This window comes from Schistocerca americana, chromosome 1, assembly GCF_021461395.2.
Source record: "Schistocerca americana isolate TAMUIC-IGC-003095 chromosome 1, iqSchAmer2.1, whole genome shotgun sequence".
NCBI classification, from domain to species: domain Eukaryota; kingdom Metazoa; phylum Arthropoda; class Insecta; order Orthoptera; family Acrididae; genus Schistocerca; species Schistocerca americana.
This window is the reverse complement of record NC_060119.1, coordinates 530,084,285-531,237,717: the sequence shown is the minus strand read 5'-3', so window position 1 is coordinate 531,237,717 and position 1,153,433 is coordinate 530,084,285. Positions and strand designations below refer to the sequence as shown.

The 1,153,433-nt window shown below is 42.6% G+C and overlaps 4 protein-coding genes, 1 long non-coding RNA gene and 1 pseudogene across 6 annotated transcripts; 5 read left to right on the top strand and 1 right to left on the bottom strand.

Annotated features, from left to right (window-relative positions):
• The first annotated feature begins 122,525 nt into the window (after positions 1-122,525).
• LOC124605414 (myrosinase 1-like) lies at positions 122,526-306,631 on the top strand. Its single transcript, XM_047137070.1, has 12 exons — positions 122,526-122,588; positions 179,188-179,385; positions 188,353-188,486; positions 205,749-205,883; positions 205,989-206,111; positions 223,639-223,825; positions 236,201-236,295; positions 236,374-236,521; positions 247,219-247,361; positions 285,364-285,504; positions 302,793-302,896; positions 305,527-306,631. Exons 2-12 carry the CDS (start codon positions 179,259-179,261, stop codon positions 305,654-305,656), a joined length of 1,467 nt encoding a protein of 488 aa, XP_046993026.1. The 5' UTR covers positions 122,526-122,588; positions 179,188-179,258; the 3' UTR covers positions 305,657-306,631.
• A 54,194-nt stretch (positions 306,632-360,825) lies between these two features.
• Positions 360,826-979,992, top strand: LOC124605405 (ankyrin repeat domain-containing protein 29-like). The gene is made up of 8 exons (XM_047137058.1): positions 360,826-360,998; positions 534,199-534,309; positions 835,460-835,558; positions 955,543-955,641; positions 955,976-956,074; positions 967,800-967,997; positions 968,252-968,347; positions 977,281-979,992. The coding sequence occupies exons 1-8, from the start codon at positions 360,987-360,989 to the stop codon at positions 977,488-977,490; spliced, it is 924 nt and encodes a 307-aa protein (XP_046993014.1). The 5' UTR covers positions 360,826-360,986; the 3' UTR covers positions 977,491-979,992.
• LOC124556337 lies at positions 377,842-377,959 on the top strand (annotated as a pseudogene).
• A 1,333-nt stretch (positions 979,993-981,325) lies between the features above and the next one.
• LOC124624605 (syntaxin-like) lies at positions 981,326-1,051,764 on the top strand. The gene is made up of 9 exons (XM_047149117.1): positions 981,326-981,384; positions 1,018,283-1,018,363; positions 1,024,172-1,024,271; positions 1,024,352-1,024,426; positions 1,032,795-1,032,986; positions 1,033,308-1,033,381; positions 1,033,466-1,033,603; positions 1,050,258-1,050,380; positions 1,051,175-1,051,764. The coding sequence occupies exons 1-9, from the start codon at positions 981,352-981,354 to the stop codon at positions 1,051,226-1,051,228; spliced, it is 870 nt and encodes a 289-aa protein (XP_047005073.1). The 5' UTR covers positions 981,326-981,351; the 3' UTR covers positions 1,051,229-1,051,764.
• An 830-nt stretch (positions 1,051,765-1,052,594) lies between these two features.
• On the bottom strand, positions 1,052,595-1,077,757 carry LOC124605401. The gene is made up of 2 exons (XR_006978640.1): positions 1,077,532-1,077,757; positions 1,052,595-1,053,308 (listed from the first exon to the last, which is right to left on the bottom strand). It is a non-coding gene; the product is annotated as an uncharacterized LOC124605401 (long non-coding RNA).
• Positions 1,077,758-1,101,607: 23,850 nt separating this feature from the next.
• On the top strand, positions 1,101,608-1,152,901 carry LOC124605387 (phosphoenolpyruvate phosphomutase-like). 2 transcript variants are annotated; one of them, XM_047137030.1, is made up of 8 exons: positions 1,101,608-1,101,701; positions 1,103,729-1,103,791; positions 1,105,641-1,105,790; positions 1,105,874-1,106,086; positions 1,119,695-1,119,795; positions 1,133,000-1,133,197; positions 1,141,242-1,141,418; positions 1,152,754-1,152,901. In XM_047137030.1, the coding sequence occupies exons 2-8, from the start codon at positions 1,103,743-1,103,745 to the stop codon at positions 1,152,835-1,152,837; spliced, it is 972 nt and encodes a 323-aa protein (XP_046992986.1). In that variant the 5' UTR covers positions 1,101,608-1,101,701; positions 1,103,729-1,103,742; the 3' UTR covers positions 1,152,838-1,152,901. The 2 variants fall into 2 exon arrangements, with proteins under 2 accessions (XP_046992986.1, XP_046992995.1); XM_047137039.1 differs by having other exon boundaries at positions 1,101,641-1,101,694.
• The last annotated feature ends 532 nt before the right edge of the window (positions 1,152,902-1,153,433 follow it).

Sequence of the window (1,153,433 nt, the reverse complement as noted above, 5' to 3'; positions counted from 1 at the left end):
CTCCCTGGTGCACGCCTGTCGGTGGCACAAGCATTTGCATTGAGACTGGTGATTTATTTTCTTGGCACAACACTGTGTCCGGGCCCTCTGGCGATATCTCTGCTTTCCCTTCTTGTGTCTGCTGCTCCGCGGCGTCTGTACTGCCCACTAATTCTGTGTCAGATGTCTCGGCTCGCGGCTACGACGCCGTGGTATCCGCACCATTATCTACACTTTCCTCCATGTTGTGTGATGGCTTGTATCTTGCATCGCACACGTTGCTAATGGTGGGATAATGTATCTGACACTTGGTTATGTTTCCCTTCCTTGTATTTGATTTGGTAGTCAAATTCTTCCAATTTTAAATGAAATTTCATTAAGCGTGAAGATGGCTCTGATGTACTTTCTAGTTTCTCGTGAGCCACCATTTTGAACTTTCTGACGAATAAATATTGCCTGAAGTACCTCACTGCCCATACGATCGTGAGAAACTCTCCCTCCGCCATACTATAATTCTGCTCAGCCTTATTAAGCGTCCGCGATATAAACAGATACACACAGAGCCTGATGTTGCTTATCGCTCATATACCTTTTCTAGTTGAGCGTTGTGCTCCTCTAACGATACATTTGCCACAACCACATCATCTGGATATATAAAGACTCGGTTATCCTGTACTTCACTAATTACTGTATTCATCAACTGTTGAGAAGACGAAGGCGCGTCTTTTAGTACCATTTTGAGGAAACTGTCATTGAGCTTTCGATAATCGGCCACTAACATCCCTCGGCCTCAGCCCGCAGAGCCTCATTTCGTGCTTGAAATATTTGGCACATTCTTTGGTTTATAATTGAACCGTGTATTTACGTTCAAAATCTTTTCTTAATGAATATACTTTATTTACTAGCGATTCATCAAGAACATTAATACATTTAATGTGAGCGTGGAAGTAGTTGCCAGGGGGTAACTGAAGAAAACAAATTTCTTTCAACAAATGGAAATTTTATTCCTAAAAACCCTTTCTTTAAAAAAAAATACACTGGTGCAAATCTGCAACACACCAGATTACTTTAAACTAAAAATTTTGACAACTCACACAATCACATAAACTATGCACCCTGTAGGAGGGATGGAAATGGTACAAAACACTCACATTAAAAAAAAATTACTTTCCACCGAAAGTGCAACTTGTTTTTAAAAGAAAACTCTTACGGCGGAAGGGTGGCAACTTTATATACTAAAATGACCATTTAGGTAAAAACCCATGAAATGCAGTCGTACATAAAATACACAAACATGCTCTACACTACACGTATACCGCCTCTCAAGATGATAGGCAAGATAAAAACATATTTCAGGAATTCGGCCTTTACACCTTCAGCAATAAATTCGTTAACGCCGAATCCGACAAACATGACAGAGGCAGCTATTAACGTACGGCAGACCAACATACAGACAGACAGACACTAACTGCCTAACAAATGCGGACGAGAGACAGACGAGCAATCTGGGGACGAGAGACTGACCAAGAACACAAGTAGAATTTAACAAGTAAATGAAACAACATATCACGAATCACTTAACTTTTAATAAACTGCGACGTCTGGCGAAGACCTGGCGCAGCACGCCCAAAACGCTCTCCCGAACCGTCCGCTGCCAGCCGCTTCAAAGGACGCAGAAAGACGCGCCGATCTCCCGCCTCACGGCGTCGCAGCTCGCGCCGGCCAGACCGACGTCGTGGGTTGACTCCTGTTGCTCTCGTGTCGGCCGCGAAGCCACTACCCCTCGCTATACGGCGCGGGCCACTGGACTGACGTGGCGACCTCACATGCGCCGACGCTCCAGGCGGACAAGTCATCTTTTGGCCCAGTGCGCGACCGACCAACCGATCGATCTAACCGCCGATGACCATTGCCTGAACAAACTCGAGCAAACTGGCGGCCTAACACATACTAGCACTCCGGACGACAGACAGACACTGACTGCCCCACACTGACCCGGCTGACCAACTCACCCCAGCGAGCTTATAGCGCCCCTTAAATCCACGTGAACAGGCAACCTTTCCCCTTTCCCACCAGAGGGAGACACCAAAGCTGCGATTGCCACAGTGGCGCCACCGCCAGAAACGGAGGGCGACTGCTTCACACTACGCGCTGTGGTGCGCTCTTCAAAACAGCAATTTTTACCACGGCTCAATAATCATACCCTCCACCTCTGGCATCAGAGGTATATTGCGTTTTACCAATGTGGTATATGTTAATACATCCCCAGATAAATGAAATACGTCATTCTATGCAGTGCATTTAGATGTATCTGCATATTTTATTTTAGCAGACTGACTCTTGACTTTGTCATGACCTTCTGTTCGGTTGTTACTTGCTGGACTTTGTAACTACTGGGGGGAGGGGGTGGGTGGGAGCGAGATTGCTTCTGCAAATACTTCAGGAGCTTCTGAACCAATATCTTCGTGTCCAGTGTTAAGTACGCTATTGATACATGCTCCTCCTTGAACGGTTACTAGTGCTTCTGGGATGTACATACCAGGCCTAATTTCTTGCTTTGGGATTGGAACTTCTGCCCCTTGTACCTGTGCTACATGCACTTTCTCAAGTCATTCCTCCCTGGAACCGATTACAATTTCCTTTCTATGCTCAACTGCTGGTATTTGCTGCTGGCTAGACTTGCTTCCATTGGGATTCCTCTTTGTTACTCTTGACAGGCGGCATCATTCCTATCAGACTTTCCCTCTGTTATCTGACAGGGGCTGTGAGTGACAGCACGTGTGAGGGCTGACCTCGTCACGGGTATGACTCTCACATAACTATAGTGGCAACTTCTATCACCGAATATAACAGCAACACCAAATGTAGTGGGAAGGAGTGGAAGGCACCGTATTAAGACTCGTCCAAGCTTCCCAAGTGATTTATTATTTCCAACTACAGTGCCACCGAGACTGCGTCAGCAGGTCTCGCAATGCTGAGGACACCACTCCACTGTCTGCGAAACAGATTGTCGCGGAATGGCTGCCTCAGCGGCCTGTGCAATGCCCCACTGTGTGTCGGCGTTGTATGGCCGTGGAGTCGTGTCGACGTCAGGATGCGCTGGTTGATGATTCAGTGGCCTTTGCCTCTGCCGCCTCAGCGTCGCCCACTGCAAGGCGTCCCACAGCAGGCTCCCTCGCTGGCGTACCTAAGAACACGGCGACAATGCGCGCCCGCGATCCAGCAGCTGAATCTGTGGCCCTCACCCTAGATGTGTCCATTGCATGTTGGGAGACAAGACAACTGTCCGTGGAAGCGAGCAGTGGAGTGGCCCGTCGCTGGCTGGCTACAGACCCCACATAAGCATCAGAGGCTCGAACCAGCGACCTGCCGTGGACTGGAATCCTGGCGCCCCATAGCTGCTGTGTGTAGCCAGTGGTGTGACATGCCCCGCTGTCCAGGAGAGCTGCCACACTTGAATGTCCCACGTTGGCCTCAAAGGATCGAACCAGCGACTCACCGTGGACTGGAATGCTGGCGCCCCATCTGCTGCTGCGTGTAGCCAGTGGTCTGACATGCCCCACTGTCCAGGAGAGCTGTCACACTTGAATGCTTTGTTAGTGAACCGGCACTTATTTATATTCGTCTGTGCGCCTCTGTTTTGCTAAACACGCCGCTCCATGTCACGAACTCATAACACTTAGATTGGCCAGTGGGCCCCTTCTGCCTGTGACTTGCACCATGAAAACCGGTGCGTGTACTTTTTCCAGTGGTTCTACGCCCCTGTGGCCTCTATTTTACTTCGCAACTGCTGGCGAGCGTAACAGGCCTACACCTGGCTGTAACTTGCGCATTCAGAAAGAGTGCACCAAAACTGACTTTTCGTATCCTAAATGGTAGTGCCGCTACATTATTCCTCCCTTGGGAAAGACCCAGTCTCCGGGTCGACCTTTAACTAACACTTAACTTGTTTGGGTCAGCACCTATGACATATTTCCTTACTTTTAGAAAACTTAAATGTAGGCTAGTACTTCTAAAAACACACGACATGAAACAAAACGTAAAAATTCCTTACTGGACGACCACTGCTCGATCAACCCCTTACCTGCTCGTCTCATTCCCTCGGTATCCAATTCACTGGGGCTTGACTACCCTTGGTTCCCTCTTGGAATTGAGTCTCCTCATGATCAGAATGAAAACAACACATAACAAAGTTAAGGCTGTGAAGAGACTTGGCACAGAGGTGCTCAAAATGATCGTTATTTGCCATTGCCTTTCCCTATACTGAGGGACATGTTGCACAAGCTGTTCAGCTGATATGCCCCCCTCTTGCTCTAAAATGAACTGGTTTGCGGAGCTCAACAGACCTGGCTCCAGAGTTTGATTTAGCAAAGTCAGAATGTGCCTTGGCAAAAGCTCTAAAGTGGCTTCTGGCCAGTACAGCTCTGGCTGTGTAACATTCAATTGCATGACTCCTGAAATTGATGCTGGCAGATGAAAGGTTGGTCCTATTATGTTATATGCAGTTCTATTGATTAAAAGTCCGTTCCCCTCGAGCTCTATACGTTTCGCTTCGGCAAATACTCCCTGCTCAAAACAACTTGCTACTACTATTAATTTTCGTAGGTGGAGAAGATCCAATGAATCCCTACCCATTGCAAGCTCAATTTTGGCTCCATGACGTCCCTTGGACAGCCTTTTTCTCTCCTCTTGCCTAAAAATAACTGCACCGTGCACGTGTCCTGATTGGTGCTTATCACCTTGGCTGGACATATCGTTACCTTCCCTCGATGGCGGCTTCGTAATTTCTCCCTTGTCATCTCAGCGTACGAGCTGTTAACTGCCAAGGTCAGCAATACCTCCTCAATTTTTTTACTTCTACCAACTTGCTCAACGATCTCCTTGCTAGTGACCTGGGGACAGGGATCACCATCACCCTTCCTCCCTCTTCAAAAAGACTGCTGTCCGTAGCAGGCTATACTCGAAAATACATATACAAAAATACAATGCCTAATTAATCTACGCAAATCCAATGACACATAACAAGAAAACAGAAGAACTACAAATACTCCACTACTTTACGGATCGCAAAGCGTACGGTACTTCATGCTGAACTCTATCTTCTGGTTTTCTCTGCACTTAGCACCTCTCTTAACTCTCTCTTTCTTCCTTTTTCCTTCCTGTGACAACCTACAATCGTTGTTTGTGTCCTGTAATTCTTGCCATACCGCTAGGTCATAACCTATGACTTCTATTTTTGCCACCTTCCTACTTAGTGCATCCACATTACAGTGCTTCTTCCCAGCCTTGTGCACCACCTTGTAGTCGAATTTACTAAGCCTCACTACCCGTCTACCGATTGTAGTGGACGGATTCTTCAGCCCCAACAACCTCTTCAACGCAGAATGATCTTTCACTATCCAAAATCTTCTCCCATATAAATAACATTTAAAATATGTAATTCCTTAGATTACGCTAAGCATCTCCCTCTCTGTTGTTGAGTAATTCCTCTCTTTTGCATTCAACTGCCTAGACGCTTAGGCTACAGGATGTTCTATCCCTTTAATTTCCTGACTCAGAACACACCCTAACGCTTGATTCAATGCATCGCAAGTTAGTATAAACTCCTTTTCAAAATCGGGAAACACAAGAACTGGACTTGATGTTAACACTTCTTTCAGTTTGTCAAACGCTTTCTGACACTCTTCTGTCCATTCAAATTTCACACCCTTAAATAACAATCGCGTCAACAGCTGTGCTGAATCTGCAAAAACCTTCAGGAACTTTCGATAGAAATTGTAAATTCCGATGAATGACTGCACTTCCTTAACTGTTTTCGGCTCCCGAAAATCCCTTACAGCCTGTACCAACCTTGAATCTGTTCGCACTCCGTCCTTACTGATAATATGACTCAAATATTTTACTTCTTCTAACGCAAAATTACACTTCTCCAGGCTCAACGTCAAACGAGCTGCTCTTAACCTCATAAAGACTTCCCTTAACCGCTGTCTATGTTGCTTCATACTACTTGAAAACACTATTACGTCATCCAAATAGACAAGACACTGCCGTGATTTCAAACCCCTTAAACCACTGTCTAGCAACCTCGTTGCTGGAGCGTTCTTCAAACCTAATGGCATTCTGATATACTGGTAATGGCCTCCAGGAGTAGAGAAAGCAGTTTTTGGACGATCCTCTGGAGCCACCTCTAACTGATGATAACCTCTTGTCGAATCCATAGTAGAAAATACTGGCACTGTCTCCGATATGTTGGGAATCGGGTATTCGTCCGTTACTGTCTTATTATTGAGGTATCGGTAGTCACAACAGAACCTGTATTTCTTAGTTCCATCCATAGATTTTTTAGGCACAACGACAATGCCGACTCCCCAGCAACTATTACTACGCAAGCTGCTGATCAATGAAATCCTTCACAATCGGCTGCAAATACCTCGGTAATCTGTATGGTTTATGGTAAACAAATGCTTCATTCCCTGTTGGTATCCGATGTTGAACTAATGGAGTTGCTGGCAACGACCCTTGCGGAAAGAACAAATCCTTAAATTCCCACAATAATTCTTCCATATGCCCTCTTTTTCCTCCTTTCAAATGCTTAATTTTGTCAGGCAATGCAGTTCTATCAACAGTTAGTGGTTGATCGCTTAACCTACCTCTCGAACACCAGTCTTCGTCATCTGGCACATCCAAATTTGCAACTAAAACTCCTTTTCTCAAATTCGCGCTTACAGCGCTAAAATTATCCACGTTCACGGGAACTACTCACCCGTCGTTCCCCTCCTGTGCGCGTAAAATACTGCGTTTCACAAAACAATCCAATGGACCCAAAACTTCATTATCTTCCAATGGTTCAATAACACATAATGTACCAGCAGGTAGATTCGACTCCACACTTACCCAAAGAGACTTCCCAGTGCCACTAGACAAACACTCAAGCGAATTAAGCCTTATTGCTAATGTACACAGTTCAATTGGTTTGTTCATTACGTTGAACGCCCCTCGCAACAGCTCTGCATCGGCAACAGTTTCCCCTAGCTGAAATAACATTCCACCAAGTTTCACAATTCGTTGTCCAAGGTCAATTTTGGCATGATGTTGATGCAAGAAATCTACTCGTAGGATCATGTCGTAGCCTTCGCTTACCCATGGTACTACCTCCATGCATGCATTAAATCGGACTTTCTCTATTCGAAAGTCAACTGTCACCGACTCCGAAGGTGTGGCTTCCTTATCCCCCACTCCATGCAACCCATAACGTGGTGGGTCTAACTTCCTTCGTCCCATTAAACTCTTGGTAGCTACTGACACTTGCGCCCCTGTGTCCAACAAAATCTTAAACGTTTTAGCTACTATGGATCCTACCACTGAACATTCCACCCCTGCATACGTATTTGTAGCATTGAAATTAAATGGGAGCTCCCTTAGGTGGGTCTTGGGCCCCCTCTGCCGTTTAACAATTGTCTATTATAATTATCCGGGCTGTTATGCCGTGGTCGGTTGATGAATTGTGTCTCAATTCCCAACGTTTCGTCCCCGACTGCGGGAGACATCTTCAAGGGGGTCCGTAGGTCGATGGAAGGTCCAACACACTCACCGGCTCGTTACTGACTGCCGCTAAATTCCGTGTCCGAGCGCTCCCGCGCCGCGGTGTGACGTCACGTGTTTTGAAAACGTCAGTGCAATTGGCCGCTGTCCGTCGCCGTCGATCGCCGTTGCCATCACCCAGTAGTGGACAGGTGGTACACATCTTCTTTAACACCGGCATCCATATACCGTTTAATTTCACGCCCGCCTCCTTTCGGTTGAAATTATTTCGGTGTTTAGCGATTTCGATTGCCTCCCTGTAGAGCCTTTCGTAGTATCCGCTTGTGGCCGCTAGTACTTGCGTCTCCTCGAAACGAATATTGTGGTTCCCTGGCTGAAAAGCATGCTCCACAACAACTGATCGTTCCGTTTCTCCTCTTCTACAATTTCCCTTGTGCTCTTCCAAACGTTTAGAAACAGTTCTTTTAGTAGTACCCACATAAACACCACCACAGCTGCATGGGATCCTATACACTCCAGCTGTTCATCCAACCAACCATTCATCACAGCTGAAGTTTCCAAGTCCTCCACAAACAAATGCACATCCTCAGATGCCCTGCCAAAAAACGAAATAATCAAACTTGCAGCAGCTGGATCAGTCTCCAACAAAATCCGTACCGCTTCTGGTTCTGACACACCTTGTGTTCCTGACTCTGCCATTGTGTTGCTTTTGTTCCCTGTTAATCCCGAAAAAAAAACAGTTAAGTACAAAAACAACCCAACTCCCTAAACCTCAGTATCATCATACTCAGTAACATCATACTCAAACCAATACAAAAGCAATTAAACGCCATGAACAAAATAATAAATCTTACTGCCCCAAATACACTAACACTTACTCTGACAACAAAAAAATACTATGCCCACGCAAAACATCTACAATGGCCTGCCATGAACCATACTAAAAACACAAAAAACAAAGGAAACGTCCAACACTCAAAAGAAAACTGGTCAAAATGCACCAAATCTTATGACTGTAATGCAGGCAGTGGGCTCGAACATCATACTGTGCAGACGACGTCTGCTATTCTGACTCCAGATGTAGTGGCAAGTTCTGCCACCAAATGTAACAGCAACACCAAATGTAGTGGGAAGGGGTGGAAGGCACCGTATTAAGACTAGTCCAAGCTTCCCAAGTGATTTATTGTTTCCAGCTACAGTGCCGCATTCCCCTCGGACTGTGTCACCGGGTCCCACAATGCTGAGGACACCACTGCACTGTCTGCAAAACAGCTTAGCGCGGAATGACTGCCTCAGTGACCCATGCATCGGCCCACTGTGTGTCGGCCTTGTATGGCAGCGGAGTTGCATCGACATCAGAATGCACTGGTAACCGACTCAGCGGCCTTCGCCTCTCCCACTTCACCGCCACCCAAAGCAAGGCGACCCAGGGCCTGTTCCCTTGTCAGTGTGGCTAAGAATGCGGCGACAACGTACGCCTGATATCTGGCAGCTGAACTTGCGTCCCTCGTCCTGGATGTCTCCGGTGTGTGTTGAGAGTCAAGACGACTGTCCACAGTAGCGAGCCGTGGAGTGGCCTGTCGCCGGCTGGCTATGGACCCTGCGTCAGCCTCAGAGAGTCAAAATAGTGACCCACCGTGGACTGGAACACTGGCGCCCCATCTGGTGCTGCGTGTAGCCGGTGGTGTGACACGCCCCGCCATACAGGAGAGCTGTCACACTTGAATGCTTTGTTAGTGAACTGACACCTATTTGTGTGCAACTGTGCACCCCTGTTTAGCTAAAGACGCCACTCCACGTCACGTACTCATAACACTTAGGTTGGCCAGTGGGCCCCTTCTGCCTGTGACTTGCGCCATGCAAACTGCTTCGTGTACTTTTTCCTGTGATTCTACGCCCCTGTGGCCTCTATTTTACTTCTCAACTGCTGGTGAGCGTAACTCACTGTAAACTGGCCCACACCTGGCTGTAACTTCCACGCTCGGAAATAGTTAACCAAAAGTGACTTTTCCTATCCCAAACGGTAGTGCCGCTACATAACTTTCAATTTCGTTGGCCATGTACACTTGCGGTATTGTGGCCATGTTGTGGGCTGTTTGGCTTCCCTGCCACTTAACACCTTTATCTATTTGCTCCAAATTTCTCATGTGCCCAATGTTTAATGCGTAACTGGCCCACTCCATATCAGTAGTCATATTTACTGCCTTCACCAGTTTAGATAACTTAGTTTACCCAGTGGCTTTCCATAGCTCTACGCACTCTCTTTGAATTTCAATTTCTGTGTGTACATAGTCAAGCACCACTGTGTCTTTCTAAGAAATCTCGTCCTAGTAAGCGATCAAACTATAGAGCCATGTTCTGACACTCCACTCCTTTTCACATTCGCCAGACTCAGCAAAAACACTCTTTGAGTGATTTAGCGTCACTAGACTAAATCAGTGGGGAAGGGGTGGACCCTTATTCTTCGACAGAGCACATCGGTGTTTACCTGTAAAAAATTGCTTCATTTACTGCGTAATTGTCAATGAAGCACAATGTGAATGAATTCGCGAGCACTAGAAACGTCGTGCATAAGTTGCTTTCACTCAAAAAACACAAAGAATTTTCTTTACTCGTTAATACAACCGTTTGTTGTGTCCCGAGAGGGAGTGAGATTGACACGAATTGGATTCAGGGGTCTTACCTCTCAATCCATCTTCTTGAAGAGTAGAAGTAGGCGCGGGCAGCTTCTGCAACTCCGACAGCTAGAAGGAGCAAGCTAATGCAAAGGTGCACTGTACGGAACTCGGTGAGAAATGATTACTGCTGCAGGGTAGCATTCATAAGAGCCCTTATAGTTTGATAACTGAGAATCCCTACTGGCACTATCTTGCACTACTTACTGTCAGTTGAATCTCTTACTCTGGAATCTATCTCCCTGGCTGTTGGGAGCTGAGGCTAGCGAATCGTACTAAGTTCCCACTTCTGCGGTAGAATGACTCGGTGCATGCGTCGTTACACTCAGCATATCTCGACTGCCTATAGGGTCCTCTTGACCCCCTATTTATACTACCTTCGTGCGTCACGGAAAGCTTCGAGAATGTTCTATACCTCATCCCTGGAGGCTGACCACGTACTTGGTACATTTCCATCATCATGTGATGTGAGAAACCTACTGTGATCCCTGTTATGCCTTCAGCTACAGCGTCCAGCTAGTCACGTAACGTTATTTGATGCCTGGCGCCGCTCGTCGGCGCTGGCCCGTACCATCGACAAATATTGTCACAATGCTTCCGTACCGGAGTGTACGCCTAGCTGCCTCTCCTGCTGAATAAGGCCTAATACATTTAATTTGTACTCATCGCTGATTGAGATTCGTAACACCTCCCTGCCCCAGGGGAAATTTCATAAGCTCTGTCCTCAGAGGTTATAAAATTTCTGAAGCCTTGCTTTTAGTTCAAAATGGTTCTGAGCACTATGGGACTTAACATCTGAGGTCATCAGTCCCCTAGAACTTAGAACTACTTAAACCTAACTAACCTAAGGACTTCACACACATCCATACCCGAGGCAGGATTAGAACATGCGACCGTAGCAGTTGCGCAGTTCCAGACTGAAGCGCCTAGAACCGCTCGGCCACTGCGGCCGGCTGTTGTATCACAGACACAGTCCCTTTGACTGTTCACAGACGTTACTAAACCCGCCACAAGATGTAAACAACCATGCATGAGCAGCGCCTATTAGATAGAGAGGGTCCGTTAGCCAATCAGTACCAGTCATTCCACTAGGAAGGAGGTACACGGCTCGTGTTGTCTGTAGTTCAACCATGCCTAGACGCAGTTCGATGGCGACCGCATTGTTACTTTGTGCCAGGAAGGGCTCTCAACGAGGGAAGTGTCCAGGCGTCTCGGAGTGAACCAAAGCGTTGTTGTTTGGACATGGAGCAGATATAGAGAGCCAGGAACTGTCGATGACTTGCTTCGCTCAGGCCGCCCAAGGGCTACTACTGCAGTGGATGACCGATACCTATGGATTATGGCTCGGAGGAACCCTGACAGCGACGCCACCATGTTGAATAATGCCTTCGGTGCAGCCACAGGACGTCGTGCTACGACTCAAACTGTGTGCAATAGGCTCCATGCTGCGGAACGTCACTCCCGACGTCCATGGCGAGGTCGAACTTTGCAATCACGACACCATGCAGCGCGGTACAGATGGGCCCAGAAGTGTGCCGAATGGACCGCTCAGGATTGGCATCACGTTTTCTTCACCAAAGAGTGTCGCATATGCCTTCAACCAGACAATCATTGCAGACATGTTTGGAGGCAACCCAGTCAGGCTGAACGCCTTAGACACACTGTCCAGCGAGTGCAGCAACGTGGAGGTTCCCTGATGTTTTGGGGTGGCATTATGTGGGGCCGACGTACGCCGCTGGTTGTCATGGAAGACGCCGTAACTTGCTGTACGATACGTGAATGCTATCCACCGACCGATGATGCAGTCATATCGGCAGCATATAGGCGAGGCATTCGTCTTCATGGACGACAATTCGCGCCCCCATCGTGCACGTCCTGTGAATGACTTTCTTCAGGGTAACGACATCACACGACTAGAATGGTCAGCAAGTCACCAGACATGAACTCTTTCGAACATGCATGGAATAAGTTGAAAAAGATTGTTTATGGACGACGTGACCCACCAACCATTCTGAAGAATCTGCGCCGAATCGCCGTTGACGAGTGGGATAATCTCGACCAACGGTACCCTGAAATTAAGCGTTTCCGGACACATGTCCACATAACATCTTTTCTTTATTTGTGTGTGAGGAATGTTTCCTGAAAGTTTGGCCGTACCTTTTTGCAACACCCTATATATACAGGGTGTCCCAGCTATCTTGTCCACCCAAAATATCTCTGGAACAATAACAGCTATTGGAAAACGACTTTCACCCGCATCAATGTAGGACTGGGGCCCATGAACGTACATATTTGGAAACATTCTAAAACGAAAGCATATGTGTTTTTTAACTCAAACTTATGTTTTTTTAAATGGACCTTCTATATTTTTTCTTCAGCAATCCACAGCATGACAAAGCACATACACAATGGCTTGATTGCATCGCAATATTCCCATTACATCCCGAGATATTGAGACGCGAAGTTGACGCTTGAAACACCCGACATGCGCTGCTAGCGCACGTCCTGAGGCTCAGTCGTGAACCCCATGCTGCCCGTAATCGCGATGTGATTGACATGTGTAATCACACCTCCATACTTACCAAGAGGTCCGAAACGAATAATACGATCTGCTGCCATCAACTCTCATAAGTACATAATGGTTTCCCTCCTGCACGTTTTACATATCTACGTACACAATATGAATCAGTACCTGCACCTGCTCATTCACTCTTCAAGTTCTATGCCAACTCACCCTTTCACTGGGCATGTATGCCACTTATATACTCGCTTTTAAGGCCTGCCCTGGTCGGACACAGTACTTCTCATCCGATTTCCCCTAGCGTATTTCTACTTCTTCAGAATATTCCATCGGTTTGGGCCTACTTGGTTTCCCCTGAGGTGTAAGCGTCCAAGACGAAATATTCCTACTCTCCCTCCAAGGTCCGGGACCTTCTCCATTGGTGGCCTCCCCGGTTTTTATCTGTTCAGTCTGTTTACTAATCCACTAAATTTCTGACATGCAGCCGCGCAAATAAAATTTCCTCTACTGATGTTTCGGCCGCGTATCGTCCGGCCATCTTCAGAGCGAGTCACAAGACAGTCTTGTGACTCGCTCTGAAGATGGTCGGACGATACGCAGCCGAAATATCAGTAGAGGAAATTTTATTTGCGCGGCTGCATGACCGAAATTTAGTGGATTATTCATTACGCCACGAGAAGTTGAAAATGCACAGTCTGTTTACTGTTTGTTACACTTTCCGTGTGTGTGGGGTGGTGAGTACAGGATGTGACTTGAATCTATGGTGCCATTAAACAGATAACCCATATGTGGATTATTTCCGCAAACTCGTCTATAAATACGTGTGAATGTCCAATAACAGAACCCTACTAAGCTCCTTCCCTGAATCTTACTCTTCAAACTCTGAGAATAGAGTCTATATCTTGTATTTAATTAACTTTTTATACCACTCACTAAGCGGAATACGCTTTATCTCACCTACGTGCCTCATAATGTATGAGTATAGAATATCACCATTATTGCCTGTGATGGCAAAGTTGCCACATCATGGTGCAATATCAGGATTAGGGATTTTAGAGAATTGGGGAAAACTCCGATTCCCAAACAGATCGACATGTGTTAAGAAACAGCGTTGTATCTTGATATCTCGCTGAATTCTTCATGTGGGCATGTAGAATCCTTTCTCCAAGGGCACATCAAATCACTGTAAATGGTAGTTCTGTGGCATTTCATACTTAGTACATCTGTTCGACTAGTGATGAGGAGCTGTTGCTGATGGATAAAGGTGTGTTACAGTCACAATCTCCTCTGGAGGAGTTGGATGATAATTCTGAAGGTAGTGACAGTCCAGGTACAGGCTCTTGTATAAGTTCAAGAGCTTGCAATGGGCTGGGGCTAGGTCTGGGTCTGAGCTCTGAAGCCCACAATGCGGCAGGTTCAGGCACAAGTTTCAGACTCCATACCAGTAACTTTTCACCTAGTATTTCTGAAAAACCAAAAAACATTTCGTAAGCAAATCACGCACACACATATATGTATATAGTAACGATAAGTCCTTGTATACTATGTAACGCATTGCTGGTGGTGGGTGCAAAGAGTCTGTCAGTTGGTTTGGTGGTGAGGTACAAGGCAGTCAAGCAACAGTTGGCTATGTAGAGTGTAAGTAAATAGCACAACACTTATTTTTAAAAGTTATTTATTCGTCAACCACATTCATAACAGTTTTTCATTGTTAGTGGCACATGTACAGTTCTTCATCTTCAGAAAGATATCCATACTCTTCCAAGTATCATATTGAGGTGTTTTAGTGCATGGTTTGCAAATCCAAGTTGCTTTCTGGAACCTTCCACACACACAATAATATCATTATGATCATAGTTCCTGGGTGTTTCCATAATATCTGCGTAGGTTATTCCTGGAACATTTCAGTGTATTCTGTGGTAATTTTGTGTTAACTGTAATACAGTTTTCAATGTATTGTCACTTTGTGTATCTTTAATTTCAGTGGTATGCCATTTGTGTTGAAGGAGATAATAACATGTCCATCATTTTCAAAGACAATGAACGCCATGTTTTTAAACATGAAATGTCCATATTCATTGTGTAATGAAGAGGTATCAATAACAATGTTTGGACTTTGAGATACAATTGTGAAACACGTTGATGGTGTTGCTATATCAACACATTTATAAAAGTCTTTCTGAAATTTTTGTGAGCAGTGTGTAATTTACCACACAGTCATGTTATGTGCTTGAGGGAAATTTTCTACAGATTCAGTTTTGTGTGTACATCAATAGGACCTGATTTTCCAGATAAATTCTCTGCTGAACGTTCTACTTTGGTATGGATGCAAACGTTTTACATTCCCATAGACTGAGCAGGCACCTGAATTCTCCATACTGTTAATCAAAATGTGATAAGAAAAACCATATCAGACAGCAAGCTGTAAATGTTACTACCCCAATTTTGTCGCAAATTGTCTTAGCGATAGGTATTAAAATTAGGGTATTATTTGTTATTAGTTCAGAATGGTTGAATTCACTCAAATCTTGTTGTCGCTTCGCCTTTTTATCAGTCTGCAGTGCTAGTACGATGAATCGAGGTGGTCTGTATTTGAACTGCTGCTTTAATAGTCCATGTTTGCTGGGTGATGACTGGTAGTAAAGGGTATTCAAACAGTTCCCAGGAATGGAAGCTTAGACACACCTTTACCCAATACCTCTAATAGCTCTATCTACTCCACAAGCAGTACCTCGGGCTGTGGCTTATGCTCAGCAGTAGGGAAGTAGGGACATCAGTGTAAGAACACTCTGGGTCAGAAGTTCAGTCGTTAATAACATCGCTGAATGAAGTGAGCCTAGGAGACGATGTGACCTCTGAAATTAAATATTACCTGTTGATATTCTTTAACCTTTACCTTCAATTCTGTGACAAGTTTCTTACTTGTTGCACTGTGCTGCAACCATTCGTCTTTTGTGACAACTGCGATCAATTTTTTGTACAGCTATTTGGTTCCTCATTAGTGTATCACTGTAACACCGGTAATAGTTTCTCACTCGAAGAAAGGCAACTCCTAAAAATACTACAGTCATGGAGCAATACAAAAGAACAAATATATCATCAAAAGTAATACATGCACCACAGATAAACTCATGACAAGCCACTAATGAAGTCTTAGGCTCCTTAGATTAACTTTTTTGTATGATTTGACTTTATATTCTCAATGCAAATTTGTTTACTTGAACTTCTCCACTGTTAAGCATGATTATATGTAATTGAAAATTAAATCCGTACACCGTGCAGCAAGTAAGAAACTTGTCACAAAACTTGAAGGAAACGTTAAAGAATATCAGCAGGTAATTCTGAATTTCAGATCTCACATCATTAAAATGAAATTTCTACAGCAATGTCTATTGATGTTTAGACTGTGTTTAAGTAACTCTCGTGTTATTTGAGACTAGGAAACTACCAGTGACAGAAATAGCATCTAGAAGGGGTAGTTCCTCTCAACCAACATTGAGTATATCTGTCCTACGCTTACACATTTCTTCTTTGATAAATAACATATGAAAATTTTGAATACTATAATGTTGAATATAATGTATATGCAAATTGGTTTATTAATTGTTAACATGACGTCTGGAATAGTTAATTGATCAAGAAAAAACTGGTATTTCGAAGTAAATGCAATCAGGATCCACTTAATTTTGATGAATCATATTTCTTGCTATTGAAATTGTCTGGGAAGCCACATATCTGACACTGTTAGCTGTTCTCATTAGCCTACTTACTCTTGGAAGGCATGTGGAAGAAATCACCACAATTGAATCATTTGTTAAGAACATCCGTCAATAAGCACCTCCATCCGCAATTAATCAAATAAAGTTGAAAATTCTGAAGTACAATGGTTGAAACAATATTGCTAACAGGCATTGAGTACTTTCAGCTAATGCTCCCTGATCCTGTGAAAAGTGTTGTCATTATGAAGTACTCATGTCTATTTGTTGTGAATACAGTTTTTGTCAAATTTACCCACACATTTAATAAAGCTGCTACCAATTCTACCTTCTAGACATGGTTTCGGGCTGTCCAGCGAAATGACTTTCCAAACTTAAGCGTAAGAAGATGCAATAGCAACATCTTTATGCAATGTAAACTCCCAATTGTTGTGGTCTACAGTATCGTAAAATGTATTCGTCATTTTAAAATAGCAGTATTTTGATTATGAAAAAGAGAACATAAACTCTGATCTTTTAATACAGTTCAAAACATTTTGGGGGATTCAGCCTACAAATGAATTATTTCTACCTCATATGTACTTTAATTGATTGAAACAAATCTGTGTAATGATCTTTGTTAATTGTATGTCTGTATAACACTACAATAAATAAATTCATACAAAAATTGTACTCTGTACTTGAATTTTTAATCAAATAAAAAAGAAAATAAACAAGGGTATTATTTATGTTCAGTGTATGTTAAGTAAAAAAAGGAAAACACGTTATAGATTTTTGTCAAATCGATCGCCAGGAACCATTGGGAACAGTTTGTAGTTTGTCAGTATTACGAAACGCAGGACTTTGTTAAAATTATTAGTGTGTTCCTTGGACCAGTTTTTGATGTCTCGTATTGATGCTAAACATGCCAACTGATTGAGAACTACGATAAATTTTTTCAGTGTGGACAGTCACATGACCAGGTAAGTGATCAAGGATTTTATGACGGTGAGCGTCAGTCCATTCTGCACTACACTAAGGCTGACTGATAAGCAGTGTCGCTCGTGTCTACAGATAATGAATGGGACATTATCAGTCAGCTTTGTCTTGCAGATGTTCGCTAGGCAACGAAACACACGAGGCACCCTGAAATTTATATCTGCTGTTCTGCAAAGGCCTTAGCTGTCGGCCAACACAACCAGATATTTCTTCTGAAACTGCAGTGGATTTCATATCTATAGTCTAAAAATTATGCGGATAGTAGAGGACCCTCAAATGAGTAATTTGAGATCAGAAATTATTGCTCACTAATAAATAATTCAGACAATTACAGTTCTATTCCCAAATCTATTAGCAGCCACCTTTAACACGTATGTTAATTGTCGAAACAAACCACAAAAAGCATGCAGAAATGCTATTATTATTGAAAATTCTATATTTTACGTCCTGCTGAAAGAGACACATTGTCACGTTTTCAGTTTGTGACTCTATGACACTAAGTGGGAACATTAAATCTGACAGAAAATGCTTCGCTTCAAGAACTACATATGTAATATTACATTTCTCTTTAGAGTGAGACATTCTTGTCTTCCATGTTTTAATAGCAGTTTATATTTAGGGAGTAACTGTTCATCACCATTAATAACGTGTGTGAGCAGATTATGTCAGATTTGTTCAGTAGAAGACTGCATTGTTTACAACCTGTGATTTTACGAACTACACGTATTCAAAGGTTTTGCCAATAGGAGGGCTATTCATCAAGTAACTTCCACTTTTTTTATGTAAATGACGTTACTGTAAAGAATTTGTTTTAGAACACTGTGAAAGAACACCCTCGTGGTTTTCAGTCACAATGAGCCTGTTCTCGTACCATTTGGCAAGTTTTGAAATTCCGCAATTGTAGAGTTCTGCCTGCTGCATCTGAAGCCAATCTAAGATGCTGGTTTTCGACTCGTCATCATCGCCAAAGGGCTTTGAATCTAGCCACTTCTTCATCTGCGTGATCGCTGGGCGCAGAATCACGGCTGTAGGGATAGTGATCCAATTCTTACCTTTTTAACTGTACGTCGTGCTGTCTGTCTATAATCACGTCAGAACTCAACATGCTACGATGTTTGTTTCGAATGGCCCTTCTCGAGTTTGTTAGCATGTTTCGGTAACGTTATCTGTGGCATCTCTCACCATTAACTCTATCAGAAAAATTCCTTTTCTGTCCCAGAAGACAGTTGCCATGAGTTTCCAGCTGGGAAGTGTTTGACATTTTGTGAGTTCTTTTGGCGACCCAGCATAGAGCTACTACATTGACTGACATTTGTTTCTGCATTCACGTACCGCCTCCACGCATCTTCTCCTGTAACAATCTGGTAGAGAAAAGCTTGCCTTCTCTTTCGTAACACACAAGAAAAGACAGTGCGGCGTAACAATCTGGTAGAGAAAAGCTTGCCTTCTCTTTCGTAACACACAAAAAAAGACAGGGCGGCAGTTAGCCTTTTGCCCTTCAGAAAAGAGTCTTGGCACCTATCTGGCATTAAATTTCCAGTAGTGCAAATCGTCGATAATCACTTTGCACAGAAGAGCACAATTACTCTGCGAAAAATGAGCACAAATTTCCGAGATGATGAACCTGCGATTTTCTCTAATCTTTTCTTTATCCTAACGAACTGGATCTGCAGTCAAGGTAATCGATCGACCACTTTTCTCTTCATCCTGGATACTGGTTCGCCCGTTTTTGAACATATGACAGCAGTCTTGCTCCACGTTCACGCATTTATTTGACCCATAAATTTCATAAAATTCGCTATGAATTTCACTAGCTTCACAGGTTTTGCAACAAGAAACCTTATTACAGAGCGGCCCTCACAATTGTCGGACTTGTGACTTTCTCCTAATCTACTGAAACACATGCTTCAGTAAAGTGCTCTAGAAGTAATTACGATAATTATCGTTGTGGGTGAGTGGCAGTCACCAAAACAGGCAGCTCAAGTTGACACCCGCTGCTTGGCGTCTTCAGGCACGAAGCGTTGTGATTTGTTCGCTTGACAGCTTTGTTCCCACATACGCGCTTTAGCAGTGAAAGAGTTAGCACGTTCCCGTGCAGTACCGAGTTTTCACATCTCTTCCGTGGAACGGTCGCAGGTTAGAATCCTGCCTAGGGAATGGATGTGTCTGATGTTCTTAGGTTAGTTAGGTTTAAGTAGTTCTACGTTCTAGGGGACTCATGACCTCAGAAGTTTAGTCCCATATTGCTCAGAGCCATCTGAACCATTTTTTCTTCCGTGGAAAGGTGCAAAGATTGGTGCTCTGTAGTAAGTGTAATGAAGGAACAATAGCCTATCTTTGGTGCTACACAGGTCGATGTGGGTGACGGACGACAACACGTTCTAAAGCAAACTAAACTCGTGTCGAACGCACCGAGGATAGTTCACTGCTTTAGCCAACAGTGAAGAAACGAGGAAAAATATAAATTTTGAGGAAAATCATAAACTGACAACGAAAGCTTGCGGTATTGCGGAGCTGCAGTGTGCCGTATTATGTGCTATAACATCGGCAGACTCTCCAGATGCGAGCTTGTGTTTTGATTCTCCAAGAAAGGGATATAAATGAAAATGTAAATCTACAAAATCTTTTCGCTACGACAGAGGGGAGAATCCGACGGCTAAAAAAATACGCGTGAAAAAATAATTATTCTGACTCAGAGACCTCCTTCTCTCGTCTTCTGCCTTAGTTTTCGATTCAGAAAGTGAATTATGCACGAAACATTTTGAATGAAGCAGCTAGAGCAGAATTTTTTGCGTACAACGTACTTATTGTGTAAGGCCATTAGGCATGTTGTACATTTAGATAAAACTGTGATTTCACAAAACCATACGAACCGCATTTCAATGAAAATAGTGCGTGAAAGCACCTACGGTTAATCTTGTACAGCGTATATCGAAGTTTTGGGTGATGGTTGTAGTGATGAAGGGTCTGTAGCAGGTGCAAAAAAAAAAAAAAAAAAAATCGGAAGGCAGGGAATATTCTCGGTCCTATTAAGGCGAACCGTCGGAACAGATATCGTGGCGGCGACCTCAAAGCACAAGCGCTCCGCCACGGATGAAGTCTCTCATAGAGTAACGTCTGTCTGAGATATTACTCAAATTAATTTTTAAGTTTTCTTAATTACTTTCTCGCTGAAAGTTTCTACGTGGTACAACGTAGCACAGATTCGTCAGCGCCGACATTTTTCATTACTCAGCAGAAACAGTTTCACACCTTTTAAAGGTATTTTATCTCCGATAACATACACGTTTTCACGATAAAATATGTGTGATTTGCATCTATAAACTCTGAGAATGCTCATATATTTTTTTCGGAAGAAATATGTTAGTGCTTCTGATTTACTTTCACAGGCTCGAGTAAAAAAATACTTTTCTCGAAAATCTTTCGTAACAGCTGCCAAGAACTTTTTCGGAAGGTTCTCAATCATATTCTAAATATTGACGTCCAATTTATTTTTCGCAATTTTACTACCGTTTGAAATTAACACTTCATTCCAACGCTGGGAGAAGGTGGGATAACCTTGACCCGTCTAATTCCGTGACGGTTTGCTGTAGTTCTAAATTGTTGTTAATTTACTGTCGCTGGTTGTTAATGTGTAGTATGACTTTATCACATCCCTGAAGGCTCTTCTTCACACTATTATTTAGGGAATGCGTGTGAATGAATGAACAAATGAATGAATCAACAAATTAATTAATGTTTCGTAAGCTAGTTGTGGGACTATACTTGACACTACAGTGAGATACTTAAGGTGAGTCCTGGTGCATGTTGATGTGCCACATTCTGTAGTAAATACCGACCGAAGTGGCACAGTGATTCGCATACTGGACTCGGATTCGGGAGGACGTGGGTTCAAATCCCCACCCTGCCATAAAGATTCAGATTTTCCGCGCTTTTCCTAAATCGCTTTAGGCAAATACCGGGAATGTTCCTTCGAAAGGGTACGTCCGATTTCCTTCCCCATCCTTCCCTAATCCGAGCTTATGCTCCGTCTCTAATGACCTCACTGTAAATGAGACGCTACACTCTAATCTTCCTTCTTTCCTTCCTTCCTGTAGTAAACCTACAGCGAACTTCTCGACATCAGCACAACCCTTTCCATTATTTCTTGTAATGAGTTCAAAAGATATAAGTTCTTCGTACGAAGAAGTGTCCCTTAGGCAATGCCCATTACTGAAATTTTCTATCATCTTCCCTTCCACTCGGTTCATTACCTTACGTATTCATGCAGTATGGTGTGTTAGCGTACATTTTAAAAGCAACTGTGCTCATTATGAGCATAAGTAATCTTCCAGTAAATATTCATATTACGTCCTCCAGAAATTCAAAGTCATATAATATATAAAAACATATTTCGTATATGAATATTGTTCTTAAAATAATGGGGAAAAAAGAAGGAGATACGCTAGAGAGTAATGTCCCATTGGCATCTTGATTGTTGTGGATGGAGAAAAGATGAGAGTATCAAAGAAAAAACCCACAGATCCTGCTGTATATCCAACGAATTGGTACACTTATCACAAAACGAATGTTGTTGCTAATTAAATTGTGAACTTCCTGCCTATAAATGACAAGTCCGCAGTAGAAAAGCCAAGACAATTGCATGATAGTTGCACAAAGAAAAAGTTTGGTGTTTATAGCAGGATTACTAATTAATAAGGCAAGCACATGGCAAAGCACATGGCACACATGCAAAAGGTTGTTCCAGATGATGAATATTACCACAGTACAGGAATAAATACGGTCAGTTTACTATATAGTGTGACCCAAGTTATAATGTAAGTAAAATTACTCACTACATCTACATTGAGCGAAATATGATGCCAGTGCAAGTGGTAAAACTGAAGTGAACGCAATGCAAATGATGTTTCTAAGAATGAAACCCCCACAAATTATTTGCTAAGTTGTTTGTTCCTAAATAAACTGTGCACTGACAGCCCCTGTTAAAACACTCTAATGACACTAATATTATAAATGTAGAAGTAACTACGTCTGTCCCATTTTCAAAACTACACCGCCGAACTGATTTTGATGAAATTTAGTATGGAGACAGCTTGAAAACTGACGAACAATATAAGCTGCTTTAGACAGTTAAAAACAATCGTCATTTTTACATCAGTGAACATAATTCATCTAAAAATCATTAAATTTGTTGTATAATGTACACGTTGTACAGGGTGAGTCAAAAAGGACTTTACAAATTTGAAATGATTTGAAATAACATACACAGTCGGTAGATGTGTCATTTTGTAGCGAACAAACTCAAGTTTCACATAAGAGTGTCAAGTTTCAGATTCGTTCGATCTGACTACCATTTGTGATGCTGCCAAAATTCCACCAGTAATCAATTTCTGGCGTAACTTGTGCAACGGTAGCGTAGATGCAGTTTTTCAGGTTGGGCACATTGTTTGCTATGGGAGCAACATACACGTTCTTTAATGGAACCCCAGAGAAAGAAATCGAGTGGTGTCAAGTCTGGGGAAGGAGGTGACCATGCAACTGCCTTCACGGATGCTGTGGGTTAATAGTGGCACCGTGTAACAGAAAGTCAGCGAGCAGCGGGCCCTTGCAATCAATGCGAAAGGTCATGTTTTTAGCGGAGCTGGAATACAATGTTCAGGATTTAATTGGTGGAGTGAATCCACAGGCTCTAACACTTCCTCTCTGCCTCAAAATGAGACAATGTTTCATCTACCGCAACAACACAGGACAGGAAGTTATATCCTCACTGTGATACTGTTCTAAGTGCTGCACTGATGTCAACATTCAGTTAAACTTCCGCTCCTCCGTTATGTCTTGGGAAATCCAGAGTTGAAAGTCTTCCACAGTCCACTGTCAATCATTTCTGACATCAGGGTTAATGACGCGATGAACCTGTCCTGGCCGATTCGTGTCTTTCAGAGACACCAGCGTTCTCCGAAATGTTTATTCCATGCAAACTCATGCACACGTGTTCATCACACTCAGCAGACACTAGGGCATGAATTTCACTTCCTAGCACTCCTACAGTCAAAAACCGCGCTACACCTTGCTGTTCCTCTTTCCCGACCTCCACAAGGAAGTCGGGCACACACACGACTCACTGACCTGGTGTCAAGCTCGTCTTACAGATTAATGGCAAAGCCATCAATGCTTTCAGTATTCCTTCCTGGTTCCCAATAGAAGACACCTCTATAGACACACCTATCTTCATTACCAACATCCGCACCACGCTCGTTGTATAACCCGTCTTGTTTTCATTTGACTGCACCTTATATTAATAGTTGTGTTGCTAACCTACGGTGTCGGTAACCTACGCCACCAGTTCCCCTAACAGCTGGAACCAAGGAAAGACATTCTGTATCATGCAGCCTGAAAAGCATCTTACTTGAGCCTACGTACACGCATGAATCAAGCAGCGAAATCTTAAACTAATAAAGCTTAGTCAACAAGATTTGAGTGATCAGGAAGAGACGCGATACCAACAATAATGGGAAGCACTCTGATTTACTGGCCGGCCGGAGTGGCCGAGCGGTTCTAGGCGCTGCAGTCTGGAACCGCGCGACCGCTACGGTCGCAGGTTCGAATCCTGCCTCGGGCATGGATGTGTGTGATGTACTTAGATTAGTTAGGTTTAAGAAGTTATAAGTTCTAGAGGACTAATGAGAGCCATTTGAACCATTCAGATTTACTCAGTAATGGATTTTGTAAGCTTTCACTACAAGATTTCCACCAACGTGACACCAGTCAGACGAAATGACAAATGAACTCCAAGAGGACTGCTTCAAAAACCTGATGGCCAGCATTCTGACTTATCCTCATAAAACTACAGCTGCCCTGGTTCTGATAACCGTAACACTGACACAACGTTAAACACTGATATTTCGTTTTGTCTAGTAAGAACATGAATTTTTCTACGACACACAGCAGATATTTTATGCAGAGCAGGCTCCTTACAGTGTTATCTCCATAATAAAATAAATAAAATAGAAGAAATGTATGTAATTGCGATAAAACTATAGTTTGAGAAAGTGTTTGTTCAAGTAAGCGGTATATTAGTTTTATTTAATTTTACGTTACAAGAATTGCATCAAACGAAGTATTTGGTAGAAGGAGATGCACGACCAAGAGAGCGGGAGGAGAAGACAGAGACAGTGAGGAAGAAGATGATATGGACAGAGACAGGAAGCGGAGGAGGTGGACTGATGGAGGTAGGAAGACATGTGCAATCAAGAGGAGAAGTATACAGAAAGATGAGAGGGGGAGTGACCTCAGAGAGTGGGAAGGAGGAAACTGGCAGACTGAGTGAGACAGAGATGTAAAGGAAGGGGTAGGAGGAGACAGGGGAGAAGGAGTTGGGCAGTGAGATGGGTGGGTAAGGGGAAATAAGAGGCGCATAGAGAGAAGAAGGAGGAGGATATGTGTGCAATATATGTGTCAAATGCATATGTAAGATAAATGATTTTGAAAAGGCAACTATATATATATATATATATATATATATATATATATATATGGATGCGAGTATATGTCTGCATATATTTGCATATATTGCATATATTGTGCATTTATTGAAATTTTGTTACTTAAATAAACACCACATAAACAGATGCAAATAACTGTGACTCTGGTAATTACGAAAATAAATAAACTGTATTTTTGGACCCCATAAAATGCAGAAGACAATTTAATTTACAGGACATACTTTTTTAATTGTCAGGTGCAATGCATTGTATATACTTTCATGACGAGCTACAGCACACATGAACATTTTAAATGTATTTTGTATGGTTACTAGTTTCTAACCACAGCTTTGTCAGTTTATGTGTATGACACATATACTGCAGATGCTTCGTCGTTTCTTTCCTCTGTAGCTAAATCCTCCACCCGACCCTCTTTCTAACTACATCCACCTTCTGCCTCTCTGTCCACCTCCTCCCCCCTGCCCTGACCATCTCCTCCTCCCCCCTCCTCCTGTCCATCTATTTCTCCCACTCACTCTTCACACGTCTTCCTCCTCCCCTGACTCTGTCCATCATGTCTGCATCCTGTCTCTGTCCATCTCCTCCTTCCATTTCTCTGTCGCTCACCTCCTCCTCCATCACCTCCTCCCTCTCTCGGTCCATCTCCTGCTTCCCTCTCTGTCCATCTCGTTCTCCTCCCCCTTGTTCTGTAGATCTCCTCCTTCTCCCCCCTCTCTCTGTCTGTTCTCCTGTTCCTGTCCAATTCCTTCTCCTCCTGTATCCATCTCCCTCTCCCTACTCTCTGTCTATCTCCTCCTTCACCCCTTCTCCTCCCTCTCTCTCTGTTCACGTTGTCCTCCTCTCTGTTCATTTCCTCCACCCCTATCTCTCCGATCATTTCTTCCTCCCCTCTCACTGTCAATTCTTTTCTTCCCCAGTCTCTATCCGTCCCCTTCTGCCCTCTCTCCCTGCCCACTTCCCCACCTCCTCACTCTGTCAATCTCATCCGCACATCTCTACCTGTCCATCTGTTGCTCCACCTTTCTGTCTGTACATCTCCTGTTTTCCTTTCTCTCTGACCATCTCTCACTTCCACCTCTATTTCTCCATATCCTCCTGCCCCTCTCTCAGTCCACCTCACACTCTCAGACTGCCCATCTCCTCCTCTCCCCTTTCTCTTTGTCCATCCCTTCTTCTCAGCCTGTCTCATGTTCCCACCTGTATCTGATCACCTCCTCCTCCTCCCTTTCACTGCGCATCTCCTCTTCTCCCCTCTCACTAACCATCTCCTCCTCCCTCTCTCTCTGCTCAGCCATTCCCATCTGCACATATACGCACTCTCTGTCCATCTTACACCTCCCTCTGTCCATCTTCCAATACCACCCACCCAAAATATCAGTCATGCAGGGCATTCTACACTGAAGAGCCAAAGAAACTGGTAAACCAGCCTAATACCATGTAGCGCTCCCGTGAGCGCGCAGAAGTGCCGCAACACGACGTGGCACGGACGCGACTAATGTCTGGAGCAGTACTGGAGGTAACTGACCCCATAAATCCTTGCAATAAGAACAAAATTTCTAGTGAACATGGGCTCTAAAATACGTACCTTAAGAAATATGGGTACTTGTTTGCTAAAAGAGATGTGTTTCACAGTAGCAAAAATTAGCAGGTGCTCATAGCTCTTCAGGTAAGCCCATATTTACGAAACATATATATTTTTTTGTTTTGGTCGATACTACCACCCTTGAAAATTGATTACCCTGCAGCCTTAGCAACAACAGTTCTGGTACATGTTGTCAGAGGTATCAGAACGATTTTAGCTTATAGCTTTTGACTCCATCATTTCCAGACCAGGGTCTCTTGCATGAAATCGATACATTCATCCCTCTCCACCATCCCTGAAAGATTGTAACATCACGGATTCACCCTGTATACCTGATATGCTTATATGGTTACGTTTCTCACTCGAAAATAAAGGCGGCTTGTCTGGAGGCGATACTGGCACACCGTTGGGAAACGCATTGTACGCTAAACCGTCAAACATAATAACAATTTTTGCAGTAATTGACAATTAGGCAGAAGTAAAGTTTTTGCAAGTACAAACATTTGAGCGTACTCATATTGTTTCAGAGTCTCTTACGGAATGAGGTAATATTTGAGCTTTGTGTTCTTCTTCTTTTACAACTGTATCCCATGACTAGTCATTTACCACAAATGTACCACACGTACTATACGCATGCATTTAAAAACACGCGTCTTATCCGTAAATTACATGCATTAACGCATTAATTACTTCTTCCATTCAATAGAATACAACTACATATTTACATTCCATAGTTCAGTCGATACACAAGACGAAGTACTTATTGAGTTCACACATGTTTCAGTACAATGCAGTACAATGGATTACAACTTACGTAAAACAGTTCTCCCGTGGCTATGTCAATCACAATTACTGAGAGCTCAAGTATATTAGCCATATAAAACAATACGTAGCATATTGCTTAGCCACAAATGCTCCTATCGTTTTGCGTGCACTAAAAGTAATTTAACGCTATTATGGAATAGGTTAGTGACCATAACATCAAAAATGTTTCAGAGAAACAGTAACTTTCGTAGCAATTTTTCCTATTGTAATGGATATGTCTGTTGGTCTCTTCGCTTCTAAATGGCTACTGGTAACTCTTGTAGCATATCAGACACACAAATTATAACAGAATTAACAAGATTAGTTTAAAGTTATTTGTTTACTGTTTTGTACAATATTGCACCAGCCACAGTGCAGCCCCATTGTGGATGCTGTTCTCGGGCACGGGATAAGTCAGTTGCAGTTTGTAAGCAGCTGTAAATCGCCCTGATTACTGTCAAGCGATTTGAAGCGACTGCGGATCTCCTTTAGTGAAATGGGGGCAAAAGATGGGAGAGAACATCTTGCGCATTCAGTGTGTGTGTCTGTGGGCATCATTCAACATGTATGGGTTATTTCGGCAGCCACTGAGAACAAAGTTTGCAGTCAACTGCAGTTTGTGGCGCATGTCGGAACAAATTATACCTCCCGTCTGTACTACGAGGTCACACTTGGATCATTCCAGCCACTAGTAAGAAGGTTAAGAATTTCAGCCTTCATCATGGAATTGCAATTAATCTCACAATTTGCTCCATTGTCCTCAGAACAGATTATAACCTCCTGGCTCTGTTGTTCTGAGACGAAAGGAAGGCTTGAACCAGACACTGCGAAGTTTCAGTGACAAGCTAGTCTGTGACTTTCTCGACTTGCGCCATACAGTTAAGAACTGCAGAGTCCCCCAAAATGGATGAGGTGTGCACTATACATCAATGACTTCTACCCAGGTGCGTCTGGGGTGCACACAAGGATTATTTTTAGGTAAGACTTCCGGCTCAAGAAGTCACCCTCATTCTGCCAACGTCCTTGTCAAAGAAGGCGAAGAAGCGGACAGAGGTTCAGGGCATTACCCTGTCCTTGGGGTGGAAAACTGCCCCTAAAGGCGAAAGAAACAGCAATGATCAACGGCATGAGGATACAGAAGGCAAGGGAAACCACTGCATTAAACACACATAATGTGCATCCACAGGACATGTGGCCTGTCATTGAAAAAGTGTCCTGATGATCTCTTCATCGGCAACAGATTCCAGATTCCATTCGGGTCTCCGGGAGGGGACTGCTAAGGGGGAGGTGACCATGAGAAAAGGGTTGAATAACCGGCGAAAGAATAACGTTCTACGAGTCGGAGTGTGGAATGTCAGAAGCTTGAATGCCGTTGGGAATCTAGAAAATCTGAAAAGGGAAATGCAACCGCTCAATCTAGATAAAGTAGGAGTCAGTGAAGTGAAATGGAAACAAGACAAGGATGAATGGTCAGATGACTATAGGGTAAAATCAACAGCAGCAGAAAATGGTATAACGGGAATAGGATTCGTTATGAATAGGAAGGTAGGGCAGGGAGCGTGTTACTGTGAACAGTTTAGTGACAGGGTTGTTCTTATCAGAATTGATAGAAAACCCACTACTATAGTTCAGAAACACATGCCGACGTCGCAAGTTGAAGATGAAGAGATACAGATGAGGATACTGAAAGGGTAATACCGTATGTAAAGGGAGATGGAAATCTAATAGTCATGGAGCGACTGGAATGCAGTTGTAGCGGAAGAAGTGGAAGAAACGATAACAGGAAAATATAGGTTTGGGTCAGGAAATGAGAGAGGAGAAAGACTAATTGAGTTCTGTAACAAATTTCAACTAGTAGTGGCGAGTACTCTGTGTAACAATGACAAGAGCAGGAGGTATACTTGCAAAAGGCCGGCTGATATGGGCAGCATTCTGTTAGATTATATCACGATCAGACACAAATTCCGAATTCAGATACGGGGCTGTATGGCGTACCCAGGAGCAGATATAGATCAGGTTACAATATACACTCCTGGAAATTGAAATAAGAACACCGTGAATTCATTGTCCCAGGAAGGGGAAACTTTATTGACACATTCCTGGGGTCAGATACATCACATGATCACACTGACAGAACCACAGGCACATAGACACAGGCAACAGAGCATGCACAATGTCGGCACTAGTACAGTGTATATCCACCTTTCGCAGCATTGCAGGCTGCTATTCTCCCATGGAGACGATCGTAAAGATGCTGGATGTAGTCCTGTGGAACGGCTTGCCATGCCATTTCCACCTGGCGCCTCAGTTGGACCAGCGTTCGTGCTGGACGTGCAGACCGCGTGAGACGACGCTTCATCCAGTCCCAAACATGCTCAATGGGGGACAGATCCGGAGATCTTGTTGGCCAGGGTAGTTGACTTACACCTTCTAGAGCACGTTGGGTGGCACGGGATACATGCGGACGTGCATTGTCCTGTTGGAACAGCAAGTTCCCTTGCCGGTCTAGGAATGGTAGAACGATGGGTTCGATGACGGTTTGGATGTACCGTGCACTATTCAGTGTCCCCTCGACGATCACCAGTGGTGTACGGCCCGTGTAGGAGATCGCTCCCCACACCATGATGCCGGGTGTTGGCCCTGTGTGCCTCGGTCGTATGCAGTCCTGATTGTGGCGCTCACCTGCACGGCGCCAAACACGTATACGACCATCATTGGCACCAAAGCAGATGCGACTCTCATCGCTGAAGACGACACGTCTCCATTCGTCCCTCCATTCACGCCTGTCGCGACACCAATGGAGGCGGGCTGCACGATGTTGGGGCGTGAGCGGAAGACGGCCTAACGGTGTGCGGGACCGTAGCCCAGCTTCATGGAGACGGTTGCGAATGGTCCTCGCCGATACCCCAGGAGCAACAGTGTCCCTAATTTGCTGGGAAGTGGCGGTGCGGTCCCCTACGGCACTGCGTAGGATCCTACGGTCTTGGCGTGCATCCGTGCGTCGCTGCGGTCCGGTCCCAGGTCGACGGGCACGTGCACCTTCCGCCGACCACTGGCGACAACATCGATGTACTGTGGAGACCTCACGCCCCACGTGTTGAGCAATTCGGCGGTACGTCCACCCGGCCTCCCGCATGCCCACTATACGCCCTCGCTCAAAGTCCGTCAACTGCACATACGGTTCACGTCCACGCTGTCGCGGCATGCTACCAGTGTTAAAGACTGCGATGGAGTTCCGTATGCCACGGCAAACTGACTGACACTGACGGCGGCGGTGCACAAATGCTGCGCAGCTAGCGCCATTCGACGGCCAACACCGCGGTTCCTGGTGTGTCCGCTGTGCCGTGCGTGTGATCACTGCTTGTACATCCCTCTCGCAGTGTCCGGAGCAAGTATGGTGGGTCTGACACACCGGTGTCAATGTGTTCTTTTTTCCATTTCCAGGAGTGTAGTAGTGATAAAGAGAAGGCTGAAGTTTAAGATACTAGTCAGAAAGAAGTGAGATACGGAAGTACTAACGAATGACGAGATACTCTTGAAGTTCTCTGAGGGTATAGATACAGGACTAAGGAAAGCTCAATTTGCAGTACAGTTGAAGAGGAATGGACAACTCTAAAAAGGGTAATCGCAGAAGTTGGTAAGAAAAACATAGGTGCAAAGAATGTAACTGCGACGAAACCGTGATTAAGAGAAGAAATACTTCAGTTGATAGATGAAAGAAGGAAGTACAGCAATGTACAGGGAAATTCAGCAATACAGAAATACAAGTCGCTGATTAATGAAATATACAGAAAGTGCAGGAATGCTAAGATGAAATGGCTGCATGATAAAATGTAAAGAAATCGAAAAAGAAATTATTGTCGGAAGGACTGGCTCAGCTTATATGCTTTCCTATAGAAAATCAAAACAACATTCCGTGAAATTAAAAGCAAGGGTTGTAACATTAAGAGCAGAATGGGAACCCCACTGTTACATGCAGAGGAGAGAGCGGATAGGAGGTAAGAGTATGACCAAGGTTTCTATGGGAGAGAAGATGTATCTCATGTGACAGAAGAAGAAACAGGAGTCTATTTAGAAGAGATGGGGAATCCAGTATTAAACTCAGAATTTAAGGGTGCTTTGGAGAACTTAAGATCAAATAAGACAGAAGCGGTGGATGAAATTCCATAAGAATTTCTAAAATCGTTCGGGGAAGTGACAACAAAATGACTATTCACATTCGTGTGCAGAATGTATGAGTATGTCGATATACCATCTGACTTTCGGAAATATATCATCCACACAATTCCGAAGACTGAAATATTTGATAGGTACGATAATTATCAAACAATCAGCTTAACAGCTCATGCATCCTTAATGCTGACAAGAATAATACGCAGAAGAATGGAGAAGAAAATTGAGGATATGTTAGATGACTATCATTTTGGCTATAGGAAAGGTAAAAGCACCAGAGATGCAATGCTGAAGCTGCGATTGATAATGGAGCAAAAACTAAAGAAAAATCAAGACACGTTCATTGCAATGAGAAGTAGCAGAAATGAGAACAGAGAGAAAGTTAATATCAGGACTGATGGTCACGAAGTAGATGACATTAAGGAATTCTTCTACCTAGGCAGCAAAATAACCAATGACGGACGGAGCAAGGAGAATATCAAAAGCAGACTGGCACTGGCAAAAAGGGCATTCCTGGCCAAAAGAAGTCTACTAGTATCGAACATGGATTTTAATTTGAGGAAGAAATTCCTGACAACGTACGCTTGGAGCACAGTACGGTATGATAGTGAAACATGGACTGTGGGAAAACCGGAACAGGAGAGAATCGAAGCAATTGAGATGTGGTCCTACAGACGAATGTTGAAAATTAGATGGACTGATACACTATGTGATTAAAGTATCCGGATACCTGGCTTAAAATGACTTATAAGTCCGTGGGACGCTCCATCCGTAATGCTGGAATTCAGTATGGTGTTGGTCCACCCTTAGCTTTGATGACAACTTCCACATCTCGCAGGCATACGTTCAATCAGGTGGTGGAAGGTTTTTTGGGGAATGGCAGCTCATTCTTCACGGAGTTCTGCACTGAGGGGAGGTATCGATGTCGGTCGGTGAGGCCTGGCACTAAGTCAGCGTTCCAAAAGATCCTAGAGGTGTTCTACAGGATTCAGGCCAGGGCTCTGTGCAGATAAATCCATTACAGGGATGTTATTGTCGTGTAACCACTCCGCCACAGGCCGTGCCTTATGAACAGGTGTTCCATCGTGTTGAAAGATGCAATCGCCATCCCCGAATTGCTCCTCAGTGGGAACCAAGAAGGTGCTTAAAACATTAATGTAGGCCTGTGCTGTGATAGTGCCACGCAAAACAACAAGGGGTGCAAGCCTCTCCATGAAAAACACGACCCCACCATAACACCACCACCTCCGAATTTTCGTGCACGTGATTCTTCACTCCACACAACGTTTTTCCCCTGTTAAATCGTCCAATGTTTATGCTCCGTGCACCAAGCAAGGCGTCATTTGGCATTTACCTGCGTGATGTGCGGTTTATGAGCAGCTGCTCGACCATGAAATCCAAGTTTTCTCACCTCCCGCCTAACTGTCATTGTACTTGCAGGGATCGTGATGCAGTTTGGAATTCCTGTGTAATTACGACCCTCTTCAACTGTCGGCGGTCTCTGTAAGTCAACAGACGAGGTCGGCATGTATTTTTTTGTGCTGTACGTGTCCCTTCACGCTTCCATTTCACTATCACATCGGAAACAGTGGACCTGTGGATGTTTAGGAGTGCGGAAATCTCGTGTACAGACGTATGACACAAGTGACACCCAATGACCTGAATACGTTCGAAGTCCATGAGTTCTGCAGAGCGCCCCATTCTGCTCTCTCGTGATGTCTAATGACTACTGTGGTCGCTGATATGGCGCACCTGGCAGTAGGTGGCAGCACAATGCACCTAATATGGAAAACGTATGTTTTTGGAGGTGTCCGGATAATTTTGATCACATAGTGTAAGGTAAGGAATGGTTCCACGCATATTCGGGGAGGAAAGGAACATATGGGAAACACTGAAAAGGAGAAGGGACAAGATGATATGACATCTTTTAAAACATCAGGGAACGATTTCCATGGCACTACAGGGAGTTGTAGAGGACAAAAAACTGTTGAGAAAGACAGAGATTGGAATGCACCCAGCAACTAATTGAGGACGTTGGTTGCAAGTGCTACGCTGAGGTGAAGAGGTTGGCGCTGGAGTGGAATTCGTTACCACACGTGACGGTATTAAAATCCTAGTGGTGAACTGTTGAAGCATTCGCAACAAAGTGTCAGCGTTCGAATCGTTCGTACACAACGACTTCTGAAATAAAGTCACACACTTCGTCCCACGCTAAGACCACTGCGCAACAGGAGTTACGATTTGTCACAAGAGATCAGATATTCTGGGTTTCCTGCAGACGCAGCTCTGCTGCGGTATGGAAAATAGGTGCATCACTGTGCATCATGAAAATGGCATTAAATTACACACGGACTCACCGAGGAGTTCTGACGGTGTACAACGAAATATAATGTCGCGTCCAGCTATAGTGAAATGGTGCCAATAATTTGACAGAGGCCACGCTGGATCTTCCACCATATGATTTCTATCTTTCTGGCAAGCTGAAAGAACATGTAGGGTAAAGAGGTATTTGCATAGGTGAGGAGATCCACACAGCAGTTCTCGAATGACTTCATGACCAAGGAACGGATTTCTATCGCAGATGAAGTGAACGACTGGTCGAACTTTCCGACTGTTACTTACAGAGGCTTTGCGACTAAGAAAAATAGCATTATGTATCTCTATCACTTTGAAGTGTAGTGCAGCATTCAACAAATATTTCTTGCGCTGTCATAACAAAATTTCAAGTCACTTCGCAAAAAGCAGTGAATCTCACATAAGACTAGGCAAAGACAGCTAGATAAAATCCGAAATTCACAGCAGTGGAATTTTTGTGGAAAATTTAGGCGTATATCGAAAGGATAGGCTAATGGTAAACAAAGATGGTGTATTTGTTGCAGTAGGCATAAAACTCCTATTCACCAAAATAGAAATTGAAGCTGCATCCGAGGTTTATCAATAAAGGAAATAAATTTCATATATGAGTCCGCCACCATTGTGGATATTTTGTGAATAAATCGATCTAGACGGTACTATCAACAAAATGTGACGTTATCTGGGCAAGAAAATCAGAGGTGGACTAAAATTGTAACTGAGCCATTCCGTCGACCACAGGACTCACCTAATGATGTAACAGAAAACTTAAGAGAAAACTCCTATTGTTGCTCACAAGTTTCCTAATCATACTGTAAACATTGGAGGAGACTTGAATCATCCAGAAATCAATTGGGATAATTATAATTTCGTTAGTGGTTTGGTTGACAAGACACCTTGTGAAATATTACTAAATGCCTCCTCTACAAAGTGTCTTGATCAGATAGTTCTGAATCCTTATCATGATGAAATAATGTTGGATCTAATGGCAATAAATAAACACGCTCTCTTTGAGGAAGTTATCACTGAAATTGGAGTCAGCGACCATGAGGGAGTTGCAGCAACAATGATTATCAAAGTACAAAATGCAACAAACTAGTAGAAAGATAAAATTCAGTAAACTGTATAAAGAAGCAGTAGCGTTACTTCTCATGAGGAACTTGAAACTATCAGGAGCATACACAGGAAATACAGATCAAGTTTAAAAAAAGTAATTGACCATGTACTGGACAGAAATGCATCCAGTAGAACATTTCATGATGGATGGGACACTCGGTGGTATAAAGTCACTGTAAAGAAACTTTTAAACGGAGAGACTATGCATGATAGGTGTAAAACGAAGTATGGAAGTATTGATAGATGCTGAATGCGTTTCCGAGCGAAGAGGGCAGTGCTTTTAGTCTTCAATGACAATCGTTGCAAAATATTATCGAAAAATGTTTCAAAGCCCGAAAAAATTCTGGTCGTGTGTGAAGACTGTTAGTGGCATCAAGATTGGTATCCAGGTACTCATGGACGAAACGAACTGAAACTGAGGGTAACAAAGCAAAAGTAGGAATGCTTAACTCTGTTTCCAAATGTTCTTTTACAAAGGAAACTCCACCATAATGCCCCCAGTTTGATTCTTGCACCTCTACGAAGATGAATGAGATAGCTTTTAGCGTCAGTGGCATTGAGAAACAACTGCAATCGTTAAAACTGAAAGATATTCGAGACCTTATGGAATACGTTCTAGATTCTACACCGATACTGCGAGCGACGTATCCCCTCTTTTAACCACAATATACTGAAGATCCTACGAAGAAGAATGTCTCTAGTAGTTGGAAGAGCGCACTGTTCAAAAAAATGGCTCTGAGCACTACTGGACTTAACATCTGTGGTCATCAGTCCCCTAGAACTTAGAACTACTTAAACCTAACTAACCTAAGGACATCACACACATCCATGCCCGAGGCAGGATTCGAACCTGCGACCGCAGCGGTCAAGCGGTTCCAGAATGAAGCGCCTAGAACCGCACGGCCACACCGACCGGCCGTACTGTTCACAGACATTTACAAGAAGGGCAGCAGAAGAGGACCACAACTCTTCCATTCAGTATACCTGAAATAATTCCGTACATCTTAGAACATACCTTGAAATCAAATGTAACGAAGTACCACGAACGGACTGACCTCCATGCCAACAATCATGGTTTCGAAAAATATCGATTATGTGAAGCCCATACTGAAAGTTATGGATAAAGGCGGTCAAATAGACGTAGTGTCTTCTGATAAGCTCTTGGCTCAGTACTACACATGCAGTTATTATCCAAAGTACAAATATACGGGCTATAAAGCGTCATTGGTGACTGGATTGAGGCTTTCTTGGTGGTGTTAACACAGCATGTTGTCTTGGATGGAGATTCATAGACAGATGTAGAAATAACTTCACATGTTCCCTAGGTAAGTGTATTGGAACCCTTGCTGTTCATGTTGTATATTAATGATTTTGCAGACAAACTAGTAGTAACCTCAGACTTTTCGCAGATGATGCAGTTATCTTTGATGAAGTACTCTCTAAAAACAGCTACACAAATATTCAATCAGATCTTGATTAGATTTCTGTGTCGTACAAAGATTTACAACTCGCTTCAAATGTTCAGAAAAGTAAAATTGTACATTTCACAAAACGCAGTATCCCATGTCTACAATATTAATGACTGAGAGTTGGTCAACTCATACTAATACAGGATGAACTATATGTAGGGATATGGAATGGCTAAAACCAAAAGCAGACTAGCACTGGCAAAAAAGGCATTCCTGACGAACATAAGTCTAGTAGTATCAAACATATGCCTTAATTTGAGGAAGAAATTTCTTTGTATTTACGTTTGGGGCACACCATCTGGAAACAGAAGATAATCGAAGCATTTCAGATGTCGTCCTACAGACGAATGTTGACAATCAGGTGGATTGCTAATGTAAGGAAGGGGAGGTTCTACGCAGAATCGGAAAGGAAAGGAATATGTGAAAAACACTGACAAGGAGAAGGGACAGGAGGAGGGGACATATGTTAAGATATCAGGGGATGACTTCTATGGCACTAGAAGGAGCTGTAGAGGGCAAAAACTGTAGAAGAAGACAGAGATTGGAACGCATTCAATAAATAATCGAGGACGTAGATTGCAGGTGCTACTCTGAGATGAAGAGGTTGGCACAGGAGAGGAATTCGTGGCGGGCCGCAGCAAACAGCACAGAAGACTGATGACCAAAAAATAAATAAAAAAAGAAATGGAACGCTGAGATAGGCTCAGTCGTATAAAAACACATGACAGATTGCAGTTAATTGGCTGAATACGAGGCAAATGCAATCCATCTATAAAGGAGATTGCCTACAGAGCACTCATGCGATCCTCCTTGAATACCGCTCAATCGTGTGCAACCTGTACCCAATAGCACTAGCAAGACATATCGAACGGATATAAAGAAGTGCAGCAGGAGTAGTCGTAGGTTTCTGTGTCTTATGAGAAAAAGTCACGAAATCAGACTAATTACAGCAACCACAGAGCCGAGAATACCTAATTTCAGACGTTACCTCTCACCAAGGACAAGGGGTACATCTTCATAGATGCAGTTGCCAATTTCTCTCTCCTCAAGAAACGTCACTAAATAGTTAAATCATCGGTCACACCCTCTCAGCCCAGAATTTTTAACTAAAGTAAGCACCATTGTGTAAGCCTACATTGTATTATTATCATTGCTGTCGCATACATGCCATTAAGGGGAAAGCGGGATAGTCAATACTACTTAGTGAAGATACCGGTTTCAAAATAATTTGGCACTACGTTTTCACAAGAGCACGTAGGCCTACTGCATCAGTTGAAGCATGTATTGTAAAGGCAAAAGAAACTCTTCAGCCTGTTCGTCTATCGCTGGAAAACTGCAGCGGTGTGATGCGTTGAATGATAAACAAAGAGCATAAGACACAAAAGAATTCATTCCTCAAAAAAAGTAATTTTCTGTTTGTTTTGCATCCTTATTTGTTCTAGTCCTATCAACTACAAACTTCTTCACTTACAGTGTGCAGCTTTTGTTTAATTCCCTTACTGTTCCAGTATGACTTCAGTATTTTTAGCAAATTAACGAACAAGAAAAGTGCGTCTTGCAATAAACGTGTGTTCTCGTGTTCGTCTCCAGGGAGCTCCATGTTTAGATAATATACAGGGTGGTTATACACTCATAAAAAAGTTTTGCATCACCTCCGTTCCGAGAGTTCCGGATCCTGTACAGAAAATTTCAATAGCGATCAACAAAAACATCATTTCATGAAAACCACACATCGCATGTTGTACCACCACATAGAGAGACCATCAGAGGTGGTGGTCCACATTACTGTACACACCGGTATCTCTAATACCCAGTAGCACATCCTCTTGCATTGATGCGTGCCTGTATTCTTCGTATCCACAAGTTCATCAGGGTACCGTTGGTCGAGATTATCCCACTCGTCAACGGCGATTCGGCGCAGATCAGATTCTTCAGAATGGTTGGTGGGTCACGTCGTCCGCAAACAATCCTTTTCAACTTATTCCAGGCATGTTCGAAAGAGTTCATGTCTGGTGAACATGCTGACCATTCTAGTCGAGTGATGTCGTTATCCTGAAGGAAGTCATTCACAGGACGTGCACGATGGAGGCGCGAATTGTCGTCCATGAAGACGAATGCCTCGCCTATATGCTGCCGATATGACTGCATCATCGGTCGGTGGATGGCATTCACGTATCGTACAGCAAGTTACGGCGTCTTCCATGACAACCAGCGGCGTACGTCGGCCCCACATAATGCCACCCCAAAACATCAGGGAACCTCCACGTTGCTGCACTCGGCAGGCGTTCAGCCTGACTGGGTTGCCTCCAAACATGTCTGCAATGATTGTCTGGTTCAAGGCATATGCGACACTCTTTGGTGAAGAAAACGTGATGCCAATCCTGCGCGGTACATTCGGCACATTTCTGGGCCCATCTGTACCGCGCTGCATGGTGTCGTGATCGCAAAGTTCGACCTCGCAATGGACGTCGGGAGTGAAGTTCCGCAGCATGGAGCCTATTGCACACAGTTTGAGTCGTAGCACGACGTCCTGTGGCTGCACCGAAGGCATTATTCAACATGGTGGCGTCGCTGTCAGGGTTCCTCCGAGCCATAATCCATAGGTATCGGTCATCCACTGCAGTAGTAGCCCTTGGGCGGCCTGAGCGAGGCAAGTCATCGACAGTTCCTGGCTCTCTATATCTCCTCCATGTCCGAACAACATCGCTTTGGTTCACTCCGAGACGCCTGGACACTTCCCTCGTTGAGAGCCCTTCCTGGCACAAAGTAACAATGCGGTCGCCATCGAACCGCGGTATTGACCGTCTAGCCATGGTTGAACTACAGACAACACGAGACGTGTACCTCCTTCCTAGTGGAATGACTGGAACTGATTGGTTCAAAATGGTTCAAATGGCTCTGAGCACTATGGGACTCAACTGCTGTAGTCATAAGTCCCCTAGAACTTAAAACTACTTAAACCTAACTAACCTAAGGACATCACACACATCCATGCCCGAGCCAGGATTCGAACCTGCGACCGTAGCGGTCGTGCGGTTCCAGACTGTAGCGCCTTTAGCAGCTCGGCCACTTCGGCCGGCGAACTGATTGGCTAACGGTCCCTCTCCATCTAATAGGCGCTGCTCATGCATGGTTGTTTACATCTATTGGCGGGTTTAGTAACATCTGTGAACTGTCAAAGGGACTGTGTCTGTGATACAACAGCCGGCCGCAGTGGCCGAGCGGTTCTAGGCGCTTCAGTCTGGAACCGCGCAACTGCTACGGTCGCATGTTCTAATCCTGCCTCGGGCATGGATGTGTGTGAAGTCCTTAGGTTAGTTAGGTTTATGTAGTTCTAAGTTCTAGGGGACTGATAACCTCAGATGTTAAGTCCCATAGTGCTCAGAGCCATTTCAACCATTTTTTGTGACACAACAAGATCCACAGTCAACGTCTATCTTCAGGAGTTCTGGGAACTGGGATGATGCAAAATTTTTTTTGATGAGTGTAGTTCAACTTTCCGTACTGGAGCCAGTGTCGACGGAAAATTATTTACCGTTGGATACGCAACTTCATAGGAATGAATGTTCAGACAGTGCGCTGCAGGATTTGCGTTATTTGTTGTGGTAGTGTCATGATTTGCCATGAGAGACCGATACTGTTGCAGCGACGTAAGATTGAAATACAAGCATCGGTGTGCATTACAGCTGCAGATGAAGAACAAGGGTCTGGGCAAGATGAGCACGGTTTTACTCGTTAAGCTGTTGTATGAAGACAACTGAAACAGTGCTGTTGCTCTTCTTAAGTATCGACATATTAAAGGAATATGGAGAGATTCTCTTCGCGCAGCGGGGCTGAAGAACGTCACTCGGCAGTTCAAATTAACTGATGATTTTGGAATTTCTCCTAGGAGAGGCCGACTGCCAATTGCCTCACAGATTGTTGAATATGTTGTTGTTTTCATGGCTGAGAATGCTGGGCGCAGAGTGAGTTCTTCAAGCAGTGCACGAACCGTCACAACAGCTGGACACTCCATGATCCAACGTCGTAAAAGTGTTGGGAACAACTGTGAAATGGAATCACTAGTGCTGTTCCAGTCTGTCGTGGGTGCAGATGACCGTCACACTGAGCAACGTTTGTAAAATTTAATAAACATGATAGGGAGTTAACAAACGAAAATGAAATGAAATAATCGCGTGGCATTGATGGCTGGGAGGCACCGTCCAGGGAAGTTCGGCTGCCGAGTTGGAAGTCTTATTTCAGGCGACGACACATTGGGCGACTTGCGTGTCGGTGGTGATGAGATGATGATGAGGACAACACAACACCTAGTCCACGAGCGGAGAAAATCCCAAACTCGGCCGGAAATCGAACCCGGGCCCGCTACATGCTAGGCAAGCACGTTATCACTCAGCTAAACAGGCGGACAATTAAGAAATGTTACCCTCGCAGCGAAAAATGAAATGTTTTTGTTCCACTGGTTTGTTTGTTATTTCTCTTCCTTACGGCCTTACAAATGTTTTCACAAAGTTTCGTTTTCCGGTGATCGATCATTTTTATTGGGGGTGCTCTCTCAAGCAGCGGAAGTTTAGTTATGACCACCTTGTATATAAGATCTGCTAACCTCGTGTGCTCGTAGCTAGTGAAATCGGACCCCCCGCAGTGAAAGGCGCGCTACAGGAAGAGATAGTGGAGCACTGTGGTCTGGAAGGAGGATGGCTGCGACTTCCGTCTTCAGGAAAACAGATGCGGCTAGGCTCGAGCAGGTGACTGCTGAGCATGTAAACAATGCCTTTCTGTGGTAATGACAAATCGTTCAAATAGCTCTGAGCGCTATGGGACTTAATAGCTGAGGTCACCAGTTCCCTATAACTTAGAACTACTTAAACCTAACTAACCTCAGGACATCACACACATAGATGCCCGAGGCAGGATTCGAACCTGCGACCGTAGCAGTCGCGCGGTTCTGGACAGAAGCGCCTAGAACCGCTCGGCCACAGCGGCCGGCTGGTAATGCCATTCTTAACAGTTGTATGATTAAATTCCTTTAATAAGGAACTTTTGGATGCTGGTTATGGGGATACACTTTCATATAAAAGACATTTTTAGGATTCTGTACCTCAGCCGGTATTTTAAGGATCCCTTACAGGATCACTATTTGTTATCCGTCTGTCTGACTGACTGTCTGTCGGACTTTCCAGTACGGGTGGACGTAGCAAGCTGAAATTTGTGACATACTAGGGTCTACAGTTCCGAGCCGATGTAAAAAAATAAAACTTCTAAGCCTTTGCAATGAAAAGAAACGGCCATTTATGTCATATTTCGATACACGCAAAATCACCCATCAAAACCTACAGCGTACTTCCCCTTGACGTAGATTCATGAAATTTGGCAATGAGAAACGTTTCACAATACAATTACAGGCAACATCAGAAAATTGTTAATTTGTATTTATATCACGCGAAAAAGTATTTCTTTTGTCATTTGTTATCCGACTTCAGACTTGAAATGAAAATATTCTGCGTAGTCTTCGAATCCCTGACACCGATATTTTGTCAGTATCAATGTCGATAACAGGCAAAAGTAGTCGAGATCCTCGATTCCCGCAATGGATGAAATGTCTGTACACGCAATTAAGTTTGTACGGAACCCTCGTGTGCACGAGTCCTACTCGGATCTGGCTAGTTTTTTTAAATATGCCAAGATAACGTTGCTACTAATTCCATTTTGCTGAAATTTTCTCGACTATTTGTCATCGCCTGGATGATTTTAAAATGCTACACACCATATGTCCGTAACTTTTAAGTTTATGAAATATGTGGCTAAGCTATAGAAGCGAGGTAGCGTGGTGTACGACACGATAACGTCGAGCACCCAAACAAAACTATTGTTGTTGTTGTTGTGGTCTTCAGTCCTGAGACTGGTTTGATGCAGCTCTCCATGCTACTCTATCCTGTGCAAGCTTATTCGTCTCCCAGTACCTACTGCAACCTACATCCTTCTGAATCTGCTTAGTGTATTCATCTCTTGGTCTCCCTCTATGATTTTTACCCTCCACGCTGCCCTCCAATACTAAATTGGTGATCCCTTGATGTCTCAGAACATGTCCTACCAACCGATCCCTTCTTCTGGTCAAGTTGTACCACAAACTTCTCTTCTCCCCAATCCTATTCAATACGTCCTCATTAGTTATGTGATCTACCCATCTAATCTTCAGCATTCTTCTGTAGCACCACATTTCGAAAGCTTCTATTCTCTTCTTGTCCAAACTATTTATCGTCCATGTTTCACTTCCATACATGGCTACACTCCATACGAATACTTTCAGAAATGACTTCCTGACACTTAAATCAATACTGGATGTTAACAAATTTCTCTTCTTCAGAAACGCTTTCTTTGCCATTGCCAGCCTACATTTTATATCCTCTCTACTTCGACCATCATCAGTTATTTTGCGCCCCAAATAGCAAAACTCCTTTACTACTTTAAGTGCCTCATTTCCTAATCTAATTCCCTCAGCATCACCCGACTTAATTAGACTACATTCCATTATCCTTGTTTTGCTTTTGTTGATGTTCATCTTATATCCTCCTTTCAAGACACTGTCCATTCCATTCGACTGCTCTTCCAAGTCCTTTGCTGTCTCTGACAGAATTACAATGTCATCGGCGAACCTCAAAGTTTTTATTTCTTCTCCATGAATTTTAATACCTACTCCGAATTTTTCTTTTGTTTCCTTTACTGCTTGCTCAATATACAGATTGAACAACATCGGGGAGAGGTTACAACCCTGTCTTACTCCCTTTCCAACCACTGCTTCCCTTTCATGTCCCTCGACTCTTATAACTGCCATCTGGTTTCTGTACAAATTGTAAATAGCCTTTCGCTCCCTGTATTTTACCCCTGCCACCTTTAGAATTTGAAACAGAGTATTCCAGTCAACATTGTCAAAAGCTTTCTCTAAGTCTACAAATGCTAGAAACGTAGGTTTGCCTTTCCTTAATCTTTCTTCTAAGATAAGTCGTAAGGTCAGTATTGCCTCACGTGTTCCAGTGTTTCTATAGTTCACATAAATAACTAGTCAAAACGTACGTCGTAAAAATGGAAGAAGCAAGCACTGAATGCTTGCGTCTTCCGTTTCACGAGGTATTTTTTATGTAATTCGACCGATGCTTTTTATTGGCACACTTTCGGTATTACTCTTGAGGAGCCTTTGACAATGGTGTAGAGCCGAAACGCGTAAGACAGTACAAAATTAGTAACTAGAGAGGTCAAGAATAATATCAGTTTTTGAATCCATTAAAAATAGCCACAACGCTTCACAAAACATTTATGCATTTTGCTGCCCCTTACTGTCTTCTAGGCTTTGCTACAGCATAGAAGACAGTAAATTGCTATGTTGTAACTTACCGTATTGAGCCCTCGTATGTCAAGAGCTGTGTATGCGATGATACACTAAGTAACAAATAACTTTTTATGTGGGTAAAGGGCATTAATGGAATATCTAACAGATATGTCACTTTCTTCGATGTCAGGATTAACAGCTCACTAGCGTTAAATTGGTTACAAAGTTCTATTTACTTTCCACAAAGCCACTTCCTGTGATACAATCATAACCGGTTTCGGCTCACAACGGCCGTCTTCTGATGTTACAGCGGGAAAAATAAAAAAAGCTGATATTAAGATCTTGAAACAAGTGAAAATATTTTTGCTACGTCTACTTGCCAGTTAAGTAATGTGCAATATACATGTGGATCATACCAGTGAGCAGCATTTGCTAAACAAATGTTCATGCGTTGGCAGAAAAAAATGGCTCTGAGCGCTATGGGACTTAACATCTGTGGTCATCAGTCCCCTAGAACTTAGAACTACTTAAACCTAACTAACCTAAGGACATCACACACATCCATGCCCGAGGCAGGATTCGAACCTGCGACCGTAGCAGTCGCGCGGTTCCGGACTGCGCGCCTAGAACCCCTAGACCACCGCGGCCGGCGTTGGCAGAGTGAACGCAATACCAAAAATCAAGAAATTATATATATATACAATGTAATGTACGTTTTCTTTCTCTACGCTTTGTGCTAGGTCTACATGTTCTCTATAAGACGAATCTTTTTGTAAAACATATAGTGTGCGTATGTTACAGTAGAAGTTCAACCAGTTATTCGTAGACTTAGTTTGTAAAGTAGCAAGCTTTAATCCAGTTTACCAACTTGAAGGACTCGACAACAGTTTTGGTTTCAAAGTGTTTGATATCACTTCAGTTTTTTAAGATACGCTAGTTGTCTTGCAGTGCTTGTTCTGTCCCAACACGTTGATATCAGCACAACACTATTTTATCTACTGTGTCACAGTACAGCTGAGACATTGGCGCATCTCATGTCAGCATCAGCACTTCCTTACTTTCAACCCCACTCCAGGAATCATCACATCGGCATCAGCACATCCGGCCACTTGTCAAGGCCATGGAGTGGGAGGCGAGGTGAGGTTCCCCGCACCCCTGCTCGACAGCCAGTGATATGCGATATGCAGTTCGCATATGTGTGTTGTCGGCATGAATCCGCCTCCTTCCCCCCCCCCCCCCCCCCCCTCCCGGCCGCTCTCAGAACACCACTGCTCTGCAGCCAATAGTGTGCAATTTGCATGCTTGTTGTCAGCGTGAAGTGCAGGAGCCTAAGGCAGTAGACAGTAGGAATGTTGTTCAGCAAATAAGGGCTCTGAATTACGCGACTGGCTCCACCAATCCACAGCGCTGCATATGTTACAATTTTTTAAGAAGCGTAAGCACTTACAATCAGTTTTCATATATCTGTAAAGATTATGTTTGGTATACGTTATACAGGGTTATTACAAATGATTGAAGCGATTTCACAGCTCTACAATAACTTTATTATTTGAGATATTTTCACAATGCTTTGCACATACATACAAAAACTCAAAAAGTTTTTTTAGGCATTCACAAATGTTCGATATGTGCCCCTTTAGTGATTCGGCAGACATCAAGCCGATAATCAAGTTCCTCCCACACTCGGCGCAGCATGTCCCCATCAATGAGTTCGAAAGCATCGTTGATGCGAGCTCGCAGTTCTGGCACGTTTCTTGATAGAGGAGGTTTAAACACTGAATCTTTCACATAACCCCACAGAAAGAAATCGCATGGGGTTAAGTCGGGAGAGCGTGGAGGCCATGACATGAATTGCTGATCATGATCTCCACCACGACCGATCCATCGGTTTTCCAATCTCCTGTTTAAGAAATGCCGAACATCATGATGGAAGTGCGGTGGAGCACCATCCTGTTGAAAGATGAAGTCGGTGCTGTCGGTCTCCAGTTGTGGCATGAGCCAATTTTCCAGCATGTCCAGATACACGTGTCCTGTAACGTTTTTTTCGCAGAAGAAAAAGGGGCCGTAAACTTTAAACCGTGACATTGCACAAAACACGTTAACTTTTGGTGAATTGCGAATTTGCTGCACGAATGCGTGAGGATTCTCTACCGCCCAGATTCGCACATTGTGTCTGTTCACTTCACCATTAAGAAAAAATGTTGCTTCATCACTGAAAACAAGTTTCGCACTGAACGCATCCTCTTCCATGAGCTGTTGCAACCGCGCCGAAAATTCAAAGCGTTTGGCTTTGTCATCGGGTGTCAGGGCTTGTAGCAATTGTAAACACTAAGGCTTCTGCTTTAGCCTTTTACGTAAGATTTTCCAAACCGTCGGCTGTGGTACGTTTAGCTCCCTGCTTGCTTTATTCGTCGACTTCCGCGGGCTACGCGTGAAACTTGCCCGCACGCGTTCAACCGTTTCTTCGCTCACTGCAGGCCGACCCGTCGATTTCCCCTTACAGAGGCATCCAGAAGCTTTAAACTGCGCATACCATCGCCGAATGGAGTTATCAGTTGGTGGATCTTTGTTGAACTTCGTCCTGGAGTGTCGTTGCACTGTTATGACTGACTGATGTGAGTGCATTTCAAGCACGACATACGCTTTCTCGGCTCCTGTCGCCATTTTGTCTCACTGCGCTCTCGAGCGCTCTGGAGGCAGAAACCTGAAGTGCGGCTTCAGCCGAACAAAACTTTATGAGTTTTTCCACGTATCTGTAGTGTGTCGTGACCATATGTCAATGAATGGAGCTACAGTGAATTTATGAAATCGCTTCAATCATTTGTAATAGCCCTGTACTTATGGGTTTCTTGTTCGTAATACAGCGCTAGTGGACGGACATGTTCATAGCAGTAGCAGGTCATAGGTTTTAAATATCCATGCACAGCACTCTGTCGCTGCATTTGTGTCTCGACAGTGACGATGACTGTTGAAGACGTCAGCTGTAAGGATTAAAAAAAAGATCCGCCATTCTCACATTAAAGTGCTAAGTATTCACTTATCTGTATTTACTTATTTACTTACTTATTCCACAGCAAGACGAGGAGGGAGTCCTGACGATGATGAGACTGGCTCTGAGCACTATGGGACTTAACAGCTATGGTCATCAGTCCCCTAGAACTTTGAACTACTTAAACCTAACTAACCTAAGGACATCACACAACACCCAGTCATCACGAGGCAGAGAAAATCCCTGACCCTGCCTGGAATCGAACCCGGGAACCCGGGCGTGGGAAGCGAGAACGCTACCGCACGGCCACGAGCTGCGGACGACGATGATGTGGCTGGAGTTTCGTGCTGTAGTTGCGGAATTCTGGAAATTGTAATCAGGATATAATCGGCAGGTATGTAGTAAATCATTATAACTTCATTAACAGTTAGGAGTCCCGTGGTTTAGAGACAGCCGGCACGGTAGCTCAGAGTGTTAGGTCAAAGGGCTAGCTGGTCTCTGTAATAAACTGAGTGAAGGGATCCACAACGATCTTATACGGGTGTCATGTCACGTCCGCTACGACCAAATACAACGGACAACAACGAACAAAATGCAAAAAACTGTAATCAAAACGTCCTCGGTCCTGCGTTAGAAAACCCGTCAGTGCTTAAATGTTGATCAATAATCAGCATGGGCGGCCGAAGACTTCCGGCATAAAAAGTCACCCTCATTCTGCCAACGGCCCTGTCAAAGTGGGCGGAGTAGACAGAGGTTCAGGGCACTCTCTTGTCCTTGGGGTGGGAAACTGCCGCTAAAGGCGGAAGAACCAGCAATCATCAACGGCATGAGGATGCAGAAAGCAATGAAAACCACTGCATTAAAGACACATTACCTGTATCCACAGGCTACGTGGCTGTAACTCGAAAAGTCATGAAGATCTCTCCATTGGCAAAAGATTCCGAAACAGTCCCACACTCGGATCTCCGGGAGGGGCCTGCCAAAGGGGAGGTGACCATGAGAAAAAAAGAAGTGAATAACCAACGAAAGAATAACGTTCTAAGAGTTGAAGCGTGAAATGTCAGAAGCGTGAACGTGGTAGGAAAGCTAGAAAATCTGAAAAGGGAAGACTCAATCTAGATATATTAGTCGTCAATGAAGTGAAGTGGAAAGAAGAGAAGTATTTCTGCTCAGATAAGTATAGGGTAATATCAACAGCAGCAGAAAATGGTATTACAGGAGGAGGATTCGTTATGAACAGGAAGATAGGACAGGCAGTGTGTTGCTGTGAACAGATATAGACTCAGATCACAATGAGTTAGTTATGAAGAGTAGGCTGAAATTTAAGGGAGAGTCAGTAGGCAAAGAAGTGGGGCACAGAAGTACTAAGGAATGATGAGATACACTTCAAGTTCTCTAAGGCTATTGATATAGCACTAAGGAATATCTCTATAGGAAGTATAGTTGAAGAGGAATGGACAACTCTAAAAAGGGATAAAAGTATATGTTGGGAAGGAAAACATAGATACAAAGAAGATAACTGTGAAGAAACTATAGGTAAGAGAAGAAATACTTCAGTTGATCGATGAAAGAAGGAAGTACAAAAATGACAAGGGAAATTCAGGAATACAGAAATGCAAGTCGCTGATGAATGAGATATACAGGGTGAGTCACCTAACGTTACCGCTGGATATATTTCGTAAACCACATCAAATACTAACGAACCGATTCCACAGACCGAACGTGAGGAGAGGGGCTAGTGTAATTGTTTAATACAAACCATACAAAAATGAACGGAAGTATGTTTTTTAACACAAACCTATGTTTTTTAAATGGAACCCCGTTAGTTTTGTTAGCACATCTGAACATATAAACAAATACGTAATCAGTGCCGTTTGTTGCATGGTAAAATGTTAATTACATCCGGAGATATTGTAACCTAAAGTTGACGCTTGAAACCTCCGACGTTCAGTTGCGTGTTGTAACAAACACGGGCCACGGTCGACGAGCAGCATCTGCAGGGACTTTTTTACGATGACGACCGTGCTTACGAGTGCGGCTGTAGTGCACTGTTGTGGTTTGGTCTAGCTGTCGCAGTGTCCGCATGTAGCGCTTGCTGCTATTGTTATTCTGCATTCGTCTCCGCACGCAGACCAACTGTAGTACACCGTGTTACCAGACGTCTGTGATAGTGTAGTGTTGTAGGAACTGTGACCATGGTGTATTCGAACTCTGAAAAGGCGGAGATGATACTCATCTATGGCGAGTGTCGACGAAATGCAGCTGAAGCCTGCAGGGTGTATGCAGAACGGTACCCGGACAGAGAGCATCCAACGTGCCGCACATTGCAAAACATCTACCGCCAACTGTATGCAACAGGTATGGTCGTAGCACGCAAACGGGTCCGTAACAGGCCCGTCACAGGAGAAGCGGGTGCAGTTGGTGTGTTAGCTGCTGTTGCCATGAACCCACACATGAGTACACGGGACATTGCGAGAGCCGGTGGACTGAGTCAAAGTAGTGTCATGCGCATACTGCATCGTCACCGCTTTCACCCGTTTCATGTGTCGCTACATCAGCAATTACATGGTGATGACTTTAATCATCGACTGCAATTCTGTCAATGGGCATTAACAGAGAATGCGTTGCAGTTCTACCTGTTTACCGATGAAGCGGGTTTCACAAACCACGGGGCAGTGAATCTACGGAACATGCATTACTGGTCCGTGGACAATCCTCGCTGGCTCAGACAGGTAGAGCGACAGCGACCGTGGACTGTAAATGCATGATGCGGAATCATTGGCGACCACCTCATTGCAGGGGCCCAAACAGCTGCAACATACATCGCGTTTCTACAGAATGATCTGCCAACGTTGCTCGAAAATGTCCCACTGGAAACGCGTCGACGTATGTGGTATCAGCATGATGGTGCACCTGCACATTCCGCAATTAACACTAGGCTGACCCTTGACAGGATGTACGAAGAGCGTTTCATAGGACGTGGAGGACGCATAAATTGGCCAGCCCGTTCTCCTGATCTTACACCTCTGGACTTCTTTCTGTTGGGTACGTTAAAGGAGAACGTGTACCGTGATGTGCCCACAACCCCAGAGGATATGAAACCACGTATTGTGGCAGCCTGCGGCGACATTACACCAGATGTACTGCGGCGTGTACGACATTCATTACGCCAGAGATTGCAATTGTGTACAGCAAATGATGGCCACCACATTGAACATCTATTGGCCTGACATGTCGGGACACACTCTATTCCATTCCGTAATTGAAAACGGAAACCACGTGTGTACGTGTACCTCACCCCTCATGGTAATGTACATGTGCGTCAGTGAAAAAGACCAATAAAAAGGTGTTAGCATGTGGACGTAATGTGCTGTTCCAGTCTCTTCTGTACCTAAGGTACATCACCGTTCCCTTTGGATCCCTACGTAATTCGGTGCTCACCGATACACACGATCGAACAGCGGAGGAGTGGTACTCAAGCGTCAACTTTAGGTTACAATATCTCTGGATGTAATTAACGTTTTACAATGCAACAAATGGCACTGATTACGTATTTGTTTATATGTTCAGATGTGCTAACAAAACTAACGGGGTTCCATTTAAAAAAACGTAGGTTTGTGTTAAAAAACATACTTTCGTGCATTTTTTTATGGTTTGTATTAACCAATTACACTAGCCCCTCTTCTCACGTTCGGTCTGTGGAATCGATTCGTCAGTATTTGATGTGGTTTACGAAATATATCCAGCGGTAATGTTAGGTGACTCACCCTGTATAGAAAGTGCAGGGACGTTAAGACGAAATGGCTACCACGATAAAATGTGAAGAAATTGAAAAAGAAATGACTGTCGGAAGGACTGACTCAGTATATAGGAAAGTCAAAAACCTTCCCTGAAATTAAAAACAAGGGTGGTAACAAGGGGAGTACTGCAGGAAATGGAATTTTTTATTCAGAGGAGAGGGCGGATAGGTGGAAAGAGTACACTGAAGGTCTCTATGAGGGGGAGGATGTATCTGACGTGATATAACAAGAAACTGGAGTCGATTTAGAAGAGATAGGGGATTCAGTGTTAGAATCAGAATTTAACAGAGCTTTGGAAGACTTCAGGTCAAATGAGGCAGAAGTGATCGATAAAACTCCATCAGAACTACTAAAATCAATCGGTAAAGAGGCAAAAAAATGACTATTCACGTTGGTGTGTAGAACGTATGAGCCTGGCGACATACCATTTGACCTTGGGAATAAAAATCATCCACACATTTCGAAGACTGCAAGAGCTGACAAGCGTGAGAATTATCGCACAATCAGCTTAAGAGTTGATGCCCATAAGTCGCTGACAGAATAATATACAGAAGAATGTAAAAGAAAATTGAGGATGTGTTAGATGACGATCAGTTTGGCTTTAGGAAAGGTAAAGTCACCAGAGAGGCAATTCCGACCATTCGGGTGACAGTTGAGGCAAGAGTAAAGAAAACTCAAGAGACGTTCGTAGTATTTGTCGACCTGGAATAAGCGTCCGACAAATGTATAATGGTGCAAGATGTTCGAAATTCTGAGAAAAATAGGGGTTGCTGTAGAGACGGTTGGATAACACACAATCTCCACAAAAGCCAAGAGGGAATAATAAGCGTGGACAACTAGGACCGACGTGCACGGATTAAAACGTGTTTAAGCCAGGGCTGTAGTCTTTCGCCCCTACAATTCAATCCTTACATCGAAGAAGCAATGACGGAAATAAAAGGAACGATCAGGGATGGATTTAAAATTCAAAGTGAAAGGATATCAATGATACGATTCGCAAATGACATTGCTATCCTGAGTGAAGGTGAAGAACAATTACATAACCCGCTGAATGGAATGAACTGTCTAATGAGTACATAATATGGACCGAAAGTAAACTGAAAAGAAAGACGAAAGTAATGTGGAGCAGAAGAAATGAGAACAGCGACAAACTTAACATTAGGATTCATGGTCACGAGCCGGCCGGAGTGGCCGAGCGGTTAAAGGCGCTACAGTCTGGAACCGCACGACCGCTACGGTCACAGGTTTAATTCTGCCTCGGGCATGGATGTGTGTGATGTCCTTAGGTTAGTTAGGTTTAAGTACTTCTAAGTTCTAGGGGATTTATGACCACAGCAGTTGAGTCCCATAGTGCTCAGAGCCATTTGAACCATGGTCACGAAGTAGATGAAGCTAAGGAATTCTACTACCTAGGCAGCAAAATTACCAATGACGGACGGAGCAAGGAGGACATCAAAGGCAGACTAGCACTGGCAAAAAGAGAATTCTTTCACAAGAGAAGTCTATTAGTATCAAACATAAATATTAATTTGAGGAAGAAATTTCTGGGAATGTACGTCTGGAGTGCAGAATTGTATGATAGTGATACATGGACTGAGGGAAAACTGGAATAGAAGAGAATCGAAGCATTTGAGGTGTGCTGCTACAGACGAATGTTGAAAATTAGGTGGACTGGTAAGGTAAGGAGTGAAGAGGTTCTGCGCAGAATCGGAGAGGGCCGGCCGAAGTGGCCGTGCGGTTAAAGGCGCTGCAGTCTGGAACCGCAAGACCGCTACGGTCGCAGGTTCGAATCCTGCCTCGGGCATGGATGTTTGTGATGTCCTTAGGTTAGTTAGGTTTAAGTAGTTCTAAGTTCTAGAGGACTAATGACCTCAGCAGTTGAGTCCCATAGTGCTCAGAGCCAGCCAGAATCGGAGAGGAAAAGAACATGTGGAAAACACTGACAAGACGAAGGGACAGGACATCTGTTAAGATATGAGGGAATGACTTCCATTGTACTAGAAGGAACTGTAGAGGGCAAAAACTGTGGAGGAAGACAGAGATTGGAATACATCCAGCAAATAATTGACGACCTAGGCTGCAAGTGCTACTCTGAGATGAAGAGGTTGGCAGAGAAGAGGAGTTCGTGGTTTGCCGCATCAAACTAGTCAGAAGATGATGACGAACAAAAAAAAAGAATTACGAAGTTTGTAGAAGCGTGTATAAAGTCGTGGAAAGTACCGGAGATCACAGAAATCAGAAAGATTGTTATAGAGGTCATCATCATATGAGAAATTCAGGACTGAAGTAGAAGGTGATTTCATTGCTGAAAATCAGTCATAATACCAAATGTTACAGAACGACGTTTTAAAAATTTGGAAGATTGAAGAGGAAGAAATTTTCAATGTTTTGATGTAAGCAGTCATTAGCCGGAAATCTGAAATGAAGCAACGACGGACCATGTTAAGATGCCGCGCTCCCCTCTGATGGCATCAGGCAGTGTCAAGTTGCGCTTAGTGAACTCAGGAATTGTTCCTATAGTCGCCGAGTACACAAGAGACTTTCAAGGCCCCAGAGGAATAAATCGACATGGGCGAGGTCAGGGCAGTGCGCATCCAATAGTTGGGCATCCATCCAGTTACTCACTGCCTGAAGTTTCCTGTCACCGTGGCCGGACGACCGAAGTGTGCTGGAGTACCATCGTTCTGAAACCACAAACTAGTACAAGGGAACGTCCTCTAAAAGCTCAGGCAAGGCAATCTCAAGAAAGTTCAAATACCATGAACCACTCAAACGATCCGGTAAAATGTGTGATCTCCAAGAATTCCAGCCCAAATGCTCGTTGGAAACCCGCCTGGTGGCTTGCGTGAATTTTCAGTAGCCCAGTGGTGTTTGTAGAAGCTTCATTTCTAATTTCCGTCTGAAGGTTCCTGATATCAAAAAGTTCAAATTTCATCCTCTACAGTATCCCAGTGGTGGATGTAGAAGCTTTAATTCTCATTTCCGGCTGAAGATTCATGATATCAAAACGTTCAAAATTTGATCCCCTACAACCTCGTACACCCTGTATAATAAAGAAACTTAAAAATAGTAGTTAAAAATTTGCATTGCATTCATAGTAACAGAGAATGAGCTCTTCCTATTTAGAGCAGTTGAAGACAACGATATTGAACTCGTAAACAGGAGAGTTGAAGTAGCGTGGAGTATGCCCACTACTGATAAACTAAATAGAATTTTCAGAATAAAGTTTGCCGGCTGATGTGACCGAGCGGTTCTAGGCACTTCAGTCCGGAATCACGCTGCTGCTACGGTCGCAGGTTCGAATCCTGACTCGGGCATGGATGTGCGTGATGTCCTTAGGTTAGTTAGGTTTAAGTAGTTCTCAGATGTTAAGTCCCATCGTGTTCAGAGCCATTTGAACCATTTTTGAAGAATAAAGTTTCTGATGTATCTCAGAAGACTCTACATCTACACCGATACTCCGCAGTCCACCTTACGGCGCGTCGTGGAGGATACCGTGTACCACTATCAGTCATTTCCTTTCCTGTTCCACTCGCAAACAGAACGATGGAAAAACGAATGTCTATATGCCTCGTATCTTATCCTCGTAGTCCTTACGCGCAATGTATGTTGGAGGCAACAGAACCGTTCTGCAGCAACTTCAAATGCTGCTTCTGTAAATTTCCTAAATAGTGCTCCACGAAAAGTACTTCGCCGTCCCTCCAGGGAGTCCCATTTGAGTTCCCGAAGCATCTGCGTAACACTTGCGGGTTGTTCGAACCTAACAGTAACAAATCTAGCAGCCCGACTCTGAACTACTTCGATGTCTTCCTTTAACCTGACGTAGTACGGATCCCAAACACGCGAGCAGTACTCAAGAATAGGTCGCATTAGCGTCCTAATATGCGGTCTCCTTTGCAGATGAGCCACACATTCCTAGATGTCCTACAGTCAGTGTTAATCACCACTTTTATTTTATGGGAGTCAGGGCTGCTCAGCGACGAATGGGAAGATGAGTGTTCGGAATTGCTAGGAAAGACAAGAAAACAAACAAATGCTTCGTGGAAAAAATTCGAGGAGAAGATGTAATTACGAGTGAAAACGAGTGTTTTAAGTGCGGGTACCTGTAGCCACGGTAGTGGACGGTTATATGGTCCAAGAAAGTTCTCTGCTGTATTCCAAGCGGCTGGAACAGGTCGAGACGGCAACATAACGGAAAGTAGGAGGATGATACAAAACATGCTGGATCAACAACGGGCAGCCTAGATGGAAACTGTGATACAATGAGAAGTAGAGAGCAGCGAATATCGGACGGCTGATATCGACTGTCGACCAGTTGACAGGACCGGCCAGTGCACCATTCACTTTTATTCATTCTTTAATACAGACTTCGGCCAATAACGCTAACGTAAGATGTTCCCGAAGTATAGCTTGGTTGTTCATGTGAAATATAAGGGATGATGTAATTTAATGTATGACACTTTACTCAGTTTGCGTGCGTTTTGGCTTGTGCTGGAGAACGAGAAGAACAAGAGCCGAATACAGACGGGCTGGGGACTTCCATGTCTAGCAACCAGTAAGTGGACTACCGAACAAAATATCGTGCACTTCCTTACATTTCTTTCTCTGAGGATATTTATGCCAGGAAAATTCATTTGATTACGTATACACGTGACATTGCTTTCGGCTACTGATGGGACAGCTGCAGAAGTCTAAGTAGGTAATACTGCGAGTGTCAGAGTAAGAACATGAAGATATTAGGATCTAATCTTCTCTGTATAGTATATCCTATGAGGAATGGTCAACAATCAGGAACATGAAAAGAATAATCATTTGGAACAAAAAAAATTACATTGACATGTGTCCTGTTCTGAATGGCTTCTGAGATGTAACACATTTAGTGTTCATTTATTTTCTGTTTTATTCTGTATACTTACACATTCACAACAGTTAGCGGACATTACAACATGCGCTTTCCAAATTACCAATTCAAAAATACGTATTTGTAACACATTCACCTGTAACCATTATCGTGCAAGTCATATTACACAAAACAGCCAAAGTAACTGGTACACCTAGCTAATACAGTGTAGGGCCCCCACAAGCAAGCAGAGGTGCCGCAGCACGACATGGCATGGGCCCGACTAATGTCTGAAATACTGCTGGAGGAAGTTGAAACCATGAATACTGCAGGGATATCATAAACCTATAATAGTAAGACGTTTTGGAGATCTCTTCTGAACAGCACATTGTAAAGCATCCCAAACATGCTGAATAATGTTCATATCTGGGGAATTTCGTGGCCAGCGTAAGTGTAAAAACTCAGAACAGTGTTCCTGGAGCCACTCTGTAGCAATGGGGTGTTGCGTTGTCCTGTTCGAATTGCGGAAGACCGTCGCAATGCACAATGGGCATGAATGAATGCAGGTGATCAGACAGCATGCTTACGTACGTGTCACCTGGCAGAGTCGTATCTACTCGTACCAGGGGCCCCATATTACTCCAACAGCACACGCCCCACACCATTACATAGTCTCTACCTGCTGACATGCAGGTTCCGCGGATTCATGAGGTTGTCTCCATACCCGTACACGCCCATCGGCGCGATATAATTTGAAACGAGACTCGTCTGAACCAGGCAACACGTTTCCAGTCATCAATAGTTCAGTGTCGGTTTTGATGGGCCCAGGCGAGGCGTAAAGCTTTGCGTCGTGCAGTCATCAAGGGTATATGAGTGGGCCTTCGGGTACGTAAGCCCATATCGGTGATGTTTCGTTGAATGGTTCGCACGCTGACACTTGTTGATGCCCCAGCATTGAAACTTTAGCGATTTGCGGAAGGGTTGCACTTCTGTCACGTTGGACGATTCTCTTCAGTCGTCATTGGTCCCGTTCTTGCAGGATCTTTTTCCGGTCGCAGCTATGTCGGAGATTTGATGTTTTACCGGATTCCTGATATTCACGGTACACTCGTGAAATGGTCGTACGGGAAAATCCCCACTTCACCGCTACCTCGGAGATGCTGTGTCTCATCGCTCGAGCGACGACTAAACACGACCTTCAGACCCACTTAAATCGTGATAACCTGCCGCAATAAGTGATCTAACAACTGTGCCAGACACTTCTTGTCTTATATAGGCGTTGCCCACCGCAGCGCCGCATTCTGATTCTTTACATATCTTGATAATTGAATATGCATGCCTATACCAGTTTCTTCGGCGCTTCAGCGTACGAAAGTTGTACAGATCAGAATAAATGTTCGAATATCCCACCGTCAACTCCAGTACAATTGTGTTCTCTTGTGAGAACATGTTGTGTTCGCCGGCCGCGGTGGTCGTGCGGTTCTAGGCGCTTCAGTCCGGAACCGCGGGACTGCTACGGTCGCAGGTTCGAATCCTGCCTCGGGCATGGATGTGTGTGATGCCCTTAGGTTAGTTAGGTTTAAGTAGTTCTAAGTTCTAGGGGACTGATGACCTCAGATGTTAAGTCCCATCGTGCTCAGAGCCATTTGAGCCATGTTGTGTTCCTTACCTGAGTGCCTCTGCACGTTCCTTAAAGCAATTTAAGTATTTCACTTCCCTGTATTCCGTAGATAACCAGCTTGTCAGCTGTTGTCATTGTAGTCTAGCTTGTCTGGCTGTGTATAGTTGTGTCGGATAGCAGTCACAGTGCGGCCGATATGACTTAACCTTGACCGAGATAACGCAACTTCAATCAGCAGGACAGTAACACAAAAGGTTTGTGGTTTTTATGGAGCAGCTCTTGACGTCAGTATACTAGCAAACTTTCCTATTACATGCTTCCCTCTTGGTGCACGAAGACCAGCGGAAACCTGAATTTTAACCTTGCATTACGTGAGTTTCTGACACGGTGCAGGCAGTGTGCCGCAAGTAGTGTGTGTTTGGATGTGACTGCCTGCCGACGTGCCCAGCGGCCGTGTGAGCCGGAGCATTTGTTTATGTTCGACTGTTACCTGTAGTCAACTGGCGACACTGCGGAACTGTAAGTAAATGCCGTTCTTGGTGCGAATAAACTCGAAGCTTGGGAAGAAAAACGAAAAGGACGTTTTCGCTATCTATTAGTAAATGGTTAATACGTGTTGTACCGGTCTAGTATAGCAACAGAAGATAGCAAATGACAATCTTAAGTTTTATATTTCGCTTTTAGTAATAATTCACAGAGGAGGATCGTACAAGCATACTGTCGTTGGCTGCCGCACAGACTCCCGTATGGAGCACATAGTAATAGACGTCCATGGTGTAGAGAAACCATTTAAAGAGTTCAAAACAAATAAGTCGCCCAGCCCTGATTAAAGCCCATTTACGTTTCACAGAGAGTGCTCTACGCTGTGGTATTTGCTCTTACTCATCTTTGATTTACCGCGAGTGTCTCGCACAAGTTAAAACCCCGAGCGACTGGAAAAGTCGCAGGTGATTCCTGCATGTAAGAAGGACTAGATAACGCACCTGCCAGTTTGTAGACAAATCCTCATATCACCGAATTGCTGCAGAATTCTTGCACATATTGTAAATTCGAATATAATAAATTTCCATGAGAACAGAAAAGCTTCTGTCCACTGATCAGCACTGTTCCAAGAAGAATCATTCGTGCGAAACATAACTTGCACTATTCTCACATGGTATCATGCGAACCTTCGATTAAGGGCAACAGGTAGATTCCATAATCCTAGTTTTCCGGAAAGCGTTTGCCACGGTGACCCACTGCATACTTTTACAAAAGATCCGAGCGTACTGAATATTTTCCCGGATATGTGAATGGCTCGAAGACTTCTTTAATAATAGAATCCTCCAGTACGTTGTGCTAAACAACGAGTGCCTATCAGAGACAAGGATATCGTCAGGAGTGCCCCAGGGAAATTGGCAGGACCGATTTTGTTACGAATGATCTAACAGACAGGGTGAGCAGCAATCTAGAACTGTTTGCTCATGCGGCTAGAAGAATATCATCGTTGTGCAACGGTAGAATGATATAGGATTTCTATTTGGTATTATGTAAGGCAGTTTGCTCAAAATTTAGAAAAATGTAGATTAATGCAGACGAGGAGGAAAAACAATCCCGTAATGTCAGAATACAGCATTAGTAGAATGAGATTTTCACTCTGTAGCGGAGTGTGCGCTGATATGAAACTTCCTGGCAGATTAAAATTGTATGCCGGACCGAGACTCGAACTCGGGACCTTTGCCTTTCGCGGGCAAGTGCTCTACTAACATTTTTTTTTTGTGACCAAACTGAGAGTACATATATATATACACAAAGCAACAGTTCTTCAAGGTACCAGTTAAACATATACAAATGAGTGTTAGGTAAACAAATTATTAGAATAACATTAAATATAACAAAATATAACATATCCTGTTTTCTTCCTTTTTTAAAATTTTTTTTAGTAATCTTTATTGAACAACCTAAAAGTACATATACATCCACTATGCAAGAGTTCTCCAAGGTACCATTTAAACATGTACAAATGACTGTCAGTTAAACAAAAAAATATTAAAGAAACATTAAATACAACAAAAAACAATATATACTTGTTTTTTTTTTTTTTTTTTTTTTTTTTTTTTTTTTTTTTTTTTTTTTTTTTTTTGGTCGATGCATGAGAACGTGGATAAGGGTGTTGCATCATGTGACAGGTAGGCACGGCACACCCCAACTTTGAGGGGGGTCAAGGAAGACGCTGCGGAGATAACCGGCAAAAGTTTGTCGGTAAGATGGTTTTCGGGTGAGGGTGCTATGCGCGGTCACAACTTTGTACCAGAAGTCAAGGAGTGTATGCGGACCACTCTGAAACAGGTATTCTAAAGCCTGTCCTCGAAACCAGATTAGGGTATGGTGCTTAGCAAGAGCGTAGTGAAATGTCTGGGGCAACAACAGGAAATCCGGGGTTACCGTCGTTGGCGGAGCACGGAGGTAAAAGCCCACGATTCGTTGGATGAGGAGACATACGTTTTGTTTCAGGGGGCACGTAAGACGGTGCTCGTTGTTGTCTTCGATATGACAGTCAGGGCAGAGTGGGGAGGTGGCCAGTCCTATGCGATAAAGTCGACCATTAGTCGGGAATATTCCGTAGACTAAAACATACCAGAGTGCAGGCACAGACGACGGTAAAAAGGGTGCATGCACACACCCCCAAACCTTCCGCCAGTTAATGTCAGGATGCTGTAGCACCATGGGGTCGCAATGGTTGGACAGCATAAACAAACAGGAAGGACGGGTGACTGGAAGATCGGACCGAACGTAGCTGAGTTCTATGAAACAATTGGCGACATGGTACAATAATGAAGAAATAGGTGCCACATTGATCGGTGGATCGAGAGAAGCTGGTCGGAGGATATCTAAGAGACTGCGTGTTAAGGACGGGACCGGCCCCTGCCAGTGCCGCAACAGAGTGTGGACAAAGATCGTGCCCGCACGTTGACGAGTCCGAGGCCACCTTTTACAGGAGGCAGTGTTAGAGCGTTGTAGCGGACTTTGAAAAGTGCCCCTGCTGACACGAAATATCCAAAGACTGATTGGATGCGGCGGCCAAGGAGTAACGGCATTGGGACGGTGGGTGGAGCTCGTAAATTCGATACCCAAGTAACGAAGGGTGGTACTGACTGGGAGTGGGTTCGGCACCATAGCCGGAGGTCGCGCCCAATGTGCATTATAGTCGATTTACGGACATTAAGAATGCTACCAGAAAGACGTCCATACTGGTGGATCCATTGGACGGCGTTCCGTGGAGGAGCAGGTGATAAAGAGGAGGTCGTCCGCATAAGCCCTGCAGCGAAAGGTGTAGTCACGCAAAGTGAGACCCTGCAGTCTAGAGGTAAGACCAGTGATGAGGGGCTCAAGTGCAATGGCATATAGTAAAGTAGACATAGGGCATCCTTGACGCACAGAGCGGCGTATAGGAATCGGTCCTACAAACCTCCCATTGACTTGTACCATCGAGACCGCGGGAAGTAGTAACCGGCGAATGGCATCGACAAAAAGTAATGGGAACCCCATACGTGTCGCCACCATAAGGAGGAATGGGTGTCGAACGCGATCAAAGGCACTCGTGAAATCGACGGATACCAGTGCTGCACGAAGGCGACAAACCGACGCCAGTGCGATGAGGTCACGGCATTCTTCTAGGGCTGTTTGTAAGGTGGCCCCACAACCACGTGCAGTCTGCTCCGGTGAATGGACCGTAGGTAAGACGGTGCGTATGCGCGCTGCTAAGAGGCGTACATAGATCTTATAGTCTGCATTCAGTAGTGTAAGGGGGCGATATGCAGAGACATGAGACCCTCCCTTCGGCTTAGGCACAGGTAGAAGAATGCCAGTGACGAATTCAGATGGAATTGGGAAGGACGGAGTAAAGAGTTCCTGAATCATTTCCGTCCAGCGAGGAAGCATTAACGTGGTGAACGCCCGGTAAAACTCCACTGGGAGACCATCTGGTCCTGGTGATTTGTTCTTGGCCCCCTTGTTGATCGCATCTACCACTCTTCTGCGGTGATTTCAGACATCATGGATGTTGACTCCGCTACGGTGAGGGTCAGATCAGGGAAGGACGCAGATCATCATAAAATTGGTGATAACGTTCAGCAAAGGCAGACACCACTGCCACCTGTGTTGTGTGGTGAACACCATCGGAGGTCGTGATGTTGGGGACGAAAAGTCGACGTCGACGACTATGGTCGGATGCGACGTGGATTGTGGATGGGGTTTGGTCGTGGAGGAGGTCTTGTCGTCGGGAAGGCACCAACACACCATGCAGTCGTGCACGTTGGAGAGAGAGGAGATGAGCTTTAGTACGCTGTCGTTCCCTATGGGTATCAGGTGATGGAGGGAGCGCATCGAGCTCACGGAGGACGGCGTAGTGAAAATTTGTGGTGTCTCGATGACATGCTGCTGCTTCCTTGCCACATTGCATGAAGATCTTTCTGATCGCAGGTTTTGCACATTTGAGCCACCAGTGGAACGTGGATGTGTACTGCGGGAGGCGTCTTTCGCAAGACGCCCATGTAGTGGCAATACATTGTCGGCAGTGTGGATCATTAAGGAGGGAGGTATTAAGCTTCCAGTAACCTCTGCTGCGCCACACTGACTGAGGTGGCAGAGCCAGGGAGCAAATGACGGCGCAGTGGTCCGAAAATGCAAGGGGCCATCATTCAGCTTGGGCGACTTCATTGCCAAGGTGGGCAGAGACATAAAACCGGTCCAGTCTGCTCGCAGAATGTGCTGTATAATGTGTAGAACCGGGGGTATTGCCATGAATTTTCTCCCAAACGTCCACTAGATGAAAATACTCGATTAAGGTGAGCAGCACCGGGCATGGCGAATAACCAGGCATTTGGTCCTGCGGATGGAAGACGCAGTTGAAATCGCCTCCCATGATAAGGCGATCATAGCGTCCAGAAAACAGGGTCGCCACGTCATGTCCGTATAAAGTGGACCGCTGCCGATGGTTCGTAGAGCCAGACGGAGCGTAGATATTGATGACGCGCGTGTCGAAGATGGTAACAGCCATGCCCCTTCCACAGGGAAGGATTGTCGTGTCCTTGAGTGGGATTCCTTCGCGTATGTAGAAAGCCACTCCACGCTCTGATTGATCACATGTGGACGTTTATGAGTTATAGCCGTAGACTGGTGGTAGTGTGGCAACGCGTACTTCCTGAAGAAGGGCGACGTCGACGTCAGAGGCCCGAAGCATGTCACATAGGAGTTGCAGCTTGGGTGCAGTGCCGATCATGTTGATGTTCAGTGTGGCGAACCGGTACGTTTGTTTCAGTGGTGGTGGACGCGCATCTACCATCACCAAGGGAAGTATGAGGAGGGAACCGACAGGAAGTCCCGTCCCATCAGCTGCAATGCCTCGCTTTTGATGTGAACAGGCAGCTTTGTCCGACGGAGGCAATTCATCCGGAGGAGGGGGTGTATCTTCCTCAATGTCGTCGGCCCATGCTCATGTGCCGTGGGGCTGTCCAATGTCCATGGGAATTGCGTCGTGGTGAGAGAGATCTGGAGTTATCGGCGGGGAGACAGGCGTCTCAACCTGCGCACCGATCGTTACATTGTGCGTGGCTACCTCCATGGTGGTCCCGACCTGCGAAACGTCTTGTTCATCGTGGAAGTTGTCCGCCGACCTCTGCGTGGAAATGTCGGCTGGTTGGGTGTCGTCTTCGTCGTCGCGGGTGGCGACGCTCTGAGAGCCCGTAGGTGAACGGCGACGGCGTTTGCGCCTACGTGGCGAGCGTTGTTTGCGCACGTGTCCCTCAGTGTCGGACGACAGCAAGGAGGAGCGTCGACCTGGTTCGGAGGCGTCGGTGGGTACAATGTAATTGTCAAACGGGTGTTGTGAAGAAGTACTGTTCTCCTCAGCGTCTGGTGCGGGAGCCTGTTCGGCAGCAAGGTTGTCAGGTGGGACGTCCGCACCGTCCGTAGGTGACTGGGACGGTGGGACGTGCCGATCGGAAGGACCGGGCGACGGACTGGACAAAACTGTAGACGTGGCAAGAGCCGCTGCGTAAGTGACCGGTAGGGCGGTCATCATGGGTGTGACGGACGCTTCAGACAACGGGAGCTGCGCGACACGTCGTTGAATGCATTCAGACCGTAGGTGACCTTCTTTCCCGCAACCGGAACAGGTACGAGGTTGGCCGTCGTACATTATAATGGCACGGCAGCCTCCGATACGTAGATAAGTAGGTACGTGTTTCTGCAACTCGATGCGGACCTGTCTAACACCGTTTAAAACGGGATTGGTTTGAAATTGTACCCATCGTTCGGCAACATGCTCCAGAACGTTGCCATAGGGACGGAGCGCCTCGATGACGACGTCTGCAGGTAGTTCGAACGGCAGTTCGAAGATCTTTATCATTCGCGTGCCGAGACCTGCGTGATCGACGGTAACAGGTCCGACGTTGCCGTCGGAATGACAGAAATGCAGTCCACGTTTTGCCTCTTGAAGCACCTTGTCGCACGCCGCATCGTTGATCATGTTGACGTAGAGGGTACTGCTAACTATGGACAAGTGAATACCAATTAGATCCGTTGGTGGTATTTTAACTTCATCGCGAATAAATCGTTCTACCTCCAGGGCCTTGGGTCGGGCGAAGTCGGAACAAAAGTTGAAACGTAATGTCTTCTTCCGATAGTTGTGCGCCATGGTGGTCTAGAAGGGAAAAACGGCACTTACAGCGGCCGAAGTAAACACAAACACACCGTGCGCGCCTCGCCCGCAGCGCTCTGGCGCGTGACCGCCTCGCAGCACTGCCGGCGGCAGATTGCCCAACTGAGCTACCCAAGCACGACTCACGCCCTGTCCTCACAGCCTTACTTCTGCCAGTACCTCATCTCCTACTTTCCAAACTTTACAGAAGCTCTCCTGCGAACCTTGCAGAACTAGCACTCCTGAAAGAAAGGATATTGCGGAGACATGGCTTAGCCACACCCTAAGGGATGTTTCCAGAATGAGATTTTCACTCTGCAGTGGAGTGTGCGCTGATATGAAACTTCCTGGCAGATTAATACGGTGTGTCGGACCCAGACTCGAACTCGGGACCTTTGCCTTTCGCGGGCAAGTGCTCTACCGTTAGTTGCTTGCTATTTGACGCAATCACTTCGATTGAACGTCTAGGCGTAACGTTACAAGGCGACCTGAAATGGAACGAGTGCTTAAGGACGGTAGTAAGGAGGGCGAATACTTGACTTAGGTTTACCGGGAGAATGTTGGGGAAGTTTTCCTCATCTATAAAGGTGACGATGTACAGAATGTTAGCTTGACGAATTACAGAGAACAGCTCGAGTGTTTGGAATCCTCACCAGAACGGAATAAAGGAAGACATCGAAGCAGTTCAGGGTCGTTCTGTTAGATTTGTTAGTAGTTTCGATCATTACGCGAGTATTATGTAGGTGCTTCGCAAACACAAATGGGACACCCTAGAGGAACAACGAATTTCTTTTCGCAAAAAATTACAAGAAAATTTAGAGAATCGGCATATGTAGTTGATTGCAGAACGATTCTACTTCCGCCAACATTCATTTTAAGCAAAGACCGTGGAAACGAGATACGATAAACTAGAGCTCGTACGGAGGCTTACAGACGGTCGTTTTTCCATCGCTCCATTTGCGATCAGAACAGAGAAGCAGGAAAGGAAACGACATCAGTCGTACAACGTTACCTACGCCAGGTACCATACAGTGGCTTGCAGAATATTTATGTAGACGTAAATGTAAGATTTTCAAGGGAGGTGTAATAGGTATTCAGATTAATAATGTCCACTGCGTGTAGGTAAAATTTATAAGTAATAATATTTGTAAGATATGTCACGAAAAGTACTGATAGAACAAAATTCGTGATTAGGCCTAATGGTCCATGGTTCCGATTACATATGCTTGTGGACAGAAAGAATCTGTAATTTACCTATTAGAGACTATGTGTAAACAATAAAACGTCCGTAAACAGTATGGAATAATTTACAATATTAGAAAGTATAGTAATGTTCAGAAAAGATAGATTGAATACAGTTGCTGGTGGCGTGTTTATTGCTGTTAGAAGTAATGTGTCGTATAGCGAAACTGAAGTGGATACAATCTATTAAGTAAGGCCGTGGTCAGGTTAATCAGTGGAAAAATGTATTTTACAATAAACTAAAACATATACATACACCATATATGAACAAAAGAAAAATGCAGTTACGATTAATGGCACGTCCAGTCACCTGCAGCGTCGATAATCGCTTGGCATCAGGGAGGTGTCCTTCAAACGTAATTTTCCGTGTATTTACTTAAAAGAGACCTCCTGATGCTTAGAATTCGCGTTAACAAGTGTTTCAAAGAGAAGAACGTTTTTTCGTTGCAACTTCTTTTGTTATAACAGCAAACATTTTCAATAGGATTAGTGTCAGGCGATTGTGAGGACCAATCCACTACCTGCACTCCTTCCTTCTTTTCCAGTCGCAGTAAAGCCCGCTGCGGTGCTTCGGATCCTTGTCCTTCCACAGCATCCTAACTTCATTTTTGTCAATGAACTAGCGTTTGGCGGCCGGCATCAAATATCTTTGATAAAAAAAATGGTTCAAATGGCTCTGAGCACTATGGGACTTAACTACTGAGGTCATCAGTCCCTAGAACTTAGAACTACTTAAGCCTAACTAACCTAAGGACATCACACACATCCATGCCCGAGGCAGGATTCGAACCTGCGACCGTAGCGGTCACGCGGTTCCAAACTGACGCGCTTAGAACAGCACGGCCACACCGGCCGGCTATCTTTGATAAACGCGACGCTTAAGCTGTACTCACGTCTCTTCTTGTGTATGTCAGTCAAGAATTCAAAGTAAACTAATGTTTTACGGACATTGCATAAAGGATAAAGGTTCCCCCTGTTGGGTTGTGGACGAACTAAGGCGATATCTTTTACCATCTGCGTGTAATGCTGACCGCGCTCGTACTTGACAGACTGTACTTCCTGTGAGTTAGTGTGGGTAGAGTTTAAATTTGACAAACTGGAATGGATTAATAACTGGTTATTTTTTGCCAACCCCTCACAATCTCTCACCCTCCACCCCCCTCCCCTCCACCCTCCCAGCGACTCAGATAATTCAGTTGCTGAAGAGTGTGAGATATCATATATAGCCCACTCATAAAACAATTACAGTTTGTGGTGACCTCAATCGACCATCGCTACGTTGACGAAAATACTTGTTTAAAGCTGGTGGTAGGGTTAAAACATCGTACGAAAACGTAGTAGGCATAAATGGTTTCGCCGAAAATTATTTTCAGCAATGAATTAAGAATCCCAATCCAAATGGAAATGTTTGCGAGAAAATATTTGACCTCTTAGCAACAGATAATCTTAAGCAAATAGGGACATCATGGCGGACGTGGGGATTATTGACCACAAAACAGTCTTAGCGAGACTGGGAACTGTAACATGCAAATCCACAAAAAAAGGCCATATATATATATATTTGCTTGATGACTTCCTAAGAGTCAGTGTCTACTCCTTCCAAACTAACTATGTAAGTGTAGACCAGATGTGGCTCGGACTGAGAGAAATAGTATCACCAGCAATTGAGAGATTTATTCCAAATAAATTAAAGAAAGATAATACTGATCTCCCATGACACATACAGGGTTATTACAAATGATTGAAGCGATTTCACAGCTCTACAATAACTTTATTATTTGAGATATTTTCACAATGCTTTGCACACACATACAAAAACTCAAAAAGTTTTTTTAGGCACTCACAAATGTTCGATATGTGCCCCTTTAGTGATTCGGCAGACATCAAGCCGATAATCAAGTTCCTCCCACACTCGGCGCAGCATGTCCCCATCAATGAGTTCGAAACGGTAAGGCTTCTGCTTTAGCCTTTTCCGTAAGATTTTCCAAACCGTCGGCTGTGGTACGTTCAGCTCCCTGATTGCTTTATTCGTCGACTTCCGTGGGCTACGCGTGAAGCTTGCCCGCACGCGTTCAACCGTTTCTTCGCTCACTGCAGGCCGACCCGTTGATTTCCCCTTACAGAGGCATCCAGAAGCTTTAAACTGAGCATACCATCGCCGAATGGAGTTAGCAGTTGGTGGATCTTTGTTGAACTTCGTCCTGAAGTGTCGTTGCACTGTTATGACTGACTGATGTGAGTGCATTTCAAGCACGACATACGCTTTCTCGGCTCCTGTCGCCATTTTGTCTCACTGCGCTCTCGAGCGCTCTGGCGGCAGAAACCTGAAGTGCGGCTTCAGCCGAACAAAACTTTATGAGTTTTTCCACGTATCTGTAGTGTGTCGTGACCATATGTCAATGAATGGAGCTACAGTGAATTTATGAAATCGCTTCAATCATTTGTAATAGCCCTGTATAACAGGTCAGAACGCTGTTGCAGAAGAAACGAAAAAAGTATGATAAATTTAAAAGAAAGTAAAATTTCCAAGATTGGCGATGTTTCGCTGGAGTTTGAAAGTTCATGTGGACTTGAGTGCGAAATTCTTTTAGGGCTTTGAGAGGTAACGGGTGAGTTGTGGCACCCTGAAAATACTCTAAGTTCTGAGTTGGTGTGGCCGCGCGGGCTGCTCGGCAAGCTGGGGCTCGTCAGCAACCGCGTGGTACCGGACATACGCCGGAGCAAGAGGGGTAGCCCCAGCGGGTGGTCCAGGCCAACTGCGTGGCTGGGAATTCCATGTTAACGCTGTGTTGAGGACTGTGCTTTGTGTCAATGAAGGTGATTTGTATGCCGGGAGTGCCAAAGATGGCAGACCTTGTGAAACCATAATGGCAGACATTTCACAGTTCATGTAGAAACTAATAATAGCCAGAGGAATCATGATACCTTAAAAAGAAACATGTGCATTACCATTATTTGTACGACGGTTCTGATGGTGTAATCAGATTTTCAATATCTTTATTAGTTTAAAGTTTAATGTCTGACTGTAAATTATACAAGTTACACCCAGCAACGAATTTCCAAAATCTAAATGGTGCATCCGATTTTGTCAATCGACATGTCTTTAGAAAGCTATTAGTGTAAACCTAAATTGGTATGAATTACAGGCATGTAACCTGAATAGTACTTGAATTATTGGAGGTCAAAGTGGCCAATTTCTATTGATCGTGTTAGGCCATAAGTGCTCCACAGTTACATGCAAGAACGGTAGCAGCATGCTTATAAATATATTTATTCGTCTTTGTTTATATCCGATATATATTATTCACGAAGAAATTGGTGAAATATTTACTGTGTTTTAGAAAGCACAGAGGCCTACTTTCCATTCCTTTGATATATGTTTATTTAATCTGTTTATGTATTTAATAATGTGTGTTAGAGCGTGTTAATGGTCCAGCCATAGGAATATTTATTTAATTTCAAGATATTTAAATGTAAATCCAGTATTTTGTATGTGTTTAAATATGTTTGTGAGTGTGCATTGGCTTGGAGACATGGCGGGAGCGCTCTAGCCAGTCACAGCGCTCGTTACTACGGTAGGCGACTACCGAAAACAATGGAGACACTGTATGGAGGTGGGGGAGGAGCATCGGGTCGCACAGGACATGGGGCCGGCCGGAGTGGCCGAGCGGTTCTAGGCGCTACAGTCTGGAACCGCGCGACCGCTACGGTCGCAGGTTCGAATCCTGCTTCGGCCATGGATGTGTGTGATGTCCTTAGGTTAGTTAGGTTTAAGTAGTTCTAAGTTCTAGGGGACTGATGACCACAGCAGTTAAGTCCCATAGTGCTCGGAGCCATTTGAAACATTTTGAACCACAGGACATGGAGGAGTGCTGGATGGGAAGGCGCAATGAATGGTCGCAGGAAATACTTGGAGAGTGTTGGGCAGTTTGTACACGGTCGCGGTAGATAGAAATATTTCGTAGTGCCGACTTTTGCACTTGTGAGATTTCCGTGGCTTCTGCAGGTGAAGTAGGAATCTATTGGTTCCCTGTTATTCAACTTATATTTTATTTAACTGCTGGATCATCGACACCAATACGTGTTTTTCAGTAATAAACAGCATTCTTAAAATGGTTCAAATGGCTCTGAGCACTATGGGACTTAACTTCTGAGGTCATCAGTCCTCTAGACCTTAGAACTACTTAAACCTAACCAACCTAAGGACATCTCACACATCCATGCCCGAGGCAGGATTCGAACCTGCGACCGTAGCAGTAGCGCGGTTCCAGACTGTAGCACCTAGAACCGCTCGGCCACTTTGGCCGGCCATCATTCTTAAAAGTACTTCAGCTATCGTACTCATAATTTAAAATCGTTAAAAATAGTACCTGCAGATTTTATTTAATTGCAATCTTTCATTTATAAATTTATATGTTACATTCAAAATTCGCTATTGCCGACTGGTAGGAACCTTCGATTCATGTCTGTATTCATGTTGTGTACTGTAGACTCAGCAGTGTTTTGCTTGTAATGCGGCAACTACGTATCCCAGGCCCTAGACAACGAAACCAGACAAAACTTTTAATATTTCATCACTGAGTCTGAGGGTGCGTAGTTGAGGGCCACTATTAGTATTTTTTTTTTTTTAAAGCCCGCAGTTTCCACATTGAAAATGTCTCAAAATCTGGCAGAAAATCCAAAGAGAGTCTGGTCATGTGCTAAGTACACAAGCTGTAACACACATTAAATATATAATGAAATAATGAGCAACTACTTGCTTATTATTTCATTATATAGGACTACAGCTGCTGAGGATGGATAAAATACTAAACATTAAATACACTCATTGTGCGATACCAACCGTTATATCACCGATGACAGAGTCACTAGAGCGGAGTTATTAAACACATTTTTCCGAAATTCCTTGCCGGCCGCGGTGGTCTAGCGGTTCTAGGCGCTCAGTCCGGAACCGCGCGACTGCTACGGTCGCAGGTTCGAATCCTGCCGCGGGCATGGATGTTTGTGATGTCCTTAGGTTAGTTAGGTTTAAGTAGTTCTAAGTTCTAGGGGACTGATGACCACGGATGTTAAGTCCCATAGTGCTCAGAGCCATTTGAACCATTTTGAACCGAAATTCCTTCACCAAAGAAGACAAAGTAAATATTCCAAAATTCGAACCAAGAACTGATGCCAGCATGAGTAGCTTAGGAAATATCCTCCTTGTAATGAACCACCCTAAATCAACAAAGGTAAGACCTTCAGTCCAGATTGTATACCTGTTGTCAGACTCATATCACTGACATCGATTTGCAGTAGTGTTCTGGAACAATGCGGGTTTCGAACTTCATAAATTACCTCGGAGAAAATGGTCTATTGAGACATAGAACGAATTCAGAAAACATCGTTTTTGTGAAACACAACTAGCGCTTTATTCGCTAGAAATAATGAGTGCTACCGACAAGTAAACTCAAATTGATTCCGTATTTCTAGATTTGCAGAAGATTTTTGACAACGTTCCTCAAAAGAGACTTCAATCGAATAGCGTGGCTACTGAGTATCATCTTAGTGGTGCGAATGGTTTCGTGATTTACTGCCAGGAAGGTCACAGTTCATAGTAAATAACGGAAAGTCATCGAGTAAAACAGAAGTAATATCTGGCGTTCCCCAAGGAAGCGTTGTAGGTCTTCCGCTGCTCCTAATCTATACAAACGATTTAGAAGACAATATCAGCAAACCTCTTAGACTGTTTGCAGATGGTGCCATTATTTACCGTCTCGTAAGGTCATCAGAAGATCAGAGCCAATTGTAAAATAACTTAGACACGATATCTGCATGGTGCGAAAAGTTGCAATCGACTCTAAGTAATGAGGTCATCCACACGAGCGCTGAAAGGAATTCTTCAAATTTCGGTTACACGATAAATCACACAAATTTAAAGGCTGTCAGTTCAACTAAACACTTAGGGACAATAAGAACAACTTAAATTGAAACGATTATGTGCATAATGATATGGAAACGACGGACCAAAGACTGCGTTTAATTGGCAGAATACTTAGAAGATGGAACAAATCCATTAAAGAAACCACCTACACTATGTTTGCCAGTCCTCGGTATTGCCGTGAGATAAAGAATCCTTACCAGATAGGATTAGTGAAGGGCATCGAGAATGTGCAAAGAAGGGCAGTTTGTTTTGTGTGATCGAAAGTAGGGAGAGAGTGCCACGGATATGTTAATACATTTCTCCCACTGTGAGACAAAACGATCAGTGCCTTCGTGGAAAAATGTTTGCCGTTGCCTACGGTACCGTAAGTGTTCCCAGGTGCAGTCCTCCTCATTCGAAGCAATCCGACGCCATGAATTGGCTCCAAAATTATTGAAACCGCATGAGGAGGGATCGGGACTGTATGGAGGATGTATAAGGGCTACGCAGAGAAACGTTTTTCCGTGAAAGCATGGACCGTCTTATTTCAGAGTGGGATAAACGTATTAACAGTTATAGTGATTACTTTTTAAATAATAAACCGTTCACTTACTTTTTTGCATATATCTCATTTTCATTTGACTTGCCCTTGTAACCTCAGGTAAGGCAGATGACAGACAGATCCATCGGGAAAATCTTCATAAGTACAGTAGCTTAGCCTATAAAAACCTCGTTGTATCAGTACTAGTATATTATTCATCAGTCTGGGATCTGTGCCAGTTAGAATCCATAGAACAAATAGAGAAGATATAAAGAAGATCAGCACATTCTCCACGAGTTCATTTAAAATGTGAGTACGAAAGCGGCACAGTGACACTCGCCCATCTCCAGTGGTAGATGATAAACTAGATGAGTTGTGCATCAGTGTGATCGAGCATACATTCCTGAAAGAGTCAACCAACACACTTACAGAATAAAAAACACAGCACCAAGAAGGAGTTGTGCGAAAGATTTTGGGCAAGTTTCTACATGTGAAAGATGACGTCTATTCAGATTTCACGACAGTTGCATAACAGTGGAACTAATAGCGCCCCTATGAGGATACAAATTACATTTGCTTTAAATACACGCTGTAGCGGTAGTTAGCGTTCGCTACCTTTGAGACTGGACGTGGTGAGTCGATGTTAGTCAAGGATGCCTTTAAGACTACTAAGAGGACATTTCCAACACCTCACTGGGTTCGAACGGCATCATGTAGTAGGGCTACGAGAAGCTATATGTTCTTTGTGCTGTATTACAGAAAGGCCACATGGCACTACCGATAGGGAAGACCATCCATCGTGTTTGGCTTATGGCTCGGCACATTCCACCTCGATGTCAGTGGTGGCCGTATGTTGGTTAGAAGCAGGCCAGTTGAGGGCCTACAACCAACCTGTCTGCTTGCTACGCACACCTGGAGTTACGGTCTTGTGTGCGATTTCGTATGAAAGTATGAGCACTCTAGTGGCCATCCCATGCACCCTGAATGCAAATTCGTACGTCAGTCTGGTGATTCGACCTATGTTGCCATTCACTAACAGTATTCCAGGGAAAGTTTTCCAACAGGGTAACGCTCGCCCACTTACGGCTTTTGCAATCCACCATTCTTTACAGAGTGTCGACATGTTGCCTTGGTCTACTCGGACACCAGATCCGTCTCTGCTCGAGCACATATGGGACATCATAAGACGACAACTCCAGCGTCATCCGCAAACAGCATTAACCGTCCCTTATTGACCGATCAAATACAGCAGGTACGGAATTCCATCCCACAAACTGAGATCCAGCACCTGTACAGCGCAATGAGTGCGCTTTGCATGCTTGCATTAAAAATTCAAATTAATATACAAGCATTTCACATTTGCAATGGCTTACCTCGCGCTTGCATCAACTTGTGATCTTGACATGTTAATCAATGAAGTATGTTACCTAATAAAACGTATTCCGAAATTTCATTACTCGTTAATTACTTTCTGATGTTACCATTTTTTCCCAGTGTACATTTCCTCCTCTTACGCATACCTCGCGGAAATACCATGAAGGTAAAATTACAGCTTCTGGCTCTCACAGAGTCTTACCAACAATCATTATTCCTATGAATCATCCGCACTCGATCCAGAAGGAGGAGAAGTTGCAGTGCCACACACAGTGACCTCTCTCACAAATATTCAGCTACTTTTCGGAATGTACAATGAAGAGCCAAAGAAAGTGGTACACCTGCCTAATATCGTGTAGGGCCACCGCGAACACGGAGAACTGCAGCAACACGACGTGACATGGACTAGACTAATGTCTGAAACGGTGCTGGAGGGAGTTGACACAATAAATCCTGCAGGGCTGTCCATAAATCCGTAAGAGTACGAGAGGGTGGAGATCTCTTCTGAACAGCAAGTTGCAAGGCATCCCAGATATGCTCAATAACGTTCATGTCTGGGGAGTTTGGTGGCCAGTGGAAGTGTTTAAACTCAGAAGAATATTTCTGGAGCCACTCTGTAGCAATTCCGGACATGTGGGGTGTCGCATTTTCCTCCTCGAATTGCCCAAGTCCGTCGGAACCCACAATGAACCTAAATGGATGCTGGTGGTCAGACAGGATGCTTAAGTACGTGTCACCTGTCGGAGTCGTATCTACACGTATCAGGGATCCCATATCACTCCAACTGCACATGCCCCACACCGTTACAGAGCCTCCACCAGCTTGAACAGTCCCCTGAGGACATATAGGGTCCAAGGATTAATGAGGTTGTCTCCATACCCGTACACGCCCATCCGCTCGATGTAATTTGAAACGAGACTAGTCCGACCAGGCAACATGTTTCCAGTCATCAACAGTCCAATGTCGATTTTGAAGGCCCCAGGCGAGGCGTAAAGCTTTGTGTCGTGCAGTCATCAAGGGTACAAGAGTGGGCCTTCGGCTCTGAGCCCATACCGACGATGTTTCGTTGACACTTGCTCATGGCCCAGCATTGAAATTACAGCAATTTGCGGAAGGGATATACTTCTGTCACGCTGAACAATTCTCTTCAGTCGTCATTGGTCCCGTTCTTGCAGGATCTTTTCCCGGCCGCAGCGATGTCAGAGATTCCTGGTATCCGCTGTACACTCGTGAAATGGTCGTACGGCATGCCCGAGGCAGGATTCGAATCTGCGACCGTAGCGGTCTCGCGGTTCCAGACTGTAGCGCCTAGAACCGCACGGCGCCTGTTTACACAGCTCTGTATTTGAATACACATGGCCATACGAGTTTCTTTCGCACTTCAGTGTAGATGTAGACGTAAATTATGTAGTTCATCAATTCCACTTTACTTTTAAAATTTCTCTTAGCACATGGAGAAATACAACTCAATAATGTATATTAATTTCATACATAAGGTATGGAGGGAGTCACTGCTTGTCTGTGGCCTCATGGCATGCAGAGCTGGAATTGGAACTCTGCATTTGAGTGAAGTAATGTTAGATGACATGGCGTATTGATACACTAAAGTTAAATGTTCGCGGTTTCGAATAGTCTGTGCTTGGATTGGAAATACGAAGTACCCTTCGCTAGTCACCATACACTTCATATAAAAGCTATCTAATGAAGCCGCTCTCATACAGGTGGGAAAAAATAACGGCAGAACCAATTAATAAATGCTCCTTAAGAGTAACTGTGTAGAAAAACCAAACATATTTACTATAGCAATAGTAGTGGAACCAAGTTCGTTCTGAGACAGCCTGCATTGTTTCCAGATTACCCACCCTCCCTATCCTCCCTCCTCCCACACTGACCTCTAGGCCAATGGCCTTTCAAATAGAATGGAGGGCAGTTCTCCTATTGGCTGGGGTAGTAGGACGACCTGCACGGTTATGAGATTTTTGGGGCCCTAATCACTGTAATTTATTACCTCCTTATCTTATTTATAATAATTTATGTTTGTCAGTGGTTTTTTAAGATACTTGTACTTACCATTTTAATTTGTTATCCATATTGCTGATGATTATTACCCAATTCGCATAATTTATGCCACAAGACGGCTGCGACTATGACGTCGCTCTCAAACATGCCTTCCTCCGTGAATTTTTAGACGAATCCACCCCTCTGATGTTAAAGTGGGTATAGCCCAGTGTAAAATAGTAGAAAATTTAAAAAGTTTCAAGTTCTCTATGTCTTTGTGGGATGCTGCCTTCACCTATGGATGCAAAAACAATGCAGTGCAGGGTGCAGGTTGGAGGTCGGGAGATAAGATAGGTTTGGTGTTGACGTTATCTGGGAGTTGCACATGCGTGGCAGCCAAAGCACTGATGAGGACAACATGCTACAGCAGGGGGTTGGCGACACTAGAGAGCCAGGACCAGTGCCGGGTAGCTCCCACGTCCACCGATGCAGGAGCTGGAATTGGCACTGCACAATTGCATAACAAAAGCATCATCGGAAAATTTTTCCCATAACCCAAATTAAACAGAAGTCTAAAAGTAAACCATGGATTGCACAAGGAAAAAACGCATCATGCGGGACAAAAAGGAAACTGTATCTGCTATCTAGGAACAGCTCTGATGTTAATATTGCAATGCATTTCAAAGAATACAGAAAAATATTGAAGCAAGTAATTCAGAAATCTAAATAGTTTTATTGTGGGAAAAGATAATTACATCAGGCAACAAAATAAAAACCATACAGGATATAATGAAGACAGAGAGTGGTTGGGCCAGAAATGAGAGTAGCACAAAGCTCTAAAAATAAATGAGACATTGGTAACAAGTGAATGTAATGTTGCAGACCTCCTAAATAAGTATTTTGTTTCTGTTACTGACAGCTTGAGGTTATCAGATTCAGTAAACAGTGCAATGGAATATCTGAGAACAGTCTCTACAAGTAACTTCTGTAAAATGGAAATGACACTCACTTCTCCCAGAGAAGTAGCGTCCATCATAAAATCGTTAAAATCAAAGTATTCTAGACGTTATGATAAAATACCCATGAAGTTAACCAAAGAGTGTTCATGTGAATTGAGTTCTATCTTAATTTATCTGTGCATTGAATCTTGTGTCAGCAGAACATTTCCAGACTGGTTAAAATATGCTGAAGTTAAACCTCGTTACCAGAAGGGGGAGAGAGAGATATATAATTATACTAACGACCAATTTCACTTTTGCAAATTTTTCGAAGCTATTTGAAAAGGAAATGTTCACGGGTCTTCTTAAGCATCTGATTGCAAAGAATATATAATCCAAGTCACATTTTTGGTTCCTTAAGGGATCCGATATAGAGGAGGCCATATACACATACAGTGAGAAAGTACTTGATTCATTAGATAACAAATTATTGCCAATTTCTGCTTCCTGTCAAAACCCTTTGACTGTGTGAATCACAACATTCTCTCAAGTAAATTAGAATATTACGACGTCACTGGTACTCTGCAAAATAGTTTAAGTCTTACCTGACTAATAGGAAACAAAGGATGTCATTGCGAATTGTCTGTGTAGTAAGCAATCAGTCTTCATGTGTTTGGGAATTAATTACATGTGGTGTTTCTCAAGGTTCCATCTTGGGTCCATTGCTTTTTCCTCTGTAGATTTTTGATCTCTTGTGTGTTACATTGCCAGTTGCTAAGTTTGTTTTGTTTGCAAATGACAAAAACGCTGCAATAAACATAAAGTCAAGTACAGATTTAGAAATGGCTGCTAATCAAATTTTCACTTACATTAATGAATGGCTTAAAGCTAATTCACTACCATTAAACTTTGAAAAAACCTACTACATGTAGTACAGAACCTATAAGACATTTCCTTCCACCAGGTGTATGACATATGAAGACATGCAGATAGAAGAGGTTGACAGTATTAAATTTCTGGGATTACAGCTCGATAATAAATTCAGTTGGGAAGGACACATCACGGAATTGCTGAAGCGAATAAACAAATCTGTATTTGCAATGCAAATGATGACAGATACAGGAGATACAAACGTAAAAAACGTGCATGCTTTGCTTATTTTCATTATATTATATCATATAAGATCATGTTCTGGGGTAACTCTTCAAACCGAACGAAAGTTTTTAGAGAGCAAAGAAAGAGCTATCTACATAAACACCTAAAATCACTTGCTTTGGTCCAAATAGAGGCCCAATATTCAGATACACACATTTTCAATAAATTAGCAGCAACCATTAAAAACATGGTTTCAGATAAAGCACAGTTTAAACAGAGATTGAAAGACTTTTTGGTAGGCAACTCCTTCTATTCTGTAGATGAATATCTTAACAGAGACTGTTGAACCAGCTTAAGTAAAAATGTTTGATAGATTCCAGTTCTGACAGCACTTGTTCACAACAATCAAGATAAGATACTTGTATGTGATAAATTCATTAATTATGTTTCATTCTGACAGAATATAAATTCTGTAAATGTTAGCAGTTTCCATTTACTGTAATGTATTCTTCTATCTTGGAAATCTCCTAACAAATGATCGGGGAAGTGAGTAATACATTCGGATGTTCTATGTGTTTTATGTCACACTTTCTGACGTGTTCCACTCCCACGAGAATCATATCATTTTTGGCTCTACGTAACGAAAACTGATTCTAATCAAATCTAATCTAAACATGGAACCTAGGTTCACCTGTGTACCTTTCTTTAAACATGAACATCAATACATCCACAGCGCAAATGCTATGTAGTAGGTGTGTACTTTGTTTAAAATGGGTGGCTACACACATCTATAAAAGGTGTGATGTGTTACATTGCACCAAATCGTTTCAAAACGTTTTATGTAAATAGATCATTCAACATACAACTGTTAAACAAGCTATCTCGTCTTTTTCTTTTAATTTTATACTTAACACGGCACTAACTATTTTTGTGTGTGGCCAGTGGTGTTTTTGTAACGTAATGTCGCTATGTACATGTCTGGAGGGACCCAGAAAAGTTCCTAAATAAACAGACTATGCAATATGCAGCCTCTCTTACTTGGACTTGTTCTTAATTTTCGTCCATTTTACAATGGGCTATGTCTATTATAACGACCTACAAGTGGATTCGTGCAACAGTTCATGAAGGTAACCATGGTTGATACTGACATTATAGTGTCAGCTATCTGGTGTAAAAATTATACTAAATATGTAGTAAATATTGGTCATAATGATAACAAATTACATTGGTAAGGAAAAGAGTCTTGGAAAATATCTAGAAAACATAAATTATTCTAATGAGAGTAATAAATTATAGCGATAAGGCTCCCAGCTATCTGGCATCCCTGCAGACTATCCTACCACCCCAGCCAAAAGGATAATAGCCCATTATTTTATACATATGGCAATTGGCCCAAAAGGGACGCCTTGTATCATCAAAACCCTAAGCGGGTTGAAGGGCCCTGTCCTTAATACTGCATATATTCTCAATTGGGGAGAGATCCTGCGACCTTGCTGGTCAAAGTAGGGTTTGGCAAGCTTGAACACAAGCAGTAGAAAATATCTCCTTGTGCGGGCGATTGCATAAATGTAAGCCCAGGATGACTTGGTCCTGCTGTGAAACGAAGTGGTACCCCAGACCATCAGGCCTAGTTGTCGAGCTGTATGGCGGGCGACAGACAGGCTGGTGGTATTCCATTGTTGTCTGAGGCGTCTCCAGACACGTCTTCGATCTGGAATCCCATTCACTGGAGTAGAATTGTTTTCCTTTGGAGTCCCGCTTCGAACTGAGGTCCAATGACCAGCAAGGATGTTCTGGAGACGTCCGAGACATCGGTAGGCTACCAGCCTGACTGTCACCCACCGTGTGGTCTGACAACCAGGAGTCTGTCGTGCAGTCTCATTTCATAGCAGGACAGCTGAGGACGTTTGCAGCAGTATAGGCAGTGCCCTCAAACCAGGTCGCGATTTTGACGATCTAACGCACCAATTGGACAGAATCTGGTATGGTATCCCTCAGCAAGACATCCAACAACTCTGTCAATTAATGTCAAGCCAAATAACTGATTGTATAAGGGTCAGAGTGGGGCAACGCGTTAAAGACTTGCACATTAAGTGAAGCTCTTTCCCTAGAATAAGAAACTGAAATAATTTTGTTTATCTGTACATGTACGTCACACCTACCAATTTCCGTACAGTTCGGATAATTGCTTCGTGGTGCGTCGTTTTTTGTTTGTTGCAGCGTATATTCAATCGGCGTAGCACAATACTTGTTGTATGTGTAAAATAGACAATTTCTTAAAGTTTTGCCTTATTTGACACATTGTTTCAGTTTAATTGTTATGTAAAAATGTTTTTTACAGTTTCAGTTGCAAATCGTCACAAATGTTTACTAGTTTTGATCAGGTAATGACCTCTTCCAGTTGCAGTAACTGGATAAAATATATTACTGGTCATTAAAATTGCTACACCACGAAGATGACGTGTTACAGACGCGAAATTTAACCGACAGGAAGAAGATACTGTGATATGCAAATGATTAGCTTTTCAGAGCATTCACACAAGGTTGGCGCCGGGGGCGACACCTACAACGTGCTGACATGAGGAAAGTTTCCAACCGATTTCTCATACACAAACAGCAGTTGACCGGCGTTGCCTGGTGAAACGTTGTTGTGATGCCTGGTGTAAGGGGGACAAATGCGTACCATCACGTTTCCGACTTTGATAAAGATCGGATTGTAGCCTATCGCGATTGCGGTTTATCGTATCGCGACATTGCTGCTCGCGGTTGTCGTGATCCAATTACTGTTAGCAGAATATGGAATCGGGGGGTTCAGGAGGGTAATACGGAACGCCGTGCTGGATCCCAACGGCCTCGTATCACTAGCAGTCGAGATGACAGGCATATTATCCGCATGGCTGTAACGGATCGTGCAGCCACGTCTCGATCCCTGAGTCAACAGATGGGTACGTTTGCAAGACAACAACCATCTGCACGAACAGTTCGACGACATTTGCAGCAGTATGGACTATCAGTTCGGAGACTATGGCTGCAGTTACCCTTGACGCTGCATCACAGACACAAGCACCTGTGCTGGTGTACTTAACGACGAACCTGGGTGCACGAATGGCTAAACGTCATTTTTTCGGATGAATCCAGGTTCTGTTTACATCATCATGTTGGTCGCATCCGTGTTTGGCGATATCGCGGTGAACGCACATTGGAAGCGTGTATTCGTCATCGCCATACTGGCGTATCACCCGGCGTGGTCTCGGTCAACTCTTGTTCGCATTGACGACACTTTGAACAGTGGACGTTACATTTCTGATGTGTTACGACCCGTGGCTCTACCCTTCACTCGATCTCTGCGAAACACTACATTTCAGCAGGATAAAGCACGACCGCATGTTGCAGGTCCTGTAGGGGCGTTTCTGGACACAGGAAATGTTCGACTGCTGCCCTGGCCAGCACATTCTCCAGATCTCTCACCAATTGAAAACATCTGGTCAATGGTGGCCGAGCAACTGGCTCGCTACAATACGCCAGTCACTGCTCACTGTGGTATTGTGTTGAAGCTGCATGGGCAGCTGTACCTGCACACGCCATCCAAGCTCTGTCTGACTCAATGCCCAGGCGTATCAAGGCGTCATTACGGCCAGAGGTGGTTGTCCTGGTTACTGATTTCTCAGGATCTATGCACCCAAATTGCGTGAAAATGTAATCACATGTCGACTGTTGACCTCAGAAGTTAAGTCCCATAGTGCTCAGAGCCATTTGTAATCACATGTCAGTTTTAGTATAATATATTTGTCCAATGAATACCCGTTTATCATCTGCATTTCTTCTTGGTGTAGCAATTTTAATGGCCCTTATATATATATATATATATATATACTCGCAACAAGTTGCCTAAGCAATGTGAAGCTCAGATTGGCAGAAATGTTGAGATCCGTTTTGAAGAACACACTTCAGTATTAAGTGAAAAACAGCATCTGGAGGCCATCTAACTGAATATAAACGGGATCAATTGAGACACGTCTTGAAATTTTGCATGTGGCGCGTAAGTGATTTTTTTAACATTCTAGAAGAACTTGAAGTCTATGGGTATCATTTGCAAGAACCAACCAAAATACTGAATCTCCAGTGAGATTTCAATAATTCTATGTGCTCAAGAACTTGACGACGTACTGCGACGGCCTCATCAGCAGCAACTTTTCGTGTTTGCTACAGCTCCACTCCCCCTCCCATCTCTCAATCTCCCCCCCCCCCCCCCTCCCCGTCCACAGCTGTCCGTGATCCCTGAAATCCGTAGGACACAGAGTGGGATTAGTAATATGCTATTATTTTTATTTTACACCTTATGACTGACTTCTTTTACAAAATATTTGTGCCTTTCCATTATTTGATATTAATCAGGTATAGTTATAAAATTTTTAAATATTTTCTGTCTATGTCATCTACTCAAACAGGTACTTGCTACAGATTTATGTTCATTTAAAGATCTGAAGAGATCACTAAATGATCTAAACTAGTGACCATTTATGATAATTTACTAATGAGAGTATTAACAAAAATGCTGGGTATGACAATTTGTGGTTTATTACCTCAATTACTTTGCGTACTTCACATTTAAAGTAAATACTACAGCAACTAAAGTCTTTACGTGTAGTCTGCGCAGGGTGGAGGTGGGGCCAACGGCAGTGCTCGGAGAACGGGCACGCAGTGCGGGTCGGTAAGACGTCTTCTCCTGGTCGACGTTCATTCTTCTTCACTAGGTCTAGGTAGAAGACAGTAGGTCTCGTTCGACTCTGCCGTGCATGTCTGGTTCTTCAGCTCTGTGCACCGATTTCCCACTCCGCAAGCTGTTTGAGCAGATGTTCGTGTTTATATTTATTGAGTCGTCATACACGCCTGGGTTCTTTCGCTCTGTCATTCTAGGGCAAACTTACTTTTAGTGTCATTCTTAGTCATTTGTGTGCTAACAGATGATCAGTCCTTAATGCAACCAGCAACGAATTTCCAAAATCTAAATGGTGCATCCGATTTTGTCAATCGACATGTCTTTAGAAAGCTATTAGTGTAAACCTAAATTGGTATGAATTACAGGCATGTAACCTGAATAGTACTTGAATTATTGGAGGTCAAAGTGGCCAATTTCTATTGATCGTGTTAGGCCATAAGTGCTCCACAGTTACATGCAAGAACGGTAGCAGCATGCTTATAAATATATTTATTCGTCTTTGTTTATATCCGATATATATTATTCACGAAGAAATTGGTGAAATATTTACTGTGTTTTAGAAAGCACAGAGGCCTTAGTGGCTACTGGCCTACTTTCCATTCCTTTGATATATGTTTATTTAATCTGTTTATGTATTTAATAATGTGTGTTAGAGCGTGTTAATGGTCCAGCCATAGGAATATTTATTTAATTTCAAGATATTTAAATGTAAATCCAGTATTTTGTATGTGTTTAAATATGTTTGTGAGTGTGCATTGGCTTGGAGACATGGCGGGAGCGCTCTAGCCAGTCACAGCGCTCGTTACTACGGTAGGCGACTACCGAAAACAATGGAGACACTGTATGGAGGTGGGGGAGGAGCATCGGGTCGCACAGGACATGGGGCCGGCCGGAGTGGCCGAGCGGTTCTAGGCGCTACAGTCTGGAACCGCGCGACCGCTACGGTCGCAGGTTCGAATCCTGCTTCGGCCATGGATGTGTGTGATGTCCTTAGGTTAGTTAGGTTTAAGTAGTTCTAAGTTCTAGGGGACTGATGACCACAGCAGTTAAGTCCCATAGTGCTCGGAGCCATTTGAAACATTTTGAACCACAGGACATGGAGGAGTGCTGGATGGGAAGGCGCAATGAATGGTCGCAGGAAATACTTGGAGAGTGTTGGGCAGTTTGTACACGGTCGCGGTAGATAGAAATATTTCGTAGTGCCGACTTTTGCACTTGTGAGATTTCCGTGGCTTCTGCAGGTGAAGTAGGAATCTATTGGTTCCCTGTTATTCAACTTATATTTTATTTAACTGCTGGATCATCGACACCAATACGTGTTTTTCAGTAATAAACAGCATTCTTAAAATGGTTCAAATGGCTCTGAGCACTATGGGACTTAACTTCTGAGGTCATCAGTCCTCTAGACCTTAGAACTACTTAAACCTAACCAACCTAAGGACATCTCACACATCCATGCCCGAGGCAGGATTCGAACCTGCGACCGTAGCAGTAGCGCGGTTCCAGACTGTAGCACCTAGAACCGCTCGGCCACTTTGGCCGGCCATCATTCTTAAAAGTACTTCAGCTATCGTACTCATAATTTAAAATCGTTAAAAATAGTACCTGCAGATTTTATTTAATTGCAATCTTTCATTTATAAATTTATATGTTACATTCAAAATTCGCTATTGCCGACTGGTAGGAACCTTCGATTCATGTCTGTATTCATGTTGTGTACTGTAGACTCAGCAGTGTTTTGCTTGTAATGCGGCAACTACGTATCCCAGGCCCTAGACAACGAAACCAGACAAAACTTTTAATATTTCATCACTGAGTCTGAGGGTGCGTAGTTGAGGGCCACTATTAGTATTTTTTTTTTTTAAAGCCCGCAGTTTCCACATTGAAAATGTCTCAAAATCTGGCAGAAAATCCAAAGAGAGTCTGGTCATGTGCTAAGTACACAAGCTGTAACACACATTAAATATATAATGAAATAATGAGCAACTACTTGCTTATTATTTCATTATATAGGACTACAGCTGCTGAGGATGGATAAAATACTAAACATTAAATACACTCATTGTGCGATACCAACCGTTATATCACCGATGACAGAGTCACTAGAGCGGAGTTATTAAACACATTTTTCCGAAATTCCTTGCCGGCCGCGGTGGTCTAGCGGTTCTAGGCGCTCAGTCCGGAACCGCGCGACTGCTACGGTCGCAGGTTCGAATCCTGCCGCGGGCATGGATGTTTGTGATGTCCTTAGGTTAGTTAGGTTTAAGTAGTTCTAAGTTCTAGGGGACTGATGACCACGGATGTTAAGTCCCATAGTGCTCAGAGCCATTTGAACCATTTTGAACCGAAATTCCTTCACCAAAGAAGACAAAGTAAATATTCCAAAATTCGAACCAAGAACTGATGCCAGCATGAGTAGCTTAGGAAATATCCTCCTTGTAATGAACCACCCTAAATCAATAAAGGTAAGACCTTCAGTCCAGATTGTATACCTGTTGTCAGACTCATATCACTGACATCGATTTGCAGTAGTGTTCTGGAACAATGCGGGTTTCGAACTTCATAAATTACCTCGGAGAAAATGGTCTATTGAGACATAGAACGAATTCAGAAAACATCGTTTTTGTGAAACACAACTAGCGCTTTATTCGCTAGAAATAATGAGTGCTACCGACAAGTAAACTCAAATTGATTCCGTATTTCTAGATTTGCAGAAGATTTTTGACAACGTTCCTCAAAAGAGACTTCAATCGAATAGCGTGGCTACTGAGTATCATCTTAGTGGTGCGAATGGTTTCGTGATTTACTGCCAGGAAGGTCACAGTTCATAGTAAATAACGGAAAGTCATCGAGTAAAACAGAAGTAATATCTGGCGTTCCCCAAGGAAGCGTTGTAGGTCTTCCGCTGCTCCTAATCTATACAAACGATTTAGAAGACAATATCAGCAAACCTCTTAGACTGTTTGCAGATGGTGCCATTATTTACCGTCTCGTAAGGTCATCAGAAGATCAGAGCCAATTGTAAAATAACTTAGACACGATATCTGCATGGTGCGAAAAGTTGCAATCGACTCTAAGTAATGAGGTCATCCACACGAGCGCTGAAAGGAATTCTTCAAATTTCGGTTACACGATAAATCACACAAATTTAAAGGCTGTCAGTTCAACTAAACACTTAGGGACAATAAGAACAACTTAAATTGAAACGATTATGTGCATAATGATATGGAAACGACGGACCAAAGACTGCGTTTAATTGGCAGAATACTTAGAAGATGGAACAAATCCATTAAAGAAACCACCTACACTATGTTTGCCAGTCCTCGGTATTGCCGTGAGATAAAGAATCCTTACCAGATAGGATTAGTGAAGGGCATCGAGAATGTGCAAAGAAGGGCAGTTTGTTTTGTGTGATCGAAAGTAGGGAGAGAGTGCCACGGATATGTTAATACATTTCTCCCACTGTGAGACAAAACGATCAGTGCCTTCGTGGAAAAATGTTTGCCGTTGCCTACGGTACCGTAAGTGTTCCCAGGTGCAGTCCTCCTCATTCGAAGCAATCCGACGCCATGAATTGGCTCCAAAATTATTGAAACCGCATGAGGAGGGATCGGGACTGTATGGAGGATGTATAAGGGCTACGCAGAGAAACGTTTTTCCGTGAAAGCATGGACCGTCTTATTTCAGAGTGGGATAAACGTATTAACAGTTATAGTGATTACTTTTTAAATAATAAACCGTTCACTTACTTTTTTGCATATATCTCATTTTCATTTGACTTGCCCTTGTAACCTCAGGTAAGGCAGATGACAGACAGATCCATCGGGAAAATCTTCATAAGTACAGTAGCTTAGCCTATAAAAACCTCGTTGTATCAGTACTAGTATATTATTCATCAGTCTGGGATCTGTGCCAGTTAGAATCCATAGAACAAATAGAGAAGATATAAAGAAGATCAGCACATTCTCCACGAGTTCATTTAAAATGTGAGTACGAAAGCGGCACAGTGACACTCGCCCATCTCCAGTGGTAGATGATAAACTAGATGAGTTGTGCATCAGTGTGATCGAGCATACATTCCTGAAAGAGTCAACCAACACACTTACAGAATAAAAAACACAGCACCAAGAAGGAGTTGTGCGAAAGATTTTGGGCAAGTTTCTACATGTGAAAGATGACGTCTATTCAGATTTCACGACAGTTGCATAACAGTGGAACTAATAGCGCCCCTATGAGGATACAAATTACATTTGCTTTAAATACACGCTGTAGCGGTAGTTAGCGTTCGCTACCTTTGAGACTGGACGTGGTGAGTCGATGTTAGTCAAGGATGCCTTTAAGACTACTAAGAGGACATTTCCAACACCTCACTGGGTTCGAACGGCATCATGTAGTAGGGCTACGAGAAGCTATATGTTCTTTGTGCTGTATTACAGAAAGGCCACATGGCACTACCGATAGGGAAGACCATCCATCGTGTTTGGCTTATGGCTCGGCACATTCCACCTCGATGTCAGTGGTGGCCGTATGTTGGTTAGAAGCAGGCCAGTTGAGGGCCTACAACCAACCTGTCTGCTTGCTACGCACACCTGGAGTTACGGTCTTGTGTGCGATTTCGTATGAAAGTATGAGCACTCTAGTGGCCATCCCATGCACCCTGAATGCAAATTCGTACGTCAGTCTGGTGATTCGACCTATGTTGCCATTCACTAACAGTATTCCAGGGAAAGTTTTCCAACAGGGTAACGCTCGCCCACTTACGGCTTTTGCAATCCACCATTCTTTACAGAGTGTCGACATGTTGCCTTGGTCTACTCGGACACCAGATCCGTCTCTGCTCGAGCACATATGGGACATCATAAGACGACAACTCCAGCGTCATCCGCAAACAGCATTAACCGTCCCTTATTGACCGATCAAATACAGCAGGTACGGAATTCCATCCCACAAACTGAGATCCAGCACCTGTACAGCGCAATGAGTGCGCTTTGCATGCTTGCATTAAAAATTCAAATTAATATACAAGCATTTCACATTTGCAATGGCTTACCTCGCGCTTGCATCAACTTGTGATCTTGACATGTTAATCAATGAAGTATGTTACCTAATAAAACGTATTCCGAAATTTCATTACTCGTTAATTACTTTCTGATGTTACCATTTTTTCCCAGTGTACATTTCCTCCTCTTACGCATACCTCGCGGAAATACCATGAAGGTAAAATTACAGCTTCTGGCTCTCACAGAGTCTTACCAACAATCATTATTCCTATGAATCATCCGCACTCGATCCAGAAGGAGGAGAAGTTGCAGTGCCACACACAGTGACCTCTCTCACAAATATTCAGCTACTTTTCGGAATGTACAATGAAGAGCCAAAGAAAGTGGTACACCTGCCTAATATCGTGTAGGGCCACCGCGAACACGGAGAACTGCAGCAACACGACGTGACATGGACTAGACTAATGTCTGAAACGGTGCTGGAGGGAGTTGACACAATAAATCCTGCAGGGCTGTCCATAAATCCGTAAGAGTACGAGAGGGTGGAGATCTCTTCTGAACAGCAAGTTGCAAGGCATCCCAGATATGCTCAATAACGTTCATGTCTGGGGAGTTTGGTGGCCAGTGGAAGTGTTTAAACTCAGAAGAATATTTCTGGAGCCACTCTGTAGCAATTCCGGACATGTGGGGTGTCGCATTTTCCTCCTCGAATTGCCCAAGTCCGTCGGAACCCACAATGAACCTAAATGGATGCTGGTGGTCAGACAGGATGCTTAAGTACGTGTCACCTGTCGGAGTCGTATCTACACGTATCAGGGATCCCATATCACTCCAACTGCACATGCCCCACACCGTTACAGAGCCTCCACCAGCTTGAACAGTCCCCTGAGGACATATAGGGTCCAAGGATTAATGAGGTTGTCTCCATACCCGTACACGCCCATCCGCTCGATGTAATTTGAAACGAGACTAGTCCGACCAGGCAACATGTTTCCAGTCATCAACAGTCCAATGTCGATTTTGAAGGCCCCAGGCGAGGCGTAAAGCTTTGTGTCGTGCAGTCATCAAGGGTACAAGAGTGGGCCTTCGGCTCTGAGCCCATACCGACGATGTTTCGTTGACACTTGCTCATGGCCCAGCATTGAAATTACAGCAATTTGCGGAAGGGATATACTTCTGTCACGCTGAACAATTCTCTTCAGTCGTCATTGGTCCCGTTCTTGCAGGATCTTTTCCCGGCCGCAGCGATGTCAGAGATTCCTGGTATCCGCTGTACACTCGTGAAATGGTCGTACGGCATGCCCGAGGCAGGATTCGAATCTGCGACCGTAGCGGTCTCGCGGTTCCAGACTGTAGCGCCTAGAACCGCACGGCGCCTGTTTACACAGCTCTGTATTTGAATACACATGGCCATACGAGTTTCTTTCGCACTTCAGTGTAGATGTAGACGTAAATTATGTAGTTCATCAATTCCACTTTACTTTTAAAATTTCTCTTAGCACATGGAGAAATACAACTCAATAATGTATATTAATTTCATACATAAGGTATGGAGGGAGTCACTGCTTGTCTGTGGCCTCATGGCATGCAGAGCTGGAATTGGAACTCTGCATTTGAGTGAAGTAATGTTAGATGACATGGCGTATTGATACACTAAAGTTAAATGTTCGCGGTTTCGAATAGTCTGTGCTTGGATTGGAAATACGAAGTACCCTTCGCTAGTCACCATACACTTCATATAAAAGCTATCTAATGAAGCCGCTCTCATACAGGTGGGAAAAAATAACGGCAGAACCAATTAATAAATGCTCCTTAAGAGTAACTGTGTAGAAAAACCAAACATATTTACTATAGCAATAGTAGTGGAACCAAGTTCGTTCTGAGACAGCCTGCATTGTTTCCAGATTACCCACCCTCCCTATCCTCCCTCCTCCCACACTGACCTCTAGGCCAATGGCCTTTCAAATAGAATGGAGGGCAGTTCTCCTATTGGCTGGGGTAGTAGGACGACCTGCACGGTTATGAGATTTTTGGGGCCCTAATCACTGTAATTTATTACCTCCTTATCTTATTTATAATAATTTATGTTTGTCAGTGGTTTTTTAAGATACTTGTACTTACCATTTTAATTTGTTATCCATATTGCTGATGATTATTACCCAATTCGCATAATTTATGCCACAAGACGGCTGCGACTATGACGTCGCTCTCAAACATGCCTTCCTCCGTGAATTTTTAGACGAATCCACCCCTCTGATGTTAAAGTGGGTATAGCCCAGTGTAAAATAGTAGAAAATTTAAAAAGTTTCAAGTTCTCTATGTCTTTGTGGGATGCTGCCTTCACCTATGGATGCAAAAACAATGCAGTGCAGGGTGCAGGTTGGAGGTCGGGAGATAAGATAGGTTTGGTGTTGACGTTATCTGGGAGTTGCACATGCGTGGCAGCCAAAGCACTGATGAGGACAACATGCTACAGCAGGGGGTTGGCGACACTAGAGAGCCAGGACCAGTGCCGGGTAGCTCCCACGTCCACCGATGCAGGAGCTGGAATTGGCACTGCACAATTGCATAACAAAAGCATCATCGGAAAATTTTTCCCATAACCCAAATTAAACAGAAGTCTAAAAGTAAACCATGGATTGCACAAGGAAAAAACGCATCATGCGGGACAAAAAGGAAACTGTATCTGCTATCTAGGAACAGCTCTGATGTTAATATTGCAATGCATTTCAAAGAATACAGAAAAATATTGAAGCAAGTAATTCAGAAATCTAAATAGTTTTATTGTGGGAAAAGATAATTACATCAGGCAACAAAATAAAAACCATACAGGATATAATGAAGACAGAGAGTGGTTGGGCCAGAAATGAGAGTAGCACAAAGCTCTAAAAATAAATGAGACATTGGTAACAAGTGAATGTAATGTTGCAGACCTCCTAAATAAGTATTTTGTTTCTGTTACTGACAGCTTGAGGTTATCAGATTCAGTAAACAGTGCAATGGAATATCTGAGAACAGTCTCTACAAGTAACTTCTGTAAAATGGAAATGACACTCACTTCTCCCAGAGAAGTAGCGTCCATCATAAAATCGTTAAAATCAAAGTATTCTAGACGTTATGATAAAATACCCATGAAGTTAACCAAAGAGTGTTCATGTGAATTGAGTTCTATCTTAATTTATCTGTGCATTGAATCTTGTGTCAGCAGAACATTTCCAGACTGGTTAAAATATGCTGAAGTTAAACCTCGTTACCAGAAGGGGGAGAGAGAGATATATAATTATACTAACGACCAATTTCACTTTTGCAAATTTTTCGAAGCTATTTGAAAAGGAAATGTTCACGGGTCTTCTTAAGCATCTGATTGCAAAGAATATATAATCCAAGTCACATTTTTGGTTCCTTAAGGGATCCGATATAGAGGAGGCCATATACACATACAGTGAGAAAGTACTTGATTCATTAGATAACAAATTATTGCCAATTTCTGCTTCCTGTCAAAACCCTTTGACTGTGTGAATCACAACATTCTCTCAAGTAAATTAGAATATTACGACGTCACTGGTACTCTGCAAAATAGTTTAAGTCTTACCTGACTAATAGGAAACAAAGGATGTCATTGCGAATTGTCTGTGTAGTAAGCAATCAGTCTTCATGTGTTTGGGAATTAATTACATGTGGTGTTTCTCAAGGTTCCATCTTGGGTCCATTGCTTTTTCCTCTGTAGATTTTTGATCTCTTGTGTGTTACATTGCCAGTTGCTAAGTTTGTTTTGTTTGCAAATGACAAAAACGCTGCAATAAACATAAAGTCAAGTACAGATTTAGAAATGGCTGCTAATCAAATTTTCACTTACATTAATGAATGGCTTAAAGCTAATTCACTACCATTAAACTTTGAAAAAACCTACTACATGTAGTACAGAACCTATAAGACATTTCCTTCCACCAGGTGTATGACATATGAAGACATGCAGATAGAAGAGGTTGACAGTATTAAATTTCTGGGATTACAGCTCGATAATAAATTCAGTTGGGAAGGACACATCACGGAATTGCTGAAGCGAATAAACAAATCTGTATTTGCAATGCAAATGATGACAGATACAGGAGATACAAACGTAAAAAACGTGCATGCTTTGCTTATTTTCATTATATTATATCATATAAGATCATGTTCTGGGGTAACTCTTCAAACCGAACGAAAGTTTTTAGAGAGCAAAGAAAGAGCTATCTACATAAACACCTAAAATCACTTGCTTTGGTCCAAATAGAGGCCCAATATTCAGATACACACATTTTCAATAAATTAGCAGCAACCATTAAAAACATGGTTTCAGATAAAGCACAGTTTAAACAGAGATTGAAAGACTTTTTGGTAGGCAACTCCTTCTATTCTGTAGATGAATATCTTAACAGAGACTGTTGAACCAGCTTAAGTAAAAATGTTTGATAGATTCCAGTTCTGACAGCACTTGTTCACAACAATCAAGATAAGATACTTGTATGTGATAAATTCATTAATTATGTTTCATTCTGACAGAATATAAATTCTGTAAATGTTAGCAGTTTCCATTTACTGTAATGTATTCTTCTATCTTGGAAATCTCCTAACAAATGATCGGGGAAGTGAGTAATACATTCGGATGTTCTATGTGTTTTATGTCACACTTTCTGACGTGTTCCACTCCCACGAGAATCATATCATTTTTGGCTCTACGTAACGAAAACTGATTCTAATCAAATCTAATCTAAACATGGAACCTAGGTTCACCTGTGTACCTTTCTTTAAACATGAACATCAATACATCCACAGCGCAAATGCTATGTAGTAGGTGTGTACTTTGTTTAAAATGGGTGGCTACACACATCTATAAAAGGTGTGATGTGTTACATTGCACCAAATCGTTTCAAAACGTTTTATGTAAATAGATCATTCAACATACAACTGTTAAACAAGCTATCTCGTCTTTTTCTTTTAATTTTATACTTAACACGGCACTAACTATTTTTGTGTGTGGCCAGTGGTGTTTTTGTAACGTAATGTCGCTATGTACATGTCTGGAGGGACCCAGAAAAGTTCCTAAATAAACAGACTATGCAATATGCAGCCTCTCTTACTTGGACTTGTTCTTAATTTTCGTCCATTTTACAATGGGCTATGTCTATTATAACGACCTACAAGTGGATTCGTGCAACAGTTCATGAAGGTAACCATGGTTGATACTGACATTATAGTGTCAGCTATCTGGTGTAAAAATTATACTAAATATGTAGTAAATATTGGTCATAATGATAACAAATTACATTGGTAAGGAAAAGAGTCTTGGAAAATATCTAGAAAACATAAATTATTCTAATGAGAGTAATAAATTATAGCGATAAGGCTCCCAGCTATCTGGCATCCCTGCAGACTATCCTACCACCCCAGCCAAAAGGATAATAGCCCATTATTTTATACATATGGCAATTGGCCCAAAAGGGACGCCTTGTATCATCAAAACCCTAAGCGGGTTGAAGGGCCCTGTCCTTAATACTGCATATATTCTCAATTGGGGAGAGATCCTGCGACCTTGCTGGTCAAAGTAGGGTTTGGCAAGCTTGAACACAAGCAGTAGAAAATATCTCCTTGTGCGGGCGATTGCATAAATGTAAGCCCAGGATGACTTGGTCCTGCTGTGAAACGAAGTGGTACCCCAGACCATCAGGCCTAGTTGTCGAGCTGTATGGCGGGCGACAGACAGGCTGGTGGTATTCCATTGTTGTCTGAGGCGTCTCCAGACACGTCTTCGATCTGGAATCCCATTCACTGGAGTAGAATTGTTTTCCTTTGGAGTCCCGCTTCGAACTGAGGTCCAATGACCAGCAAGGATGTTCTGGAGACGTCCGAGACATCGGTAGGCTACCAGCCTGACTGTCACCCACCGTGTGGTCTGACAACCAGGAGTCTGTCGTGCAGTCTCATTTCATAGCAGGACAGCTGAGGACGTTTGCAGCAGTATAGGCAGTGCCCTCAAACCAGGTCGCGATTTTGACGATCTAACGCACCAATTGGACAGAATCTGGTATGGTATCCCTCAGCAAGACATCCAACAACTCTGTCAATTAATGTCAAGCCAAATAACTGATTGTATAAGGGTCAGAGTGGGGCAACGCGTTAAAGACTTGCACATTAAGTGAAGCTCTTTCCCTAGAATAAGAAACTGAAATAATTTTGTTTATCTGTACATGTACGTCACACCTACCAATTTCCGTACAGTTCGGATAATTGCTTCGTGGTGCGTCGTTTTTTGTTTGTTGCAGCGTATATTCAATCGGCGTAGCACAATACTTGTTGTATGTGTAAAATAGACAATTTCTTAAAGTTTTGCCTTATTTGACACATTGTTTCAGTTTAATTGTTATGTAAAAATGTTTTTTACAGTTTCAGTTGCAAATCGTCACAAATGTTTACTAGTTTTGATCAGGTAATGACCTCTTCCAGTTGCAGTAACTGGATAAAATATATTACTGGTCATTAAAATTGCTACACCACGAAGATGACGTGTTACAGACGCGAAATTTAACCGACAGGAAGAAGATACTGTGATATGCAAATGATTAGCTTTTCAGAGCATTCACACAAGGTTGGCGCCGGGGGCGACACCTACAACGTGCTGACATGAGGAAAGTTTCCAACCGATTTCTCATACACAAACAGCAGTTGACCGGCGTTGCCTGGTGAAACGTTGTTGTGATGCCTGGTGTAAGGGGGACAAATGCGTACCATCACGTTTCCGACTTTGATAAAGATCGGATTGTAGCCTATCGCGATTGCGGTTTATCGTATCGCGACATTGCTGCTCGCGGTTGTCGTGATCCAATTACTGTTAGCAGAATATGGAATCGGGGGGTTCAGGAGGGTAATACGGAACGCCGTGCTGGATCCCAACGGCCTCGTATCACTAGCAGTCGAGATGACAGGCATATTATCCGCATGGCTGTAACGGATCGTGCAGCCACGTCTCGATCCCTGAGTCAACAGATGGGTACGTTTGCAAGACAACAACCATCTGCACGAACAGTTCGACGACATTTGCAGCAGTATGGACTATCAGTTCGGAGACTATGGCTGCAGTTACCCTTGACGCTGCATCACAGACACAAGCACCTGTGCTGGTGTACTTAACGACGAACCTGGGTGCACGAATGGCTAAACGTCATTTTTTCGGATGAATCCAGGTTCTGTTTACATCATCATGTTGGTCGCATCCGTGTTTGGCGATATCGCGGTGAACGCACATTGGAAGCGTGTATTCGTCATCGCCATACTGGCGTATCACCCGGCGTGGTCTCGGTCAACTCTTGTTCGCATTGACGACACTTTGAACAGTGGACGTTACATTTCTGATGTGTTACGACCCGTGGCTCTACCCTTCACTCGATCTCTGCGAAACACTACATTTCAGCAGGATAAAGCACGACCGCATGTTGCAGGTCCTGTAGGGGCGTTTCTGGACACAGGAAATGTTCGACTGCTGCCCTGGCCAGCACATTCTCCAGATCTCTCACCAATTGAAAACATCTGGTCAATGGTGGCCGAGCAACTGGCTCGCTACAATACGCCAGTCACTGCTCACTGTGGTATTGTGTTGAAGCTGCATGGGCAGCTGTACCTGCACACGCCATCCAAGCTCTGTCTGACTCAATGCCCAGGCGTATCAAGGCGTCATTACGGCCAGAGGTGGTTGTCCTGGTTACTGATTTCTCAGGATCTATGCACCCAAATTGCGTGAAAATGTAATCACATGTCGACTGTTGACCTCAGAAGTTAAGTCCCATAGTGCTCAGAGCCATTTGTAATCACATGTCAGTTTTAGTATAATATATTTGTCCAATGAATACCCGTTTATCATCTGCATTTCTTCTTGGTGTAGCAATTTTAATGGCCCTTATATATATATATATATATATATACTCGCAACAAGTTGCCTAAGCAATGTGAAGCTCAGATTGGCAGAAATGTTGAGATCCGTTTTGAAGAACACACTTCAGTATTAAGTGAAAAACAGCATCTGGAGGCCATCTAACTGAATATAAACGGGATCAATTGAGACACGTCTTGAAATTTTGCATGTGGCGCGTAAGTGATTTTTTTAACATTCTAGAAGAACTTGAAGTCTATGGGTATCATTTGCAAGAACCAACCAAAATACTGAATCTCCAGTGAGATTTCAATAATTCTATGTGCTCAAGAACTTGACGACGTACTGCGACGGCCTCATCAGCAGCAACTTTTCGTGTTTGCTACAGCTCCACTCCCCCTCCCATCTCTCAATCTCCCCCCCCCCCCCCTCCCCGTCCACAGCTGTCCGTGATCCCTGAAATCCGTAGGACACAGAGTGGGATTAGTAATATGCTATTATTTTTATTTTACACCTTATGACTGACTTCTTTTACAAAATATTTGTGCCTTTCCATTATTTGATATTAATCAGGTATAGTTATAAAATTTTTAAATATTTTCTGTCTATGTCATCTACTCAAACAGGTACTTGCTACAGATTTATGTTCATTTAAAGATCTGAAGAGATCACTAAATGATCTAAACTAGTGACCATTTATGATAATTTACTAATGAGAGTATTAACAAAAATGCTGGGTATGACAATTTGTGGTTTATTACCTCAATTACTTTGCGTACTTCACATTTAAAGTAAATACTACAGCAACTAAAGTCTTTACGTGTAGTCTGCGCAGGGTGGAGGTGGGGCCAACGGCAGTGCTCGGAGAACGGGCACGCAGTGCGGGTCGGTAAGACGTCTTCTCCTGGTCGACGTTCATTCTTCTTCACTAGGTCTAGGTAGAAGACAGTAGGTCTCGTTCGACTCTGCCGTGCATGTCTGGTTCTTCAGCTCTGTGCACCGATTTCCCACTCCGCAAGCTGTTTGAGCAGATGTTCGTGTTTATATTTATTGAGTCGTCATACACGCCTGGGTTCTTTCGCTCTGTCATTCTAGGGCAAACTTACTTTTAGTGTCATTCTTAGTCATTTGTGTGCTAACAGATGATCAGTCCTTAATGCAACCGCCTTGTAGGCATTTTTTTGCCCCGCCGGCAGCCAGCAAGCGGTAATGCTGGTGGGGAGTACATTTGTGTATTAGCTGTTCCCCGCGGAATGCCCTCGGGTATCGTTAGTTTTGTTGTGACGAGTGATGGTGAGGAAGTGTGCTACTGATTTATAAATATCTGGGTATACAGCGGTGTTCAAAAATGGTTCAAATGGCTCTGAGCACTATGAGACTTAACTTCTGAGGTCATCAGTCCCCTAGAACTTAGAACTACTTAAACCTAACTAACCTAAGGACATCACACACATCCATGCCCGAGGCAGGATTCGAACCTGCGACCGTAGCGGTTGCGCAGTTCCAGACTGAAGCGCCTAGAACCGCTCTTCCACAACTGCCGGCTTGTTTTTCAAGATGGGAAACAATCGATCATACGGCCTGCAGAACACTGTTTGTGTACAATGGTCTGTTGAATACCTTGTAGGAATAGCTAGCTGATCTCTGACATCATATAAGTAGGCGTCTTAGAAACTATAACAGACGCGAGACGCCGAGCGGCTAAAATGCGACGGGCTGCTCACAGTTATTGCCATGGAAGTAGTAGCGGCTCGTGAGTGTACATTCAGGGTGTTCACAAATTTTTAGATTCAGATAAATTTGGGAGTGTGAAATTAATAGTATCTGCTATATAGTAGTTGTGTGTATCAACAAGTTTATATAACAACAGCCACTGCCAATAATAGCAGTAATAATAATAATAATAATGTGCATAATTATGAGACAAATGGAAGAATTTTTTTGTGGAACTTTGTTTCGTAGATAATTAAGTACAATTTAGAGAAATAACGAGATAATGTGTAAGCTTTCGCAACTCTACATTTCATATTTGTGTGTCAGTGGAAGTTTTCGTGCTTTTCCATTTATTCGGACAAATGCATGAGATGTGTTCACGAATTTACTTCCGGGCTGAAAATCCAATGTCCTTACGCTACACCTACACAACTTGTGTTAACTGTACACTTCCTAGTTAAATGTTCGCTTGCAGTCACGTTCATTTGATTTCGTCACTCCCTCAAAGGATCTGTTCTCGGAGGCCCTGGTTCCTTTGCGGCTAACTTTTCCTGGTAATTTACTTTTCTTTTCGGAGAATGTGATTTTCAATCTGCAGCGGAGTGTGCAATGATATGAAACTCCCAGGGAGATCAAATTGTCTGCCGGACTGAGACTCGAACTCGTGGCCTTTGCCTTTCGCGGGCAAGGGCTCTACTGACCGAGCTACCCAAGCACGACTCACGAGCCGTCTTCACAGCTCTACTTTTATGTTAGCATTTCTAGTAGATTCAACACTGCACACAGAAGCCGACTCCCACACAGTAAACAACCAACTCCAAACACAAAGTGGCATTTGTGGAAATGACTAACCTCAAGTAGTAATGGTTACCAACATGGTCGCTTGACTACAATACAAATGAGATGCTGAGGTCCATAAGGGCCTAAAGCATACCGTCGTCGATCACACATTTAAGTGAATATCATAGAAACAAATGATACTGCTTTTCGTGAATTTTCATATATAGAACGTGGACTTACAACACGGATAAATCTGACTCACCATATGATCAACGGATTTCAGAAACATGAATAGATGCTACAGTCTCACATTCGATGGTGATGTGCTTTAGGCCCTTACGATTCTCAGCGCCTCAAATGCATTACTGCAGGATAAAATTCATTACTTAAGATACTTTCTCATTCAGCAACCCACAAAATAGGTTTACTGTCAGTACAACTTTTAGATATAAGGACGTCCGATCCACTTTGACTGCAGTAAATGGTGAGAGCACATCTGAGGAGTGTATCATCTAGCAGGATTTATGCCGAGTGAACAGGAATAAAAGTCTGGTGCAGTGTGCTACCACCTGGTGGCACCGACGTAAACTTCTAGCTGAGTGACAGGGGCTAGTTGTGCACATCGTGGACCGTGCATGTTGGAAAATTTGGGAACTTGTGGTAAGATCTTACGGGACCAAACTGCTGAGGTCATCGGTCCCTAAGCTTACACACTATTTAATCTGACTTAAACTAACTTACGCTAAGGGCAACACACACTTATGCCCGAGGGAGGACTCGGATCGCCGACGGAGGGATCCGCGCGGACCGTGACAGGACGCCCTAGACCGCGCGGCATGGTCGAGTCCAGGTACAAAAGGCGAGCAGAATCGCCAAAAATGAGTAAATCCGAAAGCTGGAAATTTAGACGGCTGATGCTCGCATGGCCTTTGTGCAGGAGAGGCACCACAAATGGTAGAGTGTCAGAGAATCGTCAAGATGGCTAAGTTACAGCTGTGTGAGATTCAGCAGAAACACACAATCAAATATTAATGCAAATCTGAATACATTTACAATCTCAGAAAAGTGAAGCCCATCCAATGACACAACAATATGTTCAATATCTTTAAAACTACGCCGTCCGGTATGGCCGTGCGGTTCTAGGCGCTTCAGTCTGGAACCGCGTGACCGTTACGGTCGCAGGTTCGAATCCTGCCTCGGGCATGGATGTGTGTGATGTCCTTAGGTTAGTTAGGTTTAAGTAGTTCTAAGTTCTAGGGGACTGATGACCACAGATGTTAAGTCCCATAGTGCTCAGAGCCATTTGAACCATTTTAAAACTACCGAAGTTAATATTTCACAGTGACCAAACATTTTCGCAACGAAACATTGGAACAACGACTTTTAAATGCTTCATGAGATTTCAACAAACAATATCTCAGATGATAGGATTGCATTATAGCTATCATCCCAGAAAACCGTTCATCTGCATCTATTTCATTTACTGACTTATGACTTTTACATTTTTTTATCATACAAATGTTTGTAGAACATTATATTCACCACAATTACACAGCAAACGAACATAGCTTGAATACCTCACATATTGACATACTTGTGTAGACATTTAATGAACAGTTTACTATTTTGCCTGCTATTTACATAAATGTTATTAAAAACTGCGCTAATTTAAAGTGGTCAGCCGCATTTGTTAGTGGACACCATGACTGAAAAGAGAACCAAAAGACGATTCTATGAAGAAGGCACAAATAATTGCTTAAGCAATATTTAATGACAATTCGCTGTCATTTAACGTGAACACACTTGCGCAAGAGTACTAGCTTATCTACTTATGAACAAACCTGTATTCGTAATTATTGTGAGTGATCTGAGTGTGACCGAATATTTATAATATTTGTTTCTTTGAACATTGTAATATATTAGTTTAGTCTGGGAAAGAAAAGATGGCTGCCCTGTGTAAAACTTAATACATGACTGAATTGCTTCCGAAATGAACCTTTCACTCTATTTTGGAATAGAACTGATATTTACAAACTGCATGAAGAGGAGCCTTCGAATATCAACCTAACAAACAGTTTTAACCCATCAAAAGGCTCCACATTGTTTGCTTGAGTATGCTCTCGAGACAGTGCTTTTTCTGTGGCTCTGTCGCATTCAACCACTGTGAATCAAGTAACATCCTCTCTATGCTTTTCCACGTTTAAATAGTTCATAGTAGCAATTCATCTCCATGTTGGGTCACCTCCCTCCTTCGCGCGCTAACAGCCTGTGCTGCACTCTACAGCAAAGGAGCCGCTGTCGGCAGTCAGAGCACCAGATTCAAAACGTATAAATTAAATTGCACTTTGCAGAACGATTATCCTTACTCCATGTTCTCAAAAGAATGAACTACCGGCTACTAACTTTTTATGGGTTAAGATAAAGTTAATCTTTAAGATGTAGTGAAAGTCATCATGACGTTATTATATACAAAAGTTCTTTTCTGGAGCTGCAGATAATCAGTAGATCTATACTTCTATACAAAGACATACAGCCAAATCATTTTTTTATGTTATTACCAATAATCTCGAAAAGTACTTCAGCGATTTACTTCAAATTTTTACACAATATTCTCATAAATTCAAAAAAGTGCCAAATACTTTGAGAGGTGATAGTACTCATCGAAACAAGAAAAATAAGTTCAATAAACATGGGTCAGCAAACGCATACTTTCTGCAATAAACACGTGTTTACAAGAGGGGTTCAGCATGGTGTCCATTCATGACAGTGCACCCTTCTGCCCTCCGCCGAAAGGAAGGACGCACCCTTTGAAGCAAAACCTGTTGCTGTCGCACGTGCTGGGACGCGTTGAAGACGTGACCGTGTAGTGTCCGCATATCGCTGATTGACGTGGCGTAGACCAGTTCCTTCAAGTGTGCCCATAACCAAGAGTCTAGGGGATTGAAGTCTGGGGAACGAGCAGGCCACGATGTGGGCCACCCCGACCAACCCAGCGGTTCTGAAATGACTGCGTCAGATGTTCGCGCACATTATGACGAAATTGTGCTGGTGCGCCATCATGCATGAACCACATTTGTACTCGTTGCTGCAGTGGCACAGCCTCCAGCAAGGTAGGCAATATATTAATAAGAAAGTCCAGATAATGCTCCTAATGCTCCCCAGTTAAACTGTATGGTAGCACATATGGCCCTAATAATCTATCGCCAGTTACGCCTGTCCATATGTTGATTGAGAATCGGTGTTACCCTCTTTCCTGAATTGCCTGGGGATTTAAATCTTCCCAGACATCTGGTTATGGAATTCACAACACCATCTCTTGTGAACCGTGCCTCATCGATAAATAAAATCTTGGCTGTGAGCAGTGGATCTGCGGTACGCTTCTGCAACAGCCATTGACAGAACAGCCATCTGCCTAGATGATCCTGTGGCCTTAGGCCCTGAACGCGCTGTGGATGACAAGGGTACAGCAATTGTTCATGCTTCATAAGAGAGTGAGACACGCCTTGTGCTGCTAACCGTCGCACACTGGTCCTTGCGGCACACGCTCCTCCAAGTCAGACATACAGACTGTGCGGGGCCTTCGTCAGTCTTCCGAGGAGCAAGGTACCTGTGCCCTCAGACGCCGGAGAAATCGGCCGAACAGCTTGTCAGAGGACACACTGCGCTGTGGATGTTTTTCATTCTAGAGGGCACGGGGTCGCAGTGTCGCGTCTGTAGATTCCTGCGAGCTGATCAGGATGGGAGCTAGACGCTAAATCCAGCAATGAGGTGGCTCGTCCAACTCGAAGTCCTGGTGCTGGAAAACAAGCTGGAAATTCTTTGCAGGTAAGGGCACTCGGTGGGATAAAGGACGTATACTTCTGATGAAATAACTGAGACGAAACACGAAGTAGGATAAGACCACTGTCGAACCCTAAGAGGCACAAACACATTTAATGTAAGTTGTGCAATCCTGTTTGTACCCCGTGCAGCTAAGTGCCACGAGAAACTAAGTCCCGTCTCGAGGGCAGAGTAACACAGGTCCAGCCTCTGAGGCAACTGTCGAAGGAATCTCACAGCAACACCAGCGGCCCCGCTTATATAGGCTCGTCTGATGCAACCCCCGCGATCATGCGCGTCTCCCGTGTCCTGTCGTTCTTCCAGAACATTCTGTCTTAGCTGGTCACGTAGCTCCAGCGTCCCTTACCACAAAAACGCAAGCTCTCCTGCTTCCCAGCGCCCTGGCTGACGTTAGGTTGCTTTCCTACAGGTTCATCTTATGCAATCTCACATCCGCGACCCATTCGCGACAGCAGGCTATATCCAGTTGCTAAACCATAGGAACATCATATCCATTTCACTTGTCCAGTAGTAGGCTTCCATTGCTAACAAGTGATGGAAGAGAGGCTCTGAGCACTATGGGACTCAACTGCTGTGGTCATAAGTCCCCTAGAACTTAGAACTACTTAAACCTAACTAACCTAAGGACATCACACACATCCATGGCCGAGGCAGGATTCGAACCTGCGACCGTAGCGGTCGTGCGGTTCCAGACGGAAGCGCCTTTAACCGCGCGGCCACTCCGGCTGGCGATGGAAGAGAGAAAATGTAAATTTGCTACACCATTTCATCGTACAAACGGTGCAGTATCAGTAAACACTTAAGTGAATCCGCGTTTGGAAGAAAGTAAAACATCATGATACGTAGCCAGGGTTGACAGTACTGTATAGTAATACATACAAACACGACGAAAATTAACGTAGCTTACAACACGACTCGACCCACACAACTAATTGCCGTCCATCTAATGGTAGGTAGAGTACTTTGAGTAAAACTCATAATATCCTGCGTGAGACAACTGACAGAGCGCCAATGCAATCATTGTGCTTATACCCGCTACCAAGCATCGCGCAGCCCTTCCTATAAACACGTGATTCAGCTTTATCACAGAAAGTATGCATTTCCGGATCTATGTACCTATGTTTATTCGACTTATTTTTCTTGTTGCGATGACTACTACCACCTCCCAAAATATTAAACACTTTTTTGAACACACATAGCGAACGTTTCGCAAAGCTCTTGACCGATTTAGCTCAAATTTCTACACGATACTGTAATAAAGATTCAGATGGACACACATACAAATGGGCATATGCTATATACAAGTTGTATAGGTTAAATGACGTCCATTGCAGCTGTAACGAAAGTCTTATTAAGACCAAACGCGTTTCGCTTTATTCTAAAACATTTTCAGTGATCGTTGAAACAATATGGTTTTTTTCTCTTATAATTTTGTTTCATAGGGTCATGAACATTTCGCATGTTTTAACCTATTACTATAAACAGTGTTAATTATGGCTGCTAACGGTTATTGTTGCTTACGTTATTCTTCCTGTTCTCCCATACATATGTGCTAGATTTTAGTACACAGTGGTTTCACTAACACTAAATATATTCACATTTTTGTGTTCTAGACGCGTCAATTCACAGTAAAATCTCGAGCTTCCGACGATTTTCTCCATCGTCTTCGTCAGGGGCAACTGACTGTCAAAACGCTGCTGTGGTAGCAATTTTGACAGTCAGTTGCTCCTGAGGAAGACGATGGAAGAAATCGTCGAAAACTTGACTTTTTGCCCTGAACTGACTTGGCAATTAGTCCGAGAATGTTTTATATAACAGTGCCGTCGCGAAAGACTTCTTCTACATCCCTTAACCTTACAAGAGAACTTCCAAATTCAAAATACAGTAATAGGGAAGAAACACGCAACAAATTTCCAGACAAATATCAGCAACCAGACATTGTTTAAACTAATAAAACATTCGGCACACACACACACACACACACACACACACACACAAACTGGCGCGCGCGCGCGTACAGAGCAGTAGTGGATGCTCACATAACTATCGAAGCAACCAAATGACGAACGTATCCCGTAATAGCAGAACAAAGCACACGAAATGGCGAGATGATAGTGGTTCCTCAGAGCACAAAGATTTTAATGTATTTAGTGTTACTGGAAGCACTGTGAGCTAAAATCAAACACATACATTGGAAGGACAGGAAGAATGACATAAGCGCAAAACTGATTAACGATAAGAATTAATATTGTTTATAGTAGTAAGTAAAAGCACGCGAACTTTTCATGATCCTAGGTTTGTAGTGGTAAGTTATGGCTTACGAACTGTTGATGATACTAGCAAAAACAAATTGTTAGAGAAAAAAAACCATATTGTTAAAGAGATCACTGAATACGCATTATAATAAAGCGAAACCCGTGTTTGGTGTTAATAAGACTTTCATTACAGTTCCAAAAAACGATTTTTACACAGCCTGTAGATCTGCGATTGCCGAAAACAGATGACAAAAAACGTAAAGGACAACATGTATAGGCTACATATTTTTTAAACAATAATGTTAAGGTTTTCTGTCAGAAGCCTGCGAGAAAGAAAAGGCTATGCTAGCTTTATCTACCCATAAATATATCGATGGTATGTAAAATGGAAAATCTCAAATATCATCCTTTTACTAACAAATACGAACGTTGAAAAAATGACAAAGAGAAAATGAGAAAAAGAACAGACAAATTAAATGAGAACTTCGAAATAAGTATACATGGGAGTTGAATCAAAATTTAATGTGATTTTTGAGGCTCCATATGACTGGTTATTTGCGGAATGATTCTGTTGTGGGGATTGGCAGAAAGCACTCAAATGTTCATCCGTAAGACGAATACAATATTTATTTTTCCTGCAATTGAGAAGTGAGAAACTTTGCTCACATAAGTAAGTGCTGGCAAATATTGCAATTATTTCCTAAACAAACCTTTTCAGTTCTTCAAAATTAGCTGCTAAACTATCATAAGAATAAACAGTATCATTGATTTCATAGAACGCGTTGTTTTGTGTCATCAGACTGAAGATCAATCACATTCTTTTGTAAATTACTTGACACATCCGCAGTATCACCTGGAAAAGGGATTACCAGAACTGATTTTGTGGTGTCACCGCCAGACACCACACTTGCTAGGTGGTAGCCTTTAAATCGGCCGCGGTCCGTTAGTATACGTCGGACCCGCGTGTCGCCACTATCAGTGATTGCAGACCGAGCGCCGCCACACGGCAGGTCTAGAGAGACTTCCTAGCACTCGCCCCAGTTGTACAGCCGACTTTGCTACCGATGGTTCACTGACAAATTACGCTCTCATTTGCCGAGACGATAGTTAGCATAGCTTTCAGATACGTCATTTGCTACGACCTAGCAAGGCGCCATTATCATTTGCTATTTATCTTGTGATGCATGCACCGTCAGACCGATGTTCACCAATTATGGATTAAAGTTAAGTATTCCAGAAGCTAAGTACTTTATTTGCTAGTCTCCATTACTTGACCTGTTCCAGACCTTCACGCCAGCCTGCGTGAGCTTAACGCGTGTCTTTCGGCTTCCTCATAGTGGCTTGGCTGTCTTGCCAAGCCACAACAGATTTTGTAGCTGCATTTAAATGCATTTCATTTTATCATTTTCCCAATGAAAATTCATTCCAACTTCCTCGACAGCTTGTTTACAATTTGTGAAATGGTCCAACTTTTTATCGTCAATATGTTTTATGAAGACCTTGTTTTTCATTTGGAATGCTATTACTTCTGTGTGCACATTACCTATTAATTTGTTTTCTACTCCTTCAGCATATTTCATTCATTAGTGAAATCTATCAAAAATCCAAGCTCTATTATCCATTGAGGATCTGTAAGTCCTGGAAGACATTTGCCTTTTTCTACTATAAATGTGTTGATTTCTCTTCTGAGATCAAAAAATCTTTTCAGTGCTGCAGCTCTCCTTAACTTTCTCACTTCAGAGTAATGCTGGCCTTTTCTGTGATCTGCTTCCATATCTGACAGGAACTGTTGAAACTAGCGATGTGTTAACCTATTTTTTTCTCATGAGGTTTACAGTGGTTATCGCGATGTTCGTTACTTCTTTCCATGCAAGAACTTTGCAGCATAACGGTGAACAATAAAATGGAAAAATGATGGGATATCGCAACCGATCTCTGACAGTTTAGTTTTAATTCAACCCACCAGACCTTTTTCTTGACCGCTCGTAACTCCGCCTCCATCGTTGTATCGCTTACCAACTTCACCCAATGGCAACTGCATTGCTACTAACGCTTCTATGTGGCGAAATAAATCGTCAACTGTAGTCATTCCTTTCAAACTATTCAAAAAATAGCACCCTCTCCTGACGTTCCCCCCGTAAATAATTGTCCAAATCCTTTTTTTTTATTTATTGATTTCCGGAACGTACCATGCAGCCATCTCCCATCTCACACTCGGAAAGGTATACCATAGTTCGTTGTGACACCTCAGAGGAGACGTTAGTTTTAAGTCGTGCCCTGGTACGAAGTTACATAGGCTTAACTAAGCACTGATTAAGACATCGAACAAGTCTTCCTACCACAGTACGCTGGAACGAGTAAACAAGACGCAAAAGTAACACAGGATACACGGAGGTAGCATGCTATAAAAATCCTACTGATAACACAATAAGAAATGATAAATCGACGTTGGTTAACATTTGAGATATTCCCAATACAATCCATGTTAATGACGATGTACCTAAATTAACAATAAAACGTTCTTCTACATGGTCAGTAAGAATTGTTTCAAAAGCTTCCCATGGAGAATTGAATACTTGTGCAGGAAATATCATCTAGACAGAACAAGAGAATCAAATTTGGCTATTACAGCCACACGTATAGGTACACCAGCATTCAGACACATACATATAGGAGATACATAGTGACCTACATTTAGAGGCTGATCGTTCCATATTACGCTGAGTAGCACGTGGGCACAGAGTCAATTAATTGAGCGTTGGTTGTCCCTTGGCATTCTAATTATTAAGAGTTATAGTGCAGCAGAGCAGGCAGTTATATCTTGAGGTTGCTACTGTTGAAGTCGTGCCGTAGTTTATATATCTCTATGTCGCTGGGTGCTAACAAGGTTTGGAGACTGCTTGGGAAATGATGACCGATGACCCGAAGATTACTTGCAAGGACGCTTATGTGATTTTCGTTCCGCAGACGTTGGATTTTCTTCCTTCCCGCAGACACACAGAGGGATGGTTCTGAGGCTGAGCCGACAGAAGTGTTTGTTGAACGTCCAATAATTAAATGTCAGCTGTGCTGTAACGGTTGTGAAGCTCCTAGGTGTTTGTGTCTTATTATACAGTGGTACTCTCGGAACTGATTTTAGATATCCGCGACCAATCATCTTGCCAATCTGATAACAACCATATTCAGAGCATGCATAGCTTATGCGTGAGAGGGAGTTTATCGCATTTAATAGCTCCATGCTGAGGTGCTTCCTTTGCTAGGATATTTACTTGTTCATTTCATCCATGCGATCATTATGTTGCAATAGTTCCGCTGCAGCCGAAACAAACGTCGACAATTGCTGCAACTGGTGGAGTTATTACAACTATTATGATGGTGTGTAGTCACTTGCAGGGCTGACAAATTATCAGAAACTATTGTGGACATAGTGGTCATCTGTGCGAATAGAAGAGCTTCCAAAACGGCAATCAGCTCGGCTGTCTTAATTGTGTTTGTCTCTAGTTTGTATTGGCCATATTGTTTGCTTCAGCATACCCAACGGGCACTAACAGGGGCGTCACTATACTTGGACCCACGCATCGTGTTAGTGAGACAAGAACTCCATTGCTGCCGTGTTATCTGGGTCCTGGTTCTGAAACGTTAAACTGGTCCTGGCATCAGTCTACAGGCTCGACGTTTCGTGTAGCCTGTTACTAAGCTTGGACTTTTCCACACCTTGTGCCTTAATGCTTACGTCTTCACATATTATTCAGACACTACAGGCGGGAATTGCTTTTTTATCCAATATCGTCACACAGTAGGATGACAATTCCCAGACATTTTAGTCCAGGGCCCCATATTCGACGAGAAAGAGCCGCAGGAGGAATTTTTTGCCGAGGAATGCTTGTCGCAGCTTTAACGGTGGTTCATTCGCTTCAGCCGTTAATGTGCTGGTTGAGGTTGACATGAACGCCACAGTAACTATACGTAAGGCTTTGTACTGTATAGTGTCAGGTCTTTGGAGTGTGCTGTCTGACGATAATCTGTAGCACCTATGCCCATAATCAATGTGTGTCCTTAGCAGGGATCGATATAAAGTCAACACCTTCCGCCCATCAGAACCCCATCATATTCCAGTTGTAGCTCTGATGAGATTGTATGCTTTTTCATATCTAGTAATGATACGTCGGTTATGATGAACCAATTTCAGTTTATCATCGTTAATCATCCCAAGATATTGTGCTGATTCCGCTACCAGAAAATTATATTGTCCCATTTGCATTGTTTGGTAAAGTGAAATTCTGTGGCGATTAGAGATAATGATATTGGACATGCTAGCATATGTTTCAAGGCCACTTTCTGTACACCATTTGTGCAGACGTATGAGAGCAGTGTACATTTTCAGATGCAAAGCACTGTCTTCGGAATAGATGCATACGTCGCCTGGGTATTGTAATATCTGGATGGCACGAGGTCTTCTGTGTAGAGACTGAATAATAAGGACGCCAAGACTGATCCCTACAGGAGACCTCTGCCAATTTCTCTAGTTCCCAGTGTAGTTTAGTGCTGCAAAATTATTGTCTTGCTATTGCTCAGGTAGATTACAATGTTACGGAGGAGAGAGATTTTGGAATCTGATTCTCCTATTTTTTCCCAAACACTCACAAAACGACACTGTCGCATGCTTAGCCAAGTCTATGGACACGAATATCATAATTTTCGCGAGACAAATTTCACCGGATGTCAGTAACTAACCATAGAAGGATTTCCGCTGCTTCTTTTCCTTTGCGGAAACCAAGTTGTTTTTCCGGTTCGCATCGCCATTCTATGCGCCGCTTAATAACACCTTTCCACTACCTTTGCCGAACATGGTAGTAAGATGATAGGCCGCCTCGTGTTTATCACATATTTTTCTTAATTTGTGGATGGGGACAACACGACAGATTTTCAGCGAGTCGATTTTGGTCTTTGGTGTCCATATGCTTCGAAATTTTGAGTAGTATCAGTTTTCCTTTGTGTAGGAGGTGTCGTAGCGTTGTGTAATCAATACAGTCCGGGCCATGTGCAGAGCCGGCCGTTGTGACCGAGCGGTTCTAGGCGCTTCAGTTCGGATCCGCGCTGCTGCTACGGTCGCAGGTTCATATTCTGCCTCGGGGATGGATGTGTGTGATGTCCTTAGGTTAGTTAGGTTTAAGTAGTTCTAAGTCTAGGGAACTGATGACCTCAGATGTTAAATCCGATAGTGCTCAGAGCCATTTAGCCACGTGCAGTTCCCTTCCCTTGTGAAAGCGCTACCTTGAGTTCTTCCAGCGATACCATGGTCAAATAGTCTCTTTCGGGATCCTCAGTTTGGATGATCGAATCCCAGTTTTCCTTCCAACAGTGATTCTTATAGATTCCAACTGGCTTTATTTGTGTTCCGCTTCCGGCTGATTCCGCGTTTGACAGTCTCCGCAGGTTTTGCGTTTATTGTCATTTGAATCGGCAAGTGATCTGACTTCAAAGTATCCGTATCACATCCCACGTTGTTCTGGTAGACAGTGCTAATCTCAAGTCTACTTCCATCGGAACTTTGTTGGCTGGCTCTGAGCACTATGGGACTCAACTGCTGAGGTCATTAGTCCCCTAGAACTTAGAACTAGGTAAACCTAACTAACCTAAGGACATCACAAACATCCATGCCCGAGGCAGGATTCGAACCTGCGACCGTAGCGGTCTTGCGGTTCCAGACTGCAGCGCCTTTAACCGCACGGCCACTTCGGCCGGCGGAACTTTGTTTCATCGGACTATTCGTGTTGGCGAGCCATCATTTAATGCTATAAGGTTTATCAAATCTTGTAAATCTATTAGCAATTTTCCCATTGCTTTGGTATTTCTGCACACTCGCATTGAATGCTGGCCATTAAAGTCACCTAATAGCAGAAGGGGTTTCTCTACAGAGTCAGTGGTTGTTGTTAACTGTTGTTTGGAAAGACTGTCGTTAGGCGCTTTGTGTGCTGAGACCAAATTCCGATGTAGGACCTTGTAGTGTATTGTGCTGAGTGCCAATCTTAAAGTGTGTACTTTGTTTGACAATAATGCTGCACCGCCGTAGCCATTGTAACTAACCTGGCTAAAATGGCTCTGAGCACTATGGGACTCAACATCTTAGGTCATAAGTCCCCTAGAACTTAGAACTACTTAAACCTAACTAACCTAAGGACATCACACACATCCATGCCCGAGGCAGGATTCGAACCTGCGACCGTAGCGGTCGCGCGGTTCCAGACTGTAGCGCCTAGAACCGCTCGGCCACCCTGGCCGGCACACCCGCGTGCCCACGTGGTTTGCGGAGACGCAATTTCTAGGTATCGTGGCCAAGTTGCAACAATATCACAGTACGTAATCATGAACAGTTAGCATTCTCTAAAACAAACATGAGATCGGACAGTTAGTGATGACGGTAGCCCAACAAACTCTAATGGTCAACCACGTGGTTGGCTCCCCACGTGCGAAAGATACATAAAGCAAGGAAAATTTACGAGAAGGCAAAGCTATTACTATTTAGAAAAATGAAAGCTTATACAGGCACAGCCGAAGGCAAACAGACATTCATACAGGAGCGAGTGCTCACTTCTTATCGACACCTTTGTGTGGCGTTCTTCCGGCGGATCCAAGTCTGCTATAGAAATTTACTAAAAGAAAAATCTACCAAAGTTTTGCATTCCTTGCTGCGACAAGGCAAAGCAATCTTTCAGAGTTGAAAAGCGAGACCAAAAGCTAACAGGTGTCCTCTCGCCAAGTAACAACGCCCCACGCGGTCGGTCTAACTCACCCTTCTTCGACTGGAGCACAGCTGTGGACGCTTCCCTTATCGGCGACAGACTGCCTCCCTTTTTCTTCTCCAGCCTCTTCCACGCTCCGCGTGGCCGGAAAACCCAAAGATTCCATTTCCGCCACCAACCTAACGCAGGTGGATTTCTCACAAGTAGCGCAAACCTCTTTGCCTACTTGACCACTACGAGAGTTGGCTATTCTGTACAACTGCTGCTGAATCTGTATGACTATCGCAGACTTTCTGCAGCAGACTACGCCACCATCTAGCAACGTGACACACAACCACATTCATTCAATCGCACCACTATGAGAATTATGAGAAAGAGAAACAAGGAAAAGAAAGAGAAATGCTAGTGAAAATGGGCTACCAGACTAATGAAAGGTGGCTACAGAACCCTTTCACCATCATCTCTATCTTCTCTAATGTTAGAATAGCCCAGAAGTTAACCATGTTCCTGTAATGGCACAAAAGTACATTGGTTTCGAGCAGAAAAAGTTTTTATTTTCTTTGAGGAATCTTGAGTTTCACTGGATGATTTTACAGGTCATTTTGGTGGGTAAGGAGTAAGCTGACATATTTTGGATTGACATCCGGATCCGGCACTGGAGTGGCCTCATAAATATCCAGATAGCACGATAAATCATTCATCATAGCCATAATTATACTTCAAATATTGCTAATGAGCCAGTTCCCAACATCACTCCGTCGCTTCACTCTATGAAATTGTTGTAGGTAGTGGGTGGGACCTGACGGGCAAGAGGAAAGCAGAATTTTGGTTGATGCAATTGGTCTCGTGGGACGGCCCTGCGGTGTGATCGTCTATGTATTCTCTAGGATTTATGCATTGCTGGTTGTGTAGGTGGGCATGCTGTACGAGATGGGGGTGGTGGTATAGGCGGTGAATCCACTGGAGCCACAGTCCTTGATGTCTGAGGCATTGTTGTCATGATATAGGCTGGTTGTTGCGAAACGTAAGTGGCAGTGCTGATATTTGTATTGAGCTGTTGTTCTATCAGGAGGAGCGGGAATTTTGTACTCTGTCTCTAAATGTTTTGGGGAGAAGTAACTGCATTCGCACAACCCCCGTTTTCAAGCACAGATACTGCTTTTCTGATGGTAATGTTAGAAGACATAATTTTGTTAATTTCCTTATGTTTAAGATACATAGGGCTGATTCGAGATAGGACAGTGTGACCAGTGGTCCAAATGCATGTTGGCTGATTGGTCCTCCCACAGGTGTCACTTCTGCGTGGACCAGCAGAGTACTCACTTCTTGTGTTACTTCTGCACTGCTTGTTGCCATGTCAAAATCAGATACAATTATGGCACTGTAAGACGGAGGTTACATACTCCATGAACTGTGGGAGCCGCTGTCATCTAAACAACACAACACAAATTGGTGACGGCTTTGTTTCCATTTCCCCGTTTTTCCATTTCCCCGTTTTTCCATTTCCCCGTTCAGGTCCGTAATTTTACTAAATCACCTGATGGCAGTAACACCGCAACAACTCTTAATTTACGTTAAGCAATTCGTCCTCCGTAAGGGAGGTTTCAATATTATTGATGATCCCTGAAGGACTTCGAAATCCAAATTTGCTTCGTCTGAGAAAGAGTGTTGAACCAAGACATTTGCAGTTAAGCCTGACTTGTTCCTTGCCGCCGCGATATTGATTATGTGCCGGAATATGACCCACAGTCTCTTCTAATTAGTTTGCCTAGCGCCATGGGGTGGAGCCTGCCTATGTTTCTGAGTATACTTTCAACCAACAAGATAAAAGGCTCTTTGTCGGTACGGAGCGAGGTGGTGGAATCGTTAGCACACTGGACTCGCATTCGGGACGACGACAGTTCAGACCAGCGTCTGGCCATCCACATTCAGTTTTCCCGTGATTTCCCTAAATCGCTTCAGGCAAATGCCGGGCTCGTTCCTTTGAAAGAACTCGGCCGACTTCCTTCTCCATCCTCCCTAATCCGATGGGACAGATGGCCTCGCTGTTTGTTCCCCTCCCACAAATTCAACCAACCAGTCCTTGTCGATAGCTGAGTAGAAGTCAGCTGTGCAGCTTACACATTGGTGGGTGATGGTTCATTCTTAGGATGCATTGGCACACGATACGTTCTCCACTTTTTCTCGTTGGTAGTCGTGTCCTTCCCCCTTCATGCGGTCTCGCTCACGTTTCTGCGACGGTTGCAGGTCTCTTGTTGTAGGCGTACCGACAGGTGGAACATGTTGGTATGTGCCTGCGTTGTGGGACGCGATGATTGCGTTGCTAATCACTTCACTGATGGGTGCATGCAGTGCATCAGTATCCATTGTGACATTTGGCGGCTGGTTTTTGGGAAGTTTGTGTTGCAGAGGGGCTGCAATCGTCACCATCCATGGTTGTGATCATAGCGTAGCAAATGTTTTGATGACTTCGCAGAGCGTACGGAAGTTTATCGTTGGCTAAATCATCAGTGGACGGGCTGAGTGTTCTCGTAGATAGACAAATATATTCATTTTTTTTTCTCATGTGGACACACCTCCTCAGCCGTAAATAAAGCAAATTGTTTTACTACGTTCGCTGTTTACTAAATGGTCAGCTCCTAAACTCTTAAATCCGCTTGTACACTCGACTCGTTTATTTGAACTTAAAACCGTTTTGTTAGTTCTTTGCTAACGATTTGAGTGCGTTAACATTATTTTTCCGTAAATCACCCACAAGACACTGGAATTTCGTTAATGCTCGCTGTTGTAGTAGGGTTTGAGATTATATTCTTCTTGAACAGCGATAGGACATTGGACATTTGTGGTTAGGTGTTTTGGGACCAAACTGCTGAGATCATCGGTCCCTAAGCTTACACACTACTTAATCTAACTTTAACTTACGCTAAGGACAACACACACACATCCATGCCCGAGGGAGGAGTCGTACCTCCGACGGGGGAGCCGCGCGGGCCGTGACAAGAGACAGCGATAGCTTTTACGTATTAAGCGTAGGGGTTAACCTTGACAATCAATAAAAAATTATAAATTTGTCCAAGCAGTGTTAAACACTCTATTGTAGTCGAATAACTTCCTTTTTTTAAACCATCAGTGAAAGTTATTAAGCCCACGACGCAGAGTAGATGCAGCAACATCAGAAATATTAGTACGTTGTATAGAACGAAAAAAATATTTATTTCTCAAAAGTCAGTTGCCAACCTTACAGCTGTTCTGAACTGTGGTCATAATTTTTTTGCGAAACTGTACAGAACTCTTCGAATTTTCTACATTGAACTCTAGAATTATAGCATTTCTATAAAGAAATACGAAAAAATTGCATGCATCTCGAAAGTCAGGTTCCAACTTCACAGCAATTCAGCCATTCAAAAGCATGATCTTAATTTTTTTAGCGAAGTTCTACAAAACTATTCAAATTTTCCACAGAGGACTCCACATCTGCAGCATATGCATCGAGAACCATATTAAAAATGTAGGCCTCTCGAAAGTCGGGTATCAACTTCACCAACAGTGAAAACGGGTTCCTCATTATTGCAATAACCTCATGAACTACTATTTGCAAAAAATAGTCATTGAGTTTTCTGTAGAGCTCTTGGCAAGCTATTCAGAACTGTGATCATATTTTTCTCGCTAATTTGCCAATTAATTACTTTTACAAGATTAAGATGTTGTCGAAAAGCCCTAATATTCTTTTTTCACGAAATTCTGCGAAACTTGGTTTTGTATAGAGCACTTTAGAACTATAGGATATCTATGAAGAACTATGAAAAAATATATGTTTCTCGGAAGTCGGGTGCCAACTTCACCAGACTGTGGCGCGCAGACGGCAGTTGTCCTCCTGGTCGCCGTTTCGTTCGGTCTTCATAGTTACTCTGATTGCAGTTGTAGCGCTAAATTAAAATAATTCCAAATAATAAGACCATTATTCACGAACAGTCACGGGCGCAGCTTGCCGATCGCTGTGTTAAGCAAAAGAGAGCTGTCTGAGTGCTTTTGCAAGCCAGCTAAGAATGTATTCTGACGAGGAAGAGCTGCTTTTCGTTTTGTTATAGAAAAGAAAATACAGGTGTCAACGAAAGTATTGCGTTTTCGAAGCCCGGAATTTTTTTTTTTTACACATTTCCTCCCGGCTTTAAGTTTTTCGATCTTATTACTGAAATCTTTATTTCATGAAACCCAAATTGCGGGGCGACGTATTACGGGGGTTGTTCAATAAGTAATGCAACGCATTTATTTCTGAAAGAAGGTTTTTCAATTCAGGATTCCAATGCACCATATTGTTCTCCGCTCTTTTGGTTACAAAACCCTACTTTCCAACATAATCTCTGTTGAGTGCGATGGCTTTATTATACCTTCCTGGGAGGTCGTGTATGCCGACATGGTACCACTCTACTGGTCGACTCAGAACCAAGGTGTTGCTGCATCAGTAACTTCCAGATCATCCAAGCACTGGTCCTCGTGCAGTGTATCCTTCGTTGGGCGAAACAGATGGAAGGCGGAAGGTTTGAGATTCCGGCTGTAGTGTGGATGAAGAAAAAATGTTCAAATGTGTGTGAAATCTTATGGGACTTAACTGCTAAGGTCATCAGCCCCTAAGCTTACACACTACTTAACCTAAATTAACCTAAGGACAAACACACACACCCATGCCCGAGGGAGGACTCGAACCTCCGCCGGGACCAGCCGCACAGTCCATGACTGAAGCGCCTTAGACCGCTCGGTTAATCCCGCGCGGCTGTGGATGAAGAACAATCCAATGAATCTTTGTGACCTCCTCTCAGGTGTGCAGACTTTTGTGAGATCTTGCATTGTCATGGAGAGGGACAAGTTCGGTTTTTAGTGACGATGTAGGCGCTGAAGTCGTTTCTTCCATTTTCTTCAGTTGTGTGTGGCCAGCCGGCACATGGGAAATCTGACAGGTTTATGTCACATTGTGCGATTATGGGAGATACCTCGCCCAAAGACTGACTCACAATGCTTCTATTCACTGTCAGGTCTCTGTGATCATTCTGAAAGCGTCTACGAATATCTGCAATACTTTGACTTACCGCTAAAAGAAACTCAATGATAGCTCTCTGCTTCGAATGCACCTTTGTTACACAGACGCCATTTTGAAGGCTACGTATAGCACCGCCACCTATGGAAACTACATAAAACTATAGGGGCTGAAGTGGGAATATTCCACGAATTCCTACATCAAATTTTGCATTTTTTTTTTCAACTGATAATTTTTGTATCAAGAAAGTGACAAAAATCTTTAAAGCAACACATGAAACACTCGTGTTTCGACTTCTGCAAGCGAAACAAACAAGAAACGCAACACTACTTGGCGAGTCGAGGATGTAACTGTTTACCCCCTCCGTCTGTACCTGCACTGCTATTTTTTGTAGGCTGGCTAGTGTGAAAAAAGGGTCAAACACGGCTGAATCTCCGCATCAGTCGCTGGAAGCGGCGGTAGTTGTGCAGCGTGTCATGCGGTTAAATCGCCTGTGCGTAAGGCCGTGACACATCGTCCTACAAAGCGACCTTGTGCGAACGCGGCAATGGGCGACCGATACAACGCGAAGCGATGCGATGCGGTTCGTCACCCTACTTGCGCAGCCGAGCCGCGCGGCGTATAATACCAATAAGTGAGAAAAATAGATTTTCCGATTTTCTTGCTTCAAAAAAGTACTGCGTGTTAAAGAAGCAAATCCACATCATCTCTGGAGCTACTTTTAGTCAGAGATTCTCCTTTTTCTTTATACAATGAAAAAGCACATATATCGGTTTTGCGCTATTTCTTAACTATACAGGGTGTTACAAAATAAAGAAAAGATGTTATGTGGACATGTGTCCGGAAACGCTTAATTTCCATGTTAAAGCTCATTTTAGTTTCGTCAGTATGTACTGTACTCCCTCGATTCACGCCAGTTGGCCCAATTGACTTCGGTGCTTGTGTTGACATGCGACTCATTGCTCTACAGTACTAGCATCAAGCACGTCAGTACGTAGCATCAACAGGTTAGTGTTCATCACGAACGTGGTTTTGCAGTCAGTGCAATGTTTACAAATACGGAGTTGGCAGATGCCCATTTGATGTATGGGTTAGCACGGGGCAATAGCCGTGGCGCGGTACGTTTGTATCGAGACAGATTTCCAGAACGAAGGTATCCCGACAGGAAGACGTTCGAAGCAATTGATCGGCGTCTTAACGACGAGGACACCTGCAATGGACGAGGCAATTCTTCGTGCAGTTGGCGATAACCCTAATGTCAGCGTCAGAGAAGTTGCTGATGTACAAGGTAACGTTGACCACGTCACTGTATGGAGAGTGCTACGGGAGAACCAGTTGTTTCCGTACCACGTACAGCGTGTGCAGGCACTATCAGCAGCTGATTGGCCTGCACGTGTACATTTCTGCGAATGGTTCATCCAACAATGTGTCAATCTTCATTTCAGTGCAGATGTTCTCTTTACGGATGAGGCTTCATTCCAACGTGATCAAATTGTAAATTTTCACAATCAACGTGTGTGGGCTGACGAGAATCCACACGCAATTGTGCAATCACGTCATCAACACAGATTTTCTGTGAACGTTTGGGCAGGCATTGTTGGTGACAGCCTCTTCATCTCAGAGAAGCACTTTCAACCAAGTCCTCAATTTTCCTCTACAGTTTTCGTCCTCTACAGCTCTCTCTAGTACCATGGTAGTTATTCCCTCATGTGTTAACAGATTTCCTATCATCCTGTCCCTTCTCCTCATCAGTGTTTTCTACATATTCGTTTCCTCTCCGATTTCGCGCAGATCCTCCTCATTCCTCATCTTACCAGTCCACCTAATTTTCAACATTCGTCTGTGACACCACAGCTCATATACTTCGATTCTCTTCTGTTCCGCTTTTCCCAAAGACCATGTTTCACTACCGTACAATGCTGTACACCAGACGTACATTCTCAGAAATTTTTTCCTCAAATTAAGGCTGATATTTGATATTAGTAGACTTCTCTTGGTCAGGAATGCCCTTTCTACCATTGGTAGTTTGCTTTTGATGTTCTCCTTGCTCCGTCCGTCATTGATTATTTTACCGCCTAGGTAGCAGAATTCCTTAACTCCATCTGCTTCGTGACCATCAATCTTGATGTTACGTTTCTCGCTGTTCTCATTTCTGCTACTTCTCATCATTTTCTTCTTTGATTTACATTCAATCCATATTCTGTACTCATTAGATTGTTCATTCCATTCAGCAGATCATATACTCCTTCTTCACTTTCACTCAGGATAGCAATGTCACCAGCGAATCGTATCATTGATATCCTTTCACCTTGAATTTTAATACCACTCCTAAACCTTTTTTTGCGATGTACAGATTGAACAGTAGGGACGAAAGACTGTATCCCTGTCTTTCATCCTTTTTAATTCGAGCGCTTCGTTCTTGGTCGTCCACTCTTATTATTCCCTCTTGGCTCTTGTACATATTGTATATTACCCGTCTCTCCCTATGGCTTACCCCCGATTTTCTCAGAATTTCGAACATCTTGCACAATTTTACATTGTCGAACTCTTTTTCGGGGTTGACAAATCCTATGAACGTGTCTTGCTTCCACCATTAACCCCATCGTCAGAATTGCCTCTCTCATGCCTTTCCCTACTAAATGCATATCTTGAGGGTGATGAGCACTCACATAGTAGAAAAGATGAGTTCTAACGCAGCAAATATCACAAGTCCTCACAGCTCTTAAAGTATGGATTTTAGAGCCAATGTTTACTATACTTTATTGCTTCAAATGATCGTCCCTGTCATATTCGACAATAATGGCATTCCTCCTGCAATAACCGGCATAATTTTCAGATAACAATCGTAGATACAATATATAAAATGTGATGCTTTGTTTTCTTCTTCGCGGTTGCTTTTAGCTACCATAGCACGGCATTTAAACAGTTAGATAAATTTTTCTCGTGTTTCAGTTATATTATGCCTTTTGACGAACTGGCAGAGCAGAAAACCTTTCATACTCTTACCACACAGCATCCAAAATACTAAAATTTTTATAAATTGTGTAGTTTTGTAATTGTTCTGTGTGCAAAGAGAAACACTTAAAAACATTAAAAACGAAAAAGGAAAAAAAGGATATCTTCCATTCATATTCTACATATTTATTTTAATTTCGAATTCCATTCCTTTAATGTGAGCGAAGTCGCAACGAGAAACCGAAATTTGCGTTTTGACTCAATTCACAGGGGTACCCCTGATTCGGACATATGTCCAGTCCCAAAACACATTTCGCAACTGCAAAGCTTTGCCGGGTTCGTCCGTAAAATATAGTACGCAGTGTTTTACTCTTCATTTCATATTAATCGACAAGAGTTGATTAGGTTCACGTAGCCGCTTCGCACTGGTCATTATCAAATGGAGGAACGAGAAAATTGTGATCCACCACACGTCACAATTTTAAAAATTCCATGATCTGTATACATGTTCCCATTACGTCTATATGTTGAGTGTTTAAAGTTGTTTCATATTTTACGTAAATGAGGTGAAACCACGACATATGTGTGCTGTATACGCTGCAAAAGCTTCAGTTTCAATTAATATATTGTACATATGTGGTGATTTCACGTCATTGACGTAGAAGATGATAACGACGTTAAATACTTAACATAGGGACTTAATGAAGACATATATATATGTTATGAATTTTTAAACTTTCGCCGCGCGCTGACTCACAATGCATTGCGGTGACTGGTGATATGTAAATACACAGATGGAAGTGGTATCACGTGAACAAGGTATAAACGGGCAATACACTGGAGAATCAGTCATTTGTACTCAAGTGATTCATGTGAAAATGTTTCCGACGTGATTATGGCCGGAAATTTTTTTGGAAATTTGTGGTAAGGAGTGTGGGACCAAACTACTTAGGTCATCGGTCCCTAGGCTTACGCCCTACTTAATCTAACTTAAACTAATTTATCCTAAGGACAACACACACACACCCATGCCCGAGGGAGAACTCGAACCTCCGACGGGGGGAGCCGCGCGAGCCGTGACAAGACGCCCAAGACCGCGCGGCTACCCCGCGCGGCGATTATGGCCGTACGACGGGAATTTTTTCAACGAGGAATGGTAGTAGGCGCTGGACGCATGGGACATTCCATTTCGGAAATCGGCAGGAAATTCAATACTCAGAGAGCCACAGTGTCAAGAGCGTACTAAGAATACCAAACATAAGGCATTACATCTCAGCACGGACAACGCAGTGGCCGACGGCCTCCATTTAACGATCGAGATCAGATGTGCTTGCGTAGAGTTGTCAGTGCTAACAGACAAGCAACACTGCGTGAAGTAACCGCAGAAATCAATTTGGGACGTACGATGAAAGTATCCGTTAGGACAGTGCGGCGAAATTTGGCGTTAACACGACATCGCCTACAGCGCCTCTACTGGCCTCGTGGCCATATCGGTTGGAATCCAGACGGCTGGAAAACCGTGGTCTGGTGAGATGAGTCCCGATTTCATTAGGTAAGAGCTGATAGTAGAGTTAAAGTACACTCCTGGAAATTGAAATAAGAACACCGTGAATTCATTGTCCCAGGAAGGGGAAACTTTATTGACACATTCCTGGGGTCAGATACATCACATGATCACACTGACAGAACCACAGGCACATAGACACAGGCAACAGAGCATGCACAATGTCGGCACTAGTACAGTGTATATCCACCTTTCGCAGCAATGCAGGCTGCTATTCTCCCATGGAGACGATCGTAGAGATGCTGGATGTAGTGCTGTGGAACGGCTTGCCATGCCATTTCCACCTGGCGCCTCAGTTGGACCAGCGTTCGTGCTGGACGTGCAGACCGCGTGAGACGACGCTTCATCCAGTCCCAAACATGCTCAATGGGGGACAGATCCGGAGATCTTGCTGGCCAGGGTAGTTGACTTACACCTTCTAGAGCACGTTGGGTGGCACGGGATACATGCGGACGTGCATTGTCCTGTTGGAACAGCAAGTTCCCTTGCCGGTCTAGGAATCTTAGAACGATGGGTTCGATGACGGTTTGGATGTACCGTGCACTGTTCAGTGTCCCCTCGACGATCACCAGTGGTGTACGGCCAGTGTAGGAGATCGCTCCCCACACCACGATGCCGGGTGTTGGCCCTGTGTGCCTCGGTCGTATGCAGTCCTGATTGTGGCGCTCACCTGCACGGCGCCAAACACGCATACGACCATCATTGGCACCAAGGCAGAAGCGACTCTCATCGCTGAAGACGACACGTCTCCATTCGTCCCTCCATTCACGCCTGTCGCGACACCACTGGAGGCGGGCTGCACGATGTTGGGGCGTGAGCGGAAGACGGCCTAACGGTGTGCGGGACCGTAGCCCAGCTTCATGGAGACGGTTGCGAATGGTCCTCGCCGATACCCCAGGAGCAACAGTGTCCCTAATTTGCTGGGAAGTGGCGGTGCGGTCCCCTACGGCACTGCGTAGGATCCTACGGTCTTGGCGTGCATCCGTGCGTCGCTGCGGTCCGGTCCCAGGTCGACGGGCACGTGCACCTTCCGCCGACCACTGGCGACAACATCGATGTACTGTGGAGACCTCACGCCCCACGTGTTGAGCAATTCGGCGGTACGTCCACCCGGCCTCCCGCATGCCCACTATACGCCCTCGCTCAAAGTCCGTCAACTGCACATACGGTTCACGTCCACGCTGTCGCGGCATGCTACCAGTGTTAAAGACTGCGATGGAGCTCCTTATGCCACGGCAGACTGGCTGACACTGACGGGGGCGGTGCACAAATGCTGCACAGCTAGCGCCATTCGACGGCCAACACCGCGGTTCCTGGTGTGTCCGCTGTGCCGTGCGTGTGATCATTGCTTGTACAGCCCTCTCGCAGTGTCCGGAGCAAGTATGGTGGGTCTGACACACCGGTGTCAATGTGTTCTTTTCTCCATTTCCAGGAGTGTATTTCGCAGACCCCAAGACGAACATTTATGGGACGTAACCGACAGGTCGATTTGTGCACAAAAATCCTGCATCGGCAACACTTTAGCGTTTATGTGCTGTTATAGAGACAGCTTGGCTGAGTATTTCTGCCAGGTACTTCCAATGACTTACCGAATCCACGCCACGACGAGTTGCTGCACTACGCCGAGAAAAAGGAGTTCCGACACGATATAGGGAGGTATCCCACGCCGGCCGACCGGTTCTAGATGCTTCACTCCGGAACCGCGCTGCTGCTACGGTCGCAAGTTCGAATCCTGCCTAGGGCTTGGATGTGTGTGATGTTCTTAGGTAAGTTAGATTTAAGTACTTCTAAGTCTATGGGACTGATGACCTCCGATGTTAAGTCCCATAGTGCTTAGATCTATTTGAACCATTTGAGGTATCCCGCGACTTCTTGTGCTGCTCCTTACAAATCAACTTAATAGCATCGCTAAAGGGCTGTGGGATTCCTACAAATCCTACTTTATTTGGACCCTTACGAATCTGAATGTAACCTAAAACCTTCCGCTCCAATAAAGTTAGAAAAGCAACACTAATTAAAACACCTCAATGTGTATGCAGTTCTTCACTTGATAATGCACACGCGGTCGACATAACAATAATAGATCTTACGATAAATAGTCGTCGAAGGCGACTATGATATACTTCAAAAATCCGAAAATATGTTTAGGTTTTCACGCCATGGACAACGTATTGAAGAAAACTGCAGAAAATCTTTTCTAATGGTCCGATGGCAATTTGAAACCCAACTTCCAGGAATACGAATTCACTGTGTTTACCAATCCGCCGGATCGCTTGGTTTTGAGGTTACCGCGCTGATAAGTACTGAGATTTCTTACTAAATATCGATTTACCACCATGGAAGTAGATACAACCGGTGCGAACATTAACGTGTGGTGTAACTAGGCTGCTTAGGCTTTTATATTGGTAACGCCACGTAGCGCTCTGTATGAAAATCACTGGCTGTGCTGTGTGCAGTCTATGGCTGTTTGGCATTGTTGTAATATTCGCTATTGTAATGTTGGGCAGTTGGATGTGAACAGCGCGTAGCGTTGCGCAGTTGGAGGTGAGCCGCCAGCAGTGGTGGATGTGGGGAGAGAGATGGCGGAGTTTCGAGAGCGGATGACCTGGACGTGTGTCCATCAGAGACAGTAAATTTTTAAGACTGGATGTCATGAACTGATATATATATATTATTACTTTTGAACACTATTAATGTAAATACATTGTTTGTTCTCTATCAAAATCTTTCATTTGCCAACTATGCCTATCAGTAGTTAGCGCCTTCAGTAGTTAGAATCTTTTATTCAGCTGGTAGTATTGGCGCACGCTGTGTTGCATTAGTTTGATTAACGAAGATTTTTGTGAGGTAAGTGATTCATGAAAGGTATAGGTTATTGTTAGTCAGGGCCATTCTTTTGTAGGGATTTTTGAAAGTCAGATTGCGTTGCGCTAAAAATATTGTGTGTCAGTTTAGTGTTGATCAGAATAAGTAAAGAGAGTAATGTCTGAGTACGTTCAGTTTTGCTCAGCTGCTTGAACAGCAAATAGCGTAAGAGGTTCATCAGAACAGTCATTCATAAATTTTTCTAAGGGGACGTTTCAGCGGTCGATAACAAGTTACATGTTAGCTTGATACGTACATGGCGAGTTAAGCGACTCTAGGTGTTTGGATAGACCGCTGTTACTTGACCTAGATCTTCGCTGAGCTTTAAGGTGTCCGGTCACGTGACAACTTGCGCCTGAGGACACCCGGACTGCCTCTGTTATCTGCTAACGCGGACTCGGGAGGAAACAGTTGTGTCAGAACTGGCCTCACAGCTGCACCGCGCGGAACGCCTTCCCTGCGGAAAGTAAGTCGACGTTCACCGTCAGTTTTGTTATGGAACTCCTTCCACTGCCTATAGTAGTAAGATTTTCTTAGAAATTGTTATGAACATAGATTATCGGAATCAGAGGATTACAGTCATCGTACAAGACGAATAGAGTGACCCACCCTTTTTTTTTTTTTTTTTTTTTTTTTACCTCCGTACCTCTCTAGCGGCGACCCCACAACACCACCATTATCTACTCTTCCATGTACGTTCCGCTGCGATGTGACGTGATAGGATCAGGGACAAGTGTTCGGTAAAATACTTTTTCCCAGGTTTCTTCAGCGCATCGCAAAGCAAAATTAGTCTTTCGCAGAGTAAGATTGTTGCAGATGGTTTACATCTTTTTTGTTCTCAATCTACACAGGACCTCTTTTGTACTCTCTCACAGGGAGGAAGAAATGATAAAAGATTTGATTTTAAAGGCCATTCAGTACAGAAGTAATTACACAGGCAGCACAAAGCTAGGAAGGAAAAAAGAAACGAAAGAAAGATTAGAATTTAACATTCCGTCGGCGTCGGCCATTAGAGATGGAGCACAAGCTCAGATTGGAGGTTTCGGCCGCGCTGTTTCAAAGGAACCACTCCGGAATTTGTCTTAAACGATTTAGGGAAATCGTAGATAATCTAAATTTGGATGACCGGACGGGGACTTGAACGGAAATCCTCCCGAATGCGAGTCCAGTGTCTCAGCAATGCACCAACTCAGCACTTGGAGGTCAGCTGCAATTCTCCCGATAACTAAGCCGGTGACAGAACAAATACCCAATTTCGTGACTATCGAATTCACTCATATATGAACATTTCAAATACGCTTCATGCTAAGAACATAGTTCAAGCAGAATGAGTTACTTCGTTCAGCTCGTAAAAAAAGAAATTCTTAATATCAGAATTAGTAGAGAGCGGTCAGAAACAGTCTGAAAAGCTTGGAGGGTACTTCAGGGTAGGCTATGCTGAGAAATAATTGTTAAGACGAAAATTCGATGTGTTGAGGCGTTTCCGAGTTAATTAGTATTGAAGTTAGCCAATCAGGCCGTTGCGCGAGCGCATTCAAACGGCCCGCCAGATACGATTAGTATCAGTTGTTCTCAGAGCGTTGCTGACAGCGCACGAGACTGCTCAGCTTTTGGCTCGGGCTCGATGCTTACTGACGTCCCATGTTCAATTTTTGAATCACCCTCCTTTTCAGTTTTAGGAAACCAAATGAAGAACATTTTTGGAGTCACCGTCTATGGATGTCCGGTTGAATTTGCAAACTCATCGCCCTGACTGGCTAAATTCAATGCTAATTAACTCGGAAACGGCGCAACGCATCGAATTTCTTTCTTAACAGTTATTTCTCAACATATTCTACACTGAAAGGCCCTTGCTGGGTTTTCAGACCGTTTCCGACCATCTTGTATACATCTGGTAATCCAGCTGAACAAGAAATACTTAAATAATGATAACTGAAACCAACAGCTGTATTGAAACCCAAAGTCGTTTATTCAAAACAAGCCACCGGTTTCAAAGCAAAAAGCGTCATCTTCTTGCCCCTGTGTATGGAAAAATAAGAATGTACAGACAATAAAAAATCATAGTTTGGTACTAAATAGTGGATAAATCACGTCATAAAATTACATAATAAAAATATACTATCGTTATCTATACAAAACGAAATTCGGCATCCAACTACATTGCTTAATCTTTTTCCTTCTCTCTTTTTTCAATATATTTTTATCTTTTACTCCAATAATTAAATTCTTTAATTAGGTAATGTACGCGACGGGTTCCAAGAGTACAACGACTTTCACCAGCAAAATAATCGATATCAGATATATCCCTAACCGGAACCTCTATAATTATGGAGTACAAAACCAACAACAACTAAACAAACTAATAACATAATACCAAACAGCTGGAGTAAACACTGCATCAAAAACTATGAACAAACGTTCAACACAATCGGTGTTGAAGTCACAAAAAACTAGAAACACATGCTCCATTGTTATTTCTATACACAGTCACATCCCTGTAGTCCACCACCACACTAGCATGGCGAATGTGTCCTTAAATGCGCCGGCCGAAGTGGCCGTGCGGTTAAAGGCGCTGCAGTCTGGAACCGCGAGACCGCTACGGTCGCAGGTTCGAATCCTGCCTCGGGCATGGATGTTTGTGATGTCCTTAGGTTAGTTAGGTTTAACTAGTTCTAAGTTCTAGGGGACTAATGACCTCAGCAGTTGAGTCCCATAGTGCTCAGAGCCATTTGAACCATTTGTCCTTAAATGCAATATCTCCAAAGTAACAAAGAAAAAGTTATCAACGTTTCTTATAATTCCAGGAAATTTACTGGACGTAAAACAGGGTTGCAAACGTTAGTATCATCTATTGTCAGTATGTATCCACAGGATTAAAACTAGCATACACGATACACGCGGACGAACAACTGCCGATGAACATCTCGCGTGGCAAATTCTTTCTTTATATGTAACAATAGCCTATAAACTAAACCAGTAGATGTCAACCGGTAACACCATTAGCCACATATATGTAACACACGCATACAGGACCATGAAATTAGGAACGTCCATATAGAATCCAGCGGAATAAAACCAACAAAACGTACGTATTAACATACAAAAGGAAGATAATGAACTCCGAAGAATCCATAAGAAGCGGAGGGAACCCAGAAAATAACTTAACACAAACACGTTTTCAGAAAATGATGCCAGATAGCCTTCGCAGAGTTTCTTAATAACATACTTGGAAATATTGGACGCAGAACAAATGGCTCAAATGGCTCTAAGCACAATGAGACTTAATATCTGAGGTCATCAGCCCCCTAGACGTAGAACTACTTAAACCTAACTAACGTAAGGACATCACACACATGCATGCTCGAGGCAGGATTCGAACCTGCGACCGTAGCATCAGGGCGGTTACGGACTGAAGCACGTAGAACCGCTCGGTCACAGCCACCGGCGAAGCAGAACAAGTAATATCTTTCCATCACTCTCTAATGTAAGGAAGAAAACAACATTTTGCCTGTTCTGTTAATGGCTATCTCAGGGTCACTTTCTCGAGTTTTAGTTGTTGCCTTGAAACAAACAGAATCTTGACAGAAGGAAGTTGGGCGCTTACGTGTTTGTTATTAAAAGGTGGTGCGTGGTAGGTGCTTTGGTAAGAGGTGACTCCTGAGCATATTTGCGCGAAGGCTGTATGCAGGTCAGCATGGACTTCAGATGTCGTTCAGAAATGAAATGACTCTGCATGACCAATATTGCTTACTCTAACAACCGAAGTCTTGAGCGACCTTCCAGCAGAACCTGAAGTGCCTCACACCAGACATAACATCAGTGTCCTACCACAGTAAGTATATGTGTCTCCGTCTTTTTTCTCTATGCTGTAAACTTCATCCTGGGCAAATCCTTATGTTTAACTGATCGTCTTGGATTCTCAATGTTCCCAATTGAATCATTTATTAGAATCCTTCATTTCCCTTGAGCTAACAGATCTGTCGTTCTAGTAAAACAAATTCCCTTCAGATCACCGAAGTTAAAGACTATCGGGGTTGGCTAACACTTGGCTGGTTGTCCGTCTGGGTCCACTGAGCGCCGTTGGTAAGTTGGGTGCACTCAGCCCTTGTGAGGCAAATTGACGAGCTACCTAGTTGAGAATCAGTGATTCCTGTCTCGTAAACTGACAATGACAGGGAGTGTGGTGTTAGACCGTATGTCCCTCCATAAACGCTTCCGGTGACGCCTATGCGCTGAGGATGATGCGACAGTCGGTCGATACTGTTCTCTTTCGAGATCTGTTCAGACCGAATTTAGTTCGTTAGACTAACCCCATCTTTCCCCATTCTAAAGAAAAGTCAACTTGCCAGAAAGTGTTAATTCTATCAGAATTCCTAATTAATGTTTAGTTTACTATTAACTGTACTAGAACCTGCAAATTCCGTGTCCTGCAGGTTTGTAAATTCATCTGGTACCTGGACTAACTATTTTATCACCGACCTACAGTCCAAACAACACTTGGAGTTCCTCCCAGCAATTACAGAAACGCCCGCCCGGTTGGCCGGGCGGCCTAACGCACGGCTTTCCGGAGCGGGAAGGAGCGCCTGGTCCCCGGCACGAATCCGCCCGGAGGACTTGTGTCGCGGTCCGGTGGGCCGGCCAGTCTGTGGATAGTATTTAGGCGGTTTTCCATCTGCCTCGGCAAATGCGAGCTGGTTCCCCTTATTCCGCCTCAGCTACGCTATGACGACGATTGCTGCGCAAACAAGTTCTCCACGTACGCGTACACCACCATTAGTCTACCACGCAAACATAGGGGTTACACTCGTCTCGTGTGAGACGTTCCCTGGGGGGGTTCCTGGGGGGTTCCACCGGGGGTCGAACCGCACAATAACTCTGGGCTCGGCGTGGGGCGGCGGAGGTGTGAAGTGGACTGCGGTAGTCGTCGTGGAGTTGTGGACCACTGCGGCTGCGGCAGGGACGGAGCCTCTCCGTCGTGTCTAGGTCCCCAGTTAACATACAATATTCAAATACAGACACACTCTGGCCGTCGTTGGTTGGAGACTTTCTTTCTTTCCTGTGCATTCAGACTCCTCTTGAGTAGATATACAGGCTCTTTATAATGAAAGTACAGCTACTCACGGAGGTCGTGTCTGCTAAAATGGCTATACAGCAGCAAAACATGCTAATGTATTAATGCAGAAGTGATTTACGGCGGAGAAAAGAAGTTCAAATTTTGGCCACCAGGAGCATACCTGGCGGTGTACAGCATCTCGTCGACGTTTCCGATGCTGATTTTGAACAAAGTCTGTACGCGGCGGTCAGTAATAAAATCAACATTATTCCTCTCTCACTTGTTGGACATTTTCTGCCCACGACCAGTTCTTAGTCCATTACATACAGAAACATTTCTATACGTCTTTCTTGCATTCACAGCGCCAGATTTGCACCTGGTGACCGTTTCAACTAATTTTTCCCAGCGTAAATCGGTTCCGCACTTACGTGTTGAAATATCGACCACACTTCGTTGCCATACGATAATTAAGGCCCACAATGGACCTAAGTCAGGAGCTGAGCTTTAGTTACAACCGCACGAAATTATAGGTTCTCACTGGCTGCCTCGAGTGCTACCACACTCACATGTGCCCGGGATATTTAAAAGCCGCAAATCCAAAACATTTTTTATTCCCTCTGGTTTTCTTTGTTACTGTTTCATTATTCACCTTTATCTAATGGCAGGGTAGTTTACGCTTTCTACTAGCTTTTCACGTTCCTAAATCACATTGGAAGTTTCAAGCATTGTAGGTTGTTATTTCTACTCATATTTACGGCAGGAAACAGAATTTTTAAGATCGCCCTATAACAAAAAGTCAATGTATGCTTGGACTCAACAAATCCATTATATCTGAAGTCTAGTTTCGTGGAGAAGTCAGGTTCAAAGACTCCTTCAGCCATTTTGATTTAACTTCTCCGTAGTTTCCCGTCCTATACACTAAAGTGTCAACAAACAGTGTTAGACTGCGGCCCAACCTGTTTGACAGGTAGTTTAATACGCGAAGAACAGGAATGGTCCTATCACATTCGCGTGAACATTGCTGACGATATCTACGTTGACAAATACCGAGCGCCCGGCACAACGTACTGTATTCTACGAGGGGCGTTCAGTAAGTATAGCAACACAGCATTTTTCTCGGCCAGTTTCGGTTGAAAAAAGGCGTAACTTGTTTTGAGACATCGTGAAATATAACCGCTTCAGCTACTACAGTTCCATGAAGTTCCGATTGGTGGCGGTGCTATATGTAGCCTTCAAAATGCCATCTGTAACAGAGGTACTCAAGCATTAAGTTTCTTTTGGCAGAAAACCAGCGCATCGCCGATATTCATACACGTTTGTAGAGTGTCGATAGAGACCTGACAGTGAACAAAAGCACGATGAGTCATTGGCCATGGCGTCTGTCTCCATCGCAACAAGTTCGCGCTAATCTGTCCGATCTCCCGGCCAGCCGCACAGACTGTAATGTTGAAACGTATGAACACTCTCATTTGAGGTGATACAAGGAACACAATCAAATACCTCGCTGCTCAACTGGACCTCTCGTTTGCTAGTGCTAAAACACACGTCCATCAGTTACGGTACTCAAAGGTGTGTGACTGCTGGTCTCCTTGCCGCCTAAGAGCAGACCACAAAGAGCAACAGAGGACCATCCGTGACGAATTACTTGCGCGTTGCGAGTCTGATCGTGACAATTTTTTGTCGAACATCTTATGAAACATAGGTTCATCACTTCTAACCGGAGAGAAAACAGCAATCCATGCAGTGGCGCCACATCACCTCTCCTCCGAAGAAAAAATTTCAAAGCCACTCCCTCAAATGGTAAAGTCAGGACGACGGCCTTCAGTGAATCTGAAGAGATTATTCCGTTTGGTGTCCTCCTTCATGGTGCAATGATCAACTCCGAAGTATACTCTTAGGAAACTGACCAAACGACTTCGGCGTGTTCGTCACCACAAAAACGCAAACGAACTTCTCCGTGACATTGCAAGGCCTCGCATAAGTTTGCGCACCCGAAATGAGCTCACAAAACTTCTTTGGACTGTTCTTTCTTGTCCATTCTGCAGCCCGGACCTCGTACCTTCCGTCTTCCATCTGTTTGGGGCCCAATGAAGGATGCACTCTGCAGGAGAGGTTATTGATACAACAAGACGTTGGCTTCGATGTCGACCAGTAGAGCAGTACCATGCGGGCATAACACCCCCCCCCCCCCCCCCTCGTTAAGTGCCGTGATGCCGTTGAACGGGGGTTATGTTGAAAAAAGGGTTTCGTAGCCGAAAGAGTGGGGTGTAATATGGGGTATTGGAATGCTGAATAAAGCCAACCCGCTTTCAGAAAAAGATGTGTTGCGTTACACATTGAACGCCCTTGCTATTATTCAAAAAGCCTGTATTATTCAAAAAGCGTTCCAGTCAGTGACACAATATCTTGAACCCATTCCGTATTATCGGACCTATGTTAAGTGCCTATAACGTGGTGCTGTGTTGAAAGCTTTCCGGAAATCCGGGAAAACAGGATCTGCTTGTTGACCTTGCTCCATCCATGCTAATAAATGATTAAAAATTTTCGTCTCTCTAGGAAACCCGATATATTCCAGCTCAAAACAAGCTCCACAGTACTCCAGCAGACCGATGTTACGGCAATCAGTCTATGATTTGCTCATCCGTTCTTTTGCCCTTTTCACATACAAAGTAGTATTTGTTTTTTCCAGTAGCTATTTGGCAGTGTTCCTTGGTAAATAAGGATTGTGTGAAGCAAAATACTGTTTAGCTACTAGGAAGACATCAGCCAGCATGATTTTGTTTTTTGAAACTGTGTTCGTTTCGAACATGTGGACAGCAGTACGTCTTTTCTTTTATTCGATAATCGACTTCATCTCCTCAACACCTGGTGCAAAATATAGCACGGTGTACCACTCGACGTAAACATGACCTTATTAAAAACAAACACAAAACTGTCTTTCACTTACTCGTATTAGCACACAGCACAGGTATCCGTATAACGTGACTCGTCCAATTGGGGTTGGCAACAAACAAATGGAAATAGAAGAAAAACGCACACCGTTCATTCAGTCAACTGCCTTCAGTTGTAATTTTGTGCGAGTACAACTGACGCCAACGAAGAAAAAGTAGATATGTTACTAATCTAAAGAGACTATAAGTTATCGAAAAGATATTTACAATAACATTTTCTTATTTACAATCTGGGTACGCGTAATAAAGTACTCAACGGGTTCTTGCCTCGTTGAATACACCGGTTTTCATCACATCACCGAAGATGAGCAATGTCGCGCGTGGGCCGAACGTGGATGGGAAACCGCCCGGGTGCGTCACTCGCTGTTGGCTTCTTTCCGTTTGCCTTTGCGACAAAGTGGAGGAGGGATGTTGACTTAGAGGTCCTGATCACCAGACTTCTCGCCAGTGTCTTGAATTAAATTCCAAAGCTCTCTGCAGTGTCTCTTGCAGTGTAGGATATGACAGTATTAATGGAGGCTGCGCGGGATTAGCCGAGCTGTCTTGAGGCGCTGCAGTCATGGACTGTGCGGCTGATCCCGGCGAAGGTTCGAGTCCTCCCTCGGGCATGGGTGTGTGTGTTTGTGTGTTTGTCCTTGGGATAATTTAGGTTAAGTAGTGTGTAAGTTTAGGGACTGATGACCTTAGCAGTTAAGTCCCATAAGATTTCACACACGTTATTAATGGAGACCCGACCGTCCGAGGGGGACGTTAAGTTCGGCGGCCCCCTTGGCTGCTATTCGAGAAGAGTAGGCTGCATATCGGCACGCGACTTTACCGCCTCCTTTCCCTCATCACACAACGCGAGTGGACGACTTACGTTAGCACGGCGACCTGGGATGTATGCCAGCACAGGACAGTGCCACGTACTGTAATACGTTCTGAACAGATATGGAGGCGAAGAAGTGAATTACCGAGTAAAACGTGTAGGATGCTACTTAAGAAAGACGTGCTATTACTACACCTTCGTAACGAACAAAAATACGAGAAAGTCAATCATGCTGGTAAATGTCCCTCTGTTAGTTAAACAATATCTTCTTGATATATATTCCAGTCCACTGAGACGCGGTGGTACACCAATCTCACTTTGTGATTAATATTAAAAGATAGTCCCAAGTTTGCAAAATACCCTTTACTAATTCAAAAACCACGCATTTCACCTGGGTAGGACAACGTAATGTCTTCTAGAAGAAAAATAAAAAATGTATATAATAAATAACAACATCTCTTCGTGCTGTTTATGAATCTTTTCTATTTAAATATTGTACTTTCACATACTTGACATTCCATACCTCTGGTATTCGACAGGATTCTGTAATAATGTTTATACAGTTTGTTTCCTATTCGACGTGTTTGTAGCTCGTATATGACAATTTTTCTCTCTGCTATAATGATTTTTCATTGATGGCTTTGTACGAGGGTTGAATGAAAAGTAATGCCTCCACAATCGTTAATTGGGTTTGGAAGGGAATGGTTCAAATGGCTCTGAGCACTATAGGACTTAACATCTGAGGTCATCAGTCCTTTAGAACTTAGAACTACTTAAACCTAACTAACCTAAGCACATCACACACATCCATGCCCGAGGCAGGATTCGAACCTGCGACCGTAGCGGTCGCGCGGTTCCAGACTGAAGCGCCTATAACCGCTCGGTCACAAGGCCGGCTGCAAGGGAATATTTTAATAAATCAAACGCATAAATAATTCTTAGAATGTGATCTTTAATTACCTATATTCACTTTTCCACATAATCAACATCCCATTGGATACATTTCTGCCATCGATGAACAACTTTTCTGAAGCCGTCACGGAAGAAGTCGACACTTTATTTCCGCAACCGCAGTCTCACAGTTCTCCCAATGGCTTCATCAGAAGCATAGTGAAGTCCCCGCAAATCGTCCTTCATTACTGGGAACAGATGGAAGTCAGACGGTGCTAAATCTGGACTGTATGGAGGATGCCGTACGGTGGTGAGAATCACTCTGAAGTTCTGCTATGCTGGCACGTGAAGTGTGTGGTTTGGCATTGTCATGCTGCAGGAAAACATCTCCATTTTCCTTTCGGACTCTCATTAGCTGTCTTTTAAAGAGTTCGCAGCGTTGTGGTGTAACATTCTGAATTTATTGTTGTTCTACGATCAAGGAAATCAACACGGATAACACCATCTGCGTTCCAGAACACTGTGTCCATGATTTTTCCAGCTGAGGGCAGCGTTTTTAGTTTCTTTTCCTGGGGCGAGTCTTTGCGTCGATATTCCATAGACTGACGTTTCGTCTCTGGGTCGTAATGGTGTAACCACATGTCGTCTCCTGTCACAATTGGATGGAGAAAGGCGTCACCTTCACTCTCGTAACGCGAGAGGAGTTCCTGGCAAACTTCAAGTCTGTGCGCTTTCACTTCAGGAGTCAGCTCCGGGGTACCCATCGTGCACAGATCCTCCGATAGTCAAGGAAAGCAATAATGTGTGCCACACATTCTTGTGAAATTCTGATTATACGCTTGCAATTTCTCTCTGAGTGATACGACGATCGTCCTGAATCAGTCTGACAATATTTTGCTTGTGAAACTCGGTGGTTGCTGTCACAGGACGTCGTCCAACTCTTTGTTTTTCACGTGGGTCAGATGTTCCCGCCACAACATCTTTAAATTTACTCGCCCAACGACGCACAGAACTTACATCAACACAATCACCATAAATTGCTTTCATTCTCTGATGAATTTCCTTTGGGGTGACATCTTCTGCTGTCAAGAATTCAATGACTGCACGTTGCATAAATCTTATTGACCTACCGTCTGCGCAGGGTTACATACTTTACACTGCAACAATACAACCGTACAAGCAACAACCTGCCGCATACCAATGCTGCCAACTGCTGAAGAGCTACGAAGGTGAGGCATTACTTTTCAGTCAACCCTCGTACTATCATCTTGCTCCACCTAATCCCGGTTGTCTTCAATAGCGCATCAGTCCCTTCTGATTCTGTCAGTACTTTGTATACACAGTGTGATCGCGAATCAGCTACCGGCACTTTGTATGGGTGCCATATCCACAGTTGATGCGCGTGGTCATACTGCTATGACTGATGACCAAAAAATTACGTACATTGAAGGTGGAGGGGGAAGAGGAATGAAAGGAAAGGGAAGGGAAGGAAAGGAACTGATGGTATCAGCTACATCGAGACTCATGCGGAATCAGCGGCGATGAGTGAAAGTGTGTTCCAGATCAGGACTGGAATCCGGGATCTCCTCCTTACTAGGGAGCTGCGTTAACTAATGTGCCACCCGGGCGCAGTATTAATCGCAAATGCGGGAACTGTCTCGACACCATCCTCAGCCAACACACGTTCGCACCTAGCGGCACTACTTACCCACAGTCTCCATCCGTGTCCTCTGTGCTCCCTAATTTTAGATTCCCGTTGGAGGTCAAACGTAAAAGCGAATCTGCGCTGACTGTTGTGGATGCATAGCCAATCGAGGTGTGGTAATTATATGAGTGCGTGGTGTCTGTTCTTTCAGACATGCGCCGGCCGAAGTGGCCGTGCGGTTAAAGGCGCTGCAGTCTGGAACCGCAAGACCGCTACGGTCGCAGGTTCGAATCCTGCCTCGGGCATGGATGTTTGTGATGTCCTTAGGTTAGTTAGGTTTCACTAGTTCTAAGTTCTAGGGGACTAATGACCTCAGCAGTTGAGTCCCATAGTGCTCAGAGCCATTTGAACCATTTTTTTCAGACACGCCCGAAAAATGGTTGTGGATTTACAGGCCATTGAGGCACATCAATTACATGGATTACGTTCGATCTTCAGTGTGAATCTAAAATAACGTTGCACGGAGGCTATGTATGGGGACAGTGGATAAGTGGTGGTGTTAGGTGGGTATGTGGGTCAGTCGAGGAGCACATTTGAGATTGAGACTGTGTCTGTGTGGTGCATTGGTGAATGCAAATGCCTAGTAAGCAGGAGATCCCGGGTTTGAATCCCAGTCTGACACTCATTTTCACTCAACAACTGTGATTCTGCACTAAGTTCCAATGCAGCTGATATCATTAGTTTCTTCTCTTTCCTTTCATTTCACTGCCCCCCCCCCCCTTGCAACCCACCCCTCCACCTTTAATTTACATAATATTTATTACAGTTGCAGATTCCACATGGCCTCTGTTCTTTTGGACATGTCTGAAAGAGCAGACGCCATGCATTCGTATAACTAATACGCCTTGAGGACTATGAATCCACAAATGTCAGCGCAGATCTACATTTACGTTGGACCTCCAGCGGGAATCTAAAATTAGCGAGCACGGAGGACATGGACGGGACTGCAGATACGCGGTGGCGCCAGGTGCGAGGAGCACGCTGAGATGATCCCTGCATGTTTGTGCAGTTGGCGCAGTGCTTAACGCAGTTGCCTATTAAGCAGGAGGTACCAGGTTTTAGTCCTGGTCTGGCACACGTTTTCACTCATCGCCACTGGTTCCAATGCAGGTGATATCGTCACTTTCTTCCCTTACCTTTCCTCCACTTTCAGTTTACATATTATGTATCACAGCTGCAGATTCTGCGGGGTATCTATTCTTTTGGCGATATCTGAAAGAATAGACATCAAAAGCAATATCTAGTGCTGTGACGCGTGACACACTCCAGCTGGGTTGGAGCACAGACCATTCGGCGCAATATAATTGATATGCCTCGATGGGCTATGAATCTGCAACAATCAGTGGAGATGTACATTTAGCTTTTACGTCATGTGGGATTCTTCTATAGGTTTATTCTCGATGGTTTTTATACCATCTCCTACGGTGTTCACGTTCGTTTACCAGATTTAGGCGTTTTTGACGAATGCTTTTTGGCAGTAATTTTTACGTTTTATTTATGACCTTTTGCTATTCCTTACGTCTTACATATTTACATTTTTGTTATTCACTATTGAGTATAGTAGCTAAGATAGGGCCACGCACCGTTATTTGATATGTCATTTTTTTTTTGTAGTTCCAGATAACCTGATGATGCCCTGCCCAGATGACACGCATCGTTTTTTAGCCACAAGAACATTGTGCCACATAGGACTGTCTTTAATAATAATTATCTCGATATTTTCCTAAAGGACAAAAAGTTATTTGGTATGGTCAAGATTAGCGGGACATCGTGTATGGCGGCAAACTTTCAGAGGTGTTAGTATAGATCAAAACTGGAAAAAAGTGTGTAGTAAACATGGAGTCTAAAATGCGTACCTGAAGAGCTACTTGCATTTCGCCATCTTCGCTCCTGTGAGACACATTTCTTCCACTGAAAGTTCTTTGCTTTCCTTATTTTGAGAGGTGGTAGTATGGACCAAGACGAGAAAAATATGTCCAGTAAACATAGGCTCAAAAATACTTGCCTTAAGACCTTTGAGGACATGTTCGTCTTCGCCACTGTGAAACATGTCTCTTCTCCTGAGTAATACTCTTAGCTCTTAGGGTGTGCAGTTTAGAACCCATGTTCGCTGGACTTTTTTTGTCTTGTTGTGGTCTTTACTATTTCCAAAATATGGAAAGCATAGAACTTGTAATATAAGAGAGATGATTCACAGTATCGAAGAGGAACAAGTGCTTATAGCTCTTAGATCTGAATTTTAGATTCCAAGTTAACTACGCATTTTTTTCTTATTTTGGGTCATACGACCACCACTGAAACTTTGCCGGTGGAGTTCGGCTTGAGACCCGTTCTCGTTCAATAAGAACGTTCGGAAAATGTTGAGGAAACAGGGATTGTTAGTGTTTCACTCTTGCTTCTGAAAAGGACGCTTCAGAAGTAGTGGTCAATGACTTACACACGGAAAGTACAGCCAAAAGTAGATAAAAATCTCCAATAAACATGGGTCCACAAATTAACTGTTGTCGAGATACAACTCATTTTCTGTAGCGGTTCATCAGTGTTTAGGAACACATGGCGTCTCTAAACGTTAAAGTTGGTATACGAAATATTGTCCACGCATCTGAAAGCAGCACTGAACTAGTCACTGAAAAGAGTTGCGAATCCTCTCAGTCAGTCCTGGGAAATTCTGCAAATGCTGGAAGGCTGTTTCAATCCGCAAGCGTCATCACTCAAGAGAGTTGATTCGGTAGCGTAGATCAGGCTTTTGACATGACCACACACACAGAAATCCACGGGATTTAAACCCAGAAAACTTGGTCATTACACAGGCCCTCCTTTACCTATCCACTGTTGACCATACGTCAGAGTTAGAAGCCGGCGCACTCTTAAATGAAAACGTGTTGGAGCACCGTCATGCACGAAGCATACGTTCAGCCATTGATTCAGTGGAACATCATCATGTACATCTGGAAGTACAGTCTGCAAAAACCGCATATACTGCTGCCCGGTTAAACTCTGTGGGTGGAAGTGTGATCCAATTATGCGGTTGCCGAGCAGTCCTGCCCAGACGTACAACGAATTCAGTTCGTGATACGTGTGTTCCATTACAACTGACATCGGCCCAGATGTGACACTTATTGTAGTTAAAAATTCCGTGACGGGTAAATCCAGCCTCATCCGTGTCCACAATACTGCTTACAGGTAGGGGATTCTGGGTACACTCTTGTTGCACCCATTGACAGAAATTCTGTCTAGAAGACAACCATTGTTGAGGGCTTGCACTCGCTGTAGATGATAAAGATAGAGCACTTGTCGATGTAAAATTCGCAGACACTGCTATGATTCAGAAAACACTCTCGGGTAGCAATCCTCCTTGTTAAAGTACTCGGACGTTCTCGTACAAAGCGCAATCCCCTTTCCTCAACGTCGGGTGTTACGGATCTGGCTTGACCTTCTAGTTCATTGTGTGAGAAATACCTGGTTTCTTTAAGGCGCTGTTGTAACCGGTTAAATGTACCCCAGTCGGGCTGCCTGAGGAGAGAGAAAGTTTCTTCATACAATCGCGAGGCCCATAAGGCACTGCTATTCGCTTTGCCATGTATGAAGTGTATTACAGTGTACTCTTCATTGGTGTGACCACTGTCCATGGTTGATTCACGATCGCAACTGATTGTAAGGTCGGTATGGCACAGTGCATGAAGAGCGGTCTGATGGTTCTTGTTACTCTTGACTGATATTATCTTTAAAAATGTGGAATTATTTCTCCGAAGAGGTTATTTTTCACTCATCCTATTTAAACGATCAGTCTTTTGTGGATCAACTCTTTCTCTAAGCAACAATTCAATGAGACAACTATACTGAGATGACAGGTCATGGGGAACATCCTAATAACGTGGAGGACCTCCTTTTCCGGTGTAGTGCAGCAACTCGACGTGACGTGGACTCAACAAGTCTGCCTCTATAGCTGTCCATAATTGCGAAAGTGTCGCCGGTGTAGGATGTCGTGCTCGAACTGACCTCTCGATTATGTCCCATAAACGTTCGATGGAATTCATATTGGACAGTCTGGGTGGCCAAATCATTGACTCGAATCGTCCAGAATCTTTTCCAACCAACCGCGAACAGTTGTGGTCCAGTGACATGGCACAAAGTCAACCATAAAGATTCCATCGTTGTTTGGGAACGTGAAGTCCATGAATGGTGCAAATGGTCAATGATCAGCTGTTTTGGATCACAGGATGCAGTGTATTCCACGCAAACGCAGCCCACACCATCGTGAAGCCACCACCACTTGCACATTGCCATGTTGACAACTTTGGTCCATGGCTTCGTGGGGTCTGAGACACACTCGAACCCTACCATGAGCTCTTACCAAGTGAAACCGAGACTGGTGTGACCAGGCCACGATTTTCCAGTTATCTAGAGTGCAAGCTATATGTCCTGAGCCCAGGAGAGGAGCTCGAGGCGCTGTCGTGCTGTTAACAAATGGCTCTGAGCACTATGGGACTCAACATCTTAGGTCATCAGTCCCCTAGAACTTAGAACTAGTTAAACCTAACTAACCTAAGGACATCACACACATCCATACCCGAAGCAGGAGTCGAACCTGCGACCGTAGCGGTCACGCGGTTCCGGACTGAATTGCCTAGAACCGCACGGCCACCGCGGCCGGCTGCTGTTAAGAAAGACACTCTCCTCGGTCGTTTGCTGCCATAGTCCATTAACACCAAATTTTGCCGCACTCTCGTAATGGGTATGTTCGTCGTACGTCCCACACTGATTTCTGCAGTTATTGCACGTACTGTTGCTTGTCTGTTAGCACTGACAACTCTAAGCAAGCGCTGCCCATCTCGGTCGTTAAGTGAAGGCCGTCATCCACTGTGTTGACTGTGGTGAGGGGTAATGGCTGAAATTTTGTATTCTCGGCACACTGTTGACACCGTGGGTCTCGGAATGTAGAATTCTCTAACGATTTCCGAAATGGAATGACCGATGCGACTAGTTCCAACTACCATTCCGCATTCAAGATCTGTTAATTCCCATTGTGCGGCCGTAATCACGTTGGAGTCCTTTGCACATGAATCATCTGAGTACAATGACAGCTCTGCCAATTCACTGCCCTTTTTATACCTTGCATACGGTATACTATCGCTATATGTTTATGTACATGTCGCTATCCCACGACTTTTGTCAGCTCGGTGTATAGCAAGTACTAACTCCAGGAATATGTCACTGTAAAAGAACGGCAAAAGCCATCGGCGGACTGCTGTTACTCTTCAAACTCCGCTGTCTGTAATAATTTCGATAATTATCCATTATGCCTCTCACTGGGCCATAATGACGTTTTGAATAACTGCTACATAATTTTCTTAACTGCAGTCTGTTGTTGTTGTTCTGGTCTTCAGTTCTGAGACTGGTTTGATGCAGCTCTCCATGCTACTCTATCCTGTGCAAGCTTTTTCATCTCCCAGTACCTACTGCAACCTACATCCTTCTGAATCTGCTTAGTGTATTCATCTCTTGGTCTCCCTCTACGATTTTTACCCTCCACGCTGCCCTCCAATACTAAATTGGTGATACCTTGATGCCTCAGAGCATGTCCTACCAACCGATCCCTTCTTCTGGTCAAGTTGTGCCACAAATTTCTCTTCTCCCCAATCCTATTCAATACTTCCTCATTAGTTATGTGATCTACCCATCTAATCTTCAGCATTCTTCTGTAGCACCACATTTCGAAAGCTTCTATTCTCTTCTTGTCCAAACTATTTATCGTCCATGTTTCACTTCCATACATGGCTACACTCCATACGAACACTTTCAGAAATGACTTCCTGACACTTAAATCAATACTGGATGTTAACAAATTTCTCTTCTTCAGAAACGCTTTCCTTGCCATTGCCAGCCTACATTTTATATCCTCTCTACTTCGACAATCATCAGTTATTTTGCTCCCCAAATAGCAAAACTCCTTTACTACTTTAAGTGCCTCATTTCCTATTCTAATTCCCTCAGCATCACCCGACTTAATTCGACTACATTCCATTATCCTTGTTTTGCTTTTGTTGATGTTCATCTTATATCCTCCTTTCAACACACTGTCCATTCCATTCAACTGCTCTTCCAAGTCCTTTGCTGTCTCTGACAGAATTACAATGTCATCGGCGAACCTCAAAATTTTTATCTCTTCTCCATGAATTTTAATACCTACTCCGAATTTTTCTTTTGTTTCCTTCACTGCTTGCTCAATATACAGATTGAACAACATCGGGGAGAGGCTACAACCCTGTCTTACTCCCTTCCCAACCACTGCTTCCCTTTCATGTCCCTCGACTCTTATAACTGCCATCTGGTTTCTGTACAAATTGTAAATAGCCTTTCTCTCCCTGTATTTTACCCCTGCCACCTTTAGAATTTGAAAGAGAGTATTCCAGTCAACATTGTCAAAAGCTTTCTCTAAGTCTACAAATGCTAGAAACGTAGGTTTGCCTTTCCTTAATCTTTCTTCTAAGATAAGTCGTAAGGTCAGTATTGCCTCACATGTTCCAGTGTTTCTGCGGAATCCAAACTGATCTTCCCCGAGGTTGGCTTCTACTAGTTTTTCCATTCGTCTGTAAAGAATTCGTGTTAGTATTTTGCAGCTGTGACTTATTAAACTGATAGTTCGGTAATTTTCATATCTGTCAACACCTGCTTTCTTTGGGATTGGAATTATTATATTCTTCTTGAAGTCTGAGGGTATTTCGCCTGTTTCATACATCTTGCTCACCAGATGGTAGAGTTTTGTCAGGACTGGCTCTCCCAAGGCCGTCAGTAGTTCCAATGGAATGTTGTCTACTCCTGGGGCCTTGTTTCGACTCAGATCTTTCAGTGTTCTGTCAAACTCTTCACGCAGTATCGTATCTCCCATTTCATCTTCATCTACATCCTCTTCCATTTCCATAATATTGTCCTCAAGCACATCGACCTTGTATAGACCCTCTATATACTCCTTCCACCTTTCTGCTTTCCCTTCTTAGCTTAGAACTGGGTTTCCATCTGAGCTTTTGATATTCAGACAAGTCGTTCTCTTATCTCCAAAGGTCTCTTTAATTTTCCTGTAGGCAGTATCTATCTTACCCCTAGTGAGATAGGCCTCTACATCCTTACATTTGTCCTCTAGCCATCCCTGCTTAGCCATTTTGCACTTCCTGTCGATCTCATTTTCGAGACGTTTGTATTCCTTTTTGCCTCCTTCATTTACTGCATCTTTATATTTTCTCCTTTCATCAATTAAATTCAATATTTCTTCTGTTACCCAAGGATTTCTACTAGCCCTCGTCTTTTTACCTACTTGATCCTCTGCTGTCTTCACTACTTCATCCCTCAGAGCTACCCATTCTCCTTCTACTGTATTTCTTTCCCCCATTCCTGTCAATTGTTCCCTTATGCTCTCCCTGAAACTCTGTACAACCTCTGGTTCTTTCAGTTTATCCAGGTCCAATCTCCTTAAATTCCCACCTTTTTGCAGTTTCTTCAGTTTTAATCTACAGGTCATAACCAATAGATTGTGGTCAGAGTCCACATCTGCCTCTGGAAATGTCTTACAATTTAAAACCTGGTTCCTAAATCTCTGTCTTACCATTATATAATCTATCTGATACCTTTTAGTATCTCCAGGGTTCTTCCATGTATACAACCTTCTTTCATGATTCTTAAACCAAGTGTTAGTTATGATTATGTTGTGCTCTGTGCGAAATTCTACCAGGCGGCTTCCTCTTTCATTTCTTAGCCCCAATCCATATTCACCTACTATGTTTCCTTCTCTCCCTTTTCCTACACTCGAATTCCAGTCACCCATGACTATTAAATTTTCGTCTCCCTTCACAATCTGAATAATTTCTTTTATTTCATCATACATTTCTTCAATTTCTTCGTCATCTGCAGAGCTAGTTGGCATATAAACTTGTACTACTGTAGTAGGTGTGGGCTTCGTATCTATCTTGGCCACAATAATGCGTTCACTATGCTGTTTGTAGTAGCTTACCCGCATTCCTATTTTCCTATTCATTATTAAACCTACTCCTGCATTACCCCTATTTGATTTTGTGTTTATAGCCCTGTAGTCACCTGACCAGAAGTCTTGTTCCTCCTGCCACCGAACTTCACTAATTCCCACTATATCTAACTTCAACCTATCCACTTCCCTTTTTAAATTTTCTAACCTACCTGCCCGATTAAGGGATCTGACATTCCACGCTCCGATCCGTAGAACGCCAGTTTTCTTTCTCCTGATACCGACATCCTCTTGAGTAGTCCCCGCCCGGAGATCCAAATGGGGGACTATTTTACCTCCGGAATATTTTACCCAAGAGGACGCCATCTTCATTTAATCATACAGTAAAGCTGCATGCCCTCGGGAAAAATTACGGCTGTAGTTTCCCCTTGCTTTCAGCCGTTCGCAGTACCAGCACAGCAAGGCCGTTTTGGTTATTGTTACAAGGCCAGATCAGTCAATCATCCAGACTGATTGTTGCCCCTGCAACTACTGAAAAGGCTGCTGCCCCTCTTCAGGAACCACACGTTTGTCTGGCCTCTCAACAGATACCCCTCCGTTGTGGTTGCACCTACGGTACGGCTATCTGTATCGCTGAGCCACGCAAGCCTCCCCACCAACGGCAAGGTCCATGGTTCATGGGGGGGAAATGCAGTCTAACACGGCTTTTTTGCGATGTGAAGATCACTAGTAATTTGCCAAAGCATAATAAATCCCACTGCTGTTATAAACGCACCTATCCAAATGTTTGTCCACTTACACGATTTTCTCTCTTGTGCATAGTTTACAGAGGGATAAACTAGGCTACAGCAATTATGTAAATCTGTAGATTTAAAGGACATTCGGGATTTTCCAGCAATTAGTGAACGTCTTTTGTGTGCCATCATGACGATTAGCATATTCACAGATTATTGTTATCTCTTGGGTACTTAATTGCCACACGTGTCTGGAAAGTTTCAATCTAACCCAGTCGACTGACGCCTGCCACCGGAAGATTCTGAGCGTTCTCACTGCTGCCACTTTACTAACAAGGGAACCTCCCCATCGCAACCCCCTCAGATTTAGTTATAAGTTGGCACAGTGGATAGGCCTTGAAAAACTGAACACAGATCAATCGAGGGAACAGGAAGAAGTTGTGTGGAACTATGAAAAAATAAGCAAAATATACAAACTGAGTAGTCCATGTGCAAGATAAGCAACATCAAGGATAGTGTGAGCTCAGGAGCGCAGTGGTCCCGTGGTTAGCGTGAGCAACTGCGGAACGAGAAGTCATTGGTTCCAGTCTTCCCTCGAGCGAAAAGTTTACTTTCTTTATTATCGCAAAGTTATGATCTGTCCGTTCGTTCATTGACGTCTCTGTTCACTGTAATAAGTTTAGTGTCTGTGTTTTGCGACCGCACCACAAAACGGTGCGATTAGTAGACGAAAGGACGTGCCTCTCCAATGGGAACCGAAAACATTTGATAGCAAGGTCATAGGTCAACCGATTCCTCCACAGGAAAACACGTCTGTTATATTCTATACGACACTGGTGACGGCATGTGCGTCACATTTCAGGAATATGTTGTCGACCCACCTAACTTGTACACTTGGCGAATGGGTAAAAAGATTCTTCTACCTTGCCTGACTTAGGTTTTCTTGTGGATGTGATAATCACTCACAAAAAAGTGATGAAAACATAAGAGTTTGTCACATAAACTACAACAAATGAATGCAAGTTTCACAGTAGCATAGTTTTCCCTGTGCTCTGTCAAAACATATGTTTTTAACGTTTTCAAATTTTTCCGTGTGTAGACTGTCAAATCCTAAATATGTCCAAGCAAATCTAAACATGTGCTGAAAATAAAAAATTGTTCACTCGAGGGCAGACTTAAACCTACGACCTCTCGTTCAGCAGCTACTCACGCTAACCTCGGGACCACGGCGCTCCTGAGCCAACTCCGTCCTTGATGTCGACCATCTTGCACATGGACTACTCAGTTTGTATATTTTGCTTATTTTTTCATAGTTCCACACAACTTCTTCCTGTTTTCTCGATTGATCTGTGTTCAGTTTTTCAAGGCCTATCCACTGTGCCAACTTATAGCTAAATCTGAGGGGGGTGCGATGGGGAGGTTCCCTTGTAAGTATCGTGGAACCGCAGTTGCAAGGCAAGGTCTTCATGTGATTACATGCAGCACCAATAAATTTATGGCTGAACAGCCAAGCAAAAAAGCAAAATCCTCATTACAAACTGTGCTTGAGAGAGTTGCCAGAGCTGCTACTTATTCCAGTGGTAAGGCAAAGAAATAAAGAAGCAGTGGAATATATAGCTACTCGGCTTCATTGCTTCAGAAAGACGTGGAAGATGAAGGAGGATAATTTTATTTTTCGGTAATACTGAGGAACAGATTATCAGGAGACTGGCGCATAATTTCCATGCATCACATTATGTTTGGTCATACTGGCATAACCTGTTGAAACGATCATTTGAAAAGTTGCAAACTGTGGCTTATAAGTAATGCGAGATACATATTCGTGTACATGTGAATTTTAAAATTTTCCCGGCGAATTGACTGTTCAAACAAATTTCGGGCTTGCAGCCGGTCGTCGTTCAATACTTCGCACGATATTTCAACTGGGCACCTGCCAGAGATAATATCACAGCAACGCAGAGGGCGACTGAGTTCCGCTATTCCACCAGCGAGGACGCTGCCGGCGGGCAGTGTGGTTCAACTATCAAGTTTTCGACGCATGCGCAGAATAGTTACAGTACGCTATATATTGCGGAACGGACGACGTTTTCGTTAATTGTGTGTGTACTATGTTACTTGTCTGATTCCTGTGTCTTTTATTAACGTTGCCAACCCCTTTTGCTTTCTGTTTTAACTTTCCGCATTTTTCCGCCATTTTACACTTGACGTCACCGTTTTATCGCCTGTTTTTCTTGTTTCTTTTCTTCTTCCATTTTTAAAATAAAAGTCTGTAGGCTGTAGAGCAGCGTACTAAGCTGCTGCCAGCCCGCCCCCTTCGGAGGGAATTGAAAATCAATAACGGAAAAAAAAAAAAAGTTTTCGCCAGTCTGCGACGGCTCACCTGAAGATGACTGGCAGGTGCCCAGTTGAAACATCGTGCGAAGTATTGAACGACGACCGGCTGCAAGCCCGAAATTTGTTTGAATATTCGTGTACAGTCTTCAGCTGCCGATCTGCAGCTCTCTGTCATATAGTGGCGGTTCGCTGCGGAGCCCTCACCACCAGCGTTGTCGCCCGCTGTGCCGTCTACGCGGCTATGAAACAAGTTTCTTTGGCGGGCTGTCAACTGGCGAATTTTAAACTGAATGAAACGAAAGGTACGTCAGATGAAAAAAATAGGTTTCTAGTTGCACAGATAATATCACAGTAAATAAATTAAGTCCGACTATTGATTCCATGACCACACAAATGAAGAGTTGAACCGGTAATATTCCAGAATTATATGCACGGTGAAAAGATGTGACGATTTAATATATTTACATCACTCAAACCTCATAAAGTTAGTCGCGTTACAACACTGATGTAACTTCAATCATAAATATACTTTTAGAATGGTGCATACCATTCTGGTCTAGAGCACCTCACAGTCCACACCCAACTCACACCTGCATTCCAGCTGCGCACAGTCTTCTCAGCAGTGGAAAACATACATCTCTGAAGCCATCGGCACACGGACAATGCCTTCGAACGTTGAGTGTTCAGAGCGCCGAGTTTCTGACGTCATAGCTTGGAAAAAGCACCTTGACGGGTCTTTCCGAACGTGGAGGCCAAATCTAGCATGTCAGATATTCTGAACGTGCGTTTGAACGTAAACCAGCGAAAAGCCACCTACGTCACATGACACCAAATCTAGCATGTCAGATATTCTGAACGTGTATTTGAACGTAAACCAGCGAAAAGCCACCTACGTCACATGACACCAAACCTAGCATGTCAGATATTTTGAACGTGCGTTTGAACGTAAACCAGCGAAAAGCCACCTATGTCACAAGACACCATCTCTCTTCAGTACAGAGCAGCGAAACGCTTCATTGGTTTTGAATTGGAGCCCATATGTATATACGCGGTTTCTAAGCACCAGAAAATTGCTTATCTGTCGAAAACCCGTCGATAATTCTACGATCTGTTGTAATGAAATGACGGGAAACGTCATATTGCTGGTTAAGAATATTGTAACTTCTGTATTTTGGAAGTATGGCATTTCAAGGCAACGGAATAATTGGGATCCATCAAAAACATATCTATAATTGAAACTTTCAGGAGGTGGTAAGGTGTGAGGTACTGTAGTACATCATTTAATGTCGGTGTAGCGTTATGAGTAGAGATCCTGATATTTAATATACACATGATGTGTTGCTGGTTGGTGTCCCACTTGATCGAGATATTTCTTTACTAACCATGCGTTCCGGTACTTTCTTGTTAATTAATAGAAGAATTTTCTATAATATTCGTTGTTATGTAAATATCTCTTTCTGGGTAGTGAGTTTGTTAGATCGGTTTTATTTACAACGCAGCTTGTACTCTTGAAGTAAGTCATTTTGTACTTTCTTCTTTAATGTTTTGTACTTCACATTTTGTAAAGATTCTGCTACTGAATAGGAACATTGATCAAATGAGAATGCTGAAACAGTTTTCATCTTATGCGGAGAATTGTAAATTGGCATCGCACCATCCGTAAGGAAGCTTTTATAAGCCAATGTCCTTATTGACTGGACACGGTACTCTTCTTTTTACCCTATCACATGTTCACGGATATTGTACTTTTGATTTACACTATGTGATCAAAAGTATCCGCACACCCACAAAAACATAGGTTTATCATATTAAGTGCATTATGCTGCCACCTACTGCCAGGCACTTCATATCAGCGACCTCAGCAGTCATTAGACATCGTGAGAGAGCAGAACGGGGCGCTCCGCGGAACTCAAGACTTGGAACGTGGGCAGGTGATTCGGTGTCACTGGTGTCATACATCTGTACGCTAGATTTCCACATCCCTAGGTCCACTGTTTCCGATGGGGTAGTGAAGTGGAAACGTCAAGGGACACGCACACCACAAAAGCGTACAGGCCGACCTCATCTGTTGACTGACAGAGACCGCGAACAGTTGAGGAGGGTTGTAATGTGTAATTGGCAGACATCGAAACAGACCATCACACAGGAATTTCAAACTGCATCAGGATCCACTGCAAGTACTATGACAGTTACGGGGGAGGTGAGAAAAATGGATTTCATGCTCGAGCAGCTGCTCATATGCCACATATCACGCCGGAAAAATGCCAAACGACGCCTCGCTTGGTGTAATGAGTGTAAACATCGGGCGACTGAACAGTGGAAAAAGTTGTGTGGAGTGGCGAATCACGGTTTACAATGTGACGATCCGATAGGTACGGCGAATGTCCGGTGAACATCTGCCAGCGTGTGTAGTGTCAAAAGTAAAATTCGGGGGCGGTGGTGTTATGGTGTGGTAGTGTTTATCATGGAGGGAGCTTGCACTCCTTGTTGTTTTCCGTGGCACTATCACAGCACAGGCCTACGTTGATTTTTAAGCACCTTCTTGCTTCCCACTGTTGAAGACCAATTCAGGGATAGCGATTGCATCTTTCAACACGGTCGAGCTCCTGCTCTAAATGCACGGCCTGTGGCGGACTGGTTACACGACAATAACATCCCTGTAATGGACTGGCCTGCACAGAGTCCTGACCTAAATCCTAAGGAACACGTTTGGGATGTTTTGGAACGCCGACTTCGTGCCAGGCCTCACTGATCGTCATCGATACCTCTCCTCAGTGCAGCACTGCGTGAAGGAAGAATGGGCTGCAATTCCCCAAGAAACCTTCCACCACCTGATTGAACGTATGCCTCCGAGAGCGGAAGCTATCATGAAGGCTAAGGGTGGGCCAACACGATGTTGAATTCCAGCATTACCTATGGAGGGCACCACGAACTTGTAAGTCATTTTCAGCCTGATACTTTTGAATACATAGTGTATGTATACTACAGATGGAACAACATGACTGACATATGGGCAAGCGAGTCAGTGTCAGTGGAAGTAAGGTAGGAATTTTACGCCCATCTGTGTGATTTCCGAGCCGACAACTGCCGCTGGAACACACAGCGATTGCGCATACCATGTTGAGGCACACGTACTATACCCACAGGTTGCATCATCTCTAAGCGTTGGCACATTCAAGTAAGGAAGCTGCAGTGTTCGTCAAAGCTGCTGCTTCAAAAGCACCCAGCACGTACTGCCCTGCCTTATCACGGCCGCAAAAGACGCAGAGCAGGTCTCGACAGAGTCGTGTAGCTTGTTTACTGCCTCAGCTGTCCCAAGAGAGAGCCGACTGCGCAGTTCACTCTAATTGTCTGGGCCTCATTTTTCGGAGGCGTAAAAGGAAATACATAGTTAAAACAGCATGTGGCCCTCACGTGAACAGTGCATGATGCATATGAATGCTAGTAAAGGCCTGGGAATCTTCTAGAACACTCTCTCATTAGCGGAACAGTCTGAAAATTTCGAGGGGAGGGAGCCTGCACCCATTACGTCATTTATTTAAGGAGATGGAGATAGCGGATAGGACGACCGAAAGTAATGTTGTGAGGGTGGGAGAAATAATTCCTGTACGTAACAGTTTGGTTGGCAGACTCCAGTTTTGAAGGGAGGAAATGCTCTTCACAGAGAAGGGAGAGGCAGCAAGATATATATGCAGTTTGCAGATAACAGAGGGTTCGCTCTCTCCACAATGTTGCATTGATACATGGAGTGCTTAACGCTGCCTGGGGCATGGAGAGAGATTTATTCTGTGACCACTTTGACCACAATGGACTCTAAATATATTAGTCTAAATAAGCTGAGAATCTCGTATACACTCCAAGTGGAAATATCGAGAAGAGTCGTGTTAGTTAATACATTCTTTTGAGAACAGTGAGGGCATCATTGTGCAAGTCGCCCCGCCAACCAGACGAGTGTACACAACCATTGTAGACAGACAAGGGACAGTCTTCTGCTTCACAGAAGAACTCGGTAAGACTATATGACTGACACTTCAGTCTAGAGCAAGCAGGTTAACGGGTTGACGGGTAGCGCAGAGCAGATGCAGCCGTCTGACGTTCCGATCGACGAGTGGTGACACACCGTGCAGCAAAACGTAAATGACGCATTGCAGTCGTGCAGGGAGTACGTTACGCTATCAATTGTCACAACCGTCCTCTTCGTCCATTTCGGTGTTTTGTTTAGAGTACTATATATACCCTCCTTCACGTTACGTTCAGTCAAGCAAGATCGTAATGCTGAACATCAGTTAGGAATGGTAGTTCAACTGCAATAACACTGTTCGACATGGGTTCTATTTCTGATATTAAAGTATGTGCTTCTAGACCATTTTACCGTGGGAAATTCAAATATGTAAACAAAATATCGTTGTCAGGGATACTTTTTATGTAATATATACATCCACAATTCATGGCAAACACAGAGACGTTATAGAGAAATACGGGTATGTTGCCGCATCCAGTAGTGATGCAACAGCAGGTGGGAAGAATCAGACATCATTAGGTTATCCCCCGCCACACCTATGTCATTAAGACCACCTGAAACATCTCATTAACTCGAACGGCGACAGCCGGTCGCTGCCTCGGCAGTAAAGCTTCACGCCTCCTCGGGGCAGGTGCATCGAGTTTACAACAGTGGTGTTGGCCGCAATTTGTGTCAGTCTTAACGAGTGGGTGTTTTGGTTGACAAATTACTGTCTGTCATATTTCCGAGCACGGTTGAATTTTGTAGTTCCTGTGTGTAAACTGATTGAGCCTGGTGTTGAAGGTAAAACGACTGCTTGTTTTTACACATCAACGTTCCTCTAGTTCCCTACTATTAATTTAATACAGGTGTAGTACCAAAGTGGTATTTTTAAATTTGCAGAAATGCCGCGTCATCGTGCATGTCAATATAAGCCGGACAACTTCTGCTACATCTGTGGGAAGTTCACTTTTGCCAGAAATAGGAAGAAAATTTCTTCAGTCATAAAGAAAGCATAGAAACATTTTTTTGGAGTAGAGGTAGGAGACCAAGATAAAGAATGGGCACCACATTTCTGCTGTGCTACATGTTACTGCAAACTAATTCGGTGGTGGAAAGGTAAAGAGAATGTGGCGTTGTTTGCTGTTCCCATGGTGTGGAGGGAGCCTAAGGACCATGTTACTGATTGTTATTTCTGTCTAACAAAAATTCAGGGTTTTACAAACAAAAAGTTGAGGAGGCACATTGTTTACCCAGATCTGCCTTCATCGAGAATGGAAAGTATGCGCAGATTTCAAGGTAATTGCTATGGTACTGGGAATGCAACAAGACTACACAAATTATGCCTGTTTTCTTTGCGAGTGGGATAGTCGAGACCGAAATTCTCACTACGTGAAAAAGAAATGGCCTAGGCGAAGATGGAAAGTTGGCGAAAAGAATGTACAACGTGAAAGTCTGGTAGCTCCTGAATATATACTACTTCCACCGCTTCACATCAAACTTGGCGTTATGAAACAATTCGTGAAGGCCATGGATCCAACAGGCTGTGGGTTTGCATATTTAGCTACAAAATTCCCCCGTCTTTCAGCTGCAAAAATAAAGGAAGGTATATTTGTGGGCCCACAAATCAGGGAGCTGCAGAAAGACGCAAATTTTGAAGCATGTTTAACTGATAAAGAAAAAACCGCATGGGACTGTTTCAAGATGGTGTCGGAAAACTTCCTCGAAAGAAGTAGAGCTACTAACTACAAAGCGATGGTGAAGGATATGATCAAAGCATATCAGGATTTGAGGTGCAATATGTCTTTGAAGGTACATATGATGGACTCTCATCTGGACTACTTCACAGAGAGTTGTAGTGACGTATCGGATGAACATGGGGAAAGATTCCATAAAGACATTTCTACCATAGAAAGGCGCTATGAAGGGAAGTGGGTACCTTCTATGTTAGCAGATTATTGCTGGAATATCATTCGAGAGAAGAAAGATTTACAACACAAGAGAAAAAAGTTATGTGCATTACAAGGCAGTGGCTCATTGTTTGTCAATTTTCTGTAATTTCTCATGTCAAATAAATGCTTCAAATTGTATACACAAAGGTTACTGTGTTATATGTTGGATCCCACCCTCCATTAATGTGATGAACTTATAACATCATAAAGATGTGCATTTGTTTGTCGAATTTCACCTCACGTTTGCTGCACTATATCAGAAACTGAAAAGAGAAATAAAATTGCGATTACTCATAAACTATACCTGACAGAAAAAAAGCAAAAACAGTTTTCAATTCAGCACTCAAAATACAACTTAGGATTCCGGTGTCATTAACGTCTGATTTCAACCAACTTTCTGTTCCTAATACTATCTGTGCGTTATAACGTTCAGTAATCGATATTAATTCTGCGACCTTTCCTTAGATGCTCCTGCGGGTTACTAAAATCATATTAACCTTTTCTATCTCCGATCTGCGACGACGAACGTTCTCTGAAGACATTGTGGCTAATTTATCAGGCAAAACGTCTTTGTTCCCAAGGGAGGGTTTCTTTAACTTAATCATCAACATATATTTTGTGAAACATAATGTCTTGTCTACATGGGCTGTTGTTATTGAATAATTTTTGCTCAGGTTGTTTAATGAATATCTCAGCTGTGGTCTCCGATATGCTGGAGCCCATTACTAGGCCATTCAATTGTTTATATACTTTATTGTTGAAAGTAAAATAGTTGTAATTAAGCACCACTTCAAGAAAATCAAGGAATTCAACTATTTCAGCCACTGATAATCATGAGATTGTGTTTAATAACTTCCACTGCTTCATCTATGGGGATGTTTCTTCATGTATTGATCACATCTTGCTAGTATTAAAGTTGACAAAGAATGCTTGCAATGTGGAATCATACCGAATTATACTAAAATTACTACTTGTGAGAACTCTGAAACCGCCTCCCTAATACGATAAATTGCCCAGGAAATGTTGCTACATATAGGGATCAAATATTTATACAAGAGAAAAGAACTGTATAATAGGTAGTTGTTCCGTATGCATCTGTTTATTGCAAATAAGAGGCACAAATTCACTTCTAACACGGTGTGGTATAGTATTACTAATTATATTTCCAGAGAGTACACAGAGATCAGTAATAGACATAAATCCAAGCTCTGTAAACTAAAAGACCTTCAGTAGCCACCCTCATAATTTCAAAATAGCAACGAATCTACTCACTTTATTCCACAGTAATAAACACAGCTGAGATTGTATTTGATAAAAAAGAGTTATGTTTACTGCAGAATTATGTTTACTGCAGAACGGTCTGAAATACAACTTAGAAAAGCCACTTAGCAACACACACATCAAGGACATAATAGTAGCCACAAAGAATGGAGCAGGTAGTGGCAACGCTGACAATTGCAATATCACACGATAAACATTATGTTGGAACGAGAACTCAGTGGCACAAAACGCATTTTTTTTAATCGAACAAGGACAGTAAAACACTTAGAACCATAAACAAGAAACTAACAGAACATAAAGCAAAAGCAGCAAAAGCAAACAATGGCTACACACAGTTGATTATAAGTGAACAAACTTACATTGAGAAAACATTAGAATTACTTAACAAAAATTTTTGAAGAGGTAAGGAACGCCCAACAGACAGATTTAAGGCTTAGATCAAGGCACTCTTAAAGAAAACTGACTTCTTACTTAATGAGAAGGAGAAATACAGATGCATTTCCATGAACCCAAAAGCACCACAGTCAGAGGTTCACAAGGAGGACTGTCCTGGGAAACCCACTGACAACTCTAGGAGCAGCCCAAGCATTAAGTTGACACTTAAACTAAATGAGATTCTGATCAATAACTACATATTTGAAACAAACAACTCTGTCGGAAACAGTTACACATTAGTGCATGAGCTACCGAACATTCCTGCTATTGACAAATGACATTCCAGATGATATCAGCAATTTATACACAAACATCCCCATACATGATGCAGTGAAAATTATTAAACACAATCTCGTAAAACACAGACGACTATCAGTGGCTGAAGTAGTTATTATACACTCCTGGAAATGGAAAAAAGAACACATTGACACCGGTGTGTCAGACCCACCATACTTGCTCCGGACACTGCGAGAGGGCTGTACAAGCAATGATCACACGCACGGCACAGCGGACACACCAGGAACCGCGGTGTTGGCCGTCGAATGGCGCTAGCTGCGCAGTATTTGTGCTCCGCCGCCGTCAGTGTCAGCCAGTTTGCCGTGGCATACGGAGCTCCATTGCAGTCTTTAACACTGGTAGCATGCCGCGACAGCGTGGACGTGAACCGTATGTGCAGTTGACGGACTTTGAGCGAGGGCGTATAGTGGGCATGCGGGAGGCCGGGTGGACGTACCGCCGAATTGCTCAACACGTGGGGCGTGAGGTCTCCACAGTACATCGATGTCGTCGCCAGTGGTTGGCGGAAGGTGCACGTGCCCGTCGACCTGGGACCGGACCGCAGCGACGCACGGATGCACGCCAAGACCGTAGGATCCTACGCAGTGCCGTAGGGGACCGCACCGCCACTTCCCAGCAAATTAGGGACACTGTTGCTCCTGGGGTATCGGCGAGGACCATTCGCAACCGTCTCCATGAAGCTGGGCTACGGTCCCACACACCGTTAGGCCGTCTTCCGCTCACGCCCCACCATCGTGCAGCCCGCCTCCAGTGGTGTCGCGACAGGCGTGAATGGAGGGACGAATGGAGACGTGTCGTCTTCAGCGATGAGAGTCGCTTCTGCCTTGGTGCCAATGATGGTCGTATGCGTGTTTGGCGCCGTGCAGGTGAGCGCCACAATCAGGACTGCATACGACCGAGGCACACAGGGCCAACACCCGGCATCATGGTGTGGGGAGCGATCCCCTACACTGGCCGTACACCACTGGTGATCGTCGAGGGGACACTGAATAGTGCACGGTACATCCAAACCGTCATAGAACCCATCGTTCTACCATTCCTAGACCGGCAAGGGAACTTGCTGTTCCAACAGGACAATGCACGTCCGCATGTATCCCGTGCCACCCAACGTGCTCTAGAAGGTGTAAGTCAACTACTCTGGCCAGCAAGATCTCCGGATCTGTCCCCCATTGAGCATGTTTGGGACTGGATGAAGCGTCGTCTCACGCGGTCTGCACGTCCAGCACGAACGCTGGTCCAACTGAGGCGCCAGGTGGAAATGGCATGGCAAGCCGTTCCACAGGACTACATCCAGCATCTCTACGATCGTCTCCATGGGAGAATAGCAGCCTGCATTGCTGCGAAAGGTGGATATACACTGTACTAGTGCCGACATTGTGCATGCTCTGTTGCCTGTGTCTATGTGCCTGTGGTTCTGTCAGTGTGATCATGTGATGTATCTGACCCCAGGAACGTGTCAATAAAGTTTCCCCTTCCTGGGACAATGAATTCACGGTGTTCTTATTTCAATTTCCAGGAGTGTATATAAGACGTTAAGTTTTACAAAAGATGTGTTGATGACACATTAATAATAACCGAGGCAGGAAGCTAAGAAAATGTTGAGGCAGTAATTCAGACATTCAACGCCGTACACAAAAACATTCAGTTCACTTGTGAATAAGAAAGTCTGAACTCAATATATTTTTTGGACCTCACCATCACTAGAAAAAGCAGTTAACACATGCTTAGTATTTACAGAAAACCGGAAACTACTGGTGTATATGTCCGTACTTCTTGATGCCACCCCCTCCCCCACACACACACATTAGCAGCCTATAGAACCACGTTGAACAGAGCACACAGAAAGTCATTAAGTCATCAAGTAAGGAACAGCTCTAAAATAAAATCGATGGCAGCCGGAAATGGTTTTCAACCTACACTCATAGAGAAAATATATAAGAAAGCTAAGAAAGGAACAGATAGAAACATAAATAAGATAACGAACAGACAGACACCAGGAAAATACGCTTTCCCTACTGTGGTACCGTTTCACAAAAAATTGCTAATGTATTGAGACCAAACAACGTAGAGTTGCTTTCTCCACAAACAATAATTAGGTAACAGACCGTTACATAGTACAAAAACTAATAAAGATAAATTCTCCAACTCAGATGCATACAAGATAAAATCCAATCAATGTTCTGTACAATACGTAGATCAGACCGGACGAAGTTTTCGAACCAGATTCAAATAACATATTAATGCAGTGAAATACAACACACCCAATAAATCTACCGTATCTACACAAATTCGGGACACAGGACATTCCTCTGATGAACAACTTGTTGTAAAGAAAGAAATAATTTTATAATGGCTATATGTATCTCTGACCAGCAGGGAAAACTAGTTATAAATGATCTCTGAGGCAAAGTACTCTATATTTACAGCGCTACAATCTTTGGTATTTTTATATCAGTGGTACGTGTTTCTCTGTGAAAAATCAAGTCAAAAATGTTCGTTTATGACGAACTGCTGTGTTCTGTACACTGGAACAGATTGTAAGTATCTCCATAACCGTTTCAAATGCATACTCTTGGTGCCACATGACGATAACAAGTGTCTGTTATACTTTCTTACAGCAAAATGAAACGAAAACAAACAACTAGCTGCATGCAGCTGGTACACATGTAATAAGACATCGCTGTTTTCCACCTGAAGGTGAGAGTATAAACTCTCGAAAGCGTCCCGGGAGAGAATAAAGTGACTGACGCAGATAAATAGTTTTATTTAAACTTGCACTGATGTTAGTTGATCTTGATACAGCTCTCTTGGTACCTCTAATTTTCGGGGTTCCTTTCACCTGCATTTTCTCTTCAAATTCCAATTGCTTGGAGCTGGAAACAGATTCTTTACTGAAAGATGGGATAAGTTTATTTATCTCATCTACAAATTTTCGGGTCGATTCCGCAATTTACTGTGCATCGTCAAGTTGATGCTTTATTTTTAATTTCGTTTCCTTACGTCTTCCAAATCTATAGCATTGTTTGAAGTTATGCAACCATCCACTGATTCCCTTGAAGTCACTGTAATGTATGTCACACGCAATTTTATGTGCATACGTACTAGGTCACTGTCACTCACATCCTGTAAATTGCATCGAGCATCCTTGAAATGCGCAAACACTAGTTCTTGTAACAAGTGCGCCTTGTCCTCCCTTGAATATCTGTAGTTTACCCTATGCACTACACTGTCATTATGCTGAGGACTTATTCGAAATCTATTCATAATTGTTTTTATAATAAGCTGTGAATGATCTTCAGTGTACATAATTATAGTTACCACTTGCTCCTTGGACAACGAATTCCCAGAGCGGGGTGGCGCAGTGGTTAGACACTGGACTCGCATTCGGGAGGACGACGGTTCAATCCCGCGTCCGGCCATCCTGATTTAGGTTTTCCGTGATTTCCCTAAATCACTCCAGGCAAATGCCGGGATGGTTCCTCTGAAAGGGCACGGCCGACTTCCTTCCTAATCCGATGAGACCGATGACCACGCTGTCTGGTCTCCTTCCCCAAACCAACCAACCAACAACGAATTCCCATTACTACGTTTTACTGGAGACGGGGTTTCTGGCTCCGTGTCCGGCAAGAATCGTGAACTACGTGACTCGACACCTGTTGCAATATCTCTTTCGCTTGATAAGCATGCATCTTCATCTTTGTGCTCCTCTTGTTCATTTTCCGTACAGTCGAGCGTATACAACAACAGACACTACACTGACTCACGTTGCACAAATGCTAATATTTCGTCTACCACTTCTTTCTCACTCTACGAAATTCCCTGGGTTCATTCCTGACGAAATGTCAACATCGGCAACTGTTGTTGTAGATGTAGTGCAACGTTTGCTTCGTTTATCTTGCCACTGGTCTGCTTTGTATCAACACCACTAGCACTATAGCACTATTTTGAGTTATTTGTCGACTAAGCAGTTCGACTACGTTTCGTAGCCTCTTGCTGTACTCACCACTGGATACCTCCAGTCCCGCCATTAGAAGCCAATATTGTGGTTGCAAATAGACAATACATGGGGCGGCGAATGACGTAAATATCATTGGCTTTTGTGACATCGCATCAAGGGTTTCCTTGTATGCAGTATTTATAAATTTCCCCCCTGCAGGGGATGGTGACACAGTCTCTGTTCTCCCTTCGCACTGTCGAGCATTGCGTCGAATTAAGCTCCGCGTAGTAAGCTGTATTATACCGCCAAAAAAATAGGGTTTGTAAATATTTTTTGGCCAGATAATCTTGTGTTTTTTTTCTACAACACGTGTTAGACATGCCACCAACCATCCCTTGCACACTGGGTATTCCATTAGCCAACCTGTATGAACGTCACACAGTGCAGCAACATTCCACAACAGGTAGCAAAATCTAATTATAAAAAGCATTTCCCACACCATGAACTGCAGAATGGCACCAATGAAACGAACTGTACCATCTACCTCTTCCTTTTTTGAGTCATCAGTCTTCTGACTGGTTTGACGCGGCCTGCCATAAATTCCTCTCCTGTGCCAACCTCTTTATCTCAGGGTAGCACTTGCAGCCTATATCCTCAGTTATTTTCTAGATGTATTCCAGTCTCTGTCTTCCTCTACAGTTTCGGCTTTCTGCAGCTCCCCAACTCCCTCTAGTACCATGGAAGTCATCCTGTCTCCCCTTCTTGTCAATATTTTCCACATATTCCTTTCCTCTCCGATTCTGTGCAGAATTTTCTCATTCCTTATCTTATCAGTCCACCATATCTCAAATGCTTCGATTCTCTTCTGTTCCGGTTTTCCCACAATCCATCTTTCTGCTGTGATCCAAAGGTACATTCTCAGAAATTTCTTCCTCAGATTAAGGCCTATGTCCCGGCGGAGGTTCGAGTCCTCCCTCGGCCATGGGTGTGTGTGTTCGTCCTTAGGATAATTTAGATTAAGTAGTGTGTAAGCTTAGGGACTGATGACCTTAGCAGTTAAGTCCCATAAGATTTCACACACATTTGAACATTAAGGCCTATGCTTGAAACTAGTAGACTTCTCTTGGCCAGGAATGCCTTTTTGCCAGTACTAGTCTGCTTTTGATGTCCTCCTTGCTCGGACCGTCGTTGGTATTTTGCTGCCAAGATAGTAGAATTCCTTAACTTCATCTACTTCGTGGCCATCAATCCTGATGTTAAATTTCTAGCTGTTCACATTTCTGCTACTTCTCATTACTTTCGCCTTTCTCCGATTTATTCTCAATCCACATTCTGTAATCATTACACTGTTCATTCCAGTCAAGAGATCATGTAATTCATGTAATTCTTCTTCACTTTTACTCAGGATAGCCTTGTCATCAGCAAAGCGTATCGTTGATATCCTTTCACCTTGAATCTTAATTCCACTCCTGAACCTTCCTTTTATTTCCATCATTGCTTCTTCGATGCACAGATTGAATAGTAGGGACGAAAGACCACATCACTGTAGTAAACCCTTTTTACTCCGAGAACATCCTTCTTGGTCGTCCACTCTTCTTATTCCCTCTTCACCCTTGTACATATTATATATACCCGTATATCCCTACAGCTTACACCCATTTTTCTCAGAATTCTAACATCTTGCACCGTTTTACACTGTCGAACGCTTTTCCAGGTCGACAAATCCTATGAACATGTCTTCTTCCATTATCATCCGCACCGTCAGAATTGCCTCTCCCGTGCCTTTACCTTTCTTAAAGCCAAACTGACCGTCATCTAACAAACCCTCTATTTTATTTTCCGTTCTTCTGTATATTATTGTTGTCAGCAACTTGGATGCATGAGCTGTTCAGGTGATTGTGAGGTGTTCAGCTGATTGTGCGATAATTCTCGTACTTGTCAGCTCTTGCAAAATGGTTCAAATGGCTCTGAGCACTATGGGACTCAACTGCTGAGGTCATTAGTCCCCTAGAACTTAGAACTAGTTAAACTCAACTAACCTAAGGACATCACAAACATCCATGCCCGAGGCAGGATTCGAACCTGCGACCGTAGCGGTCTTGCGGTTCCAGACTGCAGCGCCTTTAACCGCACGGCCACTTCGGCCGGCTCAGCTCTTGCAGTCTTCGGAATTGTGTGGATGATATTTTTCCGATAGTCAGATGGTATGTCGCCAGACTCATACATTCTACACATCAACGTGAAGAGTCATTTTGTTGCCACTTCCTTCAGTGATTTTAGAAATTCTCACTAACGATTTTATATTCCGGGCAGCCACAGATGTTGAAAGGCATGATGTTATGAAGAATTGCGCTCACAACTGGTAAAATTGTTGTTTATTAAAACACGACCGGTTCGCGGTTTAAGCCACATCATCAGGTGAACCTACACGGTAAAAAGCAAAGTACAGTGTCACCACTTTTTATGGACATTAAAATTAGTAAATCAATGTCTAAAATATAGTCACAATGTTAAAAGATCATAGGCATACCCATCGCTCCTAGTCAAAAGTTACTATTCAGAGAATGTCGTCAATGCTATGACGTACGAAAGGTAAAGCAGACGTGCCCCAGCGACCCAACGCTCATAGTCGTAAGTATATGACGTCACAGTATCCACATGGATAGTTTCCGTTCCGCCAGTCAGCTCTTTCTCGTTCGTGCGGGCCGCTTTTGCCTTACCCTGCTGTCATACTGCTAATACACTGCCACCTGTTCCATTCCACATTGTCATTTGCGGCCGGCCGCGGTGGTTAAGCGGTTCTAGGTACTTCAATCCGGAACCGGGCGACTGCTACGGTCGCAGGTTCTAACCCTGCCTCGGGTATGGATGTGTGTAATGTCCTTAGGTTAGTTAGGTTTAAGTAGTTCTGAGTTCTAGGGGACTGATGACCTCAGATGTTATGTCCCATAGTGCTCAGAACCATTTGTCGTTTGCGTGTGCCGCAGCTAAACATGTTAGCAGTGACAATTCTTTAATGCCAATGCGGCCTCTTTTAAAAAAAAATTATCATCCGCTTGTTATAAAATATATTTTCTCTTTTTAGATGGAGGCAAATTTTGAAGGATGGGGCACTTCTCCTTTACCTTTCGCTCGCAATAACACTGACGACATTCTCTGAATAGTAACTTTTGACTAGGAGCTTTACTAATTTTAATATTCGTAAAAATTGGTGACACTGTACTTTGCTTTTTACCACGTAGGTTCACCTGGTGATGCGGCTTAGGGCCGCGAAATCGGCCGTATTTTAATAAACAACAATTTACCAGCTGGGTCCCCTATCTGTTCTAAATCAACTCCTGCATCTTCTTCTATCACATCAGACAGATCTTCTGTCTCATATAGGTCTTCCATGAACTCTGTCCATCTGTCTTCTCTCTCCCCTGCATTCAACAGTGGAATCCCCGTGCACTCCTAATGTTACCACCCTTGCTTTTAATTTCATTGAACGTTGTTTTGACTTTTCAAACGCTGAGTCAGTACTTCTGACAATCATTTCTTTTTCGATTTCTTAACATTTTTCATGAAGACACATCGTAATAGTTTCCCTGCACTTCCTGTTTATTTCATTCCTTACAAGGGAACCTCCCCATCGCACCCCCCTCAGATTCAGTTATAAGTTGGCACAGTGGATAGGTCTTGAAAAACTGAACACAGATAAATCGAGAAAACAGGAAGAAGTTGTGTGGAACTATGAAAAAATAAGCAAAATATACAAACTGAGTAGTCCATGTGCAAGATGGGCAACATCAAGGACAGAGTTGGCTCAGGAGCGCCGTGGTCCCGTGGTTAGCGTGAGCAACTATGGTACTGGAGGTCCTTGGATCAAGTCTTCCCTAGAGTGAAAAGTTTAGTTTTTTATGTTCAGTTTATGTGACAAACTCTTATGTTTTCATCACTTTTTTGGGAGTGATTATCACATCCACAAGAAAACCTAAATCGGGCACGGAAGAAGAATCTTTTTACCCATTTGCCAAGTGTACAAGTTAGGTGGGTCGACAACATATTCCTGTCATGTGACTCACATGCCGTCACCAGTGTCGTATAGAATATATCAGACGTGTTTTCCTGTGGAGGAATCGGTTGACCCATGACCTTGCGATCAAATGATTTCGGTTCCCATTGGAGAGGCACGTCCCTTCGTCTACTAATCGCACGGTTTTGCGGTGCGGTCGCAAAACACAGCCACTAAACTCATTACAGTGAACAGAGACGTCAATGAACGAACAGACAGATCATAACTTTGCGGGAATAAAAAGGAAGTAAACTTTTCACTCGAGGGAAGACTGGAACCAATGACTTCTCGTTCCGCAGTTGCTCACGCTAAGCACGGGACCACTGCGCTTCTGAGCTCACACTCTCCTTGATGTTGCTTATCTTGCACATGGACTACTCAGTTTGTATATTTTGCTTATTTTTTCATAGTTCCACACAACTTCTTCCTGTTTTCTCGGTTGATCGATGTTCAGTTTTTCAAGGCCTATCCACTGTGCCAACTTATAACTAAATCTGACGGGGGTGCGATGGGGAGGTTCCCTTGTTAGTGCGTTGTATTTCTGTATTCCTGAATTTCTCTGGACATTTTTGTACTTCCTTCTTTCATCGGTCAATTGAAGTGTTTCTTGTGTTATCCACCATATATTCGCAGTTACCTTCTTTGCACCTATGTTTTTCTTTCCAAGTTCTGTGATGGGTGTTTTTAAAGACGTCCATTCCTCTTCAACTGTACTGCCTACTGAGCTATTTCTTATTGCTTTATCTAAAGCCTTAGAAAACTTCAGGCGTATCACGTCATTCCGTAGTACTTCCGTATCCCACTTCTTTGCATATTGATTCTTCCTGACTAATGTCTTGAACTTCAGCCTGTTCTTCATCACTACTACGTTGTGACCTGAGTTTATATCTGCTCCTGGGTATCCAGTATCTGTTTTCGGAATCTCTGTCTGACCATGATGTAATCTAACTAAAATCTTCCCGTATCACTCGGCCTTTCCTAAGTATACCTCGTCAACCTCCTCCTCAGTTGAGATAAATTTCTCCACATTCAGGGCATTATTTCTCTCAGATTTTTGTTTCGTTTCGGCTATACGCCAATACAGTACACAAGCCTCGCGGGCCCTAGGGCCCAGTTACAGAAATGTGAGCCTTAAACAAAAGGAGGAAGCATGAGCCACGATGCCCGTACGGCTTGCAGTTTTGTATTCACTTGATAGTAGCACTCGGCGGTAATGCGCGGACTCCGCCACTCTACCGGATAAAAGCACAAAGCTGTGTGCAAGCAGACAAGTAGGCCGGCCTGCTCCTGACCGGATTAGGGGGAGGCGCGACGCAAAGGCGCGCTAGGCCCGCTGTTCACACTCGCCCACTGTTCCGTCTCCTCGGTAGCTGTAATCTAATGGTAAGCCTTAAAGCAAAGTTTTTGATGCTTCTAAGAAACTCTTTGTATAACAACAGAATGTCCTTGAGAGATAAGGAATAAAGGCAAATAGATCGCGAATCGTAGTACTATCTGCATGCGTAAAGCACATTCAGCAGTTTTTAACAGGTCTCAGTTAGGTGTGTTTCCTCTAGGAAGGGAGTGGGAGTGGGAGGGGGGGGGGGCCCGCAAACCGTGCCTCCGCCCAGGGCACCGGGGCTTTTGGGACGGAAGAATTTTTAATATGGTTAGGACGAATCAAACAATACCGTGAAAGTTTGTGTAAATGAAGAACTGTGAGCACAAGTCAGAAATGCGAATAATTCAAAAAGTTCAATGTTTCACTGGAAGTTGCTTACACTGTTGTGAAACAGATGCGAAGGAAGCGCCAGAGTTGATCACCTTGGTGCATCTTTCAAAATAACAGAGATTGCTACTGGTAGTGTTGGCAAATTCATTTCTGCTATGCTCCTACACAACACTTGAAATGTCCCTCCGTCAGCTTCAAGGCCCGTGCAGAAACGAAGAGCTTTGTAAAAGATAAATGTCAGCATAAAATGATTGATGGCCTCACAAATCCTTAAACGCCTGTAGGAGTAGCTCTAGGAAAAAGTCTTAGTAATAAGATAGAATATGTAAAATAGGCACTGCCCAGCACATGCCATAGTCTTTTGAATCCAGACGTTGTGATCAAGGGGCGCTTACAAGTAGTACGGAGTATGGCATCCTCCCCTAGCTACTCTCTCTCCTTTGGATCACATTGCTCTTCTTGTCGCGGACCTCTAAATTATTTTTTTTCTGCTGTGTCTATAAGTTATTTTAAGTTTTCCGTTATTTCTGTTTTCTTCTCGGTGTTGAAGTCATAATCAATAGGTATTAATATTTAAGATATTACGGAACAAACCTATTAAACCTTATTTTGGAGTCGGCCGGTGTGGCCGAGCGGTTCTAGGCGCTTCAGTCTGGTACCGCGCGACCGCTACGGTCGCAGGTTCGAATCCTGCCTCGGGCATGGATGTGTGTGATGTCCTTAGGTTAGTTAGGTTTAAGTAGTTCTAAGTTCTAGGGAACTGATGACCTCAGATGTTAAGTTCCATAGTGCTCAGAGCCATTTGTTATTTTGGAGTTGAAGCAACTAAGATGCATACCACGATTCGTTTATCCAACTTCGTCGTATTTTACAGTTAGCGCCCAATCAACTTTATTTAGCATTTAGCTGTTACTTTTGGCTACAGTAAATGACCGTGCTCTCAAAACTCCTTGTTTTGAGCCATTAACCAAGGCCGTGGCAAGTCGGAAAATATGCAAAAAAAAATGTTCAAATGGTTCTGAGCACTATGGGACTTAACATCTATGGTCATCAGTCCCCTAGAACTTAGAACTACTTAAACCTAACTAACCTAAGGACAGCACACAACACCCAGCCATCACGAGGCAGAGAAAATCCCTGACCCCGCCGGGAATCGAACCCGGGAACCCGGGCGTGGGAAGCGAGAACGCTACCGTACGACCACGAGATGCGGGCTCGGAAAACATGCCTTCTCGATATTGGACCATAGCTGTTTTTCCTTTATGTCCTACAGGCACACTAAATAGCCTCTGGCGATTTATATACTTTTTTAAAACAAATAAAGCACTTATATGTCAGTGACTTGCTGTCCTATGACCTTCCACTCTGTAAAGCAGAAGTGACGGCGATACCGTCGACAGTGTAGCACTCAGCTTCGCTGACCACTGGCTGCTACAAGTCTCGCACTGCGCGCTCCCTTCTGCTCAGGAACGAGAAAAAACGAACAGATTTTAGATATACACTCTGCGAGATAATTTTGGTGCTATAACTCAAAATATGTTACACTGTAAACATTTCACTTCTGTTTCGTTGACTAGTGCTCCATATCTGGTTCTGGTCTTAAAGACGTATTCACGACAAAAAGAGGTATGAGTAAGTACGATATCTGAAAAATAAGACGCCATGATCAAATAGCTTTCTGAAAAGTGTTGGCTACGTCTGAAATTGTGATTAGGGTTAGGGACGGCGCTTGGAAATTCCGGCCGACCGCGGTGGTCTCGCGGTTCTAGGCGCGCAGTCCGGAACTGCGCGACTGCTACGGTCGCAGGTTCGAATCCTGCCTCGGGCATGGATGTGTGTGATGTCCTTAGGTTACTTAGGTTTATGTAGTTCTAAGTTCTAGGGGACTGATGACCACAGCTGTTAAGTCCCATAGTGCTCAGAGCCATTTGAACCATTTGGAAATTCCGCACGGTGCGGCAAAATCATTGAGGCGGGCAGTGTATAACACAGATGCTATTTCTTCATTCTTGGAAGAGCAGTTAAACGGAATGGACAGTGTCTTGAAAGGAGGGTATAAGATGAAAATCAACAAAAGCAAAACGAGGATAATGGAATGTAGTCGAATTAAGTCGGGTGATGCTGAGGGAATTAGATTAGGAAATGAGACACTTACAGTAGTAAAGGAGTTTTGCTATTTGGGGAGCAAAATAACTGATGATGGTCGAAGTAGAGAGGATATAAAATGTAGACTGGCAATGGCAAGGAAAGTCTTTCTGAAGAAGAGAAATTTGTTAACATTGAGTATAAAGTTTCAGGAAGTCGTTTCTGAAAGTATTTGTATGGAGTGTAGCCATGTATGGAAGTGAAACATGGGCGATAAATAGTTTGGACAAGACGAGAATAGAAGCTTTCGAAATGTGGTGCTACAGAAGAATCCTGAAGATTAGATGGGTAGAGCACATAACTAATGAGGAGGTATTGAATAGAATTGGGGAGGAGTTTGTGGCACAACTTGACTAGAAGAAGGGATCGGTTGGTAGGACATGTTTTGAGGCATCAAGGGATCACCAATTTAGTACTGGAGGGCAGCATGGAGAGTAAAAATCGTAGAGGGAGACCAAGAGATGAATACACTAAGCAGATTCAGAAGGATGTAGGCTGCAGTAGGTACTGGGAGATGAAGAGGCTTGCACAGGATAGAGTAGCATGGAGAGATGCATCAAACCAGTCTCAGGACTGAAGACCACAACAACAACATCGTCTACAAAGAAGAGTATTGAATTTCCCCCTTCTGTACTTGTTAATGCATATCAGTGGACGAAAGAAAGAAGTAAACATACGACTGGGAGCCCCTTGTCTATTTAACGGTCTAGTAGGAAATAATTTTCTTTTTCCACGCACGTGACTGTAATGGGAGGCTGTATTGCATGTTGTCGTTTTCGTTAAGATGTGAGAAGAGACCTGACGCTAGCATACAGATTACTCCTCTCGAATAGAACCAACGAGGCCTTCGAGCTTAATGTGCTCACCCTAAGGACCGATCACTCTTAAAAGAGACACATGCTGTCACTCTATAAGGCACTGCAGACAAAGACATGGCCGCAAAGTCTAGTGATCAGAATTCACGCCACCACCTCCACCTACTGGCCAAATATTGGCGCTGAAAATTTCTTCCACCACCAAAATTCGAATATGCTATCACGGAATCGAGCGCCACCACATGGGCCTGCGTTAGCAACAAAAAATGGTTCAAAGGGCTCTGAGCACTATGGTCATCAGTCTCCTAGAACTTAGAACTACTTTAACCTAACTAACCTAAGGATATCACACAACACTCAGTCGTCACGAGGCAGAGAAAATCCATGACCCGCCGGGAATCGAACCCGGGAACCCGCGCGTGGGAAGCAAGAACGCTACCGCACGACCACGAGCTACGGACCGTTAGCAACATTGGCTATAGCAACGTTACCTGCAGAGGTCCCCGATGGACGCTGTATAGCATCATCACATAGACATCACGAGGCCCTGAAACCGTTGAAGAACCTTGCTAACTGATGATCGCTCAATCGCTGCCAACATCTCGGATATTGGTCGGATCTCGATGGGGTCCCGGGCGTGCTCGATAGGATTGAGATGAGGTGATCCGGCGAAGGGAGATGGTTGTCAGAGGGGTGGAGGGGGTAATTTTTTTTTGGCGGGGGGGGGGGGGGGGAGGCAGCCTAGGCGAAAATACGCACATGATCAGATAGTAGGTTTTCCATTCGTTCACAGCTGGGTGACAATAAGTTGCATACGCAACAGGAACTCGTATTTCATTCACTTTAAACATTCCTCAAAAGAGAATACTTCCAACACGTGACTGAACAGTATAGGGTTACCGATAAGCAGGCATCGTCTTATCTCGTTGTCGACGAGCCTGCATCCTGCCATCGGCGGGTACCAGCGTGTCCGTGCTAGCGTTTCCCATGTTTCGAGTATGCTAGTCTCTGTGGCCTGTGCTCTGCAGTGTTCAAATGTGTGTGAATTCCTAAGGGACCAAACTGCTGAGATCATCGGTCCCTAGGTTTACCCACTACTTAAACCAACTTATGCTAAGGACAACACACACACCCATGCCTGAGGGAGCAATCGAATCTCCGGCAGGAGGGGCCGCGCAATCCGTGACGTGGCGCCTCAAACCACGCGGCCACTGCGCGCGGGGATCTGCAGTGATCAGGGGCGCAGGAATGGGGGGGGAGGGGGGGGAGGGGGGGGGAAGCCTCTGTTAGTTAATGGCATGGTAGCACTGAAATACGGGGTGTTTCCGTAATAACGTTCAAAAATGTAACAGGGCATAGAGAATGCTCCACTAAGCAATTTGAGGCAGGGAACCTGGTGTCGGTAGAAGTAAACTTGTCTGCGGCTTTGTCTAGCATTACTGTTTTCCAGCTTATTTACAACGAACACGCGTACAAATTTACGCGTACTGTGCTGTTTATTTACATGTACATTCTTTATTTTCTGCAAGGAAACAAGGAGGAGAGCCTGAGCACTGGGAAGTCATGATGCAAGTTGTGTTTACTTTATTTGTCCGTAAAGTGGTTTTGTTGTATCGTATTTACATTATCTACTTGGCTGTTCGTGAGACGATGTGGATACAACATGACGGTACAGCGCTTCACTTCAGTGTGGATATCCGCAATCGTCTCCTGATCACTGGATTGGAAGGGGAGGTGATACTCCATGGCCTGCAAAGTCACCTGAACTGAAGCCCCTTGATTATTTCCTATGGGGATATCTAAAGTCACTTGTGTATGAGACCCCAGTGGATACGGAGAAGGAATTAGCTGCCAGAATTGTAGCTGCCTGTGATGTGAGTCGAAGCACACCAGGGACGTTTATCAGGGTGCGTCAGAATCTTGTTCGCCGATGTCATATATGCACTGAGGTTGACGACCGTCAGTTTCAGCACATTTTATAAGATACAGTACAAATGGTACGTTCATTTTGTCAATGATAGTATGTGCAGTTAACTATAATTAATGTAAATAAAAAGTATACAGTAATGTGATTTTATTCCTATTATCTGGCTTCTCCCAGCCCAGGTTCCCTGTCTCAAATTGTTCACTAGAGCATCTTATATGCCCTGTTAAATTTTTGCACGCTCTTGCGTGAACACACTGTATACGACTGTTCACCAGTCGTTCATATCCATCACTGGACTGGCGTGTCATTAGCTGCACTGCAGCCGGTCTGTCCATTGCCACCGAGCGAGGTAGCGCAGTGGTTAGACACTGGACTCGCATTCGGCAGGACGACGGTTCAATCCCGCGTCCGGCCATCCTCATTTAGGTTTCCCGTGATTTCCCTAAAACTCTTCAGGTAAATGCCGGGATGGTTCCTTTGAAAGGGCACGGCCGACTTCCTTTCCCATCCTTCCCTAATCCGATGAGACCGATGACCTCGCTGTCTAGTCTCCTTCACCAAACAACCCCCCTGTCCATTGCCTGTCCACCGTACTCGTCGGCTACGCTGCCACGGTGTTGCCCGTGGTATAGTAGGTACTAGGCGGCTGAGAGGAATGCTTGCGAGAGCTGCAGTGGTTAGCGGGAAAACAGCCCTTATCCTAGCTCCCGTGTACTCAGTAGCTGCCATGGACCATGTTATTGTCCATCCGAAATATATTGCTTACCAACAGACGTCATTGTCGGCCTTGATGGGTTCCGTTTCCAGTCATTTTGGCCTATCAGTTTCCTCTAATTTTTACGCACAGTACCAGTGAGAAATAGGAAAGCTCTAGTGGAATGTGCAGGCAGACACCTCATCCTCATTGTAATCAAAAAACCCTAATACTGGCGATGTTTTTATTCAAGAAATCAAAATGTGTATCGTGAAAAAATTGTATTAAAGTAGTTGCATTAGCAGTATTGAAACATTATTCCTACATCATCCACTGATATCATGTCCGCAACGAAAGCATTTCACACTGACTGATTTATTCACAAACAGAAGCACATTCACAGCACAATAGCAGATACAGGTTGTAACCCGTCCGTGCTATGTGATAGTACACGAGAGCACAAAACAACATAAGACAGCATAAGCAGAAAGCCCAGGAATTCAAAGCCAAGTCATAGTAAGGAAATAACAAAACCTTCCAGAACAGCAGACTGGAAAAATCTAAATCCATTGGCCATGGCAGGTTTCACAATCGCTCAAAGTGATGTCACAGTCTGGTGGACAATTCGAAGTGAAGTGACAAAGCTGATGGTGGTCCTTGAACACTGGCCACTGCACATGCTGCACACGCCTGATTAAATTGGCCACGGCGTCATGTGAGCACTTCCTAACACTGGCTCCGGCATCTATCTTGCTTGTGAGGTCTAGTGTTAGCCACGGTCTATGACACCGATTGTGCAGTTTGCACAGCGACATCTCAGTTGGAGCCTAAGTCGCCGTTAGGCCGACATACAAGACACACAAATGGAAAATTTGAGCGACGTTATCAGTGCACTGAAGAGCTAAAACGATTTAATTTATTTTCGTCATTCAAACTCTTCAATTCAGTTACAGTTGCAATATTACCTTACGTGCACGGATAATATGTTCTAAGGAAAAAACCGACGCACCGCGAAGGAATTATCCGAATGGGACGGAAACAGGTAGATGTGATGTACATGTACAGACAAACAAAAGTTAAAAATTTCAGAAAAATTGGATTATTAATTCATGAGAAAGAGCTTTACAGATTCAGGAAGTCAATAACGTGCTGGACCACCTATGGCCCTTATGCAAGAAATTTTCCGGCTTCGCACTGACAGAGTTGTTGGATGTCCTCCTGAGGGATATCGTGCTAAATTCTGTCCGATTGACGCGTTGGATAGCCAAAATCACGAGATTGCGGGCCGTACTGCCCATAGTAGTCCAAACTCTCTCAATTAGCGAGAGATCCGGCGACCTTACTGGTCAATGTAGGTTTTGCCAAGCACGAAGACAAACAGTATAAGCTCTCACCGTGTGCGCGGCACCATTATTTGAAATGTAAGCCCAGGATAGCTTGCCACGAAGGACAACAAAAAGGGGCGCGGTATAACGTCGACGAAACGCAGTACTATAAGGGTGCAGCGGGTAACAACCAAAGGAGGCCTGCTATGAGCAGAAATGGCACCCCTTCCAGTTGTCGGGCCTCAAGGCTGGTGAGAGTCAGGTTGGTGTCCCACAGCTGTTCGAGGCGTTTGCAGTCACGCCGCTGCTGGTCGTAGGGACACAGTTCGAAGTGGGACTCACTGAAGACAATTCTACTCCAGTTAATGGGATTCCAGGTCGAAGATGTGTCTGCAGACTCCCCAGACAGCGGTGGGATACCAACCTAAATGGCACCCGCCATTCGACCCGACGACTTGGGGTGATGGTCTGGAGTGCCATTTCATTTTATAGCAGAACCCTTTGGTTGTCATGTGAAGTCCCATAGTGCTCAGAGCCATTTTGAACCTTTGGTTGTCAGCCGCGGCACCCCTACAGCACAGCGGTACGTCGACGATATTCTAAGCTCAGTTTTGTTGCCGTTAATGGCAACCCGCTGGAGTCTTACATTTCAGCAGGATTATCCCCAGCAGCAGCAGCACCCCGTCTTCAGGCCACAAGTGGCCCATCGGGACCATCCGACCGCCGTGTCATCCTCAGTTGAGGATGCGAATAGGAGGGGCATGTGGTCAGCACACCGCTCTCCCGTTCGTTATGACTGTTTCATTTGACCGGAGCCGCTACTATTCGGTCGAGAAACTCCTCAATTGGCATCACGAGGCTGAGTGCACCCCGAAAAAAAGTGCATGGTGGCCCAGACGGTCACTCATGCAAGTGCCGGCCACACCCGATAGCGCTTAACTTCGGTGATCCGACGGGAACCGGTGTATCCACTGCGGCATGGCAGTTGCCAAGAGTATCCCCGCTCACATACAACTAGAGTTTCTACCCTACTTTGGACAACAATATCGTCAGATCTCATCCCAGCTGAGAAGTGTGGAATATTACAGGCAGATCATTCGAACTATATTGGGATTTTGTCTGTCTAACGCGTCAATTGGACAGAAGTTGGCATGATACCCCTCAGGAGAACGTCCAAAAACTGTCAATCAATGCGTAGTAGAATAACTGCTTGCGTAGTGGCCAGAAGCGGACCTTGAATCAAAGTGTAATTGACTTTCTCAATTTGTGAAACCCCTCCTCCTGAAAAAGTCATCAAATTTTTCTGAAATTGTAATCATTTGTTTCCAGAATCTGCCAGGAAGTATCATTTGTTTGTCTGTACATTTATATCACATCTGCTGATTTCCGTTCATTCGGATAACTGCTTCATGGATCGTCTTTTTTTCCATCTTGGAGTGTATTTTTAAAACAGTGCGAACTCTTCAGCCTAGCGCAAGTCACAATGAACACCCCACTCGCTACCAGACTAATGTCGCACCCACTTTTCTCAGCTGTGGGCAGTAGTTGATTCTCGCGACAGTGTTTATCCCTGGATTGAAGTTCTCGTTGGACATCGTTCATACAGCAGCAAGTAAAAAGCTCATTGACTTGACAATTTAGGAGAACAGCTACACACCGCTAGTATACAGTGCGACAGCGTCCCAGTTGCTGTATCTCCATTGTAGGTTCTGATTCTTTCTGCTGTCAACTGCGATGTTACTAAGCGCACATATCGTCAATCATCTTCCTCTAGTAAGCCTCTAGGCTCCTTTGGCTTATATTCATACTGCTCCTTTTCAGACTGTAAATTTCCAGTACCTAATGTTGTGTATATCGTGAAGGTGACTTTCATCAACAGGATAAGAATGTACGACAATTCATATTTCATGTCTTTCTTCTTAATAAACGTTCTCATATTTCTGCATGCCATAACATATAAATAAACTGCTGGTCACAACAGCCCTGTGTCTACCTTGGACCGTGAACATGTAAGCATTCTTCTCAATCATGAAATTAATTCTCATTCCCATAAATGCAAGAAAGATTCCGTCCGTACTGATATTCTAAAGCCGGCCGAAGTGGCCGTGCGGTTAAAGGCGCTGCAGTCTGGACCCGCAAGACCGCTACGGGCGCAGGTTCGAATCCTGCCTCGGGCATGGATGTTTGTGATGTCCTTAGGTTAGTTAGGTTTAACTAGTTCTAAGTTCTAGCGGACTAATAACCTCAGCAGTTGAGTCCCATAGTGCTCAGAGCCATTTGAACCATTTGATATTCTAACGCCCGCCCACGACAGCTGCTGAAAGCTTTCGTGCTCGCATGGGCTCAAACACTATGCACATAAACTTCATTGTCGAGTTCGAAAAGGCAATTTTACTTGTTCTCGCAACTCGCTGAGCTGTTGTCCGAAGAGCCTCGTATACGTACATGAATAGATGAACGAGTTGCGACGTCCGTAAATTCACAATCTCGTAGTGGATGCGCCGCACATTGTGAGCAAGTAAACGGCTCATTTTTTATCATATAATTCTCCTGAATTCCCCACTTTTTTCATAAACCTAAGATCGTTTGCGAGCACTCGATCTATTCCTAAACTACTGCTGCAGAAGGAAGGCTCTTTGTTTATTATAACCTAAATTTTGTGTAGTAAAATTACATTCTGATGAAACAGAACAGGCACTTTCGGTTACTACGTAAAACTGCTTGAAATCATCCTGTTCTTTCAATATTGTTTCATTTACTTTTATTTACTGTTCAGTATCATCTTTTTTTCGTGTTATCCATGTCTTCTTACTTGGTTTGTTTTTTAGAAATTATCCCAAGCGCTGCTAACATTTATTGTATTGCAGAACCATTCTTATCCGCTACCACATAGTAGGTTTTGTGGAGGATAGATTTTATGGGCTAAACGTGCAAAGCCTGGTATGAGTGCACTGCTCGGCCTACTTTTCGACGCTTTGTCCGGAAAACGTGCTGACGTAATTGAAGTTATCACAGTCCATGTACAAGCCTGAAATATGTCAATATAGGTAATTTTTATCATCCAGAAGAAAATGTTTAAATTTAAATTAATTAACTAATTAAAACTGTGATGAAAATCCAAGCAGAAATTGGTAATCTACGATCGAAAGTTAAAAGTGTCGTGACTAGATTAACAAAAAGTAGAGAAAAGTTAAGATGGTGTTTTCAATGCTGTAAGTGCTACACATAGCTTCCCTTGCTTTAGGACAACGCCCAGAACGTTCATATAACTGCACAGTCATGTCAAACTGTCAGAAAAGTCCTTCGCTGGGATGTTGTGCAGCTCGCGCCTCACTTTGGCTTGAATGTCGGTTATGTCGTCAAAGCGTTTACGCCACCTGCGAATTTCTCCACTATGTAACTATTTGGTAGGTTGGTATTTATAACGTCATCTCGTCGTCCGTGATGATTTTTCAGGAAATAATTTTTTTTCAGTCACATGGCTGCAGTAGCCCACGCTTCGTATTTTTTGTTCGGGCATCAAGGCGTCCGGGTCAAACTTTGCGCAAGCTTTTCCATTGTTCGAAACATTTTGGAGCGTATCTTGAACAGCTGATTTAGAGACGTCGCTCTCTTGTGATTTGTGACACAACAACGTTGACACGCTACGACCGCACGTCCACCTCTTAACGCTGCCTGCTGTTCGCCCCCGGTAGCTGAGTGGTCAGCGCGACAGACTGTCAATCCAAAGGGCCCGGGTTCAATTCCCGGCTGGGTCGGAGATTTTCTCCGCTCAGGGACTGGGTGTTGTGTTGTCCTAATCATCATCATTTCATCCCCATCGACGCGCAAGTCGCCGAAGTGGCGTCAAATCGAAAGACTTGCACCAGGCGAACGGTCTACCCGACGGGAGGCCCTCGTCACACGATGACGACGACGACCCTGCCTGCTCACAACTGACTGGCGGAACACTCACGACTGTTTACACTTGTTGCTTCAAGCTGCCACCGCTCGTACTGCGCTGACGTCGCTTGTGCGCTTGTATGCCAGAACAAAATATTAGTCTCGGTACTTTTAGGACGGGTGGTGTGTATATTATTTTGGTCTTGTAGTGATTTTCATTTTTGTACTTATTTTTCACTTTTTTAATGCTGTGTCTACCTGGGTCACTTTCTATTTTAAAAATGATGTGCTTGTAAACATAGGGGCCAATCTCCGAGGATCCCTGAATAGTGTTTTGATCCATTAAGTCATACTGAATTTTCGTCTTCAGCGTCATTCATATTTACGAAAATGATCATTTGATTCATAAGACACATCATAATTCACACGCAGGGTATGGTACATGCCATTAGAATGCTGTCGCAAGCCGCCATATTTAAATGAAGGCACCTCAGCTGAAGGTGAGCTGTTGTGGGCAGTTCAAAAATGGTTCAAATGGCTCTGAGCACTATGGGACTCAACTGCTGAGGTCATTAGTCCCCTAGAACTTAGAACTAGTTAAACCTAACTAACCTAAGGACATCGCAAACATCCATGCCCGAGGCAGAATTCGAACCTGCGACCGTAGCGGTCTTGCGATTCCAGACTGCAGCGCCTTTAACCGCACGGCCACTTCGGCCGGCGTGGGCAGTTCAGAACAGTTTTCAGCGAGTTAGGACATTTTCTAGCACAGTTATGGGAGCAACATTTTCACATGATTCAAATCTAAAAAATAGTGAGATGACAACACTGAGGACACCATATTGAAGCCGGCCGGAGTGGCTGAGCGGTTCTAGGCGCTACAGTCTGGAACCGCGCGACCGCTACGGTCGCAGGTTCGAATCCTGCCTCGGGCATGGATGTGTGTGTTGTCCTTAGGTTAGTTAGGTTTAAGTAGTTCTAAGTTCTAGGGGACTGATGGCCTCAGCAGTTAAGTCCCATAGTGCTCAGAGCCATTTGAACCATTTTGAACCATATTGAAAGTCAGGAATATTTTTTTCATATTTTATGTACAGTCCTAAAACATCTACTGCACACAGACGAGCACACCGCATCGAAACGGCATCAAGAAGGCGTTGGCCCACGCGCCACTGGAAAGAGCGGGCAGCGCCACACCTCCAGCAAGAGAGACGTCAGCGCCCCCTGTCGATGCTAATTTAACCAGACACCCATTGCTGATCGGCGCAGTTCGGTTGCAGATTTCGAGAGCACCAGTACTGAGTAACAGGAAGACGCTACTTTGTTTGCGTTTTGCGAGTATTAATAGAAAAAATTGTTCAAATGGCTCTGAGCACTATGGGACTTAACATCTTAGGTCATCAGTCACCTACAACTTAGAACTGCTTAAACGTAACTAATCTAAGGACATCACACACATCCATGCCCGAGGCAGGATTCGAACCTGCGACCGTATCAGTCCCGCGGTTCCCGACTGCAGCGCCTAGAACCGCACGGCCACCGCGGCCGGCGTAGTAATAGAGAGTAAAGTACAGGGCTATTACAAATGATTGAAGCGATTTCATAAATTCACTGTAACTCCATTCACTGACATATGGTCACGACACACTACAGGTACGTAGAAAAACTCATAAAGTTTTGTTCGGCTGAAGCCGCACTTCAGGTTTCTGCCGCCAGAGCGCTCGAGAGTGCAGTGAGACAAAATGACGACAGCAGCCGAGAAAGCGTATGTCGTGCTTGAAATGCACTCACATCAGTCAGTCATAACAGTGCAACGACACTTCAGGACGAAGTTCAACAAAGATCCACCAACTGCTAACTCCATTCGGCGATGGCAGCGCAGTTTAAAGCTTCTGGATGCCTCTGTAAGGGGAAATCAACGGGTCGACCTGCAGTGAGCGAAGAAACGGTTGAACGCGTGCGGGCAAGTTTCACGCGTAGCCAGCGGAAGTCGACGAATAAAGCAAGCAGGGAGCTAAACGTACCACAGCTGACGGTTTGGAAAATCTTACGAAAAAGGCTAAAGCAGAAACATTTCTTAAACAGGAGATTGAAAAACCGATGGATCGGTCGTGGTGGAGATCATGATCAGCAATTCATGTCATGGCCTCCATGCTCTCCCGACTTAACCCCATGCGATTTCTTTCTGTGGGGTTATGTGAAAGATTCAGTGTTTAAACCTCCTCTACCAAGAAACGTGCCAGAACTGCGAGCTCGCAACAACGATGCTTTCGAACTCATTGATGGGGACATGTTGCGCCGAGTGTGGGAGGAACTTGATTGTCGGCTTGATGTCTGCCGAATCACTAAAGGGGCACATATCGAACATTTGTGAATGCCTAAAAAAACTTTTTGTGTTTTTGTATGTGTGTGCAAAGCATTGTGAAAATATCTTAAATAATGAAGTTGTTGTAGAGCTGTGAAATCGCTTCAGTCATTTGTAATAACCCTGTACTTGTATGTAGGAAGCACAGGAACCACAAGAAGTTAAATTTCTTTTACTTTGAGAAATAAAGTTTTCAATCAATTAGAAAGTGTTTTGTGTGGATGATTTTGGATCCCTGGCACTGGCCATCGCAACTTCTCTCCTTCCTTGTTTCTGTCGCTGCTGACTCCTACAGTAGCCAACAGAACATTTTGTGCTGAATGATGATAAACAAACACCATCCAAAAAAATTTGTTTATTATTCTATAAATTTAAAATTGTCGATAGTGTAATATTAAGCTGTTGAGGCGTAAACTAGGATAACCATCGAGGTAAGTACACTGAGGAGACAAAATTCATGGGACAGCCATCTTCATAAATCCAGAAGGCGGCAGTATCGCGTACACGAGGTATAAAAGGGCAGCGCTTTGGTGGAGCTGTCATTTGTACTCAGGTGCTGTATGTGAAAAGGTGTCCGACATTATTATGGCCACACGACGGGAATTCTTTGAACGTGTAATGGTAGTTGGAGCTGGACGTATGGAACATTCCACGTAGGAAATGGTTAGGGAATTCAGTATTCCAAGATCGACTGTGTCAAGAGTGTGGCGAGAACACCGGATTTAATGGGCATTACCTCTCACCACGGACAACGCAGTCGCGGACGGCCTTTACTTAACGATCGAGAGCAGCTGTGTTTGCGTAGAGTTGTCAATGATGACAGACAAGCAACACTGCGTGAAGTAACCGCAGAAATCAATGTGGGACGTATGACGAACGTATCAGCTAAGACAGCGCTGCGAAATTTGGCGTTATCGGGTTATGGAAGTAGATGACCGACGCAAGTACCACTGTTAACAGCACGACATCGTCTGCACCGCCTTTTCTCAGCGCGTGGCCATATCGATTGGACCATAGACAACTGGAAAAGCGTGCTTTGGCCAGATCAGTACCGATTTCACTTGGTAAGAGCCCACGAAGCCATGGGCCAAAGTTGTCAACAGGGCACTGTGCAAGCTGGTGGTGGCTCCATAATGGTGTGGCCTGTGTTTACATGGAATGGACTGGTTCCTCTGGTCCAACGGAACCATTCTTTGATTGGAAATGGTTATGTTCTGCTACTTGGAGACAATTTGCAGCCATTCGCAGACTTCATGTTATCAAACAACTATTGAATGATTATGGATGACAATGCGCCATATCAACGGGCTACAATTGTTTGCGACTGATTTGAAGGACATTCTGGACAATTTGAGCGAATGATTTCGCCACCCAGATCGCCCGACATGAATCCCATGCAACATATATGAGACATAATCGGGAGGTCAGTTCGTGTACAGAATCCTGCGCCGACAACACTTTCTCAATTATGGACGGCTGCAGAGGAAGCAGGACTTCCCACAACTTTTTGAGTCCATGCTACGACGAGGTGTTGCACTACGCAGGGAAAAAGAATTTCAGACACGATATTAGGAGGTATCTCACGTCTTTTTTCACCTCAGTGTGTATCCACAGGAGTTGCGTATTTGAGAATCTACTCGTGGGGGTTCATCTTTTATGAACAGAACAACGATATACACTCCTGGAAATGGAAAAAAGAACACATTGACACCGGTGTGTCAGACCCACCATACTTGCTCTGGACATTGCGAGAGGGCTGTACAAGCAATGATCACACGCACGGCACAGCGGACACACCAGGAACCGCGGTGTTGGCCGTCGAATGGCGCTAGCTGCGCAGCATTTGTGCACCGCCGCCGTCAGTGTCAGCCAGTTTGCCGTGGCATACGGAGCTCCATCGCAGTCTTTAACACTGGTAGCATGCCGCGACAGCGTGGACGTGAACCGTATGTGCAGTTGACGGACTTTGAGCGAGGGTGTATAGTGGGCATGCGGGAGGCCGGGTGGACGTACCGCCGAATTGCTCAACACGTGGGGCGTGAGGTCTCCACTGTACATCGATGTTGTCGCCAGTGGTCGGCGGAAGGTGCACGTGCCCGTCGACCTGGGACCGGACCGCAGCGACGCACGGATGCACGCCAAGATCGTAGGATCCTACGCAGTGCCGTAGGGGACCGCACCGCCACTTCCCAGCAAATTAGGGACACTGTTGCTCCTGGGGTATCGGCGAGGACCATTCGCAACCGTCTCCATGAAGCTGGGCTACGGTCCCGCACACCGTTAGGCCGTCTTCCGCTCACGCCCCAACATCGTGCAGCCCGCCTCCAGTGGTGTCGCGACAGGCGCGAATGGAGACGTGTCGTCTTCAGCGATGAGAGTCGCTTCTGCCTTGGTGCCAATGATGGTCGTATGCGTGTTTGGCGCCGTGCAGGTGAGCGCCACAATCAGGACTGCATACGACCGAGGCACACAGGGCCAACACCCGGCATCATGGTGTGGGGAGCGATCTCCTACACTGGCCGTACACCACTGTTGATCGTCGAGGGGACACTGAATAGTGCACGGTACATCCAAACCGTCATCGAACCCATCGTTCTACCATTCCTAGACCGGCAAGGGAACTTGCTGTTCCAACAGGACAATGCACGTCCGCATGTATCCCGTGCCACCCAACGTGCTCTAGAAGGTGTAAGTCAACTACCCTGGCCAGCAAGATCTCCGGATCTGTCCCCCATTGAGCATGTTTGGGACTGGATGAAGCGTCGTCTCACGCGGTCTGCACGTCCAGCACGAACGCTGGTCCAACTGAGGCGCCAGGTGGAAATGGCATGGCAAGCCGTTCCACAGGACTACATCCAGCATCTCTACGATCGTCTCCATGGGAGAATAGCAGCCTGCATTGCTGCGAAAGGTGGATATACACTGTACTAGTGCCGACATTGTGCATGCTCTGTTGCCTGTGTCTATGTGCCTGTGGTTCTGTCAGTGTGATCATGTGATGTATCTGACCCCAGGAATGTGTCAATAAAGTTTCCCCTTCCTGGGACAATGAATTCACGGTGTTCTTATTTCAATTTCCAGGAGTGTATATAGGTGAACTTCGTGTTGGTGCAGATTTTTCAAAGTTATCAAAATATGCTAGTCGAGGGTTGCACTGATGCGCCGTCATTCATCGGCGACGACCTCGTGAAGCAGTTTACTATTAGAGAACTCAGGAGCCATTCACACAGGGACTGTGATGTACCATTCAAATCAAGAGACGCAGCATTCTCAGTGCTCGTGCCACGCTGATCAACAACCAGCATCCAAATACTTGTATGCGTTTGCTCTGGGAGGGTGACATGTGGCTATTCGTCTTGTACCACTAATCATGTTCCCAAGAACTTTCACGTATCCTTACTTCTAAAGAAATCACTGTACCATCAACATCTTTGTAAATACACGATATTGCAGACGGCTTTCATACACTTGTCTCGTTACCTACCATTAGGGACGCAGGAATACAAAAGTTAATCTTACGACACAACAAGTGGCTCAGTGTCGTTGTTGAATAAACTGAAGAGCAGCCTGCAGTTGCTGCATGTACAGCAATAAATTTTATCAGGCCACTGTGTTTGCTTTTTGTTTCCGGTTCTGCGGCAGCTTGCTTTTCTGGTAATCTTAGTGTTACGATTCTTCACTTTCATTTCAAAAGTGAGAGTCGTACTACTCCATGTCTTCTGCTATACCAAGCACATTCAGCAGTTTGCGTCTTCCGTATTGGTTACATGACAGTTTTTCGTTTTTTGATCTTGCAGGACACGTCCGTCGACTAGTTAGTTTGGCGTGTGGAGACAGCAGGACTGCTGCATTGTTGTGACGTGAGAATATGGCTACGAAGAAAGCTCCACCGGCAGCGACTTCATCAGTCGCGGCAGAGCGCTGCTTCCCTCCGGGCTTCATGTTTGGAGCCGCCACTGCCGCCTACCAGGTAGAAGGCGGCTGGAATGCAGACGGTGAGTTGTCCGGACCCTGACCCAGAGGAGATCATTCTCCTAAAGCTTTTGTAAAAGTCCTGCCAGTGTCACACTTTTCAATTTTGCCTTAGAAGCGTACTTCACCAAGTGCAACGTAATGGGTTTTTGATCTACATTTCTGTTATCCTGCTCCGTTCAATGAAAATAGTTATTAAGAAACAAATCACTAATGACTTTTCTTTCTTACAATATGTCTCTCATTTAGATCTAACATTTAATCTCTTGATTAAAAATCTACGGCCTTGAAAAAAAAACTGAACGAATCTTCCTTCGTTCCATCTACGCGAGATTTACAGAACTAAGAATCACACTGAACGACTATTTCTCACGTGAAAAATGATAAAACTTCATTAAAATATTCGAAGTGTGTTGCCTCATTCTTAAAAAGTCAAAGGCTGTGAAAACAGAAACAAGAGGAAATAATGAATATGGACGCATGAAAAAGTTCGAGGTAGCTTCATTCAGTCCGTGAGTAACTGGGTACACCACTGCTCCATCGCCTTGACCACTCTCAGCCATGTTGGGTAAGCCATTTTCTAAATATGTCTTACCCTCTGGGAAAGAGGCGGGTGGACAATGAGTAAACCAGAAAATACATTTTCCTTACCTATTCCCGTCACACTGTATTTCATAACCTGGCTAACACCAAACCTACACATGTGGTATACGCCCAAAAGATCGTCCAGTACGTTCCTAACTCTGCTCCAATAATCCCTTTTCCCCAGACATCCACCCTTTAATTTGACTGGTATGGTGTAATGTCCAAGACCAAGTGGCACCCAGAGTTAATTAACTGTCCGGCATCCTATGTTGAATCCTCATACCGATCCTTGGTAGATCGAGTGATTTCTTGTCCAGCGACTGCAATTTTAATCACAGCGTTCTGTCATAGAAAAGATTCAAGTGCGGATGCATCGTAAGTGACGCTACATCCATAGCATACTCTGCAAGCCACCTAATGGTATGTGTCGGAGGGTTCATCTGGCAACACTAACTGATCACCCCTGTCCTGTTCCATTCGCAAATGTCGCACGGAAAGAATGATTCTCGGTAAGCATCTGTATTAGCTCAGATGTCTCGAATTTTCTAATCTCGGTCATTATGCAAGAGATATATGGGAGGCAGTAATATGTTGTCTGATTCTTCCCGGAAAGTGCTCTCTCCGTGATGCATAACGCCTCTCTGGTAACGTCTGCTAATAGGGTTTCTTTAGGCATTTCGGTAACGCTCTAGCGACGACTAAACGATCCCTGACGAAAGGTACCGCTCTTCGTTGGATCTTCTCTATATCGTCTATCAGTCCTACATGGCAAGAATCGCATATTTATGAATAACACTCAAGAATCGGTCGCACAGGCGCCTTATAAGTCACTTCCTTCGTGGATGAGATACACTTCCTTAAGATTCTTCCTATGAACCTCTGTCTGGCATCTGCTTTTCCTGTTATTTGTTTTATGCGGGCATTCCACTTAAGGTCGTTCTGGATAGTACCTACTTGATATTCTACGGCAGATACTGTTTCCGGCAGTTTGTCATCAATAATGTAGCTGTACAGTAGTGGATTTCTTTTCCTATGTATGCGCCATATGTAACATTTATTTATGTTCAGGGCCAACTGCCAGAGCGAGCACCATTCATCAATCCTCTGCAGGTTATTCTGCAAATCGATACTGTTTTTTGGCGTTGCTACTTTGTTATAGACAACCGCACAATCTGCGAACAGTCGTAAAGAGCATCCGACGCTTTCTACTAGATGATTTATACACATTGTGGACAGCAACGGTACTGTCGTACTTCCTTGGGCTACTCCGGAAATTAACATTTCATCTGTCGGTCTTCAATGGATTACAAATAAAACCCAACCAGTTGTAAATTACAGGTTTATTAAACATTTATCATGGTTCCGACGGTTTTAAAATCGTTTTCTTCAGAACATGTTGTACCGAGAATCATTATTTATAACCAATGCTGGAGTCGTTCACTCTGTCTAGTACATGTCATCCACCATTTAAAACACATTATACAAAAGTGGTAGCCGTCTACTGCAGGGCTTTGTCTTAAAGCTTTTATAAAATGTCACGTATTCTTATGTAATGTATTTTAAAATGTGATTACGTTGATGACATGTACTAGACAGAGTCAAGGACTCCCACATTGGTGTAAATAATGTGATTCTACGTAAATATCTTCTGAAGAAGACTGTTTTAAAACTATAGAAACCATGATCAAGGTTCAATAAATCTGTATTTTGTAACTGTTTGGCTGTTATTTCTAATGCAGTGAAGCTCTTGCAGGCACAGTTGCTGAAGCACAGCCATGTTCATAATCTGTCGATTTTCTTTCTTTGAGACCAACATAGATATATCTAGGCAGCAGGATGATACAGTTCTGTGAAAATGATCATGGGATTATATGCAGTAGTTCAGTATTTTTAATAGTATCCCCAAAAGGGAATTTGTTTTAGCATGGTGCTGAGTCAAAGAAAATAGGTACAAGGAATGGAGAATCTAAAAGCGGAAGAAAAAATAACTATATTTTTTCATAACAGAAGAACACTGAAAGTTGTATGTGATTCCATTGTTCTTCAGTCAAATCTTCCGACAGTACTTAAATGATCAGCTATCTCGTATTTTGATTCCGCAAATTGACGTCGAAAGAGGCATAGCACCGTACAACCTGCAGAATAACTCCTATTTTAAATGCATTATGATTCCGTATTGTCTTACCAGATATACAACGTTGGTTACAGAAGTTTTCACACTAGTAATATTCCACTTAAATAAGAAAGTTGGTTGTCGGATCTACAACATCCGGTCCGCGACAGACAAGTTTTAAAACCGTGTTACGTGGACATTTATCTACAGTAACATTAATCTCAAGCATTTTTTCTGGTACTGGAGGACTGTTTTTTAAGTGGTTCGTCCTTTACAGCAATAAGGCTCGCAGAGGAGTCACTCAAATAATGTGCGTTCCCTTGATAAAGCGTAGTGCGTCATCCCAGTTCATATAGTTACTAAATACAGCTTTCTTGCGTAGTTATGTTGACTGGCGGAAATGTTAATCACTCAAGGAACATCGCGGAAATATCATGAAAGCATTGTAGCAGGACGTTACGGTGTTAAAACTATTCTATATTGGTGGCGAACAGATGATGGAATCGTCGCAACAGACATGCTTCTCTTCCGCCGTCAGTGGGTTGCGACAACGACTCATAACGGACACAGGTGCCGATACGATCCGGAAGGAAGGCACAGTGTCCGCTCTTGGGACACGTCGCTCTCGGATGTTGCAATTGAGTGCGGAGGTCGCGAAGATACCTCACGTCGGAATCAAGATCTGAGCTTATTCTACTGCGGACAGCTTGGGGTATCTTACCGACCACAGGAGTACGCGAGTACACGTATAATGCTGTCGCACAGACACACAGGCGTAATCTGTGGACCACTGAATGAGGATACCGTTTCATGACGGTCAAAAGTAAGGACAGACCCTTGCGATAACCTATCGCTGCAGTACTGGAAAGGAAGACGAGCGAGATTATCACGCCGTCAACGACGTTGACATCAGAGGCGCAGCACAATCTCGGAGAAATCGATCGTCTTTCCTCGACATCCCAGTGTTTGTGTTAAGATATTTAGAGAAACTTACGAATACTTAAAGCTACACTGTTTTTATTTTATTTACTTATCTTTGATCTTGCTATTAGTTTCGAGGTCATGGCACCATACTGAAGCAATCATCCAATCTTGGATGATGGCAGAAATGTCCCCTTGAAAGTGGATCTACGACCCTCAGACTAACAATAGGGAAAAGTGTATTCCCACAGCAAATACGGAATGGTCATAATTAAACTTTCGGTACTTGAGCCATTGTATACGGAAAACTGTTTACCGTTGAGTATCCAGTTTTATAGGAATGATGTTCGGAGTACTCGCTGCAAGTTTGCGGGTGGGCGCCGGTGCTGGTACGGCTAAGTAAGGCCGAAACAAAGGCATCAGTGAGCATTTTGCAGACAGTCGAAATGGATCTCGACAAGGTGAGCAGTGCTTCACTCGTAAATCTGTTTTATCAAAACTGCAGCAATAGTGTATTTAGCTGTTGGATGCTTTAAAGGAATACGGATAGGTCCTCCTTTCCCATCGGGGTTGAATAACATGATTCGTAAGTTCGTAATAACTGGCGATTTGGGAACTGCTGCTGGGAGAGGCCGACGGCCAGTTGCGCCGCGAATATTGTTGAAGAAGTTGCTGTTACCATGGCTGAGAATACTGGACGCATGGTGCGCTCTTCAAGCATTGCACAGTCTGTGTCATGACATCTGAAAATTTCATGGTCCACCGTTCCAAAAGTACCGCAAACCATATTTTGAAATGTTATCCAGGCTGCCGTGAAGGCAAATGAACCTCACATTGAGCAACAATTGTAACCTGAAATGTAAAAAGGGTATGCAATTTACAAAGGGTACTCACTCATTTCGAAATTACACCGTGTTTCTTTCAGTGGTTTATTCATTATTTCTCTTCCGCATGTCCTTACAGATGTTTCCACGAAGTTTGAGCATTCATGAGCACCGCTGTGTTACTCCAGAACATTGCTAGGACCGCCATCTCTATTGCCACGTAGTTCGTATTCACTTACTGTAAGACGTATACGGAAATTAATTACACCGTTTAGTAATAACTGAAACACTGCAGAATGGAGCATAATAGACAATCGATCCACTGTTGGAGCAATACCAACGGGCTTCCAGGAGAGGGCCAGCATTGCTTTCGTTTCTGAAACTCAGGAATAGAAAATTCGTGGTGACTTGCGCCGATTTCAGGAAGGCGTACAGCTTAAATGATCTACCTCCCCTATTTCAAATTCTTGAAGAGTTTTGATTAGATAACAAGACAAAAACGACTACCCAGCAAAGAGAGTTCAGAGGAGAGACGACTTACGCCTTTGAACCCAAGACAGGTGTGAGACAAACAGATAGGCCATCGCCCCTGCTCTTCAACTGTGCTTTAGATAAGGTCATCCGAGAAAGGTGGAAAGAAATGAACAGAAATGAGCTAAGGCTAGGCTACAAGTACATGAATCTTACATTCGACAGTCAGCCTTTCCGAAAGATCCAGTGGTCTTTTACACTCCATAGATACAAAAGACAGCTAAAGGAAGGTATCGATTGATAGTACACATTCTGAAACATCAAGGAATCATCAGTTTAGTATTGCAGCGAAATGTGTGTGGTAAAAATTGCAAAGTGGGACAAAGAGATGAATACACTAAACAGGTTCAGATGGATGTAAGTTGCAGTGGTTACGCAGATAGAGACTTGCATAGAGTAGAAAGAAGAAGACCACAACAACAATAACATGTCTCGTGAAGTCTTCGCTAATTTCGATGAAGTATCTGTACTGAGTCACATTAAAAGTGGAAGCAACACCAAATACTAATTTGAGTAAAGAAATAAAATTTCGGGAACTATTTGTCTAGGTAACATATTTAAGTGATTAACACTGCCAGATCACAGCTTAATGTAAGCACGACATAAGCAATTGCAAATGTGAAATACTGGTACATTAATAACGGGTGTAGGGGCCGGACTGTTGATTACAAGCATGCAGAAATGCATGCATTGTGTTGTGAAAGGGCTTGGATGTCATTTTGTGAGATGAAGTTCCATGCCTGTTGTACTTGGTCAGTCAGTACAGGGACGGTTAATGCTGTTTGTGGATGACGCTGGAGCTGTCGTCCAATGACGTTCCATATGTGCTCGACTGGAGACAGATCTGATTGTCGAGCACACCAAGGCAACATGTCGACACTCTGAACGTCCTGTTGGGTTACGACAGCCGCATGTAGGCGGGCGTTATCCCCTTGGAAAACATACCCTGGAATGCTCTTCATGAGCCGGCCGGGGTGACCGAGCGGTTCTAGGCGCTACACTCTGGAACGCGACCGCTACGGTCGCAGGTTACAATCCTGCCTCGGGCATGGATGTGTGTGATGTCCTTAGGTTAGTTAGGTTTAAGTTCTAGGTGACTGATGATCTCAGAAGTTAAGTCCCATAGTGCTGCTCAGAGCCATTTGAACCATTTTTTTGCTCTTCATGAATGGCAGCACGACAGGTCGAATCACCAGACTGGCGTACAAACTTGCTGTCAGTGTGCTTGGGATAGCCACGAAAATGCTCCAGCAGTATACGAAATCGCACCCCAGACCATAACTCAGAAGTATGTAAAGGGGGACTAGCATGCAGACAGATTGGTTGCAGGCCCTCAACTGGTCTCCTGACCAACACACAGCCGTCACTGGCAAAGAGGCAGCATCAGCTTTTATCAGAAAACAAAATATACCTCCACCCTGCCCTCCAATGAGATCTCGCGTGACTCCACTAAAGTCGCAGATGGCAGTGGTTTGGGATCAGTGGAATGCACGTTAAAGGCATCTGCCTCGGAGTTGTCCTTGTAATTGATTTGTAACATCGTTGTGTAACTGTGGTGCCAACTGCTGCTCAAATTGCTGCTGCAGATGCAGTACGATGCGTCAGAGCCACACGCTGAACTCTACTCTCTCGGTAGTGCAACGTGGTGGCCCAGAGTCCGGTCTCCTTGCGACCATCCATCGGGACCACCGCTGCCTGCAATCATGCACAATGGCCATATTCCTGCTAAGTCTTTCTGCAATATAGCAGAAGAAACATCCAGCTTTTCGCAGTCCTATTACACAACCTCGTTTAAACTCGGAGAGGTGCTGATAATGGTGTCTTTGTCGCCTTAAATGGCATTCTTAACTAACATCAGTTCACCATGTTCAATCTCAAAGGTAATTAATGCTCACGACCGTTACAGCGTGTATTTAAAGAACCTGACTGGAATCCTGATAGTGGCGCTACTAGGCCACTACATCTTTCAGATGTAGAAACACGACTTTCCTTTACATAGCACAACTCCTTATTGGTTTTGCGATTTTTTTTCTGTCAGTGCACTGTGAATGTAAGAGCTGTAATAAGCTACCAGTTCTAACATGAAAAACTGTTTTCATTAACTCTCAATCAGTCTAAATGGAAATCATAGTTAAAACGTTTTGTAAACGTGTAAGGCAGCAAAATAAATGGTCAGATTCGCATCTTACATGAGACCTTTACAAATCGCAATGAGAAGGTGAAGATGACACTTCACGTAAAACGGCAGTTATGAAAACATTTGCCTATCAATATGTAATGCAAAAAGGGATGACAGTCAATCGACACTAATTAACACACCATTCCTATACAACGTATGTCTTTGAGTGGTAGGTAGAACAGGGAACGCGAGTAGAGTCGCTTTTAGTTTAGAAAAGCCAGCTCCACAATGACGTAGCGAAGCCGTGATGTGGGAATTAAGCCAGAAACCACTTAAAGGGGTGGCAGGAAGGAGGACAGCGACCCCAGACCAGGTGACTCAAGCTGGAGGACCACCTGTAGCGAGGTATCTGCTCAAGGGCAGAGAAGAAGCTTTGGAAAACTGCGTTTCGAAATTCCAATGGGATACGAACAAAACCAAGTGACGCATTTTCGGCCAGCGAGTGTGACACACGGAAAGGTCAATGTACTTTAGGCTTCTAGAATGGACACAAAACATCCGATTGGCGGAATCGCACTGGGAAGAAGAAAAATACTGAAGTTTTAACGCAGTTTGATAGAAGGGATATTGTGATTCATAGAGTGTGTTTCTACAAAATAAGAGGAACGCTCCTATTGGTCGAAAAAAGCCATGATGTGAAAAAGGAACCCAAGTGGAGGGAGGCATTTCTGCCATGAGTAGGACAAGAGAGAAATTTCAGAAGGGGACACTTCTCTGCACTGACGTCAAGTGCAGAATAAAGCACTTAACGCTCCGTACGACGCAGAGAAGAAATTTGTGTGGACACTCCGTTCATAGCGACTGCACTCCAGCTAAAGAATTAGCTGTAGCAATGTTTAGCTCCAACTGTGGAGAAACGAACCAGCCAAATTAGTTAATTGTTCTAGCGCGAACTGAGACGGCACTATAATATGCACGCTGCTCCAACGATGCACATGTATATCGCCACATAATAAGACTAAGGCTGCGTACATGTTTTCTCGCATAACGAGAAACAAGGGAAAGTTTCTGCAGGAAAGTTCAGCAAAGACCAGTTTAGTTTTGTAGGAATTTCAGTGGGAGGGAGCGGCCTTGCAGACAGCAGTACGTCACAGCTTAAGGTAAATACTGCGTGCAGAGGCATAAAATTTGTTGGTTCACTAGCTTGTGTCCACTGTAAACTGGAGCGGTCTTGGGTAATCTTGCGCTCAAATTTATCACTTGACTAACCATCCACCGTAGACTTCATTGTCATCCTAAAAAGTACCGAACTTTGTACCAGAATCGGACGATTTTCGTAGTACTGACCAACATCATAACTTATGTGTAGGAACAATTTTGTAAAGAAACGTCCAACTAAACTTTCATATTATTGTGCTTAGGATTAATGCAAAGAAACTTCCATAATATTGTGTTTAGGATTAACGTGCTTTCAGAGAGTTAATACTTAACATTGTCGTGTACAAACCTATTTCACTTTTTGATGTTGGCCAGATGCATTATCCATTGCGCTGTTTTCATGTTGAAGTATTGAAAACTGTGTGAAAAGCTGTAATTTGGTGAGAAATATTGCGACATTAAACTTATTGTTTCACCTCACACAGTTGTTCTCAATTCTCGAATAAGCAAAAAAAAACTTTACGAATAAAACACAAACTAGGAGAAACGATAAAAAATTTTCTGTATGGAAACATTCATGTTTTTTGGATGTTGTGCGAAGTTATTATCACTAATGTGCAAGACGGAGCTAACGTTTTTGACCTGACTCGATAAGATATTTAGAATAATAAATTTAATACTGTGTCGTCAGATTGAAGTTAGCGTTACAGCCACACAGTAAATTATCTGTAAATTGCAGGGAAAGGTGAGAACAGCTGGGACCGAATAACGCACACCCATCCAGAGCTGGTCACAGATGGTAGCAATGGTGACATCGCGTGTGATTCATACCACCGGTACAAAGAAGACGTGAAGGCCATCAAAGAGATGGGGGTTCGTATTTAACTTTACTTCTCCAATCACTTCAGAATGATGTACTGTATGTCATGTCTAAGAAAGTACGTGGGCTATTTGGAAAGTAATGTCCGATCGGGAGGAAAATGGAAACCACAGAGAAAATCCGATGAAGCTTTGCACAGATGTATTGGGCAGTGTCTTTAGTATGCCAGTCGATGGCGTCATATTTCTCTTTTCAGTTCTGAGAGCGCAGTGAGCACGCAAAGATGCCCAGAAAATAGTGTCTTCCACCAAGTATGAAGGCTAGGTGAGAGATTCGCCTGATGTCATGCGGCCCACATAAGATAACTGCTATCCGTGTCCTTCATGACAATTCTTGATGGCACTCAGCATGGGCAATGAAGATGCTCCTGCAGTGTTTTCGATGGGAAGTTTTTGATTATTCACAGTACAGCCTGTAGTTGTGGCAATGGCCTTACCGCAGTGCATACACCGGTTCCCGTGAGATCACCGAAGTTAAGAGCTGTTGGGCGTGGCCGGCACTTGGATGGGTGACCATCCAGCTGCCATGCGCTGTTGCCATTTTTCGGGGTGCACTCAGTCTCGTGATGCCAATTGAGGAGCTACACGACAGATTAGTAGCGGCTTCGATCAAAGAAAACCATCATAACGACCAGGAGAGCGGTGTGCTGACTACACGCTCCTCCTATCTGCATCCTGAACTGAGGATGACACGGCGGTCGGATGGTCCCGATGGTCCACTTGTGGCCTGAAGACGGAGTGAACAGCCTGTAGGTAGCTCCCCTGAGTTTGACGCCTGCTCATGTGAACCGCTGTCTATGGAGACAGCATTTTGGCACAGACAATGAGCTGTAGACCAACGTAGAGAATTGGCGGAAAGCACAGGCGGCTGCCTTCTATGACGAGGGTATTAGAATGTTGATACAACGTTACGACAAATGTCTAAGTCGGAGCGGCGACTGTGTAGGGAAGTAGCAGGAAGGTGTAGCTAACTGTTGCAAACAAAACGTTTTGCGTGGCATCTGTTCTTACGGACTGTCCGAGAGAACAGACATCACGCATTCATATTAAACATTTTTTATTTTCACAGTGGTTTCCATTTCGTGACTGATCGGATCTTACCTTCGGAACAGCCTTCGTACATCATCGTCGTATTATTATTACTATTATTATTATTATTATTATCATCATTATTATTATTGTTAATCTTATAATTGTCAGCCATTCTACGTCCATTGCTGGAACGATGCCTCCTTCAGACTTGTGCATACATTAAGTCATATGCAGGTGGTATAAAAAATGTTTTGACCGGTTTATTTGTTTGGTTTCGTACCTAAGCGTTAAAAATCTTTAATAAAATAAATAATAAATTGTGTAATTTTTCGTAAGAGAGCTGCTGGACGAGGATTGCGTATTCCTTAGCTTGCTACACTGACAACAATAAAAATGCATGATAAACAGGGATTTCGGTAAAAGATCCATTCGTTCTGTTACTATCCGCAACTTGGTTCCTTGTTAGAAGAATGTTTGAGTGTATGATGGAGCTTCTCTGAAATTGTGGGTAATCTTTGCTTTGAGTCTTTTCTCTGAGAGTACTCCGTGAATTTCTAAATGACCAGTTCTACAGAACTGCTTCATTTGTGATTAAGATGAGAGAGACATCACTGCTATTTTTTAAGTGTTGAACTGCGTGATGTACGTGTTGCCGAGCCGCGAGAAACGATCTCTGATGGCGTACTAATATGTAAGGCTGAAGAAAATGTGTTCGAGACGAGAATTTGAGCTTCTCTTCCAGTCTAGTTTTAGGTCCGTACAATGACCACAGTTGCATTCTACCTTTGTAACTGTTTTGTTTTAACACAATGCCCTTATCTTGATATGGCACACCTAACATGCTTGCCAATACTTTGTAATGTATGTCATTAGTGACTTATCGAAGCCTCACAGCCATAAAACTGCTCTGCAACTACAACTGGTATCGTATTCACTTTTATATTTATGATATGTGTGTTTCAGATTAGTTACGCAAGATCGTAGTTAGCATGTCTTTTATTTTATTTGTTTCAAGAGATCGGAAGGTTAATCATTATTAAAACAAATGTGACAAACTACCGAAATAAAAATATAGTAGAACAATAATCAGTTGTCGCGTATATACAGCATGTCTCCATTGACATCATGTCGAGCTTTCACAAACTGCGTAAACATTATTGCATGAATATCTGCATGTTTGCATTGAAGTGCTCTTACAGACCCAACTCACAGAGACAAATAAACAACATTACTTATATTTACATTCCAGTCAAACCTAAACACCAGCCGCAAAAGAGAACACTAGCGGTTGCAGTCGGCACGAGACATACACATTTGTAATTGTTTTCTTTCTACGTCACCTGATACAAGTATACGTTTCATTGACTTCTCCTGCTTTATGGCGGCTGTAGTGAATGTCTTGGAATCGCAGCTGAATCCCTGACAGGTGCGCTGTTTGGTTGCGTGCCAACGTGTCGCAGTCAACTCCACTTCATTTTCATTCGTCGTTATTCTGTCTTCCACAGCAGCCTGTTTCATAACCCATTTTTGTTTATTTTCTTGTCTGTCGTAGTTAATCAAACATGAACTTTTTCATTTCTCGCTGAACAAACCTAAGTCTTGAATGGTTTTTTTCATTAGAAGTCCGTGTCCTACTGCCGTATGTCAAAACCGGTAATACATATTTCTCATATATATTACCGGCCAAACCCGATTTTGTCTAGGTCAAACTCGTTCATCCTGTTACCGATAGGATAAAACAGTTTAGCCTAGGTCAAATCCGGTTATCCTAGTTAGAATTTACGTGCTTTACGATAAACTGGTACGTCCTAGTCTGGACTAATTTTGCCTAGTACGAACGGGGAATCCCCGTATCATCTTTGGCTCTCCCCTCGCGGCTATCAATCGCTCTTCAAAAAAATGGTTCAAATGGCTCTGAGCACTATGGGACTTAACATCTGAGGTCATCAGTCCCCTAGACCTTTGAACTACTTAAACCTAACTAACCTAAGAACATCACACACATCCATGCCCGTGGCAGGATTCGAACCTGCGACCGTAGCAGTCGCGCGGTTCCGGACTGAAGCGCCTAGAACCGCTTGGCCACCGCGGCCGGCAATCGCTCTTCGCTCGCACTGTTCTTTGTTTTGAACGGTATTTTGCATCGACGAGTGCGCTTGTTCAGTTGCTGGTTGCGCTTAAGAGATTTTATTATAATCCTAGTGTAATTATTGTGAGGCGTTTCATCATGGATGAGCCTTCGTGTAGTAGACAAGCCAATCAAAAGCTGTGGAGAGAAAAGTTTCTGGAGGAAATTTTGCAGAGTGAAAACAAAAAGCCTTGTCATTATAATGTGATATCAGTAGACGAATACGCGGATTTGGTTAAACAAGTAGAAGACGCGGAAAAGTTAGAAAAAAGAACATCATCACAAAAAAGCAGACTAAAACTATTTGCTGTTTTGAAAATTGGTGATGTGAAAAAACTCATAGCACGGTGTGAAGGGAATATAAAATACATTGTTCCAGCTGACCAACTTTATGATGTGATTGACACAGCTCATGTAGCTGTGGGTCATGGTGGTCGCGATAGGCTGTTAGCCGAGGCAACAAAAAAAATATGCCAATATCACAAAGAAAATGATATGCCTCTATTTATCAATGTGTGATGTTTGTCAACAAAAGAAGACATAAAAGGAAAGAGGGCTAGTTTCAAAGCCAATTCTCCATTCGGAAATGAATAGCAGATGCCAAGTCGATTTGATTGATTTCGAAACACAACCAGACGGCAATTTAAAATTCATTCTAGTTTACCAAGACCATCTCACAAAATTTGTTCCCCTTCGTGCGTTAACATCAAAGAGGGCTGAAGAAGAGGCTTATCATTTGAATGACATATTCCTAATTGTAGGGGTGCCGTGCATTCCTCAATCTGATAATGACAGAGAATTTGTCAATATTGTTATAAGAAATCGAGCTTACCACTCTGGCATAAAACAATCACCTTACAAAGCATTATTCGGAATCGAACCTAGAGCAGGACTTTCCACTTCCTCGTTGCCTCAAGAAATCATAAGTGATACTCAGGATGAATATGACCTAAAGAAGGCAATCGAAGATGACAGCAATACTGAACAGTACGAAGACAGTGATGATGATAACATTGTGAAAACTGAAACAAACGACATTCAAAATTCTAGAAAAATTGCGACAGAAAATTTAAAAAAACAGGCTAAAAGAATGAAAGCTTCCTCTGACAAATCCCATCCACCAGCTGACATTGGAGACAACGTAACCATACCTATTTCAGATGTAGATGAAGGCAGAGGTGACCTTCGAAACGTAATTGGAGTAATACTTCAAAAGACTGATGAGGGCCTCTAGAAAGTTGGCACCAAACATGGCGTACTTCAAAAACATTATTGCAGGTATGATTTTACTAAAATTTTCCATAATTTTTTGTAATAAAATTTTAAAAATATTTGTTTTAAATTCTTTCTTATTTTTTTAGAACTGATTTCGTCGTCTGTAATCAGAAGTTTTTATATGTGGGAGATATTAACCAGGAAATTGTAATATCTTTAAGGACTGCAGCCACAAAACATTCTGTTGGATCAGGGCAAGGCTGCGTGAAATGTAGTTGCATGAAAAACTGCACAACAAACAAATGCAACTATAAGAAAAACAAAGTTCTCTGTAATTCTATGTGTCACCAAAGTAAACCTTGGAAAAATAAGTAACTAAGCAAATTGCAGATAAGTGATTTCTGTGGATGAATATGTGTAAGTTGATCTAGTGATGGATGTGAATTTACTGATTAGTTAATAAATAACTTTAATGAATCATATTTACTATTTTATTTCTATTCCTTTATTAAGTTTACTTTGAAAAGCTTATAGAAGATACAAACTGGGTGAAATTAGTTTAGACTAGGCCGTGCTAGTTTATCCTAAAGCATGTAAATTCTAACTAGGATAAACCGATTCGACCTAGACTAAACTGTTTTATCCTATTGGTAACAGGATGAACGAGTTTGACCTAGGCGAAATCGGGTTTGACAGGTAACATATACATTACACATCTCAGAATACACTCTAAGACAAAAAACGACGCACCAGGAAGTATTACCCGAATGGGACGCAAATAGGTAGATGGAATGTAGATGTGCACTCAAACAAATGATTACAGAATTGGATGATTCATTCAAGAGAAATAGCTTCACAAATTCAGAAATCAGTATCACTTTGGAGCACCTCTGGCTCTTATGAAAGCGGTTATTCAGCTTGTAATTACTTGTCAGAGGTTTTGGAAGTTTTCCTGAAGGTTATTGTACGAAATTCCGTCCAACTGGCACCTTAGATATCGTCAAAATCCCGAGCTGGTCGGAAAGCCGTGCCCTCAATGCTCCAAAAGCTCTCAACTGAAGAGAGATCCGGCGACCTTGATGGCCGAGCTAAGGTTTGGCAAGCACGAAGACAAGCAGTAGAAACGATCGCCGTGTGCGGGTGGGCGTTACCTTACTGAAGTGCAAGCCCAGGATGGCTTGCCACTAAGGGCAACAAGACGAGGGCGTAGAATATCGTCGACGTACCGCGGGGCTGTACGGCTGCGGCGGATGGCAGCCAAAGGAGTTCTGGTATGAAAAGAAATAGCACCTAAGACCATCCCTCGTGGTTGTTAGGATACATGGCGGGCGACATTCAGGCTGCTATCCCACACATGTCAGGGGCGTCTTCAGCCACGTCTTCGCTGCTAATCGGGGTTCAGTTCGAAACAGCACTCGTCACTGACGTCTAGTCCAGTGTGCCCGACGCCACTGCAAGCGAGCTTGTTGGTGTACTGGGGTCATTGGTAGTCGGCGCAAGGAGAGCCCTGAGCTCAGCCCTGTTTCTGTGAGCCACCTGTTAATATTCCCTTGGTCACCGAACCACCACTTGCACGTTGGATCGATGATAATGACGAATCCGGGGCTCTGAGCGCCTTTCTGACGATAGCTCGGTCCTCTCGTTGCGTCGTCGCTGTAATCGATCGCTTCCTTCTTGAGACGCTGTGCTCGACCATCGTTCACCCATTGCTGCCAGCGTCGTCGAATAGCGAGCAATGGCATCCCTCCTATTCAAATGTCGATCATTTGGCCAATTACTCCAACTGGCCTTCTTTGAGCCCAACTGTATGTCCTCTCTCAAATGCTGACGCTAGTATACATTGTTCACCCTCCTGTCTGCGAGGCACAGTTGCCGTCAAACTGAGTATACGGAACGAAATTCACAAGGACTTTAGGCTGTGCCATCGAGATGTCCCCTGTTTACTATCCTTGACAGCTTCACGATAAAATTGTGCTTCATAGGCCACCAAAGTTTACAGTTTTGTTTTTACCGTCGATACCTATGTCATAATCAATTTCTGACCAATTTGCGTAACTTCTTCATGGTGGGTCGGTTATACTTACCCTTTTTGTCTTAGGGTACTGTTTTTACTTGTTTATTTGAATTTTTCCTCTGCTCATTCACTCCTTGTCTTCATCTGACTTAAATGCAAAACCTCACTTACTGGTTAACTCCACTGTTAAATAAATCCTTCATGGGTTCTTTGTTGTTTCTGTTGTCGTTGTTGTTCTGACCTTCTGTACGAAGACTGGATTGATGGAACTCTTCACTGTAGTCTATCCTGTGCGAGTCTCTTCATCTCCGCTTAACTACCTTTTTGTCAAGTTGTGCCACAACTTTCTTTTTTCCCTAATTCGATTCAGTACTCCCTCGTTAGCTATTTCGTCCACCCATCTAATTTTTAACACTGTTCTATTATTTTCTAATCTGAACTGCTGATCGTCCTCGTTTCACTTCCGTTCAAGGTTACATTCCAAATACCTCCAAAAAAGACTTCTTAACACTTAAGTATTTATTAGATGTTAAGAAATTCCTCTTTCTCAGAAAAGTTTTCTTGTTGTAGCCGGCCTGCATTTTATATCATCTGGGTTTCAGCCATCATCAGCTATTTTGCTGCCCAAATAATCAAGTTTTTTAAAACTCTTAGTGTCTCACTTTCTAATCTAAGTGTATCAGCATCACTTGCTTTAATTCAATTACATTCCATTACGCTTGTTTCACTTTTGTTGATATTCTCCTTAGAACGTCTTTTCAAGATACTATCAGTGCTATTCAGGTGCTCTACCATGTCCTTTGCCATCTCTGACAGAACTACAATGTCATCGGCAAACCACAAAGCTCATACTTCTTCTCGCTAACTTCAATTCCTTTTCCAAATTTCTCCTTGGTTTTATTGCGGTCCGGAAGAGATGTTGCTGTTGTGGTGTTCAGACCTGAGACTGGTTTAATGCAGCTCCCCATGCTACTCTATCCTGTGCAAGCTTCTTCATCTCCCAGTACCTACTGCAGCCTACATCCTTCTGAATCTGCTTAGTGTATTCATCTCTTGGTCTCCCTCTACGATTTTTACCCTCCAAGCTGCCCTCCAATACTAAATTGGTGAACCCCTGATTCCTCAGAACATGTCCTACCAACAGATCCTTTCTTCTTGTCAAGTTGTGCCACAAACTAGTCTTCTCCCCAATTGTATTCAATACCTCCTCATTAGTTATATGATCTTCCCATCTAATCTTCACCATTCTTCTGTAGCACCACATTTCGAAAGCTTCTATTCTCTTCTTGTACAAACTAGTTATCGTCCATGTTTCACTTCCATACATGGCTACACTCCATACAAATACTTTCAGAAACGACTTCCTGACACTTAAATCTATACTCTATGTTAACAAATTTCTCTTCTTCAGAACCGCTTTCCTTGCCATTGCCAGTCTACATTTTATATCCTCTCTACATCGACCATCATCAGTTATTTTGCTCCCCAAATAGCAAAACTCCTTTACTACATTAAGTGTCTCATTTCCCAATCTAATTCCCTCAGCATCATCCGACTTAATTCGACTGCATTCTACTATCCTCGTTTTGCTTTTGTTGATGTTCATCTTATATCCTCCTTTCAAGACACTGTCCATTCCTTTCAACTGCTCTTCCAAGTCCTTTGCTGTCTCTGACAGAATTACAATGTCATAGGCGAACGTTAAAGTTGATATTTCTTCTCCATGGATTTTAATACCTACTCCGAATTTTTCTCTTGTTTCCTTTACTGCTTGCTCAATATACAGATTGAATAACATCGGGAAGAGGCTACAACCCTGTGTCACTCGCTTCCCAACCACTGCTTCCCTTTCATGCCCCTCGACTCTTTATAACTGCCATCTGGTTTCTGTACAAATAGTAAACAGACTTTCTCTCCCTGTATTTTAACCCTGCCACCTTCAGAATTTGGAAGAGAGTATTCCAGTCAACATTGTCAAAAGCTTTCTCCAAGTCTACAAATGCTAGGAACGTAGTTCTGCCTTTCCTTAATCTTTCTTCTAAGATAAGTCGTAAGGTCAGTATTGCCTCACGTGTTCCAATATTTCTACGGAATCCAAACTGGTCTTCCCGGGGAAGTCGGCTTCTACCAATTTTTCCATTCGCCCGTAAAGGATTCGCGTTAGTATTTTGCAGCTGTGGCTAATTAAACTGATAATTCGGTAATTTCGCATCTGTCAACACCTGTTTTCTTTGTGATTGGAATTATTATATTCTTCTTGAAGTCTGAGGGTGGGGGGCGGGGAAAGGAGAGCTGGGAGGGGAGGGAGATGGACTATCGCTCTCCCCCCCCCCCCCCCTCTCAATCTTGACTACAGAGTTATTTCAAAAATGGTTATGGGACTTAACATTTGAGGTCATCAGTCCCCTAGAACTTAGAACTACTTAAACCTAACTAACCTAAGGACATCACACACACCCATGCCCGAGGCAGGATTCGAACCTGCGACCGTAGCGGTCGCGCAGCTCTAGACGGAAGCGCGTAGAACCACTCGGCCACCAGCGGCCGGCCAGAGTTATTTATCAGATACGAGGGCGTGTTGAAAAGTAGTGTCTTCTAATTTTTAATGTGTAAACTCTTAAAGCATTTTAAACGAAACAGGCTGTATTAACATTCTACAATTTTTTATTCTTCGTGTCTACATATTTATTTCTCAACATAGTCACTCTGGGGACAAACAGAGACCAGTCTGTTAATACTTTCAGCACAGTATGTTTGACTCTGTTGGCAAAGCCACAACCTAACCTGTGCTTGCACCGACCCATCACTGTCAAAGTGAAGTCCTCAAAGGTGTCCTTTAAGTTTTGGAAACCTATGAAAATCGGGTGGGGCCAGGTGGGGCAGTGAACCTGAAGCGTGGGATTGTTGCAAATGCGGTGCTCGCGTGTGGCCTGCTGAAGGAGCATGTGCTCCATTTATGGACTAACTTTCGAATTCGTGCTTTCTGTGTTCTGCAGTTAGAAACTGAAATCTGTTTCTCACACACCGCCATCCTATATGCTTCAGTCCATAGCACTCTATCGGCAGCGGAACGGGGACGTCGACCGAGTGTGACGCATGACATGTAACACATCAATTGATACTGAGAACAGAACAAAAAATTCGGAGGCATTATTTTTCAGCACTTCTCGTACCATAACAAATACTGAGTGCACAACCATCGATTCTCTGAACTATAATATTTTTTCGTGTACTTACAAATGTTAAGTTCTCGTGGGATGACACAGCTCGAAACTAACCTCCTCAATTTTATCAAATTTTGCGATATTTGAAATCACCTCCCCCCCCCCCCCCCCCCCTCCGCGGTAACTTATACATTTCTGTGGAGGCCCACGCTTGGCTTCCTTTACTGCTTGCTAAATGTACCGATTATATAACATCGGGGATAGGCTACAACCCGGTTTTACTTCCTGTCAGCTGTTCCTTCTCATCCATGTTTATCGGCTGTTACAACTGCAACATGATTTCTGTACAAGTTGAACATCTGTCTTCGTACTCTGGATTTTATACCTGCTACATTTAGAATTTAAAAGTATGTTCCAGTAAACAATGCGAAAAGTTTCCACTTTAGGTTTCCCTGCCTTCAACTTTCTTCAGAGATAAGTTGTCGAGTCAGAACGGCCTTGTGTATTCCTACATGTCTCCAAGACCCAAAATTATCTTCCCCGAGGCCGGCTTATAAACGTTTTTCCATTTTTCAGTGTTTAATTTGAGTCGATATTTTGCTTCCATGACTTACTAAACTAATCGTACATTATTTTCAGACCTATTTAGAAATTTTCTCAGTTAAGTTCCTCCATTAGTCGTTGAAGTTTCTCTTCACTGCAAGTAAACAGTGCAGTTACAAAAGCAACATGTGTTTCTTCTCTTTCCTCCTAGTTACGGGGTCTAGAAACATCATCTGCGGCTACAGAGAGAAGTTTTAGTGTTACGATGTCTCTTTACCTGAGACCTCTTCCAATTCTGAGTTACCTTCTATCCTGATGTAATGCGATTGAAGCTGTAGCATCACTTATATACAATAGTTGATCAAAATTCTCCAGACACACAGTGGTTGAGTCTGGTTCCGCATTCGAATCCTGATGGGCCAGTTGGGTCCGACTGACCGCCGCATCATCCTCTGTCAGTGGCGTCATCGGATGCGGTATGGAACGGCATGTGGTCAGCAGACCGCTCTCCCGGTCGTTGTCGGGTTTCTTGACCTGGACATACTGTAGTGGACATTAATATGGATGCATGAAATGTTTTCAAAATTGTGAATATGGATACCCATCAGCTGTAGAGTACAATGATGACAATGAAAATTTGTGCCAGACCGGGACTCGAACACAAATTTCCCACTTTCGTGAGCGATCGTCTTAACATTTGGCTATCCGTGCACAGCCCACGGTCAGACCCAAACTTCCATATGTTGCCAAGCACGCGTCTACAAAAAGAAAGTTCAAATGTGTGTGAGGTCTTATGGGACTTAACTGCGAAGGTCATCAGGACAAACACACACGCCCATGCCCGAAGGAGAACTCGAACCTCCGCCGGGACCAGCCGTACAGTCCAAGACTGCAGCGCCCCAGACCGCTCGGCTAATCCCGCGCGGCACACGCACGCGTCTACAACCTGTATACGTAGATCCATTGCGTTTATTGACGTATGGGTGAGACTTCTGCTCGAAAGTCCTTGCTCACTGTCAGCTGATAAGTAAGTTATTGCAGTGCCTGTGTTTTTTCTGACTTATGGCGTAAAGTTCCTTTGGACTTGAATGCATTCAATTCGGAATAACACGGGTACTGCAATATCTTATTAATATGGGTGTGTTTGCCTTTCGCCTTTTGGGGGCTTGAACTTCATTGGGGGCACTTGCCCAAGGGAGAACGGCAGCCCATTCTCCCTCAAAAGCAGAGGGCAGGGATGGCTGTGACCTTGAACGCTAGAGTGAAGCCGACGTGCCGGTCGGGGTGACCAAGCGGTTCTAGGCGCTACAGTCTGGAACCGCGCGACCGCTACGTTCGTAGGCTCGAATCCTGCCTCGGGCATGGATGTGTGTGATGTCCTTAGGTTAGTTAGGTCTAAGTAGTTCTAAGTTCTAGGGGACTGATGACGTCAGCAGTTAAGTGCCATAGTGCTCAGAGCCATTTGAACCATTTTGAAGCCGACGTTCTCACTCATCCAAAGGTATTCCATTGGGATCAGGTCGGGACTCCTGGCAGGCCAATCCATTCCAGGAATGTTACTGTCCTCAAACTATTACCTCACAGATACTGCTTTTATGACAGGGTACAATGTCATTCTGATGGAAATAATCGTCGTATCTGAGCTGTTCCTGTATAGCACGCAGTACACAATGCTGCGTGTGTTCATATCTTTCCGCACTTACCGTTTTGTTAAACACAATCAAGGAACTACATCCTAACCACGGAAAACACCCCTGTGGCGTAACATTATCTCCTGTGTACTTCACTGCTGACACTACACTTGGTGGTAAGTAACGTTGTCCAGGCATTCGCCAAACCCAAATCCCTTCTTCGGATTGTCACAGAGCATAGTGTGATTCGTCACTCCAAATCCACTTCTACAGTCTCTCTTCACACCAGCTCAAGCGTTGCTTAACACTGATTGCAGAAATGAGTGGTTTATGGGGAGCTGTTCGGCTATCATACCCCATTCTTTTTATCTCCCTACATACAGTCATTGTGCTAGCTGGCCTGCTTGTAGCATTTTTGAACTCTCGGAGGATACCTTCCCCTTATCTCATGTGATTTTTTTACAGCCACCAGCCGTAATACTCGACGATCCCTATCCGACAGCAGATGAAATCTACGTGGTCTTGGCTTACCCGTGGTTCTTTCTTCATGACTCCACTTCAGTCACATCACCAACAGTCGACTTCGATAGGCCGGAACAGAATCAGAGCCTGCTGTCTGAAGGATTCATAGAACAGACTTTGTTAGACCCGAATAAAAACTTTCTCGCAAATCAAGAAAAAAACTGAATTCATACTCATTGCTCCCTTCAGCAATTATAACGACAATTTGCAGGTGATCCATTGTGCTACATCCACTTCTAGAGACACGTTTCGTTGCTTCATAAAAATTAGATTAATGACGGGTGTCACAACAGGAGCATAAGATTTGAATTTTAAAAGAAACATCGTCTTCTGTAGCAAAGCATTGAATTATTTACTGATTTGTAATGTAGACATTTGGGAATCATGTATGGAACAACACATACGGTAAATAATCGCCACAGTTTCGGTGGGACATGCGTATACTTCTGGCGCAATTTTCAGTAACGGTTTTGCATAAATGTGATGGTATTTCGTTGATACAGCAATCAGTTTCAGTCTTTAATGCAGGAGTGTTTGTGGGTTTGCTCGCGTAAACCTGAGACTCCAGAAGTACTCACATAAGAATGCGCAAAGATGTTAAAGTGCAAGATCATGGTGGCCAATTCCCGTCACCAAAAAGGAAGATGACGTGACCAAGATAAGACTCGTGCAAGACCGTCTGTGTTTAATGGGTGGCATGGCAAGCAGCACCGTCCTGCAGGAACCACATGTCATCAAACTGCATGTCATCAATGACCATGTCTTCTTATAGAGACACACAGAACTGGGTTACCATGTTACGACAACGTTCGCCATTTACCGTTAACGCATTACCTATCTTCACTTCAAAGTGAAATGGTCACATATTTCCTCCATACCACGACACACATCAAGAGATTTCTCGTTTGACGCCTTTTTACTCGTCAGCCATTCGTAGTTTTTCTGCGCCCCATGTACCTCAATTAACGTGATCATACGGTGAAAATTAGACACGTCTCTGAAGGTTGTTTTGTCTGCAAAATCAGCGTTCACCTACTGTTGTTTCATGACTGGACTGGTGAACTCACTTACCGGGCAACGTGTGCCATGTTTACTAGCTACTGTCTGTCTCGTATCGTTCTGTCACATTATTGGCCTATCAAACCACGACATCCAAAATGACACGCAATTTAAGTTTTCTGCCCTTACTGTAAAATCCTCCATAACATATAAAAATTAAAACTCACTCCATTAGTGGGCTGAGTCAATGGTGAAATTTCCTCATAGACAAAGTAGTCTTGATGGGATCAAACTGGCGCTACACTATGTAATCGTACTACTTCTGTAGTCATAGATGTCCCTGGAGCATAGAGATATGTCGCGATGGGCATTCTTGTTCGCGTTGTGGTCCCGTCATCTTAAGAAATTAAGAACATATTTCTATGAACTATTACGTTGTTTCTATCTCCTGCACTTTTTTTCTGAATTACTTTATAGAAAAATTAGCATTAACGAGGAACTAAGCTTGTAACTAAGCAACAAACCACGATAATATTTTTAAAACATTTATTTGCAAATATGGAAATTCTTTCGGGACAATAATCATAGTTCCACAAAGAGTAGATTTTCCCGACGGACACTGGCGAGTGTGTTCCATATCTTGTCATAAAATAGTACGAATAAATTCAGATGCACAGCAACACGCAATTCCTTGGAACCTAATTATTCTCGTGAAACGCTTCTGATTAATATGGGATCTCAAAACTACGAAAGAAAGCAGCAAATATTTCTTTATGAAAGTCTCATTCAGTTATCACATTAACGCCGTATAGCCTTCCAACTGGAACGTATCTTCTACCAAGAACCAGTGATAAAAATAAGTTCGCTCTAATTGCGTCAGCTGAATAACTTTAATTCTGGGGTCGGTGAAACGTTCGATTAAACGCTATCAGTTACTTTTTACGCATATTTTAGTTCATTACTATACATTGAAGTGTATGTTCAGTGACTGTTTAACTCTGTTGCTTGATTACTGCTGTTCTTGATTGCATGTTTATATAAGCTACATTAAGTGATCGCTTTCATTTTGTTAAACAATCGCCAAGAACGATAAACATACTAGGAAGTAATGCATTAAAGTAAAACTGGAGAAACAAGAATACGTCAAAAGTAGATGCTTCTCCACTGCATATCTTCCAAAACAAAAGTCGTAATAAATGTTATCAAATCTGCACATACCTGTTGCGAATCTGCAGGGTGAACCACCTAAGACTTGCACCGCAGATACTGCAGAAGTGGAAAATGCTGTTACGTGCGGTTTCCACAGAATGTATTGGTAGTCAGGGGCTCGTATTGTTAGCCAGTAAACAGATTGTAATAATACTTAGAATATATATTTTTTTGCAAATACACACTTTTTAAATGTAACAACGCGCATTGACATTAACAGACTAAAAGCTGGGTAAATTAGAATGCCAGTAGTGTTTGTAGCACGATTCTAGTGCGAGTCGTTCAAGAGATACCTTATTTTGGAAAGCGTCAACACCAACACTTGTACAATAACTGCGGGAGCACACAGTAAAGAACAGCACAATTACATACACCAGTTATGTGGATTCTGACGAGCAACGAGGCACTGACCATCACTGGTTCTGTTCAAAATTACCACCAGCAGCGCCAATACGCGTTTCCAGTCTGGTATGGGACGACTATTGCCTCGCTCTATGGCCTTTGTCTCTCTGGGAATTTCAGCGGAGACATCCGAACAGGATGCAGTAATACGTCATTGCACATCATTGGGTGTGCCTGGTATGCTCTTGTAGACAGTGTCTTTCAGTTTTCACCACAAAAAAGTCTACATGGATCATATACGGGAACAAGCCGGCCAAGGTACAAGTCCTCTGCGTCCAATATAAGGATTTGGAAACAGTTCTTGAAGATTCACCATTCAGGGAGAACGACTGTTAAAAATAAGATTTCGAAAACAGCCACAACTCGCACTTTGTATTTTTTACTGACCGGTTGCGCTCTTCAAATGACCAAGAGCATCATCAGAATATACAGTTTAAATTGGCTGACAACTCTAAAGATTAATCTGACTGTACTACAGTACTTCAACTTACGTTTAAAGTACAGTAGTAAATGATGACATTCACACTGACAGCGCCAAAGTGGAAATTAATAATAATTAATGAAACTTAATTCGTGAAGACATGCTGTAGTTCTTCGTGCACTATGGGCTGGACAGCTTTCATGTTGATACCAAAGGTTCCTCCTAGTCAGCATAGGAGCGTCTTATAGCGTCCCTGGAAGATGATCAGTTAGGAGGCTGCGATGCTTGTGCTCTTTCAGTGTTCCGTCTATGAAAAATGTGCCTATGAGCTGATGATTCACTATCGCACGCCACACGTTTGCACTCCATGGATGCTGAGCTTTCAGCCGGCCGCTGAGGCCGAGCGGTTCTAGGCGTTTCAGTCCGGAACCGCGCGACTGCTACGGTCGCAAGTTCGAATCCTGCCTCGAGCATGGATGTTTGTGATGTCCTTAGGTTAGTTAGGTTTAAGTAGTTCTAAGTCTAAGGGACTGATGACCTCAGATGTTAAGTCCCATAGTGCTTAGAGCCATTTCAACCATTTCGATGCTAATGTTCCACTTGACGAAGGCAACGGAGATCGTCAACAAACCAATAGTGCATTTTTCGGCTGTTTACCTGGTCATGATTGGGAAATGTGGCTTAATCACTAAACAAGATACATGATACATCTAGAATATCCTGTCGTATGCCCATGTACACAAGTTAACACGATTCCCATAATCGTTTCCATGCAGCCCTTGGTGGAGAGAGATATGAAAGGGATGGAACCAACGTCGATAGAGAATGCGGGGGGGACTTGCCTGACACCTGTGACATCGTCGTGCAACTGCGCGGGAGCTAACGAGCGGGTCAACTGCAACAGCAGCTATAACGTTAATGTCCCTGTCTTCTGTTGTTACTCGTTTCCTTCTGATACCTTGTCTATGTGTTACACCAGCACTTTGACGTAACTAGCTGAAGAGGTTGATAACTAATCGCCGAGATGGTTGACGTCTGTTGGAATACCTTTCAACATACACCGTACAAGAATGTTCTGCAATCTTCCTACACTTTCCGTACACAATGAGCATGTCGGCTTTCTCTGCGTTGGTAAATCCCATCGTCCACTCAGGACCTACTGCTTGGATTGTCACACGCTAACTGACCACCAAGTCGCATTGCACCCAAGTAACACCCAAGTACACGTAAGCAAACGTAACAACATCGTACATAGCAACTACGCATGCTGAATGGCACAAACAAGTGTCGATGCGGAAACGTTTCAAAACACGATATCTCCTCGTAAACGACTCTCACTAGAATCCTACAACAAACACCACTGACGTCCTAATTTTCACTACTTTTAGTTTCCTAATGTTAATAAGCATTCTTCCATTTAAAAAGGTCTATATTTCCAAAAAAATACTATTTCTAAGTATTATTACAATTTGTTTATTGGCGAGGAATACGAGCCCCTGACTACCAATCTATTCTGTGCAAAACCGCGCATCAATACCTCTTTCCATTTCCACAATATTTGTGGTGCAAGTTTTAGGTGATTCGCCCTGTATCTTCAGTGACTGAAGTTAAATTTTCTGATAGTTTTGAGTGGCCTTAGGTTTACTGTCATAATTGATCAAAATTATTGATAAAATTAAATGTTAATGGTATCAGCATTGTTTAAATTATTACAAAATTAGGCTTAACTCTCATCCTATAAAATGTATAATAGTATATTGTTTAGTGTAAATGAAATAGCTGATTACAAGACTCAGAGCGTAAATTGGGATTTAGAAATTTACCGTGTTCCTTTACAATTTCCTAATCGCAATGCAGTCATCGTTAGTTGATTTTGCTGAGTCCAGTAGTTCGTCGTTACCTCAATTCTTTTAACCTGTAGTTGTCAAGGTGTCTTGATGAGTGTGTTCAAAAATAAGTTCCTGAAACTCTTTCAGATGGATTTCTATCGTTTCTCCATAAGCTGGGCACGTATTTTACCTGATGGAACCGCCAGTAACGTGAACGAGAAAGGAATTGATTACTACAGGACGATGATGACAGAACTCTTAGATAATGGGATTCAGCCTATGGTAAGTCAGAGTAATTATACATACTGCATAATCGTATAAAACCGTGAAAATTACGTTTTGTGACTTTTGATTGATTTATGCGCTATTGACGTTGCTAACCAACAGGTAACAATGTTTCACTGGGATCTTCCGCAACCACTGCAAGAGATGGGAGGTTGGATGAACCCTCTTATGGCAGACTTCTTTGAGGACTATGCAAGAGTACTTTTTTCACAGTTCGGAGACCTGGTGAGAATAATCCTCAGGTTTCTAAACAAATCAATGAAACTTTGTAAGAAAAGGTGAGAAACAGCCAAATCAGTTGCAATATTTTGACCTAGTTTTCGACGTTCAAGCGATTTTAATAAACTGTTTTACTATTGCGACTTATTTGGTTGTTTTTCATCTTTTCCTCACGAAGATTACGTTCTACACTTGCTGCTTCTAGTCATGTTCTAGATTTTAGATAAGAACATTGGGAAAAATGTTTAATAGTAATCGTTTTACTAAGAGCAGTATTGTTTGTTGGACACAAAATTCTTTCAGTGACCAAATAAGAACTTGTTCTCCATTGAGAAGATGCAATAAATGTCCTGCAACAGAAAACAAGGGGAAAAAAACAAAAAAATATAATCTATAATTTACTTTAAAAGAGGCAATACTGGAAACAATAAAACTTCAGACCACTCAAAGGAAATAAAAAGTCTTCCAAACAGCTCAAAAAATTAATTTGGGGAATAAGAACTGTTTTTTTCTTCGTTAACGCTTGATAACTGAAAACATTTGGTTGTGCAATGTATAGTGAACAGAAGTTGAGGTCAAGTTTAAAATTTACGGGGAAAACTGAAAATCTCATCACTCATGAAACGTCATGAGTCCATTTCCATCTAGTGTCAGGAAATGTTTTATTTGATATACGGTCAACTGAAATAAACAGTTATGATAAGCTTCACGTAACTGCAAACAAACCCCAGTGAACACACATATAATTTCGAGATAAACTCAACACGTCGTAATTTAACGTCGGCCACATTTGAATCATAAAAATTATGCGAAAGAAATAAAACTCGTAACGCCATTTAAAGAAGTATTTTCTCTCCGCCTTGAGCTTCCACCTTTGCCAAGTGAAATTTCCGTTAGCTAGGAAATCGAGTATTCCTCGGCCGTTGCCGATTTTGAACGGATTTTGTTATTGTCGTTTATTCTCATTTTGAGACAGCCTGTCAGTAGGTAAGCACAGTTTTGACATATAATGAAGTTGAAAATTAAAACATAAGCAGTTGATAAAACTTGAGCTTTCTTTTATTAAAAGTGGTAGTGATGAGAAAATGAATGCCTGTGGGAGTGAAGAAGTTGGTTTTGCTACACCTCAGAGGCTGACGACATTGTAATTCATTGGTCCTAAAGGAAGTGTTCTATCGCGTTTTATGACCAGACCCGTAAAAACAGCAGAATTACGTTGGATTGTGTGAAGGAAAATGGAAACCGGATGTTATTGAGAACTTGGTGATGAGGTGGCAGTTGGATAAGGGTTTTGTCTGGTGAGTGCAGTGAATAGTAAGATAATAGGAAAGATTCTGGCTGTGTTTGATTCATCGACTGAGTGTGTTAGAATCAAAGGAGAGGTAAGTTCGGTCTAAGGGTAGCAGCTTGGCAATCAAAACTCTAGGGTTCTCGGTTAGACGTTAGCCACAACCTAGATTTAGAATAAATGTCATCAGCTATGGCAATCGAAGACTTCTCATGTAAGGAGTCATCACCATTATGTCAACGCTCTTGCCAAAGCAGGAAGAGGAGTAGCCAGGGATTCCAGGCATCCACTAGACCTTAGCGTGGTAAACTGTACCTAGAGGAGAAAGAATCAGCGATGAAGTTGAATAAAGCAATGGAAACTACTGTATTAAAGACACTCATAGTATAGCCACAGTATATGCTGTTTTGTAATATAATATCACGTTGATCACTTCTTCCGCAAAGAATTCTGGAGGGAAAACAGTACCTGTTCGGAGGTACAGGTGGAGACTGCCTAGTAGGAAGACGCATAAAGTAGACTTTCTACGAATCGGAATGTGCGATGTTGGAAATCTGAACGTTGTAAACAAACCTGAGTATCTGAAAACAGGGACGAGCGAGCTTGGCAGTGGAATACCCCCACTTCCCAAACGATTAAATTACAAGGACCGTGTCTTCCTAAGCCTAGGGTTGATCAGTTGGGAAATAAACTAATCGATTCCGAAAGAGAGCCGAAAAGAGATATGAAGTGGTCATCTACAGCCGAGATTGACAGCATGTAGTGCGCCCCAGGTGCCTCGTCTCTTAACATTGTAAGCCGACTGTTAATGTAACATGAAGAAGAGCTGTGTCTGGTACATTTTTACTATTGACGACGTAGTTTATCAGCTATACTTTTCATAAGGCAGTGTGAGACAAAGCGGCCATTGGGCGTACTTAGAACTCTGAGATGTCTTGGCCACAAATTTATTATTCCAATAAGCCTTATGCGTTTCGACGTTACGTCATTCTCAAAGGTAAATGGTTAAAGTCATTACTATGCTTAGAAACTTGTCCAAGTGGCCAACTGCACTTGCTTGTTATGAAGGAGTGTTGAACTGATACTATGTATGCATTTCGACAACTTCCTACTGACTCATAGTAATGAGTTTAAGGGTTTTCCTTCGGAAATGACCTAATATCGAGACGCGTAAGGCGTAGTGGAATAACAAAATTATGGCAAAGACATGTCAGTGTTTAAAAGATGTAAATTCATACTACTATTTGACAACACTGACGAGTCATGGACTTTATATTATTTCACGCTACTAATTTTACGTTACCTTGTAAACAGTAGCAAATATTTCATGATACATGGTGATCTTCTATGAACCGAAACCGGATGTACAGCAAAGTTTTATCAGCAGCTCTTGGCGGCTAATCATGTCGTTTCTCAAATCAGAGAGTAACTGACTACTGATGTATGTACTGAAAAACAAATCACAGCAAAGAGATACGTAGTGCTGCGTTCATGCACCCAGCGTTGAAAGTTACTAACATAGGAGTATGTTACGTTACGTGAACCTTGTTCATATAGCATACGGGAGTGAAGCCGAGTGACGTCTTTACAACCGCCGATCAGTCGAGGGGTGAACACCCTGTTATTTTTAAGGCACAAAAGACACGACATCGTGCAAACGACAGCATGCAGAGCGTATGCGGAAACATAGCACACACAGTGAGGCTGAGTTAACGCTACCTCTCCCGGTGGTTATTAATAACATGAAGGTATAGTAACGGGAGGTGACGGCACAGAATTACGTTGTACATTACTTTGAAGCCGGCGCAGCCATTTTAGTAAACTCTAAACATTAGCAGTTGTTTCTTGTTCACAGTTTCTGTCGTGTCCACGCAACAGCTCTTTTAAATTGCAAATATTACACAGCTTTAGTGAATGACACAATGTCAGGAGGAATTTTTAGATGTTTTTCTGGTCCTAAACGCATATTCGATCGAGTAATACGACGCATTTTACCTTGTTAACGTAAGTTTTTCTTTTTTACTCGTTCGAATAACCAGGAAAGTACTTTTGTAATCCAGCATTTTCTTTAATACAGAATAACGGCACTGATGTTCCGTCTGCGCCCTCTTCCCAAAAATATTGAGAACATGTTTTGCTATGTCTGGACGGTTTGCAAGACTTCATTCTCACAGTGTTCAACCAGAGCGCTTTGTGTTGTATTGATAGGAAATCTAAAGCAAAATTACAAAAGAAATTAGTTAAAATTTATGTATAATCTAAGAGACAAAAAAGACGCACCACGAAGGAATTACCCAATGGGATATAAATCGTTAGATGTGACACTGAAGAGCTAAAGAAACTGGTACACCTGCCCAATATCTTGTAGTGCCTCGCGAGCACGCAGAAGTGCTGCAACTCGACGTAGTATGGACTCGACTAATCTCGGAAGAAGTGCTGGAGGGAACTGACACCATGAATCCTGCAGGGCTGTCGATAAACCTGTAACAGTACGAGGGGGGGCGATATCTCTTCTGAACAGGACGTTGTTAGGCATCCCAGATATGCTCAATAATGTTCATGTCTGGGGAGTTCGGTGGCCAGCGGAAGTGTTTAAACTCAGGAGAGTGTTCCTGAAGCCACTCGATAGCAATTCTGGACGTGTGGGGTGTCGCACTGTCCTGCTGAAATTGCCCGCGTCCGTCAGAATGCACAATGGACATGAATAGATACAGGTGATCAGACGTGTTACCTGTCAGAGTCGTAACTAGACGTATCAGGGGTTCCACATCACTCCAACTGCACACGCCCCACACCATTACAGAGCCTCCACCAGTTTGAACAGTCCCCTGCTGATATGCAGGGTCGATGGATTTATGAGGTTGGCTCGATACTCGTCCATCCGCTCGATACAATTTGAAATGAGACTCGTCCGACCAGGCAACAAGTTTCCAACCATCAACAGTCCAATGTCGGTGTTGACGGGCCCAGGCGAGGTGTAAAGCTTTGTGTCGTGCAGTCATCAAGGGTACATGAGTGGGCCATGGGCTCCGAAAGCCCATATCGATTATGTTTCATTGAATGGTTCGCACGCTGACAGTTGTTGATGGCCCAACACTGAAATGCGCAGCAATTTGCGGAAGGATTGAACTTCTGTCACGTTGAACGATTCTCTTCAGTCGTCGTTGGTCCTGTTCTTACAGGATCTTTTTCTGGCCGCAGCGATGTCGGAGATTTGATGTTTTACCGGATTCCTGATATTCACGGTACGCTCATGAAATGGTCGTAAGGGAAAATCCCCACTTCATCGCTGCCTCGGAGATGCAGTGTCCCATCGCTCGTGCACCGACTATAACAGCACGCTCAGATTCACTTAAATCTTGATAACCTGCCACTGTAGCAGCAGTAACCGATCTAACAACTGCGCCAGACACTTGTCTTTTATAGGCCTTGCCGACCGCAGCGCCGTATTCCTTCTGTTTACGTATCTCTGTATTTGAATGCGCATACCTATACCAGTTTTTGGGCACTTCAGTGTATAAAGTCAAGCAAACGATTACAATTACAGAAAAACCGGATGATTCATTCAAGAAAAAGAGCTTCACAAATTGACCATGTCAGTCAAGTGTTGGTCCGCCTCTGGTCCTTATGCAAGGAGTTATACGGGTTGGCAATGACTGACAGAGCTGTTAAATATCCACCCGAGGGGTACCCTGCCAAATTCTCTCCAATTGACGCGTTTGATCGTCAAAATCCTAGTTGGTTGCAGGGTCCTGCCCACAATGCTCCAACTGTTCTCAATTGGAGAGAGATCCGGCGACCTTGCTGGCCAAGGCAGGGTTTGGCAAGCACCAAAACCCCCAGTAAAAACCTTCACCGTGTGTATTATCTTAGTGAAATGCAGATCCAGGATGGCTTGCCGTGAAAAACAACAAACTGGGCGCAGAATATCGTCGACGTACCGCTGTGCTGTAAGGGTCCTGCGAATGACAATCAAAGGGGTCCTGCTATGAAAAGATATGGCACCCAAGACCATTACAGTTCTCAGGTTGTATGGAGGGCAACAGACAGGTTGATATCCCACCATTGTTGGGGCGACTCCAGACGCGTCTTCGGCCTGGAATCTCATTGACGGCAGTAAAATTGTGTTCAGTGATGTGCCCCGCTTCCAACTGAGCCCCGATGGCCAGCGAGACGTGTCTGGAGGCACGCCAGACAGCGGGTGATATGAACCTGAATTTCGTCCACCCTACGACTCAACAACCAGGAGTGTTGGTCTGGGTTGTCACTCCATTTCACAACATAACCTCTTTGGTTGTCATCCACGGCATCCTTACAGCGTAGTGGAACGTCGAGTATATTCCACGCCGCGTTTTATGGCCTTTCATGGCAGTCTATCCTGGGTTTACATTGTAGCAAGATAATGCCCCTCTGCACACGGCAAGGTCGCCGATCTCTCCTCTGTTGACAATGCACGGAGCATTATCTGCAGAGCCCTCCAACCATCTCGGAATTTTAACGATCTAACGCCCTAAACTGGCAGAACTTCGCACAATACCTTGCAGAGGACATCCAACAACTGTATCAGTCAGTTCCAAGCCAGATAACTGTTTTCATAAGGACCAGAGTCGGACCAACGTGTTATTAACTTGCTTGATTTGCAAAGCTCTTTCTCTGGAGTGAATCATCCAATTTTTTCTGAAGCTGTAACCATTTGTTTATCTGTAGATGTACATTACCACGTCTACCGATTTCCGTCCCATCCCAATCGGATAATTCCTTCGTGGCGCATTTTTCTTTTCTTTTTTTTTCTTATAATGCACATGTATAAGAAAATATCGCATGAACGAATCCACTTGTGAATAAAATATAATTTCTTTACACTAAAATTAAAACGACTAGTACACCTGTAAATGATGCAGGCTGACGTTTTTTACGAAAATACGTCCAACAAATGCTAATATCCGACCATACTAAAATGGCGGTCGTCGGCTTCAAGCTTGTAACCTCATGACAACTCTGCTTATAATACTTAATATAGCTTGAAAATGACACGGTCTGCACTTGTCGAAATATCAGCGATTATGAAAGACATTGTCTGGCCGCATCCCCATAAGTTATTTGAATACGTTATATAAGCATTTGCATTTATAGGAGTTGATGGGGTGGAACTGCTTGTTGGTGTTACGTAGAGGAGGGGACTTTAAGAAGGAAAATGATAACTTCAATTATCACGTCGATGAATGACTTACGTGATTAAATTTTTGTCTGTTTGCTGGTAGGTGTCTACAGTCCGATGGCACAGTGATGCAGTACGCCGCTAAAGATGCTAAACAAGATGGCTCACCTCATTTCCTTTTTATCACTTAAGGTCATGATAGGGGGTTATGGCTTGGGGATTTCAGTGTGTTCCAAAATTGCAGACATGTTTCTCAAACAAAACAAAAAATACTTAGGTAACTTCGTTTTTTCAAGGTGATAGTTAAAACTTTACGCCTACTCATTGTAAGATGAGACATTGTTTATGAAATAGATTCGCTTTGCAGAATGGGAGTACTTTTAAGGTATTAAATGAGATGTCCATATAGGTTCACGCTACGGAGTGATTCAGCGCGGGGTTGAGAGTGTTCAGTGCTGGTCTAAAGTGGTAAACGGCGGCAGTATTAGTAATGAGGTGACTGATGTGTAAAGGGGATTCTAAAACCATGAGAGAAGGAATGTGGAACCAGTGCCAATGCGAATACAGAGTGCGGATCTGGAAATCAGAGTTGCACCCGCTCAGTATCGTCTCATGAGATCTCTCTATCAAGTTCTTGGATCAAAGCAGTGAGGGTCGGCAGGCACCACGGATGCTGATCCCAGCGAGTTGGGGTAGTGCTGAGGCAATGACTGGCTCAGCAGCTCAGGCCCAATCCAGCCATTAAGATTTAGGTATTCAGGGGTTTTCCTAAATCGTTTAACGCAAATCCCGAGAATTTTTCTTTGAAAAGAAACCACAGTTTGAGCTTGCTCTCTAATTCCGTCATCGAATGAATGTACTGGAGAAACCCATTTCGTTCCCATTTGCAAAGGACATCTTCAGGGGTGTAGTAGTTTCTATGGAGGGTTGATTCACACTCTGGTTCGCTACAGCTGAGTAGCGAGCATGGGTTTAAATCTGACCTGAAGATGTCCTTCACAGACTGGGACAAAATGTAGGGTTTCTCCAAGAAGTTCATAACGAGCACGGTGTAGCAGCCTGGTGTATTTTCATTAATGTGAATCTATTAATGGTGATGCCTCCCTCCAAACATGTACGTCATCTGCGAACAGCCGCATAGAATTATTGGTTTTATATGCCAAGTCATTTACGTATTGCTAAGAGCAGAGATTCTATCACACTGCCTATATTGAGTGTTGAGTGTATGCACTACACAAATACAATCGGTCCAACCAACACAGGCCTATTAGTCATTACATCACCCCTTAATAGACGTAAGTATTAGGTCGAAAGTAAAGATTCCAAATAGAATTTTCTTTTGATCACTATATAGAAATCAAATATTACTGGACTTACATTACTGTGTAAAATATAATCCAGTAACAGCCCACTACATCCACTACATCTCTGCCCCATGGTCTAGGCGTAGCGTCGTTGAATAGTAATCAGAACGTCCTCGACCCCGCCTTCTAAACCCACCAACACTTAAATTTTGATTAAGACTCAGCACTGGCGGCGGAAGACTTCCGGCATAAGAAGTCACCCCTCCTTCTGCCAACGGCCGTGTTAAAGAGAGCGGAGGAGCGGACAGAGGTTCAGGCCACTCTCTTGTCCTAGGGGTGGGAGACTGCCTCTAAAGGCGGAGGAATCAGCAATGATCAACTGCGTGAGGATGACGAAGGCAATCGAAACGACTGCATTAAAGACACATAACATGCATCCACAGGACATGTGGCCTTTAATTGAAAAAGGGTCATGGTGATCTCCATCGGAAAAAGATTCCGGAATACTCCCCTATTCGGATCTCAGGGAGGGGATTGCCGACGAGGAGGTGACCATGAGAAAAAACTGAATATTCAACGAAAAAATAACGTTCTACGAGTCGGGCCGTGAAATGTCAGATGTCTGAATGTGTTAGGGACGCTAGAAAATCTGAAAAGTGAACTGCAAAAGCTCAATCTAGATATATTAGGGGTCAATGAAGGGAAGTGGAAATAAGACAAAGATTTCTGGGCGGATGAGGACAGGGTAATAGTAACAGAAGCAGAAAATGGTACAACAGGTGTAGGATTCGTTATGAATAGGAAGGCAGGAAGGAGCACAGTTCAGTGACAGGGTTGTTCTAATCAGAACCGACAGCAAACCAACACCGCCAACGACAGTTCAGATATACATGTCGACGTCGCAAGCTGAAGACATAGAGAAAGTATATGAGGACATTGAAAGTGTAATTCGGTACGTAAAGGGATATGAAAATCGAATGGTCATGGAAGACTGGAATGCAGTTGTAGGGGAAGGAGCAGAAGAAAAGGTCACAGGAGAATATGAGCTTAGGACAAGGAACGATAGACGAGAAAGACTAATTGAGTTTTATAATAAATTTCAGCTAGTAATAGCAAATACTCTGTCTAATAATCATAAGAGGAGGAGGTGTACCTGGAAAAGACGGGATAAACGAGAAGATTTCAATTAGTTAACTTTATGGTCAGACAGAGATTCCGAAATCAGATTACCCTAGAGGTAAGGCGTGCCAAGGAGCAGATATACACTCCTGGAAATGGAAAAAAGAACACATTGACACCGGTGTGTCCGACCCACCATACTTGCTCCGGACACTGCGAGAGGGCTGTACAAGCAATGATCACACGCACGGCACAGCGGACACACCAGGAACCGCGGTGTTGACCGTCGAATGGCGCTAGCTGCGCAGCATTTATGCACCGCCGCCGTCAGTGTCAGCCAGTTTGCCGTGGCATACGGAGCTCCATCGCAGTCTTTAACACTGGTAGCATGCCGCGACAGCGTGGGCGTGAACCATATGTGCAGTTGACGGACTTTGAGCGAGGGCGTATAGTGGGCATGCGGGAGGCCGGGTGGACGTACCGCCGAATTGTTCAACACGTGGGGCGTGAGGTCTCCACAGTACATCGATGTTGTCGCCAGTGGTCGGTGGAAGGTGCACGTGCCCGTCGACCTGGGACCGGACCGCAGCGACGCACGGATGCACGCCAAGACCGTAGGATCCTACGCAGTGCCGTAGGGGACCGCACCGCCACTTCCCAGCAAATTAGGGACACTGTTGCTCCTGGGGTATCGGCGAGGACCATTCGCAACCGTCTCCATGAAGCTGGGCTACGGTCCCGCACACCGTTAGGCCGTCTTCCGCTCACGCCCCAACATTGTGCAGCCCGCCTCCAGTGGTGTCGCGACAGGCGTGAATGGAGGGACGAATGGAGACGTGTCGTCTTCAGCGATGAGAGTCGCTTCTGCCTTGGTGCCAATGATTGTCGTATGCGTGTTTGGCGCCGTGCAGGTGAGCGCCACAATCAGGACTGCATACGACCGAGGCACACAGGGCCAACACCCGGCATCTCCTACACTGGCCGTACACCACTGGTGATCGTCGAGGGGACACTGAATAGTGCACGGTACATCCAAACCGTCATCGAACCCATCGTTCTACCATTCCTAGACCGGCAAGGGAACTTGCTGTTCCAACAGGACAATGCACGTCCGCATGTATCCCGTGCCACCCAACGTGCTCTAGAAGGTGTAAGTCAACTACTCTGGCCAGCAAGATCTCCGGATCTGTCCCCCATTGAGCATGTTTGGGACTGGATGAAGCGTCGTCTCACGCGGTCTTCACGTCCAGCACGAACGCTGGTCCAACTGAGGCGCCAGGAGGAAATGGCATGGCAAGCCGTTCCACAGGACTACATCCAGCATCTCTACGATCGTCTCCATGGGAGAATAGCAGCCTGCATTGCTACGAAAGGTGGATATACACTGTACTAGTGCCGACATTGTGCATGCTCTGTTGCCTGTGTCTATGTGCCTGTGGTTCTGTCAGTGTGATCATGTGATGTATCTGACCCCAGGAATGTGTCAATAAAGTTTCCCCTTCCTGGGACAATGAATTCACGGTGTTCTTATTTCAATTTCCAGGAGTGTAGAAGCAGATCACATTGTACTAGTGATGAAGAGTAGGCTGAATTTTAAAACGTTAGTCAGAAGGAATCAATACACGAAGAAGTGAGGTACGGAAGTACTAAGGAATGACGAGATACGGTTGAAGTTCTCTGAGGCTATAGATACAGCAATAATGAATAGCTCAGTATGCAGTACAGTTGAAGAGTAATGGACATCTGAAAAACGGCAATCACAAAAATTGGAAAGAAAAACATAGTTACAAAACAAAGAAGATATCTGCGAAGAAACCAAGGGTAACAGAAGATATACATCAGTTGATCGATGAAAGGAGAAAATACAAAAATGTTCAGGGAAATTCAGAAATACAGAAGAACAAGTCGCTGAGGAATGAAATAAATGGGAAGTGCAGGGAAGCTAAGACAAAATGGCTGCATGAAAAATGTGAAGAAATCGAAAAAGAAATGATTGTCAGAAGGACAGACTCAGAACATAGGAAAGTCAAAACAACCTTTGGTGACATTAAAAGCAAGGGTAGTAAAGAGAATGCAACGGGAATTCCACTGTTAAATGCACAGGAGAGAGCAGATACGTGGAAAGAATACACTGAAAGGCTCTATGAGGGGAAAGCTTTGTCTGAGGTCATAGAAGAAGAAACAGGAGTCGATTTAGAAGAGATATGCCATCCAGTTTTAGAATCAGAATTTAAAAGAGCTTTGGGGGACTTACGATCAAATAAGGCAGAAGAATTTCTAAAATCGTAGGGGAAATGGAACGTTGGTGTGTAGAATGTATGAGTTTGGCTACATACCATCTGACTTTCGGAAAAATATCATCCACACAATTACGAAGACTGCAGGAGCTGAGAAGTACGAGAATTGTCGCACAATCAGCTTCACAGCTCTTGCATCCTAGCTTCTGACAAGAATAACGTATAGAATAATGGAAAAGAAAATTGAGGATATGCTAAATGACGATCAGTTTGGCTTTAGAAAATATAAAGGCACCGGGAGAGGCAATTCTGACGTTGCGGTTGATAATGGAAGCAAGAGTAAAGAAAAAGCAAGACACGGTCATAGGATCTGTCGATCTGGAAAAAACATTCAACAATATAAAATGGTGCAAGATGTTTGAAATTCTGAGAAAAATAGGAGTAAGCCGCAGGGAGATACAGGTAATATACAATATGTACAAGAGCCAAGAGAGAATAAGAAGAGTGGACGACCAAGAACGAAGTGCTCCGATTAAAAAAGGTGTAAGACACGGATGTAGTATTTCGCCCCTACTGTTCAATCTGTACACCGAAGAAGCAATGATGGAAATAAAAGAAAGGTTCAGGAGAGGAATTACAATTCAAGGTGAAACGATATCAACGATACGATTCTCTGATTACACTGCTATCCTGAGCGAAAGTGAAGAAGAATTACGTGATCTGCTGAAGGGAATGAACAATCTAACGAGTACAGAATACGGATTAAGAGTAAATCGAAGAAAGACGAAAGTATTGAGAAGTAACAGAAATGAGAACAGCAAGAAACTTAATATCAGGATTGATGGTCACGAAGTAGATGAAGTTAAGGAACTCTGCTACCTAGGCAGCAAAATTAGCAATGATGGACGGAGCAAGGAGCACATAAAAAGCAGACTAGCACTGGCAAAGAGGCATTCCTGGCCAAGAGAAGTCTGCTAGTATCAAACATAGGCCTTAATTTGCGGAAGAAATTTCTGAGAATGCATGTCTGAAGTACAGCATTGTATGGTAGTGAAACATGGACTGTGGGGAAAACCGGAACATCATAGAATCGAAGCATTTGTGATGTGGTGTTACATACGAATGTTGAAAATTAGGTGGACTGATAAGGTAAGGGATGATGAGGTCTTGCGCAGAATCTGAGAGGAAAAGAATATGTGGAAAACATTGATAAGTAGAAGGGACACAATGATAGGACATCTGTTAAGACATCGGGGATGACTTCCATGGTACTAGAGGGAGCTGTAGAGGCAAAAACTGTAGTGGAAAACTGAGATTGGATAATATCCAGCAAATAATTGAGGACGTAGGTTGCAAGTGCTACTCTGAGATGAAGAGGTTGGCACAGGAGAGGAATTCGTGGCGGGCCACATCAAATCAGTCAGAAGACTCATGACCTAAAAAAAAACTCTACAAGTGTGCATCAGGAATCATGTAACACCTCATGCATTTTTTTTTTCTGTAACAGTTTATTCAATCCAGTACAAACACATATGTGTATTTACAAAATTAGGCAACTCTCTGACATAATCATTTCAGGTGCTTTGGTTTTATGCCAAAGGAACTCAAAATAGAGTGGATACATTACCCCCCCCCCCCCTCCCCCCAAACATACACACTCAAATAAACGCATTTTGCTTTTCAAATCACAGTAGCCCAGTATTTTACCGGCCATTAAAAACGGAACGGGCAAATAATATGTACCCATGAGAGATGGACACCTTATTTTCTGAACCCCCATGTGGCACCCAAACAAGACTGTAGTTCTGTCATTGCACCCACTCTGGTGCAAGGCACTATCGACCCTCAAATTACTGCCACAATGTTATGTCCATATCTCATATTGTTACTCATATTTTCTGAGACATATTTGAGGAAAATAATTACAGTCAGCAGGTAAAAGGCTTGCTGTACCGCTACGGGTCTCATGAGTAGTAATGACTTTGGACAACGTTCTCTAAACAGGAAAGTTCGATCTGTGACCACAGATTAATATTTAATCTCTGCATCAAAAGTAAGTAGCACTTTAAACAGACCGAAATTTATCTACATTATTTAGAAAAATATGTAATGGTTTGTTCCATACCCGTACAAAATAGATATGGTTCACGTTATTTTAATACTGGTGTAATGTGCAGGTTGAGGGACACTTGGAAATAACTGTGGTTCGATCTTTGTAACGTGCTTGGTGCAAGGAACAATGGCCCCTCAAATTAAGTGTCACACTGTAATTTTCACCTCTAAATTGTCTGTATTATCGTTCTATAAAAGTACAAAACTGGTTGACTAGTGAACAAGTAAATCTTCCACACAAACAAGGCCAGTTATAAATTATATTCTGTCTGCCTATAGTTTTACTTATTTACCTGTAAAATATGTATAAATTGTTAACACAGTCTCCTCCCTTTCTCTCTTTCCATCTTCTCCATCCCCTCGTCCGTTTCCACCTGCCCACGACCCCTCATATCTTGAAACTGCTTCTTGCACCTCTCCCTCCTGTCCTCTCTCTCTCTCTCTCTCTCTCTCTCTCTCTCTCTCTCTCTCTCTCTCTCTGTCCATCACATTCTTCCACTCTAAGACCACACCTTCCTCCCCATCTCTCAGTAGATCTCCTCCCCCTCTATCTGTATTTCTCCTTCCCCTCTTATTCTGTTTCCCCTCCTGCTCCCCTGTCTCTCCATCAATCCTCTCCTGCTCCCTTTCTCGATGTCCATTCCCTCCTGCCACGCTGTCTCCTATCCATCCCCGTCTCTGTCCATCTAAACCTCACCCCCCCCTCCCTCTGCATTAACGTGTTGATAAATAAGTTCGATACTACTACCACACAGGACTGTTGTGATGTGCAGATACACACACACACACACACACACACACCACAGTTCCTCTCGCATACGAAAATACCAATACCATGTATATTACACATCTCCTTCTCCCCCCCCCCCCCCCTCAGTGCACACCTCTCCCACAATCTCTCTCTCAGTACACCTCATCCTCTCCTGTCTCTTAGTCCATTTCATTTCCCCAACTCTGTCTGTGTCTCTATCAGACACCCTCTCCTTGCACATCTCCTCTGCCACTGTCTCTGACAGTATCTTACTCTCTCTCCCTCTCTCCATTTCGTCCTCTTGCTCTATCTATCCATCTCCTCCTCCCACTCTTCCTTTTCCATCTTCCCACAACTACACCTTCCACTTCCCTCCTGCAACTCCCTCTCCTCATCCTCTCTCTGCCCATTTCCTCCTCCACGTCTCTCTGACCATATCCTCCTACCCCCTTTGTCCACCTCCTCATCTCCCTCTCTGTCCATCCCCTCCTCTTGCCACACTCTGTTCATCCCCTCCTCTCCCCTCTCTCTCAACCTCTTCCTGCCCTATCTACCTACGCATTTCCTTCTGCCCGCTCCCCTATCCATTTCCATGTCTCCACCTCTTACTGCTCATCTCCTCCTGTCCTTTTTCCCTATCCATCTCCTCCTGCTCGTCTCTCCCTATCTATATCGTTCTCCTCGTCTCCCTATCAACCTCTTCATCTCTCTCGGCCCAGCCCCCCCCATTGCTGCTCTCTCTCTCCCCCATACCCTTCTGCCCATCTGTCCCTATCCATCCCCTCTCGCCCCTCTCTCTGTTCATCCCCCCTCTATCCATCATGGCTTTCGCTGAAAAAATATCTTTTTGTCTGTATTTTGCCTCCTATTGTAGCTCAGAAGAGAGTGCTAATACTCATGGCTGTATGTATGTCAGATTTGCATGAAATCGACCCAGGGGTTACGAGAGGATGCCGGATATATAGACACATATACACTATAAGACAAAAGAAAGGACATGCCATGAAGGAATTACCCAAATGGCATGGAAATATGTAGATGCGACGTACATGTACAGACAAACAAATGATTACAATTTCAGAAAAGAATTAGATGATTTATTCAAGAGAAATAGCTACACAAATGAAAGAAATCAATAACAATTTAGTCACCTCTGGTCGTTTTTTAAGCAGTTGTTCAGTTTGGCTTTGAATAATGCAGTTGTTGGATACCATGCCAAATTCTGTCTACTTGGTACGTTAGATCGTCAAAATTTAGATGTTGTTGAGATGCCAGGCTCAAGACTTGCCTGGAGACGCCCAGGACAGCGAAGGGATACCATTATGATGGTCGCCTGCCATAAGGCCCGACAACCAGGAGTCTGGGGTGCCATTTCTTTCCTAGAAGGACCCCTTGGGTATCATTCGCAGCGTCCTTACATCACAGCGGTACGTCAACGATATATTGTTGAACTTCATGGAGAACCATCCTGGCCTTATATTTCAACAAGATAATGCCCACCAGCACATGTCAAGTGTTACTATTGCTTGTCTTTGTGTTTTCCAGACTCTACCTTAATCAGCAAGATCGCCGGATGCAGAACACAGAGATGGACCAACACGTTACTGACTTTCTCAATGTGTGATGCTCTTTCACTTGAATAAATCATCCGGTTTTTTACTGAAATTGTAATCATTTATTTGTCCATGTACATCACATCTATCGATATCCGTCCCACCCGGAAAATTTCTTCGTGGTGCGTCGTTTCTTTGTCTTAGACAATCGAGACAGACAGACCGCCATTTTGTCCTGTGCCAGTGGCAACACTGGGGAAGTGGAGTGAGGTGGGGGGGGGGGGGGGGGGGGGGGGGAGGGAATCAGCTTACCGCTCTCCTGGCCGTTGTTCGTTTAGCAGTCCTGGTAACACTCTCCAGCTGGCATCACGAGGCTGAGTACATCCCATTCCCGTCCTCACGTCAAGGAAAAATCTCTGGCAGTACTGGGAATCGAAATGGGACTCCTGCATGGCAGTCAAAAAAGCGCTCACCACACAGTGTAGCCCAGTGGCATATCGAAACATGTAGCAGATGAATAATAAGGTGTTAGCAAGGGTGATAAATTTCTAGTGCCTATAATATTTTATTTTATTTTCTTAATGTCCTCATTTCTAGGCAACACATCACCGAATAGCTTGGGGGATATATGCAGTAGCTTAGACAAGAATTTTTTCTACATATTTTATAAACAGTCTTGAATGATACGGTGTACACACATAAGGATTTTCCTGAACAACTTGGAATAAGCAGGCACCACTTACGATAATAAGCTATGTATACAACCAGACTAAAAATTTATAAGAGGATCTATATGCATGGGAAATTATCTTATAAGTAATTCATACGGCAGGTGCGAATAGTTAGTTGAATAATTTGATAAAATCCTTTAATGTTAGTGATTGCTTACTTCAAACAATGCACATGTTTTCAGAATGAATCTCACTACAGGGAATTGCTGTAACCACATTGCAGATTATAACTGTTTACCCGACTTGGCAAAAAAATAAGTGTAAGTGCGCAACTCAGTTTCAATAAACCCTATTGGGCGTTAAGCTGAATTATTTTGAAACGGAAAAGAGCTCGTAAAACCGACGTTTTAAGCAATTGCAAAGATGAACCAAACGTCTATTTTAAGAGTTATTTTTAGTTTCAATATTACGCGTCCCAGGGCTGTATTGAGCTCTATTCGAAACATGGTCTAATTTTCACTCACAACTGATATCACGGAACATGTTATATTTTCAGATTCAAATAAAATAAGCAACCACTAAAGATGTGCTGAAATAAATTTTGGTCCAGAACAAATGTAACAATAATTTGGGTTTTGCAAATGGAGGCAGAACCCATTCTTGTAACATATCGCTTTTGCCGGCCAGAGTGGCCGAGCTGTTCTAGGCGCTTCAGTCCGGAACCGCGCGACCGCTACGGTCGCAGGTTCGAATCCTGCCTCGGGCATGGAAGTGTGTGACGTCCTTAGGTTAGTTAGGTTTAAGTAGTTCTAAGTTCTAGGGGACTGATGACCTCCGCTGTTAAGGCCCATAGTGCTCAGAGCCATTTGAACCATATCGCTTTTCCTGGGCGCATAAACGATACGCAACACTTAACTTTCTTTTTATTATTATTATTAGTAGTAGTTGTATTTATTGTTAGTATTAGTAGTTATTAACATTATTATTATTGCTATAATATGTAACATATATACGCATTTAGATAACTTATTTGAAACCAGTTCATTGTTCTTCCTTCATCAGTATGGTATGTATTTGATGTTCAGAAACATTCCAAGATTTGTAGAACTCACGTGCCTTTTTGGGGTCTATTAGAGGCTACAAAGCTACTGTTATACTGAGTCAAAATATGATATGATATGAACAGAAGTAGACGTGTTGCACACATTCTTAATACAGGCTTGGCTACCACAGAGATAGCACATCTTCATCTGCTAGATTAAAGTTTTTTTAAAGGAAATTCATTTAATTTTATTATTGCTCTGAACTGTATCTTAATACGATTATTACTTTTTTCGCAGGTGAAATGGTGGATTACCTTCAACGAGCCGGGCCACACAGCCAGATCATATACCACTAACTTCATTGTTCTGCCATTCTATGAATTACGCAAGCAAGGAGCCAATTACATGGCTATAGACACAATTCTAAAGGCACACGCCAGGGTTTATCACATGTATGACAAGGAATTCCGCCCACGCCAAGGAGGTAAGTCAAGCAAACTTTGTGGCCTTTAACACATGTTATGTTTGATCCTACAGCTCACAGCTGCACATTGTGCGCTAATTTCTTCATGTCATCATGAGTTCTTTCTAAAATTGTCGTATGTCGTCACCGTTTCATCCTATGCTCCTGTAGAATCTTATTACTCCTTAGTGCTTTACTTTTGGAAACAATTTTATTGCATATTCACATCACGTTTGGGTATATGGACATCGAATTATATATTTCTGTTACTTCCAGTACGCGAAAACCTTGAAAGCTGATACATAAGTAAATGTTGAAGCGAAAAAGTTATTGTTGTGACATTCTGTAGAACTTTCATTGGAATAAAACACAAGATCGACCCCACTCAATTGTGGTGAAAATTCGTAAATTTCGTCTGATTCATCTCCACATGGTGAGGACATCGATCGTGCGGTACTTGAGACGATGAGCAAGGAAATACGCAGTGCACCATGGTATCTGACGTACTCCATAGTGAATGAAAATAGACCGGCAACAAAAAGAGATTGACTAAATCACCTGCCGATATTTCTTTCATAATTCAACATGACTCCCTCGTACCTCTTGTGTTGTGCACTAACAGAACTCCGTTTCTTTCATCTGTGTGCCAACGCAGACAAACAAAACTTGCAGTTCTGGGAGTGGGCAAGCCTTACGAATATGAAATTCACTGCGAAGCTGCTGCAGGACTACATTGATGCCCACACATCATGGCAGTCGTGGACAACTTTGGGACCTGCAAGCCGCCTCATCACGTGACGCAATAGCAGCGTTCCTAGCGCTTAAAGGCAAACCTACAGCGTCTTTGACATTAATGTTTAAAAGGTAATGCCACCCCTTTCTCAACACGTCACGCCACGCCAATAAATTATGCCTCAAAACAAGCGTTTTTGTGAGTACATTCCTTTTATGTTCTGTCATAAAACAGTAAAACTGATACTACTGAGCAGAACGTCAAAATCTTTGAATTACGACGACATTTTATCATTCTAGCAAGGGCGGCGCTATGAACTTGGCGAAGAGACAATAGGAGTGACCTGCTAGAGTACCCCTACCGAGCGATTTGTGGTTGGATAATATATTTTAACTTAGCGCCTTGTTTCCTGACAGATCATCAAAATAATTCATGCGACAAAATTCATCTTTTCAAGAACAAGTGAATATTATCTCGCATAGAAACTCATGTGTGAAACAAGGCGACTTTGTCTAAATCCAATACACTATACACACAAATTCTGCATCATTCATTAGGGAAGCAGGAAAGTCACTACAAAAACGCAGATAAATACCTTTAAAGCGGTTTATTCATTTAAAAAATAAGCAGCAGGTTAATGTTAGCTCCTATATTGAATTTTAACACCAAATTATCTGTATATGGATTTACATCCGACTGACATAGAGGCTTAACGTATTTTGCAAATTGTCATCTATTAACCTTGAATGTAAAATGCATTTATTTATCTACGTCAGAAAAGGAAATTGTTCGTACTTATATTTGCTTCTGATAAGACTAATTTGTATTCTTGCAAATTATCTCAGATGAAGTTCTTTTTCTTCAGCCAAATATGTTTTCTTAAGATTGACCAGATCTACTTCTTTACATTTGGATTTTCAAGAAATCTTATCCCTAAGTTCAGTAATTTCAATTTGAAGATTTTCTATGGCCTTTTCTACGTCACCGGTTTTGGAGTTAGCAGATATAGCAGAAGTGCTGTGTGCATTCCTGAAATGACGAAATCTTGTAGCAAATTCCACTTATAATTATTTCAGCCTATAAAAATAAATAATATGAAGAACATTTTCTGGAGCTGACACTGTGGGTAAATGGTAACAGTTTCCATCTCTTATTTGCATTTCCCACAAGCGCATCTTGGTCTGAAATACTTTCAGAGGTTGTAAAATTAGAGAACTAACTGGCCTTGATTCTGGAGTTTGTAATTTAACTCATTTCAATGACCTATGATCTCAACCAGGACTGCTAAATCACGAACCACAGTCTGCTTGCAGAAAAACGTGGTGGCTCTCCTTCAAAAATTGGGCATAACTCATTTAAATGACCTATGATCTCACCCAGGACTGCCAAATCACTAACCACAGTCTGCTTGCAGAAAAACGTGGTGGCTCTCCTTCAAAAATTGAGCATAACTCATTTAAATGACCTATGATCTCAACCAGGACTGCCAAATCACTGACCACAGTCTGCTTGCAGAATAACGTGGTGGCTCTCCTTCAAAAATTGGAGCATATTCAATGCCTCCTTCAACTTATGAAATTCATCTTCTTGTTTATCCCATATCCAGGGTGTGTTTTTCCTGTCAGTGCACACGGTCTAGGTGCTGCAATTGTGTCTATCCATATAAATTCTTTGTAAAAATCTATCAACCCCAAGAATCCCCTTAGACTTCTCTTGTTGTAGGGAGTAGGTGGTGGTGGTTAGTGTTTAACGTCCCGTCGACAACGAGGTCATTAGAGACGGAGCGCAAGCTCGGGTTAAGGATTCGTAAGGAAATCGGCCGTGCCCTTTCAAAGGAACCATCCCGGCATTTGCCTGAAACGATTTAGGGAAATCACGGAAAACCTAAATCAGGATGGCTGGAGACGGGATTGAACCGTCGTCCTCCCGAATGCGAGTCCAGTGTGCTAACCACTGCGCCACCTCGCTCGGTGTAGGGAGTAGGAATATTACGAATAGCGTCTATCTTCTCGTCTGGCGTTATACCTTATACAGACAGATATGTTATGTCCTATAAATTTAATTTCTGATTTTCCAAAATGCGATTTAGTAATGTTGACGGTGACCCCATGTTTTTTCATAATTTGTATGAAATTATCCACTATATAATTATGTTCTGCCCGAGTTGCCTCCGCCACAAGAACGTCGTCCACATAGCAAGTAATTTTAGCCAAAAAATTGAACGCAAATCGATGGATGAAAAAATCTGTACTGCATGAAACTTCTGAATCAACTCTTCCAATTTCTCTGGCCTATCTGTTTCCGAAATTATAATTGTATTTATTTGTCTTGAATCGAGTACCAAACGTATGCTCCCATCCTTCTAACTTACAACGTGTAAGGGTGAATTATATGGTGACTTGGCGGGTTCATTTATGCCATCACCCAACATTTTTTCTGATTTCAAGAAATACTTGCTCTCGATAACTATATGGTATGGAATAAGGTGGAACACAAAAGGGTTTATGATCTTTGACCTCAAATTTGTATTGAAAATCTTTAATGCTACCTGTCTTTGGTGCAAATACCTCCGCATGTGATCTCAATATGCCTTCTAATTTTTTTTATCGTGGAGCGAAATATCATCTATTTCCTCTATCTTCTTACTAATCTCTTGATGAATTTCTTCTATTATTTCTGGTGGGAGTGGGTCAAGGCTTTCCTCAAGCTTATATCTAGGGTGTCTCTCCTCCTCTATTTCATTCCCTTCTTGACTCAAATGCAATTGCTTTATTTTTCCCTGTTCTTTTTCATCGTTCAAAGTTTGAATAAAATATAGTATTACATCATCTATTGTTACGAAGCCGTGTTAACTCCGTGAGCAAAACCGTTTGCGACCTATCTACGTCTTTTCTTCTGTTTTCGAACTTCTGTCTCTCCTTTTCCTTCGTTTCCAAACATTCCCGAATGTACTCTCTCTCTCTCTCTGTCTCCTCATAGTCACCCATGTTGTATACATTATACGTCTTTTGTGTTCGCGCCGGCCGCGGTGGCCTTGCGGTTCTAGGCGCTTCAGTCCGGAACCGCGTGACTGCTACGGTTGCAGGTTCGAATCCTGCCTCGGGCATGGATGTGTGTGATGTGCTTAGGTTAGTTAGGTTTAAGTAGTTCTAAGTTCTAGGGGACCGATGACCTCAGATGTTAAGTCCCATAGTGCTCAGAGCCATTTGAACCATTTTTTGTGTTCGCGGCGTCTGTGTTTTGTTTTTATCTAGGATACTCTGCTCTGTTTTATCGCGATCATTTACTTGCTTCTCGTCAAATATATTGCAAAGTCCGGTTGACAATTCTTCATCGCTTAATTCTTTAATACACGGAAGTGGTGGCAGTTCATCCTCACTTTCAGAATTTTCCCAGCCTAATTTCTACTTCTGGTTTCCCTTTGCTGTGTTGTTCTTGTCTCGGTGGACCATAACTTTCTCTGTAATTATTCGCGCCCTGGTCTCGCCAGTTGCTGTTTCTAACATCGTGACCTCTTTCAAAGTACTCTTGACCGTTGGCATTTTGATTCCTAAACCCATATCCGCCACTGTATGAGTGTCCATTACCGTTCCTATTTCGGTACGAATTATTCCGATTATCGTTTCTATGCCAATTGTCTCCATTGTGCCACTGTCCTTGTCTGTTAAATTGCCTGCAATTATTGGTGTTAGGATTACGATTATTACTATTGGAATATTCGTTCCTAGTCCTATCCTTTTGCTGTTCCCTTTCCCGTCTTTTTTTCTTTCGCCTCGTCTTCTTTAAACATAAATTCAAGCTCCCTTAAAACCTCTTTGAATTCTGCGGTATTTTCATTCTTTCCTACTGTCGCCTGTTGATATTTTACCGGTAATTTCATTCTACATAGACGTATCAGCTCTCCGTTACTTCATGATTTGTCTAGGCATTGATTCTTTTTGTCCATTGTATCGAAGAATTTTACCACGCCTTTCTCTCCTGAGTTTTCATATGGTGTCATCTGAAGTAACTCGTATTTAATTTTGTTTTGCGCCTGCTTAGACCAATATCTTTCGAGAAATGCAGTCCTGAACTGTAGATAAGACGTACAGGTAGCCGCGATCTTTTGCATCACCTCTGCTACTGTCCCTGACATGTGTGCACAAATGAAGTCAAGTTTGTGAGCTACGCTCCAGTGGTTTGGTAAGCCTATTTGAAACTGATCGATGAATGTGCGTGCATGCAAGTCACCGCCTTCCTTCTTGAAATGTTGAAATTTTCTAACTGTAAGGAAGTGGTCTGTGTCATTGTTGTTGTTGTTGTGGTCTTCAGTCCTGAGACTGGTTTGATGCAGCTCTCCATGCTATTCTATCCTGCGCAAGCTTTTTCATCTCCCAGTACCTACTGCAACCTACATCCTTCTGAATCTGCTTAGTGTATTCATCTCTTGGTCTCCCTCTACGATTTTTACCCTCCACGCTGCCCTCCAATACTAAATTGGTGATCCCTTGATGCCTCAGAACATGTCCTACCAACCGATCCCTTCTTCTGGTCAAGTTGTACCATAAACTTCTCTTCTCCCCAATCCTATTCAATACTTCCTCATTAGTTATGTGGTCTACCCATCTGTGTCATATCTACTCATAAATCCGGTTTGTGGCTGATTCATGGACTCAAATAATCTGCCACTGCTTGTGTCGTGTCTGCAGCTCGTGGTCGTGCGGTAGCGTTCTCGCTTCCCACGCCCGGGTTCCCGGGTTCGATTCCCGGCGGGGTCAGGGATTTTCTCTGCCTCGTGATGACTGGGTGTTGTGTGCTGTCCTTAGGTTAGTTAGGTTTAAGTAGTTCTAAGTTCTAGGGGACTGATGACCATAGATGTTAAGTCCCATAGTGCTCAGAGCCCAGCTTGTGTCGTCGTGTTTTTTCTCTGGTAATCTACTGCCTGTCTGCCTATTCTCAATTTCCTGACTCATATCCGCGTCATATCGTATCATTGGCGAACAAAAGTGTTGTTCGTGTGTTTCTACTCTCGTCGTTCACGGTATAGTACCTGTGCTGCTATTATGTTGTGTCATTGGATTTACGGGTTCAGTTGCCTGTCTTTCGATTGGTATTGGCTGAATGTATGTGTTCCGTTTTTCTAGATACTGTGCCAGGTCCTGTAGCATGTCATGTGTTATTTGAATCGGGGTTTTCTGTTTCGATTTCTGCGCGAGTGTTACGTCTAGGCTTGGATCTACTTGAACTTTCTTAGACGGCGCGTGTGCGTGTACTGAATTAATGCTTGACGTGTCAGTTGTTTCGCTACAGGTGTAATCGGTCTCGATCTTTTCTTCGATAGTTTGTATCAACTCTGTTCGAAGCTTTTCAAACTGATCTTTGTTTTTAAGTTCTATTTTATTGATCCGCTGATCATATTTTTTCAGTGCAACCTTTGCGAATATGCTTCGAATTGCTTGTTCTTCCGAAATTTGTATTGCTGTTCGAATGGCTTTTTCGATAAAACGTTCCACCTTTTTGTCAACGTTTACGATGTCCAATTGGACCTTGTCCACGTCAGTGCGTAATTGCTGCTGACCTTGTGATAGTACCTGAATTCTTTCTCTAGACTTTCGCGTCTTTGTTTAACTGAGTGATCTGACTATCAATCCTGGCGATCCCTTCTTGCATCTGGATTTTAACCTGTTGGATCCGTGTCTTAATCTCTTGTCTCAAGTTCTGATACTGTTTTGTCATTTGTGTATTAATATCCTGATTCTGTTTCGTCATACTAGCGTTCATTTTTTGTAACATTTCCATGATCGCGTCCTGTCCTGTAACAGTACCTTCTGCTGAACTATGTACTCTCGATCTATTGTTTTCCACTCGGTCAGTTACGTCGTTCACTGGCCCATGACCGGCCGCGGTGGCCGTGCGGTTCTAGGCGCTCCAGTCCGGAGCCGCGCTGCTGCTACGGTCGCAGGTTCGAATCCTGCCTCAGGCATGGGTGTGTGTGATGTCCTTAGGTTAGTTAGGTTTAAGTAGTTCTAAGTTCTAGGGGACTTATGACCACAGCAGTTGAGTCCCATAGTGCTCAGAGCCATTTGAACCATTTGAACTGGCCCATGCTGTGGCGTTTCTAAGTTTGATAACTGCAATAACCCGTGCTGTCTGTGTTGAGGACTAGTTGCGTTTGTCATTGAACCAATACGTGGCGCAAACAACTCCGCATTCTGCCCTCTCTGTTGTGTATGTCTTGTGGTTGCACGTACAGTGCGTCCATTACGGAACCTTTTCGTGGCGCTTGTAACTCCGCAAAATTCTGTGCCTGCTATTGGGGCATATTTAGAATGTGTACGATAGGTTCGACGTATTCTAAATGTTCCCCCTCTTCCTCACTGTCTACTTCTCTTTGAACATTAGCTAACTGCCGGTTCATTTACTGTATTCTGTCCCTGAATATGCGGCCAACAAACGCGTTTCCTGCGCTCGTTTCGCTTCCAATCTTTGCCGTTTCCTACGTGGGCTGCCTATTTCTGGCTCAGAATGTGCCCTACCTGGAATTTCATATTCTGGAAATCCGATGTTCTCGTCCCCTCGATTCCCATCTGGCTGATCTGTCTCAATTTCATCCCAGTCTAACTGAGCCTGCTGATTCTGCAGCTCCCCGACTGTCCTATTCTCTGATTCATCGTCTGTCCTATTCTCCGGTTCACCTTCTGTCCTATTCTCAATAAGCTCGTTTACTTGCTGTCTATCTGTTTGATTCTCCCCATCTTGTCTACTTGCTGCCTCTCACGTAACCTTTTGGCTTGTGCTCTCGTTAACATCGAAATTCTTTCAACACACGACAACCCTATCTACAAGACTGTACGACCACTTACCAGTTGGCCGGCCGGTGTGGCCGAGCGGTTCTAGGCGCTTCAGTCTGGAATCGCGCGACCGCTACGGTCGCAGGTTCGAATCCTGCCTCGGGCATGGATGTGTGTGATGTCCTTAGGTTAGTTAGGTTTAAGTAGTTCTAAGTTCTAGGGAACTGATGACCTCAGATGTTAAGTCCCATAGCGCTCAGAGTAATTTTTTGAACTTACCAGTTGATTGAACCAACAACAACAAAAACGTCGTGACTTCTCGGCTAATGTTCTGTCTGCTCTGCTACAGTCCCCAATCTCCACCTGTGCGCTTGCAAAGAGAGAAAAATGTTATTTCTTAATTCTATGATGCTGCGTCACACTGTGTCTCCTCATCACTCTGCGTCTGTGCATATCACCTGAAAATCCTATGCCCTAACAGCTACATAAAAATCGTTAAAAAATGCTAAATTTTCCAACACAATAACACACGCCCTTTTCCCTACAATTCTGCTTTCTTCACTCCCTGTATCCATTCTGATCCCAATCTTTGCAAATAGCTATTTTATACATGAAAGAAAGTTCTTCAAAGTGCTACTGCTGCGACCTGCCATACCTAACTATCCTGACACTTTCCTATCCTGGTAGCTTACCTACTTTACCTATCCTGGCAGGGTCGCCATTTTCTGTGAGCGTGTGGGTGCTATTCTGTCGTTCTGTGCAACGGATTAATCTGAGATGTACCCTTTACCCTGTGGCTCCTGCAAGATGAAATTTCCACCCCCACACTACTACAGAAGTCAGACAGACGCTCCTACCATTCTAAAGAGAAATGCCTGAAAAACGTTCAGCAATAAATATCTTCTGGAGTCGTCCGCTGTAAGGAAATGACACAAAAATTCACAAAATTTCTTACGTAACTAGTGAGATACTTGGGTACTGGAGTAGTGCTATTTAGTGTAAGAAAAACATGAAACTAACGAAAATTATTATTTATTTTGCAAAAATTCTGAGAAATCACAATGGCACTTCTAGTTATGAACTGAACACGTTATTTCTGGGTTCTTTTCGGAATGTGAAGTTACCTCTTAAGGATAGGATTCGCTAATGAAATTTCTGTACAAAGTTTAAGATTGTTATTGACTTGGCAGAATGGCTGAGAGCTGCGCCTACTCAACTTGAATAATCATCCGCTAGAATGTTGCTAGGTATGGTCGAGGCTGTCGCGTGTGAAATGCAGTGAAGTGTACTGTTGTGGAGGAAATATGGGGCTCACAAGAACTGTAACGCACGATACCGTAAGCTGCGATGACTGCTGTCTGCGCCGCTCGCTGCTGACAAATAAGTTAACTCTCGTTCTATCTGGCTTGACCTTCGCCAATCAAACTCTCCCTACGCCCTGATGAAGTCAAGGACTCCTATTCACCCCTAGTCTAACTATTGGCGTGGTACACCGGTCAGTCCACCGTGATGCCACTCAAAAATTCACTCGCAGGCGTTTAACTACACTCCTGGAAATTGAAATAAGAACACCGTGAATTCATTGTCCCAGGAAGGGGAAACTTTATTGACACATTCCTGGGGTCAGATACATCACATGATCACACTGACAGAACCACAGGCACATAGACACAGGCAACAGAGCATGCACAATGTCGGCACTAGTACAGTGTATATCCACCTTTCGCAGCAATGCAGGCTGCTATTCTCCCATGGAGACGATCGTAGAGACGCTGGATGTAGTCCTGTGGAACGGCTTGCCATGCCATTTCCACCTGGCGCCTCAGTTGGACCAGCGTTCGTGCTGGACGTGCAGACCGCGTGAGACGACGCTTCATCCAGTCCCAAACATGCTCAATGGGGGACAGATCCGGAGATCTTGCTGGCCAGGGTAGTTGACTTACACCTTCTAGAGCACGTTGGGTGGCACGGGATACATGCGGACGTGCATTGTCCTGTTGGAACAGCAAGTTCCCTTGCCGGTCTAGGAATGGTAGAACGATGGGTTCGATGACGGTTTGGATGTACCGTGCACTATTCAGTGTCCCCTCGACGATCACCAGTGGTGTACGGCCAGTGTAGGAGATCGCTCCCCACACCATGATGCCAGGTGTTGGCCCTGTGTGCCTCGGTCGTATGCAGTCCTGATTGTGGCGCTCACCTGCACGGCGCCAAACACGCATACGACCATCATTGGCACCAAGGCAGAAGCGACTCTCATCGCTGAAGACGACACGTCTCCATTCGTCCCTCCATTCACGCCTGTCGCGACACCACTGGAGGCGGGCTGCACGATGTTGGGGCGTGAGCGGAAGACGACCTAACGGTGTGCGGGACCGTAGCCCAGCTTCATGGAGACGGTTGCGAATGGTCCTCGCCGATACCCCAGGAGCAACAGTGTCCCTAATTTGCTGGGAAGTGGCGGTGCGGTCCCCTACGGCACTGCGTAGGATCCTACGGTCTTCGCGTGCATCCGTGCATCGCTGCGGTCCGGTCCCAGGTCGACGGGCACGTGCACCTTCCGCCGACCACTGGCGACAACATCGATGTACTGTGGAGACCTCACGCCCCACGTGTTGAGCAATTCGGCGGTACGTCCACCCGGCCTCCCGCATGCCCACTATACGCCCTCGCTCAAAGTCCGTCAACTGCACATAAGGTTCACGTCCACGCTGTCGCGACATGCTACCAGTGTTAAAGACTGCGATGGAGCTCCGTATGCCACGGCAAACTGGCTGACACTGACGGCGGCGGTGCACAAATGCTGCGCAGCTATCGCCATTCGACGGCCAACACCGCGGTTCCTGGTGTGTCCGCTGTGCCGTGCGTGTGATCACTGCTTGTACAGCCCTCTCGCAGTGTCCGGAGCAAGTATGGTGGGTCTGACACGCCGGTGTCAATGTGTTCTTTTTTCCATTTCCAGGAGTGTATAACTCTGTCCGTTCACACCACACAATAAGTGTGCCAGCCAACACAGTGAACAACGCTTAATCGCAGGGACTCAATATAAGTCACACTCCAATTCGCTCTCGACAGAGGTGCTATCCCAGAGAAGTACTGAGGAGAGACTTGTTCCTCGCTCTTTGGGGAGTACACGTACTAGCGCACACGCTCTCGTTACGTGTTCTTGCTCCAAGAGCGACAACGGAACGGCCCCTCTCCACGCCAGACTTGAAAGGGTATATCTTTCGGTCTCTTCCATTACTCCTTCAGCTCAAGGCATCAGAAATATCGTCTGCCAATCAGCATTGCTCTTCTAAAACGGGAGAATGACGTTTCGTTTAAGGCAACCAATCCGGAAATCTGTAGCATCGGCGTTTGGCGTTTGTTGTCTCCCTGTAAAAATCTCTGAAACTGCGTGCTCTGTTTATAAAGAATGCATAGGCTGGGCGCTCCCACACAATGTAGCGGAATTTGCTTTTAAACCGAACACAGGATCGTTCCCCCTTTGACTCGGGCACACGCTGTCCACTCCACGGGCGGTCACCGGCCGACGTAGATAGGTTGGGACCGGCCTCCTGGCGTGTGGCTGCTCTCCCGAACTAAAAGCTCCTGTGACCATCGTGTCTGGAATGTATGTGTGCACGCCAGCCTCGAGTATTTCAACCACGGTGCGCTTACATGTTATTTGCATATCCTTTACATGAATTCATACAACACTGACTTTATCTTATCGAGTTTGGGTTCGAATGAAGCGTCTTGATGTGCGGAATATGATTGTGAGGGCGGAATATGTAAGCAATGAAGGTCAGGAGAACACGACGTCTAAACACTGATCTTCCTCTTGCCCCTTTTTTTTAAATGGCACTCGCTTAAAAACAGACAGCACTATCCTGCGAATGCCTGTGTACGCGGTTCAATCCCGCGTCCGGCCATCCTGATTTAGGTTTTCCGTGATTTCCCTAAATCGCTCGAGGCAAATTCCGGGATGGTTCCTTTGAAAGGGCACAGCCAACTTCCTTCCCCATCCTTCCCTAATCCGATGAGACCGATGACCTCGCTGTCTGGTCTCCTTCCCCAAATAACCCAACCTGTTTACAGAATTTTGGAACCTTTATTGATTGAGAAATGCCGGAATACACATCGCCTCCGTAGGGACTGCCATCCCAAGATTAGATACAGAACACACAGACACATTTAAACAGCCATTCTGCCCGCTTCCAGTTTGCGACTGGAACGTGAAGGATTGCTAAAATGTGTTTTGTTGAGAAGTACCCTCTTCCATACATCTCACAGAGATTTGCCAAGTATGGATGTAGTTGTAAATTCGTGTTGTTGATCAGGAACTTACTAGGGCTCTTGCTACTGCGAAGAGTGACACCGTGAATATGGTTTCGTGGATCTTGAGGATGCTTGAGTAGTTGGATATCCATTTGTATGGTGCTTCACAGCGGAATCTGGGGAATAAAGTCTGAAATTTCCCGAAAGAACGGTGACCTCTGTTCGATATTGTGAAATGCTACAGAATTTTCTGGTTCTTAAATTGGATCATCTGGAAGAAAACAGGGTCACAGTCCGTACCTCGTATTCATATATTTTGAGGTAAAAGTTCGCCTGTCATCAGACATGTTGCACCAGTGTGAGAAGTCGATATGATAAAAACTTGTCTCCATTCCGCCAATTATAAGACACTGAAAACAGTATGTCCCCTATGAAAGCAACCACTTGGGTAATGTTATACTTAAAATATATTTAAAAAATTGCACTTGTTTATATAATTGCAAATAAAATATTTGTATGGTATTTAACTTTTGATTTTCATTGCACTAAAAATCTGTGAAGCTATTCCTTTTGCATCCTATTATTGTATTTTCGTGCTTTTATGTTAATAAAGGCTCCTCATTCTTTTTTCAGGTAAGGTGGGAATAACAATGCACACCTTTTGGTACGAGCCACCAAATGATACAGAGGAGGCCCGTGAAGCCTGTTCAGTAGCGATTCAACTTGACGTATGTATTCAGTACCAAGCTGCTGTAGACCGAGATGCACTTAAAACATACACTAAATAGATATTATATTTGTTTCAGCTTGGTATCTTTACCCATCCAATATTCAGCAAAACTGGAGACTACCCTGAAGTAGTGAAACGAAAGGTGGCTGCAGCAAGCCTGGCAGATGGATGGCGCAAGTCAAGACTTCCCGAGCTCTCGCAGGAGTGGATTCGGAAGATTAAGAGTAAGTTGCAGATATCTCGTAGAAGCTATTCAGAATAAGCTGTCGATAACTGCTTCTACAAGGCGACCGCCGCTTTTCTTCTCCAACAGACAGCCGCCATTCCTACTGCGTTTTTTGTCAGGTTTCGTCGTTGGACAGCTGGAAAGATGGAAAAGAAGGGCGCGAGGATCGAAATCTGAGGAACTCGACAGCAGTTTCATTTGGTTTAGAAAAACAAACGTATTGCCAGATGCACAGCTACAAATCGTGACATGATAATTAATCATAAGTGTATAAGGTAGTTGCGTCTAAAAAGGTAATACAAAGAACGTGCATAAAGAAACGGCTAAAATCACCTGACTCCATATGGCCTACTGCGACTTATTCTAAGCGGAAGAATGTCACTAAACTACGCTAATACGTCAATAATTCGTGTTTCCCGCCTTAGGTATCTTTGCATACGGTATGTAACAATCTAACTTGGAGAGCTTGAAAAAGTTCAGCCAATCAGTTGCAATTAACGGTTTATTGGAACCTTTGACCTAGGCTGCGACAATTTAAAACTGTCTTCTTCAGAAGATGTGCTGGGCCTCGTCACATCACATGGTAATTATATACACTGAATAAGCCAAAAGGATACGTCATATGCGACATCCATCTTAATATATTTAACAATGTCCATTGCACCAATGATAAAGTTGTCGGAACCTATGTCAAGAATTCGAACCTTTATTTGCAACTGATTGGCTAATTTTTTTCAACCTCACTAAAATTACAGTCATACAGTTGCTGAAGTTACAGCCATGTTTAAAATTTTACCATCTAATTTACTTTTTTATGTCCCGTGACCAGAAGCGAAGAACACTCTTTAATTGACATTCCAACGGTATTGATGAACTACGCTTTTATTATCTCACTGAATATTGAACCTGAAGTGGAAACCTGTCCACACAAGAAGATAAGTCACTGATGGACACAACAGAAAAATGGTTACTGCTTAGTAGTAAGGTTAACACTGCATCCCACCAATAGAAAGTTCTTGCAGAGACTAAGCTTCTCACAGTGTCTACAAACGCCGAGACACCTCGTGAAGGCTACGCGGCTCGAAGAACGTATGGCAGGCAGCATCCAGCGAGGCCACGGTGGGGGGAAACGGTATCTGCATAAAGCGATAGTAGCGGCTTGTGAAGCACACAGAGAAGCTAAATCCAACTAGGCTGTGGTCGGTGGCAAACGGCAACCGTACGAGGCGGCAGTTCTGAGAGATTGTTGTCGGCGGTGCTGCAGCTGCACCCAGTGATGGCTTGACTGCTCACAGAGACGGCTAATGTCCAGGACTGGAGCTTGGCTGGAACACACCAGCCATTCATAAAGCTGCTGCTCTCATACTCACCCAGCGGAAGCCGCCTACTCGATCAGTTTTCAGGCAGCGTGTGACTAGTGCAAGAAAATAGTTCTGCGATGGTGGCGCCTCGGTGTTGTGCGGAGCTTCGTGTAGCCTGCCGGTAAATTTGCTTAGATTTACCGGAACTGGACAGAGAGTTCTTCCACTGGCAGCCGAGTTGTCGTAAGATGGTAGTTCAAAATGGTTCAAATGGCTCTGAGCACTATGGGACTTAACATCTGAGGTCATCAGTCCCCTAGAACTTAGAACTACTTAAACCTAACTAATCTAAGGACATCACACACATCCATGCCTAAGGCAGGATTCGAATCTGCGACCGTAGCGCTCTCGCGGTTCCAGACTGAAGCGCCTAGAAGCGCTCGCCACACGGCCGGCGGTAAGATGGTAGCCGGCAATCTGACAATACTGCGGTACAGCCGAGATTCCAATGGATACTGCATGCAGATAAAATAATCTCTAATTGATTTCTGGAGTTTTTTTAAGACGTCGGGATCTCTTGCGCTCGTTTTTATGTTCCAGGTATCTTCAATTGTGCCCCAAGAAAGCGTGTAGGGACGCATATTGTTGGCACTGTATATTATTTATACCGCTAGAAGGAGTGGTAGGACTGGGTTGAGATGTGGGTAGTTGTAGGCCGTCGCTAACTTATTTTTGTTTCCTTTAAATAAGCTCTCGTGATTTACTTGCTCGTATATACAGTACAATTTTAAGCATATTTTAAGGTAGATTCATCTCCCAGAACAACTAATAAAACATGAAATAACGAGTCAGCTCCGTAGCACGTGAATGGATAAATTTTACAAAAACAATGATATGCCAAAGAAATATTGTAAAAACCACTTACATTAGAAAATAACGTACATGAAACAGCAGCACAGCTTCGCAATTAAAATCTATTCAAACTACGACACTCTAAGAAATTAATTCATTTCACCAAATAGCTCATTAAATTGCGCACAAACTGTCAGTAATCATTATCAGACACTAAAACCACTATGCAAAGGAGCAAATTCTACTTCTGATCTTAAAGGGAAATACCCGTTAAATAAGAAGCGGGTGGTTACTAAAGAACAAATGAAGCTCAAATGACGTCAAAGTGAAAGTGACCAACCAAACAGCCATCTGACAACTAAAACTATATAAGGAATTTAGAGACGCGAACCCAACTCACACAGCGGGTACTGATAATATAATGTGTGCTGATCAGGCATAATTACACACAGTACATAAAGCAGTCCACAATAACTTACAGCATCTGCAGACATCCAACCAGCAGAGAACAGCCCTGTCTTACAACACACTCACACGGGAAAACTCGCTGTCTCCGTGTTCTGCTTCAGAAACAACCGGCTAGCTGGCACTAAAGCACACTGCGCTCAGCCTCGCCATATCGTAAATGACCGGCTAGCGCAATCTTCATTGTTGGCGCTGTCCCGCCACGGCAGCCACAGCTTGCTGTCAAACGCAACGGCCGTTTCCTCTATTGGTACGTGCCCGCTGTTTGTTGCTCGCTCGCTCTCCAATGCTTCCACTCCCGCCTCTTCCTCTCCAGAAGGTCCTCGCTGTGGCGCCTGCGTCGCGACGGACGTGACACAGCGCCGCCACTTAATTGCCCGACCATCCATGCTGCGTGGCGTCTTGTGACGGCACATTAATGATCAAGCAAACAATATCGAGAGCAATCTCAGACTTTTCACAGGTGGCTCAGTTGTCTACAGTGAAATACCGCCTGAAAAAAACTTTACAAATATTCAATTTATACAAAAAAGAGCAACACAAATATATGCAGGTTTCTTTGACTCGAGGGAGACAATCACACAGATGCTGAAGAACCTGAACTGACAGAATTTTGATGATAGACCACGAAAGGATGCTTCCAAAGTTTCAGGAATCAGCTTTGATAAATATAGGAATATATTAGTACTACAACCCCTTCCATATTGTTCCCGTAGTGACTGTTAAGACAAGATTAGACTACTTACAGCGTGCACAGAGACATTCACGCAATTATTCCTCTTCCATTCCGTACTAGAACGGCACGGGAAAAAGATCTAATAAATGGTACAATGGGACGCATCCTCTGCCACGCACTTCACAGTAATCTGCAGAGTGGAAGTGTAGATCAACATATACTGTTGTTATTGCACATGGCTATGCAGAAAATTATGTCTTGAAAAAAAGAAATTGTTTGAAATCAGTTGGAAGATATGCTTTGTTATGACGTTATATTTTTCGTGCGTATTCTGTTTTTATTTGCTTTTTTTTTGTGAATGTTTTCTTGGTACGAGATCTAGATAATTCTGCATTGTCAAAGGTAGCTAATCTTTGTTGTGGATGATGATTCACGAAACGAGTTTGGTGGCAGTGTGGTAGACTCATGATGCGGATACAAACAAGCTCTTGTAGTTGCCCGAGGATACCTACGCCACCATTTCCTACCACATACAGGATCAGAAACTATGAAACACTTGCACAAGGACATAATTGACAGCAAACCATCGGCACGATGGCTACATGGGCAAACACAAACTGTGAACGAATGTTTCAGTAACTTGATATACACGGGCTGGAGCACATAAAAGTGGCCCAGACGAGTGGGTACAACTGGACGTGAATGTATGCATATAACCACAGCCCCTGACGCGCACACCACGTGTACGCCCGCCACGTGATACACACCGGTTCGGAGCTTAGTGCAGGCTGTGTCATTGTGACTGGAGCAGTGCATAGGGACGACGGTGCTCACAGAGAAGCAACAAGTGTTCGTTGTGGAACTTCATGACAGAACAAAGTCGTGGAAACGGTATTGTTTGCTGATAAGTTTAATGGTGTCAAAGTGCCAGTAAAGAGTGCCATGCAACGCTTAGTCCGAAAATAGCGTCACACAGGATCTGTTTAGAACATGTCAAAAAACATTCCGAAACGTGCCCACATAACAGAAAATGTGACTGCAGTTCACCAGAAAATACTTCAGAGTCCTACCTAATCAACCTGGTGCCTGTCGCAAGAAACCGACATATCATGTTGATCATGCGAGCGAATACTCCAATTGGATCTATAAATGCATCCCTACCGAGCGTTTGTTGTTCATGCATTAAAACCAGCATACGATCCTCACCGCCTCCAGTTTGGTGAGGGGCTGTTCACTAAGACAACAATGGATGACTTAGACATGGATCTGTTCTTTATGTCTAATGAAGCAGGGTTTCACCTGAATGGTTATGTCAACTCACAGAACCACAGGTTCTGGGCAGTGGAGAATACGCTTAACTTGCACGAAACGCCAGTACGTGACCGGAAGGTTGGGGTTGGGTGTGCAGCGTCTGCACGCCGCATTATTGGAGGAGGAGGAGATTACTGTTTAACGTCCCGTCGACAACGAGGTTATTAGAGACGGAGCACAAGCTCGGATTAGGGAAGGATGGGTAGGGAAATCGGCCGTGCCCTTTCTAAGGAACCAACCCGGCATTTGCCTGAAGCGATTTAGGGAAACCACGGAAAACCTAAATCAGGATGGCCGGACGCGGGATTGAACCGTCGTCCTCCCGAATGCGAGTCGAGTGTGTCGCCGCATTATCGGTCCCATCTTCCTTCATCAGTTGTTGACATTAACGAATTACATTGTCAACATTTTGAAACCATCTGTGGCAGCATTAACGGAGGAGGAAAACACCTGTAGTTAGTTCCAACAGAATTGAGCAAGTGCCCATTCAACCGGCCGAACCTTGGAGCACATTTCCACAATTTTCACGCCTGACAGAGTTGTTAGCAGAGGTCAGTCTGGTGGCAGCTCCAGCTGGCCTGCCAGGTCACCTGATCTGTCAGCATGCGATTACTTTGTGTAGGGAGCCCTCAAGCCTACGGTGTATCGTAACAACCATCATAGACTTCAAGAACAACAGCAGAATATTTCGGATGAGACTGCAGCAATTCCAGCAATCCAGCTTCGATCCGCCTTCAACAACTTGCTAGCCAGGGCCCAAAAGTGCCAAGAGATGAATGGTGGTCACTTTGAACGCCTACTACAGTGGCCTGTGTTACTTTGTACTGTTGAACTCTGTTCTTTATACCATTTTTATTTGCTCCACCCTATAAAAGTCTGTCCAAAACATGGTTCGTTGGTTTCAACACCATCACACTACAATCTGAGCCGGTGAGAGAAAAGCCCTGACAGATGCAGTGGGCTAGACATAGCTCTACGTCTGTACTCCAACCATTCATGTAACTGCTTTTGTATATGTTTCTGCGACAATGCTACAGTGTTGTCTCAGCTCTACAAGAGACTTCTGTTGTCGCCTGCAGTCTTTCTTGCTTTGCAGCTGAAATCTGGCAATAGTGCAGCAGGCTATCAAGGATCTTCTTTCATCGGCTTTGGTACAGGTATGTTAGAGGTTATAATTTGTTTTAATGGTGCGGCAGAAAGAAGCAGAGGCGTAGCCTCAGCGCTATTAGGAATACCTCTTCTGTAACATGGCATTATTGGTGAGAAAACTTACAAAACAAAAGCTGCAGCAAAAGAGGCCAAAAAAATGAGGAGAAATGAGAAAGGAAAGAGAGAAGATCACGAACATGAAATCCAAGTACTGGATAGATAAAAATATAATTTAGTTGCAGAAGAAATATTAAATTTGAACTGATATCCCCAACAAACGGATGGCTAGAGGATAAATGTAAGGATGTAGAGGCTTATCTCACTAGGCGTAAGATAGATACTGCCTACAGGAAAATTAGAAAGACCTTTGGAGAAAAGAGAACCACTTGTATGAATATCAAGAGCTCAGATGGAAACCCTGTTCTAAGCAAAGAATGGGAAAGCAGAAAGGTGGAAGGAGTATATAGAGGGTCTATACAAGGGCAATGTACTTGAGGACAATATTATGGAAATGGAAGAGGATGTAGATGAAGATGAAATGGGAGATATGATACTGCGTGAAGAGTTTGACGGAGCACTGAAAGACCAGAGTCGAAACAAAGCCTCGGGAGTAGACAACATTCCATTAGAACTACTGACGGCCTCAGGAGAGCCAGTCCTGACAAAACTCTACCATCTGGTGAGCAAGATGTGTGAGACAGGCGAAATACCCTCAGACTTCAAGAAGAATATAATCATTCCAATCCCAAAGAAAGCAGGTGTTGGCAGATGTGAAAATTACCGAACTATCAGTTTAATAAGTCCCGGCTGCAGAACACTAACGCGAATTCTTTACAGACGAATGGAAAAACTAGTAGAAGCCGACCTCGAGGAAGATCAGTTTGGATTCCGTAGAAATATTGGAACACGTGAGGCAATACTGACCCTACAGCTTATCTTAGAAGCTAGATTAAGGAAACGCAAACCTACGTTTCTAGCATTTGTAGACTTAGAGAAAGCTTTTGACAATGTTGACTGGAATACTCTCTTTCAAATTCTAAAGGTGGCAGGGGTAAAATATAGGGAGCGAAAGGCTATTTACAATTTGTATAGAAACCAAATGGCAGTTATAAGAGTTGAGGGGCACGAAAGGGAAGCAGTGGTTGGGAAGGGAGTGAGACAGGGTTGTATCCTCTCCCCGATGTTATTCAATCTGTATATTGAGCAAGCAGTGAAGGAAACAAAAGAAAAATTCGGAGTAGGTATTAAAATCCATGGAGAAGAAATAAAAACTTTGAGGTTCGCCGATGACATTGTAATTCAGTCAGAGACAGCAAAGGACTTGGAAGAGCAGTTGAACGGAATGGACAGTGTCTTCAAAGGAGGGTATAAGATGAACATCAACAAAAACAAAACGAGGATAATGGAATGTAGTCGAATTAAGTCGGGTGATGCTGAGGGAATTAGATTAGGAAATGAGACACTTAAAGTAGTAAAGGAGTTTTGCTATTTGGGGAGCAAAATAACTGACGATGGTCGCAGTAGAGAGGATATAAAATGTAGACTGGCAATGGCAAGGAAAGCGTTTCTGAAGAAGAGAAATTTGTTAACATCGAGTATAGATTTAAGTGTGAGGAAGTCGTTACTGAAGGTATTTATATGGAGTGTAGCCATGTGTGGAAGTGAAACATGGACGATAAATAGTTTGGACAAGAAGAGAATAGAAGCTTTCGAAATGTGGTGCTACAGAAGAATGCTGAAGATTAGATGGGTAGATCACATAACGGATGAGGATTTGTTGAATAGGATTGGGGAGAAGAGAAGTTTGTGGCACAACTTGACTAGAAGAAGGGATCGGTTGGTAGGACATGTTCTGAGGCATCAAGGGATCACCAATTTAGTACTGGAGGGCAGCGTGGAGGGTAAAAATCGTAGAGGGAGACCAAGAGATGAATACACCAAGCAGATTCAGAAGGATGTAGGGTGCAGTAGGTACTTGGAGATGAAGAAGCTTGCGCAGGATAGAGTAGCATGGAGAGCTGCATCAAACCGGTCTCAGGACGGAAGACCACAACAACAACAACATCCCCAACAATTACATTTTGTGACTACTTTCTATAACACAGAAGAAATATTTGGGCTATGGAGCTGACAATTTTCCGAATGTTCCACTATTTTGTTTGGAGCAATGTATGGTCCATTTCTGAATGAACATCTTGTCTTGAACACCACGAAATGGACAGTATTAGCGTTTCCACTTCGGTACTTTTGTTAATAGTAGTTGTGAGGTCCTCAGCCGGATTATCAGAAGAATAACTAATGATGCCCCAGATTCATGAAAATTGTGGAATATTCTACCCTCTAGGAAAACTTAAAGAAGAAGAATTCTCGTCTTTAATAATTTACAAAAACAAATGTGAACTAGTAAATATGGGTGTAAGAAAAAATGGCATTAAAATATCGATAAAAACACACGTTTAACACCCCATAATTGTTACTTTGCTAGGCGTCAGATTTCCAGTTGATGATGCGTAAAATTTGGCAAAGTTGATAATCTTTACTACACATTCCCGAGTAAATAACCTCGGCATGCACGTCTTCTGTCGAATGTGTTCTGGAATTCGCTCTCTACGACGTTGTTAGCTTTGTTTGACACACAACACTCGTCTTCGGAAGAACAGCGGTACAGATCGCTATCGATTTATCCAGAATTAGGTTTTCCGTTGTTTCTCCACTGTTTAAGGTAAATGCTGGGTTTTCCTTTTAACCCTTTGACTAGCTGTTTTTTTTTTTTCAGAGTGAAAGACGTTAATGTATGGCTATTTGAATTAATGTTGTAATCACTGCTTGGTTTCTACAATTTTAGGTGCCAGTACGCCACTCTTCAACCGCACAATCTCTTAACTTAATAATCGTCACATTAGGTAGTTCAAAAACTTCCAGTCTTTAAGAATGTTCACAAAACGCGTTAAATGTTCAAAACCGAATACAATTACACTTTTTTGGTACCGACCGGAAAAGTTAAGCTTCTGTTTCAAGTATTATCACATCACATTCCGGCGCCGACTTGCCGCACTTTTGCTCCATGAGAATCTGACCGAGAACTAACTGAGAACTGCACCAGCTCGGACCTTATATAGACGAGTGCTTGAATATTTGACCATTTCTGTTAATATATTATAGTTTATAATTTACCAGGGTTAAAATGATCCTTTCTAATTGGTTTTGAAGTTTATTACTTAAACAACATGAGTGAGCTGTATCAATTTAAATACGCAGAACTGCATCCGCAGTGGGAATTACGACTTATAACTATGGCAGCCCTCTTGAACAATAATTTTTATTTATTCAAATTTACTTAATTCTTAATTAATGCACTTACAAAGTTGAGACTGGAGTCATTTTACGTAGAAAAATATAGGTAGGAAAAGTATCAAAACAGATCTCGGAATTATTGAGTAGTTTGATCACAATTGGCACTGAAAGTCATACAGACTACAAATTTCAAGTCTTAATAACTATTTAACTAATAGACTTCAGTTTAATTTAAACACTTTGCTGGAATCAGTAAAATTTAGGCTTTCTTTTGGATGCAGACTTATAGCTAAATTCGATCTATTAGCTCACTCGAATTTTATTTAATATGTATTGCCCAATATACGTCATTGTTCACAACTTTTAATAGGATGCATTTCCAATAAAACTAATTGGCTCATTACTTTCAGAAGAGACATTAGAATGTACTGAAATAATAGATTTTACTAGGGGAATTTTATTTAAACTATTTCTGAATTCTGTGCTATGAGGCTGAAGGCCACAGAGTCTGTAGTCGAAATCTGAGTAGTGAAAACGAAAAAAAATAAAAGTTCATTGCTTAACTAAGTTACTGAAGGAGTGTAAAACCAAAACAGGATAGCAGTGGGCAACCCTGCTTCCTTACAGTGTGATCTGCGCCACACTCGAACCCAACCATTCGCTCTTACTGATTGAAATCGGGACTCATCTGACCAGACCACGGTTTTACAGTCGTCTAGGATCCGACTGATATGGTCACGAGCCCAGGAGAGGCGCTGCAGGCGATATCGTGCTGTTAGCAAAGGCACTCGCGTCGGTCGTCTGCTGCCACAGCCCATTAACGCCAAATTTCGCCGCACGTTCGTTGTACCTCCCACATTGATTCTGCGGTTTTCTCACATAATGTTGTCTGCCTGTTACCTCTGGTGAGGAATGAGGAATGGAATGCCATTCCTCCACAGAAATTCAGATATCTCTTTCCAAGTATCGCCAACAGATTTCAACCTATCATGATGGGGAAGGGTGAGTGGACCCCATATTAATGTCCACTGATAGGTGCCCGGAAACTTTTGAGAAGACAATATATATATACTACAAGTATCTAAATAAAAGATTCAATCACATAGTAGAAGTTTCCAAAAAGTAAACTTTCGAACTTTTCTCTCGGCCAGTGCGCCATTGATAATGCTCTCCTTTTTTAGTCATAATAAACTTCAATGAAGATAATCATAATGCTCTCCTTTTTTAGTCATAATAAACTTCAATGAAGATAATCATTCTCTTCTAGTATTATTACAGTAATATCAGATTTTTATCTGTAGTTTCTAATTGCCTTCAGCCAGAGCACTTGACGATTCCAATATAATGTATTGAAGTGTGCATTACTTTCCTTAATTGTTTAGCTTGTGAACATTGTAATTCACCACATTAAATCTTAGATATTTTGTCACTAGATATCCTTTTTTGCAGAACCAAGGGAAGTAGATGAGAAAGTAGAAGAGAAATAGCATCATTGGCAAGGTCATTAGATACGGAACACATGATCAGATTGCACAAAAATGAACAGTGTGCCATTTTTAAAGAACCAAGCCGACATTCGGCTTAAATTATTTACAAAAACGTTTCCGTAGAATTCACTGATTTCACTCTTTGCTTTTTATGTCACAGATACGGCAGACTTCTTTGGCTTGAACCACTACACAACATATTATGCTGAGCTGTCAGAAAATTCTCACTGGTGGCTTCATGATTCCGGTGTTCATTTGTCACAGGATCCCAAATGGCCTGCTGCTGCATCTTCATGGCTGAGGGTACGTACTTTCGTTAGTTCTGTAAGTGATGATCATTGAAAAGTTGACTGAAAATATAATTACTGTTATGCACTATATTGCCGAATATGTGTAGAAGTCACATTCTATATCAAAAATAAATTAATAAATCGCTGCTTCTACCGACGTCCTGACTCAGATGATGAAGTAAAGGAAACATGTAAGTAATTCTTGATTCTGATTTTGAATAGATACTCTTTTCGCACAATTGTACATGGTTGCGATTTCACTTACGCTCTGTATGTTGACATAAGTTCATGTTTAGGCCTACTGTGAGTGGTGGACATAAAACCTTGTCCGGAATTGCGCAAAATTCTCTGAATATTATGTATCAGCAGTTAGTTCCAGTGCACACACGTACTTCAAAGATTTGATGACGTATCATACCTCTTACTATTAGCTACAAACTATAAGGAGAAAATAGAGACCATCATAATGGATATAGGAATTAGTATCTGCATACGTATTTAAACAGATAAAAATCTGCATGACGCTTTTCTAAGAAGCAATTCCTTTTCCTTTTGTGAAAACTGCGTGACTCAAATACAAAGAAATAGTGATGATGGAAATTAAGCGTTTTATACCAACTAAATTAATAAGAGGCAAAATAGCACTCCCAAGATAAAATATTTTACAACACTTTTGCTGTAGCTGAAGAAAAAGTAGCCCAAAAGAGCACAAAATCTCCAAGATTTGCATAATCTTGAAATTTAGTGGAGACTTCAATGCGACATCCTTTCAACAATTTCCAGAACAAAATCATTTCTCGAAACCTAGCAGAAAAACCAAATAAGTTCTGCGCTGTGGCTGCCGTCAGAATGTGCTATTTGCATGCTAAAGTTATTGTCTCGGTTTATCACGATGGTTATACCATTACAGAGTGATAGAAGCGAATCAAAGTCACCACACTTATTACAAGTACAGTAAATATATCTCTAACTCTTATGAAGAGTATCAACGTAAAACACACAAACCCACTAATGGCCTCTTGGTCACAAAGTCCTAACCAAAGTACTTTACTCGTCGCATATTCTAAATCTATTCGAGGGGCGCTGACTTGCTGGGTGTCATAAAAGAAGTAGACACTCATAGACCGCTGTAGAGCTCTTGGTGACACTTGCATATGACTCGTTAACAACACGCTGATAATTTCACTACTTATACTTTATTATGTGTACTAAACTAGGGCACGGCCGCAGCGCAGCCAACACTCAAGTCACAAGCGGCAGGAAGACTCACAGAGACTTAAAACATAAAAATACACAACATTTTTTTACGATTAACCTACAGTATACCAAAAACGCGGTGATAGATTTGCAAGTGCAAAGAATTCCGTATGACAAATTAAATTTTTGTAAGGTGCTTACGCCGCCAGGTAGCACTGTCGAATAATTTCCAGTTCGTGACAGCATACATAGTCGTCAAGCGCCCATTAAACAGAGAAAGCGCGTCGTATAGTTTTATTGGTGAAAAAATGGTATTGAAAACATAGTTTGGTGACCTCAAAAACCTTACGATGATTTCAGAACCCGTGGCACATGTTCACTATGTCAGTTAAAACTACATTTACGCCTCAGACAGGATATTTCGAGCGCATTCTACGTGCACTACGTACGGTAACTTTGAACCTTTGGATCTGGGCAAAGAATAATGATACCGAAAAATGTTTCAAGCTTCCCAAAAGTATCATCTTAAGAACAGATTTAAAAAGTTTCTGCGATTTGCCCTGAACTGAAATTACAGTCTCACAGCTGGTAACTTTGGTACCCAAAAATCATTTTTTTTTCGGATGTATCTTAATAACAGATAAAGGTTTTCGAAAACGGGAAAATTGTGCTTCTAGGTAAATGTCTAAATAATGTATAATTGTAATTAGAGACGTTTTCTATGGTTAGTTATTTACATAATTGCGCCGCACGGAGCAGAAAAGGCTTAAAACCTATTTGTGCGGTTTTCTGCATCAGAGCGGTAACTTTGACCTCTGGGTCTCGGTAACGGATAATTATAACAAAAAAAAACTTTGAAGTTCCCCGAAAACATCATTGTAAGAACGAATGGTAAAAAATTCTATGATTTCCCATCAATAGACATTGTAGGAGTGTCCATCCCCTACTTTTGTAACTTTTGGTACGGTACTCAAAAAATCTCGGTTTTTCGGGCAGTTCTCAGGAACTGCCCATGACAAGTGGTGTTTTGTAAGCCGCCTAAGGCCCACACTAAACCACACCTGATGCAAATGAACCAACCGACTTGCTCAATTTGTCTGGGCTGGAGGAAGTGTGAAATGGGTAGCTACAGTATGCCCGTCCTCCCTATAGCTATACAAACGGTCGCTAGGCCATGGGCTCCCACTTATCATTGTCGTCAATAACACGTGGGCGCAAACCGGTGAGAGAAATACAGCACATCGTTGAAGACGCGGCGCCATCCTCTGTGTAATGCTATTTCAAGCACTGAAGTGGAGAGCAAAGGCTTTTGGCCATTACAGAAAAGAATCTATGCCCATAAACACAGTTGCGAAACTTTTTGAGACGAAAACTATGGCTGACGCTTCCTTATCGATTTGGCGATAGTCTCTCTGCGCAGAAGTAAAGTTTATTGATTGGCGACTCCATAGTGTCCTGTGCACTACGACCAGATAATGGGTATACTTGGAAGGAGAGACAGCCTTGGTCGTATATTTTTGTTTATTATCGCAAAATCGATTTTCGGTCACTTACACATAGAGTCTATGTGATCGCCGTAAGCTTATTGACACCAGTGCTTACTAATTTAAGTTATATATTACAGCACTGAAGATGGTCACTAAGTGACCGAAAATCGATTTTGCGATAATAAACAAAAATATACGACCAAGGGTGTCTCTCCTTCCAAGAAGTAAAGTTGTTGGATGCAAAACCCGTTGATTGCATTTTCTGTGAAATGATGGCTCTCAGCCCATAATCTGAAGCATCAGCAGTCACGATAAACGTCTTGTTTGGATCGTAGTTCATTAAGCAAGTGTATTTAGTGAAATATTTGCTGACCTCTGGAAGACCACTTTTTCATAACATGGAAGGAAAGGTTCTGAAATGGCCGCAGCATGCAGAGTAAATTTCCTGCACCGCATTTTACAGACTATAAGACTCACTTCTTTCTTCGAAAAATTGCGTCCAAAATTCAGGTCACTCTTGTACTCGAAATTAATGCAAAAATGTCCAGTGTTTGATTTCAAATTCCAGCCAGTCTTAAAAATGGTCATATATTCGATCCCGCGGGAAACCTATCTCTTCCTGGCAATATTGGATTCAACTGGCAGCAGCAGTGCACCGATGCTACAAACATGAGTTTCGGGGATTCACAAGCTCCCTCCCGCCCCGCCATCACACACACAAAAAAAAGGTTCACATGGCTCTAAGCAATATGGGACTTAACATCTGAGGTCGTCAGTTCCCTAGACTTACCAATATAGGACTTAACATCTGAGGTCGTCAGTTCCCTAGACTTAGAACTACTTAAACCTAACTAACCTAAGGACATCACACACATCCATGCCCGAGGCAGGATTCGAACCTGCGACCGTAGCAGCAGCGCGGTTCCGGACTGAAGCGCCTAGAACTGCTCGACCACAGCGGCCGGCCCATCTCGCACACAAAACACTCTCTAGCTTATGAGGCGTCATTGAAGGCTGCGGTGCCAGTGAACTTGAATTAATTCAGTTGTGATTTGTGTTATCGGTAACAGTACAAAATTCGTTCAATTGTGTTATCAGTAACAGGTAAATTTTTTGTTGGTTGTAGTTTCGTAATGGAAGAAATAAAAGGTATTCTTATGATGCTGGCTATAGATTGAAAGCAATTTCGTATGCAGAAAAACATGGAAAAACAGTGCAGCCGAGCGGCATTCCGGCCCTCACCCAAAAGAAAAAAATCATTTGCGATTAGCGGGCTACTAAAGAAGAACTGAAAAAAATGAGGAAGACTAAATGTGCAAATAAAAGACTGAATGCAAAATGGCCGTAACTAGAAGATGACATATTGAAGTGGACTAAAGGACACCGTCAAAATGGCACTGGAATTAACACAAAAATGATTCAAAATACACGCTCTTAAGCTAGCGCTACAGTGGAACTTAAACGACGTTCAGGGTGGAGTTGGTTAGTGCTACAGGTTTATGAAGCGTCATGGACTCAGCATGCGAACCAGAACCAAAATATCTCGGAAAACGCTGCAAGTGTATGAAGAGAAAGTATTATCTTTCCATCGCTTTATTATTCATCATCGAAAGAAAACGCAGTTTGAAACTAAGCCAAATAGCGAATACGGACGAAACACCTCTGATGTTTGTTGTGCTGATTAAAAGAACTTTTACCGTGAAAGATGTTAAGTCTGTAATTATAAAAACAAAAGGACACGAAAAAATGCACTACACTGTTGTCCTTTCATGTATCTTAACACAATTATCGTTTTCAAGCGCAAAACTGTGCCAAAACCTTCCGAAATACCGCCAGGTGTTTTTCACGTACATGGCAAGGGTTGGATGGACGAGGCTCGTATTGATTAGCACAGTGTGAGAGAGAAGGAAAAGTGCTTTGTTGAAGAGGAATTCTCTTCTTGTGCTAGATCAGTTCGGTAGTCATTTGAAAAACTCTGTGAAAGAGAAATTGAGACAGGGAGTTAACAGAGCTTGCTGTTACTTCGGGAGGACTTGCCCTACAACTGTAACATCTTGATGTCTTGATAAAAAAATCATTTAAAGTTTAAATGAGAGAGGAATGGAACAAATTGATGGCGTATGAAACCCAACATGAATTCGCGCCGAAGGGAGCTTTAAAACGACCTACAATCAAACAAGTGTGTCAATGGATAAAAAAGTTGTCGCCTAGATTGAGAGAAGACATTATTGTTAAGCCTTTCATGAAGTGCGGCATAAGCAACGCTCTCGATGGCAGTGAAGACCCCCTTATTACAGGATGCGGCAGAACCGACTAAGCAGTTTCTTTCGATCACCGCTGGGGCTGTGGTGGGGATAGGAAGTTGCACTTGGTCTGCCCTTGTTCAGTCGTTGACCCCATTTCTGTAGCCAACATGGTCTGGACCGGTGCACATCGTAGTTTTTCTTTTCGCGCTTATTATGAAGACAACGCATCTGTGATGGCTACACAACGAGCTTTTCGGCGACAGTTCATCATTCTGCGCAACAGTGCTGTTCCTGATGCAAACACGATTCCGTCCTGGGTTCGGCAGTTGGAGGAAACTGGTAGCACACTAAGAATAGTTACACATGACAGACGCAGATTCATCAGAACGCCAGAAAATGTGCAGCGGGTGAGAACAGCAGTTCAACAATCGCCGCAACTTTCTGCTCGACGACATGCTGTTCATTGGGGATTTCAGACCGCAGTTTGAGAAGGATTCTGCAATGCGATTTGGAGTTCCATCCTTTCAAATAATGATTGCTCAAGAATTACGCCCAGCAGATTACGCCAACCGTCAAAATCTGTGTGAGCAAATGCTTGCTCAGATCCCTCCGAATGCAGCTTTCTTCAGCAGTGACGAAGCACATTTTCATCTTAGTGGGCGCATGAATAAGCAAAGCTTTCGCTACTGAGCTGAAAATAATCCCCGAATTATTCATGAAAGACCGCAACATTCTCCTAAAGTGACAGTGTGTTGTGCAATATTACAATTTGACGTGGTAGGCCCTCACTTTTTTGAGGAAGGAGTGACAGTGGAATCCACACGTTATGTTTCAATGTTGCAAAACTTTCTGCAACCCAGAATGGACGAGATTGTTGAAGAACACGGACTAGGGGACTTGTGGTTCCAACAGGATGGAGCTACTGCTCACACAGCTCGAATTTCACTTGATGTTTTGAGAGAAATGTTCCCGGGACAGCTCGTCTCTTTGAGGGGTGATGTCGGGTGGCCTGCGTGGTCACCAGATTTCAGCACTTGTGACTACTTTCTTTGGGGATATCTGAAGGAAAAGGTTTCCAAAATCCGCCCTCACACCCTACCAGAGTTAAAAAGAGCAGATTATTGACGAAGTGAATGCCATACCCCGCGATATGTGTGCAAGAGCTGCTCAAAGCTTCAGAGATCGTCTACAACAATGTATTGATGCTAACGGCCGCCATCTTGAGGACATTATTTTCAAAACTAAATGATTGTAAAATGGTATATAGTACTAACTTAGAAAATAAAAACATTTTTTTCTCTATACATCCAGATTTACTTTTTATTGCTGCTTAAAACTGCTCAGTCGGTTCTGCCGCACCCTGTATATGGACAGGGCAAGGAGACAACGAAGAATGGAAAGGAGAAAGTTCAGATGACAATTTTCAGAGATTTTAAAAGTCAGTTCGGTTTTGTAAACTAATATTTCTTTTGCCCAGCTTTGCAATCCAATAATAAACACTGGAAAAATATTATTTTTATAAAAAAATTGCGTAAAAATTAAGGCGCGTCTTACAATTTGAAAAATACGGTAAGAGTTGAACTGACACCGAATGGACTTACCTGCATCACATTAGTGGGAGGCAGTAGCTTCGGAACAGCTTCTGTTCGTTTAGGTGTGAGTGTTATGCCATCAATGTTGAATATTTATCCCAAGTGCTCTGTTTGTCTAAAAAAGAAAATACACTTTTCTTTGCTGCACTTTAAATTAGGTCGTTCTAAATCTTGAAACAATGATTCCAAATTTCATTAAGGGTCACTCGAGTCTCTCCCTATGACTATGATATCATCAAGAGTATCTGTGGTGCCTAGAGCGGCATAGTTCACTGTCTAAGAGACATATTATTGGAAAATAGCTGGAGTGCTAGAGACACCAAATGGCAACCTTTTACGTCGAAATACGGCAAAAGAAGTGTTATGAATGAAAACTCACTTAACACTGGTGTAATATTCCACAATATTTATTATTTATTTCTCAAACCGATTTTCGGTTGTTACACCACCATCAGGTACAAAAATAGCGTAACAGCCTGAAACACTCCCGTTTAATTCCTTTACTGGATGTTGTGTAATTTATCGAAGCCGCCAAATAGTTAATTATTATGATTATATGACCATGTGTTTAATGGAAGAAAGGCTATCGGTTTTTCTGCTGGTTTCGGGGGTATTTCAACCGAGTGGGGATGTTCTGAGATTGAATAGTGGCAATGATAGAAAGTTTGTCTGTTATTAAGGACCACGAAGGTTGCGATCTACAAACTGATATATATATATATTTCCTACTAACACACAAATGCTGAGGCAGTTGCTACCTTCGCCTTACACGTCTAATCCATCTTTTTATTGGTTGTTGATTTTCAGTACTTCGTCACACGCAATGCTGATGGTTAACATTCACAACAATCCTCACTGCAATCCATGGTTGTTGCTGGCCGACGCGGTTGACGCGAAACACGTAATTCGGCACTTGTCACTTCCTGTTTCATATCACTCGCGAATCGGTATTAGTGAGAGTCAACCCCACGACGATCAGGGGGACGTGCTCATTCGTCATACTCCGGTGAATTTTACTCGACCACCATTCTTGCCCGTCTTTCCCGCACTACTTCTTACTCGTCACTCTCCCACACTACTCCGCACTCGACACTAGTCTCACTGCCTCCTGCAGCACTCGACAATCGACTCCTGTCTGCTATCGACCTGAGTGTCAGATACTAGCATCTATGTTCATGGGATCATGGATCCCTTACATCCCCGCCCTAAAAACCTTCTTTGTACCCACAGGCGAAAAAGAATAATAGGAAAAATTATCACATAGCATATAAATGAAAATGAGGAATATAAGTTCTGGTTCAAATACAGAAAATTACATCGTATCACAAATAATACCGTATTGACTCCGGTAGCATACTGCCCCTACAGAAACATTATACAACATCAATATATCTTAATTAACACAGGATGGTAAATATTTTTATAAAACTTTGTCTTACATTCAATTACCAAAAATCTTCACTTTCAAAGGTTTGTATGAGCCATTAACTACACATTTGTTATTGCTTGCTACAGCAAAGATAAAAAAACAAATTACTTGAATGCCAGCTACCCCTTTGGTATGCCGTCCTTTCAGTGGGGTTCGTGCTGTCCATACTACTATCACTCTAACTTATAACTCACTTGGCCAATGCACATTAATATTAAGGAAGAAATTCACAACTTATTCATTTGAGCATTTAACACAAGCAAAATTGAACATCAAAACAAAATATAACATTTACACCTTGACTTATGCAATTATTTTACAATCCCCCATACCTCTACAGATTAATTCAATAATATTAAATGCTCCATTATTGCACTAAGTATGTCTTATGTAACTATTTGCGTACTATAACTAATGTGGTCATCCAATGAAAAATTTTAAATTACTGATCATTTCATTTACTGCCATATGTGAGTTGTTACCACTAAAGCTTATATGAGAGGTACAGTATTCCCTGTTATATTCACATTAATTCAAATCCACCATACGGATATTTATTATTTATTACACAGTGCCAGAATCCTGCTTCTAAAGCCTGATCTAAGTATAACCATAACTGACTCTGATAGCTAATTGGATACATGAATTATTCATGACTCATGACTTACCCTTTCTGTTTTATCAGCATACTCCAGATCAACAAGTATACCTACAAATAACTTGCAAAAAGATGTTGCTCATGTGCTAAATGACATACTTCAATACATCAAACATCTCATACTCAATACACTTCTTTACACATAACTCCCTCAATTTAACAGCATCTTCAACTGCAAATAAATTTATATATATCTTCAACCTACACCAATCCTCCATACACTTCAATACTTCAAACATCTCATACTCAATACATTTCATTACATGTAACTCCCTCAACTTAACAGCAACTTCAGCTGCAAATAAATACATATCTTCAACTTACATCACTCCTCCATATTCGCTGCAATAACTACATAAATTTACTACACCAGGCTCCTTGGCCTCTCCATTCATCATATTTCACATCATTTATTCAAACAACTACCTCGTCATGCATTTGTTTCCTTATATGCCATCCTAATTACAAGCTGATACATTACTTCAACTTTCTAACAACAGTTTGATCTTTTCATGCCCCACAAAACAACTCTATAAGATTACACAAACTCTTGTTTTACCAATTAGCTTCCCACCACATTTTATAAACATTAAATTTCTGATCTGGTTCTCCCTTTATTACTTCTGGCACTATTTATTTTGTAATGTACTGACACTAAACTGATTTTTAACTTATTGATTCTTTGACCTCTCACATTCTACATCAGCAGTAACTACTTATCCTTATTTTAAGTCAATTATAAATTTGCTACATGGTTCCTGACTGAATTATTTGGACGACCACTACCTATTCAAACTACTATACACTAACTTTCTTAACCTAAGGATAGAGAAAGATGGTAGAGGAGTGAAACTTGAAATAAGAAATAAAGTCTCACCCAGCTGGGAGTGTACCAGTCGCCACGTGGTATACCAGCAAAAGAGTTGCTGGCTCCCTACACCTAACTTTCCTCAATTCGTACCTCATGATCCCTTCGTCTATCTTCCCCCCTTTCATAATTCCTCTCATTATCATCATCATCTCTCCCACGATTGTGGTGAAACTGTCGACCATTGACATGGTTCCTATGTCCATTACCCCCACCTCTACCTCTGTAATTTGGTGGGCCATTAAACTGACTTTGATGGTAATTATTTCCACCTTGGTTCTGATCATGCATCTGGTTGTTTTCCTGTGCACGAATAGTATCTAATTGCTCCAATACTTCCATTAAAATATCTTAACCTTTAATCAGGCTTCCAGATAAGTTTTCTTGCATCCTACGACTTAATCTCCTTTTAATTGCTGATATCATTATGTCGTCATTCACTGGCTGCTGCAATGTTTCATTCAACTCCCATAGATGTATGTCGTCATTCACTGGCTGCTCCAATGTTTCATTCAACTCCCATAGATGCTCGGCAAATTCTCTCAAGGTACCTCTCCAAATATTAAGGGACTTGCGATGCAGTAAATCTTCAAGTGTTGCACACTGGTGACTTTTGGACCAGTATTTCTTGAACAACTCTTCCTCAAATTGACTGTAGCTGGTAACTTCTTCTTTCTTCCTAACTCCCCAGGTGAAAGCTTCACCTTCCATTCTGTCTATTACGAACTGAATTTTATCTGCATCTCGTAATGTGGGGTGGCGGGTGGAATTATTTACTGTTGTATTTATGTTTGAATGTCGAAACACTTCCCGGCTGATGCACCATTTGTGGGGCGGCGGGTGGAATTAAATCAATTTTATGTTGTTTATATAAATGTTTGGTTTGTAGAATGTAAAACCAGTTCCTATTATTTATGCTGTTGTTTGCCGTTCTCAACACTGGCTCTCTAACTACAATATTGGCAACCAGAAAGTGATTAACAAAACGTGAAGCCTGTAATTAGAATTCTAGTGCCCACTTCATCTGAGAAATACACTAATAGCTACAGCTTATAGCTCTGAGGAATTAGGAGATTGTCTGGGATTTATAATCAAAAACGATCGTGAAAAAAAAAGCTTTCTCTATATTCTGAAAGTCACAGATGAAAAAAAAAAAAAGAATCCACACAGTCTAACTAACAGAGCAGTTCAGAGTCTAATGCGATGATGCCACTATAACTGTCCAAATTAAATATTTAAATGAATGCTCGCCATAATTTGATGATAATGTTCATCAAACGCCACGCTAAATAATGGTAGAATGTCTGTCCCGTGGCGGCACGTGAAAATACGACATACGCAAACTGAAGATCGATAATTAAAGTCATCCCAGAATTAACACTTCACTCGAAAATGATTTCATGGTTACGCGTATCTCGAGTAACTTAATACGGCATCCGAGGCTGTTTATAGCAATGATACCGACGCGACACGACTCCCGACACAGATGGTGTGCTATTCAGCGTCTGGAGAGAACTGGGGCCTTGCTTCCTCGCGCAGCGTTCTTATATATAAAGCCGCAGTGCAGACGGCGAAGGGAACGCCTGATCAAATCGGCTCTCCCGACTAGCCGCTGGGCTAGTAATGCACCACATTAAGTTACCGAATAAATCATAGCTTCTTTTGCTGATGGCCGATGAAGCTCTCAATTTAAATGTGCATTCAGCACACAGGTAAGTAATCATAATAAATGTCTGACGTGGCTAAGTAAAATATTTTGGGCGAGAGAATTAATTTAATTACACTATACGCAGTAGACGAGCTCTGAACCTGCCCTTTGGAGATACGCTATCGCTATAGTTTTATAGTTATTCAAATGAAACTTCTCACATCTTTATGGTTATAGCGGATCTCCATTCTACTTAAATATAAACATCCTAGCCTTATTTATTAACCTACTTAATCTATCTTGCTTCCTCAATTTTTAAGACAAAAACCAGAAAATCACGAATTTCCACTAAAATTTTAATTTGTGAAATCCAAAGTACTGTTTCTATTAAATAATTATGAAAAAGGAATCTAAATATAAATTTATAAGTCTCTAGCTCTTTTCTGTTGCGCCAATGATTTTTACAGAAAAACGTCCAAATTTCGAAAATGGTTAAAGTTATCGAACTGATATTCAACACATATTAATTTAGTATTACTCCTGACATGCTAGAAACATTTTAGGTTATTTACTTGATTTTTTAAAGTATTGTGCAACATTTATGACGTCAGAGCTAGTTACAGCGGAGTGGGTGGCACACAATGGAAAGACTGATGTGAATTTATTACGGCGTGAGTAGGCTGCTTCCCTACATCACCCTCTACTTAAAAATTTTTTTCTAATGTGAATGAACGAAAAAAAATTTAATTACAAAAGGGGAAGTAAGAGTACAGCTTAACTCCCTATGAAAAATTAAAATTGAATTGTAAACATATATAAATATTAAAAGAGAACTGATTACCTACTTTAATTATTTAAATTACTGGCATGTTCACTGCCTCTTAAACAATATTATCGCTCACAATTTAAGCAAAATCAATGAAACACTTTGGCATACATATTGCCTTAGACAAACAAACACATAAAAATATGTAAAATTATGAGAATCTTAAATCCATTAAATACATTTTTGCATACACAAATTCAAAGAAAATAACAGTTATTCAAGATACATAACAGATGATTATATCTTAGCAGTCTTTTCTAAACCTAAAAGAAAATTTCACAAATGATTTTTACACATGTGGTTGTAGCCGCTTTGGCTGGCGTTCTACACTTCCATTCACAAAGTTAGAGGAGGGGAAGTTGCTATGGTGTGCGTCCTTCACGTTCACTCTAATTTACATGGGGAAAGGGGAGGGGTCACTGTGAGTTGTGTCCAAGTCACTCCACGTTTTCACGCAGCTACCAGGCTGCCATTATCTGGTTTGTCCTGTAGAACAAAAAAAAAAGAATGCCTCAGACTCTATCCACTTAATATCTATGGGTGGGTCACAATGAAATGGGGATATATATTTTATCTTCCAATATGTTACTGGAACAAAGTTAACAGAATCTACTCTCATGGTTACTTAATAGTCATAAAATCGATAAACAAATGGCTCAAAACGCCATTAGTCACGTACTAGAGAAAATTTATGCTCAAGGCATACAATCATGAATCCTATTTAATTTCAATGTATTATTTCTGGGCCAGAACACTGAACCAATGCTCGGTACATTCCTGATACATCTGTATTTTATTCACTTAGCTGACTCATCTTTGATTACCTTATTCTTAGAGATAGTATGAGTATATTTGATTAGTGGTTGTTTTCTCAGCTTCTTTGTACATGAGAGTAACTTTTGGTAATAGTACAATTCTGAGTGTTCAAAACACACTACGTTTAGTTGACTACTAAATCCATTTATTGGTCCTCTGCTGCTGTGTCAGTTGCAATTATGTACTTACTTCATCAAAGTGTATTTATGCTGAGCTATAAATAATGTTTTACGTCTGCCATTAGGTTACTCAAATATGTTGCTAGTGTATGTACTTATTTAACACTCACTGTATTAACATTTAAAGCATAGGACAGCACATTTATTTCATATCTATAGTGTATTGCAGCTGATTAGTTTGCTCACGTGGCAATCCATTTCCACTCGATCGGACGCTGAAACCACAGGTAGTCTCTCTCGACCTACCACTAAAGTGCATTAAGTAATTATGGACAAGCGTAATGCTAAATTCCTTAAACCTGTAGGACACCATGAGCTGCTCTGTCTCATCTAACATAAGGGTTCCTATGGTCACATTCACGCCTTCAACTCATAACCTCAATACATGTAGGTGTGTCCTGTCACACACTACACCAAATAACGGCCAGCTCCAACCTTATAAATACTTCAGGGACGTGTCCTTCACGTCTCAACCACAAACACTACTCAATTCTATTATACTGCCATTCCTTGCTACACAAGGTGACTTTATTCTTACAACTTATCTGCATATTTTTCATAACACTAAGCAATCTCTTTTAACTTACAACTTATCTGCATATTTTTCATAACACTTAGCAATCTCTTTTACTATTAATTAGTTAGCTCTAATGCATACACTAGTTTCACTGCAACTTCAGATCCTGCTTGTACACGAACTTGTATATCTTTTTTAAATTACTGTTGGTGGACCATTTCCAATAAAACAACAACTTTCTACTTATAATATTACCAGGGTTCTATACATACTTGTTACTCAAATACATTTGTATCTTAATTACATCATACTCCTCTGTTGTTTACGTCATAGTTAGATTTGTCACATTACGTATTTTCTTCACTAATCGGTGGATAAAATGGTTACAGAACTCATGGCTTGATAACCACAATGGAAAATTTTTGTGTTCGAAAGAAGGAGTCGCAATTTTAGGTGGATAGGAAAGATGAAGAATGAGTGAGACCTGAAATGGAAAGAAGATTTCACACAGCTGGGACTGCACAGCTGCCACACTGTGTAGAGGTTACAGAACAACCACCTCCCTACAGAATTCATTGGTTTCAGAAAATTTTATATTGGAAAGAAGGGGTCAAAATTTTTGTGGATAGGAAAGATGAAGAGTGAGTGAGACCTGAAAAGGAAAGAAGATCTCACACAGCTGGGACTGCACAGCTGCCACACTGTGTAGAGGTTACAGAACAACCTCCTCCCTACAGCATTCATTCACCACCTATGAACTTCTTTAGGTCGATCACGTTCCTGAGACCTAATAGCTTTTTACTCTTAGGGTACTCTAGCCTATATGCATTGGCATGTGGTTTTCCTATGATCCTGAAAGGTCCTTGGTATACGAACATGAATTTCTCTGTTTCTGCATTTATTTTCTTTGATTTTTCCTTGGTTTTGACAAAGACTAACTGACCTATTTCAAAACTGGTGGGTACAGCTTTTGCATCATGACGCTTCTTCCTTTCCAATGCTCTTTTTCTTATATTTGCCCTAGCCTTTAACTTCTTCTCGTCTGTGGATATTTGCATTAGAATAGGGAATTCTATCATATCTGCAATCACATTGTGCGGTTCTTGGCCAAACATCAATTCGCAAGGCGCAAAACCAGTTGCATCATGCCTTAAGTTGTTAATTACATTCTCAAAATACTTAATGTGCTCTGCCCAACTTGAGTGTCTCCGAGCACAATAAGTTCTGCAAAGCCTATTCAATTCTCTCATAATACGTTCACTCATATTTCCTTGGGGGAAATACGCAGATATTTTCAGATGTTTCACGCCGGCCTTATCTAGACATTCCTTAAATCTATCAGAAGTAAATTGAGGCCCATTGTCTGACAGCAAATTTTTCGGAACGCCAACGTTCACGAAGAAATCTTTTTAATTGGGTATAGCTTAACATATTTACTGAATCCATCCACAACAACAAAAACATGGGTGCAACCACCTCTCTCAATAGCCTCTAACACTTCCTCTAATAAAGCTATGTGTTCTTCCCAGGCAGGAGTTGCTATTAACAGATCATCTACGACGACTGTTATTTTATTACTTAAGGCTGGTCCTAAAACATGGCACATCACACGTACGAAGGCACAAACAGAGATATTAAGTCCGAAAGGTACTACACGGTATTGGTAACAAACTCCTTCGTACAAGAAAGCTGTGTACTTCCTTGAACTTTCCGCCAGTGGCAAATTCCAATATCCACACGTGATGTCCATAGAAGTTAAGAATTTTACTCCCTGGAACTTTTGCAATAACTCGTCCATGTTCTGCGATTTATCACTTTCCCTCACCACTATTTCACTCAACCAACGAGCGTCCAAGACCAATCTGAAACTCCCGTCTCTTTTTGGTACAACAACAAGAGGATTATTGTACTCACTGACCGCTTTTTCAATCACACCCCACTCTAGCATTCTCTGTATCTCCTTTCGAACTGCCTCCTTCCTAGCTACATGTATTTGGTATGGCTTCCTGAAAAACACTTGGCCAGGTTTCAGCTTTAATTGACATTCATAACCTTTGACCACGCCAGGTCGATCTGAAAATACCTTATGATGCCTTTTTAAAACCTGTCTCAGTTCTTCCTTCTGATTAGCTGAAATTTTATCGACTTCCTGCAATTTAGCTTCTATTTTGTCCAAAATAATTGCTTCTTCTTCTTCTGTGTTTAGCTTACTTTTACTAAGATTAACACCTTCGTCCCAATATCTCCCATTTTTAAGAACTCGTATAGGCAGCTCCCAAGTTTCATCATTAGTTACTACATGTTTATCACTGAAAGGTACTGTAATTACTCCGGTTATCGGCAAGACCATTTTTAACTGGCTTCTTTCAAAGTCAACAACACTCTGATATTTTGACAAGAAATCTATGCCAATTAAAACCTCAATACTGAGATTGTTTACAATTAAGCATGGATGATCAATTAAATTACCATTAATGTTAAAGGGCAGCAAAGCTTCTTGCTTCACCGTTTTTGACACCTTGCCAGTAGCACCAATTATTCTTAGTCCTGATACCCTCATTACTGTAAGCTTGTCTTTACCAGGTAATGCATCAAAGAAGGACTGAGATATCGCACTCACCTCACTTCCACTGTCTAAGAGACAACGTACATTGATGACCAACATATTAACTATTATTATAGGGTGACTTATTCTAGGTTGTACAGGTGGTTCCTCAAATTCATCCAATAGTTCCTTTTCGATTTGTCTCCAACTAAAGTGATCGACATCTGTCTTCATTACATTTAGGTCAAAGTGTGTAGGAATTTCCTGAACTACATTTTTAGCTGCCTTTTCCAGTCGGTCTATTAATTTTAAATCGAAACACCGCACGACTTCATTACATTTAGTTTGCTGAACATGACCCAAATTACTGTAGTCTGAGCGATTCTGCGCCTCCAGACTGGGCATAATACTAGTTACAGCTAAACCACTTTCATTATTATTGCTGGCTTCCTTCTCAAATGACAACTGGTCACAGCTACTGGGTTCATCGACCGCCAACAGGCTACCCTCTACATTCTCACTTACCTCCTGTTCTAAATCTATTAGTACAGTATCAACATCCTGCACAGGCACTTTAGATAAGAGCACAACATCCTCATCGTAAATATAAGCATGAATTTCTTCTGCTTCTTCACCTGTCAATTCAGTATTTTGTAGCTCTTCCCTACCGTTACACTGCTGCGCCTTCTGTTTCTCTTCCCACTTAGAAAGCGTCTCTAACACGGTATCTATCAAATACTGTGAGTGATCTAATATTTCTGATGTATCCTTAGATGCTACCGACCCTTCATCCACATGTTCAGTTTGAGTATTCTGATCTGTTTTACCAATTATTGTAATTACTGGCTTAGGAAAAGTAACCGCCTGGTGAGCGCCAGTGTCCTCATAGACGGGAACTAGTCTTCCTGCCTCGGCCTACTATTGTTTCCTTTATTTCCATTATAATTAACTGGCACAGCATTGCTTTCCGTACTGTTGTTTACCTGCATAATTTTGTTTGGAACAAAATTACTGTCATTTGGATGCCATTGTTGGTTCTGATAATTATTTCTCCAATCCCTACCTCTCTTAGAATGGTGAACACCTACTGTTCTGATGTTTACATTGCCAGTCTGCTCGTTCTTAAAATTACTACTAGTGTTATTAGCATTTCTGTTATTACATGCTTGTTCCTCATTGGCAGCCACACACTCTGCACGATCCAAATATTCAATGAAACAATCCAGATTGTCTCTAGGGGCAGATATAATTCTAGTTTGCCAATACCATGGCAGTTTGGCTTCAAGACCTAGTATTATCATTTCAGGTTATAGCTTTTCGTCCAAATGTGACAAACGTGAGATCCATGACCTGGCAAACTCTTTAATAGATTCCTTGCCTGCATTGAAGCGTTTTCCACTCCAAAATTCTCTCAACACTTCATTTTGCTTATTGCTAGACCAATACTCATTAATGAAAGCTGTTTTAAACTCCGCTAATGTTTTACGCTTCAACATAAAATCAGCTGACCAACGCATGGCGTCACCTGCTAAATGGCTTCTAATAAATGAGATTTTCTCTCGTTCAGACCAAGCTGGTGGAATCACATCTACAAAATCGGTCCAGAAATCTAGCGGGTGGATATTTTTATCTGGGTCGAACCGCAAGAACTGCCGACACCTGATAAAAGCGGCGTTTGCAGCTACAACTTGTTGTATACTACCATTACCAGAAGTTACTGAAGCTACTTCATTCTCAATGATAGCAATGTTAGTACTAATATTTTCTACTCTCATTTCAACATTATCTACTCTTTGCACAATATGAGTAGGATCAGTTTTGATTGCGTCTACTTCTCCTTGACATATTTTTACTTTTATATTAACATCTTTAAACCTATCTGAGAACAGTTCAGATTCCGCCTCAATCTTTTCTGTTAACTTGTGCTCCAGCTTCGCATCTTCCATTTGGAAGTCTTTGCGGACCTCAGCAACTTCGGATTTTACTGTTTTATACATCTCGGAAAACTGTTGAGCAACCTTTATCTTAATATCCTCATGGTTGTAATCAATTTTATAATTCAAACTGTCCAGATCCTGTTTCAACTTATTGCAACCAGCCTTGAAAGTATCGTCCATTACCTCCAATCGTTTATTAAAATTAGTTTGGCTGGCCACAATCTCATATTTTAATTCAGCATTATTGGTTTCTAATTTATTGTCCATTACCTCAAACCGTTTATTAAAATTGGTTTGACTGGCCACAATCCTGTTATTTACCTCAGTTATATTAGATTTTAATTCAGCATTGCTGGTAGCTATTGCTTGTAATATAACACTTAAATCAATAGCCCCAGTATCTTTGGGTTGCTCACTACCTTGCTTTTTATAACACTCAGGTGACGAAAAACTAGCTCCAACACCAGAATCATCAAAACTAAATGAAACTTCTGATTGATCAGTCATACCTAACTTCTCCTGTTTAAACTCTACCATCTCTGATGACTGTTTCGTTTTTAACTCATCAGATAAACTATCATCCAATAAAATAACAATTTCTGCTTTCTGCTTTACTACAGGGGTCTCTATTATTGAATCATTGCCCCTTCCCACACTACTGTCAGAAGACAATACTTCGTACTTCACTTTAACATTACTATTTTCATGCATATTTACACTTGAACCGTTGTCTGGATTTACAGTTCCTTCAACAGACATAGGTTCTGATTTAAGTTTAACCTCGGTTTCTTCTGGCAGTTCCATTTCCGACAGTCTTTTAGTGCAGGTTAGTAAAATTTTTAACAGCTTTTCACTTAACTTAGTTCCTTCTGCACGACGTATGGTGTTGCCTGTGCGGCATACCAGGATTAGTTATGCGACGCAGCGCACTGAATTGCAGACGGTACTCCGACGGCTGTTGTGTGTTTGCGTGGCCCGCAACTGCAGGCGCGGCTCCGGCTGCTCCAGCAGGCGACTGCGATGAGGCGAAACTGGGTTCTTGTGATGCCGGCAGCGCCGCTAGACTCAGTGCCAGCTCCGTCAATCCAGATGCGTTGTTAATCCAATTGCGTCATCCACATGCACACGTAACACTTTCACTGTTCTATTACTCAGTTGCGTGTCGCATTTCACTCGCGAATCTGAATATTTAAAATCACTTTCACATTTACTCAGTTTCTTTCGTCCCCGGCCGATGCACCAATTGTGGGGCGGTTGGTTGGAATTTTAAATGTTGTTATTTAATAAAGTAGAATGTAGAAACACTTTCCGGCCGATGCACCATTTGTGGGGCGGCGGGTGGAATTAAATCAGTTTTATGTTGTTTATATAAATGTTTGGTTTGTAGAATGTAAAACCAGTTCCTATTATTTATGCTGTTGTTTGCCGTTCTCAACACTGGCTTTCTAACTACAATATTGGCAACCAGAAAGTGATTAACAAAACGTGAAGCCTGTAATTAGAATTCCTAGTGCCCACTTCATCTGAGAAATACGCTTATAGCTACAGCTTATAGCTCTGAGGAATTAGGAGATTGTCTGGGATTTATAATCAAAAACGATCGTGAAAAAAAAAAAGCTTTCTCTATATTCTGAAAGTCACAGATGAAAAAAAAAAAAAGAATCCACACAATCTAACTAACAGAGCAGTTCAGAGTCTAATGTGATGATGCCACTATAACTGTCCAAATTAAATATTTAAATGAATGCTCGCCATAATTTGATGATAATGTTCATCAAATGCCACGCTAAATAATGGTTGAATGTCTGTCCCGTGGCGGCACGTGAAAATACGACATACACAAACTGAAGATCGATAATTAAAGTCATCCCAGAATTAACACTTCACTCGAAAATGATTTCATGGTTACGCGTATCTCGAGTAACTTAATACGGCATCCGAGGCTGTTTATAGCAATGATACCGACGCGACACGACTCCCGACACAGATGGTGTGCTATTCAGCGTCTGGAGAGAACTGGGGCCTTGCTTCCTCGCGCAGCGTTCTTATATATAAAGCCGCGGTGCGGACGGCGAAGGGAACGCCTGACCAAATCGGCTCTACCGACTAGCCGCTGGGCTAGTAATGCACCACATTAAGTTACCGAATAAATCATAGCTTCTTTTGCTGATGGCCGATGAAGCTCTCAATTTAAATGTGCATTCAGCACACAGGTAAGTAATCATAATAAATGTCTGACGTGGCGAAGTAAAATATTTTGGGCGAGAGAATTAATTTAATTACACTATACGCAGTAGACGAGCTCTGAACCTGCCCTTTGGAGATACGCTTTTGCTATAGTTTTATAGTTATTCAAATGAAACTTCTCACATCATTATGGTTATAGCGGATCTCCATTCTACTTAAATATAAACATCCTAGCCTTATTTATTAACCTACTTAATCTATCTTGCTTCCTTAATTTTTAAGACAAAAACCAGAAAATCATGAATTTCCACTAAAATTTTAATTTGTGAAATCCAAAGTACTGTTTCTATTAAATAATTATGAAAAAGGAATCTAAATATAAATTTTTAAGTCTCTAGCTCTTTTCTGTTGCGCCAATGATTTTTACAGAAAAACGTCCAAATTTCGAAAATGGTTAAAGTTATCGAACTGATATTCAACACATATTAATTTAGTATTACTCCTGACATCCTAGAAACATTTTAGGTTATTTGCTTGATTTTTAAAGCATTGCGCAACATTTATGACGTCAGAGCTAGTTACAGCGGAGTGGCTGGCACACAATGGAAAGACTGATGTGAATTTATTACGGCGTGAGTAGGCTGCTTCCCTACAGTAAGTGCGCTGGGAAAACTCCTCGTAACCACTTAGTATATATCATTGGATGCAATGCCCCTTTGGGTTTATATTTTTGCCACATGTGGGCCTGGGTATACCTATTATTAGCATTTACTAGTGTAACGAAGTTTCCCTCCCCTACTGTTAAGGTGGCACTACTTATCTTCCTATCAATCTCTTTGGTTTTAGTTTCTAGCTGTTGCACTCCCTCCTGTAGCTGTTTGATCTCATTTGTGACTATATGTTCCACAGCCTCCTCCAATTTCACTTGCCTGTTTCCCAATTTACTAATATTCACTTGGCACTGCTGTTGAATTTGTACCACATCTTTAATCTGTTTGTGTTGGTGTATTTCAAATTTTTGTATTCTCTCTTCCAATTCAGTTTTCACGTCCTTCACATGTCCCTCAGCTTTTCCAATTATCTCTACTCTCATATCGTTCATCTCTTCTCGGAGTCGATCTACCTTCACTTTAAGCTTGACATCTCTCTCCTGAAGAGTTATTCTCATTTGTTCCTGGAATTCCTGCAGTCCTTTCCTTAAGCTTTCTTGGTTTTCTTGGAACATCTCTGCTATACTTTTCTTGATTTCCTTGTTCTCTTTCTTGATTTCTTCATTTCCTTTGGACATTTCTTCTGTACGTTTGTTGGTTTCTTCACTCCTTTGGACATCCCTTCTATTCGCTTGTTGATTTCTTTGAGCATCTCTCCCATATGCTTGTCGATTCCTTGGAGCATCTTAAGTATTACTGACTGCGATTCTCCATCCTCAAGACTCAGTTCCTTTCTAATTGGTTTTACCAGTGTCTCAGGGTAACCGGTTGAATGACCCAATGGGCTGTCCATTGACATTCCACTACTACCAATTCCTGACTCATCCTTGTCCTCCTGCCCTATCTCCATTTTTCTAACTACCTCCTCCTCAACCTTCTCTTTCAATTCAGGATTCATTCTCAACTATTCACTATGCACAGATAAGAAAAAAATAAAATAAAAATGACCTCCTAGTAACCCAAACACTCACTAATTAGCTAATAACGAAATAATCCTTCACTGTATTCGGTTAACCCAAACTGGCAAAATAGACCTCTCCGTTGAACACCATAAATTACATAAGCCTATCCACATCAAACATCAATTACGGCATTTATACACAAAATCTCGAAGTAACATACACACAACTTAGAAGACATATAAACATGTAGTTTACAATAAATAATGCAAATGAGACACTATTCTGTGCTGTACAGCATGAAAACACATGCATATTAGCATACCATGCTTCAGAGAAAACTCGCAAAAAAAATGTTAAAAAACACTATTCCTATATTTTCTGCAATTGACAAATTTAATTTGAAGTTCCTTCCGCGCTCTGAAGATAGTGCAATATTAATTAGTCTCGCGCCAGCAACTCGTCCTCACTCACCCCTCGACGCTCGTCGAAGTCGCGATGTTTTGACGTTTGAAGTCGCGCTACTAGTCGTGTTGGCGTTGGCTCCACCAGCGCGGCAGCTGTCAGGAGAAGCGTCGTTGTAGCTGGTGTGGTGCCGTGTGCACTGTTTACGACCGCGGTGAATCGCGCTGACGCAGTCTCGTAGTTCGGTGGTTGGCGACGGGATGGAGCTGCCGTCACGTATTTCGTTGATCGGCGGGTAGATGGCACAGACGTCGTATACTTCGGGGGTTCACCACTATATGTCGAACTCCGCGTCGTCGTTGTGTCTACTTCAACCACTTGGATCCACTGTAGTCACCAGTCAGTGTGGTACATCTCCGCTATCCAAGCCCTTGCTGTCGCGGCGAGTGGAACTTCTTCACTACTTCAGATTCTTTGGCTAGCCGCTCGCAGTCTGGGTGACGTCATTCAACAATTACGCCACAGTCAACATTTGCAAATGCAGTAACAGTTTATGGGTCCACATCAAATTGAGCGATTTACACCGTTCAAAAGATAATTTCGGACACAAAGTCACTTGAAAACATTCTCCTGATATTTTCGTAACGGAATTTTATCTGGTTCACTCGCGATTATGCACAAACGCGCCTTTTCTCAGAATATGAATTTTACAGCAATTCACGCAGGTGCTCGTGTCCATACTTCAATATATTGTTCATTAACACTGCTCTTGTCATTTAAACTCGTAAAAATAAATTATTTACTGTTTCTCAGCCACTTTTGCACTGTATTGCCTGAATAATGAGCTTCGTTCCCTCGATTTCTAATTTCACCATAAATGTTATATTACACTGTTTCTAGTTGAAATACTCTAATTTTAATCACGGTAACGACAATATCGGATTACTCTTGCATTAAAATTGTCCGATAATTGCAAATGTCATTCCACTGAAACCAAAAACGGTGCTTAATAAACCATTGTTCGGATCCAAAGATTGCAACTGTCCTTTTCACGGGAGCCAAGATGAAACACCCCCGTTTAAATTCCTTTACTGGATTTTGTGTAATTTATAGAAGCCCCCAACAGTGAATTATTATGATTATATGACCGCGTGCTTAATGGAAAAAAGGCTATCGGTTTTTCTGCTGGTTTCGGGGGTATTTCAACCGAGTGGGGATGTTCTGAGATTGAATAGTGGAAATGATAGAAAGTTTGTCTGTTATTAAGGACCACGAAGGTTGCGATCTACAAACTGATATATATATTTCCTACTAACACACAAATGCTGAGGCAGTTGCTACCTTCGCCTTACACGTCTAATCCATCTTTTTATTGGTTGTTGATTTTCAGTACTTCGTCACACGCAATGCTGGTGGTTAACATTCACAACAATCCTCACTGCAATCCATGGTTGTTGCTGGCCGACGCGGTTGACGCGAAACACGTAATTCGGCACTTGTCACTTCCTGTTTCATATCACTCGCGAATCGGTATTAGTGAGGGTCAACCCCACGACGATCAGGGGGACGTGCTCACTCGTCATACTCCGTTGAATTTTACTCGACCACCGTTCTTGCCCGTCTTTCCCGCACTACTTCTCACTCGTCACTCTCCCACACTACTCCGCACTCGACACTAGTCTCACTGCCTCCTGCAGCACTCGACAATCGACTCCTGTCTGCTATCAACCTGAGTGTCAAACACTAGCATCTATGTTCGTGGGATCAATATTATATACAATATATGTATAATATATATAATAAATATTGTAGAATATTACAGCAGTGTTGTGCGTGTTTTCATTCATAATGTATAAAGTGTTCTACCAAGCACCGATGGAACAATTAATGCAAAAGGAGTATTAATAACCAAAACATTTTGTGACTATCCACCATAGGGAAATTAAAGTAATACCTTCTTTAGGTAGATTTTAGCAAAAATTTTACTTCCAGCTAACTTAGCCATAATATCCTCCACTTGGGAAAACGGATACATCTCCACACTCGTTTGTATGTTAATTGTGGCTTTTAAGTCGCCACAGATTCAAAGAGATCCATCTGTTTTCTTAATGAGCACTATCAGTGTAACCTATTAGCTATTCGTGGTTGGGTCGATGGCTCCTTCTTCTTGTAGTTGTTCCAATTTCAAATAAAATTTATCTCTCAAAGTAAAAAGTAAGTTATGGCCATTGCACAACTTAAGTATCGCTGTAGACTTCAGCTTCATATGTTGTTGTTGTGGTCTTCAGTCCTGAGACTGGTTTGATGCAGCTCTCCATGCTATTCTATCCTGTTCAAGCTTCTTCATCTCCCCATACCTACTGCAACCTACAGCCGTCTGAATCGGTTTAGTGTATTCATCTCTTGGTCTCCCTCTACGGTTTTTACCCTCCACGCTGCCCTCCAATACTAAATTGGTTATCTCTTATGCCTCAGAACATGTCCTACCAACTGATCCCTTCTTCTAGTCAAGTTGTGCCACAAACTTCTCTTCTCCCCAATCCTATTCAATACCTTCTCATTAATTATATGATCTTCCCATCTAATCTTCACCATTCCTCTGTAGCACCACATTTCGAAAGCTTCTATTCTCTTCTTGTCCAAACTAGTTATCGTCCATGTTTCACTTCCATACATAGCTACACTCCATACAAATACTTTCAGAAACGACTTCCTGACACTTAAATATATACTCGATGTTAACAAATTTCTCTTCTTCAGAAACGCTTTCCTTGCTATTGCAGTCTACATTTTATATCCTCTCTACTTCGACCATCATCAGTTATTTTGCTCCCCAAATAGCAAAACTCCTTTACTACTTTAAGTGTGTCATTTCTTAATCTAGTTCCCTCAGCATCACCCGACTTAATTCGACTACATTCCATTACCCTTGTTTTGCTTTTGTTGATGTTCATCTTATGTCCTCCTTTCAAGACACTATCCATTCCGTTCAACTGCTCTTCTATGTCCTTTGCTGTCTCTGACAGAATTACAATGTCTCGGCGAACCTCAAAGTTTTTTTTTTTTTTTTTTTTTTCTCCATGGATTTTAATACCTACTCCGAATTTTTCTTTCGTTTCCTTCACTGCTTTCTCAATATACAGATTGAATAACATCGGGGAGAGGCTACAACCCTGTCTCACTCCGTTCCCAACCACTGCTTCCCTTTCATGCCCCTCGACTCTTATAACTGCCATCTGGTTTCTCTACAAATTGTAAATAGCCTTTCGTTATTTCTTCTTCATGCATTTTAATACCTACTCCGAATTATTCTTTTGTTTCCTTCACCGCTTGCTCAATATAAAGATTGAATAACTTCACAGAGAGGCTACAACCCTATCTCACTCCCTTCCCAACCACTGCTTCCCTTTCATGCCCCTCGACTCTTATACCTGACATCTGGTTTCTGTACAAACTGTAAATAGCCTTTCGTTCCCTGTGTTTTACCCCTGCCACCTTCAGAATTTGAAAGAGAGTATTCCAGCTAACATTGTCAAAAGCTTTCTCTAAGTCTACAAATGCTAGAAACGTAGGTTTGCCTTTCCTTAATCTAGCTTCTAAGATAAGTCGTAGGGTCAGTATTGCCTCGTGTGTTCCAATATTTCTACGGAATCCAAACTGATCTTCCCCGAGGTCGGCTTCTACTAGTTTTTCCATTTGTCTGTAGAGAACTCGCGTTAGTATTTTGCAGCTGTGACTTATTAAACTGATAGTTCTGTAATTTTCACATCTGTCAGCACCTGCTTTCTTTGGGATTGGAATTATTATATTCTTCTTGAAGTCTGAGGGTATTTCGGCTGTCTCATACATCTTGCTCACCAGATGGTAGAGTTTTGTCAGGACTGGCTCTCCCAAGGCCGTCAGTAGTTCTAATGAAATGATGTCTACTTCCAGGGCCTTGTTTCGACTCAGGTCTTTCAGTGCTCTGTCAAACTCTTCACGCAGTATCATATCTCCCATTTCATCTTCACCTACCTCGTCTTCCATTTCCATAATATTGTCCTCAAGTACATCGCCCTTGTATAGACCCTCTATATACTCCTTCCACCTTTCTGCTTTCCCTTCTTTGTTTAGAACTAGGTTTCCATCTGAGCTCTTGATATTCATACAAGTGGTTCTCTTTTCGCCAAAGGTCTCTTTAATTTTCCTGTAGGCAGTATCTATCTTACCCCTCGTGAGACAAGCCTCTACATACTTACATTTGTCCTCTAGCCATCCCTGCTTAGCCGTTTTGCACTTCCTGTCTCACTTGTGAGACGTTTGTATTCCTTTTTGACTGCTTCATTTACTGCATTTTTATATTTTCTCCTTTCATCAATTAAATTCAATATTTCTTCTGTTACCCAAGGATTTCTACTAGTCCTCGTCTTTTTACCTACTAGACCCTCTGCTGCCTTGACTACTTCATCTCTCAAAGGTACCCATACTTCTTCCACTGTATTTCTTTCCCCTATTGCTGTCAATTGTTTCCTTATGCTCTCCCTGAAACTGTGTACAACCTCTGGTTTAGTCAGTTTATCCAGGTCCCATCTCCTTAAATTCCCACCTTTTTTGCAGTTTCTTCAGTTTTAATCTACAGTTCATAACCAATAGATTGTGGTCAGAGTCCACATCTGCCCCTGGAAATGTCTTACAATTTAAAACCTGGTTCCTAAATCTCTGTCTCACCATTATATAATCCATCTGAAACCTGTCAGTATCTCCATTCTTCTTCCATGTGTACAACCTTCTTTTACGATTCTTGAACCAAGTGTTAGCTATGATTAAGTTGTGCTCTGTGCAAAATTCTATCAGGCGGCTTCTTCTTTCATTTCTTACCCCCAATCCATATGCACCTACTACGTTTCCTTCTCTCCCTTTTCCTACTACCGAATTCCAGTCACCCATGACTATTCAACTTTCGTCTCCCTTCACTATCTGAATAATTTCTTTTATTTCATCATACGTTTCTTCAATTTCTTCGTCATCTGCAGAGCTAGTAGGCATATAAACTTGTACTACTGTAGTAGGCGTGGGCTTTGTGTCTATCTTGGCCACAATAATGCGTTCACTACGCTGTTTGTAGTAGATTACCTGTACTCCTATTTTTTTATTCATTATTAAACCAACTCCTGCATTACCCCTATTTGACATTGTATTTATAACCCTGTATTCGCCTGAACAAAAGAATTGTTCCTCCTGCCAGCGAACTCCACTAATTCCTACTATATCTAACTTTAACCTATCCATTTCCCTTTTTAAATTTTCTAACCTACCTGCTCGATTAAGGGATCTGACATTCGACGCTCCGATCTGTAGAACGCCAATTTTCTTTCTCCTGATAACGACGTCCTCCTGACTAGTCCCCGCCCGGAGATCCGAATGGGGGACTATTTTACCTCCGGAATATTTTACCCAAGAGGATGCCATCATCATTTTACCATACAGTAAAGCTGCATGCCCTCGGGAAAAATTACGGCTTTAGTTTCCCCTTGCTTTCAGCCATTCACAGTACCAGCACAGCAAGGCCATTTTGGTTAGTGTTACAAGGCCAGATCAGTCAATCATCCAGACTGTTGCCCCTGCAACTACTGAAAAGGCTGCTGCCCCTCTTCAGGAACCACACGTTTGTCTGGCCTCTCAACAGGTACCCCTCCGTTGTGGTTGCACCTACGGTACGGCTATCTGTATCGCTGAGGCACTCAAGCCTCCCCACCAACGGCAAGGTCCATGATTCTTTGGGGGGGGGGGGGGGGGCAGCTTGAATTGTTAAATACAGCTTGATATGTGTTTAACAATTTCTGACACCTGCAGTTTAGCGATCAAAAATCACCTTGTACTTGCTTAATAATTCCATAACACCAATGTGTGCCACCATAGCCCCACTTGACTAGCATGGTAGTGTGCCTCAACGCCCAGCTTAAGGAAACAGATCCAGACCTAGTAATATCATTAGCTGAGACTTCCTGGCAGACTCGAACTCGGGACCTTTGCCTTTCGCGGGCAAGTGCTCTACCGTCTGACCTATCCAAGCACGACTCACACCCCATCCTCAAAGCTTTACTTTTGCCAGTACCTCATCTCCCACCTTCCAAACTTTACAGAAGCTCTCCTGCAAACCCCGCAGAATTAGCTTCCTGCACCGTGACAACAACATTCCATACTGAGACCACAGTATCTTTACACTGCATATTAGCAGAGAACTGGTCGCATATTGTAATGCTACCATTACTAAAACTAGTTTATGTACTGTTAAATGGCCATAACTGAGATGAGCCTACTGCCAATACGTTTGCAAATTGGAAAGTGTGGAAGATGAGCCTGATTCAATTTGAAATGAAACAGGAGTTCCATTGATTTCACTTGTAAATCTAAAGATTTTGTGCTACATGGCAAGATCGCACTGACTTGAAAATGTTCGTAAAAATGAGCACTATAAGTCTTGAGCACTACCCAAACTTGTGTTAAGACATGTGCCATTCTATTTAAGTCTATGTGTAAAATTAAACCCTTTGGTGTTATAACACTTATTATAACAATATATATGTATATAATATGTGTAATATGCCAGTTCTGAGTACAAGTTTGGCAATTTCATCAACAAAAGCTCCTGCATTATTAATTTGAATGTTATGCATCAGTTGTCAAACATCTGATATATTTACCACAATATGTTCTGTGCCTGTGTTATATTATTATCAAGTGCTATAAAACAAAGAAACAAATCAGTACTTCACAATACTACAGAAACTGACAACTACGTATATATTTAAACCATCCCATAGTACATCACAGCCTAAAGCTAATATGCCATTTAGCACCATCTGAAGTAAATAGTCAGTACCAAACATGTACAATTGAACATAAACACTCTTCTTTAAACATCTGGTGTTAGCACATCATGCTCTCACAATGGTCATTAGTAAACTAAAGGCAGCTGCCTTTACTTACCAAAGAGGGCACTATCCTATAAGACATATATCACAGCCCCAAATGATGCTACTGTCTACTGTAAAATCTTTGGAGATTATATGTCAAATCCAGCAAATTATAAAAACCAACACTGCATCTACACTGATACGTGTGCAGCCATATAAAATGACCAACAAAACATATCAAACGTAATACCACTAATTAGAATAAGTTGGTGGTTGCTTCTCAACAACAAAGGCATTAAAACTGCATTCAGGACGGGAGCACAGGCTGAAGCATAAGACTGGCATAGGGAGAAAGTGGACGGGGAAAGAGGGAGTTTATGAAATAAAGTGTGGTGATAGTGAAATAAGTACACAGGGCAAACTGGAATAAATTTTAAAGTAAGGTTTTAACAGTTTAATAATAAAGAGAATGGCTCATTGGTGATGACAAGCATCCACTGGATAACATCACAGAGAGCTCCAGGCTATTTCATCTTATAGATAAAGGGTGATTGCTGTCAAATTTAGAGAGAGCTAACATTTTTCACTCTTTAAAAGAGAAATGCATTAGCATATTAATAAGAAAACTTAAGTGTCCAAAGGGCATTTCTGGGCTCACCTTAGTGATATCCCATTTGAGAAGCAACCAGAGCCGCAAAGTCTGAGGCATCTTGTCACAGTCCGGGTGGCTCCCCCCGTCGGAGGTTCGAGTCCTCTCTTAGGCATGGGTGTGTGTGTGTGTGTGTTGTACATAGCGTAAGTTATTTTAAGTTATATTAAGTAGTGCGTAAGCTTAGGGACCGATGACCTCAGTAGTTTGGTCCCATAAGACCTTACCACAAATTTCCAATTTCCAAGCAACCAGGAACATATTCTAATTAGCAGCATTATGTTTAATACATTCTGTTCTTCATTCTATATGGTTGCATACATTGTAACATAAGAGTACACATTGTAACATAAGTGTAGTAATGGTTTTTAGAATTTGCTGAACTTGAAATACCGGTATAATGTTCAAAGATTTTACAATAGACAGTAGAGTTGTTGGGGGCTTTGATACATGTGTCATAGGACAGTAGGCTACTATCTTAGGTATGTAAAAGCAGTTGCCTTTAGTTTATAACTGACCCATGTGAGAGTATGATGTGCCAGTATGAGATATTCAAGGAATAGTTTTCATGTTGACAATGCATGTTTACTGCTGGCTTTTCACTTTCAGTAACACCCAATGCCACAGTAGCTTTAAGGTATGTTATACTACACAGTGATATAAATATATACATAGTTGTCGGGACACATAGTACTGCAATGCATTGATTTGTATCCTTACAGCATTTGATAATGGGATAATACAGTCCTAAAATATGTTGTGGTAAATATATCACACATTTGCCAACTGGTACATAGCATTCTCAATACCGGGGCATGAGACAGTTGTACGATGGCTTTATAAAAATAAAAAGCCACTGCATCTTCTGCATATTTTGTAACAACTTTTTCCCTTGCATTGAAACGTCTATCAATGAAGTTTCCATACTGAAATGTACAAGTGCCATTTTCCACCCTGCAGTCCGTCTCTTTAGCTGAATGGTCAGTGTGTCCGATGATTGTGTGGATGACCCAGATTTTATTCCTGGTTGGAGGACTTATATGGGGTGCACTGAATCTTGTGAGGAAAACTGAGGAACTGCTCAACTGATTACTAACAGATCGAAAGTTGAAAAAACCCTTCAAGAGTAGTATGTTCACCACATATCCCTCCTCTGATGCCACCATTGGCAGAGAATAATAAGGCAGTCAGTTGACTTGATTAGCTCACGTAGGGCCACAATGCATAACTTTACTTTTTCTTCACCTTTGCAAGCAAAAGCTGTTGTCTCAGTTTATCAACGTAACTACACAACTGCGAACTGGCAGTTTCATCATATTTATTACAAGTACAGTAAATACAGCTCTAAAGCTCATGTGAAGTATCAACATAAACATATAAGTCCAATAGAGATTACTTGGTCAAAAAGACCCAGATTTTAAGTCCATCCAAGTGGCACGGGCAGGCAGGGTGTCATCCAGCAAATAGGTGCTCTCAGACCACAGTAGAGCTCTCAGTGACATTCGTATACTAAATGTTGACAACTCATTGGTAACTCAAAGACAACTCATTGTCATTTGGTTCATACACTCTCTCCCCCCTTTCCAATACACAACAAGTGATAGCCCACTGTCACACTCCAGTTCAGTGCATGTGATGCCTTTTGAAAGGTAGTGTGGTAATGCTGGTTTCCTCTGGCTGTGTTGGCGCCGTCTGTGACCCTTACCTGAACTATGTGGTGGTTATGCTGTTCATGTCTGCCAAGCAGGCAACCCTGCAGATATGACTGTATCCTGGGAGGTCACAATGCTCTGTACCACTGGGATATGTGGACTGTAGTCCGGGTGAATAAGGAACAGAATGAAAACTTCAGACCAATTCAAATGGTTATAAGCACTATGGGACTTAACATCTGAGATCATCAGTCCCCTAGACTTAGAACTACTTAAACCTAATTAACCTAAGGACATCACACACATCCATACCCGAAGCAGGATTCAAACCTGCGACCATAGCAGCAGCGCGGTTCCAGAATGAAGTGCCTAAAACCACTCAGCCACACCGGCCAGCAAAACTTCAGACATTTATTAATTATAAACATGGAGTTGATAAATGAAATAATCTTTCAAAATGAGGTTTATCTTACCACAAAGCCATCCACAATTTTACAATTAAGAAAGCATAGAATTAGTTACCAAAGTGATTTTAAGAAACCAGGCAAATCAGTGCAAAGAAAGTAGTATGAAATTTGTACAAACATCATACTACAACAAACTGTGCTGGGAGCTTCTTAGATGGAATTCTCAGAATACAAGATTCAATGCATAATTTCTGTATGGGCCATTAAAACAGATTAGATAAGGCATTAACTTTGGCCATCTGAAAAATAACAAATATTAGCGTTCACTGAATAATGATTACTTGCCAATGAGACAGTTTTTCCATCACTACTAAAAATAAAGTTTGCAGAGTGGAGTTTCTATGTAGTATAAAAGTTGACTTTAACTGTTTTTTCGGCAGTTATTATAAGACTGTTGGATCTGAAACGGTGTGTTAAATTTTGTATTATAACTCCAGCTGTTTCTTGTATGATGACCTTATATCATGCCCCATGAAATGATGTAGCATATACATAAATGATTGATGCTGCACATCTCATGGATAGCAGGCAAGAGAGACAAATAGTTTACAAATTATGAATCAGCATGTTTCAACAGAATCTCATTGGGATATCTGTGTCATTTGCAGAAAGGATAGTCGTCCCATTAGTTATTTTTTCTACTAAGTCATTTACATAAAGAATGAAGACAATGGCCCCGAGTACGACAATTGAGGACTTTCAGATCTGAGTCTTTGTGCATTACCATAAAAATGGAGTTTTTTGTTCCTTTGCATCCTTTAATTTTATTTAAGTGGTTCATTAATGATCATGGAGATAAGAATGGATCCACCTGATGCTAGGTCTTAAATTCCATAATTATTTAGTTTCTGCAACAGAATATCACATTAGTTACAGAAAAAGCTTTAATAAGATCAAGGACTATCCCAGAAACATGTTTTTTATTGCCTACTGTACTTAGTATTTCAAATAGGAAGGCAAAACTAGCTTACTGGTTTGGAGTGCAGCAAGCTGGCTGACTACTGCTGGACCAAAAGCATGAATGCCAAATGTTCCACATAAATGGAAGTCAATAGCCAAGAAATTCAAACTAAACACACCAGTAGACACTCCACGTAGTAAAGACTTATGTAGCAAAACTACTGGCTATATATCATTTCCCATGACATGATGTAGCATATACATAAATGATTGATGCTGCACATCTCACGGATAGCAGGTAAGAGAGACAATTAAGCTTTGGGACATGCACCAAAGGATGACATCACCGTGTGGTACTAAATCACTTAAATCATTCCATTTTATAGCACTCACTGCCATACTCACAAAATATTTCTCTCAAAACCCAATTAATACACCAGAAAAACAGCAAACAAGTCAATGGTCTCAATTTTGTCTCTCTTCTCGCCTCTCATTGGTAAAGTATGGCTTCTGGCTACATGAAAAGTGTGCAAAAGTGAACCTAAAATTCATAAATGATAATTTCTTGTGGTGCTGCCAGGATTGTTTAAGGACCTGTTTAAGTGAAGAAAAGGCTGAACTCCAAAGTGAAGTAACTGCAAAAGAAACTGTTATTCAAATGCTGCAGAAAGAAATTGAATCCCTCAAGGATGACTTAGCTTTAGTAAATGAAAACAGCGAACTTAACGCCAAAAAGATTGTGTCTGCGGGGACTACATTAGCAGAAACGATGAAAATCTGTGGATGCAGGGTCCCATCAGCTCAGTAACTATTTCAAAAATATTACAAATTCAAGACAAAACATCGAAAAAGAAGAGAACAAAAATTACAAAGCCATTTTAATCCATGTTGGAACAAACTCCCTCCGAGGATACAGCAAAGAGGAAATTATTAACGAATGAAAAAATATAATCCGATCAGCCAGAAAAATTTACCCTGCTTCCAGGATAGTGATCAGCAGAATCATAAACAAGAGGTTGGTGAGTGACAGCTATATAAATCGAATTAATGAGTGTTGCAGAATTAATGAGTGTTGTGACAGAGTAAGTGCAATATTTATAAACTCAAGTAAGTTTTTGGGCAAGGAATGTCTAGCCAAGGATGGACTGCATCTAAACAAACTAGGATCGATGACCTTCAGCAAAATGTTTATGGATGTTTGTAAAACCATGAAAACTAAGGGAAACTAATATTCACTGGAGGGGATGTAAAATAAAAATGCCTGTTAGCTGAAAAGAAATCTGGTAAAGAGTGTTTAAGAAAGTGTACGCTTAATACCATTAAAACAAGCAAAAGTTCTTATTTCATGCACTGGAATATAAATGGCTTAAGTTCTAAATCTTCCAGCAGCCTAAGCCACAAACTCCATGAGTTACAAATTCTTCTCTCAGAATGTAAAAACATAAAAATTATTTGTTTAAATGGACACTGGCTTAGTTCTAATACAATAAATATTATAAATAAAATTGAAAACTTCGATGTTGCAACCAGCTATTGCAGGGAGAAAAAATCTCACATAGGTTGCTGCGTACTCCTGGACTCTTCTATAAGCTATGAAGTGAAAACAGATTTTCATTGTTTATATGAAGATTGCATATTCGAAAGTTGTTGCATAGAGCTTAAAGACCTTAATATTTTGATCATTTCAATTTATAGAATTCCAGAAAGGGCTTTAGTCACGCCATTCCTCTCTAAATTCCAGTGTTTGCTAGATAAACTAAAGAAGGAAAAGAAGAAAGAAATTTTAATAGCAGAAGATTTTAATATAAACACTGCAAATGACAATAAAGAATCAACAACATTTATTGATTCAATTAAAAAGTCTGGTTTTAAGCTAAATTTTTTGGAGTTCACCAGAGAAAATATTCACTCAGCAACGTGCATCAACAACATTGTAACAAATTACTACTTTGGTAATGTACATAAATTCTGTCTAGACTTAGGACTTTCTGATCACTCAGCCTTATTTGTGTCACTGCCAAAAACTGATAAACATAATATAAGAAAAACATATATCAAAAGAAGTTTCAGTAAAGCAAATACTGAAATATTCTACGCAAAACTAAGTAAAGTGGTGTTTTGGGGATGGTGTTTCAACAAGTGATAACTTTAGTACATTCTTAAACAGTTCTCTTGAAGTGTTTATTGAAACTTTCCCACCAAGGTCATATTGCAACAAAACATTGAGCAAGATAAGATGGATCACACCAGGAACAAAAATATCAAGTGAGAGGAAAAGGAAGCTACGCAATCAACTGAAGTACAACAAAGATCCTGGTTTTGTAAAGTGTTAGAAACTATAAAACTATTTTTCAAAAGTTGTGGAAGCTTCAAAACAAATGGCAAATAACAAATTCATTCTAGGTCAGAAAAATAAAACAAGAGCTGTATGGTCTGTAATTAAGTCTGAATTAGGTGTCCAAAATCATAAACAAGACATTTTAGAAATCAAACTTAAAGAAAAATCGGTTGTAAATCCATCTCAAATATCTGAGTGCTTCAATGAGTACTTCATAAATGTAGCAAAATCTGTTTCAGACATGGCAAATTATGGGCAGAAAGTAAATGGTTTTGGGTTAAAAGGCAATACCAGTTAATGTCTCAAAAATTCAACACAGTCTCAGCAAAATTTGTTGAAAATGTCATACTCTCCTTAAAAGACAAAAACTCTGCTGGCTGGGATGGGATACCCACCAAAATAATAAAAAAAGGTTACAGCATAATAGCTCATCCTCTCTCTCTCATAATAAACAAATCCTCTGAAGAAGATTACTTCCCTGATCTCTTGAAATAAGCAGAAGTAAAACCATTGTTTAAAAAAAGGTTCAAAAGATGATATGGGAAATTATAGCCCCATCTCTATACTCCCTGTCATATCAAAAATATTTGAAAAAACTGCTGCTTTACAGATACAAAACTTCATCACACAGAATGATACCATTTCACACAACCAATTTGGCTTCCAACAAGGCAAAAACACAGTAGATGCGATAAATGAATTTATCAAAAAAATTACTTAATCACTAGATAGGAAAGCTAAGGTCACCTGTATATTCGGTGATCTTACAAAAGCACTTGACTCTGTAAAACATGCCCTGATGCTTTTCAAACTCAACAGGCATGGAATAAGGGATGTTGCTTTGGAATGGTTTGAATCATATCTCTTGGAGAGGAAACAAAGGGTAGTAATCACATCAAATGTAGCACATCACTTCTCCAAGTGGAAAACTGTGTCACAAGGTGTTCCTCAAGGCTTAATGCTTGGACCTATTTTATTCCTGTCCTATGTAAATGACTTGCCTCTCAATATAAATACGCATTTAACTTTGTTTGCAGATGATTCTTCTGCCCTAGTTGAAAATGAAAATTCTGGCAATATACCACAGAGTGTCATGAATACATTAAGTAAGCTGGAAACATGATTCAGTCAAAATGGCTTAAGGCTAAACATTTCAAAAAACCCACATGATGGGTTTTAAAACCAAACATTCAAAAACTGAAGAAACCGTGTCATTCACAACAATTAAAAAATAGAAGAACTTGACTCAGTCTGGTTCCTGGGAATAAACTTAGACAGAACTTCGAGTTGGAATTCTCATATAGAATATCTAGCAAATAAATTAAGCAGTCTTGCATTTGAAATGGAAATTTTAGCCTGAGCCTCTGATATGGCCACCAGGAAAATAGCACATTATAGCTACTTTGAATCGGTTATTCAATATGGAATAATTCATTGGGGAAACTTGGGAAATGTTACGCGAATTTTAAAGTTGCAAAAAAGAATCATTCGCAACATATGCTCTGCACAGCCGAGGGCATCATGTCGACCATTATTTAAAAACCTAAAAATATTAACTGTCCCCTCTTTATACATCTTTGAGGTGGTTTTTTTTCCTATGCCCCAGAGCTGATCTATTAAAAAAAAATCATTTTGAGCACTCATATGACACAAGACATAAAGAGAACTTTATGCTCACCTCTCATCACTTAAAACTGCATGCTCAGACTCCTTAGTATATAGCCATGAAAATTCACAACACAATAGAAGTGTGTGACATAATGAATATGAAGATAAATATTTTAAAAAGCAAGTTGCATGATTTTCTAATTGAAAAATGCTACTACTCTGTGGAAGATTATATGAAAGTGAAGTGATACTTTGAGCTGGACCGCTAAAATGGAATAAAAATTTATGATAGTTATAGTAGATGTAAATACTGTAAGTTTGACAAATTGCAAGTAAGTAAACGCTCCACAAAGTATTATTGTAAATGTGACAAAATTTTGAATAGGAAAATTGTAACCTTGACATGTCTCCTGTACATCTGACATATGTTCTGAAATTGTGTATGTTATGAGATGAATAAAACACATTTCACATTTCAAAGATCATCCCATTGGCTATGCAAACTGACATGTTGCTGACCTATGAGCAGTAGATAAGCACTGCCATGATGGCCAGTGGCCCTATTCTAGCTAGACTTATTTTAAAAATGTTGTACTCTTTTAAACAAAATTCTTTCACATAAAGCTGACAAGCATTTCCTATTGAACTGAACAAGCGAGTGCTTCTTCATTCCTTGTCAATGAACATCTCATGGCAGGAAAGGCAGCCCCATAACAGCTAGAGAATAAAAGAAGTGACTATTTGACATCCTGAGCTGAAGCTAAGATGATGTATTACTGCGAGAATGTGCAAAATAAACCAACCCAAAAAGTCTCTAAAGGAAACTGACTTTCTGCCCCTGAAGTAGACAGATTTGTGTATTGTGTGTAACATCAATTTTTTGAAAAAAATATTGCAGACATAAACAGTTTCTAAAATATAACATCATCATTACATATGATTTTGTGAGTTATGCAAAATATTATAGTACAATTTGCCACCACCCTGTCAACTAATCAGAAAATAATACATTGAAGAAGATGGAAAAGTTGGCTAATGTTAATCCAGATGGCAGAATCACAATAGTAACACTGTCCATAACTACAAGTATTTTGCATGTTTATTTTATGCCATTATAACTATTATTAAGTATAATTTTACTTCACTTAATTTCTTCCATTTTCCATTTTGAATCCTATTTGTGAGTATGACCTGTAGTTTCAACTCTCATTCCCTAGTAATTCTTTCTGATTTGGTGTACATTCCTTTTAAAGAAAACAATGTTTTCTATTAAACATTAAAAATGTTTGTCAGCTTCCCTTAACATTTGCAGTATTTCTACGGGTGAAAACAGTAACATATTTTTATTTATATATGAAGATAGTGCCCTGGGGTCTCAACAAATTGCTGAACTGGATCAAGAATGAATATGACAATCCACCTGTGATGATAACTGAGAATGGCTTTTCTACAACTGGAGAAGAAGGGCTGCATGACACACAAAGGATCAACTATTTCATTGTATGTATAAAATTTCACTCTCTCAGCAGTTTACTATTCTCTGTAGTTGCTTGTATTTATTACAAACCAACACAAAATTTCACTTTGTATCAAATAATAATAATCTGTGTGACAGTATTTTTGTTCACAATAGCCATCACTGCAAGCTTCTGTTATTTTTGTTTACATGTACTAATGACAAACAACTGTGCTGGGTTGCATGCACTGTACTTACAGCCTGAAGCAACATATAATTGTATTGGAAACACCTGATTTAAGCCATGACACAGAAACAGGAAAAAAGTAAAAATCTAGCTTCTATAACTACAATTTTAATGTAGCAGGCACTTCAGACTCTGACAGGAATGTAATATTATGAAGTTTGGGAATTAAGATGCCGGACACTTGCTATAACTCTTTATTGAAAAAACTTACACAAGTGAAATATTGTCCTCTTCAATGTAGTCCCCTCACTGATCCCTGCAGTGCGCCATGTGAATTTTCCACTTTTGGAAGCTGTACTGTAAGCCTCTCCCCGATGTTATTCAATCTGTATATTGAGCAAGCAGTAAAGGAAACAAAAGAAAAATTTGGAGTAGGTATTAAAATCCATGGAGAAGAAATAAAAACTTTGAGGTTCGCCGATGACATTGTAATTCTGGCAGAGACAGCAAAGGACTTGGAAGAGCAGTTGAATGGAATGGATGGTGTCTTGAAGGGAGGATATAAGGTGAACATCAACAAAAGCAAAACGAGGATAATGGAATGTAGTCGAGTTAAGTCGGGTGATGCTGAGGGTATTAGATTAGGAAATGAGACACTTAAAGTAGTAAAGGAGTTTTGCTATTTGGGGAGCAAAATAACTGATGATGGACGAAGTAGAGAGGATATAAAATGTAGACTGGCAATGGCAAGGAAAGCGTTTCTGAAGAAGAGAAATTTGTTAACATCGAGTATAGATTTAAGTGTCAGGAAGTTATTTCTGAAAGTATTTGTATGGAGTGTAGCCATGTATGGAAGTGAAACATGGATGGTAAATAATTTGGACAAGAAGAGAATAGAAGCTTTTGAAATGTGGTGCTACAGAAGAATGCTGAAGATTAGATGGGTAGCTCACATAACTAATGAGGAAGTATTGAATAGGATTGGGGAGAAGAGAAGTTTGTGGCACAACTTGACCAGAAGAAGGGATCGGTTGGTAGGACATGTTCTGAGGCATCAAGGGATCACCAATTTAGTATTGGAGGGCAGCGTGGAGGGTAAAAATCATAGGGGGAGACCAAGAGATGAATACACTAACCAGATTCATAAGGATGTAGGTTGCAGTAGGTACTGGGAGATGAAGAAGCTTGCACAGGATAGAGTAGCATGGAGAGCTGCATCAAACCAGTCTCAGGACTGAAGACCACAACAACAACAACACTGTAAGTCTTTCCCTGCTATGCTGTTGAGGATAAAATGCCAACCTTAAATGTGAGAGGAGGGAAGCATTTTAATTACCACTGATGCTGAGTGGGAAAAAATATACAGTTTCTCCAGTCCTGACTATAGTTGGACAGTGGTAGTAGTGAATTCTCAATCTACCATGAATTCTCAATCTACCATTGGAGGATCAACTTAATAGTTTGGGCATCCACCATTCACAAGTACAAAAACGAAGGAAAACTAGAAAATTTCCATCACAGATAATGAAAAGTCACATAGTAACTTACTTGCTCCATATGATATCCTTGGAAGCTGTTGCTTCAGAAAGTCCTCAAATTCTATGTTGCTATTGTAATAATCTTTAGATAAAACACGGAGTATAACACTTTTGCATCAAATTTTAAACTTGTCTGGCTGTGAGCCTTCTTAGAATCAGGTCATGTGCCTAGCTCTGTTGGAATTATTCTACACTCTAAAGTGGAACAATGTATTAACAAATTCCTCACAAAACTTTGAAAATTCACCATAGAAGCTTATGAGATCTTGAAACAATTTTATGGTGATCAAGTCTATCTCATACACAAGTTTTCAAGTGGGTTAAGAGGTTCAATGATGGTAGGGGAGATGTTGAACATGATCCAAAACTGGGCCATCCTTCCATTTCGAAATCTAAAGAGAATCTGGAGGTCACTAGAATTGTTCGGGCTGCCCGACCATTCAAGAAATTTTAGAACTTGCCCATATCAATAAGAAAATTGTCAACAAATTTTGCTCAATGATCTGGGCATGATAGAGGTTTGTGCTCAAGTGGTGCCAAGAATCCTCAAAAATGAGAAAAAGCAACATCGAGAGGATTGTTGTGCTGACATTCTTGAAAATACTGAAAATGATTCTGATTATCTCAGTGAAGTAATTACATGTCATGAAACATGGATATTCCAAACTGATTCAGAGACTACATGACAATTCGTGCATTGGAAGAGCCCTCAGTCACATAGGAAGATGAAAGCATCATGACCAAATCAAAATTCAAAGCATTGATGATTGTTTTCTTCAATATGTGAGGTGTTATCCGTATTGATTGGGTGCCTGAAGGTCAGACTGTCAATCAAGCTTGTTATGTAACTATTCTGAAGACCGTTCATGAATGTGTGTGATGAAGGAGACCAGATCTGTGGAAGAATTGCTCATGGAATCTTCACCAGGACAATGCACTGGCGCATAATACAAGTTCTCTGAAGAGGTTTTTGGCAAGCAACAATATATCAGCGACTTGCCTTGCCTAGCAGCATGCGATTTCTTCCTCACCCAAAACTGAAGTCTGCGCTCAAATGAACCAGGTTCGAGTCTGTCGATGCAGTAAAGGAAAGAGTGATGAGTCTGTTTGAAATGGGACTACCTCCCCATTCCTGTCTGAAATTCATTCCTTATTCAACATTCTCTGAAGAGGTCATTTTAGCTCAAATTTTTAACTTTGTGGACTTAATACTGTTATATCTATACCCAGTTTCAGTAGTAAACTGCTCTTTAAAATAATTACTACTAATGAGTTTACTGTCTCACATTAAATTTCACATTAATATACTACCTGACTTATATTAGCAATTAATGGGAATAAGCCATTTGTTAATAATGCAACTTTGAAATTTTGTAATATATTGCACCACATATTCTTGAAAATTTATCACTCCCCCGTTTCTGAAAAGCTACAATGTTTATTCATTATGATTATTTTAAATGTCCACTCCTGGTAGCTGACTGGTCGGCATGACAGATTGTCATACCTGTTGGCCTGGGTTCGATTCCTGGCTGGTTCAGAGATTTTCTCCACTCAGGTACTGGCTGTTGTGTTGTCCATATCATCTTCATTTCATCCCCATCAACATGCAAGTCTCCGAAGTAGCATTAACTGGAAATACTTGCATCAGGGAAACGGTCTAGCCGAATGGAGGCCCTAGCCACACAGCATTTCCATTTCCATTATTTAAAATAAGAGCTCTACGTGAGAGCAAATTAAAAAAGTGTTAATAACATCTCATTCAAAGTAATTTGTTTATAATTAACTAAAACGTAATTTAAATTGTTGTACTGCAAAATTCATTGAAATTTATATGTTGCAGCTGTAATGTAGCAGTCTTGGATTGTGTATAGGAGTATGCAATACACATTTTTTAGTGTATTGCTTGATACACTGTATAAAATGTTGTGTTATTGTATGATTTAATTTGACATCAATTACTCATTATTTAAAATTATTTGGAACAATAGAGGATTATATGTGGACTGGTGCTAAACAAATCATATCATTAACAAAACAATTATTAACAGTGATGGAAGTAAAGTATTTATCAGTTTATATTCATTTAGCACAAAATTTTCAAATTTAAAAGTATAGTAACTCAATTATTTAACAGTCATTTTTGTATTAAATTTACTTTTTGAAAATTCAGAAAGTCAGCATAAATAGCCAAACTGTTTAGTAATGTATAACATAATGTAATTAGTCATTTGGAGCATAAAAATGTGACTTTATTCCTGGCATGCATATAAATGTAAGTAGTTGAAATAATCAAGTAATTTAGCTGAAATTTACATATTTTACAACTGACTGTCTACAGTTAAAATTTTATTAGAAAAGCAAGTTATTAAATGACACAAACCGCATAAACAACTTTCCACCTTATTGGAAACCGAACTGTTAATTTTCTGTGAAAATGTATTTTTTCTATACAGTTTTATAAGATGTATGAGTGCCTATAAGATAATATTATGAATTGATATTTTACTGTATAAGGAGCATTGTAGGGCCAAAGCAGTTGTTAGTTATGGATTGTGTCATAGGAGTTTTTAATGAGAGTGCAAGTTTTGGTTAGTTGGAAAGAATAAATGAAGAAAATGTGTCAGTGTATTAGTGTTGGATCATTTTATTTTTAAAAGTTAACCTACAGGCATTGTTAAAAAATTCAGTATTATCCAAAAATGCAATGACCTAGTACATCTGCCAACCAAAGGTGAACAACACAAACATCTCTGAACTCTTTAAGATAAGTAATGTTTACCGCTCAAAAACATCAATGATTAGTAAACTCCTCAATTAATTGTTGAGGAAAATGCAGTCTGTAAATAGAAATTGGCACCAAATCCTTATGTTCTATTGGAGAGAAGGGACATTTCATGGTGCACTCACAGACATTTAAGCAACCATTTTTCCCACACTCCATACGCAAATGGAATAGGAAGAGTCATTAATACGTGTTCCAATGGGAGGTACCCTCTACCATAATTCCACAGTGTTTTACAGATGTTTATCTATTTTATAGATGTAGAAGTACAAATATGTTTTGCTATGAAATCAATGGAAAAATGAGCTGTTTGAAGACAAAGCATAGCAATTTTGTGATTACATCAAGAGAAAAATTCATTACAGGAAAACTAAGAAATTATGAGTCAGAACTGCTAGCCAGTAACTATCTTCAGGAAGAAAGTATTGTGAGAAAAAAAAGTGTTGACTCTGACCTAGTTTCCTCTTTACTCTTCCCCAACTTGCCCTCTCTCCTTCCTGAGGAAGGAGCAAATAGTTCTGAAAGATAGGGTAGTGTTGTTATTTTTTCTTTTTATGCATGTATTCTGGCAGTACTAAATATCTTGTGAACCCACTGCTGTGCAGAAGAAAAGCTGCTCCTCCCCATTTGTATTAATAGCCACTTCTACCTTCTATTGGAAGCTTCGCTCCTGGAAATGATATACGTACAGCCATGACAATAGTCGTGTGTGTTTAAAGGCACTGCTGCTTGGCAAGCAGGTAATGGGAAATTGCTATACTTGAATTGTGGATTCGACATTTCTGCATGTTAAATGGAAGTTTGATGATTATCTTTGCATCAGAGTATATAATTCCACTTGGAACATTACCCAAGGGAGCAAAGTCTACATGAAAATTATTTTTATGTCTTATATTGTGACTGTGCAAAGTCAGCATTAGAATTCCAAGATTCGTAAAGAAATCTGTGCAAGGGATACAACAATGTACTTTACACAGTATTTTTACTGCTCCCTTCTGCTGAATAAATAGTTTATTTACTTTAGGTGCACTGCCTCAGAAGAGAATTTCATAATACAGCAGGAAGATCAACTTAATATGTTAACTCTCTTCTCTTTAGGTCACCACAAGAAAAGAAACTTCCAAAAGAAAAATACACTGAATGGAGCCTCTTAATTGGTTTATCTATGTGTCAACTCCATTTTAACTTTTTTTTCAGATGGATCCCAAGAAGTTTTAACACAGTGTTTCATTTAGTATCTAACCATTAACGTCCATTTCTAGTGCTAACTTGTATTTTTTGCTTATATGAAACTGGATATTATGAATCTTCAAGAACTGTTTTCTGTACTATTTATTTATTCATCCATCTTTAAGCATTTGCATATAATGTATGGTGTTATTAGTAATTTAAAATGGCTTTTATACACTAGGCTTGACAACTTGATGAACTTGTTGATATTGTATGGTACAGGCACAACAAATTATCAATTAAAATATGCATGATCAAGTGATGAAATGATATACAAAGGCGTATTGGTAATGCATTAATAATCACAAACATGTGGAACAATACATCATTCATATTCAGTAAATCAGACTACTTTTTAATACTTTTCAGATACCTTAGATATGCAAAAAACTTGTCACAGAACTTTTTGTGAGGCACACATGAAGGTAATGTATTATACAGGTTTATACATACCAGGTATCCCTGCTAAGTGTCACCAGGTGTGTTTTATCTGATGTTTCAGCAGAGACTTGCAATCTCATTTTTGCATTGTGTAGCTGGAATCACCCAAAAAAAGCAAAAAAAAAAAAAAAAAAAAAAACTGATAATCATGTCTTTCATACAATTCTCATTGCCAATGGAAAGCATTGATTTGATTGTTATTACAGACTAAACTATTTTTAAAGTGAAATTTTACATGCTCATTTGATGCAGCAGCCCCAGTTAGATATTTGTTTCATTAATATGCGTTAAAAAGGACAGTAAAATGAGAAGAATATCCACTACTCGGGCAATGACTGAGCAGCACTGCTGCACAGTGGGAGTAGTCACTGTGAGCCTTGGCACTCCAATCACTCCTAGAGTACTGATTATTCTTCATGTTTTATTGTCCCTGTTAATAAATATCTATAGAACAAATATCACACTCTAAACTGCTCTATCATATGGGCAAGTAAAACTCCATTTTAAAAAACATTTTGCTTGTAACGGGCATTCAAATTAAAACCAGTCACTAGTGTCAAGTAACGGTAACAATTTTACTAACTCAAAAATGTAGTTATACACGGTACACATACTCAAAAACAGTCACCAAAACTGTTGGCACATTTATTCCATCGCAACATTAGCTGGTCGATTCCATCCTTGAAGAAGCTAGTAGGCTGCTGTCGGATCCAGGCCAGGACCCAGTAACACACTTTGTTGTCCATTGCAAATCAATGTCCATGATAATTTTTTTAGAAGTCCAAACACATGAAAGACACTTGGTGAAAGGTCAGAACTGTACAGTAGATGTTCCAGCATTTCCCCCCAAAACTGCTGCAATGTCATCTTCACTGCATTGACCGTGTGTGGGTGGGCATTATCATGCTGGAGGATAATGCCATAGGACAACATGCCTCGGAGTTTCAACTTGATGGCTCATCTAAGGTTCTGTAAAGTGGCTTGATAAAACTGGGCATTGATGGTGGTTCCCCATTCCAGGAACTTGACAAGCAGTGGGCGCTTGTGGTAAGAAAGGGAGGACACCATGACCTTACCAGAACTGGAGTGCATGGCCTTTGATTTCTTTGGAGAGGGTGAAGTCGCATGTTTCCACTCCTTGCTCTGACCGTTGCTTTCCGGTTCAAAATGGTGACACCATGTTTTGTCATCTGCAACAATACGCAACAGAAAGCTGTACTCCTCCTCATGATAATGTTTCAGATGACGCAAAGACAGCACCATTCGAGTATTGCACTCTTCAGCAGTCAGTTGGTGCGAAACCCACTGTCACACAGATTTATCGAACATTCAAGTGTTGACGCATTATGGCGTGAGCAGTGCCAATGCTAACATCCAGTAACCAATGGATCTCATCCACAGTGATTCTGCAGTTGTCCAAGACTAAAGCATTCACTTTTGCAACCATTTCCAGCATGATGACACAATGAGCCTGGCCAGCAGAAGCATTGTCTGTCAGTGACTCGCGTACTTCAAGGAATCGTTTGCGCCATTCCACAACACTTGAGCAACTCAGATTGTACTCATCATACACAGCCTTCATCTATTGATAAATTTCATGGCCACCAACTCCCTCCACCTCCAAAAATTGAATCACTACTCGTTGTTCCCACTTACTCGCCTGCATGTTCGATAGTGGACAATAACTTGTGTGACCACCTTCTCTTTGATGTGAAACGACACTGGTGCTATGCAACATCAAATGGTGCACACACGTCAGTCTCTCTACCAATTGATGGCGCCACCATACATGCAGTTACATGGTGCCACTTTACGTGTAAGGCAAAGGTAGGCTCACTGGCCATGTTTCATTTAATTGAACCTCATAATTCAACAGTTGTATCTTCAATGCTTGATGAGTATTTTATTGATGTGCTGACTGCCTTAGGCTATACATATGAAAGTTTACTTTATATATAAAAGACAACTGCATGCACAGAGAGAGGGGGCTGTTGGTATATATAACTCTCCAAAACAGGAACCACATATATTTTAGTTCCTGAAATTCCAGACATGCAAAATAAATTATTTCTAGGATAATTCTGTCACAAAATAATGTCACATCTTAGATGGTAATGACAGAAAGTATAATAAGAACTAAAGAAACGTTCTTCAGATACCAGTACACATGTCTTAAAGATGCACTCAGTGTGAACACTGGATAAAATGAAAATTATGTTTAGCATCTTTAATAAGTAATGATTAATAGATAGTACATTAGTTGCAAACTAAGTATTCAATTACTAAAGGTATTCTTTGGTACTTAGCTTCAGTTTGATCATATCGTTCTTGTAATTTATGCAACCTCTGTCATATGCATAATGGACAGATTTACATGGCATGTTACAAGGCAGGTCATTTACAAATATAAGGAAATATCAACTGTGCAAGCACTAATCCTTGAGGAATATCTGAAGAGTAGCACTCAGAAACTGTCACTGTTGACTGTTGCAGCATATAATTTGTTTTTGGTTTCTGAGGAAGGAGTTCGTATAGGAGAGTTTCAAGTTCTTAATATCATCACATCATAGTTTCGCGAGTGATATTTTATGGTTTACGGAATCAACTATCATGGCTTCAACATGCCATTTTGAGTCAAAATATGCTCCCAAAAAAGAAATAGTATTTTCTATAACCTTGACCCTTGACAGTTTGCAACTGAAACCATATTGACACTTAATAAGGGTGGTATTATTTGACAAGCACGTGTCTTCATGGGCAAGTGCTCTACCAACTGAGCTACCCAAGCACGACTCACGCCCCATCCTCACAGCTTTACTTCCGCCAGTACCTCGCCTCCTACCTTCCAAACTTTACAGAAGCTCTTCTGCTAACCTTGCAGAACTAGCGCTCCTGAAAGAAAGGATACTGCGGAGACATGGCTTAGTCACAGCCTGGGGGATGTTTCCAGAATGAGATTTTCACTCTGCAGCGGAGAGCACTTGCTCGCGAAAGGCAAAGGTCCGAAGTTTGAGTCTTGGTCTGGCACACAGTTTTAATCTGCCAGGAAGTTTCATATCAGTGCACACTCCGCTGCAGAGTGAAAATCTCATTCTGGAAACATCCCCCAGGCTGTGGCTAAGCCATGTCTCCACAGTATCCTTTCTTTCAGGAGTGCTGGTTCTGCAAGGTTAGCAGGAGAGCTTCTGTAAAGTTTGGAAGGTAGGAGGCGAGGTACTGGTGGAAGTAAAGCTGTGAGGACGGGGCGTGAGTCGTGCTTGGGTTGCTCAATTGGTAGAGCACTTGCCCACGAAAGGTAAAGGTCTGAAGTTCGAGTCTCGGTCCAGCACACAGTTTTAAGCTGCCAGGAAGTTTCAAGAGTGTTTTTTGCCCACCAAAAAAATTGAGGAATCTTGACCTTAGGAAATGTGCTCCATAAAAGATTCCACGCAAATGTGGGCTGTATTATATAGGGCACACATGTTGAACAGTGTAGGAATATTGTGTTGAACACTGTCATCATACATGCCTAGGCCACCCTAATAAATCAGTCTAGTGGAGCATTGCCTGAACTTGGAGCATCAAATGTTTTAAGACTTAAGTTTCATCCCCATTGTTGTAATTATGGGACTGTGTTTTTAAGGCAGCCATACATATCATACAGCAGACAATCTTACCAATAGGGATGCAGGTTTCAGTTAAGTGCCATCTAGAATCCAGCACTGGCTGTCATTAAACTAAAACAAGAGAAACAATATCTTCTGATTTATGACCCAGTGCACCACACTGCAGATATTTAATTCAGCTTTTAACCACAGGAGCATCCAGCAGCACAGTCGTTGCCCACATCACAAGCACAGAAAGCCTTTCTGTGGCTTCTGGACAGGGGCACTATGAGTGCTGTTTTCATCCAGCTGTGAGCACCTTTTCATACATGCATACTTCCTGCTCCTAACCTGATAAAGTTTGATGCCACCAGATAATTATCATCAGTCGCATGTTGCAGCAGTGACAACAGCAACTATCACTGCCTGAAGCTGTTGAATAGTTGCCTCAGTGAAATATTGCACAAGGCTATCTGGTGGAAAACCCAAGGAGTGTATTCGCAAGATATTTAGTACTGCCAGAAGACATGTATAAAAAAATAACAACACTATCTTATCTATCTTATCTTTCAAAATTATTAGCTGCTTCCTCAGGAAGGAGAAGAAACTAAGACAGAGTCACCACTTTTTTCTCTCACAATCCTTTCCTCCTGTAGATAGTTATTGGCTAGCAGTTCTGACTCTTTATGTATTACTTTTCCCATTGTGAATTTTTCTCTTCATGTAATCACAAAATTGCTATGCTTTGTCTTCAAACAGCTCATTTTTCCATTGATTTCATAGCAAAACATATTTGTACTTCTACTTCTACAAAATGGATAAATATCTGTAAAACACTGTGGAATTATGGTAGAGGGTACGTCCCATTGGAGGGTACTTGCCATTGGAACCCATATTAATGTTTCTTCCCAATCCATTTGTGTGTGGAGTGTGGGAAGAATGGTTGCTTAAATGTCTGTGAGTGCACCATGAAATGTCCCTACTCTCCAATAGAACATAAGGATTTGGTGCCAATTTCTATTTACAGACTACATTTTCCTCAACAATTAATTGAGGAGTTTACTAATCATTGTAATCATTGATGTTTTTGAGCGGTAAACATTACTTATCTTAAAGAGTTCAGAGGTGATTGAATTGTTCACTTTTGGTTGGCAGATGTACTAGGACATTGCATTTTTGGATAATGCTGAATTTTTTAACAATGCCTGTAGGTTAACTTTTAAAAATAAAATGATCCAACACTAATACACTGACACATTTTCTTCATTTATTCTTTCCAACTAACCGAAACTTGCACTCTCATTAAAAACTCCTATGACACAATCCATAACTAACAACTGCTTTGGCCCTACAATGCTCCTTATACAGTAAAATATCAATTCATAATATTATCTTATAGGTACTCATACATTGTATAAAACTGTATAGAAAAAATACATTTTCACAGAAAATTAACAGTTCGGTTTCCAATAAGGTGGGAAGTTGTTTATGCGATTTGTGTCATTTAATAACTTGCTTTTCTAATAAAATTTTAACTGTAGACAGTCAGTTGTAAAATATGTAAATTTCAACTAAATTACTTGATTATTTCAACTACTTACATTTATATGCATGCCAGGAATAAAGTCACATTTTTATGCTCCAAATGACTATTTACATTATGTTATACATTACTAAACAGTTTGGATTTTTGTGCTGACTTTCTGAATTTTCAAAAAGTAAATTTAATACAAAAATGACTGTTAAATAATTGAGTTACTATACTTTTAAATTTGAAAATTTTGTGCTAAATGAATATAAACTGAAAAATACTTTACTTCCATCACTGTTAATAATTGTTTTGTTAATGATATGATGTGTTTAGCACCAGTCCATATATAATCCTCCAATGTTCCAAATAATTTTAAATAATAATGTCAAATTAAATCATACAATAACACAACATTTTATACAGTGTATCAAGTAATACACTAAAAACTGTGTATTGCGTACTCGTATACACAATTCAAGGCTGTTACATTACAGCTGTAACAAGTCTAATCTTATTGTCATGGTCCCCATGGCATTAAAATATGGAGTTGAAATATATTTTTGGATTCTTCATTAATTCTGGATCTTGAAATTTTGTAAGTACGTTTTTCCATGATAGTTAGCATCTATCTTCAAGCATCCACTAGTTCAGTTATTTCAGCACCTCCATGACCTCCTCCCATAGTTCAAACAAACCTGTGACCACACCACATCTCTTCCTGTTAATGTGACTTGCTGTTGTTACGTAGTGAACCTACCCATCATCACTAGCAAAAAAGTGTTTAAATCACCTGGAGAAAATCTGCAATGTATTTCTGAAACCTTCCACTTGCAGATTCGCATAATTTGCAGTCAACACTGCCCTGGATTGTAGGGGCAATCATGGCCACACCAGTAGTTACTCATGGATATTCGATTACTGCTCACATGTATGTAGTTATTAGTAGATTGTACTTATGGTTGTTTTGTCCACAAAGCACTGACAGAGGAAAAAATGAAACCAAAATTTTAATTTGCTTTGCTGTGGAGTACTATGGAGACACACATATATTAAAACAACAGAGATTCATTGGTCGTTGAACATTTATCATCCACTTAGGAATATAACTATTAAATATTTTACTGATCCTTAAATAAATAAACCTTGGATACAAATTCCTTTGTGCATAATATTACAAGATACTTTTAATTTATAACAGTGAGGTTCTCCTTTTCTTTTTAATCAAAAATCTTTATGTATCTATACTACTACATAGAGACAAGATGTCTTAAAACAGTTACAAAAAATATCTAAAAGTTCTTCACTGATTTACTTCAAATATTTACTCGATGCTCCATTTAACCTTTCAAATGGACAAAGGCTGTATGTATTTTTTTATATATATAATAAACTAGTGAAACTGGCAGATGTTGCCCTGCTTATGTCTATCTATTTACCTTGAACAGATTAAAAATGACCTTTAAGTCATCCACTTTTACACTGTTGATTGCAGATTTGAAATCATAGGCCAAACAGTTGTGCTCTTGTAATCCAGCAATAATTTTCTGATGTGTTGCTGCAATAAATGTGCATCATTCACCAATCTCTTCCTCCACATTTTCCATGAGATGAATTTGCAAAAACTGTGGATCTTATCCAGATACTGGAAGAAGTGTACCAATCTGATGGCACAGTTATCCTTGAACTTTGAGCACGGACAGAAATTACCATACTTCACAATATTTGTCATTCCAAACAATGTCATTCAAAAGCATGAGTTGTATTTCTGAATATGCTATAGAAAGTGTTTGGCCTCCCGAGTAGCTCCAGTCACACAAATTAAAGCGGTTCTTGGGGCTCAGCCAGTGGTGGTAAAAATTGAGTTGCTATTGGAGCAACATATGCCACCCATTTCTTTTTGAAACTTCGAAGTGCAACAGTTAAAACACAAAATAGTCATTGAATCAATGTCAGCACTGTAATGCATTCTGTAACTGTAATCTTTATCATAACTGAACATTGCTTTCCTGAGTGTGATTTTTGCTCCGGATTGACTCTGCCATGCACATTCAGCTTCACATCCTGCATTCACAGGCTTTCAACTCATTCATCTTGCTCTTCAAATGTTTAGATGTTTTAGCAGCTCTATTGGCTGACTGTTGCCGTGCATGTCTGGTTTGTCTGACAATATTTCATTTTTTGGGTGGCATTTCAAATGTGCTCTATCGCCATATAATGACGAGTTACAGCAACGGGGAGAGCATAAAAACATTCTCCAAGAAAAAATACAGATATGTGTCAACTTTCTTGGTAATCAGAAAATAGTGTCGAAGTTATTAATCTGAAACGAATATACCAACATCCATTTTTATACATAAAGATAAATGAAGATGTAATACATAAAAGGGAAACTTTAGTAAAACTATCAAAAAGTCCTTGACCAATTTATTTCAGATTTTACACAACATGCTGATAACCATTTGGACATACATAGCCTTTTTTTCCGAACAACAGTGTATAGGTTTACCTGTTAAAACGTACTGCAAGAAAAATAATGTTGTACTGACATGAGCTGTGAAAATGTGCCATTTCATTTTTTTTCTTACAGCCAGTTTTAGCTACATTATCAGGGCATTTAAAGCATTAGACAAATTGTTTCTCCCATTTGTGTTCTTTCTTTTCATATATAATTTCAGACAAAAATTGTATATTCAACAATGTGCTGATTTTATTTTTCTTCCTCATGGTCCATTTTAATGGTAAACAGGAAAGCTGTATTTATAGCTTATCAGCTTAAGGATTAGAATATTGCCACAGAGTCTGAATCATCCAAAACTTAACCATCCAACCCACTCACAGTCTAACACTATGTGAAATACTGCCATTTAAGCTACTGTTTCCTCACAGATCCATCAGCTGGAGAGGTTTCTCTCTTATCTCATATACCAAATATCCCAGCAATTTACTCACTCATTTTATGCAAATTCCATTTCCAGTCACGATTTCATTTGCAGTAACAATAAACAAGATTTGAAGTCAGAGAGGGGGGTGGGGGGGGGGGGGGGGGGGGTTTAAGGAAGTGGAGATAGATAGGAAGAAAGAAGAGACAATCAGACAGAGAGGTTGGTGGGGGGAGGGGGGGGAGGTTGAAGAGATTACAACATTCATCCAATTCCCAAACAAACTTATTTAGCAACTGTGAAATATTGCCAGATCCACTAGTTTTATATTATACTTTTTACCATGCTTGCAAACAGTCTTTTGGTTTGCTTTCCTTTATTTTTGTTCCATTTTCCAAGTAAATTATCTTTGGGTTCACTGCTGTGCTGTATTGGCAACTTCTGTAACTCTATTTTATAGGATCATTCAAAGGGCAAAACTTCTTCCTCTGTTAAAAGCAGCTCCTGATAGTGCACTCTCAGGCTGTTACAGATTTAAAGAAAAAATTTAGAATCTTGTTTATACATCAGATACAGAGATGCTGAGTTGCAGATAGGCAGAACGAAATGTGGGGAGGGGGAGGAATAGCAGGGATCCAAACAGTACAGTGCCGTTTCTGGAAGCATACAGGAACGAGATGGAGAGAGAGTAGGATAGCTAGGAGCAGTCAGAAGGCTCGATGGAGGGCATGGGGGTTAGCAGAAAAGGAGAGAAGTAAAAAGATGGTGGGTGTCTTCGTGGAATAGAGGGCTGTGTAGTGCTAGGATGGGAACAGGGAAGGAGTTAGATGGGTGGGGTGAGGACAATGACTAACAATGGCTGAGGACAGGAGGGTTATGGGAATGTAGGATATATTGCAGGGAGAGGTCCCACTTGTGCAGGTCAACAAAGATGGTGTTGGTTGGAAGGATCCAGATGGCACAAGCTGTAAAGCAGTCACTGAAATGAAGAATGTCATCTTGGGCAGGGTACTCAGCAACAGGTTTGTGCAGCTGTTTCTTGGCCACAGTTTGTCGATGACCATTCATGTGGACTGACAGCTTGTTTGTTATCATACCCATGTAGAATAAAGCACAGTGGTTGCAACTTAGCTTGGAGATAACATGATTGGTTTCACAGTTAGCCCTGCGTTTGATGGGATAGGTGATGCTTGTGACCGGACTGGAGTAGGTGGTAGTGGGAGGATGTATGGGACAAGTGTTGCATCTAGCTCTATTATACGGATATGAGCCAAGAGGCAACGTGTTGGGAGCAGGGTTTGTGTAGGGATTGACGACAATATTTTGTAGGTTTGCTGGGTGGCACAATACCTCTGTGGGAAGGGTAGGAAGGACAGTGGATAGGACATTCCTCATTTCAGGGCATGATGACTGGTAGTCAAAACCCTGGCATCCAATGTGATTCAAATGGTCCAGTCCTGGATCGTACTGAGTCATGAGGGCAATACTCCTCTGAGGCTGGATGGTGGGACTTTGCAAAGTGGGTGACAGGAGATATAAGGCATGGGAGGTTTGTTTCTGTACAAGGTTGGAGGGCAATTATGGTCTGTGAAGACCTCAGTGGACCCTCGGTATATTTTGATAGGGATCGCTCATCACTGCAGATGTGACAGACATTGGGGGGATTCTAGGCTGTACGGAAGGGACTTCTTAGCATGGAATGGTTGGCAGGGCATGATGACTGGTAGTCAAAACCCTGGCATCCAATGTGATTCAAATGGTCCAGTCCTGGATCGTACTGAGTCATGAGGGCAATACTCCTCTGAGGCTGGATGGTGGGACTTTGCAAAGTGGGTGACAGGAGATATAAGGCATGGGAGGTTTGTTTCTGTACAAGGTTGGAGGGCAATTATGGTCTGTGAAGACCTCAGTGGACCCTCGGTATATTTTGATAGGGATCGCTCATCACTGCAGATGTGACAGACATTGGGGGGATTCTAGGCTGTACGGAAGGGACTTCTTAGCATGGAATGGTTGGCAGGGCATGATGACTGGTAGTCAAAACCCTGGCATCCAATGTGATTCAAATGGTCCAGTCCTGGATCGTACTGAGTCATGAGGGCAATACTCCTCTGAGGCTGGATGGTGGGACTTTGCAAAGTGGGTGACAGGAGATATAAGGCATGGGAGGTTTGTTTCTGTACAAGGTTGGAGGGCAATTATGGTCTGTGAAGACCTCAGTGGACCCTCGGTATATTTTGATAGGGATCGCTCATCACTGCAGATGTGACAGACATTGGGGGGATTCTAGGCTGTACGGAAGGGACTTCTTAGCATGGAATGGTTGGCAGCTGTCGAAGTGAAGGTATTGCTGGTGGTTGATAAGATTTGATATGGACAGAGGTACTGATGTAGCCACCTTTGAGGTGGAGATCAACATCAAGGATGGTGGCTTGTTGGTTTGAACCGAATAGGGAAGAAAGTGTAGAGATTCTGGAAAAATGTGGATAGGGTGTGATTTGCAGAGTATCCATGCAGATGTAGTGTTGAAATTGCATAATTGTTTGCACTTATGGAACCAGACAAATAAAATGAGCAAAATATTTCAGTTCTGTAAGGCAATCAGTGCAAACCAAGAAAACTTGGAATAAAAGACTGAGTACAGCCTCTATAACTCAAAAATTATTTCTTACAAGATTTCCAATGAAAGACAGATCAAGAAGTATGAAATTCTTTTGCCCATATTAAAAAGAGAATTAACTTGAGAAATCTGTATTGTTGCAAGGAGACAAGGAGGCTCACCTTCAGTAGGTGAAATTCCATCATTGCTGACACACATATCAAAGTACAAATAATTATTTGTAGTTTTTGCAGGTGTAAAAGAGGTGTAGGCTAGGAAAGGTTGGGAAAGAGAGGCAGGACTCTCAGATTTATATTATGCCTAGTTTCATATACAATTACCTATAAGAGGCAGTGTTGTCACAGAAATGGTATGTCCTTACTGGTTTTAAAAACTCAGACTAGTTGTTCATAAAATTAGTAGAAAACAGGAATATAATGATGACCCAGAACTTTTTTTAATTTTGTGAAGCAACCATGATACAATTATTCTGTGACTTTGCAGTAAGCGAGATGGAACCACCTGAAATTGTTCTCTTATATATATTATTCCTTACAGAAATATCTGAATGCAGTACTTGACTCAGTTGATAATGGATGCAACATCCTTGGCTACACAGTGTGGAGTGTTCTTGACAACTTTGAATGGGCCAGGGGCTACAGGTAATATGCGAACTTTTATACAACATGTATCCTTATTATAAAGCATTTATGCACAGACTGGAAGGCTTAGAAGATTAACAAGTAAGTTTGAGTATTCACTGGTCAAGTATATCACTCCCAAATTGCAGTACAAGGGTAAATTGGCTTCATTCTTAGAACAGTTGGACACTTTTTACTTTCACACTTTTTACTTTCAGACAAATTGTACTGAAGATGACAGTAGTTCTTTTCTGCAAAACTGTGATAGTCAAAGTACTAGCATGCATAACCATTGCATCTGACTAACATATTACAGTTCACATGACGTTGCTCCTTGTTGAATTTTTTAACACTTGAAACTTGACATCTGACATTGTTAGTAGCAGAAATGGTCAGCAACACCATTTGAGTAATCATAATTCCTTTGATTAGATTCTAAGCACAAACATTCATCATTAGGTGGGTTATACTGACATTGTAGACATGGAACTATAAAAATATTATTCATGGTAAGTACCACATCACTTGCGCCTTCTAAAAAATTATAAATATAGCAGTTGGTTAGTTAGTTTCATGCTCCATGGATCATTCACATGATAAATCGGTATGAGTCATTCTATATTCACATCACAAATTACTATTTTGAAAACTGATAGGAAGTGTAACAACAAAGACAGTCTTACAACTCATCTGGATCCCTTCCTTGACACAATTGCTTCAGAATTATGGAAGAAAAACTTATTCTGCAACATGTCATTCACAACCTTTAATTTGTGTAGTTTCTTTCCCTTCTGCTGCTCCATCATAATTTGCATTGTTCTTTTGTCTCATTCTCTATATGGATTCTGCATACTCCCTTTCTCTGTTGGTTGGGTCTATCTTTTTTTCTTTATTCCTCACTCCCACTTTTCTTCCCTTTGTCTCACTTTATTTTTTTATGCTTGTAGGCCTTCTACATTTTTCATTCGATTTCCACCAATTAACATGTAATTTCTTTCCAATCATTTTTAAACATCAATTTTTTGACTGCTCATTGTTACCATTCATCAATTCTTTTTTATCGTCCATCCTGCGTCTTAGAATAACTAACTTCCTTCCATTATACCTCATATCTTTGTTTGAAATGAGAGAAAAAACTCAAGAAGGGTTATAGCATAAATGTTGACACTAAGTTTTATCCGTACTGTTCTCCCGTCAACAGATAGAATGTGATATTACACTATACTCACATTCGTCACAATTACCTGCACTAAACAGTAACCCTTATGATACCTACCTGGAAGCTACTCAATATCAGTCATCTAGGAAGGCTTTCACCAGCCTTGAAGTTGCATGAGTAAACAAATAAAATAATTTTTAATTCTAGCAAGATGACTACATTTTTCATCTCTATGTCTGCAGACCTTACTTCAGTTATTCTTATTTATCTGGTAAGTAGATTACCATTTTTTGCTTCAACTATTGTTAGCACTCATTCATTAATCTTCAGCCATCCATGTTATTCACAGTCATCTACTTTGATCATGATTCACTGACTTCAGATACTTATTTTATGGAAGAAACAAGTGCATAAGGTGTATAAAAATTACAGAGTCCACTATGCATTTGATTAATACATATTTTTCAACAAATAATTATAAATTAACTGGTTACTACAACAGTGATTGAGATGAGGTTAAGGTGTGTTTGTCACATCAGTATCATAAGATTTGGACTAAAGGTAGTAGTGGCAAAACAGTTATTTCAATTAAAACTTCTAGGCTGAGGTATCCATGGTCAATGTACAAAACTATTCACTGAAGTTTCATCCCAGTCCACCAGATATCCTCAGAGATAAATTAGTAGTGACTAGTAACTGATCTAAATATCGATTGTTGTTTACTACAAAAATTACTCTTGTTGTTCCTGGAATGCCATCTACTATCACTTTCTGGTACTTAACTATTCTGAACTTACATATCCTAATGCTTTTACAAATGCAGATGCTGTAAAATTAATTTTCTAGTTAGCGACTACTACTATAGGTAGTAGCTTCTTATCAAAAAAATAATAAGATTTAGCAATGCTTCAAAATCTCAATTATCTTTACTTTAGCAGTACTGCCAACACACATTCAAAAAGATGTAGTTATTGAAGACTATGTGACTGAAACTGCCAGTGTTCATGGTGCCTTTTCTAATGCACTGCTGCAATATCACCTTACATAAATGTGTACTTTCATCCATCTGCAAATCAGTGGTAGTCATAAATATTCTAGGACCAATATATTGTCCTATTGTCAGATACATCTTTTAATACTTAACTGATTCTTGGATATTTTTACTGGCTATAGATAACATTACAGCAGACATTAGAAATGCCACCTTTTCCACTAATGACTTTAATTCATTGGTTCTAAAGAGTTGTTATGTTCTGTACAATAAGAGAACAGTTATTACTAATTTTTCACACATTCTTTATAAGCAAACAGTTAATTATATTTAATAATAATTTATTTCCATTCTTGGCTTAATTTCTATAGGTACATCTACTTACTTTGAAAGCAGGGAAAGAATATATATACAGTCTTATTATTTTTGAGTTACTTTTCACTATATGTTCATCAGACAAATAGAGCATTTACTATTAACCATATATGTGTCTATCAACAGTGAGAAATTTGGTCTGTATCAAGTTGACTTCAGTCATCCACACAGAACGCGGACACCAAGAGACTCAGCAAAACTGATTAAGGATATATGTCATTCAAGAAAAATAGTTGCAATTTCATCCAAGCAATGACTCAGTTCTTCTTCAGTGAGTGTATTGTCCAGAGGGACTTGCAAGCTGTGCTGTTATTTCCACTATATAATGATCTCTGTAAGGATGTGTAGGTAATTTTGCATTTTTTTCTTTAGTACATAGTGGAAGAACTGAGTATATAGTAGGTATTATTGGAAATGTCTTCTTATTAAAAAAGAACAACTACATTTGTGCTTTTTCTCATAAAGATTCAGAATTGCTTTTTTTTACATGGTAAACCCAACAGTATTTTCTCACCTTATCCAGTTTAGGCAGGCTTAAAGCAAATTCACATGTATGTTTATTTTTTAAAGACAACTACTCTCCAACAGATGAATGGGCACATAAAAGCAAATAACAAGTCAAAAAACTGTGTTAATTCTTGAGCTGTATTAATGAGCATGTTCACATTGTGGTAGGTTTATTTCACCAGTCACCTCAGTAGCAGCATCACTGTCTTCAACAACTGTTTCAGTATCTGTATGTCCATACCCTAACCCTCTTCTGACCCCTACCCCAGCAACTACTGTTTTTTAACTAAGGAGTTCGGAAACAGTCCCTCCAGTATAACCTTCAGATTCACAAATTTTCTAGCTTAAACTTCTGTCTGCTAGTCCCATCTATGGCCACGGCCTTCCCAGTCTGTACTACCCTTCCTACTCCCTTAACCTCCCTTTACCCCTACTGTAAACTCTTGCATAAGGTAGATTTTCCAGCATGAGTCCCAAACGCTATACTTACCAGCATACGAAACTGGCTGACATGTGGTGTAAGTAGTATGTCCTCACAGAGTGGACACAAAGAAAATGTTGTACATAGCTATATGTCAGCTGGTACAAGATTGTCACTGCATAACTACTGCATTTCCAAATCTGCCAGGAAGTATCCCTTGAGTCACTAAAACATTAAGAAAATAGTTCAAAGTTTGTCCTATCAATTCAACACAAGAGTTTAATCCTGTAAGAGTATATATATATATATACTCCTGTAAGAGTGTATATATATATATATATATATATATATATATATATATATATATATATATATATATATATATATATATATATATACCACTATAAACAACTGGGATGACCACATATAATTGTTTTTCTCCTGATTCACTGTTAAAAATTTTACCATCCCATACCTCACTGCAGACTTCAAAATATATAGTAAACTGAGCAGATTTATTCATTGCTATTCCCAGATGGTAGCCTGTATATTTACATATTTCATTGTTATGCTGTAAAAAGTCTTTTGTCATGTGAAGGGTTATTACTCTACTAGAAATACTGTCACAACCAGATGAATTGGCACTCTTTAACAATATATTGGCTTTTCTTATGGCAAATAGGATCACAAAAATAATGACATGTTGAAGGGAGTCATATTTAAAAGAATTATAAACATTCTCAATAAGTGCAACCTAATGTTTGAAAATCGAAATGGTTTCTTAAAATGTAAATCAACTATCACATCAGCTGCTCCATTAACTGAAGCAGTAATATTTGACATCAAGAACAAGTAAAATGTTGCAGGTACATACTCAACCTTGAGACACCTTTTGACTGTGTGAATGCTACTATCCTATTAGCTAAGCTATGGAACATTGACATCAGAGGCACTGCTCATGACTTAACAAAGTCTTACTTGAGCAACAAAACCAGTTTGTACTACTTAAAATTGAAAGTCATGTCCACAAATCCAAACTCGCTAATATAAAATATGGAGTGCCCCAGGGCTTTGTATAGGGTCCTGTTCTGTTTTTGATTTATGTAAATAACAAAACATTTCACTCAATGTTCCAAAGTAGTTTCGCATGCAGATAATATGCCTATTGTGTGTAAAAAGAAATCATTTAACAAACTACACACCCATTGTAATAATGCGACAAATGAAACTTTTCAATACTTTAATAAAGCCACACAAATGCAAGCACCAGGAAAACATGGTTCATGGAGTTCAGTAACAATAGTTCCAATGATGAAATTAAACTATACACAGGCAAGAGTTGAGTGTAAAATTCATTGGCTTAACAATTCAAAGCAACCTACATGGGGACACATGTGTTGACACTCTGTCATTTAAATTATTTAAGAATATATTTGCAGTTAATATGATTAGCAAGTTCTGCAAAGAGACTGTTGTCCTAAAGACTTGATATCACGATTTCTTTTCCTCTCACCAGAATTATGGAATAGAAATTTGGGGAGCAACAACCAAAGCAAATCTAAATAAGTTATTGCTACTTCAAAACAGGGTTGTAAGAAACATGTGCACAGTGAAATATAAGGGATTATGCCATGGTTTGTTTCAAAAAACTGTTGTGTTAACTGTAGTAAACAAGTACATTCTAAAAGCCACATTACTTGTTAAAAGACAGCAGCCCAACATTTGTTCTTATTTCCATGAGTAAAATTGCAGAAATAAAGAAAAATTTTCATAAGCAGCCACAGAACAGAACTCTATGAAAAGGATCCACAATATGCAGGTTTAGAATTAGCAAATGCACTGCCCAGTACAGTAATGACCCTTCCCACAATGAAGCTTAAATTTCAGCTGAAGAAACTCCTTTTACAAGTTCCCTTTTACCACATCAGAAGAATATCATCCTTTCATGCAAAATAAGAAATGCTTTGAAAAAATATATAAATAGTTTTAAGCAAACCATTTTATTTTTTGTAATCTAATCATTTTGTTAATCAATTACATATTTAGAAGAATGTATTATTGTATTATGCGTCAAGAATTCTAACCTGTATTAGTACATAACCAATGAATCATATGATGTTAAATAAAGTATTATTATTATTATTATTATTATTATTATTATTACTGAACTTAAAAAGGATCCCATAGCACATTATATTCTAAACTATGAAAACAGTTGAAGTAAAAACTCATAACTAATGAGCTCAAAGAGGATTCCAAAATCCATGGTACACTGCCACCCCACAGTGTAAGATCGCTAAGTTGACCAGTGAGATGATGCCAGGAGAACTTCATGATGAGACAGTAACAGGTCAGGAAGCCTGATACTTGGAAGGATGATGATGATGATGATCTCTGCATGATTTTCACAGTTACAAAAAATTATCTGCTGTGTAAACAGTCCCTCTGTGTGTAAATCTACTGTATCCATCTATGAGAGTTAATTAGAAAGTACTGAAGAGGAATTAATCATTGGTTTTATCTTTATTTACTTCAGTGTATCATCAGTAGTTCCACTGTTAACACATGTGAACTAAAATTCCTTTTCATGAATGTTACATCTGTCTTGTTTAACAATATTCTAATGTGGACTGTTTTTATTACCACTGTATAGTACACGTCTTGCTTGTTTTGTAAGACAGACGCTGGTAATGAAAATGCAATCCTTGGCTACAGTCTGTCATCAGAATTAGATAGTCTCTCTTCCTTGTAAATGTTCACTTTATTCACTTGTCTATACTTCTGTTTATTTTTACATTTACATATTTAGCAGAAAAGTCATATATTTAAGAAAGATTTTTTTAGATATACAGAAACTGCTTTGTTAATCTCTTTCCACCGTTCCTCCCATAAGTTCTCTCCAAACAATCATAGTCTTTTCTTTTGATGCTTTTGTAGAGCATTTTACTCCTACAATCCTAATTTAATTAGTTTACTGGTTTTATTGGTAATATTTCATTTGTAAACAATTTTCTATAATGATTTCTTACAAATTAATTAAGGCATTTAGTTCTAACAACAACTGTTGTTGCATGCTTGCTGATCATCTGTCCTCATTAGGAATTTTAATATGGTTGATAATCCAGAATTTCATATTAATAGCTCTGTGATTGATCTGTGCCATCTGTCCACAAATTGATAACAGAGTGTCGCAGAAGGAATGGTTAATATTTAGGGATACAGGAACGATCATTTGAAGCAAAAAATTGCAGTAAACATTGGCTCCAAAGTGCATACCTTAAGAACTATCGCTTCTTCATCTTTGTTACTGTGAAACAAATCTTTTCTACTGCAAGCTCTTTGTTTTCCATATTTTGAGAAGTGGTAGTGTGGATCAAAACGAGAACAAAATGTTTAATAAACATAGGCTCTAAAGTGCATACCTTAAGAGCTATGAACACTTGCTCATCTTTGTACTTTGAAATATATCTCTTCTACTGAACAAGTGCTCTATCTCTTAAGCTTGCATTTCAGGATCTATGTTTCCTAGACAATTTTTTCTTGTTTTGGCCCATACTACCTCCTCCCCAAATATGAAAAGCAAAGAGATTACAATAGAAGTTTTGCAGTACTGAATATGAAGACGTGCTCATATCTGTCGAGGTATACAATTTAGAGCCCATGTTTACATAACTTTTCTGCTTAAAATGATCATTTCTGTTGACCATTCCTCCTGGGACATGCTGTATAGTTAGTAGAAATAATTAGGTTATTTAAATCACCTGAAGTTACAAAACGTTTCACAATTATTTCATGAAATTTACTGTAAGTGTCAGGGGGTGTATCATTGACAAGCATGTATGAATACCACACTCTCCTGAGGAAGCTTATCATCATGGGCTCAGTCAGGTCTGCCAGTGTACAGTACAGCTTGTAAAAAATGCATAACTGCTCCCTTACAGGAATTGGTCAATATTTCCATCACCATCATCATGACAGAGTGTAATGTGATGCACCATCAACTCTCATATGTAAGCAAGAATTCCAAGAGTTGAGTTTACTATTTCTCTGGCTGTGATAGTCCTAGCAACCAGGTCCATGTGAGTTTAACCATAGTCTTACAATTTAGGCTCTTCATATACACACAAAAGAAGTAGCCCATTGGTGTCAAGTCTGGTGACCAACCTTACCATGGAAAGGAACCATTCCAAGGAATTCCTTGTCATCCAGAGTGTACTTAAATGTGGTTCCTAACATCAACTGCAGAGTGTGCTGGCAATCCATCGAGTTGAAACCACATACACTAACAAATTACAAGCAGGACATCTCCTAGGACCTGTAGGTGGACATGCTGAAGTAATGTTTTGTACATGGCTCCATTCAATGTATCAGGAAGTAGGTAAGTTCCAATCACAGAATCATAGACAACACTAGGCCATACATTCCCAGCAAAAACCTGTTGATAGTGTAACCTCCCCCTCACTTATCGACCTTAATGACAGTGAAAAATTAAACCGCATGTACCTAATGGAAATTTGGGAAAAGCAATCGTCACCAAAGTTAATCTGTCAGTAAAGAGGGAGGAAAGGGTTACATCTAAATGAAAGGAAAAATGCAAATGAAACTGGTGGAAATTAATTTTGAAAAGGGATAAGGTTAATAAAGAAAGTGCGGCTGTTATGTTAACAATTAACTACTGATAATTAGATATTCGAGATTTGGGGAAAATTACGGTCGCCAGTCCTATGAACAACTACTATAATAACTGAAAAAGAAAGGTTATTGCACATATGATTAGCATTAAAAGCGTGGCAACTGAAGGTTGACACGTGTAGTGTGAAAACTGAAAGTTTGTCAGAAGTAATAAATTTTGCTACACTCTGACTTACTTTAGCAAAAGAATTAATAAAACCGGAAAATTGAAAGTTAATTTAGTGACTGAAATTAATGGTGAGCCTTGTTTCTGAAGCACATCGAAATTCAGTAAAATACGGTTAGTCTTGGGCTACCTCAACAACCATTTCAAAAGCTACTTGAATCTACGCAATTTAGAAATAAGAGATTTAACTTTGAACTTGAATTTAATGATTCTGAACAATTAACAATAGTAAAATTTAGTACATACCAAGCTGAGCTGTAGTCACAGGTAAGCTAAAATATGGTAACAAAACTTGCACTCATAATTTGTGGTTGTGTAGTCTAAATATTGTAGCCAGCTATGAATACTTTAACTGAACTTTGAAATTAAAGCAGTGAAATGGAATAATATTACTTTAATGCTGGCGTTTGAATTTCAACGACACTCAGGTTCATTCCGGAAAAGGAAGGGACCCTGCTTGGTAATGCAATTGGGACAATGAGCAACAAAGGTTCATGCTAAGTTGCTGTAATTTTGTGATGCAACAATTTTAAAAGCTGAGGCCTGCCATACAGTTCTAAAACTTTACGTGCTTCCAGTCTTCCTTGTTGGTTGATTGAAGGTTTGCAGTCATCGGTCGAGCAGGTGACGACAGTCACTCATTGTCGGCCGTCGCTGTTGCAGAAGCTGGATGTTGGCGCGCCTTCTTCTCGACACGGTCACCAGGCGAAACGGGCTCTTGATGTGCGCCAGCTAATGCTTCCTGTCCATGACACCGTGTCAAAAACTATCATAGCAATTCGAGCGCAATTACATACTGCGAAACCCTGAAAGCGCGGCAACTCGCAGGAGCGTCAACAACACACCAGCTCCACTGCACTACTCCAGCCAGACTCCCTCTCTGCTCTGCCTGCACTCCACGCGGCAGAGTTAACACTACCAAAGATCCTAAACACTTTGGTTCTCCACACGACCTATCGATGAATTCGTTCAATAGCATAGTTTTCCCTAGGCAAGACCCAGCGTAAAATACAAATAATATTTACAAAACAAACCAATTATACATCGACATAGATGCATATATATATACAATTACAGTATATAAAGGCACAGAAATGTCATATATTCAGGTAACAAAATAAGGAAAAAATTTATAGTGCAATAGATGGAAATAGGAGGATATGCATTTCTCGCAAACGATCTTTTATCGTACCAATACTAATGTCAATCCATGGAGGGAATTTGATTATCTCTTCCACTAAACTTTTACTTCTGTCATCCAACAGGATTTCCTCTGGAGAAAATCCCGTAGATTCATGTCTCAAGGTGTTCATAATTCTCTCAAATACTGCTACATATTTGCCCCATGCCCTATGGTTGTGATGGCAACAGGTATGGCAAAGTAGGCCAAGCTCGCGCAGGCTTCGTCTTTGTTCGTGTGTTACGTTTGACACACTGTCTACAATACTTTCCAATTCACTTTCTACACTATTGTCAATGCGGAGATTCCTCAGGTTACAGTAGTTCAAATTTATACCTATGTCAATAGCATGCGGCCAGTTAACAATGTGTATAGGCTGGTACTGCCTATGCACCATCTCCTGCCTCGACAAAACTAACTACTATTGTTTTATCTTGTGACGTACATGTCAAAGTTTTGCTTTCACAATTAATCACTGCATGGTACTTTAATAGACAATCTAACCTGATAATTATTTCCGTAGTTAAGTCAGGCACGACGACAAACTCTTGTCCAAATCGTGCCCCACATATCTCGAAGTTGACAAAAATCTCTGTTTTGTGACCGGTTTACTGGCCTTCCCAGTAGTACCGATAATTTTCACTCCTGTTACTGGCATAACTACAATACCAGGTCTGTCTTTCAGTAACTCAAATATTTTCCCAGATACAGCACTCAATTCTGCACCAGTGTCAATCAACACGTTTAGTTGTAGGTCGTGCATATTAACAGACACATCAGTGTGTGTCAGTTTTCGTCATCACACACATGGTAGTTTATACTGTTGAACATGCCCTCTCTTGTAAACATGGCCTCATCTGTAAGAAACACAAAGCGCGGAAAATTGTATTTCCTTGTAGATTTCTGTAGGGACCAAATTGCAAATGCCACTTGAAATGGAAAGACTGCTTGCTGCAGTGATTGCACCCTCTGTGGATGACAATTTTTGTTCCTGTAAGACTCACAAAAAAACTGATCGGGTTGTTTTCATAGCCTGTGCAACATGCTGACTACTAGAGGCAGGATTGTCACCAACTGTGAGTAACATATTCTCTTTCATATTGGGTGATCTTGAATACCTCACACAACCAGTATCTTCCATTCTTATGCAGAAGGATCTAGTTTCTCATAGGCGGATATGTACAGATGCAAAGGGTGTGTGATGTTGCTGAGGTCAGTACAGAAACAGCTCAGCATAAAGTCATTTTGCCGCTCTGGCACTGCAGTCAGTGAACCCATACACAAAGGGCATACTGCCCAACACTTCAGCGCAAACCTATCCATAGTACTGTTACATATCACTGTTAACGCATAACTAACACTGATGGAAAATAAAACCCTGGACAGAACCGAACAGTACAGAATGCAAAATTGAAGTCCACAAGGTAACAAGGGCATTATTGTTGCCAACAGCAGGTACTATGTGATGGAAGCAAGACACCCAGCACATGCTGTTGACATCTGCCTGTTGTGTACTATTTTCAGTGCAGTATAGACACAAGGGTAACTGGACCAAGAAACTACATGAAATGCAATAACTCTGTAACATGCTGCTGAAGGCCATGGGTTCCTTATAGCAAAATATTCAAAAGGTACCCCAAAACATAGTTCTTACTTTTACACTAACTGATTTTTGTTATTACCAACAGCCTTGCCACAGTGGTAACACCGGTCCCTGTCAGTTCACCGAAGTTAAGCGCTGTCTGACTGGGCAAGCACTTGGATAGGTGACCATCTGTCTGCTGAGCGCTGTTGGCAAGCGGGGCACATTCAGCCCTTATGAGGCAAACTGAAGAGCTACCTTGACCGAGAAGTAGCGACTACGGTCTCATAAACTGACTGAATGACTGGGAGAGTAGTGTGCTGATCACATGCCCCTCCATGTCCACATCCAGTGATGCCTGTGGGCTGATGATATCATATCCAGTTGGTATCATTGGGCCTTCGTTGCCTGTTCGGATGGTGGTTAGTTTTTAGATTGCTATTATTGTGTTAGCCACATGGATTGTGCTCACATAGTGTCTGGAACAATGGGCAGAGATGTATATTTGGTTTTGGACTGCTGGAAAACATATTTCAGTATGTTATGACTTATGTTGTAGAGTGGGCTTTAACATCCACAATGCTTGACAATGACAAATGTTGAAGGTGCAATCACAACAAATATTTTTAACAGCAATATGTAGAATCCTTCAATTGAAATATAAAACTGCTGGTGTAACAGACTCAAATGAGAGTGATGTTCCATTCTCATCATTGTTTTCAAAAGCAGTACCGTCATAATAGCAAATGTACCAAAATATAATAAAATTCATGACATATTGGAATACACCATGACTTTTTCTATTCGATAGATACGCTCCTACATCAGTAACACTATTTAAATTATCCTGGATATGGATAAACTGCTCCAGCTGTATTTAGTCCTTCACTTTTAGATCACTACTGCTTTCATGGCACTATGAGCCACATCTTCAGGTGAACATAAAACTGAAACATTAGAGCTGAAAAAGCTTGGAACTTTGTACCCAACATTCATTGTCTGTCAGAACAGAATACTGCTAAAAAGCTGTATGTCATTGAATAAAAACAGCCAGATTCCAACCCAATATGATGGACAAGTCCTGGAGCAGACCTGTTAAGTAAATAGCTACTGACAGAAAAATAGAACCTGAAGATCACACTCATTGCTTCTCTGGTCAATACGCAATCGCAAACAGGAGTGGGGCAGCATACTGTGTCTTACTGATGGCAAGAAGGTAGACAGCTTGCCTACAGGTGATATGCACATACACTAACACTGCATGGGCTCTACCGAATGACAAGTAGTTTTTTTTGGGGGGACACCCAAGGTGATTACTCATAGCTGTTCTTGCCCTAACTACAAAGTTGCCTGCACTTTTAAATTGTTGATGAATATATGACATTGTTTCTCCCCATAGCTAGACAGGACACAGTTATCGTGGATGTAGTTGTACCACACTTTAAGTTTACAATGTGCCAAGTCCAGCAACTGTCTTTCAAAATTTTTGATGAACAAATTGGCAGCCCAGACTGTGTAGACTACCAATGGTGATGCCTTCTAGCTTTTCACAGATCTCTACATGTGTAGTCCAGTTGTTTCACTGGTTGCAGTTTCTTCATGGAGTATTTGGAGACAGATGCTGCACCTGACATCTTGCAAAGCTAAGGAGTGCCTACAGGTACATCAATGACATCTGGAGCCGAGGTCAGAAACAACTCAGTGACTTCCTGAGACATCTAAATAATATCTGTGCCAACATTAAATTTATTCTGGAGGTTCTAATGTTCAGGTTAAAATACTGCTCGTCATGTGATACTCATTGTGATGTAAGAGTGACGTACTTTTTGCAGTGGAATACTTAGCTCTGAACCATCAAATCTCCTTCATCAATAAAGTCCATTAGGGGGTGTATATTGCAGATTTGCCTGGATTTTGGACGTGATGAAAACTTGGATGTTAAAATAATATTTTCCAACACACTGATGGCTCCTACTAACAGCAGGTGAATTTTCCCATAAGAATTTGCAAAGACGTTCACAGTTCACAAGTAAACTGTTTTCTACCAACACTACTGACAGAACAGCAGCTGTTCCAGGCTTTGCATCATTACATTGGACAAACTGCGACTGACTGTAAGTGCTTTGCACTGCTCAATATACACTCCTGGAAATTGAAATAAGAACACCGTGAATTCATTGTCCCAGGAAGGGGAAACTTTATTGACACATTCCTGGGGTCAGATACATCACATGATCACACTGACAGAACCACAGGCACATAGACACAGGCAACAGAGCATGCACAATGTCGGCACTAGTACAGTGTATATCCACCTTTCTCAGCAATGCAGGCTGCTATTCTCCCATGGAGACGATCGTAGAGACGCTGGATGTAGTCCTGTGGAACGGCTTGCCATGCCATTTCCACCTGGCGCCTCAGTTGGACCAGCGTTCGTGCTGGACGTGCAGACCGCGTGAGACGACACTTCATCCAGTCCCAAACATGCTCAATGGGGGACAGATCCGGAGATCTTGCTGGCCAGGGTAGTTGACTTACACCTTCTAGAGCACGTTGGGTGGCACGGGATACATGCGGACGTGCATTGTCCTGTTGGAACAGCAAGTTCCCTTGCCGGTCTAGGAATGGTAGAACGATGGGTTCGATGACGGTTTGGATGTACCATGCACTATTCAGTGTCCCCTCGACGATCACCAGTGGTGTACGGCCAGTGTAGGAGATCGCTCCCCACACCATGATGCCGGGTGTTGGCCCTGTGTGCCTCGGTCGTATGCAGTCCTGATTGTGGCGCTCACCTGCACGGCGCCAAACATGCATACGACCATCATTGGCACCAAGGCAGAAGCGACTCTCATCGCTGAAGACGACACGTCTCCATTCGTCCCTCCATTCACGCATGTCGCGACACCACTGGAGGCGGGCTGCACGATGTTGGGGCGTGAGCGGAAGACGGCCTAACGGTGTGCGGGACTGTAGCCCAGCTTCATGGAGACGGTTGCGAATGGTCCTCGCCGATACCCCAGGAGCAACAGTGTCCCTGATTTGCTGGGAAGTGGCGGTGCGGTCCCCTACGGCACTGCGTAGGATCCTACGGTCTTGGCGTGCATCCGTGCGTCGCTGCGGTCCGGTCCCAGGTCGACGGGCACGTGCACCTTCCGCCGACCACTGGCGACAACATCGATGTACTGTGGAGACCTCACGCCCCACGTGTTGAGCAATTCGGCGGTACGTCTACCCGGCCTCCCGCATGCCCACTATACGCCCTCGCTCAAAGTCCGTCAACTGCACATACGGTTCACGTCCACGCTGTCGCGGCATGCTACCAGTGTTAAAGACTGCGATGGAGCTCCGTATGCCACGGCAAACTGGCTGACACTGACGGCGGCGGTGCACAAATGCTGCGCAGCTAGCGCCATTCGACGGCCAACACCGCGGTTCCTAGTGTGTCCGCTGTGCCGTGCGTGTGATCATTGCTTGTACAGCCCTCTCGCAGTGTCCGGAGCAAGTATGGTGGGTCTGACACACCGGTGTCAATGTGTTCTTTTTTCCATTTCCAGGAGTGTATATCCTATCTTAATAATGTAAGTTTTTTGGTCTGTTGTCAAAAACACATTTACTAATTTATAATGAAAAGTTAATGATTTACAACAAACTGTTATTAGAGTTTTAAAGGCAATAAATTATTATTCATTCTAAATACATTCCTAAATACTGATTTTTTGACTTTTGTGGAAATTTGTTTATGGGCTTGGCTGTACAATCTCCAGTTACCAGATGGTTAAGCTCTATTCCCAGAATAGCACAAGAACCATATTTTACAAACATGGAATAATGTATATCCAGAGAATAAACTCAGGATACCTTAACAGGCGATTTTTGGCCAGTTAGTGAGCTTAACCAGGGAATAAGTTTTCAAGGCAGCAGGAACAGTGACAGATGCAGTTGCAGACAGCAATGACAAAGTTTTGTCTGATCTGTTCATAAGAAAAAGGAAGGAGAAAATAGTAAAACAATGCCAGTTCCAAATTTATATCCAGATTTTGCTTATCAGAGGCAGCCATACTTCATCTTCTCAATTTTGTACATGAGCAACTAGAGCATATGACAGAAAGGTGAGACTATTTCTTTGCCTTCTGAAATAATACTGTTTATTTGTAGTAGTATGCATTTGATTTCAGTAGTTTGTGAATTCTGTCATGTTATTTATGTAAATCAGGCAATTAAAATGGCGATTCATGCCAAAATACTCTTATTTATGTGGCATGTGTTACAGCTCCTGCAGTAGTGGAAAGGACTGTTTCGTTTTATTTAGCAGTGCCTTGATAGACTTAACCAAATTGAAGAACCACACCAGTTATGAGCACTATTTTTATTAACAGCTGTTCCAGTTTTAGACACAAACATTGATTTTTCATACAACAAAATGTTTTGATAAAACGGTAATGTTTCAATTTCATTCAGCCACATCACTTCAATAGCAGAAAATGTTGTTTTGTTCCACTCTGTTTTCCACTAGGAATGACCCTTTTTGTAAACATCACGGTAGTATCAGAGCAACTTTCGCATTTTAGTGAAAATATTAGGCTTACAAGCCCATTAATGCTTGAGAACAATAAGATTGTCTCCCACCTACCATTATTCACTGAAGCCTGTGAACTACCTGTGCTCACTCAAGCTAAGTTTAATACAGAAAAATAAAAGGAAAGTCAGTTGTTTTAAGAAAGCTGTGGGATATAGCTGTTATGTTTCTCAGTTATTAGTATTAGCCACATAATCACATCTGTGTTTTATCATAAAATAATAGCTACATATGTATGCTATAAGAGCAGAACAATAATCTAGTTAGTTAATCTATGTAGTTGCAGCATGTAGAAGGGTGACTGGAACGATCTGTTTTATCTTTCCTTATATATCAAGTTATTTTCAGTGTTCTCTTTTACTTCAGATTGTAGCTATCTCAAGGTAACTTAAACTGAAATATCTTATATTGCACTTCAGTGAAGTACAATTTTTCAGAAATTGATGGCGTATTATGACTTTTTAATGAAACAAAAAGTTTGATAGTATACTAATGTCCAGAGTCCACTCAGCCACATCTATAACAGAAAACATTGTTCACTGTTGTCTCTCACTGGGACAACACCTGGTGACAAAGATGAAGTAATAAACAATTGTCCCATTACATTAACATTCTGTTTCTCAAAAGTAATAGAAAAAATTATGTGTAGTAAGTTGTTAAAGTTTATAAACAAAAATAGTGAGCTATCTAATACTCAACATGGCTTTAGAAGCAAGAAATCAACGGAGACAGCAATCTATGAATTCTTCTTCTTCTTCTTCTTCTTCTTCTCCCGTGTCCGGATGCACCAATTATATCTTCCCTTCCCAGAAATTAGCAACGTAGATTGCTTTGTCATTGACTTTCAAAATATCATCTTTAGTGCATGTCATAGACATATCTGGGCAGATCAGTAGGTGGTCCAAGTCCTGTATTGCTCCGCATTCACACCTGTCGCCATCACTGTAACCCCATTTAAATAGGTTTGATTTGCACCCAGTTACTCCAGTGCGCAGCCGGTTTAATGACCTCCAAGTTGTAAAAGGTAGTTGAAATCCTGCAGATCCCTCCTCAAGTAGATCCATTGTGGAGTGTGGCACCATTTCTTCCCAAAGAGATAGCCGCCTTGCGGCGGGTTTGGTGACGAGCTCTTCAGTAGTTTCAATGACACTCCTGCGGGATTTCAGCCGGACACGTTGTTTTCGGTGCATATGCATATGCAACGGGTGTCGAGGATCATTCTTTTGTTTTGATCTTTCGATCTCGGCGGCTACTTGTCTGCGGATAGTGGGTGGTGCTATGCCTATGATGGGGTAAATGATGTCTGTGGGAGTTGGTTTGAGGCATCCTGTGGCAATTCGTACAGTTTCGTTTACGGCGACGTCAACTTGCTTAGTGTGAGCAGAGTTCCTCCAAACTGGCGCCGCATATTCCGCTGCTGAGATACTCAGCACCAGACCCGTGGTGCGCAAAACATGTGGTTGAGCTCCCCACGATGAACCTGTTAGCTTCCGCAGTATGTTGTTCCTGGCACAGACCTTTTTTTTAGTGTTGTGACAGTGCTGCTTAAAAGTAAGTGCTCTGTCCAATGTTACTCCCAGGTATTTTGGGCTGTTTGTATGTTTCAGCTCTTCCCCTTGCCACATGACTCGGAGTTTCCGTTTGGCTTGTTTGTTCCTAAGATGGAAGGCGGATACTTGAGATTTACTAGGGTTTGGTTTGAGATTATTGCCGTCGTAATAGGTAGCAAGTTCTGTTAAGGCTCCTGTGAGATTCTCCTCCACTTGTTCAAAGGTTTTATCCTGTATGAATGCATACCTACTGTATTAATTACAATAGATGAAAAACAACAAACAACAGGTATATTTTTGGATCCAACCAAAGCCTTTGATATGGTAAACCACAAAACCGTATTGAAGAAGCTAGAGCACTATGGAATTAGGGGGTTGGCAAATGATTGGATTCATTCATTTCTCAGCAACCGTAAATAAAAAGTATCCACCAGACATATAGATGATAAAGCACAGATAATCACGGAATATGTATCATCAGAAAGCCCAATCACTTACGGGGTACTGCAAGGGTCGGTAATGGGACCCCTACTTTTCTTGTTATATATCAATGATTTGGATATACATATTGATTCCCACAAAGTAATACTGTTTGCTGATGACACAACAATACTGGTAAAAGCAGCAAAAAATGAAGATATACAAGAAGAAGTAAACACAGTTACAAAACATCTAAGTAACTGGACAGCATAAAATCAGTTGATAATAAACTACAACAAAACAGTAGCCTTAAATTTCCATAACCACCAAAACACCACATTGAAAATATCCAGAAGTAAAAATCAATCAACACCCTATTGCAAATGATGAGGCTACAAAATTTCTCGGCATCTGGATACAAAGAGACTTACAATGGGACAAACACATAGAATAAATTAATGCCAAGCTGAGCACGGGCTGTTATCTTCTTAGGGCTCTCAAATGATGCATAAATGAACAGGCACTATTGTATGCCTATTATGCGTACTTCAATGCCCATCTCAAGTATGGACACATATTCTGGGGAAATTTCCCAGCAGCTCAAGGGACTTTCAGAATACAAAAAAGAGCCATTAGGATTTTGACAGGGAGTGGTGCTCAACAGTTCTGCAAACCAATATTTAAAGCACTGAATATACTACCTCTACCGCGTATGTCTTTTGTTGACACACTAATGCACGTAAAAAAGTATATGATTGGAAATGATGATAATACTTTAAAAAACAAAGATATACATGATTATAATACTCGAATAAAATATAACTTGCATGTACCCCCAGCCAGTACCAGTTTGTATCAGAAAGGCACATGCTATCTATAATAGACTATCAAATAGTATAAAATGCTTACAAAGTATTAGTGCTTTTAAAAGATCTGTCAGAGAATTCTACAGTACCACTGTTTCTACTCAGTAAAGGAATACTTGGACCAGAATAACTGTTAAGAACTAAAGCTACTGTAATTTGTAACATTGTATCATTGTAAGAACTACAACTATTGAAATTGGTAGCATGTTGAAAAACGATTATTTAAATATGTATCATTTTGAACTTAGTAATAAGTCCAATATCATACTGTACACTGTACTACATATGATCAAAGGACTCAATAAATAAATTAATTAATTAATCTTTTAGTGAATACGTCAGAGCAAAAAGATTATACATCACCTACAACTATTCCTACAAAGAATGAATTATTTGTGCTTACTCAAGCTACATTTAACACAGTAAAATTAACAGGAAAGTCAGTCTTTTTAAGAAAACTATAGGATAAGGCTGATGTGTCTGTCGATTATTCACTGAATGAGACTGCAGAAGTTTTTGTGTTTCTGCTATTCTCTTGAACTCGTCAACAGTGTCTACCAGCCTCAAAATATCCTCAAACGAACAATTTTGTGACCTGGAATGCTTCTCCCTCACGTTAGACATGTATATTTCTGCAAATGACAAATAAAAGAAATATGAAATGACATGCGCAAAAATACTCAGTGTGCTCATAAATTGTAGCCAACTGAACTGGATAGGAACATATTCCAGGAATAACTAACCAGTGAATAAAATGGTGTCGTACCATGCCCACTCCAGGTTAAGTTGAGAATAGGCTATTCCTCAGTTATTTATCCCTGAATTTAACCAAAGATTGTACAACTGGCCCTATGAAGTTACAATAACAATACCTGTAATAAAATCATTAATTACATCTTGGTTTCACATTGGATTTTAATCCTCACATTATCTGAGGTACAATAAAAAATGCAAAAATCGAATTTCAGGTTAAAGTTCTGTATCACAATATTGTGGTATCAAAATGACTGAAAATCATTACTGTTTACATCAGAATGTTTGAGAATCATTAACAAAAAAGTTAATTACAACTGCCAAATTGGTTTTTTGTTAATGACATGATACATAAAGTTTGTAAGTCACATTAAGTACATCAGACGACTGATAAATGTTCCAAAAGTCTGTTTTCATGTAAACTGAAATTAAGAATTTTGCTATTTAATTATTGGTTTAATTATGACCTTGATATTTCTCCTAATATTTCAATAGGAATGTAATAATGCATTCATGAGAATGAAATTATAAATTTTGCTGAAATTTATGACAGTATGTTAACTCACATCATCAGGTTTTCTAACTAATTATAACTTTCTGTTAATTACAGTTAAATGATCTGAAGAATAGAATAGGCCATTAAGGCAATAGATAAAGTCATAAATATAATACAATATAATTCATGTTGCAATGGAACAATAGGTTTGTCATTACAGTGTAATATTACAATTGATGAAATCCTACACAGTCATACAACACAATATAATTCCTGTTGCAAATGAGTGTTAATGGCATTGATTCGGTCTATATGTGAACCGTTAGTTTAATTTGCTGACGGGAATAAAGGGAAACTATATTTATTTTTGTCCATTACATATTGTGAACCAGGTAATATACAGAATGAGATTTTCACTCTGCAGCGTAGTGTGCGCTGATACGAAACTTCCTGGCAGATTAAAACTGTGTGCCGGACCGAGACTCGAACTCAGGACCTTTGCCTTTCGCGGGCAAGTGCTCTACCATTGAGCTACCCAAGCACGACTCACGCCCCGTCCTCACAGCTTTACTTCTGCCAGTACCTCGTCTCCTACCCTCCAAACTTTACAGAAGCTCTCCTGCGACCCTAGCAGTACTAGCACTCCCGAAAGAACGGATATTGCGGAGACATGGCTTAGCCACATCTTGGGGGATGTTTCCAGAATGAGATTTTCACTCTGCAGCGGAGTGTGCACTGATTTGAAACTTCCTGGCAGATTAAAACTGTGTGCCGGACTGAGACTCGAACTCAGGACCTTTGCCTTTCGCGGGCCGAGCACTTGCCCGCTAAAGGCAAAGGTCCTGAGTTCGAGTCTCGGTCCAGCACACAGTTTTAATCGGCCAGGTAATATACAATCTGCTAAACTGTTAGTAGTATCAAAGCATTCATTAACTATCCTATAACTAGTCTTATTACAATTTAGACAAGGAAGAGCAGCTACCCTTTCTAGATGTGCTGGTTACGGAGGGTGGTGAGAGCCTGGTCATAGTGTGCATTGAAAATTCACACTTGTGGATCGATATTTGTACAATCTTTCAAATCATCATCCAAACAAAAATACAGAAATGGTTAACACATTCTGAACATGCGCAAGGCAAATGTGTGAGCCACAGCATCTCTGACGTGAGATGCAACATGGTCTGAGGAACTATGGCTACACCATCATTATAAAAGAAACAGGTTGGGTACTTGCATTGTTTAATTCATAAATTTCAGGCGAATTATAGTATTTGAGAGTTGTAGCATCGCGCTTTAGTACCTGAATAGTGTAAATTCGCGTAGTCAACTGTCTTCTGTTTTTGTTTTCAACGGCCAGTGTCGGTTGGTCACAGCCAGTGTGCTCCCTGCCGCCGTTGGACGAGCAGCTGCAGCAGCAAGTCATATACCCCTGGCTTACTTATTTGTTACATAGTTTAATTCTTAACTTCTTTGCGTGTTTTTGGGTACTTCCATTGTTTAATTCATAAATTTCGGGCGTATTATAGTATTTGAGAGATGTAGCGTCGCGCTTTAGTGTTTACTTCGTAGATTCTTACTTGAACTGCGTGTGAGTTTCGTATAGTAGGTGTAATTTCGAGATTTAGTTACTGTAATCGTAAATCCAGGCAGATTGTAGCGCAGGCGTTAGGCATTTGTACAGTTTAGTTCATACATTCTTTGCGTGTTTCCCTTGCGTTATCTAGGCACTGACTCGTGTTTCAGAAACTGTTGTTCAACATAGATTAGAATGGACAGGGACTGTGATTGATGTGTTTGGATGAGGGCTGAGTTGGCATCCCTTCGCTCACAGCTGCAGGTGGCGCTGACTTTGGTCACACAGCTTGAGGCTGTTGCCAATGGGCACCACTGTGGGGAGCCGGACTTGGGTATCACGGGGATGCCAACCTCGTCCCGTCTGTCCCCAGATCGGTCTGCCGCTGTAGTTGCCCCGGTTGCTGCCCGCAGTGGGGCTGAGCCCTCGCCTGTGGTTGATTGGGAGGTCGTTCCAAGGCGTGGCAGGCAGTGAAAGACGTCCCCGGAGGCTGATCAAAAAGCCTCCCCGGTGCGTCTGACAAACAGGTTTCAGGTACTGTCTTTGGCTGAGCCAGATGCAGCTGCCTGCCCTGTTTTAGAGGATGATTCTCAGCCTTCAAGGTCCGGGCAATCGCAGAGGGTGGGCGTACTGGTAGTTGGGAGCTCCAATGTTAGGCGCGTAATGGGGCCCCTTAGGGATATGGCGGCTAAGGGGGGGAAGAAATCCAGTGTGCACTCCGTGTGCATTCCGGGTGGAGTCATTCCTGATGTGGAAAGGGTCCTTCCGGATGCCATGAAGAGCACAGGGTGCAGCCATCTGCAGGTGGTGGCACATGTCGGCACTAATGACGTGTGTCGCTTTGGATCTGAGGAAATTCTCTCTGGATTCCAGTGGCTATCTGATTTGGTGAAGGCTGCCGGTCTTGCTTACGAGATAAAGGCAGAGCTCACCATCTGCAGCATCGTTGACAGAACCGACTGTGGACCTTTGGTGCAGAGCCAGGTGGAGGGTCTGAATCAGAGGCTCAGGCGGTTTTGCGACCGTGTTGGCTGCAGATTCCTTGACTTGCGCCATGGGGTGGTGGGGTTTCGGGTTCCGCTGAATAGGTCAGGAGTTCACTACAATCAGCTGGCGGCTACACGGGTAGCGGAGGCTGTGTGGCGTGGACTGGGCGGTTTTTTAGGTTAGAAGGCCTCGGGAAAGTATGGGGTGGAGTGCAATCTCAAAGGGTGCATGGCAAATACAGGACGTGCTTGGATCAAGGAACAGTCGGAATTGTAGTTGTAAATTGTTGTAGTTGTGCTGGGAAAGTCCCTGAGCTTCAAGCGCTAATAGAAAGTACAGAAGCTTAAATCGTTATAGGTACAGAAAGCTGGCTAAAGCCTGAAATAAGTTCTGCAGAAATGTTTACGAAGTCTCAGACGGTGTTCAGGAAAGATAGATTAGGCAGAATTGGTGGTGGAGTGTTTGTGTCTGTCAGTAGTGGTTTATCTTGTAGTGAACTCGAAGTAGATACTCCGTGCGAATTGGTATGGGTGGAGGTTTTACTTAACAGCCGAACTAAGTTAATAATTGGCTCCTTCTACCTATCCCCAGACTCCGATGATATAGTTGCTGAACAGTTCAGATAAAATTTGAGTCTCGTAACAAATAAATACTCCACTCAAACGGTTATAGTTGGTGGGGACTTCAACCTTCTCTCGATATGTTGGCAAAAATACTTGTTCAAAACCGGTGGTAGGCAGAAAACATCTTCCGAGATTGTCCTAAATGCTTTCTCCGAAAATTATTTCGAGCAGTTAGTCCACGAACCCACGCGAATTGTAAATGGTTGCGAAAACACACTTGACCTCTTAGCCACAAACAATCCAGAGCTGACAGAGAGCATCATGACTGATATAGGGATTAGTGATCACAAGGTCGTTGTAGCTAGGCTCAATACCGTTTCTTCCAAATCCACCAGAAACAAACGCAAAATAATTTTATTTAAAAAAGTGGATAAAGTGTCACTAGAAGCCTTCCTAAGAGACAATCTCCATTCCTTCCGAACTGACTATGCAAATGTAGACGAGATGTGGCTCAAATTCAAAGATATAGTAACAACAGCAATTGAGAGATTCATACCTCATAAATTGGTAAGAGATGGAACTGATCCCCCGTGGTACACAAAACAGGTACGAAAGCTGTTGCAGAGGCAACGGAAAAAGCATGCGAAGTTCAGAAGAACGCGAAATCCCGAAGATTGGCTAAAATTTACAGACGCGCGAAATATGGCACGGACTTTAATGCGAGATGCCTTTAATAGGTTCCACAACGAAACATTGTCTCGAAATTTGGTAGAAAATCCGAAGAAATTCTGGTCGTATGTAAAGTACACAAGCGGCAAGACGCAGTCAATACCTTCGCTGCGCAGTGCCGATGGTACTGTTACCGACGACTGTGCCGCTAAAGCGGAGTTATTGAACGCAGTGTTCCGAAATTCCTTCACCAGGGAAGACGAATGGAATATTCCAGAATTTGAAACACGAACAGCTGCTAGCATGAGCTTCTTAGAAGTAGATACCTTAGGGGTTGCGAAGCATCTCAAATCGCTTGATACGAGCAAGTCTTCAGGTCCAGATTGTATACCGATTACGTTCCTTTCAGATTACGCTGATACAATAGCTCCCTACTTAGCAATCATATACAACCGCTCGCTCACCGATAGATCTGTACCTACAGATTGGAAAATTGCGCAGGTCGCACCAGTGTTTAAGAAGGGTAGTAGGAGTAATCCATCGAACTACAGACCTATATCATTGACGTCGGTTTGCAGTAGAGTTTTAAAGCACACACTGTATTCAAACATTATGAATCACCTCGAAGGGAACGATCTATTGATACGTAATCAGCATGGTTTCAGAAAACATTGTTCTTGTGCAACGCAGCTAGCTCTTTATTCGCACGAAGTAATGGCCGCTATCGACAGGGGATCTCAAGTTGATTCCGTATTTCTAGATTTCCGGAACCCTTTTGACACCGTTCCTCACAAGCGACTTCTAATCAAGCTGCGGGCCTATGGGGTATCGTCTCAGTTGTGCGACTGGATTCGTGATTTCCTGTCAGGAAGGTCGCAGTTCGTAGTAATAGACGGCAAATCATCGAGTAAAACTGAAGTGATATCAGGTGTTCCCCAGGGAAGCGCCCTGGGACCTCTGCTGTTCCTGGTCTATATAAATGACCTGGGTGACAATCTGAGCAGTTCTCTTAGGTTGTTCGCAGATGATGCTGTAATTTGCCGTCTAGTAAGGTCATCCGAAGACCAGTATCAGTTGCAAAGCGATTTAGAAAAGATTGCTGTATGGTGTAGTAGGTGGCAGTTGAAGCTAAATAACGAAAAGTGTGAGGTGATCCACATATGAGTTCCAAAAGAAATCGGTTGGAATTCGATTAATCGATAAATAGTACAATTCTCAAGGCTGTCAATTCAACTAAGTGCCTGGGTCCAGAAAGTTTGGAAGGCAGGAGACGAGGTACTGGCAGAAGTAAAGCTGTGAGTACCGGGCGTGAGTCGTGCTTCGGTAACTCAGTTGGTAGAGCACTTGCCCGCGAAAGGCAAAGGTCCCGAGTTCGAGTCTCGGTCGGGCACACAGTTTTGATCTGCCAGGAAGTTTAAGTACCTGGGTGTTAAAATTACGAACAACTTCAGTTGGAAACACCACATAGATAATATTGTGAGGAAGGCGAGCCAAAGGTTGCGTTTCATTGGCAGGACACTTAGAAGATGCAACAAGTCCACTAAAGAGACAGCTTACACTACACTCGTCCGTCGTCTGCTAGAATATTGCTGCGCGGTGTGGGATCCTTACCAGGTGGGATTGACAGAGGACATCGAAAGGGTGCAAAAAAGGGAAGCTCGTTTTGTATTATCACGTAATAGGGGAGAGAGTGTGGCAGATATGATACGCGAATTGGGATGTAAGTCATTAAAGCAAAGACGTTTTTCGTCGCGGCGAGATCTATTTACGAAATTTCAGTCACCAACTTTGTCTTCCGAATGCGAAAATATTTTGTTGAGCTCAACCTACATAGGTGGGAACGATCATCAAAATAAAATAAGAGAAATCAGAGCTCGAACAGAAAGGTTTAGGTGTTCGTTTTTCCCGCGCGTTATTCGGGAGTGGAATGGTAGAGAGATAGTATGATTGTGGTTCGATGAACCCTCTGCCAAGCACTTAAATGTGAATTGCAGAGCAGTCATGTAGATGTAGATGTAGATGTAGATCACAGAGCATAGCTTTGGCAGTGTCACATCAGATGAAAAAATGTCGGGTATGACATATCTGCCTTACACCCATTAAGCTGACGCTCAGATTTGGCCGTGTACTCTGCAAACACAGCGTAAAGATAATACAGAAACTGATCAAAAAGATTGGAGAACGTTTCGGATCGGCAAAGGACACATGGGAACCACTCACAATGTTTGCAGTACACGGCGTATACGTGGAAAAGTCCCTGCAGAAATGCTCGAGGGATCCATCGATCTCAGGTTCATTGACAGGTGAAGGAATCGTCTGCGACAGAGCACACGCTATGGGAGGGGGAACAACTGAAACTCATAAAAATGGCAAGTGTTTTAAGAAGACAGAAGAAAGCCTCAAAATAACGTATCCTGGGTTCCCGTGCTGCAATAAACTACTGTCGCACGCAGCAACGGAAGAGCTCCGACAGTGGAGGATTTAAAAATTTTGCGCCCCTAGGCACATCATATTATATGCGGCTTCCCCCCCCCCCCCCGCCCCCCCCCCCCCCAAAAAAAGAAAAAAAAACATGTTTTAAATAATAACTGTTACCCGATCACTTCACAATTGCCGTTTTGGGTGGGAGCGCTGTGAGCTGTTTCCGTACTCCGCTATTCGTTGTTCTGAAGAACGCGTCAGCGGTCTAGTCACGCTCAATCAAAATGTAATATGGTTCCTGAACTGTGTACTTGGTATACGGCAGCGGATAAAACAAACTTAAAACTGCATTGTGTTAACACATTCTTCTGTCGAAAGACAACAGAAACGAACATAAAGAAAATAAATTCAGCAGAGCGTTTAGAGACAACGGATTTTTGTTATACATTCAATTTTAATATGTTCTTTTACACGAAACCGTTGAAAATGAAAACAAAAAAGTTGTGTTACGATCTAAAAATTGAAGCGAACGTGTCATACATTAGAAATTAATACATACTTTTATAGAGACGCGTTCAAAATTAAAATTAAACTGTCGTTTTAAGATCTAATAACTTGAATGTGTATCAGATTTTTTAAAAAAACACATTCGCTATTAATACGTGAATCTATAGGAAAGCGTAAGAAATGAAAATGAAATAGAGATTTCGGTGCTCGAACTAATAGCTAAATACAGACGAACAAACACAGAACTGGATTTGCTATTATATAATTTTACAGACTAGTACGGAAAAATCAAATTTGTTTTATAATCAAATAGTTAACGTGAAAAGCATTAGGGTTTGTGTAGTTAGATGCTGCATAATAAGTGTACACAATACCTTTAATCCATGTAAGGGGTGAACAGTTTTGCACTGCAGCTACTGCTCCCACCATAGCTCTTTCTAACGGTATTAGCAAACCTTTTACGTATTTATCGACAGAACTGAAATGCGTTATTTATTACCACTTTTTCATCTGAGCATACTCTCCGATAACGGATATTTCCGCGATAACTATACATTTCAGCAGACGCAAGAATGCGCACCAGATGTAATGTATTACAATATCAGAATGACTTGACTTACAGCGCCGAGTGGCCTGGGTCATTCGGGTATTGTTTAGTATTGTCGGGCGCCTTCGGTCACGTCTGCAAGTGAATGTAAATCCAATGAATGTCCTCTAAGCTATAATAAAAATCACATTATAATTTTAAATTTTTAAAACGAATATGAATAAATAAACAAACTCACCAGTCAGCAAAGTTTGCGCCTGGCTTTGACGGCAGGAACCTCGTTGATCATATCTTCATAGTTCAGACGGTTATCAATTAGGAGGTCGGCTTCGATGTGAAGAATGGACAAGGCGTTCAGTCTCTCCTCAGACAACGTAGAACGCAGGTACGATTTCAGGTTTTTAAGAGCAATTTAAGAACAATTTGTAAGTGCCATACATAGAAATATTCTAAGAGCAATGTCAACATTGGGAAACACGAACTGCAACCTCTCTTTTCGTAAAAATTTACTCATTTCGACTGGTATATCACTAATCTGAGAAGATTTCAAAAGTTCCGCGAAATGTAAACATTCACTAGGAAAGGAAGGTTCTAAATCTGTGTCATATGACACTTGAAGTTTCGCTGCACGATCAGCAATATCGTCAGGAGAACTGTTCTTAAGGTTACTGAAAACTGAAGGAGTCCACCAGTGTTCTGTAGAAGGTTACTGAAAACTGTGAAGGAATCCAACAGTGTTCTGTAGCTTTCCTTCCTCCTCATTAGTTCGGCGTACAAGTTGTCGAGTACTGGGAGAAATGTTTCGACTCTAAATTTTTCCCTTCTAGTCAGAAAAACTGCTTCAGGTCCTCTTCTCGGTCATCATGAAGTTTGCGTTTTCATGATCTCTTATAGGTGCATTCATAGTCTATATCAGTCACAAATCTCCATGGATTTATTTTCATAATAGACGAACATGCCACGAATAGATGCAATAAATCCTACAAGTGATTCATATAATTCCTGCACTGTTTTAGTATCAATATTTACACTTTGCAATTTCAGATTTACACTATTAAATCTCTGGAGTTCTGCCTACCAAACTGTCATCATGAATACTGTGTCTAGTGTGCTGAGTTGATTCAATAAAGCTGAAGCCTCATTTCCCAAAAGTGGTTTTACGAACGTATTATTGGCAATATGTGCGAGGCCACTGATAACGTCCTCCCAGTTTTCATGCACACTTCTTCTCTTGCTGATCAACATGTTTTTGATAATTTTTTACCGTTTTGCTTCCTGATTTCACGAAGAAAAGAAGTTTATCCCAGCGCTATGTAGAAGCAGAGAAAAAAATTATAAAGGTTTTGCACTACATTGAAAGATGAGCATGCTTGCCGAAAACAGGTTGCAGCACTAGTGCAAAATTCAAAGAATGTGCTGCACAAGGCACATAATGCGCTTTCGGATTTCGTTCTTTAATGCGTGCCTGCAAAGCAGTGTAGGTTCCTCACATATTGCTTGCGTTGCCATATGACTGGCCTCTACAGTCAGTAATATCAATGGAATTTGTAGACAAGACTTTTAGCTCGGCCTCAGCTTAGTTTTCGGACTTGTGTCCCGTGTTTGGTAAAAACAGAAGGAAACGCTCAACAGGTTCACCATTCTCGTTCACATACCATAGTATGAAAGATAATTGATCAATATGTGAATGTCCGCAGTAGAGTCTACTATTATAGAGAAATATTTGGCCTGTTTTATTTCACTTATGATAATTCTTTTTATTCGTTCAGAAAGAAGCGCTGTTATTTCATCACAGATTGTTGAAGAATGATAACTTGCATGTCCCTGCCCTGGATTTCCAACTAGGCTATAAAAGTTCAAGAGACATCATAAATTGACCATTATGTAATGAATGGAATCTTTCAACGTGTCCACGTAGGGGAAGTCCACAACTTGTTAGCTTCTACACTACTACAAACACCCCTTTCAACACACTCCGCCAATGCATTTTTTCCGTCTCAACATATTACTCGAAATTGTTATCTATTGTTCCAAGTGACTTTTTTCTTGTTAAGAGTAATAACTCAGAATTTTTGTGTTCAAGTGAATTCTCATGATGAGATAAAATATTAGAAATGTTTTTCCAATCTGCAATACCATTAGTAGCAATCGCGGCCTTACTTCCGAACAATTTGCATGGTGCACAAAAAATAGCACCAGTGCTGCAGGAATATACTAGAAAATCACACAAAGTTGATTCACCGTCTAAAAGTTTGCGGTAAAATACATTTTTGTTCCAATATCTGGTTTTATCGCCTATTGATCTTCTTGAATTAGAAAAATCACCGTTACAATTTTGATTAATGCCACGTTGTAAGAGAGTGTCGATTGTTAATTCATTGTCACAACATTCTGCAGGATCATCACTAACGAAGTTATTTCCTTTTGTAATGTCTGACTCGACACTCAGTTTTTCGCGAAGCTCGAAATCAGGAACAATTTGCTTTTCTTCATTTTTAACTTTTGTTTCGTCTGTATTTACTTGTTTTACAACAGCTGCAGTACCAGAAATATCATCCGTACTACTTGAACTCGAAGTCAAACCAGCAACATTTCTCACGAAAAATTTATCTACTCTGCCAAGCGTTTTTAGAACATTGGCTTCTAGTTCTTGCCTTTTCTTGGATAATTTCCGAAATGCCGTCCTACTTAATTTTGCATGTTTTCTTTTTTCACTGTTATTCATGTTAAGGCACTTAAAAATTGTCAAATAAAAATCAAAACAAAAGAAAAAATTGTAAAAGGAAAGAAAGAAAGCCTGTATCCAGTTCCAATCCTACTACACCGCACATGAGCACAAAGCTTTTTACTTTAAACGCGGCACACGAGCGCAAAGATTTTTCCTTTAAACACGGAGCGATCAATTGACCAACTCGGATTACTCGACGTAACCGTGCTATGAAAGAACGACAGTGCAGACTAATTTAATTTCATTGTTGTCTGTTTCTCTGTTGTCAGTGAATAGTAGAAGCACACCTGCCAGCTGGAATTCGTATCGTAAAGAAAACGGGACAGTTCCTTTTTGGCTTCTGTCTCCCGCGTCTCCGGAATTTTACCTGGGACGCAAATATGTTCTGAATATCCTTGACACTGTCTTTCTAATTTAAAAAGCAAATATTTTTTGCAATTTCTTGCAGTGAAGTGTGCTGGATCGATTCCTCTCCCACTTATTCTCATAACATTTTAGCGGTTTCTGTGGGCAGAGAAGGCAAGACTACAAAGTTTAAGTAGTCTTGTTGGCAGTTGTGGTGTGTTGTCATTTGTGTGAACACTGCTGCTATGTCTACACACAAATGCACTTTTTGTTCCAACATAAAATGAAAATAACCTTTCCTCGAAGAAAAAATGCTTAGTTAAGAAGTTTAATTTGCAATGCCACGTACTATTCGACTGCATAGAATGAGAACTTTGATACTGTTTAGGCTTTAGCGCAATAAATGAGACAAACGATAGTTGGTTTCTTCTCCTTTTTTCGCTAAAAAAAGGAACTAAATAAATAAATAAAATTTTTAAACTGTTGTGAAGTGTTTTTCACACCTTGTTAGATTTTCTGCTTATGTTCTTTCGTATAAACATGTGTTTAAAAATGTAAAACATTCCCAGTATCAACATGTTTTGTTAAACGAGTGTCATTAAATCAAAGCTCAGATATTGAAGACCACAGAGCTTCCACATTAATTACAGTAATGGAGGGTTGACTTGATACTTCCCCGTAACTTGTACAAGAAATTTAAGTAGAGTCGGATTTTACATACTGAGGTCCACAAATGTTACAGTATTTAAGAAACTGCTGATTAGTTTATCACAGCTATTCAGGGGTCACGGTATTTTCACGAGGAAAATACGGTAGAGTTAAGTAGAAGCCGACAACATTCTCGGAATAATAACGTTTCAAACATTGTATCGTAGATTGCCGTCCTGACAGCTTACTTCAAAATATTTTGAACGATCATGAAGAGGATACCAGACAGGAACCCAAAAATTTCCATTCACTCACCAAGTGAACTATGTATATTTCCAAGTTGTATTGTCGGATTTCGCTCTTCAGGCTTATTTAAACTAGTAAGTTGTTTAACAACATTGAAATTTTTGTCTTTTGTTGTTGTTGTTGTGGTCTTCAGTCCTGAGACTGGTTTGATGCAGCTCTCCATGCTACTCTATCCTGTGCAAGCTGCTTCATCTCCCAGTACCTGCTGCAACCTACATCCTTCTGAATCTACTTCGTGTATTCATCTCTTGGTCTCCCTCTACGATTTTTACCCTCCACGCTGCCCTACAATGCTAAATTGGTGATCCCTTGATGCCTCAGAACATGTCCTACCAATCGGTCCCTTCTTCTAGTCAAGTTGTGCCACAAACTTCCCCTCTTCCCAATCCTATTCAATACCTCCTCATTAGTTACGTGATCTACCCATCTAATCTTCAGCATTCTTCTGTAGCACCACATTTCGAAAGCTTCTATTCTCTTCCTTTCCAAACTATTTATCGTCCATGTTTCACTTCCATACATGGCTACACTCCATACAAATACTTTCAGAAATGACTTCCTGACATTTAAATCTATACTCGATGTTAACAGATTTCTCTTCTTCAGAAACGCTTTCCTTGCCGTTGCCAGTCAACATTTTATATCTACATCTACATCTACATTTATACTCCGCAAGCCATCCAACGGTGTGTGGCGGAGGGCACTTTACGTGCCACTGTCATTACCTCCCTTTCCTGTTCCAGTCGCGTATGGTTCGCGGGAAGAACGACTGTCTGAAAGCCTCCGTGCGCGCTCTAATCTCTCTAATTTTACATTCGTGATCTCCTCGGGAGGTATAAGTAGGGGGAAGCAATATATTCGATACCTCATCCAGAAACGCACCCTCTCGAAACCTGGCGAGCAAGCTACACCGCGATGCAGAGCGCCTCTCTTGCAGAGTCTGCCACTTGAGTTTATTAAACATCTCCGTAACGCTATCACAGTTACCAAATAACCCTGTGACGAAACGCGCCGCTCTTCTTTGGATCTTCTCTATCTCCTCCGTCAGACCGATCTGGTACGGATCCCACACTGATGAGCAATACTCAAGTATAGGTCGAACGAGTGTTTTGTAAGCCACCTCCTTTGTTGATGGACTACATTTTCTAAGCACTCTCCCAATGAATCTCAACCTGGTACCCGCCTTACCAACAATTAATTTTATATGATCATTCCACTTCAAATCATTCCGCACGCATACTCCCAGATATTTTACAGAAGTAACTGCTACCAGTGTTTGTTCCGCTATCATATAATCAAACAATAAAGGATCCTTCTTTCTATGTATTCGCAATACATTACATTTGTCTATGTTAAGGGTCAGTTGCCACTCCCTGCACCAAGTGCCTATCCGCTGCAGATCTTCCTGCATTTCGCTACAATTTTCTAATGCTGCAACTTCTCTGTATACTACAGCATCATCCGCGAAAAGCCGCATGGAACTTCCGACACTATCTACTAGGTCATTTATATATATTGTGAAAAGCAATGATCCCATAACACTCCCCTGTGGCGTCAGAGATATAGGTCTATAGTTTTGCGCATCTGCTCGACGACCCTTCTTGAAGACTGGAACTATCTGTGCTCTTTTCCAATCATTTGGAACCCTCCGTTCCTCTAGAGACTTGCGGTACACGGCTGTTAGAAGGGGGGCAAGTTCTTTCGCGTACTCTGTGTAGAATCGAATTGGTATCCCGTCAGGTCCAGTGGACTTTCCTCTATTGAGTGATTCCAGTTGCTTTTCTATTCCTTGGACACTTATTTCGATGTCAGCCATTTTTTCGTTTGTGCGAGGATTTAGAGAAGGAACTGCAGTGCGGTCTTCCTCTGTGAAACAGCTTTGGAAAAAGGTGTTTAGTATTTCAGCTTTACGCGTGTCATCCTCTGTTTCAATGCCATCATCATCCCGTAGTGTCTGGATATGCTGTTTCGAGCCACTTACTGATTTAACGTAAGACCAGAGCTTCCTAGGATTTTCTGTCAAGTCGGTACATAGAATTTTACTTTCGAATTCACTGAACGCTTCAAGCATAGCCCTCCTTACGCTAACTTTGACATCTTTTAGCTTCTGTTTGTCTGAGAGGTTTTGGCTGCGTTTAAACTTAGAGTGAAGCTCTCTTTGCTTTCGCAGTAGTTTCCTAACTTTGCTGTTGTACCACGGTGGGTTTTTCCCGTCCCTCACAGTTTTACTCGGCACGTACCTGTCTAAAACGCATTTTACGATTGCCTTGAACTTTTTCTATAAACACTCAACATTGTCAGTGTCGGAACAGAAATTTTCGTTTTGATCTGCTAGGTAGTCTGAAATCTGCCTTCTATTACTCTTGCTAAACAGATAAACCTTCCTCCCTTTTTTATATTCCTATTAACTTCCATATTCAGGGATGCTGCAACGGCCTTATGATCACTGATTCCCTGTTCTGTACATACAGAGTCGAAAAGTTCGGGTCTGTTTGTTATCAGTAGGTCCAAGATGTTATCTCCACGAGTCGGTTCTCTGTTTAATTGCTCGAGGTAATTTTCGGATAGTGCATTCAGTATAATGTCACTCGATGCTCTGTCCCTACCACCCGTCCTAAACATCTGAGTGTCCCAGTCTATATCTGGTAAATTGAAATCTCCACCTAAGACTATAACATGCTGAGAAAATTTATGTGAAATGTATTCCACATTTTCTCTCAGTTGTTCTGCCACTAATGCTGCTGAGTCGGGAGGTCGGTAAAAGGAGCCAATGATTAACCTAGTTCGGTTGTTGAGTGTAACCTCCACACATAATAATTCACAGGAACTATCCACTTCTATTTCACTACAGGATAAACTACTACTAGCAGCGACGAACACTCCACCACCGGTTGCATGCAATCTATCCTTTCTAAACACCGTCTGTACCTTTGTAAAAATTTCGGCAGAATTTATCTCTGGCTTAAGCCAGCTTTCTGTACCTATAACGATTTCAGCTTCGGTGCTTTCTATCAGCGCTTGAAGTTCTGGTACTTTACCAACGCAGCTTCGACAGTTGACAATTACAATACCGATTGCTGCTTGGTCCCCGCATGTCCTGACTTTGCCCCGCACCCGTTGAGGCTGTTGCCCTTTCTGTACTTGCCCAAGGCCATCTAACCTAAAAAACCGCCCAGCCCACGCCACACAACCCCTGCTACCCGTGTAGCCGCTTGTTGCGTGTAGTGGACTCCTGACCTATCCAGCGGAACGCGAAACCCCACCACCCTATGGCGCAAATCGAGGAATCTGCAGCCCACACGGTCGCAGAACCGTCTCAGCCTCTGATTCAGACCCTCCACGCGGCTCTGTACCAAAGGTCCGCAGTCAGTCCTGTCGACGATGCTGCAGATGGTGAGCTCTGCTTTCATCCCGCTAGCGAGACTGGCAGTCTTCACCAAATCAGATAGCCGCCGGAAGCCAGAGAGGATTTCCTCCGATCCATTGCGACACACATCATTGGTGCCGACATGAGCGACCACCTGCAGATGGGTGCACCCTGTACCCTTCATGGCATCCGGAAGGACCCTTTCCACATCTGGAATGACTCCCCCCGGTATGCACACGGAGTGCACATTGGTTTTCTTCCCCTCTCTTGCTGCCATTCCCCTAAGGGGCCCCATTACGCGCCTGACGTTGGAGCTCCCAACTACCAGTAAGCCCACCCTCTGCGACTGCCCGGATCTTGCAGACTGAGGGGCAACCTCTCTACTTCAACCATCATCAGTTATTTTGCTCCCCAAATAGCAAAACTCCTTTACTATTTTAAGTGTCTCATTTCCTAGTCTAATACCCTCAGCATCTCCCGACTTAATTCGACTGCATTCCTTTATCCTCGTTTTGCTTTTGTTGATGTTCATCTTATATCCTCCTTTCAAGACGCTATCCATTCCGTTCAACTGCTCTTCCAAGTCCTTTGCTGTCTCTGACAGAATTAGAATGTCATCGGCGAACCTCAAAGTTTTTATTTCTTCTCCATGGATTTTAATACTTACTCCGAATTTTCTTTTGTTTCCTTTACTGCTTGCTCAATATACAGATTGAATAACACCGGGGAGAGGCTACAACCCTATCTCACTCCCCTCCCAACCACTGCTTCCCTTTCATGCCCCTCGACTCTTATAACTGCCATTTGGTTTCTGTACAAATTGTAAATAGCCTTTCGTTCCCTGTATTTTACCCCTGCCACCTTCAGAATCTGAAAGAGAGTATTCCAGTCAACATTGTCAAAAGCTTTCTCTAAGTCTACAAATGCTAGAAACGTAGGTTTGCCTTTCCTTAATCTAGCTTATAAGATAAGTCGTAGGGTCAGTATTGCCTCACGTGTTCCAATATTTCTACGGAATCCAAACTGATCTTCCCCGAGGTCGGCTTCTACTAGTTTTTCCATTCGTCTGTAAAGAATTCGCGTTAGTATTTTGCAGCCGTGACTTATTAAACTGATAGTTCTGTAATTTTCACGTCTGTCAACACCTGCTTTCTTTGGGATTGGAATTATTATATTCTTCTTGAAGTCTGAGGGTATTTCGCCTGTCTCATACATCTTGTTCACCAGATGGTAGAGTTTTGTCAGGACTGGCTCTCCCAAGGCTGTCAGTAGTTCTAATGGAATGTTATCTACTCCCGGGGCCTTGTTTCGACTCAGGTCTTTCAGTTCTCTGTCAAACTCTTCACGCAGTATCATATCTCCCATTTCATCTTCCTCTACATCCTCTTCCATTTCCATAATATTGTCCTCAAATACATCGCCCTTGTATAGACCCTCTATATACTCCTTCCACCTTTCTGCTTTCCCTTCTTTGCTTAGAACTGGGTTTCCATCTGAGCTCTTGATATTCATACAAGTGGTTCTCTTTTCTCCAAAGGTCTCCTTAATTTTCCTGTAGGCAGTATCTATCTTACCCCTAGTGAGATAAGCCTCTACATCCTTACATCTGTCCTCTAGCCATCCCTGCTTAGCCATTTTGCATTTCCTGTCGATCTCATTTTTGAGACGTTTGTATTCCTTTTTGACTGCTTCATTTACTGCATTTTTATATTTTCTCCTTTCATCAATTAAATTCAATATTTCTTCTGTTACCCAAGGATTTCTACTAGTCCTCGTCTTTTTACCTACTAGATCCTCTGCTTCCTTCACTACTTCATCCCTCAAAGCTACCCATTCTTCTTCTACTGTATTTCTTTCCCCCATTCCTGTCAATTGTTCCCTTATGCTCTCCCTGAAACTCTGTACAACCTCTGGTTTAGTCAGTTTATCCAGATCCCATCTCCTTAAATTCCCACCCTTTTGCAGTTTCTTCAGTTCTAATCTACAGCTCATAACCAATAGATTGTGGTCACAGTCCACATCTGCCGCTGGAAGAGTCTTACAATTTTAAACCTGGTTCCTAAATCTCTGTCTTACCATTATATAATCTATCTGATACCTTTTAGTATCTCCAGGGTTCTTCCACGATTCTTGAACCAAGTGTTAGCTATGATTAAGTTATGCTCTGCACAAAATTCTACCAGGCGGCTTCCTCTTTCATTTCTTAACCCCAATCCATATTCACCTACTCTGTTTCCTTCTCTCCCTTTTCCTACTACCGAATTCCAGTCACCCATGACTATTAAATTTTCGTCTCCCCTCACTATCTGAATAATGTCTTTTATTTCATCATACATTTCTTCAATTTCTTCGTCATCTGCAGAGCTAGTAGGCATATAAACTTGTACTACTGTAGTAGGCGTGGGCTTCGTGTCTATCTTGGCCACAATAATGCGTTCACTATGCTGTTTGTAGTAGCTTACCCGCAATCCTACATTTTTATTCATTATTAAACCTACTCCTGCATTACCCCTATTTGAGTCTGTATTTATAACCCTGTATTCGCCTGACCAAAAGTCTTGTTCCTCCACCCACCGAACTTCACTAATTCCCACTATATCTAACTTTAACCTATCCATTTCCCTTTTTAAATTTTCTAACCTACCTGCCCGATTAAGGGATCTGACATTCCACGCTCCGGTCCGTAGAACGCCAGTTTCCTTTCTCCTGATAACGACGTCCTCTTGAGTAGTCCCCGCCCGGAGATCCGAATGGGGGACTATTTTACCTCCGCAATATTTTACCCAAGAGGACGCCATCATCATTAACCACACAGTAGAGCTGCATGCCCTCGGGAAAAACTACGGCTGTAGTTTCCCCTTGCTTTCAACCGTCTTTTGGTAGCGCAGTTATTTTAAAACGTAGAAGGTAAAGATGATTACAGAGCAAAAAATGCCACCTCCTTAAGGTGCCACCCCTAGGCCCGTGCCTAGTGGGCCTTTATGTAAATCTGCCACTGTGCTCCGATAACGACCAGGGATATGCGCCCTGCTGACTTGAGTACATAGAGCACTACACTGACAAACAAAATCGCAACTGCAAAAAATAATTAATGTAGAGTAATGAAAGTACAGGCACACAAATGTCTAGGTAGTGCATTTAAGTTTACCATCGCAATATCCCAGGTTAATGTAAGCGCAACGTAAGCCATTGCAAATGTGAAATGCAGGTACACTAATTACCGATGTAATCGCCAGAGTGTTGAATACCAGGCATGCAAACGCGCATGAATTGTGTTGTACAGGTGCAGGATGTCAGTCTGTGGGATGGAGTTCCAAGCCCGTTGCACCTGGTCGATCAATACAGGGACAGTTAATGCTATTAGTGGATTACGCTGGAGTTTTCGTCTGATGATTGGAGACAGATCTAGTGATAGAACAGGCCAAGGCAATATATCAACTGTCTGTAAAGTATGTTGGGTTACAACAGCGGTATGTAGGCAAGCGTTATTGTGTTGGTAAACGCCCCCAGAATGTTATTCACGAATGGCAGCACAACAGGTCGAATCACCAGACTGATGTACAAATTTGCAGTCAAGCTGCATGGCATAACCATGAGAGCACTCCTGCTGTCATACGAAATCGCGCCCAGTACCATATCTCCACGTGTAGATCCAGTGTGTCTAGCACGCAGACAGGTTGGATGCCAGCCCTCAACAGACTTCCTCCTAACTAACACATGGTCATCACTGGTACCGAGATAGATCCAGTTTTCATCACAAAACTCAACAGACCTCCACCCTGCCCTCCAATGAGCTCTCGCTTGACACCACTGAAGTCGCAAATGGTGGTGATGTGGGGTCAGGCTACAGGGAGTCTCGCTCGGAGCTGTCTTTGGAGTAACTTATTTATAAAAGCTCGTTGTGTCACTGTGGTGCCAACCGCTGCTCAAATTGGTGCCACAGATGCAGTACGATGTGCCAGAGCCATACGCCGAACGCGATGGCTTCCCTCTCACAAGGGAACCTCCCCATCGCACCCCCCTCAGATTTAGTTATAAGTTGGCACAGTGGATAGGGCTTGAAAGACTGAACACAGAGCAATCGAGAAAACAGGAAGAAGTTGTGAAGAGCTATGAAAAAAAAAAGCAAAATATACAAACTGAGTAGTCCATGCGCAAGATAGGTAACATCAGGGATAGAATGAGCTCAGGAACGCCGTGATCCCGTGGTTAGCGTGAGCAGCTGCGGAACGAGAGGTCCTTGGTTCAAGTCTTCCCTCGAATTAAAAATTTAATTTTTTATTTTCAGACAATTATCAAAGTTCGGACACTCACACAAATCAACTGCGCTCTCCAAAATTCCAGGACATGTTCAGATTTGCTTGGACACAAGCAGGATTTGACGGTCTACACACGGAAAAATTTGAAAACGTTAAAAACATATGTTTTGACAGAGCACAGGGTGCGGTCGCAAAACAGATACTAAACTTATTACAGTGAACAGAGACGTCAATGAACGAACAGACAGATCAAAACTTTGCGAAAATTAAAGAAAGTAAACTTTTCACTCGAGGGAAGACTTGAACCAAGGACCCCTCGTTCCGCAGCTGCTCACGCGAATCACGGGATCACGGCGCTCCTGAACTTACACTATCCTTGATGTTGCCTATCTTGCGCATGGACTACCCAGTTTGTATATTTTGCTTAATTTTTTCATAGTTCCACACGACTTCTTCCTGTTTTCTCGATTGATCTGTGTTTAGTTTTTCAAGGCCTATCCACTGTGGCAACTTATAACTAAATCTGAGGGGGGTGCGATGGGGAGGTTCCCTTGTCAGTAGCACCTGATAATCACTGCTACAAATTACTTATCGCCAAAGTGAAACACAACTTTAAACAATTACGACTATAATGTAAGTCACATTGCACACAGTGTCATTTGATCGCCGAAGTTGGGAGCAGTAGCAGTTTCTCTACCGAAGAAACTGTCAGCACACAGTACTGGGATGTAAGATACCAACTGCACTGGCAGAAAGACTAAAGTTGATCCATCTTATTTAATTATTTGTAAGCCGAAACAATTTCAAATGGTTCAAATGGCTCAGAGCACTATGGGACTTAACATCTGAGTTCATCAGTACCGTAGAACTTAGAACTACTTTAATTTAATTTAGGACATCACACACATCCATACCCGAGGCAGGAGTCGAACCTGCGACCGTAGCAGTCGCGCGGTTCCAGACTGAAGCGCCTAGAACTGCTCCGTCACAGCGGCCGGCAATCCCATTTCATTCGTATGAGTTAAATGAAAAATTAGTTTTCTAACAAAATTCAATTTGATGTTTGGATTCATATTTATTCGTTAGAAGTTCTTATAAAATGAGTTATATTTTATTATATTTTCATGGAAAACGTGTGTTTCAAGACGCAGGTGACACTCTGGACTTGTCGAACAATGTGTATACCAACGAATACAGAGATCACACTTCTCAAGGAAACTTCGCAGGAGAATATATAATTTGTAGTATTCTGAGTTTCCTGCAGTTACAGCATTTATATAATTTTCTCGTGTCCAACACGTGGTAAGGCGACCAGATTTTGCCACCATACATTAAATATTGTTGTAGATTTATATTTATATCAGATCACTGTTTACGATGCACAATCGGATTATTAATTACTTCATCGACTGATAGTGGCTGGCGCACATACTAACAATTACTGGCTTATTGCATATCTGTGAGTAAGACTTCCCTCTGAGAAATGATCGCGAGTACTTCCCGGGAGCGATCGAAGACAGTTCCCTCCGTGGATCGAGCTAGCGACTTTTCTGGCGTGAGCCACAGTGGAGAATTTGGTGGCTGAATTGTGAGAAGTGTTGCTTCCAGCACAGGGAGCGTGTGAAGTCGTTTCTCCATGACAAGGTTGTTATTATGGTTACTCGAGTGACGATTCCTTAGATCTCTGTGGAGTCTGATAGACACTGAAGTTCTTTACGGTCGAGAATACTTGAGTCGAATTTCTATTCCTGGTTAGCGAACAAACAGAAATCTTGACACGTGTTCTGTCTTATACCGAGGTAATTTCAGGCCTAAGGGTTTGCGGACAGCATACTTCGTCCACTGTGAAGGCAGGGAACTGCAGGTGGGCCACGTACGCCATTTGCACAGCGGGCAATGCCTCAGTGCGTACATCATCGGCGCAGTACAGCTGCTGTTCGCACTATAGGTGATATGCGCACTCCGGTTCGGAGGATACTGAAACACTCAAAGTAAATGTGCTGAGTTCCATTTGCTTGTCCACTGAGCGTTTCCTGAAAGTGCCAGACAGAGTGAAGGTCTTCTGTATCAGCCAACTTTGTGTCTGTCTAATATTGGAATGATTTTGCCAATTCCGAAATTACATGTAGGTAGAATCATATATTTTGTACTTCGTATTCATGCAATTTTTGCGCTCTACACGCTTTTTGAGAATAAATAGTTTATGGTATCCACGTTGTATTTCATTCTTGTGGGGTCCCGATAGCAGTGATTGTTTCGAAGTGCTAAACTGAAGAGAAGTAAAACCACAACACAAGGCTTTGTTTTACGGAAATGCTTAGTTGTAGACTATCTATGGTAGGGTCAACTTAATCATTTGTAAGAGTAAGGCGTGAGAATTTGGTAATTTCCAAGAACGCCTTCAAGCGATGAATATCGCTGTATTGTATTGTAGTAAATGTCGAAAAACAACAAGGGCAAGGAAAAACACATGGTTTGATAATTCTAATACAATACAGCAGAGTATCATCTTAGTTTCCTGCTGGATGAAAGATTACATACTGGAAAACACAGGACTGACTATTATGGTTTCTGTCTAAAAGTGTGTTATGTAATTGTAACTAATGACGGTGGTCCAGTGGGTAGTGTCAATAAGATTGTGGAAATGGATGACTCACATGTTAACTCGAAAATACGGGAAAGAAGGACTTTTCAAGAACGAAACTGAACAGATTTGGGTATTCGGAGACATAGAAAGAGACTCAAAAACTGTTATAATGTGAAATTATATTCCAGGACTAAACAAAGTGTAGTGCCTCTCAGGAAGAACTTCGTCTTGCCGGCGCCAAAGTCATCACAGATTTATGGAGTCCGTACAACACTTTGAAGGATGAGGGATTTCACCACGAGTTTGTAAACCATTCTGTCGAATTCGTTTCCTCTGATGATCCGGCTGTGCACACACAGATCGTCGAGCGCTTGTGGAAATCCCTAGAATCATCCATGAAAAGAAAAGGACGACCAGGAGACTCAGATGAACTTAAAAGTTTTCAATACATCTACTTCCACAGTTTACACTTACATGGTATAAAACTTCACTGTGAGACTTCGCCAATTTTCTTAAGAGACATTGCTAGAGTGTATCCCGGCTATGGAAAAAAAGGGCTTCTACCGAAGATATCGATGGCTAGTAACGTAAGTGAAATTACATTTAATGCCGTCATTGGACAATTCTTATGTACTGTTTTTGCCGTTGCTAACGCTATAACCGAAAATCAACATCGTTCATCTTTTGTCGTAGTACTTCCGATCGCTGTAAACGAAGTCTCTATCTTGATCCCGATATTACCGAGAAGTCCATTGCGGAGATGACATTATACAACCATACATAAATACGCCACATGTCACAAACGTCATAGAGGTTTACAAGATACTAACCCAGACAAACCTCTATAAACAGTCTGGATGATTGGTTTGCAAAATCAAATTACCCTGAATATAACTGCAGTGTCAAACATATCTACATACATTAAATATACTTGCTTGCGATCATTTAGTTTAAGCGTCTACAGAAAAGTGCGGTCGTTTTAAGCCACGAATTGGTGGAACTCATATGCTTGTTGATGACCTACCTTCTGGCTGTTACCTTCACTCGCTTTCTTACCCCATTTTACGGTTGTCCTAAGATTTTGCTGGGTGAGGATGGATGCATTCGTGTCATCTACCAGTCGCCACGTCCCAAACTGATGCTAAGCAACAATGTGGTCCGCTGCGGAGACAAATTTATTGCTGGGAACTGAATCATGTCACGACATGTCTCCTGTCAGACGAATGTGTAAAACAATGATCTCACAATTAAGGAATCTACCCAGCGATAGTAACTGGTGCATAACTACGTAGTAGTGTAATTAAAGTGCAGCCACTCACGGAGATCCATTGTAGGCTGTTATTATGGTACGTCAACAAAATATTGTAGATATGCTAATGCGTTAGTGCAGAATCGATTTAGCTGGAAAAAAATAGTTTCAGTTTTGGCCACCAGGTGTAATCTGCCGCTGTAAAGCATCTCGCCAGCGTCTCTGATGCTCATACTGAACGAACTGTGGAAGTGACAGTTAACAATATCATCAACATTATGCCTTTCTCACTTGTTTGACCTTTTCTGTCCACATCCCATTCCTAATCCTGTACATATGGAAACATTTCAATAGTATTTCTTGCAGTCACAAAGTCAGATATGCACCTGATGGCCAAAATTGGATTAATTTTTTCCAACATAAATCGGTCAGCATTAGAATAACTGACAAATTTCGCTGCCATACGATAATTATAGCCCACATTGGACCGCTGTGAGCAGTTGTGCTTTAATTATAATCACCCAGTAGGATGGAGCGCCTGGGAGAATTCGTCCGAGGATGAAGTGCGTCTGGAAATAAAAAAGTAGAACTAAGGAAAAATTAAAATAATCGGAAAAATGGAAAAATTGATGTAATTAGTCAAGAAAAGTCTTTCACTATGTTAAAACAATCAAAAGTTGTTTTGGTAGTCATTCAGACATAAAGATATGCGAATCATTTACCTCCTTTACCCAAGTCAAAGATCTGACTCCATTAGGACTTGAACATCAGTATATGAATGAATCTATAGAGCGAAAGGTATTATCTGTGAGCAAGTGTTCTGGCCAAGGCTATGATGGACATAGCCCTTCAGAAACGTTGACATTATGAACATAAACAGTATTAGTCGCAGATCTCATACTGGTCATTGACTACATGTAAATAAAGTGGCAAAAGTCTGATGGCCAACATTGTGACCAAAAAGCAATGTAAATCATCTGCATCATCAGGTAATCTTGTGATTGAGGATAAATCGACAAACATACTAAAAAATTACTCCAAGATTTCAGAAGATATCGTCACCAGGAAAAAAAAGAAACAAGTACAGGTAGAGAAGCTGCTGGGCAAGTGAATGCCTTACAAGAAACTGAAGGTCGAATGGGTGACTCACCAAAATGTGCAGAACAAGTCGATGCCCCACCAAATGCTACAGAACAAATGGATGCCTTGCGAAATGTGGAGCAGTCAACATTGGAAAATGCATCAAATGGCCGTGTACTTAGAAAGAGGAAAGCAGTAATTCTATCCCACTTCAGTTATTTTTTCTGGAGAACTACAGGAAAACCACAGTAAGATAAGTACAAGTGTAATGTTTTTACGTATTAATGTGCAGTCTCTTAAGAATAAACTTAATGAACTTCAGTACTGACTGGAAAACTTAAACTGCAATGGGATTTCAATAAGTGAACACTGGATTACCACTGAAGAACTAAAATTAAATGTGCCATTTGGATATGAGTTGACATCCAGCTACTGTAGAGGAAGTGTTAAACATGATGGTGTATGTGTATATGTTAAAAATAGTTTAAACCTACTCTACGAAGTTATATATGTAAGTGGACTGTAGATAGAAGCAAAATTTGTAGCTGCAGCCGTAATGTTGTCGAAACAGGAAATTATAGTAGCTTCAGTATACCACCCTCGAAAACACAATGAAAACCTGTTTGTGGAGCTTCTGGAGAAATTAATAGTCTTGCTACTCAAGTATAAAGATTACGGAATACTAATATTTGGTGATGTTAACATAGACATTAGGCATAACAATAGAAATGTTGATCACTTGCTAAATACATTAAGACCCCTTAACTTCTGTTACATAAATTACAAACCCACAAGCAGGAAGCATGTCTAGATAATACAGGATGTACATTAAGTTCGGGAACACTTTCAATTATTTATTGCACAAGAACCATACATTACGCAGATATCATACATACGTCATTTTGAAGAGAAACCCTGAAAGATTTTTTTTTTTTTTCATGTATACCGCCACAGCGTAGTTTGGTAATTTGCCGATAGTCAGCGCTACTCGCAAAGATGGCCTCTCTCATTGAACAGTATTCAGAACTCCATTGTGCATTGATACTTTGAACGTCGGCATAACCTTTCAGTACGACAACGTGTAATCTTAGTACAATCTGACAGTGGACAATCGCGTGTGATCAGTTCAACAGTGTTACAAAAGGATGTGTTAGAAATGCTTCACCAAGGTCATTTGGGAACTGTTCGCACTAAACAGTTGGCGCGCCGGAACTGTACTTGGCAGGGCATGGACGCCCACATTTAACACGTGACGGCACAGTCTCGCGCGGACAACCAATGAGCTCCGCCACAGACATTCGCCGCTTGGTCTAAGATTCAATCCCTATGGCAACGAGTGCACATACACTTTCCAGGGCCGTTTTGGAACACTCATTGGGTCGTAGTGGTAGACTTTGTTAGCAAGTTTCCATTTGTAGTGCCTATGAACTCCACGATGCCGCATAGCACCATTCAAGCTTTATCTTCCATATTTTGCATCGAAGGTTTGTCTGAAGTCGTTGTTACGGACAACGGACATCAGTTCGCGTCACATTACTTTGAACAGTTTCGCGAACGAAATGGCATTCATCTAACACGCGCTCTGTTTCACCTCCAGTTCAACAGATAAGCAGAACGCTTCTTACGCACTTTTAAGCAAAGGATGACCAAGTTTCACAACACCCACATACGAGAACAGGCGCTGAAACTCTTTCTCGCCTCCTATCGCACACACCGGCGAGACGGACCATCGCCGGCGGAACTTCTGCATGGCCGCCGCCGTCCGACGCTGCTACACTTGCTACACCCACCGCAGCATGCGGTGCCGCCAGTGGTCCACAAATATCGCTTTGCGCCACTCGATCTTGTTGTTTCCAGGGTTTATGGCAAACGTGGGCGCTGGGAAAGGGGCGTGATCCAGGAATGCATTGACTCTTTTATGTACTTGCGCCGCCACCAGAGCTTAAATTAGTGCGTGTCGTTTGCCCCGTGATTCCGCTGCTTTTCTTCCTCCAGATTCACGGCCCCACGGGACCACTCGGCATTCGCAGTCGCCCGCTGGTTCCAGGAGAAGCGGATGGACGATGCGTCCTCGCCCCCGCTGTCCCCGCTCGCCGACCCAATGGACGTGGACCCGTCGTCGCCGTCGCCGTCATCGGCCCAGGACACGCCCTAAGACCTGGACGTGTGCCCAGACAGCAGTTTTCTAGAGGATGTTCATGTTGCCACGCAAGCCAGATGGCGGGGTATGGTCGGGAGAATACCGTCCTCCACAGTCACGGCTCCCGGCTCATCTCTATATCCAGTCGCCCGCTGGTTCCAGGAGAAGCGGATGGACGATGCGTCCTCGCCCCCGCTGTCCCCGCTCGCCGACCCAATGGACGTGGACCCGCCGTCGCCGTCGCCGTCATCGGCCCAGGACACGCCCTAAGACCTGGACGTGTGCCCAGACAGCAGTTTTCTAGAGGATGTTCATGTTGCCACGCAAGCCAGATGGCGGGGTATGGTCGGGAGAATACCGTCCTCCACAGTCACGGCTCCCGGCTCATCTCTATATCCAGCGTCCTGCCTCCCCATCCCCATCCACCCCATTGTCGTTTGCAACCTCGCTATACGGCAATGGTGCGGCATTTCGGTGGGGGAGGGGGGGGGGGGAGGAATGTGTTGGCATAAGCTGTCGCCAGCAATACCGGTCAGCAAAGATGAAGTGCGAAGATCGGTTAGTAGGCGCTGGTTCCAGCACTCCCATCATGAGAGAGGCCAGAGACACACCTACAAGCAACACGCCGCCAACGCCCTCTCGACAACACGTATTTCGGCCGCCGACACTGACGGAAGGGTCTCACTCAATCATCCAGATTGGCATCTGTCAGTTTACTCGCAGAGCGGGTTTATTTCGTCACAGGCTATGACTGTACACAGCGACCAGATTAGCGACTATAGCGGGACTAGTTTACTTCAACCAGAATTTTACTTTATTAACAGTGAGATACTAAAGTTGTAATAGCAAGAGTGCCGATATTGACATTACATCAGTCTGCAAGAGGACTATTACTGATGAGCTTGTAGCACAAAACATGGACTCTATTCAAGTTAAATAAATGTTTCCATATCATGTAAATAAAGAGTCATATTAAATCCACGTGTGTTTTTGTGCTGCAGAAAGAGGATACCATCTACCTGTAACAACAGTACAAGACTCTACAGATTCTGTTTCAGTTTTAAAGAAAATAGTTATTTTTCTTACTATCTCCACCCACACAAAGCTACTCGCTAACAGACCTCTATTAATAACACCTAATGTTGTTGTCAAAATGTTATTAAACAACGTTAATCGTGTTCACTTCGAGTTCAGTTAAAATAAGTTTTTCAGTTGGAGTGATGCATATCCTTAATTAATGCTGACGAGACATGTCGTTTCTTATGCCTTCAAGAATGTGGTCAAACGTCTCTATAGCCGTACGGTAGTAATTATTGATTTTATCTGGATGATTTCGTAATGGTTGGCAGGTTTCAAAAAACTCTCCTGAAAATCTACCTTCATGAAACTGGTGCACTCACACCGTTTTGCAAAGTCTTTCCCTCAAGCAGAAGTCAACATAAAAAATCATCCTCGGTCACTCATGGTACCCCCATAGCACAACTGCAACAAATTCCCTATCGGCCGGTAATTGGGGTCAGTGTAGGCACTGACGATGAATGACATCGGTGGACGTAATCGCTCTAAATCGGTTCGGTAGAAATATGGGTCCAATGTACCTGTAACCTCAGCTACAGCAGAGTGCAGGAGACAACAGCCTGATGTGTCTTTCTGAGAAATGATCTGAACTGTGATGACGATGACCAGCTTACTGAGGCGAGAGTCATTTGTAAGGGTTGTCATATAAATTTGTTGACAGTTCTGGCGTATTCAAGGAATATTTAGTACCACATTTAGATTTTCTGATGGTATGCAATATACATTGTTTGACAGTTGATAGTGAACAGTAATACTGTATAGTATCTGTGTGAAGTTCACGATGGATGGCAATGCAACCAGACTATAGTAAAACGATAGCTTTCGGAGCCGATGCTCAATTACTGGCGTTAATCTACTGGAGTCAGTCTTATAGTACGGCAACTCTCGGAGACAATCGAAGGCGGAAGCAGTAGGATGTTCTGCCATACTTTTCTGTACAGTGAGTCATCCTACCCAAGAAGAAATGGGTTGTCACTGATTGACAATGTTCTCAGAATAATAGAGAACACCACTCTCTGAAATTCCGTGTGAAATAACTTCACAGTGCAGTAGCTTGCAGCAAGATGAACTAAGGCTTGATATATACAGTTTCAGAACATTTGTTCTCAAACTAGATACCCTTCCAAAGAGTTTTACCACAATGTCCGCACAATACAGTCGAAAAATAGTGGGTGGATTCACCTAAAGAAGACCCCATATGTTGGAGTACCGGTCAGATGCTGCACGTGTAGATTAGGCTTCTTGCATTGGTTGTCCCCGGCATGCCTATGGGTTTTGATTCACACTTTGATGTAACCCTCGGGGTTCCAGAAATATATCGGAGGCCTCACAATTGAAACAAACATTCAGAATGATACATGACAAAAACAGAAAGCGAATTCCGCAGTTCTATCGCAACTAAGTTCATTGTGCTGAAGCCTCTTTCACAGTCCGATGTGCTCACAGTGAGTGTATGAACACAAACAAAAACTAGTTTCAGGTTTCCAGGAGTATTCTCTCCACTGTTGGCTGTATAATCTCTGGAACCTTCTCTCACATTTGGATACGAAAGAAGAAAACGGTCACAAGTTTTTCTTAGATTTTCTTTCCCTTCTAGCCATGGGCTCAGAATGCCATAGGGCCATTTTTTACCGTCAAAAGTATCGATATCTTTCATGAAGGATTTGAATTCTTCACTGCCATTCGAAATTAGCCTTTGCCTCAAACAGGCGCTAAGGCTCTGACAGAACTGTTTCCTACTAATCTGGGTAGTCATTCTCTTCTGGGAACCAGTGGAACGTTTTCGAATCAGCCTTCAGAAATAGCTTTCTCTTCTTCCTTCAAGCAAGCACCTGGCATTTCCATCAGTTGATCAATGGCTTTTATTGACCACTTAAGTGTCCTACATGATGAGGGAATATTAACACCGTCCTTTTGGAGGTTCTGCGAGAGGATACTAATCTCTTCAAGAACATCAGAAAACAGTGCACTGTTTCTGAAGAAAGACGCTGATTACTTCGCAAAAAACTGCTAAGAAAATTTTAGAACTGGATCTTCATCAGGAAATCATGGAATAGCCCCCATGTCCAAACTTATTACTAAACAGAGATTGTACCACTAAATTAGGCTAATTACTATTAATAGACTCTGTCTATAATAAAATGGAAATAAAGCTAGAGAATAAAATAAAAAGTACTGTGTACAGTGCACGTAATGGTGATTAGTAGACCTTGGAAGTTGATAAAAACAGGTCACCCATTGATAGTTACGGCAGTGGCGTTTCTGCATCATTGCATAATTGATACTGTTATAACATATGTGTTAGATACAAATACGTACTTCAGCCTGCATCAAGGAGCATCTTTATCGAAAAGTCTCGTCATTCTGACTTCGATTCTCTAATGAAGTGTTCGCTCGGTCTACCCTGTGCATACTGATCAATTTTAGCTGGTGATGACTATGCCTGAAGTAAGGGTTGCCTTCAGTTTACATGAACTGTTCTTCAAGTTACACCTGATCTAATCTTCTTCAAAATTTACCACATCTAGATCAAGTATGTAAATTAGAGGTCGAACTCCAGCTCTCTATGCGTTCTGACGAAAGGTTATCATGCTTCATATCTTGCACAATAACAATATGGCTACCACACAGCGACACTATAATGTGAAAGAAAATACTTTCCGATTCTGTGCTCACATGAGCCTATTATATGGCATGGTCCTGATTTCTGTAAAACAAAAAGACAGACTGTTTCAAGACTAAAGCAAAAACTGTGATGATTCTGTTGTATCACTTAAAAAATCTCATGTTAACCAGACATTCATAGGAGGGTCATAAAACTGATTCTGATTTATTTTACTTATGTTTAACTCATATATCTCTTTGTAGAGCAAGCCACAATATTAGCCAAACCTCGAAATACATGTAATTCGCAAAACCGAGTGTTGTGAACATAGTTGACATCATTTACTCAGACATGCCAATACTAGCAAATATTATGTATGAACATACAATGTACTTATTAAATATAAACTAATGTTAAAATGGGGAACTACATTTACCTCTCAGACTAAAACGAATACAGTTTTACAAACTTTATATCTGAAGTGATGCACTGCCTATTTGCACTTACATTACCACTAAATGACATAGGGACATATACTCTAAATACAACATTTTCCTTCAGCGGGGCTTAAATATCGAGATTTTAGGAAAACTATCTGCATATGTGGGTGACAACAGAGATGCATATACAAAGTGACAGATTTCGGGAATGGTATTGTAAATGCTTGTCAGTTTCCTGCAGATAATACACAATGAACATACAAAGCACACGAAATACTTATAGGGCAGTAAATTTTCTGTTACTATTGCAGAAACGAAACCACTGGATATATCGTAATATTTTATGTATACGTCAAGGAAGCAGTTGCTGTGGTTATGTAGGCCTCTTCTAATGAAGTACTGTAATATCCTGCTAATGTGACAATTCTCTGCGTCAGTCACTGTTATAGTGACATAAAGCTTATAATCCGAAACTGAAGATATTCCTCAATGACGGATAGACCAATCGAAATCTTCTGCCCAACTACAAGACGGCGGATGATCCAAAGCACAGGAGTCAATAAGGACGTAGAAGTTCTGTTGTCAGAAACCATTGCAGTACATCCAGGTAGTACAGGGATCACACAATTCTTAGGAAAACCAAAAAGTTTACATGCCTCATTTGCTGTAAAGTATCTTTGGTTTCTGAGCTGACACAGTACGATAATAACGATAATAAGCTACTGTCTGATCAAACGAGAATGGATACAATATATCTGTCTTTGTGGGTAACAACATTGACATGGAAGAATGAAAAATGACATAAGTTTAATTTCCACACAGTGACACTTCTGTTCTTTCCAGTTCATTTGAGATTTCGTATCCTCTAAAAAACAATTGAATTACTTTCCATTGTTTGTAAATGTAATTTTATAATATTTTATGTATTACTTATATCTATTCATATGAAGAATATTTATTATTTCCCAATGAATTCAAAAAATGGTTCTGAGCACTATGGGACTTAACATCTGTGGTCATCAGTCCCCTAGAACTTAGAACTACTTAAACCTAACGAAGGACATCACACTCATCCATGCCCGAGGCAGGATTCGAACCTGCGACCGTAGCAGTCGCGCGGTTCCGGACTGAGCGCCTTAACCGCGAGACCACCGCGGCCGGCCCCAATGAATTTATGTACTATACATTTCCACTATATGATCACAATTTTGAGTTTCATTCTATGACAACAGTCTCTGGGAAAGTAAAGGAAAAAAGTTCCATACTTACAGCAATGCTAACTACATTCCCTCCATCTCTGTACTAGAATTTATAGCTGTCATCGTATCTGCACACAAATTGTAAACATAATTATTACCACAATTTATTGTTACTCAAATGTGTCACACATAGTAAAGTTAATGCCCTAATGTGAGAAACTTAAGGACGAACTTAACTTAAGGACATGACTGTCTAGTAACAAAGCTCTATGAAACTTGAATCATACACAGAAAGAACAAATCAAGCGCAGTATAGAAGGTAACTGAAAGAAACACGCAATGAGACGAGCAGGTATGACACTTTTACTCAAAGAAAATAATTTCACTGAAGTGACAGATTTATGGTGATCCACCTTACATTACAAAAGGCGAGACATAGTTCTTAATACGCTGTGTGATCACCACGGATGTCAACGTATGATCTGGAACAAAATTACGTGCTGATTTTGTGGTAGGGCGTTCCATTCCTCCATCAGCACGGTTGACAGTTGCTGGATGGTCTTTGGAGCATGCGAACGTCTCCCCACAACACCCCACACTTGTTCAATGGAATATAAGTCGGCTAGTCCATCGGCGAATATCCGCTCGTTCCAAGAGGTTCTCCACCTGCGCTGTTCGAAGCGGTCGCACATTGTCATCCAAAAAAAATGAAGTCAGCGCCGAATGCGCTACTGAAAAGATGAACATGAGGCAGGAGTACACTGTCACAATAACATTGCCCGGTCAGTGTACAAAGTTCTGGTAGTCAGCGCAACTATGGAACATTATGCCTCCCAGGACCATAACACCTTGGCCACCAGGACGATAATGTTCGATAATGTTCCTGGGTGCTTTTCGCGTTCCCACCTCTCGCCGAGGGAATCAGTACTCACAAGGGGAAGGCCTCAGGCACGGCCAACCGATTCGGCTCACATTTGGCAGGTCGCTTGTGTACAACCTAAAACGAAGGAATCTAAGGTATTTTGGGTCAAAACCCCCGCGTTTTTGAGAAAATCACCCCTAAAGGTTGTGACGAGCAATCGACTCAGAATTGGTGGGATCGATAGATAATTGTAAACGGAGCATTTTTCATCATCAGGTATGGGGTCCGATAACGCATACTTTTCCAGAAATCGAGGTAAGAAACTTTTACAACTGCCGCTTCTGTTCCCACATGGTAAACGCTTTTCGCCGATAGCACCGACAGCGTATAGCCGGTACGCTAGCTCAACGTGTAGCCGGCACGGTAGCTCAGCGTGTTCGGTCAGATGGTTAGCTATCCTCTGTAATAAAAAACTGGGTTAATGGGTCACTGATGAACTTGAATAATCCTCATGGGTCGTCCGCCCCGAACAAACAGAACGAACAGTACCGAACAAAATGAGATTTAAAAAAAGCGTGTTCGGTCAGAGGGCTGCTCGCCCTCTGTAATAAAAAAACTGAGTAAAGGAATCAACGTTCAACTTGAACGGATGTCTTTTGACGTCCGCCCAGACCAAACGTAACGAACAATACCGAAAAAAAGGAAAAAAGGAAAAAAAATAGCGCAACGGCCAAGGTAACTGGCTGGGAATCGGAGAACCTCGGTTCGAATCTCGAAGTAACTAAGCGGAGTTCTTCTTTTCGTTTGTATTTTTCCATATCTCAATTGATGGGGATAGGAGGGTTAATAAGGTAAGTAAATCAATAAGGAATGATAATAATAAGGTAGGAAAATAAATTTCTCAAACCTCTTGAGGTAGCAAACTACTAAAATGTTACTCCAGGTCACTTTACAATGGGTAATCCAGTCACTGTTACGTGTCCTCACTTTTCTTCCAACAACTAGATGGATGGTACTTGTCATATTACCATTCGAAACAAATATACTCACGGCACCAAGAACATTTAATGAATGCAATCTTTCGACAGCTACACTGTTCCTTCCGAAGAGTTGGCTTACATTTAAAAATATGTCTTTTTCGGGAATTAATTTTGATGCGTACCAACCACGAACATTTAATGAATGCAATCTTTCGACAGCTACACTGTTCCTTCCGAAGAGTCGGCGGAAAACAAACTTGGTTTACATTTAAAAATATGTCTTTTTCGGGAATTAATTTTGGTGCGTACCACGCAAACGATATCACTGCCTGAAAAATCGGTGCCTTCCGAAGAGTCGGCGGAAAACAAACTTGGTTTACATTTAAAAATATGTCTTTTTCGGGAATTAATTTTGATGCGTACCACGCAAACGATATCACTGCCTGAAAAATCGGTGCTGAAAGTTGGTTATGAATAATGATGTGAATCGTTATTGCATCCGTGCGGTTGTGCAATTCCCGCTGGGTTCCCAGAAGCACGCTGCAACTCTGAGGCCTGGAAATAAAGTTTTTAAACTGGCGATAGAAATAAACATCACATGGCTGGCACACAGGTGTGTAGTTTGGCGGTATTACTTTTACTGTGCACGTCGGCTGCCCTCACCATCTATAAACATTGTGTCATATATTGTAGTATTAATTTTTTCACTCCAGGAATCCAGTATTAGACAAAACTTGTTATCAGAAACGTACGGTTTTAAAACATCCTCAAGAAATGTTCTGTAAATCACATTCGTCAGTTTCCCGTATTTGGAGTAGGTAATGTACACATTTTTTAACGAGTCGGTTAAACGATTGACCTCTTCTATAACCCGAGGACCAGATGTAACATTCGTTTCTTGTAAACACAGGAAAATCTTAGGCAACACTTTTCCAGAGGCTGTGATGGTGTATTGCGCCGTGTACGAATGTGTTAGTTTGTCTTTACTATCAACTGCGACAAGGGTTCGTTTTTCTCCCTTACGCGATAACGTGCGTCGAATGTTTTCCCGATACTCGCATCCTGTTTGATCGGTGTTGATCGCGTAATCACGATTAAAACCGGTCATCAGTGACGCCGTTTGCGTGCTGAAAAGAGCCGCCACTTTCTGTATATCTTCTATATTTTGTACCACCTTATGAGAGACGTATTTAGTGACGTTCCGTTGACGAATTTTATACTCCGATTTGAAATTTCTTGCCCAAGATAATGATGCAGCAAACGTAAAATCCTTGTTGGTCATATATGGAAGCGCTGCACTCGCAGCCCACTCCTGAAGAATTCTTGTTACATTCTCGTTACGACAACGATATTCGACAAATTGGTCGTATGTCCACTTATTTATCGCCTGGTATTTATCGTATCTTGTCCCTCCTTTAACGATATCAGTTTCCCACAATCTCAAGTCCTTCTTCCTTTTCAGGGCTGTTGTTGCTCCACTCTTTTGCAGTGTTTTTAAGTTCCAATTTAGATGAATCCGGGCTAGCGCTACCGCCTTTGCTTTTACTTCAAGGGATATAGCGCCGTAGTTCAATGGTTTAGTAACCGGTGAGTAATACTCGTCGGGAACAGACGAAGCACATATTCACAGTGACGTGGAGATTTCCAAAGTGTTATGACCATTTTGCGATTCACTAGTCGGGATATCTTTCACTGAATCACCTTCTGCTTCGTCTTCATGGTATAGTACTTCAGTATCAACAAAAGTCATTTCGTTCGTTAGCTCCAAAAATCGCTCGACAGTAGTCGCTCCTATCAATATGGAACGCCGAGAAACAGAACTGCCTGCTTCCGGTAGTGCATTGATAATGCATCTGCCTTGCAACATTTTTACAAACCAAAACACATCGTCGGTAACTTCCCGCTTGCCATCGTCTGTGACAGGCTCCCAACTATATATTACAGCGCTAGTCGAAGGGTGTACATCCTCCATTATTCAGATTATGCACCTGAAAGATATGACACAACAAACAATAACTAGTTACTACGGCACAAACAGACGAGATAATTACTACAAACTACATACAGTACTCGTCATATGTTACTTTCGGAAGAACACTGTATTCATTCACAAAACGTATTTCATTCGGCCCATTAACGATAGAAAAATCACTACATGTATCCGCGCGGTTCGCGGCAGCCTAATGACGGAAAACAACTCTTTCCGATTGACTTCTGTAAGGCTCGTTTTGGACACCTTCACTTTTCCAGGTTCACTACTATGATATGACGAAGAGGCAACCAGGACAATATAACTCTCCTCGCGTGCATTCTGTCCCGTGCCTCGCTGTAAACAAGCGTAGCGCCGTTGGCTATATGTGATTCTGTGATCCCTCGTGAGGAATTCGTAGCACTATTACTCGGAGTTGTTTTCATGTGACAAGGCTAAAAAGTTTACTACTATACTAACTCACGGCGTTTGGGAGATTAGTTTTCTTATCTTATTATTATCATTCATTATTGATTTACTTACCTTATTAACCCTCCTATCCCTATCAATTGAGATATGGAAAAATACATACGAAAAGATGAACATCTGCTAGGTTTCTTCGAGACTCGAACCCGGGTTTTCCGATTCCCAGCCAGCTACCTTGGCCGTTGCGTTTTTTTTTTTTTTTTTTTTTCTTTAACTAATTTTGTTCACTTTCGTTCGTTGCATCCGCTCGAGGCGGACGTCGCAATACACCCGCTGAAGTTCGTCGTTGGTCGATTAACTAAGTTCCTTTTTTTACTGAAGACAGCTAAGCTTCTGACCGAACACGCTGAGCTACCGTGCCGGCATGCTATCGGCCCTGTCGGCGAAAAGCGTTTACCATATGGGTACAGAAGCGGCAGTTGTAAAAGTTTCTTTCCTCGATTTCTGGAAAAGTTTGCGATTGCGGACCCCATACCTGATGACAAAAAATGCTCTGTTTACAATTAGCCATCGATCCCTCCAATTTTGAGTCGATTGCTCGACTTTCTCAAAAACACGGGGGTGTTGACCCAAAATATCTTAGATTCCATCGTTTTAGGTTTTCTCACAAGCGACCTGCCAAATTTGAGCCGAATCGGTTGGCCATGTCTGAGGCCATCCACTTGTCAGACTTAATCTGCTCTCATCCAGTAAGAGCACGTGATCCCACTCCTCGTTGGTCCAGTACCTGTACTCTAGGCACCACTGCAAACGGTACCGCCGACGTGGAGGTGTCTACGGAACACGTCGGGCAAAGAAATAACGCCTATGCAGTAGTCGTACCACTGTGGAGCCTGATGTTGCGTGCCTTGCAGTCCTATAAATGTGATTGCAGTTGTACCCGTTATTTGACGTGGATCCCTTCTTGCCTACTGCACAATGTAGGGGTCATCTGCTGCTGTAGTTGAGCGTGATCGACCACCTTCTCTCCTTCCGACAGCAGAGCCTGTGGTTCGGAACGCTCCATGTGCACTTGATACAAAGCTACGTGCAATACGGAAGGACTTGTCCCGTTTCGTCCTTCTTCCAGTTCCCGAAGAAAGTTTCCCGTGTGTGGTCATACAAATGTTGTCTCCGGATCGCTTTATAATGAAGAACACATCACAAGTCATTGTAACAGCTCGCTGATTGACACAACTGCATTTTCCCGTTCCTTCGACTGCCTCTTATTGCGAGACCAGCCCCATCTTGCTCTATAGTCACGCTGACCTCACGCCATGTGACAGCTAGCTATCTGTGTACGACTGGGAGACCTCTGGTGACATGCTCATGCACTTTCATTAATTTCTAGCTACCACGTCGAGTATTTAATATGTCATGTTGTCTTATGCAGCTCTCCCTTAAGTTTTGCAGATTAGTGTATTAGAATGTAGCACTGCAGTTAACTAATTGGAAACGGAAGTAACACTGCATTGTCCCATGCGACCTTGAAGTTGACTTCCAATCTTCATGCAGAACCACATCAAATGGTTCAAATGGCTCTGAGCACTATGGGACTTAACATCTTAGATCATCAGTCCCCTAGAACTTAGAACTACTTAAGCCTCACTAACCTAAGGACATCACACACATCCATGCCCGAGGCAGTATTAGAACCTGCGACCGTAGCGGTCGCGCGGTTCCAGACTGAAGCGTCTAGAACCCCTCGGCCACTTCGGCTGGCCAGAAGCACATCCAATGTAGCTGTACGCTAATACATGGTAAGAGATTTATGCTTAGAACAGTCAGTCAGTAGGCAAAGAATTTGCAAATAATTATTCATTAGAAGGTAATTGGGTATGAGTCATAAATTAATAATTTTGCTGTTCTAGACATCGGTTCCAATTATAGAGAGGGCCTTTGGGCTGGCTCTAGGGTCGCCTATGCAATGAGACCTGAAGGAAACTAGGACCCATTGTAAGCACTGAGCAGTTATGTAGATGTAGATTATGACAACTACTTATAAATGAGAAACAATAAGAAGTTTTTTGCAGTACGTATATAGCTATCTGAATATGTACCGGTATTTTTTTATATATGTGAAACATTCTTCTAGATGTAGATTATGATAACTACTTACAAATGAGAAACAATAAGAAGTTTTTTGCAATACGTATATAGCTATCTGAATATGTACCAGTATTTTTTATATGTATGTGAAACATTCTTCTAGACCTACGGGTTGCGCAATACTATGTTGATACGTGTCTGGAAACAAGTGACAGGCTTTCATATATTCTGGCCATGAGCCTAACCAGCAACAACGTAAACGTACTATCTCATTTAATGGCATTTTTCTACATTTCCACTTGAAATTTAGCGCCTAGGCCATGTCTTCAGGTAGGCTGAGCTAATACTCTAAAATTTATGAATATGGATCATCTTTTTGAAGTGCGTCACGCGGCAAACGTAGATACGAAACAGCTTCCAGTACCGGTCTGTAGATGGCAGTGCCAGCAAAAGAATGTGACTTCGCTGGTTAGTTCGACGTTATCCTAAGAGATGGCAGATGCGGTGCCTGGTACTCGGAACGCTTTTGGATCGGCAGTTGGCGTTCTAGTAGCCATGGAGTGCGAGTACTCGACGGCAAGTGGGGGGAGTGTTTCCTAGCAGTCAGTCTGTCGCTTCGATCTGTAGCGCGCGGGAAACTCACGTGTACTTATGTAACAGGTGAGAACGGGCCGGGTATGCGGTGTGACATGCGACTTGCTTCCGTACAAGTGCCAACATATTTGCGAAGATAACAACACGCCGAAAACATCATGTCAATGAAGGTAAGACCTCGCTGTACCGGCAACCTGCAATTGTGAAGGGGAGATCCCGCCGTTTGCGAACAGCTGATTGTGACAGAACGTTGACATCGCTGACAATATGATATTTATTCAGCTTATAAATTTCCCAGATCGTGTTTGTCAGCTCTTTATTTTGTCGACTTTCTGTATAGTTCTTGGGAATATGTTTATTTATTGCTTTTTCCATATAGAATGTTGAATCAAGAGCCTAGAGCGACGTTCATTAATTGTTGCTGCCTCTCTCAGTGCATGTGACGTTGGTGAATGTTGCTGCTACTATATGTAATGCCGCAAATGGAGTTTGTCGACAGTTAATCATGTTTAGTTTCAGCGTTTTTATATTTGTGCCACGTAGTTTATTTTGGAAAAGTACACATTTATTCGTAGAGCCGCACGAATACGTTAGAACAAGTCTTCTTGTCTAACTTCAATAACATTCGGTACGACAATACCTTGCTGTGTAGAAGGTACGTTTTACGAAAAGAACATCTACGTATTTCTATAAGCAATACATATATTTCCCCATCTCGAATAGTATGTCTTGTTAATTAACTATTTTAAAGCCGGTTGTCGTTTTGTGTGCATGGTTTCATGAACGAAGATTGGCGCCAGCATTAAACAATACGGTAATATCTTTGATTACCTTTAAGAGTAGCATTTCGCTGAGCAACAGTTGAGCCTATGACCACGCTAAAGCATTGTTTCTGCAGTGCTCTGTTGGTTTATCATCGTTATTTTGATGGATTTGTGAACCAGTGGGCATTGATAAAATCACTTATTTCGCTTGCAACGATTTTTTGTTGTTATAGTTGGCCTGCGACAATCGTGCTGAAGGAAAGCACAACGTACAAAACCAGCGAGATACTTACATGGATGCCGGTTGCTATTGTCGCATGAATTTACATGCATTGTGAAAAATAACACTTCGTGCGATTGCGGTTTCTTGTCAAATACTACTATTGTACGGAAGTCAGATATTTCAGGTAAATGTGCATAAGACAGGGTGTTTTTACTATTTAGAGAAACAGAATCATCGTAAAATTTGTTTAGAGCTTCAGTTGTTTGATGATAACTAGAAGTACGTTATGCATCGTACTCGCAGAAACAAAAACGCTGCAAAATATAATACTGAATAAACAAAGCCAACCCAAAATTTGCTGTATCATTGTACTTATGTTTTCGTAGAAACACATGATATGACTGTGGAATAGCAAAACATATAACGCAATGCAACGTCGTGTGAAATAATACTGGATGTAACGCTGTTTATCGCTAAGTTCTTAGGACGAAGGAAAAAAATACTCAATACGAGACTGCTGATCAAATGTGCACAAATCGCTTAAACAGTCTAACGATATAATCAATGTATAACTGGTAATAAATAGCCGATATAACAAGAATAACATACAAATAATCTCCGTTATTTACTGTCGTATTACGTTCAGTACTTCACACAGTCTTTATTCTTAACACTAAGCGTTAACCAGATGAAAGTTACTTACGTGTTCTGAACAGTAAGCTCTTCAAGTACTCAGAGACATAAAAAATGGACTGAATAACAAATTAGAATCGGAAGTGTGTAGTTATATGGGTCTAAATTATTCGCTCCTTAGGTGTTGGTGCAAAGCAACTGCCAAATAAGAGGAAATATTTTTATTCTTCAAACAAAATTTTCTTGTCATCGGCTTTCGCTACTTTTGCGAAGAATCTTACAGTTATAGACAATGAATCTGCTGGAAACTTCGGGAGGATGGAAAATTTTCGTTTCAGGAATTATTTCACTAATTTTTTTGAGTGATTTCACAATTCCGAAAGCCAGTGCCTTCGGCGGTCTCCGAACTTAGCCATAGCCCATCAAGTTACGCCCCCACTGGGCCGCACGTGCTTCATTCATCCTAGGTGTGTGCGTTTTGCTATTTCAGCTGCAACTGTTCATGCAAATTGCTCTTCAGTCCGGAACCGCGGGTTCGAATCCTGCCTCGGGCATGGACGTGTGCGATGTCCTTAGGTTAGTTAGATTTAAGTAGTTCTAAGTCCAGGGGACTGATGACCTCAGATGTTAAGTCCTACAGTGCTTAGAGCCATTTTTGCAAATTGCTGTTATAACTCGTTGTATAACACACTCTTAAAACATAAAAAAGACACACTAAGAAGGAATTATCCGAATGCGACGGAAATCGGTAGAAGTGATGTTCGCGTACAGACAAGCAAATGATTACAATTCCAATAAAACTGGATAATTTATTGAAGGGAAAGAGCTTCACGCATTGAAATGGAAATGATTGTATGGCGTCAAAAATGTTCAAATGTGTGTGAAATCTTATGGGACTTAAATGCTAAGGTCATTAGTCCCTAAGCTTACACACTACTTAACCTAAATTATCCTAAGGACAACCATACACACCCATGCCCGTGGGAGGACTCGAACCTCCGCCGGGACCAGCCGCACAGTCCATTACTGCAGCGCCTTAGATGACACCCGTTCAGGTTGTTCGTTGAGCCGTTCACTCAGTAGCTAACCCTCTGACCGAACACGCTGAGCTACCGTGCCGGCATTAAAATGGTTCAAATGGCTCTGAGCACTATGGGACTTAACTTCCGCTCGGCCAATCCTGCGCGGCGATCGTATGGCGTCAGTGGCCGGGAGTTCCCAGGCGGGAAGTTCTCACAAACTGAGCAAGTCAATAACGCGTTGGACCATCTCTGGCCTTGTGCAAGCAGCTATTCAGCGTGGCATTGATTGACACAGTTGTTGGATGTCCCCTTGAGGGATATTGTGCCAAATTCTGCATAGCTGGTGCGTTAGATCGTCAACATCTCTAGCTGGTCAGAGGGCACTGCCCATAATACTTCTCAGTAGGGTAGAGATCCGGCGACCTTGCTGGCCAAGATAGGGTTTGTCAAGCACAAAGACAAAAGGTAGAAAGTCTCAAGTGTGCGGGCGAGCATTATCTAGCTGAAATGTAATCCCAGGATGGCTTGCTGTGAAGGGCGACAAAACGGGCCGTCGAATAACGTAGACATACCTCTGTGCTGTAAGGGGGCCGCGGGTGACAATCAAAGATGTGCTGCTGTAAAAAGACCCGTCACCCCTGGTTGTCGGGTCGTATGGCGGGCGACAGTTTGGTATCCCATAGCTGTCCGGGACGTCTTCAGACACGTCTTCGCCGGACATAGGGGGTCAGTTCGAAGCGCACTAATAGGTTGAAGACAATTCAACTCCAGTAAGTGAGGTTGCAGGTCGAAGCGTGTCTGGAGTCATCCCGGACAGCAGTGGGACACCAACCCGACAATCGCCCGTCATACGGCCCGAGAACCAGGAGTGATGAACTGGGGTGCCGTTTCTTTTCATAGTAAGACCCCTTTGTCAACCGCTGTACCCTTAACAGCACAGCGATACGTCGACGATATTCTACGCCCCATTTTATTGCCCTTCATGGCGAGCTATTCGGGGCTTACATTCCAGCAAGATAACGTCCTCCAGCCAGCTCGGGATGTTGGCGATCAACGCACCAGTGTACAGAATTTGGCACGATATCCCCAAGGAGGACATCCAGCAACTGTATTAATCAATGGCTAGCGGAGTATCTGCTTTGACCGCGGTCAGAGGAGGACCGACGCGTTATTGACTTGCTCAGTTTGTGAAGCTCTTTCTCTAGAATATATCATAGAGTTTTTTGAAAATGTATCCATTTGTTTGTCTGTACATGTAGTATATGCACAAACAATATTTGACACTCGGCGCGGTAGCTGATGGGATCGATTTACAGTAGCTCCCACCAGCCACCGCGGCGAGAGTCAAATTTGCGCGAATATTACATCACTTCTACCGATTTCCGCCCAACTGGTATAACTCCTTCTTGGTGCGTCGTTTTTTAGTGTATATATCTGACACTTCAGTACGTCGGCCTCGTCATTTCAGTTAATCGTACAAAAAATTTCTTTTGTGTCGGTGCCTCTCTTAATGCCAATTTTGCTATTTGTAGAGTGTTCTCGAAAAGTGATCAGGGAACTAAATTTTGTTACGTAGCTTCTCTTTTTCCTTAAGTTTTATTGCTAATCATAAATGTTTTTGCATATTGTCACCTTTCCTTAATATTTTGTTAGACCAAATTGGCACGGGCCTCACACCGACGAACACCACTCAAGTACCGATCGGACGAGAAGATTCCTCCCTGTATGAAGTTTAAGTGAGTGTTAACGGCCGAAATATTCTACATATTGTACCGTTGTACTCCATAGGCCCCGCGGGCGAAGGGCACGTAATTTATCGGCCCCTTTCCTATTTCAGATGTAGATATGGCGCTGTGAGAACTTGTTTGCCGTTAATCGCTACGTGAGATGGAGGCACGACGAAGTTATACGTTGTGTAGTTGAAATCGGCGAAAATTATGTTTTATAAGTAATAAAACAAAAAAAACGCATCTGTAGTTGTGCCTCTCCACCTAGACACACACACACATCTTAATTTGCGAGTGACTGTAAAGCATTTTAAAATACAGAAAATTTATTGTGAAGATATAGGGTTAAAAATTAAACATGGTGAAATTTTTAACTGAAAGTCTTTTGAACATTATCATTTGCTCTTAAGGCTGTCAACAAGTTATTTGCTGCAAGTGCTTCTTGTTATTATCTAGCGTACATAGCGAAAGCTACAGCAAACACTGATAATGCTGTAACTGACCTACAATGTACGAATTCCAACCTAATGGTGGCCCAGGTAGCTTACTTACTGCATTACCAGTGGGTGCTGTACCTCCCGTTGTGTGTGCTTTGTAGTGCCAATTAGTCGAAATCGCAGTTTCAACCAACACCATTTGTCGACAGCCTCAAGCATAAATGATCTTCATCTGAAGTTGTATCAAGATTCTTGTGAAGATAAAGGGTTAAAAATTAATCATGCTGAAATGTTCAACTGATTAAACCCGAAACACACGGGTAGGTTCTTGTTATCCTGACTTTTAACTGGTCTCTCTCTTCTGCGTGCTCTCACCCCCCTACAGTTCAGATATCTCAAGTAAATTCTCATTACCTTCCTGAAGAAGAAATCTTTGGTTCTGAGTAATAGAATAGCTGCTGTTTCCTATCGGTAATAATGAGAGCTGCGCCTGAATTTCCTTCGTCATCTCACCACCTAAAAAGATTGGTAAGCCTCATTTAAAAGTATAACGCAATATTGGTGTAGAAGGGTTTCACCAAAAGCCGTAAGTAAGAAGTACACAGCAGATGAATCGTCGCGCTGGAGTAGTACCTTTATGGTGTGTCACTGGTGCGCAGACATATATGTTGCAGCAGCTTCGTCTCTTCTTCGCGGCCAGATCATTTTCTTGTGGGCCTTTTGCCACATACACCGAACTGCGTTTTCGCGCTTGACTCAGCAGCGTGTTGGGGAACGTCATGTTGGTCTCTGGTTGGCTCCCTGCATTGCCCTTCGCCACTTAAAACAGTTACTTCGTTTCTTGGATTCCCACCTTGCCAGGCACCCGCGAATGCTAACACCTTTCGTCAATATTTTGTTAGTCCAAATCGGCACGGGCCTCGCACCGACGAACACCACTCAAGTATCTATTGGACGAGAAGATTCCTCCCTAGGTGAACCACACTTCCGCGTGATTCCTACGAAGCCTTATTCTTAGTCTTCTGACTGCCTTCTTTGCAAACACTAGGGGGGCTTGCTGAAAAGTAATTCCCCAGAATTGTTTATCCTCTTCTCTTCGGTTGAAGTATTACATGTTATTCGTATTACTTGGTCTACTTTCCCGCTTTCCAGACAAATTACATCCCTCTGCCGCTAGACAGCTCCGAATTGCAGCGTATAACATTGCAGTCTGAAACTTAATAGTGTCGGGCGTGAGGAACCTTCAGAAAACTGAAAGCACGAATACGAAGTGTTCGTCCACACATGGAGCGCCCTCTCATTCAGCACGCCAGTGCCAGACCACACACTACTGCTGCGACATCTGAAAAAAATCTATGCTTCGGACGTCATCGATTATGCTCTATACAGTCCCGATCTAGCGCCATCCGAGTTTCGGTACTCTCCCATTGTGGCGATTAACCTTTCAAGATAAACGGAAGATTGCTTCTTTGCAGTATATCTGTTTGGAGACGAAATGTTCATCGTCAAGTCCTTCCTGCATTGTGATGCAAAACTGAAGGCACCGGCCGTAATCTTCCACTTTTCATTGTTGCACTAGCTGCAGACGGTACGATCTGAAATGTAACCGCCATCGCAAATCTTTCACTCTGTTTGCTGCTGTATTCGATGTTCGTGGCTTCGCAGGCCTTTAATTTTCTTGGACTACGTACGAAAATTTCCCGACCCTCTCTAATGCTGCATTTGGCTCACATGTTCGACAGGTGCTTTTTTGTTTACACAGCCACCCAGTGTCACTAAATTATCGATACCGATGCACAATGCTCTGTTTACATGGCCGTTCTCTCGCATAATTTCTTCTGAACGCACACTGCGCTGCTGTAACAGATAAACATCTCGCATGTTCCAGCACATGAGAACTTTTACCTTACTTTGTCGTCATTTTGTCAAGGCACTGCTCTCATGGCACCAACTGGTGTGCACAGTGCAAACTCTGTGTGTTTGCGGTTCTATTCATGCTTCAATAATATTTCCATGTAATCGTTTGGAAAGATGAAAAGCATGGTAGTCCTTAATCGTTTCTGGAGTACCGATGCTACCGCGGTATCTCTGATTTACGTATCTGCAGTACTGTCTTTTTTACCCCGCTCCTCATCTTACTGTTTGAGGTTTAGTTTTAGTATGACATGACGATTAATATCGGAATTTTTTCATCACGCTGTCGTCTAATAATGGTGTGACGCCTACTCTGTTTGAAAGGCAGCCCATCAGGCTGTTGCTCGGTACCATGTTGCCGCCGTCCGCCCGTGCAGCAGTGATTTCTGTTTTGTCTGTACAGCATACATCGTCAAACTGTGTTTACGTAAACTCGGAAAAAAGATTGTGCCGAACTGTACGATGGCTTTACGCACACCTTCCCAACGACAGTACACCGCTCTGATATCGGTCTACGAGTATTGAGTTTCTAGCAGTGAATCCAAAATCTCAGCCGGCCATTGTGACCGAGCGGTTCTAGGCGCTTCCGTCCGGAACCGCGCTGCTGCTACGGTCGCAGTTTCGAATCCTGCATCGGGCATGGATGTGTGTGATGTCCTTAGGTTAGTTAGATTTAAGTAGTTCTAAGTCTATGGGACTGATGACCTCAGATCTTAAGTCCCATAGTGCTTAGAGCCAATTGAACCAAAATCTCGAGCCATCTGAACCAAAATCTCAACGAATACACGAAGCCGTCCAAAACGTAGATTCTCATTGTGCTTTGCTGTTAAAAATACTATTTCACAGACTACTTATGACCTTGTACCTTTAATGTTCCAATTGTATTCCGTATAAAATAATCCATCCACTTACCTTCCGTTTTACTACGCGAATTGCTACCGTTAGCGAGGTAGCTGATCTATCATTGCGACTGCCACCGATGAGTTATCGGTAAATGCTGCGGCATATTTCGAGACGCTACTCAGAAACCAGTTCATTATGCAGGACTTTTTTCCTTTTTTATATATACTTACATTGCGCTTTTTCAGCCCGCCATTATGGTTTATGCATTCAACGTTGAAACGTTCTGGAAAAAAAATTAGTTCAAATTCCCGTCTGGCCAGCCAGATTTAGAGTCTACGCGGTAATTAACACGATCGAAAGATGCCGGCCCTCAGTCTGCAACTACCTGCAGTTGAAAATGCAACAGCCTACGGGCCTTATAAATACTGTGATCAAATCGTCTTATTCTTTTGTATAGATTACACTGAAAGTGGCTATTCGCTGAGGTGTGCGAAAGAATTATTAGCAAATAATGTAGATGGTGGACAATAAAATACACTCCTGGAAATGGAAAAAAGAACACATTGACACCGGTGTGTCAGACCCACCATACTTGCTCCGGACACTGCGAGAGGGCTGTACAAGCAATGATCACACGCACGGCACAGCGGACACACCAGGAACCGCGGTGTTGGCCGTCGAATGGCGCTAGCTGCGCAGCATTTGTGCACCGCCGCCGTCAGTGTCAGCCAGTTTGCCGTGGCATACGGAGCTCCATCGCAGTCTTTAACACTGGTAGCATGCCGCGACAGCGTGGACGTGAACCGTATGTGCAGTTGACGGACTTTGAGCGAGGGCGTATAGTGGGCATGCGGGAGGCCGGGTGGACGTACCGCCGAATTGCTCAACACGTGGGGCGTGAGGTCTCCACAGTACATCGATGTTGTCGCCAGCGGTCGGCGGAAGGTGCACGTGCCCGTCGACCTGGGACCGGACCGCAGCGACGCACGGATGCACGCCAAGACCGTAGGATCCTACGCAGTGCCGTAGGGGACCGCACCGCCACTTCCCAGCAAATTAGGGACACTGTTGCTCCTGGGGTATCGGCGAGGACCATTCGCAACCGTCTCCATGAAGCTGGGCTACGGTCCCGCATACCGTTAGGCCGTCTTCCGCTCACGCCCCAACATCGTGCAGCCCGCCTCCAGTGGTGTCGCGACAGGCGTGAATGGAGGGACGAATGGAGACGTGTCGTCTTCAGCGATGAGAGTCGCTTGTGCCTTGGTGCCAATGATGGTCGTATGCATGTTTGGCGCCGTGCAGGTGAGCGCCACAATCAGGACTGCATACGACCGAGGCACACAGGGCCAACACCCGGCATCATGGTGTGGGGAGCGATCTCCTACACTGGCCGTACACCACTGGTGATCGTCGAGGGGACACTGAATAGTGCACAGTACATCCAAACCGTCATCGAACCCATCGTTCTACCATTCCTAGACCGGCAAGGTAACTTGCTGTTCCAACAGGACAATGCACGTCCGCATGTATCCCGTGCCACCCAACGTGCTCTAGAAGGTGTAGGTCAACTACCCTGGCCAGCAAGATCTCCGGACCTGTCCCCCATTGAGCATGTTTGGGACTGGATGAAGCGTCGTCTCACGCGGTCTGCACGTCCAGCACGAACGCTGGTCCAACTGAGGTGGCATGGCAAGCCGTTCCACAGGACTACATCCAGCATCTCTACGATCGTCTCCATGGGAAAATAGCAGCCTGCATTGCTGCGAAAGGTGGATATACGCTGTACTAGTGCCGACATTGTGCATGCTCTGTTGCCTGTGTCTATGTGCCTGTAGTTCTGTCAATGTGATCATGTGATGTATCTGACCCCAGGAATGTGTCAATAAAGTTTCCCCTTCCTGGGACAATGAATTCACGGTGTTCTTATTTCAATTTCCAGGAGTGTATGTAGGCAGAGTCGCAGTTGCATTTTTTCTACAGTTAACTGGTACATTACCATTTGACAGTACACGTCAAAAATCACATAGGTAGAGGATGACCCTCTGAGATACGAACCCGTTTGTACACATGGGTTGAATCAACAAAGTGTAAAATCTTGGGTCCACTTTGGGCGTTCGTAGTTTGCGACGTACGGCCACCACGACTTTCGGAACGGTTTATACTTTCGTACCTTCATGAATCACCAATATACATGCATCAACTCAGTTTTCTTTTAATTTATACTATAGTACTGTATTGCAACAGAATAGCATATCTGTACGAGACAAATTGTTTTGTAAATCTCACAAGACACTAGAGTGAAATACATTAATTGTAGGCACTTTTATGTTGCTATTTCGACCGTCTGAAAGGCCCGCCATGGAAGATTTACTTCCTCCACGTTGAGGACGGAGTAACTATCAAGTATCGCATGCCTCGTCGACGCTAGTTACCGTAGAACAGGAGATCCCAATCTGCGAGCCGCATCCGGCCCAAGAAACGAGAATCTATAACACTACCGGAAAAAATAAATAATTAAATAAGTTAGTCAATAAAATTCCGTTCATGGAAAGTTACGACAAATTGAATGTTTTCAATTTGAAAGCTTCGCTAAACGATACTATTCTCTCTGATCCATCTCATCCCCCCCCCCCCCCCCCTCCTCTCTCTCTCTCTCTCTCTCTCTCTCTCTCTCTCTCTCTCAGCGGTTATTGTTAGTAGCGTCAAGTATATTATGTGTGGCCCAAAACTACTCACCTTCTTCTAGTGTGGCCCAGAAAAACTGAAGGGTTGTGCACCCCTGCTGTAGAGAGTAGCGTAAACTTTCGGGCGACACGGCGAGCAGCCCAAATAACAGCAAAAGATCGGCAAATACACCGTAATTTTACTCCAGAATATCTTAAAAGACCTACAAAAGAGTTGTATTACTAAGAGTGCCCCTTACAGATCTGTTATTCTGACATAATAATATCACATTTGCATTACAAAGTCCACTCCTGTTCGTAGGTGATTAATGAATTTGTGAAAACGCTTTGATTCATGAACCCCTGGTGAAGAGATTTCATATATCTTTAACGAATCAAAGATGAACAGTGGTGAAAAAAAGTAGACGCCTGGCCCTGTATATCTAAATTTCTAGTGTACATCATGTGAATTATACCAGATATAACGACTTGAGACGTCACATCTGTGAGACATCCTGAAGGAAGAAAGACGAGGGCTTAACGCCCCGTCAACAGAGTGTCCATCAGAGACAGAGTACACGGTCGTCTCGGGGAACGAAATCGCCCATACATCTTAACAAATGTAAGGAATGTATGTCTTACGTACCACAGTCTTATTCAACAGATAATTGATTTCGGTCTGTGATTAACATCGTAGACCGAAATTAATTACCTCTGTACATTCCATAACTGGAATAAAGACAGAAACGCTTTCCTGGATTGCTGTGAATATTGCTGCGTTTCATGAGATGTAAAAAAGTCACGGGAAATGTAAATCTGAATGGCCGGACAGGGATGTTAATCAACCCCACCTAGAGACAAGACCAGGCAACCGTATTGTGACGTCATAGCCAATCGACGAACGAAATATAAAGCAACCAGCACCAAAAGAATTTTGGTTCGTAATGTTAGCGACCTTTGAGTTGATACTTGAATTAAGTTAGTTAACATTGAAAACATGTATAGACGTTTATGTGAAAGAAGAGGCAAAAAAATATTAAGAGCGCATAATTTCGTCCACAGCATGTACAACGCGACTAGCACATATGTAAACAAAGCTGCTGATGTCTTTGGAAAAATGAGTAGTTTTCGAGCGCATGAACTGTTGGGAAGATGTAGGGAGTTTTTAAATGCACAGTAATTATTTAGTAAATCTTTCACGCATTTCCAAACATTTTTGTACAAAAACACTGAGGTACAGACATCACAGTCGGTTGTATTCCCAGTTTTCTGTTACCAGTGCCACTTCAAGAGCAAGTTAAGCGACTAAAATTTTGTTTAATGTAAGTTCTTTTTGATTACATCACCCCTTTTAAATGATTACCAATCACAATACACACTAAGTAATGGGATTGCACAATAAGATCGATACACACAAAAATATGCAATCTTCGTTCACTATTTTCACCCAATTCTTCTGTAAGGATAATACGTATATTTATCTTTCAGTTCCTGAAGGGTGTTATATGAAATTATTTTTAAATATTCGTTATGGCTGGCTATACAAATATTGATGCTTTCCTGCAATACTGCCGCCTCCAACGTGCTTTATTTTTCTTATGGTACCTCTCTGGATGAACCTGCAACTGAAGATATGTAAGCTGGACAGATCGGACAAATGTCTGGCAAGGCATTTGAATGAAGCAATTATGATTTTTGCGTCTGTGGCAGTTACTTCCCTGATAATGTCTCTAACTTTGAAATGCCTGTGATACACCTGAAAAATTAACAGTGAATTACATTAATCGTAACATATTCAATTCCGTTGAAAGGCGAACAATAAGATACCTTAATCTAAAGCATGCTTTACTAAATTACATTCAGAACAAAACTTAGCACTGAGTAATGCCTTTGAATTGATTGGAGCTTTTTATGCCTCATTGCATCGTCTTTAAGGAATTTGAACACATGAACCTTGTTTCCTGCTGTGTAATTTCCGTTACATTTCGATACGCAACACTTCATGACCGAAGATGAAACTGCATGAATATGTATCATTCTGCGTCAAAGTCACACAAACACTACTTAGTAACACAATATGAGTTCTGGGTAGTTAAATAACAATCTCGAAGCGATTATACAGAAAAAAGAGTTTTTTTTATGCCCAAAATGTTGTTGATACAAGACAATTGTTGACTTTCGCTGTTTGTCGCAGACGTCACAGCTTCAAATTCTCGCAAGTTGTTAGGTCTTTCCATTTAGGTGGTGGTGTTTGAACCTCCATCCTTCCGAATACGCGTCCAGTCTTGTGACTGCCCCACCTCGCTCGCTGGTGCTCATAACGATATGATCTGAAAGCGTACTGGAGCTCGAAATCAAGTAGATATATTCTGAATGGGGCGTACTTGATGTTGCCAAACAAAAGTGCATTACATGTTTACAGCAGTGGAAAATTCGTCGTTTTAGGGTATGGGAGGTTAACGGCGAATTGAATCGAAGACACAAGCCAGGAGTGTGGAAAAATAATAGCGGAGGAAGGCTGTGAAGTGGAAAGGAAAGATGAAAATTCGATGAAACGCTGTCTTGTTTGTCTTCAACTAGTCTGCAAGCCACTGCTTTCATCTTGTTTTCTGGTTGGATCTATTTTTCCTCTCTTCTCTCTCTCTCTCTCTCTCTCTCTCTCTCTCTCTCTCTCTCTCTCTCTCTCCCCTCTCCCTCTCAGCCTTTTCATTACAAGTTATTGGAGGAGGTCACGTAAAGGGTAGCGGCACGCGCAATTAGAGCACAAATTAAAACCACCCCACTCGCAGCGTTTGAACTGTCTGGCGTCTGCAGTAGGAGAGGTTTGCGACCCTGACCTTCCGCGGACCGTATTTCAGTGGTCTCGCGAGTTAGACGAGGCATCGTTCTGTGCCGTGCAGCTGTGTGTGTGTGGGGAAGGGGGGGAGGAGTCCTACGCGGGAGCCATTAGCAGATTGGTGCGCAAATCTGCAACAGCGGCGGCAGTGGCTAGCGTGGGGTGTGGAGCAAGGCACAGCCACAGCACCCCACAGTTCGTGACCAGCCGCCGTCTCAGGGCCCCATTTTGCTACGGGAACTCTAAGTGAGCTCTCTCCCCTGTGTGTGTGTGTGTGTGTGTGTGTTCCACCAAACTGTGGCTTAAGAAAAATACCAGAAAAAGACACCCATAGGATACATAACGCGAATATCGTGAAACGCGGCCGTAAGCTGATAATAGCATCAATACGGCTAAGAAGTGTAGCCACAAGTGTATTCAGGTATTTATTTATCTGCCGTTTAATACAAAATTTCAAGTGTATTAGTGTAACTCACCAGTATTGTTCCAAAGGCTTTGCCGCAGTGTTAACGCCGGTTTCCGTCACATCACCAATGTAAAGCGCTATCGCTCTTGGCTACGACTTGGATGGGCGATCGTGCGGGTCTGCCCGGCGCTGTTCGCAAGCGGGTTGCTCTCAGTCCTCGTGAAGGCAAGTTGAGGTGCTACTTGACTGAGAAGGAGCGGCTCCGGTCACGAAAGCTGACAATAGCTGGGAAAACTGAGTATTGGCCACATGCCCCTCCGCATTCGGGAGGACGACGGTTCAATCCCGCGTCCGGCCATCCTGATTTAGGTTTTCCGTGATGTCCCTAAATCGCTCCAGGCAAATGCCGGGATGGATCCTTTCAAAGGGCACGGCCGACTTCTTTCTCCTTCCTTCCCTAATCCGATGAGACCGATGACCTCGCTGTCTGGTCTCCTTCCCCAAACAACCCAACCACATGCCCCTCCTTACCCGTATCCAGTAACCCCTATCGGCTGTTGATGACCACGTCGATCGGTACCGTTGGGCTTTCCAAGGCCCGTTCGCGTAGAGTTCAAGATTCCACTTTATTGTGTTTAAGAGAAAAAGATCGGTATCTACATTACAAAAATCTTGATGCAAGTCTCTGCAAATCTGGTGCATATGCTCATCCTGAATCGAGAAGACATACGCTGCTGCCTTGCTATGCTATACCCCATTACTACATAAAGGTTTTGTCATTTATAATATTGTCAACTACGCTATACTACGCAACACTGGACTATACTACACAGCAAAAGAAAAAAATTGCACTAATGTGCTTGACATCTCAAGCAAAAGTTTATTTTCTCTTTTTGTCTGGATGGTCAACCCCTGCTATGTAGACTAGAGACATAAGTCAGAATTCACAGGGGGTGGGTTGCCAAATGAGTGGAGATTGTGAAATGTCTGTCAGGATCTCAGGAGGTCCTTCCTGGTCTTCCCGAGGCTAATGTCGCTGCTTCCAAAAGGTCGTTGTAGTTGGGTGTTCTGCGATGGTGTGTCTTATGATGTGTGGCCTCTTGTTAGTTGCCTTTCGGCCGTGACCTTCCAGTCTGTAAGCTGATATCTCGGCTGTCGGCTTTTGCCACAGCTCCTCATTCCTTATTGTGCTATAAACTGCTGTATTAGCAATTATTTATTTGAGATGTCTGTTGGCATACTCCCAGATGATGTGATTCGGTGTGCTATTACTCAGCATTCGCATTTGCCTGCTGTGGGATAGTGTACCTCGGTAAGTAGCTGGGATATGGACCATATCTCAAGATGTAGTGTGTTGCTCCCTTGATCGGGTTGAAGTACGGCATTCTTAATGTTTCTTTTATTTTAATAAGGAACTGGTAGGTTCATTTCTTGCCGTTCTCTCTCAGTGCATGCTTTAATTTCCTTTTTCGATGTGGCCGTTGTGCCCACTGTCTCCGTTACCTTATCATATTCGCTCTTTTGAGTGCAGGAGAAAACTCCACTGTGCTCGCCGGAAATTATGTACTGTCTTTATCTTTCTGGCCCTATGACGCCCTGTCGTCTGTCAGTAGCTCACAATAGAGATTGAGAATGCGTTGTGGTGCGTTTTTATTGCAGTCGCAGGCAGCTAATAACTTCTTTGACCAGATGTAGCTTTCTGTTCTAGATTTTAATGCTTCTCTGACAAATGATTTCCACGTGTGCGTTGAAGTTTTGATTTTCGTAGAAGTTATACAAAGGTAGTCCTTTTTTCCTTTTTTCTGTTCACAAGTTGGTCATTTATTCTGATAGTGGACTTTCTCGATCTTGACGATGTTCCTTTAGCGTAACATGCTGTATAAACTGATTTGTGTGCTGCTATCGTTAATTTATTTTCTGCACACATTTTCTGCATACAAACTGCTAAGTGTTTCAGGAATTTCCCTACTATTTTCCTCTAAAATAGCCCTTTTGTTGGCAGATACTATAAATAGATCATTCGAGTAAACTGAGATCGGCCTGTCTCGGCACTACTCGTTACGTCTCGGCTATGCTCGATCCTTCTCGTAAATACTCGGTACAGTCCGACCCTTTTCTTCCGGCATTCGGTGCAGCATTTTTCGGTCGGCATGACTGTCTTCATTTCGGCAGAAATGTTGTGGTATAAATGACGTTCAGAGATCCTATGTCAGTTTACGCAGAAAGAGGCTGTCTAGCAGTCCATTGTCACAAGCCTTGAAAATTCATAATGACTATTATGCAGTTCTATACTCGATGAATACTGCGGGTTTGCAACAAAATGGCATTTAAACACCATGCACAAATAATTTAAAGACTTAGTTGACGATGAAAGAGGAAAAAATACATTTATCAACAATGATTTGTGCGGTATTCACTGCTTAGTAATCAAGAAGCTTTTTGAGCTAAATTAGCAGGTATGGAGTACGTGATCAAATGTTCTTAAGCCACACACATTATTACACCGATAATTTCGACAATTTTTGCTGGAATCGAAGGAAGAGTATGGAGACGTTATACACCGTGGTACGTTATTCCTTAATCGTACCACACTTACACACCACATCTTAAATATCATAAGAGAGGAAGCGGGATGGAATCATGGTTCGTAGTCACAATTTATAATTAAGACAGTTTATTGATATTACCCCTTTAAAACAAAATTGACAATTAAAAATTGTGGACGAGCCATTAGATAAAACTTTGCAAATACAATTAGAAACCCAACGTACTCAGTACTCTAACAAACAATTCCATATTAAGAAAAGGGGGTCACTGGCAAACTTGAGAACTTCAAACTCCCATATAGGACTTCCCTCAAAATAGGTACAATGCAACGATTACAGGTAAAGGGTGACTTAATAACACTTGAACACTAGTGCCAAACTAAGATGCCCTTACATAACATGATAGAATCACTTAATTTAAAAAAACTACAAGAGAGACACTGGTCTTGAAGAAATAAATGTTTACATACTGAGACATGTTAATAAAAGATTGCTAGAAAAAGCTGCGCGAGGAACTCAGTAGGTGCTAGTTTAAGGTTTAGCCAGTTCGTAATATTTAAGAAAACAAGTTCATATACAAACACGTTACATACAAAATATATATCTACCAGCCTAACCCGCCTTGACGGAAGGAAGATAAATACTAAACTTTGGAAAGGGATATTTGACCAACTCCGGCAGTGGCCAGGTTCTTTGCCAGGCCTAGACCTCGGATGACATTTTACTCCCCGCCAAGGCGCTGGCACAGTTAAAAGTTTCTGCCCGAGTCACAAAGACATTCCAATAACTCTGAAACATAGAAACACTGGGAAGAACCTTTGACTCACTTATACATGGACAATTGTATTAATAGAGTGCAGGCTTTAAAAACAGCAACATAAAATCATTTGATTGCAAGAGACACGAAAAACTTATTAGAAAATTTTCAAATATCGGCCGCCATTTAACTAGGCCAAGAAAGTCTCCCATAATAATAATAATAAAGTATGAAATCTCTGGGGCAACGGCCTTGCTGCAGTGGCTACACCGGTTCCCGTCAGATTACCGAAGTTAAGCGCTGTCGGGTGTGGCCGGCACTTGGATGGGTGACCATCCGGGCCGCCATGCGCTGTTGCCATTTTTCGGGGTGCACTCAGCCTCATGACGTCAATTGAGGAGCTACTCGACCGAATAGTAGCGGCCCCGGTCACAGAAAACCATCATAACGACTGGGAGAGCGGTGTGCTGACCACACGCCCCTCCTATACGCATCCTCAGCTGAGGATGACACGGCGGTCGGATGGTCCCGATGGGCCACTTGTGGCCTGATGACGGAGTGTTTTAAAATCTATGAGTGCGTCAGTGAACAAACAATTACGACGACTTACTCCATATCAGTTACATAATACGAGGGAGCGGGTTCCACAGCTTCACTGCTTTCCAGCGAAGTCACAGAACTAGTATCTCCAAGCTGTCCATGTCGGCAAAACGCCCAACTAATTTCACAGCACAGCGTGTAACGGTCATCACACTCGTTCGGCAGCTGTTGACAGTAGTCTCTCCCACGAATGACACGAGATCTCGAGGGTTACCCGTCGAAGGCTAACAACCAACTCGCTTCACCTGCGAAGATAAGACACGCGAAAAGCAAAGATAGTTTACCTCAACCACCATCGATCTCAACGATACATGAACGAAATAAGACTGGCGCCAGCTCGCCACAGCTCACAGCGTCCAGGCACATTAATGTGGCCGTTTGTCAGAAGCCTAAATAACCACCTTTTGCAGCGCGGACCAGTGCTAGATGTGCAGGATGAGAGTCAGTGAGGCACTGGAAGGTACCGACTAGGATGTGGCCAGCTGCGGAAGGTGTTCTCGGTGGAAGATCCACGACGTGAACAGCACGTCGAGGTGGTACCACAGATTCGCGATTGGGTTTATATCCGGGGAGTTTGGTGACCAGGGGGATACAGTAAACTCACCCTGGTGCCTTTCGAACCACACAGGTACACCGTGAGTTGCTTGACATGTTGCATTGTCCTGTTGGGTGATGTTACGGTGCCGAGGAAAAACAAGCTGCATGTAGGGGTGGACGTGGCCACCAAGTTGCATGCTTGTCTTAATCCACTGTGCCTTCCAGAATGATGAGATCACTGAGAGAATAACTCAAAAACATTCTTCAAAATTTTAAACATGGCTGCAACAGCAACTGTTGAACTTCTTCACGATAAAAACGTCAAAAACATTCTCCAGACCATAAAGCATGTAGGAAACTTGTTTTCAGACATTTCACGCCGTACACGTCCGACAGTATATGATGGTGCAAGATGCTCGAAATTCTGAGAAAAACAGGGGTAAGCTATAGGGAGAGACGGGTAACATACGATATGTACAAGAGCCAAGACGGAATAATAACAATGGGCGACCAAGAACGAAGTGCTCGGATTAAGAAGGGTGTAAGACAAGGATCCCCCCATGAACCATGGACCTTGCCGTTGGTGGGGAGGCTTGCGTGCCTCAGCAATACAGATAGCCGTACCGTAGGTGCAACCACAACGGAGGGGTATCTGTTGAGAGGCCAGACAAACGTGTGGTTCCTGAAGAGGGGCAGCAGCCTTTTCAGTAGTTGCAAGGGCAACAGTCTGGATGATTGACTGATCTGGCCTTGTAACAATAACCAAAACGGTCTTGCTGTGCTGGTACTGCGAACGGCTGAAAGCAAGGGGATACTACGGCCGTAATTTTTCCCGAGGGCATGCAGCTTTACTGTATGATTAAATGATGATGGCGTCCTCTTGGGTAAAATATTCCGGAGGTAAAATAGTCCCCCATTCGGATCTCCGGGCGGGGACTACTCAAGAGGATGTCGTTATCAGGAGAAAGAAAACTGGCGTTCTACGGATCGGAGCGTGGAATGCCAGATCCCTTAATCGGGCAGGTAGGTTAGAAAAGTTAAAAAGGGAAATGGATAGGTTAGAGTTAGATATTGTGGGAATTAGTGAAGTTCGGTGGCAGGAGGAACAAGACGTCTGGTCAGGTGACTACAGGGTTATAAACACAAAGTCAAATAGGGGTAATGCAGGAGTAGGTTTAATAATGAATAGGAAAATAGGAATTCGGGTAAGCTACTACAAACAGCATAGTGAACGCATTATTGTGGCCAAGATAGATACGAAGCCCACACCTACTACAGTAGTACAAGTTTATATGCCAACTAGCTCTGCAGATGACGAAGAAATTGAAGAAATGTATGATGAAATAAAAGAAATTATTCAGATAGTGAAGGGAGACGAAAATTTAATAGTCATGAGTGACTGGAATTCGAGTGTAGGAAAAGGGAGAAAAGGAAAAGTAGTAGGTGAATATGGATTGGGGCTAAGAAATGAAAGAGGAAGCCGCCTGATAGAATTTTGCACAGAGCACAACTTAATCATAGCTAACACTTGGTTTAAGAATCATGATAGAAGGTTGTATACATGGAAGAACCCTGGAGATACTAAAAGGTATCAGATAGATTATATAATGGTAAGACAGTGATTTAGGAACCAGGTTTTAAATTGTAAGACATTTCCAGGGGCAGATGTGGACTCTGACCACAATCTATTGGTTATGACCTGTAGATTAAAACTGAAGAAACTGCAAAAAGGTGGGAATTTAAGGAGATGGGACCTGGATAAACAAAGAACCAGAGGTTGTACAGAGTTTCAGGGACAGCATAAGGGAACAATTGAAAGGAATGGGGGAAAGAAATACAGTAGAAGAAGAATGGGTAGCTCTGAGGGATGAAGTAGTGAAGGCAGCAGACGATCAAGCAGGTAAAAAGAAGAGGGTTAGTAGAAATCCTTGGGTAACAGAAGAAATATTGAATTTAATTGATGAAAGGAGAAAATATAAAAATGCAGTAAATGAAGCAGGCAAAAAGGAATACAAACGTCTCAAAAATGAGATCGACAGGAAGTGCAAAATGGCTAAGCAGGGATGGCTAGAGGACAAATGTAAGGATGTAGAGGCTTATCTCACTAGGGGTAAGATAGATACTGCCTACAGGAAAATTAAAGAGACCTTTGGAGATAAGAGAACCACATGTATGAACATCAAGAGCTCAGATGGAAACCCAGTTCTAAGCAAAGAAGGGAAAGCAGAAAGGTGGAAGGAGTATATAGAGGGTCTATACAAGGGCGATGCACTTGAGGACAATATTATGGAAATGGAAGAGGATGTAGATGAAGATGAAATGGGAGATACGATACTGCGTGAAGAGTTTGACAGAGCACTGAAGGACCTGAGTCGAAACAAGGCCCCCGGAGTAGACAAAATTCATTGGAACTGCTGACGGCCTTGGGAGAGCCAGTCCTGACAAAACTCTACCATCTGGTGAGCAAGATGTATGAAACAGGCGAAATACCCTCAGACTTCAAGAAGAATATAATAATTCCAATCCCAAAGAAAGCAGGTGTTGACAGATGTGAAAATTACCGAACAATCAGTTTAATAAGCCACAGCTGCAAAGTACTAACATGAATTCTTTACAGACGAATGGAAAAACTAGTAGAAGCTGACCTCGGGGAAGATCAGTTTGGATTCCGTAGAAATACTGGAACACGTGAGGCAATACTGACCTTACGACTTATCTTAGAAGAAAGATTAAAGAAAGGCAAACCTACGTTTCTAGCATTTGCAGACTTAGAGAAAGCTTTTGACAATGTTGACTGGAATACTCTCTTTCAAATTCTAAAGGTGGCAGGGGTAAAATACAGGGAGCGAAAGGCTATTTACAACTTGTACAGAAACCAGATGGCAGTTATAAGAGTTGAGGGACATGAAAGGGAAGCAGTGGTTGGGAAGGGAGTAAGACAGGGTTTTGGCTCTCCCCGATGTTATTCAATCTGTATATTGAGCAAGCAGTAAAGGAAACAAAAGAAAAATTTGGAGTAGGTATTAAAATCCATGGAGAAGAAATAAAAACTTTGAGGTTCGCCGATGACATTGTAATTCTGTCAGAGAGCAAAGGACTTGGAAAAGCAGTTGAACGGAATGGATGGTGTCTTGAAGGGAGGATATAAGGTGAACATCAACAAAAGCAAAACGAGGATAATGGAATGTAGTCGAGTTAAGTCGGGTGATTCTGAGGGTATTAGATTAGGAAATGAGACACTTAAAGTAGTAAAGGAGTTTTGCTATTTGGGGAGCAAAATAACTGATGATGGACGAAGTAGAGAGGATATAAAATGTAGACTGGCAATGGCAAGGAAAGCGTTTCTGAAGAAGAGAAATTTGTTAACATCGAGTATAGATTTAAGTGTCAGGAAGTCATTTCTGAAAGTATTTGTATGGAGTGTAGCCATGTATGGAAGTGAAACATGGACGGTAAATAGTTTGGACAAGAAGAGAATAGAAGCTTTCGAAATGTGGTGCTACAGAAGAATGCTGAAGATTAGATGGGTAGATCACATAACTAATGAGGAAGTATTGAATAGGATTGGGGAGAAGAGAAGTTTGTGGCACAACTTGACCAGAAGAAGGGATCGGTTGGTAGGACATGTTCTGAGGCATCAAGGGATCACCAATTTAGTATTTGAGGGCAGCGTGGAGGGTAAAAATCATAGGGGGATACCAAGAGATGAATACACTAAGCAGATTCAGAAGGATGTAGGTTGCAGTAGGTACTGGGAGATGAAGAAGCTTGCACAGGATAGAGCAGCATGGAGAGCTGCATCAAACCAGTCTCAGGACTGAAGACCACAACAACAACAACAAGACAAGGATGTAGTCTTTCGCCTGTATTGTTCATTCTGTACACCGAAGAAAATAAAGGCGCAAATAAAAGAAAGGTTCAGAAGTGGAATTAAAATTCAAGGTGAAAGGATATCAGAGATATGATTCGCTGATGACATTGCTATCCAGAGTGAAAGTGAAGAAGAATTACATGATTGCTGAATCTATCCGTTTGGCTTTAGAGAAGGTAAGGGCACCAGAGGCAATTCTGAGATTGCAGTTGATAATGAAAGCAGGACTAGTCAAGACAAGTCCGTAGGATTTGTCGACCTGGGAAAAGCGTTCGACAGTGTATGATGGTGCAATATATTCGAATTTCTGAGTAAGATAGAGGTAAGCTATAGGGAACTACGGGTAACGTACAACTTGTACAAGAGCCAAGTCGTAATAAGAGTGGAATAACAAGATCGAAGTGCTCGGATTAAAAAGGATGTAAGACAGGGACGTAGTACGTCGCCCCCACTGTTCAATCTGCGCATCGAAGAAGCAATTTTGGAAATAAAAGAAAGGATTTGTGGAATTAAAACTCAAGGTTATAGGATATCAGTGACAAGATTTGGTGATGATTGCTATACTCAGTGAAAGGGAAGAAGAATTACAGGTCCTATTGAATAGAATCAAATCTAAGGAGTACAGAGTATGGACTGAGAGTGAATCGAAGAAAGACTGAAGTAATGAGAAGTATCAGAAATGGGGACAGCGAGAAACTTATCATCAGGATTGATGGTCACGAAGTAGATGAAGTTAAGGAATTCTACTACCTAGGCAGCAAAATAAGCAATGATGGACGGAGCAAGGAGGACATCAAAAATAGACTAGCACTGACAAAAAGGGTTTCTCTTGAAGTCTAACAGTATCAAACACGGGCCTTAATGTGAGGAAGAAATTTCTGAGAATGTACGTTTGGAGCACAGCATTGTATGGTAGTGAAACATGGACTATGGGAAAACCGGAATATAAGATAATCGAAGCATTTGAGGTGTGCTGCTACAGACGAATGTTGAAAATTAGGTTGACTGATAAGGTAATGAATGAGGAGGTTCTGCGAAGAATCGGAGAGGAAAGGAATATGTGGAAAATACTGACAAGGAGAAAGGACAGGATGATAGGACATCTCTTAAGACATCAGGGAACGACTTGCATGGTGCTAGAGGGAGCTGTAAAGGGCAAAAACTGTAGAGAAAGAAGGAGATTGGAATACATCCAGCAAATAATTGAGGGCGTAGGTTGCAAGTGCTACTCTGAGATAGATGAAGAGATTGGCACAGGAGAAGAATTTCTGGTGGGCCGCATCAAACCACTCAGGAGACTGATGAAACAAAAAAAAAATCGAAGGCATCAGTCTGAAGGAGCATAAAACGTGATTCACCTGAAAAGGCCACCTTTTGCCATTCATTGAACGTCCAGTTGCGGTATTAGCGTGAAAATTGCAACCTTCGTCGCCGTTGAACAGCAGTTAGCGTGGGTACGTCAACTAGGCCCTTCCTGTGGAGGTCCATACATACCAACAACGTTCGCTGAACCGCCGTTGAGGACAGTCGGAGCCCGTAGGTTCACCTGGACAATCAAGTGCTCAACATCTGCACGTCTATTCGCCCGTACACATCTCAGCAGCCGTCGTTCACCCCTGCCATCTGTGGACCGTAGTGCATCTCAGTTGCCTCGGCGCCATTTTGCCATACACGGTATACGTTAAACACAAGCCTAGCCATTTCGGAAATGCTTCAAGCCTTGGTCCGAAAGCCAATGATCAGGCCCCTTAGGACGTCAAATAAATCGCTCCGTTTCTGCATTCGACTGCACTTTTTTCCGCTCCCCTCCCCCGACGCGCTCTATATACCCTCCACTGCTAGTGCTGCCACCGTCTGCTTGTGAGTGGTTGTCGCACGTTGATGTCAAACATTGGTAGTGGTCACGTTAATTTGACTGGACGGTGTGTGTTTCTGTGAAGTACGTTGATTAACTCGAGGAACATGTCTGGAACTGCTTGTCTATTTATGATCCCTGTTGTTGAATTTCAGAAGAAAACGGAAAGCAGGAACCAAAATTGGCCCATAATCGATTGCAGATGTCGCGTATTGTTCCTATTGCTTACCAATCAAAGAGTAAAATTGTAACGGGTGAATACTGCACAGTTATTCCGAATCAGTAGATTAGTTACAAAAAGTCTTATTTATCGAGAGAATTTGTACCTGTGTGCCCGCGACGAGCGTCAACGCCGAGGAAATCTTAATTTCGCAGTTCCTCAAGGAAGTCGCTGCCGCCAGGTAGTGTGGCCAGGATGTGAACACGATTTTGGCGCGTGCTCGGAATACTCGCAGCGCGCAAAACGTGGTGGCAGAAAGTCAGAAAAGCATGTAAGAGTGTTGCAGGGGAGTCTGTTATGAGAAATAATTGTTCAGAAAAAAAATAGATACATTGCGCCGTTTCCGAGCTATTTAGCATTGAAGTTAGCCAGTCAGGTCGTTGCGCACGCAAATCCAAGCACTTGCGCGCACCAAGATGTGATATTGCGCAATCATCTGTGGGGCCATGAATTATGACTTGTTCATATGCTCATTACCAGTTAAAACGTGCATATTAGGAATCGATAAATTTAAGCCAGGCGAACAAAAGCTACGTTCGTTCGTTTCGAAGAAACCAAATGAAGAAAATGTGTGGCACCAGTCTCTGGCTGGCTGCTTGAATTTGTGCGCGACTACCTGATTGGCTAACTTCAATGCTTCATAACTCGGAAACGGCGCAGCGTATCGAATTTTTTTCGAAACAATTATTTATCAGGACACCCTCCCCTGCAACACCTTTACAAGCTTTTCAGACTGTTTCTGACCACATTACATGTTACGAAAAGGAGGACGTCATTGTCACTTCGATGGCTGTCCTGCGGATGACTGACAGGTGCCCAGTCGAAATATTGCGGACTGTTGTTGACGACGACCGGCTGCAAGTCTGAAGTTTTTTCGAGAATTTGTACCTGACCATCAACATGTTTTGGCAGTCGTAAATTTGGGTGCTTTCAATTACGAATTGTTTGAAAAGGCCTCGTGTTGAGTACTTATAGAAGTCTCATGACTTCCATTTAGTCCAATATCAAGAAAAATTTCTGGTTTGAAAATCTGTAGATGCCAATGAGAAGGTTATAGGATCCTTAAATTGGCATTTTTCAGACCCTGAGACTTAAACGTAGTGTATTTATCTAAAAATAGACAGCGCCGAAAACTTTTGTCATAAGAAATTGTATTTCAGAGCCAGACAGAAATATTTTCATGTTCCCCTCGTAAATTGTGTATATCCATTACAACCGAAGGCAAATGCAGAAAAAAGTCATTAAATCGACATTGTGTGGCACCGATGTAAGGGCAGTGACTGTGACACATGAGTAGCATTACTCGTGCTGATATTTACGTAGGGGCTGTCAGCAAGACTCGTCGATATGGATACATGTGGAGTAGTTTCAAAGAGTCGCCTAATATAGAAAATTTATCTGAATATTGAGATAATATGGTGTATTTTGGATAAAAGTCGTGAAGAAAAGTTTTTCCATCACTGGAGATAGGTCTGTAGCCGCCTGGCTGTCAAGTAATGAAAAGGAGACATAAAAAGTAATGAAATATATCAACGAAGCAAATTAGGTCCCAGGATTTAGAAGGCTGTGTCCATATACGAGGAAAAGGAGCGAGAGAATGCTAGACATTAAACTCTACAATGTACGCCCATGGGTATGCGCAGTACGGGTCCTCAGCTAGCAGTTTTCATGTCGCTTGTTCTCGGAGCAACAGGTGTCTGGCTGTTGTGTAGACCGTTAAGGCAGAAACCCCTGTGCCAATAGACAGCTAACTGCTGTTCCGGCTAACTCTAAGTGCGCAACACATATTCAGAGACTGCAGCTCAGATTCCTTTCATCCGATTCTCATTGACACATAACAGCATTTTAATCTTACATTTTGTTAAAAAGCTTGTACATTACGAAAGTAAGTTCAGTTACGTAATATAGATGGGCGTTAACGACTGAAACTCCTCGGGTTAGCGGACAGTGCCATGCAATAAAAGCCGACCTTGACAGCCTAATGATGAGTTAAATTTCCGTTCGAAAGCCGCATTAGCCCGTTGCTTAAATGTTGGTGCTTATATACCCGCATTGAACTGCGGTTGTGTTGCTTGTACGTGGAAGCATCGTCCCTCAAACGGAAACTTTTGATCGCCTCTTATACACAAATCACGACTCACTTGGACAGATCTGTATTTTCTAACTCAGTGAAATCACTAAGAGCTGTTCCCGTATTTTTGACGGAAAAGAGAAGGCTATTCGTTTATAAAAATCTGGTTCTTACGCGGGCAACCACTTACACCAACAACAAAAATGAAAATGCGTTTGATGTGGAAAACATTTCTGTCACTTCTCCGTTTACCTTTACCCTTCGTGTCCATTCTAAAATGTACATCATGCGGTATTCATAATTTGGATGTGGGTCCACGCTGCAGGATTCCATATGCAGAGTATCGGATTTACCTTGCAGTTGGCATCAAACAAGTAGCGTACATAGACAGTGTACACTTTTTTATTGTTGTGAGCGCTTGATTTTAGTCGGTAGGATTTTCTCTTGATATGCATGTTTTTATGTAATTGAATCCAGTTTTATTGTGAAGACCCTGCAACTACTTTCGCGGCCAGGTTACGCGAATCACCAGTGTTTGGGACCGGAGAGTGTGTACAATCAAACATTGTGAGAATCAGTCGTTTGAGGAGCGTGCTAGTACTGAATTTACTGAGGCTATTAGCCAAAGTTAACATTTCATGCTTGGCACAGCAACGTTAGCGACTCCGTAAGCAGAGGCAGAACATACTGTAAACTGTGCGAATCCTGCGGTAATGACGGTTCTCACAAGTGCAGGAAGAAGAGTGACAGCTGGCCTTCATCCATTGTGATATCGCCATCGTGTTTGACTTAACATGTCAGAGGACGATGTTCACTTCTTTTAGAAATAGCCTGAAAGTTGAGCCATCGTACATGAACACGATCGGAGACATGGAAACACCGCGAGGAACGTATGCTTGAACATAAAAGCAGATCTAGCCAAACTTGCAGGTTGTGCTGGTATATTTGATTACCAACAGCACCTGTACAGATTCCTCAATAAACTGCAAGTGTCAGTCAGTCATAACAGCGTACAGTGTAGTTGTGAGTGCGTCAAGTCGGACGTCAACGAATTTGAACGTGGGCAAATTGTTGGTACTGGAGTGGTGGGTGCTTCAGTAACTAATGCAGCCAAAGTCTCTGATATCTCAAAAGCCATCGTATCGGAGATTTAGACCGCGTGCGGTGAAAGCGGGAAAACATCATCCGTTAAGTCACGACGCGGACAAAAGTGTGTTGAGTGAAGTGGGGGACGCTCATTGAAGAGTATTTTGACGAAAAATAAGAGGACGACAGTTGCTGAAGTCACTGCAGACTTGAATATCGCAGTTCTGATTCCTGTCATCACCAAGAAAACACTAAGGGAGCTCCATAATCACAGGATTGCAGGGCGACCTGGAATTCGAAGACCACTCATCAGTGACGTAAAAGACCGTAACAGGAGAACGTGATGCCGAAGCCATAACACCTGCACTGTGGAGAAATGGAAGAAAGTAATTTGGTCGGATGCGTCTTGGTGCATTCTCTTTCCAACTTCTGGCTGCGTGTATGTTCCAAAGAGCGAAACATGGCGGGGTTTGGGTGATGATTTGGACAGCGATACCGTGGTATTCCACGGGTGCTCTGTATGATCGCATTCCTGTCAAGGTTTAGATAATTTTTGATGTCAAGTCCGTGACCGTGGTACAGTCTTTGTTCCACAGCAGTGATGCTGTGTTCGAAGACGACGGGGCCCCAGTTCACACGGCCCGCAGGACTGGTTTTGCGAGCACGAGGGTGAAGTGTCGCTTCTCCCCTGGCCACCTGAAGCACCAAATCTCAATACTGTTGAGCCTTTGTGGTCTACCTTGGTGTAGGATGCGTGGCTGCTATCCACCTCCATCACCGTTACCTAAACTTGCAAGGAGAATGATGCAGATTGAAAACCATCCAGAATCTGTATTTATCCATCCCGAGACGTATTGCTCCTAGAACACTTCTGACTACCAGTGATTCGCACACTGATGAAATTATACACTACTGGCCATTAAAACTGCTACACCAAGAATAAACGGGTATTCATTGGACAAATATATTATACTAAAAACGACATGTGATTACATTTTCACGCAGTTTGGGTGCATAGATCCTGAGAAATGAGTACCCAGAACAACCACCTCTTGCCGTAATAACGGCCATGATACGCCTGGGCATTGAATCAAACAGAGCTTGGATGGCGTGTACAGGTACAGCTGCCCATGCAGCTTCAACACGAAACCACAGTTCATCAAGTGTAGTGACTGGCGTATTGTGACGAGCCAGTTGCTCGGCCAGCATTGACCACACGTTTTCAATTGGTGAGAGATCTGGAGAATTTGCTGGCCAGACCAGCAGTCGAACATTTTCTGTATCCAGAAAGGCCCGTACAGGACCTGCAATATGCAGTCGTGCATTATCTTGCTGAAATTTAGGGTTTCGCAGGGATCGAATGAAGGGTAGATCCACGGCTCGTAACACATCTCAAATGTAACGTCCACTGTTCAAAGTGCCGTCAACGCGAACAAGAGGTGACCGAGACATGTAATCAATGGCACCCCATACCATCACGCCGGGTGATACGCCGGTATGGCGATGACAAATACACGCTTCCAATATGCGTTCACCGCAATGTCGCCAAACACGGATGCGACCATCATGATTCTGTAAACAGAACCTGGATTCATCCGAAAAAATGACGTTTTGCCATTCTTGCGCCGAGGTTCGTCGTTGCGTACACCATCGCAGGTGCTCCTGTCTGTGATGCAGCGTCAAGGGTAACAGCAGCCATGGTCTCCGAGCTGATAGTCCATGCTGCTGCAAAAGTCGTCGAACTGTTGGTGCAGATGGTTGTTGTCTTGCAAACGTCCCCATCTGTTGATTCAGGGATCGAGAGGTGGCTGCACGATCCGTTACAGCCATGCGGATAAGATGCCTGTCATCTCGACTGCTAGTAATATGAGGCCCTTGGGATCCAGCACGGCGTTCCGCATTACCCTCCTGAACCCACCGATTTCATATTCTGCTAACAGTCATTGGATCTCGACCAACGCGAGCAGCAATGTCGCGATACGATAAACCGCAATCGCGATGGGCTACAATCCGATCTTTATTAAAGTCGGAAATGTGATGGTACGCATTTCTCCTCCTTACACGAGGCATGACAACAACGTTTCACCAGGCAACGCCGGTCAACTGCTGTTTGTGTATGAGAAATCGGTTGGAAACTTTCCTCATGCCAGCACGTTGTAGGAGTCGCCACCGGCGCCAACCTTGTTAGAATCCTCTGAAAAGCTAATCATTTGCATATCACAGCGTTCTCTTTCTGTCGGTTAAATTTCGCGTCTGTAGCACGTCATTTTCGTGGTGTAGCAATTTTAATGGCCAGTAATGTACATTTACATACTAATTTAGCCGGCCAGTGCGTCCGAGCGGTTCTAGCCGCTACAATCCGGAACTGCGCGACCGCTACGGTCCCAGGTTCGAATCATGCATCGGGCATGGACGTGTGTGATGTCCTTAGGTTAGTCACGTTTAAGTAGTTCTGAGTTCTAGGGGACTGATGAGCTCAGATGTTAAGTCCCATTGTGCTCAGAGCCATTTGAACCATTTTGAAGGTTCCGATTTATAAGTGTCAATGAATTATTCAATGTTGTTGTTCAGTTTCAAGCAGAGAGCTGACGTCGAGTTTCTTTTGGAGGAAAACCGGAGACCGCAGCTATTCATAGAATATGCAGAATGTCTACAAAGAATAGCAGTGAACTAAACCACGGCCAGTTGTTGGGCGAGGTGCCTTCACTCATCGCAGTAAGGCCATCTGGCCGATCTCCCGCATATCAGCAAGCCGTACACAGCTATGACTCCTGCAATGCCGGAGCGTGCAGATACTGTTCGAGATCGCAAACAAACACCTTGCTGCTCAGCTGGACGTCTCTGTTGGTAGTACTGACATTCTCGTCCACCAGGTGGGGAACAAGGTGTGTGCCCGCCGGGTCCCTCGCCCCCTAACGGAAGACCATCAAAAATGTTCAAATGTGTGTAAAATCTTATGGGAATCATCTGCTAAGGTCATCAGTCCCTAAGCTTACACGCTACTTAACCTAAATTATCCTAAGGACAAACACACACACCCATGCCCGAGGGAGGACTCGAACCTCCGCCGGGACCAGCCGCACAGTCCACGACTGCAGCCGCCAAGACCGCTCGGCCAATCCCGCGCGGAAGACCATCAAGACCAACTAAGGACCACGTCTGTAGAGTTGCTCGCGCATTACAGAAACAATCGTAATAATTTTTGTGGAACATTGTCACAGTCGATAAAATATTTGTTCATCACTTCGAACCGGAAACAAAACTGCAGTCCATGGAGTGGCACCATACCACTTCTACTCCGAAGGAAAAGTTCGAAGCCGCTACCTCAGCCGGTAATGTCGTGGCGACGGTCTTCTGGGACTCTGAAGGAGTTTACTGTTTGGTGCCCTCCCTCATGGTGCTACAGTCAGTTCTGAAGTCTGTTGTGCTATCGTCAGAATATTGAAGAAACGACTCCGGCGTCTTCATTGCCACAAAAATGCAAACCAACTTCTCCATCACAGCGCAGGGCCTCTCACAAGTCTGCGCACCCGGGAGGAGCTCACAAGACTTCTTGGACTGTTCTTCCTCATCCACCCTACAACCTGGATCTCGCACCTCTCTGCTTCCATCTGTTTGGCCCAGTGAAGGATTCACTCCACGGAAAGCAATATGTGGATGAAGGGGAGGTTATTGATGCAGAAAGACGTTGGCTCCCACATCGACCAGTCGAGTGCTACGATGTGGGCATACAGGCCCTCCCAGTAAGGTGGCGTAAAGCCATCGCATTGAACGAGTGTTATGTCGAAAAACAGGGTTTTGTAGCGAAAAGAGTGGGGAATAATTTGGTGTATTGGGATCCTGAATAAAACCAATCCGCTTTCAGAGAAAACGTGTTGCATTACTTGTTGAACGCCCCTCTTACTTCATATGAATCTGTCTGGCATCGGCTTTTCCAACTACTTGCTTTATATGAAGGGCTTATTTCAATAGTGGTACAAGTCCATTTTTGTTCTTTCTGAGATAAAGAGTCCTAAAGTTAAATGAGCGCTGAACTTTCAAGTATATATACACTCCTGGAAATGGAAAAAAGAACACATTGACACCGGTGTGTCAGACCCACCATACTTGCTCCGGACACTGCGAGAGGGCTGTACAAGCAATGATCACACGCACGGCACAGCGGACACACCAGGAACCGCGGTGTTGGCCGTCGAATGGCGCTAGCTGCGCAGCATTTGTGCACCGCCGCCGTCAGTGTCAGCCAGTTTGCCGTGGCATACCGAGCTCCATCGCAGTCTTTAACACTGGTAGCATGCCGCGACAGCGTGGACGTGAACCGTATGTGCAGTTGACGGACTTTGAGCGAGGGCGTATAGTCGGCATGCGGGAGGCCGGGTGGACGTACCGCCGAATTGCTCAACACGTGGGGCGTGAGGTCTCCACAGTACATCGATGTTGTCGCCAGTGGTCGGCGGAAGGTGCACGTGCCCGTCGACCTGGGACCGGACCGCAGCGACGCACGGATGCACGCCAAGACCGTAGGATCCTACCCAGTGCCGTAGGGGACCGCACCGCCACTTCCCAGCAAATTAGGGACACTGTTGCTCCTGGGGTATCGGCGAGGACCATTCGCAACCGTCTCCATGAAGCTGGGCTACGGTCCCGCGCACCGTTAGGCCGTCTTCCGCTCACGCCCCAACATCGTGCAGCCCGCCTCCAGTGGTGTCGCGACAGGCGTGAATGGAGGGACGAATGGAGACGTGTCGTCTTCAGCGATGAGAGTCGCTTCTGCCTTGGTGCCAATGATGGTCGTATGCGTGTTTGGCGCCGTGCAGGTGAGCGCCACAATCAGGACTGCATACGACCGAGGCACACAGGGCCAACACCCGGCATCATGGTGTGGGGAGCGATCTCCTACACTGGCCGTACACCACTGGTGATCGTCGAGGGGACACTGAATAGTGCACGGTACATCCAAACCGTCATCGAACCCATCGTTCTACAATTCCTAGACCGGCAAGGGAACTTGCTGTTCCAACAGGACAATGCACGTCCGCATGTATCCCGTGCCACCCAACGTGCTCTAGAAGGTGTAAGTCAACTACCCTGGCCAGCAGGATCTCCGGATCTGTCCCCCATTGAGCATGTTTGGGACTGGATGAAGCGTCGTCTCACGCGGTCTGCACGTCCAGCACGAACGCTGGTCCAACTGAGGCGCCAGGTGGAAATGGCATGGCAAGCCGTCCCACAGGACTACATCCAGCATCTCTACGATCGTCTCCATGGGAGAATAGCAGCCTGGATTGCTGCGAAAGGTGGATATACACTGTACTAGTGCCGACATTGTGCATGCTCTGTTGCCTGTGTCTATGTGCCTGTGGTTCTGTCAGTGTGATCATGTGATGTATCTGACCCCAGGAATGTGTCAATAAAGTTTCCCCTTCCTGGGACAATGAATTCACGGTGTTCTTATTTCAATTTCCAGGAGTGTACTTCAATATTTGTGGTATCTTCAGCGCTCATTTAACTTTAGGACTCTGTGTCTCAGAATGAACAAAAATGGACTTGTACCACTATTGAAATAAGCCCGTCATATGGTCATTCCACTTAAGATAGTTTCGGATGCTTACTCTCAGGTATTTTACGGTTGTTACAATAGTGTAACTGTAGAGTAGCGGATTTCTCGTCCTGGGTAGTCGCATTATGTTGCATTTTTTTTACGTTCATCGTCAACTACCACTCCTTGGACCATTCGTAAAGCCTCTGCAGGTCTTCCTGCAATTCGCTTACTTCGCTACCTTCTTATAGACAACAGCTTTCTGTTCTGAATGTGGTCTCCACATTCAACGCTCCACCAAGTCCTCAGAGACGTCTTACGTTTATGCATACTGCTGACACTTTTACACACAAAAATAAATAAATAAAACTCAAAAAATGTTTGTCTAAAAGTCCACGAGTGTGGAGTGTAGTGCCAGTTCAGTGTCCAACGGGCACAATATTTCGACGATCTGACGTCAGCGTACCTGATGATGGCGCCAAGTCTGATCGCCGAAATAGTGTTCCTGTTGGACACTGTGAACCGGCAGTACATCCCTGGACTGTTCGATCAACAAATACGTCGGAAGAAACTGTAGGATGGCATCTGAAATGTTAACTTAAACACAAACACTGGTGCTGTTGTAAAAACATTTTTGCTATACTTAATATTTACGTTTAGAATAAAATTTCATTGAATTATCGATCGACTGAAAATTTCTGTGTGCGCCGTGCGGGTCCGCGCCGTAGGTTTTTCTCGAAAACGTAAGGGTAAAATTAATCAATATGTATTATCAATATGTATTAATCAATATGTAATTTCAATACCAATCTCTTTACTGCAATAGACAGTGCAGAGTAGTATAATGGCTACAGAGTAAAATCAAAAGTTTATCGCATTTAGCGTCGGTTGACAAAACGACGATATTTGGTGTTCGCAGCGCATAACTCTTATGGCGCTGTCACCTTGCTCAATGTCTATATTATCAGTTATGATGCGTGCATATAATCCGTTGGCGTTTGGACTGTCGGTGCCCGCTGTTATGTCCGATGGGCCCGCCACGTATTCCTTTGTGCCGGTTTTTTTGTCCGAGGCTGTCATAATTCTCGTATTCGCTCGGCGTGGGACTTTTTAGGCATTTTGGATTCCTTTCGACGCGATCTTTCATCTGACTTGTGTTTTCTGTAATTCCTAGCTTCTTTACGAGTTATATAAGACGGAATCTGTAGTTATAGTTTCCAATTTAATATCGATTTGCACTCATATTCTGGCGAATATTTTTAGCGTCTCACTTTGTCTCCTCCGCTTCATAAACTCTTCATAATGACACCTGAATCAATTTCGTAGCTAAACACGTTTCCACGCTAAAGCAATTTATAACTTTACGCAAAGCTAATTGTTAACAATCATGCGCATGCGCGTGCACTAGTACGGTGACGTCGGAAGCAAAACAAATACCGCGCGACAAACAGGTACAGAAATGATCTATCCGTTGTGGGCTCATCTGTTGTTCACGCATTATTGGTCTCCTAGTTACTAGCGATTCAAATCTGATGGTATTTTGTCATACAAGTGAGTTTAACAGACTACCACTGTAAGGACCGTATAGTTTTCACGTCAGAAACGTGTTGTGTACCACGTAGTTTTGCTAAGACAGATGCAAGATACTGGGGCGGTAATTGGCGTACTCTGTGTAGCGGTAGTGTGGAGGGTCCTACGCAGTGCTTGCGGGGCATACTGTGCGCGGGCGGGCGCTGGCCAACTCATTTGCAAGTTTGGCGCAGGGAACGTGTCGTGAGTCCTCCGTAAATAAGTCAACACACACACACACACACACACACACACACACACAGGAGGGTGCGCCCGCACGAGGAGCAGGGTCAATGGCACGCTCCAATTTACCTGCCGCGGCGGGGTGACGACGGCAGAAATGTAGGCTTCTGGTTTTGTGGTAACCTTGGGCTTTTGGGAGGATATAAAATGTAGACTGGCAATGGCACGGAAAGCGTTTCTGAAGAAGAAAAATTTGTTAACATCGAGTATAGATTTAAATGTCAGGAAGTCGTTTCTTAAAGTATTTGTATAGAGTGTAGCCTTGTATGGAAGTGAAACGTGGACGATAAATAGTAGACAAGAAGAGAATAGAAGCTTTCGAAATGTGGTGCTACAGAAGAATGATGAAGATTAGATGGGTAGATCACATAACTAACGAGGAGGTATTGAATAGAATTGGGGAGAAGAGGAGCTTGTGGCACAACTTGACTAGAAAAAGGGATCGGTTGGTAGGACATGTTCTGAGGCATCGAGTGATCACCAATTTAGTATTGGAGGGCAGCGTGGAGGGTAAAAATCATAGAGGGAGACCAAGAGATGAATACACTAAGCAGATTCAGAAGGATGTAGGCTGCAGTAGGTACTGGGAGATGAAGAAGCTTGCACAGGATAGAGTAGCATCAAACCAGTCTCGGGACTGAAGACCACAACAACAACATGGGCTTTTGGTACGTCGGCACGCTGTGGGCGGAAACGTTGCGACACTCTGTCTAGCGTGAACCAGTGCCACTGGTTTGTCTTTCCTTTCTGCTTTGCTTCCGGTTCGTTTCTGGAGGCTACAGGGTCTCTCAGCTGCAGAAACTGCTTAACAGTGCAATTTCGTTATGAGGACGAATTGGAACCCTAGGTCATCCGCATTATCGGAAATCTGAATTATGGGGAAATTCATTAAAAAAAGGAGAGTGACGTGTATTGTCATAAGCGGAAACGTTAAGCTGTTTCGCGCAAACATACAAACTACACATTATTTTCTCACAAATTTTGACAGTATATTAAAAAATAGTGTTTTTATACGCTGAAATAATCAGTAAGTTGCTTTTGAATCAGATTCGGTTGTCGTCAACCTTTAACCACCCAGGTATAATTTCACTCACGTTACTACCCAAAATAGTCAGGGATACCTTAAAAAAGTATTTATTACAGAAAAAGTAAATAATTGCCATGGAACGTTTAAACATTAGTTATTAATACCTTCAAATACATACAACATGAATTACAACGATGAAACTTCCAAAACAAATTAACTGAATAACTGAAAATATTAATGACCATAAATGACAAAAACTAAGAAGTTGTTTCCTAACCATGTAAAAAACCAAATCGTTATGGTTTTAACCCTGGTTTTTTATTTGTTATTCATAGAAACTATTAGTTTAAGAACATATTTGTATAATTCAGATAAGAATTTGAGAACACATACATTTATTCAATAAAACTGCAAACAACTGGTATTAAGGATTTAAATTAGATTAGCACTTTTTAAAAGAGTGAACTCCATTTGACTGTATTTTGTAGTTATCTTCTGTACTATCCAGATTTAGGCTTTTATGTCATTATCAAGTACAATGCTAAAGTTGGTAGACCAGTATTAATAATAACTCTTTTAAAAGTACTGCATGACTATAGCTCAGCACTATTGAAAACTTTTCAGTTAGTGCTGTTTATTCTATACTCCCTTTACACATGATTACAAATCTTTTTTGCATTTGGTTGTCGCACATACACAAACAAAGACTATCTTCATATTGTATATTCCAGAAATAAAGAGCGGCACATGCCTTCAGTTTTTCTTCTTTTACCGGAAGGACATTATAGCACACTTCACGCTTCTGGAGTTTCTCATCAATCCATGGTAGTTACCTTGAATATCCTAAGCTCTCCTAAAGCAGGTTCGCGTTTCGATAGAGAGCTTTTGTTAATTATTCAAGTTTCCGTGGTCTAACGAGCTCCATTGTATGCACTTTCACGAAATATATTCTGGAAAGTGGCAGATTTTTGTAAGAGCCTTACATCACATAGGAATTTACTGCAGTTATGTCAAGGACTCCGTAGAAAATGGTCACAGAACATTCGAGAGTTCGAAAACCACTTCTAGACTTAGGACATTTTCATCTTCATTGTGTTCTCTCTCGTCATCGCTCGACTCTGGGTAGAGACGTCAATTTATGATCAGTGCTTAGTAAAAATTCTTCATCGCAGTCATCGCCACAGTCACATACTTCTTCCTTTAGCCACTGCAATACTGTGCTATCAAAATCGGATTCATTCACCTTAATCCCTCGGGAAGGACTGGCCGCCGATGACATAGCTAATAGCCAGATGTGGCCTCTCAGAACACGCAGAAAAAAACGCAAGCGAGAAAGTTGTACTTAATGGGAAGAATGCATCCAAACAAACATACAAGACCTAGCCGATGACAATAAGGGACTGTGTGTCAGCACGGATGTGTAACTCGACTAGTTTAAAAGAAACAAACAGAACTACCAAACGCAGAGGTGCGACAGACCACACCAGGGTGATTAAGGATTAATGTGAGACACGATCACGAAGGCGTTTCACAACATTAAGTTCGACAGAAGTCGTTCCAGATAAACCATTTTGTCCAGCAGCGTGTTGCCTTTGTTTGTGTCGTGACGGAGACAGCTTTTTCAGATAATCCATCATCGTCTCTGCCGGTGAGTAAACGTCATGAATCATCATTTCGAAACAAAGTCTACATCTTCCTTCCCGTTATTCCTACTTTTGGACCTGCTGAAGTTCGAACACGAAATTCAGTAAAAATTTTGTATCAGTTTTCTGCAGTGCATCTAACTCTTACGCCATGGACACTGACCTCTTTCTCTCTGCTCTCAACAAACGGGAAAATACGGCATTGTACACTACTCAACGCAGTGTTGGCTTGTTCACGAACAGTGTGCCAAGATCGATGTTGTGTTGTCAGTGTTTTCCATATCTTTTCCTCGCCAGTTCCTTCTCAATCCTTATGTTATCAGTCAACTTAATTTTCAACATTCTTCTGTCGCACCTCATCACAAATGCTTAGATTCTCTTCTGTTCCAGTTTTTGTACAGTCCATGTCTCACTACCATACATGCTGAGCAACAAACGTAGTCTCAGCAATTTGTTCCTCGGATTAAGGACGATGTTTGATACTAGGAGATTTCTTTTGGCTAAGAATGCCCTTTTTGCCTGCGCTGGTCTGCTTCCTATATCCTCCTTGCTCCAGCCATCACGGTTATTTTGCTGCCCAGGTAGCAGAATTCCTTAACTGCGTCTATTGTAATCATCAATTATGAAGCTAAGTTTCTCGCCGTTCTCAGTTCTAATGCTTCTTATTATTTTATTATTTCTTCGTTGTATTCTCAATTCATATTTCGTACACGTAAGATTATTCGTTCCCTTCAACAGAACCTATAATTCTTTACTTTAACTGAAGATAGTAATGTCATCAGTGAATCTTATCATTGATATGCTTTCACTTCGCATTTTAATCCCACCCTTTAACTTTTCTTTTCTTTCAGTCATTGCTTTTTCGATGTATAGATTGAACAGTCTTACTCCCTTTTTAATCCGAGCACTTCGTTCTTGGTCTCCCACTCTTATTGTTCCCTCATGGTTCTTGTACATATTGTATATTACCCGTCTTTACCTATAGCTTACCCCTATTTTTCAAGAATTTGAAACGTCGTTCATCATTTTAGATTGTCCAACGCTTTTTCCAGGTCGACAAATCCTATGAACGTTTGCCGGCCGAAGTGGCCTTGCGGTTCTAGGCGCTACAGTCTGGAGCCGAGCGACCGCTACGGTCGCAGGTTCGAATCCTGCCTTGGGCATGGCTGTGTGTGATGTCCTTAGGTTAGTTAGGTTTAATTAGTTCTAAGTTCTAGGCGACTGATGACCTCAGAAGTTAAGTCGCATAGTGCTCAGAGCCATTTGAACCATTTTTTATGAACGTTTCTTGATTTTTCTTGCGTGGCTTCCGTTATTAACCGCGTCAGAACTGTCTCTTTGTTGGCTTTACCTTTCCGAATGCCAAACTGATCGTCATCTAACAGACCCTGTTTTCTTTTCCATTCTTCTGTTTATTATTCTTGTCAGCAACTTTGATGCATGAGCTGCCAAGTTGATTGTGCTATAATTCTCCCACTTGTTGACTCTTGCAATTTTGGGAATTGTGTGGATAACGTTTTCCCGCAAGTCTGATGGTGTATCACCATTCGCATGAATTTCACACACCAACATGATGCGTTTTGTGTATATATCTACGACCAAAGGTCCACTCTTTCACTGCGGATGCACACCAAGCCGTATCTCTTGCGGGAATCAGACATGGCGAATGAGGGTGTTCGCGGGTAGTTGACGCAACAATAGTAGCGGGCAACGGACTGGGAATTTGGGTCGGATGGGAAGTGTTCTGAGATGGCAGAGGCGATTAAAGTGTCCGCTCACAATAAGCAGGAGATCCGGATTCGACTCCCGGTCCGGCACAAATTTTCACCTGTCACCACTGATTCGTTTCAGTGTCCAAATTTAGCTAATGTCATTGTAAACCTTTGAAAGCTTATCATCAGATTCTGTTTATCTACCTGTTTCTGTTTTAGAAGCGTGGTTGCACCCCTATGGTACACACTTGTGTATCCATAATGTATCCAATGATTGTGTCAGTTCACAGCTGGAGACACCCAGATGTTGCAAATAACCCTTGGAGTAATTCTGGGGTGAAGTAGAACATAGAGTTTTAGGTTAAGCACATCGCAGACTTCGATATATTAGTAGGATCCTCGGAAGCTGCATTTCATTTCAAAAGAAATTGCTTGTAACATAACAGAACACAGCTCAGTTGTGTTGAATGCCTGTTAGGTTGGAGTGACAGGCGCTATCCAGCGTATACAAAGGAGGGCAGTGGGAATCGCCCCAGGCTGGCAAAAGCTGTAACATCTGAAGAATACAATCCGAATAAAAAGAGACGTAAGCTCATTCTTCCCGTACCTCGTTCGTGAATGGAACAGGAAGTACTCTGGTATTTTAATGAAAGACAATGTAGTCTTGAACTCTTTACTTCGGTTCACGAAGTATAGATATAGATATTTGTGGACTATACAACAGTTATGTAGTTGTTTCACACCCGCTGATTCGGCTATTTGCTTGTTAAATGTTGGAGATTCTACTTCTGAAGGGCAATTATCTGTGTGTAGATTATAGCTAGGGGTACCGACTGATGTTACCTATTTTGTGATATTTGAGACACGAGAACACTGTCCGCCTGCGCACAAAACAGTGGACAGGTCTCGTGTCAGAGCCATATAGTATAAATATCTATGGAGTGAGCAATCGCGTGCGCGGAACGAGAATTCTGTCCGCAGTATCTCCTGTAGCTCAAATCACGTGATCTTGAAACGACGAATTTTAGCCCGTATAGCGCTTAGCGTATTTTAATGTTATTATTTTGCTGCTGCAGACAGATCGCCTTCAAAAGTACCGTGAAACTTCGTATACGCGTTTGACAGATATCTTAATAGTTTGATACCAAGAGCTGAAGTTGCCGCTTGATGTGAAGAGCAGTAGTATTGTACTTTTCCGCCACAGTATCATAGCTGAGATTCCACTTCATTTATTTTTATTCGGTAACGGGATAAGAAGTGACAGGCAACAATATTTTTTTACGTTTTCTATGGCACTTATATTGTCAAATCTCTGGTCGAACTAATTACGTTACAATGATACTACAGACGGAACCAAAGTGTCATGAAAAAACAAAGCATTTGAGAGTGAGAAATATTTGCAGTAAATACGGTAAGGGATTTGCACCACCTGCTTGTCCATTACTATTTTCAATTTTTCCTTATTTACCCCTCTGCTTGACAAGTACAATATCTATAACTTTTTTCGCCATCTCATCAGAAAAGTAAAATCACACATTACGCACAAAAAATAAATTAAATAAAATCAATTCTCAAATTTTGGAGTAATAAAGGAAAGCCAACAATTTTTCAGGTTTTCTATTGCACTGATTCATATTGTCGAGTCTGTTCCAATTAATTACGTTACTATGTCTCAGGAAACTGTCTCATGCCGAAGTACTTAGATACAGGCAAGAGACTGAATACAACCTGCATAAACTGGAGAAAATTAATCAATCATGTCTAAATTTTATCAGCATGTGAACGCAGCGCCAATATGTAAACAGTGACTGGCAGTTTACTCAAACACGCATGGAAATTTATCTTCCGGCCGGGGTGGCCGAGCGGTTCTAGGCGCTACAGTCTGGGACCGCTGTGGTCGCAGGTTCGAATCCTGCCTCGGGCATGGAAGTGTGTGATGTCCTTAGGTTAGTTAGGTTTAAGTAGTTCTAAGTTCTAGGGGACTGGTGACCTTAGAAGTTAAGTCCCATAGTGCTCAGAGCCATTTGAACAATTTTTTGCAAATTTAGCTAGTACTTGTCTCGTAAACACGTGGCCACAAAATCGCAGAAATTATCTCTACAGTATAAGACTTTGTAATGCTACGCCTCGATATTTTTCAACACGTAAAATGCCTCATCTCAATATGACATTACAATTATACGTTTGTTGGACACATCTATGAAAAGTAACTGGTTCTCCTTTCGCTCACTTCTCTTTACATCCGTGGCAACGATAGTACTGCTGCACCTTAGCTGTTACTAAAACTGAAACGTGCAGAAACAAAACAAGGCGAATACGTGTAATATTAAAGTTTCGCTGTTACCACAAATTGTAGGCAAGCTGCTTTCCCCCGAAATCACATGACTCGTCCGGTCTGATGTTGAGAATATGCGCAGTAGGCCATGCTCACTCCGTAGATGAACATACTACTCGTATGTGGTCGGAGCAGATATGGCTACAGGAAGTGGGCAGACAAAGTTCATTTAATGAGGTTACAGGCCGCACAGCACGGGAAGCGTCCCCTGGCGTGCAGCAAATCGCAGAGTCGTGCGGCCGCCCGTTGGACCCATCGATCGCTATCGACGGCTGGCCGTCACGGCGGGCGTGCTGTCGGCGACGGAGCGGGCTCGTGTCCGCAGCCGCTGCACGTGCGCGCCGGGTCCCGCTCGTTACGTCGCCGTCCTGTCCGATCCTAGGACAATGCGCTCCCGACGGAGGCTGCGCCGAACAATAGGCATCCACGCGGCGGCGAGCCAACGTGCCGCTGCGTCCGTGTCCCCCAGCCGGTGTGCGTGTTCTCCGCGGCGCGACCGTGTCGCTCGCCTGCATCGAATTACTTCGCCGGGTTCGGTGCGTGTCCGAGTTTCCGGACAGACAAACAGTGGAATTTTTGTACGAGAAATGTCGTTAGCCGGCCGGAGTGGCCGAGAGGTTCTAGGCGCTACAGTCTGGAACCGACCGACCGCTACGGTCGCAGGTTCGAATCCTGCCTCGGGCATGGATGTGTGTATCGTCATTAGGTTACTTAGGTTTAAGTAGCTGTAAGTTATAGAGGACTGATGACCTCAGCAGTTAAGTCCCGTAGTGCTCAGAACCATCTGAACCACTTTTTGAAATGTCGTTAAGTAACGGGAACTCTGAACTACAATGCGTGACAAAAAACTAAAGCATCTAGAATGGAGAAGGAAACGAAATGAAACTGAAAACGTTAGCAAGTGAGGAGGTGGGAGTGTCAACGTGTCAGGCCGCAAAAAACGTAGCACGTCACTCAGAGAAAATAAACCGATTTATTTTGCACGTTGTACAAGCTGTTGCTATAATTTTTACACGTGAAATTTGACAAACGCAAATACATGCAATTATCTATGACAATCCAAGAAAATCAGCAATAAACATTTAGTATTTCATATTTGGTCAACATTCGTTTGAGATTTAAAATCGGGGTATTGCGGAAAGATTCACGTCTCTCAGGTGGTTCTGCCTCAAAATTGGTTCTATAAATGAATGTAGGTACTACAAGAACAGACGTAACAAATGGTTGAAATGGCTCTGAGCACTATCGGACTTAACATCTGAGGTCATCAGTCCCCTAGAACTTACAACTACTTAAACATAACTAACCTAAGGACATCACACACATCCATGCCCGAGGCAGGATTCGAATCTGCGACCGTAGCTGTCGCGCGGTTCCAGACTGAAACGCCTAGAACCGCTCGGCCACAACAGCCGGCAACAGACGTAACAACTTTTCACTTAACAAATGTTCCAGAATAACACATCACGCATCAAAAAACAGTTAACACATTAGTTAACAATCGTAAGCACGCCAAATCACAACAGGCAATGACTAGTTACAAAAACAATGTGACATAACGTTTACATGAATCAAATGAACATTATTCGAACTCTCAAATAGGTGGCGGTTCTTTTGTAAAAGAGACTGAGGTCGGGAACAAATAGCCAAACATGGAATCATGTAGAATGCAGTTCTTCAATTTCTCCAGGCGTATTTTATGACGAAATAAATCTCGGGTGAAAAGCCTGGTATGAGTGTGCTCAGGACACAATATTTCGGCAATCGACCACGTTGCCATCATCACCTGATATTGTCTCCTATGCACACTCATACCAGGCTGCTCACCCGAGATTTTTATCATATAGAATGCAACTCTCAGCCGAGATACCAATGTATGTAGATTAATTTTGACTTGTTATAACTCGAGCTGGTTCTACAAAATAACTTATAACTAAACCTAAAACAACGACGCACACTATTTACGCAGATAGTAAAATTGAACTTATATCAATCCTGAGTACCAAATAAATTACATGTAACCAGCACATATATGTCAAGGTGACAAAAGTCAGGGGATACTTCCTAATATCGTGTCGGACCTCTTTTTCCCTGCATAGTATAGCAACTCGACGTGCTATGGACTCAACAAGTCGATGGAAGTAGCCTGCAGAAATATTGACCCACGCTGCCTCTACAGCCGTCCATAAATGCAAAAGAGTTGCCAGTGCAGGATGTTGTGCACGAACTGACCTCTCGATTATGTTCCATAAATGTTCAATGAGCTTCATGTCGGGCGATCTGAGTGACCACATCTTTCTCTCGAATTGTCCAGAACCAAACTCGAACAATTGATGCCCGGTGACATGACATAATTGTTTAGGAACAACTTGATCGCTGCAAGGGCTCCCCAGGTTGCCGAACATTACCATTTCCAATCAATGATCGGTTCAGTTGAACTAGGGGACCCAGTCCATTCCAAGTAAACACAGCCCACATCATTATGGAGCCACCATCATCTTGCACGGTGGCCTTGTTGATAACTTCGGTCCATGGGTTCGTGAGGTCTGCGCCAGACAAACTCTTAGCAACTGAAACTGGTACGCACCTGACGGTTTTCTATCCCTTTGGGGTCCAACTACACTCCTGGAAATGGAAAAAAGAACACATTGACACCGGTGTGCCAGACCCACCATACTTGCTCCGGACACTGCGAGAGGGCTGTACAAGCAATGATCACACGCACGGCACAGCGGACACACCAGGAACCGCGGTGTTGGCCGTCGAATGGCGCTAGCTGCGCAGCATTTGTGCACCGCCGTCGTCAGTGTCAGCCAGTTTGCCGTGGCATACAGAGCTCCATCGCAGTCTTTAACACTGGTAGCATGCCGCGACAGCGTGGACGTGAACCGTATGTGCAGTTGACGGACATTGAGCGAGGGCGTATAGTGGGCATGCGGGAGGCCGGGTGGACGTACCGCCGAATTGCTCAACACGTGGGGCGTGAGGTCTCCACAGTACATCGATGTTGTCGCCAGTGGTCGGCGGAAGGTGCACGTGCCCGTCGACGTGGGACCGGACCGCAGCGACGCACGGATGCATGCCAAGACCGTAGGATCCTACGCAGTGCCGTAGGGGACCGCACCGCCACTTCCCAGCAAATTAGGGACACTGTTGCTCCTGGGGTATCGGCGAGGACCATTCGCAACCGTCTCCATGAAGCTGGGCTACGGTCCCGCACACCGTTAGGCCGTCTTCCGCTCACGCCCCAACATCGTGCAGCCCGCCTCCAGTGGTGTCGCGACAGGCGTGAATGGAGGGACGAATGGAGACGTGTCGTCTTCAGCGATGAGAGTCGCTTCTGCCTTGGTGCCAATGATGGTCGTATGCGTGTTTGGCGCCGTGCAGGTGAGCGCCACAATCAGGACTGCATACGACCGAGGCACACAGGGCCAACATCCGGCATCATGGTGTGGGGAGCGATCTCCTACACTGGCCGTACACCACTGGTGATCGTCGAGGGGACACTGAATAGTGCACGGTACATCCAAACCGTCATCGAACCCATCGTTCTACCATTCCTAGACCGGCAAGGGAACTTGCTGTTCCAACAGGACAATGCACGTCCGCATGTATCCCGTGCCACCCAACGTGCTCTAGAAGGTGTAAGTCAACTACCCTGGCCAGCAAGATCTCCGGATCTGTCCCCCATTGAGCATGTTTGGGACTGGATGAAGCGTCGTCTCACGCGGTCTGCACGTCCAGCACGAACGCTGGTCCAACTGAGGCGCCAGGTGGAAATGGCATGGCAAGCCGTTCCACAGGACTACATCCAGCATCTCTACGATCGTCTCCATGGGAGAATAGCAGCCTGCATTGCTGCGAAAGGTGGATATACACTGTACTAGTGCCGACATTGTGCATGCTCTGTTGCCTGTGTCTATGTGCCTGTGGTTCTGTCAGTGTGATCATGTGATGTATCTGACCCCAGGAATGTGTCAATAAAGTTTCCCCTTCCTGGGACAATGAATTCACGGTGTTCTTATTTCAATTTCCAGGAGTGTAATATGACCACGAGCCCAGGAGAGGCGGTGCAGGCGATGTCGTGCTCATAGCAAAGGCACTCCGTCGGTCTTCCGTTGCCATAACACATTAACGTCAAATTTCGGCGCACTGTTCTAACCGGTACGCTCGCCGTAAGTCCCACATTGATTTTTGTGGTTACTTCACGCAGTGTTGCTTGTCTGTTGGCACTGACTACTTTGCGCAAACGCCGCTGCTCTCGGCTGTTAAGCGAAGGCCATCGGCCACTGTATTGTCCATAGCGAGACGTAATCCATGAGAGTTGGTATTATCGGCACACTTTTGACACTGTGGATCTCGGCATATTTAATTCCTAACTATTTCCGAAATGGAATGTCCCGTGCGTCTACTTCCAACTAAGATTCCGTGTTCAAAGACTGTTAATTCCCGTATACTACCGCCATCTGTATGTGTGCTTATCGCTGTCTGATTACTTTTTCACCTGTGTATGCAGGGCTCAAACCCAACAGACAGGAAATACGCAACCCGCGCCGCATAACTGTGGCATGAAAAATTTTAGCAACGAAGTTCCCAAGCCGTCTTCCACGAAGACCGAGCGATGTGTTTCTTAGGCGTGTAAGTTGGTAGAATAGAGAATGTCACAAACGTTCAAAGTCTCTTTCTGGTTCGGCAAACGTTCAGAGATCGATATACCCCATGACTGACAGCACTTGCCCTAGAATGATGAGTCCGGTTGCTTACCTGCACAGACAAAGGGATTATACCGCGATCTCTATTTCAAATCGAAGCATTTCACGGATCACTGGTTTAGAGGACATGTGATGTAGTTGCAGTGATTCCAAAATCAAGTCAAATGCACAACGATCTTGGCAGTATGAGCCCACTTAGCAGTGTGACGCTGTCCCTCCTCTAGCCTGGACGTATGCACTGGTTCGGTTGAAAAAGATGTCATAAAGCTGTTGCATCCTTTTCTGAGGCAACCTGTTCCACAATTTTTGCAACTGATCCTTGATATTCTGGGTATTGGCACTGGGGCGGAGTTGTCGTCCAAACTGGTGCTACACATGTTCTATCGGGCACTGATCCCGGGATTTTGCTGTCCACTGGAATACCCCAACGTCACGCAGACAGTTCGCAGAGGCATGTGCCACGTATGGACGAGTATTGTTCTCTTGAAAAATGTCACAACGATATTGTCGCATGACAGGTAAGACACGAAGACGCAGAGTCTACCATTGTACTGTCAGAGCTCCTTCAGCCACTACCAGCTCTGCCTTGAAGTCATACCTGACTGCTCCCAACACTGTGACGCCAGGAGTTACAATGTTGTTAGCGCACAATTGGAAGATCCTCCCTCACGGTGGTCAGAGGTAGTCGACAGGAACGTTAACGAGGAGTATTCCTGCCCTCACGTTCCCATGCAGTCCAGCACTGGACCGCAGTAACTTCCTACTGCCCCACAAATCTGCAATATTGCACGATTCGACCAGCCAGCCAAGTGGAGAACCACTGTGAGGCTCAACTGCTAACAATCTCATACGATTTCGCTGCATCTACATGTCCTTCACAGTGAGCATTCAACAGCTGACACGGTTCCCTCATATGCCACACCAGGGCTGATAACAACAGTAAGCACTAACTAACAAACTATCCACTCTGCTGCTGTTCTACCTAACACAGAGAACTGAAGCTGTAATCATTTACATACCCGCCGATAATGTGTACGCATACGAAATGACATTGATATCGGACCATGTCTTCTGGGTGTTTCACCTTTTTTGGCAAGCCGTGTACATTGATTTTGTGCTAAACAGTATACGATTCAGAGTCAGTAATCATGACTTGCAGCAGACCATGCATTTTACTAATCATAAAATTGTCCGCCTCCGTAGCAGCCGGTACGTTAGCTCAGCGTGTTCGGTCAGAGGGTTAGCTGCCCTCCGTAATAAAAAAACTGAGTCAACGGCTCGTCACTGAACTTGAAGGGGTGCCATGGGACATCCGCAGCAAACAAATGCAACGAACAAAATCTAAGAAAATGAGAACAATTTTTTAAAAAATAGGGCAGCGGTAGCGTTACCGCCTACCGCGCAAGTGGACCCGGGTTCGATTCCCTGCAGGGGGCAGGATGTTGTGTGTCCATCATCATCATTTTCATCATCATTGGCAAGCAAGTCGCCGAAGTGGGGTCAACTAAAAAGACTTGCAATACGGCGACCGAACCCTGAAGGGGATATCCCGGCCAATTGATGCTATACGATCACTTCATTCTTTTTATCATGAAATTGTAATTACCACCTCAAATATATCCTGCTGCGACTATTGATTTACATAATATGCTAAGTAACTGTATATTCGACTATCAGTGCAACACATTTTCCCCAGCGCTTAATGACTTCTCGGAGATCTTGATTGTAGACTTGTGAAAACGTTCCAAATATAAAATCACCAGGGGGGGGCATTCTGAAAATGCCTGGAATGGTTTCTCCATCCGTGGAAAGAGGAAGCGGTCACTGGATGCCATTAGATGCCACGTCAAGAGATTACGAGGGGCGAGGAAAAAATTTGATACTCCAAAGAAGCAGCGAATGTGTGTCATTTGCAGAATGAGCAGAGGCGTTGTCATGGAGCATTAACATCCTATTAGGCAGCATCGCATGAAGCACCGACATAGGTAGCATACGTAATATTTTCGTAATCAAATGGGGAAACAAGTAGTACATTAGTCCTCTGGATTTCCGCAACTTTAAGGACTCAGTAATTCTAGGCAAATATGCCTCTAATCAGTATTTGTCTATCGCCGCAGGTCCTGGTCCGTGCCCTCCTTGGAGCTGGCCGATGGTACCATCGCAAGCCTTTCAAATTGAAGAATACTCACCCGTTTCGTTGCTTGGTGTTTTTTTCAGCTAGTTTGCTCAACGGAAGTCTACTCATTTCGAAGGAGAAAAAAAAACATAACTGATCCTTTGACCTGGTCAACAGTTTTCAGTATTGCGTGTTGCGCGATAAGATTTAAAGAATGTGTAAAGCATGAGACACGGGGAGGATTCAAAAGAATGGCTCCTTAGTGTGGCAGTGATTTTAAATTTGATATATTTGGTGATAACAGCCTTTACCCAGTTTGAAATATTTTCTGCAGTGTGTCTTTCCTCAGGTTGGAAGCAATCTAGAAGGTACGACTCTGAGCCTTCTCATTTAAAAATGTGGCATGAGTGGATAAAAAAAAAGTTATTTGTGGGCTCCCACCCATCGATGCCTTTGCAGCGGTGAGATCAAATAACTTTTAATTTTATGAAGTAAATGGTCATTAGAGAGTTTGATAACGATTTTAGAATTTGGAAATTATAATATTGGCCAAGAATGTTTAGGTTTTATTGAACTGTTGTGTGTATCCAATACCATAACTTTATTTTATGTGATCGACTTTAATTGACTTTTAGGTTGTTGCAAAGTAAAATAGTTCGAGGGTGAGTTCATCAGAAACGAAACCAAATCGTGATCTGGTCGGGAACCAAATGACAATGGCTGCGTGGATACAGATTAAGACTCAACGCCAACGTCTTGAATAAAATAACTGGTATCTATAGTGAAATTTCACCTAATAGTCTGCCTGGGGCTCAATATCTGAGTCACGTTCAGTAGCTGCCCATTTCAACCAACAGTGCCTGATGATGATCCGACACCTCACGTATCACTGCACAGAGAGACTACTTGGAGTGAAGACGACAGATCAATATAATTTACACAATTCTGGCATCTTCTCTGACGCCGTAAGACCGAACTGCGACACCGACACAGGTCTAGATACGAGTGAGACCAGTGTAGCGGGCACAGTGGTAAAGTTTGTAGGAGAAGTATTTTTATAAGTTACCATCGTATGTTATTCGTAGAAGTTATGACAGTTCCGCAATTCTTTCCTTCTAAATTCGAGAAGTGAACGTCGTCTATAAGCAAATAAATTAATGAGAGGGAGGAAATGCGTTCAAGAAGAGGCGGTGTAGCTATCGGAACGTAGCTTACGATTTCTTTTCTTAGTCTTCCGTAATTCCTTTAAATTGCGTTTGATCCGTTAGATCTAAAAATGTAATTTCAGTTAATTATTTAAGGAAGGTGTGGTGGTAGTTAGTCAAATAACGCTCTTCCTGCATGGCCTGTTTTCGTACTGCAGTGAAGTGAATTACAGCCACCTGTGACCGGATCAGGATGACGACTCATGACGTATACTTAATGTCAAAGAAAGAAATGTCGGTTGGAGTGTAAACTTGTTCACTCCACAGCTGCTTCCTGTTGACCGCTTACGGCCGCTCGTACCGTTGCATTCGTCGTTCATGTTTGCGCGTGAATTATCTAGAAGACGGCACTTCAGGTGACATCACCGTAGGAGAAACAGCAACGGTTTGCCTTAATGGTGTTGGTTTTCAAGCACATATTTGGCTACGTTACTCGTTCCTGTCTGAGTGGAAGAGGTCCTTTTAAATACAAGATGTGTCTGCGAGTACTAAGAAAGCGCAAACAGAGGTGGGAAATATCTCCACAAGATAACTCAGAAATTGGCTATTACTTCAGAGATTGGCAATCGTGAATACTGGTTTTGCACCTCTGACGCCGGATTCGTTTGCCTTTAATAGAAGGCAGTTGCAATCCGTTGCCTATCCTCATAGCGGTCATAGACTGTAACATCTATCAAATCTTTCCGTGTTGTCTCACAACCTGAATATTTCAGCTTGATTTATTGTCAAACTGCCAGTGTAACGTCACAAACAGCAGGGTGGAAACAAGTTTTTCCTTGGAGATGTAGCGTGGGTGTCGCCAGAGTATCCCAAACGCACCACAATTGTACTGAATATAGGTAAGGTGGAAGGAAGTATTAAATGTTGAAGTTTAAAGTCGATTCGAAACTTACGGTGGACGGAGGAAAATTAATTTACCCGTTACCTGAAAATTTACGTACCAGCTTTTCACCAAGGAACTTCATGTTTCTTCCAGCAGTTTGCCTCTAAATACATCTCATAAGTCGCATATGCCGAATGAACTGGATTTGGTACCAGTTTCGCGAATCTATATTATAGTTTTAAATCTGACGAGCTCGTCGTACATGCCACGGTAGTTAATCGAGCATTAGTATGAACCCTTCTGCTGATTGAACAAATCCTCTTTACCTTATCCACAAAATGTTGTGCTGGGTGGTTACAAGTAAAGTGAAGCTGCTCGCAGAGGACCGGTGTGGGCCATAATTAGAGTATGGCAGCGAAAGTTGGTAGATATGCTAATGCGTTAATGCGGAACCGATTTGCGTTGGAAAAAATTAATTTCAATTTTGGCCACCTGTGCAAACGCTTTACAGCTTCTGTCGATATTTTCGATGTTCATATTGAACAAACTGTGTAAGTGGCGGTTAATAATAAAATCAACATTGCGCCTTTCTCACTTGTTTGACATTTCCCACCCCCGCCCCCGTCCCGTTCCTAATACGAGCACATTTCACATGAAAACATTTCTATATGCCTCTCTTGCATTCACAGCGCTACATTTGCGCCCTGTGCTCAAAACTGGAACTAATTTTCTTCCAGCTTAAATGTCGCTAAGTGTTCGTATGGAAGTGTTATGACGAACGTGTGATTCAGTGTTATCGTGTTGAAAGATCACGTCACAAAGATCTCGACGATAGGACACAACCACCCGCCGCATCGTCAGAGATATTCAAATTATCGGCTATGGCTACCAGAGGTGATAACGTTTTGTACTCGATGGCTCCCTATACTATCGCACCAGCTTGCACCGTGCCGCGCCCGAATGGCAATGAAGAATGTGTCCATAGTGAAGCAGCACGTCCGGAAAGGGACGATGTGTCACCTCTGTGTCCAGTGTAGTCGCTGGCCGGATCAGCAGCGTGAAGGTAAGATGTTAAACGTACAGTACGCATCTGGTCCAAACGAAAGTGACTCAGTGCCACAGACGCAATATTTATTTTGCCATATTTAGTTGTTTTGTATTATAACTTGCAGTATGCCGTTTCGTAATGGTGCACTGAACATATAGCACAACCCGTCGTCACGATTATTATTAAATGTCAGTTAACGACGCATCAACGATATAATCATCCAAGAGACGTTATGATATCAAAGACGAAAGACAGAAATCATATGACTACGCTGGAGCTTAATGGATTAGGGCTACGTCGTAGAGTGCAGTGGCGAAGGAAGTAGATTCCCATGTTCGCGTCCCAGTGTATGCTTTTTCCGCATGTCAGCGTTGTTAACACATTGGGGAACTTTCTTATGAACGTAATACAAGTATGTTCTGCAGTATTCGATGTTATTTAAATTTCCATCTGAATATAAAACGAAGAATGAAATAAATATTTCGCTCTTTATTTTCGAATCTGTCACTATATCCGGAGGCGTCGTTAGGCAGGAACCCACGAGGACAGTTCAAGTTGCTGCTACTGAAAGGAGCAGAAATAACATATGAGGATATAATCTTCGTTGTCACAGATATTTAGCTTATGCAGAGAATTAGTAGAAATTATGCTGCATGATATTTTAGTTTTGTATATAAACTTATTTCGGACTTATTTCCTTTATCAGTTCATCTGCAAACAATAGTATTTAATTATATTTTACAATAATATATAATTTATAATGATTTTATCATCGGCTATTGTACTCAAGTCCTGTAAACGGACATACGTCAACTTTCGGTAAAATATTGCAGCTGTTCATAGTTGTTGGATGTAACATTTTTTCAGTAACGTTTTAACGTACACTATGTGATCAAAAGTACCTGGCCACCTACTGCCACGTACTCCATATCAACGACCTTAGTGGTCATTAGACATCGTGACGGAGCAGAATGGGGCGCTCCACGGAACTCACGGACTTCGAACATGATCAGGTGATTTGATGTCACTTGTGCCATACGTCTGTATGTGAGATTTCCATACTCCTAAACATTCCTAGGTCCACTGTTTCCAATGTGATGCTGAAGTGGAAGCGTGTAGGGACACGTATAGCACAAAAGTGTACAGGCCGACCTCGTCTGTTGACTGTCAGAGACCGGCGACAGTTGAAGAGGGTCGGAATGTATAATAGGCGGACATGTATCCAGACCATCACACAGGAATTCCAAACTGCATCACCATCCACTGCAAGTACTATGACAGTTAGGCAGGAGGTGAGAAAACTTGGATTTCACGAACGAGAGGCTGCTCATGAGCCACACATCAAGCCGGTAAATGCCAAACGACGCCTCGTGGTGTAAGGAGCGTGAACATTGGACGATTGAACAGTGGAAAAACGTTGTGTGGAGTGACGAATCACGGTACACAATGTGGCGATCCGATGGCATAGTGTGGGTATGGCGAATGTCTGGTTAACGTCATCTGGTAGAGTGTGTTGTGCCAACAGTAAAATTCGTAGGCGCCGGTGTTACGGTGTGGTCGTGTTTTTCATGGAGAGGGCTAGCACCCCTTGTTTTGCGTGGCACTGTCACAACGTAGGCCTACATTGATGTTTTAAGCACCTTCTTGCTTCCCACTTTGAAGAGCAGTTCGGAGATGGCGATTGCTTATTTCAACACGATCGAGCACCTGTTCATAATGCACGGTTTGTGGCGGAGTGGTTACACGACAATAACATCCCTGTAATGGAATGGCCTGCACAGCCCTGACCTGAATCCTGTAGAACACCTTTGGGATGTTTTGGAACGCCGACTTCGTGCCAGGCCTCACCGACGGGCATCGATACCTGTCCTCAGCGCTGCACTCCGTGAAGAATGGGCTGCCATTCCCCAAGAAACCTTCCAGCACCTGACTGAACGTATGCGTGCGAGAGTGGAAGCTGCCACCGAGGCTAAGGGTGGGCAAACATCATACAGAATTCCAGCATTACCGATGGATGGCGCCACGAACTTTTAAGTCATTTTCAGCCAGGTGTCAAAAAAATGGCTCTGAGCACTATGGGACTCAACTGCTGAGGTCATTAGTCCCCTAGAACTTAGAACTACTTAAACCTAACTAACCTAAGGACATTACAAACATCCATGCCCGAGGCAGGATTCGAACCTGCGACCGTAGCGGTCTTGCGGTTCCAGACTGCAGCGCCTTTAACCGCACGGCCACTTCGGCCGGCTCAGCCAGGTGTCCGGATACTTTTGATCACATAGTGTAGTTCGAAGACTTGATATTGCACTTGTAATACCTTTCTTAATATTTTTACAGTTGTAGAAATTAAAGTTTGACAACTAGTTGTTTAATAAATGATTTTATGTTGTGTTATCACTATCACCCCGTTTACACGGGGCTCCCAAAACCGGATTTCGTAAACCGATTTCCCAATTCCGCTTCTGGTTGGTCATACAAACACTTAAAAATCTATCCTGGAAATCCACTTCTGGTTGCCGGTTTTCCAATTTCCTAATCGATTTTCGCTCCCATGTAAACGCAATCGGTTTTGAAACGTGCTTGGGTTGTCAGTTTTCGTCTTGTTTTTAAACTCTTTCGGCTAATATAGACGGAGTGACTTGTACAGTGAAGGATAAGTAGAATTATTAGACTGAAGCTGTTGACACTTCGTCTGATTGAAGAGAAGTAGCGATCGCGTTGACTAAATCGTGAACTTTATCAGCCGTTTAACTGGACTAGCAAACCAGCTTCAGACCTTAAACATGTGAACACGACAGCGAATAACGGTTTCTGAAATTCGGTTTTTGTCATCTGGAAGATGTTTCACAAGTAAACGTAGTCTGTGTAAAATTTGGATAATTTTTTTTGCCAACTCTGTGCGCTTGAAATCGTAGTATGTATGTGTATTTCAAATTCCTCGAAAATATTCATGACTTGACCTTTTCGGATGTTGTGCAGGATTTGTAGTGCTTTTTCATTATTGTCAACTTCGTGTTTCTCATTTTTAATGTATGGAAAGAAGGTAAATTAAGTGCCATTTGTTTTTTCGTGTGTTCTCTGAATCTGGAATTTACAAAATTAACTGCAATAAATGCACAAGATTTTATGTAGGACAGACGAGAAGAAGTTTCATCGGTAATGAAAAACTATTACATCCAACAACAGCGTACAACTGAGTACTTTACTTAAAGTTGACGGAGTACAATATCCCATGTAAAAAAATCTTTCTAAATTATGTATTGTGTAAAATATAAAGAAATGCGATTGTTTGCAGGTGTAACTGACAAAGGCAATTAAGCTAAAATAAGGCTATATACAAAAATAAAATATCAAGTCGCATACTGTCTGCTGATTTTCTGCGTAATGTCCTGTTGTGACTTAATACAAACTGCAGGTCCCATAATAAAGAAGTATCCCGACCAACGCCAGAAGCAATATCGCGGAATGACAAGCTGAGTTCTCGATAGCCAACAATCCTGCCGTTGTTGAACTCCGACACGTACTAGGAGACGTTTCTCCTTACACGAGCTACACTACTGGCCATTAAAATTGCTACACCACGAAGATGACGTGCTACAGACGCGAAATTTAACCGACAGGAAGAAGATGCTGAGATATGCAAATGATTAGCTTTTCAGAGCATTCACACAAGGTTGGAGCCGGTGGCGACACCTACAACGTGCTGACATAAGGAAAGTTTCCAACCGATTTCTCACACATAAACAGCAGTTGACCGGCGTTGCCTGGTGAAGCGTTGTTGTGATGCCTCGTGTAAGGAGGAGAAACGCGTACCATCACGTTTCCTACTTTGATAAAGGTCGGATTGTGGCCTATCGCGATTGCCGTTTATCGTATCGCGACATTGCTGCTCGCGTTGGTCGAGATCGAATGACTGTTAGCAGAATATGGAATCGATGGGTTCAGGAGGGTAATACGGAACGCCGTGCTGGATCCCAACGGCCTCGTATCCCTAGCAGTCGAGATGACAGGTATCTTATCCGCATGGCTGTAACGAATCGTGCAGCCACGTCTCGATCCCTGAGTCAACAGAAGGGGACGTTTGCAAGACAACAACCATCTGCACGAACAGTTCGACGACTTTTGCAGCAGCATGGACTATCAGCTCGGAGACCATGGCTGCGATTACCCTTGACGCTGCATCACAGACAGGAGCGCCTATGGTGGTGTACTCAACGACGAACCTGGGTGCGCGAATGGCAAAACGTCATTTTTTCGGATGAATCCAGGTTCTGTTTACAGCATCATGATGGTCGCATCCGTGTTTGGCGTCATCGCGGTGAACGCACATTGGAAGCGTGTATTCGCCATCGCCATACTGGCGTATCACCTGGCGTGATGGTATGGGGTGCCATTGGTTACACGTCTCGGACACCTCTTATTCGCATTGACGGCACTTTGAACAGTGGACGTTACATTTCAGATGTGTTACGACCCGCGACCTACCCTTCATTCGATCCCATCGAAACCCTACATTTCAGCAGGATAATGCACGACCGCATGTTGCAGGTCCTGTACAGGCCTTTCTGGATACAGAAAATGTTCGACTGCTGCCCTGGCCATCACATTCTCCAGATCTCTCACCAATTGAAAACGTCTGGTCAATGGTGGCCGAGCAACTGGCTCGCCACAATACGCCAGTCACTACTCTTGATGAACTGTGGTATCGTGTTGAAGCTGCATGGGCAGCTGTACCTCTACACGCCATCCAAGCTCTGTTTGACTCAATGCTGAGGCGTATCAAGGCCGTTATTACGGCCAGAGGTGGTTGATCTGGGTACTGATTTCTCAGGATCTATGCACCCAAATTGCGTGAAAATGTACTAACATGTCAGTTCTAGCATAATATATTTGTCCAATGAATACCCGTTCATCATCTTCATTTCTTCTTGGTGTAGCAATTTTAATCTCCAGTAGTGTGTAACACGATATCCTCATAAACAACCAACATCCGTTGCGATTTGTGAATGACAAACGCGGTGCATAATTTTTATTTATATGCAGAATGTAGATGACGTTAACCCATTGCACTTCGTGCCTTTGCCCTAAAAGTTAATCTCTTGCATGTTTCACGTTTGTTGCATGCCGATATTATTGCCTTGCAATTTTAATGGCAATCTCAAACTTGCATACGGGTAATGTTCAAGAGAGACTAACCGAAAATGCACGCAAATGTCGAACATAAAAATGCGTTCCTTTCAACACAAGTTATTGAGGATATAGTGAGCTTATTAACAGACTGGTCGGATTGACTTGAATTGGTAATATACACTCCTGGAAATGGAAAAAAGAACACATTGACACCGGTGTGTCAGACCCACCATACTTGCTCCGGACACTGCGAGAGGGCTGTACAAGCAATGATCACACGCACGGCACAGCGGACACACCAGGAACCGCGGTGTTGGCCGTCGAATGGCGCTAGCTGCGCAGCTTTTGTGCACCGCCGCCGTCAGTGTCAGCCAGTTTGCCGTGGCATACGGTGCTCCATCGCAGTCTTTAACACTGGTAGCATGCCGCGACAGCGTGGACGTGAACCGTATGTGCAGTTGACGGACTTTGAGCGAGGGCGTATAGTGGGCATGCGGGAGGCCGGGTGGACGTACTGCCGAATTGCTCAACACGTGGGGCGTGAGGTCTCCACAGTACATCGATGTTGTCGCCAGTGGTCGGCGGAAGGTGCACGTGCCCGTCGACCTGGGACCGGACCGCAGCGACCCACGGATGCACGCCAAGACCGTAGGATCCTACGCAGTGCCGTAGGGGACCGCACCGCCACTTCCCAGCAAATTAGGGACACTGTTGCTCCTGGGGTTTCGGCGAGGACCATTCGCAACCGTCTCCATGAAGCTGGGCTACGGTCCCGCACACCGTTAGGCCGTCTTCCGCTCACGCCCCAACATCGTGCAGCCCGCCTCCAGTGGTGTCGCGACAGGCGTGAATGGAGGGACGAATGGAGACGTGTCGTCTTCAGCGATGAGAGTCGCTTCTGCCTTGGTGCCAATGATGGTCGTATGCGTGTTTGGCGCCGTGCAGGTGAGCGCCACAATCAGGACTGCATACGACCGAGGCACACAGGGCCAACATCCGGCATCATGGTGTGGGGAGCGATCTCCTACACTGGCCGTACACCACTGGTGATCGTCGAGGGGACACTGAATAGTGCACGGTACATCCAAACCGTCATCGAACCCATCGTTCTACCATTCCTAGACCGGCAAGGGAACTTGCTGTTCCAACAGGACAATGCACGTCCGCATGTATCCCGTGCCACCCAACGTGCTCTAGAAGGTGTAAGTCAACTACCCTGGCCAGCAAGATCTCCGGATCTGTCCCCCATTGAGCATGTTTGGGACTGGATGAAGCGTCGTCTCACGCGGTCTGCACGTCCAGCACGAACGCTGGTCCAACTGAGGCGCCAGGTGGAAATGGCATGGCAAGCCGTTCCACAGGACTACATCCAGCATCTCTACGATCGTCTCCATGGGAGAATAGCAGCCTGCATTGCTGCGAAAGGTGGATATACACTGTACTAGTGCCGACATTGTGCATGCTCTGTTGCCTGTGTCTATGTGCCTGTGGTTCTGTCAGTGTGATCATGTGATGTATCTGACCCCAGGAATGTGTCAATAAAGTTTCCCCTTCCTGGGACAATGAATTCACGGTGTTCTTATTTCAATTTCCAGGAGTGTAGTTCTCTCTCCTCCTTTTTCCCGAGCTTATCCTGTGCCTTAACAGGGTGACGCGTTAATCTGCTTTTCACAATGTTAGATACGCTTCCCGTCGCCGCTCTCTCTCTCCCAGGACGACAATTTGAATCTGTTTCTTCCCCAGGATGACATTTTGTATCCAATCTGTCTGCGTCTAATGTGGAAGTCTGACAACGTGTTCGAAATGTTTATGGATCGTGTAACTGAGACGGGATATGGGTTCCAGCCCGGTATTCATCTTGTCGGATGTAGAAAACCACCGATAAACCACATCGAGGTCGAGAGCATACAGGTCCCCGTTGACAATCCGACGGGCGGATTCACTTCGGAGTCAGCACGATTCTTCGAATCCCGGAAGCGCCGTGTTGGTAGGCGATCTATACCGGGCAGGTCAGTATTGTTCTGTATATAACGTAATACATTTTCATTGCTGGGTGCAAATTACACTTTTTGGACTATATACTTTGAAACACGTTGAAGGAATTGACCTGTTCATAACACAACTTTTGAAAGGCTACGACTCAGGACAAAATTGGGCCAAGGATGACGGTTATCGCTGAAACAATTGGTTTTCGATTATATCGGTATTATTCCAAGCCAATTTATGAATGTCCATCTTATTGCGTGGACGATGAGATTGCGTTGGTGACAACAGATTTCGAGTATAGAATAGTGATGAAAGCTAGCCCACGTGTGCTACTAAGAAGGATCCCACAGTAAATGCGCCAAAGAAATCAAATACTCTTTTGGCAGTGGTGGGGCCTGAAGATAGCGGTAATGCCAGCCGAAACTAGTCGCGTGATAGAATAAAGACGTTCTCAAGATACAGCTGTGGTGGTACTTTTCCTCATACATACCTAGCCAGATTAACCTGCCTATTAGGACTGCTCAAAATAACCGGTTTCTGAAATAACTGATTTTCAGTTTTTATTTTCAATAATAAACGTAGAAATCGAACAAATATTGAACAATTTTAACTTTCTCAGGTCCAAGATTAATAGAATCAAAATATTAAATAAATAAGCAAATAATAGAAAACTTAGTCACATTTTTCTAAATGTGAAAAGCGGCTGAATATTAGAAAAATCTTCTATCACCTGTTGACTGTAATTTTGTGAAACTCTGCTCAAAACTCATGTTGTAGTCAGGGATCATGCCACTATTTGCTCATTACGAATAGTCGGTGTTAAAGGGTGAAAATTGGGGCTGAAGAACTCTGTTCTTCGTGTTAATTTGTCCGTTTTCAAGGGCTGCAAGCACATAAAGGCATACTATCAATAAACAGACAGCTGATCAGCTACTTTCTATTGTTATTGTTTATTCCCAATGAGTTGTTCCTAAGTTTTTATTTTTTACTTTTACCATAACTTCCTTCTTCTTTTACAGTTTCATAGAAATGGCAGACAAATCTTTAATCCTTTAATGCAAATGAAGCAATGATGCACATTGCTACGTCACGTCATAAAAACATTTCAGGACTTGAGTTGGTGTCATTCTGCAATACAACAGATGTCCGGCGATAGCAGCGAGAAACTACCGTATAGACCAGGTGGGGGCAAATCTTGTACACTGCAAGTACACGCGTACCTTACTCCATGACGCACGACAACAGGGACATTATTGTCCCAGCAATTTTGTACCAATGCTCACGCCTTGTGTTTGTTGCTCGTTTCTGTCGGCAGTGTTATTCGAATAACACTCATCACTTTTTCCGCTTTCGATAATGACGCCATATTTCAAATCAATGCAAATTTCACGAATTTCCCGTCCTTTTTGAAAAATGTTATTTTCAATAGCACTAGACTAATTGATATTTCGGTTTTTTACTCGGTTATTAGTAAGAAACTAAAAACACCCGTTACGTCCAAGACCAAACACATACAGAAAAATACCGATTGATCAGATCTGAATTATCTGTATCGGTTTTTTCCATCCGTAAGTTGGGCGTGCTCCGCTCTATATCAGCGCTGTGGCTGGTGTTGTCCAAGGAAGCGCTACGCCGGCCGGATCGCCTGCCGCCGGTTAACCGGCAGCTCCGAGCGATCGTCCGCGACTACCGGGGCAGCTCGTTAAGACGGCGGTAATGAGTCCGCGTGGGTAGCGAGCTGCTTGATGGGCTGGCGATAAGCAAACTCGCTCACCGCTGCTTTCCTGCTTACCAGCACTCCGAATTTCCTCCTCCTCCTCCCCCCCCCCCCCCCCCCCCCCCTCGTCCTGCTCCTGTTCTGCGACTCTCCAGACTAGACTGCGCGTTTCCACCTTACTCTCTCGCGGAAAGCGAATAATCAGAGCGGGAAAGAAAAGACGCGAAAGCTAGTAGCCCCTTAGCTGCCAGCAGTGCATGTTTACGAGCTCGAGCGCGTGTAGAGAGAAAAAAAGTATAATTAACTGAGTCGTCTAGGTTTTTATTTTTTTTTTTTTTTTAAGGCGAAACTTAAAAATGATAACCAACGTTTTAGGCGAGATCAGGAAGATCCCTTCAAATAATGGTCAGGTGGAGAGCAATTATGATTTATTGCCCCGTCGTGGCCTAAAAATAAACAGAGGCGGAACATGAAAATCTCAGTGGCCGAATAGGGCTCCATTCCAATAATTACTAGTGTCAGTAGAATATACAGGTAATAAAACGTCCGCACATCGTGGTCTAGTGGCTAGCTTTGCTATCTCTGGATCACGGGATACCGGGTTCGTGGGTTCGATTCCCGGCCGGGTTGGGGTTTTTCTCTACGCGGAGGCTGTATGTTTGTGTTGTCATCATCATTCATGAAAGTGGCTAGATTGGACTGTGTACAGGTTTGGAATGCTTACGGGCGCAGATGACAGCGCAGTTGAGCGCCCGACAAACCAAACACGAGGCGCATTGTCTCGGTTCGCGTGGCTCCACCCGTCGGACCACAAATTAAAAAAAAATTCAAATGCTTAAAGTCTTTTCTATTGCGGTTTTCCCACCGTTCATGATTCACTAACATACAACGTTGTGCTCCAAACGTACGTTCTCAGAAATTTCTTCCACAAATTAAGTTGGGTGTTTGATACTAGTAACCCTCTCTTGGCCAGGGATATTCTCTTTGCCTGTACTAATTGTTTTTTACGCCCCTTGCTGTGCCCCTTATTGATGCCAAGATAGCAGAATTCCTTTACTTCCGTGTGCTTCGAAGTCCCTACTTTTGGTCGCTAATCTCATTTCTGCTACTGCTCATTACTTCAGTCTCTTCGATTTACTCTCAGTCCATATTCTGTACTCAGTAGACTGTTCGTTCCATTCGACATGTTCTGTAATTCTTTCTCGATTTCACTGAAGTTAGCGTTGTGATCAAGCGGCCCTTTCTATTAATGTTCTTTTACCTTGACTCTTAATTCTACTCTTGAATCTTTCTTTTATTTCGGTCATTGCTTCTTCGACGTATAGATTGCACTGTGGGGGCGAAATACTGCGTGCCTGTCTTACGTAATTTTTAAATTCAAACACTTAGTTCTTAGTCTCCTACTCATTTTTTCCCCTCTTGGATCCTGTACATACTGTATATTACCCGCCTTCCCTTATAGCTTACTTCTATTTTCCTGATAATTTAGAACAACTTGCACCATTTTATATAGTCGAATGCTTTTTCTTGGTCGACAAATTCTATGAATCTTTGTTAATTTTTCCCAACTCTTGCTTTCGTTACCACGCACGAAGTCATAACGGTTTCTGTGATACCTTTACCTTTCCTAAGCGAAACTGATCGTCATCTAATAGATCCTCGAATACCTTTTTCAATGTTCTGTATATTATCCATGCTAAAACTTAGTTCCAACATTATTGCTCCACTTGGAAATGGTTTTAGATTAATGGGATTACAACAGCCGTCACCACATTGCAGCACTGTGCGGTATCTACTTACAGAGTGACAATTATTAAACTGTATGAAATAAAATCGTCGTAATTTATGAACGGTTAGCGTTAGGACTTCAAACTGCTCGATTAGCCGCGAGGCATGATGGGAATTAGTATGGCATGCGCACGCGCCTTGTTGTCATCGACCATTTATTTGCACATGAAAATGACATTGTGCCTGAGCGTATAGCGCCTGCAAAGTCCTAACGCGCGAGCAATAACAGCCCAACTGCAGCTCAAAGAAAGTTTGCGATCGAGTTCAAGCTGAAGAAAATGGCTCTGAGCACTATGGGACTCAACTGCTGTGGTCATCAGTCCCCTAGAACTTAGAACTACTTAAACCTAACTAACCTAAGGACATCACACACACCCATGCCCGAGGCAGGATGCGAACCTGCGACCGTAGCAGCAGCGCGGCTCCGGACTGGAGCGCCTAGAACCGCACGGCCACCGCGGCCGGCCAAGCTGAAGACAACCGGGCCAAGTGCGCTAACAATCAAGAATTTGATTTGCAAGTTTGAGAGATGACAGTGTTGGCAATGTTGGTCGTCCAATAAGGGTGTAACCCAAACGCCTGAAAACATCGAGAAGACACGCGCTGTGTTTCAAACCAGCCGCAGGAAATCGATCAGACGAGCTGCACAACAGGTGGGAATCAACCGGGAGCCACTGCGACAATTTGCTGAAGACCTACATCTCTTCCCATACAAAATTTAAACCCATCTGCCATTAAGCCCCAGGGACATTGAACAGCGGTTGTGTTTCGCCAACACTATTGTCCACAGAATTCACTAATATGACTTTGATGTGAATATGGTTTGGTTTAGCGACGAAGCCGACTTTCACTGAGACAGGTTCGTCATTAAGCAAAACTGGCGCTTTTGGGGGACTGAGAATCCACATTTCGCGATCGAGAACTCTCTTCACCCTCAGTGGGTGACTGTGGTGTGCAATGTTCCGTCACGGAATAATCGATGCGGTATTCCTTAAAGACACGGTGACTACCGAACGGCACGTGAAGGTTTTAGAATGTGATTTCATTCCCATTATCCAACGTGATCCTTATTTCGACAAGATGCGGTTCAAGCAAGACGGAGCTTGATCCCGTCGAAGCAGGAGAGTGTTTAATGTCGTGCAGGAGCACTTCAGGGACCGTATTCTGATCGATGCGGTATTCCTTGAAGGCACGGTGACTACCGAACGGTCCATTTTAACACGGGTAATGTATCACGAAGCAAATACCGTCCGCACTGGCGGAATGTTTCGTGATACCACATACTTATACGTTTGTGACTATTACATTGCCATCTATCACAAAGCGAAAAAAGTGGTCCAACTAAAACATTCATATTTCTTTACGTACTACACGAATATGTTATAAAAATGGGGGTTCCTATTTAAAGAAACGCAGTTGATATCCGTTTGACCTATGGCAGCGCCATCTAACGGGCCAACCATAGCGCCATAAGTTTCTCCCTTCAAGCTAGACGAGTTTCGTTTTTTGTAGTTTTTTCGTTTGATGCTTATTTTGTGAGATATTTGGCCCGGTCACTATCAATGGACCACCCTGTATATATTAGAAATTGAAGTCCCCCGCCTTGTTTTTCCGTTGGTATTTGAAGACTAATAATCTCTGGAAGTTCTGTAGGGGATTTGCTACGGTTCTGCTAATAGACAGATTGATTCACGAGGAAGGTTTCTATATTATTTATTGGCGCTACTGTAGACAGTCCTCCGCCCGTAGGCTCGTGCGAAGCTAGTCAGTTACACAGCGCAGATGTTGCCGACACGCATCAGTAGCGCCGATTCAGAGCAAAGATTGCGCGCAACTCAGCCACGCAGCGCGCACGGCACAGTTACTAGAGCGCAGTGGGAACAGCGAAAGCAGTCCTGGAGTGCATTTCCCTGTAAACGGCCTTTCACCTGCTCTCCTGCTTCGTTCCGCACAGTCTGTGAATGCTCAGCTGTTTTGCTGCTGCCACGTAATTATGTTGTCAGCCAGACACGCTGTTATATTTTTAAACTAGCTTAGTGCTCGCTGCTTTGTTCGGGTAGTCTGTACGGTCTGTACTGGGACTATTGATATTGTTAAAAATATTCGGGAATCCCGATATATCTATATTTAGAAAAAATACCATTAACGGCCGTCGATATTTCTAAAAATTTATCGATATACCGACGGAAAAAACTGACGTACCGGCCAAAAAATTTCCGCTGTACATTGTAAATATACTGCCAGTTTTAGAGCTGTACATTAAGTATTGATTTATTATTAGATATTATGTACAGCAACAAGCTAGCTGTCTGCCTATCACACTTAGAGCAAGAATTGAAAGGAAAATGAGACATGTTCACGCTTGGCGATAATCACTTTGCTAACAATGGTAATTGTAGGTAAGTGGCACAGTAAAAGGTGTCCGATGGGTCCGTCGTTCGGTTTCGTCACATATCGGATTTGTCTGCAACACTTCATGTCGACTTCCCTGTTTTTTTTTTAATATATATTTTTTAATAGTTATTTTATTTCTGCAAACGCCGGTGTCCTAACAGTTATAGTGTCAAACTTCCGTATCTCTGCCCAACGAAGACCAGTCTTTTCACTTAGATTTTTGTTCATCGGTTACAGGGACTGCTCAAAGGAACGCCGATGTGAAGAAATAGCACACTAGTTTGCTGGTTCTTCACATCGGATTTCTTGTTATTACGTCTGGAACCGCACGACTGCTACGGTCGCAGGTTCGAATCCTGCCTCGGGCATGGATGTGTGTGATGTCCTTAGGTTAGTTAGGTTTAAGTAGTTCTAAGTTCTAGGGGACTTATGACCACAGCAGTTGAGTCCCATAGTGCTCAGAGCCATTTGAACCATTTTTGATATTACATTCACCCCCCCCCCCCCTTCTTTTTGTGTCATTTATACTTGATTCACACATTCAAAGAGAAAGACTAGACCTGATGAAAGCTCTAAAAGTAGTAGGACTCCTTCACACGGTGAAAGTAATGTTCTACTACACTTTCAAAGAACAATTTCATGTATTTATCGAAAATTGCGGGAAAAAATTATATAAAATATCGTCCTAAGTATTGCCATTCGATATTTTATCAACAGCCCTAGTCTGCCCAGATTTTCTTTTAAATTGAATATTTATGTTGTTCACAAATTGCAAGAGCTTCTAAATTTTTCACGCTAATTAAGGCCAGAGAAGTGTGGGCTTTTGCGAATGTATTTCTCACCATGAAGCGGTTCTGATAGCAGGAGTCCTGCCTTTTGAATTCTTGTGGTGATATTTCCATAGAAACTTTCATCCCCCAACGCAAATTTCTGTAGAAGTCAAATACCAATTCTTGTAGTTTTAGCTTTTAAACGTGTTTTAATACAGCGAAATATTCTTCATAAAAATTTTGATCTCTTATTTCTCTCCCTTAGGGATTGATTTTCAAAAAACACAGAAAAACCTCTGTTTTGTTTCTAACTGAGAAGTTAAATACCAATGTTAGAAGTTAAATAGCAGTGTTCTTGAATATATTTTTAAAAATGCTTCAGTAACACGATGTATTTATTTTCAAAATAAACTTCAGAGATTAAATTAAAAAAAATGCTGATGCATGTATTCTTTTCCATTTCTGACAGAGAAACGAAATACTAATTTTCGTAGTTCTAGCTTCAAGATTGGCTTAATAGCGACATATTTTCAAGAGTCCCTTCAGCCCCTACTTCACTCCTTAGGGATGGAATTTGCTACAATCCTTTACTAAACGAAGCTTATAGTATAAGATCAATACTCTCTCCAGATTTCAAGTTTAAATGTTCAAAAAAAATGGTTCAAATGGCTCTGAGCACTATGGGACTCAACTGCTGAGGTCATTAGTCCCCTAGAACTTAGAACTAGTTAAACCTAACTAACCTAAGGACATCACAAACATCCATGCCCGAGGCAGGATTCGAACCGGCGACCGTAGCTGTCTTGCGCTTCCAGACTGCAGCGCCTTTAACCGCACGGCCACTTCGGCCGGCTTTAAATGTTCAATGGTTCGCGTGAGTGATGAGGGAGTCAGTCAGTGAGCACATTTATGTATAGAGATGTATAATTTTGAAACTGTTGAAGATTGTCCTAGAATATTAATGATATTTTGCTTTCTGTTTTTCAGGTATGTGGAAACCTCGAAGCCGTACTCCCTGTTTTCCCTCCGCCGTACGCTTCCCGATATGTAAGTCCCATGAACGGTGTCCACTAAACTTCCCTTTTAACGCAGAACGTCGATGTCCTTTAATATGGCCGCGTAAACGTTAAATCAGATAAAGTGACCTGAGTAATATCATCGACGACTTTCTGGCAAATAGGGCACGGATTGTTAATTTCCAAGGGGAGATGTAGAAATAGGTATGGACTTACTCGAAGGAAGTTTTTGTGCCATTACTGCAAGCGTTACTTATGAATGTGGATAATATCTGAAGCAGCATGAGCTGCTTGTGTATAATGCTGTTGCACGTATAGTGCTCGCAATGTCAGAAAGATATCGAAAAAAAGACGGAAAGAAAAGCCGAATATCAACGTTTGTGGGTGGAAATCGGCAGCTGACATTCCCAAAAAAAAAAAAAAAAAAAAAAAAAGCTGCATATTGTGCGTAAGTAGGTGGAAAGACTCATTAATTTTTGGCTGCACAATTAGCGATAAATCACTGGAAACAATTGCACCATTAATTTATCTAAGGAAGGGATTCAAAGCAATGCCAGGGGGAACGACCACTAGTCACTATTGGCAGGAAAAGTAAATGTCAGACTGAAAAATTGGATAAATTCCTAACAAATTTAATTCAGCCAAGAACGTGGTACATTGTAAAAACCAACTTTGTAGGTTCTGAGCACTATGGGACTTAACATCTTTGGTCATCAGTCCCCTAGAACATAGAACTACTTAAACCTAACTAATCTAAGGACATCACACACATCCATGCCCGAGACAGGTTTCGAACCTGCGACCATAGCAGTCTCGCGGTTCCGGACTGAAGCGCCTAGAACCGCACGGCCACCGCGGCCCCCAAAAACCAACATTTTTCAGGTGATTCTTGAGTACTGCGCTTCAGTGATGCCTCTACTACATCGATTTAATAGAGCAGATCTAGAAGATTCAGTTAAGTTGCGTCATGGGTTATTGTAGTCAACGCAGTAGCGTCATGGGTTTTCTCAACAAACTACAGTGGCAGAATCCGTGTGGCATACCGTTTCCTAGCCGCGTTTGCGTGTTCGTCTTGTGGCTAGCTGAATGCCACAACCTATTTCCGTTGAAGGAGGCTTTCTCCAGGCTGGAGGTGGTGAGCTAATCCTCCTAAATGGGTTTAGGAGACCTAAGGGCCCCTATACACATGTGGACCAGTCCGCGGACTTGTCTGCCGAGCGGGCCTGCCCCGATCCATTCACTTTTGTGTTGGCGAAGGGCTCTCATGGTGTCCGTGGTCCGGGTCCGTTGATTCGACCGGCGAACCTCTACCTGCTAGCGCAGCCACTACCTGGAAGCCGAAACTTCATCAATGCAGGCAAGTGGGGTCCACCAAGCAGTCGCTGCTGTCCACCAACAGTCGGACGGATCGGTGAGCGAGTCAGTGCAGCTGTCCGGCTGTGAATGGGCACCTTGAGAGGTTGTGGTTATCCCAGGTTGGCAGGTAATTCCCAGCACCTGTCGGAAATAAACTTTTGGAAAGCTCTGATAGGAAGCAGCAGTTCGCTGGGGTTATCAGCGCTATCCGGAAGTGACCACTGAAATTGCTAGCATCGGGCTACTTTCTCTGATTGACTGAAAGACAAGGATGTTAAAACACGATAAAGGATGACAGCCCAAACTGTTGCAGGTTAAAAATTTATTAAAATTCTTGACCAAGGTTTCGGTATATATAAATATACCTTCATCAGAAGTAAAAAATCTAAAATTACATCATGCAATGGAGATTAATAAAAAAAGTTGTGCCAACGCCTTTGACACAATTGTTTTATTAATCTCCATTGCATGATGTAATTTTAGATTTTTTACTTCTGATGAAGGTATATTTATATATACCGAAACCTTGGTCAAGAATTTTTATAAATTTTTGTCCTGCAACTGTTTTGGCTGTCATCCTTTATCGTGAAGATTTTCAACAGTTGCTGTTGCAGCCATGTTTAAAATCTTGAGGTGTTAAAACAATTTCCTGGAGAAGTTTGGAGTTGGAGCTGAAAGTAGCGGAGTCGGCCGGCAGCCCTCTTGGGGTTGAGGTGACCAAGTCTTGGGCCTTCTAACGTGGAGTTCAAGCAGCTTTTAACAGAAGTTGGGATTTAGTGATCCTTACTGATCAATAAAGTTAACTTTTAAAACACGGAAAGACTACAAGAATCAGAAGGGCGTCCCGGTGCAAAAGCATGGAATTTTGTTAGGTCAAAATGTTCAAATGTTGTGTGTGAAATCTTATGGGACGTAACTGCTAAGGCCATCAGTCCCTAAGCTTACACACTACTTAACCTAAATTATCCTAAGGACAAACACACACACCCAGCCCGTGGAGGACTCGAACCTCCGCCGGGATCAGCTGTACAGTCCATGACTTTTGTTTAGTCCTTTTCCGGTTTTTCTATGCGAGAGTTTCGTTAAATAGAATAGGAAGGGACATTAGCGTTCACTAAAGGAATCGCAATTGGTGAGGTTTGTATGAAACAAATAAATTCGATGTGTTCACTTGGAAATTTGAGTGGAGAATTTTTGCATCTCCTCTGACCTACTGACTTAGACTTGTACCCTTGTTTTGTTGTAGAGATTACCATGGTGGCCTAAAGTGGTACAGAGGCTTACAGTTCTTCACAATTAATCATAAAACAAATAAGCATACGACAGAGGAAACAGATCTTAAGTTCAGTTCTGTTCATCGATTGGATAAGCTACAATGAAATGAAATAATGGATGTAAAGTTGCACTAAATGTTAATACAATTTGTAGTTTCTTCTGTTTGAGAGATGACTCGAAAATAATACCACCAATCGCTCCCATTTTGTGAGTGGAAAAGGAGGGGAATGATAATGGCACACGATAAACCCCTGTCACAAACTGTAAAGTGGCTTGTGGAGTACAGATATAGACTGATGTTAACGACTAAAAAAATAAATGTCGTGTGACTGGGGCCTCCAGTCGGGTAGACCATTCGCCGGGTGCAAGTCTTTCGATTTGACGCCACTTCGGCGACTTGCGCGTCGATGGGGATGAAATGATGATAATTAGGACAACACAACACCCAGGCCCTGAGCGGAGAAAAATCTCCGACTTAGCCGGCAATCGAACCCGGGCCCTTAGGATTGATATTCTGTCGCGCTGACCACTCAGTTACCGGGGGCGGACGAGTAAACGACTAAGACTTCAGTATTAGCGAAAATGTTGACGAATTCGCACTGCATTCGGGAGGACGACGTTTTAAACCCGCGTCCGGCCAGTCTGATTTTCCGTTATTTCCCTAAATCGCGTCAGGCAAATGCCGGGATGGTTCCTTCGAAAGAGCACTGCTGATTTATTTCCCCATCCTTTTTTAATCTGAGCTTGTAGCCCTTCTCTATGACCTCGGTGTCGACAGGACGTTAAACACTAATTTACTCCTCCTCCTGCTCCTCATCGTCCTTGAGTTTCTTTACTAGGTTTTTTAGTTTCGCTCTCTACTATTCGCGCTGTGTCAAAAGTCTTACACGGCAACGTATTCTTAAGAGAGCCCCATCGATATTGTCCACTCGCCCGGAGAATTTATCGGGAAACACGACAGTATAAGGTAGCTAGTTGGTCCTGTCACGGTCACCAAGTTGAAAGACTATAGCTGCCGACCTGCCGTTACGCAAAGCGCGTTGTAACGCGATGCAGATCTGTTGGGTCTAAGTCACATCAGTTGTAGTGGGCACTTATTTTGGACGTCCTGGGACATTCGTCTGCATAAGTCTGGTAAAACCGAATTGGGATAACATGATATATAGCATTCCTCACGCCTCCTATACGATGATAAAATTTATCACACCCTGTATAACTTGCTGCGTTATCTTGGGAACGTATCAGCCTTTGACTGTACGTTGCAGTGCGCTCTCGCGAATCCGTGCAATTGACATCATTCGCTACGACGATTAACTGTGTTTAACTCGTTGATATTCCTGTTAGTCATTGATGGCAGAGGGAATGGACACGAATATAGATATTGTTTTATCGAACACTTGGCTATGTAGAATAAAAATATACGAATTTGCTTCGTTTTCATAATCCTAATTGTTGTGAAAATCGAGAGCCTGCAAGATAAACGTACGACGAAGAAAACAGAACTTTAGTCGAAGTCAGTTCACACCATGGATAGCCACAAAGAAATGAAGTAACAGGTGTGAAGTTGACCGTGTGATTTAAAAAAAAAATTAAATTAAATTTTTTTTTGTCGCCGTATACTTGTGACCTTGTTACCTGCCGGCGGACAGTTCGGCAGCGTACCTTCCTCTGAACTTGTTTCTTCTACAGGCTATTACTAGTTTATGCATTTGAACCACCCAGTAAAAGTTCCCTCCACCTACTATTGGGCACAAAGTAATAAAAATAATAACAGAACTAAAATAAAAAATCGAGGGACAAGAAGCAAAGCAAAAATGGGAAGGAAAGAGAGAGATCAAAAAATTGTTGACTTTTCAGAGTTCATGATTAATCTGATTTGATGACGGTCATTAAGAGATCGAAACCAGTAGTGATTTGTGGCAATTTGCAGCTGAGACTATTGAAATGCTAGTAAATATATTTTTAAATAGGTTTGCTTTTTTTTACACACAAATACGACAAGTGCTTTACAACTATTTTTTAAATAATAATGTTAGGTAGAGGGCGGCGCAGATAAAAGTAGCCCGTATCAGTATACAGGAAATGCAGTGAAATAACAGAAACAGAGCTGAAATGGACTTACCATTTATCTACAGTGAAAAATACATTTGTAGAAGATGCTGAAAAATGACCGCCGACAACATCAGTACACAGCTGAGCACGTGTAAGCATATTCTGACACAGGTGGCGTTAAGTTCGGATATCTAGGCGGTAACTTTACGGCTGACGTTGTCTTTCAGTTCCCGTGTTGTGTGTGGAATTTTTGATAGACCCTGCTCTTCAAGTGTCTCCACAGGAAAAAATGACATATTAGATCCAGCGGATACAGTGGCCATAAATATCTGCTGACATTTCCTTCCTCAGTGAGGACATCATGCACTCGTTCCAGGGACGCCTTAGACGTGTGGCACGTTGCCCCATCTTGCTGGAAGAAACAATGTTGCCTTCCATATTCAATGAACTGAGCACAAAATGTATCAAAAATTTTCATATGTGCAACCGTGTTGAGGGTAGTGTCAAAAAGTAACGGTCCAGTTATGCGCCTCGTTTCACCGCACCAAACGTCGATTTGTTCATCGTGGAGTGGCTGCTGACAGACGGTGTTAGGGCGCTCCGTTGCTCAGTACCTCGTGTGCTGCGAATTCACATGACCGGTAAGATAAAAAACCATGCTTCGTCTCTCATGAGCTAATGGAAAGGGTCTAACAAACCATCGTTGAAGTTATCGTCATACAAATTAAGACTTTTCAGTATCCGCCAGCAACTTCTATTTACTGGCCTGTTGAGCCAATTTACGTGTAGACTTCTTTGGGCTCGGAATAATTCTTCCGCGAATGTCTGCATTAACTTCTGACGTGCGAACTGGAGGAATTCTTCGTCGTTTTACATTTTGGCAGATCCATACGTGCGCCAGTTTTTGCTGGTAGTCGTCTATCCGGATACTTGAGCCTGAAAATTTGGCGAGTTTGCTTGATCGAGCCTGTTTCCACATACGATTCCACAATTTCAATTCTTTCATCCATCGTGAAGGTAACTTTGCAGACGTTCACTGGTGAAACTGAAATGCTCACAGGAGAATACTAACAATCGGTTAGTGGATAAAACTGTCCATTGTATGTTTATTTCTCAAGTCGAAATATTGCCTTCGTATTCCAAGGGGGAAGAGGGGAGGGGGGGGGCGTGTTACTTGTAACTGCGTTACTCTGAAGTTCCAGAATCTAGGATACTCTACGTCCAGCTTCCGTATGTTGGGCTTAAGAGTTTCGTGGATGTAAAAGATAGTCTGCGGTGTAGAGGAGTATTTCCTTTAGTACCACCGGTATGGTAGGTGAGGTACTGAAGACCCAGGCTCCCTTTCAGACTCGACATCGGATCCGACGGCAACTCGGCTTCGGAAACGAAGACAAGTTGACGGCGACTAAAGCTGCTACCCTCCATTATCATCGTGGTATTTAGCTGTGAGGGCACGGGGTCGGCCCGCCGCTTCCTACGAGGGAGCAGAGGAGAGTGGGTCTGGTGCAGCGCGGCCGGCACGTGGGACCGCCGGAGGCGCGGTACAGTTAGGGCGGCCAGCCGGCAGCCGCCACCGCGCAACGGGACCGGGCACCGCCCACGCCGCGCCGCGCCACAGCCCGCGGGCCACGGCGGCACTCCGCACCAGCCGCCGCACTCGCGCCTCCTCCGTCCGCCCGGGGTCGGGGAGCCTCGTCTGAAGAGTCGCGGCGCTAAAGGTCTCAGGAAGCGTAGGCACACACAGGGAACAGCTCACTTACCCGGTACCACCTCTAGCCCTGACCTTGTAGAGCTGCCAGGCTGCGAGTGTGTTGATCGCTATTTTTCCTCTGCTGATCCAGGTAGGCCCAGGGGATTAAGATCGCACGGCTGATAATAAATTAAAGGTGTCATGAGCTTGTGAATAAGTTAACCAAAAGCTTAGTTCTGCTGGCTTTGCGCTGGGGAATGCCTCCGCTGTGTTGGCCTGCTAACACTCAATTCATAATCACCTACTGTATTGGAGCTAAGATGAAAGAAGTGTTCATTAACAGCGTCGTGTGGAGACGACAACCGAACGCTTTGCAGAAACCTCTTCAGGGACCAAGAGATTCTTCACTTACATACCAATACACTATTGGTATTTTTGGTTAATAGCAACACTGAATTTAGTATGAACTCAGCTACTCTCAGACATAATACTAGAAGCACAAATAATTTCCATAGAAAATACTCATCTGTCTCTACGATTCAGAATGGTGTTTTAAATTTTACTGCAGGTACAATTTCCGTATGAAGTACGTATCCCCCTCTACGGTTCAAAATGGTGTTTTAATTTTTGATGTAAAAGTGCGTAACAGGTTGCCAGTGGATATCAGACAGGAAATCGAAAATCTCCAAATATTTAAACAGAAAGTAAAAAAAAAAAAAAAAAAAAGCCCCATTAGCCTTTATTCCTACAATATATCCAGATAGTTCGCTGACTTAAGTAAATTCCGTATATATCTAATATTTTATCAGATAGATCCTGATTTTGCCAGTGTATAGGCAGCTAATACTGACCTCTGTAAAGTTAAAATGCAATGTCCGAAGTGTTAGATATTCAACTTTCTGAGTAACACAGGATCAGCAGTGGTTTTCTTCAAAGTAACTGATTTACTACTAACATTTATACATAAAGTAATCTACAAGTAAGAAATGTTAACTCTACGGCGCTCAACCCGTGAGCTGGCTTCTGACCTGACAGCTGGTTGAGTGCAGCCTTGCGTTCGCCCTTAGTTCGCCATGGCGGCGGAGGGAGACGCCGCGGGCCCAGGTTGCCGTTAGCGGCGTAATTATACGAGCCGGAAGTACCAGTAATTGTTTGTAATATGCGAAGTATCTTCTCTCTATGATCTTTGCGTAGGTATGCTAAGCATCGCCCATTTCACTTGCACCAAGCTGTCCCTTTAGCTTCCTGGCTAAACGCACACTCGGAAATCGCCATACATTCGGAAATAAGGAATCAGATATTTTATTTCATCCTTCGCTTTCCATTGTTACAGACGTCATATAAAAAAAACCCTCATTCCTCAGAGAATGGGCATTAATATTACAGAACATACTTGTATTGCATTCGTAAGAAATATCCACATGTTTTAAAAATGGTTAGGTGAAAACAAAAATTTCATTTAGCTTTAAGGCTTATATCGTTGATGTATCATTAACTTTAATTATAGGGCCGACGTGTTTATGATAAGTCTTGAATGCGCCGTTGTCTTGAAACGGTGTACTGCAAGTTATAATACAAAAAAACACGTGCGGTGGGTCGTCGTGCACATATTTCTTCACCGTCTCCGTCAGTCGACCTTACCACGTAATTCAACAACACGTTTCCAACTATATTTGTAACTCTGATGCTATTCGTTGACCTGTTGGGTCTTAGCAACGTACTAGTCTTCACATTAGCTAATAATCGTATCTAGCTAAGGCCCTAACTTTAAGAGAATGTTGTGAACTGTTCCACTAGTAGTGATTCGGTCCGTATACCGTCGCCTCTTCCGAAGAAATATTTTATCGGACCTTCTTCTTTAATGTGACTAGCGGGCATTAATTGCGTAACTTAGACAACCAGCGATTTTAGGAAATGCAATTAATCAGTCATGAGCGCAACGATGTAACTCGTATCTCTGAGCTAACGTTACGTCATTGTCAAATATTATGGCACCTTTTCACTTTTGAAAACTCTAGATCACTTAAAGAGCATGTAATAGCCTTTCAAAATTGATCTTTTGGATGTTAATACTGCCTACAACCCCCAAAGTCACTTCACCGAAAATCATCAGTCTCGAAGATAGTTTACTTCCCTTTTCAGTGATTTATCTTCTTGCAATAACATGATCTGGATAAGATGTAATACGGTGATCATCAAGCACAAACACACTTGCAACAAGTAACTTCTCTACGCAGGTTTTAAGTTTCAAGGTGAGGTACTGGCAGACATAAAGCTGTGAGGACGGATTGCGAAAAGTAAGTGCCCGACTGCCAGTATCGGTCCGGCACACAGTTTTAATCTGCCAGGAAGTTTCATACCGGCGCACATTCCGCTGCAGAGTGAAAATCTAATTCTGAATAACATTTTCTGTTCAGTTTTCATACGTTATTCGTAATACAATTGTATCATTAATGTAATAACACAGACTCTGTTTAACCACGGATATGAGTGTGACTTAATAGAGTGAAAACAACCAGGCAACAACTGGTATACGAATTAAGATCATACGAAGCCTATCATCATTTTTTCTTTATACAATACAATACGATATAATTTTTTTTATACTAACCAAAGTCCACTGTCCCAACGACGACGTCTTTCAGCTTGGCACGGCCGTCGGCTTCGCGTGTATAATGACCAGCTTTCAGCGCGTATGGTGACCAGCTTTCAACGACGCCCTACGTTGTTGCAGCACGTCCGCCGCCGTTGTCTCAGCGTCCTCGAAAGCATATTAACAGAAGGAAACAACAAATCGTAGTCTAAGGCGCTGCAGTATGGACTGTGCGACTAGACCCCGGGGGAGGTTCAAGTCCTCTCTCGGGCATGGGTGTGTGTTTTTGTCCTTAGGATAATTTAGGTCAAGTAGTGTGTAAGCTTAAGGTCTGATGACCTTAGCAGTTAAGTCCCATAAGATTTCACACACATTTAAACATTTTTTTTCACACACAATCGAACGTTTTGAACAACAACGCGCACTACATGCTATTTCAAACACAAAACTACACATGTCACAGGTATTTTCATATTTTATATTATGATCCGATACAGCTTAATTACGTTTCCCTTACTATGAATATTAAATACTTTGTATGTCACAAACCATGCTTTGAACCGCGTCACTGAAGGAAGGCAATGCTAGTCAAGGATTTGCTACATTCCCTCATGAATATAAGCACATACGCCAAAATCGATATTGCCTATGCCGCACCTAATGATGTCATTTTGACATCACCTCAGAGTGCGTAATTATTTCAGGCCCTAAACGGAAGTGGTATAGCTCTGCCGTTAATGTATATTGCGAGTACGCCGGCTTTTACTCCCAAGAAAGATCCATGTTACTGAATGTGATAGCAGGCTGAGAAATTATGGTGCCATCCTGTACTGAAACTAGGAAACATCTCAACTTCTTCCCCCCCCCCCCCCCCCCCTCTCCATGGCTAGAGTCTGATGTTCTACCACGGCCGCAGTCTAGACGTATTAATTACAATAATTATCAGTTCAAGTAGATTAGTGCTAGTCATAATTTGTCGTTAGTACACTTTACTGAAGTAGTCAGCAGCGCTTTCTTCGGCATATTAATGTGGATCATGATTCGCTCCACTTGACGGCACACGATGTGTGAGTGAACCAGCGGTCATTTATAGGGCCAGTTGAGGTGTGGTAGATTGTCTGTATGTTAAACACACCATAAGCGCACCATCACTGACAATATTAAAATGCACACTAGCTCATGTTCACGGTAAACTGAATGACTGGGCCCGATTCAGTCACCCCAAAAACATCACAGAACACGTCCGACATGAAGTACACCCTACGTATATTCGGTGCACTCGAGGCCTTGCTTCACTCGAAATCGTGACTTTTCGGACTATTCTACACGCCACTTACTCTGTGGTTTGGTCCACAGCAGACGTGCAGCTCTTGTATACTGCTATGAGCAACGGCCTTTTGCTAGAAAACTGACTTGAAATGCCCATTGCAAGGAGTTCCCTTCTCAATGTTCGATCGAAAACTGGTCGAGTAGGACACGGAATGTCTTTGGCAGTGCGTGAGCCTCGACTCCGGTATCTGTCAATTAGGATATTTTTACAACCACTTGTCTTACGCCATGTTACGTGGAAACGAGAGGTTCAACATGCCTTCTCCAGAGGTTGAACAGACCTCTTTTTTACACTAAAAAGTTGTACACTGACCAGAACGAGTGTCACGCCTTGTCAGTGACATTGCGAAGGAAATTGCATGCAGTGGACATTTGGACTCAGATATTTCGTAAAAGGCCATTGTTCACAGCGCCACATACAATTCCACGCCTTCAGTAAGGTAGACAATACAGAAACAGGAAAAACTGAAAAATGTTGTCCGGCGAGTCGATAACAATGCGATATGTAATGCAGTTCATTGTTCACTTCGTACCGGACTTCCTCATAAAGCCTGTCATGAACAGTGTATACCCCTGTCTTTCAATAAATATTAATGTAATTCGACTTTTACACCAGACAGAGAATAGAATGAGTATAGTGCATTGAATCAGAGACGGTCAATGAATGTATTTAATGTGTCTGGTATCAAACTTTATAAAATTAAGCGCTAAATTGTGGCGTTGTCATAAATGTATGTTAACGCACAATCGAACCTGAGAGCTTAAAATTCTCTTAAGGAGGGTGGATGTGAACAACATAAAAGCGTGACGCGCTTTCAGTCAGTGAAATAGTACTCAGAAATTTGGAACTTAACCCAGGACACTGGGGCACAGTCTGATGTTCCGAAATAGTACGCAGTCCCCTCCACATCTCTTGCGGCAAGATAGAGGTGTGAAGGAAATTTCTTCGAAAGTCGGAATTTTTAAGCGAGCGCCTTCGGTTCGAGACTGTTAGCAAACCAGGCGACAAAGGATGTGCGCTTAGTGATAAGCCGGCCATTAGGAACACTGTCGCGTCCCTCGCAGACTCAAGGCCGACAGCTCTTAGCCGCAGCTCCTCCGCCCACTATGTGCGACGTGCGCTGCCGATGGAAGCGCGATGAATGCGGTACGATGGTCGCGCGAAAACTTCCAGCAGCCATCCCCTGTACCGTTAAGACTCTGCTCTACTTTCTGCTGCTCGGATTGACTGCAAGTGTTAAGTGAATCCAAAGATGAGAACGTGGTTTGTTTCGAGGTATCTAAGCAACATCTATGGTCTCGATGTATCTTTATTGCTTCGTGTTATCATTCGACTCCGCCACATGTAGTGTCGCGAATTTTAAGTCTGCTGATACAATATACGTCTAAAAAAACTTGTATGTTGTAGAATTAGACAGTTTTAAGTAATCGGGCCTCTCTAGTCATTTTGAGCGGTAGCTGCTGGGTCACCGCGACAGTTTGCCAACCGAAGGGGCTAGAGTTCGATTCCCGACCGTTCGCGGAGATTTTTCGCCGCCCGGAGACTGCGTGTTTTGTTGTCCTTATCTTTGTATCGTCATAACTGACACGAAAATTTTCTGTATATCGTCACATGCCAAGTCATGAGAATATATCCTGGTACATCCCGAAACCGAATTTCTTTCTTTGGCCTTTGTCTCTTGTCAATGCGAGGTCGGCCTTGTTATTATGGATTTGGCAGTGTTAGTTGCAGAGGGTGGCCGGGTGCCGTTCCTGCTGCCAACACAAACCCCCTGGGACGTAAGTAGTGTACCCCAGCTGTCTCCGTCTAGTGTAAGCCATGAAATAGTGCGAACGTTTTCAGATGTCTGTGATTCGGAACATGAGGACCAGCCCGGTATTCACCTAGCGGGATGTGGAAAACCGCCAAAAAACCACATCCAGGCCGGCTGGCATATCGGCCCTCGTCGTTAATGCGCCGGTCGGATTCGATCCGAGGCCGGAGCGCCTACCCGAGTCTAGGAAGCAGCGCATTAGCGTTCTCGGCTATCCTGACCAGTACATCCCGAAACCTAATAAACAATAGTCGTTTTGAGAGTGATGCTACTCGGGCGGGGAATTAGCCAATATATACAGGGTTATTACAAATGATTGAAGCGATTTCACAGCTCTACAATAACTTTATTATTTGAGATATTTTCACAATGCTTTGCACACACATACAAAAACTCAAAAAGTTTTTTTAGGCATTCACAAATGTTCGATATGTGCCCCTTCAGTGATTCGGCACACATCAAGCCGATAATCAAGTTCCTCCCACACTTGGCGCAGCATGTCCCCATCAATGAGTTCGAAAGCATCGTTTATGCGAGCTCGCAGTTCTGGCACGTTTCTTGGTAGAGGAGGTTTAAACACTGAATCTTTCACATAACCCCACAGAAAGAAATCACATGGGGTTAAGTCGGGAGAGCGTGGAGGCCATGACATGAATTGTTGATCATGATCTCCACCACGACCGATCCATCGGTTTTCCAATCTCCTGTTTAAGAAATGCTTCTGCTTTAGCCTTTTCCGTAAGATTTTCCAAACCGTCGGCTGTGGCACGTTTAGCTCCCTGCTTGCTTTATTCGTCGACTTCCGCGGCTACGCGTGAAACTTGCCCTCACGCGTTCAACCGTTTCTTCGCTCACTGCAGGCCGACCCGTTGATTTCCCCTTACAGAGGCATCCAGAAGCTTTAAACTGCGCATACCATCGCCGAATGGAGTTAGCAGTTGGTGGATCTTTGTTGAACTTCGTCCTGAAGTGTCGTTGCACTGTTGTGACTGACTGATGTGAGTGCATTTCAAGCACGACATACGCTTTCTCGGCTCCTGTCGCCATTTTGTCTCACTGCGCTCTCGAGCGCTCTGGCGGCAGAAACCTGAAGTGCGGCTTCAGCCGAACAAAACTTTATGAGTTTTTCTACGTATCTGTAGTGTGTCGTGACCATATGTCAATGAATGGACCTACAGTGAATTTATGAAATCGCTTCAATCATTTGTAATAGCCCTGTAGTTTACAGAATGCTGATACGGAAATTTATAAATAAAAAATTAATAATTTACGAAAAAGCAGAGTAGGCGAATAAATAACACATTTTGGAGGAAACTATTGCGGGGAATTCCTGTACAGCATAGAAGTAGCATTCTACAAGGAAACTTTTAACTTGATTTTGAGGTTTATCACTTGAGTTCTTCTCTCTTTCTTTTTTTTTTTTTTTTTTTTTTTTTTTTTTTTTTTTTTTTTTTTTTTTTTCAGAGTCCGCGAACTGACGCTACAGATCAACCTGACTGCCTGTTTCTGGGCCTTGAATACGAGTAGTCTTGATGAGTGCACAGAATTGCCCCAAAGACATAATGCCGTACGACACATTTGAGGGAAAGTAAGCCAAGTCTAGTGATAGCGTCTTTGACTAGTTACCAAAATGTCCTTGACCCCGGCTTAAATTTTGTATAAAAATCAACAGCAGTGATGACCGAAGACTTCGGCGTAAGATGTCACCCTCGTTCTGCCAACGGCTTCGTCAAAGAGGGTGCACGAGCGGACAGAAATTGAGAGTACTCTCTTGCCCTTGGGGTAGGAAACTACATCGAAAAGACGGGAGAATCCACAATGATCAACGGTATGAGGATACACAAAGCAATGGAAACCACTGAATTAAAGACATATAACATGTATCCACAGGATATATGGCCTGTGATAGAAAAAGTGTCGTCGTGATCTCTCCATTGCTAAAAGATGCCGGACTAGCCCCCCTTTCGGATGTCCTTGAGGGGACTGCCAAGAGGGAGGTTATTGTTGTTGTGGTCTTCAGTCCTGAGACTGGTTTGATGCAGCTCTCCATGCTACTCTATCCTGTGCAAGCTTCTTCATCTCCCAGTACCTGCTGCAACCTACATCCTTCTGAATCTGTTTAGTGCATTCATCTCTTGGTAACCCTCTAGGATTTTTACCCTCCGCGCTGCCCTCCAATGCTAAATTTGTGATCCCTTGATGCCTCAGAACATGTCCTACCAACCGGTCCCTTCTTCTTGTCAAGTTGTGCCACAAACTCCTCTTCTCCCCAATCCTATTCAATACTTCCTCATTAGTTATGTGATCTACGCACCTAATCTTCAGCATTCTTCTGTAGCACCACATTTCGAAAGCTTCTATTCTCTTCTTGTCCAAACTATTTATCGTCCACGTTTCACTTCCATACATGGCTATACTCCATACAAATACTTTCAGAAACGACTTCCTGACACTTAAATCTATACTCGATGTTAATAAATTTCTCTTCTTCAGAAACGCTTTCCTTGCCATTGCCAGTCTACATTTTATATCCTCTCTACTTCGACAACCACCAGTTATTTTGCTCCCCAAATAGCAAAACTGCTTTACAACTTTAAGTGTCTCATTTCCTAATCTAATTCCCTCAGCATCACCCGACTTAATTTGACCACATTCCATTATCCTCGTTTTGCTTTTGTTGATATTCATCTTATATCCTCCATTCAAGACACTGCCCATTCCGTTCAACTGCTCTTCCAAGTCCTTTGCTGTCTCTGACAGAATTACAATGTCATCGGCGAATCTCAAAGTTTTTATTTCTTCTCCATGGATTTTAATACCTACTCCGAATTTTTCTATTGTTTCCTTTACTGTTTGCTCAATATATAGATTGAATAACATCGGGGACAGGCTACAACCCTGTCTCACTCCCTTTCCAACCGCTGCTTCCCTTTCATGCCCCTCGACTCTTATAACTGCCACCTGGTTTCTGTACCAATTGTAAATAGCCTTTCGCTCCCTGTACTTTACCCCTGCCACCTTCAGAATTTGAGAGTATTCCAATCAACATTGTCAAAAGCTTTCTCTAAGTCTACAAGTGCTAGAAACGTAGGTTTGCCTTTCCTTAATCTCTCTTCTAAGATAAGTCGTAGGGTCAGTATTGCCTCACGTGTTCCAACATTTCTACGGAATACATACTGATCTTCCCCGAGGTCGGCTTCTATCAGTTTTTCCATTCGTCTGTAAAGAATTCGCGTTAGTATTTTGCAGCTGTGACTTATTAAACTGGCAGTTCGGTAACTTTCACATCTACCAACACCTGCTTTCTTTGGGATTGGAATTATTATATTCTTCTTGAAGTCTGAGGGTATTTCGCCTGTCTCATACATCTTGCTCACCAGACTGGCTCTCCCAAGGCCGTCAGTAGTTCCAGTGTCTACTCCCGGGGCCTTGTTTCGATTCAGGTCTTTCAGTGCTCTGTCAAACTCTTCACGCAATATCGTATCTCCCATTTCATTTTCATCTACATCCTGTTCCATTCCCGTAATATTGTCCTCAAGTACATCGCCCTTGTATAAGCCCTCTATATACTTCTTTCCCTTTCTGCTTTCCCTTCTTTGCTTAGAACTGGTTTCCATCTGAGCTCTTGATATTCATACAAGTGGCTCTCTTTTCTCCAAAGGTCTCTTTAATTTTCCTGTAGGCAGTATCTATCTTGCCCCTAGTGAGATAAGCCTCTACATCCTTACATTTGTACTCTAGCCATCCCTGCTTAGCCATTTTGCACTTCCTGTCGATCTCATTTTTGAGCCGTTTGTATTCCTTTGTGCCTGCTTCATTTACTGCTTTTTATATTTTCTCCTTTCATCAATTAAATTCAATATTTCTTCTGTTACTCAAGGATTTCTACTAGCCCTCGTCTTTTTACCTACTTGATCCTCTGCTGCCTTCACTACTTCATCCCTCAGAGCTACCCATTCTTCTTCTACTGTATTTCTTTCCCCCATTCCTGCCATTCGTGCCCTTACGCTCTCCCTGAAACTCTGTACAACCTCTGGTTTAGTCAGTTTATCCAGATCCCTTCTCCTTAACTTCCCACCTATTTGCAGTTTCTTCAGTTTTAATCTACAGTTAATAACCAATAGATTGTGGTCAGAGTCCACATCTGCCCCTGGAAATGTCTTACAACTTAAAACCGGGTTCCTAAACCTTTGCCTTACCATTATATAATCTATCTGATACCTTCTAGTATCTCCAGGATTCTTCCAAGTATACAACCTTCTTTTATGTTTCTTGAATCAAGTGTTAGCTATGATTAAGTTATGCTCTGTGCAAAATTATACCAGACGGCTTCCTCCTTCATTTCTCTCCCCCGATCCATATTCACCCACTATGTTTCCCTCTCTCCCTTTTCCTACTCTCGAATTCCAGTCACCCACGACTATTAAATTTTCGTCTCCCTTCACTACCTGAATAATTTCTTTTATCTCATCATACATTTCTTCATCATCTGCAGAGCTAGTTGGCATATAAACTTGTACTACTGTGGTAGGCATGGGCTTCGTATCTGTCTTGGCCACAATAATGCGATCACTATGCTGTTTGTAGTAGCTTGCCCGCATTCCTGTTTTCCTATTCATTATTAAACCTACTCCTGTGTTACCCCTACTTGATTTTGTATTTATAACCCTGTATTCACCTGACCAAAAGTCTTGTTCCTCCTGCCACCGAACTTCACTAATTCCCACTATATCTAGCTTTAACCTATCCATTTCCCTTCTTAAATTTTCTAACCTACCTGCCCGATTAAGGGATCTGACATTCCGCGCTCCGATCCGTAGAACGCCAGTTTTCTTTCTCCTGATAACGACGTCCTCTTGAGTAGTCCCCGCCCGGAGATCCGAATAATGGGACTATTTTACCTCTTTAATATTTCACCCAAGAGGACGCCATCATCATTTAACCATACAATAAAGCTGCATGCCCTCGGGGAGGTTACCATGAGATAAAGATTGAATAACCAATGAAAGAATAACGTTCTATGAGTCGGGGCGTGGAATGTAAGGAGTTTGAACATGGTACGGAAGCCGGAAAATATGAAAATGGAAATGCTAAGGTTTAGTGTAGATATTGCGTGGTTCAGCGTAGTGAAATGGAAAAAAAGACAAGGAGTTCTCGTCAGACGATGTAGGGTAGTATCAACAGCAGCAGAAAATGGTACAACGAGAGAAGGATTCGTTACGATTAGTAAGGCAGGTCAGAGAGTAACTTACTGTGAATAATTCACTGATAGGGTCGTTCTCATTATAATCAACAGTAAACCAAGACCGACAACAACAGTTTAGTTATACACGCCGATTTCGCAAGCAGAAGATGAAGAGATAAAGTATATGAGGAGTTTCAACGAGTAGTTCAGTATGTAAAGGGAGAGGAAAATCTAATAGTTGTTGGGGATTGGAATGCGGTTGTAGGGTAAGGAGTAGAAGAAATGGTTACGGGAGAATATGGTCTTGCTAGTAGGAATGGGAGAGGAGAAAGAGTGGTTGAGTTCTGCAGTAAATCTCAGTTGGTTATAGGGAGTAATCTGTTTAAGAATCACAATGGGAGGCAGAGTACTTGGAAAAGGCTGAGAGATGCGGGAAGATTTCGGTTAGATTACATCATGGTCAGGCAGAGATTCAGAAATCAGGTGCTAAAGTGTAAGGCGTACCCAGGAGCGGATATAGACTGAGATCACAATTTAGTAATGATGGAGAATAGACTGAAGTTTAAGAGACTAATCAGGAAGAAGCAATGCACAAAGAATTTGGATACGGAAGTATTAAGGAATGAAGAGATACACTTGAAGTTCTCTGAAGTTCTAGATACTCCGATGAGGATAGTTCAGTTAAAGATGGAAGGCCATCTCAAAAAGGGCCATCACAGAAGTTGGAAAGGAAAACATAAGTACTAAGTACGTACCCACGAAGAAACCATGGATAACAAAAGAATTACTTCAGTTGAATGACGAAAGAAGGAAAGTGCAAAAATGTTCAGGGAAATTCAGGAATACATAAATAAAAGTCACTTAGGAATGAAATAAGTAGGAAGTATAAGGCAGGTAGCTAAGGTGAAATGGCTGCACGACAAATGTGAAGAAATCGAAAAAGAACTTATTCTCGGATGGACTGACTCGGCATATAAAAATGTCAAAACAGCATTCCGTGAAATTAAAAGCTAGGATGATAACATTAAGAGTGCAATGCCAATTCCACTGAGAAATACAGAGGAGAGAGCGAATAGGTGGAAGGAGTCCATTGAAGGCCCCTATGGGGAGGAGGACTTGTCTGATCACGTGACAGAAGAAGAAACTGGACTCGATAGGGAAGAGATAGGGGATCCAGTACTGGAATCAGAATTTAAAAGAGCTTTGGAAGGTATAGATCAAAGAAGGCAGAAGGGATCGATAACATTCCATCGGAATTTAAAAAATCGTTGGGGAAGTGGCAACAAAACGACAATAAACATCGTTGTATAGCATACTGGCGTTATACTATCTGGCTTTCGGAAAAACATCATCTACACAGGGCCGAAGAGAACCGAGAAGTGCGAGAATTATCGCACAATCAGCTTAACAGCTTGTCTATCCGAGTCGCTCACAAGAAAAACTGAAAAGAAAACTGAGGATCTGGTTGATGGCGATCAGTTTGATTTTAGGAAGGATAAAGGCAGTAGAGAGGTAGTTTCTACATTGAGGTTGATAATGGAAGGAAGACACTTTAATGTGATTTGTCGCCCTAGAAAGAGCGTTCGACAATTTCAAATGGTGCAACGTGCTCGAAACCCTGAGAAGAATGGTGGTAAGATATAGGGAAAGACGGGTAATGTACAAAACGTATAAGAACCAAAATGGAAAAATTAGACTGGAAGACGAAGAGTGTAGTCTTTCGCCCCTGCTGTTCAGAATACACCGAAGAAGCAATGACGGAAATAAAAGAAAGGTTGAAGAATGGGATTAAAGTTAAAGATAAAAGGATATGAACGATAAAATTTGCAAGTTTTGCTGACGGCATTGCCATCCTCAGTGAAAGTGAAGAATAATTAAAGTATGTGTTGAATGATATCAGCAGTCCAATGAGTACAGAACATGGACAGAGAGTAAGTGAAGCCAGACAAAAGTAATGAGAAGTAGCAGAAATGAGAACAGCGAGAAACTTAAAATCAAAATAGGTGATCACGAAGTAGATGAAGTTAAGGAATTCTGCTATCTAGGCAGAAAAATAACCCATGACGAACGGAGCAAGGAGGATATCAAAAGCAGACTAGCACAGGCAGAGAGGGCATTCCTGGCGACGAGAAATATAGTAGTATCAAACATAGGCCTTAATTTGAGGAAGAAATTTCTGAGAATGTGCGTTTGGAGCACAGCGCCGGCCGTTGTGGCCGAGCGGTTCTAGGCGCTTCACTCTGGAACCGCGCGACCGGTACGGTCGCAGGTTCGAATCCTGCCTCGGGCATGGATGTGTGTGATGTCCTTAGGTTAGTTGGCTTTAAGTAGTTCTAAGTTCTAGGGGACTGATGACCTCAGCTGTTAAGTTCCATAGTCCTCAGAGCCATTTTTTGGAGCACAGCGTTGTATGGTAGTGAACCATGGACCGTGGGAAAACCGGGGAGGAAGAGAATCGAAGCATTTGAGATGTGGTGCTAAAGAAGAATGTTGAAAATTAAATGAACTGATAAAGTACTGATTGGGGAAGTACTTCGTAGAATCGGCGAGGAAGCGAATATATGGAAAACACTGACAAGAAAATGGGATGGGATGGTAAGACATCGGTTAGATTATCACAGACTAATTTCAATGAGGCTAGACACAGCTATGTGGAGGAAGACAGACATTGGAATACATCAAGCAAATAATTGGGAGGGTAGGTTGCAAGTGCTACTCTGAAACGAATAGTTAGGTACAGGGGGGAAATTCGTGGCGGGTCACATCAGACCAGTAAGAAGAATGTCAAAGCCTCGATGTATCATTGTCAGAGACAGTAGAGATCGTTCTTACAGTGAAAACAGCAGCATTCAGTTTCTGCACAAATATTGAACGTGATTCTTCCAAGAAACCCTTTCATCTGCCCTCAGTCTTAAGGACTTAAAACGGTCGCATCCACTGACTGTCTGATCATATTGAGGCAATAAAATTTCCGTTCACAAGAATTTCTTACGAGAAACTGTATGCATGGTGTTTTGCTACAGTTCCTCTGAACACTGACTAGCCTATTAGCTACATCATACACGGGATGAAATGGTACAAATGCAGATATTTCTATTAGTGACTGAAAACGATGTAGTGAACAACATTTCAACCCTATTTACGTCATTTGCAGACTAATAATTACAACCGTTACAAGTCATGCGCTTTTCCATTGGTAGTCCGCCCCCGATTGCTGAGTGGTCAGCGCTACAGAATGTCAATCCTAAGGGCCCGGGTTCGATTCCCGGCTGTGTCGCAGATTTTCTCCGCTCAGGGACTGGGTGTTGTGTTGTCCTAATCATCATCATCTCATCCCCATCGACGCACACGTCGCCGAAGTGGCGTCAAATCGATAGACTTGCACCCGACGGGAGGCCCTAGTCACACGACCTTTACCTTACCTCCCAGTACATGTGGCAAGATCAAGCCTTTAATGCTTATTTTCCCCTGGGCAGCTGGTTAACTGTAATTGTGGACGCATGGTGATTAATCTATAGTGCCAGGCGTAGTCCACTTAGTGGTGTAGTACGACCGTGCAGATTACATCAGTTCGTAAAGTTTGAGACGTATTTGTGGGACGTCTGCTCAACACAGAGTGAAAAAAGTCCACGTCTTTCACCATAAAACTTGTATCTGCACAGAGAGCAGTTTTGTGCCATCTGTTATGTTTAGTGGTAGATCATTGATATATTTATAGCAAGAAAAGCAGTGGATCCAAAACAGAACGCTTTGGCACCCCCACTTTCCATGATCCTGTCTGTGGACACTGCAGGACAACCTTTTGCTGTTTGTCTCGCATATTTTTCGTATTTGCAGAAGACACTGGGTTTATGGTGTAGAAAGTGCATGGGCATGGAGATTGTAGTAGGGAACCAGTGTATGTACACATTTTTATTTGATGATGATCAGGTCATTGCAGCCAATGATGAGCATATTATATAACGAGGGTTGATTGAAAAGTAATGCCTCCACCTTCGTTAATTGGGTTTGGATGGAAATATTTTTTATTAAATCAGACGCAGAAACAGTCCTTAGAATGTGATCTTTAATTACCAATATTCACTTTTCTACATAATCACCAATCAATTGGATACATTTCTGCCAACGATAAAAAAGTTTTCTGAAGCCGTCACGGAAGAAGTCGACACTCTGTTTCCGCAACCACAGTCTCACAGTTCTCTCAACGTCTTCATCAGAAGCAGTATGATGTCCCCGCAGATCGTCTTTCATTATCGGGAACAGATGGAAGTCAGACGGTGCTAAATCTGGACTGTATGGAGGGTACCGTACGTTGGTGAGATTCAGTCTCTGAAGTTCTGCTGTTGTGCACAGATCTTCCGATAGCCAAGCAAAGCAATAATGTGACCCACACGTTCTTGTGAAATGCCGATTGTGCTTGCACTTTCTCTCTGAGGAATACGACGATCGTCCTGAATCAATCTGTCAACACTTTGCGTGGTTGCAGTCACAGGACGTCCAACTCCTTGTCACGCAGATCAGATGGTCCCGGCTCAACATCTTTACACTTACTCGCCCAACGACGCACAGTGCTCACATCAACACAATCACCATAAATTGCTTTCATTCTCTGATGAATCTCCTTTCGGGTGACACCTTTTTCTATCAAGAATTCAATGACTCCACATTGCATAAATCACATTGACCGACCGTCTGCGCAGGGTTCCATACTTTACACTGTAACAACACAAAGGTTCAATGGTAAGGCTTCCCGCCAACTGGAGCTGTAGAGAAGCGGCTACGAAACAAACCAGTACCAGCCGCATACCAATGCTGCCAACTGTTGAAGAGTTACAAAGGTGGAGGCATTACTTTTCTGCCAACCCTCGTATATACTAGGAAGTTGGTGGAAGAGTATAAAAAGTAGGATTTGAAAATTAATTGTGAGAATGCTGCGGAGACGAGGCAAATAATCTGGACACTGACGGACATCTTATTAAAGTGTCTAAAGAGGTTAAGTACCTAGGTAGTATCTTATCACGTGATGGAAGATGTGACAGAGGTATCAAACAACGGATGAGACAGAAAAGGGCGGTTATCTGAAAGATGTCCTGTAGTTTTGGTCCTCAAAAATGAGATTAAAAGTTAACATTCATTGATACAAATTCATCGTGGAAGTAATAACAGGCTGTGGGAGTCAGTGCTGGAACTCACATAAATAAATAAAAAGAAACATAGAGCTTTATGAATGGACCGCTGGAGAAGAGTATCTAGAACTTCCCAACTTGACCACTATAAGGAAATAAGAGAAAGATCAGAGATTCATTATAGTATTGCTGACAGAACAGAGACAGACAGCTTGGATGGTATGGTCATGTCAAAAGAATTGTTGAGGAGAGATGGCCCAAGAGAGTAATTTCACGCGCAATTTCCTGAAAGGGGAAGAAAAGGAAGAGCACGAAGAGTGTTGCTAAGTGGTATCCAGAAGCGGTGGAGAGAAGAGGAATAGAAGGGATGAGGAAGAACGGTGAGATTGTGGCGTTTAGCGACAAAGATTCGGGATGCGGCGACAGCTGCAGCACCTCCGCGGCGAGATAAAGACAAGATCACTTGCTACTACACCATACATACTTATACCTACCAATAATCATGCCGGGGACAATAGATCTACAGTGAAACATGGAACCCGGATCTCGTGTCGTTCCTAGCGAATACATCATTGAGAGGGGAATGCTAGACGTAAGATGGAACTGTTGTGGTCTGGTCGGGATTCGATGCCGCGACCTTTGGGTTTCCAGGCAAGTACTTTATCGCTAGACGATCAGTCTATACGATACAGCAGTGAAGACGATTAAACATACAACAAAATCACGTTCCTTCTGCGTAGTGTCATTTGCTGAAAACCACGTTTCGATACCTTGAACCGCCCTCGAAATAAGTGGTATTAGTGCCATATGCGACCCGCCCCGTGTGTGTGTGTGTGTGTGTGTGTGTGTGTGTGTGTGTGTGTGTGTAGGGGACAGTAGAGTAACCAAAAACTAAATGTCAACGTCCATAAAGCATGAAAGATCATAATTTGTCGGCACTCCTGAGAGGCCACGCTCTCCTTTCGTGGCGGCCCATTTCTCGATTACGAGAGAGAGAGGTGACGTATACTCGTAGTTGCCGTACGTGCAGGCCGATCACTGGCGAGCCTGCGCTTTATAGGCGGAGGCGGGCCGGCGGTAATTGCCGAGCCGCGCTGACCTTTGAGCACAAGGCTGGTCGCCGCAGCCCAGCTGGCATTTGCTGGAAGCCGCGATCCCGGGGCGGTCGGGCCGAATCCGGAGCCCTCGGATTAATGCCAGGCTGGGGCTGCCTTGTAAGGCGCTCCGCCGAGGACGACTGGCCGCGCGCCGGCCGACACCGCAACGTCTGCAGCTCTTACAAAAGGAGCGAAAAAAAGTGTCGCCTATGTTGTAACGGTCCTGTCTTTTGCAGCCACGATTGCTTTATGTCATCCAAAACATGTTACGTGCTATAGCAGGCAACTGACGCCACACAAAAATGGCCGGTGTTTGTGACCATAGAGGAGACTGACCATAATGTGTAGGTTTGCACACGGCAGTACGGTTTGGTGAGCTGCTGCCTTTAGCTGACGTGGAAGCAATGGAGAACGCTAACAAGAGAGCCGGACGAACTTCCCTCGCCGATTTGATTCATATTGACAGGCCTTGCAGGGCACAAATAGGACTTTAACGTATGTAAATAGCAAGACGCATCTCTCGACTGTTTCCGAGAAAATCGAATCTGAACGTCTTAAGCGTGCTTAAATAGTTCGTATGGTCGCTAGTAATAAACGACTCAGCAGCCAACCACATAAGCGCGAGGTCTGTGGAGCGAATCTCTCTTCCTGTACTCTTTTTACTAGTATTTCATTTCCACGTAATTTTAACAACCGATTGTGTGGTATGCCACGAAATTGTTTGATGACCGAGCACTGCTTACGAATGTAACCCACGTTTGTTTTACATTAGACACATTGAAAAAAACCAATCGCATGCAAAGATTCGGCGTTCATTACAATTACTGTACGTCGCAATAATTATTGTTTTCCTTATTTCTATTGTTAATACCATCCTGATTCGTACAATGCTCTGTAGGCTACACATCATACTTGCCAATGTAGATAAAATAATATAAATACAATGTCTACACTGATTTGTTTGAAAGTTCTTGTGTATCCATTTTTTCCAGCCTCATTACGAAAATTTTTTTCTGCTTTTTCCACGATAAATATTTTGGAAATAATAAATGAATCATTCAGTAATGATATTACGCACAGTCATAATTATGTGGGAAGAAAAAAAGTGGAGGCCGGATCATTGGATACATGGATCTTGCGCTCCTGAAAATAACAGCGTATAACACTCTGCTGCAGAGTTGCCGTGCGGTTAGAGGCACCATGTCACGATTGCGCGGCCCCTCCCTCGAGTCATCCCTGAGGCATGGTTGTGTGTATTGTTCTTCGTATAAGATAGTTTAAGTAGTGTGTAAGTCTAGGGACCGATGATCCCAGCAGTGTGGTCCCTTAGAAATTCACACACATTTGAACATTTTTTGCAGAGTTCATGAGTACTAATGACCTTACGAAATATTTAAATACGAGTAAAATTTTCAAACTCGATTTTCTCGAAAGCGGTCGAGAGTTGCGTCTATCTGTTTACATATGTGGAAGCCTTAATCGTGCCTTACACATTTTGTCAGTATGAATCAAATTGGTGAGGGGAAGATCGTACGATCACCGGTAACCTTTGATTAGCTAATGGGCTACGGCTATTGCGCCAAAACCTGTAACCTCAGTACTATTTATTAATTAAACAAGACGTCACATAATAATTTCCAGAAGAATGAAATGTCTCTCTTCAGTGAACTCATTAGGCAGCACTTACTGAAATGTAGTTACTATAGCTTTTGTAAAATAAGGTATGAACAGTCCGAATCATTTCGTGCGTCGTCGGGTTGTCTCTAACAATGCCCCTAGAATTGACCGGCATTGGCAGTTGATAGTGGTGCGCGTGCCTTGACGGCGGCAGTGCGGTTGGCGCGAGTGCGTGAGCAGTGCAGGCTAACTGCTCATTACAAAGGTAATTTATTGCTCATTGTGTCTGAAAAATATTCTTGTAACATTGTGGGTTACGTCACTTATGGATTATAGACCGTTGACGTTGTGAGCACACGACTTCGTGATCATAGTTCTGCTGACCAGTACTGTCGAGGCAGTGGTAACATTTGTGGGAGGCTGGTTATCGCCTAATGAAATTTAAACCTTCGTAATGTTATGCAGCAAGAACCGCTGTTGATCGTGGGCGACAAACATGGGAAAGTTAGCCTTGGAAACCCGTTACTTGAACTCAGGTTTAATAAGAAGTGTTCAATAAGAAATCACTTGTGAACTCTCAGTGACACGTGGAAATCGACAACGGCATCTACGAAATAGTATATAAAACAACGTAACCATTCACTAAGTTATTTATGTTTATGACGCATGTCCTGTGCTTTGTTTAAGTGACAGGTTATCAGTATTCGCTTAAGGTACATTACCTCTGGAAACCAACGAGCCGGCCGCGGTGGCCTTGCGGTTCTAGGCGCTGCAGTCCGGAACCGCGGGACTGCTACGGTCGCAGGTTCGAATCCTGCCTCGGGCATGGATGTGTGTGATGTCGTTAGGTTAGTTAGGTTTAAGCATTTCTAAGTTCTAGGGGACTGATGACCTAAGATGTTAAGTCCCATAGTGCTCAGAGCCAATTGAACCATTTGAAACCAACGATGTCCTGGGCAACTTTGTTGTGAACTTTGCCAAAGAGCACTAAATTTGAGCTTAACAAAAGGACTGCATGTATGTATTTCTTCATTGTTGGTTTCTTGGGAGCAATGGCCCTGAACTAAGTCCCTGAACTAAATACTGGAAGTTTAGTGTGCTGATGGATCGAAGGCTCTGAAACGCGTCGTAAATGGAAAGAAAATTTAATTTTAATGACTGGCTTCTTTGTGTTTTATTTATATTTTAAACTGTCAATGAAACTGTGGTGTCACCGCCAGACACCACACTTGCTAGGTGGTAGCTTTAAATCGGCCGCGGTCCATTAGTACATGTCGGACCCGCGTGTCGCCACTGTCAGTAATAGCAAACCAAGCGCCACCACACGGCAGGTCTCGAGAGACTTACTAGTACTCGCACCAGTTGTACGGACGACTTAGCTAGCGATGCAACACTGACGAAGCCTCGCTTATTTGCAGAGAAGATAGTTAGAATAGCTTTCAGCTAAGTTAATGGCTACGACCTAGCGAGGCGCCATAGCAATTGATAGTTATATGAAGCATGTCTCATCAAGAACGATGTATTCAAATGATGGATTAAAGTTAAGTATTCCAGCAGCTACGTACTTTTCTTTATAGCATTCATTACGTATCCTGTTTCAGACCTCACGACAGCCTGCTTGAGTTTAACGCGTGCATTTCGGCCTTCTCTAGCTGTACAACAGAAACAGCATAATAAACACAAGAGCGTGCAAAAAAGTTGTCTATGCTTTACATAAATGACGATATCGCTGGCATGGTACAAAGTCATCATCTGCAATATAAAAACTGTTCGTCCTCTTCCCTAAAAAGTTGATGCCTAATCATAATTTCCTACAGGCTGTCGCTACTTTTTGTAACCACTTGCCGTATTAATTCGAAAGTTTCCTTACCATGTTTCGCCTGTACTTTCCTCTTTAATTGTCAAACATGTAAAGTATAACAGTGTACATTACATAATTCTCCACGTCACAAATAAAATAAATCGTCTATTCGGCGTCACGGTTTATGTTATAAACACGAACCACAGTGGATGCCTTTTAACAATTAAACATGCTATTGTAATGAACGTGCGACATATATATTACTGCCAACATGAAACTGCAACAAAATGAAGGAAGCATATAAATTATATGTGACTTAGCACATGGTGTTTATTGGTTATTTATAGAAAACTAACGTTTAATTGCGAAAAAGGTAAATAACTTGCAGAAATGCTAGGTACAGCACTCAGTGACATATCTCTTCAAGCTCTGTTTACAAGTGTTCAATGGGGGCAACTTTCTTAACAAATGCCCCATCTGTTATCAGTTTTCTGGTAAATCCTATGAAGCAAGTCTTGATTTATGGTGGCAACTGCTTGCGTTATCCTTTGTCGCAGCTCGTCGTCATCACCCGGAAGCGGACGAATAAACAATGTCTTTAATGTAACTCGATACACAGAACTCTACTGGGGTTAAATCAGGCGATCGTGGTGGCCAGGATATTCTTGCACCACGTCCTATCCAATTCGGCTCCTTCGTACGGAAATACACGACAACTTCACGATGATAATGTGGTGGCGCGTCATCTTGCTGGAAAATAATAAATTAGATAATATTCAGCCATGTCCAGGTACGATATGCTGGTTACCGGTCCTGACCAAGCGTTCTATTAGATACATAGCCTGTTTCGGTGTATCGATTGTACCAATTAAAAACAGTTTGTTTTCGAGTTGGTGGACTGCAATATTTATAACTGAATTGTCTCGGAACTGTATTAGCGGATTGGATTCATGAAACTGTAAACAACGGTGCGCACGCTCTGCACCGTTATACGACTCCATAACGACTTTGGAGTAACTTAGTCGCGCATGCTACCTAGTGGCAACATCGGGAACTAACAATGTTAGACAAAAATAAAACGAAGATATACGGCGTTCAGTCCCGCATCACACATTTCTACAAGGTATTTACCCTCTTCATAATTACAGGTTACTTTTGTATAACTAATTTATAAACACCCTGTATATCTAAAACATAGCTAACACTAGGTTTAAGAATCATGAAATAAGGTTGTGTACAAGGTATCAGATAGATTATATAACGGTAAGACAGAGATTTAGGAACCAGATTTTAAATTGTAAGACATTTCCAGGGGCAGATGTGGACTCTGACCACAATCTATTGGTTATGAACTGTAGATTAAAACTGAAGAAACTGCAAAAAGGTGGGAATTTAAGGAGATGGGACCTGGATAAACTGAAAGAACCAGAGGTTGTACAGAGTTTCATTGAGAGCATAAGGGATCAATTGACAGGAATGGGGGAAAGAAATACAGTAGAAGAAGAATGGGTAGCTTTGAGGGATGAAATAGTGAAGGCAGCAGAGGATAAAATAGGTAAAAAGACGAGGGCTAGTGGAAACCCTTGGGTAACAGAAGAAATATTGCATTTAATTGATGAAAGGAGAAAATATAAAAATGCAGTAAATGAAGCAGGCAAAAAGGAATACAAACGTCTCAAAAATGAGATTGACAGGAAGTGCAAAATGGTTAAGCAGGGATGGCTAGAGGACAAATGTAAGAATGTAGAGGCTTATCTCACTAGGGGTAAGATAGATACTGCCTACAGGAAAATTAAAGAGACCCTTGGAGAAAGGAGAACCACTTGTATGAGTATCAAGAGCTTTGATGGAAACCCGGTTCTAAGCAAAGAAGGGAAAGCAGAAAGGTGGAAGGAGTATATAGAGGGTCTATACAAGGGCGATAATGGAATGTAGTAAAATTGAGTCGGGTGATGCTGAGGGAATTAGATTAGGAAATGAGACACTTAAAGTAGTAAAGTAGTTTTGCTATTTGGGGAGCAAAATAACTGATGATGGTCGAAGTAGAGAGGATATAAAATGTAGACTGGCAATGGCAGGGGAAGCGTTTCTGAAGAAGAAAAATTTGTTAACGTCGAGTATAGATTTAAATGCCAGGAAGTCGTTTCTGAAAGTATTTGTATGGAATGTAGCCATGTATGGAAGTGAAACGTGGACGATAAATAGTTTAGACAAGAATAGAATAGAACCTTTCGAAATGTGGTGCCACAGAAGAATGCTGAAGATTAGATGAGTAAATCACATAACTAATGAGGAGGTATTGAATAGAATTGGGGAGAAGTGGAGCTTGTGGCACAACTTGACTAGAAGAAGGGGTCGGTTGGTAGGACATGTTCTGAGACATCGAGGGATCACCAATTTAGTATTGGAAGGCAGCATGGAGGGTAAAAATCGTAGAGGGAGACCAAGAGATGAATACACTAAGCAGATTCAGAAGGATGTAGGCTGCAGTAGGTACTGGGAGATGAAGAAGCTTGCACAGGATAGAGTAGCATGGAGAGCTGCATCAAACCAGTCTCAGGACTGAAGACCACAACAACAACATATCTAAAACAGAGTATGACTTGTAAGGTATTATAGCTGTACTGTAGGGAAGCGTTGATGGAATATATTACACGAGTGAGTTTGAGTTTAATTGTCAAACACGTAAAGTATAAACAGTCTACATTTCATAATTATTCACGTCTTTGAACCAACTACCGAATGCGTGAAGTCATTGCATTATTTTTCCACACCTCTGAAAGATTGTTTAGCCGTTCAGTTGGTAAAGTTTTCCTTCGTTTTTCCTTCCTTGCACATAATGGCACCTGTCCTTCGCGAACCGTGTTTCGTGTTGTATGTGCCCAGTGTAAAGGACATTGATGAGTTTGCTGGTTATGGTCTGAACCTCAGTGAGAGAGAGAAATGCGGAAGAGGGTGAAAACGTGTGCCAGCGCTTAGGCTGCTCCTATTGAATGGAACCATGACGACTTCCGAACTTTTGTTGACAGTTGATGGAATGATGAGCTCCAAGTGCCCTCATTAGTCACTCTGGAGAAGTCTGGATTTCTATCCAGGACATTGGCATAAAATCAGGTGAGAAGCAACATTACCGCACCAGATATCCTTCTCTTGCCAGTTCTTCCGTCACAAGTATTCGAACCGACTACCGAAACAGTGTCAGATAATTAGCATTACAGTTAGGGTGGGTTTCCTGAAACCAAAAGTGAAAGAAGTTAATGCAAACAACTTGACCAAAAAATAGCTTCTGTATGATGATAATAGTATTTTGCTCACCTAAGATGGCACTGATAGACACCATGAAACTTTTTAAGAAACTTGTGCAAGCATCAGCCAACAAATAAAGTTCATTTAGGAAGTTACGACGATGGTCGTGTTTTGACTGAGGTAGCTACTCCAAACAACTACGCAATCTCGCTCGATATTTCGATAAGATATAATGTAGTTCATAACAGAAGAGGCATGAGCCATTTCCTTCGTGATGTGCGACGACACTTATATGTAAGTGTTGAAGCCGGCCGAAGTGGCCGTGCGGTTAAAGGCGCTGCAGTCTGGAACCGCAAGACCGCTACGGTCGCAGGTTCGAATCCTGCCTCGGGCATGGATGTTTGTGATGTCCTTAGGTTAGTTAGGTTTAACTAGTTCTAAGTTCTAGGGGACTAATAACCTCAGCAGTTGAGTCCCATAGTGCTCAGAGCCATTTGAACCATTTGTAAGTGTTGATGGTACCTCCTACAATACAGCCAAACATTATCAGTTACTTGCCAGCTTAAAAATCTTCTTATATTCCGCGTTTCTCTCAGAGGCACGCGAAATATGGTACATTTAATCGCTCAATTTAGCTAATCAGGAAGAAACAACGTTTTACTCAGCGATATTGCTGGAGAGGTTCTGTTGAATTTTTATTTCTACCACTGACTCAAGTATCTACTTGTAGTCATCGAAATACTAGTATTAGAAAACACAAGATCGTTGGAAACAGTAAAAGGACTACGTGATATCTTCAGAGTATTCATTCCCATCTCTCAGCATCTAATAGTAAGGTTATATACTGTAACTGCACACTTAACGACAGTAGAAAATGTGTATAGCGCATTCCAAACACATTGGACCAGTGGTCGTCAAACTTGAACCAGTACTAGCATTGTGCGGCGGTACTTCTCGGACCGTATATGTACCACTCTCATTAGCAATTGGTAATCTATACTAATTTGTGTGTTATGAGCCCCTAGTAGACTAGCTATAGCAAGGCCGTCGGTACCCCTAGTACTGCTCGTTAAAAGTCGGCGTCATTCGGAACTCTTCATGTCGACTGTTCTCTGTTTCAGGTTGCTGCCACCCTTAGCTAAACCAAAGCTGAGACACTGTAATTACCTAACAAAGTGTTGTTCTGTGTAATCAGATGATTAATTGATTAACATTTCGATTGGCGGCTACGCAAATTTTTTTCTTAAAACAAAAATATCACTGGAGAACACTTATGTGGTACTAACCTTTTATGAAATCTCGAAACTACTACTTCTGGAGTACATACAAACTGTTACTTTTCTGCCGGCCGCGGTGGTCTAGCGGTTCTAGGCGCTGAGTCCGAAACCGCGCGACTGCTACGGTCGCAGGTTCGAATCCTGCCTCGGGCATGGATGTGTGTGATGTCCTTAGGTTAGTTAGGTTTAATTAGTTCTAAGTTCTAGGGGACTGATGACCACAGATGTTTAGTCCCATAGTGCTCAGAGCCATTTTTTTTTGTTACTTTTCTTGCACATTAATGTATTTAGGAGTGAGGCAAATGTCAGTTTTGACAGTTCCCGTACCCAGCAACAGATGACAACATTGTCTCTAAGCTCTTACATTTGAGGGTTAACCCGTTTTTCCGCACGTCTTCAATTTATTAATTTTCTACCGTGTCGGTCAACGAGTAATATCTGGCGCCTGAACAAGCGTTAGGAGACAGGAATGACAATATAACCCCAATACAAAAAAAAAGATCATAAATAAACGAAATACATAAAAATAACTTATGAAAAATTGGCTACTGCAAGTCACATGTCAAAGAACTCATGCTATGTCCTAACTACATATGGCAAGTTTCCCGTTGTATGTGTACAAGGAAGATTGATGACGTGTGAAAATTATTTTCCTTGTGTATCATTACCCATGAAATTGACAGTTAATGCGACAGCATGGTCCAGCATGATCGACCTGTGACTTTCAGTAGCCATTTTTTCGCAAGCTACGTTTTTGTATTTAGGTTTTGTTGTCATTTCTGTTTTCTAACGTTGATTCTGGTGCCAGTTGATGTTCATTGACCGAAACATGCAACAATTAATGTATTTTTCTAATCCAGCCAAGTGTCATGAATTTGTTGAAACATATCTGCTGCTGAAAAATGCCAGAAGAAAACATTTGTTATAATTTTTTGTGTGAAACACTCTGAAACAAGACGTGTTGCACATGGTACTTCACACTCGCTGGAATAGTGTTTAGTGTTTTTTCTTACAATGTTTCTAGATTCAAATAACGAAGAAACATCAGAAAAGAATGCAACGTTTCAACCAACTTTGCTCAAAGTCAATGTCATCGCCTGAATCGTCGGTATCGTCATCCTGACTGATATTTTCAACAAAATCTTCCTCCAGCTCACGTAAAATTTCGCCCTCTGTAAGACAAAGTGGAGCCATGTCGTTTCTTTACTTAACAGAACGAACAGCTGTCTCCCTCCAACAACTTGGCTTCATACAACAAATGGCTGTTTTAGAAACTTCGCAACACAATGGAAGATCAATCGAGCGTGTCATCATTTGTGGAACCATATTTAAAAACAGGAGAAGCTCTACGTCGCCACATCTCAGGATCGACAGTCTATCGAAATTTTCGCGTACCGTCAATTGACGGGGTTGGCAGTCACTGTTAGTAGCAGTAATTGTACGTACATTTAACTGCATTATGTAGTATGAATACGATGACATTTAATAAAAATTTTAATGTCGTTTTTCTTCTACTCATTGCGTTGTTTCACAGCAACCTCAATTTAATTCCATATTCCTTGCTAAAAATATTTACCGTATTTGAAGACGACCGTCTCTATAGAATGCGCATTCACGAATCCATATTACCAATGTTGTCCTCCGACACGTACCAGTGCTTTGGCGTCGTCTCTGCTCACCATCTGAAGAGACGTGGTCTGAAGATGATTTTTGATAAAATTGAAACCGGTTACCATTATAACGTTGACTTTTAGTTTTCAATACATCATTGCGATCAATACCGATTAGTAGTTTAATTATCTATCAGACGATTGTATGGAGTGTAGCCATGTATGGAAGTGAAACATGGACGATAAATAGTTTAGACAGTAGAGAATAGAAGCTTTCGAAATGTGGTGCTACAGAAGAATGCATCACGTAAGTAATGGGGAGGTACGGAATATAATTGGGGACAAGAGGAGTTTGTGGCATGACTTGACTAGAAGAAGGGATCGGTTGGTAGGACACGTTCTGAAGCATCAAGGGATCATGAATTTAGTACTGGAGGGAAGCACGGAAGGCAAAAATCGCATAGGGAGACCGAGGCATGAATACACTAAACAGATTCAGAAGGATGTAGGTTGCAGTAGTTACTCGGAGATGAAGAAACCTGAACAGGATAGAGTAGCATGGAGAGCTGCATCAAACCATTCTCTGGACTGAAGACCACAATAACAACAACACGTCAGATCGCTGTTAATTTCCAGTAATGCTTTCAAAATTTATTCATGGTACTTCCGTTTACATATTATACCATAGCAGCTGATCGGTACGAGGCACATACGCCTGTGAATTGTCAGCGCTGGAATGGCAAACAATGAAACATGCCCCCTCTGACATCCTCCAACTCTGGCGGCACTGCATATCCGTCTGCATCTGCCCCTGAGGCAAGTAGCTAACTTTGCTTAGCTCGCGGCCGATTTCACCCAAGTGAATTAAAATGAAGCACATCTTAAAATTTATTATTTTTGCTCTGTAAGTATTTTTGTTTCTTACTGAGGAGGAAAAAAACCCTTCCCAAAGCTCTTAATATTAGCTTTTGTTTTTTGATTCTGTTTTAAGTTGCTGGATTCATACTACTGTAAAATACGGCCGAGAACCGCGGGTTACACGAATACTTAATCGATTGCGGCCGCGTCGGCACTCTGGCAGTGGTTTGACGACCGCTGTACTAGACTGATAATTGCTGAGTACGTGTCCTAAGAGGATGGAGCCCAAGAGTTCATGCACGATAGGATAGAGTAATGCTCACCGACCACCGAGGAAAGAAATGCGTAGGAAGCTTAAAAATTAAACTGCAGTCGTAAATTAGTGGCGCGCTATAGCAGTTGCAGACAAAAGAGCGAGACATTTTTTACGCGACCTCGTTAACCCCCTTGTTTTTATTCCACTGGGAAGCTGAAGGCCTTTGCAGCTGTTTCCCCTTTGTGCTGCTTCGTTAATTTCTTTTCTTTTGTTTTCTCTCTTCCTTCGTTTTAACTCTGTATGAATCCTTGTGGTCGCGTCCATTTTCTCTCCAATATTTAGAAGTTAATATGTTCACAGCTTCCGCTAGGTCAAATGACTACGAATTTTGTTTATGGTAATTCATTTATGAAACTGCAACTTAAATGTACTACCACTAATATCTGTACTAATAGCACTACTACCCTCACACACTAATCTTCCATTACACACTTGAAGAGGTCTTTCTGCTCTCATTCATAACATGGGAATGTGCTCACGACTTTAATCGCATACACATCGCGAATCTGAGCAAGTCTCTAAAATCAGTAAGAACGAAGTTTTTCACTTATAAAAGTTTTCTAAATGAAAGGTGTTACCACAAGGATTAGTGATTGTTATCAAAGCAATAATTGACTAATATACGTTTCTGTGGCACTGTTTCATTACATGACCATTGATGGCACACAACTTTCAACTTCGATTATTCGTGGCCTCCGAAGATGCCTGAGGATGGAATTTCAGTACCCTGAAATATTTTGAAACACAACTCTGTGGGCAAATGCATGGAATAAACAAAAGTTATGTGAAGCTGCTCTCTTTTTGCATCCTGCTGTTGAATCTGCATGAGACATTAAATTGTTTGTTCATAGTGATTGATTGGTAGGCTCGTTTCTTGAAACGTGCTATGGCACTATAAATTATTTCTCTCCACGAAGAGTAGCGATTTCCAGCACCTCGCCACCTTCTGCTAACCTCTGTTTGAGGGAAAGAAATTTAATCAACTGACAAATTTATCTCGTGTAACTTTAAGTAGTGTATTACAGTAAAATACACATATTCTGAATAGTTGAGCATCGTTTCATTATGATGTTTATTTGAGCTCCGTGTGAGAACTTAAACGTAAATAAATCATTTGTATATAGTTTTACTTTGAGCCATAAAACTATTTATACATGATCGTTATTTAAAGATAGCGAAAACGGTGTGCGTACAGTTTTAAAAAGAACATTTGTAATTTTTCATAAAAAAGCACTTTTTGAAATGCCTGGAAAGAAGTGACCAGCAGTTTAGATTTTCACTAAAATAAATGTATTAGAAATCATTCAAAATATTGCGACTGCAATCTTAAATTTATGATGTACGAAAGTGTATTAGGGCATTGGCGTCAACTTGTGCAGCTAATAAAAGCTACGGGGAAAAGTGAATTTTCGTACAGGACGAAGTTGGCGAACTACTGCACTAGTGGAGTATATTATGATTAGGAATGGTGACTGTTTCCTCGTATTGATTTCAGTCGCAGAGGCTGTGAAATTAAATCAGGACGTTTCGCATAGTTTCAGGTTTCTCAAAATAACCACCACAGTTTTGGTTGACACTGCAAGCAAGCGCTAAAACATTAACTTGTGCATTCACAAATAAGACTGTAAAGGAGTAGGTTTGATGTCTTAGTCATTTACTGAGAAAGTAAACAAAATGTACTCGTAATACATACATGTATCATTTGTATCTGTGCATCCACTAGACTGCGAATCATAAAGGTTGTCTGGAACCGAAAAATTGCGTTGGCTACATGGGGAGGTATCTCACAACGGTGGATTTTTCTGTGAATCGATACGAATGTTTACGTTGGTAATATGTAGAATAACTGTTTAACACGTTAATTTTCTAAAATGATATCGCGGATCAAGAAAATATTTGACGCCGCTAAGTAATGACTACGCACTTCGAATATCACAGTGTGTTATTTCTAGTCAATTATGCGTCGCTCCCCCTGTATATTGGGCAGTGCTAATGCGCTCTATCGGCATTCATTACATCTTCGCCACAGACAGCAGAGTCTGCGATAAATATTGCAGTTCCTAAAATTTTCGGATTGCATAAATCCCATAATGTCAGCCTACATCTGAGTGCGGTGACCGACTTCATTACCACGAATGTTGACATCCATTACGTGAGTAGGCCGCCAGTATTAAAGTCTTAACGGCATACCGAAGACAGAGACTGCCTCTCGGGCAGCCACGTAACAGCTGCGTGCGGTCTGTTCGCTAACATTTTTACTGTACGAATTATCCACGCACATAAAAGCTAAGGACTGTCGTGGTGGACTTCGCTAGTTACCGACCCAAAGATTCCTTAGAATTTTTTCGATCGGAGCGCCTGAAACGTAATCTAGTCGCCCTTCCTCCTGGTGCCACATAAGGAACTTATTGATTAAATAACTCGCGACACTAACTCAACAGCCGTCCAGGTGCTTTTTAAAAGGCTGAAAACGACACAACATTTATTGAGATCTTCGAGTATCAGAACAGGGCGAGACTAACGTAAATCCCAGATCCAACACCGAAGGATGTGTCGCGGTAGTTAAAAAGAACAAACCAGTTTTCTTCGAAACACGGATTCCAGTTCACTGTCCGGCTATCTGCTCTTTTTGCCGAATATCGGAAGGGTTAAATCCTCCCTATTGACGTTCCACAGCTTACGAAATACTTAGAAATTAATTCGCTGACTTCTTGGCTTCAGCTGCATTAAATGTAGATATACTACCCAATGTTGACATATGAAAATTTGTGCCGAACCAGGACTTCAACCTGGATTTCTCGCTTACCGCGAGCGGTCGCCTTAACCATTTCGGCTATCCGTGCTAACTTCAATAAATTTTCATATGCCACTATTGGGTAGTAGATCTGTATCTAACACAGCAGATGTCAAGGATTTCGCAGTCAGCGAATAAATTTCGAAGAACATCTTAACTGTATGTCTAACAGCAGTCTGCTCCCCTAGCTGAGTGGTCCGCATGTCTGAATGGCTCTGAGCACTACGGGACTCAACTTCTGAGGTCATTAGTCCCCTAGAACTTAGAACTAGTTAAACCTAACTAACCTAAGGACATCACACACATCCATGCCCGAGGCAGGATTCGAACCTGCGACCGTAGCGGTCTCGCGATTCCAGACTGCGGCGCCTAGAACCGCACGGCCACTTCGGCCGGCCTCCGCATGTCTGAATTCGATGCAGAGAGCCCAGTTGGAGTTTCCGGTGCTGTCACAGAGTTTTTCTTGGTGGGCAGACTGGAATAGGATGATGTCATTTACAGAGCTACTTCATTTCGGAAGTAATAGCTACAAGGTCTTGGAAGCTGCCATACCGTATCCAAATGGCGCCATTGGCAGACAAGATATGCTGGTTGGTTGATTTTGGGGAGGGGACCAGACATCGAGGTCATCGTTCCCATCGGGTTTCAAAGGAACCATCCCGGCATTTGCCTGAAGCCATTTAGGGAAATTATGGAAAACCTAAATCATGATGGTCGGACGCGGGATTGAATCGTCGTCCTCCCGAATGCGAGTCCATTGTGGACAGATGAGATGGCGACACTGATGCTCCTTCATAGTTGGAACGCTGAGTTGGTACCTGTAGAAGTACGAATTCAAGATTAAAACGAGTGAATAAGTCTGCGTTATTGGAAGACTAGAAAGCCGTTTGACTTGTTTTGAAATTATGTGGCACTCACAGACAGTTCAAAGTCTCACAATATGCATTTATTTTATTTCTTATTTTAATAATCGCGATGGAATCACTTACATTGCTTCTGCAGGATTATGGCAAGTCAAGCAAGATAATCCGAACAGATTTCTTTGTGGAAAATAACAACCTTCCGCACTGCATCCAGTCATTCCTAATCACTTTTGTCTAATTCGAACTGCTTGAAACGTCAGACTTACAGAAGTACCATAGCAAATATATAACAATATGATTACCTTTCGCCGGTCAAGGTGGCCGAGCGGTTCTAGGCGCTACAGTCTGGAACCGCGCGACCGGTACGGTCGCAGGTTCGAATCCTGCCTCGGGCATGGATGTGTGTGGTATCCTTAGGTTGGTTAGGTTTAAGTAGTTCCAAGTTGTAGGAGACTGATGACCTCAGAAGTTAAGTCTCATAGTGCTCAGAGCCATTTTTTTTATTACCTTTCATTTCTTCATTAACATTGTGTCGTAGACTCCATTACTTAACAATTTACCAAGCAAATGCTAAATTTGCATTGTCTGGGAAACCGATTCGCACTAGTCAGAAGCAATATACAAAGCGTATGTTTTTGAACCACCATTTTTAAAAGTGTTTTAAGCTCATGGTTTGGCACATAATGTTACTAAGGGCGATAAATTTTTCTTCCAGAAAATTTAAATCAGAGATCTAAATTCTAGGATACGATGATTCGTTAGTTTAGTGGTTGCTTTCACAGTTGCTGAAATTAGGAATATTATTTCTTGTTTAGGGATTTATGAAACCTAATTTTTAATTTCGGTAATAGCATTTTCACTGAAAACATTTTGTGTAATTTATATATTCTGTGTTGTAAACAGTAGCTGCAGTGTAGTCTGTCGGGTTTGTAGGAAATTTCTTTTGTTTAGCAGGTTGTTTGGAACTCGTTCTTTCTTTCTGCCTAGGGTAAAGCCTGTTTCCTTCAGTGTGCCTCAGTCTACCCTGAGGTTGTCCCTCCATCCTTTCCTCGATGGCCAATATTTCTTTTGTCAGTTGGTGATTATTTCTTACGATTTTCAGTCTTCCATTCCCTTGTCGGTTCCCCATTTTATAGCTACTACGAGCCAGTACCTTCCTTATCACGTCATTCGTGACTATATTAAAAAGAACCTGGCTTAAAGTCATCTTGTCTAATACCACTGTTAACTGCTATGCAGCTCTAACCTGTTACCCTGGAACCAATTTTCACCTGGATGTAGTTGTTGAAGTAAGTGTCTTCAATTGTTTTTATCGAGTTGGAAGGAATCCTGCGATTTTAGAGCAGGTTTAAAACATCTGTTAACTGAATCCTGTTGAAAGCTTCTGTTAAATCAATTGTATTCAGTATTTTTCTGTACAACATGTCACTTGTCTAAGAATGAATAATGCATCTGTGCATGATCTGTTGTGACGTAACAAGACTGTTACGCCACACTGAAGTAGCCGAAAGAAAGGCACGCGTACACACACGCCGACTGGCGTCAAGTCTGGAACAAGATACGTTATGACTGCTATCAAGAAAATACGTAGCTTTGGAATATACTTAACTTTATTTACTCCTTGTGATACATCTCTCTGGACTATACAAATGAGACTCGTAAGATACATGCACTGTTACAATTGGCGCCTTGCTAGGTCGTAGCCATGGACTTAGCAGAAGGCTATTCTAACTGACTCTCGGCAAATGAGAGGAAGGCTTCGTCCGTATTGTCGCTAGCAATGTCGTCCGTACAACTGGGGCGAGTGCTCTATCGTATCTCGAGACCTGCCTTGTGGTGGCGCTAGGTCTGCGATCACACAGTGGCGACACGCGGGTCCGACATGTACTAAATGGACCGCGGCCGATTTAAGCTACCACCTAGCAAGTGTGGTGTCTGGCGGTGACACCACATGATCTACCTGAACTAAAGCCATAATGCTACTCTGTGGTTTTTATTTTACTGTTCATTATTATTGTTATAAGTTTAAAAACTGAAATCAGTAGATTTATCTCTCAGTAATTGGATGGGTCTTTCTTATCTCCTTTTTAGTACATTAGAATTGTAATGCTAGTTCTCCATTCATTGGGAGTATTATTACCAGTTATAACGTTAATAACCAACTTGGGTAATTGTTCAGTTAATGGATATCCTCCATATATTAGTAATTCAATGGAAATCTTTTCTTGCCCTACAGACTTCCTGCATTTGACATACAGCAGCTTCTAATTCTGCATGTGAAAACTTTGCACTATACATTACTTTTATATTGATCTCAGCTCTCTTTGTTTTCTGGCGATTTGTTATCTTTGTACAACTCTGTTAAATGTTTAATCCATGATACGTCATTTATGTCGTTCGTTTAAGACTTCCTTGCAGCGTTAGGATTCCATTGTGTTGCTATTTTTGACATTCGTATTTGTTACGCTAACTTTTTTATCTTAGCTGTCTCAGCTCCTAGTTTGGTTTCTGCTGTTATGTCTAAGAAAAGGCTCCTTACGAGGTAGTCTCAAGCAAGTCCGAAAATAGTCGGATTTGATTCTACAGTGGTTCTTAATATTTCTGTCGCTCGTGCAGACATCTGCCCGAAGTTGTTACTCAGTTCGACTTTCTTCACGAGGCAGGATCCAAAGCAGACGCGGAGGTTCTGCTAGGTATTCAGCTGGTAGCAGGACACGGCACATAAACCCCGGGCCAGTGCTGGGTCCCAACAGCGCCAGCCTTGAAATGTGGCTCAGTGAATGCATTTCGCGGTCCGCGACTTCCGCGCTTGCCAACAGATCCCACGTAAACGTAAAACTGGTGCACAGACTGCAGTTAACCGGGATGCATAGTTAGTGCGCATCATTTATGCAGTCTACTACAAAGACAGTCTCTTCCAAAATGTCGTCCACTTGTTGCGCGTTGCCAGGGCGATGACTCACACTGCTATGTAGGAAGCATAGTTGTGAGTTTCACAAAGATGTGATCTCTTCCGCTCCACGTGAGGCAGAACAGTACACACACACACACACACACACACACACACACACACACACACACACACACACACACGAATTTTACTCCTTTTCCGTTTCTAGAAATATTTGTAGGGAAATGGAAGGTCACAGATTTTCATCTCACATAAACCTACACGGATGGAAAGAAAAATGTGCAGTGATGATGTTTCAGCTAGAGCTGGTTATCTTAGGCATGAAATCCAGATTATGTATTTTTTAAACCACTATAAAAAACGGAATCTACATTCACACATCGCAAATCAGTGAAACTGTGTCAGCCAGTTACTATTCGTAAGCTGCGACACTGTCCCGAACAGAAAGTGGACCAGGAAGTGTAGGACATATTTGTTTTGTTTCTGTCTATAATCAAAAAATTGTTAGGTCCTTAGACTACCCGCTTCGGTTAGCGAAGGCTGTCTTTAGATCTGTTTTAAAACACGACCGAATATAATGGAGCCAAAGTGGCCGTTTTTTATGAAGAATAAACCCCGGTATTGCTCCTGTGATAGTCCCCATGAGCCAGGGAGAGAAGACCAGCACTCTACCCAAAGCTGACCTTGGCCATTGGGCGCTGCGCCGTCATCCTCTCGAAGATCCTGAACGATCCGCAGCACGAAATCAGCGCCCTGGAGGAGAGGATTGCGAGCTCCCACATCTTGAAGCCGAGCTTCAAGAGGTCCCTCGCGAGACTCTGGCGACCATGTCCCCCTCTAATTCAACGTGGCCGATGAAAAGTACGCATCTGTGACTCAGGGACGCAGGTCGATGATGGCACGGCTGATGGACGGCATGTTGTATTTCGCCGCCATCTCCTTGTGGCACCAGTCGAGTCGAAGGCAGTCGCCGACTATCTGCGCGAAGACTACGCGAATTTGGCCGTCTTTGGCCACGATGGTGTCAGGCTTGCGGACCCCTTCTGGTGTTAGAAAGTGCGGCTCCACCGAGCCTTTGCGCGAGTCCACGCGCGAGATACTTGACAACAGCGCCGTGATGTTTCACGCGGACACTTGCGTTTTTATTTTTTATTGTTACCGTAACTTTCTTCTTTTTTTACTATTTCATAGAAATGGCAGACAGATCTTTAATCCTTTAATGCAAATGAACATAGTGCTTCATTGCTACGTCACTTCATAAAAATACACTACTGGCCATTAAAATTGCTACACCACGAAGATGACGTGCTACAGACGCGAAATTTAACCGACAGGAAGAAGATGCTGTGATATGCAAATGATTAGCTTTTCAGAGCATTCACACAAGGTTGGCGCCGGTGGCGACACCTACAACGTGCTGACATGAGGAAAGTTTCCAGCCTATTCCTCATACACAAACAGCAGTTGACCGGCGTTGCCTGGTGAAACGTTGTTGTGGTGCTTCGTGTAAGGAGGAGAAATGCGTACCATCACGTTTCCGACTTTAATAAAGATCGGATTGTAGCCCATCGCGATTGCGGTTTATCGTATCGCGACATTGCTGCTCGCGTTGGTCGAGATCCAATGACTGTTAGCAGAATATGGAATCGATGGGTTCAGGAGGGTGATACGCAACGCCGTGCTGGATTTCCAACGGCCTCGTATCACTAGCAGATGACAGGCATCTTATCCGCATGGCTGTAACGTATCGTCCAGCCACGTCTCGATCCCTGAGTTAGCAGATGGGGACGTTTGCAAGACAACAACCATCTGCACGAACAGTTGGACGACGTTTGCAGCAGCATGGACTATCGGCTCGGAGACCATGGTTGCGGTTACCCTCGACTCTGCATCACAGACAGGAGCGCCTGCGATGGTGTAGTCAACGACGAATGGCAAAACGTCATTTTTTTCGGATGAATCCAGGTTCTGTTTACAGCGTCATGATGGTCGCATCCGTGTTTGGCGACATCGCGGTGAACGCACATTGGTAGCGTGTATTCGTCATCGCCATACTGGCGTATCACCCGTCGTGATGGTGTGGGGTGCCATTGGTTACACGTCTTGGTCACCTGTACTTCGCATTGACGGCATTTTGAACAGTGGACGTTACATTTCAGATGTGTTACGACCCGTGGCTCTACCCTTCATTCGATCCCTGCGAAACCCTACATTTCAGCACGACCGCATGTTGCAGGTCCTGTACGGGCCTTTCTGGAAACAGAAAATGTTCGACTGCTGCCCTGGCCAGCACATTCTCCAGATCTCTCACCAATTTAAAACGTCTGGTCAATGGTGGCCGCGCAACTGGCTCGTCACAATACGCCAGTCACTACTGCTGATGAACTGTGGTATCGTGTTGAAGTTGCATGGGCAGCTGTACCTGTACACGCCATCGAAGCTCTGTTTGACTCAATGCCCAGGCGTATAAAGGCCGTTATTACGGCCAGAGGTGGTTGTTCTGGGTACTGATTTCTCAGGATCTATGCACCCAAACTGCGTGAACGTGTAATCACATGTCAGTTCTAGTATAATATATTTGTCCAATGAATACCCGTTTATCATCTGCATTTCTTCTTGGTGTAGCAATTTTAATGGCCAGTAGTGTATTTCCAGACTAGTTTTGGTGTGATTCTGCAGTACGACAGACGTCCGCCGATGGCAGCGAGAAACTACCGTATAGACCAAGTTGGGAGCGAGTCTTGCTCAGTACACGTGCACACGTACCTTAATGCCACGACGCACGGCCATAGGGACGTTATCATCTTAGCAGTACTGTACCAATTCTTATTCCATGTGTTTGTTGCTCGTTTCTGTCGGCAGTGTTATTCGAATACCACTGATCGTATTTCGTATTTTTCTATAATAACGGAAATTTTACGAATAAGTCACTCTTTTTTTTTTTTTTTTTTTTTTTTTTTTTAATCGGTCACTTTTTCCCACCCCTAATAGGACGTTGAGCGGTTTTACAATTGATAAATGGGTTTGGGTAGATTTGAGCAACTTAATTTATGGCGACAGACATCGTCCCACTTGCCCTCCATCAAGGGCTCTGATGACCGTGCTACTGACCGCCCCATATCCATCTATATACACATCCGCATTTACACTGTGCAAGCTACCTTACGGTATGTGGCGTCATGTACTTTGTGTATCACAACCACTTGTTCCTTTTCGTGTTCCATTTACATATGCCTCGCGGATAGGATGATTGCTGGCAAGCCTCCGTGTGGGATCGAATGCCACATCACACATCTGTTACGCAAGCAACGGGTAATGCGAACTCTAGATTGCGGTTTATTGGTAGAATTCTGAATCGATGCAGTCCTTCAACAAAGGAAATTGCTTACAATACTTTGGCTCGTCCAGTCTTAGAGTATTGTTCGCCTGAATGGGACTCTTACCAGATTGGTCTGATTCAAGAGATTGAGAAGGTCCAAAGAAGAGCGGGAAGATTCGTGACTGGTACACTTAACCATCGCGGGAGCGTTACAAATCATATAGAAAGTATGAAGTGGGACACACTTGCAGATAGATGACGTGCTAAACGGAAGGGGCTGCTCGCTAAATTCCAAAATCCGATCTTCGCCGAGGATGTAGAGCATATATTATTAACACCAACTTTCATATCGCGCAGTGATCACAATTCAAAGATAAGGGAAATTAGAGCTCGTTCTGAGGCGTTCAGACAGTCGCCTTTCGCTCGCGCGATCCGCGAGTAGAACAGATGGGAGTAATATAAGTTACTGGCCGTAGTGGCCGAGCGGTTCTAGGCGCTACAGTCTGGAACTGCGCGACCGCTACGGTCGCAGGTTCGAATCCTGCCTCGGGCAGGGCTGTGTGTGATGTCCTTAGGTTAGTTAGGAGACTGATGACCTCAGAAGGTAAGTCCTATAGTGCTCAGAGCCCATTTTAATATGACTTTGGCACGAATAGTGCCCTCCGCCACACACCGCTTGGTGGCTAGCGATATACGTAGATATAGATCATTATCTTGTTAAAAATTTTTTTTTTGTCTTAAGTTCAGTCTTGATCACATCATGTATGTTTTAATAATATAGGTAACCGGTTTCGGTTCTTTCTACAAAACCATCATCAGACCCATGGCTCCCTTAGGATGGTAGGCGGAGCTCTCCTCGCTGCTACGCAGTCAACTCTATATGGTTGCTGCGTAGCAGCGAGGAGAGCTCCGCCTACCATCCTAAGGGAGCCATGGGTCTGATGATGGTTTTGTAGAAAGAACCGAAACCGGTTACCTATATTATTAAAACATACATGATGTGATCAAGACTGAACTTTAGTCAAAATATAACAATTAATTGATCACTGTTTTCCAAAAATGTTTACCAAAAATCTTGTTAAAAATTACAGGCATTGTGGCGAGTTAAAACTGTTGGTCGTAAGTTATGTTTCATAATACCAAATTGGAGAGCAAGTAACAATGAAACAGATAGCTCGCCTGCGCCCCCCCCCCCCCTCCCCCGCCCCCGCTCCCCCATCCCCTTCAACCGAACATTGGATGCACGCTTGTGCACAGTGAATGGCGAAGCTATTTATTCGAAGAAGAGTTCTTTTTTGTTGGGTGTAAGAAGTCCATCCGCGGCATTCAGCGGACCTTCACACGCTGCTCCTGTGAGCGTGCGGTGCCGGCCGTCCGCCAGCCAGCCGCCGGTGAGAGGCGGCGTGGCGTGTCCAGCTGCGGCTGCGGCTGCCCCCGTGTTTCCGGCCCGTTTGCTGGACTAAGCGGTGGCCGCCACGGCGGGCGGTTTTTCCGACCTGCCGGCGCCGAGGGCGCAGCAGGGGGAGGGAGGGCCCTGCGCTGGCGCGCGACTGCAGGTACACGGACACGGCACTGCGTCGCCAGCGGCCGACGGGAACCTGGAGTGGCTGCACGTTTTTGGCGCAAATGCTCGCTTCCCCCATTTCTTCCCCGCCCCGGTGACACTCTCGGCACTCAGCCAACGCCGCTGGTAGGTGGTCCGACTTCTTAAACCTGCTCTGCCTTGACAAATCTGAAATGCAAGAAGATACCAGCACGTTTATTCCACTGAGCCATCGAATTCTATGCCTCCAAACATCTGTAGCTTATCGGTCCAAAGCCCTCCACCGTGTAAACTGAAATCTTGAAAGCCACCTACGGCGGTTGTACAAAAATGTGGAAACAGTAAAAATACAACGCATTACGATCCCTAGTACGGTTAGGGCTCCCTCCTCCCCCCCCCCCCCCCCCCCCCCATGAACCATGGACCTTGCCGTTGGTGGGGAGGCTTTCATGTCTCAACGATACAGATAGCCGTACCGTAGGTGCAACCACAACGGAGTGGTATCTGTTGAGAGGCCAGACAAACGTGTGGTTCCTGAAGAGGGGCAGCAGTCTGGATGATTGACTGATCTGGCCTTGTAACAATAACCAAAACGGCCTTGCTGTTGTCGTACTGCGAACCGCTGAAAGCAAGGGGAAACTACAGCCGTAATTTTTCCCAAGGGCATGCAGCTTTTCTGTATGGTTAAATGATGATGGCGTCCTCTTGGGTAAAATATTCCGGAGGTAAAATAGTCCCCCATTGGGATGTCCGGGCGGGTCTACTCAAGAGGACGTCGTTATCAGGAGAAAGAAAAGTGGCGTTCTACGGATCGGAGCGTGGAATGTCAGATCCCTTAATCGGGCAGGTAGGTTAGAAAATTTAAAAAGGGAAATGGATAGATTAAAGTTAGATATAGTAGGAATTAGTGAAGTTCGGTGGCAGGAGGAACAAGACTTTTGGTCAGGTGAATACAGGGTTATAAATACAAAATCAAATAGAGGTAATGCAGGAGTAGGCTTAATAATGAATAAAAAAGTAGGAGTGCGGGTAAGCTACTACAAGCAGCATAGTGAACGCATTATTGTGGCTAAAATAGACACAAAGCCCACACCTACTACAGTAGTACAAGTTTATATGCCAGCTAGCTCTGCGGATGATGAAGAAATTGATGAAATGTATGGTGAGATAAAAGAAATTATTCAAGTAGTGAAGGGAGACGAAAATTTAATAGTCAAGGGTGACTGGAATTCGACAGTAGGAAAAGGAAGAGAAGGAAACGTAGTAGGTGAATATGGATTGGGGCTAAGAAATGAAAGAGGAAGCCGTCTGGTAAAATTTTGCGCAGAACATAACTTAATCATAGTTAACACTTGGTTCAAGAATCATGAAAGAAGGTTGTATACATGCAAGAACCCTGGATATACTAGAATGTTTCAGGTAGATTATATAATGGTAAGACACAGATTTGGGAACCAGATTTTAAATTGTAAGACATTTCCAGGGGCAGATGTGGACTCTGACCACAATCTATTGGTTGTGAACTGTAGATTAAAACTGAGGAAACTGCAAAAAGGTGGGAATTGAAAGAGATGAGACCTGGATAAACTGAAAGAACCAGAGGTTGTACAGAGTTTCAGGGAGAGCATAAGGGAACAACTGACAGGAATGGGGGAAAGAAATACAGTAGATCAACTAGCTAAAAATACGAGGGCTAGTAGAAATCATTGGGTAACAGAAGAGATACTGAATTTAATTGATGAATGGAGAAAATATAAAAACGCAGTAAATGAAGCAGGCACAAAGGAATACAAACGTCTCAAAAATGAGGTCGACAGGAAGTGCAAAATGGCTAAGCAGGGATGGCTAGAGGACAAATGTAAGGATGTAGAGGTTTATCTCACTAGAGGCAAGATAGATACTGCCTACAGGAAAATTAAAGAGACCTTTGGAGAAAAGAGAACCACTTGTATGAATATCAAGAGATTAGATGGAAACAAAGTTCTAAGCAGAGAAGGGAAAGCAGAAAGGTGGAAGGAGTATATAGAGCGTCTATACAGGGTCAATGTTCTTGAGGACAATATTATGGAAATGGAAGAGGAGGTAGATGAAGATGAAATGGGAGATATGATACTGCGTGAAGAGTTTGACAGAGCAATGAAAGACCTGAGTCGAAACAAGGCCCCAGGAGTAGATAACATTCCATTAGAACTCCTGACAGCCTTGGGAGAGCCAGTCCTGAAAAAACTCTACCATCTGGTGAGCAAGATGTGTGAGACAGGCGAAATTCCCTCAAACTTCAAGAAGAATATAATAATTCCAATCCCAAAGAAAGTAGGTGTTGACAGATGTGAAAATTACCGAACTATCAGTTTAATAAGTCACAGCTGCAAAATACTAACACGTATTCTTTACAGACGAATGGAAAAACTGGTAGCAGCCGACCTCGGGGAAGATCAGTTTGGATTCAGTAGAAATGTTGGAACACTTGAGGCAAAACTGACCCTACGAGTTATCTTAGAAGAAAGATTAAGGAAAGGCAAACCTACGTTTCTAGCATTTGTAGACTTAGAGAAAGCTTTTGACAATGTTGATTGGAATACTCTCTTTCAAATTCTAAAGGTGCCAGGGGTAAAATACAGGGAGTGAAAGGCTATTTACAATTTGTACAGAAAGTAGATGGCAGTTATAAGAGTCGCGGGACATGAAAGGGAAGCAGTGGTTTGGAAGGGAGTGAGACAGGGTTGTAGCCTCTCCCCGATGCTATTCAATCTGTACGTTGAACAAGCAGTAAAGGAAACAAAAGAAAAGTTTGGAGTAGGCATTAAAATCCATGGAGAAGAAATAAAAACTGTGAGGTTCCCCGATGACATTGTAATTCTGTCAGAGGCAGCAAAGGACTTCGAGGATCAGTTGAACGGAATGGACAGTGTCTTGAAAGGAGGGTATAAGATGAACATCAACTAAAACAAAACGAGGATAATGGAATGTAGTCGAATTAAGTCGCGTGATGTTGAGGGTATTAGATTAGGAAATGAGACACTTAAAGTAGTAAATGAGTTTTGCTATTTGGGGAGCAAAATAACTGATGATGGTCGAAGTAGAGAGGATATAAAATGTAGACTGGCAATGGCAAGGAAAGCGTTTCTGAAGATGAGAAATTTGTTAACACCGAGTATAGATTTAAGTGTCAGGAAGTCGTTTCTGTAAGTATTTGTATGGAGTGTGGCCATGTGTGGAAGTGAAACATGGATGATAAATAGTTTGGACAAGAAGAGACTAGAAACTTTCGAAATGTGGTGCTACAGAAGAATGCTGAAGATTATATGGGTAGATCACGTAACTAATGAGGAAGTATTGAATATAATTAGGGAGAAGAGGAGTTTGTGACACAACTTGACAAGAGGATGGGACCGGTTGGTAGGACATGTTCTGAGGCAAATGGGATCACAAATTTAGCGTTGGAGGGCAGCATGGAGAGTAAAAATCATCGAGGAAGACCAAGAGATGAATACACTAAGCTGATTCAGAAGGATGTAGAAGAAGAAGCTTGCACAGGATAGAGTAGCATGGAGAGCTGCATCAAACCAGTCTCAGGACTGCAGACCACAAGAACAGTACGGTTAGGAAAACCATTGGCATTCGAAACAGCTTCCAGTCATCTAGGAACGGTCAACCACAAGTTCTGTAAGGTTTTCAAGACAATCTGATGCCATTCTTCCTCCAAAATAGTGGCAAGTTGAGGAAACGATGATGTAGGTGGAACAGCGATCTCGCACCCACCTCTCCAAAGTAGACCATAAAAACTCAATAATACTGAGATCTGGTGACTTTGTTGGCCAAGAGACGTGCTATAATTCATCTGCACGCTCACAAAACCAACCCTGTGAGATACGATCTGTGTGAACAGGAACCCTGTCGTCTTGGAACACATCTTCACCACTGGGGAACAAACTTGTACCTTGAGATGCAACTGACCAGCCAAAGCGGTCACATAATCGTTGACAGTTATGCGACCTTGCAGAGTTATGCAGGAAATTGGGAAGTTCCTGTGGGCCAAACTAACGAGGTCATCGGTCCCTAGGCTTACGCACTATTTAGTCTAACTTTAACTGACGCTACGGGCAACAAACACACACACACACACACACACACACACACACACACACACACACACATGTCCGAGGGAGGACCCGAACATCCGACGGGGGAGCCGCGCGAACCGTGGCAAGGCACCCAACACCACGCGGCTAGTAACCCTGGGACCCATGGAATACCATGACACAGCTGCCCAAATTATCGCCGAAACCAGGCCATATTTCACTCTTGGGATGTAAACTCGGTCAGTATCTGGAAACAGTATGCAAGACTTATCCGATCAAATGACGTTCTTCAATTGCTCCGTAGTACAGGTTTTATGATTTCGGCACCACTTTTTCTTCTTACGGGCATTTACTTCGTTGATGAGTGTTTTTGCAATTCCAGCTCGCCATGCAATTCCCTGCCTCTCGAGCTCCATGCCGGCCGATGTGGCCGAGCGGTTGTAGGCGCTTCAGTCCAAAACCGCGCTGCTGCTACGGTCTCAGGTTCAAATCGTGCCTCAGGCATGGATGTGTGTGATGTCCTTAAGCTAGTTAGGTTTAAGTAATTCGAAGCTCTAAGGGACTGATGACCTCAGATGTTAAGTCCCATAGTGCTTAGAGCCATTTGAGCCATTCGATCTCCCTTCGATATTGTTTTCGTGCTGACTGGGTTCGCGTTTGCGACATTCAGTTTTCCAAATACTTTGCAACTGTCGTCGTCTTATTGTTGGTGACAATCTTTTTCAGTAGCCGATCACTTAACACACACGTTCGTCCGCCGTGTGATTCAGTAGATGATGTGTTTCCGCGTCCCCTGTGAGCGGTATAAATCTTCGATATGCTGCTTCTTGAAACACCAAGTACGTCGTCTACATTGGTTACGGAAGCACCCATCATACGAGCACGGACAGCTTTCGTATGCTGCATGCCACTTAGCGCCGACATAACGCATTCACAACTACGCAGAACACTGTTCCCAACACGGCATACACAGGCGCCGTTCATGGTCAAATAAACAACGGCTAGCATGTGCATTTATGTTCAAGCACGCATTTTCCGCGATATTCCACAGTTTTTGCTCAACCCATGTATTATACATTTGATCCCGCAGAGAGGTGCTTACAAAATCCAGAACCACCAAGAAAGTATCTCATTTAATCCTTCGCGATCCATTTCTTATTCACTGCGTTTAGATGCGAAACAACTTTCGGAAGACTGAATCGAATTACGGACCCAGTCTTTCATTTTCGTGTTTGCATGTTAAGGTCTGAGGCGGTTTTGCTACACCTGTCGAATACGGTGTCTGAAATCAGCTGCTCCGTTTCCTGATTTAGGAAGCACAATGGAAACTAGTTCCCATTAGATAATGGCTAGCACTTCTTTCAATCCCGATATTATGCCATCTTTGGGATAGCACTTAGCTCTTTCAGTGATGCGCGTTTAATCTCATTTAAGCTAGTAAAACGACGGTTCTTTTAAGGTTCTCCTTATTTTTGAAACAGAAAAAGTTACAGAGGGTAAATCTGGCGAATATAGAGATTGTGCCATCATTACAGTGTTGTTTTCCGCCAAAAGTTCACGAACAAGCAGTGAAATTGTTAGAGATAGACATTTTCATGATCGGTCTAATTTTTCTGCTTTTGTCACTGCATAAAACGTCACTCCGTCCAGATTAGCTGAAAATTTGTAAAAACAAGATGTAACTTGACAAACTAAGAACATTTCAGAAACGGTTGTGCGATTACATCGAAGCGAAAATTGGCCATAGAAGTGGGAAACTGGCAGCTAGAATCGATGTTGCTAGTGTTTACACGACTAACCAGATGCGATTGGGAAACCTGGTTTACGAAATCCAGTTTTGGAAGCACCGTATGCAAATAGTGGTTGTTGTCGGATTTGACCGAATTGACCGGACACAGCATACACTTTAGTCTATACCAAAGATATTGCATGGCCTTCATTCTGCTGTTATTAACGGCGTACTCCATCAGATCCAATTGTTTTCTTCTAACCACGACGGAATGTCTATTTCTTTAACACATCGTATTACCTTTATGAATTTTCGCTCTCCAGCGGCCGTACAAAGCCATTTCTTCCAAGAATGCTAGTACCGCAAGGTATGCTGCAGAATTTCTGTAAAGTTTGGAAGGTAACAAAAGTACTCGCAGAAGAGGGGGTGTCAGAGCGGATCTTGAGCCGTGCGTCGATAGCTAAGTCGGTAGATCACTCGCCTGCGAAAGACGAAGGTCCTGGGTTCGAGTGCCCGCATATCGTGGTCGTGCGGTAGCGTTCTCGCTTCCCACGCCCGGGTTCCCGGGTTCGATTCCCGGCGGGGTCAGGGATTTTCTCTGCCTCGTGATGGCTGGGTGTTGTGTGATGTCCTTAGATTAGTTAGGTTTACGTAGTTCTAAGTTCTAGGGAACTGACGACCATAGATGTTAAGTCCCATAGTGCTCAGAGCCATTTGGACCATTTTTTTCCTGGGTTCGAGTGCCGTTTAGGCATACAGTTTGAATGTGCCAGGAAGTTTCAGAAGCATATTACGTTGAATCGGGACGTGTGAGATTCCAAATTGTCCCCACAGAGTGACAAACACGCTGTTGTGTAGAAAGTGTTGGTAAATGCACGGGCTAATTTTGCCAGCGTTCAAAACTAGAGTCAATTCACTGGCCACTCAGCTTCACTGTCAGCTCGGCAACATACAGAAGCTCGTTGGCCACGCATCCGCCACATTCGCAGATACCAGGTGCTGCCTCACGTACCGTGACTCTACTACCCAGTGACAACGTTGTTCTCGCTACTCTTAGATGACATCTCGCTTTTGTCCGTGTTATCTATCACTTACAGACGCTAATACGACTACTGAAACAAATAATGAGACAACTGAATAGAGTTGTTGAATTGAGGAGCAGTAGACGTCGTATCTTCTGCAAAGTCGATAGCCGATCATGTGGTCGTCGATTTGCGTGTGCCGTCAAAGTATCGTCACGTTTGCAGGAATTGTTGTGAAACGAGCATTACCCCACATCAACGACCAATAACAACGTGGAAAGAGTGAAAGAAATGAGTATAAACCTCCGCCGAACAATGTGGAACGAGTGAAAGAAATGAGTATAAACCTCCGCCGAATTACAGCCAGAGAAGTTCACATATTGTTGGCATATCAGTTGGCTAATGCCTTGAAATATCTTCGAATGTTTTGGGTATAAAACAAGAGACAGCAAAATTTGTGCCAGAGATGTTGAATTGCGAGCAAAATCATCGGTACCTGGAAGTTGCTCAGGAGTCGTTAAATGAAATCAACAACGTTGTAGAGTTGCTGAAATGTGTCATAACAGGTCACGAAACATGAGAGTAAGAGCATGACGTCGAAACTAAAGCTCAGTCGTGGCGGAGGAGGCATTCTGGATCGCCAAAATCGAAAAAAGCTCGAATGCGAAAGTTCTGCTCAGTTTACTTCGATTTTAACGGCATAATGCATCATGAGTTCTTGCCAAAAGATCAAGCGACCAACAAGGAGTACAACGTACAAGTTCAACAGCGTTTGGGGGAAGCAATCCGGAAACAACTCCTGGACTTGTGGCGAATCATTTCACGGCTTTTGCACCACGATAATGCACATGCTCACATTTCACTGCTTGTTCATGAACTTTTGGCGGAAAACAACACTGTAATGACGCCACAGTCTCTATATTCGCCAGATTTACCCTCTGTAACTTTTTTGTTTTAAAAATTTAGGAGAACCTTTAAAGAACCGTCGTTTACAAGCTTAAATGAGATTAAGCGCGCATCACTGAAAGAGCTAACTGCTAGTCCAAAGATAGCATAATGCCGGTATTGAAAGAAGTGCTAGCCATTATCTAATGGGAACTATTTTCAAGAAGATATCATTAATGTAGGCGAATAAATAAATTTATTTCCAAAAATAAAATTCCCGATATTTTTTGAATACACCTCGTATATGCGATGCCACGTGCTACGAAATTTCACCCCTAATGTCGGAATCGGTTACCATCAGGTTATTTCTCTTACTACACTACTAAAAGTGTGCTTCGAAGAGTTAAATGATGTTAAATCTCCAGTCGTGTTTGCCGGCCGCGGTGGTCTCGCGGTTCTAGGCGCGCAATCCGGAACCGTGCGACTGCAACGGTCGCAGGTTCGAATCCTGCCTCGGGCATGGATGTGTGTGATGTCCTTAGGTTAGTTAGGTTTAAGTAGTTCTAAGTTCTAGGGGACTGATGACCACAGCTGTTAAGTCCCATAGTGCTCAGAGCCATTTGAACCATCTCCAGTCGTGTTTGCTTGCCGATTTCCTACGATCTACTGTTTTGAAAAACACCGAGAACAAATATTCAGTGACAGTGCATAACTCGGAGGTTGAAAGCCTTCAGTGGAAACTGTCAATGGAAATTAGCACCAATACGTCCTAAGCTGCCGCAGTAAGTAATAATTTAACTTTGTACATAACATGCAGAATAACTATCGCAGAAGATGCTAAATGTACCTTCTCTATCTCTTGGCACGGTGTAGCTTCCTCCAGTGCACAGCATGATACTTTAAAAATAACCGTCAGCCTCTGATATCGTCGTATGAAGACAAGCCTGTAATACCCCCAAACTATTTATAAAAATCAGCTGTTTCGATATGTAACCGCTCACAACTATCTGTAGCTTTAAATCATGTAATATTCGAAGGGCGCTCAATAACTAATGCAAGACTTTTTTTCTCGCTCGTTTTCGGTTGGAAAATGCACTTTGCATAAGGGTTAGTTTTCACTAAAGTGAGGTGTCTCAGGATGTGGGTACTGCGATGTTTGCGTACGTCTGGTTAAGGTTAGCCATTAATACGCGCTCATCTGGAGATAGATTGGGTCAAAAGTCGAAAGAAGGGTAGCGGTTTGAAGGGCAGAGGAAAAAAGGTGCCAAGGCAAGAGCCAAGGGGAAAAAAAACCTCTGTGATAGGTCGGGTAGTAAGAGCAGTAGCGGGTGTCTTGCTGCCTGCGACAGGTCATGCAAGGGTATAGGCTTTGTTAGTAGTGGGTATCATGCAGGTCGATACCTTTGAAGTTGTGCGGTGCTGTTACTCGGCGGCTGCCGATGGGTGCCGGTGTTAAACTCTCGGTCAGCGTCAGCATACCTGTAACAGGTTTGTCATTGTTTTGTGTCCGATAGGTCATATACCAGATGGACAGTGTAGGGGCGATTTGTTTGTGCGTCAGTGGGCGAGCTCGTCGGTTTCCGTGCTGTAGCCTGTTGGTCGGCTTTAATAGGAGCTGGTATATCCAGTCAACGTTGCTGATATGCAGGGGCTTGTCGACGTTTGTCACTTCTGGGTGTATGTTAGCTTGTCATAGGTGCTTATGCCCTAGCTAGTAGTGTCTTTGGTGCTTATGCTTCCACATATGGTTGTGATAACAGATGGTGGCGATATACGTAACACTAATAAAGGCGTATGTAACAGAGGTATGTTCAAAGCAGAGTTCCGTCATTTTTTGCGGAAAACCAGATCAGCACAGATATTCATAGCCGCTTGCGGTGTATCTACAGAGACCTGGCAGCGAACAAAAGCACGGTGAGTCGTTGGTCGAGGCATCTGTCATCGTAGCAACAAGGCCGCCCATACTTGAGAGATCTCGCGCGTGCTGCCCGGCCGCACATAGCTGTCACTCCTGCGGTAATGAATGTGCGGACACTCTTGATTCGAGGCGATCGAACACCTCGCTAATCGGCTGAACGTCTCTGTTGGTAGTGCTGACACACTCGTCCACCGATTGGGGTGCTCAGAGGTGTGTGCCCGCTGTGTTTCTCGCCATCGAACACAAGACCTGTGAAGGGCAACGAAGGGCCATCCTTTACGGCTAGTGAAGCACCGGAAGCAGTACGTGGGTGATGGGAAGTTTATTGATGCAGCAAGACGTTGGCCTCGATATCGACGAGTAAAATGGTACCATGCGGTCATACAGGCCCTCCAAGTAAGGTGGCGTAAGGCCGTCGCATTGAAAGGACATTATTTTCAAAATTAGGGTTTGACATCAAAAGAGTGGGTAATAATGTGGTGTATTTAACTGCTGAATAACACCAACCTGCTTACAGAAAAAGTGGTGTGTTGCATTACTTATTCAACGCCCCTAGTAAAATCACAGCTTTCAAAAATGTCCTTAATGGAATACCCGAATTTACTAAACTGCACTATTAAGTTTTCGCTTATCGCTGGACATTGCAACCACTTTAGTTAATTGGTTATAAATGCAATCATTGCCTAAGTCGCAGAACGTTACTAGCGCTTTTTAGCCCAACAGATGCGGGAGAGTGGAATACACTGTTTCATTTGTCATATCTTGTAGTATGAAACAGCAATTCCTGACAACAGTTGCTATGTAAAATATTTATTCGGTACTCTTTAGAAGCACTGAAAGTATGTAATGGTATTTAAATTTGCAGACAGTTTCTGTCTGCTATGTCTGAGAGTTTCCATCGGATTGTGCATATCAGAAGACGAGTATCTGGCATTAATCTCGGAATCACAATAGGAAATTTACGAAAGGAAAATAAAAATGGGAACGAAATGTAATGTATCTTGGTCCTTCATGTTACAACTACTGTGGAAGTTTATTGGGCGCAGTGCCTTCTCGACAGCACGATCGATTAAGGGTCTCAGCCGTCGTGTACGGTATATGCCTTAAACAAGCTGCGGAATACAATGGAGAGTGGCGCTCCATAATCAATAAAGCTGGCGTGTCGCCCACCTGCCTATTGTGTAGGCGGGCTCGCATCAGTCACATTAATGTCCCGCCCGTGACAAGCGGAGCTGGACACGCCAGACGGGCAGTACTGTACGGACGCACGGCACTGCGTGGACGGCACGTCTGAAAGAATTACGGAATGAGGCGAGTCTGTAAAGCGTTGCGGCTGAATCTCGATTAACGGGAGAGACGCGGGAGAGCGGAGGCAGAAGGCGATGCCGGCCGAAGAGACCTGTTGCTGCCGTGTGTATAGTGTAGGCATGCTGAATGCTTAAGAATATCTGTGCTCCGAAGAAGCATACTGGTTTCTCGTTGATATGGATTACACGTGTGGGAGAACCCACGAGATACTGATTGAGATGCGGAGAAATGAGGGAAGTACATCGATATCGGGACGTCAGCACGTGAGAGCAATGCAGAAACAGGATTCAGCACGTATCACGACGAGAAGTCAAATATTCAGCTGGTGAAGAATCTCTCGGAAATACACCGACGGAAAAGAAAAAAACTCTCAGCACCAAGAAATAATTCATGTAGAGTAATGAAATTTCGGGAATACATTTGTCTAGGTATCATATTTAAGTGATTAACAAAAAAATGGTTCAAATGGCTCTGAGCACTATGGGACTCAACTGCTGAGGTCATTAGTCCCCTAGAACTTAGAACTAGTTAAACCTAAGGACATCACAAACATCCATGCCCGAGGCAGGATTCGAACCTGCGACCGTAGCGGTCTTGCGGTTCCAGACTGCAGCGCCTTTAACCGCACGGCCACTTCGGCCGGCTAAGTGATTAACACTGTAAGATCACAGGTTAATGTAAGCGCAGAAAAGCCATTTCAGATATGAAATACTGGTCCATTAATAACTGTTACAACCGACAGAATGTTGAATGAAAGCATGCAACATGAATGAATTTCCTTTTAGCAGTTTTATTTTATTGTTTAATCTCTCTTTTCTGGAACTTTGAGCTGATAAAACATTTTCACTTACTACAGAAACAGCTGTCTTGGGACACACTTCACGAGGTTTACTGTTTATACTACTCCTGGTTGTATTAGTGCTGGAATTTTCATTCATGTTCAGAACATACAAACAAATGTCGTGTGACTAGGGCCTCCCGTCGGGTAGACCGTTCGCCGGGTGCGTCTTTCGATTTGACGCCACTTCGGCGACTTGCGCATCGATGGGGATGAAATGATGATGATTAGGACAACACACCCAGTCGCTGAGCGGAGAAAATCACCGACCCAGCCGAGAATCGAACCAGGGCCCTTAGGATTGATAGTCTGTTGCGCTGTCCACACAGCTACCTGGGGCGGACTGTTCATAACATGAAAGTAATGCAGAAGCGTTACTTCAAATAAAGACAGTAGGCTGCATTAAAATTTAATTTACGCAATTTTTTTAAATTAGTTCCAGACATATTTTATCTTTTTATATTCAATTTTTATGTTAATTTCATTGAAAATAAACCAAACTAGGCTCAATATATTGTATTTATGGGTATTTTCATAAAAAGCACAAAAAGGAAAGGCAAAGGAAAAATATAGGCTTACTTCATCAAAATCTGGGAAGCTTAAAACAGCCTTATATAAATTTTTTGACTGATGTGTTGAAGCCCCACGTGGAGGAGAACGGATTCCTTCTGTTAAATGACTCGTGGGGAGGACAAAGAAATGAATTATACTACGAGATTTTTCAGGATGAAAAAGGATTGCGATCGTGCGCTATTAGTGATTCTACGGTAGTGCGAAACTGCAGTGTGTATTTCTGTCGTCAGGTAAAAATTTTTATCACAAATCTTCAAACCTGCTATTATCAAGAGAAAGAGATACCACATCCCGAGAACACTGTATCAAAATACATTCAACTGTACTTCATTTGCTATATTAGCCAGTGTTAGGTGAGGTGATGAGTTACGTGTGGTTTGCTGCCAGACTGTGCGGTGAGGGATAATCTTTTATGAATGTAAGCCAGGTTTGTTTTTCTATAGAAATTTTAAAACAAAAACTATGTCACTGGAAAAAATGAGACGTTTACAACATGTGCAACACGCCGAGAAAATTACTGCTGCCCCTATTTTCAAAAAAATGGTTCAAATGGCTCTGAGCACTATGGGACTTAACATCTATGGTCATCAGTCCCCTAGAACTTAGAACTACTTAAACCTAACTAACCTAAGGACAGCACACAACACCCAGCCATCACGAGGCAGAGAAAATTCCTGACCCCGCCGGGAATCGAACCCGGGAACCTGGGCGTGGGAAGCGAGAACGCTACCGCACGACCACGAGATGCGGGCCCCTATTTTCACGATAAATATCACTACAGCACATGCAAATCATCAACTGTAAACTGACAGCATCTAATTTTATATACGAAGTTCTCATGGATAGCTTACAACCGCGTCCTGGGAAGTTACATGTAATCCCAAATTTTACCTCTACGGTCGCAGGTTTGAATCCTGCCTCGGACATGGATGTGTGTGATGTCCTTAGGTTGGTTAGGTTTAAGTAGTTCTAAGTTATAGGGGACTGATGACCTCAGAAGTTAAGTCCCATAGTGCTCAGAGCCATTTGAACCATTGGAACCAAATTTTACTTTGCCTTTCCTTTTCACGCGTTTTATGAAAATATTAATAAATACGATATATGGACCATTATTTCTGTTTATTTTACGATGTAAGCAACGTAAAAATTGAAAATAATGTTAAGTAATTTCCACATACGGACTCGAACCCGCGACCGTCAGCTTGTTATTCCACACTCTTTCCATTATACTACGCACTGACAAAAACTGTGCTATTATAAATTTGCTTATGCCTCTCCCGGCCAGCGCCAGAAATGCATTTTTTTTTAAAAATGCTTGGCCACCTGGAGCTCCCACTCAGTCACTTTCATTTCTGACGAAGCCCTGCATATACCATACAAGTTGGAAAAAATCGGTGATGGCGAGTAAACGCGGTTCCATAGTGAGCTGCCCCAGCGCACTCGAATAATATACTTAAACTTCTGTTTTCTCCGTACTGCAGTGAGGTGTGGCTTTCCTTTCAGCTTTCAAAACAATTTTGATGGCTCTGAGCACTATGGGACTCAACTGCTGAGGTCATTAGTCCCCTAGAACTTAGAACTAGTTAAACCTAACTAACCTAAGGACATCACAAACATCCATGCCCGAGGCAGGATTCGAACCTGCGACCGTAGCGGTCTTGCGGTTCCAGACTGCAGCGCCTTTAACCGCACGGCCACTTCGGCCGGCAAAACAATTTCGATATATTAGCTAAATTTAATATACGGCAACGTGTCATCTAAAATGAACCGAACGTAAAGTAGGTAGCGACCACATTTTTCGCTGCAAACCCTTCAAATTTTTTACTACAGACTGCTAGGAAATTAAGTATGATAGTAACTATGACCAATTTCGAAAATACAGACACTTCATCATCTAGCTGTGATATGAAACTACTGTTTAATAGAGGAAAGAAATCACTTTTATGTACCTATTAGTTTTATTGGGAACGAATGTGAGGTATTAAAAATAGTAGTGAAGAAGTCGTTTTCAGTTTTTTAAAGAAAAAGAAGAATCTCTACCGAAAACCTGTCACCAGAAGTTGATTTATCTGTGCTTCATTTACATACAGCATTTTTTTCAGTTAATGAGCTTTCATTGCTCACAGAAATCGAATTTCACATTTCACTGCTATCAGCCGCTTCGTGGGAACCGCTCGTTTCTTTCCTGTGTGGTCTTTTCTCTTACTACTGCTCATTACATATTTATAAATATTACAGCACTTCAAACAACTGTTTACATGTAAATAAGTCCAGCAGCTAAAATGCACAATTAATAAAATAAACACAACGTATCTGTTCGCCTTGGCTTCAAAAACAGCCATTTACTCTGTTTCAAAGTAGCAGACTTCACGCATGCGACAAAGTTTGGCGCGCGGATTGGAGCTGAGTTTCCAGTCTGTTTGCTCTCTATTCTGTGCCTATGGCTTCGTCTCCTCCTCCTAATGTTTCTCTACATCTCTATAAAGATGAGCTAGTGGTTCGTTCTAGCTGACGGGGCGTTCAACTACAAGGAAAGGCTACATATGTGAGCAAATATTTCCTTCTATCTACTGTAATGGCTCTCATATTTATGAGAATCTAACCATACGTCAGCGACCGACAGCCCATTTCCGGCAATCAGCTCATTTGCGATTTTCGGCTGATCTACATACAGGGTGGTCGGAAATTCCCGTTACAAACTTCTATTACTTGTAGAGGGAAGGGGGGGGGGGGGGGGAAGATAAGTACACAATATTTTGAATAGGAGCACATGTCTGGACGACGATTTCAATTTAGATCCGTAACGATTCCACATATGCTGATGGAAAGAGAGAACCCTCAGAGCTGCTTATCTTGGTATGCAGTAGGGCTGATAGGATGACGTGTACAATGTCCGTAACAACGTTGGTTGTCGTCACATCAAGCCGCTGCTGTAATGGATCAAAATTGTTCTATACATACCGTATGCCAGGTTCTTTTTTTCTAGGATAATGTAAACACGTAACTTTTAAGTCTTAATACAAACAAATGTGATAAGTGGATGTTCATTATGTTTTCTTTAGAATTGTTGCCTAATAATTGTACTGCGTCACGCCTAACTAAACTCCCCAAGCAGAAGTGGATGAAATAACATCTGAAATGAAACCGTCGTAGAATGGAAACGGTGTGTTTCCGGACATGGATTCCAATTCAGAATATTATGTACGCATTACCTTTTACGAATCTTGTAACTTTCAGACGTTTTGTATAGTTCAGCACTACAAACGCAAATCGTTCGACACAAGAGACGAGCTGATGGCCAAAAATGGGCTGACGTTCGCTGACTTACGGAAAAATTTTGGAAATTTGCGGTAAGTTTCTGTGGGACCAAACTGCTGAGGTCATCGGTCCCTAGCTTTACACCCTATTTTGTCTAACTTAAACTAACACGCTAAGGAAAACACACACACCCATACCCGAGGGAGGGCTCGAACCTCCGACTGGGGAAGCCTCAGACCGTACGGCTATCCGCTGACGTACAAGATTCTCATAAATATGAGAACCATTACAGTAGGTAGAGGGAAAGATTTGCTCAGAGATGTACTCTTTCCTTGTAGTTTAACGCCTAGGCAGCTGGGACGAACCACTGGCTCGTCTTTATACACATGCAGATAAACATTAGGAGGAGTAGACAAACTATAGGCACAGAACAGAGAGCATACAGAATGGAAACACCTCCAATCCGTGCGCCAAAATTTATGCGCATGTGCGAAGTCTGCCATTTTGAAACCGAGTAAATAGCTGTGTTTTTGCATCTGTATGGAAATCATCGAATAACCAACGAACGATAACGTTATACGAGTCGTGGCGTGGAATGTCAGAAGCTAGAACGTGGTAGGGAAGTTAGAAAATCTGAAGAGGAAAATGCAAAGGTTCAATCTAGATGTAGTACGGGTCAGTTAAATGAAATGGAAATAAGACAAGGATATCTGGTCAGATGAATACAGAGTAATAACAATAGCAACGGAAAATGGTATAACGGGAGTAGCATTCTTTATGAATTGGAAGGTAGGGCAGAGAGTGTGTTACTGTGAATAGTTCAGTGACAGGGTTGTTCTTGCTAGAACTGATAGAAAACCAATACCGACAACGGTGGCTCAGGTGTACATGCCGACGTCGCAAGCTGAAGATGAAGAGGTAGAGAAAGAACATGAGGCTATTGGAAGGGTAACACAGTACGTAAAGGGAGATCAAAATCTAATAGTCATGGAGGACTGGAAGGCAGTTGTAGGGGAAGGAGAAGAAGAAAATGTTATAGGAGAATAGGCTTGGGACAAGGAATGAGAGAGGAGAAAGATTAATTGACATCTGCAATAAGTTTCAGCTAGTAACTGCGAATACAAGAAGAGGAGGTATTCTTGGAAAGGTCGGGTCATACGTGAAGATTTCAGCTACATTCCTTCATGGACAGGCACGGATTCCGAAATCAGTTCCTGGATTATATTGCGTACCCAGGAGCAGATATAAACTATGTGATCAAAAGTAACTGGACAACCCCCAAAAACATAAGTTTTTCATATTGGGTGCATTCTGCTGCCACTTACGCCAGGTATTCTATATAGCGACCTCAGTGGTGATTAGACATCGTGAGGGAGCAGAATGGGGCGCTCAGCGGAACTCACAGACTTCGAACATGGTCAGGTGACTGGGTGTTACTTGTATAATACGTCTGTACGCGAGAATTCCACACTACTAAACATCCCTAGGTACACTGTTTCCGATGTGATAGTGAAGTGGAAACGTGAAGGGATTCGTACACCACAAAAGCGTACAGGCCGACTTCGTCTGTTGACTTACAGAGACCGCCGACAGTTGAAGCGGGTAGTAATGTGTAATAGGCAGACGTCTATCCAGACCATCAAACAGGAATTCCAAACTGCATCAGGATCCACTGCAAGTACTATGACAGTTAGGCGGTAGGTGAGAAAACTTGGATTTCGTGGTCGAGCGGCTGCTCATAAGCCACTCGTCACGCCGGTAAACGCCGGCCGGTGTGGCCGAGCGGTTCTAGACGCTTCAGACTGGAACCGCGCGACCACTACGGTCGCAGGTTCTAGTCCTGCCTCGGGCATGGATGTGTGTGATGTCCTTAGGTTAGTTAGGTTTAAGTAGTTCTAAGTTCTAGGGAACTGATTATCTCATATGTTAAGTCCCATAGTGCTCAGAGCCATTTGATTTTTGAACGCTGGTAAATGTCAAACGACGCCTCGCTTGGTGTAAGGAGCGTAAACATTAGACGATTGGTCGACGAACGTTGTGTGGAGTGAAGAATCACGGTACACAATGTGGCGATCCGATGGCAAGGTGTGGGTATGGCGAATGCCCGGTAAACATCTGCCAGCCTGTGTAGTGCCAACAGTAAAATTCTGAGACGGTGGTGTTTGCGTGGCACTATCACAGCACAGGCCTACATTGATGGTTTAAGCACTTTCTTACTTCCCAATGTTGAAGAGCAATTCGGGGATGGCGATTGCATCTTTCAACACTATCGAGCACCTGTTCATAATGCACGGTCTGTGGCGGACTGACACACGACAACATCCCTGCAATGGACTGGCCTGCACAGAGTCCTGACCTGAATCCTATAGAACAGCTTTAGGATGTTTTGGAACGTCAACTTCGTGCCAGACCTCACCGACCGACGTAGATACCTCTTCTCAGTGCAGCACTCCGTGAAGAATGGGCTGCAATTTCCCAAGAAACCTTCCAGCACCTGATCGAACTTATGCCTGCGAGATGTGGAAGCTGTCATCAAAGTTAAGGGTGGGCCAACACCATGCTGAATTTCAGCATTTCCGATGGAGGGCGCCACGAGCTTGTAAGTCATTTTCAGCCAGGTGTCGGGGCACCTTCGCTCACATACTTTAGACTCAGATCACAATGTAGTAGTGTTGAAGAATAGGCTGATGTTTAAGAGATTAGTCAGGAAGATTGAATAGACAAAGGAGAGGGATACGGAACTACTAAGGGACGACGAGAGATGTTTGTAGTTCTCTAAGGTTGTAGATACAGCAATAAGGAATAGCCCAGTACGCAGTACAGTTGAAGAGGAATCGACATCTCTAAAAAAATCACAGACGTTGGACAGAAAAAGACAGGTACAAAGAAGGTAACTGCGAAGAAGCCATAGGTAACAAGAATACTTCAGTTGATCGATGAAACAAGAAAGTACATAAATGTTCAGGGAAATACAGAAATACAAGTCACTGAGGAATGAAATAAACCGCGCGAGGTATCTGCGTGGTATGAGGCGCGTTGCCACGTTTCCCGAGGCTTCCCCTGTCGGAGGTCCGAGTCCTCCCTCTGGTATGGGTGTGTGTTTTGCCCTTAGCGTAAGTTAGTTTAAGTTAGATTAAGTAGTGTGCAAGCCTAGGAACCGATGACCTCAGCAGTTTGGTCCCATAGGAACTTACCACAAATTTCCAGAAATGAAAAAATAGGAAGCGGAGGGAAACTAAGACGAAATGGCTGCATGAATAATGTGAAGAAATCCAAAAAGGAAATGATTGTCGGAAAGATTGCAAAGGAAATTCCACTGTTAAATAGCAGAGGTCAGAGCGAATAGGTGGAAAGAGTACATTGAAGGCCTCTATGAGGGGAGAAGATTTGTCTGATGTGATTTATAGGAGATAGGGGATCCAGTATTAGAATCGGAATTTAATAGTTTTGTGCCTTTTAAGAACAAATGAGGCAGAAGGGATACATAAGATTCCTGCAGAATTCCTAAAGTCATTGGGGAAGTGGCAACAAAACGATTATTTACGTTGGTGTGTAGAATATATGATTCTGGCGACATACCTTCGAACTGTGGGAAAATATCGCCCACACAATTCCGAAGAATGCAAGAGCTGACAGGTGCGAGAATTATCACACAATCAGCTTAACAGTTCACAAGAAAAAATACTGAAGAATGGGAAAAAATTGAGGCTGTGTTAGATAACGATCAGTTTTGCTTTAAGAAAGGTAAAGGCACTAGAGAGGCAATCCTGACGTTGCGATTGATAATGGAAGCAAGACTAAAGAAAAATCAAGGATTTCTCGACCTGGGAAAAGCGTTCGACACTGTAAAAGGGTGCAAGATGTTCGAAGTTCTTAGAAAAATAAGGGTAAGATAGAGGGAGAGACGAATAATATAGAATACGCACAAAAGCCAAGACGGAATAATGAGAGTGGACGACCAAGAACGAAGTGCTCGGGTTAAAAAGGGTGTAAGACAGGGATGTAGTCTTTCGCATCTACTGTTCAATCTGTACATCGAAGAAGCAATGACGGAAGAAAGTTTCAGGAGTGGAATTAAAATTCAAGGTGAAAGGATATCAATGATACGATTCGCTGATGACATTGCTATTCTGAGTGAAAGTGAAGAAGAATTACATGATCTGCTGAACGGAATGAGTAGTCTAATGAGTACAGAGAGTAAATAGAGGAAAGACGAAAGTAATGAGAAGTAGTGGAAATGAGAACAACGAGAAGCTTAACATCAGGATTGATGGTCACGAAGTAGATGAAGTTAAGGGATTCTGCTACCTAGGCAGCAAAATAATCCATGACGGACGGAGCCAGCAGGAGATCAAAAGCAGACTCGCTATGACAAAAAAGGCTTTTCTGGCCAAGAGAAGTCTACTAGTATCAAACATAGGCCTTAATTTGAGGAAGAAATTTCTGAGATTGCACGTTTGGAGCACAGCATTGTATGTTAGTGAAACATGGAGTGTGGGAAACATGGAACAGAAGAGAATCGAAGCGAACGAGAAGTGGTGCTATAGACAAATATTGCAATTTAGGTGAACTGATAAGGTGATGAATGAGGTGGTTCTGCTCAGAATCGGAGAGGAAAGGAATATGTGGAAAACACTGACAAGGAGAAAGGACAGGATGATAGGATATCTGTTAAGACATCAGGGAATGACTTGCATGGTACTAGAGGGATCTGTAGATGGCAAAAAGTGTAGAGGAAGACAGGGATTGAAATACGAGAGAGAGAGAGAGAGAGAGAGAGAGAGAGAGAGAGAGAGAGAGACTCATAATTGCCCAGCCCAAACCACTAAGTATAGATACTTGAAATTTGCGAGGGTATTGATCTTACGATACTGTAGGCGTCGTTTCAGAAGGGATTTTTCGAAACGCTACTCCTAAGGGATGAAAATTTATATTTGGTTTCTCACTCAGAAATAAAGTAATACATGTTTCAGCATTTTTGGAAGTTTAACCTCTATGGGGGTGAAATAGTGGGTGGAAGTTTTTTAAGAAATCATTATTAAAGAACTACTAACTATTTTTAAAGCCACATCTATGAAAATTTGTATTTGACTTCTCGGTTACAAATAAAAGAATTCGTGTTTCATTGTTTTTCGAAATTCTTCCTTATAAGTTTTTGAAAAAGGGGTTAAATGGGTTATGAAAATATTTCATAATGACAGTATTTTTATGGCTACGTCTATGAAACTTTGAATTTGGCTTCTCGGTTAGAAGTAAAAAATGTATGGTTCACAGTTTCTTCGGAATTCAACACGCAGCATTGAAAATGAACGTTTTTAGGGAAATATAGCATTACACAAGCATGTTTTGAAGGTAAATCTGTGAAAATTTGTGTTTGTCTTCTGTGTTAGAAATGAAAAATATTTATTTCCCTGTTTTTGGACATTCTTTTCCTCAGTGGGTGAAATAGGGATGGAAATTTTTTAAGAAAACATTTTTAAAGGTGAAACTATGAAATTTGACATTTCACTTCTCGGTTGGATATGAAGTGGTATGTGTTGAGGGAATACCATTTCTTTGGAAATACTACCAAAAGAACGCAAAAGGCATGATTAGTAAAAACATGCTTGCAACGGCTTAATTAGCCTGAAAAGCTTAGAAGACGTTGCAATTTGTGAAGAACATAAAAATTCGATTAAATATCCGTGCACATCATAAGTCTACGACAACGAACAGTGGGCGCTAAGTTAGTTTTCAGTATAGCCTCGTGTTCCTTTTTGAATTCGACACCGCAGACACTGATTCGCTACCAACATTTCCCGAATCTTACTTCTACGAAACATCCGCTTTATTATGCAGACGGCCTTACGAAGCATTGATAGACACCATGTCAGTACACCGCAACAGAGCGACCAAAATAGTGTGTCTTTGTGTCAGTGACGGCAGGAAGGTGGGCGGCAGCCGTCTACTTTTGAATTCGCTGAGTGACGCGGCCGAAGCCCTCAGAATACAAAAGTCGTTAACGGGTGCGCGCATCAGCTCGAGCGTAGTGATCGATCTCGTTACGAGCCACTGATCTCATTCATGCCTCCGACAATCTGATGTGCCAGCACACTCAGACTGAAACTAACTTTTTACGTTCTCAATTTAGTCTTTCTGTGGTGCCAGTCATCAGTAAAATTTGTCTTCTTCCCTTAGCTCTGAAAATTAAATGCATGTCACCGAACGATATGACGTGGTTAACTCGCTAGACGCGTGTAGTGGCGGCGAACGCCGGGACATTTTCCTCCAGCATGTCCCCTACAGATTCGTTTCCCTACTACGCTGTGGTGACAAAAAGTCATGGGATAGCGATAGGAACATATACAGATGGCGGTAGTATCGCATACACAAAGTATAAGACGGGGGGGGGGGGGGGGGGAGAGACTGTCATTTGTGCACTGGTGATTCATGTTAAAAGGTTTCCGACGTGATTGTGACGGGAGAATTAACAAACGTTGAACGCGGTAAGGTAGTCGGAGCGAGACGCGTGGGATATTCCCTTTCGGAAATCGTTAGGGAGTTCGATATTCCGAGGACCACAGTGTCAAGTGTGTGCCGAGAATACCAAATTTTAAGGCATTACCTCTCATCGCGGACAACGCTGTGGCCGACGGCTTTCACTTTACGATCGAGAGCAGTGGCATTTGCATAGAGTTGTCAGTGCTAACAGACAAGCAACACTGCGTGAAATAACTAAAAATTACTGTGGGACGTATGACGAACGTATCCATTAGGACAGTGCCTCGAAATTTACGTTAATGGGCTTGTGACCATATTCTTTCGACCCGATACAGGATAACCGTGACCTGGTCAGATGAGTCCCAATTTCAGCTGGTAAGAGCGATAGTGGGGTCGAGTGTGGTGCAGACCCCACTAAGCCATGGATCCATGCTGTCAACAAGGCATGTGATAGCTCCATAATAATTTGATCTTATAGCCGACGTTCAAGCCAGTGGGACGCGCGAGTTGATCATTATCTCAAAGGAGGGCTTTCGGGACAGTTTTGTACGGTTTGTAAAAAAAAAAAAAAAAAAAAAGGAATTAAATTAATAAATATTACTAAATATTATTGACTATGCTATGAAGACACATTTTTGTAGAATAAAATACGATTGCATTATTAAAATGTTCGGTGCTTATTTGTATCTTTTGGCGACTGGGCTTCGTTTACCTTTTAATTGTAGCTGCAGGCGGCGGACTCTGAGAACACCGGCGCTTCTCGTAATCAAGAAAATCCTTCTTATATGTTCTTCACTAACTTCAGTAAATAAAAAAATACTTGACACTGTTGTTCAGTATAATGTTGTTCAAATGGCTCTGAGCACTATGCGACTTGACTTCTGAGGTCATCAGTCGCCTAGAACTTAGAACTAATTAAACCTAACTAACCTAAGGACATCACACACATCCATGCCCGAGGCAGGATTCGAACCTGCGACCGTAGCGGTCGCTCGGCTCCAGACTGTAGCGCCTAGAACCGCACGGCCACTCGGCCGGCTATAATATTATTCACGCACACATACGATACTTAGAGCTCGTAATACTTCATATCTGAAATCGCACATCTTCATCGTCCTTCTACATATTGCGCCTTACCGCGCATTCATAATTAACGTCTTTGCTAACTCTCTGCTCGCTCAATGTTTCATTTTTTTTTAATAAATCTTAATTTTACGGCATCCTGGGGTTTCATCATGTACCTACACAATTGCGCCCACACTGTACGCTGACATGGCACGGAGACGTACAGTGGTTTCATTTTTGCCGATAGGGGTTGATGCCCTTGATTGTCGGCTTCCTTTTTTATTTTATGGAATGGGCATGTCAGCTTATCCTATGTTTGTTAGAATTCTACAAGAAATTAAAAGACTGTATACATAATATGACAGTCTATTACATTTTGAATTTAGCGCGCTAACAATAATGTTCAGTTTGCTTCATTCTCGCTGCCGGGTTGCGCGTTGGCGCACTGGCCGATTTGGCGGCTAAGAGCTAGACGGTAACGGTCAACTTGCTAGAAGCTACCGTCGCATGTGCGTGCACTCGCTCTTTTAGTGTTGATTTCACATTGAGTATTACACTTTCACCTGAGTGTCACATATTGAAGAATTGCAGTGGCGTTTGTCTTCATTCTGGGTGCAGTGTGTGTGTGTGTGTGTGTGTGTGTGTGTGCCTATTGTTCAAAATCCGATGCTGTGGCAGAAGATCTCAATTTTTACGGCCCGGCCGTCTTTATTACCCGTCTCGTATAGTTTTTCATAATGCTTTCTTTTGCCTGTGAATACATTGTATGTAGCTTTGTATTTAATTAAATCTCTGTGTATACAGGGTGTTACAAAAAGGTACGGCCAAACTTTCAGGAAACATTCCTCACAAACAAATAAAGAAAAGATGTTATGTGGACATGTGTCCGGAAACGCTTAATTTCCATGTTAGAGCTCATTTTAGTTTCGTCCGCCTACGCTCAATGGAGCACGTTATCATGGTTTCATACGGGATACTCTACCTGTGCTGCTAGAACATGTGCCATTACAAGTACGACACATGTGGTTCATGCACGATGGAGCTCCTGCACATTTCAGTCGAAGTGTTCGTACGCTTCTCAACAACAGATTCGGTGACCGATGGATTGGTAGAGGCGGACCAATTCCATGGCCTCCACACTCTCCTGACCTCAACCCTCTTGACTTTCATTTATGGGGGCATTTGAAAGCTCTTGTCTACGCAACCCCGGTACCAAATGTAGAGGCTCTTCGTGCTCATATCGTGGACGGCTGTGATACAATACACCATTCTCCAGGGCTGCATCAGCGCATCAGGGATTCCATGCGACGGAGGGTGGATGCATGTATCCTCGCTAACGGAGGACGTTTTGAACATTGCCTGTAACAAAGTGTTTGAAGTCATGCTGCTACGTTCTGTTGCTGTGTGTTTCCATTCCATGATTAATGTGATTAGAAGAGAAGTAATAAAATGAGCTCTAACATGGAAAGTAAGCGTTTCCAGACACATGTCCACATAACATATTTTCTTTCTTTGTGTGTGAGGAATGTTTCCTGAAAGTTTGGCCGTACCTTTTTGTAACACCCTGTATATATCAATAGGTTCCTTAGTTCTTAGACAGTAGATGTATTTGCGTACTATTTCTGCTTACTTTGTATTCAAGTTATTTACGTATTGCATTTCCATTTTGGTTGTCCGTTTTGCCAGTCTGCCGCACATATGCACAGGTCAATGTCGCCTCTCCTGCTACTGACGTCAGCGCGTATTGTTGAGCGCGCGACAGCTGAGCTATAAGCTAATTTCGTTTATACGTTCTCGTCGCATGAAGCGGTGTGTTACTTCTCATTACTGTTAATTTTTATGCCTCACATTACTTTTTTTAACCTTCGATAGGCTATAAATAAGACAAGTTCATAAAACCAATTATTTTATTACCAAACGTTTTGTACACTTATGGTTACTTTTCAACATAATCACCGAAAAGATTGAGGCATTTATCATACCTGTGGACAAGCTTTGCAATACCCTCTTCAAAAAATGTTGCCGCCAATGGCTTCAAATGAGCATTGACGTTGCTTTGAAGATCTTCGTTGGTTTGAAAGTGCTCCTCTCCTAGTCACGTCTTCAGTTCAGGGAAAAGGTGACAAAAATGCCCCATTGAAATTGTTCAAGGAGCCGTTGGGTTGTGCCAGCAGTGTGTGGACGAGCGTTGTCAAGGATCAACACAATTCCTGAAGTCAAGGAATCGAGATCGAGTATACTGAAATATTTTGCATTGTAAAACTTCAGAAGCTGTTCGTCCAAGTTGTCTGGTCTTATGTGTACTGGTACTATAATCTTATTGATATCTCTAGCTTCGAGAACTAAACTTAAGGAACCATCTGGGTTTCTTACTGGTAATATTGCACTACAATATGGTGAAGATGAAGGTTGTATAATTCCCCAATTAATCATACGATTGATCCCTTCCCTTACTGCCTCTCGTTTTGCCCATGGAATACGATATGACATTACACAAAATGTTTCATACGGATAGACTTCAAATTTATCTTCAAAGTCTTTGATTGCTCCTGGCTCCTTACTGAAAACATTGGCATACCTAAATACCAAGATAGATAGTTCCTGTCGTTGCATCTCATTTAGTACCTTGATTCATTTAGTTTCTGGGCTAACACTTCGTAACTAACCTCAGTGTTTCCTTCTTGTTCAGTATCAAATTTGTTAATGAAATATACAACTGGAAAGGAATATTGTGCCACTACATTTGACTCTGGTTTGTTTTTGTTACTTTCATTAGTCGGTCTGACTAAATCAATAGAAAAAATCTGATCTTTTATATAAAAGTGGCATTTACCATTACCTATGTCAGTCTGTGTTTTCAAAAATGGTTCAAATGGCTCTGAGCACTATGGGACTTAACATCTGTGGTCATCAGTCCCCTAGAACTTAGAACTACTTAAACGTAACTAACCTAAGGACATCACAAACATCCATGCCCGAGGCAGGATTCGAACCTGCGACCGTAGCAGTCGCGCGGTTCCGGACTGCACGCCTAGAACCGCTAGACCACCGCAGCCGGCAGTCTGTGTTTTGTATGTTCTAAATGTGTCCATGCCTGCCGGCCGGTGTGGCCGTGCGGTTGTAGGCGCTTCAGTCTGGAACCGCGTGAGCGCTAAGGTCGCAGGTTCGAATCCTGCCTCGGGCATGGATGTGTGTGATGTCCTTAGGTTAGTTAGGTTTAATTAGTTCTAAGTTCTAGGCGACTGATGACCTCAGAAGTTAAGTCGCATAGTGCTCAGAGCCATTTTGTCAATGCCAATAAGACAATTAACTATAAGTTTGACAATGATAAGAAAGTTGCACTTAAAATGTTCAATTTCGTAATGCAATAAGTTCAACCAATTTAATCTTACTGTCTGTAGCAGTTTGCACCTTGCAATTTTGGACAGGAAATGTTGGGAATTTGCCTCTCTTCTTCAATTCACAAAAAATGCATTTGACATTAGATTGGTAGTTGAATCTGCATCTAAAATTAACTGTGTGTCAATGTTAAATATTTTCACCTTAATGGTTGCTTGTATTTGTTCTTCCTTGACTTTATCCACTATATCTAACTCATGCTGCTTCAAATCATCCTTGATGTCACCTTGTTTGTCAAACCTTATAAAACATGTTTGTAGTTCTGCCTGCCCCCCCCCCCCCCCCCCTCCAGAGTTCAAATAGCTTGAGGCTTAGCTACGACCGGATGGTGTTTTCCGACGTATTAGTGTGACTTAATTCGTTACCTGGAGAAATTTCAGTTAGTTGCAATGTGTGGGTGTGGGTACTTCGCCAATTTGTATCGTTAGCTGCTGTGCCGCTATTTTGCTGCCCAGAGGTCGACTGCGGTACAGCGTAAGGCATGGCATTGTTGTCGCGCGTCGGTCACTGCTGCGGCTGTTTCTAGTCATGTTTGGCACAGGGCCTTGTGGTGGTGAATTGTAATTCGCTCGTGCGTTGAAATTACCCATGTTGTTTTGGAAATGTCTTTTAAATCGTTTGCTTTTTCCGTTCCCGTTACCGTACTCATTACCTGTGGGTATGTAATTTTGCTGCAGTGTGTACCATCCTTGCTGTGTGTTTAGATCACATTTTACTGACTGATTTACATAACAATGTTGTTGTTGTGCCTGATTTTCTGTTGCTCTATTGGGTACAGGCATTTCCTCATAGATTAAGTCGATAGAATGAAGCACAGACAAAAAATATTCAGTGTCGTGCTCTGGCGTTGTGACTAATTTTTCTTAACTCGTCTACCTGTGATACTGGGTTCGTCCAGTACCGTATCTTTTCAGGTATTTTTCAAAGTGTCTCCGTAGACTACCGTATTTGCCATTGTATGGTGCAGGGTTGAAAACCTCGCGTCTGAGTCTCTTGCACTGCCTCAGACCAGTATTTGTCGAGGAAAGCTCGTTGAGATTGGATATAAGTGCTGCAACGTTCTGCCACTTCAGAAAAAGCACAGATTTGTCTGATTTTCTGTGCTTCGTCCAGTTGCGTGGAAATGCATGATGAAAAACACTGATAAATACTACGGGATTCATTCTTTTACCTTCGGTAGTGATTGTAGGAAACTGTCGATGTCTCAGCAAACCTTCATCTGCAAAAATAGTTGATAGACACTTGGCAATTTCGGTCGTATTTAGGTGGTTATTGTAGTACCTGTGATTCCGCCTGTTAGTTGTTCAGGTATTGGAATTGTAGGTATGTTTATATTTTACACTCTACAACTGTCATTGGTATCTGCTGTGGGACTCGTGACAATTCGTGGTTAAATACCAACGGGTTGTGGTTTGTGTACTGTAGCCTGTGTATTATTTACAAGCCTATTTCGAGATCCGGTAATATTTTCTTCTAAAAGATTGCGGATCCTATTTCCGCGGCTTTTGGATTAATTTCTACCTTGTTCACTATTTCATTTTCTTTTTTCTGAATAGCCTTTTCTACTACATCTGTGTACAACTTACAATCTGTTACTAACTTCTCTGCGATGGTATTACCCTTATCTAACGCACCTGCTTCAGCTTGAATAATGATATCGCCAAAATTTTCATTGATCTTCTCTCTCTCCTTCTTAGCATATGCTGAGTTAACTTCTAATGTTGCTACCTTTAAAGTAAGCTCTTCTACAGCTAGAGGTACACCTTCGCAGTCTTTATTTAGTTTGTTAACGACAGTGGTTAACCTTTTTTACTATGGAAACCATCTAGCTTTGTGTGACTTAAATGTTTGTGTTTGCGTCTGTGACTTTATCTGTTGCTCTACTAGATCATTATGGTTGTTAAAAGAATCTACCTTCTGTTTTAACTCCGTAATGTTACTGTTAAGAAAACTCCTCGCGCTTTACCTGTGTTTTCATATCATTTAATTTTTCTTCGATTTCAATGCGAAAATTTTTGGCTAAAACATCAAATTTCTGTGAGACGGTGTCTTGCAAATACTTGACTACTTGTTTCTGTTCTTGTTTCATTGTATTTAGATCTTGGGTGACGGTGTTCAGATTGTGTGTCGGACTATCAATTTTGGCATTCATATCTTGTTTCATATCACTGAAATTGGTGTTCATATTGTGTTTCATACCATCAAATTTAACGTTTATGTTAGATAATAACTGCCATAGCAGTGCTTCAGTTGTACTACCGTTGTAGCTGTCAGCTGTACTTACCAAGTTAATGTTTGTGTTGTGACCAAGTGTCATTCGTAACGTGTTGTGAAAATTCATATTGGAATCACTCTCTAATGTTTCATTCATGAGCGGTATGTCGCTCTGGGAGGTGCATGACATTGTCTCGTCAGTTGTAAACATTGTGGTCTCGTCAGTAGTAAACATTGGGTCGTCAATGTTGCGTAACTATCATTTGTCACTCCTGCGACACTCATCTCTGACCTACTTAAATCTTCTGGAGTATTCATGATTGGCGCCTAAACTTGAACTGTTTGATCTCGCAATTCTACGCCATCTTGTCTGATTGCGTTTTCGCTATTGTTATCAACAATGGGCATATATTTTTCGGCCGCGTTGTATGGATATGCAAAAAATTAAATTCTCACAAAAATGTTAAAATTTTCATAAGCTCACCATTACACTTGACAAATGCAATTCACATGATGTCAAAGCCTGTTTTACGTCTGTTATGATGCGCAAACTATTGTCACAATTCTTTATGTGTTACTGACAATATGTAACACACTAAAAAAGTTCTGTAAATTTTTCGTAAATAAAGTTCAAGGAAGGGAATAATGAGGAAAGCGTAACCGTCCTACCTTTGCTGCGCCGAACAAAGCAGTTTATTATGGAAAATTTTACGTGACCTGGGTCCTATTCTTATTCCTTTCAATATTTTTCTCCTCAGTTTTTTCCTTTTTGTGATATTTGCTCCCAGTCGTGATTCATACAAACAGAAAATACAGGCAGTTAGTTTTTATGCTTCATAACAATGTCTTACTGTAACAATAGTTAACAAACACTACTCACAACCGGTACCCTGAAGTCCTGGCACACAGGTCTACAGTTGTAATAAAAATTATTAAATTAATAAATATTACTAAATATTATTGACTGTGCTATGAAGACACATTTTTGTAGAATATAATGCGATTGCGTTATTAAAAATGTTCTGTGCTTATTTGTATCATTTGGCGATCGGAGTTGCTTACCTTTTAATCGTAGCTGCAGGTGGTTGACTCCGAGAACACCGGCGCTTGTCGTAATCAAGAAAATCCTCCATGTATGTTCTTCACTTACTTCAATAAATAAAAAAAATACTTGATACTGTTGGTCAATATAATATTATTCACGCATACCTATGATACATAGAGCTTGCAGCACTTCATATCTAAAATCGCACATCTTCATCGTGCTTCTACATACGAGAGAGTGTAGGAGTGTGTAAAAACAAGAAAACTGTACAAAAATTGAATGTTTTTCTTTCATTTGTCTGCGCGTTACCGCGCATTCATAATTAACGTCTTTGCTAACTTTTTAATAAATCTTAATTTCACGGCATCCTGGGGCTCTCATCATGCTGCATGAACGTTCTGTGGGTTTTACTCAAGTGGGGAGGACTACGCAGCATACTTGAAGCACTGAATAACACCATCTTATTTTTTCTTTGTTTTTTACTAATCCAGTGACGAAACTTGGAATGATAGTTACTTCGATATCACTATTTGCAAGTAACAAAGTACTCGAAAACTATATATCGATAGTTTCAACAGTTGGTGATGTTCGTAGGAGTGTTTCGGGAGAGACACTATCTTTTTTTCCAATATAACGAAACATTCTTTTGTTGATTTCTCATCAGCACGTTGTAACGTCGCTGTATATATATAAGTTACTGACTGATTACATTGACTCTGCAACGTGTAACTGTGGAAAGTGTGTTCTGTCTTTGCACTCTTCTTCTACGCATTTCGTCATCTCCCCACAGAGTCGCCCCTCGGACATAAACATCTCATTGAACCGCTAATTCCATCGCTCTGTTTCTGGAACCTCGCCACGAAAAACTCGTAACACCATTGCGGTTTGTGTTTTTCTGTGTATTTGACGCGGGCAGGAATTCTCCGATCCAGTTCCGGCGAGACAAAAACTGGATATGGCCACGCACCTGCAGACTAATTTGTCAGCCTCTGCACGCATGATGTGATGTTTTCTTTTCTGCCCTCGCTGATCACGTTCGCTACAGTACGAGAGCCCGACCCAAGTCGCTCTGACAGCGGAGGAATTCATTCTGTTATTGTCATCACCACCCGTAGTGACCTGCGTAGACGAAGTCACTGAAAGGCTATCGTGATTTCAATTACTTACAGATTTCGACAGATTTCAATTACTTATTACAGACACACTATAAAAGATAGAAAAATATTGCGCATTTCGTGGGTTCAAAGTTTTGACGCAGCTGCGTTGTTGTTTGTAGCAACATAGCGACTACACCACTAGAGAAATCATTTTATGTTTTGGAATTTGCGCGAAGTCAACCTGTTTAAATGCAACGGGCATTTCGCCATCGATTCAGCAAGAAGCTGCCTCTGCACAAGGCATAACAAATTCTCGGAAGCTGGTTGCATATGCTTGACGCACGTCTGATGAAAATGTCTAGCGTATCCGAGATGCGTTCACAGGGAGGTAGTCCACAAGACGAGCAGGCCAGGAACTTCAGCTTCCTCAAACAACGATGTGCCGTGTTCTGAAACGACGACTGCATATGAAGCGATACAAGTTACAGTTGTTGCAGCAGTTGCGTCCAGGCGACCATAACAGAAGGTACGAACTTTGCATTTCAGTTCCCCACTGCTTGAATACTGCTCTCAGGTGTGGGATTAGTACCAGATAGGGTTGATAGAAGAGATAGAGAAGATCTAACGGAGAGCAGCGCGCTTCGTTACAGGAACATTTAGTAATTGCGAAAGCGTTACGGAGATGATGGATAAACTCCAGTGGAAGACTCTGCAAGAGAGACGCTCAGTGGTTCGGTACGAGCTTTTGTTGAAGTTTCGAGAACATACCTTCACCGAGGAGTCAAGCAGGATATTGCTCCCTCCTACGTCTATCTCGCGAAGAGACCATGAGGATAAAATCAGGGAGATTAGAGCCCACACAGAGACATACCGACAATCTTTCTTTCCACGAACAATACGAAACTGGAGTAGGAGGGAGAACCAATAGAGGTAATCAAGGTACCCTCCGCCACACATCGTCAGGTGGCTTGCGGAGTATGGATGTAGATATGGCAGACACACTTTTTCCGAACGAGTCATCTTTTCGGACGAATCTACATTTCATCTATATGGTAAAGTGAACAGCCTAAAGTAAGAATTTGGGGGTCACAAAATCCTGGTGTGTCGTCGAAAGAGACTCATCAAAATCATTTTTTTGTGTGCTATTTCTGTTCACTAAGTTTATGGATCTTCCTTTCTTGCGGAGGAAACTTTGACAGCAATGTCATAGCTCGACGCGCTGCAAAATTAGGCCGCGCGGGATTAGCCGAGCGGTCGTGGGCGATGCGGTCACGGACTGTGCGGCTGGTCCCGGCGGAGGTTCGAGTCCTCCCTCGGGCATGGGTGTGTGTGTTTGTCCTTAGGGTAATTTAGGTTAAGTAGTGTGCAAGCTTAGGGACTGATGACCTAAGCAGTTAAGTCCCATAAGATTTCACACATATTTGAACTTTTCTTTTCTTTTTTTTTTTTTTTTTTTTTTTTTTTTTTGCAAAAATTGTTGTTTCCATCAACTTTATGAAAATTCCAGTCATTTCATTTTCATGTATGACGGCGCCCCACCTCACTTGCACCGTAATGGGCGGCGATACCTTAACACCGTCCCACAACGCTGGATTGGAAGAGGTGGGCAATAAGAAAGTGTTCATTGGTTTCGACCTATCAGACCTAACACTCTGCTATATTTATTATTATTATTATTTTGGAGGTACGTTAAAGGCAGCCTCTGTCTCAACTATGGCAGCTACTCTTAAAGAGCTGAGAAATGGAATTATTGAAGCTGTCGATTCAGTAAACAGGACTCTGTTGATTCATGTGTGGAATGAAATGGTCTACCTTTCCGATGTTTCTCGAGCAACGCATGGTACTCATGTTGAGTGTATGGTATAGTGTCTGTGCATACATAAAACTTTGAACCTTCCTCTGACTAGTGACACGGGCAAAGTGTTCCTGTCTTTCATAATTTGTCTATAATGGACAGTTGAAATCGATTCTTTCTTTTGGAATCACCATGTATATGCCATCAGAAAGCTCTACTCTGAAATGAGGAGCAGCATATTTAATTCTAGAAAGTAAAGCGTAGTGGTGATCGTCTACTGCACTATTTAATTTGGTTATATTATATCACAGAGAAACCTGTTGACTTAAACAGGGCCTTAATTTAATACGTAATTTAACAAGTAGTGTAACAATGTGGTGAACGACTGGAGCTATGTTTTAACATCATAAGGGAGTTGGTAACATGAAAGACAGGACCAACCTCCAAAATTCACGGAACCCTACAGTTGCTGCCGATCAGAACTTCCAAAAAATCTCAGTGGTATCAGAAATCTTCGTTAAGTCTACATGTGCAGAGGCAAAGCAATGTAATGAAAACTTAATTTCCGAAGTTAGAAGCCTAATGACGAATCCTGCCAACATAAGTTGTTGCGGTTGGCAATCTACGTCTACATCTATATAGATACTCCCCAAGCCACCGTATGGTGCGTGGCGGAGGGTACCATGTATCACTACTAGTCATTCCATCCCCTGTTCCTCTTGCAAATAGAGCGAGGGAAGGGAGACTGTCTATATGCCACGGTACGAGTCCTAATTTCTCGTATCTTACCTTCTCGGTTCTTAAGCGCAGTGTATGTTGGCGGCAGTAGAGTCGTTCGGCAGTGAGCTTCATATTCCGGTTCTCTAAATTTTCTCAATAGTGTTCCTCGAAAAGAATGTTTCTCCTCCTCCAGAGATTCCATTTGAGCTCCCGAAGCGTCTCCATAACACTTACGTGTTGCTCGAACCTACTTGTAATAAATCTTGCATCTCTCCTCCAATCTATCTCAGTGTCTTCCTTCAATTCGACCTGGTACGGATCCCAAACACTCTAGCAGTACTCAAAGAATAGGTCGCACCTGAGCGTCCTATATGCGGTCTCCTTTACAGGTGAACCAGCCGGCCGTTGTGGCCGTGCGGTTCTAGGTGCTTCAGCCCGGAACCGTGCTGCTGCTACGGTCGCAGGTTCGAATCCTGTCTCGGGCATGGATGTGTGTGATGTCCTTAGGTTAGTTAGGTTTAAGTAGTTCTAAGTGTAGGGGACTGATGACCTCAGATGTTAAGTCCCATGGTGCTTAGAGCCATTTTGAACAGGTGAACCACTCTTTCCTAAAATTTTCTCAGTAAACTGAAGTCGACCATTAGCCTTCCCTAACATAATTCTCACATGCTCGTTGGATTTCATACCGTTTTGCAACTCTACGCCCAGATATTTAAACGACTTGACTATGTCAAGCAGGACACTATTAATACTGTATCCGAACGTTACAGATCTGTTCTTCCTACCCATCCGGATTAACTTAAATTTTCCCACATTTAGAGCTAGATGCCATTCATCACACCAATTAGAAATTTGGTCGAAGTTGTCTTGTATCACTGAAGTTCGACACATTACTGTGCTCTCAAGCATCATCAGTAAACAACTGCAGATTGCTGCCCGCCCTGTTCACCAAATCGTTTATATACACTATGCGATGAAAAGTATCCGGATTCCCCTCAAAAACATACGTTTTTCATATTAGGTGCATTGTGCTGCCACCTGCTGCCAGGTACTCCATCTCAGGACCTCCGTAGTCATTAGACATCGTGAGAGAGCAGAATGGTGCGCTCTGCGGAACTCAAGCACTTTGAATGTGGTCAGGTGATCAGGTGTCACTTGTGTCATACGTCTGTACGCGAGATTTCGTCACTCAAAACATCCCTAGGTCCACTGTTTCCGATGTGAAGGGACACATACAGCACAAAAGCGTACATGCCGACCTCGTCTGTTGACTGACAGTGACGGCTGACAGTTGAAGAGGATCGTAATTGTAATAGGCAGACATCTATCCAGACCTTCACACAGGAATTCCAAACTGCATCAGGATCCACTGCAAGTACTACGACAGGCGGGAGGTGGGGAAACTTGGATTTCGTGGTCGAGCGGCTGCTCATAAGCCACACATCAAGCCGGCAAATGCCAAACGACGCCACGCTTGGTGTAAGGAGCGTAATGATTGGATGATTGAACAGTGGAAAAACGTTGTGTGGAGTGACTAGTCACTTTACACACTGTCTATGGCAGGGTGCGGGTATGGCAAGTGCCCAGTGAACGCCATCTGCCAGCGGGTGTAGTGCCAACAGTAAAATTCTGAGGCGGTGGCGTTATGGTGTGGTCGTGTTTTTCATGTAGGGGGCTTGCACCCCTTGTTGTTTTGCGTGGCACTATCACAGCACAGGCGTACAGTGATGGTATAAGCACTTTCTTACTTCCCACTGTTGAAGATCAATTCGGGAATGGCGATTGCATCTTTCAACACTATCTAGCACCTGTTCGTAATGCACGGCCCGTGGCGAAGTGATTACACGACAATAACATCCCTGTGATGGACTGGTGTGCACAGAGTGCTGACCTGAATCCTATAGAAAACCTTTGGATGTTTTGGAACGCCGACTTCGTGCCAGGCCTCACCGACCGTCATCGATGCCTCTTCTCAGTGCAGCACTTCTGATCACATAGTGCATATAGAGAGAGCAACAGCGGTCGTATCAGACTTCCCTGGGACACTCCTGACGATGCCCTTTTCTCCGATGAACTTTCTTTCTTGAAAATATTTTATTTTTGTTGGAGGCGACTTTCCATCCGTATGGAATGTAAAATACAGTTTTTGATTTCAAAATTAAAAAAAGAAATATATTCAAACTGATAGAATTGCAATTGGTTAACATGTAAGAATGTACAAAATGATGCAAACTATATTATCTTATTTGTTCTCACATTTTCGTTTGATTTCACTTTCTGTTATCGTTTTCAAGGAACACTTTATTTGTGCAGATATCTCTTCAAAGCTGGTTGACGAAAGCATTAATAATCGTCGTGTTTAATTTGTTAGGTTTAATAGAGAGACGAGAGTAGTCTACAGAGTTTAGAAGTATGAAATAGATTAGAGCTCCGCCTGTATTGTTCAGTGGTTGCAGAGCATCTCTCAGCACTAGGGATTTCGGCGTATTTCCCCATTCATTATAATGTAATTTAATTTTTACATAAAAGCTTATTATCTTAGTAGCTCATTGAGAGAATCGAAGTGCGTTGACAGGCGTAGATACACCACTTCTTCTTGCAATCAAGTTTTTAGGAAACGCGTTACTGATGTGGTTGCTGACAAGTAAAGTGATTTATCACGCGGGAGGCACATCTTCTCGCCGACGGCTAAAGGTATATCTACAAAAAACTCGCCCAAAGCCTCTTCTTGACATATTTGTAAACAGTACTTACACTTCATGGAATCGGGAAACGAGTAACATTTTTCGTTCGTCTTTATACCTCGTGTGACAGTGTCTTCCAGTGAAGTTCAGTTGTTCATCTGTGACCCGAGGAATGACGTGTGCACCAGCAGTTCGTGCATCTGAATGTACGGCTACATCCACAACTGCGCTCAGCAAGTGACCTCGCGATGTGTGGCGGAAGGGACTGTGTGAACCATTGTCAATTCCCCTTTTTTCTGTTCCTGTCGCGAATAGTTCGCGAGAAGAGTGATTGCCGGCAATCATGTTACGCGCTCGAATCTCTCTAATTTTACTTTCATGGTCTTTTTGCGAGATGTACGTAGAAGGAAGCAATATGTTTGTTGACTCTTCTAGGAACGTATGCTCTCGGAACTGCAGCAGAAAACCACACCGTGACGCAGAACGCCTCTCTTGCGCATTGGTGTTAGCTGATAATCTCTGTGTCTCTTTTGTGCGTACTAAATATACCTGTAACGTGCATCGTGTCAACTGTGTTCTGCATGTATTCGTATCTGAGACGTTTTTGATTCTGAGACGAGGATACGAAACAAGTCAGGTAATTGCCCAGCAACCCAGAGTGTCTCGCTCCGGTTAAACTCCAAAGAACGTCTAGCCTGATGCTCTCTGACGCCATTGGCTACCACACGTTGCAAGAAGTGTAGCAATTATTACATGTCTGCGACGTATCTCCTATTGGCATGTCGGTCATTGTCATACCTGGATTTTCATTGGCCGATGACTCGTACGCCAACAAGTTGTTACCTATTAACACTGTCTTTAGATCACGTGCTTTCTCAGCCTTCTTTCATTACAAAAAGTGACAAGTTAAAAGTTTTGTGATGATTGTTCCGCACAGAATCTGTAAAAAGCTCAATTCATTGTTAGAAAACTATAGTAGAACCAGGAGCCAATATAATACTCGTTCAGTTCTGGGAAACGCACACTGAGACGTCAAATTCTAGTTAACAAGTAGTACAATAACTCCAAACACCAAACATCTAAATCTGAAACAGAAACGACACAGTAAATTGTAAACGGAGAATCTGCGTTTTCTGTGTGTAAATTTACCGCACCGTTCGATATAGCCTAACAATCTTTCTATGAAAACACATCAAAAAAAGTTCTGCATCACCTCGGTTCCGAGAGTTCCGGAACCTGTACACAAAATTGTAATAGAGATCAACATAAACATTATTTCCTCCCTTTTTTATTGCTCATGAGAAACACTCATTGCATGTTGTACCACCATACAGCGTGACCTTCAGAGGTGGTGGTCCAGATTGCTGTACACACCGGTACCTCTAATACCCAGTAGTGCGTCCTCTTGCATTGATGCATGCCTGTATTCGTCGTGGCATACTATCCACAAGTTCATCAACGCGCTGTTGATCCAGACTCTCCCACTCCCCAACTGCGATTCAGCGAGATCCCTCAGAGTGCTTGGTGGGTCACGTCGTCCACAAACAGCCCTTTTGTATCTATCCCAGGCATCTTCGATGGGGTTCATGTCTGGAGAACATGCTGGCCACGCTAATCGAGCGATGTCGTTATCCTGAAGGAAGTCATTCACAAGATGTGCACGATGGGAGCGCGAATTGTCGTCCATGAAGACGAATGCCTCGCCAATATGCTGCCGTTATGGTTGAACTATCGGCCGGAGGATGGCATTCACGTATCGTACAACCGTTACCGCGCCTTACATGACCACCAGCGGCGTACGTCGGACTCACATAATGCCACCCCAAAACAGTAGGGAAGCCACACCTTGCTGCACTTGCTGGACGGTGTGTTCAGCCTGACCGGGTTGCCTCCAAACACGTCTCCAACGATTGTCTGGTTGAAGGTATATGTGACACTCATCGGTGAAGAGAACGTGATGTCAATCCTGAGTTGTCCATTCAGCACATTGTTGGGCCCATCTGTACCGCGCTGAATGGTGTCGTGGTTGCAAAGATGGATCTCGCCATGGACGTCGGGTGTGAAGTTGCGCATCATGCAGCCCATTGCGCACAGTTTGAGTCGTAACTCGACGTCCTGTGGCTGCACGAAAAGTATTATTTAACATGGTGGCGTTGCTGTCAGAGTTCCTCCGAGTCGTAATCCGTAGGTGCCGCCATCCACTCCGGTAGTAGCCCTTGGGCGGCCTGGGCGAGGCATGTCATCGACAGTTCCTCTCTCTCTGTATCTCCTCCATGTTCGAACAACATCGCTTTGGTTCACTCCGAGACGCCTGGACACTTCCCTTATTGAGTGCCCGTGCTGGCGCAAAGTAACAAAGCGTACGCGATCGAACCGCGGTATTGACCGTCTAGGCATGGCTGAACTACAGACAACACGAACCGTGTACCTCCTTCCTGGTGGAATGAGTGGAACTGATCGGCTGTCGGACCTCCACCTTCTAATAGGCGCTGTTCATGCATGGTTGTTCACATCTTTGGGCGGGTTTAGAGACATCACTGAACAGTCAGAGGGACTGTGTCTGTGAAAGAATATCCACAGTCAACGTCTATCTTCAGGAGTTTTGGGAACCGGGGTGATGCAAAACTTTTTTTGATCTATGTACGAGGTGTGGCTAGAAAAAAACCGGACTAGTACTGGTGAAACAATAAAACGAATGCAATAAGACTGAAAGTCGCGTGGCCTGTCACGTGACTCTCGCTCCGCCTACTGCTCGAGTTTCATCTGCCTCCTGCACTCAGTCTGCCCGTGGCGTCTGTTTTAAGTAGTTGACGTTTTGTCTGTGCGTCGGAAAATGTTGAGTGTACAGAAAGAACAGCGTGTTAACATCAAATTTTGTTTCAAACTAGGAAAATCTGCAAGTGAAACGTTTGTAATGTTACAACAAGTGTACGGCGATGATTGTTTATCGCGAACACAAGTGTTTGAGTGGTTTAAACGATTTAAAGATGGCCGCGAAGACACCAGTGATGACACTCGCACTGGCAGACCATTGTCAGCAAAAACTGATGCAAACATTGAAAAAATCGGTAAACTTGTTCGACAAGACAACAAGTCAACTCCTGTTAACTCAGACACTGCTCTGATTGTTAAACGGTGATCTTGTCGAACAAGTTTACCGATTTTTTCAATGTTTGCATCAGTTTTTGCTGACAATGGTCTGCCAGTGCGAGTGTCATCACTGGTGTCTTCGCGGCCATCTTTAAATCGTTTAAACCACTCAAACACTTGTGTTCGCGATAAACAATCATCGCCGTACACTTGTTGTAACATTACAAACGTTTCACTTGCAGATTTTCCTAGTTTGAAACAAAATTTGATGTTAACACGCTGTTCTTTCCGTACACTCAACATTTTCCGACGCACAGACAAAACGTCAACTACTTAAAACAGACGCCACGGGCAGACTGAGTGCAGGAGGCAGATGAAACTCGAGCAGTAGGCGGAGCGAGAGTCACGTGACAGGCCACGCGACTTTCAGTCTTATTGCATTCGTTTTATTGTTTCACCAGTACTAGTCCGGTTTTTTTCTAGCCACACCTCGTATGCTACCCAGCAGTCACTAAACATTCTGATAATCGACTGGTAGCCACATTACAACTTAGGGACTCAGAAATCTCAATAATTGAATCAAGAATCCTAAAATAATTTTCCAGTGACTCACGACACATACATACCTATAGTCACTAAAATCCAAAACTTGTTTGGAAAAAAAAATTGTAATCATGCAATCACTTCACCGCACCTTTTGGAAGTAGTATTCCCAGGTATACCACCTAATTTCCTGGGCTGAACTAATGAGGTCATGCCAGTCTGAAGAAGTACGGCTTTCGTGATATATTTTAAACATCAAATCAATTTCCGTTATCAGAAAATTCCTGTGATGTCCTAGGTCTTCGAAATTCCGATCGAGCAGTGTGGCGCAAAGGTGGCTGCAGAGGAGTCGCACTCGGAGGGACTGTGGTTTGATTCTCCATCCGAGTACCACCTTTCAGGTAATTCATGGTTTTCATAAGTAACTTCTGGCAAATACTTGGATTGTTTCTTAAGGAGGACACAGCAGTTTATTTGTACCTCGTATCGCACCTCACTTATTCAGGAAATCATGTAAGTAAGTCCTCTACTGTATTTTGTTAACACATGAGGCCTCCATATGTTTGTGTAGGACATAGGAATATATGAAAGCGAAACCAAAATATCTCCATTGCGCTGGTTCCGATTAAGGCCCATAAGGTTGAACGCAATTGCCAGAACTGGTAATCGCGTCTCAAATATTTCCAACTGGAAATGCCCCTTCCCCAGTCCCTGTTCACGGGGATTATTGTAAAAAGATCCGAGCTGTACAAAGGGGCGGGCCTCCATAAGTAATTCTATAGAGAATGATGGAGAGAAATTCCTTATCCCTCGCACTGAGCTACCGGAAGGGTAGGGTAGCCCAATAGTTATCACACTGTACTCGCTCTCCGTAGGCCGGTGGGCCAAACCCCCGTTGGGCTATCCAGATTTAAGTCATCATTCGTTTCCCTAAATCGCTTTGCGAAGCTCGAGGATGAGTTTACTGAGAACGACAGTGCGCATTTCTTTCCCTAATCTGTGTCTCCAAGAACATCACTGTAGACGGAGCTTTAAACCCATTTCTTTCTTTTTGTCTTCCTGCGTACTGAACTAGTTCGCCGCATCTAGGAAAATCCGTCATAGTGATAAATACACTACTATATCTACATAATAATCTGGAAAGCACTTTCCATAGTAGCAGTGGTTGGGGTTTCTTCCCGTTCTGTTCATGTATAGTTAAACACCACTATGCGCGCTGTAATTAACCTAATCTTGTCCTCGTGACCCCTACTGGAGCGATAAGTAAAGGTTATATTACATTCCAAGATTCCTCATTTCAAGCGGGTCCTTGATACGTTGTGAGTAGGGAAAGTTCGCGTCTCTCTTCAAGCGTCGGTTTCTACGGCATCACCATGATTCTCTTCCACGGTTGAAACAAACCCGTGGACGTTCGTGCTGCCTTTCTTTGTACACGCTCAATATCCCCTGTTACTCCTGTTAGGTACGGGCCCCACACACTTGTGCAATAGTTTAGCCTGGATCGCATGAATGTTTGAAAGCAATTTCCTTTTTAGACTGCGTCCCCTAGTAATCTATCACTGAACCGAAGTCAGCCACCTGCTTTATTTACGAGGGAGGTACTTGACCGTCCCAGTTAACATTCCTACAAAATCTTACATCCAGGTATTTGTATGAGTTGATCGACTCCAAATGTTCAAATGCGTGTGAATTCCTAAGGGACCACACTATTGAGGCCATCTGTCCGTTGTCTTGGAGGACTCGAACATCTGGCGGGAGGGGCCGCGCAATCCGTGACACGGCGCCTCAAACTGCGCAGCCACACCGCGCGCGGCCATCGATTCCAACTGTGACCTGTATCGACAAGTGTAATTATAGGTTACTACGTTTTATTCCGTTTTGTGAAATACATAGTTCTTCATTTCTTAACATTCAAAGGAAGTTGCCAGTGTTTGCACAACTTAAAAATATTATCAAGATCCGATTGTTTATTTGTGCAACTTTTCTTCAAGCTCCCTACTGGAGCATCATCTGCGAGAAGTCGGGTAAGGTTGCTATTATACCATTAACCTTTTCATGGCTAAAATTTATTTTGCGGATATTTGAAAAATGAAGGTCAAAAACTGTCTTCCTTTGTGATAAACAACACACTTCCTCTACCAAAAAAATTTTAAGCTGGCCGATTTTGAAAATCGGCGAAATGGGACGCTAGATCCATGTTTTCATGTCCTAGGATTTCCAAAATTAAACTTCTAATTTTACGGTGATTTTATCAGGATAGCAACTATGTGTAAAAGCATAACAAATCAGTACCAAAACACATTAATTCTCTTGACAGTGAAAAACATGAAATATCGCAAAAAGCTATCAACATAACATTTGGAAAAAGCTTTGAAGTACCAAAAACCGATGTTCTCTACATTCTGTGCAGTTTTCTGCGGCATATGCGTCCCACTTCATACAGATTATATACAGTCCAGATGAATTGCTGAGGAGTATGCCTATGGTGTGTACTAAAACACAGTTCCTTCAAACATTCTTGGATTGGAGAAGATGGTTATTTGACCTGATTTTCGTGGAATAGGCACATTATATACACAACCTCCTACATATCCACTCCGTGGCCTGTAGAATTTTTCTCCAAGCTCCGAAAGCATCGCGGTACATGCTAGTACTAGACAGATGTGAGATATAGACATCCTAACTCTCAAAACTGCGAATTACTTTACCAGTACATAAGTATCCCGTCAACTTAGAAAACGGTTAATATAGTCTGCAACGGCATTAATATACAATATAAACATTAAGGGCCCCGACACACTTCCCTGTGGCACCTTCTTTTGTCAGTGACTCTGCATCCGAAACAACATTCTGCGTTCTCAGTCCAGTCACAAATTTCTCTTGGTGCCCCTTACGAACGTACTTTCAGTAATAAACGTAGGTGTCGCACCGACTCAAATACTTTTCGGAAGTCAAGAATTACTACATCCTCCTGACTGACAGCCGACCGCTGTGGCCGAGCGGTTATAGCCGCTTCAGTCCGGAACCGCGCTGCTGCTACGGTTGCAGGTTCGAATCCTGCCTCGGGCTTGGATGTGTGTGATGTCCTTAGGTTAGTTAGGTTTACGTAGTTCTAAGTCTAGGGGACTGATGACCTCAGCAGTTAAGTCGTATAGTGCTTACAGCCATTTGAAGCATTTCTTTGAACCTGACTGACATGGTCCGTGGTGAGAAAAGTGCTAGTTCGGTTTCACATGGTAGATGTTATCGGAAGCCATGCTGTTATCATGCACGAGGGTATTGTGTTCGTAATATCTCATTACATCTGAACTCATAATGTATTCTAAGGTTCTACAACAAATAGATATCATGATACTGATCGGTAGTTTTGAGGATGAGTTCTGCTGCTCCTCTTGTAGACAGATGTGACCTGTACTTCTTCCAACTACTGGGCACTGTTTTTTGTTCCAGAGATTTACAGTATATTGTGGTTAAACGAGGGAGTAACTCAGCCGCAGATTCGTTATGGGAACCTGAGAATTCCATTGAGCCCTGGAGCTTCCTACTATTTAGCGATTTCAGTGGTGCCAGAATTGGGGCAGCACTCATGGTTTTTCCTCTGTGAAAGAACATTAAAAAATGGAGTTCACTATTCCTGCTTTTACTTTACTACCGTCAGTTTCAGTTCCTGTCTCGTGGGTGAGTTTCGTGTCAGTAACTTGTGTATCACTAATAGCCTAACAGTCTTTACATGTCACAAGAATTACTTTCGGTTTTGTCTGACGTCTTTCGAAAATACTCTGTTTCAGTGGTTATTCAAGATTTCACCATTGCTCTTCTGACAAACAAACGCGTTTCATTCAGCTTCATTCTTTCTATAGCACTGTGCCTCGTGTTATGCGTAATATGCATGAGGGGCGTTGCATAAGTAATCCAAGACTTTTTTTTTCACGACCAATTTCGGCTGGAAAAAAAATAACAAACCGTAATTTGTTGTGAGACAACGTGGTACATTCCCGCTTCAGCCCATATACTTTCATGAATTTGTGATAAGTTATGGCTCTATACATATCCTTCAAAATGGTGTGTTTAACAGAGGCGCTTTGATGCAGAGAGTTGCAATTGAGTTCCTTTTGGCGGAAAGCCAGAGTATCGCAGATATTCATACGCGCTTGCAGGATATCCACAGAGACCAGGCAGCGAACAAAAAAAACACCGTGAGTCTTTGGGCGAGCCGTCTGCCATAATTGCAACAAGGTCGACCAAACCTGTGCGATCTCCCACGTGCCGACCGGCCACACACAACTGTGACCCCTGCAATGCTGGAACGTTCGGACACTCTCATTCCAGGTAATCAACGAATGACAATCGAACACCTCCTCCTTCTCCATGACGACGCAAGGCCTCTCACAGTTCTGCGCACCCAAGAGGAGCTCACTAAACTTCATTGGCTCCTTCTTCCTCGTCAACCCTACGGTCCCGATCTTGTACCTTCTGACTTCCGTCTGTTTGGCCCATTGGTCCAATGAAGGATGCACTCCGCGGGAAGCAGTGCGTGGATGATTGGGAGGCTCTTGATGCAGCAAGACGGTGGCTTCTACGTCGACCAGTACAATGATACCATCCCGGACATACAGGCCCCACCAGTAAGGTGGCGGAAGTCCGTCACATTGAACGGAGATTATGTTGACAAATATGGTTTTGCAGCCAAAAGAGCGGGGAATAATATGATGTATTGTAATACTGAATAAAGCCAGCCTGCTTTCAGAACAAAATGTGTTGCATTACGTATTGATGGCCCCTCGTAGTAGTCTGTTTCTAAAGAAGCTTCTATACATTGACTGTGTATCATAGAGGGTCCTTCCCGTCATGGACTGCTCTACTAGTCACTGTGCCGGCTAGATGAGTCGTCTCGGAAAAAGGGGGGGGGGGAGGGGTGTACTAATATGTTACACCTTCACCTCTGAACACACTGAACAAAGAACAAAGGTGGCAGTACCCTCTGCCCAAATCAATACAAAATGCAGCGAGTGTACTTTTATCCAATAAATTATTCATAGCTGAAACAACTGCCAGCGTACAAAGCCTGCGTCTTTGTCACAGACTCGGAAAGACCTTCATGGTGTTAGTTCACTATGCGGTATTAAGAATTCGCTGGTAAGCTCTGTGCATTACCATATTTATGCGCAATAAGTGCTAATATGTGACCTAATACACTGTCTCGTCGCCTATTCATTATTTGCATCATACTTTATGGCGACGTTCTTTTTGATTTTACTTTCGTTTTGCGGCAGCGACTTTCCAGTTGGTAGCGGGGCGGATCAGGTTCTTCTGCATTCCCGCGGGGAGCCAGTTCTGCAGGCGACTTACGCGGGGCAGCCGCCGAGTTACTAACCAGACCCAGACACAGGCCTGTGTTCCGTCCACATGTCACACCTCACTACTCGAAACCAGCCAAAAGTCACTCATTTCGAGGGAAAAAAAACTTCATCCCAGGATCAACTGTCCATAGAAGATGCTTTTTTCCAGTTCGTTACCATATAAAACTCTTCAAATAACAAAATGTTATCACCTAAACTTTTTCGTTGTCGCGTAAAGCATTTGAGTGTGTAAGCTGGCAATATATTGTAGCGAAGTTGAATTTTAAGTCGACAAAAGGAAGTTACGCCACGGTAGCTGAGCGGTCGGCACGGTTGAGTGCCGCTCGGACGAGGAGCGTACGGTTCTTGGTGACGTCAAAATATTTTTTCCTTACTTTGAAATGTGGAAGGGAGGGGCTCAGTCTTGTTAGGATAAGTGAAGAGTTAAAAAGGGTCGCATCTCTGTTTCTGATCTCACATTAACAGCCCGAAGAGGGTTGTGGTGGGCACATGCCCCTCCTTACTGACGTTCAGAAGATAAAGTTACGGTTGGTAGGCATTGCCAAGGCCCCTGCGTCTGCCAATGTCATTTGAAAAATTCTTCTTGAGGGGGAACGGACCTCCGTGGTGTAAATACGTGTCTCGATCTGAAAATGAACTGTGTGTGATGTAATGGATGTTCTGCCAAACTATATGAACTCTTATCCTTTCCTGAACAAAAATGACCTGACCACCTACGTGATGCAGTTGTTATGCAAAATGACACGTCTTCCCACAATACGAACTGAGTGTGAAATCTGGGACATTGTCTCAGAAAGTTCCAAGTTCTCCAGATTAATCAAGTATGCACCCTGCTCCAAGCCATTAGTAGTCGCCAGACAAGACCTAAAGATTCCATTCATCATACATAAAAAACCGAACTATGCCCATTTATACCAATTCAAAGAACCCTCCAACCTTCATTGGCCCACGACTTCATCAACGCATTTATTCCAGTCATCTCAGATATTTATTAAGAAATATTCAGGAAAATTACGAACGCTAAAGACGAACAAAAAGTATTTTTTATTCCATCATTTAAAAAAACTTTCTCATTGACAGAAGACTACTAAAGAAGTAGCGCACTTAAAAAGGAAAGTTCGCTTCACATTTATGCTGAGTCTGAATAGTGTACAACGGAGATCTGCGCTCTACATACCTGAAGGCTACGGTCGCAGGTTCGAATCCTGCCTCGGGCATGGATGTGTGTGATGTCCTTAGGTTAGTTAGGTTTAATTAGTTCTTCGTTCTAGGCGACTGATGACCTCAGAAGTTAAGTCTCATAGTGCTCAGAGCCATTTGAACCATACCTGAAGGAGGAGGCCGACATATTGTGTGAACTACCAGTGATTCGACCGTGGCGTATCTCCCCCCCCCCCCCCCCCCCTCCCCTCCAATCCAGTCATTCAGACCAGAATGAGGTCGTTCTACAAGAAATCCTTCTTCATAATATTTTCTCGACTCTCTTAATTCCTTTCAGTCCTGAATAGTTACGAAGGCGTAATGTCTGTTAAATCACTATAGCAATGTGCCTCATTTTGATCGAGTGTGCTTTGAATGCATAAGAATGGAGATGATGCTGCGAATCGCCCACTCCTGAAATTCTGTCTGGAAACAAATCCTTCCGCAAAGTCTTAGGAAGGCTAATATAATTAATGTCTTCGAAACCAGGTTGTTAACATCCACGCGTAGGTTTCACAATCGTATTTAGTTCTTTATATTCTGCTTCGATGTAAAATGTTGTATGGTTCATATTTCTCAACTAAGATTTTAAGTGATTAATCGATACTTGGCCCAAGATCTAGTTCAGCATAGGGGCCGTAGTTCACCCTGTTTACTCTTGTATGTAAGACATATTTTTTAGAGTATTGCTTGAATTGGAACACTATGGTCTACATAAGCATTTTTGTTGCTGACTGGAGCATATATGTAAAATAACTCGTATAGTAATCGTTGCCAGCGTAGTACGTCACAAAAACATTGAAACCGTTGCAGACGAGTGTCATTAGAGCTTTGAGCTGCAGTATGGACTGATCCGTACATCCCTGATGACGGCATGGGGCGGTGAAACTTCGGTTTTATCTTGCTAGTTCTGGAAAACTGCAGTAGTGTTGATGTAGCCTCTGACCATCTGAGAGAGTCTACCGAAATATTGCTCGCGAGAACCGGCTGGAAACCCAAGTATATAATAAACAACTGATATGTTGAATAATTAGCGTTGTTATTCGTGGTTTATGAGGAATGATACATGGAAACAGTCATTACCGATATAGATGATTGTAAATTGGAGAATCATGCAATTCTTTATAAAATTAAGTAGTTTACTCTGCTCTTTAGCATAACGAGTGCCTGCTACTTGAGAGTTTATCGTGTTTACGGAGGTTTTGCACGCGGAAAGCCGGTAATCTGGTGCTTATTAATTTTCATACTGCGTCTTGTTTCGTCAAGCAGTTTGGGTAATTACAGTTAATATTCCGACAGCGCGTAAATAGGCCCTATTACAAATCACTGCGACTATTTTTATGAACCGTAGCTCTACGATGGTGAATTTCGTCAGACAGCAAGAGGGACGACAGGATTATTGTTATTGCGGTCAGTTAACCCCACTCCAGATATATATTCAACGGCAATAGCGACATCATTCAGTGGAAATCGAAACAGCAAGCATCAACTCATCTGATGTGCCTACGAAGTCTTTCGTGAGATAATTGTTCTCGGTTAATTTGCCGCGTCAGATTCTGATAGAATCAGAAGCTTTCAATAATTCCACCCTTCTGGACTTCCAGTTCGCATTTTTCATATAACAGACAAATCATATTTTTTAAGAGAGATTTTTTTTTTGGGAAGATAGTAAGAAAGCGAAATCAATGCAGGTGCTGTTATGAGTAAGGATATTGTACATCACAGTCATTGTAGGCGACTCTCTCTCGCTCGTTGCCCCCCCCCCCCCCTCTCCCAGCGTGGTTCTACAGCAATTTTTTTTATTTTTTTTGTCATCAGTCTACTGACTGGTTTGATGCGGCCCGCCACGAATTCCTTTCTTGTGCTAACCTCTTCATCTCAGAGTAACACTTGCAACCTACGTCCTCAATTATTTGCTTGACATACTCCAATCTCTGTCTTCCTCTACAGTTTTTACCCTCTACAGCTCCCTCTAGTACCATGGAAGTCATTCCCTCATGTCTTAGCAGATGTCCTATCATCCTGTCCCTTCTCCTTATCAGTTTTTTCCACATATTCCTTTCCTCTCCGATTCTGCGTAGAACCTCCTCATTCCTTACCTTATCAATCCACCTAATTTTCAACATTCGTCTATAGCACCACATCTCAAATGCTTCGATTCTCTTCTGTTCCGGTTTTCCCACAGTCTACAGCAATACTATATACTATTAGACACGAAGTAGTGCTCGCCTGGAAAGGTAAGGAAAAATGGTTTTCTTTTCCTATATTTCCTTAATATTTAATTTTCTTGTTTTAGCTCTTTTTCTTTCCATCTCCGTTTGCCTTTTTCACATAATTTCTGTTCTAATTCTGCTTTCGTATTGGAGTCTTTCACTGATCACGACATTTCAGTTATCTACACAATTGTGCAGTTACTGTAGATCACTTTGAGCTACACTGTATGTCTTCCAGTCATATCACTACCTCGCAGCCCTGCATCTACGATATTTCCGAACCGCGACAAAAACTTGATCTTGGAGGCCTCCCCCTCCCACTCGATCGTTTGAGATAGACGTCAAAAATTTTTTTAAATCGGTTATTCAATAATATGTTTATTTTGTAGCGCAAATCTTTCTGAAGAGTTTGATATGTAAATAATATTTGTTCAAGGAAATGTAAGACATGTTATTTGGTCCAAGTAGGCCAAATTGCAGTGCCACGCCTCTTCACACAACATTCTTCTATCGCACGTCACTATATTTCGCTCTGTGGAATTCAAACATGTATATTTTGTAATGGAAGCCATCAAACCTATATTCAGGGCAGTGGAAATTAAAATGTCCTGTAGTGGCTCTCCTACTCCCAGTCGGCCGGTTTGACATCCTACTTCATCTTCTCTTTTGTGTGACATAAAATTAAATATACGAAATATAAAACAAACAAAGGCAAGAGACAAGCAAGACAGAACACATTTCTTCAGTCCTTAGATCCCAGCATTTTTTCTCTCTGATCTTGCTACAGCTTTACACAGCGTTCTTTCCTCGCTGCGAAAGAACCTATTACCTCGTCTAAGTTCGTCAAACGTTTTGCTACATGAAAAATCAAAATGTTGTTGTCTGATACTGAAAAGGCTGTTAATACGAATAGTACCCAACGCTGATAGTACCCAAGGCTGGTGTGGTTTCTCGGTTTGATTACGTCTATTTTGACATTGTCTGCCAAAAAAAAAAAAAAATGGTTCAAATGGCTCTAAGCACTATGGCGCTTAACATCTGAGGTCATCAGACCCCTAGACTTAGAACTACTAACCTAAAGACATCACACACATCCATGTCCGAGGCAGGATTCGAACCTGCGACCGTAGCAGCAGCGCGTCTTTCCTCGTTCTAACGAACAGTGTTGTCATCACTAATTCTGTAACTATTCTGCCATTGTCAAAACTTTTTCTCCGGATAATTTCACCAACCGTGCCAGAATCACGGGTTTATTTATCCCGCATTTATTCTCCTTAAGCTTTATTACGTGTTCGTGTAACGCGTTTTCCGCGCTATTCGAGAACAGTATTTAAGCGGGTGTTAACCGGGAACTGTACAGCTGGTCCATAGTAGTGTAGCGACCTGGCAAAATTTCGTTTTCTTGAATTGGAATTTTGGATGGGACCAAATTGCTGAGCTCATCTGTCCCTAGGCTTCCCCACTGCTCAATGTAACTTAACTAACTTACACTGGACAAAACACACACCCATGCCCGAGGGAGGATTCGAATCTCCTACGGGCGGATTCATTTTCTTGAGCACATCGAGAAGATAATATGTAATCTTTGTTATGTGCTGCTTCCACTCTGGTAGTCTGAACCTTTGGATTTGCTAGCGGTTCTAGGCGCTCAGTCCGGAACCGCGCGACTGCTACGGTCGCAGGTTCGAATCCTGCCTCGGGCATGGATGTGTGTGATGTCCTTAGGTTAGTTAGGTTTAAGTAGTTCTAAGTTCTAGGGGACTGATGACCACAGATGTTAAGTCCCATAGTGCTCAGAGCCATTTGAACCATCTATGGATTTGTCTAATAATTATAAGTACGCTTATCATTCACACACACAATCAGCCACATAAACAAACAGCGATTGGTACTCACCTGTTCGGGTTTATTCGGCTCAGCTTACCAAACGTCCGTTGGATGTTAAGCGCTTCGTGAAAAAAGCTTTTCTTCTTCAAGAATATGAATTTGGCACCGCCTGAAATGGCCGCCCGGGGCAGATATGCCGTTTTGCCGCGCCCCCCGCCCCCGATCCGGGCTTGTTACGACGTGCATTAGTTATTGTTGCTGACAGACTTCAGTGCTACAAGAAATGTAATTTTATTTGTAACAGTGTTACTGTTATTGTAAGTAACAGTGTTGTTCCTTCCTGGTAGATTAAAACAGTGTGCCAAACCGAGACCCAAACTCGGGACCCGAGAACCCCTAGTTAGTCTCGGTCCAGCAACAGTTTCCATCTGCCGGAAAGTTTCATATCAACGCAGACTGCGCTGCAGAGTGAAAAATTTATTCTGGGAACATCTCCCAGGCTTGGCTAAGCCATGTCTCCACAAAATCGTTTCTTCCAAGAGTGCTAGTCCTGCAAGTTTCACAGGAGAGCTTCTGTCGACTTCAGGATGTAGGAGATGAATACTGGCGGAATTAAAGCTGTGGGAACGGGACGTGGGTCACGCTTGAGTAGCTCAGTAGTTAGAGCACTTGCCCGCAAAAGCCAAAGGTCCAGAGTTCGAGTCTCATTGTGAGACACAGTTTTACTCTCCCAGAATGTTTCGTACCACCGCACACTCCGCTACAGAGTGAAAATTTCATTATGGGAAGTGTTGTTGCCATTTACCATTAATGAGATCCTACACTAATTATCGTCCACAGTTTGTTTTAATTTGACAAGATAACACAGTGAAGAATTTGTTATGCGAGGCAAGTTAAATGGGCGAATAAACAACCGGCCGTGGCCTCAGTGACGGGAGAGGCTGGACTGGAATGTAAACATACTTCCTGTTGTACGTGAATCCTTTATTTAACGGTGTTGCACCACGAAAGGCTAAAGAAATTGAACGATTGTTTTAATAGATGCGTATTAGTAAACAATTAAAGTAAATAGCTCACTTCAAAATACACTAAATACAATGTGAGCCTGCGCTGTGCTAAAGGTGTTTAGCTCTCGTTCAAGAAGAACTGTGTACAAATCTCTGTTGGGCCATTCAGATATAAGTTTTCCATATTTTCCCTTAATCGCTTAAGGTGAGTACTGGGAGGATTACGTTGAACATGTCATTGAATGGACAAGAGTGGGATAAGAAATCGTCAGAGTTCGTGCTACAATTACATAGCTGTCGATGTACGTTTAAGCCCTATATTCCCTATGCTGTCTTTTGACTGTGTTTGTCTGTTGACTAGCTCACTGGAGTACCAAGACAATATAATGAGCACTCCATCATCCGAATATTTATTATCGTCACTTTTCCCTCTCTCTACCTCATCATATCTTTCTGTTCCTTCTTTTCTTTTGTACTCCTAATAATTAGACGGCGCAAGTGTTCTAATGTGCCGGCCGGAGTGGCAGAGCGGTTCTAGGCGCTACAGTCTGGAACCGCGCGACCGCTACGGTCGCAGGTTCGAATCCTGCTTCGGGCATGGATGTGTGTGATGTCCTTAGGTTAGTTAGGTTTAAGTAGTTCTAAGTTCTAGGGGACTGATGACCTCAGAAGTTAAGTCCCATAGTGCTCAGAGCCATTTGAACCATTTGTTCTAATGTGTTTTTAGAGGATGCTGCCTTCATTGCTAGAGTGAAGCAGGTGGAACAGCTAGAAGTACAAACGCGATTCCCTTTCACGAGTATTACTAGACACGTGATTGGCCCGTGTGTAAGATGACTGGTATCTCAAATTTCGGCTCTGGTCATTATTTATAGTACAAAACCCGTATTCCATGGGTGTCAAGAACTACAAAACAAAATTATTACGTAGAACAGCACCATCAGCACTCGATGCAACGTTATATTCAACAGATTATATACTGATTTGCAAAACTTAAGGATGAAAATACGAGGGTTGACTGAAAAGTAATGTGTCCAACTTCGTAACTCAACAGTTGGCAGCGTTGGTATGCGGCAGGTACTGGCTTGTGCCGTAGCCTCTACTCTACAGCCCCAGTTGGCGGGAAGCCTTAGCATTGAACCGTTGTGTTGTTATAGTGTAAAGTATGGAACCCCGCGCAAACGGTCGGTCAATGTGATTTAAGCAACTTGGAGTCATTAAATTCTTGACAGCAGAAGGTGTCACCCCAAAGGAGATTCATCAGAGAATGAAAGCAGTTTATGGTGCTTATGTTGATGTGAGTACTAAAGATGAGGCAGGAACATCTGAACCGCGTGAGAAACAAAGAGTTGGACGTCCTGTGACAGTGCCACCGAGTTTCACAAGCAAAATGTTGACAGACTGATCCAGGACGATCGTCGTATCGTTCAGAGAGAAACTGCAAGCATAATCGGCTTTTCACAAGGGCGTGTGGGTCACATTTCCTGCGGCATGTCAATGCCAAACCACACACTTCACGTGCCACTACCGCAGAACTTCAGAGACTGAATCTCACCACCGTACGGCATCCTCCATACAGTCCAGATTTAGCACCGTCTGACTTTCATCAGTTCCCTATAATGAAAGACGATCTGCGGGGACATCATAATGCTTCTGATGAGGACGTTGTGGAAACAAAGAGTGTCGACTTCTTTCTTGAGGGCTTCAGAAAACTTTTTCATCGTTGGGAGAAATGTATCCAACTGGCTAGTGATTATGTGGCAAAGTGAATATTGTTAATTAAAGATCTCATTGTAAGGATTATTTGTGCGTTTGATTTATTAAAACATTCCCATCGAAACACAATTAACGAAGGTGGAGACACTACTTTTCATTCAACGCTCGTAACGTTGGTGTGATGTTTCACTATCGAGTAATACAGCTCCATGGAACTTGGACCCTATGCTACGTAGAATGATCCTGCCGTATTGTAGTACATAAGCTAAATGAAAGAAGTACGCAATGAGGCGAAAAGAAATTATACTTTTATTTAAAGACAATAATTACACTAAAGTCATTGCAATGCATGACGGACCCCTGAACATTACAAAAGGCGAGTCGTGATTCTTAATACGGTGCGTGATCGCCACCGACGGGGATGCGAGCTCTGCAACGTGTTCCCACGCTGGCCACTAGTACGGCATTTAAAAAAAAAAAATAAAGTTCTCGTACTTTCGAGACTAAGCGCCTACTCGCTCCCTTTTTTTGTTCACTCTTTTTCATGGTTATAAAGGAACGCACAAAAAAAATGGTCTGTTCGCCATCTCCTCATTAACCCTAAGTGAGGGGGGGGGGGGGGGGCGGGCAGCCCATTTACAGAACATCGTCTCGTTCCAAGAAGTCCGCCTGCGCTGTTCGATGTAGTCGCACATTGGCATCCATAAAACTGAAGTCAGGGCCGAATGACCCCTGAAAAGAAGCACGTGGGGAAAGAGCACGGTGTCGACTGGCTGGAGTACCACGTTCAAAGATCTGGAGCTCAGTACACCCATATAATAACACGTGGACTACAAAGACGATCACGTTCAACAAAATTCGTGGTCGCATTACGTGTCCCCACCTCAAGCTACATGAGCGTACGTCCAGCACTGGACAGCCAAGTGGAGGAGCTCTTGGAACAACAGGACATTCGGCGGATGGATTGGCCTGCCCGCTTCCCCGACCCCCACTTAAATCCCGTCGAGCATGTGTGGGATGCATTGGGGAGAAATTCTGCACCTCCACATGCAGGAGAGATCATCCAGCAGCACTCAACCGCACTGGGGGAGAAATGGGGCGCCATACCGCAAAGACTCTTTATTAGCCTTGCGGTCAGAACGGGAGGGCGTTGCAGAGCGTGTATTGCTGCTCAGTTTGTCATCATTCACCATATTTAACATCATGACCCGCCTTTTCTAACGTCCGGGTGACCATAATGACTGAGGTGACTTAAGTGTCATTACTGTCTTTGACCGAAAGCGTCATTCGTGTTCGTCTCACTGCGTGTTTGTTTGTTGTCTTCTGTACGCTCAAAGTTTCATCGAGCTATGTTGCTTGGTACTGGCACATCATGCAAAAGTTAGTTTCGTCCTCAAGTTTTGCATGCCGGTGTATTTTATACGGAACAGGTTGAGGCCATCGAAGCTAAGAAAAAACACGAAGAGCAACTTCCAGTTGAGAAACCACGGCAGCATTTTGAACATCTGTTTCTGAGAGCCTTCAGGAAGCCGTCCTCCAGCTGCTACACTTGTCGCGGTATGAAGCCAGGTGCGCGTGTTGTGGGAGAGCTGCCGTCAACTGGAGCTGCTGGCCAGGTGCTGGGTGCTCCCTCTGCCCTCGCATCAATCAATTTCCCGCGCTGATTGGCTGCTGCCGGCGGTCCGCCGACCGCACTCGCCAAATAGGTTTTTGCGTCAGCCTCGTTGTCTTTTCAGGCACCAGTACTCCCACACAGCTTTGTTTCTATTCAGCATCGCGCCTCACTCCAACCACTATTCAAACAACGCTCTTTTTTTTTTTTAATTTTTGTCCCCTGTGAATTGATTTACTGGTTTAAATAATACGATAACGATTTTGCCTCGAAAACGGCATTGCGTCATCCGACGCTTCTCTCCCTCTCCCCCTCGCTCTCTGTATTGCGATGGATATTAATTTCCTGCTTTTCAACGAATCAACGTGCAGCAGTAACGAAACGCAAATATGAACTTTAGCAATGCAGGGAGACTTAGTTTAAGTCCTCTGTAAAACTGACTTATCTCGTTATACTTTGTACCGATACTTAAAAGTGACCCTTGCATGTTTATAGACCATCAAAGGCATAGAGAGCATTCCTGCCCGTAAGAAGCCTACTAATACCAAAGAAAGCCCGTAATTTGAGGAAGAAATTTCTAAGAATTTACGTTTGCAGCGTGTCAGAGATGTAGCACACAGTGATTCGTTGGTCTTCGTACTAAGCTCCGGAAAGGGATACACTGACGCTTGCGAATGACTGCTTTTGTAATAAGTAACTCTAACGCCTCAGTCCTCGTTCGACTCACCTGAAGATGGCTGGCAGTTGTCCAGCCGAAATATCGTACAATGAAGTTTACGACGACCGGCTGCAAGCCCGAAATCTTTTTGAACAACTCCAACGACAGTTGCGTAGCACTTCAACGTTCCGAAGATATTTGTCATTAATTTCGCAAGTTCTATTCTCGTATTACATCGTCGAAGAGTTTAGCTTTTAATTTTATTATAGCGTCAATAAGTTCAAGATTTTGGTTGCTTTACTAAGATCTTACTGATTTATTGCTATATTTATCCACAGACCTTCACTTTGTGCGGACCCGACGCTATCTACAATCTCTGAATCTTCAACTAGCAGTTTTAACTGAAGCACGTTCTATTCAGGAAATATACACATACATTACTCTGTGCAATTAATCATAAGAAATGCTCTTAACTTTGAGTTTGATTATTACTTCCGTACTTTTTATGTACTACAGTATTCAGCGTAAATATATTTATCGTAATGTATAGCAACCAGCGATATTAGTAGCTTTGTTGATCAGCTCACCTGCATGCAATTTCATTATGTTTACGTGGGGCTCCCAGAACCTCATTTCGTAAATCTATTTCCCGATACCGCTTTTGGTTGCTCATTTAAACATTCCAAAATCGATTCTGGAAATGCGATTCCTGCCGATTTTCCACTTCCATAATCGATTTTCCCTACCATGTAAACGCACAACCTTTTTTGACACGATCTTGGATTTCAGATTACTTCTGTTTTCAAAATATTCGACAAATATAGACAGGGTGACAACAGTGCGGTGAAGGAGTAGCAGAAATATTAGACTGAGCATAAAACTGCCTACCTCTAATATTTAAGTGACGAGAAATAGCGACTGTACTGACTAAATCTGAAACTGGAAAAACTGTTTCGATACCCCACGTTTAATTGGGTTATCAAATTCGCTGCAGACCTTAACATGTAAATATGAAAACGAAAACCGGTTACTTAAATTTGGTTTTATACTGTAGAACATTATGACCATCGACCTACAATTGATATAAACCCGTCCAGGCGATAGCAGCGTCAGCTGGCGAGGAATGACTGCTTGTCAGACGCACGCACGCTGCATGTAGTATCAGTGAGTGTGCTGTCCGTGTGTAGAATGAGGACGGCGCGCGATCTGTGTGAATTTGACCGAGGGCAAATTGCGAAGGCTCGGCAAAAGCATTTCGGAAACTGCACGACTTGTCCGGTGTTCGAGGAGTGCTGCGGTGAGTTTCTTCAACAAATGGCGAAACCAGACGTCGTGGTGTTGGGCGGCTGCCCCTCATTACAGATGTCGGATGTCGTAGGCGAGCAGATTGGTAAAACAGTACAGGAGGGCGAACTGTGGCGAAACTAAAATCAGACTCCAATGCTGAGCAAAGTGCAAGTGTGTCTGAACACAGCGCACCGAACACTCGTAACGATGGGCCTCCGTAGAGGACGATCCATGCTTGTGCCAATGTTAACACCGAATCGGCATCTACGACTGAAATGGACACTTAACCACATCAGCACCATTGGCGCAGTGGCAGAGCGTTGCATGGTCTGATGAATCTCGATAACTTCTTAATTATGCCGATAGGAGGGCGCAAACCCACCGTGTTCCAGGGAACAGCTCCTTGACACCTGTACTGCGGGACGGAGACAAGCTGGCTGCGGCGCCGTTATGCTCTGGGGAACATTCATGTTGGCATCCATGAGTCCAGTGGGACTCTTGCAGGGCACCATGACAGCGAAGGAGTACCTTCCACTGGTTGCTGACCGCGTTCATTTTTTCATGACGCTCATGTTTCGCGACGGCAGTAGCATTTTTCAGCAAGATGATGCAGCAGGTCACAAGGTTCGAGGAACACCGTGGCGAGTTCCAGTTGATGTGCTGGTCCCCCCGTTCGTCAGGTCAGAACCCGATCGAACACATCTGGGATGTGACTGAACATGGCGTCAGCGCTCATCGCCCTCTCCCCGGAATTTACGGGAATTAGGTGACTTGTGTGTGCAGAGTTGGTGCTTGGTTCAAATGGCTCTGAGCACTTTGGAACTTAACATCTGAAGTCAGCAGTCCCCTAGACTTAGAACTACTTAAACCTAACTAGCCTAAGGATAGCACACACATCCATGCCCGAGGCAGGATTCGAACCTGCGACCGTAGCAGCAGCGCGGTTCCGGAATGATGCTCCTAGAACTGCTCGGCCACAACGGCCGACTTAAATGTGGTGCCAAACCCCTCCAGGCCCCATTTCTTCCCGATGCGTCGTGGACGATATTCATGCCGAAGTTGGACTTCCGGCTGTTAGGCAGGCGGTCATAATGTTCTGCCTGATGAGTGTATGTTCTTCAAGCAGAAATTAAATCTTCTGAACAATTTATCACATTCTTTAAAAAATTTATTATGTAGACCTTACTACATATTGACGAGTCCGCTACGTCTAAAATGTTACTCAGATTCCTCATTAGTTTTCATCTAAGCGTGGCTGAGAACGAACATGAACATTTTATAATTTAACGATTTCTACCATATCTTATTCTCTTGTTTTCATTGTTAGAGCAGGGTTTGCCGAGCTGCTTTGGGATGTCTTCCATGGTAAATGGCTGTCGATCCCGTGTCATCGGAGTCCGCCGACGGTTGGTTTTCGTCTGCTTGCATCTCTGCCAAGCACCCGCGAGGATCAAAAATTTAAGAAATGAAACGTATTTTAAAACATCACACATTCATACTGAAAGATACGGATTCTGTTAATACTAGAAAATTTATTAACACCTACTTGTATGTATCGTGTGGCGAAAAATTATTGATGATACGGCCCATGGCCCACAAACGACGGTATGATCACAGGTGTTATAGAAGGATGTTTGGACCAAAAAAATAAGAAATGAAGAGGTTCTACGCAGAATCAGCGAATAGAGTAACATGCGGAAAACAGTGACAAGAAGAAGGATGATAACACGTGCTGGAGTAACTTCTACGGTATTAAGAGTGCGTTGTAAAGAATAAAACCGTATGGAAATCCAGAGATTGGAATACATCCAACAGCCGCGCGGGATTAGCCGAGCGGTCTGAGGCGCTGCAGTCATGGACTGTGCGGCTGGTCCCGGGAAGGTCCGAGTCCTCCCTCGGGCATCGGTGTGTGTGTTTGTCCTTAGATTAATTTAGGTTAAGTGGTGTGTAAGCTTAGGGACTGATGACCCTAGCAGTTAAGTCCCATAAGATCATGTAATAAAAAAAATACATCCAACAAATAATTGACGACATAGTGTGCAAGTGCTACTCTGATATAAAGAGCTTGGCACAAAAAGTACCATAGCAGTAGACGCTGGATATCGGCTAGCGAGTGTTGTGACTGTTTGTAGATGATACAGAAGTATACTTGCAAACGACTGCAGCGTCTGAATGCAACAACCTCGATCTAATATGGTCAGTTCTACGTGAACAGTTTGTCACTTACGGCGTTTGCAAACATGCAGGTCACGAGATAGCCCTGCCAGCTTATAATTCTTCAAATGGTCTCTAAAGCCGCAGTTCACAGCTACAACTAGTTCATCATTTTTTTAATGATGCGAAATTTATGTAGACTGGAATAATGAACGTAGTAGCCAAGCGCGGACAAATACAATCCCTCGTGCGATAAGGGAAGGAAGGCTTCATATTTCGTTAATAACAATGTATCGGCAGGATTTGTGGGCAACAAACACAAAGGGCTATACAATTTATGAGACTCATTACTGGGTTCTCTTTACCGACAGTTCCTGCGTGACAGCCGGTCGGTGTGGCCGAGCGGTTCTAGGCGCTTCAGTCTGGAACCGCGCGACCGCTACGGTCGCAGGTTCGAATCCTGCCTCGGGCATGGATGTGTGTGATGTCCTTAGGTTAGTTAGGTTTAAGTAGCTCTATGTCCTAGGGGACTGATGACCTCGGATGTTAAGTCCGATAGTTCTCAGAGCCATTTGAACCTGCGTGACAAATAACTTCTTCCATTCGACAACTACATCCTTGCAGCAGGAAAACATTTTATTTATGGGAAACAGGGCAACACTTAATTTCCTAAACCTCTTATTGCAGTACCTAAATGAAACATTTAACGAGCGTTGTATTGGTTGAGGAGATTCAGCATACCTTCTCCATTCACCTGACCGTAACCCATTCGCTTTCTGGCTATGAAGACGTATGGAATCATTCGTGTATACCGCACTCATCGACCATGTGCGCACGTGGTGCAACGGGTCTCCCCTGCACGTCACACGATCCGTGGTCGCCCAGGTTCCTACTCACACGTTCGTGATTCTAGTAAGAGAGCTGAAGGATGTGTAACCACGAGAAGCACTTCGTGTTGTGCCAACCCATGGCCATCACAGGACAAAATAGTCCTTGTATCAATAATTTTTATTTCCGGATACACATTTATTTAGCTTTTTTTCTTATTTTGACTAATTACAGTTCCCTGAAGAATTAGCGATACTCTTTGAGCACACTGTGTACACGTCTTAATAGAATGTTTGTCATCCTGTGCTGATGTGATGCTAATAAATGTATCACGTTGATCCACGTGACGGCTCGTAGACCTATCACCTTTTTCAAACAAACATTACAGAGAATTCGAGTTTCAAAACTCGTGAATGTCGTACCCAGTGTCAAACTAGCAGTGAAAGATCTGCAGAAGACGACGTAAGCTGAGTTGCAGCAATCGTTATATCCTTGTCAGTAGGTAAAGATATCAACTCTGCGAGTTCCAAAGAAGTCCCTCACCTCCTCTGCCACGTAGGAAAAGGTTACAAGTTTCGTGGCGTACATGTTGCGCTATGCGCTTCAAAATTCTAAAAGTAAGCTGTTGGCTGCAAGCCACTGATTCACACTGGAAACTACTTCGAAATCTCAAAGTTAGCGTATGGAAATGCTCGTCAATGGCCGAATTACCTTTCGGATCACAACACCTGAAGCTCCTTCATTGCTTCTTGACGTGGATAAGTTTATAATATAAATCTATTGTACTATTTAGATCGACAATGTAGCAGAGGAAAAGTAGATAATTTACGAAATGGTTATCCTTTCTGACATCGTTTACGTATGTTATACTAGCTAACATGTATTTACGTACGCCTTGAAATAATTCTAACACAGTTACATGGCATAAATAGTAAATACTGCAGATATGAAATGGGGTGGGGCTTTAGATCTGTTAGTATGTTTTCATTGTTCAGAAGTAATACATGCCTAGTAAGAAAAATGTCCTCAAACAATTTCACTTTAATTTACTTCGTTACAGAAACATCAGGTGACGAGACCATATTTGTAAGTAGCCAAATGTCCTGTGACGTGAAAGGTGTACAGTAGCACATTTGGTAACTAGTCGTTGAGTTTAACAGTGTTAACTGTTCTCGCTGCTCGTTGCAGACCAACATCCCTTGCTTTAGAGAAAGAAAAAAGAGAGATGGAGGGGTTGTAGTAGTCTGCCAAAACATATCAAGTGCCGCATCTTTGAAATCTGCGAACTCATTGGGTTGTTTCCGCGGTAAAGGTTCTCTAGTCTTTCGCCCATCTGTGGTAGTCTGACTACGATATCCGCCCGTGTGTCAGTGTTGAATATTATTGCTCACAATACCTTAATATTTGGGAAGATCTGAGTTGTTCTTGATTGGCTTGTACTCCTTAGTCGTCCGTACGCCTCTCCTAGCTTAAGAAGATTTTAATTTTAATACTTCTGAAAACCTGTATTTATCTTGCTTCTTCTTTTATCTTTTGTATTTCCACTTTGAAACTTCTCAGATCCAGTTTGTTGTTAATTGAAACTTCTCAGATCCAGTTTGTTGTTAATTTACTATCCCAGAGATACTAGAAATTCTGATTTGTTAACCTGTAGTCATTTATTCTGCAAAAAAGCACAAAAACGGCGCAGTCTAGGTCGTTTTACATTTTCAGCATTTCCATTACTACTTCATTTTCATGTTTCTGTGTTTCTTATTGAACCTAAAATTTTCCTTATAATTCTCTCTCGATATGCAATTTTTATTGTAAATATATTTTGTTATTGCATCTGTCCTCCGTGTTTTGTGTATCCTCACCCATTCCCCTCAATTTTCTCTCCTTCATACTTGTACTAATTTAAACTTTCATATTTCAATAATGTCTGTTAGTAAAAATAGTGACGCAAATTTTACTTAGAATTAAGTTTAATGTTTCTCTACTGAGAATTTTTTAAACCTACTCTTTGGCTGTTTGTTCCAAGAATTTGACTCGTATTTTTGCGGCTGGTGGATTTTTTCCCTATTACAGCAAACTGTTGCCCAAATTGGAGATAGTTCATGCCAGTCTCTTGTATTTTGTATTGTTTACAGTTTTGGTGTCTGATTTCCTTCTCTTCTTTTATTTGTTTACTGTGATATACTTGTAGTGTTCATTTTAAGTTTGAACCATATCAGAATCGTTGCAAATGTAGATATTGTACGTATGATTTTCACTGTCATAGCAGTTTGGCTGTGTTGGTAACGCGTGCGGTGCCGTGTCGTGTTGCAGAAGGAGTCTCCGTGGGACGTGCAGCTGCACCTGGCGGCGCTGCGCGGAGACACGGAGCGCGTTACCAGGCTGCTCGACACGGGCCGCGTCCACGTCGACTGCCGCGATAAGGTGAGGCCAGGCCCAGTCCGAGCGGATGCCGCTTAAAATCTGCGTTTCTTTGGGATTAGCTAGCCGCTTTTGTCTTACTCCTTCAAGACTTTTTGAATGGCTCACAGGTGAGGTGGGTATAGTGGTTCTTCGGACGTGCCATCACTGCCGTCTCATCTTCATGTGCAAAAACAGTAGACAAACTGTTTTTTCTGTGTTGTATCGTGACTGGAGCCAAAAACATGTTTTATGTCAGATACCTACAAATGTAAATGAGAAATCTAATTGCTACCTATACTCATTATTATTGATTCTCGGAGCATTTGGACAAGTTATCTGTTGCATGGATTGATCACCGTGGTCTCATTTGTGATACGCCGTGGCATGGGAAAACTTAACCAAAACGTAAGGTAAGCAGAGCTCAAAGGCTGCAGGGAGTGAAAGCGTAGACCCAAATGAGGTTACCGTTTCAAACACAATTTAATTTTATTAAACATTAAAAAAACACTTGTTCACTGGTACAAATTATGTAATATGCAGGGTGTTACAGAAAGGTACGGCCAAACTTTCAGGAAACATTCCTCACACACAAATAAAGAAAAGGTGTTACGTGGACATGTGTCCGGAAACGCTTAATTTCCATGTTAGAGCTCATTTTAGTTTCGTCAGTATGTGCTGTACTTCCTCGATTCACCGCCAGTTGGCCCAATTGATGGAAGGTAATGTTGACTTCGGTGCTTGTGTTGACATACGACTCACTGCTCTACAGTACTAGCATCAAGCACATCAGTACGTACCATCAACAGGTTAGTGTTCATCACGAACGTGGTTTTGCAGTCCGTGCAATGTTTACAAATGCGGAGTAGGCAGATGCCCATTTGATGTGTGGATCAGCACGGGGCAAGACCCGTGGCGCGGTACGTTTGTATCGAGGCAGATTTCCAGAACGAAGGTGTCCCGACAGGAAGACGTTCGAAGCAATTGATCGGCGTCTTAGGGAGCACGAAACATTCCAGCCTATGACTCGCGACTGGGGAAGACCTAGAACGACGAGGACACCTGCAATGGACGAGGCAATTCTTCGTGCAGTTGACGATAACCCTAATGTCAGCGTCAGAGAAGTTGCTGCTGTACAAGGTAACGTTGACCACGTCACTGTATGGAGAGTGCTACGGGAGAACCAGTTGTTTCCGTACCATGTACAGCGTGTGCAGGCACTATCTGCAGCTGATTGGCCTCCACGGGTACACTTCTGCGAATGGTTCATCCAAAATTGTGTCAATCCTCATTTCAGTGCAAATGTTCTCTTTACGGATAAGGCTTCATTCCAACAAATTGTAAATTTTCACAATCAACATGTGTGGGCTGACGAGAATCCGCACGCAATTGTGCAATCACGTCATCAACACAGATTTTCTGTGAACGTTTGGGCAGACATTGTTGGTGATGTCTTGATTGGGCCCCATGTTCTTCCACCTACGCTCAATGGCGCACGTTATGATGATTTCATACGGGATACTCTACCTGTGCTGCTAGAACATGTGCCTTTACAAGTACGACACAACATGTGGTTCATGCACGATGGAGCTCCTGCACATTTCAGTCGAAGTGTTCGTACGCTTCTCAACAACAGATTCGGTGACCGATGGATTGGTAGAGGCGGACCAATTCCGTGGCCTCCACGCTCTCCTGACCTCAACCCTCTTGACTTTCATTTATGGGGGCATTTGAAAGCTCTTGTCTACGCAACCCCGGTACCAAATGTAGAGACTCTTCGTGCTCGTATTGTGGACGGCTGTGATACAATACGCCATTCTCCAGGGCTGCATCAGCGCATCAGGGATTCCGTGCGACGGAGGGTGGATGCATGTATCCTCGCTAACGGAGGACATTTTGAACATTTCCTGTAAGAAAGTGTTTGAAGTCACGCTGCTACGTTCTGTTGCTGTGTGTTTCCATTCCATGATTAATGTGATTTGAAGAGAAGTAATAAAATGAGCTCTAACATGGAAAGTAAGCGTTTCCGGACACATGTCCACATAACATATTTCCTTTCTTTGTGTGTGAGGAATTTTTCCTGAAAGTTTGGCCGTACCTTTTTGTAACACCCTGTATATATATATCACAAAACACAATAAAATTTCTTTAACTCCAGGCCTGAAGGGCCGCTGAACATTCGCAACTGTAATGTCAGAATGACAACCTTAAGATTCAACATAAGGAGATAATCACGGTCTGAAGAACCCAACACTTTTGATTAATTATTGACCAATACAGTAAGTTACTGAAAGGAATGACTTTAATCATTCGGCCAGAAGGGCCAATCAAATATAACCACAAATGCTGTTTTGATAATGCTACAAGAATGCAAAACCAACATTTTTAATTTACTTCGTCCAAAGGAGCAGTAAAGACCAAAAGACAAATTTATATACCAAACGTTTTTTTTTAATGAAACAAGCTAACAAGAGAAAATTAATAACCGAAAAAGGGTAGTGACGTCGCCACTCGGCCTGAAGGGCCTGAATATCAGTAGTAATAAATATTTGAAAATGGCTGAAGTTAGTGAGTTAGCACTTAAAACCAGCCAGTGCTCCTCAACACTAAGAAAAATCTACAATCAGCTGTGCTAAGACTGCCTGCTTTAGCAATATGGCACAGACCAGCAGAACAACTAGAAACTTCACCATCGTGGTGAATCGTCCACATAGGGCATAACAGCAAATCTCTACAACACATAAAATAAAAATTACTAAACATTGAAACACATGGTTCAAAATATAACGCCTATCTAGGCAGGAACTGTTAATGACGCCCACTGGCCTTCGTAAATCTTCGACTTAGTAAATGCGACGGCCAGTACTAAATAATAATACCACTCAACAAATTGTAAAATACAAGTTGTTATTGCACTTGGGTCAGAATAAAATTTCAACCACAGATAATACTTTAGGATCCGTTATTAAGGCACAGAGAGTTATCACTCTTTTCTAGGGATAGTTACACTTGACAATATAACAGCAGATCATTGAATCGGAATTTCGGGCACGCATGAGCCTACTAAAATTGCGAAACACCATGGCACACGAAAAAAATGGCTCTGAGCACTATGGGACTTAACTTCTGTGGTCATCAGTCCCCTAGAACTTAGAACTACTTAAACCTAACTAACCTAAGGACAGCACACACATCCATGCCCGAGGCAGGATTCGAACCTGCGACCGTAGCAGTCGCGCGGTTCCGGACTGAGCGCCTTAACCGCGAGACCACCGCGACATGGCACACGACCTTCAAAACACACGGGCAGAAATTGAGTGAGACACATCAAGCCAAGAAATTCTCACCTTTAGTCCAGAAGGCAGAGAAGCATTCGACGGCAGGTTGCAACCAGCACCAACTCGAGCTATGTCAATCGCCCCAGTTCCGCCATAGCAACGCGGACGCGCCGCGTCAACAGTTGCCACGCCGAGCTTGCTTATCACACAGCCCGTCCAGAACGACTGCCACCGTCCCGAGTACACACGCTCGTAGCAATCACGTGCGTTCACAGGAATTTATACCACCTTTCCGCAACATTGCGCTGCCACACAACCGGAAACTAAACTCCCCGTCTCACTCCGGCAGCAGCACTCGATACTCTCGTCGTCAGCAGGTCTCTCCACAGAACGCAGCGCCCTCCGAAATTTAAAAGCAAACGGACCAATCGCGGCAGAGCAAAGCCAAGGCTCCGGAAGACGGCGACACCACACCTAGGCAAAAATGAAGATGATACGGTTAAATTTCATCGACATGCAGTCTGTGGCTCCTGAATAGCTGGGCACATGAGTGAATTTCCGTGACGGGCTAAAACTGCAGGTCGTTTCTGCGGGTATCTGTAATGGATCGAACCTGCCGATCTGAAGCCATTCGGTTCCCATTCATGTGCAGGCCCTGCCCGTCAGATCTAGTCTCGCCATTCTGCCCGCAGGCGTAATATAGCAGATTTTCATTGTTTATCCATGGACCCAGGACTCAGCAGGCTAGGAGCCATGAGCGATGATCTCAGGAATTGTTCACCGCAAGTACATTGTACAGTGTGGCGTATTATAGACACTTTATTTGCTCTAGTACATTTCGGTGTTTCAAAAGCAATTTATATGTTAGAAAGTATGGACGACAAGAAGAAGAAAATTGTATCAGTCGCTGGCAGCTATTACTATATACATACTCATATATTTCTACAAAGAATAATCACGCAATACGTGTAAAATAATAAATATAACTCAATAGGTAATTAGCGACAATAACGAACAAGGTAGAACCAACATTTTATTGGCTGTCACCTACAGTGTTTCACACAATTTTTCCCCTCCTTATACACTTGTTTCAAGAGGCCTACTTTTTCTGAGGTTATTTCTGAAATCAGTGAAGGTATTTTAAATCTATCTTCTGGTAAACCTTGCGGGATGTAAGGTCGTGGTCCATGAAACTCTTCAGCTCCTAACGTTTCGTCCAGAGCTGCGCTGGACATCTTCAGAGGGGTGTTTCTCCTCCGGTGAGTCTTGCCGACTGACGGGTCGGACGTCTGAGAGCGACTTATGTATCGTAGAAAGTGGGCGTGACCAGAGTTACACGTGATATGCAGAGATAACCTTTGTCAGAGATAAAACTTAACTATCGATCGTAATCTTGTCACGGATAAAACTGTCTAGCAATTCTGTAGTGCTACTGTCCAAATATCACTAAGTTTCATGGTCTCTTCTTTCCGATTAAAACTATCCCTATGTTTATATATTTCAATTGCTTCTCTACAAAGCCGTGGGTAATAGTTCGTCGTCGTAGATAAAATTTTTGTTTCGGAAAACTTCACTTGATGATTTCCTGGCTGAAAAGCATGTTCTGCTACAGCCGATTTATCTGTTTTTCCTAATCGGCAAAGACTTCTGTGTTCTTTTAACCGTGTATTTACGCTTCTTTTTGTTGTTCCAACATAAACTTTACCACATGTACACGGAATTTTATATACGCCACTGGTATCGGTATGTGGACGATACATTTGTGGTCTGGCCACATGGTAGAGAAGCCTTAGGCGAATTTTTTGATTACCTTAATAATATAAATCCAAGAATCCAGTTTACCATGGAGAGAGAAAATGATAACAAAATACCGTTTTTGGATGTTTTAGTTATGAGACAGACGGATGGAAGCTTGAAACAACAGATTTTTAGAAAAATAACGCACACAGACAGATACTTACATAAAAACTCTAACCACCATCCAAAACAAAAAAGAGGTGTGATTACAAGTCTCGTTGACAGAGCCAGAAGGATTTGCACGCCGGAGTATCTAGACGACGAATTAAAACATCTGAAGCACGCTTTTGAGAAAAATGGCTACTCAAAGAAAGAAGTAAGCAGAATTCTGCACCCAAACAACAAAAAGCTTAAGGACAAGTCCGAAAAACGATGGAAGAATACAGTCTCTCTCCCTTTGATAAAGAAAGTAACGGATCAGATTGGAAAGATTTTAAGTAAACATGATATTAGACCTGTTTTTAGACCAACGAAGAAAATTTGTCATGTTCTTCGGTCTGTAAAAGATAAACGCGCTCCTCTATCAGCCAGTGGCGTATATAAAATTCCGTGTACATGTGGTAAAGTTTATGTTGGAACAACAAAAAGAAGCGTAAATACACGGTTAAAAGAACACAGAAGTCTTTGCCGATTAGGAAAAACAGATAAATCGGCTGTAGCAGAACACGCTTTTCAGCCAGGAAATCATCAAGTGAAGTTTTCCGAAACAAAAATTTTATCTACGACGACGAACTATTACCCACGGCTTTGTAGAGAAGCAATTGAAATATATAAACATAGGGATAGTTTTAATCGGAAAGAAGAGACCATGAAACTTAGTGATATTTGGACAGTAGCACTACAGAATTGCTAGACAGTTTTATCAGTGACAAGATTACGATCGATAGTTAAGTTTTATCTCTGCCAAAGGTAATCTCTGCATATCACGTGTAACTCTGGTCACGCCCACTTTCTACGATACATAAGTCGCTCTCAGACGTCCGACCCGTCAGTCGGCAAGACTCACCGGAGGAGAAACACCCCTCTGAAGATATCCAGCGCAGCTCTGGACGAAACGTTAGCAGCTGAAGAGTTTCATGGACCACGACCTTACATCCCGCAAGGTTTACCAGAAGATATGTCATCCGGTCGTGAAAGCCTTCATACTATTTTAAATCTGTTTTGCGACTCCAAGGAAATGCGTATTTTTGTCACTAAACGTGTTTCGCTTTATTGAAATAAAATAACATCAATGGTCTTAACGAAACACATATACCATTCATCTAAAAACAGTTTCTTACAAAATACGTTGGTGTTAGTACTAGAGATTTTTGCTCACATCAGGAAAAGCCATCTGCTTGCAAGTTCTTCTTTTACATATTTCCTCCTTTACACTATTGTTTCTTGTATCAGGAACGCAAATACAGATTGTCAACTTACGTCTTAACTTACTGTTGAGGTCTCAAAATCTGTCAGGGAAAAATGCTAAAACTTGTCTGGAAATCAAGAAATTATCAGGGGATTTCACTTGGGGAAACTTGTGGCAACGCTGAATATGTGCTTGAGTGGACTCCATTGCCAAACTACAAAAATAAAATTGTTGTTGTTGTTGTTGTTGTTGTTGTTGTTGTTGTGGTCTTCAGTCCTGAGACTGGTTTGATGCAGCTCTCCATGCTACTCTATCCTGTGCAAGCTTCTTCATCTCCCAGTACGTACTGCAGCCTACATCCTTCTGAATCTGCTTAGTGTATTCATCTCTTGGTCTCCCTCTACGATTTTTACCCTCCACGCTGCCCTCCAATACTAAATTGGTGATCCCTTGATGCCTCGGAACATGTCCTACCAACCGATCCCTTCTTCTACTCAAGTTGTGCCACAAACTCTTTTTCTCCCCAGTCCTTTTCAGTACCTCCTCATTAGTTATGTGATCTACCCACCTAATCAAAATAACATTACAGACATAATTTCCTCATATCTAATTATTACAGCTATCCACATTTACAGGTAAATATTGACGGTTGGCCACTCGGTTCAGTACTGAGTTTTTTGTCTAACATTTACACCCAGTCCACTTAGAAATGACAGGAGAAGCTTCAACTTATATGGTTATCTGTACGTCAAGCAGCTATCGTGCAATGGTCAAGAATACTTAACGTCAAAGGTGAATTATTTACAGAGGCAACAGTGCTACGTTGCATCGGACTACCCCCCCCAACAATATTTTCATTCTTGTCGCTGCATACAGTATGTACACTATGTGATCAAAATAATCTGGACACCCCCAAAAAATACGTTTTTTATAACAGGTGCATTGTCCTGCCACTTACTGCCAGGTAATCCATATCAGCGACCTCAGTATTCATCAGACACCGTGAGAGAGCAGAATGGGACGCTCCGCGGAACTCACGGACTTCGAATATGGTCAGGTGATAGGGTCTCAATTGTGTCATACGTCTGTACGCCAGATTTCCACGCTCCTTAACATTCCTAGGTCCATTGTTTCCGATGTGATGATGAAGTGGAAACGTGAAGGGATACGTACAGCACAAAACTTACACGCCGACCTAGTGTGTTGACTGACAGATACCGCCGACAGTTGAAGAGGGTCGTAATGTGTAATAGGCAGACGTCTATCCAGACCATCAAACAGGAATTCCAAATTGCATCAGGATCCACCGCAAGTACTATGGAAGTTAGGCGGCAGGTGAAAAAACTTGGATTTCGTGGTCGAGCGGCTGCTCATAAGCCTTTACATCACGCTGGTAAATGCCAAACTACGCCTCGCTTGGTGTAAGGAGCGTAAACATTGGGCTACTGAACAGTCGAAAAACGTTGTGTGGAGTGACGAATCACGGTACACAATTTGGCGATCCGATGGCAGGGTGTGGGTGTGGCGAATGCTCGGTGAACGTCATCTACCAGCGTGTGTAGTGCCAACAGTAAAATTCAAAGGCGGTGGTGTTATGGTGTAGTCGTGCTTTTCATGGAGGGGCTTGCACCCCTTGTTGTTTTACGTGGCACTATCACAGCACAGGCGTACATTGATGATTTAAGCACTTTCTTACTTCCCACTGTTGAAGAGCAATTCGGGAATGGCGATTGCATCTTTCAACACGGTCGAGCACCTGTTCATAATTCACGGCCTGTGATGGAGTGGTTACACGACAGTAACATCTCTGTAATGGACTGGACTGCGCAGAGTCCTGACCTGAATCCCATAAAACACCTTTGAGATGTTTTGGAACACCTACTACGTGTCAGGCCTCACTGATCGACATCGATACTTATCCTCAGTGCAGCACTCCGTGAAGAATGGCCTGCGATTCCCCAAGAAACCTTCCAGCGCCTGATTAAACGTATGCCTGCGAGAGTGGAAGCTGTCATCAAAGCTAAAGTTGGGCCAACACTGTAATGAATTCCAGCATTACAGATGGAGGACGCCACGAACTTGTAAGTCATTTTTCAGCTAGGTGTCCCGATACTTTTGATCACATAGTGTATGTAATGCGAGTTTTGTGCAAAGTATATATTTTCCATTCCAGCTGAAGTTCCTCTGAATTCTTACTACTGTCAACGAAGGAGAGCGGAATCGTAGAGCCTTAACATTGCTGTACTTTCTTCGTTCATTCGTGTTGAGTGCACCTTTCTTCCTCAAAATTAATGTTGCCATTATTGAACAGTAGGTGTGATGCACTGCATTCCACGTTACACGCTTTTGTCGTCCTCACCTGTCGCTCATGGTTCCAGCTGTTGTTAATCCCATTTGGTTTCTGCGGCTAGCCTACCATACCTGGAGGTAGAGTCCGCGCAGGACACAGTGACCGATGCACACTGACCAGTTTTCGTCCAAAGCGCTGGGCCAGTTCATTCGGTTGTTCGGAAGGGTGGCTCGACTGTATGCCACCTTTCGGCCGATCGTCAATGACAGAACCGAGGCGCAGCTCTGCAGTCTTTTTCAAACCATTTTAATAAAAGTATTCGGGGAAAACAGTCGTTTTTGTTTTACTTGTAGTTTTAAATGTCTGGTTCATTATGATGTGCTCATCATTTAGTTAATAATCACAGTTATTATGATATTTACGAGGAAATAAGACACTGCGTGAAATTCCATGAAGTTCGCAATGAAAAATAGGGATCGCTATCAATTGAGTTTTGTGTATATTACATAATGTGTTGCTGCGTATGAAAATTAGCAAATATATTGAATTTTTCTGTAGACTTTGGTGGAGGCTTCTATCTGTCAGAAAGCTCTAGAAAATTGACCTGATGTAGCACACTCATTTGCGATCATGCCCTCCAGAATGGAATATCGTCAACATTTCTTATATTTCATGAACTGTTGGAGTTATCGAAATGAGATTTTGGCAATGATAACACGCGAAGAGGAGACTATTTTGCCATTTGCTTATTATGCGAAACTTCATTATTTATCGTGTTATTCCACTGACTACAAATTTTTTAGATGAAAGAATGTGATTTTAAGGCCCACCAATAGCTGGTGAAACGAGAAATTCTGTGGGTTTTTGAACGACATAAGTGAAGACATTACACTTTTGCTTGTACCGAAGATGTGCTTTTTCATAATCTAATTTTCCTCAGTTCCTTACTTAATAAAATTCATGAACCAGTGTTTCAGAAATCTCTCGCAGTTGGGCCCACACAACATGGTAGTGATGTGACATTTTGTAAATTCAGCTGTGATTTAGCAGAAAAAAAAGGTCTACAAGACAAATGTGGGTTTTACTCAAAATTCGTCAGTCATGACATTTCTCTGTTAGTTAGAAATGTTTCAAGCCAGACGAAAATAAATCGTTATTTTTGTTGTATTTTCAGCGGAATTATTTTTAGATGCTAGCCCAAGCAAGCGTGGGCATATAGTGCTCCGTTTGATATTTGCAAAAAATGTGAGCATAGGCTTCAGCGCCCGCCCACAGTAGACTCCACAACGCTCCCCGCACGCGTGCCCTTCCGATTGCGCAGCCACCGGCCACCTTATTCTGCCTGCACCCTGCCTTACAGACAAATAAAACAAAAAAAGGCTCATTATCAAAATCTTGTACGGCAGAAGTTATTAAACGAGATCTCTGGAGTATGCTACTCCGCAAATATGAAGACGTCCTTCAACAGCGATACGCCACCTGTAAACGGACCGTTAAACACGGTGTCGCGGTGGAAGAGGATCTAGCCTGCTTATCCGAAGCGACCCGCACCCACGTCCCACCGACGCCCCAATCAACGCCGGCCGTAGGCATCCCTCCGTTGGAAAGGAGGTCAAATGGCCCTCAGTGCCGTCAAGCCGATGGGTGACCTAGAATCTGTGGGCGGATCCATTTTGTTGGGACTGAAATAATCTCGGCGCTGCACGTCACGATATGCTGCATCTTGCCATGAGATTTAATGCATTGTCGTGACGGTCTCTCATTCACTGAACGAAAAATATTCATCTGCGCCGTCTCCCGTTGTGCACATTCGATATCCACGTTTAATACAGCCTAAATTCCACACACTTGGCGAGTATTCTGAAAACCTATATGCAAAGCATTTTAAGGCAGTACCTTCCGCAAACAAACTCCTCTAACATAAGAGAGGAGCAACTGATTTACTTACGCCGCAATTGCATTTGCGTAATCGTTCAGTTTCGTAATAATGCGTGTTGCTACCACGATTTGGAGTGACTGACTCTATTTGTTATTCTTTAAGCCAGTAGTACGTCTAAATTCACAGGGTGTCTATGAGGCCAACTGTTCGAAGACATTTCTCATTATAAAATTTATGAGACACTTGTGATCAGATCTCCAGCTATCGAGATTCGCAGTGTGATGGCGAGATTCCCTTCATTGTTTAGCAACATTCGACTTAAGAAGCCATCAGGAAGTAGGTCTGTAGCTGGGCGGAATAATTTAGAGAAGAAGCAAATTTTAAAACCAGATGGCTAGATTAAGACTGGATGCGACTGTCTGACAGAGCTATTGTTTGCACCAACAGGAAACTTTGCACTCTGCAACTGCGTAATCCTTTGAAATAAAGCTCTGGCAGCATTGCATCCCGGAATCGGACTACACAATTTTTATATCGCGGTGTGGTCACACACAGGGTAATTTTATAGAAACTTACATGTTTGGATAATACGTATACGAAAAAGTATTGCAAAGTACTTTCCTCGTGCTATAGTGGATGTGCTTGAGGTCTGTCATGATGTCAAATCAACTCATTTTAAAAGTATGGATGCATCCGTGTCACACTCCCACTACCTTAACGTAATTTCAAGAAAATAGCTTAATAACTACTTGGTTGTAACTCTTCAGGCTTTCCCGGCGATCAAATGACATCTTGGGTTGTCGGGTATTCTGCCGGATATCAGCGTCGTACTTGCACGATATTTCGGTCACGTAGCTCGTAACCTTCATCAGGTGCGACCAGTACGACGCTGATATCCGGCAGAACACCCGACAACCCAAGATGTCAACTACTTGGTTGTTTTGCTCCAGAAATAAAGAAGTTATCAACTGTTCCTGCAAATCAGTTACGCTGTAATTTAGGCACTGGGACCTTCTTAAATTAGTTTCCCTTGCGAGAAGCTTGGATTTACATCTACGTCTACATGGTTACTCTGCAATTCACACTTAAGTGCCTAGCAGAGGGTTCATCGAACCATTTTCATACTGCTTCTCTACCGTTCAACCCTCGAATGGCACGTAGGAAAAAGGAACAACTAAATCTTTCCGTTCGAGCTCTCATTTCTCTTATTTTATTATGATGATCTTTTCTACCTACGTAGGTGGGTGTCAATAAAATATTTTCGCATTTGGAAGAGAAAGTTGGTGATTGAAATTTCGTAAATAGATCTCGCCGCAAAGAAAACCGCCTTTGTTTCAGTGACTGCCACCCCAACTCGCGTGTCATATCAGCGACACTCTCACCCCTATTGCGCGATGACACGAAACGAGCTGCCCGTCTTCGCACTTTTTCGATGTCCTCCGTCAGTCCTACCTGGTAAGGATCCCTCAACGCGCAGCAATATTCCAGCAGAGGACGGACAAGTGTAAAGTAGGCTGTCTCTTTAGTGGGTTTGTCGCATTTTCTAAGTGTTCTGCAAACAAAGCGCAGTCTTTGTTTCGCCTTCCCCACAATATTATCCATGTGGTCTTTCCAATTTAAGTTGCTCGTAATTGTAATTCCTAGGTATTGAGTCGAATTGACAGCCCTTAGATTTGTGCGATTTGTCGTATACCCAAAATTTATCGGGTTTCTTTTAGTACCCATGTACATGACCTTGCACTTTTCTTTGTTTAGTGCTAATTGCCACTTTTCGCACTTACATCCTCTTCGAACAGCGTTAAGCGTTATCCCCAGCAAACCACCACTATTCTGAAAAGAAGAAAGTCTGCCGCTAGTAACATTTATGTACCTACACCTTTGTCGTTCACTTCCATCCCGTTTAAGAATGTAACTAGGAAAGGTAACAGCGTATCTCGCGGACATACACCAAAACGTTATGGCCACTGCACACCGCGACGTTGGATGCCGCCTGGTCGCGTTGCGGGAACGTGACGCGGTAACAAAAGTATGTAAGCTGAGCAGACAAGGACGGGGGATCAATTTAGCGAAGATATGGGCTGCATATGGGGCAATCCATTGAGATAAGTGACTTGGACAAACAGCAGTTTATTATTACGCAGAGCCTGTGAACAAGTATGTCGAAAATGGCGAAGCTGGTTGAATTTTCGCGTGCTACTGCCGTGAGGATCTGTGGAAAGAGATAGGACCGTTAATCTACCACCTGGCGCTAAAGAGTTAGTCGTCCACGACTCTTCTCAGAACGTGGAGTTTGGAGGCTTGTCTGCTCTGTGAAGTAGGCTAGGTGGTGATATGTGGCATCTCTTCCTAACGAGCACAGTGCTGATGCACGCACAAGTGTTTTGGAGCACACCGTTATTCGTACATTGTTGAACACGGAGCATCGCAGCAGACCACCTCCAACGGGTTCACCTGTTGACCCAGAGACATCGTCAGTTACGGTTGCAGTGGGCACGGGACCATCGTGATTGACCGTCAATCAATGGAAACGTGTCGGCTCTTCGGGTGAATCACATTGTTACTACACGCCCTTGCATGGGAGCCACGGTAGTAATCGAAGACACGTTGACAGCTGTGAACCACCTGCATCCATTCGTGCTTGATGTTGTCCTCGACGGCGATGTCATCTATCAGCGGTGTCTCTGACTCGGAATGTGCTACAGTAGCTTTAGAAGTACTATATTGAATGAACACAGTTGCTATCTCGGTAACCAAATTCCCCTTGTGTATTTACGCGAATTATATGACCTGTACATAAATATTTAATGCCTCATAGCTCCATAAACCTATTAACAAACTGTCGGATACCTGATACGCAGAATCTGTTATGTATTTCGTTTCAAAGACGAAGAAATAAGCCATTAAGCAGGTGGTCATGATGTTTTGGCTCATCAGTGTATTTCCTGTTATTATAGTTTGAGCTCGAGTGTCACTAACACTTGTGCGAGAAATTAAAGGGAGTAAAATACAAAACCACTGCATATACAAGGATTGTTTTCATAAGTGCGAAATGTGAGTTCGAGAATCATAGTGGTATACCCGTCGACCAACATTTTTGGCTTTTGCGAATGCCTTCATTCCAAATGACCTAGATTTTGCTGTCTGTCGAACTCTAAGGTAATATGTCAGTAAAGTGTAGCCTTCTATTTTGCCTTTCTAAGAAGCTAGTAGAAGTGCCCTTTTCCTTTACCGGCGGCAGTGGGAAATCAGTTTCTCGTAATTCCCAGTGAACGTGAATAGACAAATATGAAGTTGAAGATACCTGACTCTCATGATACTTTCCCTTTTCGTGTACCCAGGAAGTATGGATTTTCTGTATTCTAATGTACTATCTTGTTGCTAGAGGAATATGCATAAGTGGTGAGTCATAAATAACGAATAAAATATTTCGTCCATCGTTTCAGACTATGACATACAAACATGAATTGGTTTTTCTCGTGTTCCTAAGTCAATAAATGGTCCTGCAACTGAATTTAATAAAATCGAGAAAAGTGAAATTGTTGGTTGTTTTTTCAAACCTCCATAAACCAGGGGAAACTAGCGGTCAGACAGCACAACTTGAACGCGTTGTAAAAACTATTCTTCCACGGGCCGCTCTTTCCGTTCGTACTGTATTCTGGGATGAGTTTTTTCGGTGTGACTTAGGAAATCGGGATTAGCATGGAAGGTCAAGGCCCCTATAATGTCACTCCTTAAACACAACAACTAGCAGATCAATAAATTAACAATTTATTCAGGAACACGTTTGTAAAACACCTAACATACAATCAACTCGTGGCCGTGTTAAAGACAATATCCAAAATGACTGATAGCTTCCTTCTCAAGCAAGCAGCAAATAGAATTACTTAATGAACAATAAATTACAATCTGAAGTAATTTAAGAAGTGGCTCAGATAAATTTTTTAGCAATAACACAACCAGCACAATAGGTTACGCTTAATATAATTCATTGGCAAGCAGATTAATTTTTTTAAATATACATGAAATATGTTAAATGTTTATCAAATGGGCAGTGACGCCAGGCTGCCCTGGGCGAAAGGTGACTTGACTTAAAATGCTGAAAGCAGCAGACCAGCTGTCCAAAACAACACCTAAACGCCGGGGCCCAACTGGGAGTCACTTCTCATTAGACGACAAGTCACAGCTTCAGTGCACCGAAGCGGAACGTGGCGCCGCTCCCACACTTCCCAGCTCGCAGAAAACTGGAACACAAACAGACCGCAGAAAACACGGCAAACATCAATTAATAGAAGTTAAGAGATCGATAAACAACAATATTAGTTTAAAAAAAAGTGCTTCCAATAGAAACGACTTAGATTTTGCAGCAATATCAATGCTGTAAAACATTTAAACTAACGCTTGAACACAAATGCAATGCTGTAAAATGGTATCAGATTTTTACACTCTTACCAAACAATATTTACACATACCTTAAGGCCGACAATGTGTACAAAGATGAAATGGAAATAATTTCCAGATAATATCACGTTATTCAAATGCACTACTTCACAACAAAACTATGTTTTGTGCACTTTAATTTCGTTGCATAGGTCTGAAATGTAACTGCCGATTGTGTAAGCTTGGTATGCAGAAAATTACAACTAGACTATGACCTAATGTCTTCAATACCTTACAGTTACTACGTCTTTTGAGGACGCTGGTTTCCTTAAAGGAAGTAGTGACTGCTAGTCTCCACGCGATCACACACCTTGCCGGCTGCTCTTACTTCAACAACACATACATACCAACCAACAAGTGACAGTCGCTACAACGCAAATGGTTCCACCAAAACCACTTACACCTTCAATGGAGAGCGTTGTTAGAGATGGTCTCGAGGAACGGGTCAGTCCGAGAAAACAGGCACCAAAGCAGCAATGCGACTAGCAGCGCCCGGAGTTGACAGGCAGGTGCACCACAACTCGCGACCGTCCTGCAAGGTAGACCGGCCGCGCCGCCGCTGGACGAGCCCGCGTGTTTCGCTCCTTCGTCCCCTCAAGCACGTTCTAGCGCCTCGTAGCGAGTCCGACGACCAACTCACCGGCCGCAAATACCCGCCGCCAGATCACAACAGGGGCAAAGATCGTAGTACAGCCGTGTAATCGATAGTCATGCCAAAGAGCTACTGAGTCAGTAAAGGCGCACCACGGCTCTTTCGGTATCTACCCTGCGCCAGCGGATACAAATCCATGCCACCCGATCAATCGGTGGGAGAGAAACATGCCAAGATATTGAATTCTGGGGATATTTTTCCTCATTTATGGCTCCCCATGTATATTACTTTCGGAAACTGAAAATATCTGACAGTATTCCAACAACAGTCCCATGACTTACAACAAATTAGTACAAACAGCCATTCAGTTGAAGTAAAGGCAGGAGTCCATACCCACTACGTAATGAAACTTCGACTCCATCAATGAGTTCACAGTGGTTGTATATGTCCTACCTCAGTCTGCAGAACTGTCACAGTGCAAGAGATCCTCAGGTAAGGCGTAACAGATGGACTGCTTCTATGTAAAGCTGCTCTTTGTAGGTCTCAACATTTCCGATGCGTTTCACAGATAATAGCTTACTGGCTGGTAAACAAGAAATTTATTACGTACACGCTACCAGTGATCTAAAAGAGCAAAGCAGGAGGATCAAAACTTAACATACCACTGAGAATGATTTAGTAACCGCAGGAAAATCGTCTGGGCCTTCGTAAGGGGATCACCCCTGTATTTGCTTTAATCTATGTAGGGAAACAACGGAAAAGCTAAATCTGGATGTCCTGCATGTTAAACCCGGTGTTAGATGAATACCTCTCAACTTATTTGGTGGCGAAAGACGAAATGGAAGTAGACTTTACGGCGTTACACTCAAATGAATGGACACACCCGATTTTTCCATAAAAAAGTTTTTTCATATAACAATCACATTTATATTTTCCTACAATTCCTGAAGATGACTTTTAATAAAACTCTCACTTGACGACAAGTGTTCATTATATTTCTTTTATCTTTGTGTGTTTCATCATTATGCTGTTTCCAAAGGAACCAAATGAAAAGAAAAAGCCCACAATGGCAAACATTTGAACAATAACAGTGGAATCCAATACACACAGAGCAGAATTTGCACCTACCGAAATCCTATTGAACACAAAATATCGCGTCAAAGCTAATCAAATAAAGCTTAAGCACAAATTGGCTTGTGTGTGGCCATGGAACGATAAGGAAAGCAGCTCCGCAAGATGGCACTGACGTAGAAAGATGGCATTGCCTTGCAAGGAACACATGTTGTTTGCATTTACAAAAACAATAAGCGAACCGTTTTCTGCTGTATGTTTACTTTGTGTATAAATAACATAAAAATGTAGAGAATATAAAAACAGCTATAAACAAAGCCGAAGCCAATCTATATATAAAAGTTAATTGGGAGCACTAGGGTGTTTTTAGTATAATACGTTCAATATCAGTAGATAGCGTCTTGCGCTACCAGAGCACACACATCGTAACGGCATGAATGACCTAAAGCAGTGCCTAAAAGTTAAGATGAGCCGTAACAACATTCAAACAGTAGCCGTCTCTGTTTCTAGGTGAAGGAGTCTGGATCATCATTTGGTCGCTGTCTCACTGACATTAGTGTCCTTGTATAAGTGTAAATTGTACAGATTTCTCTAGATGCAAACAGTGTGTGTTCGTTGAGAGAGAATGCTATTTTTCTACGTTGGCGCTATGGCCACCTATAAGCCAGTCTCCACTTGCGCTTTGTCTAATTGACATCGACGCGATGCTTTGTGTCATTAGGATTTCGGTAGTTGCAAACTCTGCTGGTGCATAATGTTCTCAATTGGTATTGCTTAACCGTGTTTAGTTGCTTTGAAAACGGCCTATTGCTGCGATCTGTAACGATATAAGAAATATAATAAATAGTTGTGGTTAAATCTCGAATTTTATTGTAAGAACAGATTATGATCGACATGTCTCAAAGTTTTGTAGCAATAAGTATCTCAAGATAACCTTTTAATATTGTTGCAACCGATAAATTTGCACAGTTATAGACCTTAACTGTGCATTCTCACTAAAATGATATTCGGACGGATTATGGTCTCACTTACTTGTACTGCATATTATTTTTCTTCCCTTTTACAGAAGCGGAAATGTTTCTTGAACGTGCTACTCCTTCAGTAACACGAGATTCAACTTCTTTCATGGACAGAATACATGCCACGAAGGTATTACAATTGCAATATTTTGGTTTCCGGAATGTATTCGGAAGTTTTACTTACTGGCATGGCGCACTGTTTAAGGCATTTTACTTCCAGTCAGAAGGAATATTTACGAATCCCGAGATAAAAAGTATACTATGAGCTTTTCCGTGATTGCGCTGAAGCAATGAAGTCGAATTATAGGATGGTTCCTTTGGAAAAGACACTGCTGACTTCCTCCCCATCCGCGTCTAATCAGAGCTCTTGCCACGTCTCCGATGTTTTCCTCGGCGAGAAACGTTAAACTGTATTCTTGCCCTGCTGCCTAAAATACCTGGACAGCTGCTGCGGTCTCATCTAGCTGAAACGTAAAATGTTACTTTCATTATAAATCTGGTGCCTAGATTTTGTTCAAATGGCTCTAAGCACTATGGGACTTAACATCTGAGGTCATCAGTCCCCTAGACGTAGAACTACTTAAACCTAACTAACCTAAGGACATCACAAACATCCATGCCCGAGGCAGGATTCGAACCTGTGACCGTAGCAGCACCGCGGTTCCGGACTGAAGCGCGTAGAACCACTCGGCCACAGCGGCCGGCCTAGATTTTGTGTTTTCCGTCCAGCACCAGACGCTTTAAAAGAGAGAGATAGAGACGGAACAAGTTGTCGGAATGCATAATCAGTAATTCACAGTGAAACAAAAATAGTTACAAAGCAACCGTCATCTATGTACATGGTGAATGTTATGCATACGCATACTGTCTACCGATGTCCTCAGTGCCTTTTGTAATTTGCATATACAATTATTTTTGCCTCATGAATTCGAAGGTGAAGAAACGCATGGGCTCCCATCGCGCCGACAATCGTCAGCTTTAAAAGCAGAACTTCATTCCACGAGCTGAGGAAATACAAGAGCCGGCAGCCGTTGCAGGCAGCGACCGTTTAACGAGCTGGACGCTGGTCCGGTCTGGTGTGGCCGCAGCCATAAACCGCGCTCCCCGATTGCTTTCGTTGCCAGATTTGCAGCGAGCGATGCCGTTACCGCCCGTTGTGCCATTGGCCGGCCGCACTGCGGATATCGTAAAAATCTCTTTATGTGCCACCGCCGATTGAAGCGGCCGTCCGCCTGCTACGTGCTAATTGGCAGCGCTGGTTGTGTGGCATGCTACAAAGGTAGGTTGATGAACATTTCGTACAGATTGGAATTGAAATAATCACAGAACATTCCTTCCTCGGTTGTTTATTGGACAAGAAATCAGGTCTACGCAACCTAGACAGTTGTGATAGACTTCTATTTAGACTTCTAACCCCGTTCCCCTCCCATGTGTGTTTTTTGTAACATTACAACAACATGTCCTGTTGTAACAGAATGGGGTACCATGTCAAATTACCTTCAAGCGTAGCTTACGCACATCACCAAAAAACAATAAAAAATCCTTAACTACTATTTTGGTGTTTCCATGTCTAGCCGCTTCAGCGGCAACCTTCTTCATTCTTTTAGAATCCAAAATTTTGTAGCAAAATCAGGTTATTTGAATACTGAACGTGCGTTATACCTTCATGCCGGTAGCACCAATTAATTTCCTAATCGTCACTCGTAACGGGTGTGTTATGGTACATTGGTCTTAAAGCGGAGTAACAACAGCGTTGAAATTCGCTAAAAGAATTCTTTCTAATGATATCACGATATTTTGACATTAATATTGCGGTCGGTTCATCGTTACTGTAGGAGTCGTTATTGTTAGATCGCCAGGTGCTTGTAGATTCAGTTTGGGTGCTCCATGGCGTTATACTGTAGTTGCGGAAATGTCTGAAACAGAGAGAACTTCCGGAAGTGGTTAGATACATTTCCGCGCTGTCACTTAAAGATCGGAATACGAACGTACGGCTTTGTAGTTGGATTGATCACTTCTTAGCAAATAGAACAAAAATTATCAATCTTTACGGAGAACATTATTCTGACGAAAAATAACGTAGGGCGTACCCCAAGGAAATGAATTGTAGTCGAATTAAGTCGGGAGGTGCTGAGGGAATTAGATTAGGAAATGAGACACTTAAAGTAGTAAAGAAGTTTTGCTATTTGGGGAGCAAAATAACTGATGATGGTCGAAGCAGAGAGGGTATGAAATGTAGACTGGCAATGGCAAGAAAAGCGTTATTGAAGAAGAGAAAGTTGTTAACACCGAGTATAGATTTAAGTGTCAGGAAGTCGTTTCTGAAAGTATTTGTATGGAATGTAGCCATGTATGGAAGTGAAACATGAACGATAAATAGTGTGGACAAGAAGAGAATAGAACCTTTCGAAATGTGCTGCTACAGAAGAATGCTGAAGATTAGATGGTGAGGAGGTATTGAAAAGAATTGGGGTGAAGAGGAGTTTGTGGCACAACTTGACAAGAAGAAGGGACCAGTTGGTAGGACATGTTCTGAAGCATCAAGGGATCATAAATTTAGTACTGGAGGGAAGCGCGGGGGGGGGGGGGGGGACAAAAAATCGTAGAGGGAGACAGAGGCATTAATGCAATAAACAGATTCAGAAGGATGTAGGTTGCAGTAGTTACTCGGAGATGAAGCTTGCACAGGATAGAGTAGCATGGAGAGCTGCATCAAACCAGTCTCAGGACTGAAGACCACAACAACACAACCCCAAGGAATTGTTTTAGGACCGTTACTGTCCATGATACATACAAATGAGCTAGTGGATTGCGTTTTAAGTTGCTGCTGTTGTCGATAGTGAATTCGCGACGTTAGAAAATTGTATGAAATGCAGAAAGACCTGCAGAGTAGCTACGCTTGGTGCAGAGATTGGCAGTTGACCCTGAGCGTAAACAAATGCAACGTACTGCGCACAAATAAGCGGAAATCACCGTTACTGTATGATTACACAACTGCCAGACAACCGTGGAAACAGTCGCATCCGTCAGGTATCTCGGTGTAAACGTACGGAAAGATACAAAATGGAACGACTGCGTAAAACTGAAAGTGGAAATGGCAGATGTCAGGCTGAAGATTTATTGGAAGAAAGCTGAGGGAGTTCAACTTAAGAAGAATGTAGCTTAGGAAACTCTCATTTCACAGTTGTCGAGTATTGCTCATCAGTTTGCGATCGATGCCGGATGATATTAATATGGGAAATAGAGAAGATTCGAAGAAGAGGAGCTCGTTTCATCAAAGATTTAGGAAGCGCGAAAGCGTGGCGCTACAAGAGATGCGTCGTGCTTCACGGTGTCATTTACGTTTAAAATTCGTGCCACGTACATTGCTCGGCGTGCCAGCGAGTATATTCCCTCTTCCCTTCGTAAGTGTAGTGAAGCTCGCGTATATCAGTTACAGGCTGCGGATTTGGCTTTCTCGGGGCATATCACTATACGAGTGCATCTGGTCTGATGCAGCGTATGTAGAGCTGCGCTCAACAGAAAGTACGGTTCGGTAGTTTTGGCGATGGTAGGGAAAGAGACATAAATGATTGTGTAAGAGAGAAACTGGGAGTCGACGACTTCTTTTTTTCCACACAATTAGAAGTCCGCATCATTCAGTGTTGGTCCATTGTGTATTTTATATTCCTAAAGAATATAAATTGCATTTTATAAATAATGAAAATCGGCTGATCGCGTAACTTTGGCATTTGCATGTAACCAAAGCAACTAACTTTTGATGCAAGTACAGTTTACATGTACAAACATAATAAACATCTGCGTAACTAAAACATGTTTCATATAATTCCGACGAAGTATTGAAGCGATGTTTGATATATTTTTGTTTTGAGGTTTTTTATTTTACCGTTTTGTTGAGGAAATTCGTTTTCTAGCGCCATATGACATCTGTGTTGATTTCTGTATTTTTACGCGTCCCTTTGTTTCACGTTACAAATCAACCATCTTTTCAAATAATACCTGAATTGAACATTCGCCGGCCGTCCGAAGTGGCTGCGCGGTTCTGGCGCTGCAGTCTGGAACCGCGAGACAGCTACGGTCGCAGGTTCGAATCCTGCCTCGGGCATGGATGTGTGTGATGTCCTTAGGTTAGTTAGGTTTAACTAGTTCTAAGTTCTAGGGGACTAATGACCTCAGCAGTTGAGTCCCATAGTGCTCAGAGCCATTTGAACCAATTGAACATTCGGCGTTTCAGTTTTGTTATTAGCACGGTTTATTTTTAAGTAACAGACAGGAGGATAACTATGTAGAACAAAAATGTAGGGTAGGTTAGCTAAGCCTTTATATATCCTCCCTCAGTTTCTAGACACTTCACCGCTTCCGGTGTTTAGGGGACTCTAGTAAGACACCGACTACGTATGTAAAGAAAGCAATCGTTATGAGGTAACGCTTGATGGGTATACAAAATACCTAACGTACAGGCATTGTGGGTGTGATATTGAGTGACCAAAACAACTAGGAAAACTACCATAGTCTGTGCTTGCTTACACTGATACGCAGGGGCAGCTTCTGAGGTAGTGCCGCTGTGCCGTGGCACCACTTGTATGAAAAAGAAAGAAAGAGGAATCTATGCAAATTGGGCATAAAATGTTGTTTCAGAGTATGTATTTTCTTACAATGAAATGAACACCCTTAGCTGCTTACAGGCGTTGACATACGTCAACGGGGACAGATGAAAATGTGTGCCCCGACCGGAACTCAAACCTGGGATCTCCTGCTTACATGGCTGACGCTCTATCCATCTGAGCCACCGAGGACACATAGGATAGCGCGACTGCAGGGATTTATCTCTGGCACGCCTCCCGCGAAACCCACAATCTCAACGTATTGTCCCCCACTACATTCGTAGTGCCCCCGCCCATTATGCTCATTACTCGCGGCGCGTTGCCGATTCCCGTAGGAGTTCGGGCACTGTTTGTGCATTCGCACAGAAGAAGAAAATGGTCAATTGGCCGGTGAGCCTTAACTATATATATACTAAGATGATATCTGTTCTTTCGGACATGTTCGGGGGCACTGCGAATGTAGTGCGGGACAATACGTTGAGAATGTGGGTTTCTGCTATCTAGCGATGATGTTGGAATACATCGGGGCACAAATTTCTTGTAATCCCGTTTTACAATCTTTCTGCAAGTTAATGCTAATGCATTTGTAAAGGTAAATTAATGCCTATTTAAATCAAACACAGTAATCATACATTTAAAATTATAAATAGCTATATATAATTTGAATATAATTATCCCTTTGATTTTGACATCAATTTCAGTATTGGTGTATTTCACAACAACCGGGCTATTGCTACAGAACAAAAAAAACTAACCTTTTTTCCAAACAGCAACGTAGTATTCCTGATTATACTCGTTACGTTTGTGTAATACAGTTCTGTGCAAATACGGTGTAGTTATTGTGAGGTCAGGTAATTGACCTATATAGCTGTGTGCACACTGTTATGCTTAAGGGAAAATTCACTTGACTGTGAAAATAGCAAACATGAACAAAATAAATGAGTTATTAAAAACGCCATTTAGCGACAGGACTCACAGTGAAAAATTCGGATAAAAAACACTAGGTAGGCCACTCCCGAATCTGAATCTGCAGCAGCAAACAAAAAATCGATGCTGTAAGTTCAGTTCAGAAACTTACCAAAAGAACAAAGGGATTTGTGGCTGTGAAGAAAGCAACACAGTTTTTTGTTTTCCTTGTGAGCTGTTTGGGGGAGATGATCATTGGTATAAGACCGGAATAACTGCTATTGGGCATACATGGTCTAAAATGAAAGCACATAAAATTTCAAAGCGACACATGGATAATGTACTTCGTCTTTCATTTCCAGCCTAAACCAACATTCATCAGAAATTAGATATGCAATATAGACAAGAAACTGACAGCCACAACAAACGTGTAGAAAAGAATATAATATATTAAATTTAATTGTAAACTGTATTCGGTTCTGTGGTGCTTTGGAACTGGCTCTCAGAGGTGACGATGAATCTGATGCCTCTTAAAAAAGGTTTTTTTTTGTGAGCTAATTCAGTTCAGCGCGGAACTGGATAAAGATCTTCAAGTTCATCTCAGTCAAACATCAGCGTTCAAAGGCATTAGCAAGACTATTCAGAACGAACTACTGCCATGCATGTTGGAAGTATGCCATGATGAAGTTCGTAAAGAAATAAAATATGCCGATTATGTTGCAATAATCGCGGATGAAATCACAGATTTGTATTGCGGATTCCAGTTGGTTATTGTTTTGCATAATGTTGTTTGTGGAAAACCTGTTGAGAGATTTTGGAACTTTGTTGATCCAGGAAGTCAGAATGCTCATGCTATAACTGAGAAATTGAACCATTAATTGGCGATGACAGATGAAGATTAATAGCTCAGAGCTACAACGGTGCAAACGTTATAAACGACAAGTCGAATCGCGTTCAGAAATTACTTAAAGACAAATACCCAAATACAAACTACATCCATTGCTTTGCGCAACAGTTCAACCTTATTATTTCTAGGGTAGCCTCTGTTAATAGCAAAGCCGCATCTTTTTTGCACATCTTTCAGGTATTGCTTCTTTCTTTTCTAACTCGCCACAGAGATCGAAAGTGTTGCACAGGATTATTCAAAAAACCTGCCCCATTTGTGTATCATGAGATGGAAGTACCATTCGCGAGTAGTAAAAGATGCTCTTCAAAACAGGGAAAATCTTATTACTGTTATGAAAGCCATAGAAACAAGTGAGAGCATAAAACTATCTTCTGCTATTGAAATAGTTGGTTCATACAGAGACTGCAAGATAACGAATTCATTTGCTGGCTGTCATTTTTCTATAAGATAATGCCTCATGCAGACGTACTTTTTAATCAGTTTCAGAAGAAGATAACCGAATCTACCAAAGGAAAACAAGACATCCAGAACATTCAATAGGTAATGCAAAACATCGGAGATCCATCCTAAACGAGATAAGTTTCGAAGATGACGAAGCGATGCCTGCCAAGAAGCCACTGTTCTTGATGGTCATACGAAATGACGTGCTTTAGAAATAAAATTACGTTTTAGCCCACTTACTTGATGTAAATCAGTTTGACAACACACATCACAAATTTTCCAGACATATACCTTGAAATTGCAAACACACATACATTTCTGGAAAAAAGAAAGTTGAATGGTAGGCTTCAAGTCTTCTATGCTAGGCCTGAGTTGAGAGCAGTTTCTGGCGCAGTTCCGTTTCTTTCGCTGATTCTAGAGGATGAGCTTTGTGACATTTTGAAAGAGGCTGTTAAAGTTTTAGAACTGCTAATCACGATGTCTCTCACCATATCAGAAGCTGAGCGGTGCTTTTCAGTGCTCGAGAGAATTAAAGTGTTCCTACGAAACACTATGAAAGAAGAACGACTGAGTGCCTTAGGGATGCTGTCCTGTGAAAAGTCATTCGTGTGTAAAATTGAAGATTACATTTTGAGAGTGACAGCTTTATTTGCCAGCAAGAAGGAGCGACGAATGAATTTCCAATACCGTTCCTACTAATTATTTTGAAGCTGTCTTCCCAAAGCGATGGATTTGCTTCTCTTGGTGAGTACAATGCTTTTAGCTTTATATGTTTGTAATTTGATTAAATCTGCTTCGCAAAATCCAGATTACAAGTTCGAATAATTTACACATGCTCTATTATTTCTCGTACTGGCATTCATGTTGTAGCGAACACTTTTCTGGCAGTCGGCCGCTAACGTTCCACGAACGATGGTCTGGCTGTCGAGAGGTGAAGAGCGGAGTGTGTGTGTGGGGGGGGGGGGGGGGGGGAGGGGGGGAGGAGGGGGGGGGTAGACAGCCACGCTCCCTCTTACAGGGCTCTTCCGTGTTCTGTGCTCCTGAGAACGCAGAACCGACATAATAATGGACACTGGTATTGTGAGAGTCGTATCCGAACCCTGTGACACAGCAAGATTGCTCGCGGCACTCATTTCAAAATCATAAGAGGAAACAACCCGCAAGCACAGCCCAAAGCGGAGCACATAAGTGACTCGGTAACGGCTAGAGCGCAGTTGTTAGCTGAGGTTGGCTGTTTCGTTAACATGGTAGTTCATACCCGATCTCAACCGGTGCCTTAAGCAACCATACATCAAAACACCCCCTACTTGTGACTGGCACGTAAAAGTGACCGAACATACCCTGTGAACAGTGAAGTGTTGTCCTGTTGATTAGTTTTCACTCTCGTGCATTTGTGTGTGTGAGACAGATTTTCGGTGGTAGTGTTGTTACGTTTTATATCTCATGCAGACATGCTAAAAAGATAGCTAAAGCAACCATTCTCTCTCTTTCTTTTACGTAAACGCTTGCTATCATGATGTTCTCCAGGAATATATCAAACTCTTACTGTGCATAACAAGGGTGCTGTTGTAATAAGTGTTTATATTTGTTTCCCTATAGGTTTCGTTTGCTAAAATATCTTATGAAATATATGAATTATTGACAAAATTCCGTAATACGTTCGGTGCTACCAAACGTTTTTGGCACCGCCAATGGAGCGCCTCAGCCAGAACATTATGGCTACTGGCCACGGCAACGTTGAATGCCGCCTGGTGATGCGGTAACAAAAGTATGTAAACGGAGCACACACGAGCGAAGATATGGCCTGCAGATGATGAAATAAATTAAGATAAGTGACTTTTTTAACATTCTGCGTGGTGTCTGTTTGTTCTAAGTCGTGTCTCCCTACCACTTTCGCGCAACGACGCTCTGAGCGTGTTTTTTAGGGAATTGACTAGTTTGAACCTGGTATCTGTTGCTGGTAAGGAGACGCCAGACCACACATGACATGTAGAGTTCAGAAGAGTTCAGAAGAGTTCAGTGAGACTAGCGATGATATAATGAAATACTTAATGATTTCAGCGTCAGCTCCACTGCACTCCCTGTAAAAGAATCTTAATACTAACTAAATTTAGTGGAAGGGGTTCAAGGCTTTCCTATTTTTAGTTAGCTGGTAAAATAACGTCGAAAAAGTATTTAAGTTTACCATTGGAATTTTTATTCTACTCACAAAACATTGTTTATAAATTTCACTATTGATAAAAGGAAATATTTTAATACAGGATGATAAAAACCAACTGCGTTCAACAAAAATGTGAACGAATATTGCCTGAATGGGTTTCCAAGCTCTACAATGGATCGAAGGATGACCTATGTCATATCACATCTATAATCTAGATTTAAGCTAAGTTTCATAAAAGAGAAAACTATCAAAATGGTCTACAGTGACCCTCAATTATGTTTAATTACTTATTTAACTTGTCGTAAATTACAGTGGCTGATGTGGCTTCTCAATAATTATATAACAGAAAAATCATCGCGTTTCAGATTTTAACTTCTAGTAGCAAATGTGAATACCACGAAGTTTAATTGACGATCGACACTAGTATTACGTAAAAAGGGGATGTAACAGACGAGACTTCTGCAGTTCTGAGTGAAGCCTTATGGCTGCACCGCGTGCATTCATTACCTTGTCAGTGTTTAGGCAGCGTCAGGGGGCGGCAGGCGGCGCAGCTCCACACACCTCGCCATCTCGGAAGCAACTCCCCTCTAACTTCTCCTTACTACAATTTCCCGAAGTTGGTTTAAGAAAAAGGTATTTGGCTGTGTTTTCAACTGACCAATCAGGGTTTCAATGTTAACCTTAAGCTCCGCCTACAAAAATTCTGTCTATCCAATGAGAAACGTTATACTTTTCGTGGTGGGGCAATGTTTTTAACGTTTGCAACTTAACAGAGTCGCGTATAGTCTCACGCTAAAACTTTCAGCTGGTGTGGTCCTTTTAGTGTTATCGTAAGATCTATACTGTTCTTCTGGAGGGCTCTATCTTTTAACATGGGCTGGGGGGTGGTCCTGGCGGTCGGCTGGCGACGTGGGTGTCCATCCCTTATCGTAGGGCCTCCTAGCCTACACGACTCTGCTCTCGGCTTCTGTTCTCGTTTCTTCCCTCGGAACTGCGTCTGTTTCACGGTGGGAAGGTATGACATGCATTTAGGCGTTCTTGTGTTAGTCTGTGGTATTCCATTTGCTCACTCGTTGATCGTATTGCTTTGGTTATTTTAATGTCAGGATTTATTCGGAGCTATGTGACATACTGCCGGATTTGCTATCATGTCAGGGTCTTCACGGAAGGTGTTGGATTTGCGTGACACCTTACCCTTTGACAGAGGGCAGATTATTATTACGCAGAGCTGGTCGAATGTTCGCATGCTACTGCCGTGAGCATCTACAGAAAGAGGTAGGAGGACAGTGAAATTACCATTAGGTGTTAAATGATTAGATATCAACGATTCTTCACAGAAAGTGGGATTTGGAGGCTTGTCTTCTCTTAAAGTAAGGTAAATAGTGATCTGCTCCATATCTGCCGAAAGAGCGCAATGTTAGTGCATGCACAACTGTTTCGGAGCACTCCGTTCATGGTACATTGTTGAACATGGAGCACCGCACCAATCACCCCTACGTGTTCACACGTTGATCTAACGATATCGTCAATTGCGATTGCAGCAGGCACAGGACCATCGGGATTCGACCATCGATCAATCTGAAATTTGTCGGTTTCTCGGGTGAATCACGCTTTTGCTACACGAGGCCGATGCTCATTACCTAAAACGCCGTCAACGAACTGAAAGGGGACTTGAAACGTGCAGCGCGCCACGAACTCAGGCTGGTAGGAGCAGCATTATGCTGTGGGGACATTCTCCTGTGGTAGTAATCAAAGGCGCGCTGACAGCTGCAAACCGCCTGCAGTCCGTAATTATTGATGACTTCCTGGACGGCGATGTTACCTTTCAGCAATATAATTGCCCGTGTCTCGGAGCCAGGACCCTGCTACAGTGGTTTGAGGAGCATTATAGTGATCTCATGTTGATCTCTCGGCGACTAAATTCGCCTGATGTAAATCCTACGGAACACTTGTAGGTCGCTATCGGGTGCCATCACCGCGTACCCTAAACAGCAGCCCGTTCTTTAAGCGAATTACGTGTCCTGTGCGTTGATATTTAATGTCAGATTCCTCCACAAACCTATCCACAATCTGTCTGATGCATGATGCACATAATCAATGACGCATTTCGTTCCAAAGACGGAGAAACAAAATATTAAGCATTAATTATTTTTTTTTTTTTCATAATGAGGGGCCACAGTCATAACATATTTCTTTAAAGTCAGAACAGCGATTAGACTGTTGTTTATTTACAGTGTTACATTTACACTTAAAAAATCATGATTTCGGATTCAAAGTGCCATTATCAAATGTTTCAAGTGTTATAAATTGCCTAAGATGGCATACTATCGTATTAAATACAATGTGTCTAATAGTGTATTTTAATACGACAGTATGCCATCTTAGGCAATTTATAACACTTGAAACATTTGATATTGGCACTATGAAGCCGAAATTATGATTGTGTATGTGTAAATGTAACAATGTAAATAAACAAGTCTAATGACGCTACTGACTTTAAAGAAACTATTAAGCAGGTGATCATAATGTTTTGGCCCATCATTGTATGATGTTCTACAGTAGCCTTCGGTAGTTGTACGACTCTAACCTTGTGTGTGACTCCACTATAGCCAGCAGCAGCGGCAGACAACGCCCGCGCAAACGAAAAAACCAGCGACATTCCGCTGCTGGGACCATCTTGCCTTCCCCTGAATTCCCTTTCCTTTCCTTTCCTTTCCTTTGCTTTCCTCTCCTAGTTCTGGTTGGACGCAGCCTGGAATCGGCCGCCATATTTCCTCGGCGAGATACACCGGGGATTGCGGCGACGAGAGGCGGCGAGTAAAAGCCGAGGAATGCCGGCACTCCCCGCGATGAAATGGCCACACGCCTCCGCGCATAAAACGCGTCTTGCGTGCCGACTTTGTGCCGCGCCAGCACGGGAACGAGATCTCCGTGCATCAGAGCGAGGGCCGCAGCACAACGGAACATGTAATTGCAGACTGAGGGGCTGGAACCGTCCGTTTATGCCCTGATGTGTTTGGCATCTGTACCGGAGCAGCTTCGACAGCGTCCTTAAATATCCAGCATTACTGCTTATCAGCACTGGAACCTTTTTGTACTTTGTTCGATTCGGTAGAGATGTTCGAATCGGACTAATTGCTTCAGGCTGAGTGCGTAAAAGGCACATTAGAATACTTACGGACTAGGAGAACTGCGACACCAGTCCTAATTACTTGTATCAAATGTCGAAGACAAGAAACGTCAGTGGAAGAAAGCAAGGAATTTAATAAGGGTCAAGTCATACACCAAAGCGCTTACATCAGTTATGATATGAGGATTCTTGAAATATAACTTTGGTCTGATATCTGGAATAAGATGCATCTTATTGCAGATATTAAAAACAAAACAAAAAAATTGACAGAATATTACTACTGGAGCAGCGCTAATGTTAAGGAAAAAGAAACCACAGAGATTAGAGAAGCAATTGTTGTTGTAGTCTTCAGTCCGACGACTGGTAAGCTGCAGCTGTTCACGTTAGTCAATCCTATTCTAGGAATAACTGCTTCAGCCTACATCCTGAACCTGCTTACTAACGGTATTCATCTCTTGGGTCCCTTCAGCACTTTTTACCCCTTTCCCCTCTCCCCCTTCCCTCCCTCGCACCGACACCCCCACACACATCTCCAATATTGAGTTAGTGATTCCTTGAAGTCTATCAGCCGATCCCATCTTCTAGTCAAATTGTGTCACAAATTTGTTTTCTACCCAGTTCTATTCACTACCTCCTCATTAGTTACGCGATTTGCCCATCTAATCTTTAGCATTCTGCTGCAGCAGCACATTTCAAAGGCAATCTTCGTAGCTTAACGGCTTGTCCTCTACCACCACCAGCTTCTTTCCCCCTGCTCCCCTTTTCCTACTCGATTGTCTAGTTTCTTGATAACTATGCACCACTACTCTGTACTTGCCAACATTTCTTAGCGTCCTAAACTCTCAATAGTATTGATAACAAACAAGTAAGGAGAGAGCGCACTTTTTCTGACTAAATTATTGCCATGGCGCTCTCGCCTTATCGTCCATAAATATATTGTACTAAAGCCAGTCTTACTTAAGGTATTTCTCGTTTAGCTTGAATGAAGACACCAGACGTACAGTATATACTGCAAATACCACCGACACTTGTCGAAAAGATGTGAACATATATTTGAATGGCTGAGACTTTCGCTTTTATTTCGCATTAACGTACTGTGGCAGATCTTTCTCGTGAAAGTTATCTCTCTTTATTCTGTAGGAAACTGGATGTACAGTGCTTTTGAATTAAATTAAGTGAAAATAATAGGGATAAATGATGATGAAATAAAGGCAGATGTTTTCGCCAGAGATGATAACACTGTGAACGAATCTGAAATACAGATGCGGGAGTGCAGTGAATTTCGTGGCTAATGAAAATTTCTGCTGGACTGGGACTCGATCTTTGAATGCGTGCTTCTCACGATGAGCTGCCTTGACCTTTAAGCTGTCTGACCGAGCCTCCCACTCAGATTTCGATTCTCGTTGGTTTTTTCACGTATGATCTCTGAACATTGCTACCAGACGTTCTCCCACGGGATATGTACGAACAGAAGATCGCCATCAGTGAACGTACACTGTCAGATTCAAAGCATCCGAACACATCTCTGTAACGCGGAATTGACCATTAGATGTCACCAGTGTCGCATTCGCCAGTATAAAAGGAGGCGGAGACTATTGCGTTGTCAGTAGAGAAGCAGTAAGGGTGGAGTGACAGTCAGCAGAACTTCGAACGTGGGCTAGTCACTGGATATGATCTGAGGAACAAATGCATGAGCGACATGTCATCCCATTGAAGTTGCCCAAGTCGACTGTGATGGTGAAGTGAAAAAGCGAAGGAACAACCACAGCTAAACAAAGACCAGACAGGCCTCTTGTACTGACGGACTGGGACAGGGCGCTATTGCGGAGGATGGTTGCAAAAAATAGCAAGAAATCAGCTGAAGGAATCTTTCGTGATTCCCAGAGTGCTACCAACAGTCAGGCTAGAATCATTGTTGTGCGTAGGGGATTAAACAGAATGGTGTACAGTGGTCGGGCTGCTCCCCATAAGCCATACATTTCTGTGGTCAGTATCGCGGTTCGTGATCTTGCGGTAGCGTTCTCGTTTTGCGCGCACGGGGTCCCGGGTTCGATTCCCGGCGGGGTCAGGGATTTTATCTGCCACGAGATGACTGGGTGTTGTGTGTGTCTTTCATCATCAGTTCATCCTCAATCACCCGCAAGTCGCCGTAGTGGCGTTAAAGAACTTGTGGAGCGGCGGCCGAACCGCCCCGCGAGGGGTCTCCCGGCCACCAATGCCATACGCTCATTATTATTCTGTGGTCAGCGCTAAGCGACGCTTAAGGTGGACGATTGGAAACGAGTGACATGGAGTGATGAAGCACGGTACATCCTGTGGGAATCCGACTGAAGCGTTTGAGTTTTGCTAATGCCTGGAGACTGCTATTTGCAATCTTCTGTAGTGCCGAAGTGAAGTGCAGGGGAGGTGGTGTTGCAGTATAGACTTGTTTGTGTGGTTAGGTTGTGGTCCTAGTGCTGCGCTTAAGTAAATGTTAAATGCGGAAGGACATAAACACATTTCCCAACATAGTGTGCTGCGTACAGTAGAGGAACAGTTCGGAGACGATGATTGTTTCTATAAGCATGACAATGCACCCTGTTATAAACAGCAACTATGAGGCAGTGGTTTGTGAACAATAATGTTCCTGAAATGGATAAGCCTGACCAGGTTGCCCTGAGTCCCGACCTGAACCCAGTGTAACACCTTTGCAGTTGGTTAGAATGTCGACTTCGCTCAAAACCCCTGATTTCAACACAACTACCTTCTCCGGTTTCGGATCTGTAGGAAAAGTGTACTGCCATTCCTGTACACTCTGCAGCCATTCAGACACGTCATTGAAAGAGCCCTCAGTAGTGTTCGAGCTCTTAGAAAGGCGAAAGGTGAACACAGCTCCACATTCATGTTCAGTGATAGGCATCCGGATACTTTTGATCAGATTGCATATTTAATGGAGGAGCGTGTCTTACACTGTGACAGGAAGATGTGTCAAGTGAATTAAATTCACTGACAGGAAATGTATGGAGTTAATGAGTTACGTCAAGAAGCTTCAAAACAGCGCTAATTCCGCTTTGGAGTGAAACAAAATGGTTCAAATGGTTCTGAGCACTATGGGACTCAACTGCTGAGGTCATTAGTCCCCTAGAACTTAGAACTAGTTAAACCGAACTAACCTAAGGACATCACAAACATCCATGCCCGAGGTAGGATTCGAACCTGCGACCGTAGCGGTCTTGCGGTTCCAGACTGCAGCGCCTTTAACCGCACGGCCACTTCGGCCGGCGTTGGAGTGAAGTATTCAGTCTATAATGGGTTAATCATTGCAGAAATTACCTGTCAACCACCGCTGTGAAACTAATGTGCATCAGTAATGCATAATGATGTTGACAAAAGAAATGTGAGTGTATTCCATTACTAAGAAACTGTATGTCGTGGCATATTAGTGCGCGATTGTTATTCCACCTTAATGTCTGCTTATGCATTGACAACTTCTAACGAAATCCATCAACTCAGTGGCTGTGGCATTGGAGCTCGTGTTTCTTCCCTCCACCCGAAATTGGAAACAGCGCAGCTCATGTGTTGTCTCACTAAAAGTCCCATATAGATAAGGTTTTAGCAGTAGAAGGAACAAATGTGACAACCACTAATTGAACATAGTTTTACTAAGTACACAAATTTGCAGTGTCAGCACAGTTCCTTCTGCAACAGATCTACAGTAAACTATCACAAACGTGCCACGACAAATACGATTTAACGTTAATTTAACGTTATACATTATTTTTCAGACTTCTTACGATTGTGATAACTGCACAAGAAGTGTCATTACATTCTGAATTCTTATGTTCTTTCTCTGATTTCCGATCGCTCTTCGTATCAGTAATAGACCTATATAGAATGTTCAACATAGTTACAAGAAAACAGCTCAGTATCCCTCAAATTCGTGTAGTCATCTCTGAATGTTGGTGTTGAAAGGATACGCTCCACTTCACTAATGTTACATAGTCATTAGATGTATCAAGTTCGTTTTCGCAGGTCTGAATTAACGCGACTAACGATGTTTTTTCTTAAATATTTGCTCTTATCTGCATTATTTTACAAAATAAAGTTTGCTTTTTCATCACGAGGAACTCATAATCACTGTTTCGGCTATCCTTGCGTTAGTGGGCAGATTATTTTAGAATATGGTGGTATTTTTACTGGACGTAAGGTTGAATAGCTGTGATAGCTCCAGATGAAAGAAATCAAAGAATCGTAGGAGCTATGGATACGGTACTAAGGGACGAGTATGTAATAAAAGTTAACGAGATTAGAAATATTTTTGTGCTCCAAGAAGCCAGAACAAGTAAACATCGAAATTAGAGAAAATAAAACAAACAAACCATACAGATATTTAGGAAAAAATGTCACAAGCAGAGAAGACATAAAATAAAGAATTAAAGAAGCAAAATCAATGTTCATAAATGAAAGAGAAATGAAATTAAGAAATAGGTGGTAGAGCTCGGCATTTGCACCGTAGCACTGTACTGTTGTGAAACATGGATAATAGGCAAAATTGAAATGAAAGTTCTTGAAACATTTTAAGTTGTGCTGCTATGTTAAAGTACCGTTTTTCTTTATTTATACAGGTCTGTCCTGATCACACAAATTTTGCATTTCAGTGTTACCGGTTTTGGCCATTGCCATTTTCAGATACGTTACAAATAAAAAAATATTGTTGTAACCACTAAGTTCAATTAGCGCATCCTCGAATCCCGGAATCGGCGTACTAACGCGTGCTGCTGTTCAGGGAGGTCTTGTTAAGGATAAAGTGAACAGATGAAACCATAAAGAAAGAATTTCTGCAAAGAATTGGAGTAGAAAGATCTTTTCGGAGATCTGTCGGGCGAAGAGCACACAATACGATACAACCATTTCCTTGTTACGAGGAAAGGTAGCCCAAGGTAGACTACGGATTGAAATTTTGAAAATAAGCTGTAAATAATTCAGGAGTGTCTAATTAAGCAGAAATGGGCTTCTAATGGAGCGAAGTGGAGAGCTGCCAAACAATCGAAAAATTGATGATGAAGAAGAAGCCACCGCTCTTTGACGTTACTGGGATGAAATAATTGATACATTGCATGACATGCAGGGTCCATGGTTCACGTCCATTGGCTCGATACAATATGAAACGAGACCCTTCGGACCAGTCAACATGTTTCCAGTCATCAGCAGTCCTATGTCGGTGTTGTCGGGCTCAGGCGAGGCTTAAAGCTTTGTGTCGTGCATTCATCAAGAGTACGCGAGTGGGCCCTCGGCTACGAAAGCCCATATCTGTGATGTCTCGTTGAGTGGTTTGCACGCTGACACTTGTTGATGGTCCAGCACTGAAATATGCAGCAGTTTGCTGTAGGATTGCACTTCTGTCACGTTGAGCGATTCTCTTCAGTCGTCGTTGGTCCTGTTCTTGCAAGATCTTTTCACGGCCGCACCTCTGTTGGAGATTCAATGTTTTACCAGATTCCTGACACTCACGGTACACTCGTAAAATGGTCGTACGGGAAAGTCTCCACTTCATCATTACCTCGGAGATGCCGTGTTCCATGGTTCGTGCACCAACTACAGCACCACGTTCAAACTCACTTAAATCTTGATAATCTGCCATTGTAGCAGCAGTAACCGATCTAATAACAGCGCCAGACACTTGTTGTCTTATAGAGGCGTTGCCGACCGCAGCTCCATATTCTGTCTGTTTACATATATCTGTATTTGAATACGCGTGCCTATACCAGTTTCTTTGGCGCTTCATTGTATAATTTACAATGACCCAGTGTGAACTGAAATTGTGAAGTATCAGGTTATTACAGTGTATCTATAGTTTCTTTATAATGAACAATGAGTTGCACCATAGCAGGTGTAACACAGGTAGCACTACTACTACTTACAATCTACCCTCTGGTTTAATGTCTCGAAAGAATCTTGTTCTTCCTCTTGTACCTTTATCAAGCATCGGCACAGGGTCGGCATTGTTATTAGCGGGTTTCCCATTGTTAGTTTAAGGGGTATATGTGTACCCCAACTGTCTGCGTATAATGTTACTCATATATAAGTGAGAGAAACTTAAACCCCCCCCCCCCCCCCCTCTGTAAATGTTTGCGAATGGTATAACTGAGGCGGGACTTCAGTACCATCCAGGCATTCACCTAGCTTAATGTGGAAAACCGACTAAAAACGAGAACCAGGCTTTCCGGCACACCAACCCTCACCCTTAATTCTCCGGGCGGATTCGATTCGGGGCCTGTGCGTCTCCACCTCCCGGATGTGGAGCTTTGTCAAGCCTGGCTATACTGACCAGACAACATTAATAGAGAATAAATATCGAATGAATATAAGTTGTTGATTTTTCTGCCTATTTCAACACTTATGTTTAAGGAGCGACTGAGAATCACATAAAACTCTTCTGCTGATACCTTTCCGGACATCACCTCCCAGATCTCTTTCACATAATATTGCTGCCTTTTTTGGCATCAAAAATGGAAACAAGTAACAGAAGTAATTATAATATTCTACTACGGCTGAAAGGAAGCACACGATCCTTTTAAGGTTTGACCTCATGTCTAGAATAGTTCAGGCAATGCACGTAACCAAACAGTGAGGTAATTGAAGATTTCAACGTGGCTGTATGCAGAATAAAAAACTTTTGGAAAAGTCACTGAATTGCAGGTTTCTCGTGATTTCACTAAACAGTTTCAAACGAATTCCGGGATTCAATAGCCTTCTTCTTCATTCATCCAGTTTTTTTTCGTAAAGAATCAGAATATTACTCGTATGGTTAATGACAGTGTACGAATGAGCCCAGAGAAACCGCTGCTTGGCGGTGGAGAAATGGCTCAGCCTTCAAAGAACGCCAGGGCTCATCACGCAGGAAACAAAAGAAACAGGTACCCTCCACGGTGTGACCCAGCATCTAGAAAGCAAATGGCACTTTTATAATAGAAAAATGCTGTATTTTTTCGTATAATGAGGAAAAAGCAATTTCCAATGCGCTGTCAGCAGTCACCGCAGTACCTGGCGAACTAAATAGGGATGGCTCCTATTCTACGCAGCGTCAGCGTCCCTGACGCAATAACCCCCCCCCCCCCCCACACACACACACACTTACTGATGGCTGACAAGGCTAATTACGCAGTCAGCCGGCCGCCCGGTGGGCCCTGATCCTAATTACCGACTCACGCTTGTCCGCTATTGACTTTCCAAAGGCCAAACCCGCTTACGCCTGTTGCAGAGCAGCCAACGTGCTCAGCGTCGCTACATGCGCCTTTACCGGCTGTGTGCTAGTTAGGGAACCATTAATAGCTACCTCCACTTATAATACGAATTACCGGTTCTCTTGCTGCCACTACAATTGCCCCACAGATTTGTCTCGTAATTAAAGGTACAGAAGTTCACAGAGTAGTCCGTCGCATTTTTTTTTTTTTTTTTTTTTTCGTTGGTCATAGAAAGCAAAATGCTTTCTTGTAAGTTAGGAGTTGGTAACATTCTGAATTTATACTGGTAGCTTCTTCGCGTAAAATAAACTCTCTTAAATTGTTACAGAAAGACGCAGCATGGAAATTAAAAGCGCATATCAGTAAGTAAAATGTTTCTGAACGTTATACGCTGAAGCGCCAAAGAAGCTGGTATAGGCACGCCTAAAGAAGCAGAATACGTTGCTGCAGTCAGTAACGCCTATATAAGAGAACAAGTGTCCGGCGCAGTTTTTAGATCGGTTACTGCTGCTACAATGACAAGTTATCAAGATTTAAGTGACTTTGAACGTGGTGTTATCGTCAGCCCACGAGCAATGAGACACAGCATCTCCGAGGTAGCGATGAAGTGGGTATTTTCCCGGACGACCATTTCACTAGTGTATCGTGAATATCAGAAATCCGATAAAACATCAAATCTCCTACATCGCTGCGGCCGGAAAAAGATCCCGCAAGAAGAGGACCAACGACGACTGAAGAGAATCGTTCAACGTGACCGAAGTGCAACCCTTCTGCAAGTTGCTGCATATATCAGTGCTGAGCAATCAACAAGTGAGAGTGTGCCAACCATTCAACGAAACTTCATCGACATGGGCTTTCGGAGCCCAAGGCCCACTCGTGTATCATTGATGACTGGACGACACAAGGCTTCACGCCTCGTCTGGGCCTGTCAACACAGGCAGTGGAATGTTGATCACTGGACACATGCTCCCTGGTCGGACGAGTCTTGTTTCAAATTGGATCGAGCGGATGGACGTGTTCAGGTATGGGTCAACCCCATGAATCCATGGACCCTGCATGTCAGCAGGGGACTATTCAAGCTGGTGGAGGCTCCCTAATGGTGTGGAGCGTGTGCAGTTGAAGTGATATGGGACCCCTGATACGTCTAGATACGACTGTGACAGGTGGCACGTACGTAAGCATCCTGTCTGATCTCCTGCATCCATTCATGTCCATTGTGCATTCCGGCGGACTTGGGCAATTCCATTAGGACACCCCACACGTCCAGAATTCCTACAGAGCGGCTCCAGGAATACTCTTCTGAGTTCAAACACTTCCGCTGGCCACCAAGCTCCCCAGATATGAACATTATTCAGGATATCTGGGATGCCTTGCACCGCGCTGTTCAGAAGAGATCTCCACCTCTCGTACCCTTACTGATTTCTAGGCAGCCCCGCAGGATTCATGGTGTCAGTTCCCTCCAACACTACTTCAGTCCATGCCACGTCGTGTTGCGGCACTTGTGCGTGCCCGCACGGGCCCTACACGATATTAGGCAGGTGTACCAGTTTTTTGGCCCTTCAGTGTAGGTTTCGGGATTTTTTATTGACGCCGAAAACATGCGACTCAATACGGGAAAGAAAGATATGATTTTAAAAAGTACAATTGTAATAAATGGATATTGGTTGTCCACAGAAACAGATAATGCACGGCTATTGTTAGCGTGGAACCTAATTGATGTAATTGAAAATCTTTGGCGATCAGCATTCATCTGTGCATAGTTCATCTGTAAGGTAGCTGGCACATTTGATGATCTGCTTGGTAGACACTGGCTATGGTACTTTGCAGGCTGCGCTTTAAATATTGAGCGTTAGTCACTTACGGTGGTTAATGGCACTAGAGAGATATTACGTACCTTTTAGTGACAGGAACCCTATTTCTTCGACTTACAGACAGTAAATGTCTCAGTCATTATTCCTATCAGTCCCTAAATTCCGTATCAGCCCTAATCTCTGTATCACACTATTCAGGAAGCAGACATTTGTTGGTGATGTGTTCTTCGCTTTTTCAGCCTGACGTCGTAGCATGCGTCTGCATAGCCATCCATCATTCGTTTGATTGCTTGACGTTTGCAAACTCCGTAATATGGTATGCGTTGCCCTTGTTGGCGTAGGGAACATTGTGTACCAATTTGCACAGACGCCTCGCCGTAAATACCTGTTCCACGCGCAAACCGTGCGTGGGAAGGAAGGCTGTTGGAAGCCCTATACAGGGTGAGTCACTAACTATTGCCACCCAGAATAACTCCGAAAGTGTGATAGTAGCTGAAAAGTTTGTGGGACAAATGTCGAATGGGACAACGGGAGCCATAATGTGACGTTGGTTTTTTGTTGCTAGGTGGGATTGTGTCAGAGATATGAAGGACAACTTTGTTTTTTTTTTTAATGGGATGCTATAGTTTGGTAGTTATTTTCTGATAGCGGCTATCGAAACGAATCCATTATGTGTAACAGTAAGGTATTTGAAGGTCAACGAAGGTCACAAAGTGGCATGAAGTCCATTTTCGGAAGCTGTTCGAAGTAATGACCATTGGTATCAGTGCAGTGCTGCAATCTTGTTATCATGGATTGAGTGGTATTCCTTATCACTTCAGCACTTATCGCAGCACATGCTCTTACAATTCTCTCTCGTTTATCGTGCAAATAGTAAATACACTCCTGGAAATGGAAAAAAGAACACATTGACACCGGTGTGTCAGACCCACCATACTTGCTCCGGACACTGAGAGAGGGCTGTACAAGCAATGATCACACGCACGGCACAGCGGACACACCAGGAACCGCGGTGTTGGCCGTCGAATGGCGCTAGCTGCGCAGCATTTGTGCACCGCCGCCGTCAGTGTCAGCCAGTTTGCCGTGGCATACGGAGCTCCATCGCAGTCTTTAACACTGGTAGCATGCCGCGACAGCATGGACGTGAACCGTATGTGCAGTTGACGGACTTTGAGCGAGGGCGTATAGTGGGCATGCGGGAGGCCGGGTGGACCTACCGCCGCTCAACACGTGGGGCGTGAGGTGTCCACAGTACATCGATGTTGTCGCCAGTGGTCGGCGGAAGGTGCACGTGCCCGTCGACCTGGGACCGGACCGCAGCGACGCACGGATGCACGCCAAGACCGTAGGATCCTACGCAGTGCCGTAGGGGACCGCACCGCCACTTCCCAGCAAATTAGGGACACTGTTGCTCCTGGGGTATCGGCGAGGACCATTCGCAACCGTCTCCATGAAGCTGGGCTACGGTCCCGCACACCGTTAGGCCATCTTCCGCTCACGCCCCAACATCGTGCAGCCCGCCTCCAGTGGTGTCGCGACAGGCGTGAATGGAGGGACGAATGGAGACGTGTCGTCTTCAGCGATGAGAGTCGCTTCTGCCTTGGTGCCAATGATGGTCGTATGCGTGTTTGGCGCCGTGCAGGTGAGCGCCACAATCAGGACTGCATACGACCGAGGCACACAGGGCCAACACCCGGCATCATGGTGTGGGGAGCCATCTCCTACACTGGCCGTACACCACTGGTGATCGTCGAGGGGACACTGAATAGTGCACGGTACATCCAAACCGTCATCGAACCCATCGTTCTACCATTCCTAGACCGGCAAGGGAACTTGCTGTTCCAACAGGACAATGCACGTCCGCATGTATCCCGTGCCACCCAACGTGCTCTAGAAGGTGTAAGTCAACTACCCTGGCCAGCAAGATCTCCGGACCTGTCCCCCATTGAGCATGTTTGGGACTGGATGAAGCGTCGTCTCACGCGGTCTGCACGTCCAGCACGAACGCTGGTCCAACTGAGGCGCCAGGTGGAAATGGCATGGCAAGCCGTTCCACAGGACTACATCCAGCATCTCTATGATCGTCTCCATGGGAGAATAGCAGCCTGCATTGCTGCGAAAGGTGGATATACACTGTACTAGTGCCGACATTGTGCATGCTCTGTTGCCTGTGTCTATGTGCCTGTGGTTCTGTCAGTGTGATCATGTGATGTATCTGACCCCAGGAATGTGTCAATAAAGTTTCCCCTTCCTGGGACAATGAATTCACGGTGTTCTTATTTCAATTTCCAAGAGTGTATTCGCCGAATTCGGCGTCTCTATCTAACGTGCCATTGACATGTAAACACCATTCCACGGTTTCGCAATACAACACTAATAGGAACTGGAAGACTAGTACCGTCGCATCAAGCGAATGTGAATGATTTATTCCTTCGGAGAATAAGTCGATATGCTTCTCATTTTCGGAGAATGCTATCGAAATTCAGTGAAAGGTAGAGACTTATCCGCTGAAAGATATCCTCAGCGTACTCACCCTACACGTCGTACATTTTAATATGTGTATGATAAACTGAGAACAACTGGATCTTTAACGCATCGGAAACATATCCGGCTAAGGAAAGTGACTAGCGAGGAAACGGGAATGGGTACTCTTGCCACTGTGGTTCAAGATCCTTGTGTTAGTTCGCCTCAAATTGCAAGAGAATCTGGCATGAGCCACAGTAGTGTTGTTCGTGTTCTGCATCGCCACAATATCATCCTTATCATGTCCGCCTCCATCAAGTATGAACTCGTACGGCTTGTATGCGTCGCATTGAATTCTGCCGATGGGTTCAGCTTCAGATTCAGAGGGATGACACATTTATTAATTTGATTTTATTTACTGGCGAGGCTACATTCACGAACCATGGAAATGTTAATTTGCATAACAAGCATTATTGGGAAACTGAAAATCCATGTTGGCTGTGGCATATTGCACAGCAAAAACCGCGGTCGGTGAATGTATGGTGTGAGATTCTGGAGGACAAAATTATAGGCCCCTGTATCATCCAAGGCAATCTTACACCATATTCCTGCAAGAGATATTAGGTCTGTTATTCAAAGAAACACCTTTAGGAACAAGGAACATAATGTGATATCAACATGATGGGTATCCGGCACATTTTTCGTTGATGGCTAGAAATGAGTTGCACAGACAATTCCCAAATCGTTGGATTGGACGCGGAGGAGATATGTCGTGGCCGGCTCGTTCGCCAGACTTGACGCCTCTGGAATTTCTCTTGTGGGGATTCGTAAAAGACTTTGTTTATAAAGACGTTCCAGGTACACCTTAATTTATGCGAGAGAGAATTGTCAGAGCATGTGCTTCGATAAAAAAAGTTGACCTTTATAACTCTGAGGCGACCCCACCTAGCAACAAAAAGCCAACATCATACTATGACCTCCATTGTCCCATGCAACTTTTGTCCCATGCAATTTTTGTCTCACAAACTTTTCAGCTCCTATCATACTTTCGGAGTTATTCTTAGTTAGTGACTCAAGCTGTATACAGTCTCCAACATTTTGCTCGTGGCCTTTTCTAGGATGTGCTAGGGTATAATATGTTGGTTAACTCCTCTTGAATCGTGCACTCTCGGAATTTAACAGTAATATTCTCCGTTGCATACAACGGCTATATATGTTTTTCTGCTGCAGTAATTGGTTGACCGTATCCTTGATATGATTGCTCAGACGAAATGCACTCTTCATGAAACTCGAGATTTATTTTTGGATCTTACTCAGCCTGGCGCATTAAACCTAGCTGATAATGGTCTCAGACCAACAATCAATAACACTCAGAAGGCACTCAAGCGTCTTGCATTTCCCTGTCGTTCTTCCATTGAATCTGAATCTTGCTAGTGGCTTTCGTAAAACTAGTTTCAAGTAGTCAGCCCACCTTCATTGGTGTCACGTACATGTACTCCCAGATATTTATCAGTTTGACTCGTTTCTAGTGACAGATTGTCAATGGTGCATTAATCGAATCAAGGTTTTCTCCTCATTCTTTACGAACAACCGCTTATATTTATGTTCAACGTCAACTGCCGATCCTTCTAGAAGACGTCAGCCATTCGCTAACATTCCTGTGTTTCGCTATTTCTCCTTCTACTGCTGTCTACAACAGCATAGCTCACGGAGATTCTCATGAAGTATTCAGGCTTATCTACCTGGTAGTTTACATTACAGCCCTACTGCAAGTCCTACTGTCGCGTGTGAAGCATCTGTAATACCGTATGATTCCTTCTCGTTGAAAAGGACGTTCTACACATTAGAAAGTTTTGAAAATCATCTCCCTGTCTCAAAGCTGTTGCGATATTCCATGTGCTCGTTGTTCGTCCAGTAGGCGAAAAGTCATGACAGTATCTAATGCTTTACGTACATATAAATTGTGTTTTACGTAATAAGCACTCTTTGTACGTAAGTTCAGGTCTCCTCTATTTCGCGGATAGTGGAAAAAACGTGTACCGCTCTACCGGCCAGGTCCGGACACCGTCTCAAGTATACTTACGGTGTCCTCAACGACCTTAATGCCTAACTTTATTGATACTTACGACCGGCAAGAGCGTGAATAAAGCACTTCTTTGCCGGAGCGGATACAAGAAAGAATGATAATATGAGGGACCGGAATATATACTTGCTTCTCTGAGCCCTGATTATTTAACAGCACGCGACTCACTGCCATGTTAATATAGGATTGCGTGATGCGCTTTGAGAATCTGTTGCAAAATTGATGTCTACGTGAAGCGTTCATAGAGACACGTAGACGTAATATCAGGGATTATATTTCGTGAAACTTCCTGACAGATTAAAAGTATATGCCAGACAGAGACTCGAACTCAGGACCTTGGTGAAAATCTAATTCTGGAAACATACCCTAAGCTGTGGCTATGCCATGTCTCCGCAATATCCTTTCTTCCAGGAGTGCTAGTTCTGCAAGGTTCGCAGAAGAGGATCTGTGAAGTTTGGAAGGTAGGAGACGAGGTACTGGCAGAATTGAAGCTGAGAGGACGGGTCGTGAGTCGTGCTTGGGTAGCTCATTTGGTAGAGCACTTGCCGGCGAAAGGCAAAGGTCCTGGAGTTCGAGTCTCGGTCCGGCATACAGTTTTAATCCGTCAGGAAGTTTCATATCAGCGCACACTCCGCTGCAGAGTGAAAATCTCATTCTGGAATTATATTTCGCATTATCACATTAAAATATTGCTGCAGGATATCTTTACCGTAGCGAAATTAATTAAAAGAAGCCTTTGAATTAAACACAGTCTTTCATTTTTAAACTAAATAATGTTTGTTTTGCCGATAAGTGTCCATTACCTATCGTGAAATGAAATATAATAGGAAATGAATTAATTTATGCATTTTATTTTTTTTACTAATTATGATTACGAGTCTTAAAGCGTCCGTTAATGACAGAACGCAATGAAATTATAATTATATTATTCGTACGCAAGATGTCTGCTAAGAATGGGGTAGCCGCGGTCTGAGTCGCCTTTACACGGTTCGCGCGGCTGCCTCCGTCGTAGGTTAGAGTTCATCGCGCGCGCGCGCGCGCGCGCGCGCGCGCGTGTGTGTGTGTGTGTGTGTGTGTGTGTGTGTGTGTGTGTGTGTTTTGTCGTTAGTTTGAGTTAGATTAAGTAGTGTGTGAGTGTAGGGACCGATGACTTCGACAGTTTGGTCCCATAGAAACTTACCACCAATTTCCAATTTTTTCCAAGAATGGCCGGTTGTTCGACTTCTTGTTGTTTATCCAGTGTACTGAAAACTTTGAAAATTAAACCTTTTTTTAACTTCTGCATGAAGGTCACTATATACATGAAAGAAAAATGCGCAATTAGCATAAAATACACTGTATTCTTTAAAATTCACGACTTACAATGCGATAAGGCCGCCGTTGCGTGCGATTTCTTAAAGACTAGAACAGAGAGCGCCTGTAATAACGCTGGTATTTTTGGTTTCTTGCACCAGCGAGTAAAAGAACAATTAAATTGCTACATAGATTCTATACAGTTATCTTAGAGTCTTCTGCTTCGTTATTATTTCGTTTTATTACAAATTACCGTTCTGTTAGTTAATTACACGCGCATTTTCATAGTCCCCGCGTGAAATTTTCAATAATTTAAAAGTCTTACAATTTTCATTTTACCTCGTTTTGTGACCGACTGGTCGTCGCGCGATTATCGCATATCGGTACAAACGCATACAAAATACGCCTAGTGTTGTGCGTAGTGCCCAGTTAAGTGTTCTGGCAGCACAAGTAATAGAGAGACGTGAGGCTATCAGTGGCACGGTAACGAGCCCTGGCTTGAGAACTGATTGCAACTTCCGCGTCCTAGTTTGAGGTTCAGATTGCCGTCTTTCAGTCCAGCAGATGGCCGGGTACTCATTCCAGTAAGGCGTCATTGGCCTGCTTCATCTGTATACAAGTGAGTACATAATCAAACCGTGCGCGCACATATATTTTCTACATCTTCTCGTAAACCTGACCGATGACCTCAGCAGTTTGGTCTCTTACGAATTCACACACATTTCTCCTAAACCACCTGGAGCGATTCCGACTGAACTTGGTGCGCTTGTCCTTCGCCGTCAGGCAACAATTGCCGTGGGGATAAGAACCACGTACCTCAGATGCGAGATATGACGTCGTAAATAATGAGTTGTGTGAAAAACTGCCGCATTGTGTATGACGTATAAATTTGCTGAATGTAATTACACAAACACCTCATTGTGCGATGCATAGTTCAAGAAATATGACGTCATAAATACTGAGATGCGTGAAAATCTGTCACATGATACAGGAAGTTGTAACAAATTGATTCTTTATTACTAACATTCTTCTACAGTCGTGCCAATTTAAAGAAATCCATGACACGTGGCACCGCTTTTGAGAGCTTCAAACTGCAAAGCGCGTACTGTTGTAGGCGAAAACAGTAGTCGTCTAAAGAGCTGTGAAGAGGCGTTGCGATAAAGATACAGTACTTACAAAATTGCTTATGTACACGCGACGCAGCTGCGCCCGCCGTACAGAAACTATAAGAGATCATGTTTATTAATTTAGATACGGCGCTCATACATTTGTACATTATGCAAATTTCTTATCAATTGTTTCATAATTTTAAAAGTGTTTTCACGAATACAAGGAACTGAAATTTGTCGACACTTTGCTACAAACATATTTTATTAGCAAACTGAATACCTGGGCCATGCCGGGATTGTTAGCTAGTGACTCCACATTCCTACACTATGTGATCAAAAGTATCCGGACACCCCCAAAAGCATACGTTTTTCATATTAGGTGCACTGTGCTGCCACCTACTGTTATTAGGCATCGTGAGAGAGCAGAATGGGGCACTCCGCGGAACTCACGGACTTCGAACGTGGTCAGGTGATTGGGTGTCACTTGTGCCATACGCCTGTATGCGAGATTTCCATACTCCTAAACATTCCTAGGTCCACTGTTTCCGATGTGATAGTGAAGTGGGAACGTGAAGGGACACGTACAGCACAAAAGCGTACAGGCCGACCTAGTCTGTTGACTGACAGTGACCGCTGACAGTTGAAGAGGATCGTAATTTGTAATATGCAGACGTCTGTACAGACCATCAGACAGGAATTTCAAACTGCATCAGGATCCACTACAAGTACTGTGATAGTTAGGCGGCAGGTGAGAAAACTTGGATTTCATGGTGGAGCGGCTGCTCATAAGTCACACATCACGCCGGTAAATGCGAAACGACGCCTCGCTTAGTGTAAGGAGCGTAAACATTGGACGATTGAACAGTGGAAAAACGTTGTGTGGAGTGACGTATCAGGGTACACAATGTGGCGACCTGATGGCAGGGTGTGGGTATGGCGAATGCTCGGTGAACGTCATCTATCACAGCACAGGCCTACATTGATGTTTTAAGTACCTTCTTGCTTCCCAGTGTTGAAGAGCAATTCGGGGATAGTGATTGCATCTTTCAACACTATCGAGCACCTGTTCAAAATGCACAGCATGTGGCGGACTGGTTACATGACAGTAACATCCCTGTAATGGTCTGAACTGCACAGAGTCCTGACCTGAATCCTATAGGAGACCTTCAGGATGATTTGGAACGCCGACGTCTCGTGCCAGGTGGAAGGTAGGAGACGAGGTACTGGCAAAAGTAAAGCTCTGATGACGGGTTCTGAGTCGTGCTTGGGAAGCTCACGTGGTACAGCACTTGCCCGCGAAAGGCAAAAGTCCCGTGTTCGAGTCTCGATCCGGCACACAGTTTTAATCTGCCAGGAAGTTTTATTATTAATAATAATAATAATAAATAGAACGTAATAATAATAATAAAGCTGTTTCGTAGGCGGTTTACGCTACTTACAAGTACCGATACTTGTTGACTAAAGTGAGAAGTAGAAATAGTTCCAGATTCTTGCCAGAATGTACGAACAACACAATGACAATCCTTAAAAGCTACCTGTGTCGTGTTTCACGTGCGTCGAATCTACCGTTGATTTTTCAAGGCAGTTACTACAGGAACCGGCGCCTCCCCGTCAATCGAAAAACGTGGATGTCCGTGGTTTCCTTAAATCGATTAAAACCAACTGCTCTCCTATCAACCGTTGGTTGCAACCGAGTTCCAGCGAAGCATGCAGCACTGCTGTGGTAAAAACGTACTCTGGTCTGGAAAGCAGTGTTATGACGCTATTAACAGTAACCATACGTATTGCGTCCCGTCTCTCCAGGAGAATCTATGGGAGAGATCTGGTTTCGTTCAATAGCCCATGTTATTGAAAGTTACTATAGGAGAAAAGAAAATATCACTGATTTGAACAAGAGATTTAAATGGCTTATTGAGCAAGCTTGAAAGAATTCAAAATGAACCGGATGAGAAAATATGGGAAGTGTTTAGTGGATTACAAGGCAGTAGACTATAAGAATTGTGCTCTTGCGTACAATTAAACGGTGGATAAGTGTCACCAACTCGGTCACTAACTATACTTTCACTGAAGAATGCATTTCATGGCTTCTCTACCTGAAGTTGCGTACACGCTAAATGATTGCTGTAGAAAAGTTTCTCAGTACTGAAAATCAACTAAAATTGGTCAACAGAAGATATGCTACAGATCCTGATGGGATTGTACTGGGCGACCAAAATAAAGCTGTTCCGCAGAATGTTCGTAACTCTGACAGAAAATAAGGTTTCCTAGTTAACGGACACGGGAACTGGTTTTTCCAGAAGATGCAAATGACCACCGTAGTTCAGTTTACGTTAGCATGAAATACCGAAAACAGTTCTCGCGCCAGTTTTATTTTGGTCGTTCTGTTTATTATGTACTCGTATGTGAAAGGGAAGCGTTCCAACCGACCACCAATTGTAAATGCGTTACTCTTTCCTGTTACCTGTAAAGGCCGCCGAACGGAAGCACATAAACCATAGGCTGGTATGGCAGAGTTATGGTACGCACTTTATGCTCACATATTACGACGTTTTTGGAAAGCAGAGTTCTCCATTGGAGGAATAAACCGGAAGAAACTATAGTGTGGAAATCAATTCTTTCTATTCTTCCATAATATCTAGGACGTAGAAGATAATGGTACCCAGAAAAACGAATTATTAATAAAAATGTCGTACTTACAGCAATAAATTTATATCCGAAGAAGGTGGAGACAGGAGTGAGGAGAGAATGGAAAGGAGAGGGGGGGGGGGGGGGGAGCCTCCAACTGATTATACTACATACAGCGTTAGTGTTCCAATACAAAGTTTAAATAATGTCTTCTGCAACTCTTTATTGCAGGATTGTAATGACAGACAAAGTGATACCCATTTTATACAGAATTAATTAGCACTCTTATGTACATTTTTATTGGTTGAGATATTTAATTACAGGATGTATAGCCACCCCGGTTGACAATAATTTTGTGCAACCGAGGTGGCTATAAATACATCCTGTAACTCTTATGTACAGTCAAGCTGAAGCACGATAACCCTTGCTAGAATTAGTACTCAGCGAGCTGCTAGACCGAAAGAAGGAAATGCGAGTCTTAAACTAGGACACAAGAGCTGCAATCTGTTCTGGCATCACGCCAGTGCTTGTTCCTACTGATAACTCAACGTCTGTCTCTTGCTTGTATTTCTTGAACGCTTAACTGTGTACTGCGCATTAGAATACAGGCTCTTTCGATTCTATTGCACAGCAGGGTAGAGCATTCTTGAACTCACTTACAAAGATAACTTACGGAACACACAATTTTCTTGCGGATGTTCATTCGCTTGGCCTGCGAAATGATGCTAGCACGGCAGTTAATATAAAGAGATGCTAGATCCCGTCCCTGTACTGTGTTTCGCGACTTAAATGGTTTCCGCACGCCAAAGCGTGACTAAGCCTGTCGGTAGTACATTCAGCAGTAGACCTAGATCCATCTCCCTGTCCGCTTTCACTTTCGACGGCTAAATAAGGGAGCCCAATCGTACTATCTTATCGAGACAACGTTAACTTCTTTGTTTCTCCGTTCACGTCCACAGCTTTTGCCCCTGCGATCACTAACTCCGCAGTTTACTACTTAAGTGCCAGTTCACACTGACTGTCACGTCACGTCACGTCACACTCACTCCAGGGTGTAGTTACGATGTACGTCACGTCATCTCAGTTCGCTTAGAGACCATTACCGAACGGTGAAAGAGAGGCTATGAGTTACCATCCCTGATAGGAAAGTCACAGTATAGCATCGGAACTGAGACACTAACGACGATGAAGTTTATTAATGGTCAAAGCAAACTTCATAACGTATGTTCTTCATCAGTTTTGTGTGGTAAAGTACTGAGAACTTAAGCAAGCTTTCAAAACATCGACATTTATTTGCTAACGAAAATATAACATACAAGCACATCAAACAATATTTATAAGGGAATAAACAGAGCCTGTTTACCTTATCCATTACGTTCCTTTTTCTTGCGTAAAGAATACGTCGTGAACAACTCTATTTTTCTCTTCATTAGAGCTGCCTTCTTCATTTAAAATAATAATAATTGGAATTGTTTGGTCAACTTATGTTCTTATTTACCTGCAGTATGGTTTTTACATACAATGTGGACGTCATCTTTGTTCTGTTGTTGTAAGAGCTAAATAATGGTTCGCTTTCAGATATCTGACCTCACTTGTGGAAGAAAACTCAATAGAAAAGTACCGAGGTCGTCATGGAACATTAGCAATTTGCCACGAACGCAAAGTGCAGTAGTACAATAACGATTAAGAAGACACAAAAGCGCAAAATCCAGTACTAAAACTTGAGAGCACAGCCGAAAATAGATATATTTAAGATTTGAGCAGACGACGACACTGCGAGAACTCTCTCCCCGAGAAACCTTGACGTGAGGTGATGTTACGATCCGTTGACGGCCTGTGTAAATACAGCTATTTGAAATGCATTGTAGAATGTTTTGGCGTGACGGTCAGTGTGAATTGGCCTTACGACTACAGGCTGCTGACGCAGAGCTCCCTGGTTCAATACCTATTTCCGTCTGTGACTGACTTGTGAGGCCAAATGAGAAACGTCATAGACCAAATTCGATGTAAGTTCTGAAATAAGAGTTTGTGACATATTTAACGCTTCCAAGACTGTGGAACGCTTCTGACATGTTTCACCAAGACGCTACACTCTCCTCACAACGAAAGTGCGGAAAACACGACGGAAACTTAACACGGTTGTAATACACTCCTTTACATTGTCATTGCTTCATGTGCCAAAACGACGCAAAGAATTTTTTCCCTTCACAAATAGCGGATTACTGTTTGTCTGCAGTCGTCTGTGAGTCTGCAATGTTTCCCCACCTCTTTTTTCCATAATTCTCTTTTACCGATTAAGACAACGATTGACAGTTCGGTAATGACAGCGAAACTGAAATGGAGAATCTCGTTCAATGCGATGACCTTACCTCACCTTACCGATAGAAGCTGCATACCGGTATTGCACCACTCTACTGGTCGACGACGTCGGAGCCAACTTCTTCCTGCATCAATAACCTCCCTGTCATCCACGTACTGCTCCCCGCGGAGTGCATCCTTCATTGGGCCAAGCAGATGGAAGTGGGAAGCTGCGAGATCCGGGCTGCAGGGAGGATGAGGAAGAAGAAGCCAGTGAAGTTTTGTGAGCTCCACTTTGGTGCGCAGACTTGTGTGAGGCCTTGTGTTCTTACGGAGAAAGAGAAGTTCGTTTTTATTTTTGTGGCGACGAACACACTGAAGTCGTTTCTTCAGTTTCCTAAGGATAGCACAGTATACTTCAGAGTTGAGCGTTACACCATGAGGGAGGACACCAAACAGAAAAAACCCTTAAGAGTCCCTGAAGACTGTCGCCATGACTTTACCGGGTGAGAGCGCAGCTTTGAACTTTATCTTGGGAGGAGGCGTGGTGTAGCACCACTCCATGGACTACCATTTTGTTTCCGGTTCTAAATGATGTACCTGTCTCTACGACGAAAACAGACGCTTCGCCTAACGATTCACTTTTCTTGTGTTCACTGCTAGGTCTCCGTAGGCGTTCTGGAGGAGCCTATAAATATCTGGATGTTCTGGTTTTCCGCCAAAACGACAGCTCTCTGCTTTATACACACCTCCGATGCATCCGCCACTATCGGCTTGTATAGCGACGCCACCTATCGGAACTTCATGAAATTATAGGGGCTGAAGCGGGAATATTCCACGATGTCGAGCAATAAATTCTGCATTTTTTCAATCGAAATTGGTTTGGAAAAAATTTGTTGCGTTACTTACTGAATGCCCTTAATAAGTTGCCCATCCTTCTGTAGGAGTTTTATGCCTTTACGAATTCGATAGACTACCTGTTCGATTGGAAACTCTGGTACCAGTTAACCAATTATATTAGCCACTTGAGAGACTCTAAATGAACTTACATAGTGAATGATAATCATAAAATATTCGGGGATTTACAGTGTGAAAAGTCGTATCAAATGATGTTTCATGATCACTTCCCGCTGAATGTGACTTCAACAGGATACCACAGCTTCACGTGTAACAGACTTCATACAGTCGCGAAATGGAAACGGCAGTGAATATCATAAATGCTTCATTTGCATGATTTAGCTACATCTTCCAGCTGTTTCTCTACATAATCGCTGCTCCGACTTAGACATTTGTTATAGCATTATACTAACTTTTCAATACACTTGTCATAGAAGACAGCCACATGTGATTTCCGCCAATTCTCTACGCTGGTCTGCAGCTTGTTCTGTGTGTTATCTATGCCAAAATGCTGTCCTCGTATCCAGCGATTCATCTGATTAAAGATATACAAATTAGAGGGAGCCATATGGGGGCTCAAACACTTTCCATCGAAAACACTGCAGAAGCGTATTTGCTGCAGCTGCAGTTGAGTTCCTGCAACAGTGCCGCACAGGAAAGTGTCACACGTGACAGTTTCGCTATGTTAGCTGCATGAAATCAGGTGGAAATCCTCAGCGAATGACAGCACACACTTCTGACACGCTAGGAGACACTATTGTTGTGTGTATCTGTATTTGCTCGCTGTGAGCTCCGAACTGAAATGTGCGACCTGACAAAATCGACAGGCGTGCCATTAGAGACACTGTACAGCACATCTACACAACGCTTCATCAGATTTTTACTCCAGTTTTAAATTCGCGACCGTTCGGAGCTTAAAAAAATAGCTCTCGTATAACTGGAAAATCTATGTTTTGTCAGCCAGTATTGCTGAGCAAGTCAGACTTATATGGTTTTCAGTGTTTTCTATCGCTTCATCTCCATGAGTACTAAAACAGTTGGCGTGTTTGCCTCCAATACAAGCATCACAAAATAACCAGAAACCTAGATCTGGCCGACTTAGAACTCTCTTGTGGCTGTTGGCAGTATCGGTACACATTACGTAACTTACAGGGTACTATCGTGTTTGCTGAGACCCAGAAACTACGTGGAATGCTAATCACCTGTTTGTTTGACAATGAAACTTTTTAATCCCAGCATTACATCAGTTCTGTCATACTGTTCACAAACAAGACCCACCACAAAGGGTTACAGGTGGCAGAATCAACAGTCAGCACAGACACTCATTCTCCTGTAACATAAACAAGCAAGGCCTTTTACACAGAGGAACGTCGACAGGTGGTGTCTACGATAGATGACACGGCTGTTGTCGAAGCGACAGGGAAAGAAGACAGAGCGATAACTTACAGTTGAAATATGTTTGACATAATTGCTCTCTGAATATGAGCAAAGATTTTGGACCACACTTTCGCCCAGTAATGAGCCTACAGTCGGAGGTCTTGTGGACAAACTATAGTACTAGGACTGATGAAGACGAGTGAAAGAAAAACAAATTTTGGATTCATTATTCTAGTTTCTTGTACTTAGTGTTTGTCCGAGTTCCACATTGCAGCCCAGAATAAGGTGACCATATTTTCTAGACTCAAATTCGGGACATTAACATATTTCCTCGCCCCAAATCCGGGACACATTAAAAACTTTGCAAAAGAGGCTATATTTATTTATTTATTTATTATATGAGAAGAAAGTTTCAATTAAATGTAATAAATACAAAATATCAATTAAATTTGTTACAAAGAAAAGCACATTTACATTTTATTAATACCTTCTAAGATGAATGAGTGTGATCAGGACAATTGTATTTATCAGTGTTGTGAATTTCCTTTATCAAGTCTGTATTTTTCAACAACATATGAACAAACTCGACACAGGTTTCATCATAATTTATTCTACTTACTAACATTGCTTTCATGGTTTCTACAGCCAACTGTGTTTTGTCACTTGTCCATATATTGTTCATGTGGGAAAATAGACTTTCAGTAGCAGCATTAGTGCCAGGAAGGCAGAAAAGGAACTCGACTAGCTTGAGAATGGCACATGATTCCGGCTGAAATGAGAAATCATCTCAACCCATATTTGACCTGGAACAGTGTTGTTAGCAGTCCATTCAATGATTTTACCAGAACATTCCCAGAACAACACCCACTCCTGACTTTTGTTTCCTCTAGCGGGTTTGCTAACCTACTTCCTTTAGGTAAAGAAATTATAATTGGTTGAATTAGACCGAGAAGGGAGACAGTGACATGTCACGGTATTATCTGGTACTTAATTCAGTAATGTTTTAATAACGGTATAACACTGCGAGCGTGTATTATTAAGGTTCTTTTAGTCGGGGCATATCTGTGTAATATGCCTCCCTCTCACTCTGAGTAATGCTTCCTCTTTCTCACGCCGATAGTGCTGCAGTCCGAAGTCGCGTAATGTGAGCGGTGGAACAGTATAATTTCGCTTCATTTCGAAAGTTGGTGCCCTTAAAGGTATTCACTTTGTTTGTCGTCTACAAGAATACAGAAGTGTGAAAGCTAGGGAACCACGAATAAATGTGATTCGTAGCATCTACTGCCAGAGCTATGGAACCCAGTACATACAAATATCGCAATCTGAGTAAGGACATACTCGCTGCTCCAGTCGTAGAAAAATAAGATGCGCGCAGCAGTGAGCCATAATAGTACTCTACAAAGGTTTTTAACACTACTAAACTTCTTTTTAAGCTTCTTCAGTTTTCTTTACGTGTTTGTGGAAAGCAATTTGGCATTTGTCTCTTTTGATTACGGTTTTTGTATACATAACTTTTCACGTCCCATAACTCTGGTCGTACACTGCTTTTTATTGGCAGAAGATTTAGGAAATGCAACAGGTCGACTAAAGAGACTGCCTACATACGCTAATCTTGTCCGTCCTCTTGTAGAGTATTTCTTCGCAGTTTGGGATCCTTACCAGATGGGGTTGGTGGAGGACATCAAAAAATGTTCAAGGAAGAAAGTGTGTCACGCATATGATACAGGTGTTGGGGAGGCAAAGATTAAAACAAAGGCATTTTTCGCTGTGGTGAGATCTTTTACGAAACTTCAGCAACCAACCTTCTCTTCCGATTGTGAAAATATTTTCTTAACGCCTTTGTATACAGGGAGTTAATGATTATCGTAATAAAATAAGAGAAATCGGAACTCGCACGGAGAGATTTAAGATTACGTTTTCCTCGCAGGCTGTTCAAGACTGGAACGGTGGAGACACAGTCATATGTGGTTCGATAACCGTGTAACAGCCACTTAAGAGTGTGAGTACAATGAATACTAGAGTAGTCAGGTAGATGTAAGTCGCATTTATGATAGTCACAGTTCCCTTAGTGTGCTGGTGAATTCATTGAATTATTAATGTAAACATTTGATTTTTATTTCTCACTACCTTGATTAAACCGTTGAGACCTCTCACCGAAGCGTTGGAAACGTTTGGTACCAAGAGCCATATCGATGAGAAGTGCTGTTTAAAGAACTATATCAAACTTCTTTAAGAACTACCAGTAGCTGAAAACGGAAGGGTTACGTCAGTGTTGTTGTAAACAGGTATACAGTCTTTCATGTTATTATTCGTCTTACAAGTTCTTAGAGCAACTGATGTTACGGTATACTCAACATCGTTTTCCAATTTTCTGGAGTATTGGGTATCCAGCATCAGTTCACGAGTTAGTTTCGGAAGCAGTCTGCGTAATTAAAAAAGAGCGCACTCACAAAGATCTGCCGGCCGAAGTGGCCGAGCGGTTAAAGGCGCTACAGTCTGGAACCGCACGACCGCTCCGGTCGCAGGTTCGAATCCTGCCTCGGGCATGGATGTGTGTGATGTCCTTAGGTTAGTTAGGTTTAAGTAGTTCTAAGTTCTAGGGGACTTATGACCACAGCAGTTGAGTCCCATAGTGCTCAGAGCCAGCCACAAAGATCTCTTTTTCTTTCTCCAGCTAACATTTTTCTTTACGGAATGCAAATCACGAGAGTCGAACTTACTTCCACAACCTTAGTTGGCTTTCGTACATTTAATGGCAATGGTGTGTGCAGCTCGTGGTCTTGCGGTAGCGTTCTCGCTTCCCGCGCACGGGGTCCCGGGTTCGATTCTCGGCGGGGTCAGCGAACTCTGCCTCGAGATGACTGGGTGTTGTGTGTCTTTCATCACCATTTCATTATCATTGACTCGCAAGTCCCCGACGTGGCGTCAGCTAAAGAGGATTTGCAATTCCGGCGGCCGAACACCCCACATGGGGTCTCCCGGCCAACAATGCCGTACGATCATTTCATTTCAATGGCAGTGGTGTGGCCCCTTGTAAACGCTTTTGGCCCGAAAATGTTTGCCACAAACATTGACGGGCAAGAATTGCCCAATACGTGGTTGCAATTGCTGTGGTCAGCAATGTTGCTGGGCAATAATGCTGTGTTGTTCGCAATATGCAGTGTATATGGCCGGTGTAAACGTGCCTTTACTTTACTAGCAGTGCCGGACTGTTCTGATGCCGACGAGAGGAATTACTGCACTTGCGTTATAGGTAAAGTCAGAAGTCTGTGACGATCTTTATCGTTAATTCGTTCGATTTTAAGAGTGCTACCGTAATATGTGACGAGCACATAAAAGATAACTATCGGATTGGTACATAGTTTCGTAGCGTGTTTCCGTAAGTTTAATAAACGCAACAGAGACACGTCACAGAGATTTTAGTCATCAATTCTGTTCCACAATCGGCCGGCCGAAGTGGCCGTGCGGTTAAAGGCGCTGCAGTCTGGAACTGCAAGACCGCTACGGTCGCAGGTTCGAATCCTGCCTCGGGCATGGATGTTTGTGATGTCCTTAGGTTAGTTAGGTTTAAGTAGTTCTAAGTTCTAGGGGACTAATGACCTCCGCAGTTGAGTCCCATAGTGCTCAGAGCCATTTGAACCATTTTTGTTCCACAATCTAAAACAGTCTGTCAACGCTGCAGTAACTTGTCGATTCCGTGACTGTATAAATCACGTGGTTTTGAGGCGAAGAACTCGTCGAACCATCTTCGGTGCTATTTTCATCTGAAAAGGAAGTTCTTGAAGATTGTCCGTTAGAGAGCGGACAACGTAAAAATGCTGGGGGCCCAAAATCACGTGAATAAGGTGGGTGCGGAATCACATTCGAACGCAACTCCCGTATAGCTTTTTTTTGTCAGTCTAGAAGAATGCAGGTGGGCATTATCGTGGATTAGCATCACTTCACGCAGTCTCCCTGGCCGTTGTTCGTGGACTGCCTCTGCGTAACATCTCAGTTGTTGACAGTAAATGTCAGCAGTGATGGTTACACCTCGTGGAGGCAATTCGTAGTACACTACGCCGTCACTTTTCCACCAGATACGTAACATTATCGTTTGTGACTGCGCGCAGGCCTTTGTACGGCGAGTTGTTGCTTTGTTTGTGCTCAACCATCCCTTTCTTTTCCTTGCGTTACCAAAAGATACCATTCCTCGTCACCAGTAACGATACAGTATAGGAATGGTATGTGTTGTTCACAAGCCAACTGATGATGAGCGAGCAGGAACCCACGTGTGGCCACACGACGATTTTTGTGATTTTCGTTTAGAGTATGCGGTAGCCATCCATTCAGTTCTTGCACCTTCCCCATCGCAAGCAGATGTCGCACGATGGTGGAATGATCACAGATTATCACATTCTCCAGTTCCCGATTTTTTTTGCCGTGCTCTGTCCAGTGGTATTATTCCCATACACGGCGCAAAAGTTTCCTGCTGCCTCCACCTCCGACACCCCTCTATCGAACTCAAACAGAAGAATATCTGGTTCCGATTTCTCCAGTTGGCACTCCGTTTTCTAGAGTTCTCAGCTCCATTCGCTATCTCCAGATTAAAAAAAAAATGACAATGTGTGAACTCAGATAGCACCAGTGAACTACAAATGGAAAAAGTCAATCGATAAATAAACTCATAGCAGCCGGGATTCGAACACGGAAAACAAAAACGCCACTAACTTATGCACCAACGTATCGCCAGTTGTTAACACAACAAAATTAAAAATAAAATACATGACTTGCAGCTTTCCTGCTTACAGCAAGTCCATATTGCTTCTAGCTATTTTCATGGTATCACAATTATAGTAATATATGGACAGTTTTTATAATAGTATCGGACTGAATACGAGGGTTGGAAATTTAATAGTGTCAACCAGTTACTGACAGCGTTTACAAAGAAGATAGATGCTTCAACGTTGTACTGTCCTTCTGATTGGTCACTAACATTTTGTATGGCCTGTTGCCAGCGATATTGAAGCCTTAGGATACCCTCGTTCGAGTGGAGCGGTCTATTGCCCGAAGAATCTCTGTAACAATTCTGAACCGAATGCCGTGAAGTGTTTCCTTCATCAAGGCTGGTCGCAGGCTGTGTTCCAGAAATGAACAGCATAGGAAAAGAAGTGGCAATATTTTCTGCACGACCTGCCCATCATTTTCCAGGACAGTGCTCGGGCGCATATGGCGTAAATTATCACAGATATGTTCGATTCATCGGACTGTGTAGTGCTGCACGCTCCACACTCCCAGAACTTAGGGCCTTGTGAGTTCAGCTTGATTCCCAAGAGGAAGGAAGCTCTTGCTGGCATTCACTTCAGAACTGTTAACGGAGACGCGTCAGGCAATAGACCACTCCATTCGAACTATCAACAGAATTGGCGCTGCTAAGGGTATGCTATGGCTTCCTCATCGGTGGCGAGGGGTTATACAGAATCTGGTGGTATTTGTTTTGCATACGTTATAAATATATAGTTGCCACTATCGAAGTCCGAACTGTCGTACTATTTATAAATATATGAAGGATAAAAATAATAAGGGTAGAATCGTTCACTAGCCTTCCCAGGAAATAACTATAACGTAGATAGCACACAATTGTGATTCGGTTTTGTGCCGACAACGGAGGTACTTTGGTCTACATACTCTGTTCGGAATTTCTCCACAATTTCCAGGGTTCACTGCTTCTTAGATGAGCTCAGATGTTGTTATATAATTCGGCTGAATTAAATTTCCCACACCCCATAAGTTTTCTCATAAATGTAGTATCCTGATACGCAGTACTTCACTTTCTACTTCACAACCTATAAAACTGATCACTTGCGAGGAATTCCTTAGCTCCGGCTGCAGGAGGGCAGTCCCTTGGGGATCACGGCTGCCCGCGCCGTTTGTGTGGGACTGCCTGCATTGGCTGTTCCCACAGCCGTAGTTGCGAGAACGCTGCTCACGGCTTCCCACCTGTAACTGTACCTAATTGCTGCTATTTGGCGCTCAGTTTGAGTAACACCGCCGAGAGTTTACTTGCCGACCAAGTGGACCGTGTGCCAGGAACGCCAACAGCACTTAAGATATTGCTGCTGGAGAAAGCAAGCCACGCAACCTCTACAGCTAGTTCAGCTGAAGAATTACAACTGCGTGCATGCAACAGGAAAGGCGTGGAGCAATGGTAGTAGGGACGACGCCGCGGCGAGGCACTACGTGGACAGACGGGGTGACTGTTTCAGATGTTCAAATATTTAGAATTCCTAAGGGACAAAATTTCTGATGTCATCGGCCCCTAGACTACTACTTACGCCAACTTACTTACACTACTTACACTAACTTATACTAAGAACAACACACACACCCATGCCCGAGGGAGGACTCGAACCTCCGGCGGGAGGGGCCGCACAGCCCGTGACATGGCGCCTCAGACCGCGAGGCTGACTGCTTCATTCCGTGTGTGGTCAAGTTTGGCCGCTACCAAATGACACAAGACACGAGGCTTCAGAGCGTGCCGTAGATGGCTCTGAGCACTATGCGACTTAACTTCTGAGGTCATCAGTCGCCTAGAACTTAGAACTAATTAAACCTAACTAACCTAAGGACATCACACACATCCATGCCCGAGGCAGGATTCGAACCTGCGACCGTAGCGGTCACGCGGTTCCAGTCTGAAGCGCCTTTAACCGCACGGCCACATCGGCCGGCCGTGCCGTAGAGAGCATCCGATTGCACAAGAATAAAGTTTACTATATTAGAAGATAGACTGTAAAAACTGACGGCCGTAAAGTACCAAACAGGAAAACGAACAGCAATTACAGTAAAAAAAGTAGTTATATTTGATTATAATGACTTTTGAACTATTAGACACAAGTTCCAATCTATAGTGAAATTCGAAAAGAAGCACCGAATCTAAAGCAACTGCAGAGTGTCTGCAGGAAAGAAATCTTTTCTGAAACAAGGAGTCCTTAAGGAAAACTGTGAAAGACATTTGTTTCCACCTTAGCAAGAACTGCGCGAAAAATAAACTGTGGTACGGACAACATATTACCCCCATTCACTTAGTATAACGTGGGCATGACGTATACGTCGGTTAAATATGGGTCCAAACGCACACTGAGGTAGAATGATGTTGCCAGGGAATTGTGTTAAAGCTTATAGATTTTTTGCGAAATGGGCTCAGTAATATCAAAGATAATATGACTAGATCAGAAATGACACATCTCGTAGTGAAACTCAGTCTGCCGATTTTTTATAGAGCGAACTTAATCATTCCGCTTCCATTCCTTCCATAAAAAAATATTTTTTCTTCGGGATCTCGACATAACCACTGATTTATGAAGTGAAATATCCATTTGCTTATTATCATTTAACTTGTTATCCTAGATCTTGTTATCCGAAGATGCCTGGGGATCAGGGTGGTCAGGCACAAAAGCATCGGTAGACACAACCATGTAGTCAAGGGCCGTCACCTGTCCTAGAGATTGCTCAGCACTCCACATGACGGGAGGAGGAGGCAAGGGCGTCGGTCCGTCCGTAACAGCCCGCATTACTAGAGACGACGATGAGTCAATAGTAGGAGCCAGCGGTGATTGCGGTTCGGGGTCGTCATGGAGAACTTCGACAAACGCCAGCGGGAGCGTCGTCGGAGCGGTCGTGGCCGGCAGATCCTCAGGCGGTAACCGTGTGATTCTGCGGTGCAGACAGCTGGAACGCAGGTGTCCTTTGCCATATCCCGAGCATGTCTTCGGCTTGCCATCATAGATTATAATTGCACGGCAGCCACTAATATACAGGTAGGACGGCACGTATTTGGTTAACTCTATGCGGATCTGTCGTACTTCATTGAGAACCGGGTATGTAATGAATTGAACCCACTTTTCAGTCGTATGACTAGTCACCTTTCCCTCTGGGCGGAATGCAGATACCACTACCTCCGAAGGCACCTCGAAAGGTGCTTCAGATACTCGGATCGTCCGCAATCCAAGTCGGGATGTCCCACAGTTACGTCACCGATGTGACGGAACTTAAGACCACCTCGAGTTCCACTTAGAATTTTGTCACATATGTCTTCGTTAAGCAATTTCACGTATACCACACTGCTCACTAAAGACAGGCGGATGCCAGCAAGATCGTTGCAATCAATCTTGACGTCATCTCTGATAAACTGTTCGATTTCAAGTGCTTTTGGTCGGGCATATTCACGTGAAAAGCTAATCTTCAGTGTCGCTTTTCTGCAGGCATAAGCCATTGTCGTTCGAAGGAAATACAAAACGCGCTAAGACCACAGAATCGCCGGCCGGAGTGAATGAGCGGTTCTAGGCGCTACAGTCTGGAACCGCGTGACCGCTACGGTCGCAGATTCGAATCCTGCCTCGGGCGTGGATGTGTGTGGTGTCCTTAGGTTAGTTAGGTTTAAGTAGTTCTAAGTTCTAGGGGACTGATGACATCCGAAGGCCCATAGTGCTCAGAGCCATTTGAACCATTTGAACGGCAGAATCACATAAACAAGTCCGCGAGCGAGCTGCGCGGCGAGGACGTAAACAAGACGTCCGTGCCGCTAGCGTGCCGAAAGGAGACTGCCGGTTCGGCTACCGTGCGCAAGTCACAGCTAGATAGAAACTTCCCTATGTCGTCGTCCACGTGTCACAACCTGTACTCGTAAGTTACGTATATTCCCGTCCAGGAAGCATATATTTATTACTAGTAGAGGGCCTGGTGTTGGCGAATAAATACTAAGTAGCAGCGCCTGCATTTTTAAGAAGTACGATGCACTGTCCTTCCAGAGCGAGAATGTACGTAACGTACGAGTGCATCTTGTGACACATGGGCGAAGAAAAGTGGGAAATCCGGGTTCGAGTGCCGGTCTGGTACAAATTTTCGTTGTCTTCATTTCAGTATACATCCCATGGTGGTTCATATTCGCAATTTCGAATACATTTCTTGTGCTACAGAGCAGTTTCTACTTTATTTTGATTCACGTTGCAAACTACTGTACAGGATGAGGTTAAGGAAACAGGTGGCTCTAACCACTATGGGAGGCCATCAGTCCCTTGGGAAACAGTGCCAACCAGGATTAATACTTACGTCCAGCCATCTCCGCTGCGGTATTCCCTAAGTCGGTTGATGAGGTTTTTTAAATTTATTTATTTATTTTGTACATATTCTTTTCCAAACCGAGCTCATGCTCTCTCTAATCGTCCGTCGATTCCTAAGAGGATTTCGCACAGTCTACTTGGACAGCCAAATACTCATCTTTTGCCACTTCTAAATCACTGTGTTCTTTTAACAAGAAACTCATAATATCAATAATGTGGACTTCAATTATGACTCTTCGGGCGCCACGGACATGTCTTCGGTAAAAGCCGAATTCACGGCTTGCTGAAGGGTCTTGTTCTGATGAAAAAGCTACCACTGTACGCGCAAGTGAAGTGCGTACTGTAACGTGCCCCCTAAACAGTGTCGCTGTCCACGTGACAGGTAGGCGCTTGAACTAGGAAGAGAGCTGGGTCGTGACGCCATGACAGCGGAAAGCGACGCTCAGCGCTGTGCGTCGTATTGTGCCGGAGTAGGCTCGGCGCCGTCCCCAGTGGAATACAGCAGCTCGTGCTCCTCGCAATTTATGGCGACCATAAAACAAGCCATTCTTCTTGCAGCCTTCCAGCGTGCTGCTTAGACAGCTCCCGTAGCCTCCCTCACCGCCTCTGACTACTCCACGCTTTCTCTTCCTGCTCCCATTTCCCTTTTTATTATACGACCGCGCTCATTTTTGCGGCGCCATGACGTTAGTACGAGGTCGCACTCTAGTTCTGCGCCTCTAGGCTGTGGCTACGCAATTGTCTGTCGTACCCTTTCTCCCAGGATTGAACCGAGCGACGTGGGGTAATGGTTAGCACGAGCTAAAACTACTCACATCTGGTGGGTTGGCGCGTGATTCTGTGTCCAGCGATCTAGATTTGGGTTTGCTGTGGTTTTCCCAAATTACTTAAGGCAAATGCTGGCATATTTTCTTTGAAAAAAGGACCACCCGATTTCCTTCCTCATCCTGAGCTTTTGCTCCGTCTCTTACTTTCTCGTCGTTCTTTCTCAGTTTTTACTTCACCAAGGTACACACTACAGTTTTCCCGCAGTTTGGAAAATAAGTGGGAGTAATGGCAGTTAATAAGATTGCGTATGGTGCTGAATTTTGCTAAGTTGAAAGTCACCTGCTATGACGCACACGTCTTAAGCTTATGTGTTCAGTGCAGGTGACTGTGATGGGTGTGGGTATGTGTAGTGTAGTGTCATACGTGTGTTGTTTGAAAGAGAGTGGAACGCAATTCCTCTCGAATAGCAGCAGGGGGACCGGTGAACTTAACGGATTTTCTTCAACAAAGTCACATGGCCTCATCCAAGAGACATTATTCCAGGAGATTGGCACAAAGTATGGTGATAAAGGTTCTTCACGCACCCACCTCTGCTTACCATGCCGAACAAACTCTGTCGGTGAAAATTTTGAAGCGGCTACCTCTTGATTCGAGCGCCACCTCTTAGACGTGCATTAGCGACGTTGGCTATGGAGTTTTATCCGTGTCCCATCTTTTCATATTCAGATGCTGTTACTCACAACAGCATAGTCTGAAAAAAAACTATTTGGATTGTTACTTTAGCACTTTTATTTCTCATCTTTCATACGATCTTTTCAAATGAGTAAGGACACGGCTACTTCTGTTTCCTGGCATATCAAAGCACTAAAAATGCGAGTTCTTTTCAGGTACTTTAACATTCAGGCATCAAATTTCCGTTTGCGTTCATGCTTTAAGAGTAAGGAAAATTGCGGGAGAACTAAGGCATTGTTAAGGATAGAGACGTATTGTACTATTTACAAGTTGACTTAGGAATTCAGATCTTGCACCTTTAACACAGAACAGCATGAGTTATACACTCGGTGCAGTGTTAACACGCTTGTCTTGACTGTTACTACAAGGCACTGACTTGTGCGTTTTAGCATGAAATCTGTGGCCCGCACTGTTAGATTCGGTCACTAAAAGCGTTCCGTATATATTCACATAAATTTTTAATAAATAATGAGATATAAAGCGAGAAATAGAGAGAGAGAGAGAGAGAGAGAGAGAGAGAGAGAGAGAGAGATCTGTCAGTTTGTCTGGTTCATGAAATTGATAGCACACTCTTTGATAATTTGATGTATTCTCATAAGTGGTTTGGTACTCATCAGATACCAAAAGTAGGAGTATGGCTGCATTGTTGAGAAGCGAGGAAATTGGTAGACGAGCAGGAAGAGACGAGAAAAAGAATGAGTCATCCGTCCTCACACACGTCGACGAATAAACGGTATATTTCGGTTCACTGGACGTAAATAAAAAGTATGATGGTGGGGGAAGGCCTGTGCGCTCGTAAGACGTTGAGTTACCTGGTTCACTCCACCGTTATTTTCACGTAATTTTGTGTAGGATCGAAGCAGCCGCCCTAATACTAATCTGAACGTTGGATTTATTTACGTCTTCTCCCACTTCTTACTTGCTCTACACTTCATCTGAAGTCGACACAGGCTACTCGTCGCAGAACGGCGCTTTTAAACTTCAAGTAGAGTGGATAACAGGTATAAGACCTGGTCGTGTCGCAGGTAGGCCATAAAAGCTCACCCCTTCCGACAAACTTTTCCAACTTTTCAGTCCAGCGGCTTGTACTCGTATGTGTCTCGTGAGTGTTCTGTGAGGACTTTCGAGTCTGTGTGGTGTCGCGGACGAAAGACAGGTGCTGTGTAGTGTTCTGTCTCTGTTTCTCTAACCTTGGCAGAATTGCAGAGTACAGATAGGACGAATAGAAAGTAGTCGACAATTGTTTGGAAAGGGACTATTTTGAGTATGATTATACAGCGCGACCAAGTAAAGTGTGTCCCTCGGAATGACAGGAGCAGAACTACGTCTTGTGCTTCGGAGAGAGAGAAAAGATATTATACGAGTAATCTGCGGAAATGATAATAGAGAGGGGAAAAAAGCTTGTTAGCAGTATAACGTCCCGTTGGGCATTGACCTTTTCAAATCAGTCATCTCGAGAATCACCTTAATAGATTTGGGAACACCATGGGAAACCTGGCATTGGAGGGTCTGATGGGTGTTTGAACGACACTCTTGCCGGTGCCGTAACCACTGCGCCGATTCGTAAGGAACCTGGAACATTTAGAGTGCTAGCCAAAGACGCTACCCCCAGACGAGGATGGGAGATTTCATAACACTATTATTCTACTTCACAGAGAAGGAATACTAATATTTACGGATCAAGGACTACTGACAAGTTAAGAAAATAATTTATAGGCAGAAAACTGAAGGCCAAAAACTTGAGGTCACACTATTGTACTCAAACGTTATGCAGCCAAGACAAGAGTAACTACACAAATAAAAAAGTTTTGCATCGCCCCGTTCCCCAGAACTCCTGAAGATAGACGTTGACTGTGGATATCGTATCACAGACACAGTCCCTTTGACTGTTCAGAGATGTCACTAAACCCGCCCAAAGATGTAAACAACCATGCATGAACGGTGCCTATAGACGGAGGGGGTCCGACAGCCGATCAATTCCAGTCATTCCGCCAGGAAGAAGGTCCACGTCTCGTGTTGTCTGTAATTCAACCATGCCTATACGGTCAATACCGCTGTTCGATCGCGTTCGCGTTGTTACTTTGTGCCAGGAAGGACTCTCAACAAGGGAAGTGTTCAGGCGTCTCGGAGTGAACCAAGGCGAAGTTGTTCGAACATGGAGATACAGAGAGAGACAGGAACTGTCGATGACATGCCTCGCTCAGGCCGCCCAAGGGCTACTACTGCACTGGATGACAGCACCTACGGATTATGGATCGGAGGAACCGTGACAGCAACGCCACCACGTTGAATAATGCTTTTCGTCCAGCCACAGGACGGCGTGTTACGACTCAAACTGTGCGCAATAGGTTACATGATGCGCAGCTTCAGTCCCGACGTCAATGACAAGCCCATCTTTGCAACCACGACACCATGCAGCGCGGTACAGATGGTCTCAACAACATGCCGAATGGTCCACTCAGGGTTGGCGTGACGTTCTCTTCACCGATGAGTGTCGCGTATGCCTTCAACCAGACAATCGTCGGAGACGTGTTTGGAGGCAACCCGGTCAGGCTGAACGCCTTAGACACACTGTCCAGCGAGTGCAGCAAGGTGAAGGTTCCTTGATGTTTTGGGGTGGCATTACGTGGGGCTGACGTACACCGCTGGTGGTCATGGAAGGCGCCGTAACGGCTGTACGGCTGTACGATACATGAATGCCATCCTCCGACCGATAGTGCAACCATGTCGGCAGAATATTGGCGAGGCATTCGTCTTAATGGATGACAGTTCGCGCCCCCCATCATGCACATCTTGTGAATGATTTGCTTCAGGACAACGACATCGCTCGACTAGAGTGGCCAGCATGTTCTCGAGACATGAACCCTATCGAAGATGCCTGGGATAGATTGAAAAGGGCTGTTTGTGGACGACGTGACCCACCAACCACTCTCAAGGATCTACGCCAAATCTCAGTAGTATCCCACGACGAATACAGGCATGCATCAAGGCAAGAGGACGTGCTACTGGGTATTCGAGGTACCGGTGTGTAGAGCAATCTGGACCACCACCTCTGAAAGTCTCGCTGTATGGTGGTACAACGTGCAATGCGTGGTTTTCATCTCTATTCCAATTTTCTGTACAGGCTCCGGAACTCTCTCTCCTACACACACACACAATATGCGTATTTCTGTACCTCAAACCATTTTGACATGATTCAGGTGCTGTGTAGTGATGTTTTAAACAGCAGGGTTCTTTAGCCTGCCGGCCGCGGTGGTCTAGCGGTTCTAGGCGCTCAGTCCGGAACCGCGGGACTGCTGCGGTCGCAGGTTCGAATCCTGTCTCGGGCATGGATGTGTGTGATGTCCTTAGGTTAGTTAGGTTTAAGTAGTTCTAAGTTCTAGGGGACTGATGACCACAGATGTTAAGTCCCATAGTGCTCAGAGCCATTTGAACCAAGCCATTTCTTTAGCCGAAAGATAAAAACAGCCGATGTTCAAACAACATATGGGAATGCAGCCGGCTGACTACTTCTTTGACTACCGCCGGTATTTCGACAGGTGACTACCCCCCCCCCCCCCATTCCAACGCACAGTTGCAACGAGAAGCCGCTGTAGAAGTAAATGTAAACCGTAAAAGGCTCTCTACCTGTACTTTGAAAATGATGGGCCATTCAGCTGTCGAAATACCGGCGGTTATTGAAATAGCCAGCCGGATGTATTCTGTTTTGTTGTTTGAACGTATCACACACCAGGAAAAACTCAATAGAAGAGACGTCTCATGAGCACCATTTCATGACATGTAACCAACTGTTCCCCACGCCAGAATACCACCACGACCTATCTAACAGCTGACCTGTTTGCAAGCATATCGCATCGTCTCATCTGCTTTTCGATTCGCTCGTACCTGCTGTTAGTGTGTACATCTGCTTAAGAGTTCAAGCTGTCCTCTTCCATATTTCGATCTTCCAACTGTGTCATGCCTGAACTCGAATCCCGTTTCACACGAAGCGCACCGAGCAAAGGGAGGAGTGCCGGACAGTGGTCTGTTGATCCACCGGTCGTTGTCCACCACTGATTTGGTGAGTGATCCTCTGCACATTGGGCCATGATTTAGCTTTTCCATTCTGCGGCAGTCGACAGCGAAGCAAGTTAGTTTGCTCTGATGGCGAGAACGAGGGCGACCCTTATCTGCGAATCGCAGTACCTACGGGCATCCGTGACACAATGGCGGCGATAAGCCCAGTGCCTTCTTGACCTCGGAGTGGCCTCCCGTAGCTGCGATCGATTGCGCTGATAGTGCGCGCCTTCCTCGCTCCGCGATCGACTGTGTCGCCGACAGTGAGCACAGGGACAGACGGCATTCCGGTCATGCGACTCGTCCAAAGTTTTCCGTTCGCCCTCTCCATCACAGTAATGACATGCGATGCAAAGTGGAGTACTTCAGAGAAGTGAATGTGGTCCCGAGGAAATGCACAATGAGGTCGATCTTCTTCGTATGCCAACGAGGAGAAGGTTACTACCGTACGAAGTACAGTCTACAAGACCACACTGCATTTAAGAAACTTAGTTCTCTGTGGAGAGCACTGTCCCTGGTAGAGCGGCAGATAACAAACTGTTCAATATGGAAAAAATAAATGTTAAAGAAAGTGGAAAGAGTCTTATCGTGCTGTGTTAATAATATTGTTAAAGGCCACAAAACGCATCGATATTACTACAAGGGGTACAACTTTGCTTCCGCCGTTTGCCGATAAGTGGCGACAACGGTAAGTAGCGGTCGAAAGAAATAGATCGCAGACGCCAGGAAGTTAACTTGGACCTCGGTGAACATAACCACATTCAAACATTAGCCGACTTGTGTCTGCATCATAAAGTTGTTCTTGATTGAAAATGTCAGTTTAAAAGGAGATGTTACTGTTTTGTTTCAGTATGAATAAAACAGCGGCTGAGTCTCATCGAATGCTCTCAAGTACGTATGATAAGGACGCTGTTAGTGAAAGAACGTGTCGTGAGTGGTTTCAACAATTCAAGAAAGGTGATTTTAACGTCGTAGAAAATGGTTCAAATGGCTCTGAGCGCTATGGGACTTAACATCTATGGTCATCAGTCCCCTAGAACTTAGAACTACTTAAACCTAACTAATCTAAGGACAGCACACAACACCCAGCCATCACGAGGCAGAGAATATCCCTGACCCCGCCGGGAATCGAACCCGGGAACCCGGGCGTCGGAAGCGAGAACGCTACCGCACGACCACGAGATGCGGGCTTTAACGTCGTAGACCAGCATAGTGGTGGAAGAGAGAATGTTTTCGAAGGTGCAGAATTGGAGACATTGTTGAGTGAAGACCCGCGTCAAACTCAAGAAGAAGTGGCACGATTAGAGAGAGTGACACAGCAAGCCATGTCAAAACGTCTCAAGGCTATGAGCATGACTCAGAAAGAAGAAACTTGGGTCCCGTGTGAGCTGAAACCAAGAGACGTTCAACGGCGTTTGTGTGTTTGTAAACAGTTGCTTCAGAGGCAAAAACGGAAGGGATTTCTGCATCGCATAGTGACCGGGGACCAAAAATGGGTTCATTACGATAACCCTAAATGCAAAAAATCATGGGGATATCCCGGCCATGCTTCCACGTCGACGGCCAAACCGAATATTCACGGCTCCAAGATCATGCTCCGCATTTGGTGGGACCAGCTCGGCGTCGTGTACTGTGAGGTGTTAAAACCAAGTGAAACAGTCGCAGGTGCTCGTTATCGAACGCAATTAATGCGTTTGAGCAGAGCTACCCCACCAGCCGTATTCTCCAGACATTGATCCCTCGGACTATCACCTGTTTAAATCAATGGCGCTTGGCCTGGCTGATTAGCACTTCCGATCTCATGAAGAAGTCACAAATTGGATCGATTCGTGGATCGCTTCAATAGGTAAACAATTTTTTCGACACGGGATTTGTACACCGTCAGAAAGATGGGAGAAAGTAGTGGCCAGCGATGGAAAATACTTTGAATGATACATGTGTAGCCAATTTGTCTCATTAAAGCCTCAAATGTTGGGGGAAAAAGGGCAAAGTTGTACACCTTGTATTTATGCTGCATCCAAGTAGTATAATAAGGAATGGCTGTCCAAAGAGGGGCGGGGCGGGGGGGGGGGGGGGTGGCAGTTGTGCCTCGAAGTACCTGACTTGTCGTTTAATGTGACGTGATGTGGAATCTTTTTATTGAATGTACTTATGTTATGAATGACCGTGTACCGTCACACCTCTACCACAACATATTTTGATATTTAATTATTTCTGGTTATGTATTGTTAATTCTGTGAAGGTTTAGAGGTTCGGCTCATTCGATTACGTTGAAAAAGGAAAATTGATTTCTTTGTAATCCTTACAAGAAACCGTCGTAATATACTTGTTAATATGTTCGTTGCTTAGATAGTCAAAGATAATTTAATCCAGCACAAAGCTAAGTCGTCGAATCGCTGGTTTTTTGCCTTATCAGATATATTTCGTATTAAATGTTCTCCACATTAATAAATTTTGTGGTTAATTTCATGTAATCATGATAAATGTCTTTCTTCGACATACAATTAATAGCTCACTCCTTTCTTAGAAATGTCAGTTACTATGTAGGAAATGCATCTGGCGAAATATTTTAATACCTGAAAAATGTTCAAATGTGTGTGAAATCTTATGGGACTTAACTGCTAAGATCATCAGTCCCTAAGCTTACACACTACTTAACCTAAATTACCCTAAGGACAAACACACACACCCATGCTCGGCGGAGGACTCGAAGCTCCGCCGGGACCAGCTGCACAGTCCCTAACTGTTAATACCTGAAATGTATTCGAAGTTCCGAATGCGAACAACCAAGAGGCGTATAAGGGAATGATGACAATGAAAATTAGTGCCGGACCGGGATTCGAACCCTGATGCCCCGCTTTACGCCAGCTGTCGCCTTAATCGCTTCGGCTATCCGTGCACGACCCGCGACCCGCCCCAAGCTTCCGTATGTCATGTCCGAGGGAAGACTGGATCGTTCTTCTCAACAACACAGGCACTGCTATAACGTAGTCACTGAAGTATTTCTACACCACAGATATCATTTTTCACTTCTGCTTCTCACAATTTAAATACTTCTTTCCATATGTGTAGTAATTTGATCATAACTTTCGTATAAAGAAAACTTCAGAATAAGCTTCTCCGCAGTCACATCAAGTAAGATGAGTAACTCATTGATTATTAATTATTTTCACAATAACGTCAATTGAGATTTTTTTCCACCAGAGATTACAATATAATGCCATTTATTAAAATTTTCAATTCATGTAGTAAATATAGACCTCGATTCGATCGTGGCCAGAAAGTCTGTTCTCAACTTCAAGAGCATTCAGTACATTTATTATAATTCATTTATTTTTCCTTGTACAATGATGATCGCCGCAGGAGATGAGGCACAACTTACGGCTACCTTCTGCATTAGGCCCGTTGATGAGGTGAGTACTGAATCCGGCGACGTGATAATCCCCTGCCGTGCTAAGAATAGCGTACAGCTCTTTCCACACCTATGCAACGTACATGCAACAAAATAAAAACAAAAATTTTTCATTAAAAATATTACAATAATACTGTCATTAAATTTATTATATATTTTATCTCACAATGTATTGTTTAGGCGGGAGAGTTCTCGGCGGTAGAGCACTCGTTCCGTATCACTACACAAGTAAACAATAGCGGATATTTCTTTCACTTAAGTGGGCGTGTTGAATTGTACGGTGTTTGGGTCAGAGAAAATATTATTCTCTGGAAAGTGACATGCTGTCCAGAGCCTGCCTCAAGTTTCTGAGACTCTGAAAACCATCCGTCCAAAACCAGACACCTGACAGTTGGTTGTTTTATCACGAAAGCGCTTCGAGATTTATGTCTACCATTTGTACTGACAACTGAAGAGTAGTTCAAAGTTACTGAGCGTCCACTTACGAGGTGTGGCTAGAAAAAAACCGGACTAGTACTGGTGAAACAATAAAACGAATGCAATAAGGCTGAAAGTCGCGTGGCCTGTCACGTGACTCTCGCTCCGCCTACTGCTCGAGTTTCATCTGCCTCCTGCACTCAGTCTGCCCGTGGCGTCTGTTTTAAGTAGTTGACGTTTTGTCTGTGCGTCGGAAAATGTTGAGTGTACAGAAAGAACAGCGTGTTAACATCAAATTTTGTTTCAAACTAGGAAAATCTGCAAGTGAAACGTTTGTAATGTTACAACAAGTGTACGGCGATGATTGTTTATCGCGAAAACAAGTGTTTGAGTGGTTTAAACGATTTAAAGATGGCCGCGAAGACACCAGTGATGACACTCGCACTGGCAGACCATTGTCAGCAAAAACTGATGCAAACATTGAAAAAATCGGTAAACTTGTTCGACAAGATCGCCGTTTAACAATCAGAGCAGTGTCTGAGTTAACAGGAGTTGACAAGGAAAGTGTTAGGCAGATTCTTCATGAAAGTTTCAACATGAACAAAGTGTGTTCAAAAATGGTTCCGAAGTGTCTCACAATTGAACAGAAGGAACGCCGAAGAATGATTTGTTCTGACATCCTGGAAAACATTGAAAGTGATCCCACCTTCTTACAAAATGTTACAACTTGCGATGAATCGTGGTTTTTTACTTACGATCCCGAAACTAAACGCCAATCGATGCATTGGAAAACTCCTGGTTCTCCACGACAAAAAAAGCACGAATGTCAAAATCGAAATTCAAGGCAATGATGATTGTTTTTTTTTGACATCAAAGGGATTGTGCACATTGATTGGGTACCAGAGGGACAAACAGTGAATCAGCATTACTACATTAGCGTCCTGGCTACCCTACGTGAGCGAGTACGGAGAAAACGGAACGATTTGTGGAGAAAAAAGTCATGGATCCTTCACCAAGACAATGCCCCAGCTCACAGTGCGTTGTCAGTGACATTCCCATCTTAGATCATCCACCCTACTCACCTGATTTGGCCCCCTGTGACTTTTTTCTTTTCCCTAAAGTCAAGTCAGCTTTGAAAGGAACTAGATTTGAGACTGTTGAAGCAGTAAAAGAAAAAGCGACGGAAGTAATATATGGACTTACCGAAAATGATCTGCAACATTGCTATGAACTGGAAAATTCGTATGGAGCGGTGTAGAGACCGAGGAGGAGAGTACATTGAAGGAGATAACATGAAATTGTAAATAATTGTAAATAAATGTTTTTTCCAGCATCAGTCCGGTTTTTTTCTAGCCGCACCTCGTATGCTATATCTTGCCCCAACTTTATTCACTGTGTACCCAGAAGTCTCGACTTCATTCAAGGCACGGCTATTGTCTACAAAGATGTTCAAATGTGTGTGCACTCCTAAGGGACCAAACTGCTGAGGTCATCGGTCCCGAGACTTACACACTACTTAAACTAACTTACGCTAAGAACAACACATACACCCATGCCCGAGGGAGGACTCGAACCTCCGGTTCTGCAAAGAGCTACCATTGACATGAGTTAATGATCGTGTCCAGCTGCCAGAAGACACTTTAAACAAAAGTCGTATTAAACAGACCAAAAAATCAAGAGGTTAGTGGCTTCTTTTTTTGTTTTTATTGTCCTACCACTCCTTACGTTGACTGTTCTGCCGTTCTAATCATGATAGACTGATTTCCACATAAGTAGTTTTTAGGCGACCACCTTTTTAATGGAGCGTTAAAATTTCATGGACAATATGTATTTTCATTTTTTTCCTTCGTCAGTATGTCCTCTTGACATCAGATGGGTCAACCCCCCCCCCCCCCCCCCCCCCCCCCCCCATAAACATAAATTAGAATACGGAACACTATACAAATTACATTTTAAGGTCTTTAGAGAACACTGAATGAAGTTAGACGTTAGTGTATTCTAAAAGGGGGGCAAAAAGAAGACTGTTCTGAGAAGTGTTTTCCGCTTTTATGGCAACGTGGTCTGTACGGTAAAGGAATCACTAGAAAAGTTATTGAAACTAATCCGTAAACCAGAAAACATTGCACAAGTGAAAGATAACCTGCATAAAAATCCGAAATAAGGACAGTAGTAATCAATTACGCAAATGAAAACTAAAAAGATCATTTCAGAACATTATGGAAAGGGACTTAGAGCTTTTTTACTAATTTTCTGTCGCGCACTGGTTAAAGCTTACAGACTAACGTGTGCACTTTTACGAGGTGCATTCAAGTTCTAAGGCCTCCGATTTTTTTTCTCCGGACTGGAAAGAGATATAAACATGCGCATTGTTTTAAAATGAGGCCGCGTTCATTGTCAATACGTCCCAGAGAGGGCAGCACCGTACGGCAGATGGAATTTTACCGCCAGCGGCGAGAATCAGAACTGTTTTATATACTTAAAATGGCGAAGTTTTCCTTACTTGAACAGCGTGCAATCATTCGTTTTCTGAATTTGCGTGGTGTGAAACCAGTTGAAATTCATCGACAGTTGAAGGAGACATGTGGTGATGGAGTTATGGATGTGTCGAAAGTGCGTTCGTGGGTGAGACAGTTTAATGAAGGCAGAACATCGTGTGACAACAAACCGAAACAACCTCGGGCTCGCACAAGCCGGTCTGACAACATGATCCAGAAAGTGGAGAGAATTGTTTTGGGGGATAGCCGAATGACTGTTCAACAGATCGCCTCCAGAGTTGGCATTTCTGTGGGTTCTGTGCACACAATCCCGCATGACGACCTGAAAATGCGAAAAGTGTCATCCAAGTGGGTGCCACGAATGCTGACGGACGACCACATGGCTGGCTGTGTGGCATGTTGCCAAGCAATGTTGACGCGCAACGACAGCATGAATGGGACTTTCTTTTCGTCGGTTGTGACAACGGATGAGACGTGGATGCCATTTTTCAATCCAGAAACAAAGCGCCAGTCAGCTCAATGGAAGCACCAAAAAAATTTCGGTTAACCGCCAGTGCTGAAAAAATGATTGTGTTCATGTTCTGGGACAGCGAGGGCGTAATCCTTACCCATTGCGTTCCAAAGGGCACTACGGTAACAGGTGCATCCTACGAAAATTCCTTCCTGCACTGCAACAGAAACGTCCGGGAAGGGCTGCGCGTGTGCTGTTTCACCAAGCAACGCACCCGCACATCGAGCTAACGTTACGCAACAGTTTCTTCGTGATAACAACTTTGAAGTGATTCCTCATGCTCCCTATTCACCTGACCTGGCTCCTAGCGACTTTTGGCTTTTTACAACAATAAAAGACACTCTCCGTGGCCGCACATTCACCAGCCGTGCTGCTATTGCCTCAGCGATTTTCCAGTGGTCAAAGCAGACTCCTAAAGAAGCCTTCGCCGCTGCCATGGAATCATGGCGTCAGCGTTGTGAAAAATGTGTACGTCTGCAGGGCGATTACGTCGAGAAGTAACGCCAGTTTCATCGATTTCGGGTGAGTAGTTAATTAGAAAAAAAATCGGAGGCCTTAGAACTTGAATGCACCTCGTACTTTTGCTGGCCGATCCTGATGCGGTATCGGTATGTTCGGTCAGCCAGTTCAGCCTTAGCGAGTACCCTAGTCCACCGACACTTCCAACATTTTGTTTCACAACTACAACAGAACATTCATAGAGCTCTGTCAAGCCCTCTCGTGCTGATTTTCGCTACTGGCTTTTCGCGTGGCTGAGTGCCTAACGCAAACCTTTCGACTGGACGCCATTTTCAACAACGTACGTGTCCGACGTGCCGGCGGTTGTGGTGAGCATAGCGTTGTGGGTAACGATGCGAGAAAAGAGACAGGGTGAAAGCGGATGTCGGCATGTATGCTACTTCTCTCCAACTGCACGGGGGGGTGGGGGGGGGGGGGGGGTGGCAGCCGAGCTTAAAGTAGCAATCCGAAGGAAGGTACTCCCTTAACAGTGAATTATAGCTACGCTCCATGAGACTCTGCGGGGGAGTTAGGAATATAAGTAAGAAAGTTTGCGCAAAAGGGCTAATTAGGAACTCTGCGCCTTACCTGACGCGTCCTTTCTGCTCAAGTCTTTCATCCGTTACCAGGATTCGAACCAGTTGCCTCCGCATTCAACGCTGTGGCACAAGCGTATATTAGTGACGTCGGGTACGGCGGCTGACAAGTAAGAGGTTAAGCTTTCACACCGAACAGGCCGTATCACTAACACAAAAACAAGTGTTTTCTAAAATTAACAACTGCAACGTAAGCAGTTGTGTATTACAGTAATGTCGCCGTCTCAAGATCTACATGAAACATAATCCCAAAGTAATTCCTTTCGCAGAGTGCCTGATTTAGTCGTTAACTATATATAATATGTGTAACTGCCAGGTACCAATACTGACAAAAATTGAAATGATCGTATGACTTCATGGCCGGAAGTCCACTCGGGCTGCCGGCTGAAGTGGCCGAGCGGTTCTAGGCGCTACAGTCTGGAGCCGCGCGACCGCTACGGTCGCAGTTTCGAATCCTGCCTCGGGCGTGGATGTGTGTGATGTCCTTAGGTTAGTTAGGTTTAAGTAGTTCTAAGTTCTAGTGGACTGATGACCTCAGATGTTAAGTCCCATAGTGCTCAGAGCCATTTGAGCCATCCACCCGTGCTAGTTCGGCCGCCGAATTGCAAGTCTTTTTAGTTGACACCTCATTGGGCAACTTCTCGTGTCGATGATGATGAAATGACAATGAGGACAACACAACACCAAGTCCCCGAGCGGAGAAAGATCTCCGACCTGGCCAGGAATCGAACCTGACTCTGCTGCATGGCAGGCAGACGCACAGACTACCCAGTTAAGATGGCTGACATTTCCTGAGAAACAATATATAACGCTTTTATACTTATTGAAATGGGTGCAACACAAAGGTAGAAGCCAGTGTCGTGGAAACGGTGCACGTCAGCCATTTTGGTCACGTAAAAATACTTTCCATCTGCTCTAAGCACTCTAAACTTTTGTATATACAATTTTTTGCACCCTGTATACCGGGTATTTAAAAAAGTGAAATCGGTGAGGTGCTTTCGCACGATCCACAAAAATATGAGGTGGTGCTCCATCGTGCATAAACCACAGTCGCTTTTTTCGCAAGGGTAACGTTCTCCAACGTTGTTGTCGTTGCTATTGTTCTTCTTGTGGTCTTCAGTCCGATGACTGGTTTGATGCAGCTCTCCACGATATTGTGTTCTGTGCAAGCCTCGTCATCTCCGAATAACTACTGCAACTTAACATTCTTCTGAATCTGCTTACTGCGTTCATATCGTGGTCACCTTCTACGATCTTTTCCCCCACACATTTCCCTCCAATACTAAACTGGAGATGCCTTGATGTCTCAGAACATGTCATCATATCAACCGATCCCTTCTTCTAATCAGGTTGTGCCACAGATATTTTTCTCCCTATTTCTATTTATTACCTCCTCATTGAAGGAGGAGGAGATTGGTGTTTAAGATCCCGTCGATAGCGAGGTCATTAGAGACAGCACAAGCTCGGATGAGGGAAGGATGGGGAAGGAAATCGGCCGTGCCCTTTCAAAGGAAACCATCCCGGCATTTGCCTGAAGTGATCTAGGGAAATCACGGAAAACCTAAATCAGGATGGGTGGACGTGGGACTGAACCGTCGTCCTCCCGAATGCGAGTCCATTTTGCTAACCACTGCTCCACCTTGCTCGGTCCCTCGTCATTGGTTATGTGATCTGTCCATCCAATCTCTAGCATTCTTCTGTAGCACCACGTTTCAAAAACTTCTATTCTCTTCTTGTATAAACTGTTTATCGTGTACGTTTCACTTAAACATACGACTACACTCCATACAAATATTTTCAGAAAACGTTTCCTAACAATTAAATCTATATTTTATGTTAAAAAATTTCTCTTCATCAGAAACTCTTCACTTGCCATTGCCAGTATACTTCGGCCATCATAAGTTATTTTACTGCCGAAACAGCAAAACTCACCTACTACTTTAAGTCTCTTGTTCCCTAATTTAATTCTCTCTCCAGCAGCACTGGTATTTCATCACGTACACTTCTATGATAGGCAGCACCTGTTAATCTGTTTGGTAAAGCGTGTGGTACTAAGTGGCTTTCACCGACAATTCCAGCCCGTACACTGATACAGAAGCAGTCTTGATGCCTCGCCTTCATGATTGCTCGAGGATTTGCGTCTCTCCACACGTGCGTATTATGGTAACTTATTGTACCACCTCTCTTGAATCCTGTTTCATCTGTAAATTAAATGCAGGCTGTGAACTCCGGATCTTCAACGGCCCATATCTCAACAGGTATTGGTTTCAGGAACTTCCCTTATAGTTTTAACCACCCTCAATAAGAATATGTGAAATTTTTTTTTTAAATGCCCTGTATATAGATTTCATTAGTTCTCTGACATTTAGGCAGATCTGTTAGTTGGCCGAGTGCTTGTAGGCGCCACGGTCGCAGGTTTGAATCCTGCCTCGGGCATGGATGTTTGTGATGTCCTTAGGTTAGTTAGGTTTAAGTAGTTCTAAGTTCTATGGGACTGATGACCTCAGATGTTAAGTCCCATAGTGCTCAGAGACATTTGACCATTTTTTGTTAGCTCTCTGAAGTTGATTGCAGTCGTAAAAATGAGCCAGAGCAGCCATGAAATGAAAAGAAAGAAAATTCTTTCATCATTACTCATAGTTCCATCCGTACAGTGCTATTTTCCAGTGTGTCACCACTACCTTTGTGAACATTCAGCGGTTAAGTTAACGTGTCTCAGGCATTCTGATAATGTCTCACCTTCGTCCTTGTAAACATGAAACTGGAAAGTTACGTGGCTGAGGTATTACCGAGAGGATTACCACGTGTACGGAGCCGCGCTTAGCAAAGAGAAAGGAAGACGGCCGTCCAGTTAGAGAGCGCCTGGCTTGTTTATTACGTCAGGTAATTGCCCGCCAGATTTTGCGGCGCGGTCACGCCATACTTTTGCTTGTTGTGTCGTGTGGCGTGGATAGTAAACAAATCTCGAGTGTGCCTGCCGCTCTCTTGGCGACCTTCACTCAAGGTGAACCCGCAACCTCCGGTGCGCTCTTTAAACGCACTGCAGCATATCGCTCCAGGCATTCAACTTCCATCGCTCCGTTTTGCATGGTAGAAATTGCCTGGTACGAGCGCTACAAGAGGTATGTTTGCAACTTGGTTGTACTCGCAATTTCAAGCGCCTGTGCTTCTGCTGTCGACGAGAAAATTTCGGTCATGTAATTTAGAGAAAAGCGTTAGTACTTACAATTAGCGTAAGTAAAATCGTCGTTAGGCTGGGAGACCTCTAGCAGTACATGCAGCTGCCTAATTGTAAAGGTTTTTTATTCCTTCACCCACAGCACAATAGTTTCTCAAAGTGTTAAAATTGTCTCAGGAATATCGTTTGCTTACAGGTGACTGTAAATGGGTGTGTGTATGTACAGGATGGTCAGAAACAGCCTGAAAAGCTGGTAAGGATGTTCTAGGGTAGGTTGTGCTGAGAAATAATTATTAAGAAATTCGATACGTCCCGCCGTTTCCAAGCTGCTTAGCATTGAAGTTGGCCAGTCAGACCGTTGCGCTTGCAAATTCAAGCCGCCAGATGCAATTAGTGTCAGTTGTTCTGGTAGCTCATATGATAGCGCACGAGACTGCTCAGCCTTTTGTTCGGGTTGAATCCAGTTCGAATCCTGCCTCGGGCATGAATGTTGTGATGTCCTTAGGTTAGTTAGGTTTAAGTAGTTCTAAGTTCTAGGGGACTAATAACCTCAGCAGTTGAGTCCCATAGTGCTCAGAGCCATTTGAACCATTTTTGAATCCAGTTTTTGTATCGCTCTCTTTTTCGGTTTTAGCGAGATGGCGCAGTGATTAGCACACTGGAGTCGCATTCGGGAGGACGGCGGTTCAATCCCACGTCCGGCCATCCTGATTTAGGTTTTCCGTGATTTCCCTAAATCGCTCGAGGCAAATTCCGGAATGGTTCCTTTCAAAGGGCACGGCCGACGTCCTTCCCCGTCCTTCTCTAATCCAACGAGACGGATAACCTCGCTGTTTGGTCTCTTCCACCAAATTAACCCAACCTTCTTGTTCGTTTTTAGGAAGCGAAACGAAGAATACGTTTGGCGACTCCGTCTCTGGCGGGCCGCTTGCACTTACGCTCGCAACACCCTGAATGGCTAACATCAGTGCCAATTAATTAGGAAACGGCGCAACGTGCCGAATATTCCTCTTAATAATTATCTCTCAGCGCAACCTACCATACAACCCTGATATGCTTTTCAGACAGTCTCTGACCATCTTTACAGTACACAGTAGCGTCGTCCTTAGGTCGTATGCTACGTAGACTTGGACACAAATGGTCTTGTTGGGTTATTATTAACATATGATTGCTTGTTTACCACACAAGTCTCAGTATAATCGGAATATATCGTCATTAGTTTCACAATTGATACAACAATTCTGTTACTATTTACATTTCGCTTTTTAGTGTAGAGAGTATTAGGGGGAAAAACATCTTGCAACACAAGAAAAAAGAAAGATTCAACAGGACATATACAACGGAATTAAGATGTTCAGTAATCGAGTTGAAGGGAGGAGGATTAGAATCCACCATCCTTGTTTTTTAGTTATTTGTGTGTTCTATGGATCATTCGTCGGGGCTTCACACAGTATGTTACATTTTTCATGTCACATTAGGATCACTGTGCAAACAAAGTGACAGTTTGTCAGGAGAGAGTACGTGTTAAGAGAGTGCATGTTCCGGGTGTCATGCAGATACAATTGTGCTGCAATACATACACTGATCAGTTCCCCAGGGGACTCACAATTTTTGGCGAGTTCGTGCTTGGCTATCATGGGGCCCTAGCCTTTCTGTGCTGCATATCTTTCATCTTGCTATTCTTTTTCCCCTCTCTTGGGGAACATGTCTGGGATGATTTTGGGAATATGTTCTGCATTTTCAGTACCCTGACATCAGAACAGTCCCTCAAATGTTGTTTCGTTCTTTTTTTCTTTCTTTCTTCGTTTCCCTTCTCTTATCCTTCCTCCTCTCCAGCGTTTGAGGTTCCTCTTTTTCTTCTTCCTCCCTGTGTGCTCCTGAAGGCTGGTCCACGTGTTTGACACGTAGCAGATGACTGGGTAACACGTAATTTCCAATCCCTGGTCGACAGATAGAGTTCGCTCGTACCCCCTGGTACAGGCCAGACCCAGGGAGAGGTGATTGCCTGAGCTGTTACCTTCCCAAATTGCTATTTGATCCCTCTGTCAGATGTGTGGCCTGAGGTTTATTTTGAGAGGAATTTCTCAGGTGTCAGGTATGAAGGGGATGCCACCACCTCATGCTTGAGGGACCCGAATGGGCACCCGTGTGTGGCTTGGCAGCTGATGGCTGTGTTACTTCACGTGGGCTGCCTCTAACCTCCTGTGTGGTCCAGTGGACAGGGGACAGCGGGCGGTGCCTGCGTACATTGTTTGCGTGTCTGATGCATTATTTTGTGCGCAGGTCTGTAGGCTGTGCTAAGCATTATTTGGACAGTTTACGAGTACTTAGTGTGTCTACACATCAGTGCGCTGCATTATTTAGGAGCAGTTTGCAGGTCTGTGTGCTGTGTACTAAAATTATTTCAATGTAGTAGTTTGCATGTGAGAAGGCTGTGGAATGCATCATTTCAGCAGTTTACAATTGGCAAGAGTGTCTGTTGCATTATTTACGAGTACTTTGCAGGTCTGCAGAAGGTGTATTATGAGCCCAAGCACAACAGGGCGAGTGTTTTGCGTCAGTGTGATAAATATACTATCTCTCAGAATGCGTCCCTAAATAAATTGTTACAAAATAAATAAAGTACTCTCCTTCCTTACTCTCTTCAGTAGTCCAGTGCAGGCTGAGTCATTTTCCTCTCCAGACAGTTATCTTGTGTTATGTCATGGATGAGAGCGCTCTCTGGTGGCAGTAGTGTGTACTTGGTTCAGATCTTGTGGCGACCACACTGTTTCCCGCCATTTTCCCACCATCTTGGGTTACATCGCCGAATGGACAACAGCGCTCTCTGCAGTACTGTATACTAGGTCCAGTCCTTGTGGTGGAAACACTGTTTCCCTCCATCTTGGATAACGGCACTTGCATAATCAGCTGACGTCATGGCCGCCATCTTGGATTATGTCACGCAACTATGACGGCACCCTCTGGTGGTGGTACTGTGCACTAGGTCAGTTGGTGGACTCTGGACCTCGTGGCAAACACACTAGATGGTGGTAGTGCCTCAAATTGTTTAAATAAAGACTAGCACTTGATGTCAACAGTTGACAATTAGCAAGCATGTTTGCAGAGTCTTTTAGATGGATTATTATTTTGACGATTTACGACTGGTTTGCAGGTCTGCAGGCTGTGTGGCATGTCAGAGCATGTGTTCTGTACCACTGTGATCAATATACTATCTTTCAAAATCCATTCCTAAATACATTGTTCCAAAATAAATAAAGTACACTGCTTCCTCTCTCCAGCAATCCAGCTCAGTCTGAGTCATTTCCCCACCAATCCCTCGGACGATGTGGCGGTTGGTGACCTAGGTTAGTAGAGATATCCCAAGTGACCTTTCTTTACCACGAAAATTCAAACTTCGTGCGAATCTCTAGGTGGAGGTCGCGGTCCGGTGACTTAGGTTAGTGGAGGTGACCTTTCTTCCCCGCCATTTTCTTATGTTGGTAGAGATACGCCAGTTGACCTATATTGCCACCAAAGTTCAAACTTGGCGCCAGTTCCTAGGATGAGGTGGCGGTCGGATGACTTAGGTTAGTGGAGGTAGCCCAAGTGACCTATCTTCCCGCGATTCTCTTAGGTTAGTATAGATAACCATGGTGTGATGCATTATCCTGTAGAAATTTGAACTTCCCGCCATTTTTCTGGGGGAGGGGAGGGGGTTAGGTAGTGGCGGTTGCCCAATTGACCTATCTTGCCGCCAAAATCCGCCCAGGCTGATGCCGTGCTCCTTATCTTCCAAAGGCGTTTGATACAGTTCCACATTGTCACCTAATGAACAAAACACGAGTGAACAGAATACGAGAGAAGTTATATGATTGGATTGAAGACTTTCTAGCAAAAAACAACAAGCATGTCATTCTTAATAGACGTGAAAGTAACATCAGACGTACCCCAAGAAAGTATTACAGTACCATTACTTCCCTCAATATATATACAGTATTCAAGTAATTTCCCTTTACAGACTTTGGAACCAGTATTTGGGACCAAGATGGTTAAGCTTAGCATGAAACTCGTGTCCGGAAACGTACAGTTTTCCCGCCACACGCAAAATACCACAACACATGTTGCCCTGTGACTATTGCTGCTTGCTATTTGGGTCCGCTTTCAACTAGCGGTCGATGTGACGGCTATCTCCGAACCATGTTTCAGGTACACCCAATCACCAATTCCTAGTCCTTCAGTATCCGCCACAGCTACAATCCGTGCTGGTAGTTCTTCCTTTAAATGCCTCAACGGTGCAGTTGGACCGCACGTGGCAACTGAGGTGGTGGGCCATCTTTCTCAACTGAATGACATGTAGACGAAACTATAGTGGGCATGGGACATCAAGTGATCGGCGAATGACATACGTAATACTTTAACCAGTGGCGCCGAAATTGCGGAAGATCTGAATGTGTGTTGTACAGTTTTCATGCTACACCAGAAATACCACATTTCCGGATAAGAGTTCGTACGCCGTCCTCGTCCCCACTAGAAATCTTCAACATCTGTAAAGGGAATTTAGTTACCTTGTGTGGATAACGCCGGGAGTTCTGTGAGACCATGCTGATGTACTTAGAGAAGTCGCAACCCTAGAAAATTATAGCGAAATGCAGGAAGACACACTCATCATAGACCAGTGCAACGCATTGCGGATAAATAGGCAAAAAGACTCATTACTGTATGATCAGATGATTGCGGAACAGTCACTGGAAACAGCTTCTGGTCCATTGATTAGCGTCACTGCTTGTTAATCACGAGGTCTTGGGTATGATTCTTGGCTAGGTCGGAGAATATCTTCGCTAACGATCCGGGTGTTTCTGTTGTCCTCGTCATCTCATCTCATCATCATCATCATCATCATTGCCCAAGTCGCCAAAGTGGCGTCAAATAGAAAGACTTGTACCAAGTAGCCGAACAACCCTGGCCAGTTTTGAGAGCATATGTTCTGAAATATTGCTTCCTCCTACACATTTTTCGCCGAAAGAGCATGATGGGAAAATTAGAGATATACCAGTTTACATCTATACTTGCAAACCTTTGCTGTTCCTGTTGGCTGTTAGTGACTTATTAGCAAAGGGGTTAACGACAATGGTACACAAAGTGCTCTCCGCCACACACCATAGGGAGTAGAGCTGTAGATTTACCATATCCCCTACAGTTTTTAATGTTTATATAGATGATATAAAAATGGTTCAAATGGGTCTGAGCACTATGGGACTTACATCAGAGGTCATCAGTCCCCTAGAACTTAGAACTACTTAAACCTAACTAACCTAAGAACATCACACACATCCATGCCCGAGGCAGGATTCGAACCTGCGACCGTAGCGGTCGCGCGGTTCCAGACCGAAGCTCCTAAAACCGCTCGGCCACTCCGGCCGGCTATAGATGATATAGTTAAAAAATTTAGTCCAAAGGACGCCCAGGAATTAAAATTCATGAAACAACAAACTTAAATACGATTTTACTAGCTGATGAGCAGTTAATTAAGAAGCTGCCGACGCCTTCAAAGATATGTGTATTATCCCCAACAGACCTGCTCCAGAAATACCGTGAAAATCTGTGCACAAAGTAGCAAGACTATTCCATTTACAGGCAATGATCCGTTTGCGACAAAAATAACGCTAGATTTTCCTGGTAGCCTGAAACAGTCTTAAATACCGTCCCACTCCCTTTTTTTTTTTCGCGCTCTTGTTCGGTTTTACGAAAACCAGACAAATAACATGTTCGGCGGCACCGTCTGTGGCGGGTCGCTTCAATCTGCGCCCACAACGGCCTGATTGGCTAACTACAGTGCTGATTAACTCGGAACCTGCTCAACGTACAGAATTTTTTTCTGAACAAATATTTCTCAGAACGACCTACTCTGCAGCATCCATATATGCCTTTCAGATTGCTTCCGACCACCCTGTATACTACTGAAGGAGTCTCTCATTTTCAGTTTCTTGGCAGCGATATAAATTAAGACACTGATGGTAATATCGATCACATACGAAATGGATACCAGGTCATATATTCATCTAATTACATGAAGAAAATATCTAACAGAAGTGTAGAAGAGGCGGGAACGAAGTTTCAGCCGGCCGAAGTGGCCGTGCGGTTAAAGGCGCTGCAGTCTGGAACCGCAAGACCGCTACGGTCGCAGGTTCGAATCCTGCCTCGGGCATGGATGTTTGTGATGTCCTTAGGTTAGTTAGGTTTAACTAGTTCTAAGTTCTAGGGGACTAATGACCACAGATGTTGAGTCCCATAGTGCTCAGAGCCATTTGAACCACTTGAACGAAGTTTCAGAGATCGAGGGCTGTGTCATCAGAAAGGAGATTCATGAACTCCGTGAATGGATGCACGAGACTGAACGTTTTCAAAATGAATGTGCGTAAAAGGAAATAAATAGTTTTGAGTCGGAGATAATATATATTCTAAACACCACCCAGCTGCTCTTCAGACATTAATTTGAATTACTATTAACATTCATTGAACATTTTCAGGTGATTTGCATTGTAACTTTTAACTTTGGCCGGACAGGCCAAAGGGGAGGAGCCAGACAAAGTGTGTCCCACAACGATCTAACGATATCTGTATCCTATCCTATCAAAAATGGCTCTGAGCACTATGGGACTTAACATCTGAGGTCATCAGTCCCCTAGAACTTAGAACTACTTAAACCTAACTAACCTAAGGACACCACACACATCCATGCCCGAGGCAGGATTCGAACCTGCGACCGTAGCAGTCACGCGGTTCCGGACTGAAGCGCCCTAACCGCACGGCCACCGCGGCCGGCCCTATCCTATCCCTATCCTTTTTCCTTATCATTCTCAATCAAAATTGTAGCGTGAAAAGGTCAGCGGCTTGAGGGGTGGAAGAAGATGGGACAGTCATTTCAAAAGAAGATTTGGCGAATCCCAACGGTCATCAAGGTGGGTGAACATTCTCACAACAGAGTGGCGTCTGTATTCCAATGGAGCGGACACAAAAGGCGCCTGATTCCAGTGGGACGGCCAAAGTCGAAACTTCGGCCTGTGAAGCAGTCATGAAGCATGTGATAATTACAAATATACCCCAGGGGGCTAATCCCTTTTGACGGAGGTCGACGCAAGCAGGCTTTCGGATTCTGGGGAGCCTGCATCATGTGCGAAACGAAACTGCGAACCTACTAGTACCTCAAAATCCAATCTAAATCACGGACACAAAATCAGACCGAGAAGGACTTTTAAAATGGGAACCATAAACATACAGACAATAAACAGGAACGAAAGCACCATGGAATTTGAGGGATATGTAATTCTGAAACGGAAACTCGTATGTAATGCTGAAAGGTAAACTCAGTGTTGGGGGGCCAAGGCAACGTTTTGTGTTTGGCACAGCCTTTGTAGTAGATCGTAGATACCTGGAAGTATCACTACGTGGAAGGACATAAACGAGAGGCTGTCATATCTGACAATGAAAATAGGAAACAGAACCTATACAATAGTAAATGCACATGCGCCAACAAATGATATGAACAAAAAAGACGAACAGAAACTGAACATTTTTGATCCACTTTGGATAAGGTAGTGACAGATGTGGACAAAAGAGTTGTCACTATTTTGTTAGGAGATTTTAACGCGCAGATAGGCACGGAAAGGAAGTATAGAAGTCCTGTGGAAGATTACCCAGCCCACAAAAGAACAAACAAGAATGGTGAGAGATTAGTGGTCCTGTGTAGGAGACACGAGATGAGAATAACGACCACCCATTACAAAGCTAAGGCAAGCAAGAAAACAACGTGGGTCAGCCGTGGAAACAGGATTGGGGAAAAACAGCTAGACCATGTAGCAATCAGTTCAAAATGGTTCAAATGGCTCTGAGCACTATGGGACTTAACATCTGAGGTCATCAGTCCCCTAGAACTTAGAACTACTTAAACCTAACTAACCTAAGGACATTACACACATCCATGCCCGAGTCAAGATTCGAACCTGCGATCGTAGCGGTCGCGCGGTTCCAGACTGAAGCGCCTAGAACCGCTCGGCCATAGCAATCAGTGAGAAGAATCACAGAGAGATTATGAACACGAAAGTGAGGAAAAATAGCAGGATGGAATCAGATCACTACCTTGTCGAAATAAAATGTAGATGATACCCAACAGAGCAAGGAAATGTAGGACCATAAACACTCAAGGAATCGACCGAGATCTTCTGAAAAAACGCAGAGTAGAGTATGCAAAGAGAATGGTAGTTCAGAGTGATTGGAAGAGAATGAGAGATATGATGGAAGAAGAGGCAGTGCGACTGGCTACTAACAACAAGGAAAGGAAGCCTGATTGGTGGACGGATGAATGCGAGTATGCAGTAGAGACCAGGATGAAAGCATGGATGAAATGGCAATCCTGTAAAAAGCAAAGAGACTGGTCGAATTTCCAGAATGTGAGAAAAATTGCTAGCAAAACGACCTGAAATGCCAAGAGAAGTAGATGGAATGAGAAACTTGAAGAAGCAAACACAGCCTTCAAGAAACACGAAACACGAATCTTTTTCATAGAAATGAAGAGCAGAATTAAAGGCTTCGAGGCAAAAGAACCCTTCGGAATAGGACAAGATGGCACAGTAAAAATTGGCGCTCTAGGGAAGAAAGTCAGGATGATCTAGACAATGCACCCACCAGGATAGACGTAGCAGAGGCAAATAAGCCTCAAAAAGAACAAGGCATCAGGCAGCGATGGGATCTGTGCTGAAAAGATCAAGTGGGGTGCCTGAAATAGAAAGAAGTAAGTACAATACAGTAATGGATGTCTGGAGAAATAAGAAAATACCCATAGACTGGAAAGAAGCCATTATATTCTACTACATAAGAAAATGGACAAGAAAGTGTTGGATAACTCGGGGGCATCTCTCTCTTAAACATATGGTTCAAGGTTTTGTCGAGAATCTTGCTGAACAGAGTTAACAACTAGGGCTGACAATAGGGGGGTACTAGTGTGGCTTTAAAAAAGGGAGGAACTGTACAGAACAGATATTTGGAATAAAAAGGATAATAGAACACAGACACAGGAAACGAGAAAAGATAATGGTGATATATGTGGACTTCCAAAAGACCTACGATTCAGTTGATAGAAGTACTCTGCTTGATTTGTTAGAAGATAGTAATAAAGGAAACGTCAAGCAACACTACTGCCAGGATCAGGCATTGTAGCACACTGTCAGACAGCTTCGAAATAGAAACAGGAGTTTGGCAATGGGATGGGCTGTCATCAGTTTTATTTATGGGCTGTCATCAATTTTATTTAAACTGGTTTTGGACGGAGTAGTGAGACAGTGGAGATAACTAAGTAGTAACATGAAGATCAGAGGTGTGCAAATAGGGTTCAAGGTCAAACATAATGCAACAGTGGACTGCCTGGCATTCGCAGATGATATGGCACTCTTAAATGAGACAGAAGAAGAGGCAAAGACGGCACTACAAAATGTAGCCGAAACAGTAGAAAAGGTAGGACTGAAGATAGCATATAAGAAGTCCAAGACATCGAACGATTGGAAGATAGATGGCCAAGTGGTGGAGAAAGTCAACAGTTTTCGTTATTTGCGGGCGAAGATAACTGGTGGCATACAGAGCAACAGTAGCGCAGTTGACAGGGCACAGCTTTTGCAGAAGCTTCGGGCGAAAACAACATATGGCACGAAAAATCTTTCACGGAATGCTAAATTGCGACATTATACAGCAACTGTAAGAAATGCTGCTCTGTATGCATCAGAAACGATCACACTCGACAAGAGAAGTTGGAGGAGGAGGAGCGGAAAATTTTGAGGGACATATGGGGCACCAAAAAACATGGAGACATCTGGACATACAGAACACGTCAGGAACTGTATAAAATATTGAATCCATATCGAACGAGATACGGAAGAGGAGGTTACGATTTGTTGGGCACATCATGAGGATGGACGAGGAGAGGTTGACTAAGAAGATATGGAATGCAACATGTCATACGGCAAACAACTGGGTGAAGGAAGTCAGAGATGACTGGTTAGTTGTGGGAATAAAATAAAGGAATCTGCAGGCAGTAGCAGAGGACAGGGAGAAGTATAAAAGGTTGGTGGATGGTCGCAGGTGGCCGGATACCAAAATCAAAGTTGTCTTAATAGAAGAAGAAAGAAACAGAAGAAGGGAGAGAATGAAGAGGTATTGGGAAGAAAGAAGACGTGCAAAAGAAGCCACACGTGATCCTGAAGGGTGCTAACGAAGCAGAAGAAGAAGAACTTATATATTATAATGCAGATATCCTAACAGTGTTCGCTGGAGGTAACTGGTGGTGGAAGTTAAATTAACAGGAGCTGAGGTAGTGTTTTGCGTATACCTAAAAGTATTAATTACTGAAGAAGCCCATTGGACAACACGCATAAAATTAAATCGGGAGATTTACTCAAAGAGGATAAAGATGGGTCATATCCGAATAGAATGCTATAAGGAGGAATAATGAAAGATGGTTTATAAGGTAGAACAAATTGTAAGAAACATGGGAAGACCAAGGAAATGCCCGAAACACCTTGGAGGAGGGGTAGGAGCAGGAAAAATAAGAAGAAAGAAAAGAAAAATTATTATGTTAAAACTGCGAAAGGCTCATTCTGCTATTGTGGGCTCGAGAGATGATGCTTCACGATCTGAACTGATGATACTTACCAAGAAAATAAAAACACTTGCATTGTGTTTCTTGTTGTAACTCTACGGCGTTTCTGCCAGACATATGTTGTTGCAAGTAATATTCTTAAAATAAGCTCCCATGAGATATTAGTGTTTCGTGCCGCGCCGCCCCCGACGCTAGCAGCTTGCACACGCTTCAGAGTTTTATGGAACGGAATATTTACTAACTGTGGATGAGGCCGCGAAGCATTTTAAACTGTATCCGCCTCGGCGCATGCAATAGAGCGCGCGCTCGAATGTGTGTGTGTGTGTGTGTGTGTGTGTGTGTGTGTGTGTGTGTGTGTGTGTGTTGCGACAGCACGGGTGACGCGGCGAGTATTAATACCATGTGAAGCAACGCAGGTGTGGTGGGCCGCCGTTCGCGATCTGCATCACATATTCACGGAACCGGTCGCTTAAACACATGCGAAGCGTTGGGCAAACAGCGCCAGAGATTTTCGACTTTAGCGTCACGCTCCAGCTCCAGCGGCTGTGCTTGTCGCCCTATGAAAAGCGTCCCTCTGCTTCACTCTGACCCGTTCAGTGGCGATTAGAAATAAAACAGGCGTTTGTGGATTAAAAAGCAAAAATACTGCATCAGATGCGTTTCACGCATGTTAGAAAACGTACAGTACGCCCGAAAAGTCCTCATGCCCCTAGATCAAAACAGTATATTGTATATTGGAGTACGTACATGCAAAAACTGTATCCAGCGGACTATATGTGCACCATTGTGCTTTATATGTGCATACAGGCATCTCGCCGTCCCCGCGGCGCATCTTAGGAGTCAAGCAAGCTTCCTTAACACTTTTGCGCGAGTCTTCATTAATTTTATACCGATCGTGGGCCGCATAGGTCTTGACTGTTCTCCATTGTGAGTTGCTTGGGTTGATAAGCCCCGTGTCTCGTGGTATCCGTTCTAGTGGGGCTGGAGATGTTGCTGAGCCGCGCAGAATCTAGCAACCTTCAACTTATTCGTCAAGGAACGCACGTACCTGAATAACAAGATGGTTTTTAGAGCTCCGTCCTACAACGAACTCCTTCGCAACATGTCAAAATAACAATATCCGTTCACGTAAAGTGGTCCATACAGATATTATGATGATTAAGTCTTCTCGAGTTATCAGGCGAGTCAAGGCGTCGTGCTGCGGCAACTCTTCGACAAGATAACTACTCGTCATCTTCAGGCGAAGTTTTCGCTTTTCAAATCAACACTAAGTCAAGGCGTCTTCGCCTGAAGATGACGAGTAGGAAACGTTGCCGCGAAACGACGCCTTGACTCGGCTGATAAACCGAGAAGATTTCACTATCGAAATTCGCCGCGAAAGCCTCATTCTCAGATATTATGATGTCATCCCTGCCCACATCATAACATGTGAGTTTTTCCTTTCGAACTCTTGCACATACAGAGGATTTTCCTGAGACCAGAAAAACCACGTTGTACCAATATCAACTGCGATATATCGTACATTCATCAGAAAGTATCGCTATCGTGCGAAAGACTCGGAACTTGTGAACGTGTGTCAAAATATCAATAGAATAGGACCAAAGACACACGTACTTCAGTTTCGTGTCTTATTGTGATACTAGCTGTGCCGCGTGGTGTTTCCGCATTTAGAAAATAATTATAAAAAATGTTCATGCCCAAACTCACCACACTGGACTCGCATTCGGATGACGACGGTTCAATCCCGCGTCCGGCCATCCTGATTTAGGTTTTCCGTGATTTCCCTAGATCACACCAGGCAAATGCCGGGATGGTTCCTTTGAAAGGGCACGGCCGACTTCCTTTCCCATCCTTCCCTAAAACCGAGCTTGTGCTCCGTCTCTAATGACCTCGTTGTCGACGGGACGTTAAACACCAATATCCTCCTCCTCCTCCAAACTCACCATCAATGCGTATGACCCCATCACAAAAGTTCTCTCTTGGATGCCTTGGGGTGCGAGCCGCTTGCGGCCCAAAGAACTGTTCCAACTCGGAGAAAACCATCAAATTTTTAGATGATGGGAAAACGTGACAGAACACATGTCGTTTGCATCTCGTTTGTTTACTTGTATGGCAGCAAGAGAGGGGAAGAAAACCAATGTGCACTCCGTGTGCATACCGGGGGGAGTCATTCCAGATGTGGAAAAGGTCCTTCCGGATGCCGTGAAGGGTACGGGGTGCACCCATCTGCAGGTGGTCGCTCATGTCGGCACCAGTGATGTGTGTCGCTATGGATCCGAGGAAATCCTCTCTGGCTTCCGGCGGCTATCTGATTTGGCGAAGACTGCCAGTCTCGCTAGCGGGATGAAAGCAGAGCTCACCATCTGCAGAATCGTCGACAGGACTGACTGCGGACCTTTGGTACAGAGTCGAGTGGAGGGTCTGAATCAGAGGCTGAGACGGTTCTGTGACCGTGTGGGCTGCAGATTCCTCGACTTGCGCCATAGGGTGGTGGGGTTTCGGGTTCCGCTGGATAGGTCAGGAGTCCACTACACGCAACAAGCGGCTACACGGGTAGCAGGGGTTGTGTGGCGTGGACTGGGCGGTTTTTTAGGTTAGATGGCCTCGGGCAAGTACAGAAAGGGCAACAGCCTCAACGGGTGCAGGGCAAAGTCAGGACATGCGGGGACCAAGCAGCAATCGGTATTGTAATTGTAAACTGTCGAAGCTGCGTTGGTAAAGTACCGGAACTTCAAGCGCTGATAGAAAGCACCGAAGCTGAAATCGTTATAGGTACAGAAAGCTGGTTGAAGCCAGAGATAAATTCTGCCTAAATTTTTACAAAGGTACAGACGGTGTTTAGAAAGGATAGATTGCATGCAACCGGTGGTGGAGTGTTCGTCGCTGTTAGTAGTAGTTTATCCTGTAGTGAAGTAGAAGTGGATAGTTCCTGTGAATTATTATGGGTGGAGGTTACACTAAACAACCGAACTAGGCTAATAATTGGCTCCTTTTACCGACCTCCCGACTCAGCAGCATTAGTGGCAGAACAGCTGAGAGAAAATTTGGAATACATATCACATAAATTTTCTCAGCATGTTATAGTCTTAGGTGGAGATTTCAATTTACCAGATATAGACTGGGACACTCAGATGTTTAGGACGGGTGGTAGGGACAGAGCATCGAGTGACATTATACTGAGTGTACTATCCGAAAATTACCTCGAGCAATTAAACAGAGAACCGACTCGTGGAGATAACATCTTGGACCTACTGATAACAAACAGACCCGAACTTTTCGACTCTGTACGTACAGAACAGGGAATCAGTGATCATAAGGCCGTTGCAGCATCCCTGAATATGGAAGTTAGTAGGAATATAAAAAAAGGGAGGAAGGTTTATCTGTTTAGCAAGAGTAATAGAAGGCAGATTTCAGACTACCTAACAGATCAAAACGAAAATTTCTGTTCCGACACTGACAATGTTGAGTGTTTATGGAAAAAGTTCAAGGCAATCGTAAAATGCGTTTTAGACAGGTACGTGCCGAGTAAAACTGTGAGGGACGGGAAAAACCCACCGTGGTACAACAACAAAGTTAGGAAACTACTGCGAAAGCAAAGAGAGCTTCACTCTAAGTTTAAACGCAGCCAAAACCTCTCAGGCAAACAGAAGCTCAACGATGTCAAAGTTAGCGTAACGAGGGCTATGTGAGAAGCGTTCAGTGAATTCGAAAGTAAAATTCTATGTACCGACTTGACAGAAAATCCTAGGAAGTTCTGGTCTTACGTTAAATCAGTAAGTGGCTCGAAACAGCATATCCAGACACTACGGGATGATGATGGCATTGAAACAGAGGATGACACGCGTAAAGCTGAAATACTAAACACCTTTTTCCAAAGCTGTTTCACAGAGGAAGACCGCACTGCAGTTCCTTCTCTAAATCCTCGCACAAACGAAAAAATGGCTGACATCGAAATAAGTGTCCAAGGAATAGAAAAGCAACTGGAATCACTCAACAGAGGAAAGTCCACTGGACCTGACGGGATACCAATTCGATTCTACACAGAGTACGCGAAAGAACTTGCCCCCCTTCTAACAGCCGTGTACCACAAGTCTCTAGAGGAACGGAAGGTTCCAAATGATTGGAAAAGAGCACAGGTAGTCCCAGTCTTCAAGAAGGGTCGTCGAGCAGATGCGCAAAACTATAGACCTATATCTCTGACGTCGATCTGTTGTAGAATTTTAGAACATGTTTTTTGCTCGAGTATCATGTCGTTTTTGGAAACCCAGAATCTACTCTGTAGGAATCAACATGGATTCCGGAAACAGCGATCGTGTGAGACCCAACTCGCTTTATTTGTTCATGAGACCCAGAAAATATTAGATACAGGCTCTCAGGTAGATGCTATTTTTCTTGACTTCCGGAAGGCGTTCGATACAGTTCCGCACTGTCGCCTGATAAACAAAGTAAGAGCCTACGGAATATCAGACCAGCTGTGTGTGACCGAGCGAGGTGGCGCAGTGGTTAGCACACTGGACTCGCATTCGGGAGGACGACGGTTCAATCCCGTCTCCGGCCCTCCTGATTTAGGTTTTCCGTGATTTCTCTAAATCGTTTCAGGCAAATTCCGGGATGGTTCCTTTGAAAGGGCACGGCCGATTTCCTTCCCAATCCTTCCCTAACCCGAGCTTGCGCTCCGTCTCTAATGACCTCGTTGTCGACGGGACGTTAAACACTAACCACCACCACCACCAGCTGTGTGGCTGGATTGGAGAGTTTGTAGCAAACAGAACACAGCATGTTGTTATCAATGGAGAGACGTCTACAGACGTTAAAGTAACCTCTGGCGTGCCACAGGGGAGTGTTATGGGACCATTGCTTTTCACAATATATATAAATGACCTAGTAGATAGTGTCGGAAGTCCCATGCGGCTTTTCGCGGATGATGCTGTAGTATACAGAGAAGTTGCAGCATTAGAAAATTGTAGCGAAATGCAGGAAGATCTGCAGCGGATAGGCACTTGGTGCAGGGAGTGGCAACTGACCCTTAACATAGACAAATGTAATGAATTGCGAATACATAGAAAGAAGGATCCTTTATTGTATGATTCTATGATAGCGGAACAAACACTGGTAGCAGTTACTTCTGTAAAATATCTGGGAGTATGCGTGCGGAACGATTTGAAGTGGAATGATCAAATAAAATTAATTGTTGGTAAGGCGGGTACCAGGTTGAGATTCATTGGGAGAGTCCTTAGAAAATGTAGTCCATCAACAAAGGAGGTGGCTTACAAAACACTCGTTCGACCTATACTTGAGTATTGCTCATCAGTGTGGGATCCGTACCAGATCGGGTTGACGGAGGAGATAGAGAAGATCCAAAGAAGAGCGGCGCGTTTCGTCACAGGGTTATTTGGTAACCGTGATAGCGTTACGGAGATGTTTAACAAACTCAAGTGGTAGACTCTGCAAGAGAGGCGCTCTGCATCGCGGTGTAGCTTGCTCGCCAGGTTTCGAGAGGGTGCGTTTCTGGATGAGGTATCGAATATATTGCTTCCCCCTACTTAATACCTCCCGAGGAGATCACGAATGTAAAATTAGAGAGATTAGAGCGCGCACGGAGGCTTTCCAGTCTTTTTTCCCGCGAACCATACGCGACTGGAACAGGAAAGGGAGGTAATGACAGTGGCACGTAAAGTGCCCTCCGCCACACACCGTTGGGTGGCTTGCGGAGTATAAATGTAGATGTAGATGTAGAACGAAAAAAAATTTTATGTGACCAAGTAGTGAATTACAAAATGTACCAGAAAAGGAAGTAAATAATTTCAGAACTGTTTGCGACATGCTTAGCACGGAGAGCCAGTAATCTCTTGCAACACGTCTCTGTGAACAACATTGCGAGACTTCTTGTTCTCTGCGTATATGCAGAGATAGCAGAGAACACGGCGTTGCCAGCGTATGTATTTATTCCAGTCTTCCGTTAGTCCTTCTCCTCCTTTTCCTCTCTTTCTGTCCATCTCCTCCTTCGACCCTTCTCTACACCTCCCACTCTGTCGACCTCCTCCTTCCCCTTTCGATGTCCATCTCTTCTTCCCCCTTTCTGTCGCAACTCTCCATCTCCCCTCTCGTTGCCCACCTCCTCCTGTCCTTCTTTCTGCCCAACTCCCCCTCTTCCCTCTCTCTGTCCATCTCCTCCCCCCTCTCACTGACCACTTCCTCGACCCCCTCCCTCTGTCCAACTCCTCCCCACAATCTCTGCCTCTGCCTCTGCCTCTTTCCTTTCTCTGTCCATCGCCCCTACTATGCTCTCCCTGAGCCTGTTCTCCTCTTCCCTTGCTCTTTCCATCTCCTCCTTCCTTTGTCTATCTCTTCCTCTTCCTTATCAATATCCATATCCTCCTCCTTCCCCCTCTCTCCTCATCACTCCCATCCCAATAGGAGGCAGGTGGTTCTTACTGCTACAGTATTCTTTTCCAGATCGTAATTAATATGTCTACTAAATTTGTTTGAATGTGTTCAAGGGTATAGGATGAGCTTTGTGGTCATACACACATCTCAAATGTATTTCACGTATTTTTAACATATTTCACTCGTACCTGGACACACATTTCACCTGTATCTCTAGCGAATTTCGCCCTGCAGTTTCATTTTCACGCAGCTCAATGTTTACGACGCCATATCTCCTGAAATGTGTCGTACAGTTTTATAATTTTGCAGAAAGATCCAGTGGTATATGTGGCTACTGTCTGTGAAATGTGATGTGAATACAATTAGTAGTAAAGAAGGAATAAATTAAAACGTCAGCTTATGCGGAAGTTTTACTGCACGAATAGCGGAAGTGTAGTAAGCGATAACGTTTTTTTCTTTCATCGTTTTGGGGAACTTTTAGCGAGAAAAAGTTTCTTAAAGGTTTGATAGTACGTGTAAGGTTTGTTGCAAGTCACCAAGTGCTCTCATTCCGAAATATTGTTTGAATAAAGTATGGGTACTCGTGCGTCATGGCCACGCTTCCTTTTCACCCCAATTCCTTTGGTAAATAGCACATATTAGGTAGGCTATCAGTTGATTCCAGATTTCATCCAAATCCGTCCAGCCGTTTTAAAGTGAAGGGGTAATAAACGTACTAACACACCCACTCACAAACTTTAGCGTTTTTAATATGTATAAGATTTCCTTCTGCTTAAAACAATTACTTTATCTGAACAACAGACTTTTTCTACTGGCTTGATGGTGTAATACTGCTATTCAGTCTTCAACGTTCAGGTGTGGGATTTCAATGAAGGGGTCAAAGCAGTGGAACAAAGCAATATGCATAGCTGAGTACTGACATACAGCATCACTTCTGCATTCCAGCAGTCCAATATCAAACGCCGCACAAATTACATTTTGAAACGATTATATTGGTATATCATTGTCATAACCTGCCCTTTGCCAAGCATATTATAACTTCGGTGCAGGAAGTTGATTGTGTAATACAGAGTGAAGTCTGCTGATGAAATGACGACTGTGTAACTTGGTTGTGGTTTTTCACGTTACAGTCTTACAAATTCAATGATATTTTGTTATTCAGTTAGCGTAATCCTTTTAACTTGAGGGCAATGTAGAAAATGTATAGTTTTTGATTCTATTACATCGATATATTGTTTCTTCCAGTTACCACTGAATAAGTGATCATTCAGATGACTATTGTGGTAACGCGCAGTTTTTTATGCGGATGCCTCATACAAGTATTTTTGGGATGAACGATTTATATTTTAAGCACATTTTCGTGCTGTTCTGAGCGTTCAACAACACTGATTTTCCTTCTTAGGAAAAGAGTTATGGCGTATAGATCACATGCTGACGTCGTGGTACACGTAAGTGTGGATTACTTTTTATTTGTGGTTAACTTGATAAGTGGTTCTAATCACAGCATTAGTATTCTGAATCCATTTAAATTACAGCCAGTCTGTATCAGTCTGTATTCGTAGCACAGTGCAGATACTGCTCAACATATCGTTTGTGACTGTTGCAACTTTGGTTTACCAGTAGCATAATTTAAAGTGTTTTTCTAATCATTGTTTTTAAATATCGATGTCAGTTAAAAACTAGAGTTCGCACGTCATCGTGCCGCCGAGATACAAAATTCGATATCCTCATTTATTATGTAGGTCCAGTTAGTATTTATCTCTGTAATACAGGGGTCTTCATAAAAGAATGGACTAGTTATAAATTTTAGTAGTATCAACTGTCAGCATTGTAGAGTGTTGTTTCGAGGGCACAATTAAAGAGCAACTCAAACCTAATAACGGAGAACAACCGCCTTCAGCCACAGGCCGTGATTTTATTAAAATGCACGATGCATTTCGAGTCCTTGGGGCTTATCTTCAGTGCTTCTACAATCTACATTAACTTTACATTTTGTTCAGTTCTGGGCTGTCACATTACAAAATGCCACATTACGAAACAAGTTTAGTAAGTGTACGGTTCTGGTGGAAGCGGACCTCGGGGAAGATCAGTTTGGATTCCGTAGAAATGTTGGAACACGTGAGGCAATACTAACCTTACGACTTATCTTAGAAGAAAGATTAAGAAAAGGCAAACCTACGTCACTAGCATTTGTAGACTTGGAGAAAGCTTTTGACAACGTTAACTGGAATACTCTCTTTCAAATTCTGAAGGTGGCAGAGGTAAAATACAGGGAGCGAATGGCTATGTACAATTTGTACAGAAACCAGATGGCAGTTATAAGAGCCGAGGGGCATGAAAGGGTAGCAGTGGTTGGGAAAGGAGTGAGACAGGGTTGTAGCCTCTCCCCGATGTTATTCAATCTGTATATTGAGCAAGCAGTAAAGGAAACAAAAGAAAAATTCGGAGTAGGTATTAAAATCCATGGAGAAGAAATAAAAACTTGTAATTCTGTCAGAGACAGCAAAGGACTTGGAAGAGCAGTTGAACGGAATGGACAGTGTCTTGAAAGGAGGATATAAGATGAACATCAACAAAAGCAAAACGAGGATAATGGAATGTAGTCAAATTAAATCGGGTGATGCTGAGGGGATTAGATTAGGAAATGAGACACTTAAAGTAGTAAAGGAGTTTTGCTATTTAGGGAGTAAAATAACTGATGATGGTCGAAGTACAGAGGATATAAAATGTAGACTGGCAATGGCAAGGAAATCATTTCTGAAGAAGAGAAATTTGTTAACATCGAGTATAGATTTAAGTGTCAGGAAGTCGCTTCTGAAAGTACACTCCTGGAAATTGAAATAAGAACACCGTGAACTCATTGTCCCAGGAAGGGGAAACTTTATTGACACATTCCTGGGGTCAGATACATCACATGATCACACTGACAGAACCACAGGCACATAGACACAGGCAACAGAGCATGCACAATGTCGGCACTAGTACAGTGTATATCCACCTTTCGCAGCAATGCAGGCTGCTATTCTCCCATGGAGACGATCGTAGAGATGCTGGATGTAGTCCTGTGGAACGGCTTGCCATGCCATTTCCACCTGGCGCCTCAGTTGGACCAGCGTTCGTGCTGGACGTGCAGACCGCGTGAGACGACGCTTCATCCACTCCCAAACATGCTCAATGGGGGACAGATCCGGAGATCTTGCTGGCCAGGGTAGTTGGCTTACACCTTCTAGAGCACGTTGGGTGGCACGGGATACATGCGGACGTGCATTGTCCTGTTGGAACAGCAAGTTCCCTTGCCGGTCTAGGAATGGTAGAACGATGGGTTCGATGACGGTTTGGATGTACCGTGCACTATTCAGTGTCCCCTCGACGATCACCAGTGGTGTACGGCCAGTGTAGGAGATCGCTCCCCACACCATGATGCCGGGTGTTGGCCCTGTGTGCCTCGGTCGTATGCAGTCCTGATTGTGGCGCTCACCTGCACGGCGCCAAACACGCATACGACCATCATTGGCACCAAGGCAGAAGCGACTCTCATTGCTGAAGACGACACATCTCCATTCGTCCCTCCATTCACGCCTGTCGCGACACCACTGGAGGCGGGCTGCACGATGTTGGGGCGTGAGCGGAAGACGGCCTAACGGTGTGCGGGACCGTAGCCCAGCTTCATGGAGACGGTTGCGAATGGTCCTCGCCGATACCCCAGGAGCAACAGTGTCCCTAATTTGCTGGGAAGTGGCGGTGCGGTCCCCTACGGCACTGCGTAGGATCCTACGGTCTTGGCGTGCATCCGTGCGTCGCTGCGGTCCGGTCCCAGGTCGACGAGCACGTGCACCTTCCGCCGACCACTGGCGACAACATCGATGTACTGTGGAGACCTCACGCCCCACGTGTTGAGCAATTCGGCGGTACGTCCACCCGGCCTCCCGCATGCCCACTATACGCCCTCGCTCAAAGTCCGTCAACTGCACATACGGTTCACGTCCACGCTGTCGCGGCATGCTACCAGTGTTGAAGACTGCGATGGAGCTCCGTATGCCACGGCAAACTGGCTGACACTGACGGCGGCGGTGCACAAATGCTGCGCAGCTAGCGCCATTCGACGGCCAACACCGCGGTTCCTGGTGTGTCCGCTGTGCCGTGCGTGTGATCATTGCTTGTACAGCCCTCTCGCAGTGTCCGGAGCAAGTATCGTGGGTCTGACACACCGGTGTCAATGTGTTCTTTTTTCCATTTCCAGGAGTGTATTTGTATGGAGTGTAGCCATGTATGGAAGTGAAACATGGACGATAAATAGTTTGGACAAGAAGAGAATAGAAGCTTTCGAAATGTGGTGGTGTAGAAGAATGCTGAAGATAAGGTGGATAGATCACGTAACTAATGAGGAGGTATTGAATAGGATTGGGGAGAAGAGAAGTTTGTGGCACAACTTGACTAGAAGAGGGGATCGGTTGGTAGGACATGTTTTGAGGCATCAAGGGATCACAAATTTAGCACTGGAGGGCAGTGTGGAGGGTAAAAATCGTAGAGGGAGACCAAGAGATGAATACACTAAGCAGATTCAGAAGGATGTAGGTTGCAGTAGGTACTGGGAGATGAAGAAGCTTGCACAGGATAGAGTAGCATGGAGAGCTGCATCAAACCAGTCTCAGGACCGAAGACCACAACAACATCAACAACGGTTCTGGAGAATGTTTATTACAAATAAACACTTTCTATTAAACAGCACATTTGAGGAAACATTTTGACACAGCACATTTTCAAACACAGTTCAAAACAAGTCAAAGAATTTCGACTATGAAGATGCTGCATTTTTACCAATACACAGATATTATTTACAAAGTGTGGTTGTCTTCAGTAAAGCACATATTTGTGAACGTGGTAAGTGTGCCTATATCTTATGAAACGGTTACATTATCAAATACTTGTTTCTGTAGCAAAAAGTAAACTTTTAAAATTACTGAAAAAATTGAGACTGCTAAACTCTGCTTGTTCGTTCAAAAAGTTTTCAAAGCTCTTTCTATATGTAACAGTATTTCGAATTGCTCAAACAGTTTTAGTTAAGCGCATGCGTGAGCACTGCTTTGTTGTTTTCCCAGCTGGAACGCTTCACACGCAAAACGGCGATTCCTGGGCATAATGCGTTTTCTGCAGTTTGCTAGGAGTGAATCTGTTATTTAGGTTCAATGTCCGTTTCGTTTAAAGTTTCGAATTCAAATGTGTGTGAATTCCTAGGGGACCAAACTGCTGAGGTTATCAGTCCCTAGACTTACACACTACTTAAACTAACTTATGCTAAGAACAACACACACACACACACACACACACACACACACACACACACACACACACCCTTGCCCTAGGGAGGACTTGAACCTCTGGCGGGAGGAGCCGCGCAGTGTTTAAAGTTTGTGTGGCAATAACATTCGGCGATGGCATAGTGAATTTGAAATGATTGGATGTATGTGTGAAGGGAAAGTAAATACCCATAATGTTTGTATCGGGGGTCGGAACAACCCCATGAACTCGTACAATAAGAAAGAGATTGCCCAAAATTAAACGTTTTCTGCTCTGTATTCCAACGCCAAAAGTGTATGGACCAATTTTTTTCCGCTGAACCTATCGTTAGAGTGGTGGCTTCCCTGAATATTTTGCAGAAATGGCTATTTCCCTAACTTGAAAACCTTGTTTAGTAACAAGATGACGCCCCTCCCGGTTGGCATCTCTGTCTGAGAGTGACTGGACTTCGAAGTCTCTACTTGTTGGATTGGTCGTAATGGTCAATACGAAAGAGCTCTTTTTAACTGGCTTTCGCGTTGTCCTGACTTCACACCATGCGATTATTTTCCTTGGGGCTTTACAAAAAATCATGTCTATGTTCCGCTGCTACCTAATGGATTGCCATAGTTGAGACACAGAATGTAGTCTATTGCTTGCTTACTCCGGACTTGTTAAGCATAGTGTGGGAAGAATTTATTATTAGGTTTATACAACTCAAGGTGCACATACTGAAAATTTGTAAGACAAAAAATGGTTCAGATGGCTCTAAGCACTATGGGACTTAACTTCTGAGGTCATCAGTCCCCTAGAACTTAAAACTACTTAAACCTAAACAGCCTAAGGACATCACACACATGCATGCCCGAGGCAGGATTCGAACCTGCGACCGTAGCAGTCGCGTGGTTCCAGACTGTAGCGCCTAGAACCGCTCGGCCACTCCGGCCGGCTTTCTAAGACAAACTTCGTTAGTTTATCGTCAATTTGACGTGTGATTCGTTGTACGTAATCTAAATTAAACTGTTGTAATACACATTTGAAAGTGGGACATTCTTTTAAGGACACCCTCTGTTTTTCGAGTAAGATTTGAAGGGCTTATTGCAATGGTGGTACAAGTCCATTACCTCCACTTTTCTGCCTATAATGCTTCTGAAATTAATGATCCAAACAAAAAGAAAGAAAGGTTCATTTCTAGCAAGAAGCCATTGCTTGAATATTTCTGGTATCTCAACCGCAGATTTTTCAGCGCCCATTTAACTTCAGGACTCTGTATCTCACAATGAACAAAAATAGACTTGTACCACTATTGAAATAAGCCCTTTATTTGTCGCCAGAGTAAGAGAAGTCGGCCACGCCTTAGTCGTCGACATCGTCCATCAGGACCCTTCCTGGAAATTCCAAGCCGTTATCTACTGCTCCCCACTTGCTGCACTCGCCGCCCTGCTGCGGCCACGCTCCGAAAAATTTTGTTCCAACACCATTACGACCTCGGCTGCACAAGCCAAGAGTCGTCCGGGCTTGTAAACTCGCACGTCAGTGTCGTAAAAAGAGTCAACTGCGGTTTGAAAGTCAAGAAATATTCCCTCCTCCAAATTGTAGGCTTTTAGGATTTTGTGCGAGAAAAGCTCGAGTTGGATTTCACGTGGCCGATGTTTACGAAATCCACGCTGGACGCCTGATTGCGTTTGGGCTCAGAAATCGTTACACACAGATTTGCGAAAGCAAAACAGGGAGGGCGCTACAGGCGGCAGCTGGCGGGCGCTGCGTGACGTCATTTGTTTGGCTGTATAGGCGACCTTGCCGACGGCCGGCAGCGTTGACCCGGCTGGCGCGCGACCCCCGGCCGGCCGCGGAGTTGCGTCAGCGGTGAGCGCACCGCGGCCGGGATGCGGGCCGCGCCTCAGTGGCGCTCGTTACGCCCGTGGCCGGCTGACGAGGGAGGCGGCCGCTCGTCGCTACTGATAATGGCGACCTGCCGCGCCCCCTGCTGCCGCTGCCGCTGCTGCGCGGCCGGCCCGTCTGCCCGCTGCTCCGGCCTTTTCGAACCTCTGTAGAGCGCGCGCAGAACATATTCGCCCGTGATTATGCAGATGTATCGTAGGGGACGGGACAACGGTAGTGGTGGGGGGCTCCTTTGCGTTCATTCACTGCGCACTAGGGGAGGCGCAGCTGAACAGCCGAAGCCTAATCAGAGGTGGAACTTCTAAAATATAGCTAGCGAGTCTGTAGACGATCGTGTTATGAAGAGCTACCAGTGATTCGGCAAGTCTGTACTCATACTCGAGTACCGAATAAGAAAATGAGCGCGTAAACATTCGAGGCAGCAGAAGCAGATGCTAACGGCGACAGCAAGCTGAAGCGCTTGCCTCTTATAGGTCGCGCAGGATACGGTGGCTGATGGGCAGTGAACAGTTACCGTCCAAAGCGCTGGGCGAGTTCACTCGTTTGTTCAGAAGGGAAGGTCGACTAGCGTTTGCCATCTTTCGGCCGGCTGGCGATGACAGAATCGACTCGCACGACCTCCAATCTTTCTCAAACGATTTTACAGAAACTGTTCGGTAAAAAGAAGATATTTTTGCTTTACGTGTAGCTCTTTATGCCAGGTTCATTATGATGTGTCCATCATTTAGTCAGTGGTCATAGTTATCGCAATATTTACGTGGAAGTAAGACACTGCCCGAAAACTGAAACAGTTTGCAATGAAACATATGAATCGCCATGATTTTGCGTGTGGTGTTTATTACATAATATGTTGCTGCGTAAGAAATTTAGCTAACATATTGAATTTTTCTTTAGACTTGGCTGGAGGTCTCTGCCCGTCACCATCCTCGAGAAAACTGCGCACCCGTCGCACAGCGCCAGCGATAGAGCCAGGATGAAATATCCACAACATTTCTCGTTTTTGTAAAACGGATTGAGATATCGAAATGAGATTTTGGTAAATGATAGCACACAAAGAGGAGAGTATTTTGCCGTATGGTTATTATGCAAAACTTCATTATCTGCCGTATTATTCCATTACCTACAGACTTTTCCAATGAAAGAATGTAATTTTTAAGGGGCATCGATAGCTGGTGAAAGGAGAAATGCTATGGATTTTGTAACAACATAATTGTATTCATTACATGTTTACTTTGTACCGAGTATGTGCTTTTTCATAGATTCTGACCTTACTTTTCATCAGTTCCTCACTTAATAAATTTAATAAACCACTGTTTCAGAGTTCTCTCGCAACTGTGTCTACATATGTTAGTGAGGTGAGACACTAAACTCCGCTGAGTTTTGGCAAAAGAAGCAAATTTTAACGTGGCAACAAGAGAAATGTGTAGGTTTTACTCAAAATTCCCCACTCATCACACTTCTCTGAAAATTGCAATGCCGGCCGAAGTGGCCGTGCGGTTAAAGGCGCTGCAGTCTGGAACCGCAAGACCGCTACGGTCGCAGGTTCGAATCCTGCCTCGGGCATGGATGTTTGTGATGTCCTTAGGTTAGTTAGGTTTAACTAGTTCTAAGTTCTAGGGGACTAATGACCTCAGCAGTTGAGTCCCATACTGCTCAGAGCCATTTGACCCATTTTTGAAAATTGCAAATGGTTAACTAACCAGGCGAAAATAAATCGCTGCGTTTTCGGCGGAGTTCTTTTTAGATACTAATCAAAGGTGAAAGATTTTTTTGAATGGTCATCATGCAAGTGTGGGCGTGAATGGGCTCCACTTAATATTTACACAACATGTGAGTGTAGGGAGTGTAGGCTTCCGTTGAGAACAGCTTTTCGCCGGCCGCGGTGGCCGAGCGGTTCTAGGCGCTTCAGTCCGGAACCGCGGGACTACTACAGTCGCAGGTTCGAATCCTGCCTCGGGCATGGGTTTGTGTGATGTCCTTAGGTTAGTTAGGTTTAAGTAGTTCTAAGTTGTAGGGGACTAATGACCTTAGATGTTAAGTCCGATAGTGCTCAGAGCCATTTGAACCATTTAGCACAGCATTTCCCCTACAGCGCCTGCTCGCCGCCGCCGCCACCACTGCCGCTCTCCCCACGCGTCCTCTGCCGTCTGGTCATCTACCGGCCACGGCATTCTGCGTGCGCTATACAAATGGGTGGACTCGTTCTGAGCTGAGATGGAGAACGTGTTTCTGCGCGTGTGACAAGTTACGTCATGCCAGCCATATCACCCGTATGTGTGGAGCCCAAGAACGATCCACTTACGGCGTTATGTATTCTAGCAGTATTCTACAGGTTGACATTTATTGAACTATATGAAAAATCACGTAAATTAGTTAAAAACTACGGCGTGCACACACTTCATTCAATATTATGACATGTTCGATAAGCCTACCATCGTTGGTGATGACGTGGCGCTGGCGAATAGCGAAAGTCTGCATGACCCGCTGAAGTGTCGTAACATCAATGCTGTCGATGACCTCCTGTATGGCTGTTTTCAGCTCAGCAATGGTTTTGGAGCTATTGCTGTACAAGTTGTCTTCAATGTAGCCCCACGATAATGAGTAGTGCTCTTACAGGACATCAAACACTCTCCTGCTTCAATGGGGTCAAGCTCTGTCTTGCATGAAGCTCCTTCTCTAAATCCTCGCAGAAACGAAAAAATGGCTGACATCGAAATAAGTGTCCAAGGAATAGAAAAGCAACTGGAATCACTCAATAGAGGAAAGTCCACTGGACCTGACGGGATACCAATTCGATTTTACACAGAGTACGCGAAAGAACTTGCTCCCCTTCTAACAGCCGTGTACCGCAAGTCTCTAGAGGAACGGAGGGTTCCAAATGATTGGAAAAGAGCACAGATAGTCCCAGTCTTCAAGAAGGGTCGTCGAGCAGATGCGCAAAACTATAGACCTATATCTCTGACGTCGATCTCTTGTAGAATTTTAGAACATGTTTTTTGCTCGCGTATCATGTCATTTCTGGAAACCCAGAATCTACTATGTAGGAATCAACATGGATTCCGGAAACAGCGATCGTGTGAGACCCAACTCGCCTTATTTGTTCATGAGACCCAGAAAATATTAGATACAGGCTCCCAGGTAGATGCTATTTTTCTTGACTTCCGGAAGGCGTTCGATACAGTTCCGCACTGTCGCCTGATAAACAAAGTAAGAGCCTACGGAATATCATACCAGCTGTGTGGCTGGATTGAAGAGTTTTTAGCAAACAGAACACAGCATGTTGTTATCAATGGAGAGACGTCTACAGACGTTAAAGTAACCTCTGGCGTGCCACAGGGGAGTGTTATGGGACCATTGCTTTTCACAATATACATTCCTGGAATTTGAAATAAGAACACCGTGAATTCATTGTCCCAGGAAGGGGAAACTTTATTGACACATTCCTGGGGTCAGATACATCACATGATAACACTGACAGAACCACAGGCACATAGACACAGGCAACAGAGCATGCACAATGTCGGCACTAGTACAGTGTATATCCACCTTTCGCAGCAATGCAGGCTGCTATTCTCCCATGGAGACGATCGTAGAGATGCTGGATGTAGTCCTGTGGAACAGCTTGCCATGCCATTTCCACCTGGCGCCTCAGTTGGACCAGCGTTCGTGCTGGACGTGCAGACCGCGTGAGACGACGCTTCATCCAGTCCCAAACATGCTCAATGGGGGACAGATCCGGAGATCTTGCTGGCCAGGGTAGTTGACTTACACCTTCTAGAGCACGTTGGGTGGCACGGGATACACGCGGACGTGCATTGTCCTGTTGGAACAGCAAGTTCCCTTGCCGGTCTAGGAATGGTAGAACGATGGGTTCGATGACGGTGTGGATGTACCGTGCACTATTCAGTGTCCCCTCGACGATCACCAGTGGTGTACGGCCAGTGTAGGAGATCGCTCCCCACACCATGATGCCGGGTGTTGGCCCTGTGTGCCTCGGTCGTATGCAGTCCTGATTGTGGCGCTCACCTGCACGGCGCCAAACACGCATACGACCATCATTGGCACCAAGGCAGAAGCGACTCTCATCGCTGAAGACGACACGTCTCCATTCGTCCCTCCATTCACGCCTGTCGCGACACCACTGGAGGCGGGCTGCACGATGTTGGGGCGTGAGCGGAAGACGGCCTAACGGTGTGCGGGACCGTAGCCCAGCTTCATGGAGACGGTTGCGAATGGTCCTCGCCGATACCCCAGGAGCAACAGTGTCCCTAATTTGCTGGGAAGTGGCGGCGCGGTCCCCTACGGCACTGCGTAGGATCCTACGGTCTTGGCGTGCATCCGTGCGTCGCTGCGGTCCGGTCCCAGGTCGACGGGCACGTGCACCTTCCGCCGACCACTGGCGACAACATCGATGTACTGTGGAGACCTCGCGCCCCACGTGTTGAGCAATTCGGCGGTGCGTCCACCCGGCCTCCCGCATGCCCACTATACGCCCTCGCTCAAAGTCCGTCAACTGCACATACGGTTCACATCCACGCTGTCGCGGCATGCTACCAATGTTAAAGACTGCGATGGAGCTCCGTATGCCACGGCAAACTGGCTGACACTGACGGCGGCGGTGCACAAATGCTGCGCAGCTAGCGCCATTCGACGGCCAACACCGCGGTTCCTGGTGTGTCCGCTGTGCCGTGCGTGTGATCATTGCTTGTACAGCCCTCTCGCAGTGTCCGGAGCAAGTATGGTGGGTCTGACACACCGGTGTCAATGTGTTCTTTTTTCCATTTCCAGGAGTGTATATAAATGACTTAGTAGATAGTGTCGGAAGTTCCATGCGGCTTTTCGCGGATGATGCTGTAGTATACAGAGAAGTTGCAGCATTAGAAAATTGTAGCGAAATGCAGGAAGATCTGCAGCGGATAGGCACTTGGTGCAGGGAGTGGCAACTGACCCTTAACATAGACAAATGTAATGAATTGCGAATACATAGAAAGAAGGAACCTTTATTGTATGATTATATGATAGCGGAACAAACACTGGTAGCAGTTACTTCTGTAAAATATCTGGGAGTATGCGTGCGGAACGATTTGAAGTGGAATGATCAAATAAAATTAATTGTTGGTAAGGCGGGTACCAGGTTGAGATTCATTGGGAGAGTGCTTAGAAAATGTAGTCCATCAACAAAGGAGGTGCCTTACAAAACACTCGTTCGACCTATACTTGAGTATCGCTCATCAGTGTGGGATCCGTACCAGATCGGTCTGACGGAGGAGATAGAAAAGATCCAAAGAAGAGCGGCGCGTTTCGTCACAGGGTTATTTGGTAACCGTGATAGCGTTACGGGTATGTTTAATAAACTCAAGTGGCAGACTCTGCAAGAGAGGCGCTCTGCATCGCGGTGTAGCTTGCTCGCCAGGTTTCGAGAGGGTGCTTTTCTGGATGAGGTATCGAATATATTGCTTCCCCCTACTTATACCTCCAGAGGAGATCACGAATGTAAAATTAGAGAGATTAGAGCGCGCACGGAGGCTTTCAGACAGTCGTTCTTCCCGCGAACCATACGCGACTGGAACAGGAAAGGGAGGTAATGACAGTGGCACGTAAAGTGCCCTCCGCCACACACCGTTGGGTGGCTTGCGGAGTATCGATGTAGATGTAGATTATCGAAATCAGGGTCACTTTGGATAATGGGGATGAAATCATCTTCCAAAATCTTCACGTACCAGTCGGTAGTCACCGTGACATCAAGGAATACCGCATCGATTATTCCGTGACTGGACATTATACACCACACAGCCACCCGTTGAGGGTGAAGAGACTTCTCGATCGCGAAATGCGGATTGTCAGTCCCCCAAATGCACCAATTTTGCCCATTAACGAACCCATCCAAGTGAAAGTGGGCTTCGTCGCTAAACCAAATCATACTGATCCCCATCATGCCCCGCGGCCAACCATGCAGTTTCAGCGTCCTAACGCAAACCGTTCAGAAGTTACGACAATTTTATTTCATATAGTTCTATAATTGTCACCCTGTACTTTGCCCCCATGTAACTCCATGTTCATATAAAGACTGAGATGAAAAATACCGACTGAAACATATTAATACTATGATAAATTGTGAATTTCTGTTTTTGTTTTTCTATGTAAAAATACGTCTTCTAATTAAAATAATGATAAAATCGTTTGGTCAGAGACATTTGCTAAAGAGGCCAAGCGGAAACGAAAACTGTATATTTTTGCTGACAGGCCATTTCATTTATTCTCGCCATTCTGTGGCTTCTTTCCTCGCCTGGCTGTTGCGCAGTAAGCACACGTTTCTTTGTACTTTGTCTTTAGATGAAATATAAGATACTTTGTTTTGGAACGTGTAAGTGGAGATTAATTATAGTATGAAACCTGATAATATCCCATCATAACAACTATAACTTAGTATGAATATTTGCATCTCTCTCTTCAGAGGCCGTATAGAAAGGTTTCACGACAAATTGTTCGAGGTTCGAACGAACGAATACGTTACATGTTCTTTCGTTACCTGTTCAATATCGCCAAGCACATTCACCCTGAGATCGAGTTACCGATTATTTCTTTTCTTACGTATATATTTTACCTAAGAATCTTGTTGGTCATGACCATCGAACAATGACGTCGGCAGTCGCTTGAATGGCTTGACCTTAAACTCATAATTTAAAAAATGGTTCAAATGGCTCTGAGCACTATGGGACTTAACATCTATGGACATCAGTCCCCTAGAACTTAGAACTACTTAAACCTAACTAACCTAAGGACAGCACACAACACCCAGCCATCACGAGGCAGAGAAAATCCCTGACCCCGCCGGGAATCGAACCCGGGAACCCGGGCGTGGGAAGCGAGAACGCTACCGCACAACCACGAGATGCCGGCTAAACTCATAATTACTCCAGTTCGTTATACACATCTATTAACAGTAATCATTAATTCATTTATCATGTTTTTTGCTCAGTTTTGCCATCTTTGAACATTTCTCTCGCCCGTAACAATTTTATTTTTATTTTTCGTGTTGTACTGGAAAAAGTGTTCGTAATACTAATATCCCAGGCCGTTCTCTTGTACTACACTGATAAACAAAAGCGTTATGACCATTGCCCACCGCGGCGTTGGATGCTGCCTGGTGGCTTTGCGGACACGTGACGCCCTAACAGAAGTATGTAAGCAGAGCAGAGACACAGGAGGGATCACCATAGCAAAGATATGGGCTGCAAGTGGGGAAATCTACTGAGATAAGCTACTTTGAAAAAGGGCAGATTATTATTACGCAGAGCCTCTGAATGTGTATCTCTAAAACGGCGAAGCTGGTCGAATGTTCACCTGTTTCTGTCGTGAGAAGCATAGCGGAACTACCACTAGGCGTTAAAACTTTGGACGACCACTACTCTTCACAGAACGTGGGTTCGGAGACTTGTGTGTCCTGTAAAGCAGAATAGATGGTGATCTTTTGCATCTCTGCCGAAAGAGCACAATGCTGGTACACGTACAAGTGTTTCGGAGCACACGTCGTACATTGTTGAACATGGAGCTCCGCAACAGGCCACCCTATGAGTTCACATGTTGTCTCAATGACGTCGTCAATTACGATTGTAGTGCGTACCGAACCATCGGGATTAAACCGTCGATCAATGGAAACGGGTCAGCTCTTCGGGTGAGTCACGTCTTTGCTACACTAGATCGACGGTTGCCAGGTGAACGACAGCTCGAAACGTGCAGAGCGCCACAGAATTCTCCTGCGCTTGCATGGGACGTGTGGTAGTAATCAAAGACACGCTGACAGCTGCGAACCACCAGCATCCCTTTATGCTTGATGTCTTCACCGACGGCGATGTCATTTTTAAGCAGTATAACTGTCCGTTTCTCTGAGCCAGAACCGCGATATAGTAGTTTGAGGAGCTTTATACTGAACTCATGTTGATGTCTCGGGTACCAAATTCGCCTGACATAAATCCTAGGGAACCCATCAGGGTCCTATCGGGCGCCATAGCCGCGTACGCAAATGAGCGGACCGTTAATTACGCGAATTACATGACCTACGTGTGGACATCTAATGCGGCAAACCTACCAACAAACATTCTGATCCGTTATACGCAGATTCATTGATGTATCTTCGTTCCAAAGACAGACAAAAAAAGCTATTAAGCCGGTGGTCGTACTATATTGGTTTTTCATTGTCTAAATTCCAGATGGAAACTTTCACATTGCAGTGCTGTTATTCTTATAATGAACATTGGGCCGTGTGAGACATAGTTGCTGCTTCATGGAACGTATTTCGACGTTGACGTTGCAGATGAAGCTCACGTCACTGCAGCCAGTGCGATATGAAGGGGCAAGGGGCCAGCATATCGCTCTCCCGGTCGTTCCCAGTTCTGTGGACGGTGAGCCGCTATATCTTATTCAAGTAGCTTCTCAACTGCGTCACAAGCACGCTACGTTTCAGTCCTTGCACCAAGGAAAAATGCCTGGCAGGAGCGGGTTTTGAGCATGGGTCCTCTGCATGCTGAGTGCACAAGTACGAAGATGGGCTGCTCATTTAAATAACAAGTAATCACAGAAATGATGTCATATGTGAAAGATTACACATTTCATCAGGCTATTTTCTGATGTCGATTATTCGTGCAAGGGGACTTCAGAAAGTAAGCTATACGTGTAGTCCCAGCGAAGACTATTGCGCCAAAGTGGCGCGTTGCCGGGAGAGAGTTTCCTTCAGATGCAGTTCTTTTGCGGTACGGATAACAAGTGCATCACAGAGTTCTGGTGAAATGGCGTGGCAGCTAGACAGTCTCAGCACGCAGAGCAGTAAGATTCTTGTGTGCATAACATCTTAAATGCATACAGATTCACCGTTGAATTGCAGCGGTATGTGGACAAAATGTAGGGTCGCAGCCATCAGTGATGAAATGGTGTCGATAGTGTGGCCAAGAGCACACAGATGTGCTGATGCTGATCGAGAAGAAAGGGCATCAAAATCGACCAGAGACAACAATGTCCGGACAATCGTGGCACTGATTTGCAGATTTTCCGGCGGTGAGGATGTACACACAGCGATTCTCGAATGGCACCATGACCAAGGGGCGGATTTCCACTGTCGAAGCCGGCTGCTGTGGCCGAGCGGCTCTAGGCGCTTCAGTCCGGAACCGCGCGACTGCTATGGTCGCAGGTTCGAATCCTGCCTTGGGCATGGACGTGTGTGATGTCCTTAGTTTAGTTGGATTTAAGTAGTTCTAAGTTACAGTGGACTGATGACCTCAGATGTTAAGTCCCAAGGAGTCTTCCAAAAAATCTGGGGAACGGAAGCTGTACCAGAAGAGTGGTAAATAATTCATCCAATCCCCCAAAAACTAACATAAAACTGACCCCACCAAATATAGAGGAATATCCCTCCTTCCAGTACTTACTAAATTCTTTCAAAATCAGTGCAAAACAGCCAACTGCATCAACAATTAGGAGAGTACCAAGGAGGGTTTAGAAAAGGACGAACATGTGTGGAGTAAATTTTAAATCTGAAATTCATAAGCAGCTACAGAAAAATGAGATCTAAAAGCATTTATGTAACATTTGTGCACTTCCCACAGGCAAATGATTCAGTTTACAGGAAAACATTATTCAGTACCTTAAAAGGGTTTGGCGCTGACAGCAAATCAGTGGCAATAATAAAAAGACACCCTTACAAATAGAAAATGCAAAATTAAATTTCTACGCGAAACCTCCAAGAATTTTGAGATCAAAATCGGCATAAGGCATTTGTTGTTCAGTTGTGTGCAAGGAAAGGTAATCAGGGAATGGAGGGAAGGAACAGAAGAAGATGGAATTCGAAGAATCACAATTGGGAGAAAAGGGGATAGTCGGAATTTTGATTGTCTGGCTTTTGCAAATGATCTTGCCATCTTTGCTGAATCTGTAGTATAAGCGGCGTTCAAAAAGAAACAAGCCGAAGGCATAATTGCAGAAACCCGTACCTCTAAGTTAGAAGTATTGACCCTGTCTGTTGAGGCACTTGTGGTGAATGGCTGTGTCATAAAATTCCCGGGTCTGCGATGTTAACCAGTTCCGCTTGTGCAACTGGGCGTCGTCGTCCGAGATGAATCCTTTACCTCTCAGAGCCGTTTTAAGGGGACAAAAATGATTCACTTCCTGCAGCATGGGACAACAGTGAATGCCCAGCGTTACTCGCAAACCTTGACCACACTTCGCCAGGCGATCAAATCAAAATGACCAGGCAGTCTCATCCGTGGGGTCATTCTGCTCCAAGACAATGCAAACCCTCATACGGCCAACACAGTCGCGGCACTCCTGCAGAAAATCAAGTGGGAGGTTCTCGGCCACCCTCCATACAGTCCAGACCTCTTTCCCTGTGATTACGCCAGTTTTGGTCCCCTTATAAAGGCTCTGAGGGGCAAACGATTCACCTCGGACGATGACGTCCAGTTGTACGTGCGGAACTGGCTAACATCGCAGCCCCGGGGGTTTTATGAGAAAGCCATTCACCGCCTTGTGTCACAGTGGGCCAAGTGTCTCAACAGCCAAGGTCAATACTTCTAACATACAGGTACTGGTGACTGTAATTATGCCTCCGACTCGTTTCGTTTTGAACGCCCGTTATAGATGCAGCAATGCAAATAAATCTCGTACAAGAGACAGCTTCAAAAGCGACACTACGCTACTGCATTAAACCAGAGTGCCTTTAGGCATCAGAATGCCTTTCGCTAAATGCAGCCAAACAATCAGGTGAAATAGAAAAGGAGAAAAGGAAAATAATCTGGGAAATCTTGTGACCAAAATATGAGAATGGGAAATGGAAATTAAGAAGTCATAAATCATTCCATGTAGGCTTTCACGGCCGGCGTCTTTATCAGTAAACTCTTCCGGGCTAAGTTGCCGTGGTCGATCTGTAGAACTTCTTCTCCCTGACGTTTCGTTCTCAACTGCGGAGAACATCTTCCGAGGTGAGTCGACGACTGGCTGCTAGGAGCTGGGGCCGCCGCTTATATAGAGATCGTAGGGGGCGCCACCACACGTCACATGGCGTCGATGTGCAGCTATCTCTGGCTATCGTCTGTTCTCTCGATTGCAGGCAATCGATTGTCACGTGATTGATGCAACGTCGACCGCCATATCTTATCCAATTTTAATCCTTCTTCTTTACGATTAAAATTGTATTGATGTTTGTGGATTTCAATTGCCTCTCTATACATACGTGTATAATAGCGCGACGTCCTCGCTAGCACGCTTGTTTCACCAAATTTTATGTCGTGATCTCCATCCTTAAAAACATGTTCCGCTACTGCCGATTTGTCGATATGTCCCAAGCGACAGTTTCTTTTGTGCTCCGTCAACCGTGTATTGATGCTTCTTTTGGTAGTTCCTATGTAAACCCTGCCGCAACTACACGGAATTTTATATACCCCTGGGGTGGCTAGGGGGTGACGAGCATCTTTTGTTGATCTTAGGCATTCACTAATTTTCTTAGTAGGCCTAAAAATGGTCTCTACCTGAAACTTGGCTAGTACTTTTCCAATGCGATCCGTGATATTATGGATGAACGGAAGAAATACTTTTCCAGCTGATGGTTGTTGCTGTCTCCCATTTTTAGGCATTTTTCTATTTGGGTGAAGTGCTCGATTAATCTCGTTTTTTGTACAACCATTTTTCGCAAAGGCCATTCGTAAATGATTTAGTTCTTCTTGTAAGTAGCCTGGTTCACAAATATTATTGGCCCTATCCACCAGTGTTTTTATGACCCCCCTCTTTTGCCTAGGGTGGTGGTTTGAGTTCTTATGGAGGTAGCGATCGGTATGTGTACCTTTCCTGTAGACCTTATGGCCTAAGGTCCCATCCGCCCGTTTGATAACTGATACATCCAAGAAGTTAAGTTGTCCATTCTTCTCCTTCTCCATAGTAAATTTAATCTTTGGGTTGATGCTATTTAAGTGTACCAGAACGAGGACGTCGCACTATTATACACGTATGTATAGAGAGGCAATTGAAATCCACAAACATCAATACAATTTTAATCGTAAAGAAGAAGGATTAAAATTGGATAAGATATGGCGGTCGACGTTGCATCAATCACGTGACAATCGACTGCCTGCAATCGAGAGAACAGACGATAGCCAGAGATAGCTGCACATCGACGCCATGTGACGTGTGGTGGCGCCCCCTACGATCTCTATATAAGCGGCGGCCCCAGCTCCTAGCAGCCAGTCGTCGACTCACCTCGGAAGATGTTCTCCGCAGTTGAGAACGAAACGTCAGGGAGAAGAAGTTCTACAGATCGACCACGGCAACTTAGCCCGGAAGAGTTTACTGATAAAGAAGTCATAAAGTTTATGAAGAAGTAGAGCAGATATCAGACACGACAAGGAAGAAGTATAGTTGCATTCTGTGGGTATCTAAAAAGACTTGATGAAAACAGGGCAACAAAAAGAATTTTTAACTTCTTTAACAGCAACCCGAAAACATCAATGACGTGAATAAAAAGTTAAAGTGGATCTGAGGAAATCGAAATAATGGAGGAAGAAACAGGAGACAGAAAGGTTCAGAGCAAAAGTAAAATGTTTCAAGGTCCTCCAGGAGAAAATAGAGAAAAAGACAGGTGCAGTATGGACAGAAGAAAGAAGAGAAAAACATAAGGAAAGAACGAAAAAGCTAGGAAGGAAAGAAAGGAATAAAGAAAAAATACGTAAATTATTTCATGTGGTCGTTAGTAGGCCGAATCAGTTTAAGAAAAGTTACTTGGTCTGCCATAATAATGAGTAATTTACTTACCGAAGTCCCCTCGTACAACATACACGACCGATTTCGGAATACTCATTCAAGCATCAGATCCACCTAGGAAACCGATCACAGTTATACCGATTCAGTGAAATACAGTACTTCCATTCACCGATAGCCGCTAACCACTGGCCTGCTGCTATACAACTTTACCGCGTGGGTAAAATTACTCTAAGTTCTACTCTATAATTTATTCATGGTCACTACAGATTCAAGAATAGTGACGTCAGACTGCACTCCACACTACGCTGTAGCCACCACGTTGTTGCACGGTGTCGTGTAACCAGATGTGCTGTGTAGTTTGACGTGCGTTCTGCGTCACACGTGAAGCCTCTTGTCAGCTTGTTCCAACTGATATCTGGTTCGTCGGTCCATAATGGTCTTCTTTTGGCTTAGAAACTGATTCAGATGGCTTATTATTACAAATGGTACACTTATTTTCTTATACCAGCGTGGAGGGTAAAAATCGTAGAGGGAGACCAAGAGATGAATACACTAAACAGATTCAGAAGGATGTAGGTTGCAGTAGGTACTGGGAGATGAAGAAGCTTGCACAGGATAGAGTAGCATGGAGAGCTGCATCAAACCAGTCTCAGGACTGAAGACCACAACAACAACAACACTGCCATATCCTGTTAACAGTAAATGACGCCCGCATATCTCCCGTCTCTTATTTCTATAGTTCACAACGCCCACAAGGGGTATTTTAGGAACGTCAATATTCCCAGCACGTATAGTGCGTAACAGATACACGCCATATAGCATGAACATGTCTGCACTACCGATGAAAAGCGAATAAAACGTTAAGAGAGTAGGTCGGCAAGGATACAGCGACGGACGTCACCATTTTTGAAAGCTTACCGCCACGGATGCCGAACGTAAACATCTCTCCGACGCTGTGCCTCACATCTCAAGTTGTTCCCTTCGGTCCAGCGAGCAAGCTAACGCCAGCTGCAGCGCTCCGCCTTCACTCACGCTCTGAAACGTTTAGCCGAAACAGAGGTGGTGAAAGCCGACAGACAGTCACGATTTAAGGAAAGCTGCGCAGAGCACACAAGTTGAGTGAAGCTGCTGACTAAATGAGGAATCCCGTTTTGGTTAATGCCTGCATACCAGACAATCCAATTTTTTTAACACGTGTTTTACATGTATTTCTTATGCTCTACGTTACGTAAGGGGTGTCCGATTTATCTTGAGAGCCTCAAATAACCTTTTGAGCGGAAACAAAGTAAAAAGAAAGTCAAGTAAATGTAGTTTAGCTACCAGGGGGACATTAACCAGCGTGGTTGCCTATTTTGGTAACTTTGTTCGTTACCAGGATGTGAACAGCAGTAGGTCTTTTTAAATGACACCCCGTACTTTTTATCCGGTAATCCACTTCATCTCCTCAAGACCTGTTCGACAACGTGTCACAATATGCCATTCACGTAAACAATATGTTATTTTAAACGTAACAGAAAACTGACCTTGACTCTCCTGTACTAGAGCACATTGCATGTAACAGATTACGTAACTCGTCCACTTACTGGAGTTACAGTAAACAAATGGAAACACAAGAAAAATGGGCATCGGTCATTCAGTCAACTATCTTCAGTTGAAGTGAGTACAATATACACCGAAGAAGGTAGAAATGCTACTCTATGGAGACAACTGCATAATGTTGAAAAACACTATAGTGCTGTATTACACGTACTCATATTGTAAGTAAGGAAATATTATTCCGTCTACTGTTTTGCTAAGTTACATTCTCCGTAGATGAGTAAAGTTGCTACCTTCTCGTCTTTGGTATACACTGAGGTGACAAAAGTCGTGGGATGGCGATATGCACGTATACAGTTGGCGGTATTATCGTGTATACACGTATACAGGGTAGAAAAGGTCAGTGCATTGGCGGAGCTGTCATTTGTACTCAGGTGGTTCACTTGAAATGTGTGATTATAGCCACACGACGGGAATTAAGACTTTGGATGCGGAATGGTATTTGGAGCTGGACCCTTGGGACATTCCATTTTTGAATTTCATTACGGGATTCGATATTCCGCGAAGCACAGTGTCAAGAGTATGCCGAGAATACCAAGTTTCTGGCATTAGCTCTCAACACGGAAGAACGCACTGGCCGACGACCTCCACTTAACGACCGATACCTGGTGTGTTTGCATAGAATTGTCAGTGCTAACAGACAAGCAATTCTGCCTGAAATAACCGTAGCGATCAATGTAGGTCGTAGGCTATCGTATCCGTCAGGACAATGAAATTTGGCGTTAATGGGTTATGGAAGCAGACGGCCGATGCAAGTGCCTTGGCTAGCAGCACGGCATCGCCTCTCCTGGGCTCGTGACCATATCGCTTGGACCCTAGACTACTGGAAAACCGTGGCCCGGTCAGGTGAGTCCCGATTTCAGTTGATGAGAGTTGATAGAGTATGGCGCAGATCCCAGTGCCCTGTGCCAGCTGGTGGTAGCTCCATAAAGGTGTGAACTCTTTTTACGTGGAATGGACTGGGTCCTCTGGTCCAATTGAACTACTTGGAGACTATGTGCAGGCATTCACGGATTTCCTGTTCACAGACAACTATGGAATTTTGTGAACGACAATGCGCCTTGTCAACAGGCCAAAATTTTTCACGATCGGTTTGAAGAACATTCTGAACAAGTCGAGCGAGTGATTTGGCCCTCCGAATCGCCCGACATGAATGGCATCAAACATTTACGTGACATAATCGAGATGTCAGTTCGTGCACAAAATCCTGCATGGCAACACTTTCGCAATTATGGGCGGCAAGAGATGCAGCGTGGCTCAATATTTCCACTGGGAGCGTCCAACGCCTTGTTGATTCCACGCCACGTCGAGTTGCAGCAGTCCGTCGGGCAAAAGGAAGTCCAGCACGATATTTGGAGGTTTCCCATGACTTTTGTCATCTCACTGTGTATTGTATGCTCACACGTGCCTTCAACCAAATGACGGGTGCATACATTGCCCTTTCTTGTGTATTATCAGCTCCAGCAAGTGGACTTGTTACGCTACGCCGGGTACCTGCGCTGACGCTAGTACAGGAGATTTAAAAGTCAGTTTTGTGTTACATTTTAAATGTCATGTTTACGTGACTGGTTCGTTGTGATACGTTTTTGAAAAGGTCTTAAGGAGAATAAAATGGTTCAAATGGCTCTGAGCACTATGGGACTTAACATCTGATGTCGTCAGTCCCCTAGACTTAGAACTACTTAAACCTAACCAACCTAAGGACAGCACACACACCTATGCTCGAGGCAAGATTCGAACGTGCGACCGTAGCAGCAGTGCGGTTCTGGACTGAAGCGCCTAGAACCGCTCGGCCACAACGGCCGGCTTCTTGAGAAGAGGAAGTGATACTTAAAAGATGTCGTGTTGTTCATATCTTCGTAACGAACATAGTTACGAGAAAGGCAGTCATGGTTATTAACGTTCCCCACGTAGCTAAACAACATTCTTTTGGGGAGGGGGGGCGTTGCCGACGTACTGAATACGAACCCATGTATTGAGAACTGTTTCCGTGCCAAGAAACAAAATCGCAAAGTAGTTTTTTGCATCTTCTACGTCATCTGGAAAACAATGCGCAAGTTACTTTACGATGTGTAATAAAGACCACGTGTATCGAAACAGCATTAACAGTGCTTCCCACATTCTATACAGACCCTTTCACAAATGGAAAACCTGTACATTTCCGTACGCACCCGTAAATTACCTTACCTTGCGGTCCTTACCATTGAGGCAGCAGGACTAACAGTGTATCAAAAGAAGAAAAAATGGCTCTGAGCACTATGGGACTTAACTTCTATGGTCATCAGTCCCCTAGAACTTAGAACTACTTAAACCTAACTAACCTAAGGACATCACACAACACCCAGCCATCACGAGGCAGAGAAAATCCCTGACCCCGCCGGGAATCGAACCCGGGAACCGTGGGAAGCGAGAACGCTACCGCACGACCACGAGATGCGGGCCAAAAGAAGAAGAATCCATTTTTCCTGTTTAGAATCCCCATGCATTACCGCCATAGTTTAATATTTGCCATGCCTACCAGATACGCATGCTGTTCGTACATCAGATGTGGAGGACCAGTTTCTGCAGGATATTGAGATGAACCCGAGTAAAGGCTCCAGGTATGTTGTACGCACAGTCCGCCATCTCCCTGCACGTTCTTCTGTCTGACTGGATCCATGATCACACAAATGCCCAAAAAGGCCTTGAAATGTTTTGTGATGTGGTTGGTGTTGGTGACTGTACTTATTTTGGTATAGGCGTACTGCCTCTCGACCGTTTTCATCTGTTTGACTGTAAACGAACACCACCTCGGCTTGTTCCCTACATGAATGAATACCGGACCATTCCGCTACTAACAGCACATTGCGTCAGTCACACAGCCTGCAACACGTTACACATAGCACGTGGTCTGAGGAACTGTAATTCGTCAGCGCCATGTACCGTGGCAACCGTGCATGTCCGGACGCATGTTCGTAGGACCTTTTCTCCTCCATTTCCAGTCAGGAGACCGTTCCTGCAGGTTTTCGATTTTATTAATATTCACTCTATATAAGTATTCCATTTCTTACACCAGCATTTATTCAATATATTGCAGGTTCGCGGGAGAGCTTATGTGAAGTTTGGAAGGTAGGAGAGACGTACTGGCAGAATTGAAGCTGTGAGGACGGGTCGTGACTCGTGCTTGGATAGCTGATAGAGATAATGCGCCGAATGGACTTCCTGCCAATAACCATCGACATCATCAAGAACATGGCAATGGGTGTTACTGCACAAATATCCGTTAACTGTCAACTGACAAAAAAATTGAAATAAAAAGGGGTGTTACCCAAGGAAGCCCCTTATCCATGCTCCTGTTCGTTATATCGCTGGAACCTTTCTTGAGACAGCTACAGCACAGGCTGACAGGCATTACCATTCAAGGAACAAAGACCGTGGTAGGTGCTTACGCGGACGATGTAGGCGTAATCATCAGAGACCAAACAGATGTGACACAACTAGAGATGATACTTGCAAAATATTGTTCCGCATCAGGTGCGAGGGTAAATGAAAATAAAAGTAAATTTCTAAATATAAAGCGGCTTGCTAACTTACGCATTGAGTGGGCGAACCATGTTAATGAACACAAAGCTCTTGGAATGGCATTGACAACGTCCCTTATAAAAATGATAGCAATAAATTGGCGGGAGGTGGCAAGAAAAATCAAGGGAGCTTTGATTGAAAACTGTCAACGTAGCATAGACCAGTTCCAGAGAATACTGTTTATCAACACGTATATTTTATCCAAGGCCTACTACATAGCACAGGTTCTCCCCATTCCATCAATGGTGGCGAAGACGATCATGTCCACTTTAGCAAAGTTCTTGTGGAAAGGGGAATTGTTTCGAGTGCCGGTGCAGACAGCAGTTTTGGATCCAAGCAATGGAGGAATGGGTCTAACCGACATCAAGTCTAAAGCGATGGCATTGTACGTCAAACGAACACGGAGCATAATGTGTAATGATCCAGGGTGCGTTACAGCAAAACTATACGATATTGTCAGGCCAGAAAGTGTAGAGCCGCCGATAAATATACAAAAAATAAGTTTTAAGCTGAAACACATTAGGGAGTATTATCTTGAACTAAGTTATCTCAGCAAAAAGATTTTAAACTCCAAAAACGTTACAGCAAAGGCGATTTTAGCTGAAAGGCGGAAACATGAAAGGAAAAATAACATAGAAACCAAATATGCTGGAATAGCATGGAATGTGGTCTGGAAAAACATCAGTAGTGATGTTCTTTCGTCTGACGTGAGAACAGCGTGGTACAAGGTAGTCAATAACATCATCAGCACTAATGAGCGCCTCTTTGCCGTCGGTTTAAGTGACACAAACCTCTGCAGCAAATGCAACCTCGTTGATAGTGTGCCTCATCGTTACACTTGTGGAGATCGGATTATCAACTGGAGGTGGGCCAGGGAGAAAATTGCTCAAATAACAAGAACTTCAGCAAACAATGTACCGACTAACATTTTCTTCAGACCAGAGGAAAGTTACCACCCTCAGGCACAAAATAACGCAGTGATTTGGTTAATGGGCAAATATACAAGTTATGTTTTTAACAATATTGGGAGCGATGAACATATTGAATACAAGATGTATATGGAAAATGAATTCGAGAAAATACTCAAATATCAGAATCACAATAAGAAATATGGTAACATGCTCCGAATTGTCTTCAACCGAATGGGCATAGGTTAGGAACTGGATTCCTAGTAGAGAGAGAATGGATTGGGTCACGTTCCCGGCCCTAACCTCACCTGCAAGTCACACATGAAAAATAAATCAGCAGTACAGCAGATACAAGAATACGGCGAGAAACATCTGGTGTCTGATATAAAGGAAGATCATGAACTCCCTATAGATGCGTTTAGAAGGCTGGAACTGACAAAAATAACAAGGCAGTGAAATATTTTGCGATGTCGCTGTTCGGGACTTCTCTTCTGTCCATGTAATTTACCCTGGAAAGTACACATATCAAGGTTTTACTGAATGATTAATTTGGGCCTAGGAAATGATGATGAGGAACCGGCTGCAGAAGAAGAAAATGTGCGTGCTGAACTGCCACCAGTTGAAGGTGACAGTGAAGGTGCTAAATTGTGCTACTACTAAAGACTCATTTTTTGAATGCTGTAATTCATGACTGCAATTATCTGTCACCTTATTTATGTCATTTCATTGTAGCCATTTTTGTTACTGTTTCTAGTGAATAAAAAAAAAAAAGTTGGTAGAGCACTTGCCTGCGAAAGGCAAAGGTCCCGAGTTCGAATCTCGGTCGGGCACACAGTTTTAATCTGCCAGGAAGTTTCATATCAGCGCACACTCCGCTGCAGTGAAAATATCATTCTGGAAGCATTTATTCTTATGTTCATTAAATTTTGTATTACTTCTTGATATTGGATGGATCATTTCCTTAGAGGATCCAAGGAGAGTATTTTCCTAAAGACAACAAGGTCGTCGGCGAAAAGTGTGAGAGCGCCTGTTCCAGATGCAGTGGTTAAAACTTTCATTTTAGATTATCAGTGGACCCATGAAGATGTTTGCTAAGCAAAACTGGATCGGTCAGGTCTCTTAAAGCTGCTTTTATTTCATTTATAACACGTCCAGCAAAGAAATGATTTGACATTTTTATTGCAATTTGGTAACCACACAAAGAATTCGCTTCTTGAGCGTTCGGATAGCAAAATTATACGGCGACCGCTCGCGATAAGCGGGAGATCCAGGTTCCAATCCCGGTCAGGTATAAATTTTTACTGTCATCGTTCTATTATACAGCTGATGGTTGTCCATTTCATGTATTTCATAACAGCTGTAGTCGCCATAGTGCCACTTTGCATCGTAATTCGGAATAATACAGACACTACAATATCGTATCGTCTTTTGGACATAGTCCATGAATAAATAGACATATGTGAACAAGTTGTACGAAAGAAAGGGGCCCAAACAGCTTTTCTTACTGCTTAAACATCATTCAGAGGTGCAGTCCGTCTAATGGCCTGTCCATAACAGCTCTGAAGAAGGGCTATTTCGGATTCTTTCACTGTACCTCGGCCAGACTGAATTTTCCGTTAGGCAACAACTTTCCCTTCGTTCTTTTGTGTAGATTTCTCAGTTTAGAATGAAATTTCGCTTTGCAGCGTAGTGTGAGTTGATATGAAACTTGGTGGCAGATTAAAATCTTGTGCCGGACTGAGCTTCGAACTCGGGACCTTTGCCATTCGCGGGCAGGTAGTCTACCACCTCAAGCACGACTCACGACCCGTCCTCACAGCTGTAATTCCGCTAGTATCTTTTCCCCTACCTTCCAAAGTTCACAGAAGTTCTCCCGCGAAACTTGCAGACCTAGCACTCTTGGAAGAAAGGATACTGCGCAAACGTGGCTTAACCTCAGCCTGGCTGATGTTTCCACAGACGCGAAGGCAAAGGTCCCGAGTTCGAGACTCGTTCAGGCACAATGGTTTAATCCGCCAGGAAGTTTCCTCAGTGCCGACAACACTCCAGTGTCGTTAGCAAAGTATTGCAATAAACATTGAACTCATTTCATTAAAATCTTTCGGGTCTTCTTAGTGTCTCTAACAATATAACGTCCCTCTGACCTTTGAAATATTTTTAGAGCTGCATTACACACTGCACATCCACCGTAGTCACCAAAATTCTTAGAACACCAATGTTCAATATGTCCTTCAAACCATGACAGATGTGGCTGCACTTACATAACCGCTTTTCCCTTCTCTAGGAAGTAGCGCATAATACGCCATTCAAGGGACCATGACTTCGACACTGCCATGTCCCATCCATTGCAGCAATAATGTCCTGGTTCCACTAATATTTAAATATTTAAATGCCCTGTATGCAGCATGTATCATAGACGCTTTAAATTCAGGCATCAAGACACCTAAAAGCAAATTTATGTAATATCGGAAGCTGTTTGGACCTGGAGGGAGATGTATTTTTAAAAAATTGACCAGTATTTCTTGCTTTTCTTACTGCATGCACTGCATACACTAACATCAAATATACTTCATACGACTTCTACAAAAATTTGTAAGTAACTTTAGTTGTAGATTTGTTGCAGGATCTGCACAGAAAAATTTATTTGGATGCTAAACCCTTCCTACTACTCTTCTCTTCAGTTACTTCCAGGTACATTGGGCTCAGGTTCGCCAGGACGACGGTACGAATCCCCATCTGGTTATCTAGAGTTGGGTTTACTGTGATTTCCCTAAATCGCTCCTAGAAAATGTCATGATGGTTCCCCATCCTTACCTAATCCGAGCTTGTGCTCTGTCTCTAATTAACTAGATGTCGACAAGATGTTAAACACAAATTTTGCCTTCTCCTTTGTACTTCCAGACTGTGCTGGCGTAAACTGTCGCCAGCACACCGTTCGGCAAAGAAGTTGCAATAAGATCGATAATATGTGCTGAATCAAGCGCACCTATCAGGAAAGAGGCCAAAGGCAGACTCGCAAGCAATGTGCTGACAACACCCTCTCGACGCCAGTATTTAGATCGCTGCCGCGGACCGGAGGCCCCAGTCAGTCACAGACAGTCATTCAGTCAGCCGAGTCAGTCGCCGTCAGCTCAGTTACTAGGTCAATTACTATTTTAGTTGGCGTCTGTCAGTTCACATCACCAGCTATGAGATAGTAGTGTTTATAGCAGGACTTGTACTACACCAGCAGTGAGGCTAACGTGAACTGTTATGGAAGATCTAGTACCACAACACACGGACTAGCTTAAAGATGAGTACCTTTCTGTTCTGATTAATAAAGAACACTATTAATACATGTGTGCAGTTTGTGTTGTAGAAGGAGGATACCGGCCGACAAACAATATCCTCTTCAAATGTTCAAATGTGTGTGTATTCCTAAGGGACCAAATCGCTGAGGTCATCGGTCCCTAGACTTACACACCACTTAAACTAACTTATACTAAGAACAACACACACACACACACACACACACACACCCATGCACAAGAGTGGACTCGAACCTCCGGCGGGAGGGGCCGCGCACTCCGTGACATGGCACCTCAAACCTCACGGCCACTCCGTGGGGCACTATCCTCTTTCTTGATTTCCGTCAACAGTGACGACAACGACACAAAACAGACAATCTGCACCATCACATTGTTTACATTGCGCCACTGCTTATACCAGATAATATAAAGACGCGAACACCAACAATAACAAGTCCATTACAAACAGCGCAGTTGCTAACATAAAAATTTGCATCATCAGGAGGCGAGTTCTACCAGAAGAGGAGATAATCCTTACAGTAGTCTGGAATGCTTTGTTTGTAAACTCACTACCTATAAGTTTTCTTTTTTCAAATTTCTTCATGTGTGACATTGTTAGTATTTATTGCGCACTAAAGAATATCTACACCCACAAACTATGGCAACAAACTTTCAGTAGGACGTAAACAAAACCCTTCACCAAAACCTAACAAAATACTGATCTCACACTTTTACTTGGCCCGTGAGCAGAGGCTGCTTGGAGCGGAAGCTTACGATCAGCTCGTAGCACGTTGGCTGCTGAGACGAGCCGCACCTCCTCGCCCCAGAGCAGCCAGCTTACCTTCTCTGTATATAAGAGGCAATGGCCGACTCATCATCGCTCAGCCCAAACCGCTAAGGATAGAAATTCGAAGTTTGGAGAGGGTGTGGATCTTATACGGGAGGCATCGTTTAAGAAGGGAGTGTCCGAAATTTCACTCCTAATGGAATGGAATAGGTAGTGAAAGGCATTTTGAAAGTATGTCGCTGTTAAGGGAATTCTGAAGCTATAGGTACCAAAACAGTCATTTGGTTTCTCTCTCAGAAAATAAAAATACATCTTTTTCAACGTTTTTGGAAATTCAACCAATAAGGGGGTAAAATAGTGAGCGAAAGCTCTTTTTTTAATAAGAAATACTAAAGAACTTCTAATGGATTTTTAAGGCTACATCTATGAAAATTTGTATTTGACTTCTCTGTTAGATATGAAAGAAAAAAAGTGCTTCAGTGTTTCTGCAAATTCAGCCCATAAGGGAGTGCACCTCTAAGGGAGTGCAATAGGGGATGAAAATTTTTAAAAGAATATTTCGTTAAGTTAAAAAATCTAAAGCTAAATTTATAAAAATTGGTATTTCACCTCTCGGTTAAATAAGAAGTATTTGTTAGAGGATGAAAGTTGCTATGGAAATATCTGCACAAGAACGCAAATGGCATGATTAACAAAAGCTTTGGACTCCAGCAACCAGAGTGGCATTTTGGTCAGAAGTACATTCGGAAAAGACCATCCTTATATGGCCTTAATTAGCGTGGAAAGCTTAGGACGTGTTGCAGTTTGTGAACAACATCACAATTCCATTACATGAAAACAAGAAGCAGGCCATAGTCTACGCGAGCGAAGCAGCCAGCTCTAAGCTAATAGCTTATAAAAGAAGCGCACATGTAATAGAATGATGACATACAGGTTTTTGGCGAGTCGCTGGTAGGAGCAGGTACAGCCTCTTTGCTCATTTTTGTAAGTACTACCATCGATCACTAAACAGAACACAGAAGTAAGATTGGCAACGAAGGTAAACATTGCGAAGCAGCACGAAGTAAGGCGACTTCCAACGATCACAGACGGGCGAAGTAAAAGTGTGCGACACGAACATACATTACTAGACTGGCAATACCGTATACACTATCATTTGTCGCTGAATACACGTAATATGGCGGCGAGCGCAAAGGACGCGTAACAGCTGTTTACTGATGAACTGACGTAACAAATGGGAATGAACTGTTACAACTACGTTATTTGGTCAAAACATGCGTCGTGTTTTGCTGTAATTTTTCATACATGAAAGAGAAAATAAGAAGAAAGGAACATGCCTCATTGCAAGCATAACTAGAAACATTTTACGTATTTTCGCTGTTGTGCTGTATGTAAGCTTAAATAATTTCATTAGTTTGTCTTATCTGACATATCGACAGTGTTTAAATAGTTTATTTGTATTTTAAGAGATTTAATAAATCTAGTATTAACAAACGTAGCTTAATGACGTGTTGTTAACCAGTATTGAACAACTTCTGCTTTTCTTCTGATGGTATGCTCGGTCACGAAAACTGACAACTGCTGGGAGAGCAGTGCGCTGAGCCCTTACCCCTCCATATCCGCATGCAGTGACACCTCTCGCTGAGGATGACACGGCGGTCGGTCACTACTGTTGGGCCTTCCGAGGCCTAATCGGACGGAGTTTACTTTTCGTTTAGTTCTAATAGTACGCTCGTTATGAAAGTGCTTCTGTAAGTAGGAAGTGTTATTTGTCGTTGATAACAAGTGTTTGTATCCATTTGAGTGTTCTTACGAAAACAACAGTCTGATTTAAACGTGTGTATCTGTAACATGATGTAGTTATCATAACACGATTCTATAGTGTATTGTTAAACGCAACTAGTACGCAAATATTTGCTCACCCGCAGAACTTGCTTAGGCCACGTCGTAAAACTTAACGTCATTTTGTTTCAGAAAATAGTAGCAGTAGCATACACAAACTTTCTGACACTGCCAACTCATCTCACCAAACGTCAAGCTTCGGCAAAAGAAGTGCCGTTCCCACTCTAGTAATGTGCGCGACGTATAGGAACAAAGATGGTAATTCAGCAGCAGTGTAACCAACATATACAGTATATCACAAACAGAATAGCTGGAAGCAAAACTATTCCACTTGTTTTGCGAAATACTAATGGTTTTCTATAATTGAAATATAGGGGGGGGGGGATTGTAACGTACACGATTTTCTAATATTTAGTATACGGGGTATTAGATAATTCCCGTTACAAATTTGTGGCACTTGTAGAGGGTAGTGAATAACTGGAACCCATGTCCGGAAACGTAATGTTTCCATGCTAAAACCATTTGATAACATGTTGGTAACGCGATCACTTTCACAAGTAATTTATTAGGCATGACCCAGTACATCACTTCTTTAACAATTTCGTTCATTAATAGCCAAAGAAATTGCTCATGTACTCGTTGACAGGTTCTCTTCGACGTAATGCAGTACGGCCTCATTCGGTTGGTCTCCTTGGAGCACCACAGACATGGCTGCTGATGGTGAAGGTACCTCTTTCTCTAAGCCGTTGCGTAATTGTGGCGAAAGGGATATGTGATGGATTCGCACGTTGTGGAGAACGATCTTGATAAAGGCGACGAGTGGCTCTTCCATTACCGTGAGCTTCGTCATTCAGATGGGTCATGTCCGTGCGTTCTGAAAATGTGTACTCACCCAAGTCGCTGTAATACTCACAGACACGTGAATGAGGCTCGAACGAGGTCAGGTCAAATTACATCAGCCGATCTGACGTAAGCACCCCCACAATGGCTACCTTGTTGCATAGCTACCAAGAAGACATGTTATCAAACAGCTGTAGCACGGGAACTGTACGTTTCAGGAGACGGGTTCCCATTCAGAATATGTGTACTCTGTACCCTCTACAATTCCTAGAAGTTTGTAACGGAAATTTCCGAACACCCTTTCATAGCGGTCATATGTCTTTGTGAACTCAATACGTAATCAGGAAAGACTATAGCATTTAATTGTTGTTGTTGTTGTGGTCTTCAGTCCTGAGACTGGTTTGATGCAGCTCTCCATGCTACTTTATTCTGTGCAAGCTTCTTCATATCCCAGTACGTACTGCATCCTACATCCTTCTGAATCTGCTTAGTGTATTCATCTCTTGGTCTCCCTCTACGATTTTTACCCTCCACGCTGCCAATACTAAATTGGTGATCCCTTGATGCCTCAGAACATGTCGTACCAACCGATCCCTACTTCTAGTCAAGTTGTGCCACAAACTTCTCTTCTCCCCAGTACTATTCAATACTTCCTCATCAGTTATGTGATCTACCCATCTAATCTTCAGCATTATTCTGTAGCACCACATTTCGAAAGCTTCTATTCTCTTCTTGTCCAAACTATTTATCGTCCACGTTTCACTTCCATACATGGCTACACTTCATACAAATACTTTCAGAAACGACTTCCTGACACTTAAATCTATATTCGATGTTAACAAATTCCTCTTCTTCAGAAACACTTTCCTTGCCATTGCCAGTCTACATTTTATATCCTCTTTACTTCGACCATCATCAGTTATTTTGCTCCCCAAATAGCAAAACTCCTTTACTACTTTAAGTGTCTCATTTCCTAATCTAATACCCGCAGCATCACCCGACTGAATTCGACTACATTCCATTATCCTCGTTTTGCTTTTGTTGATGTCCATCTCATACCCTCCTTTCAAGGCACTGTTCATTCCATTCAACTGCTCTTCCAAGTCCTTTGCTGTCTCTGACAGAATTACAATGTCATCGCCGAACCTCAAAGTTTTTATTTCTTCTCCATGGATTTTTAACTACTCCGAATTTTTCTTTTGTTTCCTTTACTGCTTGCTCAATATACAGATTGAATAACATTGGGGACAGGCTACAACCCTGCCTCACTCCCTTCCCAACCACTGCTTCCCTTTCGTATCCCTCGACTCTTACAACTGCCATCTGGTTTCTGTACAAATTGTAAATAGCCTTTCGCTTCCTGTATTTTACCCCTGCCACCTTCAGATTTTGAAAGAGAGTATTCCAGTCAACATTGTCAAAAGCTTTCTCTAAGTCTACAAATGCTAGAAACGTAGGTTTGCCTTTCCTTTTTTTTTCATCAGTCTACTGACTGGTTTGATGCAGCTCGCCACGAATTCCTTTCCTGTGCTAACCTCTTCATCTCAGAGTAGCACTTGCAACCTACGTCCTCAATTATTTGCTTGACGTATTCCAATCTCTGTCTTCCTCTACAGTTTTTGCCGTCTACAGCTCCCTCTAGTACCATGGAAGTCATTCCCTCATGTCTTAGCAAATGTCCTATCATCCTGTCCCTTCTCCTTACCAGTGTTTTCCACATATTCCTTTTCTCTCCGATTCTGCGTAGAACCTCCTCATTCCTTACCTTATCAGTCCACCTTATTTTCAACATTCGTCTATAGCACCACATCTCAAATGCTTCGATTCTCTTCTGTTCTGGTTTTCCCACAGTCCATGTTTCACTACCATACAATGCTGTACTCCAGGCGTACATCCTCAGAAATTTCTTCCTCAAATTAAAGCCGGTATTTGATATTAGTAGACTTCTCTTGGCCAGAAATGCCTTTTTTGCCATAGCGAGTCTGCTTTTGATGTCCTTGCTCCGTCCGTCATTGGTTGTTTTACTGCCTAGGTAGCAGAATTCCTTAGCTTCATTGACTTCGTGACCATCAATCCTGATGTTAAGTTTCTCGCTGTTCTCATTTCTACTACTACTCATTACCTTCGTCTTCCTCCGATTTTCTCTTAAACCATACTGCGTACTCATTAGACTGTTCATTCCGTTCAGCAAATCATTTAATACTTCTTCACTTTCACTCGGGATAGCAATGTCATCAGCGAATCGTATCATTGATATCCTTTCACCTTGTATTTTAATTCCACTCCTGAACCTTTCTTTTATTTCCATCATTGCTTCCTCGATGTACAGATTGAAGAGTAGGGGCGAAAGGCTACAGCCTTGTCTTACACCCTTCTTAATACGAGCACTTCGTTCTTGACCGTCCACTCTTATTATTCCCTCTTGGTTGTTGTACATATTGTATATGACCCGTCTCTCCCTATAGCTTACCCCTACTTTTTTCAGAATCTCGAACAGCTTGCACCATTTTATATTGTCGAACGCTTTTTCCAGGTCGACAAATCCTATGAAAGTGTCTTGATTTTTCTTTTGCCTTGCTTCCATTATTAGCCGTAACGTCAGAATTGCCTCTCTCGTCCCTTTACTTTTCCTAAAGCCAAACTGATCGTCACCTAGCGCATTCTCAATTTTCTTTTCCATTCTTCTGTATATTATTCTTGTAAGCAGCTTCGATGCATGAGCTGTTAAGCTGATTGTGCGATAATTCTCGCACTTGTCAGCTCTTGCCGTCCTCGGAATTGTGTGGATGATGCTTTTCCGAAAGTCAGATGGTATGTCGCCAGACTCATATATTCTACACACCAACGTGGATAGTCGTTTTGTTGCCACTTCCCCCAATGATTTTAGAAATTCTGATGGAATGTTATCTATCCCTTCTGCCTTATTTGACCGTAAGTCCTCCAAAGCTCTTTTAAATTCCGATTCTAATACTGGATCCCTTATCTCTTCTAAATCGACTCCAGTTTCGTCTTCTATCACATCAGACAAATCTTCACCCTCATAGAGGCTTTCAATGTAGTCTTTCCACATATCTACTCTCTCCTCTGCATTTAACAGTGGAATTCCCGTTGCACTTTTAATGTTACCACCGTTGCTTTTAATGTCACCAAAGGTTGTTTTGACTTTCCTGTATGCTGAATCTGTCCTTCCAACAATCATATCTTTTTCAATGTCTTCACATTTTTCCTGCAGCCATTTCGTCTGAGCTTCCCTGCACTTCCTATTTATTTCATTCCTCAGCGACTTGTATTTCTGTATTCCCGGAACGTGTTTGTACTTCCTCCTTTCATCAACCAACTGAAGTACACTCCTGGAAATTGAAATAAAAACACCGTGAATTCATTGTCCCAGGAAGGGGAAACTTTATTGACACATTCCTGGGGTCAGATACATCACATGATCACACTGACAGAACCACAGGCACATAGACACAGGCAACAGAGCATGCACAATGTCGGCACTAGTACAGTGTATATCCACCTTTCGCAGCAATGCAGGCTGCTATTCTCCCATGGAGACGATCGTAGAGATGCTGGATGTAGTCCTGTGGAACGGCTTGAAATGCCATTTCCACCTGGCGCCTCAGTTGGACCAGCGTTCGTGCTGGACGTGCAGACCGCGTGAGACGATGCTTCATCCAGTCCCAAACATGCTCAATGGGGGACAGATCCGGAGATCTTGCTGGCCAGGGTAGTTGACTTACACCTTCTAGAGCACGTTGGGTGGCACGGGATGCATGCGGACGTGCATTGTCCTGTTGGAACAACAAGTTCCCTTGCCGGTCTAGGAATGGTAGAACGATGGGTTCGATGACGGTTTGGATGTACCGTGCACTATTCAGTGTCCCCTCGACGATCACCAGTGGTGTACGGCCAGTGTAGGAGATCGCTCCCCACACCATGATGCCGGGTGTTGGCCCTGTGTGCCTCGGTCGTATGCAGTCCTGATTGTGGCGCTCACCTGCACGGCGCCAAACACGCATACGACCATCATTGGCACCAAGGCAGAAGCGACTCTCATCGCTGAAGACGACACGTCTCCATTCGTCCCTCCATTCACGCCTGTCGCGACACCACTGGAGGCGGGCTGCACGATGTTGGGGCGTGAGCGGAAGACGGCCTAACGGTGTGCCGGACCGTAGCCCAGCTTCATGGAGACGGTTGCGAATGGTCATCGCCGATACCCCAGGAGCAACAGTGTCCCTAATTTGGTGGGAAGTGGCGGTGCGGTCCCCTACGGCACTGCGTAGGATCCTACGGTCTTGGCGTGCATCCGTGCGTCGCTGCGGTCCGGTCCCAGGTCGACGGGCACGTGCACCTTCCGCCGACCACTGGCGACAACATCGATGTACTGTGGAGACCTCACGCCCCACGTGTTGAGCAGTTTGGCGGTACGTCCACCCGGCCTCCCGCATGCCCACTATACGCCCTCGCTCAAAGTCCGTCAACTGCACATACGGTTCACGTCCACGCTGTCGCGGCATGCTACCAGTGTTAAAGACTGCGATGGAGCTCCGTATGCCACGGCAAACTGGCTGACACTGACGGCGGCGGTGCACAAATGCTGCGCAGCTAGCGCCATTCGACGGCCAACACCGCGGTTCCTGGTGTGTCCGCTGTGCCGTGCGTGTGATCATTGCTTGTACAGCCCTCTCGCAGTGTCCGGAGCAAGTATGGTGGGTCTGACACACCGGTGTCAGTGTGTTCTTTTTTCCATTTCCAGGAGTGTATTTCTTCTGTTACCCGTAGTTTCTTCGCAGCTACCTTCTTTGTACCTATGTTTTCCTTCCCAACTTCTGTGATGGCCCTTTTTAGAGATGTCCATTCCTCTTCAACTGTACTGCCTACTGCGCTATTCGTTATTGCTGTATCTATAGCGTTAGAGAACTTCAAACGTATCTCGTCATTCCTTAGCACTTCCGTATCCCACTTCTTTGCGTATTGATTCTTCCTGACTAATGTCTTAAACTTCAGCCTACTCTTCGTCACCACTATATTGTGATGTGAGTCTATATCTGCTCCTGGGTACGCCTTACAATCCAGTATCTGATTTCGGAATCTCTGTCTGACCATGATGTAATCTAATTGAAATCTTCCCGTATCTCCCGGCCTTTTCCAAGTATACCTCCTCCTCTTGTGATTGTTGAACATAGTATTCGCTATTACTAGCCGAAATTTGTTACAGAACTCAATTAGTCTTTCTCCTCTTTCATTCCTCGTCCCAAGCCCATATTCTCCTGTAACCTTTCCTTCTACTCCTTCCCCTATTACTGCATTCCAGTCGCCCATGACTATTAGATTTTCGTCCCCCTTTACATACTGCATTACCCTTTCAATATCCTCATACACTTTCTCTATCTGTTCATCTTCATCTTGCGACGTCGGCATGTATACCTGAACTATCGTTGTCGGTGTTGGTCTGCTGTCGATTCTGATTAGAACAACCCGGTCACTGAACTGTTCACAGTAACACACCCTCTGTCCTACCTCCCACACCTGTTATACCATTTTCTGCTGCTGTTGATATTACCCGATACTCATCTGACCAGAAATCCTTGTCTTCCTTCCACTTCACTTCACTGACCCCTACTATATCTAGATTGAGCCTTTGCATTTCCCTTTTCAGATTTTCTAGTTTCCCTACCACGTTCAAGCTTCTGACATTCCACGCCCCGACTAGTAGAACGTTATCCTTTCGTTGATTATTCAATCTTTTTCTCATGGTAACCTCCCCCTTGGCAGTCCCCTCCCGGAGATCCGAATGGGGGACTATTCCGGAATCTTTTGCCAATGGAGAGATCATCATGACACTTCTTCAGTTACTGGCCACATGTCCTGTGGATACACGTTACGTGTCTTCAATGCAGTGGTTTCCATTGCCTTCTGCGTCCTCATGTCGTTGATCATTGCTGATTCTTCCGCCTTTAGGGGCAATTTCCCACCCTTAGGACAAGAGAGTGCCCTGAACCTGTATCCGCTCCTCCGCCTTCTTTGACAAGGCCGTTGGCAGAATGAGGCTGACTTCTTATGCCGGAAGTCTTCGGCCGCCAATGCTGATTTATTAAGTTACAAAAAAAAAAAAGGTCGGTCTTTCCATCATTCAAAAGTACACAGTGCCTTTAGGTAAACACCAAGGCGGTTTCTTTGAAAAGGACGCGGTTTGTTTCCTTCTCCAGCCCGAATGTCTTCTAGTGATGTTAAACCATAAACTTTCTTTACAACTGTCCTGACCCCCTTCCCTGATCTATTCGCCAATGCTGGGTGAGAAGACTGATTGAAGATAAAGTTCGGCATAAGCCCTGGAGATTATTCCCGCTGTGGTCGTTTCGCGAGACGTGTTTGGAAGGAAGTATTTCTGGCATTTTACTAGCGGTATAAGCTTCTAAATGAGACACCATGTACATCTAGAGAGAGAGAGAGAGAGAGAGAGCGCGGCGCGGCGAGGCGCCGGCCGGTGTGGAGTGGCGAGCGTTGCTCTCGGCGAGGTCAGTGACCCCGGCCGTCATCCTCCGGAGTGGCGCAGTCTCAGCCTCAGCTGCATTCCACGTGTCCTCGCCACGTGTCCGAAGCCGCATTCCCGCCAGCCACTCACCTGGAACCGTATCAGACGCCATCTCCGTCCGCGACGTCTGGCTCGCCGCAACGAGTACTGTCGCGTCGGCGGGTCTCCGGCAGTGGTGGGGCGGGTGGGGAGGGGTGGGGTGGGGGGAGTAGCAGGCGAGTGGCCCCTCTCGAGGCAGCGGGCATCGGGACCGGACGCCCACTGACGCACTCCCATGTTCATTGTGGCTCCGAATCTGTCCCAACACTCAGCCCGCGGAGCAGTGCGGCGTGCTGGAAATTTCATCCAAAACAAAGAGTGAAATACCAGAGAGAAAATACCACCACAGTTGTATGCGTTGGAGACAACAGGATGTCGAGGAGAGACTCCCGAGGAAAGGTGTACTAGTAACAAGGATCCAAAATATATGCGCTGAGGAAGTCTAATACTCTTTTGGCAGTGGTGGGGCTTGAGGATGGGGGTAACGCGCCGCCGAGGGGTCTGAGACAACACACATTCTCAAGATACAGCTGTGATGGTACTTTTTTTCATATATATCGTCAGATGAAGTCCCTCGTTCATGCAATAGGATGGACATCCGTAAAAAAAATTGAAATGTGCGTATGGCATTCGTCGCCGGGATCCCCCTTCTGCAGAATTCGCCTGCGTGATAAAGGTCTTTTTTAGTTGACGTCACTTAAGCTACTTGGTCGTCGATGATGATGAAATGACGATAGGATACCCAATCACTAGCGGAGAAAATCCCGGATACGACCGGGAATCGAACCCAGTTTCCCTAGATAGTGAGTAAGCAACGCTAACCGAAGGCCACGAGCTGTTCCAGATTTTTTCCAACGAAAATAAACGGATCAAAGTAAGTGAATACACTGTAGGTGTTTTTTCTAATTTGAAATCAAGAAGGATACATGCGACTGAAATTATCTTTATACCATAATTAGATACTAGACACTATACAAATGATTAAAGTTACAGTGGTATACACGATCTTGCAAAATCAACTTAGCAGCATGCAGTTGCTAACTAGAATAATATACAGGAGAATGGACAAAGAAAACGATGCCTTGTAGATGATGATCAATTTGGCTTGAGCGAAGGCAAAGGCACCTGAAAGACAGATCTGCAATTTCACTTGAAAATCAGGACACATCGGTAACGATTTGTCGATCTGGGAATAGCGTTCGACAATGTAAAATGATGAAAATTTACAAAATCCTAGAGACAAACAGTTGTGAATTATTTGGAATCAAGGTTAATATACAATACGTACGAAAACCAAGAGAGAACAATAAGACCGGAAGACTAAGAAAGAAGTGCTCGAATTAAAAATGGTACAAGAAGGGGATACAGGTTTTTCCTCTCTACTGTTCAATTTATGTATCGAAAAAGCATTGAAGCAAATAAAAGGTTCAGATCAGGATTAAAATGCAAGGTGGAAGGATATCAGTGATAAAATTCGCTTCTGTCTTTTGCCATCCTCAGTGAAAGTGATGAAGTATTTCAGATCACGATGAATGCATTGGAGAGTATACTGAGTACAGAATATGGACTGAGAGAAAATGAGAACAGCGAGAAACCTAACATCGGAATTGGTGGTCACGAAGTGGACGAAGTTAAGGAATTCTCCTATCTAGGCAGAAAGATAATCTATGATGGACGGAGCAAGGAGAACACAAAAGGTAGACCAGCACTGCCAAACAAGGAATTCCTAGCCAAGTGAATTCTACCAGTATCAGACATAGATCTTAATTTGAGGAAGAAATTTCCGAGAATGTACGTTTGGGGCACGGGATTGTGTGAGAGTGAATCCTGGACTGTGGGAAAATCAGAGAAGGAGAGAATCGAAACTTTTGATTTGTGGTTCTATAAAAGGATGTTGAAAATTAGCTGCATTGATAGATAAGAAATGAGGAGATTCTCAGGAGAATCAGCGAAGACTGAAACGTGTGAAAAGATTGACAAGAAGAAGGGATTGGATGATAGGACATACGTTAAGATATCAAAGAATAACTTCCAAAATACTGTAGACGGCGAAAACAATGGGGGAAGACTGAGACTGAAATATATCCAAGAAACAGTTGTGGGCGTTGGGTGTAAGTGCTTTTCTGAGGTGAAGAGTTTGGCACAGGAGAGATATTCGTGGCGGGACCCACCATACAAGTAAAAAGAACGTTGAATGTTACATATTTGTTTCTGGATTCCATATATTTAATTTTTTTGGCACTTGCATAGAAACGAAATTTTCCACTTTAAAATGATCAACCTCTTCATCTCAGAGTAGCGCTTGCAACCTATGTCCTCAATTATTTGCTGTATGTATTCCAATCTCTGTCTTCCTCTACAGTTTTTACTCTCTACAGGTCCCTCTAGTACGATGGAATCATTCCCTGATGTCTTACCAAATCGCCTATGATCCTGTCCCTTCTTGTCAGTGTTTTCCATATATTCCTGTCTTCTTCGATTCTGCACAGAACGTCCTCATTTCTTACCTTTTCAGTCCATCTGACTTTCAACATTCGTCTATGGCACCACATTTCAAATGCTTCAATTCTCTTCTGTCCCGTTTTCCCACAGTCCACGTTTCTCTATCGAAAAAAATGGTTCAGATGGCTCTGAGGGCTATAGGACTTAACATCTGAGGTCATCAGTCCCCTAGACTTAGAACTGCTTAAACCTAACTAACCTAAGGACATCACACACATACATGCCCGAGGCAGGATTCGAACCTGCGACCGTAGTAGCAGCGCGGTTCCGGACTGAAGCGCCTAGAACCGCTCGGCCACAACGGTCGACTTCACTGTTGTACAATGCTGTGCTCCAAACGTACATTCTCTGAGATTTCTTCCTCTAATCAAGGCCTATGATTGATACTAGTAGGCTTCTCTTGGAAGTAATGCCCTTTTTGCCATTGCTATTCTCCTTTTAATGTCTACCTTGCTCCGTCCGTGTTAGTCTGTTTCGCTGCCTACTTAACAGAATTCCTTGACTTCATCTCCTTCGTCACCATCAGTCCTGATGTTAAAGTTTCTCGCTGTTCTCATTTTTGCTACTTCGTCTTTCTTCGATTTACTCTCAATCCAGATTCTGTTCTCATTAAACTGTTTATCCCATTCAACAGTTCCTGTAATTCTTCTTTACTTACACTGAGGATAGCAAAGGCATCAGAGTACCTTATTATTGATTTCCTTTAAGCTTGAATTTTAATGACACTCTTGAACTTTTCTTTTATTTCCCTTGTTGCTTCTTCGATGTATAGATCGAACAGTAGAGGCGGAAGACTACAGCCCACCCCTACACCCTTTTCAATCCGAGCATTTCGTTCTTCGTCTTCCAATTCTGTTCCCTCTTCGCTGTTGTACATGATGTATATTACTCCTCTTTCACCATAGCTTACCCCTGTTTTTCACGGAATTTCGAACATCATGCAACATTTGACATAGTCGAACGCTTTTTCCAGATCGACAAATCCGGTGAACATGTCTTGATTTTTCTTCAATTTTGCTTCCATTGCCAGCAACAACGTCAGAACTGCCTCTCTGGAGCCTTTATCTTTCCTAAGGCCAAACTGATCGTCTTCCAATACATCCTCATTTTTTTCCATTCTTCTGTATATTATTCTTTTCAGCAAAAAAAAAGGTTCAAATGGCTCTAAGCACTATGGGACTTAACTGCTGAGGTCATCAGTCCCCTAGAACTTAGAACTACTTAAACCTAACTAACCTAAGGACATCACACACATCCATGCCCGAGGCAGGATTCGAACCTGCGACCGTAGCGGTCTCGCGGTTCCAGACTGAAGCGCCTATAACCGCTTGGCCACTCCGGCCGGCTCTTTTCAGCAACTTGGATGCATGAGCATATGATTGTGCGATAGTTCTCGCACTTGTCAGCTGTTGCAGTCTTCGGAATTTTGTTGATGATACTTTTCCGAAAGTCAGATGATATACACACCAACGTGAATAGTCGTTATGTTGCCACATAATTTTAGAAATTCTGATGGAATGTTGTTATCCCTTGTGCCTTATTCTGTAAGCCACCTCGTAAGGCTTACAACGCTATTTAGTTTCAGAAAATCGTGCTGGTATCACACACTTCTTGCCACCGCCCTCTTACTTCACCAAATGTCAGGCTTCAATAAAAGCTACGCCTCTGCAGTCTAGTAATTAATGCGTGTCTATGCTGTGCGTGCCATGTGCTGGAAGTCAAAGATACTATGTACCAATGATCTCTACACTATCCAGATGTCGATCTCCGGCTGTCTGAGTGTGCCGCCAAACATATTTGTTTTTCTTTTCTTGCCAAATTACAACATAGCTGCCACGAAATGTCACGAGAACGCAAAGTGAAAATACTTTTCGATTCTGTTCCCACATCAGCCTATTCACCGCATATTACATTCAAAAGCAGAAATAAGTAAAGAATTCTTTATCACGTGCAGAAACGTGGAAATTCTTTTTCGTAATTACAACATGGCAGACTATGCACGTGACAAGAATTTCCAGGAACGTCGAAGTTCCGTGCTCTGAGGTAAGTGTGCTACACCCAGTCGCTGCGCAGCACAGAACCGTTGCTCCTGCTAGTTGTGGCAGTTACGTGTACTAAATTTCGCACCCTGCATGGGCCAAATCACCTACAAATTTAAATCATGTATCTTCCCTACTTGACTGTATATGCACAACAGGTAAAATTCCATTGCTTTTTATCTCACCTGGTGTTGCAATTCTACTCCGCAGCAATTTAGATAACCGGGAAACTACGGAGGAAGTTTATAGAGGGAAAATTCATTATCTTTCAGCACTTCCAGGTCGTAAACTGGCCCCGTGGAATGGTTTGCGCACAACGGCACACAGAGAGACGATAGGCTGGGCATGTGGATGTTGTTAATTGTCTCCGCGTAGAGATGTCGCGTGGAGAACACCTGCAGAAAAACAGCTGTTAGCGTCGTCCTGCCGTTAACAGCCTCTAGCGTGGTGATTACGAGGCCAGTGAACCTCGTCAGTAATGCTCGTCGCCAAGGTACACAGGACATTCTAGGAACCGGCGAGCGACCGTTGGCAACAGTTGCGTTCTTTATGTCTTAAGAAGAAAATGGTGACATCCACCAGCAGTGAAGAAGAACGCCACCTTCACTGGGCAAAGAACCGCAACGTGACGGACAGGAGAATGACGCATTTCGAGGGTACACAGCAGAGAGACGGGGAAAATATGTTTCCTTCCTTTCCCCACGACAGCTCCGTCGGAAATCGTGCCATTAAGCGTACTACGTAAAACGAGAACATGTCGACTTGGATGTCGGCCAGCTAATTCGATCTTAGCAAGTGCTTCATACTCCGATATCCGACGTCATCTCTTCTGTAACGATGTGTGTAGGCGGAAGGCATTAGGAGGACCGATCGGAATCAGCGTTTTTTCTTCGCCATTTCCGTTCTATTCTCGGCGCTGTATTTTTCGTGACGGAGACAATACTGAACAGTTTTTCTTCCACTAACGTTTTGTAATGCGGCTATGCAGCGTCGGTAAATACTTTAATGCGTAATTCTCTGGTTTCAGTTGAAACTGTTTCAACTGTGCTATTCAAAATTTGGTCTAAGTGCCATTATTCCGGCCTATGTGTCACTTTCGGGCATTTACAAACATTTAATACAAAGCTCCAAGAAAAACATAGGAGAACGTCTGCATCTACAACAAATTTGCTGTCTGTTACCATTTCCGGATTTAAAAGATTCATTGTCGAATGTACTGGAAGGACAGTTCCGCCCATCACGAATCTCTTACACGGATTTCAGCTTGACGGACAAGAAAGCTGCTTAACGCGACTGGAATTGTAAATGGCACGTATCCAAGCACTATAGGGACGGACACCTGGCGTCCACATAACCAGAAGTCTCTTCGCGGCAATAGTTCACCTCGATGAACCTTTGTAGACGTCATATGACCTCTCACATCATGAGACGGGGACACGGGGGTTACAACTTCCACCCGCACCGGTTCAAAATCATCGCTTTCGAACACTGTGATCAGGACACAACGGCGAAGGCGTATCTGAACCACGCCGTATTTGCATGTACCAAGTACTCGGTTATACAGGCGGTCTTGTATAATAATAATAAAGGTTGGTGCGAGGCGCTACAAGTGTAACTGCTTTACGTCACCGGTTTGCTGTATGTATTCAGGTATTACTTGCTTGCGAACCATTTAAAAGACGGCGACATCCAGTTTAAACCTGTAAGTTACGCGGATCTTGCTCTCCCATGGAACCAGCCCAGTCCGAAAACTGGGATGTCTGTTAGTGTCTTTATTTTGCATTAAAATGTTCTCTCTCTAAGCGAATTGTAAGTTGCTGTGGATGTCATTCTCCTCTGAAACCTGCCTGGTTCAAACCATGGGTCGTAATAGTGTGTTTTATGATCTATTTGACGAATTTATCTTTGTATTTCACAATCTTGTCATTATTTTAATGTGAAAATTGCACTAATGTTAACTTGGCAATGTTGTAACTACTGCTGGATGTATGGTGTTCGTCGATTTAGTGTTTTCATTTTACATTAAGAGCTTGGGTTTGTGCATCGAACTCCTTATATCGTTCCACCGTGGAACCTGCAATTAAGTTAATACGAGATCTTAGTGGCTATTGTTGGCTGTATGCTCTTTGCTGCCCAAAGCCAAAAACAAATAAAAAGATCAAGTGTATTATGTCAAGCAAAAAAGACATAGCACTCATTCTGCAGACCTTCCAGAATCATTCTTCGAGGATGGACTCTACTCGCGGGAGAAACTAAACTAACAAGACGACCGCGCGTACTCGCCACCATCGATTTCGTCGAAATTTGTGGTATCTGCAGAGTTTGGCACAAATGAAAGTGAAAGGAATGGGAGCTCATGATGGCCCGGCGTTTAGGGGGGGGGGGAAAAAAACAGCATTTTTGGCCCGGGTTGAGCGAGTCATGAGCCTTCCTCACCTGACCAGCACCGAAAAAGCTATATTATCTACGTTACATCTTGTCATCGGGAGCTCCCACTTCTGACACTTTCATTTCTGGTGAAGCCCTGCATACACCACAAAACTGGACCAATCGGTGATGGCGAGTGCATCCGGCCATCCAGATTTAGGTTTCCCGTGATTTCCCAATATCGCTTCAGGCAAATGCCTTGTTCTTCTAAGGAAAATTGCTTTGCAGCTTTTAGTCCTTTTAAGGCACTGTATGTCGCTAAATGGCATGGGGAATCAGTATTTCCAAAACCGCATACATAAACGTGATCTTGTTCTTCCATTTTAACAACAACTTGATATGCTTCAGACACTAAAATCAAATTGTCGAGTCAGAAATAAAGAAAAGAAATAAAATTAATAAGCATTCAGCGTCCCCAAAATCATGTAGTAGTCTCTAGTACAGTTAAATGGTTAAATTTAGCAATGAACCTGTCACAAACAGGTTTAAAATCACTGAATAAACATCAAAATGAATGTTTAAACAGTGAAGATATAATCAACAAAATTCCAAATTTTAGGCGGCATTTTTGCACCTTACCCAAAGACACACCAAAATGAAAATAAGTTTTTGTAATAGAATGAAATGTGCTCTGTTGAATGGTGTTAATGCATGTAACTTGGTAGGTGTCCATTTTGAGATACATGACTTTGAACACGGATATATTTTGATAAATTCATGTTTTTTAGCAAATTTACGGGATGGTAGCACAGTAATTAAACACAAAAGCCATGCCATGGCAAAAGACCAGGTCCCAGAAGTTCTGAGCTGTATGAAACAACAGTATACACAAAGAGGCTACGGCGCGTTACTTAGCACTCCTTGTGGTGCCACGTTGTACTATTATGCATCATCGTTAAGGATGTCATTCTGTGGTTGTTTCAAATGCGAAATAATGCATGAGTGAACTTGTATAAGCTATTGCCGAATTACTTTTAGAAAGCATGCTTAATGTTTGCACACACAGAAGCACTAAAACTTTTAATGTATCTTATTTCAAGTGAGGTTTTATAGGTAACTTCCAAGAATGTTTTCCTATCGAAGCCTCGGGCTGCAGACGATAGATATCGAACGTGCGATTCTAAATCGATCACACGACTGTGGTACCGGACGTTATGATAAATTATTTGTGAGATGCTAGGAAACCCAAACGATTTATGACGGCAGTGAGTGGGGTATGTCGTATTGCAGATGTTTCTTCGGCCGATTGCCTCACGTGGAAGAATCTAATTCCATGGTTATGCATTGTAGAAAATGGTTTGAATTTTTGTCGAAAATGTGACACACTACCCATATTTTTGCGTTACATTGACAGAGAGTACCCATGTTAGGGCAAAAAGGGAATGCTTCCCGTAGCATACACATCAAACGGACTTTCTCATGACAACGTCCACGACGAGTGAGGTAAGTCGTTTCCTTTGTAATTACAACTATTTTAGTAATGCTCTTCTTTTGTCGTTTTTGTAGTGAGTACTATAAGTATGCTCATAACGCCCGCCAGCACAGTCGCGTGATCGATGTAGAATCCCAGATTCGATATCTATCGTTTGATGCCCACGGCATCGATAGGCAAACATTCTTAGAATTTACCGTTTTATACATGTGTGCTATACATCAGCACAGAAAGAACTATCACATGTTTAACTTTACTTGAATATGTGAATTTATTATTTTACCCCAAGATTTTGTAATTTCTTCACGCACTATCAAATACCATGCCAATTTGTATTGACTTCCAAAAAGGCCAGAAGGTTTTTCAGTTTGCTTCGCTCTGGTCGCGATGTGCCTCTCGATTGTACTCCTATCTTTTTGGCTCAAAGTTATTGTAAGTATGATTGTCTCCATACACCACGCTTCGTAGTGTGGTTTCCCCTATTGATGAACACAATAATTGTATTTCATTTAGTGCAACCGAATTTACCATTTAAGAACACTACACAATGCCAGAATCTGTGAAATGTATGCGTTTACTGTAATTTTGATGGCGGGAAGTACTTCCTATTTGTGATCGTGGCTCAAGCAGCGAGTGTTTGGAGGGGGCCAAGCATATGCTGCTCTCGTTCTTTTCACAGGAAGGAATGCTGCGTGCAAGATATCAAGTGAAGGATTTTTTTACTGGCATCTTTTTCTTTTTGTCCAACTAGCCGCACTGATTAAGAAAAAATCAGAAAATAACGCAATAACGGGTTAGAAAAGTTAGGAACACTAGTTATCTATATTACTATTTAAAGACAAGTCGTTGTTTAATATCGTTACCAAAAATTTCGAGAAGTTCTTAACCCATTTGAACGGTTTTCTAACAAACCACTGGATGGACATAGGCTACATATTTTTTAAACAAAAATGTATAGATTTTCTGTTAAAACCGACCGCTGAGAGAAAATGTTGTGCTGTGAAAATGTGCGGTTCCATATTCTTGCTTACAGTAAGTTTTAACTATGATGGCAGGATATTTAAACCATCAGACTGATAGGTTTTTTCGTCTGACATGTAATTTTTTAAACAAAATTTGTACACATAACTGTGAGCTGTTTTGTGTCCTTCCTCGAAGTCGGACTTCCAGAAAACAGGAAAGTTGCATTTATGGTTTATCGGATTATGATACTATCACGGGATCTGAATCGTTCGAAACTTTGTATTCCTACCCGTCTACAGATTAAAACTATGCAAAATGTTGTCAAAAAATGGTTCAAATGGCTCTGAGCACTATAGGCCGGCTACTCATAAGATGAACATCTGGTGCCATGACTGTAAAACCTGAACTATGGATCAATGGAAGATATTCATTATTAGGATGAGTTTTGTTTAACATTGTTTCTAACTTCTGGTCGAGTTTAAGTCCCAAAAGTGTAACATGACAGTGTTTCGGTGGTGATTTGGTCAGCCATATTGTGACATTCCATGGGCCCCATAGTCACTATGAAAGTGAAGAGTGAAACATGGCGGAGGTTCGGTGATGATTTGGGCAACTGTATCGTAACATTCCATGGGCCCCTTGGTTACTGCGGAAGTTCTCATTTCTGCAAAGGATTACGCCATTTTGGCTGCCCAGGTCAAGCCCATAGTACAATATTTGTTCCGAATCGTGATGCTGTGTTCCAACAAGACAGTCGAGCGGTCTAAGGCGCTGCAGTCATGGACTGTGCGGCTGGTCCCGGCGGAGGTTCGAGTCCTCCCTCGGGCATTGGTGTGTGTGTTTGTCCTTAGGATAATTTAGGTTAAGTAGTGTGTAAGCTCAGGGACTGATGACCTTAGCAGTTACGTCCCATCAGATTTCACACACATTTGAACATTTTTCCAACAAGACAGGGCCCCTGTTCACACAGATCGCATCGTCCAGGAGTGGCTTTGTGAGCGCGAGGATGAATTGTCGTATCTCCTTGGCCATCACAGTCACCAGATCACAATATTATTGAGTCTTTGTGGTATACTTGGAGAGAAGTGTGGATTACCTGAAACTTCTCACTACTTTGCAGAAAGAGTGGTAGCGTATAATATTTCCTTGAAAACTATTCAGGCCCTGTATTTATCCATTCCGGGACGACTGAACGTTAATTTGAATTACACCGTGTTCCCTACACCGAATTAAGCATTGTAATTTGTTGCGATTTCGGTGTTTTCATATTTTTTGATGATTGAACAAAGCTTACATTTCATAACCAACACCCCATATCAGTGGTGTACGCTTTTCATTAGAGAGTACTGCTGTAGCGGTTGGAGATCGTACATCTTTAACTGTCCGCGAAGGGGGTGATGTCAACACGACGGTGTGCCATCCCACTTCGAATTAACGTCCGTGAGCACCAGAAAAACAGACATCTTCATCACATTGGAAGGGTCATCGCGATCGCTGGATCCCGCTCCTATGGATTATTTCCTGTGGGGTACATGTAGCGGCCAGCTGCTGTAACTCTGTTAAGTGAAATATGAAGATTCTTAAGCAATAAAAATTAATTACAAAAATAGGACGAAGTTTTAGTTGCCTCGAGCAACCCCTGCTCTAGAAATACGATATACACAATATCATTGTCATTCGCCCGGCGAACCAAGGGAGGAGGTCGATCGGTGGTTAGCACACTGGACTCGCATTCGGGATGACGACGATTCAAATCCGCCTCCGGCTATCCTGATTTAGGTTTTCCGTGATTTCCCTAAATAGCTCCAGGCAAATTCTGTGCTGGTTACTTTCAAAGCGCATGGCCGATTTCCTTTTCCATACTTCCTTAATCCGAGCCTGTGCTCTTTCTCTAGTAACCGCGCAGGCGACGGTACGTTAAACCATAATCCTCCTTCCTTCGTCAAGTCAAGTTGCATGGTTATTAATTTTTTGTCCCTCTCATCTGTAGGACTTCTGGAGGGCCTAAGGATTTCTTATACAAACACATAAAGACAAAAACACCACATTCTCTCCTTATCCAATTGAATGTTACATATAGTTGTTAAAATGGAAGGCCAAGCAACCTCACGTCTGTACACAACTTGCATTGCTCTCTCCAACTAACTTATCCAGGCTCTAGTTGCGACCTTGCTGACTACGAGTAATTCCACCTCCAGTATCTCCAAACTATGGAGAGAGACTTCTTGTTATTTTGGTGGAAGAGGTGCTCCATAAGTCAAGAAGTCGCATTACAGCGTATACTTCATTGCGGAGTGAAAGATTCATTCTGAGACTCAGTTCCTAGAGGCAGGTAATTGTATGGCAAGGAAGATGAAATGGCGCACATAATTCGAAACTTTATTCTGCTTGAAGGAAGATTTTGGAATGAAGTCCTCTATCCTTAAGGTCTGTCTTTTGCTGATTCCGTCAAAAATTCTTCTGTAAGTAACTATTGCTTTCCTCAGAGCTCCGTTTGTCTATGCTTCAGGTTGAATTTATCTATCGAATTCATTGGTCATTGTGCTACATTTCGTTTTAGTATCTCTGACGAACGGACACGAGCCACTTTTCAGTCCATTTGGTCCTCTAGATGTAGGCCAGCAACATAAAGCGATGATTGCCAGCCACTTCGACTATTTTCACTCACGGCGTACTGCGTAAGTGGAGTTCTTTTCTCCCCTAACATTGATTTGCAAACCGCAGTGTTAGATTTGTTATGCGGACGAGTGTCTCCGAGCAAGAACAGACTCTCTCACACACTCTGAGGAGGGAAAGGTAACCACGCACCACGGAAGAAGTATCCGAGTGGGACGTAAATCGGTAGATATGTTGTACAGGTACTTAAAAACAAATAAGTACAATTTCAGAAAAATTGGATGATATATTCACGAGAGAGAGTTTCACAAACTGAGCAAGTCAATAATGCATTGGTCCACCTCTGTCCTTCATGCAAGCAGTTGCCGCGCGAAGTAGCCGCAGACTGCGCGGCTCCTCCCGCCGGAGGTTCGAGTCCTCCCTCGGGCATGGATATGTGTGTCTTTCTTAGCATAAGTTAGTTTAAGTAGTGTGTAAGTCTAGGGATCGATGACCTAAGCAGTTTGGTCCCTTAGGAATTCACACACATTTGAACATTTGCAAGCAGTTGTTTGGCTTTTCACCGATTGATCGAGTTGTTGGATGTCGTCCTGAGGGATACTGCGCCAGATTCTGTGCAACTGGCGAATCACGAGTCAGAATCACGAGTTGGCTGGAGGGCCCTGCCATAACGCTCCACACATTCTCAACTGGGAAGAGATCCGGCGACTTTGCTGGCCAACGTGGGGGTTGGCAAACACGAAGACAAGCAGTAGAAACTTTTGCCGTATGTTGGATTACCTTGCTGAATTGTAAGCTCAGGATGGCTTGCCATGATGGGCAACAAAACGAGGTGCAGAGTATCGTCGACGTACAGTTTCCTCTCAGAGCGACGCGGATAACAGCCAAAGGGGTCCTGCTATGATAAGAAATGGCTTCCCAGACCGTCACCCCTGGTTGACGCGTCGTATAGCGGGCGACAGTAAAGTAGGTATACCACCGTTGCCGGGGACGTCTCCCAGTGATGATCTCTCTTCGAACTGAGCTCCGATGACCACAAAAGTCGTGTCTGGAGACGCCCCGGCGGAAAACCAATCTGGCTGTCGCCAGGAGTGATGGTCTGGAATGCCCCTTCGTTTCATAATTGGACCCTTACAGCACAGCGGTACGTCGACGATATTCTGCGCCCCGTTTTGTTGCCCATCGTGTCAAGTTTTTGTCTTGGAGTGTAGGTATTAGAAGCCCTGCAGTGCAACATGTAAAAGAATATTGCAACTAGATTTACTCTTATTGGCATTGCCAGAGGTAAAGGTCACACTAACTGCCAGAAAAGATGCTACAACGAACGTGGAATGATGCCTGGACCTTTAGATGCTGTTTTCTGCAAGGATAGTAGTTGGACGATCGTGAGAAAACACGGAAAGTCGAAATTTTTTCTTCTTCTTGTAACGAATGGCATCTTTCTTTAAATGTATACAAATGAAAGATAATGCCCACAACAATGTGAAAGAACCCTAATGAAGTCGATTACGAGGTCAGTAGTGAACATTTGAAGGACACCACATAACTATTTAAGGCAATACTAAAAAGAGGGATGATCACAAAAAATCAGTAGTAGGGAAGGCGAAACATTTTGACTTCTGTGAATGGTTATAGCAAAGTGCACAGCATTTGTAAAAGAAACTGTATGCAAGACGCTAGTGCGATCATTTCTAGACTACTACTGCGTTTTGAGTCTTTACTGAAATGAAATGATCGTATGGCATTGTTGGCCGGGAGGCCCCATTCGGGGAAGTTCGGCCGCCGTGTTGCAAGTCCTTTCTAGTTGACGCCACTTTGGCGACTTGTGAGTCAATGATGATGAAATGATGATGAAAGATACACAACACCCAGTCATCACGAGGTAGAGAAAATCCCTGACCCCGCCGGGAATCGAACCCGGGACCCCGTGCGCGGGAAGCGAGAACGCTACCGCAGGACACGGGCTGCGGACATTACTAAATAGGCATGATGACAGAAACGAAACGAATTCGGAGACGCGTTGCTGGAATCGCAACAGGTCAGTATAAACCACACCGAAGTGTGATAGAGATGTCTGGGAATCTTAAGTCTGAATCGTTGAAACAAGGATGACATTGTTTACTTGTAATTCTGTTGGGTAAATTTAGAAAATCGGTGTTAGAAGAAGACTGTAACAGTTCTGGTTCTACGATCATGTATTTTGCGAGGGAACCGTGGAAGCAATGTAAGAGAGATTAGGGCTGTTACAGAGTAGTATGCGAGGAGGCTTCAAGAAGTAAATTATATGTTACTATGGAAGGCCAAGTAACTTTTATTGAATGCTGCACCACTCCTTAACCGGAAATTCTAGCACTAATTGGGTTGTGGGATCCTGGGGACTGTGTCGTGTCTAGTAATGATTTTTTATTGTAGTTTATAGGACGTATACGTAACCAGAGGCGTATAAAAAACCAATTTAGAAACACATTAAAGCGAAAAGATCTGAAACCTTACATATTACAAAAATAAACCTAATCATTCTGTTATACCTGTTTGCAAGAAAAATTTAGAAAAACTTTCTGTACAAACTATAACAGAGCATACATTTACTTCTGTAGGAAAACTGTAAAATATTGACAACGGTCGAATCTGTATCTCGTCTTCGTCATCATGTTCATCCGCAGAAAGTTCACGTTCCGATTCGTGATCACTTGGAATAGCAGTTTTAATGGTAATGTTCCTCTTGGGATGGCCACGTTGATCTGAACAGTCAGCATCACATTCAATACACTTTAATACAAATTCCTTAAATGTTAGGATCTGTAGCGTTAACCGTTCTGGATTCGCTGACATATTCACTGAACTGAGAATGCTACACTAACTGCGTCGCGGAGTCCCAGGTACTTTTATGTTCGTTGTTTATAGTGCTTGTCTTGATAACAGACTGCTGTCGCCTGAGCGACCACAGGCACATACTGAACAGGACATGCTCCCTGACCAACATTCACGGAAGTTACTACAACTTCATACTTCCATGGTGTCCAGGCACTCCGCGACGTCGGCTAACGGCTACACATCAGAAGTGACGGTCACATGACAACAGTCAATAAGTCTTTGTAAACAACGGTCGGAATGTTCTACCAACCGGCAAATTCTACGACGGTAGAAATCCGCTTTTGTATGACGGAGCCATTCGAGAGCCACTGTTTGAACGTCTTCAACCTGATGATGTCTCTTTCCCGCAGATCTCTCAGCTTGCCGAAAGATATCCTGTACATTGTCATTTGTGCTCGATGTCGATGGCCTTCTTTCCCGATCGGTATCACCCGCGCCTGTGGGGCCTAGCTCAAATGGTTAGCACGACTTCACAGCGGCTGGACGCGACATTGCGCTCGGTTCATATACCGCCACAATTTCACGGTCAATCTGTGTGCAGTTTTACGTTTTGCCCACAAGAATCGTAGTATCTCGCGTACTTTAAGTTCGGTGTACGTTTCCAGTTGCCATGTCATTTCACTCGCACGCAGTGATGCACGTGTTATCAGTACCGCAGTAGAACCGCAGCAGAACTGTCACTGCAGAACATCCGAAGTATGTATTCTCTTCCGGCAGTGCGCTACTCTGGTTGAGTAACAGTCTTCGTGTGCTACGACATGGGTAATTTACTTTGTGGAATGCCGACGTTAGTAGTCATTTTCTTCGTCACTCAGTACGTGAATGCAGTATGACGGAGATTCGGTAATACTGGCACATCTACATCTACGAAGCAGATTGCGCCATGCACTGTACAGTGAGACTTGTAGAGTGTATTTAGATTTCTAGTGTTACACGAACCGGTGCAGCTACCTGCACGAATTACGTACTGAAACTTGACGGTCAAATATTCTATCGTTAAGCCGCGTCATATTCATACACCTTTTCAATGCATGGCATTTCGATCCCTCTGCTGGAACATTCCTCAGGATTGCAGTGGTGTCCCTGTATGGCTGAAAGGTAAAACACAGTCTGTGTTCACTTAATAAAGGTGTTCCCTCGCTTTTCCGGAGAAGTGGAGTGCGCTTTTGAGTGATCATATTCTGACTTGTTGATGCGGCCCTCCGCGATTTCCTCTCCTTTGCCAATCTTCTCGTCTCAGAGTAACACTTGGAACCTACGTCCTCAAGTATTCGCGAGCGGTATTCCAGTTTCCGTCTTCATCTAACAGTTATTAGCCTCTACAGCTTCCTCTAGCACCATGGAAGTTATTCCTTGATGTCTTAAGAAATTTCCTCTCCTACTGTCCCTTCTTGTTAGTGTTCTCCGTATATTCCTCTCTTCGCCGATTCTGCGGAGAACGACGTCATTCCTTACCTTATCAGTCCAGATAATTTTCATCATTCTTCTGTAGTATCACGTATCAGATACTTCGATTCTCTTCTGTTCCAGTTTTCCCACAGTCCATGTTTCACCACCCTACAATTGGTGGACCGTTGTCACCGGGTAGGTACTGAACGCAAATACTGAAAGAGGTGGAATCCAAAATATTATTATTCTTGTGCGGCCTCGGTTTTTTGATAGCAGTATTTCATGTTCTTCGCTCGCTTGCCTGAGTGCTTACTTCCTTGATAGCGGGTAGCCACGAAGACCAAAGCCTATAGCGTCATTTCTATTGAAACTGTACTCGTTCTTCGGTGTTCCAACTGCTTCGCAAACTTCTCTCCCATAAATATTGCTTTCTCTGGCTGGCACTCGCATGTTCTTATAATCTACATTATTTATAGTGCTCCGCCACCGCTGTTTTAAACGTCTGTGGCTTTCGTGGTCTCTAAAGTAGTCTTTTTTTTTGTGCTTCCAGTTTCCCTGATATGTACTTTGCTACAATCACACCTCCGTTCATATACTTCCACCTTGTGGACGCCGTCAAGCACGTCCGTTGTAGGTCGGATGAAGTCTTTTATCTTGGCTGGAAAATGTAATCCTTATACCGTTCTCCCGAATAATTCCGCCTACGCGGTGCGACACTCTAATAACAAATGGCAACCTTCCAGAATGTGCGGCAGATTCCTCGTTGCATTATTATTGTTATTAATACCGCTTCTTTTGAACGCCGTATTTAAGAAAAGGCTGTCATAGCCCTGGACCATAGATGTTACTCTCAGGAAACCTAGCTCTGAACGCAAGGCCTCACTGTCACTGAGGACAGAGAATTCAGAGCGGGTTGCTTCTGGGCTGGATGGTGATGCGGACCGGTGTCTGAATACCTGTTTGCCCTTTTGTTTGGCTTCCTTCAAACTCTGTACACAGGTGTCAGGCATTGTCAGGTCATCCGTAGGTCAACACATCCAAGAACTAGAAACCGACCTCACTCTCCATGGCTGAACTGATTCTCCGAAGAACGTTGTGCAGAGAATCGTGGAATTCCTGTAGGCTCCTCCCTGTGGGGTGACGTACAACAAACGTGCCATGCGCATAGCAGAGCCAGCAATATGTTTTTTAATTCCGCATTACTTAATGCCTTTTATTCTAAAAATAGTCCATATACATGTCAGATGTTACGGGCGGCAAAGGAGACCCGTAAGAAGATTTTACTATCATTCACAACGGCCACGAAGTATGCAGACTTAAATACCGAACTGGAACGTCATTTGAATTTGCGTGGAGGCTTATACGAAGTAAGAAGAGCACATTAATGCGTGAAGTGGGCTTCATTCAGATTTTCGGACGTATAGCGTCGTGACTACTATGCCGAAATGGTCGGTGAATAGCTCTGTAGCCCATAGTTGTTTGGAAACTTACAAGGTGATGGGGGCATCAACTGAGAAGTCACATAACGAGAAACTAGGACTTAAGCCGCCTACAGGAATTGAAACAAGTCAGTGGTGTAGGTTGAAAATTTGTGCTGAGGTTGTTACGGCAGTCGTTCTAGAGAAGTGGCGCACCCGGGTTCGAGCCCCGGTCCGGCACAGATTTTTTCAGCCTTATTCCAATGCCTGCAGGCGGCTGACGTCCTGATTTCTGTCCGACAGAACAGACACAACATATCAGTGTCAGCAGGTAAGGTTCGGCTCTTTCCTAAAGCTGGAGCTCTTGTTTGTTTACGTAAGGCGGCTACTGTTGTGGCAGACACGCCCACTGGGCTCAGAGCTGGCATGCTGCCTATCTGCACTCATGCTTTCGCGCCGTGGCGCACATAACCTTGGCACAGTAGCGGTCTGCAAACGAGCCGTTGTCATTGGCCGGTAGCCAGCAGGATAATTTTACGTGCTGCAGCTAGATTGCTTACCTTCGGAGATTTCTACCACCGGCATTGCCGCTGCAGAACTTTGCACATTAACCTTTACGTGGATACAACCTTGGCACTTTCATTAGTGACCGTGCAGGCGCATGATCGCTGCAGAAAATTCACTGCACAGAGAGGACTTTATAACACGCACACAAATTCCGATCTTCGCGTGTTTAATTTTAGTTCTTGTTGCATGCAGTTACCTGTAACGCGTCTGACGATTGTTTACTGCTGAGCGCTGAGATCAATGCTGTTTGCCGAAACACAAATGGAGAGACCGTTGAGGCAGACGAGACAACAAATATACAGTCGACTACATAACATTGTCACTGATACACCCTCTCCACCTACATTAATGTGACCAATGTCTATGTTATACGGAAACATGCATTAACCACTCACAAACGGCAAATGGCACCACTCCCAGTGAGGGGTATATAAAGCGTGTCTGGGGACGCGGAAAACAGTGTAGTCATTGTCGTAATGAGGAAACTGAGCGATTTATCTGATGCCCAGAAGGGCATGGTTCAAATGGCTCTGAGCACTATGGGACTTAACTTCTATGGTCATCAGTCCCCTAGAACTTAGAACTACTTAAACCTAACTAACCTAAGGACATCACACAACACCCAGCCATCACGAGGCAGAGAAAATCCCTGACCCCGCCGGGAATCGAACCCGGGAACCCGGGCGTGGGAAGCGAGAACGCTACCGCACGACCACGAGATGCGGGCCCCAGAAGGGCATGGCATTGGCTTTCGGGCCGAGAGTGGAACGGCAAAGTCTGTAAACTATTCGCGTGTCGCCGTGCATGCTAAATGGTAATGTCCAAAACCGGCACCGATGCAAATATCGTGCACAATGGGTCATAGATGTCAGGGGTGAGAGGGTTGCGCAGATATGTACGGGCGGTTAGACGCGCAACTGTCGAGCAACTGACTGCCTAGACGAACCAAATGGTTACCAACAGTGTCTACTCAACGACCGTTCAGCGAACGTTGCCGCAAATGAGCCTCTGTAGCAGGCGAATGGTTCAGTGGTCGACTTGACTGTAGTTCATCTGGACGTCCACTGAGTGGCGACAGTTGTCCTTTCCAAAGGAGTCATGTTTTATAGGCCATCGAACAGAAAGCAAACACCCTGTAGCAATCATTGGAATGGTTCAGGCAGGAGGAGGGAGCGCTATGGTTTGAAGAATGTCGTCGTGGCATTCCCTCGATGATCTCGTCATTCTGGAAGACGCAGTGGATCAACATAAATATGCGTCCATCCTTGGTGACCATGTCTACCCCTACATGCAGTTTGCTTTTCTTCGGCACTGTGTCATCTACCAGCAGAACAATGAAACGTGTCACACAGCTCCATGTACAAGGACACCAGAATGAGTGTACCCCACTCCTCAGGCCACCAAACTCCCCGAATTTAAACCAAATCGAGAATTTTTGGGGTACCTCGATTAGGTCTTCACGCCACGGAACCTCAACCGAAAAACACTGCGCAGCTGGCCGCGTTACTGGAGTCGGCATGGCTCCACATCCCTGTCGGTACCTTCCAGTACCTCACTGACCCTCTTCCTGCCCGTATCGCAGGGCTATGGCTATTCAGGCTTTGGACAGGTCGTCACATTAACGTGACTGGACAGTGTACAAGCCTACAAATATATTACGGTACAAAAGTGTTGACAATAAAACATTACGTACGAATAACCCATATGATGTACGCCATACACTCTTAAATTCAACATTAAACATTAATTCTGTAATGAGTAATAGGTCTAGTATGTAACAGTACGCACAGAACAGAAGTAACATTATCTGTAAGTGACCTCAACTTTATCCTAGTTTCGCGCCTACCGCCTTAGTTCGCATTAATCTCGCTAGTATTGGTTTATGAGACGAGTTACATAACCGTATTAGCTAGCTAACATTATAGAGAATCTTTGCGCTCTCGTTAAGGAGAAAACAGTGCACTGTTTCGTCGGCCGGGTGGCCGAGCGGTTCTAGGCGCTTCAGTCTGGAACCGGGCGACCGCTACGGTCGCAGGTTCGAATCCTGCATCGGGAATGGATGTGTGTGATGTCCTTAAGTTAGTTAGGTTTAAGTAGTTCTAAGTTCTAGGGGACTGCTGATCTCAGAAGTTAATTCCCATAGTGCTCACTGCCATTTGCACCATTTTTTTCTAAAGTTATCGTATAGTCCTAATTTTCAAACGAACAGAAAACGTACTAGATTAGTTCAGTACTTTGTTAGATGAAAGACTTAATTGTATTAAATTGCAATCCTCGCTCGTAACGCCCTACTGCTTGTTTTTCACACATTGAGCCGTTTGCGAAATATTGGGCACGTAATCATGGAGTCGTCATAACGCTAGATTGTCTGAAGTCAGTGCACTTAATTTTGACAAGAATATTTTGTTCAAGCATATGTGAATAATAAAATGGATGACCTGTATCTTCTCATGTTCTGCAGTAACGACATAATAGTCATAGCAAGTATCGCAGTGGTAAGGCATTGGATTTACTTTCGGAAGGAAAGAAGGAAGGAAGAAACGAACTTGTGTGTGGCCGCTGATAGGAGTCTTTCTGTTTGACGCCACATCGGCGACTTGTGCGTCGATGGTGAAGATGAGATGGTATCAGATCATTAGATTCATAATTGTAAGCTGGCATCAGGGACCATACATATCCGAAGCAGCACTGAAAGCTATACAAAACAGCAACAAAACTCTGAAAGTATAAGGGGCGAAAAAAAAAGTTCCATTCGAAGGCGTCCAGCCCTGAATCGCTACGCCAATCGTGCAGAATCGTCGCGAGCGTTGAGGCAATCACCGCGTCTACGCACGAAGTTGAAGATAAGGCGCCGGCCGCGGTGGACGAGCGGTTCTAGGCGCTTCAGTCCGGAGCCAAGCGGCTGCTACGCTCGCAGGTTCCAATCCTGCCTCGGGAATGGATGTGTGTGATGTCTTTAGGTTAGTTAGGTTTAAGTAGTTCTAAGTTCTAGGGGACTGATGACCTCAGATGTTATGTCCCATAGTGCTCAGAACCATTTGAAGATAAGGCGTTTGTAAAAACACCGTGTTTTGCTGCGTGATGAAGTCCATAACTACTTGCTGCAGATCCTCGTCCGACTGGAATCGCCTTTAAGGGACTGAATGCTTGATAACTGCATGTGGAGATACCGGAACATGCTTTGATGCATCGTCATGAGTATTGTTTATCTGTCTGTTGTCTTGACACACAGATCTTTTTAACAATTAACAGTTGTATAGCACATGCTGGATGCATGCGAAGTTTCGTTATAACTGTGTATGTGCATACGTACTGTGTAAAAGTGAGTGACGTGGTACCAGCTGGTCATCACAATGGAAGTAGACAGATGGATACTAACAAAAGCCTCCCATACTTTCGCTGTAAATACGAAACTAAATTTGGGATACAAACCGACAGATAAACAATACTCATGACGAAGCATTGAAGCATGTTCCGTCTTCTTGTCACAGAGCCAGCATTCAGTATTATGCTTGAAATAGCTATGTAACTTCTGAAAAAGCATTTGAAGATGAGCCGGAAAAGGTCTGAAAACTGGTTCATGGTATGAATAAATTACTATTTCAAAACAGTGACTGGTTGCGGTTTTGTATATTTTCATCTAATTTTTTCTTTTTGTTTTTCAAAATCATCCTAGGTGAATACCAGTACGGTTCCATCAGATAGAGTTCGGCTGATTTCCTTCGTAAATCCTGACCTACTGGGCTACAGCAATTAGTTAAATGTGTAGTATATGTATTGATGATGATGCTGTGTATTGCTATATACAGAGACACCGACATGTGAAAGATACGTTATAGATATAGTGTTGACAAGCCATAATCTGGTTTAACTTTTAATTTTACAGGTTTTAATTTTGAAGTAATTGACCGTTAATGTCAACCTATTTCCTTTACAGGTAACTAAAATGTCTACATAACTTCTCTTGGAAGAGCTAACAACGAATTACAGCGAGCGACGAAATGTATTTTTCGACGCCTAGTCGAGTTTGTCAACTTGAGGAGGTAAGAAATATATTTACTCACTCCGCAAACCAACGGCAATGGCCGAAATCAGTTAATGGAATAGGTTGTGTAATGAACTTGGCTCCTTCTTATATTCTAATTGCGTTACAATCTACAGATTATTGATATGCATTCATTATACACTGATGTAAAAAAATCACAGCACCAAGGAGGAGTTGCGTGACATAAAAGGGAGTTGATAGGCGGGTTTCTACATCTGAAAGATAATGTCGATTCGCAGAAAGATTTTGCTGGAACGTAGCCACTGTACGGCAGCGATGATCACGAGAATGTACGGTCGCAAGAAGACCGGACTCCTGGCGGCCAAGTGGGACTACCGAGAGGATCTGTCGCATCGTGGTGCAGCAATTTGAGCAGCAGTTGGCATATCACAGTGACACAGCAAACTATTACAAATCGGTTACTTCAAGGACAGCGCCGAACCAGGCTCCCTGTACGGTGCATTTCACTGACCCCAAGCTATCGCCATTTACGATAGTTCATCGGAGAGCAAGATGGAGGTCTGTTGCGTTTTGTGATGAAAGCCGGTTCTGCGCTTCGTTGCCAGCGGTGGTTGTGCGTTGACTAGGAGGAGGTGAGTTTAAGGCCTGCAACCAACCTGTGTGCTAGAAACACTCGACCTACACTTGCAGTTACGGTCTGAGGTGCGATTTTGTGTGACAGCAGAAGCACTCTCGTGGTTATCGCATGCATCCTGACTGCGAATTTGTACTCATGAATAGCATTCCATGGGGTGTTTTCCAACAGGATAATGTTCGCTGCATGCCGCTGCTACAGCTCTACAGAGTGTGACACGTTGGCTTGGCGTGCTCGATCACCAGATCTGTCTCCTATCGAGCAAATATGATACATCATCGACCAACTCCAACGTCATCCACAAACAGCCTTAATCATCCCGTTATTGAGCGACTAAGTGCAACAGGCATGGAACTCCATCTCACAAACTGACATCCGGCACCTGTACGGCACGACGCGCGCACGTTGGCTTGCTTGCATTCAACATTCCGGCGGTTACGCCGGCTATTAATGTACCAGCATTTCACATTTACAATGGCATAATATCGCGTTTATATTAACCTGTGATCTTGCAATGTTGATCACTTTCAGTACTCTGCATCAATTACCTTTTGCTGTTGCAATTTTTTTCAATCAGTGTATTTCAGAAGGAAACTTCCTCATTTAATCGTCAGGCGCGTGTGTACACGAAGTATGACACGATGTGTTTGTAGGTGAGTCAGATGAACGTAGAAACGAGGTGGGTCGTCGTATTAATGAAATTGTTCAGAAAAACAAATTTGAGTTTTTCTCGGGAAATCTTGTTACTTCGATAACTTTATCTAGGATTATAGTTTTTTTAATTCTTAGTGGAAATTGTATAATTATTAAGTGTTCTGTATTGTTCCATGTATTAATAAATAAGATTTCCACAAGTTATTTAATTTAAGAGACATAACTGTGATATGTACGATGTAATACTGGTGTAGTAACATGTGGAAAGGGGGCTTCATTTACTTTCTGGCGTCAGACTGATCACACATGGTATTTTTGAGTGTCACACAATTAAGGTCGATGCGACTGCGCCGAGAAGATTGCCGGATAACTGCGTCTTCGAACGTTATTGGGGAACCTCTAAGTAGGAATGGCGGGTATCGCTGAAATAAACGGGTTTCGTATAGTTACACCGATTTTTTTCATCTCCAGTTTTACCTGACAATACCGCCCAAATTACCGATTTATGAAATAATCGATTTTCGTTTTATTACGGTATTTATTTCCAGTAATAAGCCTAGACATAAATTTCGAAAAATTCTAAGACGCCCTCAGACTTTTGCACTAACATTTCAACGTATCTAGAATAAAAAATCAAATAAAACAGAAAACAAAAGTTAGTCCGTATGCTATTCGGTGCTTTTCTCGAAAAATAATACGGGTTTGAACAGGCCTACTACAAAAAAATCACCAGTATTCTTCTATTCATACCAATCTTTTGAAATTCTGCAAAAAGAAGTTATGTTGCAATCGAGGATCACACAACTTTTTCGATGTTACGAAGTCCGCGCTAAAGGATTAAAACTGAGGTTGGAGAATTACATTTTTCGCGATATATTGTCAGTTTCCAAGGGCTGCAAAGAGATAAAGACATACTACGTTGAAACGAGCAGTAGATCGGCTAGTTCCTATTTTTAGTATAAACAGTAAACGGATTGTTACGTTTTTAATTTGTTACTGTTGCCTTAATTTCCACTCTCTTTTATTATTTCATAGAAATGGCAATAAATGTTTTGTGTAAAATTTCTTTTTCTTTAATTATTTCGAATTAAAACCACGGAACAAGTAAGATCGTAGGCAAATCAGAATATTTACCAGGAACAATAACTTGACTAGAGTTAAAAATTCAGTAATGAACTAATCAACGGGTCAATATTTATTTGCAGTCTATTCATAAATAATCGTCCTATAATGTGAGGATCTTGGTGGACTCCATTCATCAGTAACAGTATCATTCAAAAACCGTATCAATCCCTCAGAGGGACTTCCTACCAACGATAAATATTTATGGGCCATTAATGAGAAACCTGGCATACACCATTCCACTCTGCTCCCAAAAAATAGGAAAGGGCAATAGGTACATTATTGCCTCAGTAATGCTATATGGACTCTAATGTTCCTGTTTATCAGTGTTGTTATTAAAATAGCTCTGATAAATTTCACACTTTCTATATTATCCGAATATTTCAAACCAATGGAAATTTTAGGAACAAACGTTAGTTATTTTGAGAAATGTTTGATATAAAAACAAAAAATTGTAGCACCATTGTTATGACAAATCGATACCCCGTTTTTTTACCCAGTTATTAGTGACTCATTAATAACAAGGAATCATAATATTAAGAAGAGTTAGTATCGTCAAAATGCCATGCTGTTAATTTTCGCGGAGTACTTCTTCACTACCCGCGGAACACAGTTTGGAACTCCTGCTCGTAAGTGATAAGCTGTCTACTGGGAAGGTCACCCCCCCCCCCCCCCCCCTTTTCGACTCTTTCCTAAAGCCGGGACTCTGTTTACATCAAACGGCTGCATTTGTAGCAGACATACGGAGTTGGCATGCCGTGTGAAGCAGAAATACTCTGTTGTGCACCTAATAAAGAAAGTAATTAATCAAAGAGAGAGAGAGCGTCTGCGCACGCATTACGACATGAATCGTTACTGTATGTTGTAGTGTAAGGGCTGATGGAAGGAAAGGCTAGTAGAGCAGAAATGAGAACATAATGCCGGAGGTATGTGGGATGCAGTAGCTCTCATTAATTGGAGAAGAAAGCTGGCAAACTACAGAAATAAAGCCAGCATAAGATTAATCTGGGGATGATGACAAACAATAGCAACGGTACAGATTTCGCACGCCCTTCGTATGCATAGTGTCCATCGTTAGTCAACGAACTAGTTCTGAAGTACTCATATTCCACTGCAGTACCATTCCAGCATTTTCAGATTTGATTCGCATCGTTTCCTGGAAGAAGAATTTCCGAAACTGTCCATTTTCTGAGAACTGTATGCTTCCTGTCTCATACAGGGCACCAGGATTCCATACATAAGCTTGTTTTTATTAATAAGGCTTCAAAATACTGTTATATTCTTCAGTGTTAGAACCGTTGTCAGATTTTTGTTTATTTGGTGGATTGCTATGTATCTCTCTCAAAGCATGTACCAGTCAAGAGATGCTCATTCACAAATGAAATTGCGCTACCTTTCTGTACACTCTCGATGTCTGCCGCTAATCCATTTAAGGTTGCCACACGTTCGAGAAGTAATCTAACGTGCATCGTACACATGTTATAAATTGTCGGATTTAGAGAAACTGCGGTTTCATACGTTTACGAATAAATCGACACTGACGAAAAGACAACTTATTCACGGGTAATTGCCTATATTCTCTGCATTCTTTTCGTTCATTATAAGAACTCATTAGTTAGCTTATAAATAACAGTAGAAGTCGTCGTTCCGGCTATTCTTATTTTGAATAGTGTCTTGCACCTGTTTACATGTTTTATTATCCACGGAAGTACAGTGAGATATGGCGAAATGATTAAAAGACACTGGACTCGCTTTCGCGAAGAATGAGATTCAGATCCCCGGCCGGCCGGCCATCTACATGAAGGTTTCAAATGGCTCTGAGCACTATGGGACTTAACACCTATGGTCATCAGTCCCCTAGAACTTAGAACTACTTAAACCTAACTAACCTAAGGACAGCACACATGAAGGTTTCCCGAGCTTTCCCTCGTTATCTTAATGCATGAGCATGGTGATGGTTCTTGTTGTTGTTTTTGTGCTCTTCTGCCTGAAGACTGGTGTAAGCCTTTGTAAGCCACTTAATCTCTGAGTCACTTCTGCAACTTACATCCATTTCAGTCTGCTTACTGTATTTCAGTCTTGGTCACCCTCTACAGTTTTTACCCCACTTCCCACGATCTCGTGATGCCCCAATATGTAATCCTTTCGTTCAGTCAAACTGTGCCATAGATTTCTCCCCCGCCCCCGTCCCATTTCGTTTCAGTACCTTATGCACCCAGCCTCTAGAAAAGAGTTCCAAACACTTGGCTTTATGTTAGGAGTTAACAAATTCCCCTTTTTTTCAGAAGTGCATTCCTCGCTGTAGCCCATCTGTATTTTATATCCTCTGTGCTTCAGCCATCACCAGTTTTTTTGCTGCCCAATTAGCAAAACTCATCTACCACTTTCATTATCATTTCATAATCTCATTACCTCACATCATTTGATCTAATTCCACTATATTCCATCATCCTTGTTTTACTTTTGCTGATATTCATCTTTTAACCTCTTTTGAAGACACTATCCAGTCCGTTCAACTCATCTTCCTAGTCATTTGCCATCTGTGACGCAATTGCCATGTCATCTGTAAAATTCAAAGTTCTTGTTTCTTTTTCCTGAATCATTCCATTTTGCAAATTTCTCGTTTGTCTACTTTACTCATTGTTCAATTTAAATTTTGAATGACATCGGAGATATGGTAGGGCTCTGTCTCACTCCCTTCTCAACCACTGATTCTCTTTCATGCCTTTGGACTCACATATACAGCCTGATTACTGTGCGAATTGGAGATAATCTTTCGATCCTTGTATGTTATCCCTGCTACCTTCAGAATTTCGTATAGATTCATCCCGTCAACATTAGCAAATTGTTTCTCTTAATCTACAAACGCTGTAAACGTAAGATAGCCTTTCTTCAACCGGTCTTCTAGGACAAGACGCAGTGTCAGTAATATTTCGCTTGTTTCTACATTTTTTCTGAGCCTAAACTGATATTTTCCTAAGTGGGCTTTTACCAGTCTTTCCATTCTCCTGTAAATAATTATTTTGGGACCATGATTTATTAAAAAGAAATTCAGTAATATTCACACCTGTCAACACCTGCCTTGGTTGTAATTTGAATTATTACATTCTTCTATAAGTCTTAGTCTTTCGCTTGTCTCTTATAGCTTCCGCACCAGGTGGATATTTTTGTCGTGGCAAAGTTTTAAGAATTTTGAGTGAATGTCATCTTCTCCAGGGGCCTTGTTTCGACGTAGGTCTTCCTGTGGTCTGTGAAATTCTTCCCGCATTATCACTTGTCCTAGCTTGTCTTCATTTACTTGCTTTTCTCTGCCTATAGCAATTTCTTCAAGCTCATTTGCCTTCTGTCGCCCATCTATACATTGCTTCCATCTGTCAGCGTTTCCTTCTTTGCTTAGTAGTGGCTTGTCACCTGATCTTTCGTATTCAAACAGGTGCTTAGGTGCTTCTTTTTTCACAGCTGATACTCCGGGTGGAAAGGACACTGCCGTATAGGGTACTCAGCGCCATGCACCGTACGATCGCATGCGGAGTATAGTTTTAGATTCAATTCAGCTTCCTTGACCTACTTAAACTTATGCTCCGTCTCCGTTGACGAAGCTATTTCGTACACTTTTTGTTGCAATGGCCCAAGCCCCGTTGTTGTACTCATGCTGCGGTTTCATTCTTGGTTGCAATTGCTGATTAACAGCTGCTGGAGGTTCCACGCTCCGCTGTGTGAACGTCACCGTTCTACATGCTCCGTGGCCAGTGCCTGGCTGCGAAAGTAATTGCCTCTTCGAACACGTAGTGTATCTTCACATGAGAATTTACGAGGCGTAATAGCCTCGCGTGTTACCGCTAGCTTCGTAAGTGGTTCTCGAAGCTTGCTCGCTAACGCGTTTGTTTTCTTAACTGTTGCGTGTGAGGGCGCTTACAAAGTGAAAAGCTCCCAGCTAATAACGTGTGATATTACTAGCGCCAAGGCTCTAATAACAATAATGAAACTGTTACGATGACTGTCAGAATTAGCACTTCCTACCCTCACATCACGTCTATTCGACCTTTTCTAAACTATGAGCACATAACAACATGCGCATAATATCATGATAGCACTCATCTTACATCTAAACTCCGAAAGCCACCTTTCAAAGTGGGGCAGAGAGTACTTAACCACTTTCACCTAATGGTGCGCTGGAACAACGACTGTCAATAAGCCTAAGTATGAAATCGACTTTTGATTATTGCATCGTCTTGGTCATTTAGGGTCTTGACGGAAGAAGCGATATAGTGATTGACTCTTCTAGCAACGTTCGCTCTCTGCATTTTGTCAGTGAAACTCTCTTTTACACACAGCACCTCTTTTTTAGCGGGTGGTACTCGACTTGGTTGACTGTCTCCGTGACTTTGTGCCCCTAGTAAACGATCCACGAGGAAATGTGTTGTTTCTTATTCGGATTTTTTGTAATTCCATTTGATAATGACCCAGACTAAGCAGCAGTACATTTTCATTCTTTCGAAATATACAGCGCAAAATAATTAAAGAGCTACTTTTTTGAAACAACACCATTTTCCACCATTGAGACACAGAAGTGTGAATTTAATTCAAAGATGCCTACAACTTTCCTCTTTCGTGGTACAAAAGCGTGGCGACCTACGATGACACCCTCGGGCTAAGCGACAGCTCAAACAGCAAGATGTCGACACGTGGAAGAAAGGCCAGAACCCGGCTCTTGTGGGGTGTAAGGTGGTTAATGATATCACATTGACAGCAGATTTCACCGCGGTTTTTTCCAGCGCCACCGTGGACGTGTCATTCGATGGGAAGGTCGTTACACCCTCCCTTAACTTGAAGCCTCTGCGATGGAGGGTGGAACTCCGACGCCCAGAGTTGAAATCACACGTCAGTGAAACCACCTCTTCCATTGGAGTGGTCATTTACACACATTTCTGTGTCGAAAACGACAATTTGCAGTTTGGTGTACTACAGAACGACGATCTTGAGAACTTTTGATACTGCTGAAACCGCCAAACGATTAAGCCCTTGTCTAAGGTCACAGGTTTTGCTGCAACCCGATTGAACGTTATCTGATACTTTTCGAGTCTAGTTCTATTATACGAAGTGGAGCCACAAGGAACTGTTCAAAACTATTCAACGGAATTTGAACGCGATCCGAAGCAGCAAAGGGTTTTGTCGCTGTTTCAGCACTCCTATTTCGTGCCCTCCTGTGGTGTGATAATGGGAGGATGTGACATTGACATGTGTGTGAATAAAATGGTGGAGGGTCCCTGTAAACATCCCCCCCCCCTCCCCCAATTCGGCACACTCTCTGTGTCACCTGCCCTCCTTTGTTGAGTACTTTTAAAATATACTTGTACAGAGACAACGCTCGACTGATTCCTTGGCCCCCAAAGCAGGCAGCCCTTTGACACGCCTCACGTTCTGCATGCCCGCGCAGGCCCTGTTAGCAGCAGTGTGGCGCCACGTAGCTAAATGGTGTCAACAGGTTGCCTGCCCACAGGCGCCTAGGAAGCGCTAAACTCTTGTCTCTCAAAGATACATTTTTAATTTTCTTAACAGAGATGTGCAAGTGACACCGTAAATGTTGTCGAACTGAGGGGACTTGTCTTAGAGGGACACTGTGGTTTTATTCATGTGTGCAGCTACAAAATATATTGCTCAATACAAAGTGAACTGCACACAAAACATTTCATGTGACCTATCCTATAATCCTGCTCATACAGAGTTGAACTAACATGGGATATTGAACTTATACAAAGAATAGCACACGAATGTCCGCAGGTTTGTTTGGCTTATGGCAGAGTGTCAAGAAAGAGAAACACCTGAACCTGGAGACGCTTGAAAAGTATGTAAAAAAGCTTTCGATTGATATTTGACAACTATCTTCAAGGAGCAACACCAAATGAGGAATTTAGTAGCCTACTACATGTCGCTCCCTTACATTAAACTAATTACAATGTGTGCAGAGACATTTAGACAGTCTTTCTTCCTGTGCCCTATACTTGAAGAAAACGGGAATAAAGCCTAATACGTGGTAAACTGGAAAGTCCTTCCCACCATACGCTTCATACTGGTGGAATAAAGGTAAAGAAGTAGATGCAGATGTAGACTGTCCACCTCCAGTAGCATGCTACTCTTCCGGTATTACAGGAACAAATACAGTCATGTATTTATTTTGGTAAGAACACTCTGAACCATTGCTGTAGCTGTGGAACATGCTAGCGGTGATTCAGGTCAAGAAGAGACTCCGAGTTGCACTGTGACATGATTAACCGAACGTGGAACATGCTAGCGGAGATTCAGGACAAGAAGAGACCCCGAGCTACCGTGTGACATGGGTAAACTCAACGTTTAGTTTCTCAGTTAACGTTTGCAATTGTTACTACTTTAAGTACCATACGTACGATGATACAGTATCGGTTTCTTATCCTGCAGAAGCGGAAGCTGGAAGACATTGCGTAGCGTTCACGAGAACATGAATAAAAATGCAATATAAATATTTTTGAATTCAATAAATTGTTTAAAAAATAATGAAATGTGTTTGAACTTTATATTTTTCCACGTAAAAGAGTGTTAATTAGGCCCTGATTTTAATCAAATTCCATCTTAGCTGGTACTGAAATAATGATTACTTTTTTCACCGAAGTTGCATGATTCTCTCTAATTGAAACAAATATTTGACAGCGTCACCTTGCTGTAAAAGAGTGCACTAACGTAAATCAAATCTCTGCTACACGACAGGACAAGTTCATTTTGTTTTATATTTTATTTCTGACCTTTCGTCGACTTTCCTAGCCACAGTTATTTGAAAATGCAATTACGATTTCTATCCAACTGCCGTCATATTTTCTCACTTCTCTGGCACGCCCACGAATTGAAAAACACTGCCTGCATGAAGTGAAAAGCAAATATTTAGAAAGCAGGATTAGCTGTTGTGTTTGCAAAGAGTCTCTCTTTTTGCATAATTGCTGTGTTGCCAACAGTGTGCCTGCGCCGAGAACAGATACAAAATGTGCGGGGGAATTTGCATCGCGAATTGCGTAATAAAAGTCAACAGCCACGCCCGAATGGCGAGCCGTTGTGGAAGAAATAACTGTTACGACGGACATTGCAAAACAGAATATGTAACTGGTATTGTTGGTGAGGTAGGTGCGCCAAATAAGGCCGCCTTAAGGTTTCATGATTTTTCATCGCCAGACTTCTCAGCTGATTAATATCAAATTTCGCGTGCTTTTAGAATAGCTCTTGAGCTACTAAGAAGAAAAGAATATCCGCTCATTCAAAACAGTTGAAGTATGTCCTAAATCGAAATTTCAAAAACGCAGTAAATTACCTTTTTGGGGTACACGGGTCCCTAATAACGCAACTCTATGTATCCCAAAAGGGCCATGGGTTGGAGACAGTGAAATGTTGAATAAACAGCAAAAAAAGGCTTATTACATATTAAGAGGAAAGCAGTAAGCAAAATTCATATTTTCAATCTGAGACTTGAAACATACCGTTTTACGGTAGTGGCACAAGTAGTTCTTAACAATGTCTCTCTTGTTAATCCCGACACAAAGCTCGTGAACTTACCAAGTGGACAGCGAATCATATCTACTAACAAGTTTTCACTGCAGATTAAAAATTACCTAGATGTACGCGCATCTGGTTTCGAGGTGCTAGGACCTGCTTAAGAGATTTACCCCGAATTGGCCTTTTTGGTCTACATCCAACTTTTCTTCCTTTCTGCACAGTTTCTAACCAACCTATCTTAAAATAACTCAGTGGTTTCAAATTTACTATAAACATGCTTCAAAAGAATTACCAGTTCATAAAACAGCCACAAAAATTAATTACTCTTGAGCTTAGGAAAAACTTACCTTGCAGCTCAGCAAAAAATCTCTGAAACCAAAGATTTACGTCTACAACTGAATAATGTAAAAAAAGGAGCCTCTTGTTCTCTTCTCTCACTAGGACGCCATTTCCGGTCATGTAGGTGCTGCCATTCTACGGGTTTGACAGGAAATCTATAAAATAAAGGGTGGTGGCCTTATTGGGGACTATGGGCTTATTCGGCATATCTACCATGTATATAAATGTTTTCTCCTCAATTTTGGAACTTAATAAACAGATAAATCACCGTAGACTTTGAACAACTTTTGAATATTCTATGCCAAGAATTATACAGCGGTGTCTATGCTGTTTGAAGTGCAGAGGTCTTCAGAGAAATAAATTCATTATAAGTAACGAGGAAATCTACCGGAATGTGCCTGTAGATTGAGAACATCCGTATGTTTCAAATGTATGTCTCTGACAAAGTTAGAGGAATTGAAGCAATGTCTCAAGGTCACAAGATTCTGTTCAGCGTATTGACGACGTCGTTTGAGGTACACTATGTCAGTTAGACTGAAATAGGAAGGACACACGACTACCCAAAAGAATTATCGCAGATTGAAGTGAGGTTGCTGCGCCATATTTCATAAGGCTTCTGCTAAAGAGGTACATTATGCAGCACTTAATACTCCATCCATGCAGCAGGAAAAAAAAAAACCGCTTCTCAGTGTACCGTCTCAGGAGGCAAGGAGCGCCTGCGCACACTATGCATTTTCTCAGCAATTTGCTGCACTCGCTGTTATTTCGCTATAATTATGTCCTCAGACACACTGTTCCGCAGAATTCTCTATACTGTGTCTAGACGTGTAGTGCGCTAAAATTTCTGTTTACAAGTAACTAAGTTCATTAGAAAAGATATAGAGGTATAGTCATCTTATGCATATAGCGCTGCTGGTGATTGTTGTGATCAGTTTTACAAAGTTATGTGGGCAGTAATTGATACACCATTCTAAAACGCTGTGTTAACCGTCAGATTCTAAGCATATCTATATTTCAGGTATTTTTCCGTACACCTGTCTCGCACAAAACACACTTTATTTCTCATAGTTGACTATCTGAACATGTTTCAGCATATGTGCCACTTACACGAACCTCACTTTGCTCTTTGTTTTATATGTGACACAGTTTTAAACGATTTCGATTATTAATAAATTAACCCTAAAGCATTATACGTGCGTCTATTCTTGCGGTTATTTACTTTCTTCACTTGTCTTATCCTCACAGGAGAAATACTAGACAACTACTTATAATAAATGTAAACATTTATCCGGTCAGAATTATCTGCAGACAAATTGTCCCTTGAATGCTCTGAGGGGACACTCAAATGTTATGTGTCGTACTTCTTTCTCCTGATCTTCCCTGCAGGCACATTCAGGGGAAGACTTCCAGCCGGCCATTGTGGCCGAGCGGTTCTAGGCGCTTCAGTCTGGAACCGCTTGCCCGCTACGGTCGCAGGTTCGGATCCTGCCTCGGGCATGGATGTGTGTGATGTCCTTAGGTTAGTTAGGTTTAACTAGTTCTAAGTTCTAGGGGACTTATGACCTCAGCAGTTGAGTCCCATAGTGCTCAGAGCCATTTTTGAACCCATTGGTGGAGCAGTGCTCCACATCTGCCCCGTTCAGTTCTGATCCGATTCAGTGTCCACCAGTGCCGTCGGGGAAGATGAGAACTTGCTGGTGGTTCTCGGGGAGTTTTAATTAGTTGATGCTTCAAGGAAGATTGCTCTTAGCATTGAGTGTTCCAGGGTTCTTTAATGTTGAAGTTACTGTGCTGCAGGCTGATTTCTGTGCGCCATTATGGTTTTATAGACCGTAGTCGCTGGGGTTCTTATAATGAAATTTCTGAATGAACTGATAATTCTGTTTTTTTTTTCGCATCGAGACACTCAGCAATGATTGTGTTCTTCTTGTAAACTGTGGAAGAACATTACTAAGGGCCGATAGCCAGTGCTGATTTGGAGTACGAATAAACCCTGCGATGAGGCACATTACTTGACTGAGCGGTGGTGTCTATTATTTTAGGGTGAGCACTGATTAGCCAGGTGGAACAGCAGTATTTTGTGACTGAGTATGAAAGAGCTAAACTTTGTGATCTGAGGACTGCTGCAGTGGCACCCCACGCGGTTCATGTTAGCTCCTGGAATATATTATTCCTAGTTTTGATTTTAGTTGGCACAGTTCAGAGATGGATGTTTTAAAGTCAAAGACCTGTCCAGGGTCACACCTAGCTATTTTGGAGTGTTGCAATATTAAAGAATCTGATTTATAAATGTGATGTTTGGTTTGTAGTTTGCTTGTGTATTCTGTAGGTGGCAAGTTGATACAAAAGTCTTTTGGAAATTCGGCCGGGGAGAGTTACGTCTGAAGGATTCATCCATTGCCTTCAGGTCTGGTGTTTGTGTTGCTTCAGCTTCCCTACGGCTTTGATCCTGAGCGTTCAGAGTACTATCATCAGCGTAAAGAAATTTCCTGGGCTTTGTTGCTGGAAGGTCGTATGTATACAAATTAAAAAGCAGTGGGGCCAAACAGAACCTTGTAGGATACCATCATTTATTTTTTGAACTCTGTTTTTATAGTTGTCTGAGCACACTCTGAAGTATTTGTTGTTCAACATGTTGCCAATTTTGCGGTGGTTGTTGGTCTTAATCTTTCTGATTTTCATCTTAAGTCTACACATTGACAGTCTTCGGTGTACTCGATGAACTGACAACTTTTCACGCGCAGAGTGGCAATGTATTATTATTGGTTTTTCCTTCAGAAACAACTACTTTGCCGTACGATAACCTCAAAGTCAATTTTCATATTACTGCTGCCCCTCTGTTGTTTCGTTTTGCTCGGTCATCGGTCCCGCGCCCCCTCCCCCCTTCTCTCTCTCTCTCTCTCTCTCTCTCTCTCTCTCTGTCGCAAGCGCGCGCACACACACACACACACACACACACACACACACACGAGTGTATCTTCTTTGTGAAAACCCAATTTGCTGCAGGAACACGGACGATCATTCATTTCTTTCTGTGCCTTAGTATTTTTCTTTATTTTCTACTTATTTTGAATAGCCCAGTGAAAGCAACGACGTCAAATGCTTATCAGTAGCTCTTTTTAACATGGATTAAGAAGTGGATAGAATATAGCTCAAACAGCTCTAGCATTCACGTGGAGCTGTGTGGGGGAAATCGTAAACCTGTTGCAGTGCCTTGTGTGCTGCTCCTCCGCTGCGCATCTCCGTCGGTAATCGCCTTCACGTGGCAGCACTAACACCGCCAGCTGCTTGCAATCTCATCCGAGGAATTAACAGATCCCGTTGAAAGCCTAGTGTCAGCGCACCGGTGAACGATGTCTTCACTGAGCTGAAAAGGCGTTGAATGTGGAGATGCTATATCACTGTGAGACGTGTGGTAACAATTTCCTGCACAGCGTGAGTGGAAACCATGGTACCACTAAAACACTCGAAATCCCTGACTTTTTTTTTTTTGACGTATCGCTGGTGTATTTATCCGTCTGTTGTGTTGTCAGTGCAAATAAATATTTGCAAGCGTACAAAATTCTGCCTTTCATTCACTCAAGATTAATAATGAGAAAAAGTAAAGGATAATTGAAACGAGACTGTCTCCAGTCGAGCCAGCGGTTAAATATCAGCCTGGGAGTAAACACTGTGTCTTGACTTTGCAAGGCACTCTTCCGCTCTACATATGTAACATACTACCGTTCCCAATGTGCTGGTAAGACTGGTTTCAGCTGCCCCGTCTTCTGACTGGAGTAGCTAGCATAATACACATCGTGCTCAGTCTCCTGCAGTTTTTGGCCTCTGCTTCCCTCTATTGCCACGGAAGTTATTCCCTTGTGTCGTAACGCATGCCCTACCACCCTGTTCCCTTTTTCTGCGAGAGATGTTCGGAAAGTAACATATGTTTTAGAATAAAAAAATACCAAATGAAAGGAAACAGTTTACGTTACTTATGCTTGAAGGGTACATTGTTCAGCTGTTTTGCAACATAACCTCCACATAAATTAAGACACTTATCATAATGGTGCATCAGCTTGTTATTTCCATACTCATAGGGTGTTGCCGCCTGGGACTCTCGGTACCTATCTGGCTCGAAACTTGTGATAGCCTACGTCTCGCGTCACAACACGATACAATGAGGTTTCTTAACTTTGAGGAACTGATCCCTGATATCATCACTTCGGTTGTCCTTTGGTTTATTTTCAATCCACGTTCTGTTTCCGTTTGACTACTAATTAGATTCAACAGATCCTTAAATTCTGCCGCCCTTTCTCACTACATAAGAACACTGTACATGGGGCCTTTCTAGCCACGTGATTCAACCATAACAAAAGCAGTTTCTCAGTTCCAGAATACCCAGTTACTGTTTGTGTGCAACTTACCGTCAGTAACTCATAGTCTCCTGATCGAGTGCACAAAGTGCCATTCGAAAGAAGCAATCTGTACTTTGTTTTACAATGTACGGTAGAATCTTTTGAACGCCTTGAAGCTGATCCTATAGTTAGCTGCTTGAAATGTGCCATAACACGTATTTTTCAGTATTTGCGATTGCAAGACCCTTTTATGATAAAAACCAACGATATTTTCTAGACAAATGTTTTTTGCATGCAGCTCACGAGTTGCTGTTGTCTAATAATCTGTCGACCAGAGGTTCATAGCTCTGTTTACCAGACATTCAATAGTGTGTGTCCTGCATATGGTTATGCTCAGCGATTCCGTTTATTGTACACGATTTCCTAGATGTCCCCTACTTCTCCTGACTTTGTGCATCTGGGGAAATAAATTGTTTTATACGTATTCATTCACAAACGAGCTGCTGAACTCCTCAAGTTCCACCACCACTAATGCATGAACATATTTTAAAAGTTGAACTACTGACAGAATAACCTCACAACGACCTGAGGCAGCGAATTTCAGCCTCCAGTGCTTCGTTGGCACAACTTACCAATTCCATGTCTCGCATAAGAGCGTTATTTCCCAATAAACATGCGATACATCGCAGTTTATATAGGAGGGATGTGGTTTTCTGGTCTCAAGATCCCCGTAGTTTCCGATAGAAAGGAATGCATGTCATGTTATTACATGGACCGGAATGCCATTGGGGTACATACTCTGGCCATATTTGAAGGCCATGTGAATCGAATTAGGTACTTGGACATGTTGCAAAAGTGGTTAATAATTCAGATCGAAGACAAGGGATCGTGGCCCATAAGTGCACTGTGCTATTCAGGTGCGTGAGTTTCTCGATGAACAATTTCGAGGCCATTGCATTGGGCAGGGGTTCAGCGAAATCTCCAGGCCAGCAAACTATTATGGGGAGTCACAAGTCAAGCTGCCTAGGTACGGGACTGGTGAAGAGTGTCGCAAAAGGGTTGAGGGAGCCTTTCGAAGTGTACTTTCCGAGATGATCCACTATTGTGGAAAAAATGCATTCATCTTTGCTTTAATGCTCGATAGTGCACATAAAGATCCGCGATATATATTTTAACATTTAAATACTCCCCTATGTAATCTAATGTTTGGACACACTACATAGTTGCTAACATTAAGATTGGGCCTTGAGTAAAGTGATGATCAGGTCCGAATTTCACTGTAGGTTCTAGGATAATTTCAGACCTCTATTCGACAAAAGTACTCGTACTGTCAGAGGGTCGTAGTGGAACCACTAATTTGGCAGTGGGATGAGGAGGCATCGTGTTGTCTGGTCTTAGGCTACTGTTGACGCCCAGAGGTACAAAGAGGAGCTATTGCAACCGGAGGTATGACTTTTCCCTGGTGCCGTCAATCCAGTCGTCCTATCTATGGCCCGGTCTTGTGGCTGAAATTCTCGCTGGTGAATTAATCTAAGAACCTGTCTAACGGGGTCTCCAGGGATTTAAGTCCTCATTGCGAATGCATTTAGGAGGATAATCATAGCCTGTCAGAAGTAACCAAGTACCTTGAAGAATTCCAGCCAGGTATTTCTTGGGAGCTGTTGTACCGCTTCAAACACATCATATTAAGTCGGTACCAAACTTGTGTGACACTGTATCCTTTGTTAAGTATATTGTCATTGTGGAAGAGGTGTAATGGATATATTCGTTTTTTAAATGTGTTAATTTGGTAACACAACTTCCTTGAAGAAAAATTTTGGACTCCTTTTTTGACCAAATGTGGTGTGATTGAAATTTATTTTGTTCTGTACCATAAGGCATAGAAACGAAACTTGAAAAATATGAACATTAATAAGATGAGCGATAGGCATTGATGTAAGAAAGAAATGTGCAAAATTCTGTGTGGAATTTGGTTACGTATATCTTAGAAACATGATCGTAATTAGTTACGAGAAATATCTGGAAAGCTTTGAAACTGGCTATGGAGAAAAACAGAAAAAATTAAACAGGTAGACAGTGAGCAGCGGTAAAGTGTTCCAAAAGGCAAAGAAAACAATATCTTTCCTGAAAAAGGAAAGTGATCTGGGATGGACACATTCTTAACATAAAACTGTTCACAAGAAACTATCACCAAAGGAGAAAGATGCTGAATTAGGAGAAAATGTGGGATGCGACAAATTTGAGGGAAGGAGTATCTAATCAGAAACTGAAGGAAACAGCAATGGCCGGCCGAAGTGGCCGAGCGGTTCTAGGCGCTTCAGTTTGGAACCGCGCGATCGCTACAGTCGCAGGTTCGAATCCTGCCTCGGGCATGGATGTGTGTGATGCCCTTAGGTTAGTTAGGTTTAAGCAGTTCTAAGTTCTAGGGGGCTGATGACCTAAGATGTTAAGTCCCATAGTGCTCAGAGCCATTTTTTTTTTTGTGAAACAGCAATGAACCTGACGTCGCGGTGGACAAAGTTCAGATGAGACCTGTCTTTACAGATTTACGTATGTTGATGATTGATGGTTTCCGAAAATCTGATTGTTGTTACGACGTGTCGCGCTGCTACCCTAAGTCAAGTGTAACTAAAAGTGTCCAAGTAGTTAATGATGGAGGAGGAGATTAGTGTTCAACGTCTCGTCAACAACGAGGTCATTAGAGATAGAGCAGAAGCTCGTATTAGGAAAGGATAGGGAAGGAAGTACCCTTTCAAAAGAACCATCCCGGCATTTGCCTGAAGCGGTTTAGGGAAGTCACCGAAAACCTAAACTAGGGTGGCCGGACGCGCGTTTGAACCGTCGTCCTCCCGAATATGAGTCCAGTGTGTTAACCACTGCGCCACCTCGCTCGATCAGTTAATGATGGCAGCGTATGTGTATGCATGGGCACACTATATTTACTGCATTATATGTTTGCCAGAACTTGAGCACAGTGGAGTCCGTAACTGGACGGGGTAAACGCTACCGGAAAGAAAGGAAGAGCCGCGAGGTCAGCGGCGCCTTGTCACTGTCCACGCGACTCCCCCCGTCGGAGGTTAGAGTCCATTCTCGGGCATGAGTGTGTGTGTGTGTGTGTGTGTGTGTGTGTGTGTGTGTGTGTGTGTGTGTTGTCCTTAGCGTACGTTTAAGTTAGATTACGTAGTGTGTAAGCTTAGGGACCGATGACCTCAGCAGTTTGGTCCCATAGGCTCTTATTACAAATTTGAAAGCAAGGAAAAGTTAGGAAGGAGGAATGGTTGTCTGCAAAATTCTGAATGGGTCGCTGAGGGAAAAGTAATTGACTGAATCTAAAACTACTTTATAAACCAATATTTCGTCGTTTACTATCATCAGATATCCTGGAACTTCAAGTAAGCAGTGGACGTAATAGTCAACATGTTGTAGTGCTAACGAACATGTGTCTGCGTGTGCTTGTTATCACTATAACGCGTAACTATTATGTTCACTGCTTACTTGAAGTTCCAGGATATCTAGTGATGACAAACGCCGAAAAACGTAATAGTAATTTTTCACTCAGTCTGTAATTTTTTCCTCGGCAATCTATTCAGCATTTTGCAGTCTACGCATGCCAACTGTATTTACTGCATGACACCTGTTAGATGACAGACTATCTTATTCATGTGACAAAAATTTTTTCTCTCCACGCCCTTTTTTGGGGAGGAGGGCGTGGTTCTATTGAGGCGTACACTAGTTGACTTCCTTCAGCTACTAATGCTCTCGACATCGATAGGATGTTAATCCCTAAGCTACCTTAATTTTTTGAAAGACTTTGGGTCGAATTTGGTGAATATTGTACCTGTGTGTGTGTGTGTGTGTGTGTGTGTGTGTGTGTGTGTGTGTGTGTGTGTGTGTGTGTGTGTTTCCGCTAGACTTAAATCTTCATAAAAACCGCTGTTCCACTGCTGTTATCTCCAGGGTGTTATCCATCTACAGTCACAGAAGGACGCTAGATGCTAGAATCCCCTAGGACTGCCCTTCAATTTTCCCATAAACGATGCCCATCCTCAAGCGTTTTAGTTTCATCCTAGGCATATCTTCCTTCAGTTTGTTATGCACAAACAAAACTGGCATTCTACAGGTCGGAGCGTGGCATAATATTAGATCCCTCAGTCAGGTGGGTTAGCTAACTTAGAAAGGGAAATAGACAGGCTGGAGTTAGATGCGTTGGCTGGAAAAACATGTCTTCCGGTCAGGTCAATACAGGGTTGTCAACACAAAATCAAATTGAGGTACTACAGGAGTAGGCGGTGGTGGTGGTGGTTAGTGTTTAATGTCCCGTCGACAACGAGGTCATTAGAGACGGAGCTCATGCTCGGGTTAGGGTAGGATTGGGAAGGAAATCGGCCGTGCCCTTTCAAAGGAACCATCCCGGCATTTGCCTGAAGCGATTTAGGGAAATCACGGAAAACCTAAATCAGGATGGCTGGAGACGGGATTGAACCGTCGTCTTCCCGAATGCGAGTCCAGTGTGCTACTACAGGAGTAGGCCTAACATTGAGTAAGAAAATGGGAACGTGGGAAAGCTAATATGAACAGCACAAGGAACCAGTTATTGTGCCAAGATAGATACGAATCCAGCATCTATCCCAGTATCACAAGTTTATAAGCCAAATACCTCTGCAGATAATGAGGAGTTTAAAATAATTTATGATGGGATACAGAAAATTATTCATGTAGTTAAAGGTGACGAAAATTTAATTTCGATAGGTTACTGGTATTCGACAATTGGAAAGGTAAGAGAAGGGAAAATAGTAGAACAACACGGACAGGGGCAAAGAAATCAAAGAGGGAGTCACCTGGTAGAATTTTGCACAGAACATACTTGGTTTAATAGTCATGAGGAGAGTGTGCGTGCATGGAGGAAACCTGGGGACAATGGAAGGTTAGAGATAGATTATGTAATGGTAAGACAGAGTTGGGACCAGATTTCAGTCTGTAAGACACTTCGAGGGCCAGATGTGGATTCGTACCTAATTTATTGGTTTTGAATTGAGACTAAAAATAAAGAAACTCCAAAAAAAAGGTAAAAACTTATGTAAGTGAAACCTGGGTAAATTAAAGGAACGAGATGTTGTCGATAGTTTCACAGGGGGCAATAGGCAGCTTTGGACTGAAACGGAGGGAAAGAATACAAAACACGGTGTTTCCGTAAGAGCGTGCAAAAGTTTAACAGGACATCGAGGATGCTCCTCTGAACAATTTGAGGCAGGGTACGTGGGATCGGAGAAGGAGGTAATAGGTATAAAATAACATTACTGTGCACCTTTATTATTTACGTTAGTTACAGTTAACTGCAAATACCATCATGGACACAATGACTGTACCATTTGTACAGTATCTTATAAAATGTGCTGAAACTGATGGCCATCAACCTCAATGCAAACGTGACATTGGTGAACAAGATCCTGACGCACCCTAATAAATATCAGTGGCGTGTTTCGAATCGTACAACGGGCAGCTACAATTCGATCTCCGTATCCACGTATCCACTGGGGTCTCATACATGGTGACTTTAGATATCCCCATAGGAAATAGTCAAGGGGATCCAGGTCAGATGACCTCGCAGGCCATGGAATAGTACCTCCGCTTCCAATCCAGCAATTAGGAAATACTGTGCCGGTAATGCTACTTAGTATTGACTGTACGTCTCTGAATAGCACTGAGTAATGAATGGATCTGTCATTCATTTATAGCACGTTCTGCCATGGGACAGTGTAAATGCTATACAAGAGAGCCACCTTGTTGACAAGCGAATTAAACAAAACCTTGCATCATGACTGCCTAATAATGAGGCTCGTCCTTGTTTCCTTGCACGAAGTTAAGAATGTACTTGCAAATAAAGAGCACAGTACATGTAAACTTGTATCCATGTTAGTTGTGTAATGTCAGACAAAGTGGTAGACAGTTTACTTCTATATCTCCTTAAGGTGGCTTCTCCGACTGCTTGTCCCCTACCTCAAATTGTTCAGTGAGGCATTCTCTATGCCCTGTTACATTTTTGCACGCTCTTACGAAAACACCCTGTAGGCGACTAATGGGCAGCTGTGAGAGATGATGAAATAGGGAAGGCAGCAGAGGATCAAATGTGTGAACAGCACAGCTCCACTAGCTGGCGGAAGCCCAACCGCTGAGGGAAAGATTTCAGCAATCATCGCACGTGTTCTATACGAAAACACAAGACTCGCCGACTTTGCCAATTCCACAATTAGGTCACGAGATGCGTAGACTGACCTAAAATTGGTCTGCACTATTGTGTGAATGAGTGTGTGACTGAATGGATAACAGATTGCGTTAATAATACAAAGAAAGAAATCGAAAAATCCCATTTTAAACAACCATGTAATAAGTAAGTCATGTTAATCATTAATTTTATGTATATAATTTGTGAGCCATGTATGTAATTCTCATTATGAAGACGAAACCATTAAACTATAATACTTCTCGAAACGCAGGACATCAAGATGTCCACTCCAAGTGCTGCATCAGCGCGTGTGGTGTTTTGTCAGCCTTCGGTGCGTTGGTTTGTCGTTGTTGGTGACTGCGGCTGTGTGACCGAGCAGCCACACGAGTTACATTCGCTAAACATTCGTTGAACTTGTAAAAATTTTGTCATTAGACTTGGAGTAATTTTATGAGCGCGAGTTACAGACTTTAACGTTTCACTGGACTTGGGTTATTTGACTCTGTTTTCGATGATTGATTTTCGTGTGAATATACGAACTTAAATATTGTATACAGGGTTTGAAGCAGCTGCGAATTGTAATTATTGTTGCAGTTGATATCGGTATTTGTGTGTATGCGCGATAAAGAAATTTAATTTTACATCGCGATTGACACTGGAAAGCTGCACTTCCGGACTTTTAAGGTTTTCTGTTGATTTTTGTGAACTAATGTGCAGTTACATGAACTGGGCTCACATACATTTCTCTATTGGCACTTACGTGTCAGCATTACTTAATAAAAATGTATTTGGTTTAAAATATAACCTTTTGGTTTCATCAACATCATTAACGCTAAGGGATTTATCCAATCATATATATAATATATATATATATATATATATATATATATATATATAGTGTGTGTGTGTGTACGGTCGGCTGGCCACGTTTATTTAGCCTGAGCGTGGACAGGTGACGCTTCTTCAGCAGGGTCCGAGCAGGGACACGGGAGGAGGGGTTTACTAGTTATTGGCAGCTCCATTCTTAGGCGAATTATGGAGTCCCTTAAGCATATAGCGTTCAGGACTGGAAAGAAAGCCAGTGTACACTCGGTATGTCTGCCGGGGCCTCATCCTAGATGTGAAGGCGGCCTTGCCTGAAGCTATCGAGCGTGCTGGGTGCAGTCGTCTGGACGTTGTGACTCACGTCCGCACCAACAACGCCTGTCGCATGTGTTCGGAGGCTATCCGCAGTTCGCACAGGCGGCTGGCGGAGGCGATGAAGACTGCTGGCCTCACGCGTGGGATGCAAGCAGAGCTCGCAATTTGCAGCATCATTCCCAGAGTTGATCGTGGTACTTTGGTTTCGAGCCGAGTGGAGGGTCTCAACCAAAGGCTTCGTCGACTTTGTGACGGTCTTGGCTGCAGATTTCTAGACCTGCATTATCGTGTGATAATTTTAAGGACTCCCCCGATACGTGAGGGGTGCACTAGTCAGTGTGTGTGTGTGTGTGTGTGTGTGTGTGTGTGTGTGTGTGTGTGTGGAAGTTGGGGGCTTACGGGCGCTTAACGTCGAGGTCATCAGCGCCCTGAAACACATTAAAAGAAACGAGTGTGGGCAGACTTAGCAAAATCTAAGCATACACAAAGAAAGAAGGAAAATGCTGTAGAAGAAAGTAAAACGTAAAGAAAGCGAAAACGGAGCGTCAAGAATGATACAGGGAATTGTCATTGGCTGGCCACTTACATAAAATATGTGCGAGCGTGTCACACTGTGAACAAATTAAGACCCTCTCTCTAAAATCTTGGTAAAAACATTGGACAAGTCGTAGAACTTTAAAACTTTAACCACATTCCTGTGAGTATTTCCTAAAAGAGATAGCAGATCCGCCGGCAAGGTAGCCGCGGGCCGCTGGCCAGAAAATAAAACGCAATCCAATAAAACGTGGCGCACAGTGATCTGGACGCCACAGTACTCAAAGGGAGCAGCTAATCGGGTAACAGGGTACTTGCGGAGTGCTAATGAGGGTTTTTTAGGCTAGGTAGTAGCCTGAGGGGCTCTGATGAACACTCACCAATCGATATGCAGCAAGGGAAGTCAAACGGGGTTCAGAATAAAGATACTTCGACTTTCAAAATTTTATGAGTAAACTGTGGAAGTATTCGTAACAAAGTTCCCGAATTTACTGCCCTCAGGAAAGTTCTCGCTCCCAGATTATTCTTGAGACCGAAAGCTGGCTAAACCAAAAGTGGAAGGCTCTGAGATATTTAGCGAGCCGTGAAACGTATAACGGAAAGACAGATTAGAAGCCTAGGAGGGGGGGTGTTCATTGCCGTTCGCAAAAATATTGTCTCTATTGAGGTTGAAGTTGAGTGTGACTTTGAAGTTCAAAAAGTTCAAATATGACTGAGCACTATGGGACTTAACTACTGTGGTCATCAGTCCCCTAGAACTTAGAACTACTTAAACCAAACTAACCTAAGGACATCACACACATCCATGCCCGAGGCAGGATTCGAACCTGCGACCGTAGCGGTCACGCGGTTCCAGACTGTAGCGCCTATAACCGCACGGCCACTCCGACCGGCTGACTTTGAAGTCATCTGGTCGCGTGTAACAGTTGTAGGTGAAACCAAGTAAATTGTTGGACGTTTTTATCGGCCATCCAATCTAGCCGTGACATTTCTAGTCATTCAGAGAAAGTTATGGTCAATAGCGCGTAAATACCCAGATCATTCAGTACAGGATGCAGGCGATTTTAACCTGCCGAGTATAGACTGGGTCTATAGATTCATAGAGGTGGGTATAGACAGACAGTTACGCAAAATACTTTTGAACACTTTTTCAGAAAATTGCCTTGAGCACCTAGCTCGGGAGCCCACACAAAATGGAAATATCTTGTAGCTACAAATAGGCCGGACCCTATCGACTATCTCAGTATAGAAACGGGCATTAGCGATCATGATGTTATTATAGCAAATATGATTACGAACATTAATAAACCAGTCAAGAAGCTTAGGAGAGTGTTTCTGCTGGATAGAGCTGATAAGCAGTTATGAACATCTCAGACTGTGAAATGGTATCACTTAGTTCCAGTAAGATGGATGTAGAGGAATTATGAGCAAAGTTAAAGCAGATTGTAAACCGTGGTCTGGAAAGTTACGTGCCTAGCAAGTGGATAAAGGATGAGCCGGCCGTTGTGGCCGAGCTGTTCTAGGAGCTTCAGTCCGGAACCGCACTGCTGCTACGGTCGCAGGTTCGCATCCTGCCTTGGGCATGGATGTGTGTCATGTCCTTAGGTTAGTTAGGTTTAAGTAGTTCTAAATCTAGGGGACTGATGACCTCAGATGTTAAGTCCCATAGTGCTTAGAGCCATTAGAACCATTTTTTGATAAAGGATTGAAAAGACCCACCATGCTTCAATAACGAAATTCGGCGGGTGCTGAGGAAGCAGTGCGTGTGTTGAAATACCTATGCGTGAGGCATACAACTACCATCGTCACACCTTAGCAACAGATCTGGCAGAGATCCCGAGAAAATTCTCGTCTTATGTAAAATCGCTAAGCGGGTCTAAGGCTTCCATTCATTCTCTTGTTGACCAGTCTGGTGGCAGTTGAAGATAGCAACAAGAAAGCTGAAGTTTAAAATTTTGTGTTCAAGAAATTGTTCACGTAGTAAATCGTACAAATATACCGTCATTTGACCATTGGACAGACTCCCGTATGGACGACATACAATAAGCATAGAGAAAAAATTGAAGGATCTGAAAGCAAATAAATCGCCAGCTCAGGATGGAATCCCAGTTCGATTTTACAGGGAGTACTCTACGGCATTGGCCCTTCACCTAGTAGCTTGCATTTCTCGTGAATCTCTCACCCATCGTAGAGTCCCATGTTACTGGGAGAAAGCGCAGGTGACTCCAGTATGTAAGAAACGTAAAATAACGGACCCGCAAACTACAGACCAATATCCCTAATTTCTGCTTGCTGCAGAGTCCTTGAACATATTCTCAGTTCGAATATTATAAACTTTCTTGAGACTGAGGAGCTTATGTGTACTAATCAGTATGGTTTCAGAAAGCACAGCTCGTGTGAAACTCAGTTTATCCTTTTCTCAAATGAGACATTGAGAACTCTGTATGAAGGTCAACAGGTAGATTCCATATTTCTAGATTTCCGGAAAGCATTTGACATAGCGGCCCATTGCAGACTGTTAACGAAGGTACGAGCATATGTAATAAGTCCTCAGATATGTGAGTCGCTTGAAGACTTCTTAAATAATAGAGCCCAGTATGTTGCCCACGACGGCGAGTGTTCATCAGAGAGAAGGGTATCGCCAGGAGTGCCCCAGGAAAGTGTGACAGGACCACTGTTGTTCTCGATGTACAAAAATGATTTGGAGGACATGGTGGGCAGCAATCTGCGGTTATCTGCTGCTGATGCTGTGCTGTACGGTAAGGTGACGAAGTTGAGTGACTACAAGAAGATACAAGGCGATGTAGACAAAATTTACAGTGGTGTGATGAATGGCAGCTAGCCCTAAATGTGAAAACCTTAAGTTAATGCGGATGAGTAGGAAGATCAAACCTGTAACGTTCGGGTACAGTATTGCTAGTGCCCTGCTTGACACAGTCAAGTCGTTCAAATGTCTGCGCTTAACGGAGCGGTATGAGGTGCAACGAGCTTGTGAGAACTCTAGTGGGGAAGGTGAACGGTCGACTTCGGTTTATTGGGAAAATTTTAGGAAAGTGTGGTTCCCCTGTAAAGGAGGCCGCATATAGGACGCTGGCGCGACCTATTCTTGAGTACTGCTCGAGTGTTGGGATCCGTAGCAGATAGTATTGAAGGAAGATATCGAAGCAATTCAGAGGCGGCTTGCTAGATTTGTTACTGGTGGGTTCGAACAACACGTTACGGATATGCTTCGGGAACTCAAATGGAATTCCCTGCAGGGAAGGCGACGTTCTTTTCGAGAAACGCTATTGAGAAAATTTAGACAATCGGCATTTGAAGCTGACTGCAAAACGATTCTACTGTCGCCAACATACGTTGCGCATAATGACCACGAAGATAAGATTCGAGAAATTAGGGCTCATTCAGGTATGAGCCATACAGACAGCCATTTTTGCCTCGCTCTATTTGTGAGTGGAACTATATACAAGGGTTGAACTAAAAGTAATGCCTCCACCTTCGTTAATTGGGTTTGGATGGGAATATTTTAATAAATCAAACTCAGAAATAATCATTACAATGTGATCTTTAATTACCAATATTCACTTTTCCACTTAATCACCAGCCAATTGGATACATTTCTGCCAACGATGAACAAGTTTTCTGAAGCCGTCACGGAAGAAGTCGACACTCCGTTTGCGCAACCACAGTCTCACAGTTCTCTCATCGTCTTCATCTGAAGCATAATGATGTCCCCGCAGATCGTCTTTCATTATTTGGAACAGATGGAAGTTAGACGATGTTAAATCTGGACTGTATGGAGGATGCCGTACGGTGGTGAGATTCAGTCTCCGAAGTTCTGATGTGGTGGCACGTGAAGTGTATGGTTTGGCATTGTCTTGCTGCATGAAAACATTTCCCTTTTCGTTTCGGACCAGCCGTCGTTTCAGAGTTCGCAGCGTTGTGACGTAACAGTCTGAATTTATTGTTGTTCCAGGGTCAAGGAAATCAACATGTATAACACCATCTGCGTCCCTGAACACTGTGGCCATGATTTTACCAGTTGAGGACTGCGTCTTGAATTTCTTTTTCTGGGGCAATTCTTTGTGTCGATATTCCACAGACTGACGTTTCGTCTCTGGGTCATGATGGTGTTCAAATGGCTCTGAGCACTATGGGACTTAACATCTGTGGTCATCAGTCCCCTAGAACTTAGAACTACTTAAACCTAACTAACCTAAGGACATCACACACATCCATGCCCGAGGCAGGATTCGAACCTGCGACCGTAGCAGTCGCGCGGTTCCGGACTGAGGGCCTAGAACCGCTAGACCACCGAAGCCGGCCCGTAATGGTGTACCCACGTTTCGTCTCCTGTCAGTCAGCCAGCAGTAGCTGGCCGCGACACAGGCAACAGCTGGGAAGTAACCAATTTTGTGACTTTTACGAGTTCATAACAAGGAGCAAATTTTATAATATCATCTGTCTGATTTAATAGTTAAGTTTCTTGTGTTTTTGCGTGTTTATTTAATATCTAATAACCACAGTTCTCGCGTTTTCGTTTGCTTCGGAAAATAAATCGATTGTGTGACATATTACAAGTTCCTAATCAGGGGCGAATTATTTAGTTTTACCTGAGTGCTTCGGTAGTTAGATTTTTGAAACTCTGGGTGTTAATCTAATTTATTAAACACAGTTTATGCGTTTTCATTAGTGCCGATAGTCCGTTTATCTACATAGTTTAGTTTTCCACGGCCCTTAGTATGGACAGGGACTGCGATTGTTGTGTGCGGATGCGAGCCGAATTGGTGACACTTCGCTCTCAGCTTCAGGCTGTGATGGCTTCGGTTACATAGCTTGAGGCTGCAGTGGATGGGCACCACTGATATGGGACAGCCGTGGGGATCCAACGGACGACCAGCATGGCCGAGTCCTCCGATCGGTCCTCACTGGTGGCCAATCCAGTTACTGCTCGCACTGAGGTTGACCCCTCACCTGTGGTCGAGTGGGAGGTCGCCCTGGGGCGAAGTAGGCGGCGAAAGACTTCCCAGGCGGCCGCACGTAAGGCCTCCCCTGTTTGCCTGACAAACCAAACAAGTTCCAGGTGCTGTCCAGATGCTGTCGCCTGCCCTGTTTCAGAAGAAACCTCTCAGCCTGCAAGATCCGGTCAGTCACAGAGGGTAGGATTATTGATAGTTAGAAGCTCCAACGTCAGGCGCTTTATGGAGCCCCTTAGGGACATGGCTGCCAAGAAGGGAAAGAAAAACAATGTGCACTCAGTGTGCATACTGGGTGAAGTCATTCCAGATGTGGAATGGGTCCTCCCGGATGCCATGAAGAGCACAGGGTGCAGCCAGCTGCAGGTGTTGCTCACGTCAGTATCAATGAACTGTGTCACTTTGGATCAGAAGATATTTCTCTGGTTTCGAGCTGCTAACAGAAGTGGTAAAGGTTACCAGTCTTGCTTGCAAGATGAAAGCAGAGCTGACCATTTTAGGTTAAAGGGTCTCGGGAAAACGCAAGAAGGGCTTCAGCCACAAAGGGTGTAGGCCGAACACAGGAAGAATGTAGATACAGGAACCATGGGTATAACAGTTGTAAATTGTCGTAGCCGTGTTCGGAAAGTGCCAGAGATCCAAGCGCTAATAGAAAGCACTGATGCGCAAATCCTTATAGGCACTGAAAGCTGGCTAAAGCCGGAGATAAGCTCAGCCGAAATTTATGCGGAGTTCCGAAAGGATAGGCTAAACACAGTTGCTGTTAGAAGTAGTTTATCTCGTCGCGAAATTGAAGTAGATAGTTCCTGTGAGTTAGTATGGGCAGAGGTAATCGTTGGTAAACGGAATAAAATAATAATTGGATCCTTTTACCGACCTCCCAATTCAGACGATACAGATCCTGAAAGGTTCAAAGAAAACTTGAGTTTGATTTCAAACTCGTGCCCGACTCATACGATTATAGTTGGTGGTGACTCTAATTTACCCTCGATACGTTGGCGAAAATACATGTTTAATTCTTGGCGAAAATACATGCTTAATTCCGGAGCTAGGCATAAAACATCATCCGAAATTGTGCTAAACGCATTCTCTGAAAATTATTTCGAGCAGTTAGTTCGTGAGCCCACGCGAATAGTAAACGGTTGTGAAAACACACTTGTCCTCTTAGCAACAAATAATCCTGAGTTAATAACGAGCATCAAAACGGATACAGGGATTAGTGAACACAGGGTTGTCGTAGCGAGACTGAATATTGTAATCCCCAAATCCTCCAAAAATAAACGAAAAATATACCTAGTCAAAAAAAGCAGACAAAAATTCACTTCACACCTTCCTGAGAGGAAATCTCCACTCCTTCCAAATTAATGATATAAGTGTAGACCAGACGTGGCTTGAGTTAAGAGAAATAGTATCGGAGGCAATTGAGAGCTTTATACCAAATAAATTAACAAACGACGGAGCTGGTCCTCCTTGGTACACAAAACGGGTCAGAACACTGTTGCAGAAACAACGAAACAAACATGCCAAATTTAAACAGACGCAAAATCCCCAAGATTGGCGATCTTTTACAGAAGCTCGAAATTTAATCCGGAGTTCAATGCGAGATGCTTATAACAGTTTCCACAACGAAACTTTGTCTCTAAACCCGGCAGAAAATCCAAAGAGATTCTGGTCGTATGTGAAGTATGTTAGCGGCAAGAAACAATCATTGCCTTTTCTGCTCGATAGCAATGGAGATACTATCGAAGACAGTGCTGCCAAAGGAGAGTTACTAAACACAGCCTTCCGAAATGGCTTCACAAAAGAAAACGAAGTAAATATTCAAAATTCGAATCAAGAACAGCTGACAACATGAGTAACGTAAAAGTAAATATCCTCGTAGTAGTGAAGAATCTTAAATCGCTTAATAAAAGCAAGTCTTCTGATGCAGACTGTTCCCTTCAGAGTATTCTGATGCATTAGCTCCATACTTGACAATCATATACAATCGTTCGCTCGATGAAAGATGCGTACCCAAAGCCTGGGAAGTTGCACAGGTCACACCAATATTCAAGAATGGTAGTAGGAGTAATCCACTAAATTACAGGCTCGTATCATTAACGTCGATATGCAGCAGGATTCTGGAACATATATTGTGTTCGAACATTATGAATTACCTCGAAAAAAATAAACGGTCTATCGACACACAGTCAGCATGGGTTTAGAAAACATCTTTCTTGTGAATCATAACTAGCTCTTTATTCGCATGAAGTGTTGAGTGCTATTGACAAGCTATTTCAGATCGATTCTATATTTTGGATTTCTGGAAGGCTTTTGGCACTGTACCTTACAAGCGACTTATAGTGAAATTGCGTCTTATGTAATATAGTCTCAGTTATGTGACTGGATTTGTGACTTCCGGTCAGAGAGGTCACAGTTCGTTGTAATTGACGGAAAGTCATCGAGTAAAACAGAAGTGATTTCTGGCGTTCCCCAAGGTAGTGTTATAGGCCCTTTGTTGTATCTTATCCATATAAACTATTTGTTGTATCTTATCTATTGTATCTATTTGTTGTATCTTATCCATATAAACTATTTGGGAGACAGAATGAGATTTTCACTCTGCATCGGAGTGTGCGCTGATATGAACTTCCTGGCAGATTAAAACTGTGTGCCCGACCGAGACTCGAACTCGGGACCTTTGCCTTTCGCGGGCAAGTGCTCTACCAACTGAGCTACCGAAGCACGACTCACGCCCGGTACTCACAGCTGTACTTCTGCCAGTACCTCGTCTCCTACCTTCCAAACTTTACAGAAGCTCTCCTGCGAACCTTGCAGAACTAGCACTCCTGAAAGAAAAGATATTGCGGAGACATGGCTTAGCCACAGCCTGGGGGATGTTTCCAGAATGAGATTTTCACTCTGCAGCGGAGTGTGCGCTGATATGAAACTTCCTGGCAGATTAAAACTGTGTGCCCGACCGAGACAATCTGAGCACCCGTCTTAGGTTGTTCACAGATGATGCTGTCGTTTATCAACTAATAAAGTCACCAGAAGATCAAAGCAAATTGCAAAACGATTTAGAAAATATATTTGAATGGTGCGAAAATTGGCAGTTGACCCTAAATAACGAAAAGTGTGAGGTCCTCACATGCATGCTAGAAAGGAATCCGTTAAACTTCGGTTACAAGATAAATCAGCCAAATGTAAAGGCTGTAAATTCAACTAAATACCTAGGAATTACAATTACAAACAACTTAAATTGGAAAGAGCACATGGAAAATGTTGTGGGGAAGGCTGACCAAAGACTGCGTTTTATTGGCAGGACACTTAGAAAATGTAAACAGATCTGCTAAGGAGACTGCCTACACTACGCTTGCCTGTTCTCTTTTAGAATACTGCTGCGCGGTGTGGGATCCTTACCAGATAGGACTGACGGAGTATATCGAAAAAGTTCAAAGAAGGGCAGCACGTTTTATATTATCGCGAAATATGGGAGAGAGTGTCACTGAAATGATACAGGATTTGAGCTGTAAAAGAAAGGCGTTTTTTGTTGCGACAGTATATTCTCACGAAATTCCGATCACCAACTTCTCCGCTCTGAATGAGAAAATATTTTGTTGACGCCGACCTACATAGGGAGAAACGATCACCACGATAAAATAAGGGAAATCAGAGCTCGTACGGAAAGATATAGGAGTTCGTTCTTTCCGCGCGCTGTACGAGATTGGAATAATAGAGAATTGTGAAGGTGGTTCGCTGGACTCTCTGCCAGGCACTTAAAAGTTTCTGGTAAATTTCAAGTCTGTGCGCTTTCACTTCAGGAGTCAGGATCCGGGGTACGCATCGTGCACAGATCTTCCGATAGGCAAGCAAAGTAATAATGTCATCTTTAAACTTACTCGCCTAACGACAGAGTACTCACATCAACACTATCACCATAAAGTGCTTTCATTCTCTGATGAATCTCCTTTGGGGTGACACCTTCTGCTGTCAAGAATTCAGAGACTGCACGTTGCTTAAATCGCAGGCTTCCATACTTTACACTGTAACGACACAACCGTTCAATGCTAAGGCTTCCCGCCAATTGGAGCTGTAGAGAAGAGGCTACGGAACAAGCCAGTACCTGTCGCATACAAATGTGCCAACTGTTGAAGAGTTAAACGATGGTGGAGGCATTACTTTTCAGTCAACCCTCGTACGTGAGAGATTTGTAAGGCGTCACAAGTAAAAAAAGTATAAACTTCCGAACTGCGTCATTATCAATAAATGACCTACGCTTTCTTTGCTAAATGCCTAATATCTATAAACAAAAAAACGAAGGAAGAAAAAGTGTTCGAAATTTGCACCGTTTGCTTGAATGCAAGTATTGCATCATTCAATCATTACTTCAAGGACGCGGTCGAAAATACCTTCCGTTTTTTGGATGTGACACACATGTTCAGCTTTTGTCATCGACTCTTAGGGTATTTCCCGACACTTGCAGCCCTGTGTCTCTTATATTAAGTTATTTTTCTTGGTACCATCTACGTCGCTACGGGTTTCTTGAAACGTTAATAAGAATTACCCTGTATATACAATTCGCTGACTTGTCGATTTGCTTCAATGGTTAAGCATTGATGGTTTACTACATGCATGGACTTATAAAGCAACGTTACGCGATTGACCCCGCCGATAATGACTCAACCTAACAAATTAGGTCGTGCATTACGCACACCGATAGCGGACAGTAAAACTGCCTTTGTGCTCGTAAGTGTAGCCTCGGACAGAAGTGAAACGTCGGCGATAAGCAGCGCAGGCAAGAAAGGAGTAGAAGCTTTTTATGTGTGGTGCTACAGAACAATACAGTAGAGTAGATCGAGTAACTAATGATGAGGTTCTGAAGCGAAATTGGGAAATAAGTGGCTCAACTTTACTACAAGAAGGAATCGGTTGATAAGACACATCCTGAGCCATTACGGTAACATTCCGTCAAGGAATAGCCAGTTTGGTAATGGAAGCAAGTGCGAGGAGAAGAAATTTTAGCTGGGTACCAAGGCCTGAATTCACTAACCAGGCTCAAAAGGATGTAGGTTGCAGTTGCTATTTGGAGATGGAGAGGTTTGCACACGACTGTACGTGGAGAACTCCATCTACCCATCTTCGGACAGGAGCCACAACAATAAAAACACATACCCTTTCATATCAAATGCATACCATCACACCTCGTGGAGCGTAATACGCTTGCATGAAACGTCTTTAGAAGAAATCTTCTGGAATATGGCAAATATACAGTGTTTGTAGAAGAGTGCTTACATTAGTTTACCCTGCTGTAAACAGTCTTGATTGCTGTTGCCGATTCATTAATGTCTTAAATAAAAATATTTACTCACTGCACGATGCTAGGTTTTATCCATTCCTACAAAATGTATGACCATTGTATGTAGGTGATGACGAATAACTGCGCGGTGTATCAGTTAAAAGTTTCAAACAAAACCGTTACAAGAATCACATATGTAAAAGGATATGACGCTTCATAAATTTTGCTAAATTTCTTAGAAATATACTGATTTACCACCGTACGTGGAGGATTGGTTTTATTTAGTAGATATATCGCTTTATGTGCCTGTTATTTGCTATGTAAATGTATTTACAGACATGAATCGAAATGAGTGGCGTACTTCAGAATTGGCTGAGACGGAGAACCCACCGTTCCTCGAATGAAAGTCCGCAGCTGTATTTTTGTTACACGTTTCTAGCAGTGTCACTTATTTTTTTCGGTTTGACTAAAGGTAAAGTATGCTCTAGTATTTGTTTAAATAATGCACACTCAGTGGATGATTATCGATAAGAATAACCCTGAAGTACCTACGATATGGACCTAAAACTCGTCTATAGTGGCTGCAACTTTGCGAGCTATTCTTCTAGTTTGCCCAACGCGTAAGAAATGGACGTTCAAAAAGGCTCTGGCGTTGAAGAGGTTTTTTCGATGAGCTGTGGCTACAAGTGCGCACTCAAGCGCAGCATACATGGAGCGTTGAAAGCGTGGAGGCCAACTTGCGAACTGGGTTTCTCCATTGTTCGGCCTCCTCTTTGTGAGACCCCTTGTCGACACTAACGATTTGATATTCCATTTCAGCAAGAGTCTTAATTCTCCTTCTGAAAGCCAACAGCCCGTGAAACTGGAATATTAAATTTCTTTGGGGTGGAGAATCCACTTAGAGAACGAACTTGCGGAGAGAACGCTGAGCGAAGGGAAAGAAGCCGCAGCTAAACAAGGCGTGAAAGAGAAACGAGCGAGGACGGCTCAGCTTTTATCACACGTCTTGTTATCGTGCTTCTGCATGTTACGTCACTACAACATTAAAATAGGCGTTCTTATAGAAGAATGTGGCGTGGAGATGATCGGATATTTAAATTGTGACAGTAAATAATATATATTACAACAAATCCATACATCTTGTTAAAATGTGTGTGTGTGTGTGTGTGTGTGTGTGTGTGTGTGTGTGTGTGTGCGTGCGCGAGATTGTGCGTGTGTTCCACATCTCCTCCTAAACCACTGGGCCTATTTAAACCAAACTTATTATGCATATCCCTTACTGTCAGGCAACATCAGCTGGCCGGCCGGAGTGGCCGTGCGGTTCTAGGCGCTACAGTCTGGAGCCGAGCGACCGCTACGGTCGCAGGTTCGAATCCTGCCTCGGGCATGGATGTGTGTGATGTCCTTAGGTTAGTCAGGTTTAAGTAGTTCTAAGTTCTAGGGGACTGATGACCTAAGATGTTAAGTCCCATAGTGCTCAGAACCATTTGAACCCATTTGAACATCAGCTGTCGGAGTAAGAACCATCTACCTATCATAGTCAGGAGATAAAGACGTCATAATCAGTGAGGTGCGTGAGAAACTGCCGCAGTATGAATGACGTTTGAATTGATTACTTCTTTGCTACTAACTCCTTCCGCAGTAAATTTTGCAGGTAGTATCCACATATGCAGCAAAATGCACCTATAAAATTGTGACATGGTACCACACGTAGTTCAGGAGACATGGCGTCATAAACATTGAGATACGTGAAAAACTGCCAAATTGTGCATGATGTTTAAAGTTTTCATTTCTTTGCTACTAACTCTATTCGCAACATACTTCGCCGACAGTATCCGCGTATGCCGCTGACTGTACCTGTGTACACAAATGAAAATGTTGAATGAAAAAGGATGCTTTAATAAGACTAGGTCTTATGATTGTAGCATGGAGCTTCCAATATTTGGACACGAGGAAATGGAGTACATAGCCTGTAGCGTTCAAAATCGCAAACCGTTTAGAGGCGGGACGCTGCTTTACTGGTGAACAGGATGTAGAGCGTACACCGCCACCTATCCACTAATAGTAAAATCCTGGTAACGAAAAGTTAGTTCCACCATCTAGATTCGAACAGGCTATGCGTGGGTGCAGCTGGGATGCCCCACTATCGTACGTTAACGACCTCAGATGCAGAGGAGGCAAGTAACGGAAGTCTGTCTGTGTGTGTGTGTGTGTGTGTGTGTGTGTGTCGCCATTTTTACGCTGTCACTGCAAACTGTCGTTGGAATGTACCGTTAACAAATTATGGCCTCACTGAAAGAGCTGTTATTAGCATACATCAGGCGGCCGATGAGAAAGAGGATGGGAGGACTCTTAAACTTGTAACGGTGAGAGATGACACGCAGAGAGGAAGGCAGTGGGGATCGAAAGACGGATGGGCATATTCGTGGAACGGCAGCGCCAACCCGAAGAAGTAAATCATGTTACGTTGAAACGCTGGTAAATGGAAATGTCGTGTGGCTAGGGCCTCCCGTCGGGTAGACCGTTCGCCTGGTGCAGGTCTTTCGATTTGACGCCACTTCGGCGACCTGCGCGTCGATGGGGATGAAATGATGATGATTAGGACAACACAACACCCAGTCCCTGAGCGGAGAAAATCTCAGACCCAGCCGGGAATCGAACCCGGGCCCTTAGGATTGACAGTCTGTCACGCTGACCACTCTGCTACCGGGGCGGACGAAACGCTGGTGATTTGTAGGGTGTCAATTTTACTTTTGCTGACTCTAAAGTAGTCTGCAGAAGTGTTAAACTTTAACGCAGCAATGACGGAAGTAATCTTTTGGCATACAGTCAATGAAAATCTAGAATAAACAATGCTTTTTGTAGGATACTTACGTTATAATGAAATACAGTACACCAACTGAAGTATTTGCTTGTACCTTTTGTTTCATCGAAAGTAATATTATTATTTCTCGCATTCCATCTCTCCCAGTTCTTAGTTCTTCACTGCCTACTTCACAGCCCGCGAATACTGTCACTGCATTACATCTGCTTTTCTGTCTTCCCGTTGAACATGCACCCAGGACATGGCTGCCACCGAATTTGTCTTTTGGTTATCAGTCTCTCCGTGAAGCACTATTTCGCGTACCTGTTCGCACCATGTCGCATCTTTCTCAGAACTGTATGGAAACGAGAAACGTTTCTAATCCTTATTTAACATGCTTATATTATTTAATTTGGAAACCTGGAGAAGAGTCACATATTTTTTTGTAAAATACTACAGTGTCGTGAAATGAGGATATAAGATGAACATCAACAAAATCAAAACGAGGATAATGGAATGTAGTCAAATTAAATCGGGTGATGCTGAGGGAATTAGATTAGGAAATGAGACAAAGTAGTAAAGGAGTTTTGCTATTTAGGGAGTAAAATAACTGATGATGCTCGAAGTAGAGAGGATATAAAATGTAGACTGGCAATGGCAAGGAAATCGTTTCTGAAGAAGAGAAATTTGTTAACATCGAGTATAGATATAACCGTCAGGAAGTCGTTTCTGAAAGTATTTGTATGGAGTGTAGCCTTGTATCGAAGTGAAACATGGACGATAAATAGTATGGACAAGAAGTGAATAGAAACTTTCGAAATGTGGCGTTACAGAAGAATGCTGAAGATTAGATGGGTAGATCACATAACTATTGAGGAGGTATTGAACAGAATTGGGGAGAAGAGGAGTTTGTGGCACAACTTGACTAGATGAAGGACATGTTCTGAGGCATCAAGGGATCACCAATTTAGTATTGGAGGGCAGCGTGGAGGGTAAAAATCGTGGAGGGAGACCAAGAGATGAATACACTAAGCAGATTCAGAAGGATGTAGGTTGCAGTAGGTACTGGGAGATGAAGCTTGCGTGGGATAGAGTACCATGGAGAAATACATCAAACCAGTCTTAGGACTGAAGACCACAACAACAATAACAACTACTAAGTGAATCCCTTCCCCCAGAGAAACGCTTAATTAATTATTTAACCTTGAGCTAGTTTTCTTCAGACAGCTCATTTTCTCCGTCCGTGTTTGTTTCAACATAAATATTTTGAGCTTTCGGTCCGTATCAAAACAATTCCTTGTTTTCAGTTTACCTATAAGTATGTCGGTGAAATTACACATCATCACTCAGTTCCATTTTATTTTACTTAACAGAACATTAGGTTGTATATATCACTGTTTAGTGCAGTATAGCCTTTTGAACAACTTGTCACCTGCAGTTTTGCTGTTACAGATAGTGATTTTCAAGTTATTACAACTCAATAAATTTATTCGCAACGGTACTGTTCACAGTATATTCATACGTGTCATACTACCACTAACAAAATTGCAAATGACAAACTTTGTAACAATATCGCAGATGCATTGCCAAGTAAGACGAAACATCAACAACCAAACGTGCTGTTGGATAGAATAAAGCTAAATCCATTGTTGTGGTGTAACGATACTGAACCACATATGAGATAAGAAAAGCAAGAAAACAACAAATTGTGTTTGGCGCAAGGCAGAGTTCTCATAGTCAACTTTCCCTATCATAAATGATCACAACAGGCGACAGTCGGACGTTGTAGCTTTCAAAGTTCTTTCCTGTCATCGTGATCGAATTGTTCAACTGTTTCCCTAAATCGCTTCAAAAATGTGCCTCCATACATGTCTTCGACCTAAATATTTCGCTAAGCGCTAACTTCCCTTAGTTTGTTAAGGTGAGCTTTTAGGCGCAGTACTTGTTCTTCTATTGAGTATTCTAAGTAGGGATAGTGGTCAGGTCTGTCGTTAATGATAGATTAATCTATTTATGGAATAGCTAACGTATTGATTGTGTAAGTGAACACATTTATATGAGAATTGAAATTGGCTCATTTTTATGCTGTATTATAAAGTAAGAAATATAACGCACATAATTTTAAGTGCATAAGCAATAGTGTAACCTGTTGGCGTGATCGAATCAGTGGAGCAGTGGTAACATGGTACGCGGCGTGAAATGGTTGGAATGGTGGTTGTATGTACGTCGATAAGAGGAGGTACAGACGTCACAAAAAGATGCTCTATTAGGTACTTGCTGAGAAACCCGACATTGCCCACGTATTCGTTTTGCTAATTTTTTTGAGAAACGTAAAACAAAAAATAACTGTTTTCGTAGTGTTATATCAATTTCGTTTCTGTGTGTTCATGAAAGCACCTTTGAAGTTACGAAACTGTCGTACAAAGAAATATGCATAATGTACAGCTACTTTGCGTGCCTGCAACGCGATTTTGTTAAATTATGGCAACGCCTCTCGCAGCTCTATGGGCAGCTATTGTTTTCGCCTACAGGAGTTGGCGCTGTTGAATGTTGTCAAAAGGGCTGCCACGTGTCAGAAATTTTCTAATGTTGACCTGACTGTAGGAGTGCCCTAATAGTACAGAATACATGTATCAAAACTTTATGCATGATGTGGCATTTTTTGCATATCTCTGTGTTTATGGGGTCATATGTCTTGTACTATATGCCGTACAATGTTGTATTTGTTGTAAATTATATGGAATTCTTCGTGTTTATCTCTCTCTCTCTCTCTCTCTCTCTCTCTCTCTCTGTGTGTGTGTGTGTGTGTGTGTGTGTGTGTGTGTGTGTGTGTGTGTGTGTGAGAGAGAAAGAGAGAGGGAGAAACAGAGAATGAATACGTAAATAGTCTGATGAGATTTTGATAGTCAAACTGTAGCGTCGGGCCTGTTTCATCAGAAACTAAAACACAAAGAGGAACACAGTAATCCAACATCCCCGCAGGTCTTTGAAATGGAGATAGGAGGCTTTGTAAGTTCCTACGTATGGCAGGAGGGACAAAAAAATGTTCAAATGTGTGTGAAATCTTATAGGACTTAACTGCTAAGGTCATCAGTCCCCACGCTTACACACTACTTAACCTAAATTAGCCGAAGGACTAATACACACACCCATTGCCCGAGGGAGGACTCGAACCTCCGCCGGAACCAGCCTCACTGTCTATGACTGCAGAGCCCCTGAATTGACACATTTAACATTCTTTATCATTTTTGTTTGTAACATAATCACGGAATCACCCGATACAATAAGTACTTCCTGAAACTAGTCAGAAAAGCGATGATAAATTTTAATTATATGGTGACATACACGAAAGACAAGAAAAGTTGAGCTTAAAGGTTCTCTTTGGGTCTCTTGACCGAAATAGGAAGCGACACAGGTAGGCGCGTCGGGTTCAAACTAGAGATGTTAGATTCTGTTAACAAAATTACCGAACGTTGCCTGGCGAAAGGACATTAAAAATTATATTTATTATCGCTAGTTATAGTTTTCAACAGAATTTTTTGAAAAGTCGTTGCAGATTGCAAACTTCAAAATAACAACGAATGCCTAATGCTTTTACCATATCGACACTGTTTGTTTCTAGCAGCAGCCCATATTTGATTCATGTGAGTGGAGACTCTCTCCATACTTCGGTAACGAGGCTAAAATACGGAACAGTTCGATAAAAAACGAACATCTGGAACCCAGATTCAAACGCGCAGTACAAGGAAAGGAAGGGGGCGAAAATGGTTTTAAATAGTGCTCAAGAAACTGTCGCTCAACACAGGAAAGTTTTCGAAATTTGTGGTAAGGTCTTATTGAATCAAACTGCTGAGGTCATCGGTCCCTAAGCTTACACACTAATTAATCTAACTTACGCTAAGGACAACACACACACACACACACACACACACACACACACACACACACACAGTAATTTACGTAGAACCAGTGTTGCCAAATCAGTTTTTTTAGAGCTGACTGTGGCTTCTTTTTAATAACATGTAGCTGATAAATAAGGTATTTTGGAGCGGTCCGGAATTATGGCTTTTTTCACAACCATTTGTCTTTTTTCGTGGCTTTCTTCTCTTTGGCTATAGGAAAGCATTAAAATCCATGTTGTTTAAAGGAAAATTATTTGCATTGTCCTAAGATTTCAAAATATGTCTTAAATCCCATAAAAATTTATTATTAGATTGAATTAAAAAGCAGAACAAAGCAACCAAAAGCTGAATTGGTGTGCGTTCTCTGCTCCCCAGAATACATATACGCAAGAGCGAAGACGTAAATACAAAATGTAAACAGTTGAGAGCGTTACAGGAAACGCTGTTGCAGCATAGCTGGTATCACCAAAGTATCTCAACATCATAATAAAGGAGGAAGCTGTTCTTGGCTAAGCAGGCTTTGATTTATACGGGATGAATCAAAAGTCGTACGCTTGACGGTTGCTATAATGAATGTGCCAACGATTGAACTGCGGAGAGGAAAAGCACACATCTATTCAGTGCGGTAGTTTGCTAAGCCTCGCTAGAATGCACAGATGATGTGGATGAAGCAGTACTAAGTGTAGGTTTCATGGATACAAATTAATGTTTAAATTAACATGTGTAGTATTGCATATCATCCGTTTTGGGCTTTTAAAAATGCAGGTGTACTGTTTCCGTATTATCAAGGATAAGTAATTCAAATAATGTTAGACATTCACAGTTAGTTGTCTGTGTTACTTTAATGTATAGCAGTTTCCAAATCATGAAAATAAATGTAAATGCACAGTGTAATTGTCGCAAAAATAAAATTTCACATAAAACTTTTTTTTATAGACGTATTGAGTTTATTTCGTTTTCGAGAGTTGGCAACACTACATAGGACAGGCTACCTTTCTTCCTCGCCAGGTCAAGTACCCGCAACTGAAGAAAAACCCCATTGACCCGACCCATACACGTAAGGGCTCTTAACAGGCAAGTATCCCATGGTTTACATTAGTTACTTCAGATGAACGCTGGGATGTTTGGTTAGACAAGACCACGAGCCATTCGTCTCCCGCCCTTTACCGTGTGAGCTACAGCCTCGTCTCTAATGACCTCACTGTAGACGAGACTATCTCTGACCTACCCCTCTGGAAGCGCCGCCGCTTCTGTTTGAGAAAATCGCTCTTTATTAAACGATACACGCCTAGCTGCATAAGCTTACGGTCGGCGGCCGAGCCTGCGGGCCCGCTTCCGGGGCTGTCCACTGCACCCGCCTCGACCTTTTTCCTGGGTGGGCGACAGCTAGGGTCTCTTCTCGCAGGCGTGGGCCGCCCTACCGTATCACCGCGCTGCCCGCGCCGCCCACGCGCCGCCTCCGCAGGCGCGGGATGAGACCTGCCCTGCCCTGCCCTGCCCTGCTCTGCCCGTAGAGATTTCCTCCTCCGAGACCACTCCGGCCAGTTCGTAGCTCTCTGCAGAGTCCTCGTCGCTCGTTCGTTACATAGCTGTTCCGTAAAAAGCACGGCACTCATAGTGGGCGGCAGTGCCTAGTAAAATATAAAGCGACGTGCTACTCGCCTGTTCCGCCCACTAGCGTCGCCAAATTCGGATGTTTGTCTAGTGACGAGCCTGCTGGCCTCAGACGCGCCCCTCGGTTGCACAATCATTCAGCATCCCATGTTCCGGTTCCTTCCAGGACCTTACTTGCTGACGTACATTATCTCGGTTTGGCGTTTGTGCCCCGTAAAGTGGTTTAAACTCGTGTGAACTTCAAATTTGTTGTTCTGTAACCTTCAAGACGACAGTGAAAAACACAGAAATGATCATGTCGAAAAAAGTGAAATGTGTAATGGGCAAAATTCTCAGATGTAAAAGTAAGTAAGAGCATACATACCTCAATGAAGCGATATTCTTCTTCGTTTTCTTGTGCCTTTGCCCCGCATTGGCGCAGTGTCGGCGTGATTGTTAACTGATTTGCCATGTTTAGTTTAAGGGCCGGCCGGATGCCCTCTGTCGCCAACATGTTAGCCCTCGGGCCGGGACGTGTGTACCTCCACCGACTGCGTGTGGTCTTATTCATGCGAGAGTTTTCCAAATGCTTCCGAATCGTGTAACTGAGGCGTGACTTGGGTACCAGCCCGGTATTCACTAAATGAGATGTGGAAAACTGTGGTGTCACCGCCAGACACCACACTTGCTAGGTGGTAGCCTTTAAATCGGCCGGGGTCCGTTAGTATACGTCGGACCCACGTGTCGCCACTATCAGTGATTGCAGACAGAGCGCCGCCACACGGCAGGTCTAATCCAGAGAGACTCCCTAGCACTCGCCCCAGTTGGACAGCCGACATTGCTAGCGATGGTTCACTGTCTACATACGCTCTCATTTGCCGAGACGACAGTTTAGCATAGCCTTCAGCTACGTCATTTGCTACGACCTAGCAAGGCGCCATATTCACTTACGATTCTGAACAGATAATATTGTGAATTATGTACCGACAAGAGCGGCGTTCATCATTAATGGATGAAAGTTAAGTATCAAACTAATTATGTCCGCTTCCTGAATTCTAATTCCTTGTCATGTTCCAGACCTCACGTCAGTATAGTCCTTCCCTCCTCACGCCAGCCTGCGTGAGCTAAAACTCGTGCATTTCGGCCTCCTCTAGTGACACGGTGTTGGCTTTTTTGCCAACACAACAGAAGCAGCCAGAAAACTACACCCAGGCTGGTCGGCACACCGAACCTCGTCATTAATTTCGCCCGCCGAATTCGATCCGCGGCGGACGCATCTGCCAGTCGCGGAGAGACGTGTTAACACGCACAGCTATCTGGGGAGGGGTCGTCCGATGCTGGTCACGATGTATATAAGTGATGATAATAATAATAAACCTAATAATAATAACGGCCTGGACACCACTTCGGCGATTTGCGTTTCCCGTACCTACCACAGTAATCATGCCGGGCAAAAGGACTTTCGGTTTTACTTGAAGTCGGATCTATCAAGCGGTTCCTGACGAGTCTTTACGTGATTGAGAAGTGAAGGCTGCATTAAGACCAGCATTGCAGCCCTCTACCTTTAGATTTCTAGGCAAGCACCTTACCACTGACTGTTACGGTCGCAGGTTCGAATCCTGCCTCGGGCATGGATGTGTGTGATGTCCTTAGGTTAGTTAGGTTTAAGTAGTTCTAAGTTCTAGGGTACTGATGACCACAGCAGTTGAGTCCCATAGTGCTCAGAGCCATTTGAACCATTTGAACCACCTTACCACTGCATCCTCAGGCTCGGGAATTATAGGGTGTTCGGGGAAGAATGGTCAGTATTCAAGGGTATGACTTCTAGTAAACATACGGTCTAAAGTGCTTACCTTAGCAGCTCTGAGCACTTGTTCGGTAGAAGAGACGTGTTTCACAGTATCAAATATGAACAAGTGCTCAGAGCTCTTAAAGTATGCACTTTATAACATTTGTTTACTGGACGTTTTTCTCGTTTTGGTCCATAGTACCACCTCACAAAATTTGGAAAGCAAAGAGCTTACAGTGTAAGATTTGTTTCACGATTTCGAAGACGAAGTGCACATTGCTCTTAAGGTACGCATTTTAGACCTCCTGTTTACTAGACTTTTTTGCTTCGAATGATCATTCCTGTCTTACCTCTGAGTACTGACCACTCTTCGTGGGACACCTTGTATAAATGGTGTGGAGGATAGCGTTGGAAACTCAATCAGGCTATTCGCAGATGTTGCTGTTATTTGCAGGAAAGTATCAATGGCAAAAAAAAAGGGCAGTGGAAGAGTCGGCAAAGGAACATCACTTTGTAGAGGGAGCGGCAGTTGACCCCCAAAATACAAGGAAGACGGAAGATTAGGGTTTAACCTCTTATTGGTGACGTGGTCACTTCTCGGGGGACGCGCTCGTATTGGTGAAGGGAATTAGCCGCGTCTATTTTAAAAGAATCTTCTCTGCATTTGTCCATGACCGATTTATGGAAACCTCGAATGGCGAGCGAGGATTTGAAGAGCTCTTTTCCCGAATGTAAGTTAAGCGTTCTTCGTTATTGTTCGATTAAACGACTGATCACGTCTGTAACTCTAGCTAACAAAAGCCTTTAGTGTTCCTCGTCTGTGTCCCTTACCAGGCAGGAATGAAGAGTAGGCATAAAAAAAGAACAACGATGAGAGGCGAGCTACGACATGGGCTAGTCCCGTTAGCGCGATAACTTTACGGAGTCGTTTACTGCTAAAATTTCGAGAGCGTGCATTCCAAGAAGAGTTACGTAACATGTCACTTCCTCCCACATACACCCATGACGGGGAAGTGACTGAAAGCAGAGCTCGTGCGGAAGCTCCGGGCAATCTTTTTGCCCGTGTATCATCCGCGAATGCAATAGCAGGAAGGGGATATGCCAGTGGTACCAGATCTAACCTTCGCCACATTCCGTGAAGTGGCTTGCAGAATGTATGTGTAAATGGAGACGTAGATCTATCAAAAAGTAACTTGGCTGATACTATCCTGCCTCTTTATTAGGTTTTTTGGCGCATTTTGGCACTGCGTTAAGCACGTTTCTGGATCGCTGTAATACCTTACTTTACTTTCATTTACATAATAGCTGAATTTTGTAACATTTAGAAGAGAGAAGTGAAATTCACCGAAAATTGTCCTCAATACCAAATGACTAACATCTTTATGAGGCATCCAGTCAAATACCCCAAACTGGAATGTACATTCACACGTACACTCAGGTTCAAAGTGACAGATGCAAACTTACAAATAATTCATCGTCTATGACATTAGTCCAGAAGGGTGTAGTGAGAGCAATTTTTAGGCCAGCCCTAACTCTTGTTAAGAGCGTTTTGCGAGAGACTATGGTCTTGTTTCGACGCCCGATCCGCTGCAAACTTAATTTTAGCACTCAGAATGAAGGATAATAAACATGTGTGACAAGTTAAAATTGCCTGATGGATCGGCATTGTAACCTGCCGGCACTATCAACTGCGCTGTAGAAGCGCATCTAAAGGATCTGACTGTTTCAACGTGTCATTCGCTTCCCTCGCTACGCCCGCGTTCTCGAGACCCAGTCCGGTACACAATTTTAGCTGGAGCTAAGGATCGTTTGGTTGCTAATGATTTACACACATGTTGGACGGAAGACTCGATTCTAGCACTTGTGATGTGTAGTGGACAATAACACGTTTGGTGACTGTGCTGAAAAATTCTTGAAACTTTTCATGAACTAGCTAAATGTCCCTTGATGTTAGGCCAGTCGACTTTGAGACCGGTTACCGGAACTCGCGCACATCTTTCAGGCAGTCACGTCTAATGTCAGCTGGCGACACTCTTCAATTATTTGAGTAACTTACACGATTTGATTATTCTGCTGAATGTCACACTATCGCCAGTAGTTTCCTAACAGTGTCTGCAGTGAAATAATTATTTCTCAGGCCTACAACTCAAGGAAGAAAAAGAATGAACTACATTCCAGAAGGTCTTTCGCGTGAAGTACATCACAGACGCTGTTAATGATCGCAAAAATGCTGGTGAGTTAGTGTACGTCGAAACCCTTTTTTATTTTCACTTGTTGATTTCTATATTTATTTTTGGTGCGTTTTATCGTAAGAGAAAAGTTTCCGGCCCTTCAGCTGCTGTTACATCTCACATAGACAACTTACAGTCTGTAGCACATGAAAAGAAGATTTAAACCATTACTTTCTGCTATTTTAGTAACGCTGTCGTAGCTGCCAGCGTTTACCTGCTGTGTAATGCCAGAGACTATAAAGATGTCAGCGTAATGTCCAGTTACAGCTCTCCAGCGTGGTAAAAGTACAGCTCCAAGCCGTTTAGCACGTCAACAGATGTACGTTGTGGCAAAGGACTGGAGTCTCTTACGTGCCGTGCGTTATTTGCTGTAATATATTCGACTGCCGTACTTGAGAATGGACTTTCCAGCCGAGCTCATCTTCCGAAGACGCCCAGTCCGAAAAATCGCAAGATTATCCGACACTGACTTTAAGACAACCGTTTCGAATGCCGGTGTGGCTTGTCTGTGAGCATGGTGGTGCCTAGGACTAAAATCAGATCACATGATATTCCATCGTAGATGACACTGGCTATTGTAGCTTCACAATTTCAACGACATTGGAGTTCTATTCGGGAAGACAGCTGTTCGGGTCCGTAATCAGACATCCTGGTTTAGGTTTTCCGAGATTTCTCTCAATCCAAGAAAGTGAATGTCGACATACTTGTCACTACGCAATTTTTACTACTACCGCAGGCAACTGAAGAGAGTAGATAGCATAAGAGTGAACAGCTTGTCCATTATACAGAGATTCCGCTTTGTCTTAGAATGTATTATTCTGGTAACCCTTCAGTACCAGTGGTTTCTGCCTAAAACCACCACTTTATTAACTTTGTTTTGAAGTGCCATTGCCTATATCATGAAACCACCGATGCTGTGCAAGACAAACGTCTAGTGGTTACACTGAGGTACTTCTACGAATGTAGTGCGTTGTAGCGGCCACAGCGTTTAAAACAACGATCGGCGCGAAGATTGTGCCACGTGATTGTAAGAGATTGTGACCTGAGAGTTTTTTTATAGTGACTATATCGAGAAGAGCATTGACTGTGCAGGTAACTACATTTAAGTTATTGTAACGTAAATTTAAGCGTGTACTACTGTTTTTATGAGTGGTTTCGAAATGAAACCACCTGGGCAGTAAGTACTTTTAATTCAAAATTTACTAAATTTTAGACGCATTTTCCTTGTTGTTTAGGGCTATAATTTGTTTTGGGCGTTATGGGTTTCTGGAAGTTTCGAGATTGGGATTTTATCTAGGGAAAATGCGAGTTGCCTTAAAAATATCACATGAAATGACTGGTAGTTTAAAACTGTATGTCCCAGTGGTTCTGAAGTGAAGCCACCTCTTGAAATTACTGATTGTTAACTTTTTACCGGTTTCTTCTTGTGTTCGTTGCTTACAATGTGAAAATTTCAAAATCATATTTTTTTCATACTGTTAACAGGCAGAAGTATGAATCTTGCCATTAAAATTGCAACACCACGAAGGCGACATGCAACAGACCTCACATTTGAATGAAGTGTACTACATGGTTTTATATGCAAATGATCAGTATTTCATCATAGCTGCAGTAGGTGGGTATAACACCATCTGTGTTCTGTATATAAGAAAAGCGCTTTCCCGATTCAGAAATAGCACCTGAATGTTTGTTGTTTGTGAGACGTTCGTGTCATGCCTTGTGTAAGTCAAACTTCTACCCCCACATGTCGGAATTCAACAGCGGAAAGACTGTGGCCTGTCGAAACTGTGATTCATCTTAGCTGCACGAGTTGGTGGGGATCCTACGACTACCATCGATGCGTTCAGGATGGCCATACTCAACATGATGCAGGATCTCGATGGCCACACGCGACTAGCGCCTGATCGGCCGTGCAAGTATCATATAGCCACGTAACATACCTTGAGCCAGGAAATGGACTTGGTTGCAGCAAGACAAATAACTGATAGCTACAATTAATCTGGCTGTGTTCCAAGTGCTGAGTTGCGGGCTGTATATTCCGCAGGGCGCTGAAACATCGTAGGTATACAGTGTTAAATTTCCATTCAGTCACCAAGTAAACTATGTATATTTCCAAGTTTGTACTGTCGAATTTCGTTCTTAAGGCTTATTTGAACTGTTAACGTGTTTAACAATATTAAAAGTTTTTGTCGTTTGTAAACGCAGTTATTTTAAAACGTAATAGGTTAAATTGAGTACAGAGCAAAAAATACCGCACACCTTAAGGTGGCGCCCCTATGCCCTTGCCTAGTGGGGCTATATGTAAATCCGCCACTGACCCAATGGGCCCATATTTACACCAACCATTCTTAAGCAACATGTTCACTATCACGTCTAACCTAAAAGCGTATGTAACGTGAAACGTGCACCTAAAAATAGCTTAGGATTCCGTTATCCGGGATAGCACTGAGTTATTGTTTTAAACTAATCAGAAGGATATAAAAAGAAAACTATTTCACATACTTGCCTAGCGTTTGCAGTCCTGGGCAAACACCAATTCACCGACGCTGTAACTACACTGTTTGAAATAATGCTTCCAACCGTTCACTGCTACAGTCTATCAACATCAGGCACGGTTTTCAGTCCTGGTCGCCAGACTGCAGCGCTTTCTATACCCTCTTCGTGAGGGATGCCCATAACTACACCTGTGCCCGTTTTTACACCTTTTCATCTATATATTGCCTCATTGACAGTACTGAACATAACAGGAAACACAATTAATTTTGTTCTGTCAGGTACAGTCATAAGAAAACAAAAATAAAGAAGACAAACGCATTTCAACCTGATAGACACACAAAAAAACCCTTACAAAAGGTTCCACTGATAACACCACAGTTTCTTCTCACTGTCAAATTGCATAACACATTATTTATGAACCAGTTGACCCTCCTTGTATTTAGAGAAACTTTGATATGGGATTAGGCATACTCCTTACCAAATTATTCAGATAATGTTGCGGGAAATTGTCTCATTCCTCCACAGTGGCTTCTACTATGATGCCCCGTCGACCGATTCTACGCACCAATAGGAAGTTGTTCACAAGACCGTGATGATGGGAGCGTGCATTGTTGCCATCAGCATGAATCCCGCTCCATTAGGTTGACCAAATGGAATCACAATGCGTGCAAGGATGTCGTCTCGGTACGTCACACCAGCCCTCCTCCATGTACCGGCACGAACGGTTACTTGCAGCCATATATGATTCAATCCCAAAACATGACTGAACCACCTTGATGAGGGTGCGGTTTACGATGCAGTTGGGGAGTAAACATTCACCGGGATGTAAACATTGCCCTAGTTGCCTCCATACACGAATATCACTATTTCCATGGTGGACGCCGTATTACGTTTGTTAGAAAAGAGCATTGTGTCCCACTGCTGCAAATTCCACAAAGAGCGGTTTCGTGACCGTGAGGCACGAGCCCCTGTTCGAATCCTATTTAGAGGTGGAGCTTTGAGAGTTGTTCTGGCACGTAATCCCTGCTCACGGACCCTATTTCGTGATGTTCACACTTCCACTCCTGTAGGTGTTCGGAACTGCCGCCGTGGACATGCGGCATTGTGCTGAGGGTTTCTGTTTGCTGATATCGGTCCTGCAGTCCTGCGTGTCTGTTGTTTATCTTCCGCGGGCACTTCTGTGACGATTCACAACTGTCTCTTGAAACTTGTTCCAAATTCTAGAGACATCGCCTTGGCTCACAGCGGCATTCGCTGCGACGTCCACTGTCTCATACCCTACTCCATTATGGTGACAATACCGAACATCTGATCGCACGTTATTGTCCTCCGAACAATCCTGAACCAACACAACGCTCGCAACGGCACGCTGCACAAGTATTGCACTGTTTACAGGATACATGGCTGCCAGAGGCAGCACACATTGCCCCTCACGGTAGGAACATGTTGTGGTGTCACCGCCAGACACCACACTTGCTAGGTGGTAGCCTTTAAATCGGCCACGGTCCGTTAGTATACGTCGGACCCGCGTGTTGCCACTATCAGTAATTGCAGACCGAGCGCCGCCACACGGCAGGTCTAGTCTAGAGAGACTCCCTAGCACTCGCCCCAGTTGTACAGCCGACTTTGCTAGCGATGGGTCACTGTCTACATACGCTCTCATTTGCAGAGACGACGGTTTAGCATAGCCTTCAGCTACGTCATTTGCTACGATCTAGCAAGGCGTCATATTCAGTTACTATAATCTGAACAGATAATATTGTGAAGCATGTACCGTCAAGAGCGACGTTTGTCATTAATGGATTAAAGTTAAGTATCAAACTAATTACGTCCGCTTTCTGAATTCTAATTCCTTGTCATGTTCCAGACCTCACGTCAGTATAGTCTTTCCCTCCTCACGCCAGCCTGCGTGAGCTAAAACGCGTGCATTTCGGCCTCCACTAGTAACACGGTGTTGGCTCTTCTGGCAACACAACACATGTTACGTTTGCACTACAATTAAATTATAAACAAATCAGTGTCTTGATATCATAACGTATTTCTGGCTCACGATGTTCAGTATTAAAGTTTCAGCAACATGAAACATTTGTTTTGAGCATTGTACATGAAATTGTGTTTTGCGCAGAATTTGTAAATATCGCGTTCTATTTAAATGCTGTATAATATATTAAAGCTATTTGGAATACACTTAATTCTTCAGGTACAGAATTTTATGGGGAGTGAAATGCTATGTATCTGTAGAAATTTATGTAAGACATGGACAGTTAATCCATACTTCGTCGGTTGTGCACCGTCTTGCACCTTGAAACAAAAGGTCTTTTACCGTCGAATTAAAGTCTTAACCGTTTTATCTTTCTTGAAAATGGAAATGTGTGTAACTTTCCAATAGTTTCTATTTCAGAATGTTTTCCACTTGTAATTGGTTTTTGATGATACTTCTGCTTAATTTAATTTCACTTACTGATTATTGGTGTGTAGTAAAGTAATAGTGTAACAGACTATTAAATGCAGTATTGACAAGTTTTTCCCGATTGCAACACTATTAAATTTCAATCGAATATTTGTTTCTAGGTACATGAGCTTTTTTTTTTACTTTGGGACATTTTACCACATTTGGATAAACCTTAAATCCGTACTAATTTTTGTGAAAAATAATGCAGCACATAAAAATTGAGTGCTATCGTTCGAAAATAGAATAAGGAAATATGTTACACTTCTACTGCAGGTTTGGCTAAAAGCCAAAGTCTGAAAAGAATACCCAAGTTCAACTCAAAATTTTGTACAGCTCTCCTCAAGACCGCAAAGAAGAGCAGAGATGAAGTCCACTAATATTAGATTTCGTCCGTGACCCGTATTTTTACATTCTGGGAACAGGCTAAGAGAATATCCTTTTCATAACTCCGCAGATTTCCGCCTGCATACCACCGTATCCTTTGTCAGAAGTAACTGATATGTGCATTCATAAAAATCTTGGCGTTGATGTTATAGTATTTTACTCCGCTCCTAAACCCTTGTTTTGCTGACAAAAGGCTCACCAAAAGCATTATACAACATTTCTGAAACGTTTCTACACTCTATTCTGTTTTTTTGAAGTAAATTAATGCAAATAGTCTGATCCATTTTTATACGAAGTAAATAATCCTTACTACTAACAAAACACACGTAACTTCTTTGACTGCTGAAATCAGACTAACTATCCCATATAGCTAATACTGTACAAATTCTTTTAAGACGTGTTTATCAGCACAACAAAAACACGCAAATCGGACTACTACAACCCATGACATTACAAAATTCCCGTTACTTTTCGAATACACTTCGTAGACTGCAGCTCGTCCAGTATGTTCCCATCGTTTTTCCGTGACAAATGCGCCTTCTTTAGACGTTTGAGGTTCTGACTCTTTTACTGTCAGGGTCGGAATAAAACCGCGGAGATTCATTACTCTTGACGACTCTTCAAGTCGAATGTCAATAACCGTGAAAACAGCGACTACAACATACGTTTTCCCTTTGTAACTTTCAAAGGACTCCTCTTATTTACGTGCTTCTACACTTCTAATCAGCTTACTTCATTACTGGTATCTAATAACAAATTATAACTGCGGCACACCTGCAGTGGTGTGTGTGTGTGTGTGTGTGTGTGTGTGTGTGTGTGTGTGTGTGTTGGCTTCCCAGCAGCGAGCGTTGGTGCTGATGGCACGGCTGTTTGTACTGGCGCACCAGACATCGTCAGACCTTGACTTAACTGTAATTGCATTGACATTAACAGCTCCCAGTGTGTTGACACGTCGTGCAGTCGCCGCTTTGAACACGCGCCGAGAGCCAGAGCTAAAATGAATGCCATGACGTCGTGGAACATCCTTGAGCATTCTGAGCGGATACAAGAAACCGCGGGACAGGATGCGTTTGAGTTTATTTCGTAGTTTCTTTTCACGAGAAACAGACACATGCACAGGTGGATATTAATAATTACGATAATGGTAAATTACACTATAAAACTGTGAAATACAGGGTGGAATGCTATCTGGATCGAAGGTGATGACACCCTGTCCACATTCCTCCAGAACCTACTGCCACCCATTCCATAACAAGAAGTCCCTTCCATACAGCCTAGCCACCTGTGGTCGTCGCCTTTGCAGTGACGAGCAGTCCCTCTCGAAATATACTGAGGGTCTCTGAAGCGTTAATTGACCGTAGCTATCCTCCCAACCTTGTACAAAAACAGATCTCCCGTGCTTTATCTTTCCAGCCTCCCACCACCTCCAAAATCCCACCGTCCAGCCACAGAGAACCACTGCCCTCATAACTCAGTACAACCAGGACTGGAGCAACTGAATTACATTCTCCGCCAGGGTTTCGATTACCTCTCGTCATGCCCTGAAATAAGAAATGACCTGCCCACTATCCTTCCCACCCCTCCCACCATAATATTCCGCTGTCCACTGAACCTACTCAATATTCGCCCCTACACTATCCCTGCTCCTAATCCCTTATCTCATCGCGCATATCCCTGCAATGGACCTAGATGCAAGATGGACCTTTTATACCCTCACCACAACCTACTCCAGTCTGGTCACTAACATCACCTATCCCATCAAGCGCAGTGCTACAACCAGTCATGTGGTCTACAAGCTAAGCTGCAACCACTGTGCTGCATTCTGTGTAGGCATGACAACCAGCAAGCTGTCTGTCCCCATGATTGGCCACCAACAAACTGTGGCCAAGAAACAAATGGAACACCCTGTTGCTGAACACACTACCAACAAGATATCCTTCATTTTAATGACTGCTTCACAGCCTTTGCCATATGGATCCTTCCCACCACCACCACCACCACCACCACCACCTCTTCTGAATTGTGCTTGTGGGAACTTTCCCTGCAATACATCCTGCATTCCAAACCCTCTTGGCCTCAACCTTCATTAGTCTCTATCTCACCCATCCAGCTCCTTCCCTGTTCCCATTGCAGCACTACGCAACCGTCATTCCACCACCACAACCAGTCTTTTTATTTCTCTCCCTTTCCGCTACTCCCCCCCCTCCCTAAATCTCCCCTGCCCACAGTCCAACCTGCAGCACTTCGCTATCCGCCACCCCCACCATACTATCCCTCCTCCTCCCCACTCCAGCCTGCTCCTTACCCCCATCCAATCGCAACTTCCATCATACACTGGTGCTGCTGCTCGCAGTGTGGTTTCAGTTGCATGAGATTGCAGTCGTGTGTGTGAGTTGTGTGTGTGTGTGTGTGTGTGTGTGTGTGTGTGTGTGTATTGTTGTTGAAGGTCTTAACGGCCGAAAGCTATAATTGCGAGAGTCTTTTTGTTGTGCTTATATGCGACTCAGCATCTCCGCTACATGGTGAATTGTGAATTACACATATCTACAGGGTGAGCACAAAGTCTTGCCCTGATTATAAAAATTTATAACAAAATAACCGTTTGGCATAATAGATTACATAGGTTAGTGTTACTGGTTGTTGTGACAAATAGATGGCGCTAGTGCTCCACAACACCGATGCGGTCTGTTAGGTCACGTTAGTTGTTGGCGAAATGGCGTCGAAGCGGGAGAAAGCGCAATGTGTGATTTGGTTTCACAAAACGTAATCGCCCATCAGTGTTCAGCGTAAGTTTCGTACTTCTTATGGAGAGCCCTCCTGACATTAAATGAATAAAGCGATGATATTCAAAGTTTAACGAAAGAGTCATCGTTGAAGATCGTCCTCGAAGTGGCAGGCCTCATGTGAGTGGATGCAGCTGTTGATCTTGTTCAACAGTCATGTCAACGGAGTCCATCTAAATCAACTCGTCAAGCGTCACGAGAACATCAAATACCGCAAGCAAGTGTGGTGAAGATTCTTCATGAAAGGCTTAGGTTGCATGCTTAAAAAGTGGAAATTGTGCAGGCCTTGCAACCGAATGATTTGCTGACACGTGCTGAGTTTGCAATTGAGATTCTCAACAGAACTTATGGCGCTAACGATTACTTAAATCACATATGCTTTACCGATGACTCCACCTTTATTGTCAGTGGAATGGTAAATAGGCATAATGTCCGTATATGGGGCTCAGAGTCTCCACATGCTACTGTACAGTTACAGCGAGACAGCGAAAAAGTGAATGTTTGATGTGGCCTCATGCATTAACAAGATTTTTGGACCGTTTTCCTTCGCAGGAAAATCCATTACCGCTAACATTTACTTAGACGTTTTCCAGCAGTTCTTTGCCCCACAGTTAGAAGAATGTCAACCATGGATAATTTTCCAGCAAGATGGAGCACCCCCCCCCCCCCCCCCCCCCCCCACAAACACACACACACACTGCGTGATACATTCTCCGAGCTACCAAGGGAGCACAAATTGAGGTTTACTAACGTATGTGGTCTTGAAAAAAAAACTAGTAACAATAACCTCTATGTAACGGTATCAAATGTAAATTATTATGTCAGACGGTTATTCTGTAAAAAATTGTTACAATCAGGGCAAGACTTTGTGCCCGCCCTGTATTACCAACGCTACTCTCAACAGCTGAAGCTCCGAGTTAGATCGGACTCAACACGAAGAAGCACGAAGTTTAAATATCTAACACTTGACAGAAAATGGCGCGTACATTTAAAATGAAAATTAGTGTCCTTCTAATATAAGATGGAAGTACTAAGGAATGAAAAGACTCTCTTGAAAGTTGTCTGAGGCTATAGATACTGCGATAATGAATAGCTTGTAACCTCCCAACAGACAAACTCTTTCAATAACCTCAGAATAAAATACGGATAAAGCGTATATATCTGCTCCTATAAGAAATTTTTCTGGCACATCCCAGTGCAATGGTTCAAATGGCTCTAAGCACTATGGGACTTAACTTCTGAGGTCATCAGTCCCCTAGAACTTAGAACTACTTAAACCTATCTAACCTAAAGACATCACACACTTCCATGCCCGAGGCAGGATTTGAACGTGCGACCGTAGCGGTCGCGCGGTTCCAGATTGTAGCGCCTAGAGCCGCTCGGCCACTCCGACCGGCCCCAGTGCAATGCTGGCCGGTAGATTTGTCATGTATAAAAGGAAACAACTGATTTTTCTTTACGATAATCGGGATGACCATGAACAGGAGAAATTAGTAATATCTTTAAATTCAGATGAATGATTGTCAAAAGCTATTTTATAAAAAAGATAATTATTAAAAGATTTTTTAAAAACATTTGCATGGGACTTGATATAACAATAGTACAAAATGAGTTGTTACAAATTACATATGCGTGCGGCTACGAATAGTAATTCTTGGTTTTACCTCATATTACATCGCTCAGGCACCGCCATCGCTCTGCACGACCGGCGAAACCGCCCGACTGCGATCTACTACTACTACTACTACTACTACTGCTGACGCTGCTCTCTGGTCTGCTATTCTATTGTAGCATATCTATTGTACATATCGCAGGCAGCGCGTGAGCAGTTCATCGAAATGACATCTGCTCAAGTGCACTAGCAATATATTCCTTAGTTATGGACCTCTTACAAGCTCATTAGGCACTTTAGTTAAAGAGGCTTAGCAATCAGGGAAGTGGGAAAGAAAACCGTAGGTACAAGACAGATAACTGCGAAGAAACCATGGACAACAGAAGTAATGCTTCAGTTGATCGACGAAAGAAAGAGTACAAAAATGTTCATGGAAATTCAAGAATACAGAAATACATATCATATAGGAACGAAAAAAACAGGAAGTGCATCGAAACTAAGGCGAAATGGCTGTACGAAAAATGTAAACAAATCGAAAAAGAAATGATTGTCGGAAGGAAGGACTCATAATATAAAAAAATTAAATTAATCTTCGGTGAAATTAAAAACAAGTGCTATGACATAAAGAGTGCAATGGGAATTCCACTGATAAATGCAAAGGGGAGCGAGCGGATAGGTGAAAGGAGTACAGTGAAGGCCTCTAGTGACAGAAAAAGAAACAGGAGTCGACAGGAAAGAGATAAGGGATCCAGTATGAGAATCAGAATTTAAGTAACCTTTGGACGACTTAAGATCGAATGCGGCAGAAAGATTACGTTTCATCTAATTTCTAAAATCATTGGAGACAAATGGCAACAAAACGGCCAATGAAGTTGGGGTACAGAATATATGAGACTGGCGGTATACCATCACACTTTCGGAAGAACATCATCTACTCAGTACCGAAGGTAGCAAAAGCGGACAAATGCGAGAATTATCGCAGCATCAGCTTAACAGCTTAAGCATCCAAAAGTTGCTGACCAGAATAATATACAGAAAAATGGAAAAGAAAACTGAGCATTTGTCCACCTAGAAAAAGCGTACGACGATGTAAAATATTTGAAGATGCTCGAAATGGAAAGACGGATAATATACAGTATGTACAAGAACCAAGAGAACAATAAGACTTGAAGACCAAGAATGAAGCGCTCGAATTGCACAAGGGTGTAAGACCGGGGTGCACTCTTTTCACCCCTACTATTAAATAAATACACTACTGGCCATTAAAATTGCTACACCAGGAAGAAATGCAGGTGATAAACCGGTATTCATTGGACAAATATATTATACTAGAAATGACACGTGATTACATTATCATGCAATTTGGGTGCATAGATCCTGAGAAATCAGTACCCAGAACAACCACCTCTCGCCGTAATAACGGCCTTGATACGCCTGGGCATTGAGTCAAACAGAGCTTGGATGGCGTGTACAGGTACAGCTGCCCATGCAGCTTCAACACGATACCACATTTCATCAAGAGTAGTGACTGGTGTATTGTGACGAGCCAATTGCTCGGCCACCATTGACCAGACGTTTTCAATAGGTGAGAGATCTGGAGAAAGTGCTGGCCAGGGCAGCAGTCGAACAATTTCTTTATTCAGAAAGGCCCGTACAGGACCTGCAACATGCGGTCCTGCATTGTCGTGCTGAAATTAGAGCTCTGAGCACTATGGGACTTAACATCGGTGGTCATCAGTCCCCTAGAACTTAGAACTACTTAAACCTAACTACCCTACGGACATCACACACATCCATGCCCGAGGCAGGATTCGAACCTGCGACCGTAGCAGTCGCGCGGTTCTGGACTGAGCGCCTGAACCGCTAGACCACCGCGGCCGGCTGAAATGTAGGGTTTCGCAGGGATCGAATGAAGGGTAGATCCACGGGTCGTAACACATCTGAAATGTAACGTCCACTGTTCAAAGTGCCGTCCATGCGAACAAGTGGTAACCGAGACGTGTAACCAATGGCACCCCATACCATCTCGCCAGTATGGCGATGACGAAAACACGCTTCCAATGTGCGTTCACCGCGATGTCGCCAAACACGGATGCAACCATCATAATACTGTAAACAGAACCTGGATTCATCCGCAAAAATGACGTTTTGCCATTCGTGCACCCAGGTTCGTTGTTGAGTACACCATCGCAGGCGCTTCTGTCTGTGTGCAGCGTCAAGCGTAACCGCAGCCATGGTCTCCGAGCTGATAGTCCATGCTGCTGCAAACGTCGTCGAACTGTTCGTGCAGATGGTTGTTGTCTTGCAAACGTCCCCATCTGTTGACTCAGGGATCGAGACGTGGCTGCACGATCCGTTACAGCCATGCGAATAAGATGCCTGTCACCTCGCCTGCTAGTGATAGGATGCCGTTGGGATCCAGCACGGCGTTCCGTATTACCCTCCTGAAACCACCGATTCCATATTCTGCTAACAGTCATTGGTTCTCGACCAACGCGAGCAGCAATGTCGCGATACGATAAACCGCAATCGCGATAGGCTACAATCCGACCTTTATCACGAGGCATCACAACAACGTTTCACCAGGAAACGCCGGTCAACTGCTGTTTGTGTATGAGAAATCGGTTGGAAACTTTCCTCGTGTCAGCACGTCGTAGGTGTCGCCACCGGCGCCAACCTTGTGTGAATGCTCTGAAAAGCTAATAATTTGCATATCACAGCATCATCTTCCTCTCGGTAAAATTTCGCGTCTGTAGCACATCTTCGTGTTGTGGCAATTTTAATGGCCAGTACTGTACATCTAAGAAGAAGTAACAGAAAGGTTCAAGAGTGGGATGAAAATTTGGGTGAAAGGATATCAGTGATAGGATGCACTTACGATATTGGTATCCTTCGTGAAAGTGAAGAACAATTACAGGACCCGTGAGTAGAATGAACAGTCTAATGAGTACAGAATATGGATTGAGAAACTGATAAGTGCTAGCGGAAAGGAGTATTGCGAGAAACTTAACATCAGAACTGTGATTCACGAAGTGACGAATTGAGGAATTCTGCTACACAGCTTGCAAAGTAATCCATGGCGGAAGGAGCAAGGACATAAGAAACAGACTATCCCTGGCAAAAAGATCGTTCCCGGCCGAGAGAGATCTACTAGTATCAAACATAGGCCTTAATTTGAGGAAGAAATTTCCGAGCACCTATATTTGGAGCACGTCATATTATGCTAGTGAAACAGGCACTGTGGGAATCCGGAAAAGAACAGAATCGAAGCATTTGAGATTTAGTGGTACAGAAGAACGTTGAAAATTAGGTGGGCTGATAATGCATGGAATGAGGAGGTCCGGCGCAGAATCGGCTGGGGAAGGAATGAGGAAGTTCTCCGCATAATCGGCGAGGAAAGAAATATATAGGATGTTCAAACGTGTGTGAAATCTTATGGGGCTTAACTGCTAAAGGTCATTAGTCCCTAAGCTTACACACTACTTAACCTATATTATACTATGGACAAACACACACACACACACACACACACACACACACACACACACACACACACACACGCCCAAGGGAGGACTTTAACCTCCGCCGCGACCAGCTGCACAGTCCATGAGTGCAGCGCCTAAGACCGCTCGGCTAATCCTGTGCGGCAAATATATAGGAAATACTGACAAAGAAAAGGGGCAGGATGATAAGACATCAGTTATCAGGGAGTAAAATCCATGATATTGGATAGAGCTGTAAAGGAAAACAGAGTTTGGAATATACCCAGCATATAATTCAGAATGTAGGTTGCAGCTGCTACTCTGAGATGAAAAGATTGGCACAGGAGAGGAATTCGTGTCGGGCTGCATAAAACTATCAGAGGACGGGTCATCTGAAGCAGCTGCCCTCAGTGCACAAATCTTGCCAATTTTCAGAGTCCCAGCTTCGCTATTTTCGTCGTCCTGTGTACTGACAGTTGACAAAGATTCGCACCAGTCATGAAGTAGCTACATTGCATCTGCTACATTTTTAGATCATTGGGAAACTAAGGAAGATGCAGTTTTCCGTAGTTACTTACATGATTTCACCATCAGTAAGGCGTTGATGTGTCGGATACAGAAGTAAAGAGGAGACGATATAAAGCGATTTCTCTCTTGAGACCTTTCGCTCAGACCGCGATCGCTGTTGAAAGAATCTGTAACCGGTTGCTACATGGTTGTTGAGGATAAGCCACAGAACCTGTTACGATGCGATTTGCCAATTGTAGAGTATGGCGTAACCTAATACTTCAATTACCCACAACGCGTGCTACACGCGAACATGTTGGAGAACTGTTAGCAACTACAACACACTGAGTTTTCAGACGATTTCCATTCCATCTTGAACCACAGCTGAGGCACGTGCGTGCATTAGATGACCTTAGGAGACGCTGAGTGCGACGCGCTTGAGAAGTCAAGGAAGATGGAAGCATATTGCAGTGCACAGGGTGGAGCTACAGCACAGTCGATATCACCAAACAACAGATTTTAATTTCACTGATGTACAAAAGTGTGCACTTTTCAACAGGCTGTTGTTTTCTCGTTATCTGAGAATAAAGCTACTCATTTAGTTTCGTAAAGTATATTCTTTCACTCCCTGCTCCCATCGAATCCAAGGCCACACACTCTCAAAGATACTTATATGATACAACCTTTGTTTGAGTAGTTTATTACTTCCGGCTATATACTTGACGCCACAGCACCACCACGATCAAATTTTCTGCACACGCATCATGTGTGACTGACATTGTAAGGTTGACCAACTGAAACACTAGGTGCTCCCCGTAATAAATTGTACGAAGGCATGCTGAGTACAAATACTGTTTCAAGAATGAATTTACACTCTGCGGCAGAGTGTGTGCTGATTGAAACTTCCTGGAATATTAAAATTATGTGCCGGATCGAGATTTGGACCCGGCACATTTGTCTTTCGCGGGCAAGTGTTCTACCAGCTGAACTACCAGAGCATGAGTTCACGATCCGTATTCGCAGCTTTACTTCCACCAGTACCCCAGGTGCAGCGTGAAAATTCATTCTGGGAGCTATCCCGCAAGCTGTGGGCGAGTCTATGATGATTAGAAGATAGATGATGAGGAAGTGGAGGATGCCGTGAGAACGAGTCGTAGAACACTTAACCGCAGTCGGGGATTTTCTCCGCTCAGGGACTGGGTGTTGTGTTGCCTTCATCATCAACTGTGTACAAGTTTTGCCGGCATGGTAGTTGAGCATGTTCGGTCAGCGAGCCGATCGACTTCACCGGATGCCATGTGACGTCCGCCCAGACCAAACCCAACGAACAATACCGAACAAAATGAAGAGAATTTAAAAAAAAAAAAAAAACGCGAAAAGTCAAAGGTCCCTGGTTCGAGTCCTGGTCCAGCAAACTTTTTAATATTCCAGGAAGTTACAAATTTTGTTGTGCAAGCCAGACCTGATTTGTCCTCATTTCTGGTAAGTTTACGAATGCTTATAAGGCCTTAAGTGATCTCTAATTTCTCCGCTTTGCTCGTTGTGGTGCTTTCGCAAAAAGTGTATGGGAAACAGTAATGTTATCACACGTTCATCTTGGAACGTACGCTCTCCCAATTTCAACAGCTAGCTGCTCCGTCATGCACAATGATTCTTTCGTGGTGTTTGCCAGTGGAATTGATGACCATTCCGTAACTCTCTCGCTCAAGCTTCCAGAGAGTCTAAGCCTCGCATCTGCTTTTCCTACAACTGGCTTTGAATGGTTTGCCGGTCCGATTGGTTCTCCTACGTTTTTTACGGTAGTGACTTTTCCCAGTGATTTTATATATACCTCTATTTATGCGCAGTGCATTACCCTCATTTACACCGAGGTTCCACTGGCAGTCCCCGTACCATTCGTCGATCCTCTGCAGGTTTTCCTGCATATCAGAGCAGTCCCTACAGGAATTACCTTCCCTTACCCCCGAAGTTAAGTTTTACGCTTGTCGACTTCCACCCGTTAAGAATGACGAGTTCTGTGTTCTCCACACAGATCATACTTTAGCGGAAAATGTGCTCCATAATTGTATCGGATTGGTGCAAAAGTTCTCTAAGCGTTTTTCCATAAGTATAATAAACACAACATTTGCACATATCAAAGCCGTAGCCATCAGTAGTGGATTCTCGTCCACTAGCTACAAGAGTCTGCCAACGGTGGGGTAACTTTTCGTTTCCGCGACTATAGGAATCACGTGGTTTTGGGGCTAAGAACTCGTCGAGCCATGGTCGGAGCGCAGTTTCGTCGGGTAAGGAAGTTCCTTGTAGGTTTTGCGATAGAGAGCGGAAAATGGAAAAATCCGAGAGAGTGCAAGAACAGGCGACTGATATGGGTGCGGAATGACTTCCCAACCTAACTCCTTTGTAGCGCCTTTTGTTAGTCTAGTAGAATGCGGGCCTAGTCACCCGTAATGATACATGATAGGAATGGCCAGTGTTGTTCACGAGCCAATTGATGACGAGCAAACAGATGTGCACATACAGTCACCCGCAGATTTTTGCCATTTTTTGGCTTAGGGCATGCAACTCCTATACGCCTGATTTTTGAACTTTCTCATCACATGCAAATGTCACAGGATGGTGGAATGATCACGGTTCATCGCATTTGCCAGTTCTCAGGTACACTGACGTAGATCGTTGTGAATTAATGCATTTAAATGATGATCATCAAACGCCGAAGGTCTTCCTGGACGTGAAGAGTCACTAAGTCACTGATATAAAATGATCCTCGTTATAACAGGAGAGCCATTTTCTTGCCGTGCTCTGTCCACTGACACTATCCCCACACACAACGTAAATGTTCCTGGCTCCCTCCGCTACTGTCTCCCCTCTGTTGAACTCAAACAGAAGAATACGTCAGAAATGTTCCGATTTCTCCACTTGGCACCCCATTTTCTATCGTCCACAGCTCCACTCTCTATCTCCAAATGAAGAATTTAAATTCAACCAGCAACAGTGAACTACAAACAAAAAATGACAATCGATGAATAAACCATGGCAACCGGCATACCAACATGTAAAACAAAAACGCTATGAGCTGAGGCACCAACCTAATACAACATTTTGATTCAGCGATGTAGCCTTACAATTACGTGCATGTTTCGTATGACCAAACGGAAATATATGCATCTTTATTTTTCAATAACTTTTCATCCCTCATTGCTATAGCGTATTGCTGAATATCTCCGTTGTCGGAATACAGACCGCGGAAATCATAGATCCTGTTTCATATCCTGTCCTACACTTTATTAAGCCGTTAAGAACGTCAGAAACGGATGTTGTAGATTGTCCGGTTGTGATGAAGTATTTGATCAACGACGTCAGGCAGGCGGACTGCCTGTTATTCCGCCAATTATCTCCTCCCGGCGCCAAGTTTCCAGCGCGACGCAGACACTGATCCTCTTACTGCAAACATGTAAAATTGGGCGGGGCATTTCCTGTTCGGAAGATGCAGTTCATGGATCCTGTACCATTTGCAACTAAATTGGCCGTAAGTGTCTTGCGTCGTACAAGTACATCCATAACCGTAGGTGGATCCAAGTTTTTTCCCTCGTTACCTGACCGATTCTCTTTGTGCAAATTGACCGTCTTTTCTGTTAGTTAATTTTGTGAGTAGTCTAAGGCTGGATCCATACCTCTTCCCGTGAATTTTTCGGCTTTCATGCTGCAAACCAACCCCCTCCTCCCCACTTTTGGCATTTTAAGAAAATAATGCAATATTCTCTATAGTTGCCACATGTTCGCTACAGCTTCTGATCCTTTGATATTTACCACCGACAGAAGAAAAACTGCTTGATACAATGTCATTCATACAGTATGGGTCACAAATTACCGCCTTTTGCAATACGAATCGAAAGGACGATTTTGACGAATGAATATGTAAGTGGCGGGGGTGGGGGGACAACTGCACTGTGTCTCATTAGTACGGAACTAATGGCAACAGTGGATTTTTCTGTTTCTAGTTTCATTAGTATCTGTTGTGAAGTACATTAGATCCTCCATCATGAAGATGCTACATGTTAATTCTAATACTACTAACGAAGTACGATATTGAAACAGCAGAGCGACGAACGCAACTTGTTGCTCTGTAGCTCAAATGGTTAAGAAACGGTCTGAAAACCAAAAGGTTCAGAAGTTATTCCATTTCTATTATCCATTAATTAAGGAATATAATTCGGTCCAATTTCTGAATTACATGTTATATCTCCCCGCCCCCCCCCCTCCAAAAAAATTATGTAATTGCTAGTCCTGTCGGGATTGGTTGAAATAAGTTCGTAGGCTACCACGGCCGCTGTCATTTATTTTAGTAGCTTACAGTGAAGCGCCTGATACCCAGAATATTATCGCGTGACCCTTTGTCTCATTGGAGTCGCCTCAAGAGATTGTGAAACGGCGACCACCCCGATTTTCGTTAATGAGGCATCACGATTTCCATGTCCCTTTCTGGTTCCAGAAATATCGGATGCATGATTACTTTTACGAAATACACAATTTTCAATACTAGTGACGGAAGTACGGCACCTTCTTTTGGCTATGTAAGGCAGTCGAAAGATGTTCCAAGCTTAAGCTCTAAACGAGAGTGAAATTGAGGCCTTCTTCTCTTCGCTTTTCTTTTCCATCAGGTGCTTCGTTCTGTCTCCAAGACATTGGCAATAGCTCCACAGATTGTACTGATATACTGCCCAGGCAATAAATCTTGGATGGAGAAACTGTGAATGAAGCAAAAATTTAAAGGTTCCAAACGTCAAAGCTGATTTCGCTAGCAATTGTAGTACAACCGTCCCTAGCAACTTTCCTCTCGGTTATGAGCCACATGGAAGAATGTTGCCAATGTCCTCAAGATGAATACATTAAAGCCATGAGAATCCAATCAATCTGGACTTAAGCCCATAAAATTATTCCTCCGACATCACAATCTTCTGTCACATCATTGCGTGCAAAAAATATATAGGTATGCTTTCGAAGAAGGTAAGAAAAGTTAAAAATTTCTCCGATAGCTTGATTGTAGACTCGAAGCACTGAGTTGTTCAGTGACAGGGAGGACGTCAGCCACGGTCTTTTTGATGGAACTGTTGACTGAAGATATTTTTGAAATAACGAAAACCCTAAATCATGGTGGATATATGAACATTTGAGTCCTGCTGCCCTCGAGTGTCGGTTCAGACCCAAGCGTCCACCCGCTTGTAGCTCTAAACACGCAAGCAGCCGACGTCTGAAATCGACGACACTTTGACTCATTCACAAAATACTGTACGTACAGCTTCTCTGTCACCTTGGCCGCTTAAAATATTGTCCACAGTTGTAATTTTCTCTCAGTTGTGTTGCATGTACAAATTTCACCTTGTCTACCAACGTGATACCAGTTACATGAAATCCTTGTTCCGCAGTAGGGAGTATTATTGACCAGTTAGCCAGGGTATGCTTTCTAATCGATATAGATGGCGTGCGCGGGTCTCCCTTTAATCTTAGTACATTTATTTATTTTGATCTATCAATCTTCTGCTGTTTTTGTTGCTGCCCACCAATGTGAAATGTGAAACGAGCTATTTAGCATACCCCTAAAGTGCTACAGATACTAGCCTCAGTGAGCTACATGGAAGAAAAACAGCACACATCATCATGCACATTTAAAGGAAACAAATCCTCCAAATGGATAATGCCTTATTAAATCAAAATTGCTAGGGGTGTGCCACAGTTAAACGTCAAAGTATGGGTGCTGGACCTCACATGAACATATTAATGAAGGGACCCATTGAACTACTAAAGAAAGCTAATGGCCACTGTAACAATCTGGTTTGAGGAACTTTGATAGCTTCTTTATTTTGTCCGTTTCAGTTGCATGAGCATACAATTTTTGCTGCAGTGGTTACTGGTTTCGGCCTGTCACGCTCATCCTCAACCACGCACCTTGTTATTAAACGTACTTGGTCACACAGTATGGTGCCAAAGGGCACAATAACTCTCGTACAGAAAATCAGACCGTGGGTAACAAGTAGTCTCATTGATATTAGTCTAAGTGTCTCAGGGAAATATTAGTGATTCTAGGAAACGTCCGGGAAAAGCATGAACGAACACCTGTACCTTTCGCCAAGCACATGACGAGTGCAACTACTGCGAAATGAAATCCTGACGCAAACTGACTTCGCCCTTGCGTCATCTCGGCGACTGTAACGACGGTTTGTGCTTGCTACTCCTAAGCTGTGCGAGGGTAGAAGTTGGATGCAGTAGTGGCTGAAAGTTCTGAGTACAGCCTGTCGTCTGTTCTAAGTTGGAGATATCTCTCTCTGCAACGATCTGGAGCAAGTCTCTTCTGTGGCTGTCTCGAAGCAAATGTGTAATCGACGGTATCCCTGAAGCAAGTTTCTTCTATCTTCACTCTTAGCTCGTTGTGCCATCATCGGAATCTCACCAGCTAATTGCAACTTGAAGTCCTTGCGATTTCCGACAATTTCTACTCGTGGTTAACCAGCACGGTGTATTTCTCCCATGACGTGGAGAAGGCAGAAAAACTCTCCCACAACATAGATTTTCAGTCCTGGCCAACCCAAAGGCGTTTACGTACTTACGCATTGGAACTCGCTCCTACTACCCAAATAATTTCTATGAGCCAACTAGAGAACTTCTTACTAGAATTTGAACGAACATTCCAGCACAACGTGCCTGGGATTAACGGCTGCTCTCATGCTTCGTAGCCTCATGTTTTCTCCTGCCTTTCAGATCCTTATCTTGGCTAAGAGGGATTCCTTGCGCGTTTCACACAGTCCAGTTTTATGGCACGCCGCCCAACATCCCCAACACTCCTGCTGGGCTTGGATGGCAGGCAGACTTTGTGCTCCTCTGTTCTCTACCAGCACAGAAAACGCGTGATTTTTTCGTTTCCGTAAGTGAAAACTTAGCTTTCGTGAGCCAGCTAAACGCCCTAAAGCTGCCGAAATAACAAGGCTCCCCACCGTACAAACAGGAAAGCAGATAGAGAAATAATTAGAAATGCAGTCATTGGTACAGTTTTCATTCAGCGTTACTGATTTAACTTGACTGACTACTGGGAACTGCATATTCAGTTATAAAATTAATTATGGAACAGTTTGTGAGTAAATTGCCACGTAACACCACGACTTTCCCTCGTGTGCCGACCTCATCTTCTCAGAGTTGCACTTGTAACTATACACTCAATTATTCGTTGGATGTATTCCAGTCTCTGTCTCTCTTATAGTTTTTAGTTTGTACAAATTTCTCTAGCGCCATGGAAGTTTGCGAGGTGATATAAAGGCACATTTGCATGCCGTGCGTGAGTTTCGTCGGAAACGCGAAATCTTAATTAAATAATTAATCTCTGACAAATAAATAAAGCCTATGGCACAGAACTGCAGCGCTATGTCGCTGATAAAACAAAATACAATTAGGACACTCTTATGTTTGATTAAGAAGGGAGAGGTCATGTACAACAACTGGTGCGGGAAGCACGTATATTTTATTAACTGGCACACCGCCATATTTGATGTTATATTAGAACACTGCGAGTTGCAATCTTACTAGGCACTCGATTCTGTAAAGAATTTATATTTATGAAAGTAAGTAGAATTATTTAACTGTAGGCTTATTCGTTGAATATATCTGATTTAACTAACTGTGTAAACTTTTTATGTTTAGTAGACAGTCACCTCTGTACGACGTATTGACATGGCTGGCAAATTATTGTAATATTGAGATTTAGTCCGCACCTACCGCAGCAGTCTTTGGAAACGATTTAAATACGAAGTCCGATTATTTGAATCACATTTCACGGTCAACTACGAATAACATTGCATTTACGAAAAAGCCATTGTGAAGCGTCTGATACCAAATAATTAAACGTCCACGTTCCAGATAAGCAAATATTAATTACAACCAATCACTATCATACGTATACAAGAATTAATATTTTATTTATTTTATAGTGACAGGGTGGAGAGGAATTTGTACCGCTTTAATTCTGGCGAATTTTACATGAGAACTAGACATGCACTCGACCCTCTCCTTACCTACCATGTAATTAATAATGTGCACAACGGTAACAAAAGGGATTGATGGCGTATCCTGCTAGTTGGTAAAATAAGGAGTGCACACTCACAATAATTTAATAAAAATCGTAATCTACTCAGTAAAAAAAGGGGGAATTTCATCAAAATAAACGACAGGAAATGGGATTCTGCATCCATCTACGAAATGAAATGCGGATTAAATATTACAATGAGATTTATTGTAAATCAGAACACAAAGGAACTTGACTATCGATACAAACAGTAGGCTGAAGGATAGGGTATACTGAACTGTTATGAGAATAAGAGTTGGCTCGAGAACAAGGGGCTCCTGCTCTCTGTGATACAATAGATTGACGATAATGACTAGAAGTCTTAATGAATCAAATATTACTCCCCCAATTATCTACGTAGAATCGCGATTAGTAGCGAGAGCTCAAATGGGAACACATGGAGAAACAAAGAAGATAGACTTGTACTAAAGCAAGCGCGCGTGCTGCTGAGTACTTCAGTATAAAAAAGATAGGTCCTACAATGCCCGAGCTGTAAAATACTGTACCAATCGTGAAACCTGGAGCACGTAGTCGGTAGGCAACGTTCTGATAGTGTAGGCGCCGACTCCTGTTGTGCAGCACCCGTGTTTCAACCGTGGCATCGAATACTGTCCGGGAATTCTGAGTTCTTCTCGCGTGGCTGAAGCATGGAAACTCCTGGATCCACGAATATGCATCTCCAGCAAGAGACATGGCATAATCGCCTAAACTAGTCCTGTCACAGGTGTGAAAATGCAGAGTAAGAATCTGGGTCTTAAGTCGCAGAATGAAACTAGAGTATGACCGAAATCATGCTCCACTACGATTCTGAAACTGGAGTATGACCGAAATCATGCTCCACTACGATTCCGAAAAAGTGCGACCAAGTCGCAAGACCGTCCGATTCTGACCAAGATCAGATCCCGAAGGCCCTGCGCCCGCACAAAGCAAGAGCGAAGCCAACGTTACTCAACTCCCCACTACCCTCGAGAAGCTGGAAATGAGTAATCAGTGCTGATTCCAAAATTCCCCCACACTATCTCAGAACATCATTCGCACCAATAACGACCGTTCCCTCCAATTTCGTGCAGGGTTTTATGACGTCAGCTGGCCTCAATTTAAGTTGGCCAATCATGCCTCTGCTATTTAGCTGGTGGCACTGAACTTGCCGTTTACCAGCTACGAAAACAGCATGCCAAGACCACTGGTCATCTGGCGCCACACAGTCGTACCCAGCAGGGCACTGTCCACAAGAATTCTCAGAATCATGGAGACAATACAGTCAGTTGGCGCCAGAAGTCTTCTTTCCAGACACACCGGAAGGGTAAACACATGAACTCTAGAGACACTCACAGGTCGTTACACTCTCCATACAACAGGTGAAATTCGACCAAGGTCTGTCGCCCTGCCAGGCGCTCAAGCCCATCGAGTACGACCCTCCCCTAATTCACGGAAGTGGTCCCTTCTCCAATCCAACCAACCAACCAATTATCCACGGAAGTGCAGACCCCCCACGAAACCACAGTGTGTTGCGTCCTCCAGTGCTCGCCTCGCAACAAGCCACACAGGGAAGTAACAGAAAACTAATAGCATGACCACATGCAGTTCCTAACATGCATAGCAATCAAGTGAAAAGTAATTTGAACTTTCAGTACAAATACTCTCATCAGAGTAATCTCATTCGGCCCGTTCCCGCCATTAAATTATATAAAACATTAATGAAATTCATGAAACTGCGAGGCGAAATGCAAAAAAGAAAAAAAAATAGAACATCTCAAGTTATTACCTGACGTTTTCAAACATGTCGTAACATGTTGTCCCGTCTTCTTGTCAGTGTTTTGCGGATGATCCTGTATCGTCAGTTCTGTGAGAAACTCATCATTTCTTAGCTTATCGGTCCACTTTATTTCCAACATTCTTCCATAACACCACATCTCAAATGCGTCGATTTTTTTCCTTTTCGGTGTTCATACGGTGCGTGATTCACTACCATCCAGTTGTGTGCTTCAAATCTATATTCTCAGAAATTTCTCCCTCAAATTAAGGACAATGTTTGGTACTAGGAGACTTCTTTTTACCAGGAATGTCTTCTTTGTCTGTGCCATTCTGCATTCCTCGTCACTTCGCTATGTGTTGTTTTGCTTCCAAGGCAGCGGAATTCCTGAAATTTGTCTGCCTCATGGTCATCAATTTTCATGTTGAGTTTATCGATAATTTCATTTCTGCTGCTCCTCATTAATTTCGTCTTTTTTCGGCATACTCTCAGTCCATAGTATGTGTTCATTAGACTGTGCATTTCATTTGGTAGGTCTTGTAATTCTTCTTCACTTCCGCTTGTCACCAGTGAATCTTATTATTGGTATCCTTTCGCCGTGAATTTTAATCTGACTGTTGAATCTTTAATTTCCACCACTCCTTCTACGATGTCTAACCCGAACAATAAGGGTGAAAGATTCCCTGTCTACACCCTTCTTATCCGAGCACTTCGTTCATAGTTTCCCAGTCGTCTGGCTGCCACTTTCACCAATGATATTGGAAATTCCGATGGAATGTTGCCTATCCCTGTCAGTCTTCCAGCTCCGTTAAACTCCGACTCTAATACTAGGTCCACTCTGTCTTCCCTATCGACCCGCCTTTCTTCTTTTATCATGTCATAATGAAAGTCCTCTTGTGGCTCATAGAGGCCTAGGACAACGATTCATTTAGGTTTTCCCTAAATCGCTCCACCCACATGGCGGGATGACGGGACGTTCAACTCTAATTGTCGTTCCTTCATTCTTTTGTAGAGACCGGCACTATACTCTTTCCATCGATTTGCACACCTAGTGGTGACCCCTTGCATTTGATTTCACCTATTTTTTACTTTTCTATTTGTTAAATCAGCAATCCGACTACATTTTTTCCGACTTATTCACATTTTTCCTTAAGCCATTCCACCTTGGTATTTCATTTTATTCTTGCTTACGGGTCCGTTAATTGATATTCCGACACCAAGCCTACCTATAAATTACGTAGACTTGTATGTAGTATAGGTCAGCCTTCCGTAGGTAAGCCAGTGGAATAGGAATATGGAAAGAGAATAAAATACTGGCTTCGCATTTACTTTTTGTTGGTGGGTTCACTTTTATTACAGAAGACGCCTAAACAATTAGTATATTTTACGATTCTTTCGTTCGTAGTCAAGGCCAAAGCTGCTGCATCAAACTTGGATCTAAAATATTGTAAATACTGACACTGTTATAAAATAAACTCTTTGCTGTGCAAGCTGTTATTAAATGAAATCCTTTAAACTGCTTTGTGGCTGCTGTTGTGGGAAAAGACATGAAATATTTTGTAATATTTGAAATTGCCGCGTAATGGCGGCTGATTGTTTCATACCAGCGACATTCTGTTTCCTGGCGGCGTTGCAGCTATAAATTGCTGGATGTTGTTTAAATGTTCAAAACACTGACATGGGGGATCCGAAGGTTACTTTCAATAATAACAAGGCTAACATTTCACACATATATTAACAATTACAACATACACACTTCTTCAACGTAAATGACAGCGAAAATAAGACAGAAGAAAAGATATTATTATCTGTAACTGAAATTATAAGGGATGGTAGCTGTGTTGTTCTGACTAAGTCTCTGATAAAAAATAATTGCTGGACACTTCAGACATTTTAATAATAAATCACAAAAATCACGCAGTTTTTAATGTCCAAATTTGGGGACGTTAAGATGGCTTCAATGCTCCTATTTATTCCATTCCTAAGTCACTGTTATTGCTATTTTTCTGTATTTCCCTGAGCATGTGTGTACTTTCTTCTTTCATCGATCTCTTGAACTATTTCACCATTTACCCATGGTTTCTATGCTGTTGCCTTCTTTTTTACCTCTGCTGATCTGTCCAACTTTTGTGATCGTTGGTTTTAGAGACGTTTATTCCTCCTCAATTGAGCTGTATATTGTGGTACTCATTGTCGCACTATATCCAGCATTAGAGATCCTAAAACGCATTTTATCATTCTTCAGTATCATACTTCTTTCCACATTGATTCCTGGGTATGCGTTACAGTGCAATACCTGATTTCGGAATCTGTGTCTGATCGTGATGTAATCCAGCTGTAACATTCTCTTGTCTCTGGTCCTTTTCCAAGTATAGGTCTACTCTTCCTCCTCTGTTTACCGCCTGCTCCTGTGATTTATGAACAGTGTCTTGCTTGTTACTAACTGGAATTTATTGCAGGATTCAGTTAATGTTTCTCCTCTCTCATTTCTACTCTCAAGCCCAGATTCTCCCGTAAGTCTGTCTTCTATTTCTTCCACTGCTACCGCATTCCAGTCCTAAGTTATTAAATTTCCCTCTCCCTTAAGCCGTTCAGTATCATCTTATAATTTCATCTCTCGCTTGACAAGTCGACGAGCATACCAAAAAAATTTCTGTTGACGTTGGTTTGCTGTCGATTCTGCTGAGGACAACTGTATCACTGAACTGTTCGCAGCAACTCACTCTGTGCCCTACTTGTCCTATTCATAACGAATCCTACTCCTGTTATTCCAATTTGCGTTGCTGTTGATAGTAGCCAATGTCCGACGAGAAATCCTTATCTTCATACCATTTCACTTCACTGACCCGCATTATGTAGATTTAGCCTTAGCATTTCCCTTTTCAGATTTTCTAGCTTCCCTACCACGTTCAAACTTATGACATCCCACGCCCCAACTCGTTCAACGTCGTTTGGTTACTCTCTTTTTCTGATAGCTGTCTCATCCGAATGGGTGCCTAACCCGTAATCTTTTGCCAGATGAGAGATCATGGTGGCGCTATTCAGCTACAGACCATTTGTCTTGTGGATACGGGTTATGTGGCTTTACTGCAGTGGCTTCCATTACCTTTTTCATCCTCATGCCGTTCATCATTCCTGATTCTCCCATATGGGGCAATGATGCATTGTCATGCAATGCCACACCACACATTAACACTCCACTGACGCAGTACGTCACTCACATCACGATTACCGGCAGCGTGGGGTGCACGCTTGAGTCTCAGGACGTGCGCTGTCTGTTCGCTTCATTTATTTCAAGCGTCAGCTTCGCTTCGCAATTTCTCGGGATGTAATTGACGTATTGCGATGCAACCAACGCCGTTAATTTTGTGATTTTTCATGCTATTGATTGCATACGAAATAACAGGGGGTATCTATTTAAAAATACACAAGTTTGTGTTGAAAATAGTATTTGTTTACGTTTTAAACTTTCGCATAATATTTGGTTTCCTAAGCCCCTGCCGTGGGTTCATGCTGGTGAAACTCGTTTTTGGAGGAGGAGGAGATTAGTGTTTAACGTCCCATCGACAACGAGGTCATTAGAGACGGAGCACAAGCTCGGGTTAGGGAAGGATGGGGAGTGAAATCGGCCGTGCCCTTTCAAAGGAACCATCCCGGCATTTGCCTGAAGTGATATAGGGAAATCACGGAAAACCTAAATCAGGATGGTCGGACGCGGGATTGAACCGTCGTCCTTCCGAATGCGAGTCCAGTGTGCTAACCACTGCGCCACCTCGCTCGGTAAACTCGTTTTTGAATATCTATTGTTTCAGAGATATTTGATGTGGCAGAGTTAGGTAAGACACCCTGTATATGAAAAATAGGTGTATGAAAACGCGCTTATTCGAATGCAACGTTGCGTCTAAGTATCGAAGAAATGAGTGAAGAACTTTCGGTGATTTAAAGTTTTGTTTTATGTAATTTGCCTTATAATTATTGCATATACATTTATATGTCATATGTGACACCTTTATAGGCATATAAAAATGTGCGTGTTCGAATGCAACGCTGTGTCAAAATTTCATAGTAATCTGTGAAGAACTTTGGGAGCAGTGGTTGTGTTCAAACCCGGGACCCTGGACGTATCGTCGAAGACGCCACCTCTAGACACATTACGTTAGTTGAGTTCCTCGGATCCGGAATATGGAGAAAGAGGTCAAGCATTAACTTTTTCTTGAAGTGCAACACAATGAAATCGAGTTAACGTTATTAAAGATTGTTCTATTGTACCCTGACAAGAAACAGTTTTAAGAGTTTCTTTGAAGATATGCTTTAATGGATAAGATTGGCGCAGCAGAAATGTCTTACTTCATTCTTAAATGAACAACATTACCCATGAGACAATAAATACACTGAGGTGACAAAAGTCATGGGATAACGATATGCACATATACAAATGGCGCTAGTATTTTGTACACAGGGTGCTATTTGTACTGAAGTGATTCACGTGGAAAGGTTTCCGACGTGATTATGGCCGATCGACGGGAATTAACAGACTTTGAACGCGGAATATTAATTGGAGCTAGACAAATGGGACATTCCATTTCGGAAATAGTTAGGGAATCCAACCTCGGGAGCCACAGTGTCAAGAGTGTGTCGAAGCAAATTTCAGGCATCGCCTGTCACCAGGGACAACACAGTGGCCGACGGCGCGCACTTCACGACCGAAAGCAGCGGCCTCTGCGTACGATTGACAGGGCTAATAGACAAATAACACTGTGTGAAATAACCACAGAAATCAATGTGGGACTCACGACGAGCGTATTCGTTAGGACAGTGCGGCAAAATTTGGCGTTAATAGGCTATGGAAGCAGACTACCGACGCGAGTGCCTTTGCTAATAGCACAGCATCGCCTGCAGCGCCTCTCCTAGGCTCGTGACCATATCGGTTGGACCCTAGACAACTGGGAAATCATGGCCTGATTCGAAGAGCCCCAATTTCGGTTGATAAGAAAATGGTTCAAATGGCTCTGAGCACTATGGGACTCAACTGCTGAGGTCATTAGTCCCCTAGAACTTAGAACTAGTTAAACCTAACTAACCTAAGGACATCACAGACATCCACGCCCGAGGCAGGATTCGAACCTGCGACCGTAGCGGTCGCGCGGTTCCAGACTGCAGCGCCAGAACCGCGCGGCCACTTCGGCCGGCTCGGTTGATAAGAGCTGGTGGTAGGGTTCCAGTATGGCGTAGACACCACGCAAGCATGGATGCACGTTGTCAACAGGCCAGTGTGCAAGCTGATTGGTGGCTCGATAATGGTGTGGGCTGTATTTACATGGATGAACTGGATCTTGTGGTCCAACTGAACAGATCATTGAGTGGAAATGGTCATGTTCGTGGACCTGATGTTCCCAAAGATATCATCGTACCACAATTTTTCGCCATTGCTTTGAGAAACATTCTGGATAATTCGAGCGAATGATTTGGTCAGCCAGACCGCCAGACATAAACCATCTAACATTTATGGCATGTAATTGAAAGGTCAGTTCGTGCACAAAATCCTGGCCGGCAACACTTCCATAATCGTGGGTGGCTAGAGGGTGCATGGCTCAATATTTCTGCAGTGGGCTTCCAACGACACTTTTTGAGTCCATATCACGTCGAGATGCTGCACCACGCCGGGCAAAAATAGGTCCGACGCTATATTAAGGAGGTATCCCTTAACTTTTTCACCTCAGTGTATGCTCTGATAGGTTGATTTCGTGTTTACCTGCATATCTGAGTCGTTTATACAGTAATATTAAGCATTTGTAGAGGTAGCTTTCGATCTTTGTAATGTCGCAGAAATAAATAATTGCCGAATTCTGGATGGGCGAATGCTCCACGAACATCAACCTGCGTGTTTGCGGGAGAAGAATGAGGAACTGGGCAGGTGTCTTTGTCATACAGGAACGTGCGTTTGAGCAATCGATGTCCGTGTTTACCAAGCCTGGCTGCGCTCGCAGGAGCCGCTCGAGTAGGTGCGCCGCCTGCCGACGGGGAACGGGGCCGCGGAGCCGCGAGGCGTGCGCCGGCGCGCCTTATCTGCGCGGCTGAAAGCGAAAGGCGGCGGCCCCGCCCCCGCGCGGCGCAGATAAAACGAGCAGCAAGTGTGCGGCAAGGACGCGCCGCGGCCGAGCCGCCGGCGGTCGTGACCCACGCCGCACAGTGCCGAAACACGCCGTCAGAATAGCACCGCTTGCCAAACACCACGCCGGTGCCGGATCTTGCGACAGCACTGCACAGAGCAGTACGGCACGGCACGGCACGGCACCCACCTACAGAGAGACTTGCGCACGGAGCAGGCTGGCGTGCTGCTTACGAATTAGGGAATTAAAGGAGCGTAATGAATCCACTGTGCCCCATAAGGATCAATACTGGGTCCACTTTTATTCCTCTTTCGTACCAATTGACGGAATGGCCACTTTACACCTCCAAAGCAGAAAATATACAGACTTAATATTTTTGGTCAGTGTATTAGGGCGATTCACGAAATATAGTTCATTTCCAGAATGAATCTTTCACTCAAAGTAGAGTTACATTCAACACAAACCAAGGTTAGATAGTTTTGGTGCACTACATAAATGATATAGCAAATGGTACTATTACCTGTAGTATTGGTAGAACTGGTAGGGAGCAGCATGAACGAATGTGTAAGACAGAATTGCGGAATCGACGAATTCTCTTTGTTTAGTTACTTGTTTTGCACATAATTAGAATCGAACATAAGAAAGTGTGTATTTACATGCTTGCAGTAAGTTTACGAGAAATAAAAATTAGTTGGCCCGTAACACCTGCGATTTTATGTAACCAAAGCAGTTACGTTTGATGCAAGTACAGTTTACGTGCACAAATATAAAAATATTTATACAATTATTGTTGTTATTTTGTAACCCGCCGCTGTGGCCGAGCGGTTCTAGGCGCTTCAGTCCGGAACCGCGCTGCTGCCACGGTCGCAGGTTCGAATGCTGCATCGGGAATGGATGTGTGTGATGTCCTTAGGTTTAAGTAGTTCTAAGTCTAGGGGACTGATGACCTCACATGTTAAGTCTCATAGTGCTCAGAGCCCTTTGAACCGTTTGTTATTTTGTAATCAATAGAACGCCCTTCAGCATGATCAAACGCAAGAGCTTCCTGGTATTATTGATGAACACGAAACTCGTTTGTGAATAACATAAACATGTTTCATGTAAGTTCGACGAAATATTGAAGCAACGTTTATATATTTTTGTTTTGCGGTTCTTTATTTTACTTTTTGATGAGGAAATAGCGTTAGTTTCCTCATTTTTACCACAACATCCCTCTGTTTCACGTTGCAAATCAACAATTTTCGAATAAAACCTGAATTAAATGTTGACAGTTTCAGTTCTGCTGTAAATACTGTTTATTCTTAAGTAACATACACAAGGATAACTATGTAGAACAAAAATTTCCGCAGGTTACCTGGCCCTTTATATACCCTCAGTTTCTAGACGGTTCGCCGCTTCCAGTTCTTAGCAGAATCTAGAAAAACCACTGATCGCAAACGTAAAGAAAAAGGCCATACCTCACAGGTATGCAACACACCCGAAGTGCAGGTAATGCAGGTACAACGTTAACTGACCAGCAGAAAAACTAACGTAGTCGGCGCTTACTTATCGTGGTCCACAGTAGGCTACGGTAGTTTTACAACTCTAATCTCAAGTGGTCTGTATGGCTTTACGAACTTCCTGGCAGATTAAAGCAGTGCTCTGGGCCGACACTCGAATGTTGAAGTAATATCTTATTGGCTTCTTAATATATTCATACTAACCCTTTGACTACCAGTGGCTTCTACCTGAAAGCTTCATTTTATTTATTTTTTTAAGTACCGGCGCTAAAATCAGGAAACCACCGATAGTGTTGCACGACGGAGGTATCTGGCAGTAAATAAGGTACTTCGACAAATGTAGTGCATTTTAGCAGTCATAGCGTTGAAAGTAACCCTCGGCGCGGAGACTGTGCTGCATGTTTGTGGGAGATTGTGAACAGTGAAAGTAAGTATATATAATGTTACTGTAACATAAGTTCGAGTTTATGCTACAAAATTTGTTTCAGACATTGTGAGTTCATGGAAGTTTAGAGTTGTTGAATTGTATATAGGTAGAAAAATTTGCTTTCAAGTATAACACATGAAATGGTGGGTGTCCTAGTGGTTCTAAAATGAAATCACCTCCTTAAAACGATTGTTTGTTAACTTTTTGTCGATTTCTACTTGTATTCGTTGTTGACTACGATAATAAACATCAATTTTGAGATAAATTTTTAAATTGAATTTTTCGTGTTGTTGAGCTAGTGCTCAACATAAAATTAGCTGTGACCTTAACCAACTTCTTGTAATGACGGCCACTTATGCCTTAACCACGTCTTGAACCTCCCAGTTGTATGGTAATCTTTTTCTCGTGGCCAAATGAAAGACGAACTGCGAATTACTGCATTTCAGAGACTAATCAAATAAATCATAGGAAGTGCACATAATCAGTTTGCAATTTGTACAGTATCCTCAATCTCTGCTGTGACGAAGGAAACTCATGTTCCCACTATTGCTAAATTATCTGCCTACGTTCTACGAGTACAGCAGGCTCATTTGGACAAGAATTCATTTTCTCGAAAAGTCCGTTGGCTGCAATGCTTGCCCCCCCCCCCTTCCGTCGATGGTATGGGATCAACGACCTTTCTTGTAAAAGCAGCTATTTGGCTTAAGATACCTTACAACACAAAGCCCACTGAAGACAGGCCTGTTACTGAAGTGCGTTCAACGCCTTCTTTTGCAAATCGGCTGATCTGACACATCACGGGGCCAGTTCCTGGTTTACAGAAATGGTCTATTTACAGATGCAGATGCACTATATGCACTATAACGTAGGATCGCTGCGGCAACAGCTCTCCAATGTATCGTTGAGCTAGTCTTCCACTACGTCACGCAGCCACACATACGAAGTGCGTATGTGTCACTGTGGGTACCTAAACCCATCCATACTGCCAGAACAAAACTTCACGCAGGATAGCGGAGAGCAGCACTGAAGTGCGACGATGAACTGGCAAGAAGGCATGACACATCACATATTCTCTATTAAACACATCTGTAATGGTGTGCAGGTTTTCTAAGCGCAACGCTGTCACAAAGAAAATCCTGCTAAGGTACCTAACGAATTACCGTGTAAAGAACCTCAAAGAATAAGCACATCTCTTATTAACACGTGCAGTAAACGACCTTGATCAGTCGGTGAGAGATGGTTGGTAGTGTTAGGACTCACACTTTTCTTGATGAACCCCCGTACTGTACAATTTCACACAGTTCGCAAACGCAGGAAGAGAAGTTTAAATGTAAGCTTTACCGAAAATTCTTCATTTGTGTGGCCATAATGTCCATAGTTGCTGTATAATTCCTTAGGATATTTTTGTTCTGTCGTTGCAACTACAAAAACGTGTGATTTTTTTTCACCAGACGCGTTTCGCTTTATTGAGGTACAGCATCATCAGTGGTCTGTAAGTTATTTACATTTTGATTTGCTTTTAGATCGACTTTGTCTTTGACCTACAACATTTTGTTTTAAATTAGGTTATTGTGTGTGTGTAATTCTATTTAATATGTTTCTGCGTGTGTATGTACTGTATAAGAGTAGAGAAGGAATAGCGATGGAGGGATTCTTTTTTTTTTGGGGGGGGGGGGGGGGAACCATAATGAGTAGGCATAAGTATATAGTAGTGTGATGGAGTGTGAGTTAGAGGAGAAGATGAGGAGCGAGAAGTGAAATGAAACTGTGAGTAGAGGGGGGAGGTTTGGGAGAGGGGGGGGGGGGTGAAGGACGGAAAAGGCTCTTTTCTTTTTCATGTAATTGCATCCATTATTCTATATAGAGTCTGGTTTCCAATATTTATCTGGCCATTGAGCAACATATGCCAAGCAATATTGAAAACTATATGAATGTCATAAAAATCAGTAAAGACAGACACCTCCTCCCTCTCCAAGAAAATTTCCAATTACAAAAAGCGTTAACACAAAATAAAAGGTTGCTCAGTGACCAGTTAAATTGGAAACCACATTCTATTTGGAATAACTGATGACATTACATGAAAAGGAAAAGAGCCTTTCCAATCCTTCACCCCCTCCACCTTTCCCACCTCCCCTACTCACAATTTCATTTCACTTCTCGTTCCTCACCTTCTCCTCTAACTCACACTCCATCACACTACTATATACTTATGTCTACTCATCATGGTCCCCCCCCCCCCCTCCATCGCTATTCCTTCTCTACTCTTATACAGTACATACATACGCAGAAACATATTAAATAGAATTACACACACACACACAATAACCTAATTTTTTTAAAGAAATGTTGTAGGTCAAAGACAAAGTAGTTGAAAGGTTACGTTGGCAACACTACAAAACGCAAACAACAACACATACTTGAAGTACAGAAATAAATGTATAGTGCTGCAGAACATATAAAAATTAGACCAAAATTATCAGTATCTTAACACAAAAAAACAACGATGTACTTGCAGACGACATTTCTCGGCGTAATCGAGAAATCAGCTGAAAAATCACCGTAGCTACAAATCAACCTATTCTTAACGAACTGTTTTCCGACCTAAAAGCCAATCAAAATGTAAGTAACTTAATTACAGACCACTGATGATGCTTTAGTTCAATAAAACGAAACGCGTCTGCTGAAAAAATCACGCATTTTTGTAGTTACAACGACAGAACAATAATACCCTCAAGATTTACCGAAAATTTTTATAACGCATGTAGCAGTAGAAATGACAAGTGCGTGCTGCAAGTAGAAAGGAGGACAAGAAGAAGAACAGGACGGACAGATAGTGGCTCTGCTGCCTGAATGCAACCGGCTTTGCTTGCAGTGTGCTGCTCATGCATATCTCTTGCTACATAAGCCTTATAAGGCAGCACCTCTTGTCAGCACCGGCAACGTTGCTGACGCAGCAGCCATTGCGCCGGATGAGTAATACTTAGTGCCACATGGCGTACCGGATTACTTTCTCCTGTGGTCACTCCACTTGATGGCGATATACGTACTGCAAAAATGGTACACGCTGCCTAAAAATAACCATAATTGGTGCTTTACATAACCGGCTCTAAAGTGAGTTTCACTGATATTTCCATTATATACTGTACTTATGCGCCGGCCGCTGTGACCGAGTGGTTCTAGGCGCTTCAGTCCGGTGCCGCGTTGCTGCTACGGTCGCAGGTTCGAATCCTGCCTAACTAACGTAAGGACATCGCATGTGTGCGATGTCCTTACGTTAGTTAGGTTTAAGTAGTTCAAGTTCTAGGGACTGATGACCTCAGATGTTAAGTCCCTTAGTGCTCAGAGCCATTTGAGCCATTTTTTTCGTCCTTTTCGACGGGAAATAATAGGAACAAACCGACGGTGTGGTGATGGGTAGCCCGCTATCGCCCGTCGTAGCGAACATGTACATGGAACACTTTGAAGCAAAGGCACTAGGATCCGCCAAATTCAAATTAACCTGATTCTCTCTATATGCGGACTATACGTTTGTGGTGTGACCACATGGAACAAAAATACTGGAAGAGTTCCTGTCCATCCTAACATAATTCACGATGGAACCTGAAATGGAAAACCGATCACCTTTCCTCTCGTCAAGAAAAAAGAAAACAAATCTTCTTTGTAATATTGAAGACGATCTACGCCCCAGAAAGCCGGGTGTATACCATATTCCAAGCGAAGGGGGAAGGTCTTACGTGAGGCGGATCATTAGAATAGTCGGGCAAAGACGCAAGGAACACCCATACGAAACAGCTGTCGCCGAACACTGTCTCGAATATAATCATGGAATCAAATACAGTGAGACAAGTAACGTGGTGGCAAAGTTTCTGGGACGGCGTAATTAAACGGTCTATCGAAATAAAAGTCAGGAAACTTAATAAACCTGGATGGATGTTTTAATGTAGAAAAGGCTTCGGGTTTGGTACTCAATTTAATGACACCGTGCTGGCCATCACATCCACCATAGCCAGCAAAGGCTTAAACAATGTGCGTTTCCCGGAGTATCAGTGCTGGCTCTAAAAAGCAGAAAAGCACCAAAGGACGTAGTGAGCGTCGGGAGTGTAACTCAGCTATGAATAGCGGCGCGAGACCAACTCTACTGTGTGGCTGGAGTCCAGACACTGAGTATACCACAACTTGCAGCGCCTCAAGAAGGCGACTGAGTTGGCCGGAAAAAAATATTTACATAAAATTAAAACAACAACTCGGTTGGAAAGCACACTACTAATCAACCACGTAGAGAAATCCCGGAGATCACAGTTCGTTCGAAGCTTTTAGTAATCCCTATTTCCGTAGCTTGGTGTCTATAAAACACTAAACTTCGAGTTTGCGACAGTACCATACATTTTTCAAGACCATGTGCTCCAACGGCAGCCTCACATATTCTATGCTGATCTGCAAACTTCGAGAGAGAGAACGGAGGGGGGGGGGGGATAGAAGTGTTAAAGATCCCTCACAATCAGTCCGTGTAAAGCTTTCTAGCTGCGATCAGTGAACTTCAACATATACTTCCTATTACATCGCCCTTGCCGGTCGCGGTGGTCTAGCGGTTCAAGGCGCTCAGTCCGGAACCGCGCGACTGCTACGGTCGCAGGTTCGAATCCTGCCTCGGGCATGGATGTGTGTGATGTTCTTAGGTTAGTTAGGTTTAAGTAGTTCTAAGTTCTAGGGGACTGATGACCACAGATGTTAAGTCCCATAGTGCTCAGAGCCATTTGAACCATTTTTTACATCGCCCTTGTCAAGTAGAAGCTGCTTCTTTCCTGCAGTTCCCATTCCCTTCTTCGGTTCTTATAGGCGGTCTACAACAATGAAAAGACCATGGCCCTTCTCAATGATTTGGAAGGGTCTTGGAATGAAATTTGAAAAGGTGATTTGACTCACAGAGTAAGCAATTTTTATCAAAAGACGTGGAAGTGACAAGTATTTTGTCGTATAAAAAGTATCTGCTGTTAGCCATAGATTTACGTCTTTACCTCTTAAGAAAAAAAAAACATAATAGCTTCCTTATTAGGCTGATCATCAGTCTCCGAACTTTCTGTGTAACAGAAATGAGGTGAGGTGTACTCGTAAGAGGAAGTTCCTCGGCGGGTAGCCTACATTGCAGGCGAGTCCAGCCGGAATCCCGTTGTATAGCTGCATTTGTACCACTGAGGCGACTGGGTATTATGCTTGATTTAGATGGAAACTCTTGCTGTTGGCAGAATCGTCTGACAAGGGTATTTCAATAATTCATTTATCGATCGCTTCACAGAAACCCAATTTCTTAAGCGTGTGTTGGAATTTAAGTAAGGAAAAGACTGAAACAAGTGCAGAGAAACAATGAAGACTTTCCGCAATTTATGCAGGAAGGTGTCGCGCAGAATGGGTATTATTAACTGTGCCTGGCAACATACCTACGACAACCATCACACGATTCATGGACTCATAGTAGAATCCAAGAGTAGAGAATTTACACACCGCCTACCTGTGAGTACAAAAGGTACGCTTTTGAACACTACAGTAAGAGGCTGGTAAGTGTAGAGTTGTGTATCAATAAAGAAAGGAATAGAAAGAAAAGGACAAGAACACGAAACTAGCACTCACTTTCAATGTTATTGCCCTATGGAGTAATCTGTCGGTAGCACCAAGCCATGTGAAGTGTCGCCAGCTGTCGATTTATGCATCCACTTCCACGACGCATAGTGACGGGAATTCGAAGGAGGCGACCGAACGGGGCGACGCATCGAATTTGGTACTCGGGGAAGCGCAGTTCAAATTCCCGTCTACCCATCCCCCTGGTTTTCCGTGGTTATCGTAAATCAATGAAGAGTACGGCTGGGACGGAGACTTTCCGAAGGACGTGGTTAATTCCATCTTCCATCCGTGTCCGTTCCGAGTATAAGTTCCTTCTCGAATGATCTCGTCTTCGAGGGGACGTACGGCTATTTAAAGTCTAATCTTCCTCCCCACTTTTTTTTTCTTGGGATGAGACACATCTTCGACTAAGTGTTATGTAAATAAAGATGCTTAGACAGACAGCTAACGATACTAGGACGCATGATGTTTCAAATCACGGCAATAGGAAACATTTCTGTATTGAGCCGAGCCAGAAAAAATCCTAGAACAGTGTACGTCTCCTTATTTACTGTGTAATGCTCATCACTGCTTAGCCGTTTTATTCGAGATCAAAACGACAGTAGAACGAAATAAAACGAACACACATAACAGGCTTTTTTGTATGATATAACTAAAAAGTGGAAAATACCCAGAGCAAAGCAGCGTTTCCTTGACGCAATAACGCGATTCCTCAGAACAATAAATGTGAAATATATTCTCTGCACTTCACTTTTGACGTAACTGGAGAGTGACTCGACTCAATCTAGTAACTGAACGCGACAAAAAAAATCTCTTTGCCAGGGAAACGTAAGTTTTACGGAACTGTTGCTCAATGCAGTCTAGTCCGAAACCCCTCAAGATTTCGTTTCATATATCCAAACCTTCTTTCTCCTTCCTCTTCATCTTTTAATTTAGCCATCCTCTTGGGGTAGTTGTATATATTTTCTGGCCCTTACACAAATAGTTATTCGGCTTACATTGATTCACAGCTTTGTTGGATGCTCTCCTGAGTCATGTCGTGCCGAATTCTGTGTCCCCCGCTCCGTATTTTGAGTCATCGGTCTTCTCACTGGTTGGATGCAGTCTGCCACGGATTCCTCTCCAGTGCCAACCTCCTCACCTCAGAGTAGCACTTGCAACCTACGTCCTCAATTATTTGCTGGATGTATTCCAATCTCTGTCTTCTTCTACAGTTTTTACCCTCTGCAGCTCCCTCTAGTACCATGGCAGTTATTCCCTGATGTTTTAACAGATGTCCTATTATCCTGTCCCTTCTACTTTTCAGTGCTTTCCACATATTCATTTACTCTCCGATTCTGATCAAAACCTTCTCATTCCTTACCTTATCAGTCCACCTTATTTTCCACATTCGTCTGTAACACCACATCTCAGATGCTTCGCTTCTCTTCTGTTCCGGTTTTACCACAGTCTCTGTTTCACTGCCATACAATGCTGTACTCCAGACGTACATTCTCAGAAATTTCTTCCTCAAATTCAGGCCGATATTTGATATTAGTAGACTTCTATTGGCCAGGAATGCCCTTTTTCCCAGTGCTAGTCTGCTTTCGATGTTCTCCTTGCTCCGTCCGTCATTGGGTATTTTACTGCCTAGGTATGTTAAGTTTCTCGCTGTTCTCATTTCTATTACTTCTCATTACCTTCGTCTTTCTTCGATTTACTCTCAACCGCTCTTCTGTGCTCATTAGACTGTTCATTCCATTTAGCAGATCACGTAATTGTCCTTCACTTTCACTCAGGATAGCAATGTCATCAGCGAATCGTATCATTAATGCCCTTTCACCTTGAATTTTAATCCCACTCCTGAAACTTTCATTTATTTCCCTCACTGCTTCCTCGATATACAGATTGAACAGTAGGAACGAAAGACTACATCCCTCTCTTACACTCTTTTTAATCCGAGCACTTCGATCTTCGTCGTCCACTCTTATTATTCCCACTTGGCCCTTATTGTATATTACCTATCGCTCCCTATAGCTTACTCCTATTTTTCTCACAATTTCCAACATATTTCATTATCAGGTTGCCCTCCATGGGGTGGGTGCACGCAACGACTATGGTTATATTGGGTTAGATAGAGCAGCAATCAGTCGTAGAATTAAGTTGCTTTAATATGACATTTATAGTCACAACGCATAGTAATGGTTGAACTGTGTAAGCATTCACTTGAGCACGAACAACTGCTACAATTCCGCACTGCATTGATAATGACCTGACACAGGGCGAATTCTAATCTGCGTTGTGACTATAAATGTCGTATTAAAGCAACTTAATTCTACGACTGATTGCTGATCTATCTAACCTCATATTGCATTATTTTACATAGTCGAAAGCTTTTCCAGGTCGACTAATCCTATGAACGTGAACGTGTCTTGATTTTTCTTTAGTCTTGCTTCCATTATCAACCGCAACGTTAGAATTGCCGCTCTGCTGCCTTTACCTTTCCTAAACCCAAATTGATCGTCATGTAATACATTATCAATTTTCTTTTCCATTCTTCGGTATATTATTCTTGTCAGCAATTTGGATGCATGGGCTGTTCAGCAGATTGTGCGATAATTCTCGCACTTGACGGCTCTTGCAGTCTTCTGTCCTATTGGAAGTGAGATCATCAGAATCCATAGCTGCTTGTAGAGCCCAGCCAATAATTCTTCGAATGTATTCAATTGGAAAGAGACCCGACGACCTTGAGCGCAAGCACGAAGAAAATCAGTAGAAACTCGCCCTGTGCGGGTGGGCACTATCTTATCGAAATGTAAGCCGAGGATGGCCTGCCACGAAGGGCAACAAAACGGGGCGTAGAATGTCGTCGACGTACGGCTGTGCCACGAGAGGTCCTGCTGTGAAAAGAAATGGCAAACCAGACCATCACATATGGTTGTTGGGCCGTGGGGCGGACGACTGTCATGTTGGTACCTCACCACCGTCCAATTTTTCTGAAATTGTAATCATTTGCTTGCCTGTACATGTACAACGCATTTACTGATTTCCGTCCCATTCAGATAATTCCTTCGCAGTGCGCCTTTTTTTTTTTCTTTTCTTCTTTTTTCCGTCCTTGCTGACATACCTCGTTTTCGCCGTCGCACAAAGGGGATCTGCCACAAAGTGCCATGTACAAGAAGAAGATGTGGGAGACTACGCAGAGAAAGACAAACGCAGAACGATGAGCGGGCGACGGCATGGGAAGTTCGGTGCTGGCCACTCTCTTGGTCTGGGGCGCTGCGGCCATCGACTTATTAATTCAGCAGGCAGCCCAGCCTCCCTGACCGTTGCTATGATTCTATTCTGTCGGCGCCGCAGCAGCAGAAAGGAACTGAACGGATTGCGTGACCCACCACAGCGCCACTCGTTGCCAAAGGAAGTGCCGCAGTATTGACGAAGAACGCAGTGCCGCCGGCTCAGTCGCTGCAGACCGGCTCCCTGTTCCCTCTGCACCTTTATTTGTTCTGTCTCACAATATACGAGAGTTTTAAGCAAAACAAATTTACAAACTTCGGTTCTGCCCAGTATGTTTTCACCATGTATATATCTACGAAAGATGGACACACATTACATAAATAATTCAACACACAGGAATAAAGTGTTTTGGCATTTGACGATAGATAGACAGGTGTATAAGACTTTTAGTTCCATAGATCCACGGTGAGAAGATTTCTAGAACATGACATAAAACAAAAATGCATAATACATATTTAGTAAAGATTATGATTATTCCGTAGTCTAAGTGAAATGGTAAATATGATTATGTCATTTTATACAGGCTGGATCTTGTTCAGCACAGCGGCAGTTGAATATTGTTAGTGAAGATCGCAAACAGTCACAAATGCTTTTAAAAAGCAATTACTGGTTCGGAAAGTCATGTCCGAATTCAGATCGATAATATTCCCGGTTATAGTAATGTGTTAATCAGCAGCATGCCGTCAGATCCCGCACTACACAAGAGTAATTCAGCGTTTAGCAGTGTAATGCTGGAGTTTAACACGCTGCTGATTAATGCATTATTGTAACTAGAAATAATATTGGGGCCGGCTGCTGTGGCCGAGCGGTTCTAGGCGCTTCAGTCCGGAACCTCGCTGCTGCTACCGTTGTAGGTTCGAATCCTGCCTCGGGCATGGATATGTGTGATGTCCTTAGGTTACTTAGGTTTAAGTAACTCTAAGTCTAGGAGACTGATGACCTCAAATATTAAGTCCCATAGTGCTTAGAACCATTTGAGCCATTTTTGAATAATATTGGGATACTGATAACAGCGACGTTGACCGAGCGAGGTGGCGCAATGGTTAGCACACTGGAGTCCCATTCGGGAGGACGACGGTTCAAGCCCTTGTTGATATCACCATCGGGTGGTACACGTCAGGTCATTTAGGGACATTACGACAACCTTAAATCAAAATAAACATACATGTATTTGAACCATATATCCCGAATCCTTATGAATCATAACCAGGGCAGTCGTTCTGCCTGAAGTGCGTTTTTTAGGTTACTGAAACGAAATCAAAGTGGTGCGTTGAAGCTTTCGCCGGCACGGTAGCTCAGCGTGTTCGATCGGAGGGTTTAGCTATCCTCTGTAACAAAAAAATTGAGTGAACCATTCAACGATCAGCCTGAACAGGCGTCATCGGACGTCCGCCACGAACAAAGTCAACAAACAATCTGGAACAAAATGAGATAAAAAAAGCGTTCTGCGCGACTGGCCGTTTACTGTGTTATGTAGTATCTAGACAAAATTAACATGCACTTTAACAACAGGCAATACCGATGATGCCTAAACCTACAATAACAATGGAAAAAGGGGCTAAAAGACAGTTGATCAAAATAAGTTACTGCTCTGTGGCACTCCTGAAGAGGGGCAGCAGCCTTTTCAGTAGTTGCAGGGGCAACAGTCTGGATGATTGATTGATCTGACCTTGTAACACTAACCAAAACAGCCTTGCTGTGCTGGTACTGCGAACGGCTGAAAGCAAGGGGAAACTACAGCCGTAATTTTTCCCGAGGGCATGCAGCTTTACTGTATGGTTAAATGATGATGGCGTCCTCTTGGGTCAAATATTCCGGAGGTAAAATAGTCCCCCATTCGGATCTCCGGGCGGGGACTACTCAAGAGGACGTCGTTATCAGGAGAAAGAAAACTGGTGTTCTGCGGATCGGAGCTTGGAATGTCAGGTCCCTTAATCGGGCAGGTAGGTTAGAAAACTTAAAAAGGGAAATGTATAGGTTAAAGTTAGATATGGTGGGAATTAGTGAAGTTCGGTGGCAGGAGGAACAAGACTTTTGGTCAGGTGAATACAGGGCTATAAATACAAAATCAAATAGGGGTAATGTAGGAGTAGGCTTAATAATGAATAAAAAAATACGAGTGCAGGTAAGCTACTACAAACAGCATTGTGAACGCATTATTCTGGCCAAGATAGACACGAAGCCCACACTTACTACAATAGTACAAGTTTATATGCCAACTAGCTCTGCAGATGATGAAGAAATTGATGAAATGTATGATGAGATAAAATAAATTATTCAGGTAGTGAAGGGAGGCGAAAATTTAATAGTCATGGGTGACTGGAATTCGAGAGTAGGAAAAGGGAGAGAAGGAAACATAGTAGGTGAATATGGATTGGGGGAAAGAAATGAAAGAGGAAGCCGTCTGGTAGAATTTTGCACAGAGCATAACTTAATCGTGGCTAACACTTACTTCAAGGATCATAAAAGAAGGTTGTATACATGGAAGAATCCTGGAAATACTAGGAGGTATCAGATAGATTATATAATGGTAAGAGAGAGATTTAGGAACCAGGTATTAAATTGTAAGACACTTCCAGGGACAGATGTGGACTCTGACCACAATCTATTGGTTATGAGCTGTAGATTAAAACTGAAGAAACTGCAAAAAGGTGGGAATTTAAGGAGTTAGGATCTGGACAAACTGATTAAACCAGAGGCTGTACAGGGTTTCAGGGAGAGCATAAGGGAACAATTGTCACAAATGGGGGAAAGAAATACAGTAGAAGAAGAATGGGGAGCTCTGAGGGATGAAGTAGTCAAGACAGCTCAGGATCAAGTAGGTAAAAAGACGAGGGCTAGTAGAAATCCTTGGGTAACAGAAGAAATATTGAATTTAATTGATGAAAGGAGAAAATATAAAAATGCAGTAAATGAAGCAGGCAAAAAGGAATACAAACGTCTCAAAAATGAGATCGACAGGAAGTGCAAAATGGCTAAGCAGGGATGGCTAGAGGACAAATGTAAGGATGTAGAGGCTTATCTCACTAGGGGTAAGAAATGGTTCAAATGGCTCTGAGCACTATGGGACTTAACATCTGAGGTCATCAGCCCCCAAGAACTTAGAACTACTTAAACCTAACTAACCTAAGGACATCACACACATCCATGCCAGGGGCAGGATTGGAACCTGCGACCGTAGCGGTCGAGCGGTTCCAGGCTGAAGCGCCTAGAACCGCTCGGCCACTTCGGCCGGCTCACTAGGGGTAAGATTGATACTGCCTACAGGAAAATTAAAGAGACCTTTGGAGAAAAGAGAACCACTTGTATGAATATCAAGAGCTCAGATGGAAACCCAGTTCTAAGCAAAGAAGGGAAAACAGAAAGGTGGAAGGAGTATATAGGGGGTTTATACAAGGGCGACATACTTGAGGACAATATTCTGGAAATGGAAGAGGATGTAGATGAAGATGAAATGGGAGATATAATACTGCGTGAAGAGTTTGTCAGAGTACTGAAAGACCTGAGTCGAAACAAGGCCCCGGGAGTAGACAACATTCCATTAGAACTACTGACGGCCTCGGTGAGCAAGATGTATGAGACAGGCGATATACCCTCCGACTTCAAGAAGAATATAATAATTCCAATCCCAAAGAAAGCAGGTGTTGACAGATGCGAAAATTACCGAACTATCAGTGTAATAAGCCACAGCTGCAAAATACTAACGCGAATTCTTTACAGACGAATGGAAAAACTAGTAGAAGCCAACCTTGGGGAAGATCTGCTTGGATTCCGTAGAAATATTGGAACACGTGAGGCAATACTGACCTTACGACTTATCTTAGAAAAAAGATTAAGGAAAGGCAAACCTACGTTTCTAGCATTTGTAGACTTAGAGAAAGCTTTCGACAATGTTGACTGGAATACTCTCTTTCAAATTCTGGAGGTGGCAGGGGTAAAATACAGGGAGCGAAAGGCTATTTACAATTTGTACAGAAACCAGATGGCAGTTATAAGAGTCGAGGGACATGAAAGGGAAGCAGCGGTTGGGAAGGGAGTGAGACAGGGTTGAAGCCTCTCCCCGATGTTATTCAATCTGTATATTGAGCAAGCAGTAAAGGAAACAAAAGAAAAATTCGGAGTATGTATTAATAGCCATGGAGAAGAAATAAAAACTTTGAGGTTCACCGATGACATTGTAATTCTGTCAGAGACAGCAAAAGAATAGTTGAATGGAATGGACAGTGTCTTGAATGGAGGATATAAGATGAACATCAACAAAAGCAAAACGAGGATAATGGAATGTAGTCCAATTAAGTCTGGTGACGCTGAGGGAATTAGATTAGGAAATGAGACACTTAAAGTAGTAAAGGAGTTTTGCTATTTGGGGAGCAAAATAACTGATGATGGTCGAAGTAGAGAGGATATCAAATGTAGACTGGCAATGGCAAGGAAAGCGTTTCTGAAGAAGAAAAATTTGTTAACATCGAGTATAGATTTAAGTGTCAGGAAGTCATTTCTGAAAGTATTTGTATGGAGTGTAGCCATGTATGGAAGTGAAACATGGACGGTAAATAGTTTGGACAAGAAGAGAATAGAAGCATTCGAAATGTGGTGCTACAGAAGAGTGCTGAAGATTAGATGGGTAGATCACATAACTAATGAGAAAGTATTGAATAGGATTGGGGAGAAGTTTGTGGCACAACTTGACCAGAAGAAGGGATCGGTTGGTAGGACATGTTCTGAGACATCAAGGGATCACCAATTTAGTATTGGAGGGCAGCGTGGAGGGTAAAAATCGTAGGGGGAGACCAAGAGATGAATACACTAAGCAGATTCAGAAGGATGTAGGTTGCAGTAGGTACTGGGAGATGAAGAAGCTTGCACAGGATAGAGTAGCATGGAGAGCTGCATCAAACCAGTCTCAGGACTGAAGACCACAACAACAACAACTGTGGCACTAGGTAAAGCACAATATCGAAAAATGTGAAGATACTAAATACGCAATAAAAATAATAATAGCGACATTTGTCTCGATGTCAGCTGCAGTAAGATACTGAAACAGTGTAGAAACCGACGGCAGGGATGTTGTAAAACGCCAAAGTCGCCTTGATTGGCTACGCGACTTGTCTGCTCCCGATTTATATCCACTTTTGTACTTGTCAACTATGAATCATTGTCAGTGGCGCGGGGCACTTGTTTCGGTTGGTCTCCTCCCAGTCGATGTCTGCCACTCGAAAGAGAGAGAGAGACACACACACACACACACACACACACACACAGAGAGAGAGAGACTATCTAAATGTAATATGAGTAGTTTTTTGCCTCAAATGTAGTATCTTGATCTTACTCCACATGCGATGTTAACAACCATGTTACGAGTGATTCAAACGTTGAAGAAAATAGACAGGATGGTTTGATAATGATGCAGAATTCACTTTCGGTGAGTGATATCAAATCATGTAGCCCATGGCTTTTTGACGTCTGTGCAACTGAACCTCGAGACTTGGAAAATTCCGCAGTTTTTTTACCCTTCCTTCCTGAGGGTGTGCGAATCTAGGTAGTTGCATATCTGCGGAGTTTTATTTTGTTACTTTTTTGTATTAGATTTCCCATTACGTGTTTGATCCGCTTGGTTTGTTATTCATCCATTTTTTTCTGATGGATAAGGTTCTACCCCTGCACGGTATCGGCGTTTCCTACACGGTCTCATCCTGAGCAGTACTTCACTGCATATAGGGACCCCACGTCTACTGCAAGGATCGTAGAGAGATTATTCCGGCAGAGTAGTTCCACTTGAAGGACGCCATATAACAGGGGATGCCTGCTGGTTGTCCCAAATCGTCCCTCTGTTGGTGTTACACAAGCTCACGTCCTGACTCCATTGTTATTCCTCTTCCTCCTTTTTAACTTCCAACTTCAGGTGTTTCACTCAGGGAACAGAAGGTATTTCTATTGTGAGAGCTGCAAACCGCCGACGTTAACATGGTTGCTAGCGTGAAGGGCGTGACGGACGTCAGATTGCCGTCGAGTTGCATCGCGAAAGCCGGGAGCGGTTCGCTGCTGCCAAATGTCCTGACTCACTCTCATCATCGCCCAGCCCATACCGCTAAGGGTAGAAACTTAAATTAGGACAGGGTGCTGAGATCTTACACTGTAGGCATCGTTTAGTGAGGGAATATTCGAAATTCCACCCTTAAGGGGGTGGAATAGGGGATGAAAAGCTTTCTGAAAATATGCCGCTAACAAGGCAATTTTGAAGCTAGACCTCCGAGAATTGGTATTTTCCTTCTCGGCCATAAAAAAAAGGTGCTTCAACATCTCTGGAAATTCAACCACCAAGTCAGTAAAATAGTGGGTGAAAGTGTATTTGAAATAAATCATCATTAAAGAAGCGCTAAAACATAGCTACAGCTGTGAAAATTCGTGTTTGACTTCTTGTTTAGAAATTTAAAAAAATGTGATCAGTGCCTTTTGAGAATTCAACCCTCAGGTGGCTGAAATAGGGGATGAAAGTTTTTATAAGAATGTTTTGTTGCATTAAAACGTTTTTGAAGCTAAATTTGTGAAAAATGGATACTGACTTCCAAAGAAATATGTTTTAGGGAATGAACGTTTCTGTGGAGATATAACCACAAGAGGCTAAAAGGCAGGAGTAATAAGGAACTGCGACTCCAGCTGCCAGAATCGCTTTTTGGTCGGAAGTACATTCGGAAAAGACTATACTTCTATGTCCTTAATTAGCGTGAAAAGCTTACAAGACGTCGCAGTTCGCGAACAGCATAAAAATTCAATGAAAGAGAAACAAAAGAAATCTGTGCAGACCATACAGCCCATAAGACTGAAGCAGCGGGCGCTAAGGTAGTTTCTTTTTTTATACAAAAGATCACTGGTTAAGAATGTATATTTGCAATGAAAACAGGATTATTTGTGCGACACGTAATTAGAAATAAGACGATGTGAAATGTTCATAAAATAGCAATTAGATGTATTTTTTATTTAAATGACGTAAGAATTCGAACTGGATGAAAAAAGAACCAGTCTCAAGCGCTACTGATTTTTTTCCATCTTTATCTGTTTTAAATTTCACAGAATTGCTAGTAGGACAGGCACCTCTGTTCAAAATTTGCATCAGCCCAGCGTCGAACCTAAAACCCGTAAGTGGCAGGCGAACATTCTACCATACATCCACATGGTCTTTTGAGAAAAACCGTGCTTCCTTTAGCATATTAAAGACGGTCGGAAAACTTCAAAGCCGATTTTGTCGAGAGTCTTTGAGAGTTGCATCGAATTATTTTGAGGCATTTATATTTCATTTCTGAACCACTAACATAAAACATTACGAAAATCCAATTGCCATATGCTCCCCTTGTGAGGTTCAGTTCTGCTGATACCTCTCTCCCAGTCTTCAAGCTCGACACCGAACGAGGTTCCTTCCTTCCTTCCTTCCTTCCAACCATCTTGCTGACAAGGTAACTCGTAAACAACGCCTACTAGAACTTCTTTTGCCATCTTTGTCCAGTGCAGCTGGAATCTCTCTTCGTCGCTTTGCTTTCCGTGTTTCGCTTGAACGGCCTATGATTCTACATGAGTTTTGCAAGCGATGGTCTCCTGATACCTTGACTATTATAACCGTCTGGCATGTGAGTTAGAAAACGCTGTATATTTCGCCTCCATAGACGAGGCGGTTAAACGAAGTGTGAAAAGCCTCAGCCTCTAGGGTGAATTGGCTCCAGTGAATGTCTATAGAGTCATGTTTTTCAGCCAAAAACTAGGCGAACTGGTACAGGAAATATCTGGGAGGGGGATTCCGACTCCGGAATTTGCCTTGCAATTAAACGTTGTTCAGAACTGAAGGATGGGAAACATTTTTAATGTAATTCTGGTACAATATACAATAGATCTAAATTTAGAGCCTATACTAGGATCAGAATAAAAAAGTGACTGACAGTTGAGTATGCGAAAGGGAGGTTCGATGTTGTCACCCTGTCGCGGAAGTGCACCCTGTGTACGGTAGCTGCGGCTGTGCAGTACCGCAATGCGTAGGTTCATATGTTCACCATTAACGTGTAATACTAACTTCACTTACTTCTATTGTTTGTGTCTTTGTCCGACATCGGTGTAGCGTCGGCATGGCTGTTAACGCTGTGGCTAGTTTAAGAGGTAGTCGGATGCCCTCCCTGTCGCGATTACGTTATTTTCCGGGACGGAATATGTGTACCCAACTGTCTGCGTGCGGTGTTATCGTGTGAAAGTGAGCGAACGTTTTTCTATATTACCAGCCCCGTATTCACCTCGTGGGACGTGGGAAACCGCGTAAAATCTATATCCAGGCTCGCTGCCACACCGATCCTCGTCGTTTATCAGCCGGACGGATTCGACCCGGGGTTGATGCACCTCCCCGTCCCTGTAGCGGCGCTTTAACAAACACGGCTATCCGGCCGGATAGCATAGACTTCGCTTTGCTGGATCAGAATAATTTATCACTTTTAATTTCAAAATTACAAAAAATGGCTCTGAGCACTATGAGACTCAACTGCTGAGGTCATTAGTCCCCTAGAACTTAGAACTAATTAAACCTAACTAACCTAAGGACATCACAAACATCCATGCCCGAGGCAGGATTCCAACCTGCGACCGTAGCGGTCTTGCGGTTCCAGACTGCAGCGCCTTTAACCGCACGGCCACTTCGGCCGGCTTTCGAAATTACACACATTCCGTAAAAGAAAAGTACCACTGTGAGGTGAGATGCAAATAATAACAAGTTACGGACTACAGCTGTCGTTCGCAACCGATTGGTAAACGGTAGTAGTGTTCCACGGCAGCTGTGTACAGGCCAGAAGGGATGACCAAACTCGTGCCTCGTTAGTTGTTGTTTTGATAGCTGCCCTGTAAACAGCTAATTGTCAGTCACTGTGTTATGCTGATCCAGATATAGTGCATGTGGGAGAGTGTATATGTACAGGGGGAAGTCGACGATTTGTTCAGCATGTACCAATGCAGCAGTATATCTGAACATCCAACAACTGAGGAGTTATTTCGAAAAAAGTCTGCGGCGGCAGCATAGTAACTTGGCCCTGACATGGTCCCACGTATATGGAAACCCGGCTATACAGCCAGTTCACTAGCTACACAACTGTTCAGAAATTGGATTAAAACAGTAACCTGTCACCGGTAGAGAAGTGATTTACTGCTCAACGTTAGCAATAGTCGATCCTCAGGTTAGTGGCAGAACACCACCGTTTCATAGAAGGCCAATAGTGGCTGGCAGCCCTCAGGAGGGGAGGGGCTTGATAGTTGGGTTGGAAGGAGAGGGGGAGGGCCAAGGGGGTGTGGGTGAGGGCGAGGGCGAGGCACTGCAGTGGCTGCTGCTGCGGCTGCGGCCCCCGCTTCGTATCCAGGCCACGGCTGCCTGCGTCACCCTGCGGCACCTCTGCGCCACACGACGTATGCGCCCGTCGCCGACTCACTAGGCGGGACATTCGTATTTTGTCCCGTGGAGCGTTAGGGCAAGGCTTCAGCGTACCAGGATGAACACTTCACCCTGCAGCGGAGTGTGAGCCGTTTGTAACTCCGTGAAAGATTAAAACCATTCTGGACCGAGATTCAAACGCGGAACCTTACCCCTTGCGAGTAATGACCTCTTCTAGGGATGTTTCTGTGAACTTTGGAAGGAATGAAGGAAGATACAGTCAGCAATAAAATTGTTAGAGGGGGACAGCAAGATAGAATTGCGGAAAGGGGAAGGAAAATGGTTATACTATTTCAAAGGGACCATCGCAGCATTAGCCTTGGGCGAGTAAGAGAAATCGCAGAAAACATAAGTCTGGATGGCCCGACGAGGATCTGAACCACATTCATCCCAAATACGGAACCAGTGTCTCACCGTTGCATCTGGATGGTGATACTCCCGAATAAAAGTCCAGTGTCTAAGCCACCACGCCACCTCGTTCAGGCTGATTCTTACAGTGTTGCATCGAAAATATTGCCCTATCGGCAAAATACGGAGTTCGCGCCGAGCACGTTGTCGCAGTGCTGAGACACTAATCTCGCATTCTAGAGTAAAAAAAGAGTCAAAATTCCCATTCCATCGTCCTGCTAAGCGGTTTTATGTACTCCCGTGAATCCATTCAGTTTAATACGGATTATTTCTATAATATAGCCGAACACTGCTCCTGTCTTAATTATTCTTCGTAAAATAATTTCACATTTAAGGTTGAAAAACAAAACAAAGAAACTGCATTTTTATTCTGCTGTATTTGTTTATTTGGAACCGGTTTTGCCGGCCGGGATGGCCAAGCCTGTTCTAGGCGCTACAGTCTGGAACCGCGCGACCGCTACGGTTAGTTAGGTTTAATTAGTTCTAAGTTCTAGGGGACTGATGACTGCAGAAGTTAAGTCCCATAGTGCTTAGAGCCATTTGAACCGGTTTTCGGCTTATTTGAGTCATCTTCAGAAACAACAGAATAGCGTCTAAAACAGGCACTAGTGGATAGGAAACCAGACATTACAAACAAAGATTCTATCGACACACACAGAATCTTTGGTCACAACTTCAGGTGAGAAACGTCAAATGGAGTGCTCATCACTCGCATTCTGCACCAAATACGTTAAATACGGTACTAAATTAAAAATTGCGGGATCGGTAGTATGAAACGCAGTAGCTAACGAAAACTCAACTTGTATAAATGTTGTACTAAGGTACAAGTTTGTGGAGTTCATTGTGATAAGATTGAGGTCAGGGAATTTGTGGGTGGTTAATTGGATCATGTGAAGCGTACAGTGGGAATGTGCTCAACGGTGACCGATCGTTTGGAACCAGGGAGGGGTTTTCAACTAAACTCTTAAACGCCAAGTACTTCTATAGGTTAATCTTTTTCTTCCTTTGGCTATACAAGTGTATGACACTTTCGTGTTCACATTATATTTATGACCTTGTTTTATCACGTATTCAGCGAAAGTGGGGTGTGACTTGTGTAACGTGGATCTGTGTTCTACATTCCTGACGTTGTCACTATGGCGGCGACTTGCTATTTTGATGACTGAAGAAAATTTCGCAAGCCACGATCGCTAAAAAAAAAACCATTTTATTTGATGACCGGTTTCGGTAGCGCTTTGCTGTCATCATCGGATTTTATGTTTTAAAATAGCACAACATATTATCCATTAGTGTTTCAAGTCGTATCACTGATGGATAATATGTTGTACTATTTTAAAACATAAAATCTGTCGAAATTGTTCACCTAATAAAATGTTTTTTTAGAGATATTTTCTCCAGATACGTTCAGCTACGTTCATATTCAATCTTGACCGATCCCAATAGGTATTTTTTGATAGATCTTTAACGAAAGCTGAAATTTCGGACTTTCATAAATAACGTTAATAGTTATATCAGGGTCGGCATACAAGTTTCAAAAATGCGTATCTAAACAGGACGTTTCTTTGCATAACACGTTTACTCGAATCCTCCAATAAAAGGGGAAACTAAACGATCAATCATAAAATAATGTTAATGGAATATTCCGTCGGTACTTCAACACGTATAGACAAATAAAATACTTGGATACACAATAGTGATGTTCGACAATAATAATTATTTTATAGTTCGTTGTGAACCGGCTTTAGGCTTTGTAGCCGATTATCATACAACTCACGACTATGCAGACAGTCCACACAATGTCAAAAAAATGGCTCTGAGCACTATGGGACTTAACATCTGAGGTCAGCAGTCCCCTAGAACTTAGAACTACTTAAACCTAACTAACCTAAGGACATCACACACATCCATGCCCGAGGCAGGATTCGAACCTGCGACCGTAGCGGTCGCGCGGTTCCTGACTGTAGCGCCTAGAACCGCTCTGCCACTCCGTCACACAATGTCAGCGAGAGCTCATAGCTGTACGAAGATTGTTATCTGCAGAGATATTTGATTATTTTACAGCTATATATCTATACGAAAAACATAACCATAATGAAACACGAAAAGAAGACATGAACAAATGAACTAACCGTCTGTTAACATTGTGCACAAAGATTAATGTTGACAAAACAGCTAATGAATATGATGAACAGGCAAAAGCGGTCAGTGCAATGTGGGGAAGTGGGAAACAGTTATATTTACAACTAGCGTATTATCTTACAATGGGGAAAAAAAAGTTAACTGGCTGGTGGTACTTTAGCAAAGGTATTTGATGATGAAGAATTAAGTCAAGATTCTGTGGTTGGTGTTTATTGATAGAATATCAGATCATGTTACTTTTCTGTCTTCATTTACTCCATGGGGAACATCACATTTCATAAATATTATTGTGGATCTTTGTATTGCGTATTTCAGTTTTTAATCAGTCATTAAGTCATTAAAGGGACATACCACGTTGCTCTTGCTGCGATTTGTAAGTTGTAAGCAAAGTGACAAGAGTGTTTCCAGTGCTGGATCTGTTAAAAAAAAAAGTTCTGCTATTGTGTGATCTTCCAGGGGGTGATTTTGATATTTAGACTTCTTAAATCGTTATTTTAACGATTTTCAGAATATTCTAAAGTGTAAATACACATTTGTTCTACATCGTTCCAGCTGCAGCACAAGTTCTATTGTACCACATGTCAGATTCTGCGGTTCTGATTTTTGTTTTGGTCAGAGGTACCGGTACGGCGTACCAGTGCGTACCGTCTCAAATCAAGTATTGGCTGTATCTGTATAGTGTCGAAGAGTGACGATAAAAAAAGAAAGGGAAATAAGGCTTTCTCCTATCGCTGACGATATCAATAGAGACAGAGTACAGCTCGTGGCCCGACATCAGCCTTGAGTGAGTAAGAAAAACCACTGAAAAACAAAACCTGGATGGCTGTATCGAGATTTCGACTCCGCTACTCCGTCCTAAGTAAAACGCCGCGAGTGTGAGTGAATCTTTGTGTTTGTTTGTTTCCTTATGGAGACGTATGTGATGGAAGGAAGAGAGAAAATGAAATCGTGTGCCGTCGACACGTAACCTACTCCTCCCGAGTAGCACGTCGCCATTCATCTGACGGATCGCCAGATATGCCGTCATGGTGCCGCCGTTGCTGATTGGCGCTCGGTCTGTTGGTTAGTAACGGTATGGAGCCTGTCCCACCGTAGCTGCCGTACGCTGTGAACTGAAACTTGTTTCGCTAGCAGCACTCAACATGGTTATCTCAGACTTCAGCGCCACTGCATTACCTTGCGTTACCATCTTCAGCTGAAGAACTGGGCCCAGTAATATCAGAAATTTTGGGCAGGTGGCACAGTGATGTAAGACACTGAAGACGCCATTCACTTGTGGACGCCCTTCGGCCGTCTAAATTTAGCTTTTTTGTGCAGTTCTTTTGAAAAGCGACGCGGACGCTTCCCTTGCCCATTCTTGTCCTTACTCCGCTGTCGACGATGCGTTAAACTCTAACCTTGTTGCTGGATGTTTTCTTCAAACGATACGGTCGATTCGCTTCACCATTCCGACCGTGTGCTTCGTTTGTAATGACCAAGTCGTCGATGGGACCTTAAATCCTAATCTTACTTTCATCCTTTTTGTAATCTATGTTTCTGTATTAGAATTTTTCGGAAGCAATGAAGTCAACCGTATCCAGGGTTATTGCATATGGATCCACGTCAGCATTTCGACCAACGAAACGCTTTATGCCGCCTGGAACGCTATTTTCAGAAGGAATAACAAAACTAACAATTTCATGGATTTTAGATGTGGATGTTGGTTAAAGCTTTCAGACCTGAATTTTTTCTGTACGAATAAATTTTTTCTTTACGAATAAATTTTTTCTTTACGAATAAATTTTTTCTTTATGCTGTAATGCTCTTAGGGAATTTTTTGTAATTTTAGACGCAAGATTTATGCTAAATTATGTACCCGTTTACAAAATTATAATATTTACTCTCGTCTTCTATTTATGGACCAAAATAACTTATTTTTAAATACCTGTGATCATTCACTATCACGCAAAATAACAACAATATTGTTCGAGCATTCAGCGGACTCTAACCAACCACTTCCGTCTATTCCGGTGGTCACAAGCTGCTGCGGACTGCTCTATTGACTCGTTGACATATTTTTATAATGATGCCCAAAAGCTGGCAACACTTGTACATGATGAAAAGATTGAACATTCACGAACGTGTATATGAGGTTTCCATTGGGGAAAAATATTACACTTGCAGCTAAGACACATTAAAAGATAATATACAATTATAGCCAGAGTTTCTGAAAGGATTAATATCAATGTTTTAGTTACTATTTGTCTGCACGAACAGGTTGTTGTTCAGTAATTAAAACTTCCGGGCTAAGAGGCCGTGGTCCAATAGTAGAAATACTTCTCCCTGACGTTTTGTTGCCAGCTGCGGGCAACATCATCTGAGGTCAGTCTACGACTGGCTGCTAGGCCGTGGAGGTCCTGTTGTTGTTGTTGTTGTTGTTGTTGTTGGTGGTGGTGGTGGTGGTGGTGGGGGCAGTGTTGGGTTGCTAGCATAGGTAACATTTCTTATATTGTAAAAGAAGTCGACCTTCGAGTCATTCTACTACGGGACCTAAGAGCAGTGCGTTTTACCGTCTTGCTGCTAGATCTATACGATGTGCGTAGTGACGTAAGGCCAGATTGCGGAACACTTGTTGCTCGCTTTGGTGGGAATTCTACATGCTGCTTTCTCGCACTCGCACGTGAAAGAGACATCCGCCAACGTAGCGTTCTCCTCCGACAGAGATAGTTCTTGTTACTTCAAATGGAGGCGCTGTTAAAAGTTCAAAATGGTTCAAATGGCTCTGAGCACTATGGGACTCAACATCTTAGGTCATAAGTCCCCTAGAACTTAGAACTACTTAAACCTAACTAACCTAAGGACATCACACACACCCATGCCCGAGGAAGGAGTCGAACCTGCGACCGTAGCCGTCCCGCGGTTCCGGACTGCAGCGCCAGAACCGCTAGACCACCGAGGCCGGCGCTGTTAAAAGTAATACGTTCCATGTTTGGTATCCTCCATGGGGATGGCGGGGAAACAAAGGACTATTAGTGCTTGAATTCCGATTGCCATGGACGTCATTAGCAGGCATTAGTGTAAAATTTTATTTTTAAATAACTTTCCAATTAAGTTTACTTCGAACCATTGGACACCCTCACATTCTTATTTGCCTGTAGACAAAATGTGTTGAGACACCTAGTAAACGTTTACGTACCAGAGTAAACTTTGCTTTCCGTAGCAAGAACCAGAATCTGGAAATGCCGGCCGAAGTGGCCGTGCGGTTAAAGACGCTGCAGTCTGGAACCGCAAGACCGCTACGGTCGCAGTTTCGAATCCTGCCTCGGGCATGGATGTTTGTGATGTCCTTAGGTTAGTTAGGTTTAACTAGTTCTAAGTTCTAGGGGACTAATGACCTCAGCAGTTGAGTCCCATAGTGCTCAGAGCCAATCTGGAAATGATATCCCCCAGAATATCAGGGATCTGACTCACATCTCTTAACTTTCAAAGACAACTAACGACTTATTTCTTCACCTATATTTTGCGCCCATGCAGAGCGTGATGACACTGTATAAAACCCAGCATTCGGGAGGAACGGGGTTCAAATCCCCGTCCGACTTCCTATAGTTAGTTTTTCAGTAATTTTCCTCAATCGCTTAAGGCGAATGCAGGGATATTCCTTCATTCCCTCCCAATCCCTTCCTATCTGAACTTCTGTAAACCCTCTAGTGGCCTCATTGTCGACAGGACGTTAAACCATAATCATTTTATGTTACTTGAAGGTGGAGGGAGGAAAAAACAAAGGGAAGGAACTATTGATGTCAGTCGCATCTGGACTTTACGCGGAATCAGCGGCGACGAGTGGAAATGTGTGCTGGACTGGGAGCCGAACCCGGGATCTCCTGCTTACTCAGCAGTTGCGTCAAACACTGCGTCACTTGGACAGCGTTTATCACAATTTCGCGGTACGTCTCTCGCCCGACCCCCAGCCACACCTTGCGCCACATATCGGCAGTGCCCGTTCATGTCCTCCGTGCTCGCTATCCTGAGATTCCCGCAGGAGGTCGGACGTAAGTGTGCACCTGCACTGAAAGTGGTGGATTCGAAGCCTATAGAGGCCATCAATATGTGAATGCGTAGTTTTTGCCCCCCTCTGACATTCTTGAACGTTCAGACACCACGTATTCATATAACGCAATCATTTTTCCTCTTTCCTTCCTTTCAAATGGTTCAAAGGGCTTTAAGCACTAAGGGACTTAACATCTGAGGTCATCAGTCCCCTAGACTTAGAACTACTTAAACCTAACTAACCTAAGGACATCACACACATCCATGCATGAGGCTGGATTCGAACCTGCGACAGTAGCAGCAGCGCGGTTCCGTACTGAAGCGCCTAGAACCGCTTGTCCACATGGGCCGGCTCCTTCCTTTCTTTTTGAACGAACCGCATTACCACATTACAGCTGATTACTGTCCCTTCCCATGAGAAATGTAGCGAATCCTTAATTCCCTAACTGAAACAGTCTCCTGCACTTCTGATGCTTAAGCGTTCACAATGCTACAACTTTATTACTGGTGTATGGAAGCGTTTGCAGAATGCCCTTATCGGGCAGCAGCTGACAAACGGATGGTGTTTCGCTGTCCCTAATTTTTAAACTTATATTTCCTGATGTTACTGCCATTACTGTAATTATCGTTACTTCTTACTCTCTGTCGTTACTTACATCGGAGTTAATTAGTGCTGTAAGAGAGGAAATACTAGACTGTACTTTGTCTTACAAACAGCTAAAACTACACTACTGGCCATTAAAATATTCAGATGATAAACGGGTATTCATTGGACAAATGTATTATACTGAAACTGACATGTGATCATATTTTCACGCAGTTTGGGTGCATAGATCCTGAGAAATCAGTACCCAGAACAACCACCTCTGGTCGTAATAAGGGCCTTCATACGCCTGGGCATTGAGTCAAACAGAGCTTGGATGGCATGTACAGGCACAGCTGCCCATGCAGCTTCAACACGATACCACAGTTCATCAAGAGTAGTGACTGGCGTATTGTGACGAGCCAATTGCTCGGCCACCATTGACGAGACGTTTTCAATTGCTGAGAGATCTGGAGAATGTGCTGGCCAGGGCAGCAGTCGAACATTTTCTGTATCCAGAAACGCCCGTACAGGACCTGCAACATGCGGTCGTGCATTATCCTGCTGAAATGTAAGGTTTCGCAGGATCGAATGAAGGGTAGAGCCGCGGGTCATAACACATCTTTAATGTAACGTCCACTGTTCAAAGTGCCGTCAATGCGAACAAGAGGTGACCGAGACGTGTAACCAATGGCACCCCATACCATCACCCCGGGTGATACGCCATTATGGCGATGACGAATATACGCTTCCAATGTGCGTTCACCGCGATGTCGCCAAACACGGATGCGACCATCATGACGCTGTAAACGGGACCTGGATTCATCCGAAAAAATGACGTTTTGCCATTCGTGCACCCAGGTTCGTCGTTGAGTACACCATTGCAGGCGCTCCTGTCTGTGATGCAGCACCAAGGGTAACCGCAGCCATGGTCTCCTAGCTGATGGTCCATGCTGCTGCAAACGTCGTCGAACTGTTCGTGTAGATGGTTGTTGTCTTGCAAACGTCCCCATCTGTTGACTCAGGGATCGAGACGTGGCTGCACGATCCGTTACAGCCATGCGAATAAGATGCCTGTCATCTCGCCTGCTAGTGATACGAGGCCGTTGGGATCTAGCACGGCGTTTCGTATTACCCTCCTGAAACCACCGATTCCATATTCTGCTAACAGTCATTGGTTCTCGACCAACGCGAGCAGCAATGTCGCCATACGATAAACCGCAATGGCGGTAGGTTACAATCCGACCTTTATCAAAGTCGGAAATGTGATGGTACGCATTTCTCCTCCTTACACGAGGCATCACAACAACGTTTCACCAGACAACGCCGGTCAACTGCCTTTTGTGTATGAGAAATCGGTTGGAAACTTTCCTCATGTCAGCACGTTGTAGGTGTCGCCACCGGCGCCAACCTTGTGTGAATGCTCTGAAAAGCTAATCATTTGCGTATCACAGCATCTTCTTCCTGTCGGTTAAATTTCGCGTCTGTAGCGTCATCTTCGTGGTGTAGCAATTTTAATGGCCAGTAGTGTATTTCAAATAATCCTTTTTCCACTGTTAGTATTATTTCTGCTTATAACAGTCATAATTATTATCTAGCTAAAGTGCGATGCACAAAAATATCTGTGTGTTCTCGAGGAGGAGGAGCCTCTATGACATAATCTGATCAATTCCAGTAAACGAATAAATCAGTAAAATTATTATAATATATGTTGTTGTGATAAAAGTCAGTCTATTTCGTTCTGAGATTTACGAGTTCGCCATCACCGGAAAACACTGGATAAACTGTTTTTATTACCATATAAAAAAAAGCTTTGCGATCCTTAAACTGAGATAATGAAGGAATACGGTCCAATGGAACATGCGTAATAACATCGCAATATTTGCTTCTAGTGTAGATGGGGAAACTTTATGGAGCAAAGCAGAATGTCCGTCTGAAAATAAACGTAATAAGACTGAAGTAATATACAGACTACACATGGAAAATAAAACAGTAGGCGCAAATTAACAATTGAGTTGAACCAGGTGAATTTTTATGGGGACACTGAAAGACAATGACTGTATGAACAGTAAAGAAATAAACGAAGAATACTAAATAGGAAACACTTCTAAAAGTACTTCAAAATTTTATTTTTCTGGTCACGAACGAGCTTTCGTTTTCATAGGCCATCGTGAGACGACAACTGACGATGCCCTAAGAAGCCGAAAGCCGGTACTTGACGAAATAAATAAAATTTTGCAGTACATTTGGAAGTGTTTAGTATATAATATTGTAACCATGTTCTGGCAAGCACCGATGGAAAACTCAGTTAATGTTAAATAAACAACCGCTTGCGATGGTTGTATGCCAGTGTAGGTAGTTTCGCAGAGATTACATTATTATTTACTGCATCATTTGTTCCACGAGCTTCTGCGACTGCGAATATGAGCGTTTGTAGTGTCACTCCACTGCAAATTAACGACCTCCGTGAACTAGACGGCTTTCTAGCGGTAACGGTATGGAGTCCGACCCGTTGGGAGCCAGTACGAATCTAGATGGTGGAAGAAATTATCAGTGGCAGAATGTGGGTTAAAACAACCCCTCATTTCAGTAAATGTGTGTAATGCACTCCTATTAGAGGCAACTGACGCTAAGGAATTATCACAGTCAGCACTTGGCCAAGGGAAGAAAAGGCAAAGACTATAGACTGTCTGGGATCTCTCGTCGTGTGGTGGCGTACGACGTTCTTACACAAGGTCTGTGCGGCAGAAGGCAGACATACTATGTTCGGCGTATCCCTTCATATTATCCGCGAATTATAAGATATTTAATATAATCCCTTCCATTCGTTCCATTTTCATCCGCAACATCATTGCATTAGCAGCCATCACATACGTACTTCGTACAATGTTGGAAGAAGACAGGAAAACCATCTCCAAGTCTTCGCCAAGGGCATCAATGCTGGATTCCCGCATTGTTCCCAGTGTTCATTGAAGAGCTTTAGACGTACTTTGGAATATGAAAGAAAGGAAGCATAGTGTGTAATTATCGATCTACAGCCTGCGCTTTGCCAAGATAAACAGCGATAATTTTTTATTTATTTATTGTTCGCTTTGCCAGATCCGACATGAACTTTGTTTCGATGCTTTGTAAGATGTGCAGATTGCGCGCAGACAATGGGTTTTACTCTCACCCTCTCTCGAAATATTTACGTCAATGGTGGTACTGACATAAAACTCAATTCGAAAGCAGAAAGATTGCATTTTTAACGTGTCGTCGACGTCGCAGTCATCAGGAGAGAAAAAGCGCAGTTGAAAGACAATACTGAAGAAAAGAGGCAGTTTTACTTTTTTCAAAATGTTTTTAGGGCCAATTTCGCTCTAAGGCGAAGCAGTCATGGACTGTGCGGCTGATCCCGGCGGAGGTTCGATTCCTCCCTTCGGCATGGCTGTGTGTGTTTGTCCTTACGATAATTTGGGTTAAGTAGTGTGTAGGCTTAGGGGCTGATGACCTTAGCAGTTAAGTCCCATAAGATTTCACACATATTTGAACATTTGAACCAATTTCGCCTTTGCCTGAATCAGGATGAACCATCGGGAATTTGAACGTCACTGCTCTCGAACTCATTCGCAGTTTCAATTCCAAGAGGCACGCAACACAGACATAACTGAACCAAAGAATGTACCCATTTCAGTTAGCGCGATAGTTACTAACCAGTAACTATTATATTCGGTGCGGTATTGTATCGTGGATAGTATAGTGCACGATGGGGAAAGTCCTTGCCTGGCCGCATCCAGGTCGCGCTGCGCCATTCGCCATCCGGGAGCGCATATTTTAGCGGTCAGGCTGCAGCCTTGCAAGGCAGCGGGCCGTTACGGCTGCGCGCTATGGCCGCCGCGATAGTGCTACGGTCGGCGGTCTAGGCTGGCTTTATAGCACTGCGGCCGCATATCGTGATGTCGGGCTATCGTCGCTACCTCGTGAATAGTGCTTGCAGTACTTGAGCGGAAGTGGGATGACAACTGTAAACGAAATAAATTGGATTGAATAAGATTAAAGTGTGCTTAGAACAATAAGATGAATGAGTCTTCCAGATAACTAATGAGGCCCAGAGTGAATTTTCACTTTGCAGCGGAGCATGCGCTGATTCAAAATCCTGGCAGATTAAAACTCTGTACTGGACATGGACTCGAACCAAGAACCTTCACCTTCCACGTGCAAACGCTGTGATGATATGCAGGATTGGTCGTCCTGCAATGTATGCAGGAGAATTTCTTTGAAAGAAGGTAGGAGACGAGGTACTGAGGGAAGTAAAGGTATGATGATGTTGAATCGTGAGGCGTGCTTGGGTAGCTCAGTTGGTAGAGCACCCCTCCGAAAGGCAAAGATCCCAGTTTAGAGTCCGGGACCGGTAGTTTTAATCTGCGAGAAAGTTTCAGTTAATGAGTTGACTGTACAGCTGATTAGACGAATGATACTTAATTACAAAAACAGTACGAACACTTTTCACAACCGACTCAAGAAAAGAAGGAAGGTAAGGTAAAAAAGACCCGCGGACTATGAAGAAACGGAGTACAATTCGAAAGGGTGTGGAGACCATGCAGTCATTTTCAGGTGTAAAAGAACTGTGAGAAACCAGGCTCTGAATGACTAGACTGAGATTCGAACCCAGCCGCTCCTCAATGAGGGCCCAGTGCCACCTTATTCCGTACAGGTACAGGTCATCAAAAATAGGTCCTTATCAAATGGCAGGGTGGACTAATATCTTCTTGTTTAGGCAATTCTCGTATCTCTCTTAACTTCTGATAAATTTGTAAGTTTTTTAACTGAAAAATGTACACCTTCAGACATTAGCGGATAGCCATTGAATTGAGAAGCTGTACCGGGTTTCAGTTGTTTATTACAGACAAACTATAAAACATAGAAACATGTCACTGGATAGAGGAAGCTTCAAAGTTTTTGCACGCTGCGCCAACAGCGTTGCAACATGGTGACTACACCACCAGAGAAATAATTGTCTGTGTTGGACCTCGCGCGAAGTCAATCCATTGCTCAAGTGCAACGTGCATTCCAGCGTTGATTCAGCAGGAAGCCGCCTTTCGAATGGCTCTGAGCACTATGGGACTTAACATCTATGGTCATCAGTCCCCTATAACTAAGAACTACTTGAACCTAACTAACCTAAGGACATCACACAACACCCAGTCATCACGAGGCAGAGAAAATCTCTGACCCCGCCGGGAATCGAACCCGGGAACCCGGGCGCGGGAAGCGAGAACTGGCACCCAAAATTCTTGGAAGTTGGTTGCATACACAAAAGGAAGAGCGCTGGTCAGCCACGCACGTCTGAAGAGAATATCGAGCGTATCGGAGATGCTTTCACAGGGAGTGCTTGGAAGACCACAAGACAACCAGGCCAGGAACTTCAACTTCTTCAAACAACGGCGTGGCGTGTTGTGAAGCAACGCCTGCTTATGAAGCCTTACAAATTGCAGTTAATGCAGCAATTACGACCATAACAAATGGTTTAAATGGTTCTAACAAGGGACCCCCCCCATCGCACCCCTCTCAGATTTAGTTATAAGTTTGCACAGTGGATAGGCCTTGAAAAACTGAACACAGATCAATCGAGAAATCAGGAAGAAGTTGTGTGGAACTATGAAAAAATAAACAGAATATACAAACCAAGTAGTCCATGCGCAACATTAGCAACATCAAGGATAGTGTTGGGTCAGGAGCGCCGTGGTCCCGTGGTTAGCGTGAGCAGCTTTGGAACGAGAGGTCCTTGGTTCAAGTCTTCTATCGAGTGAAAAGTTTGTTTTCGCGGTTCAAGTCTTCCCTCGAGTGAAAAGTTCACTTTCTTCATTTTTGCGGCTCAAGTCTTACCTCGAGTGAAAAGTTCACTTTCTTTATTTTTGCGGCTCAAGTCTTACCTCGAGTGAAAAGTTTACTTTCTTTATTTTCGCAAAGTTATGACCTGTCCGTTCGTTCATTGACGTCTCTGTTCACTGTAATAAGTATAGTGTCTGTGTTTTGCGACCGCACCGCAAAACCGTGCGATTAGTAGACGAAAGGACGTGCCTCTCAAATGGGAACCGAAAACATTTGATCGCAAGGTCATAGGTCAACCGATTCCTCCGCAGGAAAACACATCTGTTATATTCTATACGACACTGGTGACGGCATGTGCGTCACATCACAGGAATGTGTTGTCCACCCACCAGTTACCTCGCATCGGACGGACGGACAGACAGATAAAAATTGTCTGAAAATAAAAAATTAAACTTTTCACTCGAGGGAAGATTTGAACCAAGGACCTTTAGTTCCGCAGCTGCTCACGCTAACCACGGGACCACAGCGTTTTTGCACTCAGATTATCCTTGATGTTTCCTATCTTGCGCATGGACTACTCAGTTTGCATATTTTGCTTATCTTTTTCATAGTTCCACACAACTTCTTCCAGTTTTCTCGATTGGTCTGTGTTCAGTTTTTCAAGGCCTATCCACTGTGCCAACTTATAACTAAATCTGAGGGGGGTGCGAAGGGGAGGTTCCCTTGTAAGCACTATGGGACTTACCATGTGAGGTCATCAGTTCCCTAGACTTAGAACTACTTAAACCTAACTAACCTAAGGACATCACACACATGCATGCCCGAGGCAGGATTCGAACCTGCGACCATAGCAGCAGCGAGGCTCCGGACTGAAGCGCCAAGAACCGCTCGGGCACAGCAGCCGGCCGACCATAACAGAAGATACGAATTTTGCATTTCAGTTTCTAGGATATGGCAGAGTATAGCTAGATCTAATGAAAAAAGTAATTAGATTTTAAAAACAATAAGTAACAAAGAAACGTTACATAATTATATAAATGAGAGTATGTGTCTATATTTAAATGGTTTGCATTGGAGGTTGTGATACCTACAGATACAGTCCTACAGTGTCATGATTTAGTTCCTAATCGCGGTCGCTCTTCAAGAAGATACTTCTTCCAAACGACTCATCTTTTTGGACGAATCGACATTTCCTCTATCTGCTAAAGTAAACCGTCATAATTTAAGAATTTGTGGGTCGTAAAATTCTTCCGGCGTCGTCGCCGTTGAAAATGAGAGACTGGCCGAAACTGAAACTATAACTCTGCCAGGAATGTCATACTGGGCATGCTGCAAAATTGGTTGTTTTCCTCAGCTTCACGAAGATTCCAATGATTTCATTTTCATACATGAAAGCGCCTCGCTTCACTTTCACTTTGCGGGCCTCCCAGGTCACCAGACCTCATACTTTGCAATTTTTTTGTCTGGGAGTCCGTAAATGACAGCTACTCTCCAAGAGCTGAGAAATCGGAATGTTGGTGCTAACTATTAACTAAACAGGGACCTGTTGATTCGTTTGTGGAATGAAATGGAGTGCCGTTTCGATGTTTCTCGAGCATCACATGGTGCTCCTGTTCACTGGGTGGTATAGTGTCTGTGCGAACTTAAGACTTTGAACCTTCCCCTAACCAGCGACACTTGCAATGGGTTTCTTTCATAGTTTCTGTCTAATAAACAACTGAAAGCTGTTTTTCCCGTGTATTCCAACGTCATTTTTGAGGTTTTCAAATGGTTCAAATGGCTCTGAGCACTATGGGACTTAACGTCTGACCTTATCAGTCCCCTAGAACTTAGAACTACTTAAACCTAACTAACCTAAGGACATCACACACATCCATGCCCGAGGCAGGATTCGAACCTGCGACCGTAGCAGTCGCGCGGTTCCGGACTGAGCGCCTAGAACCGCTAGACCACCGCAGCCGGCAGAGCGAGAGTACAGGAAACACTTTTACGTTTGCATGTCAGACGCACGGCAGCATACTCTTCATATCCAAACAGTACCTCGAAAAACGTAAAATTAAAATGTGTTAGGTATTACATAAGCGTTCATTACGCTAAGCCACGTATTCCAGTTGTATGAAACCACACATTACAGTTGTATTGAACAGATGCATGGCTTGGAGACTTATTGGGTAGATACGGATCCAGAGTTTCGGGGTTCCGTCCCAAGTCGACCCCTGGGCTAATATGGTTCTCGCCACTGACAATGTGTATGGGAAAAATACCATCTTGCCCCGTGCTTTGCAGCGCTCATTAAGCTGTAGATCCTCCTATAACTGGATAAGTAAGCTAGTTCAAAGTTCGGATGTAAGCAACGGCATATTTTCCTCTAATATGACAGTACCCTATACAGCAGATACATCCAGAAGAACAGTTTTAGGTGTTAGTTTGGTTTCTTTTTCTTCAACAGAGTGTAATTTGTGTGCGAAAAATTAAAAATTCTATGGGAAAATGTTAGTTTTGGGGCTAGTCATAAGTACTAGTCGAAGTACTTGCGCTTGTAACGAATTGAGCACTTGAAAATTTTATTTTTTCGACATGACAGCAACAATTAGAAGTCGCTATAATGTCTTGGTTGTCTTAGACAAAATGTGGGTGTATGCTCTTTTCACAAAGGTTTGCGTCGCTACGTTTCTGCATTACGTGTAGTGGCACTTGAGTTGGCTACTCACATTGTGCTGCTGTTCTCCTTCGTATGTGATTATGTGGGGAGAGGGAGTGTGGCGAAAAACGCACGCTGAGCGAACGTTGACTCGCGTACCGAGTGTCACCTGTACCTCCCGGAACCGGAGTCCTTTTTCCAAACCACAGGCCTCGTCTTCATACAGTAATGGAAGAGTTTTTTCATGAAGCTGTCTTCTACGGCAGTGATTAATGTGCAAGCCCGGCAACAGGCCAGGCCTTACCTTTTACGCAGCTGCGATAGCGGACGGACTCAGGAGCACCGCGTCCTTGGCAGGTGACATATCCAAGCGCTCTGCGGTGATTTGCATAGCCGGTCGCAACCAGAGTTCTTCTAGGCATCGCAGGAATTTATCGGTTGCATAGAGCTATCAGATACCTCGCGCGTCTTTTATCTGTAAATAACATAAGTTACGACTGTCACCAATAACACTGTAAAACGTAACGCACTGGAGAGCGAAAATGTGCGTATGACTAGAACAGCCGTTATGAGTTTAGTGTGGCATCGTCCAGAGTTCGAGGTGCCACACCACAGTCGGCAACGCTTAGCAACTACAGACGTTAGCGACGGCTCGCTGCAATCAGCAGCGACGTATGGGAAGCGCTCCAGAAGAGAACGCCTCCCTCTCAGCAACGGCAGTGTCGTTGCACCGAGTCAGTATAGTGTCGAGCATGCAAGAGCTCAACCCAGTTCGTGACCCCAACTGACGGAGTCAGCATCATACTGTAGGACCAATCAGTATTAGTGTTCCAAACGAACTTGTACTATTCTAAATGTCAAACATTGTACCTCAAGACAATAATTTGTTATTTAGTGCATCTGGATACTTTCAAAGTTAATGACATTTGTAAATTATCCAGTACTCTTGTGGCAAAGAAGTGTAAGTTAAGTAAACCTTTTATTTCTTTATGTAATAAAGTAAACTAATATTTCATGTGTTATAGCTTGATGAGCCTTCTCCCAGAGCAATCAAAGAACTCACAGTTATGGCCAGACGAAAGTGGTTTCGTCTGGTTACAACACGTAGTATACAGAGGGACGGTTTTTTAACTAAATGAAAAAAAACGTAAATTAGTTACAAACAACGGTGTGCACACAACTTTTTTCAGCATGTAAACGTCACCACAGGTATTCGGATTTAGGATATGACATGTTGACGATGATATGGCGCAGAAGAAAGCGAAATTCTGCAAGACCCACTGAAGTAACGGAACACCGATGCTGTCGATGACCTCCTGAAGGGCTGTTTCAGCCTCAGCAATGGATTTGGGGTTATTTCTGTACACCTTGTCTTTAATATGGGTCCACAAAAAGGAGCCGCATGTGTTCAGATCCGGAGAATATGGCGGACAATCGAGGCACCACAGATCCAGAATGCTCCTCCAGCACATAAAACACTTTCCTCTTTCGATGGGGTCGAGCTCAGTCTTGTATCAACCACATCTTGTCGAAATCAAGGTGACTTTGGGTAATGGGGATGAAATCATCTTCCAAAACCTTCACGTACCATTCGGTAGTCACCGTACTATCAAGAAAATCGCACCGATTATTCCGTGGCTGGACATTGCATACCACAAAGTCACTCGTTGAAGGTGAAGAGACTTCGATAGCGATTGTCAGTCCCCAATATGCGCCAGTTTTGCTTATTGACGAACCCATCCAAATGAAAGTCGCTAAGCCAGGCATGCATTCCCATCATGCCCCGCGTCGAATCGTGTAGTTTTAACGTCCTAATGCCAACAGTTCAAAAGTTATGACGATTTTATTTCATATAGTTCAGTAATTGTAACCCTATATAAGAAATTTACCTAGCACAAGAAAGCGCGTTTAGATTAATTGTGGCACTTCCAATCGTACAAAGAAGGTGCCTCTTCAAAGATTGTTCCGCTGACAATGTGATAACACGGTCGATCGGTCTTACCTGGGGCAACGTTAGCAGTTATCCCTAGCAGCGGAGATTCCAGCACCATGAGTCTCCCCCCCCCCCCCCCCCTCCCTCACCATGTTTATATCCTAACAGGGTGTTACTTGTACTCTCAATGATTAAAGTGCTTAGTAACTACCTCAATCGATACCCGTTGTGACAGTTCCTGTCGCAGGGCGGATGTGGTGAAAAGTTTGACGCGACATTGCAAGCCATGAAAACATGATCCAAAACCTTATCACACAATATCCGATCACTTGGCGTTTATGTTACAGTATAATGTTGAATGGTATTGCTGGAGGCTGAAGTCAGTTCAGTCGCCTACCCGGAAAGAGTTTCTTGTCGCACAATTGTATATTTCGTTCGTGATGTGTGCGTGTCATGCCCTAGTGTTTCTATCCAGTGTAGGTGACTGTGACGAGTGCGTGTAGAATTTCTATTGTTGTGTTCACGTTGTTGACGAGGATGAGAGAGAAAAGAGAGGAGATGAGATCCGATGCCGGCACACAGCCCACTCCTCTGGTATAGCACCAGGGACCCGCTGGCATTATCGTCTCCATTTGGTGGGCGGATCACCGTCAGCAGTGACAATATGGAGAGGTTTGGAATCTGTTCCAGGAAGCAGGCACAAAGTCTAATAAACTTGACGCCACCACAGTGCTTCTCCAAGCCTTCAGCGCCACAATATTTGCGTGCTCTAGCAACCCCAGCTATGTCTGCGGTGGACGTGTTAAGTGAAGGAGGAGGAGCTTAGTGTTTAACGTCCCGTCGACAACGAGGTCATTAGAGACGGAGCGCAAGCTCGGGTGAGGGAAGGATGGGGAAGGAAATCGGCCGTGCCCTTTCAAAGGAACCATCCCGGCATTTGCCTGAAGCGATTTAGGGAAATCACGGAAAACCTAAATCAGGATGGCCGGAGACGGGATTGAACCGTCGTCCTCCCGAATGCGAGTCCAGTGTTAAGTGAATATAATGTCTTAGTTGCCATGGAAACGTAAGGCGATGACATGGTACTGTGACATTGAAAAATAGTTCCAGACGTTCTGTAACACAGAATCTTCACATGTGGCGTTGAGTACCTGTGCACCAATCCAAGGCTATTAACAAAGAGAGAGAAAGCTATTAATTTTGAGTTTTCTAACGTTTCAATTGCAGCGTACCTCTTGATAGAAGTTCCAAGAAAAAGGAGACTTGAGGCACTGAAATCCGAAAGCGGATTTCACATGCGGTCATTCAGAGAGAAGTTGATAATTTGTTCAAAATGGCGACGAAGTTTCAAACAGCCCCTTCTCCGAGTTATGGGAGTTCAGGGTGAGGAGGTCAATTTTTTGATGGCTGGAACTGAGGCAGAATGTGGAACTTTTGCGTCCAAGACACGTGGTGAGTTCCTTATGTCACAGCAGGTAGTCCTTGGCTTCTGATCCTCCCCATGGTGGCAGCTACCCCTTTTTAAGGGTTGGAATTTCACTGAAGTGCCGTGACTCCGGGGCTGTAAAAGCCCGGATCACAGCCACCCAGCCAACTCTGTTAGCTTATGTCCGAACTCAGGGCAGCCTCCACGACGCCTGTGCGAACGCACTTTGCTCCAGGCATTTGCCGCCGTGCAGACAGTCACAGTTTGCCTGCTCATTGAGCAGAACGTCGTAATGTCATTCGCACACAGACGTCACGGTTTTTACTCAGCGTGCGTTAACTGCGCCGTGCCTCAACCTAACACCGACAGTACTAGCCATGTGGTGAGAAATTCCCGCAACGACGCCCCTTGTCAACCCGATCATAACCTCGTGGATTCAGCTAGCTCTCTCTCTCTCACGCATGGTAGAAACTATTCACGCACTCTTTCGCTGGCCCAACACCTTATAGGTTAGTATAATAATCTTTTTGCGTGTTTTTAATTTGATACTATTTGAAGTCCGTAATGATGTACCTTGTAACTCTACTCTCAGAATATATCCCACTGTTAATGCTTAACCTACCTTTAAATTCGAGTTGCAGCCGCTATCCATCTAGCTGTCTATTCTTTCTAATCGAGAACCCCCTTCAGATAGATAAGAAGTCGAAACTTTCCACTATCGGTACTGAGCAATATGTTAATTTAAATCCCAGCGGCGCGTTAATGTTCTATGCTTCGTAGGTCAAGGCAAGCTCTTTAGAAATTGCCGTCTGAGGGTGGCCGCTAACAATTCGAGGGTGATAACAGTTCGTGGGAGTGAACCAGATTTCATAACGACGCGCTTGCACTTTAAGCAAATGCAACTATTTATGATCCAGTAGTAACTGTTAATAACAGATTACGGTGTGGCATAAAGTCACATAGGAAGCTAGCTACCGTTCTAAAGGGTGGAACAGATAAAGTGACCCGCATGAGTGGACACGACTGGACGTGAATGTGTGCGTATAGCCAGCCTCACCCGTACGCTCGCCACATCATCCACACCGTTTCAGGGCGTGGCTGTGCCAGTGTGGTTCAAATGGCTCTGAGCACTATGGGACTCAACTGCTATGGTTATAAGTCCCCTAGAACTTAGAACTACTTAAACCTAACTAACCTAAGGACAGCACACAACACCCAGCCATCACGAGGCAGAGAAAATCCCTGACCCCGCCGGGAATCGAACCCGGGAACCCGGGCGTGGGAAGCGAGAACGCTACCGCACGACCACGAGATGCGGGCTGTGCCAGTGTGATTGGAGCAGTGCAAAGGGGACGATGCTCCTGACAGTGGAGCGCGCGTGTTCGTTGTGGAAAGTTAAGTGACAATAAAGTCGCAGGAACGGTATGGTCAGTGGTTTGCTGAGAAGTTTTGTGGTGTGCCATAATTAGCCCGGAAATGACGTCAGACAGGACGTGTTTTGAACACTGAAAGAAAGAAAGAAAGAAAGCACAATAATGCACTGAAAGACTGAGTGAAAGAGAAACAAAGCACAATAGTGCTTCTGTAATTTCCATCTGTTAGTACGTGTGCCTTTGTAGTAGTATATGGTTTACAGATCCTTCAGATTTCAGGATCTATTTCCACTTGCAATTACCTTGCGGTAATTTTCTTATGTGGGTAATTCTTTCACCGGAATAAACGATTGTCAGAATTTTCGTATTTTCTGTTGGTCTGTCCTTGGGCCACGTGGTTCTTTTCTGGTCCGTGTTACGTTTATCAGAATTTCTGTGCGTTATTGAGTCTCTGTTTCCGATCTGAATAATAATTTCGTGTCGTAATTTGCTTTCAGTTCTACGGTATAAATTATCGGTGTTCATCGTTCAAGTGTGAGATCGGTGGAGCAAACCTTTGGCGACTATATGTGTTCGTGGTGCATCTTGTAATTTTTCTAGTTCGTTTTCCTTCTTCTGCATGGTGTTAAGGTGGGTGTGAGGGGCGTGTGTATTTTTCTTAGAATAGAAATTATTCCTGTTTTACGAGTATCCAATGATTTACATGCCCATCAGACTAGATACTTGGATACATTTTGCACTGGCTTGGTTATGTAAATGTGTAATGTTTATTTTAATTGTCTGCATAGAATAAATGACAAGTTCAGTTTGAACTAAATTTCACTGTTACTGCTCGTGATTTATCCCACACCACCCATTTTCTGTTTGATAGGATACATCCTGCAGCATTTTCCCTTGTGGAATGTGTACGGACCCATTCATTTCTTTTCTTATTGAGTGAAGATTTATTACATAAACTGCTCAACCTAAGAACAGGTTGACTTTGATTTAAGATAGATGTAAGATGTGAGTCGTCGTTTCTCAGCCTACTATACGTACAAAGAACCAGTATTTCGATGTGCACTATCCGTTGGTGATAGAGGCTTATCCTTGGCTTGATAAATTTAGACTAATTATTGTCGAGCTAGGAGAATCATGTGATACTGAGGATAGTTTAATTAATTTTGAGATGCCGACAACAATTGCACCACTGGCTCAGTTCAGTCGATTATTCTGAATTAAATCAACTAATCAATCGATTATTGTGCAAACAAATATTCTATATCAAAGGCTATTTTTTATAGCGATCCTGAATTATATCTTGTAGAAGAATTAAATTTTTATTGGATGTATCCTCATAATGTACATATAACTGTATCCATATACATAACGTTCATTAATATACACACATAGTTCAGTGCAGCCCTCTTCTGAGATATGTGTAGCCAATCGCTTCTATTCCAAACTGCGGACGCTTCCTTGGGTTGGTTTTCGGTTGTGCAAAAATCTGCTTGTTCCACATTTTATGTTAATTATTTCGCTCATTTTATGAAGACGGATAAAAGTTCCCCGAAATAAGCAAGCGAATGCTGTAGCCGCTTCCGCCAGAATTAGTGCTAATGGGATGGCGCTTCTTCAATTACGTTGTCGTTGACTTGACGACAAGAAGGTGCTTGAGCTTTTCCTTCCACAGTTAGTAAGCTGGTTCTGCGCAACAAGGCGCGCAAGAAACCGCGACTGTTCTAGCAGGGAGAGGCCAAGACCCGGACTGCCGCTGCAGTCCTCGGGCGTGCAGGCCTTTCTGGGTAGCCGCAGCCCTCGTTAAACCGCCCGCCTTCTTTGAAAGCGAGTCGCCTTTCTTACCGTCCCGTTTCGGAGGAACGGACTCGCCAGCTCTCCGTCGCTTATAACGAGACAGGGCGCCTAAAGAGCGCTGGCCACAGAAGCAGAAAACGGTGAGTGCGATCCGAATTAGAGGCGTCTGGAGTTGGACCCGCAGCTGAAAGCAGCGAAAACTAGGGCGACGAACAGTGCGCAGTTTCGCGCAAACGTGAGCCATAGAGGATGAGAGCTTCAAACAAATTCTCTGGTCTTTAGTGCAGCTCGTTAGTAGCTCTCACTTCCATACATAAGACAATGAATATCACCCTCCCAAAATGATGATTACCCACACACAAATACACAAGTAAAAGGTGAAGTCTGTGACCGGCTGACTACCTGAATGCCGGTAGAGTGAGGCCCTTCTATCCGCCGCGGCGCTAGGAGGAGGGGAGGGTGGCGAGCCTCTCTCCCCGGGCGCCTTTTGCCCCTCCGTCGACTTTGTGACTGCAAGTTGAGTGGGCCAGGGGTCGTCCTGGAGGTTCTGGAACGAGGAAAAGCCCTCGTCCCTACCCAGGACTGAGCCCGCGACCTCGAGGGCCGTAGTCGAGCGCTCTATGCATTAGGCCAAACCGGCTCCAATATACAGGGTGGTACATTGATCGTGACCGGGCCAAATATCTCACGAAATAAGCGTGAATTTTCCGTTTCCCAATAGTGCATATTATACTGGTTTACGTTATCGCTGTTGGTGAATGACGCTTCGTCGCTATATAGAACGCGTGCAAAAAATCTGTCATGGTCCCGCAATTTCTCTTGTGCCCAGTGGCAGAACCGTACGCGACGTTCAAAGTCGTCGCCATGCAATTCCTGGTGCATAGAAATATGGTACAGGTGCAATCGATGTTGATGTAGCATTCTCAACCAACACAGACGTTTTTGAGATTCCGCGCAATTTGTACCGGCCGAAGTGGCCGTGCGGTTCTAGGCGCTGCAATCTGGAACCGCGAGACCGCTACGGTCGCAGGTTCGAATCCTGCCTCGGGCGTGGATGTGTGTGATGTCCTTAGATTAGTTGGGTTTAACTAGTTCTAAGTTCTAGGGGACTAATGATCTCCGAAGTTGATTTCCATAGTGCTCAGAGCCATTTCAACCATTTTTTATTTTTTTCGCGCAATTTGTCTGCTACTGATGTGCGGATTAGCCGTGACAGCAGTAAAACACCTACTTGGGCATCATCATTCGTTGCAGGTCGTGGTTGATGTTTCACATGTGGCTGAACACTTCCTGTTTCCTTAAATAACGTAACTATCCGGCGAACGGTCCGGAGCCTTGGATGATGTCGTCCAGGATACCGAGCAGCATACACAGTACACGCCCGTTGGGCATTTTGATCACAATAGCCATACATCAACACGATATTGACTTTTTCCGCAATTGGCAAAAGGTCCATTTTAACGCGGTTAGTATATCACAAAGCAAATACCGTCATCACTGGCGGAATGTTACGTGATACCACGTACTTACACATTTGTCACTGTTACAGTGCCATCTGTCACAAAGCGAAGAAAGTGGTCCAACAAAAACATTCATATTTCTTTACGTACTACACGAATATGTAATAAAAAATGGGGGCTCCTATTTTTTAAAAAACGCAGTTGATATCCGTTTGACCTATGGCAGCGCCATCTAGCGGGCCAACCATAGCGGCATCTGGTTTCCCCCTTCAAGCTAGACGAGTTCCGTTCTTTCGTTTGATGCCTATTTCGTGAGATACTTGGCCCGGTCACTATCAGTGGACCACCCTGTATAATAAAAATGAACAACATGAAGATGTGGTCCTATATCAACACAGCTTCTTACGCATGTTACACTCCGTGATCAAAAGTATCCGGACACTCTCAAAAGCATAAGTTTATCATATTAGGTTCATTGTGCTGCCATCTACTGCCAGGTTTCCATATCAGCGACCTCAGTAGTCATTAGACATCGTGAGAGAACAGAATGAGGCGCTCTGAGGAACTCACGGACTTCGAACGTGGTCAGGTGATTGGGTGTCACTTGTGTCCTCCGTCTGCACGCTGGATTTTCGCACTCCTGAACCTCCCAAGGTCCACTGTTTCCGATGCGATAGCGAAGTGGAAACTTAAAGGAACACGTACATCACACATCACGTCGGTAAAAGGCAAACGACGCCTCGCTTGGTGTAAGGAGCTTAAGCATTGGACGATTGAACAGTGGGTAAACTTGCGTGGAGTGACGAATCACGGCGCACAATGTGGCGATCCGATGGCAGGGTGTGGGTACAGCGAATGCCCGATGAAAGTCATATACCAGCGTGTGTAGTGCCAATAGTAAAATCCGGGGCGGTGGTGTTATGGTGTGGTCGTGTTTTTCGTGTAGGGGGCTTGCACCTCTTGTTGTTTTGCGTGGCACTATTACAGCAGGGGCCTACTTTGATGTTTTAAGCACCTTCTTGCTTCCCACTGTTGAAGAACAATTCCAGAATGGCGATTGCAGCTTTCAACACGGTCGAGCACCTATTCATAATGCACAGCCTGTGGTGGAGTGGTTCCAGGACAATAACATCCCTGCAATGGACTGGCCTGCACAGAGTCCTGACCTGAACCCTACAGAACACCCTTGGGATGTTTTGGGAGGCCAACTTCGTGCCAGGCCCCACCAGCCGACACCGATACCTCTTCTCAGTGCATCACTCCCTGAAGAATGGGCACCCATTCCCCAAGAAACCTTCCAACACCTGACTGAACGTATGCCTGCGAGAGTGGAAGCTGTCATCAAACCGAAGGATGGGCCAGCACCATTTTGAATTCCAGCATTTCCGATAGCGAGCGCCACAAACTTGTCAGTCATTTTCAGCCAGGTGTCCGGATACTTTTGATCTCATTATATATATGCGTTAGACTGTACAGAAACCAAATTGTAGTTACTGGAGTTGAAGGATATGAAAGGGAAGCTGTAGGTGAGAAGCGTGTAGGACAGGGTAGTAGCCTGTTCGCCGTATTATTTAAGAGGATGTAAGTAAAACTGGTCAAACAAGTGGAATTTTTTTTCGCCAACAAGTAGTTCTGTAGCATGTTGGAAACATTGTCTTCAGTTTTCAGAGTTTAATTCGTGCTACAAGCGATGCAAAAGCCATCTCGTTTCAACTAATGCTCAGTGTTACGCCCCCTCTTCTACGCGACTCCCCCCTTTTTCGCGATATTTCATTATTTTCTACCATTATAGAATACGTCTGTAGAGTACAGAACGCTGTGAGCCCGTTTACCATGCGATTAGTTATGATTTACTAAAGAAAGGGAACACAAAACTCGAACGAAAGCTGCAACAGTCTCATTTAGAAGAGACCCCCAAACGCAACATTTTGTTCATTCCCTCACGTTATGCTTGTCTCGTGTTCAGTGATGATAATACTGGAATAACCAGGATCCTCATGGGAGTAGTCTTTGATGCAAGTTGCTTCAATGAAAATCTATCGAAGAAGGTTCATGATGTGCGTATCGCTAGTTCTGAAAAGTCAGTTAAGGATATAGTTAAAAGGGCACGCCAAGAAGGATCAGAGTAGAAAAAAAGAACTACATGAAGACGAAAGGTACCAAATGTATGGTTATGGCCAACATTAAGGTACTCGTTTCTGGCATAAATACTAATAAAATATTTTTTATGTTTTCCTGCAACTTTCATTTTTCTGTGTTTTTGGAACATTTTCTGCTGAACCATCGTAGTTAAAGGATAAAATTTGCTACAGACGTTGTTCATACTATAATACACCTTTCTATGGTCCGAAATTTTTCAAAGTACATTACCGTCGAATTTATTTAAACTTTTGTGGAATAGAAATTGCTACATATCATTCACATAAATTTTAAAATTTTGGCGAGAGTTCTATGACTTGTATTAAAAACTGGGGCATAGAATTCATTTATCTAATGACTAAGAATAACATACCTCATTTTGAAAGTGATAAGTAAAGTGCCCTTTGAGAATATACTCTTTGTGAGGTAGTATGTGTTCTAAAAGGCAAATTATTTGACAAAATACGAGAGTTGACTGAAAAGTAATGCCTCCACTTTCGTAACTCTTCAACAGTTCGTAGCATTGGTAAGCGGCTGGTACTGGCTTGTTTCGTGGCAGCATTGGTATGCGGCTGGTACTGTCCTGTTTCGTAGCCTCTTCTCTACAGCTCCAGTTGCCGGGAAGCCTTAGTATTGAACGGTTGTATTGTTACAGTGTAGAGTATGGAACCCTGCGCAGACGGTCGGTCAATACGATTTAAGCAGCCTGCAGTCATTGAATTCTTGACAGCAGAAGGTGTCACCCCATAGGAGATTCATCAGAGAATGAAAGCAATTTATGGTGGTTGTATTGATGTGAGTACAGTGCGTCGTTAGGCGATTAAGTTTCAAGATGTTCAGGCGGGAACATCTGACCTCCGTGACAAAGAGTTGGGCGTCCTGTGACAGCAACCACGGAATTGCACAATCAAAATGTTGACAGATTGATTCAGGACGATCGTCGTTATCACTCACAGAGAAACTGCAAGCTCAATCGGTATTTCACAAAAACGTGTGGGTAACATTATTGCTTTGGTTGGCTATCGGAAGATCTGTGCACCACAACAGAACTTCAGAGACTGAATCTCACCACCGTACGGCATCCTCCATACAGTCTAGATTTAGCACCGTCTGACTTCCATCTGTCCACGATAATGAAAGACAATCTGCGGGGACATCATTATGCTTCTGATCAAGTCGCTGAGAGAACTGTGAGACTGTGGTTGCAGAAACAGAGTATCGACTTCTTCCGTGACGCCTTCAGAAAACTTGTTCATCGTTCCCAGAAATGAATCCAATTGGCTGGTGATTATGTAGAAAAGTCAATATTGGTAATTGAAGATCACACTCTGAGGATTATTTCTGCGTTTGATTTATTAAAATATTCCCATCCAAACCCAATTAACGACGGTGGAGGCATTACTTTTCATTCAGCCCTCGTAATATAATGACATCATATTACAAAATGTGGTTGAATTACATCTCAAACAGTGAAATTTAGTTGAACTAAATAGTTGTAGCTCCGTCACAAGTAGGATTGAGAAGTTTTTTTTTTAATTTTTTTTTTATGGTGACTAGTTTAGTTTCGGACACCTGCGTCCACTTTCATACCATCCGTATCGTTAAGTATGGCAAATGCAGGCGATAGCTTACATACCAAAACTGTCCTACAGTGATCAAAGCGGCACTGTAGCCGACTCAACAGAGTATATACACCACATAGGACGGACTTGTCTCAATTCTCTAATGTCCGCCTTATGCGGTGCATCTACTCTTGTTTCGTCGGCCTTAGTGCCGCTTTGATTGTCATTACAGGGGCAGTCTTTGTACATAGGGTATCGCCTGTATTTGTCACGCTTAACAATACGGATGCTTTGAAAATGGACACAGAGTGTCCGAAATTAGTCACCATCAAGAAATAAGAAAGAAATTTCTCAACTGAACTTATGATGGAGTTATGACCCTTTATTTCAATTGTAAGACAAGTTGTGGACCTATTTTCCATCTACAGTTCGTAAAGTAAAATTTACCTTAACCTACACGTACCCATGGATTTTCTCATACGTCCCCACTTAATATGTTCACTTAGCAAGCAATAAAGAAAACCAAATATTTTGAAAGGGTATTGAAGTAAAAGGTGAAGAAATAAAAACTTTAAGATTACGTTTGTAGATGATATTGGAATTCTGTCGGATACGGCAGATGACATGAACGGAACGTATAGCATTGCTGCCAACCTTGAGAAAAAGGGGGAGGGAGCCTGATTTAGGCCTTTAAACGCTGTATTTCAGAGTCTTCCGACCCTAAACAAAGAAGACTTTCCCGCAATAATAAATGAAAGTTAAGTGCAAAAGGCTACAAATTAGTTTACCTAACATCAAGAATGCTTTAGAAACATTTCTGTAATTTCCAAATGCTGCAAAATCTATACACATACGAGTACATCTCGCAAAATGTCAATGAAAGTGGAAGTAAACCTTGGAAAGAAATCCACTTGCGTTATTAAATGAGAGGCCTGCATTCAGTGTTTTATGCAAAAATATTCACAACCGCTGCTCATCCCCCGTGTCTTCTTCTTCCTGGATCTGCCCATACTTGTATAACACAGAATTTGGATTCTGATTGGTGACTGAAGATATTACTGTAACAGCGCGGTGGGTATTATTAAGTATAGATAAGTAGGTGAATTGCGGTTATTGTAACGTTGCAGGTTAGAAAAACCGTTACAGGGTACAGACGAATGCCTTGAACCTTGGTTCGAAAGCAATTTTGTTCCTATCCTTTAAGCTGACGTGTGCAGAAAGAAAAATTTCCATCGTCATAACCTATCATAGTAAGCAGTGGTGGCGAAATCATTTGTAGACAGGTGTACTGCGTACTCATAATTGAATCCGTTACAAATATTTTAGCAGCATATGACTAGCGAAATATAAACACTACGTTCTCCGATCTTTTTCAGACATCAAATTATAAAATGTCTATTTCCGTAATTTGTTAGCAGCACCCTGTAACTTCGTAATTAAGGTGATAAATCGGTATGATAAATCGCTAACAGCCTCTGACGATCCGCGGTTGCCATGGTATATTATCTTGAAAAGATCCTAAAACAAAAGTACAGCAAGGGTAATGGAATGTAGTCAAATTATATCTGCTGATGCTAAGCGAATTAGTTTGAGAAATGGGGCACCAACAGTAGTAGAACAGTTTTGCAATTTGGGCAGCAGAACAGCTGATGGCTGAAGTACAGAGGATATAAAATTCAGAGAGACAATAGCAAGTAAAGCGTTTCCGAAAAAACAAATATGTTCAGATCTAAGTATTTTCTGAAAGAATTTTTTCTCGAACGTAGGCTTATGTGGGAGGAGCTTGGACTGTAAATAGTATAGGCAAGGACAAAGTCTTTTGAGGTGTGGTGCTTGTGATGTACCTTCTCCATTTCTTGCTTTTATGTTTTCGTTTTCTTTAAAGTCAAAGAGAAAAGGTGAAGCGGTAGCACAGCGTAGAGCCTGCGCCTACTGCCAAATATTTTTGATTTTCAAATAAGATGTTTTTCCTGTTCCTCGATAAGAGGAAGCACTCGCTCTCTGCTAATGAACGAAGGCAGACGCACGTTATTTTAGAGCTTATCGGCGGTAACCGTTTGGTTACGAGAATAAATGAAAAGTCTGTATTGTTTATGTGTGTGGAAGAAATAATACATTCGTGTTTCATTAGTGAAAAATTGAGCTGTTGTTCCAAGTAGTACTGTAATACAGAAGAACTGAAGAAGCCCACCTGTGTACTTCGAAGATATCACGAAGATCCAAATACCCTATCATGGACACAGTCAAGATTTTGTAGGTGGATACGGCGATCGGACGTAGTATTTTTAATTGGTAAGTGTTAATCTACAACAAGAGAAAGACTATTTCTTCCATGCAGAACTAATATGAACACATTTACTTGCATAGCCCAGGTTATTGTGCTTGTCCGAGCGCCGAAAAATTAATTTCATTATTTCCGTATATATATTTTTTATTATATTATATGCTGCAGAAGACTAGATGAGTAGAATGAATAACTACTGTACAAGGGGTGAATAAAATTGTAGACGGGACCAAAACTTGACTACAGTATGCAGTTTGAAATGGATGCAAATTTTCAAGAGTTACGGAGAAATGAAGAGGCATGCACAGGATAAACTAGCGTGGAGAGCTACGTCAAATCAGTTGTCGAACTGAGGATGACGACGGTGACGATGTCAACAACAACAAATGCAACTACTACTACTACTACTACTACTACTACTACGGTTCGCTTATCACCAAAGTTAAGCGCTGTCGTGCTTGGCCAGCACTTGGACGGGTGACCGTCCGGTCTGCCGAGCGTTGTTGGCAAGGGGGGTGCACTCAGTCCTTGTGAGGCAAACTGAATAGCTACGTGACTGAGAAGTAGCGGTTGCGGTCGTGTAAACTGACAACGGCCGGGAGAGCGGTGCGCCCCTCCATTTCCGCATCCAGTGACTCCTATGATCTGAGGATGACACGGCGATCGGTCGGAACCGTTGGGTCTTCAAGGCCTGCTAGGACGGAATTAAGTTACTGTTGCTACTATTGTATATAATATTGAACATCCAAGACAGTAATTCCCGTTGCATGCAGTCTGTCGGAAGCGCATACCATGGAATGGGTCTGCAGAAGTGTAGGCCATTCAAATTACCAACAGACCGAAATACTATGACTATGTAACTTCTTGTGACGCAAGCAGCACATCATTTTCTGCTCGCGGATGACAGCATCTCTATATTTCCTATACAGTAACTCTTTATCTGCTTAAAAGTTGCAGCGCCTGTTTAATTGAAAACCGCACGGTACACATGATTGTCGATGTGCTGGAATCGAGGCGTGAAGGAGGTCATTCCGTTAATTTCGATTGGGTGCAATCACACTGTGTGATCTGGCAATGAAGTTGTCGATCTTCTAGCTAAAGAGCCTGCTGTGACGAGACATACCACCTGGACTGAAATCCCAAGTACATTACCAATATGTTCTGAATGGGCACCTGGTAGAAGACAGACAATGGAAGTTGGAGGAAATAACAGAATACAAAGGCAAGAAGTACGGAACGGTTCACCTGCGGTCCTGTTCCACAAAATCTCATACAAATTCAGTGCCTAGGCACCTCGCTTTTCTGATAGCCAAACTCAAATTTAGCCTCGTATGTTTCCGTAAACATCTTCACAGGATTCACATTGAAGAGACCTTCCTGCTCTTAGGGATGACAAGAGGACGCAGATCACCTTCTCTTTGGTTGCCGCAGACTGCATGGAAGTCCCACAATCCTGTTACAAGAGCTTGTGAAGCGTGACCATCCGTTGCCAACCTTCGTGGAGTCTTAATTAGCAACACGGATAATAGACTTTTCCATGCAGCGTACAGATTCATCATAGCCTTACATATACACATCTTAGACAAACATATTACTGACAAAATTGTTCCATACGTCATTTTTATGTTTACCGTTGATCCTTAGCTTTTTCTATATTTTTGAAGATACGGTTGGTCCAGTGCAACTAAATGAGAGGCAGTATTGTGCCATACGCGTTTCGCTTCTTTCTATTTGCGAAGCATCTCCAGTGATCCGTAATACATGTCTGTTTCTGTATGTAATGAGTGCCTTATATAATAAAGATGTGTTACAATACACTCCTGGAAATTGAAATAAGAACACCGTGAATTCATTGTCCCAGGAAGGGGAAACTTTATTGACACATTCCTGGGGTCAGATACATCACATGATCACACTGACAGAACCACAGGCACATAGACACAGGCAACAGAGCATGCACAATGTCGGCACTAGTACAGTGTATATCCACCTTTCGCAGCAATGCAGGCTGCTATTCTCCCATGGAGACGATCGTAGAGATGCTAGATGTAGTCCTGTGGAACGGCTTGCCATGCAATTTCCACCTGGCGCCTCAGTTGGACCAGCGTTCGTGCTGGACGTGCAGACCGCGTGAGACGACGCTTCATCCAGTCCCAAACATGCTCAATGGGGGACAGATCCGGAGATCTTGCTGGCCAGGGTAGTTGACTTACACCTTCTAGACCGCGTTGGGTGGCACGGGATACATGCGGACGTGCATTGTCCTGTTGGAACAGCAAGTTCCCTTGCCGGTCTAGGAATGGTAGAACGATGGGTTCGATGACGGTTTGGATGTACCGTGCACTATTCAGTGTCCCCTCGACGATCACCAGTGGTGTACGGCCAGTGTAGGAGATCGCTCCCCACACCATGATGCCGGGTGTTGGCCCTGTGTGCCTCGGTCGTATGCAGTCCTGATTGTGGCGCTCACCTGCACGGCGCCAAACACGCATACGACCATCATTGGCACCAAGGCAGAAGCGACTCTCATCGCAGAAGACGACACGTCTCCATTCGTCCCTCCATTCACGCCTGTCGCGACACCACTGGAGGCGGGCTGCACGATGTTGGGGCGTGAGCGGAAGACGGCCTAACGGTGTGCGGGACCGTAGCCCAGCTTCATGGAGACGGTTGCGAATGGTCCTCGCCGATACCCCAGGAGCAACAGTGTCCCTAATTTGCTGGGAAGTGGCGGTGCGGTCCCCTACGGCACTGCGTAGGATCCTACGGTCTTGGCGTGCATCCGTGCGTCGCTGCGGTCCGGTCCCAGGTCGACGGGCACGTGCACCTTCCGCCGACCACTGGCGACAACATCGATGTACTGTGGAGACCTCACGCCCCACGTGTTGAGCAATTCGGCGGTATGTCCACCCGGCCTCCCGCATGCCCACTATACGCCCTCGCTCAAAGTCCGTCAACTGCACATACGGTTCACGTCCACACTGCCGCGGCATGCTACCAGTGTTAAAGACTGCGATGGAGCTCCGTATGCCACGGCAAACTGGCTGACACTGACGGCGGCGGTGCACAAATGCTGCGCAGCTAGCACCATTCGGCGGCCAACACCGCGGTTCCTGGTGTGTCCACTGTGCCGTGCGTGTGATCATTGCTTGTACAGCCCTCTCGCAGTGTCCGGAGCAAGTATGGTGGGTCTGACACACCGGTGTCAATGTGTTCTTTTTTCCATTTCCAGGAGTGTATTACAGTTTTCCTTATTTTCTTGTTAGGTGAGAGGCAACTTTTTCAAGCACAAGTTTATGGAGACTGAACTACTATTTATTTCTGTTTACTGTTGTGATCCTATTAGTGGATTTGTTCTCAGTTGGCTAGCGTACCCAGATGTCCAGTTTTACACTGATATGTTTGTTGCGTCTACAATGCTTGTGTGCGCGCAAGCATATCCTGACACTAATTTTCTATCAATACCTATATATTTTATGCATGAGCTGGCTGTATGATGTAAGCTAAAGGCCAATAAATCCAATTAAAAAAACATTTCTTAAGTAGGCTCCTGTAGATACAGTGGAATCCTGTAGTAGCGCATAGAGACGTTGTCGTCGACAGCACGTTAAACCTCAGTATTGATTCCTGCTTCAAACATGCTCAATGTGGGACGAACGTTTTGGAGAGAGTGTGGCCTATAAGGGCAGAGCCCTGCCGGAAGAGCACATTTCTGGCAAAATGCAAGCAGTGTGGGCTGACAAACAGCTGTTGCGTACCTTATGGCGACAGTTGGATTCTTATGTCGCAGCTTAATACATTCCGGCAGTCGCTACTATCCTGGTAAACGCCGCACTCTCGGATGACTATTGCTAACTACACGGCTATCAACAGATAAACAATATTTGTGGCATCACTACATCTGCCCCTTTGTCTACACTACCGGTGGCCGTCAGCACATTTGTGCCACCACTCCATCTGCCCCTTTATCTAGAACAACTGGAGCTGGTATCACGATGGCATGGCGTGGAGGGGGACGTGATGAATGGTATCATATTCCAGACTGCAGCAAGAGACTTTTGCAACGTCTGCACTACTTTGCTGTAGTTGTGCATTAATGATAATCATCTGACGTAGTAATGTCGTCGTCAGTCAGTAAGCAGCCTTCATCCGAAACCAGGACACCCATCTTTGAACGGCCAGCATCTCACGTCTACCGCCTTTCCAAATTGTTAGCTAGAATCATCCAGCCTCTCTCAGACTTGCAGTAAGATCTCAAAGTTGCTCAGCCGGCCGCGGTGGTCTAGCGGTTCTAGGCGCGCAGTCCGGAACCGCGCGACTGCTACGGTCACAGGTTCGAATCCTGCCTCGGGCATGGATGTGTGTGATGTCCTAAGGTTAGTTAGGTTTAAGTAGTTCTAAGTTCTAGGGGACTGATGACCACAGATGTTAAGTCCCATAGTGCTCAGAGCCATTTGAACCATTTTTTTTTCAAAGTTGCTCAGTTTATTACACTACACTGCTTGTCGAGGCCATTCTGTTTTGTCTAAAACATAGTGGTATATTCGAAGCAATGCGGCTCTTTCAGTAAATCAGATAACAGTTGTTGTGAGCTCTTCTCTTTCAATGAATCGTTTGTTTGCAACACGATCGCTCCTCAGATCATTGGCCTCTATCTGTGCCCCGTTCAAACATGTATGTACGTCACTGCTACATCAGCGTTCTTCTTTATTTTCCGCTGGTGTAGTTATCCCTTATACTTTATTATTGTACTGTGCTCTCCACTCCTTTCAGATATTGTCAAAATAAGCTAGTGCCTTCTTTCCTTTTAAAATACAAGACGAGACTACAGATATGAATTAACTTTGCACAGGGTGGGGGAAATAAAAGCGGCCTGGAGAATAGTTCCAGGGCGGAAAAAAATTAAAAAACAGTAGAGGAATGGAAATACGGTACTAACCTGACTATAACAGATGTTGAAAGTGAGCACCATTCGCCTGTTGATACTTTGGGCCCTGGTCAGCATTTTGCCAGACCGATGCTGGACTGCTGGAATTGCTGCAGTCTCATCCGAAATGCTGGAGTTTTTGAAGACTGCGAGGGTTGTTGCGATACACATTAGATTTGAGGCTCCCCACACAAAGTGATCGCACACTGAAAGATCAGGTGACCTGGTTGGTCAGCTAAGGGCCACCGCCAGACTGACATGTGCTAAAAACAGGCGTGAAGATTGACTGTGTGCTTCAGGGTTCGGCCGGCTGTACGGGCAGTTACTCCATCCTGCTGGAAGTAACTGTAGGTGTTTCCCACCTCCATTACTGCTGCCACAAATGGTTTCAAAATGTTGGCACTGTAACGCGCCGAAGTCAGTGTCTGATGAAAGAAGATAGGACCAATAATGCAGTGTACAGACACCCATCTGCAGGTGGTCGCTCATGTCGGCACCAATGATGTGTGTCGCTATGGATCGGAGGAAACCCTCTCTGGCTTCCGGCGGCTATCTGATTTGATGAAGACTGCCAGTCTCGCTAGCGGGATGAAAGCAGAGTTCACCATCTGCAGCATCGTCGACAGGACTGACTGCAGACCTTTGGTACAGAGCCGAGTGGAGGGTCTGAATCAGAGGCTGAGACGGTTCTGCGACCTAGTGGGCTGCAGATTCCTCGACTTGCGCCATAGGGTGGTGGGGTTTCGGGTTCCGCTGGATAGGTCAGGAGTCCACTACATACAGCAGGCTGCTATACTGGTAGCAGGGGTTGTGTTGCGTGGACTGGGTGGTTTTTTAGGTTAGATGGCCTCAGGCAAGTACAGAAAGGGCAACAGCCTCAAAGGGTGCGGGGCAAAGTCAGGACATGCGGGGACCAAGCAGCAATCGGTATTGTAATTGTAAACTGTCGAAGCTGCGTTGGTAAATTACCGGAATTTCAAGCGCTAATAGAAAGCACCGAAGCTGAAATCGTTATAGGTACGGGTAGCTGGCTGAAGCCAGAGAGAAATTCTGCCGAAATTTTACAAAGGCACAGGCGGTGTTTAGAAAGGATAGATTGCATGCAACCGGTGATAGCGTGTTTGTAGTGTTACTAGTAGTAGTTTATCCTGTAGTGAAATTGAAGTGGATAGTTCCTGTAAATTATTATGGGTGGAAGTTATACTCAACAACCGAGCTAGGTTAATAATTGGCTCCTTTTACGACCTCCCGACTCAGCAGCATTAGTGGCAGAACAACTGAGAGAAAATTTGGAATACATTTCGCATAAATTTCCTCAGCATGTTATAGTCTTAGGTGGAGATTTCAATTTACCAGATATAGACTGGGACACTTAGATGTTTAAGACGGGTGGTAGGGACAGAGTATCGAGTGACGTTATACTGAGTGCAGTATCCGAAAATTACCTCGAGCAATTAAACAGAGAACCGACTCCCGGAGATAAAATCTTGGACCTACTGATAACAAAAAGACCCGAACTTTTCCATTCTGTAAGCGCAGAACAGGGAATCAGTGATCATAAGGCCGTTGCAGCTTCCCTGAATATGGAAGTAAATAGGAATATAAAAAAAGGATGGAAATTTGTTTAGCAAGAGTAATAGGAGGCAGATTTGAGACTACCTAACAGATCAAAACGAAAATTTCTGTTCAGACACTGACAATGTTGAGTATTTATGGAAAAAGTTCAAGGCATCGTAAAATACGTTTTAGACAGGTACGTGCCGAGTAAATCTGTGAGGGACGGGAAAAACCCACCGTGGTTCAACAACAAAGTTAAGAAACTACTGCGAAAGCAAAGAGAGCTTCACTGCAAAATTTAAACGCAGCCAAAACCTCTCAGACATACAGAAGCTAAATGATGTGCAAGTTAGCGTAAGGAGGGCTATGCGTGCAGCGTTCAGTGAATTCGAAAGTAAAATTCTATGTACCGACTTGACAGAAAATCCTAGGAAGTTCTGGTCTTATGTTAAATCAGTAAGTGGCTCGAAACAGCATATCCAGACACTCCGGAATGATAATGGCATTGAAACAGAGGATGACCCGCGTAAAGCTGAAATACTAAACACCTTTTTCCAAAACTGTTTCACAGAGGAAGACCGCATTGCAGTTCCTTCTCTAAATCCTCGCACGGACGAAAAAATGGCTGACATCGAAATAAGTGTCCAAGGAATGGAAAAGCAACTGAAATCGCTCAACAGAGGAAAGTCCACTGGACCTGACGGGATACCAGTTCGATTCTACACAGAGTACGCGAAAGAACTTGCCCCCCTCCTAACAGCCGTGTACCGCAAGTCTCTAGAGGAATGGAAGGTTCCAAATGATTGGAAAAGAGCACAAGTAGTTCCCGTTTTCATGAAGGGTTGTCGAGCAGATGCACAAAACTATAAGCCTATATCTGTGACATCGATCTGTTGTAGAATTTTAGAACATGTTTTTTGCTCGCGTATCATGTCATTTCTGAAAACCCAGAATCTACTCTGTAGGAATCAACATGGATTCCGGAAACAGCGATCGTGTGAGACCCAGAAAATATTAGATACAGGCTCCCAGGTAGATGCCATTTTCCTTGACTTCTGGAAGGCGTTCGATACAGTTGTGCACTGTCACCTGATAAACAAAGTAAGAACCTACGCAATATCAGACCAGCTGTGTGGCTGGATTGAAGAGTTTTTAGCAAACAGAACACAGCATGTTGTTCTCAATGGAGAGACGTCTGCAGACGTTAAAGTAACCTCTGGCGTGCCACATGGGATTGTTATGGGACCATTACTTTTCACAATATACACACCTGGAAATTGAAATAAGAACACCATGAATTCATTGTCCCAGGAAGGGGAAACTTTATTGACACATTCCTGGGGTCAGATACATCACATGATCACACTGACAGAACCACAGGCACTTAGACACAGGCAACAGGGCATGCACAATGTCGGCACTAGTACAGTGTATATCCACCTTTCGCAGCAATGCAGGCTGCTATTCTCCCATGGAGACGATCGTAGAGATGCTGGATGTAGTCCTGTGGAACGGCTTGCCATGCCATTTCCACCTGGCGCCTCAGTTGGACCAGCGTTCGTGCTGGACGTGCACACCGCGTGAGACGACGCTTCATCCAGTCCCAAACATGCTCAATGGGGGACAGATCCGGAGATCTAGCTGGCCAGGGTAGTTGACTTACACCTTCTAGAGCACGTTGGGTGGCACGCGATACATGCGGACGTGCATTGTCCTGTTGGAGCAGCAAGTTCCCTTGCCGGTCTAGGAATGGTAGAACGATGGGTTCGATGACGGTTTGGATGTACCGTGCACTATTCAGTGTCCCCTCGACGATCACCAGTGGTGTACGGCCAGTGTAGGAGATCGCTCCCCACACCATGATGCCGGGTGTTGGCCCTGTGTGCCTCGGTCGTATGCAGTCCTGATTGTGGCGCTCACCTGCACGGCGCCAAACACGCATACGACCATCATTGGCACCAAGGCAAAAGCGACTCTCATCGCTGAAGACGACACGTCTCCATTCGTCCCTCCATTCAAGCCTGTCGCGACACCACTGGAGGCGGGCTGCACGATGTTGGGGCATGAGCGGAAGACGGCCTAACGGTGTGCGGGACCGTAGCCCAGCTTCATGGAGACGGTTGCGAATGGTCCTCGCCGATACCCCAGGAGCAACAGTGTCCCTAATTTGCTGGGAAGTGGCGGTGCGGTCCCCTACGGCACTGCGTAGGATCCTACGGTCTTGGCGTGCATCCGTGCGTCGCTGCGGTCCGGTCCCAGGTCGACGGGCACGTGCACCTTCCGCCGACCACTGGCGACAACATCGATGTACTGTGGAGACCTCACGCCCCACGTGTTGAGCAATCCGGCGGTACGTCCACCCGGCCTCCCGCATGCCCACTATACGCCCTCGCTCAAAGTCCGTCAACTGCACATACGGTTCACGTCCACGCTGTCGCGGCATGCTACCAGTGTTAAAGACTGCGATGGAGCTCCGTATGCCACGGCAAACTGGCTGACACTGACGGCGGCGGTGCACAAATGCTGCGCAGCTAGCGCCATTCGACGGCCAACACCGCGGTTCCTGATGTGTCCGCTGTGCCGTGCGTGTGATCATTGCTTGTACAGCCCTCTCGCAGTGTCCGGAGCAAGTATGGTGGGTCTGACACACCGGTGTCAATGTGTTCTTTTTTCCATTTCCAGGAGTGTATATAAATGACCTAGTAGATAGTGTCGGAAGTTCCACGCGGCTTTTCGCGGATGATGCTGAAGTATACAGACAAGTTGCAGCATTAGAAAATTGCAGCGAAATGCAGGAAGATCTGCAGCGGATAGGCGCTAGGTGCAGGGAGTGGCAACTGACCCTTAACATAGACAAATGTAATGTATTGGGAATACATAAAAGGAAGGATCCTTTATTGTATGATTATATGATAGCGGAACAAACAACTGTAGCAGTTACGTCTGTAAAATATCTGGGAGTATGCGTGCGGAACGATTTGAAGTGGAATGATCATACAAAATTAATTGTTGGTAAGGCGGGTGCCAGGTTGAGATTCATTGGGAGAGTCCTTAGCAAATGTAGTCCATCAACAAAGAAGGTGGCTTACAAAACACTCGTTCGACCTATACTTGAGTATTGCTCATCAGTGTGGGATCCGTACCAGATCGGGTCGGCGGAGGAGATAGAGAAGATCCAAACAAGAGCGGCGCGTTTCGTCACAGGGTTATTTGGTAAGCGTGATAGCATTACAGAGATGTTTAGCAAACTCAAGTAGCAGACTCTGCAAGAGAGGCGCTCTTTATCACGGTGTAGCTTGCTGTCCAGGTTTCGAGAGGTGCGTTTCTGGATATATTGCTTCCCCCTACTTACACCTCCCGATGAAATCACGAATGTAAAATTAGAGAGATTCGAGCGCGCACGGAGGCTTTCCGGCAGTCGTTCTTCCCACGAACCATACGCGACTGGGACAGGAAAGGGAGGTAATGACAGTGGCACGTAAAGTGCCCTCCGCCATACACCGTTGGGTTTCTTGCGGAGTATAAATGTGGATATAGATGTATAACCCCAACCTTCTAATGATGCAGCGATGTTGCATGGAATTTGTGCGGATTCTCTGCTACTTGTAACCTGCGATTCTGTGAGTTCAGCATAACCACTCAAGTGAAACCAGGTTTCATGAGATATAAAGAACAGATCCATGTCCAAACCACAGATTGTTACCTCAGTGAAATGGAGACATTGTGGAGCATACGGTGTTTTCAATGCTTGAACGAACACACAGTCGGTAGGACAGCGTGTGCAGGTCCAGGTGGAGCATTCGTCCGTATCATCGCCGTGTGATCTCTAGCAACAAGCGTCGAGTTGTTTTGGTAGGACTCTTGAAGCATTTTCTGATGAACTGCAGTCACATTTTCTGATGTGCGGACACGTTTGAAAATGTGTTTTGACTTGTTCAAAACAGATCTTGTCTGATGCCATTTCCGGGCTAATTATGGCGCACCATAAGATTTCTCAGCAGACAACTGACCATGCCGTTTCCGTGACTTTGTCACTTACATTTCCACAACGAACACGCACTGTCCCACTGTGAGTACCATCGCCCTTTTGCATTGCTCCACTTCCACTGACACAGCTCGCACGACGGTTTGTACATGGGGCACATGTCACGGGGTGTGGTTATATGCAGTCATTTACGTTCAATTGTATCTACTCGTCCGAGCCACTTTTATTTGCCCATCCTCTGCCATGTTCATTGTTTCTCAGTGCTTTCTCACTTTCTGCATGTCTATGGTTCAAATCACTCTAAGCATTATGGGACCTAATATTTGAGGTCATTAGTCCCCTAGTCTTAGAACTACTTAAACCTAACTAAGCTAAGGACATCGCACGCATCCATGCCCGAGGCAGGATTCGAACCTGCGACCGTAGCAGCAGCGACCTATATGTCTACTATTCTGTTAATCTCTGTATTCAGATTGATTCACTAACTATTGCCACCTAGAATAACTCCGAAAGTATGATAGCTGAAAAGTTTTTGGGACAAATGTTGCATTTGACAACGGAGGCCATAATATGACATTGGTTTCTTGTTGCTAGGTGGGTTCGCGTCGGAGATATTAAGGTCAACTTTGTTTTTTTAAATGCGATTCTATAATTTGGTACTAATTTTCTGATAGCGGCTATCGAGACGAATCCAATGACGTGTAACAGTAAGGTCTTTGAAGGTCAACGAAGGTTACAAAGGTGGCAAACTTCTTATCATGGATTGAGTGGTATTCGGTATCACATTGGCACTTATCGAAGCACATGCCCTGACAATTCTCTCTCGCATATCTTCAGGTGTAGCTGAAACGTCTTTAGAAACAATGTGTATTACGAATCCCCGCAAGAAAAAAATCCAGAGGCGTCAAATCTGACGAGCGAGACGGCCGCGATTTGGAAATTGTCTCTGAAACTCATTTCTAGCCATCAGCAAAAAATGCGCCGGACACGCATCGTGTTGATACCACATTCTGTTCCTTGTTACTAAAGGTATTTCTTTCACTAAGAGACCTAATGTTTCTTGTGGGAATGTGGTGTACTTTCTACCATTAAGATTTCCTTCGATGAAACAGGGGCTTATAATTCTGTCCTCAAGAATCCCACACCACACATTCACCGACCACGGTTTTAGGCGTGCAAATTGCCGCAGCCAACATAGATTTTCAGTTGCCCAATAATGCATGTTATGCTAATTAACATTTCCGTGGTTCGTGAATGTAGCCTCGTCAGTAAATAAAATAAAATTAATAAATGTGTCATCCCTCTGAGGATTGGCGCCATCAGCCTGCAGTGACTTGCTTGGCTTCACGGTTTTTGTATAGGTGCCACAAAGACACATTTACGTGTCGAGGGCCTCAGGAGGTTACGCTGCGTCCGCAATTAGCAAGCACAGCTGCGTAATTAGTGGCGCTGGCCCGAGGCAACTTCCGTTGTTGTTGAGTGTCGTTTTCGACTTCGCGCTTCCCCTCTCGTTTCACTTTATTTCTACTTGTTTATGCTGTGTTTACGAGCTCTCTCTCTCTCTCTCTCTCTCTCTCTCTCTCTCTCTTTCTCATACACAAACACACACGTACATTTTTAAGACATTACTGGCTTTCTTGTCCGGATACTGCACTGTCACCGTTAATAATAAGCAACATAAATCTGTTGCATCTGCGACGATGTCTTGCAGCAAAGTAGGCTCCGTGTTATCGTAAGGTTCCATTCTCCTCAGTCAGTGTAAAATAAGCGATTTGTACGATTTTGAAAACCTAATGAAGCAATCATGATTTTTGCCAACATGGTTAGCAGTGTCAGCCATCTTACTTGTGCTAATTACCTATGAAGAAACAGAAACGATCGCAAAGTATCATTTAGTTAAAATTATCAGTTTCGGCACATACAGTAGGCCATCTTCAGATAAGTTGTACTATGTGCTGAAACTGCCCAGCACTTCGCCACTGTATGTGCCCAAACCGCTCATTTTAAGTAAATGATACTTTGCGATCGTGCCTGTTTCTTCATAAGTAATAAGGAAGCAATCACCGTAAATCTTTTTGCACATTATTAATTGATCCTTGGACAAAATTTTCTAGTTTTTTTTTTTTCAGTCGTCATTAAGCTTCCGATCCTAGGAGTTACTGTTGCTCTGTCCAAAATGAGGTGTGCAGTCTGCAAATTTGACCTCAAATCAGGAAACGAACAATTTTGTTAATCTATAAGATACTGCGCACTAAGTAAAAAAACAGTCTTTTTTTTTAATTTGAAAAAAGTAATAAAATAGGGGACGTTTGAAATAAAGGTGGAATGCATTTCAAGCTGGCGGAATGGATTGCGAGCACACTAATATAGATATCTTTCTGTCAGTTGGTTGAATTACTCCACGGGCATGCCCGCCAGGAGTAATAGCCTATTTTTTTAAATTTCAGAGCATATTACAAAAGACGTGATCACAAACACACGACAAAACAACTTTTCAAACAAAGTCCTCAATTTTATTTCTTTTTCAAATTTAAGAAAACGGTGTTAGTACTCCGTGCACAGTATCCTGTTGATTAAGAAAATTGTTTGTTTCTTGATTTCAGATAATATTTACTTACTGCAGGACTTCCGTCACGGACACACCTAATTTTGGACAGAACAGCTTTAACTCCTCTGACGGGAGCTTGATGATGACTAAATTTCTTTAAAAATTACGAAAATGTTGTCCAAAAATAATTAATTTGCAAAAAGATTTACGTTGATTGCTACATTAGTTTCTTCAAAAAATCATAAAAATCGTTATTTTATAGGGTGACTGAGGAGAATGGTCTCTTAATAGCTTGGGAGGTTCAGCGGTCCGTGCCCCCACCCCCGGTCGGAGGTTCGAGTCCTCCCTCGGGCATGGGTGCGTGTGTTGTCCACAGTGTAAGTTAGATTAAGCAGTGTGTAGGCTTAGGGACCGATGACCTCTGCAGTTTGGTCCCATAAGACCTGACCACAAATTTCCAATTTCCACTCTCATGTACATAATCAATAATAAAGATAACGAAATTAACAAGCGCCTAATTATTAGTCTTCCACAATCATAACCATGACCACTCCTTGCATCTACCCTCCAACAGAATAACTCACTGTGAGGAAGAATATCCTGCTAGAGCTGAATTCTTGTACAGTCTACTTGGACCACCTCCCATAGACGGATGTAACAGATTTTTTCTCGTTTTAGGGGGTTCTGATAGCGCTGTTTGGTGTACCACTGGGACAGACTACTACTTCGTGGTGTCTACCACAAGTTTAACTAGATATATCCGGAAATATCTGTCACTTAACAACTGTAGAAATGTGTAGATGTATTATGTTGTTTATTAAGAATAGGTTCTACATAAAACATCTTTACAGACTTTTTTTTATTTTTCTTGCGCAAACTGGCGATGATCCGGGTTAATGCAGGCGCGAGACTGTGCAGATAAGCGAAAAATACGGATAATCCAAAATACATGTGAGTTTACAAAAAAACCCTACGTGTCTCGCCAGATGGCCCACTGCATTTCTGACGCTCTACTTGCTGGAAGCAACGGACTTGAAATTAACAAACCTTAGCTCTTAAACAAAGGGCTAGGCAAAGATAATTATACGAAATCTGCCACGGACATTTTACGACGGTTGTCTCTCCGCATTATGAGGAAAGTCAAACGGGAAACAATTATCATCATCATCTTCTTGTACAGTTTCCAGCCCCTCTCCATCTTTTTCGTGTCCTCCTACCTCTTCCTCTCTTCACTCTGTCCCAATTTTCTCGTCTCTTTTTCACACATTCCTTCGCTCCAAAGATACATCTGCTTCTCGGTCTTCCGCTAGATGTCGCGCCTCCTATTGTCATTTGATTACCCTGTCTTGGTATCCTGCCAACTCTCATGCCTTACGTGTCCATACCAACATAACCTTTTCTTTCCTACAGTGTCTTGCATGAGCTTGTCTTTCACTGCTTCTCTCACTTCCTGGTTCTATCCATTCAAGTTACTCCTATTCTGCTTTTTTGAAACTACACCTAGCAAGCCTATATCCTGCCCAGCTTCCTTTTCTTCATTAGCCACGTCAGTATTGGAGCGTAATATTCTCGGTATAATATTTCTTCACTTTTAGCTGGTACATCCGATTTGCAGACCAGTATTCTTACTCTGCAGGAATCCATGTGCTTGCCTTCGCCATTCACTAATCTTCGTGCCATTCCTCTCAGTGTCTTCTACTGCACTCCCAGGTGCCTGAAACTTTCTTCTCCAAGTAGTCCTTTCAGTTTCTCTTTCCTGAAGAGTTCCCAGATCTCGCCTTCTCAATGCCAGGACCACCATCTTCTTTTTCTTCTGCCTTCGTCGTGCATCAGAGTAAGGTCAGCGTGGTTATTGAAGGATTTGGGACAGCTAGTTTAATGCATTGCTGGATGCCCTTCCTGTAATTATCCCATAAGTCTCCAGGATGGAATGTGTGTACCCCAACTGTCTGTGTGCAGTGTTATTCATGTGCAAGTGAGCGAAATTTTTCTAAATCTTCGAGAATTGTGTAACTGAGGCGAGACTTGGGTACCAACCCAGTATTCATCCAGTGGGATGAGGCAAACATCCAAGCTGGCCGATAGACTGAGCCCCATTGTTAATCTGCCGAGCGGAGTCTATCTGGAGCCTGCACTCCTCCCTATCCTGGAAGTTGCACTTTTACAGGCGTGGCTATCTGGATGGTGGAACACCATTAATAGAGGCTTTTCAAATTTGTAGTCACTCTCTCAGAACTGCCTTACACTAAAAGTTGAATCCTGGTGTAAACCCACATTGCTCCTCCCTGTCCTACTATCTTCTGTACACTCTTTTTCCAGGATCTTCTCAAACAGTTTGGCCACATGACGCATACAAGCAAATCCCCTATAATGTTGACATAGTTTCTCACGACTATCCTCAAAAATTGATACTTGATTCACTTCTTAACTCTTTTTTGTTGGTTCGCTTTCGTATCTGTCTGTCTGTCTGTAGTGTACAAGTTTTGCAGTTGACTTTAAACTAACTTCTTGATGAGCTAGGTACTTGAAATTTCAAACATACATCAGAACTGCATGACGTGCAATAATAACTCGTTTCATTGTTTGTCTTATCCTTCCACCAACCTCAGGGTGGCGTGAAAAGGGTTGGTACCGCCCGACATTTCGGCTGCCCCGCAGGACCAGCATTTTGTGGGGGTAGTTATTGGAATGCATTTTAGGCGGTACGTGTGTAACCCGATAAAGGTCGCTAGACGACATTGCTCCATCTACGAGCGCTAGTATCGCCTCTTCAGCACTTACTTCACGACGCTGTACGGCCACGCTCACCTTGTCCGCCTGCTTGTGCTGTACTTGTACTAAACTGCTAGCCGAGCCGCGGCTCTAGCTTCAGTTGTGTATTTGCTGCGCTACTGTATCTTTATCATTATACAATCTTAGTTTGATCTCAAATTTTGCTACGCCTAAGGTTCTCACTCTTGAATTACTGTTTCGACTTTGTTGTTGTGCCGTAGCGTTGGCTTTTTTTTTTTTTTTCTTTTTTTTTTTTTTTTTTTTTTTTTTTTTTTTTTTTTTTTTTTTTTTTTTTTTTTCATACTCGGCTAACTGCTGTTGGCGGCCCATGGCTGGTCGGCCAGTCTCTGTTGGTTTTTTGTTTTCAGTCCTGTCACAGTAGTTCGCTACAGTACTATATAAACTCATCAAAACGTTTAAAATCCACTGACAGAATTCACATACATATGACTGTAAAGCAGAAAATATTTAAATAACACGTTTTTAAATTGGATAAAACATATGAAATAATTTGTCTTAGTTCCATACAGATACCTAGCCCCAGACAGTTCTTAAAACAGCCAGTTGTGAATCTTTAATTGCTATTAAAATACTTGTAAGCCTTATAACGAGAAACGTGGAGCACATGCAATAGATAATACAATACAGTGTGTTTCAAAATGAATATGCCGGTTTTAATACTTTTTAGCATTTATTGTATTTCACTTAGAATTATAAATAGTACGTCAAATGAAAGAGCAGCTTAGATATTTTTATTTGTAAACCTGTTACAAGCTCCGCAGACTACGAACTATGCAAACAAAATGTTGGTGCATGACGATGAAGCCGGCCGGGATGGCCGAGCGGCTCTAGGCGCTACAGTCTCGAACCGCGCGACCGCTACTGTCGCAGCTTCGAATCCTGCCTCGGGCATGGATGTGTGTGATGCCCTTAGGTTAGTTAGGTTTAAGTAGCTCTAAGTTCTAGGGGACTGACGACCTCAGCAGTTAAGTCCCATAGTGCTCAGAGCCATTTGAACCATTTTTGAATTGAACTACTAACACATCAATTCTATACTGTATGCACCCCACGATTTTCGTTATAAACGTTGTAAGTACACAATGTGATGCAAAGTACCCCGACACCTGGCTGAAAATGACTTATAAGTTAGTGGCGCCCTCCATCACTTATGCTGGAATTCAATATGGTATTGGCCCACCCTTATCCTTGATAACAGCTTCCAGTCTCGCAGGCATACGTTCAGTCAGGTGCTGCAAGGTTTCTTGGGGAATGGTAGCCCATTCTTCACGGAGTGCTGCACTGAGGAGAATATCGCAAAGGTGTTCTATAGGATTTAGGTCACGACTCTGTGCAGGCCAGTCCATTATAGGGATGTTATTGTCGTGTAACCACTCCGGCACAGGCTGTGCTTTATGAACAGGTTCTCGATCGTGTTGAAAGATGCAATCGCGATCCCCGAATTGCTCTTCAACAGTGGGAAGCAACAAGGTGCTGAAAACATCAATGTAGGCCTGTGCTGTGATAGTGCCACGCAAAACAACAAGGGGTGCAAACCCCTTCCATGAAATACACGACCGCACCATAACACCACTGCCTCCGAATTTTACTGTTGGCACTACACAAGCTGACAGATGACGTTCACCGGGCATTTGCCATACCCCACCCTGCCGTCGGATCGCCACATTGTGTACCATGACTCGTCACTCCACAGAACGTTTTCCACTGTTCAGTCGTCCAATGTTTACGCTCATTACACCAAGCGAGGCGTCGTTTGGCACTTGCCGGCGTGATGTGTGGCTTATGAGCAGCCGCTCGACCATGAAATCCAAGTTTTCTCACCTCCCACCTGTCATAGCACTTGCAGTGGATCTTGATGCCATTTGGAATACCTGTGTGATGGTCTGGACAGATGTCTGCCTATTACACATTACGACTCTCTTCAACTGTCGGCGGTCTCTGTCAGTCAACAGACGAGGTCGGCCTTCCACTTCGCTATCACATCGGAAACAGTGGACCTAGGGATGTTTAGGAGTGTGAAAATCTCGTGCACAGACGTATGACACAAGCGGCCAATCACCTGACCACGTTCGAAGTCCGTGAGTTCCGCGGAGCGCCCCATTCTGCTCTCTCACGATGTCTACTGAGGTCGCCGATGTGAAGTACCTGGCAGTGAGTGGTAGCACAATGCGCCTAATATGAAAAACGTGTGTTTTTGAGGGTGTCCGAATACTTTTGATGACATAGTATACTTTTATAGCTATTAAAAATTCAGAATCACAAATTTTCTGAACTACATGTTATGGGGCTAGAAGAAATTTGTACCTGCCAGTCTGATTTATAAACGTGTTCTATTAAATTTTTTGTCTTGTTTAATGGGTGTAGGACGTCAAACGGGGTGATTTGGAGCTGGAGAGGCACCAGAGGACATTTTAATTTCCACTGTCTATACTTTTACAAGTAAATTCATAAAACTTTGTCAGCACGACCAGAAAGGATTCAGGATTCACACTTGTAGCAGCGGAAGTTAAAAAACATAAGAAAATAATTTTTTTACATGTGAAATTTCATCATTTTCTCACTTACTATTGGCTGCATTTGTTGCTATAGGTACATTTCCCTTCACAAGTAAGAGAGATTCTTTGATGAATTTTGCACAGCATACAAACCATACTTACAAGTGTCTGAAACTCTAGAATCTATTTGATTCATGAGAAAATGAATGAGCTGTTACGATTTAAACTTTATGTTTAGAAAAAATCAAATTTTGTAGTTAATCATCTGAATTTTTACCACAGTTTTTAATAGATTTGGAAAATTCTAGAGTTTCATACACCTGTAAGTATGGTTTGTATGCTGTGCAAAATTCATCAATGAATCTCTCGTATTTGTGAAGAAAAATGTACCTATAGCAACAAATGCAGCCAATAGTAAGTGAAAAATGATAAAATTTCATATCTAAAAAAAATTATTTTGTTATGTTTTTGCACTTCCACTACTATGAGTGTGAATCCTGAATCCTTCCTGGTCATGCTGACAAAGTTTTGTGAATTTATTTGTAAAGGTATAGACAGTAGAAAATAAAATGTCCTGTGGTGCCTCCCCTGCTTCAAGTCGGCCCGTTTGACGTCCTACCCCCCTTAAGTAATTGTTTCGTTCTTGAAGAAGCAAGGAGAAGTCCGATCGTGTCTTTGGTAATGGCATTGTCTTCCAGTGCTAACACCGAAGTCACTCGCATAATAGTGTCTTCTAATCGAAAATATTCGTTCTAATTACACCAGAATACTTATATTGTTTTTTTTCTTTGTATGTCAAAAATCACCGCAATGTGCATGCAGGCCGGATAACCCGTATGTATTGTGCGACAGCCGTAAGCAGAGCACGCGCGTGTCTGACGGCGGTGTGGCGGCCTGTTGCAGGACGGGACGACGCCGCTGATCCTGGCGGCTGCCGGCGGCTTCGTGGACTGCGTGCGGGAGCTGCTGCTGCAGGGCGCCGACCCCAAGGCCCGCCGCACGGTGAGTCCGCCGCCACCACCTCACCCAGGCTTACCGAAGCCACCGTCAAAATTCCCGTGCGATTCTGTACTGCGTAACGCAAAAGTCATGTAGTTGTTCACAGAGTACTGGCTCGGTGCGTGAATCCATGCTGTTCATATTGTTGGTGCCACTGCGTCGTGAAGCATGATTTTGTTCGTTAACAAGTCTGTATGCGTGGCCATCATCTGCAGCAAGCACAGAAATACTCGTTCTATAAAAAAAAAAAATATAAATCGCCTTTTCTTGCTACAATGTATTTAATTTGTTTCAGTCGCGTTTCGCCTTTTACTTAAGGCATCTTGAGTGGAAACCGGAATGATACAGTTTCGTACTGATATGCAATATTTGTAGATCATAAAACAGTTCGCGTCTTATTTGTTACGTAAACAACGGATTACTTACAGTTATTCCAGTTTTTGGCTGGCATCTGCGTTTTCATTGCCCAGCTAGGCGTATCAATTATACGAGTGAGTAGTGTCCGTTCATTCGGACATCTCCGGAAGATCAGACACCATGCATTCATATACTTGAATATTGTTCATCAGTCTGGGATCCATACCAGATACAATTGAGAGAGGAAATGAGATCCAAAGAAGAGCAGCATGTTCCGTTACAGGTCAGTCAGTGAGTGCAAAGGCATCGGGCGAATGTTCAACCAGCTCCAGTGGCAGACGTTACAAGAGAGGCGTTCTGCATCATGGTGTGCCTTAATGTTAAAAAGTTCCGAGAGCGTATGTTTCTAGGAGAGCCAGAATACGCTTGTTCCTCCTTAGTATATCTCGTGAAAAGACCATGAAGATAAAATTTGAGAAGTTTGGATCCACACGAGGCTTACAACAATCGTTCTTTGCGTGGACCGTTCACGATAGGAAAGGAAAAGTGGCAAGTGAGACTGGTACACGAAGTACCCTCCGCCGGCCGAAGTGGCCGTGCGGTTAAAGGCGCTGCAGTCTGGAACCGCAGGACCGCTACGGTCGCAGGTTCGAATCCTGCCTCGGGCATGGATGTTTGTCATGTCCTTAGGTTAGTTAGGTTTAACTAGTTCTAAGTTCTAGGGGACTAATGACCTCAGCAGTTGAGTCCCATAGTGCTCAGAGCCATTTGAACCATTTGAAGTACCCTCCGCTACTCCGTGTAAGGTGGCCTTCGGAGTATCGGTGTCGATGTAGAAGCTTCGAAATTCCCATGTTAGTAGACACTCAACATTTTGGCATTGCAATTGATATTTTAAGTTAGCTAAATTACGAAAATTGAGAAACTTATTGCAATGACTTGCTAATAATCTGTTTATTGCAAATCGAGCTGTGTGGCTATAATCAGTGCTAAAACTATATAAGAATACATTACAATTAAGACACATGCATGAGTCAAAATGTATTATAGTTGTAAACGTTTTGTACAAGACTAGATGATAAAAGTAATACACTGAAAAGATCATTATCACACATACAGGTAGCCCCTACTAGACTGTCGATGTCAGTATTTCAGTTCACACTGAGCCCACTGTCTACAGTTATTACTCAACTACCCTCGGTGTACGTCATAATGATTTGCAGACCACTCTGTACATATACAGTTTTGATTTCAGAATTCCTTGGCCTTCTTGATACGATATTGGTTAAAATTTGTGAAACATCAAACACAGTAGATACAAACGTACCTAAAAATTGCTAAGAAATTGTTATCCAAAAGGCAGTCGCTACTCATTTGTCGGTAGACCTGCGTAATTGTTAATTTGTGAAAAATAGAGTACCCTCATTAAAATATAGTCATTCTTTTCCTACGTCAGCCACACGTACGTCAACTCTTAATGTGGTAGCTATAATTACATCATGGTCTTATCACATCCTCCAGAAAACTGATTAGCGTTGAACAACCATGAATTTAGTGTCAGAACATAGAATTGCCTATTATTTTAATTATTTACCTATAAACTACATGTGATTCTTAACAAAGATTCCATGAATGTTATGTGGAAGTGCTATATTAAAGCAGGAGAAACCTATTTTTCGTATTTCGGAACACTGTTCGCCACAAATATAGATATTAACAAATTAGGATTGGCGCCTATAAACAGGTTTTACGGAAAAGGACCAATTTGTCAAACAGACTTAATCATTCCCTATTACAGATTTTGAGTATAAAAACGACGTATGTAGCGCTACTGTCGTAATTTAATTGTTCTATATTAATAAATTAATGTATCGCTCACTTATTGATACCACTAGTGTAGCGAGTGACAGTGTAGATACAATGGACAGTATAGTGTAGGAATTCTCTCTTTAATAGGTTTGTTACATCTTTTACGTGTTCAGGTAATGAAATGTGGTACTACTGTGACATGCAGCAATTCACTTTAGTTTACATGATGCTTTGGATATGAAGTACGTAGAAGATGAGTAGACTTTTGTATATTCTGCATATTTTGCATTGTGTAAGAGATACACAGTGATAATAGACTTAGCAGAAAAGGCTGTTAATTATATACGTCCAAGGGCTGTAGCTGTTTTTTGTTTAACACAGACGTCACACATCATCATTCCATAATGAGGCAGTTAATATCTATAGAGATAAACTCTTAGTATGATGTCTATGACTACATCATGATCTTAACAAATAACGTATGCCACACGGTTTCTTATCATTTGTTAACATGATCTTCACAATGTGGGAATAGCACTTTAGAGGGAGCTTGCACACTCCTCTAAGTTAGTAGTGACTCATGCTGTATCGAGACGTATTGCTCGGTAAAATAATAATAATAATAATAATTATTATTATTATTATTATAATTATAATTCATTTAATTACTACCCATAAAATAGCAGTTATACTTCATTGCGTACACTCATGTCCTATTACAGTGATTTATAGGTCCACTTAGAAAAGGCAGTATAGGTGGGAAGTAATCATAATTTATAGTAGAAGCTGGTGAGTTTTAATGTAAGTACTAGAGATAAGAGGGGGATGACACCGCATGTTGTCACTGTGGTCTTCACTCCGAAGACTGGTTTGATGCAATTCTCCATGCTACTCAACCCAGTGCAAGCCCCATCATCTCCAAATAACTACTTTTGAACGTGCTTAACTGTGTTCATATTTTGGTCTCCGTCTATAATTTTTACGCTCCCTCCCCTGCTCCTCGCCCCTCACAAACTTCTCGCTAATATTAGATTCCATGATGTCTCAGAATGTGTCCTATCAGTCTACCCCTCTTTTTAGCTACGTTGTGCCACAGATTTCTTATCTCCCCAATTCTGCTCAGTACCTCCTCGTTTGTTACATGATCTAGCCATCTAATCTTGAGAATTCTTCTGTGGAACCACATTTTATCTGAACTGTTTATCGTCCATTTTTCGCTTCCATACAATGCTACAATCTAGACAAATACCTTCAGAAAAGGCATACAGGCACTTAGATGTACATTCGATGTTAACAAAATTTGCTTTTTCAGAAATACTTTTCTTGCCATTACCAATCCACATTTTAAACTATATTCTCTGTACTTCAGCCATCATGTTATCTTGCTGCCCAAATAGCAGACCTCCTCTACTACTTTTACTGCCTCGTTTTCTAATCTGATTCTCCGAGCCTCGCCAGATTAATTCGACTGCATCCCGTTGCCCTTGCTCCATCCCGTTACCCTTGTTTCGCCTTTGTTGACGTTCATCTTACATCTTCCTTCCAAGGAGTTTGCTGTGTCTGACAGAATTACAACGTCATTAGCGAACCTCACAGTTTTTTACTTCTATCTTATCTTTAATTCTTTCTCCAAAATTTTCTTTGGTTCCCTTTACTGATTGCTCAACGCACACATTGAACAATATCGGGGATAGGCTACAACCCCGTCTCACTCCCTTCTCAACCATTACTTCACGTTTATGCTCCTCGACTCTTAAAACTGCCGTCTGCTTTCTGTACAAATTGTAGATTCTTTTGCGCTTCCTGTGTTTTAACCCTGTTACCCTCACAGCTTCAAAGAGTGTATTCCAGTCAGCATTGTCAAAAGTTTACCCAAATCTACAAACGTTGTAAATGTAGGTTTGCTTTCCCTTAGCCCATCCTCTAAGATAAGTAGTAGGGTCAGTATTGCCTCGCATGTTCCTGCATTTCTCCAGAATCCAAACTAATCTCTCCCTAGGTCGATTTCTACCAGTTTTTCCATTATTCTTTAAATTATTCGTGTTAGCATGTTGCAACCAAGACTTATCAAGCCGACAGCTCGGTAATATTCACACCTGTCAGGTCCTGCTTTCCTTGGACTTGGCATTCTTACATTCTTCTGGAAGTCGGAGGGTATTGCAGTTGTCTCACACATATTGCACAGTAGGTGGAATAGTTTCTCAGAGTTGGCCCTCCAAGGATGTCAGTAGTTCTGTGGGAATATCGTCCAATCAAGGGGCCTTGTTTCGACTTAGGTCTTTCAGTGCTCTGTAAAATCCTCGCAGTATCACATCTCCAATTTCGTCTTCATCTGTGTACTCTTTTCTTTCTAGAATAATGCCTTCAAGTTCGTTTCCCTCGTATAGCCCCCTTCATGTTTGCGTAGTACTGGCTTTGCGTCTGAGCTCTTGATATTCATACAGCTGATTTTTTTTTTCTCCAAACGTCTCTTTAATTTTCCTATAGTCGGTATCTATCTTTCTCCTAGTTACATATGCTTGTGTATCCTTACATTCGTTTCTAGGCGCTTCAGTCTGGAACCGCGTGACAGCTACAGTCGCAGGTTCGAATCCTGCCTCGGGCATGGATGTGTGTGATGTCCTTAGGTTAGTTAGGTTTAAGTAGTTCTACGTTCTAGGGGACTGATGACCATAGATGTTAAGTCCCATAGTGCTCAGAGCCATTTGAACCATTTTTGTATCCTTACATTAGCCTCTGTCTTCCTGCTTAGCCATTTAGCACTTCCTGTCTGTTTCATTTTTTGGACGTTTGTAGTCTCTTTCACCTGATGCATTTGATGCATTTTTATTTTTTCTCCTTTGATCAATTAAAGTCCATATCTGGTGTGACATCCAACTATTCCTACTATGCCGTGTCCTTATATCTACATGATCCTTTGCTGCCTGTAGCTCTCAAAGCTGCCCATTCGCCCTCTTCTTTATTGCTTTCCCCTGTTCAATTACCTAATACTCCCTCTGATATATTCAACACCCTCTGATTATTTCAACTTATCCATGACCTATCTTTTTCCTACATTATGCCTATTTGTTCAGTTTTAATCTTCAGTTCACAAAAAATAAATAAAGGTCAGACCCATATCTGCTCCTACAGTTTGAAATTTGAATCCAAAATCTGCCTTACCATTATTTAATCAGTATAAAATTTTCCGATGTCACCAGGTCTCTGCGACGGATCCAGTCTTCTTTCACGATTCATAAGCCACATATTAGCGATGATTAATTTATACTTTGTGTAAAATTCTATCAGGCCGCTTTCTTTTTAATTTCTTCACACTGGTCCATATTCATCCACAATTTTTCCTTCTCTTCCTTTTCCTACTATCGAATTGCAGTTCCCCGTCACAAGTGAATTTTCCTCTCCCGTAACTATCTGAATAATTTCTTTTATCTGATAATACATTTTTCAGTCTCTCAATCATCTGCCGAGTTTGTTGGCATATAAACTTGTGCTTCCGTGAGAGGTGTTGTCTTTATGTTTATCTTAACTACAATAGTGCATTCAATATGCTGTTTTTAGAAGCTGACCCACATTCCTACTTTCTTATTCATTATTAGACCTACTCCTGCATTATCCCTATCTGATTTTGTATTTACCACCCTGTACTCAGCTGACCAGAAGTCCTATTCCTCCTGTCACTGGACTTCAGTAATTCCCACTATATCTAAATTCAACCTATCTATATCCTTTTTTAAGTTTCCTAACATTCCTTTCCAATAAAGGGTTCTAACATTCCAGGCTGCATTCCGTAGATTGCCAATTTTGCTTTTCCTGGTGACGACATTCTCCTTAGTAGTCCCTCCTGAAGATCTGAAGGGGGGACTATTTTAGTTCCGGAATATTTTACCAAAGAGGATGCCATCGTAGTTGAACCATACAATAGAGTCGTATGCCCTCGGAAAAAATAACGCTGTAATTTCCGCTTGCTTTCATATGTGCACTCTGGTAGATGGAAGACAAAGCATTCTGAATTATTCATCAAATTACATAGAGCATAGGTCGAATAAACTGTGTAAGCACGTGCGGTCAAATAAGATCATACAGCAATATAGGAGGGATATGACAACACGTTAGAAGGTGCAAGTGTGGATTAGGTAGAGCTATGCTTCTCTAAGAACCCATCAGAATGCTTCTTCAATCGGTCTTTGACTCCTTTGTGGGGTCCCAATCATCGAAAATGTTGCAAATAGATAAGATATTATGTATCCCTTTACTGGACAAGAATGTAGTATAATTGTCAAGTTAGGAAATAAGCGTGGCTTTAATACATATACATCACTAAATTTCCTTCTTAGATAGTTGTTTTTGTGTAGGGAGTAACTGTATGAGTGCAAAGCATATAAGGTCGCTTATCGTAATACTTGTGGCGTTGCTCACATAAAGGGAACGGAAGCTCCTTTCCAACAAATCTGTTTAATGTATTTGTATCAACACTTTTTATTGATGGCTTTCTGCATTTCAGCACTGCAGGGTCTTCGTTATTAACGCTTAAAAACCGCCGAAGCGACGTAGATGACGCTGAGACAAGTAATTTAATGCAAGACACATGGGGCCTCAAATGTCGCTAAATCCCCCAAAAGTGAACGACAAATGTTGAAAATGTGACGTCACCAGATGATGTACCTCGCCGTACGTGCAGCGGTGGAGCCTATCGGTCTGCGTACCTGATCATCCTAACTTGCCGAATGAAGCAATTATTGACGTCGGTATGTCTCTGGGCCTACGTGCGCGACTTCTGTGCGTCGAAGTCTTGCGTCTGGCTGGCAGTATTATTTTGCTTTGCAGTAGACCAGTTACGTGTGTAGATTGAGGTAGGATTTATTTTTGTATTTAACCGTATCGCGGTCTCCGGTGGTTAATTGCAAGGTACAGTACAACAAAAATCCTATTGTGTTGCGTTACCAGTGACTAAGTATGTTTTCTGAATTGCATCGTTAGCAGTAAATGACCTGCGTGTTGTTTACTAAATAAAGTGTGTAAACAAAAAAAGAAGGGACAAAAAGAAAGAAATACAAAACTAGAACAGCTTTTGCTTGGCAACAACGAGGACAATAATTATTTAACCTCTACGTTTACAAACGTCACATTCACAAAAGACGTTTGTAAACCGGACCGACTTGTAGCACTGTCTCTTACTGGCGAGGGTAGAATCGTTGTGCTCAATCGCTACATATGCGGTGAGGTACGTCATCTGGTGACGTCAGGTGTTCAGCATTTGTCATCCACTTCTGGGATATTTTCCGGAACTTGCGGCCCCATGTGTTAAGTAAAATCACGTTTTTAAGCGTCACCTCGGTGTGTGTGTGTGTGTGGGGGGGGGGGGGGGGGTTAAATGTTAATAAGAAACACTCTGTGCATTACGGCTACGCAATTATCTCCTGCCAGTTGTAAGTGAAGACAAACACTTTGAAATATCAGCTATTGAATTAATAGGGCTTGATATCACCAAGAAATTAGTCATTTTGTGTGTGTATGGATCTCCCAGTGGTAGCGTGGACACTTTTTTCAATAAATTAACAGAAGTTCTAGATAAAGTCTCAAGTACAAAGGTCAACATAATTCTGTGTGGGATCGTTAGCATCAACGCTAATATCATAAATGAATCGAGCAGCATCCTCATAAATGTCCTTCAAAGTTTTGGCATATCCGTAATGGTCAATAGTGCAACAAGAGTTACTACAATGACTGCGTCAGTAATTGACCATGTGGCCATAAATATGGACAGGGAAAAATGTGATGTACCTGTAAAAGATCTATGACTATCAAACCATCTCTGTCAAATAACAACAGTAAAATCAGGCATCGAATCATTCCCTAAGCTGCAAGCCTACAAACGACATTGATCAGAAATCACAAAAAAAGATTTTTCAAAATAACTAGCAAAACAAAGCTGGAATGAAGTGTATAAGGAAACCAATGTGAATGTGAAATTCTCTAAATTCTCCACATCATTTAAAGTGAACTATGAAAAGGTTTTTCCAAAAGTATGGATGTCTGTATCGACATCTCACAAAACAGATGGATAACAGCAGGTATTAAGAAGTGCTCCCAAACACTTACACACCTCAGTTCCATGAAAAAGAGTTGCAATGATCCAGAATTCTTAAATTTCTGTCGTAGATACAAAAAGATCTATAGGAAGGTGCTGATTGCTGCAAAAAAGTCATTTAATGACAAAATCATATACAATGCAGAGAATAAAAGCAAATCAGTCTGGGATGTTATAAAAAAGGAAACGGAGATAGGCAAACAAACGCAGAAATACGTACTGCTAAGGGAGGGGGATAAGGTAATAAATATTCCACAACACTTAGCAAACTATGTAAACGAGCATTTTTCAACATTGCAGAGCAGAGAAGTTACAGCAAAAATTCGTCAAAACAAATATAACACCTATAAATAATGTTGCACTAAATACAATGACGTTACTTCCAACTACAGAGAATGAAGTCAATAAAACTGTTCAAAAGCTAAAAAATAAAAGGTCAGTAGGCTTTGATGAAGTACCAGTGCCTGTACTGAAACAATGCATAGAGATTTTACAAGGTCCCTTAACAAATACAATAAATGACTCCTTCACATCAGGGACATTTCCAGAGCAGTTAAAACTGGCAAGAAAAATTATGAATTACCGGTATAAATACAATCTTTTAAGCGAATAACAGTTTGGTTTCCGAAGTGGCAAAAATACGGAGTCAGCCATAGTAGAATTAACAAAAGTTGTTCTTTATGCTCTTGACAAAGATGAGTGTATCACGGGCATATTTTTGGACCTTTCTAAGGCCTTTGATACAGTCGACCACCAGATTCTATTAAATAAATTAGAAGCATTAGGAATAAGAGAGGTAGCTAATGACTGGTTTCGATCATACTTAGCAGATAAGGTACAAAGAGTAAAGGTAACACATATTTCAAATAGATCTAACCATTTAGTAAAACACTTATCAGAACCAAAATAGGTTATAAAGGGCTTCCGCAAGGTAGCATATTATGACCAATACTATTCCTTATATACATCAATGACTTTCCCAGCAGTGTTACTCATGGTGAAAAATTTTCTTCGCTGATGATAGCAATAATATAGTCACTGAGGGAACAAGAGAATTCCTTGCAGAGAAAGCAAATGAACCTCTCAAGGAAGCTCACGATTGGTCAATAAGCAATAAAGTGACATTGAACATAAAGAAAACTAATGCCATGAATTTCAGTTTGAAGAGGGAAAACGACAAATTAAATGTAGATGGTACCTGTATAGACTGCGTAAGAAATGCAAAATTTCTAGGAATGAATATTGATTCGCAGTTGAAGTGGTGTGAACACACAAAGGTACTTCCAAGCAGAATGTCATCAACATGTTATGCCCTTAGAATCCTATCATCATTGTGTAACATGCAGTGTCTTTTAGTTACATACTATTCATATGTACACTCAATTCTTAGCTATGGCATTCTTTTTTGGAAAACAAATGCACAAAATATAAACACAATTTTTAAACTCCATAAAAGAGCCAGCAGTCAAGCTCATTGGAGAGACGTGTTCAAAACACTGGGGATTTTAACTACTCCATATGAATACGTTTACCAGTCGGTTGTACACATCAAAAATAACATTGGTGATTACTGCACAGACAGCTCTGTCCATGACCACGGAACAAGAGCTAGACTCAACTTACATTTACCGAGAAAAAGAAATATAAAAATCTCAAAACAGCATTTTCTACCAAGGAATAAAACTGTACAATAAATTACCAAAAGAGATGAAATAAATTGCAAAAATACACTTATTTAAAAAGGCAGCTGAAAACTACATACATTTTATACATTGAAGGATTACTTAGGTAAAACAGAGTAGGGTTTGGTAAAAGTTATACAAATAAATAATAGTGATTATAAAACATCCACATAACACCTTCACACTGTGTTTTTTCCTTCTTTTTTTCCTTCTTTTTTCCTTTTCTGAAAAAGCTTACCCCTAAACTATGCATAGCATAATACTAACACCTCTTGCTCTTTCTGAGCTCAATATCTAAATGGTTCAAATGGCTCTGAGCACTATGGGACTTAACTTCTAAGGTCATCAGTCCCCTAGAACTTAGAACTACTTACCCCTAACTAACCTAAGGACAGCACACAGATCCATGCCCGAGGCAGGATTCGAACCTGCGACCGTAGCGGTCGCGCGGTTCAAGACTGTAGCGCCTAGAACCGCTCGGCCACCCCGGCCGCGGCCGCTCAATATCTCTCTCATTATAGAGGGATACTGATTCTGTTTTTCAGGATAGTAAATGGGAGGTTGCGGTACAGAAAATGGCCCAGAGATCACCAGTGTGTGTGTGTGTGTGTGTGTGTGTGTGTGTGTAGTGAGTGAAGTGAAACAGTGTGTATAGTGTGTGCAGTGACTGATAGTGAGATATGAGTGAACAGTGTGGCATTAAATTATTCAGTAAGTTATTTGTAAAAGACGTATTGTACACCAGGAGTAAATCTAATGAATGTCTCTAACTAGAAGTCTGTGAATGTATGTGGATACGAATTAGCTTATTTTAAATTGGTCTAAACTTGTAAATATTTTGACATGTCCTATATCCTTGTAAAAATTGGTCTACTGATGAATAAAGCTGATACTACTACTACTACTACTACTGGACAAACTGCACACACAGCGTTCATTAGAATGCCAGCAGTCTATTGGAAAGAAACGTCGGCCCTCTTTCTGAGAAGGGGCGAGAGGCGGAGCTACGAGAAACCTGTACACTCTCGAGCTGCTGCAGGGGACTCGTTCGCTGCTGCTAAAATGTTAACTGCCTATACGGAATAAAGCCCATCATCGACGACAAAGGCACTTCCCAGAGGGTGGAAAGATACAAGAAAGGGGAGGTCAGTTCGGTCGGCTCTTCTGCAAGCACTCCTCTGTGGAAACACGTGTCGCAGCATTAAGCAGGCACTGCAGCAGTGAGCTCGCGCTCTCGCCTGCTAGATTGTGTACGTGATCAAAGCGGTATGCTCTGTCTTGCACGTGCCGGAAAAGGTAAAGCTCCGTCCGTTCAGTTTTTGTCGACACGTGTACATTCGTAGGTCCATCTGCTCCTGCCCCCCCCCCTCCCTCCCTCTACCACGTGGACAACTGAAGGGTGCGGCGAAACTTCCATTTGTGTCCCATTATCAAAGGCAAAGACGATTAGATCAATGACTTAAAGGAGACTGCATACACGAAGAAGAAACAAACGAGACTGTCCGCGTTACTTATTTCTACTGGTAGGTTATCGACGTTGCACTATGTCCTTATTGTGCTGTAAGAGTCATCGAATTCGATTGATTCGGTGCTAGTAGTCGATAAGTTTGCGAGGTGCCTGGGCTTGGAGTGTATTTAATACTAAATTCTTCTAGAATATATATATATATATATATATATACCACAGGCACATAGACACAGGCAACAGAGCATGCACAATGTCGGCACTAGTACAGTGTATATCCACCTTTCGCAGCAATGCAGGCTGCTATTCTCCCATGGAGACGATCGTAGAGATGCTGGATGTAGTCCTGTGGAACGGCTTGCCATGCCATTTCCACCTGGCGCCTCAGTTGGACCAGCGTTCGTGCTGGACGTGCAGACCGCGTGAGACGACGCTTCATCCAGTCCCAAACATGCTCAATGGGGGACAGATCCGGAGATCTTGCTGGCCAGGGTAGTTGACTTACACCTTCTAGAGCACGTTGGGTGGCACGGGATACATGCGGACGCGCATTGTCCTGATGGAACAGCAAGTTCCCTTGCCGATCTAGGAATGGTAGAACGATGGGTTCGATGACGGTTTGGATGTACCGTGCACTATTCAGTGTCCCCTCGACGATCACCAGTGGTGTACGGCCAGTGTAGGAGATCGCTCCCCACACCATGATGCCGGGTGTTGGCCCTGTGTGCCTCGGTCGTATGCAGTCCTGATTGTGGCGCCCACCTGCACGACGCCAAACACGCATACGACCATCATTGGCACCAAGGCAGAAGCGACTCTCATCGCTGAAGACGACATGTCTCCATTCGTCCCTCCATTCACGCTTGTCGCGACACCACTGGAGGCGGGCTGCACGATGTTGGGGCGTGAGCGGAAGACGGCCTAACGGTGTGCGGGACCGTAGCCCAGCTTCATGGAGACGGTTGCGAATGGTCCTCGCCGATACCCCAGGAGCAACAGTGTCCCTAATTTGCTGGGAAGTGGCGGTGCGGTCCCCTACGGCACTGCGTAGGATCCTATGGTCTTGGCGTGCATCCGTGCGTCGCTGCGGTCCGGTCCCAGGTCGACGGGCACGTGCACCTTCCGCCGACCACTGGCGACAACATCGATGTACTGTGGAGACCTCACGCCCCACGTGTTGAGGAATTCGGCGGTACGTCCACCCGGCCTCCCGCATGCCCACTATACGCCCTCGCTCAAAGTCCGTCAACTGCACATACGGTTCACGTCCCCACGCTGTCGCGGCATGCTACCAGTGTTAAAGACTGCGATGGAGCTCCGTATGCCACGGCAAACTGGCTGACACTGACGGTGGCGGTGCACAAATGCTGCGCAGCTAGCGCCATTCGACGGCCAACACCGCGGTTCCTGGTGTGTCCGCTGTGCCGTGCGTGTGATCATTGCTTGTACAGCCCTCTCGCAGTGTCCGGAGCAAGTATGGTGGGTCTGACACACCGGTGTCAATGTGTTCTTTTTTCCATTTCCAGGAGTGTATATATATGATGCTCTAAGCCCCCCCCCCCCCCCCCCTATTCTAACTCCGACTTTTGCTGTTGCACATGGATTAAAAAGAAACGCGAACTGACTGTAATCGACCCTGAAAGTGGAGTAGAAAAGAGTTTGGCACCTGCAAATAATTTAATTTGAAAGATAAGTTAAACAAAGGAAAGTTTCATTAACGTAGTGAGAAATGAAAGGGTTGCTCTACCGATTAACAGAATGAAAGTTCTGTCCAAAATATCAACATGATTTATTATGACTGAAATCCAAATAATAAACAAAACACATGAAACATTTACAATACATCAAATTGGCTCAGATTGGATACTCAAATAAATGCTGTGAAGGTGAAGTTGTACCTAAACTAGATTGTGACATTTATGACGTAGTGGTATGTGGAGCCAATTCCTTGCAACTCAAATCTTAACAGAAACACACAGCAAACGCAACATTAATTGCTGCTACAGCTGTGAGAACTCAGACAATCAGCACCCAAGGCAGAACCACGTTAGAAAAGACGAACAGGCGCGCTCTACTGAGCTCTGATTATCACCTAGGAAAATCCCTAATCTGCCGGTGCTGTGGACATACATTACCAAGCTGTCTTCTTAACTGCAAGAACACGATCTGGCGTACCGGAGGCTATGGCTGGTTGCTTCGACGTCCTGTTGTGGTGATGATAAAGTCGCGAGTATAGCCCGAAACAAATTATCCTGGTCTGGTTGTTCCAGACTAAAGACTTCCTAGCAACACAAATGCGCCTCTGAGGGAGACGAAGAAGGCACACCACAAAGCACTGACGGTACAGTGAGTGATTTTAACGAGAGAAGTCACACAGTAACTCCGATACAGTTAACTTTAGCCAAAACTGCTCAAGACAGACAACATAGGCCGCTTGTACGTAGAACGCTCAATTGCCAACTGTACTCGGAAAGTTACGTTGAAGTCGAAACTTCAGCAACTTCGTCAAACGGTTACAATTAAATAAAAGTATGTTAGACAGCCAACGGAAGGCAGGCTGTCCAGAGCAGCGAGAGCTCAGTCTTGTAACCTACTCTGACCAAAAGGCGAGAGCCGACCCTCTCAAGAGCACCCGTACAAGCCGAACACAGAACATTCCCGCCCCCTCGACAGTGGCCTTGGTTAAATGTTCCAATCAGCGACTCGAAAACCGGCGGAAAATTCCACTCTATTGCCGAAGCACTACCATTCCACCAATGGAGATTCTTGGCGCCAATTTCTGCGCCGATGTTGCTGCGTCACGGAGCTGTGCCCTGAGCAAGCCAATCACAGTTACGATTTTGCAGAAAACTCGGGAATTTGCGCGCCAAGACTGCCTGGGAACACAAGTCATTCCCACGCCTCACTGGTAGCCCGCCAGAAAGTATTTTCGCTACGTTTCTGCGAAGAAACGGAATCTCTAGCCCAGCCGCTCCTTCAGGCCCCTGCGGGCGTGTCTCCGCCGCTCTTATGACAATGTCAGCGTCTGGAAAGCATTCACTCGACTCCCTCACACCCGTCGGCTTTACCCTTTCAAGATCAGCATAGCCCGCCAAGATCAGCAGAGCCCGGACCACCCAGGTGACGAGAGACGCTGCACGGGAAGTCCGTGTGAAGGATTAGCGACTTTTCACCGGATGCAATTAGAGAGGAAGATCGAATTACTCAGACTAAGATAGAAATATGAGAGGGGGCTCATGCCACCTCTCAAGTTCACTGCAGATGTGTTCGTGTTCTCTGCCGGAACGTGAAAACTGCGGAACTACTGCGTAGCCTCACGGAAAATGACAAGCCTTAAAGTTTTGAAGGTGGAAGGAACGGGACCAGACGCGTGTAGACTTAAAAGGGTCCCGTTTTGAAGATAATCAGCACGAAATGATCATAGCTGTCTGGCCAAAGACATCCGGACATCCCCATGTAATGCGAATTGACTCTAGATGTCAATGATAGGCGGACCCACCTAAAAGGAGTCAGGGTGTATTGTGTTGTCAATAGAGTACGAGAGAATGGGTCGGCCTGGAGAGCCCAGTGACTTCGAAGGTGGACTAGTTATTGGATATCATCCGAGTAACAAATCAATGAGGGACAAATGGTTCAAATGGCTCTGAGCACTATGGGACTTAACATCTATGGTCATCAGTCCCATAGAACTTAGAACTACTTAAACCTAACTAACCTAAGGACATCACACAACACCCAGTCATCACGAGGCAGAGAAAATCCCTGACCCCGCCGGGAATCGAACCCGGGAACCCAGGCGCGGGAAATCAGGGACATTTCAACACTTCTAAAGCTCCCCAGATGGACTGTTGTGAGGTGGAAACGCGCAGGAACATCTACTATTAGAACAACCTACTAGAACAAGACCAGGTAGGCTTCCGTGTGCTGACGGACAGGGCCCGTCGAGTATTGCGGAAAGTAGCCATAAAATGGCATGAAATCAGCGGAAGGAATCATTCCTCAGCTCCACAGTGCTACCAGCAATCCAACTGGCTCAGTCAGTGTGCGTAAAAATAATGCAGTGCAGTGGGCGAGCAGCTGCTCATAAGCCACACATTTCTGTAGCCCAGTGTTTCTCAAACCGCCACCGGTGTCTCACGAACGCATGTGTAGCCAGATTTTTAATGTCTTTTAATCATCCGCAGATAAAATGTCTAGAACATAAAAAAATTTCTTGCCAAATCGCGCGTTGGAGTAGTCCAAACTGCGAGAAATCGCCCATCATTATACATGATTTTACGCATTTAAACGTATATTGTATCATAATAATTGTTATTTGCATTTAACTGTACAACGAACGATCCCCCATTCCGGGGACAATCTTCACAAAAAATGTCCCATTTTTTGCGGCGGGCAACATCCTTTGATCCTTTGACGATGCGTTCGCCGTTATCATTGAATTTTTGCCAACTACGTCAGTAAAAATAGTCAGTGGACACTCAGAATGAATTTCTGGATTATTCCTCTTTCACTTCAGTGTATGCATACCATGGCCGACATCAGCGTCTCAGTCGTTTTATTTTTTGGTAATTAGTCGCCACATGTCTTTTGTTTCACTGCTCTGTACAATTTTATTCTAGTTTGCTCGGTATAGTTTTATTCTAGTTTCAGTAGTTTCGTGCGTTTGCTAGATGCTAGTGCGGTCTTTTCATCGTGGTCGGATTTGTAATCAGGGAAAAAGAAAATCTTAAAACGTCGATAGCTCTTCTGCATCTGAGGGTGGAGATGAATATACTAATATTCGAAAGAAAACAAAAATAGTGTCGTCTTCGTTATGTATTAAACAGAAAACATAAACCCAGGATCAAGCAAGGTCCAATACAAGTGTCTCTGTGACAAAGAATATATAAATTTCGGATTTATGTGGAAGGCGGGGAGGGCAATCATACACCGAAATGTCTGATGTGTGGGCACACTGTTGTCGAATGAGTCTGTGGTACGTAACAGATCTCAGTAGTCCCTCTGTCAAATTTTACAATTTATGGGCGCATTATGGGCATGTCAGCAGATCCTCAAAGTAATCTAAAGTCAATTTTTTATTTTATGTTTAATCTAACATAAGACAACTCGTTTCGAACATGTTCTGTTCATCTTCAGGCGTTTGTACATACATACACACAGAGAAATTTTACTTAAAAATAAACTTTCTTAAACTAGATTAATCTAGAATTCTTTGTCCATTGCTTGGTACTGTAGCGGCTGGTGTGGCATTTGGGGGGAGGAGGGGGGCAGTGGATGGTATAGCCATTATGGCCGAGAATGATACATATCTTGTCGAGATCTGGAGGCAAGAAGCGTTGGAGCCGATATATTTGCTGCTGTTGCTGAGAGTTTCTTTCAGGATAACGGACGGACTCAAGTACACGGATTGCGTTGCTATATGTGCTGATGGGGCTGCCGCAGTGACAGTAAATATAAAGGTATTTTTAACTTAAGTGCGCAATAAAGAATCCGTCAGAGTAACTACTCATTCCTTTTTACATAGAGAGGCTTTAACGGTGAAGACTAGCGACGGAAATAGTTGGGTGACGTCACTCAAACGGTTGCTTCAATGGTAAACTAGATACGAACTCGTTATGTACATTCTTTAAAGAAATGGATGCAGATCATAAGTATTGTTATTCGACAGCAAAACCTGTTGGCTTTCCAAAGGAAGAATAATTACCCAGAGTTCTAGAACTGAAATATGAACGACTTGCGTTTTTTTGAAACTAATGTGCCGAGCTTGCATACCTTTCCGATATTTCCTACAAACTTAATGCTTTGAATATAAGTTTTCAGGGATGGCGTGAAACAATCATATCGTCAAACGATAAAATCAGCTCATTTTAGGGAAAAAAACCGCCCTTTGGATCTCAACCATAGGAGAGAACTATCTGTTTTCCAGCTACGGCTATCTCATGAAGTGAGTGAATGCAGAAGAAAAAAAATCAGATGGGCAACTATGTGAGTTGCAAGAAGAGATACCCAAACACTCTCGTCGCTCTCGACTACTGGCTGGAAGTGGTTCATTGCACCTGACGAGGAAAACGTATACAAAGCAAAATTAAAGTTCTGAAAAACAGCAACTTATCGAAATACCATCGAATACAGTCCTGAATTGAAATTTATCGAAAATGTTCCCAATTTTTTTGGATCGCAATCAAAAGTGATATCCCCTTATCGCGAATAAAGCAATATCTCTTTTACAGTCCGCCGGCCGTGGTGGCTGAGCGGTGCTAGGCGCTAGAGTCTAGAACCGCGCGACCGCTACGGTCGCAGGTTCGAATCCTGCCTCGGGCATGGATGTGTGTGATGTCCTTAGGTTAGTTAGGTTTAAGTAGTTCTAAGTTCTACGGGACTGCCGGCCGCGGTGGTCTCGCGGTTCTAGGCGCTCAGTCCGGAACCGCGCGACTGCTACGGTCGCAGGTTCGAATCCTGCCTCGGGCATGGATGTGTGTGGTGTCCTTAGGTTGGTTAGGTTTAAGTAGTTCTAAGTTCTAGAGGACTGATGACCATAGATGTTAAGTCCCATAGTGCTCAGAGCCATTTGAACCATTCTACGGGACTGATGACCTTAGAAGTTCAGTCCCATAGTGCTCAGAGCCATTTGAGCCTCTTTTACAGTCCTTTTGAACGCCATACTTGTGCTAGTCTGGATTCCCTACATTGAAGAATATACACTGAAGAGCCAGAACAACTAGTACACCTGCCTAACATCGTGTAGGGCCCCCGCGAGCACGCAGAAATGCCTCAACACGACGTGGCTTTGACTCGACTAACGTCTGAAGTAGTGTTGGAGGGAACTGACACCATATATCCGTAAGAGTACGAGGGGGTGGAGATCTCTTCTGAACAGCACGTTGCAAGGCATCCCAGATATGCTCAATAATGTTCATGTGTGGGAAGTTTGGTGGCCAGCGGAAGTGTTTAAACTCAGAAGAGCGTTCCTGGAGCCACTCTATAGCAATTCTGGACGTGTGAGATACCACATTGTCCTGCTGGAATTTCCCAGATACGTCGAAATGAACAATAGACATGAACGGATGAGGTGATCAGACAGAATCCTTACGTACGTGTCACCTATCTGAGTCGTAACTAGACGTATCATAGATCCCATATCACTCCAACAGCACACGCCCACACCACTACAGACCCTCCACCAGCTTGAACAGTCCCCTGCTGACATGCAGGGTCCATGGATTCATGAGGTTCTCTCCATACCTGTATACGTCCATCCTTTCGATACAATTTGAAATGAGACTCGTCCTACCAGACAACGTGTTTCCAGTCATCAACAGTCCATTGTCGTTGTTGATGGCCCAGGCGAGGGGCAAAGCTTTGTACCGTGCAGTCATCAAAGGTACATTAGTGGGCCTTCGGTTCCGAAAGCCCATATCAATGATGTTTCGTTGAATGGTTCGCACGCTCACACTTGAAGGCCTGGCACTGAAATCCGCAGCAGTTTGCGGAAGGGTTGCGCTTCTGTCACACTGAATGAATCTCTACAATCCTCATTGGTTCCGTTCTTGCAGGATCTTTTTCCGGCCGTAGCTGTGTCGGAGATTTGATGTTTTACCGGTTTCCTGATATTCACGGTAGACTCGTGAAATGATGGTACGGGATAATATCCACATCGTCGCTATCTCGGAGATGCTGTGTCCCATCGCTCGTGCGCCGACTATACGTTCAAACTCACTTAAATCTTGATAATCTGCAGTTGTAGCTGCAGTGGACGATCTAACAAATACGCCAGACGCGTGTTGTCTTATGTTGGCGTTACCCATCGCAGCGCCGTATTCTGCCTGTTTACATATCTCTGTTTTCGAATACGCATGCCTATACTAGTTTCTTTGGCGCTTCAGTGTAAAACGTGACCTCAGGTCTCGTGTAAAACGTGACCTCATGTCTCGCCTCCTTGATACGGACGGCGAGATGAAAGAGAGTCTGAAGAGTTCATCCACGCATAAATCTACGTTGCAAAAATCGCCAGGGACAAGTATCTCAATAGTTTTAAGTTTGGTGTGCTTTAATATTTCTGGTGTTAATGTTCATTGTTTATGTTTTTAGTTAAGAGTCAAAGTTTCTTGTATGTATTATTACTTTGTGAGATTTGTTTCCTCTAGTCGTCTGTAGTAACAAAATATTTACTCTATATGCGGTATGTGTCTGCTGTTTTTTGGCTGGCTCTGAGCACTATGCGACTTAACTTCTGAGGTCATCAGTCGCCTAGAACTTAGAACTACTTAAACCTAAGTAACCTAAGGACATCACACATATCCATGCCCGAGGCAGGATTCGAACCTGCGACCGTAGCGGTCGCTCGGCTCCAGACTGTAGCGCCTAGAACCGCACGGCCACTCAGGCCGGCTGCTGTTTTTTTATGTTCCTACTTAACAGAGAGAATTGGGGTGATTTGGGGTGATGAATCACGCCATTCCCTGAGGCAGTCAGATAGAAGGGTTTGGATGTAGCAAATGTTTTGTATCTTAATTCATAATGGCTGCTAGTTCAAAATAATATAATTAAGGTGAAGACGGACAGTGATTTCTTCAGTGCAGATACACACCAGTCGAACTATTACTGGAAATGTCGCGAGTAATGAGACTAATGGGCAGGGACACTACGTTGGTAGTGTGTGGACAAGTTGAGAATTTGGGTCCGACGGGAGGCAAGCGAGGATAGTCTGTGCAGTTGCGACGATCACTGTGTCCGGATGGCTTAGTGGTCAGAGCATCTGACTGGTAAGAAGGAGATTCGGTTTCGAATCCCAGTCGTAGACAAATTTTCAACTTGTCCCTTTGATTTAAAACAACGCCCACTCGCAGCCAATGTCTGTAATTCCTTTGTGACTTTAGGCAAAGACCGAGATGATGATTAATTGAAACCATCAGCTGCCGACAGGTGTTGTTGATATACCTCGATGGGGACAGCTCAAAATGTGTGCTCCGACCGGGACTCGAACCCGGGATATCCTGCTTACATGGCAGACGCTCTATCGATCTGAGCTACCGAGGACTCAGATGAATAGCGCGACTGCAGGGACTTATCCCTTGCACGCTTCCCGCGAGACCCACATACCGAACTGTCCACAATCTACGTACGTAATTTACCTAACAGATATTTGCCCATCCACTCATTACTCGCGCACACTAAGGTGACGATTCCCGTAAGAGTTCGGGCAACCTGTGCGCATTCGCACAGACGAAGGTCAATGGATGGGTAGCCTTTAACTATATGTATGAAGATAGTAACTGTTCTCGAACGAACAGATACCATTGATGACCGTGTCCCGGTCGGGGCACATGTTTTCAGCTGTCTCCATTCAGGTACATCAACACTACCTGTCGGCAGCTGAGGGTTTCAATTAATTACCATTTATTCTTGAGAAGCTGCACGTTCATTAATGGTATATGTTCTTTCAACTATGTTCATATGTAACGAACGAGATGGTTACTAGACAAGGACACAGCTGATTTTCCGCTGCGTTGTTGCGGATATTAGTAGGTGGGAAAAACAGAACTGGTCCGTAAAATATTCGTCAGGCAGGCACGGACTGTCGCCTGTCGTTGCACAGGAGAACTGCCCGTCGCAGAACGTGCTGAGAACAGTGATGTCGATGCACCAATCGGTGCTGTCTCACATCTCTCTGCATGTGCACCACCTCCGTGATCTGTCCCGAGTACTTCGCTGTGTCACTACGTCTCAGTAAGTGAGAGGAGCAGACGTGTTCAGTGGCCAGTTGAATGCACCAGATTGGTGCTCACGATATAACAGCACGTGTTACTTGTCGAGTGTGATGCGAAGCTCAATTCGTGTAGAACGCGCGCAAAACTGTTAGCACAGCGTCTGAGATTGAAAGTGTTTTGGAAGATCCTTCAGAATAGTCTGCAGTGCAAAACTTACTGCCAAACTGGCTCGTAAAGGGCTCTGTAGCGAGTAATATTCTGTTGATTTTCATTAACAAGGATCAATCTCACGTCACTGTCATTGCAAATATGTTCCGGGCTAGTTTAAACTTGGTTTCCAATTGTTTATATTAATGGAAAGAACATTAAAAGTAGTTTGATTATGAGAGAGCAAGATATTCAAGCATAAAAAGACGTTGTGGTTGAGAGTATTCAAAAGTTCGTTTCCGAGAAAACGCAACGAATGATTCATCGATAAGTGCCTTGTTTAGGCTCAAATGGCTCTGAACACCATGGGACTTAACATATGAGGTCATCAGAACTACTTAAACCTAAGTAACCTACGGACATCACACACATCCATGCCCGAGGCAGGATTCGAGCCTGCGATCGTAGCGGTCGCGCAGTTCCAGACTGAAGCGCCTAGAACCGCTCGACCACTGCGGCCGGCTCTTGTTTAGCAACTATCGGGGAACTTCTGCGCAGACTAAGCTTTTATCGACCACTATCAACTGAACGGAGTTCCTTCATCAGCTCGCTTTCGCACTGAACCGTAAACAAGCAGTTGTCTGAAAGAACGCACTATCTCCTCTAGAGACAAGAGTTCCGCTGATACTGCACTGAGGCTGTTCCTGTTCAACCGTCGCTGTGATCACTTTTAACCTTGTGCTCGTAAAGCAGATGAAAGCCATGAAAGAGAGGTGCAACGAACACAAAACCACCACTACCAGCACGAAAGCAAGATAATTCTGCTTCAACGCTATTCGACGTTGCAACAAACGTTACTGCATCGAGAACACCAGCAAACCGTAAAATAAATCATACTGCAGTTGTCACTCAGTGAAAGTGAAAGGAAAGGTAATGGTTACGTGCTATGATACAGTGATTATAGTCATGCATTATCGTTGCACCATCCTCAGAGGAGTTGAAAATTTACGTGTAGTGATTCACAGTATTTACTCAAGCTATACCACATGTAACTCTACGCTATATAATGTTAGTGGCCATGTTTTGGGTATCCCATGTACATCTGTGCAAAGCACATTTAGAAACCCGTAGGTCATAATTTTCTTTGAATAATAGGGCCTGTATGGCGACACGCGACTGCAAGCTGCTACATCACAAATTAAACGATTGGAAGGAGGCAGTGTCAACTGTTCAAAATCTGTATGTGCTGCGAACCTCAATTGTACATACAGACTCCGCAAGCCACCATACGGTGCATGCCGGAGAGTACCTCGTACCACAACTATTCATTTCCCTGTACTGTTCCATTCACAAATGGAGCTGGGTAAAAACGACTGTCTGTACGCCTCCGTACGGACCCTAATATCTGTTGTTTTCGTGGTTACTAAGCGAAAAGTATGTTGGTGACAGAAGGTTCTGCAATCTATCGCAAATGCCGCTTCTCCAACAGTGTTTCGCTAAAAGAACATTGCCTCCCCTGTAGGTATCCCTTTTGAGTTCACGAAGCATCTCCAAACACTCGGCTTTGATCGAACCGACCGGTAACAAACCTAGCAGCCGCCTCCGAATTTCTTCGATGAGTTCCTTTAATCCAACTTGGTGGCGACCACAGAAACCCAAGCAGTAAGTCTCACTGTGTTCTGTATACGCTCTCATTTGTAAATGAGCCACACTGTCCTAAAATTCCCGCGTTAAACTGAAGTCGACCATTCGCCTTCCCCGCTACGAGCTTTCCTTGCTCGTTCAATTTCGTATCGCTTTGCAACGTTATGCCGAGATATTTGACATGACTGTGTCAGGCAGCACACTAGTAATGCTGTAGTCTACCACTAAAGGATTATTTTTCATACTCATCTACATTACCTTACATTTGTCTACATTTAGGTGAAACTCATATCCATCACCCAACTAGAAATTCTCTCTAAGTCCTCTTCTATTCTCCTACAGTCACCCAACGATGACACCTCCCCGTACACCACAGCATCATCAGCAAACAGCAGCAGACTGCTGCTCATCATGTCAGTCACATCATTTTTAACGTACCGGAGATTGAGAGAGGTTGTATTACACTTCCCTGGAGCGCTCCTAACGATACCGATGTCTTTGATGAACACTTATCTTCGAGTGCAACGTACTATGTTCTATTACTTAAGAAGTCTTCGAGCCACTCATGTATTTGGGATCCAATTTCATATGCTCGGACCTTCGTTAACAATCATTGGGGCACCGTGTCAAACTGTCCCGGAAATCTAGGAATATGAAATCTGCCTTTGCCCTTCATCGATGGTTCGGAGGAACGTCAAACTGAGTTTCACATGATCGATGCTTTATAAATGAGTGCTGATTTGTGAGCAGAAGCTGTTCTGTCTCGAGGATATTTATTGTATTCGAAATTAGAGTATGCTCAAGAATTCTGTAGTCAACCCATGTTGAGGATATTGGTTTTTAATATTGCGGGTCCGTTTTTTCACCCATCTTATATTCGAGAGTCACCGGTGCCTTTTTCCAGTCACTTGGGACTTTGCGCTGAGTGAGAGATTCGCTGTAGAACCGAATTGGGATTCTATCCGGTCCTGTTGACTTATTTATTCTCAAATCTTTCAGTCGCTTCTCGACATCAGTGGTTCCTATTTCTATGTTCTCCATACGAGAGTCTCCTTCGAGCCTAGTTGTTCCAAACTGCGAGACGTCGACTTTATTGACGTTGTTAGTGGTCACGGACTAGAAATTTGAACTGCCTGCAGAATTTAATTTTTTCGGACTGTGATTGCAGAAGTAGGTTTTTCGAGATATTGATTGAGCTTTTTCGTCACGTGTTATCACATAAAATACTTTATAAAATATGTTAGCACTCATTTGTGTAAAGTATGTGTAGGTGGTGAAGCTCCTTTTTTATATAAAGTGTAAAAATAACCCTCCCAGTCTCGGACGATACAATTTTCCTCCCTAGTCCGGACAAAATGGTTCAAATACACTCCTGGAAATGGAAAAAAGAACACATTGACACCGGTGTGTCAGACCCACCATACTTGCTCCGGACACTGCGAGAGGGCTGTAAAAGCAATGATCACACGCACGGCACAGCGGACACACCAGGAACCGCGGTGTTGGCCGTCGAATGGCGCTAGCTGCGCAGCATTTGTGCACCGCCGCCGTCAGTGTCAGCCAGTTTGCCGTGGCATACGGAGCTCCATCGCAGTCTTTAACACTGGTAGCATGCCGCGACAGCGTGGACGTGAACCGTATGTACAGTTGACGGACTTTGAGCGAGGGCGTATAGTGGGCATGCGGGAGGCCGGGTGGACGTACCGCCGAATTGCTCAACGCGTGGGGCGTGAGGTCTCCACAGTACATCGATGTTGTCGCCAGTGGTCAGCGGAAGGTGCACGTGCCCGTCGACCTGGGACCGGACCGCAGCGACGCACGGATGCACGCCAAGACCGTAGGATCCTACGCAGTGCCGTAGGGGACCGCACCGCCACTTCCCAGCAAATTAGGGACACTGTTGCTCCTGGGGTATCGGCGAGGACCATTCGCAACCGTCTCCATGAAGCTGGGCTACGGTCCCGCACACCGTTAGGCCGTCTTCCGCTCACGCCCCAACATCGTGCAGCCCGCCTCCAGTGGTGTCGCGACAGGCGTGAATGGAGGGACGAATGGAGACGTGTCGTCTTCAGCGATGAGAGCCGCTTCTGCCTTGGTGCCAATGATGGTCGTATGCGTGTTTGGCGCCGTGCAGGTGAGCGCCACAATCAGGACTGCATACGACCGAGGCACACAGGGCCAACACCCGGCATCATGGTGTGGGGAGCGATCTCCTACACTGGCCGTACACCACTGGTGATCGTCAAGGGGACACTGAATAGTGCACGGTACATCCAAACCGTCATCGAACCCATCGTTCTACCATTCCTAGACCGGCAAGGGAACTTGCTGTTCCAACAGGACAATGCACGTCCGCATGTATCCCGTGCCACCCAACGTGCTCTAGAAGGGGTAAGTCAACTACCCTGGCCAGCAAGATCTCCGGATCTGTCCCCCATTGAGCATGTTTGGGACTGGATGAAACGTCGCCTCACGCGGTCTGCACGTCCAGCACGAACGCTGGTCCAACTGAGGCGCCAGGTGGAAATGGCATGGCAAGCCGTTCCACAGGACTACATCCAGCATCTCTACGATCGTCTCCATGGGAGAATAGCAGCCTGCATTGGTGCGAAAGGTGGATATACACTGTACTAGTGCCGACATTGTGCATGCTCTGTTGCCTGTGTCTATGTGCCTGTGGTTCTGTCAGTGTGATCATGTGATGTATCTGACCCCAGGAATGTGTCAATAAAGTTTTCCCTTCCTGGGACAATGAATTCACGGTGTTCTTATTTCAATTTCCAGGAGTGTAGCTCTAACAAGGGGAAGGCCTCAGACGCGGCCAACCGATTCGGCTCAAATTTGGCAGGTCGCTTGTGTACAACTTAAAACAAAGGTATCTAAGATATTTTGGGTCAAACCCCCGCGTTTTTTAGAAAATCCCCCCTAAAAGTTACGACGAGCAGTTGACTCAAAATTGGCAGGATCGATAGATAATTGTAAATAAAGCATTTTTCGTCATCAGGTATGGGTCCGCAAACGCATACTTTTCCAGAAATCGAGGTAAGAAACTGTTACAACTGCCGTTCTGTAACCACATGGTAAACGCTTCTCATCGACAGCACTGGTATCTCCGGCACGGTAGCTCAGCGTGTTTGATCAGAGGGTTAGTTGCCCTCTGCAATAAAAAATCTGATTTAATCGATCAACAACGAACTTAAACGAATGTCTTACGACGTCCGTCCCGAGCAGATGCAACGAATGAAAGCGAAATAAATGAGATTAAAAAAAAAAAATAATAATAGCGGAACGGTCAAGGTAAGTGGCTGAGAATTGGAGAACCCGCGCTCGAATCTCGAAGAAACCTAGCGATGTTCTTCTTTTCGTTTGTATTTTTCCATATCGTAATTGATAGGGATAGGAGGGTTAATAAGATAAGTAAATCAATAAGAAATGATAATAATAAGGTAGGCAAATAAATTTCTCAAATCTCTTGGGATAGCCAACAACTAAAATGTTACTCCAGATCACTTTACAATGGCTCTTCCAGTCATTGTTACGTGTTCTCACTTTTCTTCGAACAACTAGATGGATGGAATTTGTCATATAAACATTCGAAACAAATAAAATCACTGCCAAGAACATCTAATGAATGCAATCTTTCGACAGCTACACTGCTTCCGAAGAGTCGGCGAAAAGCGTTTACCTTGTGGGTACAGAATCGGCAGTTGTAAAAGTTTCTTTCCTCGATTTCTGCAAAAGTTTGCGTTTGCGGACCCCATACCTGATATTGAAAAATACACTATTTACAATTATCTATCGATCCCTCCAATTTTGAGTCGATTGCTCGTCATAACCTTTAGGGGTGATTTCCTCAAAACTGCGGGGCTGTTGACCCAAAATATCTTAGAGTCCTTCGTTTTAGGTTGTACACAAACTACCTGCCAAATTTGAGCCGAATCGGTTGGCCGTGTCTGAGGCCTTCCCCTTGTAAGCATTATGGGACTTAACATCTGAGCCCATCAGTCCTCTAGACCAAATGCTTTATAACACCAGTTGTGAAGCAAGTGATTTTCACTGATAATTTTTATACTGCTGAACATTAAAACACTGATATTTGTAAAATGGAAGCAAACCGAAACACATTGGAGATTTTCATGGATTCGGTAATTAATGTCTCCCTTTATATTACTGAAATTAATAATCTTAACTACTCACTTCTATATATTTTTACATTCAGAACAATGAATTGTTAAATAACACAGATGATTATCATTTTTCCACACACAGGGTACTCGTATATTGGTCATTATGAGGAGAGGACCCTGATAGGTACCATGAAAGGAAACAGTTCATGGTTCTAACACAAAGTTTAATATTATTTGCATTATTATTGTAAATTAATTCACACAAATACTCTGATTCATACTGTTATACAGTTCTAACCTCTGGAATCTGATGAAGTGGTGGCGCAATAGTGGTGGCGAGCACGTGGCGGCTACCTGGTCTCTCCTTTAGCAGTAATATTATTTAGTTCTTCTTGGCGACGTGAATATCATTTTTGTAGCCATTTACAATGCGAGAGCACCATTTTACAGCCACAATTACACCCTAGGCCATTCCATCTCAAATAAGATGCTGGATGCCTCGCTCGGCACCTGCGCTGTTGACTCATCGGATGCTGGATACTGGCTCCTACTGTCCTCTCTCGCTTGCCACCCAGATAGAGCGCCAATTCCATCTTTTGGCGTGCGCCAACTCACTTCCGTTGCGGTGGGGAAGTGCTGTGTGTTTTTCATTATACAATGCAAGTTCCTAAGTATCGACCAGTTTTTTACATTATAATTTCTTTTACATAAACAAACATATTTTAGAAAGTATCATTATTTAAATATACAGTTACAATTCTACAAAACATATTTCTTAAAAAAACTATTTCTTTACGGTAAATCAATGCCATTAAGCATTAAAGAGAAAACACTTTAACAATTCACATCATTAATTACACTGAATAACTACTCCCTATCGATCATGGTGTTAGAAACTAGCAACGCACGCGGGGTGCAGGCTAAGCGGTCTGTTTGTAGCATCGTACCCAGGGTTGATCGCGGTCCTCTGGTTTGTAGCAGAGTGCAAAGAGGCTCAGACGGCTCTGCGACGGTATCGGATGCGAATTTCTCGACCTCCGCTATCGAGTGCAGAATTATAGGGTTCCTCTTAATATGTCAGTTGTGCACTACACGCAGGAAACGGCTACTAGGGTGGCGGAGTACGTGTGGCGTGCACATGGGGCTTCTTTAGGTTAGAGGACCCTACCTCGGGAGCAAGTACGATTTGCCTGTTAAATCAGCCACAGCGACCTCAGAGAACCTTGGTCCCCGCAGGTCAAAGATAGAAAAGATTGATATGATTTTAGTAAACTACAGGAGCATCCAAGGAGAGGTCCCAGAATTAGTATCGCTTATTGAAGGTTACAATGCACAGATAGTATTGGGAACAGTAAGCTGGTTGAGGCCAGACGTCAGTGACAACGAAATCCTGAGTTCTGACTGGAATGTTTATCGTAACGATAGGTTAGTCGTCAATGGTGGCGACGTGTTTATTTCAGTAAAAAATTCGATAAAACTAGCGAGGTTATCACGGATCCCGAATGTGAATTAATTTGGGTGAAACTGAGTATCAACGAACGGTCAAAAATGGTGATCGGATGCTTTTACAGACCACCTGGGCCAGGATCTGTAGATGTAGGGCACTTCAGACAGAGCTTGCAGGATGTCATTAGTAATTTTCCTGATCATGCCGTTGTAATAGAGGGTGACTTAAACTTGCCAGGTACAGATTGGGGCCGGCCGGAGTGGCCGAGCGGTTCTAGGCGCTTCAGTCTGGAACTGCGCGACCGCTACGGTCGCAGGTTCGTATCCTGTCTCGGGCATGAATGTGTGTGATGTCCTTCGGTTAGTTAGGTTTAAGTAGGTCTAAGCTCTACGGGACTGATGACCTCAGATGTTATGTCCCATAGTGCTCAGAGCCATTTGAACCATTTTTTTTATAGATTGGGAGCGTTATGCCATCAAAACTGGCGCCAGAGATAGGGAATCGTGTGGCATTGTTCTGGATGTCTTGTCCGAAAATTATCTTGAGGACATAGAGGGTTACGTCTTAGACCTCGTGGCAACAAAAAGACCTGAACTTACCGAATCAGTTAACGTAGAGGAAGGTATCCGTGATCACGAGACTGTGACAGCATCTATGACGACGGGTCCCACAAGGAGTGTTAAGAAAGGTTGGAAGATATATTTGCTCAGCAAGGGTGACATGATACAAATTTCAGAATATCTCAGCAGTCAGCATCAAATATTCGGTGATGAGGACGAAGATGTGGAGAACAAAGGGAAAAAAAAATTCAACGGAATCTTTCAATATGTCCTAGACAAGTACTTTCCGAGTAAGGTTTTAAGGGACGGGAAAGATCCACCATTGTTTAATAGCCGTGTTAGAAAAGCGCTACGTAAGCAAAGAGCACTTCATCTCAGATTCAAGAGAAGTAAAAGCCCAGCTGACAAACAAAAGCTGAACGAAACGAAAATGAGCATAAGGAGAGCAGTGAGAGAATCGTTCAATGATTTCGAAAGTCAGACGTTGGCAACTGACCTGAGTAAATTCTCTAAGAGATTTTGGTCGTATGTAAAATCAGTAAGTGGGTCAAAATCATCTATTAATTCTCTCAGCGACCACACCGGCACAGAAACGGAAGATAACAGAGAGAAGGCCGAAATACTGAATTCGGCCTTCCGAAGTTGTTTCACCGCGGAAGATAGTAATACTGTCCCTCCTTTCAATTGTCGTGCGAACGTCGAAATGGCAGATTTTGAGACAACCGCTTAGCAGTGGAAAAACGCAGGACCAGATGAGATACCTATAAGATTCTATAAAGATTATGCGAAAGAACTTGCTCCCTTTCTAGCAGTAATTAATCGTAGATCGCTTGAGCAACGAAAGGCGACTAGCGACTGGAAAAAAAAGCGCAGGTCATTCCCGTTTTTAAGAAAGGCTGTAAGACAGATCCACACAATTATAGACGTATATCGTTGGCGTCAATCTGTTGTAGAATTTTGGAACATGTTTTACGCTAAAGAATTATGACGTTTTTGGAAAAGGAACAGCTGCTCTATATAAATCAACCTGGATTCCGCAAACAGAGATCCTGCGTAACTCAGCTCGCTCTGTTCCTCCGTGAGATCCACAGCGCAGTGGACAACGGCGCTCAGGCTGATGCCGTGTTCCTTGACTTATGTGAGGCATTTGACACCGTCCCGCATTGCTGTTTAGTGAAAAAAAAACGAGCTTACGGAGTATTGGAGCAGGCCTGCAATTTTCTTGCAGATAGAACTCAACACGTCGCTCTTAACGGAACTAAATCGACAGAGGTAAAGATATATCCGGAGTACCACAGGGAAGCGAGATAGGACCTTTGCTGTTCACAATATATATAAATGATCTAGTAGAAAGCGTCGGATGCTCTCTTTAAGGCTGTTCGCAGATGATGCAGTTCTTTATACCAAAGTAGCAACGTCAGAAGATAGTAAGAATTTGCAGAACGATCTGCAGAGAATTGATGAGTGGTGTAGAGTCTGGCAGTTGACCTTGAACGGAAATAAATGTAACATATTGCGCACACATAGGAAAAGAAATCCACTGCTGTACAGTAACACAATTGATGACAAACAGCTGGAGACAGCGTCTGCCGTAAAATATCTAGGCGTAACTATTCAGAGCGCCCTTAAGTGGAATGACCATATAAAACAGATAGTGGGAAAAGCAGACACCAGACTCAGATTCATCGGAAGAATCTTAAGGAAATGTAACTCGTCCACGTAAGAAGTGGCTTATAAGACGCTTGTTCGCCCAATTCTTGAATGTTGTTCATCTATCTGGGATCCCCATCAGGTCGGACTGATAGAGGAGACAGGGAAGATCCAACTAAGAGCGGCGAGTTTCCTCACGGGATGGTTTAGCTGGCGAGAAAGCTTTACCGATATGCTAAACAAACTCTACTGGCAGACGTTACAAGAGAGGCGTTGTGCATTACGGAGAGATTTTTTTATTGAAATTTCGGGACAGCACTTTTCAGGAGGAGCCAGACAACATATTACTTCCCCCCACATACATCTCGCGTATTGACCACGAGGACAAAATTCGAGAAATTAGAGCCAATACATAGGCTTACCGACAATCATTCTTCCCACGCACTATTCGTGAGTGGAACAAGGTTGGAGGGATCAGATAGTGCTACCGAAAGTACCCTCCACCACACACCATTAGTTGGCTTGCGGACTATGATGTAGATGGAGATGAACTGTCCTTTTTATATCTGTTAAATATTCGATCAGTGCTGAGGTTTCCAAGTAGGATACGAATAGGTTGTGAAGAGATTTAAAAAAAGAGACATTCAGTGCTTTAGAATAAACAGAGATTGATTACTATGTATTTTCCTCAATTAGTTCATTGCTATGGGTTTTGGCTATCTTAGGTAGGCTGAAGTTTAAGACATTAGTCACGAAGAATCAATACGCAAAGAAGTGGGATACGGAAGTACTAAGGAATGACGAGATACGCTTGAAGTTCTCTAACGCTATAGATACAGCAATAAGGAACAGTGCAGTAGGCAGTGCAGTTGAAGGGGAATTGACATCCTTAAAAAGGGTGATAACAGAAGTTGGGAAGGAAAACATAGGTACAAAGAAGGTAAGAAGAAAACATGGGTAGCAGAAGAAATACTTCAATTGATTGATGAAAGATGGAAGTAAAAAATGTTCCGGGAGACTCAGAAATATAAGTCACTGAGGAATGAAATAAATATGAAGTGCAGGGAAGCTGAGACGAAATGGCTGCATGAAAAATGTGAAGAAATCGAAAAAGAAATGATTGTCGGAAGGACAGACTCAGCATACAGGAAAGTCAAAACAACCTTTGGTGACATTAAAAGCAAGGGCGATAACAAAAATGGTTCAAATGGCTCTGAGCACTATGGGACTTAACTACTGAGGTCATCAGTCCCCTAGAACTTAGAACTACTTAAACCTAATTAACCTAAGGACATCACACACATCTATGCCCGAGGCAGGATTCGAACCTGCGACCGTAGAGGTCACGCGGTTCCAAACTGACGCGCGCATCCAAGTTGCTTACAAGAACAATATACAGAAGAATGGAAAAGAAAATTGAGGATGCGCTAGATGACGATCAATTTGGCTTTAGGAAAGGTAAAGGCACGGGAGAGGCAATTCTGACGTTGAGGTAAATAATGGAAGCAAGACTAAAGAAAAATCAAGACACAGTCATAGGATTTGTCGACCTGGAAAAAGCTTTAGACTACGTAAAATGGTGCAAGATGTTCGAAATTCTGAGAAAAATAGGAGTGAGCTATAGGGAGAGACGGGTCATATACAATATGTACAACAGCCAAGAGGGAATAATAAGAGTGGACGACCAAGAACGAAGTGCTCGTATTAAAAACGGTGTAAGACACGGATGTAGTCTTTCGCCCCTACTGTTCAATCTGTACATCGAGGAGGCAGTGATGGAAATAAAGTGTAGTTTCAGGAGTGGAATTAAAATTCAAGGCGAAAGGATATCGATGATACGATTCATTGATGACATTGCTATCCTGAGTGAAAGAGGAGAAGAATTACATGATCTGTTGAATGGAATGAATAACCTAATGAGTACAGAGTATTGGTTGAGAGTAAATCGAAGAAAGACGAAGGTAACGAGAAGTAGTAAAAATGAGAATGATTGAGAGTAAATCGAAGAAAGGCGAAGGTAATGAGAAGTAGTAAAAATGAGAACAGCGAGAAACTTACCATCAGGATTGATGGTCACGAAGTAGACGAAGTTAAGGAATTCTGCTACCTAGGCAGTAAAATGAGTCTGACGACATACCCTTTCACCTTCGGAAAAACATCATCCACACAATTCCGAAGACGGCAAGGGCTGACAAGTGCGAGAATTATTGCACGATCAGCTTAACAGCTCATGCATCCAAGTTGCTTACAAGAATAATATAAAGAAAACAACTCCATTAGAACTACTGACGGCCTTGGGAGAGCCAGTCCTGACAAAACTCTACCATGTATGTATGAGACAGGCGAAATACCCTCAGACTTCAAGAAGAATATAATAATTCCAATGCCAAAGAAAGCAGGTGTTGACAGATAATTACTCTCTTTCAAATTCTAAAGGTGGCAAGGGTAAAATACAGGGAGCGAAAGGCTATTTACAATTTGTACAGAAACACATGCCAGTTATGAGTCGAGGGGCATGAAAGGGAAGCAGTGGTTGGGAAGGGAGTGAGACAGGGTTTTAGCCGCTCACCAATGTTATTCTATCTATATATTAAGCAAGTAGTAAAGGAAACAAAACAAAAATTCGGAGTAGGTATTAAAATCCATGGAGGAGAAATAAAAACTTTGAGGTTCGCCGATGACATTGTAATTCTGTCAAGAGACAGCAAAGGACTTCAAAGAGCACTTGAACGGAATGGACAGTGTCTTTAAAGGAGGATATAAGATGAACATCAACAAAAGCAAAACAAGGATAATGGAATGTAGTCAAATTAAATCGGGTGATGCTGAGGGAATTACATTAAGAAATGTCACACTTAAAGTAGTAAAGGAGTTTTGCTGTTTGGGGAGCAAAATAACTGATGATGGTCGAAATAGAGAAGATATAAAATGTAGACTGGCAATGGCAAGGAAACCGTTTGTGAAGAAGAGAAATTTGTTAACATCGAGTATAGATTTAAGTGTCAGGAAGTCGTTTCTGAAAATATTCGTATGGAGTGTAGCCATGTATGGAAGTGAAACATGGACGATAAATAGTTTGGGCAAGAAGAGAATAGAAGCTTTCGAAGTGTGGTGCTACAGAAGAATGCTGAAGATTAGATGGGTAGATCACATAACTAATGAGGAGGTATTGAATAGAATTGGGGAGAAGAGGAGTTTGTGGCACAACTTGACGAGAAGAAGGGATCGGTTGGTAGGACATGTTCTGAGGCATCAAGGGATCACAAATTTAGCATTGGAGGGCAGCGTGGGGGGTAAAAATCGTAGAGGGAGACCAAGAGATGAATACACTAAGCAGATTCATAAGGATGGGGTAGCATGGAGAGCTGCATCAAACCAGTCTCAGGACTGAAGACCACAACAACAACAGGCAGTAAAATAACCAATGACGGACGGAGCAAGGACGACATCAAAAGCAAACTAACAATGCCGAAAAGAGAAGTCAACTAATGTCAAATATCGGCCTTAATTTGAGGAAGAAATTTCTGAGAATGTACGTCTGAAGTACAGCATTCTATGGTAATGAAACATGGACTGTGGGAAAACCGGAACAGAAGAGTATGGAAGCTTTTGAGATGTTGTGCTACAGACGAATATTGAAAATTAGGTGGACTGCTGCGTAGAATCGGAGAGGAAAGGGATATGTGGAAAACACTGATAAGGAGAAGGGACAGGATGATAGGACATATGTTAACTGATAAGGCATGAGGGAATGACTTTCATGGTACTAGAGGGACCCGTAGATGGGAAAAACTGTAGAGGAAGACAGAGATTGGAATACATCCAGCAAATAAGAGGACGTAGGTTGCAAGTGGTCCTCTGAGATGAAGGGGTTAGCACAGCCGAGGAACTGGTGGTGGTCAGTGAGAAGACTGATGACCCAAAAAAAATCCTAATATGTAGTTGTAGAAGAGAGCTTAAATTCACCTACCTTACACAATGTAATAGTAAACTTGTAGCCGGTAGTGGATCTAGTGAACTACGTTAGTCTGGTTATGATTTGAATATTCGAAAACATTAAAAGCAGTGAAGTTTTATTACCTCGGAACGTTCATAATTTCTGTGCATAGAGTCATCCAGTTTTGTCTGCTAGCTGGGCCGCAATTTGGGCCTGAAATCGCCGTGTATGTCATACGAGCTAGTTCCCCGCGAGCGCCGGCGCTCTCTCGGTAACCTACAGCTACCTGTTGAGTTGAGTGGCTGTTTCGCTCCTCGCATCGAGACAGACCGGCCGCCCACGCGCCCACACCACTGATGTCAGATCACCGTACTCTGGCAAACCCGTGACTAGGTTGCTAACCTCAAGGACGACTATGAGAATACTGCTACCCTTCTACTTGGAACAATCCTCTCATGCATAAACATGAGAGCTGCTGTCGAGCTAATCAATTCAGATCGCGTTGGACACAATAAATACGCTATTTCATAGGTGCTTCATATGTCTTCAAGAATATGCAGTTATAAGGCTACAGTTCTTCCGTGTGCGCCTGAACAGAGGTTTTCTTACCAATGGCGTGCAAGTTATTTCACTATTATGTGGCTTTGAATACATTTTCCCACTTCATAGGTTAAAAACAACCTCGCCCACTTCCCTAGGCACACAAGCTGCATAGATAGAGTAAATGCGTGGTTTTGCGTGTAAATAGCGTTTGCGTTGGGGTGGGTGATAGTTCTTTCTCAAATAAAATGCCAAACTTTGATATATCTTACGACATAAAATTTCGGTGGTTTCGTTGATACTTTTCAAATAAGCTATAACGGATGTAACATTACTCTCCAAAACCACTGATGGCATTCCTACTCTAAACAGCACTGAACATATCATTCAGATATCACTGAAAAAGGGAACTGTGGCATTAGTGCCACGAAACCTTTCCGTTTCAGTAACGGAGGAACTTCCAAGTGGTAATCCTCTCTAAAAGCAATTACAATGAAGCATAGTGATGGAAGAAAAGGTGTGTAACGTCTCGTTCAACAGGTTCTGTGTTTCTGAGCGGTTTTCTTTCGGCAGGAGTCAAAAGTAAAGTACTCTGAGATCATCTTTGGCGAACAAGGGCTTTTGCATTTTTACTGGGGGAATAGTGGCTAATGACGCAGGTAATAGGCACCCATAGTTCTGTTAAGTTACATTTGATAAAAATGAGAGATTCATTGTTTTGACCGAGCAAGGTGGCGCAGTGGTTAGACACTGGACTCGCATTCGGGAGGACGACGGTTCAACCCCGCGTCCGGCCATCCTGATTTAGGTTTTCTGTGATTTCCCTAAAATCGCTCCAGGCAAATGCCGGGATGGTTCCTTTGAAAGGGTACGGCCGACTTCCTTCCCCATCCTTCCCTAATCCGATGAGACCGATGACCTTGCTGTCTGGTCTCCTTCCCCAAACAACCCAACCCCATTGTTTTGATTTACCTAAACTTGAAACTGCCCTAACCAAAGCTTCGGTTTCAGTTTCATATTTATGAATTTTTGCTGGTTCTTTGTTTCGCTAGGAGAGCGTACGGTAGTGCGAAAACGACTTTGAGTTAATAGATCACTTTCGACAAATACTTGCATATTTAGAAAGAAATACATATCTTCTATGTCGATCAACTCATCGAGGTAAGGTTTGCTGTAATCTACTAGAAAATTGCTTCCACCCATGCGTCGCTAACCGCTCATTTCCGGTTTTTATTACATACTCAACAGCATGTAGTTTCCATATGTAAGCCCGCCGGGGTGGCCGAGCCGTTGGTTTCAAGGCGTAAACTCCAGTGTACGCGACTGACATTAGTTAATGGCTCCTGCGGTGGGAAGGCGAACTCCACACTATACTGTGCCCAAGTGCTCCGTCCACACTTGCAAATTGGCACTAGTGCCTTCCGTAAATTCGATTTTTGACTGTATCATTGGCCAGTAGTTGTCATCAAATAACAATGAGTTCACGATATGCTGTATTCATTAATTGTTAGGGGAACTCGAGTGTTGTCATTATCATAGAGACTCGTCCTGCTTGCCTCAGTCATGTAGGCCACAAGTCAGAAGTACTTCGTGCATTCTATTTCACTGTCCAGTTAACGATTTTCCACTTGCAGGCGACTGTCTTTAACCAATTACCTCATGCACTCATATCAGAAGTAGGTGGATGGCACACTGCTTTCTCAGTTGGTTTAACTCATTAGCAGAGGCCAGACAGCTCGCTGTAGGTTATCAGGTTTCAGGAAAAGTGCCAACGAAAACAATTTGTTGATTTCTACGAAATTATTCTGAGTCGTAGACGGCACGTACTGTAAAACGAATGAACGTTTCGGCACATGTACGAAGTTCGCTTTAAAGAAATGCATTAATAGGGAAATTATGAGGAGCAAAGTTGCAGCCCAGAAGTCATCAGCAACTACCACAGGTATTCTACAAGAAATTGTTTGCAATGTGCCTGATAATGTTGAACCCGCTGTACAGACTCAGACATATGAGAATAAACATTATCACCAACATAACGAAAAATACGGAAAATAAGAAAACGCAGAGGACGTACCTATCAGGAGCAAAGCAGAAATATATCTTTAAGATCGTAACGTCGACTGTAGAAATATTTAGTGATAAAAGTAACATCTATTTTCGATTTGAAGTCTTGAATGTGGTTACAAATGCATCGCACAACTTTGAAGGACGAGAAAGAAACATTTCAGTAGTCACTGAGAATTTCGCAGACCCATTTGAAATACGAGGTCACCAATTGTGGGCTATTCCATTCCAAACCTGACGGAGAATGAGAATATTGACCTGGTATTTCTATTAAATTATTAATAATTTTTACGTGTGTCAATAATTGTAAAAGAAAAAAAATAATTTCACCAAGTTATCTCTTAAATGTTTACTAGTTTTAGAGTTAACTAAGTTTTGCGTAATTTTCCAGTTGCGACAATTTGTATGCCTTGTAACTTAAAAACCTTGAATACTATTTCTGCGAACTATGATTCATTTTGAAGTTGAATGTCTGTTCTGGGTGAAGCTATATAACACATCACAGTAATTAATATAATTTTACAAAAACCTTTTATTCATGCATTAAGCATTAACAATATTTTCATAAAAATTAAACTTCCGTAGGTTTGATCCTCTTTTTATTAAACGTTGATTTCAGTTTTAAGACTTATGGAGCATTTTGCCTGAAATGTGGAAAATAATAAATATTGAGACTCATGCTGTGCTTAGATCCGAGGGGCTACTGTTAAACATAAACAGCAGGCGATTTACGACGGCCTCGTCATCATTCATGGGTGTTGCCGTTTACTTTTTAATTTTTCAACGGCTTTCCATTGAAGGTACCATAAAGGTTTATAAATTCTGTTTTTAGACCAAATAATGAACAATTTTATTCTAGTTGTTTTTCAGAAAAAATATAAGAAATGGAAAAACAACGTTAAATTTAAATTCTAAAAATAGGAACTGAATACCGGCTCAAACTATACCATATTACCTATGAGGGTCACTCCAAAAGAAATGCACACTATTTTTGTAAAAATACAAGTTTCATCCTGCATGTGCGAAAGTTTTACAGTGTGTAGACTGTAGATACATCCTTCGCGCTTGTTTTCAAACTTAGTTCAACTTGTTCCCGTGAGTGGCGCCGTCACAGCATGTCTTCAAGATGGCTGCTACACTTGACGTTCGTTAGAAGCAATGTGCTGTCATAGAATTCCTGTGCTGTGAAAACGAGACTGTGAGAAACATCCACAAGAGGCTGAAAAAGGTGTATGGAGATGCTGCTGTCGATCGCAGTACAGTTAGTCGGTGGGCAAGCAGGTTACGTGATGAAAGCGGGCACGGCAATATCGAGGATTGTCCTCGCAGCGGCAGGCCTCGTATTGCATACACTCCTGACCGTGTGCAGAGAGTTAACGAATTGGTGACTGCTGACAGACGCATCACAGTGAACGAATTGTCACGCTACGTTGGGATAGGGGAAGGAAGTGTTTGCAGAATACTGGAAGTGTTGGCGTTTAAAAAAGTTTTGTGCCTGGTGGGTTCCCAGGATATTGACAGTGGTTCACAAAGAAACAAGAAAAACGGTATGCAGCGAACTTTTGGAACAGTACGAGAATTGTGGAGATGAATTTCTTGGAAGATTTGTGACAGGTGATGATGCATAGCTCCATCATTTTTCACCAAGACGAAGAGGCAATCAACGGAGCGGCGGCCGGCCAGAGTGGCCGAGCGGTTCTAGGCGCTTCAGTCTGGAACTGCGCGACCGCTACGGTCGCAGGTTCTAATACTGCCTCGGGCATGGATGTATGTGATGTCCTTAGGTTAGTTACGTTTAAGTAGTTATAAGTTCTAGGGGACTGATGGCCTCAGAAGTTAAGTCCCATAGTGCTCAGAGCCATTTGAACCATTTTTGAATGGAGTGGCATCATGCAAGTTCACCCAAGAAAAAAAATTCAAAACCACAACTTCTGCTGGAATAGTTATGGCTACAGTGTTTTTCGATTCCGAAGGACTCCTGGTTGTTGACATCGTGCCAAGTGGAACCACCATAAATTCTGATGCACTTGTGACGACACTGAAGAAACTTCAAGCTCGACTGAGTCGTGTTCGACCACATCGGCAAAAGCAGGATGTTTTGCTGTTGCACGGCCACATGTCAGTAAAAGAAATCATGGAAACGATCACAGAACTCGGATGGACAACACTGAAACACCCGCCTTACAGTCCTGACCTGGCTCCATGTGGCTATCATCTCTGTGGGAAACCGAAAGACTCTCATAGTGGAACAAGGTTTCAAGATGATGACTCCCTTGTGCACGCTGCCAAACAGTGGCTCCAACAGGTTGGTGCAGAATTTTACCGTGCGGGTATACAGGCGCTGGTTCCAAGATGGCGTAAGGCAGTTGAGAGGGATGGAAATTATGTGGAGAAATAAAAATATTGTTCCTAAATGATGTATCTATACACTATTGGTTAAAAACAGTCTTGGTTGTAAATTTAGTTTTTTTTTATTTTACATGCTTATAGGTTATCCAAGTGTGCACAACGCGATCACGATTCTTAAATAGATGTATTTGTTTTCTGTTTTCTATGTAGATAACCTGAAGATGACAAAATAAGGCGGAACGCATCGTTGAATAATAAAAAAACTAAAATTACAAGCAAGACTGTTTTTAACCAATACTGTTAAGCACCGGTTTGCTGTATGCCACATATGGATTGGAAGAATTTCTATCTACACACTGTAAAACTTTCAAACATGTAGAATAAAAGGCGTATTAAAAAAAAAAATAGTGTGAATTTCTTTTGGAGTGAACCCCGTTCATTCGTAATTTCATTTGAGAATTTTACTTTGAATAGTTACTGAACTGCGAGTTGCAGAATCGCGTGATTTTATTAAATTATGGTAATTCTGACTCCTAAAAAATCCCTTTCACCTTAAAAAATCACGGAAGCCCTTGTTCCATCACAGCTGCGTGTTTGCAAAAGACATTAACGTACCGTATACGTGAGATGACAGGAAACTGAACCTGCACAAAAACGTGTAACGTTTCCTGTTGTCCGAAATGTACTGTTGCGAAATTGCATTCCTCCTCTCGATCTCGAGCAAGTGAAACTTGACCGCTCCATCTCCGTGGACTGTGGCGACAGGCGTAAATACCTCTCCGGTAGGAATTCACGTAGTGGTCCAGGGGCCATAAAGAGCGCTGACATTCCGCGGACACGCGAGCGCTCGCCGGGAGCGCGGGTTTATTTATCCGGGGTCCCCGGGGGTGCGTCCTCCGTGCGTGGGAGGGGAGGGGTGGGGTGAGGGGTGTGCCGCCGCCGTGGCGGCCACCATCGATCTGCCCTGCGTGCCCAGGAGCTGAGGCGGCGCTACGCAACTGGGTCACCTCGCCACGTGGTCGCCGGCCGGAGGCAAGAGGGGCCGCTCCCTCATCGAACTCCTCTCAGTGGCGCGTGGGGACGACGCCCCATCGCATTGCCCGCCCTCGTGGCTCTACACGTGTATGGCAACTACTACGGTATGTGCTCCTCAATAACGCTGCTTTCTGCATTGGGTCGTAGAAGCCCTCTTGCAAGTAGCTCAGAACACTTATGTTGTACATTGGAGAAATTACAGATAAAATCTGTGTATCCATCTGACTAGTATGTGCACAATCGTGCCTTACACGCGCCATACATCTTTAGCTCCAGTCAGTAATTCTAAAATAAATGGAACTATTAGCTAGAATCGAATACAACCTAAGATTACGTAGGCCACATATCAAAATACACTACTGGCCATTAAAATTGCTACACCATGAAGATGACGTGCTACAGACGCGAAATTTAACCGACAGGTGCTGTGATATGCAAATAATTAGCTTTTCAGAGCATTCACACAACGTTGGCGCCGGTGGCGACACCTACAACGTGCTGACATGAGGAAGGTTTCCAACCAGTTTCTCATACACAAACGGCAGTTGCCCGGCGTTGCCTGGTGGAATGTTGTTGTGATGCCTCGTGTAAGGAGGAGAAATGCGTACCATCACGTTTCCGACTTTGATAAAGGTCGGACTGTACCCTATCGCGATTGCGGTTTATCGTATCGCGACATTGCTGCTCGTGTTGGTCGAGAACCAATGACTGTTAGCAGAATATGGAATCGGTGCGTTCAGGAGCGTAATACGGAACGCCGTGCTGGATCCCAACGGCCTCGTATCACTAGCAGTCGAGATGACAGGCATCTTATCCGCATGGCTGTAACGTATCGTGCAGCCACGTCTCGATCCCTGAGTCAACAGATGGAGACGTATGAAAGACAACAACCATCTGAACGAACAGTTCGACGACGTTTCCAGCAGCATGGACTATCAGCTCGGAGACCATGACGCTACATCACAGACAGGAGCGCCTGTGGTGGTGTACTCAACGACGAACCTGGGTGCGCGAATGGCAAAACGTCACTTTTTCGGATGAATCCAGGTTCTGTTTACAGCAGCATGATGGTCGCGTGCGTGTTTGGCGACATCGCTGTGAACGCACATTGAAAGCGAGTATTCGTCATCGAAATACTGGCGTATCACCCGGCGTGATGGTATGGGGTGCCATTGGTTACGCGTCTCGGTCACCTCTTGTTCACATTGACGGCACTTTGAACAGTGGACGTTACATTTCAGATGTGTTACGACCCGTGGCTCTACCCTTCATTCGATACCTGCGAAACACGACATTTCAGCAGGATAATGCGCGGTCGCATGTTGCAGCTCCTGTACAGGCCTTTCTGGATACAGAAAATGTTCGACTGCTGCCCTGGCCAGCACATTCTCCAGATCTCTCACCAATTGAAAACGCCTGGTTAATGGTGGCCGAGCAACTAGCTCGTCACAATACGCCAGTCACTACTCTTGATGAACTGTAGTATCGTGTTGAAGCTGCATCGGCAGCTGCACCTGTATAGCCATCCAAGCTCTGTTTGACTCAACGCCCAGGAGTTTCAAGGCCGTTATTACGGCGAGAGTTGGTTGTTCTGGGTACTGATTTGTCAAGATCTCTGCACCCAAATTGCGCGAAAATGTAATCACATGTCAGTTCTAGTATAATATATTTGTCCAACGAATACCCGTTTATCATCTGCATTTCTTCTTGGTGTAGCAATTGTAATGGCCAGTAGTGTATATTGGAGAAATTACAGATAAAATCTGTGTGTCCATCTGACTAGTACGTCCACATTCATGCCTTACACGCGCAATATATCTTTAGCTTCAATCAGTAATTCTAAAATAAATGAAGCTATTAACTAGAAGCGAATACAGCTTACGATTACGTAGGCCATATCAAAACAATAGTGATAACTTACGGTGCAGTCACACTAATGCGACCACCGCAAACATTCAGCGTCAGCTTGCATTTACGTCATATGCGGATGGTGGCAGTACCAGCGGCTGAGATTACAGAAAGCGTTCCGAAGGGAAGCGGGAAACAGTGCGTAGTTGTCGTCGTGCGGGAGCAGAGCGGTACATCTGATATCCAAAATGCGGTAATCATTGGCTTTCGGGCGAAAGGTTGAAGCATTCCCGAAACGGCTAAGTTTGTAAACTGTTCGCGTGCCGCCGTGGTTAAAGTACACCGGGATGGCAAAATGGCACTATGCAAGACGGCTGTCGAGGCAACTGTGGAGCACCACTGGGCGTAGATGACAAAGGCTAATGAGGGCTGCGGAGATGTTTACAGACGAACAGATGTCTAGCTGTTGAGCAACTGACCGCCCAGGTGAACAAAGGGGCTACCAAAAGTGTCTCCTCAACGAGCGTTCAGCGAACGTTGCCGCATATCGATGTCCGCCGCAGGCGCCTGATTCGTGCAGGCGTGCCAACTGCTGTTCATCGGCGACGAAGGTTGGAATTTTCACGCCAGTACTGCAACTAGATATCCACTGCGTGGCGGCGGGTGGCCTTTTCAGGTCAATCACGCTTTGTGCTCCATCGGATAGAGCGTCGTTGGCGTGTATAGTGCGAAACGTTTGAAAGCAAACACTCCGCAACAATCGTCGGAAACGACCGGGCTGGAGAAGGGAGTGCTGTTGTGTGGGGAATGTTTTCATGACATTCGCTCGATCATCTCGTCATTCTGGAAGGCACAACCGATCAACACAAGTATGCATCCATCCATGGCAATAAGTCCAGCTGTACATGCAGTTTAGCCCGATGGCATCTACCAGCTACACATGGGCAGGGAAGGGGGTAGAACAATGTTGCATCCGACTTGCGGCGACAACGCACAGGAAGTTGAGCGGTCAGGACTTGTGACTGGGCATCCAGGGCTGCCGTTAAGTGACAGAACAGGAAATTAGGTAAAATATGGAGAATATATTTCGGTTTACGTACACGAAGGGCGCGCCTAGTGTCGGAAGTTATCAGGTTTAGGCCAGTCTAGGGGGTCAAACAGTTAATTGAGTTAATTGAAGTGGGCAACGGAAGGGGAGGCGGTTCATATTAACTTACGTCGGTGGTCAGTCGTGCAACGTAGAGCTATCTGTAATCACCTCGGTTCTGAAAGACAGGCAACTTGTGTCACTTAGGCACACCTGATGTTGCTCTGGGAGAAAACTTGTAAAGATTTATGTGTGTGTGGGTGTGTCTGTGTGTGTGTGTGGGGGGGGGGGGGGGGGGGAGGGTGCGTATGTGAATTCCTAAGGGACCAAACTGCTCAGGTCATCGGTCCCTAGACTTACACACTACTTAAGCTAACTTACGCTAACAACAACACACATACCCATGCCCAAGGGAGGACTCGAACCTCCGGCGGGAGGGGTCACGCAATCCGTGACATGACGTCTCAAACCGCGCTGCCACTCATGGCTAAAGATCTGACTGGGGCCTTTGAAATAAAAATTTTTAAACCAGTTTGCTACAATAGTCCTTGGTTGGCTGCCACCCTGTACACAGCAAGACAATGCAATGTGTCACCAGCTCCGAGTGTGCTTCTTTCTGCGTCGCGCCGGCCGGTTGATATTCATACAGCTGATTTTTTTTTTCTCCAAACGTCTCTTTAATTTTCCTATAGTCGGTATCTATCTTTCCCCTAGTTACATATGCTTGTGTATCCTTACATTCGGTTCTAGGCGCTTCAGTCTGGAACCGGGCGACCGCTACGGTCGCAGGTTTGAGTCCTGCCTTGGGCATGGATGTGTGTGATGTCCTCAGGTTAGTTAGGTTTAAGTAGTTGTAAGTTCTAAGGGACCGATGACCTCAGATGTTAAGTCCCATAGTGCTTAAAGCCTTTCTGCGTCGCCACCTCTCGGGATTTAATCGACAATCTATGGGACCACCACGACAGTTGTTCGTGCCTGGACCCTCAACCGAGAAATACCCCAGCTGCCCACGGAATGGCTCCACATGCCTGTCGGTACATTTCAGAACCTCCTTGACTCTATTCCTGCTCGTCTCGCAGCAGTCCACGCTGCAAAAGGTTTTTGAGAGATGGTCAAATTAATCTGTCTGGAAAGTCTAATTCATCTGCAGATTGCTTTCTTTTGCCTGCCTCTTTCAGAAGAGGAAGAATGATCAAAGATACCTAGTTTCAGTGCGCAACGTAAACCGATCGACGCACTCTCTACTTGTCCGCCATTAGCTGTTATTTAATGAATGGAAATCAACACTGCCTCACAAAACGATCCAGCATCCAGAAAACATGGTCGGATATCAAAGTAACCTCGTACACGCACACACCATCGGCGAGTATGCATGCGATTAGAGTTGCTGTTCTCCGTGACACATAGAATGGCTACCGGAGTACATTAGTCTTATTCGTGTCTAGTGCTGTTACCCGGCCTGGAATGGTAAATAGGGTCAGAGAACAGCGTCAGAAGGTGACTGATCGCTGTGAAGAACACTAACATGCCGCGTAAGTATGTGAGACAGCATTATCAGGACCTGACAGTTTGGAAGGGACCTCTTCTTCGGTCTCCCATTTTGGCCGGCTGGTCGAACCGAGGACTATCCAGATTTTGGGGGCATTCGGATGTGACAGTCGCCCTATATTGTTTTGCGCGGGAATGTGAGGGCAGATACAAGGTTCCTGGCGAATACGTCTGACCACCCCAAGGGAGGATCGTCGTGTTGCGCACTAAGCACATTGTAAGCCTTTCACGTCTGGACTCCCTGCAACATTCTGTGTCATCCCGCACTGTGCGAAAGCCAGCAGCATCATGACTAGGAAATTACCGTCACAGGCGTAGGTAGCCGTTAACAACACCGCTTACGGCTGGGTTTGGAGTGGTACCTTGTCTGGGAAGCATGAACTGCTCATGGAATGGCGGTGCAAAATGTGCAGCGACGAATCGTAGTTCTGCATTACACCGAATGTCTACCGTCATCGAGTTTTGGAGAGGCATACCGTCGTTACTCCTGGCTCATTGTGTGGGGAGCCACCAGATATTCAGGTCACGGCTGCCGCGCGGGGTAGCCGCACGCTCTAGGACGTCCTGTCACGGTTCGTGCGGTTTCCCCCGTCGGAGATTCGAGTCCTCCCTCGGGCATGGGTGTGTGTGTTGTCCTCTGCGTAAGTTAGATTAAGTAGTGTGTAAGTCTAGGGACCGATGACCTGAGCAGTTAGATCCCATAGGAGCTTACCACAAATTTCCAAAAATTCAGGTCACGACACAACGGTGCGCCACACACGTTCTGCGTCCTCGTGTGTTACTTCTCGTGCGACGTACAAGCTTATGTATATGCTTGCATACGAAATATTAATATTTAAATGAAATTGTTATTATATGGTGGCATATCAGGTAGGAAAGTCCTGTACTCAACAAACGCTAATAATTAATACTACTCAGAGTCTTCTGTACTTAAACATATCGTGCTTCTTCCCATATTATCCTCGATGACATAAATTTGTTTATAATCTTTCTCATGCAAAATCAGACAAATAAAGGCTATATTATCATACAAAATATAAAAAAAAAATGTTTTAAGCCACAGAATTAAAAGACAAATATTAAAGTAATAAGGAAAGAAAGAAGGAATACTATACACAGATATCTATGCATCTCCATACCATCCTCGAGATTTTACAGCGTTTCTCAGGAGATATGCTTTGAAAGGGCTCAGCAACACTTTTGCACAAGTTTTCATTTGTCTTGTACAGACGTCAGTCTACATGTGACTGATGATTCCCCATAACGATTCTTCGTGATGAAGTCCGCTCTTCGTAGTGGCCATTTGAATCGGGCTGTAGATGCTGCTGAACCACTCTCAATTCAGAGCCCTCGAAATCGTTCTTTGAGGAACTCACACACCCAAGTAACAGTGTAATGGAGCTCTGTCCCTTGTCTTCGAGTTGAGATATTAACTACGTCCGCAATATGTACAATTAAGAATTTCCATAAATGTTCCCCCTTAAACAAGTATGTTCGGGACAGGGGCTATCATGATTACTTCTCGGGGTGTAGCATAACTTGATTCCATTAGAACTCTTGCACGTGATGGGTTCATCGGAAAACACCCTCCTTGAGCGAGAACGGCGTTTGGAAATTGTGCAAATAAACCACAGCAGGCTGCAACTCGCTGCTCATGCTGTTGCTAGATAATTCATTCATAAACGTAGGATTTCATTTTCAATTTTTTTTTTCTAATGTGGTAATACATTGTTCACCCTCGAATTCAGCTGTTGTTTTGCGAACGGATTTCATCCCAGAATGCACAGTTGACTTACCTATTGCGGCACACCTTACGTCCGCACAAAAGCAGGTGTCTCCCAGACAAGTAGGCTTGGTTTACGAAATGTGGCCTTGCCAGAGCGGTCTCTAAACGCACTCACTACAGGGTGTCAGAGTTAAGCATATAATAATATAAAATGTAATAATTTCAGAAGTAAATGAAATAGATGTTTATCGGCGGTTTACTTCTACAAGCAGGGTAACTCAAAATGTTTGCTTGCTGCTGTTGGTACCACTCGCGTATGCGCGTAGTCGCTTTGTTCACACAAACGCGCGTCAGTAACCATGTGGACTAAAAATCTGGTGTTGTGTATACTCTCTCGCGGTGATAAAATCTGTTATGTCTCTTGATTTTTTTCTGTGTGAGTTTATCAAGAATCAAGTATAGCAGCACCATTTCGTGATCTACCAGATTTGCGCCATCGCATTCGTGCAGCTATAGCACATGTTAAGCCTGCATTGCTGAGAAACACTTGAGAGAAGCAGACTATAGATTAGATGTCTGTCGCACCAATAATGGTGATCATATCGAGGTGTATTAGTAGTGCACAAAAAAGTTTTAAGTTACCATACTTCTAGAAACATATCATCAATAAAACTGTCATATGTTAAACACTGACACTCTGTACTTTCATCCGACCTGTCGAGCAGCCACCCACCCCTCACACCGTCTCTCCCACCCACACATACCGGTAATTGCTTTGCAACATTGTAAGTGTGTCCTCTCACGTCGGCCATCTCTTCACAATTGAACGAATGCAACACTCAAACAAATCAGTACAATTTAGACAACACTTTTCGTCAGCTCCAAAGCAGGGATATCAATAAAACAAATATCTATTATCCCCAACTACACAAAGTCAGTAGGATTACAGGACTTAACGGACACCCTGTACAGCGTCCATACAAAATCTGACTCAGAGGAAGTCGGGAGATTATTTGCTCTCATGTCTAGGGTTTTTTGGTGCAGCTACAAATACTGTGTATAATGAAGGGTAGTGTCTTTCTTGTGTTTTCACATCACGTAAAGTGTTATCCTCCTACTCCATCATCACTTCCATCATCTGATTTTTGTCCTTCCTTTGCTCGCTGCTCTTTCTTTTTCGGTATTTGCAATTCCTAACGTGTAATTGTCTTGTCAGGATTTCCCGGTGGATCTGTTACAAACAGGAACACTTGTTATCAGGTTTGCTGCCGGATAATATTGTGTGTGACCCACAATATTATTTCGAAGCAACTGTTCTATATCTTCAGGTGGTTACGGTAGGCACTACTTCACGACGCGACGAAGGCCTAACTGACCGAAAGCTTTATTTGTGAGATCTGTTTATTGTCCTTATCTGCAACTCTGGCATCTCGGCTGTATGGTGAATAGCAACTTTCCTTTTCACAATGTGTGTGTGTGTGTGTGTGTGTGTGTGTGTGTGTGTGTGTGTGTGTGTCCGCGCGCCCTCGCCCGCGCATATGCGAAAGTTTGCGTGTGAATATGTTTGTTCCTCCTTAACGCTTAAACAGCTGGACAGATTTAGAAGAAATTAGGAATTGAATTAGCTTATATCCTAATTTAACACACAGGCTACTTTTAAACTGTGTAGTACAAGATATTTATTTGATTTGAAGAATATAACGTGAAATGCGATACAATAATTACTCTTAGAAAAAGCTATTTATTGTCTTTTGAAAAGTATCGTATTTGTGAAAAAGCTTTTATTGTTTAATATGTTCTACATAAGAAGGCAGATGACATTGTTGTGCGTATAAATATTATATTATAAAATTTGCGCCCGAACTAGAAATTGCTTATTTTCTTTCTTCGTTGGTTTAGTATGTTTGTCACTCCTTCAAGCTGAAGCAGCTGGGCAGATTTAAGTGAGCTTTGGAATGGTAATAGCCTGTACCCTTTACCATGAATTAACACATAGGCTATCTTTTATTCCGAAAAAAAAAAAAAAATCACTGTTCCAGTGGGATAGCCAAGTTGACTGCCGTAACTCTCAGATGGGTAATGTGCCTAAAAAGTCATCCATGAAAATTAACTATTAAATGAATGCTTTGAGTTTCACGTAGAAATTAGTTTTTAACTGTTTTGACAAATGAATTAAGTGCATATGTAAACCTAGGACATCAGAAATTTTTCTGTAGGATAAAACCATCATTAAACTTCGTAACACTGTAAAGTACGTGCATGAAAATATTTTGCTTGCAGTTCCCTTTGAAAGTGGCTTTCTTGATCACTATAAATAGGAGTCAAGGACAAACGTTAAAATTGGCAGGCATTCATCTGGGCACCCCATGCTTTTAGCACAGACAGCTCTGCTTTGGTTGCTTGTGTGTACCTAGAGCCAGAAATCTACATACACGCAGAGAACAAGAAGTCTCAGAACATTGTTTACGGAGATGTATTACAGTAGATTTCTGGTTCTCCATACACACGAAGATAATTGCGACTTACAACATTTTTGCCGTTCATGCAATTAAACTCCAGTAAGGTACAGTGTTTTAATTTATTACTTCTTTCCAACTAACTCTATTCGTAACACATACTGTAGACAGTATTCATATGTGCCATTGAATATACCTGCAAAATTGTATCGTTGCGACACACAGTTCAGGAAGCAAGACGTGTAAGCATTGAGGTGAGTGAAAAATTAAATTAGCTACAGCCTAGAATGTAAGTTGTCCAGACTATACTCATCCACTGTTTGATAATGAGAGCACTCAGCGACTGCCAACAAACTGTAAACACAATTTCAGGTATTTTTTAAAAATTTTCTCGCTTACATGCGTGATGTCAAATATGTAACACATTAACTCATTTCTCATTTGCAAAGTACACAAAAGTTTGAAGCAATAGAGAGTTTGATTCTTTAAAGAATCCGGGGCGGGGGGCGGCTTTACGGTAGAGTTATATTTGGAGAACAAAAGCTGTCACCACCTCTGCACAGTGCGGTAGTGCCTTCCGCACCTTGGTTTATAGTGCACAAGTGGCCTCTGATCCCAACAGCCTACCAAGTGAGATGCACTGTCTATGAATGGCGTTCCGACAGAAACGTTACTTTGAAAAACTTATTTATAGTACTTTCTGGTCAAAGCGAGTTCAGTCCTGGGAGATAAATCAGGGCACGCCTTCTTGGCGTGTATTGGCGACATGTATTCAAGAATCGATAGTTTCTTCAAGAGATAGGACATTAAGTGCTTGCTTTATCCACCGCCAAAATTGAGCAATCTCTTATGCTTGGTCAAATACATCTTGGCCTTAAAAAATGTGTCGTGTGTAAGGTTCCATGCGAATGCGGAAGTCTAATTGGAAAAATATTATTACGCCCTGGTCGAATGGATTTCACTTTGAAACCCGACGTTTCGTCCCCATCTGCGGAGGACATTTTCAAGGGGGATCGTAGCTTTGTTGAATGTCCGATTCACACCTTGGCTCGCTACTGACTACAGCAAAGTACAGCTTCCGCGCAGTGGCGTGACGTCACATGGGTTGACGACGAGAGCGCAATTGGCCGTTGTCGACTGCCGTCGTCCGCCGTTACTATCATCCCATGGTTGAAGACTGGCACCTATCTTCTTCAGCGCCGGAATCCAAAATTTGATTCAATTTCACACCCTGAAGGGAAGAGGAATGTCCACAACATTCCTCATATTTCAGAAACGGTTTGAGATATCGAAATAAGATTTTGGAAAATAATAGTCTGCAAAGAAGAGAGTATTTTGCCATGTGGTTATTATGCACAACTGTGTTACTCCACGAACTGAAGAGTGTTCCAATGAAAGAATGTAATTTTTAGGGTCATCGATAGCTGGTGAAACGAGAAATGCTGTAAGTGAATACATTACACGTTTATTTTCTATCGAGGATGTGCTTTTTCATAAGCTACAGACCTTATTTTTACTCAGTTCCTAAGTTAATAAACTTCATAAACCATTGTTTCAGATTACTCTCGCAAATGCGTCTGCACAACGTTAGTGAGGTGACACTGTGCAAACTCAATTCTGTTCTGGAAAAAGAAGCAAATTTTAACGTGGAGTCAAGAGAAATGTGTAGGCTTCACTCGAAATTCGCCGCCCATGACGCTTCTCTGAAAGTAACAAATGGTTAACAATCCAAGCGAAAAAAATGGTTCAGATGACTCTAAGCACTATGGGACTTGACATCTGAGGTCACCAGTCCTCTAGACTTAGAACTACTTAAACCTAACTAACCTAAGGACATCACACACATCCATGCCCGAGGCAGGATTCGAACCTGCGACCGTAGCAGCAACGTGGTTCCGGACTGAAGCGCCTAGAACCGCACGGTCACAGCGGCCAGCGCCAAGCCAAAACAAATCGCTGCATCTTCAGCGGAATTCTTTCAACATGCTAGTTAAAGCAGAGGTGATAGATCTTTTTGAATGGTGACCATGCAAGTGTCGGCGGGGGAAGGCTCCACTGAATATTCACAAAAAAATGTGAGCGTAGGTTTCAGTTTAGAACGGCACTTGCCCTTCAGCGCTCGGCTTTCCCCTACCGTGTCTGCCCGTAACACTCACCACTACTGCTGGTCTTCCCACGCGTGGCTTGCACACTGCGCATGTACCGGCCATGTTATTCTGGACGGACTCTTATCACTGCTCGTTTTTTTTTTTTGTAGCAGTAACACCCGTAACTTATCGAAGATTTCAAACAGTTGCTTCGAAGAAATATCATGGGTCTTACGCAAGTGTTTTTCTGTCGGCAAACCCGTAAACTGTACAGATTTACTCGCTGGAGTTGCTTTGTCAAAGAGGTGGGAAGAAAGGTGGAGGTTTACCTACAGGAAACGAGTTGTGCATAACACAGGCTAAAGACAGTTTAAAAAAAATTAAAGTAACTTATTCTTGTTGTTTTTAGTGTGCTCAAGACAAACATGACAACAAAACGCAGTATCAGCTGCAATTTATGTGTGTGTGGTGGGTTTGTGATTAAGAAACGTCAGAGGAACAACACAGATTTTGTATAGAAAGTATGCTTCCCGTACTTAGGGAACAAAATTGGTAATAGGGATAAGTCGTGGGAGCGGAATAAGATACGCTATGCTGAACCTGGTCGAAGAACAACAGCAAGACTTAAGATTTTCAGTTCTAGTGCTATACACACTGTTTCGGCTATCGCTGCGAGAAGTTTGCCTATCCATCACGAGTGTGACCGAGCGAGGTGGCGCAGTGGCTAGCACATTGGACTCGCATTCGGGAGGACGACGGTTCAATCCCGTGTCCGGCCATCCTGATTTAGGTTTCCCGCGATTTCCCTAAATCGGTCCAGGCAAATGCCGAGATGTTTCCTTTGAAAGGGTACGGCTGACTTCCTTCCTCATCCTTCCCTAATCCGATGAGACCGATGAACTCGCTGTCTGGTCTCCTTCCCCAAACAACCCAAGCCAATCACGAGTGAAAATGAAAGAAGGCGTGTTTGTTGGAACTGACATTCGAGAAATGATGTTCTATTTCAAATTTTAGTAAAACATCGAATGTGACTGAGCGAGAGTCATGACCAACATCCAAGGAAGTTGTTGCTGAGTTCTTAGGCAACAAAAAGGATCCACATTATATTTCTTTTGTAGCTAATTTTGCTGGAAAACTTCAAGAGCCTCAAGATTCACTCTCTGAACAGTCAGCTGATGTAACCGAGGAACAAGGCGAGGGTTTTCATCAAGGCATCAGAGTGAAGGAAAGACGGTTCAAGGCTGATGAAATATCTATATGATAGACTACTGTTGGTCACTTCACTGAGTCGTACAACGTGCTGTTCATCGGAGGAAAGCCTTGTTAGATGCTTTAAGGAAAAGATAGAGAATGGCTATATAAGCCAAAGCACATCAACTCTTTTGTAATAAAGAGGGAACTTCAATCAAACCTTTGTTAATAGTTTAAAAATTAAAATACTTTTCATTTTATTTACATGTGCTTTTATAATTTTCTAGTTCATGAAGAAGTGAGATTGTGACAAAATTGTATGCGATAGGGGTAAAAACAGAGATCAAATGTGGATTCGAAGTCCAAAAACCAGTGTCATTATCTATTACACCACCATCACCACCAAAAAACAAGAAATTCATTGCCCTGTGCTGACTGCGATCAATAGAGAACCAACGATTCATTCAGAAGACAGCCATTTTGTGCTAATATACGATCGTAAAAGTTTCTTTCAGGTAGCACATCCTGAATACTATCGTTAAGATTATAAATAGGAAAAAAAATTATTTAATGGAATACTGCTGCAAGAACACGTTAAAAGTGCAAACAACATATTACTTGAGAGCTGCGTTTTACGTGAGAGTTGACATAGGTAACCGCGAGGGATGTTGAGAAAGAAAGCGGTGTGGAGACGGCAGATATACCGTGAAGAGAATAGAGTGCTGCGCGTAATGAGACTATAGTATTGCATTACTGAAAAATTAAGCATGTTTTTGCATACAATACTGGGAAAGCTCTGAAAAGTAAATGAAATGAAAACTTATTTATTTAGGAAAACCTCTGAAATATGTTTCCCGCGTTATGGATTTTGTTCTGCACCGAACGATCTGCTGGAGCGTGGTATCACAATCCGGAATCCCGTGTGCGAACGAATTCATCTGTTGCGCTTTTTGCTCGGGTTTGCGTCGTCCCTCTGCTTAGCATATAAATTGAAATTTCTTGTTTGTGCCTATCTGTGAGCAGCATTCCTGTTTAGCATACTTTCCTCTTCTGCATACGCTGTCCTAATCAAGCGTTCAACTGAACTCGCTACATGCTGAGTTCGATTCTATAACATTCTGTATAATTAAGGCTCCGTCAGACCGTCGTTATTTGTGTGAATGACAAAATGACAGTGCGATCAGACAGATCAACCACATTATTGCCAGAGAACTGCAGGAGCATCCATGGAAAGGTCCCTGAATAAGGATCTCTTATTAAGGGTATTAACACCCAGACACTATTGGGAGCTGAAAACTGGTTTAAACCGGAACTGAATAGCAACGAAACTTCGAAATATTGAAATGTACGTAGTGGCTTATTTATTGCAGTGAAGCGTTCGACGATATGTATTGAGGTTATTACGGATTCAGAATGTGAAATAATCTGGTTGAAGTTAAGCGTCAAAACTGGGTCAAATGTGGTAATCGGATGCTTATATAGTCCGCATGCGTCAGGAGCTGTAAGGCGGAGCGCTTGCTAGAGATCTTGCAGAATGTCGTGAATGGATTTCCTTATCACTCTTCTGTAAAAGGGCGAGACTTCAGTTTGCTCGCTATAGAATGAGAGAGTCGCGCAAATGAGAAAACGAAAAAATAAAATGTTAAGACCAACAGAAAATCAACAGCTTATGAAAATGATGAAGAAGTGGAGGCAAAACTGACAAATTGAGAACTCCAAATCAAATCTATGAGTGATCATTCCTCCGCGGTCAAGCTAGTTTTTATTCGTCAGTTTCTTACCTGTATACAGATCTAAAGCAAGCAAATGTCATCCGGAAAATTCCGAATATGTGTGACGCATTTTACTGTTACAGCTCTTTGCAATACTGCCTCGCCTTCCGCATCTCCCTACCTACCCCAACCCGCGCCCTGTAACAACTCATCCACCTCCCACGTCTTATTCTATTCTTCGGACATCTTTGAATTCAATACGTCAGCCGCAAATCCTAGTATCGGCAGCCAATATCATCCACTAATCGCCAATCCAGGTATCCTGCGACACTAAATCCAGAGCCCACATTCCATGCATCTGCATGCTTTATCCATCCTCTCAACTTCACCTGTCTCCCACTATCCGAGATACACCTTTCTTTCCAGTCCTAGTCGCAACGCTCCATCTCACACCATCCATTTTCCTCCCTCATAATTCCACCTCCATCATGCACCACCAGCGTCAACATATTATTAGCCGCCCGGTCTAAGGCGTCTTGTCACGGTCCGGGCAGCTTCCCCCGTCGGAGGTTCGAGTCCTCCCTCGGGCATGGGTGTATGTGTTGTCCTTAGCGTAAGATAGTTTAAGTTAGATTAAGTAGTGCGTAAGTCTAGGCACCGACGACCTCAGAAGTTTGGTCCCATAAGACCTTACCACAAATTTCCAAAACACTTTATTATAGCAGCATTAACAATGCAATCAGCTATTATATTTTTATTGTAAGATAAAACCGTCTAAAAGGTTTTAAAAATCATAAAACTCGTCCTCCAAAGTATATTTAAAAAATTATTTTCATCTATTTTTGTTTAAACTATTTGTTAAATATGTAAAACGGCTGAAGAGCGCTGTTATCTGTCGGCAGCGCACCCCTTGGTGGGAAATTGAAAGAGCAGCAAAAAAAAGTAAAAAAAATAGTGTCGTCACGCCTCTGTGATCGATAGTGACGTAGGTACAGTCTCATGTCAATCGAGTCATCGACTTTACATTGTATCATTATAAACAAACACACGTTCACATCGCTAGGCTTTTATTTTTTTGTCTGGGATATACTATCCCATACCAAGATTTACATGAGGTTTCTCTTTGTAATAAGGCAAATTCTGGAACTTGAAAGCCCCTTCCAAATATTTCTAGTTGGAATTCTCTCTAGAATCAAAAGTATATACACAGTTACCACATAAGCCAGTCCTACCTGTTGTGGAATAAGCCATGGTAGGTGTGCAGTTTCGCTGGACGACCACCTGAAAGTGCTGTAGTCGGAATTACCCTTCAAGTGAACAGCCAGACGTTTCTTTTTGAGTTCAGAATTGGAAATTTACCAGTCTTTAATCACGTCTTTAAGAGCCTTCTGATGAGGACCAGATGTCTTACAGTCTCTAACATTTACAAACAGATAGTAATTTGGACATAGGTGGAGCATGATAGTTCTTATTCTTCAGAAGTAAAATTTCACCCTGTACAGATGAAGTGAACATAGTTTGCTTCACATGCAATTAAGAAAAAAAATCACAGAACTGTATTAGTCACAAACATTGCTCAAATGATCCAACACATGTTTTGATTGTCTATTGCTCATTATTCTAGAAGAAGTTCTCGCAGCCCGTTTTCCACGAACGGCGATGCAACTCAGAACGTTGCCGAGGCAGGGCTGAAGAGCAGACGGATGCAAGATTAGCTCTGTATTTAGTCGGTTACAAACCTGAACAAAAACAAGTGTAAGAGTGACTGAAATGGCGCGATTGTTGGCCTTATAAGGATTCGCTCCAGAATATTACTCATTTTCTTTAATTTATAATAGTTTACAAATTCTGTGGGTCAGAGAATTGGTGGTGAATTCACAGTGAATTTTGTCATCATATTTTCTTTGTACATTATTTATCATGAACAGCAGTTACTAAAATACGCAGTACTAATTTATGCCAACGCAATGAGAATCTCTAGTTTATCACCATGGAATTTATGTTGGATGTTAAAATTTAGTTACTGAAAATTTATACACAAAGGAACTACACACTTTGGCTGTAAGCGGGCATTGTTTGACGTCAGTAGGGAAAGTTGAAAATTTGTGCCGGACTGGAATTTTCAGATCAATCAACGTCCGTTTGCAGCCAAGGTGTGTAATTCCTTTATGTATTAATTCATATATACATATACTGAACATTAGTAAGTTATAATTAAGGATTTTCGCTCCTTAATATGGGTGTCACTGGATGCAGAAAATTCAAGCCATTAAAGGTATATCAACAGATTACTGAAATTTGGCTACAACTGCACTGAAACTTAGGACCAGGTGAAATTTTTAAACAACAATGTCTTTTAAGCCTATTAAGTTTCGTTTAATTTAAACACTTTAGTGAAAAGAGAAAAATCAGCTCATTAATTTGGAAATGGCCTTTCCTTCCTGTTAGCTCATAAGATTTTTCCTATGGATGGATGTACGAAATTTTATAACTGCAATAACTTTCGATTGCCATCATAATCTGTGACTAAACTAATTAGCTCAGCGCAATCAGGATAATAAACTGAATGATCTGGATAATAAAGGTTTGTGGGTGGAATTTGTTTCTATCATTTGGTGATTTGCATTCTATGTGCTCAAGGTAGGAACTTTTAAAAAGAAAGTTACCGGAAATTTTATATAGACCTTAGTACATGAAATCGGAGTACATACAAAGTACAATTGAGGGCGTCAGCCTGCTTGCTCACACGATCCAGTCACATTAATGTGACCACTGCCTATGCTAGACGTCAATGTGCAGTAACCATTCACAGACGACAGTTCGCAGCACTAGCAGTGGAGTGTATATAAAGCGTGTTGGAGGACGTGGAAAACAGTGCAGTCGTTGTCGTACTGCGGAAACTGATTGATTTATCTGACGCCCAAAGGGGCATGATTATTGACTTCCGGGCCAGGGGTGGAAGTATTTCGGAAACGGCTAAGCCTATAAACTGCTCGGATGCCGGCGTGGTTAAAGTGGACCCTACATGGCAAAATGGCGCTGTCTGAAACCAGCGCCGAGGCAACCGTAGAGCACCAAGGACCATAGATGATAGGTGTGAACGACATCTACGAAGATGTGTTCAGGGAATAGATGAGTAACTGTTGAGCAGCTGACCGCCCAGATGAAAGAAGGGGCTACCGACAGTGTCTCCTCAAGACTGTCCGGCGAACGTTGTTGACTATAGGCCTTCGCAGCATGCGCGTGGTTTATGCACCCATGCTGACTGCTGTTCATCGGCGATAAATGCTGGAATCCACACGCCAAACCGCAACTGGACATCCACTGAATGGCGACAGGTGGATCTTTCAGATGGATCACGTTTCATGCTCCATCAGACAGATGGCCTTTGACGTGTACGGCGTGAAACGTCCGAAAGCAAACACTCTGCAACAATCGGGGATGCAGGCCGGAGAACGGTCGTTATCGTATGGGGAATACTTTCGTGGCATTTGCTCGATGATACTGTCATTCTGTAAGGCAGAATGGATGAGCACAAGTATTCATCTGTCCTTGGGACCATGTCTACCTCTTTTTGCTCAGACGATGGCATCCACCAGCAGGGCAATGGAACGTGTTACATAGTTACAAAGCACCACGATGAGTTTACAGTACTCTCCCTGCCACCGAACTCCCCGGATTTAATCCCAGTTGAGGATTTTGGGGCCGGCCGCTGTGGCCGAGTGGTTCTAGGCACTTCAGTCTGGAACCGCGCGACCGCTACGGTCGCAGGTTCGAATCCTGCCTCGGGCATGGATGTGTGTGATGTCATTAGGTTAGTTAGGTTTAAGTAGTTCTAAGTTCTAGGGGACTGATGACGTCAGATGGTATGTCCCATAGTGCTCAGAGCCATTTTTTTGAGGGAACCTCACCTACCTCATATCTTGCGTACCAGGAAAAAAGTCCGCTAGTGTTCAGAGCCATTTGAACCATTTGAGGATCTTGGGACCACCTCGATCGGGCTGCTCGCGTCATGGATCTCCAACCGAGAAACTTAGCGCAGCTGGCCACGGCGCTGGAGTCAGCGTGGCTCCACATTCCTGTCGGTACCTTCCAGAACCTCACTGACTCTGTACCTGTGCGTCTCGCAGCGGTCCGCGCACCAGTATTCAGGCTTTTGGCAGATGGTCTCATTACTGTGACTGTACGGTGTTTTAACAAACAGAGCTGTCAGTCTCTTGGCTCACTTAGAGGACGGCTGGAAGAAACACTTAAGAAATATCACTGGAAGAGTGGAAATTTTCTCCGCTGCAGGAACGATGTTTAATGGAAGGATCAATTAAATTGTGTTCCTTATCAAGAACGTGAATTACAGACACGGCTCCAAACTTTGAAACATGTAAACAAATTCCAATCTATTCTCAATTGGAAAGGGTCGAGAGGTTAGTGTGACAACGAGGCGAATCTTATTCCGATTAACAACAAACATCCAACTCCCTGAGGTCTGAGACACATTGTGTCGTAATGACTTGCATCACTGTATACTAAATAGGATTGGATGTTAAAATGATCCCCAACAACCTTACCGCAAAAGAAACAAAATATATACCTCTGGAGTGTTACTGTGTCGCCCAGGACCTCAACTTGATATGGCCGGAATTGCTGACAGTGCTCTCAGAGATCGTCAAATGCTCCTGTTGGGGAAGTACTTCGTAAAAATTTAACTTAATCAACAAGTAATACTCTTCCTGATCAGACAGGAGAAAGAAACGTAAGATACTGGGTAGATAACATACTTTGTCACCAATGTCCGCCCCCGGTAGCTGAGTGGTGCCGGCACGGTAACTCAGCGTGTTTGGTCAGAGGGTTAGCTGCCCTCTGTAATAAAAAAACTGAGTTAATGGATCAACGACGAACTGACGCGGGTGTCTTGCGACGTCCGCCCCGAGCAGATACAACGAACGAAAAACGAACAAAATGAGATCATGTGAACTGACTTACCCAGCTTGGCACATACGGACCTGTAGTTTAACGTGTAGTCAGAAACATTGCATGTGTACAGATCGTTGCCAGGGTGAAAGAAGTGAAGAGCGCCTAAGTGAATTTTTTCCATAGTGGATGCTGTTGAACTCCGTGACTGTTTCTTTATAGGTATCGGAAGTTTTTCTACACCCTGAAGAGCGACGGTATGAAAACGAAATGGCCGAGTTACTTCTCCATCCTTTTCTTATCCGAACTTGTCACTCCTTCTCTAACTACTTCGCCGTCGACGAAACATTAAAACACCAACCTTACTTCTTTCCTTTTTTCCTCCTTGCGCAGTTATGGAAACATGTAAACCAGTGCGCACTATCAAGGTGCATGTTTGGAACTCACTGTGGCAGCGAACTGAAGTATTTTATTGAGCGGAGAGGTGAATACTTCGATCACATTTTGTATGTATTGTCAACTATTATAAAAAAGGACAAATTGTGTTTAGTGAACAGTTGCTTCAACTGATGTACACTCTTAAGACAAAAACGACGAACCACGAAGGAATTATCCAAAACGACGGGAATCAGTAGATAATAATGTACATGAACAGACAAACAAATGCATTATAATTTCAGAAAAATTGGAAGATTTATTCAAGAAAACAGCTTCACAAACTGAGCAAGTCATAATGTGTTGGTCTACCTCTGGCCCTTATCTAATTGCCGCGTTAGATCGTCAATCTTTCGAGACGATTGTAGGGCCCCTCCCATAATACTCCAAATGTTCTCCGTTAGGGAGAGATCCAGTGACCTTACTGGCCAAGGTAGGGTTTGGAAAGCAAGAAGACAAGCAGAAGCAGCTCTCGCCGTGTGCGAACGGACGTTATCTTGCTGAAATGTAAGCCCAAGAGGGCATGCCATGAAGGGCAAGAAAACGAGGCGAAGAATATCTTTGATATACCACTGTGCTGTTTCACTGGAGCGTCTCCAGACACTTCTTCTGTGTTCATCGGGACTCAGTTCGAAGTGGGACTCATCACTGAAGGCAATTCCACCCTAGTCAATAAGATTCCAAGTCGAAGACGTGTCTGGAGAAGCCCCGGATAGTGGTGGGACACCAAACTGTCGCCCGCCATACGGTCTGACAACAAGGAGTGATGGTGTGGGATGTCATTTCTTTTCACAATAGGACGCCTTTAGTTGTCATCCGCGGCACTCTTACAGCACAGCGGTATGTGTGCTATATTCTTTGCCCTGTTTTGTTGCCCTTCATGGGCACCCAACCTGGGCTTACATTTCAGCAAGATAATGCCTGCCCACAGACGGCGAGAATTTCTATGTTTTGTCTTCGTGCTTTCCAAACATTACCTTGGTCAGCAAGGTTGTCGGATCTCTCCCCAATTGACAGCGTTTGGAGCATTACATCTCGAAAGTTTGACGATCTAACTCGCCAATTGGACAAATTTTGGCAGGATATCCTTCAGGAGGACATCTAACAATTCTGTCAAGCAATGCCAAGCGGAACAACAGCTTGCTGCATAACAGCCAGAGGTGGACCAACGCGTTACTGACCTGCTCAATTTGTGAAACTCTTTCGGTTGCATGAAACGTCGAATTTTTCAGAAATTTTAATGATTTATTTGTTTGTACATGTACACCAGCTCCACCGATTTTCGTTTCGTTTGGATGATTCCTTCCTGATGTGTCGTGGGTTGTGTGTGTGTGTGTGTGTGTGTGTGTGTGTGTGTGTGTGTGTGTGTGTGTGTGTGTGAGAGAGAGAGAGAGAGAGAGAGAGAGAGAGAGAGAGAGAGAGAGAGGGGGGGGGGGTGAGGGAGAGGGAGAGAGAGAGAGAGAGAGAGAGAGAGAGAGAGAGAGAGAGAGAGAGAGAGAGAGAGAGAATGTGTATCAGAAACTGAAACGAGAGTATGGTTGACCTAAAGTTTCCTTATTTTACCTGAGGAACCTGATCGTCCATCGTTTGCGATATACACTATGTACAAGTTGTATTTGCCTGCCTCCTGCTCTGTCCACGGATTATGAAAGCTACAATTGACTCTCAACTCTTTACTTGCTCGTGCCTGTACTGTGTACCGTCGTCATTCGCACATGATGATTAGGAGATAGAAACAGTATATTATTATGCAGTCACTTCCTATGGATTTGAAAAAGTACTCCTAGAGACATGTTTGAAGCAGGCTCGCCGAAGCTCATTTAATATTGTGGGTAACACGTACATGTTAAATGCAAGCCATCGGCAATAGCGCAGTTCGTTGCCAGTATCCTTTATCATTCCTATCGAACAAGCTGACTCATAATTGCAATAAAGCTAAAAGTGGTAGCTGGAATATATTCGTGGAACAACTTTAACAATCCAGATATTTTCGGGAGGCATATAATCAATTCAGCTTCGTGGCTGTGCCCTGTAGAAATTGTTTTGCCTTACGTTATTTTGACTGTCATTCAATGCTATTAATAAACATCACTAAGTAGGATCATTCACGATTTTGCTGTACTCAAACAATATGGCAGATCATTCTCTAGTTGTGCCGACAATACCTGCGAGTTAAGACAGCAGGTGTTGATTCTTAGTTGATAACAATGGATTTCGGAACAGTTTTCTGGAGAACACATATCTAAGTCAACGGCAGCAAATCTCTACATAACCCTAAAATACTACCGACGCTTTTTAATTAATGGTTTGTCTACAGGGGAAATATATGTTCCACAATTATTCTATGAAGCCCACACGATGTGAATTCGTTTTTGATAAAATGGTTCAAATGGCTCTGAGCACTATGGGACTTAATACTGAAGCTCCTAGAACCGCTCGGCCACCGTGGCAGGCCGTTTTTGATACTGTACTGCATTGTCGCAATTCAAGGCATTCACAAGCCACCTTCAGTCACATGCCTTATAAACTAACAAAAATGGTAGCAAATTGAAGATAAAAATTAAAGGTGAATAATATTTCTATGAACACAATTTAGGTTCTGCCTGTTGGTTGGCTCTATGAACACCATCAGCGGGGATAAAACTACTTCATTTAGCTAGATGAACATTTACACCCTAAAAAATTTATATCGGATCACTGCGTGAAAGACTTTGGTCTACCGGAGCAGTGACGGCTTCGGACAGTGCTCTTTCGTGGAGCGAGTTTTGGTGGCCAGCCTTGCTCGCTGGGTGTGGCGTTCCGAGTGCGGTTAACCACGCGCCGCAGAAGCCAGGCCGACCCGTTCCAGAGGGAGACGCGGCGGTTTCTGGGAGTCACCCGATGCGCCCGCCCAAGCGTGACTCGGAAAATCCGATTAGGCCGGCAGTCTGCGACACGTCCAGCCGCGTGGATTATTCCGCCACGGCCGTCTCCTCCGCTCATCTCAGCTGCCGGCCGTCGCCTGCCTTCCGTCACTTTGGGCGTCAGCACCACTCTGCTGCTGCTGCTGCGTGCTGACTCGCCTTCCCTGAGCTCCCTACTCCGTATCTAGTTTGAGCGGTCTTGACAGTGCTGTTGAATCACTGTTTCACAAAGATTGTTTCGTTTAGACACAACACGCCAGAGTACAGCGAGGTACCCTGCAACGCTGTTGTGGTATTTCCACATCTGCAGGAGTTTTTTCCGTATTAACGGGTTATGCTACTTGGACTTGCAAATAAGAAAGAGGTATGCCACATTTATTGCTTTAGAAATAAAGTATTTAATGGCAGAAGAAATTATCATAGGACCGACAGTGAATCCATTTGAAATACTGAATTTAGTATTAGGCGAATGACAACTAGGTGGAATTCCTCAGAGTCAGGAATAACTTTTCGCTTCCATCCTCGTGTAAACTAACAATGTACATGACGGATTTTCTGTAACACCAAAGGTAGGCGATATCATACACAGAAATGGTATGAAGTAAACGATAAGTTGTGACCAACGCGAACTGGATACTCCAGATCATGATCTATGTGAGTGTCGCCTAGTTCGAAACGTGGCATGTATCACGAGGCAGACTCAAAGAACCACAGAGTCTAAGGCACAATAAGAGATTATTGATTAAATCATCTAACTGACGTCTCAGAAAAAGCAGGGCGTAACTAAACTAGTCAATCACCACAGCGAACATGAAGGAGGCCAATAGGCAACCCCAGGGATCAAGAAGTAAGACCAATAGCTCTAAGGTCTCTTGGTCCAGTTATGGAACAGTGAAAGGAAGCGGGCACATCAGCGATGATAGGGATGAGTGATACTCGGTGAGTAAAATGTGAAGTGTGATTCATTGTGAGTCATCGCCACGCAACCTGTAAAGCGTCAAAGATTTGCTGGAACCGACGGTGAGACCGAGCTGATACTGACATACAGAGTAACTAAAACAGTATAAAGTGTGCACTTCCAACACATTAATGTGAGCACAAAAGGAATGTAGCGGGGTCAATACAACGTGTCATTTTATTTCGAGTCATTTTTCCCTCGAGTTCCATGTCTTTGATTCACGTTCGAGATAGATTCCAGAAACCCTTGACGCGTATTTCAAACATCGGCGCAGCCGTTTTCGTTGTACTGGCTGACTATCACTAAATACACTAATAAGCCGAAACATTATGACCACTGCCCACCACGAGGTTGGATGCGGTCTGGTGACGTTGTGGGCACGTGACGCGCTAAGTAAGCGCACCAGACACGGACGGCGGATCGCCCTAGCGAAGATGGGGAAATCCACTGAGATAAGCGACTTTCTCAAGGGACGGATAATTATCAGTTACAGCCTGTGAACGAGTATCCCTCAAAACGGCGAAGCTGGGCGAATGTCCTCGTGCTACTGTCGTGAGCATATACGGAAAGATGTAAGTCACTGAACCTACCACTAGGCGCTAAATCATTGGACGCCCACGACTCTTTAACACAACGTGTGGTTCGAAGGTCTGTATGTTCTTTAAAGTAAAATGCATGGTAATCTGTGGCATCTCTGCCGAAAGAGCACAATGCTGGTTCACGTACAAATGTTTCGGAGCACACCGTTCATTGTAAAGGGTGACAATTATTGAACTATATGAAATAAAATCGTCATAACTTCTGAACGGTTTGCGTTAGGACGTTCATACTGCGTGGTTGGCCGCGCGGCGTGATGGGAAGTAGTATGCGGTGTATGGGTTGGTTTAGCGACGAAGCCCACTTTCATTTCGATGGTTCATCAATAAGCGAAATTGGCGCTTTTGTGGGAATAACAACCCGCATTTCGCGATCGAGAAGTCTCTTCACCCTCAACGGGTAACTGTGATGTGCAATGTCCAGTATCGGTATAATCGGTGCGATAATCCATGATGGCACGGTTTTGGAAGATGATTTCATCCCCACTATCCAAAGTAGCGTGATATAGTTCATGCAAGACCGAGCTCTACCCCATCGAAGCAGGAGAGTATTTGATGTCCTGCAGGAGCACTTTGGGGACCGCATTGTGGCTCTGGGGTACCCAGAGGCCACTGGCATGGGCCTCGGTTAGCCGCCATATTCTCCGGATCTGAACACATGCGACTCCTTTTTGGGGGCTATAATAAAGACAAGGTATACAGCAATAACCTCAAAACCATTGTTGAGCTCAGAACAGCCATTCAGGTCATCGAAAGCATCAATGTTCCGACACTTCAGCGGGTTATGCGGAATGAATTTCGCTATTCACGTGCGCCACATCATCGCCATTGATGGCAGGCATATCGAACATGTCATAACCTAATTCCGAATATCTGTACTGACCTTTACATATTGAATGAAGTGTGTACACGCCTAGTTTGTAACTAATTTACGTTTTTTTCATGTAGTTGAATAATTGTCACCCTGAAGATGACATATTGGTAGTATTGGTACCCTGTACGTAGTTGAACACGGAGCTCCACAGCAGACCACCCCTACGTGATCACATGTTGACCCAACGTCGTCGTCAATTACAATTGCAGTGGGCACGAGACCATCGGGGTTCGACTGTTGATCAATGGAAACATGTCGGCTCTTCGGGTAATCACATTTTTTCTATACTTGGTCGCTGGTTGTCTCCAGAAACGCCATCATCGAGGTGAACGGCGGCTCGAAACGTGCAACGCGCCACGGACGCGGGCTGGTGGGAGCTATAGGAGACATTCTCCTGCACTTTCACGGGACCTGTGGTAGTGAAACGTCCCCTTTTGAAAAATTATACAAGACTGTGCTTATCCTGACACACAATATTTTTAGCGCAACGCAATCTGACTTTCAAAAATCCCTACAAAAGAATGGCCCTGACCAACATTAACCTATACCTTTCACAAGTCACTTACCTCACCAAAAATCTTCGTTATTCGAACTACTGCAATACAGCGAGCGCCACTACTGCTAGCTAAATAAAAGATTCAAACTACTAATAGCCATAGTTAGCAAGTGAAAGACTTCGATAGAGAACAAACAATGTATTTATCTCAATAGTGTTCAAAAGTCATAATGTATGTAGCAGTTCATGACATCCAGTCTTACAAATTTCAAAACTCCGCCATCTCTCTCCCCACATCCACCACTGCTGGCGGCTCACCTCCAACTGCCCAACACTACAATGGCAGACAACAATGCAAACTAGCCACAGACTGCACACAGCACAGCTAGTGATTTTCATACAGAGCGCTACGTGGCGTTACCAATATAAAAACCTAAACAGCCTATTTACATAGCCCCCATGCTCCCCACAAAAAATTTTACAAATTGTTTTGGGCAGTGACCAATACTGATTTGAAAAATTTTTTCATAATTACAACAACAAAGAAATCAAATGCACACACTTATTGATACAATGTTGGTCAAAAGCTAAAATTTTCTCACAGTCCATAAAGACAGTCCTGATCGTTCATCACAGTAAAATTGCAGTGTTTTTCTCAAAGTCTGAGCAGTAAAAGAAAATGCACACGGAAGTAGTGGATTTCCACGCAGTCTTGAAGAAGTAGCGTTGTCCTTCCAACGGAAAGACAGTGCTGACTCTTGACCTGCAGACAGGTAATGGTCCACAACAGAGCAAACCCACCACAGAGTCAGTCGAAGTTTTGAAGAATATTGGTAGGTAGGTCGTCACAGAGCAGACCCACTGTAGTCCTGGTAGAGATTACGGTATTGGTGGGCCACCAGAGGTGCAGTCCCACTGTAGTCCTTGTAGAAATAATGGTATTGATGAATCATCAAAGGTGTAGACCCACTGTAGTCCTTGTAGAGATGGCCAGCAGCCATCTGCTGCGACTGTGGAGGTGCACAATCACCATCGAAGAGTCTTGCGGACAATATGGCAAGTCCATAACCACCACTTGTGCACTCACAAAGTTTTTGGAATTGTCCTTCGAACCAGCAATGCTGTTATCCAGTCCCTTGCTGAATTATTAACACACATGTAAACACTAACAGTCCCTACTTCTCACATATTGTCCATATACTATGACCAACAGAAACGTGTGCAGTGAAATAGAACTTACAAGTTAATAGTATGATGAACTGGTGTCAATTACAATTTTATAACATAAGAATACAATTACAAAGGTACAAAATACATCATTAAAGAACATAACAATACAGATAACATTTGTAGTACAGGCTTTACAAAAGAATCGAAATAACATATACGTCAGTGTTACAGGAATTATGACATGAGTACATACATAAAAGATCAGAATAACTTTCGAAACATCAACTTCACACATGAGCATTAAAACAAAACAGAATAAATAATGTTTAAACATCTTTACAAAGTAAATAACATATTATTAGAAAAATTCTACAACTTAACTCTTATTAGCTAAACACATAAAGACAGGAAAAACACAAATATACAAGAGTACACAAACACATAGGGGGATAACACAATGGAAAAGACAGGGTTCGTTTTCAGTGTAACATTTGGTACTGCAGTCCAACCCAAAACTTCATTCCATATATCGTCCCTCTTATTTCAACATTTGCTCCAGCCAAAAAAAAAAAAAAAAAAAAATCCTATCCAAGCATGCTTTCTGTATTCTGTTCACATCCTCTTTCAAAAATAGTTTTTCTCCACTGTGCACTACTTTTTTGGCCAAACCATTTTCTTATAGCTTCTCAATGCATTTCTTCCGATTCATCATAGTTAGTTTCTTATATAGTCTACTCCCTCTTAAGCTAACTTAAATCTACTGAGCTCAGATATATATACCAAGAGACGAGGCAATGCAGCAGCACATAACAAATTAACACAAACAGCAAGGACAAAAAAAATACAAATTGGCAAAGTAAGCAACAATATTACAACTAATATAAGGCAATGAGCAGCAAACAAGAAAAATAAATCAGTAGTAAACTGGCTTAGCAGAGTAACACAAAGTCAAATTCAGTAACACTATGCCTGGCAAACAGCAGCAGCAAATGAAATAACTTATGTCTAAACATGACATAGCTCAAGCAGAAAAAAATATTACATTAAAGACAACAATGCAGACAAGGGAAATGTATATTCACATCTTAATGTCTATGTAATTAGAGTGGTGCACCACAAGAAGTTATTCTACCAAAAAAAATTACCAAGTAGTTGAAAAGAAAATTCCGTATGCAATTCCTGTGAAGGGAAATGTCTTTTTATGCTCCTTCGTTTTTTTTTTAATAGATCATAAAATTATTTACTGGATCTGTAGGCATAAAATATTTATATTAGTACATCTATTAAATTTTATTTTAACCAATGCTGCAGTGCAGCTATAAACTAGATATTAAACACAATGAGTAAATAACTACATAAAGCAAGCCATATGGCATTTCTCTCAACTAGCAAGACAATAGCTGTGAAATGTTTCTCATCGTTTCAATAGGCATTTTAGTAAATATCATAAATTAAGAGCTCCACAGTATAATCATATGTTTTCAAGTTCGAGCGTGTCATATTTGTGATGCTTTCTACAAAGGAATGTCAATAGCTAGGATAACGGCCTCCCTTTTTTTTTTTTTGTACCTATGCCTCTGAAAAGGCACACACTAATGGCTTTTTCTCCAGGCGTCTGACACAGCTGGGTGCTCACGACGCATTACATGCAGGTGGTCACTTAACTTTCTTGCTGAAATATTTACGACACCAGTTTGCATTACAGTGACAGTCTCATAAAAAAAAATTCACAGGTCGAGAATTTGCGTTGCAAATGTGTAGAAACAAAATCCTATGAATATAACAGTGTTCAAAAAGTTTTTGTCGGCATTGTGATACATTCGCGCATTTACACACATTTAATAACTCTTAAAGTACGATTCTTGGTTTCCAACATCCTTTTCCACAAATCAGAGTCCCTAACCACTGCTCATTATTCATATACTTATTCGACACTTATTCAATATTTCATCATAATAAATACGTAGCATAATAAAATTCCTCATATACGGTAGCATCATCTTATTGAGCATAAACATACCTCAACAGCATAATACACATCGCCGTCGTAAAAATAACATCAGTCAAATCTCAAAAACGTTGTAGCTTTCTGCAATAATGTCAAAACCTAAAAAAAATTCTCTGCTCATTTCAATAGTGTCATCTACCTCAAACGTACTTTAAAAATCATGCTCTCTTACCAAATACATCATTCTAAGCTCTCATATTACCACAATGGTTCCAAAAAAAAATATGAACAGTTCACAAAGTACAGACAAAATACAATTTCATAAGTGTGAAGTTACCCAATTGTGTAATTGCGTAGCCGGCCGGTGTGGCCGTGCGGTTAAAGGCGCTTCAGTCTGGCACCGCGTGACCGCTCCGGTCGCAGGTTCGAATCCTGCCTCGGGCATGGATGTGTGTGATGTCCTTAGGTTAGTTAGGTTTAATTAGTTCTACGTTCTAGGCGACTGATGACCTCAGAAGTTAAGTCGCATGGTGCTCAGAGCCATTTTTTGTAATTGCGTAAACATGTGTCACTGATGTAGTAAAAAAAAATTTGTTTCTCTGTTAAATAATCAGATAGCTGTGTAATTCTGTGTTAGAGAAATATGGTACCGATGTGTAAAGTTGTATAAGCAAATACCATATTAGCTAGGGCTCCTTGTGTTTGCCACACACATGGTACACAAAGTAAGCGTGTACCCCCCTGAAGAAATGCAAACTAGCCACAGACTGCACACAGCACAGCCAGTGATTTTCATACAGAGCGCTACGTGGCGTTACCAATATAAAAACCTAAACAGCCTACTTACAGTAGTAATCGAAGACTTGCTGATAGCTGCGAACCATCTGCATCCCTTCATGCTTGATGTCTTACCCTACGTCAGTGTCATCTTTCAACAGTATAATTGTCCATGTCTCGGAGCCAGAGGAGTGCTACAGTGGTTTGAGAAACATGGTAAATTCGCGTTGATGTCTCGGCGACCAAAGTCATCTGGGTCGCTATAAGGCGCCATCACACCCGTTATTTACGTGAATTACGTAACCTATGCGTAGACATCTAATGCGACATACCTCCACAAACTCACCAACAAACTTTCAGATTCGTTACATGCAGGGTCAGTGATGTATTTCTTTCCAAAGATGGACAAACAAGCAATTAAGCAGGTAGTCATAATGTTTTGGCTCATAGTACATAAAAGACACAAACGCCAGTTTATCCAGACGGGTATTCTATCGTTCTGAATATTACCACTCGAAACTGAAATACAATCACGGCTACTCTCGTAGCAGTGGAATATTTATGATAGTGGCAGGAAAGTGCGACCATAACAGTACACAACTTAATCGTTCGTACAGGGCTACTCATTGAAGCAACATCAAAATAAAGTAAGGTGTAGTAAGGTAAAATACTTTTGAACGGCATATAGCGTTAGCATGAGTATTCAAAGTATTAATAGTAATTCTCGATATAATAATTGCAAGGTAGTGGGGATATAATAAGACATTCTACAATAATATTGTAGTAAAAGTAGTCGTCGTTACGGGCGCAAAAAAAATCCACAGTCCTTTTTCTGTGACAAGTAAGGACACCTTCTAGAAACAGAAAAACCATAGAAATTAACAAAATATTGGAATGTTACATGTATAAGAAAAGAAATACGTCAATTATACTTAAAAAAATATTTTAAATTTAGGTCAAGATTTAGCACAGAATAATCTACATTAAACAGCAAAAGTAGTATTAAATCGTTACACAAGTTAAAATTGAATTATAACAGTCCATTATAGTTTTCGAGACTTCGGAATGTAATGAATGAACGCATGAGTAAAAAATGAGCACAGCTTTTCCCATGGGACTGCCCTCGAAAAACCACGCGGCTGATATTTTGGCCTAATGTGGTTCATCCTTAGATACTGCTTCATCTCGAACTGCCTCGATGTCCCTTTCTTCACAAGCTCACACTACCTGCGAAACGTTGAGCACGAATGAGATGTGAAACGTGAAAAGAAAAAAAAAAAAAAGAGAGATTCGTTTCCGACTTGGTAAAAAGAAAAGAGATTGTGACAGAACTGTCGCAGGGGCTAATAAACAGGCATTAGGGACGTGCAGAGGTCAGATCCAGCGCTGTCATGATACTTTGAGTTTTCCGTCGTTCTCGCAAGTTTATCTATAACCATCATTTTCTGTTATATCATAGCTTTCCCGCTAAGACGCCTGTAAGTGCTTCACAGAAGAAAGAGGCCACAAGGCTGTTATATCTATGGCTACAAGTATTAAGAGCAAAGTTAAGAAGGAACTTTTAATAGCCAAGATCACATTCAATACTATTCCTTCTTCATACTGGTTTCAACAATTAAGACTGTCTTCTTCTGATCTTAAAAAAAAAAAAAAAAAGCCTTGTTGTTACACGTCCTGTTCCATTATGACTGTACCACACATGCAGTGTTGCCATTATAGTGGATAGTATGTAGCACATTCTACATGGGTTAGTTAAAAATAAAAAACAGTTTTGTCTTAAGTAATAAACCTGTTGTTATTTTTAACAAACCTGCATGGAATGTGCTACATACTATCCACTACAGTGTCAACATAGCATGTGTGATGTAGTCATAATGGAACAGGAAGTATAATAATAAGTTTTTTTGAAGATCAGAAGACGGTCTTAACTGTTGAAACCGGTCATCAAGAATAAATAGTATTCAGTGCGATCTTGGCTATTACATGTTTCTTGAACGCTAAGAAAGTTAGGAAAATAGTTTCGCTTAACTGGTGTGATAGGAAGCAGATTGCAGACTATGTGAGCAGTCAACATAAAAACATTCATAGCTGAGAACGAATTCAAAAGCATTTCACATTACATGTTAGACCTGCCTAACAACTTTGTGGAGGATGGTGAAGACCAGCCATGGTTCAATAACTGTGTTACGAAGTTGATGCTGAAGTAAAGTATCTCATCACAGAACTGAACGAAGTAGGTTTGTTGACCAACACGAGCTAAACAAAGCAGGAATGAGCGTAAGTAGAACAATGCAAGAAGCATTCAGTGAATTACATATCAAAATTTTGCCGGCCGCTATGACGAGTAAGCCCGATACGTAAAATCAATTATTTCATCATTTAGTAAACATATGTGCATCGAAATGGAAAATGTAGAGATGGCCGAAATACCCAATTCGGTTTTCCAAAATCGTTTCACTTGTGAAATTCGTAATGCGGATCTCCATTCATCGCACGAACGCCGAAATGACAGATGACTTAAGTGACCGTTGAACAGAAAATAAACTAAAGTCGTTCAACCGAGAACATGCTACCGATCCTGATGATATATCTGTACGATTCTGTTCTGGCGTAACCACAAGCGCCGGATCAAAGAGGAAGAACGCAAGACCAGAGAAGGCGGCGAGGAAACGTCAGCTAGTAGGCCCCTGGCAATGACCGCGCCGCTGCAAGAAGTGAATATTAACGCCGCTGCTGCCAGCCTGGGCCAGACATAGTGCCGAGTATTCGGACATCAGTAGAAAGCAGTAACACGACCTAGTAGAGAGTGCTACGATTTTCAGATTGTAGTGATCCATATCCATTGCTTGTTTGAACATTGTGTATAGCCAGGATTCGGATTTATGTTGTATGTCGCCGATCGTTTGCGACACCTTTGTACATTAAAGTTAAGTATTGTAGATCTGATTTATAAAAATAAAAGTACTGATGTTATTTGCTTGAATTGTTGTACAGCATTCCGAGAACGCAGCTTTCCTTAGGCACTCTCTATACATGACGAGTTGCCAAGATCCTACAGATTCTATACGGATTATACGAAGTAATTTGCTCTCCCTCTTGCATCAGTTTATCGTAGGACGCTGGAACAATGAAGGTTTGGATCGATTGCGGAAAGGCACACGTCATTTCCGTTTACCAAGAGGGTCATCGTACAGATGCACATCAGTCTGTTGTAGAATTATGGAACACGCCTTATGCACACATGTTATGACATTTTTGGAGAAGGATATTCTTCTCTATGACGAACTTGTGAAACTCGACTCGCTCTGTTCGTTCTTAATTCATAAAGAGCCACAGATGCTACTAGTTGATGCCGTGTTCCTTGAGTTCAGAAGGCATTCGATATGTCCACACTGCAGGTTAGTGAAAAAATACGAGCTTACCTTGTATAGTATCAGATTTGTAGCTGAATTCAGGATATCCTAGCCGACAGAACTCAACATTTCTTAATGACGTGAAATATTAGGGCATAAACGTTCGTGAGTACTCCAAGGCAGTGTTTTAAGGCTGTTACTGATCTCGACATGTGTAACTTATATGGGGATAACGTTAGAAGTTCCGAGTGGCTCCTCTAACGGATGTTACTGTTGTAGACATAAAAGTTGGGAAGAAAAGTAGCGAAATCCAGGAAGAGCTGTAGAGGACCGACTGTATGTGCAGGGGCTGATAATTGACCCATAATATACACACATCAAAAACAGTTTTGCATAACCCTAGTTTCCAGAACTCCTGAAGATAGAAGTTGACTGTGGATATTGCATCACAGACACAGTCACTTTGACAGTTCAGGGATGTCATTAAACCCGCCCAAAGATGTAAACCACCACACATGAGCAGCGCCTATTAGACAGAGGGGGTCCGACAGCTGATCAGTTCAAGTCATTCCGCCAGGAGGTCGTGTTACGATTGAAACTGTGCGCAATTAGGCTGCACGATGCGCAACTTCACTCCCGACGTCCACGGCGAGGTCCACCTTTGCAACCACGACACCATGCAGCGCGGTACAGTTGGGCCCAACAAATGCCAAATGGACCGCTCAGGATTAGCGACACATTCTCTTCACCGATGAGTGTCGCGTATACCTTCAGCCAGACAATCGTCGATGACGTGTTTGGAGGCAACCCGGTCAGGCTGAACGCCGTAGACACACTGTCCAGCGAGTGCAGCAAGGTGGAGGTTCCCTGCTGTTTTGGGTTGGCATTATGTGGGGCCGATGTCCGCCGCTGGTGGTCATGGAAGGCGCCGTAAGGCTACGGCCACGCGAGCGTTTTTTCACGCGCGTTTCCGCCGGCGTTCACGTCGACATTATAGACCACTGCGTGTTGAATGGGGCTGGCCACACGAGGCGTTTTCGCACGCCGCGGTCCCGCAAACTTCGGCGCCCACGCTGAGCGAACGCTCTCGGGTGCATTCGTTCTGCGTGTTTTTCACGCTGGGCGCTGGCCACACGGGCGGGAGACACGCTGCGGCAGAGTCCGGAACCTCAGCCCTTTCCTCCGACGCTTACCGACAGTTACCGAACTGAATGGTTCAAATGGCTCTGAGCACTATGGGACTCAACTGCTGAGGTCATTAGTCCCCTAGAACTTAGAACTAGTTAAACCTAACTAACCTAAGGACATCACAAACATCCATGCCCGAGGCAGGATTCGAACCTGCGACCGTAGCGGTCTCGCGGTTCCAGACTGCAGCGTCTTTAACCGCACGGCAGTTACCGAACTGAAATCGTAGCGATGCCAACATATGCAACAATGCGTGGAGCGGTATTATTTCAATAGGTATTTCATAATAAAGAACATATGCAGTCTAACAATGCGTGGTACGATATTATAAAAAGTAGGAATTTCATAATGAAGTAGCCACACATGTCTTATTTTTGGTTTTATAACATGTCAAATGCATGATAAATGTACGTGGTTTGAAAGCCAAAGTACGAGATTTTAGTTGTTTATGTACGAGGAAAAAAATTCTATGGTTGGCAACCCTGCTCGGCAGCTCGCTGTTCAGTTTACGGACAGACTTTGCCGTCCTCGCTTCGTTTTCATTGTAGCAGTCTTCTTGTATTTTATAAAGTGCCAGAATGGAGAGTCTGGACAGTGAAATCATTATTATGGAAGTCCAGAAACATCCATGGCTGTACAATACAAGGGATCCGGAATACAAAATTAGGGAAAGAAAAAGAGAATCGTGGCGAGCAGTTACAGCGGCCGTTCTGGGAGAAAAACGGGATGGAATGGATAACAACCAAAAATCAGATCTAGGTAATTACAGACAGTAAATATTTTATTAATTGCCATAAACAGTGTACAATGAAATTTATACATGAATAAAATGTTAACAAGCCAATACAAAAATTAGTCTTCATTCGAAGAAGTTTGCGTAATGATCTTGCCATGGTACAGATTCTTGAGGGGAACAGAAGTAATCAGCAAAAATGATCTCTGATACTTTTGCCACTGACCATTCCTTTTGTCCCATGTGCCGGAATACTTTCCATTGTGCAAGTCAGTGTGTCTTCAAAATTGTAACCATCACGTTGCCTCACAAAATTGTGAAGTACACAACATGCTTGAACAATAGTATCCGCCACATCCACGTTGACATCGATTGGACGATGGAAAATTCTCCATTTATTGGATTAAATGCCAAATGCACATTCCACATAACGTCGTGCTCGTGACGGTCTGTAGTTAAACACTTTTTGTTTATTCATAAGGTTTTTTGCGGGATATGGTCTCATTAAATGGTCACTCATCGCAAAAGCCTCATCAGCCACAAACACATAAGGAATTTTCAGTCCACAGGGATCATTCGGAAGTGGCGCAGCTTCAGGCAAATTCAAGGCTTGTTGGTAAAGTTTTTTACCCAATTCAGTTGCTTTGAATATATTGGGGTCTCCTTGATGACCAAATGCCCCTACATCTATGAATCTGAAACAATATTTGCTGTCTACTATGGCCATCAATACAATAGAAAAATATCTTTTGTAGTTATAAAATTCGCTGCGTGATGTCCATGGTTTAACGATTCTAACGTGTTTTCCATCTATGTATCCCACTCAATGAGGAAAGTCTGCTGTCTTCTCATACTGGTCGCTGATATTCTTCCACTCTTCTGTAGTCGGGGGTTTCATATACTCCACTTTCAGCATCTCTCATATGGAAGTGCAAGTATCTCTAATAATATCAGCAATTGTCGATCGGCCGAGAATATAAACTCAACATGCAGAGAACGCATCGAATTTCCAGTCCCCAGATGCCTGTAAAATTTGATTTGATCAGTTAGAAATGGTTGGGGAAAGCCAATGGATTTTCTCTTTATTTATGTTTCAGGAAATGGTTCTCACTGCCAAACGTATTTTTGTGTGCTATGCTACTTTATCGTGATTTTTTCCATGTGTAAGGTGCTCCGTTGCCCTGTTGTCTTCATTGTAATATATAAAACCAAGAGGAATATTGAAATAATTGTCTGTCTTTATACATAGTTAATGATGAAAGTTTGCAAAAACGTCGATCATTAGTTAAAAACTGCACATGGATTTATACATTATACTAAAGACAAGACAAGCCTGCAGTACCGGATAGCACGCAGAAATTCACTTGAAAATGGGAACCATTTCATAAAACACGTTGTGGAAAATCTTAATGGAAAAAATCGTTCTTGGTAGTAGAAAAATTGTTTCATACACAAACCTGTTACATGATTTCATTTTAAGTAGGAGAAATTAAATGAGCTCCAGGTAATTACATAAATCTACAATACTTTTATTCGTTATCTTTTAGGGATAGAAGTTCAGAAACGGTGGAAAAGTATGAGAGATTCCTATACAAAATATATGAAAAGCAAAGGAAGAAGTGGTGATGCTGCTACGTCCAGCAAACCATATATATTTTATAAGCAAATGACGTTCCTTGAAGGAGTGCTGCAACGAAGGACGTAAGTGACAATTACCCCTTACTGTCTGTGGATTGCCGGCAGGAGTGGCCGAGCGGTTAAAGGCGCTTCAGTCTGGAACCGCACGACCGCTACGGTCGCAGGTTCGAATCCTGCCTCGGGCATGGATGTGTGTGATGTCCTTAGGTTAGTTAGGTTTAAGTAGTTCTAAGTTCTAGGGGACTTATGACCACAGCAGTTGAGTCCCATAGTGCTCAGAGCCATTTGACCCATTTGTCTGTGGATTATAAGGTCACTTGTTGAACATAGTAGCTGTTTCAGTAGGTTTAATATGAAAGGATACTGTTTTAAATTATAAAAAAGGTAATTTTTTCAGAAATTTTTTCATTGAGAATGACGACAGAACAGAGAGTGTACTAGCACCAGAACCTCGAAGTGCAGAAAATATTTCAAGGCCAAAACCAAAAAAGCGGAAACAACGTTCGAGGACGAAATTGTGAGGGTCTTAAAAGGGCATTTGGAACAACCTGCACGTCACGTGCCTGATGCGGATGAGATGTTCCTCATGTCGCAGCTTCCTGTTATTAGGAAGCTTAAAACGGAGGACAAATTAGATTTTCAAATGAAATTCCTTCAACTTTTAAGGTCTTACACAATTCCGACGTCTTCACCTTCACCAACTGGTAGCGCAATTAATCAGTCTTTTGTACGTCACTACGAAAGCTATTCGTCACAGACCACAGAAGAAAGAGAGTCCACAGAAGAAAGAGAAGATGCTTTTGTGACACTTTTTGACTTGTAATTAAAAACTATGTCAGGTCTTTCAGATCTAGATTTTTTTTCCTTGGCATAAACATTTTAAATTAATATTAATGTCTAAACAGAGAGAGAATTAAAAAATAAAACGTACCTTAAGGTTACTGCGAGTTTTTATCTGCACTGATACATTCCCTCATGTTCGTGTTCCTTTTAGAAATTTTCTCTACAATATTATTCAGAAGCATTTCAAATGAGTTAACTGACATCCTGTAGTATTCAAAGAACTTGTCTGGATTTGCCTTCAGTTTGTTGTGTAGAAGCACGAACTTTCCTTTAGTTGATCTGTCGCTTAATATGGGATGAATCCAGTATTTTTTTTTTCCTGCCGTCGTTTCCGACGCCTATGTACAACTAACGCAGCACATACTGCAAGAACCGCGCTCTTGTTTAACGTATTTCCGCTCATAGTTGATACTAAACTGTGCACTGTAGATGTTGTCACAGCTTGTACCAAAGCACTACTGGCGTTTCGCTGGGCTTCACGCCGCGTGAGAGAGGCGGCCATGTGGCCGCGAGTGTTGCGTGAATTCTGGCAGAAACGCGCGTGGAAAAAATGCTCGTGTGGCCGTAGCCTAAAGCCGGCGTGAACGCCGGCAGAATCGCGCGTGAAAAAAACGGTCGTGTGGCCGTAGCCTAACGGCTGTACGATACGTGAATGCCATCCTCCGACCGATAGTGCAACCATGTCGGCAGCATATTGGCGAGGCATTCGTCTTCATGTACGACACTCCATTGTACAGATCTTATGAATGACTTCCTTCAGGACAACGAAATCGCTCGACTGGAGTGGCCAGCATGTTCTGCAGACATGAACCCTGTCGAAAATGCCTGGGATAGATTGGAAAGGGCTGTTTATGGACGACGTGACCCACCAACCACTCTGTGGGATCTACGCCGAATCCCCGTTGAGGAGTGGGACAATATGGATCAACAGTGCCTTAATGAACTTGTGGATAGTATGCCACGACGAATACAGGCATGCATCGGTGCAAGAAGACGTGCTACTGGGTGTTAGAAGTACCGGTGTGTACAGCAATCTTGACCACCACCATTGAAGGTCTCGCTGTATGGTGGTACAGCATGCAATGTGTGGTTTTCATGAGCAATAAAAAGGGCGGAAATGATGTTTATGTTGGTCTCTATTCCAATTTTCTGTACAGGTTCCGGAACCGTGGTGATGCAAAACTGTTTTTTGATGTATCTACATTGCTGTAATGTATTGTAACAGGCGGAAAGACCTACTAGTGTTTGACTGTACCATTAGCGGTCTATCATTCAAACAATAATTACAGTAAAATAGGTGGGATTCTTCGATTGAAGCGACGTAGAACGGAATGGTTTCATAAAAAAAGTTCTAGCAAAAACAAGTGCGGACTGAGATTTACCGGAAGACATTTACGGAAATGTAGCTCGCTGACGGAGAAACTGGCTTATAAAACACTTTTGTGGTCTATTTTTGTGTATTACTTGCCGCTCTGGGTACTTTATACCAGAAGAAAAGATTGCGAAGATCAGTATCAAAGCAACAAGTTTCGCCACGAGTTTCTCTAGCTCAGACAAACTTGGGCAGCAGAAGCTATAGGAGAAGCGTTGTGCATCACGGAGAATTTTACTGCTAAAATTCCAATAGCCAAGTTTCAAGCTCATACACGTGCTTAACGAAAGTCTTTCTTTCAAAGCACCATTCGCGAATTTAAAAGAAAAGGTAGGAAATGATTGTCGTACCACACATCGCTTGTGTATGTATTATTTTCAGTGGGTGCATTGAATTTAATATTACCTCTACATGAGAACTGGTGTGTTCTGATAGGCGAGTCGTAATGCTAAAGTTGAACACACTGAATGTTTGTATTATCAAGTAATGCTGCTTTCAAACAACCCACAACTTAGCAGGGAGCTTCCTGTCAACTCAGCTGCAGCTACGGCGTATGTCTTCCGGCAAATATGGTAGTCAGCGCTTCCATTGTTCGTTCGGCGTGATGCTGATGTGTCCAGTTCTTTCACCTTTCATCATTGCGAACGTTCACCACCTGACGCCCCTGATTCATTTTACCCTTTTTGTTCCCAATATGGCCGGTTAAGTTTTAATGCTACTACCCTATCAGGTAAGAGCATGAAGCCCTACCGATTATCCCCGAGCCGTGCTGCGCGTAATAACAGAGCCTCTGTCCCCTACGTAACGTGGTATCACAAGAGGCTCCCCACACGCAGACGGTATCATGAGATATACATCGCGTGTGTTTAGGAAGGTTGCGAGGACTGGTGTGAAAGGAAAAAAAGAGAATGAGACATTAAAGCTAAGACATATCTTTATTTTTCTACATAATTTCCATGTACATTGAGACATTTGTCATACCGCTTTATAAGCTTCAAAAAGCCTTCCAGGAAGAAACGTTGAACGGCTTGTTTGACGTCAGCATTGCTGCCAAAGCACCTTCCGCCGAGAGTCTTCTTCAAAGCAGGAAACAGATGGAAGTCACTTGGTATGAGATCCGGACTGTAAGGCGGATGGTGTAGGCGCTCCCAACTAAGAGTTGCAATATGGTTTTGCGTTGCCGTCGCCGTGTGTGGTCTCGCATTGTCATCCAACCAGATCGCCAGATCTGAGATGGCCAAGCCGCTTTTTCCGAATCACCTCTTTCAGTTTCGACAGAGTGGCACAGTAGCGCGCAGCATTGATGGTTGCATCCCCCACAAAGTCCAGCGGCAAATCTCCTTTGGCGTCCCAGAAAACGGTGAGTAGCACTTTACCCGATGCGGCCTTCGATTCTGGCGTGTAGTGGTGGACCCACGTTTCATCCCCCGTAACAATCCGAAACAGAAGATCATTGTCAGACTCATGGTAACGCACGAGCTGTTCCAGGCTGAACGCCATGCGTTGTTCCATGTGTGTCGGGGTCAGTTGGCGGGGCACCCATCGTGCTGACACCTTCCTGAATCGAAGAATGTCGTGGATGATCTTGTGAGCTCACTCATGTCCGATTCCAAGTTCTGCCGCTACTCCATCGATGGTGATACGCCGGTTCACTTTAATCATGTCATCCACCTTCCTGACATTTGCATCTGTAGTGGCCGCGCGCGTCCGTCCAGGTCTCCGTATGTCCTGCACTTGCTGACGTCCATCGCTGAAGTGCTGGTACCATCACCGCACCATTTGCCTCGACATCACACCTGACCCACACACCTCAACAAGCCGGTTATGAATTTCTGCGCCTCATACTCCACGTGCCCATTCATAGCGGATAACAGCTCTCACTTCCGCCTTTGACCACCACTCCAAAACGCACCTTCTCTCCATAACTCCAGGAAATGACTGAGCGGCTGGCCTCCGCTTTGCGCAGGCACTGCGACAGCGCCCTCTGTTTGATCGCGGTCGACCTCTACCCGATGGTGTATCGGTGTCTTGCACGTGCGCGTTCACCTGCCTTGTCGTTTCGCCCACAACTCTGCCCACAGTCGACAGGGGAAACTTATTTTCCAACTCCCCCTCGTAACACCATTTAGATGTAATGTACGAGGTGCCTTCAATAAGTAATGCAACATTTTTTTTCTGAAAACAGATTGGTTTCATTCAGGATCCCATTTGCACCATGTTATTCTCCACTCTTTTGGCTACAAACACCTGTTTTTCAACATAATCTCCGTTCATTGCGAGCGTCTTACGCCACCTTTCTGGGAGGGCCTGTATGCCCGCAAGATATCACTCTACTGGTCGACGACGGAGCCAACGTCTTGCTGCATCAAGAACCTCTCAATCATCCAGGCACTGCTTCCCGCGAAGTGCATCATTCATTGGGCCAAACAGATGGAAGTCAGAACGTGCGAGGTCCGGGCTGTAGGGAGGATGAGAAACAGCAGTTCAATGAAGTTTAGTGAGCTGCTCTCTGCTGCCCAGATTGGAGCGAGGCCTTTCATTGTCGTGGAGAAGCGGTCGCTTCTGAAGACCTTTCTTCTATTTCCTGAGGGTATCACAATACACTTCAGAGTTTATCGATGCACCTTGAGGGAGGAAATGAAACAGAATAACGCCTTCAGAGTTCCAGTCGACATTCGCCATAACTTGAGGGTGTGGCTTTGAACTTTTTCTTCGAAGAAGAGGTGAGAGGTGCCACACCATGGATTGCCGTTTTGTTTCTGGTTCGAAATAATTAATCCATGTTTCATTGCCTGTGCCGATTTTCCAAAACAATTGTCACTCTCTGCCTCGTAAAGCGCAAGCAATTCCGCGCAGATTGTGCTTAGCCGCTCTTAATGGTCTTCTGTTAGACGGCGAGCAATCCAGCGGGCATACACTTTAAGAGTATCCCAACTGGTGGACGAGTGTGTCAGCGGTACTACCGGAGACATTCAGTTGGGCAGCAAGGTGTTTGATTGCGACCCGACGACCACCTCGAAATCAGTGACCGCACGTTCCAACACTGCAGGAGTCAACAGCTGGGTGCGGCTGACTGGGATGTGGGAGATCGGACAAGTTTGCGTGACCTTGTTGCGATGGTGACAAGACAACTCGCCCAATGACTGGCTGTGCTTTTGTTCACTGCCAGGTCTCCGTAGACATTCTGCAAATGTCTATGAATATCTGCGATGCTCCAGTTTTCCGCCGAAAGAAACTCAGTGACTGCCGTCTGCTTGGAACGCGCCTCCGTTACTGACGCAGTTTTGAAATCTACATATAGCGCCATAACCTGTCGGAACTTCATGGAACCTTAGAAGCTGAAGCGGTAATATTCCATGACATCCCACAACAAATTCTGCATTTTTATTGGACGAGAAAGAAAGTGTTGCGTTACTTATTTAACGCCCCTGATATCTTGGACTATTAAGTTACTGATGCCTCAAACAATTTTGTCCCCTTGTTTGACAGCATAGATAAGTAATAAGCTCACAGGACAAATTGGCTATGGCTCTGAGCACTATGGGACTCAACTGCTGAGGTCATTAGTCCCCTAGAACTTAGAACTACTTAAACCTAACTAACCTAAGGACATCACAAACATCCATGCCCGAGGCAGGATTCGAACCTGCGACCGTAGCGGTCTTGCGGTTCCAGACTGCAGCGCCTTTAACTGCACGGCCACTTCGGCCGGCTCACAGGACAAATTAATCGCTTTAGAACATTATAGGTGGTATAAAGTTGGTACCAGCCAATGATATCTCTCCACCTCTGACGAAAGGTTCGGCAGTGAAATAATGTGGATGACTCAGTCACATATATGGAATCAGCGTAGTTAGATGAGTCGACATAGAATGGCAGGAAGGAGCTATCGTGTTTTAACTTGCCCATGACCGATGTGCTCATGGAACAACAGGGACTGTCCAACTTGTCTACAAGGAATGATGTACAACTCGCAGGCAAGTCACGTGGCGTAAGAACAGCGGCCATTAAAAGATCCTAAACGAGAAGAACCGGAGAGGAATGTCCAGGACAGACTATTTCAAACCCGACTGGAATTGTTGTTGTCACTGAATGCAGATCAATCTCGGACAGTTTCCGAACGAATATTGTGAAGCCGATATTCATATCGGGTACCTCGCAAAAGGTCATAACTCACATCGTCACATAAAGCCGTACAGCACAGAAACTGAACAGTAACTGGCTGCAAGCGCGTAGCGTGTTTGGACGAGTCGCAACTTCGCTTCTTTCCAAATGATGAAAGGCGTCGAGAGCACTTACAGGCCAGTAAAGCGTTTAACCCGCTGTGTGTGGGAAGCGTGGTTGAAGTCTGAGGTGATTCTGCGATGTTTATTGGGTGTTTCTCGTACCATGGCTTGTTCCCATTCATTTATACTGGGGTGAATGTTTCAGCAGTGCTCGTGACCAAGCGTTACTTTTTCTTGTACATCTTCATAATGAGTATGCTTCCAAGATGAGAACAGCTGAATTTTTTAGACTGTGTCGGAAAAGGTAGAAAATTTTAGTGAAGGGGTGGAAAAAAACCGCAAAGGAGTCCCAACGGGTTTCAATTTTGGGTCCACTCCTATTCCTTATACATTGAATGTCCTTCCATTTAAGATTCAACAAGTAAAACTGGTATCTTTTCCAGGCGACGTTAAGTAACCCTTTGATTTAAAAATTCCCGCACTTCCAGATGCAGTCGCCAACAGTGGGAAAAGAAAAATTCTCAAGCATATCGAGATATGCGCTTCCTGTAACAGTATTCTTGGCCAAGGAAAATGGACCATACACCTTTCCCTGTAAATTTGGAAGAGTCCCTCTCATATTGCACAACTTCATGTGATTGTTCCGTACCCCATATTTTCACATTATGATGGTTCACCTTCCCATTTAAATGGAATGTTGCATCGCCTCGAAACACTAAGCGTGGAAGAAGGCTGTCATCCTCCATCTTGCCAAGAATGAAATTACGTATCTCCACACGTTGTTCTTTGTCACCTTCGCGAAGAGCTTGTAGTAGCTGAGTTCTGTATGGTTTAATGTGTAAACGTCGGCGCAACACACGGCAGACAGACTCAGGGGCATATTGAGCTGTTGAGTTGCACTGCGAACGGATTTCAGCGGAATTCTTGTGAACCTATGGCGGATGCGTTCGACGTCTGTGTGAGACACTCGGGGACGGCCTGGCGATTTGCCTGTACAGAAACAACCTCTAGCTCGGAATTGTTCATGCCATCGTGTAATGCTCCGTGCTGCAGGAGAATCCACACTATACCTAGTATGAAAGTCATGCTGAACAGTTATTACTGACCTTCACTGCGCAAAACGTAGAACACAAAACGCTTTCTGTTGTTCCGACACCATTTTTACCAGAAGTGACGTGGATGCACACTGCTGCTACCTAGTGGGAACAGTGTAAAACTCGAGAGTTTGCTTTTTCCAATAGTAGGCCCACGTACTTCAAGCACATATCTCAAACGACATAATAGTTACAACATTTTTAAATCTGGTGATTCTTTTTGATACACCCTGTATTACTGAGCATTTCTAGCAATTAAATTCAGCTACTTTTGCGCTTCATATAATTGCTAATCCTGGAAACAAACTTATCAATCTCCTGACATATCTTGTAAATTATCACTCAATAATGTTGCACGGAATAGTTTTCTGTGGTAACTCATCACTTAGAAAGAATCAATTGACTGAAAAAAAGCGAGCAATAAGAATAACTAACAGTTGTGTTCACAGTGATGGAAGCATATCTTTAGCACACAGGCATCCGAACGTATCATACCTGGTCTGGCCCGCTAATTCATTCGACCCTAATGCTACAAAAAATGTTTGAGACTATTTGGATCAGCGCGTGAAACTTACCAACCAACATCACCACTATTCCTGAGTTCTGCGAGATTTAACGTTCAATGAGAGGCGTCAGTTGGATACTTCAAGATACTTATGAAATCTCTTCTTCGTCGAATTGAGGGCTTTATCAAGGGTAATTTCTGTGTTACACGATATTAGTATGACGGCACCTGGGGATGATTAATTTTTCTGTTCTGTGTGCCAACAAACACACTCGAGTTACTTGAACAAGTTTGTACACCAACGCAGTAATTAGTTACGGCTCTTTACGCTGGAATTTAGTTAATCGTTATTATTTAAATATGTTTCACCTCTGAAAACATTTAAAATATGTGTTGTTATTTAACTTGATCTGATTATGGTCATCAAGTCCTCTCTTACAACAGACCAGGTTTCGCACATACATTACCTTTTTTACATCATAGTTTTCTAAGAAATAACTATTTTAATATCACAAGCAGTACTAAAATGATTGGAGTGTCTGAAGTGGCAATGTGAATAAATAGTACTGACTATAAGATTAAACAGTTAATACTGCCAGTACTTGTGCTGCTGCATCTGTTGCCAATAATAATAATAATAATAATGACAGTAATAACAATAGTGATAGTGGGAGACATAGAAAGGGTTTGTAGGTGCACAAGATAGATGTTCTCTGATATAGCGAGGTCTGGGGATAGGAAATTTAAGGAGACTGTATCAGCTAAGAATACTGCGAAAACAGGAAGGTTTGGTTGGGAAGAAAGATATACGAGGGTGAGGAGTGCATACACGTACAATGTTTATGTTACTGTTGTACTGAAAGAGAACTGACAGGATGAAAGCAGGCGGTAGACCCGTAGCCTACTATCGAATAGCACGGGCCTTCGTCCCTATGCGACAAACGGATCACCACAAAATTTTTTTAAATACCTTCACTCTGTAAGGCGCTACAGAGAAGTTTGAAATTTAAGCCAGAACAACGAGGCTAGGTCTTTGCGCCACTGTATCCCTTCTCCTTGCCGGCAGTAGGATTTCTTCCACCACCAGGTTTCGAACCGGCTACCCCGGCTCACGCTCTGCGGCAGAAGCGTGCATTGACGGCCTCTGCCACGGATGCGGGGTCATAATGATTGACAGTGAGAGACTGGTTATTAGTATTAATGCTATACTTAACGCCTTCCAGTTGTTTCTGAATTTTTTTCTTCGTTGCAGTCAAGTTTCTTTTTAATGTAGATAAGATGCTGAGTTCGTGTCAATTTACATCGAAGAACATAACGAGTTTGTCTTTCTTACCTAATCTTCGATTCAGCATGAAGACGTTGCCATTGCTTCTATGGTTTGTGCCACCATCTTGAAGTAATTTTTAATAAAATACTTAATTTGACCATTACTGCAGATGTTGAAGAATACAGAATGAGAATTTAAAATCAAAATATGAAGTGTAGAACGATTTTCTTTCGACGAGAGGCGGGAATTTAAGCTACCCACGTATTTTTCGACCGTTCCGCAAACAGCAAGAGCTCTTACGTTGGTATTCCTTGCACTGGAAACAAAATCCAGAAAATGTCTCACGACACCATACATTTACGATGAATACTATATTAAAGTTTGCTGTTGCACAATCTTATATGACGGACTTTTGTACTTCGTGGAGGAAATTGTAAATAATAGCTTTATTTTGAGATTAAGTAATTATTTAGTTTGGTTATGTTCTACATTTTATGTATACGAGTCAGAATTTCAAGATTGCAAGTCAGTGTATCTGGGGATGACAGACTAGATACAAAGAACGCAGAGAAACTGGGATCTTTGACAACAACCATTCTACCTTTGCTGAACATATGATAAAGCATGGGCACTAACCATGTAACATGGAACAGTATATGAAAATTATTAGAATAATCGATTACAACAGGAAACACTTAACACCTCATACAAAGATTCCCTGCAATGAACAAGACGTAGTAAATGACCAAATCATTATAGATAACAACTTACTGAACATTTTAGCCACTCAACCAATAACAAACAGAGATCTAGAATATAAGCAGACTAAATAATAACTTAATCTTAAAAAATGGATCGTAAGTAGAACCAAATAGTGATGTAACCTTACGAAAATAGCGCTTCAAAAAGTTGTCACTTACCCAACTATAAGAGAATAATAAGAAACTGAAATATATAAGGGACAGTCAAATGAAAACCAAACACCACCACAACGGAAACATGGCATGGTTCCATTGAAAAGTAATCATCACACGCGTTACGATATTTGTTCCGTTGGGAGAGGAGGACGATCCATTCCCGTTTCCCAGAACGCTGTCATCCGCTGACGGATCCACAACCGCATCCATTCTTGCACTTCACGGCAGACTGAAACCAATGTCCACGCATGTCTTTTTTCAGGTCACCAAAGATGTGAAAATCACACCCTGAAGGATCCGGGCCGTACGGAGGACGCTGCGGTGTTTCCCTGCCAAATAGCTGAAGCGTACCCGTCGTCCGATTGACAGTGTGGGGACGGGCGTTATAGTGCAACTGGATGAGCCCATCCGACAGCATTCCTGGGCGTTTTGACTTTACGGCGCGTCGCAGCTTCTGCGAAGTGTCTTCATAGCGCTGCGTGATTACTTTTGAATGTAACCATTCCGTGGTCCCGTTGTGGTGGATGTTCGGTTTTCATTTGACTGCTCCTCACAGTGAGACACTTAGCTGGAATCATTATATAATGCAGGTATTTTATACACAAAACAAATATGTATTACAGGCCACTGAAGAAGCTTCATCATTAAAAACAAGCGAAACACATATGGCAAAAGAGAAACAGGCTTTCATTTAGTTGCAGAGACAGACCATATCTCCCAAGAATAAATAAGCAGCTAAGGAATGAAGAAACCTCACCTCTTTGAAGTTCCTTTGGCTATCGCGATGTGAAAAATCGTACAAAATCGAGATAACACTCTTATTAGCCGAAGTACTGTGTCGGGGTACGATGCAAGCGCTACGATGAAATCAATTTCTGAGGAACGACGCACGCTTTCCACCTGTTAGACATGAAATGCAAATTGAAGGATCAGTTGGATACAGTAAACCACTGCTATTAATTCACATTTAGTTCATTAACTGGAACGACGAAAGGTAGTTTATTATGAATTTCACCGCCACCACGAAAGTTTGTTCTGTATACAAAACTTTAATCATTGATGGTTGTATGTGCTACCGACGAGACGCATGCATCGTTGGTCTATATAGCTGGCCACCATCCCAAGGACAGGAAGGGAGAGCTGCGTTGAACAAGGATGAAAGAGACGGTTTATACAGCTCAGTCGTAATGTTAACACCTTAGGCCTTTCGAAACGAAGAAAGAATGCAAATACTCCACTTACTAATTGTGACGAATTTCGTTTCTAGTTACAAGATCATTTAGCAGCAAACATTCAACTATTTGAAAGAAAATGTAAGGGATATTTGCCACAATGTCAAAGTATTCTAGGATATGCATCAGATAAATTTTCGTTGTTCAAGATAGTGTTCTCCCTGTTTCCGTAATAGCTTTCGAACGTAGCTAGCAGTGAAAGGTGTGCTGTTGACAGGTTGATCGAAGCAAGCTCCTCACATATCATTTCCGTTACTCCTGTTCATATTACTTTTTTCGTAATCGACGAATCACACAATAGACTGTGGTTTGTGTTCTACAAACGTAGTTAAAGCCATTGGAAAACAGAAAAACTTGACATATCCTGTTTTACGACCTGCTAAAGCCTCGTGTATCACCATGAAGAATTGCCATTACGCCGGCCGTTGTAGACGAGCGGTTCTAGGCGCTTCAGTCTGGAACCGCGCGGCCGCTACGGTCGCAGGTTCGAATCCTGCCTCGGGCATGGATGTGTCTGATGTCCTTAGGTTAGTTAGGTTTAAGTAGTTCTAGGGGACTGATGACCTCAGATGTTAAGTCTCATAGTGCTCACAGCCATTTGAACGATTTTTTGAATTGCCAGTGCCATTGTCTTCTTAGAGTGAGACGGTGAGTGAAAACGAATACTGTGACGAGCACGTAGAAATCAGACAGTGAAATACGCTTGCCAATTGGTGTCAAGAGGATTTTTATGCTCTGGGTCATGATGTGAAATTGTCGAACCAGCAGGCTGTTTTCAACCTTGAGGTTACATGGATCTAACCTTCTCCTTCGCGTTACCATAGTGAATGTTTTTCGTGACAACTTTGCTTGTTTTTACGAATAGTTCTCGAAGAAAGGTGACATGAACATCGGATCCTAAGATTGCTGTGATTTGAGTTTGGCGTACATAGGTAGCGTCTGTTCACAGATTCCAGCGTTGCTAGTCTAAAGAGCTGTACGTCTCCACAACAAGAGTAAATTTTCTCTGATTAGATACCTCGTCTGTTTAGCTAGGAGGAGACATTAGAGAAATGGTTCAAATGGCTCTGAGCACTATGGGACTCAACTGCTGTGGTCATCAGTCCCTTAGAACTACTTAAACTTAACTAACCTAAGGACATCACACACATCCATGCCCGAGGCAGGATTCGAACCTGCGACCGTAGCGGTCGCGCGCTTCCAGACTGTAGCGCCTAGAACCGCTCGGCCACTTCGGCCGACAGACATTAGAGAACTAAGAGCTGTTTCTCACAGACGTTCAATATGAAAAAATATAAATGGCATATTTATTATGGAGATCTTATGGTAACATGAATTTTCATTGCCATGCATCTTGAATAGAGAGAGCACTGTTGCCCTCTATTCGACTAGGACAGTAAAGACAAAAAAATCACTATTGCATGAAAAATGGCCACATTGCAAAGCCATGAGCAAAGCATCACGTAGATTCATGTAGTTTCGAGACAAGTTACCAAGAATCAGTGAAACAAAATTAAAGGAAGGAATATTTTTACGACCTCAGTTTAGGGAAGTAATGTGGGGATCAACATTTTCTTGATTTTCTGACTGGCTTTGTTTCACACACGTTCGCAAGAACGTTTAAGGTAATCATGAAGCAGAGCCCTATCGCCATACTGTGCCGAACATTGAGATCGAAGTGAACGCCACTTAAACTACATTTCTCGGCCGAACATTTCTTCTTCTTCTCGGTTAACTTCGGCAGCGTTTATGACGATTATTGTGAAATGTTCCACCACTACATTGCGCTAATGGAAAAGCGTTATCAAGGCAAATGGATTCCGAAAACGTTGTTCGACTACTGCTGGACCATAAGAAGATATGATTCTGGGGATACGTTTAGCAGGAAGTAGAGAAGGAAACATTTTTTAAGTAAGGTTTCCACGTTTCTATTCTGTTGCTCGTTGTTTTAATTGCTTTTTCTATGGGCACAGGTTTTCCTGTTTACGTTTGAAACTCACGTTGCGAGAACATAAAACTGTCCAGTTATATATTATATTACAGATATGCATATATTATATTACAGATGTCATTATAGCATTAAAATTGAGTACGATACAGTCCGCAGCTCGTGGTCGTGCGGTAGCGTTCTCGCTTCCCACGCACGGGTTCCCGGGTTCGATTCCCGGCGGGGTCAGGGATTTTCTCTGCCTCGTGATGACTGCTGTCCTTAGGTTAGTTAGGTTTAAGTAGTTCTAAGTTCTAGGGGACTGATGACCATAGATGTTAAGTCCCATAGTGCTCAGAGCCATTTTTTGAGTACGGTACAAAAATTCTGAAAATGAAATCACGTGAATAATTGAAACATAGGCGACTGGAGTCATAGTATTGCATGTACTTATACCTAATAATATCTCTGACGAATCACGTTCCTGTCAATCGAGATCATTTATAAGTTTTGGGACAGACGTATAAAATAGACGTTGAAAGGACGAAACTTTGGGTAAACATCTCTCACTTCTTTTTGATTGTCTCATCTGCCTAGCTTTCAAGGCATGTTTGAGTCATCAGAAATAAGGAGTTCTATCTGAAGAATGAGATAAAAATTCGGAAATACTTGGCACCCTGTATATACAGAATTTTTATAATTGGCGGGGAATTTCAGGAGTTTAGTTCTGGAGAGAGACCCTTGGTTCAGTATTAGCGAGGGGGCGACTCCTTTGTTCCTTTGCAGATCCCTCCAAACGGTTCTCAGGTGTGCTCAGACTGCATTCTAGTGAGCACTAAGGCTTCCCTGAAAGATTCAAAGATTCATTGTTCTTGATCGTGATGGGGGCGCTTTAACACCAGTATGGCACCCAGCGTACGTATAATACCGCAAGTACAAAGCAGGTCTGTTATAGCCCCATTCCATGTCAGATCTGATGTTCGGTTTGGCTCCCTATTTTTAGATTTTGTCATCTGATTTCTAGATGTTTTGTGTTTATTTCCTTTTTCTCTTTTCTTTAAATCACTTCTTTCCTCAGGTTAAATTTCAATGGCTGAACAAAGAGGGAATATGTTTCCTACAATCGTTTTCCCGTGAAGCAGAAACACCACCAAGAAGAGAAGTCTCAATCAGGTGCAGCAATGGCCAGGCAATGATGTGATGCGAAATATGACACTTCAGTGGCATATGATGAATTGCTGAAACTTTGTGTGAACTGTTCTGTGCAAATAATGCTGGCCTTCCCAATATCAGATGAACGTTTAATTACGATTTTCTTACAGGCAACAGTAAGCCACCATTATGCAATGACGATATGCGCAAGCATTTACAAGTAACCTCCTGGCAGATTGAAACTTTATGTAGCATCAGGACGTGAACCCATAACCAGGCCTTTTGCGGGCAGTGCTCTTATCTGCTTAACATCCAGGTAAGATTTAGGTCTTACCCTAGCAGCTTTCCTTTCGCAAGGGCCTCAATCCTACCTTCCAGGATTATCAGAATTTCCTCTGCATGCCCTGCGGAACCAGCACTCTAGAGGAAAGTCGTCCGGCACCCAGTTTTAATCTTCCAGGAAGTTTCAAAACAGAACACACTCCGCTGGCATACAAAAGTAGTGTAGTGCCCAGTGGACAACAGCAAGAAGCATTTTGGCAATAACAAGGAAAAGGATGACGAATGTGCATGCGAAACTACTAGAATTCGTGGTGCCACCGCGGTTTCATTGAAGTGGCCTAAGTAAAAAGTTTTCTCAGCATTTCGTGACAATGTAATCTAAACAACGAAGAGGTGATAAAAAGCAAAGAGATAATTAAAAGCTATCCGAAACTAATCGGAAAATCCGACATAATCGCAATGCCCATTAGTTGTGCGAATGGGGCCTACATCTTACCTTAACAATATTTTTGTTTTACAGGAGTTAAAACTTCCGTGACAGCCTGAGTGTGTTTTTTATAATTAAGTTTTGGTAGAGGTACATTTGGGTCTTAAATTTTTCACTTCCTCCTTAGAGATCCCCTTCAGCCTGCCCCAGTTTGTGAACTCACAGAACACGCATTATGCGTCACATTAACCTAATCAGTACATTAAACAGCTGGTGCGTGTTAAGATTAATGTTCGGTGCGCAATTTCGGGCCAGTTTTATTTTAGCTATCCTGTAGATGGGTATATGACGAACACTGAGTTAAGGAATCTATGTGCAAGATTCCTCTCCGTAGGAAACTATCTAAAGAGTGACTTAGTGGAAAGTGGAGAATCAGAAAACTTGAGACAAATCTGGACGCGCAGTGGAAAGTGGAGAATCAGAAAACTTGAGACAAATCTGGACGCGCAAAACTGAGTACTGTAATTGCGGAAACGTCTGGAAAAGGCAGTGGATGAATACTGACGAATATAATCAATAGGACGGAAAAGTAGTATCCTCCACCACTCTTTAGCTGGACATACCGGCTTTGGCTCGTTGCTTGCTGACTCAGGTCGTTTATTCATTCATGGCAGCTCACTTATCAGCATGCTCAGTGTCCAGTCGACTTTTTAGTGTGTCGTGTACGAACGCTTGGAAATGGTGCTCGTCTCCGAAGTATCCGGTTGGAATCCGTAAGGTGGAAGAATTATCCATTATCAGTACTCAGTGCCAACTTACTGAGTTTTATTGCACACCTCTCAGCACTACCAGGGGAGTGTCGGAATATGACGCTATTAGCAGTTACATAGGTGACGGCAAGATTTCCACGTCTCCTTTCCTTTCAACGAGACGGACACGCGGTTGGTACCCTGCACTGGGAAAGAGGGAGTCCTACATTGTGTAAATATGTCCGAACCACCAATATGTGTCCCGGCTTTCGATTTCTAATAATAAGCCGGAATTACAGCTGCATTTTTATTGCACTGAGAAAAAACTTAAATGGTGGAATGATAAATAAGACGACGCCCATATTACTGTAGCCGCTGAACTAAATATGTCTTTGTTTTTGGGTAATACGAGCAAAGACAGAGAAGGTATCACAAGAAAATTGAGAAAGCGCCTATGTTCGCGAAAGTTAGATGCATGTTATAGAAAGTAGGAGGCAGAACCATCACTGCCTAACCGAAAACTGCACCGGTATTACGTAAAGAACTGAGAACCGCGGTGAGAACGTAACCCTCTGCTCGTCATTCGTCCCTAGGAGTGAGGTTCACGTCGCATCATTCGATCCGCTGCAGACTTTTCTGCGGTCGATGCTGTCAACCACTAGAGACGTTTCCAGATCGAGTGCTCATACATATTTAATTAGACAGCAGTGAACCAGTAGACAGAAGTCATTAGACGTTGCCACTCGTCTCCCCTTGTCTTGAGCATAGTGGCGTCACTGTCCTCTCATGAAAGTGACGGGCCTTAACGAAACTGACAGTGTCTGTGGAGGAGCTTACCGTTACTTTCCCACTTCACAGAAATCCACTGTAAGTGCTTCGTCTAAGGACATTCTCTTTGACGTTGTTGCCGATTTCTTAGAAATTCTCGTTGCCACCGATTGCTAAAATAAAGTGGACTCTCTAATTGAGCTCATCTGAAACGATTCTGGGTTAGCATTATTATTAGATGACATTGCTTAGATCATTCCAGTTTCCGTACATCGTGGTTTCTCTACATTACACCAAGAAATAAAATGAAATCTTGTCAGGGTTCCTGTTCATATAATGGTAGTGGATTAATCTTTATTACCACGAGTATAGAAATTCTGTCTGAGAAGAATAAAATATTTTGCATAAATTGCTCCTGTAATGTGTCAGACAACATCCACGCTTCAAGTATTACTACGTCACGGTTGGGTCCTTACATTGCCTTTCGAATCCATCTGGTTCCCTACCCGGTTACTAAAAAGCTTCTCGTAGCACACTCATACCTTTTTCGCAAACTTAAAACAGCACCCTAAAGTGGTAACACTTTTAGGGTACGCGGCAAATTTCAATTACGATGACAAAAGAATTTGACAGAGTTATTGTAACAGAGCTATAGATCCTGGAACTTCTCTCCATTCTGTAAAACCTCACAAGTAGGACAAAGACAATGGAAATACGTGAATCTACCCTGCCCTTTCCAGAAGGGAGAGAGAGAGAGAGAGAGAGAGAGAGAGAGAGAGGGAGAGGGAGAGAGAGAGAGAGAGAGAGAGAGTCGGACTTACATAAGAGAAGATGGTAACTCAAATCCACGTCGTACCATCTAGATTTAAGCTTTCTATAGTTCCCGTAAATCGATTAATGAAAATACCACGATGGCTCCTTTCAAAAGGACGCACATCATTTCCACGCTAATCCAAGCTTGTGTTCCGACTCTAATTTCTTCATTTTTAATAATAATAATAATAACACTTGTATTTTCAGTGTGTCAGCTCGAATCAGCGTCTTTTTACAATCAATATACTACTAACGAAAAAGACATCGTTTTGGCCGCCATTAGTTTTAATTCATTTAGTTTTCTCCCCGCAGCCAGTCTCCAGTGGAGTTGGTCATCAAACGGTACACATTTTTGAAAATTAAACTGCCAGGAAAGGGTTCATATTACCTCAAATCACCTATTATAATGAGTAACTTGAAAGTATTGTGAGCACGGGTTCCTGTCCTCGATTTATTCCTAAAGACACTCTCTAAAACACCTCAAAATTAGTCGCAACATTTCTGGGACATTCTGTATGAAGCGCTGTAACAAAATTGCGTGAAAAGTCAGCGCGTCGTGCTCGGTTCCTGTTTCAAATAGGAACGTGGGGGTAGAAAGTTTTTGATTTAGCCCCGACCAGCGCTCATTCGTATAGCTTTTCGAACGTCTGTCTTACTGTAGCTATATTACAGTATATTAAGCAATATTTGAACAACGAACCGGAGCTGCGCCGAGGCAAACTGCAAATCGCTTAATTCCTTTTGCAAAAGATTGTAATTGGGCTTAAATTAATGCTCAGCTAATGGCACCATTTGTATGTGCACCGTTCGGATTTTACGTGTAAAAAACACGTTTCTGCTAGTTTCTTCATGCGCGGCAGTTCTGTATTTCGAACTTGGGCGAATCGGTTCAAATTTTGTAACAAGGTAGATAAATAAACGTAATTATTGGTCGTCCTGTTGTTTCGTGAGAGCGTTATCCGTTGCCGCGATATGAGAAACATGGTTCAAAAGGCAATAAAAAGCCTATACCGTATCAGTCGTCGCCCGAATCAATAAAAAATGTACGTCAAAATTATGGTGGAGTAAAGGTTGGGAACTAGAATGAGAAATTTCCCAAAAAAATGGTTCAAATGGCTCTGAGCACTATGGGACTTAACTTCTGTGGTCATCAGTCCCCTAGAACTTAGAACTACTTAAACCTAACTAACCTAAGGACATCACACACATCCATGCCCGAGGCAGGATTCGAACCTGCGACCGTAGCGGTCGTGCGGTTCCAGACTGAAGCGCCTTTAACCGCACGGCCACACCTTCCGGCCAGAAATTTCCCACCATAACATAAAAAAGACGAATTTGTCCTGGACAAAGTTAGGAAGGTAAAAGAAGGGAACCAGATTTTGACTTATTTGGCAGCTTCAAACACTTTTAAATCCAAACGTCTTGACATATTTGCGTTTTTTTACGAATTAACCTTATTTCCGCAGCGCAGGTAGCGCTCTTAGCTGCAACGGGTGGGCAGACCTGCATCTTGAAATTTATAGGCTGAAGTCCAAAAAAATCCAGAAGATTCGCCAACCATAGTAAACAATATATAATATCATATAGCTGAAGATCATATATGGTATAGCTAAAAAAAGTCACCCGTATTAAACAATATATAATATCATACGGCTGAAGATAATAAATGTAATAGCTAAAAAGTTTTTTTCTAGGGGTATAAAATTTATGGGGGTGGATTTGTTCTTGGAGGATGCTAAAACACTTTTTTTTAAATTTCTGATTTGGGGAGTTGATTTTTTTCCCCGAGCGGACTATTTCTTCCCCAAACCCACCATTGTCACATGTATAGTGAGGAGTGTAAGAACTAATAGAGATAAATTTATGTGCTTCTAGAGGGAGTAGAATGCATCTACAGTAGGAAGTATCAGAGAGTGGAGTGGGGGTGTATCTATATACGACGTATCTCAGGGTGGGGACGCATGCATCCTAAACTTCAGTGGCACGGTATGCCACATGACACTTTATGTCACATTGCACGACATGACAAATGCCATGTTGAGTGACATGATGGCATTTACCACCTTGTACGACATGATATCAGATTAGTTTACTTGACACGAGGTACTATGTTACATGACATGGGTGCTAATACTAACAAGTAAGAAAGCGCTTATATGTAAAGATGTTTTGATTAAAATGTCTTGGAAGCTGCCAGATAAATCTAAAAGCTAGTCCCATTCTTTTATATTCTAATTCTGCCCAGGAACTATTCGCCTTTTTTGTACTATGCTACGAGCATTTTTTATTCTGGTAAGTTACATGTATAAAAAGTTAGACGTCTATCTATCTGGTACCAATACACGCATGCGTACTTTCATACAAACCTTTAGTTCAGAATATTTGACGTTTATTGTGCCGTGCAGCGAGAGCAGTTGTGACTTTCGCTGTAAAGCTCACGACACTAGAGGCAACAATATAAATAAAATATACGAGAGTTGTTTGAAAATTATGGTAAAAAAATCATGAAAATGCTCGTTGCCTGCAACAATCACTTCCACATTTGATGAAAATTTCTTCCTAGCAAGCCAAAATTTCGAGTTGCGGAACAGGAAAAGTCACTTGCGGCTAAGAGTGGTGAACAAGTTAGATCAGGAACCAGTTAAAAGTCTAGTTTATGCACTTTCACCATTGTTATAGCTGATGTGTGAGATGGTGCATTACCGTGGCGAAAGAGCACTTTTTTGCGTGCCAACCTTGGTCTGTTTTCAGCCACTGCAAGTTTCAGAGGATCCAACAGCGAAGCGTAATGGGGTCCATTTATGGTTCTGCCTTTTTACAAGTAATCTATGAGGATTACTAATTGGGAATCCCAACAAACAATGGCCATCACCTTACCAGCTGACAAAATTACCTTTGCCTTCTTCGGTCCACTATCACCAGCCTTTTCCATTGTTTTGACGACCGTTTGGACACTGTTGGATCCAGATCTCATCAACAGCCATAAATCAGCGCAAAATTTCTTGTGGATTGCGATTAAACACCGCCAGACATTGTGTTGAGCCGTATGCACGTTTGGTCGACTGCAAACAATTGCAGCACCCACCTCACACACAGCTTCTTCATAGCCTCTGTGCAGGATATTATGCACTCGCTCAGTTGAGATGCCTGCAGTCTCATGAAGTTTCATACGGCAGTGTTGACAATGGTTTCCTTTCAGGTTACCTCAATTGGACGGCTGGAGCCCGTTTCGTCTTCGGTCCGACCACGCTTAAATTCATTAATGCAAAAGTAAATGGCATTCAGTGAAGGTGCAGGGTCCGCCTGAGTTTCATCCAATTCGGTTTTGATTTGTGCGGTTGTCCAACCTTTCAAACAGCACGAAACTCTTGTTTTCTCCATTTTCAATCGCAATCGACACACTGACCAATTCAGACGGCTTTCAACAATGAAGGAACTGTACCCTGTACGTTGTTGAAATTTTTTATACGATCCTTGGAATAATAAAGCTTACCAATCATGAAGACACAACAAAAGTGTTCCATTCTTTCACAGAAATTTACCATACTTATCATACAAATTGTTCAGAAAACAATTTTCAGTTCAACACAGGGTAACATAATTTGCAAATACGGACACTTTTGGCCCCACTGTCTTACCTTCTGGATATTTTTAAGTATTTGGGATCCAACCTGCAGTCAGATATCACGTCTTATGTACTGAGAAAAGACGAGTCTGTCGGTATTTGCGGAAACTAGGCTATGGAATCAATTCTCTTTCCAACACACTGTTTGGATACGTCAGGAAGTTTCCGTATACATCAAGTTCTACTTTGTAAGTGAAACAAATGAAACATGAAAATAAAAATGCTTATTTGTTTTAGTCCGTTCCCATAGCTGAGTGGTCAGTGCAAAAGGATCCGGCTTCGATTTTCCGTTCTGCCAGGGACTTTTCCTTGGTGAAGGGGACTCGTATGGGGTGCACTCAGCCTAGTGATGCCAACTGAAGAGATACTTGATTGAAAAGTAGCGGCTCTATGGTGTTGGTAGGTCGGCGACACTGCCGGGAGAGCGGTGTGCTGACTACGTGCCCCTACGTACCCCATATGCATGACGCCGAATGTCAGAAGATGACACGGAGGCCGGTCGACATCCCTTGGACCTTCAGGTCCTGGACGAGGAACTCGTTACGTGTTTCAGTCAACAAAGACAAGCGACTGTTGAAAAATATGAGATATGTAATGGCTGAATTCTTATTGCGTTCTTGCTTTATGTAAGGCGAATCAGCTATTCTTAATCTAGCGAGAAGTTGTAGTTTTCCAGAGTTTGTGCCTATGATCAGAGAAATGGTATGGCTTGCTGCGCCGGCATGTGCATATGGTTTCGTGAGGTACTTGTTGCTGATTTCCATTCGAGGGTATGATAATCCACGACTATACCGTACTGACGTACCCTCGTGAACGAGTACTTGCAACACGAAGACATCCCACAGTCTACAGTGACTAGCCGTTTCCTCGTACTTGAATCTAATTGAACATGCATGAACACTGTCAGTAAGGGTCATAGCTTAACTGTAGAGGGCTATGGGTCTGGAAGAGAAGAATTGAAAGAAGGAATCTACCTATCTCCAGACTGATCAACGAGGCTACCGTTGATAAGGACGGGCGCGTAATGGGGCCCCTTAGGGAAATGGCAGCAAGAGAGGGGAAGAAAACCAATGTGCACTCCGTGTGCATACCGGGGGGAGTCATTCCAGATGTGGAAAGGGTCCTTCCGGATGCCATGAAGGGTACAGGGTGCACCCATCTGCAGGTGGTCGCTCATGTCGGCACCAATGATGTGTGTCGCTATGGATCGGAGGAAATCCTCTCTGGCTTCCGGCGGCTATCTGATTTGGTGAAGACTGCCAGTCTCGCTAGCGGGATGAAAGCAGAGCTGACCATCTGCAGCATCGTCGACAGGACTGACTGCGGACCTTTGGTACATAGCCGAGTGGAGGGTCTGAATCAGAGGCTGAGACGGTTCTGCGACCGTGTGGGCTGCAGATTCCTCGACTTGCGCCATAGGGTGGTGGGGTTTCGGGTTCCACTGGATAGGTCAGGAGTCCACTACACGCAACATGCGGCTACACGGGTAGCAGGGGTTGTGTGGCGTGGGCTGGGCGGTTTTTTAGGTTAGATGGCCTTGGGCAAGTACAGAAAGGGCAACAGCCTCAACGGGTGCGGGGCAAAGTCAGGACATGCGGGGACCAAGCAGCAATCGGTATTGTAATTGTCAACTGTCGAAGCTGCGTTGGTAAAGTACCGGAACTTCAAGCGCTGATAGAAAGCACCGAAGCTGAAATCGTTATAGGTACAGAAAGCTGGCTTAAGCCAGAGATAAATTCTGCCGAAATTTTTACAAAGGTACAGACGGTGTTTAGAAAGGATAGATTGCATGCAACCGGTGGTGAAGTGTTCGTCGCTGTTAGTAGTAGTTTATCCTGTAGTGAAGTAGAAGTGGATAGTTCCTGTGAATTATTATGGGTGGAGGTTACACTAAACAACCGAACTAGGTTAATAATTGGCTCCTTTTACCGACCTCCCGACTCAGCAGCATTAGTGGCAGAACAACTGAGAGAAAATTTGGAATACATTTCACATAAATTTTCTCAGCATGTTATAGTCTTAGGTGGAGATTTCAATTTACCAGATATAGACTGGGACACTCAGATGTTTAGGACGGGTGGTAGGGACAGAGCATCGAGTGACATTATACTGAGTGCACTATCCGAAAATTACCTCGAGCAATTAAACAGAGAACCGACTCGTGGAGATAACATCTTGGACCTACTGATAACAAACAGACCCGAACTTTTCGACTCTGTATGTACAGAACAGGGAATCAGTGATCATAAGGCCGTTGCAGCATCCCTGAATATGGAAGTTAATAGGAATATAAAAAAAGGGAGGAAGGTTTATCTGTTTAGCAAGAGTAATAGAAGGCAGATTTCAGACTACCTAACAGATCAAAACGAAAATTTCTGTTCCGACACTGACAATGTTGAGTGTTTATGGAAAAAGTTCAAGGCAATCGTAAAATGCGTTTTAGACAGGTACGTGCCGAGTAAAACTGTGAGGGACGGGAAAAACCCACCGTGGTACAACAACAAAGTTAGGAAACTACTGCGAAAGCAAAGAGAGCTCCACTCCAAGTTTAAACGCAGCCAAAACCTCTCAGACAAACAGAAGCTAAACGATGTCAAAGTTAGCGTAAGGAGGGCTATGCGTGAAGCGTTCATTGAATTCGAAAGTGAAATTCTATGTACCGACTTGACAGAAAATCCTAGGAAGTTCTGGTCTTACGTTAAATCAGTAAGTGGCTCGAAACAGCATATCCAGACACTACGGGATGATGATGGCATTGAAACAGAGGATGACATGCGTAAAGCTGAAATACTAAACACCTTTTTCCAAAGCTGTTTCACAGAGGAAGACCGCACTGCAGTTCCTTCTCTAAATCCTCGCACAAACGAAAAAATGGCTGACATCGAAATAAGTGTCCAAGGAATAGAAAAGCAACTGGAATCACTCAATAGGGGAAAGTCCACTGGACCTGACGGGATACCAATTCGATTCTACACAGAGTACGCGAAAGAACTTGCCCCCCTTCTAACAGCCGTGTACCGCAAGTCTCTAGAGGAACGGAGGGTTCCAAATGATTGGAAAAGAGCACAGATAGTCCCAGTCTTCAAGAAGGGTCGTCGAGCAGATGCGCAAAACTATAGACCTATATCTCTTACGTCGATCTCTTGTAGAATTTTAGAACATGTTTTTTGCTCGCGTATCATGTCATTTCTGGAAACCCAGAATCTACTTTGTAGGAATCAACATGGATTCCGGAAACAGCGATCGTGTGAGACCCAACTCGCCTTATTTGTTCATGAGACCCAGAAAATAGATACAGGCTCCCAGGTAGATGCTATTTTTCTTGACTTCCGGAAGGCGTTCGATACAGTTCCGCACTGTCGCCTGATAAACAAAGTAAGAGCCTACGGAATATCAGACCAGCTGTGTGGCTGGATTGAAGAGTTTTTAGCAAACAGAACACAGCATGTTGTTATCAATGGAGAGACGTCTACAGACGTTAAAGTAACCTCTGGCGTGCCACAGGGGAGTGTTATGGGACCATTGCTTTTCACAATATATATAAATGACTTAGTAGACAGTGTCGGAAGTTCCATGCGGCTTTTCGCGGATGATGCTGTAGTATACAGAGAAGTTGCAGCATTAGAAAATTGTAGCGAAATGCAGGAAGATCTGCAGCGGATAGGCACTTGGTGCAGGGAGTGGCAACTGACCCTTAACATAGACAAATGTAATGTATTGCGAATACATAGAAAGAAGGATCCTTTATTGTATGATTATATGATAGCGGAACAAACACTGGTAGCAGTTACTTCTGTAAAATATCTGGGAGTATGCGTGCGGAACGATTAGAAGTGGAATGATCATATAAAATTAATTGTTGGTAAGGAGGGTACCAGGTTGAGATTCATTGGGAGAGTGCTTAGAAAATGTAGTCCATCAACAAAGGAGGTGGCTTACAAAACACTCGTTCGACCTATACTTGAGTATTGCTCATCAGTGTGGGATCCGTACCAGATCGGTCTGACGGAGGAGATAGAGAAGATCCAAAGAAGAGCGGCGCGTTTCGTCACAGGGTTATTTGGTAACCGTGATAGCGTTACGGAGATGTTTAATAAACTCAAGTGGCAGACTCTGCAAGAGAGGCGCTCTGCATCGCGGTGTAGCTTGCTCGCCAGGTTTCGAGAGGGTGAGTTTCTGGATGAGGTATCGAATATATTGCTTCCCCCTACTTACACCTCCCGAGGAGATCACGAATGTAAAATTAGAGAGATTAGAGCGCGCACGGAGGCTTTCAGACAGTCGTTCTTCCCGCGAACCATACGCGACTGGAACAGGAAAGGGAGGTAATGACAGTGGCACGTAAAGTGCCCTCCGCCACACACCGTTGGGTGGCTTGCGGAGTATCAATGTAGATGTAGATGTAGATGTAGACTCATGCCCTTGGACTAATGTCATCGTCAGCGTCAAATGCACCGAGTGCACGATCCGCTGATGGATTGCCAACTAACTTGGGAAACTATTGCTCATTCTGCTGACCAGAAAGTACGTATCGTCATTTTTCTTCCTATTTGCGATAAATTCTGGTGACGACTATGTCTTCGAACACAAAGGTTCAAACTACAACTGATCGAGCGCTGTGAGGCGTCTGGGAGTCCCGGGCTTCCTTCATGATTTTGGTTGCTGGTCTGCATGAACTTGATTGGCTGCGCATTTTGAGAAATTGCTACGAAACTTCACATTGACAAATGTTTGAAGCTTCAGGATGTAATGCTGAGCCTATTCTTTATGAAAAATGAAAGAGAAAATCGAAAGTAAGATTCCTTATGAAAGAAGGCTATGGAAAGGAAAGGAATCACCCACAAGAAACAACCAAAATCTAAAAAAAATGGTTCAAATGGCTCTGAGCACTATGGGACTTAACATCTATGGTCATCAGTCCCCTAGAACTTAGAACTACTTAAACCTAACTAACCTAAGGACAGCACACAACACCCAGTCATCACGAGGCAGAGAAAAAACCAAAATCGCAGAAACAGCAGCATGTCTGATACTGAAGTAAAATCGATAACAATTAAAACCAGCGAGGTCGCCGAAGAAACATTTGAATGCGATAAATGCGGGGAAACAGACTAAAACAGGAATAGGTGGATGTAGAGGGCGAAGACGTATGAAATCATTTGCGTAGCAGAACTTGACGCCTTTAGATTGGTTTTATTTAAAAGAAGAAGATAAAGCTCGTTCAGTATACAGTATTATAATTCACTAAAGGGTTTGGAAGAAAGGCTGTAGGTGTTATTTCAAAGGTTCTCACGCCCAGAATAACACTTCCTGTCGTTTGAGGCACGTTATTGACGTCTTGAATTTCTTAAGCGGAAATCTCGATATTTCATGGTCGGATGACAAACAGTTTCGAAATTAGTATGTCGATCGCACCTTCGACGAAATTGCATTAGCGGTGATAGCGCTTCCGCCTACGGAAAACACTTTATTGCGAAACATCCGGCTTCTCCCGATAACGAAATCTTAGCTTGCGATTCAGTGGACATCCTGCTACTCTTTGACACCATTACGTGGTCGCTCCGGTAAATTTACGAAATTCCTATTTATAACTGTGCTGAAGGAACGGATAGAAAGTACGTATATAATCAAGAGTCGCAATGCCTTATGATAACGTTGTCGATATATAGTATATTGAAACTGTGGATTTATTTATTGTTATGCTCTTTCTATTTGGCTTGTTATGTTCTCTAAATTTGGCTTAAGACCATCGTTCACTGGGCCAGCGTCATCATGTGAGCTTCGATTTCGGATCCAGCACACAGCAGGTTTCCTGTTTTGGAATTTGATTCTCCATTTTTCTAGGACGGACACATATCTCTCTGTGTCCGTCCGTCCATCCTAGATAAATGGAGTATATATATATACTCCAAATCTCTCTCTCTCTCTCTCTCTCTCTCTCTCTCTCTCCCTATATATATATATATATATATATATATATATATATATATATATATAGAGAGAGAGAGAGAGAGAGAGAGGGGGGGGGGGGGCGGGGAGGGGGCACGTCACATTTTAAAGCCCACGTATTCCCGTTGACGCTATCCAAGTATCACTGATAATGGCACACCCAAATTTTTAGCCGACATGGAAGATAAACTGTTGTAAAATGGAAGACCCGAAAATGAATTCCCTGATCATCTTAACATAATGGAGTATAATACATACGGAGCCTACACGTCTTAAAGTTCCTCAACATGTGCTTCCACCTATTGTGGTTCAAATACAACACAGAGTACTTAAGTGTTTTCAACAAGCAGCTGAATGACTACGAACATGAATCTGGGACCTCTGTTTCCCGCGGGCAATGGGCTTTCCGGCTGACTCAACCCCAAATACTTTGTAGTTCAATTCAGTCTGCCTTTATCTCCTCCCTACTTTTCCACGCTGCACTAACCTGTCTCCTACGTCTTTTATGGACTAACATCCGACGGACAAAAGATATGGCGTAAAACTGCTTAACCACTTCCTGGGGATTAGTTACACAACGAATCATTACGCTGCAGGGGAGTGAGCGTCTAATCATCCTGGTAAGTTAATGGCAAAGACCTGTTTTCGAATACCGATACGTCACACAGTTTTAAAGTATGGGGAAGATTCTGAATGCCGGCACGCTGGGAGCTACGGATCTACTCTTTCGGTCATCGGTATTAGATATTTACTGTTTTCATATATACTAGCAGTAACAATGTCTCTGGCCGGTCATCGGTATTAGATATTTACTGTTTTCATATATACTAGCAGTAACAATGTCTCTGGCAGACGTACGTCAACGAAGCTCTCGCTAAGTTAAGTGATTAATATGGAAACAAAAGCTAATTTAGTTAATATTATATTTTAGACTAGTGCATTTACTTCTTCGCTAGGCTATCTATTAAAGGTTTCGCATTTCTGAGCTTATTAATAACACAAAGAAAGTATTTCTTAAAGGCCGATAGTCGTCGATTTTGTTTATATTTTAGGCATAAATTTCGGACGAGTGTAGATTTTTTTTTTTTCTTTTTACTAGACTTAGCGGTTCAGAGTTAAATTAACTCGGGTCTGTCATACAGACCTTAGGTAGTTACTTAGAACTTTCGAAAGTAAGTTTAAAAGTTGGTTACATTAGCGTTTATTTACGTATTGGTACAGGCTACGAAACTTCAATGGTCTGTGCCAAGTTATTATCTGCTTGTGTAAATTGTTCTATCAAACCATGTGTGACAAATGTGGTGGTTACCGTAGAAATCTGAAGGAGGGTGTGTTCTGTGAAGACTTTACGGTTTCATTGGGGCGAATGTATCGGCGAGGAAACGGGGGTAGATAATGAGGCTCCTCCATGGCACATTAGTTACGTAGAAAGGACAGAAAAATCGCTGAACAGGAGGCAATGACTTGTGCCGTTAAGGCTGAATTAGAAAACGTGAATTTGGAATTATGTAGGCTAAGGGAGGAAAAAAGAGATGGAGTATTGGGAAAAGATAGCAGGCAAAGGGCGAAAAATGGAAACTGTTAAAAAACTTTAGAAATTCCGTTAATAAGTCAGTTTGGATTGCTATCTGTAGTAGTGGAGGAAGGGCCTCATACAGTAGCTGAATGTAGGTTGAAGCAGAATAGTAGCTTAAAGAAAAAAAGACAGGTCAGGATCAAATCAGAATAGGAAAAGAAGAATTCTGCTTCTAGGTAGCAGTCATGGGAGGGTGTAGGCCAGCAGCTCCAGGAGAAATTAGGTGAAGGATACCAGATCACAAGTTTTGTGAAACCAAGTTATAGCCTTGGACAGGTATCAGAAAACTTAGGTCAGGTATGCGGGGACTTTGAGAAGGAAGATCAGGTAATTGTAGTTGGGAGAGTAGGAAACAGCCTGGCTATGAATCCAAGATAAAGTATTAGGAATGACATGGTCAAAATAGGGGCAAAAATTGGACACATAAATGTGGGGTTTGTGTAGGTCTTCCAGTGACACGATTGGCCCTGAATAAACACTCCTGTAAGGCATGTTAACACTGAGCTTAGCAGAACACTCCAGACAACAGAAAATATCACTTGATTGTTGTTCCAGTTGATACTGTTGGTAGGTGGGCGATACACTACACTTGGCGAGCACCTAAATAGGAAGGGGAAATATAAGTTAGCTACTCTATTAGCAGATACTGTATGGGGGGCCACAGTCACAAAAGGGATGATCCCTACAGTTAATGGGACCAGGCAGACAGGTTTTTTTTAAAATTAAAGTCAAAGCCCAGGCAGACAATAATCAAGAAAAAATAGAACTGTGGGGATGGAAAGCGTCAGTATAAATGGGTATAATTTAGCATCTTACACTTTCAGATCTAGCATGGATAAAGGAGGAGTTGCCATTTACACAAAACGAGGGTATTAAGTACAAAAGCAAATTTTGTGTCGATCAGCACTTTGAAGTTTGTGCATGTGAACTACAGCTAGATAATGTAGTGTTGATATTAGCAACAGTGTACAGGTCCTCATTAGGAGATTGGGAGCTACTTAGAAAAAACTTTGACTTCCTATTATGCTGTCTGTCAAACAAAAAGAAGTTATTAATCTGTGGCGATTTCAGTGTAAACTTTCTAAACAATTCTGATAGGAAAAGTGAACTAGAAGTGCTATTACTGATACACAACTTAGACTCAGTGATAAATTTTGCTACATGTATAGCTCAAGACAGTAGCCCTCTAATAGATTATGTATTTGTGCAGCAAGAGGATGTAAAACTAGCACATGCTTTCCCTGTGATAAATGGAGTATCAGACTATGATGCACAACTGATTAACTTACAAAACTTAGCAGGGTGTACAGTTCAGAAACCATTAAATAAAAGTGTAAGGCTGGACAGCCTGGTATCTATAGAACTCTTCAGAGAAAGTTTAAGAAATGTTAATTGGGGAGATGAATGTAATGAGCCAAATGCCGATGATAAAAGCAACGTATTTCTTGATACATTTATATCCCATTTTGAATACTGTTGCCCCCAAAAATTAATAAACGTAACACCGAACAGGTTTCAAAGAAACCTTGGATCACTACAGGTATTAAAGTGTCTTCAGAAAGGAAAAGAAAATTTTATGAAGTAGCAAGAATTAGTAAAGCCTCAGAAGTAATTTTACACAATAAAAATTATTGTAACATACTGAGGAAAGTTATCATGAAACAAAAAAATATGTATATTAGAGATGAAATTAACAACTCAGCCAATAAAATCAAATAGTATGGGATATTGTTAGAAGAGAGACAGGAAAAGTAACCACTGTAGTAGAAAGTATTACTATTAAAGAGAATGAGCCCATCTTAACCAACAGTACACAAGTAGCTAATGTAGTTAACAACTATTTTTTAAGTGTAGGTGAAAAAATTGGTGAGAATAGTTCAAAAGAAAAAGCCATGCAGTACATGGAAGAGTCAGTTTCGAGAAATCCTAGTCAGATTAATTCTCATCTAACAACCTGTTGTGAAATAAGTAAAATCATTAAACCTTCGAAAAGTAAATGTTCTGTTGGAGTAGACGACATCTCTAACAAGATATTAAAACCATGTGGAGCAGTTACAGCTGATGTTCTAAGTCTCATTTGTAATGCATCACTAAATCAACGTATATTCCCAGGCAGGTTATAATATGCCATTGTCAAACCTCTCTACAAAAAAGGAGATAATATGCCATTGTCAAACCTCTCTACAAAAAAGGAGACACCACAGATGTCAATAATTACGAGCCAATATCCTTGCTCACAGGATTTTCAAAAATTATCGAGAAAGTAATGTACTCGAGTGGTTAGCCATCTCAGCAGTAATGGCATACTTAGTAAATCACAGTTTGGATTTCAAAGATGCTGTTCCGCTGAGGCAGCAATATGCAGTTTCGCTGCTCACATAATAGAGTCTTTAAATAGTAAAATGTCACCAATAGGCATTTTCTGTGATTTATCTAAAGCGTTTAAGTGTGTGAACCATAACCTTGATACAGAAATAAGTCATATCTACAGAACAGGAAGCAAACAAATTTTTTTATATGGTTTAAGTGATTTGAAGAAGTTTCCCAGTTCATCTAACTGGGCTGAAATTACATTAGGTGTTCTACAGGGTTCGATCATGGGTCCCCTTCTGTTCTTTATATATGTGAATGATCTCCCTTTTTATCTGTAACAAGAAGCTAAACTGATACCATTTGCTGATGATACAAGCATCATTATTAATCCAGTAAAAGAAACTCCAATAGAAAGGGATACAAATAATGTCTTTGGAAAAGCTATTGATTGTTTTTCTGCGAATGGGCTTGCTCTGAACGTCAAAAAAACCCAGTACATCCAATTTTCTTCTGCAAGGAGTACAGTGCCTTTAGTAAATATAACACATCAACGGAAGTCAGTAACCAGGGTAGAGCATACTAAGTTTTTGGGTGCACATGTAGATGATACTCTTAATTGGAAAACTCATATTTTGGATCTCCTAAAGCGACTAAGTTCAGCAGCTTTTCAATCAGAATAATTGCTAGTTTTGAGAATGTAGAAATTAGCAACCTAACATACTTTGCATACTTTCACTCTCTGATATACGGAATAATATGCCGAATACGGAATAATGTGTGGCTCAAAGTCGCACATATTATAGGCATCGCTTTAAAAGGTTAGGAATTCTTACATCGGCCTCACAGTACATTTACCCAATAATGAAATTTGTTCTCAACAACATGGACCAGTTTAAAAACAACAGTGACATTCATGGTTATAATACAGAAGAAAGAAAGACATACACTATCCTCTACTTAACCTATCTTTGGCACAGAAAGGGGTAAAATACTCTGCTGTAAAACTTTCAATGGAACACGAAAATAACTAAACTCTTCTTATCCATACATTATGACCCAAGAATTTTACTATGTTTCGGTAATCGCTCTCTTTTTCTATCCCGTGAGCGACGTCAAATCGCCATGATCAGACATGACTCGACAGCAGGCACTGGCTACAATTCCAGTGCCGGAAGAAATTTACATGATAGGCATTTGACTATCAAAGAGAAAAGAAGTAGCGTTGTACTATTTTGGATCGCCAATCATTGTCCTTCTACATTCACCAGTTGAATAAGGGCAATGGTCACCGGCGCGTGGCTTTGTGTTCTTTGTAGGAAGTAGACAGTACATTGTCACCAGGTACCCGCACTCTCTCTTGCATTTCCTTCTACGTTTCATTTGTAAAGACGCAAACACAACGCTGAATTTCACGAGCAATGTGCTGCGTCCACATTCCTGCTGCCTCGTTGTTCACGTAGAAGGGAGGCGATAGAAATTTTACTACGATCTTGCAATGAATTCTATAGTAATTTCGAAATTGACAGAATGATCATCGTCTGAGCATCACAGTTCAAACCATTTTAGTATATCATAAAACGTGGTTTACACCAGAGCGAACTCAAGCGAGCGAGAAATACTGGTATCTCTGGTGCAAACGGAAGTAGTATGTACGAGAGCAAACAGCATTCGATCGTGTTCGGTTCGTATTCGCTAGTGTTCATTCGTTTTCCGCTGGTCGTCGGTCTTTTGGCGAACCATAAAAAAAAGTGGCGCCTCTCCGCTTCAGTGCTGACAGTGTAAAACTTTCCTACGCTACAGGGTAGGTCTATCTTGTCTACTCTGGTTGTTGACGTAATTTGCCTGAGCGATGGAGTAGTCTGGAGAGAATGCAGTGTTGCTGATAGAAGAACTTAGATATCGTGGGTACATCTGGGGTCCAAGAGATCCACAGCACAAAGTCCGAAGGAAAAGAAGTGTGACTGGTAGAAAATTGCACTCAAAGAAACAAGAGAGGACGTTAGAAAGACTGTAAATTCAATAGATGTTTGCACCAGTCAGGAACGGGGTGAATAAGCACAAGCTTTGTATTTCTTTTTATTAAAAAGGAAAATCACAATCAGTTTCAATGAACGTAAACAAGTGTCAAACTAAAACTTGCTGGTATATCAAAACTGTGTGCCAGATTGAGACTCGAACTCGGGACCTTTGCCTTTCGCGGGCTAGTCCCCTACCAACCTTTTTTTTATCTTATTTTGTTTTATATTGTTCGTTGAATTGTTCGGGGCCCCGTCCGATTACACCCGTTTAGATTCTTCGTTGATTCATTCACTCAGGTTTGATGTTGTAGGGGGTAGCTAATCCCATGGCCGAACAGGCTAAGCTACCATGCCGGCACCAACTGAGCTACCCAAGCAAGACTCACGGCCCATCCTCACAGCTTTACTTCTGCCACTACCTCGTCTCGTAACTTGTAAACTTCACAGAAGCAGGAGAGATTCGGTGAAAGTTTGGAAGGTGGGAGACGAGGAACTCGCAGAAGTAAAGCTGTGAGGACGGGCCGTGAGTGGTGCTTGGGTATCTCAGTTGGTAGAGCACTTGCCCGCGAAAGGCAAAGGTCCCGAGTTAGAGACTCGGTCCGGCACACAGTTTTGATCTGCGAGAAGTTTATAGCAGCGCACACTCCGATGCCGAGTGAAAAATCTCATTGTGAAGCGCCAAACTAAATCTGTTATGCTAATTAAAATTAAAAATATTAGAAAGACCTGATCATTCTCGTTGCTTACTTTCATGGTAGCTGTAATTACATGGATAGTGTATCACTGTTAGAGTTTTCATGATAAATTAAAATGGTTTACCTGGGATCACGCTGTCAGTCCTCTGAGAAACTATATAGCACATTTTATCAAGTAGCCTATGTGACAGGTTGTATGTATATTTTAATTTCATTAATCAAATGTTGATGATAACTTCCTTATACGTACTTTAATGAAGTCCTTGATGGGCTTCGCATATGTTGCTGAAGATTTCAGAAACTATCTGAGATACAGTACTACTGAAACGCGAAACCATTACTAACGTAAAGGCGTCCAACTGATAAGCAGAGTGCAAATGCTAAACTTCCTTCACATTATTTTACTCGTCGGTAATTAATGTTCTACTTTTAATATTTTTCTTTTCGATGAGAAGTCAGAGAAAAGAGCCAACCGACGTATGTGCAAAGTTCTCGAAAGAGCTAAGAGAAGCTGAAGATGCAGTTCAGTGTTAAGTGTATTACCTCCACGTATTTCAAGCTTACCTACAAATTGACACACTTAAATTGTATTTTTCCTACGCCGTTTTGCTTACACTGTCGAAAACTGTGCACTCGCTTCGCAAAATAATCCTCACCAAATATCAAAGATTTGTGTAGCGGCTCGAACTATCTAGGCTGATTTCGTGAGGATGTTACAGACTTTCAGAGATAATGGAGAAAGGTAAATGTATGAATTTGAGGTACTGCATCCTGGTCTGGAAACGGCAGATTCGAAAGTTACAATCGTTCTCATACCTCTTACAACTGAATACATACACCACTATTGTTGTTGCTAAGATTGTACGTTCCTGGAACATATCCTACTTGTTAATCGTCAACGAATGTGGTCCCAACATGATGGAGCCCACTTCACTTTGTACTCAAGTTCGTTAACATCTGATTAGACATACACTGAAAAACGGATGGGCAGAGGAGGCCCTGTTTTGTGACCAGCACTATCACCCGATGTCACCCCACTCGATTTCTTTATTGTGGCGCCATATGAAACGTCTTGTGTGCGAGACGCCTGTTCAGACTGAAGAGGATCTCCTGGCACGAGTTCCCGCTGCCTGCCACACTGTGCGAACGACGCCGTGGTATTAGAACGGTTACGATAGAACCTTGTGTGGCGACGCCATGCCTGCATTGTCGCTGGTGGGCGCCTGTGGTAAATGTAGCAACTTGTACACTTATATGGAATTCACTGTTAGTAGACCGTGGTTTTTTAGGTCGTAAAAAGTAAATTTTAGCCGTCTAAAATAGTCGCTTTCAGTACCGCGTTTAGGCTACGTAAAGCTAAAAATAGGCCTTCAAAAGTATTATTCTGAAAAACTAAACTAAATGTAAAATACAGTGTTGACGTAATGAGCCATATTATTATTCATTAAAAACAAGTGAAATAAAATACGCAGTCGCACAACACAGCAAACATTATACTACTTTAATATTTAGACTGGTCCGAAAATTTTTAGTTTTTCCAAGATAAAAAAATACAGTGTAAAGCAAATACACACATCAAAAAAACTTTTGCATCACCCAGGTTCCCAGAACTCCTGAAGATAGACGTTGAATATAGATATTGTATCACAGACACAGTCCCTTTGACTGTTCAGAAACGTCATTAAACCCACCCAAAGATGTAAACAACCATGCATGAGCAGCGCCTATACGTTAAGGGGGTCCGACAGCCGATGAGTTCTAGTCATTCGACCAGGAAAGAGATACACGTCTCGTATTGTTTGTAGTTCAACCATGCCTAGACGGTCAATACATCGGTTCGATCGCGTCCGCTTTGTTACTTTGTGCCAGGAAGGGCTCGCAACAAGGGAAGTGTCCAGGCGTCTCGGAGTGAACCAAAGCGATGTTGTCCGGACATGGAGGAGATACAGAGAGACAGGAACTATCGATGACATGCCTCGCTCAGGCCGCCCAAGGGCTGCTACTGCAGTGGATGACCGCTACATACGGATTATGACTTGGAGGAACCCTGACAGCAACGCCACCATGTTGAATAACGTTTTTCGTGCAGCCACAGGACGCCGTGTTACGACTTAAACCGTTCGCAGTAGGCTGCATGATGCGCAACTTCACTCCCGACGGGCATGGCGAGGTCCATCTTTGCAACCACGACACCATGCAGCGCGGTACAGATGGGCCCAACAACATGCCAAATGGACCGCTCAGGATTGGCATTACGTTCTCTTCACCGATGAGTGTCGCATATGCCTTCAGCCAGACAATCGTAGGAGACGTATTTGGGGGCAACTCGGTCAGGCTGATCGCCTTAGACACACTGTCCAGCGACTGCAGGATGGTGGAGGTACCCTGCTGTTTCGAGGTGCCATTGTATGGGGCTGACGTACGCCGCTGGTGGTCATTGAAGGCGCCGTACCGGCTGTACGATACGTGAATGCCATCCTCCGACCGATAGTGCAACCATATCGGCAGCATATTGGCGAGGCATTCGTCTTCCTGGACGACAATTCGCGCCCCCTTCGTGCAGACCTTGTGAATGACTTCCTTCAGGATAACGACATAGCTCGACTAGAGTGGCCAGCATGTTCTCCAGACATGAACCTTATCGAAGATGCCTGGGATGGACTGAACGAGGGCTGTTTACGGACGACGTGACCCACCAACCACTCTGCGGGATCTACGCCGAATCACCGTTGAGGAGTGGGACAATCTGGACCAACGGTGCCTTGATGAACTTGAGGGTAGTATGCCACGACGAATACAGGGACGCATCAATGCAAGAGGACGTGCTACTGATTATTCTGATTATTAGAGGTACCGGTGTATACAGCAATCTTGACCAAAACCTCGGAAGGTCTCGCTGTATGGTGGTACACCATGCATTGTGTGGTTTTCATGAGCTATAAAAAGGGCGGAAATGATGTGATCTACACTATTGGGTATTAAAATTGCTACACCACGAAGATGACGTGCTACAGACGCGAAATTTAACCGACAGGGAGAAGATGCTGTGATATGCAAATGATTAGCTTTTCAGGGCATTCACACAAGGTTGGTGCCGGTGGCGACACCTACAACGTGCTGACATGAGGAAAGTTTCCAACCGATTTCTCATATACAAACAGTTGACCGGTGTCGCCTGGTGAAACGTTGTTGTGATGCGTCGTGTAAGAAGGAGAAATACGTACCATCACGTTTCCGACTTTGATAAAGGTCGGATTGCGGTTTATCGTATCGCGACATTGCTGCTCGCATTGGTCGAGATCCAATGACTGTTAGCAGGATATGGAATCGGTGTGTTCAGGAAGGTAATGCGGAACGTCGTGCTGGATCCCAACGGCCTCGAATCACTAGCAGTCGAGATGACGGGCATCTTATCCGCATGGCTGTAACGGATCGTGTAGCCTCGTCTCGATCCCTGAGTCAATAGATGGGGACGTTTGCAAGACAACAACCATCTGCATGAACAATTAGATGACGTTTGCAGCAGAATGGACTATCAGCTCGGAGACCATGGCTACGGTTATCCTTGACGCTGCATCACAGACAGGAACGTCTGCGATGGTGTACTCAAAGACGAACCTGGGTGCACGAATGGCAAAACGTCATTTTTTTGGGTGAATCCAGGTTCTGTTTACAGCATCATGATGGTCGCATCCGTGTCTGGCGACATCACGGTGAACGCACACTGGAAGCGTCTATTCGTCATCGCCATACTGGCGTATCACCCGGTGTGATGGTATGGGGTACTATTGGTTACACGTCTCGGTTACCTCTTGTTCGCATTGACGGCAATTTGAGCAGTGGACGTTACATTTGAGACGTGTTACGTCCCGTGGCTCTTACCTTCATTCGATCCCTTCGAAATCCTACATTTCAGCAGGATAATGCACGACCGCATGTTGCAGGTCCTGTACGGGCTTTCTGGATACAGAAAATGTTCGTCTGTTGCCCTGGCCAGCACATTCTCCAGATTTCTCACCAATTGAAAACGTCTGGTCAATGGTGGCCGAGCAACTAGCTCGTCACAACACGCCAGTCACTACTACTGATGAACTGTGGTATCGTGTTCAAGCTGCATGGGCAGCTGTACCTGTACACGCCATCCAAGCTCTGTGTGACTCAATGCCCAGGCGTATCAAGCCGTTATTACGGCCAGAGGTGGGTGTTCTGGGTACTGATTTCTCAGGATCTATGCACCCAAATTGCGTGAAAATGTAATCACGTGTCAGTTGTAGTATAATATATTTGCCCAATGAACACCCGTTTATCATCTGCATTTCTTCTTGGTGTAGCAGTTATAATGGCCAGTAGTATGTATAATTTCCTGTACAGGTTCTGGAACCGAGGTGACGCAAAACTTTTTTTGGATGTGTGTATATCCATATGTTGAAATATCTGTAATGCGAAATTTAATAAATGCCGGATGGTGCGTTTCAAACATTCAGACCATAGTTGGCTTCACAGTAAATAACTGAAACCTTTCTAAGTTTCCCAGAAAAATATCTTATCCCCTGTCAGTCTTAATTTGAACTCCGAAAAAAGAACGCTGCACAACAACGGATGTGACAGGGGCGTACTTTACTTTCGTGAAGTGTTGGACGGGAAGCATGCAATCAGGGCGGTTGGATTTTGCGCTGGTATGTAATGCTGCTTCGCACAAGTCCATCAGACCGGTGTTTTTGTGCAAAATACTTCACCTGTCGCTTCATTAATTTTTTTTAACTCCCTCCAGTAAAGAAATGTTCTTGTAGATAGTGCTACCTGAACCTCCTGTCACTGAATAGATTTTTGTTACAACTCGAAACTTTAAAAAGAATCTAAACTATGCATAATTTAAAAACCTTTGTGCTTTGTGCTACGGGTATCGCATTTTCACATTGCTTACTTTTCCTTTATGTCGCAATTGAACTCATAAACGTGAAAATTATGACCATTTGAGTCCCGGTGTCTCAGCATAATTTTAAATAATGTTCATAAAATAATCTGCTTACAAATGTTCTGGAGTCAAAAGACGTGAGAAGAAATACGCAATCCCGAAAAAGCTGGAAAAATATAGAAGCATAGAAACAAAACAACTAGCCTATTTTTTGCATGCTTGGTAGGATACAATTTTTTCATCTTTCGTATAGTGCTGGAACTCTGGCAGCCACAGTCCTATACGACTAAACTTTGAACTGGCTGGTCTCGATGAGTTCTTCTCTGGAGCTTTTCGCGGACTGAAACTAGAACAGATTTTGTACAATGAATATGTTACACTTTATACTCCATCAGTACACTACGTATTAGTTTAATTTACGGGTAGGTAACAAAAATTCGACAGTGACAGTGACCTCACTTTCATACAACGATAGGCCGTGTACAACCTTAACCAAGGAGGGGGGTGTGATTTTTTACTACAGTGGATAGGCAGCTTTAACTCTCCTCTTGCGTACGTGTTATTTTCATCACATGTCAGTTCAAACCCTGGGAATATTTTTCTTTGTGGAAATAGTATTCTTTGAGCTAAAGATTCTTTTTGGTTTTCAAATATCGAATTTACTTCTCCCACCTTCGATTCTTGCAAACAGTTCTAATCTTTTGAAAACACAGGAACTTTATGTTACATATATAGGTCCCTTTTACAATTTTAAAGCTGGAGTAGGCCTAAATAGACGTTAAAGTCGACATAGGCTCCTTTAAGTGCTTTAAAATTAACGGTTTCGTGTTCCATTAGTCATGAAACACGTAAGAACGAGTTTATTTGCAACTAGGAACTCTGGGAAAGAATATGTTGTTAACCTAAAGGTCTGCGGTCTAATTATTTTTATGCCACACACTTAGGACATTCGGCCTCTCTGACAGCAGGTTAGGTGCGTCGTTAGTAGCCCATCAGCAGGGGGAATTTTCTGAGGGTATTGGGGAGTATTCAGCGGGAGAACAAACATTGCAAGATTGCGCTAGTCGGCATCATACGGGCCCAGTTCCTCACATCATGGTATGGGATGCATTGGGGTACACAACACTATTACCTCTGTTTCGCATAGCCAGTAATTTGGACAGCCAAATTTAGCTGCAGATCTGAAGATGATCATTATGGACCGTAACCGGTAGTCTGATGACATAAAAATTTGTGATCATAGACATAAAGCAAAGAAAATTTGCTATCCTTCTTGGTGTTTCAGTTTTATCGGCCAGCAGTAGAGTTGTGGAACTGCCTGAGCCTATCGTACACTATCATAAATAAGCGTAGAATATGGTAGTTTTCCTATTCGTTTTGGTCATTTAAGGTTGTACTAGTGTTACCTGTACGTATTGGGCATTATGTCATAACGATCGCGTTTTTTACGCATGCGATCAGTGTCTCGCTCGATTCCTCTAAAGACTGGAAGCGGTGAACCGCCTAGAAACTGAATGAGGATATATAAAGGGCCACGTGACCTTCGGAATATTTTTATTCTATTTAGTTATCCTCCTGACTGCTACGTAAAATAAACAGTATTTATAGCGAAATTGAATTCAGATTTTATTTAAAAAATTGTTGATTTGTAACATGAAACAAAGGGATGTTGTAGTAAAATTAAACAATAGAAGATTTATCATATAGAGCTAGAAAACGCAATTTCCTCAACAAAAAAGTGAAATTTAGAAAACAGCAAAACAAAAATATATCAAACATCGCCCCAGTACTACTTTGTCTAACTTATACTAAACAAGGTTCTGTTTTTCATAAACAAACTCTGTATTTATCAAAAAACAGGAAACTCTTGCCTTTGCTCCTGATGAAGAACGTTATATTGAGTACAAAATAACAGCTATAATTGTATATACTTTTTATGTTTGTGCATGTAAACTGTACTTGCATCAGATTATTGCTTTGGTTACATAAACACGCAGAAGTCACGCGAACAAGTAATTTTTATTACTTACAAACTTATTGTAAGAATATAAAATACACAGGATACTAACACTGAATGATGTGCGGTTCTCATTATTTGAGAAATAAACACCCATCAACCAAACAAACAAAGAACAAAGAGAAATCGTCGGCTCCGGCTCAATTAATTAAGAACGATGAGGTATATCGTGGTGAAGGTGTCAGCTATCCACAAGTCCGACCGTTTGCGTCTCAGTACTTCATGAAGGCGACGCAAAACCTCTTCATAGTACTCCTTGCTAACATAAGTATTTTCTGGGGGGCGTATTCGTCGTCGGACGTCGTGGAGTCAAGAAAGAGTCAGCATGACTTTCACATGCACTATTTTTACATGCGACAAATCTCCGAAAGACGAATACCGAATTTCGGAAACCGTTTTTCGCTGTCGTGTTTACATGTTAAGGTCTGAAAAGGATTTGCTTGCACAATTAAATATGACGCCTGGAAAAAAGCTGGTACAGTTGATGATTTAGTCAGCACAGTCGCTATTTCTCTGCAGCTAGACGGGGTATAAGCAGATTCAGTCTAATATTTCTACTTGTCCTTCACTGTACAAAAAGTCATTCCGTCCACATTAGCTGAAAGTTTTTGAAAACAAGATGAAACCTGACAGCCCACACACGTTTCAAAACCGGTTACGTTTACATGGGAGAAAAAATCGATTGTGGAATAGGAAAACCGGCAACGAGAAACGGATTTCCAGAATCGATTTTGAAGTGTTTACATGACCACCCAGAAGCGGTATTGGGAAATAGGTTTATGAAATCCGCTTTTGGGAGCCCTTGTAAACGGGGTGAGGGTTGCGTACCTGCCTCGCTGTTTTGGTTGTCGGAGATGATGGATGTCTCCTTTGAGACGACTGGATCTTTGTTTCTGGGTCATAATCATAACCCCGGGATTCATCACTAGTGATCACCGTGTTAGAAAGTTGGGATTCCTGTTCACAGTATGCAGCATGTCCTGTACATCTCCGATGTTGCTTCTGCTCAGTTGTTAGGGGCTTTTGGACACATTTTGCTGAGATCCTACTCAGGTCCAGATGTTCAATTGAAATGGAATAAATTGATCCAATATTAATTTTAACCTTGTCTGCAAATTCATTCGTCCATGCTGCATCACTAGGGTCCTTACGTGATCAATAACAATCTCAATTTGAGGATGTTGAAGGCCTACCTGAACGTGATTCACTCTTCACTGATGAGCGGTCGTCTTTGAAGCTGTTGTACCACCCCTTTATCGTTATGGTATCGATTTCCGCGTCCCCAGACACTTTCACATGCACTATCTTGCGGAGTGTTTCAACTTCAGGATCGTAAAGCTTAAATCAAAATTCTATAGGTAACATATTTAAGTGATTAACATTTCAAAAGCACAGTTTAATGTAAGCGCGAGATAAGCCATTGCAAATGTGAAATGTCAGCACATTAAAAATCGTGTAGCAGCCAGAATGTTGAATGCAAACATGCAAATGTGCATGTATTGCGCTGCGCAGGCGCCGGATGTCTGTCTGTAGAGTGGATAAAAATGGTTCAAATGGCTCTGTGCACTACGGGACTTAAAATCTCAGGTCATCAGCCCCCTAGAACTTAGACCTACTTAAACCTATCTAACCTAAGGACATCACACACATCCCCGCCCAAGGCAGGATTCGAACCTGCGACCGTAGCGGTCGCGCGGTTCCAGACTGAAGCGCCTAGAACCGCTCGGCCACCAGCGGCCGGCTGTAGGGTGGAGTTCCATATCTGTTGCACTTGTTCGGTCAATAGAGAGACGGTTAATGCTATTTGTAGATGGCTTTTAAATTGTCATGCGATGATGTCCCATACATGCTCGAATGGAGACAGATCTAGTCATTGAACAGGTCAAGGCAACATGTTGACACTCTGTAGAGCATGTTGGGTTACCACAGCGGTATGTGGGCGAGCGTTATCCTGTTGGAAAACACCCTGTGGAATGCTATTTCTGAATGGCAGCACAAAAGGTCGAATCACCAGATTGATGTACATATTTGTAGTCAGGGTGCGTGGGATAACCAGAGAGCGCTCCTGCTGTCATACATAATTGCATCCTTGACCATAACACTACGTGTCGGACAAGACGTGTCTAGCAGGCAGACAGGTTGGGTGCAGTCCTCAACTGGCCTCTTCCTAACACGCGGCCATCACTGGCACTGAGGCAGAACCAGCTTTCATCAGAAAACACAACAGACCTCTACCCTGCCCTTCAGTGAGCTGTTGCTTGACACCACGGACGTCGCAGGTCAATGGAATGCGTGCTACAGGGCGTCTGGCTTGGAGCTATCCTTAAAGTAATTGATTTGTAATAGTTTGTCGCGTCACTGTGGTGCCAACTGCTGCTCGCATTGCTGCTGGACATACAGTGAGATGCAACAAAGCCATACACCGATCACGATGGTCTTCCCTCTCTGTAGTGCCACGTGGCTGTCCGGAACCTGGGCGTCTTACAACAGTACGTTCCAGTGACCACCGCTGCCATTAGCCATGTATAGTAGCTACATTCCTGCAAGTCTTTCTCCAATATTGCAGAGACGACATCCGACTTCTCGTAGCCCTGATACATAGCCTCATTCAAACTCAGTGAGATGTTGTTAATAGCGTCTTTTTCACCCTGAAGATGTTTTTGACTAACACCAACTCACCCCGTCTAGTCTCAAAGGTAACTAACACTCACGATCACAACAGCGTGTATTTACATCAAACCTGATTTGCGTCCTCATGGTGGCACTACTCTGATGCGACTAGTGCGAAATTTGAATAGATATCATCTTCCAGATGTAGAAACACACCTGCCAAGTTTCATTTACGTTGCACCAACTCCTTCTATTAGTGTATTTGTTGATAGTTGATTCATAAAGTAGATGTCATATAAAACGCCAATTATCAATAATAATAGCGGTACTTGTACGGTGATCTTAATGTTAAAGATGGTGTGCGTTCCTTGCTTTCTTGTAGTCGGTATTTTAAGTTGGGAACTTACTTGGCCCGTTATGAATTAATAAGAGGTTTTTTTTTTCATTTCTTGCAGACTGGAACGACAGCGTTGTTCTTCGCTGCACAGGGTGGCTTCCTGGATGTTGCACAGGTTCTTCTGGACAACGGTGCACCTGTTGACTCAGCCAGTGTGGTTAGTACAAAATAAACCATGGAACAGAGCGTTAAATGTCTGGCCACTTACTCTTAGGTCATTGCATGAAGACTATATTCCTTTATCCTGTTAATGTTCCAGTTTATATAGTACATTTATTGATCCAAAAATGGTTAAGCAGTAAGGTAAAGAAAATGATTAACCAATAAGACATCCAACTGTACAATGAATCTTTCATGGCATCACTTTTGCATATACACAATTTGTGTTCAACTTACAGGACCTAAATTATCATACATGTCTTTAAAGCTGTTGAGTTATGGCCATGAAAGAGTTGCGAAAACGTAACTGTACTTTTTTATTTTTATTTTAGGATGGAGGCACGCCACTTTTTGTTGCGTGTCAATGTGGTCATCTAGATGTCGTCAAGGAACTGGTGAACAGAGGAGCCAAAGTTAATACATTTATGAAGGTAAAGTGGTTAGATAAAATTTCATATGGAGGCATGAAAAGTATGGGCTAAATATTGCTGTACGTCGTATAAATTACGGTAATGTGTATTTATATTTAAACAAATGCCTGTTTGTTGCCGTTATGTTTCATTCTGTTCGTTAAGACTTGGAGAGAAGACATTAAGTCTTAATCATGAATTAGTGAAAGTACACTGCTGGCCACCGTAAATGCAACACCAAGAAAGACAAGAGGTAGCACAACAAAATTTATTTTGTAGATAACATGTTGACCAAGTATCAAATGATTACGTTTACAGACGTCTGTGACATGTGGTTCCTGCCAGAATCAGTAGCCAGAGTAGCCGCCATTGTTGGAGATCACCGCTGCCACACGTCTCGGCATTGAGTCAAAGAGACGTTGGATGTGTTCCTGGGGTACAGCAGCCCAAGCAGCTTCCACACGTTGCCAAAGATCATCTGGTGTGGCAGCTGGGGATGTAATCTGGGTCACTCGTTGAGCAACCATGGACCACATGTTTTCTATCGGCGAAAGATCCGGAGAGCGAGCCGGCCAGGGAAGCAATTCAATCTGGTTATTGACGAAGAACCTTTGGACAATGCGTGCCACGTGTGGTCGCGCATTATCCTGTTGAAATATGGCTGTGGCCGAGCCCTGAAGGTAAGGAAGGACAACTGGCTCCAGCACCTCGGATATGTAGCGCCGGCTATTTAAAGTACCGGCAATGCGTACTAGAGGCGTCCGAGAGTAATATCCAATACCGCCCCATACCATAATACCCGGTGCAAGACCAGTGTGGCGGTGCATAATGCAGCTGTCCAGCATCCTCTCTCCACGGTGTCTCCACACTCGAATCCGACCATCGTGGTGCTGCAGACAGAAGCGTGCCTCGTCAGTAAAGACAACGTCATTCCATTCTGCCGCCACATCCGTCTGTCATCACACCATTGGCGACGGAGACGTCTGTGGTTCTGCGTCAATGGTAGACGAAGCAATGGACGTCTTGCGGACAGACCACTCTGCTGTAAACGGCGTCGAATGGTACGCGCAGACACTGGATGATGCGTTACAGACGCAATGTGCTGTGCTATGGTTCGGGATGTCACTGAGCGATCCGTCACTGCCATGCGCACAATTTGCCTATCAGCACGTGCAGTGGTGCACCGAGGTGAATGCGATCGACCACGTCGGTCCGTCATACCCTCCTACATCCAACGGTCACATATCCACATTACAGTTGTTTGGTTTCGTCGAACACGACTAGCGATTTCTCTGTATGATAATCCACAATCTCGGTAAGCCACTATCCTTCCTCTGTCGAACTCGGATTCTTGATCAAAAGATGTTCGCTGTTGTCTACGAGGCATAACTGATCGTCTTGTGAAACAACCACAAGGTAAACACACGTGCCGAACGTACACTCGTCGAAATCGCCAAGCCTTAAATGGCGCTATGAGGTGGCACCACAGGCGCGCGTGATGTGCGTCTGCGCTGAAATTCTAATCAGTTGCATATCTCATCGCTGCAAACTCATGGTGTAAATTTCACTCGATTCGGATGCTTCCTTCAGGGTGTTGCATTTACGGTGGCCAGCAGTGTATTATCAGCTGTGGTTTCAAGACTGACAGAGGTTTCTTTGTGGTAACAGATGTCTATGCCTCATAGCAAGAAAATCTAGAGAAGGTCCATGACTTTTACGAACATACGTAGATGCCACCGAAAACACAAACAATAACTACTACAGGTATGTCATAATCGCCGGAGACATTAATGTTCGGATAGGAAACACACCAATAAATGGAATTCTGGGTCAGTGTGGCAAACTATCTGTGGAACTTTGACGGAAGAACATTGAAAGTCCTCACAAGTTTCAATAAACCTCTAATTGAGTGCTCATTTCATAGGATGTGACCACTATTGGGCTGAAAGTAGATGTAGCACTGAAAAGTAAGTGGTACAAAACCAAGCCAGTAGTTACTGGAGAAACTACTGAATAAAGATAAAGAACTAATCTTCCAGCAGATCAGTCCATCAGAAACCTGTATGTCAATGGGATGAGAATCTGATTACAACTGGGCGAGGTAACGAAAGAAATTGAAGCAGAATGGTCCATGTTTAAATCTACAATCGATAAGATAGCTGGCGAAGTTTTACGACTCATAAGCACAAGAAGAAAGGCTAGGAAACTAACGATGTTTCTATATAAAATGGAGGTCAACACAAGGACAACTGGTTTGGGAGAAATACCAGCCACAAGCCAGTGTAGTGAAAAGGTTTATGAGGTAAGCACAAAGAGAATCATAGGGCCTATATGTCTCAAACATGGAGCACAATGTATTAAATGAAAATAGTAGTAGAAAAGCAATCGTAACATGCAACTGTTGTAGTAAGCATCTGAGGTACCAGTAGCAACCAATGCTGGAAGAGAGCGAAAATATCAAACCAATGGGAGAAAACTATTGTTGTTCCAATTTAGATGGTGTCTGGGAAGAGAAGACGAATATTGGAAGTGCTATAGAACATAAATTTATTGAAAATTATTTTTTCCCTTTTAGTCGGTGTATTGTTTGTGGTTTAACATACGAGGGCAGTTCAATAAGTAATTCAACACATTTTTTTTCTGAAACAGGGGTTGTTTTATTCAGCATTGAAATACACCAGGTTATTCCCCAATCTTTTAGCTACACAACACTATTTTTCGACGTAATCTCCATTCAATGCTACGGCCTTACGCCACCTTGAAATGAGGGCCTGTATGCCTGCACGGTACCATTCCACTGGTCGATGTCGGAGCCAACGTCGTACTGCATCAATAACTTCTTCATCATCCGCGTAGTGCCTCCCACGGATTGCGTCCTTCATTGGGCCAAACATATGGAAATCCGACGGTGCGAGATCGGGGCTGTAGGGTGCATGAGGAAAAACAGTCCACTGAAGTTTTGTGAGCTCCTCTCGGGTGTGAAGACTTGTGTGAGGTCTTGTGTTGTCATGAAGAAGGAGAAGTTCGTTCAGATTTTTGTGCCTACGAACACGCTGAAGTCGTTTCTGCAATTTCTGAAGAGTAGCACAATACACTTCAGAGTTGATCGTTTGACCATGGGGAAGGACATCGAACAGAATAACCCCTTCAGCGTCCCAGAAGACTGTAACCATGACTTTACCGGCTGAGGGTATGGCTTTAAACTTTTTCTTGGTAGGGGAGTGGGTGTGGCGCCACTCCATTGATTGCCGTTTTGTTTCAGGTTCGAAGTGATGAACCCATGTTTCATCGCCTTTAACAATCTTTGACAAGAAACTGTCACCCTCAGCCACATGACGAGCAAGCAATTCCGCACAGATGGTTCTCCTTTGCTCTTTATGGTGTTCGGTTAGACAACGAGGGACCCAGCGGGAACAAACCTTTGAATATCCCAACTGGTGAACAATTGTGACAGCACTACCAACAGAGATGTCAAGTTGAGCACTGAGTTGTTTGATGGTGATCCGTCGATCATCTCGAACGAGTGTGTTCGCACGCTCCGCCATTGCAGGAGTCACAGCTGTGCACGGCCGGCCCGCACGCGGGAGATCAGACAGTCTTGCTTGACCTTGCGGCGATGATGACACACGCTTTGCCCAACGACTCACCGTGCTTTTGTCCACTGCCAGATCACCGTAGACATTCTGCAAGCGCCTATGAATATACCGCCAAAAGAAACTCGATCACTGCCCGTTGTTTGCAAGGCACATCCGTTACAGACGCCATTTTAACAGCTCCGTACAGCGCTGCCACCTGTCGGAAGTCAATGAAACTGTACGAGACGAAGCGGGAATGTTTGAAAATATTCCACAAGAAATTTCCGGTTTTTTCAACCAAAATTGGCCGAGAAAAAAAAATTTTTGCATTACTTATTGAACTGCCCTCGTAATTGCGTAGGCTTCCGCGGCCAGAGCCAGTTGACATAAAAGTTTTCTGGCTATGGTACCGCGTCATAATGTATAAAGTATAAAAATACTGCTGCAACGTTTCGGCAATGGTTACAGCGGCCTTCTTCTGGTTCTACTGGTCTGAAGGCCGCTGCAACCGTGGCCGAAATGTTGGTTTTTCTCCAGCAGCAGTAGTTTTATATATTATGATGCAGTACCGTACCCAGAAAACTTCTATTTCGACTGTTTATGGTTTGTTCACGTACACTCTTGATTTCACAATTCCCCATACAAGAAGTTACAAGGCATAGGATTGGATGATCTGGCAGTCCATCCCTGTCTGCCACATAAAGAGATAATTTTTTGAGGAAACTTTTCATTCAGCAGAGCAGTCATTTCATGGGCTGTGTGGTATGTTGCACCATCTTGATAAAACCAAAACTCCTCGTTTTCAGCAATAAGAGAGGAAAACAATCAGCAGGTTTCGGTAATGGTCACCTTTTACAGTGAAGGCAGCTCCCTCATCATTTTTAAAAAAAGCGGGCCAATCACTCTTCCTGTCCAGAACCCACACCACACAGTCGTGCATTGTGGATACATCTCATCGTCCATAATCACTCGCGGATTCTCTTCACCCCAAATTATGCAGTTCTGCTTACTGGTATACCCACTGATGTAGGAGTGCGCCTGATCTGAGAAAATTATTCTTTTTGTGAAGTTTTCATTCTCCACTTCACGAGCCAAGACCCATGGAGCAAATCGATGTCTTTCCATAATCTGTAGGCTTTAACTCTAGTGTAAGTTGAAGTTTGTACGCAAGCATTTTCAGATCTTTTGAAGGGATTTAATGCAGTGTGAACTTGGCGATAAATTCAATTGCTAAACTTGTCGACAAACCGATTTCTGTGGCTTACAGTCATATTATCACACACAACAGCCATGTTTTCTTGTGTTCAAACAGAACGCAGTCGTCCTCTGTTTCTTAATGTTTGAAATGGAACCCATGGTCTCAAATTTCCAGATCAATTTCCAAACTGATGATTCGGTTGGAGCAGCATTGCGTCATATCACTTGGGTATGTTCCTCATTTGTCATCTGCTACCTGGCGAAAATATACATCGAACAACAATGCTCACCACACACAAATCACACTACTAATGGGAAGGATCGCAGATAACAAACATGAAAAACCCACGGCTGCCAACCATCATATGACAAAATGATGCAAAATTCAAATTCCTCCTTACTTCCTGGAGGTCCTGTACAGGAAGGGAGATAGGACTGATGTTCATAATGCCAGAGGAATCAACCTTTCGAGCTCTGGATATACCTAAGCATTATATTTGAATATTCACATCTCTCATCTGCCAAATCATCGACACACTCTTGCAGGATGAACAGGAAGGATATCACAAAGGTATATCCTGCATTTACAATGTTTTCCTCATGAAAAACATAACTGAGAAGACAGAAGAATCGCACCACCTACGTTGTCTGAATGGAGTCTTTGATGGGGCTCTGAGGTAAAAGCTGTGGTATGCGAGGTAAAAGCTGTGGTATGGGATTACATGGACAGGAGGGGAAGCCCTCAAACATTATAAAAAAGTGTCACAATGCACAGATGTGTTCAAAGAAGAGGCTGCATCTACATCTACATTTATACTCCACAAGCCACCCAACGGTGTGTGGCGGAGGCCACTTTACGTGCCACTGTAATTACCTCCCTTTCCTCTTCCAGTCGCGTATGGTTCGCGGGAAGAACGACTGCCGCAAAGCCTCCGTGCGCACTCGAATCTCTCTAATTTTACATTCGTGATCTCCTCGGGAGGTATAAGTAGGGGGAAGCAATATATTCGATACCTCATCCAGAAACGCACCCTCTCGAAATCTGGACAGCAAGCTACACCGCGATGCGGAGTGCCTCTCTTGCAGAGTCTGCCACTTGAGTTTGCTAAACATCTCCGTAACGCTATCACGCTTACCACATAACCCTGTGACGAAACGCGCCGCTCTTCTTTGGATCTTCTCCATCTCCTCTGTAAACCCGACCTGGTACGGATCCCACACAGATGAGCAATACTCAAGTATAGGTCGAACGAGCGTTTTGTAAGCCACCTCCTTTGTTGATGGACTATATTTTCTAAGGACTCTCCCAATGAGTCTCAACCTGGCACCCGCCTTACCAACAATTAATTTTATATGATCATTCCACTTCAAATCGTTCCGTACACATACTCCCAGATATTTTACAGATGTAACTGCTATCAGTGTTTGTTCCGCTATCATATAATCATACAATAAAGGATCCTTCTTTCTATGTATTCGCAATACATTACATTTGTCTATGTTAAGGGTCAGTTGCCACTCCCTGCACCAAGTGCCTATCCGCTGCAGATCTTCATGCATTTCGCTGCAATTTTCTAATGCTGCAACTTCTCTGTATACTTCAGCATCATCCGCGAAAAGCCGCATGGAACTTCCGACACTATCTACTAGGTCATTTATGTATATTGTCAAAAGTAATGGTCCCATAACAATCCCCTGTGGCACGTCAGAGGTTACTTTAACGTCTGTAGACGTCTCTCCATTGAGAACAACATGCTGTGTTCTGTTTGCTAAAAACTCTTCAATCCAGCCACACAGCTAGTCTGATATTCCGTAGGCTCTTACTTTGTTTATCAGGCGACAGTGCGGAACTGTATCGAACGCCTTCCGGAAGTCAAGGAAAATGGCATCTACCTGGGAGCCTGTATCTAATATTTTCTGGGTCTCATGAACAATTAAAGTGAGTTGGGTCTCACACGATTGCTGTTTCCGGAATCCATGTTGATTCCTACAGAGTAGATTCTGGGTTTCCATAAATGACATGATACGTGAGGAAGAAACATATTCTAAAATTCTACAACAGATCGATGTCAGAGATACAGGTCTATAGTTTTGCGTATCTGCTCGACGACCCTTCTTGAAGACTGGGACTACCTGTGCTCTTTTCCAATCATTTGGAACCTTCCGTTCCTCTAGAGACTTGCGGTACACGGCTGTTAGAAGGGGGGCAAGTTCTTTCGCTTACTCTATGTAGGATCGAATTGGTATCCCGTCAGGTCCAGTACGAGCTCTAATTTCCCTTATCTTTGAATGGTGATCATTTCGCGGTTTGGAAGTTGGTGGTAATAATATATGCTCTACATCCTCGGTGAAGATAGTTTTTCGGAATATAGTGAGCAGCCCCTTCCGTTTAGCGCGCCGTCTATTTGCAAGTGTGTCCCACTTCAAATTTTCTATGAGATCTGTAACGCTCTCGCAATGGCTAAATGTACCAATCACGTATCTTGCCTCTCTTCTTTGGACCTTCTCAGTCTCTTGAATCAGACCCAACTGGTAAGGGTCCCATTCAGACGAACAATACTGGACGAACTAACGTATTGTAAGCTATTTCCTTTGTTGAAGGTCTGCATCGCTTCAGGATTCTACCAATAAACCACAATCTAGACTTCGCCTTGCCTGTTAGTTGTGTAATCTGATCACCCCATTTGAAATCATTTCCAATAGTCACACCCAGATACTTGACCAGTCTTCGGAAGCGGTAACATCCGTCATTTATTTTGTACTCCTACATTAATGGGGATTTTCGCCTTGTTATACGCAGTAGGTTACACTTACTAATATTGAGAGATAACTGCCAGTCATTACACCACGCATTTATTTTCTACAAATCCTCATTGATTTGTTCTCAACTTTCGTGTGATACTACTTACCTGTAGACTACAGCATCATCGACAAAGAGTCTAATGCTACTGTCAATACCATCAATCAGATCGTTTATATAAATCGTAAAGAGCAGCGGACCTATTACACTGCCCTGGGGCACACCTGAAGTTAAGGTTCTGTTGAAGTCGCCCCGTTCATGACGACATACTGCTCACTGTCTTGTTAGAAAACTTTCTATCCAACCGCGTATGTCATCAGACAGACCGTAAGCGCACACTTTTTGGAGCAAGCGACATTGCGGAACTGAGTTGAACGCCTTTCGAAAGTCGATAAATAGGGCATCAACCTGTGGGTCGGTATCTAGAGCCTGTTGTCTATCATGCACAAAGAAATGGTTGAAATGGCTCTGAGCACTATGGGACTTAACATCTCAGGTCATCAGTCCCCTAGAACTTAGAACTACTTAAACGTAAATAACCTAAGGACATCACACACATCCATGCCCGAGGCAGGATTCGAACCTGCGACCGTAGCGGTCGCGCGGTTCCAGACTGAGGCGCCTAGAACCGCTCGGCCACCAAAGGCCGGCTTCATGCACAAAGAGGGCCAGCTGTGCCTCGCATAACCGCAGTTTCCTAAAAACGTGCTGGTTTCTGCAGGTGAGCTCAGAGTCATGATGTCTGAACACAAAATATGTTCCATGATTCTACAACAAAGTGGTGTCAGTGAAATTGGCCGGAAATTATGTGCATCCGATTTTCTCCCTTTTTTTGTAGATTGCTATTACCTACACCTTCTTCCAGTCCCGTGGAACTTTCTGCTGTTCCATTGATCTCTGATAGATGATGGATAAGAATGGTGCTGTATTTGTAGCATAGTCAACACATAATCTTACGGGGATACCGTCTGGGCCAGATACCTTCCTGGCGTCTAAGGCTCTTAACTTTTTTACAATAACAGATGCGCTAAACACTATGTCAGCCATCCTTGCATTTGTTCGATAATTGATAGGGAGAATGGTGCTGCAGTCCTCTACCGTAAATGAGTTTTTGAAAGCTAGATTTAGAATCTCGGCCTTCTGTTTATCATTATCAGTTACATTACCCATACTGTCAGCAAGGGAAGGTATTGAATTTTTGTAGTGTTCATAGATTTTACGTATGACCAAAATTTTTTGGGGTTGTTTTTAGAATACCAGGAAAGACAAACAGTGTTGTGGAGCTGTTAGAGGTAGTGTACCTTTAATTTTGTTATTTAATTTTCCTCTCCTAATAGGAGAATAATGTGGCCATGGTGCTTTAGTGGTTAGAGCACTAGACTACGATCCTTGATGTCCCAGTTCAATCCCTTCGTTTCAGTCCATCAAGGATAGCCCCCAGTCCACTCAGGCTGCTGTCAAAATGAGTACTGGGAATCTTTCCCAGGAATAACAGGTAGCCAGAGGAGGAGCCCATCACCCCTTAGTGCTTCTGTGAATAAAAAGGCTGCACTCTACCTGCAGTAAGGCTGATGGTGCAGTCACGGACTTGTGCTGCAGACTTTGTCATAACTTTACCTTTTAACAGAAAAATAAAACACTGCGGAAAGGTTGCACTTTCTAAATTAGTTTCTTATTCTCACAACGTGCTCATAGTTTTGCTCATTTACTTGTGCGTGTGCACACTATTTGCCATGATTGTTGATTGATTGTAGATTGGGCAACTGATAATGTCAGCAAATGAATTAGCCATAAGTTACTCTGATATTCACCACTGTTGATTAGTCTCTCTCTCTCTCTCTCTCTCTCTCTCTCTCTCTCTCTCTCTCTCTCTCTCTCACACACACACACACACACACACACACACACACACACACACACACAGATGATGTAACTTACCAAACGAAAGTGCTGGCATGTTGATAGACACATACAAATGTCTGCTTGTGTCTGTGTACGTGCGGATAGATATGCATGTGTGCGAGTGTATACCTGTCCTTTTTTCCCCCTAAGGTAAGTCTTTCTGCTCCTGGGATTGGAATGACTGCTTACCCTCTCCCTTAAAACCCACATCCTTTCGTCTTTCCCTCTCCTTCCCTCTTTCCTGATGAAGGAACCATTGGTTGCGAAAGTCTGAATTTTGTGTGTATGTTTGTGTTTGTTTATGTGTCTATCAACATGCGAGCGCTTTCGTTTGGTAAGTTATATCATCTTTGTGTGTGTGTGTGTGTGTGTGTGTGTGTGTGTGTGTGTGTGTGTGTGTTTTACCTCTGTACCATCAAATACAAAGCTGCTTTATCCTTCAAAATTTACACCATGAAATCTGTGCCTGTCAGCAGCAGATGTGAGCTCTACATCATATACAACAATACAGTATGTATACCACAATCTTTTTATCATCTGGGACTGCTTGTGGTTAAATGTGAGAATTTATTTATGATATTTTCATAGCACTAGGAGAAATGCTAATTTTTTAAAAATTAAAGCATCATTAACATATAGTAAGATACTGGCTCATACACTCCTGGAAATGGAAAAAAGAACACATTGACACCGGTGTGTCAGACCCACCATACTTGCTCCGGACACTGCGAGAGGGCTGTACAAGCAATGATCACACGCACGGCACAGCAGACACACCAGGAACCGCGGTGTTGGCCGTCGAATGGCGCTAGCTGCGCAGCGTTTGTGCACCGCCGCCGTCAGTGTCAGCCAGTTTGCCGTGGCATACGGAGCTCCATCGCAGTCTTTAACACTGGTAGCATGCCGCGACAGCGTCGACGTGAACCGTATGTGCAGTTGGCGGACTTTGAGCGAGGGCGTATAGTGGGCATGCGGGAGGCCGGGTGGACGTACCGCCGAATTGCTCAACACGTGGGGCGTGAGGTCTCCACAGTACATCGATGTTGTCGCCAGTGGTCGGCGGAAGGTGCACGTGCCTGTCGACCTGGGACCGGACCGCAGCGACGCACGGATGCACGCCAAGACCGTAGGATCCTACGCAGTGCCGTAGGGGACCGCACCGCCACTTCCCAGCAAATTAGGGACACTGTTGCTCCTGGGGTATCGGCGAGGACCATTCGCAACCGTCTCCATGAAGCTGGGCTACGGTCCCGCACACCGTTAGGCCGTCTTCCGCTCACGCCCCAACATCGTGCAGCCCGCCTCCAGTGGTGTCGCGACAGGCGTGAATGGAGGGACGAATGGAGACGTGTCGTCTTCAGCGATGAGAGTCGCTTCTGCCTTGGTGCCAATGATGGTCGTATGCGTGTTTGGCGCCGTGCAGGTGAGCGCCACAATCAGGACTGCATACGACCGAGGCACACAGGGCCAACACCCGGCATCATGGTGTGGGGAGCGATCTCCTACACTGGCCGTACACCACTGGTGATCGTCGAGGGGACACTGAATAGTGCACGGTACATCCAAACCGTCATCGAACCCATCGCTCTACCATTCCTAGACCGGCAAGGGAACTTGCTGTTCCAACAGGACAATGCACGTCCGCATGTATCCCGTGCCACCCAACGTGCTCTAGAAGGTGTAAGTCAACTACCCTGGCCAGCAAGATCTCCGGATCTGTCCCCCATTGAGCATGTTTGGGACTGGATGAAGCGTCGTCTCACGCGGTCTGCACGTCCAGCACGAACGCTGGTCCAACTGAGGCGCCAGGTGGAAATGGCATGGCAAGCCGTTCCACAGGACTACATCCAGCATCTCTACGATCGTCTCCATGGGAGAATAGCAGCCTGCATTGCTGCGAAAGGTGGATATACACTGTACTAGTGCCAACATTGTGCATGCTCTGTTGCCTGTGTCTATGTGCCTGTGGTTCTGTCAGTGTGATTATGTGATTTATCTGACCCCAGGAATGTGTCAATAAAGTTTCCCCTTCCTGGGACAATGAATTCACGGTGTTCTTATTTCAATTTCCAGGAGTGTATTTAAAACTGGAAAAGTGGAAAAAATGACTTTATTACTTGAGGGAGGTGAATGTCATACACTTTATAGCTGCTATTTTTGATGGAGGGTGGCAATATATTTCTTATGGTTGAACCTGAAACAGCAGAGTTCCTTCATGCAAAATTTGTGCCATAGCATGAATTAACTGAGGAAACTTTCTTTTTATTCTCAGGACAGGGCAACACCACTATTCATTGCTGCCCAGAATGGTCACTTAAAAGTGCTGCTCTTCCTTTTGACTCAAGGAGCTGATCCAGAGCCAAGGCGCACTGATGGTGCTACTCCGCTATGGATAGCCGCACAAATGGGTCATGATCATATTGTGCGGCAACTTCTAAAAGTGGGGGCTAAAGTTGATGCTACACGACATGTGAGTTTCATAATCTCACCACAGTTTTATTGTATAAGAAGATACATTATTTATCTTATGTACCAAAGTGAAATTAGTCTGTTTATTAGAATAACATGACATAAACTGAAGACATAAAGTCTCTATCAAGTGTATGATCATATGAAATTTTAAAATAAATATGACAGTGTCACTAATTAGTATTTTTACATTTAAATTTAATGTATTCTGCTACAAGAGGATAAGTTACATATTTATTGTCATCTTGATTTCAGGATGGGGCTACACCATTGTTCAAAGCTGCTCATAAGGGCCATACAGCTGTAATAGAAGAACTCCTTAAATTCAAACCAAATCTTGGACTTCTTCCTGTAAGTACATTGATAATAAAAAAGTCTATTTTCTGTTGTAGTCAAATACACAAATGATATTTCAGTCAAAAATTTTGACAAGAGATATTACCAGTTAAACAATATTATGATGGGGTTTTACTATACACATGTGTGTAATAAATACATATAAGTGTTTACAAACACACACGTGTGCACGCACGTACATGCCGCCCCCCCCCCCCCCCCCCCCAACACCACCACACACACACACACACACACACACACACACACACACACACACACACACTGAGAGAGAGGGAGGGGGGGGGGGGAGGGGTAAAGAATCAGATACAACAAAATAAGTTGAAAAATAGAGTAAAACAAGGAAGGTTGTGTACATTGTATTAGTAGAATGATGGTTTCTGACTGTGGATTTAATTATACATGTAGCATTTATTAAAAAGATATTCAAATGCTATAAGAAAGAAAACTTCACTGTGACTGCTTGTCGACTGAATGGTGTTTCTTTGCTGCCAACATTGTCTTCAACAAAATATCAGAACTTCCATTGTGTATGCATTTCATTGATGCTCCACATAACTGAATGCCATCTCCTCTGTGGTTATTAATTCAATGACAGTCATCTTTCACTCATTTTGTACTGTAATACTGTGCTCTTCTACATCATTAATTTTATAACCATAAAGAATATTGTGATAATTTTGTTGAAACACTGTTGATCTAGTGCACACTTGTTACTCACATCTTTAGTTGTAGCATCCTTACAGCCAGTAGCACATTTCAAACCAGGAACAATTTCAGTCTTTTTGTGAACTTTGGTTTTGATTTTTATCTTTTTTTAACAATGTGTTCACAGACTTTTTTGGTTTCTTCCCAAAACTAAGCCACGCAGAACACTGCTCCCTGAGGTTGACTACTTTCAACTTTTCTGTCATGTTCTTGTCACTGTCCATTTCCTTTATAAGGATGTAATAATATCGAGATCTAATGATTTGCGACTAGGGTATACTTGACAGTTCATCTCATGCTCACAGAACCAGTCTAGAATGAAGCAAGCTGTGGGAATAGGGGCTGTTTTCTTGGAACACAGCATTACCATTGGTGAACAGACATAGAATCATGGGATGGACCTGATCAGCCAAAACAGTCACATAATGTGACTGCAGAATCCATAGTGCAGCAGTAACATTACTGCTACCATGCAAGGGGGCCCAGGGTTTGATTCCTGGCAGGGGACTGGGTGTTGTGTGTCCTTTGTCATCATTGACATGCAAGTCGCCAAAGTGGCGTCAACTAAAAAGACTTGTGATATTATTAATAACGTACACACATCATTTGGTTCTACTAAGAAATTCATCAGTAGAGTAGAAGGAGTTGGCCACCAGTAAATCCTTTAGAATATTTTCAAACTGAACAACATTATTAGTTCAACTCTTTATGGATGCTGGCATTTTATTGATAATGTGTATATTGCTGAGTAATGGACACCTTTCTGAACCAAAGTAAGTGAATTTAAATTTTTGTGAAGATTATTCTTATTTCTAGTGTTGATTCCTAGAACTGAGCTGTTGGTTTGGCAAAAGGTATATTGTTAATGATATGTTTCATTAAGGAATAAATATATTCAGAAACAGTAATTAGGATCCCCAGTTTCTTAAACAGCCCTCTGCAGGATATTCTTGAGTTTACAGTACAGATAATTTACTGTGTATTGCACATTCTTGGGCTTGGGAAACTTTAGTTTAGCTTGATGAGTTACCCCAGAAAATAATCCCATAAGACATTACAGAATGAAAGCACAGTACACTAGCTTTTTTATTGCTATGTCAACTGTATCTGACAACATTTGCACAGAAAATAAGAGATTTGTTCAGGCACTGTCAATGTCTTCTATCTACTTGTCATAATATTTTAGGCATATACAGGCAGGAAACCTTTTACAGATTCCGGTGTGCATATAGTATGTTTTCTCGAACTTTAAAAATCCAAAGTGTGACTTAGATAATATTTTATTTGTGATCAGATGGTTATGAGGTCAACTGTATGTTATCTTTTCTAAAATTTTTGAGAATGGGAGCAAAAGTGAAACTGGATAGTGATGTGATGGTATTTCTTTATTTCCCTTTGTATAAAAAGGCTTAACTTTGGCAATTTCAGCCATTCAGGAAATATTCCACTGATAAAACCTGCAAACAAAATGACATTGGCATCTGGTAATTTTACTGATGAAAGTTCATTGATACACACAAGAAAAAGCAAGAGCCGTAAGATGGAACCTCGGGGCTCTAAGATGATTCCCACTTGGATGACGCCTGATATCTTAATACATATCTCTTTCCTTTTGACACCCTTTGTTTTCTGTCAGAGATTAGGATTTGAACCATTTTGCAGCTTTTTCTGTTATGCCGTAATATTCTAATTTACTTAAAAGGCTATTACGATTTAAGCAGTCAAATGCTTTTGACAGATCACAAAATATACCAGTAGCCTGTAATTTATTGTCTAATGAATTAAGTACATTCTCACTGTATGGGTAGATAGCCTTCTCAATATAGGAACCCTTTAGAAATCCAAATTGTGACTTGGATAATATTTCATTTGTGGTCAGATGGTTATGAGATCAAATTTGTATTATCTTTTCTAAAATTTTGGAGATGTGGGCCAAAGTGAAATTGGATGGTGATTTGATGGTATTTCTTTATCTCTCTTCTTATAAAAAGCCTTAACTTAAGCAATTTCAGCCATTCAGGAAATATTCCACTGGTTGATTACACAAATAACTTAAATGTCACTAAACTCAGAGGCAAACTGTTTAATCAACTCCATTGATATATTGCCATACCCACTAGAATTTTTTTGATTTTAAGGACTTTGTGGTGGACATTACTTCTGCTGTTGCTGTGAGGATCATACTCATTTTTATTGTAGTGCCTGGTCTGAGATATCCCTTGGAAGCATTTACTGAACCTGACAACCCCATCTCTTCAGTAACAGTTATGAAGTACTAATTGAAAAGTTCAGCAACACTCCACACATCTCTTATCATGTATTATTTACTCTTAATGCTATGTGGTCCTCTCCATCTCTCATTCTGCTGAGTGTCTTCCGTCACTATATCCCATATTCCCTTTATTTTGTTATCTGGTGTGAGTTCCTTTTCTGATAATGCATTTGTTTTGATGTCTGTATTACTATCTTCAATATTTTGCATTAGTTTTTGTAATGATCTATAGCACTTACATCAGAGCTGTTTCTGACTGATAGACATAGTTTCCATGGATTTGTGTAGACTAAGGTTGCAGTAGGTACTGGGAGATGAAGAAGCTTGCACAGGATAGAGTAGCATGGAGAGCTGCATCAAATCATTCTCAGGACTGAAGACCACAACAACAACAACAACAACAAGGTCAAATCTGGGTTAGTTTTGGGAGAAAACAATTTTCAAATAAGTTAAGGATATTATTAATATAAGTTTGTATTTCTCATTTATGCTGTGAGCATTATACACATCACTCCAGTTCATCTCTTTGAGGAGTTTCCTACAACAATCAATTTTTGACTTACTGACTTCCATCTTGAACTCAGATTTAGTAGATTTTATATCTGATTGGTATTAACATTTAACTAAAGGAGATGTATGTCATTATCTGAGACACTAATTATTATTGGTTTTATAATATGATTTTGTTCAGTATATATTTCTATAATGATATAATCAATGGCCATCTTCGAGGCCTTAACTATCCTAGTTGGAAAGTTAACAATATGAATCAAGTTGAATGACAATCCTACTGAGTGTAATAAGTTCTTGCGAAAGGGTTTTCGAGAAAATATACATTAAAATCACCAGCAACCATTAATTCTTTCTTTTTGCTGTTAAATAGACCAATAGGGCTTCAAAGTTATTTATGAACAGATTAAAATTACCTTCTGACACTCAGTATACACTTACTATCGTTATGATTTATTGCGAAATTCTACTTATGTTGCACATGCCTCCATATGCTGCTCTAGGCAAGCTTTATGAATTTCTATCTTATTAAATTTATGTCAGTTCCTGATGAATGTTGCAACTCCTCCATCCTCCATTTCTCCACTACAAAAGTGAGAAGATAATCTAAATCCTGCAACCTTAACACATACAGTGGTCATATGATGTTCAGAGAGGCGAATTATGTCAACTAAGTTGGATGACTTAATTCATCAATGCAGATAAGTAGTTCATTAATTTTACTTCTTATGCCTCAAATACTTTCATGTACTAAAGATAGTTGGCATGTTACATTGACTAAGATCAAAGTGGGTGGAAATAAAATTTCTGATAATTGGTGAAAATTTTTAACCAATCAGTGTGCCAGAATTAAGTTCTATAGTTTCTTTCTCAAACTGAATGTTTGTTTCAATCCTGACCTCTCTTAGAAATTGGCTTCTTTTTATGCTACCTGTCCTAAAAATGGTGCTTCCCCAACACCTGTAACCACTGGTATTCTATCACTCATGGCAATGCCCCCCCCCCCTTAATTTACTACTATTAGTCCAGCCAGTTTACCCTTCCCTTTCCTGTTGAGGTGTAGGCCATGCCTAATATAATCTCACCTATTGAGAGAAACAACAAGCACCTGACCCAAGCAGCCATTCCAACTCCAAATTAACTCTCCTGATAGAAGAGTTCAGACAAGGTCGATCATGGCATCTCAGAACAGACAAAAACTTCACACTGATATATCTTGATGCAGGTGCAGTCTTTACCCAGTCACGCTTTATATTGTACCCAGAATCTCTGTCAATAGCGTTGTCCGGGCCAATTACAATATCAATGTCTTCTTTGGTAAAATCTTTACTGAGTGAACCTAAATCTAGTGTCACTTGACCCAGACCAGCTCTAGTTTTATAGTTTTAAAAAAAATTGGTGACCTGGTATCCTGATCCTAATTCATCCTGCAGAAGTTGGCCTACACTTCTTGCATGAGAACTACATAACAACAAAATTTTCTTTCTCTTTGCTGACTTACCACAATTCTTACTCAATTTTCTATTTAAGTTTGTTGTGCCTTGCCTACACCTACCTCTGCCTGAGGCTCATCAGTTTCTAACTGAAGCAACAGGCCAAACTTGCTTTTTACATTCATCTTAAAGCTGTCTGACGAAGTTCTCAGTATGTTCCTTCTATTACCTATTGCCACATCCCACCTCTCTTTACCCTGCCTGATTATCTCGCCTGAAAGGTAGCTATTTTTCCCTCCCATTCCACAATCGTCCTATCTCTACTGCATATCTTAAAGAACCACTGATGAGTCTGATTCACTTTTGCAGTTTCCATGCCACAAAAAAAAAAAAAAAAAAAAAAAAAACCAACAACAACAACACTGGTGCATCCAGCAAGTCAGGCACTTTTCACCCATGGTAAAAATAATACAGTTGTGAGAATAAGTCAATTAAATTACTGAAAAACAAGAAAACATGTTTACTAAAATTAGGCTTACATGCAACTTTATGTAAACAAATTTAATTTTCTGTATCCAGAAAATTAAATTTACAGTGTGTTTTGCAAATAATGATTAAAACAATGGGGGATACACTGTACTTAACTTGCTACAAAGAAAAAAATGAACAGTTAAATGAGATTCTTTAAGCTTACTGTGCCACACTGAAACAAAAATACAACTATAACTGTACTTCATGATCTTTTTGCTTTTTCTCAAATAATAGACAAAACTTGAAAAACACTAATAAATGTATTTAATTAGTTATTGGTATTTAACTAAGTTTTATTTGAGTCTAAATCACTTCTCTGTACAAGAGCACAGAACTTGTGTGTCTCACCTTTTTCCATGATCAAATACAATAGTGCAACCTGTGTTTATGCTCAAGCATGCACTACTCATGGTGTATACATATTTTTGTCCAACCCCTATATATTTTTAAATATTATAAGTTTCTTTATTTACCTGTCAAAGGCAGTTTTGCTTTGAAGTTCCCAGCAATATTACTATGAGGAAGAACAGTAATTCTTTTCTTTCTAAGCATGTATCCAGGTTCAGATGTTTCAGCTCAGGCTGCAGGAGTTTTTGATGGCAGCCTCCTTAAAATTCAGTTTTGTCACAATTACAAATAATTATCAGTTAATCATTTAGTGCTAATTAATATCTTCAACTTCCTTTTTGAATTTCAAATCATCATTATAATTAGCTGCCAATTTTCACCACTGACATTCAGCTGTTCAATGCCATACCATATTTCTCTTCAGATCAAATAAATAAAAAATGAACCAAGGAAACAGTGATATGTTATCTGTTTTGTAATCTTGTTTTTGCATTGTTTCTCTAGTTTTGGTTTTATGTGTATGTGACTACTTAGAAATGATATTACCTCAAATTGACACCTAGAACATAAAAACGTATACTTTTTAAGAGAGTATGAAATGTATGCATGACAGAGATTGTTGGTAATTTCTTTGTAATCCACTTGCATATCTTCTACTTCTATCATCTTTATCATTTATTCACTCACTCATTTTACATGGTATTGATATAATGACAATAGTTTAAAAATAATGAGTTATTGCTAAGTTAATGATTTTTTCTAAGAATCCAATACAGGTATCCTTGGTGACACTGTTTGTGGGCATTAGCCCCTGGTCTAATGCATTTTTTGTGCCCTCAGATAACAGCCTGATGCTCATTAAAGCAATATTACCAAGGATATATACCAGCTATGAAAGCCTCCATTATATTATGCAGGTTTTAGTACAGTTGCATACTGCAGTTCCCAACAGAGTATAGGATGCAATTTTAAGTTCTGTAGGCTCTTTGCATTCTTTTTTGTGGTAATTTTGGTGGCTGACTTTGCACCCCGACTTAAGTTTCTGCATAGCTTTTATATCATCTGCCAGGTCTTCGTATTTGGCCACCTTTTCACTACAGATGCTTTGCAAATTGAATGTTGGGAAAAATGTCTATTAAGGAGGTCACTTGTTCAACTTTTTGATCATTATTTCTAGTTGACTGCATGAGATAATTTTATCAGTTACTAGTGAACCTGGCAATGCTTCACAATTGCTAAATATGTATTGGAATTGGATATACTTCCAAATCTTTTTCTCTCCTCTCTCTCTCTCTCTCTCTCTCTCTCTCTCTCTCTCTCTGTGTCCATAGTCCATCTTTCCCCCTCACTGTCCATCTACCCACCCCCACCCCCACCCCCTCCATCCCCGTTTCTGACCTTGAGTCTTGTTTATTATTATTGCAAAAAGATGTATTACCTATGTCCCTCTCAATGTTCATTATTTTAGTGTGTAAAAATTTGGAGTAAATTGGTCAGAAACTTTTGAGGTTTTTGCTAACAACTTTTCCCCTTTACACATGGTAGCCTAAATGATTCATCAGGTTTGTGATTATATTATGTACAAAGATGAGTGATACATGAAAGACACACTCACCAAGTTTTAGGTACATTCTACAAATGTTCATTGTATGCAGTTCTGTCCATATGTCCACAAGCATGATTCAGTCATTGTCTGTCACAGCTGCAGTGATGCATTAGTTTCTACAGCATTGTTGGTATTGGGGTACATAAACTTTGTTCCTAGCATAACTCCAAGGAAGAAATCATATGACATGAGATCTGGCAACCTGAGGGCATAACAACATAGGAACATCACCCTGACCAGTGCACCTTATCCAGTGATGTGGCAGTTTTCTGTTGAGAAAATAGAAGATGGCTGATCTCCAGTGAGGTGGAGCCTCATCCTTTGAAAGATGAAAGCCAAGGAGTCAGGTGTGGTAACAGCCACATTTCCAGGTACATGGAACGTGTCACGATCTGCTCAATGAGGAAAAAGGGGCGATATACTGTACCTTGGTCTTGGATATGGCACAGAAGATATTCACTTTTGGCGAATCCCTTTCCAGCTCCATGTGGACATGAGGCAATTCAGTATCCCACACTCACTTCTGATGATTTATGTTTCACTACAGATGAAAAGTCACCTCATCGCTGAATGTCAATGTTCCCACAAAGTCATCCTGATCTTCCCAAGCTTGTTGCACTCTGATAGAAAACTCGTATCAATGGACAGAAACTTTTGGAGGCAGATGTTGTAACGGTTGCAAACAGTAGGATAAAAATGCAAATGCCACTGCAAAGCATTCCAAGCTGTTTTCTATGGAATGCCCAGTTCACAGCTTGTACAAATGGTTGGTTTTTGTGGGCTGCACACAAAGTTCTGTCTCCTGTGCTTGATGGTTTCTTCTGAGACAAGTGGTCACCCCGTGCTTTTCTGTTGACACAGACAAGCAGTATCATGAAACTGGTGAAACAAATGCAAAATGCTCTGCTGATCAGTGCAGCTTTCCCATATTGGTTTATGAATGCACACTGAATGCTCTCAGTTGATATTCTTACACACAAATACTCTTCTCTTCTGACACCAACTATAAGAGTGCTGTTAAAGGCCAGTCATCTAGTATGCAAATGAGCCATGAGGTGGGCTTTTCAAACTTGGTGAGTGTATCTTTTCGCATGTCACCTATTTGCCAATTTACAGTGCTTTGAAACCCAATAAATCATTTAGGCTAATCCCATATATTATATATTTAAAAAGTATGTACATCCAAGTATTTATTGGAGCATCGTGTAAAAATTTGAAATGACTCAGCCAAGATCTTTTCAAGAGTTTTGGCACCACTATTAAACAGTGACTTGTTGTTATATAGTAGTATAGATTAAGCTGTGTTCCAGCAAATTTTGAATATTTATTTTCTGAGAGGATGTTTTTGTAATATGGAGGTCTCCCATAAACTGATTCTGTTGTCCCAACTTCTGGTGGGTTATTCTGACAACTTCATTATAATTTTTCAAATATTTTGTCGGTGACAAGGCTTTACAGCCGGATCTAATGTTCATAGAGGTGTTCTTGCTTTCCTTTACAGTATGTTAATTTTTATTTTCAGAATGGAGAGAGTGCTCTGCATGCAGCAGCACTCTTTGGTCAGGTGGCAGTAGTGAAACAGTTGCTAGCAGCAGGTGCAGATCCCAACCTACATAACCAAGAAGGTGCAACACCCCTGCAACTCGCAAAAGAAGCTAAGCACACTTCTGTTGTGGAGTACTTGTCCAGTCGTTGGGCAAGTGCCAATGGCGCAGCTACTCCTGCACAATGATAGTCTGCTCTGAGCACAAATAGAGCAACGTCAATTTGGTGAAGGATTTGACATGCCTAGGTCTCTAAGGATAAGAAACTGGAAAACTTAACACTGGTACTTCCATTTTTGGGAGCTGTTCCACTTGAGTTTTTTGCTGCATTGTAATTCAGGATTACTGATAAACCAGGAACAGTACAGTAATAGACTGCAAAAAATTAATAACAATTTTCAACATAGCTCAGCATTACGGCATTCCATTTACTAGTTTTTAATTTTTATTTTGTATGGAAAAAAAGCTGATATCATCTACAGTTTGTAATATATGCTCAGTACTTACTTGAATTCCATTTTGCCTATTTATTTTGATGTAAAAATAAAACTTCAAAAGTCTATCATAAACAATTATTTTTGGAATACAGTGGAATGCAGTTACTGGATATTTTGAAACTTTTTCGTTAGTATCAATAAGTACATTTTGAGATCACCAGAAGAGATATAAAACACTTGACCTGTGTGTCATGGAACTTGTTTGTTCATCAAAGAACTTCACTTTATTTTGTTAGTTGTGTACAGCCTACGCCAGTTGTTAATTGTGTACAGACTGAACCAGTGGTCAAGCATCAGTGCTTACTATTTACAACAACATTGCAATTATCACAAATCTTTTATCAGTTGAGACTAGAGCATTAGCTCCTAAGTATGTAACTAGGCATGATCATATAATGAATCTCTGTACTCAGCATTTCAGGGAAGGGAAAGTTTGTAGTACCTTGAAAAATGATATTAAATGCTGAACTTTACTGTCAATAAGTGAGAAAGAGAATCTCATTTGTACGCATAACTAGCAAGTAATGTGGAGTAAGACATGTATATTTTTTAACATGTTCAATTTTTGTAAATTCAAATAGAATTTTAAGAAAGTGTGTTAATCAGTATTGGCAGAATGTATAAATTAATTTGTTGAACTGGAACTGTAAATACTAGTTATATTTTGTTAAATGAGTACCTATCATTGTAATGATTAACCTGTTTGTTAATCATTACATTAAATAGAGAGATTTTATTGTGAACATTTATTACCTTAATGCATCAGACATGTCAGGCAGTAAGTCACATTGCTCTGTGTAGCTGGAGATTATAAAATGACCTTCAGAGAAAACAGAAATTTGAAGGAATTTATTTTTCGGCTTATACTGAATCAAGAGTGGACTGACAGCAATATCTCTTTATCGAAAAGTAATAAATTGGTTTTTCTGTAGCTATTTATACAATGAACAAATGATTATTATTGAGGACAAGCTGAAAATCGCTGATGGTAATAGTATTCAGCAGTTTTTTTTTTATTATTTTTGTTTGAAAATAAGAATCAGATGTGTACCAACTCATGAGCTATAGGAGCATTTCTGCCAGATAGCCAAAATGAGTGAGTGATGTTTGAGTGACATTATTGTGTATTCACTGTCTACAGTTAAGAGAAACTGTTTGGAAAACTAGCGTTTCACTAATGTCCATTTCTATGATGGGAAGTTTAGTCATTCTATTAATTATATTCTATACATATTACATCATTATTGGGCACAGAAAATCATCTTGAAAAATAGATGAATTTCCATGTGTTTTTTATTAATAAAATGATTCTCCAGGAGCTGTGAAGAATACTGAGCTTCCCCTTTGTAATAAATAAAGAATAAATTTGAAGAAGATTACAATGAAACTAAGATAAAGAGCAGCACTGGTGAAGCAGAAAGAAAGGTTTTGTTCTTTTATTTATTATCATCACTGTTGATAACATCTGTCAACAGTGGATATTGAAGGAGAAAATATTGGAAGGCAACTAGGTATAGAAAAATTGGTATGGAACTCAGAATCAACAGATATATACAAGGGAAAAAACTGCAGAATGAGAAGCAAAATCAGTTAAATACTTGGTCAGTTAATACTGTTAACTATTTACCATAGTTTCACTGATTTGTTTGCCATCATTCCAACTGCTGTATCTTTCCTAGCAATCAATCACTCTTTGGATCTTATACTTCCTACCCTCACTCCATTCTTTTCCCCTTTCTTCCTGTTTTTCATTGGAGCCAGTTGCTGGCTCTGAAAGATGAAACACTCTTGACAGTATTTCATTGTAACTTCAGTCATCATTGATTATGATTTTCTTTACCTACCATTACTTTAACAGTAGTATTTCTATTCATGTTACTGTGTACCCTCAGAGAAAGTGCATATGTGGGATGTGAAGACATTTGGCCAATTTTATGTAGCATAAATGGGATGGCTGCCACAGGTTCCCTACAATTATGCTTTATAAATCCAAGACGCTCACAAGAAAAGAAATTGTTGCCTATGATATTACATTACACAATATATTATGTAAGTATTATCGTAAGTCTGTTGAAATTTGCTACAAATGTATTCAATATTTTGTTAATACCAGAATTTGTGTGTATCAGTACCAGAAGTTGAATAAATTGTTATGCTTAAATTTTGAAATATATAACACAATGTGCATGTTCAGATGTTTTTTTACATACTCCCTGTAAATCTATTTTAATCAATGTGCTCAGTATGCGTAATCCAATCAGTTCACACATGTAATGTATTTTTTTTAATTACAAGGGCATGACAAACAGAATTTAAAAAAGTTTCATGACCATCACAGTTGTGAAGCTATTGCAAATGTGAAACTTGCCATTGTAATCAATGAGTATCTATAATTTATATTTTGGGAAATTACATACTTTTTTAAATATAAATTGTGCAGTCATGGTATGCAAAATCACATATTTGCAAAATGGAAACAGTTTGAGGAAAGAGAAGTAGTAGGATATGAATCAAACAAGCAATAATTTTTTAAGATTATATCTTTTTTATGTGCAGCCTCTTTAAATACAAATGGTGCAAATATTCCCTTCATTTATTCTAAAAAGTCAGAACTATTGTTTAAGAAATAAGGTGAGAAACACCAAAGGATTTGTGTATGAAGAATTAAGATACGTTTGTGCCAAGACTCAATTTCAGGGAAAAGGGAAGCTGCAATAAAACATTTCAAACACTGAATATTTCATTTGCTAGATACTTCAGATTTATTTTTTTATTAAAATTTAATAATCTTGTTATTCTGAGCATTGGTTAATATGCATGAAAAACACAGTCAACAAAACCATCAATACTGCTTGCATATGAGTACTGTCTATTTCGGTCATGTCATGTTCCTGACAAGACATTTGACATCCAAACAATTAATTTTTGACTCAATTTAGCTCTGTAAATGCACACCAAACTGTAAATGTCTGTGCCCATCTAATTATATTAATTAATAGTATTGACAACATGAGACTAACAAATCAAAATTTTTGGAATCTTTATATAGTAGCAACTTTTAAAATCATGTTTTTCTTTGCTATTTTTATACAACATACAACCCATTCAACGCTCTTTCACTCTCTTGCCCTTGTTTACGATCAGAAACTTATTATCCTTCCTCATTTATAAACTACAGTGACAGTACAATGGTATTAAGTGAATTATAAGAAATGGATCCTTTGCTCACATATCTTGTTATGGCCAGTGTGTGTCACAAATGAGGGAATTGCTCAACACTATAGTTTTTCAGGAGGGTACACTCATTGTAAAATCTGTATAAATATTCACTACCTTTGCATTACTTGAAGGCTTCAAATACAGAGAACAAAAACCCCATTCAGTTTGACAGAAAGACTTCATTAGCTAACATTCAGTAGAAGTGGCATTGCTGCAACACATTTAGCTGGTGAAGATAATTCTATTTAATCTGGTTCAGGTAAGATAAGTTTTTATCTCTTTAGCCACAAGAATGTTATTCATCATAGCCACACCTGATGTGTGCACTGCAGCATGGTGAAAGACAGGATAAAAGATCTCAAATCTGTGAGTGTTTAACACACACTGTTTTCATGTGGAAATTAATACAACTTGTAAGATTGCCAAACTTGTATTTATTGTGATTGCATTCATGTTATTGCCAAAAAATTATGACACATATACAAGGAGAGGCTTTGAGGCTGAACTTAAGTTCAGATTAGTTGTACAACAAAACAATCATAACATATTTTCTCATGGTTTTTTTTTATATTAATGTTGTAGTCACAAATACGGCCTTTTGCACCAATTATGTCAATTTGGTATAGGCATCAGCAGCAGCACCACCACCATTATTTATGAATACTGTGAAACTTTGAAATTATAATTGGATTTATTTCAAAACAAAAAGTTAATATCTTCTTTCATTTCCATTTATGTGACAGCAAGACAGTCTTCTTCATACTTCTGCTGCTGAAACTTGATTCTTTTTAAATATCAGGCAAGGTTTGGAAAGTAGAAATTTCTTTTTTAGTTACTGTTAGTTTTACTGTGCAAAGTCCTCACCAATACTGATATATTTACTTCACTGTTTTAGCAATCTGGTCACGTGAAGCTAGTGTGAAAAGGAAATCTTGTCACTAAAGGGGATATGTTTCATGACTACAATGCTAATAGGCAGAATTTCTTTGGATCTGATTGGTGATTAAAAGGATTCTTCTAAAAGCTAGCAAAATTCTCTGTCTTGTTTTTGTGCCTGTTGATGACACACACATTTGGTGTTAAATGATTTATTACCTTTCATATCAAATTATTTGCAATTATAACATTCTCAAACACACATCAGACACAAATAAATAAAACTTGCGCAACAGACTTGTCAGTCACAGGACACAATACTGTAGATACAGTGGGTAAATTCATCACTAGTGCCAAATCTTAAACTAAATATACTAACAGTTTAAAGTTAATGAACAAGAAAATATTGTACTGCCACAACCTGACACACTGTGAGGGAGTGAGAGTCTGTTTGTGTAGTGTTATCTTGCACACAGCAGTGATATTTCATTACGTTTTGTAAAATTCTTTCATCAACTGTGTACAGCTACATTCAAACAACCAATTATTTCTGTTTATTAGGTTACAGTTTCATCTACTTCAGATAGAATAGTGGACAAGAATGTATAATGACTTCTTGTTATAAAGTTGTGTTGCTTGCTGAGCTACTTAGACAACCAGTGATGACATATAATAGAGTGCGGACCTAAATATCTCTGGATTTTGTGCTGTTATTCCACACTAAACTTTAATACGTCCCACGTTTCATATTTATAGCTATTTTTAATTACATTAAAATTAATTACTTTCCTTCATCTAGTTGTAGTAGATTAAACCATTAATTAAAATCACTTATTCCTCAGTCAAAATAGAGAGGTATTTCAGGTTTAACACCTTCTGTAATCTTCACCATTCCTATCATTTTCAGATCAGTAATCATTATTTTAAATATTCATGAAGACAAACATGTAAAATAATATTTTTCATATATACTTTCAGAAACATTCACAACTCCATGAAGACACTATCTTCACAAACACTTCAAGCTGCTTTCTTTGTTTGCTCAGAGTACAAAATAATGCCACTTACTTAAAAACTTGAAGTGATGTATGACATGTATGTTGACTGCATCACAGCAAAATAATGTAAAAACATTTAAGGTGACTTCAGTTTTTATGAAAGGTAGCAAATCTTAACCTAGTATTTATAAACCAGTTTCACTAATTTAGTAACTTCTCAATAAGATGAATCCCAAAAAGATTTCAGTTTACAGGAAGAATCTAGTTTTCAAGAGGATCTTAGTTTTCAAAGAGAGTTTAATTTCTATCAAGGATTTTAGCTGCAGGAAAGTTTTAATTTTCAGGCTGGTATTATTTAATAAGAGGATTTTAGTTCTGAATGAGAGATTGGTTTTTATTGTATTATGATTCTTTGTTACATGTAGAAGATAAGTTGGTTATATTACATTTCATTACTACTACTTCAGAGAAAAAGTTCATAGGAAGAAATTTATTTTCACCATTTGGTAGTGTTGATGAATGCAAGGGGGATAAAACAGATAAAAATCTTTAAAAATGAGAAAACAAATAGTGAACACAAAGCAGGAGACACGGCTTTATATTCTGTCCAGGAAAAAATTTGCAATCCTCTCATACTGTGAAACACCATTTTCTAGAAAATACTGAAGATCATGTCAATTTTTGCTCACATTACTTGTAACTTGATTAGCACTGTCCCAAGTGTGAAAGCCTAATACAGCTTGTCTTTTATGATCAATAAATACTTTATAAAAAACCGAGATAAAGTTTTGGTCCATTATCGAAAGTTCCCATATAAACCACTGACCTCGCGAAGGTGGAATGGCGTGTGTGCCTCAACGGTATAGAAAGCTGTATTGCAGATACAACCTTAATGGAAAAGTATCTATGGAGAGGCAAAACAAACACATAGTTCCCTCTCAGCAGTTGCAGGGACAACAGTGTAAATGAATGGCTCTTGTGGCCTTATAAAATTAGTTATCATGGCCTTGTTGTGCTGTTACAGCAGAGAGCTGAAAGCAAGGGGAAAATACAGCCAACAATTACATTTTATGTAGACATTCAGTGCTACTGTTTGGTTTAACAATGATGGCCTACTCCGGGTAAAATATTCCAGAGGTAAGAGATATCCCCAATTTGGATCTCCGGGTGGGGGCTACTCAGAAGGATGTTGTGATTAGGGAAACAGAACCTGGCATTCAATGGGGCCAGAATGTTATAACTCTTAATTGGGTAGGTAGGTTAGGGATGTAAAAAACAGAAAAAGAGAGAAGAGATTGTAGTTAGATGCAGTGGGAGATTATGAACCGCAGTGGCAGGAAGATCACAACTTCTTGTCAGGTCGTTTCAATGTTATCAACAAAAAATTAAATAGAGCTAATGCAGGGGTAGGTCTAATACTGAATAACAAAGACGGAATATGAGTAAGCAACTATGAACAGCATAGTGAGCACATTATAGTAGCCATGATAGATACAAAGGTAACATCTACTGCAGTATGTGACAACTAGTTCTGCAGATGATGAAAGAGAGTGAAATATATTATAATGAAATAAAAGAAACTATTCAGATATAAGAGTTGTGCTCTACCAACCTACAGTTCTGTAGTTTTGGTGCAGTACATAGATAGCGCAGTAAATGGTATGATTACTGGTAATATTAGTAACACTGGTAGGGAGAGAAATACAAATACATATTTGAGAGAGGTACAAGGAGCTGGGATTTCTCTTTGTTTTTTTTTTTTAATTATTTGTTTGTTTTGCTCATAATTAGAATCACACATCAGAATGAGATTTTCACTCTGCAGCAGAGTGTGTGCTGATATGAAACTCCCTGACAAATTAAAACTGTGTGCCGGACCGAGTCTCGGTCCAGCACACAGCTTTAATCTGCCAGGGAGTTTCAGAACCACACATCATTTAGTGTTAGCCCACTGCGTATTTTATAGCCTTACAAAATACAAATTGCATTGTGGAAGTAACAAAAATTAACTGCTCACATAACTTCTGCACTTTTATCCAACCAAAATAATTACTTTTGATGCAAGTACAGTTTACATCCACAACCATAAAAAAATCAATATAATTATTGTTGTTATTTTGTACTCAGTACAACATTCTTCATCATGATCAAAGACAAGAGTTTCCTGTTATAACTGACAAGTGCAAAAGTTGTTTGGCAATAACAGAAACATGTTTCACCATAAGCTCATCGAAGTACTGAAGCGATGTTTGATACATTTTTGTTTTGCATTTTTTTTTAAATTTCACCTTTTTTTAAAAATTTCACCTTTTTTGAGGAAATGACATTTTCTAGTGCTATATGTTAAATCTGTAGTTTCTTTTAAATTTATACTCTTAACATCCCTGTGTTTCAAGTTACAAATCAACAATTTTCAAATAAAACTTGAGTTAAATATTTGCTGCAAATACTGTTCACATACACAAACAAAGTAACCAAAATGAGATTTGAAGTACATGAGAAGGAAGCAGTGGTTGAGAAGGGATTGAGACATAGTCGTGGCCTCTCCAAATGTTACTCAGTCTGTACATTGAACAAGCATAGAAAGAAACCAAGGAGAAATTTCGAAGGAAATTAAAATTCAAGGACAAGAAATACAACATTTAGAGGTTTGCCAGTGATATTCAAATGTGTCAGAGACAGTAAAGGATCAGGTCTAGAAATATATCATAAGATAAAAGAACATCAACAAACGTAAAGGAAGGGTAACCAAATGTAGTTGTATTAAATTAGGTGATGTTGACAGAATTAGATTGGGAAATGAGACACTGAAGGTAGCGAATGAATTTTTCTATTTGGGCAACAAAATAGCTGATGACTCGTGAAGAGAAAAAGTGAAATTTGTTACCATAAAAAATAAGTTTAAGTGTTAGGAAGTTGTTTTTGAAGGAATTTGTGTGAGGCACCTCATGGAAGTGAAATGTGAAAGATAATCAGTTCAGAAAAGAAAAGAATGCAAGCTTTAAAAATGTGGTGCTACAGGAGAATGCCGAAGACTGTATGGGTACAACAAATAACTAATGAGGGGGGGGGGGGGTGATATGACACAAACTGACAAAAAGGTGGGATTGAGTGATAGGTCACATCCTGAGGCATTAAGGAATTGTCAATTTGGTAATGAAGGGATGTGGTTTGGTAATGAAGGGAAATGTTGAGAGCAAAAATCTTAGAGGGAGAACATGACTCAACTACAGTAAGCAGGTTCAAATTGATGTAGGTTCCAGAAGTTTGCAAATGGAGAGATGCAACAAAGCTGATGATAACATCAACGACTACAACATCAACAAGATAAACATTTAGAAATCAGACTTTGAACGGCAAAACCTCTCCAGAAGAGATGTGGACTCTGTAATCTATTGGTTGTGAAATCCTGATTAAAGCTGAAGAAATTGAGTAAAGGTGTCAGTATTTTTCAAATATTTGAAAATACATTTTTATGTAAATTATTTATCACTTTGAATGCTTTAAATAGTCTATGATTATGGCATATAATCAGAAAAAGTATTATTGTCTTCAATTCTAAACTGCAACAGATAATTTTCTCCCATGAAACGAGGCAACAGAACCCAATGTAAGCCTTTGTTCATTAAATATAATATCTTAACAATATTTTATATATTGTTGATATATCAGTTACATATTTGCATATATGAACCATGGACCTTGCCGTTGGTGGGGAGGGTTGCGTGCCTCTGTGATACAGAAAGCCGTACCGTAGGTGCAACCACAACGGAGGGGTATCTGTTGAAAGGCTAGACAAACGTGTGGTTCCTGAAGAGGGGCAGCAGCCTTTTCAGTAGATGCAGGGGCAACAGTCTGAATGATTGACTGATCTGGCCTTGTAACACTAACCAAAATGGCCTTGCTGTGCTGGTACTGCAAACGGCTGAAAGCAAGGGGAAACTACAGCCGTAATTTTTCCCGAGGGCATGCAGCTTTACTGTATGGTTAAATGATGATGGCGTCCTCTTGGGTAAAACATTCCGGAGGTAAAATAGTCCCCCATTCGGATCTCCGGGCGGGGACTACTTGAGAGGATGACGTTATCAGGAGAAAGAAAACTGGCGTTCTACGGATCGGAGCGTGGAGTGTCAGATCCCTTAATTGGGCAGGTAGGTTAGAAAATTTAAAAAGGAAAAAGGATAGGTTAAAGTTAGATATAGTGGGAATTAGTGAAGTTCGGTGGCAGCAGGAACAAGACTTCTGGTCAGGTGACTACAGGGTTATAAACACAAAATCAAATAGGGGTAATGCAGGAGTAGGTTTAATAATGAATAGGAAAATAGGAATGCGGGTAAGCTACTACAAACAGCATAGTGAACACATTATTGTGGCCAAGATAGATACGAAGCCCATGCCTACCACAGTATCTTCGTCATCTGCAGAGCTAGTTGGCATATAAACTTGTACTACCACAGTAGTACAAGTTTATATGCCAACTAGCTCTGCAGATGACGAAGAAATTGAAGAAATGTATGATGAAATAAAAGAAATTATTCAGGTAGTGAAGGGAGATAAAAATTTAATAGTCACGGGTGACTGGAATTCGTCAGTAGGAAAAGGGAGAGAAGGAAACGTAGTAGATGAATATGGATTGGGGGTAAGAAATGAAAGAGGAAGCCATCTGGTAGAATTTTGCACAGAGGACAACCTAATCATAGCTAACACTTGGTTCAAGAATCATAAAAGAAGATTGTGTACATGGAATAAGCCTGGAGATACTGACAAGTTTCAGATAGATTATATAATGGTAAGGCAGAGATTTAGGAACCAGATTTTAAATTGTAAGACACTTCCAGGGGCAGATGTGGACTCTGACCACAATCTATTGGTTATGAACTGTAGATTAAAACCGAAGAAACTGCAAAAAGGTGGGAATTTAAGGAGATGGGACCTGGATAAACTGACTAAACCAGAGGTCGTACAGAGTTTCACAGAGAGCATAAGGGAACAATTGACAGGAATGGGGGAAAGAAATACAGTAGAAGAAGAATGCGTAGCTTTGAGGGATGAAGTGGTGAAGGCAGCAGAGGATCAAGTAGGTAAAAAGACGAGGGCTAGTAGAAATCCTTGGGTAACAGAAGAAATATTGAATTTAATTGATGAAAGGAGAAAATATAAAAATGCAGTAAATGAAGCAGGCAAAAAGGAATACAAACGTCACAAAAATGAGATTGACAGGAAGTGCAAAATGGCTAAGCAGGCATGGCTAGAGGACAAATGTAAGGATGTAGAGGCTTATCTCACTAGGGGTAAGATAGATACTGCCTAGAGGAAAATTAAAGAGACCTTTGGAGAAAAGAGAGCCACTTGTATGAATATCAAGAGCTCAGATGGAAACCCAGTTCTAAGCAAAGAAGGGAAAGCAGAAAAGTGGAAGGAGTATATAGAGGCTCTATACAAGGGCGATGTTCTTGAGGACAATATTATGGAAATGGAAGAGGATGTAGATGAAGATGAAATGGGAGATATGATACTGCGTGAAGAGTTTGACAGAGCACTGAAAGACCTGAGTCACAACAAAGCTCCTGGAGTAGACAACATTCCATTAGAACTACTGACAGCCTTGGGAGAGCCAGTCCTGACAAAACTCTACCATCTGGTGAGCTAGATGTATGAGACAGGCAAAATACCTTCAGACTTCAAGAAGAATATAATAATTCCAATCCCAAAGAAAGCAGGTGTTGACAGACGTGAAAATTACCGAACAATCAGTTTAATAAGTCACGGCTGCAAAACACTAACACAAATTCTTTACAAATGAATGGAAAAACTAGTAGAAGCCGACCTCGGGGAAGATCAGTTTGGATTCCGTAGAAATATTGGAACACGTGAGGCAATACTGACCCTACGACTTATCTTAGAAGAAAGATTAAGGAAAGGCAAACATACATTCCTAGCATTTGTAGACTTAGAGAAAGCTTTTGACAATGTTGACTGGAATACTCTCTTTCAAATTCTGAAGGTGGCAGGTGTAAAATACAGGGAGCGAAAAGCTATTTACAATTTGTACAGAAACCAGATGGCAGTTATAAGAGTCGAGGGACATGAAAGGGAAGCAGTGGTTGAGATGGGAGTGAGACAGGGTTGTAGCCTCTCCCTGATGTTGTTCAGTCTGTATATTGAACAAGCAGTAAAGGAAACAAAGAAAAATTTTGAGTAGGTATTAAAATCCGTGGAGAAGAAATAAAAACTTTAAGGTTCGCCGATGACATTGTAATTCTGTCAGAGACAGCAAAGGACTTGGAAGAGCAGTTGAACGGAATGGACAGTGTCTTGAAAGGAGGATATAAGATGAACATCAACAAAAGCAAAACAAGGATAATGGAATGTAGTCAAATTAAGTCGGGTGATGCTGAGGGATTTAGATTAGTAAATGAGACGCTTAAAGTAGTAAAGGATTTCTGCTATTTGGGGAGCAAAATAACTGATGATGGTCGAAGTAGAGAGGGTATAAAATATAGACTGGCAATGGCAAGGAAAGCGTTTCTGAAGAAGAGAAATTTGTTAACATCAAGTATAGGTTTAAGTGTCTGGAAGTCGTTTCTGAAAGTATTTGTATGGAGTGTAGCCATGTATGGAAGTGAAACATGGATGATAAATAGTTTGGACAAGAAGAGAATAGAAGATTTCGAAATGTGGTGCTACAGAAGAATGCTGAAGATTAAATGGGTAGATCACATAACTAATGAGGAAGTATTGAATAGGATTGGGGAGAAGAGAAGTTTGTGGCACAACTTGACTAGAAGAAGGGATCGGTTGGTAGGACATGTTCTGAGGCATCAAGGGATCACCAGTTTAGTATTGGAGGGCAGCGTGGAGGGTAAAAATCGTAGAGGGAGACCAAGAGATGAATACACTAAGCAGATTCAGAAGGATGTAGGTTGCAGTAGGTACTGGGAGATGAAGAAGCTTGCACAGGATAGAGTAGCATGGAGAGCTGCATCAAACCAGTCTCAGGACTGAAGACCACAACAACAACAACAACAACAACAACAACATTTGCAGAGTAATCTAACATAACAGTAACTGTCAAACAATGGAAAATCCAGGATGGAATGTTACAATATTAAGGAAAGGAAAGTTGCTACTCACCAAATAGTGGAGATGCTGAGTTGCAGATGGGCACAACAAAAAGATTTTCACACTTAAAGTTTTCGGCCAATGGTCTTTGTCAGCAATAGACAAGCATGCGCGCACGCAAATGCAGCTCAAACCACACTGTGAGCACCAGTGCATGATGGGAGTGGCAACTGGGTGTGGGAAAAGGAGGAGGCTGGGGCAGGGAGGGGGAGGGGTAGTATGGTGGGGATGGCTGACAGTGAAGTGCTGCAGGTTGGGCAGTGGGCAGGGGAGAGGTAGGGGTGTGTGTGTGTGGGGGGGGGGGGGGGGGAAGTAGCAGAATAGGGGATAAATAGAGAGAACTAAATAAAAAATAAATAACTGTAGGAGACTCAAATTATTAGTGTAAGATCTAAAGAGATATCTCTACAGATGATACCATTAAAATCATAGTGATCAACTGGCCACAATTTACAGCAAAGTCCCAGAATTTGAAGCACTTCTAAAAAACAGTGGGGTTCAATGGCTAAAACTGGACTTACTTTTATGCTTTTGCAGTTTGATAAATTTACAAAGTTGGGCAATAACAATCCAAAACACACTGAGTGAAGCATGCCTGAACGTAAATGCAGATGATAGCCAAACCTGCAGGTTGTGCAGTCGTACTTGTCCATGAATGGTACCTTTGCAATGTCCTCAATATGTTGCAGGTGTCAGCTGCAGCCAGAAGATTTTTCTGTGTATTTGTGAGAGTACTGTGGCAGAGCTAAGTGAAATCAAATGTGAGGAAATTGTTGGTGCTTCCATAACAAATGGAGCATAAGTATTTGGTTCTTCAAAAGACACCATTTCAGATGATCAGGTCCATCCCACAGTTCAGCGTTTGCTTCCCTGTGGTGATGCTGTGTTCCAAGATGACAGGGACCTTGTTCAGACAGCTTGCAACACCCAGCAGTAATTTTGTGAGCATGAGACTGAACTTCCACACCTCCCCTAGCCACAACAGTCACCAGATCTCAATGTTCATTGAGCCTTTGTGGTCTACTTTGGAAAGAAGGGTGTGTGATTGCTATCCAACACCATCATCAATACCTACACTTGCCATTGTTTTACAGGAAGAAGGGTATAGGATTCCCTTGAAAATTCTACAGGACCTGTATATATCCCCCCCCCCCCCCCCACACACACACACACACGAAAACTGGAAGTTGTGTTGAATGCCAGTGGGTTTCCTACACCATTAGGCATGTTAAAGTGTAGCTTTTTTGGTTTTCCATACTTTTGTCCACCCCCTGTAGCTGTGTGTTGTAAGGATGGACCATTGGAAATTGAACATGATCTATCTGCCACAGTAGACAAAAAACTCAAATCCATCAGATGATAATTGGAACTGCATGTGAAATGGTTTGGCAAGAATCAGTATCTAGGCTTGGCATAAAATTATAATTCTACATCTACATCTACATTTATACTCTGCAAGCCACCCAACGGTGTGTGGCGGAGGGCACATTATGTGCCACTGTCATTACCTCCCTTTCCTGTTCCAATCATGTATGGTTCGCGGGAAGAACGACTGCCGGAAAGCCGCCGTGTGCGCTCATATCTCTCTAATTTTACACTCGTGATCTCCTCAGGAGGTGTAAGTAGGGGGAAGTAATATATTCGATACCTCATCCAGAAACGCACCCTCTCTACACCTGGACAGCAAGCTACACTGCGATGCAGAGCACCTCTCTTGCAGAGTCTGCCACTTGAGTTTGCTAAACATCTCCATAACGCTATCATGCTTATCAAATAACCCTGTGACGAAACGCGCCACTCTTCTTTGGATCTTCTCTATCTCCTCTGTCAACCCAACCTGGTACGGGTCCCACACTGATGAGCAATACTCAAGTATAGGTCGAACGAGTGTTTTGTAAGCCACCTTCTTTGTTGATGTAGTACATTTTCTAACGACTCTCCCATAATGTATCTCAAACTGGCATCCATCTTACCAACAATTAATTTAATATGATCATTCCACTTCAAACCGTTCCGTACACATACTCCCAGATATTTTACAGATGTAACTGCTATCAGTGTTTGTTCTGCTATCATATAATCATACAATGAAGGATCCTTCTTTCTATGTATTCGCAATACATTACATCTGTCTATGTTAAGTGTCAGTTGCCACTCACTGCACCAAGTGCCTATCCGCTGCAGATCTTCCTGCATTTCGCTGCAATTTTCTAATGCTGCAACTTCTCTGTATACTACAGCACCATATGCTAAAAGCCGCATGGAACTTCTGACACTATCCACTAGGTCATTTATATATATTGTGAAAAGCAATGCTCCCATAACAATCCCCTGTGGCATGCCAGAGGTTACTTTAACATCCGTATACATCTCTCCATTGAGAACAACATGCTGTGTTCTGTTTGCTAAAAACTCTTCAATCCAGCCACACAGCTGGTCTGATATTCCATATGCTCTTACTTTGTTTATCAGGTGACAGTGCGGAACTGTATCAAATGCCTTCCAGAAGTCAAGGAAAATGGCTTCTACCTGGGAGCCTGTATCTAATATTTTTCTCGGTCTCATGAACAAATAGAGCGAGCTGGGTCTCACACGATTGCTGTTTCCGGAATCCATGTTGATCCCTACAGAGTAGATTCTGGGTTTCCAGAAATGACATGATTGTGTCTCACCTTCGGATGTAACGGATAACTTTCAGGAAAACATCAGCTCTCAAGTACATATTGTATGTACTGTTGTCGCTGTCTATGTATACCAGTTCCTTTTTTTATTCTTAAACAAACTGTTAGCAATGATTAAATTAAGCTCTGTACAAAATTCTTCTTTCATTCCTGTCTCCTAGTCCATGTTCTACAATTTTTCCTTGTCTTCCTTTTCCTGCTACTGAATTACAGTCACACATCTCAACTAAATTTCCGTCCGCTTTAACTATCTGAATAATTTCCTTCATCTCATCATATATTAATTCACTCTCTCTATTATCTACATGGCTGGTTGGCATATAAACTTGTACTACTGAGGTGGGGGTGGCTTCATGCATATCTTGGCTACAAGAATGCATTCACTGTGCTGTTAATAGCAGCTTAACTGTACTCCTTGTTTGAGAAGGAAAGTTGCTATTCACCTTATAGCAGAGATGGTGAGTCACAGGTACAAAAAGACAACCACTATGTCAGTTGCCTGAGACTGCAGTCATTGTGAGAGTCTTTTTGTTGAACCTATCTGCGACTCAGCAACTCCGCTGTATGGTGAGTGGCAACTTTCCTTCTCATAATCTTGTTACATTCCATCCTGGATTTTCCATTATTTGATTGTATTCCTGTTTTGTTGTCATTCACATTAGGCCTACTCCTGCATTGCCCCTACACGATTTTGTGGTGATGTCCTTGCTGACCTAACCAGAAGTCCTGTTCTTCCTGCCACTGCACTTCACTAACACCCAGTAAATTTAGTTTCAGCCTATCCATTTCCCTTTCCACAGTGTCTAACTTTTGTATTTGATTAAGGGAACTAACATTTCACTTTCTAATCCATTGAATTTCACGCTTGTTTTTCCTAATGATGACATCCTCCTGAGTATTTCACAACTGGAGATCAAAATGGGGACCATTTTACATTCAGAATATTTTACCTAGAAGGATGCCATATGACATCTTGAGTTGCCGGGTACTGTGCCAGGTATTAGCATCATTGATGCACAATATTTCATTAATGTGACTTGTTATTTTCGTCAGGTGCTACCTGAGAGTGCTTGTCAAGTGGAACGGGTCCAGTATCTGTACTTGTGGGTGCCTTTAACCTCCATGATTGGTTCCAGGCATTCTGTCTGAGGTCCACTCCCACTAGAATTTGCCTTAGGCATCCTCTCTTCAGTCTGTCGCACCAGGCCAAGAGTTAACATTCCATCTTCTGTCTGTTGTGCCTGTCAACACTCTTGTATTCTGTTTTCAGCCTGGTGCAGTTCTAGGTGTTTCTTCTGAAGTCCACTTCCACTACACCATTTTTAGGTGCTCCCTCTTCAGTCTGGTGTATCAGGCCACCAAGTGCTGGCACTCCATCTTTGGTCCAGTGCTCCTGTCCATATCTAGCTCTCTCTAATGTTTCTTTCTCAAATCTCTCCATGAATGTATTGACAATACCTGGAGACAGAGGGCTGCCCATGACTACACTTGTCTGTTCCTAATATTGGCCCCCATAAAGAAAATAAGTTGAGGTCAGGATGTACCGGAACAAGTCCCACAGAGCATCATCAAATTTATCTGTAATCAGTTCCAGAGTGTCTTTCAGTGCCACCCTGGTGAACAGGGATACCACATGAAAATTGGACATTATATCAGATTCTGTGACATGTACTTGCTTGCTGTGAGATATTTGCACAACTTTACTTCTTTCCAGACATAGATTACAATATGATGCTGTGATTTTATGAATGATATTCTACATTTATAAGCCTACCAGCACTGTCCTTTAATCTCCTTTTCTTAGTTTGACAGGAGGGAAAAGGGGGGGGGGCATTTCCACTTATTGCTGATGATTGACCATTTAAAGCCAAAATGTGTGACATCACTCCTCAAGCTCATCTGACAAACTTGTGTGCCTGACTACTGTTTTTATATCTTCTTTGTAGCTGTGATATGAACATGAGACATAGGTGTCCACAGAGATATGTACTGAACTTTTGGTAATGCTCAAAATTGTAAGATGTGTGGTTACTGGCAAAGTAGTGGTGTAATTCTTCCCAAAGCAGTAAATTGCCAAATGAGTAAAGTAGTAGTCACTATTTTGGGTTCTTCTTTCAATATACACCACCCAGTATGTCCCATGACCTCCTTCAACATGTTAATTTACAATTTCACACTCATTAGATTTCTACACAGTCCTGAGTGTTGTATTCCACATGAAAACTCCATTAAATAATGCGATAGAGAATTTTTGATGGATTTAAGCAAATTGATACTTGTAAGTGGTCTATCAAGTAGTACAGCTAATAGCTTTTTCTTCTTCTTCTTCCTTTCTCTCTCTCTCTCTCTCTCTCTCTCTCTCTCTCTCTCTCTCTTTTTTTTTTTTTTTTGAGTAAAGTCCTTTCCAAATAGCCACAGATTACACAAAGATATTATGTCTTTTGGCCTCGTTAAGCTGCTGCTGCGTGTCTTCTGCACTTTTCATTGTTCTAGCGATAACTGCCACACCACTGGCTAAAGAACCAATCACTGAAAGCCCCACTAAGGCTGGAATATATGAGCGGAAGGATTCCACCTGATGTGCTTGGTACTACGGATTCTAGGCATTTTAATCATTTTTCCTTTTGAGGGTTTTTTTGGCTATGATAACTGAAATCTCTTTTTTTAAACAGACTTACATGCTCTTTTTCCCCTTCTTTTTATTTGGTGGACGATGAGTTGCATTCATAATTTAACTGTAATTTAGCCCCGAACCTAATTTAAATTTTGTACACACTGTTTTATACAATAAAAGTGTGGTGATACATTGACCAATATCACTATCCCTTCTTGATCATATTTCCTTAACTTGGTCAGTCAATATTCTGTCTGCAGGGTGAATCCTGGCAGATCCTTATTTGCTGTGTGCTGTGTACTGTGTACTCAATGTACATCTGCATGCCTCATCTAAAAGACAGATTACCTTGTCATCACTCTCAACCCCTTTTTTTACCCTTTCAGTCATTGACGTGTCTGTTCTCCTTCTGTAGACTTATCAGTTGTCATACTATACATTGGTTTTAGAACATGAGTATAATGGTAAGAATATATTACCATTGCAAGTAAATTTGATGAATTGTGAGAGCAGGCAGATGTCACACAGACCTCTCACAGAAATGAAAACAACAAATAAATGGGTGTGAACTATGTTACAACAAGGGAATTCAAGAGTCAAAACTTCCAAAATGGAATGCAAGAGTCATAACATGTGGTACTTGTGTAGAACAAATAGGAGTTATGTATGTCTGCAGGTCCCTTTCTTACACCTTGCTGTTGCAAATGGATATTACTCCATAACAAAGACTTGTATCTGAAAACAGGGAACAGACACGTCAATGACTTGACGTATAGTTAACAATTTTGTCAGAAAAAAAGATGATATATGAGGGAGATTGGAACACAGATCTTCCCCTTCACAGTCCAACACCATGACCACATAAACTGTTCAGCACATCTTTTTTATGTTTTCATGCTAGGTCTGTCACCAGTTTCAGAGGGGCTGTCCACTGGGCCACCTTATCACTAAATCTGGGAGGGTTTATGAGAGTACCACTACCTGTGTTCATGGGCTTTGTATTATCCATGTTATGCTGCTGCACTGTTTAAGGTTTGCTAGCCTTGTTAAATAGCAGATCATCTGCATCCACCCATCCGATATGCAATGAAGCGGAGTCGAGCTACTTCACGAGAGCCTTTTTCCCATGTCCTCTTCTGACACATTCTATGGGCCTGGTTCACTGCTTCTCTGTAATTCTTCTGTGTAAAAACTACCAGCAGGTTCACTACCACTGCTATTCTTTAATATGTGAGTTCTACATCTCGCTTGTTGCACCTTGGAATCTGTAACTATATCTATTGACCAATTTGGGAGATACAATTTCTCAAATGTTGTATTGTGTATCTTGTGTTATGACATATTCACAACATCACAGTCACTAAATTTCTGTTTGAATGGATCTACCAGTTTAATATGACTGTACATGATATTTAGGAGCTCCTTAACACTTACATCAATACGTCTCATTTTTATTGTCTTGTGGATAGCCCAGTCTCGCAGCTCAATGATTTGTGCAAGGATATCAGTCCATCTATAAAAGCCATGAAGGTTAGAACACATCCACATTTGCACTTTCATTGTCTGGTTCAAAAGCTCCACAACAATGGTATCATCTGAGAGAATGTCGACTAGTGAAGTATTCCAAACCCTCCCGTTATTGCCTTGAAATATCTATATCACGACTCACCACCTTGATATGTTTGAAGATTATGAGGGATGGTATTGGTTCCTGTCTGCAGCAGTTAATTAAATTCCTGTGCAACTGATTTCCTCTTTTTTTGCTTTCAAAGTTTGAGATCAGGCAAATTTGGAGTATGTATCAATAACCATTAAAATTTATTTGAAATGTTTATTTTCCCAGAATACTGCTTCATGCCTACAAGATTTGCTTGCCATAAGTCATCCAAATCTTGAATTATAACTTGCCTACATGAGAATGTCTTGCACACCAGTTTATGGAGCTCCTGAAAAACCACCTCCATAATTATACAGTGATATATCTTCCTCTAAGCTCTGAAATTACTAAAAACGATTTCATCTGAATGTGCCATATACCCTACTGCAGACATTCTGTGAGCAGCCGTAATCATTCAATTTTTTCGATGAGATGATCATAATAATTATATGGGGAGATCTGTTTTTAATTTTCTTATTCTAAATGCTGATAATGCCAGTGGAAGGTACATTACTGACGCAGGTTCAACAACATTTTTTTATTTCAAACTTTTTGCTCCTAGTCTGTTGGCTTTCTTATATGCTTCCATCATACGTATTATTTGACCACAATTTTGTCTCTCTTCAGTGAACAGATGTCTAGTGTCATAGTTTTTAAGAATATTAAGATTCATAAACCAAATTTTCTTTCAGATTCTGTATCACTAAGCGCCCCCCCCCCCCTCCCCCCTGTGCCTCAGTGACACAGATAGCCATACTGTAGGTGCAGCCACAATGGAGGGGTATCTGATGAGAGGCCAGTCAAATGCGTAGTTCCTCAAGAGGGGCAGCAGCCTTTTCAGTAGTTACAGGGGCAACAGTTTGGATGATTGACTGATCTCGGAATTGTAACATCAACCAAAGCAGCTTTGCTGTGCTGGTACTGCAAACAGCTGGAAGCAAGGGGAAATTACAGCCCTAATTCTTCCCGAGGGCATGTAGCTCTACTGTATAGTTAAATGATAATGACATCCTCTTGGGTAAAATATTCCAGAGGTAAAATAGTCCCTCATTCAGATCTCTGGACTGGGACTACTCAGGAGGATGTCGTTATCAGGAGAAACAAAACTGGCGTTCTACGGATCGGAGTGTGGAATATCAGATCCCTTAATCAGGCAGGTAGGTTAGAAAATTTAAAAAGGGAAACGGATACGTTAAAGTTAGATACAGTGGGAAATAGTGAAGTTCAGTGGCAGGTGGAGGATCACTCCTTGTCAGGTGAATACACGGTTATAAATAGAAAACCAAATAGAGAGAATGCAGGAATAGGTTTAATAATGAGTAAAAAAATATGAACATGGATAAGCTACTGTGAACAGCATAGTGAACATATTATTGTAGCCAAGACACATGAAGGCCACACACACCACAGCAGTACAAGTTTATATGCCAACTAGCTCCACATATGAGGAGGAAATTGAGGAAATTTATGACGAGATAAAAGAAATTATTAATATGGTTTAGGAAGCCAAAAATTTAATAGTCTACGGGAACTGGAATTTGAATAGTAGGAAAAGGAAGTGAAAGAAAAGTAGTACAGTAATATGGACTGGGGAAAAGGAATGAAAGAGGAAGCTGCCTGGTAGAATTTTGCACAGAGCTTAATTTAATCATAGCTAACACTTGGTTTAAGATTTAGGACTGAAAATTGTTTACATGGAAGATACCTGGAGACACCGGAAGGTTTCAGATTGATTATATACTGGTTAGACAGAGATTTAGGAACCAAGTTTTAAATTGTAAGACATTTCCAGGGGCAAATGTGGACTCTGACCACAATTTATCAGTTATGAACTGCAGATTAAAACTGAAGAAACTGCAAAACGGCAGGAATTTAAGAAGATGGGACCTGGATAAACCTGGAGGAACCAGAAGTTGCAGAGGGTTTCAAAGGGAGCATTAGGGAACGATTGACAAGAACAGGGGAAAGGAATACAATAGATAAAGAGATGAAATAGTGAACACAGCAGAGGATAAAGTAGGTAAAAAGACGGGGGCTGGTAGAAATCCTTGGGTAACACAAGAGGTATTGAATTTAATCGAGGAAAGGAGAAAATATAAAAATGCAATAAATGAAGCAGGCGAAAGGGAATACAAACATCTCAAAAAATGAGATCGACAGGAAGTGGTAAATGTCTAAGCAGGAATGGCAAGAGGACAAGTGTAAGGATGGAGAAGCATATATCACTAGGGGTAAGATAGATACTGCCTACAGGAAAATTAAAGAGACCTTTGGAGAAAAGAGAACCACCTGAATGAATATCAAGAGCTCAAATGGGAAACCAGTCCTAAGCAAAGAAGGGAAAGCAGAAAGGTGGAAGGAGTATAGGGAGGGGCTATACAAGGGAGATGTACTTACAAGCAGTGTTATGGAAATGGAAGAGGACGTTGATGGAAATGAGAAGGGAGATGTGCTACTGCATGAAGAATTTGCACTGAAAGACTTAAGTCAAAACAAGGCCCCAGGAGTAGACAACATTCCATTGGGACTACTGATAGCCTTGGGAGAGTCAGTCATGACAAAACTCTTCCATCTGGTGAGCAAGATGTATGAGACTGGTAAAATAGCCTCAGACTTGAAGAAGAATATAATAACCCCAATCCCAAGGAAAGCAGGTGCTGACAAGTGTGAAAATTACCGGACTATCAGTTTAATAAGTCATGGCTGCAAGATACTAACAGATCAGTTTGGATTCTGGAGAAATGTAGGAGCACGTAAGGCAATACCACTCTATGACTTTTCATAGAAGATAGGCTGAGGAAAGGCAAACCTACATTTATAGCATTTGTAGATCTAGGGAAACCTTTTGACAATGTTAACTGGAATACTCTCTTTCAAATTCTAAAGGTGGCAGCAGTAAAGTACAGTGAGCGAGAGGTTATTTACAATTTATACAGAAGCAATATGGCAGTTACAAGACTTGAGGGGCACGAAAGGAAAGCAATGGTTCTCGATGTTATTCAGTCTGTATATTGAGCAAGCAGTAAAGGAAACAAAAGGAAAATTTGGAATAGGAATTAAAGTCCAGGGGGAAGAAATAAAAACTTTGAGGTTTGCCAATGACGTTGTAATTCTGTCATAGACAGAAAAGGACTTGGGAGATCAGTTGAACAGAATGCACAGTATCTTGAAAGGAGCATATGAAATGAACATCAACAAAAGCAAAACAAGGACAATGGAATGTAGTTGAATTAAATTAAGTGATGCTGGGGACTAGTTTAGGAAATGAGACACTTAAAGTAGTAAATGAGTTTTGCTATTTCGGGAGCAAGTAGAGAGGATATAAAATGTAGACTGTCAATGGCAAGAAAAGCGTTTCTGAAGAAGAGGAATTTCTTAATGTTGAGTATAGATTTAAGTGTCAGGAAGTTCTCTCTGAAAGTGTTTGTATGGAGTGTAGCCATAAATGGAAGTGAAACATGGAAAATAAACAGTTTAGGCAAGAAGAGAATAGAAACTTTTGAAATGTGGTAATTCTGAAGATTAAATGGGTAAACCATATAACTATTGAGGAGTTACGGAATAGAATTGGGGAGAAGAGAAATTTGTGGTACAACCTGACTAAAAGAAGGGATCGGTTAGTAGGACACATTCTGAGGCATTAAGGGATCACCAATTTAGTACTGGAGAGAAGCGAGAGGAGTAAAAATTGTGAACAAAAACAGTAGCAGAATCAGAGGAATGTAGGTTGCAGTAGTTACTCGGAGATGAGGAGGCTTGCACAGGATAGCATAGCATGGAGAGCTGAAACAAACCATTCTCTGGGCTGAAGGCAACAACTACAACAATAATGTCACCAACCTTTACTGTATTCTCTGTTAAACTTCTAGGTGGAGTACCCAGCATATGCAGTTTTTCCTTGCTTACTCTGTAAGTTCTATATATCAGATTATCACTGTGATGCTTAATGAAATCACCAATAGCATCTTCTTCTTTAGCCTCTGAGAGTCATTCGAGAGATTCTGTGACAGGCTTAAATGTGTCTCTGAGTGTTTGGTCTCTATTTAAATGCCCTAATTTCACCAAATGCAATTTCTAGTGGAGAGCCTTCAATGACTTTATGCTTTGTTAACACCCTTACACATTAAGCAGATTTTGGAACAGTATGTAACTTATACACAATTGTTTTTGCCTTTGTTTCAAGTACATCAACCTGTTTAGTTAACTCACTTGTCTTTTTTTCAGTTACACCAAACCTTGTGCTTAGCTTGCTGATTAATCTCAAAATAGTCTGAGAAAAATTTTTAATTCCTTGAAATTTTTGGTCTTGCCCTCTGAGACTGATTGAGGTGGATGATCATGCAAACTTGTCCATATCGGAAAGTATAATGATGTAATCACCTTGTTGTTTTCCTCCCCCCCCCCCCCCCCCCCCACACACACACACATTGCTCAATTGCCAAAATTTACTCATTATGTGGTGAAGAATATGTTTATGTGTCCTGAAAATACCCATCAGGGAATGGCAAAGATAGGCTTTGTGTTGTAACAATCATTCTAAGTGTATTTTCATGTTGGAATAAGGTACAGGTATGGGGGTACCTGGATGCTCACACTGGAAGGAGAAAAACACCACCTAACAGGCAAGTTTCAACCTGTATGGGGCACAAACATCTCTTTTGCACCTATGAATGATAGCCCATTCAGTTATGGACATGCCTTCTTTTGTCCCAACTAGAAATGGAACAGATCTGGTCCCAATGGCAGTCACACTGAGACTGAATGCAGTTCGGGGTGCTCTGTATTTGGAGGAGCGGGGCAAGGGGTGTGGGGAAACAACAGCTGCCAACCAGCAGTGGGGTGGAAGTAGTGGCTTTTAATGTAACATCTTGTTCTAGGCTAGTAGCAGACTGGTGGTTGGAGTGACTAACCCGCAGTTGGGCTTCAGCATTACCCTGGAGGGGACGGATTTACCAGCAGCTTGTAGATGGCGATGGCAGTGATGGTGCAGCAGTAGTGCTTCACTCCATGTGTTGAACCAGTAGGACCTCACTACTCAGCATAGTGGTGGCAGCCACAGCCCTCCCTGGGGAAGCCCTGCCAAATAAGACTAGCAGAGGTACTGAACTCTTATAAAGAAAGGCAGCACAAATGGTAACAGGTTTGTTTGAATCATGAGAGAGCATCATAAAATGCTGAAAAGCCTGAACTAGTAGACACTTGAAGAAAGATTCCACCCATTCCACAAAAGCCAACTTACAGAGACTCAAGAACCAGAATTAGGTAAAGAATCTAGGAATACACTACAACCCCCTATTTGCAACTGCTGTAGGGGCCACAAAGACAAGATTAAACCAATTACAGTGGACACAGGGGCATTTAAGCACTTATTCTTCCCATGCTCCACATTTGAGTGGAATGGGCATGAACTCTAATATTTGGTGTAACATTGGAAGTATCTCTTCCCATGCACTTCAGTGTGGTTTGCAGAATATTGATGTAGATATAGATCAGTCAGAAACAGACCTGAGTAAGCAAAGCAAGGTCTTGTTGCTATAGTTGAGCTGATGTGACAGGGTCCCTGACAGCTGCACTGTGTGGACTGGGCACAGCTGCTTCACGCACCTACTCAGCCAACCATACTACGAGATTTTGTCAGTATCTCTATGGTGGTGGCTCAGTGTTGCTGAAGCTCTATAGAGAGCTATGATTTTCATCCGCAGCCACTTGTGCTTAGCACTGCCAGTTGTCAGAGGTCATTTTACACCAACTTGACTATAGGTAGCAGTCATGAGAGGTGTGTAGACCAATAGTATCCAGGAAAAACTGTGCCAGGGTATCAAGTACTGTAAAACCTACCCTTGACAGGGTAACATAAGATTTTGATGCACTAATTATGGTTCTGAGTAAAGAGGATCAGATACTGATACTTGAGGGAGCAGACAATGGCATGGCCAAGAATAGAGTGTTCTGGATACGCTGTGTGCAGCAAACAGACTACACCATAACAGGAGAAGGGTTGAGGAAAATTATCTGAAGTGACAGCTGAAAATATGGGAATAGGGAGGTGGGGGGGGGGGGGGGGGGGTTGCTGTCTCCGATAGCAGTATCCATGGAAGAGGGGTGAAATGTAACATTTTTTAGGATAAATATCTCATTCAGATAGCCTGCTTTCAAAGAAGGCCAGATAAAGAAGTGTCCAGGTGCAGAATCAAAAAGGAGGGCAGGGCAGGGGGCGACTGTCAAATTTTGCTATAAGAGTTTTTATTTTGACATATATCAATTGTCAAATGTCTCAGATAATTTTAAGAAAATAAAATAGCATGATAAAAGCTTTTAAAAAGGCAAAGAAGTTTAACATAGGATTTATTCAGTTGCTTGTGCAACATCCTAGTTGCCTGTGAAGAACATTGCAGTCAGGTAAAGGCCCACTTTAAAGGCTGACCAGACTTGCTGCCAACAACAAATCTGACATGTCTCATAAGTTCACAGGTAGAAATGACAAACCACAGAAAATTGAATAAACCAAGACAGAAACGGAAAGGTCCTCCATCAAGCCAAAAAAGGTAAACAACACAAAGACTGATCTTTCAAATGGAAGCACAAACAACTGAAACAAATAGTATTCCTAAGCTTCAATGCATTAGGAAGAACAGCCAACCAGTTGCAAAAAACAGGTTTGTTAAACCCTGACCATGGTTTCAACAGTTTTAAAATTGTCTTCTTCAGAAGATGTAGGACCTGTTAACAAGGCTACAACATTATATATGGAACAAAGATAGTAACATTACAATAAGCAAACTTACAGGAAATAATACTTTTTTTTTAAAAGCCTACTCATGTAAAATCACATTATCTATAGTCAAAGTGAGAGTCGTTGACTTTGTCTAGTACATGCCACCCACTTAATCACCATGTGCCACTGCTGCCGATCAGTGTGTCAGCAGCGCTCAAGTAGCAGCAAGTGGCTTATTTAGCGTTCATATAAGTGTTGTAGTCAGGTTGAAAATTTGTTTGAGTGTTCTTAGCGCACTTGTTTAGTTAAATCCGCCAAATCATTGTGTAGTTTCGTATTTAGCAGGGGCAGATTTGCATTTTAATATCTGTGATGTGTAAAGTCGCGTAGTCATATGTCATTTGTTTATTTCTTTCAAATAGTCTTTGTATGTTACTGACAGTATAGTTAGCCCTCTGCCGCCAAGCAACATGTCAGAAGTGCGCAAGTAGCAGAATTACTGCATTTACTAGGCAGTCTTGTATTTCAATAACCATTTAAATTTTGTGTCAAATTGTTTGTGCACTCTGTAGATTAGTTCAGACATTCTTTGCACAACAGTATTTAGCATGGATAGGGACTGCTACTGCTGTGTTCGGATGCAGGCTGAGTTGGCATCCCTTCGCTCCCAGCTTCAGGCAGTCTTGGCTTCGGTCACACAGCTTGGGGCTGTTGCCAATGGGCATCACTGTGGGGGTCCGGATGGGGGTTTGTCGGGGATGGCCAGCTCGTCCCACGCATCCCCCGATCGGACTACAGCTGTGGCTGGCCGGGGTACTGCCCACATCGAGGCTGACCCCTCACCCGTGGTAGAGTGGGTGGTCGTCTCGAGCTGTCAGGGGGTGAAAAACATTCTGGAGGGCTGAACGGAAGGCCTCTCCAGTTTGTCTGATGAACCAGTTTCAGGCTCTCTCTCCGGCTGATACTGATCTTCGGCTCCTGTGCAAGGAGGGGGAAGAAAACCAATTTGCACTCCGTGTGCATACCAGGGTGAGTCATTCCAGAATGAAAAGGTCCTTCTGGATGCCATGAAGGGTACAGGGTGCACCCACCTGCAGGTGGTCGCTCATGTCGGCACCAATGATGTGTCGCTATGGAATGCAGGAAATCCTCTCTGGCTTCCAGTGGCTATCTGATTTGGTGAAGACTGCCAGTCTCGCTAGCAGGATGAAAGCAGAGCTCACCATCTGCAGTATCGTTGACAGGACTGATTGTGGATCTTTGGTACAGAGCCGAGTGGAGGGTCGGAAACGGTTCTGCAACCGTATGGGCTGCAGATTCCTCGACTTGCACCATAGGGTGGTAGGTTTCGGGTTCTGCTGGATAGGTCAGGAGTCCACTACACAAAGCAGGTGGCTACAGGGGTAGCAGGGGTTGTGTGGCATGGACTGGGCGGTTTTTTAGGTTAGATGGCCATGGGCAAGTACAGAAAGGGCAACAGCCTCAAAGGGTGCGGGGCAAAGTCACGACATGCGGGGACCAAGCAGCAATTGGTATTGTAATTGTAAACTGTCGAAGCTGTATTGGTAAAGTACCGGAACTTCAAGCACTGATAGAAAGCACTGAAGCTGAAATCGTTATAGGTATGGAAAGCTGACTGAAGCCAGAGATAAATTCTGACAAAAGTTTTACAAAGGCACAGATGGTGTTTAGAAAGGATAGATAGTATGCAACTGGTGGTGGCATGCTTGTCGCTGTTAGTAGTAGTTTATCCTGTAGTGAAATAGAAGTGGATAGTTCCTGTGAACTATTATGGGTGTAGGTTATACTCAACAACCGAGCTAGGTTAATAATTGGCTCCTTTTACCAACCTCACGACTCAGCAGCATTAGTGGCAGAACAACTGAGAGAAAATCTGCAATACATTTCACATAAATTTCCTCAGAATGTTATAGTCTTAGGTGGAGATTTCAATTTACCTGATATAGACTGGGACACTCAGATGTTTAGGACGGATGGTAGAGACAGAGCATCAAGTGACATTATACTGAGTGCACTATCCGAAAATTACCTCGAGCAATTAAACAGAGAACCGACTCGTGGAGATAAAATCTTGGACCTACTGATAACAAAGAGACCTTAACTTTTTGACTCTGTAAGTGCAGAACAGGAAATAAATGATCACAAGGCCATTGCAGCATCCCTGAATATGGAAGTAAATAGGAACATAAAAAAAATGGAGGAAGCTTTATCTGTTTAGCAAGAGTAATAGGAGGCAGATTTCAGACTACCTAACAGATCGAAACAAAAATTTCTGTTCCAACACTGACAATGTTAAGTGTTTATGGAAAAAGTTCAAGGCAATCGTAAAATGCGTTTTAGACAGGTACGTGCCGAGTAAAACTGTGAGGGACGGGAAAAACCCACCGTGGTTAGGAAACTTCTGCAAAAGGAAAGAGAGCTTCACTGCAAATTAAATGCAGCCAAAACCTCTCAGACCAACAGAAGCTAAACGATGTTAAAAGTTAGCGTAAGGAGGGCAATGCGTGAAGCGTTCAGTGAATTCGAAAGTAAAATTCTATGTACCGACTTGGCCTAAAATCCTAGGAAGTTCTGGTCTTACATTAAATCAGTAAGTGGATCGAAACAGCATATCCAGACACTCTGGGATGATAATGGCATTGAAACAGAGGATGACACGCATAAAGCTGAAATACTAAACACCTTTTTTAAAGCTGTTTCACAGAGGAAGACCGCACTGCAGTTCCTTCTCTAAATCCTCACACGAACGAAAAAATGGCTGACATAAGTGTCCAAGGAATAGAAAAGCAACTGAAATCACTCAACAGAGGAAAGTCCACTGGACCTGATGGGATACCAGTTTGATTCTGCACAGAGTATGTGAAAGAACTTGCCCCCCTTCTAACAGCTATGTACCACAAGTCTCTAGAGGAACGGAAGGTTCCAAATGATTGGAAAAGAGCACAGGTAGTTCCAGTTTTCAAGAAGGGTCGTCGAGCAGATGCACAGAACTACAGGCCTATATCTCTGACATTGATCTGTTGTAGAATTTTAGAACATGTTTTTTGCTCGCATATCATGTCATTTCTGGAAACCCAGAATCTACTCTGTAGGAATCAACGGAAACCGGAAACAACGGTTGTTTGAGACCCAACTCGCTTTATTTGTTAATGAGACCCAGAAAATATTAGATACAGGCTCCAAGGTAGATGCCATTTCCCTTGACTTCCAGAAGGCGTTCGATACAGTTCCGCACTGTCGCCTGATAAACAAAGTAAGAGCCTACGGAATATCAGACCAGCTGTGTGGCTGGATTGAAAAGAGTTTTTAACAAACAGAACACAACATGTTGTTCTCAATGGAGAGACATTTACATACGTTAAAGTAACCTCTGGCATACCACAGGGGAGTTTTATGGGAGCATTGCTTTTCACAATATATATAAATGACGTAGTAGATAGTGTTAGAAGTTCCATGTGGCTTTTCGTGGATGATGCTGTAGTATACAGAGAAGTTGCAGTATTAGAAAATTGCAGCGAAATGCAGGAAGATCTGCAGCGGATAGGCACTTGGTGCAGGGAGTGGCAACTGACACTTAACATAGGCAAATGTAATGTATTGCGAATACATAGAAAGAAGGATCATTCATTGTATGATTATATGATAGCGGAACAAACACTGGTAGCAGTTACTTCTGTAAAATATCTGGGAGTATGCGTGCGGAATGATTTGAAGTGGAATGATCATATAAAATTAATTGTTGGTAAGGCGGGTACCAGGTTGAGATTCATTGGGAGAGTCCTTAGAAAATGTAGTCCATCAACAAAGGAGGTGGCTTACAAAACACTCGTTCGACCTATACTTGAGTATTGCTCATCAGTATGGGATCCATACCAGGCTGGGTTGACAGAGGAGATAGAGAAGATCCAAAGAAGAGTGGCGCATTTTGTCACAGGGTTATTTGGTAAGCGTGATAACATTACGGAGATGTTTAGCAAACTCAAGTGGCAGACTCTGCAAGAGAGGCACTCTGCATCGCGGTGTAGCTTGCTATCCAGGTTTCGAGGGGTGCGTTTCTGGATGAGGTATCGAATATATTGCTTCCCCCTACTTATACCTCCCGAGGAGATCATGAGTGTAAAATTAGAGACATTCGAGCATGCACGGATGCTTTCCGGCAGTCGCTCTTCCTGCGAACCATACGCGACTGGAACAGGAAAGGGAGGTAATGACAGTGGCACAAAAGTGCCCTCCGCCACACACCACTGTGTGGCTTACTGAGTATAAATGTAGATGTAAATACATTATATTAAAGTAGTAGCCATCTGCCGTAGGGCTTTTCTTAAAACCTTTTTTAAATTTGTTTGTAAAATATCACATATTTGTCACAGGATATACTGTATGGCACTTGAAAGATTTGTATAAATCTGCTGCTTAAATATATTTTACAAATGAAGAATAAATAAGAACTGTCTTTCTCTCCTGGTATCTCTCAAATGTAAAAGCAGTGCACGAGTACATGTTACGATCTATTGTGTGCTGTATCATGTACAACTGTAAAAGTGATTGTACAGTGGAGACACTTTGATTAGAACACAGAAGAGATGTCACAAAATTATTTGCATCAGTTAGTGGTTTGAACAGATTGGACCTCTCTCTCAGCATCCATCCTAATTGCAAAGTGTGAAGAAGTGACATGGCAAGGGCTGGTGTCACTCCATTACAGATTCACTACAGCAGTTAACTTCAAGAATGGTGACCACAAAAACATATGAAAACTAAAAGTTTGCACACTTGTCCACTATATTACAGATCGTATATGGATTGGAGGACGTTATAAGAGAAGCCACGCAACCTGTAACATTCCTATAGGTAACGGGTTCTTAATTACCAGTAATGACTTTGGAGTCGGGAAAAGTTTAATCCTGTTTCACAGATCAAAGCAAAGTTGGTGACCCTTATTTAGACTGATTTTTTCATGTGTAGCAGTGCAGAGAACTGATCTGGGCCCACCAACAAACATTTCTGATTAAATCATGGAGCAGTATGTCATGTAATGACTTGTGTGCTGCACTTTGCCAAGAGTGCATACATTTTGGACCACAGCCATGAGTATTATTTTGCATGATGACGTGGATGCTTTGAGGCACAAATGAAAGGAAAGTTTCTATAACCATAGGTACAGACCTAAGTACACAATCGTAATGCTAATAACAGTGAATGTACACACTGATTTTTGACTGTCTAAATTATTTTGTCAAAGTTACAAGAATTTGTTGCTTTCATAGTTCCTAAATCGTTTGCATGATGAATGAACTTTTCAAATTTTTGGACAAATGCTTTAAAAATTATGTATTGAATTGCAATCTATAGTAAAGTGATGTGCTGAGCATTAATGCTGGAAAATTATTTTTAATTGAAACATTTTATTTATTATATTGCTGTTAGTGATGATATTTCCATACTAGACAACTGTGGTATGTTAGAAGTAGGAGAAGAAGGTGTGGAAGGGGGTGGAGAGGGGAGTGTTGGACATGGTGTCCCACAGCAGACTGTTGATGCAGGTCTGAGCATATGGATTAGATTCCCAGATATGTGGGTGGCTCAAAAAGAACCCAGAAAGTTGTTTGCAATGGTGCATGTTCATCTCAAACAAGAGTACATCAGGAGTGCTCCGGAGAAGTGTGATAGGACCGCACTTATTCTCTGTATACATAGATGATCTGATGGATAGAGTGAGCAGCAGTTTATGGGTGTTTGTTGATTACATTGTGTAGTGTGCTGGAAGGTTTCATTACAAGTGAATGTAGGAGTATACAGGATGGCTTCGACAAAATTTATTGATGGGGTGATGAATGGCAGTTTGCTCTGAACGTAGAAAAATGTAAGTTAATGAGGATAAATAGTAAAATAATCATGTGATGCTTGAATAGAGCATTAATGTGCTACTTGATACAGCCACATTGTTTGAATATCTAGGCATAACGTTGCAAAATGATACGACATGGAACAAGCACGAAAGGCTGGTAGTAGGGAAGGCAAACAGTTGACTTTGTTTTATAGTGTGACCTTTGGGAAAGTGAAACTTATTTACAAAGGAGACTGTGTATAGAACCCCAGAGCAACCCATTCTTGAGTAATGCTCAATGTTTGAGATCCCCGCCAGTTTGGATTAAAGGAAGGCATTGAAGCAGTTCAGATGTGTGCTGCTAGATTTGTTACCAATAGGTTCAATCAGCCTGGAAGAATTGCAAAGATGTTTCATGAACTCTAATAGGAATTGCTGGATAGATGACGATGCTCTTTTTGTGAGGCACCAATAAGGAAATTTAGAGAACCAACACTTGAGGCTGACTGCAGAACGATTCTACTGATTCCATTATACATTGTACACAAGGACCTCAGAGATAATATAAGATAAATTAGGGTTTGTACAGATGTTTATAGACAGTCATTTCCAAGTGAGACAAGAAAGGAAATAACTAAAGTGGTACGTGGTACCCTCTGTAATGCACTGTATGGTGGCTTGTGGAGTATGTAGATGTATGTAGGCACGGGGAACAGAGCAGAGGGGAGTGGAGAGAAGACAGTAACAAACTGTGAGCCTCCATAATAACTAACCCTGGATTTGCATATGAAAGTATTACACATAAAAAGAAACTTGTGTGAATAAGCTTATTGTGATGCATCAAAAAGTGAGAAAATGAATGCTGAAACACTGAAAGTGGCAACTCAGGAGGCAGAGTATCTGTGGAGTACATGTGGTTTTTGTTTATTTTTATTTTTTAAAATTATATGATATTCAAAAACTATGAGAGGAAAAATCAGTATCAGATAACACAGTTATTTCAGCAGGCCAGACTACAAATACATTGATTATTTCAAATTATTAGTTGTTAACTGATGGAACCCAGTCTCTAATAGAAAGCAGTAGCCTCGACAGACTATTGATACTCAAAATATCCAATAGGGAAATTTCTGGAAACATATAGAATGTATATTGGAATGATAGATTAGCCTCTGCATGAGGAGGAGAGTTTATGGTGACAAGCACAAGCATTAGACCTAGCAAGATCTGAAATTAATCTGAATGCAAACTAATATGGACAAGTTTAGCTGTGGTGGACATAATTATGTTTCCCAGATTTAGACATCTCAGTTTTAGAGTCATTCAAAGATATTCTAAACATAATAGTACAGAAATACTCAGAGCATAAAGTAGTATGTTCTGGCTTTAACCTGCTCAGTATCAATCAGGAAAACTATGTACATAGGTAAATTAGCAGCAGTTAACACAAACAAACCTGTGAAGTAATGCTGTAAACGTTGTCTGGCAACTACCTTGAACAACTAGTCTGACAACACAGATGAAAAATGAATATTTTAAACCTAGCTACAAACAGGTCCAATTTTATTAACAGTGTCACCAATGAGACACAAATTAGCACCTCTGATGCTATGACAGGAAAAATGGTCACCATTAGCAAAAAGGACATCAAGTGAGCTAGGACAGTATTGTTTGTTTGGTCAAATTGATAAGGAGGCAAAAGCAGAAGAATCGTTGTTAAAGCTGAAAGATGTTATGAATTGTGGTCTGGATATGTACATTACAAGTAAAGTAATAAAAGATGACAAAGACCTTCCCTAGCTTTATTGTTCCATTCAAAGAACATTGTAAAAACAAAAACTACTACACTAGTGCTACAAAAGATGTTACAGGAAAACTGATAGACAAAAGTTAATGGCAACTCATGCAGCTTAAAGAATTGCTATCTGTGAAGCCTAAGATAATTATCACATTCAGAGTCTGAAAAAAGGTGTATCATAAAGTTCTAGGAAGTTCTGGTTATGTCTAAAGCAAATGAATGGGTCCAAATTTTTTTACTCAGTTTCTTGTGCATCTGTCTGGTGTTGGAATAAAAGAAGGTAACTTCCGCCACCGAATGTATCAAGATGACCAAATGAAGCAGGGAGAGGAAAAGGCACCATATAAAGACTTGTTCGAGCTTTCCAAGTTATTTATTGTTTCCATCTACAGTTCCATGTTCCCCTCGGTCTGTGTCACTGGGTCCCGCAATGATGAGGTCACCACTTCACTGTCTGCGAAACGGCTTGGCGCAGAATGGCTGCCTCGGCGACACATGCACACACTGTGCGTCGGCCTTGTACACCAGCGGAGTTGCAGCATCTTAAGGGTGCTGGTAGTTGACTTGGCGGTCTGTGTTCCTGGCGACTCAGTGTCGCTCGGTGTGAGCCGCAGGTGGCCAGCTGTAAGCTCCTCGCCGGCGTGGCTGAGATCGCGGCAACAACAAGCACCCGCGATCGGACATCCGAATCTGCGGCCCTTGCCTCAGGATGCGTCCAGCGTGTGTTGGAAGCCAGGACGACTGCCCGCGGTAGCAAGCCATGGAGTGGCCTGCCACTGGCTGGCTACGGACCCCTTGTTAGCCTCAGAGGGTCGAACCAGCAACCCGCCGTGGACTGTAACACTGACGACCCATCTGCTGCTATGTGTAGCTGGTGGTGTGACACACCCCACCGTCTAGGAGAGCTGCCACGCTTGAATGAATCTCGTTAGAAACCCGCACCTATTTATACGCTGCTGTGCGCCTCTGTTTTGCCATACGCGTCACTTCGCATCACATACTCGTTACACGCTAGGTTGGACAGTGGACCCCATCTGCCTGTGATTTGCGACATGCAAAACTGCTATGCATATTCTTTCAGCAATTTGATGGCCCTGTGGCCTCTATTCTACTTCGCAACTGTTGCTATGCGTAACTCATTGCAATGTGGCCCACACCTGGCTGTAACTTGTGCTCAGAATATTGCACAAAATTTACTTTCCCTATCCTAAATGATGGAGCCGCTACATTATTCCCATCTTCAGAAAGACCCGGTCCCCAGGTTGACCCTTAACTAGCTCTTCGCTTGTTTGGGTCAGCAACTATGGCGTATTTCCTTACTATTAGAAGACTTAAATGTGGTCTAGTGCCCCTTAAAACCATGACATGGAACAAAATGTAAAAATTCCTTACTGGACAACCACTGCTCGATCAACCCCTTACCTACTCGTCTCACGTCCTCGACATCCAATACACTGTGACTTGGACTACCCTTGGTTCCCTCTTGGAATTAGCTCTGCGCCTGATCAGAAAGACAACAACACATAACAAAGTTAAGGCTGTGATGACACTTGGCACAGAGGTGCTCAAAATGATTGTTATTTGCCATTGCCTTTACCTACACTGAGCAACAACCTGTTTGGCTGATATGCGCCCCTCTAGCTCTAAAATGAACTGGTTTATGGATCCCAACAGACCTAGGTCCAGAGTTTGATTTAACAAGGTCAGATTCTGCCTTGGCAAAACTCTAAAGTGGCTTCTGGCCAGTGTAGCTGTGGCTGCGTAACATTCAATTGCGTGACTCCTGAAGTTGAAGCTGGCAGGTGGAACGGTGGTTGTTTATGTTACACTTAGTTCTATTGATTAAAATTCCGCTCCCCTTGAGCTCTATATGTTCTGCTTCTGCAAATACTCCCTGCTCTAAACAACTTCCTACTATTACCAAATTCCCATTGCAAGCTCAATATCAGCTCCACAATATCCCTTGAACAGTCTATTCCTTTCCCCCTCACTAAAAATAACTGCACCGTGCACGTGTCCCATATTTGTAGCTTCACGGATTTTCCTCCAACATTCACTATTTTTGATTCAAACTCAACACCAATTGTGACTACTTTCATCCTTAAATTACATTATATGAACTGGTGTAATAAACACGACTTTCCTAACCCAACACTGTCGATAACAAAAAATTTAAACAGGAAATCGTACATCTCTTACATTGTTCAACACATATTTATTACGGCTTTGCCGCAAAATTTACTACGACACATTTATTTCTCCAGAACTGCATTTGATTTCTCCTCCCACAACACTCCACATATGTCAGACGCTACACTTCCCTTTTCAGTAACCAGAAGACAGGGATCACCATCACCCTTCTTCCCTCTTCAAAAGGACTGCTGTCCGCAGCAGGCTATATTCGAAAATACATACAACATATGCAAACACAATGATACATGACACAAAAACAAAAAAAACTACAAATACTGTACTACTTTCTGGATCGCAAAGCATACAGTACTTCTCCTTCCAATGCGCCTATCTGAGTTGCATGCAAAGCTTCCGTTGCCCTACTCTCCTCTGCGAGTTACCTCACCACTTCCACCGTGTTGTTCAGTTTTTTTATATCACTTTCATCAGCGGTTCCAAAAACTGTCTTCAAAATTTTTAACCCTGTGTTCAGCCATCATTGTTTCTGTCTTACCCATGGCACTGCTTCCTCCATCTGTCCTACCTGCTTCCGTAGCATCTTATAACTCTCATGCAATTTCTTATGCTTCCCTGCAACTTCCTTCAGCATTCCCTTGCCATCTGTACATTGCCTAAGCTCTTCAAACACTTCCTCAAGCCCCTTACTTCATTCCAAATTTCCCATACATTCCATACCAACCTTAATGCCCACTGGTGACTCAACACCACATCTTCCTACTTTGAGTACAGCACACCTCATCCAGGTGTTGCACCCATAAGGCGTCCACCCCAATGATGAAGAGATGAATCACCGCCAATGCTCCCTATTTCATTGGTTATGGGTGGACCATGTAACACTGAAAGCCCGCGTTCTTCCCCATAACCAGGAATTTGGCTAAAATATACACTCGGGCGCGGTCGGTTGTTGCCCTTACTGTTGCAACATGGTAGAAAAATGGCAAATTTTGCTCACTGGGCTCCATTATTAAATATAACTCTGATGGTTGTTCCTTCTGTGCCTTGCGCAACCCGCATAAATATTGGTCTGGTGGTAACAAATCGGTACTTATCTGGCCTTGCTATGCGTGATGCAGCACTTCTTGCAGATTCGTTATTACTTCCTGCACATCCCATGCACTGTTAGCTACTCCTTGCAAAAGTCTGGTTAACAGCACCCGGCTATCTAGTACTTCTAGATGCCCCAGTAGGGTTCCCAGGTTACGATTTATTACGTCTTCCGATGCCTTAGCGTATTCCCCTACCTGCCCTGCTAATGTGCGGAGCAACCGTGTGTTATTCAGGACTTCCCCTTCCATATGTTTTCACTTCACCTGTTAATCTAATCTTGGCTATATGTAACAACTGCTCATCAGACCAACCATTCATCACCGCTGAAGTCTCGAAGTCCTCCACAAATGAATACACATCCTCAGATGCCCTGCCAGAAAATGGAATAATCAAACTCGTGGCAGCTGGATCAATCTCCTGCATCCTAGGCAACAATGACTGATCAGATGTGGTTTCCCACTCACTTCTAGGTATTAATTTATTTCTCAACTGCGTATTGTATGCTGTCAATTGTGCTAATTTTTCAAACAAAATCCATATGGCTTCTGGTTCCGACATACCTTGTGTCCCAGACTCCGCCATTGTGTTGCTTTCATTCCCAGTTAGTCCTGAAACAAAACATTCAAGTACAAGAATAACCTGACTCCCTACACCTCAGTATCATCATACACAGTAACATCATACTCAAACCAATACAAAAGTAATTAAATGCCACAAAAAAAGAATAATATATCTTACTGCCCCAAATACACTAACACTTATTCTGACAAAAGAAAAAAACAATAATATGCCTACGTGAAACATTTAAAATGGCCTACCATGAGCCATACTCAAAAACACAAAAAGGCAAGAAAATGTCCAACACTCAAAGGAAAACTGGTCAAAACTCACCACATCTTGTGAATGTAATGCGGGCGGCGGGCTGGAATGTCGTACTGGACAGCTGGCGTCTGCTATTCTGACACCTAATGTAGTGGCAACTTCTGCCACCGAATGTATCGGGATGACCAAATGTAGTGGGGAGAGGCAAAAGGCACTGTATTAGGACTCATCTGAGCTTTCCAAGTGATTTATTGTTTCCAACTACAGTGCCATGTTCCCCTCAGTCTGCGTCACTGGGTCCCGCAATGCTGAGGTCACACTTTGCTGTCTGCAAAATGGCTTGGCACAGAATGGATGCCTCAGAGACCTGTGCACGCACTCTGTGTCAGCCTGGTATGCCACCGGAGTTGCAGTGTTGCCAAAGTGTCAGCAGTTGACTCAGCAGTCTGCGTCCCTGCCGACTCAGTGCTGCTCGGTGTGAGCCGCAGGCGGCCTGCTGCGTGCTCCTTGCCAGCGTGGCTGAGATCAGGGCAACAACAAGGGCCTGTGATCCGGCGTCCACATCTGTGGCCCTTGCCTCGGGATGCCTCTGGTGGGTGTTGGAAGCCAAGATGACTGCCCACGGTAGCAAGCCGTGGAGTGGCCCACTGCTGGCTGGCTACGGACCCCATGTTGGCCTCAGAGGGTCTAAACAGTGACCCGCCATGGACTGTAATGATGGCACCCCATCTGCTGCTGCATGTAGCTGGTGGTGTGACACTCCCTGCCGTCCAGGAGAACTGCCACACTTGAATGAATCTCATTAGAAACCCGCACCTATTTATATACAGCTGTACACCTCTGTTTTGCTGTATGTGCCGCTCCGTGTCATGTACTCATAACTTGCTATGTTGGCCAGTGGGCCCCTTCTGCCTGTATTTGCGACATACAAAACCGCTTTATATACTCTTTCAGCAATTTGACGGCTCTGTGGCCTCTATTCTACTTCGCAACTGTTGCTATGCGTAATTCACTGCAATCCAGCCCACATCTGGCTGTAATTTGTGCTCAGAATATTGCACAAAACTAACTTTCCCTATCCTAAATGGTGCTGCTGCTTCAATAGCAAAGAGAAAGCAGAAATATTAAAGTCACTATTTAGGAGTTTATTTATAATGAGAACGCTACCAAACTGGTGTTTCACTGCCATGCTCACTTACAAATGACTGACATCGACATTAGCACCCCCTGTATCGCAAAGCAATTAAGACTATGAAGTGTTTTTCTTGTTGATTTAGGATTTTTTGTAGCTGCTGGCTCACTCCTCGTAGTTGAAGCTGAGTTAGACCACTTCATGAGATCTGTCACCCAACTAATGTCTGATGTATTTACCTCTTTTTTAGTTTGGTTGCCACAGTTGATTCTCATGAAGTAGAGGTCCTGCTAATCGGCAGCTCTGCAATACCATGTGTCGCTGAGGAAAGGCTTGACTTCTTCACATTCTGCAGCAGTTACTGGAGCAAAAGAAGATAACTTCTACTCATAACATGGAAAAGCATGTCCACTACTTCCCTTTTACAAACATATATTTCCTTGAATGGGTGTACAGATCATTAGTGTGACTTGTGAATTAGAGTAGAATGTCTTTCAATAGTTCCACAAATGAATTTTCCAAAAAATGCAGGAACCTCTCTTTTGTCTGTTGCTGATTGATAATAAATGGACCTATCAAAAGGTTACCGATCATGCCGCACCAAACATATATGGCAAAACAAACTTGGAAATTGCTATACACTGAAGCGTGTATATTTTCCCGAGACCACAGATGATTATTGTGTGTTGTTTATTCCATGTTGTGAAAACTATGTATGGAAGCAAATGAAGATTCTCAATTACCCAGTGACAGAATTGAAGTCATTGAGCATTGTCACCAACATGGAGATTTTGGCCATACTGTATGTGAAATGGATACAGGTTTTCCGCAAGTAATGTTTCCCAAACAAGTGTCTGTGGGACATTCATACACAGGGACATTCGTTGTATGCTTGTACTGGGACTTTGCTCAACACTTGCAGTAATTTCTTCCTGTTCTTGCAAAGTTTGTTGATGTGCATGGTCAGACAAAAATGTCTACTTGGAAAAGAGCCTGTTGCATGCAAAGTGATAAACAATTTGGTAAACAACCTGCGATCAGGTAATCGTCGAGTCAGAAAGTGCCTGTAGTATTTGTCTCTTGCAGAAGTAGCACTATCATCGCAGAAGCCATAAACGTACACCATATCTGCGTATTCCTCATTACTGCAGGTGTGTGGCATTGTTAGCAGAACTTGTACGAACACAGTTAACACCATACAGTACACAGCTAATTGAGCTGTCGCCGGTACACTACACGATGCAGCTATAATGGGCACAACTGTGCAAAGTACAGGTGATCGTACTACGTACGTTACATGACCACCATACGTGGTCGGTTGCATAGCATAAACATGGTATGTACCCGTGCGTTGTTTGCAAGACAATCATGTTACAGTGCAATTGTATTGCGTATACGTTCACATTGTACACATCAGTTTTGCAGAGTTAAATTTCCTTTGAGAACAAGATTGGATAGGGTATCTTATAATTCTTTGATTAGATTAGATGTTCTGATTTATGACCTGACATTTAATTATCATTCTTTAATATTATAGATGACATGAGTTTTTCTGCTGTGTAGACAATAATTCCATTAAAATTCTGATTTCATTTCCTGCACTACAGACAAATGAACCAAGAGTGTTCTAAAACTTATTTACATTTTGTAGCCATCATATGAAACTATAATATGAAATAATAACTGTCAAGGCATTATGAATTGTTTTAAATTTAGCTCAATAAATAAAAAAATTTTAACACATTTGTTTCATACTTGCAGGTTCAACAAGGCAAGGATTATGGCACAGTCATTGTGCACATTGATGACAAGATCCAACATGTGGATGCTTTCCTCGAAAAGGTTTGTCATGGGCCTCAATACTAAAAAAACTGATTAGATCTAATTGTAATTTTTCTAATTCAGTAATGCATTAAAACAAGGGAAAGCCCAGGCTGCAATAACAACAATGTGGAAAGGGTAGGTTGCTACTCAGCAGATAAAGGAGGCATGAGTCACAGACAGGCAACATGAAAAAGAGAAAACACAAACAAATTCTCACAAGCCCAACTTAGACACACATACACACACACATGGTCACTGTCCCCAGTGCCCAAAGACAGTGGTCATTTGTGTGTGAGTTGTGCCTGCATAAATGTGTGTCTGTTTTCTGTTTCAAAAGGAGGAATTTGTCCGAAAGCTTTAATATTTCAGCAATCTTTCTCATTGTGGCTGTCTGGGACTCAATGACTTAACATAATACCACCAGCCTTCACAGTGGTTCACTTCAGATTTCAAGAAAGTACCCAATTTCATCACTACAGCATTCTGACAGGTAGTGAGACCATGTTAGTATATGTTTGTAATTAAAGTTATGATACGGTTTTATACATAATATTACACAGTATCAGTTGAACATCAGCATTCACTATTAGGAGCACACAGAAAATCCTGTGGTCATGTGGGCATCGACATCGGAGTGAGTAGTGCGAGGTGGCAGGTGCATGACTGGAAGCTCCATCTCTGTCAGGGTGGCGTGCGAAGGCGTGGTGACAGGCTGCAGGTCCACATTATAATCAGACAGCCAGCGGGGGTATATGATGCACCGACCGGCGCTGGTGTAGAGGTGTGGGGAGGGGTGTGGCGTGCGAGCGTGCCTACCCCTAGTGCAGATTGAGCCATCTGAGGAGGTGAATGCACGGACTCTTGATGGATCGCACTCTCGGGGGATGGACAGGCTATGCACGATCTTGACATCTGCTTCCTCATTGAGTGTTGAGTCTGCAGTGTCTGTAAGGAGCACAAGCACACTGCCATCGGAAGTGACAATCGACACATCGTCAACGTGGTTAGGTGGTACGTTGCAGTGCAAGTTGAAAGTCGGGGAGCAAGTCTCTCCAGTAGATGAAACGTCATCAAAACCTGCACATGGGGTTGATGACGACATGCTCAGGAAACCCACGAACTGCGGTTACGAATCATCATCAAGTGTCAGCTTTTGCACAAAATGCTATTTTATGCAGTGTTTCACGCATTTTACAAACATATACAACTGTGGCACCTATGAACAGCATCACAAATTGATGACAGTAGAAGAAAATTTGTGGTCTGACATGGAAGACTGTGTTTTTAGCTAAAAAAGAAGCAGTCATAATTTTTTGTTAGGTTGATGTACTTTGTTCAATCTCTTCCATGTAGACATATTCAACACCTGAAGTATGGTACAAGATGATCTGCAAAATAATCAACTATGACTGCAAACAATCCCATTGGCGTAACATCCGCAGCCAGAGACTGAAAATACTGCAACAGTTGTAAGCTTCTTTTATTTAGAACACGACTGGTTTCGGCTCTTATACACCCATCTTCAGGTGTCATCCTGAAAATAGCAAGAGACAGGAGATAATTTTTACAAGCAGCAATACACATAAAAAAACAAAACAAAAATTCCACCGTGTCTTGTACTCATCCACCATGGTGCTCGGGGTCACAGCACCAAGCATTAGTGTCCTGGTATTTTTTGCATATTTCTTTACCCAAGCAGTTGTCCGTAGTACTGTCTGGCATCACTTTGTGTTGACTTAGGTTTTACAGCACCTGATTGGTAGCTGTTAAATTTTTTATGGAATTTTTTGTTTTGTTTTTTATGTGTATGGCTGCTTGTATAAAGGGCGTTCAAAAAATTTTGCACAGTTGTCTCTATTTTTTTTATTTTTTGCAGGAGGAGAATGAAATTTTTTGTGAACATACTTGGAACATTAAGCTATACCATGAGACTACTCAGTGTAGCCTCCAGCAGCTGTGTCACATCTGGCCCAACATTCTTTCCATGATGTAAATGGACTTTGGAAAAATTCTGGGGATTGACTTTTACACCATCACTTGACACAGGAAATAAGGTCTTTCTACCTACCCAATGTTTTACTGTGCAGGTGGGGCTGCAGATGACAAAAAGAGGTAAAAATCAGATGGAGCCACGTCTGGACTGTAGGGAGGATGAGGAACAATTTTCCAACCCATTTTCCTGATTTTCTCTTGTGTCATAAGGGCTGTAGGGGTTTTGGCATTGTCATGGTGTAGTCTGATGAGCTGACCCTGAATCTGTGGTCTGTGCATCTTGATGGCATGTTGCAGCTTGTTCAGTGACAAACAGTAATGGTCCCAGTTAATTGTGGAGCCACGTCTCCTTATTCACATCACTCACTGCCATCAATGGACTACTGCATCATGGATTGTCCAGTAGAGAGAAATCACCTTCTTTAAACCTCTGCAACCACCACTGAATACTGCTGCAATCCACTGTGTCCTCCCCATAAACATGGAGCAACTCCCTGTGAATCGATGTGGCAGAGTCATCGCTGGTCTTGAAGAGGAACTCCATCACCGACCATTGTCGCAACCAGACATCTACTTCACAGTCCATTATGGCACACCAGTAAATAAAAGAAAATACTTTTACATACCAAGTATGTTCACAAAAAATTTCATTCTCCTCCTGCACAAAATAAAAAAAAATTGGATACGACTGTGCAAAACTTTTTGAATGCCCTTTGTAAAAAGATTATCTCCCGTCTCCTGCTATTTTCAGAATGACACCTGAAGATGGTCGTGTAAGAGCCCGAGAAACTGGTTGTGTTCTAAATAGAAGAACCTTGCAACTGTAGCAGTATTTTCAACCTCTGGCAACTATGACTTCAATGAGCTCTTTTATTGGTCACAAAATATTTTCAAGCCACAAATATTTGAGGACAGGTGAAAGTTGCAGAGTGCCTAAATTGATGAACAAGATGAATGTTCCAAGATTTGTCCTTCAAATCTTTCATGTCTTCCCACAGCCAAAGCACGTTTGTCAGCAGGTGCATCTTGTCAATGAGTGATGATTTTTTCCCATTCTGCAGACTAGGCCTGTTTTCATATATTTTTTCATCCAGTTGTTGTGAAGACTTTTGCATTAGTCTCCAACTATTGTTGCCCTCTTTACAATGGTTCAAAATGGTTCAAATGGCTCTGAGCACTATGGGACTTAACATCTATGGTCATCAGTCCCCTAGAACTTAGAACTACTTAAACCTAACTAACCTAAGGACAGCACACAACACCCAGCCATCATGAGGCAGAGAAAGTCCCTGACCCCGCCGGGAATCGAACCCGGGAACCCGGACGTGGGAAGCGAGAACGCTACCGCACGACCACGAGATGCGGGCCTTTACAATGTCTTTTGCCTCCCAGAAAGTACAAATCATAATCTTTCCAGCAGGTTAAACTGCCATTGCCGTCTTTGGTGCAAGGCTACTGCCTTCCAACCACTGTTTCATGTCTGCCACGACATGATGGATCCATACCATCTGCTATAACAGTTGTATTCTTTGTTAAACGGCCCAACACTTCCAAGAAATTTGTATTCACTTTTCTTTTGGTCAGACTTCAATATATGTGGTATCCAGTTTGCGTGAACCTTTTTCATAGTGTTAATACCAAAACTTTCTGAAAGTTCTTTTATGCAAACAGCAAACTGCAATGGTCTCAACACACTTTCTTACATTGTGTCGAGTGTTAGTTACGCTAACTGTATTTCTCCATTCAGAATAACACAATGAATATTTTTTGCTCATATGTCTTGTAACTGTATATTTGATTTGATGAGCTGTAAGCATGCATTTTGTTTACATACGGGCATTGACAAGCTACTACTAGAAAAGGTTCAGTCATGTTGCATTACTACATTTATAATTTGACAGGCATCCAATCAGGTTCAGTGGCCTTCCTTCTATTACTTTAGTTTCTTTCAACATTCACTTGTTTATACTGATAAATATAAAAAAAATGACAAACAAAGGAATGACTGGTAATGGAATCTACTTTTGGAGGCAACATGTAATGTTGCAGCTGCTGTGTTCCATTTCAGTGCCTGTATGATAGATCAGTTAATACTAGTAAGTTAACTGTCTTGATGTGGGGAACAAATATGGATCCACTGTACACCAAATTGCACTGCAGACATTGTGGTACATCAATGTATGACATCCTTTTGACTGGAGTGCTTTGTGAACTACACAAAGACTGACTGACTGGCTGACTGCTAATTGACAGTACTGGCTTGAGACTTGAGGACTCTGCTCGTACATCCTCATCATGCAAACTGGTCATGTTGATGAAATGATCACATTAGTGCAGAAACTGCTGTGAACATAATTATGTCAAGGCTTACAAGAGGACTGTATGAACTTCCTTTCACTGATTTGATTCACATTGACAGGATCTGTAGGACTCCACTGGGACTTCAGCATACGTAAACAGTATGACACAAGTCTCAGCCATTTTGAGGAAATCGATTTTGGAAATTTTAGGCATCCTAATATATTTTTTATTATCATTAATGCAACAATTTGAAGGATTCTGATCTAAGGATTCTGCAGTTGAATGAGTAAGTGCTTAGTTCCATAAGCATGACACCTCTGGATCGAATCTCACTGCCAGTACTTTTTTGTTTCATTCCCATGTAATTCTATCGAGTGAGGTGGCACAGTGGTTGGTACACTGGACTAACTTTCGAGAGGATGGTGGTTCAGAACCCATGTCCAGCCATCCTGATTTAGGTTTCCTTACCTAAATAGCTTCAGGCCCTTTGAAAGGGCACAGCTGACTTACTTCCTCATCCTTCCCTAATCACAGAACCGATGACCTCGCTGTTTGGTCACCTCTCCCAAATCAACCAAGTAATTCTAACAACAGATATGCATGGTACACCACAAAATTTTGCAATAATGACCAAGAACAATTTATTATGAAACTAAGCACTTACTCTCTCAGCTGCGGCATCTTTTGAATACTAGAAACCATACAAAGCATACAAGCGAACCTAAAAATTTTAAACTTGACCTTCCTGAAAATGGTTGAGAGTTGTGTCTTCTTGTTTACACAAGTGGAAGTCTTAATTTGGAAGTCCTCATTCTGCCCTAGACACCTTGTCAATATGAATCAAATCAGTGAAGCAAAGTTGACACACTCCTCTTGTCAGCAAAGGTGTGGCAAATAGCAGCAACACAGCATCCCCATCAATAAAGTTAACTAACAAGGAAGGTACACTATGTTGAACTGCTAAAAACTAAAAAAATTATTTTAAAACATGGAGATGTGTGTGTTCTACTGTCTATGAAGGTCATTTATCTGAAAATTGATGTCTGAAGGTTAATGAACTGAAATACTAAATAAGCACAAGTCACTGACAAAATAACATAAGGTCATAAATATGGTGATATTTGACTAAAACTAAAAATCTCATTTGCATAAGATTTCCTCTTCACTTTTATAGCCTGCATTCCTTCCATGTGAACTTTGAAATACCACAAACTGGTTCAATTAGTTATTCTTACTAAATATCATTATTTTCTATTCTCTGCTTTATTTGTGCACTAGTTCCTGATATATATTATAACAAAAGAAAATTATACAACATTGAAAAGTAACTCATCTGGTGTAAAACAGGTCACATTATACTACAATGAATACATAGTTATTATAATAACAAGTAAAATGAGCTATTCATAGCAGTTACAAACACTCTTAAGAATAAATGTGATATTTATTAAGTGAAATTACAAAGAAAGTACTTAAGGTAAACTCAACAAAATTATGGTTTTCCCTTCTTGTAAAACATTTCCTCTTTTGCAGGTGTCTCAGATTCAGAAGCTAATAGAAAACATCAAAACAAAGATTGATGAGCTTAAAAATATACAGAAGGAGCTTTTAGGTATTCCAAAGGATCAAGCAAGTAAGCCAATTGCAATGTCTATTTCTGCTTAACTGGTAGTAGAAATGTACTACAAAATTTGTTTTGTCCTCTCTTGGCAGAGCTAAGGCAGGATATGGATGCTTGTACCGCTTCAATTCAGAGAATGATAACCCTGACAAATGCTAGACTGAAAGGTATGTGATGTTATGTAGAAAAAGTTTTAGTTTTACACAATATAACCCGAAAAATTAAAAGTAATATCCTTCACATTTAAGTTTTAATTATTTTATTCACTTTATTACCAAATGTGCATCATTTATCAATCATAACTGGATAGACCGCATCAAAATTACATATACACATAGAAATGAGTTATTTACAATTTTTCATATAACATATAAAGAAACTCTTCACAACGAGACATATATAACAAATGAAAGCAATATTATTTTGGCCAATCACTTTGGTCACTGCGTCCCCAATAGCCTGCTGAAAAAAATTCCAATAGAGTAAAATGGATGCTGTTTCAAGTCCTGTGCTATTTTCCTTTTGAATAATACTGGTGTCAGATCTTGTGTTCTAGACAGTAGACAGCTTGGTATTTCAATGTTCTCCTCATTGCAGTTGTGATAAGTATGTGTTTCTTGCCTCAAACTGAAAGCTCCCTGGTTTTCTTTTATACTGATAAGACATAAAACACATAATAGCCAAACTCTGTCATTATTCCTAACCAGGTGAATATAGCTTTACAGTGCTCCAGTCTTTTGCTCGCAGTGATGATCCTGACAGCTTCTTTTTGTATCATTAACATGTCCCTACAGCTGAAGAGTGTTGGAATACCAGGTCATAATTAATGTTGCTGTGAAATAGTGCATAACATGGTGTTATGATTCTTTTCAGTGAGGTATGTTACACGGGAGGGCTTGGAGTACACACAGGCTGTGTGCTCATTCATTGATAGTTTGCTATCAGTCATCTAATCCAGTAGATTGACAGCCTCCAGTTATCCTGGCATCCATCACTGCTGAGGCTGCACATCAGATGATGTGCTTTTTCTTCATTCTTTTTCATTTTATTTTGAACAAACCACTCTTTGATGTTTTCAAAGAACAAATCTGTTGTGCAGCAGTTTGCCCTTGGCAAAAATGGTGGTGTCATACTTTGTAGGTGGCACAAATTCAGTATTACTACAATTATATCAACAATTAAGTCTCACAAGTAGCACCTCAGCATGCAGCCTTGATTATCCATGGTTCAAGACCTACTGGTACCACATTAGTTAATATAGTTCTTGGAGTTTACAGAACATTACAGAGTAATTCAGAAATGAGTTAATTTGTACTATCATCAGAAGTTTCTATGATTCCATAAATTTTTATAACTTAAGAGGCATATACACTGGTGGTTTAAAACATTAATTGCATTTTAGTACTAAAATATGGTTTCTATCTTACATATTTATGATCCTGTCCTATTAACAACTTAGTGATTTGAAACAGTGCAGTGTACTGTGTTACACACAAAACAATCATAAAATAATACAAACAGCATACTTTTATCACCTTTGACTGAGGCAAATATGATCAGATCTATTCAAAGAAAATATGGTTGTGGTCCTCAGTCATTCCATATTACCAATTCATCTACTTAGTTACTGTCATTTCACATGCAGCTCCATTTTTTGCTCTCTTGTTGTCAACATTAAGGCATTTGCAAGTTTTGTTTATAACTCTCTCTCTCTCTCTCTCTCTCTGCACAATTATGTATGATTCAGAGATGTGTTCACTTGCATTGCCAGTTCCACTTCATCAGTCCGCCTCTTTCTTGGTCACCCTACACCCTTCTTATTACCTCTGGTAGGAACAGAAAAGCTAAATTTAGCAGCTATCTTCTAGATTAATATATTCTACATACAACTACCAGGATGATGGGGCGGACAGGTTTAGGCCTGGGAGGTTATGGGAGCAAAGGATGTGCTGGAAGGATAGCCCATCCGCGCAGCTCAGAAAAGCTGATGGTGTTGGGAAGGGTCCAAATGGCACAGGTAGTGAAGTAGCCCTTGAAATCTTAGATGTTGTGCTCTGCTGCTTGTTGCCACACTGGGTGGTCCACCTTGTTTCTGGCAACAGATTAGCAGTGGCCATTCATTCTGGTGACAGATTCCAGTCCTGGATGACAAGGGGGTCACTTCTTTGTGGATGGTTCTTGGGATGGATGTATCAGGTCTGTGTGAGGATATGGCATGGGAGTTCTGTTTGTGTAGTAGGTCAGGGGGTGGGGGGCGGGAAGGGGGGGGGGGGGTACTGCCTGTCTGGGAAGGCCTTTGTGAGGCCTTCAGCATACTGGGTGAGGGAGTTCTCATCAGTGCAGATGCATCTCCACAGGTGGCCAGGCAGTATGGGAGGGATTTTTGGTATGGAAGGGGTGGCAGCTGTCAAACTGCAGGTGCTGTCAGTGATTGGTGGATCTGATGTGCACAGAGGTGTGGATGGAGCCACCTGAGAGGAGGAGATCAACATCTAGGAAGATGGCATTATGAGTGGAGGAGGGCACTTCCACACTCCCACCTAATCATTCCCTGGTCACCTTCCAGGAATTCCTAACTTCCAACTTGGCCTCACCATCCCTCCTCAGGTCCCTTCCTAAGAACAATAACCTTTCAGCAGAAGAAAGGGCTGCCCTACACAACATAAAAACAGATGTTGACCTGATCATACTCAAAGCAGACAAAAGTTCCACCATTATTATGATGAACTGGAGTGACTACCTGGCAGATGGCCTCTGCCAGTTGTCTGACACCTCCACCATCAATCTCTGCCAAATTGATCCCATCCCAGAAGTCCAATATAACCTCCAATCCATGCTGAAATCCTTAGGCCCTTGCCAGAACCTCTTCCCTGAATCCAACTCCCTGCTCACCCCAACAACAGCCTGCACACCCACCTGCTACATGCTCCCTAAACTTCACAAACCTAACAATCCTGGGTGCCCCATTGTGGCTAGTCACAGTGCCCCCACCGAAAGAATCTAAGCCCTTGTTGACCAATGTCTGCAACCAATTGTCCAAAACCCAGCCTCCCACATAAAGATATGAACCACTTCTGCACCAGCTCTCCACCATTTCCGAACCTATACATCATGGGTCCCTACTCATCATTATAGATGCAACCTCCTTATATACCAACATCCCTCATGCCCATGGCCTTGCTGCAATTGAACTACATCTCCCAATGCCCTTCAGATTCCAAACCCATGACTTCATTACTCATACACCTAACCAACTACATCCTAACCCATCACCTTTGAAGAGAAGGTATACAAACAAATTAGTGGCACAGCCATGGGTGCCCCCATGGCATCCGTCTATGCTAACCTCTTCATGGGTCACCCAGAGGAAACATTCCTAGCTTTCCAAAATTCCAAACCCCTGGTCTGGTTCAGGTTTATTGATGACATATTTATAATCTGGACCCAAGGCCTTATCATCATTCCTCCACAATATCAACAGCTTCCCTTCCATTCACTTCACCTGGTCCTTCTCTACCCATTGTACCACCTTCCTAGAAGTCGATCTCCTCCTCTTAGATGGCTCCATCCAGGCCTCAGTCCACATCAAACCCACCAACCACCAAAAGTACCTGCACTTTGACAGTTGCCACCCCATCCACACCAAAAAGTCCTCCCATACAGCCTGGCTACCCGTGGCAGACGCATCTGTAGTTTGAGAACTACCTCGCATAGTATGCTGAAGATCTCACAAAGGCTTTCACAGAAAGGCAATACGTTCAGACCTAATACACTAAAAGATATGCTGTGCCATATCCCCACACACTCCTGGTCCTTTGTCAGGGCTTTGATTATGTATCATCATGCCCTGAAATGAAGGTCATCCTACCCAAGATACTTCCATCGCCTCCCAAAGTGCTAAGGCCAGGCCAATTGTGTAAGCAGCCATGTTGTATATCAGCTCTGCTGCAACCACAGCACAGGGTTTTAGATTGGTATGACAACCAAGCAGCTATCAGTGGTGCAAGATGCAGCAGAGCACAACATGCAAGATTTTAATGACTGCTTCACAACCTCTGCCACATGGATCCTCCCCCTCACCACCAGCTTTTCTGAGCTGACTTGAGCATTGGCATTCCAGGACCTCAGTCATTATGAAAATTATAGAGCCATGCATCAGTATGTTATTCTTTATCAGAAAGTTTATCCTTTCAAAATGGATGATGCCTTTGATTACTGGCTAGTGTATGTGTAACAATAGCTAATCTTGTAAGTTTTTGTAAAAAATAATGAAAAATTTTGTTGCTGATATTAAAGTGTAGATACAGGGACAAAATAAAGAGTTAACAATTTTTGGTGATTTGACTTTGTATAACTGATTGTACTACTATTACTTTCTTCTACATAATCTCTTGTTAATTTAAACTTGCAATGTGACAGACTAATAAATGTTACATTATCCCACCCTCACACATATAAAAAGTTTTCCTGGTCTTGGAAAAACAAAATTCACTGCTGGCAGTTAGCTGCTCCGTTTGGGAATTGCCAGTTACCTCCATTGGGCGTGACCCCCACTGGAATTGGGGAACACTCTGCCACCAGCAGAGTTGGAGGGTAGTGAGAAAATATACTTACCACGAAAAAAATAACTGATCCTCCAGGTTGGGCACTGGGCTATCAACCTGTCCCATAAAAAAAAATCTTATTACGGAACATCAAGAAAATGCCTCAGAGGGAAATATAAACAAGGAATACAGAAAATGGCTTATGAACAAGGACTTACGATTTGGGATGTGGCACATTAGGACTTTGGCAAACCTGGAGCTCACAATATTCTGTCAGAAAAACTTGACAGATATGAATTGGATCTTGTAGCACTGCAAGAAATTAGATAGCCAGGAACAGGAAAAATGGAAAGGCACATTTTATACTATAGTGGATCGAAAGATGGAAAGTACCAGAAGGGAGAAGGTTTTATGGTTAATAAAAGTTTGATTTTCAACCAACTGATGATAGAATACCTGTCATGACTCTAAAAGGAAGATTCACAAATATAACAATAGTTACACTACATGCTCTGACCGAGGAAGCGGAGGCCGAAAAGACAGACAGTTTTATGAAATTCTCAAAGAGGTAATTAGGAATAGCTGGGATTGAAAGCCCCTACACGTAATGGAGTGAGACTACTAAGCTGTGCAAGTGCAGCCAACTTAAGTGTTATGAACTCACACTTTCCTTGAAAGTACATTCACAAGGTAACTTGGTTATCAGCAGATGGAAGAACTAAAAACCAAACAGACCATGTCCTGGTAGATCAACAACATAAAAGCAGCATAATGAATGTGAAAACCATAAGGGGAGCCGAGGCAGGGACAGACCATTATTGTAACAGAGATACGCCAAAGAACAGCCATAGAAAAGCCAAGGGGAGGGGAGGGGGAAGAAAGAGCACAAACATCCATAACATTGACATAGACAGATTGAAGGCTAACGACAGGAGTTTGTCATTAAAGATCACAAACGTCCATAACATTGACATAGACAGATTGAAGGCTAACGACAGGAGTTTGTCATTAAGTTGCAAAACAAATTTGATGTTCGAACAATAGAAGACAACCATGACATCGAAGATCATTGAGAAATGATAAAAACAAATATTGAACAAGCAGCACTAGAAGTATGCAAATAAAGAAAAAGAAGGAAGAAAAATTTGTGGTTTTCAAAAGAAGTGAAATAAAGAACAGCAGCAAAGGAAAACCACCTACAAGAGGATTCCAATGAAAGTAAAGAAGCACATTAAAATTTTAAAAGTTAAGCTAAAAGTCTTCTCAGAAGGAAAAAGAGAGAACATGTTGATAGTCTAATCGAATAAGCAGAGGAGCATAAAAGTGCAGGGAATGCAAGAGAGTTTTACAGATAGATCAGATTTTTCAGAAAAAGATATATACAGTGGATGTGTGGCAATAAAGATAAAGGTGGTAATACAGTTCTGGAAAGATCCAAAGGTATGGAACTTTGGATGGAATATTCTGAGGAGCTTCTAAATGTTGGAGATAGAAGTGCAGAAACAGAACAACAACATGAGTATCAGAGTGTAGAAACCTTCATGGATCTGCCGACAATGAAAGAGACAACAGACTCAACCAAAATACTAAAACACAACAAAGTTCCAGAGAGAGATGATGTAACAGCTGACCTGTTTAAAAAGGGAGGAATAAAAATTGAAAAACAAATAAGACAAACTTGCTATGACCATCTGAAATGAAGGAAGAATGCCAGAGGAGTGAACAAGACTGATAATAATACAATTCACAAAAAGGGTGACAAACAACAATGCAGGAACTACTGAGGCATCTCAGTAATTGGCACCACCTGTAAAATATTCTCCAAGATGTTCCAGACAAAATTAGAGCCGCATTTCCAAAAGATAACAAATGACAAACAAGTGGGATTTATTAAGAATTGATCAACTACTGATGAGATATTCATATTGAAAGAAGACATATCAAAATATTGGGAGTATAACAAAACAATGGCAATACAATTTGTTGATTTCAAAAAAAAACCATGACAGTATATCCAGAGATAAGTTGTGGGAGAAAATGTAGAGATTCAGAATACCAAAGAAGATCATATATCTTGTGCAAGTGACACTGAAGGGCTCAAAAGGGGCAGTGAAAATGGATGGAGAATATTCCAAGGCATATGACATAAAAACAGGAGTCAGGCAAGGAGAAGGGATATCACCCCTCTTGTCCAACACTGTAATACAGAAAGTGCTGGACACAGCAAGTGAAGCAAAGTGAAGCAGAAGAAGGAATTAAAAGAGGAATAAAAATAAATGTACTGGCCTTTGCAGATGGTGTAGCACTAATCACTGAAAATCCAAGTGATCTTAAAATACTAGCAAAAAGGCTCTTTCACAAGGCACAGGAATCTGGATTAGAAGTAACTGATCAGAAAATTAAATTCACGAGGGTAGAAAGAAATTACAGAACAAAAAGACAGGAAACTCTGCAGATCGATAACCATATGTTTGAAGAAGTAGATGAGTTTAAATATCTGGGGATAGTAGTGAACAATAAAAATGATGAGAAGCAAGAAACAGAGGTGAGGATCAAAGCTGCATCCAGAGCATCAAACTCCCACAACAAACTACCGTCATCTAAAATTTTTTCAAGAGGAACCAAAATAAGAATGTGTAAAACCATAATAAGATAAGTATTACTATATGGGGCAGAAATATGGAGAATAAATAAATAAAAGTAAAATCCTGCCAAAGATATTTGGACCAATCAATGGAGAAGAGAATGGTGAAGAAGAAAGAACAAGGAGCTCACAGAGCTATACAATGAATCAGATGTAGTTGCTGAAGCATAAAACAAGAAGGCTAAGATGGGCGAGCCACGTCTGTAGGAGAGAGCAGGGATCTTTACTGAGCGAAGTCTCAGAGAATAAACCAGAAGGATGAAGATCTCTAGGCAGGCTGAAAATGAGATGGAGAGACCAGGTTGCCAAGGATCTCCAGGTAGTGGGAGCAAGGAAAGATGTGGAAGACAGAATACTGCAGAAGAGGCTACTTGATGAGGCCAAAAACCTGCTGTGGTTTGTGGAGCCAGGAGAGTATGAGTATTTAACTGCAAAGTGTAGGAGAAGTAGTGGCATCAAGTTCCTGATCACTAGACTTTGCACCAATGTCTTTGTTTTACACAAGTTTGACTGAAAGCATGAGGTGAGGGCATGTGGCACTGTTGATGGTAAGCCGTCTGTTGGATGGTGACATTAAGCTTGGCGGCCCCTTTGGTGCTAGTCGTGAGTAGTAAAAATGTGCTGGCACTGCGTTTCATCCTCTCCCTTCTCTCATCATCATCATCATCATAATAATCATACAACACACACACACACACACACACACACACACAAAAAAAATACATACATATAGCATTAAAAATACTGCAGTGGAGGCATATTGCAAATACATAAAAAATAAATAGATGAATGTGACTCAATGAAAATAAATTGAATTAGAAATCAACAACTGACAGCATTGTAGCATTTCATTCCATGCATACAGCAGTAGCTTATAATATCAAAACCAAGTTGTGACATTTCAGTACTTATGACTAATTCTGAGTACTCTATTACTTTTATGTTCAGGAAAAGAAAATAAAATTATGGTCAGAGAAGGAATGAAGTTACATGATTGAAATTTCAACTTCATTTTTTATATCCAGACTGTGCCAATATTGCGCGTGCTACAGTTTTAGAGATAAAACTAGTTTTAAGTGGAAGTGCCACTGTTTACTGCAATTTTATATTAAATATAAACTTTTTTCACTTTATTGCTTAGTTTCACTGTCAAGATTTGCTGATAATAGTCCATACTGGAACAGAACAAAACTTCAAATTTTTAATATTCTTAGCACCTGACAGAGTTTGTCTTTTGTAACAGTGGATGGAGCTTACTGTCAATGGTGAGGTTATCACCATTTTGTAACAGTGGTTTGTAAGTATTTACTAATGCAAAGTTGTTCAAAAAATGTTTCCTCATTTCAGAAATGGAAGAAGATATAAAGAAAGATCAAACTGAAGATTCTAAGCCCAAGTCAGTTGTCTTGAGAAATATAGAAAAGGTTCAATACTCATCTTTAGTGCATATGTTTTCTGCTGTATATGAAAGCTATGCTATCCTGATATCAAATTATAAGGACAAATCTGCTGCTCTGCTTAAGCAACAACTGAGGATAAGTAAGAACAGTCCCTGTTTTGTCATTCATTACCATCAGACTTCTCAAACATACACAGTTTAAGTACACAGATGGCAATAACATAAAAAGTAAAGCTTTAATGGAAATGTAGTAATTTATTTCTAATTATGAAGATATAATACAAAATTATACTTTGAAGATACCAATTTGTTGTAGATAAAAGAAGTGGCTCAACCACAATACATTACAATACTATTTTTTTTACATACACGTATAAAACTAATGCGTCTTATAACCACAAATAATGTAAATAAATTACTACTTGATCACCATTAAACACCTTGTATTTTTACCCCTGTAGAGAATGTTATAGTTCCACATGAAGAATTAGAGGAATTGCTGGCAGAAGAAAATCCAGCATTATTTTCAAACAATGTAAGCAAAAACATCATGTTTTACTGACATAAACTGAGTGGTTTGGTACTTACTAATGGACAAAACAAAGCATTTTTCCAAAAGATTTTAGCTCTTACTGCTGAAGCAAAGATGGCAATAGATCCTTTGCAGTCAAGGCATAGAGAGCTTCTCAAGATTGAGAAATCTGTCCGTGAGATGAGGGATCAGTTTGTTGAACTTGGAACACTGATTGAGAGGCAGGTACGTACATAATAAGTATTAGCTCAGTACACAAATTTTATTATACAAAATACACATTAAATTTTGGCTGTAATCTTTGGGTGGCTCTTATTTATTTTCTGAGATAAGGAAATGTTGGAATAAGAAGCAGCCTCAGAGAATAATCATCAAGATGTATACGGAGTTATGTTCAAGAGCAATGGTCTTTTTTCTCAGAATTAATTTCATAACAGTGCAAAATCTTTTTACATACAACTTGTATATAAAATATTATTTATAAACATTTGGTTTGAGTTTTTCTGTTGATCAAAGACATTAGATGAATCACTGGGATTTGCAACACACTTTTCATGTTAAAATTCAACTGTTAAAGATTCAATTTTAGTGTACCATTATTTATGAGTAGGTTTGTAACAAATTTCTTTATCAACCACAGAAATGAAATTATTTATTAGAAGGTTCATAATACAAATTGAAAGATTTTTGGAATAAAAAAAATTTGAAATTTTGGATAAAACTTATTATGGCTCTTCCTAATGATGTGGTAAGAGTATGACCAAATCAGAATAATGAAGAAGAGAATTACACACATTATCTGTTCTTACCTGTATCAAAGACAAGAATGCCAAACTTGAAATGAGTGAAATATACAAATTGTAAAGTTTGGTTGTTGGCATCAGTCTGTAAGACATAAAAAACTAAGAGTACCTTCCTAACAATTCATACAGGAGATTGGATGTTATGCAAAACTTTGTAACACATATTACACTATTTGTGCCATTTCTCAAAATGGACAGCTGAGGGTCTCTACCCACATTTTTTGCTGCCAACATGTGAATACTGGACACATCCTTCCAAAATGGTAGCCACAGATGTTCATAAACCACAAATACTGCATGGAGGTGAGTCCTCTTGTGAGAGAAGGAATTCATATGTTAAAGGGTAGTGCTTGATAAGTATGTAAATGAGAAGGGCTCAGTTTTCCCACTTGTCAGGTGAAGTTTGTCCCATGCTTCCAGTCACTTCTCATCCCAATTATACATGGGCCTGTGCCTTTCAGATCACAGTATATAAGAGCACTATCCATTGTGCACCTGCAGTTATTGTGCAGGCCTCCTTAGCTACCTAGTTTGTTCTCCATAATTCTTTTACTGACTGGTACCCAACAGGTTATCACCTCCTACTTGACAAACAAATTAAGGTACTTTGGATGAGAGGAGAAACAAAGAATTACTTACTGGATTGTAGTTTTATGGATCACTTGTGTTCTGTGCTTTTCTTCAACTACTTGGCACAGTTTCTTTTGTTCGAGTTATATGCCATATTTTATGATTAACCCTGTAACACAGACACTAATATCTATCAATACTGCAATTCATCGCTGAACACAATTTGATGCAATTCATCAGCAGTGCACGCTTTCTGGTCATGGCACCATTCCAAATTCAGATATTTGTGTTGTGCTGGTTATGGCAGCCTACACATGGGATGGTAATTCCATAGTCTGGCTGCTGCTAGTATCCAACCAATGGTGTGAGATAACACAGAATGTTGCAGGTAGTCCATTATTTGGATGGTAGGTACATGTGGAAATGGGCTAGGAGGTGCTAGGTGCACAATTTGGTGATCCTCCCCTGTGGTAAGCAGACATGGTCGACCGAAACCTTTATGGTGAGTATTCCAAAAGCCTCAAAAATGTGGGTATTGCACAATCTGACTACCCAGCCAAATGGAGACCCGCAATGAGGGGTCTCCTCTTTCAAACATTGTCAGGTACTGATCATACTCTATCACATGAGTATGCAGTATTTTCATGTCCTTCACAGTGATCACTCAACATCTGAAGCTGTTCATGGCCCTAATATACTCTGCCATGCCTTGTAACAACACTAAAACTGTCTGGTGGTAGTACTACCTGTCACAGAGAATTGCAACTCTAATAATCATTCACATACCTACCAATAGCACTTATGTGTATGAAGTTACATTGACGTCTGACTACGTCATTTGGGTACTTAACTTTTTTTTCAGGCAGTATATATCACTCTTCTTAGCAGTGTGAGTATTCAACTGAGACTATATTCCTGTGTCTTTCTTTGTAAATGAACATCTGAAAACAGATCTTACCATTTCTGCTTTTGCTTAGGATATTAACTTTGGTATCACTGGCAATTCTTACATGTGATCAAAATTTCTTATTATTTTGTGACACATCTTTCAGTAACGTTCTGCTACACTAGTGATTGAAGGCTTTATGCATTGCCCTTTTGACAGCCAAATGTGTTACATTCTGCATCTCTCTATCTATAGGCCAATGCTTTGTTTCATGCCTCTTCTGTGTTAGTCAATGTTCCTTTGTAAGTCTCCTTACAATGTATACCATGGGGTATCTCATCCAATATGAACTGATCTTCATGTACATACCTATCTATTATTTAGTCAACTATTCTTCTAAATTTGAGCCACAGTTCCTCCACATTCTCAAGTCTAGAGCTACAGGTTTGTATGATGCCACTTCCTACTTATACAGTGTTCTGAATATATAAATGTTTCTACTTGTTTCAGTTGCCCTTTGTGTTTTGGTAATCGTGCTTGCTGCAGCTGTCCCATGGTCATGGTGGGTATCCTCCAAGAGGTTATCTCAATTTGGCGTTATTAATGCCAATAGGTTAGGTTAGGTTAGTGATTATTGTCCCGTCGACAACGAGGTCATTAGAGACGGAGCGCAAGCTCGGGTTAGGGAAGGATTGGGAAGGAAATCGGCCGTGCCCTTTCAAAGGAACCATCCCGGCATTTGCCTGAAACGATTTAGGAAAATCACGGAAAACCTAAATCAGGATGGGTGGAGACGGGATTGAACCGTCGTCCTCCCGAATGCAAGTCCAGTGTGCTACCACTGCGCCACCTCGCTCGGTATTATTAATGCCAATATATTTCTCTCATGAGTAGGTGTCCAAATTATCTATTCTAGGTAGTTTTCAAACAAAGCATTTAACATTGTTTTGTAGGATGTGTCATCACACTTACCACTCATAAAACTGTATGTATTCCAAACAATTGTTGGATGAGTTAAGTCTCATTCAATGATGACAATGCAATTACGGAACATACATACTAGCAAGCTGAGGTTTCCTCTTAGTTTTCAGCTAAATTGGGGAATGGATCTGGTGGCTGGTAGAAGGATCCAATCACAAATTTATATTCACCCTTGATACTGAGTCTTGCCCAAACCATCTTGCATGCAGCTTCAGTGCCTATATTCCTTAAATTGAGCTACTTTTCTATTGCAAGAAATATTCCACCCCCATTTCTCATTTAAAATGAGCACCTCATCCGTGCCCTAAATTCCCAAGGGATGTTGACCAGCTGCCATGTCACCCTTTGCCATATCAATGTGGTATGGATGGGTATGAGTCAGCAAACCAGTCTCCCAGCCATTTTGCCAAATTTTCAGACCTTGGAGATGCTTCTTCTCAATCAAGTAGCTCTTCAATTGTCATCATGAGCTTGAGTGCATCCTTACCACTCTTTCCATCAAAGAAAATCCTTGGCAGTACTGATAATCAAACCCAAGTCCTCCACCTGACAGCTAACTTTGCTGACCACTCATCTACAGAGGGACTCCATTTACAATTAGTTTATCCTTTTGTATGCATTTAGACTTGCCCTAAAATTTCACTGCTCTCAATTATTTTTAGTCATGTTTCTGTATCTAGCATTATATAAGCTCCACTGCTTCTTAGAAATGGTTCAAATTCTGTCACTTTGTTGTGAATGCTTCATTAGTTAACCATTAGTACTTTAATAGTCTCACGTGTTTGGGAGGGGGGGGGGGGGGCATTTCTTTGGACCTTAGATGAATACTTCACTGTCTTGACAGGAACAAATATTATGTAACCTAAAAATTCCCTTTATGCATCCCACACACAGTTACCTGGGCAGCAGCCTTTGATGTGCACTGCTCCTTAGCCATTTATTGGGAACTCTACAGGGTGTTCCACAAGTCACGATCAGAAATGTTTAATGTTATTGTATTGAAACATGAAGCAACATGAAAGCAAACAGGAACATGAAACAACTCCCCATCTCTAGCAGAAATTGTATTTAACAGAAAATGATACATGCAAGAATGGAATAACACAGAAACAAGTGCTCTTACATATTTCAAATTCTCTCTGTATACTGAAAACCATTCTCAGCACAGAGTTGGATTTGATGCCATGTGCTCCTGCTTACTCAGTGCAGCATTTTGGGAAGGATCATTCTCTGGGGAACTGGTAATCTTTTCTTTCATCTCTTCAGCAGAAGCCATTGAATTGCACAAATCTTTTTTATTGCTGCACATTGTTAAGTGTGGCCTTCTGGGTGGCCATATGAGAGGACTTCCGCAACCAATCCATAATGGAAACTGGTTGTTCAACTAGTCTCGAACAGGAGCTCAATAGTGTCCAGGCACATCATCACGTTGCATAACAATATCATCCAGCATGCTAACTTTGTTGAGTTCAAGTAACAGCCAATGAGATTATGTCTGGAGGTACACTGCCCTTCACAGAAATAAAGCCCAATGGTAAGGTCACTGGTAACATTGGCCCATAGCACAACATTACGAGGATGTTGGTAAATTTCTTCACAATAAGGGTTGTCTTTTGCCCAGAGTTAAACATTTCAAGTCTGGGAGCTAAGATACAAATCACATTTATCTGTCATCATAACCTTACAGCAAACCACTAACGTTGGGGAAGTTGGAATGTAACCTTGAGGTTGGTTATCATGTGGTGCACTCATTATGAAATCTGTCAAGTGTGTCAACTTTACCTTTGAAATAATTTTCGGTTACCGTTCTTGAAGTTAACTGCTGTAGTGGACCTGCTATTCAGTGCCACTAAACCACGTCATGTGATTTCCTCTACTTTTGCAGTTGGGGCAAATGCTGAAAGACAGCTATGATCTCTTTGAGCTACTGAAATGCTGTAATCAGGTTTGTGAGAATTCTACTGTGCTGAAATGACGTAATTAGGTTTTTGAGAATCCTTCTGTATTATTACGGCAATGTTTCTGCAGTACATTTACTTTTACAATGACAGGTGACACATATCACTCATAATTTGTAGTTCACAATAGACTGCAACATGTATTTGTTAAGTTTCGCCTTGTCAGAGTGCGGAGCCGCTGGCTTGTGCACCCCACTGCACATTATGTTCATTCAATTCATTTCAGTTATTGTTATTTCATTATTTTTCTCTCAAAGTCATTTAAGACAGAATCCAATCTTATTTTTAAAATAAGTCTTCATTGAGTAATTCTATTTGTTTTCACAAAGGATAGAAGTACATCTAACAAACTTTGTTCAAAATATTTGTCTCCAACTGATCATTTATTTGCTTATTACATTCTGTTATACATTAAATAATTTTTCCATTTTGCATTTTATTGCTCCCTTTGCATGGGATTACTATGGATATTGTTTCCTTTTTATACAGAAGAGCACAGTAAATAGTTGAACTGCTTAATCAGGCTGTATCGTGGTTACCGAAATGTAACTTTCTTCCTTTTCACTCTTAAATTATTTATCACAGGAGCAAAAGTTTCTCAAATCTATTGAGACTGAAAAATGATTAGGTTTACTTTTACCACAAGGAGTTACATGCTGACATTTAAATTCACAACATTCTCTCCAAGCTCAAATCTCAGATTTCTGATAAGTCAGACTCGTGCAGAAATGTGAATGCATAGAATCATCTGTGCCTGGATAAGTCTATTAGCCTTTTAACTGTTTTGGAGAACAATCCAACAATGTGACTAACAGTTATTGTAAGAGCAGTGCTTACATCTCATTGTGTGGGCACACACAGCGTACATATTTTTTCGCTCTTCTAAGCGAGTGTCCCTATATTCATGCCTTTATGTAAAAAAAGAAAATTAAAAAAATTAATGGTTCAGGTCATTCCTTTCCAGCAGTTCTAATTGTAGGCCACCACTTCCAAGAGTCCGCCTACCCTTGACCTCACCAATACCTACACAAAATCGTGTACAACCCTGCTTAAATCTTTAACAGCATGCACAGTGTCCGACCCTTATTCTCACAATTACAAAGTTTCTCTATTAACATATCAACTCTACCCAGTTATTCCAACATGTTTCCTGACTTCACCTTTTGTAGCTTCTACTTATGTTTCTTGCGATGTTATAAATTTTAGTTTTCTTGGGATATACTTACTTTTACATTTCTTTACTATCAAAGCGGTCAATTCCACCAACCCAAAACACCATGCAAAAGAGCAATTTGAAATACATGAATGCATTTATTTTTCATTTCTTAAGTTGCATACTTTCAGTGTAAGCTGGAAGTTCTCCCGGAATTTCTATAGAGAGTAACTCTTTGTTCTTATACTGTATTTACTCTTCTCCACAATTACATGACACATCTACTTAATGTCTCATTAATGCTTTAATAACTGTTGCCTTTTTACTGGATTATCAAATCATTTATCCAATAGTACTTGCTCTTCAGAGATAACTTGAGTCTTCTATATTAGTTTTGCTCCTCATCTGTCAAATGCTTCATCAGCTATGACAGCGAGATAATTTGCTCCACAAACTATCTGTTTTTTTTTATTTTATTTTTTTTTTTTTTTTTTTGTTTTTTTTTTGCTTGCATGTTAGCACATCATACTTGCCTTAAATTTTTTTCAATGTCCATCCACTCTCCCCTTTTCATTATGTGGCTAACACATGTATTTCCACAAACATTTTGTCTTCATCAATGTATTGGGTATTTGTTTTGTCACCATATGTATGTTGCTGCCTCATGCTATCCTATGTTAGTAAGTTGCAATTAGCGCAGAGTGGTCTGTAGAAAGGTAGGGTTCAGCAATATAAATGTCTGAATGTAGAAAGATGGATGACACAATAAATTTCTTTAAGATTGTCAACACTGTATAACATTTCTCATAATCCATTCCATGATCTGCAAGAAATAAAGTTTTGACAAAATAATTGTTTGTCTCTTTCTTCATATTTAAACTGAAATAATATGATGTAATTAATACACTCCAGGGATAACACAGTGTTCATGTGTTATGCTCGCAGCTCCAGAAATTGACTTTAATTCATTTACTCTAACAGCTGACTCTTAATGCCTGAAGGTGCTGCTTACTTTACTCATCACATATTTAAAAAAAAAAAGTCTCCTTTAGCTTTGACTAAATGTTAAACAAAGAAGTAATAATGCCAGAGAGCCTCAAGTAAGTAATGAAATTAAAGCAATATGAAAATAAAGTATTTCCATAACGAACAATGGAAACTCCAGGTATCAACAATGTAGGAAAAGATATATTGCTTCTTACCATAAAGATAACAAACTAAGTTGCAGACAGGCACAACTAAAAACACATACACATAAGCTTTAGGCCTCAGCATTCATTGGAGAAAGATGAAGGCTGAGGCTGAAAGCTTATGTATTGTGTCTTAATTGTGCCTAACTACAACTTAGTTTGTTATCTTTATGGTAAGCAGCAATCAGTTTTTTCCTACATTGTTGATTTTTCCCATGACACTCAAAAAAGAAATGAATTCTCTACTTTTTGAGTGGCATGGTGATATTGCATCTGTAATGGTCAATATCTCTCTTAGATTAATTACTACAACCTCTTTCTGCGTTGGGAGAATAGATACATCTTAGATCTTTATCTTTACATGCTGCATTAAACAATACGCATATTATTAGCACATACTGCACATCTATGTAATATAGAATACCTAATCCAACACAGAGTCCATTAGCAACAATCTCAGCTGTTTCAACAGACAGTGAAAGACATAACAACTTCATGTATTCATAACTAACATTCTATTAATATATGCGTTCATATTCATACGCTGGCTGGACTCAAACTTATGATCACTATATACTGCAGTATTTCCACTTGTAATCCAACTTTCCTGAAGCACATTGTATTTTAAACCCAAATCTGTTGCGAGTACTCATTACAGATTAATTTTTTTGGACATTTTATACTCTAATATATTCCCTAGAACAACAAATTTCAGTATTCCCCAAAGAATTGATGGTAGCAATAGTAAACTCAACCTTCTCCTGTACTTTTTATAGGCTCTTGTAAAGATTCTTCCAAACTAGTTAAAATGTTCAGGGCACCAATCACTTCATAAAATTCTTTATTTTGTTCTTGTATTTCTATCCATTCTTCTGTATCTGAGATTTAATTATTTAACATCTTAGGTTCTTAGTGTACCCCTTTAAACTGCATTCACTTCATTTCCTATCAGCTTACAGTGTTTATTTACATTGTCTGTAAATCCACACGCAAATTTAATATTATTGGTGGTTGGTTGGTTTGGGGTAGGAGACCAGAGAGCGTGGTCATCGGTCTCATCGGATTAGGGAAGGATGGGGAAGGAAGTCGGCCGTGCCCTTTCAGAGGAACCATTCCGGCATTTGCCTGGAGGGATTTAGGTTGTTGTTGTTGTGGTCTTCAGTCCTGAGACTGGTTTGATGCAGCTCTCCATGCTACTCTATCCTGTGCAAGCTTCTTCATCTCCCAGTACCTACTGCAACCTACATCCTTCTGAATCTGCTTAGTGTATTCATCTCTTGGTCTCCCTCTACGATTTTTACCCTCCACGCTGCCCTCCAATGCTAAATTTGTGATCCCTTGATGCCTCAAAACATGTCCTACCAACCGATCCCTTCTTCTAGTCAAGTTGTGCCACAAACTTCTCTTCTCCCCAATCCTATTCAATACCTCCTCATTAGTTACGCGATCTACCCACCTTATCTTCAGCATTCTTCTGTAGCACCACATTTCGAAAGCTTCTATTCTCTTCTTGTCCAAACTGGTTATCGTCCATGTTTCACTTCCATACATGGCTACACTCCATACAAATACTTTCCGAAACGACTTCCTGACACTTAAATCTATACTCGATGTAAACAAATTTCTCTTCTTCAGAAACGATTTCCTTGCCATTGCCAGTCTACATTTTATATCCTCTCTACTTCGACCATCATCAGTTATTTTACTCCCTAAATAGCAAAACTCCTTTACTACTTTAAGTGTCTCATTTCCTAATCTAATCCCCTCAGCATCACCCGATTTAATTTGACTACATTCCATTATCCTTGTTTTGCTTTTGTTGATGTTCATCTTATACCCTCCTTTCAAGACACTGTCCATTCCGTTCAACTGCTCTTCCAAGTCCTTTGCTGTCTCTGACAGAATTACAATGTCATCGGCGAACCTCAAAGTTTTTATTTCTTCTCCATGGATTTTAATACCTACTCCGAATTTTTCTTTTGTTTCCTTTACTGCTTGCTCAATATACAGATTGAATAACATCGGGGAGAGGCTACAACCCTGTCTCACTCTCTTCACAACCACTGCTTCCCTTTCATACCCCTTGACTCTTACAACTGCCATCTGGTTTCTGTACAAATTGTAAATAGCCTTTCGCTCCCTGTATTTTACCCCTGCCACCTTCAGAATTTTAAAGAGAGTATTCCAGTTAACGTTGTCAAAAGCTTTCTCTAAGTCTACAAATGCTAGAAACGTAGGTTTGCCTTTTCTTAATCTTTCTTCTAAGATAAGTCGTAAGGTTAGTATTGCCTCACGTGTTCCAACATTTCTACGGAATCCAAACTGATCTTCCCCGAGGTCAGCTTCTACCAGTTTTTCCATTCGTCTGTAAAGAATTCGTGTTAGTATTTTGCAGCTGTGACTTATTAAACTGATTGTTCGGTAATTTTCACATCTGTCAACACCTGCTTTCTTTGGGATTGGAATTATTATATTCTTCTTGAAGTCTGTGGGTATTTCGCCTGTATCATACATCTTGCTCACCAGATGGTAGAGTTCTGTCATGACTGGCTCTCCCAAGGCCATCAGTAGTTCTAATGGAATGTTGTCTACTCCCGGGGCCTTGTTTCGACTCAGGTCTTTCAGTGCTCTGTCAAACTCTTCACGCAGTATCTTATCTCCCATTTCGTCTTCATCTACATCCTCTTCCATTTCCATAATATTGTCCTCAAGTACATCGCCCTTGTATAAACCCTCTACATACTCCTTCCACCTTTCTGCCTTCCCTTCTTTGCTTAGAACTGGGTTTCCATCTGAGCTCTTGATATTCATACAAGTCGTTCTCTTCTCTCCAAAGGCCTCTTTAATTTTCCTGTAGGCAGTATCTATCTTACCCCTAGTGAGACAAGCCTCTACATGCTTACATTTGTCCTCTAGCCATCCCTGCTTAGCCAGTTTGCACTTCCTGTCGATCTCATTTTTGAGACGTTTGTATTCCTTTTTGCCTGCTTCATTTACTGCATTTTTATATTTTCTCCTTTCATCAATTAAATTCAATATTTCAACTGTTACCCAAGGATTTCTATTAGCCCTCGTCTTTTTACCTACTTGATCCTCTGCTGCCTTCACTACTTCATCCCTCAGAGCTACCCATTCTTCTTCTACTGTATTTCTTTCCCCCATTCCTGTCAATTGTTCCCTTATGCTCTCCCTGAAACTCTCTACAACCTCTGGTTCTTTCAGTTTATCCAGGTCCCATCTCCTTAAATTCCCGCCTTTTTGCAGTTTCTTCATTTTTAATCTGCAGTTCATAACCAATAGATTATGGTCAGAATCCACATCTGCCCCTGGAAATGTCTTACAATTTAAAACCTGGTTCCTAAATCTCTGTCTTACCATTATGTAATCTATCTGATACCTTTTAGTATCTCCAGGTTTCTTCCAGGTATACAACCTTCTTTCATGATTCTTGAACCAAGTGTTAGCTATGATTAAGTTATGCTCTGTGCAAAATTCTACAAGGCGGCTTCCTCTTTCATTTCTTCCCCCCAATCCATATTCACCTACTATGTTTCCTTCTCTCCCTTTTCCTACTGATGAATTCCAGTCACCCATGACTATTAAATTTTCGTCTCCCTTCACTACCTGAATAATTTCTTTTATCTCGTCATACATTTCATCAATTTCTTCATCATCTGCAGAGCTAGTTGGCATATAAACTTGTACTACTGTAGTAGGCATGGGCTTTGTGTCTATCTTGGCCACAATAATGCGTTCACTATGCTGTTTGTAGTAGCTAACCCGCACTCCTATTTTTTTTTATTCATTATTAAACCTACTCCTGCATTACCCCTATTTGATTTTGTATTTATAACCCTGTAATCACCTGACCAAAAGTCTTGTTCCTCCTGCCACCGAACTTCACTAATTCCCACTATATCTAACTTTAACCTACCCATTTCCCTTTTTAAATTTTCTAACCTACCTGCCCGATTAAGGGATCTGACATTCCACGCTCCGATCCGTAGAATGCCAGTTTTCTTTCTCCTGATAACGACGTCCTCTTGAGTAGTCCCCGCCCGGAGATCAGAATGGGGGACTATTTTACCTCCGGAATATTTTACCCAAGAGGACGCCATCATCATCTAATCATACAGTAAAGCTGCATGTCCTCGGGAAAACTTACGGCTGTAGTTTCCCCTTGCTTTCAGCCGTTTGCAGTACCAGCACAGCAAGGCCGTTTTGGTTAATGTTACAAGGCCAGATCAGTCAATCATCCAGACTGTTGCCCCTGCAACTACTGAAAAGGCTGCTGCCCCTCTTCAGGAACCACATGTTTGTCTGGCCTCTCAACAGATACCCCTCCGTTGTGGTTGCACCTACGGTACGGCCATCTGTATCGCTGAGGCACGCAAGCCTCCCCACCAACGGCAAGGTCCATGGTTCATGGTTCATGGATTTAGGGAAATCACGGAAAACCTAAATCAGGATGGCCGGACCCGGGATTGAACCGTCGTCCTTCCGAATACGAGTCCAGTGTCTAACCACTGCGCCACCTCGCTCGCTTTAATATTATTGTTTCTAAACTAGAAATCCTGTCTACTTTTGTAGTTACCTCCTCCTCCCCTTGTCTGTTTAAATTTGACAGTGATTGACCTTTGATTGTAATGCTATTAGAGAAATCATCTAACTTCTCTATTTTTTTTTTTTAATTTCCCTAAAATTTCTAATAAATTACGTTCCATGTTGTGGGCAGTAACTGCCATACAGTACGGACAATAATGCCTTTATTTAGTAATGAGTAAATACTGCCAACAGGCCACTGTACTGAATAAGAGTGTTGTTGTATCAGTTGGCTGCTGCAGGGATGCCATCAGAGATTGCTGCTGCAACTTTAGTCTCAAAATCACAACGTTGAATTCTTCCAAATTCTCGATGAAATTTTTCTCTAGTCACTTGCTGGTGGTTATTTAAGCACATGAATATCTTTGTTATGGTCAACTAATATTCTTTCTTCAACTATTGAGGTCAGTCAACACTCATTTGGTTTTAATCAAATTAAATTTATTTCACCTCGATTAATCAAATCAATTTAAGCAACACCACTCTGTGTGTCTACTTATATCTTTTTTTATTACTGACTTAGGTTGCTCTAGGCATTGTGTTTCTTATTCTGTCAAAATTCATGATAAATCTTGTTTATTATCATGAATGCTCTCTTCTTTTAGCACTTCTAATTTGTGTCCTGCAATAGGATGTCAAAATAGAATGTAACCTTGTGGTTGGTTACGGTGAGATGCACTCCATACACAATCTGTCATTTGATTGAATGTGTGACAATTTTACCACCTAAATAAGTTTTGGCCACTGTTCTTAAAGTTAACTGCACTAGTGGAGCTGCTACACAGTGCCACTAAACCAAGTCATGTTACTTCTTTTCCTTTTGCAGTTGGGGAAGGTGCTGAAAGAGACTCTGGTGTATTTAAGCTATTGAAATGGCGTTATCAGATATGAGATAATTCTTCTCTACTATAATAGCAATATTCATTTTTACAATGATGAGCGATGAAGATCGCTCACAACAGATCGTAACACATATATGTTATGTTTTGACATTCGACAGCAAAGTCAGAATGACAGTTCTCAAGTATAACCCTTAACTGTTTGATCTTTTACATTCTTGCCAGCACGCTTTATCTCTGAGGCTTCCAAGGCACCACTGAGCTCCAACACCAAAACATAAGCAAGCCATCCCCATAACTGGAGATGTGGAATCGCCATTGTGTCTTGTCGATGTCTGGAGCTGGTGGTTTTTGCACCCCATCTGCACATGTGTTAAACTAAAGTGTGCATAGTGGGATGTTCCACACTTAAAAAATAATGTGTTATTCTGTAGAATCCCATGTTACACCAACTATTTGCACAAATAACATCACATACTGATTTCATAATCACTTAATTCATTGGTGCTGCCACATAGAAATGGACAGTAACTTCCCTTCTGAAGAATGACACATTGAGGTTCTGAGAATGTTCATCTCCAATTCCTTGTCGATTTTGCTGGTGAACAAAGCAATGATGCATTTAAGTATTCAGTGACCTCAATATCACTGTCATATTTCTTGGGTTTTTCACTGTGTAGTACATCTGCCACCAATCCAGTTGCAAATGCCTTTCTTTCCAATTTCTGAAGATCAGCCTCCACTGGGACATCTTCCTTGAAGCAAGTGACAGCAACATTGTAATTTGATGCATGGGAACTGAGTGACCTCTATCAGAAAACATACATACTATGGGCAGGCTACATTATTTTCAATTTAGAACACATTTCCAGGTCCATGTAACTGCAAAACTATATGTTACATTCGTTGAATAGTTTACAATTGTGACTCTGCTCAACCTTGGACAATTCTCAACCTTATGATACAAGTCAAGAAAGTTACAACCTAGCTTTTCACTGAACCTTCCAAGTATCTGGTCATAGCTTCCTATTCCACTCAGAAACTGTGTGGACACAATCAATTCTCAGGACAATGCTGCAGATTATGAGTGTTTTTTAAATTCTATGAGGAAAGCTGATTTTCTCAACCTTCTCTGCCATTTGATGGAATGAGGGAAGTACAACTGCAGAGCCAAGATGACATGCATAATTCATTCAACCATGTGTCATGAGCTACAGCTGGTTGCATTCTGCTCTTTCAATGGCTGCTGGCACTGCTTTTTCGACATGATGAATGAGGACCTCAGCCATGCAAACTGAGCAAACTTGTTCCTTTCATTCCTAGGTGCCATTTCCATAATGTTTACTGTTGTTTGCTGCATGTTTAAACTACCAATGATGAACTGATTTCCACCCTTTTTCATTGGCTTCATCCTCCACTCCCCCAAGCAACGTGGAATACAACAGGTGTCCCTACAGATGAAGTGTGTTGCACTGGCTCAGTATCAATTTCAGGTGGAGACAGCACATCAAACCCCTTACATTACCACTGATTCACCACTCACAGTCTAATTGTTGAGTTGTGATGGATCCTGTATTTCCTGGGGAGGAGACAGTATCCACAGGAGAGAACAGCACTTGAGTCACGTTTGACATCTCCCATACATGAATCCTGGTAGTTTGCAAAAGCACTATTCAATCACTGACAGCATGCAATGCAATTTCCAGCTGCTTATGAAGCGTAACTAACTGATGAGGTCATTGCAAAAGAGCTGCTGACACTCAGACTTCAAAATAGAGCTCTCTGGCATAAAGAACTAATTGTAGATACACTGTCATCCCCTTTAGGACATAGAGAATTCGAATATCATTTTTAATCAAATTTTTTACTGCTAACATTTGATCGACTTTCTTTAGAAATATAGCTCTCCTCTAGCCATTTTTACTAGCTACTAACTGCTCTTCCCAAAGCACAAATATAAAGAGCTGTGTATTACACTGAAATCAGTATAGTTATTATTATGTTTCTGTTAAATGGTTTGCAAGTTTACGTCACCATTTTGTACTGCAATTACATACATTATACACACATCAAAAAAGTATTGCATCATCTTGCTACCAATAGTTCCAGAACCTGAACATAACATTGGAATAGAGATCAACATAAACATCATTTCCACCCTTGTTATTACTCATTAAATCCACACACTGCATATTGTACCACCATACAGCAAGACCTTCAGAGGTGGTGGTCCAGATTGCTGCACACACCAGTAACTCTAATACCCAGTGGATACCCAGTGGCATGTCCTCTTGCATTGATGCATGCCTGTAATCATCGTGGCATACTATCCACAAGTTCATCAATGCACTGTTGGTCCAGATTGTACCACTACTCAACGCCGATTCGGCATAGATCCCTCAGAGTGGCTAGTGGGTAACATCATCCATAAACAGCCCTTTTCAACCTATCCCAGGCATGTTCGATAGGGTTCATTTCTGGAGAACATGCTGGCCACTTTAGTTGAGCGATGTCATTATCCTGAAGGAAGTCATTCACAAAATGAGCATCATAGGGTAGCGAATTGTCATCCATGAAAATGAATGCCTGGCCAATATGCTGCCAATGTGGTTGCATTATCGGTCAGAGGATGGCCTTCACATATCGTACAGCCATTATGGCACCTTCCATGACCACCAGCGGTGGACATCGGCCCCACATAATGCCACCCCAAAACATTAGGGAACCTCCAGCATGCTGCACTTGCTGGACCGTGTGTCTCAGGCATTGAGCCTGACTGGGCTGCCTCCAAACCTGTCTCCAATGATTGTCTGGTTGAAGGCATATGTGACACTCATCAGGGAAGAGAATATGATGCCAATCCTGAGCAGTCCATTGGACATGTTTTTGGGCCCATCTGTACTGCGCTGCATGGTGTCATGGTTGTAAAGATGGACCTTGCCATGGACACTGGGAGTGAAGTTGGGCATCATGCAGCCTATTGCGCACAGTTTGAGTCATGGCACAATGTCCTGTGGCTGCATGAAAAGCATTATTCAACACGGTGACAATGCTGTCAGGGTACCTTTGAGCCATAATCTGTAGGTAGTGGTCATCCACTGCAGTAGTAACCCTTGGGCAGCCTGAGCAAGGCATGTCATCGACAGTTCCTGTCTCTCTGTCTCCCCTCCATGTCTGAAAAACATCGATTTAGTTCACTCCGAGATGGCTGGACACTTCCCTCATTGAGAGCCCTTCCTTGGCACTAAGTAACAATGCGGATGCAATCAAACTGCAGTATTGACCATCTAGGCATGGTTGAACTACAGAAAACATGAGCCGTGTACCTCCTTCCTGGTGGAATAACTGGAACTGATCAGCTGACGGACCCCCTCCGTCTAATAGGCACTGCTCGTGCATGGTTGTTTGTGTCTTTGGGCGGGTTTCATGACATCTCTGAACAGTCAAAGGGACTGTGTCTATGATACGATATCCACAGTCAACATCTACCTTCAGGAGTTCTGGGAACCAGAGTGATGCGAAACTTTTTTTGGGGTGTATATATCTCACTATATTCAAGTTTTCCCCCCCTTAAGTGATCTCACTCTTGTTTCAAGTATGTACTGTATAATTTCCATTCAGTTATATTTCACAGCAAGGAGTTTTTCTTAATGATTGTTTTCAGGGACAATTGTTTCCCTTTTAACAAATACCTATTTTATCCTATTACCATAACTGTGCGGTTTTTTCTCCTCTGTATTTTTATCCTATGATAAATTTTGGAATTGTTCTGGTATTTTATATGTCTTCAATATTCTGAGCAGAGCAATGCCCCAAGCAGACTCCTAACAGATAAGAAACATTTAAAGAAAATATTGTTTCCTTTCCATATGAACTAATAATAATTTGTAATTTCAGGGTGCAACTATTGACTGTATTGAATACTTTGTGTTGCATGCGGAGGACAATACTGAGAACGCAAAGCGAAGAATGCAGAAATTAAAGAAAAAAAAGAAAAAAAGAAGAAACTTAATGTGCAAGGTATTTATTATAGTGCTGTTTCCTCATTTTCAAATACTTGCAGTAATTTTTTAAACTGTGAGGAGGTAATATCATCATCCATTTTCTACATGAACTCCCAAGTAACTGAACAAAAGTTGTTAAATAATTGACTGAAAGTAAGCAGTTTAATTCTACTACTGAAAAGAAGATTACACACTTCTTGTAATTATATCTTTCTCTCTGTTAGCTTGTGCTGAGCGTCTGATGTGAACTGCATCAGCACATGCTAAAGATTAGACAGAGGTGAGGACAAGGTCTTCATATACTGGATATCTCCAAGAATTCAAACTACATATTTTCTTTGTTACAATTAATTTCATCAAAATTCAAACTGTAAAAGATTGTAATCTATTAGATCATTTAAATACTCAGAGCTTTCTTTCCAATGTGAAAGCATTACAAGAGCAGAAACAGACACATATTATAAAGTAAAAAAATGGAACACAACAGAGTGTATGTTTAAGTTATAAGAGGAAGTGTTGATTTTAATGTCTTGTCAACAGTGCAGTTATTAGAAATGGTGCACTTTCTTAATAAGACAAGATGGGGAAAAAAATCAGCCATGCCACACTCAAGGAAAACATGAGGGCATTCACTAAAAAGGTTTAGCCAAATATAAATCTGAACCTTATTCCTCCTGAATACTTCTGTAAAGTTCTAACTCCGAGGCATTTATAACCTGTTGTTGAAAGTAATATGTTACTTTCACTGACTTGAATATTTACAATGTCTTATTTTCTAATGATAACTGAATTCAAGAACTTTTGTTACAGGTTATAGCTGGAGCAATAATAGTCTTCATCATCGTCATACTGATACTAGTATGATACCAGAGGTCTCACTGCCAAGATTCTCATAATAATCTCTATCAGTAGTTTACACAAAACAATGGAAATGCCAGGATGGAATAATGACAGTATTATCAAAAGGATAGATTGCTACTCACTGTATAACAGAGATGCTGAGTTGCAGACAGGCACAACAAAAAGACTATTAAACATTTAAGCTTTCAGCCAGAAGGCTTTATTTGAGGGGGAACTCAAACACATATAACCACTGTCTCTGGGTGCAGGACCAGTCTGGCACAGGCAGCCAGAAGCCAGAGCCAGTGGTCGTGTGTGTGTGTGTGTGTGTGTGTGTGTGTGTGTGTGTGTGTGTGTGTGTGTGTGTGTGTGTGTGTGTTGTGTTGTCTTTTTAGAAGAAGGCCTCCTGGCCAAAAGCTTACATGTTTAGCAATCTTTTCGTCGTGCCTGTCTTTGAATCAATGTCGCTGCTATATGATGAGTAGCAATCTATCAACAGTTTTATAAATAAATGTTCACGCCTACCTGTGATAAATTGCCACCTATGTAAAAGAACTTGAATTTAGCAAATAAAAATTACTTAATCACTTTTGTTGTTTGGAATGTTTATATAATAAATAATAATGATTTATTGAACATCATCTAGTTTCACTTATGCCCAAAAGTGCCAAACATGACAGTTTTTAGATAAATAGCCTAGTTATTCTTTTTAACAACCCGTGAACTTAATTTTCAGTTTGCATGACAGTTCTCTTACTATTTATTTCTTCCAGAGGTACATCATACATTTAAATACTGAGACATATTAGGAGAAAGACATACCCGTATTCCTTATAAAAAACCAGGTATCTTATTTCAGAGGGACTTGCATGATTTTATATTCTGTATAAAATAATAGTACTCTTCAGTCAGTGTAAAATGGATTACTGGTAAGTATTTTAAGATAAACTTTCAACTTTGATGTTTGAGTGATCACTCCAGTAGTTAGTTCATAATCTGAGTCCTGTGTGCAGTGAATGATTCGCACACAGTTCTGTCCTGTGGCTATCAATATGGTATTTCTCTTGGGTTCCTGTCTTATGTTTGTAGAGATTAGAGTTTATGGTTGGCTTCAGTGTCATGAACAATAAAACTTCTCAATAATGCCACATTAATTACATTCACCACTAGGAGGACCAGCAATTGTGAACTACCTGGAAGGAGCACTGCCGGTCACTTTGAACAGTGAAGTTTTTCTTTCTTTCTTTTTTTCAGTTTTACTCATCAAATTCAGTCCGTTGTCTTTAAATGTCACCAGTGTATTATGCTTACCCTACCGATGTGTGATGCTTAATTTTTTCTATAAAGACTACACAATATTTAATTGAAGAAAAATGATAAAAGTAAGAAATACATCATGAATACATTATTAATTGAAACTAAACTTACAAATGCAAATAAATATATAATTATAAAATTACATTTTTTATCTCTACGACCTGTTCTCAATTAAAATCCCAAACAGGCCATAAGCAAAAATTTATTAGGAAACAGAAACAAAAATGGACATAAATTGTTTCTTCTCTGTATGACATGTTTTCAGTCAAAGCCACCTTCTTCATCAAAATGCTTTGCACACACATAACTGAACACTTCCAGCACATGGACCACATATCAATTTTTTGTACAGTATGCACAGATTTTTATTTTGTTTGAACCTTTGCATACTCCTATCTGGCAGGTCTTCCGTACTGGTACCTTACATATTTCTCTGGTCCAGAATATCAACTCCAAATTGAGCGGAACTGTAGCAGTTCACAATTTCAGGGAGTTTTTTATGTGGTTCTTGGTTCACTGTGACTGACTGATACATTGTGCTCATTGAATAACACTTTTCTTGGTCTTTCCCTTGTACAAAGTAATTGTTGTGTCACCACATATGTATAAGATAGGATCATACAATGATCCATTAGCAGACTTTGCTGATGGAAGGACTTCTGTTTGGGGTTTCTTCAATGTACCCACTTCAACTGCTCTGCAAGATGTTCAGCTGTGAAGAAAGTTGTCACAGTGACAATTTTTCCTTTTGAAGTGTAATGTTGCATGAGATGTGTAGCAACATGCTCTGCAATAATAATAATAATAATAATATACAGTGAGACGGAAGAATTCATGATTGCAATACAGGATCAAACAATAAACACCAGATATTACAGCAAGCATATTATTAAAGATCCCAATACCACAACAGATAAATGCAGACTTTGCAAACAACAAATAGAAACAGTAGATCACATCACAAGTGGATGTACAATACTAGCAAATACAGAATACCCCAGAAGACATGACAATGTAGCAAAAATAATACATCAACAGCTTGCCTTACAACATAAACTTATAAAACAACATGTTCCCACATACAAGTATGCACCACAAAATGTACTGGAGAACGATGAATACAAATTATACTGGAACAGAACCATTGTAACAGATAAAACAACACCACATAACAAACCTGACATCATACTCACCAATAAAAAGAAGAAATTAACACAACTAATCGAAATATCCATACCCAATACAACAAATATACAAAAGAAAACAGGAGAAAAAATTGAAAAATACATCCAACTGGCTGAGGAAGTCAAGGACATGTGGCGTCAGGATAAAGTTGACATTATACCAATTATACTATCAACTACAGGAGTCATACCACACAATATCCACCAGTACATCAATGCAATACAGCTACATCCAAACTTATATATACAACTACAGAAATCTGTAATTATTGACACTTGTTCAACTACCTGAAAGTTCCTAAATGCAATGTAACATATACCGTACAGTTAAAAGGAAGTCACGCTTGATCAAGGTCTGCGTCACCTTCCATTTTTAACCAGACATAACGTCTGAGACAAGAAAGAAATAATAATAATAATATAATAATAATAATAATGTTTGTTTGTCCATGTTAACTTTACAGTCTTGGACATCGTCATTTTTTGTACAATTATATCAATATCTTGTCATTCCAAGAATGAATATATACGTCAAGTAGCACATTGTATATCATTCCATGCAATAATGTTATAAACACATTAGCACATTATATATCACTCCATACATATAATGATTATATACATCAATTAGCCAATAATAACAATACCACCACTAATATACTGCAGTACGTAAAAGAATAAACTAACAGTACCGCAGCTCAGAATTCTTTTAATGAGTATAAACATCTTTCTATTAACAAATTTTTCAACTTGCCCCTGAAAAGATTGCCTTGGGGTTGCTTTATATTTTTGGCAACTTATTATAGAATTGTCTCTCAGTTACATATGGACTGTGGTCTGTAGCTTTCTTGTTAGTCCGTATCCTATGATAGTCACTTTTGGCTCGAGTATTGTAATTATGGTTATCACTGTTCTTTACACTATTTTCCTCATTCTCTTTTACAAACATTATGGTCTTAAATACATACAATGAGTAAACAGTCAGTAATTTATAATTTTTGTAATAGTACCTACAGGACTGGCTTTTGCTTACATTAGTGATTATCCTAACTGCTCTCTTTTGAAGCCTGATAATGCGATCCATATAGACAGTGGGTGCCCCACCCCAGACCTCGATCCCATTTTGTAGATGTGATGGTATTAACCCATAATACACTTGTTTAAGGACAAGGGGAGCTATTATATTTGCAAGACGTTTTAGTAAGTAAATATTACTAAAAAACTTTTTACAGGTGGAGCCGATATGCTCTTTCCAAGTGAGATGTTCATCAATCAATATGCCTAAAAACTTATGTTTGTCAGATGTTTCAACTGTAGAAAGTGATTGAGTATGAGTATTATTAAAATGTAGCAAGAACTTTGTTACTACAGTCTGTCATTATTCAGTGTAAGCTTATTCACTGTTAGATATTCTGTGATCATTTCAAAGTTCTCTTTGTTGCTTTGGAATGCTGCCCACTCTGTACAGCCCCAGCTAATAAAAGATGTATCATCAGCATAGTTCACTAGTTTGGAGTTTTTCATTAATATATACTATAAACAAGAATGGTCCAATTATACTTCCTTGGGGAACTCCACAATTGAGAGTTCTGTATGCTGACTTTACTGTTTGGATCTTACTTTCATTCTTATAATTTAGTTTTGTGCACTGTCTCCTATCACGGAGATAAGAACTTAGTAATTTTAGAGCTACTCCTCTTATCCCGTAATTTTCTAACTTGGATAACAGTACTGCATGATTCACAGAATTGAATGCTTTACACAGATCTAGGAAAGTCCCTATAACTTTGTTTCCTTCATCCAGCCTGTTCAGTAGTACATGGAAAGAAGTTGCTAATGCTGTTATTGTGGATCGTCCTTTCTGAAACCCATGTTGTGTTTTGTTTAATAGTTTGTATTTACAGAAGAGGATTCCATTTTATCTAAAATTATTCTTTCAAGCAGCTTGCCAAATGTTGAAGTCAAAGAGATTGGCCTGCAGTTACTTATGTCTGTGATAGCCCCCTTTTTATACACTGGTTGTATCTCAGTGATTTTTAAAAACTCTGGAATGGTCCCCTGGCCAATTGAACTGTTAATTAGATGTGTTATTGGTTTTATTAACTCATTTTTGCATTCTTTAAATAGTGTGGACGATATGACATCACAGCCACTAGATGATTTTACTTTTAGTTTTGAGATTATATTCATGACCTCAAACTCTGTTACACTCCTTAGGAAAAATGAATTACTCATTTTAACTTTGTTTATTTTCAGGGCTGATTTATCTTTTTCTTCTCTGCATGCCTTACTAAAATCTTTAACGAAGGCCTCACATACAGACTTTGGTTCATTCAAAAGTATTACATTTTCTTCTAATGCAATGTTGCTGCAGCCTGGTTTTTCTCTATGTTCACATTCTTTGTTTACAATATGCCAGGCTGTTTTGCTAATGTTACTAGTTTTTCTTATCTGTTCAGCATAGTGAAGTGCTTTTAGTCTCTTCAAGGATTCCCTGTGTGTCTTTCTGGTGCTTTTGTACTTTGTTAGGAAGTACTGCAATTTTGTTTCTCAGAACAGCACATAAAGGGCCTTCATATTTTCCTTTAGTTTATGTATTTCTGGGGGAATTTTAAGTTTCTTTGTGGAATCTGATTTCTCTAGTACTTTTTTTACTATTGGACAGGCCTGATTAAAGCTATGGTTAAATATTTCATAGAAAAGGCCCTACTTTTCATTAATACCTTGTGATCTATATACCGTATCCCACTCTCTCTCAGCAAGCTCCTTCCTAAGTAAGCAATGGTATGTTGGTGGGTCTTTCACCTTGTTTACACAAGTACTCATCACCCCCGTTCCCAGAACTCCTGAAGACAGATGTTGAATGTGGATATTGTATCATAGACACAGTCCCTTTGACTGTTCAGAGATGTAACTAAACCCGCCCAAAGACGTAAACAACCATGCATGAGCAGCGCCTATTAGATGGAGGGCGTCCGATAGCTGATCAGTTCCACTTATTCCACCAGGAAGGAGGTACACGGCTCATGTTTACTGTAGTTCAACCATGCCTAGATGGTCAATACTGCAGTTTGATTGCATCCGCATTGTTACTTAGTGCCAGGAAGGGCTCTCAATGAGGGAAGTATCCAAGCATCTCGGAGTGAACTAAATCGATGTTGTTCGGACATGGAGGAGACACAGAGAGACAGGAACTGTCGATGACATGCCTGCTCAGGCTGCCTAAGGGTTACTACTGCAGTGGATGACCACTACCTACAGATTATGGCTCACAGGTACCCTGACAGCATTGTCACCATGTTGAATAATGCTTTTTGTGCAGCCACAGGACATTGTGCTATGACTCAAACTGTGCGCAATAGGCTGCATGATGCCCAACTTCACTCCCAATGCCCATGGCGAGGTCCATCTTTGCAACCATGACACCATGCAGCTCAGTAAAAATGGGCCCAAAAACATGTCCAATGGACTGCTCAGGATTGGCATCATATTCTCTTCCCTGATGAGTGTCACATATGCCTTCAACCAGACAATCGTCAGAGACATGTTTGGAGGCAACCCGGTCAGGCTCAATGCCTGAGACACACGGTCCAGCAAGTGCAGCATGCTGGAGGTTCCCTGATGTTTTGGGGTGGCATTATGTGGTGCCTATGTACACCACTGGTGGTCATGGAAAGTGCCACAATGGCTGTACGATATTTGGAGGCCATCCTCTGACCAATAATGCAACCACATTGGCAGCATATTGGCGAGGCATTCGTCTTCATGGATGACAATTCGTGACCCCATCATGCTCATCTTGTGAAAGACTTCCTTCAGGATAATGACATTGCTTGACTAGAGTGGCCAGCATTTTCTCCAGACATGAATCCTGTCAAGCGTGCCTGGGATAGATTGAAAAGGGCTGTTTATGGACGATGTGACCCACCAACCACTCTGAGGGATCTATGCTGAATTGCCGCTGAGGAGTGGGACAATCTGGACCAACAGTGCCTTGATGAACTTGTGGATAGTATGCCCCAACGAACACAGATATGCATCAATGCAAGAGGATGTGCTACTGGATATTAGAGGTATATGTCTACAGAAATCTGGACCACCACCTCTGAAGGTCTCACTGTATGGTGGTACAACATGCAATGTGTGGTTTTCATGAACAATAACAAGGGTGGAAATGATGTTTATGTTGATCTCTATTCCAATTTTATGTACAGGTTCTGGAACTCTCAGAACCTAGGTGATGCAGAACTTTTTTTGATGTGTGTAAATGCACCTGGTTCGTAGTTCAAGATACAGTTGTGTTCAAAATGGTGATAGACTGGGGCAGCTGCTGTAAAGTCCTCGGTCTTGAGTCTTTCACCATGAGCTTGCCTGTCATCGCATCTTAAACATTGTATGACTTCTATGAACTTATCCTTCCCACAGTGTGAGAAAAACACGGCAGTCCCCACACATGAGACCAAAGAAGTTTGAGGGGGAAATTCTCTCCTTGATACACTCCACGTGCATACATTATGCTATGCAGCTTCTAATTGGTCAATATCATATATGCATGTGTCATCCTGGAGAGCTTCTCGGGTTTTAATTTCTGTAAAGGTTTTTATGTTCTGTAGAATGTTATTGTTTATCAACACTGGCCATGCAGTCAAGTTGCTCCTTCTCACTATAAGTTTCTTACAGATACATGTTTGCCTTGGAGTTTTCACCAACACACTGTGGCACTCTAGTCTTCCACGTGCATATTCTGCAAATGAGAACACCAACACCCCATAATAATGGGGAGCATTAAACTTCTGCAGAGCACAACAAGGTACTGACAGAACAGCAACAAAAGTATGCCCACTCTATTATTAAATAAAGTAAAATGGAAAGTAAGAGAGGAAACTAGATCACAACAATCCAAAAGGTCAAAATGACTGAGTGCATTCCTTTACAGTAAAAATGTTTATAATTCATTCTGTTTTTGTAAAAGATTTTTGTCTTGGATAGAATTTATAAACCACCAATGTACATTAAAAGTCATGAAATATACGCCCCCTAAATTAAAATACACACTTTCTATTAAAGGTTTAAACAATGCTCACCAGTCAGATTTACTGATATGGTTCTTCCATTGTTAAAATATCTGACTCAACTTCAGCAACACTGTTCAGGTCTGACCTCTCAGATGATAGTGAATTGTAGTTCAGTCTTCTCGTCATATACATTTGGAATCCATTTGGTTTCCACACAAGGGACATGGCAGAAATTTGCATTAGTTACAATAATTTTTACAATAACAAATTATAATACATCATATAAGTGGTATTTGTATGAAAAACTGCATCCAGTAACTGTGTTTTAAGACTTGTAATTGCTCTATCTTGTAAATAAAATTTTTGATGATGGTACTTCCCTGAATGCCTTACAATTACAGTTACACTTCCAGTATACAAAAGGGTAATACAAACATACTACATAACTATGGTATAAATCAATATCAGTTGTCCCTATACAGGGTGGTCCATTGATAGTGACTGGGCCAAGTACGTCACGAAATAAGCATCAAACGAAAAAACTGCAAAGAACGAAACTCTTCTAGCTTGAAGGGGGAAACCAGATGGCGCTATGGTTGGCTGGCTAGATGGCGCTGCCAAAGGTCAAACGGATATCAACTGCATTTTTAAAAAATAGTAACCCCCATTTTTACTACATATTTGTGTAGTACATAAAAAATATGAATGTTTTAGTTTGATCACTTTTTTCGCTTTGTGATAGATGGCACTGTAATAGTCACAAACATATAAGTACGTGGCATCATGTAACATTCTGTCAGTGTGGACGGTATTTGCTTCATGATACATTACCCATATTAAAATGGACCATTTACCAATTGTGGAAAAGGTCAATATCATGTTGATGTATGGTTATTGTGATCAAAATGCTCAACGGGCATGTGCTATGTATGCTGCTCGGTAGCCTGGACGACATCATCCAAGTGTCCAGACCGTTCACCAAATAGTTACATTAATTAAGGAAACAGGAAGTGTTCAGCCACATGTGAAACATCAACCACGACCTGCAACAAATGATGATGCCCAAGTAGGTGTTTTATCTGCTGTTGCTGCTAATCCGCACATCACAAATTGTGCGAGAATCGGGAATCTCAAAAACGTCGTCGTTGAGAATGCTACATCAACATCGATTGCACCAGTATCATATTTCTATGCACCAGGAATTGCATGCCGACGACTTTGAACGTTGTGTACAGTTCTGCCGCTGGGCACAATAGAAATTATGGGGTGATGACAGATTTTTTGCATGCGTTCTATTTAGCGACCAATCATCAGTCACCAAGAGTGGTAACGTAAACCGGCATTATATGCACTATTGGGCAACGGAAAATCCATGATTGCTGCGACAAGTGGAACATCAGCGACCTTGGCGGGTTAATGTATGGTGCAGCATTATGGGAGGAAGGATAATTGGTCCCCATTTTATCAATGGCAATCTAAATGGTGCAATGTATGCTGATTTCCTATGTAATGTTCTACCGATGTTACTACAAAATGTTTCACTGCATGACAGAATGGCGATGTACTTCCAACATGATGGATGTCCGGCACATAGCTCGCGTGTGGTTGAAGCGGTATTGAATAGCATATTTCATGACAGGTGGATTTGTCGTCGAAGCACCTTACCATTTCCCGCACGTTCACCGGATCTGATGTCCTCGGATTTCTTTCTGTGGGGAAAGTTGAAAGATATTTGCTATCACATCACGATCCACTGACAACGCCTGACAAGATGCGTCAGCACATTGTCAATGCATGTGCGAAAATTATGGAAGGCAAACTACTCGCTTTTGAGAGGAATGTCGTTACACGTATTGCCAAATGCACTGAGGTTGATGGACATCATTTTGAGCATTTATTGCATTAATGTCATATTTACAGGTAATCATGCTCTAACAGCATACATTCACAGAAATGATAAGTTCACAAAGTTACATATATCACATTGGAACAACCGAAATAAAATGTTCAAACATACCTACATTCTATATTTTAATTTAAAAAACATACCTTGTACCAACTGTGCATCTAAAATTATGAAACATATGTTTGTGACTATTACGGCGCCATCTATCACAAAGGAAAAAAAAGTGGTCCATCTAAAACATTCATATTTCTTTACGTACTACATGAATATGTAGTACGTAAAGAAATATGAATATGTAATAAAAAATGGGGGGGCCTATTTAAAAAAACGCAGTTGATATCCGTTTGACCTATGGCAGCGCCATCTAGCAGGCCAACCATAGTGCCATCTGGTTTCCCCCTCCAAGCTAGATAAGTTTCGTTCTTTGTAGTTTTTTTGTTTGATGCTTATTTCGTGAGATATTTCGCCCGGTTACGATCAACGTACCACCTTGTATGTCTAAAATCACAGAAAGCTGCATACATACACAGGTTTGCATGTATTTTGAGAACAATGAGTTACTGAATGGAGGACAGTTTGGATTTAGACCAAACGTATCAACCACAAAAACTGTTGAAAGCCTGCTGACTGCAATTGACAATGATTATGACACAAAGATGACCACCTGTTCCAAAGTTACAGCCTTAAATAAAGCTTTTGATTCTGTATAACATGAGATTATTGCAACGAATCTAGAATACTATGATATTGTAGATGAACCACTGAATTTAATTAGGTCTTACCGAAGCAACATGCAACAATTAGTATGTGTCAATGAGAGGAGCTGAAAATAAATAGAGAAATCTCACAAGGCTCTGTGCTTGGACCAGTCTTCTTTCTTGTCTATGTTAATTATTTGCAATATGGCCTACAAAACTGTCCCATATGCTGACGACATGACTATTATTTCATCCACTAAGGATATGATGGTAGTGATGGACTATTCAAAAAGACCCATAGTGTTAAATTTTGCCTCTAGTGACAAAAAGAGAATTTTTCATGGCCTTTTTTCGGGCCATCATCACTTTTTTCCTCCAACCACGTCCATAATCACTTTTCTCTTTTACTGTTGCTTTTCAGTAATCTTCTTGACAGTATTTTATTATTTATATGGGAAATAACTTTCAAGTTTAATTCCATTTGTATATCATTTTGAATCAATGTCTCTTGATGTGACTTTTCATGCTTTCCCGGCGGATCTGTCGCAAATAGGCTTCTCGGGTTTGCTGTCACATTGTATTGGTAATAACAAATCCTTTGCCTCTCACTTTACTTCTATAAATAGTGTGCAATGAGGTAAATCACAATGAGTGAATTTTATTCTCTACTTTTAATTTCACAAGAATCAGTAGCCTGCTGTTCATGAATGTGAGTTTACTACTAAATGAATATATTACTAGACTTTACCATGCCTATGGGACAGAAACAAATGGAATATCTCTTTAAGAACTGACTTACTTACTCACTTTCAGTAGCTAATGTCACAGTAAGACACATCTGTTTTAAATAGTCTGTCATGAGAAACGAGATCTGTCCACCCATCATTATAATTGAAGCAGTGTATCAAAACCAGTTGGTGTAAAATGCAGAAGAATTACTGCTAAGCTCTTTATGTTATTTAGCAGCTTGGACAGATTACAGTCCTCTTCCAGCACCAATACAATACCACAAAGTGAAGTCTGAGAGAATGGTCATGTGGTGCTGCACAGCAGGAACAATCAGGTAATTTACTTATGAGGTAAATTGACATACATGTATTCTGGGCGACAGATCATACTCGAGAGCACAACATGAGGTAAAACCACAAAACACCTCATTTAGCTTAGTCCCGCAACAGAACTGCCTGGCCATTACACCTCAATGACGATGTACTATTTGCAACTTAGGAATGTTGTTAGATGAAAAACACCAGTGAGGACACATAAAACAACACATTTCTAGCCACAAGCATCAAAAGAACAAGACTTGTCACTCAAACAAATCACAGCAACCTTTATTATGAAATGCTTTTGAATAGTGTTCTTCACAAAGCCAAAATTTAAAGGAAATCAGCTTTGATTTGTATGCAGCTTTGACAAAAGCAGAAATTTCATTCAATAACATGAACCATCCAGCCTTCAAGACACTCTTCAAAAAGATGTCAATGCTTGATTAGAGTACTTTAAGAAAAAACTACACTCATGTTCAGAAAATCAGAACACCTTGAATGACTAGAGATAGGACATTCATATTCATATGCACAGGACATGTATGGGGGTAATCCTAAAAGTAAAGGCTCCTATTTTTTTATAGGTACATAGAACTGTTTATTTCTACAATGGTTTACAGCTTGAACATTTGGCTATTTTTTGACATAATCACCATTTCTATCGAGGCATTTTTGTTGACGCTGTGGCAGTTTTTGTATGCCCATGTCATACCAGCACGCCACCATGCTGTTCAGAAAGTTATGAACCTCTTCTTTCACCTCGTTGTCGGAACTGAATCGCTTGGACCCCAATTAATGCTGACAGGTACTGTGAGACTCTGAAAAAAAAACTCAAACAGGCAATTCAGAACCAGAGAAGAGGAGTGATGAGCAAGGGCATACACATTCTCCATGACAACGCTGACCCACACATCGCTCGGCAAACCGTTGCTCTCCTGCAACAGTTTCAGTGGAACATAATCACCCACCCACCCACCCTATAGTCCTGACTTGGTGCCCAGTGACTATCACCTGTTCCTTAGGTTAAAAGAACATTTGGTCAGAAAGCGATTCAGCTCTGACAACGAAGTGAAAGAAGAGGTTATTAACTTTCTGAACAGCATGGCGGCGAGCTGGTATGACATGGGCATACAAAAACTGCCACAGTGTCAACAGAAATGGTGATTATGTCGAAAAATAGCTAAATGTTCAAGCTACAAACTGATATAACCATTGTAGAAATAAACAGGTCTATGTACTTATAAAAAATAGGAGACCTTACTTTGGGATTACCCTCGTACATTAGTATGTTCCACAGAAACGATTAGCATTTGAACCATTTTGGCCCGCAGGTTAAAGGCCAACATCGGTCTTCCAGAGCAACACCATCTACCGGTAAAATGTCTCTGCGGCTCTTGTTGTTGCTATAAACCGAAGGTAATGGATCTTGTGACTTGAGCAGACATGCAGGATGCCTCGCAGATGTATACACAAACCATAAATCAAATCAGTGAGTTTGAAAGAGGGACCATTATTGGCATCAGAGAATGTGATGCATCCATCTGGAAACAGCTGTTTGTGTGGGACAAAGTGTTTTTGCAGTGCAACAAGTGTGTGCAGAATGGTTCATGGAAGGCTGTACAACGTGACAAGACCAGGGGCAACAGCCCATCACCTTTTTTTATGCCAAGGGTTAAGTGCACTCATCCACTTCTCCGCCTACCTTTGACAAATGTGTAGAAACATGATAGATGACAATGGTGTTTGGAACGAGACAACTGGGGACAGGAATAGCATCAGATAGTACTTTCAGATGAATCCAGGTTCTGTCTGTGTGAAAATGATGGCCGAATTTTGGTTTGCTGAAGACAGAGGGAGTGGCACCACAGTGATTGCATCCACCCAAGACAAACAGCAACAACTCGTGGCCTTATGGTGTGGGGTGCTATTGGGTACAACCCAAATTGCAACTGGTGCATGTCCAGGGCACTGTGACCAGTATGACCTGTGTGAATGACATCCTGTGAATCGTAGCCACATCATTTCTGCACAACACCCCAGATGCCATTTTTCAGTAAGACAATGCATGACCACATGTTGCTGCATGAACATTTGGTGTCTTGGTGTGACAGGATGTCAGCCTTTTTCCCTGGCCCACCAGATCACCAGACTTATCACCAATGGAAAATGTGTGGATATGGTGAAACAACAGGTGCAGCACTGTGACCCAATGCTGACCACCACAGGTGAACTTTGCAACAAACTGCCAAGATGAGCTACTAAAATTCAAGCTCTCATTAAAAAACAGTCATTCACCAGCTGTTGATGAGATCCATGATAAAATGATAAAACTATCTGCAAACCTTACTCTCACACCCTTATTAGACATATGCAATTCTGCACTGTCTGAGTGCATTTTACCAGATTTTCTAAAAACTGCTCAGCATTACCTCTCTATATGAGTGGAGACTCCTAGCAAATGTAAAATTATACACCTGTATCTGGCTTTTCAAAAATTGTTGAATGACATTTTCTAACTAACAAAATTTTTAACTCAGAATAATATACACTGACAGAACAATAAACCCTAAGACCATGAAGGAATTGTGCGAGATAAATAAAAGTTGGTAGGCATCTTTCTACATCTGAAAGTTGACATCTATTCAAATTTTGCACCAGTCACATAAGAGAGGCCCTAGTAGCACCACCATGAGGATGCAAATCTGGTTTGCTTTAAATACATGCTGTAATGGTTTGAGAGTGAGTTACTTCTGAGTTACTTACTTCTGAGAATAGACCTATTGAGTTGACATCAGTGAAGAATCCCTTTAAGATGATGATAACACCATTATCAAAAGCTCACTCATTTTGAATGGGGTCATGCAACAGGGCTACAAGAAGCTGGAAGTTCATTCCATAATATTAGCAGGGATGTAGCTACCGTACATGATTGCTGGCAGCAGTGGTCACAAAAAGACATGGTCACAAGATGACCAGACTCCAGATGGCCATGTGGCACTACTGAGAGGGAAGACTGTTGTTTTTGGCATATGACTGTAGCACATCAGACTGCACCCACTTTAGCAATTCAAGTAGCAGTTGGCACCACAGTGACACTACAAATTGTTACAAATCAGTTACTTCAAGGATAGCTCCGAGTCAGAAATTCTGTACTGTACATTCTGCTGACCCCAAATCACTGCCTTTTGTGTCTCTTGATTGGTGTCAAGTGAGAGTTCATTGGGGGGGGGGGGGGGGGAGGGTGCAGAGTAGAGGTCTCCCGAGTTTTCTGATGAAATCAGGTTCTGCCTCAGTGCCAGTTTGTTGGTTAGGGGGAGGTCAGATCAGCACCATCAACCAGCCTGTCTGTGCGCTAGACACACTAGTCCTACATCTGGAGCTAGGGTCTGGGGTGTGATTTCGTATGTCAGCAGGAGCGCTAGCAACACACCATGACAGCAAATTTGTACCTCAGTCTGGTGATTTGACCTGTTGTAGTGCCATTCATGACCAGCACTCCAATGGGTGTTTTCAAAAGAATAATGCTTGCCCACATAACGTTGTTATAACCCAACATGTTCTACAGATTGTTGACATGTTGCCTTGGCCTGCTCAGTCACCAGATCTGTCTAAAATCGAGCATGTATGGGACATCATCAGACGACAACTCCAGACTCATCCAGAACCAGCATTAACCATCATTGTATTACTGATATTCGGCATTTTTATGACACAATGCATGTATGTTTACAAGCTTGAATTTTTAACATTCTGACAGTTTCACCAGTTATTGATGTACCAGCAATAGATATTTGCAATGGCTTTTCTCGTGTTTATATTAATCCATGAACTTGCAACATTAATCACTTGATTATGTTAACCAGAAAAAACAAACAGTGGAAAATTAAATATGTTACATAGAAAAAACAAACAATGGAGAATCCAGGATGGTATAATTTCAATATTATGAAAAGGATAGATTGATACTCACCATAAAGTGGAGACACTGAGTCAACAACAGGCTAAGGCAAAACAACAAACAAACAAACACACACACACACACACACACACACACACACACACACACACACAATCCTTCCTGCCAACACTAATTTTTCTGAATTGCGCAGGTGGAACTCTCCCTGCAATACATCCTACGTTCCCTAACATTCCTGGCCTCAACATTCATTAGTCACTGTCCTTCACCCATTTGTCCCCTTCCCCATTCCCACTCCAGCACTACACAGTTTTCTATTCCACCAACACACCTACCGTCTTTTTATTTCTCTCTTTTTCTGCTTCCTCCCCTCCCCCTCCGTCTAACTGCCCAACTGCACCATGCCACCCTACACTCTTCCCCATTATGTCCCCGTATTGTCCACAAGAAGCACCTCACAGTCCCCCATCCCTACCCTGCTATCCCTCTCCCTCCCTTCCAAAGCCTCCCACCACTCAGACTGCTTCTCCCATCTTGCGCTGTTGCTAACAGACTGGCCTTGGCACCCAGAGACAGTAGTCATGTGTGTGTTCATGTGAATATATATGTATGTTTGTTTTGACTATTTCTGAAGAAGGTCTTTTTGCAAAAAGCTTACTTGTTTAGCAGTCTTTTTGTTGTGCCTGTCTGCAATTCAACATCTTCATTATATGTCGAGTAGCATTTTTATTTTTTCATATTATTATATAGAAAAACCTATTTCCAAAATTTCATTACTTGACATTAGTTATTTCTTGGTGGCAAGATTATCAGTATACCAACATGGTTTCAGAGCACAGCATTCTAGTGAGACTGATACTTTTAATCTTATCAACCACATCTTAAATGCAGTTGACAAACACTCCAAAATCTCACCTATTTTCTTAAACTTGACAAAGGTTTTTCTGTTACACATCATTCAGTTCTCGTAAACAAACCTGACTGTTATGGTGTGCAAGATGTGCCACGTGAGAGGCTGAAATCTTACTTAAGTTATTGATCTCATATTACAGAGTTCAAACAGAGGTATGGTGACATTACACAGAGCCATGTTTCAGAGCCATGCTTACTGTCACAGGGTGTATCACAGGACTCTGTCTTAGGACCATTTCTTTTTCTAGTGTACATTAATGACCTGCCACCATGAGCACAGCATGCAGCAGCACTACTATCTGCAGATGATACTAGACTGCTTACTGAAGCAAAAATAGAGAAGATCTTACCACTTATTGAGGTGTCATCACAGATGATGTTTCCCAGTGACTCTATAGAAACCACTCAGTATCCTTGACATCAACTTATTGTAGAATCTTAGAACATATTCTGAGCTCAAACATAATGTGGTATCTCGAATAGAATGATGTCCTCAGTGCCACACAACAAGGATTTCGAAAACATCAATCATGTGAAACCAAACTTGAATGTCATACTGAATGGCTTGGATCGAGGCAGTCAGATGCTGTGTTTCTTGATTTCTAAAAAGCATTTGCCATAACACCAAACCTACACTTATTGTCAAAAGTATTATCATATAGGGTATCAAGTGGAATTTGTGACTGGACTGAGGACTTTTTGGCAGGGAGGATACAGCATGTTATTTTGGATGGAGAGTCATAATCAGATGAAGAAGTAACTTCGGGTGTGCACTAGGGAAGTGTGTTGTAATCCTTGTTGTTCATGCTGTATATTAATGACCTTGCACACAATGTTAATAGTAAATTCGAGGTTATTTGTAGACAGTGCTGCTATCCACAATGAAGCACTATCTGAAAGAAGCTGCATAAATATTTAGACATATCTCGATAAGATTTCAAAGTGGTGCAGAGACTGGCGACCTGCTTTAAATGTTCATAAATGTCAAATTTTGCACTTAATGTACTATGACTATAATATCAATAAGTTACTGTTGGAATGAGCTAACTGATACAAATACCAGGGTGTAACGATTTGCAGGGATATGAAATGGAATGACCACATAAGTTCAATAATGGGTAAAGCAGGTGGTAGACTTTGGTTTATTGGTAGAATATTGGGAAACTGCAATCAATCTACAAAGGAGCTTGCTTACAAATCACTCATGAGAATAGTTCTAGAATACTGCTCGAGTGTGTGGGACCCATACCAGATAGGACTACCAGGGGATATTGTATGTGTACAGAGGAGGACAGCATGAACAGTCAAAGGTTTGTTCATTCCATGGGAGAGAGTCACAGAAATACTGAAGGAACTAAACTGGAAGACTCTTGAAGATATACATAAACAATCCTGAGAAAGTCTGTTAACAAAGTTTCAAGAACCTGCTTTAAATGATGACTTTAGGAATTACTACAACATTCTACGTATCACTCGCACAGGGACTGTGAGAATAAGATTAGAATATTTACTGCATGCCCAGGGGCGTTCAAACAAAAATTCTTCCTGTAATCCATATGGAATTGGAACAGGAAAAAAGCCCAGTAACTGGTACAATGGGACATACGCTCTGCCATACACCTCACAGTGGTTTGCATAGTATAGATGTAAGTGCAGAGACCCGTCGTAAGCCCACAAAAACTGTTACTTTACACAGTGTGGCATCAGTTGCCTGAGACTGCAGTATGTGTGTGTGAGTTGCATTTGTGTGAGTGCGTCTGTCGTCTATTTTTGATGAAGGCCTTACTTGCTGAAAGCATTATTTGTGAAGGACTTCTTTTGTGCCTATCTGCAACTCAGAATGTCTGCTATATGGTGAGTGGCAACTTTCCCTTTCATGATGTTGCTTTACACTTTTAGACCCAGCAAAGTAAAAATGAAGAAAAACCAATAATTCATATGAACAACCAGGAAATTCAAAATATCAGTGAGACAAAGTTTCTAAGCCTTTGTCTACAAGAAAATCTAATATGAAACTCTCACATACTTTCCTTAAACTCAAAATTCTATACGTTAACATATGAAATCAAAGACCTATGCAGCAACACAACTCATGAAATTGTAAAAACTGTGTATTTTTCTCAGAGACACTCGCTGGTAAGTTATGGTGTTTATCTTTCAAAGCAATTCTTCTCGCACCTTAACAACACACAATTAGTAAAAGAGAATCGTCAGAACAATAAAAAAATTCATGAAGACTTTTTTTTAGATGTTTAAATATTCTTCCTCTTCCCTGCATTTACATTTTAGAAACTGTGGTATTTGTAAGGGAAAATATGGTGAGGAAGGGGAGCATCTTTATCCCCAAGTACTGCTGCACATGAGTACCAAGCTAGGTTAAGAAAAAATACTAATGTAAACTGTTCCTCACACCTATATGTCAAAAGGGGCTTATCACTCACGTGTAGCATTCTACAATAAGCTGCTAGAAATTATATATCAAGTAAACACATTCAAAAAAAGCTGTCAAATCCTTTTTATTAAAAAAAAACAATTTTTCCAGTTTGTCTGATTGTATGGGTAGCAGTCTAGGATATTGTCTACTATTGCTATACTCTATAATACTGTACAACAGGTGCCACTCACATTTCACAAGATGAATAAATAAATCATTTGCCTTCTCTTTTTAAGTAGTTTTCTGGTAGCAAAATACCACTTTTTCTTGACAACAATTATGTTAAAAATACAGTACTACAGATCTCATTAGCAGAAAATGACCAAGACACTAGCTCGCGGAATAATTCAAATATATGAGCTACGTAGCAGAAGCTGTTAATAGTTGGACAGAGCTGAAAGAGTTCCGAAATGTTTTAGGTTGTATAAAACGCGCTAACGAATTTGACACTCTGCGGCTGGCTGATGGGACCGGCTGTAAATGTAAAATGCCTTTGCAGTCGCTCCCATCAGCCACCACGCCGGGTGTCAACTTTTTTTCGAGTACAATAGACAGGATTGAAGCCTTTTTCAACGTTGGAGCAACATTATCACTGTAGGGGCAAAGTAGTCCCGTTTTATGGTTTATAAAAATGTGCAAAGGAATGAGTTGCGGTTGATGTAGTAAAAGATGGTGGATAAAGCAACTTAACGGTAATATCTGCCTAATAGCAACTTAATAAAAAGTTACAGCAGTTCCCCCGCAAAAAAGATAAAGTACGGATTTATGTGATGGAGAAAGGAGACTCAAGATGGCGTCGCGTGTACACATGGTGGTGAATCCGTATTAAATTTCCGAATCTAATTAATTTACTGTATCGTGTCTGAAAAAAACAGTTACCGTATAAAAGGTGTTCGAGTATTCTCAGTGACGAATGTGTGGGCTCACCTTTATTGTTTAGCGAATTTAAATTCGTCGTGCAAATGGTTTAGCATAGACCTAGGCTACTGCAACCAATGAAAAATGCGAACACGGAATTTAGAGCTCGGTTGAAAGAATGCGTGGCAGAAGCACTCAGAAATGAGGTTTCAGCAAAAGGAAACTGCGGAATGTATAACCAGTGTTGGCACAACTTATCATGGAAACTACGTGCAAGACAAAAACGAGCAAGAGATATACACCAATATTATGTCAAAAAATACAGTTCGTTTGTTGCAAAGAACAAAGAAATTTGTATTGCATGAGAACAAAGTCGATTCGCTTGACCATGAAACATGTAAATTCACAGGAAAAAGTAACAAAAAACTTGTTACCAGGAAAATAGCGATAAACCTCCGACATAAATGAATGAAAAGGTGCCCGAGTTGTACACATAAACGGCTACAGAATAAAACTCGTAAAATAAGTGTTTTTCGGATAGCCATGGAAGACGAATTGCCGAAATTTTACGTAATATTCAAGAGAGACCTAAAAATTGTTGGCTGAAGTTGTAAAAACCAGTGAAAGATCTTTACGATCTGGAAGCCACTGTGCTGTAATATAGGATGAACATGCATTCGCTGCAATGTGGGTTTTACATTACACTACTACTAAAAACCTGTAATTTCATGGAGCGACCAGCAAAACCATAAAACGTTCCACACAGTGAAGGAATTTGAAGGATGTACACTAGATGACGTAAGTGTTTTAAGATTGGAATACAAAAAAATTATAATAATTTATGAAACTACCAATCCACTAAAGTGCCGCATTGTATAAGGCAATACAGAGACATAGCTTACGATTATTATAATTATTGACAGATTATGACTCATTGTGGCATACTGTATTAGATTTACAGAAAAGTGATCAGTTTGTATAATAATGTACGGTACTTTCATAAAGTAGTTATTCATATAAAACCCTTCTTACAACATAATTAGATAAGAATCCAAGTAAAATCACTATAATATTGTAACCATGAAATATTCTATTCTATTCAATATTTTTCTGCAGCTAGCTAATTCTCATTTAGTGACGGAATATTTCACAAATCCTCTAGACTTTAGTGCAGGGAATGAATTGCGAACAGTATTTTTGTCGCTTTTATGCTTGAGATCTAAGCATTTGTTGAAGATTATACCACTGAGAAAAATAAAACCTGCAGCCAGACGTCATTTACGTAAATGAATCATTATTTTCCAGAACTACCAGCAGACGCAAGCATGGGAAGACTTTATCCAAACTAAAACAAGTATTGCTTGCATTTCTACTCTAATAACACTTTTTCTCTGTGAGACATATATACAGTTAATAAAAGCATGTACGGGTACATTGCAGACTGGTGATCCGAGACTGGTTACGGCGAAATTAATACTTATTTCAACGACTTTTTAAAATTTTTCATCAGCGGCCTAAACTGTGCAAATGCAGCCTGACACTAGCACTAGAAGCTGTGGGATATTCCACATGAACCTGCGTAATAACAATTCACTTCTGCCCTACGCAGTACGCGGAAGGGAGGTGGTGTCAATCCTTTGGTGCGACTTAAGAGTGGGGGAGGGGATAACCACCGGTGCCATAGCCGCTCCAGTCTTCAGTCTGTGATCGGCGACCGCACGTGCAGCGTACAATGGACCAGCAGCCGGTGATGCTCAGCCGTTTAGCGCGCAGCGTAGACAGACTCAGGAAGTTGGCCAGGGATGGATGCAGTGCACAAGGTGAACACTACCGTTCAATCGCAACTTCTCGCCGCTTTTCTGTAATTAGTCAAGCTTTTATGCAACAAGTTTTCGGGATCAGATCTCTTTGGAAGTTTTAGTCAGGGATTCTGGTAACGTATTTCGTCGCGAACAGAATGACGAGTGTTTTCTGTCTGGCTTTGGCTCGCGAAACTTTTCACTAATTTTTTTGCAAAGTGCACGAACCACTTAAGAAGATGCGGGGTTTCATGTTAGTATCATACGGGTAGAGCACAAGTGATTGTGATTGTTACTGGGCCCGTAAATTACCTTTTGTTGATGTATGTACTTGTAACATAGGACATGTCGTTACGCTTAGAATCTGGACAACACACATATAATAGGTTACACAGTAAAAACATACAATAGCTTGCACAGTATATACATAATGCTAAACGATTTGAAATACATATACCACAGTTAAAAAATACATTTTTGTGAATCTTATATAGCACATGAGTAGTTCTGAATACTAATTTGTAATTCTGGTTTCTCTTAACGTGGTAGCACATAACATTTCTCACTCACTTTTCCTCACGTACTCAGCCACACTGTAGAATTCTTCCTCTATTAGAAATTTTTTAGGGGTGCAGGGAACATGTCAGTTTTGAGGTTTTTGTAAGTCTCTTGGTAATGCTTGTATTAACGTTATACTACTATACAGTGTCGTTGGTCTCCAGTTTAGTGGGATTTCGTAATGCAGTCACAATGGTCTCGAATATATATAGTGATAGAAACGTCAAAATATTGAGGTGACACACTACATAAAAATTGGCATATTCGAAGGCAATTCTGGCAGAATAATTTATACACAAGCCTCCCAGGGATTTTCGTTCTCTCCACGAACTCTCACGCATTATTCATTTCAAGATAATACAATTGCTGCAGGCATGGGGATGGAGGTAGGGCATCAAGAATCTTTAAAGACTATTGCCCATTTGAAATGAGACAGAATAAACGTAGTTACTATGCAAACAGTTACCAATTACAGTCATTCCTAAATCAGCGGACATAGTCATTAAAATATTCATTGGTTTCGGCCGATAAGAATTACTGTAGCTTACTGTCAATGGAACTGATACACGGGAAGAAATATTAACCAGTGAATAGGATCCACAATAAGAAATATCAGTGAGTAGGATACACAGCAAGATATATCAATCAGTGAATAGGCCTCATATCGGCAGAGTTCAATCCATAGTATTCTTTTGCACCATAAAACAGGTTGTCTGTTAATTACTGGTACATTCTTATTCGAAATATTTTAATGGTATGGGTGGAGCCGAATGTAGCATTTTGAGAGAATTCGTGGCACCAGGGCCCCAATCTTTGTAGATTTATGCAATGAAATATAGCAAGCTGCCACTTAAATTTGTTGCAATCGTGAATTACGTAGGCCAACTTCGGGAAGGTAAGAGATTCAGTGACACAATACTGCATCTTTACATGTGTAAGTCATCAAACTTTTTCTTTCCTCTGTAAATGGTGTAGTCTTCTTAGCACTACTAGCATTACAAGAAAGTAGTTTTATCTTCCGTTTTAGCGATGGAGCAGTACGCCATTGTTGATCGCTGTGCTTCTTAGGCGACCGAGGCTGATGCCTTCGTGGCCTCTAGCGGAATGATTTATATTTTTCTGATTTATTTGGGTAATTTTTTCTGTGGTTACAGATAACACTTGGAACCACAAGTTACGGCGACCTAAGAGACTGTCTAGTTCGTCTACACAGTAGCAGTTTATTCCCGTTCCATTCACAGGCCAAGTGTGGAAGAATGACTTTCACTCACACTTATACGCAAACTCGTATCATATATTATATTGTATAGTCAAACTTCATAGTCACAATCGCTACAAGTACGATGTGCAGGTGTCGGACATCTTTAATAAATTTGACACTGAATACGGTTCTCAGTTACCAATTACAGTCATTCCTAAATCAGTGGACATAGTCATTAAAATATTCATTGGTTTCGGCCGATAAGAATTACTGTAGCTTACTGTCAATGGAACTGACACACGGGAAGAAATATTAACCAGTGAATAGGATCAACAATAAGAAATATCAGTAATTTTATTGGCTTGTTGAAGTTTACGCCAGTATTTTAAGCTGAATTCAATTACGACAGCTTGCTTCGAGAATGAAAATAATACTGCAGCCATGGAGAAGTATTTTATTTATCACGCTGTATTTTGCAAAGCATGAAGTATGTGCAGACATGCTATTGCACGTCATGGGACTGCCAGGTTTCCGTACAGTCATAACGTTCTCTCCTTGTTTGCTTGTCCACTTATTCTTGCACGGAAAAATCGTTTAGTGGTACTTGTTTGGCCAATTTCGTTGTTATTGTTAGTCGAAGCCGTGAACTGATCAAGCTATATATCATTGTGGTACATAAGTGCGAATACACTCCAATATGGCGCTTTAGCGTCACAAACATGTAAATGAACATGACTCCTTCGTGATTTGCTTCTTAAGCTTGTGTAGTTCCGATGAGTTTAACGATTATTTTATTGGCATTGTGGGAAACGCTATAATTGCAATACCAGACTTAGGTATAGACCCTGTGGCTGGTGTAAGTGCAATTCCAGACTTAGATACAGCCCCTGCATCTGCTGTAACAAATGATAAAAGGTGCACCATAACGAACTGGAGGAGACTACAAAACAGAAAAAAACGTATATCTTATAACCCGTCCCTTAGACAGGATATATATGGGAAGGCCTCTGATGTCCTCAGGAAAATTATCCATGATATTGTTGAACCATTTACTGTGATAATTAATAAGCATCTCTCTGTTGGTGTACTTCTGGACTATCTGAAAAGTAGACAGGCAGTGCCAGTCTAGGAAAAAGGGTGAGCCAGGCATGATGCCAAACTTCAGACCAATGTCAATAATCACAATCTGTGCTAAAGCTGTTGAGGCTGCAATGAAAGATTGAAGCTTCTATTATTTTGAAATTAAAGAACTCAGTTCATATGCACATCGTAGTCTCCAAAGTCAAATGTACAACAGCAGGAGCACTACACCTGATAAAGCAGGATTTTGAAGAAGTATCTTTAGCACTGACACTTGAGACCTTAGCAAGGCGTTTAACTGTATTCCTCATAACGCCCTTTTAAAGAAGCTTAGTCAGTATGGAATTGGAGGCACCATTCTGGCAACATTCAGATCTCAAATGGAAAACAGAAGGCAGATTTTATCTGTCCAAGAAGCTCTATCATGTGAACAGAAGTCGGAATACAGAGTGCCAGAGGGATTGGTAAAGGACTCCAAGCAGTTCCCACTTTTTGTAAATGATTTAAGCTCTCATGGACAGTTAGTGTAATCTGCAGATTACAACTTTGTACACTCGAAATGCATCAGTGCCAGCAAGGCTCAGGAAGGAGGAGGGGGACACTTTGATGCGACAAAGAGATGGTTTGCTATAAACAAAATGGAAATCAAGGAAGAGAAACCTGTATGTAGCCTCACGGACAAAATATACTTAAACTATGTAGGTGCTGTGAAACTTCTGGGGTTCATGATGGATAGCATACTCACTTGGAAGAACACATTGGACATGTGTGTGACGAACTATCACGAGTCATATACCTCCTGAGAAAACTGAAGCATGTGACAACTTTTCAGTACATGCTAATACTGTGTTATTTATTATTTCACAGCCATATCAGCTATAGACTGTTCAGATGCTTCACTCAATAGGTTGCGAGAAAGTGCTATTACTCCAAACAAAATGCAATGTAGATAATAGTTGCACTGCAGGCTGTTATTTACAAAACTGGGAATACTCGCTATTTATAACCATTATGTATTTTGTGGTCCTTCATGTTAAGCAAAATCTACATTTCTTTAGCAAGAGGCAGGGGATACACGACCACAACACTCAAAAAAAGGAAACATAAATGTACCAGCATGTCGACTGTATGTAACAAGACTCATGTTTCCACGAATTGCCGTGAGAATGTTCACGTCACTACCCATGTAGTGCAGGTCCTGCCACTGGACAGACTGAAGAATAAGATTTCAAAAGACTTAAAATTATGTCCAAGAATTTTTGGACTGTGGAGAAAGTGACAGGATTTACTGAACTTTCTCCAAAACTAGAAAATCTATCAGAGAACTAAAAATGTCAATGATAGATGAAATATATCTATAGTAAAATGCTTTATCTGTTGAAAGTTTTTGTGATGATACATATTATTTGTCTTCTAATATATCAATTTTGTAATTAGCTATGATGGTGAATGACACAGACTTGGTAGTAAATGGTATGAGCCAGTCACAACACGGGACAAGTGACACCACGCAAATGTTTCCAGTAGTACAACAGAACACTGAGGATGTTTATCTAAGAACTTCCCCAATACAATTTTGCTATTTTTTAAAATAAAATCAGTTGTGTCAATCTGATCTGTGATATATGCCTAGGTCTGACGGGCTGTTAGAAGAAAACCAAATAGGCCCTAGCTGCAATGTCAATTTCCACGCTTGAGAAGCTTAACTGTCGTATTTGCTTAACTTCATATTTCTCCTTAGTATTATGGAAATATGCAGTTTAATTGACTCATTGCATTAAATATCCATCCAGAACACATTTTCTTTGCTATAATTTGTTGCACAAAAGACTTGGGTAACTGGGCATCAACAGGTAAACTGTTAATGCCTGACGCCACATCTAGGACATCAGTGTGGGACTTGTATGGCAAATATTTTATGGTTACTTGTTCCTCGGCCTTGGAGACAAAAAGGTAAAATCCATTTTAACATTAAATAACTATTAGTTAACAATATTAGTAAGCTACTGCCTTCAGATGCACAACATTATTGATATGGAGATGATAACACATATTGCAAAAAAAAAAAAAAAAAATCGGGTTATGTTGGCAAAAACCTCCAATTACATCATGTTATTTGTCATGTTACCATTTACAGGAAATTTTCTTGTCCCTACACATCAGTAGTGTGCAGTTGCTAGTCAACACTGTTACTACATACCCTAAACAGTATTATGAGTTTATTGCTACTTGTGAGTGAAACTCCTGTTGGGAGGTGCTACAGTAGTGGTATTTTCAATTCCACAACTGTTGTCCAAATAAATGAACATGGTTTTGCTACAAAGTAGTCACAATTACAGAATCATACAGCACTGGGAGCAGATGTTGACTTCAGGTGAAACTGTTTGCAATTTGACTCACCTTACCAGTAATTACCTTTCAGTCATTTGTACTGTGTGATTTGAAAATGGTTTCAAATGTGGCTTCTTTCAATTTTTACAGTGTTGGAGTCTCAAAACATCACTGTGAAGATCCTAGTTTTAGAACTTCTGTGTGCTTTGTGCACATTCTCTTCCAAAGGGTGTTTAATGGCTCTTGATGCTCTCCAGCACTTTAAGGTAAATAATTTTATTCCTCCCTGTAGGCAATTCCTAAACACAAAATTAGAAAGTAAGTCAATCATAAATGACATGACCTCTATTCATTACAATGAGGTCATTTTCAGAGCAAATGGAATAACTTATTAGATAACAATTGTTTTGATGCTGCTTAATAAATGCAATGATTCATGGCTGAAGCTAATTTATTCTTCCATGCATAGGCTACTCGTGCTCAGCTCTATGGGTGCAATTTAATAATGTATGAACTTCGTAATACAGAAAATGTTACATACAAGACAAGACTTCTTTCTTTCATCAACTGCCTCATTCTGGGCTGCAGTGATCTCCAGAGACGTGTATGCACCAGGAATAAATTCCTTCGTAAGTAGTTATTCAGTCATACATATAGTTAGTTGCCTTTGATGTATAGTGGAAATATGGTACTTTAAAATAATGTGAAACTTTTGTAAGGAAAATTGATATTTTATGAGTTATTAGTAGCTTCAAAACAGAAAATGTTTAATTTAAAACAAATATGATTTATATTCTTAGGTTGTGGACTTGGACCATTAATGAGTTCGCTACGTGCAATTCATGATAAAGAACTACAAGTCCAAGTTTCAGCATTCACTAGTCATCAGCACAGAGATGAGATGGAATTAGAATTAACAAAGCAGCCAACACCCCATCAGTTGTTTGAAACTATACTCAAAAAGGTAAACTTTAGTGTTCTTGTTAACAGGAATGCAAGGTATCCTATTCAGTGCTACTGATGAATTACAATATCTTTCCTCTGTGTCTGTCCATTTCATTATAACAAGGTAGCATTTATTTATACAACAAAAAGAATGACAATAAATTATTTTTTTCTACCTTCCAACAGACAGCAGATACGCCACAAGCTGTCTGGTTCATCTCCATGCTACGAAATCTTGCACAGCTAGATGTGACAAATCCAAATGAGTAAGTTAGCACACCTTATATTTCACAAATGAATATCTTTGTGTGATAATTACTATATACTAAATATTAATATGTATGCAAATGTCTAAGAACTTTTGCAGCACACTGAAGTGTACAAACAGTATACTAGCACATTCTTACAGCACACTAATAAGGAATTTTATATGATTTCAGGGACAATATTTGGAAAGCTCTTGATGCACTTTCATATGAAGCTACATTGCCTGTGTTCTCAGTCTACAAAAAACATGAACACACTCAACAAAAATTTAAAAAATGTGTTGAGAACTGTTGTAGTATGAATGTGCGACAATCTTATGATATCTGTGAGTCATGGATGGTGTCTACCAAGGCTGAAGCGGAAGATGACAGAAAAATAAAGCAACTCAGTCATCAAGATAAACAGCACCAATTATGACCACCAAAATATGTGGTGTCTTTACTAACACATCAACTCCCTCTACCCCCATTACCACCTCTTGTTCTTCCTCTGGAGGTATCACCTGACATTCCATCAACTTTGGGTATTCCATCACCTTTGCCACCTGCAGGTTCTAGTTCTGAACAAGAAAATCAAGTTCCTCAATCTGTTCCAATCCCTAACAATACCACTTTTGAAACTCAAGTGTCACACAATATCTCATCGGTTTATTTTACATTGCCAACAAGGCATTCACTTCCATCAGATCTAATGAATTCTGTAAGTTTGTGGACACTAGAAAAAGGCAAGTGTAACACACCACTGTCGTCCAAGTGGGAGAGGAAGACTCTACAGTGGACACAGATTCCAATCTCTATCATAGGTAAGCAAGATGAATAAGGAATAATCTACTTCTTATATAGGTAATAAAGTCTGAACACACAAGCAAATGCACATTCTATGAATACACAAAATAATTTTGATTATCTGCTGCTGAAATGCTGTTTTCAAAGGAATCTAATTTTTGGCAGGTGAATCAGTATGGAAAGAAATGCTGCGCAAAACTTCAAATCTGACAGTTGATTTCAAACAAATGGAAGCACTGTTCTGTCAGAATAAATCTTGTGTGAAACATGCTGAGTCTTCTCCATTAACACTTCCATCTCCAGTAAATCAGAAGATTATTTTACTGGAAACCAAGAGTGATCTGGCAGAGAACATTTATCGAAAACAGTTCAGATCAAGAGGAAAACCAGTCATAGAAGTTATAAAGAATCTTAATGGAGTTGATATAGGCACTGAGAAACTCTGAGCTCTCTTATCGTTACTTCCAACAGAAAATGAGGTAATGTATAGACATAAACATCTTGCACCATTTCACACTGTCAAATGTTTTTTCTAGATTGACAAATCCTATGAGTGTGTTATGATTATTTTTTAGTTTTGTTTCCATTATCAACTTCAAATTCTGTTTGAGTGCCATTTCTCCCAACAATTTTTGGAAGTCTGATGGGATGTTATCTATCACTTCTGCTTTAGATCTCAAATCTTCTAGACCTCTTTTGAATCCTGACTAATACTTGATCCCTATGTTTCCCTTATTGATTCCAGTTTCTTCTTCTATCCATGTTTATAAATGATTAATTGGATGTACCTATTAAACAGAATGTCTGCAATGTAAATTTTTATTATTGTAGGATATAATTAGATGTCCATCAGGAAGGAGTGATGAAACTTATTAGTGACATAAGATGTGCTGAATTACATCTTAAGGAAGATGAATCTGAACTCGTGTCATAGTTCAAAGTACTGAACACATTGATTACTACATGCTTAAAACATATACCGCAAAAAAAACTGCACCCTCCATAGTTTCTGTGAAACTATGATGCGTAACTACAATTTGTTCTCACTTCACAATTTGTGCTTGCTATTGTTAATGGCAGTTTTGCTCATTTCTGCACATATTTTTTGAAGAACCCTGAAGGAGATATCAAGGTGGTAAAGTAATGACCACGGTTCTCTCTTCTAATCGTCAATACTTTTATTACACAACAAATGCACAGGTCGAAGACTAGGCAGGAATTGAGGTCCCAGAAGTATACAAAACAAAGATCAACTTGAAGACATAATTCACATATGATGTTCTGGTCTATCGATTCGTGGATCGACACCGGAATGAGTGAGGGCTCGTTGACGGGGCTGGTGTAGGCGTGAGTTTACTTGAATCATGAGCAGAGGAAGAAGGCCAAGGGTGGCCAGAGAGCGTGGTCTCTTCAACGCTGGGTGAGGTAGGGGAAAACTCGACGTGAGCAGGTTTAACCCTGTTGAGGGAGACAGTAGTTACTGAGCCCTTAATTACGATGTCCATTGTGTTACTGGTTCGTTTGACAACTCTGTACAGGCCTGTTTAAGGGGGCTGTAACGGGGCTTTTACAGTGTCGTCGCAAAGGAGCAAGAATCAAGTGCCTTGGGAACATATGTGTGTGGTGGAGTGTGGCTGGAAGGGTGTTGGGGTTGAAGCTTGTTACAGTGTAACCTCACTTGTTCTACCAAGGATGGCAGTTTGGACGGTTTGGCGACTGGAGTAGGAGCAACAAGTTCGCCTGGCAGTGTAAGGGACTGGCCATAGACGAACTCGGCCACTGAGCCTTTAAGGTCTTCCTTGAAAGTGGTCCACAAACCGAGTAATATGAATGGCAGGGCTTTCGTCCAAAGGAGGCCATGGCAATGTAGAGCCGTCTTAAGCGTCCTATGCCGACATTCCATGAGGCCGTTGCTTTGGGGATGGCATGCTGTTGAATGAATTTACTTGATGCCGCACAGCCTACATAGTTCAGAAAACAAGGCAGCTCAAATTGACGTCCTTGGTCAGTCGTCAAGTTAACAGGGCAGCCAAAGCGTGCAATCCAAGTGTCTATGAAGGAACGTGCCCTTGATTCGCATGTAATATTGGGTAGCAGGGCAGCTTCCACCCAATGAGAGGTTCTGTCTATAATAGATAGCACGTATCTGTAACCCTCGGAGGGGGTGAGGGGGCCCACCAAGTCGATGTGAACGTGCTGGAAGTGACTGGGAGGAGCAGTGAAGCTGCCTAGTGGGGGCGATGTGTGCCGCGAAACTTTATTTTGTTGGCACGGAATGCAGGCACGGGCCCAGGCTTGGCAGTCTCGGCGCGTGTCGTGCCAGACGAAGCGCTCTGAAATAAGTCTGGTAGAGGCTCTCACACCTGGATGAGCTAGGTTGTGTAATTTGTCGAACACTTGTCTCTGTAGAGGTTTGTGTATGAAGAGACGCAGCGTACCAGTTGATTTGTCGCACCAAACCTCGCCTATGATACTGGGAAAGGTGGATCGCACAGGTTTGAGTGACAGGCTGTGATCGGAAATAAGGTCCATACTGTCCGTGTCGGCAGACTGCAGCTGAGGCAAGTTAGAGAGGTCTATCAGAGTTGTGAGAGTGCCGACACGAGACCAAAAATCTGTGACCACATTATCTGCACCCTTGATGTATCATATGTCAGAGGTAAATTGCAATATAAAGTCCAAATGACGGAAGCATCTAGGTGGAGGGTCAGTCGGGGGATTCTTTACAGCAGCAACCAAAGGTTTATGGTCGGTTAAAATGTAGAAGTCCCTACCCTCAACTTCGGTGCAAAAGTGTTTCACAGCCTTGTAAACTGCCAAGAGCTCCCTATCAAAAGCTGAGTACTTTTTTTGAGTGCCATCGAGCTTCTTAGAAAAGAATTGGAAAGGAGAGGTAGTATCTCTGACAGTTTGGCTGAGGACAGCACCTACTGCAATATCACTGGCATCCGCGGTAATAAAAAATGTAGCGTCCGGATGCGGGTGGGCAACAGTCATTGTGTTTGCTAGTAGGTGCTTCAGTTTGTCAAAAGCTTGTTCCATGGCAGGGGTCCAGGGAACCGGGCGGATACCGGTCGTATTTTTGGCAGCAAGGGCATCTGTTAGGGGAGCCTGAATCTCGGCTGCGGCAGGCAAGTGCTTCCTATAATAGTTAACTGTTCCGATGAACCTGCGCAGCTCCTTAAATGAGTGAGGGCGTGGCAAATCCTAAACAGGTTTGATTTTTTTCTCGGGAGGAGTGAGGCCCTTCGCTGACACGATGTAGCCTAAGAATCTTACCAAAGTCTGGTACAACTGGAGCTTCTTATTATTCAGTTCAACACCAGCAGTGGTAAGAGTGTCTAACAATCTGCAAATGTTCCTTGCTCTTTTGCAAAGTAGGAATGAAAATAAGAATGTTGTGCAAGTAAACAAAACAAAAATCCAGATGAAACAACACCTTGTTTATGAATCTCTGCCAAGTTTGTGCAGCATTGCGGAGGCCAAAGGGCATGAACCGGTACTGGAAAAGGCCGAAAGGTGTTGTAAAGCCGTCTTTCAATATCCTCTGGTGCCATTGGAATTTGATGATAGGCCCTCCTACAGTCCACTACCGAGAAATATTTGGCACCTGCAAGGGCATGGTTATAATCCGCAACATTAGAAACAGGGTACTTGTCTATGATATACATGAGTGCCGTCGCTTTTTGTGATGAAGTGGATAGGCGAGGCCCAGCATCTGGCAGATGGTTCGATGATGCCGGCTGTTAAGAGATCGTCTATTTGTTCGCGAGCCACTTTCATAAGTTCTGGCTTGAAACAGCATGGTCAGCAAGAGATAGGCAGTCCGTCTTGCAAGTGAAGTTTGTGGGCGGTGCCGTCTGTAACCACGGAAACACACGACGCGGTACACGAGGCGACTGTCTGTGGTATAGTCTGCGCGGCGGCCGCCAGGTTGGGTTGTGGCGCAGACGACGAAAGTTTGCATAAGTGCCAACTGTTGGGTGGCTGGGAGTGACAAACAAGTGAGCTATGCGAAACAATGTTGGTACACTGTTTATCAGAAACCGAAGGCACTGCTGTCGAGCTTGGTGGTGGTAGCAGGCGCGAATGAACAGCTGATGGTGGTAAATCAAAAACATTAACCTGCACCTGGGAAGTTAGCTGCCCAAGCGAGGAGGGGGATGAATGTGTGCTCGAATTAACACAGAGCTGGCGGGAGCGCAAACACTGTACAGTTTATGTGGCACGCGGTCACAAATGCACTTGGGCGCGAGAACACTGTAGTGGCACCGACTAACCTTGTGTGTTGCCAAGGTGTCGTCTGCTGCAAGCTGCTGCCGAGCCGAAGATAACTCATTACTTAAGTCATTGAGGCGACGGCATAGCTCAAGTTGTTCCAAGCGCAGGTGTGTAGACTCGACACGCTCCGTGGGCTACTTATTTGTCCATGACAAGAGCTCGGAGGAGGGGTTATTACACTTCCTAGCCAGGTGGACCTGTTTAGCAGTACTATTGACACTCGACAAAGCACACAGGATGTGTTCCTGCATAGGGTGGTAGAACACTGTATTCTTGACGAGGTCAGGCCACAATTTGTGGTGTCATAGAAAGTCGATGCCCAAAATGGGATCGTCGATGTCAGCCACCAGGAGGGACCACTTCAGGTTGCACTCAGGCGAGAGGGACACTGCATATGAAGTAGAACCTAAGCATGACAAACTAGATGACTTTACAGCATGTAGGACAGTTTTGTGTAGTCGGATCTTTTCAGTAGCAAGACGAGATGGAAGTAGCGAAACATCTGCGCCTGTGTCGATGAGAAAGTTTGTGCCAGAGTTCAAGTCGCGGGCGTACACTTGTCCATTCAAAGCATTAGTGTTGGACACAGAATGGAGCATGGGAGGGCGCCTGTTGTTTACGTCGCAGGAGGTGGCGCCGCTGCCTACCTGCAGTTGAAGTTTGAGTAGGAGCACAGCGGTTTACAATTGCGTGCTAGTTTCCAAAATTTTTCACGGAAGAAACAGTATTTATGGGCGGACGTCTGCTCCTGCGAGTGATCAGACGGCGGCGGCCCAGAATCTTCCACGGAGTCAGATGTGCTGTGGTTGTGTGGATGTGAAGGTGCCAGTAGTGCAGCGAGCTTGACAGACTTAGGTTTAGTGGGGCATCCACGTTGGGGCCCTGGTTGTGGTTGGAAACTGGCGTAGCTGCCGGACTGCTGGGCACGGTGTTCATGTAGTAGGGCGGAGTAAGCTCGGTCGGCGGCGCGCAAGCGTTCGCTATTTGGTCTATCTTCGTAGGCAGAGATGGCTGTTTGGACAGACAGAGGCAGCTATTCCGTCAAAATCTCATTGAGCGTGGCGTCTGGCATGTCGCATTCACTGACCAGAAGTCGAAGGCATCACCACAGCTGAGACGGTGAGCTGTCGCCAAGGCGTTCTTCATAGACGAGCTGTCAAACGTTTTCTCTTCTTGTCTTGGAGACACGTTCCTGTATTGCTTGTTTAGCCATAGCGTACTTCTCGTTTGGAGGAGATGACTTAACCAGGTCATAAATTAAGTCAACACGGTTGTGGAGGTGGTTCATGAGGCATGTGAAACGAGCGTTGTCATCAAGTGCACAGACACTGAAAGTTTGCTCGACCAGGTTGAACCAGAATTCCGGGTGGGTAGGTTTGAATGCCGGAAGTTTTGGTAGATTCGACGAACTGGCGGTCGAAGAATGCAGGCAGCCGCTCGCAGGCGCAGGAGTAGGCAAGTCAAAGCTAACTCTGCGTTGTGAGGGCAGTAGAGAGGAAGCAGACGTGCCGGCTATGTTCATAGTAGCTGGAGGGGAAGCGAAATCCGTTAGCAGGAAGTCCAGTGTGGAGCGAAGCAGGACCGGTTGTTGCAGCAGAAGGTCAAAGTGGTCACAGCAGTTGCTCGACAGGTTATTATGCAATTGGTCCATCACAGAGTCACCGATGAGCTTGGTGGAACCTGATGCACTCAGATTACTGCACTGATGAACACTCGAAGCCACAGGCTGGTGAATGTCATTCACGTAGTGTGCAACCGGCGCAGAGTGATACACACGTGGAGCTTGCGCATTCAAAAAGGCGTCCTGTTGTAGCACATTATGAAAACTATGCTCCCCACTATTTACAGTACTTGCATTAGAGTTCGGTATCAGTGTGTAGTGGTTTATTGTACTGCTGTGCGGCGAAAACTGAAGCACTTCGGTCTGACAAAGCCGGAGTCAGAGACCACTGGCGTCATGTTCAAAACCACTGCACCTGACGAGGTCCCTGGGTTCTCAAGGCTATGGGACTGCAGAAATTCACGTCGGGCACCGACTACAGCTGGCATGCTTGAATTTAGTTTCTGTTGCTGGTGAAAACCGGGCGGCGGCGGCATGTTGTAGAAGGCCATTGTGTAGCAGACAAAGGTCCATGCGGAATGCAGAAGCCGGCGCGGTAGTCACTTTGTACTCAGTTCGACGGATTATTCAAACTTCGGGGTCACCACTGAAGGAGATATCAAGGTGGTAAGGTAATGACCACGGTTCTCTCTTCTAATCATCAATACTTTTATTACACAACAGACGTACAGGTCGAAGACTAGGCACGAACTGAGGTCTGGGAAGTATACAAAACAAAGATCAACTCGAAGACATAATACACATATGATGTTCTGGCCTATCGATCCGTGGATCGATGTCACAACCCTTTAAAACAAAGTACTAAAATTCAGCAAGGGATCAAAAATGCAAAGGCTTGTGCTCATGATGTAGCCAAACATTTCTGCAAAGATCCAAAAAAGTTCCAGCCTGTAGATTGTTTCAGTTTGTTTGCTGAACATTCTTAACATGATTGAGAAAGCATGACTGGTGAGTTTTTGATAATCAATTTGGACAATAAACTTTATTATCATTCATATCTCCCCTAAAGATTTAGACTGCATATGCCCATACTTGTAAACAACAAAAACTGGCACAATGCTAGCACTAACAGATAAACATCCATTCATATTCAGAAACCAAGGTTGGTTTGATGATAATCTGTTGTTATTGTTGTTGTTGTTGTCTTCAGTCCTGAGACTGGTTTGATGCAGCTCTCCATGCTACTCTATCCTGTGCAAGCTTCTTCATCTCCCAGTACTTACTGCACCCTACATCTTTCTGAATCTGCTTAGTGTATTCATCTCTTTGTCTCCCTCTACGATTTTTACCCTCCACGCTGCCCTCCAATGCTAAATTTGTGATCCCTTGATGCCTCAGAACATGTCCTAGCAACCGGTCCCTTCTTCTTGTCAAGTTGTGCCACAAACTCCTCTTCTCCCCAATTCTATTCAATACCTCCTCATTAGTTATGTGATCTACCCATCTAATCTTCAGCATTCTTCTGTAGCACCACATTTCAAAAGCTTTTATTCTCTTCTTGTCCAAACTATTTATTGTCCATGTTTCACTCCCATACATGACTACACTCCATACAAATACTTTCAGAAACGACTTCCTGACACTTGAATATATACTCGATATTAACAAATTCCTCATCTTCAGAAACGCTTTCCTTGCCATTGCCAGTCTGTATTTTATATCCTCTCTACTTCGACCATCATCAGTTATTTTGCTCCTCAAATAGCAAAACTCCTTTACTACTTTAAGTGTCTCATTTCCTAATCTAATTCCCTCAGCATCACCCGACTTAATTCAACTACATTCCATTATCCTTGTTTTGCTTTTGTTGATGTTCATCTTATATCCTCCTTTCAAGACACTGTCCATTCCGTTCAACTGCTCTTCCATGTCCTTTGCTGTCTCTGACAGAATTACAATGTCATCGGCGAACCTCAACGTTTTTATTTCTTCTCCATGGACTTTAATACCTACTCCGAATTTTTCTTTTGTTTCCTTCACTGCTTGCTCAATAAACAGATTGAATAACATTGGGGATAGGATACAACCCTGTCTCACTCTCTTCACAACCACTGCTTCCCTTTCATGCCCCTTGACTCTTACAACTGCCATCTGGTTTCTGTACAAATTGTAAATAGCCTTTCGCTCCCTGTATTTTCCCCTGCCACCTTTAGAATTTGAAAGAGAGTATTCCAGTCAACATTGTAAAAAGCTTTCTCTAAGTCTACAAATACTAGAAATGTAGGTTTGCCTTTCCTTAATCTATTTTCTAACATAAGTCGTAGGGTCAGTATTGCCTCACGAGTTCCAACATTTCTGTGGAATCCAAACTGATCTTCGCCGAGGTCAGCTTCTACCAGTTTTTCCATTCGTCTGTAAAGAATTCGCGTTAGTATTTTGCAACTGTGACTTATTAAACTGATAGTTCCGTAATTTTCACATCTGTCAACACCTGCTTTCTTTGGGATTGGAACTATTATATTCTTCCTGAAGTCTGAGGGTATTTCGCCTGTCTCATACATCTTGTTCACCAGATGGTAGAGTTTTGTCAGCACTGGCTCTCCCAAGGTTATCAGTAGTTCTAATGGAATGTTGTCTACTCCCGGGGCCTTGTTTTGACTCAGGTCTTTCAGTGCTCTGTCAAACTCTTCAACGCAGTATCGTATCTCCCATTTCATCTTCATCTACATCCTCGTCCATTTCCATAATACTGTCCTCAAGTACATCGCCCTTGTATAGACCCTCTATATATTCCTTCCACCTTTCTGCTTTCCCTTCTTTGCTTAGAACTGGGTTTCCATCTGAGCTCTTGATATTCATACAAGTGGCTCTCTTTTCTCCAATGGTCTCTTTAATTTTCCTGTAGGCAGTATCTGTCTTACCCCTAGTGAGATAAGCCTCTACATCCTTACATTTGTCCTCTAGCCATCCCTGCTTAGCCATTTTGCACTTCCAGTCGATCTCATTTTTGAGACGTTTGTATTCCTTTTTGCCTGCTTCATTTACTGCGTTTTTATATTTTCTCCTTTCATCAATTAAATTCAATATTTCTTCTGTTACCCAAGGATTTCTACTAGCCCTCGTCTTTTTACCTACTTGATCCTCTGCTGCCTTCACTACTACATCCCTGAGAGCTACCCATTCTTCTTCTACTGTATTTCTTTCCCTGATTCCTGTCAATTGTTCCCTTATGCTCTCCCTGAAACTCTGTACAACCTTTGGTTTAGTCAGTTTATCCAGGTCCCATCTCCTTAAATTCCCACCTTTTTGCAGTTTCTTCAGTTTTAATCTACAGTTCATAACCAATAGGTTGTGGTCAGAGTCCACATCTGTCCCTGGAAATGTCTTACAATTTAAAACCTGGTTCCTAAATCTCTGTCTTACCATTATATAATCTATCTGATACCTTATAGTATCTCCAGGATTCTTCCATGTATACAACCTTCTTTTATGATTCTTGAACCAAGTGTTAGCTATGATTAAGTTATGCTCTGTGCAAAATTCTACCAGATGGCTTCCTCTTTCATTTCTCTCCCCCAATCTATATTCACCCATGTTTCCTTCTCTCCATTTTCCTACTCTCGAATTCCAGTCACTCACTCATGACTATTAAATTTTCGTCTCCCTTCACTACCTGAATAATTTCTTTTATCTCATCATACATTTCATCAATTTCTTCATCTGTAGAGCTAGTTGGCATATAAACTTGTACACTGTAGTAGGCATGGGCTTCGTGTCTAGATGATAATTTAGCAGTTTGAAAAGCACTATGGTATGTTGACAGTATTACATCAAAAGCTCAATTACATATTAAAATCTCGCTGCTCTCAGCATCAGCATTTTCTGTTACTAGCCAATATTATTGCTCTGTACAATTTTTTATTTGTTACCTATCACATTTCTGTATTGAAAATGTACATTTTTACAACAGGAAACTGAAGAGAAAATGAAAACGAAGACACACAAATTCTTGACGAGAGTCAATGAAAAAACAATTGGGACCTGAGGCAGAGCAGGGGTTTCATCAGATAAGCAAAGCTCTGCATTTGAACTTGTTCTACGGGATATTTGCAGTAAGAATTTCAAGTTGCATGCAACTGAACCTTAATTAGAAACCTGTAACACATTTGTCTGTTTAACAGTACTACAGTGAAGTGAAAATTTTATCAAGTTCATTGTGAAAATGCTGTGTAAATTAAGTTTACTTATATGTTAGTTAAATGTATGAACTTTTAAATACAAGACAAAACATATCTAATGCGTTGGTTAATGGCCTTCTATTGCCAGTGATTCACAATCTGTAGCTTCTATTTTGTAAATATGACTGCATCACTAGATGTAAATAATTTTTATATGCTCTTTATAATAAAACATTTGGACAGAGATTCATCTATTTGTTTTAAGCTACAATTTCAGAACAGTTCATCATATCCTTTTCCCCTCCTGTCATGTAAACACACACACACACACACACACACACACACACACACCAATAAGATAAGATAATTGTATTGTCATTAGGCCATTACAATAATATACAGTTTTTTATACATTTAACATAATCATTACATTACCAAATAGAACTCTTGGCCATGTCACTTGCTAGCTTACAATCCCATGTTGCAGTCAAACAATTATTTTAATTCATAGAAGGGTCTGGCAACAAGCCATTTATGTAATGTTTTCCTAAATTCACACTCTGGAAGGTCTTGTACCCCTGCGGAAGCTTATTAAATAGTCTGTGGCCCACTAGCTCATAGCTACTGATTGACTTTGATAATCTATGGTATGACATATGTATGTAATTATTATTTCTTATGTTGTGACCATGAATATTATTTCTACATATTACTTCATGTAGATTTTTTTGTATAGGTTAACACTTTGTGTACATACAGATTTATAACAATCATTATTTTATACTCTGAGAGCAAGGGCTTACAATGGGCTTTATGCTGCAAACAAGTAATGACTCCGACTGCTTTCTTCTGCAGAAGTTATATGTTTTGAACACGGCTGAGTTTCCCCAGAGAATAAGTCCATGTGACATAGTACTTTGAAAAAGTGCAAAATAAGATGTTTTAATGTAAGCTTGTGGTACACATTTCATAAGACATCTTAATAACTAAATTATTCTGGATAATTTAACACTAACGTATTTATCTGTTGCTCCCAGGACAATTTGTCCTCTAGGTATACCCTCAAGAACTTTATATAACAGGGATCATTAAAAGGATTACAAGTGTTACAATTAATGAACCTATTTTTAGTCCTACTCATGCAACTATGCTTAAAAACTAGTTTCTTTTACAGGCCACCAGTTTTTAAATAGAAATTAATCCTTGGAATAAAAGGAGTTATCCACGAGAATTTAGTTTAGGTTAGACATAAAACATGCTTTGCTATCTGAAAGACATTTTATTTTATTGGACAAATGATCAACATTTTTGTTGCTGCATATTGCACTCCTTTCTAAGCCATCGAGAGCTTTAATGATGGGTTATAAATATCATTTTTCCTCTATTGTTTTAGATATGGTCATCACTATTCTTCTCAAATTGTGAAGGATTATTTATGACAAATTTCATTAGCGAATATGTTTATTGTGACAGTGCAGTTAAAATACACAGCTCCTTGAAGAAGTACCTACATGATGACCACGGATGAACAGCACATATTATTGTTATTGGTCGTTTCTGTGCAGTCAGTACTTTCTTTCTAAGTGGAGAGTTACCCCAGAAAATTATTCCATAAGGCATTATTGAGTGGGAATGTGCATAATGTGTCAATAGATTCAAAAGGGAGATTGTGTTAGTTGTTGGTTCCTGTCTCCCCTGTAAGTTTTCTTGCTATCTCGTTTCAATATACTGCAGATCAAAAGGTGAAACACTCCAAAAAGCACACTTTTTAATGCCTGTTTTTTTTCTGCTTCTCCAGTGATAATTTTTAGTTTTTTGTGAACATACAATCGTATTAACTTAATTGTGGCACTGAATAATTTGTTGAATGGATTTTGTTATGTCTCTCCCTCCACTGCTACATTCCGCCACTTTCACAGTAGTCTTACAGTACTAATGCGTTTATGCACCGACTGTTTTGAGGTCAAAATTACGTAGTATCTTGATGATTCATGACAGTTTGGGCACACTTGTGTTATTTTGTTTTATTAAAAAGTACTTTGGCCATAAGGTTATCATACAAGTTGTAATTCATTTATGTTAATATTGTGCTTACTTCATAGCATTTTTTTGGGAATACAACAGATAAATGTGAGAGATAAATTAATAATCAGCAATACAGTCAGTATTTAAAACAGCCTGATACTTTTTAAACTTCACACCTGTAGAACTTATAATTTTGAGTTAAAGAGGTCATCACGGCAAGTTTGAAGCATATTCCATTGATGGCTGCTCAGTAAGGACAGTAATACACAGACAGTTGAGTGTGATAGATCACAATAGCAACATTTGAAGTAGTCTTCTTGTTTTTCTTATACTGCAATCACAAGGAGTCTCAGTTGCCAGGAACAAATGTAAACTGCAGTGGATATGCCTATTGAAGCAGCAGTTCATAGTCCAAAACACCGTCTTTGTGCCACGAGATGCATAACATTAACTTTGTGGAGTCACGCAGACTGTTAAGATATTTTGGTAAGGACTCATCCAATAATTCATTTCAATTCAGTTAACATAAAGGTACCCTGTCTTCTCACCAGTTAAGATCTTCGATAGACAATAGAGTTTCAATGAAGGAGTCACTGATTTCAAAATTAAATATCCCGAAAACTAAGATCGGCTGGTGAGTGCAAAAACTGATGTGTTTATCGTGAAAGTTGTAAGAATTTTATACAGAAGTTGTACAGAAGTTTGGAAATTGTTAAAAAGCTGCTAATGGATGGCACTCTAATTGAAATATGTAGTGTCTACAAATAGTGTGTTGCAGCTAAGAGCAATCAGTTTCACAGTTGAAATGTGAAATGAGGCTAGTGTACCAGAGGAAGAGATTGAAATCATGTATTCCATTGATCAACAAGTTTTTCTGGTGCTGGAATACCACAGATTAGAACACAGTCCTCTGAAAACAAGGCATAGTTTTCAAAGGACCTAATGTGAATACCATTTGCAAGCTCCTTGGCAAATTCGAATGGACATGCAACATGGCCATGATCTAGTCAATGTTGGCCCCATGCAAACTGCAGTTACTCCTGCAAATGTCACCATAGTTTCTGGAATTATTCAGCAAAATCCGAGGAAATCTGTCCAAAGAACTGCAGATTAGTCTGAAGTGTTCCAGCACGCAGAAAATATTGAGACTGAGCTCACATGTTTCCAATTTAGGAACAATTTGTTGCCATACAGCTAGCGTTGGAGGATCAACCAGGCACCAAGTGGTTCATGCAAGTTGAGCCAGACCACATTGCACCAAACAGGTGTTTCACTTCCATAAAGAATAATTCAGGAACAGAGCCACTGCACTGCATCAGCACAAGGATGGATTGCTCTCCATATTTGTCCAAAAACCTGACTCTTTACTTACTTACTCCATGGTGCTACAGCCCATGTAGGGCCTTGGCCTCTCTGATGATCAATCTTGACAATCTTCTGCTCATTTCCTTCATCTTCTTACTCCCCTCTTTCTCAGATTATTTTCCACGTCTTCCAGCTATCACTTGCAGGGCCTCCCCTTGCACCTTCTGCCACCTGGGTTCGCTCTGTAGTCCTTCTTGACAGATATAGCCTCTGACATTCACTCTAAATGCCCCAGCCATCTCAGTCTGTTACACTTGATTTCCGCAACTAAGCCACTATTACTGTACAGTGCTTTCTATTCTTTGTTTCTCCATATTCTCCATTGCCCCGACTCCTCAAATCTTCAAAAATCTTTATAATATTTTCCTTTCCCATCTTTCCAAGAAATCCTCTTCTTATACCATTTTTGTCCATGTTTCTGAGCCATACATTACTACTGGCCTTATGACTGAGTGATAGAAAGTCACTTTTGATTTTCTGCTCATGCTGTGCGACTGAAAGATCTTAATCAGGGCTCAGTAAGCTAGTTCCCACCAAAATCCTTGCTTTTATCTCTTCTCTTATACTGTTATCCCCTGTAACCAGCACTCCCAGGTGTTGGAATTTCACACATGTCTCATAATTTCCTCCATTCAGCTTAATATATTTTTTTTAACAACAGTACTTTTCCTGGAAGCAAAGAGATACTGTTTTTTGGTATTATTTACTTCGAGTGACAACTGCTCTGCCTCCTTTTCTAGTCTACAAATCCTTCTCACAATTCTTTCAATCTTCTAGACAGCAAACAAACATCATCGATCATCGCCATATGCTAGATTTTGTTTAAACAGCGTGCCACCTGGGTTATCAGTCTCCACTTTTCATATCACCCTCTCCAACACTATGTTGAAGAGTAATGTGTATAATACATCACCCTGTCATAATCCTTGGCTACCACAAATTCTTTAGAGATTTTTCCTTCTACTTTTACTTGGCATTTTGTGCTGGTTAAGGGTCATTCATACCAGTCTGATTAGTAGCTTGTAGGGAAATTCCATCTCCATTAGGGTTTGATACAGCTTTCTCCTTTTAACACTATCATAGGCCTGTTTGACACCTGCAAAAAGCTGATTTACTTCCACCTTATAATCATAACACTTTTCCATTATTTGCCTTATAGCGAAGATCTGGTCAGTTGTTGATCTGCCCCATTAAAACCCACACTGATTGTCTCCAACTCCAAATACTTCTTCTGTAAGTGGAGCAAGTCTCATACCAATGACTTTGGCTCATACTTTGTACACAATACTGAATAAAGTGAGACTACAGTGATTTTCACAATTTGCTTTATCCTTCTTCTTATGAATCGGACAAAAACTGTCCAAGCAAATACAGAAGAATTCACGAAGAAAAGGAAAAAGATAGACAGAATTTGTAGAAGAAAGAAACAAGAATTAGAGAAGAAATGGATTATGGAGTTAGAAGAATATAATAGCCAAGTAAGGAAATTTTACAAGAGAGTTCAGGAACTGAAGGAAGGTGTTCAGTCTTGTACTGTATTCCATAGAGATAAGGAAGGAAATTTTACAGGAGGAGAGGAACAGATTTTTAGATCAGTGGGCTTAATATTTCAGTGAGCTGCTGAACGTCACTACAGAGAGAGAAATACTGGAAGAAAATGAAACAGAGAGCAACCAACAATGGCCAAATGTTAGTCAGGATGAAATACCTGTACCCATTCCTACACCTTGACTACTAGGGGCTACTTTTTGTGGGGCACATTGAAAGACACACTACCAGAACCATCCCACCATGCAGGATGAGCTTTAATTGGCCATCTACGTGGCATCTGAATCCATTTCTGTTGAATGTGATGGCAAATTTCATTGTTTGTTTGCACAATCTACAGACTACGAATGGCAGACATTTAGAAAATATTGTGACACAATTGCAAAGGCTGCTTGCAGAGGACTCAAGTTTAATTATGCATGCCAATACTGTACAAGCTGCACAGCATACAACAGCATCTGTTATCAGATTTATGAACTATTTTGAAACTTCTATACACCTGCTGCACAACATTCTTATAGCTTTCACTATAATTGTACAATTTGTTGCACTCGTCTGTCAACCTTAGTGTTTGAGATACTTAATTTTGAAATTAAGGACTCCTTCACTGGGCACCATGGGTGACTGATGAAGCTGGCAATAGTTTTCATAAAAAATGCATAGGTGGCATATCGAAATGAACTTTTCATGATTGCACATTTTTCTGACAAGTTAATTACAAACCCAATGTGGCTGCCTGAAAGTAGACCTCTGTGCCACTTCCCACTAACATGAAGGGAACAATTACTGGCTGCTATCTTTCTTGAATTGCACAGAGACTAATAGAAAGTATCTAAAAGGAATGGACTGTTTTAGCTAAAAAAAGTAGTTCTCAGCTAGGCAGTGTAATAGGCACTGCTCTCAGTGCTTCTGACTCTCTTAAGCAGTAATTAAGAAGTGTCAAAGAGAGAGGCTTAAATAATACCAATAGAAGGATTCAGAAATAATTGAAACTAAAACTGTAAATAGGTCCCCAGGTATGCGGGTGGCGACCGCGGGGACCCGAGCTGAGTCTGACATTGCTTCCACTTACTTGTGTCAGACTCCTCCTTTCTCCTTCCCTGTCGGCCTCCCTTGGCCAACTCTTGCTTTTTCAACCCCAACGGTATTAGGATTCGAGGCCCAAGGGCATCTTTCCAATTTTCTTATTCCTACTTATAACCTAACTCCTTAGGGGAGCCCACCCCTTAAGAAAAGCCAGCAGTCCTGTAAGCTGTGAGGGTAACACCGCAGGTTGGACGGGAGGCCAGCACCCTCTCTCCGTAAAAAATTAAACATGCTTTCAAGACTACAAGTACGCCTCGGAACATTACTGACAAAAATAGACAACGTCAATGGCAAAGAAACGGTATACAGTTTGGAACGTGGAATGTAAGGAGCCCGTACAAGACAGGAGCTGCAATCAGTGTGGTCAAGGAAATTCAGAGGTACGAACTAGACCTAGTTGCACTGCAAGAAATCCAGTGGGACAATGCTGGGAGCATTGATGTTGAAAACTGTACAATTCTGTATGGAGCCTGTGAACGAGGTCATCTGGTTTGTGTGTCAGTAAGACGTTGGCCACTAATGTTTCAGAATTCGTTTCAGTCAACCCAAGAATATCTGTTCTAACACTGGACGTAAAGCATATTAAGGCGTCTTTTGTGAACTGTCATGCTCCCACGGAGGAGCGCGAATGTGAAGTGAAAGACGAGTTCTATGCACAGCTAGAGGCAGTGATGGACGCTATACCAAATGGACACCTGAGGATCCTCCTTGGTGATATGAATGCCAAGGTTGGGAAAGAACAAATATTCCAAGACACAACAGGTAGACACAGTCTACACAACCTAAGCAATGACAATGGAGTTAGGTTCATCAGCTTCGCTACATCATTAGAGTTGTTCATCTCCAGCACAAACTTCCAGTGGAAAAACATACATAAAGGAACCTGGGTATCACCAGATGGGAGAACTGTAAATCAAATAGACCATGTTGCCATTGATCTCAGAGCCAAGAGATGGGTGTTAAATGTTAAGACAGTGCGGGGTGCCGAAGATGGGAGTGATCATTTCCTGGTCAGAGGCCATTTAAACATACAGTGTAAAGGAAGAACGGGGCCTAAGTTAAAAAGAGTGGAAAGGTACCATGTGGAGAAACTGAAAGAGAAGGCAACAAAGACCAATACCAGTTGCAACTTAGTAACCGCTTCGAAGCACTCAGTGAAATGGATGCAAATCAGGACCTCGAACTAATGTGGGGAAACATCCAGAGCTCAGTTAGGGATACAGCAAAGGAAACACTCATGGGAAACCCAGTGGGCAAGAATATCTGGTTTGGAAAGGAATGTGCAGATGCCCTGGAAAGGAGAAAGGAAGCCAGGAACAAATGGCTGAAGGGGACAAATCTGGCACAGGCCAAAGCACAATTTGAGGAGGCCCGAAAGACTACACAAGCAATTCTGAGAAGAGCAAAGAGGAAATACATTAGGAATATCATCACTGAAGCAGAAACAGACTTCAGAGGACAAAAGGCTAGGGACATGTTTCTGAGGGTGAATTACCTCTGCAAAGGTTACCAGGCCAAGCAGAAATTTGTCAAAGATTCCCATGATAAGATCCTGACAAACGATAGGGACATAGCTGAGAGATGGAAAGAGTACTTTCGACAGCTGCTAAATCGTGATGAACCCAAACTGCAGTTTGATTTCCAGTACCCAATTACAGCTGATGCAGACTATCCCCCACCTACCCTGGATGAGATAAAAACCAGAATCAGACACCTTAAACAGAATAAGAGTCCAGGTGAAGATGGAATACAGGCTTAAATGATCCTGGCAGGAGGAGAGAAACTTGCAGAAAAAATACACCGACTGATACAGGCAATATGGACCAAAGAAGAACTACCAGGAGAATGGAAAACAGCTCTGATTTGTCCAATACATAAGAAGGGTGACAAACTGAAATGTGACAACTATTGAGGAATCGCCCTGCTTAACGTCTGCTATAAGATCCTGTCCAATTACCTCATACATAGAATTCAGCCAGTGGCAGAATCGGTGATTGGGGAGTAACAGGGAGGTTTCCGGCCAGGACGGTCAACAGTAGATCACATCTTCAGTCTCCGACAGCTCACTGAGAAACTGGGTGAATATGGTAAAGATTTGCATATTTTATTCGTTGATTTTAAGAAGGCCTATGATTGCATACATCACAAGAGCCTCCTCAACTGTTTAAGGGAGTTTGGCATAGCAGAGAAACTCATCAATCTGATAAAGATCTGTCTGAACTAAACACGTGCAAAGGTGAAGATGGGAAATCGCGTAACTGAGGAGTTTGAAATTGTGACTGGACTCAGGCAAGGAGATGGGTTGTCCCCTATCCTGTTCAACTTTGCCCTCAAGAAGATTGTACGCGAGACCTTCCAAGAGAACAAAGGGATTGAAATCGAAGGAAAAAGACTGGCATACTTAGCCTATGCAGATGACATCTGTTTATTCTCTAGGCCGGAAGAGGAGTTGGAGCAAATGACCAAAGCACTAAAGGAGGCTGCTGGCAAATTTGGGCTAAACATAAACGAAGCCAAGACAGAGTACCTTGTTATGACGCGTGGTCATTGTCAGATTGCTTATCATCTACAATCACTGCAGTTTGGGGACCATTCCTACAAAAGAGTGCAAGAATTCAAATACCTAGGGGCACTTTTCACTGAGAACTTGTCATGTGAAGCAGAAATCAATGCCAGAATACAAGCAGGAAACCAATCTTACCACAGCCTAGCACAACTGCTTTGGTACAAATCTCTCTCCAGACAGTTCAAGATTCGACTGTACAAAACCCTGATCCAGCCTGTTGTTCTATATGGCTGTGAGACATGGAGTATCCGGAAACAGGACTTCCATAAGCTCCTTGTTTTTGATAGAAAAGTGCTTCAGAAGATCTTCGGTCCAGTTCTGGATGCAGATACAGGGGAATGGAGAATCAGATACAACCAAGAGCTTGAGGAACTATACCAGCAGCCCAAACGAATGCAGTGGGCCAGCCATCTGGCCCGGATGGAGGATCACAGATGGCCTCGGAAGCTCCTGGATTTCACACCTACAGGGAAGAGACCACCAGGGAGACCCAAGAAGCATTGGAGGAATGGACTCCATGAAGATTTAAACCAAGTGTCAATAGATGTGGACAAATGGCGGATAGCAGCAATGGACAGAATACAGTGGAGGAGGAAACTTGTAGATGCGTGCGGTCCACTGGGCCTGATCACGTAGTAGTAGTAGTAGTAGTAGTAGTAGTAGTAGTAGAACTGTAAATAGCTGCTAGAAGAGGTAAACCAAGTAAAAGTATAAATTAACTTGTGTGCACTCTGTAACCAATGGTGTACTAGTCCTGCCGACATTGTTCCCACACTTTGTTGAGCTACACATATAGTTCAGACCAGCTCCTCAGAAAAAAGAGATTTTGTTTTTAGCACTGTGTTTACATATTGCATAAGTTTCTCATTCCCCTTCTCATTCTTTGTTCGTATTAACATATAAAAAAAGCATATGGGGCTAAAATCAAGGATTCTGTGGGTAGGAAATTACTTTGAAGCCAAGCTTATCAATACCACTATTTCTTTTGCTAACTGAACTTCTGTTACGACAAACATGCCAACGACTCATAATGCTGGACAGAAAAACTCAATTTTTCAACCAAAAATATCTAAGACAGGTTGCACCTGTCTAGGGACTTACTTGCTGAATGCCTGTATCTATACTCATACCTTTCAGAGAATATTCTACATCATGCTGATTCTAAAAACTTTTTGTTTGCAATAGTTCACTTAAACAAGTTAGCAGTTTGAATATAGAACAGAAAACTAAAATTTTATGTACAGTGATAACAAAGTGAGGAATGTTCTAAAAGTGAGTTTCGTCATCATTTTTCACATGGAAACTTTATTGCTAAAAAACAAATACACCATGGCATCATGAACTGCATACTGTGCCCTACTTTTTTTTAACATAGTCATCACTGATATTGAGGCATTTCATGTAGCGTGAAATCAGTTTGATGAAAGCAGTCTGATAAAAACTCGGTGCCTTGTGATGCAAGGAATTATTTCACAGTCTGCTACAACTCAGCATTTTTTTGGAAGTGGCACTCGGAAAGTGCAGCTTTTGATGTAGGGATAAAGTGAAAGTCCTTCTCTAAACATGCAAAATCAGCAACCAACCATTTTATGAGACATAACCTCTTCACCATACACAGTCTGCAGGCATTCACAGATGACAGACACACTAGTCCCATATGCCCATTCATACCAGACAACATCAGGCGCTTGCACTGGTGACCATGCACTCTGTGCATGCATCATTCCTCCTCTACTAACACTTGTTCTGTCACTGAACTAGAACCAGATGTGGATTCTTATGGTATTTGTTTGTGTCACCTGATGAACCACCTTCTCTTTCAAAAACAATGACTAAACTTACTTTCAGAATATCCCTTGTGTACAAAATATTTTTAGTAGTAGTCCTCCCATGACTTGATGAAATTTATGAAAAAATCACATAGCACCGTCAACTTCTTCAAAAATCTTTATGTTACCAGTTTCAGTTGTTGCTAATCATATTAGGTACTAGAAATTTTTAGTTATAGTAGCTTTGTTGATACATATACATTCCATTTCACTTTACGTAATGTCAGAAAACATGACCTGAACAACAGAACTTAGTACACAGAATTTCTGAGGAATATTTAAATTCTATATATTGAGTTTTGGTGATCAGTTCCTGGTTTTGACATTATCTAGAGTGAGAAGGAATGTCATGCATGTATCTACACGGGTACTGGAACTGAAAATTTATAGTACCTTAAATGATTAGCAACAGTCAAAACTGAAAGCAATCAAAGATCTGCATAGCAGTTGATGGTGGTACAAACATGACCTGTGATTTAAAAAACAAATAAATAAATTTGCACATGATTGTTCTTGTAGTGAATTGCATCTTAGTGTTTATTCACCTAGACTTAAAATATGTAAGATAAAGAGCATGGTATAGGACTTGCATCATAATTATTTGAATAGAATAACAAGAATGGGAAAAACAACATGAATTTAGAGAAAAGAAGATTTTAGGTCAAGCCTGTCAAGGTAAGTTCAAATTAGGGCATGATCAAACATATGAAAGTATAAAATATCGAAAAAAAAAGTACACAAAAAGTTATCTAATGCCTTCTTTTTTAGATGAGACTTCAAAGAAATTGTGTACAACTTGTCAATGACCTCGCTGTTAATCAAGACACTTAGTTTACCTTTCAATCTGGCATTCAGTCTGATCCCTGTTTTCAGAAATGTTTTTCTCCAAGTACCCAACATGGAGAAACACAGTTGGTTACTATCTGAAAAAAAAAAAAACTTATTCTTCAACTTTTATTCTACAGCTTACCAACTGTACTTTCAACTTTATGATGCTGTCTTAAAATCCCTGCACATAGTTTGGGGGTTTCACTGGTGACACAATTGTTATGTGGGCTTCAATGTCCTCCTCCATCTTAAATGCTGTGAAACAAACCTCTTCTACAAGAGCTCTATGCTTTCCATATTTTGGAAGGTAGTAGTATTGACGGACAATAAAAAATTGTCTAGTTAACATGGGCTCCAAAATGCATACCTTAAGAGTTATAAGCACTGGTGTAGTAGAAGAGGTGCGTTTCATAGTAACAAAGATGAACAAGTGCTTATAGCTCTTAAGGTGTGTATTTTAGAGTCCATGTTTATTTGATTTTTTTGCTCTGAATTTTTGTTCCTGTCATATTTCTGAATACTGACCACTCCTCCTCAGATACCCCGTATAAGAGAGCCCACAAGGAGAAAAGTTATAGTACCGGTACCTTGATTAGACATTGAACAAGTGCCTTTTCATGGAGAGAGAAACAGTTTGGTTTCATTTATGGCTACAATAAGCAGCACTCAACAGTAAATTACCATAACTGTTTTTTTGTGGTAGTGATCTATAACAGTTTTGAATTTTCATCTATGAATCCAGGTTTTAGATAAGCACTGTGTATTTTTCACAGTATTACTTCTGGAAGAACAGCTAATTTTCATTTTAAACAGAAGTTATTATAAGCAACAGCTTTACATTCAGTCAGCCTCATCTGATTAGATAAAGGTGACCTCAGGTCAAGCATGCCTCTGAGGGTAGTGACACACACGATAGAAACAAACTTGTCTGGGCAGTGAGATCCATTAGACCTAACAGTTAACTGCTGGTAAGAGGTAAGTTCAATTTTTCTATAAGTGGCTACCAAAATATAACATACTGCTGCAAAATGTACCACCTCAAGAGTACACTGATTATTATTATTATTATGTCCTACAGCTGAAAGTAATAAAGCCTTAATATTCTCTATTGAAGTTATCTGATAGAAATACTGCATAATTCATTATTAAGAAATGATGCACATGTGTTCTCAAAATATAGTAGGCATTAATTTTTCTTGAAAGTGTAAGGGAATATCTAATGTTTTTTCTTTGTATTACAGAAGTGCACTCATCACATTATCCTCCTCCAATGCCCTCAGATCACTAATGCCATATTATAATTTAACTATAAACTACATGACAAAAAGTCTTGTAAAAATATGCAGTAACAGATATTTAACCAAAGAGCTTGCAGCATTTGGAACATATTTTGAGTATTATTTGGTCTTCAGTTTTTACTTGCAGTCTATGGCAGTTGTCAGAACAGTCTTATATACCTATAATTAAAGTCAATTTATTTTCAACTACAACTTTATATCAATTCCTTCTTAGTCCATCATAAGCACTAGGAGCTGTGGATATTCAGCTGGTGATTAGAAAATGTGTGTTACATCACAAAAGTGTCTTTTGCACCAATGTTATCTTAAGGCACTTTTGGTTATTTTATCTTAATCTCAGCTATATTTGTGTACTGTTGTTTGCTTTATTTTTCTTACCAATTCTGAAAACAGGATACTACACTCCATAAAAATTTATTCAATACTTCACTTAGGAACATAAACCAAATACTAGTGAGTACCGTGTGGCATATCCATAACAGGATATTTTCTTAAATTAAAGATTTTGGTCTCGCATACGCCTCTTTCCTAACAGTATGGCTCAAACTACATTTTCTGAAGTTAAAATATGAGTCTAACGGCTATGCCAGATTACCTAACTTCTAAGCATATTACTTTGTAGTTTCCTAACTTTTCATGGCTTCTTGTTATTTTGGTAGTTTTTTTTTCCTGTTCAAGACAGTAACCACTACTGTCAATGGCTTACTGTCTCATTTAGCAAATTGTCCATGTCATGATTAAAATATTCTTCACTAACATCAAACTGATATTTGGGAGATGCTGTATTTAAAGCTCAATTTGACAATACCAATGCCAATCTGAGAGACATCTCAAAAAGATTATTAAGGTGAACATGATGCTGACCTGCTAGTTACACACACTATTCTATTACATATTCTCTGTTGGATACCACAATGAGTGGAGAACAAGGGAGAGAAAAAAAACTGCAAAACTGTGTGTGAAATCTTATGGGACTTAACAACTAAGGTCATCAGCCCCTAAGCTTACACACTACTTAACCTAAATTATCCTAAGGACATACACACATATCCATGCCCGAGGGAGGACTCGAACCTCCGCCGGGACCAGCCACGCAGTCCATGACTGAAGCGCCTTAGACCGCTCGGCTAATCCCACGCGGCAACTGCAAAATACAAAAGAATAATATGATCAACAAATAAGAATATTTATGTGGTCAATTCTGTACTTCACAACAATAATCTGTTGACAAATGGATATAAACATTGTTCCACCTAGGCTGTAAGTTACTACACAGTAGAAGGAAAATAACAGCTATATCCTCCACAAACAACTAACCTCAAGATGATACAAACATTTGAAAAAATGATGCCTATCCTCTGTTGCCTCTTTCTTTCCTACCAGCCACCCTCCTTGCCACCATTTCAATTTCATTATCACTTTTTCCTATGCACACACACTACTGTTCACTAAGCATACCTATCTCATGGAATGCAGTTGAGCATAAGCCAGATAAAAAGAGGACAGTGCAGGGAATGGGAGGGTATGGGAAAGGATGGCAAAAAGATGGTTTCTAAAATGTTTTTCAACATGATCCGGGCATATATCTTATTATTGCATAATAGGCTCCTTCATCCATCAGTATGCTCATGTTTCATATGTCTATATGTCATTAGATTATCTTTAAGTAAAAGCATTAACACTTCCATTTTTCTTGTTTTACAGCTTGTACTCTCATAATGACTTCACGAGCTATGCAGTTCACAACTTTACATTTTAAAAGTTTGGGTGAGTTCCAATGAATAAAATTTTCCAACTGTTATGCTTTAATTGAGAGGATGTTTCAGCTTCAGTTAAGGATCTTATGAACTAAACAAATTTATACTACCACTTATCTAAATTTAATTTTACACAGATAACAGCTGGAATTGTCGCAGACTCTAAGATAACTGTTACAATACAGCTGAAATTGTCACTGGGGTGACAACCTCTTTGGAGGCTGGATGCAATACTTTATCACAGATCGCAAACATCTACAGACACAGATATAACATTCTATTATGTGTGCCATTATCATTTACACATACAGTAATGACTAAATGAACAACATATCCCTTGAGCAGGGAAACATCTAGTGACTGGAAAACTTTGCAGGTCATATATATGTGTGTGTGTGTGTGTGTTTTTTTTTTTGTTTTTTTTGTTTTTTTTTTTTTTTTTTTGAGCAGATGTATAAAAGCACCATAACATCACAACTTCCTTAATGCTAAAACAAATTCATTTAGTCAAATTCAAAATCCCTTTCTTTCACTTGTAAAACATTATTTTGCTACAATTCTTGTTCAACATTGTGCATTTGGAACACACTTGTGCCAAATATAAACACTGTGAAACCATCCATGGTGTCACAGTTTACCTCACTGTGCAACTGCCTGCCAGCCCCAAATAGGAACATTTCAAATGCCATCACTTGCAGAAGTTCACTAAAATCAGGTGGTATTCATTCACATATCGCTGTAGTCTGTTTTACTCAATACACACTCTGCACATATCCTGTTTCTTTACCAGTTGGCATCTTTCGCATCACTGTTAATTCCACCACACACTATATTAACATCCCAAATCCCATGGCCTTGACACTATTGAACACTACGTTTCGCAACACCCAACTGACTCCCAACCTATAAACTCCTTCCTGTTTGTGATAACCAACTGTATCCTCATCCACAATTACTTGTCCTTTGAAGACATCATATGAAAACTGATCCATGCTATAGTGATGGGCACCTGCATGGCACCATCCTATGCCAACCTACTCATGGGCCATACAGAGGGATCACCCTTAAGCACCCACAAACCTAAACTCCTTACCTGGTTGATTCATTCATAACATCTTTGCATTTAGGCCAAGAGTGAATAATTATCTACATTCCACGATTGAAGTAATAGTGTTCATTTTAGTATGTGAGACCTCTATTTTTATGGTACAGAGATAATTGTTGTTCCATAATAAATATGAATGTGGGGTGTATTACACTAGCAGCAGGAGATAAAAAGGAGCTATTTAAAATAACTGTGGAAGTGACAGCTTTCCGAAGTAGACGCAGCTCTACTAATATAACTATATTTATGTAGTCAAAGAAAGTCTGAATAGTTTATACCAGTTTAATGGTAGTTAATAAATAATGCACTTTCTAAAAGCTACTCCTCATGCTAAAGCAAAACATAACACATTCCACATATATGAAGGTTCTCTTTCTTGTTGGGATGTACAGAATATGAACCGATGATATTAGTGTCTAAGGTACAAGATAAATATTTTTAAAAAAAGTGTGGTTTGAATCCTTGCCTGGCCATCATCAAGTAATCTTTACAAAGTTTTTACCTGCATCAGTTCTGTCAAGTATACTATGTTTCCTTAAATATACCTATAACTTACTACCTCTTCCATTTTTGTCCATCAACTTAGATCCACCTCTGCAATAACTTCAGTGTATGTCCCTTTGAATTATATCACTCTTCGTTGTCTTGAAATCTAACAAAATAAAAAGTATTTTTCTTTAATTTATGAAAAGGGAGAAGTATGGATTCCTGGCAACTCATTTGTGTTTTAATTTGTCTTTATATTTTTGTGTAGCTAACATGCAGAAAATTATCATCAGAGAAGCAAGTGCAGCCACCACTTCTAGGAAATCAACACAGTTAAAGAGTCTCCTGCAGTCTTCAGAGTTATCATTTCTTATGGAAGCTCATTCAGGTCTAAGCGCACGCATTGTGGAAGAAACAGGTAACAAAAAGTTATATAAAATTTTAAATAGTGAAAACTTTGTTTTCATTCTGATACTCTGTTATCATACCCTATTTCTCAAGGCTTTTCAGGAATATGGGGAAGTGGACTTTCAATTTCTGCACAGCTTGGTGTAAGGGACAGCAATGAAGCTTCTTGGACACAGATTCTAGATGTTGTAGAGTTCATGGCTGATGCTACTAGTATTCCTATTCTTCTTGATGCAGATACAGGATATGGAAATTTCAATAATGCAAGGCGATTGGTCCGTAAACTTGAAGAAAGGGGAGTTGCAGGTATTTTTACATTTGTTTTAGGAGTAAAATATATCACTGGGTTAAAATTTAGAGTGACTGATCCTACACAGTCACAAACTGGTAGCCTTAATACATTTTTTCTGTCCATAGTGCTACTTTATCTGAGTATGCAGGAATGATGTGAACAGTTCCCAAGAAAACACAAAGTACGTGTGACTCACAGTGTGTGCATTAGCATGGGAAGAACTGAGTGGCTTAAACAGTTATTTTGTATTTGACTCATGGTGCAGTAGTGCACAACTGAATAATAGAATTTCTTGTCCAGGAATTGTGTACATGAAGCACACTTGTGTATAAGTGGTCATTACTCTGAATTTGAGAAGCAGCACTTTTAAAAGCACAGTTAAAAGTGCTGCTTATCATTAAGTGGTGAAGTTGTGAAACCAGTGAATTTAATTCCATGCAGCACAGTATTTATCTATTTCAAATACAACTGAAAAACAGATAGTTTGTCTTTTCTTTATCTTCTATTGCAGTGCTTCATTCCAAAAACCATACTGCCATGAATTTCAAACACTGACTTAACTTGTGGTTGAAAATAATAATTTCAAATATTTTTAAAATGCTGGCAAAATGAATACTGTTTCCTTCCACTTGTCATAAAACCTTAATCCAAATTTCCTCTTAAATAAATAACGAAAATTAAATTGGATTACTATTAATCCAATTAGGTTACTATTACAAAAATACACTGGTGTACAAGACTTAAGGACACAAGTCACTTTCACATGACATGTTAGTGCCAAGAAACAAAGCTCAATGAAAATGTGAACATACACAGAAAGATGTGCTACAGTGTAATACAGAAGATAACTGAAAGAAATACACAATAAGATGATGAACAGAAATGATACTTTTATTCAAAGATAATAATTACATTGAAGTCACTGCAATTTATTGTGGTCCCTTCGAAATTACATGGAAAAAAAAATGAAACAGGGTCCTTAATAGAGGTATTATCACTGTGGGCAACAATGCATAATCTGTGATGTGTCCAATGCTTGTCACAAGGTTGGTAAGGACTTCTAATGGTAGTTCATTCCATTCCTCCTACAGCATAGTTTACAACTGCTGGATGGTACATGTGGACATGCTGCAATACACTGCATGATGGGATATAAGTTGGGGGAGAGGGGATGGGCTGGCCAGTCCATTTGCCGAACATCCTCTCATTCCAGGTGCTGCTCCACCTGCACTGTTCACTGCAGTCACGCACTGTCATCCAAAAAAATTATGTCAGGACTGAATGCACCCCTGAAAAGATGCTCTTTGGGAAGAAGTCAGTGTCATAATAATGTTGGCCAGTGTATGCACCGTGTTCAAAGATTTGGAGGTCAGTGCACCTATCTAACATTATGTATCCTAACACCATAACACATGGACGCCAAAACAGTCATCTTTGACGATGTTTCTGGGTGCATGATACATTTTCTCACGTCTCACAATATCACAGTACATCCTGAATCATTACTCACACTGAATCTGCTCTCATCCAAGAGGAGCACCATTTCAAATGGTGCTGCCGATGTGCTGGTGTCAACATACTGGCCCCCTGGCAGAGGGACCACTCCCATGCAGTCACCATGCAGAGTGTGAGATTTTGTGTCTTCCAGTCCTGTTAAATGTGGTTGCAACTGCACCGACTATTCGTTATAGGTCCCTTCTTGCCTGTTGCACAATGTGGTGGTCAATTGCTGCTGTAGATGACCATGGTCAACAACTGCCTCTTCTTTGGACAGCACTGCCTGCAGTTTGGAACACTACCCACACATGGGAGACAATGCTGTGAGCAATACCAAACTCCTGGACTATGATTTTTACACTTTGTCCACCTTCCAGTTTCCATAATTCTTCCCTGTGTGAAGTCAACCAAATGATGTATCTGCATCATCTCTGCACTGCAACCGCTTGCTAATTGCCACTCACTGTCTCTTCCTGTTCCTTCAACTGCCTCCTGTTGCGGGGCCAGCCCCATCTGTGGCATACAATTACCCTGATCTCACACTATGTAACATTCAACTTGTGCATGACTGGGAGATCTATAGCAACATGCTCCCACTCTTCCATTCATTGCCACCAAGAAGTTAACACATTACATTACTTTATCTATCTTGTCCTTACCTTTTGCATAACAGTGTTCATAAAAGCTATGAAAGTTCTGCAAAGGATTACTGTTGCATTATATACTTTAAATTTATACATTAAAGTCACTGACTAACACAGTATTCCTAGGCAATAGATTTGATTACAAAAGCAATGGGTAAATTCATTCCTTAATTTCTATAACCACAGAAATTTAATTTGTAGCATAAATGTTACAATAACCTGGTTTGATCGGTCATGGACAATCCCTCCTCCATTATTGTGGATAGCTTTTCTCCAGTGGAAAAAAGCTATCAGAGCACAAAAAATGCAAATATGTTCCTGTTTATTTAAAAGACAATGACTGAAAAGTAGGGTACCAGCTGCCTCTTTCTACCTTCCTCAGCACCTATAAAAAATTTGCCAAAAATTTTCACATGTGAACATACTTGCATTTTTTTTAACATGCAACTCACCTAAAACTCCCACAAGTGCCCCTAACTGTAACTCACTCACTCCCCCAAGTCCATTGCTCATACCAATCTACTCCCAGTTGTCTTTTCTCACTCTTTCATTCAAGCCCAACTCATTGTTATTCTCTCTTTGTGTGACCCTGACATTGTCTCCTGTGTCACAACTACAGTCCCCTTCATTCTGTCCTAGTCTCTTCTCATTGTCACCATTTCCCTGTTGCTCTCTCTTTCTGCTAATATCTCATTCCTTCCTTCCTTCCTTCCTACTGCTGCTATCTCTTCTCATTGTCACTATCTCACATGTCCTCATTGTCGTTTATTCTGGCTCTAATCCACTTTCACTTCCTCTTTATTCCCCCCCCCCCCCCTCCCCAACTATGTTCCACAGCAACTGTGTCCCTCTTTCTTTCTCACACTACTACTGTCTTCTTCACTCCTTCTACAACACAACTACTGTCTACTATCTTCCAGTATTTATTATTTTTCTGTCTCTTTGTCACTGCCACTGTCTCCCTCTCTCTTAGCATAAAAAACTGCAAACATGTTAGTATGCCACAATTTTTGGGAAAATGTTGAAGGTGCTGAGGAATGTAGAATGAGACTACTGGTACTCCACTTTTCAGTCAGAATCTTTTAAATAAACTGGAACATATTTGCATTTTCTGTGCTCTGTTCTGACAGGAGCAATTTTCCACTGGTTGCCTTCTTTTCCCTGCTGCAGCAGGGCATGTAACTCTCATGGAAGAAAGTATTTTGGTCAGCAAAATTGAGATAGTTTACTTATGTGAAAATGAAATAAAGCGGAACTAATTTTACATCTCAGACTGAATTATTTTGGCAAAAAATTTGGTATATGCTTCATTACTGCAACATGGGATTCCCAGATGATAAAAGATCATAGATTTTATTTGTGTATTTTACATGTGCCAGTAAGGTAATTCTGAATCTCTGTATCTCGTAAAGGAATAATGATACGAGGAAAATTTTCAAGGTTGTTCAAGAACAATACATTGTAAAAATTACTGCCATTTGCTGTGCATAGCTGTCTTGGATCCTTGGGAAGGGGCGGGGGGGAGGTGGTTTGGTCTGCTGGTAATGGCGAAAATACAGTAAAAAAAAAAAACTTTTTTTTTTTGGGGGGGGGGGGGGGTTCTGAAGAACAGCCTATAAACTATTGGTGCCTCCATAAGTCCCGTCAAGCCCACTGCAGACCACATCAAATGCAAAAAGAACCAGCCAATTTGCTCCATTTGACTATGCAGGAGGAAGCGTATAATATTCATACTTTCAGACTGTAGTGAAGGGTATTTACACTAAGACGATCCTTTTGTTGGATATACAAATGGTTCCTATCCCAAGTGCTATCCAAAACATTTGACCCTATCTTTTTATCACCAATACAATACGAGGAACGAACACCCGAAAATCCCATTTTTATGCATGGAGTTTCGGAACATATTAGGTATACATGCCTACACATGCATACTGATTAAGGGGCAAAAGTGTTGTCTATTACTTCCCTTCAGGAGGTCAAATACTTAGCAGAGGTCATGCAAGGTAAACTTGGTCCATGTGCGGAAATGTAGTCTCATTCTTAGTGCTGGGCAAGTTCAGCCCTTTAGGAAGTAACCGCTTCAGTTGCCTGTTGGCTACTGAGCCAAGTGCTTTGTCCTCTATGGTCAATTTGTTCTCTGCCCACATAGGCTACATTGCAAAAATAGCGATGTGCACATGGCCAGCTGCAGTGCAACCTTTCTCCAATTATTCTTAAGAAATCATTTGGTAAAAAAATTGATTCTTGTGCATCTCATAGCCTCATTCGTCAGTTTCATGATCAACTGCCTCTCATTTCATTATTGGTCACAGTTATTTTGATATTAGGGGAAAGGTCTGCACAAAATACGAATTCTTTGCAATGAAAAATAGATGATGATGATTTGAGGTGAGGAGCACTCGACATCGTGGTCATCAGCACCCTGATGAAAAGTCAGCATGCTAATCTCATGGATGGGGACAAACGCTGTCCCCACAGGTGGAAGAGTTTATAATGTATTCAAGTCTGCCTCCCTTCCCCTCCAATCTAGGGATGAGGCTTGACAGTTCACAAAATTTCATCACCGTTGTAACACTGGAATCAGTATGTGCGAGGATAGTGGGCAGATCTCCATCGTGTCTGAGGGGTGCCCTAATATCAGTATTCAGAACACACGTTGCCAAAATATGCTGAACTGAAAGTGGCACATCACAAACTTCACATAATGGTGGGTCTTCCTGCCAGAGGAGAAAGCCATGTGTTAATGGGCTATGTCTGATGTACAGTCTGGTAAGCAGAACCTCCTTTCAGCAGTGAGGCTGACATGAAGTCTGTCATGCCTTTGTAGTCAATTTGAGTGACCGCAGTTTGTTTTCTGTCACCTGCAACCATTCAGTCTCCCAATGACGCATGATGCATCTGTCAGAAAAAGATATGATGGTGTGCAGTCGGATGTATCATTAATGGAAAGCACCATCCCAACATGCCTCCTTGGCGGCTTTGTTGTCCATTTCGTTTCACTATATCCCAATGTGGCCAGGTGCCCAGCAATAGATCACCTCCTTGCCATGGTGTTGGAGCTGCTGTAAGGAGTCATGGGTGATCTGAATCAGCTGGTCTAATGGATACATTTGGTGAATTGCTTGCAGTGCACTAAGCGAGTCAGAACAGACAAGAAACCTTGTAAAGTGATGTCTGTGAACACTCTCCAGTGCCATTACAATGCCATATAATTTCACATCATAATTTGTAAATTGTTCTGGAAGATGCACTTTTAAAACTCTACCAGGGAAAACAGCAGAACAACCAAGGGCAGTCTCTTGCTGGGATCCATCTGTATAAACAATGATAAAATTATGGTGCATACTTAAAACGGACAAGAAAAATGTTGTAAATACATAATCTGGAACATAAGTTTAAGATCACTTTGGGCCTCTGAAGACACCAAGGCGGCAATGCATTCCATCCCTCACTGTGCATTTTGATGCCTGATAGATCCAGATCCTTGAGATAGTGTGTAGCACATACCCAAATGGCTTGGTCACATGGGCCTGTTCAAAGGTGGGTTGGACCACTGAACTAAATGCCAATGACTAAGATGATGCTGACCTTTTCAGTGCCAGTTGAGCCAAAAGGATGTTGCCGAATCCAGAGTGGTGGTTCACCAGCCTCTGCACAAAGAATTGGAACTGGGCTACAGTCGATATCCGAATGCCTTCATGGCGGACAGCATCTAACATCTTGACATATGGTGTACGGGCTGACCATAGGCCATGCTGCCACAATCTAAACGTGAGTGAACAAATTCCCTATAAAACTGCAGGAGGCGGGACCTGTCTGCTCCCCATGTTTCTCCACTAAAGCATTTCAAAATATTCAATGACTGGAAGCCCTTTGTTCGTCGATGTCCCAGGTGTGGGAGCCAAGTTAATTTCAAGTCAAATAATAAAACCAAAAAGCACATAGTTTCTTGCAAATGTAAAATACTGTCCCCCATTGTGAGCTCTGGTTGGTTAAAACTTCGGCAAGCACAGCTAAAATCGAGACATGTAGTCTTCTCTGGTAAGAACTGAAAACCAGTTGCCCTGGACCAGGTTTCCAGCCTCCTAATGGTCAGATGCAACTGCCCCATTGTCGTTGTCATTGTAAGATCAGAGGAAGAGAAGAAGATTGCAAAGTCATTCACAAACAAAGAGCATTTGAAGGGCTCCTGATTGTGCAGGAAATGCCATTGATAGTGATGACAAACAATGTGACATTGAGCACATTGCCTTGGGGGACCCCATTCATAGCAGTCAGATAAGGCATTGCCAACGTGATATGCTTTTTCAACAAGGTCATAAAACACACAAACCAAATGGCTTCAGCATAAGAAGAATTCTTGTATCACCCTCTCCAGTAGAATTAAGTTGTCAAGGGTGGAATGGTAGCACTTGAAACCACGCTGCAAACGGCTCAGGTGACCTCAGGATTCGAGCAACCAGATGAGGCAGCAGTTGATCATACGTTGAAGAGTTTTACCCATACAACTGGGAAAGGCTACACTTCAGTAATGTTAGTAATGCTAAAGGGACACTAAGGTCCTTGTCTGGTTTCCAGAATGGAATTAATATTGCCTCCTTCCACGCTGTGGGGTATTGAGAGCTCAGACCTCCTGAAAATAAGTCTCAGAATCATAGTACCAAGGCATAGTGGGCCATAACACCATCATTGTAATCAAACGAACAGGGGGAACCTATGAGAAGGTCTCCCCTTTCTATATTCACAAGACGTTGGAAGGTATTGATAGGTGTCTAAAAAGTGTCACATGACTTTATAATGGAACACTTCTGGTTGAAACTGGTAATTCAAACCAAATATCTAAGCTCATGGGATGTAAGGCTTTGGGTGACTACCTAGTTGAGACTGAGTTGTATAACACCCTTAATTTTAGTAAGGGTGTGCTACATGCTCTGATATAATGGAGGTGGACCCCAGGGAGTTACATGAAGAATGCAAAAATATGGACATCACTGAAGAGCAGAACTATATGAAGAGAGTCAATGGCAAACTGAAAAAAATCGACAACATTTATTCTAATGTTCAGTACTCCAGAATTACCTGAACGTATCCTTGCAGACTACATACATCTTAAGGTTCACCAATTTGTTCCTAACTCAGTGTGATGCTACAAATGTCAAAAGATTTGGCCGTACCACAATGGGATGTAATGGGAGGGCTGCATGTGGCAATTGTGGAGGCTCAGCTCACAAATCAGGCAATTATTTTACACTTCCTCCAGATCACCCAGCGTGGAGCAGAATACCCCATGGTGAGGCTAAAAAAGCTTTCAAAGTTATGCAACCTCGAGTTTTTAGTACTTCTTTTGCATCAACCCTTAATATGTCAGTTGCTAAGTGTAATGCCTTCATACAAACTCAGACCACAGAATCGAGTACGAGTACATGCACCTGTCAGTGTACCTGTGGGAGAAATACTCCACTTGAAACTGAAGCCGTTCAGAAGCTGTCAACAATGGGCGTACCACTACACACCATCAGAAGCCAACTAAACTGTCCCCACAACCCAAGCAACCACCTCCTCCCATAAGCAAAGAAAAAAGTCCTTCGAAAAATAGTTACAAGTCCAAAATGTGGTGGTTAAACTTCGGATCAGTGATCTCACTCCCTCCTTGATGGGGATTATGTCCTTGAGGATATGGACTTCCAATCAGAGGAACCAGAGAGCTGGGAACTGGCTAACGTTCCCTCTGACCTCTCCGAGGGAGAAAGACATGAACAACCTTCACTAAACAATGGCTTCCACAGGGAAGTCTATGTTGCAATGGAATTTAAATGGATATCGCTCACATTTGGAAGAATTACAGCTCCTGGTCCAGGAGAAACCATTCTGCATCTGCTTAGAAGAAACGCATCTTAAAGTCACTGAAATACTTGCATTACAGGATTACCACCCATGCAGGAAAGATGATACTATGGAGACAGGGCTAAAGGTGGAGTGGCTGTTTTCACTGATGACTGATGCCACTCCACTCCTGTCCCTTGTACCATGACCATGGAAGCAATTGCTATGGAAGTTCTTGCACCCTTTAATATCAAAGTATGTTCTTTGTAACTTCCACCTAATGATGCTTTGGATGCAGATGCACTGGCAGAACTCTTCCAGTCTCTCCCATGCCCATTACTCCTTGTGGGGGACTTCAGTGCACACAATGTGCTGTGGGGCTTGGCTACCACTTGCTCCAGGGGTCGGATGATTGAGCGACTCATCCATTCTGAGAATATCTGCCTGCTGATGACACAATTTTCTACAGCTACAGGGTCTTTCTCAGTCACTGACCTTCATTTTTGTTCCCCAGCTATTGCAGACTCACTTCAGTAGGAAGTGGCTACAGATTTACATTCTAGCAACCAATTCCCATTGTGGATCCATCTGCTGACTAGGACAGTGGCTGACTGGAGACCACACAGGTAGATGATACAAAGGGCAAATTGGTTGCAGTACAGTCAACAGGTTATCTTTGAACAAAAGGATTGTGCACAGGAGACTGTGGTCCATATTGCTTGTGAGATTCTACAGGCTGCCACAGAGTCCATCCCTTGATCCAGTAACCATCTCAGATGATTGCCTGTACCTTGGTGGAATGATGACTGTTGATTGGCAATTGGGGCCAGATGAACAGATCTGTGGAACTTTAAACACTGTTCAACTACAGAAAACCTTTATGCCTTCAGATCTGCAAGAGCACATATGAGTTGAGCAATAAAAGAACGGAAGAGGGCTTCCTGGAAGGATTCACAACTTCCATTAATCAATCCACTTCCACTGCACAAATTTGGACTCAATCCAATGGATTTCTATCAAAGGCAATATACATCCCTTTATGGACTTGTCAAGTAATGGGGTCTTGGTGGACACACCAGAAGACATGGCTCAAGTTTTAGCTGAACACTTCTTTATTGTCACTTCATCATCCAGGCAAGTTCCCGCTTTTCAGGTGTTCCATAGGATCCATTCTCCATGTGGGAACTGGAATCAGCTTTGTCTGCAGCCAGAGACACTGCTCCAGGACCTGATGAGATCCATTATGCCATGCTGCTTCATCTGTGTCATGAAGCAGAAGGACAGCTCCTCTCTTGTTTCAATCAGATCTGGTTTGATGGAGCTCACTTTGATGAGTGGGTGTAGGTACTACCTGATGGTACACCCATTCCGTCAGGAGTAGTAGTTTGATGAGACCGTTCCACAGGAATACAATGAGATGCTAGGGAAACAACTGTTGACCCTGGAAGGGCCCTGCGTGCCTAAGCAAGCCTTATACAACTGTACAACTGGGGGATGGCAGGTGCCCCAGAGGTTGCGTGATACAGACTGCTTTACCTCAACAGCCATACACACACACACACACACACACACACACAGTTGGAATTTTAGCGTAATCCTGTAGGTACTTTTGTTTTTCATAATGAATGGTTGACTTGTCAAATTATTGGCCATACTGGCATAAACTTTTTATATGGTTGCAAACTCACTAGATGTAGCATGTGATGGGTGTTTGTGTAAGCCGGCCGCTGTGGCCGAGCGGTTCTAGACGCTTCAGTCTGGAACTGCGCTGCTGCTACGGTTGCAGGTTCGAATCCTGCCTTGGGCATGGATGTGTGTGATGTCCCTAGGTTAGTTAGGTTTAAGTAGTTCTAAGTCTAGGGGACTGATGACCTAAGATTTTAAGTCCCATAGTGCTTAGAGCCATTTGAACCTTTTTTTTTTTATTTGTGTAAAGGTTCAGCTGTGCTATATAACTACACCTCTCTCACCATGCAGTCACATCTGCAGGGAAGCCACAACCACTGCTATTGTTCTCGCCCCTACCCTGCCTTCTGCGCAGCTGGGGGCCAAACAACAATGCGTGCACTCTAAAGTTGGTAGAAACACAAAAAGGAATAGTGTTATTTATGAACAATTAGTTCTTTGTCTACTCTTGTCCTCACTATGTATGGGTCCTTTCATCCTCTGGTCTAAGTAACCTGCCCTTCGTTTTTAACCTTGCCCAAGCTATCTCTCTCTCTCTCCTTCCTGGGAAAGATGCTAACAGTACTGCAATTTAGAATAGTATTGTCACTTATTTTGATAGGTGGTACATGTAATGGATGAGTAGACTCGGAGGGGCTAATAGAAAGAAACTGGGAGAACTGAGGAATCAAAGAATGTGTTGTAAGGAGATTTCACATTTATGTAATTCAGAGAGATGGCATTTTGGATGGAAGGCAGGAGGGGGTTCAGATGACTAAGATGAAGTAGCCACAGAAGCACAGCACATTGTGCTCAGCAACACGTTCTGCACTGGGCTGAAAATTCAGCTGTTGGCAACAGTACGGTAGTGAGCAATCATTTAGGAGGGCAATTTTGAGATACAATATGACTGTTACAATATGAATTACAAGATACTGTTACCGCAATAGGATAGGATAGAGAGCTTTAGAGGGTACATTTTCCATTGGGGTCTTCTACAGTCATAGGACTGATGTAGATCTGCATGTATGACCTGTATTAGTTAGCTCTGAAAGAGGACACACTGTGAAAACTGAACAACATTTGCAGTCATATTTAAATGTTTATTTACCTCTCAGTGCCTCAACCTTTACTCCTTCCTGTATTAATAAGACCCACTTTTACATTAATTTTTAATATTTTTTGGGATTTCAAATTTCCCACTTGATGGTTCCGGCAGCCTATTAAGTATCCTTGCACCAAAATATAGAACTCTTTTATCAGTCCTACATTGATAAGCACAGCCTCCATGAAAAAAAAGAGCTTTTCATTCAATATACTGTGATTGTGAATTTCATGGATCATCAAAAATTTGCTCCTCTTATTAATGACAAATAGCATTAATGAGTAAAAGTACTGGCATATAAGCATAAGAACTTCAAAATCTTCACAATCACTTCAGCTATTTGTTCATGAATCTTGCCCAGTTTACTCTCATCTGAACCTGAGATTAGCATATACATTTTTATCACTATCTCCTTGCAGACAATACCACTCTTTGACTTGGTGATATTGTGTCAGCCAGGCAAAAGCACTATTAAACTGTTGAAACATCGTAGTGTTGTACTGTTTAGGTTCCACAAAAGGGAATTTGTATGATGAAGTAATCAGAATTTGCAGTTGTTCCACTAATGTCTGCAGTTGTTTGGAGACTCTACGCATAATTTGCGGAGATCACAAAAAAAAAAAAAGGAATAAATTTTTGTGTTATATACACATTCTACGCCAAGAAGGAAAAATACTTTGGCCACATGATTAACAGTGGGTTGATCCAGCTTCAAAATGTAATACAGTAGCAAATCTGTGTGATATGAGCTCAAAAATACCTTGGTAGGTTTCTGGAGGTGTGTGGCAATGTATGTCTGTGTGCAGGTCATGCAATTACCATAAATTATTGGCCAGAATTTTAAGGGTGCGGAATTGGCACCAGATATAGTCCCACTTGAGTTTCATTGTGTTCAGATCTGGCAAATTTGGTAGCCAAGACATCCGTGTGTCTTCACTATCTTGCTCCTCAAACCACTGCAGTACGTTCTAGTCTTCTGCCACAGTCATTTATCCCACTGGGAGATGCCGTTGCTACCGGTGAAGACATCAAGCTTTAACCCTTTCACTGCATTGCCGCGGAAGCATATACAAAACCTGTGTGTGGCATCAGAAACTTGGTGCATGAAACTTAAAAGTGAGCATATATATATATATATATATATATATATATATATATATATATATATATATATATATATATATATATGGATGCAGCACCTGATGTGTAGAAATTGCCATCTGTATACATACAGGTGCAGTGAAAGGGTTAAGGGATGCAAGTGGTCTGAAATAATGTGTTCATGTAGTAGTCCACAGATGTCATGGTGTCACGTAATATGTGACTAATGTCCTCCATATCATAATACTGACACCACTGGCCTGCACCCATGGCACAATGCATATTTCAAGCAGCCATTTTACTGGGTGATGATGTATCCGGACATGACCACCGACTAGTTCTAACAAGTAACTTGATTCATTCAACCAAATGATGCATTTCTAATCATACACAGGCCAACCTTGGTGATGTCATGTCCAAGCCAATTAATAGCGAGTACAACATTGGGAACCCATAGGGTTCATCTGCTGCCCTACGTATGTTGAATGCTGTGCTCTGAAACATTTGTGACTACACCAACACTGTACTCTATTGTCAGATCACCACCTATCCTATTTCACAAAGTGAGGCATGGACTTCCAACACCTTGTCATCTGCATGTGGTTTCACCGCCCTTCAATCATTTTTCATAGTTGCTCAAGATAGAACCACGCAAAAAAATAGCTGACCGCTTTACCATTTCTGAGCTGTTTATTCACAAGAACTGCACATAATATTCTGCCTTTTATTGAAGTTACTTATGAAAGTAGATTTCAGCATTTGTGGTCTGTATTACTGCTAGAATAATTCACCATTTGTTTCTGCTCAGCTCACCCTTACCACATCATATGGGCACAATGAGACTAGGTGGCATTCCGTTTTGCAAAGCTCAACAGTCATAATGTTTTGGCTCATCATTGTACATTGTGTGTGACATCATCATAGATAGCCAACTTGAATGAATAACTTGTGTGGTCATATTGGGAACTGAAGCCAGAAACCATCCTTTCTGAAGGCAGTGTACCACTAATTACACTATCCACGCATTTATGCCCCATGGATTGACTATTGGTTTCAACTTGTCACTTGCTTTCCTCATTAGGTAGCAAGATCCTCAAGAAGAAAAACATGGCCAGATTAAATTAACTTAATCTGTGATGGAAGCACAGATTGTGAAACTCATACAATAGTGTGCAAAAAAAAGGCAGGGCTTCCACTTTGGATTCCAAGACTGGCACACAATTTTAACTTGCTGCAAAAATCTTAGTTAAAGTCCATTCTATGCAGAACCAAATCATCATCTCACCAGTGAGTTTCTACTATTGCAAAGTCTGCCCACAAATATTTTCCTACTGTACAGATTCATTTAAATTCATTGAGATGTAACTTAAAAATTAATGACACAATGTCCCTAAGCCTCAACCTACTATTTAACTTATTCCTATACCAATTGTTGTCTGCTAATAGAATTAGCAAATGCATAATTAATAATAAAATCAGAGACAATTTGTTGCGGTGTCAACCAAGTTTCTCATTCTTTTTTAACCAAAAAAGTGTAAGCCTATCCTAATTGAATAAATTCAGTGATAATTTGAGTGTTTTTTTTAATGAAAACATTGAAGATTCATAATCTTTTATAGTGACATTTCACAGCAATATTAAATATGACTGCAAATACCTGAAAATACATGAAATTCATAGTAAAGATATCCAAATCACAATTGCAGTCCTAGAGAGCTTACCCATTTTTCAGTATATTCTAGCCTTCAACAATTTTAAATTTTATTGACTTAATGTGTTCGCAGGCTGTTGCATTGAAGATAAATGTTTTCCAAAAACAAATTCATTACTTGATGGAAGACAACAACCACTGGCAGATGTGGAAGAATTTGCTTTGAAAATTAAGGTACTTTAATTACCAACTTGGAGTCATTCTCTGAAATCATGATTTTTGTGTAAGTATTTTACAGAGGGTCTGTATCTGACATATGGAACACAGCAATAGTACACTGAATATGGTGAAAGAGCATTGTCACTATCTTCTGCACCCACAAACTACTGGCAATCACATGCAGTGTATATATCAATTAAGATGTTCAGAAGCCAATGAAGGTGAATACAGTTTCAGGGTATATGGAGAGGTGAACAGCACTGAATGGATATGACTGTCTTCTGTTCAGAGAACAAGAAATGTAACTTGTGAATCCACAAGATTCTGAGATCTAGCAAGAGAAATAAATATTAAGTCAGATTTAAACTGCACAGTTTGGTGACCAAAGAAGATAACTGTGAAGTTCAATTTTTCTCCACTAGTTCCAACTATCAGAGTGTGTGTCACGATTCAAAAGTGGTACCTATGGATGCTGTTACAGGTTATGAGCCTGAAAGTGTTTTGGAAAGTTATATTTTCACGTATAATTCAGAGAAAAATCACAAAAAGCTGAATCATGTGAGGGTATTTAAGAGTATGAATATGTTTTAATGACAATAAGCTCTGACGTCAGTTCCTCTGCTAATAGCTATTTCCCACTCTACATGTAACACTGATTTGCTTGATCTTTTTCTATAGCTTCTTAACACTGATTCATGTGCTAAAGCTAAATTCTAAGGCTGTTTTGACATAAAAGCAAAGTAAATATTCAGATATAGTGGATCATATACACATTTCAGTGTTATCACTTCTGCTCAGCATCAGTAAATGTTAGTCAAATGTTGTACAGAAATAAACAGAAAATTCTGTGAAAGCAATATTATTTTGTTTTGAAACAAAATAGAAACACTGGAAGAAGCTTATACTTCTCCTCTGGCATTACACTGTTGTACTTTTCATTGACCATGCCTACAGTATTCAAAACTCTTAGTGTAAAGGACAATATGAAATGATGACAGTATATCGAACATGGGAAACCATCAGCTTCATAGGCAGTAATAATTGAGGGAGGTTGCATCTCTGAAAAAGCGAAATAGATTAAGAACAATTCAGATGAGAAGGCAGAAAATGATCACTCATTGTTTCAATTGTTTTCAGACTCTTGAAATTTTTTCCCCCCCACACTAACACTCACCTGGATGAAAGTGTATTATGTATGGCAACTATGGACCTAAAACTTTTTTCATACATGTTCTAAGAGAAGGTATAGTAACAATGTACTTGTGGGTTGAGAGTACTGCTGTAATGAGCTTCCTAGAAATAATTTACTGTTTACTGAAGTTTCTCAAAACATTACTTATCGCCACCCTCCATCAACTGTGAAGCACACTGCACACTGAAGATTTTAATGACAACTGTGGGTTGGGGTGGACAGCTGGCACAGGGAGGAGTGGAGGGAGTGGGGGGGGGGGGGGTGCATGTGCAAAACAGAAGTTCTGTCACTTTTTGCACATTTTGTGAAGTTCTGGGCTGTGGGTCATGGACAATACAGACACTGAATTAGTCAGCCACAATGGGACAGTCTTTTAGACTCATCATGTTTCAGGGTCTTTGAAACAACTAAACATCACTGTCAATGAATAATGTATGTTGTAGAATAATGGCAACAGGCAGTTGCTAAGGTTTCTAAAAGGTTTACTGCTGTAAGTATGGAAGAGGTAGACTTCAAAACAATGGAACCCATGAAATAGCAAATTAAAAACCACAGTGAAAGGCATATGTTGCACCGAAATAATGCTTTTCATAAAAGGAGAATCAAACTGTTTTATATGTAGACACCAAATGTAACACTAAATTTCAAAGAATTACATCTGAATCTACAGTCACTGGTGAAGTATAAACAAAGTTGTGCTTCCAAAGGAACTCCCTTGAAGTCACCTTTAGCTGAAGATAAAGCACATTAAATACAACAACCTTATGGGTTTACTGTGCTTCATCAGAATAATCTAGCATCAATTTTACATAAATTTATGCCATGATAATGAGAGCCAAAGTGCTCACCAAAGATATAGCAGTTCCAGCAAGGAGAATTTGATGGGGAGCTGTGTGTGGTTTCTGAGACCAAATAAATCTGAATGGTAGCTGTTTCACTGATGTAGAGCTTATATACTTACTTTGTATTGTCCAAGTGTGATTTGGAACACACGAGACATAGGACTAAGTGCAATATCCTATCAAGTATTGTCTACTGATAGTACAAGTAGTATATATTTAATGGACTTCATCCTTTCACATAAATAATCAATGTATAGGTAAAATTAAATAATGGAAAATCCAGGTTGAAATAATGGTAACATTATGAAAATGGTAGATTGCTACTCACCATATAGAGGAGACCTTGTGTTGCGGACAGGCACAACAAAAATATTGCTATACATTTGAGCTTTTGAGATGGTGAGGAGGAGATATAGTGTAGTGTGGGTGGGAGAAGATGTAGTTCTGTTTGTAGGAGCATGCTGGGACATGGTGGGGACAGTATAGGGCTGCTAGGTGCAGCTGGGCAGTTTCAGGTTGGGCTGGGGAAAGAAGTGAAGTAGAGCCAGGGTAGAAGATTACTGTGTGCATTAGTGGAACAAAAGGTTGTATAGTCCTTGAGTGGAAGCAGGGAAGGGGCTAGGTACATGAAGAAAAGGGACTAGCAAAGGTTGAGGCTAGGGCGGGAGGGGGAGGAGGGGTTATGGGAATGCAGGATATATGGCAAAGCTAGTGATGGTAGGAAGGATCCAGATGGTACAGTCTGTGAAGCAATCACCAAAGTGAAACACATTGTGTTGGGCAGCATGTTCTGCAACTGGTGATTCATGTGTCTTGGTTACAGTTTGTCAGTGTCTGTTCATGCAGAGCTTACCATGCCCACATAGAAAGCTTGTGGATTACATGACTGCTTGCACAGGTAGCACTGTCTTTTATGGGATAAGAGATGCCTGAGAGTGGACTGGTATAGGTGGTGGATAGAGTGTGTACGGGGCAGGTCTTGCATCTAGGTCAATTGCATGTTGCAGGGATATGACCTATGAGGCAAGGGGTTGGCAGCAGGGGTGGAACAAAGATGGACAAGGACACCATATAGGTTCGGTAGGCAGTGGAATACCACTGGGAAGGATATTCCTCATTTCAAAACACAATGAGAGGTAGCCAACGCACTGGTGGAGAATATGATTCAGTCGCTCCAGTTCTGTGCGGTACTGAGTCAGCAGGGGAGTACTTCTTTGAGATCAGACAATGGGAATGTGGGAGGCTGTGGGTGACTGGAGAGACAAGACACAGGAGATCTGTTTCTGTACAGAGTTGGGAGAGTAATTTCGGTCTGAGATGACCTTAGTAAGACCCTTGGTGTATTGGGAGAGGGAGTGCTTGTCACTACAGAGCTATATGGAGAAGAGAGTAAATCACATTGCATATCGTATTAAACACAGAGTGCTACTCCCTCAATGTTGCATTTCGTTTTCTCAAAATGTGTGTAGGTAATGCAGTGTGAAGAGAAAACCCAGTCTAAGTATTTTTGATGATGTATTATTAATTCCATGCCCCAAAGGTTATTTTTTGTACTCGAAGTAGGACTTGTGTTTGTATGTAGGCTAAGGTTACCAATGATTTTCTTTTTGAAATATGGCCTCCTGTCAAGGCATACAGCCATCACTATTTATTCACACACAAGTCCATGGCTTAATCCAAGAAAAAAGGAGAAAAATACCAATGCCATTAATAGCTTTAATACCTTATTGTGCAGCTTAATAAGTAGCATTAATAAATATGATTATAAATGCTATTATGTGTGCTACCTGAAAGTTCTCTAGCACTTTTCTCAATTAAAACAATATGAAAAGGACAAATTGCTACTGAATACTTACATGAGGCAGTGAGTCACCAGACAGGAGCCACGTGAGTGAGGGTTTTCCTTTTTTTTTTTTTTTTTTTTTTTTTTTTTTTTTTTTTTTTGAAGAAGGAAAATGTGAAAAACTGAAATATTTCTAGCATTTTTTCATACTGTGCCTGTCTGTGACTAAACATTTCCACAATGTGATGAGTAGCAATTTGTCCTTTCTATTTTGTTGTTATTTCATCCTGGACTTCTCATTATTTTATTTTGCTTCTCTCAGTCAGAATTTTTCGGACATAGTTTGATTTCTGTTGAAAGAGTTTCAGTAACTTTTAAACATTGGATGTTTTTATGAAATTTATTAATTGTTAAACATGCCTATTTTTCCTGTTTGCAATACAGTAAAATCTGGTACTTGTATCATTAAAATTAGTGCATGGTCTAAATCTCCTTCTGAGCACCAAATGTTGGTATAAAGAGAAGCAGTATTAGATAATGCTGTATGTTATTGTGTAGAAGGTGTTCTAAATATGTAATCATCACTGTGTGTGTCAGTCCAAAGTTAAGACAGATGAAACAACTCTTTAAAACTAAAATAAAATGTAATTCTTACGTTGCAATGTCATCTGGTAAGTGCTCTACACTGTCTCCTGGATGGCCTGGTAAAGGCTGTGGTAAAATACATTAACAATTATAGGTCTCTGACCTTTTTTGATAATAATCGCACACATAAGTGAATGGGTTGTATGTCATGATTTACTGGATATTTGTCCTTTCTTGTTAGATTTAATACCTTGATTGCTTTTTGTGGATTGAAGACAGATCTGTAGTATACGTTCTCAGGTGGATTACTCCTGTACTGCAAGCATTTTATCTTTAGCCAAGAGACTGACTCTCCCAATATATTTTGCTGTCTATAAACATTACACTGACAAATAACTTCGGCCGGCCGGAGTGGCCGTGCAATTCTAGGCACTACAGTCTGGATCTGAGCGACCACTACGGTCGCAGGTTCGAATCCTAGCTCAGGGATGGATGTGTGTGATGTCCTTAGGTTAGTTAGGTTTAATTAGTTCTAAGTTCTAGGCGACTGATGACCTCAGAAGTTAAGCCACGTAGTTCTCAGAGCCATTTGAACAAATAACTTCACTGAAATTGCACTGTTCAAATTCAGCTATATCTGGGGCTTCCTAGGAACTAATCTGATCAAATTATCTTGATTCCTAGGAGCATAAATTCTTGCAGTTTTATTGATAGCTGCATGAATGCAGCCAGACTCCATGTATATGTGATCATATTCAAGGAACTTATGATTAATACCCTCCAACTTACTACTACAGCATTTTTCCTCACAAAATACATTCACAAACATGACTGAGAAAATGATATTCCTGTTCTGGTCACTGCTGGAGTTGTTACACATGTTAACCTCAATGACTTCTTCCAGTAATGATAGCATTTGTTTGTGTGTTAAGAATCTGTTTCACTTCCTCCACAGTCAGCAGTACTTTCATCCCACATATAACACTCTGTGGACTTCTGTTGGTTGGTTACATAAAAATAAAGTATCCACAGCAACAGTTTAAACAAAGCTATCTCTCTGTATGAAATGGTGTTGGGAAACACATTTGCAAACTGAAGCAAAGGAAATAAAATTAATAAAGTTTTGATGTTCCCTACTTCTCTCTTTGATGACATTCTTCTGCTCATAATAATGCACAGAAAGTTCTGGCTGAGAATAGTGGATTATTAAGTAATAAAGGAGGTGACTCTTCAAAAGGCAGAAGTGCTGGGTCATCAACAGGAACGCAAACAAAAGGTACAGAGGTTTGCTTCACTAGCTTTCTGAATGAAATTCCTTTCACAAGCTTGTAGGAGAAATGAACATGCACCTCCACCTCACCACAGTAGTAAGGGCCAAAGAAAGAGCTGGCAGTCGACTGAGCAGTGTGTGTGTGTGTGTGTGTGTGTGTGTGTGTGTGTGTGTGTGTAGCAAATCAAAGTTCTGTATCTTTTGTTTGTATACCTGTCAACAACGCAACACTTCTGCCTTTCAGTGAGTTGTCTCCTTTATTCCTAAATAATTCTTCTGCTCATAGCTAGAGTCTGCTAAATTTAGATGAACTTTCGTTTCTTCTTCTACTTTAATTTTTGCTCCCTCACTAGCAATTATTTTCAGCTGAAGCAGAGGGACAAGCTAAAATTTTTGACAAATATTGTAGGGTAAATGGCCTCCGAAACATAGCATAAATGCTGATCTTCGCAAAGTGTCGTATAATCTCCACATATTAGTTGTCGGGAAGTAAGAGTTTAAGTATTTCTTTTATCTGTATGATCTGCAGTGATGGTTACAGAAAGCAGGAAATATAGCAATGTGATTCATAATACTTTGTTCTGCTTCATTTGGTGTATGTTTTTCCCTCTACCATCTTCATAAGAAATGCCACCATTGTTATATTACATTTCTCTAGAGTATACAGATACATTATTTGGCATACCTGTATTGTTCCCACATTAGATTTTTTCAGGAAGTATTTTCTTGAAAAGTGGTGTTTACTAGTAGCTGCTGTGTTCCCTTCTCTTCAGCAGAGAGTTTTCTTAGCGTATTCCCATATTTGTTGATTTTGTGCCTAGCTCAATAGCACAGTTTATAAAACTCCAGAAAATTATTTTCCCATTCTTGGTTGGTTGGTTTAAAGGCAGGAGAAGGAACCAAACTACAGGGCCATTGGTCCCTTGTTCCTAATAAAACAATGCCACAAGGGTGAGAATAAAACTGATGAAACATATCACACAACGGAAAGAAAGGAAAAGCCACAAGAATGAAGGGAAGGCAACAAATACTAAAAGGAACAAAAGAGGACAAGAAAACAACAGAGAGATGCTAGAAACAGAAGGAAGTAAAACAGGAAAGCAGATTACAGTGGGTGGCCAACCACGAGAATAAAAAGGGAAAGCCAGCCACTCTGCAACACATTAAAACTTCCACCCTAAAAGCACTAGGGTGGAGGACATGGAGGGACAAAGGACATGCATTAAAACCTACATAGAAGTATAAAATCCACTCTCACAGATAAAACATGAAACTAAAGCTGCTGTGGAGGCATTGTCGCCCAACACCGAAGGCAGGGTGCTGGAAAAGTTAAAAGTCTGCCGCAGATCGGCTAAAAGTGGGCAGTCCAGCAAGAGGTGGACGACTGTCATTTGGGAGCCACAGCGACACTGAGGTGGGTCCTCACGACAGAGTAGATAACCATGCGTTAGCCACGTATGGCCAATGCAGAGCCGGCAGAGGACAACTGATTCCCTGCTAGAGGCCTGCGTGGAAGACTTCCACACATTCATAGTCTCCTTAATGACATGCAGTTTTTTGTGTGTGCTGTTATGCCATTCCGTCTCCCAAAGCTGGAAAACCCTGTGGTGTAAGACAGAACGTAGGTCAGCTTCAGGGATGCCTATCTCCAGAAGCGGTTTCCGCATCACCTGTTCGGCCAGCCTGTCGGCAAGTTCATTGCCTGGAATTCTCACGTGTCCTGGGGTCCACACAAACACCACGGAACAGCGGGACTGTTCCAGGGCATAGATGGACTCCTGAATGGACACTACCAGAGGGTGGCAAGCGTAGCACTGGTCGATAGCTTGTAGGCTGCTCAATGAGTCGTTACACAGGAGAAATGACTCACCAGGGCATGAGCGGATGTACTCAAGAGCACGAGATATGGCCGCCAGCTCTGCAGTGAAAACACTGCAGCCAACTGGCAAGCAGTGCTGCTCAACACGTCCTCCATGAACATATGCGAAGCCTATGTGACCATCAGCCATCGAGCTGTTGGTGTAAACCACTTCAGAGACCCAGAACACGTCAAGAATTGAGAAGAATTGACAGCGGAGAGCGGTGGGATTAATGGAGTCCTTATGGCTTTACAAAAGGTCCAGACAAAGCTGCTGCCGAGGTGTACACCATGGAGGCATATGTGAACAGACTGCCTGCAAGTAGAGGTGGTAAAGGGAAGGACTCCAGTTCGGAGCGAAGGGACCGCACGCGAACCGCAATCGTTTGCCCCAATCTGGGCTGCCAATGTGGGAGATGGACTGCCGTGGGTGGGAAAAGGAGATGGTTATTCGGATGCTCAGGGGAACTATGAATGTGTGCTACATAACTGGCAAGCAGTTGTGCACGTCTGATCTGCAGTGGAGGGCCACCAGCCTCCAGCAGTACACTGGTCACTGGACTCGTCTTAAAAGCTCCTGTCGCTAATCGAACCCCACAGTGGTGTACAGGGTCGAGTAAATCCAATGCTGAAGGCGCTGCTGAACCATAAACCACATTCCCATAGTCAATTCGGGATTGGACAAGGGCTCTGTAGAGCTTCAGCAGTGTACAGCGATCTGCAGCCCAAATGGTGTCGCTCAGGCAATGGAGGGCATTGAGGTGCTGCCAGCACTTCTGCTTAAGCTGAAGAAGATGAGGGAGCCAAGTCAATTGAGCGTCGAAAACCACTCCTAGGAATTGGTATGTCTCCACTACAGTGAGTGGATCATCATTAAGGTAAAGTGCGGGATCCGGGTGAACGGTACGACACTGACAGAAGTGCATGACACACGACTTTGTGGCTGAAAACTGGAAGCCGTGGGCTAGAGTCCATGACTGTGCCTTGTGGATGGCTCCCTGGAGGTGCTGCTCAGCAACAACAGTACTAGAGGAGCAGTACGAAATGCAGAAGTCGTCTGCATACAGAGAAGGTGAGACGGAGGGCCTGACAGCTGCTGCTAGGCCGTTAATGGCCGCTAAAAATAGAGAGACACTCTATACAGAGCCCTGCGGGACTCCATTCTCCTGGATATGGATGGAACTATGGGAGTCACCAACCTGGACACGGAAAGTACGGAGCGACAAGAAGTTTTGGATAAAAATCTGGAGTGGTCCCCGCACACAATGTGGCAAGGATATGACGTCGCCAAGTCGAGTCGTATGCTTTACGTAAGTCAAAAAAGACAGCAATCAGGTGTTGCCATCTGGAAAAGGCTGTTCGGATGGCAGAATCAATGGACACAAGATTATCAGTGGTAGAGCGACCCTGGCAAAAGCTGCCCTGACATGCAGCCAGCAAGCCATGTGACTCCAGGACCCGACCCAACCCAACCACCAAAACACCATACATTCCAGCAGCTTACAAAGAACGGCTGATGGGCTGATAGCTATCCACATCATATCGTAGCAGTTTTGCGCCCTAAAAAAAAAAAAAAAGCTATCCACATCAAGCGGGTTTTTACCGGGTTTGAGTACCGGAATGATGGTGCTCTCCCGCCACCACAATGGAAAGACACCATCGCAGCAGATCCGGTTGAAGATGACAAGAAAATGTCGCTTGTAGTCAGATGAGAGATGTTTAGTCATCTGGCTGTGGATGCGATCAGGCTCAGGAGCTGTGTCGGAGCGATGTGCAATGGCTCCCACTCTGTAAATGGGGCGTTACAGGATTCACTGCAGTGTGTGGTGAATGAGATGACGATCCCTTCCAGCCGCCATTTGAGTGTGCGATAGGCTGGGGGGTAATTCTCCGACGCAGAGTCTCGAGAAAAGTGCTCAGCAATACGTTTGCGTCGGTACATAACTCGCCATTTATGGTAGCACCGAGCTCAGCTGTTGGGGCCTGGTATCTGAAAAGACGTTTGACCTTTGTCCAGACTTGGGAAGGTGATGTGTAGCACCCAATGGTGGAGACTTCTCTCTCCCAACACTCCTTCTTCCGTTGTTTCATAAGGTAGCAAACACGGGCACAGACCTGTTTAAAGGCTATGAGGTGTTCCAAGAAAGGGTGCCACTTATGCCGCTGTAGAGATTGCCGACGCTCCTTAATTGCTTCAGCGACTTCCAGCGACCACCAAGGGACTGCCTTATGCCTCAGGCACCCTAAAGAGCGAAGGATTGCGTTTTTTGCCGCAGAAACAATTGTGTTAGTCACCTGCTCAATCATCACATCGATGTTACCGTGTGGGATAGATTCAGCGGTGACAGCAGATGTGAAAGTTCCCCAGTCCGCCTTGTTCAAAGCCCATCTGGGCAGGCGTCCGTGTGCCTGACAAAAATGGTTCAAATGGCTCTGAGCACTATGGGACTTAACATCTGAGGTCATCAGTCCCCTAGAACTTAGAACTACTTAAACCTAACTAACCTAAGGACATCGCACACATCCATGCCCAAGGCAGGATTCGAACCTGCGACCGTAGCACCAGCGCGGTTCCGGACTGAAGCACCTAGAACCGCTCGGCCACCGCGGCCGCCTGCAAACTGATATATCAGTGGCTGAGTAACTACCATGAGCCACACTGAAATGTGTGGCAGCCCCAGTATTTAAGAGGCAGAGGTCGAATTGCAACAGTAAAGTTTCGACATCTCTGCCTTGGCCAGTAAGCATGGTACCACCCCACAATGGGTTATGGGCATTAAAATCTCCCGGTAGTAGGAAAGGTTTAGGGAATTGATCAATCAGTGCAGCTAATACATTCAGGGGTGCTGCACCACCTGGAGAAAGATATACATTGCAGAGAGTTATTTCCTGCGTCGTCCTTATTCTGACAGCCACGGCTTCAAGAAGGGTTTGAAGAGGCACATTTCACTACAGACCGAGTTTAGGACATAAATGCAAACTCCACCTGACACTCGATTATATTCGCTACGGTTCCTGTAATATCCGTTATAGCCGTGGAGAGCAGGGGTCCGCATTGCTGGGAACCAGGTTTCCTGGAGGGCAATGCAGATAGCAGGTTAAAGCTTAACAGTTGTTGTAGCTCAGCCAGGCAGTGGAAAAAAACTGCCGCATTTTACACTGGAGGATGACATTGAGAGACAGGGAAGGCATGGAACATTCAATGAGGCACTTTACGAATCAGAGTCACCTGCTTCCACCAATTTATTGCCTGAGCAGCCTATATCCGTTGTATCTGAGGGTCTGGCGAGATCTAGGTCCTCAGCAGATGCCAAAACCTCCACCCCATCCTCAGTCACAGAGTTTGTAGGTAGTGGTGGTGTTGGTGCCACCGCAATTTCCTTCATCTTAGGGGGTTTTCTTTTTGGATTTCTCTCGCAGCTCCTTGGGTTTCCTGGCTGGGAGGACTTCATTGGCTCAGTCTCTGGGACTGAGGATGAGCGTGAAGCCGTATGACCAGCTGCTTTTGGGCTCTTCAGCCACTGGCGGATGTCATCTTTCCCACTAGAAGAAGGGAATGACCCAAGGTACCCCTTCCTAGCGAGAGAAACCAAAGAAGACTTACGCTTCTCCGGCTTAGAATTGGGGATGCCAGAACTGTTGTAGCAGCGGCATAAGACGATGTCATATGCACAGGATGCAGGCGTTCAAATTCTCTCTTAGCCTCAATGGAGGTCAGTCTGTCCAGTGTCTTGTACTCCATGATTTTCCTTTGTTTCTGGAGAATCCTGCAGTTAGGCGAGCAAGGCGAATGGTGCTCTCCACAGTTGACACAGATGGGAGGCAGGGCACATGGAGTATTGGGATGTGATGGGCATTCACAATCTTGGCATGTGACACTGGAAGTACAGCAGGAAGACATATGGCTGAACTTCCAGCACTTAAAGCACTGCAGACTTTCTCGGGTAATGTATCACCCTCAAAGGCCAAGATGAAGGCACCAGTGGCAACCTGATTATCCTTCGGACCCCGGTGGACATGCCGGACGAAATGTACACCTCGCTGCTCTAAATTGGTGCACAGCTCATTGTCGGACTGCAAAAGAAGGTCTCTGTGAAATATGATACCCTGGACCGTATTTAAGTTCTTATGGGGCGTGATGGTTACAGAAACATCTCCCAGCTTTTCACAAGTGAGTAACTCCCGACTGGGCAGAGGACGCTGTTTTGATCAAGACTGACCCAGATCTCATTTTGGACAAGCCCTCCACCTCCCCGAACTTGTTCTCTAAATGCTCAACAAAAAACTGAGGTTTCATTGTCATGAAAGATTCCCCATCACCTCTCGAACATACAAGGTACTGGGGCGAATAAGATCCGCTGCCCTCCTTCACCTGACATTCCTCCCATGGTGTGGCCAGGGAGGGGAATGATTTGGGGGTCATACTTCTGTGCGTTGAATTGAGCTCGTGATCGCTTAGAGACTGCTGGTGTTTCACCATCAGCAAGAGATGATGGACTACACTTCATCGTGTGTCATCCGCCCTGATGCCACCCACTCTGACCAGGGTCCCTCCCCACGAGCGCCACCCAGCTCTAGCAAAGGCCACCTGGCAGGATGGCCATTGCCGAGAGTCTTAATGCCACAGGGGGATGGGCATCTAACCCTTGGCATACTTGGGGAGTTAACGGTGCAGGCATCAGCAGAGTGATCCCTGTGTGGTCAGGGGGCTACAACCAACAGGGTACATGGCGGCCCCACCACAATGGACTGGCTACCATGCTGGATATCAGGTGCAAAGAAGTCCATGGTCATCTTTGACGCAGAAATCGACACTGCATAGTGCACAGTGGAAAACGCACCCAGGAAGGTGTCCTCGTCCAAGAGATGGAGAATGGGCAGGACTGCAATGCGACAATGAGAAAGTGGGCTAAAGATCTCAATGCACGATGGACACGATGCACCTTGTAAGGCGCCCTTCCCCAACTGGCTTGCTCTTCTGGAAAATTTTGAAGAATGGAGGTCTTTTTTCTTTTGACAACTTCATTAATATCAGAATCTAGAAAGATTTCTTCAATAACATTTTACATTTCTTTCTGAAATACTATTCACATTTCACTTTATTACATTATTAGTGTGAGGCAGATGATACTTCTGTTACGCCATTGTTTTCCCCCCTCCCTTATTCCAAATGCAAATCAGACAAAAATGATGTGTTCTGTCCAGTTTTAAGACTGTGGGTACATTGTAGCTATCTGGTTTTATCTTCCGGATAATTTGTATTATTGCTGCTCTACTTTAAAAGAATTTTGGGTACACTGTTTTTCTACACCATTATGTGTTATAATTTTTTCACTGAGCTATTTAATTTCACTAATTTACTGTAAATTTTCTGTAATGGTGTAAAAAATTAGTCAACCTGAGTCCATAAATTATAATTTGGGTATGAATTTTAGAATGACAAATTTACTGACCAGATGTCTATGAATTGACACTTGTAACAATTTTCTGCAATAGTTCAGTAAATTTTCAAAATAATATATTTTGTCAAAACAGCATTTCATGGCATCAAAAGCACTGAGATTCAAGTTCACATAAAGCAGTTCTTCGGTCCACCTCAGAATCACTTGACAAGTCTTTCTCCATTTTATGTACAACTGTGATTTAAATGTGTAGCCCAGTTATTTAATTAAATAAATCTACATTTTAGGCCTGCAAGGACCACCAAAAAGATCCAGATTTCTGTGTTGTGGCAAGAGTTGAAGCATTTATTGCTGGATGGGGACTTGATGAAGCACTGCAAAGAGCTGAAGCCTACAAGGAAGCAGGAGCGGATGCCATTCTCATTCATAGCAAAAAGACTGATCCCTCTGATATAGAAGCGTTCATGAAGAAATGGCAAAACAAGGTATTCAGCCAGTGCAATTTATATATGCACTAGACAAGTGCAACTGATAAATATGAAAGACATACACAGCTCCCAAACCTAAACCATTCTTCCCGTTAGCAGTCAGTAGGTATACAGAAACAGGGAGCATATCTAAGAACAGATTACTGTAGTGAAATATACTTAACATTAAGCCTTTGTGTATTAATGAATGAGGCACACAGGAACATTGGGAGTAAGAGTTTTCTTGCACTATATTCCATTATGGCAACCTGTTGGCATACTCTCATGATTTCATGTTATTTGTGGAAGCCCTTATTTAATTAAATTTAACAATTTTAAAATTTAATTACTTCAATCTAGACATAGCACCATTACAGCAATAACTGAGCAATACCTTTGTACGCATACATTTATCTCTCTCATTTTTGAAATTATCTGTCAGAGTTATCTTTTCTGCATAAGTAAATGTTGTTAACTCATTACTAATATCTCCAATACACAATATACCAAATTAAAACTTGCAGCAACTTATTTATGAATAACAAACCTATTTAATTCTGTTGTCTAACATATGAGGGTTCTTGCAGAAAGTTCAAACTAACATCTTACACTTGCAGGCAGACAGACTAACAGTAGTATGTGTGGGTGTGGGAAGAATAATACTCTGCGACTTCAATGGTTAACATATCCTCTACATTCTGAAAAAGTACATAAGCAGAGCATATATGGATGGAGGATCACCATAGCGAAAATATGGCTGCAAATGGGGAAATCCATTGAGATAAGAGACTTTGAGAAAGGGCAGATTATTTTTACACAGTGTCTGTGAATGAATATCCAAAACAGTAAAGCTCGTTGAATGTTCACCTGCTACTGTTGTGAGCATCTATGGACTGTGAAACTACCTCTAGGCACTGAATGGTTGAATGTGTACAACACTTCACAGAACATGGGGTTCAGAGGCTTGTCTGCTATGTAAAATACAATAGACATTGATCTGTGCCAACTCTACGAAAAGAACACAATGTTGGTGCACGCACAAGTGTTTCAGAGCACTTCGTTCATTGTACATTTATTCACATGAAGTGCTGAGTGCTATTTATGTGGGATTTCAGATTGATTCCGTATTTCTAGATTTCCAGAAGGCTTTTGACACTGTACCACACAAGCGACTCGTAGTGAAATTGCGTGCTTATGGAATATCATCTCAGTTATGTGACTGGATCTGTGATATCCTGTCAGAGAGGTCATAGTTCGTTGTAATTGACGGAAAGTCATCGAGTAAAACAGAAGTGATTTCAGGCGTTCCCCAAGGTAGTATTATAGGCCCTTTACTGTTCCTTACCTTTATAAACGATTTGGGAGACAATCTGAGCAGCCGTCTTCGTTTGTTTGCAGATGATGCTGTTGTTCATCGACTAATAAAGTCATTAGAAGATCAAAACAAATTGCAAAATGATTTAGAAGAAATAATGGAACGGTGCGAAAAGTGGCAGTTGACCTTAAATAACGAAAAGTGTGAGGTCATCCACATGAGTGCTAAAAGGAACACGTTAAACTTTGGTTACAAGATAAATCAGTCTAATCTAAAAGCCGTAAATTCAACTAAATACCTAGGTATTACAATTACGAACAATTTAAATTGGAAGGAACACACAGAAAATGTTGTGGGGAAGGCTAACCAAAGACTTCATTTTATTGGCAGGACACTTAGAAAATGTAACAGACCTACTAAGGAGACTGCCTACACTACGCTTGCCCATACACTTTTAGAATACTGTTGCATGGTGTGGGATCCTTACCAGATAGGACTGACTGAGTACATCGAAAAAGTTCAAAGAAAGGCAGCACGTTTTGTATTATCGCGAAATATCAGAGAGAGTGTCACTGAAATGATACAGGATTTGGGATGGACATCATTAAAAGAAAGGCGTTTTCCATTGCGATGGAATCTTCTCACAAAATTCCAATCACCAACTTTCTCCTCCAAATGCAAAAATATTTTGTCGACACCGACTTACATACGAAGGAACGACCACCAAGATAAAATAAGGGAAATCAGAGCTCTTACAGAAAGATACAAGTGTTCATTCTTCCCGTGCGCTATACGAGATTGGAATAATAGAGAATTGTGAAGGTGGTTTGATGAACCTTCTGCCAGGCACTTAAATGTGATTTGCAGAGTATCCATGTAGATGTAGATGTACATTGTTGAACGCGGAGCTCCGCAGCAGACCTCTTCTACATGTTCAGATGTTGACCCAATGACATAATCAATTATGATTGCAGTGGGCATGAGGCCACCTGGGTTTGATCATCGATCTGTGGAAATGTGTTAGCTCTTTGGGTGAGTCACATTTTTGCTTCACTAGGTTGATAATTGTCTTCACAAATGCCATCATTGAGGTGAATGGTGGTTCAAAATGTGCAGCATTCCGTGGACTCAGGCTGGTGAGAGCAGTATTATGCTGTGGGAGACATTATCCTCCACTTGAATGGGACCTGTGGTAGTAATTGAAGACACACTGACAGCTGCAAACCACCTACATCCCTTCATACTTGATGTCCTCCCTGATGGCGACGTCATCTTTCAGGCGTATAATTGTCCATGTATCATAGCCAGAACTGTGCTGCTGTGATTTGAGGACATTACACTGAGCAGTTTTATTCTGCTTGTACACAAGACAGATACTTTTTCAGAATGTAGAGGATATGTTAACCATTGAAGTCGCAGAGTATTATTCTTCTCACACCCACACATATTACTGTTAATCTGTCTGCCTGCAAATGTAAGATGTTAGTTCGAACTTTCTGCAGGAACCCTCATATGTGGCAGATGTACACAGATCCCCCATTCATGAAGCTTGTGGGGTATCAGAAGACAGCTGTAATTATTAATGAAAGGTTTTGCTTACAGAGAATCATGCAGAGATATTTTTAAAGAATTAAAAATCTTGACTCTGACAGCTGTATTTATACTTTAAAGTATCTGTTTCATTAAGACTCATTGATTCTGAATAGCAAGTTCAAATTGTGAAACAAAAATAAGGATGACTTTCATATTGATGTTACACACAAAAACAATACATCAAGACAGTGATTACATAAAACAAAAGTTCTCTTCAATACATTTCCACACAATACCAATAGAACACCAGACTTTAAAACTCTTAAAAGAGAGCAAAATGATCTTCTAATGATCCACAGCTTCTCCACTCTTTATGAGTATTTGGAAAAATGCCCCAATCTGTAGGTTCTGGTTCATAATCTCTCTACTTAGTAACTTATAAATTATTTCTATTTATAACTAAATACTCTTTTCTAATGTACTCCTGTTAATTAGTGTGTATAGTGAGTGTGTATTTAACTAGAACAATGCTTACTTTAGTGCAATCAATCAAGATTTATCTTGAACTTTTCAGCTGTGTCTCTTGTGTCTATAAATATGTACATATAATTCTATTTCCTTATACTTATTACAATCAATCGCGATGTATTATAAGGAAGCTCTGGAATATAGACATAATATTACAACTTATATGTGCCTGTATTTTGTACATAGCCTATGTAAAGTTTTACACTGTCTTCTATTTTGACAAGTCCTACATCATGACTTGATAAAACGGGCGCTAAATAAACAAATTCATCACACGTACACTCCATGATAATGTAGCAGTAATTCACAAGAACAGCTGAATGTTACTTAAACATGTCTGAACAGAAATTCTTAACAAATATTACAAATTAGATTAGATGGATGAAATTTATTATATTTACATCTCCTTTTTGTGTTGTAAATAAAATCTCTTAGTTAAGAAACTGCTACAGTTGATGTCAAGTTTTCCTTGTTGAGAATGTTAGACATTTTTCTCGTCATCTGTAATCCTTGGCTACACACATTTGTATACAAACATTCATATGCAGAAATTTCTTACAGAATGTACCATATTTACTCGAATCTAAGCCGCACTCGAATCTAAGCCGCACCTGAGAAATGAAACTCGAAATCAAGGAAAAAAATTTTCCCGAATCTAAGCCGCACCTGAAATTTGAGACTCGAAATTCAAGGGGAGAGAAAAGTTTTAGGCCGCACCTCCAAATCTAAACAAAGTTGGTCCATTGTAGAGATGGGCAAACTGAAACACGTAACTGTTTCGAAACACATGAAACAGTACAATGTAATGTTTCGATACGCTGTTTCGAAACAGTGAAACAGTTTTTGTTTTGTAATCTAATAAACCTAGACATTTTATCATCTTGAATGTCTACCGTACAGCTATGTCCATATAAACACAAATGAGGTGCGAGAGCGCTAATCATATCGCAGGAAGTATGAAACTATCACTTAGGCGTCTTGGCAGTTTCGTATTTCATGCAGCAAATGCGCTGCTTTCGTGTCGTGCGACTTTCGTACTTTTCAATTGGCTGAGGACAGCCATAGCTGAAGACAGAAGAACCACCACAAACGGAACTGGAGGTGGGAGCGAACTGCAGAAACAACGGATATGGTACTGGGATTCCCACATTCCGCTAGTATGGGAATATACCCATCCTGCTAATTCCCATGCACACAAAGGGAATCATTGTGGATAATAGGCACAGTGACTATAGACTCACAAATAATGCCAAATAATTCGAATAAATAACAAAATATAACAGAAAAAATTTTGTCTTTCAAGGTGTTTCGAACCGTTACTATAAATTCACCATGCTTCCCAGCCATTCCCGTTCACCATGACACTATCAGTGATATGTCAAACAGATTGCTTGCAATTATACCTACATTAAATTTATGTATATGCATAATAACTGTCACTCTACGCCTTTTTTTTATTCAAAATGTTCTAGGCTTACTTGTGTTTCTTAATATGATTACTGTACTTGAACAGAGAAACGTATGTTATAAAAAAAGTGTAATTTAACTGAATGATTTTCAAATATTTATTATTTTGAATGTGAATAGTATGCGTTGTTTTATTGTTTGGTTAATGTTTATAAAGCAAATGTTACGCCATTTCGGAATAGGACAGTCATCTAGAAACGAAGCTTTATTTTCGGATATCTTAAGCTTCACGCTATTGCTTGTCAAAACGATTTCGACACTCTTGAAAGTGTTTCACGAAGTGGTATGTTGTGTTTCAGTACTGTTTCGTAGACTTGGCCACTGTTTCTATGTTTCGATACAGTGTATTGATATGTGGAACTGTTTCAGTGTTTCGGAACGGCTGTGGTTCACTGTTTCGAAGCAGTGGTGTTTCATTCCGCCCCTGTCTCGGATATCCAGACCAGATTCGATCTTGAGCCACACACAGAAACTGTATCGTTGTTTCAAAATAAGGCTGTTTCAGTCCACCTGTGCTTGGAACAGACTGATTGTATCGAAACAGTGATGTTTCATTCCGCTCTGTGTCGGACGAGATTCGGGCTCGGCACAGGTACTGAAACACAACATACCACTTCGTGAAACACTTTCAAGAGTGTCGAAATTGTTTTGAAAAGCAATAGCATGAAGCTTAAGATATCTGAAAATAAAGCTTCGTTTCTAGACGACTGTCCTATTCCGAAATAGCGTAACATTTGCTTTATAAACATTAACCAAACAATAAAACAACGCATACTATTCACATTCAAAATAATAAATATTTGAAAATCATTCAGTTAAATTACACTTTTTTTAATAACATACATTTCTCTGTTCAAGTACAGTAATCATATTAAGAAACGCAAGTAAGCCTAGAACATTTTGAATAAAAAAAAGGCGTAGAGTGACAGTTATTATACATATACATAAATTTAATGTAGGCATAATTGCAAGCATCTGTTTGACATATCACTGATAGTGTAATGGTGAATGGGAAGAGCTGGGAAGCATGGTGAATTTATAGTAACGGTTCGAAACACCTTGAAAGACAAAATTTTTTCTGTTATATTTTGTTATTTATTCGAATTATTTGGCATTATTTGTGAGTCTATAGTCACTGTGCCTATTATCCACAATGATTCCCTTTGTGTGCATGGGAATTAGCAGGATGGGTATATTCCCATACTAGCGGAATGTGGGAATCCCAGTACCATATCCGTTGTTTCTGCAGTTCGCTCCCACCTCCAGTTCCGTTTGTGGTGGTTCTTCTGTCTTCAGCTATGGCTGTCCTCAGCCAATTGAAAAGTATGAAAGTCGCACAACACGAAAGCAGCGCATTTGCTGCATGAAATACGAAACTGCCAAGACGCCTAAGTGATAGTTTCATACTTCCTGCGATATGATTAGCGCTCTCGCACCTCATTTGTGTTTATATGGACATAGCTGTACGGTAGACATTCAAGATGATAAAATGTCTAGGTTTATTAGATTACAAAACACAAACTGTTTCACTGTTTCGAAACAGCGTATCGAAACATTACATTGTACTGTTTCATTTGTTTCGAAACAGTTACGTGTTTCAGTTTGCCCATCTCTACTGTTTCGATGCAATCAGTCCGTTCCAAGCACAGGTGGATTGAACAGCCTTATTTTGAAACAACGATACAGTTTCTGTGTCTGGCTCGAGATCGAATCTGGTCCGGATATCCGAGACAGGGGCGGAATGAAACACCACTGTTTCGAAACAGTGAACCACAGCCGTTCTGAAACACTGAAACAGTTCCACGTATCGATACACTGTATCGAAACATAGAAACAGTGGCCAAGTCTAGTCCATTGTAATATGAAACACAATTTAGGTCGAATGAATGACGATACAGCTACAGTTGTTTGGTTCGAGTCGTAAGTTTAGCAGTTAGCTTTACCAGGTAGCCATTGCTATGCATCAGGCGCTTCATCTGTATTGATATGGGTACCCTTCCTTTTTCGCGTGCTTCGTCTGGTTTGAATTGATTGCTTATTTTTCTTTGATCTGATAAGTGCCGTTCTCTTTGTTATACGTGTTTACGTCACTCTAAGCTGAAAATGCGTTACTGTGCTGTGTCATGCATTGTTTGTCGCATTCTGATAATGAGTGTTTACGACCTGTCGCCGCTCGCGGTATGGCTTGCTCTTGTGCACGCTACCGCTGCTTTTTTAAGGAATCGTCTTATTGGCGAAACAATGGCAAGCGGCTGCTATTTGCTGTTACTTACAATACTGCTTTCTTTGATAATGATCAACAAGAACCAAATAATAGACTGCATATGATAGAAGATGTTCTGAACGAGAGTTTAGCGGAAATTTTTCTCCATTTGAAAATCTTTGCAGACGCCTCTTTAGTACATTAAATTCTGCACAGAGCTTAGAGTCATCTTAGATTTCAAAATCTAGTCAATTGCCGTGCTTCATTTCAGACTGTATCACTATGAGGCATAAGAATAATACGAATATAAACACGACATGATATGTATATTCTTCCGCCTTTGCTGTTGTCTCACTCTAGTTTCGTAGTTTATTAGGCAGACAGGATTTAAATGAGATAGCAGCAAACACGAAAGAATACATGGCAAAATGTTTATATTTGTATTATTCTTATGGTAAATAGAATACTGCATGTGATTCACAATTCATAATAGTTCCTATTAGCAACCATCTCTTCTCACAGATAGCAAAAAAATTCAGAAATCAGAATGTAGAGTTGGCCATATTGACAAACATACCAAACAGTTTTGCCAGTCAGATTTTCGTAGTACATTGAAATGCTGCTGCATTCGAAGATGAACAAAACGGAATTTGTATTTACTTCGTTGGATAATGTATGAAAATGCAGTGGTCGAAACTCGTGGCGGAGAAAAAAAGCTTGTCTTCCAACTTTTTTTAAAAATTTATTTACTGACGCAGAGGTTTTGGCGCCAGTATTTATCTTTGTGCCTGCAAAGCATGCCTGTGTAGCGCTACATATATTCGACGGCAGAAGTTAGTTTTGGCGGCACCTACCAACATTTTTCAGAACTTCTGTTACTTTGCACTCGATTCTAAGCCGCAGGCGGTTTTTTGGATTACAAAAACCGGAAAAAAGTGCGGCTTAGATTCGAGTAAATATGGTAATATCTTCTACTTAAAAAAGCAAAGGATGATAGTGATTACAGAAATTTTCAGGGTCCTGTTGTAATTGTACCAACCAAATACTATACAACCCCAACAAAGAAGTTTGAAGAAATGGGAATCTCAACAGTAATATGGGCTAACCATAATTTGAGGGCATCAGTGCAAGCAATGCAAAGTACTAGCAAACAAATTTTTGAAGAAAAATCACTGGCTGGTGTGGAAAAGAAGGTAACATGATCTTTCAAATACTGTTAAAAATAATAATTCGGAACCACACATGTAAAAATATGCATTTTACATATTTCAAGTTATATGCAATACTTAATAAATGAATTTCATAATCTGAAGTGTCATGCAAACATAGCCCCTACTAACGGACCATGAAGTGGGCATCATCACTGGTAAGTGGTATATGCAAATGGAGAATATTTTTTTAAATTTCTTCACTTAATTAACTAACTAACCTTTCCCTGTGGCTTTGCTGACATGCACATTCAATACATACATTGCATGTCTCCTCTACCTCCTCCCTTTCCCAGTTCTCCTCTTCCTCCTCCTCATGGTCCATTTATTCCTCACCCCCCCTTACTCTCTCTGCTTATCTCTCACTCCCCCTCTTTGCCTATCTCTTACTCTCACCCTTTCTGTTCATCCCTCTGCCCTGTCTCTCTCTCTGCCCATCTACATCTACATACATACTCTGCAAAGCAATGTATAGTGTGTGGTGGAGGGTACCTGTACCACTACTAGTCATTTCCCTTCCTGTTCCACTCACAAATGGAATGAGGAAAAATGGACTGTCTAAATGCTTCGACACAAGTCCTAATTTCTTTTCTGTTATCTACATGGTCCTCATGGTTTATTTTTGGGGGGAGGGGAGGGGGGAGGAGTAGAATGGTTCTGCAGTCAGCTTCAAATGATGATCTTTTTAAATTTTCTTGGTTGTGTTGCTCAAAAAGAACATTGTATTCCCTCCAAGGATTACCATTTCAGTTCCCAAAGTATCTCCAGAATACTTGCACATTGTTTATACAAATGAAATGACACAATTTCAGAGATTTTCCTGGTCTCATACAGTCCATATACATCTAAATAACTTGCATGTTGTTTGAAAGGCTTCATAAATAGATGTCTCTGACGCATCATGAATATCTGGTGGCCATAAAAAATATGTAATAACGAGCTCTGGTGAATAACAAACCAGATACCTATAGAAGACCGGATACCAGTGAGAAAGTGGGGGTGGCTGGAGCACACATTGAGAAAACCACTTGGACCATCAAGAAAAAAGCATTGGAATGGAATCCCCAGGGAACAAAGAAGAGAGGAAGACCCAGGGGCACATAGAAAAGGACAGTGGAAGGGGAAGCAAAAAGAGCTGGCAAGATCTGGGAAGAACTGTGGCAAATGGCCAAAGACAGAGACAGATGGCGAGTTCTCCTGGATGTCCTATGCCCCCATAGCGGCCAAACGAATTAAGTCAAGTCCAGAAAGTCATGTTGTTTGAACCCACTGGTAATGAACCAAGCAGCACACAATGTCTTCCCTTGCTTTGATGTCTTCCTTTAATCTGACCTGGTGGGTGTCGGAACCACTCGAGCAGCACTCAAAAATGGGTCACATTAGTGTCCCATATGCAGTCTCCTTTACAAATGGACCAACTCTCCTAAAATTCTCCCAATAAACCCAAGTTGACCATTCACCTTCCCTACTACAGTCCTTCCATGCTCGTTGCATTTCACATCACTCTGCAATGTTACCCTACATATTCAAGTGATGTGACTGTTTCAATCAGCACTCTATTAACGCTGAATTCGAGCACTGTGGGGTTGTTCTTTCCACTCATCTGCATTAACTTACATTTTTCTACATCTAGTGCCAGTTGCCATTTATCACAACAACCATAAATTTTGTTTAAGTGATCTTGCAGCATCCTACAGTCACTCAATGACATCAGGTTCTTGTACACCACAGCATCGCCAGCAAACAGCAGCAGACTGCTGCTTGCCCTGTCCATCAGATCATTTATGAATATAGAGAATAATAGCAGTTCTATCACACTTCCCTGGCCACTCTGACATTGCCCTTGTCTCTGATAAACACTCACCATTGAGGACAATGTACTGGGCTCTATTACATAAAAAGCCTTAGAGCCACTTCCATATCTGGGAATCTATGTAGTATGCTCATACCTCCATTAACAGTCTGCAGTGGGACTCCACATTAAATGCTTTTCAGAAATCTAGCAATACGGAATCTGTCTTTAGCCCTTTATCCATAGTTTATAGGATATCATGTGAGAACAGGGAAAGCTGGGTTTTTGCATGAGTTATTCTGATTTGTGGATAAAAAGCTTTTTCATCTCAATGAAATTTATTATACTCAAACAAGAATATGTTCGAGAATTCTGCAGCAAACTGATGTTAAGGATATTGGTCTGTAATTTTGCGGGTCTGTTCTTTTGCCCTTCTTATAGACAAGAGTCACTTGCACTTTTTTCCAGTCACTAAGGATTTCATGCTGTGCAAGAGATTCATGACAAATGCAAGCTTAGTAAGGGGCCAATGCCATAGGGTACTCTTTGCAGAACTGAATTCGGATCCCCTTTGGACATGGCGATGTATTTGTTTTCAATTCTTTCAGTTGAATCTCTATTCCATGGGTGCCTATTACTATGCCCTCCTTAAAAGAGTCTATGTGTTGGTCAAATGATGGTACATTTGTACAATTCTCCTGTGTGAAAGATTTCTTACACTGAAATTTAAAACTCCAGCTTTCCTTTTGTCATCTCCTCCTGCCACCTACCTGCCCATCTACTCCTTCTCCTCCAGTCTCTCTGTCCATCTTCGCCTCCTGCCCCAGCCTCTGCATTTCTCCTCTTCCCTACACTACCTCCCCACTTCACCCCATTCATCTCGTCCTCATCTTCCTATCCATCACCTCATCCACTTTCCTCATCCACTTTCTTGTGTCCCTCCCCCTGACCATTCCCTCCTACTCTCTGTCCATTCCCCCTGACCCATCCTCTTACTGTTTATGGCTTCCTGCCCCCCCCCCCCCCCTCTTGCTCCCTCTCTTTCTCAATCCCCTCATCTATCCATCCCAATCTTCAATAGCCATGCCTATCAGCACGTGTAGCCCCTGCAAAGCTGGTCAATAAGGTAGGCCTATACTCTTTCTGCACAACACACCTGTCGTGCAGGGCAGCCTATGTGTAAGTGCTGGAAAATACGTTTTCGCCATATCTCCACCCCTAATGCAACTACAAGGTTGCAGACTCTAAAGTTTTGATTCTCTTAATGTCTTCAGTTTGTGTGCCAAATATGTTTGAAATCGATAAAGGGGTTTGAGAGGAGATCCCAGACATACATTCACTCCAATTATTTTACTTGCAGCTTAATACTTCGAATGTGAGAATTTGTTGTACAGAAGTATTTGGATAATATTTTTAGAAACACCTTTTACAGTTATGTCCTGAGTAAATTTTATACATATCTCAAGTCCGATTTTTACTTTGCATGAACAAATATCTCCTAAGTTACTCACTAGCATGTAAGTGCATTGTTTGTAACCCGAAAACATTATTTGCCTATTTATACTGTTATTTTTGAATTGTCCTTTCTTTTGAGGACAAAATAATGTGCACGAAATCAATGCAGTGATTGAAGTCATGAAGTGATATTTTCCTGTTTGAACACAACTGTGCTGGTTTGTGCACTTTATGTGAACAAAGTGAACATAAGTCGATTTTCTACATTCCTTGCTCTCTTCACTTTCACTAAATGATGATGATCAAATAAGATGCTGACTAAGTTTTTAAGGATATCAACCTGCTAAGGTCATCATTCTCCTATTCATCTCCCAGGACAGAAGCAATGTGTACCATCTGTCTGCATCCAGAGTAGATTCTGTGCACACATGTGAAAAAGTGTTCTAAATGTTTGCATAGCATGTATCTGTGGAGAACTATTCACCTAATGAGATGTGGGAAACTGTCTAAAAACCATACCCAGACTGACCAGCACACAGACCCTCATTGTTAATCTACCAGACAAATTCAATTTGGGGCCAGCTTAGCTTCCCATCTCTGAAGTAGTCACATTAACATGTGCAGCTATCTGTTTGGTTGGTTGAATGATTAAAGGAACCAAACTACAAGGTCATTAGTCTCTCCTACCTGGAACAGGCAAGTCAACAAAACTGCATCCCAAAGATGACACTAGTCCACAAAACCCAAAGAAACAAAACCCCAAGGTGTACCAAAGGTCAATGAAGTCTAGAGAAAGCAACAAGGAAGAAGAAAAGGGGAGAAACATAGAAAGAGGGGGGGAGGGGGAGGTGCCCCAACCAGGAGCAGCTGGAGAACCCCACATGCAGGAAGTGCGATGGGGTACATACTTTCCACAACTTATCAGAGGCACATCCCACCCAACAACACCCAGAAAAGACTAGTGACATTGAAAGAGTGAAAGAAGCACAGGAAAACAGAAGAGCACCAACTCAAACAGAATATGCAACAATGGGGAATAAGAGCAAGAGAGTAGGCAGGGTAATGGCTGGGGTGAACCACAAAGCCCAGACAGCCACTGCCTATTGGAAGCGGAGTGACAAAAGGGCATTCTGCCAACCCCTCAATGGGCCAATAAGGCTGAGGTGCACTTCCTTAGAGAGAATGATAAAAAAACCCTTCATGAATGAACCATAAAACCAGGTCAGCTGGAGAGGTATCATCTGCTAGCACTAGGGGTACCGAGTCAGGAAGATTAATGGCTGGACAGTCCTGACAAATGTGAACCAATGCCAAATGGGCACCATGATGATAACAGAGCCAAGAATGGCTGATGTGGAGCTGCCAAGGGACTATAAAGTCCTTGAGACAGGCCCACATGGAGGACCTGCACAAATTTGTGCTCTCCTTTATTGGCTGTAGTTTGTTCGGTCAAGTCAGAGTATGCCATTCCATATACCAAATCCTTAGAACTAGATGGTGTAATACTGATCAGATACCAATCTCAAGCTGTGGCTTGCCAATAGCCAATTTAGCCAGCATGCCAGGGAGTTCATTCACTGGCATCCCAATGTGGTCTGGGGTCCAGACAAAGACCACCAAGCTTCCACATTGTTCGAGGGCAAAAATGTGATCCTAGAGAGTCAGGACCAAGGGATGGCAAGGGTAACTGGTTAAGAGCTTGTAAACTTCTTGAAGAGTCGTTTCAAATGAGGAAGAACTCACTGGTGCAGGAATGGATGTGCTCAAGAGCACAAGATGTCTACCAACTCTACAGTGAAAACACTGCAGCCATCTGGTAAGGAGCAGAGATAATTACATCCCCCATAAACAAAAGCAAAGCCCGTGTAACTTATGATCTTTGAGCCACCAGTATAGGCTACTTCCGAACCCCAAAACGCACCAACAATGGGGAAGAATTGGCTATGCAGGGTCTCAGGATCACTCAAGTCTTTCAGACCTTGTGATAGGTGAAGACAGAGCTGTGGACATGGTACACACCATGAAAGTGTGCTTGTGCAGGCCTGGAGGTGAGGTGGTAGAGGGGGAAAATTGGACTTCTGAAAAAAAGGACCAGATGCAGATGGCAATCTTAACCCCAGACCTGGGCTGCCATTACAGGAGGTGAATCTCCATATGTGGAAAGAAGATACAGTGGTTCAGGTGCTCTGAGGAGCAGTGGTTGTGTAAAGTGTAAACAATCAACTGTTTTGGTGCAGAACCAACAATAATGGAACCCCTGTCTCCACCAGAAGGCTGATCGTTGGGATAGTCTTGACAGCACCAGTTGCCAATCATAACCCACAGTGGTGTATGGGGTCAGGCATCTGAAATGTCAAAGGTGATGCAAAGCTGTGTGTTAATCTAGATGGGAGTGGACCACCACTTTGTAGAGCAGTAGCAGAGTAGAGCAGTCCACACCCATCTATGTTGCTGAGGCATCACTGAGTGTTGAGGTGCAACTAACATGCCTGCTTTAGTGGATAAAGATGGGGAAGCCACATCAACCGGACATCAAAGTCTAGTCCTGGAAAACAATAAGAGTCCACCACATTGGAGGACTCACCATCAAGATACAGATCTGGATGGGGATGGACTGTAAGGTGACGACAGAAATGCATAAAACAGGTCTTGGCAGCCAAGAACCCATGATTGCACTCTGTGTATAGCTCCCTGCAATCTACTTTCAGCGACACCCATTATGAACACATAAATAAACGCAAAAATCATCAGCATACAAAGAGGATAAAACTATAGGCCTCACAGCCATCACCAGACCATTGATAGCCAGTAAAAAGAGAGGGACACTCAAAACAGGATCCTGTGAAACCGCATTCTCTTGTGTATGGGAGGTGCTATGGGAGGCTTCAACCTGTACCTGAAAAGTGTACCATGAAAGTTCTGTATAAAATTGGGGGCTGGCCACAGAGGCCCCACTCATCTGAGGTGGCCAGGATGTGGTGGCCCCCATAGGATATCATGAACTTTATGAAGAACAAAGAAGACTGTGACACAGTGTTAAATCCAGGCAAAATCTATTTGCATAGCTGACTCCAGGTGGACAAAATTATATGCAGTTGAGTGGTCTTGGCAAAAACTGCCCTGGGTCAAAACCAAAAGGTCTCAGGAATCATGCATCCAATATGGCGTTAGACTAACCACAGTTTCAAGTACCTTGCAGAGGGCTGGTTAAACTGATCAGACAACAGCTATCCATCTGAAGAAGCAATTTATTCGATTTTGAAACTAAAATTATAGCACTTTCTAGCCACCGAGAAGGTAATTCCCCCGTCACTTCAGAGACCGTTAAAAAGAACAAATATAAGAGTTTGGCTAGCCGCTGATTAGTGATGAAGCATTTGATTGTCTTCCCAGTCCAGTCCAGCAGCTGTGTTGGTTTAGAGAGCAAGGGCACTGAATTCCCACTCACTAAATGGGCATTATAAGGCTCCAGGGGATGGGAACAAATATACAAGGAATCATTCCAGAGAGAGTGTGAGAAGATGGACAGCAAGCAGATAGTGGACCGAAGCTAAAGCATGGGCGAAATGGCTCACAAAATGCTCAGTGATAAGAGTCTGCGCTGGTGAGGATAGCACCATTCAGAGAAATTCATGGTACACCTGTAAGAGGACGGCAGCCAAATATGAACTTGATCTTTGCTCAAACTTGCAAAGAGGGAGCATGCTGCTCTATGGCATCCCCAAAAAATCCATTTCTGGCATTTAAGAAGGTATGGGCCCAAGAACAGAGATGTTTAGTGGCCAGGAGTTTGTCAAGAGATGCATGCTATTTGCGCAATGGAGGGTACAATGGTGTTCTTTAATAATCACAGCATTAGGGAAAACCCGAGGAAGAGTAAATCACTGAAGCAGCTACTGAAAGGATGGCATTAGTCGAACTCCATGCAGACTCATCAGTGCTATCATGTGATGGAGCCATTGGGATGTCAGCCAAAGTGAAGGCATCCCAATCTGCATTAATAAAGGCCAACCAGGTAGGGTGTCCAGCCAAGTGATCCTGAAGAGACGGTAAGGTGATTGGAAAATGATTGGTTCACACAAATCATCATGAAATGCTCATTGAACATAGGGAAAGAATTCAGGGCTACAGATGAAAGATCTATGGCTCAGAAAGTGTCTTGTGCCACACTAAAGGATGTGGGAGCTCCAGTACTGATGTGGTGCAGAGACCAAGCCCTACAGCAGGTCTTCAAAAACCCTACCCTAGGTCAGTGATTGCAGTGCCACCCCACAAAGGATTCTGAGCATTAAAATCCCCAGGGTGAAAGGAACCTTTTGAAGGAGGTATAGGAAGCCCAGTCCTGGGGGAGATACAGATTTCATATCATTATCACAGAGTTTATTGGATCTGAATGGCTGCCACTTCCAGCGCAGTATCAAGTGGAACCCTGGAGCTAAAAATGTCCATGCTGACCACCACCAAAGCCTCAGAAAGGGCCAAACCAGTTCAGGCAGACGGCTTGGGAACAACAAAGCATTGGCAAATAAGTATCCATGAAATGAGATTCCTGCAATATAACATGAGCTACAGAATACAGAGAAAGAAGAGACTACTATTCCAGAAGGTGATGATAGTAATTATTACAGTTTCATTGAAGAAGAGTAGTTCAAGAATCTGTATGGGCATCAAACAGGCCTGAATTGATGATTGTGCTGAGTCCGCATCCCTCACTGGTACGGATGTAGTGACATCCATGAACATAAGATAGGACCCAGATTGAGAAGGAGGGGATGACACCCCCCTGAGATATCGGGAGCAGGGTGTGGCCTCATCCTGAGACTTACCCATCATCTCCACCACCACCACCTCCTCCTCCTCCTCCTCCTCCTCCTCCTCCTCCTCATTGCGAGAGGTGGTGTAGTTGGAAAGAGAGCAAGATGTAGCAACATCAGGATCAGAAAGAGAACGAGTAGCCTTGAAGCATACAGGGTGTGGGTCCCGGATCAGACTCAAACTAATTGACTTCTTGTCCTGGAGACACCAGGGAGGTGGGGGGGGGGGGGCTCCTTGAGCGAGCCCCCATTGCTGGCACGTGCCAGAGAAGAGAATTTCTTCTCCAGCAGAGGGGAAGGAGCAATTCTGTGAGGTGAAGGACTGAGAACTTCGAAGGAGGAGGAAAGGGAACTGGGATAGGACAATAGGACGTAGGTATGGAGGGAGGGGGAGGGTGGAGGAAAGGGAAGAGGAACTAAGGTAAGGAGGGAAGTGGAGGTGGGAAGGGCAGAGGAACGAAGGTAAGGTGGGAGGGGGAGGAGGAAAGGGAAGAGGACCAAAGGTAAGGAGGGAGGGAGAGAGAGGGGGGGGAGGAGGAGGAGGAGGAGGAGGGGGGGGAGGGGAAAGAACGCAACAAAGGCAAAGGTAAAAATGTTAAAAATACCAGGTGGAGAGTCAAATTTTTCAGGACTCAGGATAGGATGGGTGAGAATTTGGAAATTCTGAATAATCTTTTCCTTTATGTAGAATGTGCAATCTAGCCAGTGAGGATAGTGTGGACCAGAACAGTTCTCACACTTTGGTGGTGGGGTGCAAGGACTCTTCACATGGAGAGGTCAGTGACAGTCCCTGCAAATGGGATTTGCTTCACATCACAAAGCGTGATCAAAATGAAGTTACCAGAAACAGCTTATAGGAGGGGAGTATAGTGTTTCACGTTGCAATAGTAAACCATAACTGACATTTTCTAGAAGGGTAACCCCTCAAAAGCCAGGATGAAATTCCAGTATCAATGCCATTGTCCTTAGAACCTCTCTGGACTCGGCAGAAGAAATGAATGCAACACCATGCCAGATTAGTCCTGAGTTCCTCATCAGATTGCAGGAGGAGGTCCCTGTGGAAAACAATGCCCATAGGTATGGGTTGGTACGGAGTAACTATCACCAGGACATCTCCTAAATGCTCACAAGCACAGAGGGAAGACGACTGACTGCCAGAAGAGGTTTTAACCAGTAGGGAAACCGATTACATCTTGCTTAAATGAATCAATTTCAGCAAACTTATTTTTGATGTGTTCTAAAAAAAAGAGTGGTTTGATAGTGGTGAAAATCTCACCATCCTCACCATCTATCCTGGAACAAATAAAGTAAAACAGAGAAAGTATTTCGCCTCTACCCGGTAGAACTGGCCCTCCTCCAAGAGGGTGGCCATCGATGGGACGGCCAAGGATGCAAAAGTAGGAGTGGAGAGAGAACCTTTCCTGTCTGAAGAGACAGCCACAGATAAGGGGCCACAAATATGTTCAGAGCATCCAGCCTGATACCACCCACTCTGGCCAGGGGCTCACCCTGAGGGTTCCACCCACCCTGGTATGGTGATCATTGCTGGGAATTTCAATGCCTCAAAAAGATGAACACCCAGTCCCAGGCACACACAATTGGTGACAAGTCAGGTACAAGAAGTGTGAACCCTGTGTTGTGAAAGGGATCAGCCATGTGAGTACATAACAGTCCCACCATATGGACTGGCTACCATGCTGGCGACCTAAAAAGTGGGTGAGGTGGTGGGGGGGTGCAAGGTGGAGACGCTAGGAAGAAAGTTCTTCCCCACATATGAATTTAGAAAGGGAAGTCAAACCCCAAGGTGGGGAAAAAAGAAGAAGAAGAAGAAGGGAAACGACGAGAGGGGGGGGGGGGGGGGGGGGACAGAAGACAGAGAAGGAATAAGGAATAGTGGAGCCAAGGGAACAGATGGGTCATCACAAGGGGAAACACAGAGAGAAACAGGGAAGTACAAGAGGGATGAGATTCAAAAGACAGGGTGAATATGAGGAAGGGAATGCTGTCCAGAAAACAAGAAAGCCTGCAATAGCTTGAGGCCCTATGTTCATCACACACACACACACCCATGAAAGAGCTGTGGTCCCCTTGGGCCACCCCCTATGGCTAGCAAGGCATGCATCTAACATGATCTAGTCTACCACTTCTGCCTTACTAGTTCAACATCTAATGTACACATATTTATCAGCTGCCTCATTTCTTCAACATAAGCTTCTTTTCATTATTTATGCAATCATACTGAATAAAATCACCTTTCTTTCTTCATTCTAAGTTGAAAAAATCCCAATGTGAATCCTCTGTTATTTCTCCCTCAGAACCAGGTCACCATATTAATATGCACCTATCTGCTTGGTTCAGCTTTAGCTAATATGGTCTGGATACATGGAAAATGCTGTTTGTGTATCATAGTGCCATTCATTAAATGTAACACAGCTGCTGAAATAAATGATTTTTTAACTCATTACTGAACTGTGTACTGCCAGTTACATCTTTTTGTCAAAAAGTGTGAGAATATACTGCACTGATTATAATCAATAACATAGTAAGGACAAATAGGAAAAAGAGTTGGTTATTTCAGCATATTTAGCCTGGTAACTGGTACCTTTGCATGTCAACATTACAGTTTGAAGGAGTAATGATAGTCACATAATGTTACTACAAGCAAGTACTTTATCCACAAGATGAAACTTCTGAAATGTCACCCATGTACATGAATATGTTAACTGATTTAGTAATTTTCTTGACTTACAACAGTGGAATAAATTTAAATTCCTAGTTAATTTACTAGTACAAATAGTCAAATTTAAGCTATGCCTGGCTTCCATAAAATGCGCTACACAAATCTTTCCTCTGTCTATTTGTGAAGATATTGATGTTAACAGACCATGTAAGACCTATCATAAATACTACTCAATAACACGTAATATTGGGTGATCAAAAAGTCAGTATAAATTTGAAAACGTAATAAGCCACAGAATAATACGATATTGAAATTATAAAATGTTAATTGTATTGTGATATTTGAGTCATAAGATACTGTTTTTACTTAGCAAAATCCCAGAAGGCTTTTATCCAGAATATTATGATTTTTCACTGTGCTAAAATGTCAATCCAGATGTGTAACTCATAAAACATACAGATTTATTACTTTAGAGATAATCTTGAACAAACACAATTACAAGAACAACACAAATTATCATGAGCAACAATAAAAAACTAATATGAATGTTTAGTAGTTAATACAACTATCACTTTTCAGATTGTTCCAGTCAAAGAAGTGTTCAGACTACAGCACGACAGTGAACTAAAAGCTGCTGAAGATCGTTACCTGCCAAAGAAATAGGTTCAAACAACACTTATGTAAAAAATTAAGTGTGCAATAAAGAAAATGATACAAGTCAAACTCACTTATTTGCTTACTTTGTATGGGCATCCTGTAGCAAAGTAACAAAGTGTATGTGTGTGTGTCTATATATATATCATCATATTTGCAAGGAAAGAAGGCTAAGGAGAATGTGCTAACATGCTCTGCCTCTCAAACCATAAAGCATATCAAAACAAGATGGCTATTCAGTTGAGCTTAAAAAGCAGTTTGTTGTATTACATTTTTAATGAGAACTTCAATTCAGCTTCAGCATACTATGATGTATTAGGCATCTAATTCTATGTGCTGTTTGACATTTTCCTGACAATAACTGCTCCTATGGTTCATGGATATCGCTGCAGAGTGAAAATCTCATTCTGGAAAACTCCCCCAGGCTGTGGCTAAGCCATGTCTCCGCAATATCCTTTCTTTCAGGAGTGCTAGTTCTGCAAGGTTCGCAGGAGAGCTTCTGTAAAGTTTGGAAGGTAGGAGACGAGATCCTGGCAGAAGTAAAGCTGTGAGTACCGGGCGTGAGTCGTGCTTCGGTAGCTCAGATGGTAGAGCACTTGCCCGCG

Bases quoted from the DNA above. Each gene is read 5' to 3' on its own strand.
- LOC124605414 (XM_047137070.1), top strand. From the start codon at position 179,259: ATGGCTACGAAGAAAGCTCCACCGGCAGCGACTTCATCAGTCGCGGCA. The intron at 205,884-205,988 runs GTAAGTCAGAGT...GCTAACCAACAG, and splicing joins ATAATGGGATTCAGCCTATG to GTAACAATGTTTCACTGGGA. The intron at 236,296-236,373 runs GTATGTATTCAG...TATTTGTTTCAG, and splicing joins CAGTAGCGATTCAACTTGAC to CTTGGTATCTTTACCCATCC.
- LOC124605405 (XM_047137058.1), top strand. The intron at 534,310-835,459 runs GTGAGGCCAGGC...GGCCTGTTGCAG, and splicing joins ACGTCGACTGCCGCGATAAG to GACGGGACGACGCCGCTGAT. The intron at 835,559-955,542 runs GTGAGTCCGCCG...CATTTCTTGCAG, and splicing joins ACCCCAAGGCCCGCCGCACG to ACTGGAACGACAGCGTTGTT.
- LOC124624605 (XM_047149117.1), top strand. From the start codon at position 981,352: ATGGTGAAAGACAGGATAAAAGATCTCAAATCT. The intron at 1,032,987-1,033,307 runs GTAAGAACAGTC...TTACCCCTGTAG, and splicing joins TAAGCAACAACTGAGGATAA to AGAATGTTATAGTTCCACAT. The intron at 1,050,381-1,051,174 runs GTATTTATTATA...CTTTTGTTACAG, and splicing joins GAAGAAACTTAATGTGCAAG to GTTATAGCTGGAGCAATAAT.
- LOC124605387 (XM_047137030.1), top strand. From the start codon at position 1,103,743: ATGACTTCACGAGCTATGCAGTTCACAACTTTACATTTTAAAAGTTTG. The intron at 1,119,796-1,132,999 runs GTACTTTAATTA...TCTACATTTTAG, and splicing joins AATTTGCTTTGAAAATTAAG to GCCTGCAAGGACCACCAAAA. The intron at 1,133,198-1,141,241 runs GTATTCAGCCAG...AGAAATTTTCAG, and splicing joins TGAAGAAATGGCAAAACAAG to GGTCCTGTTGTAATTGTACC.